Consider the following 1,039,609-nt stretch of genomic DNA (forward strand, 5'->3'; position numbering starts at 1 on the left):
CAAGTGTCACAGAATTCACATGAAAGTGAGTGAGCTCATTGGGTCCATTCCGTTTCCCCCTTCAGCAGGTTTCAAAAGAACAGGTCCCCAAAAAGTTCCTGGTGAGTGAGTCGGTCCCACTTGATAATAAGCACATAACCTCCCATTATAGCTCCACCAGGTTTCAAATCTGTATGTTGACACTGTGCACTGAGACAAAGTGGTCATATCCTGAAGTGATGATGAAGCGGAGGTGGGTGGCATTGGTTCCACTTATCTGGAAATACAAACACATCGAATAAAGTAATGGCCTGGGAGCTTTCACTTTAAATAGAGTACATATGAATGTCTCATAAATGTGTATTTTGTCCTACTGTAATAGTGTTTGACTGGAGGTGTCCTTCCGTCTGATCAAACTCTGCGAATGAAAAGAAATATGAGCAATTTATACTGTTAAGGGCAGCCAGACAGTCCAATGACAGACAATGAATCATACCTTTCTCGCCAGCAAACTTAAAGTTAGATGCATTTTGCGAAGCATTGGTTTCTACTTTGAGATGTCTCACTGCAAAAAAATAAAAATAAAGAAACAATAAGTACCGGTTTTGTGGAGGACCTTTGGAACAATAACATGGTACACTTCAGGTGGAGTGTCATTGAAAAGAAAAGCTGGCAGCTTGCAGGTTTTAGAGGTAAGATTTTACAGTACAGATTAAATCTATAAGATGTCGCCAGTTTTTCCATGCAACAAAGGAGAAGCAGTGCCACCACTTATAAGTCATTGTGAATTGTATGTGACCCCTTTAACCATTATTTCAACATCATGCAATTCTTCAAAGATTAAAAGCAGATGCATAAGTGAAAACAACTCATCTTGCGCCTCTCTTTTATTCTCATGCAGAAAAACTACTATTAGTTTGAAATGCTAGTGTAAGGCTTTTGTTTTGTATTAACTGCCGCTTATCGACACTCACCGTACCTTCACACAATCACACATCCATAACTACATAAGGGATTGCTACCTAGATGAAATGATATTAGACATTGTGACTTGAGAAAACCCAAACAAGACTTCTAGGATTGTAGTCTTAGAACCAAAGACCTTCCTGCCATGATGCTGCAACAATGTCACCCTGCTGCTATGAACACATTTAAATGCATTGGAAGTGGAAGGCTTCAGAAAATTAAAAGTAAAGTGAAGAGATACCATTCCCCTTCAGATAAACAGTAGACAAAGAATGAATTAATCTTTAAATAACGTCAGTACGATTTTAATTAGTCTGAATTTCCACAATGATGTCAATTACTTTGAATCCCAATTGGCTGTGGGTGAAAGAAACACATTCCCATAAAGACTCAATAGTGATCTTTTTTTGTATTGTTTTTTGTTCTTGTAATTAGAAAAGTGACCTTTCATTGTTTTCAGCCCTAATATGTCACTCTTTAAATCTTTACCTTGTTATCAACCAGAGTTTTGGGGTGGTGGATGCCAGTTTAATTATTTTGAATAGTTCACATTAGTCAGAATTTTCTATTCAAAAGTGTGATACAGAGAGTTGCTTGGATTCCTTTAGTAAGTGCTGTCCTTATATTATTATTATTATTGTAAGTTCTGCCATATGCATTGCATACAGAGGGTTGAAATGTCATTACTCTATATATGACATTGAACCATGTATAAAAATACAACATAAATAACAAAAACACAAGTGTCGACTTAGCAATGACAGTGCAAGTTAATCGAGAGTGCAAACTATTTAAGTGCAACTAGGAGTGTAAGAGTGGGTAGAGAGTTCGGCTTCCTGAAAGCCAGTTAGATGAAGTTGTCCTTCAGTCGGCTGGTTGGTGGCAGTAACTATACTTACCTCCTGTGACACGAATAAAGGTTGATCTCATGTACACAGTTTCTCATGGTTGTCAGCAACGGCATGACAGATAGACAGTTGGCTCCAGGCAGACCAGCCCCAAGACACTTGACTAACTCTGCTTCCTAGTGTCTTCAAGATCCCACTGGTCAGACAGAAATAACAACATACCGTTGTAACTGTCCACTGTCACCTTGGACGTATTAGTCGGTTCGGCCAAACGAATGATGATCTCTTGCGGAAAAAGCCCGGTGGACATCCAAAACGTTTTGCTGTTCCTGAGACAAATAAACAAACGAGCTTGACAAGGGAAAGCAGCATTTAGCAATGAAAAAAAGGTGTCTCACCCGTCAATAATGTTTTCAGGAGGATGATTCTCGTCGCTGGAGGTAGTCGCCACAACCTTAGCGCCCAGAGAAGCCATCGCAGAATCTAACATCTTCAAAAATGGTCGTCAAGGAAACCTTGAGGCGTCTTCTCTGAAGGAAACCGCTTCACCACATCTCGCTCGTGTTCTGACTGTGGTCATGTCGTTGCCAAGCCAACCGTTCCGGCGCATGATTAAAACGTCATCGCTTGGCGTCTGCTACGTCACATACCTCGGACGCATGTTTGGCGTCTCTTGTTGGCATTTAGTTCTCAGATAAACGTCGTTCCGTATGGCGAATGGCTGTAAAGATGTGCTGTTCACGCGTGGAGCAGGACAGGTGAGTTAGGACTCGTTAAAGACGTTTGAAAGAAGGCGAATGGTGACTTTGACGTTATTGTACCGGTGGTTGACGTGCTAGCAGGCTGTGCTAAAATGTGACATGTCAACATAAATGCTTGTTGGGCGATAGCGTATTCTAAACTGAGTTAAAGTAGTGGATTCTTTAAGCGTGTTTTAAATATCTACGGTCTTGCACACCGCTTGTATTCTCTTGTTTCTGAACTGTCTTGTTCACATCGCATCTCTCACCGAGGTTTCTCTTTCTATTCCTCATTTTGACACATCTTATTATGTGGATCGTTTTTATATTGTTGTTGTTTTTATAATGTTGTTACCGTCGCTATTTTAAATGTTTAAGCGTTTTTGTTGTCTTTACATTCATCATTACACCACACACGCTCAATAAGTTGACCGATCGTAATTTGAAGATTGAGCATTATGTAGGATAAATATAATATATAGCAGATCATTTTGGACATGATGCAAATTTTAAGTGGGCTAAGTTGTCAATACATTTGGACAGCTGATGCAGGTGAACTGAGCTTTTCTCATCACAGAATATGACATCTTTATTTATGCCAGAACAACGATAAACAACTCTTATTTGCAGTGCTGTGTTCACAATGACAACTATGTTGCTATGAAATGATAATAGTATCCTAAAGTCATGCATGGGTATCGTCTTGCATACTGGTGTCAGGAAGTGAGCCTTCATCACATGGTATAAAAAGAAGTAAAGTTTTTATTTTTTGCCTCATTTCCCAGACCCACTGAAGACAGACGATAAACATTGCTTTGTGGGGAGTGAAGTGTGTGTGAGACGTGTTGTTACCTCTATGTCTGCGGGAATGTGCACAGCTAATAGAGTTAACTCAAAACTCTGAACTCGGTTCAAGTGTTATTGTTACAGTTTTCTTTACCTGGTTCTGCGCCGTGTTGTTGACCTCTCTCACCAGTGCGACTGCGCTCCTCTGGTTCTACTCTGGAGGGAAGCCCACTAGTTTGCTTTACCATAAAACATACACTAGTTGCATTTGTTCAGTCTCTCTGAAAATAGAGGGCAAGAAGTGAAATAACTAGTTAGCCTTTTATTTGAATGACTGTTGAAGTAACTTATTTTCCCACATTGGCGTCTTAATTGACACCATATTGAGACAAAATTGCATTGAACTGAAACATTCACACAATATCTGCTGTATACACACACAATAAGATGATGTCCATTTAATCTGAGCTCAGCTCACCAAAACCTTAGTCTTTAATCCACCTTTCAGGCATGTTTTGGCCTTGCATCCACAGATTCCAGTTATATCTGCTGCTTTAAGTTTAACAGAGTAAACGTAACTATTTGTCAAATGTACCTAACGTCTCCTGTACGTGTCCACACAGTTATTCGGTACAATAACTACAGTATCTCTATAAAGGTGAAGAACCAAACAGTAGTGACCTGGATGAATGAAAAGCTACTCCAACACATGCTTTGCTGTTGTTGTTTTTCGTTACCACCATTCTTTTGTAAACTACTCACTAGAATTGAAGTGCATTATACCCTTGTTTTATTTTCCAGAGTGACGATTCAGATATATGGGACGATACAGCTTTAATAAAGGCTTATGATAAGGCAGTTGCATCATTTAAGGCAAGTATATCAAATATGCATTAAAGTGCTCCGAGTTACGGATTTTGTTTTATACAGTGTGCACTTTGGTTTTATTTCACCGACAGACTGCTCTCAAAGGGGGGGAAGAGCCACAAACATCCAAGAAGTCAGATCCCACAAAGAAACGCAAAAATACCAAGAAAAATGACAGCAGGAAGAGAACCAACGCACCAGCAAATAAAGAGGTGACGACGCTTAAGAAAATCATAAGTGCTTACTGTAAACAAATATTTTAACACAATGGTGTTTGTGTGATGCCAAAAGACTTTTTAAAATGTATTCAGCTGCTCAACTTGCATTTCAACGTCTGACCTAGCTGTACTTTATGTAAAGCTGGCGCACAGGGGAAGCCTAACATTCCATTGATTGTGTTCATCTGTCGAAGGACTCTTCAAACTTTTAATGTCTTATGTCTTGCAGTGGAAAGTTGGAGATAACTGCAGTGCCTACTGGTCAGAGGATGGCCAGTTGTATACAGCCATCATCTCCTCGATAGATGAGAAGAAGGGAACGTGTGTTGTGCTCTATAGAGATTATGGTAATGAGGAAGAGCAGAAACTTGAGGATTTGCTGTCTGACATTTCAGAAGAGGAGGACAACTCAAAGACAAAGGTAGCGTTCACTAGCGTTTTCACCAGTTCAGTTAATAACAAAACCTTCCACTTTTGGCTCTGCCACAGTGACACAAAAAATAGTGACATGCAAATTCTGTGGTGAATGTGACAAACTACTATTTGGGATATTATTGTAAGGTATGTATGCAAGTCTAAATCATATTTTTGTTTTGCAAATCAGGCCAATGAAGCAGAATCTTCAACAGAGGAGAGTGACCGTTCAACAGCGCCGAACCAGCACAAGCAGACATATAGTAAAACTCAAAAACCCAAGCCCCAAAGAGCGCCCCCTCCCATGTGGGCTCCTGGTTTCCCTGGTTTTCCCCCGGGTCCTCCTCCTCCGATGCCAGCTTTCTCAAAGGTATGTCTGTCAAAAGGCTTCACCTATCGCTCCATTATCTATGAATTGACAGACAAAACTGAATAAAAAAAGCTGAATGTTGTGTCTGTACATGGATGGGATACACCGACTGTACTGCTGCCTCATATTCTGCAAACTCGAATAAACTGAAGACTGAATTTTACAGTCGGGCACGTCACATATTTGGCAAGCAGCTAACATAATAAGGAAAAGTGCAGTCAACCTTAATGCATAGATGGTGGCCTGATGGTTATGTAAACTAGTATGGGACTGGCATACAGACTTCTAATAAATATATGTTGTTGTTTACTCTTCGGCTATCAATGAGCATGAGCCCCAACAAAGGAATAAAAAATACTGTGCAGTGGAGAATCTAAAGGAAGAGCTGTATAGAAGCGGTTGCTGGTTTCTTTTTATTAGTTTTTATCTCCCTTGATCGAGACACGCCACGTAACTTTATAGCTGCAAAATCATAAAGGTGTAATGAGAGTGAAATGGACTTGGAAGTGCAGATGAGGCTGATTTACAACCTTAAATCTTCCTTCATGTGGCTCACAAATGCCGGTGCAGTAATGAATCGCCCCCATGTGCCCTGGTGTTGTTGTAAGCGGAGTTCAAGAGTGTTTCTATCCAGCCAAATGTTTTTGGAATGGCTAATTTCACCGACTTTTGTTCTTGACTCTTTAAGGGCGGAAGGAAACAGCTTGGTGGTCATGGACCTCTGCCTCCACCGTGGCATCCTGGCATGATGCCCTTTGGTCCACCAGTGAGTGATTTTAAATTTGACTGCATGTTGCATTGTGGTATTAGGTGGAAAAGGCTGCCCCCTGAAGGCAGGGGTTAGTACTTCTCTCTAGACACCAGAAAATTGGACTCAGAAGAAAAAGAATGTTTTTCCTCTGGACTGTTCACACAACCGTGAGCACTGTCGATAGCATCTGAACATTATTCTTAAAAGCTGCTGCTTATTATTGTTAAGGCTGTTTTTCACTTGAATTCCTGGAGGATTCTGTCACAGACAATTCACTGGTCATTTCGTCCTGTAGATGATTCCTCCTCCACCACCAATGAGCCCTGACATGCCTGATGATGAAGCACTGGGCAGCATGCTCATCTCCTGGTACATGAGCGGGTATCACACCGGATTCTACCTGGTATGTTCCCACCACAGATTTATCATCAAGCGAATCACGTTACTAACCCAACAGCTTAACTGGGATGTTTGGTTACACGCGCTTCTGTTTGGCAGGGATTGAAACAAGGTCGAAAAGAGGCAACAAAGTTGTCAAAGCATCACCACAAATGAAGAAGGCAGTTTCAGGTCCCAGGGGTGTCACATCCAGCTGTAGCAGCCCCCTCCCTGATGTGCCTGAGCCACCGTCCTTGTCTCAAAATGAATTACTTGGAACATGTTGTGGACAGAATGTCTGAGCTGGTTTTCTATTCCTTTTCCTTTGTAAATAGACAAATAAAAGCTGCCCAAGCACAGTGGGGGTTGTTTGTAATTCCTCTCTGATTCTCTTTCAACATAAAAGTGTTGTGTAATGGCATCTATTATCCGGCAGAAGCGATGTGCTGCAGTTCTTTATTGAGCATGACTGCGTCACGAGTTGACAATCTCTGCCGCTCTGACGAACGGTCACCATTTGTGTCAGAAGACTCAGGTCTCCCGGCATGCTAGCAATTTTGATTCCCAGCCAGACTTGAGTCAGCCCTTGGTCCCTGCGGTGTTCCCCTTCGGCTAAATCTGTGACTTTGAAGCAGTGACTTTTCTCCGAGATGTTGACTCGTCCACCAGCCAATATTGGATCCCATTTATCATCGTGGCCATGCAGCTTTCATCTGAGGCTGTAAATATATTGATATAAAAAAAGCACACATGCAGCTTTTTCAAATGGCGAAGTTGAGGCTTTATCAGCAGCACTGTGAACACTAATGGGGTTTTATTCCTGCAGTTGACAGCCTGCTCTGTACAGGCTGACCCTTGAACGAGATGAAAGGAAAACAGGATGTATGTTGGAGAGCACTGAGTTTATACTCGGAGTATAGAAAACCACGTGTAATAGCAGTGTGAGGAGCCGCAGCCCGTGTGCTGAGCTCTTTAATTCTGTGAAGGAAGCAGGCGGGACAGATTTCCTATGTTTCCCATTCTGGTGAGCTCCCTGACACCCACTCAGTTGGGTAATGTATTACAGCCTGTATGTGAGGGAGTGGAACAATAGCATTTTGTTGTAAAGAGTATAATTGACTCCTGTTTTTAAAGCCATGTGATCATCCCCTTGCTGCTCACTAACACTCTGAACAGCCTCTTTGTTGGATGGAATCTGTCGTCTGATCAACCTTTTTTTTTTTTTTTTTTTTTTTTTTTCAAATCGAGATTTCCAAAGAGGAATGAGGCATATACATGAAGAAAGTGCTGTAAATGAAGCAGCGATAACCAGACCTATCTTCTCCTCGCAGATGGTTTGAAAATCAGCCATGGCAGAGCTTGCACATAAGCTCCTCTGCTCAACCGGCTATGAGCTGCCCAAAGGGCTGGATGGAGGGTCAGAGACCCCCTGAGTGTCTACCTACCCCCTACTGACCAAAGCGTCACAAGGCGTGTAAACATAATCTGCATTTCACTTTAGTCCTTCCCTTTTTACCCGAGCAGACATCCAAGTTAGATCTCAGCAGTGCAGCGCTCCCAGCTATTTACTCCGGCTGCTAACATCAACAAACATCCTTCCTTTAAATAAGATACTTGGGGGGGAGATTAGATGAGAGGTTGGGGGGTGTTTCGTTTCCCAGCGGAGGAAACCACAGGCTTATGTCGCAGGACTGCGTTCATTTAACATATGTGAGAGGAAAATGCTTTTGAAGAAAGCAAGCTTTCGTTCGCTGACAGTCAAGGAAACTGCAGCAGATTTGTTCATGTGACACAGCACCAGATGAATGATCCTGAATGTGACGTTAAATTAGTCTTGCATTCATGTTATTATGAACTATGCGTTCTGGTTTCCTCCCAAAGGCCAAAAACATGCAGGTGTCTGTAAATGATTCCAAATGTTTGTAGCTGTCCAGGGTGTCCCCTACCTATGATTGGCTCATGCACCCCACAACCCTGCAGTTCTGGAGAACTTGAAAGGTACTGTGGCAGCGCATTCCTCCGCCAAACCTCTCATTTGCATCCACACTCCGGTTTAATAACGAATAATAGTGCAATGAGCTCGAGCGGACAGCAGATGGCATAAGCACTAGATAGAGAAGGGCATTCTGCTGGGAATGAATGAGAAAACTTCCAGTATGATAAGAAAGCCGTACTTTTTTCACCATAGTCATGTGAAAGTTGATGTATTACGGTGATATTGTGAAGAGTAAAAACACTGGTTTCTACATTTGGAATGTGGGAGAATTCTCACCACCCTGACAAAGCAAACCAAGATGGATTCATTTTGAATGAATGAAATATGAAAAAAAAAGTGTTCCAAAAATTTGTTTGGCCTCTTCACCCTGCATCTATACAGTGTCAAAGTTGCTTTTATGAAGGCAAGCGTGAGAGTAGCTTTGGATGGACGTCAAAACCGTCCGACTCGAATGTACTGAACTCAGCTTCACTGTTTTGAAGGTATTCTGTTTACCACTGAACAAACACACCAGGGAGATGAGCCCTGATATGTTTGAATGTTTTCGTAAAGGAAAATATGAAAATGAAAAGAAAAAAGTGTGTTTACACTGCAGCAGAAGCACAGATCAGTCTTTATTTAATTAATGACAAGGACTTAATAGAAGAGCAATGATGATGTTCTCTATGGGGGAAAACATTGAGGGCGGACTATATGACAAGGAAAATATAAATATTTTCATAGCTATTTAGGGAAGGAATAATGTATTAAAATAGCATTTTTTCCCTTTATGTATGAATTTAAAAAAAGGGGAGTAATAGAACATGACTAAACTCATTTGAAAACATGGAGCATGATCTTAAATAGAAATCATAAAGTAAGTATGATTAAATGTTGCAAAAATACAGCTGACAGAGACAAACACCACTTATCGTCTTGCACAAATACATTATTTCAAATTTAAGAAGGAGACAGCATTTTTTTAAATAAAAGTTTTTTAAAAATGAATCAAAGTATGCACTTTTGTTGAGCTGGAATGCTTGACATAAATGTTTCATGACCTCAAGGTTCAAATTCTGACGTAAGTTAAAAGCCCATGGATAAAGTGTCCTTCTCCCTGACTCCAGACTGAGCAGTGTTTGGGTGTCGGACTCCGGCTACCAGCTGAGATCGTCTGATCTTCCCTCAACTTCTGACCTCTGAGAATTCCACACCCAGCAGGTCCAATAAAGTCCACAGCAGACCTGGATTTGCATCCCTGCTGAATCTCGATGCTCGTAAATTGAAGTTAGATCTTAAAGGCAAAGACCAAGCCCCCTGTAGCTTTACTGCTTCTGGAGATAGTGACCTTTTAGTATTGTGTAACACACAGCTAGATGAAAGCCTCGGGGCCACATAAGACCAATCACCTGTGTTTTTCAGGCCGTCCAGACCCATCACAGAAATCTGCCAAGTTTCCTTTGTCATGTTTATATTTTTACTGATGGCGAGTTCATAGTTTTGCTCTGTATTATTGCTGTTATTATTCATTGTTGTTTTAATGGTATTTTTATGTTCTTTGTGTAGAGATTTAATTCTCTTTTCTCATTTGTCTTTCCTTCATTTATCATTTCTGCTTTAATTACATTTCATTTTCTTTTTTTTCGTTTTTTTTGCCACAGGACATATTTTCTTTTTTTTAAAGTGATGATGAAAGAAATGACTTTACTGAGATGAATACCCTATTTGAATTCTTGAGCACACTTGTTTTCCTAAACCATAAACAATTAATATTGAAGGTATTTCATTTATTTTTCCTAATCATAAATTAGGTTGGATTTTTTTTTTTTTTTACATATGAAGGCACAATCATACCGTTGTTCATATAACTGTATTATATTTTTTTAAATCTTTTTTTTTCAAACAGTAATGCTTCTGTTCATCCACAAATACTAATAAAAGTCTTACAAATATATCTGCCAATAAAGAAAACATTTTTCAAGAACTGATAAGTTCAACAGCAGATTTATTCATAATTTTTCAAAAGGATCCACATCAGAACATTGAAGCATGCATTTGAGTTTTACATCACAGCAATCGTGTCATCCTGTCAAGACAGTCCTCCACAACATGCATTTCCCTTCGCTCCGCTAGAGTTGGCAGAGAAAGTCGATGTAAGTCTTGAGAAATATGAATAATTCTTCTCCGAGTGACAGACTAATTCTATTGGCAGTAGCGTGATGTGACGAGCTGCCATGTCGTACATCATTCAAATGAGGGATCATTGATAAAGCTATTAGAGTGAAGACCTGGATGTCAGTGAAGATAAATGTCTGCCTGAAGACTCAATGCTTCTGTTGGCTTCTCTGTACCACAGGTGGAATAACTTTCTAGATCATTTACTTCAGTAAAACTGCAAATTTGTAGTCTTAATAAGTAAAAAAAAAAAACATTTCCCCCTTTTTCCTTTTCCTGTGTATGTTTTCTGGACATTTTTAACATTATTTTCTTTTTAATCTCAACAAAAATAGTTAAAAGGTTAAGGTTAAATAGTTAACCTCAAAAACAATGTGTAGCAGTACAGATAATAAATATAGTACAATAAATAAATAAAAAAATGAAGTAAAATAACTGCCTTAACTACCTGGTAAGAGGTGTCCTCTGAGAGACTGTATTTTTTTGTGTTCTTGGTTGTGGCCTGTATATTACTCCATATAGCGGAGGAGGGAAATCTGGGTCTCTTCATTTTTACTGCTGCCCCTGTGATTCTTCAGAGGAAGAAAAATGGGTGGATGGGTTATTTTGAAACGTTCATTGGACTTTAATTCACGCACTTGTTTACAGAAAAATCCACTTTAATTGCAAGGTCACAGATGACCTTTGGGTAAACTCATCTTTTTGTAGCTCACAATAGATTACAGGTAAAAAAAAAAAAAAAGGTAAAGGAAAAAAAACCCCAAAAGCTTCCTTGAGAGATGTTGAATAAATAGCTTTTATTGTTTTGCTACTCATTTGTTTCAGGTTTTTTTTTTTTTTAGTGCACTACTGTTCCATGGCCATTTTAAAAGTAGACCGGAAAGTGCCAAGGTTTTCTCGAGGACTAGCCTGTGCGGCGCTTTCATCACCAGTAGAGGTCTCCGGAAACGGGGCCGGGCAAAGTTGCCTCCGCGTGGGGTGTCACCGTGTCCCCAAGGACGTGCGTACGCGGAGGGGCAGTATGAAGTAACCGAGGCGAAAGTGAGCTCAGGAGGAAAACTCCCTAAAGTGCGTGTTCCAGTTGAGTCTCGTACATCAGAGCAAACTCGGGTGTTTGATTCGCGGTTAGCTTCAAACTGCTCCCGGAACTTTAGCCAGTGGGGCTGCTGGTGCCTTCTGGACCTGTGGTTTTTTGGCCGTTTTTCGAAGCGGGTTTCCCCTCTTTTTTTGCGTACTTGAAAGTGTGTGTTAGTCTATGAGTGAAGCTTCCAGAAAGCAGGGATGTTTTGCCGGAATCAAACAAGCAGAGCCACAGTCGCCCGAGGGTCTGCCCTTGAAATGGAGATACGCAGAGGAAAGTTCAGACAGAGCGTTTTTCTCAAGACATCACAGGTAAAGTCTGATTATCCCCTTCCCTACACGCACGCACACGCACACAACGCTGTTTACATCTCCCCCTGACTCATTTGGCACAGCGTTAATCTCAGTCGGAAGGTGCTCCGGCTTTGCTTTGTACAATGCTTTACCGTAATTGCACTCCTGAGGGGTGTTGCGCATCATCATATTAAAGCTCCTAATTGCAGCTTCTTTTCCAGACTATTTAGCATTTTCTCTTTAAACAAAAATCATCATCATCCCCCCAGAGCCTAAAAATGTGTCTGTGCTATTCTGCGGTGAGTTGTTATTTGTCTAAATATGCGGGTTTTTTTTTTTTGTTGCGCTACAACTCCCATGGTGCTTGACAACTCCGGGATGTGGTGATATTATGGGTTTGTTTTGATGGAGCGTTTGGCTTTTATTGTGGCTCATATTTAATGTCACTTTAATGATGTCCAACTTTTAATTAATCCCGGTGTTTTAAGTAAGGCTTTCCACCTATAATTAATGATTTTTAATCATGTCTCTTTGTGAAAAGACAGTGATGCAAAACCATTTAATAACAAAAGTGCAATTTTATGACAGTAAGGGGACAGTAAGCTATTTACATCATGATTTGTTTGAAAACAAAATACATGTAGATTTTTGAAAATTATTATTATTTAATAATTTTCTCAGAAGTTAGTTCTTAAGCCTCAGTATTTCTCTATGACAACTCAAACTTTGTCAGTGAGGAAACCATAGTTTCAAACTTGAGCACCCGAGCAGTCGGATTCTGCTGTGACGTCATACATGCGACATTTGATTTGTAGTCAAATAAATCATAAAGTACACGACAAATGTATCATTCTGTATCATTTAAACTGAGGTACAGCATGTGTGTGATCCAGGGCAAGAGGCAAACTAGACCTGAAAATAACTTTTATCTCCCCATAGACTGCCATTCTTTTTTGTTTTTTTTCAAGCTTTTGAGCCCTTGGACCCACCAGATGGGTCTTGTGATGTGTTGAGATATGTTCAAAGAGAAAAAAAAACTTGTTCTGTCTAATTTGCTGTTATGGAGTGCGGGTAAGATACTCTTCATAAATTGGATTTGTTGGCCCCTTGTGTGACTCAGCTTGAAACCAAGTAGGGAGCACATATGTGGAATGCTTGAGAGCTTTCTTTAATTGCCTCTGTGTGGAGCACTGGTGCTGTGAAACGGGATTGGTGAAAGAAATGTACCACTTTGGATAGTGGCTCCCATGGATCCTATATACTAAAAAAATAGGTTAAACTACTACACCAAGACTTTTGTACAGGCTGCAATTGGAAGAACCTGTAGACATGTGGTTATGACCCGCTGTGGATGTTGCAGTGATTTATCGGTGACAAAATATCTCATTTATTAGTTCTCGTCATTTAGAGCAGAATTAGTCACACAACTTGGTGGAAGTTATGTTCTGTACCAACATCACTCATGGTTCTTTCAAGTATGCAAAGCTCTGTCAACATCTGCTCCGAGTTAGTCTGCAGTTGAAGCCAGCAGTGACAGGCTGAAGAGGAACTCCAATCAAACCTCTAATTGTGTTTACTTACCGTCCACTTCAATACTCATTTGAGAGAGTTCTGTCTCTCACTCTCTTTTGGGGGAAAAAAAAAGCCCTCATTTGTTGCTGCGCTCGGGGCTGTTTGTGTATTAGTTTTAATTTTTGATATTAGACCATTAAACCAGAAACCTGCTTATGTTTTGGGGCTGTTTGTGTTGTTAATTAAAATTGTAATCGCTGTTTGAAGTTGGCAATAAACGCAAAGTGGAATGTGAACATGTTTGAGGGGGAAAGAGAGAGAGAAGGGGTGACTAAACTGTAAGAGGATACTTGGAGAATGTTAATGGTGCCATACAGCAAGTGGAGCAGGATAAAGCCTTGGGTCCGTCCCAGCGTCTGCTTCCTCTCATTTGCTGTTTAAGTGTGCGGGTTAGTTTGCTGTCTGACCCCGTGCAGACCGATTGTATTTTTAGATGTGGAGTTTGTCTCCATCAATCACGGTGGAGGTCGTAATGAGTAGTCATTCCTCATTATATTAATTATGGCGTTTCTCGTCGCTCGTCTAATGATGCGCAGTTTGACTGTGGAGAAGACGTACATGCACACTCATTAAGCAAATATTTAGCCAAGTTAATGGACTGTGACAGAGATCATGGTAACAGCGAAATGTGAAGGATGGGAAATAGCAAGTAGTGGTAAAAGAAATATGCCTATTAATTGGTGCATTCCTCTCTATTTTGGACTGAGTTGTGGTGTGATGTATTTTTAGTCTATTTTTTTTATTCTGTAATGTTTCATTATTTGTCCTTGAGATGTGTTTAAATAAATTGACTCATCACTGTTTTTATTTTTATCATGCATTTCAATGCATTTTTTTTCTCCTATTTTACCCTTTCTGTTTTGTTAGAACTTCACATGCCAAGTGTGAAATTAGATCTTATTTAATCAGAAAAGTTGAGATTTATCACTAAAGGCTGCATAAAATGTATTTACTTAAAAACGTTACGCTCGAATATACATTTTTGTGTGAGATTTTGTGTTTATTTTTTCCATATTGCATCATTCCACAAACAAAACAATTTGTAATTTGTTATTTATGCTTCCTGTTTTAGCAAACCATCACAACAATCCTTGTATTGAATGAAGCCCAGGTTTGAGTGTACACTGTAGGAGAGGTAGCAGGACAAGTGGCAGCCTTGTTTCATTTCATCCAATCACGGGAGGAGGCTTGATACCATGCTTGGATTTCAACACATGGATAACAGATAAGGTTTGACAGTCCCCATATGAAGCCAACCACTTTCAGCCTGGATATCTTTCCCTCACACTTCTTAAACACAATTTTAGATGTTGCTGGTCCCAGTATTTGATCAATTAATAGTAACAGGTTCATTTCCATCTGCTTTTAAACCTGCACTGGTTGGTCGATAATGATCTTAATGATTTCAAACCAATCTCTTAACTTTCATTCTTAGCCAAAGTCTGATAGAATTTGGATTCTCTGCATCCTTTTTGAAAAATTGCAGTTTTAGATCAGCACATGGCCTGGAAACAGTGCTTAGTCAGGACCACATCTTAGCAGCAGGTGTTTTGGTTTCTTTTACATCTCAAGCAGCATTTGACACCACCTTGTTGGGCTGACTCCAAATCCTAGGCATTAGCTGCTTTTAGTCATGTCTTTCAAACAGGAACTTCTCTTCATCCAATGCCAAATTTACCTGCAGCATTCCGCAAGGTTCTGTTTCTATTTTCCATCAACGTGCAGCCTCTTGGCCAAAATCATCCAGCATCACCACGTCTTTCCCCTGCTATGCGAATGCCACACAGATTCACTTGCCCATAAAGGCTTCTCCATGCCAATGCCAGTATTTCTTGCACAAATTTCCATTTAACTTATCCAGACCAAACTCCCGTAGTTGACCTTATAGTAGCCTATAAGGTCAACTACGTATAAACAACTCATATAACCTAAACTCTTGGCGTCCTTTTGGGTCCTCACTTATGAAAAACAAACTTAGATGCACTTATTCATCCATTCATCTTCTGCACCTGGACTACTACAGAAGTCTCCATACTGGTATCAACAAGAAATCTCTATACCGTCCTTCCCACCGGTCTTGAGTTCAGCAGCAAGGCTTGCATTTATGGATGCCTTTTGAGCCAAGACTCCTCGACTCTAGAGGAGATCTGAAAAGCAACTTACACCTCCTCCTTGCTCTCCAATACTCATTTCTATACATTGCGTTTACAGTATGTATTATGGTCCTCTTTTGTGACTAACTTCTGCTTTCACTGAGATGATGTTCAAACAAATTCATGTCTCTCTGCATGTACTGCGTATACATGTGCATGTGATGACACAACCTTAGTCTGTTCTTGTTTTAACTTCTGCTTTGTCTTTAACTAGGTGCTCAGAGCTTAATAACGTTTTATTATTATTAAATTATATTATATTAGTCGTTGTGAGCTACCACGGTACCTCTGGCAAAATAAATAAATGTTATATGCATGTAAGTTACTGTTTAAGGTAAAAAAAAGTTGTTGTTTTTTTGCTTGGGCCTGTGAATAATACAGAACAGCAAGCAGCACTATCTTTTACATGGAGGTATTATGGTATTTTGCATTATCATTCCCTACTTTACGTTGCCTTTTCATATTTTGATGAGAAATACCCAGCAGTAATGGTTGCCGAAACATAATAATATTGAAAAGTTGGTGGAGTGTTGCAGACATGGTCGTCATTGACCGTCACACTTTAATGAAGTTGTTAGCTGTTGATTGCCTTCTATTAAAAAGCATCAGTTGTGTAAAATCTATTCCTGCAGAAGCTTTTTTTTCATGCTCTTCAAAAGCAATCTGAGGTTCTATTAATCTAATACTAATAATTGATCTGTCTCTTATACAGCGTCTTTCTTATGTTGCTTAATTAGCAGGCTAACTGCTTTGTGCTAGTAAGCTGGATCAAGACCAGGATTGAGATCATGAACTGGCTTGGATCACACTGCTTTTTAGGACTCTAATCCCAAAAGATGAAAGCGGCATTGACTAAGACAAAGTCGGCCCAATAAGCTCTCGTTATTTTCTCTCTGTGCTGGTTGTTTATCAGGGTAAAGACATTTCATCCTTTCCACAACAATGATTGCCTCTCTAACTCTATAATCTGTCGTCTGCTGGTTCTCATGCAAGATAAATCTGTGTCTTTGCCCTTGTTTCCAATGCTAATGATGCTTTCCCAAAGAGCGGGGCTGTCCTCCAGCTCTGTGCGTGTGTGTGTGCACAACTCTCAATTGGACTGTGAAGCCAGTCTGCAGCATTTCAATGAAGCTGCCCACCTCAGTGTCCAAGACCCATTTACACTCTCTCTCTCCAAAGGATATCACAGTCTGTTTACCTATGTGTGTGCGCGCGCCTGGCATGTGGGAGAGGGCTTCCTTTTGCGAATCTAAATGTATTCCGGGAGCTGTAGTCCAATATTTCCCAACATATAATTCTGAATTAGCATAGAACAGGCAGTTTAATTTGCGTTGGAAATATGAGCAGTTGCCCTACATGGGTTAGCATTAAGCAGGTTTGTTTGTTGCGCGGGGATAAATCAATATTTTCCGTGTCTGTATTTTGTGAGTGTGTTGCAGACTGGAGGCAATTGAAGCAGGATTTGGTTAATGACTGCATTATTAATCTAGAGAGTGGATGCCGCAGAACAAGGCTGTGGGGAATTTCTGTGGATTTTGTACCTAATTACAGCAATCGCTTATGTTTGCCTTCCATCCAATTATGACATAAGATGTTTTCATGTGTTCGGTTTGTGGATTGGTACAAAATCGACATGAAGGCCGCCATGAAAAGTGTCTGTCCTCAGAGGTTTATTTACTCAGCGTGTCTGGAAATGTCCTGTAATACTCGGGAGAAATAAAAGGACCAGAGAAACGCGAGTTCCTGTGGTACTTGCTGGAAGCTCTGCCTGCGTCTTTCAGGGCGACATGAGAGGATGTCTGCTTTATACATTGCTTCCCTGAATCAGGAGGACATCCCTGTGCCTGTATTTTTGTATCGCTCCCCTGTGAGTCGGCTCTCTTAGCTCCACGGTGGAAGACTGACAAGTGGTATTATTATGGACGCTGTCAAGGAAAGGGCTTCTCAAACCTCAATGGCTCTCACCAGTTCACTCCACTGTGGCCATCAGCAACTATGCAGGAAGTGGTCGGATGAGTGTGATGACACACCCGTCCGCCCACATGTAAAAGTATGGTAAAGTCTAGAAGTGTACCATTTTGAAATTTAACAACTTCAGCCTGTGGCTTGCTTCGGGTGCTGTGCCCTTCTCCGCCCAGGCCATCACCACTCTCACGTTTCAAAACCGACTTGTGAGGTTAAAAGAGGAAGGTGTGTTAGTTTTGCTCAGCATGTTTTCACCCAAGCCTGAAAAATGTGCTGTGTCACCAGAATTTGGAGGCTAGAAATGGTCGGAAAGGGCAGGCTCTAAGTGTGTGTCCGTACTTTGGCTGCTGTGATGTCGGTGGGGCAATTTGTGAGAACAACACTTGATGCATGCAAAGTGCTTCATAAATAAAGATTTCTTGATTGAATGTCCTCATTATCTGCTCCCTGTTGGGTCAAGGCTGACATGCTCAAAGTCTGGCCGGGGGCCCATTTGCTGATCACATCATGAGATGTTTCATCTGTAGCCCATCAGCTCTGGAAACCGTGAAAAGGAGCTCCTTCTGAAAACTGCAACTTTAAATGATATTGCTTTTGTACAACAGCATTTTTGACAGTCAGGTGACAGTCAGTCAGTCATTTCATAATAATGCAGAAACACCCCCACCCAATTTTTTTTTTTTTTTGCATGCTGAATCGCATATTGCGATATTCTCACAGTAAATCACAATTCCATTTTTTTTTTTAACAAAATTGTTCCGCCATAACACAGGACTTGGAATAGAGTGAAATACCCACCCAACAAAAATATGAATAAACTAAAATAAAGTAGAGGTGCCATACATCTATTCAAATTTATGATGAAAATAAATTGTCAATCTGTTCCTGCAGTATGTGTATAACAAATAATTTATTTCTGTCATTACTAGTTCATAGCATAATTCATTGATTAACAAAAAATGTCTCAGCTGTGTTCTGTAACTATGTTCAGCATAAATTAGAAGCCGAATTGGAGTTTAAAAAGTTAGTTGATGCCCATATGTCTACTTTGAGGAGTTTTGAGTGTCGACAGCAATAGAAGTGTGTCATGACAGACAGACTGGGAGCGTGGAACAGAGAGCGCGTTGAAGGTGCCTGTCCATCTGGCTCTTGTTCTGCTTCGTTCCAGGAATAGACAAGAGTAGTTTGCTAATTATCCCTCTCATTTCAGGAGAAAAATTCACATTGATTATGTGCTGTGTTGTGTCCTTCACACCTCGGCCCAGGTTATTTTAGAAAAAAATACATTCTCCACTCTGTCACTGAAGACCTCAGGACCAACTTTGGAATAATTCTCCACCCTTATCTGGTGAGTTCCATTTATGTTTAGAGAAAAAGAAAGATGATCCCTGTGTTGTTAGAGGTTATTCCTGAAAAGAGCCCCTTCTCTGCTGAAGTTAGTTGAGAAACTTCTGCTGGAGTCTGTAAATTATGTTGGCTAGCAAGCTAAGCTTTTAAGAATGGCTGTGGGTAACTTTCCAATCTCCTCTTACAAACAGCACTGCATGCAAATGAAGTGTCATCCACAAACAGTGGTGCAAGAGAACAGATTATTAGTCAACGTACAGGTTGTTGACAGACAAAATGGATAGTGAAGAAATCAAATACAGGAACACTTCCTTAAATACCAAAAGGTAAAACTTGCAGCAACGTGATAATAAGAAATTCACTGTGTAATCTCACAGCACCAAAGGGCTGAATTCAACAAAGCCCCAGTTTGTGCAGGTTTATGTCCGTGTCTTCTTTAGTATGATAAATAGTCTTTTTTTCCCAAAGCTTTGAGTTAAACTTTGAGAAAATTGTTTGTATTTTTATTTAGGTTTTCTGATCTTGAGGGGTCTGAGGAATTATTCTGCTTTTATCAGGGGGAAACAGATGCCACATTCTGTTATCTTGCTGCCGTTTGAGATGCAGCCCTCTGATATGTTTTCTCCAGATGCTTAGAAGTGTGGTTTGTAGTTCAGAGGCAGACCATGCACTGTAAGCATGTTTCCGTTCGGAAGCCTCTCAGTGTGACTCGATCTGTGTGACCTTGCAGGACCCGTGATCATCTGAGCTTGTTAATTTAGGCATATGTTAGTCTTTCTGTCAGGCAGAGTAGGAGAGGGGTCATATAGATGTTTCCAGGGCAACGTTCCTGCCAGCAAAAAGGAAGGACCATTGAGAAGGCTTGCTTTTAAGGAAGGCCAGAACTTTCCACCGGACTTTAAAGCCCTGTTTACCAAGAGACAATAGCCTGCCCTTTAGCTGAGAGTAGACCCGAACCAAGTTGTGCTCAAGTACTTGAAATTCTCGTTGAAGAGGCTCAGAGGCCCTAAGATGTATTCTGCATCATCCAACTGCCAAGTTTGAAAGCACGAGGGCTTTAGATTACTGATCTCTTATCAAGTTTGGCCCTGCAACTACTTTAGGAAAAATAAATATTGGTTTGTGTGTATGCTTGTGTGAGTGAGACAAGTTTTTTTAGCCAGAGATCTGATTCGCAGAAAGTTTTCCGCCATCCTTCACATCCCTAAATTCGCAAAAACAAGACTGCACAATCACTTTCTGACTAATTAGTCAGTTTGTCACTTGTCCTCGCCGTGATGTGGAATTGTGGCTACATATTTCACAAGGTTGTGAGTCATCTCGCTACCTGCTTGTTTCTGCTTGTCTGCTTCTGAGTTGAGGAGCACTTTGCCCAGAAAATAAATGCCCAGCTGTCTCTTTTAAAGCCTTTGTCCCTGTCATAAACTCTTTGTTTTGACTGGAGAATTGAAAAAGCAAGGCATTTTTCCCCCACTGACAAATACAGAGATGGAGTTCAAGTATACAATAGTGTCTAGACTCAAGACTCCAAGGTGTCCACATGGAAGGTTGGTCTGGGTGGACTGTATTTCAAAAGTTTTCAGGATCATTTGACAAAATCAATCACTGAAGCCACACAATGTCATACATTTTCTCATTATGTTTATGTTTCTTCTGTCTTCTCTTGCTCACTGAGAAAATTACTATCAATGTGTTTCTGTGATAATTGTATTCAATTTTATTTTGAATTTTCCTCTTCACTGCCACAAAAATAAAGTAGGGTGCGCTTTTTTCTTGGCCAACACCAATGTTTTTTGTGTTCCAGCGGGTCAATTTTTTTTTCTCTGCTAACTGAACTATATGTCACTGTACTCATATAAACTGTAGTTTTTGACTGTTAACTAGTAGAGGTATAAGAAAATATCAACATCCTCAAACATCGCAATACTTCATTGCATGATATTATAATGAATTTGTTGCTGAAATATGGCAATACTTGATTGTGTGATGTTGGTCTTGGTATTTTATGTCCATTACATCAATTATTAATCCACAGCTTCTTGGATATGCTGCTGCATTTGTGATATGTGTTTAATTTCAATGTTTTCTTGTTGTACTCTGGAGGTATTTTTTCATTAGGGATTTAGTCCTCTGTTGTAGCTGAAATTTAACTGTAAGTCTAACCGGACTGTCGGTACTGGATTGCATGATTTTCCCCATTAAAGTTATTGCTTTTATTACAATATATTGTTGAACTTAATAGTAAAGCTATATTTCACAATGTATTGCCACTCCTGTACGGGATACGTATCATATCGCAAGGTACCTGCCAATACACAGCCCTAAAAACTATGTGTTCAAATTGTGATGGGGGTCAACTCGTCACTTTAGCTTTAAAATATTGTTTTGTTCAACCTGTTGGAATGTTTTGGGCGTTTGGAAATGTGTCATGATAAATGGGATGAAGCTAGCAGAGCTGATTGATTGGTTCATAGTTTCTTTGAAGGATTCTTTCACAAATAATATTTAACGTCTGCTTTGAATTGCACAACCATTTTATGTTCGTCGCAGTGGAACATCAGTCCTGCCTTAAGTTACAGATGAAAAATTGCTTCATCTTCAGCACAGATACCATTTCTCTTCTGACTGCTCGCGCATATATTGCTGAAAGATACGAGAGCCCTTTAAATTTAAAATTATGTATTTATTAGATGCCCCTTTTTCTTTTAACGTTCATCTGGCATGTCTACGACGTTTATCTTTTTCTGTTGCCGCGGCAGCAAGCAAGGTTATGTTGTTTATTATTAACACAAAAGAGCCGCTGTTTGTAGAGAAATGTCATGTGAAATGCCAGTGGTGTTGTTGAAATGCTAATCTTGTCCCTATAATTTGAACATTTTCATAGTGAATTAGACCACAACTGACAATCTCTAACTGCACATGCCTCACCGTTGCTTGGTGTTGTTGTGCTGTGACCCCTCGCTGATACCCCTTCACAGTCCGGAGAGAACGCCTTTTCCAACATCCTCATTTATCAGACTTTCAGAGTTTTTTTTACAAGTCGTGGATTCGCTGACCTTAACACAGCACTCAGATTCTTGTGAATGTGAATCCAGAGCAGCGACTCTCGACTATTTCTGTGAGGGGACACAACACCTCCACTCAGTGTCGTCTTCTAAAAGCACTGGAAATGGGGATGTGAGCATCAGAAATTTAGGATGGCAGCCATTTCTCAACTCCTTCAATTAAAAATGAAGCAATGATGTTGCTCTCTTGAACCGTAGTGATACAAGTGTAGTTATTAACTACAGTCCGTGTGGTGTACAAGGTGGTGGGTGTGATGTTCAGAATTAATACATGCATATAATGCCAGACACCGAACAATTCACCTGCGACTAGAGCTGGGTGATATGGCAAAAAATGATCTCACAATATTAATGTATTCACATCGTTCAGTATAGATTATACTAGATATTTTTTATATTATTCTGTTTTTTAGGATTTTTGAAGTATCATAAATGAAATTGGTAGAAACTAGAATTATTTTAACAAACCAAAAAACTTCATGTCAAAAGACGAGCCAGTTTTTGATGCCTCCAACGTTCCAAGTATTTTGCGACAGCCGACAATGACATTTTTGACCGAGTTACCTACTTCTCGAGAGCCTCGGAATGCACAATCTGGTGGCTAATGTTACAAACGGACTCCGCAACTCTCAGCGAAAGTTTCCAAAAACACAAACAAACAACTAGTCTCATGAGGGATTTTGTCAAGAATTTCTCAAACAGTAGCGGTGCCCCCCTCTTTCAGATGTCCGGCCTGGATGCACAACTTGAGTTCTGTTGAGGGGACATGTGCCTGCCATTCAGTTAGTGTCAGGTTTCTTTCTAGATTGTTCCGTTAAAAACATGCTGAAAAACATGCGTCAGTGAATCATGACATCGGCGCTCTCTTTCCTATGTATGCAGCACAATCCACTTTAAGAGAGGAAATGGTTGAGGCCCAGTGTACTTTTGTGACCCTGAACATCGAAAGTACGGGACACATCAAAGACTAGAGTGGGGTGAAACAATTGCCACATATGTGCCTTCATTACTATGTTGCGTCTAAACAATATTAACACCATTTTACTATTTACAACAGTGCAATCGGCACGTTCGTGAACTATGAATGCCACCGACTGGTCACCGAATCACTAAGGTAGATTGTGACTAGTCGACTATCCTAATAGTCAATATTTGGAGCCCCACTGAGATGCATGGTCCACTTCAACCTGATATAGGAGGAGTTGTTTATCATCACTGAAGTCAAATGAGAGATGTTCCTTGGTTTGTTTGTTTTTTTAATGTTTGATTTCATTTGCTTGCACAAAGAGCACATCAGTAGTAAAAGAGTAAAGGTATCTGCTCAGTTACCTGTACGCCTACCAGTTGATACAGTGCAAGTTAAGCAATTGATGGTTGCGTGAATGACTTCCAGATGTTGCAGCGGCTTTTTTATTCTTTATAGAATAATAAAGTGAAATCCTTGGATTCAGTACACTAAATTTGCAAGGTCAGTGGTTCTCTCTGAAATGTGAAGTCTTTGATAAAATGAAGTACATTACAGCCAAATGCTGTACTCACATATGTCCTTGCGTCAGTTGAAAATCAAAGACAAGTGCAGGTTCACTTGAGGAGTAGAAATGTTCACATGCTTTCGCTGGTGTCGCAATCGAAATGGACCGTGGCACTGAGTGTCACACACAAGATAGGAAAGATAAAATCCTGAGGTCATCATGTGCAACAGGAAATGAGTCGTGTATTGTTCAGATCAAGTTCATACATGTCAGTGTGAACTGCTCTGTGAGGAGCTTTTCAGTCTTGCCAGGCAGTCACAATGGCTTCGCCTCATCATGCACACGCAGACACACACACACACACACACACACACACACACACACACACACACACACACACACACACACACTCGCACACCTTCAGACAGTGACTAAGAAGCAGTGTATCCTTGAGCTTTGTCTATTGAGTCTTCTCAGACAGAGACAAGCTTTATTCACAAGCGAGTGTCGTGAACGTCAGCGACAGTAACTCCACTAACAGACAGACAGGGTGATATATGAAGGTGACACAATCATTGGATTCCTTCCCACTAGCACAGATGGGAAACTTCCTCTATATATCAGGCAGCCAGTCTCATTTACCTACCACCCTCAGAGGCAGACGATGCCTAGCAATCTCACAAACCCAGTTTCCCACCCTGCTTTTCATTTTTAAGGCCCTTTAGTTGCTTAACAGAGCTGAGTAAGTCTTAAAGAAAGAGTGTAATTGTGGTTAAATAGCAGAGCGTCTCTTCAGCTGTGCTCGCTTGCCATGTTTCATTTTCACTGATCCATCATCGTCTGTGACTTGCTCCCCAGGAGAGCTGAATTATGTGGGCCACTCTGTTTCTTTCAGACTCTGGTCCCCCGATGCTTCAAGAAAATTGCTCCTTTTTTTTCCTCAATGTACTGTACTGCCAACCCAGTTTCATGATCCACATACAACAATGCGCTTCATTTTTCTTTCCAGGCATCATAAACCTGTCTTGAAGTCATCTGAAGGGCCCATGTCTTTATTTAGCGAACACCCGAAACCTGCTTCTTTTGAAGTCAGGGTCTATAAAACGGCTCGGCGAACGTATCTTCTTCCTGTGAACACAAGCCCCTTGGTGGCTGCTGCTCAGTTAAACATTGACATCCAAACACACACCCTTGCACATTCCAGTGCTGGGTTTCGGTTACAATCCCGATTGACAGCTCAACTAATACAGAAGTCGGAAACATGAGAAGATTTGCCCACGAGTGGCGTACACATAACTTGACACTTTTATTGAACGTCTTAGAGTCTCCATTTATTTCACCAGTGTGAGCACATACGAAAGGTCTTTTAAGAGGCCATGTCCATCTTTTATAATAAAAAAATATGGCCTTTAATGTCTAGTTTTCCTCTCGTTCAGACAAAAACAAACTTTTTATTAGGTTTAGTCTAGACATCCAATAGACCCCTGAAGTAATATAAGCACAGCTTTTAAAGCACATTTCACTCGGCAAACAACGAAGACTGAAAGAAATTCTTGACTTCATTTGTGATGCTGCTGGGTGCTGTGTCATAGGTCGTGATTTTCTCCTGCAGCTGAAACAATTTCATCATCCAAAGTGGTCTGTTTGACCACAAGCGTCTCGTGTGTTAGATAATCTTGCAATGCAAACTGCCGATGTCGAAAGTGTGTAGTCACATCATCAGCAGTGCCTCCTTCAAACATATTCCAAATATATTCCAGTAATAAAATTAAGTGTGTAATCTTACGCTGCTGTGGTTCCACTGATGAGTGGCTCCCACTGACGCCAACGTTTTAGTAGCAAGCTAGCTGTGTTTGGTTGACTTTAATGTGGTGAAGCTACGCTTGCTAACAGCCGTCTTGTGCGCTATTTTTTTCTGTAGCATGCCTACTGTTCATTATTATGTGGCGTATGATTGACTTTATCAGTCAGACTAATTATGCTAAATAATGTCTTTTTATTTTTTGCATGATTGATGATAGTCTCTTCCTTGAAATATATCGTCCATATGGCATGCCACTGTTTAATAAACTGCACACCAATCATTGTCAGTTGAGCATTGTTTTTGATACCTAAGCATATGTCAGCCCTTCATACGTCGCCATTATTTTCCCACACCGTCTGAAGAAGGCTGTTATCCCCTGCTTCTATCCATCAAATGACCACCTGATTAATTGCACAATCGACAGAGTCGGGGGCCCTGTTTCATACAGCGGAATGCACTGGGAAAGCAATCGATACCGAGGGATGTGTGTGTGTGTTGAACGGACTCAGACTCGCGCAGTTTTGGTCAATTGTGTTCCACCACTAGATAGACTTCTATAATGAATACGCTTGATAATTAGAAAATGAGAAATGATCTTTGCTTCTTTGGTGCCAGTGGAGTTCATTATAGATGGAATTTATTAAACAAATGAAATTAAGTGGATTGAAAGTATGAAATGTTTCTCACTTTTCAGCCTTTTTTTATTTGTTTAAAGGGGGCTGGAACTTGTTTAGTTTATCATGTGGCCTTTGAGTTATGATTTGGCTCTCATCTATAATGCGTTGTCAGTACATTCATAAGACATCATCATGCGTATATATTCGGGCTGTCAATAGATTGACATTTTGAATCGCACCAGAGCTGAGTAAACTCACAATAAATGGCAAATTGCTCACACATTTTGTGTTCATTCTCTATGTAACTGAATCAACACCAGAGTGGCCAGTAGTGTTTACAATGTTATATAGTAGCATGTGGCTGAGCCTCTGAGGTTATTCTGAAGAATGTGTGTGTGCGATCAATTGAGATTAAAATTGTCAGTAGAAGATCTGAATAATGAATATGAAGAATATGAATAGTCTATGGTCACAGCTATGACAATATTAAAGGTGTAGACTTGTGTGCCTTACTGTTGTAAGTTCATAATATCATGTATAAAACCTTATAAATGCATCATAATGTCCTGTGAATGTGCTAATAATGCACATAGATATTGAAGGTCTGTCAACTGGATGAACAGCAGAAGAAGAAAGACATACAGTGGTCTCTCAGTTCATGAGTGGCTTGGTATACAAGTGTTTTAGATTCCGAACTTATGAGAAGGGAGAAGATTTTGTGGCTCTATTTGTGGAGGCAACTTCTTCTGGCTTTTGTGATTACATTTGTTGAAAGGTCTTGTTAAAAATGGTTGATTTTTCTATTCTAAAGAAATGTTTTTTTTCCTTTATCCAACCAGTTGAGATGCTGCAGCTCGCGGGTGGGCTACCCTCAGCGCCAGACTTGTTAGCTTTACATTGAATTTTGATGACATCACATTTGAGCCATTTGGGGCCTCCGATTAAATTTCCTTCGGCTAAATCAATGTACTTTTAATTGTGCCGCTACAGCCAGAGAATGTGAAATAATGTGAAAAGTAAAAAACAAAGAAAAGTAGAGCTACAAAGTGGAGAAACTAATTGCTAATGTAAACCTCTTTCCCAATTTAATTTGTGTCAAAACGAAACATATGTCTCGCGGTACAGTTGTTTTTAACAGAAAAGTTTGTGAATAACATCATGTTTCACATAAAACCTGAGATATATTGTCTGCCCCCCCTATCTTTATTTTCTCTGATAACCTTTTTTATTATGTACATAACATTCAGATGCATGGGAAGGAAATGTTTTGCAAGTTTAGGAAGTAAATAGTTGATATTTGTTATGGTTAAAGCATAGAGGTGGTGTGGTTGGCACCTTTGTCTATTCACGACCTGAAAAATGCATGATACAGCTGGCTACCTAACGGATTCCAAATAAACCACAACAAAAAAACCTAATTTCCTGTTGACTTCCAAAAAAAAAAAAAAAACCTAGCTTGTTGTTTGCTCTAACACTCGCTGTGCATGTGAGATGAGCACTCATCAGGCCAGTCTTTAGGCTGGGCAGCTTTTAATTAAACAAAATATGTCTAGTGTTGACAGCGATTGGAGTGATTAATGAACGGGGTTCCAGGGGCCATCGCGTGGATTTGTGGTGTCTAAAGGACAAAACGGTGGCTGCCAACTATGACCAGCTCCAGTCTTCATGATGTGCAGCAGGTGTTTTAACGTTATGCGAGCAGATGGGTCTATTATGCACGTCTGCTCTGCGTGCGCGCGGCCACGTGCACGAGTCTGTGCCAGCCAGCCAGCCTGCGTGTTAATGTGTTTATTTTCTGGACTCAGTGGCAGACGGTGGGATGTCAGATCTTGTCGTATCATTGCTGCCATCTTGCTAGCTCAGCATTCGCCTTACTCCAATATTGCCTTTACATCAGGATGGAGACAGAGACGGGCGCGCGTGGATGCTGCTCGACAATTACGTCGTGGAGCGAACCAAATCGAATCAGGAAAACATAAGGAGCCGATCAAAAGTTTACCATGAAGGAATACAAGTTCATCTGTTCAGTCGCACCACCTGGTTTCTACTGTAAAGCTGTGTTGGACTGTCTTTCAGCAAATTACTTCTGATTTATTTTTTATTTTTTTTGCTTATTAAAGTAGGTGTATTTGTATAATTGGTTAAACATTAGTTGTGTTTGTTGCTTGTGAAAGTGGTCAGTAATCATCCAGGTTCAGGCTCATTTTTGTGCACCGTCGTCTAAAAAGCTCTAAAAAATGTCAGGTACACTTTTTTTTTTATGTTCGTCATGTATCGCTTGACTCCGTAACATTATTATAGTATAATGTGTACACATCATCAGCATTATGACCAACAATTCCAATGAACCAACAGCAACAGCAAGTTTGTCTAATCAATAAATGTATTAAGCATCCTCCCATCCTTCTTGATGATGAAACTCCGTGACCTTTACCATGACCTTTTCTTGACAGTTTGAGCTATGCCTCCCTGTTGCGTTTCCTCACTATGTTTACAGTGTTGTATTACTTTTGCAGATGTTCGGCGCTTCTGCCTCGGCTGTATATCACTGCATACGTTTTTTTTCCCTGTCTGAATTATTAAACAGAACTCCTCAGAATGACGGAGTCATAGATCTGTTGTTTTTTGATAAGCACATTTTGTCGGTAGGCTTTTAATTTAGTCGTTCTGGCTTTGAAAGATTGATGGAAAATCTGTTGTCTTAAGGGAGACCTCCCTGACATACACCTTGCGTTCTGCAGAGGGCACCATTGCTCCACTGCATATTCCCCAGCCGTTCACTCGTATCTTCCTCTATCTTTGACGCCATGCTGCGCTGCGCAGCGTCTTTGTGCTTCACAGACGTCAATACACGTTATGATTTGTAAAAGGCTACCAGACCAAAATGCATTCATTAATATCGTATTGCTCCCACTTGAGTCTGGAGGCTAAAATCAATAGGGATGGATTTCTTAACAACCTGAATTGAGTGATTAGATCGTGTTCTCTCCAGTGACTAGCTGTTTTTATACATGTTCAGAAAATTAGGACGGTTTGTGTGGATATTTTTCATCTCATGTCTATGGCTATTGTGTTTTATTTAATCCTAGTCTACAGCTATTGTGGCTCACTGTTCATCCCTGTTCAGAATATTGTTTGTATTATTATTATTATTGATGATTATGTTTAATTCATATCCCCTTAATGGAGTTTTCGTGGGACTGAAGCTCATCCCTTAGACAACTCCAGATACATTGATTAAGCTCTGTGCCTGGAGGAAACCCACACATTTCAGTTCTGTTTTCTGTTCATATCATTTGCGAGTATAGAGTGCTGAAACCATTCGATCAAACACGAGGGTCTCTCTGTTGTTACTCTACAAACGCAAAATGGCTCATAAATTCCATGCTACACTCCTGCTATCAATGGAAATACATAACTGAATAGCCCTTTTTTTCTTTTATATCAATGGCAAGAATCTTTTACACCTTCTCTGAGGTTGATGAAAACCAATAAAAGACTGCGATAAACTCCATTTAATCACAACAAGGAGTATAAAGGTTCCAATTGATTTGCTGAAATTTTTCAAGAACAACTTTGCTTTGGTGCAAAGAGTGTGTGAATTCAAAAACTGACATTTCAATTCAATGAAACTGACGTGAACTGCCTCTTTTGCCAATTCAGTGTCCTCAGCTCAACTATTCATTCCCAGCCTCCAAAAAACAAGAAAATTGTCAGGACTTGTGAAACAGGATCACAAGCTACAGACAAATTTTTAAGTAACTGCAGAGGACGTGGGCTGGTTGACTTACATGATCAATGAACCTGAAAAATCTCAGGTTGATCATGGTTATCAGTGGTCAGCCTGGTTCTTGATGAAACATGGTGTAATGTGCCAGATCAGCATATGAAGTGCATATTGTGTCGTCGCAGGAGAGAGCTCTCATCAAATGTCTGAAACCTAAACTGAGTACAGTCCATGATTTTACTAATGTAGGGACTAGTTATTTGTCTGTGTTTCTGCAACTTTTGCCGTGGAGTCTGTTTTTAAGATTAGCCACCATGCTAACCTGCCGCAGCATGGTGACTCTGACTCCATCTCCGTCTGCTGGAAGTTACAAATAAATGGAAGGAGTGCAAGTGGACCCAACAGGAGTGGAGGGAATATCATTTTCCTCCAATATTATTTTGGAGTTGAAATGTAACTACACCTGGCTGAATGGCAACGTTAGTTGTCAGTGAGCCGGGGGATTAGTGTGAAGACTAGAGTGGAGTTTGACCAGTCTGCCACTATTGCCACTGAAAAAAAGAAGATAGTAATCGGGATCGTACAATAATTTGTATTTTTTTTTTCACAGTTTCTGCTACATGTAAAGGATCGTGACCCAGTGCCATAGTTTAAATCTCACGTGATTAAACATATTAAAATGAAGTGGAAACATTGAAGCAAGTATCACATAAAGCATCATGGAGGGGAGCATGATTATGGTGGATTTCGGCATATTATAACAGAAAAATCCAGTTGCTCACGGAACCCCGTTTTGCAGCCAAACATTTGACACTTCTCAAGGTTAAAAACTAGCATTTTTTTGTCACCAGTTCATTATTAATGCTTCTATGTTTTTCCATCGCTTCAGTATTGGCTCCATTAGTTTGGATTTTTGTTTTTCTTAAAATTTGCAGGATTTCTTCTTCATCAGGGCTTGTAAAATATTGAGGATTCAACCATTTCAGAGTTCTTCTGCTGACCCAGTATCATTTAAATTAGGAGTCACAATTTTTTTCGCAACCGCAAGCTACTCCGAGGGCCCTGTGTGACCCGAAGGGCTGCCATGGGTTCAGTACACACTTCTAAAATCATGATAACAATGGATGACAAATGACATTCCTCTCAAATATGTGTCTCGTTGTTGAGAACAAAAAAAACAAAATAAAAATCAAACATAATAAGATGGTTATTACATGAAAATTGTAAAGATTACTATTAGTATGTTTTTCTTAACGGTCCGTGAGCTGCTCCCTTGGTTTCTTCAGGCTACCTGCGGCCCACCAACATGGTGGCCCCTGATTTAAATTGTATTGAGACCTATGACTTCCCCGATCATGGAAGTGTGGACGGAATTGCACAATTTTTCATACGATTTTTATTTAAGATTTTTTGCCTTGGGAAAACCCCACATAGGGAAACAGATCCAGGTGGCACCACAAGCCCACTCCTCAGTCCTGGCCTAGTCAAACCAATGTAACCATGGTGATGCAAACCAGTCTTTGATTAGAACAAGAAATTTAAAAGAAAAACGTATTCTCAATGTTAAATTAAATTCAGTCTCATTGTCTTTTATTTTCTTTAGTTTTCTCCAAAATGGAATGTCTGCTAATCTCTCCTGTCGTCATCATTTCCCAAACATATCCAAAACTTCCCGTACTTTACAAACCATTACTCCTTCGTTTCCTGCGTCTGGCTGAACATTAACCTCAACATGACTCAAGCTTGTGTCATGTGCCATCATCACCCCCCCCCCCTTTGGTCACATCACTCACAGTTTACAGACTGAAAAATATTCACCTAATAACAAGGCGGCGTGTGGATGAGCTTTATGGTGTCACTGTGTCTGAGTTATGAGTGTGTCAGCGCAGCTTTTGTAAGTGGAGATCCTCCTCTGGGGGATTTCTCCATGATGCCTCTCCCCTCACAGCTCATCATTCTCATCAGTCGAGGCAGATGTGACCCACCGTCTGCCGGAGTGTAATGTGCAATTCAAGTTGTAGCTCTTCTGAATATGGTCTCCTTGTGAATGCCTTTTGTTTTAGTGCTGACTCTGTGATTCCAAAGTCAAGGAAATCAGTTATTGTCTGCTATCTTTAGGAGGATTCTAATCCTTCAGACCAGCTTTGGTCATATCTGTCTCTCATTTTCTAACAATGTTTGGCCACAGCTCTGAGCGAGTGTTTTGTTCATGTGGTCATTGGCTAGCATGTGTTTGGTGTGTGTGGAGGCTTTTGTTTGACACAGTGGATAGTGTGGGTGGGGTTGTGATGTGGTAGTGTCAAAGGCTCATTTGCTCCCAGGTTCTGTGTTAAACAACATACTATAATCCACCGTGAAATATATGGTAATGTTTGAGATTTGAGAATTGTGGATGAAGCATCGCTGAACTGTTGTTCCTGGTCATAACCCTAAATTATGTGAACATGAATAATGTGGCAAAACTGACAGTTCTCCCCTTAAATCCATTCATTTGGATTGACTTTGATCCTCATGGAAGTGTAAATAGATGGGTTCTAAAATACTCAGATAGCATCGCGTTGGTCGTGTGGTTTGGAAGTTTGAATTTTGACTGATCGGCCTTCCTGTTTCCAAGCTTGAACACGAAATAATTTACACACTTGAATTGAAACGGGAGGTAGCTTGCTGACTGCAGGTACATGGTTCTGTTTAAAACTTAATTTGTTGTGAGTATGTTTGCCTACTCTGCGGAGTTTGAATGGTATGCTTTTGCTTGTGAAGGTTTCCTACTGCTGTCCAGAAATATAGTTTTATTTGGGCAAGCTACCCGTATTTTTTCTACACACCCTTCCACACCCCCAAAAATATAATTTTAAAATAAATATAATAAACAGAAAAACGTTTCTTTCGGGAAACGTGCATCATGTCTTGTCTGCTTGTTAAAAATGTGTCCACTATGTTTTAATACATTTGATGACATGAGATTTAATGTTCAACAAGAGAGTTTTTTTCTGAAGGCATAGCGTCTCTGATTTAAGGCGTGGCAGTGCGTTACAATTGCTAAAATGTAGTGGAAACCCTGTTAACAGATCAATGGAAATACATTTCTTGACTAAAAGTCATCATTACTTTGGGGACAACATTGAGTTTGTTTATTTTTCGTTTCCCGCTTTTTTCTCCTTTTTCTGTGGTTTAAAAAATGTACTTTTAATATGATTTATGGATACTGCATGTATTCACCATTCTCATGTTGGAGGAAATAGTCATAACTCAATCAAAAAGAATAAATAATGAATAAACAACCAACTCTACGTGAAGACAGCAGCAACAACAGCAGGTGCTAAAAAATTTCATAAACCAAACTAAACCCCAGGATTAAGACAGATGTTTGGTACTAAACGGTATTTGCCTTGAACGACTCAGAGGGATGTTTATCTAGCTTTCGGCTGATAATTGGTCTGTTTTTTACTCCTTATGTGTCTGTAGGTGTTTTATCTTCAAGATAAGTAATTTAAAAAAGGATGTGTGTACAACCAAGACCAGGAATGCATAGTTACAGTAGTAACTTTCTTCTTTTTCTGGATTCCTTTTTCACTTTCAGAAGAAGAAAGTGCTCCCAGTTACAGATTTGCGTGCACAGAATCTTCTTCTTTTTTTCCCTGTTGAATTGACCTTTCCATCCGAGTCATAAAGCAAAGTCGTATTCCTCCTCATATATCTTTGGCAAGTTCAGTAACCTTGAAGCTGTGACCTGTGTTCTGACAGCTCTCCACTAATCCTCCTGCTCATTAACACCAACAGTGCCCAGTTGGTATCACATTGTTTCCATGACTTTATCCGCCCAGCTAGCGAACATGTTCCGGCTGAACGATGCCGTGCAACAAACTCCCGGAGCCAGACATCAAGGGGGAAACAAATCTCAGAGTTGCTATTGATTATTTGATTCAGTGGGTTGTGCTCATGTCTGGCTTTGTAAAATCAGACACAGGATTAGGTCTCAAGTCTCATGATCACCCGTCAGCAGTCAATAACCATGTAACACACTGTTAAAAGTCTTTCCCTCGCCTGAGCACGGAGCTCTGAACGACAGCGAGGTACCTGCCTGCACGGCCTGTTATTGAAATAATAGCTGTGTTTTTGTTCTCTTGCTTTTGTCAAAACATGTTTGAGAGATGCCCCGGCTGTATGTAGAACCTGATAGGACCTCTAGATGTTTTGTTTCACTGCATTGAAGCGTTTAAATAAACTGATACTGATCTAGTGTTGTGTTTCCTGTGGGAAGGAAATGTTGCATTGTAGTCAAATTGTTCATTCATTCTATAAGAAGTGGGAATGAAGTGTGTGCTTGTCGGGACCCTTAGATATCACCCATAAATCTAGTCTGCAGGAAACTAAATACACATTTAGCAATGAAAACTTTGCCCCCAAACTCAAAGGAAATTTGTGTCCTGTGTCTTCCTTCATCAGAGGTGCGTCACCGCGTCTCATGTGACTCACACTTCTGTGTCGTCTGTTGCTCATGATTGTCCGTTACTAAATCATGCAATGCCGAACTCACAACACTGATAGAGGTGTGTGGAAGTGAACATTCTCTCTCCACTTGGGCTGCATGCCAGATCAATCACGACAAAGGAATGAACCTCTGGATCCTCACTCATGTTCCAGAATGTTTTATGAGCCTCTCTGACCCTTTCCATGCGCATTCACCTCAACTATTTTTCCCTCCACCTGTGGAGCAATAACTCTCTGTGCGTTCGTGTCTGTGACAGATTAGTCGGTTGATTTAAACTGGTTGGGTGGAGGCTCCTCTTGAGTGGTAAATGACCCGGCACCCCATGCCGCTCTGCTGGAAGGTGAAGGGGGCTTCAGCTGGGCCTTTTGTTTCCACTGTTTGAGGACATGTGGCTTTGTGACGAAGGGCCAAATGTCGCGTGTGAGAGTGTGTGTGTCGATAGGGGTGGTCACAAATCTCAAGTCAAAGGGAGACGGTTAAAAACAATCATTCCACTTTCTCGCCGACAACAGTTCTGTGGAGCTGCAGGAGAATGTGTGTTTTAATTAATGAGCCCAGGGGCTGGCTTCCTGTCAGGGGGTCTGCTTGTGGTGTTTGTGCGCATGTTTGGGCTCCAAAACACACGCCCTTTGTGCCGACCGACAGCTGTTAGAATTCTTAGGAGTCTTTTAGAGACAGTAACCCGACAAAGCCCCGGTGATATTATGTGTAAATCCATCCTGTAAAATGCTAGATCTTTTGTTGTATCAGGGACTGCCAGAAGAGAGCTGGTTAAATATTTAGACTGAGGGATGATAAAAAATTCAGAAGATTGGTGACACTGGGTTTATGTCGTATAAATTATGGATGATATTCGGTTTGACCCTTCCCCTCTCTCAATCTCTGTGCTGCCAATGTATTTGCAAGGGCAAGGCTTGTGTATAACACGCATGAAATGATGAGAACGGAAGAACAAAGGAATCGAAAATCACATTTTAATCTTTTATTTTACATTTGTATTTCCTTTATCTGTGCACCACCAGCTGAATTTAAAGTCCTTTAATACTTAATACTTAAATAGACAGAGGCTAGAAGAGTAATTTCAGAACAGAGCATGAGATTGATCAGCTACACCTTAGCTACATTACCAAAGAGTTTTACTTGCAACTGCAGAACTGCAGGAAAGTGTGTTGTAGCTTCATAACAATGCGTTTCCAGTTTTAGGTCAGTTTGAGGCAACCCGAAAGAAAGTGGGTCAGTGATGGGCGTGAAGTTTCATTCTATGAACTGGACTGAAGTGGAGGCTAAAATTGTGGCTTAAATTGTACAAAATTGAGTGTGCGTTTAAGTTGTTATCTCTTTTATGTGGTTTGCTTTTAACATGAAAACCTGCACAACCCTGCAGACCAGGAGGAAATGCTTAGATTTGAAAAAAAAAAAAAAAGAATAGTTGTTGGCTTTTATTTCAATTAAAACAAAAGCCAAGAACAATAATGTATGAATACATATGTAACAATCCACCATAAAAGCCCTCTGGATTACTGGACAAAGTGTTGCGTGTTTTGGTGTGTTTGCTGTACGGGCATGTCCATTTTGGGAGGTGGTCTCTGTCTTCCCCCCAAAAAGAGGTGAGATGGTGGTCTAGGTCTCTTTAATTTGTCTGCTGCCCCCTCGATCTGACTTCAGTTAAGTGTGTGAAGAGACATTAGAGAGAGAAGAGATATTAATTTGTATTTTCGAAAACTATACAATGTGTGCTTTTATTTATTTGAGTCTGTGCAAATATATACTTCTTAAAAGAAAGCGCATGTCTCCAATCAAAAAAACTGAGTGTCTCATGAGATCACTTGAATTATTTGTCAGAATATTAAAGAAGACTACAGCAACATTGAAGATGCATTCATTACATGGCGACCAACACATGATTAAAACCATCTATTAAACCTTTTTAATTGGAGACAAATTAAGAAGTGGTACTTTTCATAGCCAATTAATCTGCTATTTCGCTGCAAAGTGAGTAAATATAGCTTTTATTGCTCACCAAGTTTGATGTGAGGCTGTGATGTTTTAAGCATCCCATCAAAGTTTCGAAGTTATCTGTTCGCGGATGAATGGCAACGACGTGGCACAGATTGGATCGTGGAACTGAGATTATATATAGCCCGTGGTGCGCGATAGCATCTCCATTTATTCACGCAACAAAGCTCCACACCCTGTAACGCCACTGTGGTGAAGCGGTATTCGCTATTTGTTTGTTCTGAAGGGGCGTGGAGTCTCCCACAGCAATCTCTCTCCTCCTTCTTCTGAGGTTTTGCAAAGTTCATTACCATCATCAGAGGTGCGTGGCAGTGGGGGGTTACTGTGCGCGCAGCGCGGATGCGTCAGGGCGCATATTGGACTAGTTGTTTCGGTCACTCCCGCAGAGGCGATGCCCTTTTGTGGACTCTGAGGACGAACAGCGCTCACAGGCGGGACACAAAGACAAGAGCGCTCTCCTGCTGCCAGTCAGGCGGAGAATACTCGCTGTGGTGGATTTGAGGTGGTTTCACGCCCTGAACATCTGTGTTCTCTGCTCTCTGAAGACTGAGCGGAACTTTTACGCAATCATTTTTACGCACCAGGCGCGACCGCTACAATGTTCTTTCGCCCCACTTCATCTGGAACCTGATCGATAACTTCTGGAATAACTTAGTGGATATTTTTCGGAAGGATGCCGGTCGATAAATTCGCAAACATGGAGGAGAAACTTTGGATACTCGAGGACTTGAACATGATGTATATCCGTCAGATTGCGCTCAGTTTACAGGTGAGTGTTGATCCAGTTTGCGTTTTCGATCCCTTTTCCTTCTTCCATCTTACTCCGATGAGGTATTACATGTTAGTCCCTTATAAATATTTTTTATGATGTTTTTGCGACGAGCGTCAAAACTGGTTACAAGGCACTTCTAAATCAGTGCCAGACTCGGGTTACATTCATTCTGGAAGTTTAAATATGATGACAGTGGAGTGGGGTGGAGTGGTTTTTATCGCTGGAGCCAGCTCACAGTGGGACACGTCTTTAAAAAGCTCGTGCACCTAATTTTATACCAACAAAATCATGTGACAGGGCAACTTTTAAAAGTTTATAAACGCAATCAAATAATCAACGCGGTTTAACAGCAGAATGTTGACTGTGTTTTAGCAACACAAAAAGTACTAGCATGAGTATAGATATTCATGAACATATGAAACTGCACTGGCCGTTATAAAGGGGGGGCTTATTATAACGTGTTAGCCTCCAATGTGTTGAGTGAAGCGAGACTGCAGCTGTGGTGTTCAGTGCTGGTCAGTTTACAGAGGAGTTGTGTTGAAGAATCTCCCAGCGGGACAGAGCGGTCCCTCTCCCTCTGGCTGAGGTTTCTGTGTCCACAGATGGTGAAGATCTCGGTGACAGCAGCAAGAAAACAATGTTGCGTGTCATCCATCTTTGCCGTAGACTGTCTCCGCCTTCCTGGTGGGGTTCACACATAGTACCATATTACACAGCTGCACATGTGGGCCTGATGGGTCCCTGTGGGGGCTTCCATGCACGTGTGTTGGTGCTGACTGCACTTTGGATAGAACAAAATCAAAAGTGATGAATAAAAACTACAACATGGGTTTGTGTGTCAGTCAGTCAATACACAGGCCATTGGAGTTATTGACTATATTGATGTGGAAATTAAGCCTGAGATGTGAATCAATACCGGGAACATTGAAATGACAGTTGACAGCATGAAGGAGTTAGATTGCTGAATTGCTTTATCAGATTTTGTCACTTTAATAAATGGACATCATATTGTGTCATTGCATCAACACAAACACTGCTATCACACACATTTTTTTCTCAAAGAATCAGGAATGACAGGCATTAGGTTTATTATGAAAAACGATGCTAAGGAATATAGCTCAATAAAAACCATATGAAAAATTCCTAAATGGAAATTCTGATTTATTTTTGGCTTTGTCTTTCATGCTGCACATGTGTCCACTCTTTCACATCTCATAAATGATGGCCAGATAAAGAAAAGCGCACAGGCAGACTGAGTGACCTACTTGTTGTATAGATTCTGGGCCTGATCTATGTTCACTGTTGGGATCTGCCATTGAACCATTGAAAATTGTGATTTTAAAGTTGTTGTCGAGCACATTCCCATGAAACAAGACAATGATCACAAGGTCCCAATACAGTACTAATCGAGTTTGCTTTACCCTCATGAATACAGCACTTTGTCAGAATTATGGAATCAAGGCCAAGACATTATAAAAGTATCTCACTGAAACATCTGCAATTTCCTTATCTTGATTCTGAGGACATATCTTGCTGAGGGAATCTTCAGCTGCAGTTTGAACTGAATTATTTTGGACAAACTGAAATGTGCATTTTGTCCTGGTAAACACTCTCTCCTTGTTTGCACAAATGCTTGCCTCCCTCTGCGTCTGTCTGGGTGGGTTTATGAGACAGGGACTCTTTGTATGTGTCTGAGCTGAGCAGCCTACTGTTAACTGTAACTTCAGCTATGATTTTTTTTGGCTGTGGGGTCTTTTGCAAACATGTAGTTATTACTTTTCTCCTGCAGTAGCAAGCACCTGAGAGCTCGCCCCCACCTCACTGGCAGACAAACCGACACGTGCATGATAAATGCAGCCATTAATCTGGAAACTTAAAAAGATTCCTAGTATTTCCGACATATTTCATTGCAGCAGACACCCTAGTGAGTTGATTTAGAAGTTAGTGTTCTGCAACTCAAGTTTTAACAGGTCTTGCATTCTTTGCCTGCTCTCTGTGAGGAAGTCAGCTTCTGCAGTCACTCCCTGTACATGTATACAAGTATGTGGCCTTGCGCCAAGTAAATACAGGATTCCCCTGCAGTGATGGGAAACAGGAAATGCTCTTTCTGTTTCCCATCTGGACGACAACTTGATGTCACTGAGCCTGAATTTGCACCACTTCCTGTTCCGGTTAATATATTTAATTTTAGCCCAGTGGTTGTGTCTACGTTAGGGGTTCTCAACCTTTTTGATCTGTGGCCCTACATTTTCCACAACAAATGGCTCCATTCAAGTAATAGAACTGATTCATTACTCTTGATTTAATTTGTGTTCAATACCCATATTTGATCCACCTGCACGTAAACAAACCAAAACCTTGTGAAATGACAGGAAACTAGGTGTGATATTTAATTGTCATGGAAAAGTCCAGCCAGCAGCAGAACCACGCGCACTCATTCATGTGAATGAAACTCCCCGTCTGACATCCATGTAAAAAAGGCAACAACGACACGCTTGCTTGGCGGCTTCTCAGCTCCAACACAAAGCCGAAATAAGTAGAAAATATTCTAAATGAGAAATGAAATGAAAGCAAATGTCAGTGCCAACAAAAGTTCACCCTTCTTCTGCTTTGGAGGAATCACAACACAGTTAAGACTGGAGAAGCAGAGAAAGCACCAGATCAAGATGAAGCAGTCCTCAAAGTCACAGTATCACCCTGAACTACGGGAGTGTCTTCCCGACCTTCATTTATCAAGTTATTTATATGTTGTTTGAATCTAATTTGTTTTGTCAAACTTCTACAAACACCTACTAGAACTTGTAGATGATACATGGCCCAAGTTTGACAACTGTGGTACCTTAAAAAGGAATGGAATTGTTCGTTGTTTACACAGCTATGTCATCATCAAGTCACATGCTACAGAAGATTTTAATGGTATGGGCTGTCTTGTGATCCTTGTAATAAGTCAAGATGTTGATAACACAGCATCAGTCACAAAGAATGTTCTCAGCTACTTGATGGAATCGTGCTTCAGCCAGCCTCAATTTCTTGCTCTCTGCTCTAATTTTAGCTCTGATGGACCTCTCATTACTGTTAAGGTCAGGAGTCAAATGAGGACATGCAGTCATGACCTTTTCCTCATAGAAGCTTTGTGTTAATTTCATAAATCCAGCATTGTCTGAGGAGCAACAGTACTTGTCTCTGTGTGAGAGAATTGGTGTTGACCTCAGACTAACCTTCCAATGTTGAGACTTGGGACACGTGGAACTAATGATGTGGGCTGCAACAGAAACTATGCAGACTCTGCTAAAAGTCAACTCTACTGGATTGTTGGCTACTACTGAAGCAGTTTGCTTAAGCAATAATTCAAACTAGCATATGGTCGCCTCCGGGCTCCTAGGTTGCCTCCTAGCATTATACAGAAATGAAAGGATGGGCTCCAAAGGTGTGGATGTGTTTGTGAGTTACTGTCTGTCTTTATGTTCCTAGCGTTGTGTCAAGAGTGTCCACCATCTCAGGCATGTAGGAGCCTGGTTGGGCTCCAAGACCCTGCTACCCAGTAGAAATAGCGATTATTGTGTGAATGAAGGCAAAGTTCGCAAGTTCAAAATGGTCCTCCTGCATGGTAGCAAACATATATAAACATATATTGCCACATTGGATTCAAAATGCAAACACATTATCTGTGAGGGCAGATCCGATGTGATATCAGGATGTGGATTGCGGAAACAAACTTTTAAATAACAGGCAGTTTTTTCCTAGTAGTGCCTTCCCAGGAAGCAAACCTGGGTGTTTTCAGCAATGGTTCAGCAGACATGAGTAACGATTAACAAGGAATGAGAACACAAACGTTTCCTGCCCAGAAATGATCCCCTTCTTGTTGCCGTCCCGTAAAATGACCAGTTCCATCCTCAGAGTTGGCTTTGTCAACAACAAAATCCCAATAAGGGATTTTAAAACCACCATTCAAACAACCTGGTGTCTACTCTGAACATCGTGTAAAGTACAAAGTTTAAAGGGTTGCAGTGCATTGTGGGTCCTTGAATTGGACTGGAGGGTGTGCTTTCTATTACACGGCCTGATTCAGCATATTGTTTCTTGTGCATAGTGCCACCTGCTGGTACTGGAATTATCAGATGGATTGCCCACTTTTGGGTGAAATACAACCTTCCCACTTCAAACCCCCATGTTTTGATCACTGCTCATTTCCTGTTGTGATTAATGGACAGAACAATGGTGATGAGAAACCTATTTTATTCACGCATTCGTACACCGTAATAATATTGCACATCAGCCAACCGAGGTCTTCAGGTTTCATTACTGAAAAGTGGAGCTGTGAATGATATTGAATTCATTTGTTCCCAGTGTGCTTTGTGATTATTCAAGAACCGCTCACTGCATCAAAGTGTATTAATGGTAAGTGTTCATGTTTGTGTTTTGTACCTCTGCCGGTCAGAGTTCTTGTGTCACAGGGTTGGACATTTGTAAACTGAGTATCTCCAAAATAAACCAAAACTTTCAGGGTTGGTTGGAAAGGTGGCGGTGTTCTCTAGGTTCATTTGGATTTATGAACAAGACCAGCACTGGGAAAAATTCAAGCCACAAACACGGCACAAGACAACAAAACATATTTGTGTCAATTTGACACTGCTTTCAGATGCGAGTTAGAGATGAGCTTTAGACCACGCAGTGTCAACTTTTATGCTATTTACTTTTTATTTCTCAGTGATCTAAGGCAATTCTTTAGTCATGGAAATTGTGTTTATTCATTTCGTTCTACCAGGTGCTTTCATAAAGACACGCAACGTAGCAGAGGTATGTGCTATCTTGGTGCCTTCCTAATTTAGATTTTAAGATTCAAGAATACTACTTAATAGCTTTCATTGGTGATGAATGGAATCTCTGTTTTGTAATCACATTTAAAGCCCCTGGAGTTCCCCATCTTTTCTATCATGCAGAAGTAATTTTGAATAAATTAGGTGCTTTATTCATCGGGGGGAAGATTGAAGTATACTTTTCCTGATCCAATAATACATTTGTTTTGGTCGTCTGGCTCATCTATTCAGTTATCTGGAACCAATTTTTTAAATGATGGATTTGCAATCGAAGCGCTGGGCGCTCTTCACCTAACACAACAAGGGACAGTGGCTCTGGATGGAATCCAGCAGACTGGATGTGAGTCATTATTTTGAGCTTCTGTCTCCGTCCTTATGTGAACACTTCAGTTGTAAAATGCACGGATTAGTAATTTTAGTTGTTTTTCTGGGAGCAGCCTTGATCCATCAGGTCCCTCACCTCTGAGGTGAGGAGACGCAGAGAGCCTGGCTGGCCGTAGCATGTTCCAGCGTGAGTCGCTGAACCTTGACCTGAGCTTACGTGAAGGTCAGGAGGGAGTTTCTTGTCGTGACCTGTCACACGCTCCCGAAACACTAAATATAACTGCGGCTCCCAGATCACGGATGAGGACTGTTAGTGATTGAACTTTTACTGCTGATCTGAGGTCAGTGGTTTCAGTGGGAAGAGAATGTGAGAATCACATCCCGGATTACAGCTATTTTCCAGAAGTTCTGCTCAGAATTATGTTCTTAGATTTCACACGATTAACGTTCTGAGAAATCCCTAAACATTGTTCTACTTCCTGTCCGTCTTTATCAGCGTTGCAACACACGCGCTTTATCAGCTGTGCGCGCATTGTGTGTTCAGCTGCAAGGTTGTTTTGCCGTTGTGAATTAATCCAGACATGCTGGCTTCGGCGGCTGGTGAGCTAAAGCTAACAGCACTTGATGCAGTGCCGCCTGAGCCAAAACAAATTCCTCCACACTCTGAGGTACACAACTCAGTCTGTTGCTGTGTGTCTTTGTGAGTAAATATTTGCTGAATTCAATCAGCTAACTCCGTGGAGCACAGAACCAACCGCGGAGCTTTGATTAAATTACGAGCGTGACGAGGCTGGGATTTAATTGCAGCCACTAAAAGCTCTTAGTTTCACTCTCTTTTAAATTTGGATCCCACTTCTTTTGAGTGTAGTTCCTCTCCACCGACATGAATGAAGCCAGCTCATTAAACACTCACTATGGAGCAGTTGTTTAATAAAGTGTGTTCCTGGAAAGTCTTCTTCTTCTGTTACCCCACATGCTGACTGCACCATGAGTTGTGTGGCTTACCAACTCTGTTATCACCGTGGATGGCTCTGACTTTGACTTGAGTTTTAGTCATTCTTGAATAGTTCTATTGTGTGGCCTTCACTTTAGAATATAAATATGAGAGTTCACATATTTATGTCTTTGTGGCGTGAGTATCATTGGTGCAGGTAGACAGCATCGCTGGTTATTTCAGGTGTGTGAGACAGAACAGACATTGTGTTGCTCACACACCCATTAGTTCCTACGAATCCTCCAGCAGATTTAGCACCTCAGCCTTCCTCTCACTGTGCTGACCTCAGGTCTCCTGTCTCCAGACCATCTGGCTGCTCATAACATCTCAGCACCCTAACTTTCACAAGTACATATGCCCATATAAACTCCCCTGCACCCCCCACCCACCTCCGCCTGCCGCGGTTCACAGGAGGAGCCCACGTCTCAATAGGTACTCTGTGTAACTGGGAGCCAGCAAGATGCCGATGCCTAAGCCAGTTTCCGTAGAAAAACAGCAGGCATGAGCCGGCAATATGAGCAGGAGCAAATACGACGCTGGACCAACAGGTGCTGTTATTGAAACTGAAGCTGATGACTTGATCCTGCTCAGTTGTTTATGTTGTTGGCTCGCCTCCTTGTTCTTTCTCTTCTTTTCGCGCTCGTGTCGCTTGGTGCCTTTTGATATAAATTTACTTAAATAATACCTGGTTTCCTATCAGCAGGGGAAACAGATTTCTAATAATGCAGGCTAAACTCATTTCATTTTGGACTATGGTCCGTCTGTAATCAGGGTTTCCTCCTGGCACTCCAGTTTCCTCTCATTGTCGTTGAACTCTCTATAGGACCTGCTGTGGACTGGTATTCTCTGCAGCTTTTCTCCCATTTCTTGTGCGGCTGCGTTATCAAGAGCAACAGTGGTGATGCAAAAATAAAAGTAAAAAAAAATGTTGGCAAACTATCGGAAAAAAACTATCAATTAACTTTAGTTGTATTTTAAATTTTGATTATAGCAAAACAAACAGATGATGGAATTTTGGTGCTATACTGAGTGCTACTGCCACCTGGTGTCCCAATGAGCTCATTGCTATCAATGATATTTCAGGAAAAGGTGTCGAAATATATAGGGCAATAGTATTGGGTACAAAAATCACAATGTGGTTGCAAATGCTAACAACGATGCCTACATCTGTCTTCCATTATTGCCTATAAAATCAGTGTCATCTGAATGGGGACCACAGTTGCATCATCCCAAACTGCAACTGACTGAGCTACAGTGTCAACAAAGGTTTCACAAACATCCTGTAAAGTCGCCCATTCATTCTGCAGCAGGTGCCATTTAAAAGATCAGTCCGTGTTTTGCACAACCCAGCTGGCAGTTCAGGCTGTTAAATTGCATGTTTGTCTTTGAAGATCTGTGCAAACACGCTTAGTGGTAAATGAGCATTTGCTAATGTGGTTAATTGAGCATGTAGATGTCGCTTCTGTCTCTCCATATGGATGCAGTTTTGGCTTTTTGATCTATCTGTGTGCTTGTGGGACAACAATGTGTAAAATCCCTGTACTTCATTTGTCATACGTCTAGTCTTTATTGTGGTAGTAGTTTAATGCCTGTGTACATCTCATTACGTCTTTTTTTGTTGGCTTACCTCAGCGCTCTTTTTTTGTTTTGTTTTTTTAAGTCACCTTGTCAACAGAAAATCCATGCAGCGTGAGTGTTCAGGGGACGGCAGCGGCTGTCTCAACAATTCCACTCATGGAATCCGTCCCAGAGTGCTTTTTCCTGTGCCAGCCCCACGAGCATCTCACGCTGTGCTGTGATCCAAAGATTTGTGTCGTCGGGTGAGGTAACAGGAGTACACTTGTCCATGTGAATCACTGCAGAGGTCGAGTGAGTTGACGCAGCGTGGTGTCTGATCTTGCGTTGGCTGGTTTGAGGAACTGTTGGAGCCAGCGTTCTGTGATCAAATTAAAATTTTGCTTCAAGAAGAATCCCATCACATCTCACAGCCACAGTGCTGGATCCTTTTTTTCTCAGAGCACTCTGATTTCCTCCCACAGTCAAAACTGTGTGTGTCCTGCTGTGCACTGGCAACCTGTCCAGGGTGTCCCCTTCATTTCGCCCACTGTTGCAACCCCTGCCCTGCAAGACACATAGTACATTACATATTTTTAAGTGAGAAACTGCATTTGCACTCATAACTCAATACTTAAATTCAGTTGACGGTGGTGGTTGCAAGAGAATTTTGTCATCTCATTCTCTCCCACCTTACTCCTACTGGAGTCTCCGAGGGTCAGAGCTTATCCCAGTTATCGCTTAGCAACTGTATATTTTTGGTTTGTAAGAGAAAACCCTCACGTCTATAGTTGATTTCTAGAAATTCACATGTATTACAGTTAATCTTAACAGGAATTAAGCCATTGTGAATTACGTCATGTATATTTCAATGTCATTAGATTTTTTTTTGAGGTCATGGCAATTTCCCCACTGAATTGATATTGAATTAGCACTTACATATTAATTCGACATGAGAACCTAAAAGTCATTCTGAAGGGGGTCTGTATCTTAAAGGGGAGGTAAAAAATGACAAGTCTGTCACTGTGAAAAGGATAATATTAATGAAGATTTATGCTTAATGATGAATATGTTGTCCTAGATGATTCAAAAAAAATGTGGAAGGGGATGGCTGCAGTTTCGTTGAATGAACCAGCAGCCCATAACTGTGTGTTCGTTCAAGAAAAGGCTGAGTCTGAGCAAATGACATCACTTCTTGGACTCATGTAATTCCCTGACTCTTTTGATTAATCTGCTATTTTAAGAGAAAGAATAGCAGATATGTCAGGTGAATTATGACAACCAAGTTTTTCTCCTCCCCTGACTTGTAAGCTTCATTCTCTCCATCTCAAATTGATGGTGCATTCGCATCAACGTGGTGCTTTGTTTTTTCGATGACCCGCCGGGTAAATACTTGTCTAGTCTTCAGAAGACGCACGGCTGTTGTGAAGATAACGCTATAAAGTCAACAGCAAATGTTGGATGGAGGGGAATTCCAGCGAGTGGAGGCGGGTCAACTGGAGTGGGGGGTTAAAGGCTGCTGAAAGGGGCCTCTTGTTGTGGTACGAGGTGCTGAAAGGCTCTGCTGAAATGTCCCGCCCACAAACAACATCCCCTCTTCAAAAACAGCCACTTTGTGTTGCTGCGATGAGATCAGTGGAACAAAGTGGGTGATGTCATGTTTGCTTCAAAAGCCTTGCTGCATCAGGGGAAGATGCTCTTTTTCACGATGAACTTGACACCAGCTACTGATGTGTCGCTGCAGATCACTGTCGCTCTCTTCACACCCTCCTGTGTGCCACCGTGTCACTGTTATATTACCTTATGAAATAGTTTTACCATGATATTAAATGATAATCATTCACATCACCACCGTGGACCTAGTTAACCCCTACTGCTCCAAGATGCTCCGGTTCAATGGTCAGTATGTCAGTGAAGGCATCATGGCAGCTGGTACTTATGCAACGTGTGAAGTTACGGAGGGACGAGTTTAGAACTATGTTGATGTTATCTGATCATGTGATCACTGTTGGGGAGGGGGGTTGCAGCTGTCCCTCCACTAAAATAGCTGCTTTTATTATTGTATGTAGTTGTATAATTTCATTTATAGTTTCAAAGTTAAGTTATGTATAACTTTAAATAACAGAACTCTGTGTGATATTTGGTGTTAAAACTATGAAAACTTTTCTCGAAAAAAAAGTCAAGTTTGGTATTTGGTATTCCCCACTGTATCTTCTTGGTTTATTTCAGTAAAGTATACACAATTTTCCCAATAAGCGAATCCACCAAAACTGTCTCTCTTATTTTGGAAAGACAAGCTCATTGGCTATGTTATGAACGATTGTCGTGTAAGCTGTGACCACAAAACAGCTCGAGTCTGAGAAAATATATAAGGGGGGTGTTCAGTTGCACTTGCACCTTTCAACCAGTAGGGGCTGATAGACTGCCTTGCTCACTGATGTGGAAGTTGATTTTTTGTTTTTTATCGTACTCTTGTTAATTCAAATGAAAAAGGAAGATCATGAAATGATTGGAGAGAAGAATTATAAATATTTGTAATGAAATGTTTTTTTTAAGTGTAGTATTGCACTGATAATGATTATTATAATTTATGCTTTGTAATATTATTTGAGAATTGGTTTGGAATTAGTAGTGCAAAGCGGTTCGGACTTCATTCTCCCCGGAAATCTCATTCCAGGGAGAATGAAGGCAACATTGAGCCTTTCCCGCGCCAACCGTGAGGTGTAATATCTCCAGCGGGTCGGCCCCAGGGCCTCCCTCCTGCCAATTGTACACATCCGGAACACCTCACTAGGGAGGTGTCCAAAAGGCATCTTGACAAGGTGCTTGAGCCACCTCACCTGACCACTAAATACTTTATTGGTAGCATCTATTTAAAGGCTTTTTATGATATAACTGCAACCTTTGGGCCTATAAATACACACATTGTCACCAGCTCCCCATTCCTTCCCCCAGACACACAAACAGACTCGTGAAAAAAAGTGTAAAAATGCGACTGTCTGTCAGAGATTTACAGGCCTGTAAGTTGGTACAGCGCAACACTGTTGATATTGGCAGGCGGATTTACTGGGCTGTCTCCTCTGAGGTCGAATTGAATACCTCAGCCATATTTAAGACCCTAGCCAAGTCATCCATGATGATGAGGGATGTGTCTATAAAGAGGCTTTATGTGCTTGTATCTGAGGTGGAAGGAAGGTTGTTAGGAAGCACGGTAGCAGCAGAGAGGAAGAGAAATGGTGCTTGAGGAAAAGCAGTGAGTCAATAGGAAGTGCTCTGGACTGGGAAGGAGGGAACTGGCTGAGGTTTCGTCTGGCTGCAGGAATGTTCCCTCCCCCTGGGGGGAAGCAACGTGATGACAATGAATAATTATATCATTGTTCCAGCCAGTCATGCTGAGTCATTTGTCATAACAAACCGAAGCTGACTGTGCATGCTTATCTTGGAGCATGTGTAAGTTCTGCCACTGTTTTGATGGACTGTTGCTTCACATTTAAATGAGTTTTTGGATTGGTTTGGAGGCTGGAGGTTTTGAGGCAGCTGGAGCAACTGGAACATCATCCAGTATTATTACGATCTCCTCGACAAGGAGTCTGTGCCACTGCTGCAAACAGTGAGAAAGATTTGTCGTGCCTTGCTGTGCCTCATCTGTAATTCTGAATCCAAAATATCTCCAGATGAATGATCCGTCGTCTGTTGTTGTTCTTTTCTCCTGAACCTTGTGTCATCTGGGCTGCAGCCATGGAGCTAAAAGCTGACAGCCGGGCTACAGGCTAACAAGCTAACAGGCTAACAAGCTAACAAGCTAACAAGCTAACAGGCTGCAGAGCTGCAATGACGCCATTTCAAACACGGGACAAAACGCAGGTCATTCAGTACAAAATTATATGGACAAAACGATATTGCATCAGTTCATATCCCTGTTGGTTTCAATATCAATATTACAATTATATCGATATAACAGTGGGACTAATAAAGGCCATCTAATCTAATAACACCAGGCCCGAGCGGTCAGGGGGAGTAATTGGGTGGAAAGCTCTTTCTGGTTCCTGCCAATTTAGCAAATATTTGTTACGTGTTAGTCACTGCAATTCAATATTAAATGGAATTATTTCACCGACATTTAAACTCTAATTTAAATACTAAATCAAATTCTGCACTATATATGAAATCTTAAGTTAAACACTGGATCATAATGTTACATTTAAATCAAAATGTTACATTTCAAATCTATTCATCCAAATATAAATTAATTACAATATATGAATTTTAAATTAATTATTTTCTTATTCTTTATTATATTTAAATAAATATGTATTATTATTTTTTTTAATATATGTATATTTTAAATTTTTATTGCAATATTTAGTTGTAACATTTAGATTTAGATTTAAATTCTGGTTTAACCATGAGGTTTACATTTAGCATTTAAGTTCAATATTTACATTTTGGTTTAATATTTAAATGTAATGTGTAGAATCTGATTCAACATTTATCTTTAAATTTAGGTTTAAGTATTAGATTTGTGGCCAGAAGCTTTGAGACTGAAAGGCCAAGGGCATGTGTTTTCTCCAGCGGGTGTGGATTTTCCGTAACAGGGTGTGACACTCAGTCATCTGGGAGGAGGCGAGGCAGCTGACCTACGCAGCCAGGAAAGATTTAATGTCAAGGCTGGCATGTATTCATTGCACCAGAAGAGCTGTGATGAGAAAAATCTGGGCCTCTTTGCCTCGCCTGCTGCCCCTGTGACCCCTCTTTATATCAAAAGGAAACTGCTGAGTATTTGCCTGCCATGTAAATAATTACTACTTAAAATTCAACACCATATCATTTTGTCTTCAGTGTACCTTGCTTTGATAATCCGACGGGTTTGTTTCACCCCATTTTACCACCCTTCTCTCTAAAACCCTCTGAGTGAACTGTGTGTGTGAATGAGTCTGTTACAGCACTTCGCTGGTTCACAAGGTAGCACGACTACTTGGCGATGAAACTTTAATCTGATTAACTGGAGGATATTTACAGCTCTAAGTCGCGAGTTATCAAAGGTCTATCTTGTTTTGGCTGCACTGATTGACTTACACAAAAAAAGGATTTTCGCTGAGCAGTTTTTTTAAAGGTGTAATGGCTTTAATATTTCAAGATTTTGGCCCGCTGCTGTGCCTGAGTGAAGCCTTTCCATCTTTATCAGCTCGAGGTGAAGACAGCGTGCTGCACAGATGTGAGACTGCTCTTACGCACTTTGTTGCTATTAGCCGTGGCTGCCCACAGAACAACCTCCCTCCGTCCTCAACCACCCACATGTCATCAGCCACAACTCCGCCGCATCCTCACCCACGCCAACAAGTCGTTGATCTGAAGAACAGCAGCTACAACTGCTATTATTATCCACCGCATCCATCCTGTTGATTCTGCAGTCTCATCCTCATTTAGATTTTTTTTTTTCCGCATTCCTTAAAGCTCAACTGTCGTCGTGCTGATTCACTCTGAACGCGTTTCCCACTTCCACCTGCTCACAAATCTCTCTCATACATCACTGGCTGACAGGGCGAGGCGCTTCAATGCACAGCGACTTGCCAGCGCACCGGCCGGCAGTAGTGGGAGACAAGGAAGCGGAGAGGAGATGTTGCCTCCTATTTTAATTGGTTTACTGTCCTTTGTTTTTTGTTCGAGCTATAAAAATACTGCAGATGGTCGTTTTGCAAATCACTTTCCTCAAGCTGCACGAAACACAAATGTCTGATTTCTGAGCAACTTTAATATGTTGCTCACTGTTGTGATTATCAAGTTCATCCTAGACTTAGTAGTGGAAGTTTAATTTTAAAAATATCCATGGGACAATGAAAACAAAGCAGGAGGTCACTGGGAACGGCACAGAACCAGGATAGAAAGGTGGGAGTCCAAAGTCTGATGAACAAGAATGCAGGCTGATGCAAGAGAGAAACACATCACTCTGCTGTCGATGATGCATAAATGGCAGCAAGTTGAAGATGAGAGATGTTTGCAAACAGTGTGGCCCGGGATGCTGGCCAGTGATTAAGTGAGGCAACCTGAATTAGCTGGCCAGATCAACTGGAGGTCAGTGACACATTAGATATGCGATTTTTCAAGGAAAATATCACGACAGCTGCTGTAAATTGAAAAAAAAAAATGCAAAATGTAGTCATTAGAAACATAAATCATTTGGTTGAAAGGAAAGAAAAGTTCTTCTCAATGACAGCCTTTGTGTTTTCATTAATGAAACATGACTTAACGGTTTATTTGAGTCACAGTCGTATGTGTGTGTGTATATATATGTGGGAAAATATGATGTTTGCCTGTTCTGCACTACTGAGCCATTTGAACAGTGTTGAGTCACGAGTTCAAAAAAAAAAACAGCTCCTTTTTTCCACCGTGGGTGTTGGAGCTCATGAATGGCAACTGACGTAAATCAGAAACTCAAATCGCCTTGTAAAAACTGTCATTTTTAGACTGTTGCCTTAGTAACTTTGTTAAAATAAACAGGTGGTGGTGGGAATGAAAACGCAGACATTTGTGTTCCAGCATATGGCTTTCATGCGTGCCCCTTTAAAAAGGTAGTCAATCACTTTTATATCGAATTTATTTTAATATTGCAATCTCTATAAGATACATAGATAGATAGAGAGGCACTTCTTATATCATGATATTGTGTGAATTTAAATTATTTTGTATCTCTGCAGGGATGTGATGATCCATGTGATGTTTTTGGTCACAAACGGGTCCTTAAAGGGTTAATACACCGCGTGTCTTAAACGGACAGTTGTCTCCTTTGCTCCCGAGCCTTCTCTCAGTCACAAACACGCACGCACGCGCGCACCCTCATACGCCTCCTCGGAAGCGCCTCTCGGTTGGTCGGTCAGTCTTGATCCTCTCTTGTGCTGCTGTGGCGGAGTCCTCTGTCCAGACTGGATCCACTCGGACCTCAAAGATGATCGAAGCCGCGAGCCTGAGAGGGATCCGAGCGCTTGACCGCCACCTCACCTGCGCTCCCACCGGAGACCCCTGACAACTTCTGAGGTCGAAACGTGGATATATATATTCGCTAGAAAACAGAGTTCCCCGCGCTGCGTTGCGTAAAAGCCTTCGTCTCTTTTTTCTTTTTTTTGTGAGAGTTGTGACTTGAGCTTTTGGATCACGATGAATAACTCCAAGAATCAGAGGGTAAGTAGTTGTATTTAAACGTTATCCCCGGTAGCACAGCGCTGCTGTGGAGGGATGTGTGCGCTATGGACGTCATCCTCTGGATTTAGTCGTCACTGTCGGCTCACGTCGGATTCTTATGACGCTCCACGGAGAGCCTTCACAGACATGCAACATCGGCTCCCACCTTCTATTTCGGGTTTCGATGGCTCAGGTTCTGTTGCTAGTCACAATAAGTTCGATGGTTTTGTAGCGCTAAATTCTTCATTTTCGGCGATTTACTGATCAGATAATCACATTTTGCCGTTTTGTTGCATCAGAATACACGTAGAAGACAGGTGTTGATTTTTTTATTTGTGTTTTGTTGTTTATTCATTTACAAGTAATAACTCGTGAATATCCCAACTCCAGCAACTTTTATTGGTACATTAAACAGATATAACTATAGTATTCAACTCATTTCATGTTCACTTAAAGTCTATTCCTCTGTAGATGGAAGTATTTATGGTGCATGGATTCTGAAAATGTGTGAATGTGACCTGCTTCTTCGGTTTTCCATGTTGGTTGTGGTGTAAGACCCATTTAGCTTCAATGTGATTTGTCTTTGGGGTGAATCCCCCCGCCCTTTTTTATAGTTTGTTTACAGAAGTTAACATCATGTAAACCGGTGTTTTTCAACCTTGTTCAAGCCACGGCACACCACCAATGGTACAACGGTACAAAGCGCAATTGTGCTTTGTCAGAAATTTGTGAAAAATCGTAGCATCTCATACTGCGATTTTGGAATGTTATTTACAGAGACAAATTGCAGAAAAATGTATTTGTTTAAAAGTGTTTCCAAAAAGCGGTGGGTAAAATGGCAAAATCCATCATGATTTTTTTATTTATTTGAAACAACTCTTTTCAATTTTTATCACAATGTCTTTTGCATGATTATATTCTAGTTTGGGTAATTTCCAGACACATCTTTGACATTCTTTGCCCCAGCTTGCTTCATAACAACAATGATTATTTCTCTCTTCACATTTTCAACTGCATTTATTTGGTTCTGCATTTGTTTTTAGGCAATTTTTGAACCATAAAGCAAACTGTGACAGTCTACGAGTTTTGTGGAAAGACATTGCATTAGCCGTTAGCTCTGTTAGCTTCAGTCGCGGCGTCGCTGGTGCGCCAAGGAACACTCCATCATTCTGTCGTGAAGGTGTGTGGTCAAGTTAGAGGCGCATCAGGTTTAAAAACAACTGCGAGTGTGTGGGAAGAGGAGCATTGCACACAACACAGTGCGTTGCGAGTGACGGACAAGTAGCGTCAGCATAGATCTGTAGTGTATAGAAAGAATCTAGCTTGTCAACAGGTTCTAATTGTTCATTATGTAATGTCATCATATCTACCACCTCCATCTCCGAACAAATTGGGTGAAACTGGATCATCTCCCACAAGCAAACCTGACTTTCACGGCACACTAGTGTGCCGCGGCACACTGTTTGAAAAACGCAGATATAAACGTTCACATTATGTTGCAGTTCCCGAAACAAGCATCAACATATAAATGAAACATTTAGTTATGTGATAAATAAGATTATTTCGGTAAGTGGTTGGTGTTGTAACAGTATAGTATTGTGTCTCCAGGATTGTACTGTGCTGTATTTTGGCTAGGAAGGGTGAAAGTGATACTTTAAATTGACAGCTAGATTGGAGTTAATCCTGTGGACTCATTGTTAGTGTTTGTAGATAATGCCTCCCAAAACTGATGTGGCCTCCCACTTCAAAAGCTAACCGCAGCGGATCAGCTGCAACTTTCCTCGGCTAAATGGTTTTAGGGCAGTAGCTCTTTCTCATTCAAACCCAGCTTGTGTACGAAAATAAACCTCAGACCTCAGTTTGGCAGTCTCGGCACGAATCACTTTGACAATGAGGAGAGCTGAAATATATTTGGAATCTACTTTTCCTTCCTTTTAGGATCATATCGAGAACGTTTTTTCAGACTCTTGTTGCTCTTAAAATGACAGATTTTCTTTTTCCTCCCAAGGGTTTGTTGTTCAAAATCTCAGATGAAGTGGCAGCAGCGGTGAATATCAGTGTCAGGCAGTCGTTTTGGTTTACAGCATCAGACTGCTAAACTCCTATAATCAACTTTCTATCTTCACTGTAACTCTATCTCTGCACAAAAGCACCAAACATCTGGCTGCACCTCTGGCTGTTAATGACAGGCTGCGTCCTACTTCCTTGACTAGTCTGTTAAATGTTTATGCCCCTGCTAAAAAGGTCACATGTGCATCAGTCACAGAGTGAGAGATGAAGACATGTGATCTTTCATTTTCCCGGAACGCTGCGTCCCCTGCGTCAGTGTGTGCATCTTTTCACATGTGTGTTAGCGGCTTCTGTTACAGCTCAGACCATTCAATGTGAAAAGGTCACGCCATCTCTTATGTGGTGCCGTCCAGCATCCATTTTCTCCGCTGTTACATTCATGCTGCGAGCAAATGTGCCGCAGAGAGCATTTATAATTGAGATTTTAATCATTTGAAGTAATTATTCCAGAAGAGTCCGCATCCCTTGCTGTGTGGAGCCCATGTCTTACAATCAATAACCACTTTGCTGCAGAGGAGCTGCAGTCTGTCCACGCTGCTATCTGTCTCTCTCATCCTCTGTCTCTCCATCACGATCTCAAGTGTCTCCCGTGTTGGTCTCCACCTCTGCAGTTACATGTGCGAGCGTTTCCTCCTCAGCCCTGCTGCGCTGTGGCTGCAGTAGAGGTCATTCTGCTGATACTGCCTGAAGCTCTCTCCCTGGAGGACGCTGCCGGGGCTGAGATAGATAGCTCTTCCTCAGCACATGGAAACACACTGAGCTGCAACTGCGCATGTTTTATAGCAATGAGCCCTGAAGAGGGGTTAAATGGATCTTGTTTTGTATGTGGGCTGCTTTGTCATCTCCGTAACTTGAAAAATGACCCAATTACTCCCAACTCTTTCACAGAATAGCTCTTTTATTTACCCAATTAGAAGCCTTTAAAGTTCTTCAAATGTTGTGTGGCATCTGGGCCTCCATCACCTCTGGTCCACTCCAGCTCCGATGTGTGGTATGGGGGATATCTGGTGCTGTACATTTACTCTTGCTCCATTTCTAGTATCACTTGAAACGCTCGCCATCTGATTGTTTTGCATTGAATGCAAAGCAGCTGTCTGGCTCACCACATGTGGCTGTGGCTGGTTTCTCATCCCAAATGTTGACGCACAAATTATCCATGTTCCACTATATACTCTTGAGACTTGCAAGATTTAATCAGCAAACAACATGGCAGTAGGCAATTTTTTTGTAATGATATTTAGCTAAGTCACCATTGAAAACAGTGGAGGCAAATTAGGACGTGCCCCTTGCGAGCAGAAAAACGGGTTACTACAATGCATGATGTTAGCTTGGGTCACTAAATGCGACTGAATTTGGGCAGATTTAGTTGAGTTGTTGTTTTTGTTTTACATTTTAAAATTAGTTAAACGGTTTACAGTGTATTTACACACCAGGCAGCTGTTTCAAGCCTTAGTTTAACTGATTGTAACTGATGTGTGGAATGTTCTTTACCCTGTGAAAGGCAATTGAACTCGCATGTCTGGAGTTTCAAGACAGCTGAAGTTGGTGTCTGTGAAGGAATTGAATGTTTATTAGAAGCAAAAAGCAAAGCACAAGATAGATGGGTGATAACTTAAACAAGGGTTAACTTAAACCTGTCATCTCTATCTGAGCAGGTTCAACGCAATTTTCACCTCATGTTCTGGAGAAGTGCTCAGTATTTGAATGGACGCTTGCCGTCGATGAAATGCGCACCAATATGAATGACTGGCCCGTGGAAGTGGCAGGCTGATAAACAAATGGGCTGACAATTAGAGAGGAGTGATGTCCTCAGCTTGGAGAGATTGTGAAAGGATGGATGTTGATGGAGCAGAGTGATCACCAGACGAGCTCCCGGTCACGGATATCATCCTGCCCGCAGCTATCGGTCAAGGTTATCTGAAGTGGCTGTCATCATTGAGGCGGTTATCTTTTGTTCTTCCATTACTCCGAGTGAGCTTCAGTCATATTTCCTCCTTCAAACTCGTTTCTAACGGAGCCACACGTACTAGCTCGGGAACATAGAGGCTCCTCCACCTGGCCTTCAATTTATTCTGCTGATGAAATGCTGCCATGAAATCAATAATAATAGTAATAAACTCATGGACAATGAAATGCACTCATGCACAGCATCTGTCACAGGATATGCATGGATGGATTGGACTACGAAAAAAAACAGAATTTCCTGTGCGTGTTTTGTTTGGGATGGATGCCATAGACTTAATGTTGTTTTTCTTTCTTCTCGTGTGTTTGGTGGTTAAACATAGCTCTAAATAGCTGTGATTCTCTGACCTCTGTTCTGAATGCCGTCCAAGACAAAATGGGTCAGAAATGTTTTCTTCCACTGATGAGGCTTATTTCCAGGATATACATGCTGGTCTGCTGTTTACCGCCGCTTTCTTCGCATAATCACAATTCTATTTCAATGAGACATGTCATTTGATAATGGCTCCTTGGTTTGCATTAGACTGCTCTTGGGAAGTTGTTTAAATGTTGGCTATACTCTGTGTTGTGGATAATCATGGCAGTACAAGGTGCACTTCTGTCTGACTGCAATTCATTTACATGAGAGCAGATGGAGGTTGAATGGACACGGCATCCAACACAGTGTGTGCTGGCGAATGTGCTACCACACGACTGCAGCTTGTTCTTTGTGTACTTGCATTTTTAATGAGGTTTCTATTGATGTGAATGTCCAAAGAAGTCCATTGATTCCAGATCAAGTATGGTTTTTGTTTTTTCACGTTTGCGTTGTGTGAACCAGTGAAAACACATGTGAGGCAGCATGGTGGATAAGTGGTTAGACCTGCAGCCTATTCCAGCATAGGGCAACTCTTGGGGTGAACCAGGGACCTGTTTCTGTGTGTAGTTTGTGTGTTCCCCTGTGCTTCTGTGGGTTTCCTCCCACAGCCCAATTTCCTGCAGAGGTTTATTGATAATTCTATATTGTCCATAGCTCTGTGTGCAAGACTGGTGGTTTGTTAGCAGGTTTTCTTTAAACAACATTTCATTATTTTGTTGTTCAAACTGGTTAACCAGTTCTTAAGGATACCCAGATTTTGGTTTGTCTTGTAAGGAGAAGCAGTGGATTAGCAGGCCACTGAAGTGGCCAATGTTTTCCATCCTTGTGCCAGGGTTTCTGCCTGGATTTTTTTGACTTGAGGCAAGAGACTTCAGTCATTATGAGGTTTCTTGGAAATGGAGGTGGACATGAACTGGCATGTTCATGTCCAGTTCCTGGATGGGTTATGTGTGATCTATTTGTTTTGATGTTTCCACTTCATTTTGATCTCATGAAATTTCATATTTAAAAAGAGACTGTTGGTTTGGCAGCTCTCATTTAAGCCGTGACGATGCGCCACTCTCATTCATATGTGGCGAAAAACCCTGCTTGTGCAGAGAAAAGATAGCAAAACTGACAAATGTCCGCTTCAACCTTGACTGCTGGCATAAGAGAGATTTCTTTTTAGATTGTTTTTTTGAGTTTCTTACCAGGTTGCTGACGCATGACCCTCAGTACTTGTGTGTGAAGCCCAACACACACTACATTAATGGACAAGATGAGGCTGTGAGAGGAAAAAATGGCAGCAGGATGACACCACACAGCTATTGTATATCGCTCACTTCACCTCATGTGCCTCTATCGTGATGTTAATTTGTCCACAATAAATCTGACGGTGAGACAAATGATGCTCTGGCTGGCCTTGGAGTGCAGCGTCTCTCATGCTGCGGCTGTCAATTCATGTCAGCCACAAATGCTAACTGCAGTCTTGTCCTCCACTTATCATGGTGTGAGGCGGCCTGTATTTATCAGCTACATTTTACACACGTTCCCTCAACAGAAGCAAATACATTCAGAAATATCGATGATTAAATCCACTGTTTCCAAAGTGGTTGTCACATTCCTTGCTGATATCAGAAGAGTCATGAATATTCTAATTAAGTGCATCGCTGGAGGGCTTGCACTGGTTGATCGTGATTCAAGGACACAGACCTATGCAAGCGCCACAGCACTACGTCCTGACTGTGTTTCTTCAATACCTGACTGCACAGCAAAAGCGTTGCCTTCCCGCGAAGGACGCTCACGTGTGGGCAGCGCATGTGGTTATATATACACAATGACTACATTCTCTAAATAAGGCAGCGGTGCAACTGTGATGAATAATGGAGGGTGATAAAAGCAGCTTCCACTGCTGGGCACTTGAAATGGGGCTCAGGGAGAAAAGCAGAATATTGGCCATACTCGCCCTGCCGGCAAGTTCTGAGCATTGATTCCAGCAGGAAGGACTGTATACGATGTTATTTGATTTGTACACCTCTGTTGGATGATCATTAACTTTGGCTGCAGGAAAAGTGATGTAAATATTGGGTGATGGTGGGGGGTCTTGTGACTCAATATTCTGAATTTAGATTTGGCCTGCAATGCATGCAGAATTGATGGTGTTGTTTTTCTCAAATATTCGTGTCAGTTGTTTCCTAAATCCAACCAAGGTTTCTGGTGTCGGTGCTGCTGATTGTAATCGCACCGTAATTTTCTTTCTGTACACACAGCAACAAGATATGCCTTAAATTTGTTTTGTTTTTTCACCCATTTATGTCATCAAAAGTTCAACTTTCTCATCTTCATCTTGATTTACTTGTCTTTAGTGCCTTTACAACTCTGTCAGGTTTTAACAACAGGCCACAAAAGGAGAGAGCATATAATTTTTGGAGGGGTGATGTCATATATACTGAGACTGTTGTGTGGGGCCGCCTAGGCAAACATAGGGACGAGGAAAGAACACTGACATGGTATTTAAACATATTATTATTAATATATATATATATATAAATATATTTATTTCACTTAAATAATCAAGGTCACAGTAACTTCATAGTCAATTCTGCAGTATGTGGAGCATACAGAGGATTGAAATTGTGATACTGGACGGCCTGGTTGCTCTGGAAATACAGTAAGCATGCAAAAAATAAATAGTAAAAAATAAATGGTCGAACAATATCAAGACAGGAGACAGTTGTGCTATAATATGAAATTTAGTATTTCATGTAAATTTACTTGTAGTTATGTACATAAACTCAAAATACATTTTTATTTTCTTTCTTTTTTTTCAGATTTATTTTGGAGGACAACAAATACTCACAAAAGTACTAATGAGAAGTAGAAAAAAGCTAAAATGGAGTAAAAAATATAATATGGCGAGTTAATCGGGTAATGAAATGAAGTGGGGCTGCTAGTGGCCCCCGGGCAGCACTTTGCTGATGTCTTGGCGGTCCTGTCTGAAACATGGAATAGATCTGTTCATGGATAGAAACCAGTAAAATACTAATGACGCCGCCAAGAGCATCACCTGGGTCCTTTTCTCAGAACGAAATCATTTGATAGATGGATTCTTCCATTGCTATGTTGCAATAGTGAAATATGGTTGCCCCTGCACACAGTTATCGGGAGTCTGCTTTAAATGTCCTGATGGTCATAATGTCCGACATATGTTTTCAGACTCTAAAAATATTCAATTATTTATGCATATTTATACACGCAGTGGTCTCTGAATGAGCGGTGCTCTTAAGGTAATATTACGGGGGTGGCGCTGAAGGATGTTGGGAATAAGGGTCAATACTGCTAAGTACTTTGGGCGCTGTAAGGAATGAGTGCAGTCCATTATGGTAAATGAGCTACACGCGTATTAGAGCAGTCTCCCGGCTTTTGTCTTTGGGTGTAGTAGACTGTATAGTCAAGAGACAACAGGGAGGAGATTTTGCCATCTTAAATGTCGGTTTGAGCCGCTGAACTAATTAGCCTAGATTTTCTTATCCTGCATCAGACGAGCAGGAAAGCCAGGGATTAGCGGGACGAGCTCGCCGCGTGTGTATGGCAGCGGAACGGTGTCAAGCTGCTGTAGCCGTGAATCGCAGGGGAGTTGAGGTCTGCTTACTTGCAGGAGTCAACTCATTAGAGCGTCACAAATGCTGTTGTCGACGCTAAGTGTGAAGTCGTTCCAAGAGTGAGAGTGGAAGAACTGGGCAGCACACGCCCTACTGTGGAGTCAAGGAGCTTAAAGGGGAAGGAGAAAGGGGCCATTTGTCAGCTCCTGCTGCACATATGGCCCCATGCATCTCTGTCAGTCGTCCATCTCACTGAGATATTGCACTTGTTTGTTGCTGCTCCGCCCAACATTTAAATCGGATGACATTCCTCTGTTTATTTTGTAGGCTGCATTTTAGAATTTACAAGTGTTGGTTGACACTAACTGCAAGCAACATTTTAAAGACCTGAGTGATCCTGGAAACCTGACATGTTGAAGTTTTAAATCACCAAAATAAAAAGCTGCACAGCTTGACTTCACAGTGCAGATTGAAGCCAACAATTTGTCATCCTCCTTCTCCTCCTCCTCCTCCTCCTCCTCGCTGCGCTAGCTTCAGTCCTCTCGCTGTATCTACTGACGCGTGATGTGACTTGTCATACCAAGAGCTGTCAGTCACAATCACACCTTGTGACACACACTGATGTTGCGGTCTTATCACAAATTCTCTGTTGCGTCGCCACCATCCGCCTCGTCTGTCCACCCATGTCAGCGGTGATGAGTGACGCCGCCAAGTTTGATAGCAACAAATCCTCACCTGTTATCTAATGCGGTTGTGAAGATGAGACACAAATGGATGTTGAACTGCATTTTCGTTGTCACCGTTTAGCATTGTAATCCATTTCATTGCTCAGTCTGCTGAGTATTTTATTGAGTATCGCAGTATTCTTCTTGTATCTTCTCTTTTGTCCCAGGACTTGGACGAAAGCTGGATAATCTGCCATTAATTCTACGTCTATTTCAGTTAGCACCTCTCTTTATGACGATACTATATGAACCATCCTGGTGTTGGATATATATTTATAACTGATACCTAATTTAGCTTTAAGGGACTGGGCCTGACCCAGCTCTGTGTTCCCACTGGTCCTTTTAGAAAAAGAAACCAGAGCATATCGTGACATTATTAGAGTTTTTGTGCTTGGTAATAAACTACCCTGTAGGTTGATATACTTGTTTCCCAGTCTCCAGTTATTTATGAGTCTGCAATGTAACCTGTACCCAGAGTTTCATAAATCATAACTCTGCAGGCTTGCTGGTAGTACATTTCGCGAGGGGGTACGAAGGGAGGGACCACACACACATTCCGACAGTAGATACACCACATCTTTTATTACCTGTGCGATGGCCCCAAATGCAGCTTGGTTTCCCCACTAGCTGATTCTCCCACAGCTATTCTCGATGATAATGGGGGTCCAGTGTATTAGGCTGAGTGTGCGCAGCAGTGTCACTGCCAGAAAGCTTTAGTGCAGCGATAAATTGCCGAGGTGATCACAGCTTGGCAGAGTGGAAGCCCCCGTGTGCTTTCATGGTACTAAACCTATTTATTGAACAGCATTAAATTCACTTCTCTGCTGCGTAGTTAAAACCCCCAAATGCTCACGAAGCAGAAGTATAAACAGACTCCACAAACGCCGGTGTTGTGGCTTGTATTCTGAAACATAATGGTGGACATTAACACATTCATGTTGTTTCTTAATTTAGCACTTGGCGACACTGTCGCTGTTGTGTGCCGGGGCCCAGCTGTGTGTTGGCTTTTGTGAGACAACAGCTGCTTGCAATGTCATTCGGTCACACACGTAGAGGATCCAATGCACGTACGCACTGAATTTCACACATTTCTTTGGGAGTGAATAGTGGAATAGCCATGAAACTGACCTTGTCAAAGTCTTCCATTGCTTTGTGTTTCTGTGACTGTTTCTGTCGGTTCTGCTGTTGCTGATTTGCCATTACATTTTTTTTATTTTGCAGTTTTTGAAAATATATGTTTTCATATCATGTGTGCTTTTCACGAGTTATTATTATTATTATTATTATTATTATTATTATTATTATTATTATTATTATTATTATTATTATTATTCAAAGTTTCTCAATGTAGTTTGATTATCATGTCAGGGTACAAATATGCAACAAATACTGATCAATGTTGTGTTAATAAATGATCAATAGACAACAACAACATTTTGGGAATTTCTATTTATGTAAATGAGCATTTTGTATTTCAGTTGTGAACTATAATACAGTATAGGAGAACATAAAATATGTTTGTTTTTTGTTAAAGATAAAATAAACAGTGAATTATTTTGGTTTACCAGTTTCTTCATTTCACATTTACCGCTTGCTGGCTGGATAAGTACAAGCCATAGGCCATATGTGGCCCCCGGGTCACAGTTTGCTCACATAAGGTTAAGACACAAGGACACATCCGTGAAGTTGCTCTTGTTTTTTGTAGCAAGGAGGAGCTACTGTAGGAGCTACTGTTCTGCTCTGGGCATCTCCAGGATGACTTAGCTCCTCAATATCTGTCTATCCATCTATCATCCATCCATCCATCCATCCCTTGCAGTTGTCTAAGCCAAATGAAAGGACTCCACCCAGTCAGAGTTTGTCACCCTCAGCTCACCTCTCCATAACCAGTCCCCTCCTCTGTTTTTTTTCTCTCCTGTCGCCTCTGAGCAGCAGCTGCGGTCTGAAACACTGTGGTGATTGTTGTATGGTTGTATGTACAGGACTGTCGTCTGTTTCTTGTTTTCTTCGGCTCTGACTCCCGGCTACAGCGACTGTTACTCATTGTGCATTTCTGACGTGAAACACTGGCGTAGTCCCACGTGAAGCAGCAACATGTGTTATCTCTCCTTATCAGCTAATTGAATATCTACAATCACTCCATCTAAATTCCCGCTCATTTGCATTTTATCGCCGCTCTTCAGTGTTCTAATTTCAGACTTCAGAGTTTGTATTTCTCCTTCTCTGTTTTTGCACTCACAACACTTAGGTCATCCCCGACTGCTGCTGCAATTTGGGTGAATGAGTGGTTTGAAAAAAAAAAGGGAAAGTAGAGGAAGAGGGTGGAGAGTTAGCCCAGGCACATAGTTGCGGCTGCTAAATTAAAAGTCTGCAGTTTGGTCAGTAAAGTCCAGACAAACGCTGCGCGAGGGTGGCCGAGAGTGTGCAATGTTTAAATTTGTCTGGGAAGATTTCAGTGTTCATATTAGGATTAGGATTACACAGAGAGTGGTTGTTGAGTAATTGCATGGTTCAATCTGCTGCTTTTTCATTGCTACTTTAAATATATTTCTGTAAGTGCAGTGTGCATTATGGGCTTCAACCGTGTGTCCTTGGATGGTTCTTTGTGCCGTTCTTTCGCTTGTGCTTTGGCTGTGCTACCCCTTAGAGGTTTCTCCCAGGATTAATAGGCACCTTATAGACTGGCGTTTTCAAATTCTTCCATGCCCACTGCCTCGCTATTACAAAGCTCATCTCTTCCAAGGCCGTGTAGTTAGGCTGAGGTTCGGACTCTATCACCATGGAGAAGGACTACCAACTTTTCTGTGAATGTTCGTCATCAAGTGTTTCAGTGCTGTCGACATTAAGAACAGCATTATTTTCTGGCTTGGCTCCTCCCAAAACACTCTTTTACAGCAGTGTAGTATAGTTCATAATCTTCACCTGCTGTCATCCATCTCCCTCTAACTCTGAGGAAACTCCTTGACCTCTTGACCTTCTTTTTCTTCCAGGTCAGGGCTCCTTCATTTCTGATTATATTATGATTATTATTATGATTATGATTATTATTATTAGTAGTAGTAGTAGTAATAACAACAATAATAATAATATATATATTTTTTATTGTTAAGTCAAGTTCTTTCGCTGGATTAAACATGCTTAATAACTTAATTTTTCTTGAGCGTGAGTAATAAATGAATTGTTCCAGCATGCATTGCTGAACTAACAGGATCCTCTGGCCTGCTTTGCGGATGTTTTTCAATCTGTATGGCGTGTGAGGCCGAATATTTGCATTAACATTTGAATTAACAAAAATGCTGAAATGTATTTTACTCGAGTACATATTAGTTAAATCCTCCTTTCAATGCAAATGGAATGTGTCGATCATCGAAATGTATCTTTCTTTATCTTTATTTTTCAGGTGACTTCTGTTAAACCTTTATGATCCAAATGTCTCTTGAATTTGTTTCAAAAACGATTCGACACTTGAGATTTGTTTTTTCCTCTGACTCAGCAGAGAGCAGTTCTGCTCTATTATTCTTGTCTGATGCTACTTGAAATGACGTTTGACTGACTGACTCAAAACAGATGTCTCTTTTTTGGTAATTTCCTTTTTAAAAATGAGGGTCTCCCGCCCAGATGTACTTTTCATCTTCAAACCCCTCCGGTTCAGTGCTTTTCTGAGCCACTCGATGTTGAAAATAGCGCAGTTGTGTTTGTTTATTGTCATTTTCTCTGTTGAGATTTTGCCTCCTGGGCCTGAACCTTATACTTAAGGCCTCCTGCTGACACAAAAGTTGTGTAAGACACAAAGGAGGCCAAGAGCTCAGTAGTTCTGCGCTTTTGTCAGAAACATCCTCGTCTTTACAGTCTCATAACACAAAATACACTACATAAATTGTTGACTGATGGGGCTTGTTGGATTTCACTTGTGATGTTTTGTGAACATCCTTTGGCTCTGCAGTGGGTTGGCTAAGTTACCAGGGAGACAGGAATGTGTCTTCTAGCGTAATTGGTCTCAAGAATCTTGAGGGTTTTTTTTGTTTTTTTTTTCAACTCAACCTGAGCCTCGACAATAACCCATAGGAATTAACACCAGCCGTCTGGTACATTCAGGGATAGAGGTCAAAAGGTCCAGGGTCAGTGATCCAGGAAAGCCTAGTCAACCAGAAGTACACATCGTAAACAAGCCATTACACACCATCTGCAGTGGCGTCAAATCCCCCCTGTGACGTGTGTTAGTGTAGATGCTCTCATTTGACACACAAGTGAGGACACACACAGAGAGAGGTGGCAGTGGAAGTGACCATCTGGTACCAACTCAGGCGACAAATGACCTGCTGAATGGCTACGCTGATATTGTTGGCCTAACACTCTGTTGTTATTTAGAAGACAAAATTACATTTGCATTGTTTCCCTGGGAATATGAAACCATGGTTTCATCAGCTTATTATGCAATGGGTGGTAAACTGTTGCCCGCGGAGCTATTGCATGTGGCCCGTGAGTGTTTCTTCTTTAGCATTCAGCATGCTGTAAAGAAGAGAAAAAAAGATGCACAAGGGAAGCAATTTATTGAAAGTCAATACATGTTTGTAATTCATTAGAATATATAATAATATATATATAATAATATATATATATATATATATATTTATATATATATATATATATATATATATATATATATATATATATATATATATATATATATGAATTAGCAATATGTGTTGTCCCTCAAAATAAACAAAACAAAGTGAAAACAAGTAAAAAGCGCTTTGATTTAGGTTGCAAAACTTTGCAGGAAATGAAACAATGTATCATGTAACAACACGTTTTAAGCATTACACTTTTTTCCAGCTTCTCCTTGAGCTTTATGATAACATAGTCGGAAATGTTAGTCAAATTTAAGCATTTTTCTTCTTTCCTTTTTGGTATAATGCCTGTTCTCAATGGTCACAGTATGTAATGTAGGACAGAGCATTGTCCAACCCTGCTCTAAATAGACCAGCAATAGCTCTAAATAGTCTGCTGAAATTCATACAAAGGAGATAGTGACGGAGTCTTCTCTATGGCCACTGCTCTGTTCGGCTCTCCTCATGCTGCTCTTCCTCAAGTCCCCTGTTCATCCAACAGAGGACCCCCCACCACATGTCTCTGATTGATATCCAACATCCTCAGTTCTCTCCCAGCCGTCTACCTGGCTGCTGTCCATAGCGCCACCATCTGAGGCTGCCAGTCTGTCTGCAGCACCTGTCTCTCTGAGGACACGCTGTGTTAACGTTCCCTTTCTTGTCTCAAACCTCCAGGTTTGCTGAAGGTTTTCCTCACTGATCTCATGCAGACATGTAGATTCAGGGTTGATCTGGGCCAGGACTGGTTAGCCTTCTATTCTCAGAGGCTCAGACACCGAAGCTTGCTTCTTTAGGACGCTATTAATAAAACTCTCAAGTCCCTGTTAGACCTGTTGAACTCTTCGAGAAGCACCTGAGGACAGAATGTGATGTGGTGCCAATGTGAGTTGTGAAACATACTTTGTCTTTTCACTTCTAAAACATATAATTTTTGTCATGACTCATCTTGTCAGAAAAGTTATTTTCTTTCTTTAGAAGTCATTGACCGTATCCAGCATTTAAAATGAGCTGCACTGACAATGTTTTGAGTAGATGCTCCAATTCAGTTCTCCTGAAAAGCATGGCAAGGTTAGGTTAAACATCTTTCCGTTCCTGTAGTTTATGATGAAAGTAATCTGTATTATATCTGTCTGGAGATTTATCTGCAACATATCTACAAAAAAATAAAAAGGGCTGGACATCTGACAAATGTTATTAATGCTTTTATGACGTGAAGTAGCTCAACAACACGAGCCAGAGAGCTTGTATTTACGAACGGAAATGTCAGCTGGTTGAAATGTCTCCTGTAAATCAGATGCTTTTATCTTATCTCCAGGCCGCTGTGAACAAGTAAATAATGTCAGATGTTTTCATTTTTACCGTTGAAATAAGTGAGCAATAAAAAGCTGGAAGATCACAAATCTGGAACGTGTTTATGTGCACAGTCAAACTATCACAAATCCAATTTTGATGTGGACATTTCCTGTAATGTTAACTTGAACAAAGGCTTCAACTCTTGCAGCGTATGTCTCTCATCATTTGTCGTGAGACTATCATAGTAGTGGATCACTGACGGCATAAAATTGACATAAACTTGAAATGTAAGCCTTGATTTCGAGACTCGACTTGTGTGTGATATGTTTTCATCAGTATAATAGTAAAGGTTTTGACCAGTGTGCTATTTAAGTACAGTAAAGAAAATACTAAATATCACTGTGCATGTTTCTGACCCATGTGACCGGTGAGAAGTTCATTTGCTTTCACTGCAGATCCGCTGGCTCCTTCTGCTGGTATTATCCATAACTGCAATGGGGGGTTTATATTATAATGAGTCTCTTTACATGTGGGACTAATCCTCAAATGTCTTCTGCATCTGAAAAAGATAAACAGCATAAACACTACAAAATAGTGAGGAAGTGTAAATGATATCTCCTAAATGACAGTCCGTGTCCAAATGTAAATTTTCCTTTGGCGCGGTGTTCCTCTTCTCACTCCCTCAGGTTTGGGCTTGTATTGATGCTTTCTGACTCGCTGAGGGAGATAAGCAAGAGAGACAGGTATAGTGGTGGATGAGTTGTAGGGAGGGAAGAAAAGCTGACGGAGGACGCCCAAGTGGAACGGGCAGGAGCGCAAAATAAGGCTGAAATAAAATGAGAAGTGAGAATATAAATGCTTAAATCAAGAGGATAAAATATTCATAAGATTTGGGGAGACAGAAGAGAGTGGAGGATGGGTGGGAGAAGGAGGGGAAGGTGAAGAATTAATGTCACTGGAGTGAACACACGTGTTGACCAGCACACACTGCATTATCGGTTGCTCATGAAGTAGAAGCAATTGTCTGTTTTTATTTGCACTGATTTATAGCTTGATATTAGGCTGGTTCACTGAAGAGAGTGCTGGTTTTGTTTTTAATAGTAGATTTGTTATCCCTCAGACTTCTGCTGTGAATTGTGTGATTTAGTTTCAAATTTAGCAAGTGGTCTATTCCTATTCATGATGATAGTGTTTCAGGGTGGAGGCCCCACTCATACAGCACGGCACATAATGTCCTGCAACAGTTGAAATGCTTAAACACACCTGTTGAAAAATGTTAGATTTTTAATCCCGCTTGATCGTGGGCTGTTTTTTAGTTATGTGCTTCTTCAAAACCGCTGAGAGCAGCATATTAGTGTCTCTCAGTGGCCCCAGACGCACCACCAATATATCATGCCAAACTTTTAGGGCATTTTAATCAAATCGCCTTTTAAATTGCTTGTTTGGTTTTTTTTTTGGAATGTAGATTTTTGACAGCTATTCCTTATCTGTATTCTCCCACGACCTATAGAGACCCAATGATGAAGGTGTTACTGAATCATCATGAAGTCAAATTAAAGTACACATTCACTCCACCAGCCTGTGAAAGGGCTGATATCCAAACGCTGCTGCTGGTGGAAACTCTCTTTGAAGAGCTTTGCCTGCAACTTTCCTCAGATTAATCTGAATATTTAAAATTGATCTGCACCTCCGTGTTGATGTGAAGCAGTTTCTCCCTCGGCATTGGAGGAACAGGAAAATCTCATTTCACAACAAATTATTTCCACAAATTTGAATGCGATATTTAATCTGGCCAAATCCTTCCCTCGGTGTGGCCACTGGCTGTGAGAATAATAAAACTCCATATTAATTCAAACCCTTGGCAATGCCGAGGATGCGTCATGCTAAAGGAGAGCTGACAATAAATCAGCGCGCTGCATGTTGCATCGGTGAGGATTTCAGCTCCTACTGGTTTTTATTTTGTGTGTCGTAGTTGCATGCAGGTCTGAATTGGGTTTCACAGCTTCATGCTTCCTCTATCGCACGAGCTAGGAGTCTTGTGTGGTGAATAATTTAGGATGTACATGTCTGCTTCGCAGCAGAGATGTCTCACTCAATAGGGTAAAAGGTCGTGTGTTAGAAAAACTCATGGTGTTAACGCTCACACATTCATGCTTGGTCACGCAGGGGGGAGCTTCCAGAGGCACGCGCCTCCCTAATGTTTCCATCGCACATTTCAATTACCTTTGCCTGCCTCCATTTTTGTTTCTCTGGCTCCTCTGAGTGATTTGTCTTCATCTATTTTCAGGACAGTGACATCCAGAAAAAGATCGACCATGAGATCCGGATGCGTGACGGTGCGTGCAAGCTGCTGGCAGCTTGCTCGCAAAAAGATCAGGCGCTGGAGGCGGCCAAGAGCCTGCAGACATGCAGCACCCGAATCATGGCCTACATGTCGGAGCTGCAAAGGATGAAGGAGGCCCAGGTCATGCAGAACGTTCCACGGAGGTCGTCGGACGCGGGGCCGATGGATGATCGGCTGCCTTGCAAGGGGAAGGTAGCCATCTCAGGTATGTCAGGAGGAACATAGATGATGAAGAACCTGTGTTTATCCAAGCTCAACTGTCAAGACATTTTAGCTATTTAAAGTCAAAGTTCTGTGTATTTACTCAATAGGTAATAGAGTAGTGCTGGCAAGCAGCAAAAGATCACGAACAACAGAGAAAACTTTTTGCGAGAAGCACTCACTCAACAGAGAGGCCATGAGTTAAATACATGGAGCTTATTTTCTCAGAGCAGAATTCAACAAAACTGGATTGAAATTTACATCTATTTTTTCAAGGGGTGAGTGTAGATGTGTGTCGCGCTCAACCTTTTTCATGTGCCAGGCAGTCTTCTTCGTCTTTCATAGGCCTGTGATTTACATCATTCTCTGAGTGGATACCTTCTCAGCGCATTTTTAAAAATGGTCTTTTTAAAGTTGCAATGGATACATTCTCGCGTAGGCAAGTCCCCATTTTGTCATGCTACCAAGCAGGTCCTGGTCAGCAGCACTAAAGTAAGTCGTCTAACCGAGTTATCTGGAGCGAGGGGAGTCTATCATCCTAGAAACAGGTTTGCTAAAGGAGCTGTTGTGTCATTGATTGAGTGAAATAGTACAAAATGTGGTGCCTTTCAATGTGTTTTTCAAGGACATGTGTTTTTCAAGTAGACTCTATTGGACTCTCAACTCAAACCTGACAAGCCTTTCATGACCAAGAACAGTATCAGCCAGTACGATTCATGTGGCTTTGGATGTGGCTTCTTATCCTGAGACATGTCAGGGCCCTATTGCGTCTTCTTCTCTCTTTGTTTTGTAGCAGCTTGTGAAGCTCTTCTTTAAGATTCAGAGTCGTTGCTATCGAAGTTCACGTCACTTGGGACTTTACTCTGGTGATGTACGTGCATTTCAGCGCACATTAAAGCTGGTGTTCATCAGCCCGTCCTCCAGGTCTCTCAATGCAAAGCCTGATGTGTTAGTGCAGAGCAGTGCTCCTGCAGTTTTTCATTACCGCTCACTGGAGTAGCTGCAGACGCCGCCATCACAACGGGAGCGCCATGATTAATGGTGGAGGCTCCATGTCGTCTCACATCGCTCAGATATAATTCACACTGGGATGCAAAGTGAACAAGAAGATGTCTATCATTTCAATTAGATTTTATATTGGCTGCGTGAGAGTAAACAATCCAGTTTAATGTGTTTGTGGATTGGGATCTTCTTCATTGACAGTCAATGGAGATGCATCTTTGGCTTATCTGTAACTGTGATTCATGGTCTTCACTGGCGTCTCATCTTCACAGATCTGCGTATCCCTCTCATGTGGAAAGACACAGAGTACTTCAAAAACAAAGGAGGTGAGGAACTGCCGCCGTGCGGATGGAGTGAAACGCTTTGATGGGATGAGATTTGTGTCACGAGGATTTGCTAATCCGACATTGACATTGACATGTGGCTGGAAAATGTGGGAAAATGGACGGTTCCAGAGGTGTACGCCGCACACTGGATGAAACATCAAAGAAATTTCCAAGATGATGAAGTGATAGCAGAATTCGCAATTGTGTAATTATGAAAGTTGTCGAAAAATGTAATAGGTTTTTGATATTAACTGTTGACGGCCATGTTATTCCTGGATATTCCTGGGTATACAGTACGGTTATAGATTAAAAAGTCGTCGTGCTCAACATCTACATGTCCGTTGACCATAGTGTTTCCTTGACAACATGTCTCTCATTTGTTAAATAGATAAACAAGGCTGTGAAAGTGAAAAAAATAAACCAAAATGTGATGTGGTTTTAATGGATTAAATGTTTTCACTGAGATCGATATTGCAGTGGCTCCTGGTAAAGAAGCAAAACTGGACTCATTTCAGCGCCCACGCAGATGTAACCTCTGCTATGCCTCCTTACGGAGCTTTTATTTTTTATTTCGCACAAGCTGTATGGTGAGAGGGGCACACTTTTATGACGGTTCTGAATCCAGCAGTACGAAGCCGCTGAGGTGCTGAGGGCCCGTGACCTCCCACCTCCTCTTAATGGTGTCACTGCGGGTTAACTGGTGAGCTGTCTCAAGGCTCATCCTTCCCGTGGCCCCTGGAATGAAATTAATCTGCCTCAGCTCTTGCATATAAATGAACTCTGGAGACAAGTGTTAGACTCTTAACAAAGCTTAATTGGGCGGTAACTCAGGGCCATTCAGCCACCTGACACAAAACCTGGGCCAAGAGAGTTACTTCTGTCTTTAAAGCAGTAAATCCAGGCCTCTTTGGTCGCTATCAAACTGGTCTGTTTAAAGTATATTTTTCTGTAAATACACACGCCTTGCAGGTGTTTCAGTTTATGTTCCTCTGCAGAGCTCCATCGATGTGCAGTGTTCTGCCTCCTGCAGCTCGGAGGAGAGATCTTCGACACAGACATGGTGATCGTGGACCGGACCCTCACCGATATCTGCTTCGACAACACCATTGTGTTGTGAGTCTCCAGTGACGGCAATACTCAGATCTCGGAGCGACATCAGTAACTTGTGTCTCTCGTGTTCGCAGCAGTGAAGCCAACCCCAGCTTCGAGCTGCGCGTGGAGCTCTATAGCTGTTGCTCGGAGGAGGACTACTCGGTGGGAAGCACTCCAAGGAAGCTGGCCAGCAAGCTGAGCTCATCGCTGGGCCGGTCAGCAGGGAAGAAGCTGCGGGCGGCCATGGAGCCCGGCCCTTGTAGTCCTGTCAGCAACGGAGGAGCCTCTCCTCTCCTGCTGCCTCTTCCATCTGTCCCGTGAGTCTCCTTCCAATTCTGAGTTTCAGCTGTGTCACAAGTGACCAGGCTTTAACTAACAACACAAAGAGTACTAGGGGAGGAAGTTCTCAATTGAAGTGTTAGCATTGAGCTCTTTCCTGTGTTTGCAGGGGTCCTAAATACCACCTCCTAGCGCACACCACCCTGAACCTGTCACACGTCCAGGACAGTTTTCGCACCCATGACCTCAGCATCTCAGGCAATGGTGAGTGACAGCCTGGGCTCCACTCAGACGTCTGCCATCTGTCTCTTTGTTGCCTTCAAACTTCCTTCAAACCTCCCGTGCTTCTGCTTTGACCATTTCCCCCGTCTGCCATGTTCTCTGACACACACGTGCCGCGTAAAGCTGTAATGATGTTGGCTAACAAGGGCCCGGACCCTCTGACAGACAGGCCCCTAGTGTTTTATTCACTCTGCTGTAAAGTTTCATTGCTGCGGCGGTGACAGACGCAGCCGCTGCCAGACTTTAGGACCTCAGCGGCGTCAATGCGGTGCTATTGCACTTGTCTCTTTGTGTTTATTGCCACTCCACTCCGAAATCAAATGCTCATCTCATCAATTTCTGAAGTCAATTTCTCTTTTTTTTCACCGTGTTTTCGGTTGCTCACCAAACTACCAGCCTTTTCCCAATTCGCCTCCTCTCACTCTCCCACCACAGCAGAAGACAGTTCCTATTGGCTGCCCCTGTACGGGAGCATGTGTTGTCGCCTTGCAGCTCAGCCTCAGTGCATGACCCAGCAGATGATGAGTGGTTGTCTAAAAGTCACGGTAAGTTTGGAGACGTGTGCACACCAACGATAAGAGTCCGTATCGGTGGCTTCCATCCTATTTCAATTCATCTATTTCCCCCCCACCTCTCAGCAGTTGGGAAACGACACTCACAGTTGGACAAAAGTCTTCGCAGCTCTGAAAGGAACAAGCCTTTCCTGCTACCACCAGCAGGCCGACGTGGAGGCCGGCGTGGAGCCGGCGTTCACCATCGCGATCAATAAGGTCAGTGCAGGAGTGGCGGAGAATGAAGTCAAAAATAACAGCATCATCTGCAGGAGATGATCCGAGGTTGATCCAATGTTGCAAAATCGACACTAACAAAACCCGCGCAGCCTTTCCGCTAGGACCTGAGGCTACGTTGGCTTAGACAGCGAGGAATCGGCCTGTGGATCGCTGCCAGTTGGAATCTGGAGCCCGCAGGGAAGCTCCTGAGCCAATAAGACAAACAACACTAAAGCTCTGTTGCCTTAGTAACTATTCTTAAAGTGCCCTTGAGCAAGACCGCTTGCCTTTAGTTGCCTCCGAGTCGTGGATAGGCTCTAAATATCCTGTTTTGGCAGATGAAGTCGCACAAATAAAGCTGGCTTCATTAGCTCTTTGGGATAAACACTATCAACTGACTAACCAGTGAAACCACCTTATTAAAAGACACGAAGAGAAAAAAATACACCAAATCCAAAGTCCTGGGAGTTGTGCCAGGCTAAAGAAAAAGTAGAATGGCGGTGCCAATGCTGAATATATTTACCACCCAAATGATCTGAAATAGAGTGCAAAATGATGGGCACAAAAGTCTGATCATATGCTAAATCTAGACACTAATATGACCCAGATGTTAATCCATCATGACTAATTATGCTCGTTTGCTGGTGAAGCGGCGCTTCCAAGCTCGACGCGGCGTGAACGGAGCAACAGTACCCTCTAGTGGGGTTGTGACGCCATAACGCGCTGAATTGGAACCGGTTTTTATTAGACTGGTGGCAATATGAATTAAAATACAGTCTCGTAAGCCTGGAATTTTGTTTATTCCTTTGCTTGTGTGGTACTCTGGTTTCCTCCAACAATGTTTTTTTTCTCAAATTTCGTAACTCTAAACAATAACGTTTTTTCTTATAAGATTAGTCATTTAACCTAATATGTATGAAAAGATTGATACACTGTAACTCAATGTATGTAATCCTTGTATGTAAATGCACAAAAGTACATAGTGATGATAACAAAATAGTAGTATTAATCTGAAGATGGGCTGTTGAAACAGCTCAGCAGAAACTTGAGATGGTCCGAACACAAAGCTCAGTCTCAGACACTGGCCTCACAAGCCAAACATCGGATTACATTTTTATTATTTCTGTCTCACTTCTGTGCGACAGGACACTCGAATACGAGCCTCTGAAAAGGACCCGCACAGCAAAGCTCAGATTATCTGCATCAGCAACTTGTACGGAGGTGAAGAGGTCACTCACACGTTGACCACGGACAGTCGAGAGGAGACGCACCGGTGGATGGAGGCCTTCTGGCAGCACTTCTACGACATGAGTGAGAATGAAACTCCCAACCATCGCTGAGATCATTCCTGTCATTCCTGATGCATGCCCCTCCACACACAGGCCAGTGGAAGCAGTGCTGCGATGAACTCATGAAGATCGAGTTGCCATCGCTACGGAAACCGGCGCCCGTCACGCCGAAACAAGGCTCCCTTTATCATGAAATGGGTGAGGCAGCGCATTCAAAAGTGGAATTTAATAAAATGAAGAATAACCTGCTTCATATACATAGAGAGATATATCTATATACAGTGTATATATGCAGTGTTCTGTTTTGTTCATTTTCATTGGTGACGACTTCTAAGAAGTTTTGACCTGCATGAGACTTTTAAAATGTGCTCTCTAATGTTCTTCAGCATCTGTTTGATTCCTCTTTGACGTGTTGACTCACTCTGTCTTTTTTCTCTCTGCTCTTTTTTTCCTTTTAAATCTCCTTGTGTGCCCCGAATTTCTCTTTTTTTTTAATAATCCCTTTTACATTATTCATGATCAAACTGTCCGTCAAACCCACACCTGAATCCTTTTGATCCTGTAATGAGTCTTTTTCCTCCCGTCATTACTCTCCTCATTGATTTCCACTCTCCGTCCTTCACTTTTTGTCTCACCACACCTCCCCTCGGTTTTCCTCACCCCCCTCTTTGGCAGCTCCCCTTGCTGCACCCTCTTGCGAGGGTCTCCTGCTGCAGGATAACGCTGTGTCTGCTGAGATTCGCGCTCTTCTCTCCTCCTATTACAATGACAGGTGAAGTCAACAGACAGAAGAGTAGAGTTAAGTAGAGGTGTCGAACCTCAGTCTGAGTCCTGCTTCACGCAGCACGTAAACATCAGTCCTTTTTCCGTGTGGCGTCTGTGTGTGTTCCCCCTGTGCTTGTGTGGGATTCTTCCTGGCACTCTGGTTTCCTCTCACATCCCTAAACCATTAATTGATTGATTATTTGGGGGGAGGTCTTGTTTATCCTATTTTGTGGGGACCAATTATTGACAAAACACTGTCCTTGTGAGGACCATATGACTTTGTGTTGACATTAGACGTGACCCCACGAGATTAAGCCTCAATTTGAGGATGAAGATTTCAAAATAATGGGTCATTATACCTGGGTTTCAGTTTGGTTTGACTCCTGGTTAAGGTTAGCCGTGTGTTGGTTAGGTTCAGGGGGAGAGGCTGGGGAAAGGGTTATGGCCATGAGCAGACCTCGCAAAGATAGAGATACAAACGTGTGTGTGTGTCCTTCTGGACGTGGCAAACTGACCGCTGAGTCATTTCTTGCGAGCCACAAGCGCTATTGATACCTATAGTTGAAAAAAAAATCATATACAAAGAGCCTTAAAAAGTAGATCACCAACGAAGTGTGTCGACATCATCACCTGCAGAGTGAGAAGAGTGACGCAAACAAGCGGGCGTCCCAGTTGGGTTTGGAACGTCCTTATGCTTCCAGTTATGTCATCAGATGTTGGATTTCCTGATAGGAAAGTCTGGGAATCTTTGCCACCCCACGTACACAAATCCAGGATGGCCTCAAGCAAGAAGTAGAATTGTAGAAACATAAACAAACTGAATTTAGTGGCACGTGTGACAATAGCTATTGTCATTAGCTTGTTTTCTGATTCCCACAACTGGACCACACAATAAGTTGGCTGGGACCTTAAGTCCCAGCTCCTACTTCAGAAGTAACTAGGATGCAACAAATAATCTAAAAAAAAGTGATGTACTTCAAAGGGAATTCAGTTAAAAATTTGATATGTTTGAGCCTCAAGAACATAACCAGACAGTCCTGGGTGTTGTGAGTCAGTTGTGGAGGAGATTTCATTTTTTTGTAGGTAAAATAGCCACCAATAACTGACAATGATTCTACTTTTCTCCCTAGTTTTGTTCTTCCCTCGACTGGTTCAGTGTTTGAAGATTTGGCAGCCTGATCTATGCGAATCAAAGAATAAGTGTCTGAATGGACTGAAACCAAAAAGAAGCCTATTGGACTGACACACGTGACTGTGTTATTCAGAGGACGATCGTGCTTATCTTGCATATATATAAAGGTTTGGTAGAGTCAGTTTTGGTCAGCGCTCTGACGGCTCTTCTCCTCTCCCTCAGTTATTGAATCTACAGACGACATCAGCAGCACCGTGTCGGACATCTTGGCGCGGAGGATGCAGGAGCTGGAGCTCCGCAGCCAGCTGGGCGGCTCTCCCACCTGGATGTCTCTGTTTGAGGAGAGTCACCCTCGTGCGTGCACCTCCTGCCTGTCGGCCCACAGCCCCTGCCCTCGACACCTCTCGGACGCCAGCCTGACCTCGGACAGCGACAGCTACTGCAGCACCAGTCCCTGCTTCCGCCACCACGGCTGGCCCGAGCCTCCTCGGAGTTTTGCTCTCTCCACTTCGCCTCCCTCTCGCTTCAGGCCACGCACTTTATCACTGGATGCGAAGCTCAGCACCCTTCGAGGGCGAGGCTACGTCGGAGGCGGTGCTGCTCCTCGCACCTCGCTGCTGAGCCAGCGCCCCGTCTCCTCCCGCTCTCCTCGGTCCCAGTGCAGCATGCAGACCACCCTGTCCTGCGCCAGCTCCACATCCAGCAGCAGCTCCAGCAACAGCGAGGGCAGCCACGAGTCCAGTGAGGGAGGCCCCTTCTCCAGGCCTTCGCCGGCTCGACGCAGCCTCCGAAACCTCCGAGCCAGACTGGATCCACGCAACTGGCTGCAGAGTCAGGTGTGAGATGTTCCAGGACTGGCTGCTGTGCGCCGCATCTGGGAGCTACTGAAGAACATTTCTTACTCAGTCTTTAGACTCTCTAACTGGAACTGTTGAGTCCACGCACGACTGCACTGGACGGCCGTCGCTCGCAATAAAAAAAATAATGGGTTTAATTGTTCTGCCTGAAGGAGCAGGTGGGAGATGATAAACAAGGTTCTCCTGGACGACTATGCACCATCGACGACTGAGCTCCTGCTTTAACTACTGTGATCTCTTCAGGATGAATTCAGCCTGCCGTCTCACTCCTCTCCATCCTGTTGAGTCCGTCTCTCCAGTCCAAAACAATGTGAACTATGCATCTGTTGTTCGCTGTAGGTCGCTGACAGCGCCGCCTGTTCTCAACAAAGCAGTGACAACTCTAAACACCAACTCTGACCCAAACCTCATCGTTGGCTTTAAAGTCTCCCACACCATTTTACTGTAACCAGTGCTTGCAAACAGCATTTTTACTGTAATTTAATTTTGATAAGTTAACAAATAAACCTCTTTCTTATCTAACTGTTGGTTGGCTGTAACCATGTAACTGTACAGATGTTGAACCGTCATAGATATAACATGGAATGTTATATGACTAGAGTGACCGCAGGCTTTGTGTTCTGCATGTACCGTCATCAAAGACGGCAATAATATAACATTAATAAATGATTTATCGACTGGGAAAAAAGCGTCAGCTTATTGTAAAAGCTCATTATATGTTCATTTTAATTTAATTTTGGGATTTTTTTGTGTGTCACTAGGTGTGGTTTTCATAATTTTCATAGCTGGACCAGCTGAGGTGAGTGAGAAAGTTTGATCTGTTTTGACTCCAGGGTCGCACTGGTTCTGAAAGGTGATGGTTGCCACTGCAGATCAGCCTCCTCTTCTTGTGAACACGTCCATGAACCTCATTGGTTGACCAGGATTCTTCTGTGCTTTTGTCCTTGAGTTGCAGAGGAGACCACCAAACCTGAGACTGAGTTCAGGCCGAGACTTTGTTGGGCTGAGACAGACGCGAGACCAAAACCGAGAAACTGAATACAGAACATTCTATTATGTTTCTCCACTGACAGCAGTTGAGGTCATTTATTTATTTTGTGGTAAATGTGTGTGTCTATGTAACTAGTAGACTTTTGTCTCAGTCTTGGTCTCCACACTGTATCAAGTCCTTTAAAGTCCTGGTTTTGAACTTCTCTGTGTGGTCTTGTCTCAGGTTAAGTGGTCTTGACTAAAACACTTATGTGTCCTCAGACGACCTTAACATCTTCACTACTGTCCTGTGAACCTTCCATTTCTTTTTTCCTCTGTCACCTGTTCCACCCTGACTGCACTCTCTTCTTCTCAGGGGTGAAAATGTTGTATTTTACAGCAAGATCTGAGGCAAATCGATCCACTGGAAAACATCATCTTTGCTTTGACCAAAGAATTAGGATTCCAATCCAGGTTGTTCTGAGGCCACTGGGATTTGTTTGGAGTCAGTCGTGGTGAGAGAAAGCATCACATCCAGTTTACCGAGTGAGTGACAGACAAAAGGAAAGGCAGATCACAACCTCAGATTCTGGACAAACATGGTTGAGATATCCAGGGGAAAAACTCCACACACCTGAGGGCTTTCATTCTAGTGAAGCCGCTGCTCTCACCACCATCTTCACCTCAGTTCCACGGCTGCTTCTCTTCTTCCTCCAGCAGCAGTTCATCTTTTCTAAACCAGCTAAGCTCCGCGGGGAAAGCATCACACCCAGGTGGGTAGAACAGAGGCTTTATTTATTGTACACGTGTCCTCGATGAGCTTATCATACAAAGCACAGTAACAAACAAAGGAGGTAGTCGAGTCTTAGCTGAGCGCTCTGTTCTGCATAGAGATGCTGCGGTCCGTGTGCTGGAACTCAGAAGAACTCAAATCTCTTTCTGTTTGACGTGCAGATCGGAATTGTGCTCTTAAACTTGCATAAAGTATAAAAAGATACATGGCAAACTCAAGAGAACAGCTTTGTCACACAATCACATGTATAAATATTTGCTGTCGCATCATTCGATTGAGTATTATGACCCGTGAGAGAGGTTTGGCAAGTACATCATTTAGTCAACATCCATTGCACATAAAGAGGAGGGGGAAAAAAACCTTCCTAACCTTTATAAGGTCCGAGAAACAATATTTGTGCAGGTGCCGCTGCACCTTCTCCTCAGCAGGTGCTGCGTGGGTTCGATGCCCTCAGCGCGACCCCGGCCAGCGTTCTCCAGGCGAAGGTGGAGAACTTGGCGGGGCAGGTCTCGGCCCTGCTGATGTAGGCGCTGGCCAGTCGGTGGAGCCGTTTGGCGCCAAAGGTGTTGTAGTGTCCCGGCAGCACCTGGTCAACCTGTCGGGGGAAACGACACCCGAGTCATCCACAGGTGAGACCACAACAGCGTGCGTGCTCTCCAGCTCTGACACCAGCGTGTGACAGTTGTGGTGAGTGTGGTGGACTTTGGTTCATGATCGTAACTTATTTTTAATACAGGGAACCTTTGATAATGACACTGGACGACTCTCGAGTCTCTGGATTCATGTTTATTTTATTAGATGGTGTGGTTCTCTGATGCGGTTGTCTGCCTTGGTTTACAACACATGCAGGTCTCACGCTGCGCTGGAGCCTCAGCGAAACACCGTGGTGAAAACAGTTGGATATCGGAGGGTAGGGTTGACTGATCGCGGACACACTCTCACAGGCAGCGCTAATGCTACGACCCGGCATCAGTGAGGGACCATCAACAAATTCTAAAGCGGTAAAAGTGTTTGCGAAATCTTCAATAAGGAAATTAAAAAAAAACATTTTAGGAGAGAGAAGTGTGAAAAGGTTTTTCATCACACAAGACAAAGGACTGACAGTTTGTATAATGATTTCCAGAATAGAATTTGACTAAATGATCATTTATTCATATTATTTATAATATTTCTTCAATAGCACCGAGGAAATGTGTCCAGACTGGTCCATAGTAAAAGTCAACTGTTGAGACATGAGATACAGCAGACAGACGGCTCAATCATGTATTTATCGTGATAATTATTGCCAAAATTACAACATTTAGAGCGATAACTTTTTTGGTCTATATCGCCCAACCCTATTACACACGTCTTTACCTTTGCACCGATGCTTTTTCCCTCCATTTTTCCAAATTCTAATGTATCAAAGACAACTTCAAGTATCTTGGATTTTGGGTGGAACAACACAAGCTTTGGGTAGCGATCCAAACAGCAAGCACACAACACTGGCAGACGCTTCTGCAGGTTGTTACTCATTTACTAGCATGTAAATAAGTCATGGAGACTTCTGTTCTGTCCATCCTTCCTGACACAGATAAACCTTATCTGACTTTTTCAGCCCTAACTTCTTCTCCCGGCACAAAAAGGGAGACACAGGTTATCAGCTCTTCCAACCCCAGCAAGGGCGGCGCTCCCTCAGAGCACTCTCCTCAGTCAGATAAGCTCAGATGTGTGACCCACCTGCTCGCTGTCCACCAGCCCCACCAGGCGCTCGCAGCTGCTGATGTAGTCACTGACGTGACTGTAAGGCAGCCAGTCGATCATGGCCCCGTCGTACACCACGTCGCCGCTGAAGAGCATCTTGTTGTCGCGGTCGTGGAGGCAGATGCTTCCCCGGGAGTGACCGGGCAGATGCAGGACCGTCAGTTGCTTGTCTCCCAAGTTGATGACATCACCTGGAAAACACGCGACGAAGGAACCTTTGAGCGAGGTAACAGGAGAGCTGGGAATATTTCGACCGCACTGCAGCAGGCGATTCAGCAGAACAAGCCAGTCGGGTTCAGATTTGAGCCTCGGCGGTGGATGATGGAGAAAGGTCACATGACAGCTGACTTTTGTAAGCCATCATTCTCTCATGCTGAAGTCAGGCTTCCACTTGTTCAAGGCCTTTTTACTGTAGGCTCCACACTGACAGCGTGACAAGTCCCACATAGGTGGGGCTCTATTGTGCGGTGAGGAGCACTAAATCTCCAGTGAAAAGTTGGAATTTGGTCAATAGGTGTGACTTTAAACCTGCCATTACTATCAACAAACACCAGTGAGTGAAGCCACGATGCCCTCAGACTGTTAACTTTGATTTTATTTGTCTATTTACACACACTAAAGAAGTTAATTTCTGGACTGTGAGTTGTACTGTTTGGCACAAATCTAAACCATAACGGTTGAATCTGTTGAAGACATGAGCAACTGTCTTCGATCATGTTAGTCAGACTTCAAGTTGATGGCTGACATTTGAGGAGGGGCTGTGAAGGCAGGAGCCGGGAAACGCAGGCAGAGACGCGTCACCACGTGCCAACAGAGGAGGGGGCGTCGGTGGCCCTCCTTACCTTCCTGCAGGATGTGCGTGGGCTGCACCGCCTTCACTTTGTAGTGTCTGGCCCTCCACCCGGGAGTGGGCGGCTCCACGATCTCGCGGTCGCTGAGCCAGGTCACCGTCTCGTAGTTGTCCCCGTTGGCCAGAGCCTCCACCTCCGCGCTGTGGACGCCCACCTGTTGGAACTGATGCAGGCCGCCCGAGTGGTCGAAGTGGGCGTGGGTGGCGACGGCCAGCAGCGGGTTCTTCTTCTGCGGATCATGACCCAGCAAGCCCTTGGCGTCGATGTAGTCCGGCAAGCTCCTCAAGCCCAGACCGGTGTCGATGACCACGTCCTGGTGGGAGCCGCGCAGCAGCCAGATGTTGGCCCGGTTCTCCGACTGGTAGAAGCGCTCCTGGATCCAGAAGAGGCCGTCCCCGAGCGACTTGTGCGCGTACCAGTCGGCCGCAGACATCACCGGTCCTGCAGTGGTGGAGGCGGGCCGGCAGGGGAGTCGCGCGCGCACGGCGGTGTTGTGCTAGTCCGCTAGCCTCGCGGCTAAAAGGTGATGCGCTCTCACCGGACTGTGATGGTGGCCGCGAGCACACCCTGGGATGAATCAAGCAACGCCATTGGACAGCACTCTTGACGGCGTCATCAACCTGATCCCGTTTATTGGTCAGAATTGACCCCGCCTTCTGCGAGGCACAGAATGGGCGGGGCATTTAAAGTCACACCAGCTGGCCGCGATCAAACACTTCGCATGCGGTTGTTGGTCAGTCTGACACAGTCGAGACAACAACTAAACCGGGTTTTGTTTGACTAAATTAACAATCATCGGTTCATAACATAAAAGCTTACAGATACTTTCCTGCGTTATCCGAATTTTGTGAGTATGCGAGGATGCTGTGTTGATGTAACATGTGACGTCAGTTGTCGGCACGGGACAAAAGAAACGTGTGTGTGATGTTTTAAGGTGGTGGTTGTAGGAGTGGGACAGTCATGGCCGGTAAGGGACGCGGGGTGGCTGCCTTCACCTTCAACATCGAGGCTCTGGGCATCGGCAGGGGGAGCATGCCGGAAGCCAGGGTGCAGCCCAATCCCCTGTTTCCAGTAAGTAGACAGCACATCACTCTGACAGGCGCAGAAACACACCCTCACTGCTCCTCTCTCTGTGATGCCGATCGCATCTCCACGGTCCTCACGCATCAGGACTCCGCCAGGTTGTGGGGGCAGCAGTCAAAATGAAGACTTCCATCATTCATTCCATTGGCTTTTTTCAATAACCCTAATGTTCAGCATATGAGGTCAAGTTCTAGAGTCGGGTAGATCTCACCTACATACAGTGCTGTAGAAATAAGAAAAACTTGACATTCCAAGTTGTGTTTGTGGCATTAACCTGAAGAAAAAGCCACAGCCTGCATCCTCTCTCCTTGGTCTCCCTTCCAGCCCACTGACTACAAACCAGTGCCTCTGAAAGAAGGGGAGGATGAGGACTACATGCTGGCTCTGAAACAGGAGATGAGAGGAGCAATGCAGCGCCTGCCGCATCACATCAGGCCTCTATCCAATAAGGCAGGTGAGCAGAGTGCATTAGAAACCTGACGGCGGGTGGAAATGCAGTTTCAGGCGCGTGGACTGCTGGCTCTGTCGATAATGCTGCACTTAGGAAGTGAGCCTTTTAATTCCACCCCCTGAGAGAGGCAGGGAATGTTGATATGATTCCTCCTGTCTCCTGCCTGGGAGGGTTTTATGAGGTTCTACTGCTTATGAACGCTTGTGACATCTAGTGATACACTGAAAGAATGCACCTGAATTTCATGTCATTGGAAGCTTTGCTTAGTTCAGGGCGGTTCACTAGACTCTGAATCCGACACATTCTGCCATTCACTAAACAGGTGTGGAGAAATACACGGCGCGATACCAGAAGCAGCAGGAGGTGGATGATGCAGATTGGACTCCAGGTGATGGCGACGCCTCTCACATCATGGGATCATGTCACGTAGTCACTCACGTTTGGTACTTCAGACTGGAATCGCTTCCCCAAAGAACTGATGCCGTCCAAGAGGAGACCTCGGACCAAAACTGGTAGTTTGTTATGATAGTTTCTGAGTGTGGGCAGCTGTTTTTAAAAAGAAAAAAACTATCTGATCCAGCTGGCTCAGTGAAGAAAAAGAAGATCAACAGCAAAGACGCCGAAGCTGTCCTGACTAAACTAGATGTAAGAATTTCATCCGTCTTCGACAGCTGGTTTTGAGTCTGTATTTGATTCTTTGATTCTGTAACCTGTCTCCGCTTCAGGAACTGGAGAAGAAAGATGGAGAGGGAGAGAAATCAGATGAGGAGAAGCCAAAGAAACAAAATGATGAAGACGAGGAAGACATTGAAGAAGAATATGAAGAAGAGGAAATCGAAGAGGTACGTCCAAAATCTGCATCTGTGGATCCAGAATATTTTCCTTTTTCTGATTTCAGACCTGGTCGGTATTAAGGGTGTGTCAACAATGATCCGCACACGTCGCCCTTCTGTTGCGTGCACCTCCACATGAGCAGACTATCACACTTCAGCCAACACACTAAGCCTGCGCCTAACAAAGCTCTCGATCTTAAACACTCAAAACGCTTCAGTATTCCCACTTAAAATGACAACTATCTACTATATTATTGAGTCCCACCTCATCCCACACAAAAACAGGGTCTTGCCCAAATCGTGTATTTATTTGTATTTCGCAATTTACTTTGTCACACAATATATTTTCCTTTTACTTTTATTTAGACCTGCCTGCTTTAATCTCTTCACCTTGTTTTATAAAATGTAGGGCTGTCAACAGACATTTTAATGGCACTGAAGCTGAGTGAACTCGCGGTTAATGGAAACATGAGTCACACATTTTCCAGCTGTACTAAATGTAACTTGAAGGAAGAGTTTATCAACAGCAGAGTGGCCATGAATGCTTTCCTCATGCCAACATTTGTTTACTTCAACAACCCAACACAGCAGATTCTGTCGACAACATTCTCTAGAAAAACCTCAGAGGTTCTGAAGAGGCTCAACTATGCTCTTGTTTGGACTAAATCTTCCTTTAAGTTGCATTTAGAACAGATACAAAATGTGAGATTAATTGGACATTAATCGCAGGTTAACTCGGATGTAGTGCGATTAATTCAGATTAAAATTGTAAGAAAATAGACTAGTTGTATTCTGAATTTTTCCTGGTCACAGCACCGCATGCGGTTTCTTGAGAACATGGTGTAGCTGACCTGGACACGCTAGCTTCCCATCTTCCCCATGAAACGGCAGAGTCATTGCAACACTCCACAAACCCCTTCTGTTGCAGGAGAACGACTACATTGAAAGCTACTTTGACAACGGTGAAGACTTCGCAGCTGACAGCGACGACAACATGGACGGCGAAGCCACATACTGAAAATGCTGTGTAAGACTTCTGACTATTATTTATGGACACTGCACTTAACTGCCGTTTTCTTGCAAAGACGAAAACCACGACTTTCTTTCTTCAAGAGTTCGATGCATTAAACTACACTAGATATAAGTCAAAATAGATTCATTTATTGATTCCCTGCCCTGCAGCAAAAGTCCACAGGTTGAAAGGCACATACTCAGAATAACAAGTGGCCCAAGTGATAAAAAAAAAAAAAAAAAAAAAAGGGCGACATAATAAAGTTAAAAATGAGATTACTATATTGAAAGTATGAGTCATCATGGGAACCGTGTGCACTTCCCAGTCGCCTCGAATATTTGCAGTTCTCTTCAGGCAAGCTAAACTACTGCTCAAAGAAAAAAACTTCTTCCAGTAAATAAAAATACTGTGTTACTGAAGTTTTAAAAGTCCAGGAATAAATTATTTTCTCAGACACAATGGCATCAAACAGACCTGCGAACTAAGAACAGCTGGGATGAAAGAAGAACCTACAGACGACATAGTTGTAGATTCCACCTCAAATTCGAAGCGTTTCATTGCAGTCATCCATCTTTATTCTAAAATCCATGACAAAAGTGAGTGTGGGTCCCTTTGGCAAGCAACAGCACGCCCCAATAAATGGTTTCACAAAATGATTGAGCCCAACTTGAATTCACGTGGTAAAGTGCCAGTAAGGACAAATCGCCTGAACATTTCAATCAAGTCATAGAATCACTCAGACCAGTTCGATGGCAACAGCGTTTCAAGAGTTAAGTCTTTCCCCTTTCGCCGTTTCCCACGTGACCCGCAGCCGGCCCCGGTGGGTCGACGTGTCTGACCTCGTGTTCAAGTCCGACGCCTGCGTTTCCTCCAGCAGCATTGTTCAAACTGTTGCCCCCCAGGTGGGCGACAGGCGGGTGGTGGGTAGTTTGTGATCGGTTGCCATGGTGACTTACGTCGGCTTTCATGAGAACCTCGTAGTACAGCAGATAAAACACAGGCGTGATGATACCGACAAACAGCATGATGGCAACAGCAGTCCACCACCTCATCCCCCAGTCTGCCCCGTAATAAGGGTCTTTTCTCTGCACTGGTTTGTACTCGATGTCCCCCGGTGGAGCCGGCTGCTGCTGAAGCGTGAGGGATGAAACCACTTCCTGTAAGCTGCTCCGGGAGGGACCCGAGGATTTCACCAGCCGCTCTATGTCCTTGTCTTTCTCCAGGAGGAATCCCTCCACGCTGTCTGTGGAGGAGCAGGACTCGGTGGAGGACTCGTAGGGATGAGGGCCCACGGGGGACAGGTGAGGCTGACGTCTGGTTTCCGTCGGGGAGGCAGATTTGAGAGGTCCGCTGTTGTGGGTCTCGGTCAGAACACTGAAGCGTTTCACCGGAATCTTCACGGCGCGAAGGGCGAAGAAGTCCTGCTCTGTCAGGAGGCTGTTGGCACGCTTGAGATCCGCAACCTGCCAACAAGGAAGCACGCGTTGGTACAATGTGACGGCGCAACAGTGTGGGCACTTCGTACCGAGCAGTGGTACTGCAGGGCGATGCTGTTCAGAGTATCCCCCTCCAGGATGTCTCTGGTCAGGAGGACGATGTCGTCCATCCTCTCTCTGGAGGTGCTCCGCCTCTGCCTCTCTCTGCCTCGGGACCGGAGTTCATAGCTCTCGCCGTCCTCCTCCGACAGCTCGTTCTCGGATGCGTTGCTTCCAAACAGGTAGGCGTGGCCACCGTTGGCAGGCTGGACCAGAGTGGCTGCCTGGAAGCCATAGTGTTTACTGGACATCTTCACTGCGGCCAGGAGAAAAGGACACTTGGATTAAGCTTAACTCTTTGCTAGAGATATCAGCATTGAGAGACACTTAAAGAGACACGTAACCATGATGAAAGAGAGCAGCTCAAGCTGCGGAGGAAATGACAACATGACGGATGTTAATAAATAACCTGATTCCAAATACGTCAGTTGCTGACTGTGGTGTTTGCAGGAGCCCATGCACGGTAAACCTGACACACGGGAAACCTTGCAGGTGACTTTAACAATGGACCAGTGTGGACACATTTCCTCAATGCTATTGAAGAAATATTAGAAACAATGTGAATGACTCATCATTTAGTCATATTCATATACAAACTGTGAACTGAAACGAAACGAAACTGAAACGATACTTTATCATAATTCTCTCTCCTAAAATGGTTGTTTTTCATTGCCTTTATTAAAGATTTCACTGATACTTTGACCGCTTTATAATTTGTTGATGGTCCCTAACCGATGCCGGCGCTGCCTGTGAGAGCGTGTCCGCGATCAGTGAACCCTACCCTCCGACATCCAACTATTTTCACCACAGTGTTTCGCTGAGACGCCAGCGCAGCCGCAGACCTGCGTCAGAGAACCTATGAGGACCACTCCATCTAATAAAATAAACACAGATCCAGAGACTCAGAGTCGACCAGTGTCATTATCAAAGGTTCCCTGTATTAAAAACAAGTGTAAAACTACGATCGTGAAGCCCACCACACTCTCCACAACTGTCAAACGCTGCAGAGCTAGAGAGCGCCGTCGTGGTTGCGTCATGTTCATGTATGCGAGTCGAATTTATCGTGAGATGCAAAATTGCCATTGTAGATATTGTGTTTGCTGGTATATCTTGTACGATAAGCTACCGTCCATCCCTAACTCATGGCATTCAGTTACATTTCAAATGCGAAAAAGGTGCAGTTTCTACCATTGGCAAGGCAATAACATTCAGTACACACAAAAACTTCATTGAACTTTGATGGCTAAGTTGGTGTGACACACGCTGTGAACTGAAAAATCCATATAGAACAGCTGCTCTGCACTTTATCTATATAGGGCTTCATCAGACCTTATTTTATTTATATATGCAGTTATGTGACCTCAAGATGAAATGGCAATTATAATAAACTTGTCATAAATATGTTTGATCCAGGACCTCCAATGATCTGGTCCTAACTCCTTGCACACTCCTTTCAGGCCAAGAACGCTAGCAAAAAATGAAAAATGAAACTCACTCCATGACCAATGTACTTCATCAGCACAACAATAATTTCAAACTGTATGTACGTATGATGTGTCTGGACCAGGAAATCATAATCATCACTTGATCCAAAGTACTGAACGGTTTCTAAAATCATCCAAGATAATATTTATTCTAATATACTTGGGTAGGTCAAAAAGAACGCCAAGTGAAGTGAAAATAGGACGGAATTGTGACAGCACCAAACCTTGTTGAACAACATGCCTCCGGATTTAGAATCAGATTATTCACGCAAACCACTGGACAAACGCGTACGTGTCTATTTAAAAGAGAATTTCGGTCTGGCAAGTGGAGATGTCAACACCACTGGATCCTGGTTGCAGTCAAGAGATTAGACAGATAAGACTGACCTTCCACCAGGGTGATAAGCAGCGAGACGGGCAGTACAACCAATACACGTGCAGCCAGTCTCCTCGATTTATGGGCAGATTTGTTGGAATATTTCTCTCACTCCGGGTGGCAAGAGAAAAAAACAACCCACACTATGTTAACTAGTGTTTCTCAAAGACAATGTCACCAACAGCAGGGTTCCAACTCTTGTGACGTTGGTGTTAAAACACAAACCATGGAGCGAGTTTATTGAAGAAATGACCTGAAATCCACGCAACTTTAGTGGCTATAGACCATACGTGGCTAATTGTAGCGTCATATTAACTTCACCATTTGCCCGTTTGGACCGAACTGACGCATGACAAATATTTGTTTAGAAAAGTTTTACCTCGCCGATGAGTGTGATCGTGATCGATCATTGATCAACGTTAGAATCCATCGTAGAAGCGCAGAAACCTTCGCTCTCACTTTAGCACTGACAAGCGTCCCTCGGTAGCACTAGCTGCGCTGCTAGCTACTGTTGACGCGCAAGCGCGCACGCCACGTCAACACATCATTACGTCATCACGCAACACCAGGACTCCGTTACGCATGTTCTCTCGGCAGATGGCGCCACACGTCAAAAGTTTGTTTTGTATTTTGGGTTTATAATGTAGACAATACGCCTCAAATTCTTTCTGAACAAAAATGTCATCCGTATAACTGTAGTGCAAATGAACAGTGTGGTTTTGAATGGTATTATTTTAGATTATTGAGTTAACACTGGGTTAATTTTGCCAACACACTTTGCAAACATGAGGACGAGTTTGCGAAGACAACAAACGTTATATATATATATATATATATATATATATATATATATATATATATATATATATATATATATATATATATATATATATATATATATATATATATATCGCTGTATTTGTATTACATTTTTGAAATCAGCCTTATGTTATTTATTTAACCGTATTGCTGTTTATGTTCCATTTTTGAAGAGAGCTTCATTTTATTCATTTAACTGTATTGCTGTATTTGTTTTTGAATAATGTTCCTGGCCTAACTGGTTGGTGGATGTGCTTGACCTTTACTTTTGGATTTCATTTATGAAGCACAGTTCACCAATAAAAAATTGGATTTCAAATCTTCTTACTGTGTTCAATTGACTAGTCATGCGCTACAATTTTTTAAATATCCTACACCTCAAATTCTTTCCCAGGAGACCTTTAGCAGATATGACATAAAATGCACAAAAAAAAAAAAAAAAATATATATATATATATATATATATATATATATATATATATATATATATATATATATATATATATATAAAATCCCTACTTTCAGTGGCAGCAGGCGTATATGTTTCCTACCAGGTGGTGGCGCTGTTAGACACCACAGACGAGCAGACAGGATTAAAGCGTCCAGTCGCATTAGTCTCCGCCACCGGGAGCAGAGCTGGAGACCCCGCACAGCTAATCTGTCCACCGGCACCGCGCGTGTACAGTAGCGGCCGCTCTCACATGGCGTAGGGGAACTGAAGAAAGGAAGCTGGGGGGGTTTCTCTGACCACTTGTTTCGCCGGCTCCATTCAGTCCCGTTCCGAGATGTTGCCGAGAGAGTAACGGACTTCACCTACATGTCATTTTGCCTTCTGTTTTGTGCGCGAGCCACCCATCGATGCCGCCCATAACTTGAATATTATATCTTCTTCATCGGGACCAAGCACGGTGTCAGGTAAGTTTTCTTTTTAATGGTCTTTTGAACTGTTCAATTGTTGGGTTGCGTTTCGTGAGTAGCTGCCGTAAAGAGAGTTGAAGTGGGAAAAGAAAAGACGCGCACAGACATATATATCTATATATATATATATCCTCATCAATGAGGGCGGACAGCTCACATTGTTGGACCCTATAAGACAACGATTAAAAGTGCTTGCCCCCCCCCCGCGGAGCACTGAAAAGCCTAAATATTGATTCAGCGCGCTCCGTAAATGAATGGCCGGGGACGCCCATTGACGCGGCAGACAAACGCTTCCATGGTTACGTCCAGGATCTCCAGTGTGATCACTGCGCTTTGTGTGGGGTTTCTCGCTCCCACCGAAATCACAACAAGAATTCCGGGGGAGCTGCCAGACACGGCGCTCATAAAGGCCGTGTTGACTATAAGCTATAGGCGGACTGTGGCTGTAAGCGGTCGCCCTGGCACGCTTGAAGTTGCGCGCATGTGTTGCTACTGTTGCCACTGCGGTGCCTTGTTGTGCAGCAGACTGTGCGCAGATGTCCCGCTCTGTTTAGGATTCACACCGCCGGGCTGCGGGAGGGAGGGGGGAACTGACAACCTCTACCTTGTCTTGAATTGATCTGACATGATGTCATCCTGGTGCTTTCAAATCTCTTGTGTCGCCCCCCTCAGCAGAGTTAAATCCCCTTTCTCGCAGGGGATGAAGGGAGGAGGTATCCATTCAGCACATCCACCTGCTCTCCCCATCACTGGCAATTCACAGTCAGCTGCATCTTTGTTGTTGAGGCAGTTGAGGAATTACAAGCAAAGCCGCCTTTGTCCACCAACAAGCAGTCAAACTTGCCATGAAATGTTCACCAATTCACGTCAACTTTAACCTGGCTTGCGTGTTCATTATCGGCCGCTTCTGAAGATTCGGGGTGCCGTCCTCCTCCTCCGAGGCTCTGCTCCTTTGTTTGCCTGTGTTTATGTCATCGCCTGGCAGGGGTCAGGCCCCAGTGGAGGGGCTTGAATGTGATTCACTGGGCGGAAACTGTTTTACGGCTTGCTTCTCTCTCCTTCTGTGGCACCCTCCCAATGGTCACACAGCACAAAAAAAGAGGGCCATAAACAGAGACGGGTCATTGATGAGAGGTGCTTGAGCGTTGCACATAGGAGGTTGATATTTGCGTGTGTGCCAGAGGTGCATAATAGATGAAGGCACAGCATGGCCGCCCGTGCAACAGGCTGCCTGCTCACCATCAGTCACTTGTAGTATAGTACTTATAGTGCCTCAGGGAAAGTTACCGACAGTTAAAGTGAACGAGTCTAACCAAAGGAGGAAACCAGTGTCCACCTCTTAAGTTATCAACTCACTCGATTCTATTTAATTCACATGACCATAAGATGAATGTTACCAGAAGTAGAACGATGAAAACTGTTTCACCATTAGATACACCTTTTAAAAGTATATCCAAGTATATAAACTTTCCAAAAGTGTTTCGGAAACAGCGCTGTTTAGGTGATTTTTTTTTTTTATTTTATTTTCGGAGGCTTTTATATCGTGTTGCCAGAAAGGGTGAACTAATGGAAGCCATGTTTTTTTTTTTTTTTTTTTTTTTTTGAGACGCTGTTGTGATTGGAGAGAATGGGCAGGAAAAAAGTGTGTCTTCTAAAATGCCAACAATCCTGTGGTCCTCTTAGTGGTCCAGACCAACCACATATTGTTCTTTGTCAGGGGATTTTGCAAAGGTCACCGCAGCCAACGCTCAACCATGACCTCACTGTCAACTCAAACATGGACGACCACGCAGGCAGTGTTTGCTACGTGTTGTAGTAAGCAGGGGAAGCCAAGGCCCCTTGTGTTGCAGTGAGGCGTCGCGCTCCATCTCTGGAGTCAGTTCAGATCAGAGATGGCTTTTACATGGACTCTGGAATATTTACAAGTAAAATAAAGCTATATCCTGGATCGAGCATCGATGATACGCCTGTTGTAACCTTGAGGCTCTACAGCAAGAATGTGAAGACTTGTGTTCTGAAGGACTCAGTTTGAGGCTCTCCACGGTTGGTAAAGCCACTTGTGTCAAACACAATCACACAAGAGGCGGAAATTCTAAACCTAGCCCGAAATTATGGCTAAACCATGCTGACCTTTGTCAAAAACTCCCAAAAATGTTTGAACAATCACACATCAATTGTTCAATTTTGAGATCTCCACCTTTCCTTCTGAAAGTTTGCGTATCTAGAATCCCTCACTCACAATACCACAAACTTTGTGGTGTATAACTGAAGAATAATATGGAAGAGCTGTCTCCACGTGGGACTCTGTCAGGCAATTCAATTTCCAAAAGGGCCACATTATATACTGTGACAACAGATTAAACACAATCTTGTCAACTGTGGCTTACATTTTATTTCTTCAATATTCTAAAATAGGAAAAGGTGTAATTTTGCCACGACATTATAAGCTTCAAGCGTTATTTGATCATATATTACTTCATTTTGTTTTAAGATTCTCAAGATAAATCCAAATGATGTTTTGTTGGTGGTGAACATCCTGGTGACAGAACTATGGGAAAAAAACATATTATCATATTAAGATTTTTTTTTCCTCTACATTTTGAGGAACAAAAAAACTGGTATTTTAATTAAAAATATAATTTAAAAAAACACAGGAGAAAAGACCTGTTATGACATGTGGTTTTTTTAAATATTCCAGTTTAGTTTCCATATTTTTACCACGACGTGTTCACAGGAATATGGCTGTTGAGGATGCAGATGGGAGCCCACAATGTGAATGAATAAATGTGAATTTATTTTCATGGCAACACACTTTAACACACATAACAATTGTATTTGATTCGTTGAACATGTGACAGTGACAAAGCACAAACAGCCATCTAGATTAACATGAAGTACCTCATCCTTCAGTGGAGCAATGGATAGCGCAAGTCTGCAGATTCAAAAGCGCAACTTCAGATTTGGTTGTGACTCACCACGGGGCAATGGAGCGTGCTGTTGTTGTGCTTCAGCATGAGGGCACGAGGTTCTGAGCTTCCTTCTTTCTTCCTGATCCCTGTTGATGTTATTGATCGCTCGCTCCGACTCACTGACTAGTCATCCAACACTGTATAAAGATCCCTTGTTATGTTGCTCTGTGCTTCCTGGTTCATGAAGGTACAAATTCATTTAGGCGTAACATTTAGAATTTACAATGAGTCCATTCAATGTCCATTGTTGTCTAAGCCCACCGTGTTTTTGTGGCTAATGCTATATTTCTGATCCAACGAATGAACCAAGAATTGCCTTCAGGATGGATTCAATTCAGGCTGTGCATTGGCAAGTACCTTGCGATATGATATGTATCCTGATACAGGAGCAGTGATACGATACATTGTGATATATTGCCATAATGTAAATACAGCAATTTATTGTTGTTTTAAGGCAGAATGCATTGCAATATCAGGCGCATGAATGTGAGTTTATTGTGCATGAGTTTATTGTTCGATTTCAGTCCAACGGAGGAACGAATCGTTATTGTCACAACTGCAGCAGCATATCCAAGTGTCTATGCATTAAATATAGATTTAGACTATTTAAATTTCGAGACAATACCAGGATTCTGTCAGGATTTTGTGGCAGAACAAAAAAAATAACAAATAAAAGAAATGATCGAAAGGCATCAACATCAAGAATCAATAAAGAAAAATGAAGCTGGGCGGAAAGTTTTCACATCTACTGAATTGGTGATCATGAGAAGTAAATCTCTCTCCATTCTGCAGCTGTCCTCTCACGGTCCGTCTCTTATATTGTCTGGCCGGAATGTGTGACTGCAGTGCTGTCATTATCAGTCATTGTGATGTTTCTTAGTGGATTTTCCCATGAAAACCACACGGAAATCCACCATGTGCATTTCCACCTCCATGATGCCTTATGTGTTATCTGTTTGCGGCAATGTTTCCGCTTCGTTTTAATGCGTATGCGATCACGTGAGCGTTCATCTTTTAAAATCATTTTTCTGATCACGTCGCAGCTCTTGTTTCAGCCGCGGCTGTGTGCCACGCTAGTACATGTAGCGGCAACCCTGCAATATCACACAAAGACGTATATTCCAGCAAAAATATGGACACAATATTGTGGGCAATATTTGTGCATTATATTTTCTTACACCTTTGGGCTTAATGGCAATGTCTTTGACTGCTGACCGACTAGCATGTCTAGCAGTAGCTAAAATTCCCGATGGTTCAAAATGGATAAAATATGTCCTTTTAACTTGTATATGCATGAATGAAGCAGGAGGTGAATCTGTTATCTATTATTTTTCCAATCATTTTGTCAATGTCCATGAATGTTTCTTGGCTTTTGTATTGAGTGTATTTCTTTGAATTTCAGGTCTTTTATCTTCAAGGTAGCTTGTTGCGTTTGGATTCAAGGACTTGATGAATGACTGCTGCTGTACTGTGGATGTGTCCCCATTTACAACTGCCTCAGTAAAGCGCACATTGAAAGGAGGAAGGAATGAAAAGGATGTTTTAAATCCTGCTCGGGCAGGAAGTTAAAAAAAAATGGTGGGAATGTAACAAATGCTCACCAAATGATAAAGACTCCACGGGAGAATAAAAGGGTGCTACTTCAGATTCGGGGCTTTGGAAGCGCCGTTCCTTCTCCGGTAAAAATGCGACCCCTTTCTGTTTCAAGAATTCCTTTGAAATGCAATTAGCGTTTTGGTCCAGACTGAGTTGGTAAGGTGGAGCGAAGCGATGCCTTTTCTTAAGACGTTCCTCTGCCAGTTGGGCTGTGAAGAACTTGTTTATCATTGAAACCTTTTTGTACAGGCGGAACCATTTCCAAATGCCGGCGATGAAAAATGCTTCACATTGTTTAAGCAGCAGCTCCTAGTGAATCGGAACCTCTCTCCTTCGGTTAGTCCTTTATCCCTTGTCCTTGAGAAGTAGATACTAAGGGGGAATGCTTGATGCCATTGGTCCAGCTTAAGCTGGGCACAGCTGTGTGGACAAAAGCGCAGAAAAACTCCTTCTTCTGTTTCTTTTGGTCACACTTGATTGGCAGCCTGTTGCCCCTGAATGAGGAATACCTCATTTCAAGAGAGACAATAGCTGGAAGGCTGACCTCATGCATTTCTTCCTTTTATTTTAGGCCATCCATTCTTCTTGTTTCATTTTTCCTAGCCAAGATGCCATTTCACACATTTCCCAGAATCTGCAAATTGTAGCTCAAAACAAACTATTTAGGGTCATGGATTTCCAAAATAAGCTCGGTGAAGCAAGAGCGTGTTTTTCAAACCCTCTACCAGCTTATTAAGTTTCTTAATTTCTTTTCCCCAAACGCTGCGTACAGAGAGAATCCTCACTGCTCTAAAAATACGAGAAAAAAAAGTGCAATTATGGGCTCGAGCCTTGACTCGCTGTGGCAGCCAGTGGCTGCCTCGGAGGGTTTTGAGGTGAGGCACCAACACACACTGTGGAGATGCTGTTGCTTCATTGCAACTGTGGCTGAAACAGAAAACAAAAACAGGAGTGGCGTATTGAATAACCATCCGAGTGGATATTGGTTTTTCTTCAGTCTGTGGTTGGAGCTTGGAGTTGGAGCTTTAGTCATCTTGATAAGTATAACTGATGAATTAGTACACCAGGTTTTGTATCGCTGTGTTGACCAAAATATACTCAAATGCAGTGGTACCTCGGTTTTTGAACGTCCCGGAATTCGACAAAAATTTCAAGATTTTTTTGCTTCGGATCTCGAATGAAAATCCAGAACTCGAACTCCCCCGAAAAAAGCAACGTGCGCGGACCGATCAACTGACCCACGACGCGCTTTGTTATTGTGTATAACGCAGCCTCTGTATGCAGACGTGTCCCGTTAGCTACATTTACTGACTGTTTTTTCTTCATACTGAGGTGTAAAACCTTTCCTGTCTCCGCACTGGACCGTGGTAGAGTGTCACAGGGGAGGTGCTTGCTCTCCACACCTCCGAGGCTGGAGCGCACACTCCAGGGTTTGATTGTTATTCAAATTTTGATTTCAGAAACACATCTGGGATTTGGGGCAGCAACGACTATGTTAAGGCTGTCTGAGGTTGGACCCAGGTGCAAACGATTACTGGAAGAAGGCACAGACACAAGATTAAATTAACAATGTAATAGACAAAAGAGGAGGTATACACAGACGAACAGGAACAAAGAGCGGAAGCGCCGAAACCAGAACACGGACCGGGAATATAAATGGGAAGAACTCAAACGCACTCGGAAGTTAATCGCGAGGCCAATAAACATAAAGCACTTGGTAATGGAAAACACGCACACACTCAATAACTATATAGATGAGAAAACAAAGTGAGATCTAAAAAAATAGTCACATGCGGAAATCTACCTGGAAATGCAACAGAAACGAAGCGAGGAGAACGAGAACAAAGGAGGCGGCTGAAACAGAAATCAAGCGTGCACGGAATTTAGAATATTTGAGGGAGCTTAGCGAGAGAGAAGTCGCGGGAGAGTTTACCATTAGGAACGGGAAGAAACCATCTGGCGACACAAGCTGGCATCGAGGGGTTGATATCCGTGGAAAGTCTGACGATTCAAATGCACGCCAGCTGTGTCGCTCAGAAAGCTGGAGAGGGAACAGGAAACGGAAATGGAGGAACACAGGAATGACAAAAATACAAGCATGGGAGATCGCCGACATGACAATAACAATACAGACATATAAAACGTGGACATGACAGACTAGTCAACATAGATGACTATAATCGAGAATTTAGTCGCAGACAGCTTCAATAGTTGACTAGTTGTGAAATTATAATTCTGTGAGCATAATCTGCCTTAAGATACTGTATTAATGAGTCTCCGGGATCACCGTGACTCAAAGCGTTTTAAGTACCTGTTCATCAAAGGACACATCAAAGGACACATACTTTTCACACTCCATTTTGAATTATTAAAATTGAAACTTTTTAAGTTTTGAAACAGCATTTTCAAAGTCTTTGCAACATTTTACATCCATTTTTTTAATTTAATTTCAATTGCATTCTACTTCATTTACAACACGACAGTTAACCATATTGGCGTGTTTGTCAACCCGTTGAGGTGGTATGGCAACTAGTCAACTAAATGTTCAGATAGTCAGCTGCTGGGAATACAGTGTTATTTATTTAGTTGTTCATTTGGTGGGTGATAAAGATGTTTGTAGCGTCGTGTTAGTATGTTTTACCCTCTGCCCTGGCGCATGGGTGGGACATACACATTCTAGAGCATGAATTTGGGTAGTATAATATCCTCCTTGAAGTAAACAAAGTATCCTGAATCTCTGTGTGTCCTTGGTTGTGTGTAAGGTGGCTGTGTATGTCCAGCTGCCAAATATGTTCCCACAAACTCTTAAAACCGGGGAAACCTCACGGCAGGGAGGTTCCATGGGAAATCCCTCCAGTGAAGCCATGCACCCTCCGGCTAAAGGCTTCTTTTTCACCGATAATGGATTCAATAATGTACCCCAAACCTGCCTTACTCTGAACCATCATCAGCTCACTGGAGTGTCTTACTACAGCGCCGTGTGAATTATGACGGTGAATAATTCATGCTGGAGAAAACCTCACACTGGTTAGCATCAAGAGAAACCCTAGAGGCTCCAGCACCCTGCACTGACCTCAGTCGCCACCCTGCAACTGAACACCTTCGTAGCATCCCTGAGTGAGGTATCCAGTAGATCTCTGGTCATGTGACCTGGGGATCCTTTCGCAGTAGTCAGGATTCTGGCACTTTGTATCTTGAAGAACAACACTGCAACTGACAATTTTGTTGTCGAGAAAACTCTCCGATTAAACTACTGAATTAAACTTTTCTCAGTGTAAGATCATGACACAATTCCGAAGGGCTAAGTTGTTGCAATGTGCAGTGTGTCCTATACTTTTTCATGTCGCTAGGTAGACATTGTACTTCCATGTTACTGAAACTGCACGGGCTTTGTTACTACTGTACATGACACCCACAGCACTGCATGTCTGCAGATGTGTCCTTGTGGCTCTCACAGTCTTCAGTCTGTCTCAGTACATCAGTGCTGTCAAATGTCCGCGCCAGAAACCGTAGGCCGCCTTTTGCCCTGACAGATCCTTGGTACCAGACTAGCTCCCGGGGTCAGTATTGGCTCATCTCACAATAGTGGTTCCACCCACCCACCCTGGAATTTGTCATTCAGACAAGCGGCATCTGTTCTTTATTAGCTTCTCTGAGGGCAGCGTGGCATCTGAGTCAGTGGCAGCGACGGACATCACCCCGCCAATCTGAAGTAGGGGTTTTCTGAGGTTAGAGGAGAATGGTCCATGGGAACTAAGGGTTGCTGGTGTGTTTAGGGTTTGAAAATGCTTGTGGCTGCCCCGCATTCATATATACAATAACCTTTGTGCAGCAGGGGAGAGTATAGATGAAGCGGCTTTTCACCAGACCAAGAAAAGAGAAGGTTCTCCTCACAAGTTCTCTCTGAAGGGACAACCTTGACCTCAGGAGAGACAATAACAGGATTTTCTTTAGCTGCTTAAACTTTTTGTCTGGCGTCACACTTGCTCCTCTTCATGTTTAACCTTGACACGCTGTTCCAAACTTTGGTGCCCACCGGTTTTAAATCCTTTTTTGATGGAATTCCCAGTAGCCACACCCCCTGCCGGCTCGTATGCACACATGGCAAACGACTGCTTTCAGAGACGATGGTGCAGTAATGTGCAGCTTCAGATGGACTTGCAGTGTCCTGCTCATGCCGTCCCCTTTCTCTCACATATGTAGCTGGAATCTAAGCTAGGAATACGCTCACGAATGACCTGGTAAATAGATGGACGTTCTTCTACTTTGCCTTTTAGCTTGACCAAAATGTCCAATGGAGGTTGGGCTTGAGTCAAGTGTGCAGGATAGGAGGTGCGAATGAGTCTAAATCATGGGCCACAATGTTTCAGTCCAATCCAGGGGCCAAACAAAATATATTTTTCTTCACTAGGAAATTGAAGTCTGAACGTCTGCAATATCAGTTGACATTTTAAAACTCTGAAGCTCAAACATTGTGGTCTTGGTGGGTATTGTATTGACATGTAAAAGTTTTACAGTTTTGGTGTTTTTTCTTTTTTATAGTCGAGGCAGGCCCCACAAAATGAGCCGGATGTGGCCCCAAATCTGTGAAATTGAGGGCTAGAGTAGGGGTTCTTAATCTTTTTGATCGTGCAGCCCACTTTTCCCTGAACAAATGAGACAGGGCCCATTCAATAGAACTGATTCATTACGCTTGATTTCATTTGTGATCAATAGCCTTATTTAATCTACTTACACGAAAACAAACCAAAACCTTGTGAAATGACATGAAACCATGTGATCATCGCAAAGAAATTTATTTGTCATCGAAAAGTCCAACCAGCAGCAGAACCAGGTGCAAGTCATATGCTTCAAATTTACTGAAGAAAAAAAAGGAAAAAAATACAGTTGCTGCAAACTGTTGAGAAAACTGGAAAAACTGAATAAAATTGTGAATAAAATAAACCATGTCTAAATATCATAAAATAAAAATAATCGATTTTATTTTAACTCCAAAGAAGATATGTGAAGTGTAAATATGAGTAACTCCATTTAAAAACTGCTTCAACAGGTGCTTTCATGAACAGTTTTTACTGTTCACTTTCTTTATATTTTTTCTTTTCAAGAACTTCTCCATCGTAAACTATCACTGGTTTGCAGCTGTCAAGTCAATTCAGTGACACACTACTGCCACCATTTGTGGCAAGTGTATTAAAACTGAGTGTCTCACGGCCCAAATGTGTAAAACAAAAAAACTGGGCCCAACCACGGGACCCTGCCCTATGGCTAAGAATCACTGGGCTAGAGGACGGGGATACTGCAGTCGTGTGGAAATGTATAGTGTGTACTGCCATTGAGCAGTGCGACGTGTACCGATGGATTGTCCATGCTTTTGCTGCACTAATCAAGAGGTTTTTTTTTGGCAGAACAGGCTGGTCAAGATGAATCTTCTTAAGCGCTTTAACATCTCGTACTAGTGAGGATAGCAGCCGGGAGAAAGATGGAATCATTTCAGGAATCTTTTACCAATCTGACCAGCGTGTCTGCCAGGCTGCCCAGTCGCATAACTTTTATGTACCAGTGGGTTTTCAACATCTGGCCGCTCGCTTCTGGCCGTGATGTCATTGTGATTCACAAGTTTCTTGATATTCTTTTCCCCAAGGATTTACACCAATGAAATGCGACACATTTCAACCTGTTAATTTGTCATGCATTGAGTTTATGCTCTGTTAAGATGTGAACATTTTTATTGTACGCATCAAAGGGTGGTGCTCTTCATAAAGAGTTTCTTCATAGTGTCATAGAAAGCCCTTGCAAGTAAAAGCTAATTTAAGTGTTGTTTCGTATTTATACGTTCCTATTGTTTTTATTAGTGACACTTAATAAATCTTTGCTTTTGCAGGTGAATTTGTGATTTTAAAAAAATGCAGGCGTAAAAAGATCTATGGTTTTGAACAGGAGGCTAGAAATGTGTAGGTTGTGTCTTCATTTCTTGGCTTTGAAAACCTGCTTATTTCTCCCACTCTGTGTAGGAATGCCACCAGTCCTCCTGCTCGCTGGGTTGATTCTGGCTCTGTCCTTCCCTGGCACCACGTCTGAGTCGGCCACGCTGCGGTTTCTTGGACAGACTGACTTTGTTGTGAACGAGAGCAGCACAGCTGTGGTCCGCCTGGTCGTGGAGAGAGTGGGAGACCCAGTCAATGTCACAGCGTTGGTTCTGGTAAGAGCTGGAACAAGCTTGTCATTAATCACTGCGATGCCAGCCGCTCTGCGCTCACTGGCTTTTGAAATAGAGAGCACACTGTTTTGTTGATCCTCATCCATGCATGGCATTCTGAGGCATTCAGAAATATTGCAACAGTAAACGGCTCACAGACAGCAGTGGCCACCAAAGTAGTACTTTCTTCTCTTTTCTTTTTTTTGTTAGGTTCTCGCTTGCACAGTCCATTTGCCCCGTTATGAAACTAGAAACATGATTCTTATGAAATGTTTCATCTTTTAAAAAAAAACTTTTTTTTTTTAATTAAAAATTATGTAATTGCATGTATGTAATGATATATTACACGTATAGATCATGGGTGGGCAACTACACTCCCTCAAGGTCACATTATATGCCTTAGTGGTGGTGAGACAAAAGGATTCTGACATGGTGGGAAAACTTGCACAGATATTGTGAATAATTATGAAATGACATTGTTAAAAATATGCACAAAAAAAAGTTAAGTTGCGTCTTATTTCATTTAAAATACATTCCTTTTGAAGCTCCTTGATGTGTTTCATACGTACAAAATTATTGTCAATGCGGATGTATTTTTAGGGACAAGAAATCCTAAAATGATAAAAGAATAAAAATAGTCAACTGAAAGGACGAACAATTTTAAAAGTGTAACAATGACGTATATTTCAATTGCACTCACAATTAACTGAAAAAAATGCACAAAATAAATCTGTCAGAAAAATCGGGACTTTAGCAGTTTTATAGTGTATAGCGAATAACAAGTCAGAGGGCCACATTTGGCCCCTGGCACTTTGCACAGGTCTAGTATACATATTACAATGGACAATGTAAATGGACCCTGGACTATATAATACACTATGTATGAATGCACTGCAACTTGAAAGAACGTCTCTCGGAAGTCATTCAAGATGACAAAAAGAAAGTTGTGGGAGTGTCACAAAATATGGACAGTATTCATGGTATTAATAAGCATTGATGTGAAATATCTGGTGGCACTTGCCATTTATATATCTATTGATGTTGAGTTTAACAGTTGAAATGGAGACATAATTTAAGTCCCATAGTCTCTCTTTAAACGTCAAGACTTGGAGCCCTGAAAAATGTTTACAGACAAAGCTATAAACACTACTTTCCATGTGTGAATAATATGGGCTGCGTCTTCACCGTCTTACTTTGCAAGAGACTCTTGCTCTGAATTTTACTCTGGAATGAAAGTGTGACATCAAAGCTGACGTGGGCCTGCGGGAAGTGTGCGGGAAGCCGGGGTCGGAGCTTTAAGTGCACAACATGGGGGCAAATGTCAGCTGTGCACAGTGGGTGTCTGGCTAGTGTAATGAAGTTTCAGTTCCATCGCCTTTGTTAGTGCTCCAGAAGCAATAAAAGCTGTCAAATCCATGAAAACCGCTTCATCTTTTATGGCCAATGCACACAAAGAAATTTGGAATTTGTTTTGGAATGTTTCCTCAAATGTTTGTAATTGTTTGAGCTACAACACGTCCAAGTCACTGCGCGTCATGTTAGACCAAAAATGTCTTTAAGAATATGGAGTCCAGATGCATCATTTAAATCATTGAGAAATCATTGAGAAAATAGACCAAAAGAATGAGTGAAAAAAGGTGACTTCCTTTCTAATAAAGTCATGGAATTGGTCTTCTAATCTAGTGCCTGATCTGTGACTCCACATCAGTGAGTCTCTTCAAGTGTCTTCAAGTATCTCAAAGCATTTCTCAACTTTCTCTGCAGCTCGAGGGAGTTGACACGGGAGACTTTGAGGCTGTCAACGCTGCAGCCTTCCTGCTCTCCACCGAGTCCAGCAAAACTATATTCATCGCTGTGAAAGACGATGACCTGCCTGAAGCCGACGAGACCTTTACCTTTAACCTCACACTCCAGGTAAACACTATTAAGGTTCATAACCCCAGGATCTCTTTCCCGTGGATGTGTTTTTTTTCCCCCAAATCCCATTGTTCTGTTTGGGCCTGGACTGGGAATATAATCCCTGACTGTAGAACCTGAGGTTATGAGCCGCAGGGGTCTTTGATCTTTTGCGGTCCAGGACATTTTCCAGGGCGGGAGCATGGGGGAAGACTTGAACGCTTCCCATTCACCATTTCATCTTTGGAAAACAAATGATCTCTGACATCTGGAATTTTTTTGTCTTACAATGACTTCATTCATTTGACTACAGTCATCATAGCTTCAACAAAACATGGAAGTTAATTTTAAAATATTTACCTCTTCATTCAGCACTGCTTTGTTTTTGAAAAGGCCCATGTTTTAAGGTGACCGTTTCCATGGTTTCATGGAGCTATTTGCTGCCACGTTTGATTGATGAGTTTCGGGTGACTGACAACCTCATTCTTCTCCCAAGGATCTGATGATGGATGGTTTTTGTGTTTCAAAAACACGAAGACAAATTAGACGTTTCTTCCCAAACTCTTCATTGTTGTTTCATTGTGTTACATCTGGTTATTGTCCCGTGGTTCCAGCTATAGTTAGGTCTGAGTGGAAGACCAGAGGGGCCCCACTTAGCGCCTCTGTTTATGTCACAATAGGGACTAAGGTTTGCCGAATGCTAACCCATTAGAGTCCTGAACTAAGGAGGCCATGGTGGTCCAGATGCTTTGTTCTGTCTTGTAATTTCATTATTATCTCTTTAATAATCTATACAGTGGTACCTTGGTTCTCGACCACAATCCCTTCTAGACAGCCGTTTGAGAAGCGATTCGTTCCCATTACAATGAATGGAAAAAGAACTAATGCGTTCCAAGCCTTAAAATAGGCTTTTGTAGGAGTGAATGTAGAGTGTCTGCTGCAGGTGCGCTGTTCCTCTATGTGTGTGGCCGCTGCATGTGGGAGGGGTTGCCGAGTGAGTGACGTCTCTCCAGAAGTGAAGAGGTGCCCGGTGCGTGTCCAGCTGTGAATGTGCGCTTCTGTGCAGTTTGGCTGTGACAAAGTCATAAACCAAGTCACGCTCTGTCCCAGACTCGCCTCATCCCTGTCCCAGCTCCATGAAGAAAAAACAGTCAGTAAATGTAGCTACCGGGACACGTCTGCATACAGAGGCTGCGTTATACACGATAACAAAGCGCGTCGTGGGTCAGCTGATCGGTCCGCGCACGTTATGTTTTTCCCCGGCTTTTTTCGCGGGCGTTCAAGTTCTGGATTTTCGTTCGAAATCCGAAGCAAAAAAGTCTCGAAATTTTTGTTCAAACGCCAATTTGTTTGAATTCGAGGACGTTCGAAAACCGAGGTACCACTGTATCATTTTTAAAATATATTAAGGCACTGAAATTAATTGACTGTTTTATATGCGTTTAAACTTGTAATCTCCGAATGATGATGCTGATGATGTTCTGTCCATCGAAACTGCTTGATCCATGAATCTACTGTTTGATATGGGTCTTTGGTTAGAGTCTTGGGACAGTGTTCATACAGGTCAAAGGGGGGAGAATGTAGTGGTGGCATTTGTGCTACTTCCACAGTGTGAGTGTGTCCTAATAAGTCTGTCAGTTAGCCTCAGCAGAAAAAAAACAAAGCTCTCTGTTGGTGCCAAGAAGAGAGTGCAGGAGGTGAAAGCCCTTTTCTTGTTTTTCATCGCCTGCTTTGCTCCCTCTCACCTTTTCTAACTGGCTCACACTCTGCAGCATCAATGTTAGCCCTGGGAGGGGATTTACGGAGATTGGAGCCCACAGACCGCAGCACAGAGCTGCAGTGATGCCCTGCTGGGGGATAAACTGACAAAACAATTGGGCTTGAAGCAACACTTCCTGTCTTTTTTTTGCCTCACCACTAGGTCCCTGAAGAACTTAGCAGTGGAGTTGTAGACCCTGATCACTGATGGTTTAAATGATGTCAAATAAAATTGTTAAATAAACAATTTCAGAACAATATTCTTGTTAGATATCTGCAATATATTTGACATTTAAACTAAACTACTGACAATGAAAATGTAAGCTATAGTTGATCAAATAAAGTGTTTTGTGTACAATGAAACAAAGAAAATCATATTAAAAATGTCCTGAAATGGTTTCTACAAACCTAGATTCTGCATTTAAACCTGTTAAAAATGTTTAGTTTTATGTCTTGGTATTACGTCTGATGCAGTGTTTAATACGTTATGCTCAGTAATAAAGCGCTGGCAGCCAACCTTGCAGACCAAACTGAGAATGATGATGCGCAAAGTCAGTATGACCCTGAATTTTGTTAGGATTCACGAACCCAAAATCGTTCGGACCGCAAATCAGATGTTGTTAGGAGGAAAAAATTTGATTTAGAAATGAAGTGCAGATTTGTTTTCTGTTTCATGCGAGCAGTTAGAAGGCTGGAAACCAAAGGTCATGAGTTCTATTGGAACCCGAAGTAAATCTGTTGCCTCAACTCTCACGTTTGGTTTCTTGGTGTTTTGCAGAGCTCCTCCAATGGTGTCAAAGTGGGAACACCCAACAAGGCCACAATTACCATCCTGTCGAATGACAACGCCTTCGGAATCATTGCCTTTAATTCAGTAAGAATCTCTGCCCCTCATGGCTCGAACTGTTATTGTATTCACAGTGACTTTTTTATACAGTATATACGTATAGAATGTGAAAAAAACATTGGACAGAGTCGGCTCATGTCCTTGCCGTCGCCTGCGTTGAGGAAATGAAGTGAAGATGTTGTGACTGATGAGGACGCTCTCATTCTGCTGTTGTTTTGTTTGGGGGGGATTTATCCCTCCAGTTGTTGTGGGTTTCAACACTCCATGTGTCAACACAATTAAACAAGAGTTTATGGTGTTTCCATGGCGGCTGTGGTATATTTGGAACGTTTGGCCTCACTGCATCCAGATGCTCTCATGAGCTGCATAATGATTGGGTCTTTCTGAAGGATCTATAAAAGCCATCAGTCATTGGATTTTAATGTCTGTTTTCCACCAATTTACAGTGCAAAACAAAGTGGGTTTTTATTAAAACACGTATCAATATCACTCCTTTAAGACTACCTCATGTATACTGTATGTATGTAGTACTTGATAGTAGCTCAGTGGTGTTTATTTTGTACATATAGTTCACTTTTCTGTGTTCTTTTCCATCTCCAGACTGAAGAAATTGTTGTTGCTGAACCAAGAGGAAGGAGCCAGTATGTGCCTCTCACCCTGATCAGAGAAAAGGGAACTTATGGGACTGTAACTGTGAAGTATGAGGTGAGCCCAAGTTGTTTTTTCACGAGAACATTATTATTATTACTATTGCATATTTCATATTAGATTCATGTAGGATATAAAGTGAGTCCCTGGAATGCTATTCTCTTCATTATACGCTACATTTTACATTTGGAATACAAGACTACTGAATGCAAAAACGTCTTCAATTGCTCTCAGATATTTGGAGGTCCAAACCCTGCGATTGAAGATCTCACTCCAGACAGAGGGAACATCACTATTGCTGTTGGACAAGCAGAAGCTCTCTTCAGTGTTGCCATCCGCGATGACAAGGTCCTCAAGATAAACCTTCACCTGTGTGCTACGTTTCTATCAGCGTGTGATTTACATTTGTTTCCATTGAAATATGAACAATAACAACATGTAAGTACTTGTTTTTGGGCGCAGATTCCAGAAGATGATGAGGTGTTTACCATCAGACTAGCCAGTGTGGAAGGCGGAGCACTCTTAAGGCCGAACGCCAGCAGTGTCCAGCTGAGAATCAAGCGAAATGACAGCCCAGTCAGATTCTCCCACTCCGTCATGGTGGTGCCGGAGTCTGCCGGAGTCATCATCCTCAATCTCACCAGAGGCCAATTGGCTGAAGACAGGCCGTTCATCGGATCCTTTGACACAGAGGTGCTGTTGTAGTCGTGGTTCCCCTTCTTTTTCTCAATGCCTGTTGATCCATTTAAACAAGTGCGCTTTGTTGTCTTCAGGTCACGGTGGATTACAAGGTTGTAAGCAATGAGGGTCTCGGCAGCGCAACACCCTCTCTGGACTTCCTCGACCTGCAGCCAGTCCGGACCGTCACGTTTCCTCCATTTACCTTCAAGAGAAGCCTCATGTTTAACATCAGTGATGATGCGGAGCCAGAAATCGCAGAGTCCTTTCATGTCGTCTTGCTGGAAGAGTCCATCACAGGAGACGCTGTTCTTGTTTCACCTAATTCGGTGCTTGTAACCATTGAGCCCAACGACAAGCCTCATGGGGTTCTGTCCATAGGCAGCGGCGCTGCAAGTCTGCCCATCACGATCAATGAAGACTCCACGCAGAGGTGGGAAACAGAGTGTGGATTCACACATAGGTCTTATAGCTCAGTTGACATGTCTCTTCTGTGAATGCTTCAGGTTCAGCGGGCTCGTCATCGTACGAAACGGAGGCAGTTACGGCGAAGTGTCGGCGAACTGGTCCATCAGCAGAAACTCCAGCGACCCGTCCCCCGTGTCTGAGGACCTGACACCTTTGTCCGGAACCGTGACCTTCACAGCTGGTCAGGTTACTGCTGCGATCCCCATCAATATTGTGGAAGATCATCTCCCAGAAGAGGCGGAGGCCTTTGTTCTGAAGCTGCTCCCTGAGACCGTCACAGGGAATGCTGAGGTGGACGAGCCCATGGAGGTCAGTTCAGATCAGATTCTGGATCCCAGTTAAGCCTCCGCGTCTTTTGTGAGGGCAGATGCGTCTGTTACAGGCTCCAAACTTGGCGCACGGGTTTAAAAGTCGACCCTTCGGTCTGTCTCTTTGTGGCTGTTTGCTTAATGTGGTTGAGTCAAAACAAAGCAGAAACAGAAGGCTCACTCTGTGTGGTGTTTTTTTGAGAGTGCGTGGGTGAAGCTGCGGTTGGGTGTTTATAGCTTCAAAGCCAGTCAGAACGTCCTGGCGACGTGTGAAAGCCGGGGCCTGTCTATGTGTGACGACGAGGTGCGTACACACTTGGTTTAGTCACTTTAGAACCCAAGCATGAGGAGCTGCTCTGCTCATATACAAGTCTTTTATCGTGTCAACCTTTTTTAGCACAAGCCTAAGTCAGCATATTCAATTAAAGGAGAAAACTGTCGTGTTTAAAATAAGAGAATAAATAATAGTAAAATAAATTCATTTCATGTCCTCACCACATGTGCCGCTGTGCAGTTGTTCTTGTATATTGTAACTACAAATGTACAAATATCACACATTCAGTGTTCAACGAACACATTGCAGCTTTACGGACATTTTTTTTAAGCAAAAACTCACAAAGACAAAAGTTTCCCAAGTTTCAAACGGACGCACATGCTGAAGATCATGCAGCTTTTTACTGTGCTTTCCCTTCGATTATATATGTACAAACTACTCTACACGCGTATTCGAACGATCCTTATTTAAGACGATGTCTCACTCTGACAAACATGCTCATTGTTTTTAACATTTACAAAATGAACTCACCATAGTTATTGAAACTTATTAACTTAATGAAATTCAAATATCTTGAACCTGAATACATGACTAATAGTCTTATTATAGTTTTGTATTGTGACTGCTCCCTTTGTCTCTCGGGTTGCAGTATGATTTTGACCAAACTGAATACAGAACAAACCATAATTTACAGATCATAAGTCGCAACTTTTTTCTCGCGGTCTGAACCCTGCAGCTTACACGTCGTGGCTAACATGGATTTTTACAGGCTAAAGAGCGCCATGGTGCCAAAATATAGAGCTTTGTCACGTCAAACCGATGAAATCTCAGGCGTGTTATTGACGTTCATGAGTCAGTCTCCATGCTGGAGAATGACATTTCTACGGCGCAGACAGCACCACTGCACCAGCGGCTTATATATGAACATGATCTGTTTTCCTTCTTAAATTTAGTGCCGCTAACGGTGCGCTCTATAGTCCGGAATTTATGGAATACTGGAGTTTGTTCCAATGGCAGAATGTTTTTGAATTATTATTATTTTGAATTATTTTGAAGAAATGACCAGCGTTTCTCTTGCAGTAAGAGAAATCTATGTGTCTATTTGGCTAATAGACTTATGCTTCTGTATTCTGTCTCCACCTCGGCATCACTGCCCATTGGTCTTGGTCTCAATTAGGTGGTCTCGACTGGTGCACGTTTTAGGGCCGCCGTTGTCACCAGTATTACAAACATAGCCTGAGTTTCATAGCAACTCAATGAGCGTAATTATGTGGAAATATCCCAGGAGGATACCACAGGACTTAATTAGAAACTTGTAAGTGAGTAGTTCAACTAGTTATTTGTGTACCGAGTGCCTTCGTTCTGCTGAGTCGACACCTCTTCACCGGCTGTGGTCTTCTTTACTTGTTCCCCAGATGGTGTTCTACATACAAGACAGCGATGATGTCTATGGAATATTTCAGTTCGACCCTGCCAGAGAGCAAAGCGTCCAAAGCCAACCCGAAGGCCGTTTCCTCTCACTACACTTCCTGCGAGACGGTGGCACGATGGGCGACGTGTCGATGACTCTCACGGCCCTCTACATCCCCGCCGGCCCAATAGATCCGAAATTGGCCCGCGACTCCATTTTGAATGTCAGCGGGTCCATTAACGTCGTTTTTTCCAGGGAAAGACGTCTGCAGGTCACACTACCGATCAGGAGCGACGCCTTTCTGCAGAACGGAGCTCATTTCTTCATTCAGGTAGCATTCTGAGGAGCATGTGGACATTCTGTCAAGAGTCGTGTTGCTTTTGTCTGCCAGACAACGCTTCCCAAAGCCTGCCTCAGTCTCTTTTCAGGACTTGGAGTACTTTTTACTACTGGAGTTGGCGCTGGAAGCCAATTCAGTGCCATCCAAAGTTTAAGTGTCTCACTTGATTGTGTGAATTGGCTTGTCTCAATGGGATTTAAACAAATATTCCAACAACCACCTCAGCAAGTGCTAAAAGCAAGTGGTGTGAGAAAAGCAATCTTCATCTGTCACGTCAGTGCAAACATGAAAGAGAGAGATGAATGAGAATTAAGGCCCTTTAGTGAGAACCTTATTGAGAGCTTGTTTTCTTTTATCTCCACTCAAGTTAAATGCGTTGGACCTGGTTGATATCAGCCCGCCAATTCCCTCAAACAGCCCGAAATTCAGCGGTCCAGTGAACCTCACCTTGACCGTCACCCCTGATATTGCCAATGGGGAAATTGGTTTCACCAGCAACAGCACTGTTGTGGTGTCTGAGCCAGAGGAGAGCAACTTTACGATGGTGAGTTTACGAAACTAAGCGTTTGTCAAACTGTGTTTTTGCAAGTGACTGAACCTTGAGCCTTAAAAATTATTTTCTTTTGGGTTGTGACTAGATTAGATTAGAATAGATTAGTCTCTGGCACCTTCACTCATGTTTTTGCAGCAGGAATCAATCGACCAACAAGTAGACAAGAGTGTCTGCAGCCATTGCAGCAACACCGGTTCGTAAAGACCCTTAAACACATGGGTAACGCTGTGGATTTGCAAAGCACACCTTGCTTTTAATGGCTACAAACTCTACAGTGGGCCACAATAAAGGCCCATTTATGATCCCTTTATGTATGAAATTCGCTTCAAACAATGTTAGCGTCACTTATCATATGTGTCCATGCGCTGTTTACGTTGGTATTGCTGTTCCCTGATATAGCCTCCAGGGGGAGCAGCCCAGAGTCGAAAGTTTATGGCAAAGACAAACTCCAAAACAAATATGGCGACTGTGGAAGAAGAACTGATCATGTGCCTCCCGCACAGAAAAGAAAAACAGTGAGGCTGTGGTCGCTGAGGCTGTTAAATATATCGCGACTGGAGAACAGAGAATTTCCGCCAATGTTATGTCTTCTTCGTGTCTCTATAGAGCTACGTAATGGGAGGTAAAAGCAACACTGCCCCTCATGTTTTCCAGTGGCACTGCTCCATTTAACCCATATCTGGAACCGCACAGAAATGAATATAATAATTGAGGCATTACTCATATTCAGCCAGCACCCATGGTATTATGTCTTCCTGTATGTCCTTTGATGTCCTTCACTGGAGGGATTTCAAGAAGCAAATTTAAAGAGATGTAAATTGTTTAAAGATTGCCTGGCATTCAAAGGGTTTTGAATGCCAGGCAACACTCGTGGGGAATTTCGAATCATAAACTTGGTGACTAAATCTGACCCCTTTGAGGACTCGTCACTTTTTTTTTTTTTTGCAGGTGACCCTCCCGCTGAGGCGCGATGGCACCGACGGTCAGGCTCTGGTGTTCTGGAGCCTTAAACCAGTCAATAAGAACCAGCAGGATGTAACTGCGAGTGACCTGGAACCCTTCAGTGGTTCTGTTGTGTTCCTCTCTGGACAAAGTGATGCCTTCATCAACCTCACCGTCATGGCTGACAACATTCCTGAAATCAACGAGACTGTACTGCTCACTTTGGACAGGTAAACACTGGTGCTTCTACGCAACAAGAGCCAGGATTGACTGATGTTTCATAGAAAATAAAATCCATTCTGGGTTTTGGGTTCATTTTTGAATGTGCATTCAAGTCAGTAAAGTTGTCTGATGAGAGCGACCGTCCTTTTCCCCTCCTCCTCCTCCTGCTCCTCTTCTCCTGCAGGGTGGAGACGGCCCGCTTTATAGTGTACTTCGGGTGAGTAGAGAGTGAAGTGAACCTGGGCCTTTTGTCCAGTTTGAATCAGGGCTTTGTTTTCTCTTAAAGGAGCCACTTCAGGATTCCTGGGGTCTTTGGTTGATGTGGGGACAAGAGTGGTGGGGTTATTCTGTTGTGGTGTGGAGAAGGGATCTTGAAGAAGCCTTCCCTTTTGTATGTTCAGATCCAATTTAGGCTGGCTTCATTGCTTCCTTGCTCCAAACGGTGTGCATGCTGTTCCTTGGCCGTGACACTTTGTTTGGAGTCTTTTTCCCCCCGTCACGTCTTCGTCTCTAATTTAGCCCTCATGTGATGCTCGCAGGGCTTCTGTTATTTTAGGACATAAGACACGCCCATGAAGAGCAATAAAGAAGCAGATGTGGCATTGACTGACAGCTTTATTAAACGGAATCCCAGCTTTAGCGATCAGGTTTGAAAACAGTGGGTAAGGTTTACATATCTCCAGTGTAAATTAAAGCCCACTTGTTTGACATTGAATTGGTCCTGTTTTTAAAAACAAAACTGGGAACACATGATTAAAGCAAACATTTCCACGTCGGATTTTCCGTCTCCTTTAACATGTGGGACGTCTGTCCTGCAAGATTACACCCCTCAAAAAAACCCAACAGGCCCTCATTTAGGAGAATTGTTGATGGTAAATTGGAAAATAATGCTGTTTCCGTCCTCCAGGAGCAACGTGGAGAACCAGATCCTGAAAGCTGGATTCACCAGCAGAGAGATCGTCATCTTGGAAAACGATGACCCGGGAGGGGTGTTCGAGTTCTCTCCTCTCTCCAGAGGGCCATGGGTTGTCAACGTAAGCGCCACGTTTAAAAATAGCATGTTCACGCCAGATCTTGAGATTTTGACATCGCACATTAGGAGGGGGAGGCTGTGGAGCTGCATGTGGTCAGAGCCCAGGGACAGCTGCTGAAGCAGCTGGTACGTTACGCCGTCGTGCCCATGGGAAACACGGAATTCTACGGCGCTACCGGCATTTTGGAGTTCAAACCAGGAGAGAAGGAGGTGGTGGTGGCTCTGGTGGCGAGGCCAGATGGAGAGCCAGAGGTGAGGAGAGTCAATATTACAGTATCGTTTGTCAGCTTAAAAGCAAGTCAAAAATACAAAAGTGGAATCATCACTTCTCCAGAAAACTAGGAAAATGATTTTTGTCCCGACAAATTCCTCTCTTTTGAACCCAGCTGGACGAGACTTTCTCTGTGGAACTTAGCAGCCACAGCACTCCACCCAGTCGCCTTGGCAACCACAGGAAGGTCAATATCACTGTGCGCAGAAATGACGACCCTTTTGGGGTGGTTGAATTCAGCCCGTCTGGACTCATAAGAGCCATCGAGGAAAGCAAAGGAAGCCAGACTCACCAAGGTACTGCACAGAGGCATAAACTTGTTTTTTTGGTGTGAATGAGTTTACTGAAGGTTCTGGTCAGATGTTTTTGAAATTAGCACCAAAAATCCAAGGACCACTTGAATCTGAAAAGTGTGACTTGAAACAATGAAAAGTAAATTGAAGTTGAAGTGAAACCTAGTAAATAATTTAGGTAAATTCTATCTGTTCTTTTTATGGGGAAAGTATTTGAAAATGTGTTCATTGAATTATACTTAAACTGTTCTGCTGTTTTATGATATAATCTATGTCAACAAACAGTTTTTTGAATTCTATTCTTGACCCTTGAATTAGAATAAATCAAAGCCACTGTTTGACCTTAATACATGGTCAATTTAGTGACATTTTTTACATATATAAAAATGTAGACGGCAAGATGAGTATTTGAGATCCATATGTATATGACCTAGTCATTAACGTTTTGGTTTCTGTTCTAGCCACATACTCAGTTGTGAGGAATAGAGGGAACTTCGGAGAGGTGTCCGTTTCTTGGCTCCTGGAGCCGGCGATGTCTACAGATGTTATTCCTCTTCAGGGGAGCATTACATTCCTCGAGGGGGAGTCACAGAAAAACCTCACCATATTCTCCGTCCCTGATGAGGTACATCGATGTTTTGTGTTCAAAAAAGACATAATTCCTTTTGTCTTTAATATGTTTTTTTTCTGTTCAAGATTCCAGAGGCTTTGGAAAATTTCACAATCCGGCTCGTTGATTCAGTAGGGGGCGCTAGATTGGGAAACAGAGTCAGCGCCAGTTTGCTGATAAACAAAAACGACGACCCTATATACTTTTCTGGTGAGATTTCCCAAACCAAACTGAAACTGAACTCATAATTGAATTCCGTGTGTCGCTCTCTGTGCAGAACCTGTGCTTGTGCGGGTGGAGGAAGGCGGCGTGGCCAACTTCACTGTTCTCAGGGCGGGGCCGGTCGACGTGGTGGCGTCGGTGATGTATTATGTGGAATATGGGGACACATCACAAGGTGACCTGAAACTGCTGAGCAACGACACAACACTGGTTTTCGATGTCGGTGAATGGATGAAGAACATCTCTGTGGCTGTGGAAGATGACGACATTCCAGAGACGGACGAACTGTTCTACATTGTGCTGAACAACGCCACAGGTCAGGAGGTGTCGCATGTAGCCATCACTGTCGCCACTACTTTCCACTGCTTTTGCTACCAGTTACTATGTACTCCGTGGATGCATCTGCACTAAATTAAAATGTCGTAACTCCACAACTAACTTTCTGATGTCATTGGGAACATGGTGGGTTCCATGCACCCAGTTACATCCATCTATAGCAATTTTTGTTGACATTCATCGTCTCTGCTGACAGCAAAACTAGCACATCCTGTCTGGATTGTATTGATACATGTTTGTAAAGTGAATCTACCAACACATTCTCACTCGTAAATCAAACAACTTTAATAAGCTTTAGTGTTTTCAAGTGGACTTTTGTGGAGTAACTCCACTTTTGTGGAAGACATTTCACTCCATTGAAGCTTCTGAGCGTCAACATGCGTCCACCTGAAACCTGAGGATAGTACATATGAGGAGTGAGAATCTGTTGCGGCCCTCGGACCCATTCAAGAGGCAGGGGTCATAATGATGACGCGATAGAAAATCTGTAGTCAAAACAGTAGCTTGGTTTTGACTCCAGCAGTAGTGAGTGGACTAATCCCTACATGAGAATGAAAGCAGTCGGCCGCTCCAGGACTTTATTTTCCAGACCAGTAATTCTGAGGCCTCTGTGTTTTTTCTGATTCAGATGAAGGTGGTGTGTGAGATTTCATCTTGTGCTGGGTTTTTCTTGCTCTTTAGTTTGAGATGGCCTGGTTGGTAAATAGCACACAAGTTAAATGTCAAACTCAAATCGAACTCGCACCCTGCCACTATTTACGTTGTCTAAATACCAGCCTATACATTCTTATTTTGTTAGCTCTGTTGTCTGGCAACTCAAGTGGGCTGTTTGAAAGGGAAGTGAGGAATCAGTGCTGCCCATTTTGTTCTGTGCATGTGGCGTTTTTCTTTGTGCTTTGTCTCAGTAGTTGTCGCACATGGACTCGGTAGTTACTTCCAGCTTGTTTTGTCACCCTCACGTCACCTAGTTTGTATCAGCAGGTGATATTAGACCAGCAAACAGCTGGTCATCTGCCATGACTCTCCTGGACATTGTGTCTCGACCCTCAGTTCAAAAGTGACCGCCGCTTCCATCCCAGATGGAAGTGTCATCTACTTATATTTGCCCACTGATTCACATCTGGTGTCCAAACTGGTCCTCAAATGGCCGCGGTGGTGCAGGTTTTTGTTCCAACCCAACTAGCGCAACACCGCTTCACCTATCAGGTGTGTGAATAACATTTGAGAGTCAGTCTGGAGCTGTTTGTTTTAGGTCGCACCTCAACTTTTTAAACTGTATCTGCTTGGTTGGTTGGAACAGAAATCTGCACCCGCTGCAGCCCTGTCTGGAACAGCTGGGACGCTCTCCTGATCTAGTGTGAGAGACAATCCCAGAGTCTTCACTCTGATGGTACGTGTGTTTCTGCAGGCAATGCTGTCGTCTACGGGGCTGGCACGGCTACTGTGGTGATCGAGGCTAATGACGATGCTAATGGCATTTTCTCCCTGGAGACAGTAGAAAGAAGTGTGGCTGAAGGCACCTCCAATTCCTTCAAGTAAGAATACAGTCTGTCCACAGTAAGGTGTTCACCTTGTTGATCACGTCTGACCTTCACAGCGTGCTGCGGGCCAGGGGTCATTTTGGAAATGTGACGGTGTTTTGGCAGCTGTATGCCAATGATTCGGTGACTCCCTTAGAAGACCATGAGGAGTTTGCCAACACCTCCGGATCCATCACCTTCACAACAGGGGAGGAGTCCAAAGCCATTGTCCTGGAGGCCATCTCAGACAAACTTCCAGAGTTTATCGAGTTCTTTGTCCTGAAACTCGTGAATATATCAGGCAAGTTCAGCATGATGGTGATGCTCTGTGGACTCGCTAAACCATTTTTTCTTTCTTCAGGCGGTCACCCAGGTGGAGGTGGTCGACTAGCTGAGACGCCTTTGACTACGTCACTCGACATTCCGTTCAATGATGACCCATTTGGAGTCTTTGCCATCAACGGCAGCGACCTGGACCAAGAGGTGGCGGAAGACGTGCTTTCTGAAGACGATCTGGACGACGTCACCTCCTTCACCATTCTCAGGCAGCAGGGGACGTTCGGCAGCGTGCGTGTCGCTTGGGAAATCGTTTCTAGCCGCTTCCCTCGAGGTCTTCCTCAGATGGACGACCTGCTGCTCTTAGCTTCATTCCCTCCTGAGGTGGAACTCAGGCCTCATGCTCGACGACACCATTCAGCGACGGACGCATGGTTCTTCTCTGGAAGTCCAAAGGCTTACGGAACCATCCCATCTGAAGAAAGTCCACCAGCTCTCGGGAACTTCACTTTCTCTGCGTGGTTAATCCCTCAGCCCAACACCGATGGCTTCATTTTCTCCAAAGGAGTCGGCAACGAGACCTTGTATTATGGAGTGAAGGTCAACATCAATGAGTCCCACGTCACCGTGATGCTGTACTATACGGTCCCAGGATCAAATACGACCCAAGTTGCACGCACCAGTGTGGCCAAGTTTTTGGAGGAGAATACGTGGCTGCATTTGCTCATCACTGTGGACGATGGAATAGTTGAGTTCTTCCTCGATGGGAGCCCAGTTTCGGGAGGAATGAGGAGCATCAAAGGAGAGCGCATTCTTGATGGTGAGTCCTTCATAATTTTGTTGTAATATAGAAATATCAGGGTTTCCGCTTGGGTTTTTAGGAAGGTTTTTAGAACAAGTCCCCTTACCCCCAAATAAAAAACAAAACAACAGAGCGGAACGCAGCCAGTCAATAAGTGATAAATGAAATTGAGGAAAATGTTTTGTCGTATACTGAATTGGTGGCGGTAAAAACGCTCCTTTATAATCATGAGAAGTAATAATGCATGACTTGAGTTCAGTGAGCAACGCACTTCAGTCATAATGATGATTCTTTCAGGATTCGTCTGTGAATAACACAGCGAAAACCAGGACATTCATCTTCACCTCCATCATGTGTTATCCATTTGTGTTTCCACTTCGTTCTTATACATTTGAACATGTGAGATTACATGTTTAAAAAGGGTTCATCATCTAAGCCGTGGCGCACCACCATGCTAGTTTATATGTGGCGGATACCCTGAATATATTTAAGCTCTGTATATAACCATGAATAAACGACGTGTTCACATGTTTATTAGCAGCGTATTAACCTGTTATTAGCATTAGCTCCTCGAGGGGCCTGTGGCTATATACTTCTGTGGAACATTCACCAAATGTACTTGCTAAACAACACCATAAATATGGATTATTTAACAGTAAATAAGCAAGTATTTTTACTTTTTTTGTGCCTCTGTTACATATTTGACACTGATCTGATGATGTTGACATTTTAGATCCTGTAAATATGCTTGCGCGTGTGTCATGTGTTATTGATCATTCTTTCCCATTGAAGTGCCATATAAGATGCATGCTACACACAGGGATGCCAGCACATCCTCTTACACCCTGGTGCACACACACACTGACATTCTCCCACGCGTCCGCTGCCTCCTTATTGTTCAGAACTATCGGGTCTTTGCGACGCCTGACTGACCCCTTTCCGTGGCACTGTTGGGGTTTTCTCTGGAAGTATAGGTCGACTTTTTTTTTTCTTGTTTCTGGTAATGGATGGAGACAATGGTGGCAGGCTTTACAGCAGCAGCCAAGACAATAAAGTGCCTCCCTGGTTAATCAATCACAGTCATTTTACATCTGCTGTGACTCACCAGTCATGTCATGGGTCGTTGTTCCTCACTGGTAACTTAAGTCTCAGTGCATCAAGCCTTTGTTCTTGTTCAGCGCGGCGGATGATGCATACTTTTCCTTGGGGTGTTTGTCTGCCTCATATCGTCTTGTTCAAGCTCACGCTCAAGTGAAAGAGTGAAAAAAGTCTTGCTATTCTTTTGGTCATGCGCAGTCAAAGGACTGTTTCAGTATTTGATGATATTCAAGGTCTTTGATGTTGTCACCTAAAACAATGTCAACTCCCGGAGTCTAACTTTTGCACAGGAAAGGTTCTGATCTTGTCTCATTCTGAGGTCCTGAAAACTTTGAACTACACTGTTTTTTTGTTGCGAGTTCAGTATGTGAGTAACATTCACCATCACTGTTGTTACAGCGGCAGGGTCAAAGAGAGGTAAGGTAAAAAGAAATAATCTATATTTTGCTTTACAGGTCCGGGCCAAGTGTTTATTGGGTCCGATCCAGCCGGTGAACAGCGCTTCACCGGGCTTCTTCAAGACGTTCGCCTGTACAGGTCGAAGCTGAACCGCAGCCACATCCATGAGCTTCACGCTCAGCCGGCCAAGATCGATCTGAGGAACGTCTCGGGTTACCTGCGGTACCGGCAGGCCGAGCGGCAGAAGTCGTTCATCGTGGAGGTCAGGGATGATAGCGCGGAGGAGGGGGAGGAGATCTTTTATCTTCAGCTGGTTGCAGTTCAAGGAGGAGCCCGTCTGCCTCTTCCCAGACCCACTGCTGTGTTGCGAGTCATGAAGAGCGACAATGCCAATGGGCTTTTTGGCTTCACCGGTGCCTGTATCCCTGATGTGAGTAGGGAGTGTGCGTCCGTCAATCACTTCATGAGTCAAAAAACATCGCAGAACGTAAATGAGGTTTCACAGATGGTAATTTGAAGTTTAAAACAAACATGTAAAACCTCTACTTCATTGAATTTTTTTGCAACTCTTCATCCAGAAAAATGTTCATAAAATATAGCGAATCATTAAAAGATGAAACTTAGAGCTGCCAAACATACAAAACACCACGACCCTGAGTAGCAGATGATGAATGATAAAACAATACTATACATTCAGAGTATTGCTAATGTCTCAAACCTTTTAACAATCATAAGTGAACTTTTTTTTTACAATTTTTTTCCTGTCAACGGCTCCACCGTATTGAACAGGTGTTTGTTATTCTTGATATATTACTGCAGACATTTCTTCATTGTACAAATACCTTTTCTTCTGCTGCATCGCTTCACAAAGCAAACTCACCAAATACTCGATGTATCCTACAAATGTTGCATTGCATTGGTTGACAGACAAATAATGTCCCTATCAAGTATCAAGTCTCCTCCTTCATTTGAGGGTTGTTTTCCATACAGGACAAACCAGTTATGTTCTGAGGATAAGCGAGTGTTGTGCATCCTTCGTTCTCCAAAGAAATCACTATTTGTACAAATTAAAGGGAAAAACATCTTATTAAAAAATCATGGAAATCGTATTAAGCCCTAGTTATGGTTCTAAAATATTCCCTCAACTAAAGAAAGGTCGTCCAATGTTTATCTTTTTTTTATTGGCAATCTTTAAATAGAATGTATGTAGAAAAGTATAGAATCAAAGAAGATATTTCATGACATCATGACATAATTTGATGTCACAAATTTTAGATCTTTATCTTCTGCCCATGTGTCTTTTGGCTTGTTGCTGCACCCTCCTTAACGTCGTTCTCTGGTTAATTTATTGAGATGTCAGGGGACTCTGGTCCTCATAAGCACTTGTACAGCTGAGTTCTGAAACAGCTCTATGAGATGAGTGTTTAAAAGTGACACGCAGTAAGTCACCGGGCCCTGGAAGTGAAAGTTAATCTGTCTCCCATGTGAGTAAGGCCTGTCTGTGTCACCACCTCTCAGTTTCCTTAAACATATACATAGGAACCGACGTAACTGAAGCCCGGCAGTTTTCAGCCCGTGCTCCTGCTGCATATTTCATCAGACCTTCATGCCTGGCTGCAGCAGGAGCCTGCTCTCTTGTTTTAGCCCGATTGGATGTGCTGACTCCACATGATGCCGGCCCCTCTCAGGTAGACGGCAACAGCTGGTGTGGCTGCAGCAGGTACTCCGCTGCCATGGCATTCCTGAGGAGGGCGATTAGAAGTTCCGACACTGGTGTGGCGTGAGATCCAGTTCCTCGGGATCGTCCGCGCGACAGGTGGCAGGGCTGAAGGTGGCATTCCATCAGAACTGGAGAAGTGTCCCTGAGGAATTGAAAGACGTGGAGGCATTTGAGCCATTTACTCAAGGACAGAAATAGAAATTAAACAAACTGTATACTGTATTTTCCATCATCTTCCAACCTCAGTTTAGGGCCTTGTGAGGTTTCTCATTGATGTAATGCTTTTCCCAGCCTCTCGCCCTAAACCAGCCTTTAACCTTAACTCGGGTTCTGAACCAAACTTCAACCTTATCATAATAACCTAGTTATATTGAAGTTTTGACAAATGTAGATCTTGACCTTGTTTGACACGGCGTATATATATATATATATATATATATATATATATATATATATATATATATATATATATATATATATAGCATACATGTGCTGTATAGAAAAACTTCCTCTCCTCTCCTCAGACCACCGAGGAGGGCTCCATCGTTTCCTGTGTGATCGAGCGTCTACGAGGCTCCCTGGACTCCGTTCATGTCAACTACTCGGTGGCCCAACTGGACAATGTGGTGCCTGCATATGAAGATTTCGCGAACGCCACGGGAGCTGTGCTTTTCATGCCCGGCCAGCGCTCGGAGGTGCGTCTCATCTGCGCGTCTCTCTCAAGTCTGTTTTCCCGTTCACTTAGCTCCCCCTACTGTTATGATTTGGTAATGTCTGCGAGGGCTGCCAAAACGCGTCATACCATCTGGAGTTGGCTTCTAACCCATCATTTATTTTTTTTGGTTGATTTCAGGTTCTTAACCTCTTGGTATTGGATGACAGCCTTCCAGAACTGAGCGAATCATTTGAGGTCATTGGTTTCGGCGGAATCCGGCGATGGTAAACCAGGCTCAACCCCGACCAGCGGAGCCAGCATCAGCCCAGATGCTGCCGTCAACATTGTTACTGTCACAGCAAGTGACCACCCTTATGGTAACCATGACAAGTGAAGCGCACCAATCCCATCTTTGTTCTCACAAATGTCCCTGCACTTCCAGGCCTGTTGCAGTTCCAGCCCAGACCTCCACCAGACGGACTGATCCCGCCTGCATCAGAACCTGCTCACATCACAGTCAAGGAGGAAGATGGAGAAATCCACCTGCCTGTCGTGCGGGCCCAGGGCCTTTTGGGTCGGGTCATGGTGGGATACAGGACCACCCCTTTTACAGCATCCAGCCCTGAAGACTATGAGGTCAGTTTACCTCCTGGTGCTTGAATAATCTGGAACTGATTTCCTTGTCATTGACTCTCTCGGCAGGACTCTGAGGGCATGTTAGACTTTCTCCCCGGGGAGAGATTGAAGTATATTTCAGTCAACATCGTGGACAATCCTGTCCCCGAGCTGGACAAAATCTTTAGAGTGGAGCTTTACAATGCAGATGGAGGAGGTGAGAGAAACTATTTTCAGCTGAAACATTCCCACCTGTATCCTTGTGTTTTTTGTGAACTGTGTGCTGTGCTCCCTGCTGTCCACATCCTTCCCACCTGCTCCCTCTGGTGTGACGCTCTTGTGTGACCCTGATGCATGAACTATCAGTGGATCAGCTCCTTCATGGTGAAGGAAGCAGTAGTGGGGAGAGTGAGTCTGACTTCCTTGTGCCGTCTTATCGCCATCATGGTAAGTTTTCCTCTTCCCCTTTCATCCCCCCTTCTCTCTCACCACTATGAGCTGGTTTTATCATTTCTCTACTGATATTTCCCCCCAAAACATGCATTTAAAACTCCTTCATTCATTTGTTTTGGTCGCAGTAATTGAGGTACAAGTAGAGTAAGAGAAGTATAAACAAATGAAGCAGATATAGTCGCACTAGCGGCGGGAAAAATCCTCCTGAATAACAAAATAATGTGTTGGTCATTATGTTTCCAGCCAGCCTGGGGGTCGCATCTCACCTGACTGTGACCATTGCCGCCTCTGATGACGCTCACGGAGTGTTCCAATTTAGCCCCAAATCTCTCTTTGTTAACGGGACAGAACCCGAGGATGGAAACAGTGCTGTACTTCTCCAGGTCAGTCACTGCTTTTCCGCATTTCTGAACGTTGTCGGAGCCCCAGGTCATGGAATGTGTGGCTGTGTTCTGTGCAGGTGGAGCGGTCCTTCGGCGACCTCTCCACTGTTACTGTATTCTGGGAGTGTGACCCTCAGTCAGAAAGTGAGCTCATCACTCGGCGCGGGAACATCACCTTCGCTGTGGGACAGACCTCAGAGAACATCATCATCGATGTGGACCAGGACGAGATTCCTGAGTTGGACGAGACGTTCACTGTCTCGCTAGTGAACGTGTCAGACGGACGTCTGGGTGTCCAGACTTCAGCGACTCTCACCGTGCTCGCCAACGATGATCCTTATGGGGTTTTTGTTTTTTCAAACGTCTCGAGACACGTCCGCCTGCCCGAAGCAGACACCACTGTCACGCTCTCTGTCCGACGGCTGAGAGGTCAGATGGGACAGGTATTTGTTACTGGGGTTTGTATAAGAAATGTGATGTCGTGAGACAGAATAAAACATTTGGAATTCTTCCTTTTAAGGCCCGGGTTACGTATGTGACCCTGGAAGAGAGAGATCCACCGCCTTACATTACTCACGGAGTTGGTCGCGCCACTGAAGGCCGCGACTTCGTTCCTGTTCAGGAATCAGTTGAGTTTCTGCCCAACCAGAGTGAAGCGAACATTACCATCACTGTGCTCGACGACGAGGATCCGGAGAGAGATGAATCTGTCTTTGTCAAGTTAGTCAGTGTTGAGCTCATTACGGGAGGCCAAGAGAGGCCAAGTGAGTTTCCCCCCCCACGTCAAGCACCGTGTGAGTAGCTTTGAAAAATAACAATTGTCATCTTTGTCTTAGTTCCTAACTCCCCATCGCTCGGTCCGAAGATGGACACCGTCGCCCAGGTGATCGTAGAAGCCAGTGACGCCGCCTTCGGTGTCCTGCAGCTGTCAGCGTCTGCCGTCAGTGTGGCAGAGGACTACGTTGGGCCCATCATAAATGTCACACGGGTCGGAGGGATTTTTGCAGACGTGTCTGTCAAGTTCATCGCGGTGCCTTTGACCGCCAGAGTCAGTAAGTGGTTGACTAACTTGAATAAAACCTGTGGGAAGGCTGGACCATCATCTCTTAAGAATTGTGACCTTGTAGGTGAAGACTACAGTGTGGCCTCCACGGACGTGGTCCTACTTGAGGGCGAGTCAAGTAAATCTGTGCCCATCTATGTCATCAACGACATGGTCCCGGAGCTGGAGGAGACGTTCCTAATTCAGCTGATAAACCAAACCACTGGGGGCGCCCTCCTGGGGGAACTAACACGTGCCATTATCACCATACTGCCTTCCGATAACCCTTTTGGTGCCTTTGGTGAGTTCTCATTCGCCATTGTTGGAACACGCCAGACTCATTCTTCCTCTTCCTCAGTTGTCCAGGCGCTCCCTGCTACCATAGAGGAGCCAGAAGCAAGTCCAGTGGAGGTTGCCGTTCCAATAGTTCGAAATGCTGGTACAATTGGAACAGTTGCCGTGCAATGGCAGGCCACTGTGGACGGCAAGCTCGCAGTAGGGGACATCAGGCCTTCCTCGGGGGAGGTGAGGTTTGCCCCCGGGGAGACCATGAAGACCCTCAAATTACAGCTGTTAGCTGATGATGTTCCTGAGATCACAGAGGTGAGAAAGACTGACAGCCATGTTTGCTACATATTCAAGTGTTAGACCTGGCAAGTCATATTTATGTTTTGCGGTGTCACTAATGTTGTTCTACATGTTCCAGACGATCAGAGTGGAGCTCACTGGTGCCAGCAATGGAGGAAACCTGGGCGCTGATACCTCCATCGACATAATAGTGCCTGCCAATGACAACCCTCATGGAACTGTCTACTTTGAGCAGCCCGTTTACCGCATTCAGGAGCCTTTGGAGGGGGTTTATCAGGCGAACATCACGGTGCGCAGAAGGTAATCGTCATTATTATATGGATTTATGCCCTCTGCCTTATCTTGTCTCAATAATGAGTTGTTTTCATGTGTTTCAGTGGGGGCCACTTTGGGGGGTTAGAGATTCTGTACAGCACCTCTGAGATTGATGTGGTGGGAGCAGCTCAGGCCAGGGGCCAGAACCTTCTCCACTATTTTGAGTCTGGGAGATCTGGAGCCCCATCGAGTCCGCCGCATCAGACAGTGGACATCACAGGTCAGAAGGACCCCGTGACCTTTTGTGCTGCTGCCTGTCTGAGAGAACAGGGCTGCCGAGCGTTCAGTCTCTCGACAGACTCAAACTCACCGTCGTGCTCTTGGGTCACGTCAGGGGCCGACCAGTTGGCCCCAGAATCACAGCTTGTGACTTATCTTAAGAATGTCACGGCAGCCGCGGCCCTGTTTGGCGCCCAGGCCACTGCTGAGAGCGACTACATCCCTGTGAGCGCTCAACGTACCTTCATGGAAGATGGCGCCGGGAGTGCCAACCTCACTGTTCCGATTCTGACTGACAAGCTCCCTGAAATGGATGAAAGCTTTTCTATTCACATTTTGAAGGTAAAGAAGGTGTCATTTTTCTTCCCTTCATGGTTGTTCACCGATGTTGTTTGTGTGTGAAGGTGGAGCTGATGAATCTGACTGTGGAGGAGAGGAACCTGCCCACCGTTGGCAAGCCAGACAGTGCAATCGTGACCATAGGAATGAATGGCGATGCGTTTGGTGTTTTTTTAATCTACAGCCTTGATCCTAATGCTGCTGAGGACGGGCACTATCTCGAGGTGAGAGAAGAACCTTTGGCTCTGCCTCTGGTGATTGAAAGACGAGGGGGAAACATGGGCAGAGTCACCGTGGAGTGGAGTTTTGTTGGAGGAGAAGCCTCCCCGGATTCTGACTTCACAGGCACTGGTGGAGTTCTGGTTTTCGATGGTACGTCCAGCTTGCAGTTTACCAGTGAATAGGTGTTGTAAAGGACACTGTCATCTCTGTCGACAGGGGACCTCAAGAAGACAATTGAGATTGTCATCAAAGATGATGCAGAACCAGAGGACAAGGAGAGCATCGTGGTCGCGCTGGTAAACACAGAGGGAGGAAGCCGAATTCTGCCCAGCTCTGACAGCGTTCAGATTGTGGTCCTGGCTAATGACAATGTGGCAGGCATCGTTGGGTTCCATCCAGCGTCGCGGTCAGTCATTGCCAGAGAGGGTAGGTGGAGATCAGCAGCTTCAAAAGATATGATCGTCATACCATCTTTGAAAGCCTCAGTCTTGAGACTTTGTGGTGATCGTAAGTGCAGTAAGATAAAAACGTTATTTTCTTTTTAATTTCAGGAGAAGTCATCTCCTTGTTGGTCACGAGGACATCGCCAGGCTTAGGGAATGTGACCGTGGACTGGATGGTAGAAGGACCACAAGTGGAGCGCACCTTTATCCAGACCTCAGGAAGAATACTGTTTACAGAGGTGAAGCGTCAGTGCAAGGCTCATTGGCTTCTACAGCAAGAAAAGTTTGGTTTCCAGAAAAGAGAGCTGTTTTCATGTCTCCTGCAGAAAGAGCTCAACAAGACCATCGATCTGCAGCTCCTGGATGGTGCGACCCCAGATGACCAGGATGAATACCAAGTGACCCTGGCTAATGTGCAAACCTTTGGTATGCGACACTTATTCTAATCTCCTCAATGAATCATTCTAAGAATCGTCATGAATCATTTCCCGGCAGGTGTTGCTGATACGGGACACGCTGCAATCGACGCTCCAGCCTCTCGCGCTCTTCTCACTGTGGACACAAGTGACGCGCCATATGGGATGCTGGCCATTCCTCCTGCGTCCCAACATGTGTCAACAGAGGAGCGCGACCAAATCGTGAACATCTATGTCAACAGAGAATTTGGAAGCTCAGGTTAGTTCCTGCCACCCTATTGCACATCCTGATATTGTGATATCGTTCTTGACAATCTGTCTTTTTAGGGACTGTTAACATTACCTATGAGGTCACCGAGGGTTCCCTGCAGGACCTGTCCCAAGTGGAGGGCGCGCTCGCTGACCCGGGACACGACTTTGTGTCTCTTACTGGGTCTGTGATTCTACAGGACGGACAGACCTCAGTAGCCATCCCTGTAACAATACTGGAGGTATAGGCGCTTCATTTCTGTCAGAAGGTCAATAACCATCAGAAAATGAAAACCCTTTTATTTGTGTTTTCTCAGGATGAACTTCCAGAGTTGGATGAGTACTTCCTTGTCAACATAACATCTGCAGCGCTAATAACAACAGTTAGCACGGCTCCCCAACTAGGTATGGCTCACTTTTGTAACACCTGCATGTCGCTGAAAACATTGAGTCGTTTTGTACTTGGTTCATTCTTTGTGAGATGGAGCTTTTAATATTTAGTCTTTTGCTAAAGTCTGTAAATCAATAAGACTCGCTGCAGTAGAACCCACGAGTTCCGGCTCCTGCTTTTACATAATCAAAGCCGCAGACCAATTTATGAATGAGTAACTTTAGAAAGTGATGAGTAGACAGAAGAGCTTGTGGAGGCTCTCGGAATACTATGGGGCATGCTGTAAACACATGGCTGCTCCTTTGGCTGCAGTGATTATGTGGCTTGGATGTGAAAGTGGTTGAGGAAGTGTGGGGGATTCGGTGGCAGTCGTGGAGCACTGTGTGGTGAGGAGTGCATACGCCAAACTAAACCAGCGCTTAACCTCCTGGTGTCTTCGCCTAAATGGGGAAGAAGGGGAGGCTTATCTCAGGGTTTAGAAATCAGCCACCCAGAGCACTTGGTTTCTACATTTTCTAAGCCACTTACAAAACACGATTCCTGGCTGTGGTTAGTGTCTGGAACTCTGGGAATCGCTCAAACCTCTTTGAAGATTCATCCGTCAACGGCACTGCTGCTGGAGATAAACTAAATAGTCACATTTTTTTAAAAGGTTGGGGGCGACTTCAGGTAAACTCTTGGTCTGTGGTTTGTCCCTTCGAAGTTGCTGATATATATTTAAGGTAGCTGACAACCGACTTTCATATTTCCCGACCAAAAGGTCAACAATAGATGGACACATGTCTGAGGTGACCAGTTCTGAGCATCTTGTCACCTTATCTGAAACCTAGATGAATATGGTTGTGAGCTAAGATCATTGTTTTTTGTTGACACTTGGCACTTTTGGACATAGTAACATTGTAAAGATCCTTGGTTGAGTTTCAATGAGACATGACCATCTCTGATAACATTTTCTCTTCATACAACATAAAAAATAATGTTGAATCACTATATTTAATCAACTTTCATGTGACTATAGTTACAAAAGCATCTACCATTTTGAAGTTTTTTTTTATTCCTGCAGAGATGCCTCTTGTTTGTGTCTGTAATGTGTGTGTTGCAGGAAAGAAGTAGCGCTGCTGCCACCTGCTGTCCGTTTGTGCTCTTTGCTCCTGGAATGTTTAGTATGAAATATGTTGAAATACGTGCAGGACAATGATTTTTTTCTGTGAAAATAAATAAGTGAGAGAGATTCCTCAGGATTGCTGTATGTATATAAAAAGCGGCATCGAATCAAATCCCTCTTGATTGTGTGTGTGACCTGATGCAAATGAAATGTATGTTTTATTGTGCGATTCAGACACTGCAGGGCTGGTGGCAGAGGTGAGGATCATCGCGAATGACGGCGTCAGAGGAGTCATTGAATGGACCAACACCATGTGAGAGAAGCATAAACAGATGCTGAAGTCTTGAGATTGTGATTCAAATGCTTTCTTGGATTTTGGACCACAGGTACGAAGTGAATGAAACTATCGGGGTGCTGACTCTGGTGGCCTTCAGGAACAAGGGCACGTATGGAAACGTCTCCCTTTTCTACCACGTTCAGAACCTGGAAGCTCAGCAAGGCTTGGACTACAACACCAGCCAGACGGTCAGCAAAACACATTCGCTGGGGTTTCAGAAGGTGCGGTATTAGAAACTACTGTCGCCCACCCAGACGCTGTACTTTGTTGATGGAGAAAAGCACAAGTTTGTGGAAGTGCAAATCATCGACGACGCCGTCCCAGAGGGTGAAGAGCGGTTCCAGCTGATCCTGTCCGAGCCCTCACCTGGACTGGAGCTGGGCATTAATACGACTGGTAAGTCCCTGAGAGAGCCGCACACATTCTCACTGCGGCTTCAAGTCTCCCTTCATTCGAGTGTTTCTGTCTTATTCCAGCCACGGTGACGATTCTGGACAGTGATGACGGACATGGTGTTTTGTCCTTCAACTCCAGCGAGCCTTTCTTACTGAAAGAGCCGACATCCATGTCGGGGTTACGCGAGAGTGTTGCGACTCTCTATGTGGTTCGTAATCCTGCAGAAGGCACCTTCGGCACTGTCACAGTTCAGTTCACCATCAGGGATGAAAACGGCAGCCTAGCGGACGCCGATCTGATGCCCTCTCAAGGGTTTGTTGTCCTGGAAGAGGGCGTCAGATTTAAGGTGAGGGCCTGTATTTTGTCAGCAAGTCATCTTAAATACAAATCACTGCAAACCATCTGATTCTTTTACACTTATTGAGTGACAAATAGTCATTTGTAGTTTTGATCTTGGGTTTCTAGATGCTGGAGATTTGGGCAGTTCTGGATGCTGAACCTGAAGGGAACGAGACCTTCACGGTGACTCTGTCCAGCCCGACCGGAGGGGCCCGACTGGGGGACCAACTCCTCACTGTTATCACCGTCCTGGAGAACCTCGCTCCCTCTGGACTGTTCCGTATAGGACCAACCCTCAACAGGTCTGAACCAAATAGTCAAGCACGTATTTGAAGAATCATGGCACCACATTAAGAAGTACCAGAAGTTAGTTTTTAAACACTTACTATATCAGTTACATTGTCCCACAGTGGACAAGTTCAAGAAATGTGGTGTTTTCAACACCTTGTAAAAGAAACAACAAATAAACCAAAAATAAAAATGAACTTCTGCAAAAGTATAAGAAAGAAGTCTGTGCTTCAGTGTGGTGTTGCTTAACTGTTTTTACTCATTGCGTTCCCTGTGTAGAACGAACACGGAGGTGGTGGCTGGGGAGGGCAGCGGACCGGTGTTTCTCACCGTGTCTCGCAGTAACGGCCTGGAGTCCACAGTCAGCGTGGAGTGGGAGACGGTGTCTGACACGGCTGCTGCTTCAGGTGAGTTTTGAACTTACCCTTCACATGAGCATGGAGAGTGAGACTTGCTGCTTGATCTTTTCAGAGGGTCACGTTCCTGTCCTGGCTTTGTACCAGAGCTTCGAGGACAGCCCCACCTCAGCCTGGTGCTCCCTGCCCGGGCGTCTCTCAGAGTTTGCCGTGAGGCTGGATAAGATCCCCAGCATCGGGTCGTCCTTCACCTTAGCCACTCTCTATAGGTGGCAGGGGATATTTGTGCCAGTACAGGTAAGAGAGCCAAACTAAGCAATACATTTGTTTCAAAATTGTCTGTTTCATATGCTTTTTTCCCCCTGAATTTTCAGTCTTTTAGGATCCAGGACCCACGTTCTTGTGTTGCTCTAGCAGTCAACAACACAAACTTACTAGCCATCACACACGGTGGGCCTCCTACGTCACCTGCCGCCAACCTCAGCATCTTTAAAGTGCACCCCGACCTTAATGTCACAATGGTGCGTATCCATATTTCTGAATGTCGCTTCAGATCCGCTCGCAGTAATCTGTCTTCCTCAGGAACAAACCTTGGCTGTGGAAGCCTCGAGTGTGAAGCACCTCACGACAGATGGTGGAGATTATTTGATCGCATCAAGCCAGGTGAGGAGCGCAGCTCCACTGACACAGATGACAGTTACTGGACTTGCAGTTTTCATCTTTTCATGTCGTAGATCTTTGTTTGGACGGGAAGGGCCTTCACACTCCACCAGACTCTGGACTTTGAGGAGCAACTCATCAGCGCCGCTCCATTCACTCATGCTTCGGCGTCTTACTTAGCCGTATGTCTGGACCGAGAGTCGTCCAGCTGCCTCCTGCTTCGCCTTGCTGCCGGACGATTTGAGAAGCCAGAGCCTCTTCCTTTCACAGGAAGGATCAGTCAGGTGGAGACGGTTCATCCAGCAGAAGGGGAGACACTCCTCTTGGGAATCAGTGAAGGTAGCTTGCCCCTTTGGTTATAGAAGGAGAAGCTACACTGCTGAAGACATACTTGACTGAACTGAATTTATTTTAAGGTTATATTTTGAGGTTCCGACTGTTTTTAGTGGCCAATGACACTGCAAACACACTGAACAGAGAGTACAGAGCCCTTGCGACGACTGCAGACAAAACATCCTTGTTCTGTGAGGCTAGCAAAGATGACAGAATTTGAAATCTGCGGTGGACATCATGTATTTATACAAGCCTCTGTATATTTTCCTGAGACATAATCTCTCCGAGTCTGCCAAAGTTCTCTTCGCTCAGACCTGTTGCGGACACAAGTGGAGCCGCAGCGAGACACAGAGGCTGTAATTTGTTTGTCTGGGCGTGTCAGGCGGACCAGTCACATCAACATGCTATTCTGGCGCGCAGGACTGCAACTGTTTATGAGCGTGCGTGTTTATTCCCGCAGATCAATCTTGCGTGGTGCTGCAGTGGCTGACGGGGCAGCCTTCACCTCAGACCTATCAAGTCATCCCTCAGCCAGGTCTCACCTCGGCGCATCCTTTTGTTGCCCCATCTGGAATCAGTGAGTTCAACTTCCCTTAATATGTAAATAAGTAAATAAGCAGAATATGAATACATTAATCTTTGTCTGACACGCTGTAATCCATTTTTTTGGCAGCGTACCTGGTTCTTGCTGGTGGAAACGGTTCTTCTCTCTACTCATGGAGGAGTGACGTCGATTTGTTCACCCTGATTCTGAGGGCCCCGCCAGCTTTTAGCTTCCTCTCCCTTGTGGTGGCAAACCTTAACCACACCAAGACCCTCCTAGCTTCCACCGAAGAAAGCAGCTCCAGAATCTATGAGCTGTCATCTGTCTCCAATCACTCCGACTTCATACCCAGGTATGACTTGAATCCCCACCGTGACTGGGCTCCAACCTGTCGAGTGATTCGTGTGTCTTTGGGTTTCAGTTTTGGCAGGTTGCTGTTTTTGCCAGGCGACAGCGAAATGCAGATCGCAGTGAGCATCATAAACGACGAGGAGCCTGAGATGCAGGAGCACTTTCAGGTCCGTCTGAGGAACCCGAAGGGCGGGGCGGAGATTGGATTTGGCGGTCAGGTCACTGTCACTGTGCCAACAAATGATGGTGCCCACGGAGTCGTCGGCTTTGCTCAGGTCAGTGGAAAGCAACTGGATTTGGATATGAAAACGTCTATATACGGATGGCTCTCTGCAGGAGTCTTTGTTGATGGAGGTGGAAGAGTTGGAGCAAAATAATCAGGTTCGTCTCCACGTGGAGAGAAGGAGAGGGACTTTTGGCAGACTGACGGTCCACTGGTCTGCCAACGGGAGTTTGGCAGACATCTACCCCACCTCAGGAGTGGTGGGTGCCTTTTAAGTGTCTTGCCTTGTCTGTACAAATGTTGGTTTGCCAACTCTAAATACTGATACAGGTGTTATTGTTATTGCTATTTTTATTATTATGATATTGATGTTTCATGTCACAGGTCACGTTTTCCGAAGGCCAGTCCCTGGCCCTCATTTCACTCACCATCTTAGCTGACGGCCTCCCTGAACTGAAAGAGAGCGTCACCATCACGCTCATGGACGTGACCACGGTGGGACTTGAGGATCTCCAGCAGGCTGCCGTCATCGACCAGCAGCGGACACGCGCGCTCCTCTCCATCTTACCCAACGGCTCTCCCTACGGCGTGATTGGCTGGCACGTGGACTCGCAGTTTGCCCTGGTTCAAGAGCCGCAGAGTAAGAGTTTACTGAAACACTCTTGATTTATGCCGACAGTGTTTGCAAGCTTCTTGCAAAAGTAATCTTGAAATCCTTTCCAAATGGGATCCCTGTATAAATCCCTTAAAGCGGTGTTACGGTAATGTGTGTCACAGACTTCCTGGATTTTGTGTTCATTTCTTCTTAATCCAGTTCAGAGGCCGCACTGAATCACCATAATATTCTTTCACCAGTGAGTTTGGTATAAGCCAGGGTTCTTAACCTTTTTGATCTCGGGGCCCACATTTTGCTGAACAAATGGGTCCGGGGCCCATTCAAGGAATAGAACTGAAACATGACTGTGATTACTGATTTCATTTGTGTTGAATAACCACGCATGTAAACACACCAAAACCTTGTCAAATGACATGAAACCATGTGATAAGCGCAAAGATATTTGTCATCGAACAGTCCAACCAGGTGCAAGTCATTTTCAAAAATACACTTGTTGCAAACTGTCGAGAAAATTGGAAAAAACTATATGACATAATAAAATAAATACAATAAAACTATGTCTAAATATCATAAAATATTTTCTTTTTCATAAATAAACTCTAAGCAAAAGTGTAAATTAAAGTATTGCCATAAAATGTTCTCATTAATTTAAAAAAACTGCTCGAACAGGTGAACAGTTTTTACTGTTGGGTCGCCATTACTTTATCATTTTTTCTGTTCATACTTTTTCTTTTCTCTTTTTTTTCTCTTCTTTTCTAGCTCAAATGTGCAGCGGTCAAGTCAATATAATGACACACTATCTGTGGCAAATGTATTAAAACTGAGCATCTCACGGCCCAGAGGTGTAAAACCAAAAACTCCTAGTAGCCCTCTAGGGGGCGCTCGCGACCCAACCATGGGCTTTGGTTATGAATCACTGGTGTAAGCGACACATTATTGCAACAAATTTTTTGATTCTCTTCTTCAATTTCTCCTGAATCACAGGGCATGCAGTCAACGTGACTCTGTCCATACTGAGAGAGCAGGGTTCCTCAGGTGACGTCGCAGTGTATTACCAGACCAAACCAGCGCTGAACCAGCCTCCATCCAACCAAGCCACAGCTGGACAGGACTACACAGACAAAGTTGACACCATCATCATGGTCGCCGGTGCCACTGTGGGCCTCGTGACTGTTACTGTTCTGCCAGTAAGTATGAGTGTCTTTTTTAGTTTATTCCCCCCAAAAATGGTGCTTCCTGCTTTTTCCCTTTACATTTATTAAGATGATAAGTTTATATTACATGATAACATATCCAAAACAGACAAACAAATTTCAGTGAACCTGTCTGGGTTGGTTGGAAATGGGCTAGATTGATTTGACTTTGGTGGTGCTCTCCTCAAGTCAGTGTTTTTCAACCTTTTTTAAGCCATGGCACACTTGGTTCATTGATAAAATCCCAAGGCACAGCACCACAGGAATCTCAACCAAAGCACAATTGTGCTTAGTCAAATGTCCTGTGGAAAATCCCTTTTAGTTTGTGAAAATATTTAGCTCCTGAAATTCGGCTACGCTGGCATGTTATTCACAGGAACAAAAAAAACGAAAATGTATCTGTTTGGAAATATCCCCAGAAAGGGTTGTGTGCCTTTTGAGTGCTTTTCCAGTCTTTCTTTGTTAGCCACTTCCAAATACAGTTAATAATCTGAACCTACTTTTTGATATTCTCCCCATAGTTTTAAAATATAATTGACAATGTGAAAGATAAAAAGGAAGACAACACTCAAATGAATTGTGTGTTCCAAAGAAAGCTATAAATATGTTTAAATTCTGCAAAATATGCATGTGAATACTGTTTAAAATGTCTTTTTTAACAAGCATATAAATCTGTATTTTTCCCAGGACAATGTTCCCGAGCTGGCAGAGAGTTTCCTGGTCAACATCACCCGTGTTGAGCTCGTTGGAGGTTCCACAGGAGCCGGACATCCCACCATCAAGAGGCCTGGCATGGAGTTAGCTGAGGTGACTATCCAGGAGAACGACGAGCCGCGAGGGATTCTGCAGTTTAATGTGTCCGAGGTGAGAGGAGGCTATTGACTATGTTCAGTGCTGTTTGTACCTTCCTGTCAAGCGAAGTCTATTCTACGATTTAAAAGTAGTGACGGTCATTTAATGGATGCATTTTCTTTCAGGATGTTACTGGGGGTGTTTTGGCTTATGAGCTGCCTGCTCCTGACAATGTCCGCCACCTGACTGTGGTGCGACTGGCTGGCACCAGCGGAAGATTAATCCTCTTCTGGGATGCAGAGTCTGTCACCGCTGACGCTGGTGACTTCAGCCCCACGTCAGGAAATGTAACGTTTCAAGACGGACAGGTGAGAATAATGTGCAATACATTCTGAGTATCAGTTTGAAAGCACTGAAACGTCGCTCTGCTGAAACTCACCGTGGCTTATATTTCCCTCAGAGGGAAGCCGTGATTTCCATCACCATCACGGACGATGAGGAGGTGGAACCTTCTGAAACATTTAAAGTGAATTTGGTGCGCGTGATCGGTGGGGCAAGACTTGGAGAAATGACCTCGCTTACGATCGACATTCCGCCGAATGATTCACCCCTGGGGCGTTTTGGATTCCAAGATCTGGAGGTGACTCGCCGCGGCCTACATTTTTAATGGCTACGTTTCAGTAAGCTCATTGAAAATGCTGTCAACCTTCTTTGCGGCCTCCCAGGTGACTGTCAGCGAGCCAGAATTCGTCGACGATCCCGCCGCGGTCGCTAAACTCTCAGTGTGGAGAAGTGAAGGAGGAGAGGGGGCAGTGACGCTGATGTGGCGGCTGCAGGGGGAAGCTGGCGATGACCTTTCACCTCTCAATGGAACGCTTGTCTTCACTGCGGTACTCAGGATTAGTTTTCTCCCTATGGTGATTGTTACTGACTTTTATGACACCGCTCCTTCAATGAAATATTTTCAGAGGGAATCGATGAAAACCTTTTTGATACAAGCCCTTAAAGACGCCATACTGGAAGGAGATGAACACTTTTCCGTTGGTCTGTTTCCTGCCAGTGGGAGCGGTGCCGTGATTGACCCCTTAAATGGTCAGTGAGCGCCATTATTTATCGACTTTGTGGTCATTTCATGCTCATGTTATGGACATTCCTCTGAAGGCGAGGCCACCATCACGATCCGGGCAGACAAAGCAGCTCTGGGAATTGTTGGTGTCGCAGAGGCTTCAAGGAATGTGGTTATTGGGGAACCCCAGGGAGCTTATGACGGCACAGCTGTCATCAGGTGAGGGTTTTTATTTTCATATTCACCTTGCGGGTAGATTGATTTTCATCACGTGTCATGTGTTTTCTGCAGTCTGGTCCGTGGTCCCGGTGTGTTTGGCGAGGTTCAGGTTCACTGGAACATCACCCCAGCTATAGTCACTGAGTTTCAGGAGGTGTCAGGCACCGTCACCATGAGAGACCGACAGTCTGAAGCCTCAGTCTTGCTGAAGGTAAACCTACCATGATGCTGATGCTGAGGGTTTGTTTTTCACACCATGTCTCGTGAACTTGATTCCAGGCTGTTGATGATGAGGTCCCAGAAGAGCGACGTGAGTACCAGCTCACCCTCACGTCTCTCACTCCCGGACTGGAGATTAGCCCCTTAGCCAAGAATGCCAAAATCACCATGGCTGCCAGCGACTACCCCTATGGCTCATTCGCTTTCATGCAGCCAGAGATGAAGGTGTCGGAGAAGGCAGGAGTGGTGAGAACCGAAGCAGAAGACGGCTCTGTCTAAACTGACCCTAGGTTTTGATTCCAGCCGGGTGTCTGTCGCCCACAGGTCAATGCCACAGTGGCCCGCTCTTCAGGCAGTTTGGGCAGCGTGTGGGTGACCTACCAGACCTCAGGGGTGACAGCGATCGGTGGTGAGGACTTCTCTCCGGCATCAGGCCGCCTGCTCTTCAAACCAGCCCAGACTTCACACCAAGTGTCAGTCCGGATCATTGATGATGAAATCGCTGAGGGCCCAGAAATGTTCTTCCTGAACATCACTGCGGTGACTCTGATGAACACCAGGTATACGCGATAAACTATTGAAATGTATGTCAAAACCAGGGACTTGAAGTTTGGTCACTAATGCTTTGATCTGTGTCTCCCCCTGGTGGTCAGTGCTGTAGACTACACGTTGACGGAGTTCGGCCTCCAGCTGGACCAGCCTCCTGTCATCGGCCACATTTCCTTTTTTGCCGTCGAGATCGAGAAGAATGACAACATTGAGGGCATCCTGGAATTCAGGAGTGACTACATCAACATCACTGGTGAGTCAAAACAGCATTTATCCAGAAGAAGGTTGTATTTATGTTCTTCAATTTTCTCTTTTGTGTGTTTGTTTTGTGTTATTATGTTATTATGCTATACTCCCTTTTTACATAGTTTATAAACGTGAATAGAATAGAAAAAAGTCTCCAGGATCAAAGCAACAGCTAGTTGAAACGTTACTTTATATCTTTCCTGTGAAGGTGAAGGGCAACTACAACGTTGTCTATTTTGTATTCACAGCAATTTTCTCACCTCTGCTGTGCTGAATTTATGATGCTAAAAGTTTTTGCGATATTACTGTTACTGCAAAAAAATATGCCTTGTTTTAATGACGTTCACACTGGAAAACGGACTTTTAGAGAGAGTATGAAATGTTTTATTGACATCATGGTAGGCGATGGTGAAGCTACATTTAAAGGACCTACTGTAACATGATGCAAGTGAAGTGTGTTTCCCTCTTCATTCTCGCAGTGGAAGAACATACCGGCACTCTGTTCATCCCTGTGGTCAGAAGAGTGGGTTCACATGCAGCAGTCTCAGTTCAGTTTATCACAAATGGACTAAGTGCAACTTCAGGCGTGGATTTCATCCAGACCAACGGCTCGGTGATTTTCTCACACGGCCAAAACATTGCCTTCATTAATGTTACTATTATCGACGACATGGACAGGTATGTCAAAGTATATGAAGAGAAGGAGAGTAGAATGTTAGGTTTAATGTTGTGTTCCGCAGTGAAGAGGAAGAGGTTTTTGAAGTCCGACTGGTGGGTGCTGGAGGTGGGGCGGCGCTTGGCTCCCAGAGAGTCTGCAGGATAACCATCAGCAAGAGTGACTCTCTGGGAGGGAGGGTGCGATTCCTCAATGAGACGTCGATCACTCTGCTCAACCCAAACTTCACTCAGAACCTCAACCTGGTCGTGGAAAGGGTTGGAGGCTCTGTGGGAAACGCAACGGTAAAGACCAAAATAATGACTTCATTTTAGTCATTTTAAATTCTCACGCAGAGTTTCTCTCTGACAGGTGTTCTGGAGCATCCGTGGACCCAACAGCGGAGACCTGCTGCCTCCTGCCAATTCAGACATTCGGCCAGTAGACGGCTTCTTCTTGTTCAGCGACGGCGAAGAAGGTGCGCGGACTATTGAGCTGCAGATTCTGCCTCACGGTGACGTGGAGGTGGAGGAGACCTTCACGATAGAGCTCCTCTCTGAAGACATGGATGTGGACCCACATGGAGGCAGCATCACTCTGACGGTTCGTGTGAATCAACTTTTTTGACCTTCAAAAACAACTGAGTGTTGAATGAGCTTCTGTGTTAAAGTAAGCACAAGAGGACCAAGTCAATATCTGCTTATCCTTTGTTTTCTTTTTCTTGTACTTTACTGATGTCTGACAGTGTAGGTGCAATATGTCTTCCAATAAACACCTTTATTTGAAAAAACAACAACAAAAAAAAAACGTTTTGTTAAAATGTAGAAGAGCTTATGTTTATTTTGTAATGCTTCATAGTTAAACATTATAACTGAAATATATTTTATTTCTCAACATTCAGGTTGAAAAGTTTGGGGATCCGAATGGAATTGTCCAGTTCGCTGCCGAGTCTCTGCAGGAGCGCGTCTATAATGAATCCACTGAAGAAGAGGGGCCTCTCAATATCACTCTGTCCATCACTCGCAGGGAGGGAGTCACGGGTGACATCCGGGTCAATATTCAATAGTCATTTCATTCTTCCTACTTTGGCGTGAAACTGACTTTCATCTGTCTCCCACGCTGTAGATCCACTGGCAGATCCGGAGTGATGCGGACATGTCAGGTGACTTCCAGGTCACGTCTGGATCCGTGAGCATCCTCGACGGCCAGAGAGAAGCAGAAATAGTCCTCACGCTGATGCCTGATGACCTACCAGAGCTTGAAGAGCTCTACACTGTCCAGCTTACATCTGTGGAAGGCGGCGCTACTCTGGATGCAGAACGTATTCACAGCAACATCAGGTTTGTCCGGTGTTTCTGTTGGATTTGTTTAAATCCATCATCTCAAATCCCATTTGTGTCTTGTTCTCAGGGTGCGAGCTAATGATGATCCTCATGGCGTCTTCTCCTTGAGTCCAGAGAATCAGTTCATAACAGTAACAGGATCAGGGTCGGAGGTCGGCCGAGTGCTAGTTTTGAACATCACTCGGCTGGCGGGGCTGTTTGGCAACGCTAGCGTGGGCTACAAGGTCAGAGGTGCCGTCAACGAAGTGTTGAGTATCGACATGATTCTGGGGGCGCAAGCTGAGGGGCGTCTGCTCATGACAGAGGGGCAAACACATGGTGCAGTCACCCTGCCCATCACCAGTCAGGTAATATTTGGATTCACAGATTCGCCTGGATGTGTTTTCTAACCACAATTGTATTTTATTTGTGCCTTAAGTTCTTCTTGTCAGTGGACGAGACCTTCACAGCCGAGCTGACCGATGTGAAACTAGTCGGGGTCGTGCTCGGCTCTCCACCTCGCCTCCGCCAAGAAACCAGTGTTGCTATGGTGACTGTGCCTGAAGAAGCTGCAAGCTCCGAGGTGAGCAAGGATTTTTGCTTATTTTTACATGCTGCGAATTCTCTTCTTCACACTTGGAAATAATGTATTAGTATTTGCATTTCAAGATAATATATTGATCATGAATATTATATCTTTTGTGTGTTTGTTTTGTGTTATTATGTTATTATGCTATACTCCCTTTTTACATAGTTTATAAACGTGAATAGAATACAAAAAAGGATTCCAGGATCAAAGCAACAGCTAGTTGAAACGTTACTTTATATCTTTCCTGTGAAGGTGAAGGGCAACTACAACGTTGTCTATTTTGTGTTCAAATCCCAAAATTATTTTCACGTTTCCAACACACGTCTCGCAGGTTGGCTTCTCCTCACTGGCTCTGCGAGTGTCAAACGTAGCCACAGGAGAGTGCGAAGCCCGCATCACACGCAGAGGACTCTTTGGTGAAGTCCGAGTCCAGTGGAAAGCAGGGTATCCTCCAGGACAGTTGCCACCTGGCTTCAGACTTGGATCTATCACTCCATCCTCTGGTAACTGAGCTGATACCAGTGAATGACCTGGCGTTGTCTTATTACAACTGAGCTCATGACTGCCTGTGCAGGCTCGGTGGCGCTGACCCACGGTGAGAAGACCAAGACTGTATCCCTCACTGCTGTTGATGATGGCTCAGGGCCGACTGCACACGCTCTGTATCTGACCGATGCGTCGTCTGCTGCTGCTGCTAATGTCAAACTCAGGTGAGCTTTTCACTTGCCAAATTTGATGAGCTATAAGATGAATGATGGGTAATTGTTTTGATGTCGCCTCGCAGGCCTGGATTTACTCTGGCAGAAGTGGAACCCTTGGGAATATTCCAGTTTTCTGTGGATTCCCGCCAACTGGTTATAGCAGAGGACATCCAGACCATCACGCTTTACGTTCAAAAACTCTATGGTTGTCGTGGAAACAGAACGGCCGTGTCCTACACGACGCTGCCAGGCAGTGCCGAAGCAGACAAGGACTTTATCTCAGTGCCAAAGGGTCAATTGTTGTTTGACTTGCCTCGCCAGACGAATGCTTCACTCAACCTTTCAATCCTGGATGATTCCGTATCAGAGCCTGATGAGAATTTTCGTGTCAACCTGACTGATGTCCAGCTGCTAAACCCCAGTCCAGCCTGGACTGACACGCTTCCCCGACTCAATGCTCAGCACAGTTTGGCCATTGTCACCATCCTGGCGAGTGATGTGACCGGTGGAGTGCTGAGCATTGGACCGACTCTGGTCCAAGTCGCGGAGGACAAGGACGATGAGACCCAACAAGAGAGAAAAGTACTGCTGAGGGTGCGCCGGTCAGACGACGGGGCAGGGGCTGTGCGGGTCCGAATACGGGCTTATGGAGGTGATTATTCCCTTACACCACATAGTGCTGCGCTGAGATCTCATCTCGACTGTACGTGTTTTTTACAGACGGAAGCACTAAACCTTTTCCCTTCACTGTGGATCCTGCTGGTTCCCTGGCGCAGGAGAATCTGGACTTCCGATTGGAGTCCACGGTCCTGACGTTGCAGGAGGGTCAGAAGGAGACAGAGGTTGTCCTGTTCGTCCTGGATGACTCGGAGCCTGAAGGACAAGAGGTCTTCTACATTTACCTGAGTGATCCAGAGGGAGGGGCTCAGATCACCGATGGTCCAGACAATGGCTTCGGTTCTTTTGTTCAGATCACCATTCTCGGTAAACACTGCTACTCCGATTAACAATGGCAATAATAGGAATGATGAAAATGTAATGACCGTCTGTGTGTGAGTAGGAAGGAAATGTTGAGCCCCGTCATGTTTTATTATCATGGTGCATGTTTTATATGCAACTGCTTCCATTGTTTTTAAAGCAGCTACCATTTAATGCATCAGCAAATTCCTTAGATAACACAGTTATTGCTGTAATAATTGTGTAATCATACTATAGATGAAAACGCCCACAGATCTTCTTCATGCTTACAGGCGACTACCGTCACCGTACTGCCACCTGCTGGCCCATTGAGCTGTGACTGATATTTATAATGATAAATTAAGTACAGTGGTACCTTGGTTCTCAACCACAATCCGTTCGAGAAGCGAATTGTTCGAAATCTGAATCGATTTTTTCCCATTACAATGAAGGAATAGAAAAAAAGAAATAATGCGTTCCAAGCCTTAAAATAGTCTTTTGTAGGAGTGAATGTAGAGTGTCTGCTGCAGGTGCGCTGTTCCTCTATGTGTGTGGCCGCTGCATGTGGGAGGGGTTGCCGAGTGAGTGACGTCTCTCCAGAAGTGAAGAGGTGCCCGGTGCGTGTCCAGCTCTGAATGTGCGCTTCTGTGCAGTTTGGCTGTGACAAAGTCATAAACCAAGTAACGCTCTGTCTGAGACTCACCTCATCCCTGTCCCAGCTCCAGCCCACAACAGGACATCAAACCCTGGAGTGTGCGCTCCAGCCTCGGAGGAGAGTGAGCGCCTCCCCTGTGACACTCTACCACGGTCCAGTGCGGAGACAGGAAAGGTTTTACACCTCAATATGAAGCTAAAACCTGAAGCAAAACAGTCAGTAAATGTAGCTAACGGGACACGTCTGCATACAGAGGCTGCGTTATACACAATAACAAAGCGCGTCGTGGGTCAGCTGATCGGTCCGCGCACGTTCTGTTTTTCTCCGGCTTTTTTCGGGGACGTTCAACTTCTGGTTTTTCGTTCGAAATCCGAAGCAAAAAAATCTCGAAAGTTGTGTTCGAACTCCAATTTGTTCAAATTCTGAGACGTTCAAAAACTGAGGTACCACTGTTTTGAATTATTGAGATAAAATAAATTAAGTGCGATAATATATATAAAATCACAGTGGGTGGCTTGGTGGAGGTCTGAGCTTTGTATTTATGAGTTATGCCAATAATAATAACAACCATAGCAGTGAAATTGATGTAAATGTGAGGTTAATTTCTACCCCAAAATTCTCATTTCAGGTAGCGATTTCCATAATGGGATCATTGGTTTCAGTTCCAGCTCTCTCATGGGTCAAGTCCTGGATGAGGATTCAGAGAACAGAACCGCCGTGTTGCATGTAGTGAGAGAGGAAAATCGGTAAGATAAAACCATAATGTTGACTTCATTGTGCATGTATTGAGACTTGTCGGTCTGTGCAGAGCCTTTGAGGACTTGCAGGTTTTCTGGAGAGCAACATTCGACAAGTCGGCCCTAACCCTGGTGAATGATGGCATTAACTTGGCTCAAGAGCTGGTGCAGACCTCAGGAAGTGCCCTGTGTCTCAAGGGAGAAACAGTGTGCGCTTTTGCCGTGCAAATCCACGATGACAAGGTGAGTTTACTGCTCATTAAATATTCATATCTGTCTCATCACATTTGCCTCTGTTTTCCTCCGCAGAAGCCTGAGTACGAGTCCTGGTTCCTGGTGGAAATTTACCAAGTTGGCACAGGGGGGCGCATTAATGAGACCGCCCGTTTTGCCAACATCACTGTGGCAGAAAGTGACAGTCCTGAAGGAGTTGTGTTCTTTGCTGTGGGTCATCGACTTCCTGTCGCCACCCTGAGAAGCACAAAACTCAGCCTTCAAATTCACAGACAAGGAAGCACCGCTTTAGCCATGTCTGTTGGTTACCGCACGCTGGTAAGCCACAGTGTTTACAATCGCCTCTAAATGTCTCCGAAGAGAATGTAATTCGTCTTTGATTCATTTAAAAAAGAGCCAAAAACAGGGGCATTTCATCTCCTGTCTCTTTTACCTTAAAGGCTCTGTGAAACCATATTTCCTATGTAGGTCAGTGTGATAACAAGTGAGGCAACACCATTGTTGCTTAAAGTAAATCTCGCTTTTTGCCTTTTTCTGACCCGCTTCTGTCAGACGTTGGACTATTTGTTCCAATTTAAGTCTTATCTGACCTCACAGTGACGTTGTTTAACACAATAATTGCCCTCATTGCAAGGCTGCAGTGCGGTGAGCTGCCTGTGGTCTCAGTTAGTTGTCGTAATATTACCAAGCAACAGTGCTGAATGTGGCGGACTGCCAAGACAAAACCGTGCTGGAGAAGAATAAGAATAGAATTGTGAAATAATTTGGACAAAATATGGAGCTGCTGAAATACTATATAACGTTATGAGTATAGAGCGCAATATTTCCAGGACAAAATGTTCGTTTGATTATACATTTTTCATATATTTCATTTCATATAGTTTATTGGAAGATTGAATTGTTAGATAAATATTTATATTTACAATTTTTTTAAAGTAAAAGTACATGATTTCACTTGACTAAATATAAATGTTACTAGTTGTGTGGATTGACAAAGACAAAACACCAACTGAAATTAAATAATATCAATTTTAATTGAAGAACAAATACGATTAAAAAAATAATAATAGACAGGGTCTGTTTAGATCCGGTGCTTAATATTCAACACACAAAACAGCAGTGTGCAGTTTAGTTCACAGTGGGATTAAAGAAACTAAGTTAATGTTTTGGACAGTGGCTCTTGTGATGCTGTGATGTAGTACATGAGTTTGTCTTCCGACCATCCTTCTGTTTTGGGGGGTGATGTCAGGACAGCTGCCACCTCAGCATCAGTGGCAGCCGGTTTTTTTTTTTTAGATGAGCAGATCAAAAGAGAAGCAGAATCAAAGCATCACTCACTTGGACATATGGACTTTAATCTCTGGGTGGTTTGGTTGAAACACTGGGTGACAGGAAATGCACTTTTAGACTTCACAACATCAGTCCACGACTTGCCTTTGCAGACGTTGATTCAGTGATTTGGTTTCTTCACCATGCCAAACACTTGCGTCTGTCTTACAGGAGCTTCCTGGCGTGGAGTCGTGGGGTCCGTCAGAAATCTATCCCGCCAAAGAAGGAATGGACTTTCCTCGGCAGAAGGGCAGACTGAACTTCAAAGTGGGCCAGTGCAACACAACATTGGACATTGCCCTGACACCTGATCTTGCTTCATCCATGCCCACACCTAAACGCTTTCAAGTGGAGCTGTACAACGCTTCAGGGGGAGCCAGGATCCACCCAGCATTTGGTGTTGCCAAAGTGACTCTGGTGTCCAATGCGGCCAGCCAAGCGGTGTGGGTCGTATTGGAGCAGCTGCATCAACCTCTCACCACAGCAACATTAAACCAGGTGCTACAAGGATTGATCGATAAGGTCAATAACCCTCTTAGTCGTGAGCAGATGACTGCTGTGCTGGAAGGATTGGGGAAGGTAAGTGGGTTAAGGTTCAGGTCCAATACCCTCACTTATGCTTAACCTCGTTTCAAGCCCATTTGCTGTGCATTTCCCCTCACACCGCAGGGACCAGCAGAATAATGAGGTGCTAAACACCATGCCTCTGAAGATATTTTTATCTTCTGCTTTAAAATGTAGTTCAACACAAGACATCCACATTTGGCTGTGCATTTAAATAGCTCAATTATAAACTGCCATTGGGATGGAAAAGGAGGAATTGTCTTCACCTCTCAGCCAAATAGCTTACCATGAAACTCCGCTTTCACAAGTGGTGTCGTAGTCTATAACTGCCTGCTACTTGACAAGGAAAGCCCACACCGTAATTTAATATGGAGAAGCTCAAAATAACAATCGAAATAAACGTCTTTCTTTGTGGACCAGGTCCTGTCAGAGGCAGAGAAGGCGCCTTTACACGCCAGCAGCCGAAATCTGACTTACGGCCTGCTCTGTGCCTTGGCCAACCCCAGCAGGCTGGACACACGGGGGTTGAGCCGTCTCGCGGAGGTGGCAGAGAGATTCGCCTTCTCACTCCTCACCCTCAGCAGTTGTGAGATGTAAGTAGGATGGGATGTTTATTATTTACTTTGTGTGAGATACTGAGGGTAGATCAGCAAAATGAAAAGGCAATGAATGAGTGACATGACACTTCAGTCAATTGCTATTGAAGATAGAAAATAAACAAATATTGCCTTGCAAAATTGAGGACAAAGTATGACTCTCCTTTTTATTTTCATGCTCAAAGAATGCATTAAGCAAGATTTAATATGTTTAAACATGTTCTATCTCTGTTTTATAGTTGGTGTTTTCATTGTGTTATATGAGACCATTCAACTACTGGGTTGTTGGTGCACCTTGGTTTGCCTAAAACAATCTGATAAGAGAATAGGACAACTTTTTTTATTGAGCAAGAAAAGATGTTCTTCTTGTCTTAAGTGTGTCAGTGACGTTGTGGATCTGCTTTCTTCAGCGGAGGAACGGTCATGGACACGTGTCCACACCTGTCCATCTCGTCCTTCCAGTGGTACCCCAGGCAGATCAACGGACACAAGTTCAGAGGCCGAAACGGCGACTTCTTCCAGCTGCCTGACACTTTACTTGCCGAGGCCCCGACCTCGACCCCTGGCTGCAGAAACACCACCCGAATTCAGCTGACTGAGTTCGGAAATGAGAACTGGTTTCTGACCAATGACACGAAGACGGCTCTTAGTGGGAAGGTATGTTTGATACGAGACTCGAGTCGACAAGGTCCACTGCTGCAGCAGCAGATGGCAGTGTTGTTTCCTTAAATCAAGCTGTTAAGCGCTTTGCTCTTTGCTCTGCTGATGCGCAGGTACTCTCAGTCAGCCTGCAGGGCCGAGGGTCAGGGCCCCTTGCCGAGGGTCACGAGGTGGTTTACAGGATTCATTCGTCCGGTCAGCAAGTTAAGCGAGGACAATCTAAGTGCCTTCTCTGGAATGAAACCACTGCAAGGTAGTTCTCCTCATGCTCTCAGTGCAAAAGCTTCAATACATCTCCGACTCTTTCAATAAAACACCAGTTCAGCAAGATTCATTGACTGAAACAGTCGAGTCTGTCACACATATGTGCAGCCACTCGCAGGACATTCCTGTAGTTCAGAATGTTTCGTAGTCGAACCAATGACACTGAGAGGTGACGTGCAGAAGAGTTTGAATTTGGCTCCAGAGAAGCGTGGGCAGTTCAGTGTGACTCTAATTTGATCAAAATATGCATTTGTGTGCTTTACCCATCGTAGCTGGTCATCTGCTGGCCAGTACTGCAGGCTGCTGAAAGAAAGTGGGGACTATGTGGAATGTGCCTGCTCCCACTTGTCCATCTACACAGCCTACGCTGACCTCACTACAACCACTTCTTACAACCAGGCCGTCTACGCCTCTGGATTCATCTGCATTTCAGGTGCAAGTCAAATCACTTCCCACCTGCTACAGCATCAGCCATTGCTCATCGCGGAACAAGCTATTTACAACCTCTCCATTTTGTTTTTCAGGCTTTGCATTAGCCATCATATCCCATGTTTTCTGCTCCCGCTTCCCCATGTTTGCTGCCAAATTGCTAGTTCACATGATGCTGAGCTGCCTTGGGACACAGGTGAGTCAATTTAAGGCACAGTGGTGTGACGCAATTGGCTGTAGCCGATCATCTGATCCAGCGTGTCCCTGCTGCTGCGATAGAGTGATTTTTTTTGGAGATAATGATTCTGTTGTTGTTGCCTGTGACACCAGTGCTCCCCTCCATTTATGCCATCTCAGTCCATCTCATTTCTAACCTAGATTTTGACATCATTTCTTGATCATTCTTCATCCTGGACGACCAGTTTAAAACATTCCTGGTTGTCATCTTTTTCCATCCGTAGTTCCACACAGATGTGAGTGTCAAAACAAACACATGCACTTTTCATTCTCAGCAAGCAGAGAATAAAAATGTGAAGAAATAATCTGCAAATGTCAAGAAAACAAACGGTAATGCAGGGTAAAGGGCGGCTGATGGATGAGGACGGACTAGGAAGTGTTCTCGATCACGCATCCTTTGTTGTTGTAAATGTTCGCAGAAAAGACCGCGCGTTATTAAATGTCATCTGTGCCTCTTGACAACTCAACCATGCCCCCCCTTCCACCCCACAGCCATTAAAGGAAAGCTTGATAGATATGCTGCTTGAAAGTCAGCTGGTCCCAAATATGTGTGTTGCGTGTGTGTGTTTACGCATGCATGCGTGTGGAACCGGTACTTTTCCACCGTTCCCCCTCTCTCTCCGGTTGACAAACTAAAGCAGACTGTCGTTGGGGGCTGACCACCACGGGTCAGACTTGTTTATTGCTCAAAAAAAAAAAGAGCCCATGGACCCAAGAGGATGTTGGGTGGAAATTTCCACCCAGTTCTGCCTGTTTCAGACTTCAGAATTAACTTTCTCAATCACAAATGTGGATTTTGTCCGAGTGGAAAAGGAGCGCGGGATTTCTAACCGAGTTTTGAGTTTGTGTCCCGCTTCCTTCTTCATTCCTGTGAAATCCCTGCCTACTTTTTAAATCTTGTGTTGTCATTCTTTAGGTTCCTGCAGTCGAGACACAGTACAGACCATTGTTGTTGACGTTTAAAAGAGAGCTGTGATCTGTGCACTAGTCGGAAGTGGTGGTATATGGTATATTATTTTCCATCACTCTCAGCTCTAATTAAAGTTATTCACTGATGTATTATTGGGAATATTATTTTTGTTTTCCGCTGAGCATGCTATTTTCATGTAAAAAAAAAAAAATGGGTCCACACTATTATGACTACAAACCAATGATCTCTGCAGTTCTTATTACTGCAGTATAACACCATTAAAATGAGTATACAGTGGTACCTCGGATTTCGAATGCCCTGGAATTCGAACAAATCAGAGTTTGATTTTTTTGCTTCGGATTTCGAACGAAAATCCAGAACTTGAACGCCCCCGAAAAAAGCCGGAAAAACATAACATGCGCGGACCGATCAGCTGACCCACGACGCGCTTTGTTATTGTGTATAACGCAGCCTCTGTATGCAGACGTGTCCCGGTAGCTACATTTACTGACTGTTTTTTCTTCATGGAGCTGGGACAGGGATGAGGCGAGTCTGGGACAGAGCGTTACTTGCTTTATGACTTTGTCACAGCCAAACTGCACAGAAGCGCACATTCAGAGCTGGACACGCACCGGGCACCTCTTCACTTCTGGAGAGACGTCACTCACTCGGCAACCCCTCCCACATGCAGCGGCCACACACATAGAGGAACAGCGCACCTGCAGCAGACACTCTACATTCACTCCTACAAAAGCCTGTTTTAAGGCTTGGAACACATTATTTCTTTTTCCATTCATTGGAATGGGAAAAATCGATTCAGATTTCGAAAGAATCGCTTCTCGAACGGCCGTCTGGAACTGGATTGTGGTCGAGAACCGAGGTTCCACTGTATTTCAGTTTGATCGCATCAATATGACCATTTCTCTGCCAGTGGTGAACCACCTGATCAGATGTCACGTCAGTGATTGGTCATTGCTCTTAGGCAGCCGCAGGGAACTGCTAAATCTCCATATTTATTTGCCCACAAATCAACATCCTTCAGAGAGGAAATGTGATTAGTGTCGAGGGTGTCGCCTGAGCTTGAGTTTCTCCTCATCATCGATCTGAGTTGTCAGCTACTGCTACGAGGTTTGACAGAGTGGAGGCTCTATTGGCAGCTGCTGTGACTTATCACTGACGTGGCACTCGAGGCTACCAAAATGAATCTTTGATGTATTCATTTCGCCCAAAGTTTCCCTGAGAAAGACGGACTCTTTGTGTCCCCTGAATTAAAGTAGAGGAATGTCTTCGGATATTAGTTTAATCTTTAAATAACTAACTTATTTCAGCTATTTATTATGTTTTACATGCGCAATAAGCTCGGTGGACAGCAGGTGGCAGTAGCAACACACGGATACTAGGCACGAAGAAGATCATTTCTCCTTAAATTAACATATCATCTGTTCCTTGTTCCTTTTTCAACACTTTCTGAAAATGTCATTCACAGACTGACCAAAATTGCACTTGATATTTACATCTAAATTGAAAAGGTCTAGCACATATTGATTAAATATAATACACTTTTAGAAGATTTAAATATCTTACGTCAGTCTCCTGCCATGGTTAGTAACATTACCGTCATGAATTTGACTATTCATTTTTAATTTACATAACATATATTCGAAAGAAGAGACAATCGAAAACACTAAATATTTGTGACACTTGGAAATGCAATGGATAACGTTGGTTTGTGTGCTGAAAGATGAAGCTGCAGAGAGACCAGCGACATCCTAACCAACGTTTATCCTCAAGCATTGTGAGCTCTTGTCTCCTGTGCAGCCGCTTAACTCACTGCAGCAACTGAAAATTGTCTTCAGTGGAAATTTACCATGCAGGTTTCTGTGTGTGAGCGTGCGCATGCTTGAGTCACACTGGTATTTTTATTTTCTTCATACTTACTCTGCTGCAATATGCAAACTTTCGGACCATCATTCGTGCAGTTTGATTTGGTTTCCAGGAACCTAGTTACATAATGCTGCGGTCCTGTATTGAGAGTATTCACCTCCTTTGCGACAGCAAAGGTCACAAGTGAGATGAGTAGTTTTGATTAAATGTGTTGTTAAATTACCATGGTATGATGTTGTGTCTTGACATTTCACTCTTTTTCAACCTCCAAAATGTTGAGTTGAAAAGACAGCAACAGCACATTTCTGAAACTCACTTGTTGAGCTGCTTTTGCTTCACAATTTATGATGTTTGAGCCCGACAATCTTGACCCGTACGCACACTCGGTTTACTTGCATCACGCTGACCATCATTTTCACATGCTCCTTGAGTGTTTACATTGGTGGTTCTTGTGCTTTATTGTGTGTTCGGGAACCCATATTCCGATTTTGAAGAATTTCCTGTCAAGACTGGGACCAGATCCAGCTCTCAGGACTCGGAACATTTAAACCTTTCCACACGACAAACCGCCCCACATCCCCACTTCCTCTCTTTCATGAGAGTAAATACGCAGTTGGACTGTGTCAGGATTTGTAAGAGTCTGCCTGTGCATACGTGTTCGGAAGGCCGGATGGGGAATTTAATCAGGGACTGACGTGCGTTCTGTTTCCCATCTTTCAGGGGCGGGGGTTTTATGAAGTCCACAATCCAGGAACTGCACAGTAGATAATAAATAAGGCCTGTGACTCCTTTTTCCTGGGGAAATTTTATCCAACTCATAAATCATAAAACCAACAATAACCTTTTGTTACACTCACATAATAGTTTGGCTATAACCTTTCTGAACATTTATGAAAAAAAAAACATCAAAAATTAAATTAAATTTAGAGCAGTTGCAAAGCAGTTTTTCCCCACATCTAGTTATTGGACCAAACATCATGAAATGATCAGATACATATCTCAGTCTTGTGCTGGGTTAGAGCAACAGAAGCGTCATCCAGTGATTCTGACCTCAGGGTGGACATGTAGTCCCCTTTGCTTTTTACCAGCCGTCTGCCTAAACAAAAGAACAGATCCACAGTGCTCCAAGTGTTGTGTGGTTGTCTAAAAGAAACATAGTTTATGTTGGAGTGGATTATTAACTGGACATCCGAGCTATGGTTTAAATGAAAATGAAAATATGAGTTAGGCGCTAGAAGGTTTGCGGCTGCCACTCGTGATCCGTCTTCCTTTATGAGCCGCTCTCTGGGAAAAGTACTGAGTGGCTGTAATGTTTACATGCTCAGAGCTGTTTTCAGCTGTGACTGGCTTTATTTATTGCTTTTGATACAGGGCTTTGATTTGAGGTCTGAAAAGAGACATCTGTTCATTGTACAAGTGATGTTCCTGGCTTTTTCATCACAAAATGTGTGCGTTTAGTAAGTAAGAATGTATTACACTTTTAGCATGTCCAACTTCAATCGAGTGCATCTTCTCTTCCGGTCCAATAATAATGTCACTTTTAATGGAGAACTGCTGGTATAGGCAGCGGGCGACCTGAAACTTTGCTCATACAAAGTGCTGCGTGTGCGTTTGTCACCTGTCAGCACGGGATTATTGATCCCTCTTATCTCGTGCAAATTTATTTTGGAGGTTTTGTGACCATCCACCACAGACTCTGCCCTTCCTGGACTCTGGAAGTTCCACTCTCACTTCTGCCAAATGTGTGTTGTTCAAACAGATGGCGACCCCAAGAATCACTTCCATGAACTCTCCTCTATTTCCAGAATAAGCTCAGTAAATAGCTACAGGAGGCCACAGTAGCTGCTCACCTTTGTCAGACTTCAGATAGGGACTCAGCACGTGTGCCATCACTTACTAAAGTTTCTTCCAGAAAGAGCAATTCTTTACTCTTGTCCATGTATTTATCACATGAATTACTTGTCAGAAATATTTGTATCAAGCTCCTGCCACAGTTCTTATCAACTCAAGGATGAACCGGACTGCACCCTGCTCTATTTTTGGAGTTTGTCGACTGGCCATGGCTGCACTTCGTGAGCGCAGTGAACTTTGCAAGGTTAAAGTGCTGACAGCCACATTTCATGGTGACCCTTCCCAGACAATATTTGCTGTCGTTCTCCAGGCTAGTATTATTAATGACTTCTGTATGTTGAATTAGAAGGTTCAGCATGCAACAATGACGACTTGTACACTTCAGTGGAATTTTCTGGCACAATAGATTTGTGTTGTCGGAAGCTGCAAACCCTAATAAATCGAACTACAGGACTAAATTCAGATTATTCAGATGAATTTGTCGCAAACTATTGTATTATCAACTGTCTTACTCGGGTAATAAAAATATATCTTAAGTAACACATTATTCATGCCAATGTGTGTGTGGACTTGGTCCGTTATAAATCGACGGCTGAAACCATAGATGTGTTTTAAGTGACGCCCACGTCCGCCTGTAGGGGTCAGCGGAGCTCCACCGTCACGGCCAAGTTCACCAGCAGCTGTGAATGAAGAGCCTGATCAATGCTCCCCTTGGCTCCCCTGTATGTATGAGTGGCATATAAGCCATCTGCTGCACGTGAGAGTCACTGGTTCAATGCCCTGCAGGCTGCTCTCACTTCACGATAACTTAATAGGTCAAGTGAATGTTGTTAACCAAAGCGTCTTTGATCACTCCAATTTGATTCAATGTCATTGTTGTGGTTGTTAATGAAAGTCACCCGTGACACAGAACAATATTTAATTTTAATGTACTGCCCAGCAAAGTCTGGAACCCATTTTTCCTTCCGTAGAAGTGGAGCAGTGTGTGTGGTGTTTAACGCGCTCCCACCAAGCGCGTGCACAGTTCAAGCTGTGCTTGAGCAAAGACGACCCGTGGAGCCAGTTTGTTTTGGGAGCTGACCTTGAACAGCTGGCTGCGGTGTTTTTACAGTCATGTGTAAGCACACAAGTCCATGAGTGTTCTCTGTCTGGACTCTAGACCAGCGCACACAAGATGCAAACCAAACTGAGGGATGTTTTAAGAGCCTTGTGATTCAAATGATCGCTGCAGAGAATGGGAGCCGTAGACCTGCATACTGGGCTTCATGTGGGTGGTGTTTGTGGAGGAGTCAACATGCACGCTGACACGTTTCGCCGAGTCTCCCTGTCTTGGATGGGAACTGGAATGGTTGATGTTGATGTGTGTGTGTTTAAGAAAAACGACTCTGACTCTCGCAGACTTTCTCTGTTTAATGTTCCACTGTTGCCGGCTTAAAACGTATCCTGTAAATTCCCAGCTCACACTTGGTGGGTCTGGATGCAGCTTTGTGGTTGTTTAGATGTGAAACAAGTCAAAGGGGAACAAATGTTTGTTTGCAATCAGCTGACTCAGCAAGCGCACATCAAACTGAAGTTCAACCCCAAACACCCGTGAACTTTAGTTCTGACCTCATCTGACTGGAAGATCGGATGAAAAGAGTGTATCAGCAAACATCCAGGGAATGTTGTTGTTGTGAAACAAACAGTTCCGTATCGTTTATAATAACACGTTCCAGCTTCGTCTCCGCTTCACGCGACAATACTCCACTTTCTTTGATGATAAAATGCATTCAAGGAGAGAATATCTCTTTGTAGCTTTCCACGCATCTGCTCTGTGGATATTAGATTTATTTTCTGTCCCCCTCCTCTCACATTCTGTCCCACTAACCCAGCAATCATCCCTCCCTGTGTGACCTGCTTAACGCAGCTAGTCCTGTGCACATAAACACTCGGCAACACAGGCACGTGAAGACTGCTGATGCTTCCACGTACAATTCAACCGAAAGCGGCATCAAATAACATTAAAAAGAGCTCAGTTTGAAAAGGTCATTGTGCTAAGTTTCCCTCTTCGTGTGACTGTTGTATGGCGTTGACGTGAATTGATGCTGTTGGACAAAAAAATCCATTGTTTACTTGACAGAGAAATACATGAACTGGGGAAAAAAACATTTTGTTTTTTCATTTTCTATGGTTTTTATGTGAACAAAGGCTTAAGAGGAAAGGGTGCAGGCTGAGGCTGGAGCAAGCTAGATCAGACCGGTAGCTGTTAGAGAGAAGGGGGAGGTGAAGGAGAGACGTGGGGGTAGAGAGACTGGGGTGCTGCAGAGGATGTCAAGAGATTTGGGGGGGACATAGAGGAAGATAGCGTGAGGAAGCCAGGAGGAGGGAGAGGTGCAGGTCAAGTGTTTTGGACGGAAGACCAGATGGATCGCCTGGACGGCTGACAGCTCAGGCCCCCTTCTTTTAGTGATGTAATGCATCAGGCTGATGCTATTTTTAGCCACACAGCTTTGGAAGCGTCAGCACATGAAAATCGATCATTCGCTGAACTCCACAGGAGAATGAGGGCAGCAGCCACCAGTGGGACACAACAGTCGTTTCTCCACTGTGATGTGCTGCTGCAGCATTTCTTCTTCATCTTCTACTTCAAGTGCCGTTTTATTGGGACGATAGAAACAATATGTTGTCATTTATGCACCAATATATTCCGCCACGGAATCTGAACTTTATTACTATGGCGAGGTGGTAACAAGTGTTAGTTTGTGTGAAACTGTTGCTTGACCTCTTCAACATGCAGAGAGCCGACGTCACAGATTTTTTTCAAATGATGTGCTGGATGCACCAGCTGTAAGGATCTGCTGCTTTAAGTCCGAGGCAGTTGTTCACATGATCTTGGCAGCATGAATGAAAATATTGCATATTGCATCGCTAAAAAACAAAGAAAGTGAACGTAAAACAAACAGCTTGGTGGTTTTGCCAAGTGGTTGGGCGGCGTCTTCTCTCCTCTCAGTTTCGACTGACACAGATCCAGGCTTATCCCGCAGTCAAGCTGTGACCTATGTGTGACTGAGTTGAAGTGCTCATATAACTGCCCTAAAACATCTAAAGTAGATGCTGCTTTGCCCTCTGGATAAAGGCAGGTCAACCTCAGTCACGCTCGGGGCCAAATTTCAAACTGCAATTTAAGTTGCGGGCCAAACAAAAACACAATTTTTACAAGAGCTATGGAACTAAACAGAAATCAAAGTCAGTCTGTCTTTTAAAAACTAGTACGTAGTGTGTTGTTTCTCCAGGAGAGTCGCTAACTCACGTCATTTCTATTCCTCCTACTGACCTCTGACCTCAACACACAAAGGAGTCGCAGTTTACAAGCCACATCTTTTCTTGAAATCACCTTCCTCTCAGTATCCTCTTGGTCAGACTCCTGCTGAATCTAGATGAGCCATCAGAACCTGTTTTTCCTGCTCCCGCAGACACTAGAATGTGCAGGCTGTCACATAACACAAGCTCCGTCCTCATGTTTGCGGAGAGTCCCGTCCCTCCCAGTGTCTTTCTCTGCCAGCCGCAGGATCTCGACAGCTCAGCTCCCTTTGTCTTATCAAATGGAGAAAAGTTTTAGGGCCAAAGGACGACTGATTCCACATCACACCTCTTGGCCCTGATAACCCTGGGGAAGGTTATCGTGGCGTCAGTGCTGATGTGGACCTGCCACTTCTCTGGGAACTGAATAAATGGATGCAGTTGTTTTTTATTTGACATTGTGGCTTAAAGGCACAATGTATAAACATTGGCATTTGTTTGTACTGGGTTGTTTGAATTGTTTGTTTTACAAGTTAAATCAGTGATCCAGGAGTATTTTCATGTCTTCATCTCAGCCTGTTATGTGTTGAAATGATTCCATCATCCTTTTTTCCAAGCTAAAGACAGAATAATAGTTTTTAAAGCAATTTAATTTGTTTTCTAATTTGTCATTTAGATCTCTGGAACGTTCTTGTATGATGATCTTATATGATGAGAAAACGTCAGAATATCTAGTTTAGGCCTGAACAGTAAGTCAGGAACATTATTCATTCGAACATCTTGCTCATCACGATGCCGTGGACCTGGAGCACAACCTCTGACTGGCGTTGGCATGATGTAGTTCCTCTGCATCGTCAGCATTATTTTATATATTCAATATCCTTTCTTCCTTTCATGAGCAAGTCCGTGGTTACACAACACAAAACCAGATGGAACTTGATTCTTTCCTCTGGCATTCAGTTCCTGTTATAATGTGCGCTACATTTGCTTTCAAAGGACGATGAAAGTTGTGCAACAAAAGCTCCAACATTGACCTGAATTGGAAAGTTTTGATGCCAGTGTTTGGAGAGGATATTTGTTCTTTTATTTCTTGATATGAGTGGAATTTTTTTTACTCATCTTTAGTGTGTCACCATTCAGATTCTGTACAATCCAACAGATTTTGTTGCCTCCAAGACGATCCGCTCTTCTTCTTCTTCCTGTCCATGTCTGAACTAGCTTTGTTTAACCTTAACCAAACAAAAATTCCCATATATTCTCACCCTGGTTGCTTCTAGCTGCGTGTTATTCACTAACAAATGTAGCTGTCAGTGCACAGATGGAGTCTCACACTGTGAATTCAGCCCACTAGAGCCACCGTCTGCCAAACAAGCACAAACCCTCAGCACTTTCAGAGTCCCGGCAGTGTCCTGGACAGAAGTTACCTTCCCGTGACATCCCACCCACCCACGCCCCGCAGGCATGGTGGTTCAACTGGAAGCTGAGTCATGATCCGTGTTTTCTTTCGGAGGGCGTCGCAGGATTTCCCTTAAACCCCAGTGTGATTATGACATGGAGAATCCAGGAATAGAATCCCCAAAGTGAGCAGTTAAATATAAAGGTTTCGGTGTTTACACACGCACCTATTTCATGTTCAAATGCCACTTCAAAACCGGTGTTGTTGGTTTGCCACGTTACCATGGCGCCGTTCTGCCAATCAAATGACCCAAAATGTTGCACAATGTCTAGTTTGTTCATGAAATTATAGCACTGACAGTAATGGCGGAAGAGAAATAGCTGTTCTGTGTGTAATGTAGTTAGGGTTTGTCATCAAGTTATCATTCTCTTCACATCTCTCCGCACCACCTCAGGTCCACTCCCGATCTCTTCAGGTTATATAATAACAGCGTGGCTCCGTCGGCACCAAAGGTTAATGAAGCTCAGGGATGGATAAGTGCCGCAGTGTTTTCTGCTCACTCATGGCTTTATCTTTTTGTCCTGCCTCCAGAGTTACAAATTGGATTTTGCTCTTGTACATTCCCGCCTCTCCTTCAATGACTTCTACACTGAAAACATGCGCTCCCTAAAGGCCGTTTGCCTCACCTTCGTCTTCAGTCTTCTGTCTATTTTTCACACAAGAATGGACTGAAAATGTAGTGAATGTGTTCCCCTAGTTTGCCACACAGAACATGTCCAAATCACCTGACCGGCTCCACCGCGAGCCGAAGCTCGACTCTAGTCTCTTCCGGATGACTGAGCTTCTTGCAGCCTACCTTAGAAAACAACCTCTAGGCTCAGGTTCTACTGACATTTATGATCATGGGGTGAGCTTGAAGGAATAGTGAAGACCATTGTTTCCCAAATATGGCAGCTGCTACTGTGATTCCAAACTTGTTTCAGTACTAACATACTCTGTTTCAATGTGTTTTTCTCTTTGAACAGATCTGCTTCCTGGTGTCAATATTCCGTGCCCGAGTATTTTCTGAAGACAGTTGTGCTACTCTAGCGCTCTTCTCTCACTATTTCCACCTCAGCCAGTTCTTTTGGATGCTGATACAGGTAATGACAACGTTGCTCATTTGAATGTCTGACGTGTTTATGTCGCTGTCAGACGCTGGTTGAAGACACAGGCATGTAGCAGAGCTAACATCAGTGATCTACTGCTCAATTTTACTACTAGATTATGTTGCAAAATAATAGAATTTTTTCATGGATTTGTCCCCCCCCAAAGAAAAACACTACTTTACAATAAGCTAAAAATGGCTTTATGATGACATAGACAAATAAAGGCCCCTTTACGCTCAACGTACAGTTGTGGATACAGAGGGAGCTTTCTGTCCGTGCTCTGCGTTCATTTCGTACGTATTTCTGAACATTTCCACAAAGCTTATGGATACAAACAAAACGGAGCAGTACCACCAGATACCATGGGGGCAGTGTTGTTGTTACTACCCGATATGTAGCTCTAATGAGACATGAAGAAGACATAACAATGGTGGAAATTCTCCATCCTCCAGTCATGATATATTTAACAGCCTCACCGGCCACCACCAAGAGGCACATGATCAACACTTCTTTCTCAGTCGCCATGTTGGTTTTGGAGTTTGTTGTTGTCATAAACTTTTGACTCTGGGCTGCTCCCTCTGGTGGATAAATTGGTGAACAGCAATACCGACGAAAAGAACACATGGAAGCATGTGATCAGGTGACGGTATCAATGTTTTCACGGGTGCGATTTCTTACGTAAAGGGAGCGTGTATGAGCCTTAAGAGTCAATACAAACTTTTGAACTCCATGATTTAGCAATTGCAAGGGCTCCCATTCTCTCTGCCCTTCTTTTAGAGGAAGAATTTTTCATATGAAGCAAATGAAAGTGTGAGTACATTGGGGTTCTCATCAGGGCTTAAAATGAAGATGAGAATCTGGTGAATCAGACTGGTACCACTTAGAGAGACCTCAACCCACCACACAGTTTTTGGAGATGTAATAGCCATCATCGAGGATTAAAACATTGAGTGCTTAGAGATAAAATACCTGGTCGGTGCTTACATTAGTTTCAACTCAAAAACTGACCGAAACTGAAGGTCACTGGGTGTAAATCACACATGAGACAAAGTCAATCCATCAGATGGACTTTAAATGACTTTGAGAGATCAGCAATTTCAAGTACTGACTACAACCTTTCTACGTAAGTCATGCCTCTTTACGTCATAGCGTTGTGCTGAGTATGCCACCTGAGACATTTGATTCCTGCGTGTTCTGCTATAATCTGGTGTTCTGTCATACTGCCCTCTTGCATAAGTGGCCGCTTGCGTTGTTTCCATCACCCCTCCATGTCCCAGACTTAGTGACGTTTGTCGGTGAACAAAATCATTGTTTACCTAGTGGATCTAATCTGTCCTGGCACATATGTAATTATTGGTGGATTACAATGAGATTAGCCCTTTGAAAAAGCTAATCGAGCTTGACCGCAGCAGTGCTGAAGTGCTGGAACTGAGTAGTACAGTTTTTATCCCCCGTGCCATGTGTTTGCCAGATGACCAATGACATGACTTCAGCGCAGACACTTTCATGTGGTATTAGAACAGCATGAAATCAGTGGAGTAGAATTGGCCGGAATATTGCTCAAATTTTGGGGGGAAATTCACTGCTGTTCCACAGGGCTCTGCTGCTTATGGATATATATCTCTCTATCAGCTTTAAGATCATAGAAAAGGTGGCATCATTCTGATCTTCTGCAGTTAAATATCTGTCCATCCACTGGAGAATGTTCTTTTAACCGACGGCTAAGGCTCAAATAGTCTTAAAGCTACAGTGGGAAACTCTGGAAAAACAATTGACCACTTGTGAGTGCGGGGTCTCCCCTGAACCTCTGCCAGTTCCGAGGCCTGCCCCACCATATGAGCTAAGAAACCTGGTTAGTTTCTGCAGCAAAATACTTCAGACTGATCTTACAAACCGAGTACTTTCACTGCAAACTGTTGTGCTGTGGTTAGTATCAGTGACCAGATCGGTTGCTGCTTCTTACCTGCTAAAGTCAGTAAGTCGAATAATGAATTTAAAATGCTACGCTCATCTTATCTAAGCAACCGACCCCTGATGACCTCATGTCTGCATCGATCCACAAGTGGCTCATTTTCCCTCCTATCAGGTGGCGAAAAAAACTCTTTGTCTCTCGGCTAAGTGGTTGAAGCGAGTCGGCGCCAGAAACCCATCTCAGTCTATGAACAGAGCTCAAATCAATAACGGGCGGGTGTTTGCAGGGATGGATGAAGCGCAGCCATCCAATCGCTGGACGTTGCTCTGGGAGAAGCGCAAAAACAATCTTGCTTCGCTGGTGACTGCAGTGAGCCACGGCTCGTGTGAGCAGTGTTCCACCGGCAGTTAGCACTCATTCTACAAGTCGAATAATAGACTGCAGCAGTGGGAAACAAAAACATGCTTTAAAACGCTCAAGAAACAGAAGTATTTGTAATAACATTGTAATTACATTTCATTTTGTCGTATAGATCCATTATAAGTTGGCTTTATCATTTATCAGCTTTCATGTGAGTCGGTACAGAGGACAATTGCTGTCAGTAAGAACTGTGCTTTAATAGGCGGAGAAGCGGATGAGTCTGATTTAAAACGAAAAAGTGAGACCAAGACGTAGAACTGAACATCCTCTACTGATAAAGACTTAATGAAAGTTATGAGTTACGAACAGATCAAATGTGTAAAATCAATGAATCGCTCCTGCAGTGAGTGAAACAGCAGTTGTTTCTCTTCCACTCAATAAGGACTCTGTTGCATGTTCTAGCATGAAAGTCACATGATCCTCCATCACTGGCCAGTTAGGTAAATGGGGCAGCAAATGACTAGTCAATGTAATAACTGTGTCATTATCCTTTTGAAGCTTTTTAAGTCATGAAGCATTTTTTGTTGCGTTTAAGAACCAGGTGAATATTGTTGAATTGGATTGTGTTTTTGTTGGGTCTGAAGCTTCCTCCCACTTTGCCTCCTCCAGGCCGTGAACTTCTGGCAAGTGCTGGTGATGAATGACGAACACACAGAGCGGCGATACTTGCTGTACTTCCTGCTGGGCTGGGGACTTCCTGCCTTGGTCATCATCATCCTCGTCATTGTGCTGCTCGGCGGCTTCGGCTGGACCATACACGCCGTGTACGGACTTGTGCAAGGGGACGTGTGAGTATACAGCGCTGAAAATATGTCACAATAATGAGAATATTCCTTCAGTCAGTGAGTACGAGTCACGCCTGAAGAGAGGCCTCATAAAAGTGGCCAAAACTGGTTTGAGTCAGTCTCAGCAGCTGGAGTTTCCTTTGAGACTTTGGTTGGTAAACAGAAAACACCTGAGCCTGTGACATCATATGAGGAGGTGGCTTGACCAATCAACTGAATGAATAAATGAATGAGTCTCAGTGTTTGCGTGTGCTCATAGAAACCCGAGTCTCTGCCCTGGGGCTTGGAGCTTTAACAAAATAGAGTGTGTGTTCCTGTAGCTGTGTGAGTGATCCACATATAAATATCTTTTACTTCATACCAAGACTCAGTCCTCAGTGAAATTCAAGAACCCGCTTGGATTTAAGATGTCTAGGTCTTCGCATGTGTAGATGTTGCTTAAGTAAAGTGGCTATTTCCATGCGGGACGTGGCCATCAGTTAAATCATGGCTAAAATTAGAAGGAAGTCTTAGGTGTGTCTGTTTTCCCTGAGGTCGAGTGTGTTTCCCGTGGGCGGGTGTGTTCTTGACTGTATACATTGGAGTTCCAAGGATACAGAGAAGTATTCAGTTTCCCAGGGTCTCACCGTCCACTCACAGGGAATGAGGTGGCAGCCTTCTGAAACTCCTTCTTCTTGAGGGTAAACACGCAGGCGTTCCCCCTCCCTGTCTCTCACACCGCTTTGGCTCACTTTCTTTTTGCTTGCGTAAATTCAGAATCCACGCTGGCGTCACTGGGAGTTTGGTTTCAGCTGTTGCATTGTTTTCGTTAGGCTTCCATTCTTCCTTTTAGTCTTCTTAGTAAAAAATATTTTTCATTTTTTAATTCTGACATGAGTGAGTTTGATGAAGGTGGAAAGCAAAGCAGTGGTAGGTTTAAATCTTTGACAAATATGCAGTGTTAACTGAAGACAGTCCCGCCGACTGAAGCAGGTGGGATGATGCTCAGCACAAGTGAACATGAGGTCGACAGTCCCCCTCTTTGAGAGAGAGCTGAGCTAAAAGACGGTCACCTTGATCGATCTGTCTGTCTAGAGTCACACTTGTGAACAGCAAGGATTCTGTCTCAGAGGTGGAATGAAGAGCTCTGTCAGTGTGACAGAAACAGGTTTGGCCTCTAGATGCTCTGCCTCCTGGACTGGAGTTATTCTGGGCAAGTCCACTTGGGCTGGTTCCAGGCCAGGCGGGAGAGATGACATGGCAACGCCTTGAGATGGACGGATGGATTGTTCGTTCAAAGGAAAGACAAAATGTCATCATGTTGGAACCTTTGTTTATTGTTGTTGTGTGGACAACTGCTTGTTGGCAGATAAACTATATAGCAACCTCCATGCACAGCCTCAAGTGTAGTTCTTGCTCAGCTGGATTCGCTTCTTTGGTGGCGACGTCACCTCCCCAGATGACGCTTCACCAAAATGCTGTTCTTAACTGTATTGGCACCAGTGTCTAAAAATATCACAACAAGTATGTCCTCACTTGAAATATCTGCACAGTGTGTGAACTAAGTTTTTGACTGCTTTAATACTTGTCACGTTGGTGCTTTGACATAAATGTACACCAAACTTTTTTTTTTTCACATTATGTCACTGGATCCTGTTTTTATCACCACTGGGATTTGAGTCGTGTGAAACGTTGCGCCCAGTAAAAACGTCCCGGCCATATTTATGCCACGTTGTTTGCATTCTCGCCGTCTGGCCGGTTTGCTGGGAGAGTGTGAAGCCTTTTATTTGGAATACCTCATACCATGTTGTGGCTAGCATCATGCCAATTAGCCGTCTCCAATAACTCACACCACACAGGAAGTCCTGTTTGTATTTCCGTACCTATAACAAAAGTGTCTTGTGAGAAGCCCCAGTGTAAATGTTTGTAGTTGACAGAGAGATTTTCCCACAGACTCTGTCTCACAAACAAATTACAAACAAGACGCTGAGAGTAAATCATGGGAATCATCTCAGCATTTGCAGAGGGGGAAAGGTGACTGAGAAAGAAATAAAAAGTAGCAGGAAGTTACCATCAAAACCTTTTCAATTCCTCTTGACAATCAGGGCAGACTTGAGGTAAGCGGTTACATCAACCTTCTGAACTCCAGACTCCTTTACAGACAAAAGATAAATAAATCTAAGACCTACTGACCATTTATGAAGTGTCTGGTGGATCATGCAGATTCCCGGCAAATCATGAACTCTCATTTTCTCACAGGTGCTTCATCCCAAACATCTACGCTGCCCTGTGCACGGCCGTCCTGGTGCCGCTCATCTGTCTGGTCACCGTGTTGGTGGTTTTCATCCACGCCTACCAGGTCACGCACCAGTGGAAGGCTTACGATGACATATACCGGGGTCGCACCAACAACACAGGCAAGTCTGTTTAGCGACATATATATATATATATGTGTTTATATATACATAAAGTTAGTTCGATTATTATCAATTGTTGTGATGCACTCATGTTTAGTCCTCTAGTTTTTGGTGGAAAGCTGATGACATTTTTGACTGACCAAGACTCTTGCTGAGTCCACATTGTGCAAGTGTCCACTTTGGCAGGGTTTCACAATGTCATCATGGTGTAAGAAACATCATTCCGGTCACACAGTGAAATCCCAACCAGAGCCACTTCTTCCCAGCAGAAGCTTGTTTTGCTCGGTCATGTCTTTTCAATGACAAAGCCTGAATTAGTGTCAGTTGGCTGGAGAGAGAACAGTTTGGCTTTCACGCCGTGTGTGGCCCCCACGATTGGTAATTGGAGACAAAAAGTCATTTTCGCTGCTTCTGGTGCATTTTTTTCTTGTCATTGATGAACCTTTTAAAGTTTAGTCTGAACTTAAAACACGCGTCACTTAATAAAAAGACAGTGTTTATCTTAGTTACCTATCATTTTTAGAAAAGTGAGCTGGCTTGGAAGCATGCTAAATCCATTGCTAGCAGATGTAGAGAGTATGTCATTCCCAATCCAAAGTGAAGCTGAGTTTTCTCTGGTTTTGGTGCCCAACATCACAAGCCTGGAAACACCTTACAGGCAGAAGCTCTGATCTGAGTCTTTCTTAAGAGCAGTTGACCCACAAGGTAACGTGAGAATGAAAACTGACTGTGCTTTTGGTTCAGCTTGTTTTTCAACTCTGCAGTAAAGAGAACAAGCTTTATCTTCATCTGGTTCACCTAATGACCTCATATTGTCCCCTCAATTATGAACTAGACATGAACAGCTTGAGGCAAAGATTTGTTCCTCTGGACCAGTCGAGTAACTGTGGAAATTCCCGGCCGATGCAGCCATCATTCATCATTATCTTTAGAAGCAGTTTGGTTTCCTCTGTACCAGATCACACACTTCTCATGACACCTGGATATTAGCTGATCAGCACCAAAGATAAGTGACAGGACCGACTTCCCATCGGTGACATCTGGCCTCCAGCTCAGCTTTGGAAGGAATGGTTGTCCTCAAATGATCATTTCCACACACATTCGAGCAAACGTCTAATGGGAGGCCTCTGACTGAGGCACACACCCTTGGTGCCACTCCTTTGGCGGTGTTGCCAACCACTCTTCTTCTCTATTTTAGTCACTCATAACCCTGACAAGTTGAGGACGTTTCCATCTCAGCATTGTTCGCACTCACAGTACTGATCTCTACCTCTGATAAAAATCCAATTATAATTGCTGTTGAAAAAGATTCACATACTTTTATACAAAAGCAAGTGTGAAACAGACAGACATCACACTCTCCTGCGGTCTTCCTTCACGACCTTCACATTCCTCGTCCAAAATCATCCCCAAACCTGTCACTCAGATAATTCATGTTTAGGATGCCAACATCTTCAAAGTCCTGAACAACAGCGAGGCGATTAGATAAGCTCCGGGCTAATCTGCCTGTGAGAGAGTCCCAGTTTGACAAGCCCACATGCAAAAATTCACAGGGCCATGTGAGATATAGCGAGACGTCTGACGTCAGCCAAATCCATCGTGGCTGCCAGCACATTTGTCCACACATACCTGCGCTGCACCTCTGCAATCATCATTCCAGAGGAGCTCAGTGCTGCTCTAAACTAAGTCTGAAACTCTTTTTAAATTATTTCCACTGAGCGTAGCCACTGATAGCAAGAGATTGTCCATGTCTGTGTCAACTGAAGTGTTGTAGACAAACCCTGTATTTCACACTGAGTTCAACCTTTTCAGAGGGTTTGTCTCCCAACAAGTCAGAGCCACTCACTTGAGAATCCTCGCTGCATTATGTGCTGCAAAGTACCGGCATGACGTGGTCGATAACCCTATCAATCAATGGCAGGCCCAGACGGGAACAAATAAATGTGTCGTTTGAGTTTTGTTTGCAACGTTATGTGCATGTACTTTGGATTGTTGGTTCTCTCTCATGCTTTTGTCTGCTCTGACAATGAAAATGTTGACACTACAATCCCACTCGAGATATTTTTCACAAAACAAATGTCTTTTTAAGATAGCATATCTCCACATGCAAATGATAGCATATCTCCGTCCTGGTCATCTGCTGTCTTCCTCAGCATGTAGTGTTGTGGTCCTGACCTCCTCACCAGAGGCCCAGTTGAAACAGTGACGAGAGCATGCAGAGACCAAGTCTAAGATTTTGAGGGCGCGAGACCAATGCGGAGGGTCTGCTAGGAAGTCTGTTAGTTACATTATTTTTACATTGCTATTATTATTTCTTCAAAATAACCTTCAACCGACCTTCTAAATTTATCCGACCTTTAACCTCCCATCATCGTGCTCCGAGGATAAACACTTCTGTTCCAAACGTTAGAGCTGCTTGTTTCCAGAATCTAAGCTGTTCTCCAAACCCCATGGTTTGCTCGTGGCTGTAAGTTGACACATGCACAACTCAACATAAACAACTTTGCTCTACATATATTGATGGCAGTGCAAACGTACATCGTGTCTGTCTGTGTTGTTTTGCTTGTTCAACCCGTACCGGTCACAGAAGGTTACAGTTATAGCTGCTGACTTCTGCGATGGTCGTGTCAGCACCATCTAAAGTTCCGTCCTGACTGAATTCACACTTCGCCCTGTGTGTTTCCTTACAGCAGACAGCAGCTTTGATCAGATGCAAACTGGAGTCTCCCCTGTTGAGATCTGAGCCCTCTCCTAGTCCCTCGACAGGCATGGAGAATATGACTGATTTAATGCCCTATTTGTGGCTTTAAGTGTTTTGTTTTCTGCACCAAATAATGTGCGCTTGAAGAGATACATCTGTCTTGTTTCCTCTGTGTGGTGAGAAGAACACTAGAATGTCAGCAGTTTGCCGACATTGACTCTGGGAACCTGCTTCTTCTGTGGGAGCACTGTCTTGTCCACAGGCTGGAATGTGCTTACATGACTGGAAACTTAAAACGAGGGCAGATGGAGAGAGATGCAGGAGGAAAAAAAGAGGCAGAAAAAAAGAGGTACTCCAAAGTCCGCTGTTGGCCCGGGGCCGAGAGGAGCTAAGTGCTGGGTGATAGCTCCAACTCAAGGGGAAAGACGCTCATTTAAAGCTGAAAACAAACAGGCAGCAATAAAGTGGAGCATCTCGGTGAGATAAGAGTCGCAACCTGGAGCCATGAGGAGCAGACAGAGCGGTGGAAGTGGCACCTAAGTGATGACTCTGGGTGCAAACATGGGCCCCGTGCCCTGTGTTTCCAGCCTACTTGTGAAGTTAAGTGTACAGACTGTCCTGGTTATAGCTGCCCATTACATGACAAAGACAGAGCACTCCGAGGTTTCACACCGGTAATTTGGCTTTTTCAGATGCGAGGCATTTCGACCCAGTCATTCCAGAGTCAGAAATACACTGAGCAGTTGCTTTTTTTATGGCCTGCAGTCAGTTTTCACATTTCATTTCCTGATCTGTTTTTTATCAGCTCATATCGGATTGTTCTACTTTGCATCTCTCTGAGTTCCCACGTGCTGCTTTGTACTGTGTCTGGTATTTTGTCATGACTCATGTTGCCTGTTGCTTTTCTCTCGTTCCTATTGGCTCTTTGGTTGTGGTCTAAATAGCTTGCAATTATCAAGTAGAACACAGGCAAGTCTCATGTCACTCAACTGCTTTATGGTGCTTTCAGAGTTTCTCATGAAATCTGACCCAAAAAAAACCCTCAAAATCTTCATAACACATAAGCAGAGAGTCCAGTTGCAGGCATCTCACAACAATTCTTTTGTGGTTCAACTGCATCTTGGAAGCAGTTTATTTCATACAACATGTTAATCCTCCAAAAACATGACTTAGGTCAAGCACCAGAACAATGTACAAACAGCAAGGTTGTTTTAAATCCTTCCCACTTTCTGGAGGTGGAGCTTGAAAAGATGGATCACTGATCACATGACACAACCTGCTGTGAATTGATGTTTCAGGTGTTTTTGTTTCATGTATTGTATTCATGACTGAGCTTAAAAAGTGAGGTTGAAGTGTTTGTGTGCGTTCATGAAGTTTGCTTCAACACGCCTGTTTACTTTACTAGCTGACTAATGTAAAGCAGTGTTTCACAAGTATAATGGTTTTTGATCGTCTAGTTTGGCGTGTGGGTGCGTTCAAAAATGTCATGCCTATTGTCAAAGTCTGACAAGGAATCAACCTGTGGGTTTGCCTGGAGTGTATTTGCTCCAACATTGACTTTTCTGTTGAACAAATAAAATACCTGGAGATCACCTGCATGAACCAAGCGCTTGCGAAGGGCTTGTTTGTCTCGAATGCTTGAAAGCAAATCTTCATTGCTAACCGTATGTAGCCTGCTCTCCCTCCTTTTGCCCTGTGACGGAAGAATAACCGTATTCCTGTGTATTCACGTATCATTTTCTTGTTGGTCATCAGAGGTGCCGCTGATTCTCGGTCTGTTCCTGCTCATCTCCCTGGTCTGGTTGTGGGCGGGACTTCACATGAGCTACAAGAGCATGTGGATGCTCATCCTCTACATCATCTTCAACTGCCTGCTGGTGAGCTCATCTTCATGAATGTCGTATGAGGTTTCTGTTTACTGTACAAGTCAACATGAGTGCGCTCAGAACATTTACTGTGAGTTGCCTCCAGACGCTCACCACATAGCCAAGAGGCCTGTTGTACAGTCAACACGCATGTCGGTATGTTAATTCTGGTTTGTTTGTGATGTCATGTTGTTGACCGACTCTGTCCACAGATACTTGAATACTGAGAAGAGCGTCGCACTTACGCAACCAACAAAACTTTCTTTCTGAATTGTTTCTTTTTAACCCTTTAAGTGCGATAGTCGCAAAATTGCAACAGGCAGCATTGCGGAATTTAAACAAGCCAAGTGGCAAATATGGAGCCTGATGTAGTTACTACTTTACACCAGCAGATGGCGGACAGTTGGGAGTCAATTGTGGTTGCTCACAGTTGTAGTTGCGTAGCAAAAATGGAGGCATGGTCAAAGGGTTAACGGAAGTAGTGGGAATGTGGGAAAAAATGCAGAAATTCCTGCAGACGTGGTCGTAGCTGGGAAGAAAATTCACTGTGAGGAGAGTGGAGGCCCCGCCCTGAGTGACAACACTGATGCTGTTGCTTGAGAAATGACTGTGTATCGCCAGTGGCTTAGACAACAGTCTGTGCAAGTTACATAGAAGTAACATCCGACTTACGACCGGGATTGGTTCTGACCAACTGGTCATAAGTCAGATTAAACGTAAATTGAATGCCATTCAAAATGCCTGACGCGAGGGTTATAGGTACTACTATATAGGATACACAATGTCGATCTGTTGCGTTTTTAAGCAACCTTTTCTGTTGAATACTATTATATACCAAGCTGTTTACAGCCGTAACTGTCATATGCGTTGCGGGGCTGCTATGTGCTCCTGTGCCAGACATTGAATTTAGAAAAAAATAAGCATCTGCTGGGCGTAGTCGTAAGTACGGGTGAACGTAAGTCCGGCCGTCATCTGGTGACATCATCATATTCAAATTACATGAGTGCATTTACTTCCAACCCCAACTTTTTTTCAAGCCACAACTTTTGAGTGAAACTCCAGCGCTTAAAGGGTTAAAATACTCCGTCTTCACCATCGTTGACTCAGCAACACAAGCGGCATGTCAAGTGTGCCGCGAGAGGCTTGTGGGACCACCGATTGATATGTAGCGTCCACACGCCAAAGACAACAGAGTTGCGCCAAAGTAAACATCTTTTGTAGGCAGAGTAGCTGTTGAAAAGCACTGATGTCATTGTGAACTCACAATGGTACATTGGGACTATTTCACGGCCTCTGAAGTCAACAAATCCGGTGACATCACGCCGGCGTCTCAACGCCACTCACATCTATGACTCCACAGCAAAGCCATACTCTCATCCTCTTACCTGAGGTTTGATGGAAAGTTTCATGAAGTTACATTAGTATTTTTTTTCTCTGAGTGAGAAGGTTTTACAAACTAACTGATGACATATTCGAATGACTCATATTTTGCTCTGTGTTTGTGCTACTTTCCTACCCTGAACTGTGGCCATGAGTTTGAGTATCACCCCCCAAAAAACAAGGTTTTGGATACCAGTGGCCTAAACAAGTTCTGGCTGCAGTGTGTCTGGACTTTCCTTTTGTGTTGAGCTGACCTGGGGATACGGGTGGAACCAAGCCCTCAGAGCAGATCTTGTCCACTCAGAGCCTTTCATCCACACGGAGGCAGCGTTTTCAGGCCGATATATCCGATACTTGTTTATTTTCTCAAGAGACTGTCGACCTAGACCATGAATTGAATTGAAAGATGCACTAACGTGTCTGTCAGTGCTAATACTGTGCATCAGCATCCACAGTGGAGCTTTCTTTGCTTGCTGTTAGAGTGTTCCATCGCCTAGGACAGGCCCGGCATCTGTACTACATCGTTTTGGACATTTTAGTGCATCTTCATGGACGGGTGAAAAAGCTCTGTTTTTACTCACTTTTTTGAAACCATCACGGGAAAAGATTGGATAAGAAAATGCGTGTCTCCATGTGGCTGTTGTGCGCTGCATGTCTCAAAGCTGATCTGGAAACTAGAAGAACTAGAGGAGGTTTTTGAGGCGAGGGAAAGTTGGACCAATTGCTGCTTCCTCCACGAGAGCACATTGGATAAGTGGGCGACAACTGTTGGGTGAATGGACCAATTACAACCTATAAGCCAGCAAATGCAGTAATTGAATCTACGTTCTGTACGTTTCGATAACCTCTCAGCATGTGATACATGTCAGCATTAAGTTAATAACAGCACTTTGGTGTATCTGCTTCGTGAGATTTGTTGGATCCCTCGCTTTTATTTTGAGACGAATTCTGACAAAACACAAACAGATTAATGCATGTATAAATACTACATATACACAAGGGATATACGCAGGGAATTTACCTCTGTTGTTGATCTGATTTAGTGCTGAACACCCACATTTCCACAGAGCTTTCATCTTTACTTGACACCTGCAGCAGCACAAGCTGGACCAACATCTACCGTCATGGCTGCTCACATCTCACATCTGTCTGAATCAGCGGCCGCTAATCCCATCAATTTGTTCTCGTATTCTCATCCCTGTGGCAACAGGTTGTTATGACATTACAGCCTGAGAGATTCATAACCATGAAGTGGCCGGCTGAGAATAGAACTGCGCTTCTGGATCGGTGTATCATTATGAGAAGACAATGCTCTTCCTTTCACGCAAGAGAAGCACTTGTTGCTTTCTTTCACTTCCACTGCAGCACAGCTGAAATTTCCTCTCTGTGTTTCTGTTCTCACTTATTTGGCCTCCGGCCCAAGTTTGGCGTCCCTTCTGTCTCAGAGCTTTGCCGTCATTTCCGCTGTCCTCAGGTCTCTCTGAAGAAATTCTCCCTCGGTGAACATGCTCACACAACTACAAACTGCTGCTGGGATGGTGCTGTGGTGAACAAACCTTCATGAGAGTCAAAAGGAAATGAAACCATGCTAACGCTCGTAGCAACTGCACACAACACCGCTCCACATTATGCTCCTAAATTCAGCTAATGGCTCTTCCAGTAACTGGTGGTGTGTTTCGTCTTCACAAGCTGTGTGTCTTTATTCGGCTCATAAACACAGTTTCCTGGCTACTGTTCCTGGAGTTAGGCTTGTAAAGTCGATTGCTCACATCAGGATTTTAATTCTTTTTCCGTGACACTCTTCAGTGCACATAACTGACATAACAGCTTATTCTACCTGCTAAAACTCCAGGTTCGGGGGCCAAATCTGTCCTGCCACATCATTCTGTGCGGACCACAACAAGGACTGCATAAACACGAAGTGAAAACTAACTTTGATGTTGATGTCATGAACTGCAAAGTTTAGTGTTCAAACTTTACCCTTGGCAGTCTAAATGTCAACGCGTACAGTTATGAGTTATGTTATGTTCAGTCACTGTCTGGATCTGTGTTCTTCTTTTCCTTTCTGCTTCTCCCTTCAGGGGTCGCCACAGCGGATCGTCTTCCTCCATCTCACCCTGTCCTTTCGCCTTCCTCTCGACCTTCTTCCTGACACCCCTGAATTAGATCATGAACAGAAATGAAAACTACATTCCCATATACACAGTCTCAGTATTTAAGAAATACTTTATCAGGACGTTGTCGTCCCTGGCATGAAGCATTGACAAAACCATCTAAGTGACTTGCGCGGCTTCTCCCACATTCACCCTCAGTCACACATCAATGCCCTCTTGTCCGCTCGAACTGTCTGCGGCTGCCGTCATCGCCCGCCGTCAGGTGTTGTGAAATACGGGAGAGCCCTGAGGTATTTGACACTCCGGTGTTTTGGGGTAATTCGCAGCCCGGCGCTGTTGACTGAGAGGATTTAGTAATGACGGGGAAGTGAAGGAAGCACAAACAGCAGGGTGCTAATGATGTCAGGTTGAGGAGATGAAGTCATCCTTCAATATCGTGTCATTGGGGGCGAGTGGAGCATGTGTGGCGCTGTGTGAAATCATCATGGAAACCATGTTCTGGATTATTAATGTGGAGATTTTCTGCTGTCTCTGCAGGGGCTGTATGTGTTTGCCATCTACTTTGTCATGCACAACCAGCTGTGTTGGCCGACCAAAGCCAGCTACACTGTGGAGATGAGCGGCCCTGACAGCCCAGAGACTCCGTACCAGGGAGGGGGACCCACCACGGTGGGTGGAGACATCAGCAAGTCCACCCAGAACCTGATCAGCGCCATGGAAGAGGTGAGCTGCCAATGATGTGTTTTAACACTCTGTCCGTTATCTCTGATCCCTTAACTCCACGTATTTGCGACCTCCCCGCTCACCTTCTTGTTCCCATGCCCTCATTCCCATGACTCTGTTTGCCCACTCCTGCTCCCACCGATCCGCAGAACGTGACGCGTGTTGAACATTCAACTTGAAAACCCTCAAATTAATTCATATTGCGTAACAGTTCTGGCAACACGACAGTGAGCAGCGAACACCCACGAGACTGCGGCCTCACACTGCAGTTCCACAGTGGAAAAGCCCCTGGAAAGCAGCACTTCCCTCCACACACACACACACACACACGCTCAGATATTGACTGTCCTCTGGGCTCCGTCCCCGGAGAACACCGTATAAGGACTGATCTGGAGAGAGGGAAGTTACAAAACCTCTGTCTCCCTCCACACGTTGGAATCCACTAATCTTCTTTTATTCATGAGAGCCGGCTGCAACCTCGGTGAGATTTGGCGGCGGCCCAGGAAGAAGAGGCAGAGCACTGATAGAAAAGTTAAGCTAGAGTTGGCCTCAGCTTGGCAGCAACAGATCGGAGGCGCCTGGTGGTGCCTAACTCTTCACCCGTTGCAGGACTCGCCCCCAGCTGCTGCAGCGCCCAAATCTCCACGCAAAGTGCCAGATGAGGCTTTGAATAATAAATGGCGACAATATTCGAACAGCTGATGAAACACGAGACCTCTTTTCTTCCCAAACTCTTTCAAAAGGCCCAGTGATTCTGTGTGAAACTGAAAACCTGCTGACCTCGTTCTCACCCCATAAACTCGCTGAGACCTTGTCAGTTGCCCTTAACTCTTTGGGGGTGCTTGGACAACATGAACTCCTCCTGACCCCAACTCATCACGGAGTGGGGCCACTGGGTGACAGACACGGTCCTTCTCCAAATTAAAAAGTGTGTGTGGAGCTCTGCGGTGACGGGTCTGTTTTGAATCTGCGCCGGATAAACACTGCATACTGACATAAGAGAAGAACAAAGAAAGAGCCACCGGTGGGAGAAGGGGAGCTGATGGAGTCGACAGACTGAGATGACGGTGTCTTTGGTGAAGAGCGTAGACTTGATCAAAAATGGCAGCGATGCAAGTGTTCATCCATGCCGTTGCTGTTCAGGTCTCGGCGGACTGGGAGCGAGCCTCGCTGCGGCCCGGCAGCCAGCCCAGCAGCATCTTCAAGCCCAGTCCTCTGATGGAGACGTACAGCACCGACGGGGGCTTCATCAACACCAACCTGGTCACCGCAGACGACGAATCGCAGGAGTTTGACGACCTCATATTCGCCTTAAAAACTGGTGAGTCAGCACAAAGGAGCCAGGGCTCATGTGAGCCACCACTACTGTGGAGCAAACAGGGGTCGGATCCTGTGTCTATGATGGTGACGCTGTTGTCACCTGTAGCTCCAGTAAACACGATGCAAATAGCAAGTGGCACATGGTCTAATTTGGGCTTCTTCCCACCTTCCTGAGTCACTGTGGTGGTGTGTTGCCATGGAAGCCACCCAGCAGCCAAACCATTTCATCGAGGGAAGCGATGGTTCATATTGCTGTCAGAGCAGGCACATTCACTTGACAGACACTTCTTTTGTTCCTGTCGTCATGTGACCGTATATACGTGACAGTGATTCTGTCTCGGGTGTGACCTCAGACAGGCAGTAAAGATAATTCAGAGTTACATAAGAGGGCGGCGACCACTGGGTCAGCGAGGAGGGGTGGAATGAGGGTCTTCACACTTGAATCGCTGGTGAACCATTGACAGGCAGGCGCATGCTCAGCATGAACTGTGGCTGCAGTGTCAAAGCCTGGTCAGACAACAACCCTCCTTTGATCCTCTTCACTGGTCTCACATGCCACTTGTGTTGCAGGGAGCGGTCTCAACATCAGCGACAATGAGTCCATCCCCGGCAGCCATGATGGAGGAAGTGTCAATAACTCCCAAATAGTGGAGCTAAGAAGAATCCCCATCGCCGACACACACTTGTAACCACTGCACCTCAACCGACGGAAAAGTATTTTTATAAAATCTTTGTTTTTCTTTTGCACTAAACCTTTTTTTATACATAGGAACATTTGTATGTAGATGTTTGATACCATTTTTACTGTTTTATATAAAATCATATAAATGCTTTACTAAATTAATTTTTCTAAAAGGAGCCATCTTCAAGTGTATATTTTGGGTTTTGTTTGGATTGTGTAGGTGAGAGGCTCTTTTTTTATCTCTGGTTGTTTAACGTTGTTAATAAATCTCCAAGTTTGCAACAGCAGTTTGGATGTTCTGGTTCTGTGTGAGGCGTTTACTGGTGGGGGGTTGTGTGGATGCTTATGCAAGACTGCCTTTGTTGAGGTCAGAGGTCAGAGCTTCACGATGGGTCTGAGCGAATGAAGGCTCGAGTGGAAAGTTCAATTTTTAACAGCATTGTCATTTGAATCCATTCTACTGCTTTGATATCATTTTTTTGGTGACTGAACTACGACAGAAACTTTCACAGGATCCACCACCGACTCGACCTCTGACCTCTGTCCTTCATCAGCTGGACACCCTGAGACTTTTACTGCTCAGGAAAGAGCCTGAAGGAGAGCGATGAAAAGAAAAGCGCCTCAGATCGTGTCGAGGCTGGAGACCGTTTGTTGCCGTCGTTGACACCACAACAGGAGTGAAAGAGCCAATGGCGATACTTCACTTCCTGCTGGTGCTGGTGACGCTGAGGAGAAACACAAAACGAATCACATTTCCTTTTGCTTGTTGGCTGGAAGGAAGCTTTGGACAAAAGGGCTGCTCACACCATCAACCATGTGTATCAGAAAAAGTCTTTCAAATCTGTTTCAAAACATTTTGATTCTGTCGTGAGATTTACCGTCACTTTTCTGTTGTGTGATAAGCAATAACAGCATTCTCTACCAAAAAGCTACTCATATATAGCTTTTATATATTTATATTTTATATTTCTACATGTATATTTTTACATATATACCAACATTCAGAATGCAGAAAGCTGCCTGGTGCCAGTGAACTGAGCATGTGCAGACGCAGCTGAAGCTAATAAGCTTCAGGAAGCTGTTGCTTGTTTTGTTGTCTTGTTTTTCTGAGGCTGGAGTGGATGGAACAGTCTCTCCAGGTGTGTTTACTTTCACCATGAAGCTTATTCAGCCTTGAGCCTTGTCTGCATAGCTTTTACCGCTCGCACCCGGAGCATTTTAGATCTTACCTTGAAGAGTTGCTACTTAGCTTAGCAACCCAGAAACCGCTTTTACCTGAAATGTGATTCATTGATGCTGAGTAAGTATTTGAACATGACCATCATAACAAGCTGGTGAAGCATTTTAATAAATCCAGAGGCCTCTACCTTTTTATTAGCATGTTGCTCTGAATCAAAGCAGAATACACAGCTGATGTCATGCTTTCGCAAAGTTGTACATCAATTCGTAGAATAGCAGTTTGTAATGTTAGAACTTAAAATGGAGCCATCTTTGACTCGGTCGCACCATGTACTTTAGTATTTAGCTGCGTCACTTGTTTGTGCCGTGTGCTCTGTTTGTAAACACGTAACTAATCGTTTTATAGTTTTCCAGTTTCACGTTGAGGTCGATAAATGTCCTTTGTGTTCATTGCATCACACTTAATGAGCGTGAACTCATTGTCGATTGCAGGTATTCAGTAACTTAAATGAAGCTGCTTCTGCTGTTGCATGAAATATCAGCGATCTTCCTGCCGCCTGCAGCTCCATAGTGAGGATATCTCAGGTTGTATAACCCTCTTATCTCACCTTGCAGGTCAGCTGTCTGATAAGCTCCGGCTCCACAGATGAACCCAATAAAACCAGCGTCTCGATAACAGGGTGATAAACCTACACCTGCGTCTGTCTGCTGATGAGGACACGCCTCTTTTTTTTTTAAAGTGAGTGTTGAACAATTTGTGGCCAGGCAGACGCAGATCTGCTGCGCACAATGTGGGGAAGACGGTTGTTAAAGAGTGGCTCCGTCTCTTTAACAACCCTCATCGTGGTAATGTCCACCTTATCTGTGCTTCCATCCCTCACTGAACACTGAACCCATCCACCGTCATTGTGGACTGACAACACATTTCAACCCATCAGCATTGTGTGTTTGTTGAATATTGCAGCACTTTTCATTCGTCTCTTCATGAATATAGTACATTTATTAGAATTAAAGGAAGGATTGAAGTTTTATTCCTCAAATTGTGGATGGATAGGTATGTGTCCTTTGATGTTCCCGTTCTTTCGACATTTTGCGTAAGCTTAGCTCTCTGAAGAGAGAGCGATGACGTCACCACCAGTTGAGTCATTCTAGTCGACTCATCTTTGCTGCCCAGGTGACACTCCACTCGGGCCTCTTTGGGCCCCTCATGCAGATTCGTCACTAAACAGACTCTGCTCCCCTTCTGACTACGTGGGACTTTTTTCCCAAAAGCTGGTGACAACTAAGAGAATTTTTTACTCAAAAAAAATGAAATTGGGGCAAAAAAATGAAAGAAACGTGTGGGGAAAAAAGAAGGAAGTAAAGTAAGGAAGTACTGAGGTAACTAAGTGGGTAGAAAGGACGAGGGCATGTGTGTTTTAACTGGATGAAGTGAGTTTTTATTTTATTTTCAGGCGTTTGGATGTTGGTGGAGTGTCTGGGAAAGTGAGCCAAGTCTGGTTAACTCTACTTCTCATTTCGAGTCACTGGACTGCCCAAGGGTTCGGGGATAAAACGGGTCCCATCTTCTAAAGCTTTAGCAGTCGCTGGGATGGAGTGACGGGAGCCTTGGTGAAATGAACCATGGTATCCTGGAGTTGCACTCTCCACTCCGACAATGTATTTGTGACATGTAGAAAAGACCAACATCTTCATCACTTGTCCTTCTCCTGAGCGACTCACAAAGAGATGGTGACGCTGCAGAATCATCTCAAACGTTCAGACACAATTGTGGTGCGGGAAATCATCTCCAGTTTATTATGGCAACATTTGTCTCTCGGGATTACATAATTGTTCAGCTTCAATGATGGGTGTGCGTGTCTGAAACCTAATCTCCCCACGCTTTTCCATGAATATTGCCCGAAAGAAAATCTCTCTTTTCTCTCTGTTCCCTGAGGAAAAGGCCTAAACTTGTCAGTGGGGCATCGCCGCCATCCTTCTCACAAAGACGCGACCCAGTTTTGTGAGTATTTCCACAGGATTATATGAGGAAATCCTGCTGCGTTTACATATCTGCCATGTGTTCTCATCATGAGGAGCACGTACCAACCAGAGCCCACATGATAAGCAACAGATGCTCAACCAAATCCTCTTTCATCCCCCCCAAAATCATGTGTTTTTTAGGATCAGATCAAATAATCTGTGTCATCGTGGAGAAGTCCGAATTGAATTTCTCTGAATGTCTTTTCACTTTATGAGTGTGCGCTTTTCATTCTGCTGTGTTCATGCTGACTAGGGCCTTCACCATGCCACTGACTGTATCCAGGATGAGTCATGTTCATAGTGAAGCAGAAAGAGTGACATGTATGATCCGTATTTACGTATCATAGCAGTAACTTAATAAGAAAAACTGTTCATTGAGGAAGCTCCGGCTTTTCCTCCTTTCCTCCTGGGTTTATAAACTTGAGTCCATCTTTGTGTCAGTCTACAACCGCAATGTGATAAAGTACAAATAACTACAACTACAAATTAATTTCCAATGTAATTTCAATTTTTTTTCACATAACACAATCTGTTTTTCCCTCCCCTTATGCCCTTTTGTGAAAGACTTCACCTAAGAATATTCTCCTGAGATTCAAACTTGCAATACAAATCTAATTTATTACGTATTTTATAATGAATTAATGGCGATTAATCATATTTTAGTTTTTGAGGCCATATGAGTTCAATCATCCGCGTCTTCTGTCTATCAGGAATAAGGTGCAGTAAAAGTGTTACCTGTCAGAGGAGGTTTATTGTGGATTTATCTGTGTTATCTGAATTATTTTTGTTATCCCATTAAAGTCGAAGCACTAATTCAAACAACAACCTTCTTCTTGTTTGTTTCTGGTGTCAAAACTCTTCATGCAGAGTGACAGCGGCCCCTCACAACAGAACCTAATGTTGAACTCGTGCTTCACCTCTCTGAGTCTGGATCACTGTCAGCAGGTTTGCTTCACAGCAAATACAAACACATGTGATGAAAACTTCATTGAATATTGTTGAAAAACCTCCCTCTCTCCACCAATGCAAGTGTACGATCCAGCTGACGTGTGACAGCCGATCAATAACTCGCATAGCTTGAGCCCAGACAAGAGGACCATTCTTCGTTCACCCAGGAAATACTCCAAACGCCGCGCTGTGCCGTGACTGCCGGCATTCTTCACCTGCTTACATAACACACACAGAGGCTTTTGGGTGTTTGATAGCAAACCAACAAGCCTTTATTGCTTCTCCTCCAGGCTGCTGAGTCAGCAGCGGCGTCTTCATTCACAAGCCGAACCAGGTTGAGTTCAAGTATGTGTGGGCCGTTCTGCTGGCCGGTGTGAATTTGTGTATTACGCACATGACGTTTGTACTCCAACTGCATTCCTCGTCTTCCTGAGAGTTTTCTCTGAAAACATCAGAGCGAGGGGAGAAGAACATGCCAGTCAGCAGCGGAGCTCGGGGTGAAGTGGCCTAGAAGAGCATTGAAAGCAGCTGAAGTCGGGAAGGTAGAGTCGCGAAGTTCACAGAAATTACATAATGATCCTGAATAGCAAAGTACAAAGGCCATCCCTTCTTCTACAGGTATACGTCTTTCAGACACCATATCTTCAACCTCCCGCACCCTCCTAGCTAGAGGTCTCTTTAAAATTCTCTGCCGAAGAAATGCTTCACTTTCACTGAGGTTATTGTAAAGAACGGTGTTGAAGGTATCTGTTGTGTTGGCTTGTTAGAGTCAGCTAGTTTACCATGAGGAAAGCATTGCTCTGCTGTTGACAATATCTGCCTTTAAGTTACATTGAGAACAGATACAAAACGTGGGAGTAATTTGCTGTTAATCGTGAGTTAACTCATCTTAAGTGCGATTAATTCAGATTAAAAATGTGATCAATTGACAGTGCTATTGTTTATGTTCTTTATTCTCTGTTGCATATAAACTGATACAAAACCTGTACTTGCACAGGCCCTCATGATGTGTCTTCACACTTTCAATTTCATGATCAAGTTATTCTGGAAATGAGTGGTTTAAAAGGCATTTCACTCCATTTGTATGCACAAAAAGATGAATCATGCCCTGCTGCTGGTGACTTGGTGCGATACACCGACTCCACTGCAGTATACAGCTGATGCTCAAGCAAGTATACAAGCAAGTTCCTGGACTGAGCTGAACACAGAGTGGTGAGAAGGAATAAAGACAAGCTGCTTATAAAACACGATGGTGAAGGTGAGAAGTCTTGAATATGTGTTGCTCTTGAATAACATTGAAGCACTTGCTGGGCCAAATCATGAGTTAGTCACCAGTGACTAACATAAATAGTATTGCTTCATTTTGGTACAACAATGATGACAGAGGGTCTTTAAGGACCTCAAGTCAGCCCGGCGTGGGGCAAGCCTCTAGGGAGAACCCTCTAGGTTCAGTCCAAAAACAGCTGTATTGCTCTGCTGAGGTGTGACCTTTCTGGGCTTCTCCCACCTCAAGTGTCAGGAGAACGAGAGCATATCTCACTCAGCAGCTGTAAATAAAGCCACGCTAACAGGCCTGATCATCAACAATGTCATGTTCCACTGGTCGTACGTTTTCATTCAAAGCTGATGACAGTCTGGTTGCACACACTGACCTTATAAAAGTCAAAGTCAGAGTCCTGAGATTCACCACAACCAGCTGTTTAGCTCCCAACCCTGAGAGCAGCGGGTGACACGCCAGCATGGCTCCAGATCACCATGAATTGGGTTAGTACTGCATACGTTCCTTCACCTGAATCTAAAGCAGGGGTCTCAAACCGGTCCTCACAGGGCCGCAGTGGGTGCATGCTTCTGTTCCAGTCACCTTTTCACCAGCTGATCAGTTGAGTCCGGAGCAACTTGTTTCAGCTGCACCTCATTGGTTAACCAGTGTGTGCATATGTGGTTGGAACAAAAACCTGCAGCCCCTTTGTGGGTCAGTTTTGAGACCCCGGAGGTTGCAGGCAGAGAAACATTTCTCACGAACTTAACCTTCCACATAAAGTCTCTCGCCCTTTAGTTTGATCTTATGAGAGCAACATGTGCATCATCATTTACTGAACCGGTTAAACCTGACCTGATTAAATGTGACGCCAGGTTCCGTGTGCGTGCGTGCGTGCGTGCGTGTGTGTGGACGGCGCTGCGAGGACGTTCCTGTTCCCTTCCACAGTTCTCACATGTTTGTCACACTTAAAGGTTTCAGATCCAATACGCGAACAGTAAAATAGACAACACAAATGAAGTCTTCAAATGTTATTTATTTATTATTATTATTATTATTATTGTTATTATTATTCAGGGAAAACTAGATCCAAAGCAACATGGCTGTGTGGACCACCTTGAGCAGCAGCAACAGCATCGAGCAGAATTGTCAGACTTACTGACTGTCATTCATGTACAAGAAAAACATACTGAGGATCGGTATCAGTGAGTACTCAAAATGCCTGTACTCTACTCACTTTGGAAAAAAAATGTCTATGACTGTGATCTGCCCAGGATGTGGCCAAGAGGTGTGATAAACCACTGTGAGTTGAATGAACAGGAGCAAACATTTTTTCTTTTTTTTTTATATATATATATTATATATATATATATATTACAAATATATGTAATATATATATATAACATGTGTGTGTGTGTGTGTGTGTGTGTGTGTGTGTGTGTGTGTGTGTGTGTATGAACCTTTGTGTGCATGAAAGTTGACACTGGAAGCTCCCCGCCTTCTGGAATGTATTTATCCAATCCTGTGGCCTGAAATAGTCGTCACGTTTAGACAAACAAGTTGTTTTGCTGGAAACAGACCCCAACGGAGTGTCGCAAGTCATTTAAAGAGGTCAAATAAAGATTGTATAACCAAAGGTTTATTTAGGCTTATGTGATATTTAGAGTGGAAACATGTTGTTGCACGGTTTTTCTGTTTCATAAAGTTGGAATTTGTGATGCGCTAATATCATGATGGCATATCTAAATGAGAAATATGTCAGTGGATACTCGTAGAATAAAGCACTTTTTTGTGTTCGTGTTGATGGTTATGACCCCTTCCAGCAAGTCACTTGTGGCGCCGCTCACCTGACTTACAGGTCACAGCTCAGTCGCCCCAGTTTCTTTTACACGCAAGGGTGTTTGTGGGCCAAATGTGTCTGGTGAAACATGTGTGTACGCATAAAGACCCCAGCCTCATCAAGCATTTCAAAGTCGCCAGCTATGTGTGCTGAGGTCAGAGGTCAGCTAAGAACTTAATAACGGCTGGCCCCTCCCTCCCTGGCTCTCCTCCTCCAGCCTCAACAGGCTGAGACCAGTTGTTGTTTATCAGTGTGGGCAACACATTCGACGGACTATTATGGGATAGAATCTCCCCATCACACTTTATGAGACATCGGGCCATTGGTATGACATGTATGTTTCCCGGTAACGTCGTTGAACTCAGCTTCAGTCCATCATCCCTGATCAAAATACAAGTCAAAACTCCTGATGTGAATTTTCTGTCCGCAGCTCTGAGGGTGGAGCTTCTAAGTCCAGTTTATGGATAAACACAGAATTCAATGATGAATGTCAGAGCACATATGAAACAGATGTGTGAAGGTTGTATGGGCCTCTGTGACAAAGGAGGAGTCATGTGATGACTTCAGCAGCCAGAAATGCATTTTTCCAAAATGACACATCATCTGAGCTGTGCACATCAGCTCAGCCAGATTCAGCTCGCTCGATCCAGCAGTGATGACCACATGAATGAGGCACAGGAACCGGCCCAAACAGGCTCTGGCTGCTTGCTGCACAATATCTGCTGTTGTTGCACTCCAGTGATAAAACGTCCGATTCAAAGGCGGTCGGAGCTGCAGGGATGAGTCGGGAACAGAGGCAGCGCTGTGATGAGAGAGACCTGACTCAATTACGCAAATAATTCAGCAGAAAAAAAAACAACAACAAAAAGTCCAACTGTCTGTATCACACCGGCTCGACTTTGTGTCTGCTGTTTTCAGGTCTCATGGTGAGAGCCAGTGGCTGAATCCTGCTTGAAGCCAAAACACAGGGTCAGGAAGGTGAGCCGACTGTGGCAATACACGGACGCTGGAGAGAGGGCAGACTCCCAAGAGACTCCAGTCTGAAGTCGATCATGACTCACCAGTCGAAGTGGCAAACTGGATTCATAATTGTGATTTATGACTGGCTTAAAAGGAAGAATTTAGAGTGGAAGACACAACGCCAATGTAAAATTCTCTGTGGTCATGTGACATAATCTGTTCTCCTGCCTCTGAAAATAGCATACAGCAATGGCAGAGTGTCTCATCTTTAGGTCGGCTCTCCAGTAATAGACTTTAATATGTGCCAGCTCACCAGATGGTCTCAATGTCTGAATTGCAACTCCATGTTTAACAACTGCAAGTATCATTCTATCACGTCTCCTCAACACAAGCACTGATATTTGCTTTTTTAAATGATAAATTATGAGCGTTGGTAGCTTGGAAACCACACATACGCAGGCCCGCTTAGCATGAGCGAAAGATGATCCGCGCTTTTATGTGACACATTCCAAACTGTGAGTTCACACTGACTAAGATCGCAGACTCTCGCTCGGAGGGAAAGCCCAGCCAAGCACTGACTCAGGAGGATGGAACCAGATCTCTTTTTTATGTGCTGCCACGCTACACGCTTAAATGAATCACAGAACCAGTGCGGACCGGACAGGACTGGCCTGGGTCCTCCAGTGTTATAGGAGAGAGGAGTTCCGTGGCGCCAACTTGAGTAACTGCCGTGCAGAATCGAGGAAGAGGTTTGACTGATTCACACCACATGGCAGGAAGTCCATGTGAGTGGTCGGGAGGGGAGGGTCCGCTGGAGGTGTGGTCCTTCTCTTTTGTTTTTATTGGCTTATTGTCAGCAGCTGGGAGCTGCAGGAAGCAGAGGGGAGAGTGACAGACTCTGGAGAGAAAGCTGTGCTTAGCAAAAAAGTCCCAAATAAAGCTTCCGTCTTGTAGAATTTGCATTGGATTGTCTGGATCCAGTTCCATCTTTCTGGTGCCAGAGTTCGGTGGGAGGGGGGCGTCACCCTGGACCATCACCATTAATAATAATCATCATCATAATAATAATGAGTGAATGTAAATGTGTAGTAGCAGAGCAGAGATGTTTATAGATATACGCGTCCTCCTCCTCTGTGTCTCTGAAGGACACTCTCCTTGTGTCAACAACATTTCAGCAGGTCTCACTCGGTCATGACTCATACGCGGTTTTCATCAAAATGTCATTTGGAGTCGGACAAGGTGACTGGCCAGAGTGAGTGTGCGCTTGTGTTGTGTTGTGTACCCACCTGCTCACTTCTGCACTGTCAGCGCCGTGAACCCGCCTGGCTGCTTTCCCTCAGGGCATCAGGAAAAGGGAAAACCCCTGCTGTCCAGTCCAGAGAATTCTGGAACAGGAGAGGCAGGGGGCGAAGCGATATCTGGCAGCGAGATCGAGTGCTGTCAACGCTGCTCACAAGACATGAAGAAGTGGCGTTAACAAGATTTGTGCTGCATGTGAATCTCTGCAGGGGGGAGATGACAACTCGTCCAAAACCATGCAGCTTCTTCAGATGTGATATAGACACGTGAGATCCAAGCCTGGACGGTCTGCGTCTAGAGTTTGAGCAAACAGCTGTCTCAAGGTCAGCGTTAATGTCACTTCATGTGAAGTCTAATAAACAGCCTGCAGACTAAATTCAGCCCGGCAAGTTCCTGCAATGCAGTTGACAGTTGTACCCTTATATGTAAATATTGAAACAGAGTTCGCCTCAAAGTCACTCTTCATCAGTGCTCAATAATATTGACTCACCTGTCTGAACGTCGGCACGCAGAGCAGCTCCTCAGGCCCTGAAAACTTCCAAGAAAGTAGTTCCATCTTCATTTCACTGAACCATGTCATGTGCAGAAGATACCACCTTCTTACTTGCTGCATTTGGCTGTTGACTTCCTACCTCTGTTTGCCATGGAAGCCTCTGCAACATTGACAGCAACTCACTTCACTACTCTCAACACAGGAGAGCAACAAACACATTTCCCTGGACTACAAACATCTGAGGTGGAGTTGGGGCCGAATCCCGCCCAGTTTTGTAGTACATTTGCCATTTTGCGAAACGAGTGGATGGTGGGAAGAAATCTGAGTCGGGCATAAATGTGTGAGAGGTTGTTAGATACACAAACCACAACACTGTTCATCTAGTATTCTACCCCAGGCTTCAACACATCCCTGGCTTGTCACATCATCACCTGTTTGGGACTCAACTGGTTCAAAACTTTCTCTTTTGAAAAGTATGGCGCCATCTCTGGCGTCCTCTCAACACTGCAGCTGGAACTGGCGGCCGCCATTGTGAGTCTGGAGCTTCTCCTCAAAGTTTAATTTCCCCATCCATGTTGGCACAGATCGGCGACTGAATGTGACAATAAGCCTTCTGCAGTAAGGAGTACAGTGCCCCCGCCCCAAGATACACCGCCACCTAATGACCACGTGTGGGTACTGCGACAATCGGCGCTGGCTCCATGTAAAGACTGTGAGAACTTCTCCGCACCAGTTGTTTTCAGTGACGCCGGCACCATGCAAACAAAGTTTCTCACTGAAATGTCCAGCTACAACACAATGGGGTAATAATTCGTTTTTTCAAAAGAACACAAAGTGTTCAAATGGTATTAGAAGTGTCATTTTAATTGAAAACACTTCAATGTGTCATCATACTAATATTATTGTTTTGCTTGATCCCTGTTATTGAAAGTGGATCATGTTTTGACCTTCCACGTGCAGCTCTACCTCCGTGTGCGTACGGACTCCCGCTGTTGCTTCCTGAACTAAATGTTTGTTAACATGATCTGCGTATATCCGTGTCAACACAAAGATTTATTTGTCACGTTTTACTCAAGTGAGCAAATGCTCACAGCTAATGTGTTCAGAGTGTCCATGTTGGGGCCCACGCCGTCCCATTCTCAGGAGTTCAGTCTTAATAATGAAGAATTTGAAGGCCTTATCTTTCACAAGTTTAGGGACGGAAGTCATGTGACGTACACTTAGCAGTTACCATAGCTGATGTACGGAGTGAACAGTGAGAGTACTGAGGCTGTTGCTTGCCATCTTGGGAAAAGGAAACGATTGTGTGTCGCTTTATATCTTGGTAAACTACTGTTGGAGTCGGAGTGAGGCGAGGAAATGCGGGTGTGGTCACCAACAGCGATGGAATTCCTGAAACAAGGGAAACTAAGTGGTGTTGTAAACATGTGTAACAGGGGATAATGGATGTGATGGACGGGTTATTAAAGCGTGTTTGGCCAAGTTTTATATCTGTCCCTGCCATGCTGGATGACTGCATATAATTTACCTGGAAAGAATGTGAGTCTAGTGAAGCAGATCAGAAGGAGAAGACGGATTGAGTGTTGGGACTTTAAAGGGGTAAGGTGACAAGGAGTGAGTGGGAAGCTTGCATCCACGGGGCGACTCGACCGGCCCGCCCCAGCCACGGGCCCCTCTGCACCTGTTGTTTTTCAGTAGCCAGACACCGAGGTCAGTGCGAAGATGGGGTGAGGACGAGCGGCGCGAGGGAGGAGGTGGATCTCGGTGACTCAGGAGAATGTGAACAGGCGCGGTGTGAGAGCTGAGGAGGGGGATGGGAGAGCCATTATGAGTCAGCTCAGGCTAAAAAAGGAAAGTGAGCGACTTCCACAGGGGGTAAAATAAGACAAGTGGTGAAACAGCACTCCTCAGTCTGGTCGCTGCAGACGGGCGCCTTGCGTAATCAGCTATCACACTCCGATCGCACATGAAATCTTGAGTTGACATGATCCGACGTGACGGGCGCCACACCCACTGACTTTCCATCTCCCCCCATCTGCTTGAGTTATATCAGATCCGGCTTTAATTACTGCTCCTCAGCTGTTGATTTCGGGGTCACAAAAGAATTCTAGACTGTCGCTGTGATGGAGCTAATCCTCTCTGATGTAACAGCAGTTTTACATGGGGAGATGGTTGCCATTCCTGCGGCTCAGAATAGACAGAGGCGACGATGTCACTCGCTGTGGTCAGAATATCTGTGGTGGACTTCAAGGCTCCGGTCTCATCTTGTTTGCGGCTTCTCTTTTTTTCTTTTTTTCTTTTCTTTTATTTATATATATATATATATATATATATATATATATATATATATATATATATAATTTTTTTTATTGTAGAATGTAATGTTTATATCCATCTGTTCCTGCTGCAGCAGACCAGTCATATTACTATTATTTTCCAAGAAAATAGCAAAGGTTTTCCAAATGTTTTCAAACATCAGTGTTTTTTCTGGAACAACGCATTTTTTCCAATGACATATGGACATTCCCTTAAGCCACACACCTATTTGTGGTTTATTAACATTATTCCATCCAAACCTACCGTCCGCTTAGCTTGCAAAATACATGTGCCCACCAACTCGACCCCTTCTTCTTCTTTGCAGTTTCTCTTTTAACTTTAAGCAAATTATTCTTAAACCCAGTGAAAATGTGGTTTTACAAAATGATTTATTTCTGGGTTAGTGTGAGTTGGTTTGCTTCTTGGGGGTTCAACAAGGTATCTACTTGTAAGATTAACAAAGTCGGACAAACAAATTACAATGAATAACCAACTTTAACAGGCGGGCTATACTGGTCTGCACCTGAAATACTGACACAGGTGTGATGTCATAGACCTGCACAGCCAGGCCACTCAATTGTGTGTGGGAAGAAGTGCCACTGAAGATCCTGTGTAACCCATTCTTCTCACTGCACCTGACCCCTGCCATGGGCTTCTCCTCTGACAGATCTCACCTATATTACGACATGTTTACGACATATTTCACATGGATGGTGACCTTTTGCCTTTACATCTATTACGACCATCACCAGCTTTCCATCTGTATCTGTTCACCGGCGTGGCAGTGAGTCATTCGAGTGCAAGATTAGAAACAATTCTTCATTCTTTATGATATGACCTGAAATGTTAGAATTTTGTTTTGATGCCAAACCTGCATCGCAGCTGCTTCTAATGTTGTGAATGTATGAAGAAGAATGCGTCAACAAACCTTGGTTCCATCGATTTGGAATCTGGCCCTTTCATTGGTTCCTTCTGCGCACTCTGATTTCCTCCAAGAATGACCCTTTTTTCTTTTCTCAGCAGCTGTTTCAGAAATTACAACATGCAAACTAAAACACATGCAGACAAAGTTACTTGTCTTGTGGTGCTTATTTAGCCAGCCTTGCGTTTGATGTTTCATGCATTTTTTTAATGGCAGTCATCTCATATTTGATGAATCCAACAAAGTATTTTGGGGTTTTTGAAAGTTCACGCTGGTTAACAGGCTTAATTTAAACTTGACTGACCAGCAGTGATGGAAGATGTGCATGCGAACAAGCCTGGAGGGAGAATTCTAACCATGCTGGGACTCTGTTATGTGAGGAACGGGGGTCCTGGCATGGGGACATTGCACTGTCACTACTATCAGGTTCCTGTCTGCACTGAACACCAAGTGCAACAACAGTCCACGCAGCTCCAGCAGAAGACACTTTCAATCAGCACTTTTTTTTTTTTTTTTTTAGTCCTCGCATGACTAATGTGGTTCCTGTTTACCGCAGGGCTGTTGCTGCAGTATACATTGCTCATCACTCGCGGCCCAGATTAGAAAAAGAATCTGTCTTTCACAGAAGGTGCGAGCGCTTTTAAGACTGACAAGTCATGGAGACGCTTTACATTCGGCACCAGCTGCCGAGGCCATGCACGCAGCGGGCGCTTTTCCCTTCAGTTTTTCTGGAAAACTGCTTTAAAGGAGAAAAAAAGGGAGATGCCATCCTTAGACAGAAACTGGAACAAACCAGTCGGCCAGAAAAAAAAAAAAGCCATTGACAAAAACGAACAGCTCGCCCTCCTCCACCGCCTCTTCACTCTCAATCTGAGCACTGTTTCATTCAGTACCGGCTGAAAAACACTTTGCGGTGAAGCAGCTGAGCTTACAACAGATGTGATGTAAGAGCCGCCAAACACATCAACTCCTTTAGTGCATCCTGCCCCCCACACCCTCTGCACCTCTCACCTGCCTAAACCTTTTGTTGTCAGTTGTGAATTTTCCCGCTCTGCTGTTTAAAGAGGAATATGTGGGGCTTGTGTTGAACTTCATTTTGATTGAAGGATTATTTGAAATAAAACAAGCAGTTTATTTGTTTAACAAAATGTCATATTCCCTCAGGACCGAGGGTGAGTCCTCTCCAGGTGGAGTTCCTATGTTCTTCTGGGTGCTCCTGGCCTTCCAGTCTCCTCCCACTGTCCAGGAACCTACAGAGGCTCACAGATGACTGAAATAAGGGTGATAGACTGGAGTATGAATGAAATGTTGCTTTCTTGGTGACCAGTGAATTCATTCTATCCTTTGCTGTTTTACTGATGTGCTTTTGGTCAAACATTCACCACAGTTGTGCTGTTTTCTTTCGGCTGGACAAACACTGATGAGGTGATTTTCAGCCCGTCTCTGACTAAACGCTGTCAGCTTGACCGAGTATGCGTGTTAATGATGACTGTACAGTAGCAGACGCGGTCAATGATTATCCCCACCGCTGCAGCAGTTAAACTACAACCGATTTCATACAAATCCCTCTTTAAAAACAGTGGGATCCTGACTCAGCACTTGTCCATTTTTACCACGCTGACGGAATTTTGGATCACGTCCTGCGTGTGAATGTATTGTTCCGTGGAATGTGGAGGGAGCGGTGTGTGTGTGTGTGCGGCTGGTTATTATGTCACAGTGGTGATGTGGCAGCACATGTTAAGGGGGCCTCAGTCCAAACTTAAAACCTCTGGATCACAGGGGCTTCTGGGTAGTTGGATTAGCATTGTGAGGAAACAGCTGAGGCCTGCGAAGCGTCAGCACTTGCCGCTCACATACAACTCAATCTACGCTCTCCAACAATAACCGCCGCCCTCCTCTTTTTCCATCAGCCAGGGTCAGACACCCACAAAAGCCATGGGTGGACCAAAGTCAAAAGAGGAGCTGGGGGTGGGGATGAAGAAAGGCAAGTGCATGGTCAAAGCTGCTGACTCATCAAAGTGATGGAAGAACACCCAAAGAAGTGCTGTGTTTAATCCAGTCTGGATTACAATAGATTACCAGTTATCGTTTAATGGCCGATAAGATGCTTCTCCAGTCAGTTACGCAACTGTGCACCGTTCGCTCACATCAGCAGAAATCCAATGTGCTGAGCTCATGAGCAGCATCAGCCCCGCAGTTTCCACAAAAGAGATCAATCGGCTTGACGTAGTAGAGTAGAGTGAAATTGATCGCTTACGAAATACATTCATGAAAATCTGAATAGGTCATGAATGAGGGCTGCTCCTCACTCAGACAAGGAGCTCGCTGACATTCTTAACTTCACCTAAGCAATTTGCCGCAACAAATGTGGTTCATAGTTCTACAGTTTAGTAAGATAGTTGGCATATCAGCCAGTTGCATTCCTCGGTCATGAAAAAGGAAATGTTTGTTTGTATTTAATAAAAACTAACCTCTGTTCCTCAACACATCACTGCAGTTTTGTTGTAGTTCAGTTACACATGTAGAACAAAATATTAGACCTAACAAACCCAAAACATTTTTAGATAGAGCTGTTGCATTTACAAACAAGTGGGTGGAGAAAAGCTTGTGAATCCTTGGCCCTAAGGGAACTTGCTGCAACGTGTTACACTTGACCACCTGATGGGGCGCTGTTGCACTTGTAAACTTCCAGACCAGATCTTAACTCATTGCAGAATTGGGCTGAGAGAAAAAGTGACAGAGACGGCAACATAATTTTAAACAAAAAAATGTTTATTCAAATCAAAAAGGAAGAGCTAGACAAAGGGTTTAAATCATTCAGAACACTGTATATTCATAGAATATCCATACACTGTTATGATTAACAGACAAAAATAACGGTAAAAACATACAAATGGAGAAGGAGAAAAATAATCTGAGCGATATTGCACTTTTTTTTTTTCTAAAATGTCATTTGCATCTGAACATTTCAGCTCCTGTCTCGATCAGGTCAGGAGTTTAGCTTAGTTTTGACATTGGACAAATCGGCGGCCCATGCAAACACACTATGGAATTCACCAACCTGAAACAAATGCGAGCTTATTCATTCACGCGTAGCTTGCTAGGCTGTTCCTTAAACAACTGCAGAGAAGTAAGAGGAGAGACGCTTACTGCTGAGAGTGCTGTTTGTCTGCACCCCCACGTTTAACTAAATCTTTGTCAGGAGAGGAGGGGGTTTGATCAACAGCTGCTCCCACCGAAGCCAGAGGGCCACTGCGGGGGTCAGGAGGGCAGACTCAGTCATGCTGCTCATCAAACTAAGAAGCTAACTCAGCCCAGGAATAGACACAAAGGATAAACATTTACTGAGCCTCAACTGAAATCTGACATTTTAGTTTCATTCCCTCTTCCCTTTTTGTCCTATAAACAAACGCGGAAAATAACAAACAGAAAAGATACAGCAGGAGTTAACGTAAAGTTTTTTTGTTTTTTAGTCAAGGCCACTAAGATAAGATCACTTTGATGATCTTTAGTTTTGTCTTTTGCCATCAGAATAGTAGATCTAGTCGCCGGCTGGATCTCCGTAAGAGCGTCGACACACAAACGCACACAGACTTCACATACAAACGTGTCAGCTACATGTAAACTTAAAAAAAGGACAAAAGAATGCACTATGAGCAATTCTCTAACAATATTAGTACAAATGCTGGGTAGCTCAGACCTTTGCCAAAAATGCGTCTTTCAAAAAAAGTGCTGTTCTGTTTTCTTTCCTTGGGTTTTGGTAAACTTCTGTTCAGATGGTCTGTGTTGACTGAGTGAGAAAACCAATGTATTACTCATGTCGAACCTACTTCTACTTGTTCTGACCACTGTGAACAGAAGCTTAACAACGTTCCCAGCTTGTAATTTAGGCTGGATCAGTGCCTTCCTTTAAGTTTTTTTTTTTCTTTCACTTGTTACAAGCATTTTGGCTTCACTGGTCTGGCAACTATTGGCTGGACAAGATGGACAAGTGTAGCGCAGCTAAAAGGGAATGTCATTTATCTTTTTAAAGATGTTATTTACCGACATTTTTGGAAACTTCATATGACAGTGCAATTACAAAAAAAAAACTCCAACAGTTTGGCAAGTGAAAAGCCCACCTGAGACCTTGCTATAGGGCAGCTATGCAAGCGAAGCCATCCCCAAAATTCAGAGTTAGAAGGGCTGCTAGCAACATGAGCACCTTCATGTGCCACATTCAGTTGGTGGCACAGAAGGGTCTGCAACCCCTCTAGTCCAGAATCTGGAGCTTCATCAACACAATGAAGGCAACAAACTTTTTCAGGATGGAAGCAGGAATAAAAAGCGTTTAAAAAAAAAAAAAAAAAAAGGGAAGCCACACTCGGATCAAAGCGGAGAAGTCTTAGAGAGCATCCAGGCGACGATAGTGTGCTGTTGTTGTCTTGCAATCACAATGAAAATTGTCCCCCCCCCCCAAAAAAAACAAAACAAAACAAAAGTCAGTGCATTGTTCTCGTCTTTCTCAGTCTCCCCCACTGCTGCTCTCTGTGTAAAGTTGAGCTTGCAGTCTTGGTCTGGGCCACTACGACGCTGAGGCCAGACCGTTTAGTGATTTCTCATCAAAACAGAGCCACACAAAACGAGTAAATAACAAAATGTGCAAAACAAAATCCCAAATGAGGCAGGAGCATCCAAGTTTCTTGCTCTGTCGGCGACAGAATTCTCGACGTCCCATTTCCTTGGGTGGATGTGACTTCATGAGTCGCGTCGTCTCAGGGAGGAGCCATGTCCTTATGTGCCATGGGTGCAAGAGAAGGAGCTCGGCATGCGGATCCTCTTCCACGCCACTGAGATCTCTTCAGGACTACTTGTGGGGTTTTGTAGTTTCATGCAGATTAGGTTTGTCTGCATGATTCCACACGTCCATAAAGAAGTGACGCCCCGGTTTCTGTCTCTGAGGGGCGGCTGGACCAGCTTTGTTCCGTCCAACACTGCGGCAGTCTTTGTTGGTTGGGAGGACACTTTGTTTTTCTCTGGCTGTCAACAGTGCTTCTCAAACGCTGTTGTTGGAGAGAAAGGAACAGGCTCGGCACATGGATTCCATCTGGATCTCCAAATGAGTCTGGGGAGTCGGAGCCTCAGCGTGACGGACAGGTGTCGAGCCTGCGCTCCTCGGTGCGTCCGGCGTGATCCGGGTTTGGATCGATCTGTGAATGGAATGAAAAACCTTGATAAGTACAAGAACGGTGGCATCAACAGGAAAGGCAGTGAAAAGCCAGCGCTTACCTCAGAGTACAGAGGTGGAGGCTGGAAGCGGAACTCATGGATGTAGGCGAAAAGAGGCCCGTTCAGGTCGTCGCGAGCTCCTGGTGTGTCCAGACTGCTCTGCCTCTGCTCCTCTGTCACGATCTCAGCGTAGCTTGGAGGAGCTGTAGACAAACATGCACAAGCTTCTTAGCACCTGCAGAACGTTTCACCTATAAATGGAGGTTTAGAAATGTCTCCTACCTTCCGGTCTCTCAGGCAGACCCATGCCCAGCCAGCTCATGCTGCACTGGCTGCTGACACTGGAGGTGCGTGAACCGAAGGGGTGCAGGGGGATGGTTCCGATGACTAAAGGCAGGGTGAGCGACAGGTTTATTGCCCCAGGAATATCCACGTACACCTGAACCGAGACAGTAAATCATGAGGTGAACATGAACTGTACAGGTAAACTCATCGCCGTTACATATAGGTCAATGTCTCCCACTCGGTCACTTATGCAAGAAAGCTGTCTGTTCCTAGAGGAAGGAGGTTAGGCGCAGCCTCCAGGCAGGTGCTGCCATAGGTATTCTGGGCTAATGCTCTTAGCAGCATGCAGAGGCAACACCTGCTATACAATCCACCGCCCACATATGAAAGTGCTGCCTAGTCACCCGGGTCAATTATCAGCAGGTAGCTCCAGGACAAAGAGGTGCCAGGCTAATAATAGAAGCCACTCCTGCACTCACCATGAGAGAGTATTCCACTCTGATGATGCTGCAGTCCAGTATGGAGGGCGACACCGGGGGGATCTTCAGCATCTTGCCGCTCCACGTCTCTGTTTTGCCAGACGACAGGGACTCTCCTCTCAGGTTGGCCACCAACTGCTTGACCTCCTTCATCTTCCCTTTGGCATAGAATGTCTGAGTTTGGTAGATGGCGGCCTTTGGCACCACCATGCGGGATGAGCAGTTCTCGATCTCGGCAAAGATCTGGATCGATTCTCCTGTAGAGTTGGAGCGGAGACACCGGCAGAAGTTTAGCCTCACATTTAATCATTCACAGTCCCGGATCAATAAAGTCATCTGCGGAGCGCTTATCTTTTAATGGAAGACTTGAACCTTTCCAAGAAACAGTGCTCACCTGGTGTGTATCCCTTCCTTTCGATTTTGGCACTTAGGGAAATTGGACCTGAGGTGCAGAACCAGCAGCAAAGAGTTTTGTCTTTGGTGCCGGCCTGTGGAGACTGCAAAAAAACCCAAAATAAATTAGAAACACACTCCTTTTGATCACGTATTACTTTAGCTTCCCATGCTATCACGCACCAGCAGTAATGGAGTGTTGATGTCAATGTGCTCGAAGACTGTAAATTCCTTCTTGGTCTTCATGGGCAGGAGCCACGGTCTGTGGAGCTCAGCCTTCACCCAGTAGCGCACACTGCCATGCTTCCCTTCAAAGGAGGTAGCCAGAGGTCTGTGGAAAATCAAAACACAATTAGCCCATGCGATAACTATAACAATAAGTTTACCACTTTGTGTCTCAGGAAAGGAAACTCACGTCTGTGGAAGCTCCAGGCTGAATTCATACTCGTGTCTTCCTGAATGGATAGTGGTGAGTCCTTCCTCAGAGTTGTCGTCGTCTGAAACACAAGGAGGACAATATTCCAAACACCTGTGTACCATACCTGGCAAACATTCTCTACGGAGGCATCTGAAAGTCATACCGAAAGGAGACAGGGTGGGGAAGACAGAAGAAAATAAAAAAAGGCTTTTATCGGGTTGTGAATGTGGAAGGTGCTGAGATGAGACCACTGCAGAAGTTGATGCCGACTACAACTTTGACTGTTGGTCAGAAAATCTAACTAGTTTTAGAGGTGTGCTGTACTATAGATCATAGTATCAGGTAGACACTTGTTTAAAAGAATAAAAATCAATGATTATCCTCATTTTCCACCAAAACTAAAATATATACATACAAAAATGTATCCATCTAATAGCAAGCAGTCTTTGTTGAGTGGCGATCACAAAACAACACCCACTGATCGCTCTCAGACAGCAGCTTTAAAAGACGGAATTATTCAACAATAAACCAGAAATATCGATATTCGATAACTTGTTCTATTTAGATGTTAAATATGGAGAAGGAGGACGCTGGCCTGTGGCAAGCAGACGTGTGGTAAACAAGTGCAGAGCTGTCAGTCACACTGCAGACTCCAGCAGGAGGAGACCGGCCTAAACCGGTGCGAGCAGCTTCAGCAGCCGCTCCGCTCTCATTAAGTATTCAGCGAGTAAGTCTCCTCCGACCGCCTACTACAGCTGTTTACACAGTCGGACGGTTGAGCGTCTGCAGCGATGAACTTGACGTGTCGCTCACTTAGTGTTTTATGCGAAAGATGCACGACGGCGCAACTTTAACGCTCATTTATTCGCCGTCATGTAGTCATTGCATTTCACCGCTTATAAGCGGTTTGCCCAACTTAAATGGCGTCAGATATATTTAAAAACAAGTCTAATAAACGTGATTTGAAGTCACCTTTTTTTTATATTGTTGATACTTTATTCATTTTTTTTAAACATGCAATCAATTTTAAAATAAATATAAACCATTTATTACATTATTCATAAGTTATTACAAATATTTATGCACAATAAACGGGCGTTGGTGCATTCGGTCTCATTTTAGCGATCATTTTGAACAAAGTCGTAAACTTGAATCTGGCGTGCAGCACCTCAGTTACAAAAGTTGCAGAAATGTCTGCAAGAGAGTGACGTCACCGACCACACATGAGCACCTCAGCCAGTTACAACCCTGGAGGGGCGGGGCTTCGCCTCTACATCCCACCCACTCTCGGTCCAGTTTTCTGAACAGGATTGAACCGCTTTGAACAATGGGTGGAAACTTCGCTAGAGTGACAAAGAAAGCGCTTATATTGAGTGAAAACGCGACGATATTGGTTTAAACCTCTACTAGGACAGTAGCCAAGGCTTTTGTGGACCCTGCTGTGTGTGTAAAATTGTAAAAAGAAAGGTTTTTCGCGTGAAAAACAACTAAAAAACAACCCTGTGCTCACGCTGTCATTCATTCTGACAGCGTCAGTTACTAACCACCGAGTCAGCAGCAAATGTCATTTCGCAAGTTTATTTTAAAGGAAGTCTGTGAAAATGAGGTGATTCTAGATGTGACGAAGAAGTATTTGGTGAGCATGTGTTTGAAAGCGAGCATGAGCATCAGCCAAACTCGTGCATCCACCGGGGCTTCTTACCTCGCTCATGCCCGATCAGAACATCTTTGTGGTTCAGGTACTCCACTTCCTCGGTGTAGTTCTGCGTGTAGGCTGTGTTGGAGCCCGCGTTTCTTGACTCAGTCCAGCGAACTTTTGCAAATCCTTTGGCGTGGATCTTCAGAGACTTGACCCGGATCTCCCCGGTCACCTCGACAACCACCCTCCCTGAGACACAGTCCCCGCTGGAGAAGACGGGGACGTTGCTGTCGTTGAGACAGTCGAAGCTTACAGTGAAGCTCTTCACCTTTCCGAGCACCATGGTGGACAAGGAAGTGGGCGACTTGGCGATGTAAAAAAAGCCTGTAAAAATACTCTCATAAGGGAAAAGAAAAGCTGCAGGTCTAGACACTGATCAGTATCTGCCCTGCCGGCAGCAGGAGGCACGATCAGTGGCTTCTTGCGGAGCAGCTCATTGAGATGTGAGGCTGAGTAACAGCAGCGGATGCTGTTATCGTCCCTCGGATGGTCTCCAGTCAAAGACAAGGGAAACCTGGCGGCTCAGCTCACTTTAAGCGACGGGCGCTGTGAAAAACAACCTTGTGCGCATGCGCGGGCTCGACGGCCCCCACTTCCCTGCAGCCTGCTGAAACAAGACAGAAAGTGTGGCACCGAGCCAGACGGCAAGTTCGTTCCGAACAGCTGGAAGACTGCGGCTCATCTCGGCGTGTGAAAACTGTCTGCCGTCGAATGCGGTTATTGTCTTTCATATCAACACGTGCTTTTAGAAACCAACAATGTTGAAAAGTCCAAATCACACATCAAATTATTTTTTTTAAAAATGTAACGACCAGCATCGATATTTACATTTGTGCCAGTCTACAATCTCTATGGAATTAGAATAATACAAAAAAATCAGATGTAGAAATACTGACAGTGTGTTTGTTCACAAGTTTTGGTGGTGATTGAAAATATTTAAATGAAGTTGAGTTGTCCATCAAAAGCAAGTCGTTGTCAACCACGTTCCTGTGTGAACAAGGATGTCAGTCTGAACATCAACAGCCACACTAGAGTCAATGTTTTGAACCGTGTTTAGACAAGACGAAGAAGGTGGTGGACTCAACGGAGACATGGAGCTCGATTCACCCTGACAGAAACATCTGATAACCATCTTATGTTACCGTTTTATAAGAAGGGCTCATGCTGAAATGGGGGTTGGGAAGCTTCATTGTGTTTGGAGAAAAACAACTCTGCGGTTCAAAACGCCATCTTGTGGCGATAGAGCCCGTGTCGAGGCGACACCTGTTGATCACGTCGGGGTTCATGCTGGGTCCAACAGGTCAGACATCAAGCTTGAACTGTATGGGCGCCTTTTATTTAGTGATTTCCGTCTTGTAGTGTGCTTCGGTCTGCAGGGTCCAGAAGATCCTCCTTTGATCACAGTTTTCACAACCGTGGGAATTAACGCGGAATTCTTTTATGTGACTTTATTTTCTGGAGCGATAGATTCTACTTTAATGGAACATTCAAAGAGGATGGAATTCACGTACTTCATGAACTGAAGACCAAAAACAAAAATCATGAATCATCATTCCTCAACAACACATTTAGGTTCATTACAAAGAAAACACTGCCCCCCTCTGGCAGTAATTTGTAACTGTTGAAAAATGTTCATGCATTTATAGGGTTTTGAAAAGCGCGAAAACACACAACTGTATCGAGTCCATATGATCATTGCTCTGTTTAAATGATTTAACTCCAGTATTCAACCGAATTTGTCTTATTAGAAAGACACACCAACCTTACAACGACACCTCTTATTTTGAATGGTGTACCCGGATGTTTTTAACCTTTTAATTTAAACTGCTTCCTATTTCATATCTGCAGTTCAAATCGGAAGTTGCGATTCTGTTTGATTACGCCATAAATAGTTGAATACAAGAATGAGTCTGGCTCGTAGCCTGGTTTTAGTATTTGCTTATTGCGGTTTAGGTTTATGTCAACACCCGAAACCGAACATCGTGGTAGTGATGAGCGATGGGTTTGTGAGTATGAATAATCGTCTGATCGGAAACCTTTGACCTCGTAACCTCTAGATTTCAGTTAGTTACAAATGGTTAATGCTGTACTTTTGTTGCCCATTTAGTTACGTGTCATTGTTTACCATGACATCCAATTGTTAGTCACATATTTGAGTTTTTTTTTATTAGGAACAAGGAACGTTAAAGATGAGGTCAGTGGTAAGTGTGAGGGCCACCTAGAGGAATTGTGTTTAAACCTTGAACCAGCCACAAGTACAGGATGCTTGCATCACGGTGACGAGGTTGAAGTCTTCTTTAATTGTGTGTGAGTCATCTGGTTGTGGAGATTGTCTCTTCGCCTAATTGTAGCAATGAAATGTTTCCTGTGACCCAAGCTTTTTAAGAGAAGCAAGTCAAAGCAACCACACCGTTTAATGACTGTATTGTTCTACCGTTCACCTGAAGTGAGCTTTGTTCTCCAGGATGGGCGGCTCACGTTTGATCCTGGCAGCAGAGTGGTTCAGCTTCCATTCATCAACTACCTGCGAGAGCTGGGTACCATCTTCACCAATGCCTACACCAACTCTCCCATCTGCTGCCCGTCCAGAGCCGGTGAACCTCTTGAACCCTTCTGTCATTGTTTAGTTGGATTGGATTGGATTTTTTTTTTTTAATTAATATTTCATCTTTGCTGCCAGCAATGTGGAGTGGCAAGTTTGTCCATCTAACTCAGTCCTGGAATAATTACAAGTGCCTCGATTCCAACTCCACGACTTGGATGGATTTACTTCAGAGGAGTGGATATGTTACCAAAATGATTGGGAAGCTGGACTATGTCTCTGGGAGTCATTCTGTCAGGTTCGAGTTGTTTTGTTACCATTTAAATGAGCAGAACATTGTTTTCCATATGTCTTATTTCTGAATTGTTTTTTTTGTTTGTTTGTTTGTTTGTTCCTGCAGCAACAGAGTTGAGGCCTGGACTCGTGACGTTCCCCTCCTTCTGAGTCAAGAGGGGCGGCCTGTTACACAGCTAGTGGGGAACATGTCTACTGTTAGGATTCAGATGACGGACTGGAGGAACACGGACATGGCTGTGCAGTGGATCCAGCAGAGGTCCTCGCAGCAGCCTTTCGCTCTCTATCTCGGCCTCAATCTACCACACCCCTACAGAACAGACTCACTCGGCCCCACAGCAGGAGGATCCACGTTCCGCACATCTCCATATTGGCTTGCGAAGGTCTCATGTGCTTGTTGATCTATTTGAATCACTGCACACAACCGTTTCAACGCTGTCTTCCAGGTGGCATCAGACCTTATAGCTGTGCCCAAGTGGCTCCCCCTGGCTTCAATGCACCATGTGGACTACTACTCCACCTTCACCAAAAACTGCAGCGGCGATTTCACGAAGGATGAAGTGAAATCAATTCGAGCCTTTTACTATGCCATGTGCGCAGAGACGGACGCCATGCTGGGTTTGTGGACCAAAATATCAGTGTCCCCGCTAAGTGAGTTTATTTACACCGACATCCTTGTCTGGCAACCTTCCTGCCAGGCCACATCATTTCGGCGCTGAGACACACAGGTCTGCTCAACAACACAGTAGTCCTCTTCACGGCTGACCATGGAGAGCTCGCCATGGAGCACCGTCAGTTCTACAAGATGTCCATGTTTGAGGGAAGTTCTCATGTTCCTCTTCTCATCATGGGACCTGGACTGAAGTCTAGCTGGCAGGTCGACCAGCTTGTGTCTTTGGTGGATGTGTATCCAACTGTGCTGGGTAAGGCAAAATCCAAGTGCAACTTCGGATGACTTGCTTATTTTCTTATTGTTTAAATGCAGATATTGCTGGTATTCCAGCTGGAACTGACCTGAGTGGACATTCCCTGCTTCCATTAGCATCCAAGTATACATTCTCCAAGAGGCGACGCCCTGACTGGGTGCTGAGTGAATATCACGGCTGTAATGTTAATGCCTCCACATACATGCTGAGGCGTGGTCGCTGGAAATACATCACATATGCTGATGGCCTGAGTGTGGCGCCACAGCTTTTTGGTCAGTTCCCAACACTTGGATCGACTCTCTTACATTAAAGCTAATATCCTCATTTTTACAGACCTGAAATCAGATCGAGAGGAGCTTCATAATGTGGCGGTTGAATTCCCAGACGTGCTGGCAGACCTGGATGCAGTCCTGCTGGGCGTGGTGGACTATCCCAAAGTCTCTAAAGCGGTTCATCTTTACAACAAGGAAGGCTTCAGTGACTGGCGCCGGGGTTTAGGAGGGAACTACAGTCAAGTCATTGCCAACCTCAGATGGCACGTGGACTGGCAGAAAGATGCTTCTGGAAATGAGAGATTGATTGACTTGTGGCTCAATGGCTCCTTGTAGATTTTCTCATCATAACACAAGTATATTTTATATTCAATGCATTGACGTTCTCTTTGTTTTCCAGCAACAGTATTTAAAATGTCATTTCACACATCGCCGTGTTCTTAAATGAAATTGAAATGTTGTGACAGTCATATTTTACATGTCCTTAAAATGAATACAGCAAAGTCTACCTGCCTAAATCACACTACACTCTGTATGTCTGTTGTTTTTACTCTTTTACTTTTTTTTTGGCCCTGACTTTATTGTTGAGAAACCTGATCCAGTTCTCCAGTGGTAAGATAGAGATGTTACCCGGCCACTGATTTACATGACCTTTCCTGGGTCTGCCCTGGGGCCTCCCCCCTCAATGCATTTTGTTTCGCATTGTCACACATTTCTTAGCTCTTATTTATATCCATTGATCTAGCTATTTTACAAATGAAAGTGTGGCGTATATTGCAGTTTGAATTAGTTTTCATTTCTGGTGCGTCAGCACTCATGAGCTCAATATTTATATCTACGAGTGTCAAGTATGCCAACGTGTGTCTTTTATTTTGAAAGAGTCTGAAGCGCCAAGCACTTCCGTGTTTTGGACTGGTGTGGCAGAGCAAGTGTGAACGTAAGTTGCTGCAAACTTTTCATAATGAAACACCACATTCTTATGTCTTATGTCTATCCCTCATATTTGAAACTATTATAGAAATAAGTCGGAATAGACGTCCGTCCAAACAGAACGTCAAAGCGTCCATAGATGCACATGCTAAAGTCTAGCTAATGCTAACTGTCCTTATTCTCATCTCTCTGACACCGCTGTCTGCTGGCTGGAGTATTTGAGTAATAACAACGTATTATTACACGTTGTTGCATTTTACCGCTTGACGTATTGTGTGTCTTAATCCTAATTTTGTTTCAACACTCAGACACCTGAGCAATGTCCAGCAAACAAGTGAAAGCGAACCTGAAAAGTGCCAGAGAGGCCATAAAAAACAAGGAATATAAGGAAGCGTTGAAACAGTGCAAGGTGGGTTTCCTGAAAACACTGCTTATAGCGATGTCATTTGGTTTATTCTCATGTGTTGGTCATGACAGGCGGTCTTGGAGCTTGAGAAGACCAACTACACAGCATGGGTGTTCATTGGTTTGGCAGCCAGTGAGCTTGAACAGCCAGATCAGGCAAACACGGCTTACAGGAAGGCAGTGGAGCTGGATCCTGAGCAGCTACTGGCATGGCAGGTGCAGGACACGTACAGTAATGATGATGATGTGTCCTCTCAGGTGTTGGCGTCTCGGTCGCTGCACCCATTAGTGAATGATCGCATGAGTTTATTGCTATAATTAGAGGTTGTTTTGTACTGCGTGAGTAATGTGTTGATCTCACAGCCGCCACATATTAGTGAGATTTTTAATGCTGTATTATGGACTTGTTCACTGGGTGAAATGTGTAGCTCTTTAACAGAACATTTGCTTATTTAGGGTCTGGCAAATCTATACGAGAAAACAGATCAGTGGGATTTTAAAGTTGAGCTACCTGATGTTTATCAGAAGCTTGCAGAGCTCTACAAAAGGTAAGATTTGATTTTGTGTTCTCGCTGCTTTACCTGCTGCTCATAGCTCTTCTTTGGTTTGCAGTTCAGACAAAAATAAGTGCTGTGATGTCATCAAAAAACTGTCAGATATTTATCATTCTGAAAAAGAATACCCCAAGGTATGCACTATACGCTCTCTGCCATTCATTAAGAAATGTGACCGTGTTTTTTTTTTATGCACAAATAGTTTGCAAAAGCTTGGTTGCAACTTATTGAACTCAAAGAAGAGGAGTCTGTGGACAGAAAAGAGTTACTACAACTATGGCAGCACTTGATCAGCCTCCTGTCAGAATGTCACAATGAGATGGAAAAAGATGGTGAAACTCAAAAACATGTGCGTTACTTTCGATCTTTTCATAAACTGTAAGTTTCTCCTAAGCCTTGAAATAACTCATCATCTACATCCCATCAGTTGCTCACTGCTTTTGAGAAGGCCCTGAGTCTCATGGATCCAGTACCAGGAGTTGAACACAGGAAGCTATCAGCTGACTATATTCGATCTCTTTCCAAAGTAAGTGTGACCTTTGTGATGAAATCTACATTCATGAAGGTATATGAGTATGTTCAAATGTCACTTGACACTCTTTTTTTCCCCCTCATTTAAGCTTTCTCATCAGGAGGCAAAAATGAAGGCTGCGTGTGAGAGCATGCTTTCCCAGTACCCAGACCAAAGCTTTCCTCTGGAAGTCCTCTGCTCTCATTATCTTAAAACAGGTGCTGGCCGAGATATCAGTTGCATTTCTCCGCCATCTGCTCAGCGCCTACTGATACATTTGTTTCTTGTCTTTTCTTCCTCTTGTATCTTCAGGTATTCAAAATGAGGACGACCTTAGTTATTTTTCACGGCTTCTCGAAGTTGATCCTCAGAATGGATTGGGCCGTTTGGGAATGGGCACCCAAGCATTTCAGGAGGGCAGGTACAAAGATGCAATCACAGACCTTACTCAAGGTTAGTGGCTGTTGTAAAACCTTACCTTCTGTGATAATAATCATCATGGGTAATTGATTTTTTCTGTGCGCAACTAACCATGGTATTTTTTTTTTCTTGTTGTAGGTCTGAAAACTGTCAGCTGTGGTCCAGGATGGTGCAGTTTGGCTGAGGCTCAGCTAAAACTCCACCGGTTCTCTGATTGTGCTTCCTCTTGTTGTCAAGGTAACCAAATACATAACTTGCATTATTAAGTTAACATATAAAGTCTCAATACAGTCTATATTTATACGTATATATTTACTTTTTTATTGAAAGGAGGGTGATGCAGTATGGTATAAGCCTGCGTTTGTACTTGCAGGTTTGACATTGTGTGTGTCTGAGGAGGAGAAACTAAGGGTGAAGCTGCTGAAACTACAGTTGGAGGCTTTAGTTCAGAGTGGAGGAGAAAAGGATGCTGACCAGGCCTTGGAAGCCTTTTCACTGGTACAACACAAATTATTTCATGCCAATGAATCCAACTTCATGACAGTCTTTATCGCTCCTTCCAAAGATACCCGGTGCCGAAAAAGACCCCCTTTTGGTGGTTCTGAAAGGTCGCGCTCTTCTAAATAAAGGGCAGGTTGATCAAGCAGTGGCTGTCAGTATTCTTTTTTTTTTCGTGTGTCGTCATAAAATGATCTTAAAAGTGACTCCCTTGCATTTTCCCTCTCAGATCTCATCCGAGCTAGTGTCCTCGGAGCCGGTCCTGGCTGCAGGGTGGGTTCTGAAAGCTCAGACACACATAGCTGAAGGCCAACAACAGCAGGCAGAGGAAAGGTCTGTTTCCACTGGATTAATGTTCAGTGATTATTTTAATAAAAAGAGAAAACATTCTCCTTTCCCAGCTTCATCAAGGCCATAGAGCAAAGTCCAGACTGTGGCGAATACTATTTCCTCCTGGGGAAGCTGTACTGGAACATGGGAGAGGAAACACAGAAGGACAGAAGCAAGGCTCACACACATTTGCTCAAAGTGAGTACAAAACAGGTCTTGAAAGGCCAAAGTTATTTCTAAACATGTGTTACTTCAGGCTGCCAAAATGAATCCGAATCTGGGCTGCTCCTTCCGCTACCTTGGACACTATTATCGTGAGGTGGCGGGCGACTCTGGGCGGGCACGTGGGTGTTATAAGAAAGCCTTTGACCTGGACGGTGACGACGCAGAGTCAGGCGCCGCTCTTGTTGACCTCAGTATGGCGAACGATGACATGGTGAGTTGGTTCTGCCCAAACAAAAGCAGGAAAGATATTTTCAGTTTTGCTTATACATTGAAACTTGCTGCAGGATACGGCGTTAGCTGTTCTGCAGGCCGTGACTGAGAGGGCCACGCCGGGGTCTGCCAAATGGGCATGGATGAGACGAGGGCTTTACAACCTGAAGATTGGACAGCATCAACAGGCAATAGCAGAGTAAGGCATTCAGATGCATCTTTACTTCATCGTGTGCTGACTCAGCCATAGTTGTTCAGGACGGACTGTCTCTTCTGAGGACTTTTTTCCTTTTTTTCACCATTCATTTTTTCTCTCTCCAGAAAACCGCATCAGATATGTTTTATTTTTCTGGACTTCACTTGACTGTGCATGTGAAGCTGTCACATGCTCAGGTATGAGGCTAACAAGTCTCATATTTCTAGCCTCCAAGGAGCCTTGCGAGCCGATCCGGAGGACTGGGTGTGCTGGGAGTGTCTGGGGGAAGCCTATCTGAACCGCAGGAGCTTCACCGCAGCCCTGAAGGCCTTTGGAAAAGCCCATCAGCTCCATCCCTCCTCCATCTACAGCGTCTACCAGGCCGCAGCCATCAAACAGACCCTGGGCCAGTTTCCAGAGGCCATTGCAGAGTACCACCAGATCATAGCGCAGCGTGATTATATCCCTGCTTTAAAAGGTAACACTGGCTGTTTTGTTGTGTCTGTCTGTTCTGATTTCTGTTGTAATGCGATGTGTTGATCCAGGTCTTGGGGAATGTCAGCTCTCTGTGGCTAAATCTTTGCTGGAGGACTGCAGGGATAAGAAGGCGCTTGATCTGATTGAGCAGGCTGTAGAAAACCTCTTCAAGTGAATATATATTCGCTTTGAATTTGCTGACTGGTTCACGTGGCACTTGCTTGATCTGCCCTTGTCTTTTCTTCTCTGCTGCAGAGCGGCTCAACTGCGGCCAGATTTGTCTTGTCTGTGGAAGCTTTTGGGGGATGCATGCTTTGCTGCAGGGACAGTCTCCCCAGGCAGGGCCCAGGTGCACGTCCCAGCAGCACTGGCCGGTTCAGGCGCAGACCTGCGCAGCTGTGTGCTGAATCAGATGGAAACACTCAAAGTCGGCGAGAGGTGACTCATCTTCTCTCAAATCGGGAATGTTTGTCCCTTGAGATTCAAGCAAAGGGATCGTGTTTTTTCTTGGCAGGTGCTACGCCCGTGCCTTGAAGCTGATGCCTGATGTTGCCAGTCTTTGGCAAGATCTTGGGCTTAGCTATTTCAGGCAGGCTGGCCTCACACCAGAGGGGGAAGAGAACGCCCTTCTACTTGAGAAAGCTCAGCAAGTAACTTGAACTGGATGATCATTGAACTATGGCCTTTTTTTAATTGTGTTGTATTTATTTTTTTGTCTGTTCAGTGCATCAAAAAGGCCATCATGTTGGACAGTGGAGATCACAATTACTGGAACACTCTGGGGGTCATTTCCATGACCAAAGGTAAGCCACGATAATGATCCTGCTCTTATGAATAAATATTATTTACAGTAACCGTATTCCTTTTCTCTCAATTGTTTTCTTTTTTTCACAGGTCTTGAGAACTTGGCTCTGGCTCAACATTGTTTCATCAAGTCAATTGATGTCCAACCAATTGTATGAATGATCTCTTCTGTTGTTTTTAATGTTTTAACAGTTCAATGGGAACTTAATGTTTGCTTTCAGAATGTTGTTGCCTGGACTAACCTGGGAACCTTATATCTGAAGAAGGACAATATAGAGGTGAGTGCATATGTGTGTGTATTCATGTTTAACCCAAAGTACATTGGGTGTGCCCCTTTAGATAAGCTTCAGTTTGAGAGTGATGACTTCACAATGACCAGGTCATTATAATTGGGTCATGTTTGGTTCAGAGTCCTGGTTAAGCTTAACCATGCGTTTTGGATGGTTTGGTTTAGGGTGGGTGGCTGGGGAAAGGGTTATGGCAATGAGGGCCCCCCGAAAAGTTTGTTGAATCCGTGTGTGTGTGTATGTGTTAGTGTTTTCTCAAGCATTTAATTCTAAAGTTGACTTCAACAGTTGGCCCATGAAGCCTTCAAGATGTCCCAGTCTTTGGAGCCACTGTATGTCAACTGCTGGATTGGACAGGTAAAAAAAGGTTCTTTATTGGAAAAGTGTTTTATGGGGAGATATCAATCACATTTTAGCTAAGCCTCATTTTCTTGTTCGTAACGTGAGCTAAAATTGAACCCCAGTTCTGAATGAACATTTTGGCCTTGCTCGCTTTATACATTTATATTCTCCCAAAACATTCTTTCATCTGCATGCTGTTCTTTCTCAGGCTCTGATTGCTGAGAGAGTTGGGAGCTACGAGATCATGGATCTCTTCAGGCACATCACTGAACTCAGCCCTCATGTATGTAAGCACCAAAAACAAACCATGTTCTCACCTTATCATTGAGCTGCTCAGTTATTGTTTCACTCTTTTGTCTGTGGCCACTGTGTGTGTGTGTGTGTGACAGACTGAGGGGGTTAAAGGCTATGCTTACTGGGTCTGCTCCACCCTGCTGGATAAAAGCAACCGAGACACAGAGCAGTTCCGCTTCAACATCGTTCAGATGAATGCTGTCACTGTGGCTCAAGTGGCTCTCGGAAAGTACACAGGTACATGGAGTCCGCCGTTAGCTGTGACGTCTTCTGTCGTTCACCATTTTGCCTTTAACATCAGAGCGGATCCAGACGGACCCGGACGCCTTCTTGATGCTGGGTTACCTGAATGAGCATCTGCAGCTGAAGAGACAGGCTGTGGAGGCGTACCGCAGGTGTGGAGGTGTCACTTAGCTTGACCGCCAGTAATGTGTCCTCACTGTTTTCCTAAACATCTCCACAGAGCTGTGGAGCTGCTGCAGGCCTCAGCCCTGACTGATAAGCAGGTGTTTGCCTTGGGTTGTCACGGCCGCGCTTTATGGTAAACCCTTCAACTGCCTCCTTTATAAGCCATTGTTTTAAAGGTGGAGTTAAATGAAACCATTTGTTGACAGTTCTCTGGGAGAGTGGGAGCAGGCCATCCAGGTGTTCAGCTCTACCCCGCTTCAGGAGCTGAGGGACCTGGCAGGACTGGCTCTGGCCTGCTGTCGGGCTGGACGGCTACCAGACAGCATCAACGGTGAGGGATGTTGTGGTGTGTTTGTATGGAGTGAGATGAGTGTTGATGCGTTTGTGCCTGGCAGCCTACGAGCGAGCCCTGGCTCTGTCTCCAGACCAGAAGGAGACTGCCTACCTCCTGACGGCCCTGTCGCTGCTCCAGCACCGGCAGGGTCAGCTGGACTCAGCCAAGACTCTGCTTTTCAAATGGTTGGTTCTGTACACACACACACACACACACACACACTGCAGAGGCCTGTTTGAACTGACTCAACCTCCCGCAGCTCAATGTTGCAGGAGCCAATCCCAGAGTCCCTCTTGTGCTTGTGCGCCCTCGGCTTGGTTCTCAAAGACGCCACGCTGGCTGCTGCTGCCTTAACTGAGCTGCTCAAACAAGGCTCCACCTCTCAGGACGTTGTGGCGCAGCGGTGTCTCCTGACCTGCAGCTTGCTGGCGCTGCAAGGGAACTACAGCGCGCTGCAGAGAGAAGCGTCCAGGGCCGTGCACAGGTGATGCTTCAGAGGCTCACAGATGATCATGGGTTACCAATATTAGATGAATGACCAGGTCTTCTGTAAACACTTGTTGCAGCAACCCTGGAAACCCGTCTCTTTGGGCTTTGCTGTCCAGGGTGGTGGCGCAGTACCACCCCAGGAAGGCACGCGTGAGTGTGTGCGTCAGCATCGTGGCAGGTGTGACAGGTTTGACTGTGTGGTTTTCTTAGGGTGGAGCAGTGGCTGCTGACGTGGCCTGCCTCTCCAACATGGGCCAAGCCAAGGTCAGCAGACGTTTTCTCATCATAGGCAGGAGGTTGGAAGTGTGTGAGAAATGGTTATGAATGTAAAGATAGTTAAGACAAGCAGCTTTAAAAATATTTTCCTAGCAACTTCCGGATGTGACGACAACAAGTTCATTTGAATGAATCCATAAACGGAGCCTTGTTTCGTCTGTACCTCTAGAGGGCGATGTTGTTCAAGGGCATGAACCAGCTGGCGACAGGGACACACTCTGGGGAGGATGGTCGGAGGGACGCCCTGAAGACCATGCAGAGAGCCGTGCTGCTCTGTCCTGGTAAACCCTGACTTGGTGAAGAGCTCAGTGAGCTATGTAACCATGTCATTGTCATGCTTGTGTGTTCTGTTAGATGATCCAGCTGCATGGGCGGGGTTGATGGCTGCCTGTCACAGTGAGAACACTTCCTGCCGTCTCTCTGGCTCGGCTCCTCGGAGACTGGGGCTGGAACAGACTTTACTGTCTGTGGTGTCTGAAAAATGTGTGTTTCTGCGACTCCCTCCCTTCAGCCTAGTTTGTACGCGTTGGTAACTGACTTTTCTCATGGCAGTGGCTGGTTTGGAGGCCGTTGAGCGCCCCCTGGCTCTGAGTCTGGAGGGCTGGGTCCTGCAGCAGGCCGTGACCGGCCTCATGCTGGCAGGGCAGCTGGAGCAGGCGGAAGCTCTCTGCTCCACGGTGAGCCCGTGCTCCTGCAGGAGTCCAGAGTCATGTGATGATGTGTCTTTGTGGCTCCAGGTGCTGAGTGTTTCTCCAGAACAGCCCTCAGTGATGCTCCTGCTCAGACAAGTGCAGTGTGAGCGCCTCCTGCAGGACAGTAGCGGAGCAGTTCTGCCAGAGTCGGTCTTCCAGCAGCTCAACAACTCCGTGATGATGAACCCCACAAACGTTGGAGGCTGGCATGTGAGCACCGACCACCCAAATCTCCACCCAAAATCATTCAAGTGTCAGACATCAGAAAAGCAGGATCTTGACTTGTTTGAACTTCAGTAGCTCTGATTTCCTCCTCAGTGGCTGGCAGAGGTCTATGCGCGGCAGGGTCTGCAGATCCAAGCCGTCATGGCATACAGACAGAGCTTACAGCTGTCGTCGCAGCTGGGACAGTATAACAGCCAGATGTCCAGCCTGCTGCGACTGGCTCTGCTGGCCCTCAAACCCTGCATGGTGAGCTCCCCTGCAGCAAGTCCCTGGTCCGAACCAAGGCAGCAGAAGTCTCTCTGTCTTCCATCTCCACCTTCCAGGCCGGTGCTCTGAGTAACGACTGGAGGGACCTGGTACAGGAAGCCACCACGGAGGTGTTGAAGCTGGGATCTTCCCCGATGGCTCTCCTCTTCCAGGCTCTGCTTCAGTTTGTCACCAAACCGACCGCTCGGTGGGTATCAGTGGCGCTGACTGCTCCAGTGACACAAGAAGAGTTAACAGCTCCCCACTATCACCTTGGCTGCAGGGAAACCAGGCGGCTGTTGGAGAAGCTGGTCTACGTCGACTCTGCAGATGTCCCTGCTACTGTGGTGCAAGTGGCTCGCTGGTATCTTCTACGACACCTGCACTCAAAGCATGACGATGAGCTGATGAACGTAAGTCTCTGGCTTCTGCTGAGTGATGACATGTCATCCCTACTTGCTGTCCGCATGCGTTTCACTCCATGTCCTGGTGTATTTCCAGGTCCTCTTGGAAAACGCCAGAACAAACGGCGATCAAAGGTTGCTGCAGTTCCACTCACGGCTCGTCTCTTCTTGAATGCAGATCATGTCGCCTGCTGCTTTGAGTTGATATGAAACCGTGTGCTGTTCACAGCAGTCTGCAACAAATAAAGCTCTTTTTTAAATCAATCAACTTTGTCTTGGCCAAATCACCGACTTGACATTTTTGAAATTACTTTCAATTAGAATGGAAGAAGACAAGTCGAACATCTGAGACAAACTGGGCAAAGATTGAAATAAATAAGTTATTCTCCGGTAGGAGATTAAGACTTGTAAACGCAGTTCGGCGTTTTTGCCGAGTCGACACAGTCACGTGATTATCTGGCCGCAGGACGCGCACCGACGCGTCGATGTTGACGTCATCGCACATGTAGAACATGGCCGGTTAGCTCAGTTGGTTAGAGCGTGGTGCTAATAACGCCAAGGTCGCGGGTTCGATCCCCGTACGGGCCACTGCCTTTTCTCACTTCTATTAACTGCACAAACCCCACAAACGTTGGAGGCTGGCATGTGAGCACCGACCACCCAAATCTCCACCCAAAATCATTCAAGTGTCAGACATCAGAAAAGCAGGATCTTGACTTGTTTGAACTTCAGTAGCTCTGACCCGTACGGGCCACTGCCCTTTCTCACTTCTATTAACTGCACAGCAGAAACAATGGAGCCACGTATTGTAGAAAGAGCGTACGAGCTTTACTTGTCCTCCAGTGCAGTGCTGCTGCACGAAGGACTTTCCCAAAAATCTCTCTGACTCTTGCCTTTCCTGCAGCCAGCTGGACCACGTTCTAGTTTCAGGGTGGCGCCAAGATCCCTCTATCACAATAACACACTAGATGGCGCCAAATACGTGTTGCTTTTTGGACTTGCAGGATTCTACAAGAGGGAAGAAGAGGCCGGGTTTGTTCTGATACCCGAGAAGCTGCTTGATGATGACGTCACCAAAGACTCGTGCCTAGGCCGGTTAGCTCAGTTGGTTAGAGCGTGGTGCTAATAACGCCAAGGTCGCGGGTTCGATCCCCGTACGGGCCACTCTGCTTTTTATGGAGATTCTTAAACATTTCATGACATGGACTTCAAACTGTCATGCATTTAAAACCTTGCAGAACACTCCTGTAGCCACAGCAACAATATATTGCTGTGTCGACTGACCTGACAAAATTGCCCCAAAAAATGTCATTTTTGGGGCAATTTTGTCAGGTCAGTCGGTGTCGTCATTCTCGTCACATGACGTCACCGATAGCTGGCCGGTTAGCTCAGTTGGTTAGAGCGTGGTGCTAATAACGCCAAGGTCGCGGGTTCGATCCCCGTACGGGCCACTTCCTTTTCTCACTTCTATTTACTACACAGCAGAAACAATGGATTGTAGAAAGAGTGCACGAGCTTTACTTGTCCTCCTGCACGAAAGACTTTCCCAAAAATCTCTCTGACTCTTGCCTTTCTAGCAGCCAACTGGACCACGTTCTAGTTTCAGGGTGGCGCCAAGATCCCTCTATCACAGTAACACACTAGATGGCGCCAAATAGGTGTTGCTTTTAGGACTTGCAGGATTCTTCATCAGAGAAGGAAAGGCGGGGTTTGACGAGCGTGTTCTGAGGACTGAGGGGCTGCTCGATGATGACGTCACCTAAACAGTCTCAAGGCCGGTTAGCTCAGTTGGTTAGAGCGTGGTGCTAATAACGCCAAGGTCGCGGGTTCGATCCCCGTACGGGCCACTTGCTTTTTATGGAGATTCTTAAACATTTCATGACATGGACTTCAAACTGTCATGTATTTAAAACCTTGCAGAACACTCCTGTAGCCACAGCAACAATATATTCAGGTTCTGGATGACCCCATTATTCAAAAATTCACCAAAATTCGATTTTTGCATTTTAATCAATTTCGTCGATTTCCTAAATGTTCACATGGTCCAAGGATGCTGGACGAGCAATTTTATGAGTTTCGAAAAAATGTCATTTTTTGGGCATTTTTGTCAGGTCCTTTATTATTTCTTTTTAAATGATGAACAGACTCAAGTGTTGGTGCAGTCAAATTTAATGAACGTATGATGAAAAGTTGGAAGTGAGCACTGGAAATGTATTGAAATTCACAAACGCACCCAAACATTTACAGTTCAAGAGAACTATATACATACAGGGAATGATCCACACAGGCAGAGAAGGTACAAAAGATGAATATTTACACTTTAAGGTGAAGGTTTACTTGTTCGTACAAAATTAAATACGGCTGAATGTTTACTTTACAATATCAACACACAGTTTAATGTTTCCAATACTATGATGGAGGGTAATATTGTTCAAAGACTGTGACATGAGTTTAACTTTGGAACATAAACAATAAACCTGGTCGCACGTGCACCAAGTCGCCGCCCCCCCGGCTCAGAGCACGCCGATGTGAGCCACGGTCCTAAGACCGTCATCAGATCCACGATCAACACGATTTAACATGACCTAGTTCCATGTTTCACTTTGTCATTCCCTAAACTAAACGTATGGCATGTGTTTCACCTTTTATTCATTGTGGATCATCGTGGAGTCTGTTTAATTCAGTGGAGTGAAGATGAGACGCTCCAGTCTGCAGCGTCGCTCGCACACACAGACTGGGGTGATGTTATTGGTGACATGAGGCAGGTAAAAAATATATATAAGTAAAATAAATGGCGCACACATTTCTATATACGCCACTTGATATTCCGATTTTAAAATGTATGAATTTTAAAAATACATGCACAAGAGACATATGCTGGACGTGAACCAGCAACCTGTGACACACAGGGTTGTGCTTTAACCGCTATACTATCGCTAAGTCACATGACCAGCTGTTCAGGTGAGCCTTACAGCCTTACATATTTGTAGGATGTGGCTCTTTTCAGCAGCACAGTAAAACAATGTGGCTCCTAGCCTCAGACTGGTTGGCCACCCGTGACATAGACTGATTCACAGTGCAGTGCTATTGGATAAATGAGCAAGGAGGATGCTGTATTGTCGTGTGTCTGCTATGCTAAACGTGTACATTATTTGCATTGGAGTTGTATACCACACCTGTATTCAGTAGAGCTTCACACTGAGACGCAGCTAAAACCAACTCCTCGTCATCATCCTCCGAAGTGCCTGGTTCACAAAAGTTGAAACTATCAGTTTTGAATGTTAAGACTACACAGGGACAAAAGTGTACAAGAAGATGTGTGTGTGTGTGTGTGTACCAGTAGTGGCTAGCTGTTCCATTTGGGGTCTTGTGGGTACGGTACACATAGGAGCTGGAGTTTAAAAGAGTGGGAGTCGGGGGAGCAGAGGCAGTGGAGGCAGCAGAGGATGATGCTGGCCGGTCTTCTCTGGGAGCCTTGGAAGATGCGAGCCTTTTCAAGACATATGCCTTGAAAATGGCCATGTTGGTGTTTGGCCGGGCAGGTGTCTTAACCAGGTAGCTGATGAGGGCCTGTGCTTCCTTGCTCTGGTCCTCAAAAACCTCTTTCATGGAGCGGCCCATAAAGTCTCCAAACTCTACCATCAAATGGCCCTGATCCCCAGTTTGGTGGCCCTTAGCCTTCATCTCCAGCGTCTTGGTAAACCTAGCCAGTTCATCTGTCAACTCTTTGATTTGAGATGTGTACTGGAGGAAGAGCTGTTTGTTCTGTGACAGAGGGTCTCATGCTTGGGCTCCTTTGATATGCTATGCAGTAAATACACTGCATATCCGAGCGAGTTGTCCAGAATCCACCTGAATCTCTAACCCTGGTACATGCCAAACTGCAACTGATGGTGAGCCAGTACCAGAAGCTGGTCAGTGGGGTCTCCACCGTGACTTGAGACAAATGCCCTTGTTTCTGTCAGCACCTCCTCCTTGGGTTTAGCCCTGCCACACACCACCTTTTCACCTTCACGGCGCTTCACCTCCTCTGATGGAGCCATGAGGAGTCTTGTCGAAGAACTGGGTGTGCATACATTTTCTGAAGGACCACAAAGAAAAAAAACACACAACAGACTTGAGTGTAAAAAATAACACACTGCAAAAAATAAATAATTATGCAATGAGACCTAGTGAAAGAGAAATTAAAACTGACCACTTAAAATCAGAACTACCACACAGTAGCTCTCACAGACTGGAAGCTGCAGGACCCTCAGTTAAGGGTCCTGATTGGCTTTTTGCAGGTTCCAGTTCTGAATAGATGAACCTTCCATGTGGATCATGTGACGTGAGGACATCATCCACATGCTTCAACCATTCAACCAGAAGTAGAAGGACTGGACCGACTGAAGAGTTTCATTCAGGCAGACTCTCAGTAACGTGCCACGATGACCTTGTGACACGTCTACTTTGAATCCTGCTTCAGCCACACACTTGCTTCCAAGTAGATGAGCTGTGTTGCACGAGCCTTCATTCGTGCCATGACCTGTTTTGACAACCCAGCCCCAGCGAAGGTTACACTCGCATCAAATTAAAACTTGACGTTGTCTGATCGAAACGTGCGACAACAGTGACACCACAGTCACATCAGTCTGTCAAAAGCAAAGTAGTTTTCAGAAAGACTAAATTCATGCAGTCAACAGTGCGTGTCATCTCCTCATGGGTTACATTCTGATCTGGTATCTATTGGCATTTTTTACAGTGACTGCCACCTCTTCGATGACGTCACCAACGACGCTGTTCAAGGCCGGTTAGCTCAGTTGGTTAGAGCGTGGTGCTAATAACGCCAAGGTCGCGGGTTCGATCCCCGTACGGGCCACATCCTTTTCTCTCTTCTATCAACTTCACAGCCGAAACAATGTATTGTAGAAAGAGTGTACGAGCTTTACTTTCCCAAAAATCTCTCTGACTCTTGCCTTTCCTGCAGCCAGCTGAACCACGTTCCAGTTTCAGGGTGGCGCCAAGATCCCTCTATCACAATAACACACTAGATGGCGCCAAATACTTGTTGCTTTTAGGACTTGCAGGATTCTTCATCAGAGAAGAAGGCGGGGTTTGACGAGCGTGTTCTGAGGACTGAGGGGCTGCTCGATGATGACGTCACCTAAACAGCCTCACGGCCGGTTAGCTCAGTTGGTTAGAGCGTGGTGCTAATAACGCCAAGGTCGCGGGTTCGATCCCCGTACGGGCCACTCCCTTTTCTCACTTGTATTAACTACACATCAGAAACAATGGATTGTAAAAAGAGTGTACGAGCTGTACTTGTCCTCCTGCACGGCGAACTTTCTCTGACTCTTGCCTTTCCTTCAGCCAAATGGACCACGTTCTAGTTTCAGGGTGGCGCCAAGATCCCTCTATCACAGTAACACACTAGGTGGCGCCAAATACGTGTTGCTTTTAGAAAATGCCATGTTGGCGTCATAAATCAGTGAAATATATGAGGTTTATACAACATTGTTGCCGTGATTATCACTTCCTGGTGGTGTGATCGCAAAGAGATCTAATTATTATTTTTTTTCAACAACTGAACACGACTATGACAATGTTGAGTTTGTTCTGCTTCATGTGGCTCGTCACGTTCCTAGAAATGAGGAATAATAAATAGGTAATCGGAAAAGACCTGACCGAGTCTGGACGCGTCCTGTGCCGCTCTTGACGAAGTTTCGGTTTCCACTGATGTGACGTCACTGATAGCTGGCCGGTTACTTTTCTCACTGTCAAAAGCGAAGTATTTTCCAGGAAGACTAAAGTGGAAGACGGAAGTGTGTGTCATCTGAATGTATTCCTATGAAACTCATGGGCATCTTGAGGAATAATACTAATACTAATACTAATAAATAGGTAATCGGAAAAGACCTGACCGAGTCTGGACGCGTCCTGTGCCGCTCTTGACGAACTTTCGGTTTCCACTGATGTGACGTCACTGATAGCTGGCCGGTTAGCTCAGTTGGTTAGAGCGTGGTGCTAATAACGCCAAGGTCGCGGGTTCGATCCCCGTACGGGCCACTTCCTTTTTGATGTAAAATCGGGTTTAGTGATTCTCACATGGTGAATATACCCATTTGCTTTCAAGTGGATTAATGGAACAATATCACATACTTCCAGTGTGTACAATAATGTATCCCCCATTATTTAAGGTTAGAAATTCCACTCAAAAATGAGGCAACTCATGGCGCGAATGCACGTGCGCTGTAGCGCACTTGCATAGTTTCAGTCAGGTAGGCCCTCCCCATGCATGCATTGGTTTTCTCCAGGTACCCATGCAAACAGAGGTGAACTGGTGACTCTAAATAGGTGTCAATGGCAGTTGGATAGGTTCCAGGTTTTTAACTCTGCTTAAGGATATATTGGCCACCAGTGTTTTCCATTTCTGTTTACACTTCTTGTTTCAGCACTAAACCATCCTCCTCAACAATATCTGATTAAATTTCTCGCTGTCACCCTTTTACTGTCTTCGTGGAATATTTATGATGATGCTTATTTAAGCATAGCTTCGCTCTGGTCGAACACCACTTACCTCCACAGCTTCAAAAACAGCCATTGATGAGATAGCGTCGCTCCTCGTGGGTTGAGGGACTTTAGCTTGAGTCTCTTGGAGCTGAAAGAATTGACTGGAAATGGAGAAGCATGGGGATTGATTACCAGCACTCCTGGGAATCTGTTCTTGCTCTGGATATAAGCATCAGACGGAGGTTGAAAGACTGAGCTAAAACGATGAGCAGCTCTTTGTGTCACTCCAGTCTCGACTCTCTCTACAGACTCATTGGATTTGATCAAAAATTCACTTGTTACCCGACCTACCATCAACTGTTTGACCTCTATTCTATTTTTTTTAACACTGTGTTAGATCAAAGTTAAAAAAAAATCCATAATGAAGTTGTGCTGGACTATAACTTTACATGTGGTCGTCTTGTAGTCAACTTCTGATGTCGGTTTTGTGAGTTGCTTCATGGTTTTAGTCAGCTCTTGTGGTGCTTGTTTCCCCTCTGGTGACAAGCGCTTGTCAGCCTCTCTCATAATATTCCTGTTTAAACAGCTGCAGCTCCAACATGGTTTCTCTGCCTGAACAATAGCAAAATGACAGGATTTGCTTCCCACACTCAGATGACAAGTGCCAGGTATTAAGCCCAATCCTCCAGATTGGTCTTAAGATCATGTCTGAGCAGGATAAAACAATGGATTTGACCAAATAACTGGGAACATATTCTGACAGTGACAGCTTGACAGAATTTGTGTCCTGGCTTTTAACACGTAAAAATGAAATTTGACAGCAACTTTTGAAAAATATCGCCTATGAAATGCATCTAAATATTGATGATCACAGTTTGTGATTTAAATTCTGATAGGGATACAAACTTGGGCACAGAAGTGAAAAGAAATCTCCGTTAAAAAGAGGATTTCAGCAATGTCATCCAACCAAATCTGCGTCTGCCTCAGGACAGAAAGGTCAGAAATTGCATTCTCGTTTTCTAGTCCGGCTCATTCGTGTCTGTTTTCCTTGGCTGTTCTGTTAGAGCATGTAACTGTATTAGGATTGTTAATAGGCTGCCACAAACTGACTCATTCAGATTCTGAACAACCGCGTTAATCATGATTATATCGAACAAGTCAATCTACCGCGGATAATGGAACAGCGCTGAATGAAATTAGTGACGTCATACCGCCTACAGCACATGGCCGGTTAGCTCAGTTGGTTAGAGCGTGGTGCTAATAACGCCAAGGTCGCGGGTTCGATCCCCGTACGGGCCATTATCTTTTTTTTTCCGTTGCCCACCTGATTTTATAATAAGCACAGCGCAACTGAAGCAAACCTTGAAAAACCTACACTTAATACGTTCGTGGAGGGTTAAGTCTATGCTACTTCTGTTGGTGCGGGTACATCAACCGATCAGCAAAACAAAAGAAGACCTTTTTTCAGCATTTAGTCGAGTAAATTGTACATGTAGCAATTTGTAGACGCGCATAATTATGGGTTCCCTGCATTCTCTGTGTGATTTTTATATAATCAATTTGTGGTAATCCAGGCCAGAGTAGGTGTAGGAGGCAGACGCTGGAGACACTTTGCTTGCTTCACCAAAGAAATTTATTGACAAGCTGCTCGAGGATGCAAAAAATAGCCCAAAAATAAAAGAAAACCATGGATTGCCAAGAAACTCAACAGTTAACTCAGCGTAACTGAAAAGACTGAAATAACAGAAATTGCTCTTACACACTTGTGCACACCTCTGCACGCTGCAGCCTCCCCCCTCTGGCCTGCACGCTGCTCTCTTTAAGCGTTTGTACATGGACTGTACCTCTCAACAGGTAAATCCCCAATACCACTAACAACCACAACTCCTTTCTACTGTAATGAACAAAGTGCACTGCTCAGCAAACTTTGACCACAATCTGCCGCATCACGCTCCACCTCGCTCCATCACTCCATCATAGATAATAAAACAAAACAAAACACTTCACTACCTTGGCCTCCCCCACAGTTGAATCTTTCTATGATGTCACTAATGACATCACCAAGGTGATAAAACCAGGAAGTGAGCCGCCACGTCCTCCTTTTACCTGAAGGCCTCGTGGTGAGTAACACAACCAACATGCTTAACAAATAATTCCTAAATAACTGACATTTAATTGAACCAATAAACGTGCTTTAACATAACCAAACTCCTTTGTGTTGATTTTTTGATACACCAGAAGATGCAACTCAAACATGACCCGGGATAGTTTGAACGCATGATCCAGGTAAACGATGGAATTAAATCAACTAAACAAGCACACAACAATAACTTTAACTGAGACAAATGGGTGACTCTCGGCCACTTTGTCACACACCCCCCCCCCTTAATACCGTTACTCCTCAGAGTCACGGGACAGGAAGTCAGCAACAACGTTATCACGGCCTGGTCGATACTGGACCTGAAACCGGTATGGTTGGAGAGATATGTACCATCTAGTAATTCTAGCATTTGTGTCTTTCATTTTGTGAATCCACTGCAGTGCACGATGGTCAGAATGAAGAACAAACTCTTTACCAATTAGATAATATCTCAGTGTGTCCAAAGCCCACTTAATGGCCAATGCTTCCTTTTCCACCGTAGAATACTTCAACTCTCTTGGAAAGAGTTTTCGACTAATATACTGCACCGGAAAACGGTTGTCCTCCTCCCCTTGCAGTAACACCGCTCCCAGACCCTTTTCAGAGGCATCTGTCTGCACAGTAAATGGTTGACTGAAATCTGGACATTGCAAAACAGGTTCCTGACACAAACAGTTTCTCAAATCATTGAAAGCATTTTGACTTTCTGGAGTCCATTTAACTTTAACAGGGCTGGATTTACGTGTCATGTCTGTCAATATGGCCGCTCTTGATGAGAAGTTAGGGATGAGCCGACGATACCATCCTACTAACCCCAAGAATGACCGTAGCCTCCTTTTGGTATTTGGCAGTGGAGAAGCAGCAATCGCATTCACTTTTCCAACTTGAGGACGAATTCCGCCATCTCCAATTACATAGCCTAGGTACTGAACCTCAGGCTTCGCGATGTGACACTTCTGGGCGTTGATGACTAGACCGGCATTCCTGATGCGTTGAAACACATCACCTAGATGTTGAACATGCTCCTCCCACGTTTCACTGAATATTACAATGTCATCAATATATGCTGCTGCATAATTGTCTGCGCCTCTCAATACTTCATCCACCAACCTTTGAAATGTTGCTGGTGCACCATGCAGTCCAAAGGGCATCACTCTGAATCTGAACAAGCCACTTGGAACCCTGAACGTTGTGAAGTCCTTCGATGATTCGGCTAGAGGCACTTGCCAGTATCCCTTGCAGAGATCCAGAGTCGTCAGGAAGCTGGCATTTCCCAGGCGCTCAATCAGTTCATCAACCCTTGGCATTGGATAGGGATCAAAAGCTGACGCAGCATTCAGTTTTGAGAAGTTGACACAAAATCTCAATTTGTCATCTTTCTTTGGAACCAGCACAACTGGACTGCACCACTCACTGCGAGAAGGCTCAATGATTCCATTCACCAGCATCTGCTCCACCTCCTTCTTCAACTCTTCAACCAGAGTGGCCGGAATACGACAGGTGGTGTCTCTTATGGGTTTCTGTTCAGGTGAATGCAGCCGGATCTGATGTTCCATGAGATGAGTATAACCAGGTTTGAGGCTGAAGAGATCTTCTGTCATGTGAACTTGTAATTCTTGCCGTTGATTTACGGAGAGATGACTTAAATCAGGGAAAACGGTGTTCTCCTTCGTCGATGGAAAATACTGCTCCTGCAGCTCCTCCTCGTCCACAACTGTACGTGCCCACAAGGTTGCAGCCTGCTCTGGTCGGTCTCTCCACTCTTTCAAAAGATTCACGTGGAACACTTGGTGCTTCTTCCGTCGATCTGGTAATAACAGTTCATATGTGACTGGGCCAGTCTTCTTATTCACAACGTATGGCCCCTGCCATTTTGCCAGTAGAGCACTTTCTGATGTTGGCAGCAGCAGAAGTACCTTTTGTCCTTCTTGAAAAACTCTCCTCCTTGAAGCCCTGTCATGTCCACGCTTCTGCCTGTCTTGTGCTTGCATCAGATTCTTATTTGCCAGCTCCTGGAACAAGTCTAATTTCTCTCTCATTTTCAGCACATATGAGAGCTCACTACAATATGGCTGTGGCTTGGCACACTCCCATGCTTCTTTCAGGACATCCATTGGGCCTCTCACTGGATGGCCATAAAGTAGCTGAAATGGTGAAAACCCAGTTGAGGATTGAGGAACTTCCCTGTATGCAAACAACAGGAATGGGAGCCACTGGTCCCAGTCTGACCCAGACTCGTTAACAAACTTCTTCAGCATGGATTTCAGCGTCTTGTTAAATCGTTCAACTAGGCCATCTGTTTGTGGATGGTATGGACTGGTCCGCACGCCTTTTATTCCAAGTAAATTGTAAACCTCTTTCAGCATATTTGATGTGAAGTTGGTCCCTTGGTCTGTGATTATCTCCTTTGGGATGCCGACTCTGGAGAACAGCTGAATGAGGCAATTCACAATCTGTCGAGTTTTGATCTTCTTCAGGGGAAAGGCCTCTGGGTATCTTGTGGCATAATCGCAGACAACAAGAATATATCTGTGACCTCCACTACTCCTTTCTAATGGACCCACAATATCCATAGCAATGCGAGAGAAGGGCGTTTCTATGATGGGCATTGCAATGAGAGGAGCCCTATCTCCCTTCCTGCCTGGTGCGGTTAGCTGACACTGTGGACATGACTGACAGTATTTTACTGTGTCAACATACTGCTGTGGCCAGTAAAAATAAGGTAGCATTCTCAAGAATGTTTTTGACTGTCCTAAATGTCCTGCCCACGGGACAGAGTGGCTCATATTAAGGATAGTTGTTCTCAAACTCTGGGGAATGACCAACTGATCTCCCATTTGACTTCGGCGATACAGCCTGTCTTCCTTAATCACAAACACCTCTTTCATTTTATCAGTCAACTGAGTTGCCTCTGGCACACATTTTGAAAACACAGTTGCAAGTGTGGGGTCATCTCTTTGCAGCTTAGCTATGTCACATGGAATTGTGAAAATGTCACTATCAAATGGTTCAACCATCTTCTCATTTATTTTTGTTCCTCGTACTCTCTCCTGTCGTCTTTGTCTTCTACTTTTCCTTTCCTTTGGCTCTTTGTGTTTTGGGGCATCTGGGACTTCCATTGCAAATGGCAACTCCTCCCATTCTTCTGTAAGGCGGTTCTGATCCTGTCTGCTTTTGGATCTTGTAACTACAAGCAAGTTGTTACTGGTACAGTCAATTCTGGCCTCACATGACGTTTTAGCTATTAGCTCAGGAAGAAGTGGAAAATCGCAGCCCAATACAACTTGATAGGGGAGATGCTCTAGCACACCAACAGACAATTTATATCGTTGGCCCTCGACCTGAATTGTTACTTCAGCGATAGGATATTCAACTTTGTCACCATGAATACAAAAAACATTAATTGTTCCTCCAGTGAATATCACATCTTTTGGCAAACTGTCCTGTCTGACCAGAGTACGATCACTACCCGAGTCCAGGAGGGCTACACAGGGTTTGTCACCAATTATCACACCAACAATTAGCTCTTCACTGTGGTCATCACAAACACTTTCCTCTTTTACCCCATCAATTGCCGGCTGGGGAGAAAAACACATATAGTTTTTGCTTGTGGGAGTCTTCGGACATTCATTCTTAGAATGGCCTTTCTGACCACATGAGTGACATGCTAAAAAGGCTTTATTTCTGGTCTCAAATTTTGCCGTGTGTGTAGGGTGGGCATTCTGACGGCTATTTCGTCCTCTACCGTCATTAGTTGCAATAGTCTTACTTGGTGGGGTGGGAGGGCGGGGCTTGACTGGGTGATAGTCTCTGCGCCGTGCAGCGAGAAAAGCTTCAGCCAGCTCCGCTGCTTCTTTTGAGCTCTTTGGGTCCCTCTCCTTGATCCAAGTGCGGAGCTCAGGATTCAGGACTTTGAGGAACTGCTCCAGTACGATGATGTCCCCAATTTCTTCCTTTGTTTTCGTCTTGGGTGCCATCCACTTGTCATACAAGTCTTTTAGGCGGGCCTGCAGCTCTTTTGGAGTCTCTTCTTCACCTGGCACACTGGACCGGAATCTCCTTCTGTAAGTCTCTGCACAGATTTCAAATTTCTGCAACACAGCAGACTTTACTTTTCCATAGTCCAACGTGTCATCAATATCCATAGCCACATATGCTGAACGAGCTTTACCAGTCAATAGTGGGGCCAAATGTAGAGCCCACTCTTCCTGAGGCCACTGGCAGGCATGAGCAATTCTCTCAAAGGTGATCAAATAATGTTCAATGTCCTCACCTTCACTGTAGGGTTGCATCTTGGGCCTTTCCCAACCTGAGAACCTTGCCGGACTGCTGGGTTGGCCTCCAGTAGATGACTGCCGTGGTTCAACCTCATTGCTGTGGTGCGCTGCATGGCTGTGAGACTCTGTCCTCCGTTGTTGACTCTCAAAGCGGTCCTGTTGAACTTGTTGTTCAAGCTTGGAGAATTGATGCTGGATTCGTTGCCACCGGTCCTCCTGCCGTCTGCTGTCCTCCTCCGCCTTGGCATCGCGATCCAACTGTTGTCGCAACAAGCATCGCAGAAGACTGGACAGCTCTGCAACACTTTCTTGGCCTTGGAGTTCACCGCTTGCTGCTCCCTGCTGGTCAAGGACGTCTTCAGACATGTTGTCTTGTGGAGTAGCTTGTAACCTTCTTCCTCTCCCTCTGGTTGGCATGTCTTCACTGCCCCCTACAGGCTTGGCATCCCACCGCTGCCACCAAATGTGGTAATCCAGGCCAGAGTAGGTGTAGGAGGCAGACGCTGGAGACACTTTGCTTGCTTCACCAAAGAAATTTATTGACAAGCTGCTCGAGGATGCAAAAAATAGCCCAAAAATAAAAGAAAACCATGGATTGCCAAGAAACTCAACAGTTAACTCAGCGTAACTGAAAAGACTGAAATAACAGAAATTGCTCTTACACACTTGTGCACACCTCTGCACGCTGCAGCCTCCCCCCTCTGGCCTGCACGCTGCTCTCTTTAAGCGTTTGTACATGGACTGTACCTCTCAACAGGTAAATCCCCAATACCACTAACAACCACAACTCCTTTCTACTGTAATGAACAAAGTGCACTGCTCAGCAAACTTTGACCACAATCTGCCGCATCACGCTCCACCTCGCTCCATCACTCCATCATAGATAATAAAACAAAACAAAACACTTCACTACCTTGGCCGCCCCCACAGTTGAATCTTTCTATGATGTCACTAATGACATCACCAAGGTGATAAAACCAGGAAGTGAGCCGCCACGTCCTCCTTTTACCTGAAGGCCTCGTGGTGAGTAACACAACCAACATGCTTAACAAATAATTCCTAAATAACTGACATTTAATTGAACCAATAAACGTGCTTTAACATAACCAAACTCCTTTGTGTTGATTTTTTGATACACCAGAAGATGCAACTCAAACATGACCCGGGATAGTTTGAACGCATGATCCAGGTAAACGATGGAATTAAATCAACTAAACAAGCACACAACAATAACTTTAACTGAGACAAATGGGTGACTCTCGGCCACTTTGTCACACAATTTTTAAATTGAATTTTTATTCTGTTGTGTTTTTGTATTTCATCACAGACCAGAAATCAAAGGGGGACTGAGTGAAGCTTATGGAAGAGGGTTGAGATCTATTTTCTTTTTCAACATTTTTCGTCATCATGAATTTCTATTTATTCACTCGTTTGTAAATTGATAATAACCAGATATTTATCTGGCCCCTAGCGATGAGCAGTCACTTGATCTTGTTCTCTGGGTCCGTATCCTGACCGCATCACTGCTGCTCTACTCTTCTGTCTGCAGTCTGACGCTACTTTATTGCCACTGCCATGACCTTCAACAGCTTCTTCGCAACAGTGCAGCTCGGCCGCAGCTGTCAGCAGGGAAACCCAGGCATCCTCTCTGTTACGTACCGCTGCAGGCCACCTTCTCTGACCCACAGCGTCTGCTCCCGGCTGAGCAAAGTGCGTGGTGGTCACGCTGACCCACTTCCCTTGCCATTTCAATTATCTTGATAGTAGGTGCTTGACCACTGCTCCAGAGCTAATGTGCTTCCATCACAGTGATTTAGCACCAGCACAACCACAAAACTCAGCACTTGAATCAGCTCCTGGGCGTTTAATCAAGTGAATTGATGGCCGCAGTTGATGTTCTCGTCAGGGATTTTGTGTGATCCTTTAAAGAAAACAAAGTTTAGAGACCAGCAGTCTGATGAAGTTCCATTTTCCACAAACAGGTCTGGATTATAAACCAGACAGTTCCATCTAATAGCCAGTGGTGTTAGACCTTGTGTCGTGTTTGGGTCCATGACACTTTTCTTGAAAGTCTAAATAAATTTAAGCAAATGTTTTAAACCCCAAAATGCTCTGGTGAAACCGCCACACTGCTGAGCTCAGACTGTGTGGAATTTTTGGCCTGAAATCAAATGAGGAACCAGCTGTAGAAGGAGAGCTCAGCTGATGCACCAAATCACTTTCGGGTTCATCTAAACATCGGTGTGGAGTTGGTGCTTAAAGCAATGAGGAACGGCAGGAAGTAGATAACCTTTGCGCACGAGGGACCAGCACAGTGTCAAACACGTCGATACCGTCCGTACGTGAATATTGACTCGGAGCAGCCAGACACTGTCGCTGATAACTGGGATGAAGTTCTCCTCCGGTGGTCGACTCGAGTTTGAGGATTAAAACAGAACCTTTTGTTCTCAGTAAAAATCGTTGCTCCTTAACCACTTCACTTGGTGGAAGCCATTAGCCCAGTGGTCCAGTCCCAAATTACAAAGACATCCTTCTGTGCATCAGCATGGGAATGAGGTGGGCAGTTGTAGCTTTGATATACTGTATGTTGACTGGTTACCTGACACGCTGACGTGTCTCATGAGACGTGTTTCCTGCACATCAAAATTGACTGTCTGACCTAGAATTGAATTGGCGTCTTTGTTTTAATGTGAAAATCGATACATAATTTGTTTGAGAGCTACTGTTGCACCAGTCATGCACTGCCTGTTAAAATGCTGGATTTTAGCAACTGGCTGTATGTTCCCCTTCTTATCTGTATTTTTGTGCCCCTGAGCCTTTTAGATTAGATGTGAATTGACACAACCTCACCTTTAATTTTGATTGTTTTTTTTTTACGTTTCACAATATGGTTCCATTCAAAAGCAAATAAAGATTTGAATGATTAACAACTATTCTTATCATTTCCAATGTAACTACTGTACCCTGTCTGCTTGTGTGTTGTTTCTTCTAACTGTTGTTTCTAACTGGAGACACTGTGAGGCCAGAATTCAAACGTCACCACACAACACCAAGTCCCAGATCTGTTACATGATCTCCTCCCAGCTGGATGGCTCCAAGTCAAACTAACCAACTTATATCTCTAACCTAGTTTCCCACCTGATCGCCTCAGAAGTTGCCAGCCACCACTGTACATGACCAGCCGATTGTACAGGATGATGTTTTAGCTCCCTCTGTGCTGCAGCAAACCCACTCACACTCTGCAAAGATTCATCTCATGCCATGGTTGTCACGAGTAGAGATAATATTAAACATTAATGTCACCACTAACAGACAGTGAATCCCTGAGTGCACGAGAATAGAACAGAACCATCGATCTGGAATTGCACTGAGCGCTTTAAAATACCCCAAAATGAAAACATTGCTTTCATTTTATTTTAAACATTCTTCTGAGCTTGTGTTTATTTGACGTCATCACACTCCCTTGAGGCCGCCGACTACTTAGATTGCATTGTAAGCGCAGTATTTATCATCTCAATAACCTTCTGACGTGAAGTGAACACACCTCTGCAGAAGGGCAGCGGTGGCACAAGGCCACTGCTCGATGATGTCTAATGACTTATTATCCACATTACTGCAGCAGCGCTGCATTTATGAAGCGGGTGAAGCATCTCACCGGCTGCATGTGGGTGATAACGTTCGACCTGTTTGAAGGCTACAAATCCAGGAAAAAAGGTTAATTCCAACCACTGGGCTTCAAAAGCACTATGCAAGCGCTCTTGGCTAATGTGCATGAAAGAGATTCAAATCACATATTTATTGAAAGTGAAAAGGCTGCAGTGGCAATGAGACACTTTGAAACTAGCCTTTCAGCATAGGCTCTGTCTCGTGTAACGTTCACCATCTCCACCTCAAACACGGAAATGTCTTATGAGACAATCTCCAACCATCAAAACCTGCTCTTCAATCGCACATAAAAAAAACGTTTTGACTTCGAGTAGTTTATTTTCTATCATGATGTCAAGAAACACAGGAACACAACTCAGCGGTGCTGCGTTAAACTATTTTTAACGAACCTTTCGACAAATTTACGACATTCCCTGAACGCTGTGCCACTGGTGTTGCGTTTAAGGATATCAGAAATCACCATCTTGCAATATGAAGCTTACAGGAAATTGCCCCAAACTGCTTTAAAACGCCAACTATTGCATACATAAAATGTAAGAACTGAAAACCACATTAAATGCACGTTGCTTCATGATTATTATATTGATATATACATTTTTTAATTTGAGCTTATAAGGTTTTCAGGTGCGAGGGTGCGTTTTGAGACTACTTTTTCAGTGAAGCATCATGTCCTCAGCAGCAGCACGGTTCTGTTGCTGCTAGCTCAGGTGCTCCGAGTGACTGTATGGTCTCGACTTATAAATATTTAATTGTGGTAATGTGGAATTTACTGATCACGCTGTTTAAACGACTGGCCAGTGGGAGGCGCTCTGCCAATAATGAGGAAGTTTGACTTGTCGGATGGGATGGAAGTGGGACACCGAATCGTCTCGCCCACTCGCGGACTTCAGTCATTTGCATAAGTAAACACTTTGGCTCGGTGCTGAGCTCCAGGCATTAGAGAATTGCTTGCCGTTTATGGCGAAAGTGCTGCGCCTGACTCGCTGAAAGAGTCCGTCATCATCTTCATCCTCCTCTCTACATCAGCCCAGTGCGCGAGTGGAAGTGTCACATCGTCCTCGCGCGGACCGCACCGAGGCTGGCTGGCTGCTGCACCGGAACCATGGAGCAGAAATCAGCCAAGGACGAGAGCCCTTCCAAGGGACACGAGTCGCTGTCCTACCAGCGCAGAATGTGGAAGAATTTCCAGGAGAGAACCAAACCGTGGCTCAGTCCGAAGCTGGGTTCTGACCGTCGCGGAGGAGGCGGCGCGGAGGGGAGCAAGAAGGAGTCCGGGTTGTGGATGTTTAAGCGGAAAAAGAAACAGCTGGATCGGGTCTTTTCCTCGTCCCAGCCGAACCTGTGCAGTTCCACTCCGGCGCCCTTCGGAGGAAGCAAGTCCCACGGGAGCGAGGCGGCGGCGGGCTCCAGCTTGCATCCCCTCGGTGCAGCGTCCGGACCAACCGGGAGCAAACCTGAGCTGGCGGCCCGCGGCAGCCCCCAACTCCCCATGTCCCATCTCATCACGTACCAGCAGAAGAGCTCCTCGCTGGGCTCAGCCTGCTTCGAGACACTGGTGGTGGAGCCGGACCCGGTGCAGGGGGACGTGGAGAGTCCAAGTCACCCAGTAAGTAAACAAGACGAGCGTGATATTAATCTGCGAGAGTGCATTAAAACCCAGTAAGTTTCACGATGCTGCTACTGCTGCGTTTAGCCGTGGTCACGTGACGCACACAGTCCTCCTCGCTTTCCAGGAGCCTGCATGGCTCCATCACCACAGTCCTTGATCCACAAGATTACACAACGTCCTTGCCTGTGGCTGCAGCAGCTCCTCTCACACACGCTCCTGTGGGCACATATCTACAGGAAAAATGGTCGGGTCGCTCAGAATCTGCGGGGGCAGTGACCTCATGACAATATAGACGCCCTCAAGTCAGTCTGGTGTTTTCCATTTTGGAGCTTCAGTTGTACTCTAAAGTGCACAGATATTGTGAATGGATGATGGGGTTTGATCTGCAGCAGTGTGGTTGGGAAGGGAGGTCAGACGTCCCCCATTCCCTGGGTCACCTTTGGCCTGTGAATCATAGTTTAATTCAGTACCTCAACAAGATGTCACTTTATTAGCTGAGCTAGAAGTTATTTATTTTTACGGCTCATTTTAAGTAAACACAGATCTTGAAGTCAGTTTAATTCACTCCAAAGACCTGCGTATTCATGTCCTGACTATGCGACTGAAACACAACACCACTCGACAGTATTTCTGAAAAACACTGTTTTTGTGAAGCGTTTGAGCTCCTCGCAGCTGAAGTGCTCCAGGAGTGCTTCAAGCATCATCGGCATGGTTGTCTGAAAGTGATTTAGATTGTTGAGTGCACTCTGGCCACTAGACTTTCGTCCAAAGATCTCTCATCCCCTAAATCTGAGTGCAGTTCTGTTCACTCAGCGGAAGGGGCAGCTCGAGTGCCGGTGACATCGCTGAAATCAATACCGCATCACGAGAGCCTGTGATCTCACAATCATTTACTGTATAAAATCTGATTTACAAAGGTCCTGTCTGGGACTGCAACAACTGACTGTCGTGATAGCTGACTGGGCACTGACTACTTGAACAGTTAGTTGGCAGTTACAGACAGAAGTGTTGTAAAAAATTATAAATAAAATAAGAAACATTTGTCAAAAAACTGAATTTTAATAAGAGGTGTGTTTGGCAAATGTTTCAAATATGGGTGGGATTCGATTAAAATGTAATCTAGTTAGAATGGTAATGGTGTATATATATATATATATATATATATATATATATATATATATACATACACTCAGACACACACACATATATAGATATATATGTGTGTTGTGGTTGAAGACGCAAGGAGGGACAAAAATGCAGTGATAAAAGATACAGGAGGCAGGAGCGAGTCAAATACAATGATTTAATCATTGACAACAATCAAACCAGAACAGAACGCGTCACCGAACTGGGAGAGTCAAACAATCGTAATCTGTGAACAGAGAGACAAAAACACAATGAACAGAGATAGTCAATCACAGAACAAACCAGGAACCATGCTGAAACAGAGGATGGAACAAAATACGAGCTCAGGCACCAGGGTTTCAGAGAGAGTAGTAAAAAACAAAAACAAAAAAAAGTGCAAACTAGCATGCAGCAAGAGAATGAACGAGGAGAGCCAATTTACCACAGGAACCAAGGAGTCAATCTGACACATGTTGCTGGAGCCCAGGTGTTTTTATACATAGTTCCTTAGAGGATGATTGGCTCCAGCCGTGTGCCGTGAAGGAGGAAGGAGGGAGAGACAAAACAGGGATCAAGGACCAAAATAATAAAATATATTTGATCAGTTGGGCAATAGCACAATAAACCACGATCGTGTCTATATTCAAGTTTTTATATCACCTTATTTACACTAAAGCTCTTTTAATGTCTTGAAAATATTTGTATAAGAATTTCAAATACATTCAGAGTAGTGGAAACACTGGCCATTGTGTAGCGAAAAACATCCCTGAACAAAAGCAAACAGATGCTTTTGTTTGCTTTTGTTCAGGGATTCCTCCATGTTTGTTGTTGCTGTTATCATCCTCGCTGTGCATCAGTGTGATCAGTGGACCAGGAACTCCTGCACTTACAAAGGCTCTGTGTTGTCCGGAGAGCAAACTGTTAAATTAAATTAAATACATTTTTGGTTGTAATTAATTAATCGTGATAATGTTGTAATTAATTAATCGTAATTAACTTGTTATAGTCTCACCACTAGATTTAATCTTTGTTGTGTTTCCATACAGTAGTTTTGGATTTTTGGGTCGCAAGATTTGCTTCATGATTAATATAATCTAGTGTTTTTATTGTCACCAATTCAGTAAATGGCAAAACTTTCATCAATTTCAAAAAGCCTGTCAGAAACCCTGTAATAGTCGACGTTACCCACTAGTCATTTCAGTTGCAGACCTTGAAGTGACACCTCGGGCGCAGACACTGATGTTGCCGGACACCCATTTGAAACACCCTCAACACAACACGCAACTGTGTCTGACACAAATGTGCTGCCGTTACTACAAATCTCAACCTTTAATCCTTTGCTGGCCAGGATTACAATAAAGCCGTGTACTTTCATGAACCTTCGCAACGTTACCTTTCATGTCACTACGCAGCCAGACAGTCCCAGAGCCATGTCAGTGAATGATCTGGACCAGATGGCTGCTTATATCTCAGTATGCACGACTTATGATGCATCTATGGATTTGTGTGAGTCACGACCAAGATTTTTAGTGAATTATCATTGCATTTAGTCAAGTTCTCTCACGATTTTAGCTTGAGATTTCAATTGTAGTCAATCTGAAAAACATTGTTTTAAATTGATTCTCAGTTCTTGATGCTAAGCCAGGAACAGATCATGTAAATGTAGGTCAGTGACCTACATAATCTCAAGTCATGTCATTACCTGCTGCGTCCAACATTCTGAACCAGCCTCAGGACTTCGCCACATGTCCTTCCCATTCAAATCGCTCCCAATGAGTAGCACCTTCAACTCTGACTCATCCAACTCTGACTTCCTGTCTCTCAGCCCTGTACGTTCAATCATCTGATAATATTAAGGATTATGTGTGACTCAATCCTCCATACAACTGGTACCCAGAAAGACGCTTCTCGTGTCCCCATCTTTACTTGGCCATACACGGTGCTCACAACCACTGTAATTTAAAATATTTAAAACTCATCAACTAGTGAAGTGGCTTTTCGTGTCACAGGGACGAAACCTCAACACCCACGTGAGAATGTTGAACGCGTCCAAAGCGGTGTGATGTGTATCTCTCCTCAAGACATTTGCATCTTGAAACTGCTTGGTGTATAAGTTGAATTCAGAAATTGGTTGGTTTGCGTTCAAATTTGGATGTAATGAGCTTAACACTTCTCAATATGCTGATGATACATCTGCATGTGAGCTGATGTGTGGGTTCAGCCCTGCACAGGGGACAGATGAGACCCAGACACTGATAAAGGCGGGCGTTTGATGGAGACTGACCTTTGAGCTGTCAGGGCTTCAGGACCCGGGTTAACTAAGCTAACTGATTCACAGTGTCTGGAGATTTGAATGTCACTTTTCAACAGGACTTCAGGATGGATCAGGACTTTTTTATGTATTGGATATCTGTCTTTGAATTTGCTTTGAAATGTAGATCTAATAGCTGATGGTTGTGGTGCTTGCCCTCTTCTCAGTGTATATCCGGTGATTTTAGAGATTATCCTGCTGCTTACGCTGATGATTCCTAATCCATCGCTTGTAGTGGCCTGGTTTAAACGGTGAGACTCCTCAACTCACCAATGGCAGGTGTGGACGGCAACTATTCCTTTAAAGTGGCTATTTATAGTTCATGTCCATGACTTCATTTTGGCTGTTTTATCACTCTCAGGTGGCTGATGTTCTGCTGCTGTAAATAGGTTGTCCTCACTTTACGGTTTACCCCATTTTTGCTGTGACATTTACCTTCTAAACTTTGCTGCAAGTGATTCTGTTGCCTTTTGCATCATAGCTGGGGTCATTTATCATCCTGGTTTAGTTCTTATCAAGAGTATAAGGCCTTTTTTGAAATGGGGAATCAGCAGGAGTGTCATTTGAATGACATCCTTTGGACTTATGTCTGTTTCATCAAAGGAAGGGAAGCACAAGTTGAGAGACGATGGTCTTGTCGAAAGGAGTTTTTTTCCATGAAATATTCCATCTGCATGGCATCATTTCAATGGTCGTAGCTTGAGAACTTTTAAACAGATAGTGGCAGTATGACCCCAAGTTTGGGATGGAAGTATTTTCCAATTTGCACATTATGATTTCACCGTACTAAATGCCATAACTTTTATCTGATACGCTTGAGATGAGATTCAGTCATAAACATGTTCCAGGTCAGTACTTTATGTTCGGTCCTGGTTGAACAGAGGGAGAAATCGGGTCCATTACCTGATCTATGTGGTATATCTGCTACTGTCTTCCCTTCTCTGAGAGTAACACTCACCGTTTCTGGGGACAAATCCAAGAATTATTGCGGCCCATCAGAAGAACAGTCTGTGTACAGCGGGATTGGATCTATGCACTCTGTCATTTTTAGCCCTCCAGCACCGTGCACTTCTGCAATTCTTTCCCGTGCGCACAGCAACAGTGCTCGTGTAGCTGTTGCACACTCATTAGATTGTTTTAATGTAAACAAACCCTTAGTCTATATCCTGTTACACTGTGTTCAGTCGCAGCAGTAGAACTGTCTATATGTGATATGTGCATCATCGAAGGTGAAAGGACTGTGGGTTCCATCTTTCAAATCAATGAGTGTCTCACAGGAATTAACCTACCTTCCGCGACCGCTGCCTTCCCACATAGATTAATCATAGAGTCAGCAGTCCAGCGGCCTCGCGTGGGCAGCGGCTGAATGAGTCTGGTGGAATCACATGTGACATCTGACGGCAGCCCGCCAACTGATATTTGTCGTAGTGTATGTGTCATCGGCTGCACAATGAGTGACGACTTTGCAATGCTTTTAAGGAACTAAAAACATCCTCAGTTGGACCGTTTCTCTTGAAAGTAAGAACCGGATGAGAGGGAAGAGCAACCTGCGATGACAACTGTGTTGATCAGTGAACAACAACAGGTTGAGTTCCCTGTTCCTCATGCTAATCAGTCACGGATCATTTGCAACTCAATATAGACTCAGCTTCCTCAGTGGTGAGAGGACATTGAATATTTGCAAATGAGCTCTTCTGCAGCAGCGATGAAGCCGTCCTGACAGATTGTTAGTGGGGCTCTTTAATGTCAGTGTTGAATCTGTGTGTCCCATCCGTCTTCGCTTTATTGAAACCCTTTTGTCCGTGTCTGAGATGAGCCGATGTATCCGTCGAGTCCTTCGCTCCCTCACTGGCCTTTAAAAAAGAAGCTTTTGTTCTTGCTTGAGTCTGTACTGACTGTGTACCGATGATAACAGCAAAAGAATCCTTACGAAAACTTTATCAAATGGGGATGGGACGACATTGTTTATTGATGCGATTGCAAAGTTCCTTACAAACAATGTGGAACACATTTAGACCCAACAGCCAAATGGAATTTGTTTTACTGATTATACGCATTATTTTTACATTGAATTGTACACACTGAGTCAAAGCAGCTCACTAGTTTCAGTCCACTGCTTCATCACTGAGCTATGCGCGGCATATTGGGTGAAAATTCGTCTTTTCCTTCCAATTTAATCCCAGAAAGCCACATCACTGTATGAGTCTTGGCCGGGCTCCATGCTCCCAACAGCTGTAACTGCATTAGACTGTTCCTTCTCATAGTTTCAAAACGCATGTGGGAGGCTAGAATTGCCACGGCATGAGCTACACTGCCAAAAGTAAAACACCGTGTGGTATACAAGATTAAATTATGGTTACTTCTTATGTCATATTTGCTTTTGCGTCTACTGAGCACAAATCTGAAAGTTGCATGTGTTGATATCCGTGGTAGTGGAAAATTCAGTCAGTGGTTAGACCACAAAAACATTGCTCCGCTCACTGGACATTCAGAATCAGAACAGTTTTACACAAGCCCCAGTGATTCAGTGAGGGCAAGTCACAGGGTGCTGCATCACATATTAATATCTCACTGACCTCAACTGAGAAAAGTCGACTGCATCCTATAATGTTTCGCCACAATGTAATCCTTTGTCCTTTGTATCTGTACAGGCCAAAACTGTTCATTCATCTTCCTCCTTTAGACTTTTTGTGATCTGGTATTGTGATACACACATTCAGATCCCTGACCCTCAGTAGCTGAATAAACTTCTACATAAATAAATTTACTCACTTTATTAGTTACTCAACACCACCGGCAGCATGAAACAACCAGATATATATAACAATAATAACAATATCATAGTACACATCGAATTCATCATTGGAGATGCTACTGTTGACTTGTTTTTTTTTAGTTGGAGACCGAGTGCCATCTACTGGTTTTGAGTCTCCATGAGCTCTGGCAAGCGAATTGGCAGACAGATGCATGGTCGGTAATTTATTTGCAGACTCTCTCTCAGATTAAATTGCATTTGTGTAATGAATCCTAAAAAAAGTTTATCAGTGGCCGCACTGATAAATTACGTTTGGCTTTGGTAAATGAATGAGGACACGATGGTTTAGTTGCCAATTTTGCAGTTTTATTTCATGTCACTGAAAGCATGGAATGAATGCAGCGTCAGGTGCAGTCGGAGGAGAATTTCTATCATCCACCTGAGACTTGAGGAACATTCACACCTTCTCAGAAAAAAAACCAAGGGTAGAGCAATTGTGTTAATCTTTAAATCTTTTTACACCCAGCTAGTGGGATGGTTGACCTTAATTTCAAAGGGTGCTGCTAATTCAAATTCATATTGGCTTGACCCCTAATCCTGTCTGTCTCCTGGAGCTGTGTCCTCAGTCGACAATTGAATTTCCCCTCAATAGGATTAATATTGGGCAACCTTCGGGATGATGTATTACAATGTAATCTATTCCACTGACCTTTATGAAAATGATTTCCGTTGGTATCTTGATTTGTGTTGAGGAAATTCCAGCACACTGAGCCACATTAAAAGGCCAAAGTTTCAAGAGATGTTTCGGTAGAGTGCTGTCTTGCTGTTGCTGAGCTGCTCCTCATCACGCTGAAGCGCTGATGGAATTTCACATACCATGTCACAATGTGATTTAAAATAATAGTCACGTGATCATCCTGCTGAACATCCAGCAGAACATCTTGCTGATGTTAAATCTTGAAGTTTCTCATTGAATCGCAGTATTCTGTAGATGAAACGCATAGTAAATAAACATGACATGGGTCCGACCCAAAGCCACCAACAGTTGGACACAAAAGTTTATTATTTTCCTGTTTGAAATATGAGACTGTTTGTCTTCTTGGCGCTGTGATAGAAGTATGTCCTCTTGTGTGCTGATTTTTGTTTTTTTAACAAGCGTCATGATTGAAGTGATTGTCCACAGCTGTCTGAGATCATTGGTTTCTTCATCGTAGTTACACATTGAAGATTATAAAAATCACTTCTGTCTTCCTTGTCAGTTGTTCCACCGTCCAGAAGTTCATCCAAATGCTCCCGTCAACATCTCGTCTTTCAATTATTGATGCATGAGAAGCTGCACCTCTTCCCCTCAGCACCTGTTTCATTTGCTGTCCAGTTGATTCATTGGAGCCGGAGCCTCTCGGCTGTGCAGTGTCAGAGTGTAGATGTGATTATACAGTCCAGCACAGGGTGAGACTCGATGACAGAAATTAGTTTTTGCCATATGCCGTCCACTGTTCTTGGATCTGTGGTTTGTATTTGGATCAGCGGTAGTTTAATTCTTCTGCCTGTGTTCTACCTGCGCTGAAGTGTTTTCATGCATGGTGCAGGGAAGACCGATCTTTTCAAGTCAACCCGAGGCAGCAACAGGAACTGACATTCCCATTAAACAAGCAAGGCTCTCGTGCCAGGTTCATTTTGAGGTTGTCATAAAATAGCTGATAAAGCTTGGGGAACAAATGCTGTGCGCTTTTGAGTCGTATTATTTGTCAGCTCAGCCAATGTCCTACTGGGACGCTACAGTCCAAACAGACATTTTTTTAAGGTGAAATCATTTATTTCACGTCTTTGGATGATATTTACTTAATAGCAATTGATTGAATATTCTTAGAAAAGACTTGGGCTCAATGTTTCTTGTTTTTTATTCTGTCCTGCATGGGTCAGATTCTCTCAAGGTTCTTTCCTGAAATCGGAGGCTCCACTTGATGCTTTTGTCAGATTAGATGTTGTCACTGGCAAAATAAATAGCACTTTCCCTAAGAGTTTCTTTAACATGGTGGATAAGTTTCTGTTTTCTTTTTGGGCTTATTTCATTTGCAAAACATGCAGATGATTAATTTACTCAGTCAGCACATCACAGGTCTAAAGTTAAAGTGTCCTCCTTTATTTATTAAAGCGAGTGGAAATGTAAATGAACAATGGGTCTAAATGAATGAAACAATTCTTCACCAACTTGGTGATGCGCTGATCTTGTGAACACGTGAGTAATGAACTTGATTTAAACTGCTGACTTTGTGTATTTCAGTGTCTATGTTACCAACAGGTGGCTTCTATTTCGAAGTCATGATAATGGCCAGGCAGTATAATCTCTATAAAAAGACATGTCACATCACAACATTCCTTTTGATCTCCCTGCCTGCCGCCTGGAATTCATTGGGTCTCGCCTCCATTCATGATATTTGTTTTAATTGGAGCGATAAATAGCCTGAACATAAATACTGGTGACTGAGTTGCGGTGACTGTAAGTGAGAATCCCTGTTGTCTTTGGTATTCATGTCCGTCGTTGTCACTCCTCTCAACACTTGGGGGATAAATATAGGCAGAATATCTCTGGGCTGTTGCAAACAATAATTGTCAGGCGCTTCAGAAGTGGCTATGCTCCCGTCAATTCAAGTCGGACTTTTTCCCTTCTCATTGAGCTCCTCGGACGAGGTAAGTTTCTCTTAGTGTAATGAGAGCAAAGACACTATTATAGATGTGTGTTTTTCTGGCTGGCGCTGCTCTGCGACACACATCAGTATATATTTTCGTCACGCTTCAAGAGCTCCTGCTGCATGAATGATTCACTCTGTTTATGTGTTGTGAAAGAGGACACTGACTGACACGCAGGATGCATTGAACTTTTTTGAATCATTTAGTCACTCAACGGCATTAAAATGAGAGAAGTTGAGAGAAAGTCTGAAGGTAAATACCGGGTGAACTTGGACGACAAAAGCTCACCAGTTAGTCACTCAGATACTCGACTGGGAGGAATACATTACGTTTCTCCCCATTCTTAGGTGTTCAAACTCCAGTTTCATCAGTTGATGATCAACTAAGTACATATTCATGCTTTTATGACTCAACTTTCTCCGAAAGACATTTTTTCATACTGATAATGTGATATATCTTGTGAAGATAGGTGTAATTTTTTTCTTTTCTTTCTTCCTATGTGCACACTTGAAACCCCTCAGTTTTCATCTATGTATGATAAAGGGGGTGTCATAAACAAATATTGCCATGCGGTTATGTGCTGCTTGCATGAATTCACAGTCAAAATATTTTGTTGCTCAATATCGCAACCAGAGGTTTGAGTTCAAAACAGGTATTTTTGAAAATGTCTGAACACCTTGAATCCATCATCTTTGTCACTATAGTTTACTAGTTGGTCTTTTGGACCAGAAATCATCTTTTTGTAAGCTACTGTCACACACGAGGAACCTCCATAGTTTTTGGAACAATTTTGCGCATGAACTTGTTCCAATACACGTATTACTTGTAATAAAGGCCCCACGTAAAACCAGCATCTCCAAACACAGTTTGTTCTGCTAATGTGCTAATGTGGGCATGTGCCGTGTCGTCCTCTTATTTGTTCCTAGAGCATTTGGAGGCCTCTACAGTCCTGGCATATGCACGACATTGTTTCGATTCTTTCAGCGGATCCGTGTGGACAGCAAAGACAGCCTTGTTTTTATGGTTGACTTTTTTTGAAAATGGCCAAGAATTTGATCGGATTGAAAAATGTGCAGCCTCGTGTGGATGTAGCCTTAAGCGCGGGGTTTTTCCTATCAGACTGATCCACACACCCCTGTGATGTGTGATAGCCGACAGCAAAAGAAAGGAACGTGGAGGGAGTCAAGAGAACCTCTGTCCAGGTTCGTAGTTTCCAAAGTATTTCTAATGCATTCAAAGTTGGCTCGAAGTGCTCCTTGAAATTATAGCAATACTGAATTGGCACTGGTTGCATTTCAGATTCCGCCAAGATTTTTTGAAACTGTGGCACCCCACCCAAAAAAAAAAAAAAATCACACAACAGAATGCAGAGAGTAACAAGTGAAAGATAAATAAGGAAGCAGATGGGAAAACACATCATGAGAAGCAAATCTTTTACCATTCAGCAACGGTCTGTCTCTTCACATGTCCATCCTGAATGCATGGCTTGAGTTCTGCGGCTTCACTCACTTCTGTTAACAACACGCTGAATAATTGTCATGTCCACCACCATGATGCACTATGTGTTTCCCGCTGGCTTCGATGTTTCCACTTCGCTTTAATACGTTTGATCGCATGAAATTTCTTGAATTATCTTTAAAAAGAGACTATTTTTGAAGGTGTGGCGACTCTCGTTTAAGCCGTGACAGTGCGCGACACTTGTGGCGGAAACCCTGCATTAAGCTTGAGTCATAACAGTGGGAACAATAAAGCGAAGCAAGTTTAAATGTGTTTCCTTGCTAAGTAATTCTGTAATGTGGTGAGATTACCAGTCGCACAGAGTTGTCTGTCACAAGCCTGGATCTTTACCAGAATCTAGGATGTGAGTACCATAACTGATACCTATCTAAGGTCTGCAGTGCTGCAGTAGATACTCTGTTTACAAATGTCCACTGGGTAATAGTCAGTTCAATCAGGTGATCTTTTAAAGGGTTGCCTACGGCTGGAGTGACCTCAAATTAGGGCTGAACGATTTTGGAAAATAATCTAATTGCGATTTTTTTCTCTTAATATTGCGATTGCGATTAAATGTGCGATTATTTTTCAAGGTCTGTATTTTACAGCAAACACAACTAGTAAATCAATCTGTATTATAATAAACCATATGTGATTCAGTATATATAATTGTTCTTCCTTATAGGCTGTTCTTATGCTAAGATAAAGGCAAATGAAGCATGAATTAAAATGAAAGATGGTTTATTTGTCTACTTCAGTTTCAACTGTAGACTTACTAAACTGATAAATCACACAAACTAAAGTGCATATTACAACAATAATGCAAACCAAATGTGGCTGTCTGCACTGTCTGAACATAAACAGCCCATAATTAGTAATAAAAAAAAGCCGATTGGACAATAGACGTCACGTGACTACCGGGAACGCGCATGGAGTAACAGGCACGTATTTTCGCCACTTCTACGAGTGCGCATCAGTTTTATTTACAGGTGCAAGAAGAGGTGCAAAAGGGTGCATGCGCATACCGATCGTGTTCTACGAGTATGTGGAACTTATGCACCCATTTTGGCGGTGGTTGAAAACTTAGCAATGTGTCACAATTGCAGTTTCAAGAGCTAGTGTTTAGCCACTTGTATCTGTGCACTTCGAAAATGAAGACGAAATTACTTTTCGTGTTGGTATGAATGTAAATCTTTTTACACGCACGTGCCACGGGGTTTACGGATGCAAATGTGCAGTTACGCGTATGTGCCTCTGACGCATGAATCGAGTCTTGTGTTACGGGTATGTGCCACTTTCGCACCCATTTTACCTTCATAGGCTAAAGCCGTAATTTACAGCTCAATGGCTAAAGCTCACCGTTGCGCTGCGCCACCAACGTGAAAGTCACGTGACCAGTCAAATCGCACCCTTACGGTTAGAAAGTCATGTTTTATCATATTGCGATATAATCGCAAATGCAATTAATCGTTCAGCCCTACCTCAAATCTAGTTTGGTTGGGTCTTGGAATGCTTAATTCTGAGGTAGAACATTGAATATAGCGGCTTGAAAACATTTAATAATTAGAAAAATGAAGCGATTCAGTGTCACCACCTTGTTGTGCTGTTGATCTATAGCTATGTTTAGACATCAGCTTATAATGCAAAAGCAGGGGAATCACAGCGATGTTTCGTCGTGTATAAAGACCACTGTGTGAATGCTAATGAGCTTCTTCTAACGTGTCCAGTGAGGCTAGTTAGACGTTAGGGTGGTTATACTCATTGAAGATTTCACGGAAGAGGTGTTCACACCAAGCCAATATGTTTTGTTGGGTATTAATGGAAGCCTTGTGTTGGTACGAGTGCTCATGTGGGTGTATTTGTAATGAAAGCGGATGAGTCATCGAATTAGACTTGTGAGTCTTGTTACTACAATCACTGAGGTCTGCTGTGTGGGATGCAGGAGGTGAGAGCTTCAAATAGAAACTGTCTTCAGAGCCGGATATCACGCTAAAGTTATTGGATTGCAGGGTTGTGGGAACATAATCTTTTCATGTTCCATCACCATTTTTTTCTAGTTTTCAAACCGGGATTTCGGGGCTGAAACATCATGCAATAGGGGAACCATGTTCGAGGGACAAAGGAGAATGACCTTTGAGTCATATTGTCATGCATATAGTAAACATTGTAAGGTTTTGAAATTCCTAAAGCGTCATCTTAGTAGCTCACAGCTGTTACTGCTCTCTGAAGTGTCCTTTAGTTGGGGGACAACATGTATTATTAATCAGCAATCTGTCCAAAATAGCTTTGCCAACACTTTGCTAAGTTAAATGCCACATTTGGTCAACACAGCCGGTCTGTGATCAGTAGTGCGAGCAAGCAAATACTAAACCAGGTGGGAGAGAGGCATGGAGTTGGGTATTAGACGACAAGCTAGCAGTGACAAAAACTGCGAGGAAGTGTTGTTTCTCCACAGATGGGTCAGCTGTCTCCGCTCAGGTTTTATGATGGCTCAGCTGGCAGTGGTGAGGATTCTGAAAGATCTCTCTCATCCTCATATGCACATTCATGCCTTTCTCTTTAGGCTTGTATCTATACATGACACAACAAACTTTTTATCAGACTGTAGTTCAACATGACCACAAACCTGACCTGGACGATGGATGAGTGAATGTTTCTAGAATGAATCAGGCAGCAGTTGTATTTTTAGCCGTCCCCCTGCGTTGGTTTGACAGCCTTGTTGATGGCCCCCGGTCAATTGATGTGTCTAGCAATAAAAACAAAACCAACCAAAAAAATCAATATCAAGGGCTCACATTGACATATTTCTCTGTTTTGCCATTTTTCAAAATGTAATGAATTCATTAACAAGGAAGGCGCACAAATCTTTGTTATTGAACCTGGAAGCCACGGTTGCTTTGTTTACATGGACCAGTGTAATCGGTATATATGCAGATCAGCGTCATTGCTCTGGTTTTTGGTGTTTATGTCGGGTCAGGCTGTTTTTGGATTTATCGTCCATCTACGTATCTATTCAACAGTCAGCATCTGATGCTCCAAAATTATCCTGTTGCTGCTGTCGGTGAGATTTGCTGGTTATGTGCCGGTTTTGTGCCATGATGCCTCGGCCAACACAACTGCTGTGAGAAGTCCAAAATCCAAATCTCCAGGTGGACTCAAGTCCAGGTCCAAAGCCCATATTCACAGATTGGATTGTTCTCGGAACTTTGACCGAGGACTGAGCTGAACAGAAAAAAGTAACTACAGTCTTGTAAGACAATAATGTTACTAAACATTCATTCATTGAAGTATTTGACAGAAGGAAGAATTTGGCTGAGGCAGGAGCAGAAGGGGGCATGTTGAAAAATCAGAAATCAGCAAGTGTATTAGTGCAGTCCCTTTCAGTGAATTATTAAGAAGACATCAGACCTCAAACAAAATATCACTGTTAAGTTTTCAATCTGCCCTGGTCTCAACAGCCACTAAGAGTCGCGTCTGATCGTGAATGACTGGCCAAGAGCAGATATTGGAAATTTAAGAACTTTCCAGTTGATGCAGTGGATTCTGAGCCTTTCCTAATCCATGCTGTTACTACAAGTGCTTCAAACATAGGGCTGCAGGCAGAGGCTTTATCTTCAACAGAAGAAGCTGCACGACTCGATTGAGCTGCGAAACAAATGGGTTTTACAAGGGAGAAATTCTCAAATAACTAGTCGACTCCGCGGTGAATTTCCATGCATGGGGATTGTAGATTTGGGATGATAGAAAAATGATGCCGCTGGTGAGTTAACTTGCAGGACGAAGGAGCGGGGTTAAAAAAGGTGTATGATGTAACAGCGAGGCAAGAGAGGAGACGAAGGAGATTTGCCCAAAGCGAAGGCATGTGGTGCTTTTCATGAGCCTTGTAAAAATGAACGATTGCAATTTGCTTTTGGACCACCTGAAAATCTGATGTCTAAAATGGTTGATGAGAGCAGACAGAGCCCCTCCCTCATCGGTCCCATTGATAAAATGCAGCCAGAGTAAATAGACAGGGATAGAAAGCTGCTTATGAGCGAGTATATCTAGGTGTATTAAAATGCTGCATGTGTCCGATCTGTGGCGCAGACAGATGGTTACGCCCCATGAGAAGAGTCTGCGGATCACTTGCAGGAAATGTATCCGAGGGTGGAGCCAACAGCCCTCACAATGTGGCATGATTTTGGGTCGAGGGCAGATCAAAACCTATCAGACCCACACATTCTTTATAGGCAGCTGTTTCACCAGATGTCTTTGTTACTGTCTCCAACTACACGTTTAATTTCATATGTGACACATCGTTGTGCATTTTAAAAACCTTAATTCTTCATTGAGCATTGAGGGAATGGAAACGATGAACTAGTGAACCCTGCCCAAACTTCCCTACTAAGTTGCTTCACCTATCTTCAATGACATTGCGGAACTATCAGGAAGAAAGGGGCGCTGCTGTTATGCCCCCTGTACTTTCATCCTATCACATTTCCAAACCCTGACTTTAAGCGGATTCAAGAAAGTGTTATCTAAAATGAACATGTAAGCATGAGATATGTGTAACCCCTGTGATATGAACCTCCCAGCACCGTCCTCCTGGTTGGGGATCTTTTCATTATTTATCGCTATGCTTTCCTTTTGTGACTCATCGACTGCTGCAGTGGGAATGTTTTCTCGTCTGAAACTCTTCCATGTCTTCCAGCAGTATCAACACTGCCCCTGGTTTTTGTTGGGGATGTGTGGAGGTTTTCTGACTTTGAAAAGTCGGGATCACGACTGACACATAAAATAGCGATAACTTGTTATAACTAGTTTTGTATGCTTTAACCACTTACTGCGCTGTGTGTGATTTCTACTCTAATTCCAGTTTGATGTACTGAGACCTGTGCATTCATCCATACCAATACGGTACTTTTACGTGGTTTATTGACATTTGATTTTTGGCATGAGTGGTGTTTTTATTCCACATCACGAAATGATCAAACTCAGGGAATCAGGTATATGCATTTTGGGGTCCTGGTGCTCAAGCCAGAAAAGGACACCCATTGCAAAAAAAAAAGAAAAAAAAAAGAAAACGAATCACTGGAATAATCAACTTTATTGTGTCTATTGTGAAAAAATATTTTGCCCACATCAACATCGCTTCATTAAAACTTTGTCCCGTCTTGTGAAATTCACATTGAATCTTACTCACATTATTCATGTTTCTACTTTGTGCTCGACTGTTTTTGGGTCATTTCATCAGTCTATTTTGGTGCTGGTCCATATTCAGTGGCCTGCAGTGCATTTCTGCTGAACCTGAAATTTTTTATAGGTTTTATTAAGATCATATTTTTGTCTTACAAATGAAATAGGCTGCCACATCATACATATAATAATGTAGCTTGGGTTTTGGTGGGAATATTCAAAAAACATACCAGAGGAATCCTCCCATTATTACTCAGTATCCGATAAGCACCAGAGCCTAGACATGGATTCATCAGGTCCGTTTAATATCTAAACAAATACAGGAATATCGCGATCTCAAGCTACTGGACATGAAAATGGATTTGGATGTTTGACTTGTGCATTTTAATGCTAATGTTTATAGTGGTTGTCTACATAGCATCCAATACTCTCAGCATAATCTTTCACTGTGGCCGACAACATCCATGCCTGTACGATACCAGCTGGTTGGGAGTTCCTGTTTGTGCACCTGTCAACTTTATTCCCCGTTTGTTTACTCCCACAGGATCAGAACGTCAACAGTAGGCACCACTGCGCTTCTGGAAGTGACAGAGCGAGCGAGAGGGAGAGAGAAATAGGGAGGGAAAGGAGGCTTAGAGAGAGAGAGAGAAAAATCGGTGGACTGGGAGCAATATTGAAGAACTGCACAGCTGGTTGCCCCTTTCAGTGTGTGAGGGAGCTGTTGTGTCTCATACAGGAGAGTGAGCCCGCAGTACCAGTAGTAGGAGCATCTCTCTGTCTGGATGTTAACACAGCCGCCCTCAGCTGCAGGACCAAGCCTTACTGTAGGTATACACACGAGCTAAGAGATGCACGTGCATGCCATTCTTATTTCCACTTTTACTCCTCGCTTTCATGTCTTTAGCATTTCAGTCCGGAATCTGAGTTGACAGTTAATGAGATGCAGCAGCAAGCAAAACAGTCCGTTCGTCAATAAGAACGTTTCCGTCCGCTCAGCGCATTTGTATGCAGATCATATTTCCATACGGAATTTCCATACGGGGGTCCTGCTTTGTTTATGTGGTCATTGGTGTTCGCTGCTGCCCCACTTTGTCCAGGTGCGCCTGTCTGGGTCTGGAGCTGCGAGTGTTTTGTGTCCGCTGGTGTGCAACCTGAGAAGGTTACTAGGATGACCACTGAATAGGAGGTGGAAGCCGGCACATAAATACTGTACACGCTAACTAAGTTGGAATGAGTCATTACAGTTGGGAGCTTGCTTTTCAGAGAGCGGTTCCTGCTGTCTTGACCGGATGAATAACAAGAGGAGTGAATCTTGCTCGGTCAGGGGGGAGACTCATTGCCCCCTCCGTGCCACACACATGTCCATGATACACATCTCTGCTTACAGCCTGCTGTCTTGCTCCCTCGAATTCTCTGGCCAGGAAACGTGCCTGGAATAACCCATGCCGGAGACAGGGTAGATTAAAAGAAGATAAGACAAGAAGAGGAAGACGAAGGATGACAGATGGTTCAATTAGAAAGGAAAGCCTGAAGGTGCATGCTGAATAATGCCATCAAATATTCATACATCATGTTATTGTTCAGCTGATAAATCTATGCATATCAGGTAGGGAAGGTGTTGCATCTTTCTCTTTTAGGTTTATTTGCTTTGTAACTGTCAAAAGAAATGCATGTGGGAGCTGTATTTACACTGAGTATTTGAGAAGCAAAATTTCTTATAAAGCAGTGTTAAGTGTTGCCTAGTGCAAGTTTTGGAGAAAGCATTTCTTTTTTTGTCATAAACAATCCCCTTATTTGTTGTGTTTTTGCGGTCTAACTTTAAGCTGTGACAATGTTCATTACAGATTGATCTACTGCGACAATTGAAAACTGAATCACATTCAGAAACAAGTCAAAATGATTTTCCGTCTGAAACTAGTCTGTACTTGTGAGTCCTTCATGTGGTCTGATGAGATTTTCCTCTAGAGGAGCTCTCTGTCACCCGCCATGTCTGCCAGCTACATAGACACCTGAAACATCTAGCATGTGCTAGCATGCTGCAGATCAGTTGCAGTTTTATTCAAAATACAAAATTAAAAATAAACAGCCCAAACAACCCAAAAATATATCGGTATGACATATCTCTATATCATATCTCTGTCTGTCTCAATATAAATATTGGGCGTTATCCATAAATTGCCCAGTCCATCATCCCTGAGAGACTCGCTGTAGATCTGCTATTTCTACATTTAAAAGGATCTTCTTTATTTTAAGTAGTCCACTTGCCCCATGGACCACAGCATTTTTGGCGTCTTCCCCGTCACATCTGAGCTCAACTACAACTTTGAATGGGAACTGATCCTCAAATGGACCCTCCATGATGCTGAAACAAGATTTTATTGAACACACATTCAACCACACTTGGTAAAATAACTCAACAATCCAAAGAGAATCCGACTGTTCTGGAAGCTGAAATTACAGGATTATGTGGAGAACAATATTAAGGCGACGTTTATAAGACGCAAGTGGAGATAACTGTATATTCGCCTCTTTGCGACTTTGTGTTTAAGTTAATTTACCCAAGAATATATTTTTCCCATGGCGATCTCAGTCGAGCATTGAACATTGATTTCTTGCTGTCATGCATGCAGAAGTGCCACCATGTTTGAGCTCGTGGAATTACATACTTGGAATGCTGGCCACAGCTGTGGCCACTTCATCAATGATAATGGAGGCGTCTGATCATTTACATGTTAAGTGTTGCACTGTGTTTGAACTCCCCATCGTAAAAAAAAGAACCACTGCTGAGGTGCTATTTTCTTATCAACAAAAAAGCAACATCATGGGCTGTGAATAAAAAAAAGAAAAGTACAATATTCAGTGTAGGTAGAAGCACAATTGGAGTTGGGACTGGTTGGGATTTGTGATTGAAATTCTTTTGTAAACATGAGACCTGACAGAAAAGGGCGATTGACAGATTTCAATTTACACTTGGTTGGTTCACATTGATTCGGAAAATAACCCAGTGTTTCATCACTGTCATCATGCTCCGAGAGCATAAAGTGACACTCTGACTGAGGGATATTTTCTGACTGGCTTTAATGTAACACATTTAGTTTCATAGAAGATGCATTTCTCAGTTGTCATGAGCTGCATGTTTATAGTTCATCATGTCTGACAGGGGTCTGGGAGCATATGAATTGGAAGAAATGGTGTCCCCTTGTCCTATTCTTGCACTGCGCCTTTCAAAAATGTAGCTCTGCTCCGCACGCGCCCCGTCACGTCTCCAATCCTACACAGTTGATGGGCCTCACTTTTAGCATCAGTGTAAGTGATGGAGCGTCCTGTCATCTGGCCAGTGAGGAGGCGTTTATGGGGTGTTTAATCAGCATCTGCCTCGTGCTGCGAAGTTTCCTGTGGCAGTGGATATGAGTTTGGTTTCAGATAAAGGAGCGATTATATTTGAGTCGTGATGAAGACGACTTGCCATTTTATGGTGTTGGATCTTCGTTTTATGTCGTGCTGTTGTTCGTCGTTCGCCAGTTTTTAACTTAGCCTCCATCTAAGACGAAGATGAAGGATTTCCACCCTCTTGGCTTAGTGGCACTTTAGTTTTTGTGGTCTGGACTGTTGCTAGCGCAGTGTGAGTGGCTGATTCCTTTTTATTTAGGGGTGTCAAATACAAGGTCCATAATTGTAAACAAAGTGTGAGTTGTGGGCCGAACCAAATATTCATGTGTGTGACATATGCATATTTGACACTCCTTTGAAAAGCCCTCTTCCCTTAGAAAAAGAGCCTGAAGACTAGCAATGTGTTTCTTTTATTCAACTTCTCTTGGGCCACATAGATTGACAGTGCTACAGTACAAATGAGTGTCATACATTGTGAGATAATAAATAAACACATGGGGAGAGATTCCTGAAAATTCCATTGGAATCCCTTCATCTGTTCTTGGAAACAAAGCTTGCTCTGTTATCTATGCGGAGATCACTATTAAATATTGGCTCACAACTTTCCATTGATTGACTGTGACTGATTTGTAGTGCAGGTTTTTGCTCTTATCGTGTGCCTAAATATTTACTCAGCTATATCCTTGATCTGTGTTGTCAAAATACAAATCTAAATTGCAAACATTTTCTTAAATATTGTAGTCATATTGTCATTTTGTTTGGCTAATTTATGAATAATTGTAACTAACTTATGTTGTTAAACTTTATTAGTTTTCTCTTGTGGAGATGTTTTTGCACCTGTGAGAAAGCATTTTTGCCGGAGCAGGATGCTGATTCTGCTCTGGGAATTATTGCCATTGTGGTTGTGTGCGTTCTTGCTTCTATTTATGCGGTGAATTCTAGACCGTCTGTGTACATGATGTGAATAAATGAAGCATTAAATCATTTTAATTCAGACACGTTTTCATATACCTCTTCAAGGAGGAAAAAAAATAGAAAAACCTGGCAGAATTCAGCAACTATTATGTCAATAGGACAACTGAAAAACATCTAACAATGTGAGATGTTGCAGTTTAGAGATTAAAAAAATACATATCACAAATAATAGATAATAATAAAATAGGAGCAAAATTAAAACAATGCAATAAGATATTTTTGGATTGTTTACATCTTTACATTGTGTACAGACATTATTAAGCTCCTCTATGTTTTGCTCTGCTGATATATAGCTTTTCTTAGGAAAAACAGCCCCATGTTCATTCACAAGTACTACAGTTTGGAAGCCTTTTTAAAAACCTTCCACAAGAGATTTATTGGTGCTCATTTCATTGGGGTCCAATCCCACTGATTAGAGAAATGCTAATGTGCACATTGCAGAGCTTGAAATAAAAGGTTTTGCAAAGATCCATACTCCAGAATGTGAAAGCCGACCATGTGTGAAAGCCGTGCTTGCGAGGGTAGTCGATGATGATGAAGATGAAGGGTTAGTCCTTCGCAAATAAATCAATAAATTACAGCACAAGTTATTAAAAATGATCCTAACAAGTAGAGCGTCTCAGTCGTGCAAGGACTTAGTGGACTTCTCCCCGTGGCATAATTCGTCTCTGCCGGTCAGGCAAGGGCGAGTCTGTTTTTCCTTTTTCCGTCAGGCCCCTTTGCCATTGTGAAAAAGTGGCACTCAGAGGAATCATCAATGACTCAAACCTTTTTTTTTCCTCAACAAATGTCTCACAATTGTGGGCGCACGAAAACAAACATTTTGTTTCACTTCAACAACTCATCCAAGTTAGGTCACTCAAAATACACATCCTGGACAAGACTAATTTGGTATTCATTGCAGTATTCTGTCTTGTCTGTCATCAAAGTGTCGGTCCTTTCTGTGGTTCTGAATTCTGATTGTTGCTCTGCTCTGATGGGATTCAGCTCCTGAATCTGGGTATTTGAAACAGGGCGTCCAAAGCCCCGCCCCCAGCCCACTCCTCTCTAGACATCCCATGTCAACGATGAACTTAAAGCAGCTGTAGGCAGGATTGAAAAAAATTGCTTTTGGTGGCACCACAGGTAAATGAATGTAATTGCAGGCTGTCGTAAAGCTGGGTCTCCGGTCCGGCCCCCCCATCCTATGTTTCTTTATGAGCAGAGACCGTGACGAAACAGCGAAAAATATAATCACAGAAAATAATATACACAACACTGTCCAGCTTATACTTGCAAAGGCAACTTCTAGAAGCATCTATCATTCAACATCAGAGATGTTGCTCCGTCATGGCGCCAGTGAGGAGAGGCAGGATCCAGCGAGAGGCGGAAGCAGCTGCAAGACCGACGGACCCAGATTATAAAACTTTATTTTGACTGCACGTTTCAGAATGAAGCAAAGGGGGCAGTTTGAACATTTACTGACTGCTATCTTTTAGTTATGAGTGTTGTGGGAGTGATTGTAGAGTGTCTGCTGCAGGTGCGCTGTTCCTCTATGTGTGTGGCCGCTGCATGTGGGAGGGGTTGCCGAGTGAGTGACGTCTCTCCAGAAGTGAAGAGGTGCCCGGTGCGTGTCCAGCTCTGAATGTGCGCTTCTGTGCAGTTTGGCTGTGACAAAGTCATAAACCAAGTCACGCTCTGTCCCAGACTCGCCTCATCCCTGTCCCAGCACCAGCCCACAACAGGACATCAAACCCTGGAGTGAGCGCTCCAGCCTCGGGATTCTTCCGTGATAACGTGCTGAAAACATCATCGGCTATCATCTATTTACAGCGCTGTAGAATAATAAAGACGAAGGAGCAGCGTTTTTCCTTTGGCTTTATTACATCGTGACTGTCAAGTCTTTCAATAAGCAGCAGACAAACATCTGTTCACACGTTTATTTCGAGTTGACAGTGGACACAAACGTCAGAGTTAGAAACTATTCTTCTTCAATCAGTTCCAGAACAACCGTCGGGGATGATGAAATGTGTGGCGCTGGTCGGGTCTCTCAGCAGCTCCGAGCAAGTCTGCAGATCAGAGGACTCAACTGCAACAGCTACAGATAGAACATGAGATACAACATGTTACACTTGTCCAAACCGGATGGACCATAAACACTGCAAATGACAGTGAATCAACTATTTTTCTGTCTGATAAATGCTAGCGGACGTTAGCCACGGACGTTAGCCTCTAGCTAACGTTTTGCTGGATATGTCTATTACACTATACCGTGATAAACGCAATAAAATGACTAACGGACACTTACACATTTGTTATCATCTCAAAAATAAGTTCCCCGCATTTGATAACACACCCAAGACCCGTAGTAAGAACAAAGAATGCCTTACCGTCCTTCGGTTCGGCCGAAGCAAGCATATAGACATTTGTGTAATGATTTGCTAACACAACAGAGACAGCAGTGAACACAAAATTGACTCACAGGTTGAGTAGAAACATCGCCACTTCAGAATCAGAAGAAGAACTCCTCACTACGAACTCTTGCTTCTTCCATGGTGTGAATGCCCCTGCCCTGCCCCTCTGTCGTAAAGTGTTGCTTTGGGGTGGAGTTGGGGTTGTGACGCCACTCTCAGAACACGCCTTGGGTGGCTCACCCAGAGAAAGTTACATACTCCAAGGGAGCATTTAACAGAGCACTGGAGAGTCTGACTCCGGGACTTTGGACTGTTCAAAGTGAAACCTGTCATCTCAGAAAATCTGAAAATAATCTATTCATGTCCAAATACTACACGTTGTTACTTTAACAACTTGCTTTGTAAGAAAGAAGCTGTAAACAACTATTTGTATAAAAATAACTTTATAAAAACAAACAATTGAGTCAAATAATCTTTAACAGAGAAGAACTCAGTAGTGATTGCCGCAATAACATTTTCAGATGCAGCGGTCTCCAGGGAAGTTGTTTAACTTGGGTGACCCAAATTAATAATAAAAAAAGATTGAAAAGATATTTTTAACAATTATTCTTTCCCTGACTACAAGCTATCTTGTCTACAATTGTTCATCTTCTTTTACATATTTATATTTCGGTGGAAACGCTCCTCATGGTGTCATGACACTACAAGTAGGGCATTATAAAGACAGTAATAATAATCATTTAGGGTGTCCTGCTGAGAAAAACTGGGCGTCCATTTTTTCATGTTTTGCAGTTCAGGGCGTTCCCAGACACCTTGATGCCCTCCTCGCTAAAAGCCTGTCCTCCTAAGGGCGTAAGTAATTGTCTGTTTGTCTGGTCTGTTTGTTCTCATGTTGTGATGTCCAAAACTGTAAGAAGTATCTCTGTCTGATAACCTTGAGCTTTAAACTGTATCTGTGTCACTCCCAAATAGTGTGCTGACTTGAACAACAGAGCTCATTGCAGCAGTAGCTGATAGTTTGAAACGGACAGTTAACAAAATGTGGCCCAGCCACTATTCAACTTGTACACTTTCCGACTTTACTGGAGGCTTGGGACTAGAAAATGTCTCCCTGTCGGACAATATCCTTTTATTATGCCAGATGTAAGCCAGTGTCTTCGCAGCTGCGTTTACTTAATCATCGCTATAACCATAATCGTGTTTGAACATATCCGCCGCTGTGTCTCTGTTGTAGCTGAATAATACGGTCTCACACTTGTAGCTGTCATATCTACTGAAAGTGAATCCTGGGAGAGCTCCTGTCACAGAGGAGGTGCAGTTCCCTCACATCACCACAAGCTTTTATTTGTCTGGAAAAGATTCACAAAAAGATGTTGAGCGATGCCTGAGCCACCTCAATGGCAGCCTGTTCTCTCCGAGAAGCGGTGGCTCTTCTCCTGATAAGAGCTTCTTATCCTATCTCGAGAGGTGCAGAGTCACCCACTTAATGAAACCAATTTAAGCAGCTTGTCCTGTTGACTCTGTTTCCAGTCAGTTTAGAGTGGTAGGTCAGGACCAGCTGAACAAATGTGCCTGAAAACGGAGAGCTTCCTGCCGCGGGACTTTTTAATCTTGACACTGCGGTTAATACATTTTTCTCTGATCATTTTCACTTACATTTTTAATAAATGATCCAGCAAAGATTGAAGCAGCCTTTAAATAGATGCAATTTTATGCGTTTGAAATCTATTGGAAGCAGATAACTACCACTCTTGTGTTGTGTCTGTAAACCAATAATGTTTCTAATAATTAGAGTTTCAGCAGACATAGCAGTTCTGTGGCATCAATAGCTCTAATTTTATCCTAGCTAACGCTAACCTGCTTTACATTTTAATGTGAACCAAGCATAAGCTTAAATGCTTTGGCTAGAAGAACAGAAAATGCTTGGTTGTAGTTCAAAGCAGACCAGGACAGCCTTGCATGAGCACTAGTCTGAATGGGTTTGATCAGTGTTGCGTATACAAGTGTCTTTTATGTATTAAATGTATGTGATACTTAAAAAAAATATCTTTTTATCTATATGTATTTACATACATTCTTTTCATTTCTTTTCATATTTTGCTTCATATCAGTGGCCTTTTCTTCAGAATTAAAAAAAAAAAAATCCCCCACAATTATTGTGTGTTTTTTTTGACCATGTTTTTGTTCTAATTGTGTCCTCATTGTTCTCTACAACTCACCACACTCTGTTGTGCAACACTGATGAAAAGAACTCTTTCAACATAAAATGATGAAACTTTGTAAAATATGAAAACAAAGGCATGACTCTTTGCGTTCAACAATAACTGTCAAATTAACATTAGCATTTTGAAAGGGTCAAATGAAAATGCAATAATCAATTGAACCGTTTCAAACCACAAAAGATCAAACTGCAAAGGCAGATAATTGAGCCTGAGTATTAAAGCTCCATCAGCGTAGAACGTAGCTGGAGTAGCTGCTGTGAACTGAAGTGTCACGTTACATTTTCCAACCAAAGATCGGACTCACACTTGAAACAGTTTCCGACTCTCCAAAATATCTTGGAGCTCTTCCTGGCGTGACTGACTCTGCCATTGTTGCAGCCATCAGCCAGAGTTTGATTGGCTAGTTGACAATTTTCGAGGGGGTGGGGCACTTGGAATTACACACCAGTTTTGCCAAGGGATTAGTTAAAGTATTATTGTGTTATTGATCCTTTGGCCAGATCCCAGTAGATTGTTGCTATTTAATGCCAAACAGAAGTGCATTCTGTACTGACTATTCTGTTCTGTCTATTCTTGATGTTGTTGCATGATGCTGGGCTGCAGGAAAATTGCTGAGCCAGCAGATGAAATATATATATCTATATTTTTTACAGATGCTCTTGTGGCTTGTTTGTGAGCGCTAAGAGCATCACTTTTAGTTTGGCTGACAGGTCGGGTTGGCAGCAGGGTGACCTGCTTGTCTGTCAGCTGGACGTCAGCCTCACAGCTCAGTTTGTCTACCACAACAAAACACACGCGAGGCTTGTGAACCTCTCAAGCCTGCCAATGTGCCAGTGTGTGAACTGTTTTCCTCCTATTGTTCTTTTAGTCGCGCACTCCTCTGGTGTCTACTCAATCTGTTGCCCATTTGCCTGGTTTTGCGTGACTTGCTCTCTGCATCAGTCCTCTGAGTTCCTTGCGCAAATATCTGTTCACTATTTATAGATCCAGAACACGTTCTGCTGTCAAAAGAAGTACTTAGATTGGACTGATCTGTTCAAAAGTCCAAACCTCAGAACAGGTTTTCACATGGTTAGATTTGTGCAGCCTGCCACACACATACACATATGGAAAGAAGGTGCAACGAACTATGGCGTTCTTCCTCCATGCATGCAGTAGCGGAAGAAAACGCGGAGGTGACAGATAGCTAGGAGCTGTTTCATACTGCTGTTTTGTACTCTGTACACTTAACTAGTTCAACTTAAGTGCCAGAATCAGTGCATCGGAGTGATGGTTCAATGGTGTCACAGAGATGTCATCGTGAACACTCTTAATCTGACAGTTTTTTAGATGAAATTTTCTGAATAATAGTTTCTGAATACAATTTGATATTCAGGAGACTGTTTTCTTTGGATCTCTAGTACCTCAGGCGCAGAGTCGTGCTTCAGGTCATCGACGGGAGCCATGACTAAGTTAGCAACCATGGGCCGTCATGTAACCATGACTAAATGGTAAATGGGTGAAGTCATTGTGTACTGTATGGCTGTTACTTTGGACGTTTTTCCTTTTACAGAAACCACCTTTGCATTTTTTGTCACTCCCTCTCATTACCTTATGAATTAAAAGCTCTATTACAGCCATAAAGTCAGAACTGAAACGGCATGGTGCATTGCAGCCGATATCGAACATCCAGTAAAATGAGAGATCGATACTGTGCTGATCAATTTTGTGATTTTCACATTACACTGAGTAGAACTGATCTCCACCGGCAGCCGTCTTTACTTTCAGTAGTTTGGGAGCCATTTATTAGTGTAGTGAAGAATCCAATTTTGATGATTGTGAGAGAAAAGCATCTAGCAGTCAGATATTGTTGGTGTTTTCCACTTTGTGTGGAAAGATTCAGACTCCTGCAATGTAAACCTTTCCTTTGTGTGTTCCACTGTATGTTGTGTATTCTATGATAAGTTTATGATGACATTATAATGGAACTGTTACTCCTTGAGCATGATGTTTTCTTGAGAATATTTGACAATATATTTGGTATATTATAAAAGCATATACAGTGGTACCTCGGTTCTCGACCACAATCTGATCCAGACGGCCGTTCGAGAAGCGATTCGTTCGAAATCTGAATCGATTTTTCCCATGACAATGAATGGACAAAGAAATAATGCGTTCCTTAAAATAGGCTTTTGTAGGAGTGAATGTAGAGTGTCTGCTGCAGGTGCGCTGTTCGTCTATGTGTGTGGCCACTGCATGTGGGAGGGGTTGCCGAGTGAGTGACGTCTCTCCAGAAGTGAAGAGGTGCCCGGTGTGTGTCCAGCTCTGAATGTGCGCTTCTGTGCAGTTTGGCTGTGACAAAGTCATAAACCAAGTAACACTCTGTCCCAGACTCGCCTCATCCCTGTCCCAGCTCCAGCCCACAACAGGACATCAAACCCTGGAGTGTGCGCTCCAGCACCTCTCCTGTGACACTCTACCACGGTCCAGTGTGGAGACAGGAAAGGTTTTACACCTCAATATGAAGAAAAAACAGTCAGTAAATGTAGCTACCGGGACACGTCTGCATACAGAAGCATAGGTTTTTGGGGTTTTCTGGCAACAACTAGTGATGGAATCGCACATGAGTTGCGACTTTATAAGCCATACAAGTGTAATTTAATCAATGCATTAATAATTGTGTGTGAATAGTACATAAATGTTATTGAGTTAATGTTGTTTTGGGTTGCTAAATAAAACCCTACCGGTAGTTTCTGTGGCTTTTACACTCCACACTGTGTGTCAAGGTCAAGGCTCAAAAGTCTGAGATGTGAACACAAACAAACCTCGCTTTGGTCTGGGACCCCAGTCCTCCTGGAGGGGTGGACTGTCACATTTCGCCTGTGGCTACTCAGCTCATGCTGCAGGAAATGTTGTGATTGGTTGATGTGATCGGTGGAAGTGGCTTTAAAGTTGTCTAGTCGGCATTTGGGAAGAAAACACCTCTACAAAGTGACAATGCTGAGAATGCAGAGAATGGTTTCCATCATCTTCTTTGTGGTATTTGTAGTTGCGCTTGGATTGTTCTACTCATACTGCCTCCCGCTGGCCACTAGTACTGAAAAAAAATAGACTGCTTTGATGAAAATGGTGTGAAGTCCATGAAAAGTCCCCATAATGGTCACAACTCAACCCGGGTTCAATTCCCAGTCAGAGGTTTCCCTTGTTACCAACAAAAACACTGTCCATGTTCATGTCAGTGCTGAAAATAGCTGAACTGAAAGGCATAACCATATGAAGTTGCTGAGTCTCAGTGCTCTGGTTTTTCGTGGTCTATGTGGCAAACAGTGAAGCGAATATTTGAGTTACAGTCTCAGTCACGAGGGGTGCCGTTGCGACTTCTTTACACCATCCGATTGAACTGTCAGAAGCTGAACTGTGAATAGGAACACTAGTGAGGAGATCAGTGCATCAGAGCGGTGGCTCAACAGTCATCATCCGAGAGGTGCCACTCCAAAGTTCTTTTCTATTTTTAATGGGTTTTCTTTCACAGCACATCCTTTAAAAAGTTTTTCCCTCCACGGTAGCTTTCCTCACACTCTCTTTCTTGCCAATGGAGGTGAACAACTTAATGGCACTCTTCCATAGAATTTATTTTACGACCCTCCACAACTGCCCCAGGAAATAGTCAAGTACTTTGAAAAGTGACATGTGTGCCTTCACTGATTTAAGTCATATAATGTTGGACCCTAATAAAGCCATGGACTGAGAAAAATAATTGTGATACTGTTACTGTTTTACTTGTTTTATTCTGCTTCTCATTGTGTGTGATAATAAAGAGTTTTTGCTCAATGATTCCAGCGTTACCACTGATAGAAAAAATGAATAGTTTCCTAAAAAGAGTTTTTTTTTAGTGTTGTGTGACAGAGCACTAGCTGAAAAGGTTTGTTACTGAGTTGGGATTAACAGTGTTTTAAATCAAGACAGAAGTTTATTTAATTATCAGGTTCCAGTCACTGTGCTCCAGTATTGTAGCTCGGCCAGATGGTCGATCTTAAACAAATGAACTGTTGTTTCGTAGCTATTTGCAGTTTTTGTTTTTTTTCAGCATTAGGGTGAAGTGGCGCGAATGAATGTGCTTTCAGTAGACTTCAGTATACTTGCTGGCCGACTTTGAAGATGCGATGAGAGGATGTTTGAGAGTTATACATTTGCCATCTAGTTGTCATTAATGAAAGCTCACGAGTGTAGCAACTGGCACCTGGCATATCATGAATCACTTTGCTTCACTTAGTCTGGGCGGGAAGAACTTCTGTAATGGCCTTGAGTTGGTAGTGTTTTAATGGGGCCGCCTACTCGGCTGGAAAATTTAAACATTTGCTTGGAGTTTGACATCCTGTAATGAGTGGGACTGAAGCACTGTTTGTGCTTACGAGAGGAAAAGTGAATCACTTTCCACATAGTATAGTGTATAATGCGTATCAGCCCACCACAGTGACTCGGCTTCATCAAGGTTGTTTTCTTCACTTGTCGCGGCTCAGGAAATGCTGACGGCAGAAGTGAAAAATCCTCATTTGCAAGGCTTTGCGTCACTGAAAAACACCAACTAAAATAATCCTGTAAAGTAGTCTAGCAAATTTAATGTGCCAATTCAAATATTCTTACTGCTGTGGAAAACTTTACCTCCAAAAATCATGCTCTTGAGTTTTGTATCGATCTCCCGTGCTACATTTTGGCAAAATGGAATCTTGACCTGTGAAGCTGTGACAGGATGCACTTCGATCAGCTTGAATAGCAATGGTGACATACTGTGTTAGTAATGTCATCAGTGTAGAAGCTGAAGATAGGTTGTGATGAGAAGGGTGAAAGTTCAAGAACAGGGATTACTTTAAGTAATTTCCCTGCATCAGAATCGCAGAGGAGTCTGGAACAAAAGAGGACATTCAGTTTTATCTGCTGTGTCAGTGAAGAGCGCACAGTTGCGGACTCAACCAGGGTGTAAAAATTGAAAGTATCCATTTCTACTAGGATTTGTGAGCAGTCTTCGCACGTCTTGCTATTTTACTATAACTGTGGGGGCGGTGTATAGGATTTCCAGCATGCAGTTGGGGGAAGGCCAAGCTCTGCTCCTCTATCCACCCACTTGGTGCTAAAAGGAGACACTATAAGGGCAAGCACGACACCATGACTTTTGGAAGCGTGTGTCTGCAAACGTGATTCATGTATATACATCTTTGACACATACCTGGGAATCATTGCGTCACTGCGGATGCACCGATTAACTGAATATATATATATATATATATATATGTATATATATATATATATATATATTCAGTTAATACAGCTTCAATTAAATACATATGTATATATCTGTTATTTGAACGACATTACTAATTTTTTCTTGTACATAGGTGACAGTCACAAGTTTCACTGCAGTACAAATACAAATTTAACAAAATTGTGACATTCAAAAATTCCCACTGCTGTAAAGTGGTATTGGTGGCCATTTATATGAATACAAGAATACGAGTGCGAGTGCTCAAGCTCGGTATCGGACCTAGTACCGTGCATCCCAAACCATCCACATATAACAAAACAAAGTTGAATTTCGGTCAGATTGGTTATTTTTGGCTGTGGTTGATAAATCAACCAAAAAATCAACAAGTGGTGACAGCGCCGATTCCACAGCTCGCTGCCTGGTCGGCTGGAGATTCAACAAGTGGTCAGGATTTTGACATTCCGGCCCAGTCGTCACGTTTCCTCTTTATTTGATCATTTCTTTATTGTCCGAGTTGTCAGGTATGAAGTGGCGGTTCTGACCGTCATCATGGCGATGCTTCAGTGCTGAGCGTGATCCTACGTCTGCGTACAGTGCTGAAGTTTTCAGTTCTTTAAAAGTGGTGGAGAGCAAGAATAGAATGAGTGGACAACCAAATTATTTAGAGCCTTCTGTTTACATGATCTGCCTATCATATAGTGAGATGTTAGCTTGTGTTATCTTGTGTTAAATTATCACTATCACTACATTATTATTATGAAAAGCAGAGTCTGAAACACAAAAATGTCGAATATATATATATATATATATAATCTAAACCTGAACTTTCTTTGATAAACAGCATGTAAATATGTTCTGAACTATTTAGGCAACATTAAAAAAAACGTAACCACGCTGGATATTCAGTATTTGGGTATTCATTCAAAACTTTCTTCCGCTTCGGTCTCAAATATTCAATTTGGTGCTTTCCCAGTTCGTCCTGTGCAGAGGAGATTGGCCTTTTATTTTCCACCCTTATATCACGTTAACTACCTGGGATCATCGTTTTATATCACTGCAGATTAACACTCCTTTGCATCTTTAGCATCTTAATTCTAAGTGTATGCATTCTTATTTCTGTCTGCTTTACTACTGATCTGTAATCAATACGCATCCCTTGCCAGTGTTCCCGCTGTAAATGCGAGAGTTGGAACTTCAGGCTTGAGTGAGCAGTGATTCAGTGCCAGGAGCTGATCAAATGCCCAATGAGGTATTCAGTGTAAGATTAATTCTGCTGTACGCTCCCTCTGGGCTGCCCGTAAACCACGCTTGTTTCAGTCCACTGGAGTCAGAATTCTTCTCTTAATATTCGCTCATCTTTTCACCTCCTCATGTTGGCTGTAAAACCAACACAATTGCAACATAAAGGTATATAAACTATGCAGCAGTGTTTGATTCCTCCAGTCTATCGGACACGTGTTGGTTAATGGAAAGGAAATTGGTATTGATTGATATCTGAAGAGATTCAATTGGGATTCTGTCAAAACAGTTCTCAGGATGAGGTTCAAGACGTGCATCCAAATGTAAAGAGCACTTTCCGGACAGTGGGGTCCTCCAGGGTTAAATGAATGTAAAGTGCTCTGATGGTTGAACCTCAGCGGACTAGTCTAACATGCGGCTGTAATGGGATTATAGTTTCCTGTATTTAAACTTACAATCGCAAGAGAGAGGATGCAACAGTACACTCAGACCTGACGGCACTTCTGTGTTTTGGCGGAATAAAACTGAATTGCGACGCACAATACAGTCTTTAAACTTGAAGAAGACCAACTGGACTTGAAATATAACTCCCTGATGTCCTCTGCTAAACGTTTCATCACTTTTGTGAGGTCAATATTCAGTGAAATGTGATGGTTTGTTATCTTAAAATAAAAAGATGTGTCATGGCCGACTGGTGACCGGCTGAAGAGAAGCCCTTGTTCTTAGATGAACTGCCGACCCTGGATTTGCTTTATCCAATCATACTGCTTTAATATAATATCTGACCAGCTGTAGCCTCAGATGAGATTTTGGAGCCGTCCTTGCCCTATTTTGTGTTTTGTCTCGCCTCAGGTATGTACACTGCCCTTTTCAATGAGTTTCGACACTTCACACTGGACACACTCTCTTTTTATCTTGCTCTGTGAATTTAGAATGCACTTCAAAACAAGAACCTGACGGCTGTTTATTGATTCATGGAGGTAGCTGGTCTTCATGTAACCCAGAGATTGCTTGATCATCACATCTCTCCTAAATGCTTTCCACAGACAAAAATTGGTTCCCATTCTCCGTGTTCCGTATTCAGTGCAGTTCAGATACGTGTTGAGTTTACGAGTTCCTGGCGATTTATGGGGGCATTGTGCTGCTGCAGGAAACAAACAGGACTTTTCACTTGTGTGTATTGAATCGCCATGCAGGTTCAAACTTTAGCTGTGGTGAAAAGTGAGTGATTTCTGCGACAGTGTGGATGAGCCCCTGGCAGGTTGTCGTCAGGTTTTCAGGATCAGACTGTGTGGCCCAGTTCCAGAACTGACTCAGTTTAAGTACATCGAGTTGATTCCAAAGTAAAACAGAGGCCTGTTTGGTCGCTGTAGGAAGATACAGATGACAGATGTTCCCTCCATCAATTTTGTATGATCTGTTAGTCCACACCCATCAATGACGCAACGGATGGGTTGTTTTGGATTACATGAGATTATTGCCGGCGAAAAAAATGAATACACTAACTTCTTATGAATAAGTTATTGATAGTCTGAATATGGTTTGAATTTGTCATACTGTTATGAAGTGCACTTTATTTTTAGATAAAATATATATATATATAATATCATTTTTCACAGGTTGCTTACCTGTCTGGACAATCTCAAAAAAATAGAACCATCTGCAACTTGAAGTGGAGTGGAGGTCCGCCACCGTGCCACGTGATGGGAGTAGATTTATGATATGAGAATGGGCAAGTGAGAGCCCTGTAGGAACCTGTGATGCTATGAGAAACGCAAAGGAACACAGTAGTAGCTATCGGCTGCTTTCATGAGCGAGTATCTGATGGGTATGGGTGAAATGACTCGAATGTTGGCTATTTAATCCAGATGTCCGAGCATCCAGAGTTCAGGTTTATGACCAAAAAAATAAACAAAAGGAGCACCACAGAAAGTCGGAGATGTCAGAATAATAATCCAAAAAGAAATCACCACCAAAAAAGCTACAACAAAAGGCCCTTCACAAAGGAAGTAAGGTCAACTTGATCACAAAAACTGGCTGTGTGGACTTGCCGAAGCTTGACCCCCTTGACAGGACTTGACTTGAAGACACACATGGACGGTATCCACTCACAAATAACACGATGAGAGGAACACTTAAGGGGACCAAAGCAATAGCACAGGTTCAGACGATAACAGGATTAGGAGGAGACTAAACTAGACAAACAGGGTGCACGCAGAAAGACGCAACACATCTATCAAAATGAAAACCGTAAGTAGCCCACAGAACAAAACTAACCAATAAAAGTTAACATAACTGACGATGCAAGACACCAGATCCTGCTCTGTTTTCTTCTGCTGCTCTATATGATGCAGGCTTGTACTGACATAAGGTGCTTTGTCACTTTGTTATGCCACCGCCAAGTTCAATTGAAATTTTGGTTCAATTTATCATGATGTTCATATTTGCCATAACAGCCCTGGCCCTGCTATTAATGCTATAAACTGTCCTTTTTTATGTTTTGTTCCTTTACCCTCATGCTTCCTCTCCTGTCTCTGCAGGGCATCACCTCAGAGGTCCCTGGTAATGCAGAGCCTCCGCCCCGACCCCCGAGCCCTGCCATGTACCAGCTGGATATCATCCTGAAAAAAGGGACGAACCTCGCCATCCGAGATCGCACAGGTTGGACCTCAATTTCTCCCTCCTGCTTCTTCACTTGCCTTGAGGTTGATATGTGGAGACAAGTCAGACGTTTCGTCCTGCGGGTGCCAGTGCAGGAAAGCTGCTCCTTCTGTTTGATCATTTTTATTTTCTTGTTTCATTTCAGAAATTTCTTGAGGGGATTCTGAATCTGTTTTAATGCTTCCACAAAGCTAATTGTAGGGCACACGCCAGGTTCCGGGTGTCAAGTGAATTGAGTTTATAAGAAGTCATGACCAAAATGGGCATTACTGGCCATCAGTATTTTGCAACAAGAACCACATTTAAGTTTTGTGTTTGCATTCAGTTACAGGCTTGGTTTTCTGATATGTAATGGCATGAGTGTTATTTGAAAAGGGATATATATATATATATATATATATATATATGTATATATATATATATATATATATATATAATAAAAAAAGAATTCATGAAATTTAATTTGATTTAATTTAGCAGTTTGCTCTCCAGACAACACGGAGCCTTTGTCAGTGCAGGAGTTTCTGGTCCACTGCTCACACTGATGCACAAGACACGTTGCAGCTAGGATGATAACAACAACAACAAACATGGAGGAATCCCTGAACAAAAGCAAACAAAAGCATCTGTTTGCTTTTGTTTGCTTTTGTTCAGGGATGTTTTTCGCTCTTAATTTGAAATTCTTATAAAATTGAAATTCTGATACAAATATTTTAAAGACATTAAAAGAGCTTCAGTTTAAACAAGGTGATATAAAAACTTGAATATAGCCACTAACTTGATTTATTGTGCAATTGTCAAACTGATGCAAAATAAACAATATTTTGGTGTTTAAATGTATGTATGGGTCCATCATTTGACTCAGTAATATACCAAATTCGTTCAAATTGAAAAATGTGGCTTCTTGTGCCAAATATTCTTATACCATTAAACTGCGATTAAATTCTCTAATTAATTAGATTTTTTTTTTTATCGAATCCCACTCCTAATATATATAATGCAAGGTTTCCACCCCCTCCACCCACAGCTCCATTAAAAAAATTATAATAATAATAAAATGAATCTAGATGCAGTCCTACATAGAAACAAGGGAGAAGAGGGTGTGAGTTTTGACACCATGCTTGTTTTTAATCAAGAGATGTGAATCTCCTTCCAAACAGCAGCGGTCCATCTCTTCATATGGCCGGCTGGAATGTGCGACTTTAGTTCAGCGAGAAATGGACTTCAAAAAAACACCATATTAATGTGCACTTCCATGATGCCTTATGTGTTTTCTGCTTGTAAATAAAACTAAAATATGGCTGAGGTAGGAGGTGCTAAGGAGGAAGAAGACGTCACGTCAGCACCTGAGGAAGGTACCTCAGTTCACTCACTGTACTGGCTTGCAAAGGAAAGCTGAATCTTTATGATCAATATTTGTACTATGATGTTGCTCAAGGTTATTTTTGCAAACCATATCGGTTGAATTTGCGGTGGAGATGTTATCCCCTACATTATATTCAAGGGGTTATGGCCTGTGAATGGAGACCACAATGCTGCTCCTGACAAGATATCTAATCTAGGAACGTCAGACTAGAATAGAAATATAGCAGGTATATTGTAGCTAGCCTTTAAGTGTCTGTTGTGTTGTGAAGAGCAAGCAAAGGAAGGTCAGACAATCTTTCAGAAATCCTTTAACAGTATTTTCGTGAAGTGAAGGATGTTGAGGTCTCATTAGTTGGTGTAGGAGGTGTAGAAAAAGTAGTCCCCTTGTGTCAGTGGGTTTGAAGGCTCACCTGAAATGTTCCATGTTCCCCCAGACAGCTCATTAGGGGAGGCATCAGACCAAAAAAAAAAAAACAAACTCTCAAGGTAACAGAAACAATAGTCTGAACATGTGTAGTTCACGAGTCCTCAACTTCAAAAGGCTTCCAGTATTTCTCAAATCTTGAAATTTTGTACCGCTAGAGGAACAAACATCGTGTGAGAAATGCATTGGTTGCAATACCAGGCACTGATTGAATAAAATGGATTTTGAGTGTAGCTGTTTTCCACATTACGGACGAAGGAATTTTCAGCACTCACAATGACACAACACCTGTGAGACGTCTCACTTCAAATGGGGCACATTCTGGTGCACGGAAACTTCACACAGAATATTCAGTATCCTGGGAAAGTAGACTTCAATATATATATATATATATATATATATATATATATATATATATATATATATATATATATATATATTACACCGATACAGTGAACTGCTTCGTCTCCTCCAGCAGCTCTTTGGCATCAGTCAAAGTGACGTATGCAGCCAGATATGACGAAGTGACGGTGCACATGGAGATGATGTCAGGGTCATTGATGGGGGAGGATTTTGTGGTCCTGAGCACATGGTGTTCCCTCCATGTCAGATCAGTGAACTTTAACAAGATAAAGGGAAAGAGATCTGCGTCCAGGAAAAGAGGTCTACACAGAAACAAATGGGATTTTGCAGGATATGTGCATGACCCGAAAGAAAAGCGCATCAGTATCATTGAAGTGTCTAATAATAATTCTAACATTTTCCTGGTCATGCCTTTCTTCTCCTGTTTAAAACGCAAGCTCAGGTCTCCTCTTTCCTCACTACAGCCAGGTCCTGTCTAATTACCTTCTCTATGATGCCTCACAAGTGTGTTATATCAACATTAGCGACTGCATTTCCATACAAATAAGCTCTTCGTAAGCCTGAGGCTTACTACAGAACTTCTCTCCTGCACTAATAGGAGGTTTTGTTTATTCATTTTGGTTGCTTGTCTCTTCGAGTTCCGTCTGACAGTCATGATTTCAGCCAAGAAACTTAAAGTTTACTTTGCTAGCAACATATTGTCCCCTAACTTTCACACATCGGATTTGAACTGGTCATGTTATAGAAGTCAGTGACACTTTCAGACGAGGCTCCCGTGCATGGACATTAGTGCTGATCCTGCAGGTTCCTTCAAATATAGGATCTGATGCTTCTGTGCTTTTGGCAGGAATGTTTTTGGCTCTGTTTTCTCTGTGGTTGCTTTATGTCTTGCCAGAAAGTATCGCTCAAACTGCTTCATTAAAGAAAGCAGCCCTTGTAGGCGAGACTCGTGATTTATGTTTTCCCAGTTACTCAATTCTGAAATTTTATGTCAATAACAATCTTTCATGACAAACTAATGTGTCTTCCCGTCACACTTCACGCACTCAGTATTATTGCAAATTCATGTGTATGTCTTGCCAATGTTCTCCCCCAGACAGGTTGTGTGGTCAACCAGATTTTCAGGAGGTGTTGATCATTGGATTCTTCCGTTCAAATCTATCCTGCTTTACTGGCACAGCTAATGGGACAACGCAAGATTAAGAGGCATTTTTGTCTACTGTTTAAATAATTGGCATTGATAGTTTCAAGAAACCGCGATTAAGTTCTGGAGGCCTGTGTTGCCTGAGACAGTTTTGTTTTGGCTACTGTTAAGAGTTGGCTACTGATGTAGAGTTTATCATTTGACTTACCTGATGCAGTCCCTCACAAGCAGAGGTGATACTATGAAATTAGTAAAACTACATATACATTTACAACAGCTAACTACCTCGATTAAAAAAAGACAGTATTCACCATTTACGGTACATCATTCATCTGCAGCTGCTGTTTGTGAGCGTTTGAACAGAGTTACATTCACTGTATGTTTGAAATGGTTTGTGTTCACTTGGTATTATTCAACATCTTGAAATTTGGTGACATTATATGACTGGCTAGTTAATTGTATTTGTTGTGTGGGGAAATCACTTGAAATGTTTTTGTTTTTAGTGCATCAGAATGAAGGTCAGACGTTTTAATTTCACCCGGACAGAATTATCTGATGGTGCGATGACAGATCAGCTGTGACAACTGCAGACCTGTCAAAAAGAGTGTTCACTTGAAAGGAGAAGAACAAGGGTCACATTTCTTTCTTTACGAGTCGCTGCCTAACACGGAATTAAATACAGAACAGCTTTTGTTTTTGTCTTGAACGTGGTTGAGTATGAGTCGACCTGTTGAAGGAAGTTCACGCTAGAGTGGGGTTTTCTTTTTCAAAATAAAACCATAACGATAGTTAGGTTTAACATGAAGTACTCAACAGACTGATGACTTCCCCATCTAACAATTGCTAATATATTGTCGAGTAAAATCCCTACTCGTAAAACTTGTAGATACTAAAATTCTACTGAAGCGCAAGACGAGTCGTTGCTGTATTTAGTTGTTTGATGACTTTTAGTGAAGGTGATGTATCATGCAACGAGCCTGAGTGCACTGAGGTGTTTGTAGCCTCGTGTCTTGTCGTGGAAGAGGTGCCGAAAATGTAATGTTGGCCTTTTCAAAATGGTCAACGAATGTTGCTGTTGTTGTGATTATTTATGTATTCATTTCGGGACACAGCAAAGACGAGAGGATGAGCCGTTTTTGTCAAAGTGGCTCTTGCCTTTCGACGTAGCTCTGCCAGATTCCTTGACATGTTTCGTTCCTCTCCACTTCGGTCGTTGGTTCTGTCAGCTGAGAGCTTGTGGAAGTGGAGCTTGATAAAACATAATAGACTACATGAGACAGGAATGTATTTCTCTGTGACACGGCATGCAGAGGTTTATATTTATTCATAGGATATTGCATGTTTAATTGTGGAGGACGTCATTAATGTTAGATATATTGAGAGGACCTAGTGGTAATGTGTTTCCATACCATCAGAGATTCATATAGGGGACAGTTGAATGAACGTGATGCAACTCCAGCACAGCAAATGGCCCCTCTCTGGATTTCACCCTCTCATCACTGACATCGTAGCCACCCCTGGAGGTCTCGGCCTGTCTTGACTGCCATACATGATGAGGAACCAATGCAGAGGGTTAAAGCTTTGTGGATCAGATGAAAGCCTTCCCTGTCCCTTGGAGGTGGAAACTCACAAAGTAGAGCTTTCCAGTGTTGTTTACTTTTCATCTTCTGTTTCATCTGTTTTGCAGAGTAACAATGCATATCTTGTGCAGGATTATTGCAGTCTATGTTTCACACTTTCTGTTGATGAGTAGCACATGAAAAGATGAAATGCTAATTCACCTGCAGTGAAAGGCAGCAGCATTACCACTTTAGGATGCGTATACTGTATATGAAATCTCCCAACACATTCTTTCCCGTTTCCCTCGGCTTCTGTGTGCAACTAAAACTGCAGCACAGGAGGTCAACTGCTTAGTTTTAGGACCTCAAACGTCACACAGAAACAGACCTGAAGATGGAAAAATATTTCCCAACAAGGTTAGAATCCAAATCCAAGTGAAGGCAGAAGTCAATTGAGACAGTGACGTGGACGTCCTGAATGTACTCCAGGTGGAGGCAAGTGGGGTTGTGCTGACACTTGTTCAGACACACACACAAATGTACATGCAAATGCAGTAGTGTATCCAGAGGTGTGCTAGTTACGGACATTAGTTCATGTTCGCAGGTTTTATCTGAGCTTCCTTCTTGAACCGTAGTATTTTGCATTGGCTCTGCTCATTGTATTCCATTGTCTCAGCAAGATTATGCCTTCTCTCACTTTGCATATCGTAAAATTTGGTTTAAAAATACCTGGGAGTAAAAATACAGTCATCAACACTGAGGAGAAGCGCCCAAGTGAGACAGTATAATAGGGGAGCTTGTCAGGCGTTCAGCATCCTTCTCCAAAATGTCTCGCCTGTGCAGCCTTGCCCATGTCGTCTGGCAATTGCATTCTGGGTAATACGAAATCCCAGGACTGCAACCATCTGTCAGTCCTGACACTTCGCACAGTCCGCAAACACACAAGCAGCTCACTGTCTCACTCATGGTCTGAGAAGTCCTGACAGACTTCATAAACACAAAGCATGTATTTCAATGTCTGTCTTTCTCTCAGCTGCTTATTGCAAGCAAGAAACGGTTTTGATTTATGTCCTTGTGAGCGTACGCCAGGTTTACCGCAGTATTAGAAAGGCTGTGCCAAAGTGGCTGTTTGTTTATTGTTGCACTGAGTGATAAACGCTTCTGTCATTTCGAGGGGTGAAATCCAGTCAAACGCTTTTAGACTAATGCTAATTCCACACACTTGCACTCTCATTTTGACACTTGACCCCACGCACTTTTGCAGCGTCATGTTTTCATTTATACTTGTCGATACAGTCAACTGTTTGCAGACTTTTGGTTTTATACTGTTGCAAAGCGTGTGTCCACTCATATGTGTCTTGATCTGTTAGTGGATATTTTCACTGAATATGGGATGACTTTCCAATATTAAATGACGAGCTAGTATCGACTGCCATGTTGGTCTGTAAGGTTAAAGAAATCTTTAAAATACCTGGTGTAAAAATGATCTCTGTTAAGCCAGGTTTCATATAAGGCTCAGCCATTATGAAATCACAAATAGTGATTCCAGTCGAACTCAATTATCATCCACTACCCTCTTTTATTATTAAAGCCTGAGGCGCCAGCCACTTGGATACACCTCTCCTCTCTGACCACTAGAGGCCGCAGTGTTCTGAATCTGACTGATGTGCGGCTGCCGAAATGAGCTTTCGGAGAGCTCTCACCACCGAGCACCGATACTGATACCGATACCGATCACATCGATTGACAATGAATTTGTCAGTCAAAAAGAATGAGACATTCTGTGTTCATGACGTGAAAAAATGAGCCATTAAGTAATTTTAATTCTGACATATTTTTGTGTACCACTTCAAGGAGAAACAAAAATAGAAAAACATTGCAGAATGCAGCAGCTATTCTGTCAGAAGGACAACTGAACTGAAATTTCATTTTACTCCACATGAGAGGGGGCTCCGGGAGAGAGGGAGAGAACTCATCGGCAGCACCTGTCTTCCACCTCTGCGTTTATGAAAGTTTCCACTCCAGACATTTTCAAAAGTTTCTGATTCAAGTGGCTAAGGAATCCTCGTCGTTTCCGTCTCTGTGTAAAAGACACCAGCTCGGTGAGATTAACGATTATATCTTGGGCAATTTGTTTAGCGTTCCGAATGTCACATGACAAACGGTTGTTGCTAAGCGTCAGCCTGCTGCTGATGAACCAGCACTCTCACTTTCATGAGCCTGGAAAACTCTCCGTGCTCGCTCAAGTGCTGGTGCTTTAAATGGCGTATTTAATTCAGGGGGTTGGCGCCTATTAACATGCTTCCTTGCAGAGCATTTTCCCGTGCATGTGCTGCAGGATGCAAACTTTAAATCACACACTGAAAGAACCTCCACAGCAAACATGCTGCTGGTGAGTGAGCAACGAGTCTAGAGCGGATGCGGCACAACCAGCAGGGCTTCATCAAAGTGCCGGCAGTAACAGGCAGTGATCGGCATTCATCGATCACAGTGATGGCCGATCGATCAATTGGAGCATCGTTACTTGAAACTAAACTTGAGTACTGCTTGTTTGCTGGTCTTTTGGTGTTCTTTTTGTTATATTATACTATATATTATAGTTTCATTTGCCCTTTTAAATAACTGTCGTGTCTATAGTTCAGGACCGCTGCATTAGTCTGACCTGGTCTGAACTGTTGCTTATATTTCATCAGCCCTCATGTCACGCATTAAAATGACATTTTTAAATGAACTTCAACGCCCCATGATTTCTAAACTGATATCACATCCTTGTAAAATAAACGTGGGCCACACTCAGATAGTTGCTTGAGTGTTTCCCACATCATATTCTACGTTCCTAAGTTTTCCCAAAGGGACCAATAATGTCCCGCTTATGTTAACATTTCTTCTCAGGAGTGAATAACAATTGAGCATTTGCTTGAATCAGTGCATTGCTCTAATGTATTCATGCTGCTACCTGTGCTGATGACCATTAGAGATGCTATTTTAAGCCGACTCTTGATGCAGTGTCCCAAATTTTATCCCAGTAGCAACATTGTTGTGCGAGAGCCCAGTCTACGTTAGCAGAGAACACAGTGTCGTTACGACTCGAGCAATGGTGTCCTTTCTCTGTTTTAATTATACTCTAAGTTTTTCATATCAGTGGGGATCATGAGCTCAGAAGTGAATCGACGCCGTCACAAGGATTTGTTCTTTCAATATTAGTTACCTCATTAAACATATACAGTGTCCCTGGAGAGTTGCCACAAGTGAGCGTTGTTTAGATGAACACACGCGTCATGCAATATTTGATAGTGTGTTAGATATTTGTTTGTTAACACGGGTGACATAATCATACTCATTATGCAGTATTATATTGCCTTCCTGACTCTATCTAGCTTGAATAAGCCTTTTCCCATGAGGAGCTGAATCTATATGTCATCTCAAATCCATGCAGTAGTTGTTGTTCTCTGTCTTCTGTAAGTACACAGTGTGACGGACAGGACCCAAGCTAGATGTTCTGTCAATATGATATACTGGAATGTTTGTCTCTCCATCGCTCCATGCCAGATGATGTTAATGTGGAAGTTGACTGAGCTGCAGACCACATTTTCTCATCCATTATGGAACTTATTAAACTTGAATGCTCTCACACCCCCTTCAGTGGAAATGTAATTTCCTGCTCATGTTTTATCACTTAATAATTCAGCACCGCTTGTCTTCCCTGTTGTGGCGCAGATAGATATTGATCATGGGTGTGTAATTAGTTGATTCAAATCGGTGATGATACGATTGAAGGCTGGGTAATTGAAAGCTCTGGGTGAAGTAGCAGTTCAAGACCGGTATATTCTGCGCTGCATGATTTTAAATAAGTAAAGAAGCAGAGACTTAGGTGAGGAACTCATCCTGAATGCAATGTGTGATGCAAAACAGTGTTTTTAAAGAAGACTTTTATTCATGTTTGTTATCTTGAGCTCTACAGACAACAGTAGCCTTTCTTTTTTTTTTTTTGTTTTTCCATTCCCCCACCAAAGTCAGGCCTTCGTCTCTGACACCGTTGTTGAAAAGTGGCTGGAGGACAAAGCAGAGGGCAGGTGTTGGCGGTTTGCATGTCTTCCTCTGTGGCTACAGTGTTGATGGGAGGTTATGTGCCTCTGTTTGCTTGGCTACTTATGAGTGTGACCCCCCCCCCCGACCATGAGGTGTCTCGCGGAGATGTTTAAAATTATATTTCATTTAACTGGCGTCATCCGTGTCCATAGTTTTATTCCAGTCAGTCTAGAAATGGAGTAGTCCTCCAAAACCAAAGGATTCCTGGCTCACACCTTTATTTCAGGAATCTGTTTTCGACCACTTAAAGCTCCAGTTTTACATGAAAGTGATAGTGTTTTATGAAACTAATTCTGGAAATGCACTGAGACAGCGCATACTTCCACCAATGTGCTCACTTCACATGTCACATGACTTATTCAAACATGGCAGACCAACAAGATCAACCGTAAAACAATGTCAAATGAATAACAACAGGTGGAGTGTTTTATGAATACAAGTTAGTAGCAGCGGTGAAAGAAGATATATTAGAAACCTTATTAGAAACCTTGCGGAGAATAACATGGAGTAAGAGCTCAACTTTTTCTTTTGTCTGAGTCCAACATCAGATGGTGGTCTTCCAGTTAACTTACCCTCCTTGACTTCTTGACGTGCAGGAGTGAGACAAACTTTGGTTAGTTTCCTCAACATCACATCATAATTACGTGTCTAAACAAAGGCCCACCACGACAAATGAGTCGTGTTACTGGAGGTGAGCCGACTTGTCTCAGCGGCGTAGCTCGGTGTACCTTGGGCTATAGGACAGAAATTGACATAATGAGACTTAATAATGTCATTTGATTCAGAGGGCTGGAGGGGAATGAGTCAGAGTGGAGGACAATTGGAGGCCCATGCCATTTGGTTTCAGGCTTTGCATCACTAACTCCGACAAGCGCAGGTAAAAAGAACAGCTGAAATGCTAAGGTTGGTCGGGCGTATGCTAGTGTCTGTGAAGGACACTCATTGGCTGTTCATTGTTGATTTGACTTGGGACTGCAGTGATGAATTTCTATTCAGGTGTGTAAACTACTGAAATAGTTTGTGTAGATGAATACTATCAGTTGCCTATTGTTCATCACTGCCATGATGTATTGGCCTGAGCCTCAGCAGAGCACAGAGTGACTTTCAAACTTCAGACCTGATGATGCAAAGAGGGTTTGAGTTATACTTTTCTGTTGTAGTGAAGCACATTTTCCTCCAACTGTATGACTCATTAAAATGAGCAGAAAACGGTCAGATACAAAGTGAAGCTCCAGCGAGGTGGTAGAATGAATCGTGGAGCGCTTCAATTAGAGTTACTTCACGTCACCCTAGTTGTGTGCTCTCTTCACCCCTTATTCAGTTTGAGAGGCATCCAATTTCAATAAAATCTGTATTATATGCAGTTTTAGTCAAGATTCGCCTATGGGTTTGGTTAACTACACAAGTTCTTGTACAGTTTTAGTTCAAGGATAGAACTTGATTTTAAAGCACCCCACCCACAGATTGAAAGAAGGATCAAGATTAGAGAAAGCTGGCAACGGATGTGAAGAAGGGATGAGAGTCCGGAGCCCAGGAGGGGAAATGACCTGCAGAGAGTCAGGAGAGAGGGGACACTGGCAGCAGCCTGGTGTGACACTGCAGTAGGAGTAATGAGAGAAAACAAGTGCTTTTTAGATCAGTTGAGAAGATATTGTGCACCTGCCCTTCCCTTTATTAGCGGGCGCTGTGTGTCATGCTGGCTTTCATTCGATAGAGATTTTTTTGGGGGTGAAAAAAATACTAGATCTGGAATATGGTTACTAAATTTGGTGAGGTGATGTTGACAAAAAAGAGAAGTGTTCTAACACAGTGAGCCAAAGTATCATTGTATCAACTGTAAATGTCATTGCTGCATGTCAGTCCAGAAGTACGGAACAATAGATACTTCCTCATTAACCACGTGTTAAAAGGCTGCAGTTGAAGTGTGGAAGCACAACGTCAAAGGAGGAAGGTTTTTAACCACCTCTTCCAACAGGTTTTTTTTTTCCGACAGCTGTCTTTTCCTGCTTCATATTTCATTTGGTTGAATGTCACTTCCCTGTTGACAAGCGAGACAGGAGTTTGTTCACGATACAGAGAAAGGAGAAGAGCTTCTGTTCAAAAGATGGAAGCCTGGAATGTGTGCCATCTACTTTCCCATATACAGGCTGTCAATGAATTCTATTTAAAACATGTTCAGGTTTTTGTTCAGTTATTATTAGTTGTTAAAATTGTAATATATTGAACCTTATATAATTTCTGTGTTGTCCTTTGATGTCTTGTTTGGTGTCTATTGGTCATTTCATTGCTATCCAGTAACTGTAGTTTGATATACCTGTAGATCTTGTTTTATTTTACTGTCACTATTTATTAGGACTGGGAGAATATGCATTTGACCCAATTCAATATTTTTTACTTGGGTTGTTTCTATATTGTGGATATTTGGTGGTCACCGTGGTTGTACCCGTGTATTTATAAAGATTATTATTCACTCTTTATAAATATAGAAAGCAGTTGATGTGCAGTAAATCTGCAACAAGGTGCCAGAATGGGTTCTGACAGTAATATTTTCCGGGCTAAATTGTTTCAGTGATTGAGGGCCTGCGTGATCACAGACCTAAGTGTATATGCAGCAGGAAAGAGACGCTGTAGGGGCTGGATTAAACAACCAATATCCAACTACCATCCCCGCAGTTTTACAGCCCATAAGGACCATCCATCGCATAGATGGTGTTACTCCAGTATCTACAATCCTCCACAGCTATACAGAGAGTGCTAACATGTTAGCACAGTGCTGCCAATTCTCTCTTCACCCTTGTAAAACTCTCACAAAAGAGGCCTTTGATATGTATGTGGATACTTGATATGTATATACAGTATATTCTGAATGAAGTCTGTGGTGCGCTTGAGGAATGGTAGCGTGGAGTGACAGTTGGCTGTTCAATGCAAACATCAGCTGCGTAAATCCAGCAATGTGTCCTTGGTCGACATTTGACAATAGTTGATGTTTGAAAATAAAAACTTGTGGCGAGAATTAAACTTGTGTGTTTGATCGGCTGCTCTGTTGAGCAGGAGATGTGCGTGAGCTGGGCTTCCCAACTGTTTACCAGGAAACAGATATGATGTTGGTCTTGCTGCTGTCATGTAGGAAAAAATGATTCAGGGCAGAAATATTGATATTAAATATTGTCACAAAAAAGCGATATATTTAAGAATATATTTTTTTCCAGAGCCCTCCTATTTAAATGTTATTTATCGTTTTTTTCTCACCGGTTGACTGGCTTCACAAGGACTTCACTCTGACCTCACCAGGGCTGGACACATTTGACACCCGTTGCTTTAGCGCCTCACAAACCATTCTCAAAAAGCCAGATCAATAGCGCGACCAGACCTTGATTACAGACAGATCAATACCGTGATGAACCTGAAGCCGCGACAAAAAGCTTTAGGGGGTTCACAAATCACTTGTGGATTATCGTTCGCAGAGGTATTAGATAAGCAACAGCCCTCGGAATGTTTACCCTGTGATGCTTTATTTGAACAGCCTTGTTGTGAAAAGCACAGATTTTAACTTTGCTCACCTCCAACCGACTGTGAGAGGAGATCTATGCGTTCGCTGCGTTTCTATTTTACACTCTGCTGCTTTCTCAAGTGAAGCCTACCAGAGTAGATCCATCCATCACACAGCCTTTCCCCCCACACCTGGTCTGATATAACGCCGATCGGTTATCAATCGACTCACCCCATGACACCTCATTCCCGTTCTTTTGTCGGTGTGAAGTCTTGAAAAGAAATATAAGTGTGGACGGTGATAACTCCTCAGAACACCGCCCACACACTCCAACTCAAGCCTTCGCACACCTACGTTGTTCTCCTACGCAGCCAGGAGGTTCTGAGCTTTCAGCATGAGTGTTTTTTATGGCACCATAAAGTTGGCGCGGTGGGATGTGGAGGATCATCGCTTTTGGTGACGAGCGCCTGGGGAATATTGAGCGTGTGAGACACGAAGATGAAAAGGGAGAGTTTGAGCAGTGGATCGGTCCCACACAGCAGGCAGCTACCACTTCTGTCTCCCAGACTTCTTTTGTAACAAAGTGGTGTGTCTGAAATGCAGCGAAGTGACTCATCCTTTCTATTGTAACGTTTCTTTCTTTGGAACGTTACAAATACAGGCTGTGGTTTTTATTTCAGAAGCAAAAACACTCCTGCCGTTCTTGTTAAGGCACATAATGCAGTGGAAGTTCATCACATTTGATGGTACAAGGATGAAGGGTTGAACCAAATTCCTGTAGGTGAGGCGTTGACTTGTGTGGCTCCCTCTGTGGTTGAATCGCAGCACTGCGCATAAGTGATGTCCCTGACTGACATTTACAAGGGGAAAAAGCTGTCATTTTTCACCGGTTGTTGCCACATGCTTCTTAGAAACAAGGCAGATTATCAATAAGATCTTTGGCAAGTCACTTGGGTTTTCCAGATACTGGCTTCACACACAAATCTGGCTCAGAATGAGTCAGAATGGATGTTGATAATGAGATTTTCCAGCAAATCCTCCTTCAGAGAGGGGCGCTGCTCTCATCTCCTCATCCTTGTTCATCGTCATTGTCGTAGGTTGCCGCAGCAAGTCAGCGCCATCCTCCTTCACTTTGATTTTAATGGCTTTTTTATCATGTATATTTAAAAGGCAATGCCCATTGCATCTTTAACATGCGTTTTTGAGTTATATTTTGTGCTCTGTTTCATAAAAGGAAATGCAAATGAATGAATTGCTCAGTGGATACTGCGGCCTCTCAGTTGTAATTTTCCAGAAGCACGTCATAAAGCGGTTCAACTGTTGGTGCTGTCATGGGTCTGAGTCTTATCCGACAGTTTAATGAAGAAATTATATTGATGTAGTGTGGACAAGTGCCTGTGTGCTTGATCAGCTTTATTTTTATTGCCAATGAAGTTGTACTCTTCCAAGACATGTCAAAATTGGATTAGCTTTGAAACTGTCTGAAAAAAAGGAAAACATATTGTGTAGATTTACTAAAATAAACATGCACATATCTCTGTGTTTGGACATGGTGGGGACCAAGTCCTTGTGTTTATAGTGAACCTCAGTGACAACTGAATCTTTTTTTCTATGTCTGTGTTGTGTGTTTGCATGTTTAATGCGAATTATTTCATGCACGTCTGACTTCCTTAAATAGACTTGTTTAATAATCATAATGTGAGTGGATGTGGCCATCTGTTGGTCACATTTAGACAGTTTCGTGTGCTCCTAAGTCACTGGTGTTTCTGATCTTAAATTCGCTACAATGGTGATATGAGGAATTATTTTCCATACCTGGAAATACATTTGTGCTTGTGGTTGCAATACGTATTGATACATGGATTTGAGTGATCTGGTATCGTAAATACACAACGCTTTATAATTTAACAAAATGCATGCACGACTTAAGAATCTATTTTTTTTATTATTTTCTCCGATGAGAATAAGTTCATATTGCTTTTAGATTTCATTTTTCCGACCTTGAATTTAAGTCAATGGCGCCATCCAGTGTTCAATGCGATACATTACAAAGTGAGCTCTCGGTTTGTGCCATCTTCGGACGCCCTGCTGATTTCAGTGCACTTTTATTTAGTTATCCTAAATAGCCATTATTTTCGATTAAAAAAAAGGTAGAACGTCATGGAACCAAATGAGACAAATGTCTCAATTAATTTCTTTACATCTGTCATTTTCCTCTCATTTAGAACAGTCTGTTCAAATAGACATTAACACAGCAAGTTGTATGTACATTTTCTGGTTTTCTTTCAAATGAGCGAACATATATCATCATAAATAAACAACATACTTTATTAGCCTGTAGCTAAAATTTTAATAAAGAGTTTCATCTTATTAAGCCGGACAATATTTTGCCCTGAAATGGTCGCTGAAAGTTCACTTTAAACAACACTGTAATTACGGATTATTAACAGTTAATATAACTAGTAATAGTTAATATATGTCCCCCAATCTAAAGTGTGACCAGGTGCCCTTATTGATTTGTTACATTGAAGTGATTCAGTGTTGAAGCATTAAAAAAAAACACTTCTGTAGGGCTGAGCTATATTTTCCTAAAGTCTCCTTCTCCCTTCCACAGGTACCAGTGACCCCTATGTGAAATTTAAGATCGCTGGGAAGGAGGTGTTCAGGAGCAAGACCATCCACAAGAACCTTAATCCAGTCTGGGATGAGAGAGTGACTCTTCTGGTGGAAACACTGAGAGAACCCCTGTATGTCAAGGTAGAGCTGCCAAGTCGTGTGTTTTCCAGTGGACACGTGTGGCAGGAAAATGCAGAAAACTCTTCTGTTTATTTCAATCACAGGTCTTTGACTATGACTTTGGACTTCAGGATGACTTTATGGGATCTGCTTACCTTTACCTGGAGTCACTTGAACATCAGAGGTGATTTATCATGTCTGAATGGATTGCAATGTTTTATTGTGGGATCTACAGCCATGGGTCAATGCTGCCCCCTGGCGGCTCGATTCAATAATCTCCTCATATTCAAAACTTGGTGAAAACTACCTAAATATTTCCTGTCAGGTGTGCATGCTTGTGACGCAGCTCCTGCTCTTCTTCTATAAGGTCACAGAGCTTTGATGGCTCTGTGACCTTATATCTTTGGTTGTTACTAGTCCTCAGAGAACAGAAAATTGCTAATCCAGATATAGATTTCAAAACAATGAGGAATCAACTATTATCCATGCTGCCCTGTTATAGAACTGGCTGCTCTTTTGTTCATGTGTGATTCGCCAAGTGTTTTCTGCACCAGTAAGATGGGACTGACTCTAAATGGACCAGATACAAAGGCTTGTTCAGAGCTTAATAAGGTGAATGGGGTGACGCTGGTAATGGACCGGTGTTGTTATAGTTGAGCAAAGGTATGTCCTGAAAGTGCACTCACAAACCAGGAGAATGAATATTTTATCTTATTGTATCATAAATATTGGGCAATAATGGCTGTCAATTACAATATGTGTGGCGATGGCTGGTGATCTGCTCTCTCTGAGTGCTTTTGTTGTTTAGTATTAAATGTTTTTCCACATGTGGTTCAGCAGTACTCCCTGTTCATAATATTTGTACGTTTGTTGGACTCATATTCTGTCTCGGTAGGACTCTGGATGTGACGCTGGACTTGAAGGACCCGCAGTATCCAGATCAAAATTTGGGCAGTCTGGAGCTCAGTGTCAACCTGTCGCCACGAGAGGGAGATGTTCGGGATGCTGTAAGGAAACCTACCTTCTCACACGGCGATTACTTAGCTAGTAACATTTCAGAAAATGTCATAAGAACTGTTAATTTTCCTCACAAATCATATTCTCCTCTTGCAAGGTCGACCAAAGTTCACATGAAAGTTTTCCGGAATGTTTTGGCTTCATTCACGGGAATGTCTTTGGCGTAAACACATGCATAAACAGGAGTGTAGCGACCATGTTCAGTGGAAAAATCCCATGTTCAAAGAGCACTTGATTTCCTCGCCTAATTATTCGCGGCGCCTCTGCGGGCGCTCACTGTTTCAGAGTTGCATTTATTTCTGTTCAATTATTTGTTTGGTTAATTGGACCCCTGCATGCAGCAGCCAGAACAAGGCAGAGTCATGAGGGAAATATTTTATTCCTTTTGATCTGATGTCTTCATTCTGATGCTTATTTAGTTCCCTGGTTCACAGAGTCCACGTTTGACAGAACAAATAAACTCTATTTAGGTTAAGCATCATGTTTCCAACTGTGAAGAAAACGTGTACAAGGTTATACCAGATCATGTCAGATGGCAGTGTCTGTCAGCATCTACTGGCTGTTGGTGGTACTGTAGCGAGACATGCAGGATGAGACAGGCTTTACTTATTGCTATAAAGGTTGAAACTAACTGGAAACTAAGCCATAAAGGACACCACTTTATTGTATTGCCAAAGCATATTTTTAGTTTATACATGTCCCTGCCGTTCTTGTAACACTTTTCAATAGAGAAAAAGGGGTACAAGAATCTGATCTCTTTATTTTGCATGTTTTAAATGTAATTCTTATTTTTGCTAAAATGGAGACTGTTGTGGACGTCAAAGCATCAGGGGCCTCCAGCTAGCGACACGTGTTAAGTGCATGCATTCACGTGATCACCTACTACATCGTAGGAGCTTTCTGAACCTGCATGACTGACAGCAGCCCCACCTTTCTTTAATCACACGGTCATGGCTAACATTTTAACGTCACTTTCCTTTGACCTCTGACCCTGCAGCTTTAAGTGGGAGAAAGTGGGGTTTGCTTTATAACCACTTTGTCTCATTTACAGACCATGCTTTTGAGAAGGAACTGGAAGCGATCTAGTAAGGTAAACTAAACCAGCATGTCACCCCTTCACTCACAAACCCGCACTCTAACCCCTCCCCACACCTCACTGCACCTGCACCCGTCAAGGGCGGATGCAACGATGGAACCTTCCTCTTTCATGGGTGACTTATTGATCACTTTATTGATCATTTATTGAGGTTTAGGATGACTACTGTTATGCTCTGTGATTCACTTTCTTACGTGTGTTCCCACCTTGGGGTCTTAGGGGCTGGACACAATCCCAGCTACTTGGGATGCGCCACCTTGGTTCACTCTCTACTGAATAAAACTGAAATAACTATCATTACATCAGGTTCAAATTGATGTCAAACCAAAGACATCAGAATGTTTGGGAGATTGTACAGCTGACTACTGTGTGGTGACATCGCTGAATAAAGCATCATCTCGCCTTTAAAATCCTTTTATCTTTACCCGCTTTATCAAAGTGTTAAACTCTTTCAAGACTGGCGTCTGCCTCATTGATCTAAATGTTTACCGACTGAAATTCTGCAACAATTTTAGAGTAAGGTTGTCATGAGGGAATGAGCTGTATATGATATAATATATTATATAAGTTTATATAAAGTATAAATGACTTCAAATGGTTTCTGAATATTAGAAAAAACAACAGTGGGCAAAGGAGCTGGAAACAAGAGCAGAACAAGAGGAGTCCTGGATAAGTGAATGAGTAAGTGAATAAGTAACGTTTCAAAATAATTTGAAAAATAAAATAAAAATTAAATGAAATAGATATGACAGCAAACAAAGATGTAATGTAAGACTTCATTAGTGCTTCTGAACAAAACTAATAATAATAATAATAATAATAATATAAACATATCTAGATGAAGAAATGTTGGTGTATCAGGAAAGGTAAAGGAGCAGAAATAAAAATGAATTTGTATTTAATGGCTTTTCTTTTCCCAGAAAGATTATCAGTTTAAGATTGTACTCACTGAGGGCCATTCTGTTTTCCAGAGTCCTTAAATGAAGTATGTCAGCTCGAGTATTAGCATGACTGCTATGCTGGTGTTATTGACCCTTTCCTTTTATGTCTTTATCCATTTTTTTAATGACTTCAGATGGTTTCTGAATGTGTAACTCTGTCATTACTCCTCTTACTTGTCCATATTCTGTCGGTGACACGCCTCTCCTGGGTTTTGGTAGGTGTCCACTTTACATATGTTAGAGCTGAGCTCTCAACTGGGAAGACTGAGTACATCCGTACATCTGCCTTTAGTTCCAAGAATTTCTTCTCAATTCATAGATTTCTATTGGCTTTCTTGTCATGTTGTGTGTATTGTCCCTGTAATAAAATGTAATAGCACAGAAGAATAGCTAGTGTAGTGGTACTGTATGTCCCAACAAGTGATATATGGGCGGAAAACCCACAGTAGGATTCATGGTAACAGCTGTGACAGGATAATGACTTATATCCATAGCAATATCATGATGTAGCAGCCAACACTATGAGAAGGCTGTGACTCCGAGGAGACTCAGGGTTTTGAACTTGCTTATTAGGAAGATACTGTACAGTGAATAGCAATGAAAAATGTGTTGCAAAAATAGATCCATATTGTAAAGATAGTAGGGAAGACTAAAAAGAAAAACATGCCACACACACACACACACAAATCCAAACCTCCACTTGAGCACAGACTCCACTAATCTTGGCAAGAATACCTAGAATTTCCTGTGATTGAAGTAGACATTATGTTTTGCTGAACTCCTAAATCACACCTAGATCTACATTTTCACCCAAAAATATTTGATGAGCACCTAGAGGCCTCGACGCACATTTGATGTGGAAGGATCCGGGCAGGCGTCCTGCTGCATCGTGCTTCCCCAAACCAAGTCTTTGAAGCCTCCAAAGTGGGCCACCCCTCCTGGAATTAGCTCCAACCCTAACTGTGATACCCAACAAATCCACTGCTCCTCAGTCGCACCCTGCGTGCTCCACTGTTGTACAGTTATTTTTACACAACCTCCCTCTCCTTTTAATGAAAACTATTCAAGAAGTAGATCAATTATTATGAGTCAGTGGCATGTTCCCATCCCAGCTCTCTTTTACTTGTATCACACGCCAAACGCCTTAAATCTACACATCAGACTTTGCCACGGAAAGCGTCTGATAAAAGTGAACTCGCTTTTTAATCACTTTGAAAACTTTCGACATCAATGTGCATGAACCCCTTCCTGCAGTGAGCCGACAGAGGCGGAGAGATTTTCTATCCAAATAGCGGCCTCGCTCCGAAGGAGCCACAGCAAAACAATGATTATGATTTTACTCATGCAGGACTTTGCAGCGGCCTCCCGTCATTAGCATTGAGCGAGCAGGAGAAGCTGCGATACGAAGGTTGCTGCACCGGAGGTCGGCCGTGTTGCAGGGAGCCATTCACGTTGTTTAATGTCTGGAGAATGGAAATTAAGATGCTCCGTCTCCAGATCAAAGGGCTGCGCTTGCGAGCCAGGGTTTGTTCAGAGTTTAATGAAATTCATCTGCAAAACAAAAGCTATGCTAATAAATTCTACCCAACAAGGAACGAGCAGAGCAAAGCAAGGAAGAGGAGCGGATTCATTTGATGGATGAATACGCTCTCAAACGCTTTACATAGAAGAATATTCCAGAGGTTAAATAGTCATGTAAGTGGTAGGAAAAGTACATTATAACGCCATCAGCATATTTACTCCGTCTCCTAATTAGAAACTTCACGCACATCCCTGCATTATGCAGCCGTTCGCAATAGTTTTATTCTATTAAATCTTCTTTTTTTCAATAATTTATCAGCCCTTTCATCCGGAGCAGGATTGTCCTGTTGTGAGTCAGCAATACATTCAGAGAAATAAACATTTGTGTTGTTGCCACAGTTGTTGCTCACATGGTGTTCAAAGCACAAGGTGTATTCTTGCATTCTTGAATTGAAGTGAATATGGTAACTGAAAAACGAATTATATTTCAGTAGATACTGCTAGTTTTGGTAATATAGGCCCTAATAAGTTGAAATACAGTAGTACCTGGGTTTTTTAACATCTTGAATTTCAAACAAATTGGAGTTCGAACAAAAATTTTGAGATTTTTTTTGCTTCGGATTTCGAACGAAAATCCAGAAGTCGAACGCCCCCAAAAAAAGCCGGAAAAAGCATAATGTGTGCGGACCGATCAGCCGACCCACGACGCGCTTTGTTATTGTGTATAACCCAGCCTCTGTATGCAGACGTGTCCCGTTAGCTACATTTACTGACTGTTTTTTCTTCATATTGAGGTGTAAAACCTTTCCTGTCTCCACACTGGACCGTGGTAGAGTGTCACAGGGGAGGTGCTCGCTCTCCACACCTCCGAGGCTGGAGCACTCACTCCAGGGTTTGATGTCCTGTTGTGGGCTGGAGCTGGGACAGGGATGAGACGAGTCTGGGACAGAGCGTTACTTGGTTTATGACTTTGTCACAGCCAAACTGCACAGAAGCGCACATTCAGCGCTGGACACGCACCGGGCACCTCTTCACTTCTGGAGAGACGTCACTCACTCGGCAACCCCTCCCACATGCAGCGGCCACACACATAGAGGAACAGCGCACCTGCAGCAGACACTCTACATTCACTCCTACAAAAGACTATTTTAAGGCTTGGAACGCATTACTTCTTTTTCCATTCATTGTAATGGGAAAAATCGAGTCAGATTTCGAACGAATCGCTTCTCAAACGGCCGTCTGGAACGGATTGTGGTCGAGAACCGAGGTACTACTGTACATTAATTGCTAGCTATTTCTGATCACGTATTTTGGTTGTAGAGAAGAAATATTGTTTGGTGCCTTGGAACTGAAATAAACAATGTGAAAAAAGATGAGTACATTTAGGTGTTAGCAAATAGCTCTCTAAAGCATCTGGAAACATTCATTGCATTCACTCATAATGTAACTAATGTGTATATTTAAAAAGTGAGCTTATAGTTCGTCTTTCCCTCATTTAAAATGAAATCTGTTTTGATAAATTCCAAATTGCTAAGGAGCAAAATAGCATGCTTGGCTACATGCTGGGGAAGGGACCAGCTTGCTCCCATCCTTTCATGCAGTTATTAGCTTCATTTATATTTCGGCTGGTAATACATTGTCATCATCTGCTTAGCGGCTACTTTTATTTACATTTATGCACAATGCAGCCGCACACATTCATTTGACCTCCACAAGAAGGTCACATTTGTTTGTTTAATAATTCAGTGTTTATCAGGCAGATGAAAAAGTCTTTATTTATTCCTGTTGTATTTTAAAGTTGGGTATTTTTAAGAACCACTGGTGCACATTTGTTTTGTTTTATTTATTGCTGTGTGTGTGTGTTTGTGCACTTGCAGTATCAGAGCATGCGTTTGTCAGACGTGCACAGGAAAGCACAACTATGGCGGGGTATCGTCAGCATCAGTCTGATTGAAGGCCGTGGCCTCCAGCCCATGGACGCCAACGGCCTCAGTGACCCCTATGTGAAGTTCAGGATGGGACACCAGAAGTATAAGAGTAAGGTAAGACATGCCCAAAGTGTGTGATGATCTTCTTGCATTCGATGAACTTATTGTTCTAAAGACTCATTGTTACAAGCTTTGAACAAGACCGCCTTACATCCTTAAGTCCAAAATGCTCCGTGTGGTAATGTTGCGAGATACTGTTTTTTGTCTTCTCGTATTATCATTGCTTGGTGTTCTGCGCATGTCGTTCTGATTTTCAGTTTTTGTATGACTCAGACTGAGGTGGTCATTCCATTATTAATTTTGACGTCACTTTCAGACAATTGCCAAAACTCTGAACCCTCAGTGGAGAGAGCAGTTTGATTTCCACTTGTACGAGGAGCAGGGAGGCTATGTGGACATCACACTGTGGGACAAAGATGCTGGCAAGAAGGATGACTTCATGGGCAGGTACGGATGCTAGATGTTCGGCTTGTATCGTGGCAATATTTGAAGTCCTTTTTCTTGGAAGTCAACTCCTGATGTTCGTGATCGAATTATATTTATAGTCATTGAGACTTGGAATTCCACAACAATGCCAATCTTTTGTCCTCAAAATGAAGTGCTCCTGGAGCCTTGAGCCATAAAACTATTGACTGTCGTCCAGTGATAACTGTGACTATGATGGTGATGATCAGCCAGTTGTCACAATACCTGGATGACTACCCTCATGTGCCCATCAGTAATGTGATTTGTTTAAAAATAGAGAAATAAAACTAAAAAACTAAAAAGAAAAATGTGTTTAAAATATAATTTATTTTATTTTCGTAAATTATAAATTAGATTATAAAAAAATTAATACATAATTTAGTTTGTCTGGAAATATTGGGAAAAAAAAGTTAAAAAAAAAAAAAATCCTGAACAGTGAACCATGGAAAAAAGAGAAAATGACTGAAATGTGAAAAATAAAATCGCTGAATTTCTTGAAAAAATACAACAAAATAAAAAGTTTTATATGTTGGGAAAAAAAATAAATTACCACCTGCACCCTATCAAAAAGATAAAAAGAAAACAGAAAGTGATAGGTCCATCCATGTCTCTCTCTAAATAAAAATGGATTCAGTTGTGTATCACTTCTGTCCCGTGTTCATCCTCCCTGTGTGTGTTTGTCAGGTGCACCATCGACCTGTCACTCCTAAGCAAAGAACACACACACCGGCTGGACCTGCCGCTGGAAGAAGGCGAAGGAGTGTTGGTGCTGCTAGTTACACTCACCGCATCCGCCGCCGTTTCCATCTCAGACCTGTCAGTCAACATGCTGGACGACTCGCACGAGAGACGCCAGATCACACAGAGATATGTGAGTTGTGCTGCTGTTTGAAGATTTGCTCCTGTGAGCGGGAACACTGTGGGTCCTCGGTTGAGAGCTCAGCTGAAACAAACATGATGCTGCACACTATCAGTACTAACAGATTCTTGTTTATCCATGGTTTGGACCCCCAGTCTAGCAAGAACCATTTACATACTGACTCAGTTGAAAAGGCATTTTTGGAGAATCGAAATTGTCGCCTGCTCATAAACAAAGTGTTGGGAATCCTAGCTCTGTTATGAATGGAGGTTCAATGATCCATTTCTGTGTAGATTTGGAGTATATTTTTCACACACAGATTTAGAGCAAAACAAAAACGCATAAAAGACGAAGAGCCCCATCTGCTCGGGGGCCCTCCGCTCAACACAATGGCTTTGGCCCGTGTTTTTGTCTTACCGTGGTTAACCCTTCGCATGCTGGCATCCCCTCCCTTCAGTCACACATCACTCTCACCTTTCACAACTCTCTCCTGATCCCTTCACTCTTAACATGAATTATTTTGGCTTCACTTTTTATTTTCTTGCCTCATATTTCATGGACGCGCCTCAGCCGGTGTGTGTTTGTGTGTGTAAGCACCAGCAGCGAAGCTCCGCGTGCAAAACATAGCGGCCACGACCTCCATAACCTTGGCGGGCCTTCATTGGCTAGCTGAAAGAGGTCGGCGCCGCTCCTCCGCACTGCAGCGACCTTCTTAGAACAGAGGGGGGAGCTCTAGGACCGATGCATAGTTATGATTCGCCGCTTTCCACTGCCACAAAATGAGGGCGGCCGACGTGTGTTTGTGTGTACATGTGTAATAGGGGGCGAGAGGTAAAGGGTGAGGGTTGCTCTGGAAGGAGAAGGCGTGTAAAAGGAAAAGAAAAAGCTATTTCACCTCTCTCACAACTCGCACAGACCCCGTTTTTCTGCTCGGCTGAAGGCGAGAGATTTTTTCTTCCATCACCTCCTTTTTTCCTGCCTCTTTCTCTTCGCTAGCGCTCCCCATCGCTGCCCTACTCCGGCAGCAGCATCCGCTCTTTGTCTGCTGCCACGTTGGCCCTCCTGGTAGATGAAGGGATGGAGAGATAGAGGGTGATGGAAGGCAGGGGGTTGCAAATGTGAGGACATAGTTAGGTGGTTTTGAAGACATGAATGGTTGCTACCTATTAACATATTCCTTTTCGACAGGCTGCCAGCCTTTCAGTCAAAGAATTTAATAAAGATGTACCTTATCAAAGAAAGCTGATAAGACCAAGTGCCACCACTAATATATAATAGTCCTGCTCACAGCCCTCTAATCGCCCCAATACATGTCTGTCTGTCTGGTTTATTGTGCTCCGCACATTTGTCCTGGTCTGGCTGTATCAAGCTGGAATCAGATGTTCAACAGAAGCCTGGACAAAGTCTGCAGCGCCGCTAATCACAGACACATGAATGCAATAGGAAAAGTCCCGTCAAGGAGGCTGGAGGTGAAGCGGGACGTGATGTCACCATCGCAAATCAAAGAAGAGGAAAGTGTTGCTTCATTAATCCATGGGGAATAGTTTGTAAAAATATTTTTGGTGTGTCTGGTCCAAATGGAGCCTTATGACGGTAAATGAAAGGATTATTTAAGTATGATGTCTGCTGCACTGGATAGCTCTATTAATTCCATGGGATGTGTTGTTTTTGTCACGCTGTGGTGTTGAGTGAAAATTCAAGGGGAGCTTTAGTGTTTTTGTTCTTACTTATCAGGGATGGCTTTTACCCATTTGATACCACAGCCGTGAGGATCGGCCGATACGGATCCGATATCTTCTACTTCCCAGTCAAAAAGTTGTTGTCGATGTTAACTGCTGAATTCGGACTCGTAGCCACCACGTCACTGAAGTTAAGTAAACGTGGAACATGGCAAAAACATTGAAGAAATTAAACAAACAAACACACTAGACTATACACATTGTTTGGAGGAGGAGGACAAGGAGGAGGCGGAGACACTATACTGTTGTGCTGACAGATCTGCTGCTGTCGCTTCACTTTGCCTATTCGTGGCGCGTACGGTGCAGTACATTTGCGCCGTATAAAGTTACGGTGACACTTCAGATTGGGGAACACCCATTAACTATAAGATTATAAACTAATTACTTGCTTATTTGCGGTCAATAATAACTAATTATGACGTTGTTTGGAGCTAAATTTGGGTGACCAATCCTGGATAAAATGTAGTCAGGCAGAATAATATATCAATAAGTAGCTTATAATAATTACAGGCTAATGAGTTGCTATTACACATAAATTGAGCTGTTTATTTTTGGAAATATATGTTCTGTAATCTAAAGTGTGACCAAAATGACTTCATTGGAAATGCGTTAGACAGGTGAGGCCTGTGAGCGCTTGACAAGCCTCATTTGTCTCACGCCGATTGCATCAGATTTGGCAGCCCTGGTCAAACTGACTTGAATCCACATTGTCGGGCAACTTTACCGATGATGTCAAGCATCAAACTTCCTTTCCAGAAATGTATGTCTTTCTCTGTTTTCAGGCAGCATTACATAACTATTTAGGGTAAGTCAAGTGGACATGTGCCATGTATAATTTGATATGTTTCTTAGCATCTGAAATACTATTGATAGCAATGTGCTCTTAGGGACACTGGGGGCAGTAGTGCCCTACCACTGCCTTGCACAGCACATTTTTCTTGATATTCATTCCTTCAGGCTGACACTTTTAGTCTCAAACCTCCTTTACGAGGTAAATATAAAACGCGAGCAATACGGTGTTTTAGAGCAGGAATGCAAATGGTACACATCTTCCTCAGGTAATCAAAAGCGTTTATGTGATTTGCCCTCTCCATGATGGCGCTCTCGGGTCACCCCATGTCAACACTTCTGCCGCGAGCTACTTAAAATGCAGCTGGTGGTATATACGACAGTGTAATGCACTTAGTGAGAATTGCCTTGATGTGCTGTTAGTCACTGTAACCTTTACTTCATCACTAATTACAGTTGCATGGTAGTTGTGAAAAAGGCGGCGAAAGGGAAGGAAGAGATTTATGTTTCATAATGGCAAAAGAGCACAAACGCTAATGGCTCTTAATGGGGCCGAGGTGGCGGCGAGTCGGCTGCGTGAGCGGAGGAGGACGTGGTGACCTACGGTGAAGTGGTGACACTTGACCTGCAGTACCCCTCCTGGCCACTGTGGCCACTAGAGCAGGTCGAAGCTGAAGATCACCACCTGGCTGAGATGCCAGGTGAGATGAGGTGCTGCAGGAAAACCCTTGTCTGGTGTTAGTATTGTGGCAGGAAATGTTGACTGTTCCACAAGACAATGTGCTGAAAAACAGCTGGACAACATCAGATGAAGTTGGCAGTGTTGCATGCAGCTGTAAATGATGTTACGTGTTTTGCATCATTACATTTCATTGTGAAGCCTGGATGGATTTTTTCGTTACCTCATGTGATTCCACTGACAGTATAAATAAGGTTTCAGCTGTTTTGTGACACTATTTGACAGGTCTTTTGGACAGGGAACGTGACGGACTGGGAGCGCCAGCCTTATTTTTGAGTTTTCCATGAATGCTTGCCGCAGAAATACAAAGACATGTTCATTAAAAAGTGAAAGGGACATTTATTATCGCCAAGGAGCAGTTTTGAAAGTGAGAAAACAGGTCAGTGAGGCTGAGATCTCGCTGGTCGCTGGCTGCCCCGTGCCACGTCATGTTGCTTCCCCCTCCCTCTGACCAGCTCTTCTCCTCTCAGACTTCTTCCCTGTCCATCAGTAATCACAACAAGCAGCTGTATCTTCAGAGGAATCATGGCTTCAAATTGAGAGTCAGCCCCCGCCCCCTTCCCCTCCTGGTCTGTACGTCTCTCTTTCACTCACTCTCCCCTCTCATCTGCTTTAGAGAGCTTTTGGACAATGATATCGCTGGAAACAGGCAGAGTCTGACAGAGTTGGTCATAATGAATTAAGTCTGTAGCCTGGCCCGACTCTGAGATTTAAATTATAATTACTCCTGTGGGGATGGAAGGGTTATTGCCAGAGAGAGAGAGAAATAAATTGAAGTGCATTTTCACCCCTGCTTTTAAGGCACGCCGACATGCTCCTCAATTTGGCCTTTTTCTAGGCATGTGTTTATACCTGAGTGAGTGTGAACAAGGGTGAGCTTATTTATTTGTGTGTGTTTGTGTGTGTCCGCCGTGATATAAGATGCTCCTGCGAAGCCACAGAGTGACCAAAACTACTCAATTCATCGACATAAAAAGTCACAAACGGAGTGAATCATGAACCACCTGCTGCATATCTAAGCATTTTGTTAGTTTCCAAAGATGTTTAACCTTCAACCTTAAATTCGGTCGTCGATCATCTGACACTGACTTGAAAACATTGTCCTGAGACTGTTTATGTTATGTAGATAATGAAATTGTTTCAGTCTTAATCCCAGGTACTTGTGTAAAATATGACTGACGCTGTTTTGTTTGACAGATTTTGCTTTATTGTGCAATGATCTAGTAGTTTGAATCAAGTGAGTCAAAAAACAAAACAAAGCCCTGACCTGACCGACAGTTTTTTTTTCACATCATCTGGACCTCTATTGGCTTTAACAGGAGTAAAAACCTAAGGCCTTTTACAACCTTTGTAAAATTGAATTTAAGACCTAACAAAGGATTCCTCTTCACTTCCATTTTTCAAAGTATTTAAAATGCCACACAAGTTTCCTTATTCTAAGATCATCACAGACTTTTAGACCTGGGTGACAAATTCACAATAGAACATTGGTGGTAAAATACATGAATGATTCCCCTGTGCAACCACTTCAGCATCTGTATTCCAATCTTTCAACGATAAGAAAATAGTCATTAAAATGACGGCTAGCTCACTTCATGGGTCCTTATATCAACATGTACTGGAGGTGCTTTTTAAATGGGTGTAGAATTTGAACCGCAAAATGTTCCATGAAATTACTTTGTATTTGGGCCTTCAGTTTGACATGTGTGGAAGAATTCTGTTTCTTGTCATGTCAGCTTTTACGCTTGCAATACATTACATTTGTAAGTTCTTCAGCTTCTTTCCTGATGAAAGATCTGTTCATTATTCATCTGTGTGCCACTCAAGCGCCACATTGTTCTCACCTTCTCCTCCATTTGTCAAGCCCAGCTTGCTGACAAGTGTGTCACATTTCAGAGCCTGTGGAGGTCATTCCACAACCTGAAAGATGTCGGCATGGTTCAGGTGAAGGTCATCCGGGCGGAGGGACTGATGGCTGCCGATGTTACAGGTAAGATCGTGAAATTCATTCAGGCATCCATATGAGCATACATCATGAGAATATTGGTTATGAACAGGCAAAACGTTACTAACATGAAGGTGTCTTAAGATCCATCAGAAAAAAACATCTCTTTTTAAAGATGAAATATCACGTGGTCAAACATACTCAAATTAAGTGGAACCATCGACACAAACGGATAACACATAACACATCATGGAGGTGGACATGAACATGACGGTGTTTGATGTGTTGTTCTCATGTTATTCTGTTTCTCTATCAATTCTTGACAGGCAGAAACCCTGTTACGGGCCTTAAAAGAAAAGGTCCGCTCATTTATCGCCCCCATAACTAACAGACCTACACCACAGTGTATACATTGTGCTCGACAGAGGTTGCATGACCTTACTGACACACATGCAGTGTCAGACTGACCCCCTGTAAAGAGGACAGTAATGGTGTCAGAGAGCCCATAGTTATTGATGAACTTGTATGACATTCTCCACAATCGGGCAAAGAAACAAAATTGGTGGAGAGAGGAATCCGAGTGTGCTGCAGCGTCACTGCAAGATGCTCCTGGGTCCAGCTCATGACCAGCCTTAGTGGAGTGTAAATGTTCACCCTGTGCCTGGTATAACAGGACTATACTGTACTACCGAAAACAAGTTCAGTCGCCCAAAAAAAAGAAGAATAAAAGTGCTGAAATGAAATGTTGTCTCATTGAGCATTAGTAGTAATCCTTTCTTATCCATGTGGTGAGACACATTAATATAATATGATGCCTTCAGCTCCTCCTTTGGAGGTTTTATGGTGCTCAGTAAAAAGTTTCCCTTTGTCAAAGTTGGCTGGTATTTAAGGTGCATCTACCTCTGCAAACCTGGCAACTTATAAGTCATAAAACCGCCATTATACCGACTGTATTCCCCTCAAGACTTACATCCTTGTTTTGCAATTGCAATGGATAACCACCACCTATTTTTGCCTGCTGTTGGACACTGAAAAATGGCAGTGACACAACTCGGCATAAATCTTCCGGAAATACATAAGTCTGTGTAATTACTGTTTAAGGGATGGTCGTCTGCGAGGAAGCTCATTGAGATTTAAAGTCTACTTTGTGTGGGACGCTAAATTTGTCTTCGCATTTTTAGAAAAGATGCCTCCTCCTCATTTGAATAATAGAGAAAAAGTGTGCGTTTGAACCTACAAATCTCTCTCCCTCCTCCTGCTCTTTCTCGACTCGCTCTCTCGGAATCCTCCGTTCTCCATTAATTCTTAGTTTTAATTAGGTCTACAGTGGACAGGCCTAGTTTTTCACACTGTATTATCTAGTGTGTGGGTGTGTGTCGACTTGGGCTTCTTCTCCATTTTAAACAGCCCAAGTCCCGCTAGCAAACAGAGAGTGGATTTGGGTTATTGTGTTGAGTGACTGGTGTAACCAGAGAGCAAAACTAGCGACTCAACTGTGCCGTTGCTTCACGCGGGGCAGAGATTTGGTCCTTGTTTCCCAGTCAGTCATGATAGCTTCTGAAACATTTAAGAGTCTATTTCAGTGGAAATATGCCGCTAAATGTTTGATGATGTTTGTCTCGCACGATTTATGCCGATGTATTGGTACTAGAAATCACAAGACTTTTAAAGCTCACAGAAACTCCATAAAGTTTGTGATCTTAAGACATTGAGTCCCAGCTTTCTGTGGTACATGTGTTATTTTATGATCAGATTGGAAGTGGATAGTTTAGAGTGTTCTTAATGCAAATAAACAAAGGAACAAAATCATATTTTATATATATATATATATATATATATATATATATATATATATATATATATATATATATATATATATATATATATATATATATATATATATATATATAGGGCAAAAATAGGTGGTGGTTATCCATTGCAATTGCAAAACAAGGATGTAAGTCTTGAGGGAATACAGTAGGTATGATGGAGGTTTTATAACTTATAAGTTGCCAGGTTTGCAGAGGTAGATGCACCTTAAATACCAGCCAACTTTGACAAAGGGAAACTTTTTACTGAGCACCATAAAACCTCCAAAGGAGGGGCTCCAGACATCATATTATATTAATGTGTCTCACCACATGGATAAGAAAGGATTCTATATTACTATATTAATTATTACTATATTATATATATATATATATATATATATATATATATATAGATAGATACATTTTGGTCTCAATTGTGGGAAAAATTTGGATTGTTACTGGATTGTCAATGCTCTTGTTCCGACAATATCATAACAATTATTCAGAAGGCATTTTTTGAACAGGTTCAGCAAGTGGTTTTGCATAGAAACAAAAAGCGAATTAAAAATGTCATTTGAGCATCGTTCACTATGATAGAAAAATGGTATTACAGTACGTTTTCAGCCTCATCTAGGTGGTCAGAGTCTCTGTGAAGCTTGTGGAGGTGAATGGCGCTGGTGAGCCAACAGGCTGTGAGACATTGTGTTCCCGTCATCATTTGTGCGCACGAATACGTGTGTGTTTGGCTGGGTGTGTGTGTGTCACTGGCAGAAACAATTGCTCTGTAAGAGCCACATAAGAGCCCTCACCGCATGAACACCCCATTTTAACAGCTCAGAGCAAGAGAGGGTCGGGAGCAAGGTGAGAGACACACAGAGGACAGACAGACAGGCGGAGAGCGATAGAGAAGAGGTCAGCGCAGAGAAAGAGTCCTCCTATTCATGCTGCCCATCTCCTCCTGTCTTTCCTCCTCCTCCTCTTCGCTGCAATTGCTCTCTCTCCATCGCTCTCTCTCTCTCTGTCTCCTCTCTGCCCATTTCTCTCTCTCTAATTGAAGTGTTTTTGTGGAGTAGCCCCACTCCAGCCTGAGAAGGATAACTGAAAATAGTCTCTAAAACCAACAATCACTTTTGTCTGCCTGTTCTTTTTCCCACTGAGTGGCTGCTACTATACAGTTAGAGTATTTCAATAGTGAGACACACACACACACCGAGACACACCTCCACACATGTTTGTATCTCTATCCTTGTGGGGACCTCTCATTGCCATAATGCCAACACCAGCCTCTTCTACTGAACCTGAACCAGGACTCGGAACCAAATATTATAATGCCCCAGTTATTTTCATCCACAAATGAGACATTTTTGCCGGTCCTCACAAGTCGGTCTATTTCCAAGAACGAGTCCCCACAAGGGTAGCTATACAAGCACAGACAATTACACTTGTCACGTCAAAACTGTGGCTTCTTGTCATAAGAGTGTAGTAAATATATAGAGTCAATACGACAAGGCTGTGAAGTAATGAAAGGTGCGGACTATTTTTGTTCATTTATTAATTTTATTAATGCTGTTGTTGGGAAAAAAGTGATGACTAGAATTAGGATAAGAAACTGAACACTTGATGCACACTGTAGAAACTCGGGACTTAATTTATTTTCTTTAAAACTATTTATTTCTGTGAAATGTACTTCCATCATTTTGTGAAACTGACTAAAGTTGCTTTACTTGTTACTTTATTGGGACCTTCCCAGCAGAAAGTCTGTTGGAAATTGTTGTGTATTGCAAGAAGCTTGTGCTTGAAATGAAGTACTATAAACTGAACTTCCTTTGGAGGAACCTCATAATTCACAATAAAGAGTCTCTAGACGAGAAGCTCTCATGTCCTGAGATATTGTTTGAGACTGAGAGGGCAGTGACTTTGTTAATATTTTCAAAATTAAATGCAGTAATTACAGAATCTGTCTCCTCAGAGTCAGAGCAGAGCTGACGCTGTTTCCATCACCGACTTCCTTTGGAAGGCGAGTCCATGCCAGAGTAGAATAATGAGTAAACCTAATAAAATTAAGATGAAAAAAGCTGGATTTTTCAAAAACTCTGATGACACAAGGTAATATTTTCTCGCTCCCGAATTGAAAAGCCTCCTGCAAGCAATTACAGCATGCTCCCTCATCTCCGTAGCATATTCATCCTCCACACTTATCTCAGGACACACACAAATGAGTTTGAGCCAGCTCCACGCCACAAAACCCCTCTGGAGGCGAGACGCTGCACCAGAGGAGGGAAGGAGGAGGCCGCGGGGGGGGGAGGAGTTTTGCTTGGACATTACCTGGATCATCGCTGAGTGACGCTCAAACCCGAGCGTGTAATAGGTGAAGACAGCTGCCTCTGGTGCCGGCGGCCAGTGAGGTGAAAGTTCATCGCCAGTGACAGCTAGGCTGCAGCACAGCCTGTCATGCCATTAAAAAAGTGAATATCAAGCCCAAAATGGGGGAGGGACGACGTCTCACCGAAAATAATTCCCACCTCTTCATTTGGGTGGCTGCATTTCAATTCCATCAAAGCGGATTTGTCGCGTAATGGTTTGTTTAAACAGCTAATCCGTGACAATTAAGACAACTATAGTTGATGTACAAATAATTCCAATCTAGTTGAATTCCCATGAAACTATTTGCAACAGTCAGTCAGATCTATAAAAAAATACATCAAAAAAACATCCATGGACAAACTGTTAAAATCACTCTGCTGATGTGATGGTGTGGCCAATTCAAAGAGAAACGTCCTCTGCCTTTTGTCAGATTTAACGCATGCACTTTTCTGTTGTGAGTCGCACCTGTCAATATCCGTGCAGCGCCATCCGTCCAGGCACAACAGATATGAAAGGTAACACCTACGGCTCGGCATTGATCACTGTGACATTTACTGTGCACACCCACTAAATGTCCTGCCCTTGTCACAACATTTGAGGAAAATCACACCAATCAATGACAGTCTCTCTCTCACACACACACACACACACTCACACACTTCTACCGCTTCCTTTGTGGGGACATTTCATTGACATCATGCTTTCCCCAGCTTCTCATCTGAAACGTAGCCATCTTAAACAAATGGCTACAGTGAGCTATGACTCTTAACCAAACGTAAACCCAATTTTATAACCTAGTTGTTTTGACTTTTTCATTCTGAAAGTGAGGATTGTTGTTGTGAGGACATCCTGATACACACAACACACAGAGGCACATGTTTGTGTGTTTTTGTGGGCACATTTCATTGACTTTCACCCTAAACCTAACCATCCTAAACAAATCCTTCACCAGGACTCTCAACCAAACCTAAATTGAATTATAATGTCACAGTTATTTTGAAGTTTTAATCCGCAAATTGAGGCTGAACCTCGTGGGGACTGGCAAGAGGTCGCCACAAATTGCCCCAAATAGCAAGAGGTCCCCACAAGGAGGTGTCTTTCCAAGAATTGGTCCTCACAACTATGGCTGTACAAGTTCGCACACACACACTCACTTTTATAGGTATGCATACATGATAATACATGATTTAAATAAACAATACAACAAATAATTATAGCTTTTTGCACCAAATAATTTCAGTAAAATCATTGTTTCTTTTTGGAGGGGCGTTTTTCTGCCATTATTATTAAACAAACATTCTTCACCCAGCCTGAATGATTGATGTGAGTCTGATTTTTTTTTTCTCGACTGTCACCAGCAAATCTTTTGTTATGGATCAATTACTCGAATCCCTTTATCAACTTCTGCCGAACTGAGGCACATCAGCAGCCGGCGTCTCTCTCTCCTCCCCCTCTGCCTCAGAGCAGAGTTGTCCCGCAGCTTATCTGCCACTAGTCCAGGAGAGACATGCAGCCGCTCGGCTGATATACTGTTTTTAATGTATGTGGCTATAAATGAGAAAAAATGTCATTACAATTCCGATAAGTCCGGGAGGCTGGGGGCCTCCTGGCGTGCAGTGGGAGTGTGATGCCACCAGCTGGATTGAAGACGCATTCAAGTCACTTGTGTCTTTTTGTCATTGATAGTATTGAATGTGTTTTTTTATTTTATCTTAGGGAAAAGTGATCCTTTCTGTGTGGTGGAATTGAGCAATGACCGTCTTCAGACACACACCGTTTACAAGAACCTTAATCCAGAGTGGAACAAGGTCTTCACTTTGTGAGTCAAAGCACATGAATCCATCCACACACACACACACACACAACACACACACACACACTCATAACAGTACAATTTGGCTGTCTGCTAATGAGCGATAGCATTAAAATATTGTAATAAATAATAGTAATCTATGATCTTGAGTGCAATGATATCAGTTCTAACAATTGTGTTTATGTTTAATAATGACAGTAGTATACTGTTTCATTTTAATTCATCATGTCGAGCATCTCTTCTGATGAACGTATAGGTATCTGCCAGGAAAATCGTGCAAACAATGCAATATTCATCGTGATTAAAAATAGATAAGTAAATACATAAATAAATAAAAATTCTACTTCTGACTATAATTACAAAATTTGTTCACTCTATCAACGAATTAAAGTCGGGTGGCTACTTTTTATTTGTCAAACTATACTATACTGCTATAACTATACTATACTAAACTGCTATAATGAAAATTATTATAAATATAATATAATAATATATTGAGTGTATATATATATATATATATATATATATATATATATATATATATATATATATATATATATATATATATATATGCACACACACACACACACACACACAAAAACACTCCACAATAAGCTAAGAGTCATCTAATAATCAGATTGAGATTAATTGAATTCCCAGCGATGGGATGTTAATTTAGTCACCCTCCGATCTATATATTTCTCTTAGCCTCCTTTCTATACATATCATCACCTGTTCCTTGTAGCCTAGTTTTTCACAGTGACTTTCACTTGTGAAGTGGTGCGAGCACGTGAGTATCCAAAACAGCATTAAAAAGCTATAAGTGAACTTGCAAGGTTATTGTATTTGAAGTTATTGTCCACTCATATTGCATTGTTTTGTGTCCAGTAACGTGAAGGATATTCACTCAGTGCTGGAGGTCACCGTTTACGACGAGGATCGAGACAGAAGTGCCGACTTCCTAGGAAAAGTGGCTATTCCTCTACTTAATGTGAGTCAAAGGAAGATTTCTGCGTCTGTGTTTTTTTTTTTTTCTTCATCCCGGTGGGAATACTAAAGAGAACGTAGAGGAACTAAGAGAATGGAAATACATCGCAGTGGATATAAAAAGCAGCGGTTATTTTTGCTCCTCCATAGATGAGACTGTTATTATTTCACAAGGAATAAAAGCTGATGGCAAGGAGCGGAAAATAAATACAAAAGCTAAGCTAAAAAAAGAGAGATTGATAGGTGAGGCGAGTGAGAGATGCGGAAGATGTCACTGATCAAGAGGCTGAATGACACAATTTAGACAGTAAAGGAAAGACAGAAGAGTGTCTCTCATGTTAAAAAAAATATATTGTGTGTCTAATATCCCCGCTGCACTGTACTATTCCCCAGGATAGTTAATTTCTCGGTGACAGAGTGGCGCTGCAGCGGGTAATGAACAGGTACTTGTCAGAGTTGCCACAGTTGTTTTGGGTTCCCTGTCAGCGCCAGCAGCTGGGGTTCAAAGGTGGCCCGGGGAGCCGATTCAGCCGGGTATTGCCAGACAGACGCCTGTCATGTCCCTTTCCCACAGATCCAAAATGGAGAGCGCAAAGCCTACGTCTTGAAAAGCAAGGAGCTGACAGGGCCAACCAAAGGGGTCATCTTCCTCGAAATAGATGTGATTTTTAACGCTGTAAGTCTTTCTTGATTTTTTTTTCTTAATATACTTTGCCCCCCCACCCTCTCCATTCTCCTCTCCCCTCCCACCCTGCTGTGTCATTTCTTGTCCCTCGTCCTTGTTTTTGGGTTTAATTGTGGAAGACTCCCTCTTTGTTTGCCAATCGCTGTGTGTGTCCTGCAGCAGCCATCTTACCGCTCGCTCGTGCTCTTTCCTCTGACATGGGCTCTGCTCCACGCATGTGCGTCACGTTCTTGATCAGTTTGAATCCTCACCACTTGTTCCTCCGGCAGGTGAAGGCTGGTCTCCGAACGTTGATCCCCATCGAGCAGAAGTACATTGAGGAGGAACCGCGGGTGTCCAAACAGGTACTTTGACAGCCGGAACTTCTGCTCTCTTTTCATCACTTCTGCCGGAAGACTGGCGTCATGTAATGTCACAACTGTGTAGGAAGATGCAACAAGGTGGCTGAAGGGAGAACAGCAGCATTTTTGTTTCTCTGCCTCCTCGCTGCCTTTGCTGGTGGCTGGCCCCCCTCTGATCCACTCTGACTGGTGAATAGAAATGTCAAGCTGTCTACTCTGGGGTGCATAAGTAGATTGGCCATCCTTATAGTTTGTCCTTCGCCGCCACTGCTTTGCACTTTGTTGTCACGCTGCTCAGTGTGGCCATATCACAAAGGAGTGAAAGGCAGAGCCAGGCCTCCATCAGACGTGTCATACGAGCCACGCCGAACAGCCGCTGCGTCCCCTAACCTCGGGTGGTCAAATCCAATCACAATGGTCATGTGTGAAGTCGCAGAAAAAAAAGAGCTATATCAATGAGTTTGACTTCTAAGTTTTTCATGGGTGCTTATTATCTTATCTATCCGTTTTGGTGTTGTCATAATTGTTGTCTATATTACACAGAGAAACACACTTGTTTTTCCTGCTGGAAGCTCGCACTTCTTTCCATGTGGGAATAAACTGACCCTTTTAAATGTTTATTTTCTGGTAAGGGTTTTGAAAAATTAGGCGGGGGATACTTGGCTGAACCATTCAGCAGCATGTGCTTAAATCATGGGAGTCAAAATACACACTCCTACTTGGGTGTTTTCACCACTTTTACTAAGATTGACTTGCTTTGCTATCAATTTTTAGTCAAAATGCAACTATATATGATAAAATAAACACACATCCATATCAGATGTGTGTTTATTTCATCATCTGTGAAGTGTCCAGTTTCATATGGATCTATAGCTGTAAGTATAAAAAACCTAGAACCATGATCTGGTTCAAACAGTGTCGGGGAAAACTATCTTCTGTGATGTCATCTTGATTTTTTTCATTGCCAAAGCTTGTGGTCAGTATTTTATGAGTTATGACTGCGATAATGACAAAAGTATCCCTGTCTCGCAGTAGTAAAGAGTAGTAAAGACAATTCCTGGATCCATGTGGTGTCTGTGGTCTGGATCAGTTTCCAACTCTAGTCACGTGATCTCATGTGTGTCAAATTGGTCCAAGACATTTTGAGCTACGTTGCGAACAAATAAACAAACACCAGATTATTAGATGTTTTCTTATCACGTACATGTGACAGGAAGAACAAGTGTTCAGTACTGAAATCTGTGGAGCCAAATGACGTGAATACAATGTTGGATAAAATAAAAAAAATGACGATGCGTGTTCAACATTACTTTATTTATATCTTCAACACTTACACTCCACCAGGGAGGCTGTTTAATTTTCACCCAAAGTTAACACGCAGAGCATTCAGCATTTTGATAGAATAACTCAAGGCATGCTGGTATTATTCATCAACAATCATGAAGGCAACGTCGCTGGCGAGGAGAAGTGTAAATCCACCGCCTTGCTGTCCTCAGGTTCCACTGGATCTCAGCAGGAAACCGCAGTCATCTTCAGTTTAGCGACGACATGTTTGGGAAGTAACATCCTGGTTCCATCTGAAGCATGAAAAAGCCACACTGGAGATCCCACACAGTTCGTGCCAGGCCACTCATATTTAAAACTCTTTCCAAAGAGTTAAATAATGGCCTAGAATTCTCGGAGATGGTTTTTCCTTCGGGAGAACTCTCTCCTGTTGATGACCTGATTGGGAGGTTTTCTTTTTTGCAGCAGCTGGGATGTTATTCCCTCAATGGTCCGCAGCTCAGGGGAGGACAGTTGTCTCTTCTTTGGCCAAGTGCCTGCAGAACCCACAGGGAGAAGAGTCAGACGTCTACTCTGGGAACTGTAATGCTCATACAGGGACCGTACATCATCTGATGACACTTGGATTTATGAGAAAAGTACTTGTGATGCTTTTCGTAAAGTGGCGTTTGAACTCAAGTGTGTAAAGTGCCATAGTGTTTTTTTTTCCTCAATCATGAAGTGCTGTAAACAAGGATTCAGTGGTTACTTCTACTTTGCATTCTTTTATTGAACTCAGTGACATTATGTAAGACACTACAGTATCAAGGGCATAGTTTAAACAATGGAACAGTGGTTAGGATTTTGACAAAATATATTCATTTCTATTTTCTACATGGAGAAATTGGTCATGTCATTGATACAAATGACTAAAAAGTGTTATGTTGCTTCAGAAAAGTACATTGTGATTCACCATAGTGGTCCATTTGCCAGCCACCATTAAAGCTGTGCGCTGAGTGAGTCTTATCAAGTTTTATCAAAAGTTGTTTGGACTTTGGAGATTGAAGTACTTGAGCGATTAAAACAATGCTGTTACGTCTTTTCATTGATGCATCGTGCTGAGAAATGTAAGCCTGTTTGTGCTCATGCACGGATCGTGAACATTCACCAGAGCGTGCGTTTCCACTCCTGACTTGTATGACATCATCACTTTCTTTCTCCATCTCCAGCTGTTGTTACGAAACTTCAACCGGGTCCGGCGCTGCATCATGTTCCTGATCAACACGGGCTGCTACATTAATAGCTGCTTCGAATGGGAGTCACCACAGAGAAGCATCTGTGCCTTCGTGGTATGTGGCTTTTTTGTTTCCTTTCCTGGAGAAACCTTGTTATCATGTTACCAACCTAATGTTACCATGATTTACATTTAGATTCGTGTCTCCCTGGTCAAACCAGACTTGATTCCATGAGCGAACCACCATAACATGGATTTGTTTCTGACCTTCTCAAACCTTGAAGTATACTCAGACACAATTCTAAATGATGTTCGGGAATTCTTGGCAGCTTTCCTTTTCTCTTCTGCGATGAGTCTGGTACTAAAAGGTGAAGCATAATTGGACATTTCTGCGGCGCAGTAGTGAGCAGTTACATGATGGGTCCTTTCTCAAAGATGACAAGGAGCCATTTAAACTTGTCTGTGTCCTGACTTAAGCAGCTCTCGGACATGTGGGCCCTGCCTGGTGACGTGGGAGTGAGGTGTGTGTCTGTACAGCGGCGAGATTAGATGGCAGCAGAGGTGTGTGTGTGTGTGTTGGGTTCTACAGCAGGTCAGAGTGTCACAGCAAGACACGGGTCAGAAGAGACCAAGTATCGATCAGTTAACATTTCACTTCGGCGGGTGCAAGTGCAGCCGTCAGCCTGAACTCACGCGTTGTCTCAAAACACTGGATCTTTTTGGTCTTATCTTCAGGAAATGAAGCAGAGGTACCACAGAAAACGGTGTCACTCAAGAGTAACCGAACTATATGGTGATTGGAAGCGTAGCCTTGGGCGCCCGACGCATATATCTATTCTCCTCTTGTTCTCTATTTAGAAAGAAACCTACAGCTGCTGTTTCCTTATATTCATATTCCTGTTGTGCTCCTTCTCGTTCAGACCATTTATAAGAACCTTTTTTCTAGGCCAAGGACAGGATGTTTGATAGTTTCAAGAAAGTCTGAAATTTAGGTGTCATGTGTGGCCCCCCCTCCCACGCTCTTTTGTGATTCTGTTTTCATAGGAGTATGCACTTAGCTAAAAGCATCAGAGTATTTAGGACCTCTCCTCCGCACAGGTACTCCCTCCCGCTCTTCCCTTCCATTTCCTCATGCCTCTCTCATTTCTCCCTCACTTTGAGAGGCCTCTTAATCACTTCGCTCATCTCTTTAAGTGGGTTTTTATGGGGGGCCATCTGGCCAAGGTGGTGCGTTGATGAAGGTGCACGGCTGTGTGTGATTACAAGCATGTGTGTGTGTGTGTGTGTGTGTGTTCCTTTCTGTCTTTCTAGACAGATGTTACACTTAACTTTTCCAAAGCGGCAGAGGTGGAATTTGCCTCAAAAGCGGCATCTAAACTCGCACAAGTGTGCGTCGCTGAGCTGCTCCGTGAGCTGCAGGGGGAGCGAGCGGTATGTGGGGTGGGATATTTCCAGTAACACCTCGCCACGGCCAAAGAGTCCACCTGAGGATGAGTGATTTACTGTAAAAAAGGGACATTTCTGTCGATTTCAAGGCTTCAAATGGTAAAGAAAAGTTCTTCCTCATAGGTTGATGATCTCAATTCAACAGGTTTTTACTCGTTCCTGTTGAAAAATTGATTGATTTGGCTCTTGAATATCATTCTGTTGGCTTCTTAGTGCCAGTTTGTATTTGTGTCTCCGCTCTTTCTTGAGAATATGTGGTATTATCACTAGTACGAACGTAATTCATATTGTGTTATGTTACTACACGTGTATGTTGAATATTGCTGGGCTGAGTGTTTCTTTATTAAGCCACTGTCATTGTAGTCTAGAATTGTTTGTGCAGGCGTGGTGTGAGTTGTGCTGTTGCGATCATGTCAGCGCTCACACAAGTTTGCCCACATCATTCTCAACTGTGCTCTTAAATGCTTTATTGCAATGTGTACTGTAGTCAGTGCAGTCAGTGGTTAAGTACTTGTGTTTGCTAGTATACCTGTGTTAATGAAGTGGGCAGTCGTGGGACATCATGTGTTTTATTAGTGTTTATTAGTCATTATCAGTAGCTTTGCGTCCATAAATAAAGTGAAAGTTTGCAGTTTAGCCAGTTCTGATTTTCAGTCTGGATGGTTTGAACGACCTCAGTTTGTGTGAGTGTGCACATTCTATTTCTTTGCATTCACTTGTTACTCAGTCAGAGCCTTCAGGCGTTACATTTTTACCTATACACGGCTCTAAGAAGGGCTGGGAGATGTGTGCGTATGAGAGGGATGCCACTGTCTCATGTGCCTCACACACACACTCCTCACAGACATCCGCTCATCCTGATGAATCAGCCACCATGGCAGCTTGGCCTCAGGCGTTGGCACAGTGGACAGGACCAGAGTTCCCTCCTGTCCGGCGTGATGGGTGGCGGTTGCATGTGTGTGTGTCCGTACGGGTGTGTCTGAGTGACTCCATGTTTGGGGGTTAAGCGCCTGCTTCCTCTGCACACCTGCAAGCCGAGTGTCGTTCCCTTCTATCGGCCCGTCCATCCCTGCTGCTCTTTATCTCTCCGCCCCTCCTGTTTCGCAAGGCCATTGTGGGGTTGAGCGGTGTTGGGTTCTGTTCTCTCGCTGCCGCTGCCAGCTCCCCTGACAGCGCCGTCAAGACAAGGCTGTTATTGCCCCAGGGACACGGGCTTCTGCAGCTCTTCCTCCAAACAAATTTGCTGTAACTTTATCTGCAATTGGGCCCTGAATTGGGAGCAAATACAGGCAGCTTTGTGAATCCTGGAGAAGGGCGAGGGCAGCGAGCTGGGGGTTGTTGCCGAGGCTGGGGAAATGATACCGGGCTCTTTTATGTCAGGCAAAGTAGAACTCTTATCAGGAAGAGAGCCCAGACAAGGGAGCTACTTCTAGAGGAAACTGGAGCACCTATCACCTGCTTTGCATTTAGATAAAAATTCACCCCACTGAAATAAAAAAGGGGGAGAAAAAAGGCAAAGGGAGGTACAGAAGCACCCATCAGGTGTGTGTACTGGTATGTGTCTGTGTGTGTTGGGATGGGGTTAAGACGCAACGGCGTGCCGTGGCACCCGCACCACTCCAGGTCTCTTTAAATTGCTCCTTTGACTCTTCAAAGAACCTGTCTAACTTTCAAAAGTTTGAAAATGGTGGGGTTCGTCTTTGCCCACAGCAAGGGACAGATTTGAAAGATATACTTTCACATTTTACTGCTCTCATGATTTCCGAAATGAATGAAAGTTGAAATCTAGTGGCACGGCTGACGCAGAATACAGAGTCGGAGTTTAATCACCAGAGAGAGACGTAACACAAAACACACGGCGTCTTTTTGTAGAGTGGATAGAGTGTCACCGCGCTGCTCCCGTACGAGGAAAGTGGTTTATTTTCCCTTCAAGTAAACTCATGCCTGTGCAGCACCACTTCATTTTGAAAAGTTGCGTCAAGGTGCCTGAAAGTTCGGGAAATAAAAGCTGGTATCAGGGCCTGAGCTGAACAGGACCTCCCACTTGGTCGCCGCCGTCAGCAACAGGTTCACTTGGATTCGACTCTCACCTCGTCCTCCAAACCCTCTGCAGTTCTGGAATGAAACAGAATCGTTTTATTAAGCTGTCGGGATTGTGAACTTTTGAATTTCGCTTCATTTCAAGGCTTTGTCAGTTCCAAAACATGCTTTTCAAACTCACTCTTGTCAATGAAAATCCTACTTTTTAACACCAGTGTATGTACAATGCGAGGAGGATTTTTAGAGAGTTTTGTGCAAAGCAGGGTCACTTGAATTATTTAACCCTGTTAGTGTGCCATTTAGGTTATTTGTTGTTATTAGTACTTTTTATGTTTGTTGTTGCTACTAGTGGAATTATATTTGTGTTCTAATGACAAGTAATATAATAGCTATGTGTCATTTTATGTTTGTCAAGCTCAAGTTTCTGCACTACTTTTGCCAATATTACCCTTTAGTATTTTAAAAGTTAATAAATGTATTGTACGGATGGATGAAATGAACTCATTTCTGAAGAAGTTCCGGGGCCGTCCAGCAGGGGACAGTCTAACACCACTCTATAAAGGCTGAGCGGGACCCAGCGCCTCCCCCCCTCCACCAACTTAACAGAACTTTCACTGGCTCTCTGGCAACACTTAGTGCCAGCATGGAAATTGATGTAAGAGAGATAAAGGCAAACTCTGAAATCCAAACTTCAGTTTCACTCCATTGAGACAGAGCAGGGGGAAAGTTAGCCCGGTGTGTGGTTAATGTAAGCCAAAGTACTGAATATTACCCTCCCACGGTGCTGCGGCTCTCAGCTGACAGGACATGGCTTGTGCTCCGAAACGTACGAGACGGAACCCGCAAAGTGCACGAGAGCTCGAGGAAAACATTTCTAATGCTGTTGTCGAAGGATGCTTTATTTGTTCGCGACAATCTTGAATTTCAGCAGCAGTCACACAACAAAGTCTTGTCAAACTAAATGAGTGAGCTGATTTTGTTTTGTTTGGTTTTGTTTTTCATCAAAATCGTCTGCTTTGCACGTCGACAAGAGCCTCTTTCAATTAGCAAATACGTCCAGTTCAAATGCATTTCTCAGAACTGCAGCAAATGAGTTCTTTTACAGCTAATTCTACTTCAGTAAATGTGAGCTCCGAACAGGGAAATGGATCACCTCCGGGATACGGTATTTGATGTGGGTTTTGATTTCCAGCATCCCAAAAGTTTATTACACTCATACTACTAATACAATGTTAGAATGATTTTCTGTGCAGACCACAATATCTAATCTGACCACCACTTGTATTTTTAATTGACTGTTTCTCCGCTCTATCCACAATGTTTTCGTGGAGTTTGTCTTCCTCCGCCTTCCTCTGGTCGCTGACATCCACAGCAGGTTCCTTCCCACTCGCTCTTCCCCAGGCGACTAGTCTGCTATCTGGTGTAGGGAGCGACGGGGGGTGGCCGTCCACCATCACCCTGTACTGTCGGAAAGGTCCAGGCACTGCAGGGCCCCTGTTACCCAGCCGGGGGGCACGGAGACGGGGCAGGGCCGGCCACTGCTGTGCCTAGGTGTCTGGTTCCTCCAGCTGCCAGTCAAGACTTTGCCTTCAGCTATTCCAAGTGAAAGGGGGAGGGATGAGGGGCGAAAACAGGTTAAGCACCCTCGGGCGAAATTGAAAGACCTACATTTATATAAATATGGATCGTATACGCTGCATTTCTGAGTCGACATAAACAAGACCGGCGATTTGGGCTTTCTATCGCTGAGCTTAAGAAAACATTGTGCCATTTTTGTAATTTATTAAATTGCATTTTCACGAGTATATTTTTTAAAGGACAATGTGTTGTTGTTATTGAATATTTTTACCGACATTCTACATTGTTGAGTCTCTTGAAAACCGTGTGTTTTTAGCACATGAAGACGAAGCTTCCCTGTTGGGAGAGTTGGTTGCATTTGAGAAAAATAATAACAATTTGAGCACTGAGGGAACAGACTTGCCATTGCTCATATTTAATTAATGTCTATTTTTGTTTACCAAGTGTCAGTTTGTTAATTTTACATGAAGTGACAGCTTTTTGTTAAGTTTACCAAACTTCCCAAAATGTGTGTACGTGGGTGTGTGTGGGTCCTTTTATAGCTGTACATGTGGGGACCAGCTCTTGGAACCTAACTTTTGACACATTAAAGAATTCACAATTTTACTCACTATGATGACGCTGTAGCACAAACAACATTGCAGGGAAATTATCAGCGTCTTTTCGCAAAAAACTGAACAACAATTAGACTAAAATCATCTTTAAATGAATCAGATCTTATTTTCTTATGCTGATTTTTTAATCCATGAAATTACTGTATCTTTTATCTTTCCATTAAATATTACTCAACTAACTTTATGTACTTAACACGACAACAAATGCGTTTAATTTCCACAATGATTGCTTCCATTTAACACCATTTTAGTTGAAGTATTTGGTGGATGTTATTTTCACGTGTCATTTTTGTGCATGGAAAATACACTTTTTGGAAGGAAAGAAAGTGACCGTTGTAGGAACATAATCCCCGACTCTCTTCTATTATAAATCAGGCTTCTACGGAACAAAAGAAGTTCCTACTCTTGCAAACAGCGGTGGAGTGAAAGCATTTTCTCTGGTGTCGCAGGGCGCACACAGACCTGCCAAAGTTCCTGTGAGGCTTCGGGGGAAAGGTTAATTTCCAGTTGGTACTTTACTTGTTGGTTGATGAGAGAGGAGGTGTCGGGGTGATGCTTTTGGCAGACGGGTGCAGAGGAGGTTAGAGATGAGGCATGGGAGTCTTTTGGGGATGGGGCGAGGGTATTGGAGCTTGGAGTGACAGGGTTAGGGACTTGGGGTTCAGGGTCTGTGGGGTCAGATGCTGGGGGTTTGGGGCTGAACCGTGATGTGCTACAGCTGAAGCCGCATGTGACCTCCACTCCAGGGATGATTGGCATGAGGGAAAGAGCCTGTGACGGCCGGTGCTCATTCTCAACACCACCCGTCACTTCTGCTGATGGTTGAGACATTTCCATGGGTCACAGTGGCTCAGAACACCACCTTTGTTTAAGCAAGACCTCATATTCCGGCTTTGTCCCGTAGAGGTTCTTCTACAATCACACATATGGTCACAAACCTCCCGCAGGTCAATAAAGGTCCTGAGTATGAACATTTGAAAGCCATGGTGACTTTGTTTTCTGCCGTTCTTTGCAGCTTTTTGTCCTTGTGGTATGGAACTTTGAGCTCTATATGATCCCCCTGGCGCTGCTTCTGCCGCTTGCTTGGAACTACATCCTCATCTCATCGGGGAAGGACACGAGGCAAGACGTGGTGAGTAGCGCCCAAAGCTATCTGATATCCATCCGCATGTGACGTGGCCGTGACCCTCCATTTCCGTTGTGTGGCGACAGCACTGCTCAGCTGTCCTCCACTGTCCTAATAATACAATATGTAATGGACTTGTTTGAAACTTAAGGCTCATTATTCATGTGCAGTTTGAAGATTTAACCAAAAAACAGCACATTTTGTCATTCAAATGTAAAAGTGAAATGCGAAAAAAAACCCAACTTTTTTTTTTTCTTAATCAAAAAATTCCATCAGCCCCTTGAGCTTCCTTTCCGCTGCGAGCTAACATTTCTCATTTTGGCTTCTTTGAGCCAAAGAATGGGCAGAAATAATGGGCTGTCACCTTGAGCTACGTTACACCACTTACCTGCAGGAGTATTTATTTAATTCATTTCTTTTTTTTTTTTTTATATCTCTATACCAATTAAATGATGTCAAAGCGATGTCACGGAAAACAGACGTGTTATAATCACCGCCGGGCTCAGTTTGCCAGTGAAAGCGAGAGCTGGACTGAGGAGTAAGCGTGAACAATGAAGTGATTAATTTTAATAAGTGCCATTTTTCTGAGACCAAGTTGGAAATCAGCTCTTAACCGATCCTAGATTCTCTCATGCCTTTTCCTTGTGTGTGCATTTTATGGATGAAATTGTATTTGCGACAGATATTATCATGATTTATATTTATTGTTAGTATTCTAAACAAAATCGTTTCGCCTCATATCTTGACGTGGAATTATCCCAAATGGTTGTGTCAAAGGTTTAAATCTCTGTCGAACCTTGTGCTGCATGCTTTTTTCCTGCGCACATAGCATATTTTCGAACACATTTTTTTATTTTAAGTGAAGAAAAAAAGCAGCCTCGCAGCTGCTTCTGTCAGAGAATACACGTTCTCACCTGTAGATGGCGACATTGCTTGACAGATGCGCCTATCCCGTTGTGAAGCCCAGCTTGATGACTTGTTCTCACCAGTGAATTCATCCAGCCTTAATGACTCTCCTTTTCCATGCACTTCCTAATTAAACTGAGGTTATTCCTGTAACACAGAGCGCACTTCACGTACGTATCAGCATGTACCCGCAACTCCCACTTCATGACGGATCGCTTCTTCTCTGCCCTTTTGAAAGGGACTATTGTGTCTCAAGTGCCGCAGGAATTGGCTGGAACTTTAAGACATGTTGATACTGTTGAGTGTTGTACGGCGAGCGTTTCCTGGTAAGAGACGTACTTCTTCTGCTCGCCACAAAGTTTTATTGTGCAGAAGTCGATCGGGAGGAACTGACACCGGAGCCCACATTTTTATTGGCTCCGACATCCGATCCTGCCGGACTGACTTGACTGAATCGCACGTGTTACCAAGTGATATCCATCTCCACGTTACCTCATTTAGAAGCCCATTTCTTCTGCCAATATGAGCTCGCAAAATCTGTTTCATGAGTAACTTTGTTGTTGTGATGTCGTACGACAAATGAATATATAAATAATTTAGGTTCAATGGAGGGAGGGCGAAGCAGGTACAAGGGATATTTGCCTCCCTGCGGTCCGCAGCTGGATGCGTCTGAGCTTATCATCTGTCTCCCAGAGAAAGTGAACAGAAAAGGAAGAGGAAACAGCTTTCTAATGACTTGAAGCATCATGCCAAACTGAAGTATTCTGCTGAGCTGAGCGAGGGTCAGTATCCGGAGCGCTGTGGCTTTCCAACAATCTGGGGTGAAGGTAATGCCAAAAGAATGTCTGCTGAAGATCAGAACTGGAGGGGAAAAAAATCCCTCAATTTTTGGACTTCCTAATCAAGAGAACCTTGAGTCATCACATGGCTTCAACGTGAGGACCTTTATCTTGGTTTACACACACTCCTCTGGCCTGTTTCTAGCAGCAAAACAACACTGTGGGTCTCCACGCCGCAGCCCACCACTCAGGGTCACTGCCTGTTGTGTGGTTACACGCTGCCTGGCAAACAGATCCGGGATCAGCGCTCCTTACACCTGCTCCAACCTTGACCGGTTTCTGCTTAGCAGTAGGAGCGCCCTCAGAACAGCGATTAAAAGAGCTGATGCGCCAGAGAGGTCCCTGACCTTCCTCCTTATCATGTAGCAACCTCGGCCTTTGACCCCTCACTCTTTTTTAGCTCCCCTACCTGACCTGCATGTTTTTGCGGAACCTCCGCCATTCGGGAAGAAGAAAGAGGATTTAACATGTAGCTCTTGAACTTCACCGTTTCCATTTCACATCTTTTCACAATCCGCCAGACGGCTTGGTCAGTCAGAGGACACGGCTCTGTTGAAGGAAAAAAAAAAAATAAAGAAAAAAAGAAGATCCCCTCGTGGAATGCGTGGAGATTAACAAGCCGGGAGGCATCTTAAAAAGCTATCTCTCCTTGCCCTTCTGTTGGCCTGCAGAGACCCTCGGCAGATGTTGCGAAGGTGTTGGCCTCAGCTCATCTTGGAGGGCACGCAGCAAACATGGTGATGTCTCTTTCCACCACAAGATGACGGGCAATTAGGCCCCGTCACACTGGAGGAGCTTCCTCTTTATCCAACGCTGCAGACCATTACGGAGATTCAACCATTTAATCAGCCAGACCATTAGAGAGCAGGAGACCTTAATAGTGTGGAGATGCTTCACACTTACACGCCGACTTTCCTCCTGCGGAGAGGCTGTGCTTTAAACTGTTGGCGGTCAGCTGTTTTCCAGAAGCTGGTAGGAAGCACTTGAAGGTTTGATAGCAGATTTCTGTGTTTTTTCACGGGTGGGTTTGGACCCACTCGCTGGACCTGTGTTCTGTTGGCAGGACTAGCTTCCTTGTCTGTCACCAGTATTCAATGCTGCCAGGTCCATTGGACTTCATGATATCAGTGTTTTGCTCCAACTCTGCTGTTCTTTGTGGTTAAGCTCATGTTCAACTTAGAGGATTGCTGAGCCGACAATCCAAGAGGAACCGGTGACGCACCTCCGCGGTTCATTCCGCTTTATTTCCCAGGTGCTAATAACGTCTGGTTATTTGAACCTGGAGTAATTTCTCCAAGACGAACTCATTGCCATTTTTATATATTCTATTTTCTTCCTGCTTTTGCATCTCAAACGAAGCCTGCCTCTCTCAACACTCTCAGTGTCTTGACATCTGCCCTCATTAAGAGCCATGCTCAACACAGGTAGAGAAGAGTCAATATTAGCGGAGGAAAAGAGGAAACGCTGCCTATTATGCCTCAACTTCTCCGGAAAGTCACACCTCCACTTTTCCTTCATAAAACCGCAAGAAGAAGAAGAAGAAGAGCGGGGAGACGGAGTGGGAGCTGGAGACAGGAAGAGAGAGGCACTGAGAGAGACGGAGCGTCAGAGAGAGACGGAGGCAGAGGAAAGCAGCGCTCCTCAGTGCAGAGTCAGACATGGCAGTTGGTGACAGGTGACAAAATCAAAAGGTCATGTCACTTTTAACTGGGAGCGCCTGTGCCCCGCTGATTTCCCCCGTGCCACCCCGACATCATCTCGCTCATCTCGGCTCCTCTCTGCTCCTTTCCGCTGCTCTCGCTGCCTTTCTGTCTCTGCTAAACTGGCAGATCGAATGGCAGGCTGGCAGGCAGAAAGACAGGCGACGGGCCGGATTTGAAGTGGGACGGGAGCATCGGGAGCATCAGGAACGCCACTGCAGAATCCTCCCAGCCTGCCTTTTCATCATGTTGTCGATCTCTCCTTTTTCTCCATTTGTCTGACTCCCGTCACCACTCTGAACCTTTGTGAGTGACTTTGTATCTGTGCTCTTTGCTAACAACATCAACAGCTATGGGTGTCGTCCTCGCTGCTTGTTGTCGTCGTGTTGTCTACACGGTGCATCTGCATGACTTGTTTTTCTGCTCCGACTTGGAGCAGACCATAATGTGCTGGCACGGTGAGTCCAATGAAATGAAAACAGCCCATCGATATTAACTCTACTAAAAGGAGACGGCTGCTGGGCATGACATTGTTTCCACTGATGACAGATTTTGTGCCGCTTTCATGAATATGGAGCCGCCCTTCTCACCCCATCCCCCAGTCTCCTGCAACGGTAGCACCCCAGCCACGCTTCTATCCTGCTCCCTGCTGGGTGAGCCCAGGCTGGGGCAGTGCAGATGGAAGGGCCCCCCTCTGAGGGCCACGGCTCTGACAGCTTGTGAAGGGCCCACATGGGTCAGCCACGCTCAGCCAGCAGCCCTTATCAGACACGCAGCCCTCCCTCCGACTCCAGAAAGTGTGGTGTAGGCAACACACTCCTAGACGCACACACATGGACAGTGCATACCAAGTAGGGCCTTGAGATCCCCCAGCCAGCCAGTCGGCAAAACCTCAGCAGCTGGAGAGGTTAAAACCCCCTCACGTATCAAAGAAGAAGAGCAGCAGGAGGATGGAAAGAGAGGGATTGAGCTGTTAAAAGAAAAAAGGAGGAGAAAGTATATCTTCATGTAAGATGGAATGTCTGCCTTGGCGTCAATTCCCCCTGCGGCTGTCATTGGGAAGGTTAGGAGAGGAGATAGTAGCCTGGTCAGAGAGAGAGCGAGAGAGCCAGTGGCCTACGTTGAGGAAGCGTGTAGTGGAGTGCTGAAGCTGGTTTTCTTTTTCTGTGTTTGTTCATTTCACTTTCAAGCTTCCCACGTTTTATCTCAAACTGACACTCTTCAGACGCCTCTTGTTTGGTTGGAACAAAAACCTCCACCCACTTGGAGGACCGGTTTGGACACCCCTGGATTAAAGGGTAACTTAACTTAATGGAATTTATTCAAGCACCCATTGATTATCCTCTAGAAATATTAGGGACATTCTGCAAATCAAGGTCATCGCTACGGAATCCTGCAGAAGGCAAGGAGTGCAGAATATTTGTCATTCCATCTGTGTGGCTCCACTTGTTCAACAGATGACCTTTACGATGTATCGCAAAGCAGAAATACTCTATTTGCGAAGTCCATAAAATGGCTGCTCTTCCTTTAAGTCGCCTTTGCATTCAGCGAGTTGTTCCTGTGGATTGATCAGTACCATATCACAAGTGGAAAAAACGGGATGATACAGCAGAGGTTTCGCTGGGACATGAGCCAGAGCAACACAAATACACGCCTCGTAAAGCAGGTCTTTTTTTAGGTCCGTGTCACGAAGATCAAACGGATGCATTCATACACTTCCACAGCAGTTTGAACTCTCAATGTCATTGTTTTCCCTTGTACTCGCTATGTGTATTATCACCATCTTTGTGTGAATTTATGGGGCAGAGTGTAATCTGTAAGAGTACCCTGCATCATCCCGGCATTATTTGAATAGGTCTGAATATGTTAATCCTCCGTAGATATTGAATTGACTGGAGGAGCTCTGCAGGCAACGTTGAGCTGGAGACGATCCGATCTACGGCGAGGCTTTGACGCTCCCCTCGTGTAATGATAGTGATTCAAACAACATGATAATGGAGGGATAAACAGACAAATCATATCCCGTACCAAACAGGTCTTATGAAGGAGAATGGATGAGTAAACTGAGCCAAAGGTGGAGGGACAGAAAAGGAAGGTATTTGGTATTCATAGTCAGCACTGAGGTAATTTATATCCTCCCGTAGTGAGACAGTAGCTTCAGTCTGCGCATTTAGCCGTGGCAATCTTCGGGGCAGATGACATGTACCGTGTCGTTTTATTTATTAATTTTACACTGTGTCTCTTTGCAGGAAACATGACTTCTCTCTGTAACCAGAGGCGATATAGAGGCGAGAGCAGAGCGGAGAGCAGAGGGAGACAAACGACTCTATCATTCTCTCTGTCTCTCTAGGTCATGCTTCTCCAGCTAGCTCATGCTCATTCCCTTTGTTTAAAGTTGGGAGTGTGTGCCAGCCTTGCCCTAGTAAAGCCTCCGTGTGGAGGAATCCATTATGTTTGTGTCTTGGCACGGGTGAAAGGATTTAGGAGGAACCATGATGACTTTATAAACAGTTCTCTTGTTTATCAATGCCAGCAGCCTTTCATTTTACTGTACTGCACCCACAAATTTGGTTCTGTGGCGCGGAAGTAAATTGTTCAAGTGTTCTGTGTCGCTAACGCAAACAGCGATGATCATCTGTACTCGGCGACGGGGGAATAACTAGTTGCTTTTCAGTCAGTCAGCTTCACCGAGACTTTCCATGCTTCTTCACACAAGTGACAGAGACAAGTACGGTGGTGTACAGTTGACTCTCAACTCTGCTGTTCTCAACTTCTCTTTGTTTGTACGGGAAACGGCATTTACATAAGAGGCTTATGTGAGCCCCCTCATAGTTCTCTCCCTAATTTCAATAAAAAAACAAAAAAGCATAAAAGCTATTGTCTGCTTAAAGTAATGATCTTTGGAGTCCTCAACATTTCTTTCGGGAAGGGAGTTTATGCACTGTGGTTTACATAACAATACACTTGGGGTGTCAAAGGGTTCTGTAGATTGTGTTGTGATGGCTCCTTGGAAGAAGGACTCTATTTTTTCCCTGCATTTCGGCTTATAATTCGGGCTTTAGGATCCGGCTCTTCCATAGCTACCCCTTGTTACCAGGTCTGTTAACTTATGAACTTAACTGACAGAATTTCTGTACGAGCCTATTTGCTTTTTATGTATGTGACACGGTCTTGTTGGCAAGTCAAGTGGAGACTCGAGTGTGAAGAAGCTTGGATCTCCAAGACTCTGGTTCTCCATTGGAAACCTTTATTTTTTTTTAGTTTATTTGTCGTCAGTCCAAGTGCGGGATCGAGTGGTTCCTGTCTTTTGTCATGACACTAAGAATGAGGTCACAGTATAACAAAATCAGTTTCCGTCATTCGTGTCTGATCTTTATCTTAGAAAGAAGGTGAGAAGCACCTCCATTCTGTTGGGACTTGTTGTAGAAAGGCTTCTCCTCCACGAGAGAAGCCAAGCAGGAACACCTTTAGGTAAATTCTGGCTGAAAGTGTTAAGGTTTTCTGGTTAGTGGGTCGAATTTTAATAATGAGTATTGAAAAATCCTTCCCCTTTATGCATGGAACAACCTCTGGCATTTCATCTCTACCTTTTATTGCGTTTAATGCATCACCCCTGCTGACATTCGGCGGCTCCGCTTTCATCGGTTTTGGACCAGTGAAGCACATAGTTGTGACTTTCTCTCTGCACACGCGGCAGACACGCTTCTGTCTGCTTTGAGGTTGCTCGTGAGCAGCTGGATTGATGAATTTTGGGAAACAGATTTGAGAACTGCAATAGGTCAGAGAGGTCAGAAGACAAAGGATTCTGCTGTCGCGGCTCCTCGAGCGTAGTCAAATACCTGTAGGACGACGCCACTGTCTGTGAAGTGCCTTCTGCCTTTCAGCCTCTTGCTTTCATTTCTGGCGCTGTCAGTTTTCAAAAACAAAATGCTGCTAAAATAGAATTGTGGTTGTAAACAACAGGGTAGCTTGTGGCATATTATGTTGAACCCTAGGTCGGACCCTTGCTGTCTGCCTTCTCTCCGTACTCATTAATGTACTCCTGCCAGATAGAAGCAGAACAAATCAGCATTAATGTGACTCAGTGGCGACACCACTGATGTTAACCCTGTGCTGCCCACTGTCTGAAAAGTATTCTGTTTTTTTTCAGCAAGCCATGGAGGACCTTCTGGAGGATGAAGACGAGGATTATGACAAAGATGACAAGGTAATCTTATCCCTCACACAGAAATGCACACATCAGATTGGATTTGCGACACGCATGTGAATGTCCTCCGGGGTTCGCCTCTGCCTTACAGTCCGGAAACACAAACGGACAAATGAAATGACTCCATCTTCCCCTCTCTTCCCTCCCTCCTGTCCGGTGCCTGAGGTGCACAAACTGTAGCTGAATGTGCCCTTCACATTGCTCTGTTCATCACTTCGGGTGTAACTGCGCCTTTTTCCCCCCCCTTCATATCGCACTTTGGTGGATTTACATGCTTGGGTTCTGTTTTCTAAGAACATGTGCCCGTATAAAGTGCTTAGTTAGCTATTTAGGTCCATTCACTGCGACTTTATGTCCCAGTAAAACAGCATCTGTGCTTGTCCAGACACTATCAGGTAACAACAGGTGGCTGCTTTACTGCCTCTGCTCGTTTACACTGCAGAAACTGCTACTGAAACAAATGCCACTGGATCGGACACAGTACATGTCAAATGTTCCACATGGGGACGGTAATTGAAATGCTGCAGCGGCTCTGTATCCATTTACCCTGCTGTCTGGTTTCTGATGTGGCACACCGTTTTCACTTTCATACCACAATGCGATCGGTCCTGAGGAGTTTTTAAACAAGGAGCTGACACTGATAAAGTCAGAACTTGAGCTGCCGGACTCGGTATCTCTTTACTGCCGGAGAGTAAAAGCGCTTTGACTGTATATGTGAAATTAGCGCGGCTGTTAAGTGAAGCCTTACATCCACACTCCGGCAATGGAAAGGTTAAAAGGCTTGTTTTCATGGTCTGATTTTGGAGGGAATATCTGACTTCTTTCGTCTTACTTACTTTAGCGTCGCATACAGTTTTTCGCCCGAGGTCAATCCGTGCGCTGAATATAGTCGTGTATAACCTAAACTTGCGTCACCCGCCTTCAGTTTTGAAAGGTTAAAGGTTCACAGCGGCAGTGGAAGGGTTAACAAAACACGCTCACGCCGCACATGGCTGTCAGTCAGTTTGCCAAGCGACCATTTAAATGATGAGGACATGGCGCTTCGTGAGCCTCACATTCTCTTCCGCCGAACTTTCATGGCTCTAAAGTTCCAAGGCTGAGCGGTCGAGGGGGGGAGGGAGCTGAAGAGATTCACCAGGCAACCTTGAACCTTTCCTTTTTCTATCCTCCCTTTATGTCTGTCCTCCATCACTAAGTTTCCGAACTCCCCTCCATAAAAATAAAATACAACTACAGACGTTTAAAAAGCTGCAGATTATATGGAATACATTTTCAACTTTTATATTGAAATGAGGCAAAGCAGCTTGTGTGGCCTCCGTCAGATTTGCAGCCAAACTGATTATTCCATATAAAGCCGTGCTGCGTGTGCTTGCATGGGGCTGGAAGGCTGGATAGCACATCCGCTACAAAGGCTACAATTTACCAACTCTGGCTTCATACATTTTGATCTATTGCTTTCCTCTACTGTTAGCATTTCATTTCAGCTGTGGGGTAGTTGAAAAGGGGCATTTTTCTTTTTTCTCCCGCTATATCTCTCTCCTCTCCCGCCTTCTGCCCGTCCTACATTTGTTGCTCTCCCTGCTCCCCCTCTTTCATCCTCATACATAAAGTCCGCCCTCTATCTTCCCTTTGCTCCTGCTCCAACCTGGTTAAGTGGAGAACAAATAGCATTTCAAGGCCGAACATATTTGTCTTCAGTGTTTGGTATGTTATTATTTATTTTTTATCATATCAGGTAGGTGGCACTTCTTCCGATGGGCTGAGGGACGGCGTAGGGTAAGTCCCTTTTATGTGGAAGCGCTATAGGGGGACATGAAGAGAGAGGAAAGGCCGAAAAGCAAAAAGAGGAGAAAAAGATTAATAAATGTGCCAGAGCCTCATTTTAATTGAACTTGAAGCATATGTTGCAAGAATGCACAATGCGTCCCAGATGTTTACTCTGACCGTGTGCACTGCTCTTCCCAGCGCACCACAAGGCAGCTATTAGCCGGCTAACCTTTGCTCCAGAGGCTAAATGCTGTATTACATGGCCAAAGAAGAGAGCACCTGTTTTTCATTGCATCGAAGACCCCTCGCAGGCTCTTTTCTTCTCCCTTTGGAGGGCCACATGTTTTGACTTAGATGGGGAAAAGTGTCCTTTGCATACCAGTTGTCAATGAAAGTGCAACACTGACCTGTTAATGGAGATAGTTCTGCTGTTTGTCAAGTGAGAAAAAAAGACGCGTGGACTCTCCTGAGCGACACGCTTAAGGCTGCTTAGGTCTGTCAGAAAACTCAGTAAACATTTATAAGATCATTTAACCGATCACACCTCCAACCGGAGCACAGTTATCGCTGTCCATGACAGTTCACTCTCCAGAAATAACTTGTTTTTTAGACTTCAGAGGTACAGTTCTCTTTAAAGATGAGGGCCGATTTCCAACGCCTACTTATGTCTCAATGAAAGTTCCTTTCTGACATACCCTGCTGCCTTTTAAGGTCCTGAGGAGTGTTGTGGTTCTCGACAGGAGTGTAGGGGATCTCTTAGCCCTGCCCCCAGGATGGCAGGGGATGGATTAGGAGACCTTAAGCCCTTAACAGTATCGCTAAACAGCCCCCCTTAACATTCTTTCTTAAGAGTAACAGTCCTCCAAGACTGAGGGGGCACCGTCGTCCCATCATAGGGGACCGCTACATTCACTGCAAAAGCCCTTGGGTTTCTGAAGAATTGCAGCTGTTCATACTATGACCTGAGTCGATCAAAGTGATTTTTGCAAACCAACCGTGCAAAACTATTGTTGCAATCCTTTAGGTGAACAGGAGAGTCGAACCGCAGCACATATTGTACTGACTTACGATGCCTATAATATCCCAGATAAGTGTAAAATAAAGTTAAAAATGAAAACAAACAATGCAGTTTACTGTGTATTTCCATATTGTGATGGGGAAATAATATTAGATTGACAAGTTTCCTGTCACCTCAACCTTCCATAACTCTATTTACTTGGCCATTTTAGAGATTTTCTATCTCCCAATGTAGCTGCATTAGTGAGGGGGAGGCGGTGTGAGATAACAGACATATGTTGCTGATACACCACCAGCCTCCCGACTGCAGGGGCTTCAGTGTGCAGTGTAGCCTGTGATGTTTCCTCTCACCTGAGGGCCGACTGTCCGGCTCACAGCTATCCACCTTTAGGTTTAGCGGCGGGGTGAGTGTTTGTGCGTGTAAATGTGTGTGTTGCGTGAGTCACTGGTGTGTAGTTACTCAGCTGTCTCTCAGAGAGGGGTTTACAGGAAGGAGAGGGAGAGAGTGAAAGAGTGAGGAGATTACCCTCACATGCTTGACTGGTCACTGAAGCGCTCATGCTCCGCTCAGCTAGGCTCCACTAGCCTCAGGAGGACCTGACACAGATAAGATACACACCGCAATCATGTCCTGCTCACGGGCTTACTGCTCCCTGCTCCCTCTCTCTTTCTCTGTGTTCATCTATCTGTGTCCCTCCAACACATACCTCATATTGCCTCCTGAAAAAGCTTGTCCAGCTCCTCTGTTTCTCTCTGCTCCATGCAGAGTGATAGAAATGTGCCTCTCTGTATTTCTGGCTAACCCAATAATGAATAAAGCTAATTCAGAATAGGAAAAACATATTATTGAAAGTATTGGAAAACACTTCTTAGCAATAGTGAACACCAACATTTGAACTGTGAACTGTATAAAGTACAGTGGTACCTCAGTTCTCGACCACAGTCCGTTCCAGACGGCCGTTCGAGAAGCGAATTGTTTGAAATCTGCATCGATTTTTCCCATTACAATGAAGGGAAAAAGAAATAATGCGTTCCAAGCCTTAAAATAGTCTTTTGTAGGAGTGAATGTAGAGTGTCTGCTGCAGGTGCGCTGTTCCTCTATGTGTGTGGCCACTGCATGTGGGAGGGGTTGCCGAGTGAGTGACGTCTCTCCAGAAGTGAAGAGGTGCCCGGTGCGTGTCCAGCTCTGAATGTGCGCTTCTGTGCAGTTTGGCTGTGACAAAGTCATAAACCAAGTCACGCTCTGTCCCAGACTCGCCTCATCCCTGTCCCAGCTCCAGCCCACAACAGGACATCAAACCCTGGAGTGTGCGCTCCAGCACCTCCCCTGTGACACTCTACCTCAGTCCAGTGCGGAGACAGGAAAGGTTTTACACCTCAGTATGAAGAAAAAACAGTCAGTAAATGTAGCTACCGGGACACGTCTGCATACAGAGGCTGCGTTATACACAGTAACAAAGCGCGTCGTGGTTCAGCTGATCGGTCCGCGCACGTTATGTTTTTCCGGCTTTTTTGGGGCCGTTCGAGTTCTGGATTTTCGTTCGAAATCCAAAGTAAAAAAAACTCGAAATTTTTGTTAAAACTCCGATTTGGACGTTCGAAAACCGAGGTAGCACTGTACACAACAAATATGAAGACCAACATATTAACTGTGAGAAGGAGGGAACATGAACAGACAACACTGATCTGACTCAAGGTTTCGAGCTCACGTCTTGAAATGCAGCAACAAATCCATGTGTGTTTGTTTGTGTTTAAGTGGCTCTTTTTGATTGGGTGACTGAGCGAGCTGGCCATTTCGTAAAAGAAAATATTAATGTACTTTTGATGCTCTGCTCCTCTTGGAGTCAGAGAGTTTTGATGACTGAAGAAACAAAAGTTGCCCAATCGCACCTCTCATCTGAGTCCCGTCATGTTTAAAACTGTTGCTCTGCTTCATGTGAAAGTGCCATGATGGGATGTTGAGCTCTGTGAACTTATTTCAATTGTAAATGAAGTCTCCATGCCAAACTAAATATAAATGAATAAAAGAACCTTTCAACAAATCTCTGAATTTGTGATGACACAACCCATGGAAGCCACTTTCTGAGTGGCAGATATCCTCCAAATTCGTACTGATTTTCTTTTCTTTTTTTTTTTTTTTTATCTGGTTCAACGACACATATTACCACCAAATAAGCAAAATAAAAAAGCTACCTGTCAGATTAAAAGGCTTTCAATGAACAATTGTTTAAAATGTCTAATTTTGCATGCGCTTCCTTCCCCTCAACACTGTTAGACGTCCCATCAATAACAGCTCTCTTCCTTGTCACGTTGACCAATGAAATGTGAGTGTCACGACTCACATGATGTGGATAACCATGTGATATCGTCTGAAAACAAATATGGCGCCCATGATGGCAAAGCCACGAATGCATGAGAATCTGCAAATTTACATGTCAGACGTAAAATGTAAAATGTTAGATTTAAATTTTAGTTTCCAAGTGATTCACTTTGTGGGGACCATTTCTTGTCAAGAATTCTGTCTTGTGAGGACTGTATGACTTTATTAGGACATTTGGCTGGACCCCACAAGGTTGAGCGTCAGTTTGAGGATGAAGACTTCACAATAACTGGGTCATTATAACTGGGTTTCAGTTTGGTTCAGAGTCCTGGTTAAGGTGAGCCATGTGTTTTGGATGGTTAGGTTTAGGGGGAGAGGCTGGGGGAAGGGACATGTAATTGAGAAATCTCACAAGGATAGAGATACAAGTGTGCGTGTGTTTGTGTGTGTATCTTGTATAGCTATACTAGTGAGGACCAGTTGTTGGGAACATAAATTGTGAGGACCTTTTGCTTGATCCCACAAGTTTTAGCTTCAATAAATGCATATAATATTTTGCATTGAATCTAATGTCATGCTGAAGACATTTTCACCATAACTCAGAAACAAGTTTAAAAGAATCTGAATATGGTTTATTCAATATTAAATCATGCAAAATAACAACATCACCAACCCCTGCTTTAAAACGTTGAGGTGTGTTTGTGTAAGGTCAAATGTCTGGTAATGCTTGTCATCAAATGTAGTCAATGTGCCTGAAATGGTACGTAGATGTTTCCTCATTTTCCTCTCGACTGAACAAGAAGCTGTGCGGAGCGAGACCCGGCACTCATCCTGTCAGTCCCAGTCACAGCGCGGTGCAGATCGCTCAGATAGCAGTCTGCTATAATGTAATTGGACTAAAGAGCGCACTGGGAATTATTTCAATGCTCTGCAAAAAGTGTGACTGAAATGTTGTTCTGGGAGCAGCCGATTGAGCTCGGCGGCGGGGTTGTCCTCAGGTATCGGGGGGGTTAGAGCTGCTTAGGAGAAAGGGAACCAGACACAGAGGGAGAGGAGGGAAGAGAACAAAGGTTGAACGTCTGTGTACTTTTCTTCTCACTGCTGTGAAAGATGAAAAGCGTCACGCCGTAAAAAGATGCTTTTGACTTTTCCGCCTCATTTTTCTCCCCATCACACTGTCTTTTTTTCCCCCCGTTGCTCAACAGAGACCCTGGTAGGAACTGCATTTTAATCATGTTTGGCTAATAAAAGACGGCATGGAAACAAAAAGGAGGGTGAGAGAGGCGTGGAGCGGTATTTTCTTTCTATGCAAAATACGCTGCAATGTTTGTTTGTTTTTCCTCTTTGTCACACGCATAGATCAGGTGGATCGTCTCTCACTATACTCTCACTATTCCCACCAGATGTATATCTCCTGCTTTGTCGACTGTCTCTTTAATTTCTGCTTCTCCCCTTTATTTGTGTTTATTTTGTGGAGCGTGTCTTTTGTTATTAAAATGGAATCTTCATCTAATATATTTTTTGTTTGTCCACAGTAAATTTACTATGAGATTCACCACTAGTGTTGCTATTTATCAATGGATTGTTTGGATTTTTTGTGACAAACTCACTATTAAAAAATGTATTGATTTAAGAATAGAAAGTGTATATATTTCCCATTATTAATTTTTGGTCATTTGCAGTTTATTCCTCCCTTGGATTGTATCAATTACATTAAAAGTCGAATTTAAACAGCAGGTGGCAGTAGTGTCCCTGGAATCCATTGCACAACTGCAAAAAGAGGTGGCGCTAGCGTTACAGCTCTCTGTGGAGGAAGTGATGAACCCCTCAAAAGAGTCGGAGTCCAGATGGTTTTCGGACCACCATAATGGAGTCATCTTTTCCGTGTCCCACCATCCACATTTCCTGAAGATTTCATGATAATTTTAGACAGACAGACACATGAACGACAGAGGAGAAACAGCCTTGGCTAAGTTTGACCCATTGCACTGTAATTTATCCACAAGGACCCTAAACCCGGCTCTGGAGAGGACAGCCGAGATAAAAACCATATCCTTGAGGATATGTTGGCCTCCTGGCACTTTGAGTGGATTCGGGCGATGGTGGTAAGTGGGCATGTGTGTGGCTCTGCTCTTCTGAGTCTATCGTTTGTCAGGTGGCCTTCTGTCTTGCGTTTTGTCAGGGTTTGTTTTGCAGTGAATGTCAAGTGTCTTATTCAGAGACCCATCTACTGCACGTTTGAATCTCAACTCCTTCTGTCTTCAGGTCTTTGCTTGCTCTTCAGGGTGGTGGTACTTTCTCACCTGTCCATTTCCCCTTAACTTCTCTACACTAAAGATGACTCAGATTCAGGACGTGTCAATGTAACGCGGCGGACGTAGAGTTAGAAGCATTTCCTAACAGGTAATGGTTGGAATGTTTGCACTTAACTGCTCGGTTCATTTTTGCGAGGCAGTAAATGCTGATTTAACATAGACCTGCTTTCATAAAACTCATATACACATAGTGTCATGCACAGTCATAATGATATGTTGATCCTGATAACAAAACATTAGTGCAGTTTTGTTGTTTGCCAAACTTAGTGAACAAGTATTAACCCATAGAGTCAGATCAGTTGGATGAAGATGGAGATGTTTACAAGGTGTTCTTGCTGCTGGCCCAAAGGAGCGTCGGAGGTCTGATTTCTGGTTCTTGGGTGTCTAACTGAAGGTTATCTCCATCCACCAAAATCCAAACTTCATCATGTGACTTGTGGTTGATCAAGATCAAGTCCTCCATAAAGTGTCATTTATTCCCGCCGAGACATCACCAGCTTGTTCAGCCTGTTCACTCCTGGTGCTGCTTCATTAACATACAACACAGAAGTGGCGTGCTCTTGAAGTGACTTAAGATCTGCTATGGGAGTCAACTGCTCTTGTTGAAGGATGCATCTGAACGGTGTGCTCGTGTTAATGGAGCTGAGTCTGTTGAGTGCAACACCGGCTCTTAGCTGCTGGTGTCTGCAATTCCAATCTCAACTAGTGTGGTGTAGTGGCTGTGTGCACACCAGCTGGTGAGTGTCCTCACTGAAGCCGCTCATAAGGGAGAGAGAAAAGTCAGAAAAGAAATCAAAAGTATTCGGGGAGAGAGCAGTGCCCTGGGGTGCCCCAGAATGTGGCAACATCACATCCCTCACATATGTACAGTCCCTCAACTGTAAATATCATATTGTCAGCCACTAGGGATGGCTAGATCAACATGACTCTAAATGGTGTTAAGTCAATTCAGTTTTCGGTGTTGTTCTGATGTGTAGTTCTGACAAGAATTGTATTTGTTTTCTGACTTGCCCGTGGTCTAAATCATATCAATGCAGGTCCCGATGGTTTGAGACCATTTGATGAACATGAGGAATTCATACTGAGAATTTTAACGTGGCTTTTTGTCTCATAAACCAGTGTTTTTTTTTTACCTTTTTCTAGCCACGGCACCTGTGGTTCATTGAAAAAATCCCAGGGCTCACCACTAAAGGAACCACAGCCAAAGTGCACTTGTGCTAAAAGCCCTATAAAAAATCTCTGTATTCTTTTGTGAAAAACTGTAGCTACTGACAGTCAATTGTTATTTTGCCGTTCTATTTGGAGAAACAAATTGCAGAAAATGTATTTGTTTCAAATGTGTCCAGAAAGGGGCGGGCAATATGGAAAAACATATCATGATTTATTTATTTATTTTCTTTAAAGAACAGTTTCGATCTTATCACTTCTCATGATTTTATTGTAGTTTTGAGTTTCCAGACAAATCCTTAGCATTCTTTGCCTGAACTTGCTTCATAAAAACAGTGATTCTTTCTCCCTTCACTTTTTGGAGCGCATTTATTTTGTTTTGCATTTAGTTTTTCGCTGACTTTTAAACCACAAGGCAAACTTTGACAGTCTATGAGTATCAATAAAGTTTTGAAGTGAAACGTCACATTAGCCCTTAGTTCTGTTAGCTGCAGACAGTCTTTGGCCTTGCAGGACCGACGAGGATCCCTCCCTCCATCGTTCTGTCATGAAGATGTGTGGTCATGTTGGAGGTGCATCAGGTTTAAAAACAGCTGGAAGTGGTGCATTTGACCGCATTTGACTTATGGACATATCAGCACATCAACACACTGCAGCTCTACAGTATAGTGTATAGAAAGAATGTCGGTGAATCCACGTGATCTCCTCACGTTGGTTGATGGTCAACACGTTCTAATTGTCATGATTTAATGTCATCATATCGCCCACCTCTATCTATGCGATGAAACTGAATCATTTCCCTATGGCACACCTGACACTCACCACGGTTGAAAACCACCATAAACCGCAAAACCAGCCATATTCTTCCTGATGGTTGCCTCTACTTGCAAGTTTTTTCACCTTGCAGAGTTTGAGTTTTGTATCCTGCACTTCACAGTTAGTTACTTTCACTTGCCCAAGTCAGTGAAGACAAACCTCTTCTTACATAAACTCCGTGCCTGTAGTGCGTGCGTGCATGCGTGTGTGGTTTCTGGTGGTGCAGTTGTTTAACTTTCTTAAGAGTCGTCACGGCAACAGCACAAGTACCTCGTATTGCCAAAGTAAATCCCACTGCTCATTATGCCGATTGTGGCAATGTCTACTCCCCAAACTCTTATTGTTCTGAATCACAAACACACGAGCGGCTGCAACTACTGAACTTTTTGACTGATGAACTATGCATCAAAGGAATAGAGCGTGCACTCATGGCGCTGTAGGTGAGGAGTTCCTGTGCGCTCTCATCCTCCCGATGTAACTCGCAGAGACTCTCGCCGAATGGGATGTAAAAGGCGCCACACACACTCATCCCTCCCAGTCGCTCATTGGACAGAATGTGGAGCACAACATTTGACAGCAGTGTCGACTGAATTTGAAAGTCAGACATGTTAGGAGGCAGCCGCCACCTTTTCTTTTAACAAGAGTCATAAATCTGTAATGAGCTCAGAGAAGATGCATATTTTATTTACTTTTTTGAAGATGTGATCCCTTCACTTCATAGCAATGCACTCTCGCTCTGTCGGGCTTTTTTTCCTGCACAAAGCAAAGTTTAAAACAGCAGATGTTATCTTGCTGAATATGAACATGTCACTGACGGAACTTTTGTACTGAATCGTGGCTAAATTGACGTTTTTGTCGGGCTTTCGACGGCAGCGTGGACCAACGGAAAAAGAGGAACTTAACCGGGCCAGCAGAGGACGAGAGTAATGTTGCCCCATTCATCACACCGTGCCAGGTTGGATTCTGGGAAGGACGGCGAGAGGAGAGAGCGGGAGCAAAGGGGCGGGGGTCTGAAGCGAGGTGGTGGTGGTTGGGGGGAGGTTGGTCAGGGCAAGCAGGGGTCGACCGACGTGCGGCGGGAGGTGAGAGTGGCGAAGTGCTCGAGCTCGGAACTTGTGGGGTGGTAGTCCATTACGTGTGCGCCGACCTTGAATCTGATGGAGTGGTTGGTGTGGCGGAGGTGATGAGAGGCCCCGGTAGGATCGGTGGCAAACCATCTCCCGCCACCCATTAGAAGGTCCGCTCACCAAACCTGCCCTCGTCCCCGCAGAAAGCTTTGAACTGGGAAGCAGAGGTCAAGCTGAAAATAAGTCACTCCATCTCCGTGTTTTACATGCAGCCTTTGTATATATTTACACTCGCTAGGGGACTCGGCTAATTGGGGCCACGGAGCAGTGAGTTGGCTCGGTTCACCTTCAACTTGCCTGCAGTTTGACTTTGGCTTTCAAAAACTGACCTCGGTGCATAAGAGATCTTTGCACTTGTGTTGTGTCGAAACTGTTCCCTCATTCCTGTGTACATAAACTGCTAATACGTGAGCCATCTTAACTCACCATGTGGAGGAAGAGTGGTTGTTCCCCTGGATCAAGGCCAGTCTGTGAGCCGTATTTGCATTAAGGCTCAGTAGTCAGTGTTGAGCGTTTGGATAAAATCAAGCGCCTTGCCTTTTAGCTCAGCTCTTCACCAGGATACTATGCTAGCACCCTCATGGCTGTCACCAATCTGGATGACTGTCTCTTTTTCACTATTTAATCATTAAAGTCATGTGTCAAAAATCAATTTTGAAGGTGGGAGAGGTGGAGCTTATTGTATAATGTGACGTTGTTTGGAGATAAATGCTGATGCTGCCTGACTTTAAATGGTCTTTTGTTAAGACAAGAAAACTGAACAAGGAATCCCTAAAACAGTTGTGATATTAAGGATGAGGTCCCCAATTGAAGCTGGTTGCAGGTAATACTGTACATAAATAAAATATCAGCACTGCAGTTTCAAATGAATAAATGCAGATGCACAGTCACTGGAGCAGATTCCAACTGTAATAACTGTATAACGTCTTCATTAAAACTGCGGCCTGCAAGTGGTAACAGCTGGCATTTTCGGGTGGTGCTGGCCAAGCTCCAGGTTGTGGGGTGGTATCCAAGGCCAGTCGCGGGGTCTTGCTCTTGTCATTTCCTGACAGTGGGCGAGATTCTGCAGAACCATGTGGACTCCATTTGTCTCCCCCGCAGCTGCTGTGGTTCCACTCGGTAGATGAGAGAAGTGAAAGCATGGACGCTCCTGTTGGTGCGGTTTTGACTTCCATCCCCTTCGATGATTGATGTCCACCTGTGTGTGTACGGTCCGCCACATGCTGTGCCACGTGGTGGCCCGGGTGTTGCTTGGGGTCTGGTCCAGAGGAAAGATTCTGAGAATACTGTAAGGTATAATCTGGACCCAGGACTTCACCCCTCAGCTGTCTGAGATGCTGGTTGAGGGGCCTGTACCAGGGGGGTACGGACATGAATTTGCACCTCCAGTGGTGTCATTTGAATCCACAGCACCCTGGACTCACCTAGATCCAAAGACTTCACATGCTGTAGCCTTGCATCTGAGTGTGGGTCCCAAGGTCCAGCGCTGCCCTGGATATGCGGGTCACAAGTAAACACTGTTAATTCACATTAAACTCACGATGTCCCAGAACACGGCTCATAATAATATTATTTTATCTAGCCAGAGGTAGTCACTAATTGATTGTGATCAGGACATAAAAAACATGGCAAAGAAAGTAATCACGACACATTTATTATTCCCTCATAATTTCCTCTGATATATTCTTCAGCCTGACTCTTTGAAAACTTTTTTTTCCTCCACCGGTTGAAACGACACGTCGACTGTGTGTGCCGTCACGGAATCAACCAGAACACATCCGGCTGCCCTCTGGGAGTCACATATTAGCATTCTGTCATGTTTTATTTGACATTTCAATTTTTTACCGTGCTGCCAGTGTGGGAGGGAAAACAAAGAAAAACAGGTGCAAATTGAAGACAGCAGCAATAAGCATCAGTCACTCCGCTGTTCGTTTTTAGGGGATGTAATGGTGCCGCTGTTCTGATGACTCTCATTGTACAGAAAGTCCAACCTGATCCGAGGTGGGTGGACTCCCAAATGCCTTTTTCTATTTCGGTCTCGACGGGACACGAGGTGTAGCTTTGGGCGCCAGGTCAGAACACAATGTCTTTGCCAAGTGTACATGCAGAAACTCTTTTTCTTAGGGAGAACTGAAGCTCACCGCTGCTACCGCTCGGTTAATATTTGATCAAGTGTGTCACCACAATTTACCGGCGTACGCACTGTAGTAAACCTGACTGTGCAGTTTCTAAATATTTATCGGGGAGCGCTAGCTGGTGACACCAAGGATTGTTTTTTTTTTTTTTTTTTTTTTCGTCTATAACAAACCCCAGCAGCCGCATCAGTTTAACAAGCTTCTCTCGCCGCGTCTACCTTAATAGGAGTTTTACAATGCTGCAATCGTTTCCACACTCTTGTAAACTGGGCGGCTTAGATCTTCAGCCGCAGCATTAAAGTTCATGTATCTCACGATAATGATGTCAACTTTTGACACAACCGGAAAAAGTCAGATGCAAAGAAATGGCTGTGCTTTATAGCTTGAAATTGTTTGGGCTGTTTTTGTAAAGAACAAAAAAAATTGTTTGTGAAAAAGCCCATAGTTCCATATTCATCCATGTTCATGTGTGTGTAGTATGTGGGTAATGGTCCCAATGCAAAGGCTGACCATGAATTTCATGCTAGTTTTCAGTATGAGCTTCTCATTTATACATTCACAACCTAGTTGCTTCAATGGGAGGATAAGGCTTTTCTACTCTTGGAAGGGTGATCGGTGGGAAGTGGACACCGTAGACAGTTCACCATTACATCTCAGGGCCCTGATAAAAACAACAACCAACAAACAAATAAACAAAAAAAGCCAAGTGTCAGCCAAGACTGAGGTGCTATCCAAACCCAGTGGCCCCAAGCTGTATTGGAACAGACTTACAGTGAGGCTCCAGCGCTTACTGTAGCTTCACCATGTCCAAGATGCACTGCTACAATGTGGAAACAGGTCAGCCTCAGACGTCAGTAGCTTGACTTCTGTTCATCAGAAATCTTCAACAACTAGCACAGCACTCAGGGAGCGCAAACCTCCACCAAGTAGCTTCAGTCCACTGCCAACACAATCTCCTTATGACAAATGTCAAACCTCAGAACAAAAAGACTGTGGATTTGCTGGCGATTTGAACTTGAACATGATGGAATGACTGTCACGATACAGAGGAAGACCAGCAGGTTAGAAAGCACTTTGGTTCATTTGGGAAGGAAAGTGAGTCAGAAGTTGAATGGGTCCAGTGGGAATGTATGTGGAGGTGGTGTGCACCATTTGAGCTCCTCTGGAGTCTGTGTTGGAGACTCAGGTAGCACATGAGGTGGAATAGTACAATGAAAGGGTCGAGTGCCCAGAACTGGTCTGAGTCTAAAGCGACAAACCGTAAGTAGCTTAGAGTCAGATGAGGACTGGCCAAGATGGCAGGGTTGTCTTCATGTATTTGCAACAACGATACAGGATGCCAAGAAGGATTTTGTCCCTCATGCCAAGGTGATGGAAACATAAGAGCTGATAAAACATAAAATGTTAAAAACAAAACATATGTTGGAAAAATGTCGGACATCTTCATAGAGCAACAGAGTTATTGACTGAAGAAATTCTGGTTTAGATCTTATCTGTTTTGGATTCACGCCTTGTATTTGAATCTTCTATATGAGGTGTGTGTGTTTGCATTTTGCCTTCATGTAATATAGATGAAATGTGTCATTTGACCGTGAGAGTAATGCGATGCACTCTCGCTGGTTTGGCAGCATAACACATTACAGATCAACCTGCGGTGGCGCTCTATTAAAATGCATGATGCTAACCTCATTAGCCTGCCTTATTACACCACCCCTCTGAATGATTTCACCTGCGCCACGTCGTCCATCAGAACTTCAGATCTGCAGCAGATCATGGCGACTGTGAGTGTACACTGGACGCCATATGTACCAGAGTCCGGAGTTTGTTTTACTATTCTGGCCTTCGGGTCTCAGCGTTCTGGCTGACAGTTACAGGAAGAGATTGATTTATGCTCTCTTTCCTGACTCAGAGGCTGAACATAGGTTCGCACTGTACGTAGAAAATGCTATGCTAACCACAGAAAACCTTGAGTTTAGCGTGCATGAAACAAACTGGCTGACTTCAGTCGGAAACTGCCTTTTGCTTTTGCTTAGTCCCTCAGCGAGTCCAGGTGTGCAGATCAAGCTTATCTAATAGCTGTACAGTGTGCGTGTGAGTGTATTAGGTTCCGTTATAAGAACAGGTTGTCGAGCTCCACATGTGCACAGTGTGTGGGGAAGCTGGGAAAACACGCTTCTCCATGGCTCTCCGTGTTATTGCTACCTCCCACCTCTCCGAGTCCTTTTTGAAGACAGGAAATAAGAGTCAGTTCACAGTCCGAGGGGCATGTGGCAATGGTTTATACTCATATGACCTCTGGCCTGTCTTCACCACCCCCGCCTGCAATCTCACACCCCTCCCCTGGCTCTCAAACCATCTCCCCCGGGTCCGGACCCCAGAGTAAAACGTCCTGACCCGGACCTGCCTGGTTGGGTTTTGCCCAGCGCGGCCCATCACAATAGCTTCCACAGATATGTTTGAGGGACCAATGAGAAACAGATGGACGCTGCGGAAAGAAGAGACAAAGAGAAAAAAAAATGGTCTTAAATATTTTGGATGAAAAATAACCCAGGGACTCTGTCTAATTGCAACTATTTGTCTTGTGTGGGTCGGCTTGGAGGCAATGTGGTCCCCTTGACTGTCCCATGGTTCATTTTTCACTTTATCTGATTCTGGATGGGGAGCCAGAGGAAGAGAGTTGCGTTACAGGGGCAGCAGGGGTCATTCGGAGCCTGAAAGGGAAGGGAGGTTCGAATGCAGGGTGGCCTTCAGGAACACTGTCACTGTGTGCACAGATTGAAACTAGAAAAGCACAGTGTGAGCGCAAACCTCTGCCAAGCAGCTTGACTCCACCCCAGCTCAAGTTTCCTGGATGCAAATGCCAATCTGGCATAAATGCAGAAAATGGAAATCTATCTATGTAAACTCTAATGAAAACATCACGTAGAAGATGAAACTCATATAAACAGAATCTGAAAAACAAAGTGTTAAGATTCAATGTGATAAATACATTGAATATATTTAAAATACTTTAAACTTTCATTTTTTTGTTTTTCACATGTTTATACACTGGTTTTTAGTTGATATTTTACTTCATTTCCTTCCCAACATTACATTAAAAAACTCTCCTGGCTAACAGGAAATGTGCGAGAGAGAGCAAAGGTGAAAAAAAAAAGTAGTTAAAAAGAATGTGAATGCGTTCCGAACATGAGGATGAATTTGATTCTACTATGAAATACTAGACTGAGCTTTTTATGTTTTCATTAAAAAAATGCAGATATTTTGACGATAAAAATCATCCTCCCCAAGCCAAACAAAACTTCAGTGTTGGTTGCTGGATGGAGATGATACAGAAGAAAGGGTTGTTTGTTGTATTGTTTATTGTATGATAGCAGCGTTGTGACTGTGTAACTTTGTGATCTGCCTGTTTGGTGAAACGTTCGTAGCTGTGAGGAGAAAGTCTTCCTGAATAGAAAGCATCAGCTACATTTCTCCATGCTCTCTATCTCAGGCTCACTTGTCCATTGCTGTTATAACTTCTCTGCTGTTTCTAGTCGTCCGGAAACTTGCGAGCCACTTCATGTGCCGGTCAGCCAAAGAGAAGAAAGAGCCCCTTCCTCTCCAACAGCACGCAGAGGCATGCTAGCCTTCCATGTTCCAGTCTGTCAGTGTCGTCACCGATCGAGCCGTGTGCACTCAGTCCTCGTCGCCTCCCTCTGTCCAGAGCCACCTTGTCTTTGTGCGTCTGTCTGTTGGCAGGCATCTGATGCATGACTGTGAAGACCCATCACGTTGTAACAAGACTAACTGCTAACAAGCTATTACGGAGGGTTGGAACGTCGCGTCTCCTGGCGATGCTGGTTTGGAGCACCCGAGGTCTTCCTCTTTGATCTGGCCCAGATAGAATTTTTTAAAAAAGTGCATCCAAACATCGATGCATTCACTTGGCTTCCGCTTCTTTCCACTCTGGAATTCACATGTTTAAAATTCGCCTGGTGAGCCTTTGTAAGGTGGAAAACATTTAGATTCGTTCTGCCGACTTTATATCTCTATTACTGCCTGGAATGAACTCGCCTTGTTAATTCAAGCAGGATATCCGGCAATTTGGCTGCCCGCTCCAAATCTTTGACGCTATTTAAAATGTATTCTTTCCCCAAAGTTGCCTTCACCCAGCCTCTGTCTCTCCCCCCCTCCTTCTCTCTCCATCTCCATCTCTTCTCATCTCACCCATGCTTTCATTTCTCCATCGCCGACGTCTCTATCTATATTCTCACAGGACTCTGAGAGAAAGGGCTTCATGAACAAGCTTTACGCCATTCAGGACGTGTGCATCAGTGTGCAGAATGCTCTGGATGAAGTGGCCTCCTATGGGGAGCGGATAAAGAAGTGAGTCGTAAGCCTGCTCCTCGGCACCCAGCCTGACGCTCTGTGCTCCCCTCACATCTCAGTCTCTCTCGGGCGCTGCCAGGTTGCCCCGCTTCCCTCTGCCAGAGTTTCACTTGCTCTCAGGAAACACTGCCAGCATGACAAACAGCCCTGAAAGACCAGCAGATTGTCCGTCTGTCTGTTAGCGCTCGCTTAGCCCTCTTTGACCTCTTTATTTAAACGTACATGTCTGCTATTGTGCTCTCCGCTGGTGACTGCACCTTGTAGTGTTTACACTTGAAATGGGGTGACACATATTAACAATCGATCAATAAATTACTATTCATTGTTAATAATCAGTAATTACAGGGATTGGGCAAAATAATGGAAACACCCTCAAGCTAAAATAGTATGATGTTTTTTACAGTGAACTTTTGGGCACCATTCCAGCATAAAATAGGCATCATAAGATGCAAACAGGTAGTTTATAATGATTTATACCTGGATAATATGCTGCTAATACACTTATGAAGAAGTAGTTTATTTACTGTTCCCCAATCTGAGGGTTTATGGTTGAATGCGTTTTGGTGATTTATCTAGTTTTCTGTTTATTTCTGATGTCAGAATCAGTTTTTTGTTTTTACTTTCAAGCAAAATGGGAAGTTGACTTAAAACGTTGGTTCTCATTTTATTAAATTAAACTGTTGTTGTTCCTTGAATTCATGGGACTTGATTTCATTTTTGGACAGAAAAGCAATTTTTCTGCATCTTTTAGAAATTCTTATTCATTCTATTCAATTATTTCTGCATTTAATGTGGCCCTATTGTAACTAAATTATTTAACACTTGGTAATACTACCATGTTTTGTAACAATATTATATATATATTTTTTTATAAATAACTTTATTAAGTTAATTAGTGAATCGATTCGTTTTTTTATTGTCCTGTTTTCAACAACTTTTCACTCATTGGTTGAATCCATGCTGTCGTAGTTGTAGTCAGTGTTTACACTAAACATTATTACTCCCTTTCTCTATTCAATTTTGCGCTTAATTTTTTGCGAATAATAATTCTGTCTGCATGGCATGGTACTAAAACGAAATGTGTCTGGTCAATTCCAGTTCGGGACAACACTAGTTCTGAACTTGAGGTCTGTATTTTTTCTCCTGGTGCTTGTGTGGATGGCTGAAGTTTGCTCGGCACAATGATACAGATTCATCATCCTTGGCTGACAACAAATTTGCTTAGAGATGTATTGAGCTGAGCTTCAATAACTGAAGTAGGGATGTACCGATACCATTTTTCTTCCAAAACATACATACAAGTACTAGCAATTGAGTACTCACTGATCCCGAGTGCCTCCGCCATTACACACAAACCTACTTTGAGTTTTTTTTTCCCATATACATCATTATTTGAACAACAATCCTCAGTATGTTTTTCTTGTACATGGGTGACAGTCATAAGTTTCACTGCAGTACTAACACAAATTTTACAAAATTGTCATAAACTGACATGATACGGTATCTTATCGGTGCGTCCCTAAGTTAGAGGTATACTTTTGTTTTGTTTGTTGTTTCATATCAAGATCGTCCCCTTCCCGTCGTCCAGTGTTTAAGGTTCGACTGCTGTTCATTTTAGTTTCTCTACTTTGTCTTTCAGCACCTTCAACTGGACCGTGCCTTTCTTAAGCTGGCTTGCCATCGTGGCTCTCGGACTGGCAACCGTCCTCGTCTGCTTCATTCCGCTGAGATATATAGTGCTGGCCTGGGGTGAGACGATGATGAACATTTACAATTGTATTCCATGTCACAAACAGGTTAGAGGAACCTTAAGTGCTGTGAACCGTGCTACTACTGAATAGTGAAGTTGAAGTTAAAGCAAGGATGTTTTAGGAGGTCTTCAGGAGTTGCTACTTTGGTTACATGGATTCATCACTTATTTCTCAATGCTATCGATCATGGAAGTACGTGGTTAAGAACCGTATTGAGGCACCACTGTTTTCTCTCCACAGGGGTGAATAAATTTACCAAAAAACTGCGAGACCCTTACACCATCGACAACAACGAGCTCCTCGACTTCCTGTCCAGAGTGCCCTCGGACGTGCAAGTGGTGGGTGGAGCTTCCGCTTTTAGCACGGGAACATATTAAATAGGAATCGCAAGCACGTGTCCACCATGAGCTCTTTGTGTTTTCTGTTCCTGCGCTGAAAGGCTGGGTTTCAGCCGTTTTTATGAGCCCACTCAGGCTTATAATCTAATTTTTCTTACTCTTACTTTTAATGGGCTTCTTGTCTAACTCAATTTCCACATACATAGCTGAAGCTGTGTAATAAGATAACAAGGTTAAGTGAGTTTAGTGCCGGGATTATAACCAGCCTGATTAACTCCATACCCTTAGACTCGCACACAATTACAGTTAGCTGTTGTTTGGCCGCTATGCTAGTAATTGAAAGAGAGTGTCAACCAACAGTTAACCAGCCCCATGTGGTTCTGCCTCGCCATTAACCCTGAGCTCAGACTGACGTCGCGGCCGAGGACTGCAGATGCTTCCGCGGGTGGACCGTGGGTGCACCAATGTTCCGGAGCGTGCGCGAGTTTTTAGGTGTTAACCTGCAGCCAGTGGCGGAGTTCAGCGTGAACTGCAATTAAGGAGCAGTTTATGAAAGTGCTTGTGTTATGCTGCACCCACGGTGTCCGCTGTGGCTGTTAAGCCCCGCTGTGCTGAGTTCAACACGCACACAAGCGGACGCACAAATACGCTGGAAGAGGGCAAAGGACCGCGGGCCTGCGATAGCGCCGATCCCCAGCCACATCAGCGCTGACACACTTCCCCTTTGATCGCTCACTGGCTACCCGTGCTTTCATCTTTACAGGGTCATAATCCCTGCTCCTCTGCACGCCCCTGCCAGCCCCCGGTGCTCGCCTCCGTCCTGCCCCCGTGCACACTCACAGTTTCATGGTCTTTTGGAGCCTTGGGGGGGCGCAGTGATTTGCACAGGCAGGTAGCCATGGCTTTAAATGAGCGCCTCATGTCCCCTCTGGTGGAGTGCAACCACCTGACACACCTGGAGCCTAAAGGGGCACCGAAGTGAAGGGGCCCAGGCCCGGCAGGTACAAGGTCTTTACAAGGCTTCTAATGAGAGCCCTCTGGCTGGGAAGGGCGGGGGAACACCTCTGTTCTGGTCTGGTGCCTGTGCAGCTGGACTTGTGCCTACTGTATATCTTACTGGTGATTCTGCTGTTACACTGCAGCCCTGCAGTGAAGCTGTGGCTGGGTTTCTCTGGCAGTTCAGAGGAGCTACATGAAGGGCGCCTGGGCTCTTTGGATTTGTCTCACTGAAAGAAATTATTGGAGCATTTTGGGTCCTTGTTTTAAATATATTTTATGTACCATTCTGATGAATACTGATCTGTAGCGCTCCACATATCATGCTCGCGGCTCCTCCCACCCGCACTAGACGGGTCAACATGGTGTTTGAGCGACCCCCTTCAGAGTATTGATATGTTTGATTCGGATCTTGTTGGACTGTCGATTGGTTGTTAAAATACTAAATGTAACTTGTTATACAGTTTGGTATTTTGAAGTGGAGCACCATAAAATGCGTTACATGTAAGGAACTTAAGCGAGTTCACTGAGCATTCACTGTGATGTCACTGTAAACTCATCTATTGATTCCAACTTATTATTCAAGGTTGATCATTTCAATGATGAATTGACCCAACAACACCTTTTGGTTTTGCAATGGTTGCACCCAATATGATGGCACCACACTCTTCCTCCCATGTCTTTCACAGTGTGCTTTTTTAAGTGGCACACAGATTGTCGTGTTTCTACGAGCGACCTCGGTCCTTCGCGTGTATCATAACGTGTCATTGCATCTGTATCATTTGACCCATCACTTGATAAACATGGACTATGATAAAAAAACAAACATGAACAACACTAGAGTGTTTTATATTTAGATGCATGCACCGGTAACTTAGTAACTTTTGTTTTATTTACATTTTTATGTATATACAGTATATTCCCCCCCAAACAACAGTGAGTTACATCAGATGACTTCTGCCATTTTTTTTTACTGTAAATGCAAAAAACTAAATGTATCACACGTCAACAGTCGTCGGTGGAAAAGAAAATTTAAGCAGCAATGATTTACCAACACTGAAATCAAGGCTAGTGGCGAGGAAATATTAGAGTGTGCCCTTCTTTTTTAATATCTAAATGATATAGAGGTGAGTTTGCAAAACCCACTCCCCTGGTAAAAGGTGAGCATGCCGGGAGGGCTCTCTGCTCTAAGGTCAGAAGAACACCGGAACGTTCTGCTCTGTGGTGCGTCCCATTGCTGCCTTCAGTGGTAGCCTCACCTCATTGCCCGCCCCCATCACTGTGGGTTCAAAGCTGTCCGATGGGATTACGCCCCCGGGGCTCTCACATGATGCAGAAAGGTGCTGGAGCACGTGCGCATGGCACCCACTGGCACTGGTGCCTCGGTGCCCTGACACCCTGGATGACTGATGAAGTGCTATTTCAGGGGGCCTGGGCGACCCAACGCACACATCACCGTGCTTGTTAGGTGGGCTGCGGCTGTTTCACTTTTCCAGTTCAGTTGGAGTCACTTTGGCTCATGAGGCTTTATATATGAAAGTCAACTACAGTCTACCACACTCTCAGATGATTCAGCCAGCGTCACAGAAGCCTGAAAACTTTAGCATTGCTAATATCATAGTAGAAAAGTTAGGATATGTTTTAGCTTACTTCATTTGGAGAAGTTATGGTGGTTAAAGGATTGTTTTTGGGGGGGAACATTTTTATTTAAAGTCAGACTTGTGTAGCAACAATTACGGCGGTAACCTCTGGAGTGCGTTTCCTAGACGTTCGTGTTTATGATTTGGCTCCTCCACTAGCATCAGCTGTCTTTACAGTCATTATCAGGGGCTCCTTCACATCGTCTAAAACAGGGCCAAACCCGGCACCTTTATGGTGTTAAGTACTCCCTACCTGGTGTTTGGGAGGTGCCAGTGCACCAGTGTGTTTAATGATGCCATTAACCATGTGAGCGATATATCGGTTATCGGCCTGCCAAGTGACACTTTATGATTGGAATGAAGGAGCTGCTTTAAAAGCCTGGCACAATGATCGCCACAAGTTCCAATTCGGCGACTTATGAACGCAGGAGAACAGGGTTAATATTCCTAAATGGCTTTAAGTGAGGGACGGAACCATTCACAGGGGTTAGCAGCAAGTTGCTAAGGGGGGTCAAGTCACCATGTGCAGTCCTTTCCCTCGTTGGCTGTGACACATTTGAACATTTCACCGGTCGCCAGCAAGTATTCAGTTAATAGGCAAAACTTTCCACACGTTTTTATTTTGCACGCCGGTTTATGTCACCTTGACATGCCTGTTCTCTCCTGACAATAGAGCGCAGAATCCTGCTCTCAGCAGATGTCTGAACCACACACGTTTGTCTTCCCCTGCAAAGGTTTAATAACCCTCCTGCAACCTCACAGCGTTTACAGAGCAGGGAGAATCAGAACTATTTAAATGCCTCACCTTTCTTTGCCTAATTCTCCCTTTAGTCGCTCCCACCTTGGTGTCCCCTCCCACACCGACGCCATCTAACGCAGCACTCCTATAGCAGAGCGCACCTCAAAGCGCGCTCTGCTCTTGTGTTGTTCAGGAGCGGAGCGAGGGTGGAGCAGCCTTTGAGCATGGTCTCACATATGTTCCCTCTGCGCTTACACTAGCAAATTGTGTATATGCTGCCACCTTACTTTTCTTCTGGTTCGCCCCACTTTCTCCTTCCCACCGCCTGCACGCCGTCGTCAACAGGCTCACGTTGTCAGCATCTGATCGCGCGCCTGTGTTATTAGGTGAGGTGAGTGAGGAGCCATGGGTATAGCATCAGTCAGTCCTGTCACCTGTAGGGTGGAATTGAACCTGTGACGCACCAGCCCCACTTTTCAAGCTGGCAGCTCTTCACAGAGGAAACTCTTGTTTGATTGAGATATCGTTCTGTTCCCTCACTTTTCTTTACTTTTCATAGGGAACAAAACCCTGCTTTTTTTACTGACATGCAAACTTTTCTTTGTGTGAACACAGATGCTTTGCCTCTCTGTACACAGGAACGTCAGTGTTCAAGCTTAAATTGCCGTCTTTCTTTTTGCTACTGTAGGCGTTTGGCCGTATAATAGAGATCTATCGCTGCTCTTGTCCTAGTTTAGGCCTGTGATTGTTGCTCAGAAGTGCAGAGCACGAAGGGAATGCTCCCCGACAGGATGTTCTGAATTAATATTATTTTTCAGTCTTTCTTTTTCTGTGTTACACATATTCAATTTTATGTTTATTTGCATCTAAATGATCAATTGAATTCAATAGTTGTTTTCTTGAGCTTAAATAGCCACAGAAATAATGTTGCTGTTTTCCCGACAGCTCCTTGTAAATAATCCCTCCCATCTGCTCACTGAAATGTCACGAGAGTTTTTGGGGTACATTCAAAATAAGGTCCTACCAATGTTGATCAAATCCCAGGCCACGTTTCCAAGTCAGTTTCTTTCAAACCACCAGTTTGCATGCGCTATACTGAGTGGAAAAAAAAAGATGAAATTAAATCAAAATGTCTTAGGCCATTATTTCTATATACCAGAAAAGTGAGAGATCATTTTTTTTGCTAGTTTTGTTCAAAGTCAAGTGTTTACCAACACAAGGTTACAATCTCTTAAAACAGTTCAGGTAAGTCCTGGGACTGGTCCACTGACAACATCACAGTGAACTAGAGGCTCTAACTAGAGACCTTCTTCTTTGTGGGACATGTTTGGAGATTCAAAAGAGTATGCCTGAAGGTGCCACGGTCATTTTTCCACAGTGGTGGCATCTCTGTCTGCTTTGGAGCATATAAAAAACAGACTCGCACATGCTTACCGATAAAAAAGAAGGAAAGAAAAAGAGCTTCTGAAGACATGTCCTGAAATTGCTGTGCTGCAGGAGGAAAATAAATGTACAAAAATGTGTTCACAACTAAACAACAACACAACTACAAGATGGCAACAAGCAGACACTGTCAAGGGTGTTCTTAAGAATCACCTCAGAGGCTCTGAAAAGGTTTGCTCACATTGAAGTTACTTGACTGAGTTGTATCAGACAACCAGACCGAACTAAGCTTCATGTGCCTGGATGATAACAGTCTGCACAGACTCCAGCGTGTTTACAATTGAACTGATCTAATCTGCTGCTGGTGAACTCTTGTGTGCTTTAGTTGGCAGAGTCGTAAAAGAACACACACCCGTACGAGGACGTGGTGTCTGTCATCGGCCAGATGTCCACATGGCTCCCTCCCTCCCTCTCACCCCGGCCCCTGTCTTCGCCGTCTTTTATCCCATTTTGATTTCACTCTCTTCCTTATCTCTCTCTCTCTCTTTTTTTTCTCCATCTTCTCACTCCCTCGCAGTCTTCTTTGTCCGTCACTGTGTCAGTATTTGTACAGATGTTTAGCAGGATGTTGGTTTACCCTGCGGACGTTGGGGATTTTAATCAAATCAGTGCAGTATGACCATCTAAACCTGGGGTGGGCAATTACATTTCCACAGGGGAAACGTTTAAACCAGGACTGCAGCCAGGCTGTCAAACCAGTGGGATCGAAAATAGTAGCCTTTTTATATATATATATATATATATATATATATATATATATATATATATATATATATATATTATTGTTCTGGAAAATTAAATAAAGTGGCGGCATGATGTGAAACTGATTTGAAATAAGGAAAGTAAATCTTTCTCAGCTAATAAATAAATAAATAACCATAAAACAAATATACAAATATTTCATGGATGTTATTGAAATATAAGAACTGATCCATTTGTGGGAAAACAAATAGGTTATACAAAAGCTGCACAACTGACAACTGGAGAATATATATATATATTATATATATATATATATATATATATATATATATATATATATATATATATATATATATATATATATATATATATATATATTAATAAAAGCCATATCTATCATCAATTGGTAGTTAATAACAACACTCCTGTCACTATCGTGACAAGAAAACAATGGTGCACTTCTTGCGTGAAGGTGATGTCATGGAGGGTGCAGCGGACGAAGGGACAGTTGTGGCCGCGAGTTTCTCCTGGTCGTAGCCAAGACTTGATACTTGTTGTCATCCTGACCTCTGCGCTGGTTGGGAGGGCATCTGTGTGACGTTTAAGTGCGACTTTAGTGGGTTTGATCTGAGCGACAGAGAACCAGCAGAAGACGGGTGACAAAAGAGTCGTTCCCAGAGACGCCGCTGTTCTGGTCCACAGCAGAGGCAGAACAGAGGAACCGTATTGACGTTGGTTTGTTGTCTGTCTGGAGAATCAGAGAGAGTGTCAGTCAGACAGTCAGAGTAGCCAACAGTATATCAGCCTAGGAGGGATCCCTAAGACAGTTCTGCTGCTTTGGTGATGTGACTCACTTGTATTAGTATTCAGACTCGGTGGCTAGTGCTTGTCAGCGTCGTGAATCTGTCGAGGCTGGCGACTGTATTTGTGTGGATGAATGCAGATGTGTGTGTGTGTGTGTGTGTGTGTGTGTACATCACGGGGAAAGAGACCGCGGGAGTGACAGACTGCTGTTGTTGATGCTGAGACACTGTGATGCTCCTGAGCTGGAGTGTCCATCACCGAACAAGTCCTTCTCTCCGTCATCTGTTGGCTGTCTTTGTTTGCCGAGCACAGTGTCATTTAGGGATGCGTTCTCCTCATGAGAGTCAGGTGACAGCGGTGATGGGGAATGTGTTCTGACGTGCTTCTGATCCTCGGCAAAAGAAACATGTTTGTGAAAAATGGTTTCTGATGTCTTCAAAAGTATATATGAAACATGCAGTTTGGTTCCACCCCAATGTGCTTTGTACTGTGAAATTACAAGGGTTTGCTAACTACTTTACTGTTGCAGTGTTAGCAGGGGAAGTACTTTCGTAGACAAAATAAACGTACGTTTACCTCTGACAAGGTGTAGGTTCTTTTCTAAATTGCATCAAAATCTGTCCGTAGCTTTTGATACAATTTTGAAGACATGGCAATAAGTAAAAAGGTGTCATGTGACACGCTTCGTTGCTAACAGTTGCCTATTGTAGCGTCATACTTGGAGTACTTGAATCACCTTAACAGACTTTTTTCAGTGTCCATATTTGTGGTCTGACTTAAATTCGTGAAGTACTGTATGAGCGGCAACGGAAGAACTCACAATTTGGTTTCTTCTTCTTCTTCTGCTACCCCAACACTAATGCTGCTACTACTAATGATAATGTGGGAAAGCGGTTAGCGCTAGCGTCTCACAGCAGGAAGGTTGCAGGTTAGCCTGCAGCTTAGTGTGTTCTCTTCTTTCTTGCGAGGGTTCACTGCTAGCAAAAACATTTTGAGGTAGGTAGGTGTGTGAGACCGCTAGTCTCAGGGTGTTGCCTGCCTCTTGCTACCTGGTATAGGCTCCGCCCCCTGCGACTCCCATAACAAAACAAGGTGAATGAATAATAATAATCCTTTTGCAGTCGTGGAAATTGTGTTCCAGATTGTCAGCCAAACAGGGAGTTTGGCAGGAAACACCCAGTCTCACTGAGAATGACATGCATTTTGTGAATTTATAAACCACTTTAGCTACATTAAATCTGATTTCTACTGTGTGCTAAACACTCTCAGCACATTTTTATTTCCAAGTTTGAAAAAAAAAAATCCATAGATTTGCTGAAATATTTTACGTCATTAAACCAAATGAATTGTTCATGTGGTCACAGAGCACTTTGAAGATTCACCTCATGGCTGAACCACTACATTGCAGGCTAGGTGCTAAAACCACCAGGGAATCGCTCCGGTGTTGTTCTGGAATCCTCTTTTGTGAGCAGCCCAGATACACTCAAGTATTTTTCAAGCACTTAAATTGCTGCCCTGCACCGTCGTCCACTGAGTGTCCACTCACTGTTGAGAACATTTAAAGAAGGGAGCGGTGTCCGACGAGTGCCGCCGCTGAGCCAAAAGGTGGACCCATCTAAAGCCATATTTCAGTGTTCATTTTTCTCACCGCCACGCTGAGACGACTCTTTTGTCTTCACAAGCTTTCCCATGAGCCCGTGGCCTGTTTTATATTTGTTTGTGTGATCCCCCGCCTCAGGCCACTGTTTCACATCTGTGGAAGTACGTGTGCGTTTGTGTGCCGACTCTCAACGCCGGTGTGTACAGGACGTGTTCCTCTGCGTGTGTGTGTGTGTGTGTGAGCACTGTAATCAGTGTGTAATCCTTTCCCAGCCGCCAGTGTTGCACACAGCTGGACTGAGAGAGGACCCTCTCTTCAAGCATCCTTTGCTCTCCCTCCACCTGACTGTGTGTGTGTTTGTCTGTGTTTAAACAGGTGCAGTACCGTGAGCTGAAACTAGATCCCAATCCCAGTCCAAATAAGAGGAAGAAAAACAACCCCGGGTAGATGACTGCATCCTCCCACCCCACCGACGCTTGTCTTCTGCAGGACTTTCACTGGACGCCGGCGCCAACGCGCTCGGCCTCACTTTCTTTCCTCTGGTTTGAACTCTCCACCTCGCACATTTGGGTTTCTGGGGTATCGTTTGGAAATCAAAGTCTTAATTGTGATAGATGGTCACAAGGAGCGGGAGGATGGATAGAAGAAGTTTTCGCGAATGAGTTGCCACCATTATTTTTTGAAAGCTGAAATGTGTTTTAACATTTCGGCCCTATGTCTGTTGAATCGTCCGTCGCTCTCACCTGGAAGGGTTCCTGGGCATGACGCAACTCTCTGTCACGGCGACACACACTGGATGCAAATGACGTCACCAGGAGAGTCAAACAGGTGCAAAGTCTGTGTTTACAACAGCGGGGCCGCAGTGGGGGCAAGTTTTAGTTCCGACCAAACAAGCGGGTGCAGCTGAAACAAGCAGCACCAGAATGACAGACACCCGAGTGGTGAGAAGGTGACTGGCTGGAACAAAAACCTCCACCCACCACAGCCCTGTGAGGACCGGTTTCAGACCCCTGGTTTATGAGTAAGGCTTCGGTTTCAAGGAAGCCCAACAGCAATCAAACTGTCCTGAGATTCGGGTTCCTAGTGGGACAAAAAGAAGAAGAAGAAAAAAAAAAAAACAACTCCCAAATGTCATGGGTTTGTGCCTATTTAAATGTTAAAAATGTCTAAAAATAAACAATAGCTTGCAGGACAAACACTCTAAACAGACAAAAGCAACAAGAATTAAGAGGCGCTTATTGCTCTCTTGTTGATAGCTGTTTTTTCTTTAAGAACAAAAGCATTTATCGGACACTTTTCTCATCCGAATCTCTTGCCAAGTAAACACATGCTCATTTTCAGTGCTCATAAGAGTGAGCTGGTGCCTGGTTTTCAGCTCTTGCTAGCGTTAGCCTTAGCTCCACTGCAGGTTTCGCATGCTGCATATGTTGCAGAGTGGCGTCTTCCTAAATGGCGGATGAGATTTGCTTGTAGCTCTTCCTTGAGTTATTCACGGCTCATGAGAGCTACAAATCGCGAGCGCCGGATGTCTGCTGACGCGGCGGGCAAACCTGTCAAGTCAGCCCTCGCTCCCGGCACAGCTGAAGGGGACTGCCTTCCACTTACCTTGGAAGCTGGGAACGTCACAGCCGGGCTTCATGCGTACCGGTTTGCCAACTAGCCACAGGAGGAAGAAGAAACATACAAGAAACAAGAAGAAACGTATTTTGTTGATTCAAAATTTCTACTTCCTGTTTACGTTCGGGGAAGCCATCTTGGATTCCGTAGCTGGGAGCATCCTGGATCCGAGCACAAGTGCAACATACCCTAATGCAGTCCTTCTCAAATAGTGGGGCACTTGGGGACATACTTTTTTGCCATAATAGAATAGTGTAATTGCTTATTTACTAATGATTTTCTCTTTTTAATTTCAGGCAAATTGATGCACTTTAAGTACAATGTTATGCTGAGGTGTAATTTGATAGACAAATTATACTATTTACAGAGGTAGCGGGAGTTGGGGGTGTGGGGACGTACTTCTTCCTGAGGGGGGGCGCAACAGAAAATAATTGAGAAGCACTGGCCTCATGGAAGGAGAAGGTCTGAATGAATGCTGGAAGAAAGAAACACATTCTGTGGATTTGTTTCCTCGTCATCCAGCGGAGTTTCTAGTTGCAAACTGAGTGTGAATTCATCAGGAAGTTGCTTATAGCTGGAAAAGGCAACGGTGAGAATAGCTTTAGTGGACATTGCTATCGTGTTACTGACTTCGCTAAGCGGAGCAGGCTGTGACGTCATTCTCAGCTCCGCCTTTCCATTTGTCAGGTCACCACAGGTAGAAGAGCTCAGGTTCAGCAGAGAGGTTCGGCCGAGCCTTCCAAATGACTTACGCAGACGGACAAGTGGGCTCCCCTCCACAGAGAAAACAATCACATAGGTATCAGCGAATGAAGGATGGGTGGCGTGAGCAGAGTGGTACCAACCACAACGACTCACCTGCCAGAAAGGTGGCGAAACGCCTCCAACTGAACGCACCTGACACTCGCTGCAATGGCGTGTTTTCAGCAGCGTCTCAATATGAAGATGAAGAAAACTGCCTGTTTGCTCGCAGATGTTGCCAGCGCACACACTCAGACGCTCACAAACAGTGGGTGTGAAGCTCGCCCCGGGCTGGCCGCCCTCTCCATCTGCCCCGCTACAACTTTGATCCGCAGACATACGCTGGTGTGTGTAAACTGTTAGCGTTTGCATACGCGCCATTACCGAATCAAAGCCGAGTGTTGTTTTTGTGATTGGAGCGCCCCTCTAGCTAGAGCTCTTTCGACGTGCGTGAAGCCAGCTGTTACCCGCCTGTGTGCGACGGTAGTGTAAAGGACCCTCCGCTAGAAGAGATGACACCTGAGACCTGAGTGTGTGTGCGGTTTGGTCCTGTTTCTTCTTCCCGCACCGGAGCTCCTTCATTCGTCAGCCAGCGGGGTTGCGACCCTGTCTGAGAGGGGCTCTCCTGGGCTCGCCGCCGAGCATCTGCTGAAAGATCACAGCGGAGAAGGTCTGCTCTCCTCCAGCCCTCCTCCATCTTTCACCTTCTTTAAACTGCCATTTTCCCATGCTGTCCGTCAGCGTGTCAGCCGACTCCTCTCAGCCTCTCCTGCTCCCTCTGAAGCCATCCATCTACATGCTTAAATATCAACAGGCTCCGATCCGTCACTCCTGAGGGCCATTGATTTTGTTTGGTTGTTTTGAGGAATCCACTTGAAAGACAATAACAGACTGTCCCCGATGAGCGGCGTCGCAGACTGATTAGAGCGTCCTCAGCAAACACTCCGCCTTGTGAAGGATGGCTCTTTATAAAGCCTGAAGGGACCCGGATCCATGCGTGTCTCCTACTGTACGTCATAGTTTTACTCTCACACTTCTGCTATTTATCGTTGTTGGAAACCAAAGTGTTTTAAAAAATGATAAGAAGGAATGTATCAGAGGGAATGCTGTAAAAATATTTATTTTCAAACGTCAACGTTTCAGTTTGTATTTTTACCGAATGCTTGTTGATGTCGACGACATTGTGTAGTAGATGTGTATGCCTGCTTTGTTTTCTAAATCGTGTCTATCCGCCTGCGATGTTGCCTGCCTGTAAAATTCACCTTTATGTGCCGGAAGTCAGACCAGTGACTCATCGGAAAGTGATGTCACAATATATGTTTATTTCTTATTTGAGAAATGCATCTGATGTATGTTGCTTATTTTGAGAAGAAAAAGAAACCTGGGGAAAAAAACAGATTAAATATTTTTTATTTTCTGGATGTTTGAATTAATGTGTTTTCCTCAGCGGCAGCAGAGAAGAAAGTGAGGACATTTATCTTAGTCTGGAACACCAATCATGCTCATATTTCAGGTTAACCCCACGACTCCCAGCGTTTTCTTCCGTTGCGACATCACCCGCGAGCCCAAGCGCAGGCCTGAGCCCCCGTCTTCATTCATGCTCGGCTTCAGGAAGTGGCTCATTTCTCACTGCTGTCTGCGCCGGGAGACTTCCAGACCACGTTGGTGACTCTCAAACCAAGAGCTGATGGACCTCACATGCTGCGACCCAGTCTCTCCTCAGACTTTTCCAAACCTCAGTGCATTTTTAAATTTGACCAGTTCATTTTTTTCTCGTTGTCACACACATATGGAGAGACACAAGTCACACACGGAGATGAATGAATCCCAATATAACTTTTTTATTATTTATTAGGTGACAGTTTAAATATGAAACAAATGAATCACACAGTCAAAGCAAACAACGTGTTAAAAATGACATGTTTTTTTCACAGGCCGTCCTGCAGAGACTCCACCTCAGACTTGAGGTTCTCCAGTAGCTCCAGCAGGAACACGGTATTATCTCCTCTAAAGTCTTTCACAGCCTGAGCCACCTGGTCCAGGTACTTTCCTCGGCCGACCTCCAACATTGTCCGAGCGTCTTCCAACAACCTGACGGCTCGTGGCTCAGTCCACTGTAGAGCCGTTTCCTGTGGCGACAGTCTCCCCAGGGCCTTGATCAACCGGTTTCCTGGACTCTGCAGGTGTGTGAGCAGACCGGTCTCCTGCAGGTAGTTCAGAATAATCTGCATCAGCAGAGTGGATCCAGCTTCTAGAAGGGTCTTGTTGGATACTGTGTTGCCTCTCAAGTTCCAGTCACCTGTCTGGGCACAGTGGAGGAGCTGGCTGCGCTGGTCCACGGATGAGACCAGATCGAGTGCTGCAATGCCACCGCTGCCTGTTGGCTGGAGGAGACAGGAGCCTGAGGGACGGAGGGACACAGGTGACGTCACCAACCCATGTTTGATCAGACATTTGTGGGCTCCTCAACTGTTGCTGTGCAATATGGGTCAGGTAGTACGAGTGAAAGACATCAGAAGTCTGATATTTTGTGATAACTGAAGCTCAGAATGTAAGACAACATTTTTTCAATTGGTCAAGTCGTCATATCTCAGAAATTAATTTTGCTTACATATACATATATACGGTCGCTGGGAAAGCTCATAGCAAATGCACCAAAACACAAGAACATTAACTCACTACATCTGCAACAAATTCAGTCGCTACAACACAAGAACATGAAGCCATAAGCAACACGACTACATAAACCACAAGGGAAGTTAGAGGGCGAGAGTCGAGGCTGCTGTTGCCTAGGACCCAATGACTGAAGGAGAAAGTGGTCAAAGATTTCGGAAAAGTAAGTGTTAAATGTCGCTTTCTGGTCTGGCAGAAATCTACTATGTTTCACTTAAAAAAATAGTCCATGGCACGTACGTGCTTTGTACCTGTATAATGTAGCAGCTTTCGCTATAATAACGCTCCAACAAATAATTCAAACGTGTATTGGGCGAATAATTTTCCACCTTGCAGGTTATCATGTATTGTACTTTTTGTGGTGTTGGTGCATGTTGGTGTGTGTATATATATATATATATATATATATATATATATATATATATATATATATATATATATATATATATATATATATATATATATATATATATATATGTATCAATTTTCCTAAGACAATGCTGATGTGTGTTGTCAAGATTAGGAAGCCATTTCTTTATAAAGTGAGTGAAAATAAGTGACAGGAGGGCTGCAACCCTCCTTAAGATATATGGACACACGCATACATACAAAGTCCCTGTGAAGAATTTCAGTTGGCAGCAGCTCTCTCTTCAGGCCTCGGCAGCTTTTAGCTCACCTCAGCACTAACTCCGCCTGACACTTGTCCTCAACTGTGTGACGGCTAGGTCACAAAAAAAAAAACTGAGCTAGAGACCTGATGAGGAGCCTTTGTTCGCGTTGGGTTCTCGACGCAACAAAGCTCAAGGAGAGAAATTGAAGGTGAAATAGAATTCATCATCTGGACTTGAGTTATAGTTGGTATTCAGACACCTCTAGGTTCAGGTGAATTCATATCCTCCTCATCAGGTGGAGTGTTGTTGAATTGATTTGGAAAAACTGGGTCAAGAAACTAGTGACCTCAATAGGATAAAAACTTGAAGCCTCTTTTTTAAACCACTGAAGAGAAGGCTGCATGTGGATGAAGGTGAAGATGATGTGGGCGACCACTGTTACAAAAGCCAGCTTAATAAAGTGAGAAATAAGGTGACACAACCATAGTTAGCAGGCTGATGAATAAACTAATATAGAGTCATAAATTCTATTCTCTCTATTTATCTCCGGTCACTTCTTCCACATGTCAGTCAAACGCAAGCAAAGACGACAGGAACAAGCCTCCTATTATCACGTTCATCTGAGTCTGTGATTCTTTTTACAAATGTGTGAATGTAGTATTTTTCCCTGAAGCATCTGCCGAGGTTTCTTATGTAAAAAAACGGTCCACCAGACACAAATCTTTCAGCGCTTGATGAAGCAACACACCTCAAGTTTGCGGCTTTCAATGGACCTAACAAATCTGAATGTGTCATGAGCAAAGTTATGTCGTATTCAACCCAGTGTATAGAACAGAAGCAGCCTTGATTCTTTAGTGAGAAACACTCACCGCAGCTCTCTTCAAAACATGTTCATGTCGGACTATTCTGCAGCCTCCTTTCACATGTTTGCTCAGTGTTAAGGGCCAAACGGAGGGCAACATCAAGACGGCATTACAAAGATCTTTCACATGCTAATATGCTTCTGCAGGTACAGCAAAGGAGGTGACAGAAAGGAAGCGAAAGACTTTAAAAGTCGACTGAAGGCTTCCCAAACTCCACTCGGTTTGAAACTCGGAAGAGAATACGAGGTCGGAAACAGGTCACCGTCTCCAAAGATACAGTAGGAGAGTGGAATAAAGGGGGGTTTTGAAAGGTAGATTGAAAAAGACGGCTTAGTGTTCATCCATAATGACAGCGTCTCGACGTGTACTGATCAACATCTACATTTCCAGACAAACCCAGGAGGGTGTGTGTATCGATACACACAACATTCAAGAATTCCCATCGACCTTTATAAAGTCGCAGCAGGGGCTTTTCTCCTGCACAAAAAGTGGGAAAGTTATAATAGTGATATTACGCTCTTCCAACTCTGGTGCTTTGTCGGCTGAAAGCCATTTTTACAGTGTTAGGTGGCCGGGCCTGCCGCACTTAGTCGGCACCGAGTGGGTCGAGTCAAGTGTGAGCCCTTTGTTTGCTTTCAGATAGACCCATTTCTATGGCAAAATGCTCTCGACGACACTTGACTGTTCAACCTCGGCAGCGCGGCTGCCACTTGTGAGCAAGTTTACGGCTGTGCGGAGGCTCGCTGTGACACACAGGCGGAAGAAATGCTGCTTGATACCACCGCCGGCAGTTTTTTTTTTCCCCGGTTTGACAGGCTCAGCGGGGCTGCGGGCAGCGTGGCGTTTTAAAGGACGGAGAACGATCTGCGTGTGTGGGGGGGTTGCACTGAGACACAAACTACCAAGCTATTGTGAGTCCACCTAACAGTGATTTGACAAAAAGGCAGATAGTAGCGCCACTTAAAATGAGGCTGTTGAAAGATGGAACATTATGAAACCCTAAATTGCTCTCCATCGCTCTCAGCCACTGTGTGTCGCCGTTATGAGATAATCGGTGAGAGCTCACGTAGCTGTTAGCTGGGAAGGTCAGCACTCATCTACCTTTTAGTGCTTCAAGCCTGAGTGGCGAAAACTCAATCTGCATAAATTGAAGTGTTAATCTACATAAACTTTTACATAAGCAAGGGAATTTCACATTCAGGGGTCGGCCATCGGGGGCAGCAGTCGAGGACGTGAGAGCTCCGATTGGATCAACTTGACCACGAGAGACGAGCCGACGTGGCGTGTTTCTTTTGAGCCGGAACACCTTTTCACAGGCAGTTAACTCGGTAGGGTTGAGTCTGTCATGCACCTGCGACCCTCGCCTCTCGCCCCAAGTAGCTGGGATAGATGCATCCACCTGTCGGTGCGACACGGCGCATCATTTAAACCCAATGAACCTCTCACGTGTGCCAAACTGAAGGCTTGGAAAAACATGTTTGACCAACCAGTTCAGGAGTGGACAGTTACAAGTCGCAAGGGACATGAAACATGAAAAAAAAAAACTTAAATATGACTTGAATTTTGGAACTAAAAATAGGGAAAAGAGTGATCACATCAAGACATGACATGCTTAAAATGTTATTTTATGGTCTGCTATTACATTTTAGAAACAAATTTAAGACCTAATCATGAATTATGTTTAGACTTCAAATGATGCAGTATGATGAGTTTTTAAGTTTGCATCTTTAGTTTTAGATAACAAGCTACTTTGTAGCTCAAGTAATTCCACCAAAACAGTCTAAGAACAGCAACTTTTTCGCAAAATAAAACGAATATATCACTTAATCCTCACTCATAAATTGATCAATATACAGTTGTTGTGCAGGAAGAAAATATTTATCGTAATAAATATTTAAAGTTAGCGGCACCTCAGACTCTTAATGTGCGTTCACATTTTCCTGATGTTATTGTTGGTTGACTGCTTCATATTTCATGTTAAAACATTGGGTTTATCCATTCAAATTTTGGACAGCCTCAAATTACATGAAGAAAAACTCTTCTGTCTTGGCTCAAGTCTTGAGTCTGTACTTCACCATATACTGCAGTTACACCAGTTCCAAGACAGTAGTCGTCAGTTAAATTCCAATAAAATTCAGAGGCAAAAACAAATGATTTGGGAGTAATGATTGTTGCATCAGTTGGAAAACACCCTAGAAAAGCACCTAAAGATGCAAACCAAGGTTGGGTTTTGCGCAGGTTAGTGACTGAAGTGAATCCAGGTGCTGGCAGTGGGTGTCATATATGCTGCTGAGGAGATAAAGACAACACCTGGGGGGATTACACGAGAGCACAGGGTAATTACACCGTCCTTTAGATGCACGTGTATGTGTGTGCACGAGAAGATGCTCCGCTCTGTCAGAGAGAGGGAATTCACATCCTGAGGAAAAGCTGATGCACCAGCCAGCGAGCGAAGCCAGCACACACACACACACACACACAAAGTGCAACGCCCTTTGGCCTTTAGAGGGCAGGCGAAGACAAGAAATATAAAAGCAAGAGTGGAGGAGGGGAAAACTGGCACTAAAAAGAGGGAGGGAGGGAAGGAGAGGAAGAAAGATGCAGTGCTCCCTCCCCCTTGTGTGTCTGTCTCTGGTCTGAGGAAGACAAGCTGGGAAGCAGGCACCTCCACAGCATGGTAAACATCCTCTCTCTCCCTCTCGCTCTCCTTCGCCGCCTGGAAAAGGGAGGCAGGACGAGTGTGTGAACTGCAGCCAGTGGCACCGCATCACACATCCACAGGGAGCTGCTCGCTAGCGACTGGAAACCACGGTTTAAAAAAAAAAAAAAAAGAAAATTGAGAGAGAAAAAAGGAAATATTCTGAATTCACTCCCCGTTAAATGTTAGGAGTCACAAGAAGTGACAGTCTCATCAACGGAGTCTGAAAACTAGTCAGAAAAGACAAGGGAGCCAAATGAGCCAACCTCCAGAGGTGGAAAAAAAAACACTTAATACACTACGATCTGTTTAAGAAACCTCAGTCTCACTAATGAAGTCATCCTAATGAGCGGGTCCTGCAAGATTTAGTAGGAAGTCGCATGGGCAACGTGGCACATCTGCATATCCCCTCAGTCTCTGCACACATCCGCCGCATTCATGCCGCACTACTGTTGTCAGTTGCTACATTTGTACCTTTGACCCTCACCTGGAGCAGGGTTTTGGATGTTTATTTCTGACAGAAACAGAAGTTACCGCATTGTTTTGTTTCTGGAAAAGCAAGAATGAGATCCAGATTATCATTCATTCCAAACACGATGAGCACTTAAATCGTTTTGACCATCACAAATGTGAAAATGTCTTGACTTTTCAAGGGACATGGAAGGTTTCCAAATTGTAGTTCAGCTTTTTGTATTTTAGTGACACATCTCTCCAAATGCCACTGGTCCTGGAGGTATTCATATATGTATATTTTGGTCATTGGGAAATACATTTTTCAGACACGGTTTTAAAGTCAGGATATGACTTTAAAACCGTGTAGCAATGTGGTTCTAGAGAAGGACTCGCTATCCATTCAGATATCTGCCCCATAATCCAGTAAAGTGATAGGAACTGCAGCAAGAACAAGAGAAGATTTGGAGCTGGAAGTAGTGCAGGTATCAGTGACACAATCTTTTTCTACCTTTGAAAGGGAAGTACTGCTGATCGTCTCCGGGCGTGTACTGGTCTAGTGTGTCTGACAGTCTTGCAGTTTTGAAATACTCACACATGGTCTGAGGGAAGAGGAAAACCACCCCTTTTTTGGTCACAGTGCTTGACCATTTTTGTTATTATTAGCCAATGTCACTGTTATCGATATTATCACCGTGTTGCCTTGTGCTCAAGTGAACACCTTCCTTTTTTTGAAGCAGGAAAAGACTCTTTTAGTGCGCTTTATTTTATCTGTTTGCATCATTTGCAGTGTTCTGAACCCCTGAATATGATTGTCGGCGTGGCAAATAAAATATTCATTTAAGTGTAACACAATGAAATGCAAACATAACTGGAGTGCAGGTGAGCACTTGAAATACTTTGTCACTGTTTAGGATGAAGAAGCAGCTTCCAGCATCACAGATGCTGCACTTCCACTCGATACGTGCATGAGCAGTGATGTCATGACATGCCGCTGGATAACACGTTGTTTCCTCAGCAGTGTCGTGGATAACGTCTACAACAAGACTCCGGAACGTTAAAAAAAAGTCTCTTATCCGCTGACGTGAACGTGAGCAAAAGAAGTCTCTGTCCATCACAAGTTCACTCTGGAATGATGTTTAAGGTGGCCTTGAAGTGCTGGTTTATTCACGTTACTCAACAGAGGCAACATTTTTGTAGTATCAACAACATATATTTGAATGATTATAACACAAATGCCATGTTTCACAGGCTCAACTTGCCACTGCTTCTGACTGCAACGTTTAGCGCGGGACTGGATAGGAGCACAGTCAACCATGAAAACACTACTGACTTGCAAGACTGAACCATTTCAATATTTACTCATAAAAATAATAATAATTTGGGAATTAAGGCAAAAAGTTTCTCTGTGATAAACATGGTTCAACTTTTAACTTTTTTTAAAACTATTTTTACTGGTAAGCAAACAAAAAAATTCACATTACTCATTTTGGATTGTGAAAAAAAGCAACAAAAAACTATGAAAATATCTGTTTTTAAAGTAGTAGTAAATCCAATGACTGAAAATGATCAATTTTCGAAACTTTTTTTTGACATTCATATGAAATATACATTTTGTGGAGCAATTTATGAAAAAGTCTTCACGCAGAGCAGAAAAAGTTTAGCATCTGTTACTTATGGATTGTCTTAAAATAAGAATAAAATGTGTGTGAAAGGATTTGTGAGTGTTAAAGATAAGGACGGCCTTCTCAAGGCAACACTAACTTCCTTCTGATTGTTGGGATGAATAGAATAGAATAGAATTTAATTAAAATGTTTCATGCGTATAACTCACCTTCATCCAAACTGGATTCAGTTTTGTTTTTTAAATGCTGGCATTTGGAATTACACTCTCACGGCTTCAAACTGTGGCGTTATGGATGTTTGAAGGTATCAGAGGTGGCTAACTGGTATGTCATCACACAATATGAAATAACACTAGCACATTCCCAAAAGGTCTTAAGCGCAACATTTAAAAGTGTTTCATCAAACGTCCTGATTAAAGTCGCCTGACCCTGAACTTTCCTTTGCACTGGCTGTTGACTTCATCTAAATGAAAAAGAGTGAGAAAGAAAGCATGTGACCAACGTGCCACTCGGGCTCTGTGTGCGTCTGCTTTAATTCAGGCAGCAGAGAAAAAAGCGCCCCAGCGTGTTTGTTGAAAGTGGGAGTTCAAGGTTGTTGCAAAGAAAAAGATATTTTCACGGCCGACCAAACATTAATGTTTCGGCGATGGTCAATCTGCTTTCACCTTCATCATCAAACGTGACAAAAGAAGCTAACTTAGCATTGAAACGCAGCGCGGTTAGCACTTAGTCCTCACAAATAAACACGCAACAAAAACTTCATCTGAGTGTTTGAAAAATAAATTTCACATCATGTTTACTGACCCTTGTGAAAAGAAAATCCTGGTTTCAATAGGAGGCATGTGCAATATCTTTGCTGTTCAAAGGGAAGGTGCCCTCATGAATGTGTTTGGGTTGATCCAGGTGGAAGAGGGCAAGTGTAGGCTGCAGGAAAAGCTAAAGGCAAGCACAAACAAATTCTTCACAAACAAGTTGGTAAAAGGGTTCAAACTAAAAGGCAATGAAGGGATTCAACTGGAAATGAATGACAAAATGTTCCATTATTACCTTTCCTCTATAATGTACATGAAAACATGAAGAGGTTTCAGCAATAGTTTGCATATAATCGAGCACCTCAATAAGTTGGACAACAGTACAAAAGGTCAAGTGTAAAACACCATGACCAAAAATAAAGACATTTTCTTTAACAACAGCTATAGAAAAGCAAAAAGTGTGACCCAGAAAAGTCAATGAAAACAAATGCCAGGCCTCCACGTGGCGCTGCAGCGCCCTCTCAAACACTGGTGAGAAGTGAGTCGCACATAAATATTGAGGTTGCGCTGTACACAAATCACAAGATGGTAACAAAACCGATATGACAAGCAAACAAAAACCACATTTGTTAATATTTAGCTTAAGAGCTGAACCCCCAGTACTGTGTTGTTCGCCGTTGTTGTTGTGATCTGACGACTTACTGCGGAAGCAGAGGTGGGGCAAAGACATTTTAGTCAAAAATTTCAATTTGGGTGCAAAAATGTGTTGCAGGAACTATCAAATCTGGGAGCCGGTATCAAAAAGTTGTGATGTCATTGACTGAAATCGATTATTTTGTGTGGATGAAAGGCCAGTCAGACACAGAACTGATGCAGATACTGTCAACATCTTTGTAAGGGCCCTCAGACAAAACGCTTTTTAAACAATATAGTACTTACAACACACCACATTTCAATCTCTGGAGAGTTCAAATGCACTTTTTTTCGGTTGCATATCCCCTTTCAAGTTCCCAGAGGAGGGAGGTAAGGGACACCTTGGACAGATCGCCACATACTATGGAAGGAAATCCTGGAAAGCACATGGAAAACACACAAGCGCTCTAGAAGCCATCGTCGCCTCGCGCTGGATTCTAACCTCAGACCTTCTCGGCTTCAGTCCTAACCACTACACAACTCAAACTGATGCGTTCATTCATTTTCTTCCACGAATTTCATGAATTACAGAGTAAATCCAGGCCACTTAGGATGAGAGGCCGTAAGTCCATCACAGCACCGATAAATGTTGTTTGTGAAAGTCGTACTCCATTAACTGAGGTTGATTTGAATGCTGTTGTCAGTGACTTTAAAACGCTCACTGTTGCGAGTTTAAATGCTGACAATCACTCAAAAAAGTCAGCCAGACGCTGGCTTTTTTTTAAAAACTCCTCACAAGGAAAAGTCCTTGAGATGCAGCCTGAAGAAACTTGCGGTGAAAACATCAACACAGAAGTAAAGCTGGGGGCTCCAAACACATCCTCACCTTTAATAGCACTTGTACTCAACACGCAGTTGCCGGTTCAGGACCCACAGGGAAATAACTGCTGAGCAGAATGAACTTTGTTTACTAGGTTTACAGTGAAGAGGTTCTGGAGTCTCAAATGCACTCTGTGTGTGTGTGTATATATATTTTTTGACAGAGATAGACAACAAAAAGAAGCAAATCATGACCGACTGCCACAGTCAGAAGGGACCCTGTGTTCCCTCTGCCACAGAGCAAATGACATCTTTCTGCTCCACAAACACTAGTTCACATTAAGATCTGCAGGGACCAGATCAAGCATGTGTGTTGTTGGTGTAGCTCACATGAGATGTGACAGAATCCAAGTGAATAAAGAACAGCGCTGATGGCAAGCCCTCCCCTCTTTATTTATTTCACAGATGCTACGCTATTATACCAAATAAAAACAAAACAACAAAATAGTAGAATTAAACAAAGGAAACTTTTGTTGTCATTTCCTGCTCAAGAAAACAAAGCCATTTGGCGCGCGCGGGTTGAAGATGTAGATGAGGAATGAAGCTGGGCCAGTGTTGCAGTATCGGCCGGGAAAGGTCACCTGAATCACCTCACACTCATTTCTCCGTCTCGACTTCATCATAACAAGCGTTGTAGGACCGAAACATCTCTTTAGCTTTCTGTTTGTTCGTAGGCTTCTTTCCTTCTCAATGGATGTCTTTGGATCTTATCTTGAAAACCACTATTTTTTACCGTCCAAACCCTCAAATGTTGACCTCATCACATTGAGCTCCCTGGCTAGCCAACATTGCGCAATCGCCTTAGCTACGGCACCAGATGTTGATCACACTGGAAGCATCGGCATAAGCAATGACTTAGTGGGCCGACCTGAACATCTCGAGGCACTTGGCCGTGCTTGCTCTCTCAGTTCTCAACACTGTTTCCAAACCGCTGACTGAAATATTGCCACTTCAGAGCAACATATATAATGGTTGGCGCCGCTTAGCCGACTAGGTGTTAGAAAATATTGATACGCTCAAATATCGCGATACTTGCATCAATAATTTTGTTGAAGTTTTGCAACGCTACATTGTGTGATGTTGTCTTGATATTTTAGGATCGCTATATCAATATTTCATACATAGACACTTCGATACGCTGCTGCATTTGTGACGTGTTTTTCGTACACAGAAGTTATTTTGATGATGAAGGGAGCGAATCATTGCTCTGTTGGAGAGCGACATTTAACTGAAAATAAATGGACTGACTTGTTATATTGTTCTGCATTATCTGATTTTTGCCCTTAAAATGATGGGTCTTATTCCAAAACATTGATGAACTTACAGTATCACAGTATATCACTGTACCGTACCACCACTCCTGTACTGCGACACGTATTAGACATTGGAAGATACCTGCCAATACACACCCCTCTATTTTTACACAAAAGAAATCCAGCAGAACATAAGTCTTACAAACACAACAAGGTTCTACACTGCGCCAGACCAACCCCTGTCTCTACAGAGGAGAGCAGCCAGCCAGCAGATATGTATTTCGGCAGCCTACCCAAAAGCCCATGGTCATGGTCCAAACAATGCGGAGCATAACAAAACAAATGACCCAGATCGCCCGCCTCCAGCACCATCGCAGCAGTATATTCGAGGACATCCGAACAGAACACTTGGGTCGGAGCGTGACGTGTCTGAAAGGTGTCTCCCTCCCATCCTCCGCTCCCCACCAATACGACCATCAATGCGATTGTGTGACTGAGTGTGTGCCAGTTCTGAGCAGCGCAGCTAACGGCTCGGAGTCATTTTCCATTCCAATCCGGAGAGTCCCCGCTGCCCTGACCACCCTGCAATATTTAAACACTTCTACCAGCTGAGGGACACACACACAAGCGCTCGAGACAGAGGGATGGTTAACTGCACATCAGCATTCTCTCATTATAGAAGTGCAGGGAAATATTAATGCCTGCATACACATGCATATGTGAGTAGTCCAATCCCGCCGCCTTACAAAGCACGCAGCCACACACACACACACACACACACACACACACACACACACACACACACACACACACACACACACACACACACACACACACACACACACACACACACACACACACACACACACACACACACACACACACACACACACACACACACACAGTTATGTGGTATGGCTCTCGGCAATGGGAAATAGAGGAGGGAGAGTTAGCCTTGCCCTCAACCATGGCATCTTTCTGTTGCCAGCTTTATAAGCCTTGGGGTCTGAGGTAGAGGGGGCAGGGGCAGGATCCATCTTACAATTTATGCCACACACACACACACCAACACACAATGCACAGACCTCCAAACAGACAGGCGTACAAAGGGGTGAGATCACTCCCCAAATAAGGCTTTGTTGGTGTGCCAGTTTTAGTTTTGCCCTCTATGGCCTGCCAAACTCTTGCCAGCAAGGCTGTCTGTTTGAAACAACTAGGACAACGTACGGAACGTTTCATTGAAAGAAACATATTGTAGAACTCGCAGGCTCCAGAGAAGAGGGAGATTGAGCCTTCAGAATATTTCATAATCCTTTAGGGTGATAGTCTGAGCCACATGAAGAGCTCTATTGAAAAAAAATAATAATAAAAGGGATGATTTTTACGCAGTTAAATTCGGGAAGTACAATAAAATTAGGTGTTTATAGCAAGGAGATCACGCAAGAACCTCCAGTCAGGTGAGCAGTTGTCTTCTTGCCGTGGCTTCTGAGACAATCTGCATCAAGAGGTGAGGGCACGGCTGAGACAAGAAAAACACACAGAGACAAAGAAGTGTAATTTTCAAGCCTGTGGGTGACTTTTTTGTTGTTATCCCTGAATAGAGAGCCAGTTGAGACAACACACCGCACAGTCGGTGGGCGCGCGCACACACACAAGCCTCCTCCTCTCATTTTATACATAAAGATAGCTGCTTATTCCTCTGACCTCTTTTAATTTGCTCTACCTCAGCGTCTGCAGAAGGAAAAAAAGAAGGAGAGCTCTCTTGGTCTCCTCTCCGGGACCAAACAATCCCAGTCTAATTTATTTTTGAGGACAGAATAAGTGCACATGTTAATGGAAAAGTTGAATGAAATTAACTATAATTAGTCCAACTGAGGAGCCAGCGAAGATGAGCCACTGCATGTTGCACGCTAGACTTGGTTTATGCTGGGGGAAAAAAAAAAAAAAAAGAAAGAAATGAATTCCCCGTCTCTAAAAACGCACGCTCTTTTTCACCTGCCGCCATAAACACAGCGGCGCCATCCTCTCGTGGGCTCTGACACACGTCACGCTCGCTTCAACCCCAGCGAGCACAGACAGTATTTGACACGCAAACATTCAGTCGCACAACCCGTCTCTGTTGTGAGATGTTTTCACAGAAAACCAGAGCGAGAATTTTGCCAAGCCTGACTCCTCTAATCTTGTCAAGGAGACATTAGCAGACATCTTTTGAGGTGATAGTGTAATCTGTTTAGACAGACACTGCATGAAGATTATGAAGACAAGCCGAGGGTGCTGACACACGCTGAGTGTTTAGGTTGATATTTCCAACGGTAATAAAGCAGGGGACGTGGCTCCCGAAAACTGAGCGCAATTAATTTCTTGTTATTTTAGTGAAACATTAATATCAGTTTTCCCTTGTTGCTAGAACTGAAGAATTTCATTTCCTTTGGAGCCGAGGTGTTTATTTCCCATGCAAAGCTGTTTTTTCTGCCGTAAAACACCATTGAAAGAAAGCAAGAGTTGAAGCGTGACTAGCCATTATTATTATACTGCTGTCAGGCAGCGGACACTGTGATGGCAACACACACGAAGAGACTTTTTTCTTAAACCAGTAGGCCTACTCAGCTTTGTCTTCAAGAGAACGAATGCTTGAATGAAATTGTGTTGGCTGCTGTAATGCAAATTCCTGTCTTAGTGACTATCTAAAAGTGCAAACCAATTGGACTATAAGCCACTACTTTTTTCTCGCAGTCTGAACCCTGTGGTTTATAACATGATGCGGCTATTATATTGATTTTAACAGGCTAAACAGTGTCATGCTACCAAAACATTGAGCCTTGTCACAGGTTTCTTATTTATCTTAAAGCATCCAAATATGCTGTTTTCGCCCATGTGTCCGCAGCTCTGCCAACAGAGTCGATCTCCCGGAGGACCGTAGACGAGAAGCAGCAGCTGAGACCGGCTGTGGTGTCGGAACTTTGGACACGCGGGCGAAAACAGTGCATTTTGAGCTCTATATAGGAGTTCAAGTCAAGTTTCAGTCAGTCTCATTTTCACAACAAGATGTATTTTACTTCTTTGATTTAGTGGCTGTGGCTAATATTCCGGTGCGCTCTATAGTCTGCAATTCACGGTATATAAACTATTAACAGTACGTAACCATACTCTACCAACCACTCTACACCTGCAACATCAATCTGAGTAACATTTGTGAGCTTCTTTATGTCAAAGAGTAGAGTTAGAAAAGGAGGAGACAAGGGAAGTTGTGGTCCCATAGCAACTACAGGGAGCAGGAGAAACTGACACAGAGGTTCATTTCAAAATCCCCTATTAAAGTTAAACGGCAACAATAGAAAATTGTTATGTTAAAGCTCCTTTTCATTGTGTTCGCTGGTGGCGGGAAACATCATTCTGATATCCAAATCAGGCAGAGTCGAGTCAGACCCTTACATGCATAGAATGGTTCAAAATGTGCTCAAATTAACTAACTCAAATGAACTAGCTTAAACATTCAGCATCAGTGGTCGTCTCCAGCTGAAACTTTTGAATAAGCTTCTTTTTTATTACTAATATACACTTACCTGCAACAAAAGGTGATAACATGAACACACCATCACTTCACAATCCACAGATGGATGTGGGTCCAACAGATAAGAACTGACATTTGTTTGTAAGTAATGTCGACCAACCTGCTGTTTCGAGGAGCATTTTGGCAATATCCATGTGCCCGTTGAGCAAGGCATCATGCAGAGGGCTGACTCCATCCACCAGACTGTTAATAACAGGGATGGGCCGGTGACGTAGCAATGCCTCCACACACTCTGTGCTGCCATGGTTGCACGCTTCATGCAGAGGGGACCAGCCCATGTGATCTAGATGAACAACAGATTCACAAGCAATTCAAGCAACTGAACTTTGAAGAAGTTAAAAATCATGTAGAAAATCCTTCTTCTTGATCAGAAATGGCCTACGTTTACCACATGATATTAATTCAGCCGAAAGTATATTAGTCCTAGATTACTTGACTCAAGATGAAATAAATTCACAAAGTAGAAGTGAAACTTCAGCATAAACGTCCAATAACATCTTCATTTTCTGAGCTTTAAATGGACAGAGATTCCAGAGAATCTCACATCTAATTCCTTTGTTGTTGGAAATATAGCAAAGCATGTGACGCATATTTTAAGTTCTTTTGGGATGAGAAGTTTTTCATTTTTGCTATTCTCATAAACAAGTGATCAGCGATTCAAGGCGACTCATGAGATAAACAGTGTAAAGATAGAAACACTACCTATTTCTTTATATGTTGAAACCCATTGCACAGTTGGCAGCATCAGTTAAAACAGGCCTTTTTCAGCAATCGGCTGCAATACAAAATTCAGCATGTAGCTCTTTCCAGATCACTTTGAGGCATCACCTTTTACACCAGCTCCCTCCTGTGCGGCAAGTTAATTTCGCTTGCTATTAAAGGGTGATTACAAAATCGCAGAAACCTTTGAAAACAGCACATTTCCTCAAAGAAGGAGGGCATGTAATTATATTTGACCTAAAGGGAGCAAAGAAAGTCACTCAGAAATATCAAAAGGCGTTTAACCACTTGGAAAAGTGTCTGAAAAATCTCGACTCATCCCGGCGTTTAAGACACACCCTTCCCATTTCAGCTAAAGGGTAACCTCAATGATGACGCACGCTTTCGCTTCTTTTTTTTTTTACTCGACAAAACACGAGGGCAAACAGGGAAAATGCGGTATGTTTCCGGTAGAAACCAGGTTACGGGTGAAGAAGAGAGTCCTACCTTTTATATTGACGTCCGTGCCAGGAAGCGCCAGGATCTGAAGCACGGTTTCCACTTGGTTCCTCTTGCAGGCTCTGTGGAGGAGGGTCTCTCCTACGGACACACACACCCAAAAGAGAGGGGGCGAAAGAGAAGAATCCGAAATTAGGGTGTGCCCGATGTCCTGCCCATTGTCCCCCCCCCGATATCGTAAACGCATGAAAATCTCTCCAACTGCAGCGATACCCCGAATGGTTGACCTACAAAAGTATGACCTACTAATATGGATGCAAATTAAGAACGATCGGAGGGGGGTCTTTCGAAGGGAAAAATAGAATGTAAGTTGAATAAATGTGCCCTTTCTAGTCGGTGGAATTAGTACGGATGTACACACAGAGCTCAACAAAGTTCATGTGACGATGGTCGGCAAGTTGATGAATATCACCGCGAGACAAAAGCCTTGCTTCCGCTGTTATGTGGAAGAAGGTTACGGTAGATAGGCTTTGCACAAAGACCCTTGAAAGGATTCTCTTCACATCCCAGAGTTCAAACGGGTCGGTCAGAATCGGTCTTCGTGTCAGAGTAAAATCAACAAATGAAATCCAACAACCAATTTCTATCATGCATCATCAAACACTCAAAAACGCCCTTCCTTAACAGAATGGCCGTCTTTTTTTTCAAATGGTTCCTCGGGAATGTATCCAAACTAGAGAGCCCCAACATGTCATGTATGGCTGGTCTTGAGAGGGAAGTTAAAGGCCAAGCATGAGTGCTTCTGTGCTCGCAGTACAATGCAGGGTTGCAAAGCCTAAATCAGTGCTTTACTGGATCCCCAGGGATGCCACGCCTGTACTGGGGCTCCTCTCTGGTGCCCACTGAGCAAAGAGGGAGTGACATATTTGAAAGTACTAGAAGTATTTGAGATAGAACATATCCAAGTTCAGTATGGTAAGAAATTGAAATACGCAGCAGACCACCTTTACAGATAGAAGTTTGATATCGGTTTTGGGCATGACTCCTTTGTGGATGGAGTTTGTGAGTAGCCCCCGCGCTTCCATCCAAACAGATACAGACGTGACTCTAAATTGTCAGTAGAGTGTGTATGTGAGTGGGTGTCCATCTCCAGCGTGTTGCTTTCCTCTGCCATAGGGATCGGCTCCAGCGTTTATATATATATATATATATAGAATATATAGTAGTATAGTAGTACCTTCCCCCTCTTTGGTGAAGCTCGAAAACACTGTTAACAAGCAGCATTCCACAACAATCCATGTGCATTCATTCTTGCGAATGGCAGGACCAATCCACACACTGTTGAATCACTCATGGCTCTAATTTCATTTTCTCCTATGGTAAAAGCATGCATAGCATTTATCAACAGGAGAAGGACCTTTTCTTTTACACTCCCGTTTCACTCGTAAATATCAAGCACAGCCGTGGCACTTACATGGCCTGTCGTCACTATAGATGCCTTTAAAGATGCTCTTTGCTCTCAACTAACTGTGGCAACTGAAGCACCTCTCAAATAGGAGATCAAAACACCTGGGAGCAAAACACCTGGGATGGAAGTCGCATGGTCATTTTTCAATTTGACATTTGACATATTTTTTAAGCAAAGAAGTTCAAGAATTTAAGAGTCTTGTGTGGAACACACCAAGTGGTACCAAAAGTCAGAGGAGCAAATATAAGTGCAAACAAAGTGAAAGCAAGACCCAGCACTATCAATATAAGAAAGGCTGTAAAGAAAGTACTTTTTCCTAGTTTAAACACGGAATTTTCGCAAAGAGACTCAAGACTTTTCTTTTTTATAAACGATAGAGATCTCAAACTGAGAACTTCCTCCCAAATCCCTCAACCAATATCATCTACTTTAACAAGGAAGTCTCCAGAAGGGAAGACAGATGTGGCAAGCCGAGGTGGATATTAGAGAGCAGGTTCACATGTGTGAGGGAGCAAACCTGTGAGGCCGAGTGAGAGACACTGGGAGTGGAGTGAGAGGGCGAGAGGGAAGGATGCAGTGCTGATGTTTCATCAAAAATTAATGCTGGCTACATCGGTATAAAGATCACGTAGGGGAACAACAACACATGCCGACAGCTTTGAGTCTCCAGCTTATGACCCCCCCCCCTCCCCCTTCGTTACCCTCCATCCCTGCTTTGCTCCGGCACAGGGCCTTTGTGATCAGGTGCAGGGGGAGATATGAGCTCTGACACCTTGGTGAGTTCACAGAGAGTACCACACAAAAGGTCCACCAACTCGATGGCGGCATACTTGAAGTACTTCCCTAATTACTTCTAGTATTCATAAACTGAAGATACAAGATGGGTGTTTAGTTTTTGTCATGTTTTGACTCATCGTGAGCCCAACTCTGTCTGTGTTGCTCAATAATTTAGTCCTCATTATCTGTTGTGTAGAGTCAGGTACAAAAGGTCAGGAGAACTGCAGCAAGAGGCGAGCGCCATGGCCCAAGCAGTACAGCAGTACCATCATCTTGGCTTTCAAATTGATGTAAAATGACATTTAAGTGGAAAATCCACCTGCGTATTGTAATCTTCACATTTTATGAAAATTTGTTATGTCCAAAAAAAAAACAAAAACAAGCTATAGCGCCACCTGTGCTCATGCCAAGAAAGTTGTATGGCAAAACTAAAGACATATAGAGCTGCAGTGAAACAGAGCATTCCTCACAGTGATGAGAGAGTGAACAAACCCTTGTTCACCCACTAAAAGTCAGCTCAACTGAAATGGCCTTGAAAATGTATGGTGGCCCCAAAAACACGTGTAGTCATCGGCTACATCCACGTGGAGTGATATCTTTCTATCCAATCTTTTTCCAAGGGATTTTAAAAAAGTGCTCTGTAAATAGAGTCACTTTGGAAGGGATCCACTGGAAAGGACAGAACAGTAGTACACATGCCAGGCCTGTATGAGGCGCTGCAACAAACTGCTTGGCTAGAGAAGCGTGTTGTTGTTGGGGGAAGTTTGGAGTGCCAAGCATTTTCAAGCAGTTGCGGTGCTGCAATGAATGCAATGCATTCATTCCCTGGTTACAGTGACCAACAAAGGAAGTTATCTGAGACCTAAAGGCCTATCTGACTCGTGCCAATACGAATGACTCAATCGCTATAAGGACACTGCAAAAGCAGTGGGGAAAACATCATTATTATTGGATGACTTTTCTGAAACTGACCATATAGCGTTAAACCTTGGAAAGTGTCCCGCTGTAAAGTGTCCACTTTCGTACGACCTTCATACCTGCTGCATTGACCTTGTTCAAGCCTCTAGGGATGTGTCCTTTCCGCTGAGTTGACCCATTCATGACAGCTTGACCTCTGTAAAGAAGCAAGAGAACACATGCGATAAGAGGGAACACAGAAATGGTGAGGCGGACTAAACTATTGTGCACTCTTGAGTTCCCATGGTAATCCATAGCTGTACAGCACCAATACGAAGTGTAGAAAGGGCGCCAACCTTCATGATCCTAAACAGTGACACACGACCCATTTGAGGTACAATAAGCCATCATGATAGTCGGTCTGTTGCCAATCTACTACTGCGTTGGACACACACACACACACACTCCTGTCTCCAAAGCACTTTTCCTCCCACTTAAGGCTTCAAACACAGAAAAGAGGAATTTGATGTGAGCAAGCACATTAGGAGGAATAACTAGTAAAAGAAAGTGAAGCCTCTTCAAAGAGGCGGCATGCTAATAGCTGTGGGCTGTCACGAGTCCTGTGAGCGGTTACAGGAGACGCGCCTGCAGGAAGCCTGACAGGTGTCTGTGCATGTGTGTTGCACTGAAGAGGAGTGCCATCCGTTTTACAGCGCAGAAGCTTGTTCCCTGGTAATTGGCTTGTTCAGAAGCCAGGAAGGAACTCCCAGCAGTGAGGAGGAAACACAGATCTTGTCATGACGCTTGTTATTAGCAGGAGCAAGGCAGAGAAGAGGTTCCTCTAGCACTGACTCGGTACAGTATAGGTGAAGCATGTATTGACACCCATCTGTATCTTCCCTGGTGAAGTGCTCTTAAGACCATCAGTTGGAGCCGCCACCTCAAGTCGTCCACAAGTGTGCGAAGGTTGGCGCGCATGAAGGGTCCCTCAGTTGTATATGATGCGTTGGAGGAGTGGGAAACATATGGGAATACGAAATGATCACAGAAGGTTGAGTGAAGGTTGAGGAAACAGGGTGCAATATCAGATGGAAATGTCGACATCCTAAGACCATCGACCAAACAGTTGGACCCCTTAAGGAAGGCCATGTTGCCTTTTTTCAGAAAGCTTGTGTCGCCTCTAGAAAGCCTACAGTTTTTGGGCATTACCTTCTGAATAACAGGTGTCAATCACAGGTGCACAGCATTTATGGTGTTTTCTTAAACCGATCAGAGTCAAGTTGCACATACTAATTCAACATAAAACATTGACTCCAACTGTTGCCACTTATAGTGTGATTGAACTATGAGCGGAGACAAGGTTTTTCTCGGCCATGAATGATGACATCAGATGATTATTGAACTGGTCTCTTGTAGCACAGGCCGTTTCCAAAAGCTTTGGTAGATCACTCTTTTTACTGAAGCTGTCTGAAGCTCATTGTCCATGTTCAAAACTGTCCATTGGAAAATCAGCACCAATTTTTTTTCTATTTCAAATTGCAGGCAAAAGATGTGTTGTATTATTGCTAACCTTCACTGTCCATTATATCCAGAGCATTCCAAGTAAAAAGAGTTCCAGGTCCAGGCCAGGATTGTATGACTGAACTATGAAGCTGGAGAATGGAGGCTTAGTATGTAATGTAATTCGTGCTTTACCTTAGTTTCATTTCAAAGATGTGTAACCAGATTTTTAATCCATATTTGATCGGAATATTGTGTTGCCCTTTGACAGGCCATGTCAGGTCAATGGTAAAATCCATAATAATAAAAATGAAAATAGATTCAAATGACTCTAAATCTACTTTGTATTTAATTATATTTTCTTTCATAACAGTACACATTATTTTCTCTCAAAATTTTGTTTTTTTTGGGCTGGTAAATATATATTATTTTTTAGATATAATATTTTATATTCTTTCAAATAAAACATGCACATCATAAACATAATCTAAAGTCATAATACTATTTTCAAATGTCTTATATTACACCCGTTTTTTTGGCAATATTCTTGTATTTCCTGTATTAACGTTAACATTTTTATCCAAATGACAGCCGACGAAGCATTAATAATACAATTTTATCCCTTAAATATAAATGATACATTTCCTTTTTCGTTTTCATAATGACATTTTTTTTTATCAGAACCAATGCACCAATTCTACTTACGTTTTAGGTTCAGTAAGCTGTATTATTATTAAACTGAAGAAAACAAAGTGGAAAAATATCTGGTCAGTGCATGAACCAGTAGCCTTTGCATGAACTTACTCCCTGGTGACTGCTGCCTTTCTCCGGGCCAACTACCTGCTGGCAGAGCAGCAGATGTCTGATACGTGGTATGAAGAGTGTGGGTGTGAGATCACATTCAAGATGGAAAGGAGGGATTTATTATGTGAGGGGAGATGAAATAAGGAGGAGACGAGGCACGATTGAAGGCTGAGATTGGCTGGTGGGAAGGGAAGACTCAAAAGGCCTGACAGGAACATCATGAGCTGACTGAAGCCGGGCTTTTTGTTCAAATCAAAGTTGGTCTGTTTTTCAGTGGGGTGGAGGGGGACTCGAAGGGGGGTCTGAGCTTTCTTTGCACCCCGCATGTCATCCAATACACAGCGATAGGATCAGACCTCAGGATGACCCGTTACATGTCCTCACGGTCTGCCTGACCTCTTTTTGGCTCGCTCCACTTTTCCCTCTGTCACTACATGTTTGCGCCTCAGACGTGAATGTCCATTTGCAAAACACACTCGCCAGGTGTTCTTTTGTTCCTTTCGTCCCGAAAATCATCAGTGTATTTCAGCCGCGTAAGAATGTGTTTGTAAGTCGTGGTAGCCGACGAGATCAGTTGTAGAAGTTCTATGAAAATAACTTTTCAAACTGCTTCCATATTATTATCAAGGGAACAAAGAAAAATACAACTGCGATAAAGACTGATGAGTTGTCCGGGAAGTTTGGCATGTATCACCCTACATATTTGGCTTCAGGTCATTGAGACTAATAGCGGTGTGGAGAGGCAGATGTGTGCGACTGACCCGCAGCTGGGATCCAGGCTGGTGCAGCTGTGGGAGGTGTGTCGCATCCTGTGGTGAGCACCGTGGGGACTCTGAGCTAACCTTCCCAGAGCAGGAAGGTAGGACGTCACCTATCAAAAAGTAGCATCAACACACACAGACACACACACACACAAAGTGCCCTTACAATAAAAGTGAACATTTTTGTCTTTGGGGGGAAAATTAAAAGCTCAAAGGCGTCAACCATTCGTGACGGAGCCAGATGTTTTGCACAAAAAGGAAGAGTACGGCGATCATTCTTTTCTTTTTCAAGCAGAAAGATTTGACTCAAAGCTCATACTTTTCGGCTTTTAACGAAAATACAATCCCAGAACGTTACACAGATCCTCCTAAGGGTTCAAACATACCACTTTCTTGAGAGTCAGGGCATCATCTCCCACGGTAAACCCTTTCATGAAGCACATGTTCCGAAAGACGGCATCGCCCAGTTCCAACTTCAGCCGACTGGAGGGAACCTGGACGACCAGTTCTGCCTGGACAGTGTCAGAGAGCTCTAGAGGAGGGACACACGCACACAGTGGAAATACATCTGATATCATTTGAGAGGGATAAATATTTGATTACTCTGAAAGGAACATCTGATACTTTGGCTGCTTTGAGCAAAGAACTCCGCAAGGTCTTTCAATCCCTTCGCAACCAGTTTCTGGTTCAGTTTGAAGTGTTGCTGACACCAGAACTCCACCAGCACAGACAGCAGGTCCAGCAAAGTGTACACCACATGTTTTCTTTGTTTCTTGCTGCTTTCTGCCATGTCCTTGAGTGATAACAAACACGCATATTATCCTAATATCAGGTCAGAGAACAATACTGACGTTGAACACTATTTTCACTTTTTCACAGACTAAGAAATGCAAATTTCACATTATACCTCAGCAGCAGCCAGGGAAAGGAGTTGGATGAGGCGCTTTACTTCGCGAGACAACAGGGTGCTACGCTCCCACACAGTCCAGAAAGTTCCATAGAGCAACGTGCTTGAAGCAGGAATATTACAATCTCCTGAATCGGCCAACTGCAAAAGATCGCTTAAAAGAAAGAAACATATTACAAATGATAGTTTTACAAACTGTTATTTCACCAAATGTTAATGCTTTAGTTTGACTTATTTCTGCCCAACCATATTGATTTCCAGCAACCAGAGAAGACAAAGGTAGTTCTTTAAGATAACGCAGGTCTTACCCAGTGAATACAGCGTGGAACTCTGCTTGGAAGAGTTTCAAAACAAATCCAAGCAGGTCAGAGAGAACGTCAAACAACGTCGGTGCCGTGGGTTCTGGCAGTTGGTGACAAGTGAACACACCGGAAACACAGTAACTTAGGAGACACAGAGAGAGAGAGAGACAATAAATTCCAGGATACACTATGTGAAGTGGACTACAAGTCTAGAGACGCACCTGATGACTGACTCCAGAAAAGGCCACAGGCCGCCCTTACACTGAGGACACTGTAGCACTTTGGAAAAATACTTTTTCCTTGCGTTGGGAGCGATCCACGGGGGATTGGAAATGAGAAGGCGGTGCATGACATGGTTGAAGTTGTTGAGAAATACTAGCGAGGCGTTTCCCTGCAACACAATTTTGTTTTAAGAAAAGCTGATCAAGGCACTATTTTGGTTTGAATTACCATCTAGATTTCCAAATAATTCAAAGGTTCCGTTGGCTGTTTTCTTGTTAGCCTTTAGCTCACTGACATGACTCGTCTCACATGTTCTATTTAAGATGCAGACAGCCGAGAGAAAACAGCCTGCAATGAAATCTATGGCAAGAAGTTACAGCCAACTCTACCAGTGGTGTTTGAAAAACAATGAAATTATGTGCATGAGCTATCAGACAGCACATGTGAAGATGAAGTACATAAAGCTACTTATTTTGCACTGAAATTGAAAACATGTCTGTCTAAAGGTTCGTATTACTTAATATAATTACCGAATTCTTACTATTTTTTAATGCCTTTTTATGTATTTGGCATTTTTTTTAATACTTCCTGAGTTGCAATTTTAGTGTCGTGCCAACCCGGACTTTGGGTCATACCTGCATTGCAAACTCCAACAAAGAGACCATATACGGTGCTGGAGGCCAGAATCCAGAAAACATTTCACTTCTGATGGAGTCCAAAGCTTCTTTGAAGAGGCCACATTCTATCATGATGCCGATGTTTCTCAAGTCAACGTCTGTAATCTGGCATGAATAAAAGAATGAAAGAAAGAGAGGAATGTAAAGCAGAGCTAAAACAAAAGCCAAGGGCAGAAGGGTAATGAAAATTGGATCTGAAGTTCCTGGAGGTCATTCCTGACTGTCAGTTACTGCCAAATAGCACATGGACTCTGAGAGTATCGAATGGAAAGACAAGAGGCGCGTAATAGCAATCTGATGGAGATCCACTTGGGTAATGTATGGACCGTGCGGCGCAGAGTAATGTTAATAGGCTTGCCAATCACAGCTCTCAGATCAGCAGACAGTGCCGTTTAAATCAGTGACCTGACTATGATGCGCCCTTGGTCCTGATGTCACTTTTCATTGAAATGTATGACATAAAAGAAATTGAATGACCTGATCTTTTTGATGAAACACATGGTTATTTCAGAGCTGATGATCAAGAATAGAGTGCGACTTCCGACGCCTGTCTACCTGTGACTTTGAACGGTAAGGATCACGATAGCCCAGAAACTCAAGGAAGCACAGTCTCGGTCGTCCCTGAAGTAAATTATTAAAGGGATTATGAGCAACAAAATCAATTCACTACATTCACTAATAATATATTCTGACGTACCTCTTGCTTAATAGAAAAGTCCTTCAGCACTGACTCCACGTCAGAGTAGTCGTCATCATCTAGAAAATTACCCTCCGCTTGTCCATCATCATGCAGCAGGGAGATACTCATATCCAAGCATTTGCTCTGTCAAAGTTAAAACACGCAGGGTGTTACTGAATGGTTGCTGTGTTAAGCCCCCTATTGGTGCAGGAGTCCAGAACGGTCTGTTTTGGGAATGTCTTGGGGTGGAAGAATCACAGCACAGGAGGACACAGTTGCTGACAGTATCAGAAGATACTGTAATAAAAATACAGACAGCTAAAAGAAACTTACGCCAAATAAGTATTGGACAATGTAGCTGACAGGGTAGCAAGGACTACCGCAGACGCTTGAGTCCTTTAATTCAGGTTTGGCCAAGACATGTGTAATGGATGCAGGAGGAGGAGGAGAAGAATCATAAACCTTTGCGCAGCCAGCGTTTAAGAGACTGAAAAAAAATAGAGATGGATATTTGTTATTATTCTGATAGAATTTCAAGATGACTTCATGAAGGCATTTACCGCTTAAACATAGAGCAACGGTTAGGATCCTGCACCATAAGAAGAACATGCCAGTCTTGGAAGGCACCTCGGATTCCTCCATCTGCCACTAGCTCCCTCCATTTTCTGGATGGGTAAAAGTCAGATGAGCCGTCTTTGCAAAGGGATATCTCATAATGTTCCTCTGGAAGCCACAATCCGTTCTTGATGCTGTCCAAAACATATTCCGGCTTCACCACCCACTTTCCTGAAGAGTAAACAGCAATTTTATTTTTTTAATTGTAAGAAAATTGTGTATTTTTCATCTTCATATGAGTACTTTTAAAATTTAGAAATGAGTAAGAACAGCTTGATAACACAAAATAAAATAAAAAGACTGCAACTGACCTGCTGCACAAGACGCTAAGAATTTCTCACTCGACAAAACCTGGGGGATTATGAGGTGGGTAATGGCACTCTGATAGACCTGCAAGATAAGCAGTACTTCTCTTTGTCAAAATAAATTGAAACACTATCAAAGTATTTGACACGACATGTCCCACAAAATACTTAGTTTCATCTGTTATTGAAAAGCATGAACCACGACTCACCGAACCACTGATGTACTTTCCACCCAGCCTCAGAATTCCCTTGACAAGAACTGTTTTCGTCTCTCGGTCTTTGATCCCTGAAATTTGGATGATGTGGGTGCAGCCATCCATCGCCAACTGTTACATGAAAATAATATGAATGGAAATGGACATATATCATACATATATAGTGCACAATATATTGTCAACAGCATATCACTAGTTTATAAATTACAATAAGCTTGAAATCACTTGAAATAAATAAAACATTCTTGATCGCAAGCTAAGATATAAGTAACAGATATCTGGTATTAAAATCTAATAAGTAAATTAACAGGGAATCGTCCCGATGCTTCATTTGGAAGTCCTGACTTATACTGTTTTCTACAGTGTTTCTTTTGTTTCTGTAGTGTATGTTGCTTTGTCTTCAATGTCTTTAACTAAAGCATCAGCTGATGATGATTAAAACTTTGTTTTACTTGGCCATACATCCATCAACTGTACAGCATGCCATGTTAATTTCGTAAACAGCCACTTGTTTTATTATTTTACTTCGCTTGGATTGTCACCAATAACAACGTTTAAAAACAACATCACGCATGGGAAGCAGCAGAAACAGGAGACAGTCGACAAGCGCCAGTGATTGATAACCTGCGCCAGTTTTTAAAAGAAGACCAACCGAATTCCTCTGTCGGGTTTGTTGATTTGGTCAAGCCTCACTACCGCGCGCACTTCCGTGTCACTTTTGAGCAGGCGCGCCAAAACCCCGAATGACAATCGTGTCCAAACGAAAATGGAACTGCATCTAAGAAGCAGATACCTGAATCACACGATAGGCCGACGCTCATGAATGATGACCGTGATATGAGCCCCAGTCCTCACATGACATTTACGCCGGCAATATTTTGCATCAAATGTGTCTCAGAAACCTCGCCGTTTGACGACACAGGTTAAAGATTGCGAAGGGGGGGCGTGTTGTGTCGTGCTTCATTCCCCTTAGTACAATACAAAATATATGAATAATTTGTATATGAAACATTTCATTATTTGACTAAATTGCTTTTTAGGAGAAACCTGTACATTTCGATGGCGTATTCATAATCGGACGTTCTTATTATATGTATTGTGGTTCCCCCCTATTTTCAGTTGCAAATGGTCGTTCCCTTATGACGGAAGTGATCACGGAGCTCTTCCGGGTTGTTGCCACGGACGCTGGCTGTGACGGGATCAACAAAAAACAAGTGGCAGTGATTTAACAACGGAAATGTTCACACGTTGTCAAACACAAACTTCGTCCATGAACGCGTCAAGGAAAAAACAACGTAGCTAATCCTCCTTAATCGTTAAATCGACGTGATGGGTGTCCGGCGGCATAGATTCACACTCTTCGTTTTGTTAAGCTAACATACCGTATTAAAACAATGCTGAGGAAACAGCGTGTGCTGAAGATGCCTGGCAGATTTGACTGTCTTTGCCTGGAATTTAATCTCAGCTCGAAAAGATAAAAACAGGTAAGGCTTGCTGAATGGTGCGAATGATTCATGTGTATATTAAAATATAAACATGATGTAACTTTGTAAATGTTGACACATCATTGCGTAACAACTGGTTTCCCCTTTTGGTTTTACCCTTTCTATTATTGTTTTCTATCAATATAGCTTTTATGTAAAAACATATTTCAGCAAATATTTCTGTAATGTATTGTCCATTCCCCTCTCATCTGCAAATATATGTTTTATGTCACAACACCAACTTGTATGCATGTTAAATGCACAAGATTAAATTTGAAAATCACGTGTGCTGTTACTGTATGTATTGAACTGTCGGTTTGGCACCTATGTTGTTCCAACTCTGTCAATTGAAGTAGATCCAAAGAATGGTAAGATGATGTTCTTACATTAGTTGATTTCTTGTTCCAAGTCTTTATAACAATTATAACATAGGCCCTTGTGAGTTGTGACAAGCTACATGAAGTACTGGTGACTATCAGTGGTTCAGTTGAATTTAATGGTTAGTCAACTATAATAAAGTGGCTATGAGCCAGTTGTCAAGCAGTGTGTGACTATTATCTGGCATATGTGCCATAAGTGGCAAGCTTTATCAAACCATCAGCACCCCCACTGTGGACTGTGAAATCCCCACTATAAATAAAAATAATAGTTTGAAAACATTATAGCACCTTTCAGTATCTTGGTCCCAAAGACATTTGCATACATGGCAAAAGTATGAGAAAGTGAACAACAGAATATCTTCATGAACATGTGCGAATTTGTGTAGAGATGACGGTGGTTGAATAACGTACCAAAGAAGGAGCCAGAAAACCAGGATGGTATCACATAAACATTCATTTTAACCAGAACGTGTCGCGTTTTGGATCCCCTCAGACATGCCATTCCAAATTTTATGGGTCCTGGAACATGAGGCTTTGTCGCTGAGGTCAATGTACAGAACAAGGCCTTACAGGGCACGTTGTCAAGTGGCTACATGCTAATGCAAAACAGCAGTTTGGAGTAGTTCTGAAAACAAATGCTAAAGTCTTCTAGATAATTTCTACATGTCATAGACATGGAAGGGAACTATCTTTCTGTTTTGTATGCAGCATTCTTTGTAATGGAGGCAGATCTCTCAGAGCTCGGCTTGAATGAAGAGTGAAGCGCATTAATCAGATACCTGCACACTCAGAATGGGAGATTTGTTGTGTGCTATTCGCAAAATAAACAATATCCGTCCGGCCTTTTGCATGCAAGACTTCAAATATTTGACAGAAAGGCTGTACTTGTGGCACTGACAGTGACACGCGGCTCCCCTGTGGGCATGCATGATTTACCTCTCACTACTGTTCTGATCTTACAATTGGCACGTATTTAATTTATCATGTTTCCCCTGCATTACACTGTTAGGTGCACCCTTTAAAATAATGTTGACTTTAGCTTTGACATGCTCTAAGTGGCTTTAAAGCGGTGGCCTGGGGGATGTGCTGCTAAATATTTCAGGACAAACTCATTACTGTAAATGGGCCTGTGTGTGAGCCTTGTGCTCGAGTAGACAGGGAGCAGCAAGAAAGACAGGCCAGTGATGTGTGTGTGTGTGCATGCATGCGTGTCTTTCTCACTGTGATCTAATAGCAGCAGAGTCACAGTCTCACACAGGCGGTGTCTTCCGCCTGGCATTGTTGTCCTCCCTGCTCAAAGACTGTGTATGTGTGATGAGCTCATGACAAAGCAAAGGCAGCAAGACCATTTCACATTGCTTCGTGGCATCATGCACCTTGACATTCATTGTGGAGATGAGGACAAAGGTGTGGCGCCTTCTGTTTTCAGGACACAGTCGTCCATTCCAGATATTTTTAAACATACCCTTAAACAGAGAGATAACTCATAGATAAACCAGGGTGAGGAAGGTTCGCAAATTTGAGTGTGGTCCACACAAAAAGCCCATCTTTGGTTCAACATCGCTGGCCATCTTTGGGCTTTTATTCCCTTGACCCCCTCAGTATGTCTGTGGTGTGCTCCATGACTTGAGTTCCAGGGGGTAGAGAACACCTGGTTTAAGACTTCACCACAGGCTTTGAAATGAAAGAGTGGCTGCATTAGGCAGACTCCTTTGATATGGGAAATATGTGGGCACAATAAAAACTTTACTATGATGAGAATGATCTTGACACAGACAAAGTATATCGGCTGTTTCAAAGGACACTTTTTGACTGTAATTTAAAAGAATAATTTCAGAGGGGCCTACTAACCGCTGCAGAAATATACCTGTACTGTACGTTTTAAAGAGCAGTACTGAGTACGGATGATATGTACATATGTAAACAAGCTGTCACCTCAAGTCGGGCATCAGGGGACAGTCAAGGGTCAAACCTGCCTTCTCATGCTCTTCATAGCAACCTGTTTAGCTGCATTATGAAGGGACGATGGGGGAATGGAGAAGGAGCGGCAGAGAAATAACAAAGGACAAGCTTAACTGGGGATGCTGTCATGAGAGGAAAATAATATTTGTCCATCTGGACAGGCTGCCTTTGTGGAGCCTAAATGAATGTTGAGCTTCCTGTCTACACTGTCAGGGAGAGGGAGTGGCGTGGACTGCATGTAGCCTGAGAAGCGGAGCGTAGTGGAGGGAGCTGTTAAGGGTTTGACAGGGATTATTAAAATCAGAGCAGATGACGAGGAGGAGCCGAGAGCAGGAATGTGAGAAAACCAAATTGACACAGACACTCTCCATTACCTTCCACTTGACTCTTGCTGATGACAATGTTGATGCGAGACCCAGCAACGAATCACGGGAGTGAGATTGGCTGTTTGCAGCAGCGCCAAGTGCCACATTTTCAGGGGTTTGACTGAAAGCCTTGGTGGAGACTCGCAGAGATGAGCTGTTTATTTGAAGCCTCTACGCAAGAGTATCTCACCTCGTACTTCATTTAGGTGATATCCCTACGTTTGCTCACTGTGCTGTCAGTGGGTGGAAATGTAAGGATTTGTGGAGATGAATTTTGGCTAGAGGTCTCCTGAGGGAGAAGGGCTGGGATCATGTTTTAATTGTTTATCCAATTTTATTTCGCAATTGATTTGTCTTGTAAATATTTGGTTTATTATAGGTGTTTGTTGCTTATATAATAATTATTTATTTTTCACTTATTTGACTTCTTTTTTTGGCAAAACACACACTTTTTAAAACATGAATAATAAATTACAATAGGTTGGATGAAGTATGAAACATTTGCCATTCCATTTCAAATGTTATTGGTTGGTTTCATTTTGTGCCAGACTTTGATATTTGATGAGACTGTATATACACTATTGTGGGCAGCATCAGCATACATTTGAAGGCTAAAAAGTTCCATGAATGGTTTTTTTGGGCGTCAGCACTCTTAACTCCTTATTGCTCCTGTCATCAGGGTCTCAGCATCGCCCCATGTCGTCTTATCAGATGTCAAGCAGATGACTCCATGACCACTGCAGGGCTGATTTAGTAGTTTTTTGCCTTCTTCTGCCATCCTCTTTGTGAGTTATCAAGATAGCACACATTGGTTTGTGTTTTTCAAAGGGTTACAGTGAGAGTGGTCGTAAGTTGGCAGCCATCAAAATGCAATTTGGGAAGCTCGCGCAATTCCAGATTTACTGGGAGGGGCAAATGCAAATAGTTTATTTACTGCTTTCTATGTGAGAACCTGAAGTGTTATGGACTATAGAAATCCGCATTTAGCACATTGCAAACATTATTTTGGCTTAGTAAAGGAGCAAGCTCGACAATTGTGCAGGCAGCAAGTAGCAAACGGGGATCAATGCCTTTTCATGTCTTAAGAAGTGTACCTAACCGCAATAGTGTTGCATTATTATATCTGTTTTCCTGTGATTGACCATATCTCATTTCCTTTTCAGTTTCTTCAATATCTGATTTGCAATGGAGTGGCCGGGGGATTTTCCTGAAGACCATTCTTTTCTTGACCTGGTGGTCCCTGGCATATCGGCTGACTTCGACTTTGAAAATCTTCTCAGAGACACAGAGGATAAACTGAAGCTCAATGCCTCCAGGTCAGTCAGCAAATCCAAAAATTAAAAACAAAAATAAACTATATATATAGTAAACTATATAACTATAAACACCACTACACAGCCAACCATGTTGTCTTGTCATGTTGTCAGACAGATAGCACAAGTTTGAGATTTGGTTGTTTCAAATTCATTTGTACACAAGTTCTTGCAACATTCTCTCCAAATTTCTAGTGATGGTTCACAACTGTAATTAAGCCAGAGGTGCATTTCAGCATCCTGTGCAGCCTATAAATATTGATTCTAGAGAATACTTGTGTACCACTGGAAATATGGCTTCGCTATGTAGTTAGATTTGTGACCCGGTGACCTTACAATCCATTGCTAATGGGTTAGCTTATTAGTATCAGAAAACCTGTCTTCGCCGAGGAAAACATTCACTTAATTGGACACAGCTTTTGGACGTTCTCACCACCTTCTTTATCAATGGTACCATTACCCGCCACTTCCTCCAGTCTCCCTGGGGTTGATGAAAATAAAAAAAAATCTGCATTCACTGGAATAAAGACAAAAGTATGGTGAGGCTTGCTGACCTATGAAGACGGTGTTAATGATAACATCACCATAAACATCGAGGTTGCAGCTGCAGCAACCAACCTCCTGACTTCCATTTCTTTGGTGCTGTACTATAGCAATGCAACCGTACCAGGAGTCTACTGCACTGGACATAACTGATTTACATGTCATTTCCTACAGGTGCTAAAGCTACCTAACTATGGAGGGTATTATTTGCACATTTCTGCCAATATATTGTCACAAAATAAATGAATCATTTGGCATGTGATTCCGGTTCAAAGTGGAAACTCCATTTGTGTCTCACCTCTTGTATCATTGGTGGGGTTGTGAGACTAAGGGCGGGTGATGCAGGCCAGGCTAAATGTATCAAGTGAACAAAGCTTCACCCTCATTCAACTAGTGTCCGCCCCCCTCCCTACCTCACCATCCTCCTTCTTTCCTTCATTCTTTCTTCTAAATGGGAACATAATAATTGAAGATTCCACATCTTGGAACGAAAACCCATAGGTAGGTAATTCAAGGCTTATTACCGAAGGACGGGCCATTTTTGTGCTTTCTAAGCATTAAAGGGTTATTTTGTGTTCCTGCAGATGGGAGTGGGATAACCATTATGAGAACAAAGCATCCAGCTAATGGGGAATGGGGCTAAAATAAGGCAATCCTCCTGCCACCGTAGGGGAGCAGTGGTCAGCATCTCTGCCAGACAGACTGCAGCTATCATCTTCGCTGAGGCCTCTAGCTCCCGCCTTTTTCTCTCCAAGACACGTCGAGTTGTTCATGCCCCTGCACCCAGTATATATTGGTAGATTCAAAGACACAGTTAACTTATTACTTTTTCCCGATTTGTGTCATCATCTTATAACCTAATAAAGAAGTGACACCCATGCTTTTCTATTTTTCAGTTTCCCCTTATAGCCTTATAAATGTTCCCAAGCTACAGTGGAAATATAATTCTCTTTTTGCTCTCCTTCTTAGTAATTTGAAGCGTAGCTGTCATATCTATGTCTGAGTGTGTCATCTAGGCAAGACAGACAAAGACATATGCAGACGAACACACTGAGCTCCACCTTATCTTTACTGATCTATATCACTGAAGGACTTCACCACAATCACCTACATCTTCCACCCTTGTCTGTGACAAGCCCAAATAAAGATGCTATTGTTGGTGACCACGGAAATTCACGTCTAGATGTAGCAAAAAAGTTGAATAAATCCTACAATATATAGGTTCCACCATCCAGATGTGGAGTATGTCACATGAGGAACAGAACTATGATTTACTGTCACGACTGCAGTTAATAAATAAATAAAATAAATAAATAAACAACTATAGTAATATGAGTTATAATTTTCCTGTTCATTTACACTTAAAAATGTAAATAGTAAGTTGCAAAAAATAATTTCAATATGATAATTTTATCTTTACATAGTAAAGTATTTTTTTGTAATTGCAATGTAAACCTTTATTGAATATTTAGTTGACTGTTACTAAAATAGAGTGAACAGGCAACAACATCGGATGTTTGAATTTTTTTCCCCTCTTGGTAATAATCTTGGTAACAAGTTAAAAAAACAAATCCAGTTGTGAGAGATCTGCAGGAAAATCAAACTCCTTCAAACCCCTTTCTGCCTCTGCTGGGGTGGACTGCAGACAAGCGCTCACCCACAGATCCAGTCACTCAATACGTAATTGACTTATCTAGATTGGAGACAAATTTCGGAAGTGCTGTCGAGAAAAGTCGAGAGATAGTTAAATACGATCTGCCCACACCCGTGAAGGACTACCGCCTGTTTATGGGTCAAAGTGACTGGCCGCTCACAGTTCTCAGATGTCAGAGATTTGCCTCGGAGCTGCTACCTAATTGAAAGAGATTAAGATAGGCTGACAACGGAGCTGGCCTCACCAAATTGAAACGCTGTAATCCATTAGTTTTCATCAGATGGGACAGTGATGCAGTGCGAGGCCGGGCACCCACTGGGCCACCAGGAAATGACCTCTAATGAAGTGTCAGCACAGGCCATGAGCCCGTAGACAGGCCATAAGTTTCACACTGGAGCGATAAGTGGCTGTGACTAGTCACCTGACAATCTTGAATACTGCACAATTGCATTAAGATTTGCTGGGGTATTAAATGCCTTTTAATTCGGCATTTCACCATCACCATAAAGTCAACAGCCTGTCGCTGCACTGACTTCAGCATTAATGTTTTGGTTTTTTTTGCACGTGTGTTCAGTTAGCGTATCGGTAATATCAGTTCTCTGGTATCACAGTCTGGCCCGGTTGACTGGAGACTGAGAGTTTAGGGCACTAAGTGGGCGACATACCAGGCCAGGATGGGATCTGTTTTCATCCTGTTTAGCCAAGACCATTCATTCCTCTTTCCCCAGTAGAATGGGGCCCTTTGATCGAGGAGATATTTGGATCTTTGGCGGCTAGTTTGGCACCGAGCAGAGCAGAGGTTTATTTGAAAGGGATCCTTCTGCCTCCCCCTCTACCCAATATGTGGGGTAGTGCAGGGGAGCAGAGTGCGACAGACAGAAAGCCCCACAGCAGCCCACCCACACTAAATTAATTCTGACAAGGAACTTAAGATAACGTCGAAGCGCTGACTAATCGCAGGATTGGGTTGCTGTAAGTCAGGGAGCTGTGAAATGTGCCATCATATCTAATAAAAGACCTCCAGCGGCTTCCTTCCTCTCTCACTCACGGTGGGGTCGGTCAGGATAGCATGGATACGGTGTCGACTGCTTGGATCGGCTGGACAGAGAAACAATTACACGTCTCCCGGTGAAAGCTGAAGCAAAATGATTGACATGTTTGTCAAGAGGTAGTTTTCTGGGCCGCTTTCCTCATTCTCAGAGCTCCTTTGTCTCCTTCTGCTACTGTGGTTTTGCCATTACAGGTCCATCCATTGTCGTCCTTACTCAACAACGTGAAGTGTTTTATTCTCTGTGACCGGTAGTGTTTTCTGCACACTTATCCTTTCCCCTGCTCTCCTTCTCTTTATGTGCCTTGCCTGCCATCTGAGCTTCTGGCAGTGGAAGTCATCAGGTTGGGAGCTAATCCTGCCAAGTCGATTAGTAGCTGCAGGTAGCTTTCACGCTCACGGGCAAAAGGTCACCACATTGTAGAGAGCTAGATGGGCTTCTTGACACAAGCCATCCACGTTGACTCTATAACTTACAGCACAAGGCCCTATGAAGAGGTAATTGAAAGGCGAGAGTAAGGGAGGATAATTAGGTTTTTTGGATTGTGAAAGTGCAGCAGAACGGATGTCTGACGCTGCAGAAGGAAGAAAATTGTGTCGAATTTATTTTATAAGAGAAGCAGCTATCGTTATACGATCATGAAATAACAGAAAGCCTCATGGTGGCCAGTCACCTGTATTGAAAGAAAGATGCTTTAACCCTATCAACAAATACTGTGGAGGATTTGTTGGTTTTACATGTGATAAATACAATTTTTTCAATGTGTTAATGATTATGAATAAATGATAAATGATGGAGAGTCAGCCGATTTACATCAATGTGGATGTCTCTGCAGAGAAACCTTAAGACTTCAATATGAAGGGTCGCAGCAAAGACCACGCTTCCGTGAAGTCCTCTAGAATACAACAAGGCTACCTCACAGCACAAATACACCATTACACCCACTGGTGTTCATTCAACGTCACCGTCACTCACACGACTGGCCACTCTTCTGACGACTCAAGCGGTCGAATAACAGGGGAGTTTTGAAAGTGAGGTTGAACCTGCGGCCTGTCATGTATCCTCCTCTCTAACAGTCAAGTCTAACAGCACACAGTGAAACTGCATGGCATTAAGGTGCTGAAGTTGTAGCATCTTCTTCCTCCCTGACTAACATAATTCCCTGGCGATGTTCTCGCAGTCTGAACCCTGCAGCTTATACAACGACACGGCTAATATATTGAATTATACAGGCTAAAGCTCGTCATGCTGACAAAATATTGAGCCTTGTCACATCAAACCAATGAAATCAGAGGCGTTTTATTGACCATAAAGCGTCCAAATGTGCTGTTTTTGCCCAGATAGTTGATCTCCTGGAGGTCCAGAGACCAGAAGCAGCAGCTAAGACCGGCTGTGGTGTCGGAACTCCGCTAGTGAAAACAGTGCATTTTGAGCGCTTTAATGTCAATAAAATAAAAATTCGAGTTCAGATCATTGCAGAGTTTGTGTCAAGAGTCAGTCTCCATCATCCTGGAGCCCATTTTCAAAACTAGTTCAGAATGATCCTCCCGCATTTCTAAGCCAGCTGCACCACTGATCTTTCTACAGTGCAGACAGCACCACTGCACCCGTGACTTATAGACCTCTGCGGCTTATGCATAAACAAGACCGATTTTCCTTCTTAAATTTTGTGGGCGTGGCTAGTATTCCGGTGTGCTCTATAGTCTGGGATTTACAGTACAGTACATACGTGTACTTCTTCCACTATCTCATTTGAAAAAAAAAACCAGCATCGCTATTTATTGTTTAAGTGAGAGAAGTCATATAGTGAAGCCAAACAATCAGTCACTCTGTGTAACAACACATTGATAAATGGAGCGCAGACCTCTGTCAACCTGCTAATTTCCGCCCATATTGTGACTTTATTTTTACCCTATATAGTTGCTCATCATTTATTTGATCAGTCTAGCATTTCACATTTCGTTTCATATTTCAATGAGCTCCGTAGGACAGTAGTTTGACGAAGGACAAAGCGCCATTGCTGTCTCAGAGAGTGACGGAGCTCTCAATGAGTAGTGGATCCAGATAGTAATTTGGAACACCACCAAAATATTATCATCTGTGTTTGTCCCATTGTCAAATTTTCCTGAAATTTAATTGAGTGAGGAACACTGACCATCCCCTTACCTCCACAGCGGAGATCATAGTTGCAAAAATCACTCTACCGTGCTGTCAGTTTTTAAGTGAAAATATGTTGCACTTTAAATGGCTCCCCTTATGGCTCTATCCACTTTGGTTTAAAAACTCTGAATATCTGTCTGAACAGTTCAGCCACTTTGTTCAATGGCAGTCAATCTACACTTTTTGCTTTTAATGAACTTTTGAGAGGGGCTGGAAAGTGGGCCGCAGATGGAAGCCTATTTGAAACCTGCTGTCTATTTGGGGGCTTGGGTTGTTGCCCAGAATGGGAACTATAAACATACATGAACCTCCGTGCTACCGTTCAATCTATTTCTTCAGGGAAATGTTGCGGGAATAACTATATTGGTTACCTCATTCTATGGCCTTGAATTATAATGTCATGGCGATGATTGTTTTCTTTTGTGTAGCTGACATTAATTGTCGGTTCTTCTCCCTACTGAGAATGTTTGTTAATGGCATTAACAAAGTAAACAGACCATGGTGTCGATTAATTTAATACTCTACCCCTTCAGCTCTCAAAGCCCTGGTGGTTTCGCTAAAACCTTAACAACGACGAGTCCAACAGCTAAAGCTTTGGGCAGGCTTCAACTCATAAATTAAAAAAATCTGTTTCAATCTCTGGGAAATTCATCCCGACACGCACATGCAAGCACATTGACGCTGAAAAGAGAAGGAAGAGCGCATGATAAAATAGATTTGTCTCTGCAGAAAACATCTGAGAACATATCCACTTTCCAATCAGGTTTTTGTTCTTTTTCTGTCAGTATGTTTTTGCCCAGGAAATAAAGTGAGGCGCATCATCTGGTCTGACTTCAAGAAGACAGGGGAGAGAAAGGGAACGGTAGTTAAATAAAACGCGCATTAAACAGGGTTCAGTCGCAAACACGGCAGTTTGAAACTGTCTATAACATTTTATCCCCACCTAATTTCACCGGCGAAATGAAAGCGTGTCAGATTGAACGGTTAGTTAATGTGTTGCCATTGAAACACATCTGGGAGTGTTCATGGCCCAGCAGCAGGCAGGAGGTGCTTTATAGACCTGTGGTAGGGGATGAGCCGCCTGACAGGGATCCGCCAAGGGCTAAGGACAATCGGATCTTCAGTACATGCGGGCACTTTGTATGTGCAATTGTAGTATAGATTTAGAGAAAGAGAAAGAGTCACTCTTTAAAAAGACTCTTTTTAAAGAGTGAAACACTTTAGATGTGTAAAAGGTTTTGCTGTTTAGAGTGGATTTTAAGTTTTTGTATGTTCATTATAATTTTGAATTCAAATTCTTTTCATCTAATAATTTTTGTTCTCTGTTTAATGTATTGGCACACTTAATTAAACTCCTGTCTTTTTGGATGGACTTCATTTATGTCAAGAATTATACTGAAAGTATTCAATAATTTAAACTTTCCTTTTTGAAGATTATTGACTTTTGATCATTACCAGTCCTTATGTATATTTAGCAACAGTGTTGACCTGAAGGTCATCCTTCATCAGATAATTCTTTTTGACATTCATATTACCCTCCAAATGTATTCAGTTATATTTCAGATTACAAAAAGTACACAATTATAAATGTACATCACTACACCTCCAGTTGAAAACCTTCAGTATTCTGAAGCATGTGGCACCTTAAATAACACAGACAGTTTGAAAAGACGATTACAGGTATGTTTACATGCACCGCTCTCATTTTCTTACCAAACATATTGATCATAAACAAACATTGATCCTGTAATACTGCGTACGTTTCAAATTCAACACAATGCCACACAAAGGTCCTGGGATTCTCATTACATGTTCATGCAGGCGCACGCACGCACGCACACTGACACACAGTATCACTTACATTGGCAAATAAATACATGTTGATTTGCATGGAAATGACTAAACATGCCAAGACCAAAAGATGTCATTTCTAATCTGTCATATTATAGGCGAGTGGAATGGCTGCGGTCGGTTTAAATGAAAAGTGTGTGAAATCGTGTGTGTGTGTGTATGTGTGTTCCTGCTTGTTATGGATGACATACATGCTGTTATGTCTGATGCCAACTCTGTCCCTTCTTCACCCAGGATGAAATTACTTTTGTGCTGATGTTTTATCGAGGCTTTGTTTGACAATGAGGGAACAATGTGAGCTTCTGTTCAATGCCGTTTTTGTAGTGGAGACCACCTAGCCGGGACAGAGACCAGCGCATACTTAAGACCAAGTCCAAGACCGGAACTTTGAGCGCCTGAGAACAAGACCAATGAGAGTAGCGAGACCCATAGACCCATAGACCTAACTGAATACCAATTCAATTTTTATTTATTTTGAATAAGATGACTGTATTTTCTGTAGCATTAGTCTTGTTCATATGACTAATAGACTTTTTTTGTGTTTCTGTATTCTGTATTGGCATTGGTCTCGCTGTCTTGGATCAGGTGGTCTTGTTTACAACACTGGGCACTATGTTTCTCGCAAGATTCTTTTTTGTTTTGTCTAATAGATATTTGGGAAAAAAATCATGACATTCAATCTACTTTTTAATTGTCCGCCTTTCTCTTTTTCATGCAGCATTGAGCAGCAGCTTTTGGAGCTTCAGTCCAAACTCTGCGATTCACGGTCAGGAGAACGACCCCCCAGTCCTACTGAGTGTCTGCAGTGGTTCAGTCTCAGGAACAGCTTAAGACCTGTTGCCACCAAACCTCAAGATATCATGGATTTCTTACGAGCCATGGTAGTACTTGTTCTAGGTTTTTGTCACAGTCAAATGAAATCTGCTGTACAGTGGTTTTTAATGCATCCGTTTTTTGTCCCTAGTTACAATATTTGGGCTCGGAAGAAGATGGGAAAGAAAAACTGATTCTACAGCTTTTGTTGGATCTGTCAACCCAGTGTGGCATTTGCTTTCCTAATGGTCCTTCTAGTACTTTCTTGGCTTCAACTCTTCCTTCTCAGTTAGCGGCCTCATCCATGAACCTTGTACATACAGTCAAAGATGACTCATCTGTCGAGGTAGAGTGCTACAAACTAGTTCATAGATTTGCTTGTTCCTTTTAAGTATTAGTTATGATTTTCTTTATTACAAAAGATCCAGGAGACCTGGGATAATGTACGCCTCCTGTTACGGCGCCACCTGATGAACCAACTATCCACCACCCCCTGCCAAAGATCTTCCCCTTCCCTGTCTGAACGAGCCCACTGTCTGCAGCAGCTTTGCTTTCTCTATCCAGAGACTGAAGTTCTCGCACTTTATCAGGTACAGTTGAGTTCTGCAGACTGGCACAGAGATGGTTTGTAATCACTGTAACGAAAGTTATCAAGTGTAAAAACATCATCATTTATTATCTAAATCTGATGAATAGCAGAGACTGAAGGATGCAACTTTAAATCACCGAAACATTTGTTTGCTAACACGAATAGGTGCATTTCCATTATTCCTCTCCAGGAAATTCAGCGCCAATTGGTGTTGTCCACTCTCAGCGCTGTCATGAGTTCAAGCTCATGTGGCAATACAGGCTTCGACCGACTGTCTAAAGGATTTTCATCCATGGTTGGGATTCTGATTCAAGCCATCACAGAAGACCTCCATGTCCTTACTAGACTAGTGGAGCCGCACCGAACCCTGGCTTTCCTGAATGCTGTCTACTTCAGCACTTTAACACATGAACTGGCATCGTTGATTGAGAGAGAGTCAGAGACGGCCCTGAGAGACAACACCATGGTAGGAAGCAAGATGAAGAAGTACACGTCCATGTCCCGGGCAACAGTTGGTGAGCTTTTATTTATTTATATAGTTATTTTTCTTCATCATTTTTTAAGTCATCTTAATGTATGATGCATGTAGTTCAATAGCTTTTTGGTAAACTGTACTGCCTGTCAGAAATACTGTATTTTTTTGTTCTATATTTCCTGACATGATTGTCTTTTGTCTTCTCCCTTGATGTACTTGGTTTGCTTTTACCTCACCACTTTACCAAGTGCCTCGCTGACATCCTTTTTTCTAAACCAAGGCTTCTTGTGAATTGAGGTTTCAATACTATTTAAGAAGTGTTATAGCCCTGGAAGGTCAAAGCCACATCAAATATCTGTCTAATACGTACAGTAGCAAAGCCGGGGCTGATTCACATATTCACCTTGTATCAACGGTTGGAGTTGCTGTCCTGTCTTTGTCGTCTAGCGTGTATAGCTTTCTAGCCTTCTTAATAGAAATTCCATTTAATAAAATTGATTTTTATCCGTATAGGCTTAACAACATAGGAGAAGCTTAAAAAGCCCAGCGACCTTACTGTGCTGAAAAGAAATTGATTAAACCTAACCTCCCAGTTTCTTTTCAGTACACATCTTGCAGACATCGGAACATGTTTAAAATAATTTCAAAATGTGTTCTCGGTCACTAGAACGCATTTATTGGGTTTTCCGCACACGGCATAAGCGCAGCTGTTTATTTGTGCCAACGATTGGCAAGCACACATTACTTATGCTGTCTTTACTCAAGGAGAACTGAGGTTTACATATTTTATTCCATCACATATATAGATTCTGCTGTTCTGTCGGCACAGCTTTTCAGGTTCTGCCTGTAATGTGTTTAATACTTAATGCGTGAAGGTGCAGTTTTACATCGATGCTTTTGATAGGTAATTGTTGTCTCACACATTTTATTGATTGAAGTAGACAGTCTTGAAGTATAATTGTGCTTTCCATGATATCATGTTTTTGCACGATATAAATATCTTTTAGCAGATAGAATGGGACCACCGGAAGCATTGAGCTGCATACAAAGCCACTTTGCCTATGTATATTTACTTTGTTTGTTTCTCACTGCCATTTTCAGAACTTGCCCGGGGTAAGGATGCGCCATAAAAAAATGTGTGTGAGCCATTGTTTACTTTTTCAATAACAGTGCAGATGTCAGTTTCCCCGTGAACAGCGAGAAAGTGCTTTTACATCTGCCATTCTTAGATAAACATACCGCCAGCCTTGCCTCTTCTTTCTTCATCTCTCTCTTTCTGTCTCCCTCTCTGTTTTCTTACTTTCCTCCTCTTTAAACGTAAGATGAGAGGAGGCAGCCAAGATAATTGGCCATGCGTCAGTTGGGCTGTTTGATCACGTAACACGACGGAGGCTACACACCTACGTGCCGCTCAACAAACCGTCAAATGTAGCACCGGAGGCTGAACACAGCTCCAAAGGGAGCAGGGGACCTGTGCTGTGTAATGATGGTAAAATGGAGCAGTTTTGCCGAAGCTGGGTTTATTTGTGTGTGTGTCTCTATGTGTTTGAGAGTTTGACGATCATCAGCAGTTCAGCACTGAGGACTACATCAGGGGATTACATTTTTTCTTTCTTATTTGTATCCATAACCCCCCACCAGAGCCCACATATGTGTCACCTAAATGCCCATGGCTTCAGAAAAGCCAAAGTTTGAGCATTAGTGTATAATCCCCTTTCACACTTTGCACTCTGTAGCTTCATGCAACGCCCATAATTGTCAAAACAATTATAACAGTGGTAACAAAAAGTGTTTCTATTTTCTTGAGCATCCAAGGGCTCCTCAGATCTCTGCTCGCTTCCCTGCTGTGGTGTTGTTTATTCCTGCAATGGAAGCAGGCGGTAGGTATATTTTGATAAGAACCAAGCCTGGGAGACTCTGCTTGCCTCTCAGGGGAGCAGCACTGTCTGTAGCATCAGCCACTGTCAAACCAGTGAAGCATTTAACAGCATTCATGGCAAGACTTACCTCCTCCTTTAACCCCAGTGACTTAAAGGCAGTCTCTGGTATTGTACCCCGATAAACTGAACCCTCATTTTCTTTTCTGTGTCTTCTTTTTTTTTCATCGCCAGCCCACTTCCTTTCTTTTCTTTTCTTACCTTTTCCCATTTCTTGTAGTTTTCCAGGTGTAATGGGGTGAAAAGTGAGACTTGGGAGTAGGGTAGACGGCTTGGCTGGTCAGGAACAATACATGCTTTAGACCAAAGCAACACACCTCACTGAGTCTGATTGAAATTGGGTGGGCCAGAGCTGCACATGCATGTAACTGTACGGTCAGCTCAGAGTGGCCATAAATGACGGCAATCGTCTCTTCTCCTTTTTTTTAAAATTTTTATTAAGCCCTTTAACAAGCAAGATGAATATGTATATGGATGACGACAGGATGGTCAAGGCTTCCAGCTATGTCTTCCATTTTACCAGGTGGTTAAGTGCGGTACAACAAACAATGACCATTCTGCTTTTGTCCGACTGTATATTTGATCAAAAATCTTCCAGTGTAAGAGGAAAGCCAGCCACTCCCAAATCGAACTTTATTGAATGGATGACAATAGAAACATTCCTTTGGAGCTATTGGACTCCCATCTGTGATCCAACTGTCTTCACCAGGTTTGTTCCTAATGCCGTCCATGCGGCATGTCTGACTTTTACCGTAGTTCTGTGAGCCACAACTAAAGTAGTCTTGCGTTTCTGTCATTTTGTATGTTTTCTATCCGACTTGTCTATTGAAACACACAAGACAACTGTCCACTTCTATGTAGCATGTTGTGTTTACTGCTTGTCTCTATGGTGCTTCTTCGTCTGATCACGTGAGATTTCTAGCTTGGCGGATGAGTTTCTAGATTGATGGTGGGACAGAATCTCCGTGTGCGGTGTGTTGTGTTGAGATTTTTGAGGCAGACCAGAGTCATTACAGTCAATGCCAGGTTTTCATGTGTGGCTTTTCTACCAGATAAAAAAATATGTATCTGGGAAGATTCAAAAATGTCTTGTGTGTCCACCTCTTTGGGTGCACCAACTTCAGAAAGAGAATATGACTAAGGGAAGGAATTGAGTAGTTGAGTTTGATGCCTCCTCTCCGTGTTGCCCAATATTACAATGAGTAGGTTGAGTAGGTACAATGAGTGGTTGGAAATAAAACCAAATTTGTTCAGTCCATTGCAAAGTCATTCGCTTTACACATGCATTTTTAATTACATCTAAGTGTGAGTCACACACACGCGGCTGCCAACTTGCTTCTTAGATATAAAGGCCCAATTAAAGGCTTACTTAGAAAATTGTGTGATCATGTGTCATATAATATCTTCCACATTAAAAACAGCACCATTAAATTTCCATATGCTATCAGTAATTTGCATGGGAAGTACATGTTTTGGTCGACTTCAAAAGCTTTCTTTCACGTTTGTCTTCATGCACACAGAATTCCTTCCCTAACAATAGACCGTGGGGGTGAAACCGGGGTTGAAAAATTTTGTTCAAACACTTTGCAACCCCGTTCTGATAGCACTGATTTGAATACCGCTTTCACTAATTTCCCTGTATGATGCTGGCTGCAGGTCCCTATAGATAAAAAAGAGCATGTATTGCTGGCACATTCCCCCAAAATGCACCCCCCCGTCACCCTTCCTGGCTCTTTGAACTCATTCTTAGTCTAAGAACAGCAGTCTATTCAGTGGGGAAAGAGGTTCTGTAAGACATGGGTAAGATAGGCTGAGGTACTGACTGGTATTGGAGGTGCTTGTGGGGATTGAGGCTACTTGGGAATGGCGTTTGTTAATATTTAATAAGAGCTGCTCCTCACTAGATCATATCCGTGCCTCAGTTTATACACACTGTCAGCCAGGGACGTGCACTCGCATGCTGCCGTGTAATTATGGGATAGGTAGAGAGGCTGTGTGAGTTCAGTCTCTCCAATTTATGGATGACACTTCTTTATGCTGGTCTTCTCTTATTTTTCTCAGCAATAAGATGCATTTTCTATATATACATGTACTGTATATGGTTTATGTGACTCATGGTCTATTGTGTTTCTTATTGAATTTCTGATTCTATTTCATTTGAGTGGACACAATGGCTTTTATAAATCACACTTGAAAAGCTTAAGGATTCAGGGATATCAACATTTTCCTCGCACCTCTGTCCAGTATTTTGCTATGAAGTGTCACCTTCATTTGCAGACGGTATGAGAACAATAATAGGAGGAAGGGCAATGCATAAGTACAATCCGTCAACATAAGTCAATACCGCTATGGAAGCAATTTTGTTATTGGCCTTCATAGTTGTAGCCCCGTATTACATTGTATAAAATACCAAGGCCAACTCTCACAAACAAAAATCGAGCACTCCTTTCTGTCACTTTTCCTGGTTGGAGTGTGTGTTGTGTTAGGACCATGAGAGACCAGATCTATGGTTTTGTTTCTGTGCGTTTGTGAGCGCCAGCAAGTGTAGTGGTTGTCCCAGCAGGAGGGCCTCCATAAAAAGGCTGTCTGGGTGTGCAGTGGGCTGTGACTGACATGCAGGACCCCAGCTGACACGGGTCCTTGTGGTTGGTCTTCGGTGGCTTATGTACTATACACTCCCATTTATGCATAGACACAAGGTTAAATAACTAGATTGTTTTGATTGCATACCACTGATACAGAACAGAAAATAACCTGTTTATTTTGGCTGTTTTTGCTGCAATGCTCCCTGTTATGACTCCCAAGTGTTGGGGGTAAACAAATACATGAGCAAGACCAAGGGTCTCCAAGAGTCAATTTGAAAACAGTGATGCACCCTCGTGCCTGGTGGTGAAAGTTGTCTTCAGATATACATGTACCACCAACATAAACATCATCTTCTGTGATGCAGTACTTAACCTATTAGATTTTTTCTTTCACATTCATCTGTGTCAACATGTTTTTGCCCAAAACTCTTTCTTCACGAAGAGATGGCACCAGGAAAAAGGAATGCGTCTTGATATGAATTCAAGGTTTTGGTTTACCCTTAAGTTTGTTAGTTGTTACATGTTTTTTTGGGGGATTTTCGGGACTTTCCCAGTCAGATTGATGGAGTGCTTCAATATTTGTGCCAGAGTCCAGCGCACAACCTTCATTTTGTTTCAGCGCATGACTGTAGAATGTGTGAAAATGAAAACTGCGTTTTTGTTTATTGTTGCCGTGTCTCTGTGTCCGCAGGTATGTACTGTATGCACCAGTGATGGCATGATGTGGCTTTTTTTGTGCTCAGTACATGGCACTGTTGGCTTAAGTGGTTGTTAAAACCCAAAGATTTTAGAGCAGTGAGTTCCATCTAGTGGGCTCTAGTGGGCTCTGAAAATGAGGACACTGTTTCATGAAGCCTCATAACCCTGTCACTAGTATGCACCATTACTCACATTAATGGCATCTATATTTGTGCAAAAAAAAACAACAACACTATTTCAAAGTTTTATCTGCAAATCACTTTTGAAGCTCAAATTCTTCACATGAACATTGTATTTTATCATGTGATCATGCGATCAAATACAATGTTGCGACTCCAATGGGGAGTGATACAATTTACACCTCACAAAGAAAGAAAAGAGAAAATGAGGGGGACCAGGGGAGGACACAGAGAGGGATGCCGTCTAAGAGAGAAATTAAATCAGTGTCTAAATTATTGCATGATTGCCCATTCCCCAAAGACTTAGGTATCATTTGGTAGAAAGTGTCTAATAATTGGTTTTCGGCCATGTCAGACACATGCAATTCCCCACACTAATGGCTCTTTTGGAAAGCACTGGGCCTCCTGGGTCAGAGCAGGACGGGAAAAAAAAGCCAGACTTCTAACTGTAGGTGCCGTGGCCTTATTCATGATATAATGGGAAGATGAAACAGAAGAAAAAAGGGACACTCGGAAAGGGATGAATGCATAGAAAAAGAGTGTGTTCATGTGAGCGAAGAGGAAATGAAGTGGCAATAAGTGCAGCCAAAGGGGAAACGCTCTTCACCGTGAGTTTAATACATCAGTCTAGGGATTTGGCAGCCCGCCACACAGCAATTGTTTACCTTTTTGCTCACTGGTTGCATCTGTTCTGTTTTGTAAACGGCACTAAACTATTCGCCCGTAAACACCGGAATCAATAACAACAGCTCAGGGAATTCCTTCATCCAGGCCCTCCCTCTCCTTCCCTCCCTCTTTTCTCTGTGTTCTCATCCCTAACCACTACCCCTTTCCTTTCCTCTAGATCTCCTCCTCTCCCTTCTGTCTGTGTTCCCTGCCAGTCAAGAGATGTGTGTGTGCTTTTTGCATTTGAGTGTGCCCCTGTTAAAGTGAGAGAGATGCTGCGCTTTGGAGCCGATGGTGGAACCCACAGGAGAGCGCGACGAGTAGAAGAGTGATGGCTCGCCAAAAATACCTGCTCCGTTAGTTGTTTTTTTCCTCCTTTTGTACTACATTGTTGTCATTGTTAAACGCGACAAACTGGGACTGGCCACTGTAGGCAAGCAACAACCCTGTAGATATTTTTCAACCATCTCAGTGCAACAAGATGTTTCACACAGTACTTTCTTGCCCTCTTTTGTTGAGATCCATTCAACAGACCAAACGTGAAGATGAATGGCTCGCTTTGATTTGTCGCCCCTCACCCTGCAAACAACTGTCAGTCATTCCTCTGCTGTCCTTCTATTTTAAGTGCTGAATAAGATGTATGTTAAACTAATTCCATTTATTGTCCTTTTAGGATCCCTTCTACGTTTACATGTCATCACTGGTCAAGAATACCTCAGTGCATAAAATAGTGCAAAGGCCAAGCCAATGTTTATTCGACCACTGTGATAGCTGTTAAATGGATCATTTTGGCCGGCTTTCAGCGGCTGCATCCCTTTTTGACTCTCAGCGTATTGACCTTTGGTTGAACCTATCTGCCTGCTCGTGCCCTTGCTCATTCTACACGCAACGCACAATGCCATATGACACACCTGGGTGCTTTTAAGCACACCCTCTCCATCAAGGAGCTATGAGAGCCTCCATTTAGCGTCAGTGTTGTGACAAAGGTATAATGAGGTTTAGATGGCTGTGTACTAGACCTCGATGGCCATAGGGCTATTTGGCTTGGGAGACGACTATAAATACATATATAGCCAGTGTAGCTTGATGATAGGGTGGAGCAGTGCTAAACGCCAAGGTCACGGACCTTAGTGGATTGGATGGCTTAGCAAGAAAGTTTCCCCGACTAGAGTCTAAAGAGGTGATTGATATCATGTATGAAATGTCCCATAAAACTGAATAAGAAAGCAAACAATGCTATTTACACATATTAAGTTGACATGTAATATCATTGCCACAATACACTTCTCCGTACTATGTTGCCACCCTGCATAAGGGCGAGTCGTCTATCAATATTATGATCCGCAAGTAGGCTTGGAAAGTACAACATATTTTAAATGGAGTTGCATTTCTTAAAAGGCAGCTCTGGTTTTAGAGTGGTTGACCTGTTTTTTTTCCTTCTGCTTGTGACTTTCCTCTTCACACCCCATTTTTCTCACATAGTCCATAAACAGAGAAGTTGACTGATGAAACCAAACTGTATACCACCGTGAGAAAGTGGCTGGTTGTGCATGTGTGTCCATTTGATTGCCTCAATAATATGCACTTTTAATAAAGAGACTCCAATGGAAGTTAAAGATTTTGATGAACTAAACAGGTCTATTTTGCACTTCCATTTGTTTGAACAATTTACCGAATATTTTACAGGGCAAAAACTACCTAATGAATTTGGATGGCTTCACTTCCCTGCCATGACACCTTAAAGTCTGCCGGGTCGTGCTTGTACATTTGGAGTGTGAGGTCGTCTCCCTGCTCCTGCTCCCCCTGGACCCCATTATGTGTGTGGTTCAGAGTTGCAGACCAGTGCAACATAACATAGCACATACACACACACACACACACACGCACACACACGCATAGAGATGCTCACCGAGTGATTTCACATATGGATTATCAACACTCACACATGTGGATGCATAAACTTGGACTTGGCCTGGCTGTATTCCATAGAGGCTGCTGGTTCAGGTTACGGTCAGGCTGGTTTCCTACAAGACTGACATGTGCAAATTTGTAAGAAGAATTATTCACAATAGCATGTACGCATACATACACATATGTATCTGTGACAGATGCGCCACACAAACCAAGTCTTTTTCAAACTCACCAACTCTTACGAACAAGCATGCGCATGCATGAGAAAAAAAAACTCATGCATGTTTAAACAGGGGGCACAATATTGTCATAATGTCAGATATTGAAAATAATTTGCTTAAATCATGTCAATATATACAGGCGATATACACAATTAATATAAATGCAGTGCCTTCTCCCATGTCTTCCTTTTATTCCCACAAACACTCGATCATTTGAGTGCTTTCATAGTCAAAGCTAATACTGAGCTCATCCATTCCCAAATGCATTCGCAGTGGAGGAGCTCATTTAAGCGGACACACAAAAGTATTTGTGCATGTGTCTGAGAGGATGGCAACGCATCACGCTGCCGCCCATTCTCCGGCTTAATGCGGAACATCCCCCGGGTGATGGCTTTGGCAGCCTCCAAAATGGGAAATCCATATTTGCCGAGGGGGTCATCAGCAGGTTATGGGGAAAAAAAAGAAAAAAAAAAGAAAAACAGGCCGACAAGAATGAGGATGTGCGACTTCTGGTGTTGCAAAGTTTTGCATATTTCTTCCACCGCCTCTTTGTTTATGTTGTGTATTGGGAAAACCAGAGGGGCTCGATATTCATAAGAGGTGTTGTGCCAGGATCTGACTCGGTTGGATGGAGTGTTTACTGACGGGTAAATGTTGGCTGCTCGTGTTCATGAAAGCTTCTGGTTCCTGCACTTTATAGGTCACCACAAAGGTTCCAAACTTCGCTACTGTACTGTATCGCAGATTGAGTTAAAGATGAAAGATGAAGTTTGTCTTGTCATTTTTCCACAGCCCCGTTGGAGCCTCCCATGAAGAGCAGGAGTTTCAGTTTGACTGCTCATCAGTTGAAGGCACTGACCCAGATGACCTACACCCTCATGAACTTTGAGAGCGATGTTAAGGAGTTGGTCACCAACATGACCTTTGTTGATTGCACTGGAGAGAGCCCCTCTGTAAAAGGTACTCATCTTCTTTTTAATCCTTTTTAAATTTTAAATCGTATGTATTTGATTTGGACACATTTTAATGCCCTGTTACCATGCTTTGGTGCCCCAATTGCGTTTTGTTTACCTTAAAAATGTCCAGTTTATGTCACGCCCTCCATTGAAGTTGACTGGTATTGGAACCATTTATTGCATTTATCATGACTAGACTTCAGAGGAACCTCAATTGCAGAGCATTCTGTCGATGCTGATCAGCAGGGGGGCTTCATTTGGATTTTATGATCTTGTTCTTTTGGTCTCCCGTTTGTCGACTGGTATCTCAAGTTGCATGCCCTTTTTTCCTGCGCTCCTTCTTCTCTCTGATAGACCAATACAGTGTCCGCTCGACCGTCAACGCTGCACCGATCTGTTATCTCACACTTCATCCTTCCCTCGGTGGTAAACCAGACTGCAAGATACTGTTCACTGTGAGACTTGGTGGAACTGATCCTCATGCTGGCAGCATCACATTTGGCTGTGAATCGATTTTGAAAAATGAAGGTCTCTGCTCAACGGAGTGATGAGATTCCAAGGTCGCCTCACCTATGACCCTATCCTCTCCAGCTGCACTGAGGAATTATTATTATTATTTGCATATTCCAGCTGGTTTGCAACTGTACTTATTATTTATTTATTTATTTTCCCACACCAAGCAGTGCCTTCTTAACTAGCAGTGTTTCCTGCAGAAAAAAAAAATAGCAAGTGGGTTTGTCACCTTTTTCATCGCCAGCCTTTGAACCGCTGCTGCATGGATGTTAAATGAAAGCTTTTGGTGCATGGAGCAATTTCCATAAAGGTTACATTTACAAAAACAAGACTTGCAGAAAAGCTCAATTTACAGAGAGGTAAACAGCCTTTAAAGGGCAGTTATCCAAATCATTAATTCCAGGCAATCAAATGGCTTAATTACCAGAAATTCATCAGATGGGCTTAAAGGTCAAAAAGTGATGCGCTTCCCCCTTCTTCTGTTGCGTGAAGTCTTATTCGCCCAAATTGCATCGCCTGGGGTCCCACTCTTTGCCTTCTGATGAGGATACTGCGGGCGGAATCTTCACGCTTTTTAATTGCAAAGCAAGCAACCAACCAACATCCTGTTTGTGTGACAATTTCTGCCTCTTCCACCAACCCTGAACCTCACATGAGCGCTCAGCCTCGTGCTTTTACTAGTGCACAGTGGCCTTGACAGTCATACTGAGTGCTTTTTTGGGGGAGTTTAACATGTGTTCTAGTCCAATGAAATAATGGGAGTCAAAGGGAGTAAACATCTGAGGATTATTACGAACACATCCATGTTGTGTTTTAAATAATGAGTCCATCCATTGGGCATAATAATTGGTGCGCTATATTGAACCCTGCCAATTGGTCGGTGAAGAAATAGCCTCATGAGTGACCTTAGTTGACCCTGTCTAGTTTTGAGGCACGTTGTGCCTAAAATTCTGGATCAGTCTGTGTCTAACTGAAGTACAGGGAGGAGTATCAGCACCTTTATTTGTGGCTATATTTGTGAAAAGAAAGCTAGGTCAGAAAATGTCTAGCATTTGAGTAGTATCAGGTAAGTTGCTAGTTTTTTCTCACTGTATGAACCCTGCTGCTTACATATGGATTTTTACAGGTATAAGAGCATCATGTTGCCAAAATATTGAGTCTTGTTACATAAAACTGGTGAAATCACAGGCGTTTAAAACGCTCAAGATTTCGCCAACGTGTCCATGTCTCCTGGAGGACCAGCGATGAATGGCAGCAGCTGAGACCTGCTGGTGTCAGAACTTTGGACACACGTGCGAAAACATGATCTTTAATGCAAATAAAAGATGTGAGAAGTGATGATTCTAATTCAGAACGCTGCCCAGTTTGTTTCATGAGTCAGTCTCCATACTGGACCCTGTTTTCAAAACTAGTTTAGAAGTGATCCTCATGCATTTTTAAGCCTGGTGCACCCCTTTCTACAGTGCAGACTGCACCACTGCACCCGGACTTATAGACCGCTGCAGCTTATGGATGAACAAGATCTATTTTCCTTCTGAAATTTTGTGGGTGGGGCTAATATTCCAATGCACTCTATAGAATATGGAATGTACGGTAAAATAAAATAGTGGCGCTGCTTCCTGACTGAGTAGCAAGATGTTCAAATTGTAATTCATCATCATCATCATCATCTCTGAAGAAGCAAAGTAAGGTGAAGTGTTTTGCAAATCATACTCTATTTTGCAAACTTTTCCTCTGCGCGTTGCCACTTAAAACACACTTTCTTCATCGATCAGACAAACACATCTGTTATTTTTTTAAGAATGTCAGACCATTATTGAAATTCTAACTGGTGAAAGGAGATGTCATTGTTCAATCACATCAAAATTGTTCACTGGTCATTTAGGCATCTTAAAAAAGCCCAAAGAGGAACCAGAGACTGCAGGGAATTGTAAAAGGTCTGCGACAGAGACACCACACCACTCATCAGAGGTAAGAGCATGAAATTGCCATATAAAGAATCCCACTTTATCAAACTGGCAATCTTGATCGCACAACTTTTTGATGTCTTTTTAGCACTTGTGCATTCATTTTTTCCCAACGCTTATTGTGTGTACACTGCAGGAGCCAGTCTTGGAATATGAATGGAGGTCAGCATTTAAGGTTCTGGCTCCTCACATGGCACACTGTGTTAAGGTAGTCCTCAATGATATATGTGCCAAGAGTCTACAGCAAGAACAGATGGTTCACTCTGAACAGCGTGGCTTCATTGACCTGAGCCAAGTCAGCAGTCACACAGATTTCATTGCTGGCAACGCCCACCTGAGCGAACGCTTTCTCAACACCAGCTCGCCGAGAGACGCTCCAAAGAGGATAGCCCAGGTAAAATGGAGTGACAAACAGTGTCTCACAGAACTTATATATCTGTGTTCATAGGGGGTGTGTTGATTCAGACTGCTTTCTACTGCGAAGAATTCATTGTGTTGTCACTGATGTGGAGGTTATTACCATGTTTGTGTTACATGTCAAACTTACTAAATAGTTTTTTTTGCTGGGATATTTTTGCATTGAGTAAAGGAATTAATGCCATCCATCCTTCCCTGTATGGAAGTTTGGTTCCAAGACATAAAGATGGAACATTTTCCGTTTCTTCGCATGAAGGATTCAACCCGTCTTTTAATGTTGTAAAAATGTAATTTTTGTATTGTTTCTCTCACCATCATCTCCAGGATTGATACTCAGCATCTCTCCTCTGGCCTCAGCCCCAGTGCCCCAAAGTGTTACTCATACTTGTTCACCTTACAGTCATAGTCCTGGTGGGATTCTCGCCTTTGATATCAGCTAGTTATGGTTTGAACTCAACCAGAGCGTGGGCATGCATACGGGATGCAGGATCTCATCTCAGTATGTGCTGTAACTGGATCCACTGACCTGTGTGTGTATTCAGCTCTCTTCATCACGCTGATGGTGCAAAGTGGACTTGTGCTTTATCCCATTTATCTGAGCTCTTAATGACGATGGGGAGACAGATATTGACTTCTTTGTCAGAACATCCTCAGTACCCTCTGTATTTTATTGTGAATTACCGTGGTAAAACTGACTATTGTCTACAAGAACTGTGGTCAAATGCTCTTGTCAGTGTGTTCAGTGTGTTTGACTCTGAACTGATCCAGTCAGTAATTCACTATGTTTATCTCAGTCTCAATCAAACAAATGTTTGAACGAGAACAATTGCATTGATATTCACACCCTATTTGCTTGGGAGTTCATGACATGGACCGTTCATGATCCTCGTAATCCGTCAGCACTCTGAAATAATATGTGTGTGAGTGAACAGAACCTTCAGCAGACTAGCTTTCTGTTCAGGAGCTGTGCTCTGTAAGGAGTGAACAATCCAATAAATGATCAGATGACTGCATGTTCAAACCTTGAGAAGAGACAAAACGATACAGATCCTCATGCTTTCTGCTTCACACTTGATGAATCACCAGCAGGCTCTCGAAACCAATCAGCCCTTGAAATATACCCAATGTTTTTCACTATTTACGAAAGTCAAAATTCCATTAAGTGGCCATAAAATAAGTTTTAAACGGCTTCCATAAACTAGCCTGTTTTGGAAAACATTTCTGCTCCTTTATTCTTCTCAGGAGCTCCACAAAGATGGAAATATGTTCTCATTTAAAGTCTACGATTGACTCATAACTTACAGGTATTGATTTTTATTTGAACTAAAACTGGCGTGATTCACTTTCTGTGTCAAATGACTTTATTTCAGGAAGCACATTAAGTAAAATGACTGTTTACTTGATGTCTGCAATTTGTTGGTTATCTTCTGTTTTGACTGTTGCAAAACATGCTTTTCTCTTTGCCACAGTTTTGCGCAACAATCCTGGATGAGGCGGATGCACTACTGTCCCTGGCGATAGCTTGCAAAGACGACTGTCTGCTGGAGGTGCAGTCAAGCTTCCTGGAGGCATGTGGTCGTGTGGCCTTTGACATTTTGGGCCGTTTAGAAGAGAGGGCCCTTGACATCCCTTCATCTGCCCCTCTTAAGAACCTAGCTTCTGTTTTAGCCACCTGCATATACACCCAACAGCGACTGGAATATTATCATTCCAGACTGAAGGGCTTAACTCCAAAAGTGTAAGTTTTATTTCTCTTAAATTAGAATTACTTTTTTAAACACGTTTGACGTTTGAATATGTGCCCTAAGAAGCGTCACATCAGCCAAGAAATGCATGCGGTTGCCTTCACATTATCACTGTTGAAAGAGAAAACCTGAAAAAGCAGTAATGACATCCATGTTGTGTCTACATCTGGTGGGATTTTATGCGTTGTATTAGCCCTTTAACCTCCGCTCCACACGCATCCCCTCTGAAGGCCTCCCATGTGCCCTCATTGCTCCTGTTTTTCCACCTTTGGCCTTTTGCACCGCTCCACCTGCACTTGCTCTGTGCCCCCTCCAGTTGTAAAATACCTTCCCTTTTTTCTGTCCACCTACTCTAAAGCTCTTTTACACATATGCCCGTCTGGTATGTATCAAGTGCGGCAGATGTAGGGGATATAAAATGTCATAAATGTATAAATCCATAAAAGAAGAATGGTCTGCTTCTGATGGTGAATGACGTAAAACACACATTTCTTAACAGGCAGTGTCAATCCAGCAATATCTTTCATTTATTTATTTATTTATTTTCCAGCCCTCTGACCCTGCTCCCTATCCAGAAGTACCAGGATACCATTAAGACCATAAGAGATCAGCTGACTGGCTATTGTTTCCATGTTTGTGCCACCTGCGTTCTCCAGGACGCAGAGAGCCATTACTGGGCAGATCCCAAACCCTTCTATGAGGTAAAGTGATTTCATTTATTAATACAATCATTCATTTATTCCTGACTCAGTGGCATGATTTCTCTAGTAGCCAGTTATAAATCAGCTCATTCTCACTTCCAAAGTTGTCAAATAGCAACTATTTTGGACTTTTGCGTCCAATGTTGACACTGAAGTCGGCCTTCTGCGATGCATGTTGATGCGTAGGTATTTCAGTGGAGTCACATGTGATGTTCCAAAATGTATGCTGTGTGTGGCAGGGCGACGATCATGCTAGGTCAACTGAGATGCTACTCGCTATTTATAGTGCCTGTAACTAACAGGATGTTGCGCAAGAGGCGAAAATCCACGTACCAGTAGTTGGTATGTCTTGAATTTAAAATACTTCATACATGACTTTCATGCCAATCATGGACTCCATGGCAACTGTTCCCCCCCGTTGGGGTTTGGTTTTAAAGCTTCATCATGAACTGGTATGGTGAATATGAAGGGGGCAGTAGTGGCTAAGTGCGCCACTACTATTATACTATTATGATGGTGAGGCGAGCAAACAAAGGGATCAGGAAGTTGAGGTGACATAGAGGAGGTATGGCAGTCCAAGGTTGTGGATAGCTGTGAGCGTTAGCCGTAGGGTTGTGTGCTCGTTGCGGTGTAAGTTTGGGAGTGTGCTTTGCTAAAAAAAAAAAAGTTTCTTAGTCCAAGCTTTATCCAGATCGGCACTCGTGACTTCATCTGAAAACAAGCGGTTGCGTTTTATATTGACATTTTTTTTATTAATAACATGGCTTTGTCATTTTGTTTCTAGAAACTTCAAATTACATTTATATGCCATTTAAACTTCATGTCACTGTATGAGCTAAATGGTGCTTTCTTCTGTAGAGGTGATAATAATAGCTGATAAAACGGTTTCCGTTTATTACAATGCAAAAGTGGAGGCTGTATCACCATCTGACTTTGCAGGTTTCCTCAGTAGAGTTTGGAGAACTCTATACTCTGGAGGATCTCTGCTTCTTCTTTTGATACTCACAATACACCCTTACCTCCCACTCTCCTTCTTTTTACCAAGCTTTCTATTCTGAACTCCCTGAGAACATCTGTGGCTTCCATGCTGCCCCCGGGGGCTCCAGGGGTTCAGCTGTCTGAAGTCTGCAGTCTACACCAGGGCTGTCTGGAAACAGCAGAGGTCCCCGGGAACTCTTCTACCTTTATGCCCTTAAACCAATCTAAACCTCCCCTCTTTTTTTTTTATTTTACTCCACTTTTGCCATTTTTCCTTTGGTCCCCCCCCCTCCCTCCAGGTCAATGGTGTCAGACAGACCTGCTGTGCACAGGTGTGTGCTTTTGTTCAGCCCTGCCTGTGAGCGCATGAGTTCACGTGTGGGTGTCTTGGAATGGGAATTCCTTTTTACTATATGCATGTATATTGCCTTTGATCTTTGTGAACCGTGTACTGCTTAAAGTTCGCCAACCTTGCTGAGGTTGAGGGCTTGTTGAAATGGAGGGATTGTCGAGTCGGGATTGAGCAGTATGGGTGCAATATTGACTCATTTTATTGATGGAAGATAAAGAATGCCAGAAAATGTGTTTTCTTTATTCACCTGCATCCCTTCACCTAGTGTTCGGAGTCATCCTCCAGCTCAAAGTTACCCAAAATCCCCTGGGGAAAAACCAGGTGCAGTGTGCAGGTGGTGTGTTGACAGGACTTCTCTGTCTTTCCCTTTTCTTCTGCTCAGTGTTTTAACTTCATTGTCAGTGTCCATATCAGAATATGTCTCCATCTGATTCTTCTTCACTCAGGGGGAGCGCTGCTCTTTCTCAGTGCAAATGTGGTTCTACTTCCTGTGTGGGCTTCGTAGTGACCTCTGGGCGATTCTTCCGGCAGCCCTTGCCAAAGAGCTACTGGGGCAGGTCATGTCAGAGACCTTAATGTTGCTGGTTCAAAGATACGCCAGAGCACAGCCCTCGTTCAAGAGGCATCTCCAGATCAGGTAGTGTGCTGCAATATAAATACTATGTACAGTTGATGATTGATGGATTACTTTTATCTCCCTTTTACTCTTGCTCTGAGTGTTTGTAGATTTGTTTTGTTTTAAAAGGTCGAAGGGGATATTTGGAGTAAGAAAGTTATATATATCAGATGTCACATATGATGATGATCAGATGTCAAAGATTGTGCATTGTTGTCTTCCATATGACCCTTGTGATAGTTTGCAAAAGTAACATCCATGCTAAAAGCGATGCATATAATCATATGCAAATGTGCAGGTAATGATTCTACTAAAAGTTGGTTTACTCCTAGTCTTAAGTCACTGTCGATACATAGTGAGCGATAGATAGATGGATGGATGGATAAGAACGATTTTAATAACCAAAATCCACTGTCTTATCTTATTTGTATATTTTTTTTAACCTTCACTTCAGTCCTATTTTTCTGTGTTTGTGCAAGGTGTGACATCACAGCACTGTTGATGTTTGTGGAGCAGCTCATGTGGAGTGTGTGTGACAGTTTGGAGGTCTTGCTGGACACAGACTCCTCATCATCTGAGGACATTACCTCTGGAAGTCCCAACTGGCCCTGCCAGATCCACAGCTTGTGTGACCAACTCCTGACCATTCTGGTCATTCACACATCGCCGCTGTCTCTGCTGCACATGCAAGTGTTTTCAGCCGTCGTCAAATTAAAACTCAAAATTTAGAGCTACTTTGATCTAATCACAGTTTCTCCAGGACATTTGTGAATAATCTGAAGAACTGTGGACAAGAGCTCCTGCATCAACCCCATGTTCGCTGGCTGAGTGCTGTCAACCACGACATCTCCTCAGAACAATGGATGGAGTATGTATCATAAGGCTGATGTACCTGACACACACCCACTTCCTTGCCTTCCCAGCTAACTAGGGTGGGAGGTGCGGGGCACCATGGACAAGGCACCAGGGCTTTGCACTGCACAAACTTGTTTTACTAGTTTGGCCTAAAACCGCTTTGCAACTGACACCACTTTTGTTTTACTGGTCGTCCACTTTGCTGTGTAAGTTGTTGACGTATGAGTATGAGTTTTTCATTGCACACCAGGCATCTATGTAATACAAAGCATTGTGTGAGTGATAAATTCAAACGTACATACATGTGTGTCTAGTTACCGTTGTGACCTCTGAGGTGCAGTCCATCACTCTTCACCTCAACCTTAGCTCCACCTACTTACCCTCTAATATCCCTCGCAGCCAAAGGTGATCTCATTGCGTGCTGATGGCGCACAAATCAAACTAACCCCCAATGCCCTGCTTCTATTCAGCAGAGAGAAGAATTGAATTTATTTTTTATGACTTCTTTATTTCTTTGCACTCAGCTCAGGTAAAGGTTCCAAGGGGCCCAGTGGTGGAGTGAGGTCCAAAAGTTCTCACACCTATGCAGAAAAAAAAACAAGTCATACTCACGGTTATTAAATGAATCGATGGAAAGCGCTCTCTCTTTTTGCTCAATAAATCCTGTAACGTACCTGGAGAACGTATCTAAAGTTGATGTGGGGCTTGTTTCCATGGACGATCACATGCTGCACCTTTCATCTCTGGACTCACATATGTCTGCCTGTGTGTGTTTGGTTGTGTAAGCTGACCCTGTGGTGGAGCTGGATAGATTTATCAGGGCAGTTAGAAGAGGATTTCTTCTGGATTTGCGGTTCCAGTGACATCATAAATTGTCCTGTCAGATAGAGGCAGAGTTTTTCTCAGTCAAGCAGCGGGGTGCGCCCCGCTACAGTCATCTGACATAAATAGAAAATAGCAAGTTGAATTTCTTGGCTGGCGCCTGCTCTCTCGTTGCTTTTGAGACAAAAGCTCAGTCCATGGCTCTCATTAGATTTTATTGAGATGTATAAAGTAACATGGAGGCTCTCACAACTAGAAGACCACTCACACCACATGAGGAGGACACACATATACGCACAGGCACCAGGGACACGGCTCATTACCCACAGCTGGCTGAAGCCTCTTGGTTATACAAAAGATGCAGGAGGGGGGCTGCTGTATATTCATGCATTTGGCCGTTTCCCAAACGTTAATTTGCTTTTAGCTGGCCAAGATTAGAGATAATTCCTTCCCAGTCCAACGCTGTAAGTAAGTGAGAGTGAAAGCGCTTCAGATTAGGCTCCTATCAGAAGTGAGTGACAACTTCAGAAGTTATCTTTGTAGCTCAGAGTGTCGTTTAAGACAACTCTAATTTTATCTCCGTCGCTCCTTTGTGAAGCCGTACGCCGGCTGTCTCTTGATAAACAGACAACTATCTCCAAATTCACCTGACACTGCATAACTGTCACTCCTGTCTTTCCTTTTTCTTTCTCAGCGATGGCAGGAGGGGAGAGGTAGCAGCTCTGTGTCAGCTGAGGCTGCTGACCTCTGACCCCGCCAACAATCCCAGGTTGTTACTGAAAATGCTGCTTGACAAAGAGTGCTACCTGCCGAAGCTTCTCCTGGAAAACTCTGGTAAGAATTGAACACATTTATTCGTACAATAAAGTGTTGTTAGTGTCCAAATTTATAACAAAAGTTATTGAGATATTCGATCGTATCTGTGTGAAGGTTGCTGTGCTCTTTTGATGGAATGTCCCAAATGATTCAATGCTTACTGTATAGTGCTCATCTTCAAAAGCCTTTTTTCTGTTGAAACATTGTTCTCATACAAAGGCACTTTTGCTGTCTGCAAAATACATTTCAAACTGCGGTTCTCTTTATGGAGTTCACAGACATCTCTTCACGAGAAGACTTTTATATGGGAAATGTATCCTTTGCTGAAGACTGTACTCTATGGTGAATATGATGCCAATGAAATAGTGGTAAAACACGTTTCAAAACAATGAGAATCATGCATGATTATCTACTGCAGCCATGTCATCTAGGCCATTTTTGGCCCTTTATCCAATTTCTTAATGCATGTAGTCTCCACTGTGTTATTCGTGGCTCACCAGCACTGTCGACTAGCTAGTATGATATACCTACACTGTCCAGTGGAAATGCCACAAACAAGTCTGCTGAATAAGAAAACTTTTGTTATCTTGTTCAGGGCAAGTTCTATAATAGCTTTTTCTAAATGCTTTCCGAATGTTTTTAGGTTATTAGGACACTAAAAACACCTCTTCTCTCTGCGTTTCCCATGAAGGGTTCGTATAACAAGTCAGCCTCCTTCACTCGACCTATCTTGGTCATCCTCCCGGGTCACACCTGTCTCTTCATGTCCTCATGAACCACATCCATGAACCTTCTTTTACCATGTCCATCTAAAACATTCTTCATCCAACATGTTCCCTGTCCCATGTATCTGAACCATCAGAGTGTTTTCTCCCTTCCTTTGTCTCTAGACTCCACATAAGCTTTGTTATAGTCACGTCTGATTCTGTCCTTCCTCACCACTCCTGTCTCTGTGTTTCTAAACTCTCAACAGTTTGCATCAAGTGTATTTTTTTCGTCAGTAAATTTCATGAACACGACTTGCGCCTGGTTCTGCTGCTGGTTGGACTTTTCGATGACAAATGTCTTTGTGCCGATCACATGGTTTCATGCCATTTCACAAGGTTTTTGGTTTGTTTACATGTATAGTTATTGAACACAAATTAAATTAGTAACTCTGAAATCAGAAATCAGCAATGACAGTAATGATTCAGTTCACTGACTTTCACTATCTGCCTCTCTCACATTTGTCCTGCACCACCATCATATACTACTCTTGTCCCACACTTCCCCGACAGAAACTTATGTAAAGAAAAAAAAAGCTTTTTTTTTTTTTTTTAAATAAAATAGGTTACTTTACAACACTGCTGAATTCTGACTTTATAGTGAGAATTCTGAGATTAAAGTCAGAAACAAAAGTCAAACATCACTGGCCCTCATCTTCTTCCGTTCTGCGGCACTGGTTGACCTACCATTTTGATAATAATACACACATATGTTGGGCGGTTTGCCTTCGAATATACATCATTTTGAATGATAAATGACAGACTTTTTAGAGACCAATTTCATTATTGATTCTTATAAATAATTAGCAAAGATTTAACACAATAAGAACATTGAAAAAATGAAATGGTTAATATATAACGTATTTCTACTTTTTGATAGCGTATTTCAGGTGTCTTTGTTTCTTTCCCTTAATACCGTGACTACGCAATTTAATAATTCATTTCAACAAGAGGCGTCATCTGTTGTCATCCTCATAATTCCTGCATTGGTCATCATCATCTCTCAGTCAATAGGATGGAGTAATAAACAGTGCGGATGCCCTGGTGGAGCGTGTGCTGACCTTTAGAGACTCTCTTCCTGCCTCCTTCCTTCACACCAACCATGGCCTAACCTTTAAAGACTGTTGTGCACTCGCACATTCATTCACATTATAGTAACCTCATTAATAACAAGTCTCCGAGTCTCATTCTCTTGCTTGATCTGAGAGCAGCTCGGAGGTGCAGCGATGCCTCCACAGGCTGCCGTAAATCAACGCTGGAAGCGCTGACTCTCGTGTGTTATCACAGTGACGGGCTAATTAACCAGGAAGCACAAAGACACAAGGAAAAGCTTGGCTAAACACTTTCAGTACCTCTGTGTGTGTGTGTGTGTGTGTGTGTGTGAGTGGGCATGTGTGTCAGTCTTGGAGGCTTTCAATCAACTTTTCCTAAATCTTGAGACATTTAAAGTAAGCTCCTCCAGACACGGAGGCAGATGTACAAACACAAAGTATGTTTTTTAGTACCACTGGTGCCTCTGCTTTCAATTACGGAGGATTGAGAAGAGAGTTTCTTGTGACTGGTTGACTGGTTATCCGGAAGATAAACAGGTGCATGTCTTGGCTGGGCATAAAATTGGATCCACTTTTAGACAGAACGGATGGAAGAATACAACAAAATGATTGTGTGCTGTAGCCTTGGTGGAAACCCCACAACCATGTGTGAGTCACTGTGGCTTTTATAATAGGATTATTGTTGAAAAGAAACCTAGTTAACCCGATATGCGACTCTTTCTTGCACCTTCAGGGTTACCCGAGAAACACTCTCCAGCAGAAGAACATTTACCAGCCCGGCTGAGATTACTGTTCCAGCATAAATCTTTTGCTGAATACACTCATTTGTTGTTCAGGATGCTGGATCGCATTTTACTTATAGACTTAAGATGTGTGGGACCTGGTAACAATGGTATTGTGTTCCCATATGGACAGTGAAACAAAAAGAAGGATTAAAAAGAGTTATCCATCAAATATTAGTGACTTCATCTGACAAAGCTTTTTGCTTTGCTGTTACTTATTGAGCTCAGTAAACTATGGGAATGTTCGGTAGAGCAGGGCCTTATTAAGTGAACAGCCACCGTTTCTCATTTAAAACAAAGCTCAACCATTGAAATTTCACCCAGCTTCCTTCCATTTGCATTATTTTATATCAACTTTTCACTGGTTTTAACTTTTTTTTTTTTAAAGTCCCAACAGGCCGATACCGAGTTTTGCTAACTTATGTCTTTTTCTCTCCTCAACTAAATCACGCACAAAAGCCACTTTTTTTTTTTTTTTTAATGCCACGGACCTACAAAATATCGATAATAGAGAACACCACTGTATTGAAAACATTGCAACTTGTAAAGCATATAAATAAAAAAAATGTTTTATTCCGTTTTCAATGAACAATGAATGATCCAACCCACAATGTAAACTTCACTTGTCAAATACCGGAATGTTGCCTTATGACTTGACAGACGGCTACTGCTTTCACTATATGTCCAGTGAGTATCCGCGTTCCAGGTGTGCAACTAGCTGCTGATTTTTCTCCTCCTAGCAGAACTCGACTGCTCAACAACAAGAAGTAGTGTGATTTTATGGAGAAATGCCTGTTTTGTTTTGTCATGTTTACATTGTGATGCAAAATTTTAAAGAGTAATAACAATTCGCATCATGTATAAATGTAATAAACTACCTTAAAATAACAAGATTAAGTACAAAAAATACATATTTTTAAACTTTTTTTGTCATTTGAACAGCTGACCATGATGATGTCATGAATGCCATCTCATTTAGCATCTCTCATTTCTTAAAAGTATTTTTTTTTTTTTTACTTATTAAATCCAGCCCTGGCTCCACAGGAAAATGTCATCTACATCCTCCTTTTGCGTACAAAAACTTTTCAATATGATTTAAATTTAATTAAAATGCAGTAAGAAGTACTTGTGCTTTGAAGTACGATTATAATTTAGAGGCTAAAGGTGGTTCCGAACAACGTTGCCATAATATAGTAGGAAACAGCCCATTGAAATATTTATTAATAAAAGCCAAGACACCTCAAAAAGTGTCCTTTCCCAAAAGTCATTTGAGTTGCTTTCATCTCTCAGAGGAGGAGTTTGACAGACTGCTGGAAGTCCACCACTTTGATAGCATTGGTCCTTTCCCCAGTAACCTCTGTCAACTTCACAAAAAACTCACAATTATATAGGTATATAGACATCAATATGGGAAGCACATGCCTGCACACAGCGTCATCCTCAGCGCCCCGTGCAAAGACAGCAACCCCCACAAGGACACCCTGTCAAATCCTCTTCCTTTTCACTTCCTGTCTGCTTGTGTGGCAGATCCCGCAGCCAGGGGCTTTGAAATATGTTTCCTTTTCAGCCTTTTTTTCCCCTTGATTCTGTTTTTTTCCCTCCATCTAACACAGATGTGTTTTTTTAATACCACAATATCTTTTGTTCCTCCTTTCTGTTAACATTTGTCAGGCTTGGGCAGCCTTGACATTCTCAGTGTGTCTTTGGTACCAACAAATTCAATATGCTGTATTGTCAAAGACTGTTTTGCATTTCTCATTTGTGCGATGTTTGTAAAGTCTGATTCTATTTTCTGTTCTGAGACAATCTTGTTTTTTCTTCTGCTTTGCTTTTTCAGGATTTTGCCAAAACCGTGAGCCGGTGTGGTCCGAGGAAAATGGGTCGGCAGGAGATGACTTCATAGTAGCACTGTTCAACATTTTCATCTGTCTCAATAATCACCCCAAGGCCTTGACTCAGGCCCTGCAACTGTATCTGGAGAAGACACAAGCATGGGAACATCTTTATACATTAGCAGGTAAACTAAGCAGCGTCTTCTGACAAGTTTCCTTCAGCCCAACAACAGTTGCCGGGGAAATCATTTCCAGGCAATTGGAAGATACAGGCCAAGTGTAGTCTCCTTTACTTCGTGTGATTTGAGGACAACAAACGCAGTTCACCATCACGCTTGGAAAGTTTATTTTCCCATTCTGCTCTTGCCTTGGGTTTTTTTCCTCAAAATGTCTTTATCCAACAGATAAACCTTCAAACATCATGTCCAAAAACAACCCAGTCTGATAAGGTTGATAAACAGAAGGGTCTGCTCACAGTCAGTAAAAAAAAAAAAAAAAAAAACAGTCTTGACTCACTCTTACTTCAGAGTTACTTGATGTTTTATGCCTTTTCATCACCAATATTCTTGGTGCTGTGGCCATTAGTTTTCTCTAGCAGTGGCTTGTAGTCAGACGTCATCACAGCGGCTGTGGATTTGTTGATCTGACATTCATTGGACAAGATGATTTGGCCGGAGTCTGAGAGGAGTCAATACAAGAAAGGAACTTAGCCTGAAGGTAAAGTCATCTAATAACCATTGATTTATAGCGTCTTTTACCCAATTACTGGCCAAATCTTTGCATTTTTATTTTGTTTGCAAAACTCTCCAACTCCCTGTTTTTCGTGAGTTAACCGAGTGTGACTGATTCTCCATTTACACTGGTGTTTCATCACACAGTAGCAAGTTCCCTCGAATCAATAGTCTAGTCGATGCCATGGCAGGTGGCACGCGATGTGATAACAAAGTGACTTTGAAAAATCGCTCTGACAGGCCACTAGGCATTTCAGCCTCGAAGGGCTGCATCGTTTTTGGTTCTGCTCCATTTTTTTTAGCTACTGGGACAAAGGTCAGACTTCTGTTCAGAACATATCCCTGCTTTATCTTTATTGTAGCCTTTTAGTTTCCACAGCTGCTGTACATGGTTTATGGGCTCCTTACAACTTCATCTGTAGCTGCTCAATACTCAGTGTGAAATGTATATTGAAGATAGGGCACGGGAGGACCAAGGGCACCTGGAGACTGTTGCTATTTTGACCGTTTCTTTGAGCCATCTGGATGAAATTGAAAACATCTGATTCGAACTTCATATCCAAAAACCTTTTTTGATGCTGCTCTGGGTCAACATATCGCGAACGGACTATTGATTTGGAGGATTTGAACTTCTAATCTGCAATAATTTGACTGTTGATTTTTGACAGGACTGTTGTCTGACATCTGGACGGTCATTTTTTTCATGTTGCAATCGGATATTTTCCTTCAGCCGCCTGCCTACTTTTGATCTTCATAATAAAACACAGTAATGACGTCCTCATGCTGCAAGCAATCAAAGTCCAAAACGGAGCACAATTTGGCTCCTTTTCCAGCGATTACTAAAACTTCCCCTGACAGATCAAACCTTCAAACCTGATTATCCTTTCGCTTTTGCAGATTCTGGTGAAAAGGTTCCCATCATTGTGCGCTGTGTCCGGCCAGTGGTGATGACGTCCACCGACATTCTCCTGAAAAAACTTGTTGCCATGGTGATGAGCTGGCAAGTGAAGGATGAACCTAAGAGTACAATGTTCAAGCAGGATGTAGCAGATTACGTTCTCGCTAAAGTGCCCAAAGAGTGGAACTACACTCACCTGGAAAAAAAAGACTCTTACTTTAAAAGTATGTACTTTTAAAGCTGCTTAGCTTTTTGTAATTGAGTTACGCCAGATAACGGAACAATTCTTTTCCCCTACAGCGGTCATACCAAACGCCATCCAGGCCTTATCTTTCATTTTCACCAACCTCCCGCTTGTTTTGTCTTCTCTGCCGTCACCTATCCGTCACCTTTTCCAAGTGGCGGAAAAGCAACTCTCCCATCATTCTCGACAACTGCGCTCCGTTGGCCTGCTGTTGTGGGCATTGCTGAACTGCCTTATTCGGGGACTGGAAGACCCACACGAGCTTGAAAAGATCAGCGGGTTGTCGCTGGACTGCAAAGCCAAGGACCGTCTAGCTCTTCTGGCAGAATGCCTTCAAGCCTCGATGGGCATTCAACTGAAGGTAATGACAATAACAAGTATTAATAGTTTGAGTCCAGTGAATGGGTGGATGTCGTGGGATGGGGGTGACATCTCAACCTGTGGGTTGTTATTCAAGTTTTTATGGAGCAAACGTAAAAATCAGATTTGGTTTGTTCAGCTGCATCTTTATTAAACGTAGGAAATCTCGAACTCAAAACTAACAAAAGCACAGCCAAACAAAAGCGATTTTAATGAAGAACTCAGAAATGATCTTATTCAAATAAAGAAGCAGATACAGTGTTGTCTGTTTCATTCAAATTAATAATTTGAACACAATCTGTATAATGTGAATGTGTTAATATTAAAGCAGAATACACAAAAAAGGCTGTATATCTGCAATGAATTTGACTTTTAGGTCACAATTTAGATTAGGGAACATGTTTTACTCTAAATGAAGTATTTATATATGTAATTGCAGCATATTAGCCAGTAATTATTCATCACAAAGCATTGACAAGTGTCTTGTTAAAGCTGACTAGATTTTGCCCAGCAATAGTCACTCTAAACAGCAGGTAACAACAAACCGTAATTACCAACTATTAACCATAAATAAACAAGTTAATTCATAGTTAGTATGTGTTGCCCAGTCAAAAATGTTATCATGTTATGGGTTATTGATACTATAGAGTGCAAAACCAATTCAGCACTGATGATTTTTTATTTATTTTGTTTATTTTTTTATGATGAACACACATCATAAATCCTAACAACACATGTAATTTAGTTTTTTGAATAAAATAAAATAAAAGAAATACTCAATATTGTCTTCCAACAGAGGCAGAAGTGTTGCTTTACTAGCTAAATCAAATGGGAATAAAACATTCATTCGTGCAGTAAACACTACTGTTCTTTTATTGTTGCAATATTGTTGTCATATTTGAACCACATCTCTTGTTTCTCTCTGTTCCACCCCACTATGGTCCGTTCTTCTCAACAGTGCCTTGTTTTTATCTCCGTGAATGAGACTTTATTGCAATAGTGTGCTTGTTACTGATTCCATTTTCTTGCCATGTGACTAGGGAGTCCCAAAACCCACTGTGCACAAGGTTCTGCAAACATTAGAAGAAAAACGACCCAAGTGGATCAGCATGCAGCTTCAAAAATCCCGCAAACTTTGCTCCGACAGGTGAGACACTTCCAACTTTTTTACATGTGTTTTCAACCTTTGTTTAGCGAGTCAAACTTGTAATCCAGTTGTGAATGAAAGGAGATTGAAAATAAATCCAATTGACTGATGCAACATTTAACAATTCACATCCATTTCAGATGCCGAATAAGACAGTGGGAACGCGGCGCGGCATCATATGTTATTTTTAATTAGGCATCCGGATTCTGATGTATTATTCTCTTCGATCATTTTTCAAGTGAAATGTCCGGGGGTAAGATCAATGTATCCCGGCCTGCATAAATGATGGACAAGAATCCTGACCGAGTGCTCTACAGGCGGCCGTGACGGGAAATTGGCTTTCGTTTCAAGTTGATCTGTGACCTTTGGTTCGGCGCTTGTTCCCAGAATTTGTGTCCCCGGTCGCCCACTTCATCATAAATACGACTCCGGCATTCGTCTTCATAAACCCACAACATCCTCAATTAAAAAAGAAGAATGGAATAATTCAAGACGCTGGTGGACATTTCCAGGAAATACTCTTTGTTTAGGTGATAGGAAAAGGAAACGGCGAGGCGAGTGTTGCAGAGATGGGGCTGGATGGAAAAGTGAAAGAAGGGTGATTATGTATCACCTGTCGCCGCCGTTCAGCAGGATCATTACTATTCATTAAACTAACCTTCACAGGGAAGTGACGCCTGGCTTGTAAACAATCAGAAAACACTGTCAGACAGTGAGGGAGTGAGAGTGAGACTGAGCAGTGGATGTAATCGCTCCCAAAAAAAAGGAAAAAAAAAAGGCACTTGCACTTCAGTGGCACCTCATACAGCACAGAATAAGCTGCTGCAGGGAGCGTCTGCCCAGCGTGAGCCCTCCCATCCCAACTGTAGCCCCCTCCCCTGGTCAGCCCACCTTGTCTTTGCAAAGTAATTTGTAGAGGAGAAGATTATTGTTCTCCATCATGGTGACCCTGGCTTGGCTGACGGGATGCATACACAGATGAAGATGAATGCAGTTATTCCTTGGCGGAGGTCTGCCTCTTTCAGGGCACATTGGCCCTAATGACATGATTGATAGGCTGTCCCAAATCCGGAGGGGCCCTCATTAATCACCCCGCTGACTGAATCCAATCATCTGCTTCACCTGCACAGTGATGGACAGGAAAGGATACAGCGCAGGTGCTGACACGGATGCACAGCCATCGTCGCCGGCGACACCGGCGCCGGGCCGCCGCGCGCAAAAGAATGAGGGGGTCGTATAGATGAGACGAGGCTCTTCTCCCTTTGCTGCTCTCAATGTCAAGCAGCCAATGACTGGATGACAGCAACAGCATTTTGCCAATGAATAATTACAAGGAGAAAGGAGGTGATCGAAAGAATGGAACGTGCAGAAAGAGCAATGATAGAGAGTGAAGGAGATCGGTTAGATGATATACCTGTCCGTACTTCAATGGTGGACGCCGGATATTATGCCACATGGAGTCGCACACTTATGCATACAAGTTCCACCTGCAACAATGCGGTCGTTTGCAATGCATTACTATGTTATGAAGTTCATGGTTCATTTCTGTTATTGTTATGTCTCAGATAAACATTACTTAGGTGCCACTGGTGCTGTATGATAGATATACAGTCGGGCCTAAAGAGGGCGCTGGGCAGCATGAGTGTAGCGGCTACAGCAGAATCTTATGAAACAGAAACATTCACAAACATGCAACCTTTTTTCTTTGGAGAGGGTTAATGACTTCATTGAATTGCTGTTTTTTTATGTTCCTTTTCAACCTTAAGCATTCATGAATAATTCCGCTTTTTATCTGTTTATTAGTACTGGTTAGAATTAGAAAGTGTTTTTTTGAAAATCCTCAAAAAGACGACACTAAAATCATGAATTTTAGTGCTGTTATAGAGAGTCAAAAGAATTCTCCAATCTAAATAAGGCTATAATAAATGTACCATGTTCTACACTGTTTTTCTGGGGGGTTTGCTGGTGGATAAGTTTCAGCTCTGTACTCTCTTTAAGCTCAGTATTTGGTTAAGATATTGAAGCAGGACAGTGAATTCCTCACGTGCCTCTTTCTTTCTTTACCTTTTTTACTCTGCTTAGCTCATCAGAATCCATTGTCACAGTCCTTCCTCTAACAGTGCATCTTCTCTTTTTCTCATCCTCTGCCCCCGTCAATCCTCTCAGTGTGTTTGAGCGAGCGAAAGAAAGTGGAGCTGCTGCCGCTGAACTGACAGAGCAGGAAATGTGCCTGATGCTGCTGGAGGTCTGCCACCAAGCAGGTGGCAGTGACTACCTGAGGCAGATCTATCACATCATCCAAGGCAATGAGGTAGGGAAGCACTCCCTTTCCCCAGCCGTTAGGTGGCTGTTGACCGGGGGGAGACAGACGACAGCTTCGACTGCTTTCACATGATCTGATGAATTGTTCTTTTTTTTTAAGTGACCTGGAGGCTTCAGTGCCTCAATGTTAATTTTACACGCTCATCTGGTGAAGGGAGTCACTTGAAATGTAATCACATTTTCATCTGGAAGTCATTCTGGATCCAAATGTGCAGAACTGCAACCAATTAAAACAACACATCTTTAAAGCGCAACACATCTTTTTTTCATACCCCACCTAGGTGTGGATGAAGTTGTTTTTTTTTAAATTCCCCTTGATTCTAACCTTGAAATGAATCTGACAAATAAATTGAGCATATTTATCTCCCAGGTTGCCAAACTTTGGCTGTGATTCTGTCTGTCTTACATTTCTTCTACCCTTGGTTTTCCCAAGGAATTTACATCCTTTGTGAAGTTTTGTGTTTGCATAGCATTGTGGTATTATTCTCATTTAGTCATCACTAACATTCCCTGTAAAAAATCGTCTATATATGTAGGAAAAGAAAAAAAATCACTGCGCAGAACTGACCATGTGGTGAAAGCAAAATGAGCAGCGATATCAAGCAATTTCAAATAATAAATACAGTTTTGTTTATCGACTGAAGCACATTAATTTACACACATATAACTGTGTTTGAGCTCTCGCCATGATTCAACTTGAGAATTGTGTATTATTCTAAGAATTAAAACTAACTACAGATAATGGTACTTTTTAAACTATTGTCTTCAGTACATTTTGTGCTTAAGAAAAGAAGTTTTTTTCCTCAATACCGTACAGAAATATGTTTGCTGAAACAGCATTCATTCCTCCTGTAGTGCACTATATACATTGGTATGAAAAGCTTGCGAGGACCACGTCTTCCCCTTAACATGTGCTCTAGGTGAAGGTCCAGTCATTGGGGGGTCTTAAAAACCTGGCAGGCTTGGAGCATACGTTACATTAGCATGATATGCTTGTCTCTGCTGTTGGTGGAATCCATAACCAGCTGTATGTATTAACCTCCTGGTATATGGGCATTGCTCCCAGGTGATCTTAGAGTTATCCTCCTTCCTGCTCGACCCTCAATTTCCCCTCCTGAGGTCCAAGCAGGATCACCTGTGAGGCTGATTTGGCCCCTGCTGTTGTGGATGGAGGGTAGCATCAGAGGCCCGGTCAAACTGTGAAGTAGTTCTGCAGTATAGTTGGTATAGGTTGCGCCCCTCTAGACATACAGGAGCTCATTTTTGTGTACTCTAATGAAGAAGTAGGATCGATGAGGCGGAAAGGTTGGCAGCAATCTGTTCCTTGATGTGGAGCTCCATGGAACTGGCATGTGAACAGCCGTTGCAGTTTGGCAGGCTCCGCAGGATGTGAACGCACCTTTGCGTTTCGCAATACATCGACCCTCCCTGCCGGGCTGCATATGGTGTCAGAATGTAGGCACCATGTGAACTGTCGGGGGCTTGTGTGGAAATGACTGAGAATGTGAGAAGTCTGTTGGTACGTGAGAACCAGTCCAAACGATTGTGCCTTTCACAAAAAGTTGCAGTAGAAATTTTCCACGTTAAACAGTATGAGTATTTCTCAACAGTGTGATTTTCTCTCCTTTACTTGTCAATGTAGGAGTTCCTCATCTCCAAACTGAGTGGTGCCTCTGGCCCTTCTCAATTGGTGAACTTTAAACATGGCGTCAAGAAAAACAGTGATGTTGAGGAGAAGACCTGCCATTTTAATCCGCTTTACCAATTTGATACTATTGGCTCAAAGAAGCTAGTACAGGTAAGAAATACACCAACATATCTGTCCGTTGTTTATGTAGTATATGTTCCCAGGTATGACATAGTAGCTGAATGGCAGAGTTGTACGATATCAGGTACAAGGCGGAGGATAAGAACTCTGACACTGTCTGTCTGTCTGTCTGTCTGTCTATCGTAACCAAATACAGATTCAAATTGTGGTAAAGCTTGTTAGAACCCAAGAAAAATGGCTTTTGAATATTAAGTTTTAACATTTACTGTCAGGTTGTGTTCTCAAACACAAGATTAGTTTATCGAACAATGTTCAATGTGTAAGTGGCATACAGCATAGACCCCAGTGTTTTGTGAATAACTTCAGATGTTTAAAGTTTTGAGTGCCTCCTCACACATTCTGATATTGTACTTAAGAGACTGGGGTTGGCTCCAGCTTCCTCCCCGCACCACACTACAACTATTGAAGAGGGGAGCCTGCTGGAGTCTCTCCAGGTGATGTGACTCATCGGGTGTGACTTTTCTACCCTTACCAAGTTTCAGAGATTCATTTTTCAAAGCAAGAGGAAGACTGACAATATTTGACAGAGGTGCGTTTGGGATGTCAATGCGTTTCTTTTGGGCGTTGAATCATACAACATTGTACTCCAAACTAATCTCTGTCCACAGTTCCTCTTCATGGTCTGTGGGTGATATTGTTGGGACTGATAGCACGTGAACAGTATATCCTCCGATTTTCCATCTCAAAAATACTGCTGATATCACATTAAAAAAATCAACATAGATAGCACTTTTATTTCTTCTTAAACTAGGATTGGAGCATTTATTTCCATTTCTTTTCCAACGCAGCTCAGTGCAGACTGTTGTTTTTCCCAAACAGACATTTTAATCCGTGCTCTGTTTTTCGGCTTATCACAGGGGGCTGCATAGTTTTGCATAGAAACACCTTATTAAGAGAATGATTAAAATGCCACATCTGATAGAGGCTCCCGAGCTGTTTGTCAAACAGAATGCAAGGAAGAATAGAGGCTAAAGTTCCATTCATCAATCCAGCTTGAGGAATGACCGAGGAGTGGATGGATGATAGGAGGAATAAGTCCTCCTTTTATCAATACAGCCGAGCCTCAAGTTAAACGTGACATTTACGCAAATAGGACGAGCCGACTTTTAGGAGCTTTCCCAATATGGTGCTCCGGTCGATGGTGTTCCGGGTGTCGGGGAAAGTGTCAGAATGTGACGTGTGGCTGGCCAGGTGCCAATGCGGTCCGAAGAGTAACGACTTCTTCCCAAAATGGATTTATCTTTCCAGAAATGATGGCTACATCCCTCCAAGTGGATTTATAAATTAATTGCTGTCTTATTGGAATAAAAACCTGCTTGTGCAGACATGATTGATCGGCCAGAAGCAGCGGCCTGCGCCGGGGACCCCCCTCCTCCTTTGTTAGTGGGTCCCAGCTGGGGCAGTAATGCACTGATGCTATTAACCCTGATGAATAACTGACGTTACGCTGTCCTCGTACATCAACAGAGTGCTGTGTTGGACTGGGCGTGGGACTGGCCGCGGCTGCTGCCAGCCTACCAGGGCATGAATCCGGTCACCTTCACATCCCTGCTGGCCAACAGGTAGAGCAAAAAAAAACCCAAGAACACTTGTTACAGAGAGTAAGGACCTGGAAGTGTGTGGTATTGTGTTATTATGATATTATGTTATATTGCTGTTTGAAAATTCTTCTGTTGAAGAATGAAGGGGTACAATTGAACATTTGAATGTCTCCACGTTTTCTAAAATCCACGACCAGAATTCAAACCCCAGTAGCTTTGACAGTCAGCTTTCCTTCCTTTGATGTTCAGCATCCTGAGACTCCCTTTATCTTTAGCACTTATCAAATGTAGACGGCACGCAGGTTGACCATTTCTTTGTCTCATGTATTGTTTGTGATATTCCATTTACGATAGTGCTGCTAGTGATGCTAGCTAGCAGCAATATTATGAGTGGCCAGTGGCCACTCAAGTGCACAAAATAAAGTGGGATTCAATTAAAAAATTATAAGAATATTTTTCAATTTGAATGAATTTGTTATATTACTGAATCAAATGATGGACCCATACATACATTTAAACAACAAAATATTGTTTATTTCAAGTTTTTATATAACCTTATAATAACTAATGTCTTGAAAATATTTGTATAAGAATTTAAATTTATAAGAATTTCAAGTACATTCAGAGTAGTGGAAACCCTGGCCATTGTGTAGTGAAAAACCTCCCTGAACAAAAGCAAACTCTCTGCTTTTGTTTGCTTTTGTTCAGGGATTCCTCCATGTTTGTTGTTGTTGTTATCATCCCAGCTGCCACCTGTCTTGTGCATCAGTGTGATCAGTGGACCAGGAACTCCTGCACTTTCAAAGGTTCCCTGTTGTCTGGAGAGCAAACTGTTAAATGAAATGAAATGAAATTAATCGTAATTCACTTGTTAAGGTCCCACCACTAATACATGATATATATTAATATATAATGCAATACTAATATAATACTAATGGATTTAAGCGTTTCATATTTGCGACACAAACTGTTTCCTCCTCCCTTGTCCGTCAAGTCTAAAGAGGGGGAGGTACTGAAGCCTTGTCTTGTTGCATGCACACTTAATGTCACCATCCAAATGTGTGGCTGGACAGAAGAGTTGACACAAAGGCAAAGAGAAGTACATGCAAAAATAGAGAGAGAGAGGTGTTACGTAATATAGTTTAATCCTGCGATGTCAGAGCATCAGAGATATGCCTCATTAGCTTCTTTTTGTGGGACCAAAGGAACGGATCTCATGGAGGATTTGGATAATGCCATTGGTTCTGGATGAAATGCTCAACAGTTGGTGTCATGTAAGCTGAGGGAAATGTGTTACCAGTCAGCTCAAGCTCCAGATTTCGACGCAGAACATCCATTTGTAGGTCTTAAAATGAGTAAGTCAAAAAGTGGCCGAACTCAGGGATGATACAATTACACACAGTTCAAAGCGATTTCTATATTTCATTCTTTGCTCGAACACCTTGTTGTGCTTTGTATGTAATGTTTTTACAAGTTTAAGTCACCTTGAATGACTTTCTGTCTGCGTGCACCCATAATAATTTTCTTCCCTACCTGTGCTGTGGGAGATATCGGCGCGGCCCCATTGGCCATTGGCCTCCTATATATTGTTACACTGGCAGGACAGTTATCTCGCCCAGGGTTTATATCACGTTCTAATGGAGCAAGGCTATGAGTTAAGGGCGGCAGGCTTTTACGCCGCGGCTGTTAAATCACTTCTCAGATGACTTCATTAGCAGAGCAGGACACTCGCTGAGACACTTGTGCCGCACGCACGCTCATAAACACACACCCACTTTCACCGTGCTGCCTTGACGTTGTAGCATCGGGGCCAGACAGAAGGTAGAGTGGATTTATACAGGTGTGTCCTTTGTCACCTGTCACTTTAGCTCCCTCAGCGCGACAGCTCATCCATCATCTGCAGATTGAGCTTTTCAGCAGAAACCAGACTGATTAATACTCGCCCTGGACCCCCAGGGTTGACTGGCTGACCGGGTTGATTCATGGCTGACTTTTGGGATGCAAAAGATAACTTAGACCAACTTTATATTTCCTGACGTCTGTATATCTGGAAGACTTTTCCGTAGTGGCAGTGGCAACCCAGTTCACTGTCGTCATGTGGCATTTTGATGCAGGAAGTGTAAATGTGATTGAAACAATAGCAATAAAAGGTTTGTTGTTTGAAGAAATATAAAAATATGAATATTTTTAAGATGAAAAGCTGCTGAGCATATATTGTACATAGATGTAAAAAATATAAAATATACACAAAAATATTATATAAAATATTATAAAAAATACTATAAAATAAGTCAAGTAAAAGGTGAGGTGGACAAAGTGTGGCCTGGGGGCCATATGTGAGCCTTTGCCTCTATTTGTGCAGCCCTCATGAGCTCAAAGATATGAAAGAAAGTCTTGTTTTTTTTCATCTTTCATTGTAAATTCTCAATATAACTTTTAGTTTCTCAAATTCTTTTCATGAGTAAGGCTTATATTCTTTTACAGATGAAGCCATTCAAAAGTTCCCTGCTTACCGTGGTGGTACCATGACAGATCCCTGATAAATTCATGGACCTCTGCAGGTCCACGGTACTAATTCAACCCCCCCACGATGATGCAGCCAATGAGGCGCTGACTAGACACGGCCCTACCAAGCCTAAGCTGTAATGCCTCATTTATCCACAGAGAGGAGCTGCAATGAATTTTGCCATCAGCAATTTGACAGTGCCACAGTACCCAAGTGCTTTATATGTCAGAGATCGCTTACCAAACGAAATAATATATGACTCAGCCCACTTTGATTTTAGACCTATGCAGCGCAAAGTGGGCGTCCTTCTATACTGAGCGCGTGCACTGAGCTTCACTATCTACTTGGGCATAACAGCAAGAACAGATCAATACATACTTCATTCTAGTGGTCCGATATCATCTAAGCCTTTTTGTGATATCCTGAAACAAATGGAATATTAAATATTCAAATAACTTGTATTAAGTGTACAAGGTAATGCGATGTCATTCGGAAACATAACTTAGCACTGCTGTACTTATATGTGGTAAATTAACATTCTTTTTCCTTTCAATATTAAACAATTTTCTTTAGTGTGGAACTTCTTTCAATAACTCTTTGTGATGACGCTCATGAAAGATCCCTCAACTGTTGCAAAGTTGACTGGAAAACCCTGGAAGGACTTATAAGAATTCATCTTCCTCTTACGCTTAAATACGACCCTTTTAATGCTTGAAAAGCATTATATTTATTCATGCTCAGCCTGTCTGAAATGGTTTTGCTGACGTTGACCTTTTTCTTTCACGTCCCGACCCCATTCTTCCGAGTGTCTTCTATTTGAAATGACAAAAAACGCGACTTGAAATATATCACAATATTTTGCTCCATTTTAATATCTATGAAGTTAAACAGCAATTGATTTACTGACAGATTCATATGACTGTTTTTCTGGAATCTAATTAAAAGAGATACTTCAGTAGTTCAAGAGACCCGACTTATAAATCAGATTTGTCTGTTTAAATTTTGATTAAAGTACTTATAGAGTTGCTACACACTTGATCAACCTCTCTGAAGGTGACTTTTTAGAGCTGGTGTTCTTGTTAGTGTCTTCATTTGAAAAGGTCCTCTCACCTGCTTGACAAGAGGAATGAAGCTACAGATGTCACAGGGCAGATCTTCCACTCCATCATAAGTACTGAACGTCCCTCAAGGACAGACACGTTGAGTCTACAATATAGTGCCGCATTTACAGGTTCATTTTTTGACCTACACTCATGAATAGTTTCACTCTTTTGCTTTTGACTAAACCTCACTACCGTTATAGAAAATATTAATAAATCAATCATGGCAATATGAATACAACAATTGGTGTGATTCTATAGCTCAGCCACATACTACCAAAATATTCCATCCATCTTCTTGTTTTCCCAATAGTGATTTAGCTCTGATCGTAAAAACAAAATCCCACTTAGATTTTATACTCATTAGCTGATAGAGTAGTAACACGATTGGCCAATAAATAGGTAATTTGGGGTCACTTTACAGTACATTGTACTGTAACTATCACATTGAAAGCCATTTCCTTCCGATCGTCTCATTGTTGTTTTTACCTCCAGGTCCATAACAATAGCACTTGGTGGAAAAATGCCAGTCTGTGCCATTCTTTTGCTTGAGCGGCTCCTTAAATTGCGCCGATAGACACTTGTGCTTGCAGGAAGTGGGCAATTGCCATCTGTTCCTGGTTGCTGCCATATGGCAGGGCTTTTTCTTGGGGAATAAAATAAAAACAAATATGTCAGAATGTTCGTCTTTCTCCACAGACGCTGATCAACCTGGGGAGTAGCTGGATCTCAGTGCGTCTGGATTAATGGTTTTACTTTGTGCTTCAGGGACTGAGGGCGTGTGTTCGTGCAGCGGTATTTTGAAGAGTGTGTATGTGTGCGGCTTCTCCAGTTTGATGGTCTGCTTACATGCACAGGTGCTGATCCTGTTAGCATCCTAAATGTTGAAGTGTCTGCTAGTCAATGGTATATAACAACCTCGTTTCTCCTCGTGCTGCCTCTTTGCTCAGGCATGATCAATGGAGCTTAACTACTCCTGTTTCTCACATGTCAACGGTGCTAGAGCTAAACTGTTCCTCTCCATCTAAGTTGTGTCGATTTGTTGCTCTTGCCCTTGATATCAGAGATCATTATGCACCGTTTTTTGCTGGCTCATTTTTAATGCCACTAAACGCTACGTAAGGTTTGAGAGTCCCACACCACCAAGCCACGACAGCGATTTAGAAAAACCAAACAGAAGAAGCAAAATAGCTTTTAATGTAATGATTCTATCTGAAAGATAGATGAATGTGATTGTTTTAACACACCTTAAAAAAAAAATCTGGAATCATTTACCCGACTCTGAGGCTGATGCCACGCTGCTATTTTGAGAGCATGCTTGCCCCTAGTCTTGAAGACATTAAAGAACGCAGAGGAGCTTCAAGGTTAGCCCGACTGACATGTCACGGTGGCTGCTGCCAAAAGAAACAAAACAAGAAAAAGCGCTCTTAAGCCCTCATCAACCAATCCATCTCGCAAGGCCAAAAAAATTCAAAAGACTTGTCACTTTTAAAAATCGTGAGAGCGTGATGTGTCATCGATGAAGGGCTTATTTCTTTATTTTCACGTCGAGCCTCTTGTGTGTGCATTCCTCCGCTGACTGACAGAACAGGATGGGACTTAATGTTGGTTGAGAAAAAAAAACACATCCAGTGTTTGCGAGCCCTGAACAGAACTGTCAAACGGAGGCTTCCATTGGTGGATGTAGCAGCGTGTGTTTGTGGCTGAGGAGGCCCGTGTGTGTGTGTGTGTGTGTGTGAGATATTTGGAGGTTTGTACCAAAGGCGAATAAATCAGTGATGCCTGGGATAAGGCCGTGGCCCCTCCTCAAACTGCACAGACAAGCTGAGAGGCTCATTAATCAAACGGCCACTCACAGATGTGATGGCTTCCACACAAACCGCTAGCAGACTGTGAAAGTCACATCTAACTGAGTCAACTGTCAGCCAGGCAGGCGGACAGGCCACACTTCCCCTCACTCTGCCACACTTTTTTAAGTTGCTGTTGTACCTTTGCTCCCCTCGATACGCGGTTGGCTTGCTCCGCCATGCATCTGCACAGTGACCAAGAAATCTAGCTGTATTTAACTTCAACCTAAAAGTTTCCGTCATGTGACCCTCTGGAGTCCACCTTGGACTGTGAGGCATCGGGCTTGGCTCTTGGATACATCATCTTACAGACATCAGAATTCATTATATACCATTATTTCCGCACTATAAGCCGCTACTTTTTTCTTGCGGTCTGAGCCCATGTGGATTATACAACTGCGCGGCTGAAATCAGATCAGATCAGAGGCTTTTTATTTACCTTTAAAGCCCTCAAAATCCGCTGTTTTCGCCCCTGTGTCCACAGCTCAGTCAACGGAGTCGATCTCCTGAAGGTCTGGAATTGAGAAGCAGCCGCTGAGACCGGCAGTGGTTTCGGAACTTAGGGCACACGGGTGAAAACATTTGAAGGCTTTAATGTGAATAAAAGATGTGAGAGAAGTGCGTTCGGCTCAAAAGTCCGACGTGAAGATGAGCGACTTGGGTATTGGCCGCAGACTTGATCCCGGCTGGAGAGATGCACCTTGTCTATTGTGACAGCAGCTTGGATAAATCAAGATTCTCCGTATTACGCAGCTTGTTTCTGCTATTTTCTCACTCACAATGCTGGACCCCGTTTTCAAAACTTGTTTTGAAAAGCGTTTTTAAGCCGTTGCAAGCATGTTGCAGACAGCAACACAGAAACTGTGGCTTATAGATAGGTATGAACAAGATCTATTTTCCTTCTTAAATTTAGTGGGTGCGGCTAATATTCTGTTGCGCTCTATAGTCCGTAAAATACAGGAGTTGAAACATCTTAAAAGCCACTGCGGTCTTCGAACTCATCCATGATTTGGATTTACATTTGAGTTGCATCACTAAAGGACATCATTGGAAACCTGAGCAGTGGAAGGCAGGGTCTAAGAACAACACATTTCCAGCAGTGGTTAAAGTCCATCTCTAAGGAGAAAAGAAGCTATTTCCAAGGGAAACACCAAGACTTTAAAGAAGGGAAAATGCTTCAAGCGCCTAACCAAAGCAGCATGGATGAGGTGGCAGCTGTAGCTCTCTTCGATATCCATTTAACTCTGAGCAGTGTGTGGCACGTTACTGACCCCAGTCAATTTGCACAGGTAGGGGATGAAGGAGGTCCGCTGTGCCTATTGATTCATTCTGTGTCGGTGCATGACCTACTTAACCTAGGAGAGATACAGGTGTCACTGAGGCAAGGTGTTGGCAGCGCTTGTAGATTTCCTGGAGCAAGAAGGGAAGCTAAAAGCAGTGGTCTAAAAGGTGGGCACGGGACGGGGGCCAATGACCACAATCTGTTAGTCAGCTGAGGGATGGGAAATGGAGGTTGACCTTGGGAAGAAACTACACTTCAGGAGGAAGAAGGTCCTGTCCACTACCCTAACACCCAATATGTGGTCTTCATCCTGGTGGAGCTGACGCTACTGTGAGAGGAGGGTTGTGATGAAGCAGCAGAGAATAGCAGTAACTTTTCCATGGGACAAAGGGATGATGGCAGAAGAAGCTCAATCCTGTGTAGGGCCCAGTGACAAATGTTGGACTAAGAGGGTCCAGCAGCTGTTGGTAGGGTGGGAGAATGCTTGCCTCTTCAAATCCATTTGAAGAGGATTTGTTCTTCCACTTGTTTTTGACAGCGTGTTGTTCCCAACTCCTGGAACCGGTTGGCAGTTTTACCCACCTCTTCGGATGAGCTGGGACTGGGTTCAGATGATGGGGGATAGTTTGACACCTCTGCCACGTTTCCTGCTGATTAGCTCAGTGGACTTTTCGCTGACTGCAGCACTCTCTTGTCACGAGCCAGTCTGTGACCGTCTGTCAAAAAGATTGTCTTTTTCAGTGGAGACCCCAACAAAGGAGCGTTGACCCTGGCGATAATAGTTTTACGTGCAGTCGAGTCAGTGTGGTTTGAGTGTGAAAAGTGCCTAAATGGAAAGTGTATTTCATTTGTTTGAACTGAAGACCACACAATTGGACTGTCTGGGTTTATCCAACAGAACTATCACCACTGCTCCCTGCCTGATATACTGTACGGTGCTAAACTGCTATCATAACTGAGTTTTAGATTCTGGCAGGACTCATTTGCTAATAAATATTTGTGATTGGCATTCTTTTGGGAGTTATGGTATATTTTTGTCCTGTGTTTTGAACGCCCGATTTTGTGGACTTTGAATGAATATCAGGTTTTCAACTTCCATGTTAATGCTTCCAGAAGATAATGTTACACATTATCTGTCATGTTTAAGCTCATGAAAAGCACTTTTTTTTTAATGAGTTAAATCGTTTTTTATTTATTTATTTTTTATTTAGTTAAACGAAAACTACCAAAACTATATTCTTGACAGTTTCAGTGTGTCATTTCTTTGTCCACATCAAAGTCAACAAACAACTCAGAATGTGTTCATAGTAATCCATTCAAGCTTTTTTCCACCACTGTAAATAAAGTTCTATTGTCTGGGTCAACAGCCAACTTCTCCATCCTCTTGCTCATCCCAAGCTTTCCTTGCTGGCTGAAATGATGGCGCTCAATTCCTGATGTCGAATGCCAGAAAAATCATTTCTAGATTTCCCTTTGCATAGTTGATTTCATGGTGTATATCACCACCTGTGATCCTTCCTCACGCAATCCTCCTCAGAAACAAGTGCTCGATGTGTTGATGGATCGGAGACCAGGCAATTGCATGCGGTTAAAAACAAATAATAGAATCTAATAAAGTACGTAACGCTGCTCACGGATAATTTCATAGGCTGCCATGGTTCGCTCTGATTTGATCGGTGGAAAGTTTAATGCGATACATAAAGTAAGCGACTAAATATCAGCGTATTGCAAATGTTTTTGTGACGTCACAAACTGTGAGGTGCGAAAAGCCTGAAATTTTGGGCGGGATGTTTTCAGATATATGTGTCTAGAGGCCATGCTGGAGGCTCAAAATGACTCAGTAAAAGTCAGTTTGGCTTCTCTAGTCTGTGTTCTGCATTCATGAAGATTATCTGACAGAAAACATATTTACAACCCAGGTGATAGACGGTTTTTTAAACGTTGAACATGTCTGTTTTTATTCACCACTCCTTCCATACTGATGGATTATATACCATTCACTCCTACATCTTGAAATCTGCTTTTGCGAGATACAGTGTGTTAGTAATGGTCTGTTTCTGCACTACATCATGAGGTTGTATCCCGTCGCCAGACTCATTAGACCAGCAGCGGCACCCAGGCTGCCCCAGCCAATCGCTGCTTTACGCTCAGCTTTGCCATTTGCATGTGGTCCAGGAAGAGATAATTAGAGGAATCTCTGCCTGTCACTGTTAATCTGGGACTTAGTGAAAGGCTGTGACGCCGACATGGTGATGGACTGACACTCTCTCTCTCTCTCCCTCTCTCACAAACACATGCGCCGCCACACTTTGGCAGCGGATCTTAAGCCATTGCAAACACAGCCAGAGCTCACTTTTTGACCTAAGATCATAAGCAAAGTAGTCGGGGTGAATTTGTTCCACATTAAACATGTCATATATGTAGAAATCCCCTCCGTTTATAGATGTTGACTCGGAGGATGTTGACATTATTCTGTGCTGTTGACACAGGTTTTAGATCACTGTTCAGATAGACTGTGCTTGTTTCTTCCCAAACAGACAGAATGCTCTGTAAGCCTTTTGAACAAGCCCAGCTGTCAGCCTCAACTCAACACACACACACACACACACACACACTCCTCACACAGTTAAACACACACACCCTCCCTCTGCTGATTGGCAAGGCCCCTGCCTTCCCATAATTTCTACTTATTTATCAAATCAGTCGCACTCGGTGAGTTAAGTGTAAAACATATGACGGCTGAAATGCTTCAGGTAATTACAGAGGTAGTTTAACAGCAAATAAGGAATGGAGTTTATATTGATGCGTATTACTTGTTTGATACTCCATCAAAAGTGATGAGGTGCATCTGTTAAAATCCAAGCCTCACAAAGCCGCACCACATGCGAAGTATTACCGTGTATATGCTTATATGAGGGTTAAAACTATGAAATAGCTTATGTTATAAGCTATTTTGAGTTTGGTTAAGAGTAAAGGTTAACTTTAGTCATTTGTTTTAGATGGTTAGGTTTCGTGTAAGAGGCTGGGGAAAGGGTCATGTTAATGTAACGGTCCTCACTAAGATAGGAAGACAAACATGGGCAGGTGTGTGTCATTGTTTTTGCACAGTACATGTACCATGCAGCAGGCTGGTGTCCTCTTCAGGGTGTCCCTCACCTCAAGCCCAAGCCGCCATGACAGGCTGCTGCTCCCTGCGACTCCAATAGGGAATAAACACAAGAAAACAATGTCAAGGGCAAACTTGAATTTTAATAAAATACCAGCAGCTTCAGAACTACAGTACATAACCATAGGTAATGTACTGAACGGCTGGACTCTCCTGTCCTTGTTTTGTAAACGGTTGCAACACATTCTTACTCCTGTGATGTAATGCACTGACATGTGTTTCAGTGATGGTGACTTTGACGCCGCCACGTGAAAGGGGGAGAGCTTCCGATCGTCTCTGCTGCACGCCGCATGGCAAAACCCGTCATGCACATTTTATATTCCTCTGTCCTTTGAAATCATGAATGCAGTAGTTGACATTTGACTCATACTTCTGCATCCTGCTTTATTTTTCAACATGCTCTTACTGCTATACTCAGCTTGAGCTCACTCGAGCAACGCATTAATGTAACAACAAATGCAAAGCACTTGGAAACCGATTTGTCTCCACAAACCCGCCATGTTACAAACCATGAAGCCTTCAATGGCCGATTTAAGTAGATGTGTCACTAACACTCGCCACATGTTTTGAATTCTCTCATCTCTAAATCAGCTGCTTTATCCTTGGTTCTCTCCTGTGTTTATATTGCCACACAGCTTGCACTATTTATTATTTACAAACTTCTATTGATTAAAGTCCTTTGAGCTATTTTAATAATATATCATTATGGGCCTCCAAACAGCAGTTATTTGTTCATTAGCGAGAAACACAAATTCAAGAAAACAAAAGCTGAGAAGTAGATGTGAGGCATTACATTTTTGGTGACAGAAACAGACTTCCAGAAATGTAAAATTGCACAACTGCACAAATGATGGCGTCCCATTCCTGCAGGATTAAATGGGAGTAAAAGAGCCAGGGCCTCTTTCTTCAACACACCAGGATGTATGACTTTATCACTGAGTACTGTAGTTCAAAACATAGACAGAATTCTCCAAATAATCGCAGAACTGTAAGCTGCTGTGGCGACATAGGCCCAGAAGATCAAAGGCAACAGGAAGTGGTTGAGGATTTGGACTGGCTGTCATGGCACATCACGGTGTTAGCTGCCCAGTCAGTGTCATTACCTGTTATTATGATTCTAAACATCAGTGCAAACCAGGTAACATATATGTTCAATACTTCAACTCAAACTTCTACATGTCAGCACTCATCGGTCAAGTATCCCTTTGTCCGTTCCCTCATTTCCCCTTTCTTGTCTTTCCCTGTCTGCGTTTTAGCCACATTTGTGCTTACCCGTCTTCAGAGGCATATCGTGGGTCGTGTTTTTTGCAGTCTTTGAAGAAAGAGTAGGCTTTCAGCATGTTGACTGTAAGGCCTCTCACCTCCCATGCGGTCGTAGCAAAAGAGGGGACACACTTATCCGGTTGTGTGATGTCGACGGTTGAAAGCTTTTGCTGATTTCAAAAGTGCGTGCATGTGTGCGTTTTCCCTCAGACACGATGAAAGACTGTCAGAGAATTGTGTTGCAAGCACTTTGCAAGAATATGATTGTAATCAAAATCCTGGGATGATAAATACATTTATCAATATGAATTGAGTTTTTTTAAGTGAAAAAAAAAATATCAAAAAGAATTTTTCTAACCTTTATGCCGTCTCAGTAAATGATAGTTCTGCTGCTTCCTCTGGCTCGACAGAGATGTCCCTGATGTGACAGCATCCCGTGTTGTCTCAAGTTGGATTTGACAGAGGACGAGGCAAGAGAGAGATGAAGCGAAAAGGTACCGGAATTTTCTCGTAATGTGAATATGCTTCAGACGAATCAATTCATATTCTTCAAAAAAAAAAAACAATCAGCTTTGTTTTGTATCCTCTCTTTGTCATGATCTTTAGAAGCAGTCTTTTGTGATTGAATTTGCCACTGGAGACATTTAGTGTAGTTGATGGATTTTTTTTTTTTTTTAAGAACGCATAACCTTGCTTCCTGGAAGGAGCCTTTCTACATGTTGTGTTTTCACCGTGGCATTACAAAGAGCGCACTTCCCTTTACGGCAGATTTAACAAAGAGTGGTATTTGACATATTGTAAAGCAACATGTCGTCTATGAGAATGCCAATGACAATCAGAAGGATGGACCTTTATATCGCTGCCATGTTTGCCTGCCCTGTCTCCTCCTATTTGGGATCCTATCACTCCGTCTGTTTTGTCATTTGTGTGGTGTTGGTTTGAAATTTTACATAGCCAGTAATGTTGCGTACCTGATGGAGTTACAAAAAAGGTTGTATTCCAATGCAACTCTAGTCCACCATGCTATTTACGATAAGATCGAAAGTCCATCTGCTCTGTTAAGTTATATCCAGAATATCATCGTGATAATACAATACAACAATAGTCTATGAACACAATGGCTAACTCAGAATAAGCCTTGCCTTCCCTGACGTGTTGGGATCACAGCTGATGGTTACAAGAAAAGGCCCACTTTCGACTATTGTTAACTCAAGACTGGCCACAATTTCACTGTCTGCCAAAAGCTTGTCCCTCTCTGATGTTCTATTTCATGATTAAGTATTAAGTATATCACTATTTCTGTGTTTAGCCTCGAGCACCTCACTGACAAATGGTGTACAAATATTGTGTTCATGTATATATGAATGACCTCTGGGTTGCTATCAGTGAGCGTGTCGATCCCCCCGTCTGAGATTTCCTCCTCCAGCCATTTAAAGGAGCTCTTACAATCACCATGTGGTAGACCTTTCATTTGCTCCTCGCTGCTTTCAAGGTTATCGTCACTCTGCTGCCTGTCCTTCTCCAAACCCTCCATGCACCTTACAAGCCCCTTACCATTCACTTGTTATATAAGAGAGAAACCTGTTGATGTTCCTCTCAAGGTGAGCGTCTTGTATTATTCCTCTACAGCTCTTCATCCGCTCTCCTCAAACACTCGCAGAATGCAAGTTCAAAGTCGATTTGCCGCCCACAAACCAACTTTTCCTTACTCTTTTTTCCCTTCACCTGTCTTTGTTTTTGTCAGAAAAGAAAAGTCCTCTAGAATCAGCACCTTTAAACGTATTCCATGGTTCTGATGAAGTTCTCGTGAGCTGGACCATCAAAACTTCATGGCATGGCTGTGTAATTTTCAGTTTTTATTGTGATCATCTGCGTTTACCTGACCGTCTTATAGCATTTTGGCAGAAGTCAGCAGTGCTTAAGTTATGATCGAGATCCGAAAAGGATCAAACTTCCTATAGAAGGTTTAAACTTTCACTTTCTCTCGAGATGCGACACACATTCTCAAAATAGCGACTATCTTCAAATGAGTTTTCCGTCCCATGTTGACGCATAAATCAGCGCTCAGCATTGCGTAATGACACATTAGGCTTTCAATTGAAGCACATGTTTCGGGAAAGCACATCCTATTGTGGCCAGCCCATAACGAAAAAGAAAGACAGGGATTGTGGTTCGGGCTAGCGCCTCAAACTTCAGTCAACGGGGGGGATGCCATATGTACCACGTGACGTCTCAAATGATTATTGATAAGATGTCCGATGGTCCCCAAAGCCCCCCTACACCTGAAATGTAACTCAGGGATGGAGAACTATTTCTCTCAATTGACTCACCAGTTTGTCAACATGCAATGCTGACTTCAATGTCGGCATCGGACGCAGAAGTCACCTGAAGATAACCACTATTTGTCACCCTGCATGCTTTCTCTTCTTTACCTCCATTGATCTCTGGATAACACATCTCAAATACCTGACTATTTTAACAATACAAGTGAGCAGTTTTTACTGACTAACTAAGAAAACACGTTCCATATTAAAACATTTCACTGTGGCAATTGACACAGTCAATTTCAGGACCACTGTTTATACATCACTGGTTGTTTGGGTGGTTGTGTCAACACCAGGAGGCCAGTGCGCGCTGATAAGTGTCGCTCTGTATCTATGTCACCGTGAACTGACATGGCTGATATCTCTGTCATCTCAGCATCTCAGACCTGACAGCTCTGATCATTATCAGTCTCCCTCTGGCTTCCCACCACCCTCACCCCCGCTCACAATACATCCTGTAACCGTAGGTCCCATTTTTATATCACTAAAATATGTTACGGTGCATTTTGGGGATATGCAAAAGGGATTACCATGGGGAGTGTTATTTCTGTATTGGGTTATGACTGTGTGTGTGTGTTTATGAGGAGGTGGGTGTGTGTCAAAGAGTTTTACAAAGGGATCAGCCCCGGGGGCACTGGTGCATTGTTGCAGTAGAACAGCAAAGAACGTTGATGCGTTTCACCGCCGAAACAGAAAAGTAGCTTGACGCTTTCTCCTTGTTCGACTCCACGCAGTCTTCACTTCACATTATTATTATTGTTTGGGTTCGGGGGGCAAATGTATGTTCAGTGGCTTTAGATATCAGTGACAGGCGAGATCAAAGTGCAGCGCCATGAATGAAGCTGTCAAAGTGGCCCGACGGCTACGTCCCGAGGCGAACATCCCTCACTCGTACATTTTATTATGATCGCAGAGAAACCTCACAGCGAGAAGAAAAGAGTGTAGTGGGGGGGAAAAAGAACAGTAATTTCCCCAACCAGAGTGAAAAAGAGACAAAACCAGCGCTGCTGTATCATTGCCGCTCATGATGGAATGAATTATGAATGCATGCAGGGGATTTAGTCAACAATGGCTCAAGTCACAGAGATCCTCGCCTAGCTTCCTCAATCGCAGCCCAGCGACTAATTAGCACTTTCCATAGCAGCGCATGATCTCATTTATAGGATTTCTGCTTACGTAACTTTCCAACCAACAAATGTTCTGGTATATGCTTGACATGTAATGTCAACTCCAGCTACTGGTAGACACACCAGCATAATAAAAACGGAACTACTTTCAGCGCTGTTTAAAACATGGGATGGCGATCCTTAAGGTTCAGATCATTCACCTAAAATTGGTGCCTCATGTGACCTTGGCCCGCAGTACCACATTAGTTCCTCATGGTAGCATGAGGCACTATACATACCAAGTAACATCACCGTCGCTGTTAAGATGAGAGGTTATGATCTCCATCCTAAACCTGACTGCCCTCTTTGAACGCCAGGAAGTGGTGGCATCAGTGCTGGAGAACCTGGGCAGGTCAGCAAGTGACCACCCCCAGTCAGTAGACATAACAATAGATTACATCTTGGTCTGAGGGAGGGAACCAGGAAGGAAGAAAGTCACACTTACTCAAGGAAGACATGGAGCTCCACTGAACAAGAATGTGAATCCCAAAATCACGATGACTTCAAGCTGGTCTCAACACTGGGACCTTCTTGCTTCGTGAAGCCCTCACCTTGATCCCAACTCATTTTTCAAGAGTTATTCCAATGTAGGTGTTGTTTCTTGGGGTATAGATGGAGCTGCCTGGACAGGTCCTCTAGCTATTCACACAACCCTTGAAACCCACACTTGCATGCTATTTTTCATCACTTATTTGCCCACTAGGGCACGTACAGACAACAGCACAGAAATAAATGAAATGACTAGGTCATTCTGTATTTTCATTAAAAGCACTGGTCCATCATTTTGAATTATACAAATACACCCTGGACCCTGGAGTCCAGAATCTATCCAGAGGAAGTTTCCCTGGAAGCTTCCGCTGGCATGTTATAAACACACATGGTAATATTCCATTACCGTCTTTTAGTAATCCATTTATATGGCTTGTCTAAGTACTGCAGCAGTATTGTGAAATGTAGTACTGTGGTCTGAGGTATATATTTATCATGGTAGCCCAATGTCGTGTGGGCTATTGTCACATGGCCTGCACAGGTCTGTGCCTCTGTAGAGGGCTGCTGAAGCAGCTGTGGTCCAAAAGCCTGAGATCTTCTTCAGATATAATCGCTCCGAATATTGTGTAGCATATACAATCCACGTCACCTAATTGGTATCTACTTGCTGAGATATGGGGGAGGGTGAGAAGGAAAAATGAGGGGGAGAGGCAAAGAGGGGTGAGGGTGGATAATTAGACAGAATTAAGCCATCTCTTTTAATCTAGGCCCTGAAAGAAAGAGAGACAAAGAGAGAAAAATGGAATGGGGGGTTCTTGCAGTGAGGTCTGCACATTCACCCCTCGTCTCTCTCTCACTCCCCGTCTGGGTGCCAGTGTGTGGGAAAAGAGGGGCCTGGTGCGTCAACCTCGGATCAGCTTGTGTCGCTGAGGCTCCAGAAGTGTCCCATTGTTGTTGTGTCACTGCTACTCAAGATGGGTGACCTCTGACCTGGTATGGATTCATGGCAAGCTGAAAGAAGCGCCCCCATGCCTCACCAATGCCGTTTGTACCAGATTGCCACCGGGTGCCCACTAGGTGGTACCCAAGCCTTTTTGCTGTGTAATTCGAGGCGCTCATGTTTTAGCGGTGCAAAGTCTATGTGGCTTCATTGCCGGCGAGGATGTCACGCAGTCTCCTTTGGATTTCTTATGATTTGACTTCCTAAATCACTGCGCCATCCCGAAAAGAAACAGCCTTCCCTTCGCTCCGCTGCCTCCCCTCCGACCCACACGCTATCGCCGCGCTATGAATATACCAGACGCCGCCAGATGTCGCAAATACATCATCTGAGGGATGCAGTGGTGATGGAAAACAGTCAAGGCACGTACAAATGGGGGGATGTGGGAGATGAGCCGAGCTCTTAGAGCGCTTGTGTGAGTGTCACTGTATGCCAGCATCCATCCGCACACACTCTGGTTTTCAGCGTGTGTTTATCTTTGTGCACGTATGTGTGTGTCTCTTTGGCGCGTGCAGGCGCCTGTGCGCGGGTCACTGCAGGTCAGCATATTGTCCCTCAGATGTTTGATATTTTATGTATAAGAGGGTGGCGGGAGCAGGAGGATAAGCACGATCCTGACCGAGGCATCTCTCTGAAACAATTCGCCACCTCAGCATTGTGGAGCCCGGCGATAGAGCAACAATAGCGGGGAGCTGCTGTCTTATACTCAAAGGACAAGTAGTAGATGTCCACACATGCGCAGACTCAAATAAACAAAGATCTCGGCTGTGAAGTAATCACATGCATGTATTCAAAATCGCCACGGTAGACCACTCCAATATCCTGTCATGCCAGCAAGGGGCATGAGACTTGAGGCGTCACTCGTGTGGCGCTTTCTGAGGCTGTAAAATACACTAGCAGCCATGACCAAACTCAACCCTCGGTCTAATTTCATCCCGTCCTGTGACTCCATCGTAAGACATATTATTTGTGGCTATTTGTAAGTTCAAAGCTAAATACAGTCTTCAGAGTCTGGATAAGATCATTCCTGGTAGAGTGTGCCTCTGTTCTACTTTCAACTCCAAGAACGTTCTGTATAACACCTGCCCTTGATGCACTGACTCATTGAATCTGGCTCACTTGCAGGAACATTTGGAGCTCCAGCACTGTTCTTCCTGTTATTTTCATACGTCTGCCGACATGCTATCTTTACTTGTGCATAACTTGTGTGTCTTGTTTTGTACATACGACAAAGTAAAGTTTTTTTAAAGATTGTGGAAATAACATTTATGTGTTGCAAATCCCACTCATGACTACTGACTCATGAACACGTAGTGTGTGAAGATGTAGACGTCGGCACATGGAAAACAGTTGGCTGACGAAATGCTGAAACTCATGAAGGTCAGACGGTTATGACAGCAGATAGCTAAACTGCTTTATTGGTCTCGGTGAACCCTATTTTCAGTGAACTCTTTTTTGATTCCATTATACAGCTAAAAAAAGTATCACATTCTGAACTTGAGGTCAACAAAACTAACTGAATTGATGGCTGAAGTCTCACTAGCTCTTGCACTTCTTGTCTAATACTGACCTATCTATTAGAGTGATTTAAACAGTATGAGTATAAAAGGGTTGTTTTTAAAAGAGTATTCTCTTAAGTTACAGTTTGATAGCGTTTAAGTGCCGTACTCATTGTGGCAACAAAGAGAAGCACACATGGTTGGCAACATTTGCAAAATGCACGCGGGTGTGTGCCGCTGTCTGGGACAGTGTCTGTGAACTGGTGGGGTCAAAGCGGTGGCTTCCTCAGATCAGGCTGTGTCGGGGAGGAGAGTCCCCAGAGTGGAGTGATCCCAAGCAGCACTTCTCTTCTTCTCCTTCAGGGGGAAGTTTACTGCCAGCTTTCTTTTGTAGTTGGCCTCAAACGATTTTGCAGCAGTCAGCATTAAAGCCAAGTGATCTAAGAAGACGCCTCCCAGTGAAATACCTACAGAAGAAAGAAGAGGCTAAATGATGCAAACAATCCAAGATGTGGGGCGTTTGGTTCATATCCTGTAACTGCCCCAATAACCTCGGTTCATAACAGAATGAGAACCAAATCTCTTCATATTGGCGTCGACTCCATCTATAAAGGGTTAATTTGAAATCCTTCAAACACGGACAAAGACTGGTTGCCAGGGCAATGATTTGATGGATGACATCATCCTCTGACTGTGAGTGTGTTGCGCTCTGTCAGGGTTCATGGGATTATGGCGGGGTCTGGCACACACTTCTCTTTGGTTTCCCGCCATCTTTTTCTCTCTTTCCCTCCGTCTCTCTGGACTCTCCGCCTTGGCTGGTGTATTGCGCCTCAGTTCTCTGGGAAAAGATTAATTATTCAACGCACAACCTCAATTAAATTTCAATTCAGAAGTTCAAGTAACCTCTTTAGCATGGCACATTTATTATTAAGGCAGATGCTGTGGCCTGTTTAGATTTAAAACCCGTCACATTGCTTTCAGCCTCTTATCGCGTGTTGAGCGGAGCCTTGTGCGCAGTTAAGATGAATAGCAGTGGTTAGTGTCTCAAGTTCTCCGTGAGTTTTGCTGCTATAGAACCCTATTTTCATTCTCACTGTGTCTTTGAAAATAAAACAATTGACATACAGTTTTCAATTTGAACCTGAAAACATCGTGTGGACTTGTATTTCCGTCAAAAAAAAGTCTCTAAACGGATGTCATTGTTCATAGTTGTGTCCACCACACTGCACATTTAGTTTTGAAAAGAAGTGTCTGAAGAGTCAGCGTCAACATTTTCGCTTGTTATTCGTTAGAAATGATGCCCTTAAATTCATTTTAAGTTGCTTTTGGGGCTTTGACTAGAATTGAAAGCCATTGAAAATGCCCTTCAGCTATTCTAAACAAAGATCATGGCATGACGCCGTCAGCACTATTTATGCAGACAACCAAACAAATTGTGTCTGTGACACAAGACTTTCCAGCAAAGTTGCATTTGAGAGTCTCCAGCCTTGACTACCCTTTTCAATTCCTACCTGCCGTATTGTCGCTTTCCTCCATCACAGGCAGTGGCGTCTTTGTCATAGCGGAGCACGAGATGTCACAACAAACAAAAACATTGTAGTCAACCCTGCAAAATCTAATCACCAGGCATTGATTCATGGTCTGAATGGAGACGGAGCACCCTGAGAGCGCTCCTCATCCAATATGGCGGCAGACAGAGGCCTTCACAATTCAGTTGTGTTCCCCGTCACTCTTGTCTCGCCTCTCAGCTCAACTCTATCAACTCGAAAATGATACAATCATCACTCCACTTGAACATGGTAGCGCCTTTATTTTTCACTAATTCATTCGTGCGACACTATTGATTCTTTTCCCTCCTGATTCGATTTGAGAAGTAGCAGACAAATTGGTTTGCATACTTGATGCTGACAAAAATGAGTCTTGCTTATGACGGTTAATATTGAGCGCAAGGTAAGAGATTTCAACTGAGGTGTTTTGTGTTTGCAGGTTTTCAGCTCTAAACCCTTCATCTAAGCTCCTTTTCGAATCACTGTTAACATACAAAAATGCATCATATGTTGGATTTTGAACTGGTCCAATCTAAAAACCTCACGCCTTGTATGATATTGATGACAAAACAAGAAGACTTCTTTGCTTCCTGTTGGACTCTGAAACTGGCTGACCAATAGCATTCTGCTTACACCCATTATAAAACCTCAGTGAAGCATAAACAAGTTCAGATGATATTGTGATGTGTAACTTTATACATAAAGTTTGCTTCAAGCCTGGACGTATGGCTGTGAACTCCAGGGGCCAATGCAAAGCCTGACCTGAAGAGAGAATCCATCTTGTCTAGCTGGACAACTGAACAGCAGCGTAGTGTTTCATGTCACCACCGAAGCTCATGACAACTGGAAATGAGGAGAGGAACACTTGTCTTCAGCTAAACTAAGCGCTTTCCTTTTTGTCTTTGCCGAGACAGACCTCAAAATCTTTCACTCCATCACATATGAAATAGAAGTGAAGACATTCCAACCTGCAAATCGGGTTTTCCATACTTTCCAAACTGAGAACCGTGGTCTGCAAGCAACTGATCTTCATCCCGAAAAGTGTGTGTGAGAGATGAGGCCGACAGCATCTGGGCTGCTGAGGTCCAGCTGAGTACAGACAAAGTGGTCCACACAGACATTAGAAATTAAACTCCATTGATCATCCTTTCACCATAATACTTAACAAAATGTCATTTATTTATTTTTGAAAATACAAGCTGATCCCTAAAAACATCATAATGCGAGACAAATGTACAGTACAGATCACCTTCAATGAGCTCAGTATGTGCTAACCAGCAACACAAAACTGCTAGGCAGAGCAAGCGTTGGAAAAACACAATCTACAATTAAGACGCCACATTTGTATCGAATCATCTCTGTGTTCGCTTGTGATTTATTTATCACCCACCTCACCCTCACCTGGGAAAACAATCACAGCACAACAAAAACAATCACATTAACAATACAACTCTATTAAGTCTTATGGGAATCTGTGACATTTGAAATGAAATTATTTAATCCATAATATGTGCATGCCCTTCTCCCGTTCTCTTTTTTAATCTAATGGCCAATATAATGCAACAACTTTGCTCTTATTATTTGTAATCATACTTTGGCATTATGGGGTGGAGGTATTGATTTTGGGAGCCACAACATATATTGTGGAGGTAAATGTTATTATTTTAATATCAGACTCATGCTAATTCAATACACCGTAACATCGACATCGGGTGTGAGCTTGAGGGGTTCTCCTGTTCCGTACATCTCTCTCCCGCTCCCTCCCTCCCTCCCTCCCTCCTGTCCCAATATGCTGTAATGTCAAAGACTGCTGCTCCCCCTCTCCTTGGATTTCAGAGAAATGTGACATATGCAGAAACATTTCTTTGTTACATGACTGTGAGCACTTTTCCGGCTTCTTTTTTCTACATTTGAATTTGGCTTATGACAGTGCTAAAGTGTCTATTCAATAATAATAATTCAATAATAACAATATTATATATATATATATATATATATATATATATATATATATATATATATATATATATATATATATATATATAAGCAGTTAGAAACCCACCAGACCATATTTAGATCTCTGAATAACTTATGGTTATGCTTTTACATGTCAGGTCATAAATCTTTATCTACGTTGTTTTTAAGTGAACAGAGTACTATATTTTCTTTTTGGAAATGCTTGCCTCTAATTCAAGGTTCTCCAAGAAGAACTGTACGTCACTTTGTATCTATGATCCCTGCTCACATCTTGAGCCTTTGGGCGCCATCATAGCACAATTGCAACAAGCAGCATGGCTGCCTTTAAACAAGCCAAGCTGCAAAGATGGAGCCTGATGTAGTCACTACTTAAAACAAGCAGACACTGGACACCTGCAACTTCAATCTGAGCAACAGTAGTGGGCGTATTTCTTCTGAAATTTTGGAGTAAATAGAGTTTGAAAACCACCCCCCGCTTCATGGTCGTTTTAAACGAGGGAGGCTGTCACTACGGAGCAGGAGGATTCTCAGATGCTGATGGGGAATGCTCCCACTCTGACAAAGATGTTTAAGTTAAGTTGAGTGACAGTGGATCTGTTTGCCATAACTGTCCACAAGCAATGCAGACTGGAGTAAATGCGTTTCTTCACCAGGTCCGGCGACTGGCTGGAGGCATGGTCAAACACTGGCTGTTTGGAATGAGAAAAAATGTGGAAATAGTAAGAGAAATACAGTATGAAAGTCAGGACACTGTTTCATGAAACCTCATCGACCCATCACAACCGTTATCTATCATATCTATCAAGCGACAACCTGTTGAAATGGCAATAGAAACGTCGAATATTTCATTGAAGAACACTGGCGCCTAGAGGGTTCAAACATGTTCAGTTGTAGTTCTTCCTAGTGCAGCACCAGTGCAGGAAGGTAGTTCCTCCAGTATATGATAATATGAGCAGGGGAGTTCAGTAGTCTCCTAGCTCCCCTGGAGAATTTTTTTCTGGGTGAAAAAAATTTCATCCAGATTTTGATGTTTTGATCATCTTTGAGATCAATAAAGATTTGTGTTGTTTCTGTTACTTATTCCCAGCATGCTGTGATTAGAATTTGCCTTGAGAAATAAGGTGTAGCAAGCAGGTGAACCAGATCATCTCAACACAACTAGAAGGCTTTTAGTTATTACTGACTAATAGTTAGCTACACCACAAGTATGTGGTCTGGATTCATATTTAACATTTCTTACAAACCTTTCTGGACATTCAGTCTGTATAAAACATTACAAACCCAATATTTTCATTCACATCTTCATTTTCTCCGTTATTTCACGTAAGTCAGCAGCAGATTTATCATGTGTGCGAAGCTAAATTAAGAGGTCATTTGGTCCGGAAGTCCATAACAGAGTTTCTCTGTGTCTCACCTCACCTCCTGCCTGGTCCCCCTCTCGCCCTTGTGGCCCACAGCCCAACTCTCCACTAAGAGCAGGTGTCCCAACACTCCAGAGAAGTGTGTGTCTTAATATATCAGACAAGAGCGCCTGCCAAACCACCCATGACATAAACACACAATGGTTAACACACACTCACTAAATATCAACACACTCCACTCAGCCATCCATGAAAACTCATACACATAAACACACCCTGAAAAGGACACCCTGTTGTCACACGGCCGTATGCCGCGCCGTGACACTTGGATGACACCAGCAGCAGGAATAAAAGAGCATATTTATTAACCCCGGCACAAGCTGTGCGTAACGCAGGGGCACGAGTGGGCACGGATACGGCCACACACATCCCAAACCCTCGCAGGTGATAAAGGAAAACCAGAGACATAATAATGCTGTCAATTTAATACCATCAATTATTCAGTTCCGTAGGACTGTTTAACCTCAAGGTTAAATAACTTATGATGTACAATCCTTCTCAAATTAATTATTTAATCACTTTATCAATTATATTAGCTGATTTTATCAGCACCAACCTGTTTTTTTTTTTTGGTGCCGTCGAGGAAAAACAGGCTGATATTTCTCTGTAACAGCCTAATGTACGACACGTGAAACTCGCCTTCGGAAGTCGCCTCGCTGAAACAGAAATGAAAGTCGCAGATTAAGATGAAAGTGCTTTGGCATTTAAAAGGCAAGGATTGTTGGAGAGAGAGAAACGCAGGCGTGACTTGCTGTCGCCATTTCCCGGGATCCCTGCTCCTATTATCCTGTTTTGATGCTGTAGGGAGACAAATGAACTTCAAATGCCTTGAAATCTCTTCATGAACCCCCTCTCGCCCCTCAGCCAGTCCTGTCGACACTGGCTGGCATGGCAGCACTTCCTCCGGAGCAACAATACACATTCACACACACTCACCCACTTAAGTGGAGGCCACAGGATGAGTGTGTTCTAACACCGGAGGTGCACGAAAACACTCCTGCTCTGGTGTTCAATGTCACTTCACAATCCTTGTGTCTACTTTCAAACTATGCCTGATATTACTTCCAAAGGCTTATGATAGCTGTATACTGAAAATACACATTGCTCAATGTTGATGATCAATGGAATGGCTTCCTTGATGAAGAAATACTGCCCTCCAGGTGACAACAATTCAAGTTATTTCAAGTGAGATACACATGTCAGCCAGCTAAACAACCTGCCACATTGGGGAAAAATGTAGTGTTCTAGTGTTGCCATGTGCTTGTTTAGGATTCACATAAATGTGTCTTGCATTTCTGTCTCCTTTCAGTGTGTGTTGTTGTTGACTTATTCAGAGTAGAAGGCCCTGGTTCTCTGACCTCATAGCTGATGTTTGCACTGGTGTAAAGCTTTTCCCATTTCATTGAATCATCCATCTTTCAATGCAGCTCACAGCCGTCTTCCTAATTTGTTGTTAGAGTGTTACAGCGCCACTACAGTCCTGACATATGTACTACAACTTGTTTTCTGCTCTGTCTTATTGAAGCTCTTGTTTGAAACCAGCACAGAAAATGACCAGAGGGGAACTTGTGTGACTCCATGTGGATGTAGCGAAAGAGTGTCCAATGACAAACAGGTCTAGAAAAGGAACTGTTTTCACAGAAACGGGAACTTGCCGATGCAGATGTAAACTTTTCTTGTCTTGTTATATGACCATCATAGAGCTTGTCTTGATGCTGACAACTCTAGTGTAACTGTCTTGGAACAGAACATGGACCCTAAATTTGCCAATAGTCTTCCTGCAGCATATTGGCAAAGACACAAAGCAACAAAGGAGAACAATCTCAGTTGCGAAGACAAGAGCAAACACTAGAATCAGAATCGACTAGTAAATGGTAACTGGCTCTTACTTGCATAGCACTTTCCATGCGTATCCAGCAAGCAAAGCGCTTTACACTAAGATGCTCATTCACTCGCTGACAGCAGGAGGCTGCGACGCAGCGCGCCATCTGAACCGTCAGGAGCAAACCAGGGTTAAGTGTCTTGCTCAGGGACACAACGACACAAACGTGTCAGGAGCAAGATTTGAACCGGCCACCTCGCAGTCACAGGCCGGTCAAAGGGTCTCCAACATGGTGGATCCCCCCGCAGAGACCATGGGAGTAGCCCACGGGCTGTTAAAACAAAAAGGAGTCATAATAATAATTTACATTTTCATGTAATAACCATCTTATTATGTTTGATTTTGTCATATTTTTTGTTACGCTACTGCAAATGATTGTGAATTCTCAGCAATGAGACAAGTATTCAAGAGGAATATCATTTATCATCCATTATATAGGCATGAACACTGACTCTTTGAGGTTTCTTCAAAGGACAAACGTGAGTCTTGGCTGGAAGAACACTGCGTCTGTTGTCGTTCTCGTGGCTTTGATTCTGCCTGTCGCCTGTAATTGTATTGATTGTGATAAGGTGACCACGGCCGTGTCGCTGGTCCTCGACTTATGCTTGAGCGGTGTGATACACAACAGTCACCGGGAGCGCTCCACATGTCTGTTTTATTTTCCTCAAGGCTCTTGCTGAAACATTCATTCCGCTGCTGCGCCTTAATGAACATTCTGAACTGAAGGTCACAGCTCCAATTACTTATTTCTTTCTAGCTCCACTTACTGGCTTGCATTGGATGTTTACATTCTGCCCAGACCGATCTTAAATTTAAGTGTTTTGCACGGCTTATTTAATCGTTGACTACCTATAGCGCATCTCACTAACCTTGTTGCCACTTACGCACGTCTGAGGACCTCTAAACCAAACAACACCTTGAGTTCGACTTCTAGATAGCAAGCTCACAGATACATTCAGGCTCACAAATGGATTTGTCTCCAACAAAGCAGTTTCAAATGTACTTGAAAACAGTGAGGTAGCAGGTGTCCCTTGAGAAAGCGAAAATGTTTTTTGGAATGAATGTTGTTTCATCCATAAATGAACGTTCATATATAGCGCATCATATAGGCGGAAGTGTTTAGAGTTCTCTCTCACCCTCGCTGGGTGTCGGTCGCCCACACTGACAGACGAGGATGTGGGTCGGGGTTGAGGTGGAAGCTTGACACTATATGCTGGGTGAAGAGTGCAGATCACCAAAGCTACGCCCTTCTGTCTCCCTGTCATCACACCGTGCCATCAGGTTTTGGAAGTGCCAGTGTGCGTGTGTGTGTGCGCGTGTGTGTGTGTGTGTGTGTGTGAGTGATGCTGGTGGGCGCGCAGCCGAATGGGCACTTGACTGGCGCTGTGGCACTTAGCTAGCGAATAGCTACTAGTTTGGCAGAGCTCCAGGTTAACTCGGCATGCTGCGAGCTTTTCTGTATCTGTGCGCGTCGGGGGGTGCGGCACCAGATGCCACTACATGTGCCCAAATCCTGTTGACATTTGCTACATGCAACGCTACATTGTTGCAGTAAGCTATGTGGAGACGTTTAGGCGCACAAACACGTAAATGCGAACGCTCGACACATGCACACCAAAAAAGTCACCCAGGTTTTTGCTGCCAGCTGGACTGCTGCTTTTTTTTTTTTTTTTTTTTGCACAAAGTCTGCAGCAAGACGGGGGAAGGAGTTAAAGACGGGGGAGCAAGAAAAGGGGCAGAGATGGAAAATAAAAAAGTCAGTTGATTGAGAAACAGGCTTGTTTGTGCCTGGCTGAGGGGAATCATTTGATTAAGCAAGCTGGCAGAAGGAGGAAGCCGCGATGATTCGGCGACAGGTTGGTGCCAACTCCTTCTGGCATGGCCTTCACCCCTATTTCTGACTGAGATAAGATGGTGTTTTGGGGGAGGGTGTAGTGTATTTGATTTCATATATTCCAGTGTCAAAGATCATCTGGTAACATGCCTGGATTTCACCCTCTGGACTGGTACTTTTGACATGCCATCTAGTGCTATTGTTAATAATAGACGCATAGTTATGTGGCTGGTATATTTCCCTCTATTTTGTTCAACGCCACGGGAAGCCAAGATCTGCTTATGTTGTGATGTCTTTCTCGTACGGCAAGCTTTTGGATTTTTTTAGATATTCATTTAATCGGTCTTGAGTTTTTTGTCGCCACAGTCGGTGCAGGCTTTTCTCACAACCAAGTTTGTTTTCACCAAGTCAGTCTGGTTCTGCTTGTCTCCAATGAAATGTCTTTGGTTAAACACTGTGTGCTTGATCAGTTGGAACGTAAACCTGCACCACCCCGGCCCTTTGAGGACCAGACTTCGCAACTCGGGTTTGCAGGTAACTTTCTGCAGCAGCGTCGATGGAATTTTGGTGTCGCACCAGCAGGTTTTAGATCAGTAGTCAGATTAATATTGGACAGTCCTCACTATCAACCTGCCTTCCAGTTCTTCAGTTCTGTCTTCAGTCCTGTGTCTACGTTTGCGTTATTCTTGGAGGTAAAGAAAGTAACAAATTTTACTCCTTTACCCACTGCCTTCTCATCCTCAAAAGTGAACCCTCACATTCTGTATTCCGCTCTCACGTCGTTCATTAAATGACCTTCCTCCTGTGTACGTTTTTTTCCTGTTGGACATTTTGGGCCACCTTAATGATGCTTGTTCTGCGCTGGTGTGACATGTCGCAAGAGACCGGAATTAAATTTGTCATTAAACACCTCAAATGAGAATCGATTGTTTCAAGCCACTCAGAGCTCCTGGGGCCACATCATGTCCACAGCAGGTCAGATTAGGCCCCTGGCCCTTTGACTTTGACACGTTTACACCAAAACATCAAATGCACACACAATTCAAGGGTCAGATCTTCTGCTTGTTTGAAGTTAATCTGCTTGTCTCTGACTGAAAACACAATATTCCATACCAGTACGTGAGCGCGGTTGAGCCTGTGGACGATGGCTTGTCATGAACTGTGAAATACAGTCGGCAACATCTGCAATTCTGTCGGCGTTTGCGGTGTAACTTTCCATCAGACAGTCAAACACTCTCGAGCTGTTTAACGTGTGTTAAAAGCAGTGCTGAAGTACCGACTAAACCCTCATTCACCTGATCGGGCAACAACTGAGTGATCAATCAAGCTATGGCTCGCAGCCGAGCAAAAGGCAGATGGGAAATCTTTTCTTGATTCGCACGTGGTCTCATGGCTGTGTTTGTTTGCATATTTGCGCATGTATATGCGGCTGCGGCGGTTGAAAGTGGAGTGCTTCACTTGAAGTGGGATCCTTCGACCTGCAAGCATAAGAGCCACATCTTCATGTGCAGACACAACAACTCTCCGTTAATGTGCTCTTTCATTTATCTCTCTCTTGCTGGATCATTGAGCAGGAGGACGCTTGACTGAAAGAAATTAAATGCATATTGGGGGGAAAAAAGTCGGCATCAATTATGAGTGCTCTAATAAACACTCCTTTCAGCAATATATATATATACTGTATATATAAACAAAATATGAACAACAAGAGCATAGACCTGTTTGCTCAACAGGTGTTTGTTGAGCTCTACCTCTACATTCTGAGGAAAAAAACAAAACAAAAAATATCCTCACCTTCCTGATGCATCCATCGCATCACTCCTGTTTTTAACCCACACCTGCACCTGTCAAGTCTAAGGACTTTCTGGCTGCTTTTCAACATCTCACTCTTTACTTGGCTGTCAGAGACGGCAGAGGGCAGCTGGGGGGGCGGGCTGAACTGTTGAATCTACTCATCCTGTGGTCCACCTCTCAGGTGATCCCATAAAGGCTCAGTGCAGCCTATTTACCTGCCTCTGCAGCCCTGCTCTCGCCCTTTTTTTTTGGGGTGGTGGTGCTACGCGGCGCAGGAAGTTGTGCTGCTGAAGGTGTAATGGGAAAATAAAACCCTCTCAGTGTACAGGTTGCTCGGTCTTCCACACGCACCTCAGGATTTGTATACCTCTCCTCCCAATAGTCTCTCGCTCCTCTCTCTCTCTCTCTCTCTCTCTAAATGCCCCTCCCTCCCCTCCCCTTCTCAGTTCCTGTTTTAATCTTTTATTCATAGGTTAGCAGGTGATGAAAAATTTATGCCCTGAGTCTGGCATTGAAATAAATGCAAAAGGAAAACAGAAGCAGTTTATACTGACAGTCTGAATATCTCTATCGAGAACAAGGCTGTTCGCTGCAAATCAGGGAGACCGGCGCTCTCCTGTTAACTCTGCTGTGTAAATGATGCTGGGTGGCTTCCTGCGAAGCCAGAAGATTAGTGTGTTTTGTTTCCTCCTCTTCTCTCCTCGTGTCATCTTACAAGAGGGGAGGGATGTGAGCACCTTTTTTGGGGCACTGTACACCAAATCTTTTCAGTAACTCCCCTCCCATATCCTCCCACTAGCCTCCAGCTCTTACGCACTTACCCCCTGCTGTCGGCTGTCTTGTTTTTTCAGTAGCCGATCAAAGTGGGCAAAGTGTGAGATTTGTTTCTTGTCGCGATGATGTTGTCTCAGGTGGGATTCTTGGTGCATCGGATCAAAAGTCTCATCAGAAAATAAGTCCTGATGGTCCTTTAAATGTGTTATGGCAGTCACTCTGAGGCTACAAATGTCCAAGAGAGTCAAGTTTTTTTTTTTTTTAAATAAAGAAAATGTCAAATTCCAGCTCATTCCATTCAGGACGATTCCAAAGGGAGTGAAGCACTATATGTGTGATTGGAATTTTTTTTAAAAGTCAAAAATCTGCTCTAGACTTAATCATCAAGATGTCGAACATTAGTATTAGGGCACTTTCACACTACAGGTTCTGTCTTGAGACAAATGTCTTTTGGCTCAGAAGTCCAAGATGTGAACACAAGCGAGTCAGGTTTTGGCCGTTGACTTAATCCCGGCAGGAGAGCTGCACCTCGTCTCGGGAAACTCTCAGCGGGTTGCTCAGCGGATGATGAGCTTCTCGCCTCAGGCGACTCGGTGCTGGATGCCGGAAACTACGTGTACTGCGCGGCTGGTGACAACTTCCTTGAGACGCGCTTCTTCGTGGGTCACAAACTAGCTATTTTGCACAGAGCGCCGCCAGCTGAGGAGGGAAAAAAAAGGACATCGCCTGAGGCGCAGAGATGCGAGGCTGCACAGCGGAGGCGAAGCTAACTCGGGCCACCCGAGACTGTGAAAAGCCCCTTAGATACAAGCAGTTGCCAACTGGGCTGGACTCTTGTGGGTGGAAAGCTTGGCTGCCCAGTAAAGATTCAGAGCTTCTCCATTGGTCCATGTGGTGAACACTAATGGAGGTGGGTGGGGCATCTTGTTGGAGTCCATACATGGGTTAGGTGAGGTGCTCAAAATGAAAGCTGAGCGCAGGCCAGAGACAGTTTAGTTGGGCACAGAGCCCTGCTGCCTCTTAAAGACAAGGTTCTAGTCTAAGCAAGCGCTTGCTTTCAAGTAGACCTGAGGGCTTCCTGTGTGGCACATGTACCTTCTGCTTTTGCTCTTTTGAGTTTCCAGGAACTCTGTTTTCAGAACACTCAAGCGCACATGTGGTTATATACCGATATATATCGGCCTGGGATGGAATGGCGGCTTGTCCAGGATCTACCCCTCCCACACCTTGTGTTCTATGGAGCAGGGGTAGACTGGTGAGGGAATTAGTCAGACGCTGAATCAATGAACATTTCCTATTAGATTTGACCATCAATTGCCCAACTTAATAATCGGATACTAGTTCAAGATCCAACTTCAGGTCACTCCAGCAAACATATTCCATTCAGATCTCAATTTCCTTCACTTAACGTTTAAGTAGATCATAAATCCTTTTAGTTTACCAGTCACGTTTGTGTTATGGGGTGATTCGGTTAAGACTAACCCTGACTGGCTCACCAAAAGAGCAAGTATAACACTGTGTGGACAACCGCCTGCTTGAGAACTTGGCTCCAGCAAGGGTTCAAGTGATGTCACCTGAAGACACTTTGTAATAGCCAGAAGAAGTATGAAGTGTGCGGTGGTGTGTAAAGCCGTGGGCTGGGCATAAGTCAGGATTTGAGTTTTGAGCTCAGTGCTCACGTCACAGACTCTACCCCCAAAGTGCTTGTCACCATCAAATTGACACATTAATGTATGAAATTTTTTAATGTATTTTTTGTTTCTTCTGCAGGACCATAATCTCAATGCGAAAATAGATTTGATATAAAGTCGTGTACACTTGAGGTTCTATGAGAGGCTGGAAGGTTTGTGGTTCTGGGGTTCTTCACACAGACTGTCAAGCCATCACTTGAGTGGCTTATTCATGAGTCCTCTCTCCCCTCAGATATCCCTCCATCAGCGTCTTTACTAATTTCTCGTGTTTTGTAAACAAGACCAGCAGCTGTTTTCATCCTAATTCCACAAGGTTGCCTAATCTGTACAAGGTGATTGTTATTAAACCTTAACAGACCACATGCCTGGCCACTGCACCGCCCGCCTCTCTGTGTGTCCGCTGCAGCTTCTGCATAAACATGACTGCCTGCGTGAGTGGACATGTGTGAAGTCCTGCTGTCAGCTGTAATGATGTGTTGTGGCGGAGTGCTGAGAGCAGAGAGGCCGGCTTGGCCGGGGCCATGGATCTAACTAGTGATCTGATACCGTCTGACAGCCCGAGAGAGAGGTGAGCGAGGGAGAGGGTACCGACTGATGAGGGAGACACGGTTTAGGGCAGAAAGCAGGGAATGATCTTATAGACTGGAGAGTGGAGTCAATAAGGGGAGCGACTCTGGCCAAACACTTCTGTTATTGTGTCCAATATTGATTTGTTTGACGGCTATTTGGAGCCGAGGTACAACAGTTTGGGATGTTTCTTGAGGATTCACCACCCGGCCATCTCGTTCAGATCTGACTCTGTGTGTGTGTGTCTGGACCTGCCCGAGCGCTACAGTGCCAGTCGCTGGCAGAGCGTGGCGGTGTGCAGCGAGGACCGTTGCCCAGCAATTAAATAAGCAGCTCTAATTGGCCGCCTCATATTAGGGTCAGCAGCTGGAAAGAGAGGAGAGGTTTGTCACATATGTGTGCGCTCGCACACGCTCATGTGCCGCCCCGTGAACAGAAATTCAATTATTAATGGACTGATTGCTCAAGTGGAGCTTCTCTGGGAATCTGAACCTGCCACACTGAATAAAATAAAACCACTGCTTTACATTTTCATTATACCAAACCGTGTTTTAAATTGCAAATGCGCCTTGGAAGCCCGGCGTTGCCCCTCCCTCCTGCCCCTCCTATATCCCCCCCCCCCCCCTCTTTTTCCTGGCTGTCTGACTCCAGCAGCTCTCTCCTCCGCGCTGTCCCCTGTCTCACTTGTTCTCACGCACGTGCACACACGCGTCCGCACAGTGGGACATGCGTGCATGGAAATGTTGCTGCCAAGGTGTGTGCGACCTGTCTGTGTACCGCCGCCATTAAGCCGTCTTATTAAAGACAAATTCTGTGTGTGTGTGTGTGTGTGTGTGTGTGTGTGTGTGTGTGTGTGTGTGTGTGTGTGTGTGTGTGTGTGTGTGTGTGTGTGTGTGTACATGCATAAGGAAGTGCTTCTGGGCCAATGTGGAGCTCGGTTGCCTATTTGCAATCAGGTCAGACATTCAGCACAGCCACATACACCACTGTCACCTCCCTCCAGACTTCTTCTTCTCCCTCTTCTCTTCCATCCCTCCTGTTTCCTTTTTTTCCCTGTAACTCCTTCCAAGTGCCTGTGAAATAGCAAATTTGGTCAGAGTGGGATATCTCAATTATCCTCCTCATTGTTTAACCAGCGTCTCTGCTCCTTCTGAACTCTTTTTCACACTTTTAAAGCAGCTGCATTAAAATTTCATCTGATAAGCGCCCATAAGCGACACAGCCGCGGTGGTGTCGTGCGGTCGGGTGCAGTTGTCCTGAAATATAATTTCGCTTATCGAGTGTGTTGCATTACGGTGCAACATTTAGACAGAAAAAAAGACTGCAAAATACTGTAGCTGATCCACAACAAGTGTTATTTGACCAGATTTTAGAGTGATGTTTCATGATTTACTTCCTGCTTCACGGTCATGATTAAGTCTCAGTGGATCAGACAATGGGAACTAGGATGAATTGACTTGTAGAGGGAAACATTTCTGCTCCAGCACTGGCCTAAGAATGTTGTTGCCAGCTACCTATGTTTACTGTTGGATGTCAGTGGTGTTTTTGTTGGTGCTTATCTGTCTGTTAGTGAAAAAAAGTCTTCAGTTGAAGTTGGGACGAGGAATAAATGGTCACATTTTGATGGTGTCCTGAAGTTCACCCTGGTCCTGAAGGAGTCTGCTTGGCAGGGGTCTGTGTTGTCTCTGTACATTCTCCATTTTTAGATATTTTAGATAACGTTTGGCTTCGCTCAAAGTTGCATTCTACATTTTCTCCAATTCCAGACCAATCTTTTGATTTTTTTTGAGTACAAATATTAATGAAACATTTGACATTAAAAACTAGCAGAAAGATGTGACTGACAGTGCATTTTAGAGCATGCAGTATATATCCCTTGGAAATGTAGTGTGAGATTCACAACAAACCTTTATATTTGTATTCTCCTTACAGTGCCATCCAATGGAGATGCTTTGCAGTTGTATTAGTCTGACGTTACTCACACTCTTCCAGACAATAACAACGTCCTGTGTAAGTCATATTCCAAATGTAACTGTTAAAAAGGTTTTTACTCTAAGTAATAAAAATGAAGATCTCAGCACACAGTTTGCTCAGGTCCACTATAGGGAGCATAAGTCTTGACCTCACCTGGTCGGTCCATGGGACCTGAGTTAAAAAAAGAACCCAATGAAGTCTACAGGGGGATCAAAGTTATTTTCTTTGCCTCTTGCCTCTCGTATGTTAAATTAAATGATAAATAATGATGTGAGTTTCCACTATATTTGTCGTTTAATTTATTATATATTTGCTTGTGAAAACACAAATTGTTTGGACTACAAATCAATGGTCGCATGTATGACGTCACAGCAGAATCCGACTGCTCTGGCGGATGCTAAAGGTACTAACCTATCAAAGGTCGAAGCTAGTAAACATGAGCGGACATGGTGAAACACTCACCGTGACCCTGTAGAGCTTGTCCCAACTGCTGGCTCCAGCCTGCGACCAGCATTGTCGCCCCCTACCACACATCACACAAAACCTAAAGTAACTTTTGATGCCGGTGGAAAAGCAGTGCTCTCACAGCATTAGAATGTATCTTTCAAATCCCTAGACATTTGTGAGATCTCTGGCATATTTCAAGCCAGATCAGAAAATAACTTTTATCTCCCCATTGTCTCCTGTTCATATTTTTTGTTCACTCACGTCCCATGAGGTGTAAGTAGATGGGCGGGACTTAGGCTCCCCATACTTCCAGTCACGTATATGTTGGCTCTGAAAAAGTCACTGTAGAGTTCAAGTGTTAGTACTGTCTGAGCGAGTTTCTCTGCGGCTCCCCATTTTTCACGTACTCTTCCTGTTTGTTTGCCGCCATGCTTGTGCGCTCTACAGGAGCCTCGTGGTGATTATGGAGCCGCTTTGAGGCTCCTGGGAGTTCTGCTGAGGGCCATAGCATTATTCCACTGCCTCTCAGGGCACATTGTTAATGCATGGGGCCACATTTGCAGCAGGACTTGACACTCTCTACATACCGCCAAAGACACTGCCTGCATTCCTCTGTGCATTTATATGTAGACATAGATGTTTTCCTTGAACTTCTTTCCTCTTCCCAGTCCACGGTGATCTGATCCCGATCCTGCACCCCAGACGCCATGTTCACCTTCCCTGTTATTCGGATGCATGCGCCCTTGTACAAGAGTGTTTGTATTTGTGTTAGATTTTAATTATGTCTGTGTCATTTAGCCAGTCAGACAAGTGGAAGGTCAAGTGCTTATGGCTACTATCCTCTTCCCTCCCTCCCACCGTCCTCCACAAGGCTCTGCCAGATGTCCTGTTAAACCGTCACCCCCAGCTTGGTCCAGCCTGACTTCCTCCTTCGTTTCTTTGCCTTTTCATCCCACCTTTCTTCGTTTAATTAACTCCTTCATCCAGTGAACCGCTGTGACAGGGACCCCGCTGCTATTCTTGTTTCTCGCACATTAATGGCCACAGGAGGGCCCGCCCCCGTCTTCCCACCCTCGCCTCAACTTGGTTTTATGGCGGTCATTTTTCTGCCCTGTTAACACGTTTATTTTCTCACACCTGCACACCTGCATTAGTGAGTTGTTGACCGCGTGGCGCTGCACTGATGGAACAATTAAAGCATTTTTCTTTACCTAATTTTATGGGTTGACAATTTAATGTGACGCTAATTTATGTGGGAGACATGTCAGGGCTCCTGGAATGCTCAGCGTGAGCTGTTGCATGCACACTTTTTTCAGCATTTCTGAAGTACTAGTCCCCACTGTTGCAATGTATCAACTCAGCTTCAACAATAAAATAGTTTTCCTGTTTCAGTGGAGGGTTTTGGGGCTTGCATTTGTCTGACATTGTCAGTTTATGATGTCATCGTGTCATATATTTATGTGTGGACAATGATACCAGAGTAACTCCGGTGAACAGAGAAATTAATGGAAAGATATAATGTAACTCAATATTTCAGGACTCAAGTCCATATTTTAGAAGAAAAAAAAAAAGAAAAGAAAATGATAATAAATGAATAAGAAACTCAATTCATATATATTAGGACAATAGTAAACATAATAATAATATATGTCCTAGCATTGTGAGATAAACCTGTTATACACTGTGCGGCAGCCTTGACTGCAGCACACTTTCTATACATGGCGGATCCACCTCCTCCCCATTTTATCTTTATCCATTTCATAGAATTTATCTTTGTATTCTCAGGATTGATGTTGCAATGCATCATGAACTGACATTTCTCTTCTTGGAGCATCTGTCAGGAGAGGCTTTGAAGGAGATGTGTCATTGCAGCCTTGACAACAAGGTGGCACTCTGCACTAAGACAAATCCCCCGAGGCGCCTCAATACCCCAGAGACTAACCTTTACCCACTGAGACTCCAGCAAACACTAGCATGAGGGAGATGAATCATTGAGAAGAACGCATGTCAGTGCACTGCCATTCTTGTGTGTCTAAACTGCCACATAAAGTTGTTTGAGTTCATGTATTCTTCTTTTTCCCCGTTAGCATTTATATGCTAGTAAGTGAGATAAATAGATTATTGCTCTTTATTCATAACATAAGACACAAAGTGACTCACTGGAACATAAATATTTCAAGTCAAAGCTTATTTTGGTCGCTCAGCTGCCTAAAAATAGTTAATCTTGTCGCAATAATAATACAGTAATGATTGGATCTGATATGGTTTCATCTGAAATGATCAATAAAGTCTACATTTTTGGCAGTCGGTGATAAAAATGTGGGGCACCTTTTGATTCACCTGCGATTCTAAGATCCTAAATTCAGTTTTAAAATTGATGGATGGTTTCGACTTCATCGGTTTAAACTATTTTGAATGTGACAAAGGCAAAGAAATAAATGCAAGAAAATGAACTGGTTTATTTGTCCCAGTAAAAGCGCTGTAATGATTTTATTGTCTTTTATCGAGTCTGTAACAGACCTGAACAACCACTAAAGAGATTTAGTCAAAATCTGTGTGCTCAATGACATATGACATTAGATATGCAACATTCACGTGAAGCAGCTGACTGGTGTCAGGTTGATGATGAAAGTAAGTCACGTTCTTAAGAGTCTTTGTCAGCTGCAGTCCTGCCTTCATTATGGACATGTAGACCATGGCGAGATATAGACACTTAGATAAGCTTTTAAGATGGATGGCAGGATGGGTGGATTGTCACAATCTTTCATGTCACTGTGACTTCACTAGATGCCCTTCTAGATTTCAATTCTAACACTGCGACTTCTATCCGACTAGTACTACTTTTTCTGGTGGCCACACTGACCTTTTTCCTGCCAGTATGTTGTATATACACAACTCATGGTGCCACAAGTTCCCATTTCCCACTGTGTGTGCGGTGGCTGCTTGTGTGTCTCCTCTCTTTGGAAAGAGATCACTGGGCAAGTGCGCCTAAAGCCATCTGTAGTGAACCTCAGACTACAGCATCTGTGATGCTGAAGAACACTCGCGCACACACGCAGGACCCATCACCACCCCGTGAGGAATACACACTTATAAGCCACCATGTAGCTGTCTCATACTGAGCATATGGCACGAACCCTTCCCCCCCAAACCTTAAGGCCCAACATCAGATGTGACAAGCTACGTAGAATTAGTCTCAATTCTTCCTCATAATAAAGGCTAGTTATACACATTATGCCGAGGTCACTCTCATAGCAACTGTCAAATTAGGCTGCATTTTGATTTGATTGCCTTGCTACGTGCAGGGAGAGGCAATGATGAGAGATTCTCAGTCTGCAGTTCAATAAAGCCTGATTCGTAATGGCCAGATTGAGTTTGGTCGATGGCCGAGGTCACTGGGAACTTGTTCCTCCACTCTCGTGGTATTATTATGATTTGCCAGAGCAGAGAGCAGATGTGTGCAGTCATTTCCCTCAAACTGCCGTCGGAGCTCACAGGAAGAAGCGAATCCAGCCTTTGGTTTGTTTGGAAATTCTCACCATGTGCATTGTGCGCAGTCTACTGCGCATATCAACAAAGTAGAAAATGCAGAGACTCGTGTTTCGCCTCATCATGAAGGACATGCATGTCTACAGAGAGTGGAAGCGCAGAATCGTCTTGTTTGGGTCAGTGTTGACACTGTCCTTCCAGAAGTTACTCACTCGCTCGGTTTTGTTATTGTCTTTCTGTTAGAACTGACCTCTTCTTAGTAGTTTGCCGTGAGTGTACACTGACAATGAATGAACAGTTTACCGTAGTATCTTTCCATTTACTTCCTGTGAAAGGTTTGGCGGATAAATTCCATCCATTTCCAGAGTGTGCCAGCTCTTTGTCCTTGCTATGGGGAATTTGATATTGGGTAGGTTCCAATTTAGTTCCTGTCAGACTTCCTTAGACTTAGACTTTTCTTTCTTTCTCTCTTTTTTGTCATTGCACAAAAACATATCATTATACTATGGCAACAAAATTTCGGTCTGTCCAAATCCAAATGTCCAAAGAATATGTCCAAAAATAAATAAATATGAGATAAATACTAGTCAAGAAGATGTACAAATAAACAACAGTATTGCAGCTACTGTCTAACGTTCAGCAGCCTGACAGCACCAAGAACGAAACTATTCCTGAATCTGGTGGTTCTGCATCGGGTGCTATGGATGGCAGGTGGGAGAACAGTGCATAGTGTCTACCTGGTCCCAAATTCGCACCTTAGTTTTCTTATGGAAAGCGTGAACAACCTCCAACTTGCGTATGGAGAACAAACAAATGATGGAAACTACTGTCTTTTCCCAAGAAAAACACAAAGGCGTCACAGTGCATTGTGATATTATATTTAAGCTCAGTTATAGCATTCACAGGGCTTACTGGGTTTTTTTTTTTTCAAAATTTGTGTTTGAAATTCAAATATAAATATTACTAAATACTTTCATTTTTATGCGTATTATGCCGTTTTAATTATCTGAAAAAAATTTATTGAATTGAAAATGCAATAGATTTGTTGGGATTATTTTCTTAAATGTCGGTCATTAAATAATAAAGTAATAATGTAATTGTTTTAATAATGTATGAGCTACAATCCAATAGTTCCCTGTTTCAAAAATCTCTAGGTCTCATGATGGTGTTTACTTATTTATTCACTTTTATTCTTCATCCAATTGTTCCTTGTGTGTCAGGAGGTACTTAAAAAAGGACTGCATCACTGAGGAAAGGTTGAGTACTACTGTATTGGAGTATCTCTCCTTCCCACACCACAGATGCATCTGGCTTTATGACAACGCTACGGGCTTCAATAACAACTTTCACCATGTTGAACCAACATTCCCAGACCGCAGGTATTTTAAATGAATTTCATTTACTCCCTCTAGATGTTGAGTTACCGCTGCCATAACAAATGACTCTTAAGAAGATGGCTGACTCTCTCAAGAGCTCCCCCTGTGCTGTAAATATCCAAGGACTCTTGAGGAAATGGAGTGACTTGCGGCTTTTCTTGTAGAGCGTGACCCTTTTTTTTTTACCTCTAGTATTTGGTAGAGGGTCAATACATTCGCTTGTAATGTAAATGTGGTGGCTACAGGACTGGAACAACATCAAGTACAGTTTGGACATTTGTGTGCCCGGGTCTCGGCCATAACTTGCCAGCCATGCGCTGGCAGACTAGACAATGCTTGGTGAACAACCAGCTTGAAAAGTACTGTCTTTTGCTCATATGTTTTATGTGTGCTAGATAGTGACAAGTTTTTTTTTCCCCTTTTTTTTTTATTTTTTAAATCCAATTGCTTGATGTTATCGGCACGAGCCGGAACCACCCCTGTGCATGTTCCACCGCAGCATATCCTGACACCGTGGGCAAGAGGGACAGAAGGACAGGGGTTAGCTTTAGCCATGGGTTAGCGCTCCTGTGGTGTGTCCCATGGAATATAACTGTCAACTGATGGTGCATTGTTGTCACAGTGACCAATGACATTGTCATGAAGGTGCAGAAAATACCAAGTGACAAGTCAGCTGATCTAATAAGAGCTTCCGATCCTCTTCCCTGTGCACATCTTCACCGTAGGCTCCCCCGTTGGATCAACATGAACAACCGAGTCTCTCTCCCATGGCGTAATATTTTGACGTTTGAAAAGTGGACTTTTGTGCCACCCCATAGCTCACCTTAAACACAACCACGCTGCCAGTGCGTCAACATGTGACGGTGAAGGCTGCCTTTTTTTCTCAGTTTTGGACGCAAAAGGCAACTTTCCCCAAGTGCAATATACGACCCCATCGGAGCGAGGATGTGTTGACATGCAACATGGAAGGCTGACTCCACCGCCAAGACTGGAGACCAAAGTCACTTCATGACAGTCGCTATTTGTCGTCTATTCCTCGATGCTAATATTAAATATTGTGCGCTATTTAGTACACACAAATGGATATCATCCTAAATGAAAAATGTGTTTTGTTACTTCGTAAAGTATTTGCAGCCTTTCAGAATTTCATTTTTGTACTATGCTGTATTTGTATGGTATTAGTTCATCATAACAATATATTCCTCCTGCACTCCTTCCGTGGTCACCTCGCTCCTCTCTGGTCTGAAATTGCAAGTGCTGAAAGCTTTAAAAGCCCGAACAGACCTATTGGCAGCATTTACCTCTAGTGTGAGGGAGGCACAAAGAGAGCCAGGCATTTTTCCCAACAACTCTGCGCCGTCCCTCCTGCTGGTTTGTGTATGTCAAAGCTGCGTAATTTGGCCCAACGTATGGCCCAGCATGCCACAGTTAATGAGGGGCTGTTTGAGAGTTAAACACACATGAATAATCATCAGGGACCTGAGTCCACACCGCTAAAAAGAAAGAGATTTGAATAACAACACAAGCCGAGTGGGTCCGGAGGACTGGGTGATCAGAGGGGGACAATGTAGAGAGACATGTTGCAGAAACTGTGCTACAAGCTAATTAACGGCCGAGGATGTACATGCCACTGGTAAGAGCTTGCGCTTTTGAGGAAGGTTTCATAATTACGTTTACATATTCCTTTCAGTCACGCAATCCATAAGGAAACAGGGAGGGTTATGTTTCTATACATTTGGTGTCATATTTCGTATTTATTCACAAGTATATCTTTAGTTCTGCTACCGTCATTTCATTCCTTCAGTTACTGTCTGCAATAGATCCGACTTACAAATCGGTTCCGACCAAGTCGGATTGGACATTCAAAATAGCCGACGCAAGGGTTATCGGTGCTACTGGGATACTGTGCTGCCGTAACTGTCGTACAAGATGCCGGGCTGCTACGTGTTGTAGTGCCAGACATTGAATAAAAAAACGAAGCATCTGCTGGCCCTGGACGTAAGTCGAGCAAGTCATAAATCGGATGTTACTTGTATTTATTGAAGTCTTTAATAATGGGGATACACTTCTCATTGAATCAGTAACTTGAATATCCTTTCAAATAATCAGAAGTTAAAAGCAAGCAGCATCAAAACAGTGGGCGTTGGCTTTTGTAGGACGATGAAGTGCTCATTGCCGTCTCCAACTGATGCAAGACAAGAATTTTCTTTTTTTTTTTCCGTATTGATCCAGCGGTTAAACCGATCTACTTTAGCTTCTTAAGAGAAAATGCTCACACTGCTTGTGTTCTTATAGATATAATAAGTTGTGACTCCCATTATCGCTCCCCAGAACAATACTGTTGTCAATATTTATTTTATAATCGTTGTCTCTATACTTGTCGCCAAGTGAGAGCAGAGCATTTCAAAGTGAGACTGTTTTGCATTGAGACCATTAGCTTTTGAGCTTAGTGGCTTGAAACTGAAACATAATCTGGAATAAACTCCGCATCTGAGTGACGTAACACGTTAATTACAACAATGTTGAAGGGTGTTCAAACGTGGAGGCGCCTCAGAGCTCCAACAAAGACCCGCTCTGCCCAGCAGCAGCTATCAGAGATGAGTGTAATGGTAGAAGTCAAAACAGGGCCATTCATTTGCTCTTGTTGAGCTAAGTGCATTCTTGGCTCACAGTTGGGGGGCATCACAGCAGACTGTGCGGCAAAAGCCAGGGAGCCCATTTGTGGAGGCAAATGTCACCATGTCACACCGCCCCACATCCCTGGATCTTTTTCTCGCGGGCTGGTGCCATGCAGTGCCCTTCAGCTCTAACTATTCCTCTGCATTTACGTTTGTTTCCTTTTATTATCACACTTACTGGTTAATTCGTTTGAACACACTTCTTTTTTTGTATCGGCTTCACAGTCCTTCAAGAGTTTACTGCCCAACTGTTTTTTATGTGCCTTCGACTTCTCTCCTCTCGTCATATCTCTTCCAGCTGAAGTCTGAAATGTGGTTTCTGTTTCATGGCATGGTGCTCTCTCTCGCCTTAAGTGCACTCATCCATTCCATCTCCCCAGCCCTCCTGTTCTTTTGTCATTTATCAGCGGCTGGACATTTCTGTTGTGTTTATGACACGCAAACCGAAGCTTAAGTGAAGGAGAGTGATCAAGACAAAGACGAAGAGCAATCTGCCCTCCTTGTCCTCCTTTTCGTGTTATCACCGAGCCATACATCTTCACTACTGTCGCAGCTACTGTACCAGGGTTGTGGGACTGGTTGTGAGAATGCAAAAAAAAAAGTACAGAACACAGTGTAGTGTCTTGATTCATGCATAGTAATGCAAAAGCAACGACCTAGGAGCCCAAACTAAGGCACAGGGAGATCTTTTAGCCCCATAAAGTCAACCCATTTTTGCCTTTGTCTGATATCTAATTTCATTTGGGAATTAGATTCCCAGTTCTTGAGTCATCAAATGTAAGTCTCAAACCCTTATCCAGAGAGTTTTGGTTGTGCCCCACTCTTATCCTGTAATGCTTTTCTTTGGTCTTGGCCTAAACCCTCAGATGCTTTGTGGTTGGCTTGACTTTACAGACCAACATAGCCTTTTTCCTTAGGCTCTACTTTTGAAAGTGCCATTGTTATTGTCTCTACCTTGAAATATTTGGTCTTGTCATGCTCTCATCCCATCAGAATGGTCTAGACCAGGGGTCTCAAACTGATCCACAGAAGGGCACTGTGGGTGCAGGTCTTTTTTCCAACCAAACAGACAGACACAGTTTATCAGGTGTCAGCTGAAACAAGCAGCACCAGACTGACAATCAACGGACTGGTAAAAAGGTGAGTGTGGCCCTTTGAGGACCGGTTTGAGACCCCTGATCTAGACTATTCTGAGCTTGACTTCATTGGTTTTGTCATGGGTACTACCCTCAGTGTTTAAATCTTCTGTGGCTTTAACCCACATCAGGCTTAGTCTTGAAGAACATTGGTTTACATGGCTTCTCACCTGCATTGACGCTCACACAGTCCGGCACTGTTCATTGTCTCGGGCGGAAATGGGTGAGGTCCTTGTAGCAGCTATGCCTGGTCATTGAGAATCTTTGGCGGCTGAACACACGTGACCAAGGCAGAAGCTAATCTTGCATTCATATCAAACTAAACAACGACGAAGAAAGCAAGCTGAAAGGATGCTCTTGTTTGAACTGACTCAGCAGTGAGACTTTGGCTGGGAGTGATTTTCACTTACAATTTTGTAAGTACAGGCCTTAAAGAGTGCAACCCCAAGCTCCTGGCCCATGACACTTTCAGCTGTCAACCACTACATTTTATCAAACAGAAGACCTCTGTACTGCTCGCCCGGGTACAGTACTCACAACAGTTCACAGTCAGGTTTGCTGTGTTTTTTTTTTTTTTTTTTTCAAAGACTCTCTCCTTATTCAGTTGAAAGTCATGGTATCAAACATAAATATTTTCCAAAATTCAAACCTTTCCAGCTGAGGTGGAGAAAGGATGGATAAACACAGTGTAGCGTGTCCAATGGAGGGTCTACATGGCAACACAGCCATCATTGCTGAAGGTTCCCACTCTTAAAATGTCCCTCCAACAAACATCCGACTCTGAACAGTGGTGGATACTAATGTTTCCATCTCCATATAAACAGCACCGTGCCCTTCAGTTGACTGAGCTTCACACATCCCATATCACCGCTCATCACGGTTTCTTTCATCGTGGTTTGTTGTTGGCTTAGGTGTTTTTTTCTGGAAATTCCAATGATCTTCCAATCTTACAACTACTTGAGGTTTGTCCCCATGACACTAACCCTCAATATGCTTGGTCTAAAACCATTAAAAAAAGCCAGGCTTTAACTTTGCATGTAATGGTCTGTACCCCAATAGTAGTATTTTCCTCTTTGGCTTCGTCTCTCCTCTTGTGCTCCTCTATTCAATGACACTCCCTACAACCAAAAGTCTTCATCATCCTTGTTGACCAAGCCCATACAAGGCATGCTGGGATGTATCTTGGAGAGGGCGGCGATGGCTGTAACGCCGCCCGGATGCCTTGTTTGTGTTACAGAAGGCGCCCGTGGTTCACAGGTTGCCACTCAATCACAAAACCAAACAGTGTGCGTGTGCTCTTGGGCCCGGCAAAAATGTTTTATAAGGCGGCTGCGTGTGTGTGGAGCTGCCAAGATAATGAATAGGCGAGGCAGCTCATGCATGCTAATGTTATGTTGTAAGCAGTTTTGTTGACAAGTGCTAATACTTCTTTCATACTATCATCAAAAGCAGCTAATACAACAGCCATTACTCCGCAGCACTCCATGCAGGACATGATGGATTGTGACCTTAATATAGGTTAGCCCAGTTTTGAAAGTTAAACAACCCGCAATAAATCACAGAATTATTACAATGCACTTTAATTGGTTAAGGACTGTTTATTTCCTAAAGAGGTAGGAAAAATTGGGTTTCTGCACTTTTTAATTTGTGAAGTGCATTTTCATTACAAATGGCAGTTTAATATTACCCTCTTTTGTCATGCAAAGTACGCAACACACTGGCAATCTATTAATGGGACAAAAATGCGGTGCCAGCGTAAATCCTCCTCCCTGTCTGTGTCTCCCTCTCTGTTTCCTTCTCACGTCGGTGAGAGCTTGAAACATCCATCAGCACCCGAAACAGGGAAGTTAAACAGCCTCGCACTCACTTTGAGTCCGCCGGAAAACACCACAAAATTAGACTCAGGAATAAACACGACAGGCCATTGTCTGTTGCGTGTCAGTATCTCACTTTAAGATGGTAAATATGAGAGGCATGCTTAGTGATTATAACAACCCCCTGTTGATTTTGGGATTTCGGCTCCTCCTCAAAGAAGCCGCGCATTATTCATACGCCGGCGAGTGAAGCTGCAGCTTAATTAAAAATAATGGCTGTAGTGCGTGGTGCTATGTATGATAAATATAGCAGCGCGTCATTTGTTTCGGGTAAAAGTTGCAGCTGAATATGAAGAATTAAGTGGTTAGAGAAAGATGTTCCACTGTGAGCATCAATTTTGTGGGAGCTCTTGATTGTAGACTTCACAAAGCGTCTTGAAATGATGATGCCAGCCCTCAATATGTCCTGTGTCAAGACAGAGGATACAGCTGGTCCAAACCGCGATTTAGGCTTCTAAAGATGTACCAATATTAAGATTTCTTGTGGGCGAATACATAAATGAATAAATACTGGATTTGGATAGAAGCTGTTTCCTTTCGGTTTACGCTCTCCCGACGTTTGGGTCCATTTTTCCGGGCACTCAGTTTTCATCCGTCAATCCAAACGCGAACAGGATTGTGAGTGGTAGTGTGTCCTGACAGACAGGCAACCTGTCCGGGATGTTCCCTGACCTTCTGCCCCAGCAACACATTCTCACTCATAAGCCCTCCATTATCCAGTATAGTCACATGGACTTTTCAACCAACCGTGTTGCATGTTGACCCCTTTGAGTTTCGTTGTGTTCCCTGACGCTCTAGGCAGATTATCTCGTATATACCTGTACGAAAGACAGGTTAAGCCATTGGGTGGCGCCACTTAAGCTTTTGCTCTTGAAATACCATCAGGAAACATTTGACTCCAATGAAAAGTGTCAGCATTCAACATGGACGGCCGACTGAGATACAAAAGTCGACCTGACCATAGTTCATGTAAGATGCTGTAAGTGGGAGAATATGTGGCTCTGGCTCCTCATATTTGATCCATCTGTCATCTCCGTTGATGAATGATTTTATTATGTGTGGTGCCCACAGTCTCACAGCAAACATGAGCTTTACCTTACATGAGATAGACGTTGGCCAAGTAAAGAAAAAGACAAACCTTTTTTTTTTTTTTTTTTTATTAAATTGATCTGCATTTGTCTTATTCTATTAGGCAACATCTCTCTCTCTTTTTTGAATTATGCACTCAACACATCACAATAAAATGAAAAAGGAATAATATTATAAATGCAAAAAGTAATACAAAAGACCTTAGAAACAACGTGGAAGAAAATGCAGATTCAAGGACCGAGTGAACAGAAGAACGTGCCAAAGAATGTAATTTCTTCAGGGATGATTTATTGATAATATATAAATATATATAAATATAAAAACATATATATATATATATATATGTTTTTCTGAGGATTTACATGGTTTTATCTTGCTTGACTGACAATGCAGAAGGCAGATCTTTTTGGCAAGACACCCAAATGTGGGTTAAAATATTACGAGATTGGACTGAGTTCTGCATGACTCCCTGATGGCGACATTACTAGACATCGCCAGCTGGCTTTGACAGGGTACCACCCAGACATGTCACAGTGCTGTCCTGTGTCTCTAACCTCAGTCAACATTCACACACAAAACACTTCAGACACCGCTCACATAAACACACACACACACACACACACACACACACTCACGGACTGTATCCCCCGAGGCCATCACTCACCCGTCATTCTTTGATGCTTCATAGACCAATCAGGCGCCGTCTCATGAGGCGCGGTGTCACACATTTAAGGATGCATGACAAAGTGCTCCATGATTTCCCAGTGGCCACTCTCTGCAGCCTGCTCACTCCCCTTAACATGTTTAAACGTGCATGTAAAGTCACAAAAAATGTTTAGCAGTTGTAACTTTAAGAGCTTGATCGAAACATGTAGATTGTATCTGAGTCTGTGTTGATATTGGCGGCAGGATAAAGTTGTTTGTCTTTGCCTTTTACAGAGTATATATATATATATATATATATATATATATATATATATATATATATACACACACACACACACACACACACACACACACACACACACAAACACACACAAACACACACACACGTGTGTCTGTTCCAGTTGCACAAGTCCGAAAAGTCTCTATGCACGGCCCACAAAAACAGTCATTTTGTCCAAGGAAAAGGCATTTTGGAGCCATTACCCCGGCCATTGTGGTCGTTCACTCGTATGAAACTAGACGGAGAGTGTGAAGGCGAGGACAGGTGTGGCGCCAAAGCTCAATCGCGTACATCGCTTTTATGGTGGATGAAAGCCCAACTTCAATTTGCGAAAAGCTTTCAGCAGTGTCCTGTGTATGTGTTGCATTGAGGAAAGACATACTGTAATGTTGCAAAGCCATTTGTGCTGCACTTTGGCACGATTATTACGTTTTCTCTCCAAAGATGTTGTTTTATAATAGGGGAATGAGATGACAATAGCAAAGGACTGTATGTGAGCTTGGGAAAAAGTCCAGCGACAATATAGCGAGTAGGTGACAATGACGACGAGTGTAATCTCCACAAACAGTGAATAACCATCCAACTGCCACTGTGGCTTGCGTTCATGAGTAATACAGTAAAATGACGCTGTCAAATGTGCAAATGTGTATTTTCTATAAGAATGAAGTCCCACCTACCTGTAAACAGGGCTATCAAGTCGGACAATTCAATCCGTTCCACAGTGACAGCAGCCACAACAGCTGCGTGTTTGGATTCTACCTCATGCAAAGCACCGGCTTTCCTGAGCCTTTTCTATGGAGGCCTAATTATTTATGACATAAAGCCAACACTTATCCAAATCCTCACACTGTCTGAAGCTTACGCAAGATAAATCATTCATAAATCAATTTGCTAAACTGTATTCTGTGAGCTGCCTTTTCAAAGCGGGTATGTGTTGATCACAGACTAATCCTTTTTAATGTGAAATATACGTACCTGCATTTTTGCTGTTTGTTATGGCACCAAGAGTGGGAACCATTTCCTCTTTCCTCTGGTTCTGATGCATTTTACTTTGCTTCATGGGCTGTAATGTTCATCGCTTAGAACCCAAGTTTGCTCACTGGACTGCAATGTTTATTATGCTACACTCTGAATACTGCGAGTAAAATATCTATCTATCTATCTGCCTGTCTATCTGTCTATCTGTCTGTCTGTCTGTCTGTCTGTCTGTCTGTCTGTCTGTCTGTCTGTCGTCTATCTGTCTGTCTGTCTGTCTATCTATCGTCTGTCTGTCTGTCTGTCTATCTATCGTCTATCTGTCTGTCTGTCTATCTATCGTCTATCTGTATGTCTGTCTGTCTATCTATCTATCTATCTATCTGTCTGTCTGTCTGTCTGTCTGTCTGTCTGTCTGTCTGTCTGTCTGTCTGTCTGTCCGTCCGTCCGTCCGTCCGTCTTTCTGTCTGTCTATCGTCTATCTGTCTGTCTATCTATCTATCGTCTATCTGTCTGTCTGTCTGTCTGTCTGTCTATCTATCGTCTATCTGTCTGTGTGCCTGTCTGTCTGTCTGTCTGTCTATCGTCTATCTGTCTGTCTGTCTATCTATCTATCGTCTATCTGTCTGTCTGTCTATCTATCTATCATCTATCTGTCTGTCTGTCTGTCTATCGTCTATCTGTCTGTCTGTCTATCTATCTATCATCTATCTGTCTGTCTGTCTGTCTATCGTCTATCTGTCTGTCTGTCTATCTATCTATCTATCTATCTGCAAAAAAGTTGAAGGCTTTACAGTGACGTCTTCCTCCAAGAGCAGTCGTCACCTTCTCATAATCTGATCATTTGTCTTTCATTCCCGTTATCTTCCTCTTCAGGTGGCGTTTCCACCTCACTTCCACGGATCTGTGGGTGGGATGAGGGTCAGGTGGGGCTCAGGTGTACTGCAGACAAAAGTAGAGTGAAAGTGCTGTGCCTCTGTGTGTTTTTTTCTTGACATGCTTGCGACTGACTTTGGCAGCTATAGTCTGTTTTCTTAAAGTGATGATCATCTTTGACTCCTCAAGGCGAACGTACCTGCAGCGTTTGCTCAACAAAGCTTTGGAACACCTGGTGAAGGACAGGGGTTTTTTAAGGACGTTTCACTTTCTGAATGTGATGTTTGGTCTTTTCACTACAGAGTAGGAGCAGAAGCAAAATACGGGTGGCTGAACTTAATCAGTGGGTTCATCTTTTCGGGCTGTGGCAGCTGTCTAGAAAACAACCCTTTGCTTGCTGTAACGTTCTGCCCTCACATCGCAGAATGCAATGTCTTTTTTGTCGTATATCGTCTTTGCAGCTCACACTCTCTGTTATACTATGTAACTTTAGAAATAATCGTAATGGTTTTTAAGAAAGTCAAGTTCGATTGTTCCGAATGCAAGTCTCAATAAACACGAAAGTCATGCCATATGTGTCAAACCCAAGGTGCAGGGGTCAAATGAGTGAGCTAGTTTTAAAACCACTGTGAGTGGTAATTCTATCAGTGACGCAGACCCAAGGTGAATTCACGCAACCGCAGCCGTCCAAAGTAGCGGCGGTAGTGGCGGTTAGTCTAGTTGTTTTAATGCCCACTGAAATATAAGTCAACAAGTTAATTCATTGAGGATTTGTCACTTGAGTTTTAAAATGTGTTTTTGGATGAAAGCTATCTGCTGTTACTCTGCCTGTGTTCATAAAAAACTGTGGATTCATACATTGAATTTACAGCATGATACAGCATACTTTGATGTAAGATTGTGTCCTTCATATCTATAGATAGATAGACAGATAGATAGACAGACAGATAGATAGACAGATAGATAGATAGAAATTATTTGACGCCGTTACGTTTTGCTGAGATCTTTTCACCTTCAGGGACAGGGAACTTTTCTGTGCTAATTTTTAGCATGTCAAAACAAGTTGAAGTTCACTTGTTGATACACTGAGTTCTTGAGCTAATTCAAGCTAAATGCTAAATGCTAATTCTTTTGCCATTGTCAAGTTTAGAGTTTGCAGTTCATGTTGTCGCAAAACAAATGACAAATTGTTATTTTCTGACCCGACGTTTAGTACAATATGAAAAATAAATTATAATTATTAAATATTGTAGTTCTCCATCCAATAATTGTGAGGAGTCACCCACCGTTTGTGCGAATGGAAAAGAGTGTGAGTTTTGGGGCTCACGCTGACTTTCTTCATTTTCAGTCGCTGGATTTGACAGATGAGAGAAACTGTTTCCTCTCGAGACACCTTTTCATACACCTTCCACCCAGAGATAATGGCTCGACTGTGAATTTATGGATCCCAAATAGACATTCCTTACAAAAGCCCAGATGAGATGTCAGAATTGATGGCATGCACACTTTTATTACCTGGCGTGGTGTGTGTAATTAGGTTAAATAGATGGGTTGGACACGCATGGTAAAGACTACATTTCTCACCCTGGCTGGATTTATTGGCCACGCTCCACTCTCCAAGGTCTGCACTAATGCACTCATTTGCATGGGGACACATGTAGCTGATCTGTGTGTGTTGTGTGTGTGTGTGTGTGTGTGTCTGTGTGTGTGTCGGCGTTGCGTCAACCGCTCAGCACAATGACAAGGGCCGGCTCATGAATAGTTGGGTTTGGTGGCTGGCAACGGCCCGGCCCACCAACTGCTTATTAGCTATGATATGAAAGCTTCCTGGCAAGTGTTGGATTGATACTTGACACGTCGAACAAAGCTCATTGTCATTGTAATTGCTATACGTTGAGTCTTAATTTCATGGTCGTCCATATTGCCAGTGTGATGGGGCTGTCTGTTACTTACATCTTCAGTAACAGCTGTCTATTCATCCCCAGATCCACTCGCCTTTCGTATGTTCAACAGTTTCCCAAATAATGACTTGGTAATGACTATAATCTTTTCACTGGTAATTATGAGGCACAACTATCGGTGCGATTAGACTCCACGTTCCGACGCTTCATCACACGTTCTGAACTCCTTCCAGATGTCCGCTCCAACGTGGATCAGGTGTAAACTCACCGCAGCCAACCTCAGGTCCCGTGACCCTTTCAGCGAGACTTCAGAAGGAATCCAGTTCCTCTGTCATTTGCTGGAGGGCCTGTCCCATCTGTCTGTTCAGGATAAGCTGACAATGAGCTGTATTTGATGGAGTAAGTTGATAATGAGGGCCAGTCGGCCCGTGGTAATGACAGTGTAGGAGTAGAAGCTCTGGCAGTAGCCTGCAGTGGCTGATGCTACTGTTTAGACTTCGCTGACCTTCACACAATCCCGTCTCTCCTCCAATACCCATTATTAGATTGAATTGTAGGTGTATATGCGTGTGCACGTGGGGATGTATGTGTCTGTGTGCGCAGGATGATCTCATTCGCCAAGGTCTTCCGCCAGCTTGAAGGGAGGGAATTTATCTTGAAAAAAGGGATGTTCATGCAGCCGCCCTCTGGCACCGAGGCCAGCCAGTTGGCTTTGTGCACCTGAACTTAACAAACAGCGCTCATGCGGGTGCTTTTCCTGAATCATCTTGCCTCTCATCCCCTACCTGTGTTTATTTTTGCTCCAGCTCGCACCGCTCCCTCGCTTCTTTTCTTCCTCCTTTCGCTTTCTCCCTCCGTCCCTCCCGCTCCCTCCGGGGCGGGACGCGCCACAGAGGGGTTCTGCTGAAGACAAGGCCCATTGACAGGCTGGAGTGGCAGTAACTTATTGTCCATTGATGGAGTGTGACAAATCATGTGGGAATGCAGGGGTGCGTGGCAGTGAGAACCAGGGTGTTGAGTATGTGAGCGTGCCGGCATGTGAGCCAGCGCCGCGCGCGTGCACGTGTGCGTTTGAACTTAACGTCTGAGGTGGTGCAGGCGGCAGAGCCAGGACCCTTCACAGCTCATTTAGCCCAAATGGGGCCACCTGGGTAGTGATGGAGCTTAGTGGGGCGGCCCCTGGCACTCAGGGACCCTGCTGACAGTCCCCAAATATAGGGGCTCCGCCGACCAATTAATCACCACGCCCACGCTGACAAGGATCTGAAACTATGACCTCATGAGATGGTGAGACGGCATTGATGGTAGAGACAGATAAAGGCACGAGGAGTTTTAATGATAAGGGAGGGACAAGCGCCATATGGGTTACATCATCGTCTGCAACAATTTTGATTCACTGTAAGATGGAAGCCCCTTGGTGAGCGCGTCACAGTGTGTGCACGTGATTCAGGACCACCATTATAAGAGTTAAGATTCTGGGACCTGTCCACGCGGAGACAAAGTCTGCGTCGGATAGGCCTTCCAACCACACAGATCCAGCGTTTTCACTCACCGTATCCAAAACGTTTTGATACCGGGCTCCAGAATGAATACATTTGAAAACACCAGATCTGTGTGTATGGCTGATCCGGTTACACTGGACGTCACTGCTCCGTCTGCCTCAGCACAACAGTTCAGCCTATTGTCAATAGTAACATACAGTCTTGAGTTACTCTGCCATTAAAATGGGCTTCTTAATATGTTGTTAGAACATAACAGCGCCACCACAGTCCCGACATATACACTACATCGTCTTTGATCTTTTTCAGTGGATTCATATGTCTCCAATTTTACGTAGCATTTTTTAAAAATGAAATATGGTTGGATAGAAAAATGTGCAGCCTGTGTGGACGTAGCATGTTAAGTTAACACTTCTACTAACTGAGGAAACATGTGTCTAACATAGCTGCAAATTATTTCCAAAAAAGTTTATTAAACTACATTTAAAGTAAACAGTAATGTAGGTACAATAGTACAGTACGCACAAGTAGCACTCTGCTTCACTGTGTTGTGTACTGCATTTGCTTTAGTGTCCTCATACAACATCTTTACACAATGATGACTTTAACTACAGCAGCATTTAACAAAGAAAAATGGAGAATGGGGGCCATGACAATATTGATTAAAGTACTGACGTAAAACTTGTTGCCATTGATCTTACAAATCTTGATTCATTTGTATCAGTCATAATGGAAAGCTAACGTACCATTTTTATAGAAAAAGAAAATTATTAGTTGCAGTTCAGTACAGTGACTATAATACCGGAAATATATTTCTACTAAAGTATAAGTGAATCGCTCCCTTAACTTCAGTTATTGGGGCCAGGATGTACTCAACATTGTCATAAAATCCAAGTACTAATTCCAGCACAACTACTTGACAAACAGCATCTTGGAAAACAATCTTTTTTGAAAGTTTATCAAACTACACAGCTTCGGCAAAATGTGGGGAAAAATAACTGAACAAAAAAAGAGATTCAGAGTCATGGTGAATATTATGCAATAATTAAAATATGAATGCTACTAATAATGACATAGCCAAAGCTCTACAGCACTTACATATATGTACTACCAAAGATTTCACTATTTTGGAAGAGGACGTTTCAATATTGCTTCTCTCTTGACAAGATTCCCATTGGCGACAGACGGTGGCTGCTGGAAAAATTGTTGGAGTCATCCATTCATTTGGTCTGGAGACAACGCAGTCGAGCTGGTAGTGGAAAGTTTTGCGTGGATGCTCCAGAGTGAATTACAAATAAGAGGGTTTGGAGTATGAAAGCCAACAACAGTGATGTATGTCTGGTTCTCCGGTTCCCACCCTGAGGTGAGCTAGCATCTAATCTCTCCACTACCAAGCTCAGGTCCAAATCACATTAGCCGGGATCAGAGGTGAAACCAGAGCTTTTCAACAGCAGCCTGTTCTCACTAATGAACCCCCATGGCCATCCACTGCATATTACAGCTGCACGGAGTGAGGGGGCGAAGTTTCACAATCATCATTATGTAACCACACAATGCTTTTCTTTGCTTTGCTGTAACATTTGAAAGCCTGGATGGCAGCATCCTCGCTGCACTCTACTGGGACTACATCTGGCATGGCTGCGCTGTAGGTGATTGATGCTCTGCTGAGGCGACACCGTCTTCCCTCTTCATCGCGTTGCAAAGTCCATCTGAAGTTTATGTTACTCAGTCCCACTTGAAACCATGTCTGACATCTTCAGTAGCTGCTAATAAAGTTAGGATGTATGAAATATATATTAGCACAACTCCATTATCATGCAGCCCGCGACCGAACACCAGAGTGAATATTCAGGAGGCCTTTCTTATTGACTTGTATCTGTCACTGCCCAGCTACGGGATCCAAGTGATATAGTAAGCCTCAGCCTGTCTGTTCCATCGACAGCCCCTGGATGGAAGGCCCATAGAGAGGAAGCACAACTGCATACTTCCCATCCATTAACTAGTTAAAGTAACACTCCGCCAGCTGCTGAGGGGGGGCGGATCCTGTTCATTATGCCAGCAACATCTTATCCTGTTTCATGGAGTCTGAACTAATGCTCTTTGATGGAGGTGTAACAGATGTGTCTGTGCGTGGATCCATTGTATGCAACGTTTAAATGGCGCCTGTCCTAAAGCACACAAAACAAAGGTTGAAATAATGCGTATACATGCTTACATTTAAACCTGAATTGAATGATGGTATGAAATTTCAGACTTCCTTTTGCTGCGATGTCATCTCACTTTTCTGCTGATCCAGTGCATGTGTCCTAACTACACTTCTTTCACACAAAGACAAGTCTAAAAGACAGGATCAATAAGAAAGCCATGGCTCTTGTGAGTCTTGGGGTCACTGAGCTCATTCCTTCATTATTTTCCTCTTTTTCCTGAATGGGTCTGTGAAAAACATTGTGAGAGGGACAGAGACGGGGACAAGATTTCTCTTCATTAAACGTTGAACAAGTTTTAACTGGGAGCCAACGCAAAAAGCATCTCTGTGGTTAGTGTGGAAATATGTAGCACCCTTTTGCCCTGTAACAATAGACTATAACCTCCACGTGTCATAATGTCGACATCCACTGAATAGAACTTTTAGTCAACTTTACGTTTAAATCAGGCAAATTTGGGCCTTGAGTTTGTCGCATGGGATTTTGAGTTGCCAGTTATCCGCTGTATGTTTTGGGGCTGTGGGAGAAAACCCATGCAAGCACTGGGAGAACATCCAAAAAGTCCAAGGAGGGTCGGGAGCAAGTCCAAGACCAAGACCAAACTCAATACAGAACACATTGGTGTGTTTGCCATCATAAATCCTAAACAAACTGAGGGAAGACCGCAGAAATCAGATCCCTTCTAAGTTTGCTCCATTCCATGTCCATGTAAGGTTTTACTCAGATATCTTTGTCTGTTTTTGTGTTCTTCTGTTTACAAATTGTGCATAACCTCCATATTTTCCACAACAATTGATTCATTCTGACATGAATGAGGTTCATTACTGGGCACAAAGGTGGAATTCAGGAGGTGGACAAGCTTCATTAAATGGGAATGTAGCACTAGCAACAATACAAATAAAAATATAATATGAAATAATAATAATAATGCTGTTGACAAACAGAGAATCCAGCATGACTTAGACCAACACTGGGTCTAAATGCAGTTTATTCTGAAACCAAGACCAAGACCTTGAAGAAAAACACTCTAGAGTACGACAACACTCTTTCTCTATGTATGTAGTCTAGACCTAAGCCCCGCCCTCCTTCACACAACAGGAAGGTATGCAAGCGTGCACTGATTCTATGTGTTAACCCGTATCTACTGCTGTGTGGTGAAGTTCAGTCAAAAAAGAAAAGTGATGACTTGTCAAAATAAGTTTGATGTGTGCGTAAATGCCAGAAGCTCTGTGACATTTTCAAGTCAATGATGATGTACCAATACATTCCTTATTAGTCGTAGCTCTCACCTCCATTTAGGCTCTGCTTGTACATGAATGCTGCCGCCAATGTACTTCCTGACACATCAGCGCTACCGAAGCAAGTGTGTGTTTGTAGGACAGAAAAGCAAATCTTGACATCACATGTGTAACGGCTCTTTTCAGCGCACACTCGCCGTAAGGATCTGCTTAGCATATGCTGTTTGCATTTGTTATCTTTTGGGGTGTGTAAATGATGATGTTAGCACGCTCCTTTCATAGAAGTATGTACTTTGTTTGTATTTGGGTTGTAAGAGCAGCAGCACTGCCAGAGGGTGGTGTGTTTGTTTGTGTATTCTTTCGACTTGACAGCACAACATCAAATTCAAACAAGGTGAAGCACAACTTTAAAACGCTTCCTTTATTCCCACAGACTTCCTTATCTCTTCCGCACTGCTGTTGGCAGCAAAGGGGAGACGGCGAGCGCGAGAGGGAGCATTCTAATTTTCCGTATGGAAACCGAGGGGGTAAAAGAGAGCACATTTGATAAGCATCTGAAGATTAGGACGGAGCAGAACAATAAATTATGCAAAGTGTTTGAAAACACATACTGCCATAATTAAGTGGCATTTGATTTTAAATGAGGTGACAGCAAGGATTTATTTATCGCCCTAACCCTCTTAAACTGCTATTTGCACGCTGGTAAATGAAGTGTTTGAAAGTGTATGAAAATAAGAACCTGATCTGATGTGCAATAATGGAGTTCCTCCAGCGAAGACACACTTGTTTCTATTCACAGAACACTGTAAGTTGAGATCAATGTCTGCCAGGACTAATCTGTGTATTGCAGACCCAGGAAACACCACAGGAGCTGCCACTAATAACGTGCCAGTCATGAAAGTGAGCTGGATTCACAGTTGTTGGGAGTAAATAGTTTACTCTGCCGCCATCCAGTTGAACATACTTTCCATTCATATGAAGTGGAGAGCAATGATTTTGATTTCCCCGGATTCCACTGTGAAGAAAATATGACACAAAAATGGACATTTGATAACAGTCGAAGACCTTAATAATGTCATCCAGTATGTGGCCTTCAACAGGCCTGAAAATGGGTTGAAATCCTGTCAGGTATGAGAAACAAACTACCAATTAAGACGAGTTAAGAAGTGTTTTTGCTTGTTCACTCGCTGACAACTTCTGCAGTAGAACGTTCAGTATTGGTTAGAAAGGGCTTGTGTAGAAGTGATTGTGTGGTTCCATTCGGTTTACGAACACTCTTCAACTATTAGGGCTTTGCTGCAGTGCAACCTCTTTGTTGTTTTGTGATTTGGTGAGTGGCAAGAACTGTATCATGACGCTTAACTAGCCAACTCCTCTTTCCATATTTTGCCATCAAAAGTGGCTAGATATGTGTTTACTCTGACATGAAAAAAGTGAAGGGTCACATATCGTCCCCAAGCCCCACCTTTCCTCAGTCTGCCTCTCAAATGCTTGGCAATTATGCCCATTTCTGTACACCATAGTTTAATTCACAGTATAAACCGTTGCCTGAGAAACTATGACTTGTCCGCCAGAGAAGTCTACAATCTTCCCCGCTGAATTGATTCCCTTTCCTCTCATCTTTTATAGGTTTCTATGAGGGCAACGCTGGCATGTACACATCCAAGTGCTCTTGAACCTGATCTTTCCATGTGCACAGAAAAGTTAAACATTAATGCCTACATAATCCTGGAAAAAGTTTGCCGATTTGAAACCAGCAATTTATTCATAGCAGCTATGGAAAAAATATGGAGAAGCTTGAACAGAAGTTTTGCCAGATCAATGTGCGAGAGCGAGGCCTTTGTCTGCGAGCAAGTTGTAGCTCCTCAACCCTCAGCGCTCCTCAGTAGCGCCGACAATTTATATATGCACAAATCACAAAGAGAATGAACTGAATAAGTAATAGGCTATTTCTTGGTAGCACACTGAGGTGAAATCACAACCAACATCTCTTTCTCTTCCCTCTGTAGACTCTTCATTGGGGAGATCGTGTGAGTTCTAGTTCTCAGCGTTTGTGCTTGTAGACTCACTGCACGGCTCCGAATCTGAAGCTACTGGCTGTTTATCTGAATCATCTTTGTTCATTAATTCATGGCTGATATTCTATGCAGTTGGTGACAAAGTTTAAAAGGAGAAGACCCAAATGGAGACGCATGACACACAGCGCGATGATACTTGTGTGGTAAAAAAGGTTTCTTCCACGTTCTAAATGATGGGGATGCGCAGGCTGATGCTGTTCCTGGTGAGGTCCGGGTTATCTCACTATGCTTCAGTTCAAGGATGAGTGTGTTTTGTCGGACGTCTTGCGCCTACGTTAATTACCTAGTCAGTGTTTGTACATGATTGTATGTGTAAGTTTGAACGCTGAACGTGCGGAGCTCGGCTTCTGAACAGCCTGCAATGCATTGCAGTGGATGTTACTGCTGTTGGATTTAGGGGTGTTCCGATCTGAGTTTTTTGCTGCAGATCACCGATACCGATCACACGGATTGACAATGACTTTGTTATCAAAATGATGAGACGTCCTGACCACATGATGTGAAAACATGAACCATTAAACCATTTTCATTCATACATGTTTTAATATACCTCTTCAAGAAGGCACAAAAATAGAAGAAAAAAACTTGCAGAATGCAACAACTATTCTGTCAAAAGGACAATGAAAAACATTTAATATAGGTTTCTACCTGATCCATACCACTCCAGACCTCTCAGTGAAAATGCAGCATTGTTCTCTGCAGTTTTCATGTTCTGTACCCAGAATGCCACTCTGTAGATGAGTGTGCTGCTGCTCACTGAGTGGTAGAAAGCCTGCAGTAGTTGGACCTCCTCTGAAGAAGTCCAGACTTAAGTAATAGATGTCTAAAGGAAGGAGATACCGTCAGGACAAATGTAGCGACGGGTACCAAGGTCTGAAGGTGTGATCCTCTGGTGATGCTTTCATGGACGCTTTGCTCCGTGAGAAAGCCATTGCAGCAAGTTTAATGGGATTTGCCTCTAGATGGTGCACACCAATCTCTGTCAAAACACTGAAGTAGGCAGGAGCAAAAAGAAGCATAACAAAATATATCAGCAAGAAGCAGAACTATAACAGTTACTGGAGAATTTAGTAGAGATGGAAAACTCAAACTGGAATAGAGAATAACCAGAAATAGTTTTGACTTCAGCAGAATGGAAACTGCATACAAGCTTGTCTGCAACAACGTAGCAACAAATGTATATATACAGATCAGTTGAACAAAATAATGTTAATGTTATGAAATGAAGATCTATTATTTTGGCAAATGCTGCTTCTTCTGTGCTTTGTACTCCACCTTGTTGTTATCACGTTTGTGTTGCATGACAATGGAATGTTTACGTCAGATTGCGGAGAGGAACGGAGGCAGCACAGTGCCTCTAACCAAGCAAATATTGGTCTTTTGTTGAGTTAATCCTGGACACAAAGGCCACCATTTGCTCCTCTCCATGGGGGGAGTGGCATGCAATGGGTGTTCAATGTGTCTTGCATGTTCATGAACATTACATAAAGCTTCCCAATTTTTCCTGGTAATAATGTAATAATAGTAGGCGATTCAGGTTGGTGGTGGTATTTCCAAAACACACGTAGATAAGAAATATACAAACAGAAACACAATAACTGCTGCCAGCCAGTTCCCTGACCAGAGACCAGTTAGCAGCATACTGAAGCCAAGCCGACATAGAAGCAGACGATGATGATACGGTATCCAGGTACTAGCTGCTTCTCCTCATTAAGTGAAGCTATGTGTTCTTATTTTTATGCTGGTAATTATGTATTCATAAGCAGCTAATAATTGTGCTCCACCCAGGCAGTCACAAACAAGCGCCGCCACTCTTTTATACCCAGTTTTAGAAAGAAAAAAGATCCATCTCCCACCCAGAGAACCATGGAGAGCCTGTTTGAGGAATCCAGCAAAGTGTGTCCAATAGACCAGTAGCCACAGTCTCGCAGTGGTGGACAAGCAGCCTAATGATGTCTGAAATCCCGGCACAACTGCTATGATATGCTGTGATAATTGCTAGCCTTCTGTCCGCAGTGCAAATAAATGTGGAATTGGTCGGCAAACACATTAATATGGAAATGTCTACATTAATTTGGAGCATGGTTTAAATTATTCAGTAATTAAGTCACCGCAAATTTACACAAACCTTCGGCAGGATGACTGCGGAGACTGGCGAGCGGCTGCTGCAATCTGAAGTATGTAGCCGGCGCATGTTAATACACTTCTTTTTCAATAACAATGGAGGCCCACATGAAAACATCCCTGACCCCCCAGATGTATTTGCACCCAATTAGACATACTTTTGCTTAATATTTTCTAATTAAATCTGGGGAGATTTGCAGCATACCATGAGGTGGATGGAGTTCACAGTCTTGGGAAGTGGCATCCTCAATAAAGAAAATAAAAAAATAGTCTTCATTTGACAGGGCGCTTTCAAGGACGGGATGGTTTTGGATGTAGCATTTCATTTTAGTGTGGCGCTGTTTGGTCGAGCTCTTTGTCTCAGTCACTGACTGCGCCCTCAGACTGTGGAGTTTGGTCTGTGTAACATGACAATACTGTGCATGAAATGCCTCGAATAGATTCTTCTGCTTTTGTGTTGGTATGAAAAACTAGCCTACACTACACTGGGATATGAAGCCGAAACAAAATGTTATATCACGTAATGACCAAAAAAAAAAGTCAGAATTTTTAATTTTTTTTGGTAAAATAGTTTAAAAATAAGACAGAACAAACTGAAGCACTTGATCTTAAAATTGGTAAACAAAACTCATTTAAAACACTTTTTTTTGCTGGCAGTTGGAATTGTCAGCGTTCCCCAGTCTGAAAGTCAAAGTATTCTTTTTTTAATAATGGGCTCAGTTTGCCCTCTTAATTTAAGGTACAGTTCCTCTTTTTAAGATTTTTTTAAGACCATTGATCTGTATTCCAAAGAGAACATAGGATTCAATTTGGAGGGTGAAAATGCTGACATTGCATGAAAGGATACTTTGAAGATTCAAATGAGCAAGCAAACATTGAGTCACAGCTGTTAAGTTCTTTGATCAGATCAGAATGTTGGACTTCTTAAAATCTGGAAATCCTTTGTACAGTGTACTCTGATTTCATCTCCTCTTTTATTTTCTATTTTCTTTGTTACCAATCAGTACTTTTTTTATTTTACATTTTTAGTTTACATTAAGTTGAAGCTTAAAGGTCTGTCCTGTTTTGATGACTAATGTTGAGATATTTCAATTAAAAATGAAACAAACATCTGTCTTATGGGACATGAACCTGTATTCCAGCGTCCATGTTGATTTAGCAGAGAAGCTTGTAGCTTCTGAGCGGACATCAGTTTGGATTGAGGCGGATCTCAGGTAGGGTCTAATGCTGAGTGGCATCGCGGCACGTACATACTGTAGACCTGACACTGACTTGATCTGACAATAGAATGGATCAGTGTAGCGGCTAGTAAGTCAGAAGGTAGAGCATAATCCATTCTGTCAAGTCTCTGTCTCGTCAATATTCAAATCCAACCGACTGTCCAATGGCTGTCAGTTACAATCTCCCTCTGGCTCGGAGTGGAGCGCAGGCACGTATCTAAATTGAATTCGATGTTTGCTTCTCAATGGAAATTGAGGCAAAGGGGTGAGTCTTTGCCCCGCTTTGTGAATTTGTCATTTATCCCCAACTGAAGGGGAGTCGCTTCTGCATTGTCCATTTCCAAATAGTATCTCATCCTTTTGTTCATTTGCTCTCCGTCTTATGATGTCAACATGTTTCAATTTTAAATATGCTGCGATTTAAAACCTTTGTGAAGATCTTTCGGATAGTTCAGTCATCAATCCTTAAAAAAAGTCTTTGTGTTGCTTAACTTTAAATGCGGAAATTGTAAAATTCTGATTTTAAATGATCCGTTCACTGTTATCATTTATACTTTGAACCTATACCTGTTTCACTCAAACCTTAAATGGATTAGAATCCGTTGCTGTTTGAACATCCAGCAAGGCTTCCTCTGGTCTGCATCTCTATGTCTCAGTCCATGGTTATCAGAAGTAAACAAACGTTAGTCCTGATTTCCGAACTGTGATTCAGTCAAGTGGCAAAGTGCCGGTATGTGGAGATGTTTTCCAAGTGCTTCGACAATGGTGCATGAAATTAATATTGTAGCAGCGGTAATTAGTTTGCTGAGTCGAGTCGGACGACCAAGTTCTTTATTTACTCTGCCTCTAATGTGGGACTGGAAGAGGTTCTGCAGTTCCCCTCTGTGGTGGTCAGGAGTCCTACACAGACTTTGAGTAGATCCTGGTGGGAAACCACAAAGCGTCGGGATGCAGTCGGTCCAGAGGTAAATTGTCCTCTCTGTGTCAGCAGCTTTGTAGGTTTGGTGGAGAAAATAGTCTGAAGTTTTTGATACTGCTGGCTGTCCATAAATTATGTCAGTGGTTATCAAGTTCTGCAATGGCAAAGAAAGGCATTGCAGAAAGTCAGAAAATAGCTATCTAATAATGGTATAATTATTATATATAGCAATGTAATTGGGTTGAATAAAAAAACATTTATTGGAGCAAAATACATTAACAATTTTATTTTATATATTTTTAGTTTATTGGGGTTTTTTTTTCGTACAAACCTTTTTCTTAGGGACTGTGTGTGCACGGAACCAAAGTGGGAGTGGTAACCACCAGCAAAGATGCTTGACGGCGAAAATAAACTTTAACAATTTAACTGAGCAACTCAAAAGTAGAAAGAATGGGGAACCGATGGTGTCACCGAACCGCGGGCAGACACGGACAGAACCGGGTCACAAATCTGGAAACAAAAAAAAAAAAAGAATCACAACACACAGAAGGCAGCACACAATCACACGACAGTCAATCACTCACTCATGAAGTACAGTAGAACAAGCCAGTCCAGCAACACAAAGTACACATAACGGTCAGACAAAAACTCTGCACGAGGCAAAGAGAGGAAATAAGAGCAAACAGGAATACGATTGTGGCAGAAACACACACGCACGGCTGATAAAGCAGGAAGAGCAAAGGTAGAGAAAACAAAAGTGCTGACTCATGCCTAATTCAGCGATAAAACGTTCAAAGATCAGGAAGCGAACGTGAACAGAGAACGGGCCGAGGATAGTCACAAAAGAGCCGAGTGACCTGCATTTACCGACATGGGAGCAAAGTGGATCTAGCACCCGCCTTTCAGATTGACCTCAGATGGACATTTAACTCAGTTATTGGAATCCTTTATTCGCTCCCAACTATTTTAGACGGAGGAGTATTGTCTTTCCTTTGAATGCATTTGTACTTCCATCGTTGGGTCCTCATGATCTTACATATGTTGATAAAAAAAATAACAACTCCTGGTTTCAGTGGATGAAGCAGATGTAAATAAAAAAAACAGTGTTCGCATTTGCTCTCTAGCTCCTCTTCCCTCCAGCATCTCTGACACATGTCGCCCTGTCATGCACGGAAAGGCCTGACCTTTGGAAAGTTTAGCACTTTAAATATTTAAGCTTGGGTTATGATGGATCCTCCAGGCCCCGTGGCAATGTGTGAAGCCTCTGATTAGGGCTGCTGTCAGAGTCATTTAGCCAAGTGTCTGGCTGTCGCTGGCGCACTCTGTTTGACAAGCCAGCCTTTTAAACAAACAGCGGTCCCAGTTGCAGAGCAGGGAGGGCATCCAAACACCCAGCACTGAGAGAAACCACTCAGCTCTCTGACAGCTGCAGAGAAAACCACTGGCTATTGTCTCTCTGTCCCTTGTGGTGTGTGAAGCTCACAGCCGATGAGCTCGGAGACATTTTCATGAGCACCACTGCTCTCTCTCCTTTCTTCTGCAACAGTCGCCTGCGCTTCTTTCTGGTATTTATTCTCCTACTTTACGCCCCAATCCAAATTGCATCTGTCCAACTTTACATCTCCAACACATGTGCCAGTAGGTGGTGTTAGTAAAGTCAACCATCATATCTCATTGTCTGTCATTGATCAATGTGATAAAAGAGCAGCTGCTAGTAGTGGGAGCTTTGGAGGTCAAGTTGAGCTTCCAGGAGGGAGTGGAAGTTGTTCCAACAGGAGATGGAGAGCTTGTGTCAAACCAAGGTATTTCATGAGGCCACAAAGAGCTTTAAACTAGGGATGTGCCAAAAAGCTGATACACATAAAAAATGCCTTTCTCATTTGATGCGATTCAGAATCGATTTAAAAATAAAGATCCGCTGGCTGTCCACCATTTTGCAACCACGTGCAACGTCCATACGTCATTGCGCCGCCCGTTGTGGAACACAAGGGCACTTAGAAAATGCCCAAACAAAGATGGCCGAACAGCCGATTTTACCAGCTCGGTCTTCGCTGAAGTCCCAGCGTGCCATTTTGGGCCACCAAGTGCCCGGAATTTACCTGGACACAATGCATAAATTGTGCAAGCATTGCAAAACTAAGACCAAGCGCCTCAGCAACGGCTGGGCGGCTCGTATTGGAGGCGTCACCTGGAGACCGCAGAACTGTCAGCTGCTCAACACCGTGCTTCACAGACAGAGGAGCCTGTAGGTTTTTCCCTGAAACAGCTGTGCCACGGCTTCACCAAGAGACAAAAAGAACGGTGGCCAACAAAGGCTCTTTCCTCCGAGTTTAAAAGGTTTAACTGATGTTTTTCATAGTAAAGACCAACTTTTATTTAGTTACTAAAGCAGTGTGTGATATTGCTTTTATGTTAACGTTTGCAATAATTAAACATAAATGTTTAAAATGATAAATATGAAAAAATAAACTTTTCTCTCAATTTCTCTCACTGACATTCTGTCTCCACAGTTGATGGGAGTCGATCATGATCTGAAATGAGATCAGAAAACAGCAATTAAATCATTTTGAATTGAAAACTTAATTTTAAATTGAATCAAATCGTGAGATTGTGACAGATTCGCACCCCTACTTTCAGCCATTTTGGGATGCTAGCTGAGAGTTCTCAACATGAAGATGTTACGTTTCACCATCTTAGCTAGAGACAAAGTTGTGTGGCCTTTTGGGCACTTTTTTTGTATCATGTCTATAGAGTCTGGGATGGAGTGAATAACACGTGACAACCTCTGCTACAAATAGCTCCGCTTGTTGTTGGACTGGCTTCTTGTTAAGACCTCAGACCAACGCCACATACATGGGAAATCTTTTGGTCCACTCTGGGACATTAGGTGAAGATTAGTTGGATGAGCTACTCTGCTTTCTACTTGAATTCATCTTCAACAAAGCATAGGGATGCAGTCGGTCCAGAGGTGAATTGTCCACTAAAAAAAATCTAATAATGATATAATTATTACACATAGCAATTTAATTGGGTTGAATTAAGAAAAATCATTTATTGGACCAAAGTACATTAACAATTTTATTTTTTATATTTTTATTTTATTGTTTTTTTCGTACAAACCTCTTTCTTCGGGACTGTGTGTGCAAGGAAGTGGGCGTGGTGACCATCAGCAAAGAGACTCGACGACGAAAATAAACTTTAACAATTTAACTGAGGAACTCAAAAGTAGAAAAGCCTCAGAACCAGGGGCAGACATGGACAGAACCGGGTCATAAATCAGGAAATGGAAAAAAAGAACACATAGAAGGAAACGCAGAATCACACGCCAGTCAATCACTCGCTCATGAAGTACAGTAGAACAAACCAGTCCAGCAACACAAAGTACACATAATGGTCAGACACTCGATGATGGCAAAATACGAAGCCCAATAAAATATAACAGTAACAAGTTTCATGGTGGTCAGAAACACGAAACACAAAATGGACTGATGACAGATGCAGTACAAGTAAATATTTACACACAAAACAGACTTTTCAGGCGCACAAAAGTTCCACCTGTGTAACATGAAGCAACATATATCTTGGAAAGAGAAAAATATCAGCATTTTCTTGAGTTAAAGATTTACATTTAATTGACTTAATGTTTATAAATTGGTCATGAGCAGTAACTAGCAACAAAAAGGCAGCGAGTGCGTGTGACTGGCGTGTTCATCATCTCATGATTAGCGAAGCTTACGCCGGAATACATCTGAGCCATCCTTTTCATCTCACTCCGACACAATCTCCCATGGCATCAATCCTGTAAATATACCAGTCTTAATATGTGCGTCCTATTCTGTATTCAGAGGAAGAGCCGAGTCAGCAGCTTCAGCATTAATGCATGAAAAATGAGCGTAGCCCGTACGAATTAAAGGGTAAGACTCTCCTTATTAAGATGTAAATTCCTGTGGAAAATTGCAGAAATGAGGATACAGTGAAGTTGAGAGTCGCTGTTGTGCTGTAGTTGTTTAAATGAAGTACACAGCCAAACGCATATTGTATATTACTGGCTCATTTTCAACATGAGATAACACAATCTCAACAAACGCTGATGCTACACTTAACAATTTACACTTTTGACTACGTGATTTTGTGACATAGTACATGACGACTATCATGGTAATTCGACCTGCTTCTGTGGGTGCAATTTCTTTCTTTTTTTTTTTTTTTCGCCCCGCTCTCTTGCTAGCTCTACTTCTCTCTCATTTCAAATTTGCACTTAACACCTTCCTGGGGAAAGGCTTCTCATTCATCAACGGTGTTTGTCCCGGTGACAAGCCGGGCGCCTCCTGCATATCAATATCAGCTAAGACAATGCTGAGCCTGTAACCTTCAGCTAAATGTCATTCTGCTTAATCCTATTTGAAAATTAAACATTGAAAAACCTTTAGCGTCCCTTCCTGTCTTCCTTCCTTCCCCTCTCTCCGTTATTGGCCCCCGGCCCTCCAGCCGTCTCTCGTCCCTCTCTCCCTTGTTGCTCTGCACAGTGTGACATTTGTAGCATTTTGTTAGTGCATTATTTGCAACCGGTTTCTTTCGTTTTAATTTAAGTCAAAGAAAACGACTGTCTGGACGGAACAGTTTCTTCTGTGATACTCTCTTCCCAACCGACTTGCTCAAGTCTTTGTTCCGTCTTCTTTGTAGAAGGTGGATAATTCATATCTCAGATGTGTTGCCATGTTTTTTAACAGAACCTATTGCAGTTTCTAGTCTAGTTCCTTTCACACAACAGTTCTCCCTTTTCGAGGTCACGTGTTGATCTTCGAATGTTGTTGCTGGAGGTCTGTGATGCTAAGGAAGGCCGAGTAATGACGTCACATCCCATGATCATGTATGGCGTTTATCCTTCTCATTGGCCGCCCGATTTACAGAGGCCATTCCATGTTATTACGTCAGTTTATCACTACGTTCCTCAATCATCCACTGATACTCATGACTCCGAAGATGGTCACGGGTCTGTCCAAAACTCTCTGCTCCTGGAGTGCCATTTCGAGTTTGTCATTGTCGATGTAGTTTTGGTGGGGTGATATACTGTGTACTCTGTTCCTCCGTGCAGTTGTCACCAACAGTGCCTTTGCTCAAACTGTCATCTCCGCAACTTTTGTTCTGAAGAAGGGGACTTCCTCTCGCACTGGGTGTTTGGGTGAGAGCGCACCCTGAGAGAGCACACCTCTGTCAAGGGGCAATGACTGTTTTTGAGTTACTTTGCACATAAACAGACACAGAGATCACAATTATTATTTATTTATTTTATTCATTTATTTTTACTCTCTCACAATTAAAATCCTTGCGCATCAAAATACTCCTCTGGTGTCCAACGACTTTTACTATACAAGTAACATCTGACTTACAATCGGTTCCGACCAACCGGTCATAAGTACGGAAGTCGAATGCCATTCAAAATAGCCGACACGAGGGTCATGGGTACAACTGTAGTGGTAGATGGCTGTGTGAGAGTGGGATGCTGGGATACTGTGCTGCCGTAACTATCGTACAAGATGCCGGGCTGCTACGTGTTGTATTGCCAGACATTGAATTAAAAAAAAAAATCTGCCGGCCGTGGTCATAAGTACGTTTTAAGTACTTGTACTTCAAACCCAAACTCTGGGCGAGAACATCTTGACTCTTGATTACTTTCAAAAATGGATAATCACTAACCAAGTATTTGCCAAAAATGACTTTCACTTCCAATGTCTCCCTGCCTTGTAAGCTGAAAACAGCAAAATGTCTCCTAGTATTTCTTTTCTTTAGTCCAATTCATGCAAGTTTTTTTTTAATTATGAGAAACGTGTGTCAAAAACGGATTTTTTTTTTTGTCACTGTACATTGTCCTGAGGTCAAGAAGTGTTTGAATAGTGTGTCTCTGACGCATTGGGTTCTGTTGCCATTCTAGGAAGTTAGTGGATAATCGGAGTATCTCTAAAAGTAAAACTTTTATGGTGCCATCTTTAAAAAGTAGACCGTGAAGTGTGTGCATCGTAACCAGAGAAAGCTAAACGGAGGATAAAGTTTTACTCACTGTCTGTTTCTACGTGTTGTAGGTGGGAGATGCAGGATGGTGCCGAGCTGCGGGATGAAGACAAAGCGTTGGTGGAGGAACTCCGCAGAGCTTATTTTACCTGCCAGTGTGCTTCAGGAGAACAGGACCCCCCGGATACTGATGAGACCCTGCTGGAACAGACTCTTGGGGCTGCAGCATCCTCTGATAAAAGCGGGGTCCTATAAAAGCCAGAGCAGTTGGGGATTTTATCATGTCATAAAATGTTTTCTTGTTACGCACATGCGCCTCTCAAGGTGTCGCTTTGTGTGTGCCTGTAAACGTTTGCGCGTGTGTCCCGAGCCTCTGTGAGTGTGCATAGTAAACTAGTCAATGAGAATGTCCGAGTCTCTGACACTCTTCACTGAGACATTCTGGCTCCTTTGACACATTCAGCTCCACTCATTGACTCTTAGAGAAAGACCCACAATTGGAGCAAGGTGATTTCTTCTTCAAGGAAGGAATGTAAGCGAGGAGGTGAACGTTTCACCCGCATCAGAGTCGCGTACACTTTGGCTTGAGCTGTAATGATCTACTGAGTAACTACAGACATCGCTGTGTATGATGCTTACATTTTAATAAAGTTGTCTTTTGGCTCAGTGTCTGTTTTCATTATTCAAAATCCTTTGGTCAATATTAGTAAAAATAATTATCAGTACATGACATTCCATTGCAAAGAAATCAAATACATTGATGTATATTTTTTAGTTTTTTTCTCGAGTAAACTACACATGAAAAGCAATGCAATCTTTAGACTATGCTTTTTAAAATGGATTAATGAATTCAAGCGTTATTTGGTTAAAAAAAAAAAAGAAAAAAACTCTTTGATCATCAGTTTCACCGGAGTCAAGCATCAAGAAGGATTAGGGAAAGTTGTTTATTTATAAATATTTTTATTCAAAACACCTGAATTTGATTTCACTCACCGAACACGTCAATCGACAATTAGACGAGATTATGACAATTATTTGTCCCACAGAAACGCTTAACCGATTTCTTTGTTCATTTCAACTGAATAATGTGATGAATTCTGAACTAACGACAAGAGGCGACAAGAAGCGAACATCTGGTCGAACCGCTGCCGCTGCGGTGACACTGCCCCTTTAAATAATCCTTCCAGTCCGTTGCCCCGGTAACCCGGAAGCTTCCCGCTTTCCACGCTTCTCGCTGCTCCATCGTCTTCCTGTTTCCAGAAAACACCCGTCCCAAACCAGCGGCGAGTGGACAGTCCCATTTTCAGAGCGCGCGTGAGTGAAACGAGGTGCGCGACTCTCCCGACAGACACGTGCTTCCCTCCGGAACGTTTGTGTGCGGTTCGTTGTTTCTCCCCGTGTGTAAAAGCACAGCACTTGTGTCCTGCTGTTCAAGCCCCAGAACGACTGCACCGGCTTCTACAACTTGTTTACTCCATTAACCGAGTTGTTTGTGCCGCTGGATGGTTGAATATTTCACCGAGTTTTGTGGAAAAATATTGGGTTTTTTTCTGGGCAAAGTTGTGCGGCAGCGTTAGTTCCTGTTGCACAGCTGCTAAAGACCAGGTGTTGTTTTTAGGTAAAATGAAAATGTGATTTATTTAGAGCTGTTCAGGTGAAGTGATTGTGTCCTGTTTTGCGACAGGAAACACCTTGATGTTGGGGGTTCATAACTCATGCAACTCGCTGTCAAGCCAGCTGTGTATGTACTGTTGATCACCATGGCTCAGGTGGCCGGACAGGAAGACAGAGAGAAGACGACCGCGCTTAAAGGTAAAAGTGCTGACCTGTACCAGTACATACTGTATAGGGTCACCTGAAACGCTGTCAACAAAGTAGGTACTTGTCATAGCTTTTATGTAGGTCTTGGTTTGCTAATTCTTCATAAAACTCCACCAACAGCTGCAGCTCAAGCCGATATTTTGTGTAGATCATAAGAGGAACTATAGTATTGTTAGATTAAGCTGCAGTTTCCCCATAAGTTGTTTTAGCAACCGGGACATGTTGTATAGCAAGTGTGTTATTTTGATGCAATTGACACCAACACGATTTCTATCCAGCTGCAAAATAAAAGGTTTTATTTTATCATGAACTGATTTTCTTATTTTCATTAATAGCAATTTTAGTGTCAACTGGGCCTCAGCTTCTACTGTCAAGTCTGTAAATCATATTCACACAGATCTCACTTAAGTTTAAGACAATGTAAAAGTGAGTTTGTTTTGCTTTGTTTTTAATGCGATGACGTGATATAAAGAGGTTCTTATGCTCACCTTCTTATATTTGTCAAAATTACAGTTCCCACCCATAAAAATAGAGATATGTTTAATAAAGTGCCGTTAAAAAAGAGAAAGAAAAGAAACAAAATCACAATGATCTGTCATATCTGCCTAAATTAAAAGTCACACAGAATGATCAAATCTTCTCATAGTGAAAGTTTGTTTTCACAGTCCCAATCCCGCACTTTTCTCCGCAGACCTGCTTTCAAGAATAGATCTGGACGAGCTGATGAAGAAAGATGAGCCTCCGTTCACGTTCCCCAAAACACTGGAGGAGTTTGAATACACCTTCAATGAACGTAAGTATGCGCCGTGAATGTTTGATGTTGGTACAGCTGGAGAGTTACCAAGCTACATCTTTTTCTTTATTCCTTCTTCAACTGTCTCTTTTGCTGAGTGGATCGCATGAGCTGCACTTAAGGCCTGTAAAACAGCAGATTTTCAGTCCAGTTCATGTCAAAGTTAGACATCTGATATTCATACAACAGAACACTGGGATGTTGTTATAAAGTGATGACAACAGCGGATTTCACACGAAAATCAAACAATTTTGAGTGATGGTTTTGAACAAACATGGGACGGGAGAATGACGCCAGTGATCGACTGGGCAGAGGTACACAGTGACACAATGAAAATCAGGTGACCACAAGTGAGTAGTAGTTTCCAGGGTTATAAAAGTCATGAATTCCATTGAAATGATACACATTATAGAATGGTGGCTTGAGTCACTCACTCGTTCACTCATTGAGGATCACTACACAGTCTGTCTCACACAACACTTCTTCAAGCTCATCCTTGCCTTGTAGGGATATTACCCACACGCACAAAAACAAAAGAAAAAAAATCACTTAACATTGGATTTAACCTAAAAGTTGTGTATCCTATTTAGCCGTCCAAATAACTGTGAAGTCTATCAAGCATATTTCATAATTTCCCCATTGTTTTAAGGTTGAATTAAAAATGAAATTGGGTCACAAAGTTGTTTAAGGTAATCTATATTTTCTGAGTCTTTTTTTCAACCCTGCTGCCTTGGCCTGATCAAACCAGGTGGAAAGAGAGAGTGGAAGTTGAGAAGCTGTTGGTGTTGGCTCTCCGTATTCCCCTGTACCTTCTTCCTCTCCCCCTCTGTTCTCTGTCAGTATCTCCACTGCCTGTCTGGCTGCTTGAGTAGGGGGACATGTTGTGTACTCTACGGCCCGTCAGAAACCTACTCAGCCTTAGCCTCAGCCTGACGGAGCATTTGCATAACGTTGCGGTGCCTAAGAGCAGAGACACAGAGACTTACCCACCATCATGCCACCACCCAACATCCCTCAAGTCCCAGCTCACCGTCCCATGGAGGAAATAACCCATCAAGTCTCCCTCTTTTATGCGTCTCTATTCCTTCGCCCAGTGAGACAAAAACACACCCATCATACTCTCCATACGTGGTATTAGCCGACTCCATGCATCGTCACACTCCACTCAGGCCTGTTTTTGAAGGATAGCATTTCTATTAAAAACTCGCTGGCCCCGAGGCGTCGTCTCCGTCTTGTCTGCTCTCCGCTGTACGGGCTCGCAGGCGTTTCTATTGCTGTACCCAGGTTACCTTTGGCCTAGACAGGTGGAACAAAAATGTTAATTTGACCATGTAATGATGTGACTACAGACACGCGCTGTGTACAATAGTTTGCAGGTGTCTTAATCACTGAAGATGATGGCTTCATCTCACTAGCCCTCCGGTTTTCCATTACTGGAAATCCAAGGTTATGTACACCTAATTAAGCGGCCAAATTGAGAACAGAATGCTAATTATGACAGAAAAAGAGGGAAAAAGTTGAGAAAACGGTATTCCTTGGAGAGGACGTGTTGGGGGGGGAGGCAGGGGAGCCAATCACAAGCGCACACAAACACACAGCTTGTCCTGAACACACACACACACACACGTACCTTTGCTACTGTAGGATTTCATTATAGCTGGTCTCTTCCTTCTCTTAGGCGATTGTGTTTAGATCCTCAGCCCGCCGCGAATGCATAATTGATTTTCTTCAAGGTAGTTTCCTGCGCATAACTTTATCCTCTCCTCCTCCTTACACTGAAAGCACTCTTCCTCACAGGCACAGGTCTGTTTTTTAATGCAACGCAATGACAAACAGAGATAAGCATTACGTGTCGTTTGGCATGCGAGCCAGAAGTGCATTATTTTTAGTGTTCGATCTATCACATTGATAAAGGTTTCGAAATGGCGGCAATTTAGAGGACGGAAAAGTACGCGGGTTCGCATTCTTATGCCTCGCAAAGATATGTATTTTTTAATATCCAAAATAGGTTTTCTCAGAGTGTAAAATAATTGAGAAAGTATGAGAGCCCCCTGGCTATTTGGGTTAAGTATGTGCACTTTTCAGGGGGTTCATCACATCCAGATTCGCAGTCATAAAGGTCAAAATTAAATTTACCGGGGCTTAATGTTTTATTGTGCTGCAATGTCAGGCGCAGGATCGATGGGCTCATTGCTAAACCTGTAAAAACCTGGTGGCTCCGCTGACTCACAAGGGCAATTGTTTATTAAGGCGCAGAGCAGCGGCACTTCTCAACAGCTAAACGGTCTTATTACTGTTTTACATCAGATCAAACTTGGATACGTTCCAGTTGCCTTTGAATCTCAATGAATAACCTGAACACATTTTCCATATTTTTGATGAAGTCTATGAAAACAAACACCAGGCCTGAACCTGGTAATAAAACAGACCTAGACCTTTCAATGTGAAAACCTGAGTTTGTTTTTCAGATATTTTTTGTAGATTGGCTGCTCTCCTTGTGTTTGTATTTCTTCTCAGGGGTCTCTACCTCTCTTACACAATATTATCAGAAAGAAGTGAGTGAAATTTGCCTGTATGTGAAGAGAGAAGAAAAACCCATGGTGGACTTATATGTGTTTGAGTTCCTCTTTACAGAATTCACTGTAACATAACTGTAACTTGATTGTGTTTTCTGCAGTTGGACAGCTCAGACATACAAGAACTGGGGAGCCCTTTGTGTTTAACGCTGGCGAGGATCTCCACCGCTGGAATCAGAAACGCTATGAAGCGCTCGGAGAGGTAATCTTGCTGTGACGTGTTTTACTTGCTTGATCTGTGATGAAATCATGTAAATGGGCTCCTCACCCCGGTTATTGTATAGTAACTCTGAAACCGCTCTTCCACGACAGGTGTGGAACAGGTCTGCGTCAGATTAGAAGGGAAATTTCACACATTTTTTAAAGGTCACGGCCAACAAAGACAGACTGACAAGTTTGATTTCACCCCAATCGCTTGGACGAGATTTACGATAGTAGTTTGAGGTAAAATATAACTCAGTAGATGCAGTACTGTGAAAACTGACTCGCTCATGTGTTTTCGAGAAATGCAGTCTGAGTGAAACCTGCTACCTCATGTGTTTCTGTTGCACTTCTACTGAAGAAGAAAGGAATCCTACATATATATGTATATGTATGTATATATGCTATAAAGGTTTTGTATGGACTTAAGTCAGTATATAAGTCTCTTTGAGATAGAAGAAAAAAACTAGTGATGGGGTTTTGTCCCCAACGCTAGGATTTTGATCGACTGCTCTGAGATTTCAGGGCTCCCCCAGGTTTCTTTCTCAGCATAGGTAGTGTTTCCGATCGGGGCGCAGGCTCAGCGATGTGCTGGATTTTGACGATGGGGACATTGTACATTCTTCATGCTCCCTCTTAAGGTCCCACCTTAAAAGTCCTACTCGACTGATGGTGAGGGAGCGCTGACAAAGGAGTTGGATTTGTATGCTGGGAAATCCCAGCGTAGTCAGTTCCTATGCTGCTTTCTAAGTACTGGGGAGAACCCTCGAGTTCATTCGCAGTGCGACTTTTCTCCTGTTTTTCGGTCCCTCAATGGCTGCCTTTTAAGGTAGACTATTAAGGAGGACCACTAAAGTTATAAAATGCGTCCTGCTCCCACATCGCCCCGGCGGAGACACTCCCCATGTTGCCAAAAAAAAAAATCCAAAGGAGAACCCTGTTCACTATCATCAATACTGCCAGGCTCCATGGAAAGTTTTAGCATAAATCTGGGGGATAAAAATAAAATGAAAAATATATTAATTAATAAAAAATTAACAGATAAATAAGTTATGTATGTATGTATTTGTGTGTATATATATATATATATATATATATATATATATATATATATATATATATATATATATATATATATATATATATATATATATTATATATATATATATATATATATATATTATATATTATTATTATATATTATTATTATATATTATATTATTGGGTATAATATGTATTGTTGTATGTGGCCATCTAACATTCATGCAGTTCACATGAAATTAGTTTTCATCAGAAGCACAGGCAATATGCATCAAGATAATGAGACAAATGTTCCTTTGTAATCTTTGTCTTTATTCACGTCCCCCGCTACGTTGCTCTTAATTGTTGTGTGGACTCTTTGATGTTCAAAGCGAAGTGATAGACCTGTTTGTTGTATTAGTTGCTTTTTTTTACTCCGTTGCAGGTATACGCATATCCTTTGAGAGTCAGCCTTCTGTGGAGGCTTTTTTGTCTCCTTTCTTTTGCTGGCTCAGGCGCTTCTTGTCAACATCTGAAAAGTCATGGAAAAGCATATTTGGTGAAACAGGCCAAAAAACAACGCTTCCAGGTGACGAGTCGTACCGCGACAGTGCCTGTGTATTTTAATTTATCGTGTGATTAAAATAAATAAGTAGGGCATGTTCGGAGTGGGAGGAAGCTGTGTTAGATAAACTTGTTACACAGATAATTGGACTGAGGAGAAGTGATGTCAAAATACGGTGTGTTTTCCCAATGAAGAAAATTGATATTGTTTAACGTGGGTTTTCTCGTCCAAAGGTTGTGTTTACTTTTAGATAAATGATCTCACAACTGCAATTCTGTTTCCTCGGTTGTGAAAAGAGATTAAGTAGATGAGACAGTTGGACGTGTGTGTTTTGTTTGAGGGTTTAATGATGCCAGTCGTACTAAGAAATCTGTGTGATGGAGGTTGAGTTTACACGTCCTTGATAGTGAGCAGATTTTATTCCCCCACACAAATTCAGATTTGATGGTAGATTGGTGTTGGCAATGTCCTTCTCAAATGGCGTCAGAAGTGGGATGGTCACATCATATGCTTACATTTGTCTACTGCCTGACCACTCAGCAGTCTGAGCACCTCATGCCCCTTTTCCCACAGAAAACCAGCGTTCAAGCTCATTTCCCCTGGTTGACTCCCAGCCTGTTGGAGGTCCATCACCCGTAACCCTTCCCATACCATTCCATCATCTTAGTCATCGCTAGTGTTTGCTCTTAATTTGTTCTCTGCAGTGGGATGTGAGAGATCCTGGGTTCAAATCCCAGATTTGCCGCCAATTCTTACATCCTGACTTCTTACATCTGGAGGAAAATAGCGAAAACGGTTGAGCATGTGTTTGTAAACATTCAATTATTGAAACATTCAAGTAGTAAATGATCAATGAAAAAGATCAGTCTTACAAAAGATGTGTCTGAATAAAACAAACTAAAATAATCACATAATAGAGATATCAAAGGTCTAAATAATAATAAAAAAATAACTATAAATAATAAATAACGTTTGTAACTAGAACTAACAGTGACACAAACAGGAGAATCAAAAGCTAACTGCTGCAACAGACAGTCGCTGTTAATGCTTCCAAAATTAGGTGGCTGCCACTGGTGGGTTGGTGGAGGGCATCAGGAAAAAACACAGGCACCTTGTGGAATGTTTGACTGCAACAAACACTTGGGCTGTAACATGTTATCTAGAAAATCAATATTTTTAAGCCATTAAATATATTAAAAAACTTGCATCACACTGACATTACCTTGGATGTTTCCAGTATACAGCAACGCATCAGATGTTACTGGAAATGTTAAGACAGCATCTTGTCTTTTGCTGTCTGCCACGAAGCTACAAACATGTCGGAGCGCTCACGCTCTTGCACGGCCCCAATTCACCCCCAAAATAGAAGTGGCATACACGCACAACAAAGTTCTGTGAGAGACGTGGGATATTGATTCATCATTCATTTTTTTTCATTGCTTTAAGAATGGCAAAATTTATCTGAATAATTCTTTTAGCCTGTGTCGCTAGTGTGGCAAGTTTTCATTAGACTCCCAAGACACATCTCATCTGAATGAGCAGAGGACGTCATCACTGAGACACATTACCTTGCATTGAACAATGAAGCTATTAATATTAAATTATTTTAAGTTCAAAATGGTTCTGTTGTGGAGCTTTATCTCTGAAGATGAACAGATGCAGCACATAGACGTTTTAGGATGTGTTTAAATGTTGGTTAAAATATTAGTAAAAATACAGAAATACACAAATGCAGTAGTAAACCATCATGAGTTGTTGGATGATATTGATTCATGTAATGCAGATGTGAGCATCTGCTGCTAGCTCATTGTTTGTACAGGAACCCTGCACAAGCGGTCGATATCCACGGTGACAGTGCAGACCACAAGAGCTCTCTCAACAAAAGCTGTTGATCATTCATTGATTGTTGGCTTGTTTTAAAATGATAATGAGCTTACACTTTGAACTGTGCAGGGCCACTAAAGCAGGGCGTAATAAAGAGGAACGTCTCACAGATGTCGGATCAATGCGGACAACTGACACCACTTGACAACAATCATTCTCATAGTATTTTATGGAAGCTGTTTAGTACTTCAATTTGTGAGAATATGGGAAACGAAGGGGGATAAGATACTAGTAGCATGTGCTCGCCCTGTGTAACTACAAAACCATTGTCTCAGAAGTTTCTTTTCCTCGAAGCCGTTGCTGTCCCTTCATCTCCTTTCCACCCCGCTTTATCCATCAAGGTCCTGCAATTTGTGTGGTGAGCTGTCGACCTGCCTTAGTGTGTGTGCACGTGCACGCGTGTGTATGCAAGGAGAGGGGGGGGCGACAACTGTATTGTCAAGACACATCACAGCACCAGATGTCCAATTTGCACTTCAGCCTCGTCTGAATGAAGAGACGGATAGAAAGGGAGAAAGCGGAGATGGCACTGTCTCCTCAGAGGAAAAGGAAAAGCACTATTTTATGTTTGCCGAATTTGTGAAAATATTTTTTACTGTCACTTTTGGAAAACTATGGTTATTATTGCTTATACTTATAAACATTCTAACATTTGGCGTTGTTCAAGTCACGTTATATGATCAATAATTGTTTGAAATAAAGTGTAGACGTTTTGACCGCCTCACTTATTGCTGTACAACACAACGGTAATGCTAATGGTAGATAAGTTATCCTTTATATATTATTTAAAATGAAGTCAAACACCTTTAACCGGTTCCACAGCCATGCGTTTACCCTCCATCTAAACAATTGTTACCACAGACTGCAATCTGCTGCTGTCAGTCAGACCTTAAAATGTCGCTCGACAGAACATCCGCTGCAGTGTAGCGCAGTGCAGCAGGGTCACCCTCGCCTGTGTCGGTGTCAGTTGTAGCCTAATTCCTGTGATTTGGTGATGAATCTCTCTGATATAACGCGGGCATAGGTTCTGGCCCAGATGGAGCTCTATTAAGCTGTTAATAAATGAGGATTCTTTTCTGCTCTGCCCGCATCTGTGGAATGGCAAGCTCTCACAAATTTGTAAACACGCACACACATACACACGACGACACAATATTATAATGAAGTAAAGCCAGCCAGATGGCTGAATTAGAAAGCAGTCTCTCGTTTTCTCCATATCTCCTCCTTTCTCTCCCTTTTTCGCTCTCTGCCTGTCTTATATTCTCAGCTGAATCTGGTTATTTCTCTCCCGTCCTGTCATTATTTCAGTCTGTGGATGGTGGCTCTTGTCAGTGCACTCATTTTATGGGGAGGGGGACCCAGTTGAAGTGTCCTTAAGCAGAAGACGGAGGCTACGTACACGTGGCGATAGCGTCCTATGTGGAACCTTCGGGCTTCCCGCTTCACAGATTTCATTGTTGTTCACTTCCTGATCACACTAGAGAAAGTGCCAATGTGCTTGTCTGTCCTAATGCTGCCTTTGTTTCTGTGAACTGTAGATGAAATCCCTGGTAGTTGAAGAGTAAAGCACGTTTTTAAAGATGGCTGCTTTAGATTGTGTTTCCAGTGTGTTATACAAATGATCACTGTAGAATGATAGGAGTGCTAGAATTCGCAAATAAATATACATGTTACATCTACAAACTGATGCTTTCATCATCTGCTTTGAAGTCTACTGATGCCTTGAGTAGAATCAGCCAACTTCATGAGAACAGAAGACGGAGACTGCTTTAGCGCTGAAGAGCCCCACCACGCTACAGTCGACAACAGTGGTTGGGGTCTGGTTATGCCATGGGGTTGCCCTCCTTTAGGTTCCACTGTTGCATTTCAATTTCATGTAATTGTTGTACTATATATAGCACCTCATATGCACTTCACTCATATTGCACACTCATTGATTTTGTTTTTGAAGCACATTGGCATGAGGCACTACTTGTACCAAGTAACATCTAGAATAGATTAGATTCTGTATTGTTCTCACAGGGAGAAATTCACGAATCACAATCTGTGTAGCAGTAATGGGCGTTCATGATGCCCTATGTGTGTCCGAAACCAAACCCTTGTTTCAGACGTCAAATGGGAGAGCAAACATTTGGCTCCATTGAAACACCCATGTGTCAACATGCTGCGCGAGAGGCAGACTTGAGTGTCAACCATGGACGTGGTCGTCCATAGTGTCGTCTATTGACCATACAACACTATACGTAAGGTGTCGAATAGTCAATATACGACACCTTACGAGTGACTCTGTGTTGCTAATATGTCAGCAAAGTAAACTTAAGAGCACAAGCTCACACCATGGCAGATGGTTTAATCCTAATATATGATCCTGATAAACTAGTCGAAGATGGAAAATGTTAAAACTAAACGCACTTTTAAATCCATTGACCTTTGAAGACTTATATAAGATGTACTTATACAGTGTGTATGTGTCATTAGACATTGTACTTATATCTTACAGGCACACATTTAAAAAAAGGCATCTTCGCTTCTTAACCGTTCTGAGAATATCTACTCTCTGGAAGGACTCCCTGCAGACAGATGGATGACTAACACCTCTTGGTAAAAATAAATAAATATATTAATAAATCGCGCTTTGAATCCTAGATGAATTGACATATCACTGACGCAACAGTAAGTCCTAGTTTAATACTGCTTTCCGTTGCGACACAAGGCCACGGTAAAATAAACAGCCTTTCTATTGCCTAATGCACTCTCTCATTTTCAGGAGCTCTGTCTCTGAGTGCGCCTTGCTGTTGCCACTGTTGTCGTGTTGCATTGTTTGGGGGATTTTCTTTTCTTTATTTTCATCTGCTATTCTCTGCCGCCGAAGCAATGCTTCCCTGTGATTCGACATGGAGCAGCTCTTACAGTTTCATTATATAAATAGCTTTGATGTCTCTCCTTGCTTCTTAGTTCCGAAGGCTAAGTGGCTTTTTGTAGAGGGCTCTGGACTACAGAGACAAGGGGTGTTGGAGCCACATGAGCTATTGTGCCGCCGTCTTGAATATATTTGTGCAGATATCTCATATTACAAGATAAACGTCGTCTTTCTTTAAACTAAATCCTCCGTGAAGCCTTTAATGTGAGCGTGCATAATTTTGTTAGTTTACTGTTTTGTTAGCTCGACTCTTATAGAGAAGAGTTGATATCATTTAATAGCTGAGGAATGCCTCGAATGGTAGATGTTAATCTCGTGTTTTGGAGGTGAATTATTCAGATTCTTCAAAGAGGAGGATGTGAATGCATGTTGTTAACACTTTTTTCGAAGAACAGCAGGGCAACAGTAAAATGAGAGTGTGAAGAGAATAGTTGTCATTAATTGAATTATAAGAGGCTAATTTTAGAATAAAATGACACTGTGCTAAATTTCAAAATACATAAATTGTTGGCCTTAAAAACTAAAACTGCAACAACTAGTCTACATAGTCCATGCTTTCAACTCATTGAAAGTATGGGACCATTTCACAAAGTACACATCAAAGAACACATACCTATCACAGCGAAATGTGAGCAGTTCAAATTCAACTATGAAGTTTTATAACACCATTTCACACTATACTCGTGTTCTTTTATACTTCTATTTACCACACGGCAGTCATGGTGGTGTGCGTCATCCCATACAAGTTGTAGGTCGGTTAGTCTGCTAGTTATTAAGGTAGTATTAAGGTGACTCTCTGGTCTTCTACCAGAATGGTTGTTAGTAGCTGCTGTAAAAGCAACATACCTGAAGCACAAACATGCACCTGCAAGTTCATCTGATCTGCATCCCTTTTTCGGTCTTTGGCAGTTCTCCAGATTAATTCAGGATATTCATGACCACCGCTTGCCTGAAAACACTGATGTCTTCATAGGTCACGATGTGAATGCACAGGTGATTGCCTTCAAGCCAACTCGAAGTATTTAACATCCTTGTTGGCCACTTATAGTGGCTTGGTGGGATAGATTTGGCCCTTGAGCCTCAGGCTTGTGCAACAAGTGAATAACAAAAAAAGCTCAGCTACATGTTTTTGTTGAGTCCGTCACCCTTAGCTTGGCTATATTAGTATTATGAGGTTGGTGTGGACTTGTAGCAAGAGTTTTAAAGGAGCCCAACCTACTGATGGTTCTATCACGGCTCTCATTTGTTCATCACAGGAGCTGGCACATGTTTCTTGCTTCGGGGGATTCCCCCTTTATCTCTCCCTTTTTGTCTTCCTTCTTCCCCCCATTGAGCCCTTCTCTAAGTCCTTTCCTTCCTTCCTGATCCCTCTCGTTTCATCCTCACACTGCTTCCGCTGCACAAACAAACCACAGAGACAGAGGTGACCTTAGCCACAGCAGGTCTGCATCAGATTTTCCCATGATTGCGCTCAACATTATGTGGCTGTTGCCGTTTTGGATACGTGTCCCCACATCCCTGCGTCCATTCTGAAACTTAGAATTTATTGATCTATACAGTCATGGACTGATTCGACTTTTTTGTTTTTGAGGCACTTTCTTTCCACCATTTTTTTCCTCAAACAGTTTTCACTTGCTTTGTTTGTCTCTTGTTGTTTGGCAATTCCACACCTCCTGCTCCTCCAATCATTCCGACCTGATGATGCAGACACTCATCACTGCTTCCTGCAGGCATTTTATTAAGACTCTAATAATACATTGGTAATTAGCCGCCATGCACACGTTTCTGAGTGAATTGATCAGATGCTGAGACGTCGTCCACAAGGCCCTCTAAGTGTCTGAATGTGACTCTGTGTGTGTTCAGGAATGGGTTTTTATTTTGTTAAAAACTTCAGGACTTTGAGGTATTTTTTGTTACTTCATATTTAATACATTGATTTAATTTGTGAAATAATCATCTATATGTCTTTAATGTTTGAAGCACCTTTATTTCATGGATATCATGGTGGTACCCGACTGAGCACATGAACCGCCCATAACAATTTTAATTGTGTTTCACCATCCGTCCGTCCGTCCGTCCATCCATCCATCCATCCATCCATCCATCCATCCATCCATCCATCCATCCATCCATCCATCCATCCATCCATCCATCCATCCATCCATCCATCCATCCATCCATCCATCCATCCATCCATCCATCCATCCATCCATCCATCCATCCATTTGATGCGACTTATTTGTCGATAAAGCTAAAGACCCAGGACATTATAAATCCAAATATCGTACTTTTTCTATGTGAGGCACAAAACATCGCTATGTCCTTCCTATGTCTGGTGGGTCATGCCACATCCAATGGCGTTGGTGCCACAAGAATGTAGGAAACAAGCTAGCCATTTGATATCCTACAAGTCCAAGGTTCCTCCATCATTTTATGAACGTAATGAAATCGTGGTCATAATCATACAGTCGTTTGTTGTGTAATTTCCCCACACTTTGCAGCCCAGGATGAGAAAGGCTTTTGGCCGCGTCTCAGTAAAATATCATTCTTTTAGGGACGTTCCTAAATTTAAGCCCTCTTTTCTCTCCGCAGTTCGGCTGACTGAAGACGCTGCACTCATTCACCCACCTTTCTTCCCCCGGTTCTACTATCAGTACTGTTTTCCACTTTCTCACATTACAGATCACAGCTGAGTAGGATGAGTATCTGTGCCGTGAGAATTGATAGTGTATCTTCTTCAGACCAGAGAGCGTGACTGGTATTTGGACATGCTCTTTAGCAAAGGTCCCACTCCCTGCTTTCTGCTTTCATCAAATGATACTGGATCCAAAAAAAGTTACCAAAGTTGAACATCATTGTAAGCCCCGTTCCCTGTGTCTGATCTGGTGAGCAAAAAAAGTCTTGTCAGATTACGGGAACAACATCGCCAGCCATAGCTGTCTTTTGACTTGACTTAAATTCGCCATCCCTCTCTTATATGTGATCAAAGATTGATGTTTGCTCTGCAAGATGTCTCTCATTTCTCAACTGGAAAAAGTCTTGTGGGAGAAGAAAAGAGAGGCTTGAAAAATAAGGGAAATGGAATAGAGAGTTGTTAATGTCACTGAACCATGAAAGGTTTGGCCTGGGGTTGGAATGACTTGGTGTACAAGGTTCTTTAGTGCGGTGGCTGCAGGGATAAACATAACTTACATCAGCCCTTCGCCTGTACAGGAGATTTCCTCTCCTGGCACTTACAACCTCAAAAGTCTCACTGCGCTGTGATTCACACACACAAACACTCTTACCAGGGGGCACAGAATAGTTTGAAGGGCAAACAAAGGTTCTGAATAGTATATTTTATTCTGTTTGCAAAATATTTTAGTCTGTCTTATTTACACACACATATACACAAAAGGTGTTTGAAAGGAGAAAAATGATAATTACATTAGGATGTATTATGAATGCTCATTTGTCTTTGCAGATCATCACTCAGTACGTTTACGAGCTGCTGGAGACGAAGTGCAACATGACGAGAGAAATCCTACCAGTAAGTATCCGGAATAAAAATAAGCATTTCCCTCTTTGGCTAATGCCCTTGAAGATTAAAGGGAGGTTTAAATATGAAAATGGACGTAAATGCTTCAGCTCCACTGTGATTATGGTATTGAGTGTCCTGTTTAAAAAAAAATAAAGGAAGCAGTCATGTCTCCTTTTAGTCTTTGTCATTCTTTTTCTATCTCCTTTTTTCAGTGACAACACCTCCTCTCCTTTTGCTACCCCTCCTCTGCCCGCATCCTTTTGTGCAAAAGTGTCTCCTCAACAAATTAACTGTATTGTGACGTGTCATTTCAAAGGAGCAGCAGGCACGCCATGTTGATGCTTAATCTGTTTTGCATTCATTTGCGCTGAAGGGGACTTTCTACTTTGCCATCGTGGAGTTATTCTTTGCCCGGCTCATCCTGGCTCAGAGAACACACTTGATCCCTTTTATTTGTTGTTTGAAAGCATGCTTGTCTCTGTTTTGCCCCCATTTACCCCTCCATCCGCCTGCTTCTTTTCCTCGGCGTGTAAAATTCGTGATCATTTTTCAAGCCGCGTTTATTGGGACAATGTTGGTGTTTAGAAGTATAGCTGATTTACCAGCCGCGCTAACAGTGTCTATAAATCACCTAGCTAGAGCCTCAGCGCCTTTCATTAGCCCCAATACACTTGCGCTGGTTTATCTACCCGGGCCTACTTATCTCATTATTCCTCTGGAAAATGGCTCTGTTCTGCTTTTCTTTCGCCCACCAGCCCGAGTGTATATGCCGTGTGTGTCTACGTATTTGTGTGTTAGCGGTGGGTCCGTCCACCTGCGTGGCGTTGAACTTGTGACCACTGATTTTAAGAAGATTAACTGCAGCCAAGTATAGGCAAAGGGAATGAGGGAGCACACCACAATAAAGGGGAAGATTTTTTTCCTCCTTCTCGCCTTTCTTTGTCTGCTTGGATTAAGTTCTCGCAGCTGCCACCCATGGCTTTTACGGACACTGTTTTTCTCCTCCGAGATTCTTCCAAGCATACTTGGGTGTGCTGAAGACCAACACACACGAGGTCCCCTAGCCTCCCTGTCTGCGTAATGCCTTGCTTTTATCTTAATCACACTCGCGCGCTTTCCTAATGATGGCTGTTGTGATGTGTGTATCATTGCCAATGCACCAGAGAACGCCCTTTTCTTCAAACTTAATTTTTTAAAAATTATTATTCATGCTTGTGCAATCACCTGACACAACAAAAACTGTATCCTCAATAAGGTCTAATAAATTTAGCTGTAATATCATTGAGGGAATTTGATGGATAGTAAGTGCTGGATAAATATGTTTGCAGGCTGTAGGTGACCACTCGGAACGCTGTGAGGCCAATGGAATAAATTCATATTTCAAGATATTTTAATACAGCTCTATCCTATTTTATGTTAATTCTTATTTGCATGTGTACATCTACAGCTTTCATATATTAATGAAAGTATATTTGTCATTTAGTGCTCCTTGCCTTTTGTGCTGTATCCCAAGCTCCACTTGTTCTGTTGAAATGAATTTCAGACAATGTTGATGGATATATATATATATATATATCATACAAAGATGTTCAAAAGCTAGTGTAGCGAAACATAATTTACTTTGTAGTGTGTAATAATTGTGATTTTTCTTCAAAAACCTTCAGGTAGATGCGGTGGATGAGCCCACTAGTTTTATCTACCTGAGCCCAGATGCCTTGACCAACCCTTCCAAGCTGCTGCTGCTCATCCAGGGCAGTGGCGTGGTGCGAGCTGGTCAGTGGGCCCGGCGGCTCATCATCAACCAGGATCTAGACTCAGGAACACAGATCCCCTTCATCACCAGAGCCATGGAGGTAAGAAGATCATTCGGTTACTGCGAGTCCTTTCATTCCATTCATCTTTGGGGAGTCTGACTTCTTTATTGCTACTAGTCTGACTTAAATTTCAAGGGCTCACCGTGTGACTGTGGCCACCACTTCAATCGTCGTGGTTAGCCTTGTGAGCTTCATGAACCTAACATTTGTGGTTGAGTCAACTCCACTGTGGCATTTTGCTCTCCTGGGTTTGACTGTCGGGCTGAAGTTCGCACCACAGTCTCAAGTGTTTTGAGTGCTGAGACATACTTTACCTGACCTCTGTGTTTTTCACAAGTGTGATGCAAAACAAACTGCTGGTCTGGTGGGAATCAATAGAACTACAGCCTGTAATCTCTGTGGTAAATGGCAAGTGTTCATCACTATTACTGCACTGTTCTTCTGACTTGCAGCTTGTGTGCAGCTGTGACATTTTAAACAGCCTGGTGTAAACTTTTTTGGGGTTAAAGGGGCCTTATTATGGTTTCTACCTCACCATGCACGGAGTGGGAGAGAAGAATGATGTTAATCCAGGTCTGAGAAATGTACTTTTGAAATTGACAAATTGGCAGCAGTGCAGTTTCGCCAGTTTATTTTGTGCAACTGCAAGTTCGGGTTAGTTAGTTGGAGAGTTTTCTTGAGTACATATATCCGTAGCTGAAGTCTCAGTTGGTTCAAGGCCGTGGATGTTTTCTGGTCAATGAACCATCCTATTGAAATACTGTTTTATTGAGAGACAACAATGACAACTGCACAAAACCAGCAAGGTGGAATTCAGCAAGAATCCAGAACAAAATCCATCTGTTTTTTGGTTTTTTTTGCTGTGCATTTTGATGATGATGCAAAATCAAAGGAAGGCATTGGCCAATTGTCAAAGCGTTGTGTAGGATAGCTTTTACTACAAACGTTATATGGAGAGCAATTGATCACTAAAACTCAAAATAGCCCCCGAAAGAAATATTGGAAGTACTGAAATGCGTGTCTTTGGAAAAAGCTCAACTGAACTCAAAAGTATGTGCCTTAAATTTTCTTCTTCAAACGTCTCCTCACTTGTTACCTTGGCCATGAGAACCCCTTTAATTTTGTCAGCCAGCTTTTCAAATCGACTCTGGGAACCACTGCTCTTTCTCCCTTCCTTGTTCACTCATTCCTGATGCCTTAAAGACTCTGACTGCTTCGTAAAGCCCACTCCCGCTGTGTGTGACATCAGGGGAGGTTTAACTTGTGCGGCTGTATGTGCTAACAAATGATTCAGCGGCACAGAGTTGGTCTTTGAATTACAGTTACCCTGGCTGGGATAACAGTTGACGGCACTGCTGTGCTGCAGAGAGCTTAAGTGACAGGCTAGATATAGAGGACATGGTGTGTGCAGCGCGAGTCTCGCCCATTCATCATAGTAAACAAGAAATCGTGTTCTTACACCCTGACAAATCATCATCCAGACACTACCGCACACAAGGCCATGGACAGGGAAGACAACCGTACACATTTCCAGTCAATCTGTGCTGTCTACAGCTATTAGTTGCAATGTTTGTGGCCTATGTGTCATTGCGTGAAATGTGGTGACTGCTTCACAATCAGACGAAGACAGCAGGGTAACTCCATTGAATGTTGAAGGGAGTTAGTGGTGTAATATTATTGGTTATCTGATCAGACAACTGTCCTCTTCAAAACCCTTCCTGCTGTTCTTTTCTAAAGTTCCGTTTTTAGCCGTCTAACGTGTAAGTACAGGGTTCTTCTCCTGAGGATTTCTCTGGCTATCTTACCGTTTAACCCTGATTGTAAATTCCACGTCCACTATGAAAACATCAATTCCCAATTAAGGCCTCCGTTATGAGCAGAGTTTACAAATAGAAAGTCCTCTTTTCTTAGTTTCTATTAAGTCATGAGTTCCATGGCAGGAAACTGCAGCCCCGAGTGCAGCTCTTGTTAAGTTACTCCTGGGATGTTGATTGGAAATTCAAAGCCTGCAGCAAAGGGTCAACCGAAGTGCAGTCGGGGAACTATAGAAAAGGAGCTGTGCGAGACATGCGCAGCAAACATGGACGCGCAAACACGACGCAGACACACGAAGGCAGCGCTTGTGTGTAAAATCGATGAGCCATGTAGTGTCAGAGCATTACTTAGAAATTCCCAACCATCTTCTATTGAAGCTCTTTCTGTCTTTCGTCTGTTCCGATGGGATCACAACTAGTAAGGGGATTGTGGGAGAAATAGCTGACTGTGCTGGTTAATCAGGCTTTACATGCCACACACACATTCACACGCACACATACGTTTAAGGGTGAAACTTGGGGCAGCCTGTCACATTTACTCAGTCCCTCCATGCTTTCATTTTATCCGTCTTAATCATCGCTGTGCAGCTGTGTGACTCTTCATAGTTAAATAACAGTGTTAATTTCAGCTTTTTTTTTCGTCCCAGTACACGCTCACTCTCTAACTACTTGTGTTATTTAGTGTAAAGATAGACACTGCTCGGCGTTACAGTTTGAATGTCTGTTCTGCTCATGGACGCATATCTACCCTTATAGCCTAAAGGTGAAATGAGAGGTGACGGGAGGAATGGGGTTCAGGTATTAATAGATGGAAAAGGTGTGACGGAGTGTGTTAGTGATGATGCGTAGCAGAGAAATGAGAGCCGGCTGAAGCAGTACCTGCAGGATCGGGCGGGACTGGTTGAGATGCATGGGGGGGCAGGGGAGAATGAGAGTCGGCAGAAGGCAGGCACCTGACAGGACCACTACGGAGAGAGGGCCTCTTAATGACAGCTTATTCCTTCATGATTTCTATTCCTGACAGTCGACAGGTCTACTTGTTGCATCATGGCAGCTGTATCATTACCTTCTGGCCCTGTCACTGCTCTGCATCCTGAGAATGAGATGGTGGCGATGGAGGGTTAGGCACCACGTGGGCTTGGTGTGAGGATGAGTAGCGGAGAGATTCAAGCAGTTGGTTAGTGAAATGCATTTGTTTTGTTTTGTTTCTTCACACACAATACTAATAAATACTAAAAGATGTAAGTAATAATGAATCACAATAAAACAGTAGATACTAGAAAGACTTAGGGAGGTGTCCAGGAGGCATCTTAAATATATCACCTGGCCACTTTAAGTGGTTCTCCTTTGTGTGGACTTATCTTTAAGGAAGTCTCCAGTCACCCTGTGGTGAAAACTCATTTCGGCCACGTTCTTTTAGTCACTCCCCAAAGATCATGTGACCATAGATGAGAATAAAATTCCCGCTTGGCTCACCACGACGGACCATGTATTAAGCCGACTGTCGTCCTCATGCGCCATCTTTCCCTTCTAGTGAACGCGACCCCGAGACACTTGAACTCTCCCTCCTTTTTCTATGCAGTTGAATCAAAATCAATAGACTGACCTCTCATTTTGTTTGATGTGTAGCTGCAGAGGAACAAACCAATGTATCTGAAATGCAGATAAAATATCATAGTACTGGTCAACCGCTAAAGTAGCTTCTTTTGTCCAGTTCTACTTTTGAAATTTGATGTTCGTTTTTATTTTATTCAGTTTCTTTGTCCTCCTGTGCATTTTAAACCCTTTGTCTTAATAACTGTATTTAGAGTGTATTGACTTATTTCCAGGGCATCAGGTGGCCACATTGGCCAGACAGGTATCATCCTCACAAACAAGCCAGGTTTAGCCAGAGGAGAGCCTCAGTGTTTGTGTGTATTTGTAGGTGTGCGATGGGGTCAAAAGATGATCTGTCTCACTGTGGCCTTGTAATAGCAGCCCTGCAACCAACACGCGCCCATTCAAGCATACACTCACACACCTCCAGGTGGAGAGGTCTCGGTACATCCTGCAGCTCAGATCAATGCACTTGACACTCTCAAAGGCGAGTGTGGGGCCTGGACTTGCTCTGGGGTTAAACCTCTTTTAAATAGCATCCCGCGGGAAGGCAGCTGTCAATAACCCACCATAATTACCGGGGCCAGGCCCCGCCAAGGGCTCGGCTTCACGGGCCAAATTAAAAATTGATCAGAGCGAGAGAAAACATTATTTCGTGCCAGTATTCCCCGTCCTAAGTGCTACTGCTGCCGTATGCGAAATAGCATCAGCTGAGGTCCGAGATGGATATCTGGAGACCCGTTTATCTGTCTGCCTGCCCCCCGTGTCCTCACAAACAGTAGACGCATTTTCATGTTGCAAGGGGGAAAAAAAATGCATATTAAGTGTCTCTTACCGTTTGTCTGGTAATGCATGTGCGCTCCAGCTGTGTATACATATGCATACTGTATGAGCATGGGGCAGATTGTTATAGGCTCCAGGTTGTATGTAGCACATCATTCCTTATTTGTTGTGTATGTGACTGATTGTGAATATATATAAAAGTGTGTGTGCGTGAGTGTGTATGCACACCTTGTAGCGGTATATTGATTGAGGTCCCATCGAGTTTCTCTTGGCAAGGAACCTTCATTTGTCAGTCAGAGAACGATGTGAAGAAGATATGTACATCCTCAGGCCTCCTTTAGGAAATCAAACCCAGCTTCACCCGGCTCTGATGAATTAGACAGATGGTTTATACAACAAGTGTAGAGCTGTTTGACTTTGGAATGTTAAGTTACGCCGCAAACCATGCGATACCCTAACTGTATATGGGTAAACTGAGGGATTATTCAGATGGATTTTGGACAGGTGACTTGTATTGTGAAGTATTTGCTTTGCCAGCAAGAGGGTGATACAGTGCATATGCACTGGATCTGTATAAATCGGTGGTAACCAAGAAAGGAATGCCCCCAAAAACTGAACAAAAAACATTCTTTGTTCATTCCTTATTAATACAAATTCATGATGTATTTCTAGTTCTGTGACATCAGCATGTCACGTTTCTGTTTGTGGACTGTTCACTATCAATTGTATGCTTTCAGACTTTTAACTACAGCACAATGAAATACATATTTTGTAAGAATTTCATTTTTTAAAGGTGTTTATGAATTGAGGTTTGGATTAGGGTCGTACTCCCTTTCCGTATTCAAAGCTCTGAACAGTAAGCTTTAAGGGTTAGTCGAACTTTTATTGAAGTATGTGTGCTTCATGTCATTCTTTTTTTCTTCCTTCCCATGAATTGTCAATTCTTCTTCTGCATTCAGTGGTTTCCTGTTAGGGTTTGCCACAGCAATTCAGTTTCCTCCACTCAACCCTATCTTACACATCCTCTCTTGTCACACTTCTCTTATTCATATCATTATTTATCACCTAGATGGTTTTCTTCATCTCCTTCTTTTGCCTGGTATTTCCATTTCTAACATGCCATGTCCAACATGTTCCTCTGAATTGTCACTACTGAGTACATATCTGCCTGCTGAAAAAAGCTGTTTAATAATGATGTATACAGATGCGTTCACTTAAACACAGTGCCACTGTAGTTAGTGCGGCTTCTGTGATTTGAAAAGTTCTGAGTAGTTTTGTCCAAGTTTATACTTACCTTCCACTCTTGTGTTTTTTCAGAGGGCAAGGCTGTTTTAGTAGGAGTTGACCCTGAAGGATATTGAGTTTGTGTGGAGGAGAGAAGCAACAAATTTATAGCTCAACAAACAAACAAACATTTTACCGTTGAGCTTTGCGTGGGTCAAAGTTGAGTTTTGGACAGTGTCGCCACACTTTGATCGATGAGCAGAAACCCGGCTCTTAAATAGGGGTTACAGAGGTTTTCTTGTGGTACTTTTTTGGAGGTAAACAAGGGCTGCCCACCTTTCAGCTGTACTTGTGGTTTTTGACTTTGGATTTTAAAATGGAAATGAATGCTGACTGGATTTTTCTTTTGGTACTTAATTGACTGAATAGTGCTGAAGGGTGAACTTTACAGTTTATAAGCCTTCCTTAGCTGTTACAGGGTCTTGCTTCATGCTATGTACATTTTGTTGTCATAAAATGAAAAGTGAAAGTTTTTTAAAAATCAAACTACTGTTAATGACATCATTGGATGGCAGGCGCGAGATTTATCAGAGGGTCATACAATCCTGATCCTGCAGCATAATATACTTGTTAGTCATTATTCAAATTTCTGAAGCTGTGAGAGTTTCAGCTAATTAATCTACTTTTTATTTTCTTATTTCAACTATACATAAACTGTGTGTCTACACATATGTATGGGGCAACAATCAAATTTAATGTCTTTACTTTTTAAACTTAAAACGCTACTTTTTTTTCCTTTTTCAGACTGCATCATTCCATCTGTTTCATGTATCTTTTCTTGTTTTTCCCTCAATATCCGTATGATGATGTTTTCGATCGGTGTTACTTTCCCGCCGTATGCTGACAGCCTATCCCTTAACCCTCTCAGGAGCACACAACGCCATGCTTGGCTGACTTGTTTGCGCTGATGTCAAGTTTTAGCGGTTAGCAGGCGGTTACCATATGCCACTGTGCTGCTGTCGCCCCCGATGTCAGTCAAACGAATGTCAACCTGAGCTCAGAAAGCAGCACACTGCGGCGCATATCCAGAAAAACACTGTTATACTGACAGAACACACACAGTCATATTTACTCCCAAAACTGTGCAGAAAACAACAAAGGTAGCGTGGACAAATTAACCAAAGACAGAATGTTATCCTAAAACTGCTGTATAGTTTTAGGGACACACTAACAGTCTCTTGTTAGTGATTTGAGAAATGAAGGGTTTTTTTGTACTTATGTACTTTATGTAACACCGTGGCCAGCTATTATTACGATTTTTATCATGATGATCATTACTACTACTACTACTACTACTACTAATAATGTATCTATTAAGATTAAAACAGGTAATAGATGACTGTATACTGTCCATAGCTATGAGTGTGTGTTGAGTGGTTGTGAGTGTAGTGGTCTGTAACTGCCCTCTGTCTAGATCTGTCCAGGGTGTCCCCCATTCTCACCCAATGTATCTATTCTTTTCAGTCCTATTGTTTTCTCTGCATCATTTTTTTCTTTTTGACCTTGTTCATCACCATTTCTTTCCCTTCCAATCCCTGGCCCTGTTTATCTTCTAGGCTGAGATGTCCAAAGGGCACTTCAGTAGCCTTTGGAGTCTCTGGCTCTTTGGCCTATGACAGATCAGGACGACAGTGTGACCAAGACGGGTCGATCTTTTTCTGCATCCTGCTTGTTTTCGCTCTCTTTCTCTCTCGCTCTCATCTGTCTGTCTCTGTCGTCCTCTATCAGTCCTGCTGCCGGGGGTCTTAATTAAACATCTGTTAAACTGCTGAACACCACTTTTGATCGGCAGCGATAAAAAAAAGTGAGATTATGATATCAATAACAAGACATGGTACTGTGCGACCCCTAGGGAGAGAGAAAAAGCACTGGCAGAGTGAAAGAAGGGGGATGTCTCAGACCAGAGGCTGTACTCGTTGACTGCAGTGTCTTGTCGTGACCTAGTTGCAACCCCTTTGAAGTCCATGAGCTGATCTCTCTCTCTGGGCTGCAGAGATCTGCTGCATTCAGCTTTATTACAGCCAGAAAAAGAGATGAATCCAATTCTCTGCTCTTCAGCTGCCTTTAAACCCTTTTAACCCCATTTGGACGTGCGCTTCTGTACAGTATATGCAGGCTTTAATCGACATGTGTTTTTTTTTTAAGTTATCGGCGTCCACCCTTCCACCTGACAGGTGAAGTTACCGGCTCCTATGTCAGGCCAAACGGGCTTCATCCTTAAGCTCAACCATATTAAGAGAGAGTGGCATGTTATCAAGAGAGCTGACCTAGAATAGTCCAATCACTCTATATCCCGCCCCTTGTGTGCCCTCGCCTGTGATCGCTGTGCTGCCAATGCTGCAGTCTATACTGTGTGAGTGTGTGACCCAGTTCAAGTGGCTGGTGTCACCGTGCTTTGGAAAGCACTTAAAATTGCAAATGAGCGAGTGTGTGTTGTGTTTCTGCATCATTTTCCAGTCGCTAAGCAGTATCACCATCACTGTACGTCCTCACCTGCGATGGGGAATAAATATATATTTATAATATTTAATATAATAAATTGTGTTTTAAGTCTTTGAGTGGTATCCAGTGTTCCGTAATTGAACAGTTCTTTGTCCATGGCTACATTATGGAGCTGTCAGTTTTTATTGTGTTATTTCAATACACATTTAGTAATAAATAGAAAGAAATTCCAACTACAACTTGCCCATTTATGTCTTTCAGTATTGAATAGAAAGCGTTTGTTCATGGTCACTGTGGACAGATGAAACATTGGCCTTTCGCTGAGCTTCGCTGCAATTAAATTTAATTTAGCTCGAGCCTGCGTAGGAAGAGTTTGAACGAGTTCATGGACACACCCTTGTGCACCACGCAAGATGGCCGTTGTGTGAACTCACTCAATTATCTTAAAGTCTTGGTTCTTGCCCAACCCTCCCTGGTTTTCTCAAGTATCTTTCCACCTGCTCCCCATTGAGAGTCTGTGTGTGCAGACACTCTGCTGGGGGCATGCTTAACCTTTTTCTTGGTGCACAACACACAGAGACACACATGCTCGTCTCCAAGTTCAGCTTCAATTAACAAACCCACTTCACTTTTCTCCCGTCTTGTATTCTCCCTTTCCTTTGGCTTCTTTCAGAAGTTAGCCGGGGGCCTGGCAGAGGCTCATCAACCCTTTTCCTTGGTTAGATTGCATACAGGTACCCTCAGTGGCTGTTTCAAATGACTTCATTAGCTTCTCAGTCAAGCCGTCTCTCTCACCCCTCATTCCTCCGTCTGCCTGTCGGTCCCCATCCTTATGCTAAGAAAATGATTGAGGCCATATGACACATTTAGTTCCTAGCTGTGTGGTTTCACTTTCTAGGTCATGCTCCGGCTGTGAGGCCGGCTGCCTATTGCCTCACCGAATTAACCAGGTGTACCCTATGATGCACTGTGATATTGATCAGCGTGCACACAGGCAAGTATGTTTTCCTTTTCGGAGCAGTAGTAGTTACTTGTTTTTCCATGTTGTGTTGTGTTGTGTTGTGTTGTGTGTGTGGAGCGCCCTGTAAAGATCAATGGCGAGTAAACCCTATATGACCGTGACCGTGTAACAAGGCATTTCTCAGACAAAATGGTTTATTTGAATTGTGCTTCAGAGCTTTTTTCAGTCTGCAGTTTTTATTATCAGTAGTGCAGACGCAGCCAATCGACACTCAGGTGAAGTTCGGGGGTAGAGGAATTGGTAAGTTAAAAGTTTACCCAGCCTCAGGTTGGCTCCAGGTGGAACCGCTCTAAGCACCGAGTGGTTTCTCCGGATTTGAGGGTGCCAAGAGTCTCAACCGTCTGCCAGATTCCATACATCACATTGTGAGCATGGAACAGACCTGGTCATACTGTTTAAGTTCCCTAAGTATGGGATCAGGTCTAGCCATCAGTATCCTTCATGAGGGTCCACCATGTTGTTATACCGTTGTTATACCTTTTGATTCCCTAAGAGAAGGTCTGAGTATTATCCCTTGCTGTACTGGTTCAAGTGACAAGTGGTAACTGGTAGGTGTTGCTCAACGTAATGTCTAGAACATTCACATTGCTCCTGCTACATTCTGTATCACCATTTACGTACACCATGTGCACTGGGGTGAAGGGGTCACGGTGTGTATACCTGCCTGTAACCCTTTAACTTTCATTTGAGTTTCATTCAAGTTGAGCAGGGAAAGTTTGTGCTCCATAAAGTTTCATTGTAATAAAGTGCCTGATGGAAAGATTTGACCACAAGGATATGATCAGCGAGGTCATCAATGGCTAAATGAGTTCTCTTTCCCCTTAGAGTGAGAAGGAGATCTCGGGGGTTTTTCGGGAGGAAGATGCCTGTAAATTTGAAACTCTTTTGGTCCAGCTCGAGCTCTTTGCTTGCTTCGGGCAAGCATTAAAAACCTGGGCCTGTTAAATTAAGTTGGGATGTGTGCACAGCCTTTGGCTTTACAGACACGTGCACGCATAAGTTCTCTTACAGTGGCTGTGGTGTGCACAGGCGCTGGCTTTATTTCCCCCCCATTAACTTTTTTTTAATTGGTTACCTTCCATTTTCTGTGTTCTGGACTCCCCTGCAGATATGTTGGTGCCATGGCAAACATTAATGTGCCACACAACGAAAGTCCATCTGATGTGACATATGCAGTAGTGGATTGTAACAACACCTTTATGAAGCTCCACTTCCTTCAACATGTCCACTTGCATCTCTGGTCTATTAATGTATGTTCTAAATACAATAATGTATGAAAAAGTAGTTTTGAATAGGATTTTAGTACACTGGCTAACACACTACTAGATATTTACTGGTGAGAAATACGATTCACTTTTAGAGTCAGTGGAACCTGCTGTATATTCTGTGCCCTTGTTAAAGTTGAAGTTAAAATAGCAGGGTTCGCTGTTCCCCTCTTCACCCAAGAAGCTGAGGAGTTGTCATGTGCTGTCAGCCAGGTGGTTCACTATCTGCCTGTCACCGCTCTGCTCACGAGCCCTTGGTCCCTGCAACCTGCCAATTGGCGAATAACGTGTGTGTATATGTGCTTACAAGTATGTGCGTGAATGAGTGAATTTTGCCCTCTGAGCACTTTATTCATTCTTCCCTTCAGTGTCAGTGACACGTCACGTAGATTCAGTAGGGATCCCATGGTTGTCCTCCGTCGGTGTTTACTTCATCTGTCGACTCCCTCCTACCAAACAAGTTATACCCCGCTCTGTGTTTACCTGCTTGTTTTCTGCTCTCTTACCACACATTTCTACTGACTTGTCATTTCAAATAGGTACAGGGTGGTTGATAAGTGTTGTGCCAGTCGACAGGCACTCCTCCTCAGAAGGGAGTAGGATTGACTTTTTTGCTAAGCCAGCTAACTCATTCAAACTGGAGCGCAATGCTCCCCTCAGTGGATATTATCACAGACTCACATCATTAACCCACGGGTTTGTTACTGGTTCCACTGGCAGCTGCTGCCCCCAAACTTTTCCTCGGCTTTTGACCAGTCTCTTGACTGTGAGTGGTCTTTCAGATTGCTTGAAAGCCTTCAAAATTGTCCCTTTAAGTCTAAATGAAGTATGGAAACAAATGTGTGCATGTCAGTAACGGATGTTTTCGGTGGAGGGTTGCAGTCTAAATGTTTGAATGTGACAATTGTAACATTTCTATTTGCATCTTGAATTGATTTTCTGAAGATAAACCTTCTCACATGTGGAATAGCTGGTATAGGTGCCTTGTGTTAATCTCCTAGTTTGTGGGAGCAAGACTTGGAGGACACAAATCTGTTCCTATTACTATATCTGCATCGAAAATATCACATCAAATAAATCATTGATGGCTACATAACCGTTCTTTTAATTTGTGTTTCAGTCAAATGTGAAACCATTATGATAATTTATCTGAGTCTATGATGCCACACGAGTTTGTGTGAGAAGGTATCAGCTAATGTAAATCCAATGCCAAGGGCGCTTCGAAGGTCTCATGAATGAGAGATTAAAAGAGTGGGATCGGAAGAGCACGAAATATTTATACCCACACAACTGCAACTGGCTAATTAGCCTGCTATTTCAGGTCCGTACTGCAGGGATCAGGTTCAAGAGTTCACCTGTCTGCCACTGAGGTACAACCGTAGTAAACTCGAATTACCTGTCATATAGCCAACAAACCCCAGAATTACACGTCCTTGTTCTGCTCAGTGACTTGGAAATCAGTTTGGGGCCTTTTTTTTTTCACTTGCACTTTCAGAGCCAAATAAAGCTTATAAGTCAGATTTGTATAGTATAATTATATGCAATGTTGTTGCATATATATATAGTGTATTATGATACGATACATATCCCGATACTGGAGTGGTGATGCAACATATTGTGATACATATTGTGTTGTGTCATATTGTAATTAGAGCCATCATTTAAAGGAGAAATCATTATTATTAAAAATATTCATACAATATCGCATAATTGAGTGTATCAATATTTTCTCACAACCCTAGTTCAGTGCATTGCAAAGTTTTTTTTTTAATCGTACAATACATTCAATTCATGCCAACAAACTCGCTGAGAGAATTGAAACCAAAGTGATGGCGAATTGTGTCTGTGTCAGCACACAGGGTCTTGACTTATACTTCACTACTGTCCCATTGCTTTGGTGGTAGATCTGGAAGACACCTTGAAAACTTACTGTGAACTTAAATCTTCATTGAAAGAAGCCTTGGAATTGACAAAGATATATTGTGGCATATACGGTGTGTTGCAGCAACTAAGTTGTGTACGTGCCACGACTTGTGACTGACAAAACACGCATCTATGTGGGCTAGTCTGCTAAAGGATTTCCTTTGAACCGTTTTATCCCGTTTGCATCATTGATATTCTGTGTTTCCCTGCATTCTTCTCGGTGCCAATCCTGCCAGCGCTAAGCCTCCATCGCTCGCACAGTGGAGTGTATGGCAGAGCAGACTTGGAGGGTCGAATTGAGATAATGAAGTTGTCAGAGGCGTGTAGCATCATGGCTGATGGGAGAGCCTGCCAGGCAACCAATAGTGAGACTTCGCCTGTGATCAGCCGAGCATGATGGGAGACCACCCTGTGTAGCGAGTGCTGAAGCCCGGCACAGCCCCCAGATCAAAGAACTGGCCCACTAGTACAGCAGCAATTAGAGAGATGCTCCAGCTTAACACTTGAACACAAATCTGAATACACATAGAGCAAAGATACAAGTAGCTTCCTAACATATGCAAACATAAATATATGCAGTGGTACGGCTGCACATAATCAACTCGCAAAAAAGTTGAAAACAAATAATTGCTTAAATCTCTCAAAAACACACCTGTAGCCATATGTCTCAACCAAGTTTGTTGCAGAAGATGCTTTCAAAACATGATCTTCTCATCCTCACCCCACTGTCGCATGTCGTCCTCAGCTCTGCTTTAGGTAAGATCTCTTATTAAAAACCCTTCCATTGCGTTCCCCCTGTAAAGCCTCCAGTACCGTAGCTTGCTTGTTCTCCCGTCTTGCTCCCTCTTTGTCTTTCCAGCCAGTGCTTCATTCTCTTCTCTGCCCAGGGTTTTGTTTGAAATTCAGAAGTGCTGCAGTGAGACTGCTAAAACCCAAATGCAACTCTCTCTTCCTCTGACTTTTTATTTATTTACCTCCCATCAGTCAGCATTTTATTCCTCTCCGACTGGAATCTGTGTACCTACGGTACGAAGAGGCTGCTGAGGATTTGTCTTTGTCCTGCTTACTTCTTGATGAACTTGCCTCCCGCTGACTCAAATAAAGATGAGTTTAGGGGGCCAATCGGGAAAAACAAAGTGTGTCTTGGGCTGCGCTCTGAAAGGGGTGGGGGTGTGACTGTTTGCATGGGTCTGACCGAACATATGTGCATGCGTTTGTGCAGTTTAGTGAAAATTTCTTGTGCTTCAGATTTTCTATGGAAGTGGCATATGCTGGCGGTGGGTGGCAGGGCTGGAAAAGCTGGTCCTCTGTTGGGGAATATTTCATTTAGTGGAAAACTTTCCACATGCTGTTGGTGGAAGTCACAGCTATTTGTCAAAGCATGGATTTTGACATGCCTTGCCTTCTGTTTTTGTTACTTTCTACCAAACCTTGATGGCCAGAAAGATAGATTAAATCTGTCTTCAGATTAGATTAGAGAATTTGATAAATATAAATTCTGATCTTGAAATGAAACAAGGATTTTTCTCTTTTTTTTTTCTACCTCTTAATGGAATATGTTATAAATAATATAATTCAGTTAATGAAATCATTTTCGCTGACATGGCTAAACTTTTCGTAAACCCCGTATCCTTTTGCTTGAAGTCCACTTTATTCACAAATGTAAATGTCTTGTTTGACTGATCTCAAGTGTATTAAATAGGTCAGTTAAAAGGGAACCCCTCGCTGCTTTGTCTGAGTTTCAGAAATGATTATTTTGAATGGAGAGACATGGAGAGGTCAGGAGACGAGTTTAAATGCAGGAGCACCTACTCTCCAAGGGAGATTCATCCATGTAAAGAGAGAAAGAAAGACAGGCAGGGAGGAATAGGGCAGATGTTATAATGATGGCAAACCATGCTTTTCTTCTCCGTTCTGCATAATCATGATCCTGAACTGATGGGATGCTGCTTCAAAAAGATACGGAATATGTTTGAACTGTGGATGAACTGGAACCTGCATATGAACCAAAGCTGGTGGTAGCTGAGCCCAGCAGCCATCCTCTTTCCCCGGCTGGAGAATTTCAGCACCACATGGATGTTAATATCCAGGAGAAGAGTTGGAGGGCATTGATGAGGGGCTTGAAAACTATAGTCGCCTTTGAGATGCGGAAAGTTAATGATGGAAATTATTATTTGTTTGTGTATAGGTTCAGAAGTCCTTGAGTGTGGACGAGAGACTGGCAGTATGTGGGCTGGCAGGTGAGCAGACATTTGCTCCAGGCTGCTTTTTTACCTTTTGATACAACAGCCTTTGTGGTGAGAAAGAGACATGATTTCTCTTTTTTTCCCAACCCCTCCTCTCTGTAAAACTACTGCTATCTGCATATCATCTTTTTTCGGCTTTTATGAATCTAAAGTCTGTGATATTTTTTCCCCCTTCACTTTCTTTCTTTCGTCTACTCATGCTTTTACAGCACACTGAAAAGCTTGCATGACAGGAAACAGCAGGGTGTTGTTCCGCTTAAAGGAGATAGGTGGCAGTATATTGCCAGGCAATATCACCTCACCTCTTCTCCCCTTTTTAGACAGTAATAGTTATCTATCTGATACGTACTTTATACCACATACTGAGCTGTGGTCCGTGTTTTTAATCTCATCTTCAGCTCCCACTATTCTCATAGTTTTTCATTCATCTTCTCTCATTTTTCCTCTAGGCCCTGCTCTCCCTATTTGAGTTATGACCTTAAATGCTAAAATGCATTGATGTTCAGGGTCATTAGTGGAGGCTGAGCTAGTCATTCTCCTGTCTGATATCATGTCTGTAAAGATGGATCTGAAAATGCTCCACTGCTTACCAGCTGTGACGCTGGACTGTCCACTTAGTAATGATTTTGGACAAATGTTTGTCCGGATAAAAGACTGAGATGCTGTGATCACGCACCTCGTGTCCCCATCGTTGACCTGCTGTTTTGTGGTATCTTCTAGTATGTAACCTGTTACTCACTGCTGCTATGTCTCATATTTTATATACATCTACTGTGTACGTTTTATCAAGCAATATTATGTGCTGCTCCACTTTGTTTCTAGCATATAATTGGAACCTGTCCTAGCCTTTGTTGTTTTTGTGATCACTCTGAGTAATGTTGAAAACTTGAATTCTGTATCTCTGAAATGACTGTGGTCACTGTTTATTTATTTATTATTTAGAAACATACAGATAAAGCTTGGCACCCTGGTTGATCAGTATTGAAATTTTGCACGGTTGTAAAGGTGCATGTTCAAGTAATGATATTGTGTCACCACGTTAAATGAAGTCACAAGTATCTGTCTGCCATCGAATCATTCTAAAGAAGGGAATTATACTGAGCCGCTGCCAGGTCCATTCCATTTATCACAATCCCAAATCAAAAGTTAGTAGTCGGATGTGTTCGAACTGGCCACACATTGGTGAGGTCAGCCAGAGTAGCTGGGTGAGAGCCAGCAAGCTCAGCTGGGTCTGAGGCAGTGAAGGAGTTGCTTGACCATAAATAAGAATAGGTTCAAGTGTGAGAAGATCAAAAAGAAATCAGTCTGCTTTTTTTTTTTCTTTTAGTAAGCTGCAGAAACATAAACTCCACACCCCTCTCTCTGTCTCTTATGATCACACTAACTTACAGATAGACAGACTGCTGATGCTCGAGCACCAGCCCCTTTTCCCTGGAAAAGAAAAGTTACTTTCTTGAAGAAAAATGTTGCTCTGTTGTCAGATCCACCCAAATGTTTCTTGATATCCTGCGGGCAAGTTATTTGAGTCTGTGGAATAATAATTTCCTGACCAGCACCGTGAAGCTCACAGCCCCTCCCACTTCTCAGCTCTTTCCACCTGCCGAGCATCAGACAGGTAAACAAGGTGGTAGAGTGATCCCCCTCCGCCAGAGTATTGATCCATTTTAATAGGACACTTTGGATTCTTGATTGGTTGTTAAAAACGCGCTGATTGTCCTTGTCGTTCAGTTAGATATTTCAAACTAGCTCACATTAAATGCATTACATTTTGAAACTCACTTCTTCCAACTTCCACCTTGCATTTTTTCCCCTGAACGTACACTGTTTTGGTTTATCACTAACTTCTTGTGCCTCAAGTGTATGCATTCATTTACATGTTTAGAGCTTATTTAACATCTGAAGCACATGGACCGTTCCACACTTGTATATTCTTAGTACTTAGTACCATGCCAGCCCTCAAGACCCTCATTCTTGGATAATTGTTCTGCAAGTCCTCAGCCTCTCTTTTAGTCTGAAACCCAAGCTCATTGCAGACATCACGGTCCCCCTCAACCCCCCACCCCGGTACACACATACACACAGACAAGGTGCACAAAAAAAAACCCTAGTTGTCCTTGTGCATAAAAGTAAATTCTTCTCTCCAACACCTTTTCAAATTAATATTTGTGATGGGCGCCATTCTGCCAGCCCCAGTTTCTGTTCACTGGCTTTGTTCCTACGTTTGATGTAATGGAGGCAAGGACAAAGAGGAGAACAGGCAGAGTGTGTGAAAATGGTAGTTAAGTGGGCTTAAGGGCTCCTTCAGTAGCTTCTGAAAGGCCTAGACCCTGAATAGGACCCTCGCACTGCTAAGCTGTAGTGCAGTAAACAAGACAGGTCGGGCACAAAGGTGCGTCTGAAATGAACACATACCCTCCAACCCCCCCTCTTCTGACTCGCCACAACCAGGCTCTGACATTCAGCCAATCCGGAGATTTGTTTTACTCTTTGGTCTTATTCATATTCTATCTTTCATCATCTGTGGTACAAGCATTATTCCATGTGTCTTAACTTTTGTAGTTGCTCTTCTGCAGGGGATAATGTGAGGACATCTGTAGCTGGATCTTGGGCCATTTGGCACTTTTGTTTGGTTAATTACAATGAGGATAATGTACTAGTCTTTCAGATGTCCAGAAAAGACAATGAGACAGTCCCTGGAATTTAATGAGACACCATTAGTCCCAGTTCCCTTTACTTTGCTTGGAGAAGCATGGCCGTCTCTGTTGGCAGTGATGGAGTGAGGCAAAGTTTTGATTTAGTTTGCTACATATTTTCTAAAGTTGGAGAAATCATTGGCGTGAAGAGAAAAAAAATAAGCGCAGCCTCAGTCTCTTTTATCAAACTGATATGTTCTTTGTGGACATGAGCTGGCGTCTTCTGGATGTTGAACGGGTTGATGCAGTGAAGGAACAGTGTCATCTCGAACAATGATTTCTGGGGGGTCCAGTTCCAACACAAAACCCAGCCTGGGCCTGATTAGGAATATCACCCGTGTTGTCACTTAGAGTTACCGTTTTTTTTTTTCAAGTCGTGCTTGATGTCGATCCTCTTGTAAAGATGACAACTTTATCTCAGCTACCTAAAGATTCATTAATAATGAATTTATGTCAGTGTTAAGTGCATTAATTCACACCCTTAAAACCTTCACTCATCATGAAGAGATTACTTCAACACTCATCATGTTTTCCTTCCCTATCACCCGTTCTCTCTCCCATTCCACCACATTTTTTTCTCACCTTGGCTAATCACGGTGTTACAACAAAGGACCAGGCTCCATTATTGCATGTGTGCTTCCTAGAAGAAAGGAAATGAGAACGGGACAGAGGGTGGCCGTGGCCTGACACTGCACTATTAATCTTCCAGTAAAGCCTTGTCAGGCAGAAACGGACACAAATGGATCACTCCCATTAACCGGGGGAGTGTAGGTAAGGGCTTTAACAAGCGTTTACCAGAGTCCATTTTCTCACTAATGAAGAGGGGGAATACGCGACCTCCCAGCCAAACCCGCCAGACTGCACTTAAAGGTTGACGGTGAAGTCAAAGGAGGCAAATAGAGTAACCAAAGAAAGACAGATGAAAAAAAAAAAGAACAGATTTTTCACTTTCACTGGTGATCTGATGTGAATGTACTATGAGACCCAAAAACACAAAACTGTCAGTTGCTGCTCTGGTTCTTTAAAATAACATAGAATAGCTTTCCAAAAACTCAACATTATGTAGCTTTCTACACTTTCATTTACTCAAAGTGTTGACTGTTCTGTTCTTATAATATGATGTTATGATATGTCGGGTCTCAATGCGCCATCCAAAGACGTTGGCTCATGACCGAGACAACCTCTATCAAGGTGTTGGGCAATAAAAAAATGGAGGGGGTCGCTATCCTGTTATTGACTTTTTATATATTCTAATCCAGATGGGCATAGATATAAATCGTTAAAAAGCCTCTGCATGTCAACTTATTTTTTAGAGGTCCTCTTTGTTAGCCATTAAGTGTGTCAAGATTTATCTTAAGCAGTCCTCCTTGTGCCCGCCCAGAATATGCCAATTTTATAAGGGGTTTTGGATTTATGCATAATGTTTTAAACATTTGTCTGCCTTCCCCTATCACTGTCTCCTGAGCTGTCATGCCTGCAGCACAAGTTCTGTCCACACAGTCTTAAAACCTGCTGGTTTTGAACCACAGCTCTTTGGGATGTCTCGCCATCACAGCCAGGATCCCAGAGGATAATGTGTGGGATTTTCTTACATGCCAAGTGTGTGTCTTTGGATCGCAATAAAGAAGCGGACGTTGAATTTCTAATGTTGACTGTCCCCTCTTCCGTTACCACGGGATAGAGGCACAGTCAAAGAAAGACAGGTAGAAATGAAGGCATTGTCAATGTGTTTTAAATCCGGATGGGATGATATCCGAATCAAATTGTAAAAAAAATTACTTGACCTGAGAGTTGTGCGCTGGAGTCTCTTTTGGTTTGTTCTCCATGAACTAATGATTTGACACACTTTAAGGACACACAAGTGATGGCTTCAACAACGGTGAACAGTTGGTGTTGTGTGTTGGCATTCAGTTGAATGACATGTTTTGCCGTCTGTTTTTTTTTTTTTTTATAATTTTTTGTTCATATGATCATGTGTTTCACTCACGGTCCACACTTGTTCACTCTGTGAGTGAGCTACATGGACACGTAAGGTACTGTATATACTGTACTAACTAACATCTAAGACAGAATAGTATTGAGACACCACGATTGTCCTAACCGCAACCCCTTCACTTGAACGTCAGGTGGCAGGGGAAACATTTGACTTCATTGAAGGTAGATTCCTGCGTCACCATGGGACACGAAAGTCCACCGGGCGATAGGAGTGAGAATAAAAGGGACATGTTGCGACAACATGAGGATATGACATTTTGATTCCACTGTTTGCTCAATGAAACTGCGATATTACGATACTTTGGCTGGATTAGTTGGGGAGTTCATAAGAAGTAAAAACAGGCTGCAGAGGAATGGAGATGCTTCTCCGACCACATGTCTGCTATCACTGCATTCAACAGATTCCCTTGGGTAACTACCAGACAAGTGGAAGACTTTACCTACCTCCTCCTAGACACCCCCCGCCTCATCTCCTCTTGCTTTCCCTCCCTCCCGTGCATCCCCACACCCCCACGCCCCAAACATTTTTAATTATATCTTCTCCCAAGTACTGCGGCTCAGTAACCAAGGAGCTGACATTGATGCATGTGCTGATAAATCCGCAAACACTGGAAACAAGATTAACAAAGATTTTGAGGAAAGGGTGACAGCTAATTTTGCGCAATGGTCGGCGCCTCATTCAAGAGTGATGTTTTTGATAGAATAGTCCACGCCTGAGAATTCTCAACTCACACAGCGGAGGGGGTTGTGAAGATGGCACGAATAGTTCTGCGGCATTTGCACTTCTGAGATTATTCGGTAGACTGTTCCCTTTTTTCTCCGTTTAGGCTCTTGTTCTTTATCTAGCGTCATTTACATGCCTTCATCTATAGCCCATCCCAGGCATACCTACCACCTTGCTTGATGTTTATAGGCAGAACATCCTGGAGATTCGTTCAAGAAGCATTGCATTTTTTGTTTAGTATTTCTTTGCTCCCATGTGTCCGTTTAAATTCGCTGCGCTTTAATCAGCAGTGTCTATTGTGTGGAGGACAAGGAGGCCCAGACCCGTGGCCGTGGTGTCTCCCAACTCAACGAGACACTGATACACACTTCACCGAGAAGGATATCATTCTATCTAATCTCCCTCTCCGTGTCACACACACACACACACACACGGGTACAGAACACAAGATAACAATCATAACTTCACAGCTGATTTCCCATTTCCTCATCGAAGGCGCCTCTGTCCTACCTACTTTTCTCAAACCTGTAGCCAATTTCACATTAATGCAGTAGAATCATTTCCTTTTTTCCCCTTCCAACTCCTTATTGGATGTCTTGCTTCTCCCAACTCCCCCTAACTTCAATTATATTTGTCTGCCCACGTCTTTTTCTCTCTTGCTGTCTCTCTTACCCCCATCTGCTTTTGCTTTTGTCTGTTGGGCTTCTCGCCCATCCCAACTTGATAATGAGGAATGCGGTGTGACCCTGACCTCCATCGGCCCCGCATCCACCTCCCACCCTTCCAGGTGACCTTCTGTCCCCGTTTTGACAGCTTGATTAATTACCCGGTGTTATGATTTATGAGAAAAGCAGTATGTAAAAATAATAGACAACAGGTGGTCTTTAAAAAAAGTAGAATATTTGAAAGGGCTTCTCGTGAGGTTTGGGCTGGTGGTGGGAATGAGGGGATTTGTCTGTGTGTAAAAGGGATCTGAGGAGAGAGGATGTGTTTTACAGCCGTTTTCCATGGTTAATTGCTTTCAACCATTTTTGAAGGCTACGCCGGGTTAATAGGAAAATGTCTATTGCGCTATGCATGGTTTGCTCAGTTGCCATAGCATGAAGGTCTGTATTTGACCGTAAAGTTAGAGGATGAAGGGGATTCCAGTGCAGACCCGGAGTGTGCTTCAGAGCGTACACCTCGCCATGTGGTAGTGACACTGTGGAAAACGTGCTGGAAGTACATACATTTGCAAATATTCTGTATTATGTGGATTACTTAAAAAATTATATATAGGTGTCTAATTCCAAATCCGATAATACCACACAAGTTTTCAATTGAATTTGAGCTGCGTACTGTAGCTCAGATGGTAGAGTGATCGACCTGTGACGGATAGGCCGCCTGCTCGATCCGAGCTCCAGAAGTGTTTGTAGTTGTGTCCCTGAGCAACATCAGCTCCTGATGTCTCAGATTGCATGCGTGAATGCGTGTCTTAGTGTAAAATTATTTGGGTGCAGGATTAGCATGGAAGGTACCATGTAAATAACACATTTCTTATTTCAGAAACTTTTTTTTTTTTTTGTTAAACTGAAAGGTTTGTATTTAATCTTATTGTTGTTTTTATTTTGTTTGATTTGAAAAATGGATTTGTGGCAACACATCTGTTTTTTCAACTGGTGCCTCATCTGACATTCAATGTTGTTCTTTGGGCAAGAAATATAACCCAGAAGCCCAATTTTACACTCCAAATGCTGATTTTTGGGAATGTTTTCCCGTTTGCTATGTATATTATCCATTGAAGTGTCATCCCAGCAGCCTTCTACCATGATGTTTCATGCAGCAAATCGCTCCAAGGTAGTCACATCGAAAAATATTTCTTACCTATCCATTCAGGGCTTCAATCTGTGTAGTTAATTTCAAACGCTTTGCTTTTTCCCCAATTTTTAGGGAGCCTAAGCTTTGCTCTGCTCAAATGGTTTTCAATGTTATGCTTGAAAAGTGAAGCTAAGCTTGTTGCTGAACATCACTTACATTCTGCTCCTTTACCTCCTTCTCCTTTTTACAACCCAAACTGAGCCATAACATTACCACTTCAAACTTGTTAATAAATGTGACCAGGTGAGAAATTTAGCTCTACTTTTGACCAAAGGTGTGTGCAGAATATTTGAGCGACCAAATGACAACACGGTCTGCAAAACACAAGTTATTGTTGTCCCTTTGCAGCCACCTTTTCACTAAGCAACTTTTGGGCCACCTAGACAGTGGTCATCTTCCTGAAGCATGTATGCTTTCCTTTAAATACTTACATGCCTACATACCAAATTCACTCTTCATCTAAAATACCAAGCCAAATAGAAATGTATTAACATACATATGTCACTCTATTTTCACTGCGGTTACGAGAAGACATGAGCTAGGGGCCAACCAACTAGCTGGTTGGCTCTTCGTCTGTGGTGATAACAGGCTAGAGGTAAAGGGAGCCCACTCTGAACTTTGATCCTATGAGGTCAGTGTTCCTGTGTGGTTTCTGGAAGATTCATAGCCTCAGATATAGCAGCTAGCCATATAACCAAAATGTTGTGTTTAGAAGTGAATGCATTTCATTTCATTCTGCCTCGTCTCCTCCTCTAAAGATGATGATGATTTTATTATATTTTACTGCTATAAATTCCCTCGCAAGGTCGTGTTTCCTGTATCACGACTGCAAGAAGTATCCAAGTAGAGATTAGCAACGACAACAGTGACCGGAAAAGTAATAATTATTGCGACATCAATAGTATTGATGAGAACTCAAAGAACAGTATTAATGAAGTCTGTAAGTGTTGATGTGTCTGCAGGGACCAAATGTGTCCTGCTGTTGACCCTGGCTGGCTTTTCGTGTACATATGGTAGTGAGTCTCACATGCACTATGTGTACATGTGTGTTCCACTAACTACCTGTCCAGATGGCGAAGGAGACACATTTGTTATAGGTGCTGCTCAAGTGTCTTTTTGGTGAGTGCACAGGGCCTGCAACTGTTAGAGCCATTTGTGTTTTTGTTTTTGGAGAGTAGCTACTGTCTTCTGACAGACTGAAACACTATGAAAGTACTGGTTTAAAGGGTCGCTCATTGTTTGTTTCGTTTGGTCCTCTCCTTGCCGCCACGCTCGATGCTCTCTCTCTCTCCTGATTTATACATTAAATAGTTAGGCAGGAGGACACAGACGCACACATCATCCCATGATCTATATTTCTTTGTGCCCTCATTAAAAATACATGTGTATGCTTAGGGGAGATAATATAGAATGTATAAATCAAAATGCTAACGGCATCAGAATCCGCCTCCTGTATTTATTTCCCCACAGCTTTCCCACCATGGGATAAGGACTCTACCTCCTGTCTGTATTCCTATCTGCATGCGAGATCACATTTATAATGCAACATTCAATTCATTACATTATTTGAATATTTAATGGGAAACATTTGATTTTCCTTGTTCGAGGGTTGCACGGAAAACTTTTTGAACACTGGATCATAAACATTCAGTGTCAGTATCACAGGCGACGGTGTAGCTTTTCAAAGTTCAGCATTGTGAGTTTACATTCACAGTTTGCGGCTTTGCGAAAAGAGAGACAGTGCTTCTCCGTGGAAAAAAAAGTTGACAAATGACTTGTGTAACATTTACTTGCACAATCGATAGCTCTGACAATTTCCACCTGGACGGTGATTAATGCTACATCCACCCCCAATCTAGCAACCCCCACCCCCAACCCTGCACCTCCCTCTGTGAGTGTCGTGCTGAGAGCAGATGAAGCAGGCCTCCAAACTCAGCCTGTGTGTGTGTGTGTGTGTGTCGGACTCTGTTTGTGTGCTTGTACGTCCAGATGCCTCCACTCGATCAGAGTCTGACATTTGTACCTACCATATAACTGTCCCGTAGCCTTGGTTGCAAGCGTTTCACACAAGTTTGTCTGTGTGTCATTATGTCTTTGCCCTAACCAAGGTGCTGAAAATAGACAGGTCGGGAGACGGAAGAGAGAACTAGACAGTGCAACTGAAAGAAATGTTAATGCGCGCATGAAAAGAATCTGAGGCATCAGGGATCAGAAGCGGAGCTATTCTCTTCACTTCCTCCACCCTACTTCTCCACTTTGAACTCATTTATAAATATTCAGCTCCACACATTATAAACAATTTCTAAATGAGCGCAGGCATCCATGCCAAGGTTAAAAACTCTGCTGTTTATTACAGACACTACTATTTGACTTGCTCAAAAAGGTTGGCCTCCTATTCTGACCTAATCTGTTTGTGCTCATTAAGATCAAGAGAAATATCATTACCACTGAGTCTCATTTGCTTTGACCAAATTAGTTCAGGACTGCATTAGCCAAGGTTAAACCTAGAATGGTTGTCTTTGAACTTGTAATGGAGAGGGGATTTTAGAAAAACAAAAGAAGAACAAACAATTATAAGGAAGGAGAAACTTGTGTACGTCTTCACACAAATGATTACTGCCTTTTTATCTATTTTTTGTTTTGTTTTAAGATGCCAATTTACTCCGACAACACAAACATATGTTTGCTGCTTTATAGATATTTATATAATATTTCAGTCCTGATTCCCTCTTGTCCCAAAATGAAAGATAGACAGTACAGTATTTTTATTTTTATTTTTTTTCATTTGGTATTCTAATGTGTTGACATTATGTTTTTATGAAAAAATACAAACTTTTGTTTTGTGACTTACTGTTTTCCTTTTCACGCTTGATGTGACAAGCTTCAATCCTGGTTTTTGTTTGAGAGTAACTGAATATAATCGTTTAATATTGACATATATTTATAGCTTCGCATTTCGAATCTGTTTTTTGTTTACATCTCACACCTCTCCTCCCATTTGTGTATCTTCCGTCGTGTGTGTCTTCTGTCTGAATCTTTTCAATAGCAAGTCAGGTCATGTGATTTAATAGCAAGTACAGACAAATCTTTGCGTGTTTCAAGTGGTTTGAATATCTGTTCAGCACTCCAGCTTGTTGGTTCAGATTTGGTGGTGTAAGCGCTTTCACCGATGGTGTAGTTGACGTATTTGTTCAAATACCCAGTGGACCGGGTGCGAGGTTAAGAAATGACGACATTAGGTCACCTGCACTTTTTTACATGTCTTCTTTGTTTCTCTTACCTAAGTCAGCCTTGTATCTGGCATACCTCCGACTGCAGGAGTCAAAGACGATGATGGATTTCTTAGCTGACAAGCTGAGGATGGTCCCATCTCACTGCCTCTCTCATCACCCAGCGATCCACACATGTTTTTTAATAGCCCCTGTAGTACAGTAAGTGTTCTCCGGCCCCCTTTGTTCCTTAAGAAACATGGCTGGCTGCTCCGAGGGTGTGGGGGGTCCTAGGCTGTGTTAAAATGAGAAAGGGGACACCATGACTTAATCTGACAGTCCTATGCGATCTGTGTGGTATCACAGCCTCAGGGAGACGGGGAGCGCGGAAGAAAAAAAAATCTAGAGAGATGGGGAGAAAAGCGGGGGATTGGATGAATGAAAAAGCTCACGTAGAGTCAGAGACAGACAAGGTCACACAAAGCAGGGTGGCCCTGTCAGAGCGGGAGAGAGAGTGAGAGCACATACTTGCTATAACACTTTTCTATGCGGCCTCATAGCTCTGTATTTAGGAACACTTTGTATTGCTTTATTTATTTTTCTCCATTCACATCATCCGAGAGCAGCAGAAGAACCAAACCGACACTAATGGTTTACTCTTGCCTATTTTCGGTCTGCCATTGTGATGCAGCCCGCAGACATCCCTCCCCTTCTCGTCTTATTGGATAAGTCTTGCTGGGTGACCCTTTACCCTGCTGTCAATCAAACCCTGGTGACGAATGGGCGGCTGCGGTTTGCTGAAACAAGGAAGTCGCGCCCCTAGCTTCGGTTTCAACGACCGAAATATCAAAACGCGGTAACGTTCAGTCTCATTTCGGAGTCTTGACGCCGATGTGAGCCGATGCTTCTTCATGTTGATGAAGTGGATTTGTTCTAGACGTCTCACACAGCCTTAAAATCACATGACAACACTGTTCACCTCTCCTCAGTGCACGCACCCATGACCACTATCAGCCGTACTTTGTACCTGTCAAGTGCTGTCCTTTTCCCCGTGCCCAAAGCTCTGCTCAGTATAAGAGCTCTCACATCAAAGCTTCACTGAGCTCCACACGTACAGATGAAACACCCTCTCACCGCGGCCGCATTTCCCCCCCGCCACCACGCGCTAGACAAATTTCATTTCATTACGACGCCACTGGAAAATAGAAGAGCTGATGTCTTAAAGGGGCTTCTTATTTACTCTCCTTATGTACTCACTCGCAGCAGACTCTTAGCTAATAATGCAACTGGAATGAAGCATAATGATTTGTTGACATCTCAGTCCAAAAAAAAGAAGACACATCAAAGAACACATTTTGTGAGAAGCAACGTTTGCGAGATTTAATGGCAAATATACGTTTTTTTCATATACTGAGAAATGTGTTTTAAAAAAAGTGGGGAGCACAAGTTTTATTCAAGAGAAGGAGCTGCTGTGCTTTGATTGGCTGGCGAACCTTTAAGTCATCATGAAATGGTTCATAATTGCGAATTAAGTTTTGTAGAGAAATCAAAATGGTTTTGGTAAGAAGGAAAGTCTTCTTTTTGTTTGATGATACAAGCGTTGGTTACCGTAGCAGCGGCATCCTTTGTTGCCCTATCTGATGCGGGACAGGCCGACAAAGGAGAGTTACGGAGGATCCAGAACAGGGTGATGGGGGTCGCGGTACCCTCCCTTAGTGGGGTCGGGGTGACCCTCTTGACCGCTGGCCCCGGGGCACAGGCTCAGTGTGGTGGTGGCACTGGGGCACCCGTGGGGCATGGGAAGAGACTTAACCACCACACTGCTGCAGAAAGACTGACCCAAAGCAGGAGGACAGCGTTTGGGGGGGTTTCATTTCAAACTATTTGGATAGGACAAAAGCAAAGTGACCTAATGTTACAAATCTGTGTGAGAGAGATTTGGTGGTATAAGAAGCAGGGTTTGCCTACGCTTTACAATGCAAGTTTGTATAAAGATTCCGAGACTGACAGCATATCACGGAACAAAGATCAGATCTGACTGCTTTGAGAAGGAGAGCAAGTGCTGACGGAACTGCACATTTTTCAGCGCTCACCTTTTGTGAACACATTTTGTAACTTGTATCACTTGTAGGTAGTAATTAAAATTATCAGTTGAAAAATGGCGTCAGTGCACAGCCTTCTTTTATTCACCGTTGCTTTTTATTTGTCTGATGGAGGGAGAATAACAGAAGAGGAAGTGAGCAGACAGGGAAGTAAATGATGTCCTGACACCAACTTAGACCTCTCAGTGTTCAAATAAATGATGGCTTCCGACGTGGAGGGGAACCCGGCTGCCCCGTTCCTCCAGAATTAGTACCGAGGACACTGGCCGCCTTTGCAGCAATCTTCTGGGTGATTGAGCAGCTGAAAGGGTTAGCACTATTAGCTCGGTTAGGTATGTAAGCTCAGACCAAATAAAAGGCCAAAAGCCACTCAGGGTTGGCATGAGAGCACCCAAAGCACTGCAACAGGATGCTTTTGACCACTTGAGGTTAGCTTGAGAACATGTGAGGCTAGTGAGGGACGTTGACCGGTTAAGGGTCAGGTTAAAGGCCCAAAATGGTGTGATACTGAATCAGGAATCCGAGTGTGTTAACTTCTGTCCTGTTGAACCTGATTAAGGTAATAATAATCACAAAATAGTTGTGACTAGGTGTTAAAAATAAATGAAATTAATCTGCTATATTTATATTTATTTATATCATTTTATATTTTTGTTAAACCCCTAAATACTATAATCCATCTAAACTGATGTTTTTCATTTTATCTATTTATTATCTTATTATTGTATTTAAAAACTTGTTCCATATGTATTTTTGGCGACGAATTCTTAATATAAAATATCAGATTTGATGGTTCTCTCCCTGACCCTGAATTGCTCTCATCAGTTATTTTATCAAGCTGCCACCAGTGGGCAGTGCCACAATGCTGCGCTGCATGTTGTTGCACTAAGCATCTCTCCGGATCTCCCCACGGTCCATTCCTTTTAAAAAAAAAATCCCTTCTTCTTTGTGGAGAGTGTGTTATCAATTGATATTGTTACAGCAAAACATTTTTTCTTTCACATTTCACATTCACATCTTTGACATTTAATGGCATTTAACGTCTGAAATTTTTATTTATTCATGTTTAATGTTTTTCTGCCCAAAAAGCAAAATAAATGAAATATTTCCCATGGCATTATCACTCTTTATTTATATAGAAATATTCTACTGATGCAGTCATTGACTCCCATTTGTGGGGCTTAAATGTATTAAATGTAATATATATATATATATATATATATATATATATATATATATATATATATATATATATATATATATATATATATATATATATATATATATATTATACCATTTCAGCAATTACAATTACAATAGTTGTATTCAGTCATGGTGTAATTTTGTTTACGTTTTTTGGGTTTTTTTAATATGCATATATCGAACAAGAAACATCAGTGTTTTGCTGACACTGCAAATGGTTTATTTTGGTCTGCTTATCTGTAAGCAATATGTTCGTAATCTATTGAGTCAGTGAGTAAATAATGAGAAAAACAAAAAAAAAACATTTTACTTTCTTTGGTGCTTTCATGTAACTTGTCTTTAAAGACTGCCCAGTGCGAGACTTAGCTCTGTCTGACTTGGAATGTAGGTGAGAATGAGACTAATTTTATAATCTGAATAAGTGAGAAAGTGTCATTTTTCCATTGTCAACACATGGCAGGTGCTAAGGAAAAGGGTGCGTGGCAGGTTTGATGTCGACGGGCACAGAAGGGACACACTCACGTCAACAGGAGACAAGCACATTGTGTTAACACTTATTAAGGAGGAGACGATGTGCGGCATGTGAGGAGACTGTGTGTCTGATGGAGGCCGCCTCGCTTCCCTTTTACATCCTTAAAGGTCCTATTGTCACTGCTGATATATTTTTCCTTCACCTTAAGGCGTGTGTTTCCTCGTGTGCTTGCATGTGTGGAAAATCACAATTAGCAGCGTCCCTCTTTTCCTGCGTCGGATTGACAGTGTTTGATAGATTAGACTTCAATTAAAATGGCATCAGAATTCGAGAAAGCACAGCCACCACTTTTATTTTCGACTGAGTCTTTACTGCTTAAGTTCCAAGTCCAAAATCCTGCACTCGCACGGTAAGTGGATGCAGTTGCAGATAACTCTGGGGGTGAGTGATGGTGGGATCGATCGGTTTTGATTTTAAGTGACACGTGGCCTTTTCGAGTCACTAAATGCTATTCACTGACTGAAACCAGCAATCCCCTAGTTACTTCTCAGGCTCTGCCGTGCCCTGACACTTTCTGTCGCCTTCTCTTTCTTTTCTTCCTTCGTTTGTTTGGCACTGAGCTGCAAGTTATTTAAAATGTGTTTTCTTTTGCCTCTGATGTAGTCATATGAAAATATTGCCTGTCTCTTGCATGTAAAATAGTTTCATTTATTTAATAAAAATATTTTTAAACATAAATCAGTGGCTTTTTAATCACGCTTTCTGTGTTCAAACAATAACAATATAGTCATGCATTTTATTTTTAATCCAATCGAAATATTTTCAAGCCTGAGGGAAAGGGAGTGTTGTGTTATATATTCAAAATTCCAAAACCTTCTTCTTGATGGAAATCTGAGACACGAGACAATTTAGTTTATTATTTTCTTTTTGTGCTTCCTTATATTGAGCTCCCACTTCACTTTGTCATGTTTTCTTTTATTTAATTCTACGGCTAGAAGGCGAAACATTACTTTTTTTTTCCTCACGTCCCTAGTTTGTTCATAATTAATCCAGTCACTGATATGTTGATAAAACATAAAGAGCTAAATCTAACCACTTAATCTGTGTGTAATCTTCATGTATTGTCATTTTCAGGAGGGCTTCGGCGTGATCGTGCTCAACCCCAATGAGAACTACCTGGAGGTGGAAAAAGCTTCAGAGCCATCGCCTTTGCTCTCTCTGACTGAGTCCTCAGACGAGCCTGTTGAGAAGAAGGAACGCATTGATGACAAGGAAACCAAGAAGAAGAGAGAATTCTACGAGAAGTATCGCAACCCACAGAAGGAGACTGAGACTGAACGGATCCCTATACGGGTGAGTGGCGAGGGGAGGAGAGCGACAGAGGGATGAAATGATATGTGCTTATCCCATGCAGAAGTGATGGCTAGCAGGAGGGGCTGTCAGGGTCGTGGGAGAAGGTAGGAGTAGATGTCTAGGTGAGAAGAAGGGAGGGATATTTGGAGAGAAGGTACGCATCGGAAGGGAGTGGGAGGCTGCTCGATGAGACAGAAAGGGAAGGAAACGTAAAGTAATGAGGGAGGATGGAAAGCAGAGGGAGAAAGAGAGGCTCTTGTGTGGTCAGCCTGTCTGTGAAGAGGTTGGCCAAGCTCCCGTCGCCTCTCAGTGAGCAAGTGTTAACCACATGGCTACCTCCCTCTTTTTTTCTCTCCTTTCCCTAACTCTGTAGTTCTTTTTTTTCCCTGCTCTCAGATGGTGGGCTGGTCAGTGTAGCTGTGGCCTTTCACTCATGTTGACCACTGGGAGTATTATCTCTCTGACACACAGTGGAATTTTAATAATGTGCCAGATACACACAGAAATCAATCCCGGAATAGGGATGGACGCTTTGCTCGAGCAAAAAAAGATCAAAAATTTGGATTCTCTTCCAGTTATTGTTGCTGAAAATACACAAACTCCGAATGTCATTTGGACAGCAAATACATTGTGAAATACAAATACAGCATTGGTAACACATCTCATGCAAATTTACATTTCATCCTTCACAAACAAGTTGGAAGTTGTGCTGTGCTCTACTGTTGTGAACATGCAACACTAATACGGAGCTCTTCACCAAAGTTCTATTCACAAATTATTAAAAAAAAAAGTGAAATAGCACCTCTGTTTGAACATAAAAGTAGCTTCATACTCTTCATTTACAAGTATTTTGTTTGCGGCAACAGTCACCACGCCATACTGAGGCGCGCATATGAAAGATATCGCTCTCTAATGTTTGACAAGAGCTATGGCTGCACTGGGACTAGCGGGCGGCGTGTGAGCTGTCAGCTCCCGTCCCCTCAGCGATACCTTTCCACACAGTCTAATAAGATGTAATTAGCTGCAACGCTTTCATACTATATCACACGTCTTTACATGTGAGCAGTCCCCCGTCATGAAACTGATGATATGGCACCGTTTGCGTTTTTCCAACTCGGCAGAATAGGTGTTTAACAGTTGGGGAGACATTCGACTTTGACCATTCGTGGTTTGTGAAAATGTTCATTACGTTTCACTGAGGTTATGTTCAAAATGGAATTTGACAAAATGTGTACTTGTGCTAATTTTTTCTTCAAGCTCGACGCTTTTCTCATGAAGAAATCTAGTTAGACATGTTCGTTGTAATTACAGAATAAGGCTGCTTGCATGTATTATTAATTAAAAAAAGCCACTTCATCTTTCCCTTGCACAGAAGTAGCAATAAGAGGTTATTCAGAACAGCTCTTGATAATGGCTAATACAGAATAAGATAAGTCACACTCAAATTTTTACCAGTTAGTCGATTGACTTTTATGTTATTACTTTAAGTTTGTCAATTTCTCCCTTTTCAGCCCGTCAACCCTCAATGTTTTTTTTTTTTTTAATTTCATGATTTAAAATCTTTTCCTTCTCAGATGAACTGGACGAGTATGAACATGTACTTACTTTTGACTGACAAGTAGTTATTAAATTTGATAAGATTTTAATACTCAAGTTAGAAGGTTGCAAGATAATAAGACAAATGAAATCCCGACCCTCATAATGTAAAATACAGTGAGTATAAAGAGATTACCAGGCAAAACACAGAAGAGTGACTGTTAACCAACTGTGTGAGTTAAGAATTTCAGGGTTTTATTTATTTTTTAATTCTTTTTACTGGAGACATTAATGGCTCTAGCTACTTGTACTTGACATTATCCAGCTACTGTAGTGTTCACACACAGCTGAGAGTGCTTTTTTTAAGATTGTAGAATAACAAGAATGAGTCAGCTACTCATTCTGCTGCACCACCGCCATTTTTCGTATTCGTCGGCAGAATATTTATTCTCAACTATTTCTACTTATTCCTCGCAAAACCTGTCAGTAATTTGTAATTTAATTTTGAGCTTTGATCATAAAATCTTCCCACACATATTTTTATTTTAACTTAAACTAAGCTTCATGTTCATGATGCTTTTCATCACGTTTTTCATTCGTATCGTTTTTTTTTTTTTTTATATTTTTTACAGGAAAAACAAAAGTAACATCTAACGTCTTTTCAAATCAAATGAATTTGTTCTATGAATTCAAAAAGGAAAAAACGACTCATGACACTAGGATATGTTGTTGAAAGCTACCTTTAAAATAATTTTGTGTTTTGAATTACCAATTCCGATTTTAAGACTTTTGGCTGAGGATAAACGAGTGAACAGGTTGGTCTGCGCTTGTGCCCCTTGAATTTTGACCTCTGACCCACAAAGCCAGCACCATGTTAGTGTGTTTGACCTGGCCTCAATCATCCACGCCTCCTCCTGCTCCACTCTCCTTCTTTCGCCCCTTGTTCTGTCCACCCAAGAGTAAGCTGTCACACACATGCAGCTATGTAAAGACACACACAAAGTTTCTGACAAAGGGGTAAAGGAGGTGGTGGAAGGCTTTTATCTACGTGTGCGTGTGTGTGTGAGCGTGCACTCGCAGATGTATCTTTTTTTTAAACTCTATTACACGGTGTGGGTGGTGATTCCAATCAGACCTGCACCATCACAAACACACACCAACATGCACAGTTACACACACATTTTTGGTCTTGACACCTTTCCTCACCAGCTACAGCCTAATTCCAGACCACCTGCACACTGCTATTCAGAGTCATGGACTTTTATACACTTTTGTTTTGCTATAGATGACTATATGGCAACAAACATAAATGTATTTCTTTAATTCTACACAATTTTTATGGGCAAATAAGCTTCTTTGATGGTGCTATATTTGGGTCTGTGTGTTGCAAATTATTATTATTATTATTATTATTTCTACTTTATATATAGCACCTGCTTAATTATTTGTATTTTTATTTTTTGGCTACTTGTTGATTTTCTCTTTCTTTCAAAATGCATGAAATACACATAGTTATGTACTGATGGCGCAACACATAAACACATGCCGCTGATCCAGATGACTTGATTAATATGCTCCCTTAAACACATCAATACGCTCTTAACTACTTTTAGGATTTTTAGTTTTTAGCCTTGGGTTCATAGTGTGCAACCTATCAACCTTGTCTAATCCCTCTTCTCTCCTCTGCTCCAGATCACACGCAGCAGGCCCATGTTTAGGGGGATGTTTGATGGAGGAGGGAAAGAAAGGACAGTGGGAGGGATGGAAAGTCTGATAGGAGGGATGCTGGTGAGCATAGTGGGGGAGGAGGTGGGTGGGTGCTTTCTTAGCATTATGCCATATAGAACTTTGGGAGTTCACTTTACTCTGAATTTTAGCAGTAATCCAGTTAGCTATTTTCTGTCAGCCAAGCGGAGGAATGGCAGGAACAAAAGGCACATTCATGGGCTTAAGAAGCTTCCAAAGAGTTCACCCAAGGCTGGCTGGCTGGGATTAGGCCAGCAGGCCCTGGAAAGAAGAGGGGGAGAAAAAGAGCAAAGGGGACAAAAAACAGAGATTCGCCTTTCTTTCAGTGTCTCTTGTTTTTATAAATGACTGGGATACTTTTTGATGTTTTTTTCCTCAGGTTGAGCAGCTCTTAGATGTCTTCCACTTGGGGTTTCAAACACGGAGCGACTATATTCTGCTTCACTGCAATGTGATCGAAGCCCTCAAACTAGAGATACATGTTGTCTTTTTCAGTTTTAAAACACCACTCAAAGAATTGTTGAATTCCCATCTGTAGAGCGATCTCGCACCTACTGGTTAGGTGCACCGCAGGACGCTTTCTCTTTTTGACTAGAATGAAGACTGTTATTGTGAATGTGTCTGCGCTGAACAAATTATGTTTTGAGATGTCAAAACACACCCACTCACAACACAAACACAGCAGCGTTATGTTCTTGACAGCAAACTACACTTGCGATTTAGTGGTCTTAGGAAAGTGTAATACATTGTCCTAAATGGATGCCACCAATATTTAACATCGACTGACTTTCCAATGCTATATTGTTGATGTTGTCTTGATGTTTAGATGTTCAAAGGTCACTCAGCCAGGTACATGTCTGTAAAAGCTTCAATTGTTGCAGTACGTTATGGGACTTGCAGTAAGAGTTTGAAGAGCCTGGTTTGTATTCTCTTGGTATGATAAGTATTTTACACTTTTACAAAGTGTTTTCTATGCCCTGGCTGATGATTGCTGTTGGTATAACCCCCAATGACAGACAAGACAGACAGAAAATAAAGGGATGACATCCATCCCCAAGAGTCTTGTTCTGAAGTTGGGGATGGCTGGATTGGTGTATCTTCTGCTAAGGACACTGTTTTCTATTCACTGGTCAGACCAATTCCCCCCCATCTCCATGTCATTGTAGTTGACTCTAGAATAGTCTACTCTAGAATCTTGTCTGGATTCCCCCCTTGTGAGGTGTTCCTCACTTTCCCAACCAGGGCTTCTTAATATGACACTTTCCATTTATTTTTATTAACCTAAATGTGACAATTACGCCATTGGATTTTGTCTTTGTCCTCAAGTTCATTTTGAATACAGTTGTTTTCCAAACCTCTTGGATGGATTATTAAAGATTCAAAGACTTATGTGTGCCCAATGTTCTATCAGAATTTTCTAATTCACATGGCCATAAGGTGGTTCGACTCTCCTTTGGAGATAAGGTGAGGAGCTCAGCCACCTTTGGACAACCCAAAAAAGAACCACTCCTCCATCCCTGAAGAGGCATGCTAAGTCTGCTCATCTGGATATACTGAGGAGCTGAAGGAGGTTTGTGGATGTAGGTCTGGGACCCTTTGCTTTGACTGCTGTCCCCTTGACCCAACCTGAAATGAGCATCATTAAACGGATGTATGGATGGCTGGACAAATATGCAGTATATAAAAAGCCCAAGTTAATCTTGGAATATATTTAAATTGAGGTGTCAGGTTACACTGTGCTAAGATTTTGTTGACATTGAACATGTTTTTTTCACCTCACCGTTTGATCCTCTATGAGCTCTTACTTCTGCTACCAGTTTATCTAACAGAATAATTTAGTAGTAATTTAGGTTTCGTTGTAATGCAATGCACATGGTGACCTTGGCTTCACAAAGAAAGCCACAGAAATGTGAGCCACAATGAGCAGTAAACATTTTTGTACACACTATTGATCTACCCTTTTGAAGATTCATATCTGAGGATGATTCACCTCTGGTCTTGGTCGAAGGTGCGATCAATGGCTGGACGGTCGGCTCACCCGCTTTCTTCTAAGAGAAAATTGACTGTATTGAACCTTTGTTTAAATTGTTTTATGACTTTGATAACAAGAAGGAAATAGTTGGAGAGTTCAGGATCAAAGTTTAAACTAGGATTAGGTATTTTTTCTCGAGCGTTGTGGCAGTGTGTGGCGCACATCTGTGCGTGTGTGTGTGTGTGTCAACGTACCTGTTCGTTTGTGTATTTGCTCAAGGCAGAAACAGTGTAGCTGCTCTGAGATCCCTGCTCCCAATCTTCTAGTTAGGTCAACCATCAAACACATCCATCCTGCCCTCCCTCGCACCTCCCCACCCACTGAGCTCCCTCTCCCTGCACACACAACCCTAACGTGGATACAGGTCGACCCAAATTTAGACATAGACGAGCACGCACGTCTATGCACTCGCCACCTCGGGGTCATACAGGAACAAACACAGCCTTGTCTGCCTGCCCGCTCTCCTTTGCCTTATGTCAATTAATGGCTCGCCGTAATTTCACCTGACAATCCTGATGGCAGCGTGAAGCCGGCCGAGATGTCACAGCCATGACCTCTCTGGCCCGCAGCCGCTCTCCTCTAATAAAGAATCTCACAAACCCACTGCAACTTCCTTTGTAGTTTGTTAATGAGTTATTGATTTGAAACAATGCCCCGGCAAATATTGTCAGAGCGCACTGACCCCGCCAAGGTCATACTATTTTATTGTATACAGTCGCTAATCTGCACATTGAATCTCATGTAGTTTATAGTTCAACTCCTGCTCGACTGCACTTCCTCTCCTCTCAAATTGCGCAGCCACTTATTGGACAGTCAAACGTACACATACACACAGACACACGGTTCCCCCACTTGTTAGTCTAGCATGCGATTTTCACCTTCTCTGTCTATATTCTTCACAACATTATACCACCAAGTCTCCATAGGTATTACACCTGCTAATTACCCACAATGCCATAGTCATTATCTTCCCATCTCTGCTGCTAATTTGCTCCATAGCTTCCGTTCCCCCCACCTTCACAGACCCCTTAGAGTCCGTACAGCTTCATGCTCCAGGCTGTGAGAAACAAGGAATGGGAAGTTATGATTTATGGACTCCGAAGAGGAAGAGACAATTTTCTGAGAGTTAAATTCTAATTACAATTGTGTCTTGGAGGTTAATACTGTTTTAACGTTGGCATCTCCAGTCAAGAATGATTCACTTTGTGATCTCCCATGATGCCAAGCCAGTAGCGCTTGTAATGTGGTTCATGGAATAAGCTTGGATGTTGAAAAGGGGAGCGGTAAGGTCATCCTCAGCTTAAGTGTTAGCCAACTTAATTGCTAGTATTTAAGAGTTCACTTTAGCGCTGTAATTGTTGTTACTTGGCTTTATTGTTTTGACACTGTTTATAGAGTTGTTAAAGATCCCTGTCTATTTGTGGCTTGTGGTTTTCGATGAAACTGCGAGTAAAACCAAGATTCTAGAAAACATTGCTGTTCTCGTTACGCAGGTATTTATTTGGTCTACATTACACATTGTACACACATAATAATGCAGTAATGCACCCACAATTATTCCAGGACAGCTCGAGGTTTTGACACCCAAAACTTTCACTTTCAATGTATATAGGATGTATTATCAGCCCAAACCGCTTGCATATTTGGCGTTCGGAAAACTGATACTCTCCATGACAAATCTGTTCTAACAAACAAACCCAGGCGTCCCAGATGTGTGTTTCGCCAGAGCAGACCTCCACAGCTGTTTAGAAGTGGCTGTGGTCTACAACTGCAGACGTTTTCTGGCCCTTTCTGTTCATATCTACATTTTCTACTTCCTTGGATGTTGTCTGGTCCCGGGTGGTTTGGAAGCCTGAGGAAGAAGGAACTAGAAGGAGGAGCGGGGAGGTCTAAAGTGGTTGTTTGTCAGAGTGTGTTGATGTTGTCAGATTCATTGTTTCCTGTGTTGGTCAGACTCTGGGTTTGTGTTGGCGTTGAGACTGTTATTCTGGCTGCAATGCACTCCTCTCTTCAGTCCCTGCTTCTCATTACAGTGGATAAACACACAGCCAGATCTGGACTTTTTAAAGACACAGTGTAGCGCACATGAGTGACTCAGAATCTGAAAAAAGATGAGTAAAGAAGAAAAGGATGTTGACGGAGCAAACACTTTTTGGAAGTACAGTAGTTGAAAGTGCTTTTGGAACAAGAGACAGGCCTCGATTTCCTTGAACCTGGACTGATTGTGTTGTGATGTCTAAGTTTAATTTCTGTTTAGCATCTCTTGAATTTAACATCTGTTCACTGAATGAACTGAGCATTATGCTGACCCCACAATCATACAGCTCTTCTTAAGAGTTAACCATATACAGTAGATCCCTTGTCGAGTCAGTGGAGTAATTTTTTGCACCAATCCTTGGCCACTTTGGCTTGTGAACATTTCCTCTCTCGACATTGATGCCCCTCTAGTTGGTGCCAAGCTATAATTTTCTGGCCACTTGAAAGCTTGTGAGATCAGTCGCAAGTGCTGCAACCCTACAATGGGCCCCTGGAAGATTTTATCGTAGGTCTGAGAGAGGGGAAGACCGCGTCACCTAGGTCGTATCCCCAACTACCATCAATAGCTTTGTGGTCCTGTACAGGAGTTGATGGTCCAAGGTGAAGATATTTGGTAATAAAAATTATTAATCGGCATCTTGAACAACCCATTCTCACTCCCAAGGCGTTAAATATGCACTAGCTTTATGTGACTTTTACGTCCTATGTTGACACAGAAGTCAGTCTAACATCTTGCAAGGTGAAAAATGTTCTGTCGTGTTGCACCTGATAGTCCCGATACTCCTTGGAGGTGACTATCAGGAGCTCTCTATTTTAAGTTAAATGCCACTTATAACACCTTTTGTGGCTCTTCTCTATATACCAAGTAACACATTATACACTATTGAGTTTTCCGATGACGTGACATCCATAGGGAGAGAGGAGAGGGAGGGGCCACACCTCTGTCATCATCACGTCCGAGAAATACATGTTGCTGAAACTACACTCGAAAAACAACTTGTGTACTCTCCTTTCAATAGCATTTGAGCAGCTAGATGGCCATTTGTAATTGTCATTTTGTAATTGTAATTGCTACGTTGACAACCTCATCTGAGAGACCTTTGTATAGTTCTGAAATCATCCTGTCTTGTACATGGTCTTTCTGTGAAAGTATCTGTGCAGCATCTCAAAAGGAAATCAGACTGTTTTTGCAGTTTGGTAGCATGTAAAAAAATAGCGAGTCGACTGACTATTTTTAGTGTGAAATGAGTACCTCACCTACATGTGCACTGCGCCTCGCAACATTGGAACATTTTCTGACAGCAAACTGCAGCTACCAACATGCTTGCATTACTTTAAACACTCACAATCACGCTACAAGGAAAACATAAAATAAATAAATAAGTGAAGCTACTTTGAGAGCTGGTGACAGGAAGCAAGTCTCACAGGACGGTGTGCTCCACTGCAGCTAATTAACCTCTGGAAATAATTGCAACAATATGCAAATGCTGTTTAGATAATTTAGTGCGCTGCCAGGTAGTCGCTCCTTCGTCTGCTGCTGAGGGGGAACATGAAGAATATGTTTATATGAAGTGGGCTGGTGGAGTTTGGGGAAGTGGGGCGTTCACATGTCACTGACATGAATAGTTCCTTTTTTTACAAGTGGATTTTAAAAGTAATTAAAAGTTAAGATTCCCCTAACACAGAGGTGAAAAAAATATAATGTACAGTAATAATAAACGTAAAAAAAATATATATATATATATATATATATACTATGAACACACACACACTATGACGTCCGCCACTTCCACCCATAATTTTCTCCCAGTTTTTTAAGCTGTAGATGTTGGTCTCCAATGTGATGGTTAATTGCAACGTGCCAGGAACAGTCCTGCATTCAAGTGGCATCAGAGCATTGGAGTTCCAGACTTGACAAGCTTTCAGCAGTTCTTTAAAAAGCCCTAAACAATGTCGAATGAGTGACGACAAAAAACGGAAGTTGGTTTATCAATTTATTAGTTGTGTGTCTCTCAAAGATATGTTCTTTGTTTTTGGTTTTTCTTTGCCCAGCAGGACACTGAGATTCCGAGATCCTGATGGTTATCCCAAATGCCCCACTTGTAATAATCTGTTCCTTGTCCCATCATCAGTGTTTCTGGAAATTTTGGCTCATTGGCAACGCTGTGCATTTTTGCTAACAGACAGATAATTACACTGTAAATGAATTATTGTCTGTCAACATGTTTTGTACCATGGCTTAGTAACTCATCCCCCACATTTCACCCTGATCCTGACATGACAGGACTATGGAGTGGAGAATGAATGTGCTTAAAGTGCTCCGTGTATTTACAGTCCATCTATCTAGTTTTATTTTATTCTATTTTTAAATTGTGGGTCTTGAAAATAGCTGACTAATCTCCTGCCACTTATTCCTGTATATCGGGAACTTGGGGCCAAAGCCAGTTGCAATGGGGAAAAACCAGGGTGCACCGTAGGGAGCAATGTTTTTGGACTGAGTTAGTAGCCATCCAACAGGATTCAGGTTCACTTTTACCTGGGCTTGTCTCAGTTTTGATGTTGCAGTGAAGATAAACACAACATTTTCTCACATCGTGGCTGTATCAGCTCAGAGGGTAAGGTTCTTAAAACCATACAGGCCATGAAAGGGTCAAAGTAAAAGCTCATGCTTGAACTTTGCTGCCTCCCACGGAACACTTGTGTTTACATTTCAAGCTCCGTCCATTAAGAAGTGGCAGGAGAGGTGGTGCAGAACAGGTGGCATGAGTGTGAAATGGAGAGAAAGAAGTGAGGGAGGTAGAGAGGTCGCCTAATGAAACGGGCTTCACAGATGAAGGGTGACACGTCGGAGGAGAGAGGAGCGAAGACTTCAAAGCCCTTTGATGTCACAGCCTTTCAGACAGACAACTTTGTCTGCCCCAGACAAACACACAGGCAAGCGCGCGCTCACAATCGCCTGTGCTGATGGCAAGAGGGCAGGGCAGAGCAGAGTTGCTCTCTCTTGCATCACACTGAAGGAAGTGGGTGCTGACACTACAACCACCTCAGACTAATCTTGCAGTAAACACAAACACTTTGACAGGTTAATTTACCTCTAGACAAACACTGCAACAAAAACACACCTCAGCACCACATCAACCGTTGCAGGTTAAAGACACTCATCTCCACTCTACTTTCTACATCATAAAGCGTTCAGTTTCTTTCAATGCTTCTCTTTAAACTAAACTGATGATCCAAGACTAAATCCTCAGGCTATTACCTTTCTATGATAACAAACCACTTGGCTTTGTTATGTGCAACACATTTATGAGAAGCTAAGGTCTCTCAGGATATCGCCGCCTTCCTTTACTTCATATCACTAATTATTTGTTTTGGAGTTGCATTGCGCAGTATGACACTCAATTAACAGAATGTTTTTCCATTCTCTGTAGGCATCGCTTTGTTTATTTCAAGAAATTATATTTAAATATATCTCCATTGTAATTAAGGGAAATGCGAGGGTTTTGTGTGTGTAGAACTTCTGCTTAGTTGGCAGCTTGCTGCTCTTTTCTTTGACATAACTGGTCTGAAACAGACATGCGGGAGGCTTGTGTGGAGGATCAGTGCAACACAATCAATTGCAAAGGCAGTCGCGGACAAAAACGAAAAGTAGAGCCAAACGCAAATCAGAAAAGGGCATTTAAATAAGAGCCAGGCTGCACACGGAGGTCCTAAACCAGGTGGTCCCAAATGCCAAGGGGTTTATGTGTGAATTTGAAAGAGACTGGGGAAAAAAAAAGGACAGTTTTGGGCTTCAGTGCCTTCCTGGGAACAGCCAAGGTGCCCCTGGTCAGCCGACTTCCGAGATTGCAGGGTTAAGTGAGTCATTGGGTTCTTCCAGATGTGGGAGTGGGTGAGTCCATTCAAGAGTTTAAACAAGCACAGTAATTCAGTTTTGGCAGCCATTGGGACGACCACCACATACCCAGCAGGCGGTCTCTTTTCATTGTTTTTGTCATCGTTCTGGACGTCATTCCAGAGCTTGACTTATGCTGATGCAAAGTGATTCATACAGTGGAGTAAATCAATGCTTCTAAATGTTGCGTTTATGATGTTTTTTTGGTGATGATCCAGGGTTCACAAGATAAAAGTCTGGACAGAGGTCAAATGGGCTTGGGTGGATATGGTTTTATTTTCCTCTCCCTTCTATTCAGACGTAATCATAATTCTGTGTGGGGTAACTTTCCAAGGTAGAGAAGAAGAGAGTGCAGGCGGGGTGGAAAAGATGAAGATGACTGGCAATGTCATACAAAGAGTCGCTCTGACACAAAGACAAGAATCGGAGTTAGAAGTGGAAGAGTTGAACATTGTTTGTGGATGAGTAGGACGAGGCCAGACTGAGGCACAATGGACACATTGAGAGGAAAAACATGGAGCATGTTGGACCAACAATATCGGAGATGGAGGTTCTGACATTAAGAGTAAAGAGGAAGACAACCAACAAACGAATGCAGAGTTGATTTATTTTGTTTTATTTTTTAATGTGGTGAAGCCGACACTTTAATAGGAAATCAAAGTCTAAAATCAATGTCTGAAGTTCATTACCGGTGGCCTTTTCTCTCCTTCACTGTTGTTCTTTCCAGCCCAGATAAGTGTTTACATCTCCAGCTTAATGAAACCTGTCTCCACACTGTTCAGGTGTGTTCGGAAGAGAGCGAGAGCATTGCGGCATGTGAATTTCACTCCTTCAATGGAAGCCTGCCACAGTTATGCCAATTTTAATAGGAAGCGTTTTTTTTTTTTTCATAGTTAATGTGTACTCATTTAACTTGCCACGAGGGTCTTCACATTCATCCCTCACTGCTGTATTGATTTGCTATCGATGGAGCGTTTGGGGCAGGAATTGAGATTTAAATGTTACGTCACCTCGCCTAATGAGTTTACATTTAGGGCATTTGCAATATGCAAGGCTTATTGATCCTCTGTGTCTTCTCCCAATATTAACAACTTGGGACACAACTTTTATTGTCTCTGCCAGTCTTATATATATTTTAACGACTGGCTCTCTATGTCAAAAGTCCTTCTACATGTTACAGATAAACTTTGCATTGCAGGAAAATGCTTCTTCAGAGGAACACGTGCTGTACGTGTGGGACCACTTTGTGTCCAAAGCTGCAGCCAAGAATGTCTTCATCGTGGCCCACAGCTATGGAGGGCTGTCTTTTGTCGAACTGGTGAGTATTTCAATGTTCCACTTCTTTTCCCCTGCCTCCCACAGACACCCAAAGACATACAACACACTCTTGAAAGTGGAGTCTCTCCAGCAAAATAGAGAAAAAAATTCAACAACTTTGAAGATTTATATCAACTCTACAACCATTATTCTCTCTCTTTTTTTTTTCTTTTTTTGAAGTTTATCACAGCTATACTCTGGGCTTGTTGTGCGCCGAACACTGCAGACGGATCGGAAATAAGACGCGGTTTATTTGCAGGTTCTGTTAACAATTTGGTTCATCCTTATCCTTGGGCTCTGTGTCCCTCATCAGAAAAGAAAGAAAAAAAGATTGCTGGAATGTCTACCGAGCAATGCAGTTTCAGTGCTTTGTGAGATACTTGAAATTGAGGATTAGATGGTGGTAGATTGGAATGAAGCAGGCTTTAAGGAGATATGGTGCACACAAAATCTGTTTGACTACTTATTGACTAAACTGTGTTGTGAGTTTTCACGTTTCTTGATGGTTATTTGGTCTGAAGCTTAAGACAACACAACACTTTGCTGTCATGGCTGTTTAATTGAAGTTTTAGCCATCTCCCCACTGAGTTGCCTGGATGACAGTGTTAGTCCAAGACAACCTTAAGAACCCTTGAACTTTGCTGGCATCATTTTTAAAGCCCATGACAGTCGATCAGGCTTTGATGCAAGTTTGGATTCAGCACTCAGCATGGATTACAACATCACTTTTAGCTCTTAAGACATCAATGGTAATTTAGTATTGTTTCTTCCCTTTTGTAAAGAGTTCCGATACACTCCAGAAGGGCTTCGTCTTTAATTCATGCCCTGTTAAGACTATGTACGTTACAAATGATCTCTAAGATGTGTGAGATGTTCATTGCCTTGCATCCAATAATATCACTTGAATTTCTATCATGAGGAGAAATCACAATAACAGCAATGGATTGAAGGTGATTCTTGTCCCTCTGGTGTTTTCAGGAATATTTGATTTTAGTTCTATTTTAATCACCCTTTCTTTTGTCATTTAGCATTTTGTAATTTTAATTACTCTGCTAAATATTCATGCAGCGTTTTGTCCATGACAGCCTCCCAGTCTCTGGGGCTGCGGTGCGACAAAGGGAAGCTATTTGTGCTGTTTGTATCTATTTTTCTTCTCATGGTGTAAACGTCGAGAGTGTCTCACGGCCTACATATGTGTATCGCATGACCTGAGGTTCGTTCTGCTTTCTTTTATGTAATGTCCTTGTCAAGTAAAAACCCTCTAAAATCATGTTCAGTTCTGGCATAAATAAACACATTGCTGAGGCAGTGTTTGAGAGATAACATCAAAATCCAGAGTTGAAAGGTTTGTGTATTTACTTAAAATGACAGTGCGCTCAAAGATGTCATCCACACGTTTTCCCTTGAGAACATGCAGCATCTGCCACCTTAATGGAGAATATCCATCACTTCTTACATGCTCAGAAAAATCATGTTTTGAAGTCATCCGGGTGTGCGCACCTTAACTTGCCCGACTCACCAGGTTCTGGCTCGACTCCAACAATCAATGTATTTTTAGAACATTATTTTTAGCTCAATGCTTTAGTGAAGAAAGAAAGGCAAATATACAGTCAGTGAATTTGTAGTTTTTACCTGCAGTTTCTTGAAAAACATCTGGTATTGAATTGTTTCATATCAATGTTTGTACTTTCAAAATTCATGTTTGATTTGTGCAATGGCCATTAATGGATCCCTGAATTGCCAGATTGAAGTGCAGAATCCCGCGTAATAGTTGGGAAGTAGGAGCTAAATTTAGCTTCCTTGACGAATGACAAATCAATGATCAGGTTTAACAGGCTGTCTGATGTTGCATCCTGTTGAGTGTCAAATTTCGTGATAAGTCAATGTTATAAATGGCCCATGAATTAGACTGCATTAAAAAACTCCCAGTTTTATCACGTTTGACACCCCTGCCTTACAGTGTTAAGTGATTTTGTCATGATTTAGACGTGGCACTTCTGTCACTCCAAAAAGTTGATATTAATACTGTTATATTCATGATATCACAGTGGCAATGCATCCTCAGGATAGTTTCATTCAGGATAGTTTGTCCAAAAGTAACAGTCGCTCAGTCTGGGGTTCTTGCACCTTTGTTGTTGTGCCTGTCTATCTTAACAGCCCTTACCTATGGCAAGGTTTAGTTCGTAGATCGGACCAACTGGTGCTGTGTTGTCTCCTCAAAGTGAGGCCTTTCACAGTTTCGTCCAGCATTCAGAGGAGAAAGAAATGCTTGGAATAAGTTGGTTCGCAAACTGCCTACATGCCCACTTGTTACATACCAGATATCTTCATCGTAATTGTCTTCTATGTCTCCAAAGGTCGGCACGGGATGTAAACAAATCCTATCAGTAAAGCAACATTCAGAATATCAAATGTCACTTTGGCGGTATGTTGTTTACTTTTGCCTGTGTAACACTTTATCCTGCCCAAACGCTAGTTGCCAGTGAACTTGTTGGAACCGTGGCTGGTTCAGTAGGATGCATCATGGTTATGAGAATCCAGAACCATTTACAGAACCAGAACTGTCCCTGTGTGAAAGACCTCATTGTGATCCAACTGAACTTAGAAGCAAAGGAAATGTATTCAGGTTGCACCCAATTAAAAACACAAAATATATTGGAAGTCCGAAGAGTGCAGTTTCGACCATCCCCTATGACTCAGAAAGATGTTTGGCTACTGCGTAGTTGCTTCGCCCAGTCACACATTCAATGCAACACACCTCTTGTTGTCGTTGATATCAAACAAGACTCCATGCCCTTAATCCCAGTCCAATTGTAGCCACACTTGAGTTGCATTATTACCAGTCAGTGTTTTGTTTCATACACCCTGCACCAACACACACAAACAGACAACACATTTACAGCCACTTAATGGAGCAGAAAGTGGTCCAATGGGAAGTGAAGTGTGTTTGGGCGTAAATAGGAGGAGGGCGTGTGGAGCTTTGTGGGATGAACTGTTTGGCACATGAGGAGAGACCCTGAGAGAACAAGTTTTCTCTGGGTTAATTGCCGCGCGTTTTTACAGTTAATAAATACATTTCTGATCAAGCAAATCAAAGAGACCCGCCGTTAATTTCTCCTGCTGGCTAGCCTTGCGTAAGAGCATGCGAGTCAGAGCTTGGTGCACTCGAGTATTGCGTTGTGATTTAGATTCTTATAGAAGACTTCACACACTAATTATAGGAACATCAAAGAAGAGCTAACCATCTCTGAATGGGGATGCTAGGCAAAAAAAAAAAAAAAAATCGTCCTCCATCCTTCCTTCATTGATTTGCACCAAGACCTTGACACATTAAAATGTCACGTCTTCACCTATTAGTAATGACTTGGTGTTCTGGACAACCCTTGAGTGCACAAGTGGCCGTGTTCTTGTGGTCCGAGATTTGAACTAGCCATTTTTAACCTGAGTGAAAAGCATTCATTGTTTTTCAAGCACTCACAGTCCAGCATCTTCGGTTAGTCTCATTCCTTTTTTTCCCCCTCCTTATCAATTTCCTGGGTCGTGAGAGACGTTGGAGTTCTGACTCGGAAGAATGGCTGTCTAGCCCATGCAAACCCTCTGGTTTGTGAAAAAGAGCACTCTTGTCTGCTGGTACAGGTGGCATTAGATAATTCTTACATAAGAATCCATCTGTCCCCCTGTACACTAATCTGTGAGCGCTGTCCGACAACCAGCTACCCTTTTCTCGCACCATGTACATGCTGTATGACTTAGTATATACTCTGTTCACCATTTGCTTTAGTCTCCAACAATATGCAGGAATCTGTGACAATGATTATTTTATTAGCTCTTGTTGTGACACAAACATAAATTGTGCTTTGCTTCTGAGCTATGTAGAATTTCATTAGTGACACATTAGTGTGTTCAGTCAGAATCTTTCTGGGGGAATACCCTGTATTCCAGGTCTATCCTGGGCCATCCTTCTGGTTGGACTCAGCTAGGACAGCTCACTAAGGAAGGGTCATGACACCTAGGATACGGTATGTTAACAGACAGCTGTCAATAAGGAGGCACAGAAGTTCTCCTCTGAGTCTTTCACTGTATCTGTAAGGGAAAACCTCCCTGTGGAGGAGACTCATTTGTCTCATTGACTTTGTCTTTTGGTCTCTTCAGTCACCCCTATGCTATTGGTGCAATAGCATAGGGGTGGCTGAAGGCAGACGTATGTGTCACCAGCGGATGCCAAAGTCCAATTGCAAATGTCAATATATTACACCATGGGGTGACAGTGAGGTGGCACTGAAGACTGTGATGGTGATGTACCACCATGGTGTAATATATTGACATTTGCAAGTGGACTTTGGCATCCGTTGCTGACACCCAAGGCTGCCTTCAGTGTTGCATGTTGACGCAAAATTGAGGCAAATATTCCGGCTTCTGTGGCTTATATGGACGCCAGGGCAGTTGTGTAAAACAGCACTGTCAGTAAGGCTAGGTGCCTCATAAGGTGCTCTATATACCAAGTGACTGGAACATTAGATAGGGAAGGAGGGCTATTTTACTTCGCCAACACAGAGGCTAACTTCAGCATCAGTATGGGACACACAGTCCTTTTGCAAAGGTCAATATATTGCGCCATGGTTTGGATGTACTGATGTTCCTCCAGTGGCCCGTGTTGCCTGTCCCTCCCTCGTGAACAAGAGCTCAGTAAAAATGATCTCCTCCACCTGGATTGGACAGTCAACTCTTAGCCTGTTGAATCCTACAGGTGGAGATCAGCTGGAAATACTTGTCATTTACGGACCAAATACAATATATTGGCATGTCCAGTATCTCCTGGAGGACCATGAACACATCGCCTATGCAGTTAAAGGTTCTCGTAATATGTTCTTTACTATTTCAAGTTCGCACTTTGCCTAATTCTTAATCTTGGTCAGAGTTTGTAAACCTTAATGACATAAGTTTAGGTGTGCGCACATTTTTAGCAGCTGAAGTATGAAGGATAACAGTTTGTTTGTCAGAGGGCTACCTCGAAAAGATCCATGTTTTATCTGCCACGACTCAAACTGATGGATTCAAAAGGATCCCAGACTTGTACCGCATCAGTGAGTGTTCTACTGAACTTTGCTGAAATATTTATGGAACTTAACTTTGTGGTCAGAATACAGGTTCTGATGACCAAACATGCGACAGCGAAGGCATCTAAAGATTTTCCAAAGAACTCTCGGTGTAGATCAGCAGTGTTCAACTCAGGCATCCGTGGTTCAGGTTTTTGTTTTAACCAATCAAGAACACATAGTGTTAGCTATCAGGTATCTGCTAAAACAAACAGCGCCAGACTGACATTCAACTTATTGCTGTCTTCAGACATATGACCCTGTGAGGACAGGGTTTTTGATGTTTAGGGGTCCAAACTCTTTTCGATGTGACCTTCATTTCATCACAATGCAAAAGAAGAAAAAAGTAAATGTTTAATTTGTTGACTAATTTATTCCAGCGGTGAAGATGGCCATTTGCAGGCTGTGAAAACCCTGTCTCATGTTATATGCTCATCTCGGCAGCTTTCAAAACTATCCTGTATATTGCTTCTGGAGGGGATGAAAGGAAGGTTTGTTTTTATCTCAAGGTTCTCCGTAGCTGGCGGGCTTACAAGCGGTGTAGCAGTACTGCAGTTTGCAATGAGTCCCCCTGTCTACGTTCGCCTTTGTATGTTTGTCTGTCTCCATCTGCGAGTGCTCGCACAATAGTGTTTAAGTGTACGTTTATACATGTGCGCACATCTGTGTGAGTCAGCCTCTTAGCCTGGAGAGGCCTGTATCATCTTTAGGTGAACAGATTGGTGGTAAGCAGTTATCAGAGCCATGTGAGGAGAGGAGAAGAGGCGATGATAAATGGATGGGGCACACTAGCAGAAATTAGTGGAGCCATATGCAAAGCTGTGGCATTTTGTTTGATGTAAAACAAAAGGACCACCATGACAAAAGTGCCTGCCAGCCTGCACAGCAGGGTGACAGCCCTTAGGACATCCGCCATCACCAGTGAGAACGCACATGAATGTGTGTGTGCGCGCACTTGAACTTGTCTGTCTATTCCTCAACATGCTTCTTGTCCTGTCCAATGTATGCGTGTTGTTCCTGGCTTTGTTTTTGTGCTGCGCTTGTGGACAATAACCGGCCCTGCGCGCTGCTTGAAAAGACCTGGTTTCTTCATAATGGCGGCGGCGGCATATCTGCTCCATTAAGCGACTGAAATATAGACGTCTAATTTTTGTGTGAATGAATGGGCGTCTTTAAGAGCGGGTCTCCTCTTAACATAAGGGTGTAAATTGGACTGTTTAAATGTCATGCGAGCAAGCTGATTTGATTTGAATTGATTTGCTTGTTTCTGTAAAAGAAAGACCTTCCTTGCCAAACCTTAGCCGCGCTGGCTGACACAGATAGACCAAGGTCTTTCTTTCTACCTCAACAAAACATTGTAGGGCTTCTGAATTCTTCTATCTGCTGTGATTATGTACAAATGGCCTTCATTTGCCATCCATTTCAAAGCTGTAGTGCTGCATTGTGACTAGAGGCAGATGACGCAGACCAAATTACAGCGGGTTTGCTGCCTGAAAGGGATACTCACACAATAGGCTTTGTGAAGTATTCCCTTCAATACGACACCATTATTCTCACCTTTGTTGGTGTTTTTCTCTGTGTTTCAGGAGCATCTTTGGTTTCTAGATTACACTCGTAGTGGCAGAAAGGAGTGGGGGGTTGGAAATATGTTAGTCACCCTTCATTACTTTTTTTTATTCCTTGGATGTTGAGGAGGGTTAAAAATACAATTTTCGCATCCTTTTCTTCATATATCTCTTCATTATCGGGGAGACGCTCATGCTAGCTTTTCTTTTTCTTTTATCATTTTTTTTTTTCCTCCGTGGCGTTCCCACTTTCATTTTACCACAGTGGCCTTAAAAGTGAAGATATGCTGCTTCACAATAGTTGGCAGGAATCTGGTTTGGTGTGCAAGGACATTGAATGGCTTCTCTTTGTCCAATCAGAAAGCTTTTCCCTTCCTTTTGGTGTGACCAAATAGAATGATGTTAATTCATTTTGAAAATTACCAACGGCTATTGACTAAGAATAAGAACAGAGATTATCAATGTCTTAAAAAATATCCTTATTGTTTCTTTTAGTTTCCACACTGGAGTTGCTGGACAACGGTCTACTGACCTCAGATGTCTATATTTTAAATCATATACAGCTTAGTTCTTGGAGAATTTCATTTGTCAGACGCAAAATTTAGCATACTGCTCCCTGCTCTCTATATGATCTCAAAAACAGCAATCGCTCCCCTGAACCACCATCACTGTCTTATAGAGCGAGAGACACATGATTCCTTTGAATGGATCTTTAAAGTAAAGGAACCTAGATTTGAGCATGTGTCATCACCTCTCTGCCCATTTAGTCTGACTATTCTCTGTTGCCTTCATGTGGACGACTTGACCAATGACTGCTCACTGTTCAACTTGTCCCTTCACATGAGCACTGTCATGCATCCAGCGAGCTCAAGGCCAAGGAGAAAATGCTCTTTTTACTGTGTCAGACTGGACTTAGGTGTTGGACTGGAGGCACAGTCACCACTGGATCACAGTGGGGGACATGAAGTGACTGAAAAAATACATATAATTTCTTCTTTCTTGGGTAATACGACCTAAGACCTGTTCCGATATGGTGACGTCCCATTGTGGAAACTCCTTTGTGAATGGAAAACTATGAATGATGAATAAATATCAGGGTCAATCCAAATGTTTTTGGTCTTTGAGCACATCTGAACAAACATTTATTACAACTATATATTAAATGAACAAAGTGAATCACCAGTATAAACTAACAATTAAAATGCTAAATGTTTCTTTAACTGAATGCATTCTCATAACCGTGCTATGGTTTATCGTCATCAATGTTATATTTGAAGTATTCCTTTTTTTCTTCTTTTTTTTAAAGAATTTGGTATCCACAATATTCAGGCTGCCCTGTTTGCTTGATATTTACCATGGTAGATGAGGGAGCCAGTGAGCCACATGAGACCAAGGAGCTTCCGCCACAGTTTTCCAAGCATTATTGGTTTTATATACAAAACTCCTTACTGACCTTACATGGATTTCCCAAAGCCAAAGTATCATCTCTCCTTATAGATTTTCCCTCCGTGCCACCAATACTCTTTTAGATGTGGTGTTTTCTCGCCACTTAGTGATATGAGTATCTGAGGCAGTTAAAGTTCGTTTGAGTTCAGTCGATTCTTTCGGGATTCATCATTACATATTTACTGGTTGAGGGTGATCTTGCTGTAAGGTTCTACCCTGGTCCCATTGATCTAATGCGCATGTTCACTCCCGAGGTTACGGGACGTGCTTCCATTTGCATAAGGCCCTGGGCAAGGTTCTTTTCACCATTGATTGGCCTGTCCATGAGCGCCCCGTGCCTTCTCACATTGATCACTTTGTTGTATTTTTTTTTTTTTTTTTATCCCTTTCCTGAAGACAGTGCTACTCTGAGTTCAGCTGCAGCACTGCTCCATCAGATCTGCCCGAGGGAGAAACACACACAGCAAGATTAGGATTGGGAATGTAAATGATAATATATCGGTAACATAAGTGGCAGACGGTGAACATTAGATGCTGTGCTTTTAACACAAAACTGATATTTAACTAGGTAAAACTGACTCACCACTTGCCTGCAAATGAACGTTAAATCTCTCTCTCTCTCTCTCTCTCTCTCTCTCTATATATATATATATATATATATATATATATATATATGTATATATATATATGTATATATATATGTATATATATATATATACACACACACACACACACTAATATGTGTGTATTACTGTGTACATATACAATCTTTTTCCATTTTAAATGTGCATTAGATACATTGGAGGAGTGACTATAGTGTTGTCTGAGGAAGATTAGAAGTGTATAGCATTTTTTTCATAATCCATAAAACAATTGGCGTATAGAAAATTTTTCCACAGGTGGTTGACAGAGATCTCATTTTGATTTTATTTCTGATAGTTATCGGAGTAATGTGTTGAGCGGAGCTTGACTGTATGCATTTGTAGCGGTGTAAGGCTCCGATTCCCATCATGCCCCTCTCCTCTTTGTTCTGTAATGTGAGAGCACCACGCCGCTTTGTCTTCGTCTTTCTCCTGCCTTTGCTCGTCATATCTAAGGCTGAGACTCACCATTTTCCAACCTCCTTTAAAAAAAAAAAAAAAAAAAAAGGTATCGCTCTCTGTCCATCGCATCTATTGGCCATATCCGTCCATTTGTTTTGCTCCTCCTGTTGGCATGTGCGCCATTTCTTTTTCCACCTCGTCTCTTGCGCTGCGATGGTGTCTCATCCACGGTGTAAAGCGTTTCAGTACGCTTTGTAAGCTGAATATCTGCTTTTGTTCTTTCGTCGTCTTTACTCGGAATTATGTTTTGGTGCTTTTCTAATGGGCAACACGTTGAAAAAAAAAATGTTGTTCCCGAAAGGGCTTTCGTGTGTATTGTCTCCGACTTCAAATACAGTTTTACAAGCACAATTGCTTATGTTATGATTTCAAAACGGTTCAGGAAGGCTGCTTGGTTTTCCGTGGATCCCACTCACCCCATCGCCTTTGTGTCTTTTGGCTGTTGTTCTCTGAGTCCCACTGCATTCACCTGCTGGGTCTGGGTGTGTCAGCTGGTTCTGACCTAGGTCACCTTCACCAGCGAGGGGATACGTGCGCCTGACGTGAAGTCTGAATGCTGTGCAGATGACATGTTGACAGCTCAAATGAATCGCTTGTCACTTGTCATTTTTTTTTTATCCTCCCCCTCGTTAATTCCTCCGTAAGAATGCATGCGATATTGGACTGGGAATCCCGAGGACATCTGGGGTTGCAAATTGTCAACCTGAACTCAATCCAGTTGGTGTGCCTCCTCACAACCTTCTTAGTCTTGGTGTCTTGGTGTCTGAAAAGCTTTGAGGAACAGCGAGGCGGGTCCTGGTGCAAATGTCAGTGAACTCAATGGCTTAAAGGTTGAAGTTTAAACCCTCTTTCTATTCGCTCATCTTTCTTTATTTTCTGCCCTTTCATTTGGCATTTTTGTCTCCATTCAGCCTCCTTCTGCCTCCACTCTCCAATATGATCACTCATGAGAAAAAGCATTTTGATGAGCGTATACTTCTGTAAAATATTGTTGTGCATCAAGCTAATAAAAGACGGTTGGTCGTCATTCATAAAATGAGTGACAGGTGTTCATCCCTGTTTATTTTTTATTTGACCCCTTCATTTGGGTCCATCTGGAAAGTGTTTTTAAACTCAATTGGCAAGAGTTTCACCAGTATATATCCTATAAACCATTTCTTTATTTGTCAAGTCTAAAGAGCAGACCGTGAAAAGAGATGAGCTGTTTAATATGACGTTTTCAGGGTTTATGTGCTGTGAAATATGATCAGTGTTATGAGAGACTGAAAGGGAGGTGGTGGGGTGAGAGCCGGCCGTGCTGAGGACCATTGTCTGAGCTCCTGCTGTATTCGACGTCTTGCTGAAGAGTTAGCCTTGATATAAACAGTAACTCGAAAGAACACACTTCAAAGATTTTTTTCTTCAAAATAAGGATGATGTTCCGTAAATTTAAAGGAAGAAAATTGGTGATTACTGATGTTTTTCATGGAGAAATCCAAGTAAAATTCGATTTTCAATTCTTTTTTTTGTAAACTAAAAGATATAATGTTACATTCCCTGAGATGTCTGTGATAATCTTATTTACTCTTCATGTTTGCGCAGCTTTGTCTTTCTGAACTCTCACCGACAGCTTTCATTACAAATGGCCCAGCTCTTCATTTCTTGAATATTTTGCCACACTGTGTTCCTCACATCGTCGAGCTAACTTTTATATTTATTTGTCTTCTCACCCGTTTTGTTAGGTGAAATAATAGTCCGTGTCAACTTGGAATTTCAGTGTATTTGAGCTTTCTTGCTTCACATTCTTGGAAGTATGTGACTTCCCTAAATTTTAATCCTTCCCAGAAATATTGCAACATTTCAATAAGCTTCCCATCCTTAATCTTAACCTTTTTAATTCAGCCTGTGTCGCTGCTTCCTTCTTTTCTACAAGGTCACAGTCACCTCTTCATCTCGGCACCTCTGACAGCACTGCTACCCTGCTTTCTCTTCTTCTTTCCAACTGTTGTTGTCGTGACACTACATCTTAAAGGCCCCTCAAACGTTCAGGAGACCATGTACTTTTATCTTGTACACTTTCATCCGTCCTACTCGGCCGCCCCACTAACCCTGCCTTGCCCCTTTCACCTGACTCACCCGGCTCCCGCAACCAGCGCGCCCTTTACACGTTGGCCACTTCACTCATGAAGCCGACCTCCTCACCTATTGTTACTCTCCTGTTTGGCTCTTGTCCGCTCCCTCGCCCACATTCTGGACACATCTCAGCGGCTTTGCTTGGGGTTACGGTTAGTTTATTTGCTCTGACTTGTCTTTGATGAAAACACTAGGGGGCACTACATGTCCTTTGTTGCTCTTATCTTTTCCTTGGAAAGCTTCGGTACAAGTGTGTTTGTGTAGCCCTGTGTGTCTGTGAGGCTGTGCCCGGGCCCCTGTTGTATTTTGTTAAAAAGCAGTTCACTGTCTGTAATGGATGACACAGATCTGCATCCAGACAGGCAGCAGGTCCCTGGTGGTCACTGCTCTGCCTCCGTCCACCGCGCCCCCCCCTCACTGTTTCTGTTTGGTGAACGCAGGGGTGTGGGTTAATGAAAAGGGCTTGGACCACAGAGAGGAGCGACAAGTCCATCTCCCAGACACCTCTGCTCACCTCCAGCCCTCCGAGACCCTCTCCGCATGACAGGCCCCTTTCCACATCTCTCTCCGCATGCTGGCCCTGCATCCCCCTGGGTCGTCTGGCTGCCCAGTCGCTGCCAAACACAGCGCGTCCGGCTTGGCATCAGACAAAGGCAGCCACACTACAAGAGACTGTTTTGTCAGTTGTGAGGACAAAGCAAAGACAATGCAATACACACAAAAATGTAAAAAGCTACAACGAAACCCACACAACTATTGTTTTGATTTTACAGCGGAATGTGAGTGCACGTTTCACTGCTGGTACCTGCTTGGATTCATTTGATTCCCGACTAGATTGTCAGCAGAAAGTGTTCCATGAAATTATTTTGCTTACGGGATGATTTCTACACAACTACGAGACACATCCCTGTCCTGTTGCTAATTCCTTATTCAGAAGCGTCCAATAAATAGTTTGGGAGTTATTAAATACCATGGATGGAGGAGGGGCTGTGGTTGAAGCTGATTGTCGCCTTTAAAAGTTGCTTGAAATGTAATGGACAATGGGAATTTTTTTATATATATATATATGTAAATTGTTACATGAAAAGTTAAAATATGAGCTGGATTGTTTGAATTTGAAATGTAGCGGAAAATATTATTTCCAAAGCAGCAGTATATTATATAGTTATATTTTATTTTGGAGCAGCATAATAATAATAGAATTTGGTTGGTCACACTTGAGATTAGGAACTGTTTATTTGCATGTGTATTAGCAGCACATTTCCCTGTAATTGTCATTATAAAGTACTTATTGGTGTCTTTTGCCTTACTACAATTTACCCAGGAATTGTCACCAACTGTCCTCTCCAAAGCAGCACAATGACGCTTTTAAATAGTTAATGTGTTCCCCAATCTAAAGTGTTACCATTCGGTGAACACTTTATTAAAATCATCCCACATTTATTTAAAAACATGTGTTGAAGTATATGCTATAAGACAACCTAAGTGTGTGTGATGGAAGAGAAAATAATAATAAATAATTTAATTTCGTGTGCGCGATGGGCAAGCTTTCAAGTGCAATACTTGAAATACGAAAAGGAAGTTGAGACCACTGTACTGGGAAAAAACGGAGGAGTGCCCGACTATTTTAACTTGTCTTTGAACCTGTTCGATTCATGCGGTCAGCAGGAAAAGTTGTCTGTGGTGCATAATATTTATACATCCGGCTTTCGACTTCAGCTGAAGCAACGTCAGACATATTGATCTGTTATGCGATTTTCTTTTTTTTTTTTTTTTCTCCGTAAACAGACAGCTGATGAAGGGTGTCTGACGGTGCTAATTGGCAGCTCCCGTCCAAGCATTGTGCTGGTGGTGGTGGGTTGGGGCTCGGCAGAGTGAAGCGCCGCTATTGTTTTGAGGTGTCAAACCCAATGCAGAACAAAGAAGATGGGAGAAATGTGCTCTGCTCGCCAATCAGTGCGTTGAAAGACGCCCCACACACCCTGAAGTATGGGGAAATATGTATAGATATTTGTGTGCGTGCGTGCGTGTGTGTGTGCGCTACCTGGACTTATACACACCATTATTCACTCATGCTGACACACACTCAGACGGACCGCTGAAATGACAAGATAATCACCACATTCAAACTTACCTTCGGCTCCAAGTAAATGCCTTTCACTGGGATAAACTAATAAATATACTGTTTTCTTTTCACTTGTTCCCCACTGAAGGCTCTAATTACCGTGCGCTGACAAAGACCTGACAGAGGTGTAATAGTTAAAAAGGTAATTTCTCTACAAGTTGGAGTTTCACTGTGGAAAAGGGTCAGCGTGCTGCCCCCCCTCCCCAAACCCTACTTCCATCTGCCTGTCTCTTTAATGGTTTATTCATGCTTTTTGAGGACTTTTTGCATGATTGACTGACAAGGTCTTTTTCCGAAATAGCATCTTCAGTAATGAGAAATAATTGACTCCCTAATCAAAAAAAAAAAAAAAGAGGGGGATGATGGAATCCACAAACCCAACTGTAATCTTCTGTGGTATTTCCAGCAGAATTGACAGACCTCATGGCTTCAGGCTCTATAGGACTTTGATTTAATTGGGTTTTTTTCCCCGAAGTTTAATAATAAACCCTATACAGGGTATGCGTTTGTTGTGTTGGCGTGTTGCTCCTCTTGGCTTCAGCTTGGTGTTTAGTCAACGCTATCACTTATAAACCGCTGAACATGATTTTTTTATTTTTATTTATTCGTTTAATTTCTTCCCTTTCCATTTCAAATTTTAAACTGGAGATTACTTTATTGTATGTGTTGCACCAATGCATTTCCATGATTGATTTTAGCAAGCTTTATTTAACCTTTTTTTTGTATTTGTTTGTTTTGCTGTTGAAATCTGAGTTTTACTGATGCAGTTGTGTGTTTTCATTGTTGCCATTTAATACTGCTGTCTACCATAAATGCTGCTTAAAAGTTAACAATTGCAGTAGTAGTAATTATAATAAAATAATAATATATTTTGTCATTATTTTTGTCAGATTGACTAAATTGTAATAGTTTAATAATAATAATGATAATAATAGCAATAATAAATAAATACATCAAAATGTAGAAGGAGTTTGAGTTTCAGTTAAAAAGAAAATAGTAAATGCAAATTAAACAATACTATCTTTTGTTAACCGGCTTTATATGTATATATCTTTGTTTTCCCTTAACACACGCACAACATATAGTGAAAGTAAAATAAATAAATAAATGCCAGCGTCACCTCTGTACTTCTACAGCTGCCACCTAATCTAGATTTTTATTTCCTTGAACCAACTGTGAGTTGGGTAAGTGCAAGAAACCAGAGTGTCGTCCCCTGAGGCTTTGTGTGACTCTGTGTGTGGGTCTCAGAAACGGACAGCAGTACCCGATGGATATTTAACACATTAGCTTTGGCAGAGCTGGAAGTGGTGTGAAAACACACTGATTTCCTAAGTGGCAATCATATCAGCCTCACCGTCACAGAGGCGTCAGAGAGCAAACATCTGTGTGTGAGTGTGTGTGCGCGTGCGTTTGAGAGCATGTGTGAATGCACAAGAGCGTTGAATGTTTGTTCACATTATTTAGATATTGACTCCAATCTCATCTTCAAGTTTGCTCACCTTAGTCTGTTTATTTAGGTTTTGCTAATCACTGATAATTTTTTTTTTTTATTGAAATGACTACATTCTTCTCTCATCGTGCCGTTGTTGCGCAAAAGTGTCTTCATTCTTGTCTAATCTCTTGAACCACTCATCTCTTTGTGTTCTTATGCATGTGCTTATACTTGTTTATATGCCACCAATTCCTTTTTTTGTGCCATTTTCATGTAAGTTACTTTTTTTTTTTAATGCTCCCGACTCATCTTGTCAGTGCTTCCCGGGCCTGTGCCTGCCTCCTCCCTACCAAGGTTCAGGGAGCCCTTGGATCTCCTCAATTGTCAGTATTATCCTGAGTTATGACACAAAGGTCTCACTCGCCAACTCCACCCTCCCTTGTTAGGTCCACTCAAACGCCCCTCCCTCTGTCATTTCTGTTCTCTCTATCGCCATCGTCCTCTCCAGCCGAGAGTCAGCCATCCGAAACGCATGTTAAAACAGGGTCATCCCGGCGTGTGTGGGAAGGCTGTCCCTTTGACCCGCGCTGAAATACTTACGGCTATTATTATAGCTTATAAATCATTAAGAAACTTTAATTATACGAAAATTTCATGGTGGAACTGTGCAAGCTGACACATGGGAAGGCAAATTTAATGGGCCAGCGAGTCTCAGTACCGTGAGGGAAAATATTGAGGTTAGGCTTCTATTTTACAGCATTGCCGTAGGGTTTGGAAACAGCCAGAAAGACAAGGAAGAAGAAAAAGGGACGAGGGAAGGAGACGAAAAGGCAAAGGCCTGGAGTGGATCCAACACATGCAAGCAACTTGTACTCTGTAGACCAAAGCTGTTAATATGTCCAGTTGATTTGGGAAATGATAGAGATATTGCCCATCCTGCTTTACGGCTGCTTTCCTTAACTAAGTGTATTCTAATTAGCACAAGACTTTAATTAGTCGCCGCACGGCAGTTTTGCTTTGTTACGGAATTTTGCCTAATTAGAAATTACCATTTTGAGAATTCCTGTAATTGCGGCGGGAAAGACGATGGAGAAACACCCTGGACTGTGACTGTTGGGAAACTTTAGCAATTTTAATTGTGTCAACATCACGTCAGGTATTGGTTTAACTACGGCAACACACGCGCAGCTGTTTCATAATAACTGAAAACTTCCACAATGTACTGCATTCAATATCTAATTTGATGGGGTTTTTTTTTTTGCTTGTGTGTTTTGTTTTGTTTGTATGTGTGCTTTTTTCTTTTGTTGTGGTCAAAGCTGTCTCGTCCAAGTCATGACGTTTTGATGTTACTCACATTTAGGGGTTATTTATGCTTACTTTGGGCCTTGCTGCTAAGTGAAACACCTGTGCGGTGCTCAGATCCAGTTGTCACAACAACACTAAACACCTTTTGCATAACTGCAGAATAATTGATTTTTCCACCACCATTGACTCAAACTAAGTAAATACCCTTCCTACCTGGTTATTGAGATGTAGATAAACATGTGTATGGGGGATGTCCTGATACAACTTTTTCACTTCCGATACGATGGCCGATACCGAGCCGATATGCTATGATCATGAATCTTACACACGTTTATTACTTATTTTGTAGTGTGGAATCCTAGAAAAGGATTGGTCAAGTGATGTAACTCAAACTGAGAATAGTCTAGACACTTTCCTGGTTCTGTGCCCTCATGGGAAACTTGTGCATGACAAATGTTGCACTCAGCAGCAACGTCTTTGTCCAAGTTTACAATAAGAGATTTTGGATTCCGTTTTTTTTTTTTGTTTGCTTGCTGATGTCACACATATGGGATCGGGACGCCCCTAATGTTTATGATGGCGAGAGTGCACAGCAATACCTTTCCATGACCATGCCGTTTTGTGTTGTTCAGACATGTAAGACCAGGGAGAATTAGTGTGAGCTAATGGCAAGACAGAAGCTACCCACCTCTGACTCTTCTGGTACATAATGTAACAAGTTATTAGAAGAGAAGAAATTGCATTATTTGGACCACTAAGAGCCTTTTTGAAACTCTGTAAATGGATGTTTTGACAAGGACATCCTTCCTACAACCTGTGTCCCTTCTTCCAGCCTCCGCCCATCCTCCAAATCCTACCTCTCTCATCTTTACTCCCTTCCCGTCTTTCTCTTGTTTTCCATGTGGGCACAAGCCAGACGCAGCGCTCGCAGGCGGCCGGCGGGTTTCCTGGCACGCTGCTCCTCATCCTCTACCTTTTGTTTCCACCAGTGGACACTGGTGCTGTGTCAGTAAATATTTACTAGCCTTCCTTTTCCTCAATTTCCCCACTGATGTCTTTGTATGTTCATATTCCTCTGTACCAGTGTTTGTGTTCGTACTCCCATGCAGGTCGCCACGTCCCACTCGCTCATGCTGTCACTCACACGTTTCAGGAAAGCGTACAGACTCACTTGGTCAAAGTTTTTTCGCCCACCATTTTAGTTTCCTCTTATCCGCCTCATCTTAAATCTTTCCTGCATGTGCTGATAAGCAACAGCAGGAAAGAGAGAAGGAAGTTATTCCATGTTTCTCTTCATTGGCTTCCATATTCAAGAGCGTAGCAGAGGAGAAGCTCTAAAAGTAAATGCATGTGACCTGACAAAGTAAAACCCCTGCACTCTAGAGTGCAATAACACGCACTCACAAGCACACTCCAACTTGTTCCCCTGGGTCTGGTGGCCTTGTGCTACAGAGGGCTTCCTTCCTGCGGTTAAGACAAAGGAAACTGGGGAGTGACAGGGGACCTAGGACTGCTGCTTCAAAGACACAGAAAGTGCTAGTGTTGTCTCTTCCTGTGGAGGGTGTCGGAGTGTGGGGGGCAGCTGCCTGTGTTTTTACAGCCAGCGACAAATAGTGTGTGTCGTGTGTGCGTGTCAGTGTCAGTGACAATGTCGATGAACCCACTCTGGTCTGAGATCATCCAGCAGCGCAGGCTTCGTCTTACTCTACTGATCTTTGTCCTTATGGGCATCAGAGAGACTGTAGGTCAATATTGATGTCTATCACATGATCAACCAGTACTTTTTACTCCAGTATTTTCTCATAATGGGTTGCTTATCTTATCTATCTATCCATCCATCCGTCCATCTGTCATTTCTACAAAATATGACATTGTTTTAGATTTTTTTCTTTTTTTTTTCTAAAAATGTTTGATACTTGACAGATTCATTTGAACTATTTATGATGAACAAAAATGAAATTATTCATACCACCGCCAGAATCCACCGCTCCATCCATCCACGTTATTTCATGTATGAAGAATAGTACCTACGTATTGAATAGAAAAGAAAATGTATTGAGCCACCAACTTTGACACTTTGAGTTTGATACTCCTCATGTATGTTTTTTTTTAATCTGACTGGTTTAAGGCCTAACCCAGCCAAGTATCATCAACCTCGCCATGTTCCCTGCAGCCAGTGACCCTCATTGATCCGTGAATCTGAAAATATCCCCGGCATCAGTCAGCCTTTGTTTGCAGAGCGCATGCCACTGTCTTTGCAGAGTCTATGCTTGTGTTTGTCCTCCTGCTTCAATGTTGGTGCGCAGTGATTTATGGGGGTGTATGTGTTGGGGTGGCCGTGGCATGTGTTTTTAAGCCTTCCGCTGCCGCCTGCATACATGCTTGTTTGTTTGCTTTATCAGTATTTGCCCTGGCTTCCGGAAGGCTCTCCTCTTGCTCGCTGGCATCAACCGGACAGTTAATCAATCAAATATTTAAGCAGCGCTTCAGTGCTCAGTGGGTAGTCCTAGATTATCTGTGGCTGTTGGCACGATGCTGCCACAGTACTGGCCCCTTCTCTCACTGGCAGAATTACGCGGTGCCTCTCTCTGTGTTCCTACCTTCCACTTGGCCTCAGCTTACTCCTACGGATGCCTCTGCTCTCTTTCAATTCCAAATATCCTGTCAACTTCCAAAAATGTCCTGCCCCGCCCCACCCCCTTCGCATTTTCCATGCTGTATTTTCTCACAGATTTAATTGTTACTCTTCACATTGACTATCTGACAGAAAGCAAAGACCCTTAAAGAGCTCTCATCTTTCTCTCTTTGCCCGATTCTCTCTTTTCTCCCTGGCTGCATTCTTTCTAGGAGCGAGTCTGCCTGTCTCCCTGTGGGGATCGCTATTGTAGATTACCATTCAGTTTTCACCCAATTATCTTGTGGCTTTCGCTGCCTTTGACACATAATTATCAAAAGCCTAAATAATTGTCTTTATTATTGCCGGTGTTTAGATGTAGCATCAGCAGAGGCGTCGCGAGAAAAGGAGCATCACGGGGAGAGGAGAGAAATTGAAGTACTTATCTCGACCAGAGATTAACTTAGCATGCTGTTAAATTATGTCTCATCGCTCATTTCAACTCCTCGTCCAGATAAATAAACATGATTAAAATGCCTCCTACCCTCTTTTGTACAGAGGAGAGGCTTAAATACACATTCACCTTGCCTCTTTGTCAGTGGCGGAAGTAAGATTATGGGGAATCAAACACACAGAGCTGGCCATTAGGCGCTAGGCGACTTGTAGAAAAATATCCCAAATCACTACTTAGACTCACGCTAAAGGTCAAACCCGACCATTGCGGAAGTATCTGTTTTGATCTTTACAAAAGTTGCAAAGTTATATCACTAAAGATGTCGCACAATTTGGCGAAATCTGTGCCAAGCAGGGAGTCAGAGATCTGTCTGGAGATTGGTGTAGCAGCTTACTTGACCCTCTGCTGTCATGAGTTAGTTTCAAAGATGTTCACATTTTCTTTTTTTTATTCCCTAGTTTCCATATTTTTATCCCTTTTCTTGACTGCCTGTGTCCAGTTGCCACTCAACTGCTCAATAGAGGTGAAAAAAATAATATACATGAACAATAGTTTGGCTGAAATATCGCAGTAATTTAATTTGTAATATTGTCTTGATTCATGAAGTTGGCTGTATCGATATTAAATACACAAGTAGTTGGACATGCTTTCGCATTTGTGATGTATTTATAGATATGAATAACATTTTCTGTCTGTTTCTATTTGGTTGATAAAAAGAGCAGTTCATTCTACCATTGTACTATGAAATCTAACTCAAAGTCTAACTGGACTGACCTCATCACAATAGACTTGTCTCCAAGCACATGTTTTACTGCATTATGTGATTTCCCACCTTAAAATGGTGGCTCTTGCTCACAAATATTAAATTATATTGCAGAACTTACAGTATTGCAGTATATTGCAATGTATCGTAATGTATTGCATCACAAGATGCCTGCCATTACACAGCCCTGCTGGTCAATATATTTAAATAGTAGACTCTGATTTCATATATGTGTAATTCCATTGTGTGATCAAATTGAGCTAGTAGGAGTATAATGTTGTCCGTATTACAGCAAAAAAATAAACAAAAAAATATATATATATTTTACTTTATTTAGTTTAGGAGAAATATGAATGAAAAACAGATTTGTTCTTATCTGTTCTCGATGTATTCTCGTATGATGAATGCACATAACTATTCCCGACCTTTACCTGCTCCAAGGATCTCTGTCCTATCAGGAGAAGACTGGAAGGGCTGTCAGGAATTTAGGTTGTGTCATGTGATCATGGGCTACCTAACTCAGGGACCACTTTTCATCAGGACTGAGCTCTTAGTTCAGGAGGGGATGGTGGTCTGCAACATGTCCGCCACGATAGTGCGCATAGTTTTCATCCTTTGCTTGAGCTGCAGCATCATTGCAAATATTTGAAAAAGACTATCACTTTACCCAGTTGACGTGGAGTGAGCAAAGCCCTCATCCGTCCATGTTGATAAACCTCTCACCTAGCAAACTCTGATGTCGTGAAGCAGATACTTTACTTTATTCAGACTGATATAAAACAATTCTTGTCTTTTCATGAGAGTAAATTATGGCTCAGGCTTCAAGCTGAGACGCCTGAACTTTCACTTAGGAGGGAGGCTTCAGACGAACAGAGAAGGTCCATTTACTGGAAAGATGCTACTCTGAGGTTGATGGTTTGACCTTCCTATGAAGTGGGCCACAAGCAAAGAAAATTGTCCTCTGGAGGATTTATAATATTTTTGTTGTTAACATCTGTCAGCCTGTCACTCATCTGTCTTGCATTTTCTGCATGTTCCTTCCTAACTCCTCCCGTTTTGATCCCATTCAAGTACCACCTCTGACCTCCTGCTTTTCTAGCCCTCTTTTTTTAAGCCCATATCCCCGTACATTGAACCCCCACCTGAACCGTGCTCAACGTAGCCAGCTGCTCCAGCGTTAAGGGATAGGCCAGCAGAGAGGCGGCAAATGTCTCAACATCTGTCTGATGGTTTTCTGCTCAACAAGTATTTCCACATGTTTCACTTTCTTTCCCCTGTTTGAAACAAGACTGATCACGACAGCTGGACGTTCCCTTGTTAACGACACTCTGTGCATTATGGGCATATTTAACTATCTTGATTAATATAGGCAACTCGCAGCCTAACACGGTGTATACAATTACAATGTGTAATAAGACAGCTTAGCAAAACAGGCTGCATGTGGCTTTAGGGTTTTAGGTGATTTGTGGGAGACTGAACAGGACACACAGGTAATGTATACCAGCCACATTTGTCATTACAGCTTGTTCAACTCGGAGTGTTGAAATTATTGTGATCCACGGCTGCTAGAAGCGCTCTCTTTACGAGTATTCACCGCTAATGCCGCCAAAATACTCACAGATACGCACAGGCGTGTAGCTTCTTCAGGCAACTTACAGCCTCATTGAGTGTGTGTGAAAGAGAAAAGAAAAAGTAATCATTATTATAATAATTCATGAGGCTTACCGATAAAAATGTACGGCTGTTTTTGAATTTGGTGTCAATGAATATTACCATCTTTGACTGCTAACTAAATATGATAATAACACAGCGCTCAAAACAATAGTTTAGATCATCGGCAATGGCATTGGAGCACATTTAGGAAACTGATGCCCCTGAATTGTATTAAAAAAGAAGGATGTTGTCATGTCAGGTCTACAGCGACTAGTCAACATAGTTGTGACGTCAACACTTTGCGCGCATGCCCAAGTTTACAATCCACAGGAGACGTAGCTGAGGCTCCAGGACCATGTAGAAGTGCTTACAACAGTTTATTACATTTTGATTTTCTCTTTTAAACATCACACTACAATTGGTCCTGTCAGCGACTAGTTCACAAATTCACAAGATGAACTTTAATTTTCTTGCTCATTATTACATTAAATAAAATGGTTGCTTTAAAAAAAAGCTGCTCATCTTCATGCATAACACTTGTATTTTATGTTTTCAAGGTCAACAAATGACTGAAAAGTGAGTTGAGTACTTGGAAAAGGTTGAAGTGCCACTCACCGCTGTGCAAATAAGACTAGATACTATTTAAAGATATAACAAGCTTTTGATTTTTAATGCCTTTGCGGGAAGATTAATTAAGAAATGAATGGGGTTTTTTCAGTATTTATTCACGCTGCAGTAGATGTAGATAATTAGTCACCAGTTATTTTGAGCCCACAAAAGGGCCTTGGTAAATGGTCTGAATAACTGGAGGTATATTCATAAGTTAAAGAAGGAAAGAAAAAAAAAATCAACGTGACTTACATGGCAAGAGTTTTCGAAGAAGAATTTGTGGCCATCTGTTACAATCGAGTCATTACAGCTCAGTTACACTTACAGTACTTTCCACTGAACCAAATCATTGTAAGATTTCCTGTGGTCTGTTAAAAAGCAAGTTGCCAAAAAATGAAAGTAGCATAGCATTCCAGACTCATTCATCCACTTGGACTGCGAAAAATGAATTTTCTGTTAAAATGCTTTTGACTGAGTCGAAGTTTTCCATGGTCGGTCATTTCACTGTCTCCTGTTCCTTGGCCTCTGCATGCTGCTGTCGTACTCAGGGAATAGCCTGCTTGGCAAAGACCAGACACTAGATCTTTGACTGACACTTTCGGTTTTAAAGGGTTTGACTTTGTGGCTCTCACGAGCCCAGTTCTGTTGGTGGAATGCTTTCCAACCAAGCGTGGATGATGAGGCAATACAGTCGAGCGTTGGAGTGTGTGTAGGTGGCTTTATGGGTTTGTGTGTGTGAACATTTGCCTTTTGAGATGTAGTTCACTACATATAGGCACAGACAGACCTCGTGTTAACTGATATCAATCTTGTGACAATTTCTCATCACCCGAGTGGCACAGCATGATGTGCTACAGGAACAATATCGTCCTGATATTAACTGGATGAACAGTGTTTGTTTTGATGTTTTCAAACTCAAAGTTGTAAGTTCTCTGACCTGTAACCTAAATGCCATTTTTTCTATGGGAACTTTATCCATTCCATACATTCAGAGTCGGACCCATTAACTGCAGGGATTATCTGAGGCTGACTCTGTGGATATGGAAGTAAATGAATGAGAACCATGCTGACTCAATGATGGAGGACCCGCTGGACAAGCAGGTCAGAGCAGCGTTGCATTTGAGATGTCAATGCCGTGATGACAACACGGTTTAAGGAAATCAGTGATCCATTCCTCAAAGTTCGAGCGACTGAAGGATCCGAGTTGCCTGGCTTCTCAACGACTTCTTGAACTGTGACTCAAGGTTTACAGATTGTCCTCCGAAACTGCCAGCCATCTATATCTGTTTGTCTTATACAGCCTTCCACTTGAAACTTCATCATGCCGCCAATATACTTGAGCCTGTCAGATCTTTGATTTACATTAAAGCACTCAAAATGGGCTGCGTGCCATAAGTTCCGACATGAAACTTGTTTGCAAGTAAATATCCACATATTATCCGCAGCATTGTATAGCTGTGTTCAGATCCCAAAAAAAGTAGTTCTTTGTAATAAAATACGAGATCAACCAAATTAAAATGTAGTTTTAATTTAATTAGTTTTAAGTCCATTATAATAACCTACTCTCTTCCCTTTCGTAGTGTGCTTCCAAAGGTACACAGGAAACGTTAAAATCTTTTTAAGTGTTCTTCCCTACTCATCTCGAAGCTAAAGGACAGTAAAACACTGTGTTCCCAAGGACTGGCTGCACGGCTTCTTAAAGTGGCGCTAGCGGTGTGGGAAGTCTATTGTAGTGTGGTAACAAGTCCTTTGTGTGACATTTTCTTTGGCGTTGACATTCAGAGGGGAATAGGAAGATGGGCCTGCGGACTCCACATTCTCCGTGACATGTGAAGGGAAAGGGTATTAAGGATGGGGGCCAAGATATTTGAACGTGCGCAGAGAAGGACATTTGCACTGTACGTGACAAGGACAGGCAATGGTGGAGCTGCTCTTTCATATTTCACCATATAACATTATGCTTTACACCAGGTTGAATCTGTATCTGCCAGTTTGGGAGCTGCCCACTGGGTCTGTTTTATCATATATCTCGGCACAGACTGACAAGAACTTGGAGGTCGACCTTTTTCACTTTTGTTTCATTTAGTTTGGTTTTTCCTTTAGAAAATCTGTTCCTTTGTAGATTATAAGTTATCGATTAACATCCTCTTTACCCCGTAATCTGATTTGCTTTCTGATGCAGATGATCCAGCGAGAGACGCAAGTGAAGAACCGGGTGTGCGCCGTGGCTCTGACCGACTCGGCTCACAACGTCTGGCTGCAAGAGACCAGCAAAGTCACTCAGGACTGGATGCGAGAGGTGAAATAGCTGCATGCTCTTGAGACGTACAACAATGGTTCACAAGTTGCTTTGGTTTGTCCATCATTGTGTGAACTCGCTGGCCAGAAAGGCTCTTTCACAATATAGTATTCCTCTGGTGCTCCTCTGTAAACGACTGCTGACCTACACAGATCCTACTAACCAACAGTTTGCTCTTGATGTCGTACAGAGCCATTGTTTGTTTCCCTTTCCTTTTATCAGCTCTGCTTTCTTTCTCTCTTTCTTTTTTTTTTTTAACTCCGGTGTGCATGTCAATGAATAACTGACATGTTTAACCTTCACATGTGTGTGTCTAAGGATGTGTGCGGGGACTCACGGACCAAGCATATGAGATGGAATGTCCGTGCACATGTGCGTTTATGCTAGCTTCATTTTAGCTCTTGCCCTTTCTGGTTTGACCTCTGTGCAATTCGCAGCACCTGGACTCACTCTGTATGCACATACAGATGAGGAACAGTCAAGAGCAGACCTGCTCCCAAGCAAGAGATGCAAATGTCAGACACACACGCACACTACATGCACACACTATACCTTGACTTGATTCTGCCTCATATCCCCAGCCTTTTGTTGTGGCTATTTTCATTGTCTATATGTGGCTATCATCCTCTTGTGAGTAATAACTGTCCATGAATAATTGCGTGTGCGACGTGAGTGGTGCGGATTCAAGGTTGCACTGGGCCCCAATCTCCTTTTCACTTCTATTTTTTGATGCAACCAAGGGATGCTTGGGACCGACATAATTGGAATTTTAAATGATTTTCTATTTGTGTTGATAACCTCAAACCAAAAGTCCAAAATAATATTTGTCCAGCAGGAGCCTTGGAGCCCACGGTTGAATGAGGCTCTATTGAAAGGAATGAAGTTAGCTGCAGTTTTGCAAATGAATACTCTAGTTATCAAATCTGCCTTCCAAACTAACACCACTTGTAGGTCTTTGGACGAAATGAAACCCAAATTAATTGGAAATATAAGCTACTGTAAGACTACTCATGGTCATTTTTGTGCTAGAAAAACGCATGAATACACCTCATTTATGTTTATCATTTGGTTTTCCTTTATCAAACCTAACCAGGAACGAACTACAGTTTTTGTGTGTTTTTTTTTTCTTTTGTTAATGAAATGGTTAAAACTTTTATTTGGAAGGACATTTATCAATGCTTTAACCCCTGTGAGATCTATAAAGTCATTTGATGGTGGGATGGTGCAATGAGTCGAGAAGGGGGAAGATGGGATTTAGAGATCATCGCCTGCTGAGCCAGATTATAAAGGGAACGGGTCAGACGTGGGCCCAGCTGACCTCGCTTTACAAAGAGGAGAAATGCATAGTGAAAGCAGGTGATGTGCTGAAACATCAAGTCTGTGAGGTGGGGAGCGTACACACTGCAATATTTAATTTAAAAAAATCATGCTGATCTAAATCCTGTCTCGCCTTTAAAATGGCTGTGCGGTTAAGGAAATAACTGGTTGGGTATGAATGGAGTGAGAAGAGATGGAAGAGAGGGGATGAAGAGATGTATTTGAAGACGGATGAGTAGCATGGCGAGGAGAAATGAGTGAGGGAAAGAAATGATGGTGTACAGCTGGCAGCCTGTCACAGTCTCCAAGGTGTCTCCTGTCACTTTGTTGGCCTGCTGTCACACTCTAGTGGCCTGCCCAGAGCACGCACACACACACACACACACGTACACACACACACACTTACACACACTTACAACACACACACACTTACACACACACACTTACACACATAGAGAGCACCCTATGGTCATGAATAAACCATCCTAAATCCAAAGAGAGCAACTGGAGGAGGCGAGGGAGAAAGACTGACATAGAGTGAGCATGTATTGATATTGAGGACTACTTTTTAGAAGTTTGCTGTAGAACAGTGAGAGAGTCTCAGAACCATTACGATCAGTCTGAGTTCAAAACACAACTTCCTTATTCTTATTAATCTAAACAGCATTATACAGGTGAGGGCTTCTGTCTAAGTTCTGTTGTGTGGTTCTTTCTGGACTCTCAAATGTCACTTGAAGAGCAAGAAAGAAAAAAAATAAAGACGAAGCCGCAAATTGGTTGAATAAAATATACATTTTTTTCCTGCCAAAAAGTCCCTCAAGTTCCAACCTGATCAACTTTTATAAACTAAACCTAAAATTCATAGTACTCCATGGGTGTCCAAAATATTTTTAAAAGCCCCTGAAATTGTTTTACCACTCGAAGAAGTAATTACACTGTCTTCACAGAACCGACTTGTGAAAAGACGCCACCAAGTTCCTCATTTAAAAGTGTGCAAACCTTTTAACAGTGAAGCGGCGTGAATTAAAAATGACAATATCTTAAGTGACACAAAGCTGCAACCCTGTCTTTGCATGCGAAGTCGTTGCACAGCTCAGTTTTGGTGTGTATACATTTCCTCTTCGATTTGGGAATCGAGTTGCTTGAAGCGATGATGGTTTCAGTCAGGGTTGAAGCCATCTCTTTTGCCTGACCCTCTGCTAATCCCTGAATCTTTGTTTCTTTCTGCCTGTGCTCCTCCCGCACACCAGGCTCTGTGTGCGCACATATATGCAGAGGTTTGTGTGCACGTGTGCTGTTGCCCTGACAAATCTATTCAGAAGCCACCGTCCCAGCCTCCACTGGTGTTGACGGTGGAGGTGACAGGGGCGGGAGGCAGACCCTTTGAATGACTTCTCTTATTCTCCTCTCTGCAGCCCACTGCTCCACCACCCAGCTGACATCTTCCTTCAGACAGAATGAATGCATTAAATGAGATACAATGAGACACTTCATGTTGCATTCAAGGAGCCCTACTGCTTCTGTGCTGCTTTGGTCTGCTTTGCTGTGGAGAGCAGATTGTTCCCTCAATCTCCTCACCTTGCAGAAAAAAATCCAAATAACCGGGCGGTTTGCAGTCTCAGTCATGACTACACCAGTGCAGGGAGGGATGTCTAAGATCATAGAAGTATGACCCTCCAAAACATTTTAATCAGAAACCAAAAATATCCTAAAAATAGCATGTTGGCGAGTTAGTGTTTTGACTCAACCGCTGAAGTAGGGACAGTCTCTGTTACAGAGGTCCGGCCAGGCGGGTCATCAGTGCACTTGTGTAATTACAGAGTATTTGTGGAAGGATGGTTGGCAACCCCTGCAATCGTTGGCTTTGTTTTCAAGACCTACCGCAATCCTGCCACTGACCCACACACACAGACATGCACACAATCAGGTCCACCGCTGTAATGGGCCGCGGTGAAAGTAAACAAGACGAGATAAGCGGTGATTCAGAGGGACGGCAGCTGCGCATCCTAATCTCTTTACATTTTCGCTTTCTTCTGTGGAACTTTTATCTTATCTTGTCCACGCATTCCTTCTCAGAGTTTTCCTTTTACATGCAATAATGTAACCGGCAGGTCACACACTTTGGAATGTGGCCGAGTGCTTTGCCAAGATATTTGTTTATTAGTGACATTTTTGAGCCATAAGACAGCGAACGTGGATGAAGAGGTCCTCTTCTATTTCTGACAGTAGAGATGTCAACCATGGGGGTTTTAGAGGGCGGAGGGTGTTTGCAGGGGGTTATGGGTCAGCAGTCCGGGCAGACTCCCTCCCTCAGGACACCCGCTGATCCACCATGGTGGAAGGCCTTTACTCCCCACCACAAACAAACGCCAAGCTGTCTTAGCAACATGTCACAGAGCTTTTAATTGCTCGCTTACATCTCTCTCTCACACACACTCTCTCTCTCTTTCTGTCTTGTGATCTTCCACTGAACACACCCGCACCTCTTTTTGTGTTTTTCCTGCTGTCCATCTTCATTTGCTGCTATGTTTTTATCCAATTATTCAATTCCATTCTAAGGTCCCCAATAACCAAAAGTATTGAAGTATGACATTCCAAACCCAAGTTCTTATAAGGCAGAAGGGAAAAAAAAATCCTGTTGTCATCATGCATTTTCCTCCAGAATTTGCACCAATAAAATATTGTCTAGATTCACAGCAAGATGAAGAGGAGCACAATTTATCATTCAGAATGGAATGGAGGATTCAGGCTCCTCAAGCCACTTCAGAAAGTTACTGTTTTTCACTAAGGAATTTATGTGATTCTCAGCAACTGTCTGTTTTCCCTTGAAAGTTACTAAATAATCAAAATAACAAGTATTATATTGTTGTTGTTATTATTTAATAACAATAATAATAATAATAATAATAATAATAATAATGAACATATATATATATTTTATATTCATTTATTGGTTTCTTTTTCTCATGAATCTTCAAAGGTTTCATCATTATATACATTGGGCTAGTGAGTTCCACGCAATATACAGCTGAACTTTTGCTATCAACTATATTTCAAATGCTAAAAATGAGCTACGTGACTAAACTATATAGAGAAATATACTTAATTATATTACAGTGTGGGTTGAAGTGAGCAGTTCGGGGGTGTTCACTGTGTGCTTTTTTGGCTTATATATTGCTGTGTGGGCAAATACCTTTCACAATTTCCTTTTACATACAGTATCTAACTATATGGTTGGCACGATCTTCTACTTATTGCATTGATATGGCTTGGATTCATTATATTCTGTGTGTATCGAATTGTGTATTGTAAAATAACACCCTCATTTGCGTTCTTCTCCCACAGCACTGTTGTAACTGGATATCAAGTCCAGAGCCCTTGGACACCCCACTCGAACCCATGCTTCCTGATTGCCCTCGAGTCTCTGCCGGTATGTGCCTTCTTCTCAATGTCATATCGGTACTTTTTCATATGGCTTCGTCAAACTAACGGAAAAACTGGAAAGGTATGGTTCCTCCTTAACATCTCAGTTTCTCATGTTGCCTTTAAGATGAAAAAGAAACATTCACTGCACAAACAAATGCTTGATTCTAATGTGTGGGTTGAGGTTGGAATTAAAAGAAAATGTGCCGTGCAATGATCGGTGTGTGCGACTTTGAAGGTTCTTTTTATGGATGTTCAGAAATGCCGTCAACATATTTCAAAATATTTGTTACCGTTGGAGAGCTGGGTTAGAGTCGTTCATGAAGGATTGTTATTTGACAAACTGTGGCCCCGGCACAGTATTTTAAATGACACACTCACCCGTCTACTGAAGCTCTGGTCTTGTTTGATTTGGGTTTCGTTTCTGTCCTCTTTATAGCCCCATCTTCCACTTTTTTTCCTCATCATATACTCTGCGGCCAATGTTCACTAATCTGCTCCCACAGTATTTGGCCTCCTGTCCCTGTGCCGTCTCTGTGGCTGGCTGCCCTTGATGATGTCACTGCCGTCACGAGAACGTATCCTTAATGTAGGATTAGGGCTGTAGAATGTAATCCTCGCCTTGATAAGAGACGTGATTGCGATGTTGTCTGCGGTAGCGGGCTCCGACATGCATGTACAAAGGCCAGGAAGACTGAAAAGGCACATGAAAGGAAACTGCAATGACTGTATTTCAATCCCTCCATGGCTCCTCTGTACATGGCCGTGGATGTATAGGTCATTTCTCACAGTTCTGTCAGTGCAACTTGAACACTGATATCTTATCTCAGCCGTGTTCCGTGTGGATCTCTGTCCGACCACTGATTCTGCCCCTTCAAATGTCAAAGGAGCGTTCCGTATTCTTTATTTATTGTTCAAATGTCAGCTCTGACCGCCATGTTAAACAGCCCTCCTCACGCGGTCAAAAGACGGCAACCTTTGCCCACCATCCTGAGGTCTTCTTTTCTTTGCCGACCGGCAGATATCAACCTCGCGCGGAGGTTTTTGACACAGTGTCCAGCTGTATGTTTGCACTATTGACTTGTGCTCTATTGACTGGAGCTACTTTAACTGTGCTGAAAAGATGCGAGTCTCTGGCCTGTTAACAGAGCTGCCAACTCAGCTTGTCTCTGGTCTTTTGGTGGCAGCTTCTCATGTCAAAGGTTGACTCTGCTGGCTTTGTGTCCTTGGCAGGCTGGCAGGTTCACAGGCAGCGGCTATTGTGGTGGGAGTCGCAGAGGTGAGGAGGTTGAGAGAAGGTTGAGGGAAGGCTGTCAGGGCATCGTGGTGTTACACTTCAATCAACACACAAACCGATCCCTTCTGATGCTGCGGATGCTCTTGTTTGGGTTGCTATGGAGGGAAAATATGTTGGTGGGGGAGTATTTGCTGCTGATGTTCTGGAGTCACTCACATCAAACACCTTGTATTTATCATAGTAAGAATGTAAGTAATGATCCTTGAAGCTACACATCTATGATGTCTACTGTCAAAAGACCTTTCTTTAAAGACCAATTCATTGAAGAACTCGTTCATATATTTCTCTGAAGTTGGCGGAATTCTTTAAAACTCACCTCAACAGGACGACTCTCATTCAAGCAATATTGTTAAAACCTTTTCTTTTGGATGATACCTCATGTCTCTGAGAAGTTTGTATGCTTGACTCAACTAGTTGTTACTGCTCCATCCTGTTTTCCTTTTCTCTGCTCACGTGGTGAATATTTTTCAAATCTGTTTTTATAGTTGCCATGCTTCATACCCACACCTGACCACGGTCACACAGTTGGTTGTCCACCGCTGCCCGTACTGGTATTGAACAGGTGACACGACGTGGGAGTCTCTCTCCTGCGCACTAAATGTGGGATTGACTCAGTGACCTAGGATTATTGGAACTTCTTGAAGACATGTCTGTTTTAGACGCAGCATCTAAAACATTTTTTTTTCTGGTGGTTTAATCTTGGAAAGGATCATGGGCCATTTTTATTCATCTGGTAGATACAGTAGCAAAAGAGCAATGACTTCATAGTTGATTCCAAACCTTTAAGATGTAATAAACTAGTTATTTTTATTTCATTCTCAGCCTTAGTTTTATACTGTATTTTGGCATCAAAGACTGAATCTGATGTGGGATGAGTAAAGAAGTGATTGCAGGTACAACGCACACACACACACACACACACACACACACACACACACACACACACACACACACACACACACACACACACACACACACTACTACGCACACAATACAACTTCCTCCTTTGTAATTACTCATTGTCCAACCCGATCATTAATTACGAAGCTAGAGGTCTGGAAAAGTAAACACTGATTAATGGCTAACAAAAGTAAGTTAATGTCTTACCTGTACTTTAATTACCAAGCTGTTCTGTTACAAGCATCTCAACACAGGCCTGTAATTAACCCTAATGGACTACATTAAGACTGGCTCTCACTTTCTTTCTCTCCATCGATACAGCAGATCTGTACTCCGTGCATTTGTCTTTCTCCTCCAGGTTGATGGTTCTTGTGTCAACACATAGGGATGTCGCCAGGTCTCAGATGGAGATCTGCACTTGTATAAGCCATTGAGATGTAGCTCTATAACTTTGTTGAGGGTTTCAAGTTGTGAAACGCTTCTTTGAAACTCCATGCAGGATTATTGTAGTGGCTAGAGAGACTTTGAAAGACCCTGTAGAACCCGTGGCGGTAGATAGGTGATGTTAATGGTGGATTTGGTGTGAGAGTTTTGTAAATGTTCCTGGCCGAGCCAACCCGCGGCCCCCGAGCTACATGCAACTCTTTGCCCAGTTTCATGCGGCTCTTCACCAAATGAGCCGTTGAACCGGCTGTGGTTTTGGTCAAGTTGCTCCACCACCTCCATAAATCTCCTCTTTGGCCTTTCTCTCAACCTTCTGCCTGGCAGTTCCAACCTCAACATCTTCCTACCAATGTACTGGCTATCTCTCCTCTGTACATGTCCAAACCATCTCAGTCTAAGTCCTCTCTGACTTTGTCTCCTAAACACCTGACCACATGTGCTGTGTCGCTCTGATCTACTGGTTCCTGATCCTATCCATCCTGCTCACTCCCAAAGAGAACCTCAGCATCTTCATCTCTGCTACCTCCAGCTCTGCCTCCTGTATTTTCCTCAGTGCCACTGTTTCCAACCTCAACATCTTCCTACCAATGTAGTGGCTCTCTCTCCTCTGTACATGTCCAAACCATCTCAGTCTAGCCTCTCTGACTTTGTCTCCTAAACACCTGACATGTGCTGTGTCCCTCTGATCTACTGCTTCCTGATCCTATCCATCCTGCTCACTCCCAGAGAGAACCTCAGCATCTTTATCCCTGAGATCATCGTTTATGCAGGAAATTTAAAAAAATGTAAGCGCTATTCTGGCGAAATTTCAAAACATTGTTCGAAGACTTTGGTTCAGTTTAACCTTGAAACATAAACAATATGCCTCGCCATACGTGCGCTGCCATGAGCTGCCTAAAACAATAAATAAATTAAAGAACGTGCACACATTTCTGTTAGGCTTGATATTTGGAACAGGATCACGGTAAAATGCATTTATTTTAAAAAATAATTGCTCAAGACACGACACGAACCAGCAACGTGACACACAGGGATGTGGTTTAGTCATGTGACTAGCTGTTCAGGTTCAGGTTCAGGTCTTGTCTGCCACACTCTTTGCCGCAACACAATAAAAAAAATGTGGCCCTCAGCCTCTGACTGGTTGGACACCCCTGTTTTAGATCAACCTCATTGTAGTGCAGTGTCTGACAAATTTTAGTATGGGACACACGTGATTGATTTCCCCTTTTTAGCGTGTTGAAAATGTGATGCAGACAATGAGCGATGCTAACCTCAGTGGATGCAGGTCAGAGGTCAGAGTGCGGTTCACCAAAGTTTACCTGTCTCTTTCCTGCTACACAAGTGGAGTGTGTGTCGGTCGGACAAGAAAAACACTGAAATGCATTTGTATAAACACACACACGCTTTTCAAGTGATCCTCCATCGTGTCAGCGGACTTCCCAATGCCAAGCTGGAAAAACAGTGTTTTTGGGGGGATGGAGTCAATTTGAGTGTGCATGAGTTTCCTTTCAGGCTCGGCCATCACAGAAAAAAAAAGATTGGTTCAATTTGGTTTCCTTTCTGTTTTGTTTCTGCGGGACGGGGCCATATTGAAATCAGGGAACTGCAGATGTTAAGGCTTTGATTGTTGTGGACAGACTACAGTGCAACATAAATATTTCTCATTTCCATTGTGAAGTAATTCATGTCTTAATACATCCATTCTGATCATTATCTGGCTCATTGAGCAAATGTTTTTGTCTGTTGTAAAACATAATAACTGTAACTATCCATTATAAACTAGGCAGCTCAAAATACATTGCTTTGCTTAATAACTTGCCTTGTCACCTTGTTTGATGTCCAGGCTCAGCTCGACTACTGTTATGTCAAGGTAACCAAGTTTTTCATTTCATGGCTGTACAAGTGTTTGCTCCGAGTTAAGTAATATTTTTTTAAATATTCTACTGTGGAAAAAAGACAAGTGGACTTGTCAACTTTGTCCATGTTGCATATATATATATGTATATATGTATATATATATATATATATATATATATATATATATATATATATATATATATATATATATATATATATATATATATATATATATATGCACACAGTTATGTTCTGTTATATTCTACACAGTTTTTGGTGAAATATGTTGTTGATCAATACCAGCACTTTAGTTTCCTCTTATTTTTATGTCTTCAAACAGGTCACAATCACAAAAGACCTGCCGAAATTGTCAATCAATGATCACGAGTGATAGGACCAAAGGCAAGGTTTTTTTGCCATTTGTTTGCTTTGAGAGACAAACGGGAGGTTTTGAACTTGTCAACTGATCAATATGTCAAGCTAATAATTGCACAGCAGGTGAACACGGTGTGGTTCTGCAGCGCTCATGGAGCACAAGAGATTTAGACAGCTATTCAGGTGAAGCCATACAAAGACACTTACGCAACTGAACTGGTTGGAGAAGCATGACTTTGATCAGTAATAACAGTGTAATAATTGGTCATTAATGGGAGATGATATAGTGATGCCAATTTTGAGATTTAATCTTTTTTTTTATTAAAAGAAAAAATTGACTCACTATGGTTAGTTATACAGGTATGTCGGGAGGAACAAAAAAATATCCAATAAATATGCAATGGAAAGTCACTGATGATGGAATTGTTTAACTTAAAGCAGCAAAGCCACAGACAGGGATGCCGATAGGCTGAGGTGAAATAGAAAGGTGGTTTGTGTGGAGCTCCAGAAAATCCCATTAATGTAGTGTTGCAATGCGCTGAGATGTGAGTAAAGTAGGACTCTTGCCTCATGGTGTCTAAAATAAAGTGCAAGAAGAAACTGGAAGTTAAATGTCCGACAACAGCGCACAAGGGCACCATGTTGGTAACCCTGGCTGTAGTTAACAATTGCTATCAAATGCCTTTTACATTGGTGGGGAAAAAAAGTTTTATTTCAAGTTTTGAGTCCATTCTTTTTTTATTTGTGTTTGACACAATGATGAGAGCTGTCATATTGAAATGGTCCAGAATTTAGCTAGCTCGCTATATGTGTCTGTATATCATGCAGCCTCACCTTTTAAAAAGATTTTTCCACAAATTTTCCTGATAATATTCAAGATTTTTAGTAGCGTCCACAAACTTTACTGTAAATGTAAAATACTGAGAGCTTCTTCACTAAATCCGTAACCTGAAAAATAAAAAATGAACGGCTGATGTCACGGTGCATTACTTTCCAACTATTGTCCTGCGATGGAACCGGAAGGAAGTTCATAGGACACGCGCATGTAAAAGTGATGCTGACAAGTGTGATAATCAGATCTCATATAAAAGCAGCCTTCCTCTAATAGCTGGAGCTATTGTGATTATGCTAACTAGAAGCATGTCTGGGAAACCCAGTCGATGGTCTTCAGTTCACCCCTGAATTTTTTTTTTTTCCAGGAGCCATTTTATCCTCTCTTCCGTGTTCTTTATACTCTCCCTATCATCCATGGGTAAAGAAGAAAGAGGAGAACAGAAAAAAAAATAAGCCTGGCGTGCATAAATGAAAGTTCAACAAGGTTCAATGAAACACTTATACAATTTGCTGCAATGTAGTGAGGTTTCATAATCTCATTATCATCTTAGTACCAGATTTGCCCATGAGGGCTATTCTGTATTCACTGTTATTAGCTACTCAGATTTGTCCATTTGTCCTTCTCCTTCTTCTTTTCGCTAATTCTGGACGTTTAATAAATTCCCCTTTCTTCTTTTGACTCTATTTCACTTCCCTCCCTCATAGTCTATAGTTAAGACGTGTGTGGTTTTCGTCCTTTTTTTTATTCCTTGCATTGATTGATAGTTCTTTAGTTCATATGTTTTACTGTGGAAATAAATGAATGGTAATTCACCCGTAATGACAACATGGAAGTCGATTATGATTATGAGTGTTGATTTTAACCCTGCTGCTTCTGTTTTCATTCTTTTTTTCTATCTTTTTAATTGTTCTCTCTAATGTGTTCTCTGAAAAGTAAATCTGACTATGCTAGTGGCTCAAGAATGATAGTATTGCGTGTTTCTATGTGTGACTGGATCCAGTTTTGTTTACACAGATAGAGCTTTTAATCGCTTACCTTCATGACCAGGCTTCTTGCTGCTCTAAGAACCTTGAGGTCAGATGGAGGAGCTATCACACAGGGTAGCAAAGAGCAGGGCAGGCTGCTGTCCAATCCCAAGCCTCTTAGCTTCTGAGGGTAGTGTCCATCCCTGGTCACCGAGAGGGCATCCCGAGATTAGCGATTCATAGACATGGATCTTATTTGCCCATATGGCCTCTGCTCATTGAGTTGATATAGGCTCTAATCCTCCCAGCCTTTACCCCTGACCTCGACATGTGGCAAACTACTTACCAAAAGAACACAAATTTTGTGTGCACACACATTTAATCATGCCAACAGCAACTGAGGAGACCGTGCAGATGAGAACGCAATGGGCAAAAATGCATTTTTTTTCATCCTCATTTTTGACTTTTAGTCAAAGAAAGTTGCTTTACTTTGGGGTACAGTCAAGAAGTTCATCAGGGCATGCTCCACTCTTTTAGCGGTTCAATCTATGGGGTGGTATTAATCCATGAATCCTCAGTGGGGGACCACAAATCCTAAACACTGCTCGCCTGGTAACTCTTCATCCAATAGTGTCGCCCTGCCCTCATTAAAGATGCTTGACAACAAGTGCCATGGCAAGTTTGCCTGAGTTGCTGTACCCAGCTGCTGATCACTGGCGGCAGCAACCAAGAGAAAATGTTTACTTCTTTCAAATGCAATGGGTTCATTATTTGAAAGGGAGTTTTTATTTGTTCTTGTTTTTTTTTTCCTCTTGCGTTTTCATTTTTTTGTGTGTGTTTTTTGCCGGTGCGTTTTCTGCCTGCAGTCCTCAGGTGCACGCTACCAAGGTTTTACTCTTGTTGTGTTATGCTCACAGCATCTGCCAGAAGGTGAAATTACTTGATGGGATGAAGCAGATTACTGCAAAGAGAGGCTAATCTATAGTGTAATCATCACGCCAAATCGCCAGAGTTCACTAAACATTCAAAAAGTGAAGGGAATTGTAAGGAATGCAACATTTAATGTCCGAATTTTAGTTTTATTGGTATTTATATTTTTTTTTCTCTTTTACGGAACTGTTTTATTTGGTTTTATGAATTTTTTTACTATATGAAAGGGGAAGTTTACTGTACGTATGTACTTATTTTTTTTATATAATTATGTGATGTATAACCAAAAGGATTTGAATGGCTATATGGGAAAAAACAGGTTATAGGTAATTGCAATGTGATATGTAATCACCAAAAGGCCATGTATTGGTTTAGAGAAAACATCCTTGAAAGTCCTTGAGTTGTAATCACCCATATATGATCATATTTATTTTGTTTTGTTAGGAAGAAATGACATTTAATTCCTGTAATTATGTAAACGGAATCAATAGTGAGTATGCAGCCGTGACCTTCCAGCGCCCAGATGACAAAAACAAAGTTTATTAACCGGCTTTCTCCACAATGGAAGACAAACGCTCATGTAACCCGTCTTCAATTCAATTAAATTGGATTGTTGTTTTGTTTTTGTTTTTTTGCTAACACTCACAGCCCAGAGCAACAGATCTGGGTTGCATGTCCTCGTTCAACCGCCAAAGCAAAACGCATGGAGATGTGTGGTTCCGCCTGTGCGTGTGAGAACCGACCAGTGACGCTCCGCCTCCTAATCCTGAACCTTTTTCTACCGCTCCTGTTTATCTTTAACATCCACTGGGCCGCCACTGCTTTTGGGCCACACTGAATAACCTTTAACCCCTGTTTACCGAGCACTTGCTCAGCACTGTGAGTTAGTTGACATCACTGTGATTAACTGTATCCTATTAGTGATGTCAACTAATTCACAGTGCTGAGCAACTGTTTGGTAAACAGCGGTGGAGGTAGCAGGCGTTGCAGTCCCTGTGTCCCAGTTGTTTATGCCTCATTTTTATGTTCGTGACTACAGGCCTTATGGATCAATAGTATTAGTCTTCCAAAATGTATGGGTCAACAATACATATCAAACTGACTGCCGTCATTCACCATGTTAACTTATCTAACTAGTTTACTACATTGATGTTTTTTTTTTAACGTATTTATGTGTAAATGTATTCTGAGATCCTCTCATGAAGAAGGATGCAGTGGGGTACAGGTGTATTATCTGGGTGACCTCAAGACCCGACAGCGCTCTTGTCTCCCTCCCCGTGCCTGGACATGCTGTTCAGCCAGTGTGTCGCCAAACAGAGGACTCACCTCCTTCTATCTAATCAACATACGGAGGCCACTCGTCCTCTCACACAAGCCCACACTCACTCACGCCGCACACACTCCTGTGCCGGGACGTGGTCAGAGATAGTTGGACACATGCACAAGCTGTTTCAGATGCGCCACACACCCACATGCTGATAAACATGGAGGAACTTAAGGCCGAGTCAGCTGACTTTGTGCCTCCGATTGTGCGGACCCGTCCATTCCAACAGAGACGGTGCTGCACCCCGGAGATATAAACAGAGGGTCACTATCTGCCGCAGCCAATTCCAAATCCATCTCCGCAGCCAGTTTAATCCCCTTTTGTTTGGCTTATGACAGCCTTTCCCTTTTCTCTTTATTTTCCAGTACGTGCCAGCTGATCCTCTGATGTTACATCGCAGGTCTCCCTCCCTGCCCCTAACCTTGCCCTCTGAGCTACATGTGGCCAGAAAACAAAATCCCGAACAAAAGAGGTCGATTGCCAGGAGCGGACCCGAAATCTGGGGCCTTGCACGTTGTGTTTAAAACACTTCACCATGGTTAAGTGAGGTTGGCACCAGCTGTAGGAGCGGAGTCTTGGACAATTGGGGGGAAGTGAATTATGTTTGGCACCAGGCGGCTATCAGGGAGTAATTAGTATAGCTAACATCCCAGATGAAGGAGTCAAGTCTAGGTCAGAGTGAAAAACTTCAAGGGTCTTAACGGATAGGGGTCGGGGGCCAAGCCATGTCCCCTCCCCTCACAGAATATAAGCTCATGCTGTGCCTATTCAGATTTACTAAAATCTGTATTGACCTTTGACCTTCAAGTGTTGCAGCCAGTCACATGTCAGGCTGGCTCCTGTGGACCTCGCTGGATGTGTTCAAGTGAGATTGTCTGAATAGTTTCTACTTAAGACGAACCGTATCTGGGCCAGTTCCGCGATGCTGCCGGAGACTTCCCCTGGCCGATGTCGAGACCTTTCACTTGAGCTTCTCGTTCATTTATTCATTCCTGTTTGGCTTTGAGAATCAAATTATTATTTGTTAATCCTCCTCGATGTACGCCACAATTTTAGCAATCTTATAAGCCACACTTGACAACCAGCGTTTTTATTAATTTGCTCTTCAATTTTTATGAACGTGGCAAGAGCTCGGATATGCCGTCACTCTCTGTAACTGCAGGGTCACCTCCAGATTGTACATTTTATCCCCTGACATTCCGTGTCAGAGAGCTGACATTTGCGGTTGCCAATTCACATTGACATAGGATTGGTTGGATGGATGGATAAATAAAGCAGTTGACATCTAAGTGAACTGGATTGAACCTCAGAAGACGGTGTAGACCGGATGTGAGTCAAGTCATTCTTTTCACAAGACCAGTGAGAATAGGACTAAAGTCTTGGCCTGAGCCTTGGAGCCCTACAGGAGCGGAAATCTTAACTCTCATGCCACCAAAATAGGTCTTTTTTCTCATTTTATTTCATCTATTTATCTATTACTTGATTTCAGTCTCACAATGAAATTCATTCTCCTTTGACCTCTCTTTTACCATGAGGCTATAGTTCAAGTTGTTGTTGATCTTGAAGTGATGATCGCACCCATAGTCCCAATATACTCTCTCCTTGAATGTCAGCAGGTCTTGTTTAGGGCCATTCATTGCTTTGCATAAGTTGTAGGAACATTTAACACACATTTAATTATTTAACTTCCAAGAACCTTTCTAGAATGATCCTTTCTATTACCACATATTCTGTAAAGATCATTGGGTCAGGGTTCATCCTAGCTACAGGTACATACGGTCAGGTCACCGTCACTCTTGGGGACGTCAATAAACATTGTTGATTTCCTTCTGTGGGAGAGAGCCTGAGTTCCCGTACTAAGGCCATAATTCCAAGGCACCACTTCATGGACGCCTGTGTCAATGCTGATCGACTTCAGGGTTGCAGGTTGGTGATCAGCATTGCTGTTTCATTTCGGCATCTCCGACAAGATAATATCACTTCAGTTCTAATGCAGGAAGCAGCGTGAGAATCTACTGCGTGTGAGAGAGGTGTCAGGGTGACTGCATCAAGGATGGCTCAGACGCAGTGGTGCCAATCCTGATTCCATTTTCCGAAATTCGGGCGACATTGCTTTCATTGTTCAGGTGAACGCCGCAGTCCGCAATAGTCTCGATTTCTCATTTCTGTCCTAAAGCTGTGCAAGCATTGGTAGAACATACAGTGTAACCCCACCAGACTGTGAGGTTCCGTTTCCCAAAAATTGTCCAAAATCATGTAAAGCTGGAGTCATTACATGTCTAAGCAATTCTACATATACATTTTAATTATTTTTAATTCTGTTTGATTTGTCAACAAGATCATGGAAATATTTGTATAAACACTGTGCATGTGTGTGCAAGTGGAGGTGGAGGTCACTGTACAGTCACTCCGTTTCTTAAAAGACCTTTAATCCTCTAATGCAACTATAATCTCTTCTAATACCTTCGATATTAGTCGACAAATCACATGATAATAAAGTGATATGAAAATGTTTTTTTCAAATGACATGGCTGCCGAGGGATTTGATCTCTGGGCTTAATCGTTGCTGACACTGTAAAACCCTGTACCCAGCCGAGACTCTCTGTCTAGTTTTGGAGAGAGATATGAACAAGTATGTGCTAGACAAGTTCAATGGGGGAGTGGTTTTGACCACCTATATTCCAGGACTGATAGTCACAAGTGGAAAAGCAAACCTCCACAACATATCATCCAAAAAATAGGTCCTTATTTCAGTCTGGCAGAGATATCAAAAATGGTCCCTTCTCCCAGTGTCCTGGATCGAGACAGTGATCCGGATCTCTCCCAAAACTTCATCTTTTTTTCGTTGTCCCATTTCACATAGTTCCTGAAAATTGCATGCAAATCTGTCCATAACTTTTTTGAGTGTTAATTTGAACACAAACAAACACACAGACAAACCCCCGGCATTGAAAACATAACCTCCTTTGCGCATGTAATACTACTACTATTATGAGTACTGTAATCTATTTTCTTCTTAACCAGTGCAACGCAGCCAAGGTGCAGATCGCATTTGTAATATTATTGGAATTGACCATGACTTGAGCAGACGATTGAGGCTGTTGTTCACAATGGCACTCGGATAAAAAGCTATGTAAAGTCATGGTCTTAAGGAGGATAAAATGTCAGTTTTGAAGAAGTCTATAGTTTTCATTCTGTTGAAGCTCCCTGTCCATGATTCAACAATTGTGTTGGCTGAAGTCAAAAAAATGAAAATCCTTGACCAAGAAACAAATCTGCACCATGAGGGTGAACAGGCTGAAGTGTGCTGGACTCGCTAGTACCACATGCAAGATTGCAAAAGTTGTCACAACGCTCTCGATTTTACCAAAGTCACATGGAGCTCGATTTCCTTTGTTATTCCAACTGTCATTTTAAGCCTTAGATAAAAGCCATGCAAATGAACGATGAAGAATCCCGTTATAAACATTTCCTAAAAATATTCACAACTTATTTTGACTGGAAAAAAGAAGGAAAGACAGAAATGCATATCTAAAAGCTGAATTTTCTCCAAAAAGGAGAGTTTTCGATTGAATTTATACCACTATATGGATCTCAGGTGAACATTGGGGATTAACAGAATCTGCCTATATGTTTCAGCGTTTTATAATGCATGCAGTAATCCTTGAACCCTCACAGAAATAGAAGTCAGACTGTGTGAACTTGCATTTCATTTATCCTGTTGGCTATTTCTAGTCCTAATCTCCAGCATCCTGACCTATTTTCCGAATCTTCATTTCGCACTGCTCACTAAGTGTGGCGCTCAGACACATTCGATCGCTGCGGTGTTTGAGCGCTTTAGTTGCTGTGCCACGCCCATCAGTACACTGTTCACCTCGGCCCAACCCACACCTGCCCTCTCCGTGCCCTGTCCCCTCCCTGGCCCCTTCTAGGAAATGGATATTATGGTGTTTGGATCATCCCCGTCATCTTCCTCCACACTGTAATCCTATTTGCTCCGTCATGTGTTGTGGTGTTCACAGATGGCGTGTATGTGTGTGCGCGCCGACTCTCGGCTCGCTCACAGCTGTTTGGACCCCGCTCACTGGTGCTATTGTCTCTCGCACGGATCGGAGAGGGTGGTCCTGCCCTGACATGAGACCGCGCTATCGCAGAGGTGCTGAAATATGAACGACCACATTGTTCAGTCAGATTCCTCTCGGCCCTTCCCTCCGGTTTGTCAGTGATTTTTTTTCTCCCGGCCATCATCCATGCGCTTGCAGCCATGAAGATGTTTTGCTGAACAACTTAATGATTGACTCAATAGTTCGCGGGTGGATTTGTTGGAGGCGGGGTTGTTGGGGGTACGAGGGGAGTTCCCACTGATTGCCGGGTCTTAAGCAGGAGGGGATAGTGAAAGCGCAGCAGGGTGAGGGCTTCTTGGCAGCCGTCCAATAGCCGGGGTCCCGGCTTCCACATTTAGTTCCAGCTGAGTGCCCACAGTGGGCAACGCGGCACTGCCTTCACTGTGACCTCTCAACCAAGGACCACTCCATGTCCGTTTCCACCACTCCTTTTCATTTCCCCTTTTCATCCCATTCCACCCCCCACTCCAAGGCTTTGTATCGCAGAAATGGCTTCATAAGTGCCAAAACAGAGATGTTTCACAACTGATTTGTCAGAGCAGTGAGCTGGAACTGAGAGGAGGCAACTTCTGAAGCACTTGGGCTCTTCATAATGCTGTGTACTCACTCATCAGTCAATAAACCCGTGCAGAAGGACGTTTTAAAGAGGGCAACTGCAGCGGAGGCAAAAACTGTTCAGACTCAAAAACTAGTCTGGTTTACTGTTGTCACTTATTTTTATAAAAAGAGTTGTTAAACCGTTTGACTTCATATTGATCAGGTTTTTATGTAGAATGTATCTTTCATATGCAGTTATGCCATTGATGGAAATATAACTTTGCGTGTCCAGTGAGTGAGTCAGCATTAATGAGTGGTGCTGGAAGGTTTTGATGGTTGACCTGTTTCGTTTTTGTCAGGAAAGTTTCTTGCATCTTGTTGCTGTCTCTAGACGCTGCACTGCAACCAAGAGCATTTAAATTACCATTTGTTGACTCTTGTATGACTCAGCCTGTCTCAGCATTAGCAGCTGAGATTAACAGCTTAATATATTGTGTCATGCTGTTAAATGTCACTTGAAGCGAAGATGCACACTTGTCATCAGGATTTTCGCACATATAGACATTCTTCCCAGATTGATTCTCGTTCTGTTTTTCAAATTAAAATATAGGTTTATTAGCTCCTTGTTGTGAACACGCAGATCCCGTCATGGTCATATCTAAAGTCGTCCTCAGATGTTGGAGAAAAAGAAAATACATTGAGTTTTGGTTTTTTTTCCAACAACAAAGCAACACAAATTACACTTCATCCTGGTGCATTTTGTTCTCGTGTGCATTGCTGATGTACACAATGGAGAGGTCTTGGGTTCCAAACCCTTTTCAAGTCTGTTTTTAGCTATATGGCAGAAAGTTTCGTACGAAAACATGGAAGCATCTCCTTTCACTTTTTACTGAATAGATCTCTCCAAATTATATGCTTCACACCGAAATGTTTACTTTTCAATTTGAGCAGTAGCATTGTCAGCTATTAAAATACAGCTGCCTGTTGGGCGTCCACATAGAGGGCAAGCAAACACTTGCAGTTGAAAGTGTTCTCGCCTGTATCGATCAGTATGGAAATGCTGTTCTCCAGAATCATAATTAATATTACAATATCTGGTTTGGAAGGATGGAGGTGAGGCCTTTTGTTCATTCAGTCTGCAGGATATATATATATATATATATATAGAGATATATATTTTCTTTTGAAGTTCTGCAGAAAGTCGGACCAAGATTGGGTATTGATGTGTTGCGGAGCTTCGGCTGCTGTGCCGGCACAGGCACCTGGCCCCGCTCAACCTTGAGCCCGTCAATAACCCATTAGAACTATTCAAATTATGGCCAAATCACGAAGCTGATATATCGGTTCAGGTGCGACCACCTTTGGGGTCATATATTATTATTGAAAAGCAATATACTTTTGTTTAGCTTTTAATTTGAAACGCCACAGCTGGAGCTGTTCTGAGTTTGTTTATTTCGCTTTAAAAAAAATGTTGCAATTTTCTTTCCTCAAATACGCTTCACCTCTGTCGTGTCCTTCTGTCGCTGTCTCAGTCATTTCACTTTTAAAGGTCGGCGAGCAGCCAGCACCGTCTTCTCACTGACAGTGAGATACATCCACTGTCAGCCAGCATTTTGATGATGTAATTTGGGCTAAAGGCTGCGCAAACACCGCTCTGACCTTGGTTCAGATTTGTCAATAGGGCTGAGTTTGATAACAGGAGAGGATTGTATGGGATTTAGAGGCATGTGCACCAGCTATGATAGCTACAAGCCTGTCACTGACCTGAAGATTGCTTGCAATGAATTCTTCAACTGTTTCTCAGAATTATTTCACTGTCAACTTATATTTTACCTGCATTATAAGAATTATGCCCTTATATTCAGTTAAATCCACCCAGACAGAGGTGGTTTGTTTGTCTGTCTGTGTTCAAAATAAGTTTGAAAGTTATGGATGGATTTGCTAAAACAAAATTTAAAAAAATTCATGAAATGTGTGAAATGGGACCAGGAACAAACTGTGGGAGTGATCACCACAGTCACCATCACCGTCTGGACTATTTACCGACTTTGTGGATTTGGATCCAGGATTTACATATTTATTTATTGATGAAGGACTCAAGCTGCTTGGAGTACGTTCGCACTCTCTGAGTGCTTTTCTAGTTCTCTCACAAGGCAGTTCACTCAAGGACGTCCATGGCTTATTTAGTTCCTAACACAAATTGTAGACTTAAAAAAAATGCAAAATGTAGGTGCCAACCTAAATAAGTCCAATACACTTCTTGTTTTTAAAATGATGTATTTTCTCACACTTTAACTGTCATGACAATATTTAAAAAATAATAATTTATTAATAATTCATCATGAAATGTATCTTTAGCTTTGTTCTTGCCTTTATCTGATGCTTGGCCAGGTAAAATGTATGCGACTTAAAAAAAATAAATAAATAAACACAATACTAGATTTGGAGCCTAATGTAGTCATTTCAATTTAAAAAAATATGTTTAAAAGACATACCTTATTTATTTATAAAGCACTTAAAAAGCAATACAAGATGGTCAAGGGCTTTACAACTTTAAAATCAGGATAAAACGGACATTAAAAACAATAAATACATAAAATTAAAACAGGGCAGATACACTAAAAACAAGATATAACCAACAACGCTGCCTTTGTTACAGCATGTCAAATGAAAGTGGGGGTATTTTTTAAATCGTTTCTCTATATTGATCGTAAAAAGGGTTGTAATTGAATGCTTAGGAACTGGTTTGTGGCCTTGGCTAAGCTAAAGCGCTGCTCCCATCAGTGTTCTCCCCTGAAAACTATCATTAGCATGCACAGTAAATGTGTAATAAGCAGCAGTCTTGGCACGGTACGCCACGTGAGGAATTTGAGATTCTGTGCAGTCCTTTTGTGTTTCTATCTGCTTGCAATTCCTGTTTTCCTTTTTTTTTCCTTCCACCGCTGTCATGTGTCCTGTGCTCCTCCTCATGAGTTCCAGAGGTCAGCTCAAATAAACACTGGCTGACAGCCCAGACAACACCAAGCAATTGATCTTGCTAGGTGGGAGTGATGCCGGGTCTCCTGGTGGGTATGCGGAGGGGTTACAACCTCCAGGTCTGGACTTCACCTCTGTTGGATCTCCAGTTGGAGGAGGTTTTGGAAAATGAAGTATCGGGTCAGACTTGTATTAAAAATGACTGAGTGTCGTGACCCACAAGTGTATGAGCTGTTGAGGTTTTATCACGGACAGAAGCGTGTCATGCGCAAATATATCTGTTTGTGTGAGGAGAACTTATAGGATAAAAATACAAGCTGTGAATGATTCATCTTAGTCCAAGTCATTTTCGTCTTTGTAGTGTTACCACGAGCTGAAATATTACAACATCTGCTTCCTTCTTTATGGAACATTTCTCTCTGTCCTTCACTCTGGATAGAGCCTTAAGCTCAGCAGCGGTCTGCTTGGAAAATCACAACTAGCTAACGTCGACAAGAATGAACACAAATGAATGAAGACAAATATTGAGTTTGGTGGTGAAAGATTGCTTTCCAAATTTGTGATCATTAGTTTTACATTAATAAATAAATAAAATGTGAAATATTTAAGAAGCATATTGCGTTGTTTTTTTCTGCTCTCAATTTTTTTATTATTGGTGACATCTTTTTCAGTAATGGTTATTTTTTTTCATTATTATATATATATTTTAGCAACAATATATAATTAAATAAAAAAAAGCAAATAGTTAACAGTTACTTTACAGTTATTAGTTTGTTATTATAATATCTTTGAGTGTGCGCTTTTTCCAATGCCATTTTTTTTTTTCGTTGGTGTGACCACAGACTTTGGCTGTAATATGCGATAAGCTCACTTCAACTAAGATGGAAGTTCATAGTTTCATTTGTGTTAACTTTTAAGTCGGGATTCAGGTCTGAAAATATCCCAGAAACATTGTCTGCGGCAGGGTTTTTCCAACGTATGGTTTGCTAGCGGATTTTCGTTTTTTACTGGCAAACTGTTTGACTGCTCCGGGCAACACCACGTATATTGGAAAATACACATTTGTTCCAGCAAGTTCTGTTTGCAATGGTTTGCAGATGGGCTGCGATTAATCAGAGAGGTAACTGTGAAGTAGTTTGCAATTAGACTGGGAAGCTCTGAGGCATGCTAATTGAATCAGAAAATTAGCGACAGCTCCGTAGCGTGCTGTAATGGGCTAGCTGCCGCGTGTAGCAGGTGCTAGCCCACTCAGCTGTGGAACAAGGTATTTAAGTCACATTAGCAGCGGTAAAAATATTCCTTGGAATGGAACACTTAGATTTTCTGCTCCTTTTAATCCCTCACGGAACCGAGGGTGTCGACGCAGCCGGGCCTCTCAAACACAAATGTGGAATTAGAACGCCGGTTGAAAAAGCTGGGCGGGGACGAGGTGACAAATTATTTTGATCCTCTTCCGTCCTTCGCCGTCTCCTCAGGGTTTCCGTCGGATGGGAAGTCGCTCTGACTCAAAGAAGTGTTGAAGAATTAAAAATTGATGGCTTTTGAGAGCAGGGTTGCCGACTCTTTGCTGTGAGTGACACAGAAGCCGAGAGAGAAAAGGCGGGAAACCAAAGTTCTGTCGGGGTTCCATAAAAGTTAGGAGCAGGTTTGGGAGTGGAGGAGCCGAGCAAAAAAAGATGTTTCCAGAGCAGTAGAGACTGAAGCAGAGGTGGAGAATTCCCCTGACAGATCGCGTTGTTTTTCCTGTTCCTGCCTTTAATGCCAGCTGGATGCCAATTGTTCAGTTGGAGCAGAGGCCACGGCTTGTGTGCCTGAAACTGCCTCCTCAAAGATCATACTCTGATCTGGTCCCTGCTCCCAGATATATTCAGGCAGAAATAAGAGCACATGAACATGTGCGCACTACACAATGGCAGCAATTCCATCCGCACTGCACGTAAATGTAGCGGCAGAGAAACTCAAATCACGTATTTTCGTTTTTGTTTGACGAAGATGATTTTGTCTCCCGCGACTATTGATCTGTGTATTCATCCTGCGTCACGGTGCTCGACGAGAAATAAGAGAGGACGGAATGAGGTCTGAGTTTGATGAGAAGCCGTCTGCTATAAACCAATGTGGAGTATTGATTTGCTCAGTAATGAGTTCCCAGAATCCTGATGCAAGATGTGCACTGTTGCACCACAATCACCTCTGAGCAAGGAAACCTCTGAAAGTATCTGAAATAAAAGCTACTAATGCCAACTGAAGTCAGTGCCACTTACATATATGTACATAACCGAGTCATTTGTGGGTAATGGTAAATAAATTAACTCACTGAGTGTAAAAAAAAATAAAGAAAAAAGTCACCCTCCTTCCTTTATAGGCATCTTTCTTCGTAGCGTGCATCACTCGAAACAAAAACGCCGAAGTGAGTGCAGTAAATTTGCCGTTGTCAAGTTCAGATTACCTGATGATGTCGTCACTTAACCTCACAAACGGATCATAAACTTTTAAGTGCTGCTTAGACGGGAGAGTATTTAAAGGTCCCGTATTATGCTAATTTCAGGGGCTTTCAAATTGATATTGGATCCCGGTGGAGCAGTATAATGAGTTTCTTTGAATAAAATACGTCGTGAATTTTAACTTAGCCGCTGTAGAAGTGAATGGAAAAGTTCAATACGTGTGTGCAGAGAGGCATCACAGCTGGACACAAAACAGGACACATAAAGAGAGCTAGAAATGATTGTTATTTTAACACAATTCTTAATAATGTAGTGGTCAAATTTTTCTGTTATGAACTGTGCTTGTATAAATAAATAAGAAGTACCTTTCAAGCGTTAAACAAAATAATGTGCTTTTCTTTCCTCAGCAGGATTTAACTCAATGTTTTCAGTTTCATATTCGATTATTTGTCTGAGTCGATCTTGAACGGAGAATCCTGTCGTTCTCGTTCGCCCTCTGCTATGTCATCCTGCATGTTCACAATAGTTTTCCTGCTTTCATATCACTCTTCACCTCCCTGCTAAGAGGGTGAAGATGCTTCCACTTTTCATCTCAGCAACATTTACACTGAGGTTACAGTAAGGTAAGCTCTTGGCACTTGACATTGAATTTACCCTTTTAAGTCTTTTTAGTTCGGTGTTCGCTGCAACTTTCCAGATATTACTGTTGGAATCCGAAAGCAAATATACAGGAAGAACAGCAATATCTTCTTATTATTTTTCCATCCTCTCAAGGTCATCTTGTCCAGCAGAGGTCATGTTATGCTTCACAAACCTAATCACACAGTTCCAATTTCATTAATCTTTAATATTTAACAAGTCTTTTATATGCTTTTCTCTCCTTCCAATTTGGTCAGTCTTGCTCTCGGCAACATCAAACACCAGTTACACTCCCTCTCCTCCGATCCATCCGCTGCCCCTCGTTCCCCTATTTTTCAGTGGAGCCTTCAGAAGCTTGTCCCAATCTCAGTCTTGGCTCTGCGCCCGATGCAGTGCAGGGTCCGCTTGAACTCGGCTGTGTACCTTTACCCGGGCGGCCCTCCCTGGCGTGACAGCAGCCTCGATAAGGTTTATGAAGAGGTGAAAACTGCTCAGTGATTTCAACAGTAGCTCGCTGCTGGGTTACAAGGCCACAGACACATCGACAATGTCATTTTGTTGTAATGAATCTGTGTCGTCTAAAGAGTCAAGATTCACTCCTTATCAGAGAAGTGCTCTTTTTGTTGTGGAGAAGCAGGAGCTCTTCTCGAGCGTTCACCTCAGCTTTAAAGATTCACAGACAAGGTTCTTGAACTCTGGATATTATCGTTGTGTGTGGCCCTGTTTAACCCTCACCCCCATGGCGTAATATATTGGGAAAGTGGACTTTTGTGTACAATGCTGACGCGTTAGGCTTTCAATTGGAGCTCTTCTTCCGCCTTCCGTGGCATAACGTGATGCCATGGGACACGCGTCACATGAAAGACAGACAGAGGTTGGGGTTAGGTCAGCCACGGGAGGGTGCTCCTTTTTTCCTACTCCATTGAAATGCCTCTGCGTCAACATGCAACGTGAATGTTGTCAGTGTAGGACACTAAGGACATCAACATCCAGCGGTGGCTGTTTATTGTCATGTCCATCCATGAAAACTATTGAAGACAAGGAAGTTTAAGTACCCTGTTGAATAGCAATGACACACAAGCACCATTTTTGCTCTCGTGTGGTGTACAGCCCTTTGACATTCTCTGGACCTAGTCTGGTATTTCTGTCTGATCTGCTGGTGTGTTTGTGTCTCCACCTTTTCTCTGAAGAAAGAAAAAAAGGTGAGCTTGTTATCATTGCGCTGTAACCCTAGTGTACCGACCCGTGTCCGCCTCCTCCAATCCCTACCCTTCCAACATCCTGAACCTGGCTGGCCATAGGTCTCAGCCCAAACCTGCCTGGGGGTCACGGGGAGTGCCAAAGGTGCGATGAGTGACGTGGTACTCTGGCTGACCCCTGGTAGCTTGGCAGGGCTGCCTCCCTAATGAGATTAACTGGGTAATGCCGACTCTGTGTCTGTTTCTCCTGCCGCCCAGTCCGGCCCACCCCGGGGCTCTTTATTTAGCCAGCAGCAGGAGAGGGTGTGCCAGCATTCGCAGGTCGAGGGCAGTACAGGACCCACAAGCCCACTTCCCTCTGTTTTCCATCCAACTCCCGCACATCTATCTCAACTCCTCTGAGCATCATTGTTCTAATAGTTTTCACCAACTCCCCTTTTTTTTTTTTTAAATAGATAATTCCATTATCTTTTTTCTGACTATGCATCTCAAGGTCAAATGTCTCTATTTTGGCATCAGTATGCAGGTCATGGCTGTGATCAAACGCTGGGATGATAACAGACACAAGCCAGACGACTGAGTCGTAACCCGGCTCGGTGGTAACCTTGGCTCTCGTGTGCGCGTGACTAGCTCTAGTGATTGTTCACGGCGGCGTAAAGCACAAAGCTGCTCACTGTCCATGACACTTCAGGATCTCCGCAGGCCCTTCAGACACCACAGTATATCCAGTACCGTTCGAAGCTGTCGATATCAGGTCCTCAACCTCAGTGTTTTATAGACCGGAATACAGCTTACAAACACCTAAACCTTGAAACCACCTTCTGTTTTTCACTCTCTACTGTGTGACCAATTGTGATTATTTCTGGGGGGAAAAATATCGGCATTTATATTTGTGATTTGTTTGGAAGGCATTTAAAAGTACTATGCTTAAATGGCATATTGTTTTTGGTTTGTTTCCTTTTATCTCATTTTCTCCCTCAGTTTATGAGCACCGTGGTTAGCTATAAGAGCAGGTTTAAGTGCCAAATTAAATGCCTTCAACTTTGTCAAAGTGACTGAGGGTTTAATAAGAGGGTCCTTGACAAGCAAGGGGCCTCCCATAGTACAGGTGTGCCCCCTCCTTAGCTCCAGGGTCACTTTCTCCTTGGGACGTGTGACAGCTCCTCCGAGTCTGACAGCAGTGTCGGGGCCAGGTGTTCTTTATTTCGATGTGTAGGTGCTAAAACACCTGCTTGTCTGCGGCCCGGGGGTGCAGACAGGTTCATGTTCCACCCAAACAAACATGCTGTGTCAATCGCTCATTACACAACCGTGTGTGTGCGGTTGTGTCCAAGAGCTTGAGAGTGCGTCATTTGTTCCTGCGGACCATGTATGTCGCTATCATACTTCAAGCCCTCCACTCTCGTCATTTACTCTAAAGGGGATTGTGTTTCTCGTACGTGTCAAAGTGTGCTTTTGTGCCGATAGAAAGTCGGCGAGCTCTTCACCTTGTGATTGCTCTTGATCGCAGCGGCATCAGGTTCTGACATTTTGTCTCCCTGCCCATCCCCAGCTATGTGAGAACTTCAGAGACAGACGTGTCGGCTACAGCCAAGAGCAATATTTGGAGTGTTGAATTAACTTTAACCTGGATCAAATTTTGCCATTCAGTTTAACACCTCTCAACCAGACTGACACGCCAAGAGAACTGCTCTCCTGTGTCCCTCACAGACGATCCACTGTCACCAACAAAGACACCCGTTTCATGCATGACGACCTGTTGCCCTTCCCCCCCTCTTCTACATATCACGTTGCTGAAACGACCCTTTACAAAACAGAAAATAAATCCTGCTGAAATGAAATTGCACATTGGATTTACAGGCCAGTGTGTTAATCTCCAAAGAGACTGCAAACATAATGGACATGCATTTGGAAAGTTCATTAGCCCGAGACCTCGTCCATAGATGGCAGGTCAAGGAAATCTCACCCGTGGAGCAGCTCATCTTTTCACACCCAGCCGTCGCTCTGCACACACCAGAGATCTTCTTTCAAACCCTGTTTCCATTGAGTTGAGTATGTGCTCTGTACGTAGTGGTATTATTCATCGGAACTTTGATACAGGAACTTGACTGTGATTACCTTCATGGACAGCAAGTTCCCCCTGTTGAACCTGATCCGCGTTCAAGGACAAAGATGGATGTCTTGAATGGTGGATGAATGAATCAACACACTTGGACTTGTTGAAACACAAGATTGAGTTTTGTCCAGAAGGCAGATGTCAAATATATATGTCAAGCCATGCTCATTCTTCTCACAAAAAAACAGATGGAATAGATATTCCTATTGTGATGTCAGTGTTAGTGTTTGAGAGCCTTTGCACGGCTTCTCTTCTTCAACAAAAGGAAAAAAAAAAAAAACAGTACCAGACAAAAGTAAATCTTCTCTGGCTTGGAGATGCATTGGTGTCACCAAGTCCCGCTTGAACAAGGCCCTGCCACTGTATACAGTCGGAATTTAGGGGGCATCACTATGAACTGCTTGACTCTAAAATTGGATTGTTCTCTATTAAATGTCAAGCATATCAAATTCTTGAGTAGAATTATATAGCGTTTGAATTTTGTGGAATTTCAAAATCCCGTCAAGAGCAATCATTTACGGCCAATTTGGTAATGAAAAGAAAGCAGAGAGTCTGGGTACAGTGGGCTAGAATTTTGGATGGAGAAAATGGAAAAAAAAAAGAGCAGCCACATGCAAAAATTGGGGAGGATAAAGAGGTTCCCCCCGGATGTGGGGATATTGTAACATCACACTTTGGGGTCCCCTATGGGACCCACTCAGACGGAGAACTCTCCCGACTTCATGCTGGAAGAAGAACCTTTGCCAGCGCTGAAAAAAAAAAAAAAAACATACAAGAGAAGAATGTGAGACGAGCCGAGCAGAGAAAAACGAAAGATCCCCCCAGAGACAGAGTGGATTTTTTTTTTTTTTTTTGGCGAACACAAACAGTATGCAGGCAGATAACTGAGAAAGAAGACGAGCAGAGATGGCAGAGAATAAGTAAAGAGAGGAAGGATGGAGAAGAGGAACGCTGCAATGCATCGAGGAAATTCAGAAGAAAAGAAATGGAAATTTGAAATTGATCTGTGACATAATGGTGCAATGAGAATAGAACAGAGTAGGAGTCAGAAAATGTTCTTTTTAATAATGAATGACAGAACTTGCTCATTCAATCAGCTCTTTCTTCACTTTGAAATTTAGATGTACCTTATTCATTTTAAAGGATCCGTGTCAATATAAATCAAACGTATTAAGCCAGTTTTTGTCGAATTTGGAGTTTCAAGGGGTTAAAATCCCTCACAAATAATAAGACGTATTTATTTCAAATAAATAAATGATAAAGTCTGTTTGAGGAAAGACTCACTGTACATTTACGTCCTGTTGAGGAGATATGATGTATCACTATGATAAGAAAAATAAATCTGAAATTGTGATTCCATGTTTGTCGTGTTGCAGAAGCCTGCTTGCCGATAGATATGCGCAACTTCTTCAATAGCAATAATCATAGTCATAGGTCTTGTGACTTGCATGTCAAACTGTACACATTTATGCCCTCTTTAAAGTAGTAAATAGTAACAAATCTATTCATTATCAATTCTGGATTCGTTCATGACCCAGTCCTTGAATTGATTTCAGATTTCTGATTTCCTTAGTCAGTTTGACCCTTGGCTTCCTGAAAGAGTCTGGCTGTGGAACTATGCTTAAATATGTTGTATGAAATGGTCATATATCATCTACAAAGTTGGTTGGGTTGAATTTGAATGTTAGATAAATGTAAAACTGAGCCTGTTCTCCCCAAAAGATGGACAGCGTCATAAGAAATGAGTGATGCAACTTGAAAGAATGTGGAACAAGTGGCACTCGGTGGCTTCCTCGATGCTCTGCAGCGATCATTCCTCTGCTGTGCAGGAACCTTTCGGCCCGAAATTTTGCCTGAAACAGGTTGTAAAACAGACTGCAATACCCACGGTTTTCCATCATAAACAAAGAGGCAGAGAGAGGCTGCTTTGTTAAAACCTGCCCAGAAACAAGCAAGTCTGTTTTTTTACTCACATGCATCATATCATGTTTTATACTTTTGACCCGTCTTTAGTGAGTATTACACCCTGTTCATTTTAATCTTTATCTTTAGATGACCACTCACTGTTCATGGAGTTGGCCCTTCATCAGTCCTCCGACCAGTGCAAGTCATCGCTTCCGGAACATGGTTTGAATAAGAACAAGTCCTTGGTTCATATGCACCTGCTCCTCTTCCTCAAAAACAAACCGCTGCAATATTCGCTGATATAAAAAAAATGAATGAAAGGGAATAACATCCAACCACACAACTTATTTAAAGCATATAATACCATGGTGTAAATACACTATTGTGTCATATTTTATTATATTTCAGTCACATTTTTTGCTCTTCTTCTATCTTAAGACTTGCCGACGTCTCACGTTAGTCACAGGAAACTATGTTCCCCTTTAGGATCTTTAATAGCCTGGTTAACATGGTAAGCTGTGACCCTTCTCACACTGTTTTTGGTGCTCGATCACACCTGTTATAGTGTTATCAAGCCACATGATATATACTTTGTCATTTATTTTAAATCCCCTCTGTCTGATTGCTGGCCACTACATAGGCGGAAGGGTGGAGATGAAATGTCCCATTAAAGCGGAACTACCTAAGTGGTGTATTAGTGTAACTCGGTCAGAGGCGCGAGGTCTGATCGCAGGTCAGGGTGTGCTGCTGTGAAATGGGACATTTCTCCCCACCAACACTGCAATAAATACAAAAAGAAACTTCAGCTGCTGTAAAATATGAGGCAACCCTCTGCTTGTGCAGCCAATCGGTGTTCATGCCGGCGGGTACAGTCGGCGATTCATCGCATGGGTTTAACTGTCTGTCGAGGGCTGTGCTTTTGCTTGAGGGAGGGAATAAGAAGGGGTTAGGGAGGGGTTTAATATGCTACTTTTAGCCCTCGGGGGGCTGAACACTTGAAAGTCAGTGCGTGAGGCGCGTAGAAAACCCATGTTACACTGGGACTGGGGTGGCCCGGGCAAGGGGGGGCGGGGTGCAGGGGCTGCTGTAAAAGAGTGAAATCATATCACTTAGCTGCTGAGTGCAGCGAAAGCTGTGTCTGAACTGGGAGGCATAAATTATAAATTGTAAACAGGCGTTGTGAGACCACAGATTGGTTAAATTATGACTGAGGGTAGTTTATCGTCGCTTTTATTTCTTCGCTGTTGCTGCTACACTCATTGTTTCTCTCCCATCCTGTTTCTTTCTTTTCCCCCAGTCAAATAAATGTAGCCAACTTTTACTTGATGAAAGGTTGCTCATTACTGTCCATTGTAATTATAGTGTATAGCACGACATAAAACTCAAATTGGCTCCGACAATCCAGTAATAATAATCACAGTCTTTGAGCTCAGTGAGGTATAGATGCAACCTTCCACCTTTCTTAAAATATTTTTGGTTACAGATACCAATATTGTTCCTTTTAGTGGCGATGCTGTAAAGATGCGTAAGCAGGATTGACAGGGCCGTAGCAAATGAAGCACTTCCAAGGTTCCAAAGATGATCATTTATTATTTATCTAGCTGGCTCTGTTTTTTATTGTTCATCCAAGAGGACCAAACCTGTTGATTTGAGTGTCTTTTAAAAAGATGTTGGACCCTTATGGAACGCAACAGCAAGTTTCTACATGCACATAAATGAAATATTTACATTAGAAAATGTGCATTCAGCCACATCCACTCTGCTGTGATTGTAAGAGAAAGTCACTAGCAGCCAAAGCCCCACTTCCTGTTCAGTCCAAATGAGCGGATCACGACCGTGTGAATCGCAGAATTAACTAACTTGAATCACACATTATGTCAGATCTGTCCCAGTGGAAAATAAGAAAGAAGGTAATAAGTGGGTGGGCGGGTTTACTGGTTACTCTGGACACAAAGTCAGTGTTATGACTTCAAAACACAGCTTCATCATCATGAGGGATTTACTGCATTACGACGAGGAGAACTTCAATATTTGAAGTGGGATCAGCAGGCGAGGTCCTTTTTAAACTACAATATGTTTTGACACACTTTGTCGAACTGCTAGTTTCTCAGGATTGTTGGGCTGTTACAGTTTCTCCATTTGACCTCCCTGTCACAATGTTATTGTGAAGCATTGCGCAAGGCAAATAGCAAGATGTTACCTGATTTGATCAATGTCCCCACCCAAAGGAGTCACCTCTGCTTCTCTTCCTCAGAATGTGTCTTCGTCCCTCGTGACAAGTGCGAGTTTATTGATCAGTTTATTCTATTTGTTTTTGACCAGACCGCTCCGTTTCGCTCCCCATGAGTCAATAGTGGAGGATTGAGAGGGGGCGAGCACTTGCTCTGACCTCCACTCCCTCAATCTCTGACTCCCGTCCGGTGCGTGCACATCCACTGGTACGCACACAAAATGAATGACTCTCCCAGTCTGTTGTCCTCACACCTTTGATCCCGGCAACAATTTTGATTAATCTAGAAGTGCTGCAAGGTCAGGGCAGGACTGTGTGTGTGTGTATCTGGTGTTGCTTGATGCTGTCAGATAAAAGTCTGACGCTCTGCTGGGCGTGGGATGATACTTTTTTCAGTTCATGAGTGTCTGAGAAGTGTCCTTCAGAGGTGACAGCATGTGTTTTTGTCAAGTATGATGGCATGTATTTATTCCTCATCGTGTCGCCTCAAGTGCTGATGAAAGAAATCGCAGTATCCAACAAATGCTGCTGGTATTTCCCATCAGGTAGAGCTCATAATCCTCCCGGAGGAAGTGGTCTGCGGCTGGCTAATGCGTGGGCAGGAAACCCTCCACTGTTGCTTTGTCTGTGCAGACCCATGTGGGGCACTGCTTTTACAAATGTTCCTTCCATCCTGGGCCTGCAGGAAACAAAAAAATGTTTTTTGGCTATGTCACCGTCTACATGCTTGTCATCACACTGGCTCACACTCTCCCATGCATGCATCGTCCTTGGAGCAGGCCTAGTCTTTCACTGTACGCAGGGCAGCAAGACTGCTTTCCAGGAGCGTACCTCTTCTGTCAGGCTATGTAATGTCAAATAGTCCATGGTTATAATCTCCTATACATTTATTTTAATTGTGCACTACTTTTCCTGAACCCCACCTGTTTACCAAGTCAACTGTTTCATTCGTATTTTACATAAAAGTGAAATATTTGTTAAGGTTAGTTCTCTTAATTCAACTTTCTATGGATTATTCCTGCTGCCTGCGGTCATGGAGGGGTTGAACCTTGGGCAGTTCATCTCTCCATCAAAGCACATAGAGACACTTGCTCAACGACTTGAACCCAGAGATTTACCTGGAACAGACCTGAATGCTCATAACCTTTATCAATGTGAGTAGTTTGCTGCCCCGACAGTCTGAGGACATATCTGCTTTTAAGGGGTGTCACACATCGGCCTTAACACATGGCTTTGAGGGCTAAAGTTTGAAGATTAAGAGAGGAATTGGAATTTACCTTAAGATCTGATTATCAATAATGTCTCAGCAGGAGAACCACGTCCTTCCGACTCCTGCAGCCAGTCGTGTATCTTCAGCGTCATAGGTCCGCTCATTCATATGCAAAATTATTTACTGCACTCACCTTCAGTAACGCTCTTTAACCTGCAATACTTCTGTCGCCCATTTTATTTCTTTAGACCACGGTGTGCACAAGCGCTGTGCTGCCAACATGCACGCGCACTTGAGGCCTTATGTGGAAGAAGCGCAGCCTGGGAAAGTGATAGCAAGAGAAAAGAAGCTCTGGAGAGTGAGTTATCTCTTTAGATGTCATTGAGGGGCGCCGTGTTTCTCTCTCTTTTTACTTCCCTCTATCATTTTCTGTTTTTCTTCACCTCTGTCTGCCCCCCTCTTTCTTGTTCCCACTTACTCACTCAAATCATGCTCGCCTCCAGTGGTATTCAGGCAGTCCAAGGACAAAGTAGAGATACGCCGAGAGGAATGGACTGTCCGTCAGCGCACATTTGCAGTCGTACAAGTGCGAGAGATGTTGGTTTGGCTATGAAAGTCTTTCTCACGTCGAACACAGGTGTTTCAGGTCGTGATCCAATCTATTGATTAAGCAACCTTTACCCATGTTGTTACATAGAGATCGAGAAAACAACACCTCCACCAGTCATCAACAACACAGCTTTCCACTCAAGAAACACAAGCCATCAAATAAGAACTGGAGTTCTCCTGCCGCCGAAGACGTGCATGCAGATATAGCTGTTGACTTGCAATGTACGTATGACTGTGCAAGAGAAACTTGAAAGGTCCCTGACATAACTGAACAGTTTATAAGTGTTGCAGGGGTTGTGAATTCTTGCCTCCTTTTTTTGCTCCGTCGCATTCTTCACTGTGGTCCGTGGCCATCTTGAATTGTCTTGATAGTTGTCTTGAACTGTTGCAGTCGTGACATCAGATTTGACCTTGTGTGTCCGATCACTTCCAAGTGTTTACACAGAGACCTTTCACACAAGCATGGCCCCAGCCTGGGTCCAGTTCCCGAGCGCAACAGGGACAAAGCTGGTTCGGGAATTGTGACATCATCGGTGGGTGTGCCACATTCTCTGTTTACAAAATGAGTAAGAAGTTGAGGAAGTACTGGAAATTAAGTGAAATATATGCTTTGCTATGTGTGCAAAACATATCAGCCTGTACACACACTTACATACATACCGTAAACGTAAACGTCTTCTTTGTCTCCTCTTCCTCAGTCGTTCAGGTGATCGTGGGATGACAACAAATGTTCCCAGTAAAGGAGTGTATCTGTGTGACATTTTGCAAACGTTTCTCTATTTAGCGCCCTCCCACTTCAGTCCCACTTAAACTGGCGTGAACTGTTTTGGTGTCGCGAGAACATATTAGAAAAGGTGTTCAATACATTTCAAACTTGAACGGTGGCTATTACCATTCATCTTCAAAGCAACTGATCCATCAGGCAATACAATACAACCGTACAATCCAACCTATAAAACAATGTCCATTATTCAAGGACTGTTTCCCTGCTGTAACTCAAACCTGAAGCGCTAGTGTCATTGTCTTATCCATGACACCACCACTGGCATTAGCGCTGTCATTTGGCAATCTGACCTCGGAAACTTGGAATGATGTACGAGTCGATTTGTTTCTGTGATTTGATGGTTAGTTGTGTTGTCGTTCTGAACCGACTGAGACGCGCGAGCAGCCGCAGATCGACGCCATTCAATTGACATTTACAGACAGACCAATGCAAACCTCCGCAGCATAATACTAAGCCACACTAAACATGGTGGTGTTGAGCCTGCACCTAGGAATACACGATAAAAGATCCGCGGGTGCCTCGGCGCAGAGGACAAGGCGTGACTGCTTTCGCTGGGTTTAAGTGCGCTATTATTTTCTTGTCTCGTCTCTATTGACATGTCAAGGTGACCGTAATCATATCAAATAGCTCATTTCCATAGATATGTAAGAAATGTGTTTAGACTTTTTTTTTCCCTCCACCTATCGAAGCTGTGTATCTGTGGCAGCAGGCCAGGAGTGTATATTATTAAGTCATGCCGTATGTTAATGTGGCCTTGGCTTGTCTGAATAAAGCAGACTGAGTAGACGGCCCGAGGGTCCGCGACCCTGACAGAAGCGCACACACACACACAGCTAACCAGACGCCTGACCCTTTTCCCTCATGCCACAACCGTAAAAAAAAAACAGAGAATCCATCCTGGAGACAGACCTCTCCTTGGAAATGTGTGCGTGTCTGCGTGTGCGTGTGTGTGTGTGTGCGACGAGGTTCACTCAGACAAACGGGGGAAATCCTCCTCATCTTGCCTTGTCCATCACCGTCCATGTCACTGGTCTCAGGCACGTGGGGGCCCAACCACCCTCCCCCAAAACCTCAGAGGCCCGACTCAGAACCCAAGAGGTTTACTCCACTACACACACTCACACACAGCTCTCGCAGGCTGCTTGGCTCCAGCCGGGTTCCCCTGACGCAGGGACACACGCAGACAGGAAGTTTGAGGGGAGGTTTATGTCAATTTGCTTCTCTTCGAACACTTCAGCGCTGACCCTCTCTTGACCACTCCACTTCCTTCTTCCATCTCTCCGTAAACAACCCAAGGAGCGCCGACTGGCCAAGAGTAATAACATCTTTCATGTTTGGATTTGAGGCTGGACATCTGCGTGAGCCGCGCCAGCTAAACCACGGAGACATGCTTGTGTGTTATGATTGAGCGCAGAGTGTGTTTCCTTCTGGGTTTTCTCTGATGGCAGAGGAAACCCTGTTAACCTGCCACCTTTACTGTCGTCTCCTCCCACTATTGTGTGTCCTCACACCACACGCCCACCTCCCATGCTGCGGCGCCTAAGCACACACACACACACACACTCTCTCTCTCATAAGGTAGGGGTCGTCCACTGATGTTGTTGAGTGTGTGTCAACTCCATTAGCACATTCCCAGATAGGACCAGAGCCCTCTTATCTGCTGCGACCCATTAATTACACTTTGTTCCCTTAAGTGATCTATTTCAGACCCGCCCCGCCCTCCCCACTCACTCTCCGCTATCGCCACCCCTGCCCCGCTCCTCCTCCACCTGACCTTTCTCAACTCCTCTTTGCTACTTTAAACACCTCTTGTGGCTTCTGCTATAGTCTGTTCATCCTCCATTCACCCCTCACCCCCCGCACTCTATCGATGGCACAATGTAAAGGGTCACAAGGTTGTGTGACAAGTAGTTCCATGCATCCAGAGCAGGTGTGTGTCTGTGAACCACTTGTCCAGCCAGTGCTGTGAAGTTAAAGCTAAACTTTTTCATCCACCTAGATACTGTACTCTGGCTCAGAAATGTTTCGTCTCTTGCTTTCTGAGTGAACATTTGAGTGGTCATGTGTTCTTTGGAGGGCACTTTCCACTGCAACTTTTTTTTTTTCCGCAGTTTATCCACGTCATGTTGTTCACATGATCTAACCGTGTTGTGTCACACGCGCCACTGGGCCGTATGTTGTCCGCGTGTGCATGTGGTTTTCTCAGGTTTCCTCTCACAGTCCAAATACATGCTCACTCTAAACTGTCCAGAGGTGTGAGGGAATGGTTGTTTGTCTATATGGCTGCTGCCCTCTGATGGACTGGCGATCTTTCCTCCTAACTCCTCCTCTGGAGGACAAAGCGGAATAGAAGATGCATGTATGTATTTTCACAGGTGCACACATGAGAAGAACTACTTGCCATCCATATCAGTCTCAACCGTTTGTTGTTGTGGTACTTCCAATCATTCTTTAAACTCGAAAAAGCAGCTCCACCCCTGGTTTTCTTTCATGTTCTTTGTGTGGCCATAGTTGCTGGTGGTGGAATTTAGTGCAAATTAAAATGGGGAAACTTTTTTCCCACATAAAATTGACATAAAATAATAATAAAAATAACCTACAACTGGGCATGTCGCCCTTCCACGGGTCCTTCTGGTCCCTCACGACCACAAGTGACAGAACAGAACGGAATATTCAAACTTTATATCAGTGTTCGACATTTTACAAACGGAAAGGAGTCAAGTTTTCCCATTTAAATGACTGGAAATAGAAGTAAAGCATTTCATGGGACTCGCACCGAGGAAATTCCACTGGGCAGCAAGACTTGAGATGATGACTCGCAAGTTCAGGCAGTGGACCTGCGATCAATCCGACATTTCTTGATATTCTTGTCCAGAAACTACAGTAGTTCCTGAGCATGGCAGAGGCATGATGTCGTCTGTGTTTCGTATAGCTGAGGAATATGTCACTGTTTTAGAAACAGTTTTGCAATTGTGCTCCTTTAAACATGTTTAGTGGTGTTATTTAAGATGGTTAACATTGTTGAAACATTTCACTTCTCCCAGCGCTCGTCTCTCACAAGCCTTTTTCATATTATAAGCCTTTTTTTCTTGATTTATCCAACCACGTAAATTCTGATATCTGATGGATAAAAGTGCCCCCGGTCTTCATATCTAGTCTTTTATTCTCACCAAAGCTGGCCTGTGAAGCAGGGCCCCGTGTACGGTGTATGTGATCACCACGGCCTTGTGTGGATGGGGGGTTTTGGCACCCAAGGCTGTCTGTTTTGTGATCTCTGATTCTGAATGCAGCATATCTTTCGTACAGGTGCAAGGGGCCCTCTCCTTCCCTGATGCTCCTCCTCCATCTCTTTTGTGACTACACCATGTGTGGATGTGTCATATTGTGGAGGTGTGAGTGTGTCTTTTCAATGGCCGGCATTGTCCTGAAGGTGCTCGGGAGGTGCATGCATGTGTGTGCATGTATGTAGTTCAACCCTCATTGTGATGAAGTGGACTAAAGGTTGTGTGCCTAATGGCTTGGCGTGGTAATTGAAGTGCTGGATTGAGTGTGCAATTTGGCTTCAATTTTGCGATATAGTCTACGTGCATGCTCCAATTCCACGTTTGACAAGGTCGTCTGCCGTGACCCCTACCTAGGCTCCGTGTGTGCCGGAGTTGTGTGTCAATGTGTGCCAGTCTGGGAGCACATATGTGCATGTATGTGGCGCGGGGGCCCTCTTCTTTCAGCAGTGCTGCTTTTCAAACACTATGTGCCGCGGTATAGAAACAGAAGCTCTCCATTGCTGGTCAATAGAGCAAAAACAAAACCGTGTCAGACGAGCTAGCAGTCCCGGAGTGTTTGCCATTTAAGTCCCGACCAATGGTGGCTTGGAGGGAACAAAGAGGCTCAAGCAAGGAGGAGGCTGGCGCTGTTTACAGTGCTAATGTCTGGGTGGCAAGCTGGGCCCCGCTACACACTTAGTCACCTTAAATCATTGGCCTGTGTCGAGCTCTTTCTCACGTCACTTCCACTGACACACGTTCTGGCTGTCATCCTTTTGTCTTGAGTTCTACTAAGTGAAATGAACGTGTTTGGGTTCTTACTACTCTAAATCTAATATTAGTACTATTTGCAACTTCAAGATTAGAAAAATCAATAATTAAATAATGAAATACATAAATGTTTGTCTTTGATTTCACTGCCCTAAACTACATAGTTTAACTACATCTACTCAAGCTACAAACATTTTGGTCTGTTATATGAAACCTTTTTGTTTTGCTCACAAAAATATGAAGACATATTTATGAAATAAGATGACGAATCCCTTGTCAAAACATGTTCCTTAAATGGGCTTTATTGACGTTAACAATCGACACACGTAAGGTACAGACTCTCCACTGTAAAGTAATAAACTGCGCACCTTGAGAAGCGGTTCTTCCAACTACGGTGGCCTCAGGAGGACATAAGTATGATGAGTCAAAGCGGTTGACCAGCTGTAGTTTGCCACAGTTCTCCAGCTGGACAGAGATGATGTTTGTTCTACCACCAGACTTTCGTCTCCTGGCACTGCCTTTACTCATCTTACTTTGATCTTACATCTTTCAGAGTCATATCGTAGAAGTCCTCTCTTCTAGCCTTTCAAACACCACCTGAAAATTGGTACATTTTAATCAAATAAAATGACGTGTTGGACTAGATTAAACATACCAATTTAAGGTCATATGGTATTTACATTTTTATACGATCATCTGACACAATTTACGTTGGTCAGACAATTTAAGTGTTAAACCTTACGTCTTATTTCCTCCACGGTGGTTTTAAAGAAAGCTGGTTTTGAGCACATCGCTTTATTGTCATCCACCTCAGATGCTTTTTTGGCTCCTGTTTCTTCTCCACCTAAAGAAGTGGTATGAAACAACTGACACTGAAAGGTGTATTAAGTGGGAGCGATTGTTTGGGCTTTCGATTTTTCTTTTTTTTTTTTTTTTTAAACCAAGCAGAGAGGAGAGTCTGACACTGGTATCAAAAAGCCTCTAATGTCCTTGGACTGAGGTTATCTTGTAAATACTCCGCTCCAAGTCCATAAAATGGAGGGTCCTTTCTGATGGCCAGGGCCACTCACTCACTCACGTACAAATAAAAAAAGCACTCGGTGTGTTGTCCGTGTCCGGTGGAGGCAGCAAGCGGCGGATAGACACGCTGGAGGATGAGCGGTGCGAGTGGATGCCGTCCAGTGACTTGTTGAGATTTTAATAAGCCAAGCCATTTCAACAATTATGGTGATATTGTCAAATCTCTTTGCATTCACTTGATGTTTGGTTCTCTGCTTGTGTTTTTCATTCCGCGTAAATACAGACTCCCCGTCAGCAGCCCCTGTAGCTAGTGATTTAGGCTCCTCATCTTTGGAAGTTTAATGAGTTCCTCCTTGTTTCTGTCCAACAATAATAAGCAAAGTAATTAAAAGCAGTACCACCGAGACGGCGGGAGGGAGCCCATCCCACTTACCCAGCCGCTTTTCATTTGAATATCCTCAAGTTGTTGCATTAAATCAATTAAAAAAAAGCCGGCTAGTTTGTTTGGAAATTTGTGACCGAAAGCATCCAGGGAGATACGATCAGCCAAGTCCGATTACACCTACAGTGTCGGCGGATTTGACGTGGATCTCCTCACGCCCAGCAAAAATTAAACGCCAGAGATAAGGAGTGATGAGAAAGTACATCAGTATTTGCCTCACGGATGAAAGATTTTACACTTTCACAAGCACCGTAGATGAGCAGGAAATTTGAAACGGTTAAAGCTGCGTGTAAAGATGTTTGTATGGAAAACAGAAAACAAAAGTACGTTTTGAATTGGATAATTCAATTGAAGCGCGAACAAATAGGTGACGTCGAGAAGACTTAACCCGTAGAATCTCAATTAAAATTGTAATGAAATGCAAATGAAATCTCAGTTTTTATAGAATTAAACAAGCACAAAATGCCACTTTTGGTCAACCTTTTACACGTTTCCACCGATTTTAAATGAAGTCAAAATACTGCCAATCCAAATATCATTCTGAAACGAAATAGCTCTTGTTATATTTGGTTACACTAAGCATTATTAAGCATCTTGCTTTCCATGACAGGTTCTCACCTGTGACACCACTCACACATTAGTTTGGCTGAAGGTGTGGACTTCCACTGGGCGTTGGAAATGACGTTACAGGTAGAAGGTTGGATGTTGATAGTGAAGCCTTAGACGAGACTTAGACTTCATTTGTGTTGCTGGTCGTCCATTTTTTGTTGCCGTTTGTTTCGCCGACCAGCTGTCACCTGTGTGAGCCTGCTATGACCTCATCTCCAGTGGCAGCGTGACCCTCCCTACCCCCTCCAATTTGGACAGACTGCCACCCAGGGCAAGAAGACATTCTTGACCTTTACGCTTGTCTGCAAGCAAGATGACAACATGCATAACTGCCTGTGCCCACACACACACACGTGCACCGTGGAAAATCATCTAATATCAGAGAGCGTCAGTGGCGGAAATCCGAGCGTCTGACAACCAGGATGCAGATAGCGATTCCCCACCGCTGATCCGTGCAACAGATAGTTTCCACAAACAGCCGCGCGGCTAAGGTTACATCCCACACTGCAACGCTCCGGCTTGGACTCGCGTTGAGATAAAACAAGAGCTTTGGTTTCTGCCTTTTGGAAATCGATAAGAAAACACACCACCAAAGTTTGACGGGAGGAAATGAAAATCTCATGTGCGTATCACGTTCATCGGTCTGTTTTCTCTCTGTGATTTCCTCGGCGTGTTTTTTTTTTTTTTTTTTTTAAATGAAATGTTTTGACCAAATCTCGGCATATGTGATTAGAAACGTATCTATCTCTCGACATGTTCCTCGACTGCTTGGAATGGTTCCGTAAGCCCTCCCTCTTCTCCGGTGCTTAATTAGGAATCACCAAAAAAAAGAGTTTGATTGAATAAAATAGGCCATTTGTACACAAGCAATTAACTCGTGCGACTTTAAATAACGTCGCCCAGATGGAACCTAATTATAGTCGGCGTGCTTTGATTCTGGCTTTTCTGTCGAGTATGACTCGGGGCGTCACTTTGGCTTTTCACTCACCTCGCGTTTGTTTTGAAATTTGTGACAATCACAGCAGATTACCATTTATAAGAGCGTGCAGCGTTTGGTGTGCAAGGGAAGAAAGCATGGCCCATAGCTATGGAGGAGTTTCCTTGTTTCCTTTTACACACTGGCTTCGTCTGTTCCGCCTGATAACAACCGTGTTTGTGTGTGATTGTTTCGCGTTGATGCCTGTGTGTCCGCGAGGAGACGCTTGGAAGTCACCAGTTAGTGTGTGTGTGTGTGTGTGTGTGTGTGTGTCAGCGTCTTGTAGAGATCAAACAGTCAGTCAATTACCTTGAGAGGGCTGCGACAGAGAGGAGGAGGCTAAATATCCTGGATCAAATGTTCCCGATGCCACGTAATGAGGCGACCGCACGGCTCAGACAACACACGCCGACTGGTCAAACACAGGGCGCCAGGTTAGCTGCTGGCCCCGAACTGCACTGTGACCCTGGTGAAACAGTTACACTCTGTCACTGCCCCTGCACCGCACTCTACAAGTGTGTTGAAGCTCCTTCAATGTTAAAGTTTCAGTAACTTTGATGGTGGGAATGTTATTATTTTTGAGGTATTTTAACTTACTATGAACTGCTTTTTGTCTCCCTTTTTATGTCTGAAAAATAAATTAAGAATTGTGAATTATGTTTTTTAACTTGATGGTAACTCTACAAGTGTGTTGAAGCTCCTTCAATGTTAAAGTTTCAGTAACTTTGATGCTGGGAATGTTATTTGTTTAAGGTATTTTAACTATCTATGAACTGCTTTCTGTCTCCCTTTTATGTCTGAAATATAAATTAAGAATTGTGAATTATGTTTTTTAACTTGATGGTAACTGCTTCCTTTTTTTGGTGACATAGTAACTATTTCAACTTGGAGCATTTCACAAATCCTCTATCTAGGTAAATGAGTGTTGGAACAGCATTCAAAGATGAGAATTTGTTCTCCAGTTCATAATTTGTTGAATGCCAGTGTTATTCAAATTTCATTTAAACTTTGATTTTTGAGTCACTGGCTTCATTTCTGTGTTATTAGTGTTGGACTCAACCCATTGTTTTGTTTTGTTTTTCCAGTTCTTAGCTTAAGTCATGGTATCTTGAGAGAGACGTTGGTTGGTCTGTCTGTGTTTAAAATAACTATGTGTAAAGTTGTGAATAGATTTGGATGGAATTTTCAGGAAATGTGTTCACTTTAATGGGACAAAAAAAACAAAAAGTCTGGATCCAGGAGAGTGTGTTTGGGTCGGACTGAAGCTGCTTGGCTGGCGGAGGTTTGTGCTCTCTAAGTGCTTTTGTAGTGTATATTAAATAAGGGGGTGAATTTTAAATGATTCAACTCACAATCCAATGATTATTTATCAGTTTCAAATGTAGAATATATTTTTTTCTGAATGAATATGAGCTTTTCGTTGGCTTATTTCAAGGGTAAAATAGTTATTGTCGCTCAGTCAATGTCCATAGAGATGGCGATATAATGCCGCCAACATCTTAAACAATATCTCCATGGAGATGACGGACTCACTGAGGCAGTCGGAGCCCAGTACCCATTAAGAGTCGGAGGAGGAGGAGGAGCAGGATTTGGTCCTGGTCTCCCGTGACAGCGGACGGTTTAATGCGGCTCACTGTGAGCCATAATCATAATTGCCTTCACAACAAGTGAGCGCATAATTGCATTTTTAATAATCTGATTAGAGCAATTAAAACTTCCACATACGACTTCATTGATTTACTGTCTCAGAATAAACACACCACAAGCAGATTTTTTCCCCGCATCTATTCATTTTAATACTTTAATGAGTGTGTTTATTCGCCACACACTTGGCTGTAATTGAAGTTGAATTGCTCTTAAATCACTTGCTGTGGTTCTCATTGACCGGCCGGAGACACGCGTGGTCATGTGACTTGTCATCGATCGGCACATCTCCCCGAGATATTAGCTTGATTTGTGATATCGCTGATGTCATCCCCTTCCCCTTTAGTGTCTGGGGTTGCCAGGTTATTGGGGTCGCTCCTTTAAATCATTACACCACTTCTTCGCGTTGACAACATCCATTTGGTGCAACACATTTTGGCTATTAAAGTCTATGTGAGAGTGTGTGTGGGAGAGTCTTCTTCAAGTGGCGGGGGCTTATATCATATCGAGGGGGGCGGGGCTTATTGCCAGAGTCATCAGAGGGGCACAGGCTCATCTGCATATTGGCACAGAGACGCCCCCCTGGTGACCCCGAACCGCGGTGGGATAGGGTGGAGAGGCTGGCGGCGTTCGGCAGGAGTTCACCGTCAGTTCAGGGTGAACGGGGGAGCTCTGCGGCATTGATCGCTGCGGCTGGAGAGGAAGAAAGAGGACAAAAAAATTCAAGTTAAAGTAGCGGTGAAGGAGAGAGTGTCGAGAGGAAGGGAGAATCAAGAACCCGCGGCTTCCAGTCAGACATGAATCATGTATCAGAGGCGTGAGATGCGCAGGCCGGGTTACTGACCCAAATTTGACCAAAGGCGCAGACCGTTCTTCTCGTACTTCTCACGCAAGCCATCAAAAGGCCAAACCTGTACATGAACCGTACACATTGACACAACACGGCCGTGTAAACAGAAGGTCATCGCAGGGGTCAGCAATACGGAGGGGCGTGTCCTAATTGTCTCGCTGTAGCGTCCGCTGTTCAGGCGCAAAGGGAAGCAGGAGGAATAGGTACTTTGAATAAGTTGTAATACTTTTCTTACTCTCTTATTTTGTTATCACTATGCAACGATTTTGTAGTTTTCTACATTGTCGTGATTTTACGAGCTTTTCATACTTTCAATGCTCCAAAGATCCGTGCCGGTTTTGCTCAATCCCAAATGATACCTGCCTCAATCCTCTGTCTCTAATCCTCGCATCCTTATCCTGAATGCAGGACGCAAAATAATAACACACATTCAGAGGACTTGTGTACCTGCCTCTGTAATGCCTGTCAGTTCCTGCCAGATAATCTGCTGAAGATGGAAATACTCTGCTATTGTCACATGGTTTTCTCTCAGCCGCGGACAGCAGGAGCCAAGACGCGCCGCGGATTGTTAGACCTGTGCTTCCACAAACTTTTCCTCAGTGAGAGGACTTTTTAAATGACTCTTTTCTTCATTTGAATGGTAATTATGACCGTTCATTCTATGAAGAATTCCATAAAGTACATATCTAATTGTTTGGGCAATGAAGTCTGAACTGGAAGCCTGTTAAACCTGCATGAGTCTGACATGTTTGGTGCCTTAGGATTGGCTCCGTGATTTAACACCGAGCGTCATATAAATGTTTTGTCTTAATGGTGACAGAGTGTTTACTAGATGGAAGGTTGGACTCCGGCTGATTGTGATCAGCCTGTGAGGAAGTTATGGGACACACTTTATTCATAACTCTGACCCTGGTTCATGGAAGAAGTGTTGTTTCAGAGCGGAAGGAAAGCAAATGTCTTCATGGCCTTCAGAGTGGGCTTCACTTTCAGCTCACTTATTTGCTCGTCTTACTGAAACCTTCATCCCAACGTCCCGGGGAAACGCACTTCAGTCGAACTTGTTATTACGGGCGTGCGGACGCCGGCGAGTTTGAAAAGCGATCGCTCTAAAAAGTTGATAACCCAACTCCCGAGGTGGAGAGGAACCTGAGGTGCAGGTGCCAGATTTCAAGATCTGCTTTGACCCCAAACTTGGGAACGGTCTAACCTTGCGGAGGTCAGAGGGAAATCCAGCACTGTCGCACCCCCCCTCCACCACCGCCCCTGGACCACCTGATATGTTTGCCCATTGCCTCCGCGCGGCTCCTGTCTTGGCTAAGTCGAGCCACTAGAATGAATGACCATCGCTCCACTGCTTTCACTTAGTGCTCCCATTGTGCATAACTGGGGTTTTGTTGAGATGGAAAGAGAGGCGAGCGCCGGTGTTGATGATCAGGTATCTGCTTGAATAACATGTTAAGTCTGTCCCTTTAGACGCACAGGTCAGAGGCTGCGGTGGCTCTCATGCACAAGACGTCCGGGCCCAACCAAACTGCCCTGCAGTGACGTTTTGTTGCTTGATGATATTATGAAGGATCAGACTGGGAAAACCTATTCAAGTCAGTGTTACCTCACACGTGGTTATGGTTCAACAACTTCCATATATACTTCCATAAATACAGAAGAGGTAATTGGAAAAGCACTGGCTTTATAAGTCAGTCCACGTTCTGCCCTTGCTTTATCATCACAAGCTTGGTGATGACTATCAGATACAGGTTTTCTATGCAGAGTGTCGAACACAGTTCCTGTGCGCCTGTCTGGTCAGGTGTTTCTGGCAGGCTCCTTTTGCACCACAGAAAACCACAGTGACAGAAAGGAGGAGTTTTGTCATAAAACGTGAATCATTTTGCTTTTGACCTCTTCATTGACTTTAGTTAGACTCATTTCCCCACTTCTCTTAGTCACTTTCACGTGGAGATCCTTTCAAGAATGTCGAGTTTCACAATAAAAAATGCCCTTTAAGAATAAAAAGAGCCCTTTTTTGAGCTTCAACGTGGTGTCACCATAGTGTTTTTAGTTACACTTTAGGTTGAGGAACGTATTAAACCATGATGACCAGCATGATCTCAAACAGTGATGACGCCTCTTGGCTACAGAAGTGTGGCGTGGTGCAGCTACATGAGGGGGCCACACAAAAAATGGACAGTCAACGGTTCTAATGCTGGTTCCCCTATATTTAGCGCTGAAAACCTACAAGCTTTGAGCCACTTCTGTAGCCCAAACCGGCACGTTGTCGATGACATCAATTGTAAATGAGTCTGTGGTTTGTAACTGTCGGCAAAAGTTCCCTTCATGACTTCATCATATGGCAGTTAAAGGCAATAAGAATCTTCCGTTCTTTTCTCTCCTCAGGCACAGAGAGGCACGAGCTGACGTCCTGGAAGAGCTTCAACTCCATCTTCAGATACTTCAGCAGGGTCCTGGAGGCCAAAGACTGCGAAGGGGCAGAGGAGACCTCCACCATCGTCACCACACGCAGCAGCTCCCTGAAAAACAAACACCAGGATTTGTAGATGGCCGACTGCAATGTCCAGGAGCAGTGGGAGGTGGGGTGGGTTGGTCGGCCACAGATCTGATGATCCTGTGACAGAGAGGCTAAGGTTTCAAGCTCTTTTCGCTCCCCCCCCTCCTCCATCTTTCCTTCCTCCGCTCTTCATTGTCAACTCTCCCTTCCGGCCTCAGCCGGGTTCCTCGTACTCCCTCAGACTTGTTGTCGCAAGAGACAGGAGCGAGCGCAGGGTCACAGTGTATACATCACAATAACATTTTGCATTACTTCTAGATGAGTGCAACTGTCAAAGCAATATGGGCCGGAGTGTTGGCGCTTCCCGAGGGCCGTGGCCCAGCTGCGGGTACGGGCCACGGCAGCACAGATTAAGGCTGACAGGAGCTGTGCACAACGCGGCGAGGTGCACCTCTAATTGTCCTGACATCAGCCTGAACTGAGTTAATGCTCCTGTCTGCCCTCCAGCCCACAGTGCTGCCTCTCTCTGGGTCCTAAACCCTGCGCTTCACCCTGGACCAGCTCATGCGATAAGAAACCTCTGCTGGCTGTTAGACTTCATTCCCACCTGATCAGTGCCTGTCTGGCTCTTCCACTTCTGCGTATAGGAAAGATCATCCAGGACAGATCCAGCCACAGATATAGCATCGCCTCAAAACTGAGACCCGCGGATGATTGCATGCCACAAAACAAATAAAAACCTGAGCTGGATATGAAAAAAAAAAGACATTTGCACACAGAGCATATTTAAAATCACTTACTGGTTTGAGGGATTTTTTTTTTTTTTCATTTTACAAGCCGCCTAAAGTCGGCTCACGACGCTCATAAAGCCTCTATATATCGCATGACACATGTCAGGAAATCCCAGATTTCAATATTATTCTAAGCCTGAATGATATTTCCTTAGATGTTAGCGAAACCTAATACGCCCCCCCCCCATTTCTTTTTTCCTGTAAAGTACTTAGAAGTGACAGAGTCGCATAATCTGACGACGTGACAAAAAAAATAGATGATAACATTTTTTCTTCCGCCACACTGCTGTGTTTTATAAACCACTCAAGGCTTAACGTAATACATTTCAACATGTTGTGACATTAGTGGGAACTTAAAACCGATACCTGAGACACATCATTTTCTAGCTTTTTTATTTTTTTTTTTTTTGTCGTCTGCTTCCATTTGTTTGCGTTTACAATGTTAAACCTCAGCTCTCCCGTGTGCTTTAAGGCTTTTTAAGGATTATCCCGCCGTTGTAATGAGACTGCTGCTTTCGGGCCTGATTTCATTTGAATTTGATGCACATCTCTCCAGGTTTCCAGCAATAAAAGTTGGATTATTATTTGACTTGATGAGTTTTGGTTTCCAGATACCATTGCTCATCTTTCTCCTTTTCAGCCACCAGTCAGTTCATTTTTCACTCTCTGTTATAATCTGTATATTATTGCCTTAGGAATAAACACGGCTCTGCTGTTTTTTTTAATAATATCCAGCCAAGCCATATTTGAATCGGACTGAAGACTATATGCAAAGTACACATGTGGAGCCAGACTTACTTTTGCCTTTGTCTTTTTTCCTGTGGTGAAAGAATATGGGTGAATATATTTCATGGAACTGTTGATCACATTTATTTTAAATTCAGCCTTTTCTAATCTGCAAACTCTGTAGACAAAGAATAAAAAAACATTCTCTTTGTGACATGATTTTCCTTTATGTGCGGTTTGAATGTGTATTTTCAAATTGAACACCATCTTCAGGAGAGTCGCAGTGACAGGAAAGTTGGCTGTCTATGTAAGAGGAGACAGAAAATGCGAGAACTGGAGCGGCACCTGAAACTAGATCACTGCTAACCAAGTCAATGATTATCTCGAGATCTATGGGCCGATAGTAAATGGTTGTCTCAAATTTTCCTTAGATTAGTGAACAAAAGTTCGGCTGCGACATTGTTTTGGCTGAAAGCAAAGTAGATAACACACCTTAATAGGAAAAAAAAGTATAAAGTATAAAATTGTTTTCCTTCATCTTGTGCTTCAGAAATCCTCAACAGTTCTCTTCAACAAATGATTTATCCAACGGGCAAACTCGAAAAATTCACAAAAGTTATTCCAACCACATAAAATATTATTTTTTTAATCAGTAAATAAAGATGTCTGCTTTTATGTATATGAAAAGCAAAATCCGTAAAAGTGCAACCCTACCATCTTAAAGTATCATAAACATGCAGTAATTTTAATGAACATTTCAGAAATACTGAAAATACATGCAACCAAAAGTTGCGAATGAATTGAAAATGTATTTGTTTTTAAGCTCTATGGTTAGCATGTGGCTAACCATACGCCCAAATGGAGGGTTAAAGATGTCGGTCCTGTAACGGATTCTTCATTCCGATTATTCCGTTCACTGAAAAATAAATGGAAGTAACTCAGAAGTGCATTTGGAAGAAGCAAAGTTGACTGCTTCTGTTTATTAAACACCAAAGGGCGTGATAGCGCCAGGCTAGCTGTGCTAACAGGTGAGTGCTAGTCATCGCTAAGGAAGGTGCTTTTGCTAGTAGCTGTAGTTTATATATCAGAGAATCGATCCCAGCTACTCGGGGTGACAACCTGTCAGTGAGACAAGGCTATGTGGCTACTGATGAATTTCAGTTATTCCTGTAACTCTGTTGTGACACTTCAGACAAGAGTCCAAAGTTACTGGGCCTGGTGCGTCTGTGGTCATGACTGGGTGAAGCGACGCCCCCTCTGTGTTCACATGGTGGAACCGATCAGCTCCTTAAACGCCCCTCAATACATCTTTTCATTCACCTCCGAAGTGGAACCAGTCGAGTCCCGTCACAGGTTGGACAGAGACACACACGGCGCGCGGATTTGGGGTCAAAATAAGGTGTCGTGCGCTTGAACTTCATCTGCGCCAGATTCTTCTTTCACGCGTCCGATCATTGACGCGTCTTCGCGCCTGGTGTGATCAGAACCCGTGGCCCCCGAGTCACCCTCCAGCCAGCCAGTTGCTCCAAAGTCAACCCGCCGTGTTGCTGTGCGTCATGCGGGAGTGGTTTGGTGAAGGCGTCTCCAGTCTGCGTCATATCAGGGAGCCGAGATGACAGCAGCTGCCTGGGAGGAGGAGAGCCAGCCAAATGGGGGGTCCAGTGGCTCATGTCACCAAATTTAAGGGGCTGAGACGAGGCGTTACTCAAGATGCAAATGTTTCAACAAAAAAGAAAAAAAGAGAGAAAAACTTTCGGGACCCCCCGCTGCAGTGATATTTCAATTTTGAGGAGAGTTGTTGTCACGCCTGGCTGATGGTCCAGGCAGATCAAGTCCATCAAAGGCAGCAGGACCAAGTTGCACTCACACGCACGCACACGCTCCTGAGGATCACTGTCACATCACTATTTGCATAATTATATGCTCAGCTCCGAGGAGAAAACGAACCCCCGAATTTTACGGGTCAACGAACTGCGACAATCCACGTTTTACTGAGGAAGAAAATATCTCCGAGCATTCCGTCTTTCTCTCAAGCAACTTCGACAAACTTTTTTTTTTTTTTTTTTTTGCTTTTCTCCACCTCTGAATCTCCGCCCCCGTTTTCCTTTAACTATTTTTAATATATCAAAGGCAGCTCCGTGTTTGTTTTAAAGACCATTACATATTCATCGACTGGCAAAGGCACCATTTAATCCAGTGCAACAACAACCGCCACCTCTTTTCTCCTGAGGAAGGATGGAACCTGGGACCACAGGCGGAAGGAGGAAGAGAGAAAGCAGACTTTTATTCGGGGGGTTGGGGTGACACGTGGGCACAGGTGCGCAGCGCTCCCTTGAATTTCACCTGCGTTATGAGGCAGCTCTCATGTAATAGAGCACCGAAGTGCCCGGTGGCAATCTCACATCTCACAACTGTGAGATGTGAGATATATATATATATATATATATATATATATATATATATATATATATATATATATATATATCTCTCAGGCAGGCAGGCGCCTCACCGCCCCCTCAGTTACTGCCCTCTAAAGACTGCAGTAAAATAAAAAGGCCCCTCTGAAATGCAATCCATTTGAAGAATTGGCTCCGACATTAAAAATCGTTTCAGAGAACAACGCAGCTCTTTTGCAATCTGAGCAGTCGCCGAGGAAACTGGTCAGTGGTGAGGAGGAGAGGTGCTGCAGGCCTCTGATCGCGGCCTGTTGTCTGGATTTTGGGGGGATTAGTTGTTATATAACTTCCACTGAACTTGGTTTCAATTCAAATATGTGCTCGATGTTTCCTTTTGCGATTTTTTTTAAGCATTCCGCATGCGCTGTTTATGCCAACTTATTTTGAAGGGAGGGAAAGAATAATATTATTATTCGTTTATGCATTTATTTTCAAGGGCAATTGATTTGTTTTTAGATCTATTTTAACACCGCGTGATTCAAAGTGAGGTGATATTTGTGTTGTAATTGGTGTTTGCGATTCTTTCAAGTGGCCTGACTTAAAAACATAACGACATAAAATACACTATAGAGGTATGAAAAACTGCGCAATTATTTAAAAAAAAAAAACAACTATAGTTTTTCATCTGTTAATTTGACAAAACTGTTACAATATTTTTGTCCTCGTGAGGTGAAAGTCAAAATACGAGTTATTAGAAAACTCATGAAACTCATTTGCGGATGAAATATTAACCTTTAACAAACGGATTAAAATGCAATATAGATATATCTTTGGATGAAATATATACATATTGAATCATATTAATCATGTTTTTTTTTATTTCGAATATTTTGTTTTGACTAATAATTGCAGTTTTATTTTTGATAAACTGTTAAATTACTATGGCCAATAAATTATTGTTGTCATTATTATTACTATATTTTATTATTATTTTCAGTAATAGTAGGACGATCGGTAGAAATAGAAGAAGCAGTATTTTTTTTACTAAATAGTGATTAATAAAAGCACGACAGAACTTTCGGTCCTCCAAATCCAATATAGAAAAACGGAAAACATACATTTTCTTTCAATATTTCGGACTAGATTTACTCTTAATTGTTGGTTTTAATAAAGAAAAAGATTTTTGGTTTCAAATAATGATGTATTTGCGTTAATGTTTGAACAAGAAATGTTTATTCTTGAGGATTATTCCTGAGGATTATACTTTTAAAACAAAAACCTGTAAACGAAACACACAAAAATGGCGCGTGTCTTTGTGCTTAAGAAGAAGAAAACGTGTGGATTCTACACCGTTTTGTCCGGAGTTTTTGGAAGGAATCTCGGAAGAAAAACATCACGACGATATTAAATCACACATTATAGATGAGTTTCATCATGTGGAGCCTCGAAGGATAAACACGGAGCTGCGTGGGGTGAGAATAAGTTATTATTAGTGAGGGGGTGGGGAGAGGCTGCATCCTCATTACATCCACCTTAAAAAACGAGATGAAGGTCTAAATGAAGTTACTGCATCCAATGAAGTGAAATTAGCCGAGGCCGTGCGGGGAGCGGGGAGGAGGGGAGGGGGGGATAGGTGGTCGTATTGACAGGTTTTGATGCGCATTTCACGCTTTTGCGAGGCCCCTTAAGTGAAACTGAGTTCATTTCGAATCTCCGTGGTTAAGCGAGTTAATATAGTGTTGTGTTATTAAATGGCCCGGAGCCTGCCTCTCCCTCTCCCTCTCTGCCCCCCCCCCCCCCTCCTTTCTTCAAGACTTTGTGTCTCTTCCTCACTTTCACTTTTCCATCCCTCCCTCCTGTGTGTTTCCTGTCATTGTGTTGGCCGACCTGAGTCAGCAGCGGCGCTGAGAGATGATGCTGATGGACTCGAGAGAGGGACAGACAGAGTGTGTGTGTGTGTGTTTGGCTTCACCTGCCCGTGTGTGTGAGACGTTAACAAGCCACCAGCTAACTCCGCTTTATTGCTGTTTATCCCTGCAGCAGCAAGTGTCAGGCGCTGACGGACTGGCAGCATCTCTCCCTCCACACTCATCCACTCCTGATCTTCCACTCTCGGATTCATTATATTTATTATATTCAGCATGAGAAAAAATGCTGCTTTCACACACACGTCTGTCAATCATCCCGTCACAAACAGGCTGAGAGTGAAATGACTTTTTTAAATGTCTGTTTTATGAAATTAAATGCATCTTCGCAGAGTCATCAACGTTATTATATCATTGCTGCTTTTGTTCTTGCCACACGGGGTTCTGAGTCTCTCAACACTCTGAAGGAAGAAGAAGCATATTGAAGAGAAACTTTCTGAGGCGACGTGAATTCATCTCTTTCTGGACGTTGAGGAGATTAAAACTGGGCTCCTGAACTAGACAAAAAGTTTCATTTTACTTTAACATTTAATTCTTTGCATTCTTCTTTCGTCTTCCAACGTTGCAGCCTCACTATCTGTTGCGGGGTCACGGGTCAAGGGCCAAAGGTGAGACCTGACGTGGTCGCCATGGGGGCGAAACAAACACTCCAAATCACTCCCAAGTATAAGCCTCTGTCTCTGGCTGCTCTTCTGAAGTTGACAGTCGAGTGTTGCATCTGATGACTGAAAAAAACTACAACACAAATAAAACTATTTGTTCACTCATAAAAATTAATATTTACTTCTATATGCATGTAACAAGTATATGATTTGAGCTCTTCAAATGATGGCTCGTTTTTCAATGAGACAATTCAGAACAACAAAAATATATTTAACAAAGTTGAAATGAGTGGCAATAATTTCTTCCAACAGTCAAACACAAAATACTGATTTAAGAATATATGTTTTGTAAGTTTAAGCCTTTCATGAATAACTTAATAAACTAGTAGCAACAGACAGTGATATTTATTGTCTGTCTGAACTTTCCACACCTTTCTCTGGATATAAAGCGCTATATTTATATATTTATTTTTACAGATCATATCGTCATTTGCACCCTGAATCACCCCACTTCTTCTCTTTTGATCTTAAATCCCTACATCATCAGTTTTCTCTTCAACTTAAGCGTGAGGGGATTTAAGATCGATGTTCTTCACACACACCCTTGTAAATGAGGTCGACCACGATCGGAATTTCAAAATCCAAACGCGTTAGTGGAAAAAAAAAGGAAAAGAAAAGAAAGGGGGTGAAAGTTTCCAGAGGCAGGACATCCTGCTGCAGAGTCACGCAGAGTCCACGGATCCATCGCGGCTTATCTGCAGCGCCGTGTTTGTGTGGAGGTGTCGACCTGTCAGCGGGGACTTGTTAGGACCTCAGCTCCCCGCACACATCCACGGGGGGCGCCATCCATTCCAAACTTGTCTAATATGATGATAACATCCAGCGAGGATGACCGCAGCACCATGGACAGCGACCGGTCTTGACCCCGGCCTCGGTATCAACTTACCGCCGCGTCTGGGCAGGTGGGAGCTTTGACTGGCGGCTCACAGAGGTTTCCTCTCAGATAAAACTCCTTTGGAATCACCACGCGCCATGTTTTTCTTTATATTTATCCAGAAATGCCTCTACGAAGAATCCACCATGACGTCACTACAGACGCCTCTGACGTCAAATGACAAATTTAATTTCAAGTTACACAGTTATAAACACGAGACTCCAGAAACACTGGCAAAACCAAGCTTTGTGATGCAGAGACGTGAACAAAGGAATAGAAAAACGCTAATTCACTTTTTAAAAAAGACAAATTACAATAAAAACACTATTTTCAATAATAATAATAATAATTCATCAATGTTGCGGCTTTGAAACACATCTGTGACACTTATGTAAAAGTTGCATTCCTTTCTTTGGACTTTTTTTGGGCAATTTTCCCCTCATTTTTGAAAATGAATTGATGATAAAGTGAGGAAAGTAAGTCAGCAAATGGCAAAAACAATATGTTTGAGGGCTGTTTAGTCAATGTCTAAAGCCTAAATACGATCGCAGCTGACAGTCAAAAGTCTGAATTCCAAGTTGATGAAGATGATTTGGCAGAGAAAAAAAAAAAATCTGATTAATCTTATTATATTCATGTTCTAGAAAAGACACTTTATTCATTCGCCTTTTTGGACGTTTTGAATTTATTAATTATGAGTGGAATTTGTGTTTTAAACTGCATGAAATGGTTCAACATATCAGCACTTTATTTAAGATGTCTATTGTAAATAGCTGCAAATCCAAATAGAGTTCTGTAAAACTCCAAGTAACCTATGTATTTTCAGCAACAGAATAAACGCATGATGCGAACTTTCCAAAATAAAATAAATAAATAATAATAAACCATAGTTTAAGCCAATTATTGGTGCTTATTTATTTGTTTATACATTTTGCTGAACTTTAGACAATATTTTCAAATGAAAGACACTGAAAAATTTTCTACTCTTTACGTCCGTCATGAAGTTCCGTTTGAGCGCTGAAGAATAGCTATTTTGAGGGGTGAACATGTAGAGTAGATGAACACAGATCGGCGCCACAAACCAATGGCTTTTGAAGCCAAACCAGCGTGTGCGGGAGAGAAAAAAACAAGCCGTTTATACTGGAGCGCAAATCTCAGACGCTCCCACACTGTTGGTAACAAGTTGGTTTGAGAAGCGTCTAAAGTTTGCGAGGGAGCCCGAGGAGGGTGGAGGGAGGTTGGAGGGGGAGGAGGGGGGGGGGAGGCTGTTTGATGGAGCTGTGCAGCTTTGAGACAGCTTGTTAATTAAAACCCCCAGAGAAGAAGAAGCTCTGCAGCCACCGTCCATATCACAGCTCTGCTAACTACTCTGACAGCAAGTGACTTGACAATCCCTCACCTTCCTCTCCTGGGTTTATCTCCCGCAGCCAGTCAGGCGCTTCCACTGCTGAGAACCGCACGGTGACTGGTGAACTCCCGTGTTTTCTGCTCATGACAAACCCCTCGCTCTCTGTCCCGAACCCAAACGGCTGCTGACGCCTCACAGTCCAGCTTAAATGCGACACGTTAGATGAAGGACGTGGAAGAAAGGGACGTCACAGAGGAAGAAGAAGTGGATTGAATGAGTGTGTTGAGGTTGGGAATGGCGCTTGTGCGTGTTGGGGAACATCAGAGTGTCGGTGTGGGAGGAGCCGCTGTGTGGGTGCAGGTCATTCTGTATTGAAGGAGCCCAAAACTCACTCACAACCAGGTGATGATGATGATGGTGACGATGATGGTGAGATGGATCCAGAGATCAAGAGAGGAAGGTCCACACAACAAGCACCCAACTGTCCCTTGGAGTCACTGTTTTCGGGCGTGTCAGGTGACACCCGACAGGGTCTATGTCTTCTGGGGGGCCGCAGGTGGAGAGACCCCCGATTCACAACAAGCAGCCCCACTGTGACCACCTTGTCATCTAGTACCTGCGTGTGAGCGTGCGTCCGTGTGTGTGAGCGTGCGTGTGCCCGTGCATGTTGTGCATGCGTGGGTCCTTTCTAGCTGTTGATGCGGTTCCTTACTCTGTTGTTATTATTATTATCGTGAATTCAGGTGCATTCTCGATATTGTTCTTCGCGTCGGCCATTTTATTATTGTTATTATTATTATTATTATTATTATTATTATTATTGGCAGTTATAATAGATTATTTTAATTTATTTTTTACTTAAATTAAATTGCTTATCTTATCTTATGTGCGCCCGCGTGCGTGTGTGTATGTGCCCTGTTTGTGAGGACATTTTGGCCTGTCCTCACAAGGTTTAGAGGGTTGAAACGTCAGTAAAGGTAGTTTACAATAACTGGGTTTCAGTTTGGTTCAGAGTCCTGGTTGAGGTTAGCCATGTGTGTTGGATGGTTAGGTTTAGGGGGAAGAGGCTGGGCAAAGGGTTATGGCAATGAGAGGTCCTCACAAAAATAGCGAAACAAACATGCGTCGGTGTGTGTGTGTGTTTCACTCTCGCTCTCTATTTATGGGCGCCTGAAAGTCCACGACCGCAAATAACCAGGCAATAAAGCAAAATGCAACAGTGTTTATAAAGTTGATTTTATTTTATTTTAATATTTTACAATGAATAAATCCAAGGTCGTTTCTCCTTCATCCAGAGTGCATCATCACATCTTAAGCGTCTGAGTACATGAGCTACAGTGATGTGGGCCAGTAATAGCCACAAAGAATTAGGCAGAATATACTTATTTTTTCTTAAGAATAGAGTGTATGAAAATATGCTGCTGGTTGCCTGTGTTGGCTGCTGGTATAAAAGAAAGCTGCGACTAACGCTCATCACCTCGGTGTCTTTCTCACGCGCGTCAGATCCGTGTTCCTTTGTCAGTGAGTGGCGCTGGAAGGCCCCTGCACCTGATGTGCGAGGGGCCACGCAGCTCCAGCAGACAGCAGGAAAAGGCTCTTCAAGTCTGCGACACATTCATCAACGTCACACAGCGACCAGACGCCATTTAGTGCAAGTGGAACTCGACGCGGAGTGGACCACTCAGCAAAAAAACACACCTCCGTGTGTGTGTGTGTGTGTGTTCGTATATGTGTGTGTGTGCGACAGAGAGAGAGACTGGATCTACCAGATGATTTAAGACAGACTAAAGCAAAGGCTTTTTGGTTAGATTATTTCTACCATTATATTCATCTTTACAATATATAACTGTGTAAATTCTCGGCGGCGACAATCGTCTGAATTATTGTGAATATAATCTGCAAATACTTCTTAATAAAAATAAAAGGGTTTTATCTGTCTCCATTATTTATTAAATGACTGGATTGTTTGATGAGAATTATTTTTTAAAGACCTGTTAATTTATTAATTTCCTTTTTTTGTTTCACGTCAAAGCGGATTTGCAAACACATTTGTGTCCTCGTCACTTGTCTCCTGCCATTAGCTGAAATGTGGGATTTCGAACGCGGTTAAACAGGAGACCAGGGCAGTGAAATCTGTACTTTATAACAATATAAAACCCTGTTGTGCTGGAGCATGCGTGTGCGCGTGTCCGCAAAACAAAACACTTGGCGCAAACCGAGCGAGAAGCGCATGATGGTGACCAACTCTGCACCTCCTCTCCAAACGTCAAGGTGGGCGACAGCGCCTGGTCGCCCTTTACGCACCGACATGAATCAATATTATCAGCCTCTTACTTCATGTAGGCGACGCACATGCTGTACTGCGCACTTTGTCCAATCAATACGGTAGCGGAAGCGCTTATATTCTGACAACGGTGCTCAGATAAAGATGACAAAAGCCTCATACATGATAAATAAATTATTTTTGGAGTGTATTTTTTCGGAAAACGTGGCTGGAGTGAGACGCGTGCTGCGGTGCGGACATGAACCGAGGGCGTCAGGGGCAACGCGTTGTGATCGTATCATCCCCCATTGACAGACAACCTGCAATTTCAGTGCAACAGCCTGAGGGAGAGAGAGAGGACACGGTGTTTAAGTAGGACACTGGAGGATGTATCACTTCACCTCATTTCTTTTATAAAGAGAGGCGTAAATTAGGACGCAGCAAATGATCATGATTAGTTCCATTTTTAGACTTTATTTTTTCTTCAAGTCCACTTGAAAATAATGACAATTCACATGACTAATATTCATTTAAATATATGTATGTTTTTTTTTATTTTCAATAAAGTTCTCAATTCATTTGGATTTTGGTTTCTGGCGTTACCTCCACTCTGTGGTCCACATGTGGCTGAGACCCTGCCATCGCCATGGAGACCCTCACAGTGGCGAGAGTGAAGATGTGACGGGGCGTATTTGAAGTATGATGAGCTTTGTGGTCCACTCCTTTTCATCCCCTCTCCTCAAATATTCGCCAGCTTTCAAATAAGATTCTTTGGCAATCCCATGCCGCCGCCCCCCCTTCCTCTCTGTCTCTCACACACACACACCCTACCACCTTGCCATGAATGGGGGAGTGACCTTTAGGGCCGTGTCCACTCTGCAGTCCAGTTTTATCCAAATAAGCCCCCTCCACTCCCACCCACCCACCAAGCCTCGCACGGTGCCAGTCATTCTTTACTGATATCATCAGCGGATGCAAATGAATTTGGACCGAGAGGAGAGAGAGAGAGTGTGTGTGTGTGGGGTGTTGGTGGACAAAGTACCTCACTGGATGCAGAATGGTGCATGTGGAGAGATGAGGACGGGGGATATTGAAAGCCCCTCCACCAGAACCACAGCTGAATTGAATATTGCAGAAAAGAAACATTCATATTCACTGAAATCTCGGCTGTGAAATATCACCAAGGAAGGAAAAAAAAAAAAATTCAAATGAGATGGGTTTATTTCTGCGTGGCCTTTGAAGAGAAGAGAGGGGTCGTGTCACTCAAAAGAAGGAGAGGGCCACTGCGTACGAACCCCCCTCTGCTTCACTCTCTCTCTCTCTCTCTCTCTCTTCTCTCCAACCCTTTTCTCTCCCCCTGACCGACCCCCACTCACTCCACGCTGGCTTTGGGGGCGACACAGAGGCAAGATTAGAGCTTTGCTTCTTTAACAAGGGAGAGGAGCCACTTCTATAATCACAGCGGCGGTATGTGGGGCCACAAAGAGTGGGCACCCACGGGGCTACCACTCCTCTCCAGAGAGGGGCTGCCCAACTCCACGCTGGGTTTCTCACCCAAACATGCTCTCACTCCGTGAGTAAACAGAAAGTTTCTCTCCGTCATCTTCAGCTCTTTATGTGCAAGCGACGTATGCTAGCAACAAAGATCTCAAGCTCCAGTGGAGAGAAAAGCTTGGCAAATAGGTCTTTTTTATTACTCAAAAAACAATGAGTTATTACAAATTATTGTGAATTATATCATTATTATTGTATAATTATTGAGTTATAGATCAACTAGCATCACCTTGCTAATTAGCATTAGCCTTGGCAACAGAGTTTCTGAATGTGAGAGTGACAGACCTTTCGCCACTCACCTCTTTCCATATCGGGTTTCTGCCATTCTGCACGTCAAACTCAAGGCCTGTGGTCCACAGCCACCAGCCTCGACTTCTCCGTGTCCCTCAAGAGCTACATATGTGAGTGGGCCCTAACAAATGCCAACAATAATCCCCAAAATGAGTTGGCAACTCCACAACAAAACCTTTAGATGAGTGAAGAAGCCTGTAGTAATGAACTATGTTCTCTAGTTTGGGCCCCTGTCTGACAGGGTTTCTCAGCTTTGAACCCCAATGCATCCCTTCAAAAACCTACAAATCAAGTTTTAGAGAGAAAAAAAAGTGGACTTTGTGTAGTTGACATGACAGTCCGTCCCATTGTGGACCCTCACCCTTATATTCTTATATGGAAATAAAACAATGCTACTACAAAGCAACTGATATTCACGGCAGATAAAAAGAAAAGACACATTCAAATGTGAATGTCCGCCGAAGCAGAGCGTCACACTCGATGCTTTATATGTGGACTTGTCTGGGTGAAAATTGAATAGAAATGAAAACACACGGTCCATATAAACCTCTGATCAAGTGCCTCCCTCGCGCTATTTTTGTATGAGAAACGGATCAAGTCCATCAACACGCTACGAATGACAGGCCAAATGATAGCTAATGTTGCTGGTCTGGAAGGAGCCCCTGTAGGGCGGCGAGGAATCCCCTCCCTTCCGTCAACACGGCAGCGCAACACAGAAAGACTAATGTGATGGATGGTGCTGAGTACGATGGAAAGAAGACGTGTATTTATCAAGCACTGAGGTGGAGAAAGAGCGAGGGGAGACCTGAGCACTGTCAGGAGATGCTCCCCGTGGCACGGATGTAAAAAAAAAAACCCTTCAATTCATGGTTTCAGTGGGTCGTAATAGACCTTATCTGATTCATCCGGGTGACGACAGAGCTGTAGGACTGACCCTTCTCCGAAGATACACCACAGATAGAAAGTCCACTGTAGCACCAGAAATGTCTTCGGAATTGTGTCCGTCGATGAACCAAATGATGAACTGGAGGTGAATTGAAACAAGTCCGGAACGTTGTTCTGATGCCACGATCATGTGCGGGTGATGTGATTTATTCAGCTTTAAAATAAACGGAAACCAAATATGTTCCATTGATCACACACTGGACCAGCACTTGGACAAGACGTGTATTTATTGAACAGTCTAACAGACTCTCCTTCAACGAAAGAGTCTGTTTTCACTCTTGGAGTGAACATATTCATGTTTATTGTCCTCCTTCACAACTTACAATGCAATGTTCTCCTTGAAAACCAAACCGCTAACTGTCGCGTTCAATGTCTGAATATTTGTTTAAATCCATGCTTTCCATCCATGAGTCGCGATATCAAGAAGAGCTCTGAAACTCTGGTCCAAATGTTTCAACCTTTTGTGGGCCACATTTAATGAATGGGTGGCCCGAATTCGGCCCCCAGCCCTGAGTTTGACTCAAAGAAATGTAGACGGTGGAAGTAGTGGTGTATTGTTGGATGGTTGTGTCGTTGGATGGGTGGGATGTATCAATGGATGATAGACGCTTGGATCAACAGTTAATAGATTGATGGATCGATGAGACGATGAAAACAAATAATAAACGCAACGAACAGACAGAACAGCGACACAAAACACACTCAAACCCAAACGCACGCATCCTACACCAACCCAACACACACGCGCTTCAACAAACACACGCACTTCTTTAAACTCACGCACACACCCACGCGCACGTCCTTTGATCATTTCACACCAGAGTAAATAGTAATAAAACATCCGCACTGAATGAGTCTATTAAGCAAATCCTATAGCGAATGGGCTCCACGGTGTTTAGTGCAGGGCGCTGGGTACCTGCTGAAAAAGGAGCCTGCCAATTTATTGTCAGTGGATAATATAGAGGGGGACTGGAGAGCGTCGGGGCTCAGTGGATTATATCTTCACAAGCATTATTCTGCATGAGTGGCTGCTGGCAGAACGAGCGCGCGGGCTACAACAGAGATTGGTCAGGCATGACTGCGTCCTGTGTGTTTTGTCTTCATGACGTATTAATTCATCAAACCGTGAACCGCGGGGGCGACGCTTTAATGAGATTGTTTTGAATGGAAAGCAAACTTCACTTGGGTGAAACTTGGGATATTTTTATTGCAGATTATTCTCTAATTGATGCAGTACTGACACACACACAGACGCGCGCGCCTCAGGAGTGTGAAGCCGCAAATGCTGTCGTCGGGTTGTGTTTCGCGCTCCTGACTCTTTCTTAAGTCACGCGTTCAAAAGGTGAAGTTGAGACCGTGGTTGACGATGTTGCTGCTCAAAGTCAACAGGTTGCGCGCAACAGCGTTGAAGAGAAACGACAATAAATCAATAAAACATAGATAAAATGAATAAATAAGTAGAGGCTGTATGTAAAAAAAAGTTTTAGTTTATTTATTCATTTTTAAATTATTTCTCTCTCTCACACACACACGCCTGTAAACCCACTCCCGCACAAACACACACATCTTATTGGGAAGTGTGATGGATGGATGGTCGTAATCTGTTTCGCTTAACAACCCAGTTAATAAAGAAACAAATAAATATGCATCACATTGAACGCTCGTTTCCTTCAGTCTGACGCCAACTGATGATTTATTTCACACACACACACACACACACACACACACGGTGCGCTCCCGCAGACGCACGCACGTCCGTCCTCATTCACTTTTCACGTATACGGTTCCCTCCTCCCACTTTCTCCTCAAACTTCCCTCCAACTCCCCCTTGATTTATCCGTTTGGAATAGAAACACACACACAGACAGAGAGAGGGGAAAAGTGTGTGAGGCAGAGAGAGAAGGAGAGAGAGAGCGAAAAACGAGCCTTACTTTACTCTCTTCTTGCCATCCGCGGATCCTCGTCCTCTCGCCGTGGACAGACCTCCAGTCCAACCACTTGTTCCGCTTAAAGGAAAGTATATTAGTGCGCGCCGCAGCGGCGGGCTTCAGGGCGGCGGAGAGGAGTGCAGATTGAGACATATTGAGTGGCTTTTAAAAGGATCATTTCATCATGTGGGAGGTTGGGACACACAGTTTGGACCCGTGACTGGCATTCCACACAGAGACATGCATATTTTAAAACAACAAAGCAGGACAGAGACTGGGGGGCCCCGGAGGGTGGGAGGGGAGACAAACTTGGAGAGAAGTTACTATCAGATGAACAGCTGTCATTGTTGGCCCGGGCCTGAGCGCGTATTAAGATAGAGCCGTCTGAGGAACGCTTCAAATGGAGGCTCTCCGTCAGCGCAAGAACTTCGATAAACCGCGTGTCTTGCGCTAAGACGAAGGTTTTATTTCAACATTTTTGTTTTGTTTTGTGAAAACACGAGTGAAGAGCGCAGTCGCCAAACCAGCAACCTCCCCATAAACCAATGTTTGTCCAAGCTGAGCGGCAGTGTTTTCAGAAACTTAAAAAATAAATAAATAAACAGATTGTTATTTGCTTTCATTGAATTTATTTAGTGTTAAGCTTCTTTCTCGTACAATTAGTTTGAGTAGATTAGCTATTTAAAAATGATGAATAAATTATTATCTTTGCGTCCATACTATAAAAGTGAAATCCATGATGATTTTTTTTCTGTACATTATGTTAAAGAAATCATCTGGCGTTGAAATGTGGAAACCCATTCTTCTATGAGAAAAAAAAATTCAGAGGCTATTGAACTGTATTAAGATACAATTAAGATATCAAAACGTCAATAAACACTTGTTATTCTTCGTCACTAACAAGCTTCCATGATGTATATTAAAGGACAACTAGATAGATTCAGATAGATCCCTGCAGGATTAAACAGTGAGAAACAGTGAGATGATCAAAGGTTTGCATTTATTATTATTGTTCAAAAAATGTCCCACAAATTTACATAACTTGAAAACTTACTTAAATTGTTTGAAATGACACTGTAATATTTGTGTGAAATGTGAGCTTTTACAAACAAACAAAAAATAGTTCTTCAAATGTGTTTGCAAAACAGCCATTTTTTTTGGTTGTATTTCCTAGATCAAGTCTGCAAACTGTTCCTTCAGGAATATTGCACCAGAACCATCCGCCAACTCAGCATTTAGAAACAACTCTGAATGCTGAAGTGAGTCCAGTCACCCTCTCCATCCCCCCCAGAAAAGCCGGTGCGCTTAGCGCTGTCACTTCTCCACAGCTTTTACAACGTCACTCCCCCTTTTCTTTCCTTCACTGGGAGCTTTTTTTTTTTTTTTTACTCTTGAGCACTGGGTCCATTCGTACACCATAAAAAAGAGAGCCCAAGTACGCATGTGTTGGCTGTGATGAGAGATCTGTCCGCTGGAAATGAAGGTCCAGGGGAGAAAGAGAGAGGGGGAGGACAAAAGGAGGATGCAGTGGTGTAGAGCTGGATATCTCTGTTAGTTGTCAGCGTTTAGTCCATGGCTGTGGAATGCTAATGAGCAAGGTCTCGGTGCCTTTCTCTCCCTCGCTTTTCTCAACCACCATCTCCTCCCTCCTCCCACTCTCGCTCTCTCTCTCTCTGGGAGGAGAGGAGCGGATCGATAACTGACCCGATGCTTTTGGCCGATGCTTTATTTATCTGGCCAGGCAATGATATTATCAGCCTTGAACGTTATATACAGCAAACGTCTTCCTAAATCAACACAAAGGGATCCGCTTACACAGCAATCTCTCTCTCTCTCGCTCCCCCACCCCACCTCCCGCACCTCCCCTCTCTCGCCTTCTGTTTCCGCGAGGCGCGCACACGCTGTGATCCACGCTTTTACGCACGGACCAGAGCGCGCCCGCACACCGAGAAACAACATAACGTTTATGATAATGATGACAAACCTTTCTGTTACCGCCGCACACCCCACAGGGGCAGGATTTGATCCGTGGATTAAAGGTTGTGAACAACCATACGATACGCTTCTCCTCGTTGGCTGTGAAAGATCAATATGGAGCACAAATATCTCACGGGGATCTGTTTACATTCCGTCCTCCCTTCCACACGCGGGACAAATCCGCGCTGTGTCATACTTGAGAGAGTCTCCAACAGCAGTATTTGTCAAAGGAGAAGCAGAGAAGTGACGTGTGACGCCGGCAGGGCATTTCTACTGCTGCGTAAAAGGCTCCAGTTTTTCCCCCTTTTCTTTTTTTGGAGGGGGGAACGGCTCCGCTGACATGTTAGGATAATAAATGTTTCGCTTTCAGACAGATATCTCAGACGTGAAATCGCACCCAGCTGCTCGTGTAAAGCAAACAAATAGCCCCCTCGTGCTCCGAGTCCTCCACTTGTGGTTTGATGAATGAAACCAGACAAAGGTAAATGGTTGTTTAACTCATTTCGCACTTTGGTTAACGGAGTTTCCGGGAGGAAAAAACGGCACAAACGAGAGGCCTGGTGTGCGCCACATATCCAGCCCCGCGCCACAGACGCCCTTCAGTCCCCTTTCATTCACGTCAGCTGAATAATATTGTCATCGCCTTAAGAAGCGAGGAATATATGGCGTAAGTGTGTTACCGTGCTAATTAAAGCCGCCGTTTAAAGGAAATATGAGTCTTGCTTTTGTGTTTGGCTCTCATTGCCCATACACACACGTTAATTGGAAGCACATGCAGCCATTTCTTTTGCTCCTGAACTGTTGCTTTATATAGCCTGGCAATTGTCTGACAGAGTGGTCTCAGCGAGAGGATGAAGGATAGCTATTCTGGAGGGATCTCGACGGCATTATGTCGAGGGAAAACCCGTCCGGTTTAATAAGCGAGTAAACAGTTTGGATGGTGAAATGCAACAGCCTTTGGGAAATGGCATGGTGGGGGACTTCACCACTGGAAATCGTATCCCCTGACCATCTGATGAACCCAAAACTGTGTTCATAAACCTGCTGCAGCGTGCTCACTTAAAGTATCTAATCCATCAAGTACACTAATAAACTACAAATACTCTAATGGCTGTACAAATGATTCTTCGGTGCTTGTAAAGTCGAGGCGCATGGCTGCCATGAGCTCTCCCTCAACAGACACTCCTTTTCTTTACGCCATCACGAGTGAGGAATATGCCTCCGCTTCACCTTCCTGACCTTCACCTCTTGCGTTTTTTTTGTGAGTGTGCAAGGCACCAGCACCGAGAAGTGACCCGCGGATGGGTGGGTTGGGTTGCGCCTGGGTCCCAATATGAGTGAAAACACATTCATCAGGCGAATAAAAAGCTGCATTCATGTGGGGGAGCATCTGAGGACAGCCGTGAGAACAACATAAAGCAAGAACAAACCAGTTAATAGCTCCATTGTAGCCTGTCAATGAGCACAAACAAATAAACTATCAATAACTTAAAGGGACGGAAGGACGCATGCGCAGGGGGGGTTCAGATCAAAGTGTCGGCGTGAACACCACCGAAAAAAGCTTGGCAGAGTTTCATCCGCTAACATTGACAAGACTTAAAGCACTGGATCCGTCCTCCATGCTGATTCTTGATGGTACCGAAGGTCGAGTTCCCTTTGTTTATGGACTTGTTGGACACAGAGTTAGCAGCTGAAAGTGGTGGGAGCTTCACAGACTTATTTTACTCATCCTTAAACTGAACAACTTGATGACAAATTACATAGTCAAGTGGCTCATGTCTGGAGCTTTCCATACCTGGCTACATTAAATAGCATCGCTGCACACTGTGACAAGCTTGAACTTTTATTTAGCCAAAGAAGCTAATACACTGTTGTGAATTCCTGGTGTCAAGATGAAAGTGACTTTTCCAAACAACGCCTGCATCAACATTTTATTTTGTGTTCCTCTCTATCAGTCCTACAGATAAGATATTTGCAAGCAAAGCCATCCCCCCTTTTCTCCTTATTCCAGGTACCAATCCATCTCCAGTGGACAAAAGGGAGGAGCAACCAAGGACATCCAGTCGTAGCCAAAAATCAAAACACAAACAAGACAAGGGCAGATGCAGTCAGTAGACAGCCACCTGTTTTCCTTTAGGTTGCCACCTAACCGACATCACTATTCAAAACAAGACAAAACAGAAGTTAGCACTGGGCTCCAGCTACAGCTGAGACTTTGGTGTGATTTGGTGTTGGCTTTCCTGTGTTATTTCACTGATCATTTTTTTAACATGTGAAATGAGGCCGAGGCGAATGAGGCGAAGTTTAGTCATCAACAGGATCGGACTGAACTAAAGCTCAAGTTTATAGAGGTAACAGAAGAGATAGAGGATGTTTGTTGTTGCACACTAAGATCCCCCTGAAACAAGAACAACATATAGAACACATTAAGCCCCACATTAGCTCATGTGCTCTGCTAGCATTGCAATGGAAATGGCTCTTAAGCAAAGCCCCGACTGGCGAATTCACGGTGTTGCAGTCGACTAAACCAAATAAAAGAATCCAAAGTGGAGACCTGAACCCTCTGTCTGGTTCTTCTCAGCCAGAAAACCTCCAGATATAGAGGTGAACTCCATATATCCGTCCCTTAATGGTCCAGCAACGTGTTGAGAGGCTCTACTCCACGTCTCTGCCGGATCCCTGAGCTCCCTTTTCCATGTTTAACCCCCAGTATTTGAGCAGCCTGTATTATTTTGTTCCGACTATCGTGTATTATTTTCAATTGAATATTGTATCATCTCTAATACTCTTGGTGAATGTTTAGTGTCGAAGCAACAGGGGTGATGAATCAGAATGTAAGTGCAAGTCCCTCCGTCTCTGCGCGTCCCAGTTCGTCCCACTGAAGGTGCGATATTGGAGCGAAGACTCCGCTCCATCACTGACCCCTCCTGGGTCATTTTGAGAAGACCCCACCTCCCGAGGCGCGCAAGGGCAGGAAGCCCATGTATCGATGAACTCGTTACACTGCGAACGTATCGGGCGAAGCAGGTCTCAGTCTGCGTTGCTCTCCTCTCTCTCACTCTCCCCCTCACGCCTCTCATTTGTCTCCTATAGTGCCCCCCGCCTCCCCCTCCCCTCTCTTGTCTATTCCCACACAATGCATCACACTCGCTGTTCCTATCGACTGCTTACACGCTGTAAAATACATTTTCCAGATTGATCACGCGTATCACAGCTGCTTTGCTAAAAACCCACTTTTGCGCACATCAATATTGAGACCCATCAAATTATTTTCTTTTTTTTTTTGGTAATTTGATGTTTGCCCGCTTTGCGGAGAAATCACCTTGATAGAGCCATAGGAGGTGAGCGGGACTTCCTCGCTGCCTGGGAGGAATATTAAAGATTAATGCGCTCGCAGGATGACGCAGGGAGTTTCTGGTGAAGTCTCTGCTGCTTTTACAGGTTTGGGCTTCGTGGCGTGTGTCAATCACCCTTTGGAAGCAGGAGCGCACACACATGAGACAGACGTGTCAAGGAAGATGCTTGAAAATGAGACATTGTTGCCTATTTCTTTTTTTTTTTAATAGTACAGTCACCATCACACAACTTCATCAACCGACCCTTCTGCAAAGAGCTGCATCATGGAGTAAGCAAATTGAAGGCAACAACCAATAAAATTCAAGAAACAATGAAGATTTCCAAGACGAAAACAAACAAAAAAAAGGTATTCGAAATGATATATTAAAAGTGCTTTTTTGATTTCTCGTGTCTCTCCTCGTTCACTGATGATGGACTCCTCACAATAAGAGACGTCCTCGCGCAAAACAAAACAAAACAAAACAAAAACAAAAAAAAGTCCTGGAGGTCAGTTTTGTTTGCTGCAGGTCCATCGTTTTTAAAAATAGGAAGATCAAACAAAAAACAGAAAAGTTCAACCATCAGTGGTGATATTGTCATTAGCGATTAGACTGTTTCTTATGTGTCTAAATTTCATTTTTTAAAATTCTCACGTCTTCAATTTTAATTCTTGGAGAACATAGCTTCGACAACATATATCGCACTCATTATAAGAAGCAAAAAGGTTATATCAAAAAATTATTAGTATAGAATCACAGAAACCCTGGTTTGGAACCAGAAAAAATACAAAACAGAGAGGTACATAGACACAGGACAATTCTTATAATTGCTTGGAAACATTATTTTCCCGCTAAGTCTTGATTCTTTTTTTTTTTTCTTACTGCGCATATGATGTTTTTCATTTTATTTTTTTTTATTTTTTTTTATACAAAAAGGAAAATAAAGACTAGTAATTTACAAAATGAAGTGTATAGTTCATGATGACGAGGGTGGATTTACACAAGTCCAAATACCTTTCTGTACATTATTCCATGTCAAGTCCCAGAAGACAGAAAAAAAGGAGTCTTCCCAGAAAAGGTCCTATATATATATATAAAGTCTTCTTCAAGGAGGACGGGGGTGCGCCGAATTTTTTTGGTCCTTCTCTTTCTGTTTTCATTTAAGCATCATTGGATGGACATGTAAGGCCAGTTGAAGCTGCTCCCGGATAAAAGCATATCCCTGATGAGCGTTTCAATAGGAGTTTTACCTACCAAGCGGACGAAGAAGAGCTGCTCGATCACCGAGGAGGACACGGTGCGCAGCGACGGAAGCCGCAGCAGGAGCTTCCCAAAGCGGCTGGGCTGGTTCGGGTACTGACTCCTGACATACTCCTCCAGTGCGCACTGGGACTTCTCCTGTAGACTCTCGATGTGAGCAGCGTCCGACAGGCCGCAAGCGTCTGAGGAAACACACACAGACAGCGGTTAGATTTTGAGAGATCATCTTCAGATGAAGCCCAAGTGGCTTCTTCTGCAGCAGAAAGCTTATGACTATATGAGGTCGTTGGATCATGGAGCCTACTTTTATGTATAAGGCGAGCCACAAAACGAAATAAAAAGTGTATTAAATTGATTTTTAAATGGACTATTTTTGTATGTATCCCCGGGGCATCCTTAGGAATTCAAAATATAAGTTGCAGCCATTCGTTGTAAATGCAATTATAAATGTGCGTCCAGTCAGAATAAAACACATTTTTTTCTTTTTGAAGTGGAGAACTGAAAGGTAAACAGGTGACTAGCTAACCTGGTTATCTGTCACCTTTTACGTGGCCAACAACTCTCAACTTTAAAGTGCCTGAGACGCAGTCAGCCTTTTCTAACTTGTCATCCATGACGTAAAAGGATGAGATTTGGCTAAAAGAAGCGAGTCATGAATAAACATGACCACCATTGCGGACTTTGTGTGTGGCTAAAATATAGAATTATAACGATTTAGATTATTGTACAAGACGGATCCCTGTTTTTCACGTGCGTAATCTGATATTTTATTTATATCGATTTACACCAAACGCCTATTTGCCTATCAGAAGTTAGCTACGAGTGTGTAAAAAAACTGTCATGGAAGGTTTAGAAAAAGTTGTGCTTTTCAAGAGCAACTTCTGATACTGTAAAATAAATAAATAAACGCATCAATTGTATTCCAACTACTTAGGGTGACATGACTTTATACATTTAAAAAAATGAGACTTAAAAAAAATAAAAACAAGTTAATGTTTATAATTCGATTTCTAATGGTCACCCTTGCACTCATTGTTTTGTCTGGGTTTTAATAATGAAGTTCAAAGTGTGTCTATAAATTAACTGGTGAAAAAAGATCTGGCTTGCATTTTAGACCAAGTATAACTGCATAAAGACATGAATTTAACATGTCAAACAAATGCGTTACTGAAATGGAAATTATTTGTCAATTACAGTGATCAAATGGAAATTTAAATGCAATTTTGGAAACAAATTGCAGCGCCATCATATTCAGGTCAACGAAATTCCTGAAAATGAAATAAATAAATGATGGTGGTTTGATCCAGACTGTTTGGTCACCTTATCACCTGCACACACACACACTGTTGCCACACTGCAGAGACCCATTCTGAGACAGAAGAAGAAGGCAGTTCCACAGAAATATGATGTTAATAAATATATAAAAATGACATATGGTCGCGTGTGATTTACATTCCGGGCTGCTCGTCATCCAAACCCCCTTTACGTGTTATTGACCAAGTGGAATGAACAAACACACACCGGCGACATCCCACTGAGCGAGTGGAAGCTGTCATACATGGTAAACAACGGCATTTGCTGCAGGATACATCCGCCTGGACTCGGGAGCCCATCCATCCGTCGCAGGGTTGTGAAGGTGAGGGACGTGGAGGAGCAGTGAAAGGGGCCCAAAGGCCGCGGGACCCGGGAGAATTTAAGGCAACATCAACGACACTGATGAATGTGAAATTACACTGGCTGTAATGTGACCTAATTACTTTGCAGTAAGCTTTTCCTCATCTCTCCAAAGACTCGTTCTCTTCTGGCCTGTTTTTCAAGGAGCACGTCGTTGCAAGCCAATCACATTTATTATCTGAGCTGAGGTCAAAAGCACCAGCTCTGACGATTGAGGGAGTGAGCCCTCACAGCCCGTGTTCTGGCGCTCATGGCGTCACCCACACTCGCCTAGCCCGCCTCCATTTAGCCAAAAAACACATTTACTTTTCAAGCACCGCCACACAGAAAGACCTCACTGAAGCTTTTAAGCCCATTCGTGATTTCTCAGCGCTATAACTCACTTTGGCCAGACACAATAACCTTATGAACCCGGGGGCAACGGGGTGATTTACGCTGACCTCAGTGAGCCGGTCAAAGCCCCCCATGTATGCAAATCCTCCTCAGTGGAAGCTGAGTGTCTCTTTTCGAGAGTGATCCGTCTGGATTTAAAACTATATAAATATTAAAATAATTAAATACAAAAAAAGGGGGTGGGGGTGGGGTGGGGTCCGACCCTTTTGGTGACATGGGTCGCCGCAATAGGCTTTTTCCCGTCCATTGAATGCGCAGAACGGGTTAACTCGAAACACTTTTACGACTGTTTTCGCATGTAAACAAAAGATATGTGTCAACACAGTAGCAGGCAGAATGAAACATTAATGCGTGGAAATATTTGGGTGGTCTAAATATTTGATTTTTTTCAATTACTATTTCAGTAGCATGACGATATTTCTGCACCCAACGTCTGAGTCGCCACAGCGAGTAGTATGTACAGTTTAATAAAAATATGACTATGTTCTAACTTACTTTCTCTTCATCTTAATAAACCCTCCCCACCTTAAAATCTATCTATATAGACCTGAGATACCAACACCAATATAATATAATATAATATAATATAATATAATATAATATAATATAATATAATATAATATAATATAATATAATATAATATAATATAATATAATATTTTTGTAAAAGGGGACAAGACAGTGACACTATGTTATTGATGATAATTTCAGGAAAGTATCAGACACGTTTATGTGGGACAGTTACTCATTAACCAGTCAAATTAGAAATTGTATTCATGCCATCCCCTGAATTTCAGCCACCAAGCTAAACGTGAGGAGCAGAGTTTGGAAGTTAGGAGAGAGTTTTGCGGCCTGTGTGCAAGTTCTCCCACCAACAAAACAAATGTTTCATTTCACTCTCTTTCCACACAGCAGGACTGCTGACACTTTCAAGTTTTTCAAAACAGACTCTAAATAAAATCGTTTTGGGGAACAGACGTGACAGTGTTTGTGCGATTATTAGTGGAATCGGAAGGTCATCACGAAGGTGGTGTGTGACGTAATAGTCAGCTACAAACAATTTAGTAAGGTTTGACTCTTCTCGCTGGCGCGTCTGCACACACTCGCTGCAACTTTACGCACATGGGGTTTTACGCAAACGTGTGATCTTTTCTCCGTGATCACAGCTCAGTCTGGACGTGTTGACAAGTCTAACTCTGCGGCTCCCGCTTGTTGACAAACCCGAGCTCAGTCGTGTGTGAGCGGACACCCACCTGAGGTGAAGAGCACGATGGCCTTGAGGCAGCTGTACTCTGCCGAGTCCACATGCAGCGTCTTAAGCTTCTCCACTTGCTCCTGGAAGATCCGGATGTGGTCCATGAAAGCCACGACGCGGTCCGCCGACATCGGGGAGGCGTGGAGCCCCGCCGCGGCCAGCAGAGGGGCCACGTGCAGGGGCATGGAGCACTGGGCCGCGTTCAGCACAAACAACTCGCTCCACGTCAGCCGCAGCAGCGACACCTGGTCGGTGATCTGCAGGTCCGGGAAGAAAGGGATGTTCCTGGCCCACTCCACGGCGCTGAAGAGCAGCCGAGCCGCCAGCTCGCAGATGTTCTCGATGCCCATGATGTTGTTGGGCTGCATGCACTGGCTCCCGTACCGGGACGTGGGGTAAGGCTCGGCCCGCAGCAGTAACGAGATGTATCCGGAGAGATAGCAGTGGCCGTTCAGGGGGTCCCCGTTGGTCAGCGCGTACTGGCCTGGGTTCGGCTGGGTTGGAGGCATTCGTCCTCGCTGAACCGCTGACAAAAAGAGAGAGAAAAAGAGGAAATGTGCATCCAGGACTGATAAAAACATCGTGTGACCACATGCTCGCCATATTTGATCCCATTAGGGCGCAAAACACCACCGACGTGACTGATAATTGCGGATTAACGCAAAAAAAAAACAACCAAAAAAAAAAAAAACATTTGCACACTCGATTCACCAGAGAAGCTCAGCTGGAAGTCAGAGGATTTGTGGCATTGTTACTGTTCATCATAAATTATTAACGCAGCTCGGTGTGTATTCAAACACGGGGGCTTTTAAATAAGTCATGTTTGCTTGAATTGATATTTTAAACAACATGGAGTTCAGACGCACTGAGCAAAACAATAAGTTGTGTGAGTGTGTGTGTGTGTGTGTGTGTTGTGGGGTGGGGTGAGGTGGAGGGGTGCTCGCACACACCAACTAATAAACCCGGGTTGTGCGTATGGATCAAGCTCCCCTGGTTTGAGTTTGAGCTGGATCTAGAAAGGGGCTTCTGAGAATAAAACAAAATAAAAGGGTCAGCTTTGACGTGCCGCTTTTGTTTGGGCGATCTGCATTCAGGAGCGTCGCTGCTGTGACTGCACTGGCCTTTTTACCCTGCTCTCACACATGCAGAAAGACTGATCACTCAGGCAAACATCACCCCCTAAAAAGAGACTGCAGCAGGACCCCGGGACGCAACATGGCAGCCACACACAGGGGGACAGGATAGTTCAATAAACACACACACATATATTATATATATATATATATATTCACCTTCCCGGCGCATTCCCACTTTTAAGCACTTCTTGAGCCGGCAGTACTGGCACTGGTTCCGGTGGTGCTGGTCAATGGGACAGTTCCTATTGGCTCGACAGGAGTAGGTTAAGTTCCTCCGTACGCTCCTCTTGAAGAAACTTTTGCATCCCTCGCAGGTAAACTGCCCGTAGTGTTTGCCGCTCGACTTGTCTCCGCAAACCACACATTCAATATGCTGCTGGCTCTGTCCGGAATTCTGACTCCCCTTGTCGCCCGCCGTCCCCGGTGTGGACGGGGGTCCCGGCTGACTAGGGGTCTGCGGAGTGTGCGGCGCAGCCGACGCCGCCTGCTGCTGCTGCTCCCTCGCCGGCTGCGTCGCGGGGTTGGGGCCGCTCGGAGGTCCACCGGCCACGTCTTCCTGCGGATCTCGCCAGACGCTAACTACCATTGCCATATCTCGGCCCCGGAAAGTGCTGTAAAGCGAAATGATCGCCGGTGTTTACGGAGCGAAGAGGAGAGAAAAAAAAGAGAGGACGAATAAAAAGAGACGGGTCTCAGAGACCAGCAGCGATCAATACATTCAAAGTAAGAATTGGAAAAGGCGCCCGATCAGGATATGCAAGCATCGGGAGGCCAGTTCCAAGGTAAATTGCAGTCAGCCATTCAGGAAGCCCCTGATCTTGAAGGGAAAAAGCAGAGTCCAGACGTCACAAACTGCAGTTTTGCTGTGAAATAGCCACAAAGAAGCAGAAGCAGAAGCAGCGGCAGCAGCTTCACATGGACGCAGCGGCGAGTCAAAACGATCCAAAAGTGCAGCGCAGATAAAATCCTTTCTCCTTTTTCTCCTCTTCGTGTAGGAGGGGAGCAGATCTGGAGCCGCTCACATCTATATTCTTAAATAAAAGCTCATCATCTCGCGCAGCAGAGGAGCAGAGCCGCGTCGCCGTGGAGAGCCCAAGTGCCCATGTATGTTCTCCTCCGCGCAGGAGCCACGAAGAAAAAACACAGGAGGAAAAAACTCATAGAATATGCGAGAAAAAAATGAATAAAACGGGAGGACCAGCAGCAGAGCAATGTTTCCGAAACGGGGGATCTGCGCGAATGTCTGTATATAGTGAACTTTGACACTACTATTGAAACTGACACGTTTCTATGGAGATCGCTGCGCCTTATATGGTGCTCGTGTCAAGGAGCCAAGAGAGGGGCTGCTGGAGACTGATAATCAAAGGCGACTGACTGGCCAGAGCCCCGCATAGAGGAGGAGGAGGAGAGGAGGAGAGACGCGGGGGGAGAGAGAAAATGGGAGGCTGAGGTTATAGCCAAGCCCTCTCTGCCTCTCTATTGGTTAGAGCCCTGCGCCGCTCGCTCGCTGCAAGAAATGTCTGACACAGTCGCTCCGGAAACCCCACTCATCCAGATTTTCTGTTGAATATATGGCGAGGATGCCTCGATATTGACGCTCTCCTGTGAGTCCGGAGCGATTCAATCGCACCAGCGGCTCTGGTTCCAGCAGAAAAAAGCATCCCCGGTTGGATATTTCTTGTAGTGTTGTCATCCACCACTGGAGGGCTCAGGGGTCCTGACAGCCACGATTTACATCCAAGCTCGCCCCGCGCTGCTATTTACTTTGAAACCTGATTAGTATGGACCGTCTATTGTCGCCCCCCCCCTAAAAAAAAGAGGAAGAAACCCTGGTTAGAGAAGCGGCGGACGCGGGGTAAAGAAGGCAAGAAGGTGGCGGTGCAGCGGGGTGGGGTGCGCGGAGCATTTACGCACGACAAATAAGCCCCCCAAAAAACTGTGCGCGGCGGGGAGAAGGGAGACAACTCTGCTCGAGACTCCGACTCCAAAAGTTCAGAATCATATTTTAAATCTGGTTAAAGACTCAGAGCTCATTCATATAGGTTTGTTCGCGTTGAGTTTGCGCATTGCGGTACACGGCTGTGACTCCACAGTCCAGCAGATGAGAGAGATCACACTTTGCTCTACTCCTCACATTTACTCCGTGGATGGTGGGAAGGCGAAACTAGGTGCATGGCAGAGAACTTGTCTCTGCAAACAAACAGAAGGACCAGAAGGGAATGTAGAAGGGAACGCGCGCTAAATCACGTCGCTCCTTCAGTCTACGTGACGCTTGAACTGGTGCGCCATGAAGGATGACAGTTATTCACCATCATGTGAAGTTGCGCGGAATTTTGCAAAGAAAAAAGGGGATTCCGGCTTTTGTGAGAGAGTGTGTGGTGCGATTGTGTGTGCGGTTCGAGCAGGCTTTTCCACCAGGACTCGGAAAAAGTCTGGAGCGCGCTGCCATCTAGCGTGCGTTTGGTAATTGCACCTTCACGCATCCACATCATACATTTTTAAAACCAGACCGGTCATTTCTAAAACCAAAAACAGGCGTCTAAAGAGGGCGCGTCTTTTATAAAGTGGTCACACTCTGTCGGAAATGTTGTAATTTTGTATTTTATCCACACAATTGTGTGTCACGCTGCAGTGAAATGCGATTGAAGGCACTTTGTTAGATTAATTACCCCTCAAGTAGCTGCGTAAATGATCAGAAAGGGAGTCTAAGGCGAGCCGACGAAGCAAGTATATGGATAAACAAATAGAGATCCATCGTTATCCACATGAGAGCGAATATAATGGTGCGTAAATATGCAAGTGCCCCCTTCGGAAGCGCAAGAAAAGGAGGGATGGCTCGCTTTTTGGGAGCAGAGAGATCTCTCTTCACTCTGCGCCTCGGACACTGTGGCTCCTGCAGAAAAAGGGTGAAACCAATAAGATTAAATCGGACAAAGATTTTTTTTCTCCCCTGCTCTCCGTTAAGTGTATCATTAAGATTTAACTCGGCGGATTGAGTGGAGAGGGGCTCTGCGGGAGGAGAGGAGAGGGAGAGCGAATGGGGGGAGCAGGGAGAAGAAGAAAGAAGCGGCCAGGAGGAGAAGTGGACGACTGGGCAGCAGAGGAGAAGCTTCGGGGATCCACGGTGGAGCACTTGCTTTTACCGCTTCAACAGGCAAGTACCGTTTTTTTTTTTACAACTCTATCTATCGCAGGAGCGCTCACTTCCAAACCAACTCCTCGTCTGTTTCCGTCACAACTTCAAAAAAAAAACTAAAATTTTGTCCCGAGCTTATCGCGTCTTATCTGAACCCCACTGGAGACAATTTGTCCGGCAGATAACGGGAATGTTATGACACAGTCCTTACACAGATTCACACGCCAGGTCCGGTTAATAAAAGCAAAAAAGTTGCTTTAACGGGATGAAATGCAAAATGACGCTCCAGTCCGCGCCGTTTATCAGAGAAGCGTCAATGATGCAAAGTGGCTGCGATGGATATTGACATGAAATAGGACTTTCAGAGTGCAGCAGCAGCATGATATGAAGTTTACTGCAACTTATTTGTTTCATCCGTCTTTTTTAGGTTCCAATAACCATTTAGTGAACATTTTAATGAGAGACTATCAGTAACAATCCTTCCCCAAACACAGCAAAGCTCCAAATGTATTACACATCAATGTAAAACAATAATAGAGTTTAGGGTTATTGACTCATACCTTTTCTTCATCAAGTGTGCGTTTAAACTCCCCATCAAATACACACAAAACACACACACACACCAGCGTTACGTCACCATTAGTTTTGCATCTAGGACCTAGGATACAAACGTTTAACTGCTGTTTAAATGTTAAACTAATCCTCCAGCTTTCTCCTCTTAATCAGTATTCTATCTGTATGAAATTAGACCATGAACTCTGTTTTATCAGAGTTTTCTGAATATATATATATATATATATATATACACATTTGTATTAATCATCACCAGTTTGCTTCAGAATCATTTTTCAGATTTATTATTATTCAATTTCATATTACACTTGGGTCATCCAAACAAATCCGTTTTCTTATTAAATACTGCCGGAACCTGGACATTTATGGGTATTTTTGTTCTGTTTTGATGAATAGGAAGCAACATATTCGATTTTTAGTTCTTCATAATTCACCAGTGAAACATCAATGCCTCTCAGGCGAAGAAGAGTGACGCACAGTTCACTATATGCTACAGGAACTGCAAGTTTGTGGACCTAATAAATGATCTGTGAGTGAGTGACACGTTAGATATTAATTCTTAACGTGTAGTGAAACATGGTTGTGTCATCATTACCACTCCAATATTAATCACAAGCCCTACTTGCTTATTGTTATATTTTATTTTATTTAATCCACAGCTGCCTCTCAGCCTCTCACAATACAGCACCAATATTGCTGAATCCAACAGCTCTGAGGTCACGACAGCAAGACCCCCGAAACCAAACAACGTGACGCCGGCAGGATGCAGTTTTAGGACGTTCTGAAAAATGACCGAGGGTCTGTTTATTATTGATCGCGTGCAATCATATCAGGGTTATAACAGCAGCTTATGCTCAATAAAACATCCTCGTGGCTTTAAGGGAGATTGGTGATTTTCCACGGAGGGGCCGGCGGTGTGCGCGCGCCCGCACACACGCGCGCCCGCGCTCCATTGTGGCATAAATATTATTTCAACTTTGTCCGACTGTGGAGACGCCGCTGACAGAGACACACACCGTCCAATATTGTAAACGTCAGAGTGACGATCAATCATCGACACACGGAGCTGCTGCTTTTCGTCTGTCTTTCATCTGGTCACAAGTATTTATTTAGGAGAATGGACTTCCGGTTCTGTGCGTAAACTCTGCCGTGACAGTGATTTATCTTGCGTCCGCAGGGTGGTTTCTGCCCGTAGTTTCGTCAGTTACATCTTGGAAAACAATAATATCATCATCAATACCTTTTTTTATTAATAACAAAGGATAAACGTGGCTCACTTTTTTCATGATTTTAAAGCTGCAAACCTTGTTCTTCCTCACCGGAAACACCACTTTACCTGACCACGTCACATTAGAGGTTGACCTAAGGAGAGACTTGGTGTTATGGACGGGTGGCTTTATTGCTCACTCACCAGCGTTCCTTTGGAGCCCAAGTGCTAATTACTCTGGATGGTCCGTGAGATGGAGATTATAAATCCATTAGCGGTCAAATCCTCTTTTACAGTCAAAACACTGCCATTTAACATACATACACATTCAACCTCTCGGCAGTGATCAAAACTACGCTTGAGAAACGCTCAATGCTCAATAAAAGAGAGTAAAAACTGTCGTTCATTGATAGCTAAGATGAAATAATATGGTTTAATACATACATTTTAGGTTATTCCTCCTGATACACCCAGAGACGCGGCACCCTGGTGAAATAAAAAGGGAATTAAACACCCTTTTAAGTCTGTTTAAGAGTGAAAATATGTCCTTTAATTTGTATTTTGAGTACAAATCCGGACTTGAACTGTGTGAAGGGACTTGAGCAGTAATTTATTTCAAGGAAACTGGAGGGCAAAGGTGGAATTCTTAAGAAATTCAACAAGGATAAGGGAGCTTTAGGAATTCTGCACGCAGATTACCTTTCATCCCATCCTCACATTATCCGACAACACACGGAGCAGGAATATTGCTGAGCGACAAAAGAGAGAGATTAGCCTCGGACACCAGAGAGCAAACAATTGGGGAAAACTCTTGTGAAAATTAAGCGCACTGAAGAGTGTCCTTACATTCCGGAGGACCTTGAACGCACCATAGCATTTGGACATCTAATATAATCCTTTTTGTCAGTTTTAAAAGTTATAATTCCATTTTAAATTTGGTTTTTATTCTGAAATCAATAGAGCTTTCCGTCTGTACTATTTCAATACAATGCTGCTGCAAGTGAATATTTATATTCACAGTATTTACATCACGATACAAGTAAAATAAAGAGAAAGTCAGAACATACTCAACTTTCACTTTATTGCAGACAAAAACAAAACAATGTGATTCTAAATAGTGGACATTTAAATTCAAACGTTTGGCTTTCACAAGTTAAAATGCTACAGTTAAAGCGCTAACTCGAGCAAAATGTTCGTATGACTCCGGTGCCAACTTAAAGTTCTGTCACCCTTCGCATGCTAACTCAGTGCAACCATAGTTAGCAAAGCGCTAAGATAACTCAAGCGATTGCTAACAGTGCGACACGCAAGTGAGAAGACGTAAAAGTGTTTGAAACCTAAGCAACTTAACTGGAGATGTAAAGAAGGAATCAGTGATAACTTATTTATCACTGCTCTCAGTGACAACAGCCACAATCACACACGACATTTCGAATGACAAAAAAACAGTTGTAAAGCAAGAGCAAACACATCTTTCAAGAATGTCATGACCATAACACAAAAATACAGACGCTAAAACTTGAAGTCGACAGATACCTGACAAGGATGTTTGCGTCTCCGGCGTGGTGTCCAAGCCTGGCAGATTGTGACCTTATCAATGTGAAACTCCAGAGATAAATTATTCATGGCACCTGTTTGATGTCTCTGGCCAAAGAATGACAAAGACGGAAGATTTCCGCCGCACCTGAAGGCCACACACTTGTTTATCATCCCCTCTTCATAAACACACTGTCTTTTAATCCACATGAAGGATCTGTGTGTGAGTGTGTGTGTGTGTCGAGGATGAGCTGCGGCGACAGCAAACATTTACAACAGTCATTTAAAAATCAATTGGAAATGTCTGTGACTGTAATGAAGTGGTCGTTCTGGAGGCTCAACTTTCACACACGTTGAAGTGGCGAAAGAGAAGTAAATTTTGACATTTATAATGCACTATCGTCCTAAAGGAATGAAATGATCGCATCCGAGAGGAAGATTTCTGAGTTGGGTTGAAGTGAAGATGACGGATGATGTCCGGAGAGAGATTTCACGATTTTTGTTTGGTGTTTTATTGAAAAACCAAACAAAAATGCGCAATACAAATGAAAAATTTCCAGCAACATGGCTCTTAGATCAACATCAACACTGCACTGGTGGGAGGTGTCAGTAACAGGAGGCAGGATTTGGGCCGTATTATAGTGTTTTAAAGTAATTTAAGCACAAGTTAAAGCACATTTTTTCCAAAGTAAAAAGCTATAAATGGATTTTAAGCTCATTTCACTGAACTAGGCTTTCTTTCAGTTCACTTGTTTTTGACCGAGCGCTTGTTTGTGTCCCCTGCAGGCTGAACGCGACATGACACCCAGACGTACAGCAGAAGACGCCAAAGTGTCACAGGTGTCGGGACAGAGCTGGAGGAATGAGTCGAATTCATAACGGCTGTTGTGCGATTTGAGGAGACTGAAGGCCGCAGTTATTAATGTGCGTATAAACATCCATTTACTCTGTGATGATAATTTCCAGGACTCTAACACAGGCGTACTGGCTTCATTAATTGCAGCGTTTAACAGTGCTGGAGTGCTTAACACACAAAGCTTTATTCAGATGTGAATGAGAGGAAACCTTGTGGCTCCCTCAATGATTTTATACAAAGTATTAAATAACAGCGTGCTCTTTTGGAAGGTGGCAGATCTATTGGAAGTAAAAAGGTCAGGGAAAGGCTCCCTGATAAAGAGGGCTGCATATTAACAACTGTCTTTTTTCCAACGTGTAAGAGCCAGTTCACGCTGTCATTCACGTCTGTGTGTGTTTTCTGTGCGTCAGTTTCCCTCAGATGTTCCCTCTGACCCACCGACCCCGTTGCCGGGGTCAAGCCCTGACAAATGAGTTCTGTGCAAACATTCCAAAACAAAATCTTCCATCCTCCACCGCTCGTCCTTCCCTCCCCTGCCCTCACCAGCTTGTTTTACTGGGCTGCTGGTGTAAAAAGTACATACACTTCGAATTAAGAATTACAACGTCAGATAAAATTTAACAATCACAACATCTGCCTTGTTCAGCCAAAGTCGCCAGCGAGGAACTGCGCGCAGTAGATGACTCGGGTATTTCGCCGCGGCACTTTGAAAGTACACAGTGTGTGTGTGAAGAGCTCGCCAGTGATGTCAAGGATGAGAAATGTTGCAGTGTGGTTTTTACACACGCTGCTGGCTCCAGCATTTCCGTCAACATTTCTCACTCTGCCTCCCTCACGCCATCCGCTCTGCTGCAATATCCCCACATTTTTCCGTCCTCTCACCCCCCCGCCCCCCTCCTCCCGTACCTCCTGCTCGCTCGCTGACCAGTCCATACCACTGCTGTCCCACCCAATGTCAACGTCTCCCTCCCTTCTCTCGCATGCCTCATCACGCTCACCCGCTCTGCTGTCATCTCTCCTCCACTCCACGTTTTCAATCATACCGCTCTGCAGAACGCTGCCACCTGTGTCTTTAGGTAGGCGGAAACCCCTTTTTTCAATCATGCGCCGAGCCATAGTTCTGCTAAAGTAACCGGCCGTTATCATAATCTTGTGGTTTCAAAGGATCCGAAAATGCGACCAAACAATCATGTAATGCTTGTATGAGATAATAAAAAAAAACCTATGAAAACACGTTTGACTGTTTCTTTTTGGCTTCACGCGGAGTGGTGAAATCACACTCAGTTGTTCTGCATCGCAATGCTTACACTGGGATGCACACACTAGAAAGCTACTTTAAAAACCGCTATCCCTCAGTCACCTCTGGCTTTACAAATGGAAAACATTTCCACATTTATTGTTTCAAATCTTAATGGCATGCAGTGTATTCAAAAACAAAATTAACTGGTATAAAAAGCGCAGCTACCTTGCAATGGTGGTGTAGAAAAGATGTTTGTTACTATTATTATTAATAAAAAAAAATAAAAACAACAATGCAGAAGGCGATTTCTTTAGATATTGTACTTGGTGAGGATACCACAAATCACCTTCAAATATAGTCAACATCACCACATTTGATGTAATAATATTTGCATACTCTTGACAATAAGGTAAAATATAGTCACTACTATAAGTCACAGTGGGAGACTGAAAGGATGAAGCAAAAGCAGCAGCTTCCAGTTAATAACCATATGACTGGTTATGTTCAGCATGTTGTTTTAACACATGTTCACGGGTTATATAAAAATCTAGCTCAACTTCTTTAATCCAGATTTGACCTGGGGTTGCTCATGCTAGCTGCACACTAGTTGTTGGCCAGTGCACTATTGCCCTCCCAGGCTGTGAGCTGCTTGAGGAGCTACTTGAACTTGAATGATCTGGAAGAGTGTCGGGTCATGGGGTTGCAGGTTCAACACGGTAAGTGCATTGTGAAGGTGTTTCTGCATCATGAAAAGTCCTGAAAATGTACCGGTAATAAAGACCAGAGGTGTTTCAAGGAGTGCCAGACCTTGACTGAAAAACTTCTGTGTGAAGTATCTAATATTTTACAATACTCAAACATGCATTACGGAGCTGAGCAGTGAACCTGTCTGGTGCCAACAACACAAGAAGCCCAGCCTAACAAATACAGACAATACTAAGTGATAACAGATGCTTAATGGAGGAACAAAAACAATCAATATTTCCTCAAATAAAGAACATTTTTTACCAGAACATAAATGATTTCTGAATGTGAACATGTCTAATTATCTAAGAGAATCAAGACAATAAGAATGAGTTAAGAAAAAAATGAGTTTTTTTTTTACAGACAACTGATTTGGCTACTAGATCAAATTCAGTTCCCGCTAAAACAACATGCAAAGTGAGGAATCTCGAAAGAGCGAGGGACCGTTCAGTCCAGCGACGACCTGAGCTCTGGGTTCATCCAGACAGTGAGTGGCAGCCAGTGGGTCAGACGGAGGCGTATGTGTGAAACGCGTTCACGATGCAGTTTAGCTGATTGTGTTTACGCTGCTTTACTCCGCCTCCTGCGCAGTCTGTCCTCAGGCAGCTCGCGGGTGTGAAAGAGGGGCTCAGAGGGGCTTGATTCCCTGCTACCACCCACCAATACCCCCAGTGTTGGGGAGCGTGCACGTCTGCCCTCACTCCCCAGGGCATCGATCCCCTCTCTGCGCCTCCCCTCCTCAGCCAATAAGCCCCCTCCCCCTCTCCTGAACCCCGATTCCTCCGCCCTCCTGCCTCTCTCCCTGATTCAGTGTGTAAAAGCGCCCCCTGAATGATGGATTACTGTGTCACCGCAGCCTGCGAAGGATTAATTTGTTTCATTGATTTCTCTTTAGGCAGAATGCCAGCGTCTGCCGTTTCCCACCTTTTCCCCGAGACTCGCAGCTGTAATAGACGGTAATGGCCTAAGACAAATCAACCCATTTCTTGTAAAAATGCCATCAAATAGCCCCTCCAAACCCCACGATCGCAGCGGGGACCGAGGCTGTGGTTGTAGCATATCAAGGGTTTTCAAGTCCTCCTTCATCTCGATCACTCTATCAAGCCATCCTTGCTCACCAGCGTCTGCTCTCATCCAGGGCAGAGCCAGAGGAGACCACTCTAACAAAGCCATAAGTCTGCTGTACTTACCACTCCCTCTCAGGCCTCACAATGGATGGGTAATGACAGCGCTGTCTGGAGGGGGCTGTGGGAGTAGAACCATTCTCTCCAGTAATGGAAGCAGTTACTGCCATTCCCAACACACCTGCAGGAACAGCTCACTGTTATCCACCATGATCTATAGCAAGGCCTCGCCGAACTGGTCCGGTGCAGTCGGACACTGTTCCACTGCACCGATGCAGCGTAGAAATCCTAGATTCAACGGCGAAATCAGATGGCACCACGTCTTTACTAATCCGTCAGCGCTTTGATGGATGGGAAACCCAAACGGCCTGTTACATTAAGCACACCGCTCCGGCCCGACTGTCCTCGAACGCTTTCCAATCCCACAGAGATTTATGAGCAGAAACAGATCCATTAATCCATTGTTGATTTGCTGTGGCTGCCCTGCAGGGTTTTTAAGGATCAGATATCATACAGTGCCGAGGCTGAGCCAAGGCTTCGCAGCGGGGAGGAGTGTAACACCCCGAATGATGCGGAAAATGCTTCAGCAAATATTTCCCCCACTCATCCTATTGCACTGAGCCATAGAGTGAGGCGCTCTTTGGCTTTTACTCATTTAAAATGGGGACTAATAAAACCTTGCTCAATGGGCGCGGTGTGTTTGGAGTGAGAGCTGCAGGGGAGCCAGTCACCACTCTAAACCACAGACTGCAGATAGCGTTTGTGGTAAGATGACATCTGAACCACATCAAGGCCGCTCCAGTCGCATTTCTCCACACCTTTGCGTCCCCTCTTTAAGTACTTGTTCCTCTCCAGTCTTAAGTCGCTCCAGAAAAGGTTAGTGGCAGGGACTTACCCAGCTGCCGCGGAACCATTTTGGACAACCAACATTACGTAGAAAAGCCAAAAATGCCCAAGTGAATTCACTTACAGAGTGCGGATGTTGAAGATGCTAGGGAGCAATGCAGGGTAACAGTCGACCTGGGATGCTGAGGGTCCATTATGGTAATGGGGAATTGCCAAAAAGTCAGGTGATGAGGTGAAGAGAAGTCCAACAGAAGACAGAGATTGAGGGTTCACAGACAGTGGGGTTGTAAACGGCACGTGATTGGTCCAGTCTGATCCAAGTACACACGAAAGTGAGTCGCTTTAATATACAGCATGTTCTCACATGGCATGCAAAGTGGAAGCACAGACCAACAGCAGCTGTGTCCTCAGTGTCGAGACGTCAATGCATGGAAGTTTATTTTGGCATTTTGTGACGCGCCGCTGACATAGTCGACCTATTCAGGTACTTTAAGGTACTTTTTTGTCTTAATGTTCTCAGTAAAAAACAACAACAAAAAAGGATGCATTTCTGTTCCTTGTACTTGAATGCACGGAACTGAAGCGTTAAAACAGGGAATCACAAACCTTAAATCTTAGTGTACCTTACCTTTACACAGCGAATGGCATGGAAGGGAAGGGAGTACCATCTCGGCAGAAGGCTGACTTCATGTGTAGCATGACAGAAGTGGTCAGCAGATGATACGTTTGGCAGAAATCAAGGAGTTTATAGAGAAAACCATCCAATCCAAACAAATGAATTTCGTGTTAATCCAGAGACGTGTGAGGTGTGAGACCTTTTGGCGTTCTTGGAAGACCTAGCTCAAGCAAAGAGTTGGAATTTCAGCGCTATGGCATGAACGCAATGTTTCAAAGGAATGCCACGTGAAATCTTCCTGGTATAAATCTATATATATATAAATGTATATCTCTCTGATAGTGTTGATAGGAGAGTTCAGGAGCGGAAGAGAATGATATTATATTATTATTTACTGTCGCAACACACCACGCACCTATGGTTTCATTCAGTGACATGTTTCATTAAATTCAAACCATTTTTAGTTATTTAATTTATGCATCAAATTCATTTATGACTCGTATTTGTATCATACGTTTTATTCCACTATGCCCAGCTAAGAGGCAGCTAGTTGCCAGCTACAGTTTTATCTGAGATTTCTGACTCGAGTGGCGAATACATGATGATCTTTTGTGAGGAAAGTGACCCCCACACGGGTGGAGCCACATAGGCGATAAAATAATTCACCCGAAATGAGAACGTCCTCAGCCGTCCTCAATCTATATCTCTATTACATACATGCTTCCCAGTCAATAGGGGGCTTTAGGGGAGTTAGCCTTTGCGATGCACGTGTCAAAGGTTGAGACTGACCAATAAAATATGACCAAAGCACCATCAATAACCGTGACATGCAGACTAATACAGTATGAGATGGTGGGTGGGGGGTGGAGGGGCTGCTGTTTTTGCTCTGGGTAGAATGGATGAGCGAAAGGCCAAAAGGTTACAGGACAGACTTCGGCCCAGTGCCCCGCTGCCGGCTCGCATGTGCGTTTGATAGTGATGGGGACAATTATTAAGGTATACTTCAGCGAGGTCAAATGGGAGAGGGCAAAGAGCAGAGCCTTTCTCACACTAGCACGAGTCAAAGGTTAGGGACGACAGAGGACATCATAGAGTGCCGGCGGGGAGAGCAAAATGCAATCCGACCAATAAAGACAAGGATTGATGAGGAGCGCAAAAGACGGAAATGGCATCTCTTCATTATTTTCAGTCACGCTCCGAATCTGGGATCGTCTTGTTCGACGTGTGTTTTCCTATTTACAGGCCGCGTATTGTTAGTGCACGGCTCCATGGATTTTAAATATGAATGACCCCGGGGCAGGGAAGGTCACGGCTTGCATTTAGCATCGGTGACCAATGCCAAATCTAAAGGTCAAAGTGGAATTGCCCGAGACTCAGCAATGCGCCGTTTGATCATCCGCATTTATGCATCCCAATGGCAGTGATTTATGGAGGGAGATAAGCGTACGGAAGGGAAGAAAACACGGTCTTTCTCTTATCCCGTCAGACTGGGTAAATACACTACTCACTCATATCATTCACCGTGTCAGAGCGAATCGCCACTGTATGCTTCCTGCTCAGATTAAAAAACAGCCTTTGTCTTGCTCCGCCGTCTCCCTCCAGCTCTGGGGAGCACACTAGCTGTATTGTTGCTATTTCACAGGCTTCATATTAGCATTTCAAACAGCTGTGCAACAACAGTAGTTAGGATGTTAAAAGACAGCCGTATGCTTTCGTTATCTGCTGTGTGTCTTGAATAGATTCTACTGTATCACCCAGAAGCAAGTCAGGCAGGGAAAAAAAAAAAACAATTCAATTTACTGAGGATGCTTTTAAGAGAAAGAAATCTTTGCTATTTATTTTGTGAGCACAAGAGATGATGTACAATGTGTTTTTTTTAGATTTGATACAAAGCTAGTGGATAGTAACTGTCACTTTCCTTGCAACACATGAGACATTTTCAGTTGTTCACCTTGGCATTAACATTCATTTTAAAGATAAATTCATCCATTAACTTTGATGCCTCTTTATTGTCCTTTCTGTCCCGCAAGTATGTAAACTGGAGGTTTGTATTTTGATTTTTGTCGGGAGCATTTAGTGAATTTTCCATGTGAACATTTTCAAATCATGAGAGAGAAGTTGATTTCTCATCCCTGATTTTCAGGACTTACAGTTCAGATAGCAGCAGTTTAGAAAGGACACTGGATGCCTCCAATTCAAGTTAGAAGCCACAGTAAATGGCAGTTCTCACCAACCATACTTTTGTCTTGACTCATGATGAATGGCCGTCTGCGCTGATAGATTCAAAATCAATCCAAAAAATGGAGGGGACCCACTGCTCCCACTTTCCTCCACAAGCTCCAGCTGATCAATTGAACGATTGTATGAGGAACTGAGTCTGGAAAGGCAGCTTTGCTTGTGTAGTAATGCTTTATTTACTGCACACCTCAAGATGAGTGAGACCTGTTGTCCACTCAGTTATAAATATGGACGTCAAAGCAGTAAGAAAAAGTCACATGAGATGGAATCATGACTTTCACACCAGAGCCTTGTATGATCCATGGCTCTCAGAAGTGTATATGTGACTCCCCAGCAAACTCACATGATCCAAAGTCAAGGTCAGGGGGCCTTACATGACACGCCGAGTCTCTTTGAGTGGCCTCAAAAAGTGAACATGTTCATGTCAAAACCACGGTCTATGAAGATCTCAGTCTTAAGATAAGATTCCTTTTAAAAAGAAAATGCATAAGGAAGGGAGGGGAGTAGGTGGAGTCTCAGTGTCTGAGAATGCAAAGACAATATCAGACTCATAATTCCTGCACCAAATGTGGACAGCACGGTAAATTTACATGTTGTTGTCCAAGACTCGGACGGTGTTTAAGATTTTGGCCGCATGTTTAATTGAATGTGAAACACTAGGTTTTAACTGTAGAGTCAAACAGGATGAATATTTAGTGATACAACCAGCCTGCTTTAAGGGGGAACCTCAGCACTAAAGGTCCTATTCGGTCGCATGCAAGCCACAGGACACCTGAGAAGCTCATAAGACTCCATGACACCATGCAGAGTCTGCCTCGCTGGCGATACACTTCACGATAAGACGGAGCGCAGACGCCATAAACACCCTCGCTTATACATCACAGCGTCCGAGCAGAGAGAGGAGGCAGATCATGCTTGTCGCCGCCCGCGATCCTCGCCGAATGGATTGACTTAAAATATGGATATCACCTCATCCCGCTCTGTGTTTAACCTGTCGTTTACCGGCCCAATCAGGCAGCAGATATAAATAGATAGAGGGGTTAGTGTGTGTTTATCTGTGGGAGCATCCATCACTCAGCTGTTCCAATCCAGCGGCTCCAGCCGAGAGATTTATGTTGTAATGCATCAAATCAACAGACCTTTACAGTAAAATATGAGTTTATCAATAGGCCTGATCAATAGTGCGTGCAGGACGGGGTGTAATTATTAGAGAAGCCTGTGTCAATAACACTGTCACGCATGAACAAGCAGCCAGAAAGCTTTGTTTGTTGGGTATTAAATGAGGAATCCGAGAGCGGATCAGAAGAGTTTTATATGAGATCTTACCGCAAGAAGAGCATTGTGTATCTGATTTAAGTCATATGTAATGATAATGTTGTTACAAAGTCTCCAGGATAAGTGACATGAAGGTGCCAAAGATAATAACAGGTTTGGACCTAACAAATGAGCTGAAACTTTTTCTTTTTAACCGCTGAAAAAGCTGTGTACCAGACTCTCAATTTCAGAGCCACACCAACTCCATCTTGCCATTGCAAGCCAGGCAAAAACTGGCTTGGAAGTAATGGACTTCTCCTCCTAGTCCCAGGTCTGATCCCCACTCATCTTGACAAACACTACCAAACCATTTATTTATTTTACATCTGAAAGTCACATTGGATTTAAAGAAAAGATTAATATGAATCCCAGCTTCTTTGCAAATATATTAATAACTTATTAAACTTCAAAAACAGCTTAACATTTTGTTCTCTCATTCACAAATTCAAAATATAAAGTGAACCAAATGGCTTCTTCACAGACCGTAAAGGGAATGTCTTGGAATTCAGCTTGCTTTCTCACGTATTCATGGTGCTTTTAAACAGAGTCCTTGAGAAGTTTTTGTTTGTTTGTTATTTTTATAAATAATTTTACAATTTAGAAATGCTATTCACATTCTGTGGGAAAGATTCTGTTTGTACCTCAACTATCTACTATGAGTCTCAGAAAGATGACAGAGCTCCAAATCCCAAAGACAATTTTTACAAAGATACATTTTGGGCAGTGACAGTGTCTGAGGTCAGTGGTGAATCAGCACAATTTACAGTATGCATCTTCATCCTAACATCCATGACAGGGACCCTTACGTGTGCATGAAGTTGCCACATAATTCCAAGAGGCTGTGCACACTATTCATTGATCTGTTTGATCATCCAATAAAATGAAACAATATGCAGCAATATTTCCACAAAAAAAGTCAATAAATTGTCAAAAAAAATAAAGTTTCTCTTGAGGCAAACAAGTGCAGCAGCGTCTTCAAAGTCCAGGATACGATGCTTCCTCACATCTCTTCAGTCACAAGTTGTTATAAATGACGGCGGTGAGGATGGATGTCTTCACCGCAGTACGGATCATTTGTTCAGACGGGAGACAATCCAAGAGAAGTCAGTGCGACGCCGAGCGCGCTCACACTCGCTCACAGTCGCATACACACGTACAGTACACTAAAGAGTGAGCGCGTGAGGCAGCGACCAATGAGGCAGTTTATATCGGGATTTTGTTTCACAGCCTGGGCCTCCTGGGAGAGAGGGGTCTGCCAATAACACTTAAGAGACAGAGCAGGAAAAGTAAGTGCTTTTATTACAGCTCATCACTCATGTAATTTCTGGCAGCATTTGTGATTACAGATCAAGTGATTGACTAACTACACGTTTGGCGGCTGAGTTATGAAGCGGGCGCCTGCAGTCGCAGCCCCGGCAGATTCTCCGTGTCAGCTGTAACTCATCCTCTCCCAGGGCGCTAAATCACCCAGCCAAGCCGCCGGAAGAGTTAAATAATAACTGGAGCTTCATTGTAAATCTGTCAGAAATTAAACCTGCACGAATGTTGTCTTGGCCCTGATGTTGTGTAGCATGGGGTGAAAAGGCTGGTTGGAGGGGGGATCAATAGAAGCCCCGCAGGAGATATTGATGGATGACAGGTGAAGTATGAGCCTGTGTGTGTGTGTGTGTGTGTGTGTGAGGGGTGGGATTGAATCGCCCTGGGGTTAGGTACAGAGCACGGCTCAGGGTGTTTAATCGACAGGTCTCACCTTGAATCGATTGGCAGGAGTCTCGCAGGGCATGTACGTGATACACACCACCAACACTTACTCGCACACAACAAAACAAACCGCGGGGAGCGCAGGAGACAATGAGGGCAGATGTCTTGCTGCTATCTGGACTGCAGGACTGTATGTAACTCAATAAAACGCTCATTACGTTGGCATTTTTATTATCTAACTCTGACCGACCGAGGCAAACCACTCAATAGCCATTTCAATCCATTTCTGCTGTTTTTAAAACGGCGAATTAACGTGGGCAACACGTACAGGTCGATAGAGTGCAGGACTCTGATGTGTTTATTTACCTGTTTCTCATTCCGTGGCGCTACTGAAACCTATCCCAGCTACGAAGGGCCAAAGGCAATTGACACCCTGTGCAGGTTGCCAGACCATCACTGGCTGAGGAAAACGTGCGATCGCGCTCAAACGTCAGGCATGATGCGTGACTATCAAGCATTTGGAATTCACAACCCAAATAAACCCAACTGCCTTTTCACCTGTCAGAAGCTTCCCTCCAACAGCCCCCTCAGGTCACACTACTCAGGACTGGCACGGGTGCCACCATGTCGCGCGACGTCATTATTGAGTGGCTTTTTATGGTTGTGTCAGCAAAACAGTCAGTAGCACGATGGAGGGTGAACGCGACGACAGGGTTGAAATGGCATTTTTCCTCTTTCAGCCCTCACCAATTGCAGGAGTCATTGACTACTTTTGGCATAGATTCACAGTCAATTGTTCGTAGTACTTGACTTTTTTTTACTGTGTCACAGCATGGCTGAATGGTGTGGTGAATGGTGCCAGTCACTAAAGATGCTCACAAATATTTCCGTAAAGTTCTGATGAATCTTGTCCAAGCTGGTCCTGGATCCGTTTCCTGCCTCGATCTCCAGTAAACTCAGTTACCAGTAACTGTGAACCTTCCGCTGCTGCCATTGCAGCTCTTCCTGTTGTTGTTGCAAATGGGTTACTTAATATAAACGTGCCTGTTACATCAACGTATACACACGACCACCCCAGCGACTGCGCGCGCATGCGTTACACATTGATCAGGTCGGCTTGTTACACCTCATCCCATCGTGTCGTTGAGAGGAAGCATACGAAGCTCAGCAGTTGCGGCTTGCGGTCACACTGACTGTAGCATCAGGGCTTCATAATTTTCAACATTTCGATTTGGTTTGAAACAACGGATTTTTGCGCGGTGAGAAGGTATGATGTCACAATGAGCCAGAGTTGTCAGAAAAGGTGCCAAAAACAAGTACAGAAGTGCTAAGTTGAGCTACCCACATTAAACCTCACGTTCCCAGAGCATGATCCATGCACTTCACCATCACCGCGGACTTCACTGAATCAAGCAAGAAACACTTTCACAAACTGTGTTCCCATTTGCCATGAAATTCCGATCCAGGTACATCATTTTGCCCCGAAAGATCTCCCATTTGAAATCGCCAATGGCAAGAATGGTAAATGGCTCTTACTTATATGGTTATTTAGCTCAAAAAACTCCTTGAACAAAGTGATCCAGGGCCAGGGACACGCCAACACTTCCATTCTGCCAACTGAGCTACGTAAGAATACTCAAGGAAACAAAAGACATGGTGGATTATTGAATTTTGGGTGCACTTGAAATCATTATTGAAACTTATTCAGAATCAGAAAAATTGTATTAATTAAGGGAAATTATGTTCGTAATATGCTCTGTACTCAACATATCACAATAAGTTAAAAGGAAATAATATTATAAAGTGCAAAAAGCTATACTAAAGAGCTTAGAAACCATGTGAACAATATGCAAGAAAACGCAGTTCAAGAAGAATCCTTCATTGTGATTTTTTCAGAGATGAATTGTACGTTTTTATCGCCACAGGAAGAAAGGACCTGGGAGTGAACGGGCTTGCGGGACCCAAAATGACTTAGTTGACCAGATTTGGCCCCTGGGCCTTTGGTTTGACACATTTGGTAGAGACTGTGTGTTCACATAAAAACTTAGTAGAGTCTCCCATTTCAATGGAAGTCTGCCACTGAATCCATCATAGTGCTGGGCAGCAGGTGGGTCCCTGCCGGTGAGTGTTTTGCCTCCTAAACCTTTGGATAGAGGAGGGGATGAGAACAAACATGCAATAAAAACCTGATTAACATGACAAAATAAAAAAAGAATCGTTAAAAGCTGACAGGAAATGTCTTGAAGAAGCTATGCACACTTGACTCTTCCCAACAATTTCATCTCCGTCGACTCAAAAGAACCATTGTAGCGTAAACACGTGAGCGATACTCCAGAGATGGGCAGTCATGGAAACGCTCGTCCGTGAAATGTCTTCGAAAAAGCCAGGATCAGTGGGGACATTCTGTTTTCAATAACAAACAACATACTGTAAGTATTAAAAGGAACTCAGTCCTGTGTTGCAGTTCGGTAGTTTGAGAGGAAAAAAAAGATGAGATGTGGTGACTGGAGCTCTCAGCAGCTCCCACACGCAGCTACAACTGCACATCTACTGCGCTCACATGAGGTCAGAGTTCATTGTTGATGTTAACTGAGATGTTTCAGCAGAATTCTTGGTGAATTATAGCGTATAGAGTCATAGGAGGGGAGAAGCGCTACGTCTACGCATGAAAGTTGAGAGTGAAACTTTTCAATTTGAGCGTAAAATGAAAAAGTAGAAGCTCTTTGTTGAGCTGTTAATGGCTGAGATTGACTGATCTTCATTAAGCGCTAAATAAATCTAACACTCTTCTGGGGACAGACGTGTCGAGATGCTTTGATTGCTGGTTAGAAGTTGAGGACGTCTTGTGCGGTTTGAGAAGTGAACGGGTAAACAGGTGACCTGAGGTCAGAGTGTAGCTTCACTTTGAGCCTGAGGACGCGCACGTTTTCAAGGAGGTCTTTGTTTCACTCCGAGGTTTGGAGTCTGCACCGAATTGCAATCGATTACAGATTTTTGGATCAAGACAGACAGACTTTTTTTCTGTTCGCTGAAGACACAAAACCGCACGAGGAACTTAACTCAAACAAGCTTTGATGTAAAACAGTCTGCTAAAAGATCCGCCCCGTTGCTTGAAAAACAGTGCTGTGCTCTCAGACAAGACCAGTCAAAGGTGAAACATCTGAGGAGACGCTGTCACAGTCAAGCATGGAAATGCTCAGTCCAACTAGTCCATTTTAATTCCACCATTGTCCCGTTATTTTACAAGAGTCGAATGCCATCATGTTTGAAAAATGAAAATCACATCAAGCCAGTTTTACACTGTTACATGGATGGTGCATAATGTCCTTTACATTTTGACTGTTTTGCATCACCCTAACCTGCCAGTTTCAACAGCAATCCTCAACCCTTGTCTTCTGGCCAGTCATGGCTTTTCTGCCACATATGACTGGCTAAATGACCGTACCTTTATTCGCTGGTCATCAGCTAACACCTGTGCCGATCATCGTGCACCAGTTCAGTCTTGCCTCAACTTTGACAAGCGTCTGGTTCCCATAGCTGGTGTCCTGAAGGGTAGAGGGACACCATTTTGCGATGATAGTTCAACAGCTTTCAGAGCGAGATAACACACTTTTCTTCACTGCCGTCTTGTGTTTAAAAGAAATGAATCGTTCTCTAATCATCATAAGGCATAATGATCATTATTATTGATGTTATTTTGACTATTGTTTTAGCTTCTCTCTGCCAGAGCAGTGGAGTCGTGGTTAGTGTTGCCAAAGGTCGCAGAATCTACTAACTCTTGAGGCAACCTGGATATTTGCTTCAGTGTATATGTTTCCTCCAATAGTGCAGAGGTTAATTGATGAAAAAAAAAAAAAAAAAAAAAAAATATATATATATATATATATATATATATATATATATATATATATATATATATATATATATATATATATATATATATATATATATATATATATATATAATATTGTTTATTTTGTATTAGTTTGACAATAGCACAATAACTCACGATGGTGGCTATATTCAAGTTTTTATATAAACGTATTACTAAAAAGTAAAGCTCTTTTAATGTCTTGAAAATATTTGTATAACAATTTAAATTTTAAAAGAATTTAAAGTATATGTGCATCCGTGTGATCAGTGGACCAGGAACTGGTGAACTAAACGTGTGTGTACATATATATATATATACATATATGTGTGTGTGTGTGTGTGTAGAACAGCGGTGTCAGCTCAACAAAGACATTGAATGACAAGAAATGCCCCTCTAAAGTTCAACCCAAGACTTGTTTTCCCTCCTAAAATCAGGACATACGTGGACAGTTTTACTGAGAAATCTGAGCGCAATAAACGTCCACTCTGCGATGTCTGAAGTGTGAAGAGGCCAGTGAGCGTCTCTGTTTGAGTTGCCTTCATCAGCCAACAGGATAATTGTCATTTACTTTATTAGGGGGCTTAAGTCTAATAGCAGCTGCATGCCTGGCCTCGGGCTCCGTGTGAGTGAGTGCGCCTTGCTCACTTGCATTTGATGTTTATGAGTCACCAGATGCCTTGAGGAGTGTGCGCCCATGCAGACGTGTGAAACGGAACCCAGCCGATAGATCGACACATTTGCAGCAGTAAAAATAAGTTTCCTACTCCGCGGTGAAAAATGGACCCAGCTTGCGCCGGCAAAGACGGAGAGAAGAGTTTCGAGTCCCATGAAGCCCGAGTGCTGCTGCGGCAGACGTAACGAAACAGACTTGAGGCGAAAGAAAAACTGCAGTGCAACATTTGACCCCATTTAAAAACTTGATTCCAATTAGAGGCTTCTGACTGTAAATAATTTAGGCGCTGTCTCCCTCTAAACACACAGAAATGATTTTACATGCAAGCACATATATTTGCATGAGCGCGTGCGCGCGCGCACCCCGGCGCACGGATTCCTCCGCGCTCTGGAAACAGACTCCGTAATGAAGCCTTCCCCAAGTGAAAGTGGAGCAGAAACACACACTGGCCCATTTCTGCCTTCACTTCACCCTCCTCTCCTCACTCACTCTCTCTTCCTCTCACCTTCTCCAAATCGTTTGTTTTATTCATGTTTCGTTGTCTTTCTCTTTTGTCTCAATGAGTTAAATCACAACCCCCTAATTTATGGCTACAGGCAAAGACACTTCTCCAAACAACCCAGACGAGGGAGGCTGAGTGGAAACATGTGGGCCAAATGATGTGTGTGTACATCTTAAAATGTCTGTTAGTGTCTCTTTATCTGAGGTTATTTACATAAGAAATGACAACTGGTGTGAAAGAATGGCTGTGATGCAAACTGAAATAGGCTGTGCGGCGGGGAGAGGTGGGGGGCTGGTGGGGGGGGGGGGGTAAATCCAGTGACACTGAGTGGGAGCACTCAGGTGTGGTGAGAGGATTATACAAAACCCTGAGTATGAATGACAGTAAACACCTGAATGACAGAGAGACGGGAGAGGCGGGCTCGTGCCTGTGACAGTTTAGAGGTCTTCACATGCACTTGGAGAGGTGAGTGAATATACTCCACACTTTGTATTTAAGAAGACGTTTCCGCTTTTTAGATCACAAGAAAACATGCCTTTAAATGTCCCTCTTCTGTTCAAATACAGCCTTCTATTACAGCACAGTGTCGACATCTACAATATAGACAGATGTTTTAGCCAACAAAATAACACAACACTTTCATGCCATTGTGACATGTGCATTATGATGTTTGCCCCTTTCACCAAACGTCTTGATGTGGCGGAACCAAGTGAGTTAACAAATACCGCCACACACAAGTGGTCAGCACTTCATGGCAACGCCACATCTGGATAATGCATGTTTTCCTGGGAGATGGTGTTGTAGTCCAGACCACCTAACCCCAGACTGAAGACCAAGACTGTGAAGGCTCAGCTAACATACAGAACGCAACCAAACTAAGTTAGCTTATTTCTAACCAAAGGTTTATTGGAATGCATTTTAGTTATTCTGAACCTGCTTGTCTGGCAGAGGGACGTTGCATTAGCTTGACACTCACAGTCAGAGGTCTCCCTTTGCCTCATCTCTGACCTATGTCAGGTTCATTGATGGGCATGAAGGGAGCATTCAGGTGGTGGGTTTTCAAAAACACAAGACTGCATTGGTTGGGAATTTAACAGTACAGAACATTAAAAAAAAAGGTTGACCAAAAAAAATCCATTGTCCAGCGAGTCGAAATGCATGTGGTCTTGAGACCGAGACAACAGCAGTCCTACTCGCTTCTCCTGTGCATTGTGCGAGCGAGTTCTGGGACTATACTGCCACCTGTTGCCCCCCACCGAACTTATCGTCAATGTTGTTACAAATGCTAAAACGCTTCCAATTAATGTCGACAAAACAAGGCAATAGTAGTGGGCAAAAAACAAAACACAAGCTTGGAAGTGACTAGCTTCGCTTCAGTCTGCAAATTGAAGCTAATAGCAGAATCATAAAGCAAATTTACTCTTTTGTATGTTGTTACTAAGCTCCGTGAAATCATGTATTAACTTTTCTGCTACATATTAAAGCTCACATGTAAATAAAGAAATGTCTTCTCATTTAATCATTTCATTGTTAGCAGTAATTTCATACAAAATATCACAGTTTTCTGAGTTGTCGTTCACATGAAGGCTTGGCACTTGTGGTGTTCACACAGCAACCATATTCTCCAGAGTTCTTCTTGAAACAGCAGACATAAATCTGCAGGACAAACTTACATGACAGTAGAGACTTGGTGAGTGAATCACACAGCTTGGTACTCAAGTCACCAAAGGGTCTGTGAGGAAAGCTCAGGGGCACGTTTGTTTTACTTTTACTGTGTTTTCCTGGACTGTGAGCTCCGTTGGTAAGGACTTGCTGACAAGGTCTCCGAAGGAGACATGGGTGAGCACAACTCACAACCGCTTCCCTCCACCGCCAATTCTCCCTCACAATAATTTACGATTTAATGTTCTTCTTGCCCTCTCACATGTTTGTTGATCATTCTCTCTATCTATAGAAATCCCACGCATTTCACATTTCTAGCGGAGGATCTGAGCAGACTTTTCTGCGAGCTTGTCTATTTAAAACCGTTATATTAAAGCGCGCCTTATTTCTTTTGCGAGCCAAGTGCGGAACGGCGGCAAATTTCCGTCTATTATGTGATACTGAAATGTGTTTTTAACCTTTTGGCTTTGGGTTAAACTCTGAAGAGAGCACTGCCAGTCGATTCCTAGATCAGCTCTTAGTTAAATCCCTCATCTCTGGAGCTGTATCAATGTACAGCGCTGACTCTACATGAAGCGTGACCCCGTTTCCCCCTCGGCGACCCCCTCCTTCCTTTCACAGCCTTGGAAGATAGAGGAGCACAGGGGAACGGCATGCCAAGGCAGTAGACACTTTTAAGCAAAGATTAAAGGTTTTTGGTTTTAATCAGTCATTTGGCAGCAATGTTAGTATTTCGCCTGCTGCAGCGCAGGATCAATTTTTAATGCTGCTGTGCAGAGAGCAGACAGGGTGATTGGCAAGAAAGAAGCTATTTACAAAGGATCTATTTACACATTTTCCATTGAAATATGCAGAGAGCACAATTGATATTGCGCGCTGCATCTTAAACAAGGACTCGCTCGCATTTCCTCCGTCATGAGGCATGACCTTGTGATCCCCTGGCGGTGTCGGCTTCAAGGGAGCGCGAGCGCATTCTCCAGAATGTGTGTCACATGTAGGAGTCATGAAAGGACCTACATCTACCGCGTTGCATTGTGCAGCGTTGCTCCGAGTCGTGCTCCACCAGGCCGGGGTAACTAGGTCAATCCACCCTGGTGTAAAGCCGCCACAAGTCTTCCAAAACGTAACAATAACAAGGGCTTACTGTATATACTATAGAGACAGGAGGATTAACCGCTCAGTATATAATTTCACAAGAATGAGATCAGAAGTCCTGTTTACATAACTCGCATTGTAGGTTTGTTAAGTACCGCTGAGGACTGCAGATTTACTTTAGGTTATATAAAAAAATGTCTTTTTTTATTGTGATCATTTCTATTACATGTGATTTATTTTATTTTATTTATTTATTGTTTGGTCATTGACGGCTCGACTGCAAGGTGAAGTGTCACTCAGACCCGATGGTCAATTGACAGGTCACAGCGCTGAAGACATGCTGTGATTGAGAGCATGAGCAGTAATGAGGATTTCATGAAGTGACCACCGGTGAAAGAGCACGAGGAGCCAACCTAGCCAAGGTCACCCGCAGCTAGAATGAGCTCAGCACTATTAATAACTGCTCATTCATAAAAAGGTCCTTGTTATGTGTTGGTGCAGGCAGCGTTCGGAAGCAGGATCTGCTTGTTCTTTCTATCTATCTATCTATCTATCTATCTATCTATCTATCTATCTATCTATCTATCTATCTATCTATCTATCTATCTATCTATCTATCTATCTATCTATCTATCTATCTATCTATCTATCTATCTATCTATCTATCTATCTATCTATCTATCTATCTATCTATCTATCTATCCATCCATCCATCCATCCATCCATCCATCCATCTATCTATCTATCTATCTATCTATCTATCTATCTATCTATCTATCTATAATCTTGGAGCACGTTGTCTAAGTATGTGAATGAACAAGTCAGTGACTACTGTCTAAACTAGGATTATTCAAACTAATTCAGTACAAATCTTAAAGGTTTATTCACATTGATGTTTCCTGTTGGTGATGATCAGAGGGGTCCAGGAGTTAGGGACAACAGATTCACCTTTTATGGCCTCAAACATGTTCCTTTGGTCACCAGGTGGGAGACGCATTAGTGGTGGGTCACTGTTAGCCTTGGTGCCAAGATTTGGGGCTGAGACCAAAGAAAAAGGACCCAGATACAAGCCGGGTGGAGAAGCTGTGAAGATCCAAAGTCCTTCAGGTGGCTCAGCAATCTAGTCAGAACACAGTGATGGAGACCCTTGAAGCAGAAGCGACTGCTGATGTTGCCGACATTTCAATTGCTTTTTTTCATCTGAATACATCCAAACAAACACCAGCAACATGAATCTCAGCTGAAGCTTTTTTACAGTCGACAGTGAACCACACAGCCATTAAAAAACCACGACTGCTTGTGGTGATGGAACAAATTATGTCACACTGCACTGGTTATGCCTGGATTTGTCTGGAGCTCACATCTGCCGTACACCAGGTCACCCCTTACATGAACACATACGCAGAAAAATGAATCAATCTAGCCCTCTTTTAGGCTTCATATATCACTTATCGGAGCGATCTGCACGTCCATTCATCCTGGCCCGGCCTCCTGGCCGTCTCACGCACCATTGATCTGATGATTGACCCTGCACTGGGCCGATCGATACACACTTAAATGGCATCATTGTAAGCGCTTAGGCACGATGGTCAGGCTGTGTTTGCACAGTTCATTTCCAAGGTTTCTGACTCCTTCCTTCTCTGCTTCTCTCACCACAAGAGTGGCGCTGGGAAGTGGAGGTTAAAACAGTGTCACTGACCAACATCTAGACATAGATTCGCTGCTCAGATGAAAAATAATCTCTTGACTTGAGATTATTTGGGGAAGCCAGGGTACTGTGAGGACCGTGGTTTGCATATATAAAGTCTTTCGGGATAAAATTGGGTCTTCGCCTCGGCATTAAGTGACTGGGACTGTGACAACTCTGGGAGTTCTGTCAGTGTTGTTCACAGGTCTTGTTAGCCAAGGTGTCGGCACGGGTGGAAGCCACTGAGTGTGCCTGTGTGTGAGGTGAACATTAGACAGCACTCCCACCTCCACCTCCTCACCTGACACTTGCAATAAAACTAAACAGGCCAAGGTGCACCGCTGTGTGTGTGCGGACACGCACGGCGAGGAGGGAGCAAGTGTGCGGCAGGGTTGCTGCTGCTGTCACCAATTTGCCCGGGCCTCCAGACGGCAGCGGGAGCAAGGTGACGGAGCTGCGGCTTGATAAACACAGAAGCCCCCGTTCGATTTTCCATCCAGTCCACTTTGGGAACACATGACTCTTCCAGGTCGCTCTCGGCCTCGGGATAGAGTCCAGGTGACGTGGAGGAAGAAGGAGAGAAGTAATGGCAGTGAAAATAACAAGGGTATAATGGAGACAGTAATCAGAGGAAGGTAAGGAAAGACGCAGCAAGGAGACTGTGAGATTCACTTCTAGCAGGGAAACAATGCAGTGAAAACAGACGTACAGATCTATTAATGGGAGTCATGGCAAAATGGTGGGTCATAAAGTGGGCCAAGATTCGTGGCCTGAACAAAGTGGCAACTCTAAACAGAAGGAGATAACACTATACTGTTTAGATCCTGGAACGTCTGTATATTGTGTGTACCATGATGAAAGGAGGCATTTTCTAACATGCAAATGTACATCTCATCTTTCATTGAATTCCTTTCCTTCTGCTCCACCTTTCGGTTTCTGCATGTTTTCAAGTGCAATTCTTGAAGCTGGCGTGCCATGATATCAACACATTTTGCAGGTGATCTATTTTGAGTGTTTTTGATATTGAATCATAATTTTGTATGTAAAGCAAGCCGCGAAAAGAAACAAAACAAGAAACTTAAGGTGCCAGACTGGGCTCCAAAACCTTGAGTTTGACATATAAAGTAATACATACCTGACTAAACCTTACGCCCAAGCCTTGACTCTAAAATGTCCAATTTAGGGTGATAAAATAGGACATTTTCTTGTAAGAGTGACGAGAATTCCCATGTCCCATGGCTATATCACAACAGATCACAGGTGAGTTAAGTCATGCCTAGGGGCCACAAATGGCCCTTTGCCTGCATTCTGCATTTCTCATTTGACATTTGATTCTTTGAATGAGTGATGCCCACTTTAACAGCAGTTGTATGTCTCAAAAATACATAGTTGAAAGTTACAAAAAGGATCTTGAAGTCCTATTATTTTACACACCATTTCCTCCATACTCACCACTTTAAAAGAACCTCCAATATTTATGGTTTATACCTTTAAATAAAATCAAAGAATATATATATAATCAGATGAATGTTCTGACTGCATAATGTCATGGTGAGGATACACTTTACTAGAGGAGCAAAACTGAAGTTACACTTCAAATTCCTTTTCTTCAGTCGTCTTTTGGCTTGATGGACAGTCACAGCAGTCTCACTCCCACTCCCCAAGTCTACGCAGCTGAATCTCAAGACTCGGTGTGGACACTTGTCGAAAATGACCTGTCTTTAGCTCAACATACGCTCCAGCGGCATCCAAGCCTTTTCCTGGGTGGAACATATGATGCTAGCTAGAGTCTTATTTACCTTCAATCTAGTTGACGCATGACTGAAAGAAGAAACAGAATCTCTTTTGGGAGCGACAAGTGCAGCTGCTGTCTCTCTCCTTACATCCCCACCGCCTCTCAGGGAGACGGAGAAGTTGGCTTTGAATGGGTTAGCATCAGCCTACTCCCCTCTGCCCCCCCAGAGAGTTAAGGAGATCACATTTGAACCCCCTCCCATCGCCTCACCAAACCATAGCCCGCCATCCTGCTTCCTATGCCATAACAGCAACATAAGAGGACAAGTGTGGGCTCTAAGCGCCAGTGATCAAACAGGAGCAGCTGCTGGGTGCTCAAGGCTCAGGACGGTCGGCCTAATAGGATTGGAAGCCCCCAGGTGAGCCAAAGGACACCTCCAATCACCGTGATTAGCCAGAGGCTGAGCGGCATCTCCGGCTCCACCGCCGAGCGACGTCTACCACTAAAAGGATCACAGGGGTTGTGTGGAAAACACCGGCGAGTCATGAGGTGCGCTGCCATCGCTGACAGGCCGTGTCAAAGTGAAACATGGGAGTGATGGAGTTAGAAATAGCATGGCGCTTTAACATGTCACCCTATATATATTTATATATATATATATGTATACAGAGCAGCGGGAGATATCTGACATCTGAAGGCGACTTATGGAAGCAGAGTGCATCGCTGTCAAAATAAACACAAACAGGCTCGCACATCTCCGCACGCAGAGCAACACACAGGCAGGCGTTTATAAACTCATCACATCCAAAAAACAATTACCAGAGCTCATCACTGACTAAGCAAAAGTCAACCAGCGTGTAAAACACACAATATAATTAGCACACATCAAGCTGCTGGGTCCTACTGTGCATTAATGATGCTTCCCTCTGAAGTGAATTATGGTTTGATGAGGGAGGAAGGGAGCGAGGAGGGGCTTCCAGGAGGAGCCATAGGTTGTCGGAAAACGGCGGGTAAAAACCAATGTGCTAGTCAAGGGGACAGAAACAAAACTCTAGACCAGAGTTGGAGTGTCCCCCGGGGAGACGGCAGGTTCTACAGGTCAGTCAGTCGGGAGAAAAACGTATAAAGTTCTGGATGCATTTGCAGGAAAATCCCAGGGAATGTTGACAATGGCACAAGAAGCAGGAGACAGGAGAAAGTTTTAAAGGTACGGTGACTAACCATTACCCCGCAGGTGACAAGCTCTGTTCGGAATAAGCAAAAACAAAACTAATAACCGGAAAACATCATTTTATAAAGTGCTGCAGATGGTCGAATAAGTGAATTAAATCAGAATCAGCATCAGCTTTATTGCCAATCTCAGTGAGGATCCCACCAACTAGGAAAGTGCAATAATGAAGAATAACAAATAAAATATAATAAATAAATAAGAAAAGAATCATAATAGAAGTAACTAATACATAAACACAAACAACAAGGGCTTCAACTTCAGTGCCACTGTAGAGACACAACTTCACAACACTGTCGCCAGTGGCCTGGATCCCAGTCCAGGTCAGGTTTGCCATTAGCCAACACAGTTCATGAATCACAGGAGTTGGTTTGATGCGCAGTGTTTAGTAAGGTCACGTGACCCTAGCTGTGGCCACGATCAGCGGCAAACATCCAGTCGCTTGGTGTTTGACCTGACGATTACTGCACAGATGTGGTCCAGTTGAGGATGGAGATTTCACCCATCCAAAAGTTGAAGCATACGACAATGATAAATCATGGCCAAGCACCGTGTAGCGCCACATTTAGAAAGAAAATGCTGGACATATAGCCATCTCCCTGCTGAGTCTCATCACTGTGTCATCCAGCTGTTGCAGCTTTCAGATGGCAACAGCTGAAAAGATGAGTATTTGGTAACACGCTAGTCTTAAATTTGTGTACTTTATCTCGCATGTTGCTACTCAGTTCAGGTCTCTTGTGGACTGGACGTCCAAATCTGCTTCAGACTTTGTCAACACTGAGAGAGAAGCCGTTGTCACATTGGTGTTATCGGAGTGATTCCACAGTTGAATGAGAGCATGTTTATATGGACAATGGTGAGAAGCGGGTTCTCATTCACCAAAAGTTATGGAGAGAAAGTTGATCATATGAAGGCAAAATCCTGTCTTCTCCACCAACCAGTGAGTCATGTACATGACAATTTTCATACCATAAGATTTTTCACTCAGAGATAAATGAACTAGTACATGGATGTAATTACGTTTGTAATTACATTACAATACTACATTTTTATTGATTTTTTTTTATTGTACTGGAGAAAAGAATGTCACAAAATATTCACATAAATTCTAATTTAAAAAAGATAACATCACATTAAAGCAATAAGACGTCTTTGCCTTGAGAATACTTTTCAGCGCTGTACTTCCTCCCAACATCACTGCTACATAGTTACACACTTCTCGCTTATAACTACGTCTACTTTCACCTTCAGCATCACGTTCGCCAACTTTATGTACCATTTATCTCACCAACCTCTCCAATAGTTTGATATCATCCCCATGTTCTTGGCCTGATGTGTCCTGCGAACAGCGCACAGTATGGAGACTTGGATGCTTAGATCACAGCGTCTCTCCTACTAGACTTCGGGCCAGCACTCAAAGTTACTCTGACCTCAACCATTTGGACCTGTCTGTTACCACTTGCTCTCGCCATTATTTTTGATTTCTTGATCATTTCTGAGCCATGCAACACAGTGTTGTGCGAGTTACCTACCAGATTGTTAGCCAGAGTTTCTAGGGTATTATGAAGTACTGTATTACGGGTATTATGAAGAGTAAGACAACAATGGAGACAGTAAGAGAGAACATGAAGAGGACAGATGTAATGTGGAGGATGGTCAAGAACAGTTGGCAACATCAGATGAGATTTTCTTTTTTAGTGCAACTTTAAAGATCCATGTCTATGTGTTCCAGACTTTGGGTTTTAATAGACCTTTCAAAAAAATTATAATAAAAAATTAACATGAATTTGTTTCATTTATTTTTTATAGTGTCGGCTGATGTGGCTGCAAACAACAAACAATGTTCCTTTCCTTTCAAATCAGTTGTGACAGTTATCGACCTGACTGCACCTCAGCATTCTTTAATAGGCAAAACACTTCCAAAGAGTTTTTTTCATTTTTTACAAAGTGCATGGAAGGCAATTTATGCATATCCTGCTAAAAGCCATAAAGTTGATGAAGGCTGAGGCTTTCATCCACCGCAGACTTGAGAAGCTGCAACACCTTACATGTGCTGTCACACACATTTTCTGCTTGGGAACATACTGGGAGATGAAAATGCTTTCTGAACGATCACAGACACAAACTCTGACCCGAAAGAAAAATCACATCCGACATTTTCATACATTCAGAAAGCTCATTAAGACGTGTCTGGACCTCTCTAATGCATCATTATGTTGCGAGTGGGTCATGTTTACGACTCTTGAAGCCAGACAGACATTCTGTGGCACTGTAGGAATGACACAGCTAAGTGCCTAAAGTGGCTCTTTTATTTCAGCGGTCAGCAGGCCATGAAGAAACCATTATTCCATGTTTACTTTTCTCCTAACTCTGATCCCCCTCCAAATAACAAAAATACAAGCAGCCATCACAAATGGAACCGGCTAAAAGTAGATCCACACACACCCTGAGTTCCCACTCGCCGCTTCCCCCGTCAGTCTACCTATTTAAGCCCGCCGCTAATAAATTTATATTTACTGCCGGCGTTGAGGACTTTTAAATTATGGCGTACAATAAACCTGGCACACACATCTCAAAAGCTCTTTCAGGGGATGTTAAAGCAATATAGTAAGCAATTTTCCAAAGTGGATTACAAATTTCACATCCCGGTTTTATTGCACATTACAATAACTTAACCACATCTAAATGTTCCACATAAATGGGGAATATGTGCTGCTTAATATGCTATTTTTCATTTTTTAAGAAGCCTTATGCAAACGCTGCCAAGTCAGCGCGCATGCTGGTTTGTGTGGTGGGGGAGTCAATAATCTTTATGAGGTGGATTTTAATTACAAGGAGATAACGGAGTATCCTCCTCACGGCAAACCTCCATCAATCTCTAGCCCGCATCAAGCCGCACACACACACACACACACCTTGTGTCGCGCTCGCGCACAAATGCACCGACACGACTCTCAAACATGATTGATCAATGAGTCGCTAATGCAATATTTCCTTTCAGAGAGGCTGGTTTTGCTGGGTTGTTCTGATGCCTTCAGATGCCTTTCCTCTCACGCCTCCACGGCAGGATTAAAAATGCAAACTGGAAATAAGTCCATTTTATTTAGCTACAGATTAGGGGCGGTTTCACACTGCGCACTCTGTCTCGAGACAAAGCGCGTTCGGCTCAGAAGTCAGAGATGTAAACACAAGTCAATCGGGTTTTGGCTGTGGACTCTCGGCTAGAGACCTGCACCTTGTCTAGGGAAAGTCTCCACGGGGGGGTGAGCTTCTCACCTCAGGCGACTTGGGGCTAGATGGTAGAAACTATGTGTACAGCGGGACTCCACACACTCGCTGTCTTGGTGCACAACCTCGTTCAAAAACAATTTCACAAACTCACTGAACACTGAGGTGTGCAGCTGCAGCTGCAGGAAACTGGTGCTTGGGAACAGGAGCGCAGCGCAGCGGTCCGGGACTCGCGATGTGTGCGTGTGTTTGATAACTCACATGTGATTTTATTGACAGACAGATTTGCTTAAAAGATTAATGCTGCGCTCTAGAGTAACTGTTTTCACTGCTGTGATCTTGCAGCTGTCTGCATGAGGAGAACAGCAAAGAGGACACACTCTGATTTTTCCAAGTTACTGAACATGACCAGAATATTCATTGATCATTTCTGACGTGCAGATCTGTACTTAAATGATTACAATTTACAGCCATGGTGGAGGTCATCAGTTAATATCTGAGGTGACAATAACTGGTGGTGCTAAGAAGTGACATAGAAATGAGGTGGTCAAACCAATGGTGGTGAATAGGTTGTCGACTTCCTCGAGACGTGCTTCATCGTGGGTGACAAACCAGCTGTTTTGCACAGAGCTCTGCCAGCTGGGAATAAAAAAAAGGGACTTAAATTGTAGGATGTAGCTGTTGTTGTGTTCTTCAAAGATCATGCACTCAAAACCTCCTGTTAATTGAAGCACCTTGGCGAAAGCTCCACCTTTCCATTTATTAGTTATGGATGACCCACTTTCCAAATTGTACTGCACTGTAAAACCCGACAGCCAAAACCCGACATTCATTTTCAGCATCCACGCAGCAGCGATGATACAAGTAAGGAGTAACAGAACTTAAGGTAGAAATATCATGGGAATAAACAGCTTAAATTGTAGGATGTAGCTGCTGTCGTGTTCTTCAAAGATGGACAGAGAAGCACGAGACAAAGCAGAAGAATCGCAGAGACAAACGTTTTAACATTTAACCTGGACCAATGCAGACGACCACAACTGTGATGCAGACAACGCAGGGTTCCTCTTTGCCAGACTGCGTCTCCCAGCACACACATGCACTAAAAAGAGCAAGGAAAACACAAGAACATATCCAAAGATATTGGCAGGGCAATCTACCTTCAAAGGTTAAGGCTTATGTTTTCATGAAGAGTGACAGTCAGTGAGGTCATAGCCATCGTCTCACAAACTATGCCCTTTCAAGGAATTACTAAAAACCTCATTTTAAATAAATGTGGACATATCCAGGAGGCAAGACCAGAAATTGACTTAAATGTGCCAAATGTATTCACACTTCTGTCGCCTTCGGTAGGTTTAATGAAGCCGCAGCATTTCCACTCAGAGTTGAACACGGTGCCAGCAGACGTGTACGTTCAACAACAAGCTCTTCTGTAAACCGAAAATTGCAGAGCAGCAACCGGCCGTAAAAGTGGCTTGGTGTTGAAATGTGCACAATGGTTTGTCTCTTCATGCAGACACTGTTACATTTGTAGTCAAACCACTTTGACTCTATTTGACGACGGACAAGAGTCTGGCACTTTGGAAAATTGTTTTTCACAGTACAGTACTTTTATAAATCTTTGCAGTGAAATGTGGATGAAATACAGTGGTCGACCACAATCCGTTCCAGAAGGCTGTTCCAGAAGCGAATTGTTCGAAATCTGAATCGATTTTTCCCATTACAATGAATGGACAAAGAAGTTATGCGTTCCAAGCCTTAAAATAGTCTTTTGTAGGAGTGAATGTAGAGTGTCTGCTGCAGGTGCGCTGTTCCTCTATGTGTGTGGCCGCTGCATGTGGGAGGGGTTGCCGAGTGAGTGACGTCTCTCCAGAAGTGAAGAGGTGCCAGGTGCGTGTCCAGCTCTGAATGTGCGCTTCTGTGCAGTTTGGCTGTGACAAAGTCATAAACCAAGTCACGCTCTGTCCCAGACTCGCCTCATCCCTGTCCCAGCTCCAGCCCACAACAGGACATCAAACCCTGGAGTGCGCGCTCCAGCCTCGGAGGTGTCGAGAGCGAGGTGGGTCAGGCGGGCCAAGCACGTTGTTTTTTTTCAGGGGCGTTCGAGTTCTGGATTTTCGCTCAAAATCTCGAAATTTTTGTTCAAACTCCGATGACGACTTCCTTGAGTTCATTTCAGTTGGGTTCATTGTGGGTCACAAACCAGTTATTTTGCGCAGAGCGCCACCAGCTGAGAAGGAAAAAAAGGACATTGCCTGAGGCGCAGAGGTGCAAGGCTGCACAGCAGGAACCTCAGGCCACCCCAGACAGAACCCGCAGTGTGAAACCGCCCTAGGTCTCTGTGAGGGGTCATGGAATCAGACACTTGGTCTTTTTGTCACCAGTAGAATTCTTTTTTAACTGTCATGCACCTGTAGATCAGCTGAAAAATCTCGAAATTTTTGTTCGAAGTCCGGGACGTTTGAAAACTGAGGTACCACTGTACACTGAAGAAGTGGAGATTCTGGACAGGCTTTTACAAGTAAATAGACCATCACTGCATAAAGTGGGAGGAAACCAGAGTGGCCAGAGGAAACCCGGCGTGAAGCAGAATTCATCTCATGGACAAGGGGAAAGACGTTTATCATCTTTAAAATAAAAACAAAAGAAATTCCAAGAGGGTAAATCCAACTGAAGGCGATCTCCATGTAAGTGAAGGGTGGAGACAAAAGAAATGGCCGGGGCCATTGCAAGAGGCAAGACACAAGGTATTTTGGCGTCTGGAAGAGGAGAGTCCTTAAGATAGGAGGTAGATGCCACAATAAAACATAAGTCAAATAAATCAAAACCCACAGATCTTCTGGCCAAGAATCACCCCTAACCACTGTTCCACCTTCCTGCCATCTCTATACAAGTAACATAAGTTGGATTGTTTTTTTTTTTTTTTTTGTGAGAGCAAATTGATGTACCTATAAATGAATATTGATGTGTTTGCTAATTGTGTGTCAAAAGCAGCACATGAACATTGATTTTGAGGAATGAAAATAAATAAATAAACCGCAAACAAGCTCCACCTTTCGAGGTGCGTAATGAAAAATAAAGTGGAAGATTTACTCGCCTGCCCTCATTATCAAGTGAAAGTTTGAGATCCTGGCACTGTAGTTTAGGGGAGAGCTGTTTGAGCAAGAAGTCAATTCATTATGTACATCATTAATACATAACACAAAACTGGGTACAGTACTGCAGAGTTCCCCTCGGTTCCAGAGATTAAGAAATAATGAGGTTGGATTTGTGCTCCAAGTGATATCATTTGAGGACACCAAATCCTGGTAGTGTTAATTAAAACTCAATGGAACAGAAGAAAGAAGAAAGCGGCTCATTCAAAGCCACAGACGTTCTCTTTCTTTAGGAGCCGAGACATTGCAGTGTAAACATGTTTAGGTTTACAGTGTTTCACCCAGAGTACAGGTACGAGTGTAAAATTCAAGAACATTTTACTCACCACTTGAACTCATATTAAACCTTTGTGATGGTGTATGTTGCCAAGTGGCTATCACAAAGCAGGAAGTGTGTTATTATTCCCATCTCCAGACAAAAAGTCTACTCTGTTCATGTCTCATTTACTATGGTAAGATATGATCCCTCATCGCTGACTGGGGCGCCGTAATAGTCGGTCTGAACAAACATCTCCTCTCACAGAACTGAAAACACTGTCCGATAATTTACTTTCCTATCTTTGTCAAAAGTGTTGGCATGTGCAATTTCACTGCTCTAAATGCTGCTGGTCGTCTTCAAGCGTGAGATAAAGGAGCCGTGCTCAGATGCCCTTGGCATATGTCTGCGTGCAAGCGCTCTGCTATTGTGTGCTTGTGTCTACACCATTCAGTAATCTGGCTCTTTAATTGCCTTTTCCGACGTGCGCCACTGTGAGGATTTGTCGAGGCCTAGCAGCATATGTTCCTGCTGCGAGCCTCTATTTAAAGGTGTGAGCTGTATGTGTTTCTGTCGGTGTTTACATGGATTTAGATGCAGCGAGGGAGCAGATGTGTCCAAAGCCGAGTCTTCACCTGCATCTCTGTTTGCACTTCCGTGTTTCCGAACATGTCTGAGTGGATGCTGAGCCGTCTGCGCCAGATGCATCTGGAGCCATCTGCGCCGGGCCTCAGAGGGACCTGGAGCGGATGACTGTAATGGACTTGAACCCCAGACAGACCTCTTTCCTAGACAGTCAGAAGGAGAAGGAGACGAAGACAACTGGGCCCAGTCAGGCTGATCGGGCGGATCTGGGTAGTGAGCAAGAGACAGACGCGACGGTTACACTATAACCCTCAGTCAGACTCGCTGGGGAGCAGCACTCAGACTTGAGTTTGATTTAATTATGCAAGCAGCTTTACAGCTTGAATATTAGCGCGCTGTATATGGACAAGAAAATGCATTGACACATTCTGATTGTTTTCAAACCACAACTCTTGGACCTGTCTTGAGACTAGTTTGCTGTAGAGTCCCACGATTCACATAGACTAATTCCAGAACATTATTATTTTTAAACTGTTTGTATCACTTCGACAACCTATATTAAAGTTGACTTTGTCTTGTGCATGAAAGGTGTGTTCATGCACAAGTCGCACAGTGATTTTGACAGGACGTAGATCCCAGAATGTTCTTTTTTCCCAGAAATTCTGATTTTTCTTACAGAAAAGACGCAAAAAAGTCGGTGGGAAAAAAAAAACAACGTATACTTTCATTCAATGCATGAATGTGGTTGGGAAGAACTGTTCATATATTTGGTTGAGTCAGTGACTTTAAGGTAAGAAACTTTGCGTCGTGCCGTTCTTAAGTGGGTCGAGGGCAGTCTCATGGGCATCAGTCTGGTGGGGCTCCAGTCTGACACGTCAGCAGTGTCTTGGCCTTTGACCGCGACACACTCTCGCCCAAGGTTGGCGCTCCACATGAGCACCTGGTCCTTCCACTTGGGTCAGGGTTAGGGTAAAGTTATGGTAAGGGGTTGGCTTGTTACTGTGGTATGTGCAAGTTCTTGGGCATTCTCCCACTGAGTCTGCCCTCTGATTCCAACTTCCTTTGGTAGGAATGTAGGAGAACAAGCTCTGAAGCCACCTTCCAGCCATTGTCACTTCAAAGGTGTCAAATAGCAACTAATCTCAAGTGTATTTGTGCGTCCTATGCTGTTGTTATTTGTTGAAACATTTCATTGGCATTACTACGGCAACAAAGATGCCACTTACAGCTGTACAGTAGCGGCCATTTGAACCGTAGTAGCTCCATCTGTCTTTCAATGAGCAGATGGATGGCGCTACTACGTCCGTGGTGTCCAAAGAAAGTGGATTCATCGGAAGGCAAAATGAGTCAAGGCTTACTTCCTCGCCACGTGACTGAAAGAAAGCCTGGTTTTCCATAACATAAAAGCGCAAAGCCTTTATGACAAGCTTTAAATGCTGCAGAACCAGTCCTGTCCACTACAAATCTATGACCTCCAACCTCCTTATCAACAACAGAGCCAAAGCACAGGCTGCCAAATAATGATCCAGTGGAAAGAATATGATTAGTGAAGCACAAAATCATTGAATGCAGCGGTGAGATCAATAGGTGTCTCTCAGCATATCTGCCCCTCAGTTAATTAATAAACAACAGAAGACATGAAGCAACAGTGCATCAGAGTGTGGCAACGACTGTCATCAGTCACATGGCGCGTACTGATGGCATCAGCAGGACGGGAAACGTGGACAGATACAAATGTGGCTCCGGCGGAATACTAAACACACCCACGGGCTAAGACGCTATTAGCATCCCAGAGTCTGAGGAGAAGCATGCGCTCACACGGAAAAGTGGTCATGCGTGATTCCCCAGACGGACCACTTTAAACTTTCTTCTTTATACGGAGCAAAAACCTGTTGATCTGTGACATTACAATTGTTTTTCCCAGTGCAACAGACCCGAGCAAATTAGCATCAATTTGGAACAAGACCAGGGTTCGATGAGGCCTGAACGCTGTTGGAATCTGGCCCAGGGATTCCACTTGCACCAGGCTGGCTCGCACTTTATTGGATTGGAAACCAATAAAAACCATAATTTCTAACACGTTTAGTGCTCAATATTGCCCCCACTTGATAAGAAATGCATGAGAAGCAGTTCTATAAAGCGCATAAAACAGAGACAAGTGCGGTTCCTGTTTGTTGGCTTCATAGGTGGCAGAGAACACTGAGCTCTTCTGCACTGTTTTTGAAAGTGGGCAACCTCTCTTTGGTCCCTACCGTCTTAAACAGAAATACACTTCTGTACCTTTCCACTTGGTCCTCTTCCCTCCGTGACAAATCAGTCTTGGAGAGACTTCAGAGCTGAACTCTGCATCACCAGCTGCATCAGCATACGTCTTCTTCCTCTCACTGCCCTCTTTCTTGTGGCTATTTACAGCTGAAGTTATCCATCTATAGGCCGATACGTGGATTCAGATGTCTGCGAGGGATAAAGCCTCTCACACAGCCACAGCAGACGGTTGACCCGCTCATCGCACTGCTGACATTTGGAATCCAGACATGGCTCTGTTGGATGTATTTGTCTCTATTAGGTTTATGGCCCCAGTTAAACTGCCTTACTGGTTAATCAAATAAACCATAATGGCAGTGATGAGTGCTGCGTAATGAACATTAGACGCAGTAATGTTGCGCTCTGGACTTTCAAGTGAGAGTTTACATTTTCACCACAATGTTAGATCCCATGACTTAAAATGTAAATGTAAAAATGTGGGAAAAGATGTAATTAAATTGCGAAGAAAAGTATCAGTTCATGTAGATATATTGGGTTAAAAGGCCCCTAAAAGGGATGTAAATGAACAGGAAAGTGGTGTCTTTGTCTCCCTGTGATCACTGGATTTCAGCTTAATACCAATGCATTCATAAGATCACATTTCGGAGCAATGAACTTTGGGTGACGTTTCTATCCGCAACAGTATCATAGCGACAATAACACGGTAACTGGCAGCGGAGAACTTCACAGAGACCTTTCGCTCTTCCACTTTGTCTTCGACTGCAGATACATAAGGGATGCGAGGCCCCAGAGGAAGGAAGGGATCAGCTCTCAGAAGGAAAAGTTCAAGATCACAATAGCAGTGCACAGCAACAAACAAGGCCTTATCTTTCAGGATGCGGAACCCTTCTCTTTTTTCTTCCGTGCGTGGTGACGGGAGTGGTTTCAGTGTGGCACTGTGTGGCTGATTACAGTGGGAGTCTTAATCAGGTGGTGCAGTCTGCTCAGGGGCCCCTGGGGCCGAGAGCGTGCTACATCCTGTCAGACTGCACAGAGAAATAATCAATCATCAGAACGGTTCTAGACAGAGGAGAGAGAGAGAGAGAGAGAGAGAGTGAAGGAAAGATAGGAGGACGAGAGGGAGAGCGAGAAAACATGTCGGGGGGGTGGAGGGGGGTGGTAGGCAGAGGGCAACAAAACAAGGGTAAATGAAGAAAATGGGAATTGGACATGAGCAGGAAGGAAAGGAGGTAAGATGCAAGAAATAAAAACTGGGTGCACACAAGGGGTTTGTTAACGGAGCCTGGCACCATGCGTTGCTATTAAAAATATGATGATGTGCGCCATGGCAGAGACTCATGTGGAGTCATGTTGCTCGCTGAACACAAGGGGCACTGTCACCTGTTCTTGTCCCGCTTGGAGGGCAACGGTCACTGTTATGATTTTGGGTCATGGGTTGGTCACTCTGTTGCAAACGTGATGCTTGTTTGGAGACTTGGCTAGTTTCTGATCAGAGAAGATTCATATGATTCTTTAGAAAGCTTGATCTGATTTTTTCTGCCCATAATTTCAAGAAAATGAACCTCAAAATTCAGTGTTTCAGCGTACTATCCGCACGTAAGCTAGTACACATGGTGCAGTGATGGACCTACTACTGCACCGTGCCAGCTCACCGCCAAATGCAGACCTGGGCAAAGTGAGGCCCAGGGGCCATATGTGGCCCTTTGCCTGTGTTTTTGTGGCCCTCATGAGGTCAGACTAAAACTATAGAACTGATAACTTGTCGTTTTTGATCATTTTTTATCCCGTTTTAGCCAGTAACAGTAAAAACAACACACTCCTGACTGAAATTTTTGTTTCTTCTCTTTCATTCGTATTTTCCTCAAAATTCGATGAAAGAAAATTCAAAACATATTTTGAAATAAATTGCACTTTTCAGCTTCGATGTTTGTTCCATAGCTTTATTATGATTTCTATTCAAATAAAATGCATATAAAATGATTTTTATAGAGTTCATGGTATATTTACAATTCTTAACATCCTTGTTTCCATTGAACCTTTTATGGTTAATTTTCTTTACTTACTTACTTAAGATTTTATAGATACTTAAGATGTTTTCTGTCACATTTTGCAGTCATCGGCCCCTCACAACAGTCACAGTTTATAATGTGGCCCTTTAGGAAATTTAACTGTACACCTCTGGCCTAATGCTGAGAGCCTATATTATACATTGTATTGTAAAACCGGTCCTCACAGGGCCGTGGTAGGTGCATGCTTTTGTGCCACCTTTTCTGGTGTGGTTTGTTTCGGCTGACACCTGATTGGTTAAACTGTGTCAGCTTGCTTGGTTGGAACAAAAACCTGCACCCAATGTGGCCCCTCTGTAGGTCAGTTAGAGACCCCTGGTTTAGACCCCATCAACTGTTGAGAACATTTACAATGAAGCACTTACGATCAGGTTTCACTCAGTCCTTCGAAGAAGAGGTGTTGAAATGGACAGAAGTCGAACCTATAAAAATGATTTATTGAATTTAGAAAGATGCGCGTCCTTGGCGCATGTTAGTGGATATTAAGCGCTTTAAGGGAGGGATCGGACACAGATCTCCTGCAAAAGCATTTACTCTCCACTCTGGAAGACAAGATCTCCTCAAACGGTCTGAAAAATGAAATAGGTTGGTGTGTTTATGTTTGTGTGTTTGAGAGAAATGAGAACATCTGATATGAAAAGAGCCTGGAGTCGAGTGTTGTTCCAAGTCTGCCTCTACTGGAAAGGCCAAAGTGGGAAAAAAAAAAATGTTTGGCTCACCTCATGCCCCATCCCGCAGGAGAAGACTTTCCCACCGTCTGAAACAAAAAAAATAGACAGCGAGTGGAAGAACACTTGAAACCAACACTAGAGAAACAACCAACCAGCCTGAGGTGAAAACGCTACAGAAAAAAAAAAAAAACAAAACTGAAGCTCGAAGGCGAGAAGGGAAATGCGCAGCTGACAAACGTGGCTCAAGCATCATACATCAAACACTTGTTACCTCTCCTGGAGCTTGTGATTGCACATGACTGCAAACAAGTCAGTGATAAAAATCTCAAGAAAGATGAGACCGATCGGGCCGACTTTAAAGATCATCAATCACGGCCCTGTGAGCTCAGATATTATTAGTTCAAGTAAAGCTGCACTCTTCCATTTTATGGACATCATAAAAGACTTTGGCTGGCGGGGGGGGCGGGCAGTTGCAGGAAGTGGATGAGGAGATCCCCCAGCGTTTTAACTAGGACTGGGATGGATGTGTTTGGAAAAATGGAGCGGATGGATGGACGGCACTAATGCAGTAACCCTAACTGAATCAGTGACATGACTCCCAGGGGGAGAACCGTGGGCCCCACTCGGAATATTTTAGTATAAGTAAACTGTATTGGGGTCACGGAGACGGCGATCTATTTAGACCTGGCTACTTGTGCGTAACTACTCAGGCCTGCAGTTGAATTCATCATGGTGTTTAGCCCTCTTGCGATCTTGTGATGTTTCTACATTTTTCTTGGATTTCAATACAAACTATGTTCACAGCTAATCTGAGGTACAATTCTTAGCTCTGCTTCACCTGACAGCTGCTCGCGCACTTGAAAACGTGCCGCTCTTTGGTCACATTGTGGGGTTCTTAGAACATAAGTTTATGGGGAAACTGAATCGTCCGTGCACAAAGAAACTGTCTGAAGTCTGTTTGACATTGATCATATACAGTATCAGAACTTCAACTGGATCTTGGACTTCCAGTTTCACACTCCAGTCAAACACAAAGTCTAAATTTAATTTCAAAAACCAGAACGTCCCAAAAAAAAAAAACAAAAAAAAAAAAACATTGTATCTGAAATAAATGTTACGTATTGTCAAGGACAGATAAAAAAAGGTAAAATGTCCTTAACTTTAATGGACAACATCAAACCGTAATTTCCAGTCTTTTTTTTTCGCGGTCAGAACCCTGCAGCTAATATACGAAATTTTACAGGCTAAAGAGCATCGTGCTGCCAAAATATTGAGCCTTGTCACATCAAACCAATGAAATCATAGGCGTTTTATTTACCCGAAAGCGCTTGAAATGCGCTGTTTTTGCCCGTGTGTCCACAGCTCCACCAACACAGCTGATCTCCTGAAGCAGCAGCTCAGACCAGATGTGGTGTCAGAAACTGGAGTGCTTTAATGTCATAATTCAAGTTCAGAACAGGTTGGTTACATGAGTCAGTCTCCATGCTGGAGCCCGTTTTCAAAACTAGTTTAGAAGTGATCCTCAAGCAGACCTTTCTATGGTGCAGACTGCACCACTGCACCCCCGCCGTAAAGACCAGTGCGGCTTATATCTGAACAAGATCTATTTTCCTTCTTAAATATAGAGAGTGGGGCTAATATTCCAGTGCACTCTATAGTCTGGATATTCTAACCAAAAGTGCTGGTTTAATGATATGGCAGACAGTACGCATGGATACTCACAATCCACCGCATTTGTTGTTGTCCCTTCACTCCCATGCTTCACTCTCTCTCATTCACACACTTCCGGCAATGGCCCCCGCTAACTTCCGTCACGGAGAGGCCAATATACATCCATCGCTGCATTCAACAGTGGCTGCGACTGAGCGGCACATTCCTATCAGAGCAGCAGATTGATCAGGAAAATGCCAAGATGATATTAACAATCGATGGTAAACTTAGATATCACGCTTCCCTCTTTGAGTCTTGTCTCTTTCTCTTCCCCTGCATGACGGTGAGGACATAAAGGCCGGTGTGAAGTCCATCACCGGATGGTGAATAGCTCCCCTTTGTACTCCCAAGCTTAATTCACAGGGTAAAAAGGACCCCAGCGCTGCCATAGAACTTCTGTTGGCTGCCAGATCTAAAAGAGCTTTCAAGTCCATTTCGACGTGTCTTGAAAGTCTTTATCGAGGTCGAACACGCCGTTTAGACCGCACTCATTCATCAAAAAGTTAATCAGAGACAATCTTTTGGTTTCATAAATATATATCCGGAGGAGGGGTCGCAAAGTTTACATGAAACTCCAATCTGGCGAAACACCTGTTTAGTATTCATTTAGGTTGGTACCGTTGTCAAGGAAACCTGTTTTTTTCACGGCTCCTTATTCAATCGGAGTTCCTTCACCCGCTGCATGCTACCATTTAACACAAACACCGCCACACAATTCAGCGTGATTGAGAGCGAAACCTTTTTTTTTTCCTTCTTGCGCTTTGGCACTTCTGACCCAGGACGTCGGGGTGGGCACCAATAATGAACCTGTCTCCCTCTCTGGCTCGTCCCTGTTCGCTCGGCTTGTTCTGCCTGACACTGGCACACTGGTGAACAAAAGCAGCGCACAGCTCAGGGCTACCCTGGAATGTCAGCAGGTTCACATTTCACATGCAGATGCGTGACCCCAAAGACCTTTAGTGGGAAGGTGCGCTTTAACCTCGCTGAGAAGCCAAAAGAGTTTAGCGGGTGGGGGTAAGAGGCACCTTTAGGGGATTCGGATGGGGGAAGGGTACAAGTATGCACTGGCGGCGTTTGCTTTCTCAGGCAAAATGTTTTCTCCTTCCTGCCAACCTTTTCCCTCAAAACACCGTTGTGAAGTTTTAAAAGTCACTCTTGTACTTTAAATACCATTACAATTGTCGATATCCAGAAAACTTGTCTCCTTCTTGTGGGGTGCAACGCGCCCCCTCTATCCATCTGACTTCCAAATACATAAAAGCATTAACTTTTAAAGTGCATACTTAGGATTTCTCCCAGAACGGCTGAAAAGCACAATGGGAGGGGTTATGTAAGGCAAGAGTACTGCGTGCTCCTCAAAAGAAACCAAAGTTACTGTCATCTGCTCTCCGTAGGCCCAGGAAGGCACCGTTTCAACTCAAGGGCTTCACACTTCTTTAGCTTCCTTCACTCACTGCTTTCACGAGCCTAACTCTCGCAGTCCCCGTTTGCCTCTCCCACTCTCCTTTGCTCTTAATAGTGCAAACTTCAAAAACAACACATGCTCCTGCAAATGCACGGAAACATCAAATATGTTTGTTTGTCGCAACCCTGAAGCCTACTGCACAGACTGTCCTGCAAATCAAATGACGGTGAGTGAGACAAAAATGACAGATCTTTGTAGTTACATTTGCTGCCGTTCAGTCTTATGAGAAAACAACCTGTAAAATTGACGTTATTTTTTCTTATTTTGTTGACGGATCTATCACCAATGGACAGTGTTTGGCCACAGCATGCAGTGTCAACTTATATGTATCCTTTGAAAAAACTTCTTGGGTTCTCAATATTTCATAAGTGGCCTTTGCAAACAATGTGTGAATAGAAAACTAAACTCTATTCCTCCTCCGTGGGCCTTCTGCCTATACAGCGGTACCTCGGTTCTCGACCACAACGCGTTCCAGTGATTTGTTCGAAATATGAATCAATTTTTCCCATTACAATGAATGGAAAAAGAAATAATGCGTTCCAAGCCTTAAAATAGGCTTTTGTAGGAGTGAATGTAGAGTGTCTGCTGCAGGTGCGCTGTTCCTCTATGTGTGTGGCCGCTGCATGTGGGAGGGGTTGCCGAGTGAGTGACGTCTCTCCAGAAGTGAAGAGGTGCCCGGTGCGTGTCCAGCTCTGAATGTGCGCTTCTGTGCAGTTTGGCTGTGACAAAGTCATAGACCAAGTCACACTCTGTCCCAGACTCGCCTCATCCCTGTCCCAGCTCCAGCCCACAACAGGACATCAAACCCTGGAGTGAGCTCCAGCCTCGGAGGTGTGGAGAGCGAGCACCTCCCCTGTGACACTCTACCACGGTCAGTGCGGAGACAGGAAAGGTTTTACACCTCAGTATGAAGAAAAAACAGTCAGTAAATGTAGTGGGACATGTCCACATACAAAGGCTGCGTTATGCACAATAACAAAGCGCGTCGTGGGTCAGCTGATCGGTCCGCGGACGTTTGCTTTTTTCGGGGGCGTTGGAGTTCTGGATTTTTGTTCGAAATCAGAAGCAAAAAAATCTTGAAATTGTTGTTCGAACTCTGATTTGTTCGAAGTCCGAGACGCTCGAGAACCTGAGGTACCACTGTACTGTTAAAGGGTTGGTAAGGTGCTGGTGCCTATCCCAGTTACACCCCGGACATTTCACCAGTCCATCGCAGGACAGATCGACATCCACTTTTCTTTTCTTCCGCCAAGGAGGTCATGTGACTCATAGCAAAATAACTCAAAAAGGAATGAAATATCTAAAATGGGACCCTCCCAAAAAAGTTGTCGTGGGGGTGCTGTATGCTTTTGTTTCAGCATAACAGCGGCAATAAAAAAGTTTTCAACTAAAATAAATCTACCTATTCATTTAACAATGTTGTGTTTGTGATAGCAACACATAAATCTACTATTGTTTCCATTTGCTGGTCATGACTGTGTGAGCTCCATGTTTAGCACTTCTGCCCTCTAATAGTTGAGACATCTATAACATCCGCAGAAAGGCCACAGGAGCAAGGGAGCAATTCGTGGACCAGCGTAGCCATAGCAACAAAACAAGGAATGGGCTAGATGTCAGGCAAGCATGGCTAAATTACCCATTAGAGAAAGCAGGAAGGAGAGAGAGGAAATACTGGTCAGTGGAGGCTAATGGGGGACACAACATGGTCGACATACAGGCGACACACAGACAAACAGATGCGAATGAAAATCCACAGATGTTCGCACTCGTATGTCTGAAGAGTGTGAAGCAAAAGAGACGACCCATTGGATGAAAGTAGACAGTCTCTTAGCAAGGTAGCTTTGGAAGGTTTCACGGATGTATTTATAGGAGCGCTCCAGTCAGATCATCTCTATTCAGCCTCAGATTCTTCTTGCATGTGAGAGACAAAGAAAGAGAGACGGAGATCGCCCCATTCCTTCATCCTAATCCTTGATGCTGTGTGCTGCAATAGTGAACAAAAGGATTGACAAACAAGCCAAAGCCATTGAAAAAGACGAAAGGGTCAATCGGCGAGTTGACGTGCGCATCAAAGTGTATTTAATACGCGAAGCCTTCTAAGGAGTCGCCACGCTGTAGGATGAGCCCAAGTCTCTCCGCCACAGTTAGGCAGGCTGCTGCTGCTGCTGCTGACTTCAGTGCTGCACATTCATTTGCATGCGCCATAATTAGCGGCAGGCACACAGAGGCTGGTCCTGAGGGAGCTCTGTGATAACCACTTCCCCTTCTATTAGGGCTCTCATTCCAAGAGTGTCAGACACTGCACATCTTCATTGTGGGGCCTGCAGCACATCAGCTCAGTGCAAACTCCGGCGCGCACCGAAGCAGAGGCGTAGAGAGAGAGAGAGAGAGAGAGAGACGGCAGCCGTGAAGGAAGTCGAGAGGCTCGGGCCGGAGACGGCGAGCAGCAGCAGCAGCACGTGGTGAAGGTGGTCGGGCTGGCACACTGACAGGCCGGGCCGAGGTAATGAATGCCTTTATTAAATTGTTTCAGCCGCAAAGAGCTCCATTCTTATGACATTCTAAAGGAAACAATTTATCCCCACTGATCGGCCCTGTCGTCTTTCTCCTCGCTCACTTTGATCTGCCAGCATATTGCCTTGATGTGTCCTATTCAATAGCGAATCTGGGGCAATTTTAATGCTTTTGTACCTCGCCACCGCTCCAATTCGCCCTCCCTGTTTAAAAATAGCTGTTAATTATAAGTGCAGTTTAAATGTCTCTAGTGACCCAGAAATGCAGGTTGGCGAGAGGAGCTGGGGTTCAGCGTCGCAAAGTTGGAAGAGAAACACCATTTCCTCCTCACTGTGCGTTCTTCGGTTTCTCCTCTTCACCCCTCCTACTTTGGCTTCTCCATTCTCCCCTCCACCGCTGATTTCACTTCTCTATTGTCTTAGTTTTTCTTCCTCCATTTCTCATTCTCTTTCTCTCCTCCGTGTCGTTTGTTCAGCTCGGCAGGAGTTAGGAGGGCTAGAGGATTGGGGATTCGGTTTCCTCCGACACTTGGGAGAACGGCAGCGAGGCACGGGAGACCAGGACCACGAAACCGCTTCAGTCTGCAGATTGTACCGGCGTCAATCCGTGCATCTCTCCTCTTAACTTCCTCCTCTTACGGAGCCGCAGGAGTGGGATGTTGAAAGCTGAGGCATGTGAAGGTGTGCTAGGTAGCGCAGAGCGAGGCAGAGGCACAGAGTTATACCTGTGGGGAGGAGAGAGGGCTGTTTGGGGACCTGAGGTGCACACCTGGGGGTGCAGTGTTATAAATAAAGCATTAGCCTCTTGAAGGAAACAGAGATATTCAGGGCTGTCTGTGCTGCTCTCTTCTTCCCACTAACTCCAACTAACAGATAACCCGCAGGCATGTATATGTACGGCTTTCATCGCTGAGAAGGAACATATTACACTACAAAAAAGTCACTAAGAGGTAAAACAGCGGGGTTTTCTTTTGTAAAACTCCGGGCATTTGTCTGGTTCAGAGGAAAATGTTTCATCAAACATACCGAGAAAAAAAAAAAGCTCACACAAAACTTCCTGGAACTTTTGTTTTGTGTCAAACAATCCATGCAAAATGGAGGAAAACAATGAAAATAAAAAGTTTAGAATATGTTAAACAACCCAGTGGTATTGCAGGCTCCAAACAAGTGGCTATTATTACAGTAGGTCAGTAAAATAAAGGGATGTACGGAGAGACAGACAGATGAATAGATAGACAGATACTTTACGTTTTTATTCTTTGACTTACCTTCATGTGTCTAACTCCTAATAAAGAAAAGGTTATTTGTTTGTAATTCAAAGCAACACTGCTCTATCTGGCTATAAACAAAGACATTAACCAGATTAGTAACAGATGGGGAATATTGTGTGGATAGTGAAGATATGGCTTTAAGCCAATTAACTACTCTGTTCTACCTTTTTACATCCTTATCTCATTTTTTTTTTTTGACTCACGGTTCGGAAGGTGTTGGGAATCCAACTTGCTACACAATTAGAGGCCATGGCTCAAGCTTTTGTGAACATTTTGGGAGACACTGATCCCCCCCGAAAACCTCTGAAAATATGTGATGTTTTTTGATGAAAACCTTTGGAAAAAGCAAAACTCTGTTTTAAGGTGCAGTCGTCCAGTTTTGAAGCCATTTCAGCGTCTCCAGAGGTCGGAACGCAAAGGACATGAACATAAATTTGGTCACGACTCTTCCTTCAACACTTAAGGTGAAGTGAAGACAAACAAGGGGAAGAGAAGCAAATGAGTTAAACGAAGATGACACTGTGCAGATTGGAGCAGGAGATATGAGTTAATGACCTTGATAAGACCAGGGACACGCAGGGCCTGAGGAGACGACGTGACGCGTTGCCGTGACAGCGGTGCAGCGGTGACAAGAGGGAGATGAAGAGCCCGCGCTTCTTGGCTGGTGCTACACATTAGAGTTGCTGTTAGCCAGGGGCGTTCGGGGGGATTGTGAGAGTGTGTTTACAGAGATGGTTCACCAAGACACCCCGACCAGGGCCCTGCGTGGTGACAGAGGCTGATACCAATCTAATGAGATAAGAAACGTATGCAAATGAACCTGGCCACAGTTCACACTAATCAGCTTAACACCCCGATAGATATCAGCCATGTGTCACGTTGTGCGTATTGTACTCACACACACACACACACAAACAGTCATTTGCAAGAGATACTTTGAACGCACACATGCAGACTCCGCAAAGTTAAAGCAGTCTGAGCAAGGATGTGCAGAGCCACCACAGAGAAAGTAAAAACGGATTCCCCCCCACGGGTGCAGAGGTCAGAGGATGACCAGCTCACTTTTACAAGAGCAGATCATGTTCCACATGTTTCTCATATCATGGATCTACTGTACATCATCAGAGTCTGAACCTACTGGACAAGGATACCTGCCCATGCTCTCAAGTCCATCTGGAAATGATGGGTCGTTCCCTGAAGGTTTCTCATGCCTCTGCCTGTCAAAATACCAGAAACATCTGACTGAACCTCTGGTGTCAGCGTGTCACTCTAAATGTCATGTTTACAGCAGCCTGAAGGGCAAAGTCGTCGCCCCCACAAATACACTTCAACACATCTTTCCACTGCTATTATTACCTGAGGGCCTCCAGTGAATCTTCGGTGACCGAGCGCAGAATGTGAACCTCTCGTAAAGGACTCACCCTGGAATAACAAAGCCGCCCTTTATTTGTTCTGTCCGCTGGCCTGCAATCATCCACCAGCATCCACAGTAGATTTAATACTTCAATCTGGAGTTCCTTTTTGCTTTTTCCTGCACAATCGGAGCTTCTTTCTTTTCTTTGTTAATGACTCTTTTCCCCTCTTTTTGGTAATGCTTTACATCCAGTTTCTCCGGTGAGCAGTTTAAACTCAGCTGTCAGTTGAAGAGTGGACAGACACCAGCATGAGTGACAACACAGGGAGCACCTTGCTTTAACCATAATGTCTGGCTTCTGTAAGCTGGCTCCCATCGACTCTGGCGCCGATCCCGCACAGAATTCAGCTAATGAAAACCTGGCCGACTGTCCCATCAGGCGCCAAAGCCAAAAGTTCCTTTACTCAGCATCAAAGTCATCGTAGCTTTAATCAGTGGCCAGGTTAGACTCGATAAGTTCACCTTACAATTTGCTGTAAACCATCAAAAAAGAGCAGAAGGTGATATCGCAAAGCATCTTTACACCCACATTTTATGATATTCTAAGGTCATTTAAAGTGAGAGATTTGGCTCCTTCATGAGCCCATCAATTTTATCATACCAGATAAAAAAAATAAATAAATAAAGAAAAGAAAACGTCTGTTGCATTATTGTAGAGCAGACACAAAAAGAAAAAAAAAAACAGTTGGCTGGTGACCACGACCGATCTGCAGCGGCAGGTTTTCCTGGGCTCTGAAAATAAGCGCAGTCCCTGAAACAAGTTTCTCTCTCACTCGCTCTCTCATACACACTTTGTTCAAACAGGCCACTTAAGAACACCATTACCACAAGATTACTTAAGCCTGAGCAAGCAGTCCTGAAGTTGCGCGTGAGAGGATGAGACGACAAATAAATTGGCAAGAGTGACGAAAAATGAAAGTTGAGTGCTTAAAGAGGTGCACTAGAAAAAGACGCTTTATTAAGGTTCGGATGAGGAGAGTATCATATGCATGAAAAGAAAATAAATGCCAGTAAACTCAAGTTTTGGGTGACAGGTAGTGCAGCAAGTCTTTGTCCATAACAAAGCAAAGTTTTATTTTATGATGCTCACAACCGGAATTTGATATCTGTTATGTTCCATTTCCAAAATAATAATATGTCATGTCTTAAATATAACACACTTTGTCTCAAGACAGAATCCTGCCCATCTACCACCACCTAACAGAGAACAGGCTCTCACTAGATAGTCGGTTGAGTGAGCGCCTGCTGGTGGGACAAGTTCTGCAGGGTCATGGTGAGTGTTTAGCCATGTCAGCTAGTTTGCTAGCTTTGAAGTTGAAAAAAAAGTGGACCACAAAATAACTTCCAATAAGTTCTGTTCCTTTTTTTCCAAGCTTATGTCCCATGGACCGACTGGAAGGGGAGGAGTCTCAGGCTCCCTATTGAAGAAGACAAATAGAACAGGCACATTTAAAAAGGCCAATGGCACCAGATAAGTGATGCAAAGTCGACTTTAAATTACGTTTGTTTTTGTTTTTTTTAAGTAACCATCAGTCCATTCATTCATGATGCCATATGAATCTCACTTCTGGCTTACCTGTTACCATGTCTACTACCAGCCTCTTACCTACTGCTTGCCTTTTTCGCGCAGCCAATGAACATACCTTTTTTTTTTTCTTACCTCTGATTCCCTCTTGACCTTATTTCAAAGCTCTATAACACCCTTCCACAAGTCTCCTTGCTTGTTTATGACCAATATAAGGAACCACTCTCCGAGAATACCTCCATGGACAAGACCATCAAAATAGTAACATTACATTGCATGCGACATGAAAACGTAAATTCCTCTATAATTCTTGGCCCTCTATATTTCACTTCACTCCAACAGAAAGTTAAGCTTAGCAACAGCACCTTCACTGCCCCCTCGCCGTCCTCTGGATCTATGTCAAACAGGAGAGCAGATTGGGAATAACCGTGCCAACCCTCGTCTGGGAACCGCTCCAACGAATATATTTATTGAGTACAGAAGAGAGTGGAAATGACCTGACGTCTGGAGGAAGGCGCAGTGAAGAAACGCGGCTCATGCAAAGGTGAGAGTCACAAATGGGGTGGTACACTAAATTATTGTCGAGTCAAGTGGAGCTATCTGAAGAACAGACCACTTAAAAGGGTCGGCACTTTTTCCGAGACAATAAAACATAAGTTGAGATGTGAGTGAGTGGCAGTTGGAGAGAAGTCAACACAGCAGTAGAGACTGTCAAAAATGGCCCTTTCATTTTGAAGAAATATTGGCCCATGGAGCCAAGAAATGTATTTTTTATCAGTTAATAAGACCAATCTAAATGGCAAGAAATACTATTCCAAAAAGAAAATGACAATTAGACATGTTGGTGTTTAAATTTCGCCCTCACACCCTCATAAAAAGAACAATGTTTAGAGTCAGTAGAAGCTGATTTTGAACTCCTTTCTGTTTGTAATTCCTCCATAGGAAGTGTTATCTTCAGAGATTAAAGTCATACCTCACTGTCCTTCACAGACATTCGTGAAACCGTGATTAATACACAGCATGTTCCACATGATCCGTGTGTTCATGCAAAAGTGTATTTAAGAGTGCACTTCTATGTAATGAGGCAGGACTGTGACATGTCGTACTTCAGTGTCAGGGGGTCTCTAGGGTCAGTGATATTTCACATACCTCCTGGAAAATGAGTAATGTCGAGCAAAATGTGTCTTTTTTTCCCCAAAAGTAGTTTCAGTATTACCGTCTTTGTCCTTGACATGAATACACAGAGCTAATTTTTTTTAAAGATGTGAGATGTTTGTGCCGTCAAAATAAAACTACATTTGAGTGAGTTAAGAAAGCGAATCGGTTTTATCAGACAGGCAGGATACACAAAAATAACCCGCCAACGTAGACTGAGACACAAGCCATAAACACCTTCACTCAGACTTGGAAGAGTTGAAAAAGTGGCACATGTACAGGGGAATGTAAGCGCCATAAAACAGACAGACAGAATCCCACATCACACACATGCTCATACCATGTGCGCAAGCTGGCATGCAGGGGTCATGTGTAGCACATAAACTGGAAGCGGCACCTTCATGTAAATTCTCCCCTCTTGGCAACTACGCGTTCTCATAAGCTCTGGTAGTCAGCTGGCTACTGCATTCCGCAGGAGGCAAGCATGACATTAAGTTAATTTAGGGCTTGTTTTGTGCACAGACTTGGCAAACAGTTGAGCACTCCATGAAGAGGGTCAAATACGGGCACAGGGTCACGTTCATTCACGTAAAATAATCTAATAAAATGTCACAATAAATGAATACTCATGAGGCAGATTTTCTAGAAAGGATGAGGAGTTGGGGTTGCGACTGGTGCTGGAGCCTAGAAGGCAGGCGGTTAAGTGCTCATATCAGACACTCCGCTTTCCTCCCCATATGCAAAAACGACATAGGTTAACTTCTTAAACTGGGTTAAAATAGTCTGCTTGCAAAGGACCAATGACCCATCCAGGGTTTGATTCTTTGGAGTACGACACAGATGAATGAGGGAATCGGTTGAGTAAGGCTCTCTGTCCCCCTGGAAAAAAAATATTATTAGTACTATTGTTATTCTTTATTATTATGATTTTATTAGATCAATTTTTGGTTTACATCAGTTTCAAATGTAAGTTTGAGCCAACTGCATGTTTCATACACAGACACAAGATTAGTTTCTTCCTCTCTGCCATAACCCTCACAAACACTGAGCCACATTGACTGTTCATGACAGTTTTGCACTGCACTCTTTTCCCTCTGTGCACTTTTGCCCAGATACTTTGTAAATTTGTAAATTGTATACAGGTGTGTACATACTGTAAATATCCATCATTGCATGCTCTTCTTAATGTGTGACACTTACACATGCTACCGGAATAGAATTCCTGTATATCACTTGTTGTTATACTGGCCATTACAACTGTTTCTGCTTTTTGTTCTCATTCTTTTTAAGTCCTTGTCAATTGATCTGGCGTGCCTAAAAAAACAGCAGAAAATGTGTAATAAAAGTGGGAATTAACCAAAAAAAGTGGACATATTTGTACCCTCAATTGATCAATCCTGTACTGTGCCCACAAATACAGGTGTTAAGTGGCTCCATCCCTGTTAAATGTTTGTTCAGGAGGGAGGATTATGACAGAATGGACATCTTCGTGCCACAGGCCTGCGCTTGATACCCACATAAGCCTGGTATTTCCTGCTCTGTGGACGCCGTAATTAAGAGGGAGCTCGGTGGCATCAGACTCTCAATCCCTGAGACCTTTATGTGGCTTTTGTTCAGCCTGGAGACAAGTGGTGGTGGGACGGGACAACAGTAACCGACAGGGAAAGGCTATCTCATACGTGCCTGCGGCTCATAAATGATAGGAATTCTTGAAATAAAAGGGCATTCTAGCACGGACATGGAGCTCAGAATATGACTCGGAAATGCATTTGCTCACTCACACCTGCCAGTCTGAGCCGGCCACACATCAGAATGAGTGAGGGGCGACTTCTTTCACCCCCGGATCCTCAGTTCTAACCCAGAGTGGTTCACACAGAGGGCCAAACAATGCCGTACAAGGAGCAGTGCAGGGGAGGGAAACAATTTGTCTGTCAGTAAACAAGTCCGTCAGTTATGATCCCATTTCCACGCCTTCTTGCTCAAGTCGCTCCGCCCAGCACAGGAGGGGGTGCTTTGTCAGGGAGGCTGGAGACTGTCAAACCACTTGAGTCTCACTATAGAGTGCAGAGGAGGACAGCAGCAGGACGCCTCACTCTGGACTTGTAAGAGTTTCAGTCAGCACCTTAGATCCCATTACTGAGTGAAATACAGTTGCGATGCTCGTGGTAGATCTTCTCCGGTTGCCAAATTTTAAGCTGTAATGGCAGCATAGGACTATCGAAGGCATATATTTCTGCGCTTAAATGTATGTTCAGTTTAGGGGCTTCAAACAAACCAATCCTCATGAATACAGTAGAGAGAGTGGATAGGTGCTTATGACTGTGTAAACATTGCAGTTGGACTTTAAAATCTCTTCAAGTTGCGGACAACATTTTGCCAAATCGTTGATAAAATACTTTCACTAGTTGAACAACATATCGTCCAGTAGTTTTTAACACATGCCCCACCCACGAGAAGTAGCATGCTCTAAGTGGGTCATGCCACTCCGGTGCCATTTTTACTTTGAGGACAAGCCACTTTTAAAAATGTTTACACTATGTGAAACACATATGACCTGCATAAATCTGAGTATCCTGAGGCAGGCATCATTTTTGAGAGAGCAAATGGATGAGACACGTTGTATTTCAAAATATTCTGTGTCAATAAAAATGTCTGCCATTTGATATCAGAAATGATAGGTTTGGTATTCATTTGGAAAGGAACAGTAATCTCCAAATGATATGAAGATATAATGTGTGCTAAATTTCACCTCAGAAGGACTGCAGCAGGTGCTTTTAGGGACTTTTTTACACATTTTTTTCTCCTCACTTTATGTTTAAAAGTTGAAAAACAAACCAAAAAAAAACTTATCTCCATCTATTATGTGTTACGAGGGATAAGGTTTAGGTAATGGACCCTGTCCAGCCACCAAAAAGAACAGAAGCGCATCAAATTAGGTGCGAACTTGAGACCTTGGCTCCTACAAGGGTTTGAGTCATGTCACCTGCTGTCTGTGAGAGCTAGAACATGAAAGTCACAGGCTGGTACAGTTTGTAAAACCGTGGGACTGGCATGAATCATTAAAAAAAACATGAATAAAGAAATAATTCATATATTAGCAAAGAAGGACAGTATTAAGGGCACCATTCTGATAATGAAATAAATGAAAATGTGCTCCAAAGGTGATACTTATGACAGACTCCTATATGTTAATACACGGCGTCTATTGCCATAGAGCCAGCAATGTGACTTAAAAAGTGGTGTTGTTTACATTTACCGTGATATGGAAACGTGCATTATTATCAATCGACAGTCCCTGCATTTAAAAATATTTTAACACTTTCCATGAACTGGACATAAAAGGAACTGGTTTGATAGAATACTTGCAAAGTGCTGGGATTGTATTTTTTATTTATTTATTTTTGAGACAATACACTTATTATTTTACTGATATAAAACATATATATATATATATATATATATATATATTGCTGTTTTACCTCTGGAGGATGCAGTTCTCTCCATCAAAGAGCCACCGCTTCTGTCCCCTCTGTTGGCCGGGGATCACTTTTGGCATGATGCTCAGAATGTGTGTGCACAGAGCTGAAGTGAGCGCTCAGGACAAGGAGGGCAGGAGGTTCAGGGAAACGTAAGGTAATCCTTTAAGTGGAAGACTTTAACTCTTTCAGAAAGTAAACAGCGGAGCATTTGAGGGAGTATTGTCGTTGGCTAGTATTACAGCTAGTATTGCCCCGGGGCACTGCGTCTGAGTGACTTCAGAGGGCGGGAGTGATGTGTGTGTGTGTGTGTGTGTGTGGCTCTTCAGCCTCGCCTCACGCTGGCTGAAGCCTTCGACATCTTTGCGGCAGACCGAGCCGAGCAGATGCCTCTTCACTGGGGTGCATCAGGCCACCACCGTATCGGAAATATCACTGATCATGTCCCAATTCAATTACAGGCCACCAACTGATGCATAACAGAATCTGTTTGTGTGCGCGCGATTGTGTCCTTGAGCCCAATTATGTGTCTCCAAACGTGTGTGTTATGCGAGTGCAGGCATGCGTGGCTGCCGCGTTAGTGTTCCAGGGTTAAGGGGGAAGAAGGATGACCCTGCACAGCTGACGGTCAGTCATGCAGGACAGAACAACACAATAACACTCTTGTTAACCGGGATACGGCATACCTCCCACCTGTTACCCTCCCAACCACACACAGGCGCCACTCGCAGACATACACTGGCACATGAACGGACACGTATAACTACACAATTTTCTCTTTCATACAGGCATTCCGAGTGCTTCCCTGCAATGGCCCATTTGAGGCCTCTTTTTCCTTCATTTAGCAGCAGGTCCATTTATCACTGGCGCTGCCTGGCAGATTCTCATTGCACTGCTCACTTCCTGTCTGTCTGTCTACCTAAACGCTGTAAACAAAACACTCGAGCCAGCATGTTTAGTCTGGAGCGGGAGAGCAATGGCTAAATGAAAGCATAACACTCATCATTTCGTAATAATATTGCAGCAGTAGGAGCTCGGTATTTTTCAGAAATATCAAGTATCCAAACATCCATGACCCATAGTTTATTATCGTTTAATTAAAGGATTTGAATATGCTCATCTTATAAATACTTTTCTCCGTATTAAAACAGCGATACACACCAAGTAAAAAATGGACTTGTGTTACTCTGTTTAATTTGATCAAGACGCAACGGAAAATTAAATACTTCTGCTTTTTCAAAATACAACCATAACATAATGACTCATCGGTGAGGGCCATTAAAATAACTTTATTATTCTATTTAAGCAACAACGAAATGCCCTTAACAACCTGTTTTCTACTCTCAAGTACAAGAAACATCAACAAATATAGTTTCTAACAGCAACTTTATTTATCAGGATTCAGTGTTGCTAACCAGCAAGGGTCATGCGAAAGTTTCAGATGCTTAGATTAGTTTGCAACCACGACCTTGTAATAGTTAAGCACAAGAAACACAGTTAAAAACAGCAGCACATTTGATGCCCTCGGGGTAAACCTCTTCATATAAAAGTATCAGGCCTTTAAAATCTAAAGTAGATTAAAACTAAGTTTCGAGAAAAATAAAACAGTAAAGTTATAAGTCAGAAGTCATTCTCCACAGAACACCAACGCTCCCTCAGAGCCAGAAGACTGAGCTTGCCATTCTGTCGCAGACACACTGGATGGTGCATGTAAAGTCTGTCGAATAAAGTTCATCAGCTCATGAGTTTGTACAAAATAGCTGCAGTAATTTGGTCTCATAAGTTGCTCTTGTGACCCCAGATTGGTTCAACCTCGGGGACATGACGCATTCTCTTCTGCTGCCTCTCAGAGGAGTTTGAGTTGTACGGAAAACAAAACTCATCAGTTGTGGAAGAGACTTTATGACATTTTTTTTTTCATCGCTGAGGATCAGGTATTGTAGCAGGACTGGGACTGGGAGAGAGTCACTAAGGACACAATTCACTCCTCCTTTATAGACCTCTGGCAGTTTCGGATATCCTTGCCAGTTCATCTTTATCATGACAATAACATACAAAACTCGAATGCATTAAATGCGAGTCATGAAACGTTGGGTTACACTCCACAGCACATCGAAACAAGTCTGGGGTCAGAGAGAGTCAGGGCAAAAGGTGATCTGGAGTTGGTGTGTGGCATGCTTGCGTGGAGGGGTGCGAATCGGGGAGCGGGTGAAAAACGAATTCACAATGCCAGCCCGACTTCCAAAAGTGTGAAAATCTCTATAAACCCATCAGCTCCAATAACAGGCCAGAGTGAATAGATGAGAAACAGAGGAGGCGGAGTGAGAGGCCGAGCAGAGCCACAGAATGAACTGGCCTCCCCCATTCACTTTTAAATTTCCTCCACAGTCCCCTGCACACTGTTAATTACTGGCCAGCATTCCCCTGCCACCTCTTGACACATAACAAGCCCCCCATCCAGACCCACCGCTGGAATATGCCTTCAGCCCAAGGATCAAGACCAATTATGGCCCTAAGCTGGACCTATTTCTGTGTAGCCCAAGGGGTGAAGGGGGGGCTCCAAGGGGGTGTTTAACGTGGAGAGCAGAGGTGCTAGAAGTGTTATTTTTCCCACAACGTGAATGTCTCGGTACGCTTGGTGTTACGTGCTGAGAACCGCAAAATACAGAGCACAGAGAGATGTGGAACTTCACAATACCAAAATGAGATGTAAGAGAAATTGTGTAACTTAAAAGAAGAGGGTCACTATGCAAATTGTTGGGTACATTGAGGTGTGCGGGGTGGTGAAGTTGAAAAATATAGCAAAACAGATTTAAAAAAAAAATCGTCCTGAATAACTAAAGTGCGACACAGCCGTGGTCTACGCAATACTCAACTGGTATAACCAGAGTGGAAAAGGAAAATTAGCAATAGCTTTTAGCAACAGAAAGAGCAGCAGTGGTGGCACAAATTCGATCCAAGTCGACTTGCTTTGGAGCAGGCTTTAGGGATTTGTAGGTAAAAGATGCTCCGCAGTCCTTGGACTGTGGTGAACTGCTCTATAGAGTTGAGAAAACAAGAGCCATTTTGGGCTTATGGAGGTACTGTCATAAAATGGGAGGATGTTTTGTTTAACTTCTCACAACATGAGATAAACTGGAAATCGTCCAAACTCGTCCTAGCAAAAATAAGGCTGAAAAGCTTGGGCTTATATCAACACACAAATACATGGGTGGCACACAAACACACACAGTCAAAGCCATTAGTTCCATATATAAGCAGCCCGACTGATGAAAGCTCATAAAGTTGGCTATGTAAATAAAACAAATGAAAAGCCGAAGCTCAGCAGAGATGATGGCGAGAGGGAGCCTGAGGGATTTATTGTTTGTGAAAGGCTCCACTCTCTCTTGCCACGGGTGGAGTGGCTTGGTGCCGTCATTACCAAGCGTTTCACTAAAAGCTTCAACCGGACCAACATCGGCGTCACGCTTCATGCGACCGGAAACTTTAGAGTGGATGAAGAAGTCAGTGGCTCACATGAAGGATGTCTCTGTCTTATGCTGTTAAAGGATTTGGTGTATTTACCTGAAGCACTTCATCCATTATGGCGACTCATGATGGATTTATCAAATCTCTCTCAAGCCACCAATGAAATGTCAACTTTTTTTCTTTAAAAAAGTTTGCTTCTACTGGGCAATATGATATAAAGTACTCACAAATGGAAGCTGATGATGGTCCTATCTGAAATAGTTAGCCAACTGTTTCATTCAAAGTAAACCAGCAGCTATTATATAATTTATAATTTTAAAAACCCGCAATATTTTTTTACCCCTGCATAACCATAAAAAATGCTTTGGAGATGAATTTTTGATGAATGAACCTTCCAAGTCGTGTTTTGTAGCGTCAGATGTGGATTCAGGAAGTCAATGAAATAAACTAGCAGAACCTCTTATTTAAAAAGGGAAAAAACAGTGTTTGCTTCCATAAAATGTAAAACAAACTATATGAACTGAAACATTTTCTGTTGCTCTAAAGTTTTTAGCACCTAATGTTATTGCATCTTAAAGCCCATTAGTCACATCTAAGTGGGTGCTGAAAGACCCAACACTTCATGATTCTGTGTTGGTATAGGGGCCACAGCCAGAACCAACATGCTAGAATATTTGGGGGGTCTCGAGGTAATGACTTCCAGGTTAAGAGAGAATGAAACAAAAATGGTATCAATGAATACGTAACTGGATCCCGTCTGAAAGGCACGTTTCCGGCTCTATCAGATCGTGACTTGGACTCTGCCAGAGGAGCCCGAACAGATTCAGCAAATCGGTGGGAACGGTGAGAAAAATGGGCCTCTACACTTCTGGTGACACGGCTGGGCTTCCCATGCTGCGGGATTTAGCATAAACAGATGAGCTAATCTGAGCAGTGGAAAACGCACCTGCCTCATTCCGCTAAATAAATAAGCCCTGTAGCCCATCTCTTCCTCTCCATCAGCCGCTGAGATGGAAAAAGGGGAACGAGGGAGAGTAAAAGTGGAAAAAATAGAAAAGGGCTCATATCATCGGTGGGCCAAAGGTGAGTCGCCTGGGGAGGCAGCGGGAATGAAATTCTCCCAGTCCCATTTTACCAGCCATTCAAAGCACATTACTCTGGAGAAGGGGAAACTTATAAAGCCCTTGCACTTGAACACATTTCTGTGTGTTTACGGGAGACAGAGGAGGGCTGCTGTACCTATACCTCAGTAATAGATTCCCAATTTGGGCTCGGCCCCCCGCATTTTTGTATCACTCTCTCTCTCTTTCGCTTTTGCTTTAGCACACACTCTTACCTCTATTCCCTTAATTCCAATTCTCTCCTTCACTACCCATTTCTCTTTGGTACTTCTGTCCTCCCCTTTTTGCTGATTTAGCAGCCTGCCTGCCCGAGAAAAGGAATGTCAGAAAAGAGAGTTTGTTTGTGTCCACTGTGGCTGAGACACTTTCACAGTGAATGGCGGTTGATAATGTCGGCTCATAATAAGCATCATATCCCCATGTGCTAGTTTTGATATTTTCAATGGAAATGGAAATGAAGAGAATTAAGACACTTTACTCAGACCTTGTCCTTTGTTTTGTGACGGTTCTTCATCACAGATGTGATATAAATGCAATATATGGGATGGAAAAAAGGTAAATTCCTGCCTGTCAGCGAGTAAACACAACTGACTGTGGATGTTTTCCAACAGAGGTTGACCAGAGTAAAGAATGGCAATACAGTTGCGAAGGGTTTCAGCCCCCTCCACCTGGTTAGGGGAACAAGCAGGAGATAATGAATGAATGGAAGTTAATGGGAATTTCCTTCCCTAAAGTGGGAATGTTGAGCTCATGATGCTGTAGGAGGTATTTAAGTGTGTTATCGACAAAAAGAGCACACAACCTTTTGTACTTCATTTGAATATAAGTCATATACTGTAGTTACAGTAGTTACTTTACTGCAGTTACTGTAGTTACCTACAAGAGAACTCAAGATATATATATATATATATATATATATTATATACATAGCACCTGCTATGTAGCTCTCTTCCTCATTGACAGTACCGTCAAAGTCACCATGACGGTTGTTTTGAGGACATTTTTGTACCATTGCAGGTAGAATACAGATCGAAAAGAGCGCCTTCACATGGCAAACCCTTAGCTAAACCACTGACTTTCTTTCAGTCAATGCGCACGGCGTCTGGATGTGCTACAGAAGGCAGAACATGTGCTTCAGTTGGAAGCCTAATGCGTCAACGTGTAACTCAGAAGGCTGCCTGCCGCCTCAATATAGGACGCAAAAGTGTATTGATGAGAGTCGCTATTTGATGCCTTGACAGTGAGAATGTGTTCCATGAATGCAACAGAAGGATCTGTTCACGCTGAAAGGTTTACATTTAAGAAGCTTTAGGGTAATCATGAGACCAGCCATGACGCAAGGTTAAGAGACTCTGGCAAAAAGATAAGAAGCAGGGTTAAGGTAGGATCATGTCAAACACGACCTGGCAACACCCACTGGTGTGTAGCCAACTAAGCAACTTCCCACTGATGTTTAAGAAGTGTTCAAAAATGTTGGTCAATCTGTGACGGGGCTGGTCTGAAGTGAGTGGAATGTCAACATGGCCGATCAGAGAGGCAGAATAGCAGCCCTTTATCTCTTGTGGAAGTATATTAAAAGCAAGATTTGGATGCCGCCGTCTCAGGCTCTATCAAATACTTCAGAGGCGCTATTAGTATTAGTTTGTAGCAGAATTCCAGCAAACGATCAGGTTCTCTTCTGGTCGATGTCGCCGTAATATCTGGCCTCGGACTGGTTAGTGTGCTGTGACTATTCAGATTTTTCAATTTTACATTCACCTTCCAAGTATATTAGTGGTTTTGGCAAGACTAATGAAAATGTCCATACGACTAACAGTATTAACAGTAACTTCACTACCTTCACTTATTTCACTCTCCTGAAATAACTGTGAGAAAATAGGAGGGTTAATCCGAGTTGACCTTTCTGATCCAGCCAATGCAAGCAAAAGATATATCCGGTTGTTTTAGCAGCCCTAGTTCTTTGCAAATTAGCTGTACCATTAATATACGAGTGAAAGAATAAAGCCACTCTGTAGGTTATGAAGCCACTTGCCACAAAAGGTATGCTGAGCTAAATGGTGATTTAAACACACCCACTCAGACGCTGCCTCCATGTAGGACGTGGCTGTCACTACTGTGATGAGAGAAACAGTGGCGAGGTGAAAGGGCAACTTTTTGTTATCAGCAGTTATCGTGATCTAACAGCTCACAGCAATAAAGGACACTCCTCACTGAATTGACTTTAAATGTATTCGAGCACAATCCAGGGCAACAGTGAGAGTGAACCTCGTGTCTTGTGTGTACTTAGTTCTTTCTCTATTGACACAGATAAAACAGATGTAAATGTGGAAGGATAATGATATTACTATTCTATTACATGTAACTTCTCACAGGCTATGATTAACCTCTACACCTCTCCCACTTTAACAGCCACACAGTGTTTTATCAGCTGCTTTCTAATTAGGTTATACTCATATATCGCTCTGTAGACTCAGGGAATAAAATACCTTAAAGCCAACAGCTAACCCAAGTATAAAGTCAAACTATTTTTCCTGGTCGTCTTTCGGGTATTTCCCATGAGGGGTTGCCACAGCCTGCGACACCTCAACGGTCATCCCGGTTCACGCCTATCCTCTTCATGTCCTCATTTATACCTGACAATTATTACTTTATTTCATGTTGTTTGGTGTCTTTGGAGGGTCACAACATCGTCCCCCATGTTCCCTCTTTTTCAGTTCAACGTCTTTGTTCATTCAAGTTAACTCAAGACATATCAGCTGTTATCATGTCCACTCAACAGTTCATGTTCTCGAGCCGTGACTACTGTCTATAGTAGTCAGTTGTTTAAGCTAGATGGCGGGGTGCCCACCACTGGCAAGCCTGGAGCCAGTCTCCATGAGGGGGAGGCAATAGGAGGTGGCAGGTGAGACCTGGCCTGGAGTCAGATCACAAGTCCAGCTGAGGACCACTGGCAGGCCAACAGACAGACGGCCAGGGCAGGTGGACTCTGATGTAAATGTGACGGCTTGCTGATGGATTCTGACTGTTTTTAAAGCGTTCACTGGAACAGCTGAGAGCTGTTGACAACATCACCTGTATTTATATTACGTAACGTGCGGGCTTTGCGTGAAGTAATCCCTCCTTTTTATCCAGAGAATGAGGGCGTACTTTAATCAACGTGGTGTGCAAATAAAATGTCACGCCCTTTAATGTGAGAGCACTGTGGGAAATGTCGATAGAAATGTCAAGTGGTTGTGGAGACGCGGGACCAGAGGGTTGATGTCTTCCATGGTACAGTAGAGCAAAGGCCACTGGGCATTCCCAACCTTCATGATGAGGACAGCTGAGTGAAATCTGTCTGCTTTGTTCCATGTGTGCAATGAGTTTCTGCCCTAATTCTCTATGTTGTGAGCTATTTAGCGGCCATATTTGTATCCAGCAGGCATCGTGAATCCAACACATGGCCCAAGTCATTTTATGTAAATATACAAAGCTGCATCAAAAAGAAATGCAATGCCATTCAGAACAAGCTTGTAAATGTCAAGAGATAATCTGGAAAAGAAATAAAGCAGAACGGAAAGGTAGGGACTCATTGAAAGATAGGAAGACGGACGTGTGATGGGTGGTGGTGGTGGAGATGGATGAACCGTAGAGATGCTACCCGCTAAAATTAGTCACCAGAATTTGAAGAACTGAAACAGTTGGTTCATGACTTATGATGACATCTTGGCTTGACGTTGCTGCACAAGCTAGTTCCTGAACACAGTGGAAGTGTACGTCAGCAGGGTCGATATTTTTTCGGTTTCTTCCATTTCGTAGCAGTATTAATAGTATACAGTAAATATTGCTTTTATGTCAAAGCTTGCGTGGTGTAATCTGACTTACTCACATCATGACTGAAAGCCTCACTTTGCCTCAAGTCAGGTTCCTATGGTAGCGCATTTGATTTCAAACCGCAGTTGTAAACTGTTCATTCAGCATACTTTTCGTTCGATCCGTGACTTGAACCCCTCCATAAGCAAAGACGGTAAGACTCGTAATCCATCTATGGCATTCTCAGGACAACAAAGAGACTGACCCATCTAGGTGGAGCTGGACAGAGAAGACTTGATTTGGACAATTGCATCAGTGACTTTGATCTTTCGGTCAGTACCCAAAGCTTGCGAACAAAAGTGAGGGGAGGAGGTCAGGGCGAATTGAAAGGTCAACTGTGTTTCCTGGGTTTTTAATGATAACACTATCTAGTGGCACTATTCTCAACTTCAACTGAAGAGGTTCAACTTTCCTGTCAAACTTTTGAGTTTCAGACGTTTGATGTAGCCATGTCACCATGTGAATTTCTGCATGGTCCTGCACTTTCCTAGTGTAACAGACGACTGGCTTTCTGGCACGCTACACATCCTTAAACTGACTCGTGAATATGTCTCCAATGAGCGGCTGATGCACAGGTGCTCACCACAAAGGCTTTCCCCTGAAAGAGGTGAGCAGCCATCTCCTCACCTATTTTCAATTTAAAAAGCAATCAGCTTTATAAATAAGTTTTGTCATTAACTGATCAGAGCAGATTTAGGTAAGAGGCCTTTCTCTCCTGCTCCCTGACAATCACCAACCAGAGGGCTGAAATTTGCTGGTTTTAAAGTAGAGGGGGATTATTTTCTGTCACAGATATAATGGTCCACCTGTCAGAGGGAGTTAGCGATGATGCCCTATCACTGACAGGTACACTATCACCCTGCCCAAAATTCAATATTTCTCAGGGGGAAATTAAACTATAGGGGAAATAAGGACATCGGAACCAGGAGAGACGCGGCTGCTCCTATCTGGCCGACGACATAATTCTGCTGCCGGGGGAGAAAAGCAGATGATGCACCTATGCAGACAGATTGTGCAGCATGCAGCGGTAGAGTGGAAGAGACTTGGGCTTAAACTCAAATTCACTGTTTGGCAGACCGGACTGTCAACTGCAATTACCTGCCCAACACTTCCTGGACTTCCCTGTTCATTTAGCTCGCCTTCTTCTTGCTGCGTGGCATCTCCTACCTTTTTGTCACGTGTCCGACAGTCAGTCGGGGAATATAAACAGCTTTCAGCGACCTGATCTTAGATACCTCCTGCTTTGCAGAGGCGAGAGAAACTTTGCTCTCTATTGCTGCCTGACCACATTAACGGACAATTACGGCGGTCAGGTCCGAACCGGCGTCGCTGCTAAATTGGCTGTTTTTACTTTCACTAGATTACAGATTAACATGCCTGGCTCTGCGTGCCTTGATAGGCCTGGGTGAAATGATTTATACTTCTTTTTCAGACTTTTAGACGTGCATTAAAATGGACTAAAATGTATTCCCATGTCAATGGACTGTTACAGTGGTCAAGTCTGTACCGTTAGTTTTGAATTGTCATTTCACAATTGTTAATGTTCACGTCAATCGCCAGGCTTTAAAACAAAAGCCCTTTATATGTGTTGATACGAGCATCGGACATAGGGATTTAAAATTTTAAATACAAAATAAACTGAATTTACAGGATCAATAATGAACCAAACAAAGCAATATGTCAACATCAGGATTACAGCCCATCTTTTTTTTTGGACAGCATTATAAATTCAATAAAAAAAGGGTTGGAAATGGTTTGCCATTTTAAAATCTTCAGACCAGGTGCGAGCACCGTCTTGATGTTGTCTATTGCATCTCAACTTACATGAGCAAATGCATCTCAGCCTTGCACCTTATGAGGCGATACCCAAAGTTATATCGGTCTGTCTATATCGGAGTATATTGCTGATTCATGCCAAGATAGAAATGTTACAAACATGACTTGTTGTATTGAGTCTTTAATTCCGGATGTCTTTTGATCAGAATGTGTTTACAGCCCCAGTCTTAGGACAAACATATGACGCTTTTACACATTATAACTGAGCCAGAGAGAAAAAAAAAAGAGACATCAAACGCAGCGGCAACAAACATGTCTGGGAGCCCTTAGCCTCAGCGAGTTCAGTCAGGCCGATCTGTATGCACCACCAGCCAGTAGACCCAGCACACCAGGGGATGCAGTCATGTGCATTCAGCATACATCTGTTGCAGCGCTAAAAGAGGTGATTTTAAGGCTAGGACACCCCTGAAGGGCTGAATCCACCTCACTTAACAAGCTACTATCAAGATCCCTTGATGCTAACGGCCCTGAGGGGGAAACAAACATTTAGCTGTGATGAAAATCATGGAAGAAAAGCCAGCGCTTGGCTAAAGAGCACTCATTCACGCTGAACGTTGTGCTCTTTATCCAGTTGCATCATATCATTGCAGGGGGAAACGTGACAGTCTGGACAATCCAGCCAAACAGTCACGCAGTTATTCAGCTCTGTGAATAAACTCAGGGCTCGACGCCAGATGAAGCTGGCAGGTTAATGTCCTGCCTTTCTTCTCAAGCATGGGGACACTGTCACTGTGGCATTGGCTGCTTGAGAAGGAGATATCTTGTAACAAAGGTAAAAAAAACAACTGGTTATCTCAAGGTTATTGATCAATTTGTTCTCTTGATGCTGGATAGCCCTATGATGGGCTATTGACCAGCCAACAATGGGTTTTTCCCAGCACTGGGAAGGTCTTCTGCTGTTTTATGTAGTGTAGTGCGTCTTGTAATATCACTGCTCGCACAGCATCAGCCATTGCGGAGTTTTAAGGAGGTCTGTTAAGGAGGACCAGTAAGGATGCACTCTGCCGTTCTGACCGTCAAACAATTTGACCGTGACCGAGAGATCCCTTGTACATTGAGGAAAAAAAATAAATCTTGGGGGGAACATTGATCCTTGTCAATGTCTCCTGAATGTTTGGCTGAAATCCATTCATAACTTTGCTCGGTTAGCTAAAGACGAACACATATTTGTCGGGAAATGCATGACCTCCTTGCTAGAGGGAGACCAAGTGAAAATTCATATTTAAAAAAAACGGAATTTGAAAAGTGTTATTTATTTTTATTTTTTTCAAGTTGCCATGCGCACATGAACTAGCCTTTGAGGGAACACACTAAAATAAAAAGACAGCCATAGATTATTTTCCTTCGTCTCATCTTGAATAAATAACTTTGGTTCAGACCTGACCTGTCAACGCCAGGGTGATATAGAAAGTGTGAAAGAGCTTTTGCAGATTCACCGTGGAAGGCAAATAAAACAATGGTGAGCAGGGAAGAGAGAGGGAGCGTTGGAGCGAGGACAAGCAGACGGGTGAGGAAAACAGATAGAGGGCATATTGCTGGTTCCACTCTATTTCCAGTGCAGTGTCAAAATGAATTTCACATCTTAATATGGTGAAAGTGCTTACTCTCTCAAATACCATCAAGTGGTGGTAGCAACACTGAGGCTGGAGAAAAGTGACTTGAATAAGGGGTCTGACAATGTGTGGGGTGGAATGCTGACAGTAAAATAAAGAAAAGTGAGAACTCAATTAAAAGAGGGAAGATGACAGGGAGGGGCGGTTGCCCTAAGGTGCGTAGCAGGAGGGACAGATAGTCGGAGACTCTCCTGCTTTAATGAGCTTAGCCCCGGGGCCTGACTCACTGGTGGACTGGCTGAGAGTGAATGGACTCTTGGATGACTGTAACTCTATTGCTGGCATCGACACGACAGGCTAATAAGATATCAATAGGGATGCCAGTTTTACTAGTAGGCATGTTCTTGTGTGTGTCGGTGTGGCGCATGTAGGATTCTGTAATACCTTGTCTACACATAGTCAGGTATTTGCTAAAATGAGCTTTCTACATACCGTAATTTCCAGACTATAAGACACTATTTTTATCGAGCGGTCAGAACCCTGCGGCAACGACGCAGCTAATATATGGATTTTTAGAGACTCAAGAGCGTCATGCAGCTAAATACTGAGCCATGTCACATCAAATCAGTCATTTTATTTACTTTAAAGTACCACAAATGTGCAGTTTTCGACTGCATGTCCACAGTTCTGCCCAAAGAGTCGATCTCTCGGACGACTGGCGCAGCAGCTGTGACCGGCAGTAGTGTCGGAACCTTGGACACATGGGAGAAAACTGCGCATTTTGACTGCCTTAATGTAAAATAAAAGATGTGAGGAGTTCATGATTCAAGTTCAGAAAATTGCCCAGTTTGTTTCATGAGTCAGTCTCCATGCTGTAAAGTAGTTTTTGCATTCAAAGCTACTTTAGAAGTGATCCTCAAGCATTTTTAATCCAGGTGCACCACTGACCACATCTTACAGACCACTGCGGCTTATGATGAACAAGACCTATTTTCCTTCTTCAGTTCAGTGGGTGTGGTTTATATTCCAGTGCACTCTATAGTCTGGAATTTATGTAATATGATTTTGCCTATCTTCCACACAAACTGGAAGATTCCGTCATTAAAGATGGTGGTTTGGAAAACCTTGGATTTTCCTTTGAGTGTTTACATGGACGAGTCCAAGACCCTATATGGATTAATATCATATACTAGTTTCAAATGTACAGGGCCTTGTTCGTGTACTGGATGTTCATGCAGCATGGACTGGACCTTCACAAAGGTTTGCTGCTTCTCACACGTTCAGCTGCTGCTTTATTGAGCACCCAGTGCCATGTTTTATATTTGGGAAAGTGACAAAGGACGGAAGCTTGTTCTGACTGGATGGAATGTGTTTATATGTTTGTAAAACACTCGGAACACAAGTACAGGTGTAGCTGGCTTATAACTGGCTATTCCGTTTTTCAGTGTGGCTAAAATGTTTTCTTTGTTATTTTATCTTTTTTTTTTAACAATACCCACAATGCTAGCTTGTATGAACATCATCTCAATTTTTTCAGGATTGCAATTTCTAGTTAATAGAAATCTGACTGATAAATTGTGACTTTACATGGAGCAAAAAAAAAAAAAATGTTTTAGACTCTTCTGCCAAAGCCATTTCCAGGCAGGTGAAACAGTTTGCACTCTTCAAGCTCTCTCGCTGAAGAAGAATAGTGCCCTTCTTCTTCGGTCGATTGAAGATACGCAGATAGATTTCTTTCCTCTCCGAATTTTCCCTTTGCTCATCCTCGCCCTTTCGCTCCGACATTGTGCAGATTGAACATGAAGCGCTGTGCTTTACAAGCAGGAAAAGTATCTCCTCATGATCCTGTATGTATTTTCTGTTCTCTTTATCATCACTTTAACAGCGGGAGTAAAAACGAGACACAAGCAGAAAGAAAAAAAAAAATCTTCCAAGACTGCCAAGTGGCAAAGTTGAGCTAAAGCTGGAGCGTGGAATCACATGAACCAAAGCCCCTCAAGGGAGAGTAAGAGTAAAAGAGAAAAGAGAGAAAAGGAGATAGAAAGGCAGTGTGATGGGCTGCTGCTGTTCAGTGTTGAGGATGATAAAACAGTGGGGGTGAATAAAGGCCTTGAGCTATGATAAACACAGCGATGCCCACACACACAGTGAAACACCTGCCTCTCCGTGGACGGGGTTGATTGCACAGCCCTGACTCATCCTTGGCTACATGTCGAACCCCGGGGAGCCTCCGATTGGCATGGAGATACTAATGGAGTGGAGCAGGGGAGCTGCTGGGAATGGCAAATCTCCGGCTGTGGGTTGCAGCGGAAGTCGATGTGGGATCAGGCTCTCGCCCGTCAGCCCTGAGTTTTGATCTACAGTGAGGCACAGCTTTTGATGTCTTAATCATCTCCCTCAATTGAGCCGAGGGAGGTGGAGGGAAGGAGGGCGGGTGAGGGTGCAGCGGCGAGGTGAGAAGAGGGGGGCGGCGAGAGGGCCAGCCTGGAGTTACCGGTCCTGGGCGGTGGGTGTGTTCCCATCCCAGCCATGCTGGGTAAACACTTCCTGTCCCGAATCTACCGTCTGGACTCGGCTACCCGAACCCACTTTCAATGAGTACCAAGCTTCCAGAACATTGATGTGCTCATCATCACAGTACACCTGGAGAGAGAGAGAGAGAGAGAGAGAGAGGAAAGAGGCGGCGCCGCTTTGACAGAGCGCTTTAGTCATACAGTGTTCGGAAGACGAACTTCACAGGAAGTGTGAGTCAAAGAGTCCCAGAGATGATCACAAGAGATGCAACCCAGAGCCAGAGTTCAGCACAATCCAATTAAATCAACAAGCAGTGTCTTGAGTCAGGAGTCGGGGCCAGGAGGAGAGCGCGAGGTTCAGAGAGCCGGCACTCCACTACGGTGAGCGGAGATTAAACAGTCAGATAAAAGAGGAGTCACTCTGAGATGTGTTCCTTCATCAGAAGTTCCAGGCCCCCACCCTGGGCTTCTCCTGAGGGCCAAGTGTTCCGCGGAGAAGCCTGATGAACCGACTGAACCGATGAGCTGGAGGAGGAGTGCGAAGGAAGGAAGCGAGAGGGAGAGAAGGAGCGCCCTCCCCTTCGCACCAGCTGAAGAGCCCAGCTTGCTGTGTCATCACACTGCTCGGTCATAAAGATGCAAGTCATTAGTCAGTTAATAAAAGTGGAGCGTAACTCCACACTGCAACAAGCTCCGAGAGATTTTAACCAGGGACATCACAAGCTCTTTCTGAAGCAAGGTTCAGACTGGAGGGGTGCGGCGTTTAGCACTGGCTGGGGGTCGGGAGGACAAGTCAAAATGAAGGTCTGTGACACCGACTCAAGGCTCAGGGGCCAAATTTAAACCATTTTGTGTGACACCAAAACCGTCATATTCACAAAGCTTTCTCAAAGATGGACTCTTCAACTGCAGGAATTATACCCCAACATAGTGCAGTATGAGCATTGATATTGGCTGAGACTTTTTGAAGCTCTCTCATTAGATCTATAAGAAAAATGAATTGTGTATTTCATCCTTTACAAAGAAACTGTCCATGCTATTTCTAATCTGATATATTGACATATTAATATTTGAATGATAAATCCTTTGTTATTACCGATAGTTTTCTCACAGTTTGCTCCCTCGTGACTTTGAATTTCCCCATGTGGGGACTAATATCTGTTAATCCATCTATGATATGTCTCTGTACGTCTGTCAGTGAAATAACTAGAAAAAAAGAGATTTCTATGAAATTTTCAAGAAACATGATTATGTTTGTTGGCATTCCCAATTACCACCTGAAGCCATGAATGTCATCCTGTAGGGACAGAGCTTCATCTCCTTCTAGCTTCATGTGAATTATGCAAGTGAATTCCACAACACAACTGACGCCTTTTTTCCCATTGAGCTCATTGCTACCAACAATGTTTTGAATGTTAAAATTACAGTGGTACCTCGGTTTTCAAACATCCTGGAGTTTGAACAAAAAATTCCAGAACTCGAATGGCCCCGAAAAAAGCCGGAAAAACATAACGTGCGCGGGCCGATCAGCTGACCCGCGACACGCTTTGTTATTGTGTATAACGCAGCCTCTGTATGCAGACGTGTCCCGTTAGCTACATTTGACTGTTTTTTCTTCATACTGAGGTGTAAAACCTTTCCTGTCTCCACACTGGACCGTGGTAGAGTGTCGCAGGGGAAGTGCTGGAGCGCACACTCCAGGGTTTGATGTCCTGTTGTGGGCTGGAGCTGGGACAGGGTTGAGGCGAGTCTGGGACAGAGCGTGACTTGGTTTATGACTTTGTCACAGCCAAACTGCACAGAAGCGCACATTCAGAGCTGGACACGCACCGGGCACCTCTTCACTTCTGGAGAGACGTCACTCACTCAGCAACCCCTCCCACATGCAGCGGCCACACACATAGAGGAACAGCGCACCTGCAGCACACACTCTACATTCACTCCTACAAAAGACTATTTTAAGGCTTGGAACACATTATTTCTTTTTCCATTCATTGTAATGGGAAAAATCGATCAATGCCTGGTTCAGAGGTATTTTCAGGCTCTTGGACACCGGCCTTAAGAATTTCGTCCAGTCGAAGCTCAGTGAAAAATGACACTTACACTTGTGACATCAAAGAGGCAAGGAAGTCACTTTCCTCACACAAGCAATTTCGGGCAGCTTACACCCCTCATTGAGCCCTGGAGTAATTCCCCCTCGAGACAGATAAACAGTGGCGATAGAGTCCTCAGCTGCATTGAGAAGCCAGGATATCAGGTGTTCAGACATGACAGCGGACCACATTTCCTTAAGTCCTCACTGAACATTTCTTACTGAGCTTTCTTTTTCCTAAATTATGACGCATATTAACGCCAACCCCTTAACCACTGAATTTAATCCATCAATTACTCAGAGAGCTGTTGCAAATTCATCTCATCGCCTGCAAATTGTGACTTTTCTATCGAGCACACACACATGAACGCAGACTCACACACACACACACACGTAGTCTCAGAGCAGATTTGCCGCTTGCTATATTTATCTGGTACCGATGCATATTTATTTCTAATTCTTACATGGCTGCAGGCTGCGCCGTGATTCGCCATCCTCAACCGGCATTAGTAGCCCTATAATAGGGCTTAGAATTACATGTGGAACCCTGTTGGAGTCCCATGGCTGGATTTAAGGTGGGATTTATCATGTTCAGAATTATTCACTGCCGGGGTTCTATGAAGAAAAGCGATTGGGCTGAGAGAGCCAGAAAGGCCTATATGGAAGATGGGAAGGATGGGCTGGCAATATTAGAATGAAAGAGGGGAGGAGTGGCGGTGCTGGGGAAGGCATGGCATGAATGGAGCGGAAGGGGGAAATGGGGATTTTAGGAAAACTTAATTTCAGCTGAGCAGACAAAATATCTTAACAGCGAAGATGAGCTACGAGCTATAAAGTTTCCTTTTTTTTTCTTTTTAAGAAATAGTTCAGACGTGTTTAATACTGCCATTTTCATACCCAGCTCAAATCATATTTCATGCATATTTAAGAGTCAGATACCTGAATTGGAAGTAGCTCAATGCTTTTGCAATGACTCGAACTTTGTCATAATAATGAAATAGCAAGAACTAGAAAAGGAGTCAAGTTTCTTTCTGTGCTTTTTGACAGAATTACCTCAATTTCGTAGTTTTCAGTCTCAGTATAAGTTGTCATGCAGCAAAACTAGAACAATTCTAATACTTAGGTCGCTCTTTTTCACTAATGAAAAAGAAAAAGAATGGAAGGGTCAACATTCCTGTCTCAATGGGACACACACAGATAGACCACTAGTTTCTCGAGGAAAAAAAAACACCTTCACAAGCCGCATCAAATGAGCTTTCATATGGATCATATTGCTGAAATAGACTAAAATAAGTTGGTTCTTTTAGTGACAACAGCAATAATATGTTTGCGATAACTGCCATTTTTTCGAGCTTGACGGCGCTTTTCGGAGTAACTTTGGTTTTCTGCGACTCTGTGACAGTAGCTTCCACCTGTTCACTCGCATCGCTGAAGGTAGCTTCTCCACTCCCACGACCCACGATAGTCATTCATGTTTCTTGGTGATCTCATACTTTTGTAACTGCTAATATATGGTCATCTACTGCCACAGGCTTCCTGTCTCTGGTGAGTACAACACAGCCAGGGATCCTTCACCCTGCTCTGAGGAAGTGTCTTTTATTCTGTGTGTTGTATTTTATAACCTTAATGACATCACATAAACATCAACGTCCCATCGTTGCATTTCCGCCGACAGCACTTCAGCTCAAGTTCTCTAAAAAGTATCAAAGATGATTGCAAAAATAATCCAAATAAAGACGAGCAAGAATTGGACCAAACAGCCGCCCTGCAGCTGGAACACACCACACCTCCAAAAGTAATAATGAAACATGGGCTTGCAGAGGAGAATGGAATACAAGAGTGACTCTGAGGAAACAACAACAAAGAGCATCGAGCAGCTTGACCTTTGACACTGTTGGCGGCAAACCAATCACTAGCACCCATATCTGAACATGTGCTCCGGGCCAAACTCGCCCCTCACACTGAGCGCAGAGGAGAGATTTGGTTCAGGCGCATGAGGGTATTGAGACAGCTCTCTCCCACCCAGCTCTCACGTTTCCACTACCTCTCAGCGCCAGAGGGCCTTTCCAAACAGCTCGTCCTCCGCCATTTCTCTCTCCCTTTATCGTTTTAGAAAGACGTACGTGTAACATGGTTACGCCAGTATGGATATTTATTGAGTTATTTATCCAGTTTTGTTTTGTTTTTTCGAATGAGAGTGTGATTTTCAAAGTAAAAAAAAGTTGTTCAGTGGTGTTCAACGTAGCTGTAAAGAAGAAGTTTGGTCGTCTGGATCTTGGTCACCAGACAAACTGCCTTCATTCATCTGCTACAGCCAACTAAAGGCCCCTATATGCTCCCTTTACGTACGGAATCGCACCCCTCCAAACTTTGATACCGTCACCTGATCACATACTTTCATGTGTTCATCATATTGGTATGGCTGTTCACCAATATACCCACCAGGGGAGCAGCCCACATTTAAGTTTATCACAAGACAAACAACAAAACCAACATGCCGACCGCAGAAGAAGTATTGATCATGTACCTCTTGCACAAAAGAGGAAACGAAGGCAGCGTTGTCGGATGCGGTGGTCGTGACGCCGTTAAATATATCACCACTGGAGGCCGGAGAATTTCCGTCTTTGCTATATCTTCTTCATGTCTCATTCTAGCTACAGTATGTATTGCATAGTAATAGCAACACATAGTTTAGGTGGCACTGCTCTGTTTGGTCCGTATCCGTAAGCTCGGTGGAAACTTGCAGAAATACTGATGAAATGAAAGCAGAGCACCGACCGAAAGCTCCGTCCTCATCTGGATTCGTACGTAACGTTGAGCGTAAATGGGCCTTGAGAGAGAAACTGAGTTCATTGACCGTCATCTGAGGAAAATCTGCTCCATTACCTCACAACTTTCTCATGCCGGCGTTTACACCAGTGGTGGAAAATTCAGTTTCACTCGGAGTGATGTAAAGGGCTGTCAAGTATGTTTGTATGTATGTTCTATGTTTATGTATATTATTGTCTGTTAATTGAAGAAAACTAAAATAAAAAAAATAACAAACAAAAGACACATGGGAGTTGAATTTCAGTTTTCGTATCTTGTACTTTCGTATCCTCCACCTCGTCAAAAGAGAAGCCTCTTGTCCTCTCCTCTATGTTACTGGTCTCTTTCCATGAGTAGGATGAGGCTAAAACATCTTAGTTATCATTTATTCATGGAAAAAAGAGATAAAAATAAAAACAACACTCCAAATGATAGATTATAATCTATCAATTGATGAATCAAAGTCAACAAACCTAGGCAAATTGTGATGTGAAATGTTCCACTGACGTCATAAGGGCTACACATTTTATGGTCACAAAGGCTTTAAGAAAAGAAAAGTAGAAGTGGAACTCCCTTGATAAAGAAAACAGAAACATACTGACAAAACAACACGGTTCGGATCTTTATTTAAAATAATTTGACTCCAGCGGTTGCAGGATTGACTCCATTGGCAATTGACAGCACAATAGAAAGCTTTGCTCTGCGTATGCAGTTTGTTGTACCTCGGTCACGGGTGTAAGCAGTTTAGCCGTGACGTGATGTTTTTCGGAGGATTACTTGTCAATATTGAATTAATTTCCTCGACGCAGAGGGCTAAGATTAAAGACACATATATTGGATTATCAGAAACAAGGCGATGGAGAGAGGTTGACTCAATGAAAGAATCCAACCAATTACAGTGGATTACCAGACTTGTTTGGCTGGCACTATATGCTGCGACGTCCCAGGCTATAATTACATATATTACAGTCTGAAGCATGGACAAGGCACTTAGGATAAATAACAGTTGTCGCCCAGTCTCATTATGAACACACTGCCGCTGGAAAATAGACTACGAGGGGTGGCAGCACAACAATGCAGCGTAAAGTAAAGATACATTTATCCAGAGTTCAATAACCTGGAGCTTCGACTGCTGAAGACGGTTCACCTTTAAATGTTTAGATCATTTCAAATAGTTCCGGCAAAGCTAATGCATTAAAAAAATCTATTACAAATACTCATCGAGTCATGAATTCAGCCTCGATTTAAGCAGGAATTTATACTGCTGGCTCTATTGGATAAGTGAGTAACGGTGAGTTGGGAATGTTAATTACATGAAATGGGTTTTTTAGCAAAGTACTTTGAATTCCTTTTGAATAGTGCTACACAAACGTCTTAAATCTAATATGCGCAGAGCGAAAGTTGATAATGAAAAGGTCTGTGAACTCATGAGTGGGTGCGCGCTCTGGTGATTGGAGCGCTTCGTGTTTTAAGGAGAGGAATGCAGGCAGCATTTAGGCAGGACCTTTTGAACACAGTCATTTGTGAGGAGGCGGATATTTGCCAAGAAACCGAATAATTCATTGACAATGCGCATCACTGTTCAGGACCTGAACATCACTGTTTTCACTGGAGTTTCCAGCTTGTGTTTAATACTGGAATCGCCATGAACTGTATAATATTACGTTTTGGACCCCAAATAGATACAAATAAAGTTGTGTTTTAGATGTTTTGCAACATAGAGCGACCCTGGCATTACCTGCATTAAGGACCTCTGACATCACTTGAAGAAAAAAAACTGACTGCTGAACTATATCAGAGTGTGAAAGTCAGTGACAGTCACACAAAATGAAGAGAAAAACTGCTGTAATGATGAAGTGAAGTCATCCTTCATGGCTGCGAGATTATGTCTCCTCCAGACTTAAGAAAAAAAACTTGACTTTGGAACTGTGCAGAATTTTTATGGATGTCTTAAGTTGATGACACGTACAAACATGTTCAAGTGCTTTGTTATGTACACCAGAGTCTGTAGGTCCAGTGCTCTGGTGCCGACCTCCGATGAATCCAACATCGTGTGTATGGACCACTTTGATCGTGATGTCTCCTTCTCACTACAATCCCTACAGCCATGTGTGCACAGTTTTGCATAGTCGCGTTGTTGTCGATACCATCTCACCCGACACCAAGTCAAGAACAAGACAGATGATGGGGGTGAGACCAAAACTAAGATTGAATTATATTAGTCACTGAGACATACGCATTTATTTATTACTCCAATAGTCTTTTTTTTTTTCAAAAATAAATGAATTACCAGCGCTCACTCAGACCAAGACCAATGAGGGGGCGAGACCAAGAGCAAACTGAATACAGAATACATAAGCATTAGTTCATTAGTCATATAGAAACACACATTCATTTCCTACTGAACAAGAACGGTTGTCATTATTAAAAAAATAATAATAGCTGAAGTGCTATAGTTCAATCTGTATTCAGTTCAATCTTGGCTGCACTCTCCTCATTCATCCCTGTCTCATTGGTCTTGGTCTCTGTATGCACCAGGCTCCACATGGTCTTGACTACACAAAACACTAGAAAAAAATGGTTATTTGTTCTGTATTGAGTTGGGTCTCTGTCTTAGCCTTGGCCTCCCCAACCTCATTGGACTTGGTTTTGACTCAGTCTACAATGTCTTGGTCTTGGACTCTGTGTCGGTTCCATCCAGAACAGACACAGAAAGACCCCAAACTGCACATTTATTGCAGCAAACCCACATGTAGCCCACGAAAACCCATCCAATACATGAATCACTCTTTATTATTTTTTCTTTTTAAGTCCTGAGCAAAATTCTTTGCACCTTTTGTAAATCGGCCCTGCACTGTAGGATTATGCAAAGAAAAAAAAATAATTCTATCATCAAATATGATCAACCAAAAGCTACAATACTTATTAGTTGCGCTTTTGTAGTCTTGGTCTGTTTTGAACACACCATCCAAGTACAGTAGTAATCCGCTTGTTCTGAGCATGAGAAATGTTTCATTGAATTAACGGGACAGTCTGACTTTCCTACAGTCTCTTCCAATTTACCAAATCCACCAGACAAACTATTAATGTGCTCACTGGCAACTTGAAAACTTCTTTAACCCCATTAAATTCAACCAAGGTCATCGCTAATGTTCACTTGTGCTGGCGCTGGATCAAGCTCGACCTATTAAATGTGATGTGAGGCAGACGGGGGGGGGGGAGATGAAGCAGCAAGACGGGCGGGTGTGGTGTGGATCTTGTGTAAACAGCCTGCGTAAGGGCATTATTCGCCAAATCCCACTTACTGAAGGCTTAAATGTAACACTGAATAGAATTACAACACAGAAGTATTGCTTGTTGGGGGGCGCTTCAAAAGTTAATTGGCAAGTTTGACTGGACGAAAAGGTAGTAAATATAAGTTGAGAGGAAAAAGGCTAGAGGAAAATTGAAAATTTGGAGGGCGGTTTGAAATAATATGTTCAGTATAATGGTTTGTGTTAAATACAGCAGCCAAAAACCACGTGGTTAACAATGGAATAATGCAAATAAGCTTGCACTGATGCCAGTTCTGAATTATAGAACATATAGAGCTGGGGCTGTAACTTTGCCCAAGTTTATTTCATGTGGGAAAGAAAATGTGTTTGCTGCCGTCATTTCCAATTCCAAGCTCTTTCTCGCACTTCTTTTAGCTCAGCAGGGGCAATCGGAACGTCTTTGCTCCCTTCTGCTTTCTCTGTATTCATCCCTCAAGATTTCCGTCTTTATTTGTAAAAGAAGATTCGACCTCAATCTGAAAAATGACGTTCTTTTCCAACAAAACACTTCCGCATCCTTGTTCTAAAACAACAGTTGAACAGTTTTAAACAGGTGCCCAATAAACATGAGAGTAGTTCAGGTAGTTCTTGAAATAAAAAGCAAAAGCACTAATAGTGTCAGCTCATTCTCTTCATGGAATGTGCGTTATTGAGCGATTTTTTTGACACCATTGAAAATAAGATCACCTTCCAAGGTAGCTCAAATAGTGTCCCTAGCTAAGGCTACCAAGCTACATCTATCAAGTCGTGAAAACGTGAATGTCGCGATTAGCTCGGGGGTTTGGAGTCGATCCTTTCAACACACTCGATCGCACGGTAAGATGCAGGACACAGGCCTGAAGCACATGAAAGGGGTGAGTGAGGGTGTTGCTCTACTGTAAGAAGTTGGAATCCGAGGTCAGACTCAGTCATCTAGGAATTAACAGCTACCGTAGCAGGGGGCTGTCATTGGCTGTGGCTGAAATGGGCGCCAACAGAGTAACACACACTCAGGTCCGATCAGCCTGTGACGGTCAGCTTTGGGCGGTAAAAATGGCGTGTGACCATCAGGTGGAAAACTGACATGCTGTATGGCACTGGAGCCAGAGCACCACCAGAATAAGACGGGTGTTGAGGTGTCAAGGGATTTTGAACACTTAGTCATAGTACGTAGAATATCCTAAAGAAATAATATAAAAAGTCCTGATATTAAGTCCAATTTGGGGCTCAGTGTGGGTAGCCTGTGACTGAGAGGTCAGTAGTTCAATCAGTTTTTGTGTTGCTGTGTCCCTGACCTGACCATTTAACTCTGTACTGTTCTGTTGGAGCGCTGTGTGGCCGCCTAGCGCCATCAGTTTGAATGGGCGTAAAGCGCATTTTGTGCAGGGTAAGTATTGGAAGTGCAGCGTAAGTAAGACGCACCAAGGCTGTGACACTTCCAGTGGAGTTGATGGACTATGAATCAAGTATAAATGTGGTCCCATACAACGTGACATTTGATGGCACTGGATAAACAATGACAGGGTCATGGCGTCATTCTTCATGGATAAAGAAGGTTACTGGGGCCATGGTTTTCGGCCGTGGTGGTCATGGGTACATTAAAAGGATGAGCTATAGCTGAGGCAGCAAAGACAAGTCAAGACATGAATTGTTCTAACATGTCTGAGTATGATGCAAAACTCATTTTGGTGAATATTGTAATGTCTGTAAGGCACAACAAACAAACAAACAAAAGACAGTCGCCACATCGTGGCCTTATGCCGTCACCTTCCCCATTAGCGCCCCAGAATGGGTAAGTACTGTATATCAAGCCAGTGTTAACACACACTCCAACAGGCACTTTCTACAAGGCTCAGACATGTACCCACACAGCCGTTTCACTTCAAATCAATTTCACTTGCCCGTTGTCATGGCTGTCCAACTGATGGCCCACGCTCCTTTGTGAAGGGCCACTCATATTTATTGTTGTTGCCTTGGGCGAGCATTAAGGTAGCATGGCAACTGAGTTAAGTAGGTTAGAGAGAAAGAGAAGCTGAGACACTGAAAAATCCCAAAGTGATTCTTCTGTACAACCTGCGATCATCAGAACAGTGTAGACACTGTTATATTACCCTCTATCTGTCACACCTTCTTGACATCCAGTTGTAATGTATCTTTCCCGACTTTACCAAGCTGCCTTTTCACACATCAAATCACTGAAATATATATTTTTTTGTTTCATATCTCACGTAACTGTTGCACTTCTTAGTTAAATACTAAAGTATTCCAAAGAGCAAAGGTCCTCAGTAATTTTCCGTTACATTTTAATGTGGACGTCTGAACGTCGCCCCCTTGGTCTCGTGTTTGACTGATGTATAAAGATGCAAATATATTCGTATGTGACTTAAAAAAGCTAAAGACGATATGAGGCGAGAAAGAAGAGCAAACCCTTGAAAAAGAAAAAGAAAGAGAAGGGCAGCAAAGTTATCCAAGCGACGCGCAAAACATTCTGGTTCAGGGCTGTCAATCAAAGATGGTTTCCCCCCAACTATGTACGGATCATTTCAGTCATCCAGGTCCAGATGCACCTGGAGGAATCCCAGCAACCGAAAAGGCACTGAAGGGAAGTGTGTGTGTGTGTGAGAAAGAGAGAGCCCAGATGTTTCCTACCCTTGCCCCTCTCTCTTTCGACGCACTCGCCTGGTGGGGTGTCTTGGGGCCGCGGACATGTGCACTCTGTTGTGACTAGTACCAGATGTGCTCCATTGACCCAAATCACCTAGGCAGTAGACATGCCACAAAGCTGGAATCTTCAAGACCCACCGCACAATCACACACACCTGTTTCTATTCATGAGGCATGCTGGGAGAAGTGCATCCTGGGAAACGCTGTCAGATATTTTCATCTGTTGCTCATGTCTTGCTCACTTCTCTTCACAATCCAGTTATTTTTTTGTCCGCCTCATGTCAGACTCATCACAGAAGTGTTTGCTCGGGGGTGGAGGGGTGGGGATCAACTGGGCCTCGGAGAGATTTGAAGATTCCGCGAAACAAGCCTAATGACACGGTGGATATATATTCATTTGATTTCCAAACACAATGACTGGGTTCTTGTAACCAGATATTACGTGTGGAGGGCTGCTTCATTTGGGAACTTGTTTCATGTTACTGATTCCAAATGAGCTTAAATAAATACACCTGCTCGACCCCCGAGCACTCCAAAGGTCAAAGTCATTCAAACATTTAAAGAATGGTAATTCAATTACCCTTGGTGCTGAATAACTTTCATTTGGTAGCTACACAAATTGCTTCCAGGCTTTGTCTTCCACAAAGACGTCCATTGGTGGAGGAGGTCTTAAGGCAACAAACACAAACTCATTCTCAAAATCTTAAGAAATCAAAAGGTAATTCGGGGCATTTAAATGGGCTCACGTTTTTGGTTGTCGTTCCTGTACGAGTCAGTAAATGCACTCATGACGAAAGCTAAAGCAAACACAGACTCTCCCGCAGCAAATGACTTGGCTCTTCTTGCTCGCTGGGGTTATGAAGTGGAATAAAAAGTAGCCCCTGTGTGGCAGTAAGTCAAAGCGGACGAGAGGCCCGTATTCAACTCTCTCTGTGGGAACGTTTCTGGCCACAGGTGTCGCTGACTGTGGTTTGACACGGGTCGACATTAAGTGCAGCGCAACGCTCTACAATAACTTCTCATTTTGATCCTGGTTCATTGCCAGCACATCTACTACCTGAGTCTCTTTGAAGAGCGACACATTGGCCTGGGTATTTAACCATGCTGTTTGAGGTCCTGGTGCTCGGAGCAGAGAGAGGCAGAGGGGAAGGCAACGCGATACAGAGAAAGACACACAGACAAAGACGTAAAGACGAGGGCAGAAAGTGATAGAGACTGGAGTGGCGAAGGCAATAGAGGCTTCTGCGCTGATGAAATAAGAGCGTTTGAGGGCTGACGGATGATCAACACTTCAATATTCGCAGCCCTTTGGTGACCCCAGGATCTATCCATCCATCGACCGGATCTCTTCACCCCCACGGATATTCAGAATATTCATACAGAAAAAGACTGTTGTTTAAAAGTAAACCACTGTGTAACTGAGCAGCACGACTTCTAGCTGAAATCTGCATTACAACGCGTCACATCTGGATTGACTTGATCAATGCAACATCATGACAAATAATTCCCCGCTTTATTGGGGAGAATAAAATAACCTCATCAAGTCTGGTGTCGGCAGCTTCAGTGTGTTTATGCCAGCCGGCTGGCTATAGAAGAGGACTGAAAGGGCTCTGCTGGATGGAGCTCTCGGCTTTGATATAGTTTCTAGGCTGGAACTTTGGCAGCATGTTAAATATTAATAGCGATTAACCCAGTTCAAGCTCTGCAGCAGAGAGTACAGACCGAGTTCAAAGAGCCTTCTGCTCTGCGCGGGCACTCTGCTCTCCAGCAGTTTAGCCCCGCTATCAGGAGGCTGCTGCTGCTGCTGCTGCTGCACCAAAGATCAGACCGGCCGCGCGCACTTCACTGGAAACATACAACATGTGTGAACAGTGTGTACGGTGGCGTTCTCCGCGGCCGAAAAGACATAATTAGCTAATAATGAAAAGGCAGCTCGAGCAGAGTCGGCAGCGCTCCCCACCCCCTCGTTGAACTCTTGATAAACTCAGCCTTTCAGAGCTACAACATTCCTCTGCTTGGCACATTCGCCCCCACTAAATAGGCCTGGACACCTCAGAGATCAAACACAATCTCCATTGTGCTGCAATTACCCAGACTTCTGTCTCAGTTCGCCTGCCCTTCACCCCCACCTCAGCACTTTCCTTCTTCTCTCAGTGACTAACTCTCTCTCCACCCACCCCTCCGTCTCTACATATCCCTCCAGCCCTCTGGAGATGATGGTTCTGATGCAGAGGGCCTCAACAAAAGCAGCCTTTGTTTTCAGAAAGTGTCTTTGGAGAGGAGTCCAGGGCAGCCAGTGCTGTCAGAGGGGAAGTGCTGGCTGGATGCTTCACAGAGCGATGAGAACCGAGCATGTGTACATTCGTTAACACATGATCCTGTGACCCGTTCTGCTCAATTGCATCAATTTAGAACATGTTAACTCGTCCCTGCGAGGGTCAACGTGTCAAGATTGTGGAATGTTTTTTTTTTTTCCTTTCTTTTTTTATGTATTCATGAAGAATGTGTGGTCAACATGTCAGGGTTCAGTGGAGCCTTTGTTATTTGTGTGCGGCAAAAGAACGTTCAGCAGCTTTTCTTTTTTCACGCTTCTTCAATTCACTAACTTGTTTTTTTCTTCAGAATGTCTAAGGATTTCCTTATTTTTTGGATTGATAAGATAACAGTCAATAGTTGCAGCAATTCGGTAGAAGAAATTAAGTCAAATAGCAATACAACTTCATTATTCCAGGCCCTGTGGAGAACACTGACGTCTCTCATGAAGATGGTCTGCACTAGTCCTCTCCTGTACGTGACTGACCCGTGAAACACCATTGCTTCATGGTCACTTTGGAATCTCAGCTGTCCACATCAGAAAAAGAAACTTCAAAGGACATCACAAATAATCCTGAAAATGTTTTTAGACTTTCAGAAGCAGGTTTGGCTACACAGAAACATCTCATCTGCAATTCAACTTCACTGGACGTCGGGATCGTTTTCCAAAATTTTGTATGTAAGGGGCGCACAACTGGGCCTTAAGTGGTCCTTCCACACATACAGACTTTGCTTCTGAACCCTTATGGTAAGCACAATCTCATGCCAAAAGCAAAATGCATTGATGCGTCAAGCAAACTTCAGCACCCGATGGTGAAGCAGAAGTCAGTTGACGCAGATGGTTCCCATGACATTTCCTAGCGTTCAAAAAGAATGGTTGGTTGATCCTGCAGAATTGGACAACAGCTCATAGTCTCAGACTATTAGACCATTTTAGGTGGTGTCAAAGATGAACGATTCTACAATAAACTTGGGTCCCACCCCAGTTTGGATGCGACACAACCCAATGTGGCTATGAACAATCACTTACCCAAAGTTACCTACTGCAGCTTTAACACTAAAGATGCACCTTCCACAATGCTGTACACTGATATAAGCTGCAACACACCAGCTCACATTACAGCCTGAACCTAACCTGCTGGATGACTTTGTGGAAGTTGGTGATATCCAGTTCTTGGTTGGAGAAAATAATAATAATAAGCAGAGAAGACCAAATAAAATAAAAGCTGTGACTGCAACTCTTAATGGGGGAGAAAACGTTGCCTTCAGCCAGTTGAATAACTGAGCACCAGCTGGAGAGTTTCAGAAATGACACATTCTAATTGTTTGTGAGGGAAGACTGGGACACTTTGAGCATCAGGAGTTTGAATCGCTGCACGTCCAGTGTCTTTCTCGAAGTCCAACAAACGTTTGGTACCAACATCTGTTGTTTTGCATTGAATTGTTTGTTTTTTTCAGGCACTTTATGGTTTTGAATGTACAACCAAAATTTGTTAAGACAGACATTCATTACTCACGTAAAGGAAGCTGTAATGTCGCGTATCGTTGTTTTATATTTCAGTTTCTGGAACTCATCACCACGGAGAACTTGCGGTCTCATCTGAACCTGTCACCTACCAAGCTCTCAATGATCAGGAACAGATTAGCATCACGCCTTCTTTGGCAGCAGACGTCGTCCAAGCTGACATCAGAAAACAATTTCACCACCCCCCCGCTCACCCGTCCAACCCGACCCCTCCACCAAAAATGACAGAAAAATATACTGAATGCCCTTTTATGGCTTATTCGATTTGTCATATCATTACTTTGCGAAAAAAAAAGGAACACTGAGGTAAAGCTAGACACATGTTGGAATCATATCGAGCATTGTGACTGATCCCACAATAAAGACGGGGGGAAGGGCGGCAAAATTCCTGGGGTCTTCCTGCCTGATGACTGTGAAGCAGCTCGAGCTGCAGTGGGAATGCAAGGTCACGCTGTCTGCCTTTCGTCCCCCATGATGCATCTGCCAGCCAGCGCGGTCCCACTGTTAGCCATTATGTACCTATTAGCCTTGATTATCTTCTGATAGCCAAGCACCAGTTGGTTTCACTCAGCCTGACAGTTGTAGCACTTTGTTTAACCTTTCAACTGCTGGGGCACTCACCCCCGAGCCTCGTCCGGGAGCCCAAATAATGAGGGCCAAATCAAGTGAAGAGTCGGGATGAGTGCGACCGCAGACCAAAAAAATGTGGCTGAAAACTGTGTATCACGGGTTTGTGTTTCCATGCAAAGAACAGAGGTGTAGAATAGCTTGAGTGATGGAACTAGTTCCTTTGTCAGAGAAGTTATCAGGCGACCTGCGAAAAATGGTGAAAATAAAATAAAATAAAACACAGTGTCTATAGTGTTAACACAGCATTTAATCCACAAAAAAGGCAGTGGTATCTTTTTTTAAGTTCTAATATGTATTTCAAGTCAAGTTGTTTCTGTAAAAAACATCTTGGGAATGAAACATTTTTTTCTTTTTCTAAACAAAATATACTGAATCTCTGTTGTCATATGAAGCAGATGCAATTTCATTCCGCAGAAAATATGAAAAAAACAGAGGCCACAAACAAGAAAATAACACCCGGATTTCCTTCTCTATACTCCTTGTGTATCTTCTCTGAGTGACACAATATGGACACTTTTCTCTCGCTAACATCCCCCACGAGTCTTCACAGATCTGCCTGCCAGACATATTCAATTTGCAGCTCTTCCGGGTCCCTGGTCTTCAGACGTGAGGAGTTATCAGAGACAGAATGAAAAGTGTGAGTAGAAAAAGAGAGAGTGGACGGGATCACATGGAGCCACACCACGCTCGGCGTCTGTGTCCCTGCCCGTGTTAATCTCTCTGGAGAGACAGAGGTGGCCATGTTGGGTCAAAGCCACTACATCAAGAGCCGCAGGCCCGGACAGCTGACCTTGGTCTGGGAGATGGGAGGTGACAAGAGTTGTGGGAGTTGGGCTGTGTATGTTGGGTTACAGGGGGCAAGGGAAAGGGGAAATGTGTGTGTCTGTTTGTGTCGCAAAGAGATAGGAGAGGAATGTCAGTGCTTCATGTTTCAGTCTATTTGTTCTTTATCTGTTTGTAAATGCGCAGATAGTCTTTGCCGGAGCGCTGAGACTTTATGCAAAGAAGCGTCCGGCTGGTGGACTTGTAAATGTGTGTGACCTTGCAGTGCGGTGACCTGTGATAAGCCCAGAGGAAAGGCCTGGACCTCCGCTTAGTGACAACTAGCGAGGGGAGGGAAAGGGCAGCTCACCAGGCACGTGTCCTGAGGAGCCCAGGGTGAGGATTTGGAGAATTAAACTGCGAAAAACACCACTTCTGTTAGGGACGCGCAAGTCAAACCCAGGAATCTGTTGTGTTGTGCCGCACTTGAACAGTCACCACTGTCTGGCGGACGTTTACAAAAACAGCCATGTTCTTTGTTATAATGCTTTGAAAAACAAAGCTTAGCCAGTGGAGTATGAACAGCATGAGCGCTTGTATTTGTCGACGTTGGTGCCAAACTTTAGTGTTGCACTGCTACTTACTGTAGTAGTTTTGCACACTGCATGTCTACTCTTATTTCACAACTTTGGTCTTCATTGTTTGAGTGGGCTTCGCCTGGACTCCCTCCCACTTTCCTCTATTGAGCCAAAAAGACATAGACGGTAATTGATGACTGTAAATCGGTATGAACGATTGGTTGCTTTTCTTTAAGTTCCCAATGTAAGTAAGTGATGGTGACCCCTGCCTCTCAACCTCGGAACTAGGAAATGCTAGGCCTCCAACAGATGGGAGTAAGTGGTATAGAATGAATGAAACCTTATTTTAGACAGAGGAAACCAGATGTAATGTGTATTAAAAATGACAAACTAATAGCATCCAACATATTCAACTCTTTCATAGAGGATAGGTTATGTAAAAGTGTCTATTTTCTGCAACTTTATTGAGGAATACCTTACGTTGGTATGGACACTAATGCGCAGTTGCTAAGAAAAACAGTCGAGCATAACTTGAATACTCTCTGGTGACACACGTGTGTGACATAAATCCGCAGCATATGCTGCCATTTTGATTTTTTGACCTTTGCACCTGTTAGAACATGTTGATCTGCAGCAGGAAGTCAGGCTGGCTACTTCGATGGCTTTCTATTAATACTGCATACATTTCAAGAAAAGGAAATCTCAGCCGCCTGTCTGCCACTCTCTGTCTAGCCCTTCTGTCTTTCCAAGTCCTTCATCTTCATTCCCTGAGTCTGTTAGCTGGTGTGCGCTGGCATGACCTGCAGGGACCTTCAGCTGTGACTCACACTGGGGTCGTGAGCGTCATGCCTCATGAGAATCCACCCATGTATTCACACACCATTTCTCAAGACTTGAAAGTGAAAGTGTTGCTGTAACACAGTGTCTTATTAAAACAGTGCAATGCATTGTTCTTATTCAGATGAGATTATATGTACTTTATTAGTTTATCAGTAGGGGAAATTCAGATGAGAAGAGACATGATGTTATGCATGTCAGTCAGTAATAAATAATCCTGGAAGTTTAGCAGAGACATTTATTTGAAAGTTTGCAGCCACTATATTGACTCCATTTAATATCTTCTAAAACTCCAAGAGGTAACTGGACCTGAGTAATAACACAGTAATAATAATTCATAAAATAGCATTTAGGTGTATTAAAAAAAAGTAGTATGTATGAAACTGATTATAAAACTTTAGAATGACATAATATTATTTCTATGTATCAAGAACAGCAACTATTATGAAAGGGACAAAATTTACAAATCCAGCAGCAATAATTTGTCTTTATTTCTTCATTGTTGATTTTTACATTACTGATATACTATATTTGACATGTTTTTTGTCCATTAACATAGTGATTCAGTTAGACATTTTTCATTTACATGAAACAGTGGTTCAAATTACATTTTGAATAAATTATTTAAACCTCTACGGTCACACATTGTACAGTTGGACAGTAGCAAGTGTAGAAGCCCAGTGTTCAGGCACGTCTGTGATCATGTGAAGTCATTCTGATCCAGACTCCAATCCAATTACCTGACTCATCAACAACCAATTGAGTTTTATATTAGTGAGTAATTGATAGCGGCATGGCTACTTGTTAGGCGCCAACTGAAGCAGGCACGGGGCGCCGATGCTAGCACGCGGAGCAGGTACTGACCCGAAACAATTCACTTCTATAGTGTGTAAATGAATCAGAGATTGTAAAGGTCGAAGCATTTTAACCTCCTCTGCCACCTGACTGGTCCTTTGACTCAGAAGAAACGGAGGCTAGTGCGCATCAACATGAGCCGGATCACCGACAGCTGCCACGGAACAAGTGCCCTGACATGTTCCCTGAACTCATTCGCTGTCACATTAAACTCATCACTGAATGTCAAGCGCAATAAAAAAGAGGGAAAGTCTTTTCACTCCAAACGTCGGAGTTCAGATCAGAAACTTTGCTGCAGTGGAAATAGCTGTCCTAAAGCATCATTAAAAACAGGGTGGACCAACTCTCAATTTCACTTTCAGTTTTCAGTCTCAACGGAACCGGCTCTCCTCAGCTCGTGGGGAGTCAGAACCCAAGGCTGCAGTTGACTTTACAGTGGACGGCAAGTGACGATAAACACATTTGAGTATAGTTAGTTTTCATTAATCAGATTAGGTAACAGCCCCTCAGTAAGGGCCCACCTTACACTTTCCACTGGCAGCATCTTATGGGCCCCTGCATTCCGTTAAGCACTTGAGGCTGATCAGTGCCCCGGGAGGCCGATAAGCAGATTAGGCCCGATTAAAGTCGTATCAGTGGAATTTGAGCAGGGGACCTGCCAGGACAGAAACACTGAACGTTGCCCCCCCCCCCACACGTACATGTTCTCCTCCTGCTTGTTTATGACTCAACCTGGAAAGACTCCCAATGCCACTAACCATATTCAATCATCCCAGTCAAAGATGGTCGGATCTTCCCGACGTGATTCTAACAGCCAACGTGAAGACAGTTCGTGGTTTGATCGTGGGGATTAATGCGATGTATCACAGCAGCTTGTGTGTCACAGGTGTTAAACAGACTTAATGAAAGTATAAAGGGTTCAATTTCCTCTGAAGGCAACAACACCTCTGGGACGTGAACCACCCACTCTGGAGAGATCCGCTCATGGAAATGACAGCCTCGCTCCGAAAGCCCAAACACAGCCCTGTGACACTTTTTTTCTCCGCAGCAGGATCAATGAAAGTGTGCGGGCGGGTGGGAGAGGAGGGGCAGCGGCCGTAATGAGGGCAATAAACAAATTTCAGTTTGTTGATTTGTAGGTTTTAACCCTTTTAGGGTCTCATTCAGACGCTGATGGTGGCGTGCCGGACGAGAGGAAACAGCAGGTTTTTCCATTCTCCCAGCGAAGGGCCGTAAATCTTCAGTTCCGTCCTCAGTTTGGGTTTCAGAAGTCAGTTTAGAAAACCAACTGATTTAGCTGAAAAGTGTTTGCGAATAAAGTTGAAAGTGCAGCTCTCATTCTCACACTGCACTGGTCATGACCCAAACATCACATATACACATTTCAGAGCCAGAACTTCTGTCACAACACCAGAATAAAAATGTGAGTATTGGTATGGTGGGTGATAAAAGAGGGCATGACCAGTCTCCTTGTTGTTTACGAGGGGTGGGGACATCTCATTGTGCCAGGGCTTGAGACCTCTTAGAGGATGCTGTTCCCATATCTAAACCACATGCTCGGTGCAGTGACAGTCCACCACACAACAGAGCTGTAAAACCCTGGGGGTGAAGTCTTAAGTAGTGCAGACCATCTGTAGAGGTAGCGGAAGATTGACAGAGCCGCTGGCCTCGTCGCTCACCTTTTCTTCTTGGGGTATAGCTGCCGCTGCATGGGCTTGAAATAGGTTAAGAAGAGACCAAGACCCAGCGAGTCAGACGAGAGTGGGCCAGATCTGACAGAAACCACCATCATTTCCTGGAAGTATAAATAACCCTCTGCACTGTTTGTGTAACCTCCACCGGCAGCCTCTGACAGCCCAGTCATATACATTATACACACACCAACATATATTCCAATAGAAGCACATGCACTTACACACACACACAGAAAGAGAGAGAGAGAGAGACACACACACATGCCACTGTCTCCAGTCCATTTCTCATTCAGTGTGTTCACCCTGGAGCCTGTTATCCTGACCCCAGGAGAGAGCAGGTCAGGTTTGGGGCCAGGCAACGTGTTTCTGATGAACTGGGTGCTCGGCTTGCACAGACACTGAGTGATGCTCACATGTTGGCCTCCTGAAGAAAGATGTTGGAGGAGAGGTGGGAAATAACACGAGCAAAAGTGCGATGCAGTTTCCCGCTCACTCTTGAAATGAGCCCTGCCAGTCGCAGCCCAACACGCGATGCTTACACCGCAGGTAATGACGGAAGGGACTGTGGTCTCTACAGTTATAATAATAATAATAATGATAATAATAATATTGGAAGTATAGATTAAGAGAGAAAGAAAATATTTTCTCAAAAGTCACATGTGAAATTGAAAAGTTTGTTTCAAGTAACGTCCATGTAAAAGTGATGCTTCAACAGTATTGTTCAGAGACTGCTGTGTTGCTCACTCGCTAGCCTGGTGGCTAAACAAGACAGATGGTGAAACAGAAGGAGAAATTTGATGGAAACACAGTAGGAATTTACTCATGTATTTAGTCTATCAAGCTCAGCCCCAAATCACCAGTAATTCCATTCAAAACAGCGCAGCACAACCACAGTCGCCCTCTGGCATGGACTCACACGCCCAACACTGCCTCCTAAATCTACGGGTGACCTGCAATTGACCATTCAAACCTCAATTGTGAGGTCAGGTTAGACTCCACACTCCGGGGTCAGGGAATGGTCATTGTGGACCCTATGAACTATTTAAATACTTGACCTTTTCATGACTCTGTTTTATGTGTTTAACACGAAGAGGGAACATGAAATCACAAAGAAGTTCATTTAGTAGTTGCACATCAGTCACTTCTGCTTGCTGACATTTAAACAAGCATGATATAATATAACTCTTCCCCGTGGTTTTAGGGCAACCTCATTCAGCACAATGCCATGGAAAGTACTGTGGTTCATATACATTTCCCTTTGGTCTTAAGAAGGCCAGCTGATTCATGATGGAGCCTCCTACATGTATTAGCAATACATTATTATAATGAGGCTGGAAACAATTGCCCCCAAGCACATAAACTAGACACATCTGTACTGAGGGACAAAGTATCCAACGTCCCTATTCAATACCACCCTGAACACTTACCCTCAGATTAAACTGCAGGCACCACAGTAGATGACGGTTGTTGGAAGACTGAGGAAGAGAATCCTCAGATATTTTTGCTTATGAACGGACGGGAAAAGCCTTTTCCAAACCTGCGCTCACCATTAAGTTCAGTTTGCGCTTGAGAACCAAGGCTTAGACTGAGTCCTATTTCTCACCGTAACACTAGCACTTGGTTTTGAGTGCCCTCCACTATGAAGTTCCCTCCAATTACGAAGTGAAGTGACTGACTTTCCTCAGATTTATGCCAACACTTCATGACGTTATGCTATTTATACGCGTGACGTGTTTACTTACGTTAAAGACAACGTGTCATTGGCTGCCGTGCAGTGTTTTGTTTTCTGCATATCGAGTGTTGGAGACGTTTTTGCAACCTCTCGGAGAAGAAATGGGCGGAGCTGCTATGTTGCGGTGACAGATCTGTTGGAGGTATGACGATGCTAACGTTAGCCTGGATGCTAGCTGACTGTTGTTTTTTTAAGAAGAAATAAAAACATACTGTTGTACATACATGTTGTATTGTTCATGTTGTCAGACACTGAAGACCATTTGGGTCACCTACCCTGTGATACGAGAGAAAGTAAACGGAAGAGCAGTCCTCGATACTAAAAAGTCCCTGTTGGCCTATCCAACATTGTTTTTAAACAAAATACTTTGGTATCCTGGGAATCAATCCACACTTCATATTCCCACTGTGTTTAAAGTCAGCTCCAGACCCCTGTCGCTTTTAAAGGAACTTCATACCGCGATAGCTCGGCATGAAAACTCTCTTCCATAATTTGTTTTTCACCCCGAATTCCAAAAAGTTTTAAACATTCTGTCAGAACTTCGCTGCTCCTTGCTTTGTTAACACTGTCAAACACCGAGTTTGATTGATATTAACACTCAAACGCCAAACATTTTGAGAGCAAATGACCATATGTGGCGCAGTCAAGTGGACACCTTATACCGCCTAATCCCTCGGCCACCGCCGCTGAAGATAGCATCTTCATGCCTGCTGTGGACAGCACACACTTATTACCTGGGATGTAATCATCTCCCATCTCTTTATGCTTCTCCCTCTGGCTAAACACAGGAGCACCTGTCAATCATAGCGGGCCACTAATGCTCTCCATATGAGTCTCAGAATTCTGGAAATCCTATATTCAGCCTCTTTATTTACCCTTCTGATGGGTAGACAAATTTCCTTATTGACATGAGTAATGTGGTGATTGATGCCAGAGGGAGATTGTGTTTTTCAAACTAAATAAAGCCTCCAGTAATGGCGATGGAGGCAGATAGAGAGAGCGCCGCGTTGCCGTGGCTCTGTGGGGTCTGGGGCCTGAGACTCCTTGTTTTGAAATAATTAAAGGTGATCTCTCCTGCCCTTGATCCTGGGGGGTAAAAGAACACAGGCAGGTGAAATGAAGCACATAATTGAAAAATCCAGAGTGCAATTCAAAACTAAGTGGTCTTCTCCGACCGTACCACACAGTGGGCACAACAAGTTTAATAAATAACTGCCGGGCACTCCAGGAGGGTTCGGAGGGGGAGGGTGTTATGTTGTGCCGTCAAAGAGCCCCAATGTTTTCAGGGGTCGCAAAATGTCCATCGGGAGCGGAGGTGACACCCAGTGTGTTGTCAAGCGTAAATCCCAATGCACAAGGCCCTAGCAAGATGGGTGTCCACATATCAAAGGTCCCACTGACTCGGCCTGCCATTTGATCTCCGCTCAGGAAATTCAAAATTCCAGGCAGATGAGGGGTGAAACTGAGAGGCCTTTAAGCCCGGCTTGTGCTTGTGATTAGGGGCAGCTGTTCCGATTCACATTACGAAGGACTTGAACTCTGCAAGCAGCCACATTTTTACATGGCTGACTGCTGCTCCGACAAACTAGCGAGGAAAGTGGCGATCACGGCCCGTGACGACAGGCGTGTATTCATATACTTCAATAAAACGGTAGGCAAGTGAGCTGTCCCAGTTGTGCCCAACACTTCGCTCATAATGTGCGACCACAAATCAAACACGGTAACACGAAGAGACCAGTCAAGACAGCAGGGTTTTAAAAAAAATGGCCGGCGAGGTGTGACAGACTCAGAGTGCATTAAGCAGGAGGAGCAGAATGGTGCAGACACGTAAACGATTAGTCCCAAACATGAGCTGACAGCTGGAAGGCTGACCTTGGTCCCAGTTAAGCACAACAACCTCAAGCCTTCATTTACATGTTTTCCATGCCAAGTCATTTAGCTACAATTCCCATTCCACGAAGAGGGGCAGCAAGAAAGGGGGGAGCTCGGGTCAACGAAAGCATTGCCAAGTTTATAGGCGTAACGCAAAATGAGGTGCTGTTGGCCGCGCGGACAACCTTCACACCCCTCAGAGTCAATTTCGCCAGACTGACATATTCACATTCAGAGTCATATTACTAAGTGTCGATGATGGGTTGCTTGGAGGCGTTCGCCGGCAGAGTCTCGCCCCCTATTTTTTTTCCTTACTGCTCTTGATGCAATAATATGTGTCGTGTTAAACAGGCGGCCAGGTCACTGAAGTGTCAGGATTTGCGTCAAGGGGCCACAGCTGATAGGTCAATCGTGGATGACTGAGCTCTGACAGATGAGGTTCCTTTTTAACAGCCAATTGTTGGGGGAACTACAAACAGGTGATGGAACAGATAAATAAATAGATAAATAATTTAATACACGTAAAATAAATATTTTTGCAACACCAGTGCATAAAAAATGAACAGAAAAGATGTGACTTTGAACCAGTTGCATTTTTTAAAAATTAATTGTAAGCATTTTTGTAGATACAAATCGAATCCAAAAAAGTAGGTTAAATGCTTTAATGGTGTATTGATAAAATACACATCAGCAAACTAACATGGCTCGTTGTCCTGAACATACTGTACCACACCAACATTGAACCTACGCTATAATATAATAATATAATTATGCAGAATGGATTTTTTTTTTTTTTATTAATTTATTTTTTCTATTAATACTTAGGGTTGTCAATAGCTTAAAAATGATTTTGAATGAATTGTACTGGCAAATTAATCGCACATTTTGTATCTGTCCTCTTTGTAACTTAAAGGAAGATTTAATCGACACCAGAGTGGCCGTTAATGCTTCCATTCTTATGCATTTAGCATGTTTTTGAACCTTAAACCATTGTGTTGTGTTGTTCTTTACGCAAACATTTGTAAACAAATGCATTATTGTCCACTGTTCGATAGCGTCTTCCGACAAGTGACATTGAGAATGGAAACAAAATGTGTGATAAATTTGCCAGTAATCTCGATTTAACTCAGCTTTCGTGCAGATTAATTGAGATAAAAATGTAATATACGACCAGTGGACACCTTGCAACACAGCACAATCCTACCCCACAACATAACAGCAAACATGGTTATCTGTCGTGACCTGCTGCTCCTCTTTAACCTTTTGAACTCCCCCTTTTTATGTAAACCTACCTGCAGATAATCCTGAACTGATGATTCTCTTATCAGGATGTAACAAGAAGAGACTCCTGACCCCTTTAACCCAACTAAGATACCCAATATGTAATTGTCTGAAGACACTTGGCTGAGCACTTAGCAAAAGACTCAACTTCACCAGGACCCCTGAGGACAACAAATACCCGCAGACCGCACATACTTTTTGTTTTCTGGGGTGGGGTGGGAGTGTTGGGTTGGAGGGACAATGACTTACACATAATACAAATAAAAAGACACATTTTGATATAAACCATTTCCCCAAAAAATGGCCTAAGAGTGAAAATACATGACTCATTTCTGACCACTTTTCCTTCCTCCCCAAACTTCGGCAGGCCAGAGACAGCAACCGTGTTCATATATACACATGTATTCTTTTTAAACTATAGCATTTTGAAAACATATCAGACTTCTGAATTCTCAACTCTCTGCCACAGTTTCATGTTGGAACCAGGACTGCAAAGCTGCACGCGATTGAGCAGTGTTTTACTGCCTCATGTGTTATGGATTATGAAGTGAAAGCACAGTCCTGTAAATGGTAAAGATCGGGAAAAACGTTTTCTTGAAATACACATCTAAACAACAAGTGCTGAACTGAATCATATGTGTGAGCAGACACACAGGGATTGAAATACAAAAGTAGGCAAACAGTCAAGGGCGGCCCCCTGAATAGAAGTCAGAAATAGCACGTGTGCTCTTGAATTTTGGGGGCTGTGCACAGATTTATAGAACTTTCACCACCACACCAAGTGTTAGTAACGCTTACCTGGCACTGGGGTGTAAATTGGCGGGCTGCTGCCAACAAGCAAGACAGGAAAGAAGCAAGCTGGTTTGGCATGCATCAGTTAAACAGTTGTGTTTGGTCATGCATTTAACCGAGCACCACACTTTTTAGTATTCACCGGTGAAGAAATGGTCAAATTGAATTTGACATTCTTAGCACGCGCCCGGCTCACTCAAGTTAAAATATTCAGTTGTAAACTCTGTTCTGTTCCTGAAGGTTGAAGCCCACCTTCCTCGACAATTGCTGTGTCCATTTCTATTAGACTGGACGGAGCAGAGAACAGATTTCAGACAAGGTCAGCAAATATGACCTTCCTCCTATGGAGCCGGCGTGGATGGACGTGTGAGAGTCTCCATGCCAATTTACAAGCTCATCATTGTGTAATATAGTACATAATTTATTTCTCACTGAGCTACATCATGTAATTACACAACGGACATTACAGTGGATATCGCTGTACTGTCAATTATTGCGATGCTCAGTTTGTAGGCCAAGGATAACACCACATGCCTGCACCTAATTTTGCTGCCTACCTGCTTTCTACCAAAACCTATTTCATTATTGTCACTTTCTCCATTGACAATAGTGTGTTTTAACCCATGTGTTTTTTATGCCCAATTTTTTACAGTTTGTCTGGCAGTGTAGGTCCTCATGTCAACAAGGTCCGAACTAACATTTGTCCCAGCTCATCGAGATATGTCGGATAAATAAAAAGAAATTTAGCAAAAAAAAAAAAAAAGCCATAAAGTATTCAGGAGTTTTTCGAGAAGACTGACATTCTTGAAGCTACTTCATTGACACCAATGTCTCCACAATAAGAGCCACTGACATAATCTTCCACCAGAACAGGCATTATGGCGCCTAATTCTGCCCGCTTCTGTATTAAGAAACCCTAAAGCTGATTTCAATTGCCGACTTCTTGGTGGGGGGTTAAAGCAGGAGAAGAGAAAGCAAAAGAAAGAATCGAGTAGAATCTGGCTGGCAGGCAGAGTGGAGCACCAGCCCTCAGCCGCGTTGCCTGTAAACTCAGATTAGGGGGTGGATCAAAGTCGGGCTTTAATCTGGGCCATTGGGTAAGGGCGGGCATTATGGCACTGTGTGGCACCAAGGTTCGCCCTTGCCACACACGGGACATCACACAATGAACGAGTCAAATACGGGAGCAAAACACATTTTGGATATTTGAAGATGAGTGAAGTTTTAACCTCAATCCATCTTTACAGGGATTAGCCCCGGAATCTAAATCACCAGTGGGGTACTTTGACACCAGAGGATGAGGTGTAAATAAATGGTTTACGCATTGAAGTTGGACAAAAGGCGAAAATCCCCACAACCACCTTGCACCTACAGATATAAAAAACTTTTTTTTTTTTTAAACGCAAAAGAGAAACTGTTTCAGAATAGAAGCAGAATAGAAGAAACCTGCTCGAATAAAAAAAAAAACTCTCTCTCTTCTACAGTGTCTTCACTGGCAGACCTTCCAATGCCTTTAGCATTGGACTTTCATCGCTGAAAATCAGTGAAGTAGAAATGTTTTTCCTCGCTCTCTCTCTTCTCTCCAAAATGTAGCCATTACTTCATTGTCCAATGATCAACAATGCTTGAAAACTTGAATCTGGACAGCCAAGCAGACAGAGAGACGGACAAGGCTCAAAGAGGTTCGAGGTTTCCTCACCAGTCTCACATGTATTAGAGGTCCAATTTTAGAACTGTGAATGGTGTTATTGGCGGAAACAGCTCGTAGAAGACGAAAATATTTAGATTTGTAGGCCTCACTTAAGTGCCCACATTCTGAGAGGTGAACTCCGAGTTATTTGCAACGCTGAGTCAGTGTACAATGTGCCTTTGGGGTGGATCTGAATTCATCCTTCCCCAAAGTCTACCCACATAACCCCCAGGCAAAGCTCTGAATGTCTTTAAAAGAGCGACTGTAGAGATGTGCCAGGGAAAAGTAGTGTGCTGACAGCTTTTTTTTCACTGCTCTCCCCCGCCTGTCACGTGTCTCTTCCCAGTACCTACACACTACACACACACCGACACAGACAGACTCACATTCGGAGAGAGACATAAAAGTGGACCCCTGATTTGCTGGTTTTACTTGATTAAAGTCAGATCATTTGGATTTTGGCTTTGCTCAGTCTGGGACAAAGAGCAATATTTGTGGGGTCCGTTTTTTTCCCCCTCAAAGACTCTCTTGTCAGGGGAGGCCCACAGAGAGAGCCGGGGGAAGGCAGAGCCGCTAAAGGCCAAGCCATTTATCATAGTCCACCAAATAAAAGAACCCAAATGTCTCTTTCTTCCGACCATCGTCTCTCTTTCTCCCCATCTATTCCTTTTGGTTTACTCTTCTTTTTCTCCACGCGATCCATCCCGTCATCTTCTTCCCTCCTCTTTGTGCTAATCCAGTGGGAGTAATAGCATCTAGCTGAAATTGCTTTGAACAGCAGGAAGACTGAGGGAACTGTTTTGGATTCGGGCCCCACTCGCCGGGGCCCTGGCGCTTTTTTGTGTGTGCTGTAGGGTGATTTGTCAGGCTGCGGTGGCAGAAGTCGAGCCCCCGAGGTTGAAAGGCTATGACCCCAGCAGTGCTGCGTGTCTATTTTTGCGTGAATGTGTGCGTGGAGTGCGAGAGACCCGCCCCGGTCCGAGGCCATAATAGACCCCGGCCCAGAAGAATGGTCATCCATGGGCCGGGGGCACCACAAAGGAGTCATCTGCATATTCAGGTAGACACAGTGTGATAGGAACTGACAGGGGCGTGACATATTCAATGGTGCCGGGGAGCGACAGAGGGGCCAAACTCTCTCTCTGTGTGTGTGTGTGTATGTGTGTGTAGGTGAAGATATGGTGACTAAAGGGAGCGTTCACCACCCGCCAGCGCTCTCTCAGGCCGGGGCTGAGATAAATCAATAACAGCTAATCACTCCCAACATAATAAAACAACAAAACAGTAAACAATGGCTTTATTTACCCATCTGTGTGCAGGGCCCTCGGCAGCGCTGCATGAGAACAGGACACATAACAGCTGACATACTGGGCCGGTTCCTATCCTTGTTCCCCTCCTTTCCTTTTTCCTCCTCTCTTTGTCATTAAAGAAGGAAGCACTTTCTCGCTGCCTTTGTTTGTTTGCTGGTTTCCACCTCTCTTCGGGGAGTTAGCAAGAGAAACAGAATTTGTTTTCAGCTGGCCGCCTGCCTTGTCCCAGAACACAGCCCGCTTCTCCTTCACTTCCTCTCCTCCACGCTCTCTCTGCATCTTCTTAGCATGGATGAGTAGATTACATATGCTTCCTTTCTGACTGAGTTCACTCGTAAATAATGGATTGATTTATTGCGTGTTTGTGTAACTCTCGAGGATTTTTAGAGAGTCACAGCGGTGCTTGAGCTTGTCTCCGAAGGACAGTTAAGATAGGGTTAAATGAGTGCGCAGCGAGACGGAAGCTGTGGATGCGATATGATAGAGAAACTGGTGGGATAATCCATAACTCATGAAACGTACGATACCGACCTTTGTGAACATACATGCCTGGGTGAGTCATTAGAGTCTTACCTCTGTTCCAAAAATCAGTCGCATTGGAAGCAGATGTGGTTTTCTAAAAATACAGGATGAGCAGGCGGAGGGTGAAGGTCTCTCTGCACTGTCCTTTGAATATTATCTGGAAGCGTTTATCAGCCACCAACGCAAGGTCTTGAAGCACATGAAATGAAACAAATGGTTATCAGAACTGAAGTGGAGGTCGATATTTTCAGGGAACATGCAATTGGTGATTAACTGAAGACCATCCAGCACCATGAAGTTTGTTTTTGCTTCTCTGGACCTGCGCTAGGTAGGACTCGATACAGAGCCCTTTAAAATGTCCATGTTATTGCTGGTCTATATGGTAGTATGGCCACTGCCTCTCTTCCTGCGTGACAGGAATAAGCTTGTCTCAACCAAGTAAAGGGAAACAGATCAGATAAAAAAGAAAAATTTATATAAAAAAGGAGTAGATGTGGCATAAACTGTAGGCAGAGGGCTTGGTCAGCATGTTCTAGAGAAGACAAGGTCTCAAGCATGGGAGAACCGGGCTTTATCATATGCCTCCTGTTGAGGAAAGGGATTTTCTATGGTCTGTTGTGCCATTCTGAGGAGCATGGGCTAACTGGATATGTGATAACAGGCAGCACAGGTACCAAGACACCAGGTGAGAGACGATCTAACTTGACGCTTGATCCCATGAATGATGAGGGAAGATGAACAAAGAGCAAACACACAAGGGTTGAAGACATTTTCGCTGATAATCCACATGAAGCTGATGGACAAAAAAGTAAATGGGAGTAAAGACCAAAGCGCCAAGACTCGAGGGATGACGGCGTGAGAGGGTGCCGTCGTTTCGGGGTACAGATGTCGGGTGGAGGCGTAAGAGGAAATTGTGGCTGTTTTGTTCAAGAGTTCTATGGAGAAGGAAATGGGGAGTTATCGGAAGATGAATGGCCACTGGGACAAATGCACGTAGGCCAGCGAGGGCGACCCCCACTCTGTACTGCCCCACTACCATGACATCAGAACAGAAGGGGAAAACATCTCCTCTTTGTGGAAGGACCTAATTGAATTTGTACCTTCCAAAGAGGGGTAAATATGTTTGAACTGTCGAGCCGAGCCCGCGGTGTCTGATCGGGTTCTCACGGGAAACTACTCCGAGCAGGAAATCCAGTCTGCTGCATCACAACTTCACTTTCCAAACTAATCTCATTTCTGGGCCCGTCTTTTCTTTCACTCCCCTCCCTTGCTCCATCTGTTCCTGCGCTCCTCTCCTCTCGCGAGGCTGTCAGTCCCTGCTGTCCATGTTTCGTGTCATTCCTGCTCCTGGTGTTCCCTCGGGATGATCCCTGTGACCTTCTCCCTGTCTTCCTGGAGTTTGACGTGGAAGGTCTCGCGGCTAAGAATGGCGTTCTGTTTGGCAACAAGTGTGACACTTTGACTTCACCCAGAGTCTTCAAAACTTGGTTATTCACTCTTGCAGGCCGTGCTATCTCTCCATCTTTCTTAATGCGTCACTACCTATCTGTTCTCTTCTTGCATCATTGGATCTTCATTCCCCTGCTTCTCTGCCCCTTGGTCTTACCTCTCGTCTCTCTCTGGCTATCTCATGTATTATTTCAGTCTACAGGGGCTTGGAGTGGAAATGAAATATGGCGGCCGAGCCTCAACGGGCATGCTCATATTCTGTGTAATTACCTCGGGCCGAGAACCGGGGCCGGGCTCAGTATCTATAAATCTGTGCCTCTCGCTGGCCCCAGCCGCCTTTTGAAACTCTACCCAGCCGACGCATCTTGGTGAGACTGTGACCCATGACCTTTCACACCGCCAGGGCTGCTGGGAGTGACCTGTGACCCTGCATTGGGCTCTCTCAGAGTCTGCTCAGTCTGACCCCACTGAGCTCAGTGACCTCCCGAGTCACAGCTGTGCCTGATCTGTCCTTAGGGGCTCCAAAGGAACACGTCAAATTGGGCTTTTTTTTGTTGCTGAGTGCATGTATACACATGTCAGTGAACTGTGTGTGTGTAACTGTCACTGTATTTGTGTAGACGTCCAGGAGTTTACTCACGTATCTCATCTGTCTGCGAGTTACCCTCACTGAGGACCGTACACACAGAGATAGGTGGGTTACAAAAACACCGTGCTCTTAAGACAAGGGCTGCAACGTTTGGACAAGGTCAGACTATCTATCAATCAGGAATACAGGGGTCATTGAACCATGATGGCGGCGCGTCTGTAAGCAATGCTAATGTCATCTGTTCAAAACCATCCCAGTGATTCATCACAACGTATCGATCTTGAAGATACATTTAGCAATTGATGCTCAGAAGGAACTATGAAAGGGTGCAGCACTGGGAGCTACTATCTATTGTAAATAAGCATAATGCAAATTATTTACAAAAGAATTAAAAGCCACAGTTGACAGAATTAAAGGAAAGAAGGAAGAAGAATGAAATACAAGTGCAAACTATGAACACTACCAAAAACAAAAAGAGGTTCTGTGAAAAAAAAAAAAAGTTTGTTTCAAATATTTTCGTTTTATATAATGCTTGACCCTCTGTTTATGTCTTTAGGTCCTGCCAGATGAAGACAGACTGTAAGTAATAAATCATAAACAAAATTTAAAAAACAAATTATGGTCTTGGATAAAACCAGCGCCAGTCAATTTCGTGAGCCTTCAAAACATCAATATGACGTCAAAACGTTTTTAACAGGATCAACTGCGAAGTGATGTAATACTGTACACAATAATACTTACATGTTCAGGCTATGACAATTGTTTCAGCAACATCACAGCCAGCTCATGACATGACTCAAACAGCAGTAGGAGTCAAGGTCTTGAGCAAATTCCACCTCAATTTCATATTTTTTCATTTTTATTTCATCTATTCGGTAGTTTGGGTCTGTGCATAATACAAAATTATTATTATTATATATTTCTAATATCAAATTGAGGACACTATTTTTTTACTGTAAGGTGAAGGTGGGACCAACCTACAGCATGTTGATTTAAATGAAACCCTCCTTGCACCAGGTTCTCACCTGAACTGCACCATCCGTGTGCGCTCACTCTCTCCCCCCCATTACCCTCCAGAGCCACATGTCCGAGCAGAGCAAGGCCTCTCTGACCTGCAGCTGTGTTTACTGTCAACACAGACTAGTGTTAGGACAGCTGGGAGAACAAGAGAAGGCCAGACAGTAGAGAGCCTGGACTTGCTGGACAGCACACGAACACCCGAGGAGAAACACGCACAAATATAACCATGTGAGATCAAGATTTTTCAGTACACACATAAAGTGACAGCTTGGCTTTTGTAAGTCATCCAGCAACATTTAGTAAACATTTGGCATGTGACCGCCTTTGGAAAGGTGTTGACACCTCGTGAAGGTCACACCCTGCTCTGTTACAGCCGAGCAAGCGAAATGAATTTGATCCAGTGTTTGTTTGAGTAGGAGCTCGGACTGTATATTCATTTAAGGCCCCCACGGACGACCCACGCGTGTAAACATTTTTCACACCAAGTAGTGACAAATACATCCCTGAATATCCTCACATCCTTGAATTCACCGCCTTCTTCCCGCACTCCACATGACTCAGGGGGACAAACACTGGTTCACATACTCTACATCCTGTCCAGAACTTCATACCAGTACTTTAATAAGCTTCCTGGGGAGTTGAGCTTCCATGGGAGCTTGCAATGTGTGTGAGAAGAACATCCTCTGCATGACAAGGAGAGGGACGATTTGCCTTAACGTCCATTTCTTATGGAACACTCACGAATGTTGAGCCCAATGTTTGGTAAAAAGAGCGAACCCTGAAAACCAGGAAGTCCTGGACATGACACACACATTCTTGAAGCAGAGCAAAAAAAAAAAAAAATCATTGATGACTTTCTTAAAGTTGTGGTCTGGCAAGAGAGAAGAGGAACTGGAAGACACTGAATTCTGTTTTCATTTATGGCTCTTACATTGAGAAAATGGATCACAAACAGAGAAAACTTTTAGGTCGTATTAAGAACGAAAGAATTTTCTGAGCCAGATTGCTCGCAACTTGGGAGATTGACAGATGGATCATTGCAGCAACTGTTTCCGGTCGTTGAGGGGAAGAAAGAGCTGAGCCAAAGGCAATGCTTTCGATCTACCCATCGATATGGCAGTTCCCGCAAGAGAAAGATACAAGTGGATGAATGAATTTTCTCAATGGGTTGGCAAGAATTTACCACAGAGATTTGCTCAGGAGCTATTCTTCTACTAGCCACTACGTTGCTACCTTTAAAGCTCGTCTCCCACAATTCTAAGTTCCAAACGCTACATTCATACCGACATCAAATGTTGTTGTTTGGCTCTTATAAATTCATCCACTTGCCATGTATTTGAATGGAACAAATGTCAATGCAGCCTTCCACAGGTATATATGAGTTCAGGTGGTGGGCAACCTCCAAGGATGGATCACTGGGAGAGCGGCGATGAGTTTCACAGCAAAATCCACAAACGTATATCGACAGGATGCTAACCACCTGTCTTCATGTAACCAAGTCATCACGTTGAGGTCCTTGTCTCCTGAAAGGTATTGACCTCTCCATTGCTATTGACACAACTTCTCAGTCACCAAGAGGGAACTACTAAGTTATATTGACATCCTGTTTTTCCCGCCATTGACGCGTCATTGAACTCTTTGGAAAGTGCTGCAGTTTTCTTGCCTGTTGACCTCGGACATATACAGGACTTGGCAACAGACAAGTGAGCTGAGATGCCCTCTCATTACCTGGAGACCGAATGCATTTTCTGGCAGCTTTTCTATACATTTTCCTCCATTAAAAGCATGATATGGTTTCCATGGAAACTGAGCCGGCGGAGAAAAACCCGACGCAAGTTATTTTGTCTTTTGATTCCGCTTTCTCTTCACCACGCACTTTGGCAGCCGCTGCCTTTTGCTTTAGCTCGCTGAAAGTCAAGCGGTGTACAGAGCGATCAATATCATTAATCAACACAACTCCGCAGCACTCGGCGCTGCGGGGAGAAATGAAGAGGCACGGGGGAGTGTCAACATGCCGGCCTGGAGTAGTCTTAACCAATGATACATATCACACATCACATGGATGGGAGCAGCGGCGAAGAATGAGAGACAGCGAGCGACTTGAGAGGAAGACAGAGAAAGACTGATAACAGAGGAGCAGGGCTACTGTGTCCAGGTAGCAGAGCCAGGCGGAAAAGAACTGATGGAAATGGGAGGCAGAGGAGTTATTACCCGGTTGTCACCGACAATCTAAAATCCCATACGATATCGGCTGCGAACGGGGACGGAGTTGCAACATTTATTTATCTGAGTCATGGCGAGACACAAACCGCTCAATAAACAAGGTTTATTCAACATCATCTACTCAAGATAATATTCCAATTGCGCGGTTCCTCCAGACGGCTGCATTTCACAGGTGGCTAGCATGCTAAGCGCAAGTGCGCGAACAGAATCACGTACGTCACCTCACTCTTTTTAAATGTTGGACGTAATGGCCATTAGAATAATGTATGTTTAAGAGCCAGTTAAGATAAATTGTTAGTTCCTGTGTAGAGAAGTCGCACTTACTGAGAATGAACCGCACCGTGTTCAAGAACACCCCGCGCATAGCGCATATCACATTTGCTAACACATCAGAGGGGAACCCAAAAACCACCCAACATTCATCATCTAGTGCCCCATTCTAGTCGAGCCTCTCCCGCCATTGCACTCGGGCTGTGGTTGTTAAACTTTCCGCAACTTTATTTGAACTTACTTCGAGCCACACGTTTCCACGCTTCAAAATACATGCCTGGCGGGGATGTTTAAATTTCCTCGTTTTTTTCCAGCCAAAGAAGGCAAAACCCTACATGGTGCTCAGTAACTGTCAAATAAATTATTAAAATAATTATGAAAAAAAAATATTTAAAAAAATGAATTCAGTGCTCTTATATTTGAGCTGCTTGAAACAGTGAGTTCTTGGCATTTTGCTTAAAAACACTGAAAGGATTAAAGGATTATCTCACTGCTCGCAGTAGTTGACACCACTGGGCACGCACTGTAGCTACATCGCTCTCCCACTTCCTGACACTGAAGCACCAGGTAGAGACGTGTCACAACTGTAGCATGGGGAAGAAGATATGTGACTCGGGAGGAGGCTCTCTTCCGTTCAAGTTCATGCATCCCACATGTAAGGTGAAGGTATTTTGGGGGAAATTATCCTGAAAGAAGCCCGCCGTCTTGCCCTAATTAAAACTGACTCCGCTGCATTCAGCCTCCCACAACAAGCCTCATCACATACAGTGACTTATGGGCTTAAAGAAAAATTAGCAGTCCAATTATAATGAAGTGTGCGGGAAGAGTGAATGACAAGCATATTTTTTTATTTCAGCCAAGGAAGGCAAACCCAACATGGTACTCGGTAACTGCCAAACAATGACGCTAAAATATTTAAAAATGTAGGGATGCACCGAAATGAAAATTTGTGGCAAACAAAATTTAAAACAATTGGCTGAATACCGAATAATGGTGAATACTAATATATACATAGATATTTTTTAAAATAGATTTTATACTGGAGAACACATTTTAATATGTTTTTCAAAGAAAATAAATGTTTAGTATTTTTGACTTTTTTAATAATTAACAAACGAAAATACAATATAACATTGTATTGTACGCTGATATTGTAAACAGCATTGGTATCTGTGAGTCTTCACCACTGAAGTTGAATGTTGCTTTTTGTGCACCATTTGGCTGAATAGTCGGAGAATCCCTATTAAATTGAATAAATTCCACCTGACTTCCAGAACAATACGCAACATACCATCGACCAAATGCATCAACAAAGTCACAGACTGCACCACGCTCTAAAACATATCGCAATAGACCCACATACTGGAGGCATCTGTGTCTCTTTTGGTGTCAACCCATAGAAGCTCACTTTCATTCAGAACTCTCCATCACATAAACCAATACTCAATGAATAAGCCATAATTTTATTGACATTGAGTTCTTCTGAAGTTACCAACAGGAAGTATGATGCTACGCTGCATGCAGCGGCTTCCTTTCAGCGGCTTCCTTTCAGCTTGAAATATTTCATGTTCTTGCCATCTGACTTCAAGTTTCCTATTATTCAGTGACTCCGCGTCTTTCTCAAAGAGGGAGCGCATGGGTTTGAAAGTGACACAGAGATAGCTGGGCATTCAGCTGGGCTGTCTGCTGTGTGTTCACAATATCGTCTACGCTGCAGTCCTTTACTGACACCTCTTATAGCATATAACACCGACAGAAAGCCGACACGGGAACAGTGTTTCGGGCTAAAAAGATGACGGATGAAGTGCGAAATGAAAAAGAGCATTGTCAAAGCCAACAGAAAAATAAAAAAAAATGGAATCATTGTTGGTTTCAGACTTGCTATTTTTCTCTTTATATCATCTTCTCTCATCGCACTTGCTGTAGCTGCTGAAGTGCATCTTTGGTGAGCATGTGAAAGTGAAAACGTTGACAGTGAGCAGTTGTGTGGGACTGTGGCGGGAGGTGAGTGGGAGGCTTGGCTACACACAGTTATCATGGTGGTTTTCCATTACAAGTTCTACAGCCACTCTACACCTCACGACCAGGCCTGACACGACTTTGGGTGGTTTTCCACGAGAACAAGTTCGATATCAAAGTGGGAGGAACCAAGGCGGATGATGAACGTTTCCTTCTGAATCTATCACAGCAAGTCATCTCCCATATCCACACGAAAACAATGGACACCAGTCTGTGGCTTCACAGCTGTCCTTTTCCAAATTTAAACAGAAAGATAACATTTGTTTGCTGTTTCAAGCTTTCAAATATGGCGGCTCTATCTGATATGTCACTCCGTCGGCCAATCCGATAGTAGCGATGTCACAGACAGCTTTAGCCTGCACAACAGAACCAGTGAAAACTAGGGACTAAAACTGATATCACTGAACTTGGCTCAGCTCCATGAAATACTTGTGGAAAATCCCCATTACACTGTAAAAAGTCAAGAATGTTTCTGAATGCAATAATGGGTCAGAGACAGCAGCACGAGTTGAGAACGGTTTATCTCTTTGAGTTAGTGTCTGCTGAAATGTTCAAGTTCAAAGGCGAAAAAATTAAAACAACAATAGGTCATTACTCCTAGTTTTTGCCGCGTATAGCATAATGAAAAAACAAAATGAGGCTAACCTCAGATAAATGATTCCAGCACCCCTGGACTTCAGGAAGCGAACATTTACCACTTGAATTTACCGCGCAATAATTTAAATCATTTGTTTTAATATATCCCCAGAATTGTGATATGAATGTGCAACGGCTCTCACATCCAGACAGGTACGGAGACTTGTTTATTTCTGCTAAGAGTGCACAACAATCTGTTTCCCCCTCATTAATATTCAGCACCAAGTCAGACAAGGCACGAGGAGGGAAAGATAGAGAGCAGGAGGGAGAGATGGAGATGGTCCTCCTTGTGCTTGAGCTCCACAAGGAGGCAGATTATTTAAAGACTGATTGAGACGCCAACGTCAGATGGATTGGGAGCGTGAAGGCAATCAGCGAAAAGATAAGGAGCTGTTACCTGAAGACGCAGCAGTGTGCTGGCTGTTTGGGGAGTCCTCCCTGCACCGCCTGATAACGGCCCACTTTTAATGACCAGTGAAAGCTGGCAGGAGACGGACACTAAACAGATCAACCTCTCCTCCCCTCTGGCTGCGCCTGGTGCTTCTCAACAGATATACCACACAAACCTCTCTCCTCTCGATCCATCCACTTCTCCTGCTTCATATCTAGCCATTCTGCCATCCAACCAGAAGCAGGACGAACTCAGCTGCAGGTGTCACCGTGTGTGTTGGATCTCCACTTTTCGTTTGGATATCGGCAGACAGTCAAAAGTTATGTTCACAAAAGCAAAAATATATGGACTTAAACTTAGCTTCCCAAGTTGAACGTTAATGCAATGGTACTCCAGAGGGACCAGGGCAGGAACTACCCTTGAGTTAAGACAGTTCTGGGGTCTTGCAGTTCAGGAGTATAGGGACACTATACCAGGAACATCCGACTTACAATCTGCTCAACTTACGTCCATCCGTACTCACGACCACAGCCAGCAGATGTTTATTTCTTTTATTCAATGTCTGGCAGCACAGCACGTAGCAGCTCTGCATCGCGTACGACAATTATGGCAGCCAGCTGGCATCACGTACGACAGTTACGGCTGTAAACAGCTTGGTATGTAATAGTATCCAATCGCAAAAAGTGCTTAAAAACGCAACCGATTGACATTGTATATCCTATACAGTAGTACCTATAACCCTCGCGTCAGGTATTTTGAATGGCATACGTCCAATCTGACATACGACCGGTTGGTCGGAACTGATCCTGGTCGTAGGTCGGGTGTTACTTGTACATTATCACTATTACACACTTGGACTTGATTTAAAGAGAAGCTGGCCACTGTTGGTTTAAAGCAAAAACTGATCCTCCCGCAGTGCATGATCATTTTGTGACCCAGGAAGTGGACTGTCATTAGCTTTATTGATGGCACACATTCAATACCATTCAATCTTTATTTTCAGTGTTTGGGGTTCAGCGCTCTCCTCTCTTTAACAATGTGAGTCCAATTTATTTCATTGTCTTTGAGTGTGGCCCTGCCATCACAGGGGTGGAGGAATCCATTGATGTAGTCACCAGCTCATTCTGTGTATTCGAGTAGTCCCGTATCCTCACATGTCCGACTCATAACTCAAACCCTAGACGAGGCTTGCGACTATTTGCAGGGAGGTGACTATTTTCTTCTGGACAGTCAGTGTATTTTACCCATAATCTGGATTCACTTGACTTTATTTGGGCTGTTTGTATGATGGTCCCCCCTCGGTAGGTTTTGCATTTGTTTCCATCTATATGACCGAAACCAAAAAGCACAGCGATCTCGTAGAACAGTCTCCAACAGAGGATACGCAAAGGGGCCGCAGTGGTGTGGGTTTTTGTTCTAACCAAAGAAGCACACATTGGTTAACCAATCAGGTGTCAGCTGACACAAGCAGCACCAGACTCACAATCGACTCAATAGTCTTCTGACACCTGATTGGTGAAAAGGTAACTGGATGGAACAAGATCTGTGGACCAGTTTTTGAGACCCCTGTCGTAGAAGCAGGAACGATACGGATGCTTCTCTCAAGACATGTCACTGCAACGCACGTGTGTGAATTTAGAAAAAGTGGATCTAAAACTTGAAAATGTGATGTGAAGATGTGTTCAGATAAAAATAAATAAATAAATAAAAACACACTAGTGACATTCTTCCACTATCGTGTTCGGACTATCAGAGGGATTAAATCCCGGTTCTAAAACAATGACAACAACAACACTGGGTTGAAAGGTAGGCACTTCTTGCACCCGCTTCATCTGGGTGGATTACGGTGATCCAGGGTTTCCCCTGCAGGGCATCAATGTGTTACTTTAAGATACACAGATCCATTTGACTGTAATGTCATTATTGTATGGAGGCTCCTTGTCAGCCTCAGATTAAGAACGCTCTCGCCCACCACTTGCTCTCACCTTTGGCTTCTGCGCTACAAATATGCTGAACAGTCCCACTGGTTCATTCCCCTCTCTCCATCTTGCATTGCCGTTCTTCAATAACATAAACCTCCTCTGCCTTTGTCTATTTTCCTGAAGCCTCCAGGCCAAGTAAGCTGATAGGCTGTCGGGGGTCAGATGGCTGTCAGTGATGGGTGTTACAGTAAGTCCAGCGCCTCCAAAATGGAATCTCAACCAGGCCTCTTGCTGACCTCCGCTATTGCTCAGCCTCAGCGACACACCTCGGTATAAACTCGGGTGCTTCTAATAACTGACACCGAGACGCTCACACACAGATATAAATAAGAAGACCTGCAAACACACACACACACACACACACACACACACACACACACACACATTATGAGATTATATATTCTGCTGCCAAGTGAGGATCCCTCACATCTCTGCCACTTGTTCAGGTCTTTATCCATCTTTCCCCCACTTCCTTGTCTTATTCTTCCTCTGCCCATCACCCCCTCATCCTAACCCTGGCTTTTGTGAAAGTGCTCCGACATCAAAGTGGAAGGAATATTAATCCAACCGGAGGTATCTGCTCCCCATGTTAAGGATCAAGAACCAGGTCGAGGATGGATGTAGGGGGAGATTCATCGAGGGGAGGATGGAAAGACAGAGGCATGGAAATAGAATGAAGGCGTGGGGGTGTGAAGTCGAAACACTTTGCAGCTTTTGTCAGAAGAAGCTGCGATGGTGTGCTAATCTCCAAGTGCGGATATGGGGTTCGTGCACAATGGCAGTGTTGGAATAATTGTGTAGTGGCATTAGACTTTTGTTACTTATAATGAGCAGACTTGTGTTTTTTGGGGGGTTGGAGGTGTATTTTCTGTTGCAGATAATTGCCAACTAACAGGAAATCACACCCTCTCAGTACAAACGTCTTGGCCACATGAATGTCCTCTCCACACACGTGAAGAAGAGTGGGAGTCGCTGATGAACAAAGATACTGCTAAAATGTTTTTGTTTAATTCCCTGTTCAGTCGTACGACAATTACCTTTTTCACTTGAAAGTACTGCATCGATTTATTTCATGTAATTGAATTTGAAATACAACTGGGTCAATCTATATGCCGGAATGGAAAAGACATGTTTGAATTGTGTTTGTTCAATGATAAACGTTCAACAACATGTCCTCACTCCTCAGGCATCAAATAAGCGATGGGTTTTTCAGTGAAGTTTTGTGTCCCTCAGTGACATCAGCCTTCCACATGGGCCGTGACCAGCTCGCCATGTAAAATAAAAACGTGGGTGGGGTTTGGGTTTAGCCATTGGTTTTCTGTCTATTCAATTGTGTCACTCATAAATACACTTAATAAATAGACTTGCAATATACAAATATATAAAATAGTTTGACGTCTTGTGAGTGAGAGCGTGTTGCACGACTCAAGAGTGGTACAAACTGAAGGTTGAAGACCACATGATTCAACATATATATATACCAGTGACTCCTGACCCCATGCTTTGCTAGTGTTCACACCCATTCCTCACTTGCTGGGCCATTTCCTCAGGTCCCAATATACTCAGCCTCATTCCTTCAACCCCCCGCTGTATGAGCCAGGAAGTTTGAATTCTGACCCTGACCTCCAGACCCCGTCTTCGGCCTCAACCTTTGACAGCTACTCTGGTATCCTTGACCCTCTTTAGTGTGACCCAGACTGTGCGAACTGCCCCTCCCCTTGAACTTGTTTGCCAGTTGGACAAATCTTCTCTTTTTGACCCTGGACTGTAAAACAATCTGTTTGATTCCGATCCTGCGTATGAGTTGCGAGCTTGGGTTCAGTTCATTTAATTTGGCACCACTTGAAACTCGGCATGTGGCAACGGCAACGCACTCTCTGATCCGCAGTTGGAGAATTTAGAAAGCAAATACAGTCTGAAAGTCTTAATGCGCAATGGATTGTTTTTGATGGAGTCGAGGCACAAGATTACTTGGACCACAAAATAAGTGTGGGGCCACTGAAAAGAATAATAAATCCCTTGAGAGGTAAACTAACACGAATGAAGCAGACTAAACATTAAACTGTGTGACCCGCGGCAGAGGGGCCTTCAGTACGGCAAAGAACCGGGAGAAAAAAAAAAGGGAAACTTGCAGTACAGTTGATCAGTTTAATTTTACATGGAATTTCCAGGCAGCATTTCAAAGGCTGCTGCTATAAAACGTCATCAGTGCGTGTGTTGAGTTCACAAAATGCATCTCTATTGTCTTTGACAGCCTAAAAAGCAGAATAGGAAATGAAGCTTAAACATACGAGTCCTTCCTCATAACTCTTTTTTTCCCAGAATTAAATGAAGAACCAAACACTCACAATAATCGCTTAATAAATATGGCTGGGAGGCAGACAGCTTTGTTTTTTGTTTCATGTGAGTGAAAATGTAGTGCTGTGTTTTATTTATTTATTTTTGCTCAGTTTTCTCGAATGCATCCCAAGATTACTGATAAAGAAAAAATCTCAAATTGCCCGGCTTTGTTCAAGCAACTGCTCAGATTTAAATCTGCCAAATAAAGTGGTGAAGCGAAAGACTACACTCGTATTTCAACGAGGCCTTTTACAAAAACTATATAGTCTTTGGGGTAACTGTCAAAGTTTATGGTGCGTCAGACACAGAGGGGGTCCACTGTGGCTTGTATTCGCAGGAATCTCATAACGCAAGTCTTCGCCATAAATTTCCAGCGTAAAAGTTACGGACAGGGCTCTGGAGTTCAAGCTAACGTGGCAGGATCAAATGCTTGGGAACACATCCCCTGCCAAGAAATGTGACACAACAGGAAATGGTTTCACAGATTTTTCTCCAGGGCTGGTGGGGCCAATAACTGTCACATTAGTTTAGGCCCGCGGACTCTTAGTCCCAGTGTCTGGTCGGTAAATTGTAGAAGGGGGAATGTTGTTTTTATAGCGCTGTTTTCCTATTATTGATATGATCTTCCCAGAACTGGCCTACCGCTCTGGCGGCGAACAAGAGCCGGACTGGGTCGCCCAGAGGCACCGATGTGACTGGGAAAGGGAGGGAAGCATGGAAGGGTCTGGGCTCTGAGGTATCATAACAGTCGCTTTGGGTTTTTGATGAAAGTAAAAGTGGGCTTTGGTTTCACTCTCAGTTCCGTCCAAACCTCTTCAAAACTTTTGGCATTTATTAGCGTTCTGGCTTCACATCATTAGCAGTATGTGGACCATGAAATGACCCAAAGGGCTCTGGCCCACTCAGTGATTTATTTCCCAGGTAGCAAAAATAATAACAATAACGTTAACTATAATAACTTAATGTTCATTGAATTTCCCAAATCATGAGGTTTCCTTGCCTAAGGAAAGTGTAAAGCCCAATTCCCAGCTGCTGTGCTCTGGTTGCTTTTGCGCCTCTGGTCAGTGCTCCGCCAGACATGCATCCATGTTGCGTTCTGTCAGACAGTCGACTCTCAACATCTTGCACGACGAGTTTTGTTTGTCTATAAAGAGCAAAAACCTATTGGAGGAGTGAAGTGAAATCTCATCACTTTTCAAGCAGCTTCTAGCATTAACGTGTTTAACTTCCTTCCCTGCTGTCCATACTAGTTGTTGGCCGAAATGGAAACTTTGAGTATCCAATAGTGTAGTAGTCAAGACTGAGACTGATGCCAAACTCAGTACAGAACAAACTCCCAGTTGATTCCAATGAGAGCATTGCAGTTCTTAATTCATTTTTGATAACATATAAATAAATGGGTGTGTCGATATGACTAATACACTTGTCCTTCTGTGTTCCGTTTGGTCCCACTCGCCTTGTCGGTTGAGGTCACGACTTGGTTTTGCTGCCTTTGTAGTCAAAGGCATGTGACCCACTTTCGGGTCCCGACCCACCAGTTGAGAACCAGCTGAAGAGCTGGCTGTTTTTGTCCCTGGAGAAGAGTGAGGGAGTGGGGTAGGCTACGATATATCAGCAGGTAGAAATGGAAGAGCATTTGTTTGAGAGACGCCGGGACATGAAACAGCCAAAGACGACCTGGATGGTGTCATGTGATGGCAAGTGGACTGGACAATGGAGTCAGTATTTGATTCTATTGCCATTCTAAGACCTTTAATGTATCTTCTGTTGAATGGCTACGCCGACTAAATGTCTGCTACAAGTGTGCAACTCGACCTCCACAATGTTCTGCAGTTGATATTCCGAACAAAGCAATGATACAAAAAGGAAAAGGGGAGGAAAACAAACAGCAGGGATGAGATGCAGGCGGAAGCCTGTAAAAGCCTGGTGACCGGGTCAGCCCTCAGAGATACACATCACGAAGAGACGCTATAAAAGTTCAAGAAGAGGTGTCTCAGTCGATCCAGAGAAAATAAATTCCAGCCTGACTATACAAGGACATCAGCATGGCGCACACGAAGGCCCAGCGTGGGGAGCAACAACAGACAACAAGGACAGAATCTGCATCGATCATTCCGAGGTTGATGCAACTCAATCGCAGGAAAACAATTTGTTTATATGGATTTCCATTCCGACTTTTCACCGCAGTCTCACACGTTTTCCTGGCAACACCCTGGAGAGCAGGATATTAGAGTACGAAGCTCGACCTTCCTGCGTGATCCTGAAATAAGAGCAGTAATGAGGTTAAACGCTTCCGTCGACGAGAGGCGGAGCAAAACCTTTTCACCTCTCCAGCAAAGTCTATCCAGGAAAAAGTCAAAAAAAGGTGCAACGCAAACATTTATAATGCAGAGCAAGCTCAGGGGCGTCGGCATTCAGCCGGCATAAATAAGCAACAACACAGGCTGTTCATCATCACTTATTGGTGTATGTACATGCTGGGGGTTTGCAGGAACATGATTGGTCCGTGCATTCATCAATCCGATAGTGATCATTGCCATATAGGGGAGATTAATCATTAGCTCTGCAGGGGCAAACGCACGGCACGGCTGATAGTGATTATTGATGGCTTAATCCCAACTCCATGGCTTTGCATGCAGGCGTTAGCCCCAGGGTCTATCATGCAAAATTGTTTTTTTTTCAAATCGCTATTAAGCCATTATTGTATGTTGCCTATATGCCGAGATGGGATGCTCCTCTGGCATCTGCTGGTTGTTACAGCACATTCATATTTGTCAGGGCCTTTGAAATCTACTGTCTGTCTGGCTTGTTCTCCAAACTTCTGTACCAATCGCCAACTTCTTGTCTTCCGTGCTTTCTTTCCTCCCCTCACTGGTGAGTGTGATGCTTTGCAGAAGAGCGTTTAAAAGCCCCAGAGGGTAAATAGCGATCCAAAGTTCTACACAAAGGAGCCGACCTTGCCAGAGTTTTGGCTCTGGAGCTGCTTTAAGGCTACACGCTGCAAGGGTCACGTCTATAAACAAATCTATTTCACGACTGATGAGACATATACACGGAGCAACAAGCGCTCCGATGGGATCAGAGAGAGACGTAGAAGTCCGGACGCGCAGGAAGAGAAGAGAGAAGACGGGTGAGAGGGAAGTGATGGGTGTGAACGTTTCATGGTCAAGACAATGCAGTAATACTGCAGTGGAGCAGCTGAAGTCGTCCTCACCAGTGTATTTAAAGCCGGACGTGAATCATCTGTTTTTGCTCAATGCCAAAAGGTCAAACTTGGTGAATATTTTCCAAGACAAAAGACTTGAATAAATAGTGCATATAACATCGATCACATCGAGCCTTTGCTTTAATAAATATCTGTACTTCTCATTGTTCACTTGAATATTCATAAGTTGCGTCCTATTTGAAAAATTATGGAGATCAAGAATTTAATTCAAATGTCTATTTGAAAAATGCATTGTATGTCCTTTAATTCCCTACAAATGAAAACAAAACTATATATGTATATATATATATAGAGAGAGATAAAGAATGACAGAGAGAGAGAGAGAGAGAGAGTGAGAGATACAGTACACGTTTGCATTTAATTTCTGAAAAGAGAGGGCATATGTAACCGAAGCTCTCATTTAACCGACATTATCGCACCGCATTTCTTTATCTATGCAATGCAATTCCTTATTTAGCATTTGAAACTTAGTTGATAGCAGTGAGCTAAATCGACCAGCAGGTGGCGGTAGTGCACTCAAACTTGCAGGATCAACACACCAAAACGCTGGAGCTGGCATTTGCAAAACATCTCGATATACAGTATACAAAACACACCACAGCAGCCAATGACACTTACGTTGTATTTACGCGTGACATAAGTAGAGTAGCATCATGAAGTTCGGACCTCTCACTTAGTCATTGGAGGGCACTTCATTGTGCGCTTCATATAGAGTCGCGAGCAAGACCAAACTGAATAATAACTGAATAAACAAACATTTATTTATAACTGCATAATAATAATGTCAGAATTATATATATATATATATATATATATATATATATATATATATATATATATATATATATATATATATATATATTCAAAACATTTTGAGGGTTCAGTCCTGGTCTTATGTCTCATTGATCTTGACTAGACATTTTGGACTCATACAATAGGAATGCCATCAAAATGTCTTGTTCTTTGTCCCATTATGGACATTTCCAGATATGTAAAAAAAAACAAAAATCAATTGGCACACCGATGAGCACATCCTGGATGGAGATGATATAGGTATATAGGTGTTTACTGTACAACCAGGGAAGCACGAGCCTGTATCAGGTAGAAGTGTGTGTGTTTACTTCAGGGGTCTCACAGTTCATTCAGTTAAAACAAGGCCACTTGAGTTCCTCAGTACAGTGTGTCAGACTGATCATAACCCAGCCACTCATAACCACTGTGTATACTACCAGCCATTCCCACGTACAGTATCCATCGGATGAAGCCAAGCAGTGGACATCAAGACTCATTTGACACAGACACTCCAAAACACAAGGAAAAAAAAAGAAAAAAAAAAAAAACAACAACTTGCAATTACCAAACCTGGGAATAGTCCGTGAAGGGGAACCCAGAGACATAATGTTCTTTAAATTATGTCCTCTTTTATCCTTCATGAAAGTTAATGGTGTGTACAAATATTATTGCTTTTGCATTTTCCCCATTTGAATGAAACAAAGAATACATGAAGAAGAAAACTTGTTTGTGAGGACTGACTATAATAATCAGAGTGCAATAAAGTGAAATGATGGAATTTCACTACTTGGTTGTTGTGGGAATAGCAAGTTACAGTCCATGTACCACTTTGCTAATATTACTTTTTAAGTTAATTTACTCATCCATAATTTTTTTTCCCCCAAAACGTTGCTTGGAGCTCATCCACCTTTGTGGGGTGAAAGGCAGGGACACCCTGGAAGGGTCACCAGTCCCTCAAACAAATCTGTTATCATCATTCAAAGTCACCATAGAACTCACGAGTCTGGTTGGAATGACAAGCGCATGCTGCCTATATAACCAAGGAGACAAAACAAAACACTATAGAATCCACTTTCACCTGTTTGAATCCATCTTTGCCCCTCGAAGGCACAGATCGAACCCACAGTGTGTCTCCTTAGGGCAGCGTTTGTCATGTCAGAGATTCTTGTTATACGCTCCACGGTCCTCAGCCCTGAGATAAGTCATCATTATAGCTGGCCACCCTGGCATCCCTGTGATAAGGGAGCCATGTTCAATCACCGCTGCAGCGAACATTTCGAATTTCACGTTGTTTGCCTGCGGTCAAACTTTCCTACCTTCAGCTTGTGTAGCCACTCGCACACATATAGACACGCGCAACACTCACTCACAAAACTGAACTTCATATTTCTACTGTTGTGTTGGCAGTCTACGTGTTTTATCCCATGAGGAAATGTTGGCAGTTTGCAGCAACTCGGTCACGACCAGTGGACACAGTGGAAATGTTCTGAATTGAAGTTTCTCCTTAAAGATCAATTAAATCGGTGACACACAATAGAACATTCCAGCTCACAACACAGTTAACAAATGTGTTTACAAGAATTAAGTAGTACTTGATGCCTCCACTGGGTGTCTTTCACCGAGGGCAAGGCAAAGTCACGGAAATGCTTTTTTGAATGAGGAGTGAAATGTTGGATTTTATGCAGATATCGGTTGTCAGTCAATGTGAGGTTCAACTGAGGTACACAGTAACTGTGTCTATTGATCTATTATATATTTTTATTTATTTTTCCTCATTATTTATTTCAGACTCAAAGGTGTTAAACATTTCAAAGACATAAACATGAAGTAAAGCACATAAGTCAAAACACTGGAAGAAGGAATAGGTGAGTTTGTGGAGACTTTCTGTGTCTCTTTCCAGGATGGAGTGAAATGTTCTGCCTGCACTGTCTTTTCCCTGAGAGTTCCGCTCCCCCCTCCACAGTCCAAAATCACTCTGAGGCAAATTGTCTCCTGTAATTTTCCCAGGTGAGAGTATCACTGTGTCTACTCAGATTTACATTTCATCCACGAATGTAAAACAGCAAAGGAAGTGTTATTGAACTCCCGAGAAAATGATGAGTTGACAATATGGGTGCAGTGAACCGAAGCGGTGAGAATATTTCGGAAGTATTTCGTCACTAAATAGATCCCTTCTGTGGTCTCCAGGCACCAGCCTAAGCGCCGCCACCGCCAGGAGACGCAACTTCAGGTGAGGTCCGACCACATATGTACAAGCTAAAAAGGCCTGCAGCATGGCACGCCACCAACAAGGTGTCCTCCAAACTTGCTCTCATTCTTCCCTCTCACTCAAGGAAAAGCTGATGGGTTCAGCTCGGGTAGGCAGCGGCTCCTGCGGGTGTGTTTACACAGCTTTAAGAGAAGGCAGTTTAGCAGGTGCATGGTGCTGTAAGTACAACCGCAATCCACCGCTAAGAGGATTAAAAGCTAGGATGATATCTTTCTAGTAAATAACATTTCTCTGGAAAGAAAATACAGCAATAATGGAGCCCTTCTCATTCCACTAGCTTCATCCTCTTTGCATTGGAAGACAAAAAGCAAGCTAGAGGGAGGGAGAGCGTGAGTTTATAGAAGCCGGGGAAAAAACACAGGTGCTAAGCCTCTCCAAACTGGCCCGCGTAATGGGGTTCTGCTGGGAGGGTGTGGAACCAGGCAATGAATAGCTCGCTGGCCGATATTTTTTCCTCCCTCCGCTCCGTAATCCCACCGGCGATACCAAAAGAGTATGTATTGTACACATGAGGAGCGTCTTGAACATATACTAACTTCTCGCACAAGGCTCCATTCAGACACAGGCTAAGCTGCACTGCTTGTATCGCTTTCCAAACTGGCAGGGATAGGATCCTGGTAAGTAAACGGAGATGAATCTTCATGTGAATGAGTCCAATGACTACATCAGAAGCTTGTCATCCTCACATGAGGTGCCAGTATCAGAAATATAACATAATTTATCCCTGTTTAAGCAGCGGCTTAGAGATGTGTCGTATCTGTTCCGCCGTAGCGTCACACTCTAAAACACCAAAGGCCTGTTTTGCGATTTATCTTGGACTGAAACAAACTTAGCCAGAGTTTATATAGATACACATGTTCCTTTTCCAAACTTGCCCCAATGACCACCACCTATAAACATTCATTACTTTGAAGAGCAGTTTGGATTAACTTTCAAATGTGTTTATGCTGGCACCTCTGGAGATCAAGATCTTCCAGGGTTTGATTTGAGAGCAGAGGTGCAGGGTACAAGTCCAGGGATGCTGATACAAACAGCAAGGCTGGGCACGTACGTATGACCCTTCTACATCCACTGTGAGTTACATTCAATAGTAGTTGAGGAGGAACGTGAATAAAAAAATCATGAATCTTTCCATATTCATAATTTGACATCTTCAGAAGGTTTCTCACTTTGTAACTCAGTCTTTACTCCTCATTGCTTGCTGCCATTGGTTATGGGCCGCCCCTGCACTAACTTGGATCTGGACTTCCAGCTTCACAGGGAAGAGAACATGCGCCTCTGCCTTCAATTGCAGGAACTTCTTTCTCATTGCCACCTGCTGTCATGGACCACTTATGGATCATCGAAGTCGAATATAATCCTGGTCTGACCATTGATGGTAGCACGTCTGCCTCCAGAACCTAATCATCATCACGTCCTGATGGAACTTCAAAGATGGCCGGGGCTTGGCACCCATGCTGGGTAACCATCCGATCCTCTGTGCACAGTCAAATACACATTCCTTTACATATCACACCTTCTCCATGATTCGGTTGTCTGTGAAGAGCCTGAGATTCTCAGCATCCATGTCCACTGGCACAGAATATGTCATGTTCTAGACTCTTGCTCTGGCTTCCAAGATTCTCTCCTCACAGCCATCTGATGAAGTCTTTGAGGCTGCGTTCCTATCAGCATCAACATTCAGAATTGTGTTCTCCTGCTGCAGATCTTTTGCTTTATCTTTTAGTGATGTGATCTCCCCTCTATGTATTTAGGGTTCCACTTTTATTGTGACAATTTCCTCCTTTTGTTTCTTCTCTGACTCTCCCAGCTTGGCTATTTCCTCTTGCTGACTTTGAAGTTGCTCTTGACCGCCATTTTCTCCTGTTTTCAGCGAATCAGGTTGTGTTCCTTCTGGAGGCATGATGATAATTTGAAGTTGAATTCACTCATGAAAGAATAGTTGCACTCAATCACAATCCTTGCTGGGAGACGCTGTATGGAACTCCCAGATCTTGGTGGAGCCTCAAGTCCCGCTCATGAAGTCAAAAGTGCTGGATGTTTCCACCTGCTAGACTCCACTCAAAGCCAAGGGGTGGAGTCGCTGACCTGCCTCCTCACTCCTCCCCATTCCACCCTTTCCTTAAGGAAACAAGCGGCCCGTTAAGAAGGCGTCAATGGCTCTCGCAGCTGGAGTTGTATGTGTGTGCATGTGCACAGCTAGTGTTGTGATGAGCACTGCTCAAAACACACTCCAACACCCAAGTGGATGGGTGGAGCAGTCAATGCTTTTCCACCTCATATCGCACAATGCCACCAATTCTGTTGCCCGCTGGAGTGGAGCGAGAAGGAGGGTAAAGTCCTGGCCTTGAGTGCACATAAACCCCCAGATCAGTGACCTGCTGGGACAAAAGGGCCTCTCATGGGCAAACCCCTTCAGCTACCCTCCAACACGACCAAGTTAATCCCTTGAGCAGACAGTCTTGCCATTAAAACCCAAGCATTGTGTGGCCCTAATTACTAGGAAAGAAGGATGTTGAAGTAGCTGACCATTTGAGGGACAACCGCGGTGCCATTGCGAAGTTTGTCGCTGCAGTGCGGTTGTCAATAACTAGCTCGTCGGCCATTATTTCAGATTTCCCTTCGGAAGTCAAACAAATGCACCTCTTTCTTCCCCTCTTCTGGACCCTCTTAACCCTCCTCCCTCCATCTTCTTTGCCTTCCAGACTGACACCGTGCAGCTCTTTTATCCAAAAGGTTTCAAAGGTTCGCCTCACCCTGAATACAAAACACGACTGCCTCCTGAACTTTTGATGGTGGCTGAAAAAGCAAAGGAAAGTCAAAAACCCCTTTCTATAAAGACATCACAGACAGGGTTCAGGTGCAGTTCACCTGAACTTCATCCATATTCAAAAGGTTTTTGCTGCATCTCTTTCTCCCTCTAGCTAGTTTTCCTGTCTAATGCTGTTCAGGAGAATGAGATTCCACAAGTAGAACTGGAAAACATGACAGTCCGGTCCTGCATCTCTGGGAGATCAGCTGTGAGGAACGTTTTGTCACCTGGTCTGACGCCTCTGCTGCAGTGAAGCGTGAGAAGATTCTTCTCTTCAATTAACTATTTATGTGCAAGTGTAAATGAGACACCACTTTTTTTTCGATTTTGCACCGAATCAGTTTTAAGAGCACAAAAGAACAACACTTAGAAAGACTCCAAAACTCTCTTGAGGTGTAAATACACAGCCATAAATACACATTAAACTGGCTCAGAGGCAGTAAAAGTGCCCTGTTGTGAGTATATAAAGCTAAATTAACAGCAGCACTTCAGCATTAACTGTTGAATAAAACACTGCTTGAACACTATACTCATGCAGGTATGAGTGCATAAGGTGAGTATGAAACTATATGGTAAGTTCTATCTCAGATAAAGCAGATGATTACAGGAAACACCACTACAAAAGTGTTGTTACGGTTGGTGTTGAGGGAGAAGAGAGAGAAGAATGTCAGTGCTCAAGCGTCTCCGGATAAGCCATTGATTGCAGTTTCCCACGTACGATAATCTGCCACAACTGCCACTCCACCACTGGCGGAGAAGGACACCCCATTGTCTTGGAGATAGAAAACACATAGTTTAGGAGGCCATATGCCACACTAATTGTTTATTGACTGTTCACAGCGAGGAGGGAGATAATTAGGGTCATTAACTAGTGTAACTAAGCAGACAGAAGTTGTCAATTCCAGATCCCACCAGGCTCGTTCACTCTCTTGTAACAAGCTGTGTGAGATAGCTGGTGGTTTTCCCTGGGAAAACAGCTGGGGGAAGCCTGGACATCCTTCCTCTGTGTTTACACCGACTCCCAGCATCTTCCGTTTGTCCAAAACCTGTTTAGTTTCTCTCCCATATAGATCTGTCATATGGATCATGTTGGGCCACATGGCTTCCGTGTGAAGCATGAGGGAAATGGGAACGGGAAAATCTGTCGGAATTTATGTTAGTTGAACCTTTGTTTTGGTGGTGTTTTGCATTCAAAATGTGTGGTTCATATTTCTGGTTACTCGACTAAAACAAATTTTCAAAACCTGCCTATGTATGTCATGTTCTGTGTCTCTTCCCATGCTTTTATTTTTGTTGTTGCCTGTTTCGTTTCCTCTTCCTTTGTTCCCACCATCTTATTGGCCGCGCAGCTGGAGCTCATTTGCTGATCAAGCCTTCTGGATTTCTACAAGCGGGTTGCAGTCTGCGTGGCCAGATGGTTGCCTCGCATCCGAATAGTTAACTCCTTCGATCCTTGCTTTTGTCGTTGCCCCGTTTTTCCAGATTTCGTTTTCTGTTGTTGCTATTTGCTGTTGTTGCGCCAGTGTTTTTGGCTTGAGTCACCTTTTCTGTTTCCCCGTGTTAGAGTTATTTCCTCGTGTGTGTTTGATTTTGGTTTTTGTTATTTGGGCCTCGTGAGTAACCTTCAAGTGCGTCTTCTGTTGTCCCCCTTAGTCAGGTTTGTTATTAATCGCCTGTTTTCAGTTTTCAGGTTTTTCCCTGCCCTTGTTCGTGTTTCCTAGCTCCGCGTTTAGTGTGACGTCCTCAGTTTGCTGTTCCTGTTCGTCTTTGCGTTTATATAAATATATGAATAAATTGCGAAATTATCCTTGTTCTCCCGAGTCATCTGTGAACCTGCATCAATCCAGCTATTGGGTCCAAACATCCTAGACAAACCATGACAATGTAGCTCCAAAGATTGCGGCTGAAAGTCCATCCTGGCAAAAGTTCCTCAGCAGTTGGTGGTGAAAGTTGTCGATGGCTACTACTGTAAACGAACGGATTCTGAGACAGTTTGATAGTATTGACAGTGTTACGGATCAGAATATACACACACAAGGATGTCGAGTGACACCATGGTTTGATGCTACACTAATGAAATCCCAGAGGAGAAAACAAGATTAACTTTCCTTTGAACATACATTTTCTGTTTAAAATGTATTAATTTGTCTTGTTGACTTCCAGTCGGATAAATTCAGTAGCATGTTTCATCCCAACACAATGTCTTATTGCAATGCACCTTTAAAACAGCACCGAACCTGCTGTTTAAACACACCACATGTATTTAAAAAAAAAATACAATAGTGAAAAACTTTACTTCAGTTACAGCAGTATTTTCTCATATAACTTTCAAAACACAGATCCTATTTAATAGCATGAATGGAAAATAAACAGTGCTTCCAAGTCATCTGCTCCACCTTTTATGAACTATGGCAACGGTGCAGACTGAATGGTGAGCAACTTTCTCTTCGTACATGAAGGAAATAGCAGTGCGGACACGGGATCAAAAAGAAGGGATAAAAGGCATGTTTGGACTTCACTCATGGAATTTGTGTTAAGAAAGTGTGGAGGATGTGTTGAAAAGGTCTGGGGGAGAGTCTGGGCTTTGCAAGGCCGGCCATGAGGTCTGCAGGATCTGGAGCATGTGGGCAAAACCATCACTTACTCCCAGATGTTATCAGGTCACTACAGCAGCTATGTCTGGCCTCTCCAGGGACACACAAACACACAGCTGGGGGAGACATTAGGCCAAAGAGGACGAAGCAGAACCAGAGGGGATTTTCTCCTGTGTCACTAACTCAGCTGCTCATGCTATCCGTCAGAAATCATGTTCCTCACAACTTTTGGGAGTCTCCGAAAAAACACTCAGTTCAGTCCTCTGAACCACCTTACACTCGCAATCATCGACCAGATGTGCAGAGGTGAGAATGAAGTCTCAGACTTGCATCTCAAGGACATCAGCCCCCCCCCCTGTAACTTTCTTTCATGAATGAGTAACCTATCAAAATGAACAAAATTCCAGGCGATATTTTATTTCCCAACTTCCCACATTTGACCCCCCAAAAAAGCGCTGTTCGCTCCAAAACCTTCATTAGCATGATAACAATCTCAATGCCAGCCAATATTCAGCCAGTATTGAGTGCCCAACGGCTGAAACTTACCATGGAGGGGCCAGACTTTTATAAACAACAACCCCCAATGGCATCACGTATAAATAGAGAGCCGGTGAGATTCTTGCATTTGCATATAAGCAAAGGCCAATCAATAGACGGGGGGCCCTTCGGTTGGGATAGTCAATGACAGAGGAGCCCAAAGTCTACAGAGACCCCTTGTCAAAAAAAAAAAAAAAAGCTTATTTGGCGTGCCACTTGGAAATGACAGGGTCTCAAGAACAGGGCCACGGGGGTTAAACTGCGAACAAGAATAAATGTCAACCTTTAGTTACATTACTATTGAGGCGACATTGTCAGAGTCAGAATTACGCCCGTTGTTTTCTTTACTCTTGATTGATGCTTTGTTGTCTTGGTAATTGCGAAGGTTATAGCACAAAGACTTTTCGATCTTATTCAACAAAGCCATATTGTCTGGCAAGTTTGTCGGAGACCTAGAAGAGCTATGTTTATTTTGTTGTTTTTTAAGTAAAGAATGCTTCTAACGTATAAGGGGCCGTGTTAGTTTCTGTCTTTCAAAAGCATAATTACATAGTACTTCTCAATGTGATACTGCTGTTTACCAAAAGAAGACAAAAGTGCATCCTCCCCAGCCCCACCTATCCACTTCAGGACTCCCTGTTCTTAGGCACGAGGCAACTTGTATGTGAGAAAAGCAGATGACAAAATGTGGTTTTGTGTTTATTGGCAGTGACTCTGGGCTCCCTCTTCCTTCCCTTTGCTAATGCCTTAATAATGCTACTCATTCAAACTTGGCTTTTTCATCCATAATGGATCAATACCATATTTGATTTTGTTTGTTCTGTACCAAGTGTCAATGTGCAGAAGTCAAAGGGAAGCATCCCTTTGTTTCATCCTGCTAATAAACACTAGCGCGCTGAATATTTCATCTTCTCCACCGAAGGCCCTGAGAGACGTCACTGTGTTAAACACTCGGTGAAACTCCAAAGTCTCAACACTTTCTCCTCTCCACTTCTGTTCCTCCCGCTCCCCTCTCTGTCTTTTGGGTTTGTTTGTGGCTCACATGTCGACGCAGGACTGTGTTCTGTAACTTATTTAACACGGATTCATCCTCTTGGAAGCAGCTCTACCCGCAGGAGCGACCGAGGCTTTGACTCGACTTTGTGTACGTCTATTAATAAATTAACCATTCTGTCACAATCTGAAGCAAAGATTCAATTATTCACAAAATGCGATGCATAATTCCATCAACCACGTTTTAAGATGGCGATGAATAATTTTCGCCATTTTACTTTTGTTAATTGAAGCGGTGAATCTCATGCTAAGGTAGCCTGAACTGGCTCAGCGGCTGGTGCTCCGACGGAAAAAACACAACAACACGCAACTAAGCCGGCATTAATCATCAGATTCAGGTATGAATATGCATGCGGCGCTTTAGTTTACATCTCTTATCGGAATATTAATCACTCACTTATTGGCATTCTTTCAGTTGAGGAGGGTGGTGGGTGTGAGAGAGAGAGAGAGAGAGAGGGAGGCAGGCTCGAGCAAAGACATAGAAACATACTGAAAGAGTGAGGCGGTGTGGGAGAGGGTGGGTGAGAGAGAGGCAGCGGGGAAAAAAAGACAAAGCATTCGGTATGTGACTGAGTTCACTCAAAAACACAGCAAATGTGTCCTCTGGCTCTGTTGCACTTGATTTGGGGGATACCACGTTAATTTAGGGATGTAGCGCTCTGTCACCCCCCCACCCCGCCCCCTCCAGATGAAGGCTCCGTGTGCCCACAGCTCCTCTGCCATATGTCTCAGCTGAGACTAAAGTGCCTCATAGGGTTTTTTTTCTCACACTGTTTTTCTCCAGTCACACGCTTTACCCTCTGGTCGCTGAACTAACCCAATTAACAGAAAGCCAATGACTCCCCCAGGTCAGATAAAGACAACCCCACACACACACACACGCACCAGTTTGCACCCATTCTCACACAGAGAGCTCGCTACCGCCTCTGCTGACCTTTTGAGAACCTTGTAAGGGTAACAGCTGTTCACTATCGTGGTGGAATCATTCAAATGATGTTCATCCCTCTTAACAAGTGTGAGTGTTGAAGCAAAAGTGAAGGCCAGTAAAGTATGACATATCACAATCGCTTCATAAAAGTATGATTACAGTTAAGCAAAAAAAAAAAATTAGTGTGGGATGAAAAAAATGTCTTTTTACTATTTACATAAATTACACTTTAAATTTGTAGACATAAGCAAACAACTGATCAAAGAAGAAATATATTTGCAAAAAAAAATAAATCCACAACAGAATGGCCACAAGACCAAAATATAACTTCTGGGGACCACAATTTCTTGGAGACTGGGTCAAAGTGAAACCAAAACACAGTCACTTCCCCCGTCATAAAGCCACCATTTCTACAATTGACGCAACAATTCCATGTTGCTGGTCCATATACTACCACCTTCATGGCCAAAAAAGTGGGCGACGAAGAGCTCAAATAAATAAAATAAAGTAAGAATAAAGTTCAAAAAACCACGGTGCTACCTCCAATGACCTTTTGGTTCTGATCTGATTCTCACGCGCACAAGTGGGCCACTGGACTGGATTCAACTTTGCTGTCCAGCCTGAGGCTATATATACTTAACCTGAATTAGCTGTACTGACCACTATAAGGTCCAGGATTACCTTTCCACGGTTTGAATCTCTTCAAGATGCAACCTGCTTCACGCATCGTCTGCCCACCTGTAACCTTGTTCTGCCACCGGCAACAACAAAATATTTGGCAGGCGTTTATACACTGACACTGATTTGTCATCGAATGTATCTAGATGGAGCAGAAACAAATTCCAGGTATCTTTGCCAAGATAAGAACTCAAAAACAGAAGGACAGATTCCGATGAAGTTTTCAGGAAATGTTGATAGTCGCACAAGGAAGAGAGGCTGGTATTTTGGTGGCAGTCTTTTGAAGGATTTTCTGCATTGCTTCCTACTCCACTTCGTCTGTGCGCTGCACACGTCAGCTCACAAAACATCACCGCCACCTGCTGTCCTATTGAGCTCATTGCAACCAATGTCATTTCAAATGCTTAAATAGGTATCAGATTGTATCGACGAAATAAATGTAGAGCGATAACAGTGAGTAAATAAAATAAATATTGTGTGGAGGTCTGCACACTTTTTCAAGAGGACCAAAAACGGACGGCACAAGTCAGGTGTTTGCGTCAGGCTGGTCTTAACTTGAATGTCAAGCAAGTCAGTAACCATCGCACACACACGATCAACTGACATCACGATATCCAGCTCCCTCTGTCACACACACACACACACACATATAAAAACACACGCTTCCACCCGGGTTGCCACAATTAACCCATGGTTAATCTTGGCCCTCCTGTAGCCACTTCTATAAAGGGATCTGGGCAGAACGGGAGATGGTATCTGCCAGGAAGATTACAGTGCGACAGGCAGATCAAAGAGGGCTGGACTTTGGGCCCCAGCGATTAGCGGTAATTAAATAAAGTATGTCTGTTTAAACTTCATTAGCAGCTGGGCGTTTGCTCCACCAGAGTGGGCACAACTCAACCATCCTTAATTAAAAGATAATCCACAGGATCGCCCCCTAATCTCCTTCCAAAATATGCCCCCCCAACCTCCCAAACAGAGGTCCACCTCCACCACAACTGACAAGACGTAGGAGGCGGATACTGGAGCCACCAAGCGTCTTAAAAGAAGACAAGCCCGTTGGTGTCACTCCCCACATGCATCCCATGACCTGGAGAGGAGAACACACAATGGGAGAGGGGCAAAAAAAAAACCCTGCCCCGGATAACATCAATTTAGCCTGCTATTATCTCCAATGGTGGAAAACTATACTTCGGCAAAGTCTGACATAAATCTTGGAGAGCTGGGGGGACATTGAATATGCATGAGCTGAAACAGATATGACACTGCTGGCACATTAATATTCTTGTCACTGGAGGTTTTCAAACTTTCAAGTCGATGACTTGAGTGAATCCAGTCTGGAGTTACCATAAAACAGGGCAAAAGACTATTATGCATAATTAAAGACCTACAAGCGTCTGAACTCTGAGGGTGGAACGAGGGGAAAATAAGAAAAGATTGTTTCTGAGGATTTCCATTGGAATTACACGAATCCACAGTTTGAATAAGAGAGAAGGCTCATAACCCGATGAATTATACACATTTGTCATGAACTTTGAGTTCCTTGATATTCAGGGGTGAATCGCATGGGTACGACCGAGTCGCTGCCAACGCGATGTGAGCATGGTGGGATCATGTGTCAACACTGTGGGAACTGAGGATGGCAGGCTGACTTAAACATGTTTTCATCGACAAATGAAGTATTAAAACCCAACCAGAGAGTGGCTCGGTGCAATGGCACATTCATAACAAATGAGTGAGCGCAGCAAGTCCAACAAACAAAGTAGAACATTGTCTCTTAGGATTGGAAATAAGATGCTACATCAAATGAGCAGATCAACATTGGCGAAGAATAATAATCAGTACAGTGGTACCTCGGTTTTCAAACATCCTGGAATTCCAACAAATATTTTGAGATTTTTTTGCTTCTGATTTTGAACGAAAAATCCAGAACTCGAACGGCCCCAAAAAAAGCCGGAAATAACATAACGTGCGACCGATCAACTGACACACGACGCGCTTTGTTATTGTGTATGACGCAGCCTCTGTATGCAGACGTGTCCCGTTAGCTACATTTACTGACTGTTTTTTCTTCATATTGAGGTGTAAAACCTTTCCTGTCTCCACACTGGACCGTGGTAGAGTGTCACAGGAGAGGTGCTGGAGCTCACTCCAGGGTTTGATGTCCTGTTGTGGGCTGGAGCTGGGACAGGGATGAGGTGAGTCTGGGACAGAGCGTTACTTGGTTTATGACTTTGTCACAGCCAAACTGCACAGAAGCGCACATTCAGAGCTGGACACGCACCGGGCACCTCTTCACTTCTGGAGAGACGTCACTCACTCGGCAACCCCTCCCACATGCAGCGGCCACACACATAGAGGAACAGCGCACCTGCAGCAGACACTCTACATTCACTCCTACAAAAGCCTATTTTAAGGCTTGGAACACATTATTTCTTTTTCCATTCATTGGAATGTGAAAAATCGATTCAGATTTCGAACATTTCACTTCTCGTACGGCCGTCTGGAAAGGACTGTGGTCGAGAACCGAGGTACCACTGTACCTGTACGTGTTTTTTTTTTTTTTTTTTTTAATGAAGCTCCTTGGGGTCATTTTTGCACTTGAGTCCAGGTGTAAGTTTGAATAAATTAGGGTTCAAATCACTTCCTTATTTTCTCCTTATTTTTGTGAGGGACCACTAGTGCACGGAACCCAAGTGCAAGTGGTAACCAGTAGAAAAGAGACTTGACAGTGAGAATACAAGTTAACAATTGAGCAACTCAATAAACACAGTACAGAAGGAAGAACCGAGGGCATCATCGAACCGGGAGCAAAACAAAAATACAACGGAGGAATAAAGAACGAACAATATACGCTCATGGAGGTAACACACACATAATCAAACACAAAAAGAAAACAGAAAGCTCAGAGCAAAACAGAACTGACCCATGGAAAAAAGTGACTGTTAAATCTCAAGAACCAAAGAAGCAAACACAAATGGAAAATAGACCGGAAATAACTAAGGAAGCGCTAAGTTACCTGCATGAGAGGAATGACGATCTGTCATAGGTCACTGAGTCAGCAGAGTATAAGCGCAGGTGAGTGGATCGCAGGTGATCCCAGGTGACAAAACAAAAGCAGATCATGACAGCTTGCTCAGCTAGTCAGGGTGACAGACAAGGGACATTGGACAAGAAAGAAGCACTGAAAGAATTTTCCATCATTAAAACTGTTGAGCAAAAGCCATTTGGAAACACCAAAATAAAATCCTACCAGTGAGCAAGCACTACTTGTACTGGTTAAGCAGTCAAGCAATAAGCTGAATCATGGATTCCTGTTCTGGGGACACACAAATCACACCATCCAGAACAAGCTGAGAGTCAAACTTGGCACTGAAGTAAGAAACCAGAGAGATGGCTTCAGATAATACAAAAGTAATTCTCCTACAGTTTAGAGGGCTGTCTTTGCCTTTTCTGTCTCTATAAATACAACCCAAAAGCAAGCCGCCAGCAAAGCCACTTTTTGTCCCTTTCCATGAACAAGTCAACCCCCCAGTTAGCAACCCGCCATGACCCCACGGAATGCCTGAATCCTCCTAACACAAGTGGCGTGCTGGGTGTCCCAGATTACCTCGGTTGGACTTGAAAAAAGACACACATTGTGACCCAGCGTCGCCAAACACCTTATTCGACTCAGATGTGTGACCACTTTCTAAATGACTACACTTTTATTCAATTGCGGGCTGAATATTCCCGAGTAGAAGACGAGGGTTCAGACATGCCGCGCGGTTTGACCGTGTCTGTGTGATGCAGAGAGATGGCCTAGTCATCTTCCCCTGGTTTGCTAACCAGAGAACTGCAGGGTCCCATGACACACAACGATCTGACACAAAGTCTGGATTTACAATTGTTGTCTGTTTCTCAAGGCACACACACCTAAGAAATCCATTTACGGTGCTAAATTCAGTGCATTATTTCCTCCACTTGTAAACTAAAAATAATCTTTAAAACCATTTAACTCTGCTATTATGAACACATTTTCCCTCCTTATTGCACCTTGTTATAGAAATGTCTGTAAGGGTTGCTACAACAGCAAGTTTAAAGATGTGGTTGCCATGGTCACCGCGCCGTGTTGGCAAAGCGCAGGAAAAAGTCGTGTATGAAAGAGGAGATGTAAAAAATTCCAGCCGCAGCATTGTTAACTGACATATTTCATGAATTGATCCAGCTCATGTGACGGAGCTTGGGAGCAGATGCGAAGCCTGACCTTCACCATCTCTTAAGCAGACATACAATAAATAAGTAAAACCTTGTACCTTTGACAACTGCAATGTGTAAGCCAGCGCAAGCAACAACTAAACCTCCTTCCTCCCCCCTTCATCCGCTTCTGCTCTTCTTTTTGCTCTCTCTCCACGCTACGTTCTGTGTCGAGTATCGCCAAACCTTCAGGTTATTCATATTTCTCGAGATGAATCCCTGACACTCTCCATTGTCCCCCACCTTTTCTCCTTCCGACAAAATCATTTTAACCTTGACAAGATTCAGCCTTGAGGGGACACCTTGTATGTAGGCAACTCAGAAACACTTTCAAATTTCAAAACGTTCCCAGATGGATCAAACAAAAATAAAATAAAAACACCTATTCCAGCAGAAGTGTGGAGATAAAAGTGAAAGGAAGGTGGCCATTGGAAAAGGTGAGCAAGGACAGCACAGCCTTGTCACACCATACCAACCTTCTCAGGCAAAATCATTGTTTTCCGTCTGAAGGTGTTTTCTTTTTTGGCGCCAGCTGATAGAAAGGCCTTGGGCAAGGTGCTTGGGTCAGGTCTTTACACACACGGGGATCTGTCCTGCCTCTCAGGCTCTTCCTGACACCAGCAACCGCGTTTAATTCCCCACTCCGTTCCTTAATTTAGCGACAAGGCCATATCCTGTTGGTGTCAGCGGGCTCGGCAAATGGCCAGATGTCATGGGCACCTAACAGAGGCAGAAATTCTTAAGTACCTTGTTTCATTCTCGGCAGCTGGAGGGAGAGATAATAGATTTATTCCATAAGTGTCTAAGCCCTTCAGGACCACATTACAGTTTCTTCCTACCATCCATTACCTGGATTGTCATCTCACCCTCTCATACACATTTGGAGATAATTTTGCAGTCCATTTTTTCTTTTTTTTTTGTATAGATATATTTTTTAATTGTATAGATATTGAGAAACTCAAATTGGCCGAGTAGAACATTGAGCTCATACCCATGAAAGTTCAGCAGAAATTATTGTTGTTGTTACTGAAAGTTAAGATTCTCCATTTGTTTCGACCTCAAGTTAATAATTTCATGCTTTATTTATGTAACTTCTCCTCAGAAAGTGGCATTTTTTTTTTCTAATTTGACCTTCAATGGGTTTGAGACTTCGGCTTTGGAGGGATAATATTTCGTCATCCACCTCACGTGACCTCCCTTCTCATTCCCCAGAACAATATACTTGTTCCGTCCATAAACGCCATCTAAACAGCCTCCATTTGCTCTCAGCTTATCGAAGATCCCGCGTGGATGAGACGCCTGAGATGATGGACTGGTGGGCAATCGCCTGCGCTTTACAGGAGCATATGCTCCCAACAAGAATTACCCGAGCAGAGAACATCTTCCCTGCTAGATGCGCGTGTTCCGAGTAGACAGCAATTAGGCAGACTGACAGCCCCGCTGCTCCACAATCCCTGCATTTAGCCAGACATGTGAGAAGAATGAGAATGTGTACTTGTTACATTTCATGCAATGATGATTTTGCTCCCGGAAACATGAATACATACTTCAAATTGAATCACGTATCTAGACTTTGAGAAATATAATGAATCTCAATGAGCTTGTTGGAGAGGAAACGTTCTTCTGACCTCATGTGGGTGTGTGTACTGCACATTATTTCACTTCTTTCTCAACGTGGCTATGAAGCCAGGCAGCTCCATGAAAAGCATGACTTTCCATCGCAGCAGATTTGGAGGAGTTGGGGCATTAACAAGGGCACTAAGCTTTTTTGGCCTGGCTCCAAAACAGCAACACACTCAATCTTGGCTTCTGTGGAGTCTTTTCATGCCATTAGGAAATAAGGGAAAGCTGAAGCCCTCTTGCCACATCTTTTTTTTTCTGACTGCATCACAAAGAGGGCAGGAACAATGGAGGCATTGGGTTGTTGCAGACCTCAATTGAGACGTACTGCTGAAATGTCTCCCATTATTATGAGCGGCTGTCGGCTAGTGCCCAATCTTCTCAGAATGATCCACATAGTTAGCATTTCTGATCCTGCCATTTCCCTGGAAAAGAGAAATGTCTGGAATTCTGGGAAGATCTGGAAGAAAAATGCCAAGTGTTCACGACATAGAGGTTTAGACTAGTTTGGGGTACAAAAGAGTACGAAGTATTTTGTCAAATAAAGTGGAAATTAAAATCTCAAATGGATGCACTTCAGGTTCGGTCAGGAGGGAATTAAAACAGTCAACTGATTTTCCGTGATAATTATTAAAATACAAACATTATGAAAATGAAAGCATAGTTAGTATTTTCCCCCTTATTTTGAAGCAGTTTGATTGTGACCAAATCCAGGCATGGGGGCCAAATCTAGCCCACCAACTAACTCACTCAAATCCATGAATGACAAAATTAATGTCCAGAAACTTTAAGTCTGATATTGGATACCGTTTCGACTCATCCCCTGTGTCAGGCCTTCAAATATACATTTCGTTTGAGCCACAACTTGTGGTGTTTTGTCCCCCCTTGTGCTTGAGGTTCACATATGATTGTCGCCAAAACAACCCGTGATTTTAACTTCCACTTATTCTCAGTGACAGGTGCGAGATGAAGGTTTGCTCCTTTTCAAAGGGGCAAAATAACCCTTTCTGAGTGGAGAAAATATGAATGTAATATTATCATTATTATTGACCAGAGAAGACACATTTAATATGCAAAGGTGGGTGACTCTGACCAGCTGCAGAAACCCCTATTGGTAAATGCTGGTAGTCAGAAAAGAAATCTTATCGCCAATATATAAAGCTATGACCCACGATGAGTCGACGTCCCCTTAGAAACAAGATGATGCTTGGTTCTAGATAACAATTGGGGGGATTTGCTCGAGCGTATGTGCCACAGTTTGTCTGCAAAAGCCAGACCTACATCAGCCCCCACGGCCTCTCGGTAGTACCATGGAATGCTAAGTAGCCCACAGACTAGACTGTGTTTTAAATTGAGAGGGGCTTCACCAGGGGAACCAACCTATGGATCAAGTAAGGGACCATGAAAATAGAGCAACAAAGGTCTATTCAGACCTGGGCATCATGAGTAGACAAGCCCATCCCACTGGGGTTGGAATTGGTCGTAATATTGCACTGTTTATCAAGAACGTTGAATGTTGAAATAGGATAGCAAAGGTGAAATCATGTAATGCTATCGATAAGCTGATCGTTGGTACGGACCCGGTCTCTACTACTTTGTACAATATATTGTCCCAATTTAAATGGAAAACCAAATAGAAGCTGGACAGGGCCTAGGAAAACCCAAGATAAGCGCCATTAGTCACACCTACTGTATCGTATTCATGTCCTCCCTTACTGCATCCAAGAGTTGCAATAGGGTTCAGATGAATTTTCTTTTTTTTTTTATTATAGTTTCTCCGTTATTTTGTCTCATGATTTACCTGAGCTACTACATCACCTGCAGGTAAAATGGGTTTACCTCAGGGGCACGTCTGTTCTACTCTAGGTCAGACAGATTTCACATGGAAAGCAACATGAATTGTTCAGTCAGTTTATTTTTCATCTTGAAGGGGAATTTTATCGGTTATCACTGTATTTGGAGTCAAACTATTTAAATTGCATCCCTCGCAGGAAATAAGATTTCATTTCAAGCATTCATTTAAATACCATGCATAATCAATTTTCCTCATTTTGGTATGGAATTTCACATTCATAATGGACTGTGATCTCGTCCTGGGAACTATTAGGACACAAACAAAGATGTGCTGGACTACATGCGGCCCTTGGGCCATAAGTTTGACACAGGCCTATAAATCGCCCCTCAACTGCTGAGGTGAGAGCTGCAGTCTCCGAGGAATCCAGAGCAGTTAAACATTCTGAAATAAAGTGATGTTTTTTGGACGCTATTTTATAAAAATAATAAAGAAACAAAGAAAGAAAAATGACAGTGACATTATCCGCACATACACAGTTACACTGATTCTATTTGTCTAAATTGTCTGGTTGAATTAGGATCCATGAAACATGTTTGGGGACAAGTCATTGCCACTCCTCTGTAGTGAATTCAAATCCTTCTTTACAGCATTTTCAGGGTCAGGTCACCTTGGTGTAGCTGAAAACTGCCGGCTTTCGTCTTTGGTCTTTGACAGTTATTGTTCCTCTGCGATCCATAAATTCTGCAGCACTGGAATGTTTACTAAAAGGGGGATCTGGGTCAAGGGTCAGTCCGTCCCCTCCGTCGTCCCCTTCTGGCCAGATATCACCCCTGCTTTTCTCAGGCTGTCAGACTGAAGCCGCACTCTAGTCTTCCGAAAAACTTTGGTGTGACTCTTTCTCTTCCTGGGTCTAAATAAAGAACCAACACTGTCAAATACCTAAGTGAATATTTGGGAGCTTCCTCCAGCATTATCTTCCACTAATGACCAAATTTGTAGGATTTTTCCACATCTTTTTTTAACCCCTTCCTCATTTTCCCTCCTCGCCTCAATTTCTGTTCAGCAAATAGCTCTCAATAATCCTCAATGAATCCATTCTCCGTGGTGCTGTGAATAAATTATTTTTTGCTTTATTTTGGAATCCACCATTAATGCAGAGACGCCTGCTAATCAATTTCCTGTAATGGCCCCAACAGGATTGGTGTCACGCGCACTCGCTGTGGCGCTGCTGTGTATTAGCTAAACGTTGCTTGGCACTCCACGTAATTTTGGGGAGGCAATTCGGTGGGAACTGGCAGCACATGACACAGTTTCATGATAAAACCAACATGAACAACAGCTCGATTTGAAGCGCATTTTTAGGTGTTGTGTTCGCCGCGTGATAAGGAGTTTTCAACTCTCAAAAAAATACTGTCGCTGTAAAATACAGTAATAATAACAATATTTGTCCGCAGCACAAATATGAAATAGTGAGTTTTCGTCCAATATGCGAAATAGTTTGCATACTCTGAGATTTAAGCCGTGTGCTCTGGCTTGAACACTCTTAAATAAAGTCAACCTAAGCCAAAGCTTCGACAGCGATTGCTCGTAGTAAAAAAGTTTTTACACATAACTCCGCTCCAATCGCTTCTTTAGGTGTAATACCCGCAGCGGGCTCTTTAACATGTCTAATTTGTCATTTCCAGGGTAGGACCGACAGAGCAGGCTGAATTTCATTCTCCCCGCTAAGCTCCTTATGTGCACTTGTATATTGATGGATTTGTGTGAGCACATTCACTGAGGGCAGGTAAAGTATTCCCACTGCTGGCTGTGTAAACAAAGGATACGGGGGGACTGTGGCGTTACAGTCCTGCTCAGTGCGAGACTTTAGCTCCAACTCTGTATTTTTAAATCCCAAAAATGACACGCTGCACCCGTCTCCCCAGTCGCCTAATGAGGCGGGCTCCTCTGACACGCTCCTCTCTCTGTGCCCACTGAAGGCATCCGCAGCTAGGCCATGACATTCCTGCCACGGCGGGGCAAGGCAGCACAATAGTGGATGGTAAGTGTGTCAACCTGGTTGAGCCTGTGGCACAATGGGACTGATTCTATTCTCCTTTTTCTCTGTTTGCTCCCCTCCACTCTCTCTCTCTCTCTCTCTCTCTCTCCATCACTCCTGCCACAACAGCACATGAAACCAGGGCATGCCCCCTGTGATCAGCGGAATAGGCAGCTGCCATCATTGGGCCTGGAAGGGCTTGACTTAAAAAGAAATACTGAAAGATAGTCATAACCCAAAAACAGCAGCAGAGCGCCGAGCCTCCTCTGGTGGCCCTATTTCCTGATTTGAGATGAAGTGATAATAAGTGCTCGAAGGTAGGGCAGCGGTCAAAAAGAGCATCTGAGGACAGACATGGAAAAAAAGACTGAAGCTTCGTACGACGCAAGGTTGCTTTGTCCTGCTTTATATCAAGTGTCTGGCCACCAAACGGAACTCTGAAATGCCATGAATTATTTGACAGACCTCCGCCTCAGGCCCACCTTAAATGAGGGTTCCATGGGTATCCCATGATGCAGTGCGTCCACTGTGGCCATGTTAACCAATTGGTTTTAGTAAAAATAAATAAATAAAAATAAACAACTGTTGTCAAGATGCACCCCCATGTCATACACTGCAATTTTTTATTTTTATTTTTAAGAGTTGAACTTTCCAGCAGCCAAATTAAAACCTCTGATTTAACATCACCAGGTTCAGAAAATGCATCATTTGTTGCAGCATTTGTTTCGGGCCACTGACACATGACGTAGTAGAAGGCCAGCTGCTAGTAAACATCGCTCGAAAAGCATTGAGTCAGCACCTCCGCTGCTTTGTTGACCTCAGAGTATGAGACATGACATTTTTATGCATGACTTTAGAAACACAACATAATATGAAATTAACCACGAAAGTGGTTCAAGAACTGTGTTGACTCAAAATGTGAGACTAGAACTGCAAATGGCAAAGGAATAACCAAACATTTGGTTCTAACAGCCAGATGAATGAGATTTATTGTTTTTACCTCCCCTTTTTCACAAGCTGAAACTGGACAAACCAACAAACCAAATAAGAGATGCCATTGATCAGTCATTGATCCGATGACTAGCATTGTACTCGAGAGCATCAGACCCGAGACCGAGTCTAGACTGAGACTAGCGCATCGAGAAAGTCCTAGGCCGAGTCTCTGAGTCAATACCAAGACCTAAACTGTGACGCTAAACTGAATGCAGAAGACAAAGTCTATACAAGTATACAAAGTCAAATAAATACTTGTCATTTTGTTTTACAAGTGAAGAACTGAAATCCAGCCATTGGAATAGTCAGTTCAGTTTGGTTTCGGCCTTAGGTTTGATGGTCTCAGCTCCGACACTCCCTGTGGCTAAACCATTGATCGGAGTGCTGTTCCTCTTCCTTAAATAAAGGAACAAAAACAACCCTCCTCACATCTAAAGTATTGTTTTATTGGCAAATAAACATCTATGTTAACATTTTGCTCCTAACCGAGTGATTAAGCAGAGAGAAGGCGAGTGCTTCCCAAACAGACAGCACGATTGATGAGGAGATAATCCATGTAAGATGCATTTTGTTGGAGCAGCGCTGAAAACACTTAGGAAGACACACTCCATCAGGAGGTGAAGTTGAGGAATAAGGTGAAGTCTAAAGTGATCAATACATTGGCAGTGGAACGGTGGCCTCCTGCCAAATAGACTGGCACATCCCATGAGTCTTTTCTGCGTATCAGGCATGAATAGTGGGCCCCTTTAAAGCGGCTGACAGTTCGAATCTGAAGTCCTTACAGAGGGGCATTAAAGGAAAACTATATCAATAACAAATACACCAGAGTGGATGTTGTGCGTTAGCTTTTAAAGGTCTCCCTTCGAGGAGTTTGCGCTGACCTCTGGACAATCTTTGGAACTCTGGTGAAAGTGTGAGACAAATAAATCCAGCGTGGCATGAATGGAGATAAGAAATCGGGCGGCGATAGCGGGAGCAGCGGTGTGAGATCTCAGCTGTGTTAAAGCGGTGTCACGACTGTGTCTGAGAGGGCTTCAGCCTTTGGCTTTCCGGGCATTCTAGCACGCCATAAATCACTCTTGCGGCGAAGCCTTGCATTACGTGAATGATATATTTTATTTACACTGCAGAGGAAAACACATATGGGCCGTATTAATCATCTCCTACCTTTAATAATGAGTCAACGTGGAGTCATTCATCACCACTTCCAAAGCCATGCCTGCAGAAAAAGGCACAGGGCTTAGAGGGAAGCAAAACAAACAGCTTGCTAACAAGGTGGCTTTCTTCGAAAACTCTGTGTTGAATGCCTAAAAACACAATTGACACGTCACTGCGAGGTCGATCGTGTCATGTGGTGGAGCAAGGAAGGATTCCAGCTATTGAGTTTGTCACTCTGAGAAGGGAATACTTTGACGACATGAGAACTTTTCTGGTTCCTGACATGTTTACAGAAGGCCGTTTCAGCACCATTACTCATCCTCACTCATCTCTCTCAGAAGTCTGGTCTAATGATCGAGCAGAAGCATATCCACCGCCCTATGACACGCGTGTCATGGAAATCTGCTGCCTTTGCCAATGTGGCTGCATTACTGTCAAAGCTCATCAGCATGAGCCATTTAAAATCCCAGCCTTTCTCCGCCCACTCATCCACTGGAAAAAGGATGTTCGATGATTCCCAGTCTTCTTTTTTATCTCCTTTTTTCTTCGCTTTAAATATATATAGCTTTGCTATAAAAGCTGCGGCAGCATGGGGGAGAGCAGTTTGCTGTGTTCTAGACGGCAAGGAAAGTTGTACTTTATTATGTCCAGGATCTTTGGAACGCTTCCAAAGGCACAAAAGAGAGCGCAGGGAGGGTGTTGATCTAGCAGGCCCCCACTGTGGGAAACATAACATCACACTGTGATAAGTGAACCAAAATGTATATTTGAGAAAACAGGCGCTCTTGCTCGATCTGAAATGTCATGGGTTATTTGTAAGTGGGAGCCAGGTCTCTGCATATGCACATCGATGGTCCTCCATTAAAGTCAGAAATGCTTTCTTCTCTTGGGAGGTCGAGACCAATATCTCTACATGAACATTTCCCATTGACAAACTACAACAGGACGTCTTCTAAAGGAAGACATCTGAACAACATTCATCTCCTGCTCTCTGCACCAGGGGTGTCAAGCCCAATCACACCGCGGGCCGGAATTAAAATACAGTCCAAACTGAAGGGCCGAACATGACTCATTCACTTTTAACGGGAAGTTTCTAAAACACATTCATAATATCCACTTTATTACAGCTATATAATAGTGTAATAAAGACATGAACGCGACCGACACACAGTCGGAAGGACAGTTATACTTTCTAGGTTTGTATTTGAGACCCATATATTTAGAAGAGCCAGTGATGCTTGTCATTGATGTTACCCGAAGCTCAAGCCAATAAAATGAGAAAGATCGTGCAGTGCAAAGGACAAACTCAGTAGGAGAAATCCTGCACCACTGCTAACTGGGAATCCTATCTGTGAAAGGGATGAAATAAAACTACTAATAAAGCTTAAAATATTCCAGTGTGGGTTACATGAAAAATAAATACAGAAATAACCACACAAAAAAAACACTCAATAAATATATACATAAATAAATATTTGCTCATGTTACATAGTGAGTAGCCAAGATTTTGATACCTGCAAAATCACATCCTGTGGAGGAGGGTTTTCTGTAAACCTGCAACGGATATTTAATAAAGCAACTTCATAATAAACAAAACACTGAACCCTGCTTAATAATCGTAGCCAAGATTTAATGGGAGATTTTATTAGTCCAATTGATGACAAACGTACAAGAAGAAAGGTCAACTGCTGTGTTTGTAAAGCGCTAAATCTGCGCCCTCATATGAAAAAAACTGACCTCTTTTATCGGTGAGATTTAGTGAAACACCGTAACTAAGCGCTGGTTATATGGCATCCATAAACAGAATTTTATGATCCAGACAAACATGAGCAGTAATTACACCTTAACCCCAGAAAAACTTTATTAATGTCCAAAAGACAGAGGAAACATCAATGACAAATGGGATGAATGGAGTGTTTCTCACAGTAACACCACGTTTTAATAAGTGTAACTAACATTACAATAGCATGAGGGTGGTTGAGGGATGTCTGGATGTCAATATGGAACACACACACACACATTTAGACAAGGCAAAAACCAGAATACAGTCATAGAACATATCGATGAACATTGTTTATCAATCCAATAATTCCTCAACAATTTATGCTGAGGAATTTCCTTTTAACCATGAATAGTCTTAGAGCTAATACGCAGCAACACCAAGCGTCTGAGAGCCTCGCTGCAGTGACCTCCATACTTTAAAGGCACATGAGCTTAATTGAAGGAAACATTCAGAGTTGTTTAAATCTCAAGTGGACGGGGGTTTGCCGAGTGCTTCCAGAGCGTGCCGAACAATAAGTGATGGTGCGAGTGAAAAGTTTAATGCGGCTCTAACTTGGCGGGATAATGCGTTGTGACCAATGAAATGTGGTGAGCACCAGCAGCGTTGATACAAGTGCCCCGCAGGCAGGGACTTTTCACCCAACGCCTCTGTCAAGGGCGGTGAGAAAGCTGCAACTGTTGTAATAGGCAGAGAGGAGAAGAGAAAATATATGTGGTTGCAGACACTGTGCTTCCACCTGGAACTGGCTTGAAACCCTACTGAGACTCTCTGAAACGCCTGTTTAGTGACGGGCATTTCCTGAATATGATAAACATAATGTAGCTTTGACAAAAAAACACACATTTTAATATTGCGGTAACAATGAATTTACCAGGCATTGTGCGGTTTAACTCGTTTTCGTCTGCGTGTTGAGCAAAAGCCCGACCAAATTTTGAAAATTAGCACAGAGGCTCTGTTGCACATAATTGACTCATTGTAATATTCATGAAAAGCGACTCATCGGCCAAGCGCCGCCACAAAGGGGGATAGATATGCTTTACATGAAAATCTAATAGGCAATTTACATTTAAATTCTGCACTGTCTCTGTTACAGCTGGATTTAAAAGAGCAAGGCCTGCTTTAAATGCCTTCCTGCCGTCTCCATACCACCTCTTCATCTACCCCCTCTTTGCATCGGCCCCTCCAACCCCCCGTGTCTTCCACGAGGGCTTTCATCCTCACCTTTAAGGGTAGCCAATCAGCCGTGGCCTCTGCATTGCTCCTATAGAGGCACCACACAGGCAGCCTGAACCCCAAACAAAGAGTGTTCATTAAAATATCTCCAGCCGAACGTTCACGAGTTCAAACTACTACTTTGTAGGCCAAACACGCCGCAGATCAAACACCAGGTATAGAATAGAGATGTGCTGAGGACACGAGCTGGGACACCAAGAGGCAACCTGAAAGCTGGTTTGATGCTGCGCTATGCTGTGGTGTCATATATGCTGACATGTGTGCGCGCAGAAATGAACTAAAACTTTACAGTTTATTTGTTTTTTTAGGGAAAAAAAGAAAAGAAAAACAGCACGAAAGCAATGGAGCAGTTTTGTTTTGTGCAGTGTTGGAAAAAAAACTCAAAAAGGCCAAAGCACATTCAACAGAATAACAATATTACACAGACAAATAAATAGTGTAAAATAAAGGCAATAAATGAATTGAAATAACTCAACTGTGTTAGCATAATGGTATATTACATTTGAAATTGAGATGTATTTATAATGGTGTCAACTAGAAAACTGATGGTTTTAAAAAACGGGTTACTCATGACTGATTTGTATTATTATAGGAATTGCAATATATAATATGGTCATTTATTCATTTATTTATTTTACTTTTCAGGTTATAGCACACCGCAATTAAATTTAAATATTCATTTTTGATGTCCATAACTTTTCCAGCGAACAGTTATGTGCAGTGAGAAACTTTACTCACCGCTGAGTTCTAGACAACTAACAACTTTATCTCGAAATTTAAAAAATAAATGTGAAAAGCGAACTATCATTCACTTTTCCATTGACAACCCGAGCATAATACATAATGGCTTTTGTCATGTGAGGTTGGTCCTGTAAATGAAAACTGTTTGCTGGGAAACTCCAGACATATGTGTATATATTAAAAACAAAAATAATAATCCATTTCAATTTGGCATCTCAAACCAACACCATCATCCAGCATGCTGCAGGTAAACACGTGCATATTGTGCCAAAGAGCCGTTTCAAATCTGGACTTGACAGAGGAGACGCCTCGTGGACATGCGCTGCCATGAACAGACACTGTATCTTCCCCATTCCTAATGAAAGGCAATGGCATTTGGGAGCATAGGGAAAGTTATGGAAAATATCTTTCACCCAAGGACACAGCGCCAGATGTGTTAAGACTTATGGGAGCAATCATAGGTGGCCAAGGCTCTGGTGTGGGTCTTATTAAGTTAAGGCTGCAACCCAGCACCTTCAACTTATTAAGCTGTCAAGAGTTGCAATGATTAAAACCAAAGAAAGGTCAGTCAGAGACCTTCAGCATTGTGCAGCCCCTGATATTTGCTTTTAGGCCCCAGACCTAATGAAGACATTTTACTTGATACATGCAAAGGAAGACGAAGAGAAAAAGTTCTTTTGTGAGACTTTTTTTTTCTCCCCCTATTCCTCCTAGGTGGCTTGTAAAAATGTCCAATACTTGTATTTTTTCTTTCCCTATAACCCTATCTGCCGCTGCCTTTTGTTCCTTATTCAATCCTCCCAGGCTCCTTTGAAATTAATTTAATCCATGACAAAGAGGCAGATAAATAGGAAGCGATAGAGAGTAAAAGTAAAGAGGAGAATAAAGTCAGGAAATCAGAGCCATGGATGACAGCATGCTGTTTGCCACTATCGGGGTCTTTCTATTCAGCACTTTTGCATAATATCAGCATGAGTGGGGATCAAAGGGAGCAGGTTAATGGGAAAGGGGCAAGGGATAATTATAGGGAGGGGACGGGTCGCGAAGCGCCGGGGCCAGGTGGGTCCAGCCCTGCTAATATGCTGCTGTTATGCTGACAGCAGGATTCCAATGTTCAGCCCAAGATTAAAAAAAGGAGGGAGGAGAAAAAAAAAACAATCTTGTGAAGTTTATTGAGAGCTGTCATGGGCGTCCCTCACATGCTCGCCGACAGCCAGCGCCAGATTTATTCCCCTGTCATAGCTGATGATGCCATTCAGGGGAGACACTGGCAGAGGCCGGGGGAAGGTGTGATGGGAGGACAAAGATGAGGTCCCCAAGAGGGTAAGTGTTTAGGAATTCAAACCCGGCCGGAGAATCAATCACAGGGGAGCAAGGTTAGGCGATGCGGTGAGTGGTGAGGAGGCAGGACTAATGCCATCCTCAACATATGCCAGTCACTGGCACGATGAGGTGTCAGCGGTGTCACTCTCCTTTACCTCATGTTTGGACACGTCTGTCTTTTGTAATATAGGAGACGGGAGATGAACCCACCTGTGCACAGCGACACGGTCGTGACCGTGCCAGCACCGGCCGCGGCAGCAACGCGGCGCCTTCATTCTGACATGTCTTTGACACCCGGTGAAATTGATCATTAGCAGCGATGATGCGAGGAGAGCGGCCGAGAGAGAGAGATAAATGAAGGAATAAAGGATATCAGAGAGCCCAAAAGTGAAATGGCTGAAGTTCAAAGCCTGCCCTTGACTTCAGAGGCTAAAACGGAGGCAGTGAAACTCTACAAAATATATGTTTCAAGGTGCTGAATTGTGAATGGCATTGGCGAAACAATGGCTACCTTCCGTTATTTTGACTTTGTTCTATTTGAACGGCAGTATTTTAGAAGCTATGAATGAATAACTCTGGTGATCCATCACTATGAAGAATGGACTTCTCACATTAGGGGGGCAGAAATCACAAGTTTCTAATTAAACCTCTTCAACACAGTCGTCCTTCTTTTGACATATTTTGTAATTTCACCGTCTGTGTGACACGACAGACGTGAGGCCAGTACGGACCAAAAAATCCCATGTTAAAAATCTGCACTCCTGTATCACATCAAAATCAGAATCGGAATCAGAATCAAATGATCCACCAACTAGGAAAGTGCTTTGAAAAAATAAAATCAAAGGTTGATCACAAATTCAACATTCTGATGGCCGAGGGGAAGAAGCTGTTCCTGTGACGGGAGGTTCTGGTCTGGATGGACCGTAGCCTCCTGCCAGAGGGAATAGGGACAAACAGTCCATGACCAGGGGGAGAAGGGTTGGCTCGGATCTGACCTGTACGTCTCTGGGTCCTGGAGACATACAGGTCATGAAGAGGTGGCAGGCTGCAACCGATCACACAGAACGCACGATGCGTCCCTGGAGGTGGCGCTGTTGTACCAGATGGCGATAGAGGAAGTGAGGATGGACTGGATGATGGCCGTGTAGAACTCCTCCAGCAATTTCTTGAGGCAGCTACGAAAACTACGACTGCCTCAAGAAGTTGCTGGAGGAGAACATTCTCTGCTGGGCCTTCCTGATGAGGGACCTGATGGTTGGCTCCCATTTGAGGTCCTTAGTGATGGTGGTTCGTAGGAAGCAGAAGGAGTCCACAATAGGAATGGGTAAACCAGCCACCATGAGAGGGGACAGACTCTCCTGAAGTCCATGATCATCTCCACTGTCTTCACATGACAGAAGAAACCACTCAATGCAGCTATCATTACTTTGTTATTACTACTGTTTTAGATCTCTCCTCTTACAGCACCAAACTCTGACCTGTCAACCTTTGATCTCCCTAAAACACATTGAACTGAACACATCTATTGGAATGTAATAATCCTGAATATGGTGTGAATAAAGATGGTGGGCGATAAACGCAACCACACAAATGTCGTCACTGGGAGTTGTTGCGATCAATGACAGTTTGTTTATAAATGAAGAAGACAGGAGTCACACTGGCAACTATATTGCATGAGCAAACACATCTGTATATTTTCAATGTAATAGTAACTGGGTAGCTTTAATTCCACAACAGAATACATTTAATCGACTCATAAAATGTAGCTATTGAAACTACATTATTATTATTTATATTTTAGCAGCACCCTGTTGTTATTTGTTATTATTATTATTATTGTCAAGTCTATCCTCGCGACCCTGTTGGAGGTCTCTGATCAGTCTCTGTTACAGCAGATGACATCACCATGACCACCTGAATGACAGACCTCGCCTGAGAACAGCTCCAGGGAACAACATCTCGTCCTGCCCACTTATACCTGCCCTTTCTATGATGCGCTCCAACCACCCCCTTTAAGATTTTAGTCAGATGTCAGTCAGATTAAACTCATTACCATATGTCCTCTAAAGCTTAGACATCAATGTGCGACGACTGGCTCGGTCCCACAGAAGACTGGAGGCTAAATGAGGGCTGTCTGCATTAAAAACACCTGTTCCAACCTCTTGTATCTCTCCAGTTCTCCATGGAATCTGTGCCCTAAATAGTGATGTTTTACCTGGGGCTTCCTTCCCTCTGCTCCACTACCGTACTTGTCTCCCAGATGGAATGCAGAGAGAGAGAGAGAGAGCGAAAAAAAAAAGTCTTTAAAACATCTAGGTGACGGGACGACCATGAAGCCTTCACCAGAAAGAAAAACAAGAGAAAAATCACAAAAAGATGCAGTTCAAAAAGAAGCCTTAAAAACTGGATGTTTGGTGGTTTTTGTTCGGGGCGTACAGTATGCTGACAGTGCATGAATAGGATTTCAAAGATTTATAGCAGGAGAGGAAGACTTTAACAGCCTGTAGCCATCCCAAAAGGCCTGAAAAGTGAATAACAATTCGCAACCCTGGGCTTTTGAGCGTCAAATCTATAGCGCTGGCTAGCATCGGGTTTGGCTGCGCTCTCCTCTGTGTCACAATACGCTGCTCCGTCAGAATAAAAAAAAAAAAAAAAAACGTATCTGCTGATCTTTGTGATCAGTTACATACTCATTATGTCGGATCCATCAACATTTTGAAAAGCTTGAACACTCTCTTTTTCTCCCTAATAGTTCCCAGGATACACTCAACTGCAGTTGAAAGCTCCAGTTACCTGAAACAAATTGCCTGAAGAAATCCGAACTGCTGCTCGACTCCACAGCAAAGGCAGAGACGCACAAGAGCTTCAAAACATTAAAGCACACAATACTCCTGTGTTTCCAGCTTTCCTGTTTGAATTGTCCGCTTTACAAAAATAAAATACAAAAAAAGGGATCCTTGTAGTCTGTGTGTGCATTCACGTAGAGTTTATGCTTTGGGCAAAACGTTGTGTTCCACCACATCCCCACGGTACAAAAAGCACTTTGACACAGCGGTAGGATCGAGTTTCACTCGGAGCCTGAGTGAATGTAATATGTTAAGATGTAACCAACATGGTTTCCATTACAGTAGAATAACAGATTCACATTTTGTAGAGATAAGCACAGAGGGGGCGTTCGGAGCAGCGCCTGCTGTGACACACTCAGTAGTTATGTCGACTGATGATGAGGGACGGGGAGGAAAATCAACATGGAGACATTTGGCACCAGTTTGTGATGAACGAAGGAGACAAGAATAAAGTGATGACGGCAACTTTTTTCTACAGAGGCGGGCGCCGTGGAACTTAAAGGAAATATTCAAAAAGAAGGATAAAGGTTGCTGTAATAGTTTTCAGGAAGCAGTCGATATCAGAATGCTGCCTCATGTTGCCATTCATCCACACGCTAACATACTGTAGCACAGTGCTGTACACACGCATCGTGCTACTCATAACTAAAGAGCATGGTGAATGAAAAGATGCAACGTCTAACGCAGTCGGAAATTAACTTGCGAGGCCAAATAAACTGAAAGCGCTCGGTGGTGGTTCTACACACACACGCAAGGAAATAACTATGACAAGAGGAAAGCGAAAGGTGAGTTATACAAAGGATTCACACTCAATCTAATTGAGAGAAGCGAGAAACTGAAAACTGAGCAATGATAACAAGCTAAGGAGGCGGCAGAAAGAAGATCAAGCACACATGGAATTCAGAAATATACAACAGGAGCACAAGAGAACGGAGGGTCGAGAGAGAGTTTACCGTGAGGACGCGAAACAACCATCTGGCAGCGCAGTCTGGAACCCAGGTATAGAAATCAGTGGAGTGTAATCAGCAGAATGGGGTCCAGCTGCGCTGCTGTGAAGCTGGGGAGAAACAAGGAAGTGGAAACACACACATGAACAGGCAACAACAAAATAAAAGCACGAGAGAAAACACGGAACATGACACAGATTTTCCTATGATTTGGTTGAAGTCAAAATAGTTTGTTTGTTTGGCAGAAGAACTATCTTTACACTGCTACCCCCAAGAACAAGACCCGGGAATAAAACACAAAGTACCTGTGTTTACAGAAATCCCTCAATTCTCAACTTGCAACTGAAATATTTGGCCTTTCTGGTTAACATCCGCGATTCGGTAGGTTGACGTGTTTTTTCAGACACAAAACATGCAGCTCTTTGTTGCATCGAATGATCTCCAACAAACACAATAAGCCGTGTTACGGCCGTATATATCGAAGCACATCCTCAGGACTATGAAGTGCTCAACAACAAATTGGATGACTTCCAAGACCACCGCTCACGCTGACCCAGACTGAGGTCACCGAAAGGGCACCGCACACATGTAGCACACAATTGAATGAAGCGCAGGGTCAAACACAACGATGAAAGTTTAATATTGAATTCAAGACAAAGTCAACTGACATATTTGTGGTTTTATGTATGTTATTATGCTTATTCCTGGAATTAATGAAGCATCAAATTCCAAAGAGGAAGAGGTATAACAACGGAAGAAAGGAGAACTTTGGCAGATGTTGCCTCTGCTGGAGAGAGGAGCAGAGAAGAACAAACCAGATGAAAACAATAAAAGGTTCACATTTTGGCAGAATGTTTTTGTGTGCAGGCGCTTAAACACGTCATCATGATGAGAATGCGGCTGTTAAGACCAGCTACGTGTTATGACCAGGGCGTTATTGAGAACTTTTAAAATCTTAACTCTTCCATTATCAGAAAGTGAATCTTCCACCATTCCTCATGCACTCGTCTCCAGAACTAGGCCAAAAGAAGAAGGGAGGAAAAAGAAAAGCGACCAAATAGGTTCAATGGGAAAATGCCAGAAGAAAGATAAGCTAAAAATACAGACTCATTTATTTTTGTATCTCCTCTTATTCGCCCTCCACCAACATCCCTCTGATCTGACTCATCACGTTCCCTCGTTCCCCTTTTCTGAACTTTGCTGCTAAGGCGTTAAAATAATTAGCTGCCAGCCACGGCGCTCCCACCCAGGCGGCTTTGAACCGGTCAGGGCAGACCTATCACATGCTGCCCAGTCCTGGCTGTGGCCTCGAGTGTTGGCAGGTGAGACCGGCTTTGCTGCTTACATAATTCCCCCAATGGGTGGGATGAGTTCACCGCGCTTAAAACAGGAAGCAAACAGAGAGGATTTGTGTCGCACACTGACTGTCGAGCGAGGAGAGAGGGGATGATACAAAACAAGTCATGTAGAGGAGGGAATAAAAAACAAAACACATGAACTATTTCTTCTATTTTTGATGACCCGAGAAACACTTTGATCATTGTGATAAATTGCTACTACTTCATCTACACTTTTCAGATAAGCAGATCCTCCACCCCAATGACCCACACCAGGGTGTCCAATTTGCCAATAACGGAAAACTGCTTTGTGGCACTGCTTTTTTTTTTTGCTCTTGCAGCCCTGCATGTGACACAAAAACACGCTGCCCGCTCCTGCACTGGTGCACCGTAAAGGTGAATTAGACAGAATGGGGTCAAGCCCAGAGTTGAGACATCCAGCTGGTGCTCTGATCCCTGGTCCATCACTTCACCGGCTGAAACAGCAGGTGAAGAATCTGTATCAAGCCGAGATCTTTCCAATTAGGATGAGTCATGTACAGCGGTGAAACCCTCAACACATACTCACACACATCCTGTCCTGCACCTCAGGGGTACTGGAGTGGGAAAGAGAAAGAAGCTGGAGGAGCCTTGACCCGCTGGCCACACTTTTTAACCACCTTCATTTCAGTCTGCGGTTGTTTCTGTCATCTGAACACAAGGCCTTGTACGGGGACACTCACTCCCGATGGGACTGCTGAACGCAACACCCACCTCGCACGTCGATTTGATGTGTCAGGGAGCAAAATCTCGACCCGGTCCCTCTGTGGGCTCTCTTCCTCTCCACCTCGACAACCGTAGTCAACAGACCACTAGAAGTTAAAAATCCTTTTCAACAAACAAAGCTGTTTCTGTGGAGAGTCGTATTTAAAGCAGAAAACTTCCCCCATCAAATATGCTCATAACCTTGGTGCTGCAGGTGCAAACTTTGTCGACGGCTGGCTCTGAGGCGAACTCGACCGCCTCAAGGCTGATGTTGATCTTTCTCACATCTGGGACTGACCTTCTTGATAAGACAGGCCCGACTTTCACTTTCAGAATATTGGCTAATGTGGGTAAACCCATCCTTGACAGGGAATAACTGGATCAAGCCCCTCCCTGGTGTTTGCTGCAGATGCGAGGTGTTTATAATGCTGGCCGGTTGTGTAAGCAGCAGTGCTGTCAGAGCGCCTCTGCTGCTGCACGCACATATTCAGAGTGGCACGTTTCTGAGCCTGCGGCTGGCCAAGGGTGGAGGAAGTCACTTTCAGTGCTTGACCACTATTTTCACTTCTAATGCAGTGCTCAACGTCTGTCCTCTCCTTTCCATCAAACCCCCGGACAAACAGCACCACGCACACAAGCATAGATAAACACCTCCACTCACGTGGGGATCTGCACACACCTGATCCTGACAATCATAACGCCGGTCCCGATCTGCTCTCCGCTGAGGTCAAGGCAGAATGACAGCTGTCACCGAGTCCCTATTACCTCTCACACAGCGGGGAATTAAAGACAAACAAACCTGGAGCCAGCGGAAGAGGAGGTGAAATTGTGTGCACGTCCCTGTAGTGAGGGAAGCAGCGCCATCATTTCTAATGTTTGAAGGGGGTAACAAGGACACCATTTTTTCCCCCCCATTTCATCCTCAGAACACGGTCAACACCATGGCATTGGTCAGTGACGTGTCACTATTAGATGTAAAAGCATGAAATAAGAAGCGCCTCTTTGTCCAGCCAAGTCGTCTCCTGGCTTCAGGAGGCTGGCTCCTCCATGTGCACTCACCTTCAGCTTGTTTCCCATCGCTGTCAGCGAGGCCCATTTGTAGTTTACATGTGTTCCACGTCGTTTAGCATGCAGCCCAGGCGGCGTGCCACGGTGGCTTTTAACCCCTGCTGGGAGGTAGGGTTGGTCTACGGCCCCTCCAGGGAGACTGTTGCTTTAATGGTGATTTAAGTGTAAAATCTGGTCCCTGAGAAAAAGGTCATTGAATCTACATAAGCCCCTTGAGCCAGGCTTAGGACCCTGTCGGCCTTCAAGAGGATGGAAACAAATCAAGCCTCGCTCTTTACATCCATCGCAGCGTCACAGCCAAACCACACTTTCCTTCACACCCCCATTCCCAAGTGAGTCCCCTGGCTCAGCACTTCCTCTTGGTCCTTGATCTAGGAGTCACAATGCAAGACGGTCGGTCAGCTCAGTTGCTGATTCTTGACCCCCCACTGCATCCTAAGAGGAGACTCAACATTGGAGGATCAATACTCCCATCAAGGGTCCCAAAAGCATGAAATGCACGTCCACAGCCACGATGACTTCACATGTTCTCACACACACACACACACACACGACGTAACACACCACCCCACTCACGCAACAAGCTGCACCCTTTTGTTCTCATGTAATGGATCCAGCCAATTTTCTGGCAGATGGAAAAGTGCAGCTGAAACCAAACAATGTCAGTCAACTGTGGAACCACATATTAGAGGGAAACTTCTGCTCAGATTGTAAGATGATGAGCATATGTTGTTTTGTCTCTTTGATTAGGGCTCGACTTTTTTACTCCCGGGCCATTAAAACTGAAGGCGAAAGGAACTAAAGTGGGAGGGGGATACAAAACCGTTGTACCCGTCTAAAAGGGAATATATTTATACAGCGGAGAAAAAAAAAGTTTTGTTTTGCTTGATATTTTACTTCCTGAGACCATGCATCCTCATCCCTGCATGTTTACATTTCAGCACCATGGTACTTTTTTGTTTTACTTTGACCTAGAAGCCACTTTTAGAGATGCTGCTGCACAGTTGTGTAGTGATATAACAGTGAAAACCAATAGAAACAGCAGCTACCAAACAATCCACCTATATTATTAAACATGTCTGTGTATGTATATTAAAGTCACTGGCCCCATAAGCAACAAAAACTAGCCTAATTTTAGTCAGTAGCAGAGATGCACAACAACTTTCTGTACTTACAGTAAAGTTTAGTTCAAGAGGTAAAAGAGATTTACACCACAATCATGGAAGACTCCTCTCCTCGCTTTCACTCCTGGCTCAGAATCAGTTTTCAATTGATACAGTACAAACCAGGAGCGCACTCACACAGTGCAGACCTCTGCCAAGAAGCTCATTTCCATCATGAAAAATCTCTTTGTTAGATACATTAACTATGACACAACATGACATCATGAAATCAAACAAGGTAAATAGGACAGCAGGTGGCAGGAGTGTTCCCGAACTCACTTGTGCAAACCAGAAAAACGTCTTATTCAGAACATCGCCAAACTTCAGCCATCAACATTGAATTCCAATGTCTTCAGTCCTGTTTGAGGGGTTTTGCCAGCAGTCTGTTGGTACAAACACTACTTCCTTAGAGGAGGTCGATCAGCACTACACAATACAGCAGAAACTTTCGGTAGGTTTTTCTACACTTTAGGTGCAAAACAGAGCGACAGCTAAACTGCACATGCTGTGATTCTGGGCGAGAGTTTGATAAAACAGTCCATTATTAGGGAGTAGTTGGCATGCTATTGTTGCAGAAGGAGGGCAGCACTGAGCACGGCCCATTGTGCCTCTGAAACCTCTGAGTTTCCTCCCGGGCATGCAACGCTTTTCTGAACTATGATAATCGTTGGGGCAGGCCATGTCCGGATGGCGTTTGCAGAATCAAAATAGTGTCAGGCTTCATTTCCTCCTTGGGTGCCACTTCACAATGGGCTATTTTGAAGCCGTACAGGAGGCCGCCATGACAGTTCATCCCTGGAGCTTTCAGCCATATTTGAAAACATGTGGGAATGCTTTCTTTCAAATACATAAAAGGATCAAGACTCTGTACATTCTGAGGGGAAACAGAGCTGCTTTGGCAGAGTGTTAATTTTAACAACTTCTGCCTTTATTTGAAACAGCATTAACCTTGGGGCCGCAAGACCTCTTTTGAAGTGCTCTTCGCCGAGCATGAGAGTATCCACAGCCAGTCTGTTATTAAGAGTTATTAACCTGTTCTTCCACGGAGCTGCGTACGGTGTGTTTACATTGGTAAGTATGACACAGCTCCAACTTGTCGGCAATAAAAGGCTGCTATTACTAAGAAAATGAAGATCGGTTTTGAAGAAATATTACAAAACAAATACAGAGCCAAGAAATGGGATCCGGAGTTGGAAAGTGCAACGGTCAGGAAACCAAGAGGAATTCCATGTGAAGTGAGAGTGAACGAGTCGGACAAACCTGACCCGACATCTGCTGCATGCATGGATCCCAATAAGGAAGAGAACAGTGATTTTTAAGGCGATGCATTTGGTGTTCACTTATCTGTTCACAGTACTGACAGAGAATACAAAAACACTACAGAATGCACAATGTTCATGGCTCCAACTCCACTCATGCATGACAGGTTTTTGGTAAAATGGGAAAAATAAAATGTTTATATTTTATTTATTGATATTTATGTGTTTTTTTTTTTTTTATATTTTTCTCTTTATTATCAGTCATTGTGGACTTGACCAAACATGACTTTTCATGTTTTCATGTTTCATGTTTCATGTTTTCAAGTTTTTATGAACTCTTATTTTATGTTATTTTTATTTAGACATATTTTCTTAAATTATTTTAGAAAAATATGGCTATATCACAGTGATACAACTGATTCAGTTATTGCTCTTTATGTCATAATTCTTAAATACCACTTTTTGACATACTTATTTTTTCATTTGCCAAAAAAAAAATATTTAGAATCTTACATACATTGATTTTGTGAGATTATTCATTTGTTCAATCACATCCTACTCTTAACACACATACATATATATAAATACTTTGTTTCAGTTATTATGAATAATATATTTTTTGGATTCCCACTCATTGAAACTGACTCTTCAGCGCAACACAAGAGAGTGTATTGACTATTCCAAGCCTCCATGTCAGACAGCGGTATCACATGGCTGTCGGATATATCAAACAAATAAGTGTTGATCCACAATCTGTCAGGGAAACCCCAACAACCATCACCCTCTTTTCATCTCAGCTCCACAATTGATTCCGAACGTATCGATTGCTCAAACTGCATGCAACAATTGATCACTACTAATTAAGTGTGCTTTTAATAGCGGCATCCCAAGGCACATCGAGCTTATGGATATTTAACTATTAACTGAATGGCGTCGTATCAGCCCGGACAGTTTGAGGGGGACCTTTTACATTAATTTGGAGTTTGATTTCGGCGTCATTTCTTGGCCTCCTCCCTCTCCTCTCAGATGTCAGCCTTTATTCGGCGCTCTTGTTGGCTTGACCTCTGCTCTCGACCCCTGACCCTTGACCCTGAGACATCTGACCAGTCACCACTCTGGGGGAACCAAATTAATAGAAGCGTTGCTCGATAATTGCATAAGGGCCCAGCTAAGAGATTCATCACCTCAGTCATGGCCATTGCTTTACTTTGACCCCCCCCCCCTTGTCTTCCTCTGCTTCTCTAAAGCCTTCAGTGGTCGCCCCAGCTGTGCTGTTTTTTCTTCCCTTTAACCCTGCCCATGTTTGCCGTGTAATTATTCAGCATCAGCCAGTATGAATCACGTCAATGCCCTTATGTTTAAATGGAAATTGCAGGGATTAATGCAAGCGGTCATTTTGCCCAGGAAATCTTGATGGCTTTAGACCACCAATCGAATGGGAATAAAGAGGCCAGAGCAATGGGAGGTGCTTCATTGAATTAAGGCAGAGCCAAAGGTGCATGTTACACTGTAAGACAGGGTCCAGAAGACTGAAAGAACAACATAGAAATGTCCCAAATACAACACTTAAAATTAATAAATACCAATAACACATATTCCTAGACTCAGGAGATAGTTTATGTCAGTGCACGTCTCACAAAATGTGTGAAGAGCCAGTCGTCGTAATCGCATTTTGTTCTACATATTTGTATGGATTGCTCTTGAAGAGCAATGTGCAATACCATTGTAAAATGGACATTTCGATGTTTGAAAAGGAAAAAAACCTAAGGCTAAAGCTATACAAAAGATACAAAATACCACAGCAACCGCATTTGTTCACCAACAAGTGGAGTCAGTGAACTAATAAACTCACCCAAACAAAAAGATAGGCGGGGTGTCGGGGCTAGATGTTCATACTTGAATGTAAAATGAATGAATAAATCAATAAATAATTTTAGAAAATAAATATGGTTAAATAAAAATAACATTAAATAAGAGTTCATAAAAAAACTGCTATAATACAGTCATGAAGATCATGAAAAGTCATGTTTGGTCAAGTCCACGATGACAGATAATAAAGAGAAAAAGATTAAAACACCACCAAACAAACAAACAAACAAAAAATTCTCACTCATTGACATGAAAAAACAAACAAACAAAAAAAAACAGTCTTCCTCTCATGACAATAGGATTAAGCATTACAACAACACAACATGACTCATAGAAGTGGACACGATTGTGGTGGTTTTTAGTGTCTTCGAACGGTGAGGAAATTCAGAGAGGAACAGGTTCTGTGCAACATTCAGCTCCATGTCACGTCCGGAGAAATGAACACGTTATATTTCTCTCAATAGGATCTTGTAAAATAAATTCCCTTCAAAAATGCAACTTACGTTTCTGGTTCCATTACTGACTTATAGTGGAAAAATAATAATAATAATAATAATAATAATAAAAATGCAGTACAAAACACGTCATAAGTCATTCCAGCTGATAGTAGATATACGGAGATGTAATGAGAAAAATATTATTGAAAAGTAATGAATTAATAAAGTAATGATAAATATAAACAGAAAAAAATGCTTTGAAAAACATAAAACATGCCATGGGGCATATTTTGTGAGGCAGGAAATAAGCTAGGTAACGCTGCTGACCATATGTCATATCTTGAGCAGATTCAATTGTAAAGTGAATAAGAATTTGTGAAATACATTCCAAGTACATGATGTCAGCATCATAAGCTTTTACCTATACAACAAAAGAAAAATCACTTAAATTATATATGTATGATATAATTTTTTTTTATTAAGTGTTTTTATTTCTATATATTTGAATAGAATAATAGAATAGAACAGAATAAATTCGAAGTCTTTTCAATATCTGACCTGAAATAACCACAGTAACCAACGTGTGGCATGGCACTAGCTATTTCCTCGTCATTTTGGAGGAAAGCAATGAGAGCTTACGCACACTTTCCTGCCGTATTAACAACAACACAGGGTGTCATCGACACCCACGGACAGCCATGCGGTAGCACGCGCACATCATCATATTCATATATGCACTCATGGACTTATAAATAAATAAGCCCCAGTTCCTGTATTATACATGCGCTCGCTCTCTCTGCCTCTCAGTCACAGTGTCTCTTTATCACTTTGCTGCTGCTCTCAGGTCAACTCAGAATTGGACCACGATGCCAATTATCCCGGTGGAGGGAGCGTCGCACACACCCCAGCTGCACAGGGACCAGCTCCTCCACTCACACAAACACATGCAGTGCTGCCATAAACATCACTATATTCCCACTGCGTTTGTACAGTAGTTCTGTGACGCAGGTTGTCTGAAGTAAACTAGCATGTTAAATCTATTTCATCTGGTAGCGCTTCCTTAACTTATTGAAACTAAACTTACTTTAGTCAAACTCAAGGCTGGTGGGACCCAGAATAGGACCCTGGACAATTGAAACGGCTGAAAGTGAAATCATATTTCTGACTTCATTCAAGGAATATTGATCATTTTTTGGTGTTTGGGATCCTATATGTTCAGCATTGGTGAGGTCACAAACAACAGATTTGTAGGTTTCACAACAGACTTGCGGATTTTGTGGAATGCTTGAAACATCACAGAACGACTCGAGCTCCTTTTTCAACAGATGGCAGACCACGACTGAGTCGACAACACTGTTGTAAACCACACAAAAGTCTTATTTCAAAAGAAAAGAAATGATCATGACGAAACAGCAAACAAAAATATCATGATTCAGCTGCAAACATGTCACACACTGCCTCGCTTTGGACTCTAATCCGTTGGACAAATCCACTTCTTCTCCAGCACTTTGCTTTTTTCATCTCCCATCATCCCTTCTTTAACCATGTATTCACTCCTTGCAGCCCAGATTGACAGACAGATTAGATTGGACACAGTTGAAGGCAGGAGAAGCAATCAGATCTGGTGTTTGGCAGAGGTTTTGTTTGTGTAAAATGACACACAGGCCTTGCTCTCTCCCCCCTTCTGTCTGCTTCTCTCTCCCTGCCACTGGCACAATCTCGCAGGGCGATTACTATCATGCCTGGTGGAGGTGTTCCAACATGTCATTTGTCTGTCATTTGTTTATCAACTGACAACAGTTCAATGTCTCTCCAGTGTATTGGCGGAGCTCTGTGTTTGTGCGCATCGGTGGAAATGCTCTCCTCCCTGCAGCACCTCTCCTTCAGGTATCGTCTTCTCCATTTGATACGATGGTGACATTTTTGACAGCACATGGGTAGATAAGATTGGTTGAGCTTTCCTATGAGCTATCGGGGGATTAGAAACTCCTTTTTGGCAGACGCTGTCTAGATAGCTTTCTCTTAGCAGTACATGATTCAACAAGAGGCTTTTTTGATTGTGATCTGTGTACTGCTCCTTTAGCTCGCGTCGACTGTGACAAGAAACAAAAACAAGTGTCGCACAGTCTGGGAGAGAAAATGAAGCTTTGAAAGTAGTGTCGAAATTGGTGTGTTCTTTCAGCCACATCTGATCCAAAAAAATACTTCTGGATTATGAATATAACTGTATAAACAAAACAGTATTGGACCAAAGACTAGACCTTGTGGCATCCTGAAAAGTTTTCTATTCAGAAAATGAGGCGGATGGATTAAAGGCCAGCAGCCGAGGTTTGGTTTGCTGCGTGTTTTCTCTGCAGCACCGTCGAAAAGATGTGGCCCATGCGAACATTCTTAAGTCATTACCCTCCTCATTTCCACAGGAGTGTCAATTCATTACATTTCCCAAGCGTCAGGGTCCGTCCTGACCCGAAAACACGAGGTTGTAATTCCTGAAATATGAGCTAATTGAGATTAAATTACACAAACCGACCTGGAGAAATAGTAAACATCTGTTCGACCCCCGTGTCTCTTCTCCAACAGGGCAGCAGTTTTTTTTTTCTGAAGGTCCATCCCTAATGTACGAAGGTTTCAGGCCTCCCTTGGCCGACGAACAGTTATCTCACAGCCTCAGTCAAATCACTCATGTCAGATTTGTTTAGATCCGGGCCCTCAGACGGCTGGTGTGTTTATGGGAGCGGACTATCGCGGTGAGGGATGTGCAGGGAAGAATCATGGCTTTCAGAGAGCAGCTTATCAGCCGTGTTTGGCCCAAGTCTTTGAAGCGGCTTAAGTGCAAATGTTGAATATAAACAAGGCAATAATCACGTATTGCATATCGTTGCAGCATTACCGTGGCTGTGAGAAAATAAGGTGCAGCGTTGCCCCAAATTTCACGGCCAAATTATGACCATGTTTCTCTTGTCATATTATCGCATTCATATTAAAAACCCTTTGGCTCAGACATAGTTGAACCTTTTTTTCTGCCCTCCAGGGACACGTTAACCCTCATATCATCTGGCACTCCAAGACTCTTCATTCTCCTCATCATGGCCATCTCTGTTGCTGTTCTGAACCGGCGCCAAAAATCCAAGCGTCACTTGGCCTGATTTATGTTGTTATTAATGTCAGGCTATCAGTGGACATGAACGCATGAGGCAACAGACAAGCCGCCCCCCAAAACAAATACTTTTGATTAAAGTCAAGGACATTCCGTACAGCTTTTCCGTGGAAAGGCATTTATCACATTTGATGTTGACCCACTCCTCCCTGCTTTCCTCTCTCCTTTTGCTGCCCTGACTCTTTTTGTGGTGGAGGTGATAGCACAAACGGCGGGCTGAGCTAACACAGATACAGGCAGCTCGTGCTAGAGGTTGTTCCAAACGGTGTGTAATCCAAAGTCGAAACAGCAGAGAGTGGATTAATTCTGCACTAAGGGGATTACAGCGTCATGTTTTACACAGACAAACAGTGGGTCTTCTAGGTAAAGGACTTGACTTTAACCAGTCTATTCAAAAGTATCAAAATGGTGAAGGTGTCCGAACTGAGACTGACATTAAACCTTTTTCTTCTGACTAAAGTGAGAATCCAAAAAGGGGAAGTCCAGGCTCCTCATCTCAGAAACCTCCTCCAGCTTTTCTAAGGGGGACAAGTCCTTGGTCTGACCTGGAACATCCCCCCAGTCCTCACCATGGAGGACCTGCAGGTATCATTCAAGATTCCAGAGCCATTTTCTCTGACTCTATTCTGAGCATCTCCTGGACAAGCAAGCTATCTGCCTAGCAGAGAAAACTAATAAATAATAACAAACAACTTGCATATTCAAGCTTGCTCTTTGGATCCTTACGCAAAGATCACAACAATAGCCAAAGGAAAGGAATCAAGAGCTCTGCCTCTTTCAACACTCCAACCCTGCTAGGCTTAGAGAGTGCAGACCCTCACCAACAAACCTCTCCGATCAGTCTATGATGCCTTAGATATTTCTGTCATATCTTGACTAACTGTTAGAAGGAAAATAAAACAATTTGTGAGTCATTTTGGAGCTATAAGTTGTGCTTTCAAACTGCCACTGAAGCCCTTTCTTCCAATGACCTGAACGCCTGGTTTTCTTTTCCTCTTTTCTTTGGTTTAAATTCAAGGCAACCAATGTTCAGAAGTATGTGTCCAGTCAACGGGCAATTTGTCCAGTTGTTCACATGAAAAAAATAAAAAAAGTATTTATCAGATGCACTAAATTCATGCTGCTTATTCATGTTCTGTGTTGAAGGGTGACGTCCTGGACTTGTCACACCTATTGACCAGCAAAACAGTTAAGATTCTGGACTAGTGGACTCCACACAAATATGCAACCTCAAGTATAAATGAAGCACAGACCTTGCTGGAAAGCTTTAGCTCTATCCCTCTGTGCGACCAAGATTATTACTATTATTCACAAACGAATAAATCGTAAGACATTCTCGAGGATAGTTGTTTTCTTTAAATCCTATTTTAGGATGGAGTTGTCCAAAGATACATGGTCTTAGCCAAGACTTTAATGGGAGTAGATTTATGTCAATACAACGGAAGACTAAAATTCAAGAGCAGGCCTTGTTTAGTTTCCCAAACCAAACATCTGTTAAAGTGACAAGAGCAGGGTCAACGTGAGGAGGATTCCAGAGCCGATGGGAAAAGCACTTCAATGCCGTTGCTAACTTTAATCTCCCACCAAAAAGCATCCCATTTGTGTAAACAGATCCCAAAGAGTCCCGTACAGCGCCGGCCCAGGCCACCCAGCCAGCACTCCAGCCCACAGGATCCGACAATAAATCAAGAGGTCAAGGTTTAAGAGGGTAGTGAAGATGAAATTAGACGAATGGCGAAAGTCCACAAACAAATTAGCAAAAGAGCCAAGAAGAAAACAAGGTTCACACAGCTCGTGAGGTGGCGTGTAACTCGCTGGCTAAACAGACATCACAGCACATGAGCTGGCTCACGTCGGCGCTGGGCCTTATCTAATAAATGAGAGATTTCAGTTCTGTTGTTCCAACAAGTGTGTTATTTTAAGGATGTTTAGAAGTGTCACTCTGTCATGGCTCACGGGGAGAAGCCTGATTTTAATCAGAGGAGCTTAAGGTATTCTCTGGGCTCCAGATGTTCTGGCCGCGGCAGGAGAACGCTTTTTATGCCGTTCTAATTTGGTTCCCTTTAAAGATGACAGGAGTGGAAGGTTACCGTGCTCGACTTGAAGGTCTCTCCTACTCACATATTTGGACGTTTACAAAAGGAGAGGAAAGTATCAGGTGCAACTTCAAATGATGTTTGATACCAGAGTAGTTTGAGGCAGGCACATCTGTTGCAACAATGATAGCACACTGCAGAATAGAAATGCATCATGATGAAGAGGATACAGTTCAGATTTCCACATTGTCGGAGCTAAATCTGAAGGGTTGCAGCATGCATCGCTCGATCATGTCAAACACAGTAACTTGGCGTGTTACTTGAAAGTTAGATCTTTTCATTATGCGAGTTGGAATGACGTCAGTGTGACCCTCAATTCAGAGCAAATACCGAATATTAACCAGTGAAAGACTAAGGTTTGATGTGTGCAAAAGCATGAGTGATTCGAGACTTTAATTGTGTGGTATTATAAAGCCATAAATAGTAGAACATTATATACTTTGTGAAGGCAATTTACCCTCTAATTTTTAACATTTTGACACGGTGCTGAGTTTTTCCAGGACGAGCTGATCACCGTCAGGACCATGCGCTAACAGCGGCAGCATTCAATAGCTGATATGAAGTTTCAAGATGACGCCATCGTCCAGAGGCCCTCCTCAGTGAAAAAGCTTGAGTTTTTTAGCTTTGCCCCTCGCATAACCAGCTCCACATGTGACACCGATGGGTCTGATCTCCTTACCCCTGCTGGGACCTACACACCGCTGGGTCGGATTGAATTGGGTAACATGCTTGCAGGGCAGAAACAGAACGAAAATAGAAGAGAGGAGTGAAATCGGAGTCAAAACAAACACAAAACAAGACGATGCAAACCATGTGGACCAGAGGAGCCGCGGACCGAGCGAAGAGACGACTCTCTGGATTCTTATTTGCAACTTGTCTTCGGCGTTTCAACCAAGGCACAGGCAATGTTTCATTTGGAATGCGTGAAGCAGTGGCATAAATCATGAGATCAGGTGCTATTGATAGAGCGCTGGCTAGCGATTTGCTAACACATGTGCATATCCATTCTGAAGACAGAGACTGATCGCACATGACTCAGGAGGTAATAGAATTGTCTTTAACCGGCCGCCCGTCATACATTACAGCACCTGCAAAGACTCCCATTAGTCCAACTAGAATTCTTTTTTTTCTCATTGCCTTTTTTTGTTTTGGAAGCTTAAACACGAACCAGAGTTTACTGTGAATATGAGAGTTAATAGTGGAAAAATATTTGAATATATTTAATATATTTACCCACAGTATAGTCCACCTTCATACTGTAGATTCTGCAGTGAGTTGCTGAACAATGGCCAGTCAGATGACCTCGCTCAAGACACTCCAGACCTCCAAGTGTTGGAATGAGCCCTGCATTCACATCCATAGAGAGCCACCCCTTCAGGTCAACCCTCGTTTTTGAACCTTTACTGGCAGATTGAGACTTAACCAAAAGAACGTTGCAGTCACTGGAAGCATCGCCACATTGTTCGACTTTTCTGCGGTGATGTGGTGTGGTGTGGTCCAGTAATGGAATGAGTTGGAATTATGAATTGTGTAGAATTATTTTGTATCACTGCATCGAACAATGAAAGCAGTGGATGTGAATGCATTCGACATTCAGGGTGCGCTCCAGAGGTCAGATGGCTGGCAGGTCAGTCAGAAGAATGTGAGCATAGTACAGAGCTGTATTGTCTGGAAATGTAGTTCATTCAAAGGGAAGAATCTGTTGCACTGTCCTCAGCACTAAAACACAAATAAATAAATGAAAGGATGAAGTAAATGGGGGCAAATAGAGAACCATATGAAATCCCTATAGTAACGTTTCGGTGTATAACTTCTGGATATGAGCAACCACAATCCAGCCAGCATGTGACACGACGTGGACTTTCACTTAACCATGTTATGGCTTTGGAAAGGTTGAAAAGAAAAACAAGCCTGAGTTGTGTTCCCCTGAAAAAGTGAAGAAGTGCAGTGCATCAGATCACCCCTCCCGCCATGCTTTTACTTTTGTCAGCTACTTCCTGGTTGACCGTTTTGGATTTTTGGATTTAACTTCCAAGTTTGCCCTGTTTTTGCCACAGCACCAAGTTCACTCTAATTTATGTGGTGTGTTTTGCTGGACTGCTCCCTGGACCTTGCTCCGTTGGAGGCTTCCTGGGTGATTCATTTTGGACTAGGGCCGCTTTCGTAATACACCTTGTTTCCGTAATGTTTCCCTGTGCCTCTCACTATTTCCCTCATTGTCTGAGCCTTGAAAACAGGCTGCTGAAGAGCAGGAAGGTTGTTGAAAGAAAGGACGCCGTTGTGTTTCAGCAAAATTTCCGAGAGTGGGGAAAAAAATAAAAATCCAAAGGCTTCAAAATACTAAAGATTCACTAGAGAACTATAAATTAAGCAATTCCATTAAAAGTTTTAATCACACAGAATCTGCCTTTATTCTATTTTTCTTATTCAACCAGTTGACATCATTAATACGGCGATGCAGCGAGTCCTGAAACCCCCACTGTTCTCTTCTTTCCTTTCATTATCTCCACAAAGTTTGGAAGTGAAAGGAAAGCAGGAGTAATAAAGTCTTGAGATGTACCCCGGGGGAACTTATTATTCGGAGAGAACTAACAGCAGAATGTTTCCAGCAGCTGTCTACCTGTTGGCTCGCCTGTCATTGATCTAGGAGGAAGGTGTCAATAGAAGAAGAAGGAAGACAAGCAACCGTTACTGTCTTGGAACTGCGCCGCGCTTGCAGATAACACTTGGAGCATATTGGCCCATGTGTTTGAGAGAGACACTAGTACATAGAATCATATTAAAACTGAGATTGTGACTGAGGGGAATTTGATGGTCTGTTATTTTATAGCTGCAAACCTTTTTTTTTTTTTTTTTATCAGATCCACCTCTTCCCAATAAGACTGAGATCGGTTCTTAGGAGGATTCTGCTTTAGATCCATTCGTAACGTTGTATTACGCAGTTTGCACTTTTGCTTAAACATGAATTTTAAATTCCAAGCTTCTCAATTAAAGCAACATCAACTTGCCAGCATTGAGACATCAATGCCACTCAGCTTAGTCGCACTGCATTCAAACGAGTGTCTCCGGCAAAAGTGGAATTTTGTATAAAGCAGAACATCCGCCGAAACCACTTGAGGTGTTCTGACATTGAGACAGCAGCAGTCTACCACCGGCCTGGTTTCACACAGTAACACGTGACTCCACTGTCACCACTCAGGAGCCTTTTTCATCCGTCCTAATCGGGCTTTTCAAGAGAGACAGAAGGTCATGCGGGGTCAGACGGAACAGGATGATCCAACCCATCGCCGGCGTTTTAAGAAGTCTGGAGCCAGTGCAGATTATTTCATTTAGGTTTGAGGGTCTGTGAGTCCATCGAATGCCACCAATACCATTTTAATAAATGAATAAATAAAAGACCCTGCAGTGTGTTGAGGAGCTGATCCATGCTGAAGCTGATCAATAGATGACGCTACCGAGCCACATACTTTCTGATCTGTGACCGACAGACCTGTTGTGAGACATGTGCTTCAAACACCAAAGGTTCTCCGAACTAGGACACACATGCAGATGAATAACTTTGACTGTTTCACCCTGTTGATTTTGTCCTTGCTCCAGGACGCCAGATTGTCTCGGGTCTCAGAGGAGGACCATTTTAGCCGGACTGGACCTTTGGGCCCGCGGTGGAACAATGAGTTTAATGGAGGATGAAAACAGAGGAGGGAAAAGTGCGACTATGATAAATATTAGGACGTTTATTGGAAAAGCCACAGGGAGCCTTTTGGCACGCTTTTTGTTTTGAAATATTTTGTCACTTTTACTAAGATGTGCTCAGTGTTTTCAGTCCAGCACTATGTATTTTGTACTAGACAAATCATTGGTGGACTTACATTCAATTCAAAGGACACCAGATTCGACAGTGTGCGCACCAGTTAACCCTTCCAATTTGTCTCATGGGTCCGTTTGTAACACACAACTCTCACTGACCTCAAACATCCGTGGCAGCAGTTCTCAACCCTCTCAAATGAATGTGGTGCAATGACAACAAAAAGCGTAATCGTAAAAACCCGAGACCAAGTTGAGACCAAGATCAGAGCATCCAGAGAGCAAGTCCGAGACAAAGACTCCCAAGGTGAGAAATGAGTCGAGACCAAGACCAAGAGTCCATAGTCACATATAAACACACATTTTTTCAAAATCAATCATGAACTTAAATGTTTTCACTGGAGCAAACTAGTAGTTCAGTTTGGTGTTGGTCTCCACATGGTCCCAGACCCTCAAAGTCTTGAACTTGGTCTTTCTATTGTCTGGGACAATTCCACGAGAATAGCGATCATTCAAGCAGGAGAGAAGGAAACAATAGAGTGATCCTGAAAGGGAGCTTATGACACAACAGATAGTGAATTGAAAGTCACATTGCATTAAACTAGTCAGCTGTATGGCATTGGAACGGAGCTCAAGTGCCGTGTTAGAATCTAACCAGGTGTGAGGACAATCGAAAATGCAAGTTATATTGGCCATTTAAGCTTGAAATGTGCAGAATACTATACAGTCTAAATTGAGATCAAATCTCTGTAAATGAGTGTAATATATACAAATGGAAAGCACGCTAACCTACGCGTTGATGCCGAGAGCCAAACTGATTTCCTCAGAGCACAGCGTGTACACAGGCACTGACAACAGCTGCTTTTATCCAAATACAAGCATGACAAAACATGCACCTAAATCAAATGAGACGGATTATGCACGTTATCTACCTCCGGCACATAAGATTGACAGGCCAGAAGACACATGACACATATGGCAAGTGAGGTACGTAAGGCTGATTGATCCTGTCTGAAAAATATAAATATAAATTCCAAAGAAGACAACGCTCAAACTTGGATAAAGCCGCGTCTTCTCACCTTGCTTAAACGGCTTTAGATGCGAAAAAAAAAGGGGAGCAAACATGAGGAAATGTCACCCAGGAAAGTGTTTATGCGTCCAGGAAGCCGAACCCCCACACAGGCCTTTGTAGATCTGATAGAATACACAACCAAAACAGGACATTTTTATTTCAAATGGAGCCTCTCAGACAGTGCGTTCTAGATCACAGAGAGGGAGGATGTACTAAAAAGAAAGCTAAATTGAGTATGAGTCCAAGGTCAGTGTGTAGCTGTGTGAACAAAAGTCGAAGATCTCTGAAAAAAAAAAAAAAAAAAAAAATCTATCAACTTCGGGAGAAGGCGCCCTTGTCCCGACCCCTGCAGAGTTGCTGGAAAGATGGCTTGCTGTAAAAAGTTTATCCGGGCGTACGGAAGATTAACGGGGCTGTTTTCATTGGCTGCTCCGGAGTCGTCTTGCAGAACTCAGAGGTGATAAGATCAGAATATTTATCGAGCTTCCACTTCAGGTCATTTGCTATGTTAATTTTATGAGCTTGATGTTGCCTTTGTTTTTGCCACAGCGTGTTATTTCTCCAGAACCCTGGAGCAGCGGGAAGAAAGGAGGATTTTATATACTTGGCATGCAGTGTCTTCAAATTAGTCACCCGTGCATAATTATTTATGTTCTTCGGGGGGAGCGGTGGAACAACTCATTCCACTTGCTCTGTGTGGAAATTAAGATCTATTATTAATTCAATCATATCACCCATTTCTTTTCACACCTTGCCTTATTATTTTGGGATAATTCATTGTCACCAGGCGCACCAGCTCGGGTGCCGACTTCTCAGGGCAAAGATGGTTGTTTTTAGCGTGCAACAAACTGGATTAACCAACTAGAATAATTCGATTTTGAAACATGTTAATTACTTTTATTCATTGAACACGCGACCATGTGAGAGACTCCGGTGTCGGCTGCCGTGGTTCAGTGATTCACAACTGGCTGATGCCAATACTGAATTCAGTGGCTGGTTTTTCTACCTTTTTAGTGACAAACACGAGGCTTGCAGGATCGAATGAGAATAATAGATCGAAATCCTGTTAGATGGGATCAGTGCCAGGCGCTGGAATGAACCCAAATTGCTATGTTTTGATGGCTTAGTCACACTGATGTTTCATTTAATCATTTTATATCTTTTAATCGGCCCCTTTAAGTCAACCACACCCAAGAGTACCGTCGCTTGATACAGAGTTTTATAAGAAGTCAGGGCAGTGGCGGCCATTTTATTTGTACTGGTTTCACTGTGGCGCTGCAATCCACATTTGATAGGTTTCTGTTTTCGGCAGTGGATCTTGAATTGGGAGAGTCCAACCCCTGAGCGAAGCTGAGATCCAGCAGATCCCACAGACTCACATCAGATGCACATGCTGTTGTTGGACTCTAACCCACCGGGAGCCTTGTACCTTTCTGCTTGGATAAATCAATGTATCACCTTCTTCCATCTTCACCGTACTATAGTCTTAATAATCTTCATAACATTCAGGGTTGCACGCTCAAATTGATGGTCTGAGAGTCCCTCACAGGCTTCCTCCAGCAGAAACATCTAACTGTTCACAACCAATTGTGACACAGCTATAAATCCAGAATCTGAGGTGCTGGATGTGAAAATGTGGCACATCCTCTCAAGACTAGAGTGAGTTCCAAAGCCATGTGGAGGTGTTGTCAAGTACACAGAGAGGGCGGTTAGGACAAACAGACTACATTTCTCCACAGGATTTCTGGACTGCTACTTTGACAAAAGGGGAGGAGCTCAGTCTTCCGAAAGATGTCAAATGGCTGGTCCTCAGTTTTCAGTTGAGCTGGCGACACAGTTGGCCTTAAAATCAATGTTATAGCAGGAGTGCTGAAGAGGTGTCCAGAGAGGGTGGAAGGTCAAAGAGAACACCTCGGGTTTCGCAGTTAAACATGTATAATTGTTTCATAATGTCAAGATTTTGTGGTTTTATAGTTGAAAAATATCACATTTATCAGCACAGCAGTGAAATATCTATAATAACTGTATAATTTCTTCTTCTTCTTATCCCGCTTGTTAATGCTAATAAAAGTTCTTATTTTGGTTGCAACATGATGACACGTCTCGCCAAAGGATCACACACCATCTGGCAGTTAGGTCAAGTTTTAAAGGATGGGACCAACTCTAAAGCATGTAGAATGAACAACAACAGCGTTTTTATTACTCTACAATCTTAGTGAATTGAATGCTGTGTCTTATAAACGTCGAGTTTTCTGTCATCCAGAAAGAAAAAAGGGAGTGAGGAACCTGCAAGACCTTCCTCAGTCCACACTGCAGAGATGGCAGTGGGCTGGAACTCCTCAACTCAAGTATCACGGTTGTTAACATCACGTTTATGAGTTTGTCTTTTCTTCCCTCCAGCCATGTTTTGTCCCACTTTTAAAATGTCAAATCATCAGTAAAGAGCCTGTTTCGTTGATTAATAATACAGTGATTGAATCTTTACAGGGAGGTCTGCTTTAAGACCCCAGTGAAGTTCATGAAGTTATTGAAGTGAATTGAACTAATTGAAGCTCATCCAGCCCTGGCAGAAGCCAGGGGCCATAAATCAGACAGGAAGGTCCAGGCACACCACCACACGTCCAGCGGCACCAGTGCTGCAACCCTGACCTCAGCTCACATCCAGATGAAATAGCCATAAAAAGTGAAGCCGCGTTTGAAACTCCGGCAGCAATGAAGCTGTCTGTTGTGAAAGAACACCTTCTCCTGCGCAGAGTACTTTAAATCACCATCCCTCCTTCACGCTTTATCCATCAGGACTAACCGTTAAATTCTTTATCAACCGCGGCGGCCAATTGGTAAAGAGGGGTTCTAAAGTGCACGGCCCGATCGATATCGATAATGTTGAAACTGTGTCATGAAAGCATGGCCAGTGGGGGCGAGAAGAGAGAAGAAGAGAGAGGGCAGACATAAATCTGTGGATGGTGAATAGGAGCGAGCAGCTGCGTTGGCCTCTGAGCTCCGAGCCCCCTCACCTCTTTGGAAGCATCATCGGGGATAATCAGGGCCCGGCCAAGGAAAATGGCCCGGCGTGATTTACACTTGCCACCTTCTGCTGGAGAAGACATAAAGGCTGAAAGAAGAGCGAAGAAAAAGGAAAAAAAAAACAAAAAAAAAACAGGGGGTTGGGGTCAGCTGCGTGGTAAATCAGCGATACGTGACAAAAAAAAAAAGAGACATAGAAAACATGGAAAAAAAATAGTCGCCACTACAACAGGATCACAAGAATATCTTGACACAGTCGTACCAGATATGTACAACTGGAAATGTACTAGAAACCAAACAGTACAACTGCAGCTATGAATCATTACATACCATTATGGATATATGTTTATATATATATGCATAGAAAACAAGTATTATTATTGTAGGACATATTATAAAACATGGCAGCATGCTGGTTGTCACATATAACATTGAAGAGTTGTCAATTTCAAATGTAACAGGGGTGTAATTACTATTACTACCCTATTGAAGTCATTTAGATGTGAGTGAAGATGGAAGACGAAGAGACATTTTCTCAGAGGTTGTGTAGCAAGTGCAGAGACACACTTTTGTGTGTCAATAATTCTCAAAAGTGTGTGTTGATTAAGGCCAGTAAGAATCTATATATTTTAGGTTGAAGAACAAAAGCTCATATTTTTTCTGATTTTGTTAACAAATAGTGAGTATAAAATTTAAATACAAAGGCTGTCGATTCCAAGTAAACCCACGATCAATGATCAAATAAATAAACTTTTTCATGAAACATGAGGAAATCAATCTCAAGAAGAAGAAGTGTGGTGAGTTCTAGAAGTTCGTACTTTTTTTTTTTTTCTTAATTATTTGCTTTTATCGCAGTTAAACACAAGTTATTGCAGTTGTACATCAAACAAGTCATCTGGCATAAATTATATCCTTAGTTGCAGTCCAACGTCAGCCACATTCTACCACAACAAAAAGTAAACTGAAGGTGGGAAAACATCAGGGAGGAGGCACTAAAAATAGCTGAGACACATTCCTTCAAGGTCAACTTCAGGTGAAGCCAGGGGTTGTGTAAAGGCCAGGCTGGATGAGGGTCGCAGGCCTCAATGAGAGTCAATAGCACTTCCCGGTCGGCTGTAGACGTGTGGGGGTCGCTGCTGCTCTCACATCAATTCGCCAGGCATGGACCGCGGCAATAAAAGAGATGGAGAGAGACTCAGCCCCAGAGAAAGGGTGAGAAAAAAGAAAATGTACAGGCAGATTGTGAAACAGCTCCCCTTTCAACTACTAACTGCTTTTCATGTAAATGTCTCAGACTGACACTTCTTACACATCCCAGCCTCAACCCTCCAACCACCCCCTCCCACACACACACTCCCTTCTCCGGCTCTTTTACCCCAGTATACTCTGTCAGCAGAAGAATAAAAGCAAGGGGAACACGGGGGAAAGGGGCAGGAGGAGAGAGAACGATGGGAGTGAAGGAAGAAGAAAACAGAAACAAGAGAAATCAGACTGGTCGGGGTTGGCGAAAGGTCAGTCCTGACAGGCTCTGAGGTTAAACTGCCGAGTTAAAATACTGTTCATTACCCTCATCCCAAACGCTCCTCTTTTGTGTCACAGTCAGCGGTGAGCATCAGTGTTAGCCAACTCTGGATTTATTAGACATTGTTGCTCCGTGAAAAAGGAGACCTTTCACTGCAGTCGTCGCAGCCGTGCTATAGTTGGGACAATACCGCTGCCAACACAATTATGGAGCTTGGCTTGCCTTATAAAGGTTGTGCGTTGACACAGCGATGTGTGCTAGTGTGTCCCGTATTGTGTTACAGTTCAGCGAAGCAATGAATACCTTACATCTGCTTGTTGACCTCGTGTGAACAAAGAAGTGTTCCTGGAGCAGCACCGAATAAAAATATGAATCATAGTTTCATATATATTTGTGGATATGTGTGGAATCTTCAAAGCTTTCCACATCCAACAAGTCTGGGAAACAATTTTGAACTATAAATGTACTATATATAGCATATTTTACAATTTATTTTTACAATATACATATATATATATTTACAATTACAATATTTACATACAGGGATTGGACAAAATAATGGAAACACCTTAAAGCTAAAAAAGCTCTAAAGTGTGTCCATTATTTTGTCCAACTCCTGTACGACTGGAATGACTTGTGTTGAGCTGAAAACCATCCGTACGAACTTTTAGGACTCACTACTCTTCTTCTACATTGGATTGATTTCCTCTTGTTTCATTCATGAAAAAAAGTTTATTTATTTGATCATTGCTCATGGGTTTACTCGGAATCGACAGCCTTTGTATTTCAATGTTATTTCAATGTATTTGTCAACAAATTTGAAAAAAAAAGTGACATTTTGTTCTTGCACCTAAAATATACAGATTCTTACTGACCTTAATCAATTCGCACTTTTGAGAATTATTGACCACAAAAGTGTCTCTTGCACTTGCTACACAACCTCTGAGAAAATGTCTCTTCCACTCACATCTAAATGACTTCAACAGGGTAGTAATAGTAATTACACTCCTGTTACATTTACTCTCATACTACTCTTAAATGTTTTACAGTATATATATATATATATATATATAGTTTTGAAAAGCCACCAAAAAAAACCTCAAATAGCAATGAAGAGGAAGAAATCATAGGCTCCATCTTTATTTTCATTTCGAGATGCAAATGTGAAAGCAGCAGGTTCTTGCTGCAGCAAATATTTTTATTTTTAGACGCCGTTTTCTAATCCAGGAGTTAATCACGCAGTGAAAAAAACAAGAGCAGGATATCCATAAGAAGAGCCCCTGCATCACGTCATGCACGACTCACTGGAGACGTGAGACACACACACACACACACACACACAGCAACACATCTCTGTCTGAACTGGACAAATTAAAAACAGCAGTAATTAGCACAATGCAAAACATGTTGCACGTTTATGACCTGATTTATGCGGCTCCCTGTTTATAAGGGCACGGCGACCCGGCTATCCGTCTCTCCTCCTGCAGTGCTTGATATTCAGAATGTGTTTAAATGATTTATTAAATGAACGGACAAATAAATCACTTCACAGCTAATTCCACTAAGGACGTTGGAAATGACTAACTGTAGAGATTGTGTCGGCTTTACGTGGCTGTTAACCTGCTGCACCTTTCATTTGCAGGGATCTGGACGTGCATGCGTTTTAATCTGTCTGGAAACAAAAACATGATTAAGGATTTGACTGGTGACATGAATCCACAAATAAAACACTGCTCTCCCACTTTGCTTATTAAAAGAGCGACTGATGAGTGGCAGGGGGCGCCGGCGAGGCTGCGAACGAAATAAAACAAACCCAGTTACGCCATCTCTTCCTCTGTAGCTGCTGGAATTCAACCAAACACGAGCTGAATTTCCTATTCCGGTTTGAAGAGACATATTGTTTTCATCTTTTGCCCCGCACGTCCCTGGGGGGAAGGAGAGGAATATAAAAACTTTAAATAACAGCAGAGTGACATCGGTTCCCCAGCCCGTCCGCGCATTAGCCTCCGCCGTGAGTGAGTATATGACACCGACTAAAATGTTTCAGCTTGATGCACACATAAGAGCATAAATAATTCAAAATTAAAACCCGCTGAGGGGGGCGAGAGGAACCATAAATTATCTGAATGGAGTCCTCGCGGGACTGGAACACCTATGGTAACAACTGAGCAGCGATGTTCATTACACTTTGGGAAGAGATAGCTTAACCTTTGAATATTAATTCCTTTGCTTGGACGGGGATGTACACACATTAGCAGCAGAACACGGCAGTTACTGGAGCTATTATGAAATTCGACTTCATGCTGGAGCTTTCAAAGCCATAAAATTCTCTGCTTAAAGTAGATTAAAAATGACAAACACACAATAAAAGCAGTGAGATTACAGATGGGCTACGAATTGTACCATTTATAAAAGCATCTGCATCCTTTTTTATTTTCTTAACATGGCACAAGAGCAGCAATGAGACAAATTAAAACCTGACTGTACAGATTCAATTTCAATGAGGTTTTGGTTTTTTTTTTTCAGTTTATATCATTGCAGCTTTGTTGCCGTCCAGGAAAAAAAAAAAAAAAACATCCTCACTCCGATTAGTTTCAATGTCTGTCCTGCCCTAACCAATGTCAAACTGAGCCATTTTGCTAATGCATGAACAACCTAGCTTAAAATTTCTGCTCCGCTATAAACCTTAGTTTAGGGCAACGTGAAATGACATTTTCGTAGCCAAATGAAATAGCCAACCACACAGTCATTCTAGCCAAACAGAGGACGGAGATGTCGTACCTTCCTCTACCGATTCAACGATTCGCAAACTTGCATCCTGAGGACGCCTCAGAACCACAGACCATTAGACCGAAATTCACAGATTACCATGCCATCGTGGACCCGTACCATTGCCCTTGTGGGTGCCATATTTGGTTTCAGGTGAATTCTAGGGTTTATCTGTGAGATTTGGATTTGACTGGTTTGGCAAGGAAGGGCACTGTTATTGGTGGGATATCGGCAAAATGTGCCCCTCAAAAAGCAGGAAGTTGAGGGGGGGTTCAATTTTCTGGAAGCCCCTAGCGGGCTCACACTTTCTGTGCTTAGCCATATATAGTCACCAAATACCAAATTGGGAGACCCAGTCTCAAACACCTAGCTCAAAGCCCGACTCCCACTGTTTATATCTCAAGTCCAAATGACACTGTAACAACTGACCCATTTATGATAGTCATGCCAAAGGTTCAAATTGTATTCATAACTTCATACCACACTAATCCCTCAGTGACAAAGCAACATGTGTGGTTGTTTTTCACAACCTACGGAAGTTTGCCGACTTTTTTGTGTGTTCACAACATCTCGTCCTGAGTAGGCTCCAGCCCTCCACTTCTCATTAGGCATTAAGGCGACAAAAGTGAATGGATGAATTCTCATGCTTCTACATCTTTAAAATCCATCTCCATAAACTTCTAAATGTTCCCCAACACACTGTCCTGTAACGGGTCAAGGAGCTCCACCTACTTTACAATAGCTACAGTCGTCCTCTGAAGCTTATGTTCAGTCTCTGAACCTCAGAAGACACTGAACACAAAAGAGCATTGCAGCGCAGAGCAACACTTTGGACAGCAACCACACGCAACATCATCCAGTCTGATTGTCATACCTTATTTATTCAATAGTGTGTTGTGTACAACATCAAAAGTTAGAAATTATTCAGTGAGCACAGACCACTGAGGTAAGAATTACCAAGCGTGCTGGGAATTTCACCCCACATCCTCATCTTCCCTGGATTTCGCCTTCATAATTTTTAGCATTTGAAATCTCACTGATATTGTAAAAACCTGAGCTCAGAAAGTGAGAGGCCAGTGGGCAGAAATCCAGTCATCTTGTCACTGTCCCTTGATCAATATTTCTAGAAAATGCAATTTTTCCTCATCTCTTTTTGAGTTATTTTGCAGCTAGAATTTTTTTTCAAAAGGTGAAGCACAACCTAGTGGTTACTATATGTATGACACTAGTAATGACAGCATAAGTAGCCCCCCGCCACGCCAACATTCAGCTCCAAATGAATGAAAACCAGGAAACAAAAATGTACATGCAGCCATTGAAAGTCAGTGAAGGCGGATATGACTCTGGCATGAGGCAAAGTCATGCAAAGCAAAAGAACACTGCCGTCATAGATTCACAGCAAAGTCAGAATATATGTAGCATCAATAACAGCTAGCGGCAGCTGTGACAACCATGTATTTCTAATCATGTTGTCATCTATCAATAGGCAGAGCAAGCGAACAGACACAAACCATCGAGCCGCGTTGGCGAGTCACCATTTACACAAACTACCTGGTAAGAGGAAGCAGAGTGTGAAATGAAAGGAGACAGGGACACACGTGCTGTTTTGCTGACATTTAGGAAAAGGTTCCTTAAATATTTGGCCATCATTCTATGGTGACTCCTGTCAGCACTGGAGGCGGTGATTGATGCCAAAGCATCAACACAATTATTTCACCTCAGCAGGGAGGAAAAATATTAATGAAAGGTGAGAGCATAATGCCAGAAATCGCGAGGTGCGCGGAGGCAAACATGAACAAGGGAAGTAGAATGAGACGCTCAATTTGGAAAAAACAAATGTGAAATATGAAGGGAGGAAAAATAAACCAAAGATGTTGATTTATTTAAAATAAATACATTAAAATTAAATAGATAACTGGATTATAGTTTCAGTGGAGACAATGACTATACTTTGCTTGTATACGTTCTGTGTATATACATTTTAAATCTATTCATTTGACACGCCACATTGTCAAAAAAGGTAACTCCATGCAAACCTTTGATTTGAGGCCAACTGAACTTAAAAGTCTACTGAAAGACAATGAAATGTTTTATCAACAAAACGGTGGATTTTCTCTTTAGCTAGCTTTGCATTTCAATTCCTAAATGACTCCTGAAAGATTAACCCACTTCAAGTGCCGACCTCATCCATCGCAAAAGGCAAATTCAAATACTAAAATGTGTAACACACTACTACTATCTTATGCGTTTCAACACACCTCCGATACTCTTGAATTATAGCGTTACAGCACGCCACAGCGGGTCAGGAAGAGGACTCAATCTGGCCCAGTCACAATAAACTGACACTCGGAGGCATCATCTCCATATTAGAGACAGCTCTCTGTGTAAACTGGCAGAGAATCACCCTGATATTTTGTACATGGAGGACTTGAAAGACGATAAACACAAACAGCACTACATATGAAGACAGCAGTTTACAGCATATCAAAGCTCTCGCAGACGTCGCGTCTAACAGAGGGATGTAAGAACACAAACTGATCTTCTTTAAAAAAAAAAAAAAAACAGGACTTCTGCTACAGCGGCTGGTAAAAAAAGAGAGGTATTAACGACAGGAACCGGAGAAATATCTGGTTTTGAAAGTGGTTTGAAATATACATATCAAAGAAAAGACATGGAGATTTTCATTGCACATGCCTTCCTCTCCATGAACCCCGTATTCCTCCCCACGCACACACCCTTACAGTGAGATGGGAGGGGGGGGGGCTGTTTAAAATTCTCAGGTAAGAGAGCCAGAAACCTACTTAAGATGCTCCGCAGTTCATAATCCATAGGTTCTATCAGCAGATTACTGGAAATAAAGTGTTGGGAGAGACTTAAAGTAGGACTCAGTATGCCAGCAGAGACAATGCTGGTTTCAGTTGACGCTTCAGTCCAATGTACATAATTAACAGCGAGTGTTCAGCTGGAGCAAAGACAAAATTGTGGAGGAGGAGAAACACTTTTTATCTTCAGTGTTACAAGTCGTAAATCCTCAAGAAACCAAGATACACATGTATTACAGAAGTGATTTGCAGCCATTTACGAGTGTACATCTCTGCTAAAAAGCCGAGTGAATATGTGAGCGAATTCTTTCTGTCGTGTTCATCCACACTTTAGAAGATGAACTGCCTGAAAGGTTTTGTTTGTCTGGGCGGAAGCCCCTGCTGTTAATCCCTGATACTCATTTCAAATTCAATATATAGTGAGAGACAAGCACAAACATAATGTAACAGGATTTCTTTATTTTTATAGCTTATCATCCACTTTTCTTATTTCTTGACTGTAAACAACAAACTTTTTAGAGTTCAATTTAGTTAGGAAGACAGCAGTTGGAAAAGTCTGGTGGCAGTTGTACATAATCTTAAATATTTTACCCATAGCTTTGTGAATTCAAAAGAAAAAACAAACCAAAAACAACAGATAACAGCACTATTTTTCTCGATTCTGTGTTTATGATTATGAACTGCATGTTTGAAAATGAATCATATATCGCTGAGACATATAGACACACACATTCCATACTGCTTGAGAAACACAAGTTATTTTATTTTCAAATAAAGTCAAGAACCAAAATTTTGGATTCATTTGGGTCCCACCCTGACATTGGTCTTGGTCTCGACTCCAGCACGGTGAGATTTCCCATGTGACCGTGTTGCTTTTTTCTGGTTGAGTTTCCCTCCCAATACTCTTCCGGCACCACTGAGAGTTTATTCATCTCACAAAGTCGTCCTTTATTGAACCGTAAATGCTTCACACTTAGATTTTCAGGAGCACAAATGTGTCTGGTGATAAAAGTCGGTGCTTTATTGCTGAAAATTACATCACAATAAAGGCTTTTGGGGAGAGGTGTCATTGTCATCGCTGCATTCAAGTCTGCACTCTCCGGACTAATCCGCGTAACTGATGAACTTCTTCTATCATGGCTGGTTTTTTTTTTTCCTACATTATGTTGTCATTTGTTTATTAATTAAGAGAACTCATTTTGGGAACCCAACCAAGTAAACACGATTATGTGCTCTGCGGGGTGAGTGCTCAATGTGCTGACGTCCCCAAAGCAGCGAGCTGGCAGGCGGCCGCTGCCAGGAAATGTCTAATAGTCTTCCGCTGAGAAGTTTAATTCATTTGCCATGAAGCTAAAAATAAACACAGTCCCCCCATGGTTGGGGCCTGGTTGCGACCATTATTACATTTTGGTGGCGCCAAAATACAGACACGGACATTAAAATCGCATCAATGTGCTCCTAAAAAACTGAAATGCAAAAGCACTCAGAGAGTACAGAGCTCTGCCAAGCAGCTCATTCTCACCAGTGCTGTGATATCCCTTCTGCATTAATGCTTCACAGTGATCAGAAGGTTTTTGTTATTTTGAAATTCAAATTGATTTCCAAGCGAGATGACTGGGACACCAGGTGGGAGTGGTATTTCGCAACTGGAATGAGAAACACAGCTGTAAACAAAGGAGAAATATCAGAGCTTGTGCTGCAGTTCTAGTTCCTGTTATTTTGCTTACCTCTTTGGTATTTGTCATAACAGTGAAACTTGCATTTTTCTTTCTTTCTTTGCTTTTTCTTTAACATATAATGTTGTAAACATAAGTTCTGACCTGGACAGAGATGTTCAGCCAGGGTCAACCAGATCGCTCCACACCTTCTTTTGTAAAATGTTTGCCTTCAAGAAGCACTGACATAGTTTACATGGGGTTAAATGGGGTTGCAAAATTCCACTTTTCGCTGGTAGGTCTGGAATGTGTCTTCAGATCCAGTTTATTCTACTGACTGGGGGATTAATGACACATGTTTGCCTTCAATACAAGAACATTTCATCCACAGCTTTGTGCCAACTGCAGTTTTTTTTCACTTGGTTAACATTCAAGTCATATCTCAGTGCTGGTTTCTCTCTTTTGGAAATGGTCTGGCACAAGTCTGCGTCATGTGACATTTGTGTATCATTCAAGTTCATGATGCAGAGCCACGGAGAGGCAGGCGGGGGAAGGGTGAAGGAGAGCGCGAGAAAGAGGGAAATCTTAAAGATTTCCATAAAAAAGTGGAATAAATATGTGCCTGAGATACAACAATTTGGATTTACATACATTATCCAGCTATCTCTTTGGGATATTTTTACAGCGCCGAGATGTGAGGGGAGCCAAAGATAAACTAAATATGACCTATGCTCTGCAGGCTGAGCCAAAAAAGAGCAGACGTCTGTAAGAATACTCAAGGAGCAGGGAAAGGTTGAGAGGATGAGGACACAAAGCCAAGGGAAGAAGAAAAATGACACTAAAAGGCAGTCGCAAACTGATTGATGCTCTGCTGTTTTTGAAGATCAGTGGCAGCCTTGTGGTTGTGAGCGCAGAGGTCAGAGAGTCTATGTGTCTAAGTTTGCGGCTCGCTCTGTGTGTGAGGAGAAGATGTGTGCGAAAAACGGGAGTGTTTATGCTTGGTTATAAGGACTTGCAGCTTTATTTTGACAGCTTTACTGTCTGCATCTCAGCGTGTGTGTTTGTCGGGATGTGTGTCTCCTAATCTCTGACTGGAGGTGAATCCCCAGCCAGTGGGTGGCTCGAGGAAATCATACGTGAGCAGAGAATAACATGCTCGATTTGGTCCGTGGCTGTAGGACGGAGGAGAACGCCATGATGTGTGCCGCTGTTTGCCGGGTAGAAGAGGGCTAATAGTGTCAGCAAATACACATCCTCAACCAGAAGCAGGGCCAGGATCTGTCAGCGAGACAGACAAGTCTGTAGATATTGAAATCGATGGTGCGCATTTCTAACAACCACTACTGTGAATAGATTAGCACTACACATTCAAAAGGCTACACCTTTTTAGCGCCGGTTATTGAACATGTCATTTGCACTGACACATTTATTATGTTTGCCTTTTTTGAACAAATAAATCCAGTTAGAGCGCAGTAACCTGGTATTGCGGTTCGCAACAATGCATTGGCACAACATGAGGCAGCCTGAAGGTTTTGGAGCATCACACTGACACAAGCACAATCCTCTGCATGAGGATCCTTTCAGCTCATGTCAAGGGAAGTGGGTTGTGGAGAACCTTTGATGTGGGAACACAGAGGTCAGGACGATCTGTGTGGCACTAAATTCCATCCGCTTCCTTTTTCCAAACGTGTTCAGTTTTGAATTAAAAAAAAAAATCATTTGGCTCAGTTTGAATATGTAGGAGTTGAGATGGTGTGCCATGTTTCTGACTCAAGTCTCCCGAGGCCCCCCGAAAAAAGCTTGTGTTCCGTTCGCATCGTTCACTTATTGGCCTTTTGTTTCCAGAATCCACAAGAGGAGGCAAATAAGGTTTAAGCGGCACATAAACTAATCTCAAATGTCATGTCTTATTAGACGCAAACCGTTTCGGGTCCCTCACAGTGCCGAGTCAATGAAATTGTCAAAATTTTATGATAATTCATTCAATTACTCTTTAGACATTTAAATGATGTGGCGAGGAAAGGAGGAGGAGGAGGAGGAGGAGGTGCGGGTCAGGGGAGAAGAAGAGAAGGAGGAGGAGGAGGAGGAGGGGGACGTGAAGAGGGGATTGGGGAATAATCCTGCTCTTGATATTACACTCCCTCCAGAGGCCTTTTAAGGACTCCATATCATGGTGGGAAGCCCCCTAAACCTCTCTCCCCTTCCTCAGTAGCCGGTCCGTCCAACTCTCGTAAAAATAAAAAAAACTTCTCATGATGCTGCATTTAGTCCCATTGGTGTAGTATTTTTCAGTTTCGGTTTCCTCACTGATTCATGCAGCGGGAACATTTGCGTAAAAGCTCTCATGAAAACACACAAGCTCTACCCCTGTGGTTTCTGTGAGAACGACAATAAAAAGGCCCTCCGCTCTTCTCGACCCTTGACCTCTGATCCCTGGAGGTCTCCCACTGCCTGCGTGAGTGGCGGAGGGAGGAGAGGCACTGGAGATGGAGGGCGTCGAAGAACAGGCTGCATAATGGGTAAGCTCCCCCTCTAGTGTTGGTATTGATCCCCCCCCCCCAAAAAAAAGAAAAAAAAATCAATAATCATTTTGATTTTTTTTCCCTCAAATACATGCCCATGCCTTTTGCTCTTAAGATTTCAACGCATTTAAATGTGACCCGTCTTTTTTGAGTTTGTCAACTGGCAGCATTAACGTTTGACTCCATGGCCGACTATTGGATTGGCCTGTCACATGGGCAGCATCTGCTCACCATTGGCCCGAAACTGAAAACGCTGTCTGTCGCCCCAAAGGAAGCTGCAGCCTATTCTGGCGTAGCCACGCCTGCGGGCATGCTAATGAGCCTCTCCCTCTACCCAGCTTCATCGGGACCCTCTGCCACTTTTAACCCAGCGCAGATCACAGACAGAGAGGAGGGGAACCGCTGAGGCGGGGGCGGGTGGAAGAAAAGGGGGCAAAAATAGAAACAAACCCATAATATTCCAAGCCGTTTTGTAGTGGCAGATGAAGCCCACTGGGCTGGCGGAGGACGCAGTGTCGGCGGCTTGTTTCCACCACCTTTTGCTATGGTTTAAACAATACCCCCCTCATTTTATGCTGCTACATCATAAAAGTGGTCCCTTTGTTACATTTCTATCCTTAAAAGGGTCTTAATCCCGTCCTTTCAGGCCGGTCTATGGCAAATTCCTCAGGGACATCCCATTCGCTGCGAGGGCTGAAGTGACCCACTCAGGAAGCAGCATGCTTGGCTTTGAGCTTTTCTTCTGCTGCCACTCTCCAGAGAACATTAAACCGTACTTTTCATCCCCCTCACCATAGGGGCAAGCCCGTTAATGATGACAGAGAAAGAGAAATTCCTCCACTCAGGCCTATGACACCATTCTGCTGTCAAGCGGACGTCTCGGCGGACAGAGAATCAAACATGGCTTCCCGCAGGTGAAACGCCGATGAAGGTCACGGTACCGTCCACAGAGGAGAGAGGGAGGGAGAGCCAAGCTTCGCGGTGGGAGGGGAGATTTCCACTGCAAATGAAGTCATCTGCTGCTTTCCTTCCTGTTTATAGAAGCCAACGCACTTCTGCGTCACACGAGCTCCAACACTCGGCCAGTCGTCACTACTTTCAGATGGTTTCTGTTTTTGCTCTTCATTCCATTGTAGTCTCTGAGGATCTTGCTGAGTCGGCCTTTGTAATGCCACCTCTCCTTCCACCCCCCGCTCTGCTGCTGCTGCACCACACCAGACCCCTCCATGTGAACATTTTCCCCAAATAAAACCCACGTAAATCAAGGCTAAGCTATCTCCTTCCACCCATGATCGATCCAAACGTCCCACCATGTGACTCCTCAAAATGTTTTCAACTGAGCTGCATTGATTTTTTTTTCCGTGTGTTTGCTCCCTCATGATAATGTTAATCTAGAAATGAAATTTACAATTCATGATTGTCTTCAACTGCTTACCTGTTCATAGTTACATGTGACAGAGTTTCTGCTTCTACTTCCACACTCTCATTCTCTCGGTTCGTGCCTGCGAAACAAAGAAGACAGGACCATCAGGTAAAGTCCACCCGAAAGATGCTGAAACCACAGAATGACAAAAAAAATAAATAAATAAAAAATAAACATGGACATGAAAGTCTTGCATTGTAGGACGATGGGTTTGTTTTTATGGGAGGGTGGATCTATAAAAAAAAAAAAAAAAAAAAAAAAAAAATATATATATATATATATATATATATATATATATATATATATATATATATATATATATATATATATATATATATATATATAGATAGATAGATAGATAGATAGATAGATATATCACCGATTTATTAAATGATGAAACCTTGGGTTCACGACGGAGACAAGCTCAGATTTCGATCTGATCTGTGTCTGAGTCAGTGCCCTTATTGTCCTGCAGGGTCAGGCAGTCAAAAGGCTAATGCGGCAGGATTGACCAGGTGAGGGTGTCGGTGATAGTTTCCAGCTTGTGGCGAACATACAGTAGACTTCAATAATCCATAATCCTCTGGCTACAAGCGTCTTCCCCGCTGTAATGGCTTTTCTGACCACGCGGCTTACACCAATACAGAAGTCATGGAAATGTGTGCATGGAGGCACAAAGACTCCTCCATCCCCAGGATTTGTGAGGACTTACACCTCAGTACTTCTGATGAGGCATTGTGGAGAAGTATTTGAAAGTTTGTGGCAGATGTGTTGGATGGTTTCATCTGGGAGCTGAACTGTGTATCGCCTCCTTGTCACTCTCTGTGAGTTATGTGTACACAGTTCATTTCATTTTGTTTAGCCACATCTTGCTTCCTAAACTGAACCACAGGCGGCTCATCAATGGTTTTCTTCTTGTGGCTTCTTGTAGCAGATTTGTCACGAGCACGTAGTCTCCATGACACAACACAAGCGGTCAAATCACACTACCTCCACCAGTGGTGACATGTGATTTGTGTTTATCTGTCTCCTGGCAAAATGACTCAAAAACAGATGAATATATTTCAATGAAATTATCGCTAAAATATAATAATGGGACAAGGAACAGATGATGTTCTTGAATACCATTTGGATTCTTTGACCTGCTTGCTACTCTGTCGAGTGACAGTTGTAACATGAGTTCCGGCCAACTTTATTCTTAAGTAATGGTGGTATTAAATAAATAATAAAATGGGCATCATGAACAGTTGACGGACGTCTGCACTCTCATTGGATTGCCAAGCATTCTTGGTTCTCCACTCTTGAGTTTTGACCACGACACCTTTGCTTTGCTGCTGTTCAAGGGAGGTGTGAGCTCTGGAACCAACCACTGCCAACCTCATATTTTTTTTATCCTTTTTTTGTTGGACATTCCATTTGTACTAAAACAATTAGAGTAGTAGTAACATCCGACTTACGACTGGGATCGGTTCCGACCAACCGGTTGTAAGTCAGATTGGACATAAGTCTAATGCCATTCAAAATGGCCGACATGAGGGTTATAGGTACTACTATCGTGGTAGATGGCTGTGTGAGAGTGAGATGCTGGCATACTGTGCTGCTGTAACTGTCGTACGCAATGCCGGGCTGCTACGTGCTGCAGTTCCAGACATTGAAAAAATAAATCTGCTGGCCGTAATCGTAAGTACGGGTGGACGTATGTTGAGCAGGTCGTAAGTCGGATGTTACTTGTCGTTGTTTTTTTTATTCCCCTGTGGTGGCACTACTTCCATTCCTGGATTTGATAAAAAATAATGTTAAACAAAAACAGTTCTCATTGCCGAAGACTAACAGCATCAATATACATTGCCCGAAGCGTCATGTCAAAGTTATTCACAAGCCCTCTGGTGAACTCTTATTACAACAAATCCCATAAAGCACTGCAACATTTGAAGGTCATTTACGAGGTTTTACGAGGTTTTTTTTAACTAAATTATGTCCTAAATATGACAAAACATTAAATCGTAATATGTAGCAGCACATTGTATCTCGTGACAATAGCAGGCCGGTTGGGATTTCAGAATAATACAAACAAAAAAAGGGATATGCGGCGGCAAAAAAGGCCGAATGAACAGAAGCGAAGCGGCGAAGTGCAGTGATTACGTGTGGAGTCGGTGTGGGACGACTAGCATGAATGCTGGAATCTGATTAAAGGACTAATGGCCTGTCAGTCAAGAGCAGGACAGATGTTTATAGACGCCTGGTACCAACCGCACAGCTCATCCGTCTCAGCGTTGGCAGCCATGTCAGCTACCACACCCACTCACTTAACATTGCCACCGAACAGCAAGCAGTTTATGGAGAATGTTGCCATGTGGCTTCTACACTCCGTCAGACAACACACCGAAATGTAAAGCATTTTGTGTCATTTTTTCCCTCTTAAGTTTGCTGAGCTTGGAAATGAATGTTTCTAACACCCATCCGGATTCAATGCCCCCTTCGCTCTTCTTGTTTGTGATGTGGAAGCAGCCATTTTCTGGTGGTGACTTCTTCAGCTCTCACCCTGATGCGTGACACTCATGACAAATTGGGTGTAGAAGTGAAGGTGATGGGCTGTGAAAGCAATGTCCCTGCCCTCGCGCTACACAATGCACACACGGACACAGACACACACCCAGATAATGTGTTCTCGTATGTGTGTCGGCAATCTCACACTCGCGGCTCTTGGGCACAGTGGCCTGAGACAAAGCAATAGGTTGTGTTGCAAGCGAGGTGATGACCTGGATGTTGAACACAGGAAACAGGAAATGGAATGTCTGACGGCCAACACAGAATTCTCTCAACCTCCCCTGCTGGAGAACTTTTCAATAAAGTAGAACACACCTTTTCGTGAGGAAGAAAGATTGGAAGGACATGCGGGGGAAAGTGTTTACTCTGGTCAGTGTGGCAAAAATACACCAGACATTACTCTCTGTCACCGTGTACAACTGAGCCAGGGGAAAGTTATGACGCTTAACTGTACCGCAGTTATCACAGTATTCCCATATTTGAATTATACGACTGGATGAATCAATGGTGAATTCAAAAGATATCTTTTTTACACTGAAGTGCCCATTCAGTAGTGACGGTCCAGGCTATTAAAGTCATGTATTACGGTCATATTTATCACTCCCCCTGGGACTTTGACCCGAAAAGCACTGACCCAGAAGTGCGTAGAGTGACAATATTCAAGGCTGTCAATAGAGAAAAAAATGCATCTCAATTAATCGCACTATAGGTGAGTTAACTCACGATTAACGGAGATTTTATCCCACATTTTGTATCTGTTCTAGATGTAACTTCACAGATGATTTTATCAGCACGATGATGCTTTCCTCAAGCAAACACGTGTTAACTCCAGCAAGCCAACACAACAGATGCTGTCAGCAACATCATTCTGTATAACCTTCAGAGGCTCTGAAGGGGCTGAGCCACGTGCTGACAGCAGGACAGCAGGTATGCATTATGGGCCACTCTGGTGTTGATAACATCTTCATTTAAGGTACATTTACAGACACAAAACGCAAGTTCACTCAGCCATTAATTTGGATTTTAATCTTTTGACAGTCCTAATAATATTATGGACTTAAAACAGCCTGACATGCTTTGGTTGTCAGTGAGAGACACAGTACATTCAGGACATGAAAAATGTCACATGAACACTAGAACAAATACTCATTCTGATAACACTGTACGTCTTTTCATCTCATGTTGTGGTGTGATCTTTCAGGTACCAGAACATCTGATACAAAAACAATGGCAAGTAAGGCAATAACAACTCAAACCAGTGAATATTGGAACAATTATCGAAACATTTCCAACATATCTGACTCATTTTCAAGCTTGTAATGTTGAAAAAAAATCAGGTCTCACTTTTGTTTTCCCTCTTAGTCCATAAACTGATGACTCTAAACTGACCACTAGTGCATTGTGAGACGCCAATGCATGTCTTGTTCTGGACTGGTTTACTTTCCAGGGTGTCTCTTGCCTTCCGTCCAAAAACATAAAATACTCGTAATAAGCAGTGATGATAAGCAGTGACAACTAAATAATATATTCTACAATATGTAGACTTTGATATAGATAGATTTCAGTCACATTTAACTCAAATGAACTGCCAAAGTTTATTGGTTATAAACAAGAAGAGGGTTTCTTGTGGTTATTGGAAATTATTTGAAAATGCCTGCAGTTTGAAACATTTTTACCCCGACCTTGGTTAAACACAGATGCGGTCCCTTATCTTGAATGTGAACAACTAGACAGTGAGGCTCAGAAGTGTTGAGCTGAAAAGGCCATTCATAGTGTGATTAAAACATTGCTGAGCTCAACAGGAATTAATCTTGTGAACACACCTCCACGATTTTACAGTTATATCACTCTTTTCTGCGGCAACAAGCTCATCACCAGCAAAGATATCAGCAATGAAAGGGATGAAAATATTAAATTGCTAAAGTTCAATTATAACTATGGCTTTGCTTTGTGAGGAGCTAAATGAAGCGCACATTAAGCTGGAGGCTCACACTATCAAAGTTGTATCAAGACTTTTACAATTTGTCACGCTGATCTGAGCTGAATGGAACGGTTCTTCCACATAATGCACAGCAGGATCTATATTCCCCTCATTTGTTTTTGCCTTTGATCTTTTGACTCAGTTGTTCACGGAAGGTCTCAAACTTCACAAGGTCTGAAAACCTTGTTTTAATAACTTTGATTGCTGGAATGTAAAAATAAAATGTCAATTTCATCGGCGGAATCATATGAACTAGAAAGCAAAAGAATTAAGATAGGAGGAGGGCAACACCTTTGATGTCTCTTCTCCACCGTATCTATAACGGTAAAAAGGACGGAAATCATTTTGATCATTGCATCAAATATCTGAGGTGATCACTTTTGTCTACGAGTCACTAAATTAAACTTGCTCCGAAAAAGTGCAAGTGACACTGAAGCATTTCATAGATACTGAAGATCTAGAGAAATGTTATAGCTCCTGACAGTCAATGTTTACTTTGTGTTCCATTTTCTTATATGAAGATGGAGCTAGAACTATTATGTGGGGCGAAAAGAAAAAAAAAATCAATGTACTTGTGTTGCTACAGGATGAAATGAATTTCTCACGATAGGTTAATTATTATAATCATGTTTACGGGTAAAATAGTTTAAAGATAATATGGACCAACATGTTTAACCTGTGTTAAGCAGCTTTATTCCTGATCCAAACGATGAAGATTGTGTCTTTCAAGATGCCATGTTCAATACATGATGGATTTTTTTTTCCATCTGTCACTGACATGTCAATAATTATTTTTATTTATTCAGAAACAACATTGTAAGTTCAATGAAAGACAAAACATTAGTGAGAAACGTGTGCAATAAAATGCAAACTGGATACTGTTTGAAAGTGTATGTGGTGAGAACTGAGATGGAATAAAATCATTCAAAAGCATTGCGAATATTGCAACATTTTTTAAAATAAACTATAATCATATATATCATGTCTTGTCATCCCCGATACCGTCCGTGTTTAAGTGCCTCCATTTAATGTTTACCCATACATTTTCTGGAGGGCTCTGGTCGCCACAAAGGTATAGTGCCCGTCTGTGCATGGTGGCCATTGTGCGCCTGTCAGACAAGGTCTTTTTGTGCCATTGTGCGCCGTGACAGGCTGACTGAGAGGGAGTATTTCTCAGTATCAGGATATGTGGGAGACACCTGCTGGGCTGGGCCGCACTGGCCTGCCCGGCTTCGCCATTAAAACACGTCTTGTTCGGGGGCTCCTTTGTTAGGCAGGAGCTGTTGGTGGCGACAAGTTTGAAGTGTCAGAAGTGTCAGTCTTTATTAGATGCTGAATCCAATTAGGCGAGGGAGAAGTATAGCTGGACAAGGAGGGGGGGGAGAGACAGCGATACATCGCTTTATCACTGTAAGCAGCCGGAAACAAAATCTCGACACTGATCTTACAATGGAATAAGACAATTACAAGACTTGTAATCGCGTCCTGTTCTAATCATACACAGACTGCCCAGGCAGATTAGTTCAGTTCACAGGGTTTGTTCAGACAGCAGGGCCACAGTAACGTAAGAAAAAACATGAGAGATGTCACATGATAATAATAAGTCTTAGGCACAGCCTCAGCACGTCGGTTGGTGCTGCAGACTCAAAGCATGAAGGTTTGAGAGTCGAGTTCGAATGTAAGTTAGGGGTGCAAAACCATATAAGCCACTCCCTTAATATTTTTCTTCATATTCTAAAAGTGCACACTCCGTATTGGCTTGAAACGGCTCATGAAAATCTCACATCAAGGCCACAAGGCTGAACATGTCCATGTTATTCCAACATGTTTTCCTGCCTTTAAGCAATTGCAGAACAGACAACAAGAACACAGAGGAGATCATTTCGGGGGATGCGAAGACAAATCATTGCTCAAAGCACCACATCGACTGACACTCAATTCAAATGTTTATCGACAAAAAAACACAGAGGAAAAAAAAAAATGAGTGCGAGAAAAGGGTCCTGGGAGAGGACAAGTAGGGAAAAAAAATAATTGCTCTCATCGCTATATGATTTTCTGCAGGCGATTTCCAAGGAGCACACACTGACCTTTGCCAACTTAATTCCTGTGCAGTACAGAAACAGAGAGATGATCACTGAGGCACATAATTACACCCTCATCGATACATGGATCTATGGGATGGGCAATGAAGGCAACCCGGGGATGAAAGGACAATGCGCGCCCCCCACTCTCTCGCATGCATAACTGTGATCTATACACGGACACAAGGAAACACATGCCCGCACACACCATCATTACAGCGCTGGCATGCATTCATTTCAGGATGCAAAGTCAATGTGAAATGCATGGTGGGTAATGATGATGTGAAGGTTTAAAGCTGCGAGCTGGATGGAGGAGCCCCATATGGCTTCCTCCGTCCGTGTCATTACCTTGTTATGCCTCTGACTTCCAGAGAGAGAGAGAGAGAGGGAGGGAGAGAGAGAGGGGGAGAGTGAGAGAGAGAGAGAGAGGGAGGAAGAGAGAGAGCGCCGACGGTGAGCGAGATGGAGGGAGACAAAAGGCAGGAGGGGAGCGCGGTGCTCGGAACACCCAGGACCACGCCACAGCCGAAACTGTCTGGGGTCAACAGTGCCATAATTACTTTCAAATGTCAGCCAGCAATAAAATACAACAGTTCATCTGGCAGAAAGCAAATTAGCTTTGACCATGCTGTAATTACCCTTTCCTGCAGAACCATTAGAAGAGATCAAATCCTCACATTCTCTGTTTGAGGAAAGGCCATCAGAGTACACTCCACCTGACAAGGATGCACACTTGCCATTTTTGCAGGGTAATTAATTGTCCTTATAATAGAAATTTTATATTGGACTTCAATGTGGGTAAGACGTGTAATAACCTGCCAGTTTTACCTTAAGCCATTGGCGGACACAGCTCATCTCCCGCTCCCTCGCCGCCTTTCCTTGCCTTTTTATTTGACTCGCACAGCTGATGGATTTTACACTGACTGTTGCGGGACAATTTCCTAGAAATGAAAGTTGAGCTGAGAAATGTAGCGACATCCATCCACGCACACACAGATGTTATCCAAGTGTATTGATATAACCCAGCAGACAAAGGGAGACGCACCCTCAAAGCCACACATATCAGCCAAAGAAGGATATGTCATGAAACATAAATGTAGAAATATGGATACAGATATTAAAAATTAACTTCCCTGAAGTTTACCCATTCAACAGGAGACAGTTTGTATAAGCCTACTGTATTTAGTAGACTTTTCTCCTTTATGCAGTATATCAATATCAAGGTTACAAAGGGCTGCAGTGTTTGTGGTGAAAACAAGTTGTCTGTATATTAGCTATTCTTTAGTGCCGCGTGTCGGAGCAGACAGACGCTGGAAAGTGCTGTTGGAGGTACAACATGTTGTGATGGGCTTGGTATGGAAGATTTGTTTGATGCACCAAAACCTGTGATTCACCCAACTGTATGAACAAGGTGTTATAAGGCATTCGCAGGCTAAAAACATGTGAAGGATGATGGGTGTCTGTCAGTCATCAGGAGGTGTGGCGGTCTGTCTATATCGCCCCTGTAATGGTCAGGTCCAGGGTGGCTCCTGCCTTTGGCTGTATGGAACTAGAAAAAGTAAGCGTGAAGTTGTGTTCACTGACAGTAACATCACATTGCAGGGACTTATAATTGCACATATTATATTCTACGCTAGAACAAAATAAGTTGCCAGGCGACATCATAATGTACAAGGTGATATGGTTTCATATCTATTTTTGCACAGGCTTGAAGGTAACTGTCTTACATTGACAGCAGATGAAAGAAATTGTTTAAAATTAGACAACGTGATCTATGGATTGTGAGTATATTCTTCCTACATCATCATGTATTTATCAGGCTTTAGAGAAGATCATGAATATATATAATCATGTATGGTAACATAGCAAGGTTTTTTAACTATTATGAGATGCAAAATTTGAAAGAATAGTGTTCTGTACAAAACGTTCAACAGTGCGCTCAGGTTAAGGTTGAGGGGTTCAGAGTCTTCATAACTAGATTAAGTGAACAATATATTATTATTATTATTATTATTGGGCACATTTTAAAGGAGGGAACAAGTATTATCTTAAATAACCTACAAATTCATATGTAGTAGTCCTCAAAAGTTCACTCTAGTGTTCTGGTACATATTGTATCATCTATTAACTTACTATTAATAAACAAGAAATGTGTTTATTCATGGTCAATATGTGTTTCCCAACCTAAGGTATCACCTTATCATTATTCATTCTGGCGTGTGAAAACAGCAACACAACAGAATGACATTACTCTGTAAACACGTTTTCAGCACTGGATCACACTGACATTGCTGTTGAAGACATAATGTTGGGACCTGTGTGCACATACATAACACAAGACAACAGAGATCATTTCAATTTTTCATTCATCATTGGAAGACAGAGGCTGAGGTGTCATTTTTGGTTCTGGAAACGATTAAGCCCACTTCTCTCCCGAGCCGCCACTTCATACAGGGTGACTGACGCCGACCCAGGGAGAAGTGTTCAGAGCCGCCAAACACACTGAGGGAGGGATGAAGTGAGGAATAGTTGGGTCTGGGAAAAACCAAGTGTAGAAACTGGCACTGGATCTCAGGTGGCGGCGGATGGTGTGTGACTGCAGCTGTGCTGCTGCTGCCGCCGCTGAATGTGAATTCCAGCTGAAGAGTATTGTAACCTTATCAAATTAGCTTTGGGCCCAGTCTGTCAGCCAGTGCTGCCGGGTTGGCAGACACCGTGATGATTAGTCATATTGAATTATACATTTGAATCGTGTGCGCCACCTTCCACATCACCACAATACACCCGCCACAAAAACACGCAGAGATGGAAACAGCCACACGTACACACACACGCACGAGCGCGTCCGCACAAAAACACACAGCTTTTTTGGAACAGGGATATGCGGATGAGCGTAAACAGGATTAAGAGTGACGGTTTCACTGTCACACAGACCTCCAGATTGAAATTCTCATGCCTTTCTGACAGCTTGGCACTAAGACACTCAGCGTTTGCCTTGACATGAAGCCCAGACCTGGGCACAGATGAGGTTATCAGTGGGGGTACATGAGTGGGAGGTAATGGATCTCCGTATACTGCATGATCTGTCGGGGCTTTGAGGAAGTGAGGGGACGAGGGGAGTCGCCGATGTAGCTTAAGGTACATCTACCTCTCTAAACCCCTTGAAGCAGTCACGCTAATCTTCACTGTTGAACTGCGTGCGGAAACAAATACGCTTCTCAAAGCTTCACGAATATCAGCTTACACACAAGATGGTGGTCCAATGCGTGACCTTGAGCGAATTTACCTGCACCGTTCTGAGGCAAATTTCCATGTTCTTCCCGAGTTTGCTCCTCCAGGCACTCAGGTTTACTCCCACAATCCAAAGAGACACATTGAGATTAATTGCTTAATGATCTATACGTGTGTGATTATACCAGTAACCTGAGATTGATCGGTGACCTTTCCAGCTCAGGTTGTAGTGGTAGGTGTGTGGGAGTTATTCGCCCACGTTGGTCCAGGTTTATCAGTTAAAGTGTGCACGGGGGGGAGAAATGAATTTGGAATGGTTACCGACACGCAACAAGTGGACCTGTAAATGTGATCTATAAAAGCTTATAAACTTCATAATGATCAAATCCAGCTTCAGGCCACGCCACATCTGCTCTCCCGGTGCTTGCTTGGGTTTCCTCCAGGCTCTCTGGTTTCCTCCCACAGTCCGAAAACATGCATATGTTGACTCTAAAACATCTGTGTGGCTGTGTAGCTGGGCTTATGTGGAACAACTGTCATGACTGACCCTCGTGCAGGAAGTGTTGTGCGGCAGAAGGCACAGGACACGACATTAAATTACAGAGATTTAATCGTCGAATAAACAATAAACAGACAAATAACTACAACTAAAAGCGCCGGAACCAGAATGTGGACCGGAAACACGCACTGAATGGGGAAGAATCTGAAAACACACAAGAGGCGAATTAGAATTCAAAGCTTGAAAACTGGGAGAATACAAAACACACTCGGAGTTAAGCTCATGAGGTGGCAATAAACACAAAGCGCTCGGTGGTGGAGAAACACACAAACACGAGGAGTAACTATGTTGGAATGAAAAGTGAGACTCTAAAACTGTGGACAGAATGGCGTAAAGGAGAAACGAAGGCGGAGCGAGGAAGAAACGAGGAAACTCAGGATACGGCTAAATAGGGATTCAAGCTCGCAGGAAAATCTAGAAAAGGGAGGGCAACGAGAACATGGAAGTCTTGTCGGAACTTTACAGTAGGGAGAAGCAACCATCTGGCCAACAGAGCTGGCGTTGACAGGTATATATCCATGGAAGAATAGACCAGCTGCTGTGTTGCCTGTGAAGCTGGAGACAGAGCAGGAACAACCAACAAACAAGGCCAAACGCGAACAACAAAAATAAAGGCATGTGACCGAAACATGGAGGAAAATACAAATAGCAACGGAACGAACACAGTGTGGACGTGACAACAACCCTGTAATTCAAAAGAAAAAGTATTGTAATTGGCGTATATCATATTTTCATGAAAGATAGTTTTCAACAAAACATATTATAAATTTATACTTTTTATATGGGCCCAACAGTAAAATGTAATCACAATTTATTTTAACAGACCTGTTTATTTGATAACAATGCAGATGCTTATTACAAAATGAATAAACATTTCATGACCCTGTATGACGTGCATTGTACAGAACAAAGGTTGTCATATATTATGTTTATATTCCTTCTTTTAGCCGCATTTAAAAGATTAATTAAATGCCTTTTTTCTTTGGAATATTATTAAACAGCATTCAGAGTACAAACACAGTCCAACAGCATATGGAAAGAGTGTGTATGGAGCGATGCAGTAAACATAACATACCGTCCCAAGTCATCGTATATCCATCGTACTGCTTATTTCCGCTCATCGGCCCATTTGACCGGCTGGTTCTGATCCGTGCGGAGCCTGTAACTGTCTGTCTGGAGATTAACTTCACAACGTCTCCCCTCGCTGTGCAAATGGCTTTTAATTGAGAGAGAGCTGGCTCCTTAGCAGGGAACCTCTTTCAGAGTGTGTCGATTAAAACGTCATTTTCCAGCCAAAAAAGAAACACGTTCCCAATCACTGCCCTTGAATTATTGTTCTCTAGCTCCAGGCTTGTGTTTTAAAGTCACTGAATAATTGCAATCGGATTATTCTAATCAAGTGCTGGAACAGTAATTACAGGTCGCCGTCATTCGAGCTGCTGTGGACGGCCAAGCACGCCGCTCCTGCGCGTGAGCGCATGTGCACAGGTGGAGTCATTGAGTCGGGGGCAACACACTTGTATTGCAAACAAAGAATGGAATGTTGAAAAAGACAAGCAACGTTGGGTTCAATTCAACAAATCTAAACATTGGAAATGGAAACCTGAGTCACGAAAGATGTGTCAAGTCTAAACAGAGCTGGGAACCTTGGTATTTGTCCTTTGGGATGAGTGTCCCATTATCCTGGGCCTTTACTGGCCACCACTTATGAAGCAAAGTGTCGTGAGTCAAGACGTGGAGTGGGACCCAAGTGCAGTGATGAAAGTCACAGGAGCGAGTCAGAATACAATCTTTCAATCCTTAACAATAAATCCACAACAGAAAGCTTCACTGAACCGGGAGAAACAACATGAAGTCAGATTGTCCAAAATCAAAGGGTCACCAAAACCAGCAGAAGTCCACAAACATGAATAAGAGTCCAACCGAAACGGGAGAATGAAACAAACTTAAATCTGGAAACAGAGAAACAGAACAAACCAGGAAACACGTGGAAACAGAGGAAGAAGCAAAACACTGACTCAGGCCCCAGGGTTGCAGAAAAGTTACCACAAAAACAAAAACCAGGCACAACATACGAGACATGCTCTTTCTAACCATCTGCACTCTGTCCCATTGCCCCAACTTCAACCATGTCACCCAAAGTTCAAAGACCCCACGCGGCATGTTATTGCCCAAACCATTACTGATCAGTGGCAGCGGTCTTTACGAGACCACGGAGGTCTGCGGCGTAATGAAAACCCCAACTACCTCTGATAACTGCCTAATTGGAAGATAATGAGCCGATAAGATCGACGGCTAATGACACAGCGCCCTCAGGCCACGCACTCACCACAAGTCTGACAGGGCCGGGTCATTCCCTGCACAGTGGGCGAATGGACGACACTGAAGTGCGACAAGGAAGTTCATTTTCCTTCAGGTATTGACTGGCAGCACTGCAGGGCCTTTATTCCATCCACTGAATGACCACATATTCGAGTCAACTGAGTCAAAGCTGTAGGTGTCGAGCAAAACTGTGTGCAAGGAATCAACACTCCTCTATCTGAACTGAGCTGGTAGTTCCTGATATCCGCACATCTATTCTCGATTCCCTCTCCATCTTCCATGGATCTCTCCCGCCTATGAACTCACCACAGGGCCGCGTCTGCCGCTAAAGAGAATATCGGAGCTTGAAAGAAAGACATGGAATGATGTAACTGCTGGTAATCGAGTGCTAAATGTGGTCATGGCTTTTTTGGCTAATTTATGGCAAGCCTCATTTCAAGATGAATTAATGATGAATATTTTAAGATGAATGAATATTTATCCTTCAATAAGGAGCAGTGGTGACACTGTATTTCGGCAAATATTTGTGTTTGTTACAGGATGAGCGCGATGGATGACAGCTTAAGCGCTGTATCTGTGCGTGGGTGGCGGCTTTAGCAAGTGGGTTGAAGGGGGCAGAACTTTAGTCATGTCCCAACAATGGACTATCTAATAGTAAACAAGCTTGATGATGCATAATCACATTAGCCGAGGAACTGAGCATGGAGGAACGACCCAGCTAATCCACCCTGCTGCAGCACTCTAACCTACAAATAATCCAAAATGGAGAGAGAGGTGTGAAGAAGAGCACGGGGGATAAGAAGGAGTGAGGGGAACTCCAATGGCAGATCAAGAGCTCCTGTAAAATGTTGAAAAATACAGAAACGCTGTCTTTTCGTGCATCAATTCGAAGTAAAACACCAACAGTTGTTGGAGCTTTTAATACACTTTTGAATACATGTTTATCGTAGAAAACATCACAAAAAAGAGCAATATTTTATTGTTATTATTATCTTTTTATCTTCCTCACAGTAAAATACAATTATATCGGAACTTTATTCAAGATTGTTCTGATAGGAGTTTACAAATCCTTACAACTGGTCGCTCAACCAACAGTCTAAACAGCACTGGCTCAACTGTACTTTCCAAACTTCGCTCCGGAAAACTTTCGTCCTGTCAACTCCAGCGCAGCTGAAGGAAATTCATCATTATCAGCCGATGGATCAAAAATGAGAGGAGGGTTGAAATGACACATACAGCAAAAGAATAGATTCAGGAGGTGGGTGGAAATGATGTGGGGAGTGGGGATACGGAGTTTAGAGCAAGACAATGAGCAATCGCAAAGTGTTTTTGTCTTTGTGTGCGACTGCGCGGGTGTGGAGAGACGGAGGTTCAAGAACCGGCTGGCTGGACATTGAGGACTTCCTGCTGTTTCTGGCTGGACATAGTATCCCTCACGTCATTAGCTGCTGACTTTCACGTCACATTTAACTGTAATTCAAGAATAAATAAATCAAATTTTAAATTTAAATGACAAGAACAAGCAAGGGCATTGCATTGTGTCACCAAATAGACGTGTTTTAGATTTCAGATCTCACTTACAGTACATGATGGCCTCCTCAAGCAGATACACTTGAGACCAGCAGGTGAGCTGAGACTGTACTGGAGTCAATGGCATTCATACTCCACTTCCACCTCAGCTCAGGCAGTAAGGAGTCACCACACCAAGCATCTTCAATAACACCCAGCGAAGCCGAGAAGAGACATGTTAGAAGGTTGCTCTTTATTAATACATTTAAAAATCAGGCAGTGCTGACATATTTAACTGCATTTCTATACTACTTTTTGAATGAACTTGACCCACTTAAGAAGGGTAAAATTGAGGCACATATTATTTCAAAATATATACTGAAAAACATGGAATTTCATGAACATTATGCATGACTTTTTTATTCATTTATTTCCTTTATTTTGGACTTTGGCAGCTGTGATTCAGCCAAGTTGTAAAATATTTACTCAAGGATATCATGAGAAGCCAGCAACAGAGAGGAAAAAAAAAACCACAGAATAGGCATCACGATTAAAAGACCAGCTCCGACCCTGGAAGGTTGGCTGCACCACAACAACCCACAGAATATTAGAGTGGCAAATTAGAAAATCTTGGAAAGTTTGCAAAAACCCCATTTATCTCTCTCTGTCATGTGTAGCTGGCAACTGAGGAGATGGAAAGGAGAACATCGTCCATTTAAGATGAAGAGAGAAAAAATAAGAATAAAACACGTGTTTACAAGCGAGCATTTGTCAGCACAAAGCAGCAGGAATAGAAGTGCATCACTGCAGTGAAAAGGGAGCGAGACAAGCGCTGGAAATCCAAAATAAAACTAAGTTATTAAAAGGCTGGAAAATCCAATAAAACCTCTTGGTGATTAGGGTTAAACAGAAAACCTATTATTCCACTTTGCTAACATAATAAATCAGCGCTTATTATGACGACTGAAATGACTTTCTGAACTCATAAGCGATACATTCAACGCAAGCAACGTTGGGCAGCTGATCCCACATTTGGCTTTGAGATAGATGCAAACAATAAACTGCTTCAGCTAAATAAAACGTGTGTGATACGCTCCAATCCTCTTTAACTACTTCACCCCGAGTTTGTTCAGCACGGCTTGTGAAATGCTTGTTTGCCTCTCGCTCCGCATTTCATCATCACTTTCCATTCAATAAAAGATGTGGTGATCATGTGACGTGTAGTTTACAACGTAGTGGAATCAGAGGTCAAGGGAGAAAATAAACTGCACACTTTTTCATTTTAATTTCAACCAAAACATGCACCGGCAACAAGTCTGATTTACTGCCAGCAATGCGAACCATGCTCCGCCAGGGCTGCCCTTTGTCACTGGTTCTTTCTGGGCGCAGCCAGGGGTCAGAGGGGATCCGGTTCGGGATCCACAGAATTTCATCTATGCTATTTGCGGACGATGTTGTTCTGCTGGCCTCATCGGACCGGGACCTTCAGCATGCACTGGGGCGGTTTGCAGCCGAATGTGAAGCGGCCGGGATGAGGATCAGCACCTCCAAGTCTGAGGCCATGGTTCTCGACCGGAATAAGGTGGTTTGCTCTCTCCAGGCCGGTGGAGAGTTCTTGCCCCAAGTGGTGGAGTTTAAGTATCTCGGGGTCTTGAGAATGATAGACGGGTTGGTGCAGCGGCAGCAGTGATGCGGTCGCTGTATGGGACCGTCGTGGTGAAGAGGGAGCTGAGTCACAAGACGAAGCTCTCGATTCTTGATACCGATCGATCTACATTCCCACCCTCACCTATGGTCACGAGCTCTGGGTAATGACCGAAAGGATGAGATTGCGGATGCAAGCAGCTGAGATGAGTTTCCTCCGCAGGGTGGCTGGGCGCACCCTTAGAGACAGGGTGAGGAGTTCGGTCATCCGGGAGGAGCTCGGAGTTCCTCCACATTGAGAGGAACCAGTTGAGGTGGCTCGGGCATCTGACGCGGATGCCCCCTGGACACCTCCCTGGGGAGGTGTTCCGGGCATGTCCTACCGGGAGGAGACCCCGGTGAAGACCCAGGACTCGCTGGGTCTGGTATTGGTAGCTAGATCAGGTGCACAAACACACACAATCCAAAGTCATCAGATCACCTCAGTTGGATTTTTGTTGGTGGGAGGAAACCGAAGTGTCTGTACCAGGACTGGAACCCCCTTATTTTGAGGCCGCAGCGCTACCGTCAACAGCTTGCAGTGTGTTGAGACGGCACTCTAAAACTCTGCCAAGGCTTCCGCATCACTGTCCTGTAAATACACTGTGATTTATTACTGCAGCAGATATATTTACTTCTCAGAGAAAGAGCCCATGATGCAGCAAGCTCTATGGTCCAAAACCGTCCACACCTATCGGAACTATAATCACGAGCGCTGTTCAAGTTGCATTTATATCATTTATAAATCTGGATATTTGAGCAGGTAAACAAATACTTATAAAATTCACTATTGTTCAAAACAAATTCTGGATAAGAAAGACAAAGGACATTTTTTTTTTAAAGTAGAAACCTAAAAGTATTTAGAACTAAAGCAACACATGGTGCCTTGTGAATGAAGGCCAGCAAGTGGGAGATAAAATAAAGCCGTTTCACTCGGGTTTGATAATTCATTCGGAGGTTAAATTCAAATCAATTGTGTCTGGCAGCATGTGCTGGGTCAAGCCTGCAGGCCTGCAGCTCCAGCAAGCATCTTGGCAGTGAGCAGGGATCACTTTACAAGTCACACCAGTCTACCGGGACCTACCATTTCCTCTTTCCCACTGTTGCACTCATACAGCGTCTATTTTGCTTTCCCAACGGTTTATCTTTGATCAGAAATATAGTGCTCACTTGACAAGTAGGATAAACATCCAGATAATGTGAAGCAGAAGTCATTACTTCCTGTAGTTATTTTTACTATTATCATGATGGTCGTCAGAGGGGAGGGGTAATAACAGTGAGAGTCGTGACCCGATGTTTTCATCTCCTGCTCAGCCAAACGTATAGATCCTGTTGTATTCCGCAGTTGGATGGAAGGAAGACAAATACTTGAGCTAATTCAATTTTGCTTTATCTCAGCTATAGGGTTCCATCACTGCTTTTTCTATCCAGTCAGTCAGCAAAAGTATGGAAACGTTTCAGTCATGCATCATTTTAACCCATTCGACCATGCAAAAAAAGAATCCCTTCATCTCCATGTAGCTCTTCAAGAGGAAGACCTTGGGGTACATGATCTCATCTACCTTTTTGAGGGATTGTTCGCGGCTTCAACTGGGAGAACCATAAAAATCATTGATCTGGGAAGTGGACAGTGAGCCTTGTTTTATTTCGGAAAACAAGAGACACCGGCAGACAGTCATGGACTCCCTGCATCTGTGTGGTCCACAGAAACCTCAGATGTTTAGTGACATGATAGAGCTGTAAAGTCAACAAACACTTAAATCAGATCAGACTAAGAAGTCAAGATGTCTCTGATAAATCATGTCAGCCATCAGAGGGAAAACGTCTTCACTGTCTTCAGTGGCCGGTCTCATAGAAAGGCATCATTCCTCTTGGAATGGCTTCCTGCTCTCCTTCTGTGAAGTCAAAACCCCAAACTCAGATCAGATCAGAACGCTGCGCAGCGATATTAGCTGAATATTCATTTGGTGCGAGTGGAAGACAAACATTCCCGTCCTTAATGACCTCTCAGGGGAGGAAGTTCAGTTCACAAGACTGTTACACAACAAAACCATGTCACTTTGAGAGGTCAGAGGAGGTTCAAACTGCTAACATTAGCGCAAACCCGATGGCAAGTAGGTTAGTGACACTTCCTGCATGGAATGACAACTTTTAAAAAACTGGGGTACAAGTGACATCAGTTCTCCAGGTAGTCGTGAAGAGATGTACGCAGTGGCCTACTTCGAGAGGCGGATTCTGGGTGTAAAATTCAAGGGTGCATGAGAGACTCAAAGCAAATATGAACAGGTTTTACAGTCAGATTACATGATGTCAGACTCAAATTACACTGCAAGATGATTTAGCATTATATGAGATTATTATTAAACTGTCATGATCTTTTCTTTGAAATGGAAGTGGGTGAATGTATGGGACATTTATTTCTAGAGGAAAGTCAAGTTTATCACCCCGATATTGAACACTATCTCATAAACAGACTTAAAACTTACTGCTGAAAAACCCACAATACATTTGATTCAAATGAAAGTTTAATGTCAACCTTTGACAACCGTCGATATGTGACATCTTAAGATTGAGAAGGTCACGCATTCATGACCCCACATGCAAGAAAACCCAGCACAGCAAGTCATTCCATGTAAGAAGCATATAGCTGGATTGAATGAGAATAAAAAATTGCAATAAAATTTACTCTAGTTTAAGACGTATGTTAGTCTAAAGTGACAACTCCTGCTTCTGGGCCACATTTGTTTTTCTCTAAAGTTTTTTTTTTTTGACATCCAATGAAATGTCTCTGCTTTGGAGAAAAAAAAACTGCAAACCTAACAATGATATCCTTCTTTTGTCATTTTGCCTGAGGTGATGCCACCACAACACTGCCTCCTCCACCATGACCAACGTTGGGCATCCATTAGTCATCTTGATCTCAAACCCTCTTCTCCTCTGCCAGTCACATCCCCTGTCTCTCCTCTGGCCTCCCCAACGCTGTCCCCAAAATCCTCCAGCTGTCCCTCTGAAACACTCGCTTCTGATCTTGTCCTCGGGCTTGGCCACTTCTGACTCCGCTTCCTAGCTTCACTCTCTAAACCAAACAGACAGCTCTCACTAGTAAAGCTTCCCTTTCACTCTTGCTGACACTCGTCTGTCAAGGATCACCCCTTCAGTCGTCTCCGCCCTCCACCCCCACTGTATATGCAGAAGCTACTTCCAGTGGTTTGGAAAAACTCGGTTAAGTGTCACAAAGATCACATCTGACGTCAGGCACAGATCTACATATGCCACTCCTGATAAATTGGACGAAAACTTTGCCGAGAGTATCTGGTGGGAGTTGTCGAATAATTTTCAGCGACACCAGACAAGCGCCGTCTATGTTTGCATCCAAGATGGCGAGTGGGTGTGCGTGGGATTCCCGAGCACTATACGCAGTGATTGGCAGTCGCTGCCCGTGCAGGCCTGAATTTTTGAGTCGACTGGAGTTGTGGCATGTGAGGAAAACACGAGAGTGAAGGCTGTGCAACTCCGCTCACTACAAAGTGTATTGAGACGCCGCACTCCACACACACCCCGCAGAGCTACACATTCATACACACCACACCCACAGATCCCCTTCCCCAACTCTTGAAGATCTACCTGCCAGCTGCTGCCAGTCACAAGGAAAGATGGGCTTTGTTGGTTTTGTGAAGCCCACCGACAAGACCCCCCTAGAGACTGCAGGTCTCCAGCAGCACAAGCCTCAGCTTTATCCACTCCACCGCACAGGCAATCTGTTTCCTATATTACCAGCCAGTATCACTGTACTATGCACTATAGAACAGCAATTGTGCAGGAAATTAAGTTAAGGGATCGGTATTTGGTGGAGGAGAACGCGCCGGTGTGGTCTTCTCTCTCCACATACAAGGATCATTAAATATCACACCGCTTTCTTGATAAATTCCTCTTTTCTCATTCTGCTGTTCCCATCAGCTCACTCTTGTCTTCTCCCTCTTTCTGTCTCTTCTCTTTCCTGCTCAATTCCCTCCTCATCATCTGCAGGTTTCTGCCTTGTCTTGTCGTTCTGCTGGTGTGTAAGAAACAAAACATCCTAATGGATGTTTGAACAGCTTGAGACGTGTCGGCGCAGGAACTACCTCCCTGTGACAGGGAGCTCTGGGTAGGAATTGAGACTATTACAGGGGAAAATAGGAGACGTATTTCTTTTGCTCCTTGTTTATTTCCTTTTTTCTTTCCCAAGACTTTTCCCATCCACAGTCCTTTTTTCTCTCATTATTTCTCAGTGCACACAAACAGAGGACACTGTTTGGGCTGAGCAGATGTGAGGCTTTTCCTTGGTTTGGGTACCGTTGAGTCCACCATTGTTTCGTCTTTCACTTTTTTCCCCTCTATTTCTCGCCCCTCTGGCTCCTGTTCATGATAATGACATAACATTAATTTGACAGCAAAAAATGTACTAGCAATGATTTCACATATTTTTTGCAGTTTGATAGTGGGTTACATTGTGCAGAGTGCTCCGCTCAATTGTCTTCTGTGAGCTGGAGAGTTACTGATGTTTAGTGACATGTATTCACATGACTAGCTAGTATTCAAAGATGTGCTTTTAGTTCGTCTGTCTGAAGTAACGTTTGTTTCATGATATTTGATAACACTGCCATCCATGCACTGCTCTCTGTGCTAAGACAAGCAGTGATGCAGGTGCTGCTCATTTGCCTGGTCCTCACAGAGGTTGCTGTACAGTGCTAATTTTCCATAGAAAATTGAATTTTGTATTTTTTTTTTTCTGTTTTAAATTCTTTATGTTGCAGGGAGTTGAAGTTTATCTATACTGAGTGGACACCCTGGATAGTATGGAAACATGTAGAAAGGCAGCCACTATCACACACTCACTGCAGGCAAAATAAAGGCAGCAACTAACCTTCAGTAAGAGTCGGAGAGTAATCGAAAATAGAAAGGTTAATATGTGCTTCCACAGCTACTGGGCTATTATGAACTTACTATAAACATAACATCAATTTATGACTAAAGTGCATTATTTTATTGACATATCAGTATATATTGAACATACCAGAAGCTTTAAATCAGGCACTTTATAGAAACATACATCATGATTTTTAGCAGTGTAAGAAAATATCGGTCCACTCAAATATTGCGATACTTGATACAATATTGTATCGATATTTTCAATGAAATGTCATGATACTTGATTGTGGCTTGATACTTTAAGTAAGCTGTATAGATAACACATAGATACTTGGGTTGCTGCATTGGTCATATAGCACCATGTACCGTATCACCAATACTGTATCGGGAAATGCATCGATACCTTCCAATACACAGCCCCGACAATTGCACCTACTGCCTCATGAAACACAGATGGCAGTTTGCCTTGTACAAAACAACTTTAAGTTACATGACTGAATTTCCTCATCAGGCCACTGTTTTTCTTGAAACAGCCCCTGGCTTCCATCTGTCTCAAAAAAAAAAAGTGCAGCAGACAGAGACATAAACTCACAAGGACAAAGAGCCTCCCTGCTGCAATATAAGGTCAGCCACAAGTGTTGACAGCTAGATTAACAAGTGCTACAAGCACCATTATGTTGGGCTCCAGAGAAAGCAACAGTGGATAAGCATACGCAGACGCTCACAAGCCACAGGAAAAAAGTAAAGCAAACTCATTGACTGAGAGGAAGCCTGTCTTTTTCAGCGACATACTTGGCTGTGGTGCAAAGTCATGGGTACACACACACACACACACACACATGCATGGGTCAGGCAGTCGGAGAGCGGTCAGACAGATAAGGACCGGTCTAAATCCCTCATGAAGCGGCCGTGATGGACAGACAGGCCAGCGTTAACAATGTGGTGGCGTGTGAGAGCAGCAGCTGATGGAAAGATAGCCTGGCATTTGCTGTGCTAAGAAGTGGCCCTTAAAGATTTCACACTTCCAATTTCTTTGAATTATCTGCCATCTCCCACCTGTCGCTCAGGCTGACAGTCTCCCGTACGGTGGCAGCGAGCTTGTTATTGGCAAAGCAATTTGTTGCGATACAGCGAAGCTTGATGAAACATTAGTCAAACAACACAGCATGCAGTTCTGGACACACTTCACACATCAGCCGGTGCCAAGTTGCCTTCCGCAACCATGCCTTCTTAGCGTATATTTCCAATGTCTAATTAAAAGACATCACAGAAAAGCCCTGTGGACGTCTCATTAGACGTGTCAAGCTGCACCGAACTTTAGAAAGTGCGTCATCGGCGCGCACACCTCCATCCATGCATCGCGGAAACAGAGTGGCGAAGGTCCACCTGGAGTGACGGTGACGCTGTGTGCTGTTACGACAGTGAACAAGTGATCGGACCTTTGATTCGCTGACTGCAGCAGACAGACCATGATAGACATATCACAACATCCCCATTACCCTCAGTATTCAGTTCAGAGCACACAGGCTGTGCCTTCGATGAATTATTAAAGGCAGACAGATTACACTGCAAGGCTGGAAGTCTGGGGGCATAATACAGATGCTGCAGAGCAAAACATTCACTTCAGACGTGTTTCTCCGCCGTAAAAGAGTACATCGCTGGCTTTCTTAAACTGGTGAGATTCATTTAGATGGCGTGAGTTGGGATCCTCCATAGTTGCCAGCACTGAACAGATAACCAGGAACATAAATCTGACTTCAGCCTTTGTGAAGAGATTCAACTGTAGCAGTGCAGTATGGGACTAAAATCTTCTTTAAAAATGTCCTTTTTTTGCCTGACATTTATGATCAGTTTATTGTAGCCCAGCCTTGAGTCTGAGATGCTTGACTTAAGACGGCTACTTGTTGCGTGTCTAACACTGTTCTGTGACAGAGCCACAAAATTCTGAGGACTATTCTCTGCATGGGGGCCATGCCTTCCCAAGGAACATTACGGAAGCACATGCAGACTGAATTTTTTATTTTTTTTTCATTAAATATGGGAAATGAAGCCATAATTGTTTGAAATTCGCGTCGCTCCAGTCCTCAACCTGGCTTGAGAGGAAGCTGGAATTCCCCATGACCATATATATTCCTGCCTTTACAGCCTGGCAGTGACAGAGGGAGGGAGTCGTGTTGGCCTAGACTGAGGTGGGACGTTGGCTGTATGGTAAGATCGGGTCCATCCCATCTCCACTGCAGCACCTCACACATTCTCTTTGTCTTTCTGTGCTTCTCTCACTGGAGTGACAACCTGAGATATAAAGACAGGCGCTTTAACTAACTGTGCCACTCATCCACCTGCTGCCCCCAATATGCTTTGGCCAGTGGAAGCTGTCGCTCATAGCACTGATGCCACGCAGCATTCACCATCATTCCATCCACTATTTTATTATGTTTTTCGTCATCTTCATCATCAGTCTGTTTTACAGACCTCGACTCCCATGTTCAACCAATGCACACATGGTTTGTAAAATCTCACAGGCGATTCACTTCAGCTGGACAGACATCAGGCAGTTCATTACGGCCTCACTGGCGATGAATATTCTCACTCTTCCCTCTCACTGTCATACCATCTACTAAAGGGTGCTTGAATACCCAAGCTGCAGACGTCACAATGAAAAATTGCAATAACTTGCTTTGGGAATGGGATCTTCTTATCTACATTAGAATCATCAGAATCAGAAAACTTTATTAATCCCAAAGGAAATTACTTTCGGAAAATGCTCTGTACCCAACATATCACAATAAAATAGAAATTATATTAGGTAAAAAGTAATACAAAAGAGCTTAGAAACAATGTGCAAGAAAAAGCAGATTCAAGGACAGAGTGAACAGATAAAAAAAACATGCCAACATTACTTATATTATATTGTACATTGTTCCTAATTGGATTTTTTTTCCTTTATTTTGACGTCATATTCCGGTTACAAAACCTGAACCGAAAAGTTCAACAATCACAATCTTGTCCACCTCTGGCAGAATCAAGCGGTTGTATTGAAATGATCAATGTTTTTCCTGCAGGCTAACAGTCAAGTGTTGGAGATACAGCTGAAGCTAACAAATGACCCAGACCTGACTCCGTGATGGGACTTTAGCTGTAGCCAGAATACAGTTAAGCAGCAACTTGGGGCTCATATATCACCCCGGCGGACGGGGAGCATTCATTTGCTGTGTAAGACGTGACTTTGAAGTTCTCTGTTGTGAGGTGAAAGAGCAGCTGTAGCCTCAACCTCTGTGTTTATGCAGCTACACAGCCCCGAGGAGAGCTCTTAATGAATGATGTGGATAGATGGTATCTGCAGAGCGAACGCATACAGCCTCACATCTGTGTTCGGGCTAAGATATACAACGCATACGCTGAACTTGTCAGTCTAAATAAAGACTTCAGAAGGTCGAGGTCAGTGAGTGAAGTCTTGATGCCAGAGTGGACATTAACATGGCAGAAGAAGGTCAGGGCAACACCCCCTGAGCAGTCTTCCTTTTAAGGTGGACAATGAACCACCCGCATGGTATGAAATGACTGGCCCATTAAAATACCTTCAACACTTTTACCTGAAAGACCATGTGACCTATCAATCCTACCAAACCTAGCAATCGGGGCAAGGGGTCCGTGACTGTAGCCAGGTCACTAGGCCCTGCCATCTGACAACAGACATTCTGGGAGGCTGGTGCTCAAGTCAGAAAAAAAGAATTCACCATTTCGCAAGACTGAAATAGTTTTACTCGCAGCATTGGGCGTCTTTGCATTGCATGGACGCTGGTGGCATAGTGGTCCTAGAGTTTCCCGGTGAAACATCAGGTTGCCAATCTATGTCCACGGAAAGTATTTCAACTTTATGCATTTTATTGTGATCCAGTTTGAAGTCCATTTATTGTGTTTTTAACAACCAAACAACAATTCCAAGGCTTTGGCTCAGGTGGCTCACACCAACACCATGTTGACCTTTCTGGTGCTGTGGGTGCGAGGAGGCACTTGTCTTACATGAACCTAAATAAAGATATTTTTAAATCTTTTCCTTTCTCATTCAAGGCCACTAGGGGTCCATCTCTTCATGTGTCTGCCTCCCATGTAGACAGCCATTTACATGAACAGTCATACGGTACGTTAAGAGTCGTATCGTATTTCAAAAGTATAAGAAAAGTGCCCGGAGGAAAATATGGACAATCCAAACTCCACAAAGAAAAGACTTAGGTTGGCTCCGAACACCCCAAATCAATCCATGCAGGTATCAAACCAGCAACCTCCTTCTTGTACAGCTGCTGGACTGACATCTGAAGAATGACTGACAGGAACAAGAGGAGGGTTTGAATGTGATGCCACGTCCTGGTGCATCCCAGCAACGCCTCTCTTTCCCATGCACCTCTGCTAGCTCGCTGTCCTTGTTATGTTGCTGCATGGGGCCTCTGGTGATAAATTATGGATGCAATGCAAAAGCTGTAAAATTTGTTGTATCTTCTATTATCTTCATGTTAAAGGCCACAAAAGCTCTTCAGTGAAGTCAGCCATTAAGAAATGACAGGTATTGCTATCAGGCTTCTTTATAGCCTATTACCTGCAATGACAGCAGCTGCTGCTGCACCACTGTGCAGCCTATCACATTATTTGCAGCTAAAGTCAGCTACTGTGTCATTTCGCCTCATTTTCTTGACAGTCCTATCATAAATCCATTGGGCTGCAGGGGAAACTGTCGACTACCTCGATTATCTTCATAGCCTGAATGAATTTTGAAATGTATGTAACAGGCAATGACTGTTATGGATCAGGAGCCAGGGCCATATTCTCTCTCTATTTTCCTTCTTTTCCTGTCTCTCTCTCAGGTGATGTGCCGATCGAAGGCCTGAGGGCTTTCGGAGTTGCATGAAAATGAATAAAGGAGTTGAACTTTAAATCTGGATGTGACAGCTTTTACTGGTGATATAAGCAGTGTCTCACAGATATGAGTAAAACGCACGGTTGCACTGTGGGAAAAATGTGCCAATATAAAGTGACTTTTCAGACGAGGTGAAACAAAATAACATTCATATTTTAAAGACATGATGAGGTATGAAGTCATGTCATTGCTTTTAAAGGTCTGGTTGAGAGGCTTTGAATATTTAAAGAACCGTTTTGTTTCATGGAAATATTGTTTTTGTGTTAACGTGGGGCACAGTGAGGAGAAAACACAGCACTTTAGTGCATGTTATGACGATGACAAGAGAACACTGTTCATAGTTTATAGTATGAAACAGTCAGAGTAACAGATAACTGAAATGCGAAACAGTAACAGCCTCCCCTCGGCTATCAGATTGAGGAATTTGTGATCAGTCCTTTTGGTTTGTGGGTTATTTATTATTTATTTTATTTTATTTTCACTATTATGAGTATTACTATTATTATGTTTTTGAATGCACGTTTTCCAAAGCACTTTCCTAGTTGGTGGGAGCCCACTGAACATGGCAATAAATCGGATTCTGATTTGGACTGGAAGGCACTTCCCACAGCATCGGATGGCAGAAACGGCAACATTATTCTATTGTACTGAATTAATTTCAATTCAATTAACTTCATTCATCACTTACACTGTATTTTACTCCATCTAAATTAAATAAAACCATGTTGACACAGTTAAGATGTTGTATATCGCTGCTATTTACGGAGCCACTACACCGCTGTCAAACAAATATTATAGCAAATATTATTCTAAATATTAAATAAATAGCAGCTAATATTATTGAGAAATGACTGTTATAAAAATAATAAATTTGAAATACTTTAGGCTCAGGAACAAAGATGAATTGACTGAAGTGGTTTAACAAACAGGCTCTGCACCGGGGCATACAAGCACCCTGCCATTTTCTTTTTTTTTTTTTTTTTTTTCCCAAAGTCCTCTTTGTGACAATAACGAGACACAGGCCCATCAGAAGTGAAACACCTCGCTGACTAATTAGACTCTCAGGCGACATTCTGACAAAACAGAAAGGGAAAAAAAAAAAAAAAAAGTGCTTGAAGGAAGACTTACTCTCCCGCAATTTGCATCTGCCACTTTTTACGGCATCTGTTCCAAGTGCCATTCACTGTTCCCTGCGCTCTTTTGTTGGGGAGTGTTGAGGCCCAACTATTTAAGCTCACCTCCTACCTACCAGCAGCTTTGTTCCTGCTCCTCTGCAGACCAGTAATGAGCCAACTGCCACAAAACCACCAGGAAATTAATGACTCATTACGTGTACGGGGCCTAGACCGTTCCACTGCCTCTCCTCCTCCCCCGCTTCACCACACTTGCCTCCATGTAATCCGCTCTCTCTCTCTACCGCGCTCGTCCCTTGAACCCAGAGAGAGAGATCCCCACACCTCCCAATAAATTAGAGCCTGTTACAAGGCTTCCATACTCGCAGGGAAAAGAAAGAGACCTTCACAGCTCAAGAGTGGATGCATGAGAGTTAGGGAAAGTTGAATGTGCAGCCTTAAGGTGCTTCTTTCACACCCTTGCCCTTATCCATTATATCTGTCTATAGGGTCCTCCAGGAGAAAGGTGCAGTCCAGAAGCAGTAGAGACCCTTGGCACCCTCCCTCTGCTTCATATCCCCACCAGTGTCCGACAAAACCCACCATTAAGAGGCAAAAATTTCATCATATTTGTTAGATTAGATTAGAAGTGATTCCTATTGTTGACACGTCTGGCAGTTTACGTGTAATGCCCCGGGAATTTTTTGAATTGTTAGTAGTCCATCCATTTTTTAAATAATCAATAATGAATGTTAAAATGAAATTTGCGACAGTTTGTTGCAAAGCTTTACAGCAGTGTTTTTAAACTTTTTAAAGCCACTCTTGGTTCACTGGAAAAATCTCAGGGCTCACCAGCAACGGTTCCTAGGGACAAAGCGCAATTGTTCTACGTCGAAGGTCCGGTACAAAATCCGTTTTAACTTGTGAAAAATTGTAGCTACTGACACTCCACTCCACTGTATGTCTTCACTTTTTGGAGTGCATTTATTTTGCTATGCATTAGGTTTTTTTCGCCAATTTTTAAACAACAGAACAAAGCTTGCCGGTGCACACAGTCTTTGACATTGCGGGTCCAACAAGGACCACTCCACCGTTCTGTCGTGAAGGTGTATGGTCAAGTTAGAAGCGGATCAAGTTTAAGAGCAGTTGCACAGAAGTTGCACAGCTGAGGAAATTTTGCGTGTAACCAAGCACATATTTGAATGAAGCATTCCAATCTGTAAAAATTTAGAGGCAGTAGCTCTAACACTAGACGGGAAGCACAATTTGAAGTGGTAACGTAGATGATGCTTATGTTTTCATTGGGAGTGGGACGAGGAAGGGCAGGTTTAGAAGGTAGGGGAGATAAAATGGTGGACAAAGAATGTTAGAAATGGTAGTACCAGGAAAAAGAAGAGGAAGAGGAAGGCCCCATTTGGGTCAATGGATGTGATAAAGGAGGATATGAAGAGAAGCGGTGTGGCTTGAGAGGATGTGCAAGACAGACTGGAGGGAGGGAAATGACTTGCTGTGGCAGGGAAAATGCCGAAAAGATGAAAAAAAGACAAAGACGAAGGAACAGTTTTGGTTACCTCTGCTCTATTGCATGGCTTATACAAACCGCGGCAGCTGTGATGCAAAACGTGTTAAAATAAAAATAAAAATAAATAAATAAAAGCCAGTCTAATGCGAAGTCCTGACTCTCGAGTCAAAGGAGGAAAAACAGATGTCACCAAGATAAAGTAAACAGTGGACGTGCACTGTCACATGAAAAAACATGTGATTATTGATTTCTTTTACATTCAAGCCTTTTATCCGGCACGGCAATCCCCTGGTAATACCCAATCATTCATGTGTCTGTTGGCCTTTGTTCGGAGCAAAACTCTTCTTCTTGAATGCCAGCAGTCTCCGATTTTTCTTTTCCTCCCTCCTGTGATATCAGGTTTTCATTCAGACATGCTATGCTCATTGGCTTTTGAAGCTACGCTGCATTTCATACAATCCCTCTGAGAGTGAATGGTGGAGATCACATGGGTTTCAGGTGGTTTAGAATGGCAAATCCTGCTGAAAGTGTCATTTCCAGTTGGGAGACATCAATTTGGAGTGTGAAACGGGGCCCCAAGAGAGGCTGATAGCCTTGGAGATTCTTGACAGGAGCAAAGGGCCTGGGGATCAACTCCTACTCACCTGGATAAGTCCCTCACATACACGAGGCAGAGAGAGAACAGAAGAGGACACGTGACAGACAAGTTACCAGAGAGCGTGGAGCTAAACTGGAAAGAAAGAAGAGTTGTTGCGTAAATGTTTTACAGTCTGACCGTGTGGGCCAGGAAGCGCAGTCAAGTCCAGATCCCACACCAACAAGACGGACACATCCACTCACACCACAACACAAGAGATTGCAGCATCGCTGCCCTTCAGTGTTGCGGTTGACTTTGCTGCTATTGTAAAAAGTCGCCTGTTTATTACACGGGAAAATAACAAGACCATAGCATCCCATCTGTGAACGTTGTCAGAGCTCATAAGTATCATTAATAGGATGATATTAAAGCATTGACAGTGCAAATTAAAAACCTGAAGTTATTATCAAAACTATTATTGGCTGGCCAAACACGTCAGCGACGGCGCAGTCGCGAACGTCAACAGTGGTATTAACGCTAATATAAAGCTGCAATTAGAGTAAGTGAGAGCAAAATGGCTGATAATTATGGCGGCAGCTCATTAGACTTGTTCTGGAGCTAAAGTCACTTAAATCACAGCAGAAGCACAGATGCAAACACAAACATGCAGATGCCGGGGTTTATTCCCCTCGTAATGATGCAGACGCTGGGTACAGGTTGGATGCCACTTGTTCATGCACCGAGCGAAAAACATTGAAACCTCAGTTTTTACATGAAATGAATCATTCGCAGGTCAAACTTGGAGCTGGATTCTTCCGAAAGTTATCGTGCAGGGATTAGCGTTGGAAGTCCGACAGACAACAAGGGTGAAAAGATTGTGTCTCTGGCTGCACCCAACAACAGACCGATGGAAGCTGACTCTAAAACATATCAGATTCTGTAGTAGTGGATGCTATAACAACACTTCTATAGTGTTAGAATGTGTTTAAAATTGCGAAAGTGGAAGGAACTTCCATGGACAAGCGGGGTATGGGGAAATATGTACTCATGTCAGGGATCTAAATAATGCTGTAGTGTTCCCCAAAAACATCAGGGACAACCGACAGTAGTTCACAACTAGTACTAATCCTTTATAATAATGCCTACTCTTCACCTTCCAGGATCTCAACCTCAACTCAACTGCCATCAACCAGGCATTGGCTATTAGCTGGATATTTTGTCATTTTTGGATCACTCTCTGTCAACCCTCCAGAGCTGCTGACAGCAACCATGCTACGTTCAGTTGCTCAGCTCAACGCTACACCACTTTTGTAAATAATATCATTTGTCGATAAAGTGATTATAAATACACCTCTGCATTCCATTGTGTCCTTGTTAACATTAAAGAAAAGAAAAATAAAGTCATATCAAGTAACTTACAATAAAGAGTAACTTTATTACTTATTTATTATTTATTTATTGTTTTTGTCTGTAACAGAAAAAGAGTACAGCAAAAAAAAGTGTGATCTCCGAGGTCACACCCCTCTAGGTGTTGAGTTGCTGCCATGTGGCTGGTTAGCCATTTGTGTTAGCAGGCAATTGGACAGCAGCACCTAATAAGGTGACAGACAAATGAAATGGAATTTAAAAGCTAAGTGGGTATTTATTTATATAAGGAAATCATTGGAGTCAACCATTGAAATTTAAGCTTCAGTGGTGTAAACACAAACCCACATAAAGCTTTAATGCCTGCGTTTAAATTATATTGATGGTCATATTTCAGACTGCAGCCGTCTGTGAAAGACGTATATCTGTATTTATTTACAATTGTGGACGCTCGATGGGGTTCAGCTTGAAGGTATGGTTATGAATATCGCCTCCGACGGCTCGGTAAGTGGCTATTAATCTCGGCGAGGATCTTTGTTACATTCCCATGGAGGACATAACTTCAGAAGTAACTACCTTCTTCATTCACTTGACTTTTAAACATTTAGATGTCAGCTGGACAAGCGCCTTTAAAGCAGCTCATAAATTACACAGCGTTCCTTTTTGAGGACTCTGCTGTTGATAAACTGTGGCCGTAGATTTCCGGCTGAGGTGTGTGTGTGTTTGTGCATGTGTGTGTTTAGTTCCTATATTTATGGACTTTAGGAAATTAATATCGCCCAGGGAGTGCTGTTCCAGATGCTGACTTTACTGCACTAATGCAAGGGTGACCTCACGACAAGTTACGGCACGCTTTTCAGTCGTGACCTTTCAGCAAATAGATGAATAGTATCATCATCGTGGTCTGGAGGGCTGGGAGGTATGACACAACTCAAACATTTATGATGCAGCCCGTACATAATCTTACCAATACCAGCAATAGTTAACACTGTCATTGCCTTTGTGACACTGTCCACAACTCAGTATATATCCAACTCTTCTGAGAAATACAAAGGTATCCCCACTCCAACCTCTATATTACATACTGTACTTAGATATGTATCTGCGTTGTGGATTCTACCAGTTGATGTCCAGATAATGTTGCAGACTAGATGGATAAGCAATGAGACAGGCTTCAGTCAGGGAGCACAGTTTCGGCTCTGAGTCTCACACAGATGATCCAGCGTCTCGTCCAGCTCTTTCTATAACTGGTTTCCTCCTTGCATGTGTTAGCCATCCTGCAGCTAATTCCCTGGGCAGAATGAGGGATGGAAAGTAGACCGATGGATGAATTAAGAACTTTTTTCTTCAACACAAATAGACCGACACAGTTATCTTCACTGTGATCCATCTCTCATTGTCACGGTCCAGGATTTTACTCATAAATGAGACGCTAGATACTGACTCCCCACAAACAGGATAAGATTTCAGTACAAGTTCCCTTAAACCCATCACCAACGGAGAACCACAGCCTCACGAACCGTTGCATGGATAGTGGGAGACTTTGGCCAACTGAAGAGAAAAGCTGCTGAGTCAAAGAACCCACTGACTTTAATGTTTTGTTCCTAACACACTAGTATTTAACTCATTACAGAAGACGACTAGCATGATCAAAACAATGCAATCACGTAACCTTTATCACCCTAAGCCACGAGGAACAGCTGGAAGAGTTGTAAAGGTCAAGCAAGGATCAAGCTTTCACCAGCGACTCATTCACACCTCTTTTCCGCCATTCCTCTGACATGTTTATCGATTTATTTTGGTTCAAGGTTGCAAGGTTCAGTTCAGAGGTGCTTGCATTTGTAATAGTGCTGCAGATGGCTGACATGGGAGATGACGGACACAGAGGTCTTCAGTTTATCCTCCAGCCACGATGATCACATCAGAGCCGGGATTATGAGAGCGCCGCCGTTTTCCAGCCCCGAGTTCAAAGGCCTCAATCAAATGTTTTACTGCTGAACTTTTGCCCTGCAGTTGAAACGCATCATTATCAGACTGATGATAATGCCGAGAGCTTTGGACAGTTAATATTAAGCAGCATTTAGGCGGCATCGACTGAGATATTCCATTTCTTATGGATATAAACAGGGCACTCTCTTTCAGTCCCTCACTCCTTCGTTCTGTCTAGATTCCATCCCATCTCCATGCCGTGCTCTCAAGTGCTTCTCTTGCTTTCTCAGGACTAATCCTCAAGGCCTCTTCGCTTGTAGAGTCCTCCACCATGTCTCCTTCATGGTAGCCGATCAGTTCACGCCCTGAAAACAGACGGTGGTGCTAAACAAGGGGCTCCGCTCTGTTTAGTCTCCACATCAATGTGGCTTTTGAGTGATTCGATCACAAGTGGACAGCTCTAAGCAAGTCACTTCACACCAGGCATTAACACTCACTCTTGAGATATTTGGAACGGTGCTATGTCATTCCCCAACTCCATGTTTCAGAATAGTTTTCGAAAGGCTGCTAACAGGAAGATTATTATCATCTCAGCTTGCAACAACTTACAAAAGTATTTACTCCAGGTAGCTCCAAACCACTGGCCTCATGCTCCATTACAGAATTGTTTCTTAGATTCCACTTCAGTTCAGCCAAAAGTGACATCATTGAAATGGCCTTCTTGGCTTCTTGGAGCAAGCTGTCACTTGTTTTAAAGTCAAAGTCTAAAAATACTAAAAGTGTTTGAATAAATTGAGTTTCATCTCATGAAATCTATTTGGTGCGATTATATTTATCGTCCTTTATTTCTATATTGGTTGGGTTGCTCATTCTACTTTACCACTGTCTGATAAAATGTATTTTGGGGTGCAATTCTTGTAATAAAAACCTCAATAAATTTATATTTATTGTTATTATTATGTGCATATTACATGCATACTGTAGTTGAGTTATACAGGAACAGTTCAGTAGTTGGATGTAAAGTGCAGAAAGAAAAAGCTGGAAGGAAAACATATGAATTGAGGTCCATTTCGCACCTTGAGCTAAAGCACGCGGTTTGGTTATGACCTTGAAATACCCGTCTCCTTCATTAAGAAGTGCAGAGTCTTGGCAATAGGCATGTTCTGTTAGTTTACATTTAAAGATGAAAATCTGAATTAAGACAGCAGGGTGGAAGCTCCAGTGGTAATCCAAGTAAGGAAGAGAATGTGGCAGTGGGTATGAATATTTCAGAAGTCATTTCATCATAAGTGCTGAAAACATCTCCTCAAAAAGCTGCTAACATCCCCAAAGTAAGAGAGTTTATACAGTATGATTCCCCCTGTCCTTCATTTCCTGTATTGTGGGCTAAGTCATGCGGAGCCCACACCACTTTAAGCCACATTTACAGTTCGAATCTGCCTGTTGTTTTCCAGTCAGCCAAGCTGCGCTTCGCCCATTTTTTCCCTCCCTTCTTTTTTTTTTTAATCATTTAGCTGTAAGGCAGAGTGTGATAAGACAGACCGAAGACTTCCTTCGTAACGAGACACATGCCAAGTCTGACATAATCCAATCTGGTCCATTTTCATCAGCTTTTGTCTTGTGTTTTTTGCCTCTCTTTTGGACTTTCCTTTGGTTCCAGCGATGGCTCAAAAACCTGAGATGACACAATTCGGTCGTGCTTGTATGGCGGTGAGGCTGCGATCCAAACGGCTTTTCTGCAAAAAAAAAAAAATCCTTGAAGACCCACACACATTTAAATCTGGCCCTGGGGGCAACAGGCTTTAAACCGCTGAGATAAAAAATATCCAGGCCAAAAGCAGAGATATATATTTTAAGGGAGGGCTTACTATGGCAACAAAAAGGCATGTCAAACTTGTGGAAAGGAGGCATTCTGACTGCGGAGTAAACACAGACGAGTGTGCCCGTAGGAAAGCCTGAGAAAAGCTCTCCGCATATTAAAGGGCCCAGCCTCACACATGTAGACGGCAGAAAGAGAGACAATGGCGGTAATAACAGGCGAGACGTCAGGGTACGGAAAAGACGGTTAAACGGCCATTTAAGGGAAGAAATGTCGCTAAGCCTAATGGGTGCTGCGCCACAGATGTGGGCCAAGCAGGAGGAAGGAGATGGCACCCTGGCATCCAGCGAGGAGACAGAACATTTTGGGCATTGATGTCGAACTGACCGAAGAGGCCTTTGCCAGTTTTGGCCCATATAACAGACAGGTAGAAGAAACAGATCTACTAAAATGAAAGTTAAGGTTTGCAGCGTTCTAAAAGAGCATACTCTCAGATTCACAACAACAATTGTGATAATGCTACACACATGGCCACTGTGTTCCCTGACTCACGCGAGATGCTTTGACAGTGGTGACCACCATTTTTTTTTTCTCATGTTGAGCGCTTACCGATCCTTTTGTCTCAGCACAAGTGAGTGGGGGCGGAGCAAAGATGCCCAATAGGGAACGTGCCATGGGTCGCTCGCCGCCCTGCTTCAGCTTGTAAATGCAGAAACACTCAAGAAAACCTGGCCAATACAGGGTCTGCTGTTTTGATCACTCCAAGTATGAGAAGCAAGGTGGCGCTCTGTACATCAATGAGAGGGGACAGAAAACAACTGCAGGGCTTAAGTCGGTGCTCAACATACTTAACTGAAAAAACGTAGTACAATATAAACAACTAACTGAAGCACCGTTGTGCAACTATGTTTCCTTGTATTTGATGATCACTAATACACTTTTTCATTGAGTTTTTTTTTTTTTTTTTTTTTTTTTCAATTTTTATTTATTTATTTATTTATTGTTTGGTTTAAAATTTAAATTACTGTAATTCGTATTTAGGAACTTATTTTTCATGCCACGCACCTTAACCAGAGACTTCTCCTTTCAGACTGGGGCAAAAATAGTCTTCATGTTGCTGATACTTTTGACAATTTCAAGTTATGTCTTAAATTTCAGTCCTTTTATAGATTTTCTCCTTTTGGTTTGTTTTTATTTGTTTGTTTGTTTTTCAGAATTACAGTACAGTGTACACAAAGCTACATACCTATGTAAAACAAGAATAAGAAGTCATTAGAAAAGTTATTTTAACCTCTGGTTTATAAGGTTCACTATTCCTGTGGAGCAGATTGGTGAGAAACAAGCATATAATTTCATGTATGATACCATAAATGTGGGATGAGAAGACATATAAACAAAGGAGTGACATGAGTATTGTGAGTTTTGGTTTTGCTGACCCCAAAAACACAGTCATTTCCAGGGTAAAAGGCATCATTGCTGAGCTGAGCTGATGAAAAGGTGTTAGTTGTATTAAAGCGGAGGGTAACAAGCGCTCCTGAAGGGATTGATTGTTTTCAAACCGTAGATCTTTGTAAGAGGAGTGTAAAGTACAGCTAAGTCTCCATTATGGTACTCTGCTGCTACATTGCTTTTGATTTTCTGTCAACATCCCTCTTAGCGACCAGGCAGTGTATTTACTAAAAGCATCTGGGCCAAGGAACAAGAGGATATATTGTTGCTGTATAATCCGAATTGTGTCCCGCAGTCGGAGGTATAGCAGGTCTATTACCACGTCTCACTCTGCCAACATTTATAGATGCTGTACGACTCCGCTGCAGCGGCATCAGCACGGTGACAAAACCAAACATAAATTAACCGTGAACCACGCAAGCAACTCACTGTTGCGAAGCTCTGCCATGCCAGAATTACATACAAAAAAAAAGCAAAAAGAAAAAAGTGACTGTTGCAGGAATTTGTTCCAGCACAAATCACTGCCCGATTGATAAACCTCTCCATTTGTAAATGCAAACACCCTCTTATGATGGTAATGAACATCAAATGTTTTAACAAGAGGGAAACATTATTTCCACCAGCGGTCGTGTTCCACATTTTTTCATGACGTGAACATGAATACAAACAAGGACATGTGAACTGAAAACGACCCAAAGAATGGTTTCTGCCGCTGTAAATTGCGTAAGCAAGGGATTATGACTTCACTCCGGTCTGATCTCTTATTCAGAGTAACTCATCCAGTTGATATCTATTTATAATGAAACCTCACCACCATGTTGTCTGCTTACTGGTGAATAAACAACAGTGTTGTGTGGCCTACCTCCACCACTAAGTGGAAGCGTGTATTTAGTGCCACATAAACAGGGTGTCTCCATACTTGTATCCTTCTTCGGTTGCCAAGTCGACTAACCCCGCTGTGACTGTCCATTATAAGTCAGTCATTTGCACCCGTCTCCTCCATATCAGAGTCACGGCCTCAGTGTCCCCTCTAAGTACCCCAATAAATTCAAATCTAATGCGTCTAAATGAGATGACTTACATGTGCCATTTCTCTCCTACTATATTTATCATCTGACACTCTGGCCTTCATTAACAAATGACACCCAAGGAGGCGGCGGAGGGCAATTTCTCATGACTGCATGAGACAGAGACAGAGAGAGAGACAAAGTGATGTCACAGCGAGAGCTAGGTGGGGTTGGACATGTCACTGTGACAGTGAGGGGCCATATCTCGGTGGGCAGATGAAAAACTAGGCCCAAAGAAGTGGGGACAAAGTTGAACTTTAGTGTATGCTTGTAGTTCCATCTAATAGCTAGGTTACATTTGCAGACAAGCTTTCACAGTCTGTCACATTCTGAAGTGTGAATTGTGACCAAGAACAAGTATATCTCTTTCAAGGTGATGAACAAGTATATAACAACTCTGTCAGAATAAGAGATAATGAGCTAAAATAAAAACAAAAAATGCATACATATTTTTTTTAAATCATTTTAGAAAAACAAATATAGTTGTGGTTCACTAGAATCAGCATTTTTAGCTTTCATTTCTCTCTATTGAACCGGACGTGTCCTTCTTTCTTTTTAAATGAATTGATCCTTAACACATTAACAAACTAAAAAAAAACATGCAAAATTCAAGCCATGAAAAGGAAAAACAAATTGCAATAAAAGGCCATGTGTGTTGGTCTTAAAATTGGATTTTTATAGTTTCACCACTTGTTGATAAATGGCTCCACGTGCTTCGACGGTCGGCTGTTATCTCTATTACTATAACTATAACTAATTTACTTTATTTGCATGTTAAACCTTTGACACCAATTATGACCTCATAACACCAACAAAGAAGAATAGCACAAAAAAGGCACCTCGGTCACTCTTTGAATTCGGGAACATTTAATACCATAAGAATAAGAACTCATATTCAAATGTGTATTCAAAGCCAGAAATAAATAATAACAAAAGTATTGATCAGTGTCTTGTTAGATTTTACTGTGGAATAGTCACCAAATTTTAACAGTAAAAAAAGCAAGTAATTCACCTATTCATAATTCATATGTCTCCTGAAAAGGGTTGGTGGCATCTCTTCTTTATAAACAAGTGTAGTTCATATCAGTGGCAGTGACACTCGCTGAGGCTGAATCTCCCGCCACCAGTGAGAGAAACCTTCCACCAAACCTCCAAAAGGCAGTCAACTAGATTTATCAACAAGTCGAGTTGAACGTCGCCACCCGCCTTTTCTTCTGAAGCAATTCTCCGACAGTCACTTCCAGTTGATCCCTTCAGGTTAAGGCAACCTGTTGCTGAATTTATAGCCAAACTACTCTTGTTTCTCTGGCACTGATTCCTCATCCGCATTGGCAGCTCAGCCATTCATTACAGCAACAAGGGAAAGATGCACGGAGCAAATGATAACCTGCTTTTTATTTCCATTCAAAACAGCTTCATTATAATAATGTATTTTGATTAACGATGTTTACTCCAGTGGTGGTGTTGGGAATCGCACTTCCATAAATTAAAGCAATAAAATATATCTGATGAATTATGGCCCAAATGGAAGATGTAACCGTCTGATTCATTCACGGCTTCTGCTATTTACTGTACGGAATTTACATATTCAGAAAACATAATTAGATGATTGTATTTCTCGCGGGAAGTAGACTGCACGAAACATTTTATATTAAATAGTTAAAGTTGGTTGCAATTTAAAAGACTTGAGTATTGATGTTTCAAACTTTGTTTAAATGTATTGACTGTAAGATAAAAAAAAAAAAAATACCAGTTATTATTTCATACATGCTCAAAAACCTGAACAGTTGCTATGAAAAACTACATTGCTCACATAGGAAGGGTGTCTTTTCCTGAAAGGCAGGGTCTTTAGCATGTAGAGATCAGAAATGGAATTATAATAATCTACAAAACAGCCATTAAATAGGTCCTCGCAATGAGCATGTAGTGTAACCCCAAAGACACAGATGATTAATGAACATATTGATCCTCTCCTTCCCTGTGATAGCTGCTTGTTCACGCCGACTTGATATTAAAAAGAAAAAAAGAAAAAAAAATGCACTCCCTCAAGGTACATTTGCTATCTCCATTTTTTTTCCCACAAAAAGAGGGGAAAATGGGGTGCTTTGTGAAGCAAGCCTAACATTTTAACATCTCTGTGTTTCATCTAAATCACTGACAACAAAATAGCCTCTAGCAGGATTCGCTCGCTCTCTTCCTCCCTCAAAGTTAACTATGACATCTGGCATCGGGCTCTGAACACCATGACAACAGACTCGGCGGCAGAAGCAGAAGCAGCGCACAACTGTAGTGCAACAAAAAGATACAGTGAGGAAGCGTGGGGGAGCCGCTGTAAAGTGAATACTGTTCAAGTTATTGCAGCTTCACTGAACGTCATTCAAAAATAAACACTTAAAATCATATGTCTCCCAAAAATGTCCCCATGTTTGTCTGTGTGTCCCCACCTATGTGACCGACACATGATAACAGCACCAGTTTTGTTATTACATAAACCCATGACAAACTCATTTCAATTTTGCGTTGTCCCAAAATAGATCCAAATAACATGGTCCTCCTCCATTTGCCTGTGGGCTATTGTCATGATGGGCATAATGAGAACACACTGTCGTGCAAATCCTGTCCTCTGAATCTCCTCATGGCATGGTTTTGGAGCACACCATCAAAACTAACTGGCGAGACTTAACTTTGCCAGGTTCTCCTCCGTGTTCAACCAAGTTAGAATGATAATCCTCACAGACCTTCATGTCCATTCATTATTCCACATTCCCTTTCCAGTTTTTTTTTTTTTTTTTTTTTTTTTTTTTGCACATATTTTCCCCTTGTAGGGAAAGAAAGATTGACAATGCAAGAGAAGAGTGAATTTTGGTTGATGTTCCTGATGGCTTAGCGTGTAATTACTGTCACACCAGCACAAAAGAGGCACTTGGTGAAGTGCAAGGACAATCATTTAAGCTTTTAGGGAAGCAACTTAAGCTAAAGTAAATAACTTTTTTGTTGTGGTGCTTAAAAAAAAGCAATTTATTTTAATAAATTACTGGGTTGTCTGTGTTTCTCCCTTCTGATTGAAGCCCTTGGATTGTATAGCAGCTCCCTCTTGTGGAGGCTCTAAGAAATGCAGCCCCCCAAAATCTGCGCGCTCTGCGTTGTGCCACATTCTAGAGGGAAGTTGCGTTGAAAATGTGAACAACCCGAAGGAAGCATTTAAAGGCAAACACTAGGTTCAAAGCGTGTCTGTAAAATGTCGACGGGTGAGTGAAGTGAAAGACGGTTGGCATGATGGTGTGGGGGCGTCGGAGGCAGGTGCTGGGTGAGTTGGGGTCCTCTGAAAATATATGCACAGCCATAGAGCAGCTATGCATATGCATGGGGAGGGATTACACAGGGGGATGAGCAGAGACACTAAGAGGGTTTCAAAAGAGGGCGCACGCTTGAGACACAAAAAGACAAGGCCGGGCCATTTATGTTTACCAACAAAGGGGTTTAGGCTTTAGGTGGAGGGAGCAGAGGAGGAAAGCAGGACCGCTGATATTCGCTTTCGGTTGAAAGTGAACGACCCCGTGTTGAGGCCTAAAAGAGCGTGGGATGTCTAGAAGTTGAAGCAGCCGACACAACCCAGTCGGGGGGCTGCACTGCACCAAACATCCTGGACAAACCAGGGCATTAATAACCCCCTGACAATACCCCATTATGCATGTACGCCTCTGTACATTACACACCTTGAACTAGAAACAATCGCACCCTTCTCCCCTCAGCACTTGAACCACTGCCAAGAACTGGAGCAAGCACATTTCATTACACTTATTATTTTATTTCAGAGGGGCGTGCGAACGCAGCTGAATACCTTCGCTGTGTTCTATACATAATCGTTGCATTGTGACACCTACATTTGTTGGAAATGACTTTTATTCAGCGGCGTTTTCCCCTTCTATCTCTCCCTTCCAGCCTTGTGTATCGTCTGTAATTACAATTCACACCGATTCTTGTCCGCCCTGCTAAAACCCCAGCCGACGGTGTAAAATAAGAAAGCAGCTTGTTCACTACAAAACTTGACAACACGGACGCAAGGGAGGAGCCGACGGAAAAATGAAACCTAAACGTGCGTTGGCTGTTGGGCTCCGGCATCAGCGCAGTATTATGCTTCTAAATGGGAAGCGTGTCTCGGGACACGGGACTCGGTCTGGATATCGATTGCTCCTGTGGCTGCAACACTAACAGCTGTGGAGAACCATTGAACTTTAAAGCAAATAGTCCTTCTCCCCCACTCAGCGTCCTCTCACTGCCGATCAATACAGGTCGGACCAGCATTGGTAACAGCTCATTCTGAAATAATGTCCATCCCGTCTATATTTACTGACCAGGGACAGATCATGAAGATGCTTCAGAAAGAAAACTGACTCACTAGGAAAAGTATTACAACACATCTGACTCACTGTGGCGAGTGCATCGACTGAAACCAGCTTGTTTTGTGATAACCAGTGATCCACTCCCTGACCGGAGGGCTATATTCCTGCGAGAAAGATCTGACCAGTTGCATTTGATTTTGCGGTACACAAGAATTGAAACATATTTAGTCCCACGGTTCCACACACAAGCTTGTCAGACGCTGACCTGAACCAAGGAAGTTCATTTAAACATGGGCTGAACCACACACCTGGCGGCAACTGCAGACACAAAATAATTTGGGAACTCAAGTTAATTCCCCTGAAAAAATAAACACGGCTACGGCAGAACATGGCCAGTTGAGAAGCCAACATACCTTAATATGGATGCCATGAATATAGAACAGTAAGTAAGTGAGGCATTAAAAAAAGTATGAGCTGAGGAAAGGGCTCATTGGCTGACTTCTACCAGTTTTGGAAGGCTGTGACTTGGGTATACCACAAACAAAAATAAATAAATAAAAGAATAAATGCGATATTCCTCCGCCAATGAGAGCAGTTCACACCACTCAACACAGTTGAGTCCGAGCCACAAGGCCAACAGTGATGTCAGCGCCAACCCAACAGAATTTCAGTGACACATTTGTCACCACAGACAGCTGTTTTATTTACTGCTATGGGCCATTTAAAAAAATCCTATTTTACATTGTGAAACATTCCTTCAAAACTTCAGAGCACCACAAAAATGTAGTCATATTTTTCTTCGTCATGTAATCAGCATTTTGTTTATTTAGTTTTTCAGCGAACGTGCAAACACTGACAAATGCATAACCTCTTCGCAGGAGGTAATAAAAACAAATGGCTGCTGTATAAGTTTTATCGTTCGCATTAATATATAAATACCAAAACAATTCTAGAAAGTCTAAATAAGGGCACTGTATATTAGCTAGCACGACAATAAAGTCCCCACTTCGTATCTTGCGTGAGAGGGAGAGAAGGCAATGTGGCTTTTTTTTTTTTTTTTTTTGAACGAGAGGATGGCCAAGGGGGTTCAGCATGGCTGGGCAGAGTTCAAGTGTGAACGGCGAGACACGCCCATCGCCCATTCTGGATCACCCTGAAATCTCTCCGCACCTCCCTAGGGATACACGACGTATTCACACCCAGTCATTTTAATACACCCAAAAACATCATAAAAAGAAGTGTAATTGTCCTCAGCGATTGATGGGTGCAAAGACGATTCTTTTGCTATGAACCTGAAAATAAGCTCCACGGTTGCGTGAACAGACAAACTATAGAGTCTAGATGGGTAAAAAAAAAAATGCTTAAAAAAAAAACAGAGGCAGCTGCTGACAGAAGTCAGATGAAAAACTTCTTGGCTAGAAGAGTTCGGTGTATGGCAAATCTTGTGGTCAAGGAAAGGGCCAAGCCGGACAAGAAACCAAACAAAAGCCTCAAACATGGTGGCGCACAAACTGGAAAATCTCCTTGGCTCATGAATGTCTGCAGCAGCAAGCTACTGTACGGGGAGTGCTGACTGCTGACGGCAGGAATTTCACTTCTATCCAAGGATTACAGAGCGATCCTGACAAAAAGTCTCCCATTAAGGCTCAGGCCTGACTGTGACGACACAAGCAAACTTGTTCATTTACACGCTTCTTTGTTTATAGAGACATCAGAGAGTCAGAGAATATCATTTCAGTGTGTCGTTTCTGGGCACTTTTACGTTTGCTGCTGCGTAGACTGAAGTCAGGATGATGCCCCTCACACCCTTCATCCCCAACGCTCCACCTTAAACGCTCCCGCGGCTGAGGCGGGCTGGTCCTCGATATGAACTCTATTAGCCCAGCATTAGCCTTATTGGCCATAATGTTGGTCACGCCATTAATCTGTTGCTGAGAGGGAAGACATGATGGCTCTGGGAGAACAAGTAGGCAGGGAGGTTCAGCATGGCTGGGCAGAGCTCAAGTGTGAACTGAGAAAACGCCCCTTGCCAGTTCGATAAGCCCCAAATTCCCAGCAGAACTGCAGAAGCAGCACCCATTCACTTGTAGCACACTCATCCAGACAACAGTGGTCTCCACCTTCTGATGGCATTGTCCTCCCCCATTCTTTTATTGTAACATTTCACTTAATAAAAGAGGCAGATTGGTCTATATAAATATAGGTAATACAGATAATTCTGGACACGGTGTTCCGGCCAGGACTTTTTTATTTTTATTCTCATAACACAGTCATTAACAAAGACAATGGAGTAGGATTGGCACTAGTCATTGTAGTCGTCTCTTCCTTAAACTCCCCATGAAGGAGACTTAAAACTACAATATTGAGTCCCGTCCAATAATAAAAGAGTGTCCTACCACTATTACAGATAAACACCATGACCACTGAACAGGCCTCGAGTCTCAGACATTTAGAAGGTTAAGATTTGGAAGCAGTAATTTTCAGGTAACTACTCCAACATGTGCATCCTGTCCAGTTTTTCTAGTGTTCCCCGGCTAACTGTTGTGAGGAAGAGGCATGTGTAACCTCCCACCTGTGACAGGGCTGATCTGTGTCTGATCTGTGAGTGGAGACGTCAGAAACAAGTGGCACTGTCCTACAGCTGAACCCAGGGACGGCTCTTGCAGGTCTCACCCTTCATCCAGTGACCCCATTATTTCTCCCTCCCGAGGAACTCCACCAAACAGGCCTTGTGTGATTACCATTCTCGTTCCCTCTCATAATGTTATCTTAAGCAATGTGGAAGCGATTGAGCAGCCATTGGATTTTGGCGTCTAAAATGACTACCACATTGGCGTGGCCCTTGAGTGCGTGCGTGTGTGCACACTCCAATCCGAGAATCCACCGAGGGATTCCAGGGGCTGTGTGATACGGTGCCTCTCATCATGGCAAATTGAGCATGTGCTTTTGACGGCCAGCTGAGTAATCTTCCCACACGTCAGCTTTCTCACCCCACTCTGCAATCACAGAAAGAAAAATAACTTTGGGGAAGAGAAGTCATAAATAACCAAGGAGGGGAGGGGCCCGCACTCTCTCCTTGGCCTCTGGACCCCACTGAGAAAACAGTCAACAAGATAGAAGCCACATGATTTCAGTTGGCTTGTAATGTTTGGGCGGGCCATTGATGTGTACGTGGAACCATTAAGCATGAGAAACACAGTGGTGGGAAACAAGTACCACTGGTAACTTAACATGGACAGGTAGCAATACACCATCATATAGGAATGTAGAGGAGCTTGAGGTTGTCTTCTTCTGAAACTGCATGGCAAGTTAGTCCAAAGCCACACACCCATAAGATTAAAACTCCCTCTTGAAGACATGCCACCAAACGGAAGTTTTGTCCTACATTTTTTTTTTTATATATATTTGATTTGGTAACATGAAGCAGTTATATAAGGCAAGCAAGCTCTAGATAAGATAGGTTGATCCCGTCACCTAGTCCTGGAACAATAAGGAATGAAACTAGACTAGATCCCGACTAGATGAAGCAATTTAATTATCTTCACCAAAACTGTCCGATTGCTCCTCATCCAGTCCCAAATAGAGAGGAAACCAAGACCACTCTTCAACCTTATTCCCATACAATACACCTCATGAGCCTATTGATGCTTCCCAAGCTTGCTAGTACTAGTGCAGACTGTTAGTGAGAACCAGAATACAGGAATTCAAGGCTGATGGTATACACATATATACATATAGATAACAAGAATTCAAGGTTGCTGTGTGGACTGAACACTCTACAATGGACAGACAGAAGTGAGTGTTGCAGAAAAGTAGGCGCGCAGGACACCGGGGGAGTTGAGTGGTTTAGGGGAAAATGTGGTCATCAATTGCTGGCAGCAGATCCAGAGAGAAGATTATTGGACGGCAACACAGCAGCAGATGTCTGATGAGTATCTATTAACCTGCTTCCTCCATCTCAGAGGCGATGTCGCTGATGAATTCAGACCAGGAGGCCTTGTCTCACCCAATAGGAGATGTTGGTAATCCATGTCGAGGAAATAGCTGCCAGAGACCTTCAAGACCTGGCTGGCGCGCTGTGAACTTCACTGGCACAGAGAACAGCGCCGGTATGATGCAGGTCAAACCCAGAGCATGTTGTCCATTACCCTCAAATAGCAGATCTAATTTTATTTTTCTGCTCCTTTATACCAACGTATGCTACGTTACCACCTAATGACCTTTTTGACTTTGCTATTACCTTTTGCCAAATTCTAATCCCTTGCTCATTTATGTCCAACAAAAGTATTCTGCTGATACACTCTACACCCACCATAACCTACTCATTCCTTTAATATACTTTTAATTTGTCTTATCTCGACACTTCTTGAGCAGTAAATTTACTTTAAACTGGCTCAGGTCCATCTGGTTACTTTTTTGAAATGGTCTTCAGGTGGAGAAGGTTCTATGGTACTGCTGTCCTGTACTTTATGAGACCTTCAAGACATTTGATCTGATAAAACTGTGTTTTAACTGGTGAGGTACCTCTTATCTGACTTGCACCAGGTGCAGAGAAAAGGCCCTAAAACCAACCAAAACAGTAAACCCTAACTGTCTCTGTCTGATCCTGTTTCTAAGGTGTTTCAGTCAAGTTTTGTCTAACAATGCAATGCATTGCATTGCATGCACAGGATTCCATTCTGAGCATTCCGTGGGGGTGATATAATACCCCAACTAAACAATAAGCCAACTTGCTGTCAGCACCTTCCCTGCAAGCATGGTGAGATAAAGAAACACAAAAAGAGCGTTGGGGAAACAGCTTTTATCAGTAACTTCTTACTCGTTTTCTACCCACAATATCTGAGTAAAGGATCTTGCTATGCCTCTGCAGCTACCTCTGAGTCCATCCTCTACTTCCTCCTAGTTTGACATGGGCGGGGAAAACCGCAATGGATGGCTTGTTTACCAACCAATAACCAGCTCAACTTCATTCCACAAAGAGAACGCAGGACACATTATAAACCAAACACTTTTAATGTGCGGGCCTTTGTTCTCATTCTTGTTCCGTCAGTCATTCAGCCATTGTTTTTTAGTGGAAGGAAAATTGCAACTTTGGGGATGAATGTTTTGGTTGGATAAGATTAGATGTGAAGGATATGGTTGATCCCCAAACTCATGGCCACAACATTAACTGCACTCCGTATAAAGATAAGCTTATGTAACAGCATGTTCCCCCAACCTTTATCAGCGACACCGCCATGCCAGGACCACACAATTGTTTTTTCATCTCACCGAACAAACGGCCATTCTTCCTTGACTGTGCTGCAATGTAGGAGAAGTTTAAGGAAGGATACAGGATCAAGGGATTCTATGCTTTGCTGAACAGGTATGGCAGGGAGGAACTCGGTTGGCCCTGATGCCTGACTTGCTTGACTGACTGTAAGCTTGGGCCAGGAGGGGGTGTGTTTCCTTGTTTGTCACTCGGCGTCTCAGAAGGTAAGGGGCAGCCACTCAGGAGTGACCCAAGAGCCTGTCACTGGGGATGTAATGAGGTCAGATTACAGGCTACACAGATTGGCTGCAAAAGGTTGGCCTGTAATCCTACAGTCATTAAAGGAATGCTTTGTCAAAAGTGGAGGGAAAAAGAGACTGAATAATCAAGAAGGTTGGGGGAGTGTAAGAGGTGTGTGAGGGGAACTCAATAACACTTGATTCGATATGAAAAGCCTCTTGTTGCCACCCAGGAGAAGCCTGGCTCGGAAGGATGCGAGAGAAGCCAGCCCAGAGACTCCTACAGCCAGGAACAAGACATGCCTTGTTCCGGGTTTAAGGAGCAAACAGATTAAGATGAACTGATGCGAGCTTAGTGACTTTGGAGAATGAGGCAGAAAAAAAAAAAAAAAAAAACGCCCACGGATCAATAAGGCTTAGGAAGCAAGCAACCAAAGAAAGAATCTCCACTCGCATTCAGGGGATAACAGTCAATGAGGGAAAGGGTCTCAGATCAAAATATATCCCCACTTTGTGAGGGATAGATCAAAAGAGGTTTATGTTCAGAATAGAGAAATTAACAAACCTGGCATCTCACAGAGTCACATCTTGGTTATGCAAATGTAATATTATCATAAAGGCATGGCATGAAAAACAAAAACAAACACATTTTGAGAGGTTTTCATGGATGCAAAACCAACATTGGCAAACTTTTTGAAAGGGGTATTAAAAGGTAACGTAAATGTATTTACTTAAGCACATCAGGGGGTTGAAATAAAGCATATGCAGATGACGCCATACTTCATAACATCTGATGCTTCCATTGTCCCACAGTGGCCTGTGACAGATCCATGCCTAAGCCAGTCTGGTGAGGCCTGCACCCCGGTGTTTGCAGAGATCAGAGAGAATCATCTGGGTTAACATGGTAATTATACAGCAACGCTCAGCTGAAGCGGGATCTGATACTGTTTTTCTCCTCGCTACTACTCAGCTGTCAGTACTCCAAACTGGAGGAGTCCTGTTTCTCTCAGGCTTAATTCTCAAGAGGTCAATAAGGTGAGGTTGTATTGTTAAGTTTGAAGCTGGAACATAAATAATAAATTGTGCATTTCTTTGTCTTAAAAAAAACAAGCAAAAAAACATGCTCAGCACTTTCTGACTGATGAAGACTTTAAGACAGGTGAAACAAAACTACTCAGAAGAGCATCAGGTTTAAGCCTCATGATATAAACAGCATTTTTCCATCTCTGATGTTGCTCTGATGCTTTAAAAAGTAAGATTTTGCGTTTTGAAGATCCAGTTATTGCTTCCACAAAAGAGGTTATTTGAGAAAAAGAGAGAGAAGAAAGTTTTGGAAGTACTCTTGACAACAATCTCTGGTATGGTGTGTGTGGTCTGTGTCTGTAATGTGAGTGACCTTGTGTGCATCAGTGCCATCTGCTGTCGCAAAATGCTCATTGCTATCAACGCTAACTGCAAATGTATCAATTTCAAATATATATATATATATATATACGGAGGTCTGCACTCTCTGAATTTTTTTTTCTGCACTCTCTGAGTACTTTTTGAGTCCATACTCTTCAAACGCCTACTTCTTGACAAAGATTTGTTGAGACAATCTTAAGTGCCAAACACCAGCAATAAGTACAATAAACAAACAGGGTTTTATATTAACCGCTGACATGCTATCCATTGTAGATTGACAAAACTATTGCGTGAATATAACAATGAGCCGGATTAATAAAACATATGCGGGGAGAGAATGAGGATTGTTCAGCTATGAATGTTATTTCTCCTTCTTTTATTTATTATATTGTGCTCTGTTTCTTTGACCGCAGGTGTGCCCTTTGACCCCAAAGTCATTAGCCTCCCCAGCCTTAGTCTCTAAACTGCAGCGCACCGGTGGAAAACACGTGCAGAGCAGGAGAGAGACACAGCGAAACAGACAGAAGGAAAAGGGGGCGAGCTGGAAGAGGAAGAAGGCTCCTGGGCCAATTATGGCCCAGAGAAAACAAAGGGCTATATTTCAATGATTCCTCCAGCTGTGCTGTTTATGAGCTGTGTGCTTAGTCGCTCGGTGACCTTCACCTCCACACTTGCCCTCTCAGAGGGAAAACAAGCTAAAATGGCCTCATGCTCAATCTTTCATTTCCCCCTGTCTCTTGCCAACTGCATCGTTTTCCATGTCTTTAAAATGCTACTGAACCTGCAGTGGATTTGAATCCGTAGACACAATACAATACACGCATTTTCTGTCTGTACAGTAAAATGTTCTCAACAATGCCACATATAAGCTCATGGAGAAGAAAACTAAATACATCTTAACACTGTTAAATCATTTTGAAGCAGGTACACGTTGAAATATAGCTGGGATAGGTAACCTTTATTGCTTAGGAGTCAAACTGTGTCACCCATACACTTGAACACACAAACACACACACACACACACACTCCAGACACACATGCACTGAGAACTTCATAAGCAGGGTCTGAGTATCAGTCACGGCTGTCGCCTGACAGGTCTAACCTTCCCAAGCGGCAGGATACACCATCTTCACTGCGCTTCCAGTGACCAGAGCAATAAGCCATTCTATATGGTGTATTAAAGTCATTTTCCACCTGCAACCTCAGCATGATCCATTGTTCATGCATGCTGGTGCTGACCATGAAGATTGGTAGCAGGGAAAAAAAAAACATTCAGCGTTCTTAGAAACGGTGACCATTTTTTTCAACATTTTGTATTCTTCAATCTGATTTATTGAAACACATTCATTATATATACTTATATATACGTTTTTTCAGCCCAATATTCATACAAAAAGTGATTTTTTTTTTGTATTGTCCTAAAAAAAACATCTCAATTCATTTGGAAATAAATTTAAAAAATCTGCATTTGTCAACAGACACACGATTCAGAAAGCAAGTTAAGTTTTTTAACTTGGTTTTTGTAGTACTTTACTAAACCTGCAAGGATAAAAATAGGATAAACGCTTGCTCTCTGTGACCCCAGCTTCCTGGAGCAACAGAGCATGGTGCATTTTATCAATGAAGTCAGATGGTTTATTCGGGAATATGCCTCCTCATATAGGGATGGAATGAAGAAAAAATGAGGCAGGGGAAAGCGTTGGCAAGCAGGTTTTACATAATAAGTGGAGGCCATCTGTGCAGCGCAGTAGCTGCTCCTCCTTGCTCCCCATGTCAGAGGTGGTGTTGGAACCAGTATGTACCTCGTTCTGGGCTCTGCTGAAATCAGCTCCAGTCCCGGCCCATGTGACAAATGATTCCAATCTAGGCTGCGCGCCCTTGACTTGACCCTGACCACAGTAGACAATAAGGGCAAGCTCAGTCACTGGAAAAGATGTTCTGCGCTAATAAACCCGAGTGCGGACCAGCGGTAGCGGTGAACACGGGCCCGGCTGGGGAGAGTACGGCATGGAGGGAGAGGAGGAGGGAGTGGGAGGGGGAGGGAGTGGGGGGGCGAACATGAAGGCAGGGAGGGGGAGAGTTCAGGTTCTGACCTCTCAGGTGCAGGTTGATAATGAGTCTCCCTGTTTGCTCTGTGAAAATGACCTCAGAGACATGAAAGCAGCCCAAGCACAACAAAGAGCCCTGTTCTTCGCTCCTCTGAAATGGGATCATTCCTCGTGCACGGGCTTATGAATGCACTTTTTCCTTTATTGCTTTTAAAGGGCACTTAAGCCAATATCCAAACATGTCAAAGTAGTTGGGTTCCGCCGCACAGCCGCCAACCGAGCACAATTCGACGTGGACCTCACGCGCTCAACTACCAAATAGGCATGGAAAAGAAGACACTCGCACAAACAAACAAAGGCAATATTCTAAAGCCTGCTTGTGCCTGCCCTTGTCTCCTTAATAAACCCTATAAAATGAGTTTGTTCTTGCCAAGCACGGTGCTGTAAACACGCCACTCCAGAAAGGTTCTGGGCATCGCACTAGTTATGCTAATCAAACCCCCACCCTAGTCTGTTTTTTCCACTCTCTTATCCCGCTGGCACAGCGTTCAGTCTTCCTTAGCACACCACTCGTCGTCCCCTGCCCTTGTTCTGCTGGCAGCAGACTAGATAATACAGAGCAAAACGAAGATCCAAGAACCCTTGTTAAAAACATGGCATGAGAATAATATGGTTATTATTTCTTTGAACTCAAAACCAGGCCATTGTTTTTCATTTTTTCTCCGTCCCAATTTGTTTCAAAATATGCTACAAAACAATTATTTTCGATAACAAGTTTGCCTTGATGCCTGAATAACAGTTATAATATAAATCACTCATTAATATTAAATGTAAATAACTACATTTATTTATTTATATTTTTATCATGATATAAGACACATTTTGCAACAATTATTTTTATTCCATAAAAAATGACAGATTTGGCAAAAAGGCAACAATTGTTTCGACGGATCTATTGTCAAGGTAATGAAGTGAAAGTACAGAAAAATGTTCCATAGAACAAAGCGACTTTGGTTCACAAAACTTGACAAAAGCGGTTTATAGTCAGGAATTGGAGGCATGACTTGTTGGACTGCTGATTCCTTCATAGTGGGGAGACTGAGAAGTGACTTTGTTATGGGGACTTAGAGGAACTTAGTGTTGAGAGGGGAAAGTGCTGGGCACAACAGGAACTAGCTGAACTCAGCTGAGTGTCACTGTCGTAGTCGGGATTAAACCCTGATCCTTTGGCTTCCAAATACATAAACCAGTTGTCTCTGTGGCCCAAAGTTTTGTTTGTTTTTGGGCCTGAGTGGGAAGGTGTTTTGTGAACGCACATAAAGCGTGCACCTTGATCCGGCTTCACCCAAACTTCAAGGCAGGACGCTGCTGTGGATTTGTGGTCCGACTGTGGAGGAGTGTATCAAAGATAATTATGTAAGAATGCTTTGGAGAAGGAACAAACCGCGGACAGTCTGGGCGAGCAGATGCTGAGCCCCGGCCTACACAATGCCCCGTGATCCTTGCACTCCAGCCCCCACAGGGCCTCTCTAAGCTCTCCAGGACAACATGGTAAAGAGTGAAACATCTGACAGCAAAGCTCAGCCAATCGTGTTTCTCTTCAGTACATCCAAAAGATTCCCTTAGTTATGGATAAATTAGCAACGGGATACATGTTAGTTATACTTTCACGGCTATAAACGCACCACCCACGCATGCGAGCGCACACATTTCATAGAAAAGGAGTTCCTTGCTCAGTTGCGACTGAAAGAAGAGAATGGGCAGGAAATAAAAAAAAAAGAAGCAGCAATATCATCTCGATTGAACGATCCATCACCAAGAGAAAAAGCACAGGATTAACTCTGTCCGGGTGCAAGTAGACTCACTCATTCATAAAAACCTGACTCAAATCACTTTCAGGCATGTCTGCTGGGAAGCAATTGTGTGTTTAATGGTTTGTTCTGTATTATGAAAGAAGTCGAAAGCCGGAGAACCTCCGCGACGCCGGCTTCCTCCTCTCCTGCTGCACCATTAGACTGCAATGATTTCTGATCACCACCCAGCAGCCCCTAAATCGAATGACTGACCCCAAGGTGAAAAAGCTCCAATATAGCCCTAATGCTGGCTCATTCAGCCATTCACTCGCTGCAGGTATCATTACTTCTGAATTTTACAAGAGTCTGAAGTGATAGGGCTTCACTCGTGTGTGTATGGGACAATCCTGTGATAGAGAGAGGGATCGTAACACCAATAAAATGAGTTATAAAACAGGTGGAGCATCACACCTCATTTAAAAACTGACACCTGCTATATCTTAAACTTCCATTGGCTACTGACATTTATCTATATTTGTGGAGGGGACTTTTTCTCCTTGCTGTTACTTAAAAGTGGAAAGAGGTGAACACATTTCCTCTCCTCTAAAACAAAACACGCCTGTGTATTTATAGTTTCTGTGTGGGAAAATCTCACCGTTACATGCTTCCTATGGTAGAATAGATGGTGAGGCGTCTCCATGCTAACAAATGTTGCTAAAGGTGGCTGAACCCAAGTGTAGATCCAAGAGATAGTAAAGCGTCTGGGCACCAGGATGGAGAAGCTGTTAAGTAAAGTAGGACAGATTGAGCCCACAAGGCTACCATACAATCCAGCCATCTCTGTGGTGCAGTGCGTTTGCGGATTTCCCGTATGAAAGCCTGAGTTTCAGTCCATGACACAAATGGCGTTGCAAATAACAATGTCTCATGGTGACCATTGGAGGCACTCTACCACAATTTTCTGGTGGTAGTGGTACAAACCACGGTCACTCCAAATAGGAAGCATTCTCAAGTGGACCTTTGAATGTAGCCATCTGTGTCGGATGTTGACGCATTAGGCATTTAACGTTTCGCCTTCCTGACACCACGGGTAGAGTGTCACATTAAAAACAGAGACGTCATGCTCAGTCAACTCACTCAAATAAAGCACCGGAATTATCACGCGTTCTACCGAGCCAAGCACAGAGCATATCAGATAGATATGGTGCTACATATACGAAGTAAGAGCTAAAGTGAAGAAGTGAAAAGAGCTCACGATCATCAGCCCACATGTCCTAATACTTCCTTTTCAATGTCACTTGGGAGGGGAAACATCTGACTCCACTGACACATCAATAGGTGACAACATGCCACGCAGAAGGCTGACTTCTGTGCGACTACATTGGGTGTAAAAGTATTCTTTAAAAGAGTCTCTATTTGGGGTCATAGAAGTGGAATGTGTTGTATGGACCCAAGAGCTACTTGAAGTTCAGTGATTGACACTAGTTGGTAGGTACAAAGGAGCCGGCCCAAAGTCAGGAGGTTATGTACTGTACACAGCAAAGCTGAGACCTAGCTGTCATACAACAGCAAATTTAACCATGAATATATGGCCAAATATTTCAAAATGAGCCACAAGTATTTTAATAGTAATTTAAATCTGTAATAACTGATTTATTAGGATAGAATTTTTGCATTTGTAATACATACATTATGTATTATTTTTTCACGTACAGCATGTTTTTGTAGTCACTCGACAAGCTGCACGGTTTCTAGAAGCACTCACATTGCACACTAACAAATATTGAAGCAAAAGAGTGAATTTTTTGTTATTCTCTAAAAAATGATGTCACTCATCACTGGCACACACACGGACCAATCTGGTGATGATTCTCGTGTCGACCCAACAGCGTAGACAATGACATCGCTTATAAGTAAGAGTAACGACACACCTAAGGTGAACATTATTTCACAATGACAGATTTTGGGAGGTGCACTACTACCGGGTATGTGTGGAACAATAGGTGTCATAACTGGCCGGTGTAGATTATTAATCTCTCCATCCCCCCTACAATCAATCTGCCTCTCTCCTCGCGAGCTCCAGCTACATCCTCACGTTAAACGCGGGACCATATTTCACTTTACGCCAGAAGGGATGTCACGGATAACAATGTCTAAATTCCACAACACGGGGAAGAGTTTCAACAGTCGGATGTTTTAAAATCAGTGACCATATGAGGCAGTTAAAATATTACTTCTAACAGCAGGCAACTTAAATGTGCTTTTTTTTATCACAGCAGGACTGTATCATTTGCTTCAGGGTAAAGTAGTCAGGCTAAACTATATGTGGCTACGTTATTTTATGCAATAGAAGCGTAAACTGAGATCTAGCAAGGAAGCGGTTAAGCAGGAGCAGTGGCTGGTGTTACACCAACAACTGGGAACACTTTAGCAAGTACCTTGTGAAGTCATGCTGTATTGCTCAGCTACAGTGATTCTACATATGACAGCTAGAGGAAGTGGCCACTATTCTTGTTATTCCTCAGTCATACTGCAGCAATTACTCTAAATCTTTGATCATCCTCACTGAGGCAACGCAATCACTGCTGAAAATCCATTTTCAGGACATCAGGAAAAATCAAAACGTTAGCACGGCGCCAACAGCCTGCAAGAGAAAAGGGATTTTTTTTTTCCTTTCACATCATCCTTTCGTTGATTTTTTTTTTTTTTGGGAAGGGTAATCAGCCAGCAACACCAGAGAGCTTATGTTAGCCAGAGTTAGATCCTGATCCTGCACAGAACACATGTGAAGTCCAGCCAGATAGCATCCAATTAGCGCTGAGCGCAACTTAATGCAAAGCGCTGGCACGGCGCTCGCCGCGTCCGACTAGTTGTCACAGGATTTCCACGCTTCTGCTGTCAAATTCACCAACATTTGCTGATTTGCTTTGCCTTTTTCTCTGCACCATGAAGTTGAAAAGACATTTTCATCAATGAGGCGCGGCGCCTGGCCATTTCCTGCTAAAACAGATTGGCCTGTTTGCGTGATGAGACAGCGGGCCCATTGGCGATGGCTGCTTGATGCGTATTGACAAGTGTGTTGCCTTAGAAGCATATTTGCTCCTTTTACATACAGAGCAATTTGTAGTGGCATGTGTTCCAAGTTCCAAGGCACTTTAATAGATGTAAATGCAATTAAAATGTTGAGAGAATTGTCAGCACCGATTGACCTCGATTTATTTTTATCACGTGGCACAGAATAAATTTGTACTTCGCCGGATTACAAAGACTTTTCCGCCCAAATAATAGGTACGGAGAGGAAAAAGACCCTCGGTTTCCCCTCCACAGGGCTCCGTGGGTGACTCCTTCTTTCATAACAGCCTTTGCAGAAACACTGAAGTAATCCGCTCAGCCATGTTTCCTCATCAGCGATGACTCCTCTTTGACCTCCATCTCCGTTTTAGTGTCTTGACATGAATATGGAAGATGAATATGGGCCCAAAATGGAGGCCAAATTCAACCAGAGACGAGCTTGTCAACCGTGAAATGGCCTTTGCAGAGTTAGTATGGACAAATTGGGAATGGTTAGGGGCCACTCATCCATGGGAAATTTTTGACCTTTATTGTATCATCATGGCCATAAAGATCCAGCAGGTTCTGCAAAAAAACAAAAAAAGTGAAAGGGGAAAAACGGGCTTTGCTGCATCGTACAATTGCCCCCTGTACAGCTATCATCACTCATCCACCACATGGGACGCAGTCATTCTGGGAATCTGCATCTCCGCTGTTGACTGACTCCAAATAACCTAGAAACATTGCTTGTATCATGAAAGGCTCAAGAAGCCGAGGCAGTAAAAGCCACAGGTGTGAAGGTTTTTAATTTAAATCACGACACCATTTTTGTCTTGACCCCTGTAATAGAATCTCCCGCAGCAGTGGCAATGATTTCTGGAGCTGAAGAAACAAGAAACGCCACCTGTTTTGATACACATTTCTCCATCAAGCTCAGCTCTTGGCTTTATTAACCGGCTTACGGAGATATTACCCCATTTTTTTAGTTATTAAACTTTCATTTCGGTCACGTGCGAACTGCAATAATGCAGTTTTATGTCCAAAATAAAACAACAGTACAGTAAAAAAAAAGCAGCTCCGGAGAAATATCCGTTTTCTGAAGGGATGTGTGTGTGATGATCTGTAGCGGTTATCTGGTGCCTGGAGAGTCATGCCCTTTACTGTCCCTCCCTTGTTTACTTACTGGGCACACAACATTTGACAAATGTTTTGTCTGACCTTTTAAAATAGTTTTCCTTCCTTTTAACCATCCTTTAATTTCCCTGAGACAACCCAGGAATGGAGGCTTTTGTTTCCATTAAAATCTAGATCCCCCCCTCATTGCAAACCTTCGGCAGCTATAACTCATTACTGGAATATGTTTAAGTGTTAAAATAATTACCAGTCCTGTGAAAACAGCCGTCAGCCATCTATCTTGCGTGTCAGCGTCAGTCTGTAAATGGTTGGAACCACCACAGGCCAGAGGAGAGTCAACATGGTCTGGCCTACACGGCCAGATCAATATCTGCAAATAATAAATGAGCTCCCCAGAGGGGTCGCACGAAACCTTCAGCAACCGCACCGAGAAAAGTCCACAATTGGTGTGTGTGAGACTCAATAAGGCAGGTGAATGGCTGTGCAGGGGCACATCTTTAGCACTCCATAATAGAAAATTAATGGTGCTCGAATCAGCGCTGAGGGCACCCTGAGGGTTGCCTAATAGGCCTGGTTACAACTGTCATCCCTCCCGGAGTCGCCTAAAATATTGCATGCAAACAAACAAAGCGAAATGAAGAGGCACAAGTGTGACTGTGAGGGTTCTTCTGAAGTGAAGTTTGGAGACTCTGAGGTCAGAAAATCGACTTCCAAAACAAATAGAGGAAGAGGAACACCATAGCAGTCACCTTAAAAAGTATGTGTAGAGTTTCACATAATCATAAGCAGTTGAGTGTACTGAAAAAAAAAATGAGGAAATAATACATATTTATGTGATATCTCTGTCTTCCTGTAAATGTGAGTTTAATTCAGTCACAATTGCCATTACTGTGCAAGTACCACAATTCAAAAGGAGCTAACATACATTATTTTAACAGAAAACAAAACAGCTTGTGTTATTTATGTGTGAATGTAAATATAAAATTCAAATTAATGACATTAAATTATCAATTAGTTTGACATAAATAAGCTAAAACAACCACTAGCACACAAAAAACAACAAACGTAATGCATGTTTCCACAATACAAACACACACAAGGGCTAACAGATATACTACCTGTCAGACAGGAAAGTGTTCCATTGACGTTATCTCAAACATTCATAACTGCAAAGTAAATTTGCCTGTCGCTGTAAAAGACAGTCAGCACATGAATATTCCTGTGGGTTATACACAGGAAAAACTGCCCACAGAGTTGGTGAAAGCACATCTGTTTGCCCATAAGTCTTGTAATGACCCTTAAAAGCACATCTGATCACATATTTCCACAGTTTTACTCTCTTCCCACAAACACAAGAATGGAATTCAATAAACAAACTCAATATTGATCTCCAACCACCTGGCAAAAACAAGCATCTCTGCTGCCCACACTCAACAAAGATTTATTACAACTGTACAGGCAAAGTACAAACAGTATAGACTCAGAGAAGGTGTACTTGTGTTCAGACACAGGCAAATGTAATTCCAGATAAAGCAGCACATGGAGATGAAGCTAACTTTAGAGAGCTTATTACGCCTATGCAGAAAGACTGGGCGGGTTGGGATTTCGGGGAGGAGCTTACTTTCTCATCACTCCTGCCACTCGTCCTGATCATGTGTTGCATTGGCTAAACTTACCCACTTGTCCAACACAATCCATGCCAAAAAGAGCGCGTTCTTCTCCTCGCAGGCCACTTGAGGAAAGATCCTGGAGCAAATATAAAACCAAATGAAAAAGAAAAGAAACTTCCAGCGAGGTGAGGAATCTCCATCCACCAGGCACGGCCACAGTAGTTCCTCTCGGATTAAGACCAAGAACAAGAAGGAAACACTCCTTTACTTCTCCTTTATGGTGCTGAGCCGTCTTAGCGCTGATGTTTTCAAGTCCCAGAGAGTTCGTCATTCTGTCTGTCTGACTGTGTATGTTCATGTCGGTGCCACAAAAGCAAGGGGGGAAGAAAAAATCAAACAGCCTATGAGAAGAAAAGAAAGTCTGGTTCCTCATCATGCGCTTGTTAGCTTGTCCACTCTTTGCCATCAGTGCAGTCCCAGGGGTTGAAAGACGCAGGATGCAGGGGAAAGGGAGGCAGAGGCTGAGGAAAAGATCAATACCGCACTCTGAAACAAGAAGTGTGGGCTATTTACTCTCCATTGATCTGATGATGCTGGAGAAAACACCTCGCTCTGCTATTAAACTGAGAGTAAAAGTCTACCGTGAATGGACCTTGCTTTTCCTCCCTTACTTTTTTACATCCCAAGGTCAAGCTTAATGAAAAGGGGCTCCGCCAATGTTACTAACTGCATAACTTAGGTTAAAAAAATCAGCAATTTATGAGAATAGGTTTTTGGAAAATAAAGGCAAGTAAGGCATGTCCCTGAATGGCAGGTCAAGGAAACCTCTGAAACATAAAACTCCATGAGTCAGAGAAGTTCTTCACTAACTGGTTCAAATTTCTTTGAGATCATAGGCTTAAAAAAAAGTGTAGACTGTAGCACATCCATCTCTTCAATCTCATCTTATCTACTCAAATGAAAGAAATCCAGAAATCGCATTTTCAATAGATCCATCTACCCTTAAATGAAACTGACCCATGAGCAGGTAATGTACTCGAATCACAAAATACCAACAACGGACATAAGTTAAGTCCAATTTATTCAATAACAGGGTTGGGGGGAAGCTGACAGTGTGAAATTTATGTTTGTTTAATACATACATTCCACAACATAACACGTTTGTATTATCGACATAAAAATAAAACTGCTAATAGATAAGTTCCAAAGTTCAAAAGATTCATGTGAGTGTGAATTTAAGGAAGTCCAATAGATGAAATGAATGTGGAACAGTGCACATAGAAACAAGAAGAATCATCTGCACCTGCTTGTCCTCCTTCTACCATTTAGTTTGTTTTCTTACGTCACCACTGGTAAATGCATATGAATATTCTTCCTCCCTTGTTTTTACGAATACTATCACACTGCTGAACACTTTCTATCAAAGCATTGTGTCGTGCCGTGCAAGATGGAATTGAATTTGTACTTCTAAATTAAAACAACTTTAAATCCAGTGACAAATGATCATCCTACATGCAGGCGAGTTGCAAACCTTGTACATACTGTACATAACCAAATGAAGTATTCCCTTTTTTTCCTTGCGTATGCTCAGAAGCCCAGCCTGGGACATTTTTCATGGTGTGAAACTCTCTGCATACTTTGCCTTTCTTCTGCCCCTCTGAGGAGCCTTATTGACTGTGTGGCTGTATTACAACAAGCAGTCTCTAATGACTCCCTGAAGACCTCTCTATCCCTGCTGCCCGCCCTCTCCTCGCTCCGTCTCGCTCCCCGTGTCGCTCCCCTTCTCTGCCTGCTCTTCAGGCTCCAGTTCAGCAGCTAATTAACCTTCTCTAATAGCGTAGATTACATTAGCTTTGAGCCGCTCGCACCCTCCACCGGACCCGCTCTGCCATACAATGAACCCAGCCTTGCTTTACAAATCTCCTCCTTCACAAGAGCACAATTATGAATTCAAACAACTTCTTATCCACACTCACTCATCCAGGGACACAAGCCCTCCTCCGCCACCCCCCAGCTCCGCCCCCTGCCACCCACCTTCTAAGGCCTCCATCCAGCAAGTAATAAGAGAGCCGAACAGAGGAGACCACACAAGGCGAAAGGAGAGAGGGATAACCTGGGGGGGGGACCCCTGTCGGGTAAATCAGGGGTCACTACAGGTGTCTTATTGGAGCGCATTTCCATTGAAGCAGAAGTGAATCTTAATTAGTTGAGGAGAGAAAATGTAGGACCAAAAAAGAGTGGGGGTCAACGATTTCAACAGAATATTAAACAGCAATATTAACTGACAAGCTGTTGAAGAAGAAGCTCTTCTGCTTTTCCGGATACAGCGTGTTGAACTAGGAATGAAGTCTGAGCCACTGGTAAAGATGGCACTTCCTCTGAAAAGTCCAACAGTAGAAAATGGACGTACATAACCTTAGCAACACTCCCAGATCTTCCCTCTCGCTAGACTGCCTTGAGATATCGGAGCAGATCTTCTACAAGCCTCTCCAGGATGACTGAGCTCTTCATCTAAATCTAAAGGGTCCAAACACGATGGATGAAGACAAACTAGACAGTAGATATTGTTCTTTTAGTCACTCTCCATTCTCATGCAGAGTCACTGTCTCAATTTTGAACGAGCTGATTTTTAAATTGGATCTGGTCAGATCTAATGACACGAGGTGGTCTCAGGTTGTTGAAGCCAAAATGGCGATATCAACTGCAAAAAGTGGAGAACAGATCTTGACCACTTACCTTGAAATCGTCGGCCTGAAGTCGATATGTAGCAGACGATGGCTCAGTAGCCCCAAAAGAATCTACACAACATACTGGGAGCAACACTGTCAAAGGCCCTCTACAAGGGCAGCTGGAACACAACCCTGTGTAGTTAAATATGAATATAATAAATAAATGAAATAATAAAATTCACTCAGTGGTTCATTTTCATGCTCACATCGAGAGGAACCAGCTGAGGTGGCTCGGGCATCTGATCCGGATGCCCCCTGGACGCCTCCCAGGGGAGGTTTTCCAGGCATGTCCTACTGGGAGGAGACCCCGGGGAAGACCCAGGACTCGCTGGAGAGATTATGTCTCCGGTCTGGCCTGGGAACGCCTCGGGATCCCTCGGGAAGAATGAAGGACGTTTGTGCGGACCGGGAAGTTTGGGCTTCTTTGCTCCGAATGCTGCCTCCGCGACCCGACCCTGGATAAGCGGCAGAAGACGGTGAAGGTGAAGGTGAAGGCGGTTCATTTTGGTTGGAGCCAAATCCACATTAGACACTGGTGGAATGATAATTTCCTTCATGAGTTTTCATCTGATTCACAGTGCTGGGGTTGTAATGGGTCACTAAAGTCGTGGCCGCTACATCACAATGCCGTCACGTGAGTAGCAATTCTTAAAATTGTCCAACTGGTGGCAGCCACAGCACGAATGTTAAAGTGTTGAAATACATCTCGCAACTACATGAGGCTTTTATCTCAGTAGTCTAATGTAAGACGGGTTTCCCAACAGAACTATTGTGCTCGGTTTTGATTCTATCCAACATGGCCGTGTAGCGTTTAATGCAGAGCAGTAAAATGCATGCTTGTGTGAGTATACTCACGGCTGTAAAACAACACTTAAAAAGCCAGCAGTGACATGTGTGAGTAACAAGAAAGTCCAGTCATTCAGTCCAAATTCTATTACACAGTAATGAGCACTCACTTTGTGCACCGTGGTTGGCTAGTCTACTGTGTCCAATGGAAGCAAGCAGGATGAGCCAAACTCTACTAAGGTTACTATATAAAGTGCAGTACCAGAAGAAGACTGACGGCTCATCGGAAATGATGTTCAAAAATCTCTCTAATGCAGTGCTTAAGAGCATCCGGTTATCCCTCATTGTAACCAGGTGAGAAAGATGGTCGTATACAAAAAAGCTGGTGAAGTAAAGCAGAAATAAATGTGATCTGCTCTGCCTCGTGTGAAATAATACGCTGGCAAAGAAAGGGCATTATGGTGTCTCTGTTCCCGCACGAGCCCCTCGTCTGCAAGGCTTGCCATAGCAACATTTTCTGCAGCCGAGAGCTTTCTGCTTTCTATTTCAATAGGACAGCTCATTTGCTAGACGCCCAACGCAAAGTGCTGACTGTGTCTTTCGTAGACTGTATGCTTTTTGCGGATGTGCGTGTCGGCGTGTGTGGTTGGGGAGTTACAAAGAAAAAAAAAGAGATAAAAAAAAAAAGTAGAGGGAGAAAACATGCTGTATCATTAAGGCACTCAGAGATCATTAGATATATAAGGGCTGTGTTGTTATGCAAGGTCAGGGCTGCTGTGTTTTTCTGGGTCGACATGAGCTGCTCCAGTATCTGGGAAGGATATTGCCACAACTAATGCAAACTCCTGTTTGCATATTTGAGCATCATTAAGATGTGTGAGTCAAGGACGCAGTCTACCACAGAAAAACCTTTGAGGTAGGTGTTGGCCTCAATAACGCACAGTGTTATCGGCTTCCTGACTTGCTCACAGGCACTTCAGGACAACAAAAGGTGAAAAACGCTCTCCGAACAAGGTTTATTTTTCATCTACCTCAACCTTTAGAATAGAGTTTTTAAAATCCACCTGGGTAACAAACTAGTGTCAAACAAAAAAGCTGACAACAGAATGTATATGAGCCCTAACCAAATGTAAAATAATAAAAAACACTAATATAGAGGTCGAAAATAAATAAATAAATCTCATACAGGTCCGGGTGCTTCTCTAGTTTAACATGGTTTTTTAACTGGAAGTTCTCTTCAACTAAATATAGCTAGGGTGCTGATGTTATGATGCCATAACAATCATAAAACATGCTGTGGTCACTTGGTTTGCACTGGCTGATTCTATATATATGCAGCACAGATTTTTTTGTATATTATTTTATCCTTTTGTGGACAAAAAATAATAAAGCTGCTTCTGATTCTGATCAGTTTACAGTCATTCAACAGTCTCAAAAGTCTGAATTTAACTTGCTATTCTGTGAAGTTCTTTACGCAAAACCCAAGCATTAAAAATAAATAAATTAAAAAAAAACTCCACCCATTTGACATTTGACTGAGGCCCTTATGAGCCCAGTGAAGGACAAACAGCTGTTGGCCGTGGATAGCGGGGAGGAAATGCTGTTTGTAATGTGGCGTGTTCATCAAGATAATGATTGATGGCTTTAAAAGGGACCCTTGGCTTTATAGAGATGAATGTCCTGCTTGGCTTCTTACTCAGCACTTTGGCCTTTACCCACTCATTGTGCACTTTATCACACAAACAACCTCCGTCAGCCCACGACAGAGATTAGCAAAGCCGGCCTGGAAAATGGACCGGAGTAAAGCCGATCACTCAGCCTTGATCCCAGACACTCCAGACGGTAAAACACACATCCTACATGCATCGCAATGCATTTTGATGCACAGAGCATCAGAAAATGTTGAGTTTCAGTGTCATGCTTGTATTAAAGAACCACAGAATTGGACTTTACATACACTGCTTCATTGGACACCTACTTGAGTTGCATTACCTGGCAGGCATTAATAGCTTGCCGAGCACAGGATCTCCCCCCAGAGGCACCTATGTTTCCTCTCTGTCATCTGGCTAACTGCCCTGTCTAGACTAACTTGGAGCACTATAATCCACCATAGGGATCAATAAACGGCACATAATTCAGCTCCAATAATGAGCTTTCACTTTCAACACAAGCGCCTGCCCACTTCCCACTGAACCGTCAGGGGCGTAAAATGATAATGTAATTATTAAAAGGACATGGGAAAAAATGGAGTAAGCACTTTGGTTCGGCGAAGGGTGGGCTAAGTCAGGCCTCAATTAGGCACACTTAACGCTATCATTGTTATTCCAGACAAAGCTCATCAGGGAGGAGATATGAGGGCATCCATTTCAGCAGGTAATAGAATGATCCTGGCTGGCCCACTCGCCGAGTCCCCTCTGGAGGCTCGTGACGGCATAAAGGCCACCCTGCAGTCATGCGTCCGTGAGCACTCCGTAATGGAGAGCGATTGAAGTACTTTCCGCTCAACTCCGTCAGACGAAAAGGGAGTCACACGAAGCTAAAAAGGTGAAGACTCTGGGTTGAGGATTGGTGGCTAGTGCCCCAGTGTTGGGGCAAACCCGAGTCTGTGCGTAGTATAAATCGGTCAAATGAAGCGTTAATGCCATCCATGTATTTGTGTGGTGTCACCGACTTGTACGCAGGTGTGAAAGTGGTTTGTCGCTACAGTATGTGGCCTCCAGATCCCATGAATGAATACAAATGAAAATTCACCTGCCCTCCGTAGTGAGTGTAATGCCTAGTTTCCGCCAGATTGGACAGTGGAATGCGTCGCTATACCCCTTAGCAAAATGTTGACCTCCCATGAATACCATCTTTACACCTTCCACCAGTTCTCAAAAGTAACACATGGTAGCGAATTGAGATAGGCAACTTTGCAAACTTGAGTTCCTTCGCAGTTATTATTATTATTTCACACAAATAGTTGCGCAGTCATCCGCAGGCTACAGGAGGTCCGGGGTGGATAAATCAGGCATTTAGAGAAGGGATGCTCCTACTGTTTATCTGCCGGCTGACATTTGCTGCGCGGCTCCAGCTGCACCATAATTACCCCACTTACTCACTAAACACGAATCATGCCTGGCAGCAACGCCTTACCACAAAGGTTGCGGGCCTTCAAGGTATATTACTACGCCTCAACCGCCTGAAGTCCTCGTGGCGACGACTTATTTCAACCTCAGCACCTTCTAAATAAAGACGGATCTAAACTCGCCCTCATAGATACGTGTACTCTACGTGATTAGGATTATGACTTCACAGTCTATTGCACAGGCAAAACTCCACGGCACAAGAAAAATGTCACGGTTCCCATGGAGGTCTGGCATTTGAGGAGGAGTCTCCAGTTTCTGGCAGCGGCCTGTTGGGAACAAACATGCTACTGGTTCCAATGAAGTTCAGAGGTAGTTGAATGTGTTAAAAATACAACCTAATATTAAAAAGAAACATATCTACTGGTAAAATTATTAATATTATATTTGTCTGTTATACTGAAAATCTGATGACATTAACCTCTTTTTTGCCATATGGCAAATCACTCCATGCAGTTTTGCAAAAGCAAAAAGCAAAAAACTGTGTTCATGGAGAACCTAGCCAGTTCAGCTTGCCATTCACCCAAGCACAACATTTTACGTACGATTTGTGGAAAGAAGTTGTGATGCGAGTTGAATTGTCTGACACTGACCATGTTGAATTAACAATGCAAATTCTAATTTGATAAACTGATTTTCAGAATTTAAACTGCTGTAGTGCTCTAGGGGACTTAAAATAAGATTAAATATATATACGGCACTTTCACATTTGACATTTATCACTAAAATCTTGTTCAAGAACAATAATATTCCAACTTAAAATACACATATATCAGCTTTACGGTGATATACAGAGCATCATGAAGTTGAACACTTGGTTATTGTTCATAGTGGCCATAATATTGTCATTGTATTTCTGCATTTAAACTAAAGTGCATATGCCACACGTAACCCTAAAATGTGTTTTTATTTTTTATTTTTTCCTCAGTCCTCATCGTGAACAGAAAACTTCTTGCTCCCCACATCTTTTCTGAGCAATGGAACGTCCAATTAAATATAAATTTTCTCAATTTTGTTTGTCGACGTTCGACTGTTTTTTTGGCTTCTTTCGTGTCCGTCAAAGGGCGTCAGCACAGATGGAAGACAAGTGACAAAGGCAACTTCGATGGAGACTGCAATAATGAGTGCCACACAAAAGTCTACATTGAAAGTGAGGCTGTGCCTCTCCTGATCCAGAAGCTGCAATCAACACCAGACCATCTGCGGACATTACCATAATTGGTGTACATTACGTGCGTGTAGAGAGAGTGCTGAGATTCACTGGCGGGCCCCTTGACTGAAGCAGTTGAGGAGGCACCCGGAGAAGGTTGTTGATGAGACGCAGACAGTGGGAGAAGACAGCAGGGGTTGTTGTTGTCTTGCTGGAGACGAATGAAGTGACTATTACAGATTTGGTAAACAGCCAGGTGGCAGAGGCAGAGAGCAAAGGCAGGCCATCATGCTTGGAAACCCAGGAATCCTCTGCCACACCTGGATGCTGGGACTGAAGGGTCGGACACGCTCGCCATCTTGTCACACCACTTCCAGACAGCAAGACTTCCAGCTGCTCAGCCTGAATAAATTGAACTTGATTGGAATTCATTACGCTCAAGCAAGTGCAATTTGCAAACACTGGAGAAATTCTGTACAAAGTTGTGGGCAGATGATAAACTTGACAAAAGTATGCTAATGTGTTTCCTGTGTTTGAGTACGGATTGTAAATGATGTTTAAGCGAGCACTGCTACATCAAATGCTGAAGTAGGTCGTGACAGTGAAGTCCAGATCCCAAGGAGAGAGGCAAGAAGTCTGACCCTGCAATGGATCCGTTTGTGGCCCCACATGGCTGGAAAGATACAACAGACTGAGACGACCCATCTCAAAAACCGAGCACCACAGGATGTCCTATCTTCCTGTGGCAATAAAACTGTACAATTCATCCCTGAAAAATGTACAGCGACGGACTCTTTGGTTTTTTTCTGTTCACTCTGTCCTTGCATTTTCTTGCACATTGCTTCTAAGCTCTTTTGTATTACTTATTGCACTGTATGATATTATTTGTTTTTCAGTTTATTGTGACATGTTTGTGTCCAGAGCATGTTGCGAACATAATTTCCCTTGGGATTAATAAAGTTTTCTGATTCTGAAGAATGCCAGCACATTTTGGCGACCGAAGTATGGCGCACTACCGTTGTGTGTCAAGCTATGTGAGAGCGTTAGCGACCAAAGGTCAGGAAAGACACCTATGACAAAAGGATCCATAAAGCATACTACCTCTGAGTGCGTTCTACTTTTATACACTGAAAAGTTAACGGAATGGTTCTGGCCACTGTCGGCTTACAGGAGGGAGGTGGAGCGGCTGGTGTCCTGGTGCAGCCACAACAACCTGGAGCTCAACGCCCAGAAGACAGTGGAGATGTTCATGGACTTCAGGAGAGTCACAGTTTCTCTGTCCCCTCTCATGGTGGCTGGTTTATCCATTCCTATTGTGGACTCCTTCTGCTTCCGAGGAACCACCATCACTGAGGACCTCAAATGGGAGCCAACCATCAGGTCCCTCATCAGGAAGGCCCAGCAGAGAATGTTCTTCTTGAGGCAGCTAACTATGACTGCCGACGAAGTTGCTGGTGGAGTTCTACACGGCCATCATCCAGTCCATCCTCACCTCCTCTATCACCGTCTGGTACAACAGCGCCACCTCCAGGGACAAGAGCAGACTGCAGTGCATCGTACGTTCTGCTGAGAAGGTGATCGGTTGCAGCCTGCCACCTCTTCAGGACCTGTATGTCTCCAGGACCCAGAGACGTGCAGGTGGGATCAGAGCCGACGCTTCTCCCCCTGGTCATGGACTGGACCCTCTGGCAGGAGGCTACGGTCCATCCAGACCAGAACAGTCACAGGAACAGCTTCTTCCCCTCAGCCTTCGGACTGTTGAATTCGTGAACAGCCTTTGTTGTTTATTTTATTTTATTTTATTTTGAATGAATGAACATAAATAAAGGAATCATGCGAAGCTATCCACCTGACTGAAAACTGTCAAGGCTGTCTACCTGACTGGTACAGCATTCAGTCAGGAACCGTGGAGAACACAGTTGCTGTCGTCATCCTCGGTGATGAAGCACGCAAACTGCTGCTTTTAAACGTGCAGCTAATTGTCTGGCGTCACGGGTCTGGGCCAGGCCATTGTTGCTCGATAAATAAATGGGCTAATTCAATTAAAGGCCTTTCCAAAGACGCCTCATAAGTGATGGAGAAGGAGTCTAACCCAGACCTGAACCCCGCGCTCGCCCCCTCATCACTCCCCATCCTGACAAATGTATGGCAGTGTATAATTGAAACACATCGCCGCCAGTGTAGGTCAACAACATCCCTCTTGCGTCTCACCAGCACCAGATTAACAAACTCTATTTTATCTTCTATTAGCTTGGCGCAGCTTGACAGCGGCGGCGCATCAGCTGCTTGTCCATAAAATAGAGCTCTTATCAGGCAGACAAACAAATACAGAGGAAGCAACAGCCTGCTGTCTGTCGGAGCAGTTCAGGGTTGCTTAGTCTTCGCAAACGTGTGCGCATCATATGAGACATAAAAGACCTGTCACTGCGGAATAGCTGAGCAGCACCTCACTCCTCTACTGTAGCACTTCTTTAACATATGAATAGAGGCTGGATCCGACGTGGCAGGAACCGAGTCAATGTCGTTTCAGTGTATCCAGCAAACACGTGAGTGACAAAGAGTGATGCGCAAGTATAATTAATATTTTGGATTAAAGTTGAAAGGCCATTACCAGTGTGGATATACCAATGAAAATCCCTCACTGTTTGTCCATGATAAACACCACGGTTTAATTAGCTTACACTCGAGTGTAATGTGAAGCTAAAATGGGCGATTATATGTACTTAAGAGCATCACAAATCTGCTGCTTTGAATTAAACCCATGCACAAATAAGGGTCAAGGTTCAAGGTCACAAATGTATCTGTGTTTTTAATAGATTTTTTGGGGAAAAAGGTGGGAGAGTTCTTGGTTTTTTTTTAGGTCTGTACATTGTAGAGTGCATCCACATGGTGTAAGAGGCAGTGGCACCGAGTTTAAAACAGCACAGTGTATGGAAGATAAATATGTGCTGTGACTTTGGGGTGTTCATGCCTGTCTGAATCTGAATATGCTAACAGTGAGGGGCATGGCTGTGAAAAACACATCTCTCTATAAGCTTTAATCTTGTGTTTGTGCATGTTCCCACATGGTGCACACACCAATTACCCATGAATGGATATTCAATTAAAGCCTTTGTCAGAGGGTCTATATTGGGGCAGGACAGAATGCAAAGTACAGTAATCCGCGATGCAGAACAAGGTGGCAGCTGCATTGTCTGCCTGACAGATTGAAATTATTTGCAGGCACGCTAGACCAACAGATTACACCACTGTTGGAGGCTGAGATAAGATGGCAGACCATGCTATGCAAGGCACCTTCTTTTCCATGACAAACAATGTGTTTAATCCATTCCTGTCTCGCAAGGAAGCCGGCTGACATGACTTTTCAGCAACCCACACACTTGATTCTGTCTTCCTTTTCCACTCTATGTTTTGTTTAGGGCCCAGGCTTAGGAAATGAAGATGAAAACATATAAATTATATTATAAGCCCTCAAGCAAATGTGGAGGAATATTCCCCATATGGCCTTGAAAGGAATACCTTTAAATGCAGTGCATAGTCTTTTGTGAGGTTTCCGCCTCAACCTTCATCTGTCCTTCGCACCCTTTTCCTGTCATACATCTACTCCCACTACACGCCTTTAGAGATCGACTTTCGCCGTCTTCTGGCAGCTAAATCATCTGCACTGAAAACACACTCGGCTCCATGCCTTGTGATATGTATCAACCATCACACCAACACACACACACATACCAACAGTACTCTTAACTGACTAATTCTGTATATAATGTATTTCTTTTTTCTTTTAAATGTAATATCGTCATCTGGTTGGTTGTGTGCTTATACAAAAAACTCTCACGTGATACATTTGTTCACAACGCTTCAATATTCTTCCTGTGATAACACATGAAAATATCCTGGTGTATTTCTATTCTTAACAAACTGGTACCAAAAATGATCTGCCAGAGTAATATTGTTTGATAAGGGGCTCATGCGCTCACAAACCAACGTGTTGGCGATCCTGCTGCAGGAGTCCTGGAGGCCACTGCAATGAAAATTTTATGGACACAGAGCCCCTGTCCCCTGTTGCTTCCTGACAGTACTCTTTTAATTTTCTAGATATCATAAACTTTCAAGGTGATACTGTCATTTGAATGTGCGTGTCAAGTGCTGCCGGCAGCGACGCGATCGTCGCAAGGGGGTTAAACTCAATCTTGACTAGACAGAGCTGCTGTTTCTCGCAGGCCTGTCGCTCGACGCCAGGATTGGCAAGCTCTAGTCACCCCAGTCCTGAGTGCAAAGAGTGTGATACCAATGGGGCAGAGGGCAGTAAAGGTTCAGGTCTATACTCCTGCCAATCCAGACCACAGCAACTGCAGGTGTGACCACACATGCTTCCTGCTTCAGAGTCAACCTTGCAGGCTAACAAAGGATCAGACACAGCAAAGGTTTGAAGGGACAGGAAAAGCCCAACAAGCTCCCTACTGAAACAAAAGCTGGAAAACTGGCCATGAAACTTCAAATGAAAGATTCTGTGGGACTTTCTACCAAAACTTTGCACAGCAAAAGACAATGTTTTGGACCATTTGCCAAGCATATGTCCGACTATGACGTGAAGAGCTGATATCTACCGCCTCATAGTCGTACCAGGAAGACCATTCTGTCAGGATGAAATGCTCGATCATTGATGCACATTGTTCCGCTATAAATGAACAGTGTTTGTGTGTTGTGTTGTAGTGTTGGAAAGTGCCATGGAAGCCTTCATTTGAAGTGTCATTCATTGAAAAGCCGATGGCAATTGCCAGATGTGACCTCACAACTAGGGGATATTCCACAAGTGAACAGAATCTGTACCTACACCGGGATTGGAAGTAGACGTTTCACAGCAAACTAGTCTTTCCACCTGAGACTGAGTCCATTGATTTACATGATAGAGCTCATGGTGCTTAGGCAGAACTCAACCTAGCTACTGACGCTTAACAACACGGATGGAATGTGAAGGTCTCACCAGTTGAAGTGTGATGGTGGGGTTTCTAGCATCCTCAGACTGGTGAAACACCTTGGTCATAATCCAAGATGCTGCCACTTCGGAAAATCAACGATGTCAATGTATGAAAGGGTATCAAAAGTATAAATCTTATAGAACACATTCAGAGGTTTGCACAGCTCTATGTTCATACATGTGATCCGGTTCATGATAAATCACATTCAAAACATGTTATTACACTGATCTCCGGTTTATATTTGCTCTCATTCACACTTGAAAATGCTTGTCCTTGAGATACGCTGGAAGAACAGTTACCTCAGATCTTCACAAGAACTTCTAACAGTTACATCCTTTTCATAAAAGTCATCTGGAGTATTAAATCAAGTCTTAAACATATTTTTGAAACACCCTCAGTTTAAACCGAATTAAAGTGAATTCAATTAGCTCCCTCTTACGTGTATCACATGACGATGGCATCGGCCGCCTGCGAAGAAGCCATTTGAGGAAAGATGAAGATGTCAGCATAAACCAAGAGAATCGAATAAAGCTTATGGTATTTCACTTCCCAATGAGGGAGAACTCCAATAATGGCCTTTGGATAAAATGTCACGTGAAAGTGACCGCGGCAAACTCCAGCAAAACTGTGCATGGAAACAATATTAAAGGAACTGCTCCACTGCTGACGCCACACTTCAGTACAACAGAGGTTAACTCCAATGCAAAGAAGGCATTTTTATTTATTTATTTGCAGGACTTGGCTCAGACCACGAGCTCGCTAGTTCACGCCCAAGTACGTCGCACGTGTACAAGCCACTTCCGGTGAACAATGATCAGCCTCATCCCTGAGCAACCAGAAGGATTCGCCAACATCTGTTTGTTGCAGGGGCAACCGCCGCTTTTTTTTAAATTCGCTTAAGTAAAAATAATCATTGCCAATTAAATGCCCATTAATTGTGCAAGCATGGGACGCTGCCAGCTGTTTACATAAGAGAGAAAAATCGCCGGTCTGATTTAATATTTTCTAAGCAGGGAATGCAGTTCTGCGCTAGTCTGAAGTAAATGATCACTCTGCAGGATTACCAGAAGAATACAGAACAGTGATCACATAGGCAAACATGACATAGATCAAATAAATAATTGAAAAGCCAACATTTTAATTCAACAGACAAGGAGCAAATGGAACAAAAAAAAAAGATCAAATGTGTAGCCAAACCGTAAAAGTGTAACAACGCTGTAACATTAAAGAAAAAATCTTATTCAGAATCAGAATCAGAATCAAATATTGAAATCTTATTCAATTGTATTTTATGTTATGTATCAGATTTAAATATAAATAATAAAAGGGCATTGAACAAAACACACATATATAGTTTAATAGTTTACGCATGTATTCAAGTTCCAGATGAAATAATTTTTAACTTTAACTTTTAACTTATCTAGAGGTGAGCTACTTATGAGCAATAATAAAGTACACAGCAGACAAACGTCTCTAGATGATGAAACACATTTATTTTGGTTTCATTTAAAGGTACCATTTGGCCCCTTAGTGAACGTTTATGATCAAACATGGAAACTGTTTTGTCCACATGGCACCGGCAACCCATCCCTTGTCTCTGCGCCCCAGCACCTCACAATCCTGCTGGCCGATTCAAATTTTTAATAAAGCAGATTATTCTGTTTAAGGCTATGATCCCACCGATACAAAACTTTACAGCTCAGGGCAGGAACGTTCCGGGGCTGATGATGAATGGTTGTCCACTGCTCCGGCAATCTGGATGGCTTGACCCGGCCTCCCAACAATAGCCCCAGACTCAGCTTGTGCTCCCAAACAGAGGAAAGAGCTGAGTTCAGTCTTTTCAGTTGTTAGCATCTGACCTGGGCACCGCCTGCCCATTCTCAAGCAGCTGACTTTTTTATTCCCGCAAGTCTAGCTCCAGCTCAGCTTTAGCTTAGGCTTTCAAGAAGACGCATCCATTGCAGGTGCTTTTGGTTTACCTTTGACCTTTCGCTGAGCCGACCCCATTACAGAAGTAGAGCCTGGATGCACCCTGCCTCTGCTGCTGATGCCGCACTCATGAGCACCAGGATGAATGCCGTTCATGTCGGCATGCAGCGCTGCGAAAAGACAAATGAATATTGAAACTGAGGAAATTCATTCAACCATTTACCACTGCTGCTCACACGTCGCTGTTATTCTATTTGTCTTTCACCACTTAAACTGTGAAATTATAGTGTTCTGAGAGCATTTCTCTCACTGGTTTATTACCTCACTCGTGGAAAAAAAAAAAAAAAAAAGCATCGCTGCACAGATAGCATCAATTCTGATGCGCTGTAAATCCCAGCACCTCTGGTTGTATCACTCATTCAATTTCAGCCGCCGGCTACAACAAACATTACACACTGCATCAAGATTACCAGAGAGAGGTGGAACCTGGGCAGTGAGGAGAAGAAAACGTGTGTATCCGTCATGTCATGATGCCCCTGTTATGATGACAAATCAAGCTCGGAGCAGCCTTGTTGAGAGAGTTTCTGCCAGGAACCTCAACTAGCATCCAGTGATTTAAAAGGAAATGGCCATGAATAGTGACAAAAATGCCGATGTAAAATTGCACTTATTTTACATACATTATATATTTGCGCGTGAATACATTTGGACGACAAATCAAACGTAGCATGCATGACATCGCAGCAGAATCTGACTGCTCCGGCGCTAAGGCAGATGCTAAAGGTACTATCAAAGGTAGAAGCAAGCAAACATTAGCTGACATGGTTAAACACTCACTGTGAGCCTGAAGAGCTTGTTTGCCTTCTAACTACAGTGGTACCTCAGTTCTCGACCACTAAATCTGAGCAGTTCGTGTATGTGTGTGGCCGCTGCATGTGGGAGGGGTTGCCGAGTGAGTGACGTCTCTCCAGAAGTGAAGAGGTGCCCGGTGCGTGTCCAGCTCTGAATGTGCGCTTCTGTGCAGTTTGGCTGTGACAAAGTCATAAACCAAGTATCGCTCTGTCCCAGACTCGCCTCATCCCTGTCCCAGTTCCAGCCTACAACAGGACATCAAACCCTGGAGTGCGCTCTCCAGCACCTCCCCTGTGACACTCTACCATGGTCCAGTGGGAGACAGGAAAGGTTTTACACCTCAATATGAAGAAAAAACAGTCAGTAAATGCACACAATACACAATAACACAATAAAACACAATAACAAAGCGCGTCGTGGGTCAGCTGATCGGTCCACACACGGTGTGTTTTTTTCGGGGGCGTTCGAGTTCTGGATTTTTGTTCGAAATCTGAAGCAAAAAAATCTCCAAATTTTTGTTCGAACTCTGATTTGTTCAAAGTCTGGGACGTTCGAAAACTGAGGTACCACTGTACATATCACATGAAAGCTAAAGTAACGTTTGATGGGGGTGGAAAAGCAGTGCTCTCTTGGCATTAGATCATATGTGAGTTCCATGGCGTATTTCAACCAGATCAGAAAATCACTTTTCTCCATCTCTAGTGGATGGGCTCCCCATTTCTCTTTGTATACACCAAGATTCAAATCTGCTTTTACTTTATTTATTATTCTGGGTAACTGTTGCGTATTTAACCATTGTCTGTCATAACATAGTCATTGATAAATAATGCACTCAGATTTGTGCCAAAATCTGATGATACTATGTAAAATGTATAAATATTTTATAAATAAAATAAATGTCCTTTCATGTGACTTGAAACAGTGCTGACAAAAGACAATACTTTCTGCTTGTCCAGATGACACCACCATATTTTTGAACAGGAATTATTCATTTATTATGATTCTTTATTTATTTCAAGTCACATCACTGTTTAGTGATGTGTTTTAAGCATGGGTTCCTCACAGCAGCTCCCTGCTGAGTGAAAAACCTCACAGGGTTTTAATTGAGAAGCTGAAGAAATGAGCGGCACGTAGCTGAAATAGGTGATAGATAGCGTTTTATTAAAAATTTCCAGCCTGGACATGTTATTTTTTTGGGGGGGGAGCCTTTGAGAGGTGGGATTTTCTGAGACAGAAAAGGAGGCCAGCATGATGTTGTTGGGGTTTTGTGTAAATGAGTGAGAGCCCCGCTGACCCGTCCCAGCTCAACAATTAAATGGTGTCGAGGCAAGAACATGAATAATCGCCGTGTTTTGTTTTTTTCTTCCACTGACGTGAAAATGAAAGTGAAACAGACGTGATGTTCTGCTCCTCTCTTTGAGAAAAAACACACACAAAGCAGCACATTTACATTTGACTAACTCTATATTTTCAAATCAAGAACAGTTGGATTTAAAGCAAGATATTCACTATTTACCATCAAGTACGCAACGTGGCGGTTCTGACTTTTTATCCGTTTTTCCACGTCGGTATCCTCGACGTTGCAGTGTAATCAGCGCTGAGAGAAAATAACCGGGTCACAAGCGAGACCGTGATTAAAATGGCTTGTGATTATGGTGCAGCTTCAGCTCTGATTTTGTGGGTTTCCCAACATCTGTCTTCAAGAGAAGGCTCGGCGTTCGATAGAAAATAGGCACGCGTGACACGAGAGCAAGCGCAGCTGCAAGGTCGCTTCCTGAGAACGTGCACGTGCAGTTCTATCCGAATCAGCCCACAGTTTGATGATCTGTGCCTATGATAGCAACCCATCAACAGCGTGAGCTCAGCTTCAGCCAGGTTTGCTGCAACTGAAGCTAAGCACAAACCAAGAATCGCGGCATTTAGCAGAAACATAAAGATCAATAACAGTCAGGAGGAGTGAGTAATTTACACTTGCTAGTACAAGACGGATCGTAGCGATGTTTTTCTAAAGCAGCAAGCTGGCGGCAGCTGCAGTTTCCAGCAGATGTTGGTCCGTCCATCACGCGGCCCCCGTCCCTCTCCCACCTTTCTCTACTACTTCAGCTCTCTCCCAGTAGGCTGCTCCCTCTTCACAGTAGCCTGGCAGCCTTAAAACAACTGGATAATTGGAGCTGCACCTGTCACACTGTTATGTTTGGAACCGTGTAAAACAGAAGAAAATAAGTGTCACAACAACTTAATATTGCTGTTGAAATCCTGCATTTCCTCCTAAAAAATGTCACTTTTTGAGTGTCACTTTAGAAAAAGACTTCATGTTTTAATTCAATACATTTAAATAGATGAAATTTCTGTACAGTGCAACCAGTGTCAAAGAATTTCAGTATTTTCATGAGATATTGAAATTGAAAATGTCAACATTCAGGAGTATGATTCCGAAATTAAATGGAACTTTTATTGAGTGGTAAGGTCATAAGCCTCCTATGCTAAAAGAAGGTTTATTTATTTTTGCTAACAAATGTTAGTATTGGCTAAGAGATGCAGAAAAACTTCCCGTCCCATGTGGCACCACAGGTAGATGTCATAACTGAGATGTTATCATTGTTTGTCATAACTTGAAGCATATTAAATGGAAGAAGAGGAAGGTTACATTCATGTTATAATATTCCACTCTGTCATTGGGGCGAGGGAGAGTTGTGTGCCCCCGAAGCATGAGCGGAGAAGGGAGGAAATATGAAGCTGTATAGTGAGCTATCCCACCATCAGCTGCTACAATTAGGGAGCACAATGTAAAATGTCACAGTGGATTTGTATCAGCGGCAGCGCTGTCACCAGGAAAGGCCATGAAGAGAGAAGCAGTCCCATTGGCCCGGCTTGTTCTGGTGATGTGAGGGGGAAGACGGTGTAACGTTACAGCGGGACCATTGTGGAACTCACACACACACACACACGTCGCCCCAACTCTTATTAAAGGGGGGGGAAGCCAAAAACATGATTAACTGACACCATACATTAGCGTCCGTGGTGTGAATGAAAGTGGAAAGCTGAACTTTGGAAAGAGGGGAACATTTCTGTGTGCAACGGTTGAGATTATATCCTACATTTGCTGATACTACTTTTTAATAATTTGAGAAAGAACCATCAATAACTTGTCAGACAATATCATCTCAAATATAAACAAGTTTTTAAGCTCACCTTTCAATAAGGAAAAGAAAGAGAACAAAAACAATTGCTTCACTGCACTCGTTTTAATTTCACAATGAGAAATGTCTCAATAATTTGACGACGGAATGATAATAATAATAATAATAATAGGTCTACTGTATTCATTTCAGAAAATGAAAACAGTTTGGCTTTCATTTTTCCAAAAAAGTTTCCAAAGAGTCACACAAACTATTCATAGTATATGCTTGATATAATTTACAAAAATGCAAAAATACATCATATTTTGGGATGAGGTTGTCTTGAAAAGATCTTCAGTTGAATCTAACAGGGAAGACAGAGAGACACATTCTAGCCTCAGCCTGAAGGTAACATTTGAAATATTCACTTTTATTCTTGTACAGTTGTTTGTCCGCAACAATATTTTCTGGCGAAATTACAACAATGGTGGAAGGAAACTACATAAATGATTTTCACAGTATAGGAAAGTAGGAAAATAAATGTCATAAAATAAATGTATAATAATAAACTATAATAAACTATTTATTACACAATTTATTTTATCAATTGTCATCATGTTACACCACACACAGGGCATGTTTTTTTTTTTTTTTAAATCTGATTTATTTTTAATGAAATTGGGACGAGTCTGCGTCACACTGATGTTGAAGATTGAAAGCACGCCTGGGCACGCTCATTTTCATTTTCACACTCGGCATGAGCTGCTGAACAACAGCACAATCGACACCTCTGTGTTGTGACTGTGTTCTCTTAAGCAGCTCAGCTCTTCATTAACCTCATGTCACTTTTCATCTGCTCAGCTTTTGGTTGCCTGAACTTTTTTTCCACAGATACACAATACACTTTAGTGTTTAATAAGTAAACTTATGTAAACAGGACTGCAATAAATGTATAATAATGCATACACCTGTGATGCATAGTCTAAGCCCCCTCTAGTGGCTTAAAGAGGTACTGTCATGCCAGGTCAGTCAAGCGCAACCTTTATTACAATCGAACTAAAAATAAGGTTGAATTGATCCAATTGATAAAGATTTCACCTCGAGACACGTTTAAATCCAACAAAAACCACAGAATAGATGCGTATGAGAAAGCATGGTGAAGGAATCATAACTCATGTTGCGGGCGTATGTGAGAGACGTGAATGATGTCCAGGGACAGCTGTGTTCTGCAGGAGGCAGGAAAGGTTCACTTGCAGTAGCAGAGAAACCCCCCGGCCCGGCTTGCCACTGAGGAACGGAGACGCCCAAGGAGGAAGATAAAGAGCGGGAGATATGGAAAGGCAGTGTAATGGAACTGGCAACATTTAAAAAAAAAAAAAGGAAAGGGGGAATATAAGAGAAAGCAGAGGGTATGTGTGTATTCATTTTGCCACCAGCTCTTCAAAGGCTAAGTCTTGCCTGCAACACATCTGGGAACAAGAGTGAAAGTTGAAGAGTTCCTTCGGCTCTTGAATCCCTCATCCTATTTTGCTGAATCCTCTTTTCCCCTCCCTTCTTTTCCTCTCTGCCCTCTAAAGAGGAAACCATCGTTTTCCTCCCTTCTTTTCTTCAAAAGGAAACGTGTTTTGATGTACCATTGAATAATTCTCTTCGCTGCGGATCTTCAGAGTAAAGAAACTATATTGTGGATTATTATTCGACATTAGAAGCCTACTGTTATTTACAGGACAAAAGTAGAGAGATCAAAATCAGACATTTCATCAGATAGAAACAACAAAACTACAAGCTAGAACTTTATTTATGCTCAATTAAAAGGAAGAGTGTGTCTTTGTGTCTGAACAGACGTGAAGATAAGGTTCTTATTAACGCGTATGATTCATTCAGAAGCAGCCAGTCTCAGTATGAAAGGTCAGTTTGGAGCATAAGCACTGCAGAACATGAGAAAGTGAATGCTGATATGAAGAGCCGCAATCCTCTGAAGCAGCATCGTCAGGTTAAGAGGATACATTTTCTATAGATACACGCTGGTGTTTTCGTCACGGCTCTGTCTTCTTTCCAATTTTGTTTCCCTCTTCTATCTTTCTCACTCGCCAAGGTTTATCCCTGAGGTGTCCTTAGGGGCTACCTGCTGGATAAGCCATTTGAAATGCATTTTCGAAAGAAGCATTCCTTTTCTTTTTAACTGCTGCTATCTCAAAATATGTCCTTAGGAAAAAGTGTATAATAGAATGCCAGCAAGTGTTTCAAAAGTTGGGGTAGTTTGAAGTGCAGTTTGCAAAGTCTAAAAGAACCGAGGACGGCCGAGAGGTTGCCGCATGTCAACATCATCTCATGAAAGACAGGAGGATACACAAAGAATCAACCCGTCTTATCGTCACAAATATCATCGATGCATTCCTGTGACACAACAATTATTTATGGAATTGGAATAAACTTTTACACGAGGGTTTAAAACAGGCATGTTAAAAGGATTAAACAGTCTGGATAAAACAGAAAGAAAAGTCAAGATACAATTCAATGCCAATCTCCCTTTTACTTCTCTGGAGATAGATTTTAGCAGAAAACATCTCTGTCTCAAAATACATGAATTCTTCTCTTGACAGAGACTTATTTTCTACTCGAAGAACAAGCCCACATCTGCTTTCCCATCTGTCATTAAATTCACTTCTATTTTTCCTTCTTCCAGATCCACTATCATAGTTCACGTTCATAGTTTGTACTGAATCTGATTTTGGGCGAACCAGTCACAGTTCAACTTCTCAGGGGCCGCAACTGAATGACCATGGCAGATTTGGCCCCCAGGCCTCTGGGTTGAAGCGTGTGGTTTCAAACTACCAAGAGCAGTCGCACATCACAAACCTCAATCTCAGCAGAGATGATGTGAGCAACTCTTCAAATTTGGATTACGGCTGTTGTCGAGGTCAGCTTGTCTTGAGAAGTGGGGTTCACTTCAGATTAGACTGCTATAAAAGCACCAATGAGACAGTCTTATTCCATGGGTTAAGTGGAAAAATAACTTTTTTACTTATGTAAATATTTATCCGTGAATACCTCTTTAGAGAGACTTACTTGACGCCAGTTTGCTATCGCTTCAGTTCTTTCTCTCTCTCGGGTAAAGTATCCATATCTTGGATGCGTGCGGGTGATGTGTTCATGACTGTCAGAATTTTCTGTGCTACTGAAAATAATCAGGGTTACGAAGGCTTTGTGTGTGGTGGGGACAAAATGACCCTTGGCAAAAAAGTTGCTCCCTAAACTGAATGATGTTCACAGTCGAAGTCATATAGTAAATGGTACTGAACAAAGCCCATCCATCCATTGTCGCGGGGGCAGCAGCTTCAGGAGGTCATGCCAAACGCCCCTCTCCCGAGCGACATCCCCCAGCTCCGACTGGGGGATCCCGAGACGCTCCCAGGCCAGCGTAGAGATAGAATCTCTCCACCTGGTCCTGGGTCGACCCCTCGGACTCCTCCCAGCTGGACGTGTCTGGAACACCTCCAAAGGGAGGCGTCCAGAGGGCATCTTGATGAGATGCCCGAACCAACTCAGCTGACTCCTCTCAATGTGGAGAAGCAGCGGCTCTACTCCGAGCCTCTCCCGAGTGACAGAACTTCTCACCCTATCTCTAAGGGAGACGCCTGCCACCCTTTGGAGAAAACCCATTTCAGCCGCTTGTATCCGGGACCTTGCTCTCCCGGTCATGACTACTGAACAAAGCTTAAGAGGTATTTAAATAAGAGCAACTACAGTAACTATGATCAACAGGATCCAACAACAATTTAAAGGTCACTGAAAATATGTAACTATGAAATCATATTGCCAACATGTGACTAAATTCGAACTAGGATATGACGGGAAGGAACAACCAACATTGTCAACCATCTTGAGTTAAAAGGCTTAAGACAGTACGTCAAAAAAGACTATTCCAGAATATATAAACAGTGGTTTCCTCCATCACTTCAGCTATGTTAGCAACTGAAATTAGAAATGTCCAGTAACATTAAACGCACCACCGTATAACCAGGAGTTCATCTCCACCCAGCACAGGAAACTGCTGCTCCTCTATGTGGATCCAGCAAACCAGGAACCTCCTTTACACTTTTGGGAACACGTCATTCATTCTTTGTACTCTTCACGTATCACTTAGACTTTAGGTTTCACCCTCAACACAAAGATAAGTCTCTAAAGACAAGCTTAAACTGTAATGTAATAAAGTTGGATTGAAACTATTGTGTCAAACTTGTGTACTCTAAATCAAAAGGGCAAGAGAAAGACCTCAAGCCACGCTCAGGCTCATGCAGAGCATCGCTGTGCAACACCACGGACCACAGCTTGCTCTACCGAGCAGTTATGCCAATTAAATGCAGAAACCCTGTGGTGTTTTGATAAGACCTTTCACAATTTCTCCCAATGAAGTAATTTGTTCCAGTATTTGTTTACGGGGAGAGACTGTGACTCGCAGCAAAAAAAAAAAAAATCATATTTGTTATCGCTATTTGCCATCACAGCCCAATGAATCAGCGGCTGCCTTATCTTAACCTGGCTCTCATTGAGGTTTAATCTGGTCACGGCTGCTTAGCATGTGGTTTGTGTGTTCGCTCTCCTGCCCCCACCCGCTCTGCATCCGTGTCAGGAAGCAATCGCGTGTGAAAACTTGCCTTAACTTCCCGCGCCTGTGTGACTACAGCATCAGCGAGAGTTTGACAGATCTGCGTGCCACGGAGGCGTCTCCCCGCCATTTGGCATGCCATGCGCGTCTGGTGCGCTGGAGACTGCCTGTCAAACGCCGATGAGTCGGTGGCGCAGTCAGGGACCCTACGGAGCACCAGATGGGCCATTAAGGTAGTATTAATGTAGACGCCATCGCTTTTCTCCTCTGACTGGGACATGCTCTCTCGAACTACGAGCAGCTGCTGCCATTTACGAGGACAGCTTCCTGCTAAGTTTGGCCAACTGGCATCACCACTGACATTCCCAGGTAGCTATATGCCTCTTCAAACCTGTGACTGGTGCTAAGGTGGTGTACTGTATGAGCAAAAGTTTTAACATGCAAACTAACTTACCATTTGTATTTAATATTAAGACAACCTGAAAAATAATTGCCTCATACGACTGCATGACCTACTTTCAATGCTGAAACATTAAATTCTATTTAACAAGTAACATTGTCTTTCAGCATCTATTTCAGTTGTACATCTTCTTCACCGTCCTTTGGCTTTTTCCACAGCAGACTGGCCTCTGGCTTGCACATTCTCCCTTACAGTTGCTCGACATAAACTTCACTGTTATATTTAAAAAGGCAGTAATACTAAAACTAGCTTTAGCTTTAACATTAGAATGTACTGAACTACATTGGATGTCAGTTGCTATTAAAAACCCCTCATGTGGCTCTCTTCCTTATTGATGGTACGTTACATCACGCCTTAAATGTCATTCGACGTGTCGCTCCACGTAGAACGATCCCATGCCTTTCCCAACCCGTCTTTTCTTATGTGCCCAAGGAAGGCAAGCTTAACGCGTCAACACACAGAAGGCTGCCTTTGGCGTCAGAATTGGACGCAAAAGTCTGCTTTTCCAACACCATTATATTACGCCATGGGAGTGAGGATGGATTTTCATAGAGCCTTACCTTAGGCCATTGCCATTTGGATGGGTGGGTTGCAGCATTCGCCAGATTAGGGATGGGCGATATGGACAAAAGTACAGTTGGACACAGTACAGTCTCTCTAGAAACTGTTTTATGATGAAACTTATTAGTGGAGTTTGTCTCCAACATCATTATTTATGTTTAAACATAATAGTAATCTAAGCGTAGAGATGAGAAATTCAATGTTTCACGTCTCTGGTAGAACCCAGTGGTGTCTGACAGACTGCTCTGCCAGCTTTATTTAGGGGTTAAATTGAGCCGTCTCGCTGCTGTATCTCATGTCTCTTAACAGTTGACTTCAACTATGGAACAGTCTAGACACATTTCCTCGACGCTATTGAAGAAATATTTGAAATAATGTGAATAAATGATCATTTAGTCATATTCTATTCTCAAAATCATGATACAAACTGTCAGTCTCTCTCCTTAAATGGAAGATTTCGGTAATGGCCGCTTTAGAATTTGTTGATGGTGCGGAGTTTGGTCAAATACCCAGCTGTTTTCACCACGGTGTTTCGCCGAGGCGCCAGCGCAGCAGGAGACCTGCATGTGTTGATGTGAACCAAGGCAGACGACCACATCAGAGAACCTATGAGGACCACTCCATCTAATAAAATATACACAGATCCAGAGACTCAGAGTCGACCAGTGTCATTATCAGAGGTTCTCTGTATTAAAAATAAGTTTAAAACAAAGATCGTGAACCAAAGTCCGCCACACTCTCCACAACTGTCACACGGCGGGGTCGGCTGTCAAACCCCGCAGAGCTCGAGAGCGTGGCACAGCCTCCTCATGTTCACGTGTGTTAGTCCAATGCAGCGAGTGAGCCGCGTGTTTATCGAATTTATCGTGAGATGCAGAATTGTCATCATGGAAAATGCGTTTGGCGGTATATTGTGTACTATATACCAACGCCAGATACCTTGAGTTAAGGTCCCCCAAGAAACACACTGGTTGGACCCTCACTAGGTTTCAAACTTGGTCCATGATCGTTGCTCTTACCCAGTAAACTTACAAGCAGCATTAAAGAGAAACAACCTCAATTCCTCCAAAGCTTAATAGAGCCTTAACACCTTTTTATTAATCTACACCTGGTGCTCATTGTGGCGAGGCACTGAGAGAGCAACAAAGGGTAGATAAACCTCACTCAGAGCTAAAATGTAAAGATACATACTCAAGTACCAGGTGCAAAAAAAACAAATGATCCGTAACTTGGGAATTTTATTTTCCCTCGTGCAATACAATTCACAAATCTTTTCTATTTATGGCTTCACCAACTGTCAGCGCTAACCCCCTCCCTCGCAGCGGAAGGACAAAAAAGCAACCCCGATCGTGAATATTAAAAAAACAAAATTCATCCTCACACCCACTCTTAAGCTGATAATTGTGGCGTCAGTAGCATACAGTTATTTCTGTTTATGCCCCACTGAGTGTCAATATCATGGTTTAATTGATAGAAAATTGGCTGTTGGCAAGAAACTGAAAAGAAGGTTACCAAAAGCCCGACCATGAATAAGTGTTGCAATCAGTAATATTCTATTTAGTTAAGTAGCCTAAAATTGGATGTTTTGAGATCATTATTCAAATCACATTCACCAAATCCTATTATGAGAATTAGTCTCCCAGAAGGAAACGTACAGAGTTATTGAAGTGTAATAAATGTGCCTTCAGTACGACATACACTGGAGACGCATTAAGCAGAACCGTCAGGCACACGACTGGCAGAAAAGCAAGGTCACAAAAACCATATACTCTCATTTACGCCCAGAAAATTATTCATACTTCAAGTGCAAACTTTGTGTTGCATCTGTCATGGAGGAGAAAAACAAAGAATGGAAAAATGCCTACAGTGAGTTCCAGAGTGCAGCAGAAGTCATTCTCGAGAACTATTTTTGATTCTGTGGCCCTAAACAAGTGCAAGTAGTTAGAGGGTTCGTCTTGGTACTTCTGAAAAGACGCAAAAATCTCCAGAGGTGCAGGTTATCCTTCCTACACAGCTCCGGCTGCTTCCCTCTCTCCGCTGTCTCTCTCTTGTCTCGTCTCTTATTTTTCAGCAGAGCCCAGAGCCTTAGACAAAGAACAGAAGCCAGCGTCCACTGAGGCGCCCCAAGGGAAGACGGGTATAGTAGTTTAGGTCGCTATACTCCTACGTACGTTGCATAGCCTGTAACTGCAGTGTAACAACAGACAAGTTCTCAAAGTATGAGCTATACATCGACTTCCTTGTCTGACAGACTTTCAGTTACTTTCTCCTAGTCTGGAGTGAGCGGTGGGGGAGGGCTGTCTGCGCGTCTCAAGAGGGAGCTGAGATGAGGACTACAGGGTTGGCATCACTGGTGGTCAGCTTCGGAATCAAACACACCGCCACTGAAGCGCAGCGAACACTTATGCTCCCGCGCAGCCGTTAGTGTACGTGTGCTATCAAACTGACACCTTCTCCCTTGGCTGCTCCTGACAAGGAATTTTCTCGTCTCAAAATTAGCTGCGCCGTGCCAAGAGCAAAGCAGCAATTTGCACAGTTGTGAATAGATTTGATTTTGAGCAGATGAGATGAACGCTTATTGTGTTGAATAAATATTCCCACAGCCAGAAGCCACACATGCAGAGCACAGACGCCATACGAGCCATGATATGTAGGAGGTTATTTAGAATAAGTTGTTATATAAGACTCAGGTTTTTGCTTTTGCATTTATTTGTTTTATCCCCAGGTGCAGTGTAGCATTCCAGTCTCTTTATTTATATATTTATTTGACAGATCCGTTGTTGTATCAGTTCTTGGCGATGACTGGGACATTTCCGTAACAAAAGGATCCTTCTGACACCAATAACACTACGTCTTTACTCTGTAACGCATTAGACTGGGGAACATATTAACAATTAATGAAGTCATTACATGTTTATTTATGGCAACAAATCTTAAGTGTCAACTTTTACTCATTACATCATCCACCTGAAAGGGCAAACAAGAACAAAGGTCAAATTCAGGGCCAGAAAAATCTAAAAAAGAAATGTTCTACACTAAATTCTTACAAAGCATTAGTGCTAAACTCAAGGTCCGGGGGCCAAATCTGGCCAGCTAAATGATTTTATGTGGCCCGCATGATCTATAAATTCATAGTTAGTTTTAAATTAAATGCACAGGGAAGGGCATTTTCTGAAAAGTCAGGATTCTGCTATAAAGGTGGAATCAGGTCTAAAGGACCCAAACCACAGAGCTGAAGTTTAAGTAGAAATTGTCTTCAACCTCCAACTTCAACTGTGTAAAGCATTTTAGCATCAATAGCGAATGAGTTTTGGGGCCAAGAATCTATCGCAGACACATATTGTTTGTCACCACAAACAACAACAACAACAACAGACAGTGTGTTAAAGACACTCACTGAGTACTTTTCTAGCAAGATGCAGGACAATGTCAACTGTTTAAAGGGTGAAGCTACAAATTAAACAATATGAATCATCACTACTTTGTTCCATAAAACACCAAATATTGAATATTGCACACTGACAGTCAACAAAATGCTGTGAATGTCAGAAGAAATAAGTAGAATTATAATATTGGTAGAAAGTGTGGAGTGATATGTTGTATGTTCTTTGTTTTATAATCACTTTATATAATGTTGTACCACAATTCTTACGAAATATAAAAATGAAATGAAATTCCCTCTTTTGTACGGATTGCTAAGCATGAAACTTGAAGCGCTTTAAAGTGAGTTCAAAACATGGAAGTTCGAAATCTACTATTAAAACTCGGATCCAAAAGAGTCATCAAAAAAACATTTTTGCTTTTTTTAATGAGTCAGCAGCGAGTGCTAGCGCTAAACAACGCAAAACAAAAGGAACCAACTGGAGCTAATCGTGTTATTTTGAAGAACAGCTGGCCAATAAGACGGGAGTTACCGTGAGGATCTGTTTATTATTCCAATGTGGTTGTCAGCGTTTCCAGGTAATCCAACCTGTGATAAAGGTTTGATCCAATCCTGATTTAAAAGCATTTTATTGCTCAGCCGTCCAAAATGCTTTCAGTATTACAGCAGCGCTATCCTGCTATTGTCAAGGAACGATTGCTACGTGAGGACGGCGAAGCCTGGCTTTGATCTGGGTAGAATAATGGCATTAAATTGAGGGAAAGAGTGTCTATTATGATTTATTTAGAAAAAAGAAGGCATCGCCGAGGCCCATTGGTGCAGATAGGTTTCCAAATCAAGCGATTACTGTGAACGGAAATTTTGTAATGTTATTTACAACTGCCTGAAAAGAGAGATGCGGAGAAAATCCGGTAATCACATTATTATTTGTGTTGGAGATCAGGGTTAAGGCGTGCGGCTGTCTTTCCACCAGACAATGGATTGTCGCATGTGTGGAAGATTTACTTATCGTAGACAAGATGTAAGGAACTGCCCCGGCAAATTATTTCCACAATAAATGTGACACAGTCAATATCTTCGCAGGATGGAAAGAAATCGTCCGACAAATTAGTTTCAATTCGCAAGATTTTCCAAATTGGTCTTGTTGTTGAAGTTGCAAATAAAAAAAAAAGGAAGATGGGGAGTTTATTTTCATTTTTCATACATAAAGAAGTATATGTCGGCCATCTGAGAGTATGGCAGGGCAGATAGGTGCGAATAATTTTAAAGAAAATCAGTTTTAAAAAGTCTGAAAATCTATAAAGTAAAAAATAAAAGTTTTATATTCTGCAAATGTTTTTATGTTAAGCGTCTCCCTCATGTAAGAGCCGATAAATCTGCTTTATTTTAACTGGAAACCTGGATTTATTGAGCAAGATATTTTTGTACTGATCAACACGATTTCTCACACTTTCATTCACGGAGGGAAGTTGAATGCGTCGGCCCAGCCCTACGATGGATCAACAAGGTACGAGCGGTGACAGGAAAATTCAAACTTAATGAGCGCACTGGCAGCTCACGTGAAAAAGGCAGGCCGTGATTAACGCAACACTTCAGAGTGCAAGGCACAGCGGTGCTCAAAGAAAACAGTGATGATCTCCACTTAATCGCAGCGAAGCCCGCAGCATCTGCTGCCAGAGCAGGGCAGCGGCACCGGCGAGCTCCCGCACCGCTAGGCTGTCATCTCCAGAGAGCTGCGGCCATATGCTCCGCTCCGCCGCGAACTCAAAAGAAGTTAATTTTCTGACAAAACGCTACGATAAATATGACATTCAAACAAGTTGTGCTCAGCCAGGCTAAACGTGGATGCTGTGCCGAGCCGGGGCGGCATGCATGTGTCATGTTGAGGAACACAGTTTATTGACACGCTCTTGCAGCCATCTTTTGTTGTCATCGCTTGGTTTTGCACCATGTGAGGGGATTATGCTGTTACGTATATGACTTGTGTGCCTTGTCTCTCAGCTTAGGTACCTGGGATAGGCAGTAAAGTTATACCCATATGAGCAGAATTAGAATTCCAGACCTGCCAAGGAGATATGTGCAGTAAGTACAATGCAATTTATGTTTATAAATTCAAACAAACCATCCCAACAACAATAGTATTTTTGCAACGGGTGCCCTTTTTGGTGTGAGCTGAACCATCCGCAGCTCAGTGTGGCAAAGTCCAAGGAACTGGTGGTGGACCTAAGGAGGACCAAGTCTCCTGTGACCCCCGTCAATGTGGATATGGTTGAGGACTATAAATATCTTGGGGTTCTCATAGACAATAAACTGGACTGGGCTCAGAACACTGAGGCACTTGACAAAAAAGGACAGGGTGATCTCTACTTCTGGAGGAGGCTCAGGTCCTTCAACGTGTGCGGGACAATGCTGAGGATGTGTCCAGTGAAATTCTGTTGGCTGTGGTTTGCTGGGGCACCAGATGAACGGTGGCGGGCACTAACAGACTCAACAAACTCATCCGCAAAAGTGATGTGGTGGGGGTGAAACTGGACTCCATGGAGACGGTTATGGAGAGAAGGATGCTCCTGGACAACGTCACCCAACCCCTCCATCCGCTCCTGTTCCAATACAGTAGCACATGGACCAACAGACTGAGACTACCCATCTCAAAGACTGAGCGCCACAGGAGGTCCTACAATGAATTCTTTGGCACTTTTTTCTCTTCACTCTGTCCTTGAATCCGCATTTCTTGCACATTGTTTTTGCATTGTTTTTTGCACTTTAGAATATTATTTCTTTTTTGTTTTATTGTGATATGTTGTGTACAGAGCATGTTACGAACATAATTTCCCTAAAGTTTTCTGATTCTGATTCTTTTTCCGGCTTGAGCAGCAGCAGCCCCCCAAAATGTCTTTGCACGAGCCTGTCTGACTCATTGAGAACAGATATCAAGTGGAAGCGTAATCCCTCACTGAGACACTGCCACATTGCAGCGAATGGGTTCATTTCACATGAGAAGGAAGAGGAAGTGATGGGCTGCAGCGAGAATACCAGGGACTGAGGGACTGAATCAAATGATATGAGTAGGCAAAATTAAGCTCCAATGCAAGTGGAACACTTCACAAGAGAGCCAATTCCACAGCACTTAATTTAGGATTTGTATGGTTTCGCAGCATGCTGCTTCTGTACAGCAAGCCATGTCAGGACAGAGATAGTGAGAGACAAGCAGCAAAGAGCCATGCAGGCCCTCGAGGTACCCACCATACATGGTGCCTCCATCACAGTCAGCCTGTTCACCCCCCTACTGCCACTACATTCCCGTTCAAACAGGATCACTCTCCACTGTTGTCCACCATCAGTTGTCAATGAAAATAAAGAATAAAGCCCAGCCAACAACATGCATCCAACACTGTCAAAAAAAGGTGCACAGTGTGTGTCTGTAGTGTTCTATCTACCGGCTAGTACAATAAGATAAGATAAGAGACCAAGCATACTGTTTAATATGGAAGAGCTTATAGAAAATATTGGCTCAATAAACAGGCAAAATCTTCTGAGCATTTGATACATTTTCTCTGTATTTTTTTTTTGTCTGCAGGGATGAAAAAATAACTCAAGTCAAGGGTTCAAATGGCTCCCCACAAGCCTCGGCAGACTTTTGCTTTTTGCTTCTCTTGTCCCCAGTGTAAGAGAACAAAGAAGATCCAAGACCCCTTTTTAAGATGAGCTGGTCAAACGTGGGCCCGGTACCCCCATGACCTTTGAGCTCGCAGCAGCTTCAGACAAAGCTCGGCTGTTTGCTTCTTGATAAAATTATCCTCTTTGTGTTTGTTTCCCTGAGCCGGCGTCATAACCTGCGATGCCCTGGCCATATCTGCGAGTTTGCTGCATGTCTGGGAAAAATAACAAACAGTCTTCTCCATTATTTCTACAAACGGGGAACGAAAGGTCCTTGCCTGCCTTCCCCACGAGACCCTGTATTGATTACAACAATGCTTCAACTCGAGACAAGCCCGGTCCGGGGTCACCGCTATTTCCATCAGAAAGTTTGCCAGTTTAAATTTAAACAGTTCCCTCATACACTTCTTCTCAATCGCCTCCAGTGAGACACACAGAAGAGCTGCGCAGTTTTCAGACATCAGAGCGCTGGTTGTGTAACAGAGATGTTCACCCTTTGCTCTGTAAGTGGGTGTAGTGGAGCTCCAACTATAGGCTCCTCCAACGATAAGCTTCCCACTGGAGAGCCTTGACCTGCTTAGAGAGGTCAAAGCATCATGAGAGCAGAGAGAGATGGAGAGTAGGGGACAATGGGAAATGATGAGAGAGTGAAAAAAAATGAGGCTTTGTCTCTTTCATGCATTTTGGTGAGTCTGGTCTGTGGCTCTTTGACATGAGGGCGATACAAATGTTGTGCATCCCCCTTCGGCCCTGAGATGTCATTTCTGTCGGACTGGTTCTTGCCCCGAGAAGTTTTAATAACAATGTACTTCATGAGAAAAGTAACTTTCTGTCAATCCAATGACCTACAGTCATTTTCCTGAATTCATACCTGGTACGACTTAAAATCTTTAGTGTTTAAGACCAGAAAAGTTACCAGCTATCTGACAGCAATTTTCATTTGTTTATTTCTTAAGTAGCAACAAACTTAATGTGTCAAAATAAAATAAATGAATACATTGAGGCAACTTGACTGTCAACATTTTTATGACAAATAATTTTATACTAGTATTATTTTATTATATGTATTTTGACCTCAAAGCTGGCTGAGATTTGGCTTATTTCATTTTACCCATCCTTTTTTTTTTTTTTTTTTTTAATAAGGCAGGATTTTCTGTCAGTCGCTGACGTCTCCCCGGCAGTGAGAAGTTTGATTAATACAGTTTCGACAGAGAGTCCAGAGACTAGTCCCACCTCTCACACACCCTGCTGTAAAATAATGAGCCTTCAGCATGAAGGAATACAATTCACATGAGGAGAGCGACACATAGCCTGAGCCCAGGCTGAATATATTCAAATGAAATGAGAGACCTTCCTACCTGATTAGACTTGTCTCCTAGAGAAAGAAAGGGCTGTACGTTTCTTCTTCTGTACATGTATTTAACTGTCACCTCGCTGGTCCAACAATACGACACTGCGCTGAACTATTTGCATATGGTTTCTATAAATACATGGACCTCTACCTGTTCCTGCGGTGATCTGAGTCATGTTGGAGAACCGATAAGCCTTATTGGTCTTGTGGGAACTCCAGCGCCACAAGGGTAACCGCCAATAGCAACAGACTCTACTCATCAGGCCGAGCGAGTTCTCATACATTTTAGAGTAGGCTTTGTGATTTACCTAGGCTTGTCAAAAGAGAAAAATTATCAGGCAAATGTAAGGTAATAAATTGTCAACCGGGCCGCATATGTTTGACTCGTGACCCTTGGCATTTCAAGGGTTTGGAAGCGTGAAAGAGTTGTCACAAAATACGTAGCAGGAAATAACACGAAAGGTGAAATACCACTTGGAGACTTTGGGGAGAAATGTGCTCTAAAGGTTATAGATCACAAATGTGGAGCACGTATAGGAGGATCTGCAACTACTGCACTGGCACTACTACAGTTAATAACTGACAGACAGATCAAGAACTCACTTTACTGCCACAATGTTGTCACACTAATAATTTTAACGTTTAAAAGTGTCTTGGGTTCGTGAGCTATACTTTCAAAAGGGTGGCTCCTGAACCAGGACTGGACCGTTACATTGTTCTAAGACTCAAGAACTCTGTCACTGACACACGTTTGGCTTGCACACCATGAACAATACAAAATAATTCCACAAACCAAAGCCAACAAACAGCACTCAAAGACAACAAAAGTATTTCATGGGAAAGTCAAACACTTGGCACTGCTGAAAGAACTTGGTTTATAGAGGAGACATCGGCCCTGCTGCAGAAAATCATACAGTAATCATTCAAATTAAATGACTTCTGTGACGTGGAGCAGTAGCTCAGTGGACCGACCACACTCATTAAGAGCAGCGGCTAATGACCAGTCTAGACCACTGGTTTTTAATTTCTGATGCAGACCGAGTAAAAGACTTCAATACTTTTCTTTTTTATGCGAGTATTCTCAAATCATAACGCTTTCTAGTCTCCGTGGTGAATCCGTGTGAGTAATGTTTGGGAGCAGGGGTCTCAAACCGGTCCTCATAGGGCCGTGGTAGGTGCAGGTCACCGATCACCTGTCAGTCTGGTGCTGCTTGTTTCAGCTGACACCTGATTGGTTAAAACCTGCAGCCACTGCAACCCCTTGGTGGATCCATTTGAGACCTTTGTTTTAGAGAAAGTATCATGGTAAATAATATCACCTGAAATGATTTTTACAATAATTCAAAGCCAAGACATCCAAAAACAACTTGACTTTAGGCACAGGTCTGTGGCCTAGTTACACCTATTCTCTTCATGTCCGTCTTTATCATCCGCAAATAGTATGGTTGTTCCCCTGCTTCATTTTCCAGCCCGTCCATCTCAAACATTGTTCATCCAACAGCTTCCCTGCATCTGATCCCCACGCTTCCTGACACTTGAGTTCGGCCCATGAGCTGTTCTAGCATGAAGTGCTATTTTGAGGAATATAAAATATAAAGCATGTATTCAGTCATTTCACAGATTTTAGTATAAACAGAAGGTGTGTCCAAACTTTTGACTGGGAGTGTACATCGAAGATGCCCACTTTGGATTCATCATTTGTTTTTGAATGGGTCTTCAGTCACCTCTATGTTCAAACTAGAGGAATGATTATCCAGCATGAAAGAGTTAAAAGCATTATGTACATTGCCCTCAAAATTGTATTATTATTATCATCGGATTTACACCTGAAACATTAATATCTAGGATCATAAATAGTTTCCTTTGGGCTGATCTTGCAAGTTGCCTAGACGGTACAAAGGTTCAATGATAATAATGGGGGAAAAATACAGCAGACTTTGTAATGAAAAGCAAATATGGCTTTTAAAGACATGAAACAATTGCTATTTTACGCACAAAATAAACAGGGAAAACATTAGATTAATGCAAGAAATCTTGATGTTGGACTTACTGAGAAGCCTCAGGGAGACTACTAAATCCACTGAATGGAAAAAAGTAGTAGAAGTCAGAGTCAAATGATTTGTTACATAGTTATATCATTGCACCACTTCAAGTTATGTTAAACAGTAATAGTAGTAGTAGTAGTAGTAACATAAGTATATTGTAGAGAAAACATTTACATACAGTATGCTAAAGTGGAGAACCATGTGATATGCAAGGGACATAATTGTTACACCCCTTCCTCACTTTGTATCCTTGCTTTCTTCTTCAGAGTGGCAGATGTTTCCACCCCTGTACTCTACTTTCTTTCAGCAGGAAGGTCAGTTGCCAGCACAGGGGCACAGAGGGCAGCGTCAGTGCATCAACCTGACACACAGAACTGATGGGCAGGGTTATGAGCGGGCAGCTTGCCACAATGAGTGTCCGCCCTCCTTTGGCCCCCCACAAGCCCCTGCTGCTCTGCACCAAGCCCATGCACACCAACATCCCAGCGGCTGGTGGCCCACTACATTGCTCCCCAATAAAAATAGCCCGTCCCATTATTCTTCTGGATCCCAGGAGGCCACAAGGTCTCCAGCATCATTACCAGGACTAAGGATCTGACTCTGCCACCTCCACTTGGCAACCCTCCTCCCCCTTTCGCTGCGTCTCTCATTATAGGTCAAGCAGTCTCTTTGTAAATGATAAAACCTTTGCTGTCATCTCGAAAACAAAACTATCTCGCAGCAAAGATTGGCAGAAAACATTGACGAATATTGGGACGGAAACACTGGAAAGGGGGGCGGGGAGGAGTTTTTTCAATTATAAAACCAAGCTAATTTGGTATGACCAGTGACTGTCATGCATGGTGACGGAGCTCCATTATGCACTCATTTGAGCTCTTTCAAATTAGTTATGTTAATGTCCTGCGTGTGAATGTAACACTTGGATGGGACAAGATTTCAGCAATTAATTTCTACAGTCAGCAGAGAGACAAGCAAATTTATTTTCCCGCTCTCAGGGAATTGGCGGGCGGAGGGAGCGAGGAGGGGCGGGCGCGTTCTGGAGCAGCCAACAAGCTCAACACAGGACCTAAATAAAGCCTGAACAATGGGAGCCAATGCCTCCTCATTCATTCAATTGACAATGTTTTGCAGCTTAAACCTGTTTTATTAATTATGTTTGACATTTCCTTAATTAGTTTCATTTACACCAAATCAATCCCCGGTGCTGTACATCGTCATTTATCATTTTAAAAAATTTGCATAGCCACTGCTGACTTTCTCTACTTAATTATACATTAAAAGTGTCAGCCGCGCTTGCCGCCTGGCATTATCTGAGGCGGAAAGGTTTGTGGCTGGACGGGGGTGGCATTAATCATCGGGGCGGGCGCGGGCACGGGGTGCTTACCGTCGCCGGCGGGGGAGCGGAGAGGGGCTTCTCATTTTCAAAGCCGGATGCTTCCGGGGCTGCGGTGACCCTAATGACCTGCGGGAACAGGGAGACAAATCTACGACCTCTAGCCCCGAAAGCATCAAGGGCTGGTTTATTAACCGCAGCAGGGGGAAGGATGCCGCATAATGGGAGGGGGAAAAGTAAGTTTACAAACAAGACTAGTTTGATGTAAGCTAGTCTTGCTTGTAAACTTGCTTTTTTTCTGAATGAGAGGGAACCAAGTGGGATACAGGATGTAGAGATAAAAAAAAAGGTAGAGGATTTTAAGTACTTAGGCTCAACTGTCCAGGGCGATGGAGAGTGTGAGAAAGAGGTGAAGAAGCGGGTGCAGGCAGGGTGGAATCATTGGAGAAAAGTGTCAGGTGTGATGTGTGACAAAAGGGTGTCGGCAAGGATGAAAGGGAAGGTGTACACAACGGTGGTCAGGCCAGCAATGTTGTATGGTTTGGAAACAGTGGCACTGAGGAAAAGACAGGAGGCAGAGCTGGAGGTAGCAGAGATGAAGACGCTGAGATTCTCTCTGGGAGTGAGCAGGATGGATAGGATCAGGAAGCAGTAGATCAGAGGGACACAGCACATGTCAGGTGTTTAGTGGACAAAGTCAGAGAGGCTAGACTGAGATGGTTTGGACATGTACAGAGGAGAGCGAGCCACTACATTGGTAGGAAGATGTTGAGGTTGGAACTGACCGGCAGAAGGTGGAGAGGAAGGCCAAAGAGGAGGTTTATGGACCTGGAGAAGGAGGACATGAGGTTTGTAGGTTTGAGAGAAGAGGAAGCAGAGGACAGGGTGAGATGGAGGAGGATGACCCGCTGTGGCCACCCCTGAAGGGAGAAGCCGAAAGAAAAAGAAGCTTTTGTTTACTGTATGTGAAGTCATCAGTAGATACATTGCCAGATACAGAAACAGGTTTGAGTTTTTTGCCATTTGAGATAAGCAAGAAGATCAGCTCATCAAACAGCACACAAAGATATTTAAATACACTCAGTGTGAGGCGGGGGTGAGTACCTTACAGCAGCATTAGTCACAAAGGTTGATGGAAAAGAAGCCACAGATGTTTCACTATTTCTCAGACATCAACTCCGCAGGACGGATCCGGTCATTACTTTCCTTTCACCAACTTTGTAAAACGAGAACAACCTGACAGCTCAAACACCTGGCACGCTCACTCCAGAGCAAATCCTCTAAGTGTTGGGGTGAGCATCGCTTCACAAATCAGCCATTCGGCAAGCCAGACAGAAATTGGCAGGTAGGCTGAGCCCATGTGTCAGGAGTGAAAATTACTCTGAAATGTGACGCACAGTGAGGGAGTTTCGGAGGCAATGTGTGTGCCACGGAGTGCGGCGCTCACATGGGAAATCAAACAAGTGTATTTTGGAGGCAAGTCAACACACTTGTCCTTTAAGAAAATGAAAATATTTAGTGATTCGGAATTGCAAGTGGCACAAAGAACTTCTAGTCTGAGAGTTTATGAAAGTTTCACTTCGGTTATCTATTGACTTCAGAATCCTGATATGAGCATGCCAAATAATCTGGTCTCAAGTGGATGTACATTATTGAAAAAGTACCAAAAATCAAAATCTCAGTGACCATCTCTACCACATTAACAACTCACTATTATCCTCTTCAACTGCTGTAATTCATTTAGGCATTGACTGGCAACAGTGCTGGTGCCTCACATGTGCATCAGCACGGCATTCATTTAAGACAATATGGAATTACAGGTCAGAGAGAGTGAAGACAAAAATGAAAAATTAAAATGTACCGGCTGATGTTACACGATTTTTAAACTGCATTAGACTATGAGCAGGCAGCTGGGGTGACCACCATCATTGAAGGATGACACAAAAGCAAGGGTGGCAACAAAGAACCTGATGTTCATGCCAAGATCCAAAAGGAGGGGTGGCTTTCACATCAGCAAAATGGGTTTCAATACCAAAACACCAGCGCTCGACCTGTCTTTGCACCGGCTGTGCAGTTTCTCAGTAAAAGTTGATTCCAAAAGAACATTTCTGAGTTAAACTTTGTTTTATTCTGAAGGTCTGGCATAAGCATGCCAATGGAAGCCCAAGCTGCCATTTCAAAGTGAAGAAACAAACATGTGACTTTTCCAGTGATCAGTCTCAAAATTGGAACTTGCCTCTCTTCACAGACCCCCTACTCAAATATTGCTATCAATTCCCAAACCCGAAGTTCCCCCTTTAAATGCAAAGCACTTCCACAATCAGGGCTTATGCTTCCTCCTCAAAAAGATGAAAAGTCCTTTGTGAAAATATGATGATGAATTTATGGGCCCTAAACACTGGGGCACTTTTTACATCGCGGGAAAACGGCGGGTGGGGAGGAGAAAAATCACCTATTTGGATAGAATACATTACCATTACTCTTGTATTGTATCTGCACTTTTAATAATGGCGGGGATAAGTGTCCCGGTCCGACTGCATATCCGCTGACAATGGAGGCAGAGATTACTTGGTTAAAAGCTCAGGGTCCTGTGGGTAAAGAGGCCCGGAGAATAAAGTGTATCCGTCATGGCTAACGAGCTATAAGGATAGCGCGCCGCCTTTATAAATCACGAGATCTTGCTGTTTATTTAAATTCATCGGTGCCTCATTACAACTGAGCTATGCACCTTTAGGTCCGAGCTGATTAGGAGTGCCATAGCTCAAAATGGCTTTTAATTCAGTGAAACGTAGCTCTGACCTTGGTGCCGTAACCCTGACTCAAACACGCCGCGACTCCCACATTAATAATGATGCTACCTTTACTGGGCCGCGCCGCTCTGCCGCTGCTATTTAAAATATGTATTATTAGTTAGCAGCGAAGGCACATTTATCACACCAAATTACCCTTCGGTGTAAAACTGCTTAATTCTGGGTCCCTGTACCCCTCCGCACTATTACCTGCTCTTTAGAAAGGCCTGGAATTAAATGTAGGGATGAAATGTCAGGGTAATGGGGAAGCGGATGCGGGTCGATGGGATGTACACTTGATAATTCCCCAGTGGCCTTCTCCACTTCCAGACCATATAGTGAACGCGCCTTCCTCATAAAGGAAGCATCATTGCCATGCAGACATTTAAAGGCTGAAGGGTGGCTCCTCGAGGTAAAACGCCGCACTTGATTTAGACTGCACGGAGAAGAACGCTTCCTGATACACGCCTGTGCATACGCTTCATACTCTGGGATACGGTATGCAATATTGGAATGGGAGAGATGACCAATCCTTTACGGAAACATTAGAACTGGCAGTTGGAAAGCTCTCTAACATGCGAGATATGAGTCTAAACAAAACTGATTTCCTGGAAGTCAAGTGTAGCACTCGTACAGTGTCGGCGTTTTGGGTCAAAACACATTAAGTGTCAAGTGTTTTTTTTCATCTTTTGTTACACCGACTTGAGCTTTTCTTCTAAATGGGGACGTTATGAGTTTGCATTGTTGTTCACAAACTTATTTCAAGTCTGACCTTTGTGATTTCACAGATTCACGTTAGTTTGTAAGTTTGAAGCGCTGACATGCCACATAAAGGTGCCATATCTACCCCGCCTCCTCCAAGTCTTGAGTGAGACATCTGTACTCATGAACATGGCAGAGGCCCATTTATTGAAACCAAATAAGTAATAACATTAAAATGTTCGTAGCTTTTAAGACCACAACCGTCTCATAAACAGGACATTTGGAACTGGGAAACCCCACAGGGCACAGTCCTCCGCCAAGCCGCTCATTTCCATGCATATTGAAATTTTCACACACAGAGATTGTTGGATACAAAATATACCAGATGAAGGCTTTTTCACTGAAATGCTTTGAATTTACAAGATAGCTCTTCGTAAAATGTATCTTCACATCTTTTTTTTTTTTTTTGTTAATTTAATTTCTAACATCTTTATCAATGTTACATAATTCTAAATGGGATTGGTGAAATCTTGTCATCATCGGATAAATAAAGTCTGACCTGAATGATGACAAACCGTGGCCGATGTTCAACAGGGCTTTACAGCTCACACCAGACTTCAAGAACATCTTCAAACGCAGGGACCTTTTATCAAAATTAAATAACCTGATATCACATCAACTGAGTATACAGGTCCTCTTAATACAGTTATAGTAGCATCGAATAATCCCTTCACAGTTCGGGCAACAGCATCACAAAAAGGAAGACTGGGGTCAGTTTCTTGAGCGACCGACTCTCTTCCAGCATGCAGGAGGAATCTTGTGAGCATAGTCAGAGACAAAAGGGTTATGTATTCTGTGACATCTCAGTCTTACATGGTCAACATGTAACAAATGCAACTGAAATTCTCTACTTAATAGTCCTCCAGAGAGTCATCCCAGTCAGTTATTCATATCAACAATAGCGGATGCACTTTGTAGGCCACAAACCCTCCTGCAGCCACAAAGCACTTGCCATTGTTTGGCCCTTGTGTGGCCACCAGCAAACAATTACTGTGACCAATTGACTGAATGATTATATCAATGAGTTATTCTGAGAGGGAGTCAAGAGAAGCCTGTAAGGGGCTGTGGGACTCTGCCCATCAGAATCACCTCATTAGGTCTCTGGACTCAGCCCAAAACAACACCACAAAGACAAAGACAGAGGGCCAGACAAGAGAGAGACTACGGGGAGAGGAGAGTTGGAGAGAGACAGAAGAAGCAACTACTTCAATAGGCAGATATAGATGCTTTCCTATCGAAAGCACCCATGGGACCAATTGTGTTTATGTGGTGCAACATCTCAAAAACATGTAAAAACAATCCAAAGCGATCTAACAAAGACATAAGTGAGAGTATTTTGAGTGTTAGCCATATAATCTATTGTTATGGGGCCAAAGGGAATTCATTGGGATACAGACTCTCTTCTCTCTGAGGGTAACATCAAACAGTCCGGTAATAATTTAGATTTACCAGGGACAAGACTACGAGGGGCTTTATGCAGGAACACAGACAAGGCTGGCAAAAACACAACGCTCACATCAAAACACATTGTATATTGCATAAATATATGCACAATACATTAGCGGTTCCTGCTCATTTGAGCGAGTGGCAGGGCTCGCAGAGCGGGGGGAAAAGAGATGTTACACACTCTCCATCAGATGTCGAATCAATTAGTCACGACCATCTTCCAAAGTCAGAAATAACCACTCGTCCTTCCGTCTCCAGGGAGCGTCAAATGGGCCCCGGCAACAAAGTGGAGTTGGGAAAGCATCCAGAGACCCGCGAGAGGATAAAGAGAGAAAATTAGAAAAAATGAGAAAGGGGATAAATAATGCTGTCTTATATCCAGATGAGACTAGTGTGACTCCGTCGCCGCTGGATTTTTCTGCAGACAATTCAACCATCTTAACCGTGATGTTTTGCATATCAGAGGCCAGGCGTTCCCTCACCACAAAGAAAAGGACCATTAACATATGATGACACCATCTTCCTAATCGCTCTACAGAGAGGTCTCCACAGAATGCAGCACCAACCCCGACTCTTTTGACTAGAGCACGGATTCGCTGGCTTCCTGTTTGTGTCCTCCTTCCTTTACCCCAAAGCCCTTAATCTTTTAATCTAAAGAATAAAGCAAGAATACGCAGCTCAGAGATCATGTGAACACTTTACTAAAAGGTAGAAAGACCAGATTATCATGGCGTATAAGCAGACACAAAGAGGATCATTTCCCCGCAGGCTAAAAATAAATTAATCTGCCTTGTAGGTGAAGTGATAACACCTGAATGCTTCCCATTATTGCGAAAGTTGACAACAAATTCATCTGTTTCTCTTCATTAAGACAGTGCTAACAAAGGTGAGTAGATTCCTGTCCTACTTCCATCTGTAATGTCTTGATTTCATTTTGTTTACGGTCCTGAAGTGAGCTCATATTACTATAAATGTTATTAGAATAAAGCCAACAAAAGGAAAAGGTGATTTGCGTTTATGATTTAGAAAGAACACACATATCGGTGCGGACTTAAACAGGGCATGTTCACCGCGAAACGTGAATAGAAAAATAAAAATAAAAAATCGGATGTCTGAGCTGCTAAACTGATTTGAATATGAAGATTAAGGAAATGTGTCGTCTCCTGTAGTGAATTTGTCAAAGTCCTACGTCTGGACAAACTTGCAGGATGGGCACGCAGTGCATGTTGGCAGTGTGCACGATGAGATTTAAAGCAAGGCTGGCCAAGGTGAGTGCTTGTTTCCTTTGGCTGTTGACAGAAACAAGTCAAGAGAAATCGGTGAGAAACAAAAATCTGTTTCTGAAGTGAGCAACACTGAAGGACTCGGAAGCGGGAACCGACCGAGGGAGATCAGCTGTAAAATGTCCTGGGTTAGATGTTTCCTTTAAACACATTGGAATACAAAAACATATTATGAAGTCAACAAATACAGCAGGGGCTGTGGTCAAACAAGTATTGCATTTAATACATTCCTGTGTACTGGCATTTATTTGAAGTCGATCCACCTGTCAAATCTAAACTCCAGATTTCAGTGTTATTTTTGACTATTCTCACTGACTATTTTTTTATCCCTCGATATGCCAAGATTCCTGAAGCAAAGAAGTGAAATGTAAATGTTGCTGCATCCATTAGACGTGTTTTGGTGATTAAAATACAACAGCAACAAAGAAAAGGATGTCTCTGTTGTACCCCAAATCCCTTCTATAAAGGCCACAGACATCCCACAATCCTGTCTGATTCTCCCTGTTGTTTTCCCAGGATGCCGTGTAGGCTCCTTGATGGTTTGGGCAGGCAGCACAGCATCAGCAAGTACCGTAGGAAAGCTCTGATTCCGCCACATTAGATGGCATGTGTTTGTGCCCTAGGGATGGTAGCGCCTCAGCCTGTGTTTAGGGTACTTTGTCAGATGACTCAGTGCCTGTGATTTATGAGCTCTGGAAAGGTTGCATTTCCAGCGCGCATGGACGTCTGCATGGTAAATGGAGAAATTCTGAATTTATTAACATACAATGAATGATGATTAATGTTTCTGTATAGATCACGCTCTCTTTTCAGATGCCTCGGTGTGAGGGTGATATATGCGGCAATAAAATGATATGTATGTACTCAAAAGCACATTGTAGAAGTGTTCAGTCCATGACTCTTTTAGGCATTTGTACAATCTGCCTGTGCGATGACAGTGCTGGAAGCTTTTACAACCTTGCCTGAACCATCGCCGCGGACGTTGATACACAAACGCGCAGGACCCGACAGCTCCTCACACGCATTCATTATCCTCCCAACAAAGTAAACTGCTCTCTTTCAGGCACCGGAACCTTGAATAGTCAATGAGAGAATGTATAAATTAAAAACACAAGGAAGGGGAAGAAACGGATGCAATTTAGACCAATATCAGGATGCATTTGGAGATCCATTCGTCAAAATCCCCAGCATTATTAACTTTTGTATTCTACAACACATCCTGTGTCTCCCTCATCAGCTTTTTCAATATCTTCTCAAATACATTACTGCCACTGTTGAGCGGGCGTGCGCACCCTGGGCCAATTACTGCTCTGCACCATAAAGGGAAGCGCTGCTGAGGACGGGCTTTGTCTTATATTTGACTTTGTGTCACAGCGGAATGTACAGAATAAAGGGCAGTTTTTGCTCAACCTGTGTAGACAATAAGGGGATCAATATGCAGAGGCATGTTTTGAGGGGGGCAAATGTAAGTCTGCCCATATGTTTGCATCACGTAATGGCTATGATTTATGCACTGACCTCGCCATTTAACCCCAGGAATGAGTGTGAATATTACTTTGTCTATGACAGGGGCCAGCAGGTCGACCCAGTGCGCACACAAAATCCAACGTGACTATGTGCACAACAATGCGGCAGTGGTAAGTGCACGCCCTGTGCTGAACGCACGTTTCCAAGTCGTGTGCTCGCTAGATCCAAAGGTGTCTGCTGTCAGTAGAAGCTGACTGGGGATGAGGGATGAAGAAAATCAGAAACACATTGGGCTGGGAATGGGGTGCGAGCCGCAGGGTCGCCCCGGCGCCGAACACAACTACCTCGCACATCATTACCCTCATCCCAGTAATGCGCACATCACTTAGGGCTGCAAAGACGCCTCTTTAGCACGTACGGAGGCTAAATAAGAAAAACACACACACAGGATGCCACACACTCACACTCACGACCGCAGGAAGCCATTTCAAGTTCAGATAAATCCTCGCAAAGTGATCCAAGGCCATATAAATCTTGCTTTAAACTCAGCATTCTGGACCTCAGTGGTCATGGTTTTACTTTGACTCATACCAACCAAGTCAGGACTTCATTCGGAAATATTTGCAAGTAGTTTTACTTGAAAGTGATAGGTAATTTGGAAAAAAATGAAATATACTTACATTAGATATCTCATAAATTTCTGTTTGGACACGGATCTTTGGATTGTAGTTCTGATCTGGAACTGGAACCGGTTTAATTTCCACACATTTTACGATTTCATTTTTTGAATTCCACAGGGAAAAATCAAACTAAAAATAAAGCATTTCCATAAAAATCAATGTACTCTCTTGGAGTTACCGACGGCCTGCTCTATTTTTGCCGCATGAGGGGTTTTGAGAACGGTGTAAACTGGGGAGCAGTAGGGCAGAGGAGAAGAAAAGAGGGACGAAGAGGATCCGATGCAGAAGAGAAGGGTAAGCCAAGCATAAAATAACTTCAATCTTACATCCTCTCTTTGGGGCAGTAGGAGGCAAATAGCAATCCCGACAATGCCGCGTACTCAAGGGGGATCCCCCCCCACACCTCTCACTGACCCATAGAGAAGAGGATGATGGGAGAGCAGGGATGAGACAAACCCACTTCAATTAAGGCACGACAACGTCTAGTCAGCACAGCAGATGAGGTGTCAGAGAGTTCAGGCGTGGATAGATCACAGAGAAAAACTGCTCTTGGGTCAGCACAGTTAGGATCTTTCATGTGCCCGCTCTTTCTATCGCCCACCATTTCTTTCACTGGTCAGCAGATGCATATAATATCACCATCCCCTGGCCTTTTCTGCAGGTTCGATCTGCTGGGGATGTCAGCGGATACACCTGTGTCCTTTCTCATGGGGCGCTTGAATCCTGGGACAGATAAACGTCTTATCAAATTTGTGCCGTCTCAACACACCTGCGAATGACATTTAAAGGTCAAAATGACACGTGCGGGCGGTGGGTCCCTTGCTTCACATTGTCGCCCATCAAGAATGCTCAGTGTAGCAGGGAGAGCAGGATGCCAAAAGGTCTAGAAAAAATTACAGAGATCCGGTTTTGATAAATAACTTGAATGGGCTATTAACAACAACAATGAGGGGGCATAAAAGGAAGAATCAAACCTATGTGCTATCACTGAATATCATAGCGAACAGCAACTTCAATCACATAAAATGAAGCTAAGAAAACAGACTTATGGTGTCAGTTAATCACATATCTTTTTTCAGCGATATACAAACTTGGCAGAAGTGACTTGAACTAAAGGGACTGTGTTGTCAGGTCAAAGAGCCACAATTTGATCACATATCTGAAGTTGTACTCTTTCAACAGAGGCAATAAGGTCCATGCGTGTTCCTTCTAGTCTTTATTAGGATTTTATTATCTTTACTAGTCATTTATTTCCCTGAAAGAGTGACAGCATACAATAATAGTGACCCTTAACTCTTTTTATTCTTTATTGTTTTTGTGCCGTTGGGTTGCTGAACGTTGAACAATAGCTCCCATACTGTTTATTTGTTTATATTTAGTATATACATTTCTTTTGGTTGTACATCTTCTGATAAGTATTTATCTGATATTTATTTGTTTTTGGACATATAGGTTTTGTTTTTGGAAACTGGAGACCTCAGACCGTTCATTGCCATAATATAGTGATATGTTTTTGTCCAAGGACAATAAAGAATGTCTAAGTCTACTTATTAAAAGCACATTCAATTCAATTAATACTAGCAGAACGTAATACAGACTTGCTGTGGTCTTATTAAAACTTTCAGCAGTTTTCACAATGGTTCTGCAGCTGTTTAAAAAAAAAGAAAATACCTTTGTTGCACTGATTATGAGACTGATCTGTGACTCTGATGTGTCTTCCAATTGCTGGTAGCTGTGCAACCATGAAAATGTCAGGTCCGTCTCAATGGACACAAAATTTGCTCGCAGCGAGTCGAGGTTAATTCTGACTTGAGACAAAGATGTAACAGTTCTGAAACATACGCTGAGGCGCTGCTTAAAAATCACGGTACACGTCTCGCTGCAATCGTAGTACCGTAATTTCAGTGTGTGGTGGGTGTCGCCAATATTCCGATGCGCTCTGTAGTCCGGAAGTCACAGTAGCTAGGAATCTAAATATTTGCCATAATGTAGTAGCAACATTTATTGTGGTTTTATGGTTTGTTGAAGCCAGTCTGTGCACTATCAATGCTACCTACAAGCATGACCCTCCACAAAGACATTAGCAATTCCACTCCTCTGCCAAGGATTTCCACGCTGTGGTTACAATTTCCATCATATCAGCTTTGTCACCTCACTGGCCAACAGCTGAGGACTGGTACTACCCACCTCCCTCTCCAGTGGAGGCATGTACTGTGGAGGGCGGGCAGGCAGCCCAAGGTGCAGGAGCCGCTTTCACCTCCCCTTACAAGCTAGCCATCCAACACACCCCCGCCCCAAATCTGAAACTCCGCTTGGGAGATGCAAGCTGGATTTGGCCCGCATCCTGACTCTACCCACCACTCTGCATGGCTGCCTGATGTCATAGAGCCAAACCCTCCCGGCCCAGCTGCACTGGTTAGTGGGGGAAGACTATGAGCTAGACATATGCTGGATTCCCTGCATAGTTCACTTATTTTCTTCTCATTTTACAATGAGACAACCGGTCTCAATATTTAATTCTGTTACAAGTACAAATGAGAATGTGTGCTGCATGGATACATCAACGTCTCCCCCCTCCTCTCACTTTCTAACTCCCACCCCTCGCCAAGTATTCACCTCCTAAACCCTGGGAAGTGGGCATTCTGCTCCCAAACTTGAGAAACACCTTATCTTCACCCCACACACAAACATCCAGCAACTGCGGCATCCTTCTCTTTCTGTGCCAAAAACATGCCTGAATCTCTCCTCCTCACTCTCTCCCAAGCCCTTCTCCACCGCACTCTCTCCCTCTTGTTCTCCAGAGCTTTGCATTTGAAATTGAACAGACACACAACCAATTTATCATAGGCTGACACGTGTCATGTCCAAGGCCGAACCACAGGGACTTACAGTAGGCAATGCATTTATCCCCTTTGTTGTCAGCAAGGGCCAAGACAATACCAGGAGCTATTAAAAAAGGGGGCCGAGAACGAGAACGGGACGGAGATTGGGGATGAAAGAGGTGCAAATAAACCAATAAATATCAGCAGGGTCTGCATATCTCCCATGTTTTCTCCTCTGGAAGGGCACAGTCCCCTACAAGGTTAAAGCCAGCCAATTGTCCAGCCAGCATCCATGATAGTTCAGGCAGGGCAGTAACTCTTGTATATGAAGATAACTGCAGTTTCATTGTTATTTCAAATAAATATTGCACAATGCGAATGTAATGGAAAGAATGAACATGTTGATACAAATAAACAAAGTGATAATAGACAACACGAAAAACATTGTACTTCCAATAACAATGAATGTGTTGCTGTTGGGAGTTTTTTATTTTCAACCCAGCCTCACTCCCATGGCGTAATGTATATGTATATGTATATGTATATGTATATGTATATGTATATGTATATGTATATGTATATGTATGGGAAAGTGGACTATTGCGTCCTGTACTGACACCGAAAGCAGCCTTCAGCGTTGCATGTTGACGTATTAGGCTTTCAATTCACGCGTATAATACGCCTTCCACGGCGAGTTCTGACGCTGTGGGCAGCACGTCACGCAAAAGATAGCCGGAGGTTGAGGTTAGGTTAGGCAGGGGATGGCGCTCCTTTCGTTTCACATGAAACAATGTGTTAAATTGCTATTTAAAGACAGTCAGTCAGTAAGGAAGAGAGCCACGTATGATGCCTATAAGTAACAACTGACAATGTAATTCAATGAAGAGAGAACCCACTATCCCCCAACGATGCTCCTTGAATCTTTTGATCCCAATGACTGGATAAGTGTAAGAAAATTAAAGAATATTGTTGCATAAAGTCACTTCAATGCCACAATCGGAAAGATCATGTATGTTTTTGCTATTGAAGTACCTGAAAGGAGATGTATGACGTCACAATTTTGCAGTTTCCAAAAGCAAGAATTTGTGAAGAACAGTGGGGCCTTTTCACTGTACAGTCACCAATATCATCTTAGTTTTATTTTCTAGCGTTAGCTTCTCTTTTCCCTGAAATTTTCCCTCATTTCCGCAAGCTAGCAGTCTGCACTTAGTTAGGAGACCGTTGGACAAGTTCCAATTTAAGGTGGTGTGCCTTCATTTTCCAGATTGTAAAGCTCGATTTGACAGCACAGGGCAGATGAACCATTGCAGGGAAAAATATACTCATATCCTGCTTGACTAAAAAAAACAATGAGACTAAGGCTCTTCCTTAATAGCAACCGGTCCTATAACATAAAGAGAACAAAACTGCTATTGTGCTATTTAATCCTGGTGTCTGTGCATCACTATGATCACGCCATTATTTCAAGACGCTCTTTAAATGAACTCTTTTATGATTTCGAGCAGGAAGGGAAAGTAAGATGACCCCTACCTGATAAAGTTGTCACGACAAAAGATGTAAATATTCTTCTGTGCAGACGAGGCAGACAAGATAAAGCAATGAGGATAGAGAGGCTAATGAGATGAGAAGGCTAGGAAGAATGTGGCCGCGCGAACATGCTTTCGCGTGCTTGAGTGTAACACTATGTGATAAGGCGGAAGGATACAATTCAACATTTTAAATCTCTCTAAAAGGGATTTATACGCATTCTGATGAATTAAAATGGCAGAACAGCACGGTAATTACGGAGGAAACTATGGAATTAAAGCTGTATTTCAGGTTTGCATCACAGCGTTGTACATCTCCAGGAATCCACGCTCTAGTAGAGCAGCACCCCATCAAAGTTGAGTTCCACTGAGACTCTTCATTACCCAGCAGTAAGTGACCTTTTACAAACTAGCTTTGGAAGCCATTTTGGCTCTCCCAGTAATTAACAAGTGGTTATGCATGGGAGACAATTAATGGAAGGTCAAGTGTTCGACGCGAGCCTTTTCTAGATGCCATTGGGCCCCCGACGCTAAATTTGAAGTTCAGAGCCCATCAGCTCTTGTCTGGTTTTAGAAAAGTGCTTCACACAAGAGAATAAATCACCTCTGGTCTACAGTGTTAAGGTGGATGCAACCTTTGGTTCCATCGAGATGAGGAGAAAGGAGCGCACAATGTTGCTGTGCAGCTGAACGTCACGGATTGGTCTGGTAAATGTGCAGAGAGAAAAGGATCGAGTATACAGTACAAGTGGAAGTAGGCATCAAAAACACGAAACTGAGGTAATGGATACAGTAACTGTAGAGTAGCAGAGAAGAGAGTGCAGACCTCCAAAAAGCTGCTTAGTTCCCCCAAGTGTTTTCCTTTAAACTAAATGAGTTTTTCTATTATTGCTACTTTTATTTTGGTGGTTACCATCAAGAATTGCTGGTGGAAGCAATGAGCTGACTCGGTCAGTAGTAGGTGGTAAGTGAGAAAGTCCCCCAGTCAACCTTTCCTGAACATTTCCTTTAAACCTGTTCAGTCGATTTTGAGTTCCTTTCCAAACAGACAGGAGGACGTACAGTCCAAAACTGCACAACAAACTGAGTATTCATGAGAAAGAGAAAGAGAAATGATATGTAAACATGTCATCGTGTATCCACATTTAAACTTTCTCACTTGAGCTTGAATGATTTCCACCATCGGGAGCCTCATCAAGTTCATGCTTTTTTTTTTCTGCGGGAAGAAGACTGATTTTAAAATTCCCCTTGAGCCCACGATCTCATCTCATGTTTAATCCAATGAGCAAACAAAGCATATCAGTGTGACGTGTTTGTAAAACACTGCATCACCTTTGGTCACCCTTCATCACCCCCCGCCCCGCTGCTATTACCTTAGAACCGGTCCCTATTCCCTGTTTAACCAGCGACTACAGGTCTGGTGACATGGAGCACCACTCAGCTGCTCTCCTCATTCCACAGTCGAACACCACTGCTGACATGGAACATGCACTTGTCACCTCAAAGACCCCCCACACACACACAAACACACGAATACCAGCATGCACAAGGGCCCTGCGATCATCTCTTAGAGCAGAGGAACCGTTGTAAAGCTTTGTAAATAACAAATGCAGACAAGCATGGTAACCCTGTTCAGTTTGTGACGTCTCCTGAGTTTTGATATTTAAAAATGAAACACTTTGTGCCTCTAAACACACACACACAAATTCATATTTATATCCTTGTTAGGACTTAAACCTAACCATCTAAATCAAAGGGCTAAACGTCACCATGAATCTCAACCAAACTTAAACCCTATTATAATGACCCAGTTATTACGATGTCTTCATCCTTAAATTGAGGCATAAATGTTCTCACAAGCAAGTGTTTTGTCCAGAATTGGTCCTCACAAGAACAGGAAAACCAATCACATACACGTTTGTATTTCTGTTGTTGCCAAAATGTTCCCCCCAGCCTCTCTCCCTTAACCTAAGCATCCAAAACAAAGTGCTAACCTGAACCAGGACAATTAACCAAACTAAAATTCAATTATAATGACCTAGTTATTTTGAAGTTTTAAGTCTCAAATTGAGGCTCAACCTTGTGAGGTCCAGCCCAATGACCCCAAAGTCATGAGGTCCTCACAAGGACAGTGTTTAGTCAAGAATTGTCCCTGTGTGAGGATCAAACACACACACATACGCATGTCTAATTTTGTGGGAACCACACACTAACATAACCCTTTCCCCAGCCTCCCTTAACCAACCATCAAAAACAATTAACTCAACCAGAACCAAACTTTACTGACAGTTATTTTGATGCCATCATCCTCAAATTGAGACTCAACCTTGTGAGGTCCAGCCCAATGACCCCAAAGTCATGAGGTCCTCACAAGGACAGTTTTTAGTCAAGAATTGTCCCTGTGTGAGGATCAAACACACACACATACGCATGTCTAATTTTGTGGGAACCACACACTGATATAACCCTTTCCCCAGCCTCCCTTAACCAACCATCCAAAACTACTTACTCAACCAGGACTTAGAACTTTCAAACTTTACTGACAGTTATTTTGATGCCAAGGACAGTGTTTAGTCAAGAATTGTCCCCGCAAGTGAGGATCAAACACACACACACCACACCACACACACAAGGGAAGACGGAGCGTTGCATTGGAAGCATCCGTATGAGCCTCCCACCAACAGCACCCATGAGAGGAACCAACTTTGATTTGATGACTTTCCCTGTTAATTGGGGCTTGGAGGTGACTCCAGAAATGGAAATGGGCAAAACATTCAAAATAAGTCCTGCCAAATTCCCACATCTCTTCCGTCTCCACCTTCCAAAACACGCGGTGACCCATATACTGCCGCACCTTGCAAGGGGAAAGTAGAGCGACGGAGCCATTTGAAGTTATAGGCCACACACCGATGGAGGGGCATGGCTGCCAAGGTGGGCGGGGCACTTCACTCCAGCCAAGCAAGCCAAATAGGCTGAAACTTGCATGAGAACAAAGTCAGAAACAAATAACAGAACACAGAGGAGAAGGTTTGCTCCGTAATTAATTGAGCACACATATTTGTTCAAGCAGCCCAGTTTACATGCCAACTAATAGTGTCCCCTGCTGGTGTGGAGAAGCGCTTCACTTGTTCAACTGGTAAAAAAAAAAAAAGGTTTTCTTTTTACTTAGCAACTCCTGATGATCCACATGAGGGAAAAGGTCGAGGAACACAGGACGGCTCACCTGAGTTCACCCTCTGCCCAGAGACACTTTTACTGCAGTGTGGGACACTTCAACACACAGACAGAGGCTCTGCTTACTCTGATTTACTGTGTGCATGCCGTCCTCCATTTTATTTTACAGCTGGCTGGGACGCCGCTGCGGTTGGATACAGCCAGAAGCCCAAGGTCAGGCCACACAGACGCACACAGTAAATGATGTCCATTTACTTTAATTAATGATGGAAAAGCACAAGTTTCTCTGAAATTACACCACCAAACACGTCAAAGTTTCGTTCAGTCATTTCGTCATTTAATGTATGAAAACATTTGAGTTCTAAACTGTTTCACTGGAGAGAAACACATCTCCATAGACCTGAACAAATTGTCAGCTTTTGATCGTTTTCAGACTTGAAAATATTAAAAAATATATATTTGTGAAAGTATAAACATTAACTTGGCGCGTGCTAGAGTTAACCTCTGCACTTTGAGAGTTAATATCACATTTATATTTCATTTCCCAAATCAATAAAAGTGCCTGAGAAGATATAATACCTGGTTAAGATATTTTAAAAAGCAATGTTGGACAAAAAAGAAAACTAATCAGAAAGTGATGATTAAACTTTTCATATTCACGTTTGATGCGATTTTTTAATTTATTTATTTATTTATTTTCCAGCAGATATCGTTAATCATTGAAGTGCATTTCCCTCCTGCTCTGCCAGGGAACTTTTCAGCGGCCGGACCTGCAGGAGCAAAACACAAATGGGTGTTGGCAGAGTGGCGAACAATAGCACCGTAAGGTTATGGCATGTTGATGGTTGGAACTCCGCCGGCAAAGAAGGGAGCTGACACATCCTGCAGGGACGGTGTCATGGCCAGATGACAGGGAGCCGCTCCTCCACCGATACAAACACAGACTGAGTTTCTGCAGTCATCATGCAGATGGGTTGGACACTGGCAAGGAGGACGGCCACTGCACATACAACGCTGAAACACTGATGGTAACTGGCATTACTTTTCACAATCTGTGAGGAAGCATACAGTCAATGCATCACAATAAAATACTGTCAATGTGATATTTTCATTAAAAGCGTCATCCTACATTTGCAAAATTAATAAATGACAAAAAAAATGCAGAACATAATATAACAATGTTTGTGTATTTATGAATTTTGAATTTGAATAAGCAAAAAATTTTGAGTGGTGTAAATGAAAAATATGAATAAACAAATGATCAACACGCTAAAGAAGAATGAAAATGAAAAAAGAAAATTTAGTTGTTAGCTCGTGCTAATGTAACACAAAAAATATTATTTATTTATTAGGGGAGAATTGGCATATTTGCTTTTCAGTTCAAAGACAAGGCCGATGACAATGCTGTGAACACGGACAGGGCTAATGTGTAACCTGAACATATACAGTACTTGGGTTTTATTGCAGCCCTTTTGTTGTCTTCCTGCAATGCTACATTTGCATCGATAATTCCGCCTACTTTTCCGCTGTATTTCCATCACTTATTTGCTGATTCGGGGGTTTCATTCTTTGACAGTAAAGTGAAAAAGAGCCAAATTTGGCTCTCCCTGGCCTCCTGCCGCCAACCAATCACATGTGAGTGGGAGTGAGTCGAGGGAGAAAAAGGTGGAGCCTAGCATGCCCCATGACCCCGGCCCCTGAGGGAACCTCACTCATGTAGATGCCTCGTCTAAGCAGCAGCCCCCTCCTCACACACCAAACTGCATTTGTTGTCAGTGAGGAAATTTAAATAAATGCAAAATTATCAACAAACGTACTGCAAAGACACACTTATTTTCAAAGGAAAAAATGAAAAAATGGCACATGAATGGATGATAAGGTGTGTGTATCTTCCTTAAAGTATGTCGCTTACAAGATACTGATCAAGTGCAAAATGATCAGACTAACACCTGGCTATCCGCGTGTGTGTGTGTGTTTCAAATACAGCAGCTAACGTCATATTTATGCCAATAAAAATAAATCCAAAACAACACTCCACAATTAGTAGATGGCTGTAAAATTATATTTTTTGAAAAGCCAGCGTGAACCATTATATGATTTCTCATTACTTGATCAATACAAAAAAAATTCAATTCAAATTGCATTTTTTAAAAAGTATATTATATTTGATAATAATACAATGATGATCTACAACAGAGAGTAGTTAAAGTGTTTGAGGCTCACTCATCTGGAAATCTCAATTAAAATCTAATTTGTAATTTGTGAAAATAATCGCAATAAAATAATTACTTTTGGGCTGAAAAGAGAATTTATTTAATCAACAGACAGACTTTTGTATGAAAATCTTTTTTGTATCCTCATCCTGACTTCATCCGCTTCCTCATGACAGTTTTTTTTTTTCTTCACAATTTTTTTTTAATTCAAATGTAATTGTTTGCTTTGATCCATTACTGGTGTAAATAATCCGCAGGTTGGTGACTGATAAAGAGGCAGTTGCCATCATTAACGTCAACCTTGACCTCGGCTTTTTCAACGAGCCACTTCTTTTGATACGAGAAATCATTATGTTTTTGCACTGACAAAGTCGATCCACGCGGACTGTCAGAGTGAATCTTATTTCTACAAAGGAATCTCAAAATTAATTAACATATTTCGCCAGTTACTTTCTGATTCGCATTAATTGTGAACATGCGCCGTCAAAGAAAACTAAAACCGAGAGGTTCCGTCAACACACAAACCACCATTTATGGAACATTGGTGCCCCCTAGTGTCGCTTATGGAACACATGACTGACTGTTGTGAGAAAATCATTTTGCCCCCAACAAACACTTCTGTTAACAATTCACCGCAGGTAATCATTAAAAACATGACAAGACGATTATGAAACTATCAACGGCATTCTGATCAAACTGCACCCTTTTGTCTCCAGTATTTCTTCATTCTTTTCTGCATATCATATTTTACACTTCTGTTCTGGTGCATCCTTTAAAGCTTCCTTTTAAAAAGGTGCAAATTTACTGTGACATTATTAAATTATTCAAATCGAAAAACGTGTGTCTGCAACTAGTTGCATTTGACAGTTAGTTGTTTCAAACTTCTGTGTTCAAAAAATGGGGTTTCCACCACACAAACCAAGAGAGAGTTTTTTTTTTTTTTTTGTACAAAATCTATTCAAATTTTTCTCTCAATTGCCATGGATTAAGTGCAAGTTGTGAACTGCATTGTCTGAGTCGACTGGTAAAACGCTTCAGACCATTCTCTCTCTATACATTTCTGCATTATGTACTTTTTGTCGAAAACTATAATACATTTGTGGCTTAAAATATATATTTGCAGTGACTACGCCATACAGGTTTTAACACTCCTTTAGACGCAAGTAACTTTTCATGCCACTCGCTGGTCTCCTTCAGCACTCTGATTCGGTCCTTTTTTTTTCATGCATCATGAACTTCTACCCTCAGTTCCACGCTCTCATCTGAAAGCTTGGAAAATGAAGTTATTCTCATCTGGCAATCCTCCCTCCTCCCAATCCCCTTGATCACAAAGAAGCCGTCAAGCTTAAGATATGAAAGCAGCCCACAACAACCCCAAGCCAGTTCCAATAAGCATGCCATGTTTCTTATGCAAATGGCCCAGAGAAGCACTTACAAGAGGACTTTTAAAAAAGTATGGAGACCCAGTCAATGCAGCTGGGCATTAGAACACTTATTCGCTCTCTGCTTTGGGTCAGCCGTGGAGCAATGGACCTGTCAATCATGTCAACATGTACGAGAATTTGTCTCGTCTACAAACAGGGATACTGTGGCGTTGCCAGGGAAACTAATCTGTGTCTGCAACTCCACTCTCCACCCCAACCCCTGTACTGCCCTGTCCACATTGTACGTGTTGACACTACCAGGCAGCTTTTGAAAGCTACCTGATCACACATTTGGCTGGAGGCTGGCGGAGCCACCAGGAAGGTCAGCTCTGGTCTTCACTGTATTCGGGGTCGGAGAGAGGTCACCGTGAGCTGCCATGAACTTATGTCAATGGATGTTTAGAAAGCTTGCTCACAAATGCTGCATCTCACTTTTCGGGGAGCGAATTAAAAATCTGAGAAAACAGTTAACAAAAGAAATATTTTTTGAAGGTGTCAGTAGACATCAAGTTACGTCACGCACCTGCTGTTTAGTTTGTTAAAAGTTCACAACCTAAAAATGAGCAGTATGATTTTAAAATGTATTTATTTCTTTTTTATTTTTGTCATTATATATAGATAATAGATTTTCATTTTCAAACCTAGTTATTATTTTTTTGTTTTATTTACTTTAACCACATGAACACGTAACTCTTATACGTGAAAAAGTTACACGTTCATTCATTACTTCCATGATAGAGAAGCGCTTTGACAGCTGATCTGGTGGCAATATAGTTTTAGCCAACAGTTGTATTGGCCCAAAACTTAAATGAACTTGATCCCAAACAGTCATGAACAGCGGAATCTTCTTTAATCCGATTTTTACCAGGCGAATTTCAAACCCATTAGCAGGGGAACACGATGGCGAACTTGAGAGTGTCAAGCCACATTCGGGGCTGTCTGCTTAGAATGCACTGCGTAGATCCTATACCTTCTCCCAGCAAATCAAATATTCATGCACTACCTTGTTGTCTCTAGTCCTGAGGGTAGAGCTGGAATTACATATGCCTCACACGCATCTTCATGAATCATATATCACCGTATACCTACACACACTCATGGTAGCCATTATGAAGTCCTCATACACGCACCAATAACAAGACAAAGATATGTGTAGGTGCATAAGTGAAAATGAGTGTTACACTGGGTGTTAAGGTTTATTGGGAGCTGCGTTGTGGGCGCCCGGACCAAACACCCACAACACTTCAGGACCTTAACAAGAAGCTGATGGACAACCTGAGAAAGGGGATAAGAGTGTGAGAGCAAAGGGGTGGACTCACAAATCCGAGGGCAGCGGCCTCTCTGGGTGCCAGGCTCGGTGGCAGCCCCCTTCAATTACGCGGGAAAATTGATGTGTATCATTAATTATGTCAGTGATATCATAAATCATCACTTGGCGCAGTAATTAATTATTTTCAACCCGTATGAAGAACACGACAGAGTGGAGATAAATAAGAGGGCGAACGCAGGAGAGAAAGTGTTGGGGTGTGAGGGGGAAGGGAGGGTTGTGAAAAGGGGGTGGGGTGGGGTGGCGGGCTATTTGTCCGTGAGCAACTTAAGGGGTACACTCACACGCTCTATTTACTAGACCATTGGGATGTGACAGGAACGTGACAGCAGCCGACCCCTCCCGCTCGCACTTACCAGTTTTCTCACTGAGGAACGACAATTTGGTCTGAACCAGACGGGCACTTCCTGGAACAGATGTTGGCGTTGCTCCTGAAAAGTCGCCCTCCGAGGTCTAGGTGTGTAGATGTGGTCGCACTCATGCAAAGAAGCACATCTTAGAAGCCAGATGCACATTAATGTTTCAACTGTTGTCGGGAGTACTTTAGCGTCATGTCCGCGGATTTGATATTGTTTGCCCTCCGAAATGCGAGATGTACTAACAACATTATTGGTTTATTAAAGATGATCTTTTAAGAATAAAGTTCCAACAAGCTAAAATCGTTTTCTTGTTTTGCTATGCAATGGATCCCTTTTATCGTGTTTTCATTTGAACCGCACCTCATTGCAAGACAAACAAACATTAAGACAACAAAGTTCCGTAAGCATTTTTAACTTGCATTTAATTACAATTTGATGGTTTCATTCAAATAAGTCATCTGTCAACACTTCATTCAGATTTTATGAAAAATCAAAGGGCAACCATTTCATTTTAAAAACAGAGAGGAAATGAGGTTTGTTTTAGAAAAGGCTCACTGTGTCCTTGATGATACACTAGTTCATGTATGCACCTGGCTGTACCCCATTTAGTTAGTGAGTACAATATATTTCAAAATGATTCTATGATTTTATTAAAGATTTGACGGTTGATGAATGTTCTCTTAAAGTGGAAAATAATTGTGATCTAATTTATCCGAGTGTTGAGCCTCTTTCAGAGTCGTGTGAATGCGCCCTATCGATCCTGAAGATAGGGAGGTGATGAAGGGAGGCGAAGCAATGTAAACACTGCTCCACATGACACAACACTGATCACTCCAGAGACCCACATCTTCCCTCTGCTGACTTTCATCCTTCTCCGTGACCTTTGGTCTCACAGCCCTGTGAAATCTGCCCTCAGAAAGCGGGAAAGTTTCAAGACAGCCAGCAGGCCACGCGGCGGAACTTATATTTATAATAAAATTAGAGTGAGTCGATGTGCTGATGTGGCCATCTAAACAAGTGTCTGATACCAAGTACGCAGGCCGGAGTTTAATCAATAACAGGCTGCTTTTGTCCCCAGCCTGCTGAGGAGACTGGCGGCCATTCACACGAGAGAGGTTAATGCGAGGGGTCAAGTGATTTCACACCCACACCAGGATTCTCCATGTCACCGCCGCTACCACGCCTACAGCCGCCATGACACCACAATCTTGATTTATGGGTTGTAAGACGGTGATGGGATGAAGCTGAGTGTTGGGGGGCGAGGGGGGATGCAGAGTTATGATAATGGCGTCACCCTGTCCTCCGACAAATGAGAAGCAAGTGAGAATGGTTTGGCTCCTCGGTGTTGCCACCCAGTTTTAAGCCCTTACACAAACAAGGAACACTTATAAATGTACGGGAAAAAAAGTTCTTAACAGTACTGTGAGCATAGCAGCAGAATAATACCATTGGCGAACAATTTTTTTAAATGAAAACCTCAATTTTTAGTGGAGAATTTGTTAAAAGTGAAGTTGCGATTCTTGTTTGTCCGGACAAATCTTTCCAGCGCAGACTGCTTGTTCAAGGAGGTGCCAGGAAAACAAAGAGTCACAAGAGGAATTAACAGGACGACTTATCTGGTGCAGGCCATTATTTCAACCCTCGCCACTCTAAATACACCGCCCCTCCAATGAGAAGGACAATAAATAATCCCTCCGAATAAAATCTATTCCCCACAAATTCGCCGGGATACGGCCCATCATTATCAGTAGGAGGGGACAGACAGCAATTAATAACAGCGCCACCCGTCTCTCGGAGAGCATCCATCTTGTTTTCATTAGGTCCATTGCATCATGCATGCGTATGCCGCCGTGTGTGTGAGGCCGGCGTGTCAAAGAAATGCCGCAGTAATGGCATTCACGACACACACACTCCCTGATGGTCCAGCCCTCGGCTCTCCAGGACCAAATGTTTTGTTGTGATCCTGCCTTTCATTTTTCTAATGTTGCCTTGTTAGCGCGCTGCTCGGACCACCTTTGATATGCCTCTCTGGATTTTCTGCATTTTTATCTCCTGTTTCGAGGCGGTATTCTCTCCAAAAGGGCAATTGCACCAGGTCTCTGGGGTTGACAATAGCAATTAGCTTCAATGACGGGGCAATATGAGAGGCTGCTGATTGACAGTTGCCCCCAGAGAAGAGGCTGACTGAGGTGACAGCTGGGCTCTTCACTCTGCCTGGCTGCCCCAGGCTCTGGCCCAGTGTCATCCCAAGCACCAGCCAAAGCCTTCCTCGGCACGCAGTCACATGTCGAGCCGCATCTTGTGTGTGCTGGCCAAAGCCTTCCCCATCATTCGGGCCTGCGTGTCAGCGAAAGCCTTCCTGCTCACCCTGCTCCTGCACCACTGCGACACAGGCACTGTAACTCTCATGATCCACCTTTAGGTTTCCCTCCTCTCTTGTCACGCTGTCAGATGGGTATGATTCCATTTAGTCCCAAAAATATTCAAGATTTTTTTTTGGTTTTATTTGAATCAAACCAATCCTGACACATATTTCCCAACACCCTTAAACCAGCCAGGAACGTGTGCTTTTTGTTTCCGCTACAGGAACTGAAATTAACAACAACCTCCACAAGCCACGGGGCCGAATTTCCCAAGTCGTAATGCACACATTGATGGATACCTGAACTCATCACACATATTTTCACGCACACAAATAGTACAATACATCCCCTTTGACCTCACAAGAACCTGCTCCCTCTATGCAGGGACATTACTCTAACTATTATTCATTATTCTGTGAAAAAAAGAAAAAAGTTTGAGACAATAAAGCGAATAATAATAGCAATAATCATAGTAACAAGCTCACAAGGATCAATAATTTCACCATAATGTCCATGGTGATATCCAGTCCTATGCACATGTGCCAGTCTCTGTCTAAAAATCTGGGAATGTGCACATTCTATTGCTCGTACAGTACAACCAGCTGGTTTGGTAGCAACAACTGTAGCAGGCCTGACACATCAGTGAGTATTTCTTCAGGAGAAGCCCGAGGAAATGAAGCGCTTCAACATCTATTGATCCCCCTACACTCCACTGTGCATGAGGGAGACTTTGTTTTCACTGCCTAACAGAAACACGGCTCCATCAATACTGTACTGTTCTCTTCTGCTCCAGCTCCTCTCCTCACACTGGAGTCCCAGGAGGCTTGTGATAGACTCCACTAACTGTACACAAACTGTACACAGACAGAGAATACAATATGTTTGTGTGTGTTGTGATGCATTTGTCAAAGCACAGAGGGGGCCCAGGGATGGCAACAGCAATTTAAGGAGTATAAAAGATATATTGGCAACAATGCTTTGTGAATGATGTATTATGTAATCTGCCCCAGGAGTGTGTGTCTTTTGCTCCATCTCCTTCATTTTTTTCTCCTCCTCTTCCATCGCACCGGCTCTGTTTACACCACGTTTTTATCTTTTGCATTCAGTGTGTGTTGCCGTGTGTGATGCGGCTTTGAAGACTCACTTCCACATGCATCAGAATAAGTGCCAATAAACAAATCACTGCACTAAACAGTATCAAGGTCACATCAATCTGACACCCACAACGCCGTCCGCCAGAGTTTATTAGTTGAGAGGGGACAAGCAACGCATGTGTGCGCTATAGACTTCCCGCGCTCTAATTTATGGCCAACCGTATTTTATGTTCAGTGTTGAGTCGGTAAATTTGACAGCGGCCGAGGTCTGATGTTGCATATATGATGCATGTTTATTAAATATACGATTATTTATTCATCACCTCAAGTTGATTTCATTTGAGTCATTTCCAACATATAAGTTTGGGATTTCCTACAGACCACGAAAGGAGCAACTCTACAGTACACAATGCCAGCAAGAGAATGAGCACTGTGTTGTGAAGGATGGGCTCATTGATATTGTTAAGACGTCACCAAGAAAGCTAGCAGGAGCAGACAGTTGCTCTATGGTAATGAAAAACAGAGGTGGGGGACTGAGAATGACAAAGTGGAAATCGATGAAACATATAAGAAGAGTTTGACATTGTATGCTAGTGGATGCGCATGATGTTTCCAAGAATGGCCATCCTACAAGCGTAACATGCTCATAACACTTACGCAGCCATCCCACTTTGTCGACATAAACCAGCATGTTTTGTTTTGTTTTTGTTTTTTTTGGTGGGGGTGGTTCACTTCACACGTCAAGACGAAAACAGGTTGAAAACTGATTTTAAGATTGAACGTTCCTTCATGTCTGATGAGCTGCGTGAAATTGAAAGCAGCAATAATCTAACAGAGGAAATAGAAAGCACTTTACTTTGCAATGAGCATCGGTAGTTTGAAATCCAAACCAAATAAAGACTAAGCATTTTCGTCCACCTTCTGTATAAATGCAATTTCATCTACATTACTTTTACTAGCTTCAAAACAGAAACAAATACTAGTTTTTAATTCTCATTATTTTATTTTTTTTACAATAGTAAGCCTTTATTTGTACTTTATAGTTGCTTTCCTTTAAAGTTTTTGCAAACTATTCCTCTTGCATTTCCCCATAAAGACTGTCCACCCTGGCCCTTGCTCTGTTGCCAGGTCAGGACCATGCTGGTGGTGGTGGGGGTTTCTGACTTCAGCAATACTTCCATGCCCCCAGCAAGAAGTGGACTTCGTGTGGGGCCCAAGAATGGGTCACTGACGTGGGCGGTCCTACCAGAGCACTTCCTCTCTTCCATCAATGCTCATCCCAAATCTTGTGTTATGAGCGCATGGGTGTTCCTTTTTGAAGGTGCAAGATAAATAAAAAAAAGTGAAATGAATTTCAGTAAATCGATCTCATAAGATACATACAGTAATTTACTTATTGCTCATCTTTAAACACGTTTACATTTCAAAAGGAGTGTCACATTAATAACAACATGGGTCAAATAGAAGTTGTAAACCTCCCATAATAGTTAATACATAGCCAGAGCACACAGTAGTAAACAACGTGGTTATCCTGGGTGAGCACACATTTGCTACAGGAAGGAAAAAACAACCGACAAAAATAAAATGTGGCACCATGTACTTCTTATGTGTGAGAAGAGAGTGGGAAATTACAACCGTATCCGAATCTGCGCCAACTAATTGTGCGCCGCCGCTGTGTGCTAATTTGCCAGGAGAAATGTCTCCCAAAAGCAAAGAGGGTTCCTGCTTGAACTTTGCCTCAGAAGCACCTAATTCACCGATGACTCCAGCTGTGTCCCTCTCCTGGATGGCAACACTATTAAATGAGAGTGCCTGGGCCATCAATTTAATAAGCGGCAGAGCAGATCATTTGAATAAGGACAGTATTAGTATTCTCGCTGAGCACAACTAAGAGCAGCTGACCTTTTCCCACTGCCGAGAAGATCCTTGAACACATCCAGCTGAATCAGAGAGCACGGTAATAAGCACGTCAATGTTCAACAGTGTCCAAATCCGTTGCTTTTTTTCTGCTCTCGCCGTCACCTCCACCTCTGTTTGGTGGTAACAACTGCGCTCCTTCAAGAGAGAACTGCAGCTATTCGTATGGGGACACGAGACGCCGTAAATAACACCACAATCTCAATATGCTAAGTGAGATTTATGAGGGATTGAACTGCAGATTGCACATGGGTCAATTTGGGCATGTGTACACACATGCACTTATACGACCTGATGCATTCCAAATGCAGTATTGATTCATGTGCATGTTGTATTGGGGCATTGATCAGTGCACATCAAATATCGCAGCGAACACCCACATAGCAAATGTAATGTTGACCTTTTGCGCCAAAATGTTTAGCTGCTAATGCACCTTCAGGAAAGAAGCCATATTCGTTGGCAGACTGCAAACCACTGTTGCAGATGTGAGAAACATGAATTCATTTATTACTCACTTTATGTCGAGGAGAATTGCAATTTCGAGTATCGAGGTGCCGCATAGAATGATATTTTAAGGGCATAATAGAACGACAACACAGTTTACATTAGTGGCAACCTGTATCAGAGGTCTTCAGGCATAATAATAATAATAATAATAATAATAATACACTAATAACAACAACAATAATAATAATAATAATAATAATAATAATAATAATAATAATAATAACTTTTGGTAATATTGAAGTACGGTTCTCCTGGTCATCACTAATGTAGAGATGAGTCGCAGAACCAGTATTATTATATGTAGTAGCATAAGTATGCTGTGTTGGGATAGTAAATGTAGTGTGCAGTATAAGAAATATATTGTACATTGTTATTCTCCTAGTCATTTTTGTTGGTAGTAGCAGTGTTACCCGTAATATGATCTGTAATAGCAATAGTGACAAGAAAGAATGTTGTATTTATGTGACACAAAAAGAAAACCAATAAGAAAAATAATTATTGTAAAAACCATGTCTGTATTCTGAATGTAAAAACTTAAACTTCTCCATTGATGATAAATTTGTCATTACATTCATGGGGAGCATGGTGCATCTTTAAACGGCAACATTGCTGCTATAATAATAAATTATATGCTTATACTAAAACGGTTGAAACATATTTATTCCATTGTTATTGGCAGTTTTCTCCTCAAAATGATCATGGACAGATCAGAACAACACTGTCGAGCAGTGGGCAACAGCTTTCAGAGGAAAGGTGAAACACAAGCATCGGCACGGCTCATGCAACTGCCACGACTGGGGCGATATAATAAATAAACAAGATGGCGTCTCATTCCATCAGATGGAGCACTTCACTGCTGAGGACAAGAGCAATCCATAAATAATCGGGAAGTTAGAATCTAGATTTGTGTTCGGCTGGGGAAACGTCCAGCGCCGTGTTTTTTATGGGGCTGGTTGCAATGTTGATGAATATTTGCCGGTTCGGAATCATAGCTTAATGTCAGCCCACAATTTGTTGCAATTAGTGGGGTGATTTATAGGAATGCTGGGCCGAGAGCATGGTAACAATTAACACGGCTTTCTCTGGGCTTTTTTATTAATAGGGTGTCACACAGACGGGGAGTGGGGGGGCTGGGGGCTTTCAACTAGAGCTGGTACATGTGCAGACCACGCAGAAGGGACACCAAGACAACGGACCAGATTCAGCGGAAAAGAGACGAAAGACGAAAAGATGTGTGTGTGGGTGGGTAGAATCTGGATGTGCGACAGTCATCACAAAGGGCGCACAATTTGCAAATAAAAAAAAGACGGAAAATATAATTTTAAAAAAGGTTTTCCAGACATTGTCATGTTAAAGAAAATAAAAAGATTAGAAGAAGAAAAAAAAATACAACAAGACAAGGACACATAAATGATACGGCTACTACAGAGATTCTTAAAACACTGTTGAGTTTATTTCAAGTCCTACCCAACAAATATGCATTTATGTAATTGGCAGTTCAACTGCTTGGAATATATGGCTTATTTGCTGCAGAAACTTGTGAGCAATAATGTGCCATCCATAACTGTAGATACTGTAGAAGAGTACAAAGAAAATAAGGAACACGTTTCAGTGGTCAAATTTATCTACACAAAATTATGAGATCAAAAACAGGGCAGTTGAGTCATCAATTGTAGCACAAATAACCCATTATGAGTCCCAAAGTTTATTCATTACCATGCGATTATCTATGTAATGTGAAGGGGTAGCTGATATAACCTGTCCAGTTATAACTCACTTGGGAATGTGACAAACAAAATCATAGTCATACTCCTTTAGATTTTTTTTTTTATTATCTTTACTATTCTTTTTGTTTTCCTCTGAAGTTTTGCAGTATTGATCCTTGTAAAAAGCTTCCAGAGGTAGGTAACCTCAACCAGCTCCTTCTGACACAAGGAAACACATAGCAACATTCCACATTTTGGAAAGCTAAAAGTCCCAAATTGGAGTGACCACTGCTCCGGCAAAGAACTCTGTTTGCAGAATATTCTCTGTTGGTAAACAGTGAAAACCTGGGTAAGCTCAGGAACGGCTGTAGCAGAGCTCCTCACAAGTCATACACTAATTATGGTGTAGAGCCCACACATTGTTTAAATGTTCCACTTCTAAAAGTGAAGCTATTTGAGATACACTGAAGATTAGACTATGGTTTCCGCTACATGTAAACAACAGCTTTAATGAGAGCTGCCATGTCTTCAGAAAAATCATCTTTTTAAAAATGAAATCTCACATAATGAAACATATTTAAACAAAGGAAAAAACATTGAAAAAAAAATGGAAACAACACATCATGGAGGTACGGTTTTCAGCGTGGAAAAATCCCAAAAGAAACACCACAATGACTAAAGTCAGTTGTCTTACCGTCCGGATATATGACACGGACCGCATGAGGACAGCTACTGGTTGGAGAAAGATTTACTTCTCACAATTAAAAACGTCACCAATTCAGTAAATGTTTTAACATTCCCCTCTGCTTCATTGTTTCTCTATCGCTTGACTGGCTGCAGTCCATTCCGTTTTTTCCTTTCGACTACAGTTTCAACAAATCCAGGCGGGAACCCTCTAAACATGTTTAAATATGAAAAAAGAAGTCAATATTTGCGGGTAACCGTTTGAGAGTTTCATCTCCAAATAACGCACCCCTTCCTTCGAATTTTCAAATTCAATAATCCTTTCTTCTTTCAACGAAGCGCTTGGCCCAAATATACACTTTTTTCCCCCCCTAAATTGCAATGAAACAAAGAGTTAAAAGGGAATGAAACAGCTGTTCTGTCTGGCAATAACAGGGTTCAAGTGGAGCGATGTGCCCCTAAACGGCTAATAAACGGCACAAAATGAGCCTGCAATTAAATTTATACACTTGATTGCACTGCTGTCATGTCCACTACAGGCTTATCGAACACCTGGGATCTATTCGCTAATAGAACCTTGGGGAGAGTGGGGAAGAGAAAAAAGGGGGGAAAAGACGTGAACAAAGCCATCTTTTTTCCTCGGTATTTTTGGCTGGGGTTTCAAATGTTTGTTGAGGATCCTCTTCACTGAGCGTGTGAGTTCTTTGAAAGGCGACGGTTGAGTGAAGCTGCAGTCTTGCTTCAGTAGATTAGCTTTAATGTACTGCATTATTCTTTTATTCATACTATTGTGACAGTCCATTACTTGTGATGCATTCCGTACAGGTAAATACAGCTACATTAAAAAACGCCACACCTTTTATATCCCCCAGTATTTTCAAACAAAGGAAACAACGGCGACAACACTGCACCATCAGCTCAACTATGTAGCACAAATGATATGGGTTGTCGATGCATAAAAAAATGATTAAAAGTCGCAGCAAATTTAATGAAATAACAGTTTTGATTCAAACTCTCTGCACAAGCGCTGACACGACATCGCAGTACCTCTCAGTCTGGCTTCAACACCCCATTTCATCACGAAAAAGGTGTCAGCTCGACAAATTAGAATGGTTAATAAACCTTTATTCAGTGGTGTCTGACAAAACTGTGAAAATGCTCATCTTTATTCCTCATGCCCAGAGATGCATACACTTTTTTTTCCTGATTTGCAAAAACACTTATATGCATAAATATTAATCTTTTTCCTTTCCTTGAAAGGAACTTCTTAGCAGTGTAATAAATGAAAACTACAACAACAATGAGAAGCAGAATGTGAGCTACTTGTTGGACGACTGCTTTTCTAGTATTAGACTTGAAATATTTATCAGATATCTTACACGACTGGAAGGTAATTCTAAGGAACTGAGACAAGTCCCATTTCTGAGACGCGGTGGAAGCTTTCTGTGCTTCTTAAATCACATGACGTACGTGGCAGAAGGCCAGAAACAATTTTGCTAACCCAGTTTTAATTGTGGGAGGTTCAGACTGAGCTGCACACGAAACACACTAAACTGTTTCCCACGCGCGAGTGAGACTACTATGAGGTGCTGAGATGTTTGATGACATGCAACTTCATGAATTTGTTTTGCTGTAAAATGATTTGATATTGACTTGAAAATGTGTTCAAGGCACTTCAAATAAGTTCTCTTAAATTGTCAACCAAATATTCCAGTCTTGTTTTTGATCGTTTCCATATGCAATAGTCATCTACTGTAATGTATATTTCTTAATCTTACAAAACAGCCATGCAATTTCAGAGTTTTAAAAAAGAGAACTACTACGTTTGATTTGTGTTTTCTAACCTTCTTCAGCACGAGACAACATTATTTTGTGCATGTCTTTAAAAGCACAATCGCCTTTCACTTAAAAGCAACGCACAATTTTGGGTGTATTTTGCAGCAGTAAGTTAATGTTTTCTAACATCTTTATTCATTTATTTATTACACTTACTCTTCAAATTTAATATAGTATTTAATATAGTATGAAAACATTTATATAGAGCATCCCAGTATAAATTAACAACCTTTTTTATATGGCTTACATGTCAAATTTCTTATTGCTCCTTAATATCTGTGTAGAATATAATTTAACACCATCCACTTTTTCTAACCACAAATATTCCGATTGGTCAAATAGTTGCGTGAAATCCTGAATCCCAACAGGCAAGTACATGCAATATACCTGTCAGCAGAAACAAGTTGCAGACACACGTAAACCATCTGCAGGAGAACACGAATAAAAGTCACACTTGTCCGTCAGATTAAATGTGCAACAACACCAAGCAACTAATTCATCTTCAGGTGCAGAACAGGAAGGCACAGTTTGTGATGAGTAACACCAGAAGCACAGTCAGTGAAGTGTTTACTGTTCCTGGTTTCACGATTAGACCCACACATGCATGGAAATCCCAAATATAATGTATTCATTCCACAGTTGAATACACCTGTTGAGGCTTGTAGAGGACAAGTCATGTTGTCATAGCATCCACACTGTTATTACTTCATAATGTCAACACTCATTTAGCAGAAAAGGAGGACAATTCCTTGGAAAATTCATTAGAGAGGAGGCAAGCAGGAGGGAGCCGGAAACGAGAAACAAGCCAGCTGCCAAAAGTAATAACATTTTCATTATTTATTTCATTATTTATTTATGGATCTGTTCAGACAGAATTAATAATACAAATCCCTGAGAGAATATGTTTGCACTGGAAGCCCATTATGAGCAGGCCAAGTCCAGTGGCACAGTTAGTTAACTTGCACAAATGTGCTGCCCCCTGACAAATAACAAAGTGGACCCCAGAATCAGCTCTGTGCTCCTGAAACCCCTCAGTTTCAAGTCTGGATCTGCATTGACATGTCTCGCTCAGGATGGAGGTTGTGTGTCAAACTGCAACCTCCATGGAAAACAGCACGATTTTAAGGAAAAGCTTCAGCAATAAAAGGCCTCGCAGCTGCCAAACTCGTGAACTGTATCAGGAAAATCACTGCAGCATCCATTAAAATGTCCAAATCTCTGTTTTCCTAATAAAGTGAGCTGTCCATGTCTCCAGGAGAACACCAGTAATGAAGCACAGAATCAATTAGAAGTCCCTCGGAGACTGGGAATTTGTGCTGTTCCATTACACGTTTCATCTTTTCAGTCCAAGCATCGCTCTGCATGATATTCCCTGATCTGGCCTGTGTTTGCTTTCTCGCACTGTTTACAGCAACACTTCCAGGCCAACTCACATTTGATTTTCCCCACTGAGATTCCGCAAACTTGCTCTCAACGCTCACTCCGGAGGCTGGGAAAAGAGGAGCAGTGGCAAGTCCTTCAAGGCTGTCCAAAAGATCTGGATTACAAAAGCAGATTTCATTTTCATTTCCAACACAGGCATCTCTGATAAAAAAGCATGTCAAAGGCAACTGGGATGACTGCTTTTTCTCTTGGCATATTATTTCTCACTTATCAAATATGTTTCCCTCGCAAGCCTCCACACCGCAGCCAACGCCCCCAATTTCTTCTCCTACAGTCGAAATTGGGAACGTATGGCGTTGGGGGTGGGATGAGGGGGGCAGCGAATGCTATCGGACTACGGTAACTAATTTGTAAAAAGAGGTTTTCACTTGAAGTCAAACTCCATATTTTCTAGACACAGTGTATTTATTGTGTCCACAACTTTTTTTTTTCCAGGTAGGAAACGAAGCGGCACAAGCATGTGTGAATAATCACACGGAGCCCCTCACTGTAGTACGCTGGGTGCAAGGGCAGATGGGGGAGGCCTCGCACCTTAAAGGAGATGGGGGCACTCGTAAACGCTAACACGTTTAGAATTTGGAAATCCTCACAGGCTTGTCTCATTAGCTGCTAATTGGCACAACTTTCCCCCCCAATCTTTTGTTCAGCATTACGTTTGTGTTGTTGGTGGAGGAGGAGGAGGAGGGGGAGGTGGGGGGCGGGGACGGATGGCTGGTTGCAAGTTAACAACCGATGACGGCGTCAAACCCAAATGACAGCAATAATACTTTGGCGGAGGATCTGGGCTGCTTCATACCACCAGAAATGTAGCTTCTACCCCGAATGAAGAAGTACGTACACCGACAAGGAAAAGGAAAAAAACGACGTCACAAACATCACAGTGATAGGATTCAGTACGGTTCTACGTGTCACTAAAACGTTTTTTTGGGGGCTGAAAGTTAGTCAGCAAAAATAAGCATGGCATTTCAGAATTTTTAACTCTTACAAAGTACTTTGTAAACTGCAGTGATCAGAAAGCTTAACAACACACACCAGGAGCAGCCCTCTATGAACCGCAAAGGTCCTCGCAGCGCTTTACAGAAAATGAGATTTAAAAAAAAAAACAATAAAAACACACATAAGGTGCAGATAAAAGTGTCACAGTATTTAAAGCCATGGTGCGGCTTGCTCCAAAAGCTTTGCTTGGCCACAGCGAAAGTACGGTCACCTCAGTTTCTGTATCTGCACCTCGGGACTTCCAACACAAGTTGGCCAGTGGAGTGGACCACCCTGCCAAAATGGGAACTGCCAATCAAAGCCTGCCTGAAATCACCAGTGTTTCACATGAACTAAAACAACTAAAAAGCAAAAGCTACCTGAACAACAGTGGTGGTGCGAGTGAAAAGCAAGGAGACATAGAAGCAGCAAGACATACTCCAGCAGAAATATGGCCACTATTTTGCAGTTCAATTAAACCAAAACGTTTTTTCTTCAGAAAAGAGATCTGCAGTTAATAAAAAACAGTCAGATTCTATTACACATTTACAGAAGTTGCCATTCAAGTGAGCAGAACCTGATCTTGAAGGAAAATTCTGGCTCGCGCTCTGAAAGTTCAGGGGATCCAGATAGTCTCTGTCTGACTGTCACATCTTATACGCTCCACATCCCTTTGATTCTTCATACATGTAACAGTGCCCTCAATGCCTGTAGCAATCCTACGTGCATGACGGGTCGACGGTGTGTCCTTGTTGCTTTGAGGGAGTTAATGTCTTCTTAAAAATTGGAGTTGAATTTCAGGACGTGTGTAATTGAATCCACACTGTCTGCGGTGATTGGTGTGAATGTAAATCACAGGAATAGCAGACAAAACACATTTAAGATAAGAGCAGTAGAGATGTATAAACTGCGAACTAGTAAGACTGTATTCAGACTAGAAGCATTGTCTTGTTGGCAAAAAACAATGATCAGAAATTAGTGATAAAGTGGGTGTAGCACAAAAATGCAGCGGGAAAATGAGACACATTTGGGTCGACAATGTCAGTGAATGTAATTCAGAAGTTTATATTTCACTGTAAAGGAAAACCTATTGATGTAAAAGCTTTTATATTACAGACAATAATTTGGGCAAAATGACGTCATACTAACATATATATAGCAATATAATTATTGTCTCTTGAAATTTAGACTTTTGAAATGACTTTACTATGATATATTGAACTTGCTAAACCATTAAGCCACTGGGAATCACTGTAATATTGTGTTTCACTGAAACATGTCAGCAGTGATGCGGTCGGACTCCATGATTTATTGTGCAGCTTATGCAGCGAGCTGCATCAAACACATCACACTCACAGTTAATATCTGGCTTCTCTTCACTGGGCTTCACAGAGGGCAGCGCCCTGGTAACCCAGCAGTTTCCAAACAATATATAATAAGCACTTCCAGAGTCAATGATGTCATCACATTACTGATTTGTTTGAGGTGGAGAAATAGAAAACATGTGATCATCATAACTGAGGAATGGGAGTTGAGGAATGTTTAAGTCATAAATGGCTCGCTGAGGGATACGGCGGGAAAAAAAAAAGGAACATGATGGTTACAATTACAGAGAGAGTCTGTTTTACGTTGAGAGAGACGTCTGAGAAGGTTAGGAAGCTGTGTCACAGCCCTCATACGCTGCTTAACACCTGACACAGCGGCCTGACCGAAGTTCATAACTCACGTGCGAAGCAACCGCCACTCAGGTATTTCACAGAAATGCATAACAGAATCCTCATGTCAGCCATCTCCGGTCAGAGATACACAATCCTGTACCTTCAAATACGTCAATAATCAAAGCTGTAATTCCAAACCAACAAGGTCTGACTCCGAACAACTGTCCAGGTCTCTGGGTTGAAAATCACAGCGGTTCACTAACAGCCAGCACATGGCTTTCTCAGCTTCGTCCGACATCCAGATCAAGGGCTTTGCGCTAAAGCAGTACTGACACTGACCTCGCCGAGACCCGGCAACTGAAACAGCCCTAACAAGGTATTAGCAGGCAGCTCGCCATACCGTCCGACTCTCAGCCCGGGTCTAAAGAAACACAGCTGCACAGGGTGTTTTTCGGGGCAGAGGCCAAACCTGCGAGCAACATGGTGCCCTTGGCTAAGCTCAAGGGTGCAGATGGGAGGTCACGAATTCAAAGAAATGGGGGGCAAAGTTTACACAGAATATTTTTAATGGTATTTTCTCTCCAGTCGATTGAATCACAACATATAAATGTTTTACAGTGCAAACAAGCCTTATTTTGATCCACGAAATGACATCCAGAGCATAAACAAACGCCGCACATTTCATTGGTCCTCTAAGAATGGGAATTAAATCTGTACATTTCAGCATGTGTGCATGTGCAAGCGCGCGTGACGGCCGTGCCTGTGTGACTGTGGGCGTCTCGAGGAGAGAGAAGCCTCATCTGTTACCAGCTCAGCCCGACCAGCCCGCCACGTGAAGTAGAGCGACAGGGTAGCACATTCCACGACAGTGATGGATGCCCCAAATTCACTCGGCAACTTGGGCAATTGGACACATTAACAACAGGCACCTGCTTTCCCCCGTACAAATCTATTAAAAGATAGCAGCAACGGCGCTTCCTGCACTATTAGTAAATTATAGTTGAGCCTGAGTTTGAGGTAAGTGTGGGCCTCCGTCAGCTGCCCCCAACCAACTGCTCTCTGCGCCTATTGGCAGTCTCGCAGTGCCACCTAGTGGCACACGTTCAAACCGAAGAGAGGAAACAAAAGATGCACGAGGAAAAAGATTTAAACAAATGAACAATCCCTCATGAATCGATCAAAAATTCAAGGTACGGTAAATCATTTATTGTGCCGAATATATTTAACAACAGTCATGAAAATATCAGCCTGGTATTTTTATTTTGTTTGCAATTTCTATACTACACAATATAGGCGAGTAGTTGTGTTCACCATATTAATCCAAACAGGTTTTATTGCTGCTTTCATTTTAATGTTGTGTCACTTTTGAAACAAACTATTAGTAATGACTACAATGGAATTTCATAAGAAAAAACAGACAGTATTGATTGAATATATGGAGGGCAGGATGTTTTAGAGGATTATTTAAATATTATTTCCGGATCTTTCTTTCACAATACATTTATTTGTATTTGAATTTGCATTAATTTGTATTCATTGATCTGGGTATTTATGTGAAATAATTGCATAAAAAATATTTTGGATTAAAAAAAAATGTAATGCCATAAGACATGACAATTACCAAAAAAAAATCCCATCTTCTGTTCACTCAGTGTTTGGATGAACTTTATATCACCTATGAGTGAAGTGCTTAAATTCACGCTCAAATGGCTAAATGTTGAATGAGCTGGCAGGAGTGCAGATAAACTGCTGTGACTGTGGCATGAATGGATAATGCTTTCTCTAAAAAGCATAACAGTGTCTTGTAAAGTGTGATATTAATACCTAAATGCAATAATAATAATCATTACTATTACAGCAATATAGTGGGAGTTTTTTTCTTACTAAATTTATTAACTATTGATCTGTTGGTCAGATAAACTATTTCGGCAGGCAACATGTTAGTTTTTCAGTCATAGAAATGTCCACTTGTGACCTATTGCATCTCTCATACATGGGAGATGTTATTATTTCCACACCAACAGCATAATTTACACCAGCCAGATAATAAGATTTGTCCACTCCCAGAGGAATCAATTTGCTTTGACTGCAAGTCTGGCTTTGGTGCCACCTTTTACTCAGTGTTGCATGGCCTAAGAGGCTTGTGATAGAAGACAATGCAGGTGACATAAAACAATTATGAACTACTTAACACGTCCTCGACCAAGACATTAACTGGACGACAGTGCTTTCAACATGACACCCTCATTGCCTACCTCATGCTTGAGCTCATGTACGGCACATAAACGCATGTCCAATAAATTTTCAATGGGTAAATATTTCTCTGTGCTTTAACATGTTTGCTAGCTGACCGAAAATAAAGGGCGGATAAGAACAGTAAATACTTTAACGGCAGGCAATTTGTCAAGATGTGTAAATGCCTCGGAGTCTGAGCAGGAGTGGGCCAAAATTTACAGCCACTGGGAAAGTGACAATGGACAAAAAAGGAGTACTTTTTACTCCCTCTCATCTGCCTCAGCCCACTAAAACCTTCTCATAAATCTCCTCTTGTCCCCCTGCGAGACTGCTGTTGTCAGATATCATGCCTTGACAATGCCTGCTATAGTCATTGTCTTGACAGAAATATGATATGTGAAACTGCAATGTCACATCACTTAACATGATTTAGCCTAAGCTAGTCGGCACCATTTTAATCCATCAAACATGTCACCTATTTTTGCAGTGGTGATGGTGGAAGGATCCATGTGCCAGTTGATCTAAAAGACTTATCTCCGCCACTGATTTATGGCTCCTGCCAGCTAACGTTGGAACAGAGACTCCTTTTCTTCTTGCGTCAGGGGTTTTATCAAATTGGCGAATAAGTAGGGCAGTATTACCTCTTGTGGACGGAGCGAGACCCTTTAAACTGTACGTAGAGGCTACAAAAGCCTCCAAAACATGCACAAAACTTTATCAAAATAAAGGAATAAAGCTTTACTTTGAATGTTTCCACATAGCACCACGTCAACTGCTGTAAGTAATAGGTCAACATGGTCCGGATTATTATGATTATTTTATCTAAATATTTAGACCCCATTTATAGTATTTGAAAGATCATTGATATGATCAATAGTTAAATTCCAGCAAGATGTAAAAGAGGTGGCAGCAGTCGTTCCAACGCTCACACAACCAACCAAGTAGAAACAAAATAAAAAAGCAGACCTCACGTTACAGTATGGATCCATATAATAATGTACGAATGAAAAAATGCGCTGTACAATTGTTTACTCTGTTTAAAATAATTCATGTTCAACAGAAAACAATGTACAGTTGTTTTTATTCATATCGTGATGAAGAAAATATGTGCCTGTGAATAAAACTGCCGAACATACGATTAGCAACATATTAATTTTCTTTGTATTTCTTTCATTTCTCCCATCAATGTTACATTCAGATATAAAAGTTGAAGTGCATGGAAATGGTGGCAGTGATTCCAAAATATTTAGCTGAAAGACAATGTGATTTAGTCGAGCATCAGGTTGCCTTATTAGAATTGGAATTCCTGTCTCCAATCTGTAGCCTTCATTTGAAAGAGCGGCGGTCTGATGCAAGTCACCAATACTCTGCGCCGCGTCTTTATTTAAAATCTGCCCCCGTTGCTAATAAGAATGTGACCCTGCACACATTATACCCAAACACACACCACAGCCACACTGCGCCCTCGTGGACACCAACACACACACGCGCGCACACAACCCTGGCGGCAGTCTCACCAACACAATTCCATCCGACTGATATTGGAATTTTCCGAAAGAGCAAACCGATAGATAAGCCATTACAAAACTATAAGAGATCAATAGCTAATTTCTTTGCATTGATTACCACTTGGACATTTAACATTCACTCGGTGGCCACAGTGTGTGCTCCACAGGCCAGGATCCCCATTGGTCCACATGAGTATTAAAATTATCGATTCAGACAGAGGACTAAAAATGTCAAGCTGTTCATTAATCTTAATAAAGACTGGACTTGACCGCGGCACCTTTTTCCCATTGCAGGGAAACAACCCATCCACGCAGGAGCACATACACAACATAGATTAATGAGCTTCCACTCAGGGGTGTGATTTAAGTCTTTGCTCGAGATGGATCAATTGCAAGAGAACAAGTCGTCTATTATAGCACTTATTTGTACCCAGAGTGCAGCTCAAGACAGCATTTTAAAATCCATGTCGACTCCCAGAGTAGTTGTTTGTTTGCCGAATGAAAACAAAGTTCAAACAACTGCTGAATCGGGATTCATTTAAGGGAACTGCTGGTGTTTTGCGCTCAGAAAAAAAAAAAGGTGCAGTCCGACATTTAATTTGAGAGAAGAAAACTGAACTAATAAAATGTTGCATTGCTAAATTGTTAAGAGGGCTGAAAAATAGTGCATATCCGAGCATAAATATGGATAGAACTCATGAGAGAACATCCATAGAAAATGTTTTCAACAGATACTTCGACAGTTTTCTGAATAGAACAGTACAGCTTTAAGTAGTTTTTTTAATGGGTGACAGCGAGTGAAATGTTTTTCATTCCTCTTTTTGACAGAACAGGTGCTCCAAGTCCTTATGGATTTTTTTTTCCGCGTGTTTGTCTAAACTACAGTGATTTTATGCTTCATTTTTTTCCACATGAATACAGAAGATCTCATCATGACTATACTTGTATCAATGGTTGGCAGAAAAACACGATCGGTGCACCACTATTTGTACGTAATATTTAATATTACATAATGTAATAGATATATGTCCCCACAGTATTGTCAAAACTTGCTTCAATTTGTTTAGTTCACTGGCTGAAATGTGTCTTTGTGCTTCAGCCTCCTCAGTGTGGTCCAGTCATGTGATGGAGGCACGCACAAAGCCAGTAGGGGGCGTGGTCTCAGTAGCTATGCAGTCAGCATTGTGCTCAGTGCATGTGAGGGGTGTCTTGGACATTCAAGTGTATCTGAATGGGACTTGTTTGTTTAGGTCAAGATCAGGCTACAACTATGTTCAAGTTCCCAGTGAAGAGCCAACCACCAATTTTGAAAACTGATATTACTGGTTATTCCCATAAATAATCCATTCATTCCTGTTTTCCATGTGTTTTCCAACACGAATTATTGATCTAATAAATAGAGCACCCACTTCCTGAAGTGGCACTAACATGGCCGCTAATTCAGCTAGTATGCAAGTGAGGATCAAGGAGAAAAAAACTGTAAAATGTCACCAAATGGTGATTATTAATACCAACCATACTAGTAATTTCACATCCATCTGAGTTGCCTCATTGTGCAAAGGCAAGTACAATCCATTTCTCGCTGTCATACATGTACAGGACGCAAAGTGTGTGGCATTGTTTTTGGTTTGTTTGTTTGTTTGTTTTACTTAGGCTGGCATCATGCAGCCTTCAAAACTCATGCATCAAATGAGTGGTCAGTTTCTTGGCACCTTCCTTGAACTTCAACTGAATGTTAGACTAAGACAAGCAGTACAATTTTCCACCGTATTAGCGAGAGGATCACCAGGTCACTGCAAAGTGTTTTTTCCTTAAACATATTCCTAACATCCTAATAATATAATTTTGAAACTTTATTAAAACGTGGAGGAAAATACTGCATCGATCAGGTGAAGAAAACCTCTGAAGACATTTTATTTCAGGATTAATTGAGGACTACAGCTGGTGAAATAGCGCTCCCTAAAGGTCAATAGCATGAGGTCCAAGTTAAAAGACCCTGAAGTACACACAGCCTAATCTTTTTTTACGTTTTGAATATACAAAACACCTGTTTAATCATCATAGAATTGCCTTAGTATTAGCGCTCTTCATAAATAGAGGGAACATGATTCAAAACCATGACAGTCATATACGAAAACCCAGTTTACACAGTCTACTAAATTGGAGTCCTGCTATAAAGAGTAGATCCCCTTCAAACAATGAGAATGGCAAGTTACCAGGATCTCTGGGACGCACCATGGTGGTGGTCTGCTCCAGCAGTGTGTTCCTGTGTTGTCACACTCTCTCGCCTGTATGGAAAACAGAGGAAACCCTGATTAACCACATCGGTTGTAAATGTTCAGGATAACTTCTTAATGTCACTAGAACACATGAGTATATAATCTATGTTGTATATAAATCAGTCATACCAGATGCTATGTTTTTTTTTTTTTGTTAAGGAATGTAGCCATGGAAATGTTAAATGTATTAATCTACAGATTAGTGGACATTGAAATAAACATCAGTTTAGTCAAATGGACTTGACTGGACTGGACTTATTTTTGGTCAACATGATAATATGGTTCAGTCTGTTTTGAGTCACACTTTTTTGCCTCTCTACCTTGGAGGATGGCAATCAAAATTAGCCTCCACCACTGCAGCGCCTATGCTGTTGCTAAACGGCTGATATCTAACTTTTCATTCATGAAACAATGAAAAGAAAAATACATATTTAACATAGACAATACCAGCACAACTTCTTCTTAGCTCTCATATCCAGGCAAGTGATCGCAGATATACAAAACATTCAAGATGAATATGAACGTGAATATTTAGTAGCAGTTTTTATTGTAAAGTTCACTTTTTTTCTTTTTTAACCAGCCAATGTTAGCTTGCTAGTAACAACGTGAAGTGTACACTGGCATCACGCTAGCCTGCGATCTCCATATACATTTATTTGTGCAGCTACGGTAGCGAGGCCAAACTCTCCAGTGAAGTCTTCGATGTGCCGAAAAGAGCTGCTATGGTTGTTGTTGTATCTTACTGAGATGGCTGATAACCATGTGCTGTGTTCATAAATAGAAGTTATCTTTAAGAATGTGTGTGTTTTTACAAATAAATGCGCCTTTGTCGTTGCATGTTATTTTAAAAAATCTCTCAAAAAAGAGGTTAGTGAAATCTTTCGCTAGGTTCATGTTCAGGATTCTCTTGGTGACCATCCCTGTGAATTTGGGGGGTTTTCACAGAAGAATTTTGAAATAAATAGATATTATGTATTGTAATAACATGTCTATTAAAAATCGTTTTAAAAATACCAAAAGAGGTTAGTAAACTCTTTCACTGGATTCATGTTCAGGATGCTCTTGGCGACCATCCCTGGTCATTTGGAGTATTTTTACTGTTTAATTATGTAATAAATCCACATGATGTATTGTGATAACATGTCTATTTAAAAAGATCTTGTAAATAAAATACCAAAAGAGGATAGTGAAATATTTCACTGGATTCATGTTTAGGACGCTCCTGACTACAAACCCTGTGAATTCTACACAGCAAGTGCAACTGTATAAGACATTCAATGATCTCAGCTCCACAAAAGCAATTCTGCTAAGAGGATTCGTCCTGGACAAAGTCATTACCAACTCACTTTTCCTTTTTTTTTCCTGCTTTCATCGGTGGTTGAAACTCTACTGCCGCTTTCTCCTGACTCTGACCGCTACCTGCAGCACGTCCGCTGCTCAAGCCGCTCCAGGGGACAGAAGGGAAGGGGCATCACTGCGCCGCGCTTTCAAAATAAAAGCGGATTAAAAGTAGGGCCGCCTCCCCGTACCCGGTAATACCAATGGAGCCCACCATTTTGTTTTTCAGTTTGTTAACAAATTGGCCTTGTTTGAACTTTAAGATGGATTTTTACCTCAAATGAAAAATAAAATAAAACTTTTTAACTATTTTTTTTTACTATTTACTTCAGCGGACATGCTACATTCAGTTCACATAAACGTAGACACGAGAAACGAATAAATCAAATGGACTTTTAAGCAACTGTGGACTGCCAGTAGTCATTACTCGTTATGTGCTGTAGGATTCATAGCGTGGAAAAATATATGGCAGTGAACAATAGTTTGATTTTGGTTGTGAAGTGCATCATCGTACCACTAGGTGGCAGCAGATATCCGTGTGAACATCACCCAGGGTGTGGCCAGTCGCTCTGCCCGGACGTTGCGTGTTACCACCCCTCAAATAACAAACACTAGTCGGAAATCGCTGCCGTTTGTTTTCCTCCAAAAGTGACACCACTTTCAAGCGGCGATGCCGTCCATCCAAAGTTTAACAATGACTTGCGACGCGCTGAACGAAGAGGGCACGTTTTCGGAGGGCGACACTTTGACGGGAAGAGTAACTCTGGCCTTACTGAAAGACACAACCATAGAAAGCTTTTTCGTGAAAGCCAAAGGGGACGCCAACGTCAGGTGGACCAAAAAGGTCGGCGATCGCACCCGGACCTACTCCGCACACCGCAGATACTTCAAACTCAAGCAGTTTTTCACCGCAGAACACTCGAAAGGTGGGTGCTTTTTCTTGTCAACTCTTCGCGGGACTAAAACAGGTGGTTGACTTTTACTGCAAACTGTGTTGCACAACACAAACATTACCATATAATCGCGATGCACTGCATGTAGTTATGACGGAGGGTCTAGTTACTCGCTGCTTCATGTATTTAGGTGTGAATTACAGCGGGGAAAATGACTTCATGTGACTTCCCATTTCGTACGATAAATGTCATGTATGGTGGGAGCCAACCAGCATAACCTGACACTAAACATGTCAGGATAAGTGAGGGACTGTTCTGATTGTTCTGCAGGGCTTTTTTATATTCTTCAGTAAAAAAAAAGTGAAAGTTTTTTGTTTGTTTTTTTTTTTGCTGGTTTAAAACTGATATACAACGTTTTGATGCTGGTAATAATAAAGTAATAACAACAATAACTATGCATTTGAAGTCACAGCTAAACAATCTAGTGAAACTGAGGGAGCGGGTAAAACAACAATAATAAACTCAATAAAAAAATCAAATACAAAACAGAAGAAAGTAAGTGACCCTAGAAAGGTGAGCTTTGACGATGGAAGAGAACTGATCTTTGGGGCTGACGCTCCTGAAGGTTGGTGCGACAGGCAGCTGTGAGATGAGAATGAATGGAGGTGGAAGATCTGAGGGTGGGAGCATGCAGAGCAACATGGAGAAGAACCTGGCTGACCTACCAGGGTGGGGCGAGGTGATGGACGGCCTTGAAAGCAGGTGGAGGATTATCAGGTGGACTTTGTATTTAAGCAGGAGTTAGTGCTGAAGGGTGGAGGCGATGCAGTGGGAGATCTGGTTCTGATGTGGGCAGCCGCGTGCAGGACCAGGTGAGGTTCAAGGATGGATTTGTGAAGAGGCGTGAATTACATTGTAACTATTCTTATAATGGCTGATATAATCGAGTGTAACACCGACAACTCTCTTTGCAGAAACTATTCTACCTCGTGGAACTCATGTCTTCGATTTCACGCTGAGAATACCAGACACGTAAGTACGCTATCAAGTTTTGGTTACGAAGCTTTAGCTAAAGTGAAGTTTGTCTCTGTAGTAGCATGCCGTCGACCTTCAGAGGGAGACACGGGAGGATCTGCTATGTGCTGGAAACAAAGCTCTCCAGAAGCTGGAAGATCGACCGCATAGTAGACCAGGATATCAAGTTTGTCACCAAGTCCTTCCCGAACATTCAGTCTTTCCTGGTATGTACTTTCAATATCTATAACTACAGTCTGTTGGCAGCGATGCAATGATCAGAGTGGAATGGGCTTGTGAGACAGATTGACAAACAAACCACAAATGAATAGGATGACTGCATCACAGAGTGACTCTGTCTGGCTGTACTTTTTTATTTTTGTTTCCTTCAAAAGTTATGATCCTCAGCCTCAAGCAGGCAGGTGTGCATATTGGGTATGGTGAGGTATAGCAGCTGCCCTACCACAGCTGCAGCGAAAAAGGAAAGTGTTTGTTTTTCATAGTGAATTTGTGGAGTTACTCTGTCAATTTGAATCAAGTATTCTATTTTTCAATACATACAAATTCACTACAACTGATACATGTGTATTCCTGTCTAAACCCTGAAATGTGATATCCACCAGATTTGTTTTGCTGAGCAAATTGACATGAAATTAAAAAGAAGCAGCTGACAAATTTAGATTTGGATTCAGTTTTCATTCAAAAAAGGCAGGTCTTAGGTCCAATGTTGCCCCAGCCACAGAGGGAGGTGTAATGTTAGCGTAGTTAACTAACCTGGTATTGAGAAAAAAATGATGCGTTCTATTAGGATCCTTTTATATTGTTTATTGGTTGTTAAAACACACAATAAATGGCCTTGTTATTTTGTTTGATATTGAAGTTTCTCATAGCAGAATGCATCAAAAATGCACAAGAGACATACACCATGCATGAACTAGCAGCCTTGTGAATCAAAAGGAAGTATACTGTACTACCACAAAGCCATGTTGTGTGATTTGACGCCTTGACAAGAAAGGTCAACCAAACTTCATCATTAATCTGGGATGTTAAAATCCGATGAATAAACATGACTGACTGATGAACAAACAAAACACTTACACATGGTCAATTATCTTTTAAGGAGCAACACACCGGGCAACGTCTTATACTAAGTTATCGTAGTGCAGACGTGGTGGGCCAAGCTAAGAATGAAGAGTTGAACGTGCTTTTATTCCCATGAATTTGTTCTAAATAAACATATTAAACCGGGTAACACTTTTCTCCATTTGTATTTTCAGTCACCTCAAATCGGTTTAACTGACAAAGAGATGGGGTTTTTCTCCAAAGGGAGTGTACACATGGAGGCCACCATTGAGAGGAGGGCTTTCGCTCCAGGTTGAGTATCTTTTATTTTTAACTTCAAGTACGGCACCTTAACATGTGGCACAAGGCATGATGTTGATTCTCGAAATCTGTAGCGCAGGAAAAGAAAGAAGTTGGAATGCTCATTAATGACTTTAAAAATCTTAGCTAGAATAAGCAAGCTACTCATTTAAATCCTCATTTTTATAGCCATTTCAAACCTTATTAATATCATGAAGCGACAAATTCGACTGAGCTGAATGGGACAGCAGGTGGCAGTCACGTCACATCGGCGCGGGTCCACAAGTGTTAAGGAAAGCGTCGCATCATTAGGTCTAGTGTGTAAGTCATTGTATGGTTGGTTGTGGAGACAGAGATTCACAGCGTATTCTCTGTGATTTGTATTGCACTTCATAAATATGAAAAGAGAACTTTGCTGTTTTTCACAGGAGAATCTGCCGTGGTCACAGCAAAGATCAACAATTCGTCCTCCAGTGAAATGAAGCCGAAGATGACTTTATTGAAAACCGTGGTCTACCGCGCCACCAGCAGCACGAATCACGAAAACCACATTCTGGACAAAGTGGTGGAAGCATGTATGAGACCTAAATCACAGAGGGAGATCAGGTGTGTGTTGAAGATTCCTCACGATGAGCCTCTCTCCATCCAGAACTGTGACATCATCTCTGTGGAATATCAAGTGAAGGTAAGATGCGTATGTCAGAACATTTGTGAAACAAATGTTATTACACATATACACAGGTGGGGAAAAGGACTTAATATTGTATTATATTTTATGCAGACACAGATTATGATTATGAATGAATTTGTTTATTTAATTTTTCCATCAGTTTCACTGTGGAAATGATGCCTCTCCATGGTTTATAACCTCCTTTCCCTTCCATTAGGTATATCTGGACATCTCTCTGGCTTTTGATCCAGAGATCTTGTTCCCGATTATCATTGTCCATCCTGCCTTAGTATCTGGAGCCACTGGGCTCCAGAGCCGCAGTGACTTCCCTCAGTCCGCAGCGCCTGCAAGTTTCAATCAAGGACCGGTGCCTCCTGCAGCGTACGGCGCAGGGCAATACTCCGCTGCACCACAGCCTTATTCCCAACCACGAGGAGCCTACAGCTATCCACCCCCGCAGGCTTCGGCTTATGGATCTCCCTTTTCATCTCCGTCTTCATCGGTGGTCCACCCGCCACCAAGCGCTCCCACATTTCCCGCCCCGGCACCAGAGCCTTACCCTTCAGCCCCGCCTGCTTACACACTGCCGTCTGCCCCGACAATGAACACTGACTTCCTGTCCCAGTCGGATGAACCACCTCCAGCCTACTCACTGCTTTTCCCGTCTTCTGTGCCTGATACTAACAAATAGACCATTTTAACCTGAGATTGATGTTTCGTGAGTGTTGTTGTGGTCAGAAACTGTGGTACTATGCATGTATACATATGTGTGCCTATACCAATGCTAACCAACAGAAAGAGCCAAGCTCGCAAATGCTGATGTCATTGTGTTTACACTCTTTAAAAGCTATGCAACTGAGTAGTTTCATGGAATTGAAGACTGTATTTGTTGGTCAGTTCAAGCAAACATTAGTAGCGTTTTACTAACAGAACTACTGCTATTCCGTTGTAACCAAAGGGGGCAACTGTTTAGCATCCTGAAAAAAAAATGTTGAAGGTTTTTGCAAGAAACATTTTTTTCTGCAGAAGTATTTTACGTCGACGAGTACAGTTTTATTAGTGGGGTCAAATAAATTTCAATTAAAATATGTGCAGTTAGTGCAGTACTGCTGCAGGTCACGCGACATCGACGCCTGTTGAGCAATAGAACTTTTTTTTATGTTTTTGAGCTCTGCTCTCCAACACTTTCTCAACAACAAATTCCCTAGCAACTAATGTTATCTGTGATTTTGTAACAGAGACGCTGAATTGTATTTCAAGTCCGTCATTGAAAGCTGTTGCGGGCCGCATCAGGTGACTTGGCCGGCCAGATTGAGTTTGACTCGCATGCACGCCCGCACATTCACACACTCTTGCAACTATATCTTTGTGAGACCTCTCACTGGCATCATGCTTTCGCCAGCCTCTCACCATAAAACTAACCATCCAAAATATGGATAAGCTTAACCAGAGCCCAAACCGATCTTAGTCCCAATTATAATAACCTAGTTATTTTGACATTTTAACCCTCCAAATCTTAGGAGGACCGGCCAAAATGTTCTCACAAAGTGTCTTCTCAAAGATTGATCCATACAACAGCATTAAAGCATGTACAGACACAATTTTAATCATGTTTTTGTTTTTATTTACCCATTTTTTGAGAGACCCTTTTATGGTCTGTCTTATTTATTTATTGATGTGAAAGCTAGACAATAAAGACTGACTGAACAATCAACCTCAAAGTGACTGTGTTGTTGTGTCTTCACAAACAATGTCAGACAAGTGACTTTTGAATAAAATGTAATTTTTTAAGTAAAAAAAAATAAAACAACTTGTCTGGCATTGTTGGACATTACGAACAACAAGCCAAGCAAAGAACCTGACAAAAATGCGGAAATATAATTTTGCTCGGAAGCAAGAAGGGCAAAGAATCTGTCCCTCACTAGGCGCATCAAAAATATTTTTAAGTCAAACTGTATCTCTGTATCGTACGGAGCCCCTAAGGGGACATGACCAAGTTTTGCAATACTGTGACGTTCTGGGTTTATGCTACTGATCCTTTAAGAGTTCAATGGTGACAAGTGAGTGAGGGTGGAGCGAGATGCTGCGCTGTGGTTGTGAGAGAGTTCTGTTCTGTGGGAGTTTTCTGGAGACCACTACACAGTGTTTGAGTGAAATAAAAGAAACTAAACTACGGAACGGCTGTTTTTGTCTACTACCAGCACACAGTACAATACTTCAATACACAATACAACATCTCACGCCGTTTAAATGCTTGCGACGAAGCACGGACTATATGTCCTCATATTTTAGTCCAATTCGAAATCGAAATAAAATTTACGACGTCACTTCAAACTAGTGTAGCGAAATCTCGCAAAAGTATTGCAAGATTTTTTTTGGTCATGTGCCCTTAGAGGCTCTGTACTATCGCACAGCGAAGCCAAGGTGAGCAACCAGAAATGTAATGGATGTGTTTGTAGTTAATGTGCGGTTGGTGGATGATAGATTTTTTTCTTCTTATGTGTTCACAAGTCTTATGTTCTAATGTTGCTAACCATCCTTTTTTTTTTACTTTACTTAAATTTTAATGTTCAAATTCCCGGAAGGGTAAATGTTTGAGTTATTTATGTATTTATTTTTAATCCTGCTGGTACTTCCTATCCTCATTTCACAGAGACTACGGAAACATTGTTTACACATTGGAAGCCAAAGTTTCAAGGAGTTGGCTATGACTTAAAAACGAGAAGTCAGCTGGAGAAACTGATTTTAAAAAAATGCACTACTAAAATTTTGGTGGGAAGTTGAAAAAAAAATGTTTACATGGTCTAGCAATCCATTCCATTTTGACAGACAGATAAGACTCAGATGAGAGTCATATCTTTGGCCAACAGGATGCTCTCACACACTCTTGGTACATTTGGTTGCACAAGAGCTCTGATGGCACACAAAAAATTCTACAATTCTCTTTTCCCGTACGCTCTGACAGGGTGTGGCCTAGTGCCACTGGCACTATAAGAGTGTACAAGACAGTCGATCAAACCACTTGATAAAATGTCTTGGGTGAAAGACCTCAACATTATCTACGAAGCCCTGAACGCAGAGAATACGATCTCAGAAGGAGATGTCATCACTGGTGCGGTTCTCTTCAACTCCACGAGTGAGATAAAAGTGAAGAGCATTTCTGTGAAAGTGAAAGGCGAGGCGCGAGTCAGGTGGACAAGCAAGAAGGGCAAAGAATCGGTCACTCACAAGGCAAATCACAGATATTTCAAAGTCAAACAGTATCTCATCGCGCAGCAAAGCAAAGGTGAGCAACCAGAAATGTTATGGATGTGATGTTCACAAGTCTTGTGTTCTGATGTTGCTAACCATCCGTTTTCTTGTAGCCACAGTACTTCCCACTGGCTCACATCGCTTAAATTTTACTGTCCAAATCCCAGAAGGGTAATTTCTATTTTTATTTCACAAAGTGTCATTGTTATTTTGAGTTTTTTCATTTGCTTATTTTAACTCCTACAGGGACTTCCCATCCTCCTTTCATGGAGACTACGGAAACATTGTTTACACATTGGAAGCCAAAGTTTCAAGGAGTTGGCTTTGGCCATCGAGGATGAAAACCCAACTGAATTTCGTGTCCAAGTCTTACGCACTACGTGGAGGAATGAGGGTTAGTTCCTCTTCACTGTTTCACCTCCTGCATGCGAGCCATCGCCCCTCTTGGGGAGCCATTCGAAGAACCACAACATATTTAATAAGCTTCAATTCAAAAGTTACGCCACTTCACTGACTTGTCAGTGCTTGTTTTATTGGAAAGTCCTTTGTGAAACAAAAGTGTTGAAACCTGTTGCCTATGAAGGTGTGACTCAAGATAATGAAATACACTCAGAAAAAGGTTCTCACAAGCTTCAGCACCATGAGACAACCCCATAGACGTCCAATCCTCAGGCACTTCAGACATGTTTAAATGTGAATTCACATTGAAAACCAGTCCAGTCTCACTGACACTTGTGTCCACATGGGGAAAGCATAGCCATTTAAGAACAAAAGCCTCTCAACGTGTGAAATAGCTGCACTTAATTTCTCAATATCTTTCTTCAGGCATCTGCTGGGTGACATGTTCTCACCCACCTGAGGGCAGCAGAAGCAGAATTGTTGTTTGTAACCAGCATTACTTTTGGATTTTAAAAGCAAACTAAAAAATGTGATTTTTTTTTAATGTACAGCAAGTGCATGTGGGAGTGTGGGTAGCCCCCTGTATTTTTTTCATCATCATTTTCATCCATTATTTTCCCTTCAAAGTGTCTGCAGAGCGGTACTGTTGATCAAAAGGCAGGGATCTTCTCCAAAGGTCGGGTCAACATGAGTGCGACGGCCGACAAAAAATGTTCTCCAGGTAAAGCTGGGCAAAACTCTCGCACACGATTTGGGGTCATTTATGACATTTTTTTTTCTTTATTATTCTTGAACAGGTGAAACACTTTCTGTCGTTGCCAACATCAACAACACGTCTTCCAAAAAAGTAACCCCGAAGTTTAACTTACGACAGGTGACTGACTACAAAGCTCAGGGCCGCGCTTTAACCGTCATCAAAATTCTCGGTAGTGGTGCCGGAAACCCAATCACATCGGGCACTGAAGGAAGTGTCATGTGTCAAGTCCAAATTCCAGAAAATGCCTTGTGTTCTATCTACAACTGCTCAGTCATCTCGGTTCAGTACACCATGCAGGTGAGTTATCAACTACTACTAGTTTCTTAAAAATAATAAAGGAAGATTAAACTCATGATCGTGACAAGTCACAACTTGCGGATGCTCTGAACTCTGCTGGATTGTTCTGGGTCTCGACAGAGTCATGAAGGAAGCCAGCCTTTCTGATAAATTAGAGAAGCCCTGACTGTGTTTTGATCACTGCGCTGCATCTCAAATATGAATCAGAGATCACTGCTGTTACCGGGTCAAAGTTCCATGAAGTGCCAACTTGCGTGAATATTTCCTGAGATTAGTGGTCACGACTCAGACAAAGATCCTCTCATTGCTCCTGGTCAGGTCCAATCGTAGAGTTACTTTTTAAGAATCTGTGACCAATGCAGTGGAAGGAGCTCACAGCTGCCCAATAAAGATTTGGCTTCTACTTACAGTACAAAGCGCCACCTACTACAGCTGCCAGGTGCTACATACAGAAGAACTTGAACGCAAATGTGCCGTGTAGTGGAAGGTCACAGGCTTGTTATTGTTCTTGGAACTGTTTTCAAATGCAAGCCACCACAGTTTCCTAGTGTGCTTGTCTGACAATTTGATCATTCAAGCAGGGTTTCACATGAAAGGGATGCATGTTGTGAATATGTTCCTTTTAAATCTGTTGTCTTTCAGGTATGCTTGGACATCAAATTTTCGTTCGACCCAACCGTGATTTTACCCTTGGACATTTTGCCTGCAAAGTTCCTCTGCCAACGGGTTGACAGCGACTTCGGTCTGTACCCAGCCGCACCTCCAGGAGGCCACCTTCAGTTCCCCAGCACCAGTTTCTCCACTTGCCCCGCACCCTACCCAGGCTGTTCTGGAGCGTATGGTTACCCACCACCAATGAGTCAATGCCCACCACCATACAGTTTCCCAAGCGACCCCCGGGCCCCGTCTGCTCCATACCCAGCTGAACAGGGAAGTGGACGCCCAGGACTTTATGTCCTTGAATAATGAAGACAACAGTGTTGAGGGGTGTCAAACGGATACAGTAGCTTCACCAGTCATGTGCCAGTTGAAACAAGCAGCACCAGACTGACGCTGAGAAGGTGTCCTCTTGATAGGCTGGAACAAAATCTTGCACCCACTGTGGCCCTCTGAGGACCACAGCAGTCCTTCTCAAATAGTCAGGAACATGCTTTTTTGCCGTACTACAATGAAGTGTAATGCTTAGTTATTCTTTATTGTAAGTTGATCTGTATCACTCCTTTTTTCTTTTCTTTAATGTTAATAAGGATACAATGTTATGCAGAGGTGTGCTTTACTTTTATAGACAAATGATACTTTCATGGCGTGAAACGTTTACTTCTTCCTGCTGAGGGCGCAACAGAAAAAGATTGAGAAGCACTGCCTTAGAGGTTGAATATAGAATGATTGAATGTAGATAATGGTGTAATATTGTCAGAATGTTCTCCATATTGTTACAGCGTAACCTTGCAGGAAAATCTTTCAATGTATAATAGTGAAAGGTCAACAGAAATTGTCTTCCCTGCTTATCACTGATATACATGTATATACTGTTCAGTCTTTCTGATAGGTTTTATGACATTTAAAAGTGTAAACAAATGCTGTTGCATTGTGTGTGCAACCCTCCTACAGGGGGCAGCGTGGGTAGAGAGTCGGCTGGTTCGCAGTCTCCTGCCGTGCAGACTTAGTTTATTCCAGATCTAGTTGTCATGGGTCAACAGCGAAGAAGTCAAAGTACTGACACATTAAATAGAGACTGGACCGAGGGCGTCTCAAATCCTCTACACCATTCAATACACAATATCACACAAACACATGACCATATTTAGTATAGCAGGCTGTTCAATTACTGGAAGTGTTAAGTGCTTTCTCTGAATTCAGGACGTACTTGGAAACTTGGCTGAAGACTGTTTATGCAAAAGAAAATGTTATCATGATACGGATCAAGTCCAGCATGAGACATCCTGGGGACCGGCCACCCACTGATCGAGACATGTGAACTCCGTCAGTCAAATAACTGATTACAACTCTTCCATAATTCTCCAACTGAAAACGTATTCCTCTGACTTATGAAACAGAAGCCTTCTGAGCTACATTTGTGTAACTTTCTTCTTTTTGGGCTGCGACCTGTCCGAGCTACGCAGGGTGATGCCAGAGGACAGACACCTTTTAACATATCAAATTTAGAGTCATCATTTGACCTTGTTTAACCTTCTACATTTAGCAGTTGAATATTGATGCTGTCAATCGTACTTCCAGTTCTGTAAAAATAAAATGGTATATTGTATTTTACGACTGAACGCCGTTTTGCATGATGACTTCATCTTGAAGCCTGAAGCAGTTTGATCTGAAGGAGTTTTTCCAGGGGCAGTTTGGTCTGACAAATGGTTCAAGGATTTATCCTGAGAACTTCCAAAAATGTACATGCTCTTACACACAGGGGAAAACAAATCATTTCCTGTGTACAATATAAGAGGGTGCATGTGAAGTCAGACAGCAGTGCACACCACTTGAAAAAAATGTTTCCAGTGAAAGAGTTCGACGTTTTCTGTGAACTCCTGAATGCAGAAAACACTATTTCAGAAGGAGATGTCTTGAGAGGAGCAGTTCGTTTTGACTTGGAAAGCGAGACAAACGTGAAGAGCGTTTTTGTGAAAGTGAAAGGCGAGGCTGCAGTAGAATGGTTCGAGATATTTAAAAAATGCATTTTCGTCTACAAGGCACGTCGAAGATATTTTAAAGTCAAAGAATATCTCATCGCACCGCAAAACAGAGGTGAGCAAATGGAAATGTGTTGAATGTGAGGTTTGACGATGATGCCATCTACTGTGTTGTTTCGCATAAAAGAATTTACTTCCAAAGATTCACGCGTGCGTTTCAGTGAGTAAACTGTGGGTTGCTGCCTTCTTCTGGATTCATCAGGATTATCTGAGAACAAGCTCTGCAGGAGCGGTGAGACATTAGCTCACCAGCTCATTCAGATGGGTTAGGGTTACTGTTTGGCGTCTTCCTTGTGGAGTTGGTTTTGTCTCTCATTATTATGATATTTTAATGACCAGAACAATAGGAACCTTGCCATCTAACAATGATCTCCCACCTTGTTGCAGCTATTGAACTAGCCAAAGGGTTGCATCACCTCGATTTCGTTCTGCGTATCCCAGAAGGGTAAGTGTCATCGACAATGTTCTATTGTTACTGTACAATACGATCTAAGGTTTTCTATCTGGTGATCTGTTCCTCATGCCTCCTGTGGTGTGTTGTCCAGTGCTACCACTCCTCACTGTCCGACTGAACTCATTACACTTTATGGTCAAATGAAATCCAGAGCAATAGATTAGATGAGACAACCTTAATGAATCAGATGTTTGGACATTTAACAGTAAATTTAGTTGAAATGTGAGAACAGAAATTGCGAATGCCATTTTTTTTTATTTTGAATATACTGAGAGGAGAGTGTGTCATCATCAGAGAGCATCTCTGCCACAAAAGACACAACACACTATTTGGCTAGTGACTGAACAACTGATCCTGGAGTATTTCTCCAAATTTCGTCTTTTCATGTATGTTATATTTTTGCTATTTGTGAAAATACAAATAAGAATAGGTGCAACGGAACTCCATTACTACGGGTAAATTCTAGGGATGCTCTGATCACAATGCACTGATATCGATCAGCCAGAGACTTTATTATGTATTCTGAAATATTTACATCCTGGCCGCTCGTAGCGGGACTCCAAGACAGAGAGCACCACATTTATTAAAGTTTCCACTTTGGACGTTTTCTGAGTTTCTGATTCAGGTGGCTAATGAATGCTGCACCCGACTCTAAAGCAGCGACGGATTCGGTCGTTTCCAACAGACCTGGTCATCGAAATTAACAATTATTTCTTGGGCAATTTGCTTCGCGTTCCGACTGTCACGCTCGGCCTGGAGGGTGTTGCTAAGTGCTGGTGCTTTAAATGCCGTATTTCATTTTGACGCCCTTCCCTGGACAGCACTGTCCCGTGCGTGTGCTGCAGGATGCAAACTTTACATGCCAGATTGATAGAAGCTGCCTAGCAGACATGCCGCCGGCTGTCACACGTGATCGGGCGTGTGATCGGCATCCACCGAAATCGGCCGATCAGGATCGGTGACCGTATCGATTGGAGCATCCCTAGTAAATTCAATAGCAGCAACGGTACAGACATTGAAGACAGAAAGACAAACACTACACATTAATGATGTAACCAAAGCAACAGCACAAATTCAAACACAAAGCCAATATTATAAAGACATTAATATTGGGTTTGAAAAAAAAAAAAAAATTATAGTACGGGAAGCAGTGAGCAGAGGTATGCACTCACTTGAGCGCTTTTCTAGTCCTTCACATATATTGATTTTATTCACTTCTTGATCCACCAGGGACTTTCCATCCTCCTTTCGTGCATTAAATGGAACCATTCTTTACACACTGGAAGTCAAAATTCCCATGACTTGGCGACAGACCTTTCGATGGAAAACCGAGCTCAATTTTCTATCCAAGTCTTATGCTCTCCTTGGAGGAATGAGGGTTAGTGCAACACTTCACTGTTACATCTTTAAGCTGTTTTGGTTGGCTTTAAACTTCAGATCAACGATGCATGTTTCAATACTCAAACTTCACTAGATAAAGCTAGCTTCAAATTTCCACCTCAGTTTTGAAACTTTATATCAAAGTCGGTATCAAAATGACGAAATGCATTAAGCACAAGAATAAAGCGATGAAAGAGAAAGCTGAGGTTTCTGCCCCTCTACAGACTTCGCTCATGATAGACTGTGAATTATCTATTCAACTAATCTCAGTTTTCCTTCAGAGTCGTCAGAGCAGTTCTGTTGACAAAAGAGTGGGCATCTTCTCTAGAGGTCGAGTCAACATGAGAGTCACTGCTAACAAACAATGTACCAAAGGTAAAATGAAAAAGTTTAGTTTAAAAGTTTAGCAAAACTCTCTCGCTCAGTGTTTGCTGATTTCTTTTCTTTTTTTTCCCATGAACAGGTGAAGTGCTCTACATCGTTGCCCACATCAGCAACATGTCTTCCAAAAAAGTGACGCCCAAGTTTAAGTTAATACAGACCACTAGGTACAAGGTTAGAGGCGCAACACCTGGACAACAAATCACCCGCCTAATTCTAAGGACGACTAAGGACCCAGTCAAATCAGGCACTGAAGCAACTGTTAGTTGTCATTTCCCAATTCTAGATGACATGTCGTATTCTATCCACAACTGCTCCATCCTCAAAGTTTGGCACACCATCAAGGTGAGTCACCAAGGAAGTCGACTGGTCTACACTGGACTAACTCTCACCTCTTTCAGTAAGCCTGTCAGAAACACGACCATTTAACTACGGAGGCCTGGAAGTGACATGCATGCGCTTATTTTTTTGGATGTGACATGCATATTTTTTTTATTTTTTTTCATTTGGGTATGACTCACTAGGAAAGTCTATATAGCTTTCCGTGTGAGTCATACCACATGTGGTATTATTTTGCGCAGAAGGCGCTTGATCAGAGCGCTTAAAGCCGCGGGAGACACAGTGGTTACAGGTGGATCTATACAAATGCTTTGCCAGAGATGCTGTTACACATGCGCTGACATTTACGATTGCATCTTGAGATAAAAATTATCTCGAGATAACTGTTATCTCAGAATTAAAAAAAATAAAGTCATGCATGTCACATCCAAAAAAAATAAGCATGTGCATGTCACTTCCAGGGCTCCATACTTAACCAGTAAGGGCTTTAGATGTGTTCTTGAGAAGCTCAGAAGTGTTGTTCTAGGACAAACGTGGAGAAGAAGAGTGTTGGTCTTGAGTTTGTTTTCAGAGGCAGCCACAGTTTTGTGGTCTGTCTGTCTGATATCTTTTGTGTGAGGGCCAGGTATGGAGGATGTAGGTTGGGATGGTTCTTTTATATCTCTTTTTTCTATCTTTCAGGTGTCCTTGGACATCAGCTTTGCATGCAACCCAACTGTGCTCTTACCCCTGGACATTATCCCAGCAAAGTATCTCTCTCCCCCAGATGACAGTGATGCTGGTCCTTCAGCTGCCCCTCCTGCAGTCCCTCACTTAGAGTGACATCTATGGACCAAGGCACCGCAAACAGATGGACCGGAGATGAACTTAAACATGTCAGTAAAGCTTGTTAGACTGTGGTCTGTATTGCTACCACACGCAACCTCACAAACACAACAAACAACAACACACAAATGACAACAGTCAAATGTACTGTACTGTACCACATATACTTGCACACTTGCACAGTAGCAGTTGCACCATGCTGATAACTATTTTGAGACTGAAATAAAATGTGAAGAAAATAATTTGTTATGTGTTTGGTTTGTATTATTATTAATTATTTTAAGCACTCCAGAGCAACCGATCCCAGCCACCTAGGGTGGGTGGCTGAGGACAGGTCACCAATCCATTTGTTACCTCTGTTTCAGGAAAAACCCAATGTAGCCAAATAGATTCCTATTCTCGTAGTCGCAGCAGCTACTGCGCTTCGCTCACGCACCCAGGGTGAAGAAGACTGTCAGGGGCAACAAGTTGTTTTTAAACTGCCTCTGACTTGAATGATGGAGTTTTGCTTCTTGGTCAAGCGACGCCAAACGGTCTGCACCGCAGAGCTAACAGAGCTATTTTCATTTGGCCCTTTTAATAAGCTAATGACAGTTTTCTACACGTGGAATTGTGCTAAACTGAAAAATAAAATAAATAAATAAATCATGATATATATTTTTGCAATATTGTCCACACCTTTCTGAAGACATTTTTAACCAAATACATTACTTGCTTATTTGTCTCTGCAATTAGCATGACAGACTAGGTGAGAGGCCGGTAGCTACAATTTTTCACAAATTTAAAGTGTGTCGTGACTTAAAAAAAGATTGAAAAAACACTGATCTAGAGGAAGTATAACTGTGGTCACGCGTCACATTGTTATTGTTCTGGGAACTGTTTTCAAATGCAAGTCACCACAGTCTCGTGGTGTGCTCATCTGACAGTTCGATCTTTCAAGCAGGTTTTCACATGAAAGGGCTGCATGTTGTGAATATGGATCTTTTACCCAACCGTGATTTTATCCCTGGACATTTTGCCTGCAAAGTTCCTCCCCCAACAACAGGTTGAGGGTGGTCTGTAGCCAGCCACCTTCCCCAGCACCAGTTTCTTCACTTGACTTTCTTCCCCTCACCCTACCCAGGCAGTTCTGGAGTGCATGGTTACCCACCACCAATGTGCACATACACCCATAGGTGATCAGCACTTAGTCCTGTTCAGGGTTGCAGGGAGTGCTGGAGCCTATCTCAGTGGTCATTGGGCGAGAGGCAAGAATACACCCTGGACAGGTCGCCAGTCCATCGCAGGGCACACACACCATTCCCACACACACACACACACACAGGTCTTTGGCCTTGAGAAAACCCACACAGTCACAGGATATATATATATTATTTGGAATAAGCCTTCTTAGCTGAGACCTAACCTCTATATGCTTTTGGACTGTGGGAAAAAATCAGAGCACAAATGGGCGTGAATAAACATGCAGCCTTACATAAGATGGTTTTTTTTATTTTCTATCAACAAATATCACTATTCAGTGGCTCATATTTCCTCACGAATCAGCTGTTTTACCATTCAAACCCCAGGCGTTACGACTTAACAAACAGGTACGTTTTTGGGGGGATTTTTCAATCAGGACATCCTGTCACTCTGGTTAGTAGATTTTGTTTGTTCACACGCGCTGACACACTGAGAGAAAAAAAAAAACCTTCCGATATCCGTTGTACAGTATAAGAGGACGCATGTGAAGTCAGACAGCAGTGCACACCACTTGATAACATGGGTCCAGTGAAAGGCCTGAACATTTTCTGGCGAGTCCTGAATGCAGAAAAAACCATTTCAGAAGGAGATGTCTTGATAGGAGCAGCTGTCTTCTACCTGAAAAGCGAGACAAAAGTGAAGAGCGTTTCAGTGAAAGTGAAAGGCGAGGCCAACGTAAAATGGACGTTCTCAGACGTCACTTATGTGGGATATCGAAGATATTTTAAAGACAAAGAATATCTCATCGCACCGCAAAACAGAGGTGAGCAAATGGAAATGTTTTGAATGTGAGGTTTGACGATGGTGTCATCTAATGTGTTGTTTAAATGCACATTTGACCGTAGCATGAAATAATTTACTTTGAAGGTTTCACGAGTGCGTTTCAGCAATTAAACTGTGGGTTGTTGGATTTATTTGGATTAATACGGTGCCGTTACCATTTTGTCTTCATAATAAGTTTCATCTGACAACAAGCTCTGACACAGGACAGCGATTGCAGGAGCGGTGAGACATTAGCTCACCAGCTCTTTCAGATGGGTTAGGGTCATTGTTTAGCGTCTTCCTTATGGAGTTGGTTTTGTCTCTCATTATTATGATATTTTAATGACCAGAACAATAGGAACCTTGCCATCTAACAATGATCTTGCACCTTGTTGCAGCTATTGAACTAGCCAAAGGGTTGTATCGCCTCAATTTCGTTCTGCGTATCCCAGAAGGGTAAGTGTCATTGACAATGTTCTATTGTTACTGTACGATACGATCCAAGGTTTTCTATCTGGTGATCTGTTCCTCATGCCTCCTGTGGTGTGTTGTCCAGTGCTACCACTCCTCACTGTCCGGTTTCCATCCAAATATTTCGGCATTTAACAGCAAATTCAGTGACAAAAATGCGATTTTCATTTCCATTTTTTAGTCATTTGATTTAATGATTATTGAGAGAGGACGCCATGAGATATCATCAGGGGCATCTCTGCCACGAAACATACAACACACTGGATGACAGTCAAGACTGATCCTGGACAGATTCCTCATTTCTGTTTCTTCGATCTCCCCAAACTTATCTGACTGAATCATCCGTCGTCATTTAGTGGACCACAACTGTCATGGTAGCTCACTGGCTGTGATCCAATCGCTTGTGGGTCGGAGAGGACTTGGACCAGCAAGAAACACAAATAAAACACAAACAAGCCAAAACAACTGGGAGAACAAAAACACACAAGGCCGAAACTACAAACTGGGTGGTGGAAAACACACACGTGCGAGGAAAAAACCCAGAGGAACTGAAAGTGTGAATACAAAACACAAAGCCAGGAAAATCAACGACACGTAGTGACCAGAACACGTACGGTAGAGTGGATATATAAAAGCACCAAAAGAAGAAACACAGAGGAGGGAGAACTTCACCAGGATACACGAAGCAACCATCTGGCATGGTAGCAGGTAGCAGAAGTAGAGTGGAGCCGACTGCCCATTTGTTACCAGCTGCGTGCCACAAACTCTGACAGGAACAGGAAACAACACAACCAAGGGTAACAAAATAAAAGTGAGGAAGAATAGGTGGAACAAAACCCCATTGCGGTGGTTAAATTCGATAGCAGCAACAGTACAAATATTGAAGACATAAAGACAAACACTGCGCATTAAAGAGGTATCCGAAGCAACAGTACAAATTCAAACACAAAGTTGCTCCACAACGGCACAATTTAGCAAATTAACAAACAACATAAAATGCTGTACAATATTGGGTTTTAACATAAATGATCATCATATAGTTCTTCACATAATTTTTATTTCATTCGTTCATTTTTATCCACCAGGGACTTTCCATCCTCTTTTCGTGGAGATTATGGGAGCATTGTTTATGCATTGGAAGTCAAAATTTCCAGGACTTGGCTACGGACCTCCAGCATCACAGCTGAGCTCTATTTTCTGTCCAAGTCTTACGCCCTCTTGGGAGGAATGAGGGTAAGTGCAGCTGTTTTGGTTTGCTTTAGATAAAATAGGCTACTCTTGGTAACCTGTTGAACACATCATATATTCCAATGTAGCTAGAAAGTAGACTTCAAATTTCAAAGACAGTGTGTCACCTCACTTACAGTAAGTCCCCATGTGAGCTTGTTTGAGAAATTGCTTTGTGCCTGTTATATCTCAAGGTAGGTATCAAAATGATGGAATATGTGAAGCACAAAGATCATCAGAAAAAAGCCATGACAGCAATGACGAAGACAGCTGAGGTTCCAGCCCCTCCAAAGACTTCACTTATGATGGACTGTGAATTATCTATTCAACTAATCTCATTCTTTTCATTCAGAGTCGTCAGAGCGATTCTGTTGATAAAACGGTGGGCATCTTCTCTAAAGGTCAAGTCAACATGAGAGTCACTGCTGACAAAAAATGTTCTAAAGGTAAAATGATGAAAGCTTAGCAAAACTCTCTCGCTCAGTGTTTTCTTTTTTCCCATGAACAGGTGAAGTGCTCTCCATCGTTGCCCACATCAGCAACATGTCTTCCAAAAAAGTGACGCCCAAGTTTAAGTTAATACAGACCACAACGTACAAGGTTAAAGACGAGACAAATATTGTCCCCCTTATTGTCAGAAGTGCAACTGGAAACCCAGTCAAATCAGGCACTGAAGCAAGTGTTGGTTGTCAACTCTCAGTTCCAGATGATATTTCGTATTCTATCCACAACTGCTCCATCCTCAGAGTTTGGCACACCATCAAGGTGAGTCACCAAGGAAGTCGACTGGTCTACACTGGACTAACTCTCACCTCTTTCAGTAAGCCTGTCAGAAACACTGCTAACACTTGGAATTGTTGTTTGTCTTCTTGAGAAGCTCAGAGGATTGAAACCAAAGTGTTGTTCTAGGATAAACATGGAGAAGAAGAGTGTTGGTCTCGAGTTTGTTTTCAGAGGCAGCCACAGTTTTGTGGTCTGTCTGTCTGATATCTTTTGTGTGAGGGCCAGGTGTGGAGGATGTAGGTTGGGATGGTTCTTTTATATCTCTTTTTTTCTATCTTTCAGGTGTCCTTGGACATCAGCTTTGCATTTGACCCAACTGTGCTCTTACCCCTGGACATTATCCCAGCAAAGTATCTCTCTCCCCCAGATGACAGTGATGCTGGTCCTTCAGCTGCCCCTCCTGCAGCCCCTCACTTAGAGTGACATCTATGGACCAAGGCACCGCAAACAGATGGACCGGAGATGAACTTAAACATGTCAGTAAAGCTTGTTAGACTGTGGTCTGTATTGCTACCACACGCAACCTCACAAACACAACAAACAACAACACACAAATGACAACAGTCAAATGTACTGTACTGTACCACATATACTTGCACACTTGCACAGTAGCAGTTGCACCATGCTGATAACTATTTTGAGACTGAAATAAAATGTGAAGAAAATAATTTGTTATGTGTTTGGTTTGTATTATTATTAATTATTTTAAGCACTCCAGAGCAACCGATCCCAGCCACCTAGGGTGGGTGGCTGAGGACAGGTCACCAATCCATTTGTTACCTCTGTTTCAGGAAAAACCCAATGTAGCCAAATAGATTCCTATTCTCGTAGTCGCAGCAGCTACTGCGCTTCCCTCACGCACCCAGGGTGAAGAAGACTGTCAGGGGCAACAAGTTGTTTTTAAACTGCCTCTGACTTGAATGACGGAGTTTTCCTTCTCGGTCAAGCGACGCCAAACGGTCTGCACCGCAGAGCTAACAGCTAACGTGACACCTCTCTTCAAAACTTTATTGAAACTCAGAGACAATCGAATTTGCTTCGTGGTTTGGAAATCGACTGTAGAGAAGATAGCTTCACAGCAATTGTTCAAATGAAAGCATCATTTTCATTTGGCCCTTTCAATAAGCTATTGACAGTTTTGTACACGTGGAATTGTGATAAAACTGAAAAATAAAATAAATAAATAAATCATGATATATATTTTTGCAATATTGTCCACACCTTTCTGGAGACATTTTTAACCAAATACATTACTTGCTTATTTGTCTCTGCAATTAGCATGGCAGACTAGGTGAGAGGCCGGCAGCTACAATTTTTCACAAATTTAAAGTGTGTCGTGACTTAAAAAAAAGATTGAAAAAACACTGATCTAGAGGAAGTATAACTGTGGTCACGCGTTACACATTGTTATTGTTCTGGGAACTGTTTTCAAATGCAAGTCACCACAGTGCGTATATATTATTTGAAATAAGCCTTAGCTGAGACCTAACCTCTATATGCTTTTGGACTGTGGGAAGAAATCAGAGCACAAATGGGCATGAATAAACATGCAGCCTTGCATGAGAAAAAATAAATAAAAACTCTTTTTTTTATTTTCTATCACTCAACTGTCACTATTCAGTGGCTCATATTACCTCAACAATCGGCTGTTTTACTATTACATCATGAACAGACAGGTATGTTTTTTTTTGTTTTTTTTGTTTTTTTTCATTCAGGACATCCTGTCACTCTGGTTAGTAGATTTTGTTTGTTCACACACACAAAAAAAAAAATCAGATTTCCGGTGTACATTATAAGAGGACGCATGTGAAGTCAGACAGCAGTGCAAACCACCTGATAAAATGGGTCCAGTGAAAGGCCTGAACATTTTCTGCGAACCCCTGAATGCAGAAAAAACCATTTCAGAAGGAGATGTCTTGAGAGGAGCAGCTGTATTCAACTTGAAAAGCGAGACAAAAGTGAAGAACATTTTCGTGAAAGTGAAAGGCGAGGCTGCAGTAAATTGGACGCGTGAGTTCTTCGACTATGAAATCACGTTCAAGGCACATCGAAGATATTTTAAAGTCAAAGAATATCTCATCGCACCAGAAAACAGAGGTGAGCAAATGGAAATGTGTTGAATGTGAGGTTTGACGATGATGTCATGTATTGCAGACCGGTACCAGTCCGTGCATCAATTGGTACCGGGCCGCCAAAGAAATAATTATTTCCGTTTTGTGTATTATCTGAGTCTGAAGGATCTTTTATATTGAAAAATATTTTATTTTGAAACATGACCGGATTCTCTCAGTTAAGCCTCGGTCACTTGAGAGCCAAAATTCAACCTAGAAGCTGGCAAAATGAGTAGGAACCAGCCGCGAAGGGATAAAGGCTCAGTGAAGAGACAGAAGAGCCTACTAAGAAGAAAGTTTTTAACAAACAATACCAGGAGTGATACTTAAATGTAGATTTATTGCAGCCGTCTACCGTCCAGTTGGGACCGTCTTGTTGCATAGAAACAAGCCGAGGGCTCCCATTGATTTAACCGTATGGTGGTTTAAAATTTTCATGCACTTTATATGACCAGAGTCAGAGAGCAGGAGGGCACTGGCTGAGAGGAGGAGAGTTTGTCAGTCTTCGTGGGCACACAAGCATGCAGAGGCCTTATCTGACGGTGCTTATACACCCCGGCCACGTTCCAATTGTCAAGCATTGACCGGTCCGCGGTGATAAAAAGGTTGGGGACCACTGAGCTACTGTGTTGTTTAAATGCACATTTGACAGTCGCATAAAAGAATTTACTTCCAAAGATTCACGCGTGCGTTTCAGTGAATAAACTGTGGGTTGCTGCATTCTCTGGATTCATCAGGATTATCTGAGAACAAGCTCTGCAGGAGCGGTGAGACATTAGCTCACCAGCTCTTTCAGATGGGTTAGGGTCATTGTTTAGCGTCTTCCTTATGGAGTTGGTTTTGTCTCTCATTATTATGATATTTTAATGACCAGAACAATAGGAACCTTGCCATCTAACAATGATCTCCCACCTTGTTGCAGCTATTGAACTAGCCAAAGGGTTGCATCACCTCGATTTCGTTCTGCGTATCCCAGAAGGGTAAGTGTCATTGACAATATTCTATTGTTACTGTACAATAAGATCCTAGGTTTTCTTTCTGCCAAAGAACTTAACCAGGATACACAAAGCCACCATCTGACACAACAGACTGGAACCAGGTAGCTGAGGCAGAGGGGACCCGACTGCTCATTTGGTCCCAGCAGAGTGCCACAAACTCTGGGGAGGTGTGACAGACAATATAGGAACAGGAAACAACACAACCGAGGACGACAAAAACGAATAAGAATAGGTGGAACATAACCCCGTTGAGACATAAAGACAAACACTTCACATTAAAGATGTACCCAAAGCAACGGAAGAAATGAACAAAGAACTTAAAATGCTGTAAAAATAAAAACATCAACATTGGGTTTTAAAAAATATTATGAGTCGCTACACAGTTGTGTTCACATAGTCCTTCATATAATTTTGATTTCATTCACTTTTTTTATCCACCAGGGACTTTCCATCCTCATTTTGTGGCGATCATGGAAACATTGTTTATACAGTGGAAGTCAAAATTTCCAGGACTTGGCTACGGACCTCCAGGATCAAAGCAGAGCTCAATTTTGTATCCAAGTCTTACGCTCTCCTTGGAGGAATGAGGGTTAGTGCAACACTTGACTATTACATCTTTAAGCTGTTTTGGTTTGCTTTAAACTTTAGATCAAGTGAAAACTTCAACTTTCAAAGATAATGTGTCACCTCACTTGCGGTAAGTCACCATGTGAGCTGGCTTTGGAAACTGCTTTGTTCAGTATAGCAGTATTGAACCACGGCTGTCCACGGCTTCACTCATGGTAGACTGTGAATTTTCTTTTCAACTAATGACAGTTTTCCTTCAGACTCTTCAGAGCTGTTCTGTTGATAAAAAGGTGGGCATCTTCTCTAAAGGTCAAGTCAACATGAGAGTCACTGCTGACAAACAATGTTCTAAAGGTAAAATGAAAGTTTAGTAAAACTGCTAAAAAACTCTCTCACTCAGTGTTTGCTGATTTCTTTTCTTTTTTCCCATGAACAGGTGAAATGCTCTCCATCGTTGCCCACATCAGCAACATGTCTTCCAAAAAAGTGACGCCCAAGTTTAAGTTAATACAGACTACTAGGTACAAGGCTTCAGGATGCACAGAAATCGTCTCCATTATGGTCGGAAGTGCGACTGGAAACCCAGTCAAATCAGGCACTGAAGCAAGTGTTGGTTGTCAACTCTCAGTTCCAAATGATATTTCGTATTCTATCTACAACTGCTCCATCCTCAGCGTTTGGCACACCATCAAGGTGAGTCACCAAGGTCTACACTGGACTAACCCTCATCTCTTTCTGTAAACTTGTCAGAAACACTTAACCAGAAAGGGCTTTAGATGTGTTCTTGAGAAGCTCAGAGGTGTTGTTCTAGGACAAACGTGTAGAAGAAGAGTGTTGGTCTTGAGTTTGTTTTCAGAGGCAGCCACAGTTTTGTGGTCTGTCTGTCTGATATCTTTTGTGTGAGGGCCAGGTGTGGAGGATGTAGGTTGGGATGGTTCTTTTATATCTCTTTTCTACCTTTCAGGTGTCCTTGGACATCAGCTTTTCGTTTGACCCAACTGTGCTCTTACCCCTGGACATTATCCCAGCAAAGTATCTCTCTGCCCCATATGACAGTGATGCTGGTCCTTCAGCTGCCCCTCCTGCAGCCCCTCACTGAGAGTGACATCTATGGACCAAGGCACCGCAAACAGATGGACCGGAAATGAACTTAAACATGTCAGTAAAGCTTGTTAGACTGTGGTCTGTATTGCTACCACACGCGACCTCACTGGGAAAGTACAGACAAAGTCAGAAATATACTATGCAGTTGCACAGTAGCAGTTGCATCATGCTGTTTTGGTACTGAATAAAATGCGAAGAAAATAATATGTTGTGCGTTTGGCTTGTATTGTTACAAATTATTTTAAGCACTCCAGCCTATCCCAGCCACCAAGGGTTGGTGGCGGAGGGCAAGTCACAAACACATCCATCCATCACTTTGATGTTTTGATAGCAGAAAAAAAACTATTTACCCAAATACATTGCGAATCTCTTGCACAGACTTGTGACATGTTCAGTCATATCTCTCTATGTGCTTCCATGTTGTGTGTTTTTGGAGCTTATTGCCAGTGTAGGTGTGTGGACGACGTACGTCCTGGGCAGTAAGGCAGGGTGGTGAACTGCAGATTTAAACCGTCATCATCCAAATGGCACAATACTGAAAATGAGATGATGCATTCTTGCTTTGTATAAGAACATGTACATTTTTCTCCCTAGCTTCTTCCGCCAGATTCCCCAGGAGATAGAAAAACATCTGGTGACTATGCAGCCCCCCAAAAGTGGCCCCATTTCTCACCACAAACAAGAGGACGCTTCTATTCACCCTGCTAGTTTCATTCTGCACTTAACAGATTTATGCTCTTTCATGCTAATTTGGGCTCTGGGGAACTGCTTCATACTGGTTACCCAGTGAATCTCAGGGGTAATAGCAACTTTGGAAAACGCATAGAACAAAAAATTCTATACAGCAGAAGCTCTACACATCATATTGTGAAAGCTGATCAAAAGTGCAGGGAGATTCTCTCTGTGAATCTACTGTATCGACATTTTTTTAAAGGAATGTTTGCCACGCCCCCCGACCCTTCATCCATGCATGTGATGAATGCTGAGCGGAGAGAGTCTGTTCCACTTGCACGGAGAGTTGTTTTTGAGACCGAGCGGACTAAACTCACTGGAATATGGGCGGAAAACCTCACTACGGCTGCTGTCTTTTCCTCTTCCTGTGCGTGGGTATGTTGACTATGTTTACTCACAACTAGTTTTTGAAACCAAACTGTGTTGCTGATCCTGAGTGTGCAGGAATGAGCTACTTAAACGAGTCAAACATGTGCACACTGTGACATTCTTTGTGTTGCTGATCATAACAACAATTTCGTATTTTTTATTCTAAATTTTATTAAACATTGAGCATGATTTTCCTTTCAAAATTGATAGCATCATTATTTTAAAAAATGCAAATGATCAGAAAATAGATAGATAGATAGATAGATAGATAGATAGATAGATGGATAGATAGATAGATGATAGATAGATAGATAGATAGATAGATAGATAGATAGATGGATAGATAGATAGATGATAGATAGATAGATAGATAGATAGATAGATAGATAGATAGATAGATAGATAGATAGATAGATAGATAGATAGATAGATAGATAGATAGATAGATAGATAGATAGATAGATAGATAGATAGATAGATAGATAGATCTACGGACAGCTGCTTGTGAGTTGAGTCATCAGCCTTGTATCTGCATGTACCAACATTTCTAAGTGGGGCTGCAGCTTAACTAAGTCATTTGAAGGTTTATTCTTGGACCAGTCAAATTGTTAATTGTACTGTATGTGTATGAATGATATGGATTTTTTTATGTATTAATAAGTAAACTGCAAGTGGCATTGTTATTACAGACTGCTTGGTGAACAGCATTTATCAAACAAAAAAACTGTCACACTATAAACTGGCCTCTGCCAAGAAGCTCATTTCACGACTTTAAAAATAAAAAATCTTTAATCTCACTGCGCACAACTTGAACCAACCCTGAAAATGCTGATCCCATGACGCCACTCCTTGTTGGTGGCAAGAAATGTTGAAGGTTGAATGAAGGTCAGAAGTTAAACTTGGTGCTCACTGTGACAGAAAGAAACTCTTGGTTTTTTTTTTAGCTGGCATGACCTATCTATTTATCGTTCTCCTGTCACAGACACGACGGCCTTCAAGATCCAGAACAAGCTGCTGTCCAAATGTCTACAGGTCCAAGACAGTGGCTCAGGAGGCCGAGTGTCGCTGGGAGACTGCGATGCCCTTTCTCTCTCCCAGGAGTGGGACTGGCATGGTGGGAACCGCGCCGTCAGGAATGACCTCACCGGTGAATGCCTGACTGCATCCGGGGAAGAGTTTGAAGGTGTCCACTTACAGCCTTGCGTCTCCTGGGACGAGACTGAGTCAGACAGTGAGGAGATGGAGAGAAGCAGCCAGAGGTGGTCCTGTTCTAAGAAAGGTCATCTGACTCTCAGCAAGAAGGGCCTGCACCTCAGTGCTGCTCCAGCATCCACACTGGTCTTCGTATCCAGGGAGCATAAGCAGGTATTATCAGATTTAAAATATCTACATGATCGTGAATCAAGATTGTCCACAGGTACTTGAGTCAAGCTGGGAATTGTGACAATGTTATTATGAGCGACAGGAATCAAAGTCGCTCAAAGATTCCTGTCGTGGGGAGGGTTGCTGGAGTAGATCGACAGACCTAGGCCAGGCCACTCACACACATGCACTTCCAGATTCAAGTGTTTTCAATTCATCCTAAAAGGTTTGGACCCTGGGAGGAAACCTGAGTGCACAGGGGAAAGCAGCAAAATAGACTCATTAATCTGAACATGCGCCTTGTTGTGTGACGCCACTGTGCACAGGGCAGCAGGTGGCGCACTCTGGACAGCCAAAACCTTTGCAGCGGGAAAGAAGATAAACACACCCAGCAAGATCAACCACAGAGCCATGGTGGAAAATCACTGGAGCCAGAAACCATCACTGACTTGAACAGAGGAGCTCAGCGAAGTACGTATGACCAGGGGTCTCAAAGGGCCACAGCGGGTGCAGGTTTTTGTTCCAGCCAAACTGTTATACAGAGGTTAGCCAGCCAGGTGTCAGCTGAGACAAGCAACACCTGACAGACAACCTAGTCTTCAGAGAACGCATTCGTGAAAAGGGATTCCTTTGGATTGGTTAGGTCAAAAACCGGCACTCACACATCCTCCACTGAAGTATTTATTTTATAATCGAATAGAGTCCAAAGTCACAGTATAATATAGTAGTATTATAGTAATAATGTATATTATAGTAATAATATAGTGGTAGAATCCCAGATTGTGAGTGGACCGCATCGAAAAAATCTGTTGCATGTCTCCTGATACCGTTCAAACAACTGCGCTATAAAAAGCAAATGCCCCCCTCTGGTGGTCAGAGATATCACTGAACTCTCTCACTAGAGAAGCACAACCGCGGCTTCAGCTCCAGTCCAGTCCGCAACACAATCTCCCACTGACAAAGTACTGTTCAAAATAGTTAATAATAAACCAAATCCTCCTGACTTGATCCATCCATCCTGATCTGGCATAAATGCCGAAAATGCCATATCTCCAAATGTTGAAGAATCCTCGGTCCAGTGGTCTGGATCTGTCACAGAACCATTCGTTCCTTGTCTGAATTTCCTGAAGATTTCACCCAAATCCATCCATAACTTTTCAAGTTACTTTGAACCCTGACAAACCAACACAGTGAAAAACATGTGTCCATCCATTTGTTCCAGCAGCCTGGGACCCAGAAGTGCCGAGATGAAACTAACGGAAGGAACTTCGCTCCAACTCTAAACAAACTCACGCGTGTTTCTCTTGCAGTGTTTTCAGTTGAAACTTCACAGAGCGACCCGGCTGCGGAGGTGAACGCCACTTCTAATGCGCCGCTTCCATCGAGCGCCAAGTCTCCAGCAGACCCCACCATGGTGTTTTTCAGCATGGACTATGGTAAACACCCTGGGCTTATCATGACACATAGACGATTGAATAGACGCTGAGCTCTTCCGACCAGTAGATGGCAATATATGGCAACCAATCCATATGTTTTTTTTCTCAACAAGCCCTATGTTTTTATTTGGCTCGTGCTACTTAATGTTTCCCTGTTGTTCTTGATCTAATATATTCATTTTTATGACCAAATTAAAATAATGAATACATTTCTTCTACTTCCTATACAACTATCCGATCTTTTACTGCTCCTTCTTTTGTCTGCCTCTAAAGTGCAACAGCAATTCATACTTTATATGACTTTTTAGTACATTTATTTTTAATGAATCATCTTCCCATTTTCCCTGACATAATCCATATCCATAATGTTTCCCCTAATTTTGTCTGTAAACTTTCCTACATCATAAGCAGTCATCTCAGCCTGTTCCACCCTGCCTGCACTCTCCTCATCACCACTGTTTTCACTCACTCTACTCCCTCATCTTCACTCTGCTCCTCATTCACTCACATGACCTTCATTCTTCTCCAGCTCTCAAATCACTGTATCATCAGCAAGCATCATGGTCCTCCTCTCCAACCTCACCAGTGAGTCTATCTATAACCATCCAAACAATGAGGACAGACTATTTTACTCCAACCAATATATATGATTTTTATTTTTTCAAATCTATTTATATAAGTTACCACCAAGTGGTCACCTCATTTTTTGCCTCTTGACCATTTCAGGAATGAGCTGGAAGATCACCATGCTGGTGTTGAGTTCTCTGGCTCTGGTTCTCGGAACTGTGATTCTTATTCTGAATGTTTATTCAAACAGGTAAACACACCCTCCACTAAATCTAAATAAAATGACAGCAGTTTATCAGATATGTACAAACCGTATTGGTGGGGTGTTCTTGTCTGAATAGTTGAGATTTGACTGAAAGTGAAGGAAGTTTTGCTGAACTTTGACTAGTGAGTTGGGTGGTTCAGATGAGAAAGAAAAGTGCTACCAAGACTAGAGTGACTTGTGAGACTGCGGCATGTCTCAGACTTTCCACACAAGTTGGGTGGAAGTCGTGGACCCACATGACTTTCAAATAACCACCCAAGAATCACTTCCAAATGAGGCACAAAATGAGCAAGACGAAACAACTTAGAACAATTGAGACCCACATAGGGTGAGACAGGTAGAGACAGGTGGCAGGGCAGGTACCCACAGGAGGAGGAGGAGGAGGAGGGCGGACAAATGCCGGAAGTAAACAGGCTGTAACTGCATGAACAAGGAAATCAGTATGAAAACAGGAAGTGCACATTTCACGTGCCTTTTAGAGGACAATGGAAACAACACTTTCTGATTAAAAGTTCTGGATTTTTAAGTTTCTTTTAGAGAATATCAGCAGTTTTTAGTGTGACTGAAGACAAGTCTCAGTGGCATTCAGTCTTTGGGAAACTGGTAAATGATAAAACTGAACAACACGTTTTGGAACGCATTGCAATGACAGACAGAAGAGAAGAGAATATAAAATTTGTTGGTTTTATTTAGAGCTAGAAGAGGAAAAGGCGTATCATAGGCGATATGTATGATGCAGGTGGTTTCATCCAGCATACTGGTCGGGCTTCCAGTGGAGACAAACATGTTCCGACACGCAAGGGCAAGGAGAAACCATGGATGGCACCGTATGATGGCACGGAAAAAACTGTCAGGAAAACTCTGATACCTGCCATCCATCCGTTTCATTACCAATCGCAACTCCACCAGGGAAAACTGAGCAACAGTCTGTGCTGGCATGAAAAACAGACAGGCGTCCAAAAGTCTGTCGAGTGTGTGAGTGATACAATAAAGCAGGGCATAAAACGCTCCTCTCTCGTCCTCCTCCAGACGAAAGAAGGTGGTGTGTGTATTGAAGTCGTACAGTCCGAGGCCGGAGATGTGTGTTCCAGGCTCCCCGGCGGCCAGTGAGCGAGCCAGACTTACAGAACACGCCATGCGACCCCCAAACTCCACCCCGGTCATGCAGCGAGGAGAGATCCTGATCGAGTGGAAGGATGGCACGGTGACGCCGCTGTACGAGGCCTGAAGGCTCCAGCCAACACGCTCATCATGAGAAACTCTGACTGAATCTGCTTGATGTATTTTTGGGATATTTTCAAAAATACTAGGAATTTAAGGGATCGGTCGCAGCTGGTAGATCCAACTCTGAGCTCGTAGTTGGATGAAGAATGCTGACTCTGCTAGACTAAATAGAGATTTTAAAAAATGTCTGCCACAGATGAATTTAGCTTTTAACCCCATGTCAGCTGGAGATGGCTGTTGGAACTACTGAAGCACTGAAGTATCACAACCTTATGGTTCTTATTTCTAACCTGGGAAACATTTGTCTTTTTGGGTGGGATAGAAAAGTACTTAAACGTATGAGGATTGTAGCATTAATGTACCATGAATGAATGTGATTTCATGCTGTAGAACACCGCCCTGCTCTTTAAACCATGACTGACAAAATAACGCATTCATGCACACTGTTTTACCCTCTGTATGAGCGTAGTCATGAACTGTTTTTTTTTTAGGTTATACGAAAGTGCTGTTCTACTGAGCTAATACAGCATGTAAAAACCCATTTTCTAAATAAAAAAGATACGCGCCATGAAAGGTTTTCATTATTGTGGTTCTACCTGACGCTAAGGGAGACACATGTACTGAGTTTGCTTCGGCAACATTCGGTGGACACACTGTGAACTGTAGTTCCACCACTGGAATATTGCAGTTAAATTGATTTGTGACGCGGCAGCGCTTGTTTTAAATCTAATGATCTTTCCTACAAAAGAAAAATTTAATAACAAACTGAAGAATAGTACTGATGGTAGGTTTGGCTACAGCTAATGGTGTTACAGAAGCAGAAGTATGAGCCGCATCCTTGAATTTAGCCATCATTTCCTTCGTCGTCTCAACAGTCACACTCCCCACTGATGCTTCTTGTGTCGTTCTTGAAGGCAAATATAAAACACAAACTATGTGGTGCTGAAAGTTCCAAGATTGGATGGGAAATCTTTATCTTTAATTTTCATTTTGGATGGATATCTTAGCTAAAAGCACACACTATACCAGAGGTGGGCAATTCAGTTTCCTAAGGGTGACGGTTGAGAGGGGCCGTCAAACCCACAGAAAGGAGGGGAAGAGGAAATTGAAAATAAAAGTGATAACATCATGTGTGATTGTGAAATTACACTTTAAAACTGCACAGAAAATGTTTGTTTGTTGGGTTTTATTTAATTTAAACCACATTCTGTTTAAAGATTCTCGATGTGTCTCATGAATTTCATAGTCTGCATTCAATTCTGATGTATTTTAAGGGACAAGAAATACTCCTAAAATGGCAAACGGTAAGGACGTATAATTAAGAAAAATAGTTAAACGAGAAAGTTATGTTTCAGTTGCATCATAAAGAACAAAAAACATTGCACAAGACAAAAATGTCAGAGACAACAACAATGTCAGTTTTTTAGTTTTACTCTGACTCCTGGAGGGCCACATGAATACAGTCAAAGGGCCGCATTTGGCCCCTGGGCCACACTTTGCCCAAGTCTGCGCTATACAGTAAAGTACTGCAAACAGATGAAGCTTTCAAAGTAAAGCCACCGGCATGAATGAAATCCGTTTCCCACTGCTCAGTCAATGTTCGGTCGGCAGCTGGAGAAAGTAGGTCCTCTGGTGAGACACCTCCTCCAGCTCTTCCAGAAGAAAACTGAGGCGATTTCAGGCCGTTCAAGATACTCTTGGTACTGGGTCTGTCATCTCAGAGGTAGCCCATCCAGCAACATCTCCTGGCTTCAACTAGCTTCTCTCACAGTGCACTTGTGTGATGTCTGAGCTCTGAGAGAGGATTCAGCGGATACTGTTTGTGTTTATTTCATCTGGTGTATGAATAATATTTCTGTTTTAGTTTTTTTTTTTTATTCTGTCCTGAGCACAATAAGCGCCATTTTGGGAGAAGACATGATCAGCGCTGGCACTCTCCCCCTGCTGGTTGTGTTCCGACTAATGAGAGGCCTCCTTCTAACAAACAAGTGCAACACCCAGAACTCAGCACACACTGTGCCAAACCACATCCTTACCATACGCAGGATGCAGGATTATTCCTCTTGGGTTTACTGGCAGTATGACGGGCCGCGTTCCTGCTTCATCACCGTCAAAGACCCACAGTATAATTACTTACACTGTTTGTTGTTTTCAGCCGAAAAGTCAAAACAACGCGGAGTCCTGACAAAGCTCAGTCTGTTTCACAAACTTGGCTTCATGCTGTGAGCAGGGTGGATCTGATATCCATTAATAAAAGGTGTGTGCACGCGTATGTCTGTGTGTGTTTAAGCGAGCGTGCGCGTGTGATTGGATGAAAAGCCGCTGAGTCACAACTCAATCTTGTTTTAGCCACCAAACAACTTTTTCTCAGCCAGTAGGTGATATTCCTTCTTGCTAAGCAAATGAAACAGGGCAAGCAAGAACAAGTATTGGATTCATCATAAAAGATAGAAGATCAGCACAATTGGAATCAGGAAACACAAATTTGGTTCGCAGATTATATGCATTCAATACCATGTATTTCTCCTTTGCAATAAACATTACAGAGATGCCTGTTTATTTTTGACACATCATACTGCGTGTTAACTCATACCAAGAAAAAGAAATGGCATTACGCTCCTGCTACAGGGGAATATTCCGTGTATTCCCTTTATGGCGCCATAGCAGACTGGAACAAGAGGCGACACATCTGAGAGGGGCAGTCTGTGACTGAGAGGTTGCTGGTTCCACTGCAGCCCTAGATGTACTTATGGTGTTGTGTCGCTGAGCAAAGATGTCCTGAACAGAAGTGGCAATGGAGGATTTACTCAATACTATTAGGTGACTTTGAACATAGAAATGTAGTGGTCTATACCGGTGCACTGGAACCGCCCTTTGCTGCAATTCTGTTTTTGACACGTGGAAACCTTGATCAAAGTTGTTGACCCAGACTTTGCGTGTCAGTCAGTAGATTTGTTTGTTGGACCGAATTGAGTTTTTTTTTTTTTTTTTCAAGCGCTGGACTCAACAATCTTCATGTCAGATCCTTGGACCTCAACAGGTAACCAACTCTTTCTGCCTTTAATTTGCAGCCTAGCATCATTCCACCATGCGCAGGATCCGAAAAATGAAAATAGAAACCAACTGACCGCATGTTAATGTGGAAGACGCTTGGCTCTGCCATGAGATTCCAAAGTGGAATATGAAGACGTTTTTCCAAGGTACCTCACTGAACCAAGTTGTGTATCTGTTTCTTTTGGATGGATTCCACATCACGCCAGCTCCTGTTGCCATCACACATGGTCCACACATGCCGTCCGCCTCAGGTGCTTTATAACATATACGCCACTAAAGAGACCATTAGACTCCCAGTCGGAAACAAGACACTCCATACAACGATGTGAGATACTTTTTATAGCTGTGTAAAAGTCTGAGTGAAACCTCTGCCAGCTCCCTGCAGACAGAGGAAAGCCTTTATGTTCCTCTATACGTGTCTCACCACCTCATGATCCATGAAAACACACAGAAATGGCAATATTCGCCACAACACATTGCACTTTTTATTGAACCCGAGGATGTGCGTTGCACTGAACTCTGGCCAGGTGCAAAGGCTTTGATGAGACGAAGGCATGGACGGTCTGGCCTGGGGCGGTGGGGTAGGGGGGTTCGACGGGACGTTTTACTGTGCCAGTCTCCCCCTGCTCGTATACAAGAGAATGCTTGGGATGTGAGAGGCCACGAGAGCAATATTCATCTTGATGTGCTTCTAGACAACATGTTGATGCAAATATTTCTTTTCCCCCAGGTGAGAACCAGAGCAAAGAGACTCACCTTAGTAGTGAAGAGTGTAACTTGATGATATACCATTGATATGCCATATTCTTTTGGCCATTCATTGGATGCTGTTGTACATGAAAGTATGAATGAATGTTATCTTAACTAACGTACTGCTATTCACAGCTAGGTGTCATTTAGATCTCTGAACTAGTTCTGTTGAGGAATTCATTCAGAACGCAGCCCATCAGACGATGCCGCCTCGTCCCTCTCATGGTCAAAAAAGAAACACCTGCATGTGTAACAGTTTAACAGAATCGCTGCACATTGAAATCCTTCATTTCAACCAAATTATCCTAAGCTGCCAACAATAAAGAAAAGGAAGGGGAAGAGAGCAATGGCCGAAATCACCGAAAGAAATGATGCCGAGCAAGTGTGGACGTTGTGAAGGGAGCAGCCGGCCAGCTCATCCTGGGAGGAGTGTGATCCATTACGAAAGACGACTGGAAAGTTGGGAGTCAGAGGTGACTGGTCCACAGAGGTGAAGAATGCACAAAAGAGGAGCAACCATTGAGACTCAGGGCTGTAAAAGTTCTGTAGCCACGTTCTCATATCGCTCTTACATGTTCGGTTGTTCGATGCAAACATTCGGCAGCTGCCAAGTGGGTCGCAGCTTTAGCGATGGTCAGAAATATGCCAAACATTTTCTTACAGAGCAATAACACATCAAACAATATTTGACGTTGAAATTCCACCGCAGAGGCCGCCGGCAAAGCAATGATGCTTCTGATAGGAACCACATGCCACATGGACTGGAGTCTTTCTCAAGCTTCTTTTCTTGACATTGTTTTGCTCTCTTCTTGTTTTGAAATCAGATCACAAGAACGCTGCAAGTTAACTGACCATGTAGTTGGAGCCCTTTGTTGTTTAGTGTTACGTGTGTACGTTCATTGTCATCCCATGTTTGGTGCCATTTATTCATCATTCCACTTCATCGAACTCTGACAAATGAATGAGTTCTGTTCAAACTCTGGCCTTGGCTCAAACCCCATTCTCACCATTTAAGCATGTTCTGCCTTGTTTCCAGTGACAACAACAAAAACATTAAGAGTAAAAAATTGTGTTGCAATAGTGGCTCCAAAATTAGTGAAGACATAAAAAGTAAATACATGATACAATATATGACATCTTTGGGTAAATACAATTAAATAAAGTATATGTGTAAATAAGTAAAGTCATATATAAATAGGGTCATAAATATATGTATTAAGAAAAGGGGATATATATATTGCGAAAAGTTTTTCAAAAAAAAGGGAAAGAAATGGGGGAAACAGGAAAATCCACAATTTTGCAGGGATGCAAATGTTGAACTGCGATCAGGGCGAAGGAAAACTAGAGTGTAAGTCACCTGAGAGTGAGAGTGAGAGTGAGACGGGCGTGGGTGCGCAGAGAAAGGAGGACATCCTGTTCACACTTTGAGCACCAGACTGAATACATGTCTGCTGAACCACCACCAACAAAAGCAAGCACTATTTCACATTCACTTCAACAACAAACTTTTCATCTCCTTGAGTAAGACAAATATTCTTTTTTATTATCAATCTGTACAATAATATATTTCATCTGAGAGGCAAAAAATTTTTTGTTCTCGAGCCGCTAATCTCCTACACACACGCAAGTGACCTGCTGCGACCTGTTGAAACCGTCGACTGATTCATTGTGTCCTTCGTATGAATCATTAAAAAGTAAAGATCTGCGTCAAAACTAGGCATTAAGTAACATGGGTGGGTAGGAAGGAAAAGCTTCCTCATGTCAGGAAAGACTTTCTATCACAGAACCACGAGCGTCGAGGGCCAAAGCTGATGTCATTTGATGTATAAAGAGCAAGCTCCTTTGGTTTGTGGACACTGTGGTCTGCTTGGAAATAAAGAGTAAGCTTGAAATAGCAGCTAAGAATCGACTGCATAATGATGGAGGACCTCGGTTTGCTTTGGGGAAACAATTTTTTTGAGAAAAGAATGAAGAGTGAATGTGCATATGACCATGTTTCCTCAGCAAGTCCAGCTATATAGTACTTACTTTCACTGACGTATTAGAATGGTGTGGTCACGATAATATTTATTCATCTGAACGACATAAAGAGAAGACTGAAGGCAACTGGTGCCCAGGGAGTAACACTATCCACAGCCAAGATCTGATAAAAAAACAACTTTATTGTGTTTGTACAAAAGCATTTTCCTTTAACCTACATTCAGTACAGAAGAGGCTCAGGGTTCCCTTCAGCTCCCAATCACAAAAACAAACATCATCAGACCTGCATGATTAACATGGTGCGATAGTTCAGAGCTTAAATATATAATTTAGAAATGATTCACATTTAACACTTGGGTTGACTTTGTCCTTTAACAGTTGAGAAAAAAAGAGATGAAAGTCAGATGAAATAAATGCATTCATTGGTGAGATATCTGTGCTCCAATGCTTCAATTTTGGATTCTTCTGTTGGCTTGAAACTCAGAAATTATTTAGGATCATGTACACATTTGTTGAGATTACATTGCAGTAAAGTGAATGGTACTAAAGATCAATAATGCATAAGGTACTTGAGCAATATGAACAAGCATATGAGCTTAAAGCCCAGCTCAGAAAATGCTAAATAATGTGATAAATATATGACACATCAAGGCAAAAGACGGAGCGTGTGGCTAGTAGTCACTGAAAGACAGACGAAGCCAGCAACCCTTTACGTTATTGCGTCTCTTAACACTTGTTGTGAGACGAGTCATGATGAATGTCAAGACTGTTCTAGTGCAAAAGCAATGAAATTGAAAGGCTTTGGACGACCAAAATAAGTGGTTTGAGTCGGTACCTCTAATCTCGTACATGGATCGTATATACCTGCTCTCCGTGCTTAAAGAACCTTGGTATGGAATATTTAATACTGGAGTGCTGCGTACACTAAGATCCAAAGTCTTAAAAGAAAAAAGAAGAATTAATGTAATTCTGTGTTCTCTGTGTTGTGTTCCTCTCCTCTAACATACACAATCATCTACAGTATAATCGATGTAAATCTATTTACAACATGCCTTAAACAGCTTTAAAGCATTTCCTTGGGAGCTTCTTTGTGGTTGTCATTGGCTGTAACGTTGGTGAGCCGGACGTTCTCCTCCTTCTCACTGATCCGGTCCCGGACTTCTCCCTCAACGTGGAAGCCGACCATCATCTGATAGATGATCACCCCGATGATTGTACCCAGGAAGGGTGCAAGGAGAGGCACCAGGAACCAACCGTTTCGAACCCTGTAGCCAAGAGGAATGTGTTAGCATCAGGAGAGTGCGACGCTGGGAATCGTGTGAATGTAAACTTACGTGAACACCTCGCTGCCCCACCCGGCCATGGCGGTGAAGAGACGCGGGCCAATGTCTCTGGCAGGGTTCACGGCGTAACCAGAGTTGAAGCCCATGGACAAGCCGATGACCAGCACCACGAAGCCCACAGTGAAGGCCTCCAGTCCTTGTGGGATGGGGTTGTTGTACGGGTCAACAATAGCCAGGATGCAAACGATCAAAGCCGCAGTGCCGATAATCTGGATCCGGACAAAAGAGCCATTACCCCTCAAGTCAGTATGATCTTCTTCTCATCTCAACGCTTTCTAATATACCTGATCAAAGAAGCCGTTGACGATGGTGAGATGTTTGCCGGGGTAAGTAGCAAAGATGCCAGCAGTGGCCTTAGGTCCCGTGACGTTGAAGCACCCGGGATGGTCCCACAGGGCATCTGGGAAGACGAGATGATATTATAAGACCAGTTGCCCGAGCCGTTCCGCTGAACCAAATGAAAGAGCGGACTCACCGTAGTACATGCCAAAAATAACCGCAGCTCCGAAGAAAGCGCCGATGGTCTGGAAGAGGAAGAACATGGGGAACTTTCTCCAGCGCTCCCGGCCGAGGAGACAGAGGGCAAAGGTGACAGCGGGGTTCAGGTGTCCGCCTTTAAGTAAAAAGAAGTGCCTTTGAGAATTTGGACTTGCGGACTGATACGCCATATAGTAAATATATAATTACCTGAGACTTGACCACAGACAAGGATGCCCAAGGTGGCGGCAAAGCCAAAAGCAAAGTTGACAGTCAGAAACAAGCCATGGGATCCGCTGCTCAGAACCTGCTGGGCCACTGCTCCACAGCCAAACATCTGCAGACAAAGTCAAGTCAAGACGTGGCCGGATGTTGCTGCCAATTTACAAAGTTGCGGTGCATGTCCTGCTTCTCAGATTTCTCTGATCAAGTGATCCAAGTATTTCCTGGCTCAACTGTGTCCCACGGCACCATCCTATCTTTGCTTGAAGCTCATCAGGACAGTTTTATCTGTAATAACTTGTGAAAATATTGCCTTCTGCAGGATTCTTTTAAGGTATCTGAAGTTGTTTCTGATCCAAAGAGGTTTGTGTCAGTTCCTGTGAGCATGTTAATTGGGAAGAGAACTGGAGCGAGAAAGGTGGTACTACAATATTTGCTTCTCGATCTGGTTGGTTGGGTTTTGGAAATTGGAAGTCAACAACTTGTACACGTGTAAAGTGATGAGAGAAGAAGAACTGCCTCTTGCGAATTGAAGGCGGCCTCTTTAGCTCATGGCTCGAAGGAGAAATGAGGTTCCTCAATCGCCCATATAGACATTCATTTCCTGGAACCTGGACTTCGATCATCTTTTACAGACCTGGCATCTTCTAACCACGCTGTTTTCTTCGTCTTTCTCTTCGGTTAATGTTAGCTCAAGAGGTGTGTGGTCCCTGGCGGGGCTGAGTTGGTGACTGGTGCAGACTGGCACCACTGCACTCAGACTAAACTCGAGCTCAAACCCGACGACCAGCAAAGGGAAAGAACTCCCCATAGCTGCTTTTGGGTCTTGGTGATCTCAAGGGTTTAATACGTGGAAAGGGAAAGGCTCAAGTTCTAGTTGAGTAATTTTTTTTCAAATGTCAGAGGAATCCGCAGGCAAGCGAAGCACCATTGGCTTCAGAACAGACCACAATGGTTTAATTTATATGCAACTTAAACTTAATGCAGAGAAAACCGCACTTTATAGGCTTGTTTTCATCCTCAGCTATAGGCTGATTCAGCGACTTCCAACGCAGCCAAGCGCACAGTTGGGGAGCGTATAAAACCGACCCGCACAGCAAAGAATGTCCTGCCTGGAAGCGGTCACCAAGTTGTGCTCAGGGAGGCTCAGACATGGTCATATAGGGGGGGTGATAACTGAGGCGTCTGGTGGACTAGAGTTCAGTCAAAATATGAAGCTTAAATAATAATGTTCGCTGCCAGGTTTGTCTAGCCAAAGATATTCACAAGACTCAGTCGCACCCTCTCCCATGGGCTTGGTGTCTAATCGATCAGTCGTCTCAGCCAGATATGGGTGATACCAAGGTTGTATCAGGCGAGACTAGATGTTCACGTCGTGATCAATTTAAAGCTCCTGAGCAGGCGTTGAATTATGTCCGGAATGCAGATTATTGAATGAGGCGCTCCTTGAGCTTCCTTTGGCATGTGTCACCGTGCAACAAGCGAAGCACACCTCTTTTGTGACTCGCAGGAGACAATTTTCTCTTCAAAAGAAGACAAAATTGACTTCAGATGAAACCAAATTGTGCGATTCAAAATCCATATTCCACTGCTTATCTGAGTTGGGGTTGCGGGGGCAGCAGCCGGAGCATGAGGCCCAGATACCACCATGAAGAGGAGAAATATCTCTCCGTTTTTATCTGTCATTGCAAATCATTTTGTGGCCACAGATATAAGAAGCTATGTCGATCAATTGCCTTTCGGTTCAGCTCTATTTCCCCCCACCACTGGATATAGATGGAGTTCACCTAATGGTTGAAGGAAATGAGCAGCTGACACTTCCTCCATGACTCTATTCAAATCTCCAGGGGCAGTTTGTTCCCTTTTCTGATGTCATTACTACTGTGGCACAGAGAGGAAACTTTTTTCTTTTTTTTTTTATTAGAAAACAGAAAGGGCGGAAGAATATGAGGAGCAGCTTCTCTTTATATAAATCATTTCCCTCAAACCTGTTGAGTAAAATAAACAAATCTAAAAAAGAAAAAAACAATAACAAACACTGGGCAAAAAAGACGCGCTGGAAGAAGTAGAAAGACTTCCACTCAGCACAACGACGCACTTAAATGTTTACTTAGTTCTAATATGTGTTGCATGACTTTGTGTTAAAATTGTTGACATTCTAATTCCTTTTTCCTGCAGTGTACTTGTTTATTTTGAGATGCAGCTTCAACACAGAGCAAGACTGCTATTGTAATGTTAAACATATATAGCATGCACACGAAGAGGCTTTTTTTCTCTACGATCAGTCAATTTGAACAAACCGTTCCGTCAACATTTGCTTTGTTGTCACTCTGTTTTTACACAAAGAGCATCACTTCACTTTCAACTGTGAAATATACATTATAGGTTCAATTATTTACCTGAGTTTCAATATTGACTGTGGAAATTGATTGGAAACGTCATATTGAGTGTGGAGTGATGAATTACAGGCACATGGAACATTGTGTTTTCTCCTCATGGAGCGACACACAAACACACCCTGACCCTCATGCATGCATTATTTAAGTCACTTCAGCGTTTTCTGTTTTCTAAAGTTGGTAAACTTCTGTTTATATTTCATTCAAAGGTCAATGTTTAGTTTTGTCTTCATAATTCGGGCGTATTGTGAGATTTATTAAACAAACCTACCACGAGGATGAGAGTTCCGAGGCATTCGGCCAGCGCCTGACGGAGGAGCAAGTTTCGGATCTGGAAGGTCCGGGCCAGTTTGTCCAGATAAAGCTTGTGTCTTCCCATTGTTGCTTCCTGGAGGCTGATGTGGCGAGAGGAGTCAGAGGTCGACCTGCTTTGCTCAGCGGTTGTGAGTTCGGGAGGATGTGGCCTCTTCTTATAGAGAGTGCCGACTAGGTTCTGAACCCCACCCTCGGAACCACACCCCCCTTTCAATCAAGTGAGTCATCCTTCTCTGTCTGTTGAGCTCAGCTGACTGTAGTTATTGTGTAATATTTGCATACAATGTATTGATACTTAAAAAAAAAACAACTCTATAGCAAAGTATAATTTTTCTACACATTCAACATTAATAAAACCTTCTGTTTAACGTCGATAATTTAATAAGATAGACGCTAAGTAAATTAAATTTTTTTGAGTCAAATGATTTGCATGTTTTGCAGCATGAAAGTTGATATTATAGCATCTGTCACTTTGTTACTACTTCAATTATTTTGCAATAAGCAGCTACAACTCGTGTTAACCATCAAAGGACGATGAAATCACTCTCATGTTGCATGTGATTAAATTAAAACAGAAAATCAGATTAGACAATATGGTTTTGATCACTCAGTACTGTAACACTAGCCATGTCTGCAGCAGGAACTGGCTCATTCCCACCAGTCGAGACACATTTTACTTCTCCCTCTCTGACCTGTTCCTTTGTTCCCCTGATGAAACCTCATCACTTCATATTGTTGTGGTTTCTATAGCGAGGTGAGAACATATCAGGAGGAATCCGTGTTGCATTTCTGATCCTCCACGGCAACTTGTTTTGGGCACTGTGTTTTGGGCATGAGCTAGCAAACCTCATATAAATATGTTGGAGGGAATTAAACTCCACACATCGCATTAAAATCTTCCACTCCAGTCTGTTGGAGGAGGAAAAAGGAAACAACGGTTCTGTAAATTATAGAAGTAATGTGAATGTATCATCGAAGAAAAGGCCCGAGGCGTTATGATTCAGCGCTGACGTCGGCTCAACCTGCGTCAGGAAAGTTGCGCAACTGTGAGCACTTGCACTTGCCAGAAAGTTTGTCTGCGGACGCACGGTGTGGAGGTGTGGAGCATGGCGTCCTGAGCGGGAGGAACAGGCAACCAGTTCATTAGCATCTGGACTGGTCAGTTTCAGGTCACTGGAGTGATCGTTGAGGTGACGACGGGTCAGTTTCGGGTCCTTGATGGGAGGAAGGTGAGGGAGAAATGAATGGCCGGAACAATGGTTGCTGCTTGGGCTCATTTGCAACTTGAACAAACATAACAGAAGCACAATTTTAAAATAATGAAAGCGGGTCAGTCAGATGTCCAGACTTTTATTCTACATTAACAGTTTGACGATATCCACGTTGACTTGACCCCACAGAACCCACCAGTGCAGCTGCTTATTTTCACAGCAAAAACAATGAACTGTGTCTAATGCAGTTATTATTGTATATAATGCATTTTCATCCCGTCAACAGCAAATGTTTACAAGGCGCCCCAGCGATGAGACAGCCTCCTCAAATTCAGTGAATCACTGCAGAGATTTGTGGGAACTGATTTGTCTTTATGCTCCTGTCTTGTTCTCACACTTTTCACTCTGCTGACAGGGCGATTTGTAATCGGGTCAGTACCAGTGATTCACCTCGATAACAAGATGTTGTAACCATCGAAATGTCGGGGCTGCGCTTTTGATTTATTTTCACAGATGAACACTAGTTGTGCCGGATTTTGATTCCTCAGTAGAGAGGCTGATGTGTTTTGCTTGCTGCAGCTCTCAGCTCAAACGGTCCTCAATGGGAGTTGTCAGATCTGTGTATGTTGAATTGCCTTTTAGCGCCTCCTAGAGGGCCGCTACAAGTTTCTTTGTTTTACACCTTTGGGCCGCGAGGGCCGCAAGATAATCTGTTTTAATACATTTGCCACATATGGTGGCAGTAGTGTGTCACTGAATTGACTTGACAGCTGCAAATTTATGATAGTTACCAACTATGGAAAAGTTCTTGAAAATAAAAAAATGATAAAGAAAGTGATGTCGTCTCCTCCAACAGGAAAAACTATTCATGAAAGCACCTGTTGAAGCAGTTTTGAAAATTAAATAAAATATATAATTTTTATTTTATATCTTTTTATATTATATTGATTTTATTCAGAATTGTATTCAGTGTTTCCAATTTTCTCAACAGTTTTTTTTTCTTTAGTAAATTTGATGACCATGACTTGCACCTGGTTTTGCTGCTGGTTGGACTTCTCTATGACAAATATCTTTGCAGTGATCACATGGTCTCATGTCATTTCACAAGGTTTTGGTTTGTTTACGTGTGAGTAGATTAAATAAGGTTATTGATCGCAAATGAAATCAAGAGGAATGAATCAGTTTTATTACTTCAATGGGCCCCGGGCCCATTTGTTCTGGGAAAGGTGGGTCCCGACATAAAAAAGGTGAAGACCCCCTGGTCTAGTAGGTCGTGCTGCATTGTCACAGAAAGGTTTGTTGGTTCAGTTTATGTCATACACCACGTCCCATTCTGTGCGTTCTCTCATGTTTGGGTTTGCTACTGTTGCTCCAATTTCCTCTCACAGCCCAGAAACATGTTTGGTGACAATAAATTGTTCCTAGGTGGGATAGACACATGCATTTTTTGGGGTCGGAGGGAGCTGATGTGCAACCCACAAAAGGCACCCATCGCCAAAAATGTGAATGCTGTTGGGTTGGTTTGTTGTTCTCAAATTTGTAGGCAACGTTGCATCGTGGTCAGAGCACATCCATAAGGTTGCAGGTTCGCCTCTGGCCTCAGTCCATTATATTCATGGCATTTTATCCTGAGCTAATATAAAAGATCAAACTATATACGGGGCCACTCTGTGTGCTTTATGATGGGGGTCAGGGGGCTGTGCGGCATGAAGTGGAGCTGCGGCCAAAGAGCAAATAAGTGCCGCATTAGACACCAAAATACATTTGGGAAGAATTGATGAGAAAGTAGCCTTTTTTTCTTCTCTGGAATTTAGGAATGAAGGAAATAAAACAGAGCACCTTTCTCTTACAGCGTGGCGGTTTGCCCCACAGGGTGAAGCCCAAGAGCAACATGTTCGGGGGGCAACAATGAGGCAGTTGGGTGATATAATACAATAATTCAGAATTGTTCAATAATAGAACACAATCACAAAATATCTGGAGTCCAAAAGTCTCAGTAGCCTAAAATCCGAAATGTCCACCAAACCGGAGATAAAACAAATGATCAAACAAGGGAGCAAAAATCAGAAGCACATGTGGATGTCAGGACAACACATGGTGAGGAAACACACGGACACAAAAGCAAAAATGCAAAACCAAAAACTTCACAGACTCCAGGTATCAACAAGAGAAGGATCTGGGATTTTACCAGCCTGGAAACTTGGCGGTCTGGAACCAGGTGGCGTATAAAGGCTGCCGCCTCCAGCTAGTTCCTGCTGGGTGCCAAAGGTGAAGCTCGAAAAAACAGAAGAGGGGAGAGCTGAAGCGCGGGTCCTAAATAAAACCAAAATAAAAGCAGATCAACACATTCAGGGCAAAAGGCCTGGTGCTGCAGCACCACTCGGGTTCCACCTGAGCACATCTCCGGTCCTCGGGGTCCGTCCCAGGATTTAGTGCGTGAATTTGAAGGATAAGTTATCGTTGGAATGTAAATGAATATTATGCATAAACCTAACACCATTGTCTTAGCACGATCGTGTAATTTTAAAGGAGAGGTAACAGGCCTTGATTCGCGTCTCCATGCTAACACACAGTGAGCTGTTATTCAAGTCATGTAACTGGCTGGTTTGTGCACCACTTCTTTGGCTGAGTGGCACCTTCCACTCTCTCCACACTGGGCAGGAGAGCGCTTCCTCTGCTGTCAACAGCTGTGACTCACAGGTGTCTTCTCTTTACAGGAAGAATTTTTATACGTTGCATTATTCACGGTGCCCAGCAATTTGTCATCCATGTAACCAGTTATTGTCAGCAGTCGAGCCCCTGCAGGCACGTCGAGCTGCTGACACTCATACAGGTGATCCACCGCACCAAATACCAACCTGAAACATAATTTATCTCACGCACCTGTTGCATAACGTTGATTCCGTGAGCAGTTGCTCCAAGTCTTAACTTTGACGATGGAAAGCCTGGCAGGGATCGGTCCTGACTCTGTCCCAGCTAGTTAGGGCATGAGGCGGGCATCAGGTCGAGCTTATAAACAAAGAATTACAGTCCGAGTGAAGTCTGAGTGAAAGCTAAGATGAATAAGCCATGCGAAACGCCACGTAACCCTTGTCACCCGCAAAACTTCCTGTTGAATTTCAGCCAAAATCAAGGGTCCACGATCTGGACACCGTGAAGGTGGTGAGACGAGTCACAGCGCTTCACGTTCCGTGTCTGGTACTAGAGGGGAATAGTGAACACAAAGTCCAAAATGTAATGCAATATTCATCACGCAAATGATTTTTTCCTCTCACATGAGCAACAGTCCCGGACATCATCCCACCTCAGCTCCATTTTGGAAGCTCAGTCCAACTCTGAAGTTGCCAAAGTGCAAACAAACTGCACCACAAAATATGTTGTTCTCACCCTGGATCTCACTCTAGGGCCCGAGTCCAACTCTGATCCCTGGACAATGTGTCATGACATTGTGAGGTGTCATAAGATTCATAAGCTATTTGGTCAGTCCAGTCCGTTTCTTGGAATACATTTCCCCCTTTTCTAAATGTTGAGAAGGAAGACTCTTTAATCACTGCTGACCTGGTCATCTAACACAGAGTGAGTGACTCAGGATGATTGGATTAAATAAGGCCACGTTCACACAAAAACACATCTTTCCCAATCCAATCTTTTCCCTTTTAGTTTTCACCACTGAAAGCACCCAGTCCACGAGTACTCAAAGGTCGAGAAAAAGAGGAGGATGTCATCACCTTCAGATCGCTGCAGTTTGCCTGCACAAACTGAGGCTCCACAGGCCCGACTGACTGTACAAAAGCAAAAGACAGAGAACCTCCGAGCAGGTTTCGTGCTCCCACTCCCAGGGAGTGAAATAAGGCGAAACTAACCAAACAGTGATAAGGAAGCATAACTGTGGCGGCGTGACACCAAAAACACGCATTTCTAAAGTGTTCAAGCACATCATGTCTTAATCTTCCCCTTTCCTTCTCGATAAATTCCCTGGAACTCACATCACTCACAACTCAACGCATGTTGGGAGACACTGAAGTTCGTTGGAAAACATTGCATTGGTTGTCACCGACTTTGTTCTGACAGGAAAAAGCGGGCACCAAGAAGGATTGCTACATCACAGACAGATCACGACTCTCTTTCACAATTCCTCTGAAAGGTTCTTTTATTGAGGGAAATACAGCTGACAGCAAAAATGAAACATATACTTTTAGCTCTTCTCCTCTGAGCATTAAACACAGGACTCACTACAAGGACCACCGTTCCACTCTGGCTTCCACGGACTTCACCAAGCCCTTTCCCATGACACGGAAGTCCTCCAGAATGGCCTCCACGTTGGGAAGTGTTGTCACCTCATCACCGGTCACCTGAGCACTGCGGGCCGACATCTGAGACGTCTGAGTGAGGGAGAGCACAGAGCAACGCACCTTGACCACAGTGTCATGAAGAAATGCTCAAGGCATATATTTGATTCAGGGAATCCAAAAGTGTAGAAGACATGAAAGAAACTAAAAGTGGATCATGGAAGTGAGACGTTTTTAAGGTAATGTCACGCGGCGCTCACCTTGAAGGGAATGGGTGTAAAAGCTTTGGGCTTCCAGAGAACTGCAATGACTCTTCCTCCGTATGGATCACAGAAGAAGAGTGCCAGGTCACCGAAGGCATCCTGTGAGTCCATGAAGGATGCACGTTTTAATATTACACTGAATTCAAGAAAGAAAATAGACCTAACATAAGCCGCGGGTGCAGTGGTGCTGTCTGCACCGTAGAAAGGTCAGCGGCACACCAGGCTTAGAGGATCACTTTTGAACTAGTTTTGAAAAAGGGCTCCAGCATGGAGACTGACTCATGGTACAAACTGGGCAATGTTCTGAATTTGCATCATGAACTCCTCACAACTTTTATTGACGTTGAAGCGCTCAAAAATCTATTGGTGGAGCTGCGGAAATACGGGCGAAAACAAGGTCAATAAGAGTCTTGTGATTTCATCGGTTTGATGCAACAAGGCTCAATATTTTGGCAGCATGTTCAGCCTGTAAAAATCCATATATTAGCGAGGTGGTTGTATAAGCCAGTGATTCTTAACCATATGGCCGGGGGCCCATGGTTGGGCCGCGAGCGCCTTCTAGAGGGCCGCTAAAAGTTTTTTGGGCCGTGAGGGCCCCGAGACACCCAGTTTTAATACATGACAGGGTACAGACCGCGAGAACAACTCTCGGCTTATAGCGCAGAAATTATGGTAAACCTGTCTAAAAAACTATCTTATTTTGAAGCAGCATAGTCACAGCCCAAGTCTTCCTCATTGACGTGTAGTACGGGCCACAAAATCATTCTATCAAGGCTGGTATCCACTCCATCAGACCTGAAACACAAGCCTGCTGCAGGAACACTTTTTTTGTAAAAAGGGCCAGTTAAGACTGGTAAATGGATTTACCAAGATGAATTCATGACTCATATTCATTCAGTCATGACAAGGCTTTCACTCAGACCAGCTCAAGTGGCTGTGGAGTGGATGGATCGGTAAACAAAATAAAAAAAAGTTAAAGGGCGGGCGACAGGGGTCATGCTAGCTTTGAGAATCGAGTCACTCCACATCCTGAGACTCTGATTTCCTCCCACTTAAGTGACACAAACGCTGCTGTCTTTTCTTATTGTTTTTCAAATCGGTTTCCAGTTAACTCCTCGAGGATCATTGTGATGAGTGAACACTTGGGTGACTGATGAATAATCCAGGGACAGGACTCACCCTGAGCTCAGTCAGATAAATGGCCACGGGGTTGAAGTCGATGACGGGCAAGGCGCTGCCAGAGTGAGCCATGTTGTCGGTGGACACTCCTCTGCCGAAGGTGACAGAGGGAGGATCCACTGCCAGGCTGAGCAGCGGAACCTGCTTTGGGTTGAGGTGGATCAGCACATCGTAGGGCTCCAGCGGCGGACGCATGACCACCTGCACAAACACCACATCAGTATTCCAAGACTGACCGAAGAGAACGGTCCAGTGCTGGTGGGGCTTAACCCACCCGGACGTCTTGTGTCAGCTCTCCATCCATGAGCTGCTGCTCCAGCACCTTCAGACTCTCGGCAGCAACCGTCACCATTCGCTGCAGCATCTGTGGACAGTCAGGACGTCTTAACTTATTTTAGGGACGAAAAAGAAATAAGTCCTGAGCAACAATATACAGGTAAGCAGCTGCTAAATGTGACTCTGCCAGGTTTCTAAAAATGGAGAGTCTGCTCCCTGGTGGCCACTGAGTGGTACTGACACATTGCCCACTTCAATTTTGTAGTTTTTCAAAACAAAAAAAAACGCGAAAAGTGAAAAAGGCAAATTGGTGACGTATGAGCTGTGGGTCAAGAGTGTATTATGAAGTTACAGATGACTGGTGAACCAGGAGCTCTAAAAATAAGAACTAAACTACTTAAATAACCCACATACAGCACAAATGGGTTTTATTAGTTATTAAAATAAGCATGATGAAGCGAGGCAAACGTCACCACAGCTGCAGAAAGCACGAGGGAACTCACTTGACATTTCCACTGCGAGAAAAACGATAACACAAAAATATAAACACACACACACACACACACAGAAACGTGACTCTCCCCTCGACTCCAACTCAATCCCCTGATGACGTCCCCATATGAGCGTCACATAAGACAAAGTTCCTGCCCTGCGCCGATGGTATAAAAGAGCAGGCAAACAGCTCATGTTGGGGCTTCTTGGGGGTGTGAGGTGAAGAGCAGGAAGCATATCTGGGTCAGCGCTGCATCATGGAAAGCTGGTGTGTGTGTGTTTTCTGTGCACTTCTCTGTGGGAGCTTCTTCAGCCATGCTTTCATCCAAAACGAGGAATACAAAGGGAAATATTCACCGTATTTCACCACGTCAGAGGAGAGCCAGGAAAAGCAGCTGGTGAGAGCCACTCATGCCAACTCCTTCATGATGACGCAGAGTTGCTGATATCGGTGTGTTTTCAGATCAACGACCTTCACGAGGTTTTGGAGAGACTTCAAAACAACCAGATTTCATCGTTCAGAAAAAAGCACGGCCATCTTCCGCTGGTATTTACTGAAACTTCTGACACCGTTTTGGCAACTTCATAAATGCTTCAGCAATGATCACTGCCGCGCATAAATTCAGCTTTAATATACCGAATCGCTGCCTTATGAACCGTTTCGTCTCCTCCTAGTGCGATCCAGGGGAGCAGTGTGCACTGAGAAAGGGCTCCAGGATTGGAAAACTGTGCGACTGTTCCCTGCCGAGGACATGCAACTCTTTTCTGCATCGTTGTTTGTGACTTGTTTACTTTTTAAACGCAAAAAGATGGATATATTTTTTGTTATGAAATGTTTTAATGTAACACAGATGTTTGTTGAAAAGCTGCCATATTTATTTTTATGCACTTAAAGGTGCCAACTTGTGTCCACTGACCTGTACACTTGGTGTTTTCTTGGTCCAGGTTGATCGATTTTTGTCTTTAGGCGTCGCAATAAACATGATCGGCAAAGACTCTCTGGAGGCCATGAAGTCATTCTTGATCTCAGTGTAGTCGGCAGCTACACGTGACAGAAGGCGGGTGGAGGGGGGTCAGACGCAGGATGTTAAAGTATGTCAGGTGTGTAAATAGAAAGAGGTCAGTGTTGTGTGACACAGTGGGAGGAGGAATGTGTGTGTGAGGGCTTCTTGCCTGTGAGCTGGTTGTTGAGGTTGACCACCAGCGGGTTGTTCCTCCAGTCAAAGGAGGAGAGCAGATGAAGGAAGCGAAGGAAGCCCACCTGAGGTGAACTGAAGAGAACAGAAACGCAGTCACGGGAATGTCAGCGGGAAAGAAACCAGGGCAGAGGAGCAAAAATAATGCCGGCGAGACGCGGGGAGGTTACCCAGGCGGGGTGAAAGGTGCCGGCCCCAGGAAGAGCGACGCCACCAGGAGGTCTGCCGCCTCCTCTGTGAGGTCGTCGCTGAATAGTTGAGACCCCAGCCAGCGTTTGGCCAAGCGGCATGACGCCCCAAAACACGAGTGTTGCTGCTGGAGGCTGAGAGGAAAGAACATCACGTGAGACTCAAACCAGATTCTTCAGTCCTACATCCTGTTCTGGCACCAATCTGAAACTCCTTTCTAATCTGCAGTAATATATATAATTGACACATTTGAGCAGAAAAACAATGAAATATGGTACACTTCAAGCATACAAAAATATGAGACACACAGACATATGATCCAACATTCCTATAATAATTCAGCGTTATGAAGGGCCAGTTAAAAGTGAGTCTGTCCACAGCAGGTGACGCACCCGTGCAATGTGCTGGTGAGCTGCGGCTTGTGAACCGTGAGCATCTCCAGAGCCTGAGCCTCCTCATTGTCCCGGACGACCAGGAGCCCTTCAGCTGTCACGCTTTCCCTCAGCACCTGAGGCTCTCGATGATAAGCGATATGAATACGGAAAGCAAAACCATCCTGGATTCAAAAGAGAAAACAAAGATCAGGGCAGGCAGGAGAAGTTGATGACAAATGTGGCAAACACTTCTTTAAGATCAGTCTTTTTTCCACATTATTTTGAGTGGCACATTTTTTCTCGATCATTCTTGGAGGGAGAATCCACACTGATTCGAAGGCCCACCTTCCAGACGTCGACGTGCGTGGGAGTGGGTCTGCACGTCAAACGGTGCTGCTTCTTCAGCAACTCTCCCAAAGAGATGTGGAACGCTGCCTTGATGTGGCGGATGGCGAGGCGGTCATGAGGCCACTTTCCACTCCCCTCCATGTGACAGATCACTGGATGACAGATGTCAGCACACATGTTAAATCAGCTGCAGTGTTTGTCGTGTTTGAGCAAATATAGACTAGCGTGTTTGCTGACCTGTTATTGGGTGGATGTAGGCAGGGCAGGGTTTGTCTAACTTTGGCACCAGCGACCGTGAACATTTCTCGCGGTCGAAGAAAGAATAGTTCAGTTTCAGTGGTGTTGGAGGGAAAACCTGCACAACGAAACGGAAAAGTCTCTTAAAATAAGAAGAAAACTAGTCGTGACGTTTTACGGCTTTTTTCCCTCCAACAATTTAACTGTATTAAATTCATTTGTACTAGACGCCAAGTAAGAATACTAAACACATTGGATTTGACCACTGGTTTTGTGCTATCTGACAGTGGAGATGGGCTACCTGTGTGTATCTGAGCGCAGGGTGAGCTCCTTGGACCGCAGTGATGGACAGAGGTAAACCCTCCAGGTTCCACAGTTTCCTGCTCAAGTCATCGTACGACTGGACCACCAGCAAACTCTCCTCCTCCCCGGTGGTCAGCACCTGGTCCGGATTAAATCACATTTAATTAATAAATAAACAATCTTTACACCAAAAAAAATCTACTTCAATGTGAAAAACTGGGTTCAAATCTACCTGGGAACTTGACTTGATGACATCATCCAAAAGTCCGCCCACATAGCGCACACAGGACTCCGGGATTTCAGCATGACTGAAGACAATTGAAGACAATGAGTAAATTTAATATCATATTCCAATGGCAAGTGACAACACGAGCATTTACAGTTACTTGCAAAACAATATTCTGCATGGCAAATCGACGAGCAGCACTAACGCCTCAGACGTCTATGAAACGCCATCTTGTGGCCAAACTCCTGCACAGCATGTGCGATATTCGCTAAAGCGCACCTCAAATAATGCATCTGCTCAAGTATTTCAAATAAAGATAAGAAACTTTTGAGCATGTAAATCCTGGATAAAATTAATTCAAGGGACCATAAGTGAATGGGTATTTAGAACAGAGGAAAAGGTCATGTGGGCAAAGACAAATGCGCAGTTGAACTCTGTTCTGTAGTGCTGCCGATTTGTGTTGTACCACTGACTCAAAATAAGAGGTCAAACTTGTCGTCAGACCACACTCACATCTACTGTTAAGCTAACATAACACTGCGCTGACGTTCAATCTTGCTGCTGGAAAACATGCTAAAGCAGTTTTACTCTTACGCCACGGAATGTGTTCTACATTGTTTTCAACCTGCACTGAGCATGACTCGCTCCATCTACCATGAGTTCACGAGTTAAAAAAAATAAAGACATTTCACTCTGCAGGTGTTGAAGTCCCACGTAATGCAAAGCAGTCGGTTCAATATGAAAAAACATGCTGTCCCATTTGTTGAAATACATACAGCTTCAGAAGATGTGTGATGACTTGTTTGGGTATCAGCTGTTTCTGGAACATGGTCTCTCCCTCCCACAGGACTGCCTCAGTGATGGCGCCGTCCTGGAAGCGACGCAGCTCTGATCGCGTTCCCCACAGCCGACGAAACTCCGCCGCCTTGAGAAAAAGACAATCCGACATCAAAAAGTCAAATAATTTTTAGAAAGCTATGATCAATGACAATGAACTGAGAAAAGGCTTCTAGAGTACCGTACCTTAGGGCTGTTGGCAGGTGGCCCTCGTTCCAGAACGGATGTGGACATCTCTTGTCTTAACAGCAAGCCAAAGGAGAGCGGAGGTTGGGCTTTGTGCTTTGGGGGTTCACTTTCCACTGACCACTGAGTAGGAAAAAGAGAAGCTTGACTAAACCGGGGTTTCAGCTTGAGATGTACTTTAGCTCTGCATGTTATAACACATGAAAACATGAACTTTAGACGGCCACTTTAGCGTATTGTTAGTTGTGTAAAGTGGTTTATAAATAAGTGACCCGCACTGTTTGACAGCCTTTTTCGTTTCTTGTTGACATATCACACACAGATCTTGACAGTATCAATGGGGAATGTCAATTCAGTAACTAAATAAACTGTTAAGGATAGTCGAGATGAAAGGGCACTCACAAAAAAGCAAAGTCAGGCTCACCTCAGGATCAGGAGAAAGCGAGTGTGTGATCAGGCTGATCCTCTCACCCAGTCCTCGTTGCAGCAGTTGAAGAATAAAAGGCAGCACAGCATGAACATAGTCTCCGCTCAGATCCATTAACTCACTGAGCAGATTCAATTTCTTACAGCTGGACTGAAGCTTCACTAGTTCACACAATCTGAGCAGAGAAAGAAGACACATGAAGGATTTAACAAGGCAGCAAGAAGTCCAGTTTTAATCCTCAAAATACGGCTGGAGAAATGAGAAACGTCTTTGGAAACTAAAGCAAATAAAAACCCTTAAACTCACTGAAAGACATGGTCACTTGTCCTTATCAGAGGTTTCGAGGTCATGAGGAGAGCGTGAAAGCCATCAACAGTGGGGTCATCCCAGAACTGCATTGACACGGACGCCTCATGTTGCAGCTGAGAAAAAAAAACATTTCACTCATTGCAGAACAAACATACTTAAATACATTTGGATCATGACAAACCTTTTTGTACGTGTATGTTGTCATGTCTGCACACATGTTGAGGTGCCCAGAGGGGTCGATGAACACGACCTGGAACGCACTGTGAAAGTCTGCGAGGGCAGGCTGTGGAGAAAAGACAAGCGTCCACCAATACGTATGTCAAGTACATTGCTGTGAGGACCGTGTGTGTTCTTGTACTTCTATCTTTGTGAGGACCTGTATGAGTTTTTTTATCAACAGAGTGAGGACATTTTTGGAAAGTGAGGACGTATTGGGTGGTCCTCACTTTGTCAAGACCCGTTTTGAGGGTTAAAACTACAAAATAGTTTGGTAATAACAATAATAGTCCTCAATAAGATAGGAAGACAAATGTGTGTGTGTGTGTGTTTTTTTTTAGCAAGACTACTCACAGCGGTAGAGTCAGGATCTTTTGCCAGACTAATTCCATTCACTGTCAGGTCTGTTGATGCTATGGTAAAGGAAGAAAGCGTCATTTTTGAAAACAGTTGTGGGGAAATCAAAAAATTTCTTTTCAAAAAACAGCAAGAGATCTGTACTTCTCCCTCACCAAGGAAGTTCAAGGCGTTTCGGAGCAGCTGATAGGCCGTCATGGAGTTGCTGATTCTGTGTGTGGTCAGGAGGTATGCCAGGAGCATTGAAGCTAAAAAGCCACCAAAACTGCCTGTTCCCTGTGGGACAGGTTTAGACGCAGGGGAGGGATAAGCACATTTTCACTATCATGACAAACCACTGAGCTTGCAAACCTTGTCAAGTTCTCTTTGGTGAAGCCAAACTTTGAGCAGAGCAACACCCTGAGGAAACGCCACGCACCGTGAGCTTACAGCAGAGAGAAACTGCAGGTGCGCTCGTGGCAGCAGGTCTGCCAGGAGGGCGGCGTTGTAATGTGGAGTTGGAGGCTCATTGTTCTCTGTTTAGAAGGAGGTTAAATGAGTCTTGGTAAAAAGTATGAGTTGTTCCACTGAAAAACAAGCCAATCCTACCAGACACAGTGTTGGGCAGCCCAGTGTACCACTCCGTCCTGACGTTATTCATCTCAGGGCGGAAACGGCTCGGCTTGAAGAATCCAGGGGGGAGGCAGACATGGACGCGCACAGTGAAGGAACCTGCATCTTTCCCTGTTGATGCCACAAATACTTTGAGTTTCAATCACTGACACTGTATTACAGATGTATTACACCCCGCTACAGAAGACTGGTTCCTGCAGCATACATACAACCAATAGATAAAAACAATATCAAAATTTCTGATTTTATTTTGAGGAATTATATACATCCAACCCATCCATTTAGTCTTGATAATAACCATAGAAGTAACAGTAAACAAGGGTAAGGGTGACATACCTGCAGGGCTCAACAGCAGAACTGGACGGAGTCTGTTCCCGTGTAAGCAAGAGTAGCGGATGACTCCCATGTCAGGCGACGTTGTGAGATGCTGAGCCAGACCCGCCAGGTACAGAGCCCTTTTCCTTGAATACCGCTGATTTAAGAAATCCTTGGTTTGGAGGACTTCCTGCAGACAGTATTAAAGATGAGGTCAATAAGATGTACTCTGCAGTCACGTGTTCAGTGAAAGAAGTGCAGGGACTCACGGTCGGCATGGTGACAGCTAGGTCCACCATGACTTGTGGTTTGATGCAGGTACCAAGAGGGTAGCTGCCAATAACATCAACAGAAGCAGGCGGGGCCATGTGGAACTTGCCCTTTGTTGTTTTGGGGACAAGAATGAAAGGGACCTTCACTGTTCCTGACAACCACGAGAGGTCATTGACCTAAAGGGTTGAGGCAGAGAAAATAAGTTGAACGTATTTCTGCATGACACGCACAGTGAAATAATAGCAGCGCACGTCTCTAATTTAAGACGAACTACATTTACATCTATAACTTTGAAGATGCTAGGATTTCTGTTAGTTGACTGAGTTGAGGATGCTGTTTTAAAACTGCCTTCAAAGGGAGGATGAAAACATCCAACCACATGTTGACAGACACTTGCCTCAACTTTCGGTGATGATGGTACACTTTGAAGGCATTTCGTGACCGTCTGGACAAAAGAGTCAATTCGGCTTTTCCTCTTATCACTCAGTGTGACCTCCTTGAGAAGCTCTTCCATCTGCAACACATGAACATGAGTGAAATTTAATGGCATTTAACCGCATGTCAACGTCTTGATCTTGTCCGTTACCTGCATTTTAAGAAGGCTGCAGTGAAACAGGCTCTCGGCTTCCTTCAGCTGGTTCAGCTCCTCCACTGTTGGAGGTCTGTACAGATCACTGCGGGACAGCTTGATGGGGCGACAGACAAGCGTCTCCCCAGCCTCGTTCTCGGGTTTGGCCCTTTTGCCTTTAATCGGAGCCTCGTTGTCTTCTTCCATAATGTCAGAGTCTGAAGTCGCCGGCTGGATATTACACACGGGCAACGCGAAAAGGAGAGGGATTTAAACATGTTTAGAGAATTTAACGCTGCTCAAGTTGCACGGTTATTAAAAGACGACTCGTTAGCATGCAAACAAAAATAGGTGCCATCGGTCTCACCTCCGCATCCTCCATGTCAATTTTCTTTTTCATGTCAAAATTCGTATTTAATACAAAGCTATACAGGTGTTTTTAAAACATTCAATCCGCGCTAGCTTCCACGCGTTTCCACCACACATGTGAGTCCGGGTCAGTGAAACGTGCTTGCAAAGACAACATTCCACTGATTGGACAAGTTGTGAAGAAACTGAGTGCTGATTGGCTGCTTCTCGAGAAGAGGTTGTCCGGGTTTTTAAGCTAGGTTGCAGCAGCAGATGCATGACGTATGGGCTCATCGTGCTGATAAATAAATAGATAAATGTTTTTATTGAGGACAAAGAAGGGTTCACAATGGCAGGGTGATGACGTTTATTTATAGTAATAAAAACATGTTTTAAAATATAACTTTGGACAAGGTACAAAATAATGCTAATTTCACAATTATTACAACAAAAAACGTGTTACAGTTCAGAGTGCACGTTCACTGACGATCTTAAATTCATGTCAACTGAAGCCAGAAAGGGACGAAGCGTTAAACTGGGCTCTGCTTAGTCGCACTGTCTGATGGGCCATGAGCGACACGCGCCTGGCCAGGTCCACTGTTTCGGCAGATATCAACTCAGATCTCTTCTGACAAGATGGTGACAACTTCCCGGACCAAACAGCAGCTTCATTTTTTAGTAAAATCTCTCCTGGTTGATCGTCATATTGCACGTGTGATGTCAACCTACTCTGATTCTTCCAAGATTCTTTTTGGTTTTCACTCACTCTCATGTGTCCGGCAGGTTTCTTCAAAGTCACAGTGAGGTTGCTTTGATCCACAATCTGACACTGAGGGACAATCCAGTGTTTCGGAAGGTTGGACATGTGGAGTCTGGGAATGGCTGGACTCTTTTGCCGACCACACAATTGGGTTTTCAGGCTGGTGACAGATCTCCCTAGATTGTTTCTCTCTTGGTCTTTTTTCTCTTTTGGTTGGGGTGGACTCCATGCCTGCTTGCTTTCGACAAGTTTAGGAAGAAAGGACTGTTTTGCCGTTTGAATCGCCCCTTTCTCCGGCCTGAACGAAACCGATTCTTTTTCAGTTTGCTTTGCAGACTTTTTCAGCCGTGCCATTCTTGTTCCTTGGTGTCTTGGCTCTGGGGTTTGGCCATGCTGCCCTGCCTGTTATAGGGAGTAATTCAAGTTTAGTGTTTGTCCAATTTTATGATTTTAAAAGACGATGTGGATGAGACAAACCTGCAGTGAAATCGACGTGGATGGACGTGTTATTTGTAGAATAGGAAAACAGCCTTGAGCCCAGTTGTCAAGAATCGGTGGCATTGACTGTGAATCTTCAGTTTTGGATGATTCTTCTGCTTCTTCCTTTTCTTCTCTGCATATGAATTTCGGCCTGAGAACCTGAATTAGATAGGTCTTGGCCCAGTTGACTGTAAACGGAACCACCTTGAGAAGACAAATTGAACAAAACTATTAGCATTCTGCATGATAAGATTTTTCACAAACGTGCCGACCTGTTTTTTAAGGTCACTCTTCAAACAACCATCCATGACCAGAGTCAGTAACTCAGTCATGATCTCCCCGACCACATCCTCGGCCTCCTCTTCGAGTAAGGCATTGGACCACTGCCTCACGGTCATCCGCCCAGGAATTATATATTCATCTCCTGGGTCTGGAAGTGCAGGTGGGCTGACGTCAGCAGAGGAGCCGCGTCCGCCCAGGTCAGGTTGAGACTTAACTGCGGAGCGGGTGCGTGAGTGGGACATTTTTGGCTGGCAAGAGATAGAGAAAAGAAATGTACAGTCAAAATATGAGTATGATGTGGAGTTTCATTAGTCAGCGTTCTGAGTGATCTGTGTTGAAAAACTTTCATTGTAAAGTACTAAATGGCATTAAAAGTATTCTTATACAAACAACTGGAAGATAAACAGTATTGTGTTTTATTTATCTAACTAACTTAAGAGACTCAATGGGCCACTACTCATATGAAAGTGAGCTCTTTCCTTAATGTTTTTTGCAAATATTAAATATAATGTTAATGTTAATGTTAATATTACATATGTTACATGTGCATTATTGGACTTGAAAACTAAGTGTCAATATTACACGAGTTATTTACCTTTTAGAAACGTATTCCCTATTGTTTGTCCGTGGTGGCATTTTTATCATGATACTGTTAAAATGCGCTGAGCATTCTCGTGAAGTAGCGTCAGTTCACTCCGTGACACGTTAAAAAAAAAAAACAATCAAAAACATTGTTCTCACCGAGTGTTCACGTCTGCCTCCTGTGTAGCCAACGGTTGCCACGCAACCTAACTCTCGAGTGACGTCACACGCAAAGAAGACGTAGTCTCTATGGTTCCGGAGGACGCGGAGTCCCTTGTTGCTAAAGGTAGTCTTCACTTCAGGTAGTGGCGCTTCTGAGCGACGTAACAACTTGTTAAAACTGACCGGTTTGCATGGTCCGAGTTCCTGTCAGCCACTAACTGCAGCGACGCTGTATTTTGTCCTCCTCTGTAGCTGTTTATCGCCTCCTAGCATGTTGCTAATGCTACAAGATAAGCTGGACCAAATGAGCAACGGCACATTTTAACCAACTGGTTATCCTCATGCTTGACATATAACACATTGACAAACCGTCACGATGTATCACAAAGAGAAGAGCATTCAGATCAAGAACAGCGCCTCGGCGCTGTATAACAACCTGAGCGTGTTGCGCATCGCCCCGCGGCGCCTCACCTACTTCACGGTGGTTCACGCAAACATGGTCAACATGGTCAGCGCGTCCTGGGATGGACTGGACTACTCCCACCGGCAGCTGCAATCCAAGGAGCCCACTGTGGCCACCAGCCCGTCACTCATCATGCAGGTCAGTCATCATAGTTGCAGGAGGAAGAGCAGGTGAAAGGAAATATTTGCTGCCGTTGGAGAAGCTCGGGTTCTCACGAGGAATGTTTGTGTCTCTGGTAGGCTGCGTTTTGTGTGCTGCCATCCCGTGACCTGCTGGTCGTGACCTCCCAGAAAGGCATACAGGTCATTTAAAATGACCACTTTGTTGGTCTTTGCAAAAATAGAAGCAACCGTGTGTGATTTTAATGCTTTATTTATTTATAGATGTATGAGTCTGATGGTTCCATCCTGGTGTACTGGCATGCCCTGGACACTCCAGAAACCCCCACAGGTGAACTCACAGGTGACCAAAATGATGCCCAAAGTAATGGATGTTCAGTCCGAAAAACATCCATGAAGGTGATCGAGAATGGATTCAGGTTAAACGTGCTGTTGGTAGGAAGTAGCCACCATCAAAACAGCTGATATTAATCAATATTATAGTTTTAGTCGTAGTTTTAATACATCAAATTGGGACATTTATTTAAAAACACTCTCCAGAAGTTGAAATAGTACTGACGTCATAGGTCTGACTCATTCTCATTGCAGCTCAGGCCGTGTTTGCACGCGGGATAGCGGCAGTGCGGGAGAATTACATATGTGTGGGTGAGTGCTCTGCACAACAATGAGACGCAGTCATTGACACGGTTTTACAACCATAATATTCCTGTTACTCTAGGCATGTCAACATGTGGGATTCTTGTCTTCGATGTGCCGAGTAAAGGCAGTAACATCACGCTCTCCGAGGTCCTTGAAGAGCACAAGGAACCCGTCACCGACATGGCGTCCGAGTGCTCTGGCAGCCAGGTATATTAGTTTTAAGTTACGGTGGTTAAACAGTACAACATGGAAAGGAGTCGACACAATGTGTTTGTTGCTCTCCTCAGGAGTGCATCGCTGATCTGGTCAGTGCAGATGATGGTGGCAACATGTGTGTGTGGAAGGCTGGAGAGGAGTTCCACCTCCTCAATAAAATCCCAGGATTTGAGTAAGAAAATCATCCACAGTCCTCTAGTGTCTTACAGAGTTTCTCCTGACTTAGCTGTTCATCAAATTAGATTTCTAGATCCATCTTACTAGGTTGCTTTGTTTCCTTGTAGCATGACCTGCTCATCTGTCAAACTATGGAAAGGCACGGTGTTGGCTGGGTACGGAACCGGACAGATCCGTGTTTACGAGGCAGTGACAGGAATTATCCACGCTGAGGTCAACGCTCATGCTCGCTGGATTTACTCGCTTGATATCGCTCCTTTCTCTGGACTGGTGAGATCTGTACTCTCAAAAAGAAGATTTTGTGTGGTTTAAAATGTAAACTATTCTGCTTCATGTATTTGCTCCACAGCTGCTGTCTGCTGGTGAGGACTCTTTGGTCCGGGTTTGGCATCTTACACTGACCCCAGAAACCAACAGCGTGGAGGTACAGGATGCTTGAACACTCCAGCAACTCACTGCACGTTAGCTGACTCACGTTGTGTTGTCACTGCAGGTTGCTCATCTCCACAACGAGTGTGTGACAGACACCCAAATCTGCGGTGCCAAGTTCTGTGACGGAGACGGCTATGCGTTTGCAGTAACAGGCTATGATTTGAGTGAAATAATCCGCTACACTCAAACGTAAAACACTGAATCTTCTTTAGTGCGTGGATGCTACATCAGTTTGTCAGTTATTCCCACTGACAGAATGTGTATGAAGATCAGAGGCTGGTCCACATAGCAGTGAAACAGGGAAGGTATTTCACTTTCTTAAAAGTTATAAATGTTTATCAGGACTCGCATTGTTGTGTCTGAAACATTAAGTGTAAATATTCAAGCGTGTCTATGAATGTAGACTGAGTGAATAATAAAATATTTATAAGCACTGTATGAAGTGGCTACTTCATAAATACACCACAAGATGGCGCTGCTGCGCACGTCTTTCCTTAGCGGCATTTTTTGCGGTGTTGTATAACCAGAGGACAGTCAGGCGATAACTTCATTATGCGAGTGTATATGTCTTAAACTAAAAAGTATTTTTCAAAACTTATAAAAGTAAAGAAAGTCTCTGCAATGGACTGTAAAAAAATAAAGTGAATGTAGTCCACAAGCTAGTGCAACCAAAGGTTTATGGAACCAAGAGCCCAGCAGTTATTAAGAGTGCAGTGATTAAACCCACATTTTATATTCATTTCTGCATTATTACCATCTATATTTGGTAATAAATTAAACACCATCATGCATTTGTGATGCTGTATTTTCTTAATAAACACAGTATATTTGCAGAACTGCATGATGGCAGCATGTCTCTTATCCTTCAAACTAAATGTTAATACATTCAAATATTTATATACAGTAATAAATGCAGCCCCTGTGCGCGTGTTTGTCAAACATCTGTTGACTGATTTACAGCCCATTGGATTCCACATGCCCTTTGACAGCAAATATGTATTCCTGTATTTGTTGTATGCATTGCATGACAGCCATTGTTGGTGCAGTGATGTTAACAAAGCACTTAGATGTGTGGAGCAGTGGTTAAGCGCCGCAACCCCACACCTCAGTGGGCTTTGGCTGGTTAGAGGCCATGTCCAGTTCTGTTCCGGGACAAACGCTAGAGTCATGCGCTGAAGCGACACAGCAGGCGAGTCGTTCTGTGCTGACCACAAACAGAGTCCGTAAAGATAGCAGAACTGCTGTTGCTTATCTCAGGTCACATGAGTATATTTAGTCTCTCAGGTATCTCTGTAATACCACCAACCCTATCTGGCTGAGATAAGGAGAATCAGGTCATTGTGTGCATGAGCACGTACTAAATCCCGCCGCTCAACTCACGTAACATCCGCTGCATGTGGACTGTGCATCATTGTGTAACTCAAATGTTGAATCTGTCATTCATAAGAAATCTGATAGCCTTGACAAATATCTGTCATAAAAGCAGTGGCACCAGCCAGAGAGTGCGTTCGATAACGCGCAGTGTGCAACAGGTTGCAGCCATCAATGTCAAGTACCTATTGATGAGATTACATCACTCACTGAGGCACATGATGCATGTTTATCAGCGATGGGTCGACACATCATGACGACAAACATTTCGTTCTTGTAAGTCCCTCTTGGAGCGCTGTTCACGCCCCTGGGGCGTCCCACACTGACGCAACCCTTGTCAATTGATGGCTCTTAGGTGCTGCTCTCAGCTGCGCGCACATACTTTCTCCTTTAATTTCGAGTGATTCAGTCCAGCTCATGCCTTCTGATCTTTAATTCAGAAGAATAACGAGACCAAAATAGACGCTGAGAGACCTTGAATGAAAGTTACATCGAGAGAAAAAGAAAATATTAGAGTGAACAGACTCCTACCATTCGCACTGTTGTCGGCCATTTTTGTTCGAGTCTGAAAAATAGTCTTGTTAGAGGAAATAATTTAGATTCATCTCTCAGCCCTTTTAAAAATGTGTCCACCAGAACATGCCAGAACGATGCCAAATGCAAGGCCCGGGGGCTAAATCCAGCCCCCCAAGTGATTTTGTGACCCACAGGAGCTTTAAAAGATTGTAAATTAATTTCTTTTAAGTATTTTTTGCCACAAAATAGAAGGAAAATGATCAATAAAAATACAAATTCTTGCCTCTAATATAACAAATTGCATTGAAGCCATCTACATAATTTAACATTTTTAGCATTTAAAATCTCAGTCAGTGAAAATCGGGTGGCAGTAGCATCACTGAATTGCTCACACAACAAGGAGGGAAGGACGTTGACTGGCAATTCCTTTCAAAGGTAAGTGGTATTTTGGGACACTTCCGCAATGCGATCATCTGTTTTTGAGTTATTTTTCGAGTAGACTGAGACAAATGCTGACAAACTCATCACTTCCCAGTTTCATACTAATAGACATAATAGTTCTCTAACCATGGTCCGCCCACAATTGGGACAGTTTTTCCCAGGCTCCACTCCTCATAGATGAGCAATAATTTTTACTGTCTCATTCGAACCGCGTTCACTGCAAAGTTATTTGTCCACTTCTAACGTAGGAGTTGCTCTCACTGTTGAGCAGAAACTGTGGCTGGTGCTTCCTAGACATGTGACTTCACCTCGCACCTCTTCTGGCTGCTGAATCTGATTAATCAAACAAAAATACAACCTAGTTTGGTCGGAGCCCAACACAAACAGCATTAGTATCAACCAATCCCCATTTGTAAATGTCACAATACAGGCTGAACTGTCAGGGCCAGTTGCGTTTTAACCTCGTGTGTCATCAGGTGTGGTGCGTCTGGAGGCATGCAAATCTGCTCCGTGTTTGTGTGTTTCCTTCATTATTCCGGAGGAAAGAGCTGTTTATCCCGAGCCCACCCATCCTAGTGGCAGCTGTTGGGCCTGCGCCGCTAAGCCTGCTGGGATACGTCCTCGCCATAGGGGGATGAAGAGCCTAAAGCCTCTCCAGCCTGCTGCCACTTACAGACCAAACTCCAGCAACCAGGAAACCAGCTCGTGTCAACACGTTGTATAAATAGATTCTCCAGTTCAAATTCGCAGGATTGGACCTCGGTGGCTAGTTGGAGGTTTGGGAAGGCAAAAAGAATAAAAATAAAGGATTGCACTGTTTGACTGGTTTAGTTGGGATGGAGTGGATTGGAACTCTGGATTGCCTCCCATGAACCAGATGACCGGGTAACGGCTGGTATTGATCCGATTTATTGTCAGCACATCGATGTACTGAAGCCAAGCGAGTCCAGTTCAGCGCAGACATTACCCTTTACCACGGAAAAAAACACCCACTCATGTCCTGCTGAACAAGCTTTCCTTCCTGTCTGGGTGGAACTAGTCTGGGATTCGCTGGAATTCATGTCACATATTGACTGACTCACTCTGATGGATGGCAACAATCTTGCTTAGTCATTGCAGCCTCTCATCAGACAGATTTTTTTTAGTTTGCAATATTTAAAAATAACACAGGCAACCAGTCATGTTTATGAACACCTTTACAAAAAAAACAAAAAAACAGAGAATTAGCCCTCTAACTTGGTTTGACGTCGGAGGAATGTTTCTTTGAAGTCAATCTTCGGCTGCAGGCGAAGACCATAACTATTGTCATGGTTTCCAATTCATGTTCATGTCAAATGAAGGTTTTATTAAATAAGAAATTATTTGATAAACTGTATAATGGAATATAAGTGACTATATAGCAATAATAAACAAACTACATTCATCAATTTATCAAGATTATAGCCTTGTCCAACAAATAATATCATTTTTTTAGCACAGGAAAAGACAAAAACAACATCACAGAACAATACAAAAACAATATAATAATAACAAGAAGAAGGAAATATGGAGATTAAAAATCAAAATAAATAATCAAATACTTAAATAAATTAAAGAAAGCGAATTGCATTCAAATAAAAGTCCTGTCAAACCTGGCCCCTGCAGTCAGTTGAGGTTAGCTATGAATGCGAGTGTCAGTGTTTACCCACGAATAAACCCACACTACACACACACACACACACACACTCACCAGTCCAGCTCATAAAAAGATGCACATGCCTGAAAATAATTTCCCAGGAGAGAGGCGAAGGCTCTTATCAAAGCCTCCTGTGGATGTGACGTTCTTTCACCAACCTCCATGGAGGGACCTCACTGAGGACCCTCTTGATAACGCTCACAAGTAAATTGATCAAAGTGGTCCAGGGAGAGCAGGACACAGCAGGCAAGTTGTCCTGACCACCAGTTCACCGAATATTACTAACAGACTGGTCCCTTAATATGTGTAACTACATGTAAATAGACACACTATTTCTTAGCCTTCATGAAGATTTGTGCATGTTCCAGTGACGGGAATCATTTGTTTTAATGCAGTAGCAAAGAAGGAGCAATGGGAGCTGAAACCTCTCTTGTTGTTAAACTTTGATAGACGTGGACGAGAGCGGCAAAGACTGATAGTGATCTGTAGGGAGTCAGTCCTCTCTCTGGTGAGAAGCTCAGTTGAGCTGATCGGTGAAAAGGTTGGGATGGCTCAGTTATCCACTCAGCAACTTGGGACACTTGACTTGGGATCACCGTTGTGTTACCCTTGTAGAGCTTGAGGAGGAGTCTTGGCATAATTGAACCTTTGGTACAGGGTCACCAGAGATTCCAACAGAGCCCACCCGAACCAAAAATCCCAACTAAAAAACCAAGCCCTTAATTTAGTCTTTGTCTTTTCATCTCTTCAGTGATGAATTGAGGTCGCTCCTGGGAGTGGAGCCAACCCCAGCTGACAGTGGCTCAGCTCCTTTGTGAGTCCTTGAAAGACAGACATTGTTTTTATACATCCTTTAAATTCCCTAGAAGCTTTGTAAAATCCAAGCCCGACACATGTCTGCCGTATGGAGTGATACTGAAATGTAACTCTCAGAAAGAAGAGCGACATCTTTCACTTATTAATGAAATGTATCAGTGAGTCTGCGCGGGCTGCTAGCGGGAGCTAAATGCATTAGATTAGAGTAAACTAAACATGATCGGACTGGGCCATCTGTGGTGCCATTGTTGCCTGAGTTTGGTTTGTCTGACGCTGATCATGTCTTTTTGCCTTCTTGTGTGTGGGGCTCTGTGTGCAGATGGCTCTATTGAAATCATGATGGACTCCCAGAATTAAATCTGCTCTCTCCTCCATATTATCCCTCTATTGGATTTCACAGACAAGATTTTAGCTGCGACTCAGTTTCGATCTGTGCCGTTGACCGTGGTCTCTTGTGACCTCACCGAGAGGCACGGCCATGTCAGGTGTGTGGGTGAGGAAGCAGGAAGGATTGAACCCTTGCCTGCAATGCTTCATCAGTATTGTTATTGTGTTCTGCAATGCTAAAATGGCAAAGATGAATTCAAGTATGGAAGACAGAACCTTGAGGAGCAAAAAAAAAAGAGCGAAGAGATACAGGGAGCGTGGGGTAGGGGGTGAGAAGGCACATGGCAGAGAGGTAAGGCCACATAAATAAGATCTATTTATACAACAGTAAGTCTCGGAAACAAAGTGTTGTTGAGAAGATTTGTCACTCCTGACTGAATTTGGGGAAGAAGATGAATGGCACGTGCTGTTTGTGATGTGTGTCTCGGCTACAGTCATCAGTGAGTGCTGCAGCCTCACAGCAGGAAAGTCGTAGGTTTGATTCCCACCTTGTCTGGAGTGTGTATGTTTTCCCCTCCTCCAGACACTCTGGTTTCCTCCCACAGCCCAAAAAAACACCCAGATTCATGACAGTCCGTGTGGGAATCTGTGTATGACTGGGCAGTTTCAGGAGTCCCCCACCTCTCGCTGCATGTAGCTGGGAATCCGGCCGACCACACTGTTATTGTAGCAGAAGAAAATGTATGGATGTCCAGGTTAAACAGAGGGTGAGAGCGATGAACGTATCTGCCATTAATTCCTCTTCCCACCGACCACAGAAGAGCACAGGAAATACACAACCTGTGTGTTCGTTTGACTTGACCAATCTTCTATTCTCTCCTATTCTCTTCTATCCCTCAGTTCTCATCTGAAGGTGCAGCACAGATACAGAGCGAAATAGCGTCGTCCTGGTTTAAACTTTAACCTGCTGCCCATTTCAATTATTAACTGTTCATCTCCAATTGCTGCGGAAAATCAGCTTCCATGACGGACTGTGTGAAATGCTTTTGCTCACATAGATGCTGGTCACAGTTCAGTCACCCTATTCGTCTCGTATGTTCCATATCGACACGCCAAAACTTGGACGTGCAGGTGATGGACGCAGCTGTGAGCCGCTGCTGTCTTTTTCCATTTTTGTGTTGTCAACTTTGTACTTTTCCTCTCCTCCCATCTGGCTTCCTTGCGCTTGTCAGCACATGGTAAATACATTTGATTAAACACAAAGTGATAAATGGAGCAGAAGTACAAACACTGCAATCTGCTCTCCTGCAAGCCTAGCGACCCCTATATTTCAGGGTTTCACTTGAGTGGCGACAACTTTGGCGCATCTTCGAGGACTGCTGAAAAGATGACAAACGCACCGAGCGCTGACCCTGGGCACAGCAGGACACCCCCTCGATACGTTTGGTTGATCCAACTTGGACAATGTCGACAATGTCCCTGAGAAGCTGGAATTTCTGGACAAAGTAGTAGTATTGCGAAACAGCCAAAAACAAAAAACTATGCAGATTTTTTAAAGCAGTTTTAAGGCTACCAGCATTAAATAAATATGGAGATAAATAGTTATGGGTGGAAATAACTATTTAAAAAAAAAGGAAATATCTGTCCACTATGGTGTACAATTTTGAATAAAAGTTAATAAATATGTTGGACAAGAATTCTTTAAAATAAACATGTAAAACCAATATAAACATGAATAATTCAAATTAAAAATGAAAGTAATGAAAAATAAAAACAACCAAAGGAGAGTAAATCTTGGCATGCAAGCGTGTGGTGTGGAACCTGACTACTTGGAACCTCTGGAGTGCAAGGAGACTTGGAAACACATGAGCAAAATTTTAGACACTTAGACACTAAATAAAAGACTATTAAGATAAAAACTGATGAGATGGGAGTAGATCAGACAAAAATAAAGGATCGGAAACACACAAAAAAACAAAGACATTTACACACGGTGGTCAGCGCAGGCTCATGTGGAGTCACATAACATTCACCAGGCAGTCGACACACAGTTGTGGAAGAGGTAGAGGACAAGTGAAGCTATAACAGAAAACACCATGTACTTCAGTTGTAAAAGCAGAGTGAACAAGCATGTGGAGGTTTGAACACACTTACGCCTGAGCCAAGGAAACAAAGTGAAACAGGAAGTATGAAGCCGTCAGACCTTGCTTACTGATGTTATACAAAACCAAACAAAGCTCAGAAAACATTGTATGACGACAGATAAGACGGTGAACAACAGATGAATGAGAGGTAACCAACTCTCAATCCTGGACAGCAAAGTCGGTCAGCGCTGGAACCAGCAGGCTTTTCTGCAGCAGGTAACAATGAGGCAAGCACACAGGAAGCTAGAATACACAATAAAACCAAGACAAATATGAAATACTGAATTCTAATAAGGTAAACATTATACATGACTCATGAACAGCGGGGACCTCTCGAGGGCCTCACAGTACTATGAATAAGTGGAGGCGAAGGTCCGCATGTGGCCCCCAGGCGCCGCTTTGCCTCGGCCTGCTTTTTCCTGACCTGATTAGCCAGTAAGACAAGTCAGCAGCAAAAGTTTGCTCAAGGTTTTTTAGAAATGAAGTGATTTTTTTTCAGCCTCTGACATTTCACTAAGTTGGCTGATGACTGAAGTTGCTCCGATTCAGCACCGTGCGTGTCAGTGCATCTTTTTCACTGGTGTAAAGTGACACCCCTGGCAGGGACATGAATCAGCACCTGTCCGGGCGGATGGAGAAGGATGAAAGCTGCCAAAGTTCAGTCGTGGAAAAAGTGAGTTGGAATATTGTCCTGAAATAAATAAATAAATAGCTTCACTATCTTTCTTTTTTTTTTCTTACAAACCTCTGGCTCCCTGCTGAGCCTCACGAGTAGTGAAGTTTGAAAGAGGAGGGAGAAAAAGAAAGACACTCCAAGACCATCCTCATTCGTCAGGAAAGCAAACCCAGCGGCTGTCAGGACAGAGGGAGTTAAGCTGATCTCTGTTTCCATGACAACCGAAATGAGCTCCCTATGCAGTGACGCCAGGCAGGAGCGTTGCACTGTGGCTTTGCCTGTGACATGAGCCACACGTGCCAATGCCCAGCTGACAGCCCTGAACGTACGCCAGAGTCTATTCATAGCACCTCAGTGACGACCATAAGGGCCTCGGGCGACATGTGCGGGACAGGAAAGTGAGGCTCCAAAAAAGTGGGAGCAGCGAGGGTTGATGAAGATGTAGCAGGAGTGCGAGGAGTGCGAGGAGAGCTCACCGTCATTTGGATCTTGGTGCCTCACTGACAAGTGCCTTCATTTGCAGAGCGAAAACGTTGGAACACACTGTGCTCAGACACAGATTGCATTGGTGGACGGTGAGAAGTTATCGGCATCAACCTTGTTTTGAGTCCCCAACTCTGTGGCACTCGTGAAAACCCCATGAACAGGGACGTGGCTGAGTTTAACACAGTCAGTTCTGAAACTTCATTGTGTGATTTAGACTCACCGCAGGCCCAAAGAGCTTGTGAAATGGCTTTCTTTTTCTGTTGAAGTCATGCAAAGACTTGCATATCTTCCCAGAGCTCAGACCAGAAATGACAGTATTTTTTTTTCTACATTTGGACTGAGGAAACACTGTGTTTCAATTGTATCAGATATATTTTAGGCAGCAGAATGTATTACATTACTGTGACTAAGCTGTCAGGTCAGGTACGGCTGGTACTGTAGAACTGCTAAGTAGCGATGGCCGTGACGTTACACTGATGTAATAAATTTCTTTGGAAGTAACTCAAGAAAGGAACTCTTTCAAGACTTCTACCTCAAGTTTTGCAAGTACTTTTGCAAGGATACTTGACTCACCAACCACACATTGTTCTACTTTTTGTATCAAACCATTCAGCTCACTCCAGGAACGTTTCAAACAATGTTATTTTCCCAAGCGGTTTCATTCGTACGGTTCTTCTTTTCATGGATATATGCAGGTCACCTGACGTAAAAATTGCTTTTGAGACACTGTTGTGAAGTTTCATTTAGTAATGAAAACTGAAGCGCAAAAATTGCTGAGCGTCACTTGCAGCAAGAAAAACAAAAATAAATAAATAAACAGAACACTCAACTCTCATCTTTCACTCATTGAAAGTTAACAGATTTTTTGGTCGATAATTGTGTACTATAGACTATAGTACCTATGCCTGTAACTACAGACAACCAGTTTAAGATATGATACTTTAAAGGGATTGTTTGAAAAACTTTGCTTGACAGTGCCATCATTTTTTTGGGGACGCATTTTTAGAAATACGTTGAAACTGGCATGAGGGATGCATACGTCACAGATTTAAAAGTAAAAAAAAAAAAAAATAAACAATAAAATAATTTGTCATTGTCTCCTATTATTATTATAAATATGCCCTGGTATTTCTCACAAGACGATCACAGAGAGGTCGAATCGTCTTGTGCCATCTTGTGTGATGTGCCGCATCTCGAGGCAGGTCCATACAGAACATGTGAGCATTGATTCTGACGCTGTAATGGCTTTCTCAAGGCTGGGTACGATGCCGTTGTATCCTGGGACGACATGACAATGCGCTACAGTGGCGAGAGGCCTGGAAACATCAAGTCACTAGCCTCATTGTGAGCAAATTGTTCAGGCTCAATTGATACTTTTGTATCACAGCTTTGTCTGAGATCAGCAGAAAGAATAGCAGAGGCTGTGAGGCCAAGAGAGGCCAGTCAGCTCCCAAAGTTAGATGCCATTGTGGCCGTTCGATGGCTGTTGTCAAAGACCATTGTGGCTCCCAACAGTGCAGTTGCTGAGTGAAATCGATCCAAGCGGGACAAAGATGACTTTTTGTGTGTTATTTTGAATGCCGTGCTGTGTTTAGGGTGCCAACTGTGTTTGTTTGTAAAGATCCAGCAGACGTGGTTCTTTCACCCCGGTGATATCAGCAGTTTTGACGAGACAGAATAGGGTGCGGCCGACACGGGGAGCCCGGTTCTGCCCTTATCGGACCCATTAGGAAGGGTCAATAGCTGCTGCAGGAAAACTGCTGTAAAAGACAAACGCAGAGAGAAGGCACCAGAGAGAGCGGGTCATTGTGCCGATGGCCGAGAGTGGATGTGTCAAAATCAATTAGAGCGGGAGCCAAATTGAAAGACCCACACGGGTCACGGTGCGACAACATCCAGAGGCAGAAAATCAAAATCAGTCATCTGCTCAAGCACTGTATGCATAACTGTGCAATATCAACCAAGCACGCTGTCTTTATCTGAGGTCAGGTGGAGGTGGAGACGTTGAGCTCCAAGGCAGGAGTGAAGTTACAGAGGAGTGAGAGATGCTTGAGCTTTGAGTGTGGGGTTGAGGGTTATGAAGCAAATGCATTTGTGATTTTATCAATTTGGCTATATGACTAAAAGGCACACAACTGTATGGAAAACGGTGTATACATTTACATTAGCTACAGGCTACAATGCTGTCTCCATCTATATGGACTTCACATTCAGATTGGTGAACCACCCAGTAGCTTGAAGGTGGTGGTGGTTTCTAGGTAGAGGTCTGGGCGTCTTTACTTCAGCTGTTGCCCCCTTGATAAAACTTTTGGGATTTTGAAGGCTGGAAAATGGATGGAGGCTTAATATATTTTGGAAACGTCAGGCTTAGCCGTATGCATTTTTGTTTCGGAGCACCGTACTTGCTGGTCTCTGTCTCAAGATGTTTCCCATAGCATAAGTGCTCCTGAGATATGCAGCATGTCTGGGCAGGCTGCTGAGTTCCCTCCACAGAGTCAATGTTTCACTCTCAGCCATCTTAAGCAGCTGCAGTGAAAGAGCGACCGAGTGTCTTAATGGAAGAGAGAAGCCAATCAGACAGTAAGATAACTTTACTTTGGTGGAGACAATAACAGAATCAAAAGTTTGCAAACCAAAGCAGCTATAAAGTGTAAATGAACCAACTGAAACTTACAGCATGCAAACACTAGAGATGTGAAGTGGGGAGCTACAGTGTCAGGCATTCCTCTGTGGAACCTTGACAACAGAAAGTCACACACAGTTAGAGTCTCTTGGAATTGAGGAGGCAGGCGATTAAAGAAATAAACTGTTTGAGTCTTCCAGTAAGGTGAGGTCCACATGTTTGAGATGACAAATATGGGCACGTGTGGATTCTTCTGACACACAATCCAAGGATGTGTTACTGCTCAACATCATGGATGCACGCAGCACTAAACTCTTGACAACAACAAGCCTCTGAAGTGAATGTTTTTCTAGTGCTTTTCAATGATATATCACGATCTAAACTGGCTACAACATCACAGGGAACAATCGCTGAGGTGGCAACCTGCCTCAGGGCGGGTCATTGGGACGCAGTGGTGTCATACACATACTTTGTAAATGAGTGGTTTGGAAGACTCAGAATAGAAACAAAGGTGAGTTAATGTTGTCCTGTCACGCAATCAGTCTGATGGATGATCCTTAAAAACAACCGAAGGCAAACATTCAGATAAAAAAAAAGGTGTTTCCTGCTTCCAAAATCACCTGCCCAGTCAGAACTCCCTTGTACTCACTGTGTACATTTTCTTTCACGCATGATTTCACCTCTTGCTCACACAGATTCTCAAATATCAGACTGTCACTTTTGTCTCCAAGACGTTACACCACAAGGCGCCATCATATATTCATCTGGTCTTTGTAATCATTGATCACTTGCATCATTTACTTCATATATGAATTAACAACGTCACACTTCACCTCAAAGGAATCTAACTTTTTAAGATAAAAAGCATTTCAATATTTCAAAATTTTATATTCTGTTTTTTGGGTGCGGAATCACCAACGTTTTTCTTTGTTTTTACACTTTATGATAATATTTACTAGGTACTAGTAGATTTTACATCCCTGCATTCTGGATGTATGATAATATATTTGTAAAATTACTTTTGGTCTTAAAATGAACAATTTCTCTCCAAAAGAAATGGATGGCAGGATGATGCCACACCTGCAACTGAAGAAAAGTGGGTCACGATTTTACTCCACAGGATCAGCAAGGTAGCCAAATAGTGGAAATGGTCGCGTGGGAATTATCAATAACATGATCTCAAATTTTTAAAAATGATTTACTGGCATATTTGTTTTATATGATTTAGCGACGATATTTAGTGGCGATTTGTGTTTACATGTTGTGCATCTCAAATCAAAGGAAATAAATCAATATATAAGATAGAGTTTGAGTGTTTTTGTTCCTCACTGTATGTTGATAAATCAAAATGACTTTTCTTCCCCAATAAAACTGCATTGCCTCAGCATTCAGGCAATATATATCTTTCTCAAATGAGTGCCTTAAACTGCACGGTGCTGGGGATCAGCGTCCTGAAACCCAAAGTCAGTGAGTGGTGTGGAAGGCGCAGACGGGAGATGAGCTACTCTCCTCTTTATGAATGGATGGGTGTGGCACCGGAGGCGCGCAGCCAGCGTGACGTCACGGACCTCAGTGATAGGAGCTGGCGTGCTGCTGCTGAAGGCAGGACTGGACTCCAACAAAACCGGGCTCGACCAGCGATCGGCAGAGACCAGGACCGAAGGGGGAGAAGAGAGGAGGACGGCAGACGCGGCAGCCCGCTCCCCCTCGAGGACTCAACTTCTGCGCAGACGTTCGGTGAGTGGACCGGGAGGCAGCGGCACTTGAGCCGAGTAGATGTTGCAACAAAGGCATGAAAGTCCGTCCGGAGCGCTGTTCGGGACGTTATTTTAAAGAAGTGGGCGGGTGTGTCTCCTGGGGGTCGCGCTTCTCAGCTCCTTCACTCTCTTTGTGGCAAAAAAAAAACAAAGGGACGTGGTAAAAAACTCGCATCAGGACCACAGCCCGCCCAGACTCATCCCCGGCCGACTGCGAGCCACAGAAGCGGAGGGGAGACAACAACAACAACCTCCGAGTGTCTGCCTCGGGGTGAAGACCTGCCACTCGGTGTGTGGCGGTGGAGATGTGGAAGTTGTTGGAGCAAAGCAACACAGTTGTAGTTGGTTTTTGACTCGTGTTTTTTTTTTTTGTGATTTCAAGAGGAGTTCGGCTGCCTGGAGAAGTGACGCGGAGCCAAGTGGACGTCCTGAAGGTAGGAACCGCTGAGATTGTCACTCCGTGAACTTGACCTGAACTTTGGTCACAGATTTGTGAAGAAAAAAAGACTCTATTTTATGTATCGCGCCAGTGCAAATTTAGGGGTTATGCAACCACAAAGCAGAGGTGACTTCACTGATCTGGAGGCCAAGTGTGAAGGGCCACTCCTGAAATGTATAGGAGTGTAGGATTAAAAAATGATGTGACCTTGTGACTCTGGAAGATCATCTGCTGCTCTGTAACTTCTGCAAGGTTTTCAATAGACTGTAATGCTCATACTAGAAACAGTTATGCCATAATCCTGATGTCAGTGGTGTTATCATCATAGTGAATTCAAACATGAAACATGAATATCACCTTAACATACAGTTCAAGTGAACTATGTTTGGAGAGTACAGTAATAGCTGTGGGCCAGTTGTGTTCCACGATGTAGGATAACATCTGATGTTAAACAGTTTCCACACCGTTTAAACACCATGAGACGCATGACAAACACTGTCGGTAGAATTTGTTTGTCTTAAAGACTAGGCCGCACAAACACGAGTACACACATCAGTCCAGCAAAACTGCGATGCCCTCTTCTTCAGGTACTGCAGCAACAGTGTCTTCTTCCTTCTCAGGCACTGCAATTCATTTGCACTGGCTTCCATTTAAACAAAGTTGATATATTGATGGCACCAATGGTAAACTGAGTACAGGTAAAAGTCGACTTGATAATAACTTTATATGTATCTATACACAGTTATAACTTCCCCAAGACCGGGTTCAAACTCAACCACAGACGAGGCAACATTTTTGAACATAGTTGCCGACTGTTTTTGACTGTTTACATCTCTGAGCTTGTTTATAAAACAACCCGTCGTAGAGCAAAGCTTGAAAACTGTAATCTCCTTTGGTCGTGTTGTTACATCAGAGCTGCGCCAGTTGGTGCGCTTCATACTAGAATCGAATGTGGAGCCAACTATGACTCTCTAAAGCTCTTGCCTGCCACTTAAGATGATCTGACGGCTTGTATGTGGCCACTGGCCCCTGAGTTTGACACACATGTCCTAGTTTTTGGATACGTTTTTGCTGATCTGGATCACTGTCTGGTTAAAGGAATTTTGTCGAGCTTTAAGCTGGTGATCCAAAGATCCTGGGTTCAAACCAGGTGTTGCGTGGGATATTTAGTTTTATTTTCAAGTGCGAGTTCATAATGACCACCGCTGGCGGAGAGTTGCTCTCTCCGAGTGCTTTTCTAGTTTGGAATTCTGTTGTTTATTGTGAAAATAAGTTCCTTAACATGATGAAAACTCAGAGACCCATGAGCTGGCAAGTAGCGCTGAGCAAGTGGTAACTTTTTGGGACTGAATAATGGAGGAATGCAGGTCTAGAGACATTTATCTCGACAGATTAATGTTGGCAGATTAAGTGTTTTCGAGCTGAGGGCTGTCATTGGGAGTCGCCGGAAAAAGGGCATGAATATCAGGTTTGGAGGCCTGACTTGGTGGTGCGGGAGCACATGACCAGGATAGGTGTGACTGGGCGAGACTACGGTGAAGGTGGAGGAGGCCGACTTGCTGTGATGCGAAACACTAAAAGAACTGAACTCAAGTGTCCAATGCAAACAGAGGGCCGTGAAAGCTTCTCATAAAATGACGACTCACCGGTGCCATTGTTAATAAAGGCAACGCAAACCCGGATTGACAGGTCAGATGAAAGTAACTTCCTTGTCTTTCAAACATGCACGTGTGCGTATCACAATCCCTGGCTACTTTCACCTGTTAAATAGGCTCATTACCGTGAGTAAACGTTTGTCAACGTTGAGCCAAGATTAACATGAACCAGTTTTATAACTGTAAGAAAACCGAGCAGCACGTGAGGACAGAATAGGATTGAAGACAGTTGGGTGTCAGGCCAAACTGGAAGAAGACGAGTTGGTAAATAGTGTGCGTATAGGCTACCTGCAATGATGACTGTATCGGCATATTAATCTCATATCACAGGTTTTATTGCAGTTGACCATGGTTTAAATTGACTTACGCACACATGCGCTGTGGCGAGGAATGTTTACGTTCATGCTGGTGACTATCTAAATGCAAAAGCTTTCTTGAGAGCCACAGAAGAAAATATAACCCTCACATTATTCTAAATTTGCCCCAGAAACAGATGGCAGTCGTGGCGGTCTCTCATATAGCTGACATCATTTCCTCCGTTTTTTTCGTCAGCTGTGGAATTTGAACCATTCTTTCTTTGGGGTGAGGCTGTTCCTCTGTCTGCCTCTGCTTCAAGTAGTAGGTCTGTTCCAGCAGAGTGTGCGTGTGCGCGTGCTCCACTGGGGCTTTCCAGCGTACGAACATTCCAGACCGCTGGACTAGGTGCTTGATGTGCAAGCTTCAGCTTTGAGAGTGTAATATCTCGCACACACGCTCGGAGGTTTCCTGTTTTTCAGATTCCGCTGCTGTTTATCAGTTGGTTTCCGTACCAGCTGAACTGGAGGAATTTATCTGAAGCGATGAAAGTGATTTTCTGTGCAAACAAACCCCTTGGTTTTCTAGCAGACTCATAGAAGCAGCTGAAGAGCATTGTTGTTACTTTAGAACTGGAGCGGAAACTGAAAAAAAGAAGAATGATTCTGCTTGTTTTGGCCGCTCAGCGGCATCTTATTGGCGTCCTTAATGTGTGTTTAAGAGACGGGCGAGTGAGTCTCGGAAAACATGACTGACTCAATTTACAAATCAGATTTTAAATCTTAGTTTTATGTTTGTCGTCTGCTCAGTCGTTTTGAATTAATTGTGTGAACTGAAATGTTGTTGCATTTATGCCTTCCACACCTCATCTCTTGAGGAAGTGCTTCATTTCCCCTCGTATCCATTAGTTCGGCCTGTCATTTTAGGAGGTTATTTACAGGCCACATATGTTAACCAAACTCTTTATTTTCATCACTAATATAAGCAGTTCTGCTCAGTCTAAGTATGTCTTAAACTGTCAATTTCACTTCATTTTTTTCCAGTTGGGACTCATTTTATGTTAAGTAGTGCACCTCTTAAGTCGAGTGTTGGTATTCATAAATAAAAGTCATTTATTTTCAGGACTGTATAGTTAATCCAGTTCTAAATACAAATACACCGACATTTGAGGTAATGCTGTTATTTTTTTAGACCAATGGAGGAACAACAACAAAATACTGACCATATCTAAAGTGACGGAAATATTTGCCCGCTAACATGGGTACCTTGTATCATTCAATAATACGAACTTTAAAATGGAAGCATGCAAAAAGGCATGGAGAGTGTTGGAACGGACTTCACAGATCTTTATCTCCTCAGAAATTGCATGGTTTGTTACACAAGCTGCCTGTGTGACAGCTTCCACAACAGGTCCATCCGCTTTATTAAAGTCGTATTAAGTAGAGGTGAAACCAATATATAAAGTGTTGCTGAAGCGCTGAGGGACGCGTGGATTAGAAGGTGTCACCAATAAGCAACATCGAAGAGCACGAGCAAGTGGGCAAAGGACGATAAGGAGGTCAGTTGGTTTCAGTTCCTCCAACTCAGCTGTGACTGCTCACAGAGTTGTGGAGCTGAGCCAGAGTCTTTCAGTGGGCTCAGTCCACCGACCCCGGGTGGCTGCACTGATAGGGGAGGCTGTTACACAACGTCATGTTGACAGACTCTTGCAGTTGTGAGGCCAAAGGTCGTGAGGTAGGGAACTGCTTGTGTCACCTTAAAGAAGACTAGAGCAACTATTTTTTTGGTTGTTGTTGTTGTTGCTACACTTGTGCTTTTTACTCAGGCTGAACATTTGAAAAGATGAACTGCAGCATTGTTTTTTTTTTTTTTAGATAAGCAGTGAATTGTAATGTGAAAAGGTTTGTTGTCAAAATGAACTTCTTAAGATGAGATTTCAGTATCCCTTCATGTGCATTGGTCATTGTTGGATAAATGAGTGTATGAAAAAGCTTGCTGAAAAGGACCCATCAAAGGAGCGTTGGCTTGATGTCTATTTCCTGACGTATGTCTAGATTCCGGCAGTGCAGATTTATCTCTCCATCAAACGTTGCTTCCTGTGCGTCCGAGTGTATTGATGCATGCATATTTTTGTAACCGTGCAAAGTGATATGCAACCTGATGCCCGGCCGTCTTCTCCTTAAGCATCTGCTTCTCTCGTTTGTGGCTGAAAGTGGATCCCCGTGGATGAATGGGATCAGAAGTCATATGACTGAGTTCTTCATTCCTGCGTGTCCTTTAATTTCAGATGAGGCCGTGCCCGTGTTTATCATTTGACCGGGTGTGGTGAGGTCTGCTGACCCGCACGCGAACCAACTCCCTTCTGTATTGAATCATATGTCTCACCTAATCTCCTCACATTTCATTGTGTGTAAAGAGAATCTCAGTGGCTTCCTGCATGCTTCCACGTCATGGCTTTTTCCAGATATAGATTGAAGAAACCTCAATTAGCACCTTTCAGCTGCTCCATATGCAAGAGGATGAAGAGAGTGACGCAGGAACAGGATGCAGCTCTCAACTGGGAATGAAGATATGCTCTAAATGAAACCGACTAACACCACTTTTAACACAAGTCGGCTGACAGTCTTCTCTGTTTACCAATTACGAGCCCCCATCAGACCGATTTGCCCTCATATTGTCCCGGCTGCGCTCTTCTTTCAGTCAAGCGGCCTCTTGGGAACGTGCTCATCTGAATCACGCAGTGGCCTGGGCTCTTTCGTTTTCCAACCAGCAGTCGTGGGGTCATGTCACGGCTCCCCTCAGCAGCAGGATGTAATAGGGAGGGGTGTCATCTGCCGCAGGAGGATTGTTCTCTACAGTGTGGAATTCTTAATCTTGAGTTATGTAAACACTGGCGTTTATATTTAGCCTGCTGTTGTAATTGAAGCGCCCAAGGTTGCCATACCTGTATACCTGGGCGAGTCCTCCTGCGGTGAGGTGAGCTCACAAAAGGTGTTCCCTTCTTAACTATTTATATCCAAACACTGTGGCTCTGACTCACATAACAATTAACTCTGATCTCCGTGATTTTTTACATTTTTTTCTAACCAGTTCTGGGAGACTGACGCAACCTGACTGACACTCGCCTTTGCAGACGCTTGGACGCGCACGCGCTCAGTTAGATATGACTAGGCTGTTCAACATTTGCTGATCTGTCGTCGTCCTGGTCGAGGCTCATCAGAATTCTGTGATTTGCCACATGGGTCTCTGACTCACCACCCTGACTCCGTGTGTTTAGGAAGGCCGTTTTCAGCCTGCTGCTGCAGCAAGTGCTGAGGCTGAGCAGAAAATGTGTGGAGGACGTTCAGACTGACTGAACTGAACTGGATTTCCCTCACAAAGTTTAGACTGTTGAGCGCACCTGAATATACTGTAAGCCACTCCCACTAAATTCATTTAAGAAAATTCATTTTTTTTACATACATAAGCGGTGCTGGTCTATAGGCCACAGGTGCAGGTGATTTCAGTTTATTGGCTTTTAGATGCGTGAGACTACGTGGCATCACTTCTGACACCGACTAAGCTCAGACGGATTGAGGAGGCGGAGCTCCAGCAACACCAGCGCAGTGGCGGAAACTATCCATTGAGTGGCATTGAGTGAAACACCGCTTGGTTTCTTGGTGGCATGAAGCACATTAGTCTGTAAAAATACTTTATATTAGCCGCATTGTTGTTTAAGCCACTGGTATTACAGCGTGTGAAAAAAGGACCCGCTTTTAGTCTGGAACTTGCGGTAACCAGAAAGGCACTGAGTAAGCGCAGACCTCCATCAAGCAGCTCATTTCTCTTGACTGAACTTAACAATTGATGTTCCCTAGAAATGGAAAATGATACTTGGGTGCAAGCCACAATTGCTATTTTTCTAGAACCCTTGCAGATGAGCCTTAAAAAAATCTTTTCGATTGAATTAGAAACACCACCATAGCTCAACCATCAACATGCCCTGAAGATTTCAATGAGATTCATTCCTAACTTCTCGAGACACTTTGCAAACTGACTGATAAATGCAAAGGAAACCTAGCGTCATGGCATCAAGGCAACAAAAACCACATGAGCACAAACACGTGTTCTCAGTCTCCTCGCAAAGAATTCCTTCATCTGCAACAGAAACATTTCTGTGAAACACAGAATTATTTTGCAGATAAAGACATATACAGACTATCCCTTTATCTCTGTCAGTGGCCACAACGGGAATAGTTTCACATCTAATAAGGTAAAACTAATCCTGACAAACACGAGGCAAGATATGACAGTGTATCATTCAGAGTCACAGGCAGGGGCCTCCCATGACCCTAACATTTCATTAAAGAGCACCTACAAAACAAAATTTACTGTAAAAGAAAAAAATCATTTTGCTGTTCTGATCAATTTCAGTGGCTGACTGACACATGGCTGCAGGGCTCAGCAGCTATTGTTGGCCACAGCGCAGCCGCTCAGAAATAACTGGACACCAGTATAGATTTTTCCATAACACTATTCACGGATGCTTGCTGTGCAAAGCTGCATCATGTTTACACTTGTATGTTGTGCAGCCCAGGACCGTCACCACTTTGGCAGGTTGAGTGGCTCACCAAGGTTTTTTGTTTCCTTGAAATGTATATACCTGGAATTGATTGTTTCTCATAGCTTCTAACCATTTATATAAATTATTTAGAGCCAGAAAAAAAATGCAAATATATAGAACATAACGCACAAACACTACTAAAGTCTGCTCTGTATCCTTGAGATAAATGAGCTGCAGCCTTTGAGAAATATTTGGTTAATCCCACAATAGCTTTGCTTTCTTTTTTTTCCACACAATGTTAGGAACTGTAACAGAGTAAACCTTGTGGACAAATAACAAACAATGAGAAGCAAACACAAGGTTAGACCTTCCTGTTTTGTGTTGACGTTCCGTCACGGAATTTTGTACGTCTGTGATGTTTCTGTTTTAGTCGCCGCTGCAATTGGTTTTATGCGAAACAGAAGCCTGAAAATAGCAAAACAAAGATGAACAATAAATTAACTATATATTGTTTGACCATCTCTACCTGTGTGTTGGTGTGTGTATGTTCTCACAGCATACCTGATGTGATATGAGACTGTTCTTTTCTGCTTGACACGTTGCTGACAAATCATTGAATTG

At 43.1% G+C, this 1,039,609-nt stretch overlaps 25 protein-coding genes, 3 long non-coding RNA genes and 8 other non-coding genes across 65 annotated transcripts in view; 25 read left to right on the forward strand and 11 right to left on the reverse strand.

Annotated features, from left to right (window-relative positions):
- The window catches only part of hspb11 (heat shock protein, alpha-crystallin-related, b11), a 4,129-nt gene extending 1,641 nt beyond the window's left edge, over positions 1 to 2,488 (reverse strand). Inside the window, exons 1-5 of the mRNA XM_053870797.1 lie at positions 2,192 to 2,488; positions 2,016 to 2,122; positions 476 to 544; positions 354 to 397; positions 1 to 256 (exon numbers count right to left, since the gene is read on the reverse strand). The exon at positions 1 to 256 is cut by the window's left edge and continues 1,641 nt beyond it. Of these exons, the coding sequence (XP_053726772.1) occupies positions 164 to 256; positions 354 to 397; positions 476 to 544; positions 2,016 to 2,122; positions 2,192 to 2,283 (405 nt within the window). The 5' untranslated portion in view covers positions 2,284 to 2,488 and the 3' untranslated portion in view covers positions 1 to 163. The remainder of the gene's footprint in view (positions 257 to 353; positions 398 to 475; positions 545 to 2,015; positions 2,123 to 2,191) is intronic.
- Positions 2,400 to 6,676, forward strand: smn1 (survival of motor neuron 1, telomeric). The gene is made up of 8 exons (XM_053870796.1): positions 2,400 to 2,551; positions 4,121 to 4,192; positions 4,279 to 4,398; positions 4,634 to 4,825; positions 5,009 to 5,188; positions 5,877 to 5,954; positions 6,235 to 6,342; positions 6,438 to 6,676. The coding sequence occupies exons 1-8, from the start codon at positions 2,504 to 2,506 to the stop codon at positions 6,492 to 6,494; spliced, it is 855 nt and encodes a 284-aa protein (XP_053726771.1). The 5' UTR covers positions 2,400 to 2,503; the 3' UTR covers positions 6,495 to 6,676.
- Positions 6,677 to 11,428: 4,752 nt separating this feature from the next.
- On the forward strand, positions 11,429 to 77,322 carry rtkna (rhotekin a). 5 transcript variants are annotated; one of them, XM_053871201.1, is made up of 12 exons: positions 11,429 to 11,859; positions 68,595 to 68,856; positions 70,127 to 70,180; positions 71,176 to 71,293; positions 71,365 to 71,589; positions 71,721 to 71,815; positions 72,269 to 72,378; positions 72,472 to 72,603; positions 73,749 to 73,914; positions 73,986 to 74,090; positions 74,568 to 74,664; positions 76,012 to 76,150. In XM_053871201.1, the coding sequence occupies exons 1-12, from the start codon at positions 11,749 to 11,751 to the stop codon at positions 76,016 to 76,018; spliced, it is 1,482 nt and encodes a 493-aa protein (XP_053727176.1). In that variant the 5' UTR covers positions 11,429 to 11,748; the 3' UTR covers positions 76,019 to 76,150. The 5 variants fall into 5 exon arrangements, with proteins under 5 accessions (XP_053727176.1, XP_053727172.1, XP_053727173.1 ...); XM_053871197.1 differs by lacking the exon at positions 74,568 to 74,664 and having other exon boundaries at positions 76,012 to 77,322; XM_053871198.1 differs by lacking the exon at positions 74,568 to 74,664 and having other exon boundaries at positions 72,475 to 72,603; positions 76,012 to 77,322.
- Positions 77,323 to 78,398: 1,076 nt separating this feature from the next.
- Positions 78,399 to 81,573, reverse strand: mblac2 (metallo-beta-lactamase domain containing 2). The gene is made up of 3 exons (XM_053871475.1): positions 80,994 to 81,573; positions 80,128 to 80,342; positions 78,399 to 79,003 (listed from the first exon to the last, which is right to left on the reverse strand). Exons 1-3 carry the CDS (start codon positions 81,433 to 81,435, stop codon positions 78,830 to 78,832), a joined length of 831 nt encoding a protein of 276 aa, XP_053727450.1. The 5' UTR covers positions 81,436 to 81,573; the 3' UTR covers positions 78,399 to 78,829.
- On the forward strand, positions 81,042 to 86,803 carry polr3g (polymerase (RNA) III (DNA directed) polypeptide G). 4 transcript variants are annotated; one of them, XM_053871478.1, is made up of 9 exons: positions 81,042 to 81,735; positions 81,937 to 82,073; positions 82,410 to 82,539; positions 82,859 to 82,924; positions 82,989 to 83,048; positions 83,117 to 83,181; positions 83,262 to 83,378; positions 84,298 to 84,396; positions 85,605 to 86,803. In XM_053871478.1, exons 2-8 carry the CDS (start codon positions 81,963 to 81,965, stop codon positions 84,385 to 84,387), a joined length of 639 nt encoding a protein of 212 aa, XP_053727453.1. In that variant the 5' UTR covers positions 81,042 to 81,735; positions 81,937 to 81,962; the 3' UTR covers positions 84,388 to 84,396; positions 85,605 to 86,803. The 4 variants fall into 4 exon arrangements, with proteins under 4 accessions (XP_053727453.1, XP_053727454.1, XP_053727452.1 ...); XM_053871479.1 differs by having other exon boundaries at positions 81,042 to 81,525; XM_053871477.1 differs by having other exon boundaries at positions 81,042 to 81,849; positions 85,605 to 86,802.
- Positions 84,522 to 88,293, reverse strand: lysmd3 (LysM, putative peptidoglycan-binding, domain containing 3). The gene is made up of 3 exons (XM_053871473.1): positions 88,156 to 88,293; positions 85,907 to 86,172; positions 84,522 to 85,844 (listed from the first exon to the last, which is right to left on the reverse strand). Exons 1-3 carry the CDS (start codon positions 88,184 to 88,186, stop codon positions 85,152 to 85,154), a joined length of 990 nt encoding a protein of 329 aa, XP_053727448.1. The 5' UTR covers positions 88,187 to 88,293; the 3' UTR covers positions 84,522 to 85,151.
- A 987-nt stretch (positions 88,294 to 89,280) lies between these two features.
- On the forward strand, positions 89,281 to 172,315 carry adgrv1 (adhesion G protein-coupled receptor V1). The gene is given in 96 exon segments (XM_053870340.1): positions 89,281 to 89,510; positions 100,090 to 100,277; positions 102,039 to 102,188; positions 104,707 to 104,802; positions 105,376 to 105,480; positions 105,658 to 105,771; positions 105,886 to 106,116; positions 106,197 to 106,534; positions 106,608 to 106,878; positions 108,567 to 108,893; positions 109,270 to 109,446; positions 110,404 to 110,627; positions 111,527 to 111,653; positions 111,719 to 111,904; positions 112,039 to 112,219; positions 112,678 to 112,841; positions 112,913 to 113,036; positions 113,104 to 113,364; positions 114,793 to 114,919; positions 114,982 to 115,205; positions 115,266 to 116,000; positions 117,536 to 117,909; positions 119,724 to 119,894; positions 120,053 to 120,111; positions 120,113 to 120,231; positions 120,297 to 120,490; positions 120,557 to 120,686; positions 120,836 to 120,916; positions 121,166 to 121,305; positions 121,383 to 121,748; positions 121,826 to 122,069; positions 122,142 to 122,357; positions 122,433 to 122,648; positions 122,706 to 122,950; positions 123,054 to 123,235; positions 123,313 to 123,811; positions 123,874 to 124,180; positions 124,247 to 124,456; positions 124,582 to 124,712; positions 124,800 to 124,899; positions 124,969 to 125,148; positions 125,217 to 125,380; positions 125,456 to 125,543; positions 126,869 to 126,947; positions 127,021 to 127,159; positions 127,226 to 127,367; positions 127,448 to 127,713; positions 127,833 to 128,008; positions 128,274 to 128,401; positions 128,466 to 128,647; positions 128,725 to 128,871; positions 128,933 to 129,013; positions 129,085 to 129,349; positions 129,804 to 129,920; positions 130,017 to 130,239; positions 130,309 to 130,513; positions 130,575 to 130,721; positions 130,846 to 131,101; positions 132,062 to 132,264; positions 132,958 to 133,134; positions 133,248 to 133,430; positions 133,523 to 133,702; positions 133,788 to 133,952; positions 134,031 to 134,154; positions 134,224 to 134,347; positions 134,420 to 134,558; positions 134,627 to 134,812; positions 134,891 to 135,126; positions 135,220 to 135,368; positions 135,841 to 136,039; positions 136,102 to 136,321; positions 136,389 to 136,619; positions 136,918 to 137,067; positions 137,142 to 137,356; positions 137,427 to 137,706; positions 137,778 to 137,921; positions 138,259 to 138,430; positions 138,502 to 138,637; positions 138,712 to 139,280; positions 139,349 to 139,612; positions 140,869 to 140,986; positions 141,049 to 141,220; positions 141,287 to 141,529; positions 142,712 to 143,119; positions 143,525 to 143,697; positions 144,111 to 144,357; positions 144,474 to 144,613; positions 144,897 to 145,057; positions 145,149 to 145,249; positions 155,636 to 155,752; positions 158,700 to 158,878; positions 161,114 to 161,271; positions 165,728 to 165,849; positions 169,869 to 170,054; positions 171,198 to 171,375; positions 171,945 to 172,315. Coding segments are annotated over 95 exon segments (18,585 nt in total). The 5' UTR covers positions 89,281 to 89,510; positions 100,090 to 100,091; the 3' UTR covers positions 172,064 to 172,315.
- A 770-nt stretch (positions 172,316 to 173,085) lies between these two features.
- LOC128762887 (uncharacterized) lies at positions 173,086 to 175,998 on the forward strand. Its single transcript, XR_008415591.1, has 3 exons — positions 173,086 to 173,195; positions 173,851 to 173,974; positions 175,172 to 175,998. It is a non-coding gene; the product is annotated as an uncharacterized LOC128762887 (long non-coding RNA).
- Positions 175,999 to 188,044: 12,046 nt separating this feature from the next.
- On the reverse strand, positions 188,045 to 194,316 carry arrdc3a (arrestin domain containing 3a). Of its 2 annotated transcripts, none has more exons than XM_053871491.1 (8): positions 193,779 to 194,316; positions 192,074 to 192,155; positions 191,842 to 191,989; positions 191,660 to 191,762; positions 191,266 to 191,522; positions 190,784 to 190,940; positions 190,562 to 190,704; positions 188,045 to 190,482 (listed from the first exon to the last, which is right to left on the reverse strand). In XM_053871491.1, exons 1-8 carry the CDS (start codon positions 194,056 to 194,058, stop codon positions 190,414 to 190,416), a joined length of 1,239 nt encoding a protein of 412 aa, XP_053727466.1. In that variant the 5' UTR covers positions 194,059 to 194,316; the 3' UTR covers positions 188,045 to 190,413. The 2 variants fall into 2 exon arrangements, with proteins under 2 accessions (XP_053727466.1, XP_053727467.1); XM_053871492.1 differs by having other exon boundaries at positions 192,074 to 192,226; positions 193,779 to 193,925.
- Positions 194,317 to 195,266: 950 nt separating this feature from the next.
- Positions 195,267 to 198,318, forward strand: arsk (arylsulfatase family, member K). The gene is made up of 8 exons (XM_053871516.1): positions 195,267 to 195,781; positions 196,240 to 196,369; positions 196,456 to 196,615; positions 196,718 to 196,994; positions 197,058 to 197,229; positions 197,310 to 197,534; positions 197,597 to 197,809; positions 197,871 to 198,318. The coding sequence occupies exons 1-8, from the start codon at positions 195,680 to 195,682 to the stop codon at positions 198,143 to 198,145; spliced, it is 1,554 nt and encodes a 517-aa protein (XP_053727491.1). The 5' UTR covers positions 195,267 to 195,679; the 3' UTR covers positions 198,146 to 198,318.
- A 315-nt stretch (positions 198,319 to 198,633) lies between these two features.
- skic3 (SKI3 subunit of superkiller complex) lies at positions 198,634 to 207,609 on the forward strand. Of its 2 annotated transcripts, XM_053871514.1 has the most exons (41): positions 198,634 to 198,746; positions 199,048 to 199,148; positions 199,217 to 199,360; positions 199,601 to 199,692; positions 199,757 to 199,832; positions 199,901 to 200,047; positions 200,126 to 200,224; positions 200,319 to 200,427; positions 200,522 to 200,662; positions 200,768 to 200,866; positions 201,003 to 201,127; positions 201,195 to 201,281; positions 201,357 to 201,460; positions 201,529 to 201,655; positions 201,714 to 201,893; positions 201,967 to 202,091; positions 202,316 to 202,566; positions 202,634 to 202,736; positions 202,821 to 203,003; positions 203,080 to 203,215; positions 203,290 to 203,368; positions 203,460 to 203,521; positions 203,591 to 203,647; positions 203,945 to 204,013; positions 204,207 to 204,281; positions 204,388 to 204,529; positions 204,594 to 204,687; positions 204,756 to 204,833; positions 204,907 to 205,031; positions 205,096 to 205,219; positions 205,294 to 205,518; positions 205,601 to 205,673; positions 205,734 to 205,787; positions 205,969 to 206,080; positions 206,154 to 206,282; positions 206,352 to 206,476; positions 206,537 to 206,701; positions 206,810 to 206,962; positions 207,040 to 207,170; positions 207,246 to 207,375; positions 207,464 to 207,609. In XM_053871514.1, exons 2-41 carry the CDS (start codon positions 199,059 to 199,061, stop codon positions 207,536 to 207,538), a joined length of 4,695 nt encoding a protein of 1,564 aa, XP_053727489.1. In that variant the 5' UTR covers positions 198,634 to 198,746; positions 199,048 to 199,058; the 3' UTR covers positions 207,539 to 207,609. The 2 variants fall into 2 exon arrangements, with proteins under 2 accessions (XP_053727489.1, XP_053727490.1); XM_053871515.1 differs by lacking the exons at positions 198,634 to 198,746; positions 199,048 to 199,148 and having other exon boundaries at positions 199,215 to 199,356.
- A 271-nt stretch (positions 207,610 to 207,880) lies between these two features.
- Positions 207,881 to 207,954, forward strand: trnai-aau (transfer RNA isoleucine (anticodon AAU)). The gene has a single exon. It is a non-coding gene; the product is annotated as a tRNA-Ile (tRNA).
- Positions 207,955 to 208,456: 502 nt separating this feature from the next.
- trnai-aau (transfer RNA isoleucine (anticodon AAU)) lies at positions 208,457 to 208,530 on the forward strand. The gene has a single exon. It is a non-coding gene; the product is annotated as a tRNA-Ile (tRNA).
- A 213-nt stretch (positions 208,531 to 208,743) lies between these two features.
- Positions 208,744 to 208,817, forward strand: trnai-aau (transfer RNA isoleucine (anticodon AAU)). Its single transcript has one exon. It is a non-coding gene; the product is annotated as a tRNA-Ile (tRNA).
- A 322-nt stretch (positions 208,818 to 209,139) lies between these two features.
- On the forward strand, positions 209,140 to 209,213 carry trnai-aau (transfer RNA isoleucine (anticodon AAU)). Its single transcript has one exon. It is a non-coding gene; the product is annotated as a tRNA-Ile (tRNA).
- Positions 209,214 to 209,672: 459 nt separating this feature from the next.
- On the reverse strand, positions 209,673 to 213,180 carry LOC128762852 (uncharacterized). Its single transcript, XR_008415585.1, has 3 exons — positions 213,031 to 213,180; positions 210,704 to 211,447; positions 209,673 to 210,611 (listed from the first exon to the last, which is right to left on the reverse strand). It is a non-coding gene; the product is annotated as an uncharacterized LOC128762852 (long non-coding RNA).
- On the forward strand, positions 212,151 to 212,224 carry trnai-aau (transfer RNA isoleucine (anticodon AAU)). The gene has a single exon. It is a non-coding gene; the product is annotated as a tRNA-Ile (tRNA).
- On the forward strand, positions 212,524 to 212,597 carry trnai-aau (transfer RNA isoleucine (anticodon AAU)). Its single transcript has one exon. It is a non-coding gene; the product is annotated as a tRNA-Ile (tRNA).
- A 157-nt stretch (positions 213,181 to 213,337) lies between the features above and the next one.
- Positions 213,338 to 213,411, forward strand: trnai-aau (transfer RNA isoleucine (anticodon AAU)). The gene has a single exon. It is a non-coding gene; the product is annotated as a tRNA-Ile (tRNA).
- Positions 213,412 to 215,080: 1,669 nt separating this feature from the next.
- Positions 215,081 to 215,154, forward strand: trnai-aau (transfer RNA isoleucine (anticodon AAU)). Its single transcript has one exon. It is a non-coding gene; the product is annotated as a tRNA-Ile (tRNA).
- Positions 215,155 to 224,668: 9,514 nt separating this feature from the next.
- Positions 224,669 to 343,264, forward strand: mctp1a (multiple C2 domains, transmembrane 1a). 10 transcript variants are annotated; one of them, XR_008415568.1, is made up of 22 exons: positions 224,685 to 225,544; positions 259,097 to 259,217; positions 274,266 to 274,408; positions 274,492 to 274,571; positions 275,283 to 275,394; positions 276,456 to 276,494; positions 280,840 to 281,004; positions 281,267 to 281,397; positions 282,100 to 282,286; positions 287,438 to 287,531; positions 293,378 to 293,480; positions 294,363 to 294,465; positions 295,036 to 295,137; positions 295,416 to 295,490; positions 297,980 to 298,099; positions 304,678 to 304,794; positions 312,384 to 312,440; positions 329,360 to 329,469; positions 331,112 to 331,221; positions 331,464 to 331,561; positions 339,861 to 341,691; positions 341,790 to 343,264. XR_008415568.1 is itself a non-coding variant. In XM_053870991.1 (21 exons), exons 1-21 carry the CDS (start codon positions 225,041 to 225,043, stop codon positions 339,930 to 339,932), a joined length of 2,643 nt encoding a protein of 880 aa, XP_053726966.1. In that variant the 5' UTR covers positions 224,685 to 225,040; the 3' UTR covers positions 339,933 to 343,264. The 10 variants fall into 10 exon arrangements, 9 of the variants coding, with proteins under 9 accessions (XP_053726971.1, XP_053726968.1, XP_053726973.1 ...); XM_053870991.1 differs by having other exon boundaries at positions 339,861 to 343,264; XM_053870999.1 differs by lacking the exon at positions 224,685 to 225,544 and adding an exon at positions 237,131 to 241,922 and having other exon boundaries at positions 339,861 to 343,264.
- Positions 286,740 to 295,691, reverse strand: LOC128762630 (uncharacterized). The gene is made up of 3 exons (XR_008415569.1): positions 295,318 to 295,691; positions 287,386 to 287,516; positions 286,740 to 287,325 (listed from the first exon to the last, which is right to left on the reverse strand). It is a non-coding gene; the product is annotated as an uncharacterized LOC128762630 (long non-coding RNA).
- A 411-nt stretch (positions 343,265 to 343,675) lies between the features above and the next one.
- Positions 343,676 to 370,068, reverse strand: slf1 (SMC5-SMC6 complex localization factor 1). Of its 5 annotated transcripts, XM_053871004.1 has the most exons (19): positions 369,932 to 370,068; positions 369,133 to 369,249; positions 368,930 to 369,008; positions 368,564 to 368,789; positions 368,337 to 368,490; positions 368,022 to 368,147; positions 367,880 to 367,945; positions 367,283 to 367,429; positions 366,647 to 366,816; positions 366,432 to 366,566; positions 366,124 to 366,277; positions 365,841 to 366,009; positions 365,603 to 365,748; positions 365,217 to 365,326; positions 362,292 to 362,368; positions 359,058 to 359,150; positions 357,952 to 358,134; positions 344,143 to 344,244; positions 343,811 to 344,047 (listed from the first exon to the last, which is right to left on the reverse strand). In XM_053871004.1, the coding sequence occupies exons 2-19, from the start codon at positions 369,241 to 369,243 to the stop codon at positions 343,950 to 343,952; spliced, it is 2,346 nt and encodes a 781-aa protein (XP_053726979.1). In that variant the 5' UTR covers positions 369,244 to 369,249; positions 369,932 to 370,068; the 3' UTR covers positions 343,811 to 343,949. The 5 variants fall into 5 exon arrangements, with proteins under 5 accessions (XP_053726975.1, XP_053726977.1, XP_053726978.1 ...); XM_053871000.1 differs by having other exon boundaries at positions 343,676 to 344,244; XM_053871002.1 differs by lacking the exon at positions 369,932 to 370,068 and adding an exon at positions 369,791 to 369,901 and having other exon boundaries at positions 343,676 to 344,244.
- A 255-nt stretch (positions 370,069 to 370,323) lies between these two features.
- On the forward strand, positions 370,324 to 484,012 carry kiaa0825 (KIAA0825 ortholog). Of its 4 annotated transcripts, none has more exons than XM_053871293.1 (23): positions 370,324 to 370,622; positions 374,493 to 374,645; positions 382,618 to 382,780; positions 382,864 to 383,058; positions 383,135 to 383,302; positions 383,492 to 383,816; positions 392,767 to 392,934; positions 395,329 to 395,414; positions 395,547 to 395,804; positions 397,297 to 397,565; positions 398,123 to 398,273; positions 400,050 to 400,240; positions 400,699 to 400,905; positions 400,980 to 401,087; positions 402,591 to 402,730; positions 407,148 to 407,327; positions 408,771 to 408,995; positions 409,072 to 409,376; positions 410,416 to 410,522; positions 412,689 to 412,833; positions 414,487 to 414,642; positions 416,140 to 416,234; positions 483,466 to 484,012. In XM_053871293.1, exons 2-23 carry the CDS (start codon positions 374,515 to 374,517, stop codon positions 483,647 to 483,649), a joined length of 3,957 nt encoding a protein of 1,318 aa, XP_053727268.1. In that variant the 5' UTR covers positions 370,324 to 370,622; positions 374,493 to 374,514; the 3' UTR covers positions 483,650 to 484,012. The 4 variants fall into 4 exon arrangements, with proteins under 4 accessions (XP_053727268.1, XP_053727269.1, XP_053727270.1 ...); XM_053871294.1 differs by having other exon boundaries at positions 409,171 to 409,376; XM_053871295.1 differs by lacking the exon at positions 483,466 to 484,012 and adding an exon at positions 450,635 to 452,098.
- Positions 484,013 to 484,592: 580 nt separating this feature from the next.
- Positions 484,593 to 615,856, forward strand: fam172a (family with sequence similarity 172 member A). Of its 3 annotated transcripts, none has more exons than XM_053871836.1 (12): positions 484,593 to 484,722; positions 485,079 to 485,206; positions 485,907 to 486,008; positions 488,686 to 488,786; positions 498,638 to 498,703; positions 500,359 to 500,547; positions 530,272 to 530,490; positions 542,935 to 543,054; positions 567,513 to 567,629; positions 572,292 to 572,376; positions 573,603 to 573,648; positions 614,033 to 615,856. In XM_053871836.1, the coding sequence occupies exons 2-12, from the start codon at positions 485,110 to 485,112 to the stop codon at positions 614,265 to 614,267; spliced, it is 1,377 nt and encodes a 458-aa protein (XP_053727811.1). In that variant the 5' UTR covers positions 484,593 to 484,722; positions 485,079 to 485,109; the 3' UTR covers positions 614,268 to 615,856. The 3 variants fall into 3 exon arrangements, with proteins under 3 accessions (XP_053727811.1, XP_053727810.1, XP_053727812.1); XM_053871835.1 differs by lacking the exon at positions 484,593 to 484,722 and adding an exon at positions 484,771 to 485,012; XM_053871837.1 differs by lacking the exons at positions 484,593 to 484,722; positions 573,603 to 573,648 and adding an exon at positions 484,777 to 485,012 and having other exon boundaries at positions 614,033 to 615,855.
- Positions 615,857 to 634,942: 19,086 nt separating this feature from the next.
- nr2f1a (nuclear receptor subfamily 2, group F, member 1a) lies at positions 634,943 to 642,321 on the reverse strand. The gene is made up of 3 exons (XM_053871838.1): positions 641,033 to 642,321; positions 639,739 to 640,266; positions 634,943 to 636,601 (listed from the first exon to the last, which is right to left on the reverse strand). Exons 1-3 carry the CDS (start codon positions 641,466 to 641,468, stop codon positions 636,327 to 636,329), a joined length of 1,239 nt encoding a protein of 412 aa, XP_053727813.1. The 5' UTR covers positions 641,469 to 642,321; the 3' UTR covers positions 634,943 to 636,326.
- A 317,691-nt stretch (positions 642,322 to 960,012) lies between these two features.
- Positions 960,013 to 965,493, forward strand: LOC128762699 (arrestin domain-containing protein 3-like). The gene is made up of 6 exons (XM_053871127.1): positions 960,013 to 960,329; positions 961,271 to 961,328; positions 961,390 to 961,537; positions 962,588 to 962,684; positions 963,101 to 963,357; positions 963,560 to 965,493. The coding sequence occupies exons 1-6, from the start codon at positions 960,074 to 960,076 to the stop codon at positions 964,031 to 964,033; spliced, it is 1,290 nt and encodes a 429-aa protein (XP_053727102.1). The 5' UTR covers positions 960,013 to 960,073; the 3' UTR covers positions 964,034 to 965,493.
- Positions 965,494 to 966,372: 879 nt separating this feature from the next.
- LOC128762387 (arrestin domain-containing protein 3-like) lies at positions 966,373 to 970,207 on the forward strand. Its single transcript, XM_053870611.1, has 6 exons — positions 966,373 to 966,628; positions 966,708 to 966,765; positions 966,841 to 966,988; positions 967,621 to 967,714; positions 967,791 to 968,047; positions 968,690 to 970,207. The coding sequence occupies exons 1-6, from the start codon at positions 966,373 to 966,375 to the stop codon at positions 969,011 to 969,013; spliced, it is 1,137 nt and encodes a 378-aa protein (XP_053726586.1). The 3' UTR covers positions 969,014 to 970,207.
- Positions 970,208 to 970,504: 297 nt separating this feature from the next.
- On the forward strand, positions 970,505 to 974,367 carry LOC128762897 (uncharacterized). The gene is made up of 6 exons (XM_053871458.1): positions 970,505 to 970,801; positions 971,134 to 971,191; positions 972,431 to 972,578; positions 972,862 to 972,955; positions 973,044 to 973,306; positions 973,982 to 974,367. Exons 1-6 carry the CDS (start codon positions 970,546 to 970,548, stop codon positions 974,120 to 974,122), a joined length of 960 nt encoding a protein of 319 aa, XP_053727433.1. The 5' UTR covers positions 970,505 to 970,545; the 3' UTR covers positions 974,123 to 974,367.
- Positions 974,368 to 975,838: 1,471 nt separating this feature from the next.
- Positions 975,839 to 983,505, forward strand: LOC128763154 (uncharacterized). 2 transcript variants are annotated; one of them, XM_053871993.1, is made up of 6 exons: positions 975,839 to 976,130; positions 976,528 to 976,585; positions 977,686 to 977,833; positions 978,180 to 978,273; positions 982,723 to 982,979; positions 983,251 to 983,505. In XM_053871993.1, exons 1-6 carry the CDS (start codon positions 975,887 to 975,889, stop codon positions 983,383 to 983,385), a joined length of 936 nt encoding a protein of 311 aa, XP_053727968.1. In that variant the 5' UTR covers positions 975,839 to 975,886; the 3' UTR covers positions 983,386 to 983,505. The 2 variants fall into 2 exon arrangements, with proteins under 2 accessions (XP_053727968.1, XP_053727967.1); XM_053871992.1 differs by lacking the exons at positions 982,723 to 982,979; positions 983,251 to 983,505 and adding exons at positions 978,336 to 978,592; positions 978,893 to 979,278.
- Positions 983,506 to 984,206: 701 nt separating this feature from the next.
- si:dkey-245n4.2 (uncharacterized) lies at positions 984,207 to 989,904 on the forward strand. Its single transcript, XM_053871230.1, has 6 exons — positions 984,207 to 984,497; positions 985,474 to 985,856; positions 986,180 to 986,324; positions 987,164 to 987,289; positions 988,016 to 988,106; positions 989,151 to 989,904. The coding sequence occupies exons 1-6, from the start codon at positions 984,446 to 984,448 to the stop codon at positions 989,347 to 989,349; spliced, it is 996 nt and encodes a 331-aa protein (XP_053727205.1). The 5' UTR covers positions 984,207 to 984,445; the 3' UTR covers positions 989,350 to 989,904.
- A 5,418-nt stretch (positions 989,905 to 995,322) lies between these two features.
- Positions 995,323 to 999,994, reverse strand: aqp3a (aquaporin 3a). Its single transcript, XM_053870177.1, has 6 exons — positions 999,839 to 999,994; positions 997,160 to 997,286; positions 996,948 to 997,085; positions 996,757 to 996,872; positions 996,464 to 996,681; positions 995,323 to 996,394 (listed from the first exon to the last, which is right to left on the reverse strand). The coding sequence occupies exons 1-6, from the start codon at positions 999,944 to 999,946 to the stop codon at positions 996,193 to 996,195; spliced, it is 909 nt and encodes a 302-aa protein (XP_053726152.1). The 5' UTR covers positions 999,947 to 999,994; the 3' UTR covers positions 995,323 to 996,192.
- A 5,241-nt stretch (positions 999,995 to 1,005,235) lies between these two features.
- Positions 1,005,236 to 1,015,072, reverse strand: nol6 (nucleolar protein 6 (RNA-associated)). Its single transcript, XM_053870446.1, has 26 exons — positions 1,014,933 to 1,015,072; positions 1,014,584 to 1,014,796; positions 1,014,395 to 1,014,511; positions 1,013,994 to 1,014,173; positions 1,013,746 to 1,013,914; positions 1,013,386 to 1,013,520; positions 1,013,149 to 1,013,312; positions 1,012,953 to 1,013,073; positions 1,012,795 to 1,012,853; positions 1,012,406 to 1,012,507; positions 1,012,222 to 1,012,337; positions 1,011,913 to 1,012,090; positions 1,011,489 to 1,011,611; positions 1,011,242 to 1,011,390; positions 1,010,472 to 1,010,547; positions 1,010,238 to 1,010,378; positions 1,009,937 to 1,010,054; positions 1,009,697 to 1,009,851; positions 1,009,370 to 1,009,533; positions 1,008,959 to 1,009,111; positions 1,008,766 to 1,008,863; positions 1,008,510 to 1,008,634; positions 1,007,099 to 1,007,188; positions 1,006,825 to 1,007,025; positions 1,005,643 to 1,005,744; positions 1,005,236 to 1,005,475 (listed from the first exon to the last, which is right to left on the reverse strand). The coding sequence occupies exons 1-26, from the start codon at positions 1,014,963 to 1,014,965 to the stop codon at positions 1,005,326 to 1,005,328; spliced, it is 3,432 nt and encodes a 1,143-aa protein (XP_053726421.1). The 5' UTR covers positions 1,014,966 to 1,015,072; the 3' UTR covers positions 1,005,236 to 1,005,325.
- On the forward strand, positions 1,007,762 to 1,008,578 carry LOC128762294 (cocaine- and amphetamine-regulated transcript protein-like). Its single transcript, XM_053870447.1, has 3 exons — positions 1,007,762 to 1,007,990; positions 1,008,056 to 1,008,139; positions 1,008,268 to 1,008,578. The coding sequence occupies exons 1-3, from the start codon at positions 1,007,850 to 1,007,852 to the stop codon at positions 1,008,373 to 1,008,375; spliced, it is 333 nt and encodes a 110-aa protein (XP_053726422.1). The 5' UTR covers positions 1,007,762 to 1,007,849; the 3' UTR covers positions 1,008,376 to 1,008,578.
- Positions 1,015,073 to 1,015,405: 333 nt separating the features above from the next.
- Positions 1,015,406 to 1,017,724, reverse strand: LOC128762673 (uncharacterized protein C2orf81-like). Its single transcript, XM_053871092.1, has 4 exons — positions 1,017,177 to 1,017,724; positions 1,016,426 to 1,016,683; positions 1,016,151 to 1,016,357; positions 1,015,406 to 1,016,075 (listed from the first exon to the last, which is right to left on the reverse strand). Exons 2-4 carry the CDS (start codon positions 1,016,675 to 1,016,677, stop codon positions 1,015,416 to 1,015,418), a joined length of 1,119 nt encoding a protein of 372 aa, XP_053727067.1. The 5' UTR covers positions 1,016,678 to 1,016,683; positions 1,017,177 to 1,017,724; the 3' UTR covers positions 1,015,406 to 1,015,415.
- Positions 1,017,239 to 1,019,647, forward strand: wdr54 (WD repeat domain 54). 2 transcript variants are annotated; one of them, XM_053871093.1, is made up of 10 exons: positions 1,017,239 to 1,017,319; positions 1,017,432 to 1,017,780; positions 1,017,882 to 1,017,944; positions 1,018,026 to 1,018,104; positions 1,018,350 to 1,018,406; positions 1,018,480 to 1,018,607; positions 1,018,688 to 1,018,788; positions 1,018,901 to 1,019,063; positions 1,019,143 to 1,019,217; positions 1,019,287 to 1,019,647. In XM_053871093.1, exons 2-10 carry the CDS (start codon positions 1,017,556 to 1,017,558, stop codon positions 1,019,416 to 1,019,418), a joined length of 1,023 nt encoding a protein of 340 aa, XP_053727068.1. In that variant the 5' UTR covers positions 1,017,239 to 1,017,319; positions 1,017,432 to 1,017,555; the 3' UTR covers positions 1,019,419 to 1,019,647. The 2 variants fall into 2 exon arrangements, with proteins under 2 accessions (XP_053727068.1, XP_053727069.1); XM_053871094.1 differs by having other exon boundaries at positions 1,017,245 to 1,017,780; positions 1,018,026 to 1,018,092.
- The last annotated feature ends 19,962 nt before the right edge of the window (positions 1,019,648 to 1,039,609 follow it).

Source organism: Synchiropus splendidus, chromosome 7 (genome assembly GCF_027744825.2).
Source record: "Synchiropus splendidus isolate RoL2022-P1 chromosome 7, RoL_Sspl_1.0, whole genome shotgun sequence".
In the NCBI taxonomy this organism is placed as follows: Eukaryota; Metazoa; Chordata; class Actinopteri; order Syngnathiformes; family Callionymidae; genus Synchiropus; species Synchiropus splendidus.

Coding starts and splice junctions, on each gene's coding strand:
- smn1 (XM_053870796.1), top strand. CDS start 2,504: ATGGCGAATGGCTGTAAAGATGTGCTGTTCACGCGTGGAGCAGGACAG. Junction 4,399..4,633: donor ACGCACCAGCAAATAAAGAG/GTGACGACGCTT, acceptor TATGTCTTGCAG/TGGAAAGTTGGAGATAACTG. Junction 5,189..5,876: donor CGATGCCAGCTTTCTCAAAG/GTATGTCTGTCA, acceptor TGACTCTTTAAG/GGCGGAAGGAAACAGCTTGG.
- rtkna (XM_053871197.1), top strand. CDS start 11,749: ATGTTTTGCCGGAATCAAACAAGCAGAGCCACAGTCGCCCGAGGGTCT. Junction 11,860..68,594: donor TTTTTCTCAAGACATCACAG/GTAAAGTCTGAT, acceptor ATCTATTTTCAG/GACAGTGACATCCAGAAAAA. Junction 68,857..70,126: donor GGGGAAGGTAGCCATCTCAG/GTATGTCAGGAG, acceptor TCATCTTCACAG/ATCTGCGTATCCCTCTCATG.
- mblac2 (XM_053871475.1), bottom strand. CDS start 81,435: ATGTCTGCGGCCGACTGGTACGCGCACAAGTCGCTCGGGGACGGCCTC. Junction 80,343..80,993: donor CACGCACATCCTGCAGGAAG/GTAAGGAGGGCC, acceptor CGTGTTTTCCAG/GTGATGTCATCAACTTGGGA. Junction 79,004..80,127: donor GGCTGGTGGACAGCGAGCAG/GTGGGTCACACA, acceptor TTCCCCCGACAG/GTTGACCAGGTGCTGCCGGG.
- polr3g (XM_053871478.1), top strand. CDS start 81,963: ATGGCCGGTAAGGGACGCGGGGTGGCTGCCTTCACCTTCAACATCGAG. Junction 83,182..83,261: donor CTGTCCTGACTAAACTAGAT/GTAAGAATTTCA, acceptor TCTCCGCTTCAG/GAACTGGAGAAGAAAGATGG. Junction 83,379..84,297: donor AAGAAGAGGAAATCGAAGAG/GTACGTCCAAAA, acceptor CTTCTGTTGCAG/GAGAACGACTACATTGAAAG.
- lysmd3 (XM_053871473.1), bottom strand. CDS start 88,186: ATGATCGATCACGATCACACTCATCGGCGAG. Junction 86,173..88,155: donor CGATCACACTCATCGGCGAG/GTAAAACTTTTC, acceptor TCCTGGCCGCAG/TGAAGATGTCCAGTAAACAC. Junction 85,845..85,906: donor CCCTGCAGTACCACTGCTCG/GTACGAAGTGCC, acceptor CCTTGTTGGCAG/GTTGCGGATCTCAAGCGTGC.
- arrdc3a (XM_053871491.1), bottom strand. CDS start 194,058: ATGGTGCTCGGAAAGGTGAAGAGCTTCACTGTAAGCTTCGACTGTCTC. Junction 190,941..191,265: donor GAGTGGAATACTCTCTCATG/GTGAGTGCAGGA, acceptor GTCTCGGTTCAG/GTGTACGTGGATATTCCTGG. Junction 190,483..190,561: donor CTCCACCTCTGTACTCTGAG/GTAAGCGCTGGC, acceptor TTCCATTCACAG/ATCGATCCAAACCCGGATCA.
- arsk (XM_053871516.1), top strand. CDS start 195,680: ATGAGTCTGGCTCGTAGCCTGGTTTTAGTATTTGCTTATTGCGGTTTA. Junction 196,995..197,057: donor CTCCATATTGGCTTGCGAAG/GTCTCATGTGCT, acceptor GCTGTCTTCCAG/GTGGCATCAGACCTTATAGC. Junction 197,810..197,870: donor TGTGGCGCCACAGCTTTTTG/GTCAGTTCCCAA, acceptor TCATTTTTACAG/ACCTGAAATCAGATCGAGAG.
- skic3 (XM_053871514.1), top strand. CDS start 199,059: ATGTCCAGCAAACAAGTGAAAGCGAACCTGAAAAGTGCCAGAGAGGCC. Junction 200,428..200,521: donor CTCTCATTATCTTAAAACAG/GTGCTGGCCGAG, acceptor TTGTATCTTCAG/GTATTCAAAATGAGGACGAC. Junction 206,963..207,039: donor TGGCCCTCAAACCCTGCATG/GTGAGCTCCCCT, acceptor TCCACCTTCCAG/GCCGGTGCTCTGAGTAACGA.
- mctp1a (XM_053870991.1), top strand. CDS start 225,041: ATGGAGCAGAAATCAGCCAAGGACGAGAGCCCTTCCAAGGGACACGAG. Junction 275,395..276,455: donor AGGGAGATGTTCGGGATGCT/GTAAGGAAACCT, acceptor TCTCATTTACAG/ACCATGCTTTTGAGAAGGAA. Junction 331,562..339,860: donor TGCCCTCGGACGTGCAAGTG/GTGGGTGGAGCT, acceptor GTGTTTAAACAG/GTGCAGTACCGTGAGCTGAA.
- slf1 (XM_053871000.1), bottom strand. CDS start 369,243: ATGGATGGCTGCACCCACATCATCCAAATTTCAGGGATCAAAGACCGA. Junction 365,327..365,602: donor CCCTGACTCTCAAGAAAGTG/GTATGTTTGAAC, acceptor ACTTTTTGATAG/GTGACGTCCTACCTTCCTGC. Junction 344,245..357,951: donor AATGCTCCTCGAAACAGCAG/GTTGGTCGACAT, acceptor TCCGTCCCTCAG/GCTCCTGTCTCCTCCAGCCA.
- kiaa0825 (XM_053871293.1), top strand. CDS start 374,515: ATGGAGTGGCCGGGGGATTTTCCTGAAGACCATTCTTTTCTTGACCTG. Junction 382,781..382,863: donor TGGATTTCTTACGAGCCATG/GTAGTACTTGTT, acceptor TTTTGTCCCTAG/TTACAATATTTGGGCTCGGA. Junction 401,088..402,590: donor TCCTCAGAACAATGGATGGA/GTATGTATCATA, acceptor TTTCTTTCTCAG/CGATGGCAGGAGGGGAGAGG.
- fam172a (XM_053871836.1), top strand. CDS start 485,110: ATGCAACTCGCTGTCAAGCCAGCTGTGTATGTACTGTTGATCACCATG. Junction 488,787..498,637: donor GCTATGAAGCGCTCGGAGAG/GTAATCTTGCTG, acceptor TTGTCTTTGCAG/ATCATCACTCAGTACGTTTA. Junction 530,491..542,934: donor CTGAACGGATCCCTATACGG/GTGAGTGGCGAG, acceptor TTTGCATTGCAG/GAAAATGCTTCTTCAGAGGA.
- nr2f1a (XM_053871838.1), bottom strand. CDS start 641,468: ATGGCAATGGTAGTTAGCGTCTGGCGAGATCCGCAGGAAGACGTGGCC. Junction 640,267..641,032: donor AGTGGGAATGCGCCGGGAAG/GTGAATATATAT, acceptor TCTTTTTGTCAG/CGGTTCAGCGAGGACGAATG. Junction 636,602..639,738: donor CATCGTGCTCTTCACCTCAG/GTGGGTGTCCGC, acceptor GTGTTTCCTCAG/ACGCTTGCGGCCTGTCGGAC.
- LOC128762699 (XM_053871127.1), top strand. CDS start 960,074: ATGCCGTCCATCCAAAGTTTAACAATGACTTGCGACGCGCTGAACGAA. Junction 962,685..963,100: donor GAGGAGGGCTTTCGCTCCAG/GTTGAGTATCTT, acceptor TGTTTTTCACAG/GAGAATCTGCCGTGGTCACA. Junction 963,358..963,559: donor CTGTGGAATATCAAGTGAAG/GTAAGATGCGTA, acceptor CCCTTCCATTAG/GTATATCTGGACATCTCTCT.
- LOC128762387 (XM_053870611.1), top strand. CDS start 966,373: ATGTCTTGGGTGAAAGACCTCAACATTATCTACGAAGCCCTGAACGCA. Junction 967,715..967,790: donor CGACAAAAAATGTTCTCCAG/GTAAAGCTGGGC, acceptor ATTCTTGAACAG/GTGAAACACTTTCTGTCGTT. Junction 968,048..968,689: donor CGGTTCAGTACACCATGCAG/GTGAGTTATCAA, acceptor GTTGTCTTTCAG/GTATGCTTGGACATCAAATT.
- LOC128762897 (XM_053871458.1), top strand. CDS start 970,546: ATGTTTCCAGTGAAAGAGTTCGACGTTTTCTGTGAACTCCTGAATGCA. Junction 971,192..972,430: donor GTTCTGCGTATCCCAGAAGG/GTAAGTGTCATC, acceptor TTGATCCACCAG/GGACTTTCCATCCTCCTTTC. Junction 972,579..972,861: donor CTCTCCTTGGAGGAATGAGG/GTTAGTGCAACA, acceptor GTTTTCCTTCAG/AGTCGTCAGAGCAGTTCTGT.
- LOC128763154 (XM_053871992.1), top strand. CDS start 975,887: ATGGGTCCAGTGAAAGGCCTGAACATTTTCTGGCGAGTCCTGAATGCA. Junction 977,834..978,179: donor CCCTCTTGGGAGGAATGAGG/GTAAGTGCAGCT, acceptor CTTTTCATTCAG/AGTCGTCAGAGCGATTCTGT. Junction 978,274..978,335: donor TGACAAAAAATGTTCTAAAG/GTAAAATGATGA, acceptor TCCCATGAACAG/GTGAAGTGCTCTCCATCGTT.
- si:dkey-245n4.2 (XM_053871230.1), top strand. CDS start 984,446: ATGGGCGGAAAACCTCACTACGGCTGCTGTCTTTTCCTCTTCCTGTGC. Junction 985,857..986,179: donor TATCCAGGGAGCATAAGCAG/GTATTATCAGAT, acceptor CACTGTGCACAG/GGCAGCAGGTGGCGCACTCT. Junction 988,107..989,150: donor CTGAATGTTTATTCAAACAG/GTAAACACACCC, acceptor GTCCTCCTCCAG/ACGAAAGAAGGTGGTGTGTG.
- aqp3a (XM_053870177.1), bottom strand. CDS start 999,946: ATGGGAAGACACAAGCTTTATCTGGACAAACTGGCCCGGACCTTCCAG. Junction 996,682..996,756: donor TCAACGGCTTCTTTGATCAG/GTATATTAGAAA, acceptor GTCCGGATCCAG/ATTATCGGCACTGCGGCTTT. Junction 996,395..996,463: donor TGGGGCAGCGAGGTGTTCAC/GTAAGTTTACAT, acceptor TCTTGGCTACAG/GGTTCGAAACGGTTGGTTCC.
- LOC128762294 (XM_053870447.1), top strand. CDS start 1,007,850: ATGGAAAGCTGGTGTGTGTGTGTTTTCTGTGCACTTCTCTGTGGGAGC. Junction 1,007,991..1,008,055: donor AGAGCCAGGAAAAGCAGCTG/GTGAGAGCCACT, acceptor GTGTGTTTTCAG/ATCAACGACCTTCACGAGGT. Junction 1,008,140..1,008,267: donor AGCACGGCCATCTTCCGCTG/GTATTTACTGAA, acceptor GTCTCCTCCTAG/TGCGATCCAGGGGAGCAGTG.
- nol6 (XM_053870446.1), bottom strand. CDS start 1,014,965: ATGAAAAAGAAAATTGACATGGAGGATGCGGAG. Junction 1,010,055..1,010,237: donor CTGCGCTCAGATACACACAG/GTAGCCCATCTC, acceptor TTCGTTGTGCAG/GTTTTCCCTCCAACACCACT. Junction 1,008,864..1,008,958: donor GCACCTTTCACCCCGCCTGG/GTAACCTCCCCG, acceptor TGTTCTCTTCAG/TTCACCTCAGGTGGGCTTCC.
- LOC128762673 (XM_053871092.1), bottom strand. CDS start 1,016,677: ATGTCCCACTCACGCACCCGCTCCGCAGTTAAGTCTCAACCTGACCTG. Junction 1,016,358..1,016,425: donor AGAGTGACCTTAAAAAACAG/GTCGGCACGTTT, acceptor TGTCTTCTCAAG/GTGGTTCCGTTTACAGTCAA. Junction 1,016,076..1,016,150: donor CCACGTCGATTTCACTGCAG/GTTTGTCTCATC, acceptor TCCCTATAACAG/GCAGGGCAGCATGGCCAAAC.
- wdr54 (XM_053871093.1), top strand. CDS start 1,017,556: ATGTATCACAAAGAGAAGAGCATTCAGATCAAGAACAGCGCCTCGGCG. Junction 1,018,105..1,018,349: donor CCCCACAGGTGAACTCACAG/GTGACCAAAATG, acceptor TTCTCATTGCAG/CTCAGGCCGTGTTTGCACGC. Junction 1,018,608..1,018,687: donor CCGAGTGCTCTGGCAGCCAG/GTATATTAGTTT, acceptor TGCTCTCCTCAG/GAGTGCATCGCTGATCTGGT.